Here is a 965,399-nt window from a genome sequence, read left to right on the forward strand (position 1 = left end):
ACTTGGGCATGGTACTGGGGGTAATCCGGAGATTACTACTTTTGAGGTCCTGCTTGCTAATTTCTTACCTATCTCCTGAATTATGACTGCAGGATCACGTCCCTCTTTCTGCCTATGTTGCTCATACCAATGTGGATCATGGCTGCTGGCTGTTTACCCTCCCCCCTCAAGGTGCTCTGCAGTCGCTCAGTGACATCCTTGACCCTGGCACCAGGGAAGCAACACACCATTCTGGATTCACGTCTGCCACCACAGAGATGCCTATATATTCTCCTAATATCAATTCTCCTATCACTATTGCTCTTCCAGTCTTCCTTGTACCCCACCCCACCATGCAACTGAGCCACCCGTGGTGCCATGGCTGCACTCCCCAGGTGAACCATCACTTTCCTCAGTATTCAGAACTAAATACTGGTTGGAGAGTGGGATGCACTCAGGAGTCTCCTCTTTGACTGCCTGGTGGTCACCCATTTCCTCTCACCCTGCATATTCTTAAGCTGTGGGGTGACCACATCTATAAATGTGTCATCACATAGCTCTCATCCTCATGCAGTGATGCCAGCTGCTGCTCAAGTATCGAAACCCAGAGCTCAAGCTGCTGCAATTGATGACACTGCACGCACAAATGGTTATCCAGGACATGGGAAGTGACCTGGAGTTCCCACTTAACACAGGAAGTGCACTCCAGAAGTTGTCAAAAGAAGCAACGGAGACACAAGGAGAAACCTTTTTACACAGCGAGTGGTTATGATCCAGAGTGTGGTGGAGGCGGATTCAATGGAGGCATTCAAGAAGGAATTGGATAATAATCTGAAGAGAAAAATTTTGCAGGACTATGGAGAAAAGGCAGGGGAATGGGACTAAGTGAGTTGACTCAGACTCGTCGGACGGAATGACCTCCTTCTGCGCTTTAACCATTCTATGATTCTTCCTTAATACAAAAGGAAAATACTGCGGAAGCTGCAAATCTGAAACAGAAAATACTGGAAATACTCAGCTGGCCAAGCAGCATCTCTGCTTTTATTTATTTTTTTATTTTATTTAGAGATACAGCACTGAAACAGGCCCTTTGGCCCACCAAGTCTGTGCCGACCAACAACCACCCATTTATACTAACCCTACAGTAATCCTATATTCCCCTACCACCTACCTACACTGGGGGCAATTTACAATGGCCAATTTACCTATCACCTGCAAGTCTTTGGCGGTGGGAGGAAACCGGAGCACCCGGCGAAAACCCACACGGTCACATGGATAACTTGCAAACTCCACACAGGCAGTACCCAGAATTGAACCCAGGTCCCTGGAGCTGTGAGACTGCGGTGCTAACCACTGCACCACTGTGCCGCCCTATCTCGAAAGGCCACCATTGACGATGAAATCCAACACTGGATGAGCTGCGCCAGCTCAGCCTTCTACAAAATACGGCAGTGAGTGTTTGACAATAAGGACCTCCGCAAATCAACAAAAGTCCTAGTGTGCAGAGCAGTTGTTATCACCACACCCCTGTACTGCAGTGAGACCTGGACTGTGTATCAGCGACACATAAGAGCTCTAGAGAAATTGCATCAGCAATGTCGCCGCCACATTCTCTGGATTCAATGGGAGGACCGTTGAACAAACACTAGTGTCCTTCTTGAAACCAGCTCCACTAGCATTTAGGCAAAACCCCTGCAAAACCAACTTCGATGGACTGGACACTGTGTCTGGGTGGCCGAAAACCGTCTTTCCCTCCAGGTCCTGTTTTCTCAACTCTCAAATGGCCAGCGTTCCAGGGGAGGACAATGAAAATGCTTCAAAGATACTCTGAAGTTCTCTTTGAAGCACAGCAACATTGACATTGATGACTGGGAGGAACTTGCTACCAAATCGTCCAAAATGGCGACATGTCCATCAAGCTGCATCACGCTTTGAGTCTAAATGCCTCAATGATGAGGCAGAGCGATGGCAGAGAAGGAAAGAAAAGGAAGCAAATCCTGCACTCCGGATCCTACTACGTCCTGCCCCATGTGCCCAAAGATCTGTGGGTCGAGAATCGTCCTATTCAGTCACCTGAAGACCCATGGCAGAAACTCGCCACCTTGAGTAGACGTCATCCTCGAATCGAGGGGCAGCTGACTACAATAACGAATTAAAACACACGCAGGGCCCTGCACACAATGCCAAACCCAGAGCCAACAAGTAGCAGTGACACCAGTCCAACCTGTACTGCCTGTAACCAGGAACCATCACCTGCTTACAATTCATAAAAAACAGACCCCGCCCACCTGCACCACACCTCATAAATATTCATGAGCCTGGTGACGTCTCCTATTCATGCACTGGGGCCCACGTCCTATGAATATGTAAATATGGTAAACACAGTGCGTTGCACGAAGTGTGAATATTAATTAAAAACAAGAAATGCTGAAAATACTCAGCAGGTCCGGCAGCTTCTGTGCGGTTCCGGTTAAGGCCTCAGAGGTGCGCCTCCCCCATTCCCCTTCGCTCATTCCAGCTTATGAATATTGATTAGGCGCAATGGCGTCAGCAGGCTGCGTGTGCATATTGATGAGCGTGATGAGGCGATGCGTTTGCCTGCCGCCATCTTGCTTGTTTGTGTCGGGTTTCCAGGCGGTTGGGACTGAGCGGCTCGTTGCTTCGTGACTGACTGACTAACTAACTAAGTGAGTGAGTGAGTGAGGCCGGGAATCGGCCAGCCGCCCAGTAGGGTAAGTGTACAGTGGGACCTCTCGCTGATCCTGGGCGACACCGAGTGACTGTTGAGTGGTTGGGCCCGAAAGATCGTGGCAGGGTGACAGCGGCCGGGCTTCAGGGAGCGGGCTGGGCTGGAGAGAAGGCCCGCTGACAGCATCCTCACGCAAAGAACGCCCGACCCAAACCACCCCCCTCCCCCCGACATTCCCCAGTATCATCGTAACATCCCCCCCCGTTACCCCCAACAGCTCCCCCGCCTCACCCTGACATTCCCCAGGATCACCGTAACATCCCCCCCTTACCCCCAACAGCTCCCCCGCCTCACCCTGACATTCCCCAGTATCATCGTAACATCCCCCCCCCTTACCCCCAACAGCTCCCCCGCCTCACCCTGACATTCCCCAAGATCACCGTAACATCCCCCCCCCCTTACCCCCAACAGCTCCCCCGCCTCACCCTGACATTCCCCAGGATCACCGTAACATCCCCCCCCCTTATCCCCAACAGCTCCCCCGCCTCACCCTGACATTCCCCAGTATCACCGTAACATCCCCTCCCTTACCCCCAACAGCACCCCCCCCCACCCTGACATTCCCCAAGATCACCGTAACATCCCCCCCCCCTTACCCCCAACAGCTCCCCCGCCTCACCCTGACATTCCCCAGGATCACCGTAACATCCCCCCCCCCCTTACCCCCAACAGCTCCCCCGCCTCACCCTGACATTCCCCAGGATCACCGTAACATCCCCCCCCCCTTACCCCCAACAGCTCCCCCGCCTCACCCTGACATTCCCCAGTATCACCGTAACATCCCCTCCCTTACCCCCAACAGCACCCCCCCCAACCCTGACATTTCCCAGTATCATCGTAACATCCCCCCCCCCTTACCCCCAACAGCTCCCCCGCCTCACCCTGACATTCCCCAAGATCACCGTAACATCCCCCCCCTTACCCCCAACAGCTCCCCCGCCTCACCCTGACATTCCCCAGGATCACCGTAACATCCCCCCCCCTTACCCCCAACAGCTCACCCGCCTCACCCTGACATTCCCCAAGATCACCGTAACATCCCCCCCCTTACCCCCAACAGCTCCCCCGCCTCACCCTGACATTCCCCAGGATCACCGTAACATCCCCCCCCCCTTACCCCCAACAGCTCCCCCGCCTCACCCTGACATTCCCCAGGATCACCGTAACATCCCCCCCCCTTACCCCCAACAGCTCCCCCGCCTCACCCTGACATTCCCCAGTATCACCGTAACATTCCCCCCCTTACCCCCAACAGCTCCCCCGCCTCACCCTGACATTCCCCAGTATCACCGTAACATCCCCCTCCCTTACCCCCAACAGCACCCCCGCCTCACCCTGACATTCCCCAGTATCACCGTAACATTCCCCCCCTTACCCCCAACAGCTCCCCCGCCTCACCCTGACATTCCCCAGTATCACTAACATCCCCCCCTTACCCCCAACAGCACCCCCGCCTCACCCTGACATTCCCCAGTATCACCGTAACATCCCCCCCCTTACCCCCAACAGCTCCCCCGCCTCACCCTGACATTCCCCAGTATCACCGTAACATCCGCCCCCCCTTACCCCCAACAGCTCCCCCGCCTCACCCTGACATTCCCCAGTATCACCGTAACATCCCCTCCCTTACCCCCAACAGCTCCCCCGCCTCACCCTGACATTCCCCAGTATCACCGTAACATCCCCTCCCTTACCCCCAACAGCACCCCCCCCACCCTGACATTTCCCAGTATCATCGTAACATCCCCCCCCCCTTACCCCCAACAGCTCCCCCGCCTCACCCTGACATTCCCCAGGATCACCGTAACATCCCCCCCCCCTTACCCCCAACAGCTCCCCCGCCTCACCCTGACATTCCCCAGGATCACCGTAACATCCCCCCCCCTTATCCCCAACAGCTCCCCCGCCTCACCCTGACATTCCCCAGTACCATCGTAACATCCCCCCCCTTACCCCCAACAGCTCCCCCGCCTCACCCTGACATTCCCCAGTATCACCGTAACATCCCCCCCCCCTTACCCCCAACAGCTCCCCCGCCTCACCCTGACATTCCCCAGGATCACCGTAACATCCCCCCCCCCCTTACCCCCAACAGCTCCCCCGCCTCACCCTGACATTCCCCAGGATCACCGTAACATCCCCCCCCCCTTACCCCCAACAGCTCCCCCGCCTCACCCTGACATTCCCCAGGATCACCGTAACATCCCCCCCCCTTATCCCCAACAGCTCCCCCGCCTCACCCTGACATTCCCCAGTACCATCGTAACATCCCCCCCCTTACCCCCAACAGCTCACTCGCCTCACCCTGACATTGCCCAGTATCACCTTAACATCCCCCTCCCTTACCCCCAACAGCACCCCCGCCTCACCCTGACATTCCCCAGTATCACCGTAACATTCCCCCCCTTACCCCCAACAGCTCCCCCGCCTCACCCTGACATTCCCCAGTATCACTGTAACATCCCCCCCTTACCCCCAACAGCACCCCCGCCTCACCCTGACATTCCCCAGTATCACCGTAACATCCCCCCCCTTACCCCCAACAGCTCCCCCGCCTCACCCTGACATTCCCCAGTATCACCGTAACATCCGCCCCCCCTTACCCCCAACAGCACCCCCGCCTCACCCTGACATTCCCCAGTATCATAGTAACATCCCCCTCCCTTACCCCCAACAGGTCACCCGCCTCACAATGACATTCCCCACTATCATCGTAACATCCCCCCCCTTACCCCCAACAGGTCACCCGCCTCACAATGACATTCCCCAGCATCATCGTAACATTCCCCCGACATCCCCCCACTGACCCCCGACATCCACCCGTCATCCCCCCACCCACCCCCGACATGCCCCCACCCCCACGCCCGACATGCCCCCACCCCCACGCCCGACATGCCCCCACCCCCACGCCCGACATGCCCCCACCCCCACGCCCGACGTGCCCCCACCCCCACGCCCGACGTGCCCCCACGCCCGACGTGCCCCCACCCCCACGCCCGACGTGCCCCCACCCCCACGCCCGACGTGCCCCCACCCCCACCCCCGACGTGCCCCAACCCCCACCCCCGACGTGCCCCAACCCCCACCCCCGACGTGCCCCAATCCCCACCCCCGACATGCCCCCCACCCCCGACATGCCCCCCACCCCCGACATCTTCCCCCCCCACCCCACCCCACCCCCGACATCTTCCCCCCCCACCCCACCCCCGACATCCTCCCCCCCCCACCCCCACCCCCACCCCCGACATCCTCCCCCCCCCCACCCCCACCCCCGACATCTTCCCCCCCCCACCCCCACCCCCGACATCTTCCCCCCCCCCCACCCCCGACATCTTCCCCCCCCCCCACCCCCGACATCTTCCCCCCCCCCACCCCCGACATCTTCCCCCCCCCACCCCCACCCCCGACATCTTCCCCCCCCCACCCCCACCCCCGACATCTTCCCCCCCCCCACCCCCACCCCCGACATCTTCCCCCCCCCCACCCCCACCCCCGACATCTTCCCCCCCCTACCCCCACCCCCGACATCTTCCCCCCCCCACCCCCGACATCTTCCCCCCCACCCCAACCCCCGACATCTTCCCACCCCCACCCCCGACATCTTCCCCCGCACCCCTACCCCCGACATCTTCCCCCCCCACCCCCACCCCCGACATCTTCCCCCCCCACCCCCACCCCCGACATCTTCCCCCCCCACCCCCACCCCCGACATCTTCCCCCCCCACCCCCACCCCCGACATCTTCCCCCCCCACCCCCACCCCCGACATCTTCCCCCCCCACCCCCACCCCCGACATCTTCCCCCCCCACCCCCACCCCCGACATCTTCCCCCCCCCCACCCCCACCCCCGACATCTTCCCCCCCCCACCCCCACCCCCGACATCTTCCCCCCCCCACCCCCACCCCCGACATCTTCCCCCCCCCCCACCCCCACCCCCGACATCTTCCCCCCCCACCCCCGACATCTTCCCCCCCCACCCCCACCCCCGACATCTTCCCCCCCCACCCCCACCCCCGACATCTTCCCCCCCCACCCCCACCCCCGACATCTTCCCCCCCCACCCCCACCCCCGACATCTTCCCCCCCCACCCCCACCCCCGACATCTTCCCCCCCCCACCCCCACCCCCGACATCTTCCCCCCCCACCCCCACCCCCGACATCTTCCCCCCCCACCCCCACCCCCGACATCTTCCCCCCCCACCCCCACCCCCGACATCTTCTCCCCCCCCCCACCCCCGATATCTTCTCCCCCCCCCCCCCACCCCCACCCCCACCCCCGACATCTTCTCCCCCACCCCCACCCCCGACATCTTCCCCCCCCCCCACCCCCACCCCCACCCCCGACATCTTCCCCCCCCCCACCCCCACCCCCGACATCTTCCCCCCCCCCACCCCCACCCCCGACATCTTACCCCCACCCCCACCCCCGACATCTTCCCCCCCCCCCACCCACACCCCCGACATCTTCCCCCACCCACCCACACCCCCGACATCTTCCCCCCCCACCCCGACCCCCACCCCCGACATCTTCCCCCCCCACCCCGACCCCCACCCCCGACATCTTCCCACCCCGACCCCCACCCCCGACATCTTCCCCCCCCACCCCCACCCCCGACATCTTCCCCCCCCACCCCCACCCCCGACATCTTCCCCCCCCACCCCCACCCCCGACATCTTCCCCCCCCACCCCCACCCCCGACATCTTCCCCCCCCACCCCCACCCCCGACATCTTCCCCCCCCACCCCCGACATCTTCCCCCCCCACCCCCACCCCCGACATCTTCCCCCCCCACCCCCACCCCCGACATCTTCCCCCCCCACCCCCACCCCCGACATCTTCCCCCCCCACCCCCACCCCCGACATCTTCCACCCCCACCCCCGACATCTTCCCCCCCCACCCCCGACATCTTCCCCCCCCACCCCCGACATCTTCCCCCCCCACCCCCGACATCTTCCCCCCCCACCCCCGACATCTTCCCCCCCCACCCCCGACATCTTCCCCCCCCACCCCCGACATCTTCCCCCCCCACCCCCGACATCTTCCCCCCCCACCCCCGACATCTTCCCCCCCCACCCCCGACATCTTCCCCCCCCCCCCACCCCCACCCCCGACATCTTCTCCCCCCACCCCCACCCCCACCCCCGACATCTTCTCCCCCCACCCCCACCCCCACCCCCGACATCTTCTCCACCCCCACCCCCACCCCCGACATCTTCCCCCCCCCCCACCCCCGACATCTCCCAGTTCACCGTAACACCCCCCCCCCCCTTGCCCCCAACAGCTCCCCCGCCTCACCCTGACATTCTCCAGTATCACCGTAACATCCCCTCCCTTTCCCCCAACAGCTCCCCCGCCTCACCCTGACATTCCCCGGTATCACCGTAACATCCCCCCCCTTATCCCCAACAGCTCCCCCGCCTCACCCTGACATTCCCCATATCAACTCAACCACCCCCACCTACCCCCAGCAGCCTCCGCCTCACCCCGACATTCCCCAGTATCACTGTAACGTCCCCCCTTATCCCCAACAGCTCCCCTGCCTCACCCTGACATTCCCCGGTATCACCGTAACATCCCCCCCTTATCCCCCACAGCCCCTGCCTCACCCTGACATCCCCCACTATCAACTTAACATCCCCCACTATCAACTTAACATCCCCCACTATCAACTTAACATCCCCCACTATCAACTTAACATCCCCCACTTATCCCTAACAACTCCCCGCCTCACCTGACATTCTCCCATAATCACCCTAACATCTCCCCTTATCTCCAACAAACCTCTGTCTCACCCTGACATTCTTCCATATCAACCTAGCAACTCCCCCACCTCACCCTGACAGCATCTCCGCCTCCCCCCACAACCACTACATCACCTTCCACGCCCTTATCCCCAACAACACCTTCCACATCATCCTAGTATCAACCCTTACCCCTAACAGCCCCCCCACATTACCCTGATGATCCTCACATCACCTGGCACCCTGGCCCCATTCCTTCCGGCATTTCCGTCCACCTCACATCACCCATGTATCCTGGCTGCAGTACTGAAGACCTGTGCTCCAGAACTAGCTGTGCCCCTAGCCAAGCTATTCCAGTACAGCCAGAACACTGGCATGTACCCGACAATGTGGAAAATTGCCCAGGTGTGTCCTGTCCACAAAAAGCAGCACAAATCCAATCTGGTCAATTACTGCCCCATTAGTCTACTCTCAATCATCAGCAAAGTGATGGAACGTATTGCAGACAGTGCTATCAAGCAGCACTTACTCAGCAACAACCTGCCCACTGCTCTGTTTCGATTCCACCAGGGACACCCAGCTCCAGACCTCATTGCAGCCTTGGTGCAAACATAGGTAAAAGAGCTGAATTCTAGAGGTGAGGTGGGAGTAACTGCCCTTGACATCAAGGCAGCATTTGATAAAGTGTGGTATCAAGGGGCCCTTGCAAAATTGAAGTCTGTGGAAATTGTTGTGGGGGAGCTTTCCACTGGATGGAGTTATACCTAGCACAAAGGAAGATGGTTGTGATTGTTGGAGGCCAATCATCTCAGCCCCAGGTGTTCCTCAGGGTAGTGTCTATGTGCAACCATCTTCAGCTACTTCATCAATGAGCTTTCCCTCTAATATAAGGTCAGAAGTGGGGATGTTTGCTGATGATTGCACGGTTCCATTTGCAACTCCTCAACTACTGAAGCAGTCTGTGTCTAGATGCATTAAGACCTGGTCAACATTCAGGCTTGGGCTGAAAAGTGGCAAGTAACCACACAAGTGCCAGGGAATGATCATCAATGAGAGAGAATGTAACCATCTCCTCTTGACGTTCAGTGGTATTACCAACGCTGAATCCCCCACTATCAACATCCTGGGTGTTACCATTGACCAGAAACTGAACTGGACCAGCCACATAAATCCTGTGGCTGGAAGAGCAGGTCAGAGGCTGGGAATTCTGTGGCAAGTAACTCACCTTCTGACTTTCCAAAGCCTGTCCAGCTACAAGGCACAAGTCAGGAGAGTGATGGAATACTCTCCACTTGCTGGTTGCATGCAGCTTCAACAACACTCTAAGCGCGACACCATCCAGGAGAAAGCAGCCACTTGATCACTTGATCCGCCACCTTAAACATTCACTTCCTCCATCGCCGGCGCTTAGTGGCAGCAGTGTGTACTGTCTACAAGACTCACTGCATCAACTCACCAAGGCTCCTTTTGAAAGCTCCTTCCAAACCTGCAACTGCTACCGTCTAGAAGAACAAGGGCAGCAGATGCACTGGAAAACCACTACCTGCAAATTTCTTTCCCATGTCACTCGCCATCCTGACTTGGAACTATATTTCAGTTACTTCTCTGTCACTGTGTCAACACCTTGGAGCTCCCTCCCTAACAGCCCTATGGGTGTACCTACACTAGCTAGACTGCAGCTGTTCAAGAAGGCAGTTCACCACCACCTTCCCAAGGCAATGAAGGTGGGAAATAAATGCTGGTCTTACCAGCAACGCTCACATCCCATGAATGAATGAAAATAAACACTGCCCCACACCATCACCACGTCACCGCCCCCATCCCCCCACATGACTCCACAGTGTTGTTGACCCCACCCGCCCATGCTGTCGGACCCACCCCACGTGATGCCATTGCCTCACAACCCTCCCCAAAGCCATCATACTTCTCCCGACACAGTCCTCCTACCCACCCACCCGTTACTTGCCCACACCACCGCTTCCCCGTGTCGTTTGCCCTCCCCCTACCTGTTTTGTGTTGCAGACTTTGACAGAGATGATCACAATAACTTTCCATAATACGGGAGCACAAGTATCCAGCTGTGCATGAGCTGGAACAGGGAACTCCATAGTGTTAGGACATGTTTGTACCATAAACCCCAGCAAAACATGCATGCTGCTTTCAATTAGTAGTTACACACATCTGTCTGCATTGCTTTAAGACACCTGTGTTTGTCACTTAGAACTGTTTATTCTGTACCCAACCTAATTAAATGTGGTCTTTGTTGTCATGGTCCTTGGTGGTTAAAATTCAGGAGAATAAAAACTCAAGTCACGTTTGTACTCCTGATCAGGGCTATTGAATGAGGACAGGGTTAGCCAGGGTGGGTGCATATGGTCACTTTTCCTAGAGCCAGTCTTAGTTTAGAGATACAGCACTGAAATAGGCCCTTCAGCCCACCGAGTCTGTGCCGACCATCAACCACCCATTTATACTAATCCTACACTAATCCCATATTCCTACCACATCCCCACCTGTCCCTATATTTCCCTACCACCTACCTATACTAGGGGCAATTTATAATGGCCAATTAACCTACCAACCTGCAAGTCTTTGGCATGTGGGAGGAAACCGGAGCACCTGGAGGAAACCCACGCAGACACAGGGAGAACTTGCAAACTCCACACAGGCAGTACCCAGAATTGAACCCGGGTTGCTGGAGCTGTGAGGCTGTGGTGCTAACCACTGTGCCGCTCTTGCTAACCCTTGGGAGGTAGTGACCTTCATCACTATGCTGAGTGTGTGGATTAATTCAGAAAGGAAGCCTTTCATGACCTCGAGATGTCCCAAAACGCATCTAATCAATTAAATACTTTCGGAGTAAGTACTTGTGCTGTTGTAATGATGGGCAATGCAATAGCCCATTTGTGTACAGCAAGGTCCAACAAACAGAAATGAGATAATGCCCAAGTGGGCGGCGCAGTGGTTAGCACCGCAGCCTCACAGCTCCAGCGACCCGGGTTCAATTCTGGGTACTGCCTATGTGGAGTTTGCAAGTTCTCCCTGTGTCTGCGTGGGTTTCCTCCGGGTGCTCCGGTTTCCTCCCACATGCCAAAAGACTTGCAGGTTGATAGGTAAATTGGCCATTATAAATTGCCCCTAGTATAGGTAGGTGGTAGGGAAATATAGGGACAGGTGGGTATGTGGTAGGAATATGGGAATAGTGTAGGATTAGTATAAATGGGTGGTTGATGGTCGGCACAGACTCGGTGGGCCGAAGGGCCTGTTTCAGTGCTGTATCTCTAAACTAAACTAAACTAATTTACTGATGTTGGTTAATTATAAATATTGACCGGGACTTTTGGGGAACCCTTTCCTGCTCCTCTACAAATAGCACCGTGTGATGTTTGACATCCATCAAAACGACTGCATCTCTAAGAATGCAACTCTTCCTCAGTACTGTACCAAAGTGTCAGCCTCGATTATAGGAACAGGAGTAGGCCATTCAGCCCATTGAGCCTGCTCTGCCATTCAATAAGATTATGGCTGATCATCCACTTCATTGCCTTTTTCCCAACATATTCCCATATCCCTTTATGTCATTGGCATTTAGGAATCTGTCAATCTCTACTTTAAACATAATGACTAAGCTTCCGCAGCTCTCTGGGGTAGAGAATTCCAAAGATTCACAACCCTCTTGAGTAAAGAAATTTCTCCTCATCTCTGTCCTAAGTGGCTTCCCCCTTATTTTGAAATTGTGTCCCCTGGTTCTCGGTTCTCCAACCAAGGGAAAGAACTTAACTGCATCTACCCTGTCTATCCCTTTAAGTATTTTTTAGGTTTCAATGAGATCACCTCTCATTCTTCGAAACTCTGGAGAATACAGGCCCAGTTTCCCCAATCTCTCTTCATAGGACAGTCCCGCCATCCTGGGAACAAGTCTGGTGAACCTTTGTTGCACTCCCTCTATGGCAATAATATCCTTCCTAAGATAAGGGGACTAAAACTGCACACACTACTCCAGGTGCCGTCTAACAAAGGTTCTATACAATTGAAGCAAGACTTCACTATTCCTGTTCTCAAATCCTCTTGCGATAAAGGTTAACATACTATTACCCTTCTTAATTACTTGCATGTTAGCTTTCAGTGATTTTTTGACGAGGACACTTGTACCTTTGTACATCTACACTTTCTCATTTCTTACCATTTAAGAAATACTCTGCACATCTGTTCTTCCTACCAAAATGAATAACCTCACATTTTTCCATATTATATTCCATCTGCCACGTTCTTGCCCACTCAGTCTGTCCAAATCCCCTTGAAACCGCTTTGCATCTTCCTCACAAGACATTCCCACCTAGTTTTGTGTCATTTGCAAACTTGGAAATATTACATTTGGTCCCCACATCCAAATCATTGAACTAGGAACAGGAGTAGGCAATTCAGCCCCTCGAGCCTGCTCCGTCATTCAATACGATCGTGGCTGATCTCATCTTGACCTCAACTCCACTTTCCTGCCCATTCTCCATAACCCTGCAACCCACTTCTAATTAAAAAATCTGTCTATCTCCTCAAATTTACCCAATGTCTCGGCATCCACCGCACTCTGGGGTAGTGAATTCCACAGATTCATGACCCTTTGAGAGAAGTAATTTCTTCTCATCTCTGTTTTAAATCTGCTACCCCTTATCCTAAAACTATGACCTAGATTGCCCCACATGAGGAAACATCCTCTCTATGTCTACTTTGTCAATCCCCTTAATCATCTTATATACCGCAGTTAGATCTCCCCTCATTCTTCTAAACTCCAGAGAGTAAAGGCCTAAACTGTTCAATCTCTCTTCATAAGACAAACCCCCCATCTCTGGAATCAATCTAGTGAACCTCCTCAGAACTGCCTCCAATGCAACGACATCCTTTCTCAAGTAAGGGGACCAAAACTGTACGCAATACTCCAGCTGCGTTCTCACTAATGCCTTGTACAGTTGCAGCAACACTTCCCTACTTTTATACTCTATTCTTTTAGCAATAAATGCCAAAATTCCATTTGCCTTCCTTGTCACCTGCTGTACCTGCAGACTATTTTTCTGCTATTCATGCACGTGGACACCCAGATCCCTCTGCACCGAAGCACTCTGACGTTTCACTCCATTTAGATAATTTGCCTTTCTATTCTTCCAACCAAAATGGATAACCTCACACTTATCCATGTTAAAATCCATCTGCCAGATTTTGGCCCATTTATCTAATCTATCCATACCCATTTGTAGATTTCTTATTTCTTTATTGCAACTTACTGTCTCACCTATCTTAGTGTCATCTGCAAATTTGGCTATAGTACCTTCTATCCCTGCATCCAAGTCATTTATATAGATTGTAAATATATTGTGAACAGGAGGGGCCTAAGTACTGATCTTTGTGGTACACCACTAGTCACACAATAAATGAACCGTTTATTCCTACTTTCTGTTTTCTGCCTGTTATCCAATCCTTAATCCATTCCAGTATGTTACCTCCTATCCCATGTGCTTTAACTTTGCTAATAATGCGCTCAAATCTGAGTGGGATTTGAACCCACAAACTGCTGACTGACTCCAAGGTGACGTTGCCATCACTGATCCATGGCTGAGAATCAAAAGCAGGAACCTTGGCTGTTTTTTTTTCTCAGACTGGAGTAGGAGTATTGCTCATGAGAATAATATAACTAATAAATGTATGCAGCAGAACAAGGTTCAGGGAGTGCTGGACTGTTCCAGTATCTGAGTAGATAAGGCCATTTATTATCTTACGGGAAACAGGCTTTTCACTACTGAACTGGTTACTGAGGAGAGACGGTCGTGTTGGTCTTAAGGTAACTAAGTTTGGGGTAATTTGTATTGAGGCGGAGGAAAGTGCAATGGGTTGAATGAATTTTTGAATAATTATGTGTGGGCACTGAGCACTTTAAATTTTCTAGTCCCTTTTTTACAGCTGGTTTTGCCTCTCTACTATTTGGCGTATGAGGCCTCCATTTTGGAAATTTGTGAATTAAACTGCTGCTTGGCGACCCTGCGTGAGATGTTTTCTTAATAAAACGCTAACGCTTAGCAAATCTCTGCTGAGCCAGCTCTTGGAATCTGTGCATTTATTCAGTAGAAGTAGCAGAATTTTAAATAATAATTTTTTGACCTGTCTTTGCTGTTTTCCCCTCCAGTACCTTGTTCAAGTAGCTGGTCTTGATGTACAGGCTTAGACAATGAGAGTTAACAGCCTATTTAACTGTTAATATGGGAAATGATAAACAGACTGTGACAGGAAGGGACAGAGCATACAAATCTAAGAGTAAATCAACAGATAAGGCGAGAGGTTACAAAAATAATAAAAGGACAAAACTAAAGGCGCTGTATGTGAATGCATGTAGCATTCGAAACAGAACAGTTGAACTGAGAGCACAAATAGAAATAAATAAGTGCGATCTGATAGCCATTACAGAGACATGGCTGCAGGATGACATGGATTGGGACCTAAATATTGAAGGGTACATGGCATTTAGGAAGGACAGGAAGCCAGGAAAAGGTGGAGGGGTAGCTCTGTTAATTAATGATGGTATTAGTGCAATAGAGAGGGATGACTTAAGTTCAGGAGACCAGGATGTAGAAGCAGTTTGGGTAGAGATGAGAAATCTTAAAGGCAAGTCATTTGTGGGAGTTGTGTACAGGCCACCTAACATGAACCACACTATAGGACAGGGTATAAAAGAAGAAATAATGGCAGCTTGTCAGAAAGTGATAATTATGGGGGATTTTATAGACTGGAAAAATCAGATGGGCAGAGGTAGCCTAGATGTTTTCATAGAATGTAGCCATTGAATGTTTTCAGGATAATTTCTTGGAACGATACGTTCTGGAGCCAACCAGAGAGCAGGCTGTACTAGACTCGGTATTGTGCAACGAGATAGCATTAATTAATGACCTCATAGTTAAGGCCCTCGGTAGCAGCGATCATAATATGATTGAATTTTACATTCCGGTTGAGGGAGAGAAGAATGGGTCCAAGACTAGTATTAAACTTAAATAAGGGTAATTATGAGGGCATGAAAGCAGAGCTAGCTAAAGTGAATTGGCAAATCAGGTTAAGGGATAGGTCAATAGAGATACAGTGGCAGACATTTAAGGGGATATTTCAGAATACACAATAGATACATTTCAATGAGAGAGAAAAATTGCAGGGGTAGGAGCCACCATCCGTGGTTAGCTAAAACAGTTAACGATAGTATCAAACTTAAAGAAAAAGCCCATAATTGCGCAAAGCTGGGAGGCAGGTCAGAAGATTGGACAGAATATAAAAAACAGCAAAGAATGACTGAAAGATTGATAAGATAAAATTAGAGTATGAGAGAAAGCTATATAGAAATGTAAAGACAGATAGTAAGAGTTTCTATATATATTTAAAAAAGAAAAGATTTAACAAAGTGAACGTTGGTCCTATAGAAAGTGAGTCTGGGGATTTAATAACTGATAAGGAGTTGGCAGATGAATTGAACAGATATTTTGCATCGATCTTCACTATTGAGGATACAAGTAACATCTCAGTATTAGCTGTAAATCAGGAAATGGAAGGGTGGAAGGAACTCAAGAAAATTACAATGACCAGTGAAGTGGTACTGAACAAATTGTTGGAGCTGCGGGCTGACTAGTCCTGGTGAACTTCATCCGAGGGTAGTGAGATAGTTAATGTTGGTTTTAATTTTCCAAAATTCCCAAGATTTGGGGAAGGACCATTAGATTGGAAAATAGCGAATGTAACTCCTTTATTCAAAAAGGGAGGGAGACAGCAAGCAGGAAACTACAGGCAAGTTAGCTTAATATTTGTCTTAGGGAAAATGTTAGCCATTATTAAAGACATTCTAGCAGGGCATTTAGAAAAATTCAAGTAATCAGGCAGAGTCAACATGGTTTTGTGAAAGGGAAATCACGTTTAACCAATTTTTGGAGTTCTTTGAAGGAGTTACATGTGCTGTGGATAAAGGGGAATTGGTGGATGTGTTGTACTGAGATTTCCAGAAGGCATTTGATAAGGTGCCACGTATGGACATACGAATTGGGAGCAGGAGTAGGCCACTGGACCCCTCGAGTCTGCTCCGCCATTCAATAAGTTCATGGCTGAACTGATTACTCCACATTTCCACCTACCCCCGATAACCTTTCACACCCCTCCCCCCCAACCTCCAAAGGTTATTGCAGAAAATAAAAGCTCATGGTGTAGGGGGTAGCATATTGGCATGGATAGAGGATTGGCTAGCTAACAGGAAACCGAGAGTAGGCATGAATGTGTCATTTTCTGGTTGGCAAGATGTAACGAGTGGTGTGCCACAGGGATCAGTGCTGGGGCCTTGACTTTTTACAATTTATATAAATGACTTAGATGAAGGGACCGAAGGTATGGTTGCTAAATTTGCTGATGACTCAAAGGTAGACAGGAAAGTCACTTGTGAAGAGGACATAAGGGGGCTACAAAGGGATATAGATAGGTTAAGTGAGTGGGCAAAGATCTGGCAAATGGAGTATAATGTGGGAAAGTGTGAAATTATCCACTTTGGCAGGAAGAATAAAAAAGAAGCATATTATCTAAATGGTGAGAAATTGCAGAGGTGTCCAAGTGCATGAATCGCAAAAGGTTAACATGCAGGTACAGCACGTGTAATTAGGAAAGCAAATAGAATGTTATCGTTTATCGCAAGGTGAATTGAATACAAAAGTAGGGACTTTATGCTACACTTATACAATATATTGGTGAGACCACATCTGGAGTACTGTGTACAGTATTGGTCTCCTTATTTAAGGAAAGATATAAATGCATTGGAAGCAGTACAGAGAAGGTTTACTAGACTAATACCTGGAATGGGCGGGCTGTCTTATGAGGAAAGATTGGACAGGCTCGGCTTGTATCCGCTGGAATTTAGAAGAGTAAGAGGCGACTTGATTGAAACATATAAGATCCTGAGGGGTCTTGACAGGGTGGATGTGGAAAGGATGTTTCCCCTTGCAGGAGAATCTAGAACTAGGGGTCACTGTTTAAAAATAAGGGGTCACCCATTTAAAGCCGATGAGAAATTTTTTCTCTGAGGGTCATGAGTCTTTGGAATTCTCTTCCTCAATAGGTGGTGGAAGCAGAGTCTTTGAATATTTTTAGGGCATAGGTAGATAGATTCTTGATTAGCAAGAGGGTGGAAGGTTATCGGGGTAAATGTTGAGTAATCAGTTCAGCCATGAACTTATTGAATGGTGGTGAAGGCTCGAAGGGCCGAGTGGCCTACTACTACTAATTTGTATATTCGTATGTTGTGGGGTGGAAGGGGTCGATGGGGGAGGGACATTGTGGCTAAATTCAATCCTGTTATCACCCACTGTCCACTCAGGCTTGCTTTCTAGTACGAGTGACTGGATAGCAATCAGGGTCAGGACCCCTGTCTGATGTTTTACCACTAAACTCTATTGGGCTGCACAGCTGAGATCGCTCAAGAAATGCCATACTGTTCGCCAAGATGCATAGTGCCATCAGTTCAGCAACACCATTCCCCACTATAGTGTTTTATTTGTATTGGTTTAGTGTCAAAACCAGATCACAATGATGTAAAAATTGCACGATATCTAAAATGGGACCAGATTAAGCAGCGGAGATGTGAGTTGATAGGTGAAATGTTCTGCAGTTCGGCTTATTATCCTGACAAGGAATCTGTGTTCACAGTGCAGTAACTTGGCACACGATATGTACCTGTCATCCAGCATTGGGAAATTGTCTGGAAACATTTCCCTTTTTAAAAAAAAAAATTCCCTTTAAGTACTGTCCTTTAGGGTCAGCTAATGGCTTTCCTCTTAACTTTTTTCTGCTCTTTCCCCCACTCAGATCACTTCCACTTGAATTTTTCTGGAGTTTTCTTGGCAGTTTTTCTTTGCAGTTGGTTCATGATTTTTAGTGCGGTTTACTGATTTTTCTAGGCACTTTGTGTTTCATTTTCCTGCTGCTTTATATTCTCAATTGCTGCCAATTTTTCAGTTCACTGATGGGTGCGAAAGATATCTTGCAGCAGCACATTCTGGTGGGAAGTTGCATATCCTATTGTTTGCCAGGGTAGAAATAGGCAATTTTTAAAGTCTTCTTTGGCCTCCTTGTCTCGAGAGACAATGGGTAAGCGCCTGGAGGTGGTCTGTGGTTTGTGAAGCAGTGCCTGGAATGGCTATAAAGACCAATTCTAGAGTGACAGACTCTTCCACAGGCGCTACAGATAAAATTGGTTGTCGGGGCTGTTACACAGTTGGCTCTCCCCTTGCGCTTGTCTTTATTCCTGCCAACTGCTAAGTCTCTTCGACTTGCCGCACTTTAGCCCCGCCTTTATGGCTGCCCGCCAGCTCTGGCAATCACTGGCAACTGACTCCCACGACTTGTGATCAATGTCACAGGACTTCATGTCGCATTTGCAGACATCTTTAAAGCGGAGACATGGACGGCCGGTGGGTCTGATACCAGTGACGAGCTCGCTGTACAAAATGTCCTTGGGGATCCTGCCATTTTCCATGCGGCTCACATGGCCTAGCCATCTCAAGCGCCGCTGGCTCAGTAGGGTGTCTATGCTGGCTGCCTCGAGGACTTCTATGTTGGAGATATGGTCCTGCCACCTGATGCCAAGGCTTCTCTGGAGGTAGCGAAGATGGAATGAATTGAGACATCGCTCATGGTTGACATACGTTGTCCAGGCCTCGCTGCCGTAGAGCAAGGCACTGAGGACACAGGCTTGATACACTCGGACTTTTGTGTTCCGTATCAGTGTGCAATTTTCCCACACTCTCTTGGCCAGTCTGGACATAGCAGTGGAAGCCCTTCCCATGCACTTGTTGATTTCTGCATCGAGAGGCAGGTTACTGGTGATAGTTGAGCCTAGGTAGGTGAACTCTTGGACCACTTCCAGAGCGTGGTTGCCGATATTGATGGATGGAGCATTTCTGACGTCCTGTCCCATGATGATCGTTTTCTTGAGGCTGATGGTTAGGCCAAATTCATTGCAGGCAGCCGCAATCCTGTCGAAGAGTCTCTGCAGATACTCTTCAGTGTGGCATGTTAATGCAGCATCGTCAGCAAAGAGGAGTTCCCTGATGAGGACTTTCTGTACCTTGGTCTTCGCTCTTAGACGGGCAAGGTTGAACAACCTGCCATCTGATCTTGTGTGGAGGAAAATTCCTTCTTCTGAAGACTTGGACGCATGTGAGAGCAGCAGGGAGAAGAAGATCCCAAACAGTGTAGGTGCGAGAACACAGCCCTGTTTCACACCACTCAGGATAGGAAAGGGGTCTGATGAGGCGCCGCTATGCTGAATTGTGTCTTTCATATTGTCATGGAATGAGGTGATGATACTTGGTAGCTTTGGTGGACATCCGATCTTTTCTAGTAGTCTGAAGAGATCACATCTGCTGACGAGGTCAAAGGCTTTGGTGAGATCAATGAAAGCAATGTAGAGGGGCATCTGTTGTTCACGGCATTTCTCCTGTAGCTGGCGAAGGGAAAACAGCATGTCAATGGTGGATCTCTCTGCTCTAAAGCCACACTGTGCTTCAGGGTAGACACGCTCAGCCAGCTTCTGGAGCCTGATTAAAGCAACTCGAGCGAAGACTTTCCCCACTATGCTGAGCAGGGAGATTCCACAGTAGTTGTTGCAGTCACCTTGGTCACCCTTGTTTTTATAGAGGGTGATGATATTGGCATCGCGCATGTCCTGGGGTACTGCTCCCTCATCCCAGCACAGGCAAAGCAGTTCGTAGAGTGCTGAAAGTATAGCAGGCTTGGCACTCTTGATTATTTCAGGGGTAATGCTGTCCTTCCAAGGGGCTTTTCTGCTGGCTAGAGAATCAATGGCATCACTGAGTTCCGATTTTGTTGGCTGTACGTCCAGCTCATCCATGACTGGCAGAGACTGGGCTGCATTGAGGGCAGTCTCAGTGACAACATTTTCCCTGGAGTACAGTTCCAGGTAGTGCTCCACCCAGCGGTCCATTTGCTTGTGTTGGTCAGTGATTGTGTCCCCTGATTTAGATTTGAGGGGGGCAATCTTCTTGATGGTTGGCCCAAAAGCTCTCTTAAAGCCGTCATACATTCCTCTGATGTTTCCAGTGTCAGAGGCCAGCTGAATATGACTGCATAGGTGCTGCCAGTAGTCATTTGCGCAGCGCCTGGCTGTTCTTTGTGCAATGCTTCTGGCTGCTTTAAGTGCTACGGATGTTAACTCGCTGGGGGCTTTCTTGTAGTTCAGCAGTGCAATGCGCTTAGCAGCTATGACAGGTTCCAGCTCTTCAAAGTGAGATTGAAACCGGTCTGCATTCCACTTCACACGCTTGCCATAGGTGGTCATTGCTGAGTCACAGATGGCATCTCTGACGTGGGCCCACTTGGTCTCTGCATCCCCTGTAGGAGTGTTTTGAAGGGCTTTTTCAAGTGAATTTAGAAACTTATGTAACAATGAGAAATTCTGCTAGTGTTGATGCGCAGGCGGCCCTTCTGCTTGGAGTGATGCAGCTTCTTTGGTTTGAGTCTAACCTTGCTGCACACCAGGGAGTGGTCGGTGTCACAGTCCGCACTGTGGAAGCTGTGTGATTTGAACGCTGTTTAAAGAGGCTCGCCTTGTGACGATGAGGTCCAGCTGGTGCCAACGACGTGATCTTGGGTGCCTCCAAGAAACCTGGTGACAGGGTTTAGTGTGAAAGAACGAGTTGGTGATGCAGAGGTTTTGATAGGTACACAACTCGAGCAGTCTCTGTCCATTCTCATTCATCCTTCCAATGCCATAGCGCCCAAGGCAGGAGGGCCATGATTCATGGTCGACCCCAATCCTGGCATTAAAGACCCCCAGCAGGAACAGGTGTTCGGTATTGGGAATGCTACTGATATTATGGAGTTCCTCGTAGAATTGGTCTTTAGCTTCAGGTGGGGAGCAGAGTCTTGGAGCATAGATGCTGAGTAGGTGTACTGGACCAGAGGCGGTGAACAGTCGGATGGACAGTATGCGTTCCGAGCTATTTGAGGGTGGCTCTATCATGCTGAGCAAAGAGTTTCTGATGGCGAAGCCCACTCCATGCTGTCTTGGTTCTTCAGGATCCCTACCCTGCCAGAAGAAGGTGTAGTCTTGCTCTCTTAGAGATCCGCTCACAGGGAGGCATGTCTCCTGAAGTGCTGCAATGTCCAAATTGAGTCTACTGAGCTCGTTGTTAATGATGGCGGTCTTCTGAGAATTGTTGATTTGTGTAAGGTCTTCCGACAGGCCAGGACACACAGTTCTGACGTTCCAGCTTGCAAAACGAAGGGCTGATACCTTTTTTCCTTTTTTGTCGTGCTGTTTGGTGCGGTATTACAGTCCACTTGTCGGGCAATGACCCTGAGCTCCAAGCACCCATTGAAGCAGGTGGACTGTGGCAGGACAGAACCTTACTGACCGGGGGCTGCCCAGTTTGAGGCGGGCGGTAGCTGTCCAGTGAAATGCGATGACCTCTCCCACCAACAAAGGCAACCCATGACGGCCAATCTCTACACCAATTGAGCTGGACTTATAACCTGTAACTGCTGCCTTCCGTGTTGTTTTGGTCGCTGTCAGGCGACTATGGAGTGACCTCTCCATGACGCATGCCTGTGCGGACGTATGGAGGTTGTGAGTTGCCCAAGCATCAAAACCCCCCTCTCGGCCTTCCTGGTGGGGTCCAAAGGAGTGCAGAGCACGACTGTATAGCTGCAGGAACTGCTGGAAACATGTCAAAGGTGATGCATGACCGCCTTCGGGGTTCCGCTCCGGAGTTTCTGTTAGGGTTTACTCCCTTAGCCTTGGACTCTCCCGGGATAGGTAGATGCCAGTGGGAGGAGGTGGGGGAAAAGGGGTGCGAGGGGAAGATGGTGCGAGGGTAAGTAACAAAGAATAAAACTACATTTAGAACCTGGAAGGTTTTCGGTGGCTGCGGCGATGAGCATTTCAGATTTAAATTGGATGATTTTCCAACAGGCATCATTGGAGGAAGCTTCTATTTCTTCTGCGTCTGTAGGGCAGCAGTGTTACAAACTTTAATGGTCACATTCTCAAATCATGTCTTGTTGAGGATCTCTCAATGTGCCGGCACCAAAGAGATTCTCCTCCTGCAATTCTTTCTTCAGTGAGCTGCTGATTGCATGGTGTATGATCTGGAGGCTAGTCGCTCTTATAAAAAAGAAAAAAAAACTAATCCCAATATGTAGTTCTGTTTCGCCATACTTTGCCCTTTCACTGGCTGTCAGATCTAGGCTGGTATTTCAGAGCAGCAGTGAGAGTGCTGTACTGTTGAAGCTGCTGTCTTTTGGATGAGATGTTACCTTGAGGCCCGGTTGAATTTCGTGGCACTACTGGAAAGGAGCTGGAGAGTTCTCCCAGGTGTCCTGACCAATATATATTCCTCAACCAACGTTACTGAAAAAAATTATCTATTCAATATCTCATTTCTATTTATGGAAGCTTACTGTGTGCAAATTGGCTGCCGCATTTTCCCTACAAAACAAAAATAAGGAATCCTTGTAAAATTGAAGTCAGTGGGAATTGGCTAGAATTGTACCTAATACAAAAGAAATGTTTGTGGCTGTTGGAGGCCAATCATCTCAGTCCCAGGACTGAGTTGCAGGAGTTCCTCAGGGCAGTGTCCTTGGCCCAACCATCTTCAGCTGCGTCATCAATGATCTTCCATCATAAGGTCCGTAGTGGGGGTATTTGCTGATGATCACAAGGTGTTCAGTTCCATTCACAACTCGATACTGAAGCAGTCCATGTCCACGTGCAGCAGGACCTGGACAGCATTCAGGCTTGATCTGATAAGTGGCAAGTAACATTCATGCCACAAAGTGCCAGGCAATGACCATCTCCAACAAGAGACTCTAACCACCACTGAATCCACCACCATAAATAGCCTGGGGGTTCCATTGACTATAAGCTTAACTGAATCAGACACACAAATACTGTGACCATAAGAGCAGGTCAGAGGCTGGATATTCTGCGATGAGAAACTCACCCCTCACTCCCCAAATCTTTTCCATCATCAACAAGGCACATTTCAGGTGTATGATCATTTCAGGAGGATTCGCTTGCCTCGATGAGTGCAGTTCTAACAACACTCAGGACGCATGACAAATCAGCCCACTTGATTGGTACCCCAGCCACCACCTTAAACATTCACTCCCTCCACCACTGACGTTCCATAGCAGCAGTGTGTACCATCTGCAAGATGCACTGCAGCAACTCACCAAGGTGGCTTCAACAGCACTTTGCCAAGACTTCTACCACCTAGAAGAACAAGGTCAGCAGGTGCAGGGGAACACCATCACCTGCAAGTTTCTTTCCATGTCACACACCATCCTGACTTGGAAATAAAATGTTCCTTCATCATCACAGGGTCAAAATTCTGGAACGCCTTCCCTAACAGCACTCTGGGTATAGATACACCACACAGACTGCAGCAGTTCAAGAAGGCAGTTTGCCATCACCACCTCAAGGCAATTGGGCTTGGGCAATAAATGCTGGCCTATCCAGTGACACTCGCATCCCATGTATGAATTAAAAAAAAATACACTTCAAATGTACCATTGGTTGTGACACTTTATTGGAGTTCTTTGAAGAAGTGGATAAAGGGGAACTGGTGGATGTACTGTAATTAGATTTCCAGAAGGCATTTGATAAGGTGCCACATCAAAAGTTATTGCAGAAAATAAAAGCACATGGTGTAGGGGGTAACATATTGGCATGGGTCGAAGATTGGCTAGCTAACAGGAAACCGAGTAGACATGAATGGGTTATTTTCTGGTTGGCAAGATATAGCGAGTGGTGTGCCACAAGGATCTGTGCTGAGGTCTTGACCTTTTACAATTTATATAAATGACTTAGATGAAGGGACTGTAGGTATGGCTGCTAAATTTGCTGATGGCAGGAAAGTAAGTTGTACAGAAGACATGAGGCTGCAAAGGAATATAGATAGGTTTAGTGAGTGGGCAAAGATCTGGCAAATGGAGTATAATGTGCAAAAATGTGAAATTGCCCATTTTGGCAGGAAGAATGAAAAAGAAACATATCTAAATAGTGAGAGATTGCAGAGCTGTTAGATGCAGAAGGGTCTGGGTGTCCTAGTGCACGAATTGCAAGAGGTTAGTGTCCAAGTGCAGCAAGTAATTAGGTAAGCTAATAGAAAGTTATTGTTTATTGCAAGGGAAATTGAATACAAATGTAGGGAGGTTATGCTACATCTGGAGCATTATATGCAGTATTGGTCTCTCATATCTTTCCTTAAATAAAATGCGTTGGAAGCAGTTCAGAGAAGGTTTACTAGACTAATACCTCGAATGGGCAGGTTGTATGAGGAAAGGTTGGACAGACTCGGCTTGTATCCGCTGGAGTTTCGAAGAGTAAGAGGCGACTTGATTGAAATGTACAAAATTCTGAGGAGTCTTGACGGGGTGACTGTGGAAGGCTGTTTCCTCTTGTGGGAGAATGTAGAACTAGGGGTCACTGTTTAAAAATAAGACAGATGAGAAATTTTTTTTCTGATTGTGAGGCTTTAGAACTCTTCCTCAAAAGGCAGTGGAAGCAGAGTCTTTGACTATTTTTAAGACAGAGATGGCTAGAGTCTTGATAAGTGGTGAAAAGTTATTGGGGGTAGGCAGGAATGTGGAGTTGAGGTTACAATCAGATCAGCCATGATCTTGTTGAATGCCGGAGCAGGCTCGAGGGGCCGAGTAGCCTACTCTTCCTAATTCGTTTGTAGGACATGAAATGTAAGTCCTTTCTATGAGAGCACTGGGATGACTTATTTTTTCCTGCTGTTGAGAAGAAACTGAGGGGATACACTGAATCCCAACTGAGCCAGCATCCCACAGTGAATGGAAGCAGGCCCGGGGCTGATGGTCTTTTATGGCATCGAAGGAGGCCATTCGGCTCATCGAGTCCATGCCGGCTCCCCGCAGAGCAATCCAGTCAGTCCCATTCCCCCGCTTGATCCCTGTGACCTTGCAAGCTTATTTCCTACAAGTGCCCATCCAATTTCCTTTTGAAATCATTGATTGTCTCCAATTCCACCACCCTCGTGGGCAGTGAGTTCCAGGTCATTACCATTTGCTGCATTTTAAAAAAAAGTTCTTCCTCACATTCCCACTACATCTCTTGCCCAAAACCTTCAATCTGCATCCCCTAGTCCTTGGACCATTAGTTAATGGTAACAGTTTTTCCTTGTCTAACTTATCTAAGCCTGTCATCTTGTACACCTGTATCAAATCTCCCCTCAATCTCATTTGCTCCAGGGAGAACAGCCCCAGCTTTTCCAACCTAACCTTGTAACTATCCCTAGAACTATTCTGTTAAATCTGCTCTCCACCCTCTCAAGGATCTGCACATCTTTCCTGAACTGTGGTGACCAGAATTGGACGCAATACTCGAGTTGTGGCGTCACCAGAGCTTTGTATAGGTTCAGCGTAACTTCCCTGCTTTTGTACTCTTTGCTTCTATTTATGAAGCCCCATAAATAACTTTGCTAACCACTCTCTCAATATGTCCTGCCAGCTTCAAAGATCTATGCACATGCACTCCCAGGTCCCTCTGTCCCTGCACACTCTTTAGAACTGTGCCATTCAGTCTATATTGTCTCACCCTATCCTTTTTGCCAAAATACATCACCTCAAACTTGTCTGTATTAAATTCCCTCTGCCACTTATCTGCAAGCCTATCTATGTCCTGTTGCAGGCAATTCATATCATCCTCGTTGTTTGCCATTCCTCCAAGTTTGATATCATCAGAAAATTTTGAAATTCTACTCTCTATTCCAAGATCCAAGTCATTTATATATAGCATACAAATCAGTGATCCGAGCATTGACCCTTGGGGAACACCACTGTCTACCATCCTCCAGGCTAAAAAAAAAACCAACCATTTACTGTGACTTGCTGTTTTCTATCCTTCAACCACATTTTTTATCCAATTGGACACTGACCCTCCTAAATCATGAACCTCAATTTTGTTAACCAGCCTTTTGTGTGGTACTTTGTTGAACGCTTTCTAAAAATCCATGTAGACAATATCCACCGCATTCCCTTCATCAACCTCTGTAACTTCATCAAAAAATTCAATTAGATTAGTCCAGCATCATCTGCCTTTTACAAAGCTGTGCTGACTATCCTTAATTAACTCAAACCTCTTCAAGTGCCTTTTGATTTTTTTCCCCTGATTATTGTTTCTAAAACCTTTCCCACAACTGATGTTAAGCTAATTGGCCTACTAGGACTGTCCTTGCACCCTTTCTTGAATAAAGGTGTCACATTTGCCATTCTCCAATCCTCTGGCACCTCTCCCATATCTAGGGAAGATTATGACAAACCCTTGCGCTATCTCCATCCCCACTTCTTTTAGCAACCTACAATGCAAGCCATCAGGACCAGGTGACCTATCTATCCTAAGCATGGCCAGTCTTTCCAGTACATCCTCCCTTTCAATTGTTAACATATCCATTGTCTCTACTCTCTCCATTTCTACTGATTTTTGTCAGATTCCTCTTAGTAAATGCCAATAGCACATACTCATTAAATATTCTAGTCTTACCCTGTGCCTCTAAGCATACATTACCCTAGGCCCAACCATCTTCAGCTGCTTCATCAATGACCTTCCTTCAATCATAGGCAGTGGGGATGTTCGCTGATGATTGCACAATGTTCAGGCCCATTTGCGTCTCCTCAGATAATGAAGCAGCCTGTGTCCAGATGAAGCAAAATCTGGACAGCATCCAGGCTTGAACTGATAAGTGGAAAGTAACATTTGTGCCACACAAGTGCCAAACAATGACAATCTCCAACAAGAGGGAATCTAACCATCTCCCCTTGATGTTCAATGGCATTACCATCGCTGAATCCCCCGCTCTCAACATCCTGGGGTTACCATTGACCAGAAACTGAACTGGAGCATCCACATATCTACTGTGGTTACAAGAGCAGGTCAGATGCTGAGAATCCTGCAGTGAATAACTCACCTCCTGACTCCCTGGTGCCTGTCCACCATCTACGAGGCACAAGTCAGTAGTGTGATAGAATACTCTCCACTTGCCTGGATGGGTGCAGTTCCAACAACGCTCAAGGAGCTCGACACCATCCAGGACAAAGCACCCAGCTTGATTGGCATCCCATCCACCACTTTCAACATTCACTCCCTTCACCACTGACACATAGTGGCAGCAATGTGTACCATCTACAAGATGCACCGTGGCAACTCACCAAGGCTCCTTCGACAGCACCTGGAAGGACAAGGGCAGCAGATACATGGCGACGCCACTACCTGCGAGTTCACCTCCATACCACACACCATCCTCACTTGGAACTACATCTCCGTTCCTTTGCTGTTGCTGGGTCAAAATCCTGGGACTCCATTCCTCATAGCACTGTGGGTGTACCTACACCCCAAGGACTACAGCGGTTCAAGAAGGTAGCTCACCACCTTCTCAAGGGCAATTAAGGATGGGCAATAAATGCTGGCCTAGCCAGTGATGCCAAAATCCCATGAATGAGTAAAAAAAAAGCCTCTGTCCCGAATAGGCCCCACTGCACCTCCTACTGCCTGCTTTCTATTTACATGCTTGTAGAAGATTTTTGTATTTCTTTTTATCTTGACTGCTATTCTATTCTCGTATTCTCTCTTTGCCAGTCTTATTTTCCTCTTCACCTCCCCTCTCAACTTGTATTTGGCCTGGTTCTCACTTGAAGAGTTCACCTGAGATGCATCATACACCCTCTTTTTTGTTTCATCATCTCTATCTCTCTCGTCATCCAAGGAGCCCGTTTCTGCCATTTTCTATGTAAATATTGCTTCTTAATCCAAGCAATGCTCTGATGAATATGAATGCATTATTGAATGTTGTCCTCACTAGTTCCATCTGGGAGTTTTAATGGAATATTCCTGCGATGCATGCAGATCATCCAACGGAGCTTCTCACAGTTTATTTGCAATTGGATCTACCTTTCAACACTGTCATCAATCAGTGGCCGTACAAGATATAGTTTACACAGTGTCAGGTTGAACGCACCCTCATAGCCTTTGCAGTCACGTGTTTGTGATAGCATCCATTTCATAGCCATCTGTGTTTTACATCCTCTTTCACCCCTTCCCCTGTGGTTTTGGGAACAGTAGAAATTGAGAGTTTGGTGGTGAATCAGAGGATTTTATTTTGCCCCTCACCCCCCTGCAGCTTCTCTCTGCTATAGGAGCTGACTCCTTAAAACCCATAGAAAAATTACGGCACAGAAGGAGGCCATTCAGTCCATCGTGTCTGTGCCGACTGGAAAAAAAAGCCACCCAATCTGATCCCACCTTCCAGCACTTGGTCCATAGGCTTGTAGGTTACAGCACTTCAGGTGCATGTCCAGGTACCTTTTAAAAGAATTGAGGGTTTCTGCCTCCTCCACCATTCCTGGCAGTTAATTCCAGACACCTACCAGCCTCTGGGTGAGAAAATGTTTCCTCATGTCCCCTCTAATCCTTCTACCAATCACCTTAAATCTGTGCCCCCGGTAATTGACCTCTCCACTCGGGGAAACAGGTCCTTCCTGTCTATTCTATCCAGGCCTCTCATAATTTTGTACACCTCAATTAAGTCACCCCTCAGCCTTCTTTCCTAAGTAAAACAACCCCAGCCTATCCAATCTTTCCTCATAACTGGCAACATTCTTGTAAATCTCCTCTGTAATCTCTGCAGAGCAATTATGTCCTTCCTGTAATGTGATGACCAGAACTGTACGCAATGGTCCAGCTGTGGCCTAACTGGTATTTTATACAGTCCCAGCATGACATCCCTGCTTTGTCTTCTATACCTTGGCCAATAAAGGAAAGCATTCCAAGTGCTACCTTCACCACTCTACCTGGCCTGCCACCTTCAGGGACCTGTGGACATGCACTTCAAGGTCTCTCACTTCTTCTACCCCTCTCAATATCCTCCAGTTTATTCTGTATTACCTCACACTTTTCTGGATTGAATTCCATTTGCCACTTTTCCGCCTACTTAACCAAACCATTGATATCATTCTGGAGTCTACAGCTAATCCTCTTCACTATCAACTCCATTGCCAACTTTTGTGTCATTAGCAAATTTCCCAATCATGCCTCCCACATTTAAGTCCAAATCATTAATATAAAGCACAATCAGCAAGGGACCCAACACTGAGCCCTGTGGAAACAGCTTTCCATTCGCAAAAACATCCATCGTCTACTATCCTTTGTTTCCTGTCACTAAGCCAACCTTGGATCCAACCTGCCGCATTTCTCTGTATCCCATGGGCTTTCATTTTACTGACCAGTCTGCCATGTGGGACCTTGTCCAATGCCTTACTAAAATCCATGTAGACCACATCCACCGCACTACCCTCATCAATCCTCGTTACTTCCTCAAAAACCTCAATCAAGTTAGTAAGATATGACCTTCCCTTAACAAAACCATGCTGACTATCCCTGATTAATAAAAGTTCCTCTATGCCCATTGCTTTCCAGTGCATCGGCCCATTGGCCTTTCTTTATGCCTGAATAAGCTAGGTAAGTACATCAGGGAGGAAAAAAGGATATGCTGATAGTGTTAGATGAATTAGAGTGAAAGCAGGCTTATATGGAGCATAAACGTCAGTATTGACCAGTTGGGCTGAATGCCTGGTTGCTTTGCTGTAGACTCTCGTGTCAAGTTATTTGATTATAAGGAGAGTGTCACAGCATGTCCTTGCACAATGTCTACTTCCAGTAGGGGTCACTGGATAGGAAGAGGATTAGTTGACTTTATGTTTACACTTTTTCCCTTACCAGGACGCTACTACTGCTCTGGTCACTGTGGCCCTATTCCACACTGGACAGTCGACTTGCCAACCAAGGACAGGGAAGTGTTTTTAAACAAAAAAGTAATTTAAAAAAAAACTTGTTGAAGTGTTTGAGATTTCATGGAATGGCCTTTGTATTGAAAGCCATATGGATTACTAGAAACCCCATGAAGATGAATGTGAAAAATGTATCAACGAGGCAAAAAAAACTGTCGCTTGCTGAAAATCTGAAAGAAAATCAGGAAGCGCAGCACGTTTAACCAGCGTCTCAAAGGGCCCATGCCTGAAATATCAACTCATGTCCATTCTACGGATGCTGCATGACTTGCTGAGTGTTTCCAGTGTCTGCTGTTCTTGATGAAAGAAGTTGGACAGTAAGTCATTTCCTTACAGATAGAGGTGGCCTAAAACATCCAATTGAAGTACAATACCAACTGTATAAAACCATTACCCGGTCACTTCAGTGATTGCTCCATAGCAACGTGATGTGCATAATTGTCTGCACCATCCACCTCCAATGCCCCTCCTGTTGACTAGCCAGGTGGGACTCCCCTCTCCTGGTTTCACTATAACCTATTCACTTGTAGCTAAGGAACATCTGCAATGACTTCTCTATCCACCTCCACACCATAAACTCTCGAGTCCCCCAAGGATCTAACCTCAACCCTCCTCCTCCTCCTCATCTACACCTGAGCCTTGACGACGACATCTGAAAATGTGTGGTATGTTGTTCTCTGACAACACCCAGTTCCACCTCACGCCACCTCCACTACCTCTGTGTTGTCGCGCTGTTTTCCAACATTCAGTCCAGGAAGAGCCAAAATTTTCTCCATTTTGGACGTTAGAAAAAGCCAAAGTCATTGTCTTTTGTTTCTGTCTTCAAAGATGTTGCCAGACCTGCTGTGTATTTCGAGCACTTTCTGTTTTTATTGTCCTAATGTCTCCTTTGGTTAGTTGTCAGTTTTTGTCTGTTTATGGTCCTGTGAAGTGCCTTGGGGTGTTTTACTGTGTTGAAGGCACAATCTAAATTCAAATTGTAGTTTTTAATTGAATTTAAATCTTGCTTCGCCTCACTAGGCAGCAAGTTTGTCCAGTTCTCTGTCATGCTGCTGGATTAGAGGGAGGAGAGATCAGTTTCATCCTCAGTATAGCACACCTATGAAAGGTTTTGATTCAGTTGAATAAAGACTGTTGCCTCTGGTTGGGAAGTCAGTGACAAAGAATTTTAAATTTATACCAAAGAGTAATGTGTGTAATGAATAGTCTGTTTTACAGAGTTTTATGTGTGCGATATTCAAGCTTGGGCTTTATTGTGGTTGCCTTGCATCTAGCAGATCGCAGTTCTCCGAAGTGGATACTTTTGCTTGCTGGTGTGTAACTGACTCATGTCTCTGGTTCTTTCCATCACGAAAGTCATTTTTACCTGGACACGTTAGCCTGACCCACTTTAGTCTGGCTGCTGCCTTTCAACCTACTTGTCTTGAGAGGCTCTACTGCGTGTTATACTCCCGCCAGCATAGCTCTTGGGGGCTTCGGAGCAGACTTGTCTCCCCGTCACATCAAAGTGCAGAGCCTGGGGAAGTAACAGGTTGTATATTAATATAGTTGAGATTTTGTAAGCAGATCCTGAAGCATTCCTTAGATTCTTGTTAAAATTGGTGAGATGCTTTGATGCCTTTGTAATGGCCTCATCAGATGACCATTTATTATAGACATACTATAATTAGGCTTCACCCACACCCTGTACCATTGTGATGCCATGAGCCAGCTGATTTGCCTGTTCCCAGATTTCTCCCATTTATAATTTGGGTGAAGGTAGTTTTGATTTTCTTTCTATATATTTGTTTTTCAGCTCTGGCAAAGCTGCAATTATTACCCATCGCATTGCCATTTTGGCATTAAGAATCAACTGTTCAGAGACACCTAGGCCAGCCCATGTTCGGGGTAGTGAATTCCCTTCAAGGGCATTAGTGAACTAGTTGGGTTTTTATGACATTCTTAAAGCTTTCTGGTGCTAGTTCATAAATTACCAGATTTACTGAAAGCATTTGAACAATTTGCCACATTGGGATCTGAACAGTCTTCCTAGTCCCTGGCTATAACCACTATACTGTCATGCTTGGGTCATGCAAAATTCCTTTTTTTCTTCTGCCCTGGCCACAGATTAGGGAAGCCTGCAGTCGCTGTCTGTTGCAGGGAAATAAAGCAAATGGGCAGTGTGCTTTGGTTCTGTAACTGTATTTTGTTAGTAGCAACTGGTTGCACTGTATCAATTTCGATGAGGTCCTAGTCCTTTTTTTTTAGGTGTCCACTGTGGCACACGGTGGTAGAGCTCTCATCTCTGAGTTAAAGGTCATCGGTTCAAGTTTCACTCCAGAGACTTGAGCACAAAATCTTGGTTGACAATTAAGCACAGCACTGAGGGAGTGCTGCATTATTGGAGGTGTCGTCATTCAGAAGAGATGTGAAACCGAATCCCTGTTGACCCCTTCAGGTGGATGCAAAAGATCATATGGCGCTATTTTAAAGTAGAGCAAAAAAGTTATTCCCAGTGTCCTGGCCCATGGGATTTTCCTGGACACAAATTGGCTGCTGCATTTCCTACTTTACAACAATGACTACACTTCAAAAAGTAAAACTGCTTTGGAATGTTCTGAGGTTGTGAAAGGCGCTATATAAATGAAAGTTCTTTTTAATGTATGTTGTTGATCTTGAACTCAGAGGCTGTCGGTTATAGTTGTGCTGGAACTGTGGTGGGAGATAGTAGGATTGATTGGTATTCCACAAGGTTGTGATTAATTGAGTCAAAGGACTGCCTTACTCTGACCCTGAGCTTCCGGTTGCTTGCCATTTCAACACTCCCCCCTGCTCTCATGCTCACATCTCTGTCCTGGGATTGCTGCAGTGTTCCAGTGAACATCAACGCAAGCTCGAGGAACAGCATCTCATCTACCGATTAGGCACACTACAGCCTGCTGGACTGAACATTGAGTTCAATAATTTCAGAGCATGACAGCCTCCCATTTTACTTTCATTTTTAGTTATTTTTTATTTTTTACAATCTTTTTTTGCATTTATTTCATTTCATCTTAGTTTGTTCAGTTTGCTTACCCAGTGTTTTTTTTCAGGTTTGCGCTTGCTGCTGTTCAATATTCAGTCCGTTAACACCTAATCTGTACTAATGCTTTGTCTTTCAACACACCATTAACATATTGTTTGCCTTTGCTCCATGACCTTTTGGTCAGCTATGTGGCCTGGTCCAATCTACACCACCCCCTTTGTTATCTCTTGCCTCACCCCCACCTCACTTGCTTATAACCTGTGACTTTTCTAATATTTGTCAGTTCCGAAGAAGGGTCACTGACCCGAAACGTTAACTCTGCTTCTCTTTTCACAGATGCTGCCGGACCTGCTGAGTGGTTCCAGTATTTCTTGTTTTTAGTTTAGATTTCCAGCATCCGCAGTATTTTGCCTTAATTGTGTTTAACCTCCACCAATTAGGGATTGAGTACTAGTGAAACAGCAACTGAACTTTCATCAGAAAGGAGGAGGGGAGGGTTGGAAGGGGGAAGGTCAGCAGTTGTAGAAAAGACTTAAAAGTGTGAAGAGCTTTTCAGCAAAGCACTTAATCCCCAGCAACTGGTTTGTCATAGCAATAAAGCCTCTTAGCTGGGTCACCTTTGTGGTCTTTCAAACCACAGTGCTGATTCAATAGGCTGCCTTTCTCTGATCTAATTTACTTGTTTACTTCAAGTGTTAGATGTGTGTAAGCAGAGAGGGTGGTGCTTTGCAATGTACTAATGACTGGCATGCAGGTCATTGTTAGGAGTTCCTGCTGGTACAGTGTGTACAATTGTAGTCGCTTTCACAGATGCTTGAGAGCAAGTGTGTGGGAAGCACTCTGTGGTTGGCTGCTTGGCTCGGATCTGCCTGCAGTTCCTGTGTCTATAAGCTATAAGTAAGTAGACTAAGTGTGGCCGTATTGATCCTGTGACAAAGGAAACTACTCATAAAAGCGTATTACACTGACAAAACTTGGAGCGACTTCCAAAGCATTTGTTGCGTGTAATTGGTTGTAGTTTTGTTGGACTAAAAGAGCTTCAGTAGAGATTGATAGCACTGTTCAATCAGGTGTCCTCCTGAAGGGTTTTCAGTATATACAGCAGCAGATACTTTTCGCTTGTAAACAGACAGTGCCCTTAGAAATGCAGCTGATGCTGATATGGAGCTTTAGGTTGGAAACAAGAGTGTACTCCGCATCCTTTGGTGGCTTGATGCAGGTTTTTCCAGGTTTGAAATCTTGGCAGTTTACTGATTTCCTGGGCTATACAGTTTATTATAGGTGATCTTCCAGATGTAGTTACAATTTTGATTTTCTATTTAAAATGCTAACAAATCTGCTGGACAATGTTGGCATTTTCTTTGGTATCAGCTGTTCTGTGTACAATGCTACAAGTCGAGGTAGATTGTTTTAAGGTCAGTACTGCAGCTGCAGGCCCCCCAGACTTGGTGCTTTCTAAAGAAATGACCGATAGAAGTAGTAACTTTGTGCATTTATATAATGGCTTTTACAACATTAGGTTGTCCCAGAGCACTTAACAGTAAATGAAATACCTTTTTGAAATGTGGTTACTGTTGGAATATAGGGAAATGCAGTGTTGGCCAGAACACCTGAAGAACTTTCTACTCTTCAAATAGTGCCATGTGATCTTTTACATCCCCCTGAGATGGTGTAGGAGCTTTGGATTAACATCTCATCCGAAAGACGGCACCTCTAACTGCAACACTGCCTTAGTGTTGCACTGAAATGTCAGCCTAGGTTATGTGCTCAAGTGAGGCTTAAACCCACGCCTTCTGACTTGGGTGAGAGTACTAAGAATTGAGCCACAGCTGATACCTATATGTTAACAAATGCCTGATGCTGATGGCAACTGCAGTGTAATTGTAAGATTAACCCTCGCCACTTCTGGATAGCATTTAGGTAATTTAATGCTTAAATGCACTTATCCAGTTTTATGGATGATCTTTGTTGAAAGATCATCTGTATCTGGGAACAACTTCCTGTCTAATGTATAATGGAATTAAGTATTTGGATGAATTATATATCACCACATTTGGCTTTAAAAGTAATCTTTCCCTCTGGAACTCCTCACCCTACCTAAACCTTCCCTTCCCAAACCTAAGAATGGTGTTATCTAATTGATTCTCTTGATTTGCCATGTCGTCTTTCCCACTCTTTTCAACGTCAATGATGCCTCTGTAAAAATGGAAATTAAGCTTTTGTGCATTTCCATTATTATTTGAAACACATAAATTGCATAATTCCTTAATTTGCTCATCTCTGGATACAATCCAAATTTACCCAGTTTTTCATCAAACCTCAGTCCCTTCCTCCCAGGTATCAATCACCCTGATGAGCTGTTGCTAGATTTTGTCTGAGCTTGGCAAAACCTTCCTACTGTGGGCCACTCATTGATGAACACAATATTCCAAATGATGGTTGATTATTAGTCTGTATAATTGCATTAGCACGTCACAAGCTGCAGAATATAAAGAGCAGCGATGAAGTTCAGGTCCCTATCTGTTTTTGCACACGTGAGCGAGAGTGGGCTTTTAATGAGTCAAGTGCCTGGAACCCAAAATTCCTTTGTTCCTTATCTACACCATCCTCCCCGCACTCCCCAACCCAAAAAGCATGCTTTCCTACTTAGATTGTCCTCTTATTTACCATTCTTACATCCAAAAGTTTAACAACAAACACTTTGTTACCTAGAATGTATCTGCCATCATTCTGTCCTTTGACAGTTTCATGTCACTCTACCTTCTACCATAGTATGACCTGTAAACATGTATATACTGCTCCGTATTCCCAAATCCAAGAGTGAAAAGCAGGGCTCACTGATCCTTTTATTGCTCGCCAGTTGGAGAATTGACCTTTTATCCCAGCCCAACCTCGTATTTCTCATCCAGTTTCCTATCCATGCCACAAGGTAGGTTGCCTACAATCTTGTGCCAGTCTGTTGCATTCATGCCTCTAAGATCCTTTCCTTTACTCATCAACTCAGAACTAAAAGCAAAATAGAGTTCTTGAACTTTACTATCGATGTACCTCAGCCTGCTTTGAATGGGCCCACATCCTCTTTTATCAGGATTTTATTCATTATCTCTGGACTCATTATTTTCTTAGTTTCCTCCTTCTGTTGCTATTTCTAATCTTCCCTGTCTCTCTCGCCACTATTCTTCATCCCTACATAAAACTCCTCTTGTTTAATACTGGACATAAAAACTCTTGTTGCATCACCCTCTGAAATGTGGCTTTTGCTTTGTAGGGATAATTTAGTTTGCAATCTAATTACTTTCTTGTGTAGATTCACTATTCATCTGTAAATTACCAACTAACAGTTGCTCCCTATTCCAGTCAATTCTTTCTTCATTGGTTAGGCTTGAGTTACTCCAAACCTTTGGTCTGTAAATTCCTCCCCATTGCCCCTTCAAGTCTGATTGTGAGGTTTGTTACATTGTGGTCACTAATTCCACAATGCTCCCTTTCTATGCAGAGGAATCATGGGCCGAATGGCCTCCTTCTGTCTATCGTTCTATAATTCTATGTTTCTGACTCATGTTAAAATTGAGTATTGCTGCTTCCTTGCTGGGCTTAAGACTGGTTGCGTTAAGAAATTCTCTAATCGCATTCAGTAAGTCTGTTCCCTTTCCTACTTGTACTGCTCTCTCTCTCCAATCTATATGTTGGTTAAACTCTCCGAATCGTGAAGCATTTGTCTTTCAACTCGCCCTGATCTACATCTCTGCTACTCATTACCTAACATTGCTCCTACTGCCATTGACAGCCCTGTAACATCAGCACTTTTCCCTAGTGTTGGACAGCTCAGTGCTCTCTCCAGATGCAATCCAAATGTAGAACTGCACAGTCTATAATTGATGAAAGTCACAAACCTGAAACGCTAACTCTGTTTCTCTCTCCACAGATGCTGCCAGTCCTGCTGACTATTTCCAGCATTTTCTGTTTTTATTTCAGATATCCAGCATCCACAGTGTTTTGCTCTGTAATTGAACTCTAGGGTGCTTTTCGCAGTTTTCATGGACATAGTACAAGAATTTTGTCCATCCACCATTATGATTTATTTAAATCCTACAGCTGATGCTAGTTCAGGATCTGATATACCTGAATGCTTAGAAGGTGTTGGAAATTAGGGTGTTTCCTTTGGAACTGCAAAATGGCAAGCTGAGAAGTGTTCAGCTTCTGATTGTGGAAACAAAGGCTGGGTACGTATAGACAATGGGCAGTGGGCTTCTTATACGTTGCGGGGTGTTTTTTTGAACATTGAATTGTCAGCCAGTCAACGTGAATGTTCAACAAATATGATCAAGTTCACAACATTGATACCTGTTGTGTACCTGTCAAGGTGTGGCAAATTCGATACCTCTGACCTGATAGTCGATGCATTCTTGGTTATTCATAATTCACAATATAGTGCTCACACTCTGAGTAGTACTGTTCTCAAATACCATATTGCAAAACATAGTTTATGATAAAGTGGAGCAGGAAACTGGTGACAATGCGTGACTTTTAACTGCTGGGCAGACCGGAACTGTGCGAATGAAACCACAAATGATTTATGTACTTGATTCAGATTTTAATTTGATTTTTGATGATCTGGTCTGATTTTGATAATTCTTGCCATTCTGATCTGTCTCAGCTGTTTCACCTTTAGCTTTTAAAGAGATAAACACTGCATTGTTCCAGAAGCCAAGTCTTCGGCAACAATGTGAGTTCCTTGCAGCCGCTCTACAGTTCCTGGAATTAATGGACCAGGGCATTACAAATAATGCCTTTCTGAAGTACATAGGAATCCTAACAAATATCGCTTTCTATGATGCTTGGATTAAACAGTGAGATTCATTAAAAAAATTAAAAATTGAGAATTGGAATTACTTTTGAGTAATCATGAGAGACTGTGAATTTGATAACTAGAATATTACACAACCAATGACATGCTGGATTGGGAGGTAGATATGCGTCCCAGATGTGGGAGTTAGGTTCATTCCAGTTTGAAAGGGTTAGGATCTTGGTGAATCTGCTGCACATGGCTCATTGATATGACCAAGCTTATTGAACATACTGGTGCTGATGCACAGGAAAAGTGATGTTCTTTCTGATTGACGCCCTCAAGCTGTTCCCAGCATCAGTGTTGGGCCTCTTTCCACTAGTACTTTATCCTAGTGTTATACAGCTGAAAATAAGCTCTGCAGCAACCAAAGTTTGGAAGGAGAAAATCTTTAATTGTACGTTCCATGTTGTCACAGTTCAAATGGTCATAGTACAAAACTTTCACACACGCACCACAGCTTTGCTGAAATCTCAGTGACAGACAGTTTCTGGACTTGTCATCTTTACCTAAAGGAGTTAGCGCAATTAAAAACTATACTTTTATCAGATGTTGTAATAAGATAGAAACCTGAGTATTGCTGAAAATGAGACACTGTCGAGGCTTTTCGTCTTGCACTCATCAGGACAATCTGCAAGAATACCAATGTAAGTGAAAACAACAAATTTATACTGTACGAGAAGAGAGTGCTGATTGGTTGGCAAGTGAACTCTGGTAGAGGCATTAGCCATGGAGAATGCACCAGTTAACGGTGACTGACAGTTAACTGCTAAGATTTGTTTGAAATTTAAACCAGACAGCAATACTCAAGTTCTGTACAACCAAACGACTGAAAGATAGAAACCCTTAAAGATATTTCGATTACTTTACAACTAGTACGCAAACACTTAAATGAAAGCAAGGAATGTTCAGCTTGAGTCCCAGCCGATGAACCGTCATAATGCTGGATATAATGTCGTAGATTGGTGTTGTGTTTAGATGGTGTACAGTTAGTTTGAGCACCACTGAGCTAGCGAGAGGGAAGTCAGCCAGGGTCCCTGCTTCAGATTCCTAGAAAGTAGGTGAATGCAGACACAGGGTGAGGATAGGACCAGACTCCGTTGGCTGTGATGCCCTTCAAATGTTCACTGCCTCGGATCATACACGAAAATAGCTCCATGGGTCCCTAAAGGTATCAAGCTTCATAAGGAGCAGTTGAAGGCCATTCAGCCCTATGAACCTATTCCGCCATTCAGTCAGATCATGGATAATCTGTATTTTAACTCCATCTACCCACCTTAGTACAATAACCCTTAATATCCTATCCTAACAAAAATCTATCACTCTCAGTTTTTACATTTCCAATTGACCTATCATCAACGATCCAGCAAGAACTGTTGACTTCAGGACAGTGAAGGGACAACTGTCTGAATATTATGAATAATTAGCAATCTGAAGAGACAGTAGACAAGTAAAGTTCCATGCTGAAAGTTCTCCTCCAAGCTGCACACCATCCTGCCTTGGAACTATATTGCCATTCCTTCATTGCCAATGGATTAAAATCCTGGAACTCCCTCCCTAACAGCACGCTGGGTTTATCTGCACCACATGGACTCAGCAGTTAAAGAACTGCTCGCCACTACCTTCTTGAGGGAAATTAGAGGTGGGCAAAAAGTGCTGACCTTGCCAGAAATGCCCACATCCCATGATTGAATGAAAAAAGAGTTTACACCTGAGTTATCTTGGCTTTTCTTTTCAGGTGCTGGCAGTCCTATGCATTTCTAACAGCTGTTCATTCTATCCATCTTATTTCGTTATTGGTGTAACGGACCCTCCTCATTCCTGGCTTTGCTCCTTTCTCTGTTGAATCTTAATCATCTTCTTCGGCCTCCTTATCTCGAGAGACAATGGGTAAGCGCCTGGAGGTGGTCAGTGGTTTGTGAAGCAGTGCCTGGAGTGGCTATAAAGGCCAATTATAGAGTGACAGGCTCTTCCACAGGTGCTGCAGATAAAATTGGTTGTCGGGGCTGTTACACAGTTGGCTCTCCCCTTGCGCTTCTGTCTTTTTTCCTGCCAACTGCTAAGTCTCTTCGACTCGCCACACTTTAGCCCCGCCTTTATGGCTGCCCGCCAGCTCTGGCGATCGCTGGCAACTGACTCCCACGACTTGTGATCAATGTCACAGGACTTCATGTCACGTTTGCAGACGTCTTTAAAGCGGAGACATGGACGGCCGGTGGGTCTGATACCAGTGGCGAGCTCACTGTACAATGTGTCTTTGGGGATCCTGCCATCTTCTATGCGGCTCGCATGGTCAAGCCATCTCAAGCGCCGCTGACTCAGTAGTGTGTATAAGCTGGGGATGTTGGCCGCCTCGAGGACTTCTGTGTTGGAGATACGGTCCTGCCACCTGATGCCAAGTATTCTCCGGAGGCAGCGAAGATGGAATGAATTGAGACGTCGTCCTTGGCTGACATACGTTGTCCAGGCCTCGCTGCCATAGAGCAAGGTACTGAGGACACAGGCTTGATACACTCGGACTTTTGTGTTCCGTGTCAGTGCGCCATTTTCCCACACTCTCTTGGCCAGTCTGGTCATAGCAGTGGAAGCCTTTCCCATGTGCTTGTTGATTTCTGCATCGAGAGACAGGTTACTGGTGATAGTTGAGCCTAGGTAGGTGAACTCTTGAACCACTTCCAGAGCGTGGTCGCCGATATTGATGGATGGAGCATTTCTGACGTCCTGTCCCATGATGTTCGTTTTCTTGAGGCTGTTGGTTAGGCCAAATTCGTTGCAGGCAGCCGCAAACCTGTTGATGAGACTCTGCAGACACTCTTCAGTGTGAGATGTTAAAGCAGCATCGTCAGCAAAGAGGACTTCCCTGATGAGGACTTTCCGTACTTTGGACTTCGCTCTTAGATGGGCAAGGTTGAACAGCCTGCCCCCTGATCTTGTGTGGAGGAAAATTCCTTCTTCTGAAGACTTGAACGCATGTGAGAGCAGCAGGGAGAAGAAAATCCCAAGAAGTGTGGGTGCGAGAACACAGCCCTGTTTCACGCCACTCAGGATAGGAAAGGGGTCTGATGAGGTACCGCTATGTTGAATTGTGCCTTTCATATTGTCATGGAATGAGGTGATGATACTTAGTAGCTTTGGTGGACATCCGATCTTTGCTAGTAGTCTGAAGAGACCACGTCTGCTGACGAGGTCAAAGGCTTTGGTGAGATCAATGAAAGCAATGTAGAGGGGCATCTGTTGTTCGCGGCATTTCTCCTGTATCTGACGAAGGGAGAACAGCATGACAATGGTCGATCTCTCTGCACGAAAGCCACACTGTGCCTCAGGGTAGACGCGCTCGGCCAGCTTCTGGAGCCTGTTTAAAGCGACTCGAGCAAAGACTTTCCCCACTATGCTGAGCAGGGAGATTCCACGGTAGTTGTTACAGTCACCGCGGTCACCTTTGTTTTTATAGAGGGTGATGATAATGGCATCGCGCATGTCCTGAGGTACTGCTCCCTCGTCCCAGCACAGGCAAAGCGAGTTAACATCCGTAGCACTTAAAGCAGCCAGGCGCTGCGCAAATGACTACTGGCAACACCTATGCAGTCATATTCAGCTGGCCTCTGACACCGGAAACATCAGAGGAATGTATGATGGCATTAAGAGAGCTTTTGGGCCAACCTTCAAGAAGATCGCCCCCCTCAAATTTAAATCGGGACATAATCACTGACCAACGCAAGCAAATGGACCGCTGGGTTGAGCACTACCTAGAACTGTACTCCAGGGAGAATGTTGTCACTGAGACTGCCCTCAATGCAGCCCAGCCTCTACCAGTCATGGGTGAGCTGGACGTACAGCCAACAAAATCGGAACTCAGTGATGCCATTGATTCTCTAGCCAGCAGAAAAGCCCCTGGGAAGGACAGCATTACCCCTGAAATAATCAAGAGTGCCAAGCCTGCTATACTCTCAGCACTGCATGAATCTTAATGATCCATGCGAAATCTGACATGAGATGGAATTTTTTTATTTTTTCATGGGGTGTGTGTGTTGCTGGCAGACAAGTATTTGTTGCCCATCTCTAATTGCCCTTGCTGAGAGTCTGGAGTCATATGTAGGCCAGACCAGGTAAGAATGGCAGACTTCCTTCGTTAAAGGACCTTAGTGAGCCAGATGGGTATTTACGACAATCAATAGTTTCATGGCATCATTACTGAGACTAGCTTTGAATTACAGACTTTTATTAATTAATTTCATTTATTAATTGAATTCAAATTCTACCAGCTGCCATGGTGGGATTTGAACCCCTGTTCTCAGGACAGTAGCCTGGGCCTCTGGATTACTAGTCCATTGCTATTGACACTGTCTAGCCCTAATATTTGGCCAGCTATTTATGGTTTCTACAGTTGCAGCAAATTTCTGCAGGAATTGAACTGGTTGAGGTACAAACTTGAATCCCTGTGAATGTGTTGCATGGAGTATTGAGAAAAAATACTGATCCAACCACTTGAGTGAGATGTTGCAAATAATCTTGTATATACCGAGCACTGCAGCTGAGGAGCCCCACAGGTATTATATGATGCTATTGAATTGTTGATTTGAGTGGATGTTTTAAGGAGCCAGATCCATCTGCTGGCAGTTCCCTATTTGAGTATCAGGTGCAGCTTCATAAGTAGATTTGACCCTCTGAGCCTGACCCTCCCTGTAAATCAATAGGGAGGCCTTCAGAGCCATCTGTTGACCATTTCGAACACATCATATAAGATATTAGAACCTGCTGTGTGCAAACTCCTTTTATTCATTCTATTGACAAAGACAAAGCATAGAACAGTAACCCCCCACCCCCTACCTTTAAATTTCTCATTTCTTATGGAGCCTGACTGGTGCTGACCCAAGTGAATGCTGACAGTTTTTCAGTTGAATTAGGTATTGTAGTTTAGCTAGTCAGCAAGCCATGAAGCTTAGCTGTTTTTTTTTTCCTTTTCTGCTTCCTAGCCCAGGGCAGTGAGTGAAACCTGTTATAGTGCTCTTGCAACCATCCTCCCTGCAATAAGCCAACTCAGCAAAGTACTGTTAGTACTTGGGACATTTCTGCCATGTGGTTCAGTTCCATACTGGACTTTTGTGGGGAAGTGTGTCAGTATAAAGTGCTGCTCATTCACTGAGTAATCCAAGACTACGATTGTACTCTGCCTATTCTACGTGCAGTGTGCGTGAAGTTCCCTTAGTATATGTAGTTCAGTTTATTTTTGCAGTAGTAGAATTGAATATGGAGTTGCCAATGTTGCAACTTGCCTTTTGAGTTTAATTTCTTCAGTTTCCTGTTTCGCCATGGCTTAAAGGATCAGGCTGGCTGTTTTTGTATACTGAAAGTGATTGAGCTGCTGCAATTATAAGCCTGTCATGTTTTGCATTCTTTGAATGGAAAATCCAGCATACCTATGGCATTAATGTTCTCATCTCTTATGGAGCCTGACTGGTGCTGACCCAAGATCTCCTAATTCAGCTAACCTAGCCTTTCGAGAAGATCTAAGAGCTTTCTCTGTGCCTGTGTGTAAAGGATGTGCAAGAATACAGAACAGCATGCATCAGGCTCATCAGCACCATTAAGGCAGTCAAGGCTGTGGTTGGATGTGGCCTCGTTTGCAATGTCAGGAAGTATGTTGTGCAGATATGCTGGTGTGTCCTGAACAGGTACACGAAGTCATTGAAGGAAATTTCAGACCTAGCTTTAACACACTGAAGCAATTGTGCACTGCATTTAATACAATAAAAGGAGAAAAGTAATTTGAAATGAAATTGAAAAATGACTGAAGAGAAGTGAAAGATTATAGAAAGTGGGATCAACATGGGGAGAAATGAGAACACTTCCTAAAGTGGATGATGAAGGCAAAACAGTAAGGGGATAGTAACAGACTTCAGGAGGACATAGATATGCTGGTGGAGTGGGTGCACATGTGGATAAAATTCAATGCAGGAAAGTGCGAGGTAATACATTTTGGTAAGAAGAATGAGAGACACTACAAGCTAAAGGAGGGTGCAAGGACAGAGACCTGGAGATGTTTACATAATTCTTTGAAGGTAGCAAGTCAGGTTATCAAAGCAGTTAATAAGGCGTATGGGATCCTGGGCTTTATTTTTTTTTAGAGAGAGATACAGCACTGAAACAGGCCCTTCGGCCCACCGAGTCTGTGCCAACCATCAACCACCCATTTTATTCTAATCCTACACTAATTCCATATTCTTACCACATCCCCACCTGTCCCTATATTTCCCTACCACCTACCTATACTAGGGGCAATTTATAATGGCCAATTAACCTATCAACCTGCAAGTCTTTGGCATGTGGGAGGAAACCGGAGCACCCGGAGGAAACCCACGCAGACACAGGGAGAACTTGCAAACTCCACACAGGCAGTACCCAGAATTGAACCTGGGTCGCTGGAGCTGTGAGGCTGAGGTGCTAACCACTGCGCCACTGTACCGTAAACCTATATAAAACACAAGTTCAGCCTCAGCTGGAGTGTTGTGTACAATTCTGGTCAGCACACTTTAGGAAGGGCATGAAGGCTTTCGAGAGGATACAGAAGAGATTTATTAGAAAGATTCCAGGGATGATGGGTTACAGTAATGTGGATAGATTGGAGAAGCTGTGGTTATTCTCTTTACAGCAGAGAAGGCTAAGAGGAGATTTGATAAAGGTCTTTAAAATGATTAAGGGTTTAGGTAGAGTCAGTAAAGAGAAAATATTTACAGAGGCTGAAGGGTCAATAACCTGAGAATGCAGATTTAAGGTGATTGGGTGGGAGGGGGTTGGGGGGGGGGGGTGGTGGAAACAGAGGTGACATGGAGAACTTTAATACACACTGGTTAGGATTTGAAATCTGCTGCCTGATGGGATGATACCCTTCAAAAGAGAATTGGATAAATACTTGGAGAAAAAAATTGCAGGGATGTGGGGAAAGAGTTGGGGAGTGGGTGTAACTGGATTGCTCTTTGAAGGAGCTGGCACAGACTCGATGGGTCAGATGGCTTCCTGTACTATTCACTGTAATAGATATTAGGAAATTGGAGTGACGGGTTTCTGAAGGAGGAGAGGCAATCTGTTATATAACTACCACTTCCAAAATCCACTTTAAAGACCTTGTACATGGGTAAGGACTTTGAGGTACCTGCTACAATGATTGGTGTTTTATTATCGTGATTATTTGTACCTTCCTAGAACCCAAGATTAAAGAAATGCAGCAGCCAGTATATGCACAGTAAGGCCCCAGCAGAACTCAATTCCTGTCCTGTTGGTGCCTTGTCGCAGTTGTACAGCAGATTCAAGCAGAAAATGTTCACATTGATGTGTAAAGGAGCAGTTTTTGCATTTTAAAGCTCAAGTCAGTATGACTTTTTACTGTTGCATCTGGATGCATTTAGCATGCTGGTACCAGCTCAATGTAAAGGAAATCAGGCTTAAACCAGTACATTTTAATGATGAGAAGATTGCACTTAGCAAGATCCTTTTTATTTGGTTGGTCAGGTGTCTTGACAGATGGAAGCATATTAGCATATTTGAGTCTCCTTTCAAGCTGCTGAGAAACCTGCATTTACTGGTTGAGTTTCTGTTTTCCCAGTGAGGAGTGCATCGTCTCTTCTCCATAGGCATTTACACAAATCCAGGAAGCTTGAGTGCAGGCTGACAGAGCGAAGGCTCTGTTCACGGTTGTACTGGTAGAGTTTAACATAGCTGATCAGTCCAGAATACTAGTAAACTTCTTACTACTTGACCAGCTGGGGCCACTTAACGCTGGAGTATCGGATTCCAGGGTTTGGAGCTGGGTAGGAATCATCCCATCTCCAGTGATTAATCCTGATCTTTCCATTAGTGAGCCGGGCTTAGCCCTGTAGCGCAGAGCTGTCTAGTTCGAGTATAGGATTATCAAGTCTGCCATGAAGGGTTGACTTGGTTCTGAAATTCCATTGTGAAGCATGTCATCTTGGAACCATCTCCCAAAAGACCCCAGGAGATTTGTCACTAGCTGGTCATTAGACAGCTGGCAAGTGAGAGTTTGAAATCTGTAAGTGGGCAGAAGGTACTGGGAACTTCTCAGGAGTAGCATGGTGAACAGCACAACACACACCAATTGCATGTATACATCTGACACCATCCTCCAGACCATACCACCAATTGAAGTTACAGAAATCCTAATGAAAACACTGTTCTTTTTTGTAATTTTCAATCAGTGGATTTTATTTCGGGGGTCTAAAAGGTGATTAAATTCTCATTTTCTGAGAACTTCCCTTAAAAATTCTGGATAGGCTTGGTAATTATTTACAGACAATGTTACACTATTCTGATAAATTACGTGGTTTATAAAGGTTCTGAAGTTAAATCTGTACCATGCTGGTGGAATAGAATCAAATTTTGACTTGAGACAAATACAGGGACAAGCCACTGCGTGTGATGGACTAACCTCATGTCGCACTTTCAGAATCTCTAGTTTGAATTCAGGAGTTAATTGAGCTCAGTTGTGGCAGCACTTGGGAAAGGCAACAGAGACATCAGGCTGGGAACATTTGCCACTCTGCTTGCTCAACAGAGCTATTGCAGTGTTGAAATATTCATATAGACAGAATTTTCAAATAATTCAAGTCCCAACTAAAGGGAACTTAACAGTTGAGTGTTTTACCCTCCAGTTTTTTTTAATTTGTTCATGGGATGTGAGTGTCGCTGGCAAGGCCAGCATTTGTTGTCCGACCCTAATCCTCCTTGAGGAGGTGGTGGTGAGCCTCCACCTTGAACTGCTGCAGTCCATATGTAGGTACACCCACAGTGCTGTTGGGAGTTTCAGGATATTGACCCAGTGAAGGAACGGCGATCTAGTTGCATGTGAGGATGGTGTGTGACTTGGAGGGAAACTTGTGTTCCCATGCCTCTGCTGCCTTTGTGGTAGGTAGTAAGAGGTTGTAGGTTTGGAAGGTGCTGTTGAAGGAGGCTTAATGAGTTGCTGCAGTGCATCTGCTTTCCCCTTGGTAGAATTCATTTAACCATAGGTTCCTTTACTTTGAGACAGTCCTTTTTGATGCCTTCCCTGCCAGTTTTCTTCCCTGCACACCTGTTGCTTTCCACCACACTGCCGCCAAAGTGACTGTTCTGCCAGCACGAACTGGTTAGTAAGTGTTGGCATCATAGCTGAGCCTGGCCCAGTTTTCACCTGATTTCCACAGACAATCTTTGCAGCTGAACAGCATACAGAAGCAGGCACCTCTGCTGAATTTGTTTACCCCTCCCTGCCGCCAGCAGCTTTAACAAGGGGGCAGTTTTACAATACAAACACATTAAATGCAGGTTGTTGGGAATTTCCACCACATCATTGATAAATCCTGTCTGTAAGTAATGCTCAACAGATGGCAGCAGCAGTTCTCACCAGTTTAGTGAGCTGGAACCATTCTTTCACATGTAATGGAATGTGCTGAGGATATTGACTTTCTGGTAACACAAACAATAGCTTCCTTTTTAAAAAGCACTATTAATGTAAAGCAACGTCCCAAGCTGCTTCATGTACAGGTGAAAGAAAAACTTTGCAAGTCAGGATACATGCAGTGTTTTGGACTAGCTGAGGTTTATGGAATATGGACGATGGTTGGTCACCAAGCAGAGTGTTCGAGCTGAAATAAAAACAAAAAATGCTGGAAATACTCAGCAGGTCTGGCAGCATCAGTGGAGAGAGAAGCAGAGTTAATGTTTCAGGTCAGTGACCCTTCTTCAGAACTGGCAAATATTAGAAATGTAAAAGGTTATAAGCAAGTAAAGCGGGGATGGGGCAAGAGATAACAAAGGAGAAGGTATAGATAGGACAAGGTCACAGAATAGCTGACTAGAAGGTCATGGAGCAAAGGCAAGCAATATGTTAATGGTGTGTTGAAAGACAAAACATTAGTACAGAGAGGGTGTTAACGGACTGAAAATTGAACAGCCACAAGTACAAACATGAAAAAAAACAGTGGGTAAGCAAACTGAACAAACTAAGATAAAATAAAATAAACAAAAAAAAAATTTTTTTTTAAAGAAAAAAGAAAAAAATAACTAAAAATAAAAGTAAAATGGGGGGCCCGTCATGCTCTGAAATTATTGAACTCCATGTTCAATCCGGCAGGCTGTAGTGTGCCTAATCGGTAAATAAGATGCTGTTCCTCGAGCTAGCGTTGATGTTCACTGGAACACTGTAGCAATCCCAGGACAGAGATGTGAGCATGAGAGCAGGGGGGAGTGTTGAAATGGCAAGAAACCAGAAGCTTGGGGTCCTGCTTGCGGACTGAGCTGAGATGTTCCGCAAAGCGGTCACCCAGTCTGCGTTTGGTCTCCCCAATGTAGAGGAGACCACACTGTGAGCAGCGAATACAGTATACTATATTGAAAGAAGTACAAGTAAATCGCTGCTTCATCTGAAAGGAGTGTTTGGGGCCTGGGATAGTGAGGAGAGAGGAGGTAAATGGGCAGGTATTACAACACCTGTGATTGCAGGGGGAGGTGCCATGAGAAGGGGACGAGGTGATGGGGGTAATGGAGTGGACCAGGGTGTCACGAAGGGAACGATCCCTTCGGAATGCTGACGGGAAGGGAGGGGAAGATGCGTTTGGTAGTGGCATCATGCTGGAGGTGGCGGAAATGGCGGAGGATGATCCTTTGGATATGGAGGCAGATGGGGTGGAAAGGGAGGACAAGGGGAACCCTGTCACGGTTCTGGGAGGGAGGGGAAGGGGTGAGGGTAGAGGTGCGGGGAATGGGCCGGACGGTTGAGGGCCCTGTCAACCACAGTGGGGGGGAATTCTCGGCTGAGGAAAAAGGAAGACACATCAGAAGCACTGTCATGGAAGGTAGCATCATCAGAGCAGATGCGACGGAGAAACTGGGAGAATGGAATGGAGTCCTTACAGGAGGCAGGGTGTGAAGAAGTGTAGTTGAGGTAGCTGAGAGAGTCGGTGGGCTTATCATGGATATTAGTAGACGGCCTATCCCCAGAGATGGAGACAGAGAAGTCAGGGAAGGGAAGTGTCGGAGATGGACCATGTAAAGATGAGAGAAGGGTGGAAATTAGAAGGGAGGGGGATGGAATCGGTGGCAAGACGCTCATTAGTTGTAGATGCTGAGAACAATGGTTTTGATTCTCCTGTTAAATTGGAGGACGTTCTGACTCATTCAAGACTTGGATTAGTATCATCGCAAACTGAATTATATTGACTCCCATAGCTCACAAATGGACTATTTATTACAGCTGCTCCTTAGCAGAATATGTTCCATATTAAATGTTGTTAACACTCCATCGTTTTAAAACTGCATCATCTGACTTTCCACAGGAGACTTGCGAGTCATTTTTAAAAATAGACAGGTGTCGCCCATGTAAGTTGTAGTCCTGTTGTATTTCCAGTCCTACTTTTATAAATATCTTTCGTCATTGCTTGCTCTGCCAATCACAGCTCCACGCTTGTCATTTACGGGCCTTTGATACTCCAGCTTCTGTTAAAGACGTGGCTACTGCTGAAAGGGCACTTTTCCACATACCATCAGAGGAGCAGATTATTCTGACATAGGTGTTACAAATGTGCTTTGAAAGGAACTTCTGTTTGATTTGGATGACTGACTTCTCAATAAGCGTTTGCAATGCAGGAAGTATTCTGCAACTGTAAGTTGAACGTGATTGCACTGATCTGTTGTCCGTTATTGTTCTTACTGTTGCCTCTACTTGCACTGGTCTGCAAATACTAGCCAGGTTTGTTTTGGTTTCTTTGTTCGTGCGAATCTTGTGTTCATGTCAGAAAGCAGAGAGTAGGAATATACGGGTCATTCTCAGGATGGCAGGCTGTTACTAGTGGGGTACTGCAAGGAGCAGTGCTGGGGCCACAGCTGTTCACAATTTATATAAATGATTTGGATTTGGGGCCAAATGTAATAATTCCAAATTTGCTGATGACACAAAACTAGGTGGGAACTTGCAATTGTATAGATCCTTGGTGAGACCATACCTGGGGTATTTGTATAGTTTTAGTCTCCTTATCTAAAGAAGGATATGCTTGCCGTAGAGGGAGTGCAGCGAATGTTCACCAGACTAATCCCTGGGATTGTCTTATGAGGAGAGATTGAGGAAACTGGGCCTTTATTCTCTAGAGTTTCAATGAATGGGAGATGATCTCATTGAAACTTAAAAATTCTTACAGGGCATGACAGGATAGACGTGGATAGGATGTTTCTTGCTGGTGAGTCTAGAACAGGGCTGTCCAACATACGGGCCATGGGCCAGGATGTGGCCTGCCAAAGGTTTCCATCCAGCCCGCGGATATAACCTGTACCGGGGCAGTTTCTCGACCTCACTATGGATCTGTGACTAAAGATGAGAAATCTTCCACTGGCTTCTTCTTGCAGACAGGTTTTTAAAAAAAACAGCGTTGTCAGTTTCATAGCTGACAGGTGCTGGGAGCGGGAATGGTGGTTTCTGAACTTCGGATAGATACGGGGTTTTCCAGCAGGCTTTAAAAAAGAACAGGTTGGTGGGGGGGGGTGCGGTCGGACAGAAAGAGAGGTGGGGGGGGCGGACGGGGCAGAGGGGTGGGGGGGACGGACGGGGCAGAGGGGTGGGGGGTGTGGACGGGGCAGAGAGGGTGGGGGGGCGGGGTGGGCGGAGAGAGTGGAGGGTTCAGCAGGGCTCAGTACTAGGTCCCTTACTTTTTGTGGTATATATCAATGATTTGACCTTGAATGTGGGGGGTATGATTAAGATTGCCGACGATACAAAAATTGGCCGTGAGGTTGATAATGAAGAAGCAAACAGTAGGCTGCAGGAAGTTAACAATGGACCCAGTCAGGTGGGCAAAACAGTGGCAAATGGAGTTCAGTCTGGAGAATTGTGAGGTAATGCATTTGGGGAAGGCTAACAAGACAAGGGAATACACAATAAATGGTAGGATACTGAGAGATGTAGAGGAATGGGGGGAACCTTGGAGTGCATGTCCACAGATCCCTGAAGGTGGCTGGACAGGTAGATAAAGCATATGAGATATATTCTCTGCCTGGGCTAATAAAGGAAAGCAAGAGCGGGGAAGCTATGCTAGAACTGTATAAAACACTATATCGGCCACAGTTGGAGTACCATATGCAGTCCTGGTCACCGCACTATTGGAAAGATGTGATTGCACTAGAGAGGGTACAGAGGAGATTTATCAGGATGCTTCCTGGACTGGAGAACTTTAGTTATGAGGAAAAATTGCATAGGCTATAGGGTTGCTTTCTTTGGAGCAGAGGAGGCTAAGGGGAGACCTGATTGAAGTGTATAAGATTGAGGGGTCTAGATAGAGTGGATAGGAAGGGCCTCTTCCCCCTTTTTGGACTAGGGGGCATAGATTTTGAGTAAGAGGTAGGAGATTTAGAGGGGATTCGAGGGGAAATTTTTCCACCCAAAGGTTGGTGGGGATTTGCAACTCTGTGTGAAAGGGTGTTAAAGACAGAAACCCTCATGACATTTAAAAAGTACTTCGATATGCACTTGAAGTGCCGTAACCTATGAGGCTACAGACCAAGAGCTGGAAAGTGGTATTGGGCTGGATGGCTACTTGTCAGCTGGCATGGACACAATGAGCCAAATGTCCTCTGTGCTTTAAATTACTGTTTTTATGATGAGGTGCCAGTCAGTGGGTTGCTGCGTGTCAGATGAGCTGATCTTTTCTCCTTTTTTTCCTTATCTCTTTTAGAAGTGAGCATTGAACAAGACCGCTGCGGAGATTGGAGCTGCTCTTCAGCGAGAATTATTGGTCCTGGGTTTGTCCTCTGGCCCATATACACACCCAGTGAAGCCAGGCCTATGCGCTGTGCTCCATGTCTCCTCTGAGCTGCGGCCCAGTAACGCAATGTGCCTTTTGGACACCATGGAAGTGGGGAAATATGGCAACAACACAGTTCCAGAGAGAAGCAAAGGAGTGCTCTTGGAGCCTTTCATTCACCAGGTTGGCGGACACACCAGTATGATGCGCTATGACGATCACACAGTTTGTAAACCCCTCATCAGTCGGGAGCAGAGGTTCTATGAGTCACTGCCACCAGAAATGAAAGAATTTACTCCAGAGTACAAAGGTGAGACATTACAAATCTTGCATCTAAAGTTAGCAATATCTCTCTAGAGCATTCTTTTTTTATATCTTTTATTTGTGGAGCAAATTTAAATGCATGGTGAAGGAAACATTCTGTCTACTTGGTTTGGAAAGGTTGAGACAATGGAGGCATTTATTACCTGGTTGAAATGGAAACAATTTGACAATAGCATTTGACTTTTTACTGAATCTGCTGACACTCTGCAGTGTTTGTGCTTTAAATAATATGGTATGCAATCCACATTACTAAATCATGGCCACAGAGAGGATGATAAATTGGTCTTCACGCTGGTGAGCTGGATGAAAATCATTGTTTAAAAATAGTCCCTCAGGTTTGTCAACTCAAGCTCCAGATTTATCAGTGCACAGATGTTGCATTCACCAAACCCTGAGCTCCAGCTCTACCCCATTTTCCACTTTCAAAATATTAGTCCATTCCATCTGTGCCAGATGCCCGAGCTTTTGTTTTTGGGCCTTTTCTTTAAATTGCATACACATCAGGTTACAGGTACCAGCAGACCTTGGTGTTTTCATTTAGGATTTATTGACCAATAAGGCAACCTGTAGATTGATCAAATTCAAACCAGACAAGCAATAAATATGAAACAAAAGCACAAAATAGATTGAGTTGTTTGGGCTACATGGGCTGCAAGTGGTTCTGTCAGCAGGTTGGACATCGTGCCCTGTGGATCCCTTTCTGTCCTCACCTGGTTTTTACACATACGCACTGCCCAGCTAGAGGTATGGGGGTTGGAAGTCGCTGCACAGCAGACAGGAACAGAAACACTGGCTAATGAATATTTCTCTTTTCCCTCTCTAATTCAGTAGCACTGAGATCAGTTCTGCCTCACCACAGCCCCCAGATGAGATCAGCAAACTCGGCATAAAGCTGGACAGTACCAACTGAGCCATCGGAAGAACATTTCTCTCAAAGACGGGTGTTCCCTCAGTACTGCCCCCTCCACATTTACCTACCCCCCTCCCCCACTACACCTTTTCAAAATCACCATCACCCATTCTCTCAAAACATAATCTCGACCCCTCTGTTTTTACAAACTACTGTCTTGTCTCCAGTCCCTTTACCCTCCAAAGTCCTTGAATATGGAGACCTGGAAGATAAGCCTGTTTTGCCAAAACATCTCCCTGGCCTCATTAGAATATGCACAAATTTAAAATGTGCCTAACTGGGCATAAGTCAGTGTAAGGATTTGGAGCCCAAAGAAACATCTGACCTCATACCAGTATTTCTTCTTTGAGTCTTAAAATTAAAGTTTCAACTCATTCAACCACCATTATACATATCAGGAACAGCATGTTTAAGAGCCTGCAATCAGGGGAAGTTTTCCATTTTTAATGTAACTTATACTGCCATAAAAATGCATTAGAAGAAACAGATAGCTAGTCTGGGTAATCAAAAACAATGCTAAAAAAATTGCAATAGAAAGACCAGTGAAATGAGTGTTTCCTGCTGCATCTGAAAATCTGGTTAAAGTATTAAGAGACCCGCCCCATACAGTTCAAGCACAATTGGGTGTACTCCAATTTGAGTTGAGAGAGTGGCCAGTTTTGTGGGTGGACATTTGTTTGGTCAAAGGGTTTGACGGATGGACAAAAGAGCGAGGAGATTTGGGCATATTGTAGTTTTAACATTTTAAACCACCTAATTGGCTTGCACCCAGATTACAGATGTATCTAGGCACAAATGCGGAGAAAACTCCATGCCATTATCCCAAATACGTGCCCACCTTTCCCGTAATCCCCGTCTGAATCTCCAATCAGATTTCTGCCCTGCCACAGCACTGAAACTGCCATAACCAACATCACAAGTAACATCAAAATAAAAGCAAAATACTGCGGATGCTGGAAATCTGAAACACAAACAAGAAATACTGGAAATACTCAGCAGGTCTGGCAGCATTTGTGGAGAGGGAAGCAGAGTTACCGTTTCAGGTCAGTGACCCTTCATCAGAACTGTTCTGAAAAGTTCTGATGAAGGGTCACTGACCTGAAACGTTAACTCTGCGCTCTCTCCACAGATGCTGCCAGACCTGCTGAGTATTTTTTTTAAATTATTCATTCATGGGATGTGGGCGACGCTGGCCAGGCCAGCATTTATTGCTCATCCCTAATTGCCCTTGAGAAGGTGGTGGTGAGCTGCCTTCTTGAACCGCTGCAGTCCATTTGGGGTAGGTACACCCACAGTGCTGTTAGGAAGGGAGTTCCTGGATTTTGACCCAGCGACAGTGAAGGAATGGTGATATAGTTCCAAGTCAGGATGGTGTATGAGTTGGAGGGGAACTTGCAGGTGGTGGTGTTCCCATGCATCTGCTGCCCTTGTCCTTCTAGTTGGTAGAGGTCGCGGATTTGGAAGGTGCTGTCTGAGGAGCCTTGGTGCATTGCTGCAGTGCATCTTGTAGATGGTACACACTGCTGCCACTGTGCGTCGGTGGTGGAGGGAGTGAATGTTTGTAGATGGGGTGCCAATCAAGCGGGCTGCTTTGTCCTGGATGGTGTCGAGCTTCTTGAGTGTTGTTGGAGCTGCACCCATCCAGGCAAGTGGAGAGTATTCCATCACACTCCTGACTTTCTTGTTTGTGTTTCACAAATAGCATTGTCTGAGTGCAACATAATTGACTACACCATCTTTCTCCAATGCCTCTCCTCCATTGTCCAGCTCAGTGGAACTGCCCTCACTTTGTTATATTCTTACCTATCAGATCGTAGCCAGAGAATCTTCAGCAATGGCTTCTCTTCCTGTCCCATACTCTGGAGTCCTCCAAGGATTTATCTATGACTTCCTCTTCCTTTTTTTTCTTATCTATATGTTGCCCCTTGGTAACATAATTAGACATGGGGTCAAGTTCCACAAGCACATGGGCAACACCCAGTTCTACCTCTCTACCACCTCTCTTGACCTCACCACTGCCTCCGTGTTGTCCGACTGCTTATCTAATATCCAGTCTTGGTTGAACCATGATTTTTGTCCAGCTAAACCTAAGTGTCCTTTGCTAACATCTGAGCAAGTGTTGACAGGATCGTTGAGTGTCGTGGCATCACAGCTGAGCCTATTCCTATCCATGCATAACTATCAGATATATACTTCCAGATGGGGCCACTGGATGGTGATCAAGAATGGGAACCCTTGTTGATTTTCCACACTCTGAGCCCAATTCTAACATCCTTATTGCCAACCTTTGTTGAGATTAACTACCTTAACACAGAATTAAGTTAGAACCTATTTTTGGTTTGCATGGTTTAGTACTACATCTTATTAGGTAATCCAGGGAACTCTTTCAAATGCATTTCAACAAAACAATATAAGATTAAATCTTGCTGGATTACTGGACATTAAGGACAGGCTTGTCTGATACTGAGACTTATCAACTGATTGCACCAGCACTCGGCATCTCAGCAACTTTGATTTATTGATTATTGGAGACACTGGGTGACAAGAACTGTAAAACATGCTGAGAGAGTCGAGAACAGTTATGCCAGAGTGCTCCACATAAAGCTGCAGATGCCATTCTGCGATGTAATATCAAGATCCCAAATTAGGAAAGGACTTGTTTTGACTGAAGGATGTTTAGAATGCATTACACTGGGATAAACCAAAACTGCTATTTGTGGCACTCTCTTGGGTGTGCTGGTGTGTGTAGATCTGCAGGCCTGAGACCTTAGCACAGTTGCAGACCCCAGTTCCTTAAGTGGTGGTGTGCTGGAGGTTAATTGAAGCTTTCAAGACAGAGAATAATAGATTTTTGTTTTTTCAGGGCTTCAAGGTAGGCAAGTCACGTTGAAGTAAGATCAGCCATGATTGAATTGAATGGTGGAACAGGCTGAAGGGGCTGAGTGGCCTACTTCTGTTCCTATGAATAACCATTGCTTATGGTTGCCTGTTTTAGTGTTTCCAGTTGTCATGGAAGCAAGCTCTCCAGCACGTCAAGGCCTCTCTGCACCATTGCCTGACTTTGGCTGTCGTGTTGTAATGTAAATGAGGCATCCTGGCTGCTCCAATAACAGCCTCAGCAAGTTTGGGACTTTCAAACCGCCCCCTGTGTGCAAAGTTGCTCATGGACCATTCTTGCACAGAGGAGTTCCCCATGGTGTAAATAGAGCAGCTTCCAGAAGGCTGCCCTGGCATATTACCAAGCTGATAGTGCTAGAAAGAAAGAACTTGCATTTATGTAGCACCTATCACATCCTCAAGACATCCAAGGAGCTTCACAACTAATGGAATACTTTAGTAGTGCAGTCTCTGTCTAGTTGAACCTTTTTTTATTCTTTCATAGGATGTGAGCATTGCTGGCTAGGCCAACATTTATTGCCCATTCCTACTTGCCCTTGAGAAGGTGGTGGTGAGCCGCCATCTTGGACCGCTGCAGTCCATGTGTTGTAGGTACACCCACAGTGTTCTTAGGGAGGGAGTTCCAGGATTTTGACCCAGCAACAGTAAAGGAATAGTAATGTAGTTCCAAGTCAGAATGGTGTGTGGCTTGGAAGAGAACTTGCAGTTGGTGGTATTCCCATACATCATCTGCCCTTGTCTTTCTCGGTGTTTGGGAGGTGCTGTCGAAGGAGCCTTGGTGAGTTGCTACAGTGCATCTTGTAAATGGTACACACCGCTGCCACTGTATGTCAGTGGTGGAGGGAGTGAATGTTGAAGGTGGTGGATGGGGTACCAATCAAGCAGGCTGCTTTGTCCTGCATGGTGTCAAGCTTCTTGAGCATTCTTGGAGCTGCACTCATCCAGACAAGTGGAACGTATTCCATCATACTTCTGACTTGTGCCTTGTCGATGGTGGAGTTTGGGGAGTCAGAAGGTGAGTTAATCGCTGTAGAATTCCCAGCCTCTGACCTGTTCTTGTAGTCACAGTATTTATATGGCTGGTCCAGTTCAGTTTCTGGTCAGTGGTAGCCCCCAGGATGATAGTGGGGGATTCAGCAATGGTAATGCCATTGAATGTGAAGAGGAGGTGGTTGGATTCTGTCTTGTAGGAGATGGCCATTGCCTGGCACTTGTGTAGCGCGAATGTAACTTTCCACTTATCAGCCCAAGCTTGAATGTTGTCCAGGTTTTGCTGCATATGGACACGGACTGCTTCAGTATCTAAGCAGTTGTGAATGGTGCTGAACATTATGCAATCATCAGTGAACATCCACACTTCTCACTTTATGATGGACAGAAGGTCATTGATGAAGCAGCTGAAGATGGTTGGGCCAAGAACGCTGCCTTGAGGAACCCCTGCAGTGATGTCCTGGGACTGAGATGATTGACCTCCAACAACCGCAACCACCTTCCTTTGTGTTTGTTATGACTCCAGCCAGTGAAGAATTTTCCCCTGGATTCCCATTGACTTCAGTTTGGCTAGGGCTCCTTGATGCTACACTTGGTCACATACTGTCTTGATATCCAGGGCAACCACACTCCCCTCACTGAAGGAATTCAGTGACTTTAAGCTGTCTGCTGTAGAGGTTATAACACGTCCAGCGCTGCCGTTGGTCAATGTGCAGTGCCTCGCCTGGTTTAAAACAGAAGATTAACTATTTATTGAACAACATTCATTTCCGAAAAGGTTGCAACTGCACCCATACACGCTTTCGCTTGCACGTGCGCACATACAACAATAGATATAGAAGAAAAGGATAAGTGGTTTGAAGTGAGGTAGGTGTTCAGGGCTCACGGTAAACCTGTTGAATCTTCTCTGAGGGCAGTTTCTCTTTTAAAGTTGCAGGCCTGGATTGTTTGTCGATTTTCTGGTGGTTAGGGCTTCAGTCTGGAGGCGGTGGTCACTTTCAATTTCTCTGCTGTGCTAAGTTGAAGTGTAGATCTCGCAGCAGGGCTCCTTTGCTGGATCTCTCTCAGCTCTTAGCTGGACAGGCTTTTTGTGATGTGATCTCTCCCCTCTCTCTCCAGAGAACTACTTTTTTAAGGTTAAAAAAATTCTCACGTTGCCTCAGTTCGAAGCCGCATGGCCCCCTCTCTGTGGTGACCAACAATAGACCAGGATGTGACTACTTCACACCACCTTTGTTTCAGAAGAACTTTTCAATTCAGGAATGTCGCTTGGTGGTTTTAAGATGAGTGTAATTGATACCTGTTAGCTTGGAATGTATCCTTTTGTCCTTAACAGACAGTGAGACAGTTTGAATATACCTGCTTAGTCAGCCCAACCTTTGGTAGCCATTTTGTAGCATATTGGCCACTTTTTAAAGGAATAGTCAATTTTTTTAATAACCTTTCAGTTTGATTCTGTATTTTCATCGCTGCACCTCTCATGAGCCTGCCAATATCATGACAATGAAAGCACTTCTATAAGCTGCCTGCATGTCAGTATTAATCAATAACTTTTTGTTGAGCAGTCCCAGGCTATGCCTTGTTGGTTTGGTTGTGGGGGTTGGCCGGTGGGGGGTGACGGGGGAAGAGGTGGAATTTTCCAACACACTGCATGCTGGGATCAGGAATGGAATCCACCCTTCCACACAAGCTGAGCTGATTCCAAATTTTCTACCTTACCCAGTGTTTGAGTCGACACAAAGTACTTCCCTAGAGAGTGGCAAACAAACTACTGGATTTGTTGAGCCTTTTCACTTGCCCAATGGATGCTCGGATAGTCAACACCTGGTCAGGTTAATTTTGCTTTATCTGGGCAGTTAGGTAAAATAAGAGGGAATGGCTTTCTCTAGCAAGGAGGCTCAGATGAGGTAAGCCACAGGCTATCTCTGTCCCAAGTTATGAGTACCACTGCTATAAACAGAACTCTCTTTTCAGATCTCGCAATTAACTGTTTCTTAATGGAGGGGAAACTTGACTTGGTGTGGTGAGAGGGGGGTAATATCTCCTCTAAGTTAGAAAGCTGTGGGTTCAAGTCCCGTTTCAGGTCTGCAGCACGTAATCTAGGCTGACATTTCAATGCAGTAATGAAGAAATGTTGTATAGTCTGATGTGACTTCTTTTGGCTAAGACATTAAACCAAGACCCTCTCCAAGAGCAAAGATGCTTGTTCAAGATTCAGTAGTGACACTATTCAAAGAAGAGCAGGGAGTTCTCTTGGTGTCCTGGGCAACATTCCTCCTTTAACCAAAAAAACTGTACTGATAGCAAGCATCAAGATTGACACTGCTGCTTTCTGGGACTGGGGATTCACAGCCTGACATCTGATTGCTCAATCTGCCACTCCCAGATGTAGATAGCCTTCTAAAGCTGCTTATCATAAAATCATAACTTGTACATCCAAGACCACTGAAGGTCTGTTTGGAAGCAATTGCAGATGTCCTACTAACTCCCTTCTTACCCATAACAACATGAGACTATATCTAGCACCATTCGGCCCAGAGTGGTATCATACAGCCAGGAAGAGTTATCAGACTCCGAGGACCAGATGCTGTAAGGCTCCTTTCAGACCCTTAATTTAGTGGTTTGACTCTTTGAGAAGGCCTGCACAAACCATTTTGGGGTTCTTCCTTTGGCAGCAAGTATCCGAGAAAGCTTACATTTCAAAAGCATAAAGTGCCCTGAAAGATTGGCTTTGTCCAGAATAATGGGTTAAGTGCTTTTGAGGGGTGTGAGCCTGGTAGTCCTCCATGCAAGGCTTTATATTAATAGTGTGCTGTCGGGCTTGAGCATGGTACACCCACTACTGACAGAAGCTCCTCTGAACTGTGGTGCGCTGACTGCATCCAGGACCTGATAGACATTGAAGACAGAACCAAATCTGCTGCTCTGTCCAGCAGTAAAAAAGAGAGAGCGATGGTTGCAAGCAAGCACTGGTCTCCTGGCATACCAGCATCAACATAAAAGTATTGTTATTTGTAATCTTTGCTCCCTCAGCTCTTACTAATGATTCAAGTAGTACAAGTTGGACTTGAAATATAGTGGGTAATCAAACAATTGTCCTAATTCCCTTCAGTCTCTAACTGCTAATAAGCTTCCACTTTTAATACCACTTTGGAATAATTTATGTGATGTAACAAGGAGGTCGATTCAAAGTACAGACATGCAGAAAAGCTTTTTTAGTTCTGGGTAAGCAGGGACTTTGCTCGCATAATGGTCTTGCAATTAGACTCAGTAATTAATCCTTTATCTTGACTCAGGAGCATGCAACTTTATCCTGACTGCCCACCCCTTTTTATATCAGTGAGCTGCTTCCGGTAGAACCGTGGGGATTACCTCTTTTGAGAGATTCTGGCTGCTAAATGTGCTGCTGAATGATTGCTGTTTAAAGCACATAATCCCTTGAAAAATAAATTGTGCAGTAATACCCAATTAGTAATAACTGTCAGGAAGACGAGGGCTGGATTTCAGTTGTATGTATCTTCTGCTGACGTTGATGAGATTAGACTCATTCAACTGAGGAGTTGCCTACTTTGGAGCAGGTGTCTCTTTGTGGGCTGAAAATAAGCATGACGGCTTTTAAAAAAAACACTTGTGAATCTCTGTATTGGACTATGAATAGAGCAATCTTAACAGAAAGCGAACTGCAACACACAGTAAGAAGCATTTGTTTTTGCCAACCATCAACCTTCGTTGCCTAAACGCACTGACTTTTGTTGGAGTGCTGTTCCACACTGACTCCTTTTATATGTGGGGTTAGGCAGTGGGTGCTGGTAGGAATTCATAGAATTACATTACATAGAATATACAGCATGAAAACGGGCCATTCAACCCAACTAATCTGTGCTGATAGTTATGCTCCACACGAGTCTCCTCCCATTCTATGTACCTCAACTCAGCTTTTCAGAAAACTTTCTATTCCTTTTTCCCTAATCAAGGAGGGCATCGCTGCTGAGTCCAAACATCACCTTACCCAGGATCCACACATGCTCATTTGTCAGCGAGACTCAACATGTCATGTCTAATTATTTTTCACTCTCCATAGCTCAGAGATGCTAAGTCCAATTTTGGTTTTCCAATTTCTCCAGCTGAGAACAGCTAATTGAGCCTTTCAACTCTCCAAGATCTCTGCTCCTCCAATTCTAGCCACTTGTGCATCCCTAATTTTCATTGCTTTGCTGTTGATGGCTGTGCCTTCGACTGCTCAGGCTCTAAGCTCTTGTATTCCCTCCTTAAACCTTTCTGCCTCTCTACTTCCTCCTTTAAGTTGCTCCTTAAAACCTACCTCTTTGACAAAGCTTTTGACCACCTGTCCTCAAATATCTCTCTATGTGGTTCTGCCAGATGTTGTCTGAACGCTTCTGTGAAGTGCCTTGAGTTGTTTTACTATGTTAAAGGTGCTATATGAATGTTGTTGAACAGGGTGAGAATCTAACCTCTGATATGTGTGGCTTAGTACTGCACTCAGTGCTCCTTTCACTTAGTACTGCACTCAGTGCTCCTTTCACTTAGTACTGCACTCAGTGCTCCTTTCACTTAGTACTGCACTCAGTGCTCCTTTCACTTAGTACTGCACTCAGTGCTCCTTTCACTTAGTACTGCACTCAGTGCTCCTTTCACTTAGTACTGCACTCAGTGCTCCTTTCACTTAGTACTGCACTCAGTGCTCCTTTCACTTAGTACTGCACTCAGTGCTCCTTTCACTCAGTACTGCACTCAGTGCTCCTTTCACTCAGTACTGCACTCAGTGCTCCTTTCACTCAGTACTGCACTCAGTGCTCCTTTCACTCAGTACTGCACTCAGTGCTCCTTTCACTCAGTACTGCACTCAGTGCTCCTTTCACTCAGTACTGCACTCAGTGCTCCTTTCACTCAGTGCTCCTTTCACTCAGTACTCCTTTCACTCAGTACTGCACTCAGTGCTCCTTTCACTTAGTACTGCACTCAGTGATCCTTTCACTCAGTACTGCACTCAGTGATCCTTTCACTCAGTACTGCACTCAGTGCTCCTTTCACTCAGTACTGCACTCAGTGCTCCTTTCACTCAGTACTGCACTCAGTGCTCCTTTCACTCAGTACTGCACTCAGTGCTCCTTTCACTCAGTACTGCACTCAGTGCTCCTTTCACTCAGTACTGCACTCAGTGCTCCTTTCACTCAGTACTGCACTCAGTGCTCCTTTCACTTAGTACTGCACTCAGTGCTCCTTTCACTTAGTACTGCACTCAGTGCTCCTTTCACTTAGTACTGCACTCAGTGCTCCTTTCACTTAGTACTGCACTCAGTGCTCCTTTCACTTAGTACTGCACTCAGTGATCCTTTCACTTAGTACTGCACTCAGTGATCCTTTCACTTAGTACTGCACTCAGTGATCCTTTCACTTAGTACTGCACTCAGTGCTCCTTTCACTTAGTACTGCACTCAGTGATCCTTTCACTTAGTACTGCACTCAGTGCTCCTTTCACTTAGCACTGCACTCAGTGCTCCTTTCACTTAGCACTGCACTCAGTGCTCCTTTCACTTAGCACTGCACTCAGTGCTCCTTTCACTTAGCACTGCACTCAGTGATCCTTTCACTTAGTACTGCACTCAGTGCTCCTTTCACTTAGTACTGCACTCAGTGCTCCTTTCACTTAGTACTGCACTCAGTGATCCTTTCACTTGTAAGGATATTAGCACAACAAGCACTTTTGAAATAAAAACTTCTTTGAGTACTATCTAGAGGGGAAACATCTGTTAGGGTTCATCACTTTGAGATTGTTTAACTGGAACACTTGGAGACACATGATGTGTGCAATAGCTAGGCTACACACATCCCCTTAGTCTTTTAGTACTAGTTGCATTGGTGCTAATAGATTAAAGGAAAAACAAAGCGTTTACATTGTGAAGTGCTCTTGATTCATCAGCCTGATAGCTGTAATTATTCCCACCACCAGTGACCAAGGTTTGTGTGCAAATTCCGTGCATGTTGTGGCTGGGTGTTTGTCTCTATGCTTCACATGTTGCTTCTGTGTTAGCTGGCATCAGATGACCTGTTCTTAGAACCATATTAGCTTTCTGCAAGCTTTGAGTGGAAAGAGGAAAGAATTCCCCCTTTTCATCACTTAGCATGTTCGGTGGCAGCAGATACCATGTTGGTGTCTGTGCATGAGAGCTATTTATTTTGTTTCTGTTTCTTGGAGTGAGAGGAGGTGCCTGCAGTACCTACAATACTGGGTGCTGTGATAAAGCACAAAGTACTTGAATGCTTTGTTTATTGTTTCGAAGAATGAGAGGTGATCTCATTGAAACCTACAAAATACTTCAAGGGATACACAGGGTAGATGCAGGTCTGATGTTTCCCCTAGTTGAGGAGTCTAGAACCAGGGGACAGAATTTCAAAATAAGGGGGAAGCCAATTAGGACCAAGATAAGGAGAAATGTCTTTACTCGGAGGCTTGTGAATCTTTGGAATTCGCTATCCCAGAGGGCTGTGGAAGCTCAGTCACTGAGTATATTTAAAGCAGAGATTGGTATTTAGAAATCTGTCAATGACATAGTGGGATATGGGGATAGTGTGGGAAAAAGGCATTGAAGTGGATGATCAATGATCGTATTGAATGGTGGAGCAGATTTGATGGGCTGAATGGCCTAGTCCTGCTCCTATGTTGATATTACTCTCCTCATCTGAGCAGTCAAGTCCACGTCTGCTGCTGGCTGACAGCAATATTCAATGGAAATTCAAGCTTCGGAACTGAGCTAACCCGTTGTCAAAAACTAGGGCCATAAAGGTGCCAATCTGCAAGAAAGAGCTAGCTATTTCAGTTTTAAAATTTTTAATTGACAGCCCCTCGCCTCAACTTGGAGGGAGTTCCAGAATTCCACTACTCTTTTTGTGTGAATAAGTGCTTCCTGACATCACCCCTGAATGGCCTACCTCTAATTTTAAGGTTTTGGCTTCTTGTTCTAGGCTCCCCCAGCAGCAAGAAAATGTTTATCTCAATCTACCCTATCAAATCCTTTAATCATTTTGAACACCTTAATTGTATCACTCCTTAATCTTCTATACTCAAGGGAATGTAAGCCTAGTCTCTGCAACCTGTCCTCATAATTTAACCCTTTTAGCTGCAGTATAATTCTGGTGATTCTGCGCTATACCCTCTCCAAGGTCAAAGTATCCTTCCTGAGATGAGGTCACCAGAACTGAACACAGTACTCCAGATGGGGTCGATCAGAGGTTTATTTAACTACTGACACTTCTTACCTCATTCTTCATTCTTTCCTCATTAGTTTTGTAAATGTAATTCTTGGAACTTTGCAGAATTCCAGAAGCATCTAACTTCATTATTAGTGACAATTGATAAATATTGACATTCTAAATATTGTTGGAGCTGTGCATATGTCTAATAATTTGCATTTCTCAGATTTATTCTTGGGAATTTGTATTAAGTACTTAGTTTACATGTTCAGTAATCAGTCTCAATCTGTTCTTGTGGCGCTCTTTAGAGCTGTTAAATGTTTAGACGCTGTGAGATGGTGTTACTTCCAAGGGTGACAAGGCTGTTTGTGAGCTGGCTATTTATTACAAGGTAAGCCTTAAGTGGTGTGAACTGCAATGCATTGAGATTGTCTACATGCTGGTGCAGTCTTAACACAAATTGGATCATTCCTAAGATGATTACTATATAAATGGGCGAAAGTTTGAAGGCCAGACCCACTACTGGGAGTGCATGGTTCACATTCCTGTATCCCATTCAATACTGGAAATTATCAGCTTTGAGGTGCTGGCTTATATAGTGTGCTTTATTAGAAAGCACCAAGATTTAGTAACGTAACTTCAAGATCATTTGCTGTAGTTACTGTGCCACAGAGAAATAAGGTGTGGGTTTGTGGCAACAGTTCCTTCTGGGGGAGTCCCTAATCTTTGCAGTCACTGTGGGGACAACATAACTTGGCTTAGTAAAGCACCTTCAAACAGGGAATATCCTGAGGGCCTTCAGAGGAGGAGCAGATGACAAGCAGCAGTGTAAGAGCTAGGAGATGTGACTCAGACCACAGTTGAGGGTTTCAAAAGTGGCAGGGGAATAGTAACAAGGGAGAGAATTTCCGACCAGGGTAGAGGAGGCTTTAGAGTTGGCAAGGGGTGAGGCCAGTGAACCATTTGTAAATGAAAATGAGGATTTTCAGTTCTGTGTATTGGAGGAACTCATCAGGGAACTCCTCTTTGCTGACGATGCTGCTTTAACATCTCACACTGAAGAGTGCCTGCAGAGTCTCATCGACAGGTTTGCGGCTGCCTGCAATGAATTTGGCCTAACCATCAGCCTCAAGAAAACAACCATCATGGGACAGGATGTCAGAAATGCTCCATCCATCAATATTGACGACTACGCTCTGGAAGTGGTTCAAGAGTTCACCTACCTAGGCTCAACTATCACCAGTAACCTGTCTCTAGATGCAGAAATCAACAAGTGCATGGGAAAGGCTTCCACTGCTATGGCCAGACTGGCCAAGAGAGTGTGGGAAAATGGCGCACTGACACGGAACACAAAAGTCCGAGTGTATCAGGCCTGTGTCCTCAGTACCTTGCTCTATGGCAGCGAGGCCTGGACAACGCATGTCAGCCAAGAGCGACGTCTCAATTCATTCCATCTTCGCTGCCTCTGGAGAATCCTTGGCATCAGGTGGCAGGACCGTATCTCCAACGCAGGACTCCTCGAGGCGGCCAACATCCCCAGCTTATACACTACTGAGTCAGCGGCGCTTGAGATGGCTTGGCCATGTGAGCCGCATGGAAGATGGCAGGATCCCCAAGGACACATTGTACAGCGAGCTCGCCACTGGTATCAGACCCATCGGCCGTCCATGTCTCCGCTTTAAAGACGTCTGCAAACGCGACATGAAATCCTGTGACATTGATCACAAGTCGTGGGAGTCAGTTGCCAGCGTTCGCCAGAGCTGGCAGGCAGCCATAAAGGCGGGGCTAAAGTGTGGCGAGTCGAAGAGACTTAGCAGTTGGCAGGAAAAAAGACAGAGGCGAAAGGGGAGAGCCAACTGTGTAACAGCCCCGACAATCAAATTTTTCTGCAGCACCTGTGTAAGAGCCTGTCACTCTAGAATTGGCCATTATAGCCACTCCAGGCGCTGCTCCACACACCACTGACCACCCACAGGCACTTGCCCATTGTCTCTCGAGATAAGGAGGCCAAAGAAGAAGTATTGGAGGACAAGGAGCCAATCAAGGTGCGTTGAGGGGGTGGGTGGGGATGGTGTTGGTGGTAGGGCAAGTAGGAAAGCAGGACTTGGTGCAAATGTGGGCATCTAAATCAGGCAAATATTGGAGTTTGTGTAGGATGAAGCACTGAGGAAGGTGTTACGACCGGGTAAGAAGGGGTCTAGGGGCTCCCTCTCAGCCTTTGCCTGGTTTAATTGTAACAGGGTTTAATTTTAGATAAACTGTGTTTTAGCTCCCCCTTAGTGAATCCTTGTTCACCACTTTCCAACTGTAAAGCAAAGAAATCAATTCAGACAGGTCTTCTAAGATTTTAAACAAGAAAGGTAGAAGTTAATTAATCTTAAACTCTAATCCAGTTACCGACGACGAATGTGCGACGCGATCATGCTAGCATGCATACACGATAAACACACACACAGGTGGAGACAGAAAAGTAGAAAAGAATAAGGGGAAAAGTTCGAGGTAATAGATGGGTTTCTATTTTACTGTCTTTTGAGTTTGCTGTGAAGTCTTTGGTTGCCGGTCAGACTTGCAGTTCGTTGGGACCCAGTGCGCACTTCAACTTGTTTTGAGATCGGAATCTTTTCTCTCTCGAGGTTTACATGTCTTCCATGGGTCCGGTGGCTTGGGAGAGAGGCTTCCTTGCTCCAGGTTCCAGTTCCAAACTGCCTTCTGAGTCTTTATCTGTGGCACAATTCAAAAAACCCCAGGTTGCCCAGCAGGTTAATCATGTGACTATCTGGTTTGACCACTTCTGTTTGTGGATTCTGCCATCTTAGCAGCCATCCTGGAATGTGAGCTTTCTTACCGTCTGGTGATCACAGTCCATTTTGGGTTAAGTGGACCAAGGAATAGTCATTTGGCTCTCCAAGCACTGTCTGTTAGTATGCAAATATTTTTCCAGCAGTCTAGTGATTTTTTTTTTTAAACAAGTCCTTTCTTCACTCCAGCAACAGTTTAAAATCAATGTTCATATGACAAAATTAATATGCCTCATTCTTAGCAGATGGGGAAGAGCCAAGTCTGGAAATAAGGAGACAGTGTGCTGGGAAAAGGAACAGGATTACAAAACTACTAAATTCTGTTTAAAAAAGTATCTTCCAACCACAAGTCAGATCAGTAGAAGGAAATCGAGTTTTTGTTGTAGTTAAACTTCTCAGCATTAACAGACAGCCTCCTTTTTTCTGATTAACTTGACATGGCTTTGATCATTGTTTTGGTTTAATTATGTTGATCTCATAAGTGAGAAGCGAATTCCTCAAGATGGTTTTGACCTGTATGCTTAAATTAATTTTAGTACAAAATTCTGTGTGTATTGCGCATCTTAGCCTGACTAATCTCATTTATGCCAAATTGTAGCTTCATAAATTATATCAACTAGCAGAGAGCCTCTTCTATAATTCAAGCTCATGACTGGAATCGCCAGTTCCACAGTCCTCTATCTGTGACGGCATTTATAGTGTTCGCCTCTTCAAACCATGACTGCACTCTGTACATTTTCTCAGTATCCCACATCTGGGGATTTGAAAGCCTGGCCTCATATAGACTGATAGAGCCACTGTTCTCTGACTTGGAGAGACTCTTTCCATTTTCTCTTCCAGAAGGGGCCCACGCTCTCAAATTATAGTCAAAATAATCTTAAAGGGCTCACTAAATACTTCGTTGGGTTTTTCAAGCTGAATATCTGAGCTACACAGACCATTTATTACCATTACTAAATACGAAAATGAAGTTAATTTTCAAAACTTAATCTGCTCTGGTTGCATTCATACGGCACCATATGTGGTGTAGGAGGCTTGAGGCACAGTGGGTAATACCATTGTTATAGGTAGTTAAAGATTTCAGTGCTGCTTCATGCTGTGAAGGTGCAGGATTGCACTGGATATTCACTTGGTGTTTTGTGCTTTTGACATTTTCAGGAATCTGGTTCTTCTGCCTTGGCTAAAATTGAACCAAACTTCTCCAGGTTACAACATTCAGCTCTCATGCAAAATGTAACCAAGTGAGTGAGGTGACATTGTTCAATGCACAACACGAAAAAAAAATCCTGTTATGTGCAAGCATTCCAGGAAACACATCTTTGCTAGCTCTGCTTTTGAGGTGGTATAAGCCCATGATGTGCTGGTGGAGCTGCAGTGTGCAGTTGATGAGGCCATTCTTGCTGGAACCTTGTTTTCTATCATCTTTATGAAGGGAAGAAGTAGGACCTCAACATGAGTTTCTGAAATATCAAGACTATGGCACAGCTTGAGGGCAACACAGAAGAATGAAGGAAGAGTGGGCAGTGATGAGGCGGAAGTAGAAATACGTGTAAGTTTAGATACGTGGAAGGTAGTGGTACTGGCAAAAAGGGTTATCTAACAAAGGTTACTTTGGCTGGCAGTGTTCTTGATGGACTGTGGAGGGCAGACACATCTTGGGATGAGAATAGGAGAATGCTTTGTCTAGATGACTAGTCAGTAATCTGAACAGTGCTAAGAGCTGGACTCTGAAGATATTAAAACAGTGACTACATGGTTTTGCATAATGAGAATTAGTTAAGAAGACGTTGTGAGCAATGCTGAAATAATAAGCAGGGATAACCTGTGTCCAATAGGAGCATTTTTACAGCTAAAATTTTAGAATATGATATGCATGGCGAATGCCTGAAATTTGTATGTTGATGGAATGAGAAACAGCCACCTGCAAGGACATAGCTGAGATGGCGGGGCTGTGTGCAAGGTTTGAATGGAAAATTAAAAGACAGACAAGTGTTGGAACAAACAGAGTGGGGAATAAAATCATAAGTTCTTGTCATCTCTAACCAACCTGCTAAGTAATTCTTTGAGCTAGTTGTTTTTGATGCACCAAATGCTCAGAGTGCTGTGACATGAAGCAGCACATCTGTAACTGTGTTGTATTGTTGTGTATCCATTGTGCAACTGTCGCACGTCACAGTGCCGAAAATCTTTTTTTTTAAAGTAAATGATTTTATGCTGTCTTTTTAAGACCAGGAGCTGTAACTTTGCAAGCACCTGGCAATCAACAAATTTCCCCCTCTAATAGAATTAACTCTAATTTGACTTACAATGTGCCTATTTATAGCAAACATTGCTTTAAAGGACATGTCAGTTTTCAAAACTCCAAAAGAGAAGGGACAAAGAATGAATTGTACACATTGAAGCTTCCCAAGCTATTGGGCATGTGATAAATGGATTATGATTCGAGTACATTTAGGACTAACTTTGTCCTCGCCAGCAGGAAAACTTGTTCTAAAAAAGTTTCTCAAGGACACTCAATGCAATGCTAATCTGGTCAAGCTGAAGGACGTTGCTTTTGCCAAAGCTTGAAGACTGTGCATAAACAATATGTCAAGGAATGAACATCCCACAGCATCACCAGCTGCTTCCCTTTTCAGCTTCTCAAGTGGCTGTTGATATCAGTGTGGATGGTCCCGAAGATGCTAATCTGCCAGATTCTGGGTGTTGGCCGAATGAACTCAGATGGAAAACACTGTGACCATTCCTATCCAGACTCTGACTGCATCTAAAGCAGCCCTGTATTAGCTGGAGTATTAATAGCTCTCAGCACACAGAGAGCTAATTATAAAATAAAAACAAGAAATGCTAGAAATAATCAGGTCTGGCAGCATCTGTGGAGAGAAAGCAGAGTTAACTTTTCAGGTCAGTGAATCTTCATCAGAACTGGCAAATATTAGAAATGTAACAGGTTTTAAGCAAATAAAGTGGGGTGGGGAAAGATATAACCAAAGAGAAGGTGTTGATAGGACAAGGTCACAGAGAATAGCTGACCAGAAGGTCATGGAGCAAAGGCAAATGGTATGTTAATGGTGTGCTGAAAGACAAAGCAGAGAGGGTGTTAATTGACAGAAAAATGAACAGCCTGGCCCCAAGCACAAACATGAAAAAACCAGTGGGTAGGCACAGTAGAAACAAGCTTAAATAAAATAAATAAAAAAGAAAAAATAACTCAAAATTAAAGGGGGGGGGGGGGCCGTCATCCTCTGAAATTATTGAACTCAATGTTCAGTCCGGCAGGCTGTAGTGTGCCTAATCGGTAAATGCGATGCTATTCCTTGAGCTTGCGTTGATGTTCACTGGAACACTGCAACAGTCCCAGGACAGAGATGTGAGCATGAGAGCAGGGAGGTGTGTTGAAATGGCCAACAACCGGAGGCTTGGGGTCATGCTTTCGGACTGAGCGGAGGTGTTCCACAAAGCTAATTATAAAGACCTATTCACAAATTGTAAGTCGAAGGAGACAATTAAACCACACATGCCCATTGCAACCAGTTACTTTGAAGAATATTTTTATAATGTCATGAACTGAATTGCTACATTGACTGTCACGTAGGCCACCTTTACTTGCTATCTTTTGTTGAGAGCCGCAACCGTAGTCTGTGGCATGTGTATCACAGACTGAGGGGACTTCCAGGAGCCTGCAACTCTTTAGACAATGGACGCCTGCTCACTCAGACCACAGTGACCAGCTAGTGCATTAAAAAATTGAGATCCATAGTTAAAAACCTCTATTTTAATTAAGGGTCTTCAAGGTGCTAGGATTACCTTGCCTCCGAATTTACATTCTCTCGTCTTTTTTTCTGGCGAAAGACCCATTCATCTCAGACTCTGTACCCACTCCAGCTATAGATGGAGCCCACTTAGTCCAATTTATAGTCTCTAGCCACACTTTTTTTTTACTTCTGCAGCAACATCAGTGATACAGGTACCAGAGTTAGAATTAAATATTAAGAATTAATTCATTCTAAATAGGAGTAGGCCATTCAGCCCTTCGAGCCTGCTCCGCCATTCAATGAGATCATGACTGATTAACTACTTCAATCCCATTTTCCTGCACTATCCCCGTATCCCTTGATGTTTTTAATATATAGAAATCTGTCGATCTCAGTCCTGAACAGACTCAATGAGCCTCCACAGCCCTCTGGGGCAGAGAATTCCAAAGATTCACCACCCTCTGCGTGAAGAAATTTCTCCTCATCTCAGTCCTAAATGGCCTGCCCCTTATTCTGAGACTCTGTCCCCTGGTTCTAGACTCCCCAGCCAGGGGAAACATCCTTCCTGTGTCTACCCTGTCGAGCCCTGTAAGAATTTTGTATGTGTGAATTAGATCACCCATCATTCTTCTAAACTCCAGAGAATAAAGGCCCAGTCTATTTAATCTTTCATCATGGGACAATCCTTCCATCCCAGGAAATGGTTTGGTGAACCTTCGTTGCATTCCCTCGATGCAAGTATATCTTTCCTTTGGTACGGAGACCAAAACTGCACACAATACTCCAGGTGCAGTCTCACCAAGGCTCTACATAATTGCAGTAAGACATCTTTATTCCTATACTCAAATCCTCTCATAATAAAGTCCAACATACCATTTGCCGCCTTAATTGCTTGCTATACCTGCATTATGGCTTTCAGTGACTCATGAACAAGGACACCTAAGTCCCTTTGAAGTTCAACATTTATCAGCCTTTCACCATTTAAGAAATGCTCTATTTCTGTTTTTCCTACTAAAGTGGATAATCTCACATTCCTATACATTGTATTGCGTCTGCCAAATTTTTGTCCACTTGCCTAGCCTCGCCAGATCTCCTTGAAGTGTCTTTGCATCCTCAAAACTCACACTTCCACCTAGTTTTGTGTCATCTGCAAACTTGGAAATATTATATTTAATCCCCACATCCAAATCATTGATGTAGATGGAACCCAAGCACTGATCCTTGCGGTACCCCACTAGTCACAGCCTGCCAACCTGAATATGACCCATTTTTTCCTAATCTCTGTCTTATGTCCGTTAACCAATTCTCATTCCATGCCAGTATATTCCCCCCAATCCCATGTGTTGTAGTTTTGTTTACTAACCTCCTGTGTGGGACCTTATCAAAAGCTTTTTGAAAATCTAAAAATACCACATCCATCAGTTCCCCCTTATCTATTCTGCTAGTTACATTCTCAAAAATCTCCAAGTTTGTTAAACATAATTTCCCTTTCATAAATCCATGTTCACTCTGCCCAATCCTACTGTTATTTTCCAAGTGTCCTATTTTCATATCCTTTATTATAGATTCCAGCATTTTCCCTACAACTGATGTTAGACTAACAGTTCTGTAGTTCTTGTTTTCTCTCTCCCTCCTTTCTTCAATAGTGGGGTTACAATTGCCACCTTCCAATCTGCAGGAACCATTCCAGAGTCGAGAGAATTTTGAAAGATGACCAATGTATCTACTAGCTTTGTAGCCACCTCTTTCAACATTCTGGGATGTAGATCATCAGGTCCAGGGGATTTATCTCCTTTAAGTGCTGTTAATTTCTCTAGTACTTTTTAAATTAATAATATCTTGCAGTTCCTCAATTTCACTAATCCCTTGATTCTCCGTTATTTCTGGGAGGTATTCAGAATTTTCCTGTGTGAGCACAGACACAAAGTATTTGTGTTGTTTCTCTGCCGTTCCCTTATTCCCCATTATAAATTCTGCTGACTTCGCTTGTAATAAAACATTTGTTTTTGCTCATCTTTTTTCCTTTTTGCATACCTATAAAAGCTTTTACAATCCACTTTTATGTTTCTCACTAGTTTACTCTCATAATTCTATTTTCCCTTTCTTAATCTTTTTCTTGGTCCTCGTTTGTAGAATTCTAAAATGCTCCCAATCCTTAGGCTTACCTTTTTGTTTGGCAACTTTATATGCCACATTTTACTCTAATTATCCCAAATTTTGATTATATGAGCTTGTTATTTGAGACCTGTATCTCAAGTCGATCAGGGATGTAGCTGCCATGACTGCCAGTGAATCAGGCATGTAGCTGCCATGACTGCCAGTGAATCAGGCATGTAGCTGCCATGACTGCCAGTGAATCAGGCATGTAGCTGCCATGACTGCCAGTGAATCAGGCATGTAGCTGCCATGACTGCCAGTGAATCAGGCATGTAGCTGCCATGACTGCCAGTGAACCAGGCATGTAGCTGTCATGACTGCCAGTGAACCAGGTGTGTACCCACCATGAGAGTATAAGGGAAAATGGATGTCAAGTATAAAATAGTTATGCATATAGGCTGATGGCCGCCAGCTCTACCTCACGACTATCGCTTCTGACCCCTCCACTGTCTCAATTATCAGACTGCTTGTCCGACATCCAGTAATGGATGAACAGGAATTTCCTCCATCTAAATATTGGAAAGACTGACTGTTCAGTGCCTGCCACAAACTCCAGTCCCGAGTCATAGAAACATAGGAAATAGGAGCAGGAGGCCATTCGGCCTCTCAAGCCTGCTCCGCCATTCAACTAGATCATGGTTGGTCTTCTCCCTCAACACCATTTTCCTGTACTATCCCGATATCCCTTGATATCTTTAATATCTAGCAATCTATTGACCTCTGTCTTGAACATACTCAATGACTGAGCCTCCACAGCCCTCTGGGGTAGAGAATTCCACAGATTCACCGTCCTGTGAGCGAAGAAATTCCTCCTCAGTTCAGTGCTAAATGGTCTGCATCATCATCTGAGACTGTGTCCCCTGGTTCTTGACCCCACCCCCCCCAAAACCCCCAGCCAGGGGAAACATCCTTCCTGCATCAACCCTGTTGAGCCCTGTAAGAATTTTATATGCTTCAATGAGATCACCTCCCATCTTCTAACTCTAGAGAATACAGGCCCAGCCTTATCGATCTCTACTCATAGGACAATCCCGTCATCCCAGTCTGGTGAACCTTTGTTGCACTCCCTCTATGACGAGAATATCCTTCCTTGGGTAAGGAGACCAAAACTGTACACAATACTCCAGGTGCAGTCTCACCAAGGTTCCAACTCCATCCCTCTCCATGGCAGCTGTCTATCACTGAACCAGACTGTTGCAACCGTGCTAGCATGTTTAACTCCAAGATGAGCTTCCAACCTCATATCACTATAACTGCCTGTTTCCACCTCCATCACATTGCCCAACTCCACCTCTTCTGCTGCTGAAGCCCTCATATATGCCTTTGTTACCTCTGGACTTAACTATTCCGATGCACTCCCAGCTGGCCTCCCCTATTCTACCCTCTGTAAACTTAGGGTCATCCAAAACTCTGCTTCCCCGTGTCCTAACTAGCACCAAATCCTGTTCAGCTATCATTTCTATGCTCGCTGACCTACATTGGCTGCTGCTTAAGCCAAGCCTGGATTTAAAAATTCTCAGCCTTAGTTTCAAATTACTCCATGGCCTCTCCCTTTCTCTAACTTCCTCCAGCCCTAAACCCTTTGAGACCTCCACACTCATTGAATTCTGGCCTCTTGAGCATCCCCAATTTTAATTGCTCCACCACCAGCCATGCTTCCCTAGCTCTGCTTGAGTCAAACTCCAACTCATTGAACACTCTATACAGAAACAATGCCCAGCACTATATGCCAGTTACTCATTGTGACCACCCCCCTGCCCAGCATATCAACTTTAAATTCCTCGAAGGCGCAACTGTTCCCTTCCTTTGCAATTTGTACAATCGCACTAATCCAGGTGGGAAGTATACAGTAAATGGCAGAACCCTTAGGAGTATTGACAGGCAGAGAGATCTGGGCTTACAGGTCCACAGGTCGCTGAAAGTGGCAACGCAGGTGGATAAGGTAGTCAAGAAGGCATACGGCATGCTTGCCTTCATCGGTCAGGGCATAGAGTATAAAAATTGGCAAGTCATGCTGCAGCTGTACAGAACTTTAGTTAGGCCACACTTAGAATATTGCGTGCAATTCTGGTCGCCACACTACCAGAAGGACGTGGAGGCTTTGGAGAGTGTACAGAAGAAGTTTACCAGGATGTTGCCTGGTCTGGAGGGAATAGAGGGATACGGTCCCCAGAAGTGCAGAAGGTTTTAGTTTAGACAGGCATCAAGATTGGCGCAGGCTTGGAGGGCCGAATGGCCTGTTCCTGTGCTGTACTGTTCTTTGCACTCCTCAGATTGCATTCTGCAGTCCTCAGTTCCAGTCTCCTGTGCATCCCAGCCTACTCCATCATCGGTGGCAGAACCGACAGCCGAACTTCTTGTTTGTTGCCCACCACCTGCCCTGTGAAGCTTCTTGGCCTGTTTTAATAAGTGAAAGGTGCTGTTACTGTAATTTGGAATCAATTGTCATCTCCAATTGAACAGTTCCTCAAAAGTCAGTCACGTGGACTCTTTGGGGTTCAATGACTGACTAACTGAGACCAAATAATTCATTTGTGAATTCTGGTACTGCTATGATCTTTTGCACCAACTGACCAATGTTGCTGGCAAGGATTAATTTTATTCTGGTCCAGCTTGGAAAGCTTTGGCAATCAGTAATGTGGAGAGTAATGCTGAGATTAACGTTCTCTGTGTATATTACTGCACTTTCTTCTTGGGATGATGAAGCAGGCTGCTTGTGAATGTGATTTATTATCTGAGTTTCCAAGAGATCACAGGAACCAAAATGTATGCAGCGGCAAACACACACTGCTGCTTTCTCTCTCCACGGATGCTTCTTGACCTGAGCGTTTTCCAACATTTTCTGTTTTTATTTCGGGTTTCCAGCATCAGTATTTTATGCTTTTGTTTATTAAAACAAAGGTTGTCATCTTGTGCTTTAAATGCAGATATGCACTGATTTGCAATTACCTTTTTAAGGAAATTAGATTGAGGTAGTAAATTCAGATGCTATTTGTGTTGCTACAGCAGCTGAACACCATTTACCAATGGAAAGGTTACCTTGGAATTGGTGGTGCTGTATTCTCAGAGTGTTGTGAATAGGCAAGAATCATTAACGCCTGGACAATTCGCAAATATGAAGTTGTATAATGGAATGTTAATGGGTTAATTTGTACAACCGAACTTAGCTCGTTTTAAATGCTGATGTTCCTATCTAGGTGTTGTGTCGGTGTGTTTCGAAGGAGGTCGTGATGGTTACATTAACCTGGTCGCATACCCATATGTGGAAAGTGAAAATTTAGAGCAAGATGAAGTTCAAGAAAGGGAACAACCTCGCAGGAAACATTCACGGAGAAGCCTTTACCGGTCAACTAGTGGCAGCGAGAACCTGATCCAGAAGGATGATTCTGACAACATGGACAGGTACGCAGAGTAGTTTTGGGGTGCCTGTACATGTATTTCAGTGTGGATAGTGTTAATAGCTTCATCGGGGGTACATTTGTAACAATGGTTTGCTCGATAGAAACACTCAGGAATGCTGCAATTCAGGGGGTTAGAGCTATACTGCAGTTTCCTATACAGTGAACTCCTGATCTCAGACATGTCACACTGTATCATTGTCACAGGGGCTCGAGGGGAACTGTCAGGAGTCCTGCATTCTGGGGTGGTAGTGAACTATAACTGTGATACCATTACGGTGAGATCCTGATCTCTTATACATCGCTGTGTGCATTTGTCGAGGGGAGATCACTATAGGAACAATAGTTATATTTTAATAGGTCCTTTTGTTTGCTTAGAGGATGCTGAGGTTGCTCTGCTTCCTAATGACAGACTTTTGCCTTTTGTTGGACTGCAAAAAAAGAACAGCACTGAATCCCAGGAATCCACACTTAGGCTAATAGTGAATGGAGAACCACAGACTCATCGAACTGCATGTGTTCCAAGGACTGCAGCTGGATCTGAGCCATATTGAATATCATTGCATTATACGATCCGCATTTGTACTGTTCCTGTTTTACAAAGAACAGTACAGCACAGGAACAGGCGATTCGGCCCACCAAGCCTGCGCCAATCATGATGCCTGTCTAAACTAAAACCTTCCACACTTCCGGGGTCCGTATGCCTCTATTCCCATCCTATTCATTTATTTGTCAAGATGCCTCTTAAACGTCGCTATCGTATCTGCTTCCACCACCTTCCCCGGCAGCCAATTCCAGGCACTCACCACCCTCTGTGGGAAAAAAACTTGCCTCGCACATCCCCTCTAAACTTGGCCCCTCGCACCTTAAACCTATGTCCCCTAGTAACTGACTCCTCCACCCTGGGAAAAAGCTTCTGATTATCCACTCTGTCCATGCCCCTCATAACTTTGTAAACCTCTATAAGATCGCCCCTCCACCTCCGTCATTCCAGTGAAAACAATCCGAGTTTATCCAACCTCTCCTCATAGGTAATACCCTCCAGACCAGGCAACATCCTGGTAAACCTCTTCTGTACCCTCTCCAAAGCCTCCACATCCTTCTGGTATTGTGGCGACCAGAATTGTATGCAATATTCCAAGTGTGGCCTAACTAAGGTTCTGTACAGCTGCCGTATGACCTGCCAATTTTTATACTCTATGCCCCGACCGATGAAGGCAAGCATGCCGTATGCCTTCTTGACTACCTTATCCACCTGCGTTGCCACTTTCAGTGACCTGTGGACCTGTACGTCCAGATTTCTCTGCCTGTCAATACTCCTAAGGGTTCCGCCATTTACTGTATATTTTCCACCTGTATTAGATCTTCCAAAATGCATTACCTCACATTTGTCCGGATTAAACTCCATCTGCCATTTCTCCGCCCAAGTCTCCAACCGATCTATATCCTGCTGTGTCCTCTGACAATCCTCATCACTATCCGCAACTCCACCAACCTTTGTGTCATCTGCAAACTTACTAATCAGACCAGCTACATTTTCCTCCAAATCATTTACAGTTAGTGATGTTATCTGCCTTTGAGCACTCTAGCATAGGGAGTTAACCAGCATGGATCTCGGGTGAACACTTTTTTTCTCTTTGCAGCTGTCCTGTGGGGTTCTGATAAAGCAGTTATTCAGTCCATCACAAGCGACATCAAATTACAGGAGCAACCATACTCAAAGAGGTGCATGATGTTTGAACATCAAGAATAAAAGATTCAGCACTTCATTTCTTGCTGTAGCTTTGATGCATTGTGTCTCAAAAAATGACAGTAACTTACTGCTACATTTGAATCCTGGTGTTGGGTAGGATTTGAGTTGTATTTTTTTAAATCAAATTTGTTTAAAATTAAACAAAAATGGACTGGTTGGCAGTAAAGCAGGTCGTTCTGGTGTAAGCAGCATCTGTCCATATCTCTGGAGCTGGTGCCGTGGGAGGGTGCCTTTCATTATAGTAACCCAGTGTGTGTGGATTCTAAAATCACAAAGTTGAAAGTGAAGTGTTCTTTAGAACAAATGTTAACATGAAGAACTAATAAACAATTTCCTGTTGCTTTTAAATGGTGATAGTAATCTTGATTTATACTACTTGCTACAGTCCACAATGGCTGTACAACTTCTTGGGTATGAAGATGCCAACAGGACATGATTGCCTAAAAGTTGCTGCTGTTGATTTTCAAGCACAAACGCTTAGTATTCTTGTATGGCTTTCCTCTGTTCACTCCTCTTGCAGACATGAACTTAGTTCTTTCAGACCTTTTACATTAATGGCAGATCAGATGTATAAATAGGTTGTATTTTCCTGTTTATCACCTCCAGTAATTCCTGCCTTTATATATCGTCATCTGTTAGTTTTTTGCAGACCTGTTTGGCTGCCTCTTGCACACAAATGTGGTGCCATGCAGTTAAGGGCCTGTCATGTATTCTGTATGCCCCATTGGATTGCTTTAATGCCATTGCACCTCTAAGGTCAGAGTGAGGTTTTCTCAGTTTCTAACCAAGGGATAAGTAACACTTCTTCAGTTTCCTCTTTTGCAATGCAAATCACTTGGCCTTAAATCAACAGCCAACAGATCTGTGCTGTAAATAGCACGTGCAGAAATAATTGTTGGTTGTTTAGGATTTTCACTAGAATCTAATCGCAGTGTCAGCCTTGGCTCAATGCTAATACTCTCACCTCTGAATCAGAAGCTGGTGGGTTCAAGCCCCATTCCAGGCATTTGAGCACATAATCCATGCTGACACTTCAGTGCAATACTGAGAGAATGATGTGCTGTCTTACAGATGAGACGTTAAACCGAGATACTGTCTCAGGTGGATGTAAAGATTCCAGGGCAGAATTCAAAGAAGCACAGGGGACTTCTCCACAGTGTCGTGGCCAATATTTATCCCTCAATCAACATCATTAAAACAGATCATGTGATAATTGCCACATTGCTGTTTGTGGGACCTTTCTGAGCACAAATTGATTGCCTTACATAACAGTGACTACGTTTAAAAGTAATTCATTGGCTGTGAAGCACTTTGGGAAGTCCCAAAGTCAAGAAAGGCACTTATGAAATGGAGGTTCTTCCTTCATTCATCGGTAATCATTTCAGGCTGGAGGTATGTGTTTGAAATTCATGCATGTCTGCAACAATACAACATAATGACTGTACTTAAATGAAAATGGCAAATGCTGGAAATACCAGCAGTTCTGGCAGCATCTGTGGAGAGAGAAACAGGGTTAAAGTTTCAGATCTGTGACCTTTCATCAGAACTATACTATAAACTTTTTCTTTTGCCCTGTTTTCATGTGACTCCTTTCCAAAGTTGCCCAATGAAGAGAAGCACATTTTACTGTCAGTTAAGATTGGGATTCAAAGAACAATGTGCATTTTAATATGGTGCAGGGAAATCTCTCCAAATGATTATTTTTACCTAATCCTAATTATTTCAAGTACCTATGGCAAAACAACAGCAACCTGCATTTATATAGTGCCTTTAAAGTAGTAAAATGTCCCAAAGTGCTTCACAGGAGTGTTGACACCGAGTTGCAAAAGGAGCTATTAGGACAGGTGTCCAAAAGCTTAGTCAAACAGTTCATTTTAAGAGATAGGTAAAGAGGCAGAGTGATTTAGGGAGGGAATTCCCAGTGCCTGGGGCCTAGAAGGCTGAAAACACGGCCACCATTGGTGCGAAATAAATTGGGGATACACAAGAGGCCAGAATTTGATGAATGCAGAATTCTCAGAGGGTTGTAAAGCTGGGAAGAGATATGGAGGAGCAAACCATGGAGGAATTTGGACATGAGGATGAGAATTTTAAATTTGAGGGGTTGTTGCATTAGAAGCCAATGCAGGCCTTGGGTGTCAATGTAGTATAACTTGACAGTCAGCTCAGCTTGGAAGTTGAGAAAACCACACATAAAACCAAGAGATGCAAGATGACCTCCAGACAGTAATCTTAACACTGCTTGGGTTTTTTTAACATAAGTAATAGGAGCAGGAGTAGGCCGTATGTCCCCTGAGCCTGCTGTGTCATTCAGTACAATCATGGCTGATTTTGGGCTTCAATTCCACTTTCCTGCCAGCTCCCCATATCCCTTGATTCCCTGAAAGACCAAAAATCTGTCTATCCCAGACTTAAATGTATTCAATGGTGGATTATCCATAACCCTCTGGGGTAGAGAATTGCAAAAAGTCACAAATCTTTCAGTGAAGTAATTTCTCCTCATCTCAGTCCTGAATGATTGACCCCTTATCCTGAGACTATGTCCCGTGTTCTAGATTCCCTGACCAGTGGGAACAATCTCTCAGCTTCTAACCTATCAAGCCCTTTCAGAATCTTGTATGTCTCAATTAGATTGCCTTTCATTCTTCTAAACTCCAGAGAATATAGGCTCAATTTACTGAGCCTCTCATCATAGGACAACCCCCTCATCCCAGGGACCAATTTAGTAAATCTTCACTGCACTGCCTCCAGTGCAAGTATATCCTTTCTTAAATGTGGAGACCAAAACTGCACACAGTCTTCCAGATGCGGTCTTACCAAAGCCCTGTACAATTTTAGTAAGACTTCTTTATTCTTGTACTCTAATCCCCTTGCAAACAAGGCCAACATGTCATTTGCCTTCCTAATAGCCTGCTGTACCTGTATGTTAACTTTGTGTGTTCCTTGTATGAGTACCCCCAAGTCTCTCTGAACATCGACACTTGCCAGTTTCAAACCTTTTATAAAAATATATATATATATAGGTTCTGGGTACTGCCTGTGCGGAGTTTGCAAGTTCTCCCTGTGACCGCGTGGGTTTCCGCCGGGTGCTCCGGTTTCCTCCCACAGCCAAAGACTTGCAGATTGATAGGTAAGTTGGCCATTGTAAATTGCCCCTAGTGTAGGTAGGTGATAGGAGAATGGTGGGGATGTGGTAGGGAATATGGGATTAATGTAGGATTAGTATAACTAGGTGATTGTTGGTTGGCACAGACTCGGTGGGCCGAAGGGCCTGTTTCAGTGCTGTATCGCTCTGAGTCTCTGAGTCTAATGGCCAATCTTGAGCCTCAACTCCACTTTCCTGCCTGCTCCCCATATCCCTTGATACTCTGAGACCAAAAATCTATATCTCATCCTTAAATATATTTAATGATGGAGCATCCACAACCCTCTAGGGTTGAGAATTCCAAAAATTCATAACCCTTTCTTTGCAGACGTTTCTCCACATCTCCTAAGTGATCGACCCTGTCATGCCATCATGCTACGTCCAATGATATTTTAATCTAATGGCTGGAAACCTAAATTAAATTTAAAAGGAAAAGAAACAAATGAAAGGTGACTCTATTAGCAGCTAAGATGGCCACCACGTTTGCATCACTATACTCCACATTCCAATGCACTGAGGTGGAGACAAATTGTCTGCCCAGTCCCCTCAACAATGACCTGGGGAATGGGAGTGAACTACCTATCCTGTTCCCATTTGCAAGACATTAAGGCCATCACCTGGACATTAAACTAATGAAGACCAACCACTCAAACCCAGTAACTCAAATCACTTGAACAATGGGACCCTGGTTGAGAGAAGGGAATTCCTAGACATGGACTGATTAAGTTGCAAGAGGGAATACACACTGATAACCATCATGTTGAATCGCTGGGTGACAGTCATGTGACAAGCCTACCAGCTATGTGCTTAAGCTGGTGTTTTCTCTGCAGCAACCAGACAAGCAGCTAGACACCAACAAGAGAAGACCCAAGTGGACTCCTCCCCTTCTCTTTTTTCTCTCTTTTCTCTTTTCTCTCTCGTTCCTCTCTCTCCTTTTTTCTCTCTCCTCTCTCTTTCCTCTCTTTTCTCTCTCTTTCCTCTCTTTTCCCTCTCTTTCCTCTCTTTTCTCTCTCTTTCCTCTCTTTTCTCTCTCTTTCCTCTCTTTTCCCTCTCTTTCCTCTCTTTTCTCTCTCTTTCCTCTTTTCTCTCTCTTTCCTCTTTTCTCTCTCTTTCCTCTTTTCTCTCTCTTTCCTCTTTTCTCTCTCTTTCCTCTTTTCTCTCTCTTTCCTCTTTTCTCTCTCTTTCCTCTTTTCACTCTCTTTCCTCTTTTCACTCTCTTTCCTCTTTTCACTCTCTTTCCTCTTTTCACTCTCTTTCCTCTTTTCACTCTCTTTCCTCTTTTCACTCTTTCCTCTTTTCACTCTCTTTCCTCTTTTCACTCTCTTTCCTCTTTTCACTCTCTTCCCTCTTTTCACTCTCTTTCCTCTTTCTTTCCTCTTTTCACTCTCTTTCCTCTTTTCACTCTCTTTCCTCTTTTCACTCTCTTTCCTCTTTTCACTCTCTTTCCTCTTTTCACTCTCTCTCTCCTCTTTTCACTCCCTCTCTCCTCTTTTCACTCTCTCTCTCCTCTTTTTTCTCTCTCTCTCCTCTTTTCTCTCTCCTCCCCCCCCCCCCCCTCTCTCCTCTTTCTCTCTCCCACCCCTAGCCTGTAACCACCTAAGCATATTACTGCTGCAGACAAAGACCTTTGGAAGGAAATCATCCACATCGCTGTCTCCAGGCGAACCACTGCATCAGACATCCAGATCTTCAAACCGCAAGCCTCAGGACCACCAAATTCAGCCTGAAGCCAGCCATGTCACCAACCTCCACAGACTATATACCCGTTTTTATTTCTCCAGTCTCTGAATTCGACCAATCTATCCTTTCCCTTGCTGTAACTTATTTGTGTGCGAGAAAGTTGGAGCATAGATTATTATTTTAATGAGGTTGGTTTAAGTACAATAAAGCTAATCTTCTCCTTTTGTCAAAATCCAGAAAACCTGACCGGTTTGCTTTTTATGATCATAGCACATAAGTAGTTAAACTCTCACTGAATTGGCAAGTATATCCACTTTAAAAAAGATTTAAATCTGTTCTGGTCAAACAAGGAGAGGGGCAAGAGGGGAGCCCGTCAACCCCTCCTCATCTGATCGTAAAAATCCCTTATTCTGAGACTATCTCTGTGTTCTTGATTCCCCAGCCAGAGGAAACGGCCTTTGTGTCAACCCTGCCAAGCCCCTTCAGAATCTTGTATGTTTCAATGAAATCACCTTTCATTCTTCTGAACTCCGGAGAGTATGGGCCCAATTTACTCAGCCTTTCAGGATGGGAACCAATCTAGTGAACCTTCTCTGTACCCTGCAATGCAAGTATAACGTTCCTTAAATATGGAGGCCAAAACTGCACACAGTACTCCAGGTGTGGTCTCACTAAAGCCCTATACAATTGTAGCAAGGCTTGCTTACACTTGTACTGCAAATCTCACCCCCCCTTGTAATAAAGGCCAACATGCCGTTTGTCTTCCTAACTGCTTGCTGATTTTGTGTTCCTTGTACGAGTATACCCATGTCTCTTTGAACATCAACGTTTACAAGTTTCACGCCTTTTAAAAATTATTTTTATGTTTGTACTACCAAAGTGCATAACCTCACACTTTCCCACATTATACTGCATGCACCACCTTGTTGCCCATTCACTTAACCTGTCTATATCCCTGTGCAGTCTCTTTGTGTCCTCCTCACTGCTTACATTCCCAGCTAGCTTTGTATCATCAACAAACTTGGATACATTAATCTCTGTGTCAAACTGGATTATTTGCTTAAGCCTCTGAGTATTCCCGTGATACTGTCTGAAGGGGTATTCGTGATTAATGTACCGTTAGTTGGAACTAGTCAGCGTTTATTTCAGCATAAATTGACATGGGGAATATTTCCAATGCACAAAGAATAGGGACCAGTATAGCCCTGTCAACCCTGCAAAGTCCTCCATACGAACATCAGGGGACTTGTGCCAAAATTGGGAGAGCTGTCCCACATCGTCAAGCAACAGTCTGACATAGTCATACTCACGGAAAAATACCTAACACCCAATGTCCCAGACACCACCATCACCATTCCTGGGTATGTCTTGTCCCACCAGAGGTGGCAGCGGCACAGAGGTACACAGTCAGGAGGGAGTTGCCCTGGGAGTGCTGAACATTGTCTTCGGATCCCATGAAGTCTTATGGCATCAGGTCAAACATGGGCAAGGAAACCTTCTGCTGATTACCACCTACTGGCCTCCCTCACTGATGAATCAGTACATGTTGAACACCAATTGGAAGAAGCACTGAGGGTGGCAAGGGTGCAGAATGTACTCTGGGTGGGGGACTTCAATGCCCAATTCCAAGAGTGGCTTGGTAGCACCGCATCTGACACAGCTGGCTAAGTCCTGAAGGATACATGTGCCAGACAGGCCTGCAGCAGGTGGTGAGGGAACCAACAGAAAGGGAAAAAGCTATTAGACCTCGTCCTCATCAATCTACCTGTTGCAGATATATCTGTCCATGACCTTATTGAGAGGAGTGACTATTGTGAAAACGAAATCCCGTCTTCACACTGAGGATACCCTCCATTGTGTTGTGTGCCAGTACCACTGTGCTGAATGGGATAGATTCAGAACAGATCTGGCAGATCAAAACTGACCATCAGAAGCAGCAGAATTGTGTTCAACCACAATCTGTAGGCTCATCCCTTAGTCTATCATTACCATCAAGCTAAGGGATCAACCCTGGTTCAATGAAGAGTACAGGAGAGCATAACAGGAGCAGCATCAGTCATGACCAGAACACCGTGGGTAGCTCAGCTGTGCAGGGAGGGAGGAGAAAGGACAAGAGAGCAATAGTGGTCGCAGATTCTATAGTTAGGGGAACAGATAGGCGTTTCTGTGATCACAGACGTGATTCCAGGATGGTATGTTGCCTCCCTGGTGCAAGGGTCATGGATATCACCGAGCGGCTATAGAGCATTCTGGAGGGTGAACAGCCGGAGGTCGTGGTCCACAGTGCTACCAACGATATAGGAAGAAAGAGTAATGAGCTCCTGCAGACTGAGTTTAGGGAGTTTGGAATGAGATTAGCAAATAGGACCTCAAAGGTAGTAATCTCCGGATTACTCCCAAGGCCACATGCTAGTGAGTATAGAAATAGGAGAATACACCAGATGAATGCGTGGCTGGAGAGATGGTGCAAGAGGGAGGGCTTCAGTTTTCTGGGGCATTGGGATTGGTTCTGGGGAAGGTAGGACCTGTACAAGCCGGACGGTCTACAGCTGAACAGGACTGGGACATATATCCTTGCAGGAAGATTGATAGGTAAATTGACCATTATAAATTGCCCCCTAGTATAGGTTGGTGGTAGGAGAATATAGGGACAGGTGGGGATGTGGTAGGAATATGGGATTAGTGTAGGATTAGTATAAATGGGTGGTTGATGGTTGGCACAGACTCGGTGGGCCAAAGGGCCTGTTTCAGTGCTGTATCTCTAAATAAATAAAATAAATAAATAAAAAAGGTTTGCTAATGCTGTTGAGGATGGTTTAAACTAGTTTGGCAGGGGGATGGGAACCTGAACACAGTCTTAAATAGGACAATTTCAGGGCAAGAAACAGGAGGCAGAAAATTAACACGTGGCTGAAAGACAGAACAAGTAAAGGGTAAAGTGTGCGTCACAGGAATTTGGCAATGTTTCAGGGTATTTATTCAAATGCAAGGGGTATAGTAAATAAAGCCAATGAGTTGAGGACATAGATTGGCACATGGCAACATGATATCGTTGCCATAACGGAAACTTGGTTTGAAGAGGGGCAAGAATGGCAGCTCAACATCCCTGGATATAGTGTTTTCAGGTGGGCTAGAGAAGGAGATAAAATAGGAGGGGGTATAGCATTATTAGTTAAGGAATCAATAACAGCTTTGAGGAGTGATGATGTGCTAAATGAATCATCAAACAAGGCCATATGGGTGAAGCTCAGAAATAAAAAAGGGGTAGCCACATTACTAGGAGTGTACTGTATACCCCCAAATAGTGGGAGGGAGATAGAAGAACAAATATGTAGGCAAATTTCTGAGTGCAAAAACTATAGGGAAATAGTAGTTGGGGATTTCAACTACCCCAATATCAACTGAGATACAAACAGTGTGAAGGGCACAGAACGGACGAAATTCTTGAACTGTTTTCAAGAGAACTTTTTTAGCCAGCACGTAACAAGCCCAACGAGTGGGGGCGCAATTCAAGATTTAGTCTTCGGTAATGAAACTGGGCAAGTGGATGAACTAACAGTGGGTGACAAGTTTGGAGATAGTGATAGGGTAATACAGTTAGTTTTAGCATAATCAGGGAAAAGGACAAAGATAAAATAGAAGCAAAGGTTCCAAATTGGTGGAAGGCAAATTTTATGAAATTGAGAGGTGACCTGGCGAAAGTGGGCTGGATACAGCTACTTGAAAGAAAATCAGTAGCAAACCAGTGGGAGGCATTCAAAAGCAAGATACTACAGGCATAGTGTAGGCATGTCCCCACAAAGATAAAGGATGGTACTGCCAAATCTAGAGCCCCTGGTTATCTGGAAGCTAACAGGGCAAGTTAAAGCAGAAAAAGAAAGCTTATGGTGATCTCAAATATCTTAATACTTTAGAAAGCCTAGAGGAGTATAGAAAGTGCAGGGGTGAAGTAAAAAGGGAAATTAGGAAAGCAAAGAGAAGACATGAAAAATTATTGGCAGTCAAAATCAAGGAAAACCCAAGGATGTTTTGTCAATACATTAAGAGCAAGAGGAAACTAGGTAAAGGGTAGGGCCTATCAGAGGTGTACAAGGGGCCCCTATGCGTGGATGCAGAAGATGTGGGCAGGGTTCTTAATGAGTTTTTTTGTCTCCCTCTTCACAAAGAAGAGGGTTGATGCAGACATTGCAGTTAAAGAGGAGGAGTGTGAAATATTAGATACGATAAGCATAATGAGAGAGGAAGTACTAGAGGGTCTGACATTTTTGAAAGTGGATAAATCACCAGGACCGAATAGATTGCATCCCAGGTTGTTAGAGGAAGCCAGGGAGGAAATAGCGGATGCGCTGAGGATCATCATCAAATCCTCGTGAGATACAGTCGAGGTACCAGACAATTGGAGGTCTGAGAATGTTGTACCATTGTTTAAAAAGGCGAGGGATAGGCCAAATAATTACAGGCCAGTCAGTCTGACCTCGGTGGTGGTAAATTGTTAGAATCAATTCTGAGGGACAGGATAAACTGCCACTTAGAAAGTCACAAATTAATCAGGGATAGTCAGCATGGATTTGTGAGGGGAAGGTTATGTCTTACTAACTTAATTGAGTTTTTTGAGAAAGTAACAGGGAGGATTGATGAGGGTAGTGCAGTGAATGTGGTCTACATGGATTTTAGTAAGGCATTTGTCAAGTTCCCGCATGGCAGACTGGTCAGTAAAATGAAAGCCCATGGGATACAGGAGAATGTGGCAGGTTGAATCCAGAATTGGCTCAGGGACAGGAAACAAAGGGTAGTAGTTGATGGATGTTTTTTGTGAATGGAAAACTGTTTCCAGTGGTGTTCCACAGGGCTCAATATTGGGTCCCTTGCTGTTTGTGGTATATATTAATGATTTGGACTTAAATGTGGGAGGCATGATTGGGAAATTTGCTGACGACACAAAAATTGGCCGTGTAGTTAATAGTGAAGAGGATAGCTGTAGACTGCAGAATAATATCAATGGTTTGGTTGAATGGGTGGGAAAGTGGCAAATCGAATTCAATCCAGACAAGTGTGAGGTAATGCATTTGGGGAAGGCAAATAAAGCAAGGGAATACACAATAAACAGGAGGATATTTAGAGGGGTAGAAGAAGTGAGAGACCTTGGAGTGCATGTCAACAGGTCCCTGAAGGTGGCAGGACAGGCAGATAGAGTGGTGAAGAAGGCATGTGGATTGCTTTCCTTTATTGGGCGAGGTATAGAATACAAAAGCAGGGATGTGATGCTGGAACTGTACAAAACGCTGGTTCGGCCACAGCTGGAGTATTGCATACAGTTCTGGTCACCTCACTACAGAAAGGACATAACTGCTCTGCAGAGAGTACAGAGGAGATTTACAAGAATGTTGCCAGGGCTTGAAAGTTGCGCCTATGAGGAAAGATTGGATAGGCTAGGTTGTTTTCCCTGGAACTGAGGAGGCTGAGGGGAGACTTAGTTGAGGTGTACAAAATTATGAGGGGCCTAGATAGAGTGGACAGGAAGGACCTGTTTCCCCTGGTGAGGAGGTCCGTTACCAGGGGACACAGATGTAAGGTGATTGGTGGAAGGATTAGAGGGGACATGAGGAAAAACGTTTTCAGCCAGAGGGTGGTGGGTGTCTGGAATTTGCTGCCAGGAACAGCGGTGGAGGCAGAAACACTCAATTCTTTTAAAAGGTACCTGGACATGTACCTGAAGTGCTGTAACCTGCAAGGCTATGGACCAAGTGCTAGAAGGTGGGATGAGATTGGGCAGCTAGTTTTTTTGGCTGGCACTGGCCCGATGGGCTGAATGGCCTCCTTCTGTGCGGTAATTGTTCTAATGAATCTGAGGGGAAACTCTCTAATGGTTGGAGTCAAAGCAAGCACAGAAGAAGATGGTTGTGGTTTTTGGAGGCCAGTCATCTCAGCCCCAGGGCATTGTTGCAGGAGTTCCTCAGGGTAGTGTCCCATGGCCAACCACCTTCAGCTGCTTCATCAGTGACCTGGCACAAGGCAGGAGTGTGCTGGAATACCTTCCACTTGCCTGATTGAGTGCGGCTCCAACAACGCTCAAGAAGCTCGACACCATCCAGGACAAAGCTGTCCGCTTAATCGACAACCCATCAATAACATTAAACATTCACACCCTCCACAACTGATGCACAGTGGCAGCAGTGTGTACCACCTACTTGATGTACTGCAGCAACTCACCAGGCCTCCTTTGACAGTTGTTTCCAAACCTGCGACTTCCACCTAGAAGGATAAGGGCAGCAGATGCGTGGGAGCACCTCCATCTGCAAGTTTTTCTCTGAGCCACATACCATCCTGACTTGGAATTATGTTGCCGTTCCTGCATTGTCACTGGATCAAAATCCTGGAACTCCCTCCCTAACAGCACTTTTGGTGTATCCAGATGGACTGCAGCAGTTCAAGAAGGCAGCTCATCACCTGTTTCTCAAGGGCAGTTGGGGTGGGCAACAAATGCTGGCCTTGTCAGCGATGCCCGCATCCCATGAAGTGAATTTTAAAAAAAAAGATTACACCAGGATTTCAGTAAGCTAACAGTGCTCACATAAGATAGTAGCACGATCCTAGTATACAGTTTAATTGATTACCATTTGCTGAAATGTTTCGGTGGGTGTTTGAAATTGTCATACTGGGACCACTTCTAGAAAAACACAACTGGTCCAGCAATATTTGGAAAGATCAGATCGGTTAACATTTTAGGTGTAGGCACTTCGAGACAAGTGGCAAATGGGGAGGGCGAAGAGAACAGCGGTTACAGTCAAGATAAAAGCAAAATACTGAAGATTTCATTGACTACAAATCTATTTTCAGTCATTCTTCACCCTCACATGGTCTGCTTCTAATTCTCTATCCCCTTTCCAGATCTCTCTCTCTCTGTCTGTCTGTCTCTCTCTCGCTCTCTTTTTCTCTCTCTCTCTCTCTCTTTCTGTCTCCCCCACCCCCACCCCCATTCCTGGCATAGGCTTTCTACAGACCTTGTTACAACTGCACAAACTCTCTCAATCAGTTACATATAGTTTGATGTGTCTCATTCAATTTCTCTCTCTGACTGAAATTACCTTCAGTATCTTCCAGCACATTTTACCTTACTAATTTAGAAAACCTGATGACTAGCTATTAGCAAATCCTTTAACAAGTCTTTGTGGTTATTGTACAGGCTTGTCACTATCTAACACTGGGGACAGTACTGGTGGGTACTCATCTGTCACTGTATAACACTGGGGTAAACGCGCACACATACCAATAAACTGAAAAAAGAGATTTTCTCTACAGAGCTTTGTTACAAAAAAAAAAGACAAAAAGAATACTTTGGCCAAATACTTCCTAATTGTTGAGGGAGAAAGAGAAGATATGGAAAGATTTCAGTTGTCCCTTTTTGGTTTGGCGTCCCAAATATGTATAGACGGCTGTCACTGGGGTCTTTCTAATTTCTAGAATAGTTCTTTTCTGGCGACTTTGAAGATCAGTTTGGCAGACTTTACAGGAGAATTGCAGCATCGGTTTTCTGGCAGGCTTTTCCAGGAGAAATGCAGCATCAGTTTCTCTATTTCTTACACTTGATTATCAGCAAGTTCTCAAAGAGATGGAAGAGGGTGCTGATAGTGACTGCTCTCTTGGCTGGTTTTGTCCAGCTGTCTTCAAAACAGTTCATACCTCAACACATTGTCCAAAGCAAAACCAAAAACAATATCTCAAGAGTCAAGCCTCCTGACCCCTATAAATCTTGACCTGTCACTTCTCTGTAAACATCTCCTCCAAGTCAAAAGTCTCCTGTTGGGTATTTATCTGAAGACAGGTGACTTCCAGTCAATGTTTTCAAACAAGACCCCTCTGTCCTTTCAGTGACCCCAGTGAAAAAAAAATCCATGGAATCCATTTCAGTTTTCCCAAATAAAACAATGTCCATAATTCTAAAATACACGAGTCCTCAAAAAAAATACAGCATAAAAAATATAGAAGTACTGTCATAACACCTCCATCTTTGGAGGAATGAAACACCATTTTCAAATGTGTTTCATTACAGAGAGTAGGGAAAAAAACAGAAGATGAAAAATATTTTAAAGAAGATTTCCACACTCATACTTATTCACTCTTTACCTGTAGCTAATACAGTTCTGCTTTGTATCATCTTTGCTTTCAGATAACTCAGAGCAAAGTTAAATCCTAGACAAAATATCCGCAATAACATTTTGTCCTGCAATGTGGATAATCTTTAAGTAATAAAGTTGCAATAGTAAACTCCGTCGGAATAGTCTGCCATTCTGGTTTCTGAATTTTTCTTAAAGGCTAGGGGATTGTGATCAGTATATCCTAGTATCTCTGTAGTCATGGCAGACATAGACCTCAAAATGCTTAAGAACTGGTAATAAGCCTAGGGTTTCTTTTCCACTGTTCAATATCTTTTTTGGTGTCAGTTTAGCTTTTTGGAAACGTATCCCACTGAACTCCATGCCTGATTCATCTTGTAGCAGGACGGCACTGACCCCCAGGTCACTCGCATCAGTTGCTACCTTGAAGGGCTTACTGAAATTTGGAGCAGCCAACTCTGGTTCATTAATCAAAATGGCTTTAAGCTCTCAAAAGATGCTTGGCACTCCCCTGACCACCCTACCTTGGTTTTCTTCTTGTGTAGCAAATCTGTCAGTGGAGCAGCTGTAGTACTAAAATTTGGTACAAACTTGCAGTAGAAACCACACATCCCCAAGAACTCTCATGGTTTCTCACTTAATCCTAGGGGTGGCGAATGCCACCAATGCTTGTACTTTCGCTGTTCTTGGCAACACTTGTCCTTACCCTACTATATGCCCGAGGTAGGTTACTCTGGCTTTTGCAAATTCACTTTTGGCAAGGTTTATCACTAAATCAGCCAATTTATAATTTTCTAAACCGAGCTTCTAGTTCCAAGTGGTTCCTCCAAGTGTCACTATACCACCACATCATCAAGGTAAACCACACAGTTAGGAAAACTAGCTACCACTTGGTTAATTAGTCTCTGAAAAGTGACTGGGGCATTTTTTTAGCCCGAATGGCATCACCCAGCATTGGAAGAGACCGTCTGGTATGACAAAGGCCAATATTTATTTAGCTCAAGGTGTAAAAGGAACCTGCCAGTATTCCTTTAACAATCTATTCACATAAGAAACGTGGCACTGCCCACTCTGTCAATACAGTCCTCCAAGTGATGAATTGGGTAGGAGTCTGCCTTTGTTAATGCATTAACTTTTCAGTATTCTATGCAGAATCTAGTTGAAGCGTTGGGTTTAGGTGCTAACACCACTGGGGAACTCCAGCTGCTTTGACTGGGTTCGATTAGGTGGTTTTCCAGCGTGTATTGGATTTTTGCTTTTCCCTGGGCCTGTTTCTCTGGACTTCAGCGATAGGGATGCTGTTTTCCAGAATTGGATTCTTCTACATCCACATCATGTATGGCTAAGGTTGTACATCCTGGTTTGTTCCTACAAACTCCTTTAAATGCTGTGAGTAACCTTGTTAGGTTCTGAAGAAGGGTCACTGACCTGAAACGTTAACTCTGCTTCTCTCCACAAATGCTGCCAGACCTGCTGAGTATTTATAGCATTTCTTGTTTTTATTTCAGATTTCCAGCATCCGCAGTATTTTGCTTTTATTACCTTGTTAGGTCTCCTCGTTCTGCATCTAAATACGAAAGCATAGTGTCCAATCTCCTTAATAATTCAGTATTAGCTAACTGGATTGTAGGAGGTTCAACTTGAGAATTGGTTAGGCCTCCTCCTTCTTTATCCTCACTATTCCTTTCATCCTTCACTGTCCTTGCTATCTGACATGCCTGTGCTTCCATATCCTCCTGCCAGCAATGATATTGTTTCAACATATTGATATGATGCAGCTGATTCTTTTTCTTGCGATCTGGGGTGTCAATCAAATAATTTATTTTACCAATTCTTTTGACCACTTTATATCGACCACTAAACTGTGCTTTTAATGGTTCACCCTGTAAAGGCAGTAATACTAACACCTCATGCCCTGGTTGAAATGTTCGGGTCTTGGCATGCTTGTCTGCCCATTTCTTCATAGTTGTTTGGGAAGCTTTAAGGTGTTCCTGAGCCACTTTGCAGGCTCTCGTGAGCCACTCCCTGAACACAGATACATAATCTAGCACAGAAGATTCGTCCCTCTGTTCTAAAAACTTTTATTTAGTTTTAGAGGGCCTCTTATCTCATATCCATAAACTAATTCAAAAGGACTAAAACAGGTAGATTCATTAGATGAATCCCTGGCGGCAAGCAACAGAAACTCTAGCCCTTTATCCCAATTATGGGGATATTCAGGACAGTATATCCTGATCATCGTTTTGTGGGTTTGATGGTACCTTTCGAAAGCTCCCTCTGTCTGGGTGATATGCTGAAGACTTTAACTGTGTTATACCCAAATTACCCATAACTTGCTGAAAAAGTTTAGACATAAAATTGGAACCTTGATCTGACTGAATATTGATCAGTAATCCATTTCTAGTGAAGAACTGGGTTAACTTCTCTACCTGAGCAGAAATTGTTCTCAAGGGAATGGCCTCTGGGAACCGAGTAGCCATATGTGTCCCGTTTTTGGTGAAGGTCCTACACAACAACACCCTACTAAATAGTTCCCCAAAAACTGGTATGGAAATTAGAAGTGCCGGTTTTTTGGCAGGTTACGGTTTTCCCACAATCTGGCACGGTTTACAAAACTGCACCACGTCCTGGGAAAGATCTGGCCGTTAAAAATGTCGACGTATACATGATTGGGAATGTCCCACTATAGAAATTTCATGGGCTGTCCTTAATATTTCCCGGCGATACTTGGGCGGTACTATCATCTGGTGAACAACTGTCCATTCTTCATCCGCAGGTCTGTGAGGGGGTCTCCACTGCCTCATCAGATTCCCATTTTTAATATAGTAGCCTTCTGGAACTCCGTTTGCCTCAGCTTCAGTTAAAGCCAATTGTGCCACTTTATTTAACTCTGGATTGACTTTCTGAGCCTTGGTCAGAGAAGACTGACTGAACATTTCCTTCGGATTATCCAAATTCCCGAAAGACAGTTTCAGATATTCGACTATCTGACTGTGGTGCCAATTTTACCTCTGACAATGGAACTTGCCTTGCTCAGGTCACTACAAATGAAGGAAAAATTCCTGGAACCTTTTCCTGCAACTGTTCTGTCTCTTTGACTTCATTTGGTCTTTCCGTGACTGCTAGACAAGCAACTATCTTTGCTCCAGCCAAACCATTCCCCAGGAGTGGGTCAACTCTGTCGACAGGCAAACTATGGACAACTGTTGTCGTTACCGTTCCAGACATTAGGTCACACTCCAGGTACACCCGAAACAAAGGTACGTGTATCTACTCCCTGCTGATACCACTCACTAAAACCTTGGCATTTAATGCGCTCTCTGGTGGAAAAGTTATGTCTTTCCCCAGCAGGAGTTTGGGTGGCTCCTGTATCCCTAAGTATAACTATAGGTTTACCTGCCTCACTTGAGGGATAAGGAGTTACTTTTCCTTTTGACAATAATTCCCTATAACTCTCAAGTATTTTGTTCACATCCCCCACACTCTCAGCAGTTTTTGCACTTGGCCTTAACAGCTGCAGTCAGAGCCTGATCTGTCGTACTCTTGGTCAGGGCTCCTTTCTCTGCATTGGTTTGATGTACCCCAATAAGTCCCATGCGTTTGCCCCGCAACTTCTAGCATTCTGCACGATGGTCTCCCATCTTGTGATAATGGTAACACTTAGGCTTGCAGACCTCACTTCCACCTTCAGTATCTTCCTTTCTGGCCTGAGGAGGAGATCCCAGGGCATTTCCAGCAGTCCCTTCTTGTCCCTGGCTACTTGCCTTCCTTTCACCCTCCCACCTTCTGTCCTTCTCGGGTTTGTGGGGGTGACGGACAAAGGGTTTGGGCTTGTAAACAAGCTCAAAATCATCAGCGATTTCCGCTGCCCGTCTGGCCATTGAAACTTTCTGGTTCTCTACATGGGTTCTTACTAACAGAGGGAATGGATTTTTAAATTCTTAGAGGAGAATTAGTTTCCTCATGTTCTCATACGTGGCCTCTACCTTTAGTGCCCACTTCCAGCAATCAAAATTAATTTGCTTTACCCTCTCAAATTCTATATAAGTCTGCCCAGACTGTCTCCGGAGGTTCCGAATTTCTGTCTCTGCGCTTCTGGGACTAACTCGTAAGCAGCGAGAATAACCTTTTTTGCCATCTCTCAATCTGCAGAAGCGTCTTCAGAAAGCATGGTATAAGCTTCATGAGCACTGCCCATCAACCTGCTTTGCGTGAGCAGTGTCCAGCTTTCCTTCAGCCACTTCATCTGTCTGGCTATCTTTACAAAAGAAATGAAAAATACTTCTACATCCCTTTTCTCAAATTTCGGGAGGAGTTGTACAAATTTAAACTGCTCTCCACTGGGTCCTGGGCTGGAGACAGATCTTACCCCACCCAATTTTCATCAGGGTCAAGGGCATCCTTTTATTTCTTAGTTCCAGCCTTCAAATCTCGTATTCCCTTTCTCTCTCCTTTTCCTCTCTTTCTCTAGCCCTTTCTGTTCTGCCGCTCTGCTTGCTCCCTTTGAAATGCTCTCTCCTTTGCCCTTTCCTCCTTTTTCCTTTCAAGTTCAAGCTGCCTCATATGCAACTGAATTTTTCTTAATTCAACTGCACTACCATCTGGTTTGCCGCTGTCACCTTCCAGTTGCAAATGCTGTGCTATTACTTCAATTATGTCTGCTTTCTTAGTTTCTGGTTTTAACTCTAATGTGAACAGGTCTGCCAAATCCTTTAGTCTAACCTTGGTTAAGATTCTCAAATCACTCAGGGATACATCCTCCTTCCCTAGAAAGGTCGTAGCAACTAACAAAGACATCCCGGTAGGGTAGACTTTATTGCACAAGAAACCTGTTTTTTTCTTACGTTTCCTCTTTACAATTAGTATTACCCCACTTAGAATTGCGCATCGTCGTTGTTTGGTTATCCCGCACAGTGCCCCCAATTAAATGGTATGACTGAGGCGGGAGGAGTATACTGTTTTTTCTAGTTCCACTTCTCTACAGGTCACAACATATATTTAAATGTTTACTCAGTTACTGATACGGTCAATCATGGGCTCTATTTTTATCCCAGAATTAAATACACCAACCAGATTTCTTTAATAAATGACAAAATTATCAGTTTATTATAAAACAAGACTTAACCAGTAATGAAGCAAAGCATTAAACCACAGATTGAAATATGAAAGTTCCCTTTTTACCTTCGGCCCTCACACACGCACAGATGCACGCACACGCACAACACACTGGTTAACCGAAAAAGTAGAGATTTTTTCTTTAGATATCTGTTAGAAAAAAGGCAAAAAAGTATACTTTGGCCAAATACTAGCTAATTCTTGAAGAAAAAAAGAGAAGATATGGAAAGATGTCCATTTTCCCCTTTTGGTTTAGCGTCCCAAATACGCATAGATGGTTGTCACTGGGGTCTTTCTAGAACAGTTCTTTTCAGGCGATGTTGAAGATCAGTTTGGCAGACTTTCCAGGAGACATGCAGCATCGGGTTTCTGGCAGGCTTTTCCAGGAGAAATGCCGCATCAGTTTCTCTATTTCTTACACTTGATTCTCAGCAAGTTCTCAAAGAAATGGAAGCGGGTGCTGATGGTGACTGCTCTTTTGGCTGGTTTTCTCCACCTGTCTTCAAAACAGTTCACACTCCAACACACTGTCCAAAGCAAAACCAAAAGCAATATCTCAAGAGTCAAGCTTCCTGACCCCTATAAATCTTGACCTGTCACTTCTCTGACTTGAGGGAGATGTTTACAAAAAGCCCTTGCTGGGTATGTATCTGAAGACAGGTGACTTCCAACAAATGTTTTCAAACAAGACCTCTCAGTATCCTTTCAATGACACCAATGAAAAGAAACATCCATGGAATCCTTTTTAGTTTTCCCAAATAAAACAATGTCCATAATTCTAAAATACATGAGCCCTCAAAAAAAATACGTAGCAAAAAATATAGAAGCACCGTCATAACACACTGGAGTAGAGCACTGGTGGGTACAGGCCTGTCACTGTAACATGGATTCAAGTCTGTTGCTGTATAACACTGGGTTTAGTACTGGTACTGGGTAATGAACCCGGCCAGGTGTTAGATTTAGATGTAGGTGAGCACTTTGGTGATAGTGATCACAATTCGATTAGGTTTACCTTAGCGATGGGCAGGTACAGGTATATACCGCAGGGCAAGAATTATAGCTGGGGGAAAGGAAATTATGATGCGATTAGGCAAGATTTAGGATGCGTAGGATGGGGAAGGAAACTGCAGGGGATGGGCACAATCGAAATGTGGAGCTTATTCAAGGAGCAGCTACTGCGTGTCCTTGATAAGTATGTACCTGTCAGGCAGGGAGGAAGTTGTCGAGCGAGGGAGCCGTGGTTTACTAAAGAAGTTGAAGCGCTTGTCAAGAGGAAGAAGAAGGCTTATGTTAGGATGAGACGTGAAGGCTCAGTTAGGGCGCTTGAGAGTTACAAGCTAGCCAGGAAGGAGAGAGCTAAGAAGAGCGAGGAGAGGACACGAGAAGTCATTGGCGGATAGGATCAAGGAAAACCCTAAGGCTTTCTTTAGGTATATCAGGAATAAAAGAATGACTAGAGTTAGATTAGGGCCAATCAAGGATAGTAGTGGGAAGTTGTGTGTAGAATCAGAGGAGATAGGGGAAGCGTTAAATGAATATTTTTCGTCAGTATTTACAGTAGAGAAAGAAAATGTTGTCGAGGAGAATACTGAGATACAGACCTAGGCTAGATGGGATTGAGGTTCACAAGGAGGAAGTGTTAGCAATTTTGGAAAGTGTGAAAATAGATAAGTCCCCTGGGCCAGATGGGATTTATCCTAGGATTCTCTGGGAAGCCAGGGAGGAGATTGCAGAGCCTTTGTCCTTGATCTTTATGTCGTCATTGTCGACAGGAATAGTGCCGGAAGACTGGAGGATAGCAAATGTTGTCTCCTTGTTCAAGAAGGGGAGTAGAGACAGCCCTGGTAATTATAGACCTGTGAGCCTTACTTCGGTTGTGGGTAAAATGTTGGAAAAGGTTATAAGAGATAGGATTTATAATCATCTTGAAAAGAATAAGTTCATTAGCGATAGTCAGCACGGTTTTGTGAAGGGTAGGTCGTGCCTCACAAACCTTATTGAGTTTTTCGAGAAGGTGACCAAACAGGTGGATGAGGGTAAAGCCGTGGATGTGGTGTATATGGATTTCAGTAAGGCGTTTGATAAAGTTCCCCACGGTAGGCTATTGCAGAAAATACGGAAGTATGGGGTTGAAGGTGATTTAGTGCTTTGGATCAGAAATTGGCTAGCTGAAAGAAGACAGAGGGTGGTGGTTGATGGCAAATGTTCATCCTGGAGTTTAGTTACTAGTGGTGTACCGCATGGATCTGTTTTGGGGCCACTGCTGTTTGTCATTTTTATAAATGACCTGGATGAGGGTGTAGAAGGGTGGGTTAGTAAATTTGCGGATGACACGAAGGTCGGTGGAGTTGTGGATAGTGCCGAAGGATGTTGTAGGTTACAGAGGGACATAGATAGGCTGCAGAGCTGGGCTGAGAGATGGCAAATGGAGTTTAATGCGGAAAAGTGTGAGGTGATTCACTTTGGAAGAAGTAACAGGAATGCAGAGTACTGGGCTAATGGGAAGATTCTTGGTAGTGTAGATGAGCAGAGAGATCTTGGTGTCCAGGTACATAAATCCCTGAAAGTTGCTACCCAGGTTAATAGGGCTGTTAAGAAGGCATATGGTGTGTTAGCTTTTATTAGTAGGGGGATCGAGTTTCGGAGCCACGAGGTCATGATGCAGCTGTACAAAACTCTGGTGCGGCCGCACCTGGAGTATTGCGTGCAGTTCTGGTCACCGCATTATAGGAAGGATGTGGAAGCTTTGGAAAGGGTGCAGAGGAGATTTACTAGGATGTTGCCTGGTATGGAAGGAAGGTCTTACGAGGAAAGGCTGAGGGACTTGAGGTTGTTTTCGTTAGAGAGAAGGAGGAGGAGAGGTGACTTAATAGAGACATATAAGATAATTAGAGGGTTAGATAGGGTGGATAGTGAGAGTCTTTTTCCTTGGATGGTGATAGCAAACACGAGGGGAACATAGCTTTAAGTTGAGGGGTGATAGATCTAGGACAGATGTCAGAGGTAGTTTCTTTACTCAGAGAGTAGTAGGGGCGTGGAACGCCCTGCCTGCAACAGTAGTAGACTCGCCAACTTTAAGGGCATTTAAGTGGTCATTGGATAGACATATGGATGAAAATGGAATAGTGTAGGTCAGATGGTTTCACAGGTCAGCGCAACATCGAGGGCCGAAGGGCCTGTACTGCGCTGTAATGTTCTATGTTCTAAACAGATCTGTCACTAACACTGAAGGCTACGGTACTAGTAGCTGCAGATCTGTCACTATAACACTGGGACATACAGTACTGGAGGGTACTGGTCTAACACTGAGGGGTACAGTACCAGTGGGTACTTGTCTGTCATTGTATAACATGGGTGCAGTAGTAGTGAGTGCATGTCTGTTATTTTAGCACTGGGGTACAGTTCTGGTGGGTATAAGTCTCACTGTATAACACCAGGGTACAATACTGCTGGGTACAGGTCTGTCAACACTGAGGAATACGGTACTGGAGGATACTTGTCTGTCGCTAACACTGAGGGGTACAGTACTAGAGTACAGGTCTATCACAAACACTGGAATACAGTACTTGTTGATATAATTCCGTCACCATACCACTAGGGGACAGCTTTGATGGATACCAGTCTGTCACTGTACCAGTGAGGTACAGTATTGTGATGGCAAAGGTGAGAATTTAGTGGGTTACATTAGCAGTGTCATACAAGTATATTGGTTTATGTGATTGTTCTGTAGTGTGTGAGACATATGTGACTGCTGCCTGATTCCCCAATAGCAAGTCCTACACAGCTGGCTGAAACCGAGATGTAAAACTGTTGGCACTTGCTAATATCGGCGGCTGAGCCAATCTGTTTTTAATGCAATGTAAACGTGCCTTTGCCTACATTGAACTGAAGGAATGTTGTAGTCTTTAGTGAGTATGGCAGAGGAATTAAGTCAGATTCAGTAGTTGTCATTGAGTCATTGTTTAGTGTACTTTAGGAAATATTAGAAACACTTGGCCCTGGTTCACTGGGGAGGTCTGTGGCCCTTTTGCAGATGAATGTCTGTGCTCTGTAGATTCCTTAATACTGAGTACAGAGCAAGCCACAACTGTTTGTTGGAAGCACAAGTTGACAGTGTGATTGAGGATTTGAATTTAATAGCAGTGGCCTCTTTATTCCCAGAAGTGAATTCACAGGTGCCACTGAGAAAGGTTAGTCTTCTGCTGTTTCAGTGAACACATGAATTAGGAGCAGGAGTAGACCATATGGCCCATCGAGCCTGCTCTGCCATTCAGTATAATCATGGCTGATTTTAGGTTTCAACTCCACTTTCCTGCTGCTCGTCATATCCCTTGATTCCCTGAGAGACCAAAAACCTATCTATTCCAGCCTTAAATGTATTCAACGATGGAGCATCCACAATCCTCTGGAGTAGAGAATTCCAAAGATTCACAACCCTTTAAGGGAAGTAATTTCTCCTCTTCTCAGTCCTAAATGATCGGCCCCTTATCCTGAGACTGTGTTCCTGTGTTTTAGATTCCCCGACCATGAAAACAATCTTTGTGTCTACCCTGTCCAGCCCCTTCAGAATCTTGTATTTCTCAATGAGATCACCTCTCATTCTTCTAAATGCCAGAGAATATCGGCCCAATTTACTTCGCCTTTCATCATAACCTGCTCATTCCAGGGACCGATTTAGTGCACTTTTGCTGTACTGCCTCTAATGCAAGTATATCCTTTCTTGAATATGGAGACCCAATCTGCGTACAGTACTCCAGATGTGGCCTCACCAAAATCCTTTACTTCAATCCCCTTACAATAAGGGCCAACATGCCATTTGCCTTCCTAATTGCTTGCTGTACCGACATGCTAACTTTCTGCATTCCTTTGTTCTGAACTGCTATCCATGGCAACTTCGGGTGAGGTGTCCATTTTACAAACATACCAATTAAGAGCAGGAGTAGGCCACTCGGCCCCATGAGCCTGCTCCGCCATTCAACAAGATCATGGCTGATCTGATTGTCACCTTAACTCCACATTCCTGCCTACCCCCAATAACCTTTCACCCCCTTGCTTATCAAGAATCTATCTATCTCTGCCTTAAAAATATTCAGACTCTGCTTCCACCGCCTTTTGAGGAAGAGAATTCCAAAGACTCACGATCCTCAGAGAAAATTTCTCCTCATCTCTGTCTTAATTGGGCGACCCTTAGTTTTAAACAGTGACCCCTAGTTCTAGATTCTCCTACAAGGGGAAACATCCTTTCCACATCCACCCTGTCAAGACCCCTCAGAATCTTTTATCTTTCAATCAAGTCACCTCTTACTCTTCTAAACTCCAGCGGATGCAAGCCTAGCCTGTCTAACCTTTCCTCATAAGACAACCCGCCCATTCCAGGTATTAGTCTAGTAAACCTTCTTTGAACTGCTTTCAATGCATTTACATCCTTAAATAAGAATACTGTATTGTTATGCCTGAGGTGGGAGTAATGCACTGCCAAATCAGTCCCAAAACTCCACAGGTCGCAACATATTATTAAAGTTTTCCCACCTACCAGAAATTAGCCAAATTAAGCACTTTAGTAACCCCTAGAATAAAACAGACCAAACCAGGTATCTTTAAACAACAATAAATTAACTATTTATAAATAAACTAAATTTTAAAGACTATTAAGATAAATTTATGTCTAAAGACCATATAACTTCTTATTTATCCTAACTTCCCCCATTCTCTCTCTCATTCAAAAATCGACAGTTACAGGGAAGGCGGTGGCGCATTGGTATTGTCACTGGACCAGTAGTAACCCAGAGACCCAGGGTATTTCTCTGGGGACATGGGCTCGAATCCCACCACAGCAGAAGGTGGAATTTGAATGCAATGAATAAATCTTGAGTTAAAAGCTAGTCGAATGATGGCCATGAAACCATTGTTGATTGTTGTAAAAACCCATCTGGTTCGCTAAGGTCCTTTAGGGAAGGAAATCTGCTGTCCTTACCTGTTCTGACTCCAGCCCCACAGCAATGTGGTTGACTTTTAACTGCCCTCTGAAATGACCTAGCAAGCCACTCAGTTGTATCTAACTGCTGCGAAGTCAATAAAACAGAATGAAACCGGACAGATCACCCGGAATCGACCTCAGCACCGGAAACGACAACGGCAAACCCAGCTCTGTCGACCCTGCAAAGTCCTCCTTACTAATATCTAGGGGCTTGCGCCACAATTGGGAGAGCTGTCCCACAGACTAGTCAAGCAACAGCCTGACATAGTCATACTCACGGAATCATACCTTACAGACAATCTCCCAGACACCGCCATCGCTATCCCCGGGTATGTCCTGTCCCGCCGGCAAGACAGACCCAGCAGAGGTGGCGGCACAGTGGTATATAGTTGGGAGGGAGTTGCCCTGGGAGTCCTCAATATCGATTCTGAACCCCATGACGTCTGATGGCATCAGGTCAAACACAGGCAAGGAAACCTCCTGCTGATTACCACCTACCGCCCTCCCACAGCTGATGAATCAGTACTCCTCCCTGTTGAACACCACTTGGAGGAAGCACGGATGGTGGCAAGGGCACAAAATGTACTCTGGGTGGGGGACTTCAATGTCCATCACAAAAAGTGGCTCAGTAGTACCACTACTGACCCATCTGGCCGAGTCTTAAAGGACATAGCTGCTAGACTGGGTCTGCAACAGGTGGTGAGGGAACCAACGAGAGGGAAAACATACTTGACCTTGTCCTCGCCAGTCTGCCTTCTGCAGATGCATCTGTCCATGACAGTATTGGTAAGAGTGACCACCGCACAGTCCTTGTGGAAACGAAGTCCCGCCTTCACACTGAGGATACCCTCCATCGTGTTGTGTGGCACTACCACCATGCTAAATGGGATAGATTTCGAACAGATCTAGCAATGCAAAACTGGGCATCCATGAGGCGCTGTGGGCCATCAGCAGCAGCAGAATTGTATTCAACCACAATCTGTAACCTCATGGCCCGGGATAGTCGCCACCCTACCATTACCATCAAGCCAGGAGACCAACCCTGGTTTAGTGAAGAGTGCAGGAGGGCATGCCAGGAGCAGCACCAGGCATACCTCAAAATGAGGTGTCAACCTGGTGAAGCTACAAAACATGACTAAAAAACTGCATAAGCAGCATGCGATAGACAGAGCTAAGCGATCCCATAACCAACGGATCAGATCTAAGCTCTGCAGTCCTGCCACATCCAGCCATGAATGGTAGTGGACAATTAAACAACTAACTGGAGGAGGTGGCTCCACAAATATCTCCATTCGAAATGATGGGGGAGCCCAGCACATCAGTGCAAAAGATAAGGCTGAGGCATTTGCAACAATCTTCAGCCAGAAGTGCCGAGTTGATGATCCATCTCGGCCTCCTCCTGAAGTCCCCAGCATCACATGCCAGTCTTCAGCCAAGCGCCGTGATATCAAGAAATGGCTGAAGGCACTGGATACTGCAAAAGCTCTGGGCCCTGTCAATATTCCGGCAATAGTACTGAAGACCTGTGCTCAAGTACTTGCCGTGCCCCTAGCCAAGCTGTTCCAGTACAGCTACAACGCTGGCATCTACCCGGCAATGTGGAAAATTGCCCAGGTATGTCCTGTACACAAAAAAGCAAGACAGGTCCAACCTGGTCAATTACGGCCCCATCAAACATCAATAAAGTGATGGAACGTGTCATCGACAGTGCGATCAAGCGGCACTCGCTCATCAATAACCTGCTGAATGACGCTCAGTTTGGGTTCCGCCAGATCCACTCAGCTCCAGACCTCATTACAGTCTTGGTTCAAACCTGGACAAAAGAGCTGAACTCGAGGTGAGGTGAGAGCAACTACCCTTGACATCAAGGCAGCATTTGACCGAGTATGGCATCAAGGTGCCCTGGCAAAACTGAAGTCAATGGGAATTGGGGAAAACTGGTTGGAGTCATACTTAGCACAAAGTAAGATGGTTGTGGTTGCTGGAGGTCAAGCATCTCAGCTCCAGGACATCACTGCAGGAGTTCCTCAGGGTAGTGTCCTAGGCCCAACCATCTTCAGCTGTTTTATCAATGACCTTCCTTCAATCATAAGGTCAGAGGTGGGATGTTTGCTGATGATTGCACAATGTTCAGCATCATTCACTACTCCTCAGATACTGAAGCAGTCCAGGTAGAAATGCAGCAAGACTTGGACAATATCCAGGCTTGGGCTGATAAGTGGCAAGTAACATTTGCGCCACACAAGTGCCAGGCAATGACCATCTCCAACAAGAGAGAATCTAACCATCTTCCCATGGCATTCAGCGGCATTTCGATCGCTGAATCCCCCTCTGTCGATTTCCTGGGCGTTACCATTGACCAGAAACTCAACTGGAGCAGCCATATAAATACCGTGGCTACAACAGCAGGTCTCACCTCCTGACTCCCTGGTGCCTGTCCACCATCTACAAGGCACAAGTCAGGAGTGTGATGGAATACTCTCCACTTGCCTGGATGGGTGCAGCTCCAACAACACTCAAGAAGCTCGACACCTTCCAGGACAAAGCAGCCCACTTGATTGGCACCCCATCTACAAACATTCACTCCCTCCACCACTGACGCACAGTGGCAGCAGTGTGTACCATTTACAAGATGCACTGCAGCAATGCAGTTGTTAAGGCTCCTTGAAGAGCACCTTCCAAACTCGCGACCTCCACCAGCTAGAAGGACAAGGGCAGCAAATGCATTGGAACATCACCACCTGCAAGTTCCCCTCCAAGTCATACAGCATCCTGACTTGGAACTATATTGCCGTTCCTTCACTGTCGCTGGGTCAAAATCCTGGAACTCCCTTCCTAACAGCTCTATGGGTGCACCTAATTCACATGGACTGCAACGGTTCAAGAAGGCAGCTCACCACCACCTTCTCGAGGGCAATTAGGGATGGGCAATAAATGCTGGCCTGGCCAGCGACGCCCACATCCCATGAATGAATTTTTTTTTTAAACTAGCTGGTTTTAAAAATAGTGATTTTTTTTTTAATTAGTTGTTTCTTCAGAATAAATAAATAACTGGGTTGTAAATCTTTGTGAGTTGCATTCCTGGTTGATGAGGTGTCCAGATTAGAACAATCAGATGCCATTCGAAGTCTCCGCGAGAATTCGATGAACAGTCTTTACTTGATAAGCATTCAAAGCACTTCGGCTGCAGCAGGTGTCACACAGTTCTTTCAACACGGAGTCTGTATTTGGATTTTAATATTGGTAGTCTTTCAGTCGAAACTTGACTGAATTTCAGAAAATACAATCAGTCAAGAGAGAGTCAATCTTGAAGCAAACGTCTTAGATTGGAAGTAAAGAAAAGGAGTTTTGCTACCTCCAGTAATACAAATGTTCTCTTCAAAGGGTTTTTTTTCCTCAGGCAATTAGCACAGCCTGTAGCTCATTGCAGAATTTCTGCTGAGAGAATTCTCTTCCTTCGAGGCAAGCATGCTTCGCCGGTCTCCCAGCTAAAACAGGTTTTAGCCAGTTTTTACACAGTTTAAAGTTACAGTCCACTATGTGACCTCCCTCGCTTGCTGTGGCCTAGGAAACAAGTGCAGCTGGTACATTTTACCTCTTAGTTTTTAAAGCCACACTGTTTTTAAACAGAGTCTGAACGACACACTGTTTTTATCAGAGGGGAATAAACAGTTCCGTGACAGTACACAGTACTCCAGATGTGGTCTCACCAATGCCCTGTATAGCTGGAGCATAACCTCCTTACTTTTCTATTCAATTCCCCTCACAATAAATGATAACATTTTATTAACTTCCCTAATTACTAATTGTACCTGGATAGTAACTTTTTATGATTTAAAGTATGCAATTCTTTGTGGTTGGCTGAATTCACACTGATTTTGACTTCTGTTAGTAGTGTGTGTTTCTGATATTGCATGTGTTTGCGTTGCTACAGGGATGGAGTGACTGGTGCCACACAGCAACGTGATATCAATTGCCCACTTACTGTGAAGGTAATTGAAACCTTGAGCACAAAATGGGCCAGTTACCCATGCCACAAAGTACTTGTCATTGTGTAAGCTGGTACCAACACAATGTGTGAGAGGCACAGACCCGGGCACTATATCTTAGAAGGGCCCGTTTCAATGAGTATAAATCAGTTCATTCCTGCTGCCCATGACATACAACTTAACAAGCAGCAGACCCTTACTGTTAATGAGGCTTGTATGAAGTGATTCCTGCCCAAAACATTGGGGCTACCTGTTTTCATTTTCTACCAGCTTGGTTTTCAAGAGTAAACTCTCAATCCCTAACACTGTCTGCTACTGTTGTAAGCTGGATACTTTCTACATCACATCTTTTCCAGTTCTAGATTTTGTGTTGCCAACTTTGGATGTAAGAGGAAATGGGATTTATAGTAAAATAAAATACTTAAATCCTTACTACAATAAAAATGCATTTCACAAAGCAGACTCCCAATAAATAGGAATAGGATGTTACCAGTAAAATATGACACTGCATTTTGGTTGGGATTTGAGAAACAAGTGTGAATTAGTACTCTAAGGTGCTGTTGCATATCCATTGAAGTATTGGATTGCTCCAATCAATGCGCCTAGGAAGATTGCCAGCCCCACCCTGCTGTCGGTGAATATGTGTGATCGCTGTCTCTGTCTTTTTGGCAGTAAAATGATTCTGTTCCCCTCTTCGTCCTGTTTATCCTCTCTTGCTTTCTCACAGCACTCAGGAGATGAAGAGTCCAAGGATGGAGCTGCAGGTTCCGTCGGAGATTCCCTTCCAAATGCTGGATAGCAACAGTGCATTGATTTCGGAGATCAGCTTCAATCCTTGGAGTCTACGCTGCCATAAGCAGCAGTTGAGTCGCATGCGCTCTGAATCAAAGGACCGAAAACTCTACAGTATCCTTTACTCAGACCTGCTCATGTCAGCACAGTGATGGCCCTGCTTACCATCCTCTGTTCTTTATTTAGTACAGCCTAATGTAACTGTAGCACTAAGTCTGAACAGGAACACATGGTATTGCTGTATCTCAAGATACGAGTTGGTGCAGCTGCCCTAGTATCCCATGCTAATAAAAACTTGTATTTATATAGTGAATTTTAATGTGGAAAGACTCTTAAGGTACTTCATTGGTGGGCAGAGCCATAGGAGAAATTGAGTGGTGACCAAAACCTTGGTCAAAGTAAAGGGCTTTGAAGAGGAATAGGAGAGAGGGTATAGGGAGGGAATTCCAGAGCGTGAGGTGAAGGGAGCAAAAGGCATGGCCACCAGTGGTAAGGCAAAGACAGCAGGAAGATCCACAAGAGGTTGAAGTCAGAGGAACAGAACGTTTTGAAGGAGGGATGGTATAGGACCTGGTGGAGGGTACATTCTGCGATAGGCAGGGAGGCCATCAAAGGGTGAGAATTTTAAATTTGAGCTATTGGGAGAACCAGTGTAGGTCAATAAGATCAGGGATGATCAGTGAGCAGGACTTAGTGCAGGATAGGATATGGACAATGGAGTTTTGGATGAGCTGGAGTTTGTGGAGGATAGGAGGCCAGCCAGGAAAGCATTGGAATAGTCAAATCTGGGGTGACAGAGGCATGGGATGAGGGGAGTGGAGACAGGTGATGTTAGAGATATTTCTCATATGTAGTTTCTGCCTCAATAGAGATATGTCAACATTCAAGATTGGACCGCAAAGCTGGATTAAAGGATAAGGGTTGAAGGGATATAGGAACAGAGCGGGTAAATGCGTTAGAACTGCTCTCTTGCAGCATAAAATCTGACACAGACTGGTTGGGTCAAATAGCCTGTTTCTGCGATGTAATTTGGATATATGTTGATTGAGGTGGAAGAAGAAGAGGATAAAGGGTCAGAAACTCCACTGAAATTGCAAACATTTAGGTACAGCCTGTGACGGTGACTGAGGAGCAGAACGGAGTTTGTGACCAGGGCTGAATATGATGGCTTTGTTTTCCCAATTTTTATTTACTTTTATTTAGAGATACAGCACTGAACCAGGCCCTTCAGCCCACCGAATCTGTGCCGACCATCAACCACCCATTTATACTAATCCTACACTAATCCCATATTCCTACCACGTCCTCACCTGTCCCTATATTCCCCTACCACCTACCTATACTAGGGGCAATTTATAATGGCCAATTTACCTATCAACCTGCAAATCTTTGGCTGTGGGAGGAAACCGGAGCACCCGGAGGAAACCCACGCAGTCACAGGGAGAACTTGCAAACTCCACACAGGCAGTACCCAGAACTGAACGCGGGTCGCTGGAGCTGTGAGGCTGCGGTGCTAACCACTGCGCCACTGTGCTGCCCCTGGAGGATATCTGGAGGATATGCCAGAATCATCATGAACCTCTCCAGAGAGAGAAATTTAATGTCTATTGCAGCAGTTTTCCTTTCCCCCTTCCACCAATGTTGGAACTGACGTTACCAATTTGCATATGTACAGTTTACTGCTGCATTCTAGAGCCCACGTTAACGCCATTGTACATCAGGTTTGATTGCATTGTAGGGCACTATATCTTACTGAACATAGGAACAGGAGTAGACCATTCAATTAGATTGTGGCTGATCTGTACCTCAACTGCACTTACCCACCTTTGTTCCATGTCCCTTAATACCCTTATGTAACAAAAATCTATTGATCTCAATTTTGAGAATTTAAATTCATCTCCAGCATCCACGGCCTTTTGGAGGAGAAAATTTCAGATTTCTACTCTTTGTGGAGAAAAGTGCATCCTGATTTTGTTCCCAAGTGGCATAGCTTAAAATATATTCAGAGAAGCATTACACTGAATGGAGTGTCAAGTGTATATTCTGCTGTTGAATAGTCCATGTAAGGAATGGTAATTTAGCCTCCTTTACATTAATATGGCTGTCACAGGTTGGGACTGAGGCATAAACCACTGACCCTGGGCAGTTTTCTCACAGTTGGCCTAGGGGGACCTTTTTTGACGAGGAAGAAGGACCACAGTGAAAAAATGCAAGTCCCAACAGTCCCAGCATCTTGCAACTGATGAATGCAGGTCTACAACATAAAGGAGGCATTGGGTGGGAGATCTGCGGGCTTACAGTCGACAGAGTATGGCAGGATTGGACTGTCTCTCTGGGTCGGAGAAGGTGGTAGGGCGGTGTGGTATTTGAAAATGGTTTCATTGAACACTTTGTTTTGGTTGAGCTGCTTTGCAGTTAGGCGGCTTCTGTCATGAGATAAATGGCAATGCCGCTGACTTTTGATGTGTATTTATTGGCACTAGCTGCCTCTTAATAATTCTCTTAGCTGTGCTGCACATTTTGCCATCCTGCATCCTGTGTTGCTGGCAGATTTAGCACTTCTACTTTTAATTCCCTCAGAGACTGTCTTTATATGCACACTGTGGAAAGTTATTAGTCCAGTGACTGCTTTCTGGGGACTCCATTTTATGTAGTGGCCAGATATAATTATTTGTCTTTCTCTAAGGGATGGTCTGGAAAAATCTCTCCTGAATCATAATTATTTTTAATCTAATCCTCATGCTTTCAAGTATATATGGCAAGGCACTGCCCTGGTTACAATTTAGAGTTTCATTGCATCAGTGGATTAGCATTGCTTTTAGTCTTCCTTTGTTCCTTTTCAGACTGCTATAATGCTCAAAACCAAAGGATTCCTCTGCTGTTTACAGGTGTTGATCGCAACAGTTGGTATTTGGGAATCACAAAAGGGGCTGGTAACATTTTTCCAGCTCTCCCGCACACAGTGACCTGCGTCAAAGGTAGAATGAGGTCTGCTTGCTCACAGCCTACATCTATAAACCTCCCAGACATCAGTGTCCTTAAAGAGATAAAATGCTGGAAGCACACCAGCCAGTGTGAAAAGTGACAGGGTTAACGTTGCAAGTGTGTACCCTGATGTGTTTCACACCTGAAGTGTCATAAACTGCTTTTTCATAGATGCTGCTGACTGTATTTCCAACATTTTTTGTTATAAATCCGATTTCTAGCATTGACAATTTTTTCCTTTATATTTTTTAGTCTACTTATCCACACATTGGAAGCCAATCCTGTTAACGTTAAAATTTTTATGTTAGCTGCCTTACATTTACAATATGTGGCATACGAATTGCACTGAGTTATTTAGCAGTGGCCTTGATTGATATCTACACCTGCAGGTTCCCCTCCAAACCACACACGACCCTGACTTGGAACTATATCGTCGTTCCTTCACTATCGCTGGCTCAAAATCCTGCAACTCCCTTCCGAACAGCATTGTTGGTGTACCTAAACCCCAAAGACTTCAGCGGTTCAAGAAGGCAGCTCATACCACCTTCTCAAGGGCAATTAGGGTTGGACAATAAATGCTGGTCTAACCAGCGACACCCACATCCCATGAACGAATTAAAAGAAAATGTTGTGCTACATTATGTTGCATTGCTTCATGTCATTGAGACATCAGAATTCAGCAGTGTTTCAAGAGTGACTTGACACAGCCATGTTTCTTTCACAGATGGGCATGCTCAAAGCTGTTCACTAATCCTCATGTCCATCTGCAAATGTGGGTTTCATTTCACTTGCCTTATAAATCTTCAGTCACTCCCAGTTAGCTGTTGTGTAATGGTGCAAAATACATTTGATGATGCATTTATATTACAGTGCAACTACCAGCCACATTGCTGAAATATAAAGGAGGTGCTGCAGATTTCCACCTCCAGTTGTGGTTTTTCCCAATGATTCTGGCAACGGATTTTTATTATTTCCTTAAGCCTTCCTCTGCCCCTCTCTGACCCAGTCCTGGCTCCTGGATTCTCGGCTCCTCCCTGACCCAGCCCCGACTCCTTGGGATTCTCGGCTCCTCCCTGACCCAGCCCCGGCTCCCTTGGATATTCTCCTCCTCCCTCACCAAGTCCCGGCTTCTTGGGATATTCTGCTCCTCCCTGACCAAGTCCCGGCTCCCCGGGATTCTCTGCTCCTCCCTGACCCGGCTCCCTGGGATTCTAAGATCTATCTTGACCCAGGCCCAGAATCCTGGATTTGTCTGGTACTGTCTGACCCGGTTAAACATTGGGATATCTTCGACTCGTTCCACAGACTCCACATCCTTCCCATCAATTTCATTCTCCATTTCCCCACCAGCCACTGTCTTGGACTAAACCTTATTCGATCCTGAGCAGTGTTTCTGACCCCATATCGTCTCCATCACAAAGACCACCTACTTCAATCTCTAACATCGCCTGCATCCGCCTCAGCCTCAACAGATCTACTGAAATCCTCATCTATCCCTCTGTCACCTTCAGAATGACTATTCCGATGCTCTCTTGGCCAGCTCCCCATTGTACACCATCTTTAAACTTCACATACAAAGCTCTGCTGCCTGTATGCTATCCTGCACCGAGTCTCATTCACCCATCAACCTTGTGCTTTTTGACCTACCTTGACTCCCAATCCCCCCAATGCATCACATTAAAAGTTTATTATTTTTGCATTTAATTCTGTTGATTGCATCACCCCTCCCTTACTCTAACATCCTCCACCCCCAGCTCCACCATCATCCCCCTCCAAACTCTTCATTCCTCCAGCTCCAACTTCTTGTGCACCTGTACCCCTTCAGCCACCTCTGCCTCATACTCTGGAATTCCGTCCCCAGATACATCAGCCTGTTCAACACCCTTTTAAGACTGTTCTTGAAAGCTATTCAGCCAAGCATTTGGCCACATCTCCTAATATCTCTTTCTTTGGCTAGGGTATCTATTTATTTGACTGCACCTCAATGTTGAAGGCATGATATAAATACACGCTATTGTTGTAATTAAAAGTTCTCACTATGCTTCAGCATTCCTGTCTGCTGAGATGTAAGTGTTATGGGGGTTACTTGAATGAAGTGAAGGTCTTAATTGAAGTGTTGATCTTAAGTGCAGCAGACTCCCTCTGTGCGAGTGGTTTTGAACTGATGGGTCCTGGTCTGCATCCTGTACTGTTTCTTCTAGATCAGATGATGCCTTGTCAATGTGATTGGAAAAGGCACATGGTGCAGTTGTGTAACTGGAGTCAGGAGGTCTGTAGTGCAGAGTAGCCTGGGCAGTAACCATTTCATTTCTCCTTGTATTGGCAAATCTGCTTAGTCAGCAGGCCTCAGTACATCATGCATTAAGTCCCAAAGGGTTGACCTGCATTAAGTTTCTTTTTGTATGTACTTTCCTGGCTGTTGTCCAACTAGCAGATGGATTTATCTTGCTAATCTGCTTCACAATTGCAAATGTGGTGTCAGCAGTTTACAGCTATTTTTAAATTGTTGGTTTTCTGATGACAAGCAATTTCTGAATTGTATTCCCACACTTTTTTGAAAGTTGTATATTGAAGTTGCTGATTGTAGCCCACTACCTGGTAGAGCTCTGTCTTTCCATTGTGGAGCTGTGAGTGAAGCAATCCCCGATTTCAGGAAGTGGAAAAACAACATTGCTTTGTGACAAAAGGTTTGCACAAAAGCTGCAGGCCAGGAATTTTCAGTCCAAAATGTAAGAATTATGGTGGTTTTAAGTACGGGAAGGACAAAGTCGGCCTGGGACTAACAGCCACTTGCATTTATATAGCGCTTTTAATGTAATAAAATGTCCCAAGGCACTTCATGGAGCATTATCAGACAAAGTTTGACACCGAGCCACATAGAGATATTAGGACAGGTGACCAAAAGCTTGGCGAAAAATGTAGGTTTAAAGCAGCGTCTGAAAGGAGGAGAGAAAAGCAGAGAGGTTTAGAGAGGGAATTTCAGAGCTTTGTAGCAGGATACCAGATGTAATACCAGATTTCTGCTGCATGTGTTACATCAGAACATAGGAAATAGGAGCAGGAGTAGGCCATTCAGCCCCTCAAGTCTGCTGTCCCCTAGTTTGAAATTCCCCCCATCAGTGGAAACATCTTCTCAACATCTACCCTGTCAAGCCCCCTTAGAATCTTATATGTTTCAATAAGATCACCCCTCATTCTTCTAAACTCCAATGAGTAAAGGCCTAACCTGTTTAGCCATTCTTGAAAAGCCAACCTCTTCATCCCAGGAATCAGCATAGTGAACCTTTCCTGAACTGCCTCCAATGCTAGTATATCCTTCCTTAAATACGGGGACCAAAACTGTACGCAGTAGTCCAGGTGTGGCCTCACCAACACCCTGTACAGTTTTATTTTTTTTTTTATTTAGAGATACAGCACTGAAACAGGCCCTTTGGCCCACCGAGTCTGTGCCGACCAACAACCACCCATTTATACTAACCCTACGGTAATCCCATATTCCCTATCACCTACCTACACTAGGGGCAATTTACAACAGCCAATTTATCTATCACCTGCAAGTCTTTGGATGTGGGAGGAAACTGGAGCACCCGGCAAAAACCCACACAGACAGAAGGGAGAACTTGCAAACTCCACATAGGCAGTACCCAGAATCGAACCCGGGTCCCTGGAGCTGTGAGGCTGCGGTGCTAACCACTGTGCCGCCCAATTGTAAGTTGTAATACGCAGTTGTAATATGACGTCCCTGTTTTTCAACTCTAACCCCGAACAATAAAGGCCAAAATTCCATTTGCCTTCCTAATTACGTGCTGCACCTGCATGCTAACTTTTTGTGTTTAATCTACAAGAACACCCAGATCCCTCTGTACTGCAGTATTTTGTAGTCTTTCTCCATCTAAATAATAATCTGCCTTTTTATTCTTCCTACCAAAGTGGATGACCTCACACTTTCCCACATTGAACTCCATCTTCCAAATCTTTGCCCAATCACTTCACCTATCTATATCCCTTTGCAGATTCTTTGTGTCCTCATCACAACATGCCTTCCCACCTATTTTTGTATCATCAGCAAATTTGGATACACTACACTCTGTCCCTTCCTCTAAGTCATTAATATAGATAGTAAATAGTTGAGGCCCTAGGACTGAACCTTGTGGCACCCCAGTAGTTATGCCTTTCCAACCTGAAAATGGCCCATTAATCCCGACTCACTGCCTTCTGTATGTTAGCCAATCCTCAATCCATGCCAACACATTACCCCCAATACCCTGAGCTCTTATTTTGTGCAATAACCTTTTATGTGGCACCTTATCGAATGCCTTCTGAAAATCCAAATTCAATACATCTGCCGGTTCCCCTTTATCCACTCTGCTTGTTATATCCTCAAAGAACTGTAACAAATTTGTCAAACATGATTTCCCTTTCATAAAACCACGTTGACTCTGTTTGATTGCATTATGTTTTTCTAAATGTCCTGCTATTTCTTCCTTAATAATGGACTCTAGCATTTTCCCAATGGCAAATGTTAAGCTAACTGTCTCCCTCCTTTCTTGAATAGGGGTGTCACATTAGCGGTTTTCCAATCTGCTGGTACCTTACCGGAATCCAGTGAGATTTGGTATATTATGACCAATTCCTCCACTATCTCTGCAGCCACTTCTTTTAAAAACCCTTGGATGCAGGCCATCAGGTCCTGGCGACTTGTCTACCTTTAGTCCCATCAGTTTGTCCAGCACCTTTTCCCTCGTGGTAGAGATTGTTACAAGTTTCTCTCTCCTATTTACACCTTGCTCATCTATTATTGTTGGGATGTTTATAGTGTCCTCCACTGTGAAGACCGATGCAAAATATTGGTTTAAATTATCTGCCATTTCCCTGTTCCCTGTTATTAATTCCCCAGTCTCATCCTGTAAGGGTCCCACACTTACTTTAGCTACTCTCTTCCGTTTTATATACCCGTAGAAGCTTTTACTGTTTTAAATTTCTTGCCAATTTACTCTGTTAATCAATTTTCTCCCTCTTTATTAGTTTTTTAGTCATCTGCTGCTGGTTTCTAAAAAATTCCCAATCCTCTGGCCTACCACTAGCTTTCGCCGTTTTGTTCTATGTACACAATACTTCAGCATGGAAAATGAAAGACACCCTGCAATTCACATGCCCCCAAACACTGGAGCTTTAGGTTTTCTTTTCCATTACGTGTAATTTGAATACAGCAGGAATGAGCTCTTAGTGTCTGTCAATGGCTCATTCAATTTGCGATGAAAGAATTAATAACATTCATTGTGCATTATCTTCATATAGGGGAAAAATGCCCTACTCAAAATTTCGTTGTTTGATTTCTAACTGGCTATGGTCGTGCGGTGAGAGGTAGATCAGTTCTGATTCTGCATACATGGACTGCTGCCAGTGGTTAGCAATGAAAGGGAGTGGATGCAGCCACGTTCAGCATTCACATGGGTACATCCTTTGAGCAGCGCTTCTCCTTTCAAGCTGGTAAAGTATAAGGGATGTTGCAATTGCTGGGATCAGCCTCGGTCAATATATCCCCACCCCATATAATGTATTCATGCCTTCCCAGTCACGCTCTACAGTGCTAGCTGTAGTGTACCACAGCACACATTGTCAGGGCTGTGTGCGTCTGACTCTGGCAGGGTTTTTGCATCTCTGCTTATAACAGACTGGGGACAAGTGTTCCCCTTGTGCCACAGGCAGTATGGACTCTGGATCAGTGAGCAAACTTTCAGAGAACCTTCAGCAAGATGCAAGTGCTCATGAATACACTTCAGTCATTATCCCTCCATCTGCCACTTCTTGTCCTTCATGCTAGTCTGTGGCCTGGATTTTTGTTCTCTTGCTAGCAGTACAGTTGAAGAAAATTAAGTGGTGTTATAAATTGTATTAAAGCTGCATTTATGCTCGACCTTGGATAAATGTTTCTTGATGAGCATACCTGGGGCTGGCCTTCACCATAGCTTAATGTTTAAATGCACTAATAAGCTGTGTTATTGAGCCACACAATTCACAGATCCCCAGTTTGATTCTTGATCCGTGCTAAGTTAGCCAATCTTGCTGAGCCCAGTTCCTGTAGTTGGCCTTAGCACCCCTGGGCCAAAACATTTGGGTAAAAATTCTCCAGGATTCCTACCTCTGATCATTATCCAGTGAATCCTCCAGGTAAGGAGGAGCACATGTGAACATTAGTAAAAACAGGATTGAGCTTGACTGTCAAAGTTAAATATCTCGCCAGTACTCATTCAAGGCTTGTATGTGTAGAATGACCACTGAGGTGAAGTAATGACTGGCTACCAGCATGAGGTAGTGTTTTCGAGAGCGGGTGGATAGTGGGGGAAAGGAAAGTGAGAATATTGGTAGAAAAATACCTTTTTAAGCTGTTAGACTGCTGACGGGACATGTTGGCCAGTATTGAAATATTAATCCTTACTACAATTCATGAACACTTACAGGCATCAAAATTAAAAAGGACTTTACTCAGTGAAGGCTGTGAAGAAGAGGTTGGATAGTGGATAGTTTGAAAGTCCCTTGCACAGTCAGTGTTTCTGTGGGGCTAGTGGGTCATTTAGTTTTGGCTGAAATATTCCATACAAACATACGAATTAGGAGCAGAAGTAGGCCATTCGGCCCCATTAGCCTGCTCCGCCATTCAATAAGATCATGGCTGATCTGTTTATAACTCGAGTTCCACACTCCCATCTACCCCTGATAACCCTTGATTCCCTTGCCTAACAAATCTACCTACCTCCACCTTAAAAATATTCAATGACCCCGCCGCCTCCACCACCTTCTGAGGCAGAGAGTTCCAAAGTCACACAACCCTCAGAGGAAAAAAATTCTCCTCATCTCTGTCCTAAAAGGGTGTCCCTTATTTTAAAATAGTGCCCACTAGTTCTGGACTCACCCACAAGAGAAAACATCCTTTCCACATCCACCTTGTCAAGACCGTTCAGGATTTTTATAAATTTCAATCGAGTCTCCCCTCACTCTTCTAAACTCCAGTGAAAATGAGTCCAGTCTGTCCAACCTTTCCTCGTAAGACAACCAGCTTATTCCAAGTATCAATCTAATCTCTTCTGAACCATCTCCTCAAAGGCATTCACATCCTTCCTTAAATAAGGAGACCAAAACTGCACACAGTATTTGAGATGTGGTCTCACCAATGCCCTGTATAATTGAAGCATAACATCCTTACTTATATTTTCAAATCCTTTCGTAATAAAGGATAGTATTCCATTAGCCGCCTTTATTACTTGCTGTACCTGTAAGCTAACTTTTTGTGACTCATGCACTAGAACACTTAGATCCCTCTGCACCTTGGAGTTCTGCAGTCGTTTTCCGTTTAAGTAATACTCTGCTTTTTTATTCTTCCTGCCAAAGTGAACAACTTCACATTTTCCCACATTATACTCCATCTGCCAGACTTTTGCCCACTCACTCAACCTATCTATATCGTTCTGCAAGCTCCTTATGTGCTCTTCCCAACATACTTTCCTACCTATCTTTGTGTCATCTGCAAATTTAGCTACCATGCCACCGTTTCTCTCATCTAAGTCATTGATTTAAATTGTAAAAAATTAAGGCCCCAGCACAGACCCCTGTGGGACTCCACTCGTCACATCCTGCCAATCAGAAAAGGACCCATTTATGCATACTCTCTGTTTTCTGCTAGCCAGCCAATCTTCTATCCATGCTAATATGTTACCCACTACACCATGAGCTCCTACATTGTGGAATAACCCTTGAGATGGCACCTTGTCAAATGCCTTCTGGAAATCCAAGTACAGTACTTCAATTGGCTCCCCTTTATTCACAGCACATGTTACTCCTTCAAAGAACTCCAATAAATTGGTTAAACATGATTTCCCGTTCACAAAGCCATGCTGACTATTCCCGATTACCTTGAGTTTTTCTAAGTGCCTAGCTATAAGCTAGAATAATGATCGATTCTGACACCTTCCCCATGACAGACGTCAAGCTAACTGGCCTATAGTTACTTGTTTTCTGCTTCCCCCACTTCTTGAGTAGAGGGCTATATTTGCTACTTTCCAGTTTGATTGAACCTTTCCAGAATCTAGCGAATTTTGAAAAATTAACACCAAGGCATCTACTACCTTGTTAGCCACCTCTTTTAAGACCCTAGGATGAAGGCCATCATTCCAGTTCCTCTTTGTGGCGGGTCAGTCCAAGAGTAACTTGGTGGTATCTATGGATTGGCTTCAGGATAGACTGAACATAGTATTCAGTGCAAATTCAGGACTAATTTTTTGATCGAGGAGCAGAGCCCTAATGATAAGACAATTACCTTTTAAGGAAGTCTCCCTTCTGTTTGAATAGCTTTACTTTTTTTTAATTCATGGGATGTGGCATCACTGGCTAGTCATCATTTATTACCAATCCCTAATTGCTCTTGAGGTGGTGGTGAGCCACCTTGTATACAACTGAGTGGCTTGCTCAGCCATTTCAGAGGGAAGTTAAGATTCAAACAGATTGCTGTGGGTCTGGAGTCACATCTAGGCGAGGCTGGGTAAGGATGACAAATTTCCTTCCCTAAAGGACAGTAATAAACCGAGCTGAGTTTTTAATGACAATCCAGTAGTATCATGGTCACCATTAGCGATACTAGCTTTTTATCCAGATTTTATTTGCATACGAACATACGAATTAGGAGCAAGAGCAGGCCACTCGGTCCCTGGAGCCTGCTCTGCCACTCAACAAGATCTGATTGTAACTTCAAATCCATATTCCCACCTACTCCTGATAACCTTTCACCCCCTTGCTTATCAAAAATCTATCTACCTCTGCCTTAAAAATATTCAAAGACTCTGCTTCCACCACCTTTTGAGGAAGAGTTCCAAAAACTCACGACCCTCTGAGAGAAATAAATTCTCATCTGGTCTTAAATGGGCGACCGCTTTATTTTTAAACAGTGACCCCTAGTTCTAGATTCTCCCACAAGGGGAAGCATCCTTTCCACATCCACCTTGTCAGGAACCCTCAGGATCTTATATGTTTCAATCAAGTTGCCTCTTACTCTCCTGAACTCCAGCAGTTACAAGCCTAGCCTGTCCAACCTTTCCTCATAAGACAACCTGCCCATTCCAGGTATTGGTCTAGTAAATCTTCTGTGAACTGCTTCCAATGCATTTACATCCGTCCTTAAATAAGGAGGCCCATACTGTACACAGGACTCCAGATGTGTTCTCACCAATGCCCTGTATAATTGTAACATAACCTCCCTACTTTTGTATTCAATTCCCCTCACAATAAATAATAACATTCTATTAGCTTTCCTAGTTACGTTCTGTACCTGCATACTAACCTTTTGAGATTCATGCACTAAGACAGCCAGATCCCTCTGCCTCTCAGAGCTCTGCAATCTCTCACCATTTAGATAATATGCTTCTTTTTTATTCTTCCTGCCAAAATGGACAGTTTCACATTTTCCCACATTATATTGCATTTGCCAGATCTTTGCCCACTCACTTGACCTATCTATATCCCTTTGTAGCCGCCATTTCCCCAGCTGCTGTGATGGGATTTCAGCTCATGTCTCCAGATCATTTGTCCAGGCCTCTGGATTGCTAATCCAGTAACATAACCACTATGATACTTGTTATGTTAGGATTGTGCTGAGTGGTTTCTGCTGGAAAGGCAACAGTGTTCCTTAACAAAGCTCGTAGAGTTTCTGCTCCTGGAGAACGTTGTCCATCATTTTGGGTGTCCTTGTATTCTGGACCTAAAGATGGGGACCAGGCAGCATGGAGATGATGCTTCTGAGGAGAAGGCAGCACGACAGATGAAAAAATGTGAGCTGAGTACATCGGGAGCGCTGGGTGTGCGAGTGTGCGGAATGCAGGTAAGTGACCGATTTAAAACAAAATGCAGCCTGCTGTTCAGTTCGCGTTTGGTTTTCTGTATGATGTAATTTATTTTAAGTCTGCACTGAAAAGAAACTTAACTTAGTGTCCAATCATGGAGTTCAAACCATTGAAGGGACAAGAAATTGGCTAAACACCAAGAAGCACCAGGTACTTAAGAAGTCATGTCAAGTTTGGGGGATGATGGGGAAGAAGAAATGCTGAAGTGGTGCAGGGATCAGTGTTCGCATTACTGCAGCTCCTAACTTACATTAAGTGACATGTGAATCAACTCAATGCAATCTGGTCAGATTTGTAGGCAGTACTAAACTTAGGAGGGCTTGAATTTCAGGAGGCAAGTTGGAAACTACAACATGAATTAAAACAAACATATGGATGAAACAATGGCAGAACAGGGTCAGCTTGGCTCATTTGGTGAGTCAGAAGGTTGTGAGTTCAAGTCCAAATACAGGACCTGAGCACCTAATCTAGGCTGGTACTTCAGTGCAGTACTGAGGGAGTCCTGCCTTTTCGATTAAATATTAAACCTCAGCTCTGGCTGCTTGCATGAGTGGATGTAAAATGTCCCACAGCATTAGGGCCATAAGAATGAGCAAGTCATTCAGCCCCTCAAGCATGATCCACCATTTACTGAGATCATGGCTGCTCTGTATCAACTCTAACTACCTGCCTCGGCTGCATGGCCTTTTTAGAGCTTTGTTTAGCAGAAATCGATCAATCTGAGATATAAATTATTAATTGAGCCTAGCATGTACTGCTTTTTGTGGGAAATTTCCACATTTCTACCACCCTTTGTGTGAAGAGGTGTTTCCTAACTTCTCTTCTAAATGGTCTGGTTCTCATTTCAAGGTTTTAACCTAAACTTCCCTGTCAGGGTAGATAGAGAAATTTTTCCCCCTGTCAGTTCCTTTCAAAATTCTAATAACCTCAATCAAATCACCTCCAACCTTCTGTATTCCAGGGAATACAAGTTGTTCCAAGGTTTTTGTTTTTGTATTAAAAACTTAGAATGCTGTGTGTTTTTAAACAAAAAGTGAAAAGGGATTTTTCTGTGGACATTGACACCTGCAAATAGTTGAAATCTTTGGATGTTTTGAAAGGAAGCTGACTTTGTATACAAGGATAGGAAAGCGGGCAATTTCAAGGAAACCAACAAGAGGTTTGGCCTCCTCAGAGTAATTCTTTGCATGACGAGGAAGACGCTATATGTCTGGACATGTGACCTATTTAGGAAGATTTTGCTTTCACTTTGGACCCTTTAAAAAGCCATGAGTTGGACAAAGAGGGGGCATTTGAAATTTGATACTTGACCTGCCTGGAGATCAGAGGGGACGAAACAGAAAAAGTGTTGCCTCTCTCTCTAAAGAAATCCTGCATCTCTTGAGAAGAAATCCTGTATTTCAAAGGTGGCAGTGTCCTACTACCTCCTGTTGCTGAAGAGTCCCTGCATCAAGTGTGGTTCCTGTTGCCTCCTGTGTTTTTAAGAAAACTTGTTGCTCACCCCTAATGAAAGACCTATGTGACACCTGCTGCAGTTGAATTGCCTTGAATGCCGATGCATCACAGACGGTGCATCAACCTTTCCTGGAGAGACTTCAAGTGGCATCCAACAATTGGACTCTGGGACACCACCAAACCGCAGAACTTCCTACCAGAACCTGACACCCTAAGTTATTTTATTCCTTTCATTCCTGTGAAGCAAAAATCCTTTATCCCCAGTTAACCGTTTTTTTAAATGTATGTGTGTGTTTGTGCATGATGTCTAGGGAAATAAGAAGCTTTTCGTATATAGATATATCTCACTATTGGTTAAGACTTGTTTTCATAATTAATAGTTAATTTTGTTGATTAAAGAAACCTGGTTGGTGTGTTTTATTCTGGGGGACAAATAGAGTATGTAATTGGCTGTTTTTTGGTAGGTAGGAAAAGTTATTGATATGCTGTGATCTGTGGAGAATGGGGACTGAACTAACAGTGCACTCCTCCCGCCTTGGTCGAAACATATTAATTGGAGGCTCTTGTTGAGATCAAATCCAACGCCGATAATGTTAATTGTAAGCGGAATAATAATAAATTGAAAGAGAAAAATAAGAGAGCCAGGTTTCTTGTGTATTAGGGTAAAGTCTACACCACCGGAATGGCATTAGCATTTGCTGCAGCTTTTCTGGGAAAGGAGAATGTATCCCACTGTGACTTGAAAACTTTAACCAAGGTTGAACTAAAAGATTTGGCAGCACAAATGGAGTTAGAATTGAAATCAGGTGCTGAAAAAGCAGAGATAATTGAAGTAATATCCCAACATTTGAAATTGAAAAGGAAGATAGTAAGTCAGAGGGTAATGCAGTTGAATTGCCTAAAATTCAGTTTCAACTGCAAAAAACTTGAGCAGGAACAAGAAATGAAATAACTTGAGCAGGAAAAATAATTAAGAAAACTTGAATTGGAAAAAGAGGAAAGAGAGCATTTCAGAGAGAAAGTGAAAGAGAAGAAAGGGAATTCAAGTTAAAAGAGATAGAACTAAGACAAAGTGGTCTTACCTCTTGGGAAAATTCTAGTCAGGAAGAATTTGAATCCAGTCCAGGACCTTGAAAAAAGCTGTTTAAATTTATACAAGCTCTCCCTAAGTTTGAGCGCAAGGGACATAGAGGCATTTTTCATTTCTTGGGAAAATATAGCCAAAGCAATGAAATGGCCAAAGGAATGCTGGACACTGCTTATGCAAAGCAGGTTGGTGGGCAGAGCTGATGAAGTTTATGCCTTGCTTTCTGAAGAGGCTTCAACAGATTATGAGATGGCAAAAAAGGCTATTCTCGCTGCATATGAGTTAGTCCCTGAAGCTTACCGACAGAACCTACGGTGTTTGGCTGGGCAGACTTATGTAGAATTTGAGAGGGTAAAGCAAATTAATTTTGATCGTTGGATACAGGCAGTAAAGATGGAAGCCACGTATGAGAACCTTGGAGAACTTTACCAGTGCCGAGTGATGCCATTCGGGCTACAAAATGCCCCAGCAATCTTTCAGAGACTAATGAATCAAGTGGTAACCAGTGTTCCCAATTGTGTAGTGTATCTGAATGATGTGCTAATATACAGTAACACTTGGAAGAAACACTTAAAACAGCTAGAAACTGTTTAAAAAATTATAAGCAGCTGATTTAGTGGTAAATCTGGCAAAAAGTAAATTTTTCAAAAGCAAGGGTGACCTACCTCAGGCATATGTAGGGTAAGGACAAGTGTTGTCAAGAACAACAAAGGTACAAGCCTTGGTGGAGTTCCCTATCCCTAAGACTAAGTGTGAAATCTTGAGGTTTTGGGGGATGTATGGTTTCTACAGGAAGTTTGTACCAATTTCAGTACTGTAGCTGCTCCACTAACAGATTTGCTACAGAAAAAGGAAACCTAGGTAGTGTGGTCAGACATCTTTCGAAAAGCTAAAGGCAATTTTGACTAATGAAGGCTGTTCCAAATTTTATTAAGCCTTCAAGGTAGCGATTGATGCTAGTGACCTGGGGGTCGATGCAGTCTTATTACAAGATGACGAATCGGGCATAGAAAATCCAGTGGGATACTTGTCAAAAAAACTGAATCACCACCAAATAAAGTATTCCACAGTGGAAAAGAAACATTAGGCCTATTGTTGACTCTTAAACATTTTGAAGTATATTTCTGCCACAACCGCAGAGAAACACTGATATATACTGATCATAATCCATTAACATTTGTGGAAAATGCCAGAATATTCCGATGGAGTTTACAGTTACAGCCTTATCACTTAAAGATTGTACACGTTTCACGAAAAAACAATGTTGCAGAAGCTTTGTCGTGAATTTCACTTTGTTAAGTTACAGGAGTAAAGTTGGTGCAAAGCAAAACTATTAACCACAAATAGAGTGAATGGGGGCATGGGTGAAAAAATATGTTTAAGATGTTTCCAACTTCTGTTTTACATTGTAATAAAACATATTCAAAAATGGTGTTTCATTTTGCTAAGGGCGAAGGTGTTACCAGGTTTTTGAATGCTGTGTGTTTTATTAAAAAACTGAGAAAGGATTTTTCAGTGGACATTGACCCTTGCAAATAGCTAACATTTTTGGATGTTTTGAAAAGGAGCTGACTTTGTATACAAGGAAAGGAAAGCAGGCAATTTCAAGGAAACCAGCAAGGGGTTTGACTTCCTCAGAGCAACTCTTTGAATGACAAGGAATTCTCTATGTCTGGACATGTGACCTATTCAGGAAGGTTTTGCTTTCACTTTGGACCCTTTAAAAAGCCAGTGAGTTGGACAAAGATCAGACATTTGAAATTTGATTTTTGACCTGCCTGGAGATCAGAGAGGAAGATGCAGAAAAAGTGTTACCTCTCTCTGTAAAAGAATTCTGCATCTCTTAAGAAGAAACCCTGTATTTCAAAGGTGGCAGAGTCCTATTGCCTCCTGTGTTTTTAAGAAATCCTGAAATCTAAAGAAATCTTCTAGTGCTATCCTACTGCTGTAAAACCTAAGACCACCTGTTGCTGCGCCCCTGATGAAAGACCTGTGTGAAGCCTGCTGCAGTTGAATTGCCTTGACAACACACTGTTCTTCAACCTCTCCTGGAGAGACTTCGAGTGGCATCCATCTATTTCACTCTGGGACACCTCACCAAACCAAAGAACTTCCTACCAGAACGTGACAATCTAAGTAATTTTATTATCCTTTTCATTCCTATGAAACAGCTGTCAACCAAAAATCCTTCCCCCCCCCACCCCACCCCAAACATTTTTTTAAACATGTGTATGTGTGCTTGAGGTCTAGGGAAATAAGGAGCTTTTCGTATATAGGTATATCTCACTATTGGCTTAGACTTGTTTTTATAATAAATAGTTAATTTTGTTGTTGATTAAGGAAACCTGGTTGGTGTGCTTTATTCTGGGGGACAAATAGAGTATGTAATTGGCTGTTTTTCAGTAGGTGGGAATATTTATTGATATGCTGTGACCTGTGGAGAAGTGGGACTGAATTTACAGTAAACCCCTCCCGCCTCGGTCATAACAAAGTACTTGCAATCTTTCTTCTTCAAACCCTTGGAACAATGGTAATATTGTGGTGGATCTGTGCTGCATTCCTTCCAAAGCCAATATATTCCAAGGTACAGTGCCCAGAGCTGTATACAGTATTCCGGATATGGTCTAGCCAGGGCTTTATATAGCTGTAGCAAAACCTTCTCTTTATATTCTAGTCCTCTAGTTGTAAAGACTAAGAATCTACTAATCTTTCTGATTATGCTATTTGAAGACAAGATGGGGTGATCTCCTGGTGCCTTGGCCAATGTTTATCCATCAACCAATGCCATTTAAAAAAAAACGATTCCCTGATCATTTATATCATTGATAATTTACTGCCACTTAGCTAGGTACAGAGCGTACAAACTTCAGTATGCCAGCAGATAAGGCTTGAGGTTGTGAAAATATTAATAAAAAGACACAATTAAAGGCAGTATCTGAATGCACACAGCATTCGCAACAAGGTAGATGAATTGATGGCACAAATGGAAGTAAACAGATATGATCTGATTGCCACTATGGAGACTTGGCTGCAGGGTGACCAAGGCTGGGAAACAAATGTCCAAGGGTATCCGACATTTAGGAAGGATAGGCAAAAAGGAAAAGGAGGTGGGGTAGCGTTGTTAATAAAGGATGAGATCAGTACATTAGTGAGAGAGGATCTCAGATCGGAAGATCAAGATATAGAATCAGTTTGGGTGGAGCTACGAAACAGCAAGGGGCAGCAAACGTTGGTAGGAGTTGTTTATAGTAGGGCACAGTATAAATAAGGGAATTAGGGGTACGTGTAACAAGGGTAATATAGTAATCATGGGGGAGTTCAATCTCTATATAGACTGGGTAAATTAATCAGCACTAATACTCTGGAGGACAAATTCCTGGAATGTATGCAAGATGGTTTTCTAGAGCTGTCTGTTGAGGAATCAACTAAAGAACAGGCTATTTTAGATCTAGTATTGTGCAATGAGAAAGGGCTAATTAACCTCAATATAAAGGAGCCTTTAGGGAAGAGTGAGCATAATATGATAGAATTTTACATTAAGTTTGAAAGTGATGCAGTTCAATCTGAAACTAGGGTCTTAAATCTAAACAAGGGAAACTACAAAGGTATGAGGGGCAAATTTTATTTTTATTCTTTCATGGGATGTGGGATCACTGGCAAGGCCAGCATTTGTTGTCCGTTCCCAATTGCCCTTGACAACTGAGTGGCTTGCTAGGTCATTTCAGAGAGCAGTTACGAGTTAACCACATTGCTGTGGGTCTGTAGGCCAGACCAGGTAAGGATGCCAGATTTCCTTCCCTAAAGGACATGGGCTTTTATGACAATTGATGGTAGTTTCATGGTCACCATTACTGATACTAGCTTTGCCTGTGGTAGATTGGGAAACTACATTAAAAGGTATGACAATGGACAGGCAATGTCTAGCATTTAAAGAATTAATGCATGGTTTACAACAAATTTCCAATCCTTTGAAGTACAAAAACCCAACAGGAAAGGTGATCCAACCGTGGCTAACAAGGGAAGTTAAAGATTGTATTAGATCAAATGACAAGACTTATAAAGTTGCCCCAAAAAAGTAGTAAGCCTGAGGATTGGGAGTATTTTAGACTTCAGCAAAGAAGGAAAGAGAAAATAGAATATGAAACTAAACTAGCGACAAACATAAAAACAGACTGTAAAAGCTTTTATAGTGTTACGACCAGGTGGGAAAGGTGTCTAGGAGTCTTTTACTGTCTTCACCTAGTCTTGTAACAGGGTTTAATTTTAAACACACTGTGTTTTGAGCTCTCCCTTGGTGAATCCTTGTTCACCACTTTCCAATTATAAGGCAAAGAAATGTGCATAAACAGGCTTTCTTAGGTTTAAAGAAGAAAAGTGAAATTTATTAAAACTTAAACTCTGATTTGGTTAACGCCTTCGGATACACGCTGCGTCCCACGCTTGCATGTATACATGATACACACATGCAAAAAATGGAGACAGAAAAGAGCAGAAGAAAAATAAAGTAAAAACATTTGAGGCAATCTCTGAAGAGGGTTTTTTTTTACTGTGCTTAGAGCTCGCTGTAGTCCTTGATTGTAGGTAGTCTTGCTTTTCATTGGGGCCCAGTATTCTTCTTAAACTTTGTTCACTGTCGGAGACTTTTCTCTCTCGGGTTTCGTGTGTCTTCAAAGGGTCTTCAGTTCCGTGAGAAAGAGAGGGGAGCAGACAGGAGAGAGGTGTTCTCAGTCCAGGAGAAAAGAGTTTTCTGCCTTTCAAATACTCTGTGGCAAGTTCAAATTCAAACAGCCAGCTAGTCATGTGATTAAACTGGCCTGACCAGGTCTTCTGTGTATTGGAGAATCAGGGACTGGGTCCTTTGTTCCAACACTGTCTGCCAGTATGCAAAAAAGGTCTTTCTGGCAAGGGGGCTGGCAATTCCTTGCGATAGGCTCTCCTTTCGTCCCAGCACCAATTTTAAGTTTTAATGTTTATGTGGCAAAATAATGAGTGCCTCATTCTTGGCAGGTGGGGGCCTGCATGACAATAGGTATGTAAAAAGGGAAAGATTAGCAAAGACAAATTTGGGCCCACTACAGGCAGACACAGGAGAATTTATAATGGGGAATAAGGAAATGGCAGAGAAACTAAATAAATACTTTTGTATCTGTCTTCAAGGAGAAGATACAAAAAACCCTCACAGGAATACTAGGGAACCAAGGGACTAGTGAGATTAAGGAACTAAAAGAAATTAGTATTAGTAAAAAAAAGCAGCACTGGAGAAATTAATGGGACTGAAAGTTGATAAATCCCCTGGACCTGATCTACATCCAAGAGTGTTGAAAGAGGTGACATTAAGAGGAAGGTCACAGTCAAAGATAATTTTAGGATTCATGTCAGGAAGTTCTATTGGCACATAGACTGGGGGTTCTACTACTGGGTGGCCAGGTGTCGTCTGAGAGGAAACATGAGCGAAGATCCCACTCCTAATCCTCCTGTATTCAACACTGCTAGAAAATGGATACTGAGTGAGAAAAAGATTGGGTTCAGTCGTATTGCCAACCATGGTCAATTTAGCCTGCCAACATTTAAGATCACACAGCAGCCATTCAGGGAAGTATCGGGAAGCTGCTGGCATTTGTACTACTGTACCCTAGCACAAGCCACAGCCTGCAGGAGAGAAGAGGCAATCGTCACGTTGCAGTTCTTCACATTCAATTCTGTAATGAATGCTGGAATGACGCAGCCAAAGGAGTGCACTATTTCGACTGATGTTAATCCAGCTCCCTCACATTGTCACTCAGTAACCCCTCCCAGTCAATGCCTTTTGTATCTCTACTGATAATCCAGCTCCCTCACACAGTAACCATTCCCACACCACCCTGTATTACTGCCTGTATTTCTACTGATAATCCAGCTCCCTCACACAGTAACCATTCCCCCACCACCCTGTATTACTGCCTGTATTTCTACTGATAATGCAGCTTCCGCACACAGTAACTGTTCCCCTGGCACCCTGTATTACTGCCTGTATTTCTACTGATAATCCAGCTCCCTCACACAGTAACCATTCCCCCACCACCCTGTATTACTGCCTGTATTTCTACTGATAATGCAGCTTCCGCACACAGTAACTGTTCCCCTGGCACCCTGTATTACTGCCTTTATCTCTGCTGATAATCTAACTTCCTCATCTTGTAGACAGTCATTCCTCTCAGCAGGACCATCTGTAACTATCTCTACAGATTGCGCACAATGTATGCCTCAGTACTTCCTCTCAACCTTCACTTAAATCATTAGAACTAACATTAAATAAAAATATTCATTTGAGTGAATTAAATGGGGAGTTACAACAGACTCTAGGTTGAGACACCTATATATATTGCTGCAAATTACATGCAAGTGGGAACTTCCATATCTCAACCTGGATCCAAACTTTGAAAACAAATGCAGAGTATTTCAGGTTGCCAACAGTCAATTTGGTTGTGCTGTGAATTACTTGTCCAAGAAGCCACACTGACCAGTCTTGCTTTGTCTTTTCAGGTGTATCAGTTAGACTCAGGGCATTACGTGTGCAGGAACAAGTACTATGGTCGTGGCCTTTCCATCGAAGGGTTTGGCAAAGCTCTGTATCAGTTCCTGCACAATGGCAGGTACCTGCGTGTGGACTTGTTTGATGTTATTCTGCAGAAACTTCGCAGCCTCAAGGAGGTTCTGGAGAAGCAAGCTTCTTACCGCTTCTACTCCAGCTCTTTATTGATTATCTATGACGGAAAGGAGCGAAAGGCAGACATTCGATATAAATCCACAGAGGCGATGAACCAAGATAACCTGCAGGAAAGCACCAGTTCCTTGCCATCTTCATCTTCCTCCATGACCAGCACTCAGGACCTACCAAAAATTGATGTGCGGATGATAGACTTTGCCCACAGTACCTTCAAGGGGTTCCGGGATGACCAAACTGTGCATGACGGGCCTGACACAGGTTATATCTTCGGACTGGAGAATCTCATTAGTATCCTAGAAGAGATTCAACTCGAGAATCAGTAGCCTATTCCAAACTGTTCCTATTTCTTTACCTATTAGCCGGGAGGGAAAGATACTTGCCTCTCCCTCTCAAGCACATACCTATGACTGCTTACTCTGATACTCATCGCAACGATGACGCCACAGAAAAAATACTGTCAACTTCTGGCAAATTGCTAGACAAAAGAAAAAGCGAGTTTGTTGTTCGAACTGTTTGTTATATCCCAGTATATAAAACTGTTGCAGTCACGTGGAGCAGCACTGCCTGTACTGACACTAATGCATCTTGTAAAGGGAGCAATGCCATTCACTTACTAAGGCCTGCCATACAGTGGCAGGTGCCAATGTGGGGACACCCACTGGGTACTGAAGCAGCAGGCAGGCCAGGTAATACTCCTACTGTTCCCAAAGACCGAGACTGCATGGATTGCTGTATATTTGTAAATGCTGGGACAAATTTCCTCATTTACGACCACCTGAATGTGAGTGAGGGACTCCATAATTTAACACTCAGGTTCTTTAGCTGACAGGTGTGCGGGTTTGTTTTGAATTTCACTGCTTCCCTTGAATATTATTCCTTTCAGTATCTTGCCAAGGTTAATCTCACTGTGCCAGCGATTTAATGCGCAGAGCCTGTGGCTCGCCTGCTCCTTGGAAGGCTGTTGCACATTCTTTGGAAGACAGATCAGAGTAGCATCCCAAGAGTTGGATCACGGACCAATGCTGGATTACTGCAAAGGACTGTGCGTCGCAAGGTTAGAGCTTCGTACGGGTGTTAGATATGAGTATCTCAAAGCAAGGCTCTTCTCCTAGCTAGCACAGTCTCTCTCCTTTTGAACGCTGGCTGAGTGAACAGACAGAAAATAAATAAGCTCAGGCTGTTGCAGACTTCCAGTGAATGTAACCAGAAGTAGCAGAAGTGTCGGAGCCATTTCCCATTGCTCATTCCCAGAAGAACTTGGCTTTCAGCTGTTGTTCATGTAGTTACGTTTATGTCCTGCTGATTCAGTGGAGACATTTACTAATTTGTAGGAAAGCACATTGGCACAATGCAGGTGTTTATAAAAGCTGACCTGTACGCAGTTCCTAATATAAAGCTCTTATGTTGCCATCCTTTTGTTCAGAATATGATGACTTTACACATCTTTGCTTATAAGTACTTGCAGTAGTTACAAGTTTCAAACTAATTCTACTGCATAATTTTTAAGATTGCTATTTTGTTACGTTGATTGCAAATATTTAACTTTGTCTTTTGAAGTGTATGCCCCTATCCAGATCATGAAGTACTTAGAGCCCTGGCTTACAGAATGCCGTCCATCCCTTAAAGTTGCAGTATCCCCTTTGAGTGACTCGTAAGAAAAGCTGAAACCTGTAGCCGTTTTCTCCAGTGTGAAACACTGACTGGCTGGCAGGTGTCCCATGTGGCCAAGGTGAGAGAGTGCAGCGGTGTGAAACGAATGAGTCTGATTAACCAGCCCAGGATGCTGTCTGCTCAAACTCTAGGTTTGAATTCAAACACATATGTAAGCATTTTATTGTGAGCTCACAGCACATTTGGAGTTGCACAGTGGATTGTCTACTTGTGTCCAAGAATAAGGGCGTGTGCTGATTTGGAGGCTGTAGCATTCGACTGAGGTAAGTCCACGCTCCTGTTTTTTTGAGTTGTGAACAGGGTTTTATAGTAATCTCCCAGCATTGTTCTGAACCTGCCAGTTGGCTGGATATGACTGGCATCATCCTGGGTTGGGTGACAGGGAGTGAATCGTATCTACAGTGCAAATGTTGTATAGAGCACAGTAAAGATGTGTGAGAGCCTGCAGCATCTGCTGGAGAAGTCCCAGGGTAAGTTCCCAGCTAAACGAACAGCTGTAAAGTTTACAGGGAAATCTTTACTGACTCGCTTGACCTTGCGTGACTAGATGATTGGACCATAATCCCTTCCGGTGACTTCATTAAATACCCATGGATCTCTCTTGGTGATGCTCACAGCTAGTGTGAAGCATGAGCCATGGAGCAGAGCAGTGAGGGTCTTGTGTGGTAGGCAAAAGAAAGTGAAATTTAAGCTAATGACTATTTCACATCCTACTGACACTCTTCCCTATGGATGCATTGGATACATGTTAGTCACACACACTTTAATCCTATAGATGTTCAACAGAAAATATAAAACTAAAAGTTTTCTGGCACCCAAATGCCTTTCAAAGCATGAATTACAAAGGCAAAATTAACCAACGCTATTACAGCAAAATAGTAAGATGCACAAAATATTAAATGTAATTCTGTGGATTTTCAAACATCCCTGTTCTCAATTCACTTTTCTTATAGTTTCCTCCCCCAAAATGTTGCCCTAAATCCAAATTCACATCACATTCATTTATCGTTATCAGGGCATTTATGAAAGAGGCAGGATATTATTGAATGGATGTAAAATATTGAGTCTCAGTGGCTGGGGACCTGAGCAGTCCTGTGTGTGGCTATCGCTGTGCCCATCCCATATTAAAGCCCCTTCTTCCCACAGGAGCCTAAGCACTTGCATTCCTTGTGGAATGGCCTGTTCACACTGGAGAGCACTGTCATTAAACTGTCATAATTGCAATGCCCCAATTAGCCAATAGAAAAGTCTAAAGGAAAAGTGGCAGCAGCACTGCTCGATGGGACCCCAATGTAAGCTGGAAAAAGAAAGTTTCATTCGTTGCCTTGCATACATCTAATCCATTGCATTCTGGAAAAGAGAACAGTGCCCAACACTGGGAGAAAGGGAGGATCGTTGCTGTGAGTTTCACCATCGCTTCAACCTGACGATGACAGTTTAAAGCAGCTTGCTGGGAGCTGTAGCTCTGCAGTTAGGACCAAGCAGCAGAAAGGGCCACTGAGCCCACAGGCCACATGTGCACGGAGACCCGCGGTACCTACGGTCGAAGATCTGGAAATGGTTCACAGCATATTAGAGGACATTGACAACAGTGGACCTCCACGTGGGGAGAATGTTGCCTGGGGAAATTTAGTGATTTTTTAAAAATCCCGGGAACTGTTTTATTTTCAGGGGTATGTGTGGGTGGGGATCAACACGGCTGCTCAAAGGAATCTAATTTAAAACATTTCAAGCATTTGATTGGTTGCTTTAGTGGCGGTTGCTAGTTGCTCATTAACTTAGTAAGTGAAGATTTTTAATAAATACAGTATTTTATTCTAGCGGTGCAGTGATTTTTGAATGGCTCAAGTCTTCCATTCACTAATAAACCAGTCAGTGCACTTCTGACCTCCTGGGGAAAAAAATCAAACACTGCTGTTAAATATCTCTTCAGCCCTCAAACTTGCTTCTTAACAGATATATTGCCACATACACACTGAGAAGCATTCCACAAATCTGCCACAGGTGAGTATGTTCTGAACAGCCCTGGAATCTGATAGCCCTCCGAGACACTGGCAGTGAATGAAATGTATTTCGTGGAATAATTCAGCCCAGAATTTAACATAAGGGCTAGCACTGTTTAGCAGTGTATTAAAATTAAACTGTTGTAGTTGTTGTTTAAAGACTTTTTTAAAAAGAAAAGTTGCAAATGAGTTAAGGATCACTTCTGTTTCTGAGCAGTGCCCACTTTTTTAGGTCTTTTATTTCTATGGCAGTGTCTTACAGAGGGACAATCACATGAGTGACAGTGCCATCTCGCCATACCCAACTATAGATAACTAGAGGTTGACTGGACCAGAATGTGTGAGAAAGGCCAACTCTGAACATTATAAAACTTGGGGTTCAAACTTCCTTTTTAGTTATTTTCTGTAAAGTGAAATGTCAGCACAAGTTTGACTTTCTCAATAAAAAGGACAGCTATTTTAAAATATAGGGCAAGTTAAGAGAAATAATGAATGAATGGAATGGCACAAGGCCTAATCCTGGGTCATGGTGCACTTGTTGCTTTCTCGACCCCTAAAGCATTAATTTCATTGTGAATGTGAATGACCACAATTGTCCAGGAGCATCTGTTCAGCCCCAGACTGTTGCAAGTGGTGGCGACATGAGCAATAATTCACCCTGGATCCTGCGGTGTGTCGGGTGGGCTGCACTCTGGAGCTACCTGGTCTGAGAGGCAATAATGTACAGATACGTCACTCCGTCACGGCACACGCAGTGATCTGCCCAGTGTGAGGGAACAGCCCAATCCAGGTATGTTGTCTGCTCAGTTTAGATTGTTCCAACTCTGCCATTTTGCGAATAGTCCAAATGAAGAAGACACATCTGCAGAATAGCATCAGCAGAATTTCACTAACTGCCCACTGGCTGTTCCAACCAGGTAGGATTTAAAGTGCGTCTGTCTATAAGTCTAGGTCTGGTGTTGCCCCACACTGCACTGCCATATTAATTTTCTTGCAGAATATGAAATCTGCCTTTTGTGAATTTCTAATGGATATCTCTTATTTCTGTACAGGATTCCCTTAGTATTGTCACTCATGGTGTTTCTTACTCTGTTACCTCCATCCTTGGGGACTGACAGTCAAAATATTGTGCTATGAAGAAGCAGGGCAGGATGTGGCATAATTTCCTTTTTCGAACAGTGCTGTGCCCAATTCATGTACCAAGAGCTGAGGCTACCTGATCAGAAGGGATACTGCAGCTTTGATGTGGTACTCAATAATGGAAGGTGGGGTGGGAGGGGGAGGGGGAGGGGGGAGTTGAAGGACGAGGCTGAACACATTTTTCTTGTTCACTGATATTGCTAAAGCCACGTGGGCTCCTGACAGTTTGGTACAACTATCTTGCAGAAATGTAATGAAATGTTAAATTTCTGCACACTAAAACCAGACCCAAAACCCCTCAACTCCAAATTGACAGGGGAATTGTTTTGTTATATTACTAATTTATTCAAAGTAGTTTCAATGGTTTTTTCACTGTATTTCTATTGTGCAACTGTATCTTCAGTGGTAGACTATCTCTTCAGGAATCTGTGGGCATGAGCATACTGTATCCTTGTGATCTGTGTTTGACAGTGTTACCTCTCAGTTGTCACAGTTATGTATAAAATAAATACATTTAGGAAACATACAATTCTGTTTGATCTTTCATTGCCTGTTTAACCTTGTAGATTGGTGATCTCTTGCATGGTACATGCCAACAAAACCTGGATAACATCCAAGCTTGTGCTGATAAGTGGCAGGTAACATTCACACCACATAATTGCCAGGTAATGACTATTTTGAAGAAAGAAAAAGGACCAGTCATCTTCTCCTGGCCTTTCATGGCAGCACCATCACAGAATTTCATACTGATCAATGTCTTGCGGGGTCCCCAGTGAGAAAGTCTAAGGGCTTTTGTACCCAGATCAATTGTCTGCTGATGGGAGGCAGATAAGCTTCCACGCTGTTAGTAACCTGAAATCGATCTCGCTGGTCAGGTGGATGGGAGGCCAGTAGCCACTAGGCTTCAGCAGTGCTGTGATTTTGATTTTTATTGCTGTGGGCACAAGTCAGCTCTGATATCCTCCAGTAATCGCTCCCTTTTAGGCTCAGTGGGAGGCAGGGTACTGGCGTGCTCTTCAACCCTACATAAATGCCACCATTTTATCTTCAGGGGTTGGGCAGTGCATTCAGCTGTGCTGTCCAAATTTCATGTCACAATTACTGTCTCCACTTGGGGAAGGGGCCTTCATTCTTCCCCAGCATTTGCTTGGTGGGGGAGGAATTTCCCTCTACTTTGCGCTTGGTTTGTGTGTGGGCGAGGGGTGGGAGGCATTAGGTATCCCATTGTTTACATTTTTCCAGTTTGGGGTGGGAGAGTTTCTAAACATTTTCTTAATTTGTGCTCTGTCTCAGTGAAGGAGCCAGGGGAATAAGAGAAGATTGGTTGGACAGCTATGAGGCAAACAATTTGGCAGAAGGGCAGGGTGGGAGGGGATGCAAGTAGGGCAAGAATCATGGTTCGGATCCAGAAGGAACATTGAGAGTGCATCAGAAGAAAAATTGAGACAGCAATATTATCTATCTGAGGCTGAGATTCCCTTCCCTTCCCTTCCCTCCCCTCCCTTTGGCACAGATTAACAACTTGAAGGGAGACCGTTTAGCTGTTCTGGGCTCTGACTGAGTGGGGATGGGCAATAAGGTTTTCTTCCCAGCCTCAGGCATGGATTTTAATCACAACTTGGGAGGGAGGCTCAATGTCATTACAGTTATATTTATTTGAATATTAATACCTTTCATCCTTGCATTAATGTGGACTGACAATCCTGCACTATTGCCTTCTGTGATAGTCTCATTTGGCTCAGAGAAGGTGTACAGTTAGTGCTGCGTTGTCCACTAACGTTACGTGACTTGGAAGGGCTGTCACTATGCCACCTGTAATGGTACATAACTGGCACTGCAGGTAAATATTGACACACATTGAAGGTTTGGGGCAAGAGATACAGGGAAATCTGAGGAAGAACATTTTTACACAGCGGGTGGTAATGATCTGGAGAACTCTCTGCCCACAAGGGTGGTGAAAGTGGAGACAATGATTTTAAAAGGAAATTGGATGGCCAAATGAAGGAAATAAACTTGCAGGGCTACGGGGATCGAGTGTGGGGGTGGGGGGGGGGGGGGGTGGTGGGGGGACTGACTGGATAGCTCCACGGAGAGCCAGCATGGATTCAATGGGCCAAATGGCCACCTCCTATGCCATAAACAACTCTGACTCTGACACTTTTAAAATGGATTTTGCTTTAGATGGAGCTTGGTGGGAGTTTTCAATTGCTTTTTGAAATGGAATGTTGTGATCTATTCATCAATGTTAATATATAATAGAATATAACTGACAAAAAACGTTTGAAATACATCATTAAATAATCTTACAAGAATAAATACTTCACATGACAGTTGCATACAAAATCTACACGAGTGCATTTCTTGTACACCAGAGAGACAATGCTGTTCGTTAAATCAAAGAAACAAACGACCATGATCTTTTAAGTAAATGAAACCAGTAAATGGAAGCTAGACGGAGACATTAATGTACAATACATTAGTGGGGCACTCTGAATTGAGCGTGTATTGTGCCATCCAAAGACCATTGAAAGACATGGGGTCTGATGGGATTGGGGGTAGGGGGTGGTGGGGTAAGAAAATTCTGAGTAACCTGACCTTCACCTCCCATACCCATTCAGCTGCCTTTTCCTCACAGAAAGGAGATGAAGCTCGGAATGTTCCTCCAGGTACCTCCATCCTCACCTCTGTTATATCTACAACAGCTGCTGAATGACAACAAAGATGAAATGCAGATCTCTCTGTTCAACATTAGCAAACAGTATGGCAGAGATAAATTCCAGAAAAGGGAGCTAAGCAGCCAAGGAGACAAAGGATAAACGTGACAAGGGAAGATGAAACCTCGGTCCAAGACTTAAAGGGAAAAGGAAAGTGCTGTTTGTATAGAAAAGATTGGATGATGTGCAAATTATGGATGAAGCTGTCTCCTATTTAAGGAAACCAAAATTGCAAACCTCTGCTACAGGAGGATATCAATTATAGCAGATCCAAAACTCACCATAATCCCACTGAACCTGGTTTTCTTATGAATAATGAACAGCTTTTATAGTGCTTTACTTGATAATTAAGCAATAAGCCGGCATGTACATTATAAATAAAAGTACTTGAGCTGCAATAAATGTAGATTAATGATAACCCCCAGACACATAACATAAACAAGGAGGGCAGGTTGGATGCCAGTTGCAATCATGCTCAGATGTATCTAGTAGTGACCTGATACTCAATTACTTCAAGTCCTATTAAAGACAAACTGCTGTACAGAACTTTAGTTAGGCCACACTTAGAATATTGCATGCAATTCTGGTCGCCACACTACCAGATTGACATGGAGTCTTTGGAAAGGGTACAGAAGAGGTTTACCAGGATGTTGCCTGGTCTGGAGGGCATTAGCTATGAGGAGAGGTTGGATAAACTCGGATTGTTTTCACTGGAACGACGGAGGTGGAGGGGCGACATGACAGAGGTTTACAAAGTTATGAGTGGCATGGACAGAGTGGATAGTCAGAAGCTTTTTCCCAGGGTGGAAGAGTCAGTTACTAGGGGACATAGGTTTAAGGTGCGAGGGGCAAAGTTTAGAGGGGATGTGCGAGGCAAGTTCTTTACACAGAGGGTGGTGAGTGCCTGGAACTTGCTGCCGGGGGAGGTGGTGGAAGCAGGTATGATAGCGACGTTTAAGAGGCATCTTGACAAATACATGAATAGGAAGGGAATAGAGGGATACGGATCCCGGAAGTGCAGAAGGTTTTAGCTTAGACAGGCATCAAGATCGGCGCAGGCTTGGAGGGCCGAATGGCCTGTTCCTGTGCTGTACTGTTCTTTGTTCTTTGCTATTGTCAATGGTTCTCTGGACATTCCTGTCTTGTGTTCTGCATGAATTCAAAATAGATCATTCTACATCCTTACTGTGTTGAAATCAGTACTCATTACAATCTATCGTAATCTTAACTCATTCTCATAACTGCAACTAGTTTTCATATCAAATACATGTGTTTAAAAAGATTCAAAGCCCACATTCTGGGAGATTGCTAGTGACAGGTAACAATTCGCTCTCCATTTTCCTCTCAGATCAATGACTAAGCCGAGCCTCTTGTGGTGTGTAAAAGTTGAATTTGAGAAATTCAGCACTGTCAGAGGTGTAATGTCTTTCATATGAGACATTAAACCAAGGCCCTGTTTGTCTTTCAAAAAGTAGTTCATTGGCTGTAAAGTGGTCATGAAAGGTGCAAGGCTTTATTTTTTTTTATATCTCTGTTCCCTTAAGTCCAACGGATGCAAACTTGAATGGATATGACAAGCAACTGGTTTAGCCATTTACTGCTAGATCTGGCTGGACCACATAAAACACTGCTCTCGTCTGCCAAAACTGCTCGCAATTCCATCATCATCCCGCGATGCAAAGATAAACCACAGCTTTTCTCTATGGCAAGCCATCTTCTTAAACCCTTCTCCCCTGTCTCCTCCACCCTCATCTACAACAAATGAGTTTGCACACTCTCAATAAGATTAAGACCATCACATTAGCTGTCTCTGCCACTTCTTTCTCTTCCCCTAGCCCACTGGACCAAACTTCCTCTAAAGCTCCCACCACCTTAGTCCTGAACTCTCATCATCTCTAGTTTCTCTCCTATCTCCCCTCGTGTTCCCCAAGCCTACCTTGTCCATGAAACCCACTTCCTGCATTCTTCGCCCTATTCACACCAAACTGCTGACCATCCTTCTTCCCTTCCTGGCTCCCATGTTAGCTGACATTGTGAATGGTTCTCTCTCTCTAGTTACTGTCCCTCTCCTTCAAATCTGCTGTCAATCAATCCTTTCCTCAAAAAAAACCCTTGACACCTCCATTTTCAAAAGATACCATTCCATCTCCAACCTGCCTTTCCTCACCAAAGTCCTCGAATGTGTTGTCACCTCCCAAATCCGTTCCCATCTTTCCTGCAACTCCATGTTTGAATCCCTCCAATCAGGTTTCCACCCCTGCCACAATACCGAAATGACTCTTGTCAAAGTCACAAATGACATCCTAAATGCCTGACAAGGGTAAACTAACTCTCCTTGTCCTTCTTGACCTGTCTTCAGCTTTAGACGCAGTTGACTATAACATCCTCCTCCAATGCCTCTCCACCATCGTCCAGCTGTGTGGAACTGCACTAGCCTATTTCCACGCTTATCTATCTAATCGTAGCCAGAGAATCACTTGCAATGGCTTTTCTTCCCACTTCCATACAGTTACCTCTGATATCCTCCAAAGGATCTATCGTTGATCTCTTATTTCTCATCTACCTGCTGCCCCTCAGTAACATCATCCAAAAATAGTGTTATATCCCATATGTACACTGAAGACACCCAGCTCTATCTCACCACTACCTCTCTTGACCCCTCCACTCTTAATTGTCAGAGTGCATCCAGAATTGGATGACCAAACATTTCCTCCAATTAAATATTGGAAAGACGGACGCCATTGTCTTTGGTCCCTGTTGCAAACTTTATTCCCTAGCCACCAGCCCCATCCTTCTCCCTGGCAACTGTGAGGCTAAACAACACTGTTTGCAACCTTGGTGGAATATTTGATCTTGAGATAAACTTCCAACCACATATCCATACTGCCACTAAGACTGCCTATTTCCACCTCTGTATCATTGCCAGACTCTGCCCGACTCAGCTCATCTGCTGCTGAAATGCTCATCCATGCCTTTGTTACCTCTAGACTTGACTATTCTAATGCACTTCAGACTAGTCTCCCACATTCTACTCTCCGTAAAATTGAGCTCGTCCAAAACTGCTGTTAACTGTGCAGAGTTGATGATCCATCGCGGCCTCCTCCTGAAGTCCCCAGCATCACAGATGCCAGACTTCAACCAATTCGATTCACTCCGCGTGATATCAAGAAACGACTGAAGGCACTGGATACTGCAAAAGCTATGGGCCCAGGCAATATTCCAGCAATAGTACTGAAGATCTGTGCTCCAGAACTTGCCGCGCCCCTAGCCAAGTTGTTCCAGTACAGCTACAACACTGGCATCTACCCTGCAATGTGGAAAATTGCCCAGGTATGTCCTGTACACAAAAAGCAGGACAAATCCAACCCGGCCAATTACCGCCCCATCAGCCTACTCTCTATCATCAGTAAAATGATGGAAGGTGTCATCAACAGTGCCATCAAACAGCACTTGCTTAGCAATCACCTGCTCAGTGATGCTCAGTTTGGGTTCCGCCAGGGCCACTCAGCTCCTGACCTCATTACAGCCTTGGTTCAAACATGGACAAAAGAGCTGAACTCAAGAGGTGAGGTGAGAGTGACTGCCCTTGACATCAAGGCAGCATTTGAACGAGTATGGCATCAAGGAGCCCTAGCAAAACTGAGGTCAATGGGAATCAGGGGGAAAACTCTCCGCTGGTTGGAGTCATACCTAGCGCAAAGGAAGATGGTTGTGGTTGTTGGAGGTCAATCATCTGAGCTCCAGGACATCACTGCAGGAGTTCCTCAGGGTAGTGTCCTAGGCACAACCATCTTCAGCTGCTTCAGCAATGACCTTCCTTCAATCATAAGGTCAGAAGTGGGGATGTTCGCTGATGATTGCACAATGTTCAGCACCATTTGTGACTCCTCAGATACTGAAGCAGTCCCTGTAGAAATGCAGCAAGACCTGAACAATATCTAGGCTTGGGATGATAAGTGGCAAGTAACATTCACGCCACACAAGTGCCAGGCAATGACCATCTCCAACAAGAGAGAATCTAACCATCTCCCCTTGACATTCAATGGCATTAACATCCTAGGGGTTACCATTGACCAGAAACTGAACTGGAGTAGCCATATAAATACCGTGGCTACAAGAGCAGGTCAGAGGCTAGGAATCCTGAGGCGAGTAACTCACCTCCTGACTCCCCAAAGCCTGTCCACCATCTACAAGGCACAAGTCAGGAGTGTTGTGGAATACTCTCCACTTGCCTGGATGGGTACAGCTCCAACAACACTCAAGAAGCTCGACACCATCCAGGACAAAGCAGCCCGCTTGATTGGCACTCCATCTACAAACATTAACTCCCTCCACCACCGATGCACAGTGGCAGCAGTGTGTACCATCTACAAGATGCACTGCAGCAATGCACCAAGGCTCCTTAAACAGCACCTTCCAAACCCACGACCTCTACCAACTAGAAGGACAAGGGCAGCAAATACATGGGAACACCACCACCTGCAAGTTCCCCTCCAAGTCACACACCATCCTGACTTGGAACTATATCGCCGTTCCTTCACTGTCGCTGGGTCAAAATCCTGGAGCTCCCTTCCTAACTGTGGGTGTACCTACCCCAGGGTGTACCTGGACTGCAGCAGTTCAAGAAGGCAGCTCACCACCACCTTCTCAAGGGCAATTAGGGATGGACAATAAATGTTGGCCTGGCCAGCGTCGCCCACATCCCATGAATGAATTAAAAAAAACTCCTAACTCACATCTAATCCTGTTCACCCATCACCCTTGAGCACGCTGACTTATATTGGCTTCCAGTTAAGCAACAGCTTGATTTTAAAATTCTGAATCTTGTTTTGAAATCCCTCCATGGCCTCACCACCTTCCTATGTCTATAATTTCCTGCAGCCCCACAACCTCCCCGATTTTAATTACTCCACTATTGGTGGCCGTGCCTTCAGCTGCCTAGACCCGAATCTCTGGAATTCCCTCCTGAAACCTCTTCCACATGGATGCGATGGGCCAAATGGCCTCCTCCTGTGCTCTAAATGACTCCATGATTCTGTGACTCTTCCTCTCTTTCCTTCTTTAAGACACTCCTTAAAACATGTCTCTTTGACCAGGCTTTTGCCCTAATAACTAATTATGTGGCTTGGTATCATATTTTGTTTTCTATTGTCCTTGTAAAGCACCTTGGGATGTTTTATTACACTGAAGGTGCTAATACAAATACCTTCAACCTCAGACCTCCCAGTTTCCTACATTGAGACCATAGCCCCTGACCTCCCGACCCCTCCTATACCTGTCCACACTTTACCAGAACCTTCCTTCCCTCTCACATGGTAGCCTCTCTTCATGTTGACTTCCCAGAACTGATCTCTTCAACAGGTTGATTCTTTTACAAGCAGTTAAAGAGATCATACTGTACAAATACAAGTACTAATACTTAAGGGCCTTAGCAAAGGAAGTGTTTTTTTTAGCTCAGAAACTTTAAGCGTTCATACTGCTTTCTGACTGTCTCGTGGGTACAGAGGGCACAACATGGCAGAACTCTTTACAGAGTCACAGGGATGGCAAACAGCACTTCCTTCACTTCACCATGAGTAATACTACACTTGTCCAGATGTAAAAACATGTCTATGCAAGCCAGACGTCACTGTCACATGTGGATTTGCACGTTACTTCGGTTGAAGGAAAGAAGCCACCCTGATCTCTGGATGACCTGAACAAGGCACAGTAGCTATCCCCTCTGGCCTTAAATGGATGCACCAAGTTACACACAGCTGCACTTTAGCAGTAGAATCATACATTAGGCATTACTTGAGTTAATGTGCCTGTCCTTAGAAAACAATGGATTCAACCAATGTGAGCAATGCCACAGGACTTTCATAGCACATATAATTGATCGTTATTACACTGCACTTGAAGTAGTATATGTGAGTCTATAACTGATCATGTGTGTGGGGTGTGGGGGGTGAAATTAAGTATATTGAGAGACTGAAACATTGGATGCAAGAGTTATAAATGTCAAGAAATAGAAGGTAATTCAGATTATTATCAAGCATACATGGATTTCGAGAATGCTCTTTCTCCACAGCCCTGCAATTTTTTCCCCTTCAAGTATTTATCCAATTTCAAAATCCTTTTGAAAGTTATTACTCAATCTGTTTCCACCAGTCTGTCAGACAGTATATTCCAGATAATAACAACTTGCTATGCATTCTCTTCTCGCCTCTGGTTATTTGCCAATTATCTTAAATCTGTGTCCTCTGGTTACTAACCCTTCCGAAACTGGAAACATTTTCTCCTTATTTATTCCCAAACCCAGCTTCTCTTGTCAATCCACATAACTTAAGTCCTGCACCCCTAGTAAATCTCCTCTGCATCCTCTCCAAGGCCTTGACATCTTTCCTAAAGTGTGCTGCCCAGATATGGGCACAATACTCCAGCTAGGGCCTAAACAGTATTGTCTACAGCTTTAGCATAATCTCCTTGCTTTTGTACTATTGTCACTATTAATAAAGCCAAGGATTCCATACGCTTTTTAACAGTCTTCTCAACTTGTCCTGCCACCTTCAAAGATTTGTGTACATACACCTCCAGGTTTCTCTGTTCCTGAACATCCTTTATTGTGCAGATACACAGTTCATTAGCAGGGATTAAAGGTTCACAGTATGGTGACAGATCACAAACTTTGGTTGCATTTCTTTGGATTTAGAAGATTGAGTGATGATCTAATCAGATTGTTTCTAATCTGAATGACAAAAATGATTCAATAGGGTAGATGGAGAGAAACCATAGATAAATCATAGTGACATTAAAACTGGAAAGAGACCATTTGGTCCCATAGTGTTTATCCACCTTGGGAGCAGTATCCAAATCTCATGAAATAAATGAAAGGTCACTGATGAAAAATCAGACCTGAAACATTAACTGTTTCTCTCCACAGATGCTGCCAGATCTGCTGAGTATTTCCTCTTCCAATATTCATTTATCCCCTTGCCTTCAACCATCTTTTTAATCTATCCTTAAATGTTGACATGGTCTCTGGTTCACTCACTAACTCCACAGTCTCAGAACCCTCTGTCCAATAAACGTTCTCCTGCTCTCTGTCTTAAATCCCTTACAATTAATATTATATCTATATCCCCTTGTTCTGGACCCTTAAATCACTGCAGAAGTCTTTTTCTGTCTACCTTGCTCATCCCTTCATAATTTTAAATCCCTTTGTTAAATCACTCTGTAATCTCCTCTGTTCTAATGAGAACAGCCCTAGTTTCCAAGTCTTTCTTTGTATTTGTGTTTCATCACACCAGGCAGAATCCGGATCAATCTGTGCTGTATCCTCAACATCCTTCCTAAAATGTGGAGCCCAAAACTGCTCTCAGTTCTTCAACTGAGAGTTTACTAAGGTCTTATATAGATTTGCCATTCATTTCAAGTTTTATATTCTATACCTCTTCCCATAAAACCCACTTTTCCATTAGCTTTATTTAATCGCCTTATCCACTTTAGGTGCTGCTTTTAAGGTCTTGTGAACTTGAACGCAAATGTTTCCACTCTTCCACATCACCCAGCTCCCCACCATTCAAAGTCTTATTATTGTTTGTTTTAACCAGTATGCTACCTCTCATTTACTGACATTGAACTCCATCTGCCAACTTTTTTTGTGTAATCTTACAGATTAGATCAAGGCCATGCAGGAGTGAAATCAGGAAGCACTTTGTTACCCAAAGGATAATGGAAATCTGGAACTCTGTCCCTCCCAAGGCTGTGGCTTTTTTCAAAGAGTTCAGTGGGATTGACCCAATGGGGCGGGGTAGAATGGGAGTGGAGGTGAGGGGCGTGGTACAGATATAACATCAGGTCTCACCTGCTGCTGTGAGTAGGACCTCATCATGTTGATTGACATTTCCCTCACTCCTGTTCGGATCATCTCCCTTTACAGCCTTAATGGGTTGTCCTGGTGTTGCCATTCAAAGTAAAAAGGTTAGCTAAAGTGTTGATTCTGTTCAGCATCAGCAATCCCTTGTTAAATCCCCAAAATCCATGTCTATGCTCTAGCTATGCTTTGTCACTCTACATAGAGAAAAGAATCATGTTTCAATTCATTTTAAAGCATTTGCACCCTCACTGGAACAAAGTAGGGCTCATATGGAGGGTAAGAGAATTTAATTAGAGTTGAAAAGCGAGAGTTTTGAAGTTGCGTTGTTTGTGTTTGTTACACCAATGTGCTTTGTTGAATAATAATTTTCTTTAATCTGCTGACTGGAGATCTGATTTTAAAAAAAAAGACATTTAAAGAAGAAAAGCTACAAGGATGACTTTGCTGGTAACTTAAGATGGCCACCTAATTTGCGACACTGTAGCCTACGATGCAATGCTGAGGAGGGAGACAAAATGTCTGCTCATATCCCAGCAAGAACCAAGACCCAGGAAGTTTAAGGAACTGCTTGTTCCTTTTCTTTTTAGCAAGAGAGAAATACTGCTAACTGCTATGTTTTGAATCACCGAATGATTGTCATGTGTCAAGCCCCTCCCCATCTGTGGTTTTAAGCTTGTGTCCAGCTGCAGCAGAGAGAGGAGAGGCAACTGGACTCTGACATGTGCAGACTTGAATGGGGAGGGGGGAGCGAAGAGGGAGGAGGGAGGGGCTTGTCACTCTCACTCTCATTCAAGCTTTGAAAACTTTCAAATCCCTGCCTGTTGACTGACCACTTTTGCATACTCTGGCTACAATCTAAAACCCCATTGACAGAAATCATCCTCATCACTGTCTCCAAGAGACCCACTGAACCAGTCATCTACCTCTTTAAACTAAAATTCTCAGGACCACCGAGTTCAGCTAGCAGCCAGCCAAATCACCAAATGCCATAAACTGCATACCCCTTTTTTCTATGGACTCAACCAATCTACCTTTCCCCACTCTGGAACCTATTTGAGTATATGTAAACCTCTAGTTAGTGTTTGTGTGTGTGTTTGTGTGTGTGTGTGTGTTTGTGTGTGTGTGTTTGTGTGTGTGTGTGTGTTTGTGTTTGTGTGTGTGTTTGTGTTTGTGTGTGTGTTTGTGTGTGTGTGTGTGTGTTTGTGTGTGTGTGTGTTTGTGTGTGTGTGTTTGTGTGTTTGTGTGTGTGTGTGTGTGTGTGTGTGTTTGTGTGTGTGTGTGTGTGTGTGTGTTTGTGTGTGTGTGTGTGTGTGTTTGTGTGTGTGTGTGTGTGTGTGTTTGTGTGTGTGTGTGTGTGTGTGTTTGTGTGTGTGTGTGTGTGTTTGTGTTTGTGTGTGTGTGTGTGTTTGTGTGTGTTTGTGTGTGTGTGTGTGTGTGTAGAAGTTGGCGCGTTGTTTATTATTTTTACTAGTTTGCTTTAGGGACAATAAAGTTAGCCTTTTTCTTTGTTAAACTCAAGAAAACCTGTCTGATTGGCTCTTGTTTTGATCATAGCAAGTAAGTAATCAAACACCTATTGAAGTGGCCAGTACATCCACTTTAAGAAAGAATTAAACCTATTGTGGTCAAACAAGGAGGGAAAAAAGGGAAGCCCTTCAACCCCTCCTCACTTGACCGTAACAGTCTTGGTGTAGCTGGAGTACAAATAGGATCTTGTGCCAATTGTGGGGGCCTGAAAGGTGGCTGGCCAATTTTCAGGTGCCCTTGTGGCCACCTAAAACAGGTGTTAAACCCGTTACCTGTGTAAATGAGGGGCCTATGCTAAATTAGATATGGCAGAGCGAGCAGGAATTGGGCCTGCTCTGCTTGGGGTTCTTAAGCAGTCACTGCAGCCTAAGCAACTACTGCCACTGAAAGGTAAATTTAGATATTTTTTTAAAGCATTGCTGAAGCAGCCAGGAGGAGCAAAAGTGTTCCTGCAACTCCACAGAATCCTGATTGCCTGCCCCCATTGCCATTCCACTCCTTATCAGTACTGAGTCACTGATATGTTGTCAACTGGTGCAGTCGGTGCTGACTTAACTGTAGACCTCAAGAGGGAGCTGGATTGGTTCCTGACCGAAGCAGAGATAACATAGAAGGTAACTATCTTTATGAACAACACTTGGTCCATGTGATCTCCTGGACAGGTTTCAATTGCCTGAGCGGGATGGAGAAGAAATTTCCAGAATATTTTTTCCCTTATTGGCCCTGGGTTTTCTTTTTTTTTTGTCTCTCCCGGGAGATTACATGGCTGCGGGGGTTGGGGAAAAGAGGAAGTGCCTCACTTCCAGGGTAGGTGGTGGCGTAATGTTATTATCACTGGACTAGTAACCCAGAGACCCAGGGTATTTCTATGGGGACATGGGTTCGAATCCCACCACAGCAGAAGGTGGAATTTGAATTTAATTAATAAATCTGGAATAAAAGTTAGTCTAATGATGGCCATGAAACCATTGTCGATTGTTGTAAAAACCCATCTGGTTCATTAATGTCCTTTAGGGAAGGAAATCTGCTGTCCTTACCTGGTCTGGCCTACATGTGACTCCAGACCCACAGCAATGTGGTTAACTCTTACATGCCCTCTGAAATGGCCTAGCAAGCCACTCAGTTGTACCTAACCGCGACAAAGTCTATAAAAAGGAATGAAACCGGACGGACCACCCGGCATCGACCTAGGCACCGGAAACGACAACGGAAAACCCAGCCCTGTCGACCCTGCAAAGTCCTCCTTACTAACATCTGGGGGCTTGTGCCAAAGTTGGGAGAGCTGTCCCACAGACTAGTCAAGCAACAGCTTGACATAGTCATACTCATGGAATCATACCTTACTGACAATGTCCCAGACACTGCCATCACCATCCCCGGGTATGTCCTGTCCCACCGGCAGGACAGAACGACCAGAGGTGGTGGCACAGTGGTATACAGTAGGGAGGGAGTTGCCCTGAGAGTCCTCAACATCAACTCCGGACCCCATGAAGTCTCATGGCATCAGGTCAAACATGGGCAAGGTAACCTCCTACTGATTACCACCTACCGCCCTCCCTCAGCTGATGACTCAGTACTCCACCATGCTGAACAGCACTTGGAGGAAGCACTGAGGGTGGCAACGGCACAAAATGTACTCTGGGTGAGGGACTTCAATGTCCATCACCAAGAGTGGCTCGGTAGCACCACTACTGACCGAGCTGGCCGACTCCTAAAGGACATAGCTGTTAGACTGGGTCTGCAGCAGGTGGTGGGGGAACCAACACGAGGGATAAACATACTTGACCTCGTCCTCACCAATCTGCCTGCCACAGATGCATCTGTCCATGACAGTATGGGTAGGAGTGACCACCGCACAGTCCTTGTGGAGACGAAGTCCCGCCTTCACATTGAGGATACCCTCCATCGTGTTGTGTGGCACTATCACCATGCTAAATGGGATAGATTTCGAACAGATCTAGCAATGCAAAACTGGGCATCCATGAGGCGCTGTGGGCCATCAGCAGCAGCAGAATTGTACTCAACCACAATCTGTAACCTCATGGCCCAGCATATCCCCCACTCTACCATTACCATCAAGCCAGGAGACCAACCCTGGTTCAATGAAGAGTGCAGGAGGGCATGCCAGGAGCAGCACCAGGCATACCTCAAAATGAGGTGTCAACCTGGTGAAGCTACAACCCAGGACTACTTGCATGCCAAACTACGTAAGCAGCATGCGATAGACAGAGCTAAGCAATCCCATAACCAATGGATCAGATCTAAGCTCTGCAGTCCTGCCACATCCAGCTGTGAATGGTAGTGGACAATTAAACAACTAACTGGAGGAGGTTGCTCCACAAATACCCCCATCCTCAATGATGGGGGAGCCCAGCACATCAGTGCGAAAGATAAGGCTGAAGCATTTGCAACAATCTTCAGCCAGAAGTGCCGCGTTGATGATCCATCTCAGCCTCCTCCTGAAGTCTCCAGAATCACAGATGCCAAACTTCAGCCAATTCGATTCACTCCGCGTGATATCAAGAAACGACTGAAGGCACTGGATACTGCAAAAGCTATGGGCCCTGACAATATTCCGGCAATAGTACTGAAGACTTGTGCTCCAGGACTTGCCGCTCCCCGAGCCAAGCTGTTCCAGTACAGCTACCACACTGGCATTTACCCTGCAATGTGGAAAATTGCCCAGGTATGTCCTGTACACAAAAAGCAGTGGCGCAGTGGTTAGCACTGCAGCCTCACAGCTCCAGGGACCCGGGTTCGATTCCGGGTACTGCCTGTGTGGAGTTTGCAAGTTCTCCCTGTGTCTGCGTGGGTTTTCTCCGGGTGCTCCGGTTTCCTCCCACAAGCCAAAAGACTTGCAGGTTGATAGGTAAATTGGCCATTATAAATTGTCACTGGTATAGGTAGGTGGTAGAGAAATATAGGGACAGGTGGGGATGTTTGGTAGGAATATGGGATTAGTGTAGGATTAGTATAAATGGGTGGTTGATGTTCGGCACAGACTCGGTGGGCCGAAGGGCCTGTTTCAGTGCTGTATCTCTAATCTAATCTAACAAGTCCAACCCGGCCAAATACCGCCCCATTAGCCTACTCTCAATCATCAGTAAAGTGATGGAAGTTGTCATCAACAGTGCCATCAAGCAGCACTTGCGTAGCAATAACCTCCTCAGTGATGCTCAGTTTGGGTTCTGCCAGGGCCACTCAGCTCCTGACCTCATTACAGCCTTGGTTCAAACATGGAGGAAAGAGCTGAACTCAAGAGATGAGGTGAGAGTGACTGCCCTTGACATCAAGGCAGCATTTGACCGAGTATGGCATCAAGGAGCCCTAGCAAAACTGAGGTCAATGGGAATCAGGGGGAAAACTGGCTGGAGTCATACCTAGCACAAAGGAAGATGGTTGTGGTTGTTGGAGGTCAATCATCTGAGCTCCAGGACATCACTCCAGGAGTTCCTCAGGGTAGTGTCCTAGGCCCAACCATCTTCAGCTGCTTCAGCAATGACCTTCCTTCAATCATAAGGTCAAAAGTGGGGATGTTCGCTGATAATTGCACAATGTTCAGCACCATTTGTGACTCCTCAGACACTGAAGCAGTCCCTGTAGAAATGCAGCAAGATCTGGACAATATCCAGGCTTGGGCTGATAAGTGGCAAGTAACATTCGTGCCACACAAGTGCCAGGCAATGACCATCTCCACAAGTGGAAATCTAACCATCTCCCCTTGACATTCAACGCTGAATCCCCCACTATCAACATCCTAGGGGTTACCATTGACCAGAAACTGAACTGGAGTAGCCATATAAATACCGTGGCTACAAGAGCAGGTCAGAGGCTAGGAATCCTGAGGCGAGTAACTCACCTCCTGACTCCCCAAAGCCTGTCCACCATCTACAAGGCACAAGTCAGGAGTGTGATGGAATAATCTCCACTTGCCTGGATGGGTGCAGCTCCAACAACATTCAAGAAGCTCGACACCATCCAGGACAAAGCAGCCCGCTTGATTGGCACCCCATCTACAAACATTCACTCCCTCCACCACCGACGCACAGTGGCAGCAGTGTGTACCATCTACAAGATGCACTGCAGCAATGCACCAAGGCTCCTTAAACAGCACCTTCCAAACCCGCGACCTCTACCAACTAGAAGGACAAGGGCAGCAAATACATGGGAACACCACCACCTGCAAGTTCCCCTCCAACTCATACACCATCCTGACTTGGAACTATATCGCCGTTCCTTTACTGTCGCTGGGTCAAAATCCTGGAACTCCCTTCCTAACAGCACTGTGGGTGTACCTACCTCACATGGACTGCAGCGGTTCAAGAAGGCAGCTCACCACCACCTTCTCAAGGGCAATTAGGGATGGGCAATAAATGCTGGCCTGGCCAGGAACACCTATATCCCATGAATGAATTTTTAAAAAATCATCTGACCATCATGGCGTGTGGGGCGGGCTTGAGGGTCTATAGCTGGTCTGTTCCTGCCCATCAATCTCGTATGTCTGGGACTTCACTTTGCTGTTGAGGACAAGCATCCCAATATTCATTTTCCACAAATGGGAGAGCTGCCTCAGAGGCAATATTAACGAGGACTGACGCCCAATCTCAGTTCATGGGTCATCTTCTAGGGGGCAGAATATCCACACAGCTTCTCTTGATCTCCTGCCGTAACTGCAGAAGTGATTTTTACCTCTTCTTATCTAGAAGTCCGGCCACATAATCACCAGGCCCACTGAATCCTCTGAAATAGAACTTGATACTTGCAGATAGTAAAACGGACCTGTTGTTTTGTATGAACAGGAGTGTTACGCTGCAAACAACTGCTTATGCCATTTAGAACCATAGAACCATAGAAAAGTTCCGGCACAGAAAGAGGACATTCAGCCCATAGTGTCTGCGCCAGCTGAAAAAACTAGCTGCCCATTCTAATCCCACCTTCCAGCGCCTAGTCCGTCGCCTTGCAGGCTTGCAATCCCTCTGTGGCAATCCTGCCAATCTTCTTCCGGAGTGACAGTAGGTGTTTCGACCGACCGCTCCAATCAAAGCCCCCAATCAAAATATATGATTCTGATTGTGGTGGGAGAAACACACTGTTAATTCAATCCCGTCGCTCCACAGATCGCCTAACATATCATTTAAAACTTTCCAAATTAAAGAAAGACCCAGCCAAATGGTACCATCTATTAACCCCCGAATGAGGCTAACCAAACCAGATGTCTTTAAGTCAACAAATTAACTGTTTAATTAGAAAAAGTAAATTCTTAAACACTATGAAGATATAAACAACATTTAAAATGGAAAAAATTAGAGACCTTGCAAATTTACAGTCCAATGTTGCTTGAAGTCCTCACAGCCATCCGATGGGGAAAAAAGGTTCTTCCACAGTAGAACAGTCCGTAGTCTAATTCCAGCAATAAGTGATGTTTTCCTTCCTTCAGCAAATTTCAACAATTAATGACTTGCAAATACTTTTTAAATGAATCAATTTGACTTCAGAGTTTTTGAGGGATAAAAGATTGTCACAGTCTAACTTTCCTTCCTTCAGTTTAAATTGTCAGAGATCTCAATTGGCTTGACTTTTTTTTTAGAATTTTGAGAGATAATAATAATTAAACAAACTAAAATTCTATTCCTTCAGTTTAAATGGCTGAGAGCTCTTTTTTCAGGTGCTAACGCCAGTTGCCTGCTGGTCCGTGTGTGTCCTCTGTTAGAGCAAACAGTCTTCAACTAAAAAGCCAGTTCAAAATTGAATTGTAACAAATGTATCGCTTGATACTCACTCCCAGTGGCTGTTTCCATGGTAACGAGAATGCACCCTTTGAATCGCAGTCCAAATGGTTGTATCCAAAGGCAACCAACATGTACCTTTCTCTAACTTCTGAGGCTTGGTGGTTCTTAAAGCAATACTGATCCTTTGCAAGTATTAAAAGCAAACCGCATACTCCCAGTTAAAAAAAAAACTACAGGACCATGACATAGGAAACAGGGAGAATCCCTACAGAAACTGAACTGCTAAATCTTAGAAGTGGCTCCTCAGTTATTGGAGATCTCTGACCTTCACCTTGAGTAGAAACAGTCACTTTCCAGAGCCACGAGATGGCAACTGAGTACTGCAATTCTCCAAGATATTGACAAAATTATTCATAACCAAGTTCAGACATGCAGTCCATCATATTTTAGGTCACATACCTGTCTCACTTCTGTCTCACATTTCTGTTTCACTTAAAATGACAGATCAAAGGAAGCAAGTCAGTCATTTCCAATCTTCAGGGAACAATTCTCATCAGCAGAAAAAGGAGTCATCGGGAAAAAACATGAAAAATTTCTGCCCTTGAATTGATCTGTGGATTTGTAAGAAATTAGCCAACAATGGCCCTGACCAGGGGTCGGCAATGTGTCTGTACACAGACACCAGTGTCCGTGGGAAAAATTTTGAGGTCCGTGACTGGTAATTTCAGGGATGAAAAATTTCCCATTGGCTTCTTCTTTCCAACCAGATCAGCTTAAAAAAAATGCAACTGTCAGTTTCACAGCTGACAGGTGCTGAGAGCAGGAATGGCAGCTTCTGAACTTTGGATGGTTTTGGGATTTTCCAGTGGGTTCCGATTTTTTTTTTTAATTCCGAAGATGTCCGAAGTTCAGAAACTGCTGTTCCCGCTTTCAGTAACGGTCAGAGATAGAGAGGGTGCAGAGAGGGGAGGGGGTGGCAGCAGGCAGCGAGAGAGAGGGAGGGCAGAGAGAGCACGGGGAACAAAGAGAGAGGGGCAGAGAGAGAGGGCAGAGAGGGGACGGAGGCAGAGAGCGGAGGACTGAAAGAGGGGGACATAGAGAGAGAGAGGGATGGAGAGATAGGGTGGCAGAGAGAGAGAGGCAGGCAGAGAGAGAGTGGGGGACAGAGATAGAGGGAGGGGCAAAGAGAGGGCAGACAGAGGGAGAGGGAGTCAGGGAGAGAGAGGGGACAGAGAGAGGGGGAACAGAGAGGGGGGGAATGACACAGAGAGATGAGGGAACAACACAGAGAGGGGGGGATAACACAGAGGGGGAGGACACAGAGAGAGGAGGAGGGAGCAATCAAGATCACTCCTGACAGATGGACATATATCTGGAATACTCCGTATCGCTACGAGTGTGCGGTGTTACAACCCGGTGAAGAAGGGGTCTCAGGGTCCCCGCTCGCCCCTTCTCTGGTTTGACCGTAGCAGGGTTTATCTTTTTAAACACTGTGGTTTGACCTACTACCTCACTGAGCCCTTGCTCACTGTTCTTTGAATATAATTACAAATGAACCAATCAGACAGGTTTTCTTGAGTTTAAACAAGAAAGATGTAAGTTTATTAATCTTATCACTCTAAAACAATAAAAATTACCAAAATACACAATGCATCCATGCTCACATGCATACGAGAGGCAGACACACAAATCTATACAGAAGGGAAGAAAGATTTGGGAGGTTGAAGTAAAGTCTGTAATAAATGGAATTCAAATGCTGAGTTGCAATGTCCTTAATTGAAGTTAAAGTCTTAGAGTCCTCGCTGGGGCAACGTGCACAATTTCAGGCTTGTTTCTCCAGTTCCTGAAGGCTGAAGAGAGGTTTTATCTGTCTTCTTGGTGGTCGTCTGTAAAGTTCTGTAGTCTTGAAGCGTAGTAGCTGCCACCATGGTTTCGTTAGGACTTTGCTGGAGAGAGACACAGAGAGAGATAAAAACAAGAAATGCTGGAAATGCTCAGCAGGTCAGGCAGCATCTGTGGAGAGAGAAGCAGAGTTAACATTTCAGGTCAATGACCCTTCATCAGAACTGACAAATATTAGAAATGTAAAAGGTTTTCAGCAAGTAAAGCGGTGGTGGAGCAAGAGATAACAAAAGAGGTGTTGATAGGACAAGGTCACAGAGAATAACTGACCAGAAGGTCGTGGAACAAAGGCAAACGGTATGTTAATGGTGTGGTGAAAGACACCAGCAGGTGGGGGGAGGGGGTGGCTCTTTCAAAGTCAAAGGGTGTTGATGTCTTTTGATCACCACTTTCACCACACGAAGGACACCCAGACCATTTTACACTCAGTCTGATGTACACTCGACCTGATTCACGCCCAGTCTGAATTACACCCACCTGATTTACACCCTGCCTGATTTACACCCTGTACAATTTGCACCCTGTCCGATTTACACCTTGCGTGATTTACACCCTGTACAATTTGCAGCCTGTCCGATTTACACCATGCCGATTTTCACCCTGCTTGATTTACACCCGGGCCGAGTTACACCAAACGCTATTTACACCCTGTCCGATTTACACCCTGCCCGTTTTCCACCCTGTCCGATTCAGACCCTGTCCAATTCACACCCTATCCGATTTACACCCTGTCCGATTTATGCACAGTGGGATGAATTTTCTCTGGGCACCGCGCACTGCGGTGGCGCCCTTTAAACTCAGTGGGGTGCCCACAATTGCCGGCCGCCGCAGAGCCCCAGCAATATTAATCGCAGGGGGTCATTTTCATAGAGGCCGTGCACCACCCCACCCCCCCAACAATTGGGGGAGGGCACGGTGGAACTGCCGGCTCCGTGCTGCACGCTGGCACAGCTGCCAGTCCTGTGCTGGCGCCCTATTTAAAGGGCTGCCAGCAGAGCAGCTGTGCCTGCATCAAAGAAGATTCCTAGACACACTGTGGCAAATTAAAGGGAGACGATGTTATGGAGAGACAGCAACGTTACAGGGTGGCACCTGTGATGCCTCCCTGACTGCCCTCCTCCAGTCTGTGCGCGCAAGGCGGGAGGTCCTCTTCCCCTGCGATGGCAGGAAGAGGCCCTCCCACCAGACCAAGGCAGCCTGGCTGGAGGTAGCTCAGGAGGTGAGCAGTTGTGGTGTGATCTTTCAACATGCTGATCTCCTGCTCAATGGTGGCTCATGTAGCTCAGTCGCTGGCATTGTATCTCTCCTCTGCAGCAGTGGTGGAGTCTCTCACTGGTGTCAGGAACCATGTCTGCAAAGGATAGCCCTTATCTCCAAGAAGCCACTCCTCCATCTGAGCCAATTCAGTGAACAGCTGTGGCAACTGGGACTGGCGCAGGTACCAGGTGTCATGGCAGCTGCCTGAGAAGCGGTCACACATCTGCGGTGATTGCATACCAGCTTCACCTAGATTGAGATGGCTCCTTTAATGGTGATGTCTACAGGTTGTAGCCTGGCGGGAGGCCTGATAGTCACATGAGTGCAGTCTGTGAACATTACAACCTATGGTTCTCTGGCAATGGTGCCCTCTGGGCCTGGCTGTGAGAGTCCGTCCTGAAGTAGATGTACTCACTGACACTCCGGTGCAGGGCATTGGTGACCTCCCTGATGCAGCGGTGCACTGCTGACTGTGTGACCCCACAGAGGTCTCTGGTGGGCCCCTAAAAAGCTGCAGAGGTGTCCAGCTTTAGAACTGCTGCCTCTATGAGGAACATAGGCATGGGATGTCAATTGGAGCCCTTGGGTAATTTGCGACGGGCCCTTCTCAACATCGTGGGTTGAGGCGGGCCTCTCCTTGCAGGATTTTACCGGCCCCCACACCGTGACCCGATTACTCTCTGTCTGATTTACAGCGAGCCACATTTTTAAAATTTGTTTCATGGGATGTGGGCGTTGTTGGAAAGGCCAGCATTTGTTTACCATCCCTAATTGCATGTGAGAATGTGGTGGTGAGCTGTCTTCTTGAACTGCTGCAGTCCACCTTCTCCAGGTATTCCCACAGTGCTGTTCAGGAGGGAGTTCCAGAATTTTGACCCAGTGACAGTGAAGGAACAGCGATATAGTTCCAAGTCAGGATGGTGTGTGGCTTGGACGGAAACTTGCATGTGTTCCCATGTATTTGCTGCCTTGTCCTTCTAGGTGGTAGAGATCGCGGGTTTGGAAGGTGCTATCGAAGAAGCCTTGGTGAGTTGCTGCAGTGCATCTTGTAGATGGTACACACTGCTGCCACTGTGAAGGGAGTGAATGTTGAAGGTGGTGGTTGGGGTGCCGATCAAGCGGGATGCTTTCTCCTGGATGGTGTCAAGCTTCCTGAGTGTTGTTGGAGCCACACTCATTCAGACAAATGACAGTATATCATCAGACTCCCGACTTGTGCCTAGTAGATGGTGGACAGGCTTTGGGGAGTCAGGAGGTGAGTTACTCACTGCAGAATTCCCAGCCTCTGACTTGCACTTGTACCACAGTATTTATGTGGATGGTCCAGTTCAGTTTCTGGTCAATAGTAACCCCTCGGGTATTGATAGTGGGGGATTCAGCAATGGTATGCTGTTGAATGTCAAGAGAAGATGGTTAGATTCTGTTTTGTTTGAGATGGTCATTGCCTGGCACTTTTGTGGCACAAATGTTACATGCCACTTAGCAGCCCAAGCCTGAATGTTGTCCAGGTCTTGCTACATATGAATACAGACTGCTTCAGTATCTGAGCAGTAGTGAATAATGCTGAACATTGTGCAATCATCAGGGAACATCCCCACTTCTGACCTTATGATTGAAGGAAGGTCATTGATGAAGCAGCTGAAGATGGTTGGGCCTAGGACACTACCCTGAGGAACTCCTGCAGTGATGTCCTGGAGCTCAGATGATTGACCTCCAACAACCACAACCAGCTTCCTTTGTGCTCGGTATGACTCCAACCAGTGGAGAGTTTTCCCCCCATTCCTATTGACTCCAGTTTTGCTAGGGCTCCTTAATGCCATACTTGGTCAAATGCTGCCTTGATGTCAAGGGCATTCATACTCACGCCACCTCTTGCGTTCAGCTAAGACAGTAACGAGTTCTGGAGCTGAGTGGCACTGACAGAACCCAAACCGAGCATCAGTGAGCAAGTTATTGATGTTTAACTGCCGCTTGATAGCACGGTCGACTAAACCTTCCATCACTTTACTGATGATCGAGAGTAGACTGATGGGGCAGTAATTGGCCGGATTGAATTTGTCCTGCTTTTTGTGGAGATTTTAGGGTAGATGACCAAAAGTTTGGTCAAGGATGTAGGGAGGTTTTAAAGAACAGATTAAAGGAGGAAAGAGAAGTAGAGAGACAGTGAAGTTTGGGGAAGGAATTCCAGAGTTTAGGGACTAGTCTGATGAAGGCATGGCCACCAATGCTGGTGCGATTAAAATCAGGGTTGCTCAAGAGTCCAGAATTAGAGGAGCGTAGAAGTCTCTGAGGACCTTGGGGCTGGAGGAGAGCACAGAAATAGGGAGGAGTGCGGCCATGGAGGGTTTTGAAAACAAGGATGAAAATTTTGAAAATTGAGGCCTTGCTTAACTGGGAGTTAATGTGGGTCAGCGAGCACAGTCATGATGCGTGAACAGGACTTTGAGTGAGTAAGGACACAAGTGACTGAGTTTTGGATGACCTTAAGTTTACAGAGGGTAGAATGTGGGGGACCTGCCAGGGTGTGTTGGAATAGTCAAGTCTAAAGGTAACAAAGTAATGAATGAGCATTTCACAGCAGATGAGCTGAGTTGGGAGATGTGGAAAAAGATGGTCTTGGTGATGGCGTGATTATGTGGTTGCAAGCTCATCTCAGGGTCAAATATGACACCAAGGTTGCAAAGAATGAGATTCAGCCTTTGAGGGTTGCTGGGGAGAGGGATGGAGTTGGTAGTGAGGGAACAGAGTTTGTAGTGGTGACCAAAGACAATGCCTTCAGTCTTCCCAAATTTAGTTGCAGGAAACTTCTACTCAGCAAGTTGTGGATGTTGGAAAAGCAGTCTGACAATTTAGAGACAATGGCGGGGTGGAGAGAGGTGTTGGTGAGGTACTGCTGGGTGTCGTCAGTGTACATGTGAAACTGACACTGTGCTTTCGGATGATGTTGCTGAGTAGCAGCAGGTAGATGAGAAATAGGAGGGGCCCAAGGATAGATCCTTGGAGATACCAGAGGTAATGGTGCGGGAGCAGGAAGAGAAGCCATTGTCTGGCTACGATTAAACAGATAAGAATGGTATTAGGTGAGAGCAGTCCCAACCAACTGGATGACAGTGGAGAGGCATTGAAGGAGGAAGGTGTGATCAACCATGTCAAAGAGACAGCTCGAAAAGGATGAGGAGGGAAAGTTTACCCCTGTCACAGTCACATAGGATGCAGTTTGTGACTGGTCAGAGCTGTTTCGATACTGTGGCAGGATTGGAAACCTGATGGAGGGATTCAAACATGGAGTTTCGGGAAAGATGGGAATGGATTTGAAAGGCAACAACACATTCAAGGATTTTGAAGAGGAAAAAGAGGTTGGAGATGGGAAGTAGTTTGCAAGGATGCAGGGGGTCAAGGGTTGATTATTGAGGAGAGTGGTGATGAGGGCAGATTTGAAGGAGAGAGGGATGCAATCTGAGGAGAGACAATTGTTAATAATAGCAGCTAACATAGGAGCCGGGAATGGAAGTTGGGGGCTCAGCCATTTAGTGGGAATAAGCTTGAAAGAGCAGGAGGTGGGTCTCATGGGCAAGCTGAGTTCGGACAGGGAATGAGTGGAGGTAGGAGGGAAACTAGAGAAAGATGCATGTTCAGGGCAAGGGCAGGGGGAGTCTTAAATGAAATATGGCGCAGTGGGCAAGTGGAAGGGAGGGAAGTGGCAGAGGAAGCTGATTGGATGGTCTCAATCTTCATTACAACTTATCTGATATACACTTTACTGTTCGATATAACTGCTCGATTTTCATGCACTCCAAGCTTCTTTATCACTGACTTAAATTTCCTGTGGGTATATACACTCACTCTGGAGTATCTATCTCCCTCCTGTGGGTATTTACACTCACTCTGGGGTATCTATCTCCCTCCTGTGGGTATTTACACTCACTCTGGAGTATCTATCTCCCTCCTGTGGGTATTTACACTCACTCTGGAGTATCTATCTCGCTCCTGTAGGTATTTACACTCACTCTGGAGTATCTCTCTCCCTCCTGTGGGTATTTACACTCACTCTGGGGTATCTCTCTCCCTCCTGTGGGTATTTACACTCACTCTGGGGTATCTATCTCCCTCCTGTGGGTATTTACACTCACTCTGGGGTATCTCTCTCCCTCCTGTGAGTAATTACACTCACTCTGGGGTATCTCTCTCCCTCCTGTGGGTATTTACACTCACTCTGGGGTATCTCTCTCCCTCCTGTGGGTATTTACCCTCACTCTGGAGTATCTAACTCGCTTCTGTGGGTATTTACACTCACTCTGGAGTATCTCTCTCCCTCCTGTAGGTATTTACACTCACTCTGGGGTATCTCTCTCCCTCCTGTGGGTAATTACACTCACTCTGGGGTATCTCTCTCCCTCCTGTGGGTATTTACACTCACTCTGAAGTATCTATCTCCCTCCTGTGGGTATTTACACTCAGTCTGGGGTATCTCTCTCCCTCCTGTGGGTATTTACACTCACTCTGGAGTATCTATCTCCCTCCTGTGGGTATTTACACTCAGTCTGGGGTATCTTTCTCCCTCCTGTGGGTATTTACACTCACTCTGGAGTATCTATCTCCCTCCTGTGGGTATTTACACTCACTCTGGGGTATCTCTCTCCCTCCTGTGGGTATTTACACTCACTCTGGAGTATCTCTCTCCCTCCTGTGGGTATTTACACTCACTCTGGAGTATCTCTCTCCCTCCTGTGGGTATTTACACTCACTCTGGGGTATCTCTCTCCCTCCTGTGGGTATTTACACTCACTCTGGAGTATCTATCTCCCTCCTGTGGGTATTTACACACTCAGGGGTATCTCTCTCCCTCCTGTGGGTATTTACACTCACTCTGGAGTATCTCTCTCCCTCCTGTGGGTATTTACACTCACTCTGGAGTATCTATCTCCCTCCTGTGGGTATTTACACTCACTCTGGAGTATCTCTCTCCCTCCTGTGGGTATTTACACTCACTCTGGGGTATCTCTCTCCCTCCTGTGGGTATTTACACTCACTCTGGAGTATCTAACTCGCTTCTGTGGGTATTTACACTCACTCTGGAGTATCTCTCTCCCTCCTGTGGGTATTTACACTCACTCTGGGGTATCTCTCTCCCTCCTGTGGGTATTTACACTCACTCTGGAGTATCTATCTCCCTCCTGTGGGTATTTACACTCACTCTGGAGTATCTATCTCCCTCCTGTGGGTATTTACACTCACTCTGGAGTATCTACCTCCCTCCTGTGGGTATTTACACTCACTCTGGGGTATCTCTCTCCCTCCTGTGGGTATTGACACTCACTCTGGAGTATCTATCTCCCTCTTGTGGGTATTTACACTCACTCTGGAGTATCTATCTCCTTCTTCTGGTTATTTACGCTCACTCTGGAGTATCTATCTCCCTCCTGAGGGTATTTGCACTCACTCTGGAGTATCTATCTCCCTCCTGTGGGTATTTACACTCACTCTGGAGTATCAATCTCCCTCCTGTGGGTATTTACACACACTCTGGAGTATCTATCTCCCTCTTCTGGTTATTTATGCTCACTCTGGAGTATCTAACTCCCTCCTGTGGGTGTTTACACTCACTCTGGAGTATCTATCTCCCTCCTGTGGGTATTTACACACACTCTGGAGTATCTATCTCCCTCTTCTGGTTATTTACGCTCACTCTGGAGTATCTAACTCAATCCTGTGGGTATTTACACTCACTCTGGAGTATCTATCTCCCTCCTGTGGGTATTTATTCTCACTCTGGAGTATCTATCTCCCTCTTCTGGTTATTTACGCTCACTCTGAAGTATCTATCTCCCTCCTGTGGGTATTTATTCTCACTCTGGACTATCTATCTCCCTCTTCTGGTTATTTATGCTCACTCTGGAGTATCTAACTCCCTCCTGTGGGTGTTTACACTCGCTCTGGAGTATCTATCTCCCTCTTCTGGTTATTTACGCTCACTCTGGAGTATCTCTCTCCCTCCTGTGGGTATTTACACTCACTCTGGGGTATCTCTCTCCCTCCTGTGGGTATTTACACTCACTCTGGGGTATCTATCTCCCTCCTGTGGGTATTTACACTCACTCTGGGGTATCTCTCTCCCTCCATTGGGTATTTACACTCACTCTGGAGTATCTCTCTCCCTCCTGTAGGTATTTACACTCACTCTGGGGTATCTCTCTCCCTCCTGTGGGTATTTACACTCACTCTGGGGTATCTCTCTCCCTCCTGTGGGTATTTACACTCACTCTGAAGTATCTATCTCCCTCCTGTGGGTATTTACACTCAGTCTGGGTTATCTCTCTCCCTCCTGTGGGTATTTACACTCACTCTGGAGTATCTATCTCCCTCCTGTGGGTATTTACACTCACTCTGGGGTATCTCTCTCCCTCCTGTGGGTATTTACACTCACTCTGGAGTATCTATCTCCCTCCTGTGGGTATTTACACTCACTCTGGGGTATCTCTCTCCCTCCTGTGGGTATTTACACTCACTCTGGAGTATCTCTCCCTCCTGTGGGTATTTACACTCACTCTGGAGTATCTCTCTCCCTCCTGTGGGTATTTACACTCACTCTGGGGTATCTCTCTCCCTCCTGTGGGTATTTACACTCACTCTGGAGTATCTATCTCCCTCCTGTGGGTATTTACACACTCAGGGGTATCTCTCTCCCTCCTGTGGGTATTTACACTCACTCTGGAGTATCTCTCTCCCTCCTATGGGTATTTACACTCACTCTGGAGTATCTATCTCCCTCCTGTGGGTATTTACACTCACTCTGGGGTATCTCTCTCCCTCCTGTGGGTATTTACCCTCACTCTGGAGTATCTAACTCGCTTCTGTGGGTATTTACACTCACTCTGGAGTATCTCTCTCCCTCCTGTGGGTATTTACACTCACTCTGGGGTATCTCTCTCCCTCCTGTGGGTACTTACACTCACTCTGGAGTATCTATCTCCCTCCATTGGGTATTTACACTCACTCTGGGGTATCTCTCTCCCTCCTGTGGGTATTTACACTCACTCTGGAGTATCTATCTCCCTCTTGTGGGTATTTACACTCACTCTGGAGTATCTATCTCCTTCTTCTGGTTATTTACGCTCACTCTGGAGTATCTATCTCCCTCCTGAGGGTATTTGCACTCACTCTGGAGTATCTATCTCCCTCCTGTGGGTATTTACACTCACTCTGGAGTATCTATCTCCCTCCTGTGGGTATTTACACTCACTCTGAAGTATCTATCTCCCTCCTGTGGGTGTTTACACTCACTCTGGAGTATCTATCTCCTTCTTCTGGTTATTTACGCTCACTCTGGAGTATCTATCTCCCTCCTGAGGGTATTTGCACTCACTCTGGAGTATCTATCTCCCTCCTGTGGGTATTTACACTCACTCTGGAGTATCTATCTCCCTCTTCTGGTTATTTATGCTCACTCTGGAGTATCTAACTCCCTCCTGTGGGTGTTTACACTCACTCTGGAGTATCTATCTCCCTCTTCTGGTTATTTACGCTCACTCTGGAGTATCTAACTCACTCGTGTGGGTATTTACACTCACTCTGGAGTATCTATCTCCCTCCTGTGGGTATTTATTCTCACTCTGGAGTATCTATCTCCCTCCTGTGGGTATTTATTCTCACTCTGGACTATCTATCTCCCTCTTCTGGTTATTTATGCTCACTCTGGAGTATCTATCTCCCTCCTGTGGGTATTTACACTCGCTCTGGAGTATCTATCTCCCTCCTCTGGATATTTACACTCACTCTGGAGTATCAATGTCCCTCGTGTCGGTATTTACTCTCACTCTGGAGTATCTATCTCCCTCCTGTGGGTATTTACACTCACTATGGAGTATCTATCTCCCTCTTCTGGTTATTTACGCTCACTCTGGAGTATCTAACTCCCTCGTGTGGGTATTTACACTCACTCTGGAGTATCTATCTCCCTCTTCTGGTTATTTACACTCACTCTGGAGTATCTAACTCCCTCGTGTGGGTATTTACACTCACTCTGGAGTATCTATCTCCCTCCTGTGGGTATTTACACACACTGTGGAGTATCTTTCTCCCTCTTCTGGTTATTTACGCTCACTCTGGAGGATCTAACTCCCTCCTGTGGGTGTTTACTCTCACTCTGGAGTATCTATCTCCCTCTTCTGGTTATTTACGCTCACTCTGGAGTATCTAACTCACTCCTGTGGATATTTACACTCACTCTGGAGTATCTAACTCCCTCGTGTGGGTATTTACACTCACTCTGGAGTATCTATCTCCCTCCAGCGGCTATTTACACTCACTCTGGAGTATCTATCTCCCTCCTGTGGGTATTTACACTCACTCTGGAGTATCTATCTCCCTCCTGTGGGTATTTACACACACTCTGGAGTATCTATCTCCCTCTTCTGGTTATTTACGCTCACTCTGGAGTATCTAACTCCCTCCTGTGGGTGTTTACTCTCACTCTGGAGTATCTATCTCCCACTTCTGGTTATTTACGCTCACTCTGGAGTATCTAACTCACTCCTGTGGGTATTTACACTCACTCTGGAGTATCTATCTCCCTCCTGTGGGTATTTACACTCACTCTGGCGTATCTATCTCCCTCTTCTGGTTATTTACGCTCACTCTGGAGTATCTAACTCCCTCCTGTGGGTATTTACACTCACTCTGGAGTATCTATCTCCCTCCTGTGGGTATTTATTCTCACTCTGGAGTATCTATCTGCCTCTTCTGGGTATTTACGCTCACTCTGGAGTATCGATCTCCGTCCTGTGGGTATTTACACTCACTCTGGAGTATATATATCTCCCCCTTCTGGGTATTTACTCTCATTCTGGAGTATCTAACTCCCTCCTGTAGGTATTTACTCTCACTCTGGAGTATCTATCTCCCTCCTGTGGGTATTTACACTCACTCTGGAGTATCTATCTCCCTCTTCTGGTTATTTACTCTCACTCTGGAGTATCGATCTCCGTCCTGTGGGTATTTACACTCACTCTGGAGTATATATATCTCCCCCTTCTGGGTATTTACTCTCATTCTGGAGTATCTAACTCCCTCCTGTAGGTATTTACTCTCACTCTGGAGTATCTATCTCCCTCCTGTGGGTATTTACACTCACTCTGGAGTATCTATCTCCCCCTTCTGGGTATTTACTCTCACTCTGGGGTATCTCTCTCCCTCCATTGGGTATTTACGCTCACTCTGGAGTATCTCTCTCCCTCCTGTAGGTATTTACACTCACTCTGGGGTATCTCTCTCCCTCCTGTGGGTATTTACACTCACTCTGGGGTATCTCTCTCCCTCCTGTGGGTATTTACACTCACTCTGAAGTATCTATCTCCCTCCTGTGGGTATTTACACTCAGTCTGGGTTATCTCTCTCCCTCCTGTGGGTATTTACACTCACTCTGGAGTATCTATCTCCCTCCTGTGGGTATTTACACTCACTCTGGGGTATCTCTCTCCCTCCTGTGGGTATTTACACTCACTCTGGAGTATCTATCTCCCTCCTGTGGGTATTTACACTCACTCTGGGGTATCTCTCTCCCTCCTGTGGGTATTTACACTCACTCTGGAGTATCTCTCCCTCCTGTGGGTATTTACACTCACTCTGGAGTATCTCTCTCCCTCCTGTGGGTATTTACACTCACTCTGGGGTATCTCTCTCCCTCCTGTGGGTATTTACACTCACTCTGGAGTATCTATCTCCCTCCTGTGGGTATTTACACACTCAGGGGTATCTCTCTCCCTCCTGTGGGTATTTACACTCACTCTGGAGTATCTCTCTCCCTCCTATGGGTATTTACACTCACTCTGGAGTATCTATCTCCCTCCTGTGGGTATTTACACTCACTCTGGGGTATCTCTCTCCCTCCTGTGGGTATTTACACTCACTCTGGGGTATCTCTCTCCCTCCTGTGGGTATTTACCCTCACTCTGGAGTATCTAACTCGCTTCTGTGGGTATTTACACTCACTCTGGAGTATCTCTCTCCCTCCTGTGGGTATTTACACTCACTCTGGGGTATCTCTCTCCCTCCTGTGGGTACTTACACTCACTCTGGAGTATCTATCTCCCTCCATTGGGTATTTACACTCACTCTGGGGTATCTCTCTCCCTCCTGTGGGTATTTACACTCACTCTGGAGTATCTATCTCCCTCTTGTGGGTATTTACACTCACTCTGGAGTATCTATCTCCTTCTTCTGGTTATTTACGCTCACTCTGGAGTATCTATCTCCCTCCTGAGGGTATTTGCACTCACTCTGGAGTATCTATCTCCCTCCTGTGGGTATTTACACTCACTCTGGAGTATCTATCTCCCTCCTGTGGGTATTTACACTCACTCTGAAGTATCTATCTCCCTCCTGTGGGTGTTTACACTCACTCTGGAGTATCTATCTCCTTCTTCTGGTTATTTACGCTCACTCTGGAGTATCTATCTCCCTCCTGAGGGTATTTGCACTCACTCTGGAGTATCTATCTCCCTCCTGTGGGTATTTACACTCACTCTGGAGTATCTATCTCCCTCTTCTGGTTATTTATGCTCACTCTGGAGTATCTAACTCCCTCCTGTGGGTGTTTACACTCACTCTGGAGTATCTATCTCCCTCTTCTGGTTATTTACGCTCACTCTGGAGTATCTAACTCACTCGTGTGGGTATTTACACTCACTCTGGAGTATCTATCTCCCTCCTGTGGGTATTTATTCTCACTCTGGAGTATCTATCTCCCTCCTGTGGGTATTTATTCTCACTCTGGACTATCTATCTCCCTCTTCTGGTTATTTATGCTCACTCTGGAGTATCTATCTCCCTCCTGTGGGTATTTACACTCGCTCTGGAGTATCTATCTCCCTCCTCTGGATATTTACACTCACTCTGGAGTATCAATGTCCCTCGTGTCGGTATTTACTCTCACTCTGGAGTATCTATCTCCCTCCTGTGGGTATTTACACTCACTATGGAGTATCTATCTCCCTCTTCTGGTTATTTACGCTCACTCTGGAGTATCTAACTCCCTCGTGTGGGTATTTACACTCACTCTGGAGTATCTATCTCCCTCTTCTGGTTATTTACACTCACTCTGGAGTATCTAACTCCCTCGTGTGGGTATTTACACTCACTCTGGAGTATCTATCTCCCTCCTGTGGGTATTTACACACACTGTGGAGTATCTATCTCCCTCTTCTGGTTATTTACGCTCACTCTGGAGGATCTAACTCCCTCCTGTGGGTGTTTACTCTCACTCTGGAGTATCTATCTCCCTCTTCTGGTTATTTACGCTCACTCTGGAGTATCTAACTCACTCCTGTGGATATTTACACTCACTCTGGAGTATCTAACTCCCTCGTGTGGGTATTTACACTCACTCTGGAGTATCTATCTCCCTCCAGCGGCTATTTACACTCACTCTGGAGTATCTATCTCCCTCCTGTGGGTATTTACACTCACTCTGGAGTATCTATCTCCCTCCTGTGGGTATTTACACACACTCTGGAGTATCTATCTCCCTCTTCTGGTTATTTACGCTCACTCTGGAGTATCTAACTCCCTCCTGTGGGTGTTTACTCTCACTCTGGAGTATCTATCTCCCACTTCTGGTTATTTACGCTCACTCTGGAGTATCTAACTCACTCCTGTGGGTATTTACACTCACTCTGGAGTATCTATCTCCCTCCTGTGGGTATTTACACTCACTCTGGCGTATCTATCTCCCTCTTCTGGTTATTTACGCTCACTCTGGAGTATCTAACTCCCTCCTGTGGGTATTTACACTCACTCTGGAGTATCTATCTCCCTCCTGTGGGTATTTATTCTCACTCTGGAGTATCTATCTGCCTCTTCTGGGTATTTACGCTCACTCTGGAGTATCGATCTCCGTCCTGTGGGTATTTACACTCACTCTGGAGTATATATATCTCCCCCTTCTGGGTATTTACTCTCATTCTGGAGTATCTAACTCCCTCCTGTAGGTATTTACTCTCACTCTGGAGTATCTATCTCCCTCCTGTGGGTATTTACACTCACTCTGGAGTATCTATCTCCCTCTTCTGGTTATTTACTCTCACTCTGGAGTATCGATCTCCGTCCTGTGGGTATTTACACTCACTCTGGAGTATATATATCTCCCCCTTCTGGGTATTTACTCTCACTCTGGGGTATCTCTCTCCCTCCATTGGGTATTTACACTCACTCTGGAGTATCTCTCTCCCTCCTGTAGGTATTTACACTCACTCTGGGGTATCTCTCTCCCTCCTGTGGGTATTTACACTCACTCTGGGGTATCTCTCTCCCTCCTGTGGGTATTTACACTCACTCTGAAGTATCTATCTCCCTCCTGTGGGTATTTACACTCAGTCTGGGTTATCTCTCTCCCTCCTGTGGGTATTTACACTCACTCTGGAGTATCTATCTCCCTCCTGTGGGTATTTACACTCACTCTGGGGTATCTCTCTCCCTCCTGTGGGTATTTACACTCACTCTGGAGTATCTATCTCCCTCCTGTGGGTATTTACACTCACTCTGGGGTATCTCTCTCCCTCCTGTGGGTATTTACACTCACTCTGGAGTATCTCTCCCTCCTGTGGGTATTTACACTCACTCTGGAGTATCTCTCTCCCTCCTGTGGGTATTTACACTCACTCTGGGGTATCTCTCTCCCTCCTGTGGGTATTTACACTCACTCTGGAGTATCTATCTCCCTCCTGTGGGTATTTACACACTCAGGGGTATCTCTCTCCCTCCTGTGGGTATTTACACTCACTCTGGAGTATCTCTCTCCCTCCTATGGGTATTTACACTCACTCTGGAGTATCTATCTCCCTCCTGTGGGTATTTACACTCACTCTGGGGTATCTCTCTCCCTCCTGTGGGTATTTACACTCACTCTGGGGTATCTCTCTCCCTCCTGTGGGTATTTACCCTCACTCTGGAGTATCTAACTCGCTTCTGTGGGTATTTACACTCACTCTGGAGTATCTCTCTCCCTCCTGTGGGTATTTACACTCACTCTGGGGTATCTCTCTCCCTCCTGTGGGTACTTACACTCACTCTGGAGTATCTATCTCCCTCCATTGGGTATTTACACTCACTCTGGGGTATCTCTCTCCCTCCTGTGGGTATTTACACTCACTCTGGAGTATCTATCTCCCTCTTGTGGGTATTTACACTCACTCTGGAGTATCTATCTCCTTCTTCTGGTTATTTACGCTCACTCTGGAGTATCTATCTCCCTCCTGAGGGTATTTGCACTCACTCTGGAGTATCTATCTCCCTCCTGTGGGTATTTACACTCACTCTGGAGTATCTAACTCCCTCCTGTGGGTGTTTACACTCACTCTGGAGTATCTATCTCCCTCTTCTGGTTATTTACGCTCACTCTGGAGTATCTAACTCACTCGTGTGGGTATTTACACTCACTCTGGAGTATCTATCTCCCTCCTGTGGGTATTTATTCTCACTCTGGAGTATCTATCTCCCTCTTCTGGTTATTTACGCTCACTCTGGAGTATCTATCTCCCTCCTGTGGGTATTTATTCTCACTCTGGACTATCTATCTCCCTCTTCTGGTTATTTATGCTCACTCTGGAGTATCTATCTCCCTCCTGTGGGTATTTACACTCGCTCTGGAGTATCTATCTCCCTCCTCTGGATATTTACACTCACTCTGGAGTATCAATGTCCCTCGTGTCGGTATTTACTCTCACTCTGGAGTATCTATCTCCCTCCTGTGGGTATTTACACTCACTCTGGAGTATCTATCTCCCTCTTCTGGTTATTTACGCTCACTCTGGAGTATCTAACTCCCTCGTGTGGGTATTTACACTCACTCTGGAGTATCTATCTCCCTCTTCTGGTTATTTACACTCACTCTGGAGTATCTAACTCCCTCGTGTGGGTATTTACACTCACTCTGGAGTATCTATCTCCCTCCTGTGGGTATTTACACACACTGTGGAGTATCTATCTCCCTCTTCTGGTTATTTACGCTCACTCTGGAGGATCTAACTCACTCCTGTGGATATTTACACTCACTCTGGAGTATCTAACTCCCTCTTCTGGTTATTTACGCTCACTCTGGAGGATCTAACTCCCTCCTGTGGGTATTTACACTCACTCTGGAGTATCTAACTCCCTCCTGTGGGTGTTTACTCTCACTCTGGAGTATCTATCTCCCTCTTCTGGTTATTTACGCTCACTCTGGAGGATCTAACTCCCTCCTGTGGGTATTTACACTCACTCTGGAGTATCTAACTCCCTCCTGTGGGTGTTTACTCTCACTCTGGAGTATCTATCTCCCTCTTCTGGTTATTTACGCTCACTCTGGAGTATCTAACTCACTCCTGTGGATATTTACACTCACTCTGGAGTATCTAACTCCCTCGTGTGGGTATTTACACTCACTCTGGAGTATCTATCTCCCTCCAGCGGCTATTTACACTCACTCTGGAGTATCTATCTCCCTCCTGTGGGTATTTACACTCACTCTGGAGTATCTATCTCCCTCCTGTGGGTATTTACACACACTGTGGAGTATCTATCTCCCTCTTCTGGTTATTTACGCTCACTCTGGAGTATCTAACTCCCTCCTGTGGGTGTTTACTCTCACTCTGGAGTATCTATCTCCCACTTCTGGTTATTTACGCTCACTCTGGAGTATCTAACTCACTCCTGTGGGTATTTACACTCACTCTGGAGTATCTATCTCCCTCCTGTGGGTATTTACACTCACTCTGGCGTATCTATCTCCCTCTTCTGGTTATTTACGCTCACTCTGGAGTATCTAACTCCCTCCTGTGGGTATTTACACTCACTCTGGAGTATCTATCTCCCTCCTGTGGGTATTTACACTCACTCTGGAGTATCTATCTCCCTCTTCTGGTTATTTACGCTCACTCTGGAGTATCTAACTCCCTCCTGTGGGTATTTACACTCACTCTGGAGTATCTATCTCCCTCCTGTGGGTATTTACACTCACTCTGGAGTATCTATCTCCCTCTTCTGGTTATTTACGCTCACTCTGGAGTATCTAACTCACTCCTGTGGGTATTTACGCTCACTCTGGAGTATCTATCTCCCTCCTGTGGGTATTTACACTCACTCTGGCGTATCTATCTCCCTCTTCTGGTTATTTACGCTCACTCTGGAGTATCTAACTCCCTCCTGTGGGTATTTACACTCACTCTGGAGTATCTATCTCCCTCCTGTGGGTATTTATTCTCACTCTGGAGTATCTATCTGCCTCTTCTGGGTATTTACGCTCACTCTGGAGTATCGATCTCCGTCCTGTGGGTATTTACACTCACTCTGGAGTATATATATCTCCCCCTTCTGGGTATTTACTCTCATTCTGGAGTATCTAACTCCCTCCTGTAGGTATTTACACTCACTCTGGAGTATCTATCTCCCTCCTGTGGGTATTTACACTCACTCTGGAGTATCTATCTCCCTCTTCTGGTTATTTACTCTCACTCTGGAGTATCGATCTCCGTCCTGTGGGTATTTACACTCACTCTGGAGTATATATATCTCCCCCTTCTGGGTATTTACTCTCACTCTGGGGTATCTCTCTCCCTCCATTGGGTATTTACACTCACTCTGGAGTATCTCTCTCCCTCCTGTAGGTATTTACACTCACTCTGGGGTATCTCTCTCCCTCCTGTGGGTATTTACACTCACTCTGGGGTATCTCTCTCCCTCCTGTGGGTATTTACACTCACTCTGAAGTATCTATCTCCCTCCTGTGGGTATTTACACTCAGTCTGGGTTATCTCTCTCCCTCCTGTGGGTATTTACACTCACTCTGGAGTATCTATCTCCCTCCTGTGGGTATTTACACTCACTCTGGGGTATCTCTCTCCCTCCTGTGGGTATTTACACTCACTCTGGAGTATCTATCTCCCTCCTGTGGGTATTTACACTCACTCTGGGGTATCTCTCTCCCTCCTGTGGGTATTTACACTCACTCTGGAGTATCTCTCCCTCCTGTGGGTATTTACACTCACTCTGGAGTATCTCTCTCCCTCCTGTGGGTATTTACACTCACTCTGGGGTATCTCTCTCCCTCCTGTGGGTATTTACACTCACTCTGGAGTATCTATCTCCCTCCTGTGGGTATTTACACACTCAGGGGTATCTCTCTCCCTCCTGTGGGTATTTACACTCACTCTGGAGTATCTCTCTCCCTCCTATGGGTATTTACACTCACTCTGGAGTATCTATCTCCCTCCTGTGGGTATTTACACTCACTCTGGGGTATCTCTCTCCCTCCTGTGGGTATTTACACTCACTCTGGAGTATCTCTCTCCCTCCTGTGGGTATTTACCCTCACTCTGGAGTATCTAACTCGCTTCTGTGGGTATTTACACTCACTCTGGAGTATCTCTCTCCCTCCTGTGGGTATTTACACTCACTCTGGGGTATCTCTCTCCCTCCTGTGGGTACTTACACTCACTCTGGAGTATCTATCTCCCTCCATTGGGTATTTACACTCACTCTGGGGTATCTCTCTCCCTCCTGTGGGTATTTACACTCACTCTGGAGTATCTATCTCCCTCTTGTGGGTATTTACACTCACTCTGGAGTATCTATCTCCTTCTTCTGGTTATTTACGCTCACTCTGGAGTATCTATCTCCCTCCTGAGGGTATTTGCACTCACTCTGGAGTATCTATCTCCCTCCTGTGGGTATTTACACTCACTCTGGAGTATCTATCTCCCTCCTGTGGGTATTTACACACACTCTGGAGTATCTATCTCCCTCTTCTGGTTATTTATGCTCACTCTGGAGTATCTAACTCCCTCCTGTGGGTGTTTACACTCACTCTGGAGTATCTATCTCCCTCTTCTGGTTATTTACGCTCACTCTGGAGTATCTAACTCACTCGTGTGGGTATTTACACTCACTCTGGAGTATCTATCTCCCTCCTGTGGGTATTTATTCTCACTCTGGAGTATCTATCTCCCTCTTCTGAGTATTTACGCTCACTCTGGAGTATCTATCTCCCTCCTGTGGGTATTTATTCTCACTCTGGACTATCTATCTCCCTCTTCTGGTTATTTATGCTCACTCTGGAGTATCTATCTCCCTCCTGTGGGTATTTACACTCGCTCTGGAGTATCTATCTCCCTCCTCTGGATATTTACACTCACTCTGGAGTATCAATGTCCCTCGTGTCGGTATTTACTCTCACTCTGGAGTATCTATCTCCCTCCTGTGGGTATTTACACTCACTCTGGAGTATCTATCTCCCACTTCTGGTTATTTACGCTCACTCTGGAGTATCTAACTCCCTCGTGTGGGTATTTACACTCACTCTGGAGTATCTATCTCCCTCTTCTGGTTATTTACACTCACTCTGGAGTATCTAACTCCCTCGTGTGGGTATTTACACTCACTCTGGAGTATCTATCTCCCTCCTGTGGGTATTTACACACACTGTGGAGTATCTATCTCCCTCTTCTGGTTATTTACGCTCACTCTGGAGGATCTAACTCCCTCCTGTGGGTGTTTACTCTCACTCTGGAGTATCTATCTCCCTCTTCTGGTTATTTACGCTCACTCTGGAGTATCTAACTCACTCCTGTGGATATTTACACTCACTCTGGAGTATCTAACTCCCTCGTGTGGGTATTTACACTCACTCTGGAGTATCTATCTCCCTCCAGCGGCTATTTACACTCACTCTGGAGTATCTATCTCCCTCCTGTGGGTATTTACACTCACTCTGGAGTATCTATCTCCCTCCTGTGGGTATTTACACACACTCTGGAGTATCTATCTCCCTCTTCTGGTTATTTACGCTCACTCTGGAGTATCTAACTCCCTCCTGTGGGTGTTTACTCTCACTCTGGAGTATCTATCTCCCACTTCTGGTTATTTACGCTCACTCTGGAGTATCTAACTCACTCCTGTGGGTATTTACACTCACTCTGGAGTATCTATCTCCCTCCTGTGGGTATTTACACTCACTCTGGCGTATCTATCTCCCTCTTCTGGTTATTTACGCTCACTCTGGAGTATCTAACTCCCTCCTGTGGGTATTTACACTCACTCTGGAGTATCTATCTCCCTCCTGTGGGTATTTATTCTCACTCTAGAGTATCTATCTGCCTCTTCTGGGTATTTACGCTCACTCTGGAGTATCGATCTCCGTCCTGTGGGTATTTACACTCACTCTGGAGTATATATATCTCCCCCTTCTGGGTATTTACTCTCATTCTGGAGTATCTAACTCCCTCCTGTAGGTATTTACTCTCACTCTGGAGTATCTATCTCCCTCCTGTGGGTATTTACACTCACTCTGGAGTATCTATCTCCCTCTTCTGGTTATTTACTCTCACTCTGGAGTATCTAACTCCCTCCTGTGGGTATTTACTCTCACTCTGGATTATCTATCTCCCTCCTGTGGGTATTTACACTCACTCTGGAGTATCTATCTCCCTCTTCTGGTTATTTACTCTCACTCTGGAGTATCTAACTCCCTCCTGTGGGTATTTACTCTCACTCTGGAGTATCTATCTCCCTCCTGTGGGTATTTACACTCACTGTGGAGTATCTATCTCCCTCTTCTGGTTATTCACTCTCTCTCTGGAGTATCTATCTCCCTCCTGTGGGTATTTACACTCACTCTGGAGTATAAATCTCCCTCTTCTGGGTATTTACTCTCATTCTGGAGTATCTAACTCCCTCCTGTGGGTATTTACTCTCATTCTGGAGTATCTATCTCCCTCCTGTGCGTATTTACGCTCACTCTGGAGTATATATCTCCCTCTTCTGGGTATTTACTCCCATTCTGGAGTATGTAACTCCCTCCTGTGGGTATTTACTCTCACTCGGGAGTATCTATCTCCCTCCTGTGGGTTTTTACACTCACTCTGGAGTATATATCTCCCTCTTCTGGTTATTTACGCTCACTCTGGAGTATCTAACTCCCTCCTGTGTGTATTTACGCTCACTCTGGGGTATCTATCTCCCTCCTGTGGGTATTTACACTCACTCTGGAGTATCTATCTCCCTCTTCTGGGTATTTACTCTCACTCTGGAGATCTATCTCCCTCCTGTGGGTATTTACTCTCACTCTGGAGTATCTATCTCCCTCTTCTGGGTATTTACGCTCACTCTGGAGTATCTATCTCCCTCTTCTGGGTATTTACGCTCACTCTGGAGTATCTATCTCCCTCCTGTGGGTATTTACTCTCACTCTGGAGTATCTATCTCCCTCTTCTGGTTATTTACTCTCACTCTGGAGTATCTATCTCCCTCCTGTGGGTATTTACTCTCACTCTGGAGCATCTATCTCCCTCCTGTGGGTATTTACTCTCACTCTGGAGTATCTATCTCCCTCTTCTGGTTATTTACTCTCACTCTGGAGTATCTATCTCCCTCCTGTGGGTATTTACTCTCACTCTGGAGTATCTATCTCCCTCTTCTGGGTATTTACACTCACTCTGCAGTATCTATCTCCCTCCTGTGGGTATTTACTCTCACTCTGGAGTATCTATCTCCCTCCTGTGGGTATTTACTCTCACTCTGGAGTATCTATCTCCCTCTTCAGGGTATTTACACTCACTCTGGAGTATCTATCTCCCGCCTGTGCGTATTTACTCTCACTCTGGAGTATCTATCTCCCTCCTGTGGACATTTACTCTCACTCTGGAGTATCTCTCTCCCTCCTGTCAGTATTTACTCTCACTCTGGAGTATCTATCTCCCTCCTCTGGATATTTACACTCACTCTAGAGTATCTATCTCCCTCCTGTGGGTATTTACACTCACTCTGGAGTATCTATCTCCCTCCTGTGGGTATTTACACTCACTCTGGAGTATCTATCTCCCTCCTGTGGGTATTCACACACACTCTGGAGTATCTATCTCCCTCCTGTGGGTATTTACACTCACTCTGGACTATCTATCTCCCTCTTCTGGTTATTTACGCTCACTCTGGAGTATCTAACTCCCTCCTGTGGCTTTTTCCACTCACTCTGGAGTATCTATCTCCCTCCTGTGGGTATTTACACTCACTCTGGACTATCTATCTCCCTCTTCTGGTTATTTACGCTCACTCTGGAGTATCTAGCTCCCTCCTGTGGGTATTTACACTCACTCTGGAGTATCTATCTCCCTCCTGTGGGTATTTACACTCACTCTGGAGTATCTATCTCCCTCTTCTGGTTATTTACGCTCACTCTGGAGTATCTAACTCCCTCCTGTGGGTATTTACACTCACTCTGGAGTATCTATCTCCCTCCTGTGGGTATTTACTCTCACACTGGAGTATCTATGTCCCTCTTCTGGGTATTTACGCTCACTCTGGAGTATCTATCTCCCTCCTGTGGGTATTTACTCTCACTCTGGAGTATCTATCTCCCGCTTCTGGGTAATTACGCTCACTCTGAAGTATCTATCTCCGTCCTGTGGGTATTTACACTCACTCTGGAGTATCTATCTCCCTCTTCTGGTTATTTACTCTCACTCTGGAGTATCTAACTCCCTCCTGTGGGTATTTACACTCACTCTGGAGTATCTATCTCCCTCCTGTCGGTATTTACACTCACTCTGGAGTATCTATCTCCCTCTTGTGGGTATTTACTCTCACACTGGAGTATCTATCTCCCTCCTGTGGGTATTTACTCTCACTCTGGAGTATCTATCTCTCTCCTGTGGGTATTTACACTCACTCTGGAGTATCTATCTCCCTCCTGTGGGTATTTACTCTCACTCTGGAGTATCTATCTCCCTCTTCTGCGTATTTACGCTCACTCTGGAGTATCTATCTCCCTCCTGTGGGAATTTACACTCACTCTGGAGTATCTAACTCCCTCTTCTGGTTATTTACTCTCACTCTGCAGTATCTAACTCCCTCCTGTGGGTATTTACACTCACTCTGGAGTATCTATCTCCCTCTTCTGGGTATTTACTCTCACTCTGGAGTATCTAACTCCCTCCTGTGGGTATTTACACTCACTCTGGAGTATCTAACTCCCTTTTCTGGGTATTTACACTCACTCTGGAGTATCTATCTCCCTCTTCTGGGTATTTACTCTCACTCTGGAGTATCTATCTCCCTCTTCTGGTTATTTACTCTCACTCTGGAGTATCTAACTTCCTCCTGTGGGTATTTACACTCACTCTGGAGTATCTATCTCCCTCTTCTGGTTATTTACTTTCACTCTGGAGTATCTAACTCCCTCCTGTGGGTATTGACACTCACTCTGGAGTATCTAACTCCCTTTTCTGGGTATTTACACTCACTCTGGAGTATCTATCTCCCTCTTCTGGGTATTTACACTCACTCTGGAGTATCTATCTCCCTCCTGTCGGTATTTACACTCACTCTGGAGTATCTATCTCCCTCTTCTGGGTATTTACTCTCACACTGGAATATCTATCTCCCTCCTGTGGGTATTTACTCTCACTCTGGAGTATCTATCTCCCTCCTGTCGGTATTTACTCTCACTCTGGAGCATCTAACTCCCTCCTGTGGGTATTTACTCTCACTCTGGAGTATCTATCTCCCTCCTGTCGGTATTTACTCTCACTCTGGAGTATCTATCTCCCTCTTCTGGATATTTACACTCACTCTGGAGTATCTAACTCCCTCCTGTGGGTATTTACTCTCTCTCTGGAGTATCTATCTCACTCCTGTGGACATTTACTCTCACTCTGGAGTATCTATCTCCCTCCTGTGGGTATTTACACTCACTCTGGAGTATCTATCTCCCTCCTGTGGGTATTTACACTCACTCTGGAGTATCTATCTCCCTCCTGTGGGTATTTACACTCACTCTGGAGTATCTATCTCCCTCCTGTGGGTATTTACACTCACTCTGGAGTATCTATCTCCCTCCTGTGGGTATTTACACTCACTCTAGAGTATCTATGTCCCTCCTGTGGGTATTTACACTCACTCTGGACTATCTATCTCCCTCTTCTGGTTATTTACGCTCACTCTGGATTATCTAACGCCCTCCTGTGGGTATTTACACTCACTCTGGAGTATCTAACTCCCTCCTGTGGGTATTTACACTCACTCTGGAGTATCTATCTCCCTCTTCTGGTTATTTACGCTCACTCTGGAGTATCTAACTCCCTCCTGTGGGTATTTGCACTCACTCTGGAGTATCTATCTCCCTCTTCTGGTTATTTACGCTCACTCTGGAGTATCTATCTCCCTCCTGTGGGTATTTACACTCACTCTGGAGTATCTATCTCCCTCTTCTGGTTATTTACGCTCACTCTGGAGTATCTATCTCCCTCCTGTGGGTATTTACACTCACTCTGGAGTCTCTATCTCCCTCCTGTGGGTATTTACTCTCACTCTGGAGTATCTATCTCCCTCTTCTGGGTATTTACACTCAGTCTGCAGTATCTATCTCCCTCCTGTGGGTATTTACTCTCACTCTGGAGTATCTATCTCCCTCCTGTGGGTATTTACTCTCACTCTGGAGTATCTATCTCCCTCTTCTGGGTATTTACAGTCACTCTGGAGTATCTATCTCCCGCCTGTGCGTATTTACTCTCACTCTGGAATATCTATCTCCCTCCTGTCGGTATTTACTCTCACTCTGGAGTATCTCTCTCCCTCCTGTCAGTATTTACTCTCACTCTGGAGTATCTATCTCCCTCCTCTGGATATTTACACTCACTCTAGAGTATCTATCTCCCTCCTGTGGGTATTTACAATCACTCTGGAGTATCTATCTCCCTCCTGTGGGTATTTACACTCACTCTGGAGTATCTATCTCCCTCCTGTGGGTATTCACACACACTCTGGAGTATCTATCTCCCTCCTGTGGGTATTTACACTCACTCTGGACTATCTATCTCCCTCTTCTGGTTATTTACGCTCACTCTGGAGTATCTAACTCCCTCCTGTGGCTTTTCCCACTCACTCTGGAGTATCTATCTCCCTCCTGTGGGTATTTACACTCACTCTGGAGTATCTATCTCCCTCTTCTGGTTATTTACGCTCACTCTGGAGTATCTAACTCCCTCCTGTGGGTATTTACACTCACTCTGGAGTATCTATCTCCCTCCTGTGGGTATTTACTCTCACACTGGAGTATCTATGTCCCTCTTCTGGGTATTTACGCTCACTCTGGAGTATCTATCTCCCTCCTGTGGGTATTTACTCTCACTCTGGAGTATCTATCTCCCGCTTCTGGGTATTTACGCTCACTCTGAAGTATCTATCTCCGTCCTGTGGGTATTTACACTCACTCTGGAGTATCTATCTCCCTCTTCTGGTTATTTACTCTCACTCTGGAGTATCTAACTCCCTCCTGTGGGTATTTACACTCACTCTGGAGTATCTATCTCCCTCCTGTCGGTATTTACACTCACTCTGGAGTATCTATCTCCCTCTTGTGGGTATTTACTCTCACACTGGAGTATCTATCTCCCTCCTGTGGGTATTTACTCTCACTCTGGAGTATCTATCTCTCTCCTGTGGGTATTTACACTCACTCTGGAGTATCTATCTCCCTCCTGTGGGTATTTACTCTCACTCTGGAGAATCTATCTCCCTCCTGTGGGTATTTACGCTCACTCTGGAGTGTCTATCTCCCTCCTGTGGGAATTTACACTCACTCTGGAGTATCTAACTCCCTCTTCTGGTTATTTACTCTCACTCTGCAGTATCTAACTCCCTCCTGTGGGTATTTACACTCACTCTGGAGTATCTATCTCCCTCTTCTGGTTATTTACTCTCACTCTGGAGTATCTAACTCCCTCCTGTGGGTATTTACACTCACTCTGGAGTATCTAACTCCCTTTTCTGGGTATTTACACTCACTCTGGAGTATCTATCTCCCTCTTCTGGGTATTTACTCTCACTCTGGAGTATCTATCTCTCTCTTCTGGTTATTTACTCTCACTCTGGAGTATCTAACTCCCTCCTGTGGGTATTTACACTCACTCTGGAGTATCTAACTCCCTCTTCTGGTTATTTACTCTCACTCTGGAGTATCTAACTCCCTCCTGTGGGTATTTACACTCACTCTGGAGTATCTATCTCCCTCTTCTGGTTATTTACTCTCACTCTGGAGTATCTAACTCCCTCCTGTGGGTATTTACACTGACTCTGGAGTATCTAACTCCCTTTTCTAGGTATTTTCACTCTGGAGTATCTATCTCCCTCTTCTGGGTATTTACACTCACTCTGGAGTATCTATCTCCCTCCTGTCGGTATTTACACTCACTCTGGAGTATCTATCTCCCTCTTCTGGGTATTTACTCTCACACTGGAGTATCTATCTCCCTCCTGTGGGTATTTACTCTCACTCTGGAGTATCTATCTACCTCCTGTCGGTATTTACTCTCACTCTGGAGCATCTAACTCCCTCCTGTGGGTATTTACTCTCACTCTGGAGTATCTATCTCCCTCCTGTCGGTATTTACTCTCACTCTGGAGTATCTATCTCCCTCCTGTGGGTATTTACACTCACTCTGGAGTATCTATCTCCCTCTTCTGGATATTTACACTCACTCTGGAGTATCTAACTCCCTCCTGTGGGTATTTACTCTCACTCTGGAGTATCTATCTCACTCCTGTGGACATTTACTCTCACTCTGGAGTATCTATCTCCCTCCTGTGGGTATTTACACTCACTCTGGAGTATCTATCTCCCTCCTGTGGGTATTTACACTCACTCTGGAGTATCTATCTCCCTCCTGTGGGTATTTACACTCACTCTGGAGTATCTATCTCCCTCCTGTGGGTATTTACACTCACTCTGGAGTATCTATCTCCCTCCTGTGGGTATTTACACTCACTCTAGTGTATCTATCTCCCTCCTGTGGGTATTTACACTCACTCTGGACTATCTATCTCCCTCTTCTGGTTATTTACGCTCACTCTGGAGTATCTAACTCCCTCCTGTGGGTATTTGCACTCACTCTGGAGTATCTATCTCCCTCTTCTGGTTATTTACGCTCACTCTGGAGTATCTATCTCCCTCCTGTGGGTATTTACACTCACTCTGGAGTATCTATCTCCCTCTTCTGGTTATTTACGCTCACTCTGGAGTATCTATCTCCCTCCTGTGGGTATTTACACTCACTCTGGAGTATCGATCTCCCTCCTGTGGGTATTTACACTCACTCTGGAGCATCTATCTACCTCTTCTGGTTATTTACGCTCACTCTGGAGTATCTATCTCCCTCTTTGGTTATTTACTCTCACTCTGCAGTATCTAACTCCCTCCTGTGGGTATTTACACTCACTCTGGAGTATCTATCTCCCTCTTCTGGTTATTTACTCTCACTCTGGAGTATCTAACTCCCTCCTGTGGGTATTTACACTCACTCTGGAGTATCTATCTCCCTCCTGTGGGTATTTACACTCACTCTGGAGTATCTATCTCCATCTTCTGGGTATTTACTCTCACACTGGAGTATCTATCTCCCTCCTGTGGGTATTTACTCTCACTCTGGAGTATCTATATCCCTCCTTTGTGTATTTACACTCACTCTGGAGCATCTATCTCCCTCCTGTGGGTATTTACTCTCACTCTGGAGTATCTATCTCCCTCTTCTGGGTATTTACTCTCATTCTGGAGTATCTAACTCCCTCCTGTGGGTATTTACTCTCATTCTGGAGTATCTATCTCACTCCTGTGCGTATTTACGCACACTCTGGAGTATATATCTCCCTCTTCTGGGTATTTACTCCCATTCTGGAGTATGTAACTCCCTCCTGTGGGTATCTACTCTCACTCGGGAGTATATATCTCCCTCTTCTGGGTATTTACTCTCATTCTGGAGTATCTAACTCCCTCCTGTGGGTATTTACTCTCACTCTGGAGTATCTATCTCCCTCCTGTGCGTATTTACGCTCACTCTGGGGTATCTATCTCCCTCCTGTGGGTATTTACACTCACTCTGGAGTATCTATCTCCCTCTTCTGGGTATTTACTCTCACTCTGGAGATCTATCTCCATCCTGTGGGTATTTACTCTCACTCTGGAGTATCTATCTCCCTCTTCTGGGTATTTACGCTCACTCTGGAGTATCTATCTCCCTCTTCTGGGTATTTACGCTCACTCTGGAGTATCTATCTCCCTCCTGTGGGTATTTACTCTCATTCTGGAGTATCTATCTCCCTCCTGTGCGTATTTACGCTCACTCTGGAGTATATATCTCCCTCTTCTGGGTATTTACTCCCATTCTGGAGTATGTAACTCCCTCCTGTGGGTATTTACTCTCATTCTGGAGTATCTATCTCCCTCCTGTGCGTATTTACGCTCACTCTGGAGTATATATCTCCCTCTTCTGGGTATTTACTCTCATTCTGGAGTATCTAACTCCCTCATGTGGTTATTTACTCCCACTCTGGAGTATCTATCTCCCTCCTGTGCGTATTTACGCTCACTCTGGGGTATCTATCTCCCTCCTGTGGGTATTTACACTCACTCTGGAGTATCTATCTCCCTCGTCTGGGTATTTACTCTCACTCTGGAGATCTATCTCCCTCCTGTGGGTATTTACTCTCACTCTGGAGTATCTATCTCCCTCTTCTGGGTATTTACTCTCACTCTGGAGTATCTATCTCCCTCCTGTGGGTATTTACTCTCACTCTGGAGTATCTATCTCCCTCTTCTGGTTATTTACTCTCACTCTGGAGTATCTATCTCCCTCTTCTGGTTATTTACTCTCACTCTGGAGTATCTATCTCCCTCCTGTGGGTATTTACTCTCACTCTGGAGTATCTAACTCCCTCCTGTGGGTATTTACACTCACTCTGGAGTATCTAACTCCCTCCTGTGGGTATTTACACTCACTCTGGAGTATCTATCTCCCTCTTCTGGTTATTTACGCTCACTCTGGAGTATCTAACTCCCTCCTGTGGGTATTTACACTCACTCTGGAGTATCTATCTCCCTCCTGTGGGTATTTACTCTCACTCTGGAGTATCTATCTCCCTCTTCTGGGTATTTACACTCACTCTGGAGAATCTATCTCCCGCCTGTGCGTATTTACTCTCACTCTGGAGTATCTATCTCCCTCCTGTCGGTATTTACTCTCACTCTGGAGTATCTATCTCCCTCCTGTCGGTATTTACTCTCACTCTGGAGTATCTCTCTCCCTCCTGTCAGTATTTACTCTCACTCTGGAGTATCTATCTCCCTCCTGTGGGTATTTACACTCGCTCTGGAGTATCTATCTCCCTCTTCTGGGTATTTCCGCTCGCTCTGGAGTATCTATCACCCTCCTCTGGATATTTACACTCACTCTAGAGTATCTATCTCCCTCCTGTGGGTATTTACACTCACTCTGGAGTATCTATCTCCCTCCTGTGGGTATTTACACTCACTCTGGAGTATCTATATCCCTCCTGTGGGTATTCACACACACTCTGGAGTATCTATCTCCCTCTTCTGGTTATTTACGCTCACTCTGGAGTGTCTAACTCCCTCCTGTGGCTTTTTCCACTCACTCTGGAGTATCTATCTCCCTCCTGTGGTATTTACACTCACTCTGGACTATCTATCTCCCTCTTCTGGTTATTTACGCTCACTCTGGAGTATCTAACTCCCTCCTGTGGGTATTTACACTCACTCTGGAGTATCTTTCTCCCTCCTGTGGGTATTTACACTCACTCTGGAGTATCTATCTCCCTCTTCTGGTTATTTACGCTCACTCTGGAGTATCTAACTCCCTCCTGTGCGTATTTACACTCACTCTGGAGTATCTATCTCCCTCCTGTGGGTATTTACTCTCACACTGGAGTATCTATCTCCCTCTTCTGGGTATTTACGCTCACTCTGGAGTATCTATCTCCCTCCTGTGGGTATTTACTCTCACTCTGGAGTATCTATCTCCCGCTTCTGGGTATTTACGCTCACTCTGAAGTATCTATCTCCGTCCTGTGGGTATTTACACTCACTCTGGAGTATCTATCTCCCTCTTCTGGTTATTTACTCTCACTCTGGAGTATCTAACTCCCTCCTGTGGGTATTTACACTCACTCTGGAGTATCTATCTCCCTCCTGTCGGTATTTACACTCACTCTGGAGTATCTATCTCCCTCTTCTGGGTATTTACTCTCACACTGGAGTATCTATCTCCCTCCTGTGGGTATTTACTCTCACTCTGGAGTATCTATCTCCCTCCTGTGGGTATTTACACTCACTCTGCAGTATCTATCTCCCTCCTGTGGGTATTTACTCTCAATCTGGAGTATCTATCTCCCTCTTCTGGGTATTTACGCTCACTCTGGAGTATCAATCTCCCTCCTGTGGGAATTTACACTCACTCTGGAGTATCTAACTCCCTCTTCTGGTTATTTACTCTCACTATGCAGTATCTAACTCCCTCCTGTGGGTATTTACACGCACTCTGGAGTATCTAACCCCCTTTTCTGGGTATTTACACTCACTCTGGAGTATCTATCTCCCTCTTCTGGGTATTTACTCTCACTCTGGAGTATCTATCTCCCTCCTGTCGGTATTTACTCTCACTCTGGAGCATCTAACTCCCTCCTGTGGGTATTTACTCTCACTCTGGAGTATCTATCTCCCTCCTGTCGGTATTTACTCTCACCCTAGAGCATCTAACTCCCTCTTGTGGGTATTTACACTCACTCTGGAGTATCTATCTCCCTCCTGTGGGTATTTACACTCACTCTGGGCTATCTATCTCCCTCTTCTGGTTATTTACGCTCACTCTGGAGTATCTAACTCCCTCCTGTGGGTATTTACACTCACTCTGGAGTATCTATCTCCCTCCTGTCGGTATTTACTCTCACTCTGGAGTTTCTCTCTCCCTCCTGTCAGTATTTACTCTCACTCTGGAGTATCTATCTCCCTCCTGTGGGTATTTACACTCGCTCTGGAGTATCTATCTCCCTCTTCTGGGTATTTCCGCTCGCTCTGGAGTATCTATCACCCTCCTCTGGATATTTACACTCACTCTAGAGTATCTATCTCCCTCCTGTGGGTATTTACACTCACTCTGGAGTATCTATCTCCCTCCTGTGGGTATTTACACTCACTCTGGAGTATCTATCTCCCTCCTGTGGGTATTCACACACACTCTGGAGTATCTATCTCCCTCCTGTGGGTATTTACACTCACTCTGGACTATCTATCTCCCTCTTCTGGTTATTTACGCTCACTCTGGAGTATCTAGCTCCCTCCTGTGGGTATTTACACTCACTCTGGAGTATCTATCTCCCTCCTGTGGGTATTTACACTCACTCTGGAGTATCTATCTCCCTCTTCTGGTTATTTACGCTCACTCTGGAGTATCTAACTCCCTCCTGTGGGTATTTACACTCACTCTGGAGTATCTATCTCCCTCCTGTGGGTATTTACTCTCACACTGGAGTATCTATGTCCCTCTTCTGGGTATTTACGCTCACTCTGGAGTATCTATCTCCCTCCTGTGGGTATTTACTCTCACTCTGGAGTATCTATCTCCCGCTTCTGGGTATTTACGCTCACTCTGAAGTATCTATCTCCGTCCTGTGGGTATTTACACTCACTCTGGAGTATCTATCTCCCTCTTCTGGTTATTTACTCTCACTCTGGAGTATCTAACTCCCTCCTGTGGGTATTTACACTCACTCTGGAGTATCTATCTCCCTCCTGTCGGTATTTACACTCACTCTGGAGTATCTATCTCCCTCTTGTGGGTATTTACTCTCACACTGGAGTATCTATCTCCCTCCTGTGGGTATTTACTCTCACTCTGGAGTATCTATCTCTCTCCTGTGGGTATTTACACTCACTCTGGAGTATCTATCTCCCTCCTGTGGGTATTTACTCTCACTCTGGAGTATCTATCTCCCTCTTCTGGGTATTTACGCTCACTCTGGAGTATCTATCTCCCTCCTGTGGGAATTTACACTCACTCTGGAGTATCTAACTCCCTCTTCTGGTTATTTACTCTCACTCTGCAGTATCTAACTCCCTCCTGTGGGTATTTACACTCACTCTGGAGTATCTATCTCCCTCTTCTGGTTATTTACTCTCACTCTGGAGTATCTAACTCCCTCCTGTGGGTATTTGCACTCACTCTGGAGTATCTAACTCCCTTTTCTGGGTATTTACACTCACTCTGGAGTATCTATTTCCCTCTTCTGGGTATTTACTCTCACTCTGGAGTATCTATCTCCCTCTTCTGGTTATTTACTCTCACTCTGGAGTATCTAACTCCCTCCTGTGGGTATTTACACTCACTCTGGAGTATCTAACTCCCTCTTCTGGTTATTTACTCTCACTCTGGAGTATCTAACTCCCTCCTGTGGGTATTTACACTCACTCTGGAGTATCTATCTCCCTCTTCTGGTTATTTACTCTCACTCTGGAGTATCTAACTCCCTCCTGTGGGTATTTACACTCACTCTGGAGTATCTAACTCCCTTTTCTGGGTATTTACACTCACTCTGGAGTATCTATCTCCCTCTTCTGGGTATTTACACTCACTCTGGAGTATCTATCTCCCTCCTGTCGGTATTTACACTCACTCTGGAGTATCTATCTCCCTCTTCTGGGTATTTACTCTCACACTGGAGTATCTATCTCCCTCCTGTGGGTATTTACTCTCACTCTGGAGTATCTATCTCCCTCCTGTCGGTATTTACTCTCACTCTGGAGCATCTAACTCCCTCCTGTCGGTATTTACTCTCACTCTGGAGTATCTATCTCCCTCCTGTGGGTATTTACACTCACTCTGGAGTATCTATCTCCCTCTTCTGGATATTTACACTCACTCTGGAGTATCTAACTCCCTCCTGTGGGTATTTACTCTCACTCTGGAGTATCTAGCTCACTCCTGTGGACATTTACTCTCACTCTGGAGTATCTATCTCCCTCCTGTGGGTATTTACACTCACTCTGGAGTATCTATCTCCCTCCTGTGGGTATTTACACTCACTCTGGAGTATCTATCTCCCTCCTGTGGGTATTTACACTCACTCTGGAGTATCTATCTCCCTCCTGTGGGTATTTACACTCACTCTGGAGTATCTATCTCCCTCCTGTGGGTATTTACACTCACTCTAGAGTATCTATCTCCCTCCTGTGGTTATTTACACTCACTCTGGACTATCTATCTCCCTCTTCTGGTTATTTACGCTCACTCTGGAGTATCTAACTCCCTCCTGTGGGTATTTACACTCACTCTGGAGTATCTAACTCCCTCCTGTGGGTATTTACACTCACTCTGGAGTATCTATCTCCCTCCTAGTTATTTACGCTCACTCTGGAGTATCTAACTCCCTCCTGTGGGTATTTACACTCACTCTGGAGTATCTATCTCCCTCTTCTGGTTATTTACGCTCACTCTGGAGTATCTATCTCCCTCTTCTGGTTATTTACGCTCACTCTGGAGTATCTATCTCCCTCCTGTGGGTATTTACACTCACTCTGGAGTATCTATCTCCCTCCTGTGGGTATTTACACTCACTCTGGAGCATCTATCTCCCTCTTCTGGTTATTTACTCTCACTCTGCAGTATCTAACTCCCTCCTGTGGGTATTTACACTCACTCTGGAGTATCTATCTCCCTCTTCTGGTTATTTACTCTCACTCTGGAGTATCTATCTCCCTCTTCTGGTTATTTACGCTCACTCTGGAGTATCTATCTCCCTCTTCTGGTTATTTACTCTCACTCTGCAGTATCTAACTCCCTCCTGTGGGTATTTACACTCACTCTGGAGTATCTATCTCCCTCTTCTGGTTATTTACTCTCACTCTGGAGTATCTATCTCCCTCTTCTGGGTATTTACTCTCATTCTGGAGTATCTAACTCCCTCCTGTGGGTATTTACTCTCATTCTGGAGTATCTATCTCCCTCCTGTGCGTATTTACGCACACTCTGGAGTATATATCTCCCTCTTCTGGGTATTTACTCCCATTCTGGAGTATGTAACTCCCTCCTGTGGGTATTTACTCTCACTCGGGAGTATATATCTCCCTCTTCTGGGTATTTACTCTCATTCTGGAGTATCTAACTCCCTCCTGTGGGTATTTACTCTCACTCTGGAGTATCTATCTCCCTCCTGTGCGTATTTACGCTCACTCTGGAGTATCTATCTCCCTCCTGTGCGTATTTACGCTCACTCTGGGGTATCTATCTCCCTCCTGTGGGTATTTACACTCACTCTGGAGGATCTATCTCCCTCTTCTGGGTATTTACTCTCACTCTGGAGTATCTATCTCCCTCTTCTGGGTATTTACGCTCACTCTGGAGTATCTATCTCCCTCTTCTGGGTATTTACGCTCACTCTGGAGTATCTATCTCCCTCTTCTGGGTATTTACGCTCACTCTGGAGTATCTATCTCCCTCCTGTGCGTATTTACGCTCACTCTGGAGTATATATCTCCCTCTTCTGGGTAATTACTCCCATTCTGGAGTATGTAACTCCCTCCTGTGGGTATTTACTCTTACTCGGGAGTATCTATCTCCCTCCTGTGCGTATTTTCGCTCACTCTGGGGTATCTATCTCCCTCCTGTGGGTATTTACTCTCATTCTGGAGTATCTATCTCCCTCCTGTGCGTATTTACGCTCACTCTGGAGTATCTATCTCCCTCCTGTGCGTATTTACACTCACTCTGGAGTATCTATCTCCCTCTTCTGGGTATTTACTCTCATTCTGGAGTATCTAACTCCCTCCTGTGGGTATTTACTCCCACTCTGGTGTATCTATCTCCCTCCTGTGCGTATTTACGCTCACTCTGGGGTATCTATCTCCCTCCTGTGGGTATTTACACTCACTCTGGAGTATCTATCTCCCTCGTCTGGGTATTTACTCTCACTCTGGAGATCTATCTCCCTCCTGTGGGTATTTACTCTCACTCTGGAGTATCTATCTCCCTCTTCTGGGTATTTACTCTCACTCTGGAGTATCTATCTCCCTCCTGTGGGTATTTACTCTCACTCTGGAGTATCTATCTCCCTCTTCTGGTTATTTACTCTCACTCTGGAGTATCTATCTCCCTCTTCTGGTTATTTACCCTCACTCTGGAGTATCTATCTCCCTCCTGTGGGTATTTACTCTCACTCTGGAGTATCTAACTCCCTCCTGTGGGTATTTACACTCACTCTGGAGTATCTAACTCCCTCCTGTGGGTATTTACACTCACTCTGGAGTATCTATCTCCCTCCTGTGGGTATTTACGCTCACTCTGGAGTATCTAACTCCCTCCTGTGGGTATTTACACTCACTCTGGAGTATCTATCTCCCTCCTGTGGGTATTTACTCTCACTCTGGAGTATCTATCTCCCTCTTCTGGGTATTTACACTCACTCTGGAGTATCTATCTCCCGCCTGTGCGTATTTACTCTCACTCTGGAGTATCTATCTCTCTCCTGTCGGTATTTACTCTCACTCTGGAGTATCTATCTCCCTCCTGTCGGTATTTACTCTCACTCTGGAGTATCTCTCTCCCTCCTGTCAGTATTTACTCTCACTCTGGAGTATCTATCTCCCTCCTGTGGGTATTTACACTCGCTCTGGAGTATCTATCTCCCTCTTCTGGGTATTTCCGCTCGCTCTGGAGTATCTATCACCCTCCTCTGGATATTTACACTCACTCTAGAGTATCTATCTCCCTCCTGTGGGTATTTACACTCACTCTGGAGTATCTATCTCCCTCCTGTGGGTATTTACACTCAATCTGGAGTATCTATCTCCCTCCTGTGGGTATTCACACACACTCTGGAGTATCTATCTCCCTCTTCTGGTTATTTACGCTCACTCTGGAGTATCTAACTCCCTCCTGTGGCTTTTTCCACTCACTCTGGAGTATCTATCTCCCTCCTGTGGGTATTTACACTCACTCTGGACTATCTATCTCCCTCTTCTGGTTATTTACGCTCACTCTGGAGTATCTAACTCCCTCCTGTGGGTATTTACACTCACTCTGGAGTATCTATCTCCCTCCTGTGGGTATTTACACTCACTCTGGAGTATCTATCTCCCTCTTCTGGTTATTTACGCTCACTCTGGAGTATCTAACTCCCTCCGGTGGGTATTTACACTCACTCTGGAGTATCTATCTCCCTCCTGTGGGTATTTACTCTCACACTGGAGTATCTATGTCCCTCTTCTGGGTATTTACGCTCACTCTGGAGTATCTATCTCCCTCCTGTGGGTATTTACTCTCACTCTGGAGTATCTATCTCCCGCTTCTGGGTATTTACGCTCACTCTGAAGTATCTATCTCCGTCCTGTGGGTATTTACACTCACTCTGGAGTATCTATCTCCCTCTTCTGGTTATTTACTCTCACTCTGGAGTATCTAACTCCCTCCTGTGGGTATTTACACTCACTCTGGAGTATCTATCTCCCTCCTGTCGGTATTTACACTCACTCTGGAGTATCTATCTCCCTCTTCTGGGTATTTACTCTCACACTGGAGTATCTATCTCCCTCCTGTGGGTATTTACTCTCACTCTGGAGTATCTATCTCCCTCCTGTGGGTATTTACACTCACTCTGTAGTATCTATCTCCCTCCTGTGGGTATTTACTCTCAATCTGGAGTATCTATCTCCCTCTTCTGGGTATTTACGCTCACTCTGGAGTATCTATCTCCCTCCTGTGGGAATTTACACTCACTCTGGAGTATCTAACTCCCTCTTCTGGTTATTTACTCTCACTCTGCAGTATCTAACTCCCTCCTGTGGGTATTTACACGCACTCTGGAGTATCTAACCCCCTTTTCTGGGTATTTACACTCACTCTGGAGTATCTATCTCCCTCTTCTGGGTATTTACTCACTCTGGAGTATCTATCTCCCTCCTGTCGGTATTTACTCTCACTCTGGAGCATCTAACTCCCTCCTGTGGGTATTTACTCTCACTCTGGAGTATCTATCTCCCTCCTGTCGGTATTTACTCTCACCCTGGAGCATGTAACTCCCTCCTGTGGGTATTTACACTCACTCTGGAGTATCTATCTCCCTCCTGTGGGTATTTACACTCACTCTGGACTATCTATCTCCCTCTTCTGGTTATTTACGCTCACTCTGGAGTATCTAACTCCCTCCTGTGGGTATTTACACTCACTCTGGAGTATCTATCTCCCTCCTGTGGGTATTTACACTCACTCTGGGGTATCTATCTCCCTCCTGTGGGTATTTACACTCACTCTGGAGTATCTATCTCCCGCTTCTGGGTATTTACGCTCACTCTGAAGTATCTATCTCCGTCCTGTGGGTATTTACACTCACTCTGGAGTATCTATCTCCCTCTTCTGGTTATTTACTCTCACTCTGGAGTATCTAACTCCCTCCTGTGGGTATTTACACTCACTCTGGAGTATCTATCTCCCTCCTGTGGGTATTTACACTCACTCTGGAGTATCTATCTCCCTCCTGTGGGTATTTACTCTCACTCTGGAGTATCTATCTCCCTCCTGTGGGTATTTACACTCACTCTGGAGTATCTATCTCCCTCCTGTGGGTATTTACTCTCACTCTGGAGTATCTATCTCTCTCTTCTGGGTATTTACACTCACTCTGGAGAATCTAACTCCCTCCTGTGGGTATTTACACTCACTCTGGAGTATCTATCTCCCTCTTCTGGTTATTTACGCTCACTGTGGAGTATCTATCTCCCTTGTGTGGGAATTTACACTCACTCTGGAGTATCTAACTCCCTCTTCTGGTTATTTACTCTCACTCTGCAGTATCTAACTCCCTCCTGTGGGTATTTACACGCACTCTGGAGTATCTATCTCCCTCTTCTGGTTATTTACTCTCACTCTGGTGTATCTAACTCCCTCCTGTGGGTATTTACACTCACTCTGGAGTATCTATCTCCCTCTTCTGGTTATTTACGCTCACTGTGGAGTATCTATCTCACTCCTGTGGACATTTACTCTCACTCTGGAGTATCTATCTCCCTCCTGTGGGTATTTACACTCACTCTGGAGAATCTATCTCCCTCCTGTGGGTATTTACACTCACTCTGGAGTATCTATCTCCCTCCTGTGGGTATTTACACTCACTCTGGAGTATCTATCTCCCTCCTGTGGGTATTTACACTCACTCTGGAGTATCTATCTCCCTCCTGTGGGTATTTACACTCACTCTGGAGTATCTATCTCCCTCCTGTGGGTATTTACTCTCACTCTGGAGTATCTATCTCCCGCTTCTGGGTATTTACGCTCACTCTGAAGTATCTATCTCCCTCTTCTGGTTATTTACTCTCACTCTGGAGTATCTATCTCCCTCCTGTGGGTATTTACACTCACTTTGGAGTATCTATCTCCCTCCTGTCGGTATTTACACTCACTCTGGAGTATCTATCTCCCTCTTCTGGGTATTTACTCTCACACTGGAGTATCTATCTCCCTCCTGTGGGAATTTACACTCACTCTGGAGTATCTAACTCCCTCTTCTGGTTATTTACTCTCACTCTGCAGTATCTAACTCCCTCCTGTGGGTATTTACACGCACTCTGGAGTATCTAACTCCCTTTTCTGGGTATTTACACTCACTCTGGAGTATCTATCTCCCTCTTCTGGGTATTTACTCTCACTCTGGAGTATCTATCTCCCTCCTGTCGGTATTTACTCTCACTCTGGAGTATCTAACTCCCTCCTGTGGGTATTTACACTCACTCTGGAGTATCTATCTCCCTCCTGTGGGTATTTACACTCACTCTGGACTATCTATCTCCCTCTTCTGGTTATTTACGCTCACTCTTGAGTATCTACCTCCCTCCTGTGGGTATTTACACTCACTCTGGAGTATCTATCTCCCTCCTGTGGGTATTTACACTCAGTCTGGAGTATCTATCTCCCTCTTCTGGTTATTTACGCTCACTCTGGAGTATCTAACTCCCTCCTGTGGGTATTTACACTCACTCTGGAGTATCTATCTCCCTCCTGTGGGTATTTACATTCACTCTGGAGTATCTATCTCCCTCTTCTGGGTATTTACGCTCACTCTGGAGTATCAATCTCCCTCTTCTGGTTATTTACTCTCACTCTGGAGTATCTAACTCCCTCCTGTGGGTATTTACACTCACTCTGGAGTATCTATCTCCCTCCTGTGGGTATTTACACTCACTCTGGAGTATCTATCTCCCTCCTGTGGGTATTTACACTCACTCTGGAGTATCTATCTCCCTCCTGTGGGTATTTACACTCACTCTGGAGTATCTATCTCCCTCCTGTGGGTATTTACTCTCACTCTGGAGTATCTAACTCCCTCCTGTGGGTATTTACACTCTCTCTGGAGTATCTATCTCCCTCTTCTGGTTATTTACGCTCACTGTGGAGGATCTATCTCCCTCCTGTGGGAATTTACACTCACTCTGGAGTATCTAACTCCCTCTTCTGGTTATTTACTCTCACTCTGCAGTATCTGACTCCCTCCTGTGGGTATTTACACTCACTCTGGAGTATCTATCTCCCTCTTCTGGTTATTTACTCTCACTCTGGAGTATCTAACTCCCTCCTGTGGGTATTTACACTCACTCTGGAGTATCTATCTCCCTCTTCTGGTTATTTACGCTCACTGTGGAGTATCTATCTCACTCCTGTGGACATTTACTCTCACTCTGGAGTATCTATCTCCCTCCTGTGTGTATTTACACTCACTCTGGAGTATCTATCTCCCTCCTGTGGGTATTTACACTCACTCTGGAGTATCTATCTCCCTCCTGTGGGTATTTACACTCACTCTGGAGTATCTATCTCCCTCCTGTGGGTATTTACACTCACTCTGGAGTATCTATCTCCCTCCTGTGGGTATTTACACTCACTCTGGAGTATCTATCTCCCTCTTCTGGGTATTTACTCTCACACTGGAGTATCTATCTCCCTCCTGTGGGTATTTACTCTCACTCTGGAGTATCTGTCTCCCTCCTGTGGGTATTTACACTCACTCTGGAGTATCTATCTCCCTCCTGTGGGTATTTACTCTCACTCTGGAGTATCTATCTCCCTCTTCTGGGTATTTACGCTCACTCTGGAGTATCTATCTCCCTCCTGTGGGAATTTACACTCACTCTGGAGTATCTAACTCCCTCTTCTGGTTATTTACTCTCACTCTGCAGTATCTAACTCCCTCCTGTGGGTATTTACAAGCACTCTGGAGTATCTAACTCCCTTTTCTGGGTATTTACACTCACTCTGGAGTATCTATCTCCCTCTTCTGGGTATTTACTCTCACTCTGGAGTATCTATCTCCCTCCTGTCGGTATTTACTCTCACTCTGGAGCATCTAACTCCCTCCTGTGGGTATTTACTCTCACTCTGGAGTATCTATCTCCCTCCTGTCGGTATTGACTCTCACTCTGGAGCATCTAACTCCCTCCTGTGGGTATTTACACTCACTCTGGAGTATCTATCTCCCTCTTCTGGTTATTTACTCTCACTCTGGAGTATCTATCTCCCTCTTCTGGTTATTTACCCTCACTCTGGAGTATCTATCTCCCTCCTGTGGGTATTTACTCTCACTCTGGAGTATCTAACTCCCTCCTGTGGGTATTTACACTCACTCTGGAGTATCTAACTCCCTCCTGTGGGTATTTACACTCACTCTGGAGTATCTATCTCCCTCCTGTGGGTATTTACGCTCACTCTGGAGTATCTAACTCCCTCCTGTGGGTATTTACACTCACTCTGGAGTATCTATCTCCCTCCTGTGGGTATTTACTCTCACTCTGGAGTATCTATCTCCCTCTTCTGGGTATTTACACTCACTCTGGAGTATCTATCTCCCGCCTGTGCGTATTTACTCTCACTCTGGAGTATCTATCTCTCTCCTGTCGGTATTTACTCTCACTCTGGAGTATCTATCTCCCTCCTGTCGGTATTTACTCTCACTCTGGAGTATCTCTCTCCCTCCTGTCAGTATTTACTCTCACTCTGGAGTATCTATCTCCCTCCTGTGGGTATTTTCACTCGCTCTGGAGTATCTATCTCCCTCTTCTGGGTATTTCCGCTCGCTCTGGAGTATCTATCACCCTCCTCTGGATATTTACACTCACTCTAGAGTATCTATCTCCCTCCTGTGGGTATTTACACTCACTCTGGAGTATCTATCTCCCTCCTGTGGGTATTTACACTCAATCTGGAGTATCTATCTCCCTCCTGTGGGTATTCACACACACTCTGGAGTATCTATCTCCCTCTTCTGGTTATTTACGCTCACTCTGGAGTATCTAACTCCCTCCTGTGGCTTTTTCCACTCACTCTGGAGTATCTATCTCCCTCCTGTGGGTATTTACACTCACTCTGGACTATCTATCTCCCTCTTCTGGTTATTTACGCTCACTCTGGAGTATCTAACTCCCTCCTGTGGGTATTTACACTCACTCTGGAGTATCTATCTCCCTCCTGTGGGTATTTACACTCACTCTGGAGTATCTATCTCCCTCTTCTGGTTATTTACGCTCACTCTGGAGTATCTAACTCCCTCCGGTGGGTATTTACACTCACTCTGGAGTATCTATCTCCCTCCTGTGGGTATTTACTCTCACACTGGAGTATCTATCTCCCTCTTCTGGGTATTTACGCTCACTCTGGAGTATCTATCTCCCTCCTGTGGGTATTTACTCTCACTCTGGAGTATCTATCTCCCGCTTCTGGGTATTTACGCTCACTCTGAAGTATCTATCTCCGTCCTGTGGGTATTTACACTCACTCTGGAGTATCTATCTCCCTCTTCTGGTTATTTACTCTCACTCTGGAGTATCTAACTCCCTCCTGTGGGTATTTACACTCACTCTGGAGTATCTATCTCCCTCCTGTCGGTATTTACACTCACTCTGGAGTATCTATCTCCCTCTTCTGGGTATTTACTCTCACACTGGAGTATCTATCTCCCTCCTGTGGGTATTTACTCTCACTCTGGAGTATCTATCTCCCTCCTGTGGGTATTTACACTCACTCTGTAGTATCTATCTCCCTCCTGTGGGTATTTACTCTCAATCTGGAGTATCTATCTCCCTCTTCTGGGTATTTACGCTCACTCTGGAGTATCTATCTCCCTCCTGTGGGAATTTACACTCACTCTGGAGTATCTAACTCCCTCTTCTGGTTATTTACTCTCACTCTGCAGTATCTAACTCCCTCCTGTGGGTATTTACACGCACTCTGGAGTATCTAACCCCCTTTTCTGGGTATTTACACTCACTCTGGAGTATCTATCTCCCTCTTCTGGGTATTTACTCACTCTGGAGTATCTATCTCCCTCCTGTCGGTATTTACTCTCACTCTGGAGCATCTAACTCCCTCCTGTGGGTATTTACTCTCACTCTGGAGTATCTATCTCCCTCCTGTCGGTATTTACTCTCACCCTGGAGCATGTAACTCCCTCCTGTGGGTATTTACACTCACTCTGGAGTATCTATCTCCCTCCTGTGGGTATTTACACTCACTCTGGACTATCTATCTCCCTCTTCTGGTTATTTACGCTCACTCTGGAGTATCTAACTCCCTCCTGTGGGTATTTACACTCACTCTGGAGTATCTATCTCCCTCCTGTGGGTATTTACACTCACTCTGGAGTATCTATCTCCCTCCTGTGGGTATTTACACTCACTCTGGAGTATCTATCTCCCGCTTCTGGGTATTTACGCTCACTCTGAAGTATCTATCTCCGTCCTGTGGGTATTTACACTCACTCTGGAGTATCTATCTCCCTCTTCTGGTTATTTACTCTCACTCTGGAGTATCTAACTCCCTCCTGTGGGTATTTACACTCACTCTGGAGTATCTATCTCCCTCCTGTGGGTATTTACACTCACTCTGGAGTATCTATCTCCCTCCTGTGGGTATTTACTCTCACTCTGGAGTATCTATCTCCCTCCTGTGGGTATTTACACTCACTCTGGAGTATCTATCTCCCTCCTGTGGGTATTTACTCTCACTCTGGAGTATCTATCTCTCTCTTCTGGGTATTTACACTCACTCTGGAGAATCTAACTCCCTCCTGTGGGTATTTACACTCACTCTGGAGTATCTATCTCCCTCTTCTGGTTATTTACGCTCACTGTGGAGTATCTATCTCCCTTGTGTGGGAATTTACACTCACTCTGGAGTATCTAACTCCCTCTTCTGGTTATTTACTCTCACTCTGCAGTATCTAACTCCCTCCTGTGGGTATTTACACGCACTCTGGAGTATCTATCTCCCTCTTCTGGTTATTTACTCTCACTCTGGTGTATCTAACTCCCTCCTGTGGGTATTTACACTCACTCTGGAGTATCTATCTCCCTCTTCTGGTTATTTACTCTCACTCTGGTGTATCTAACTCCCTCCTGTGGGTATTTACACTCACTCTGGAGTATCTATCTCCCTCTTCTGGTTATTTACGCTCACTGTGGAGTATCTATCTCACTCCTGTGGACATTTACTCTCACTCTGGAGTATCTATCTCCCTCCTGTGGGTATTTACACTCACTCTGGAGTATCTATCTCCCTCCTGTGGGTATTTACACTCACTCTGGAGTATCTATCTCCCTCCTGTGGGTATTTACACTCACTCTGGAGTATCTATCTCCCTCCTGTGGGTATTTACACTCACTCTGGAGTATCTATCTCCCTCCTGTGGGTATTTACACTCACTCTGGAGTATCTATCTCCCTCCTGTGGGTATTTACTCTCACTCTGGAGTATCTATCTCCCGCTTCTGGGTATTTACGCTCACTCTGAAGTATCTATCTCCCTCTTCTGGTTATTTACTCTCACTCTGGAGTATCTATCTCCCTCCTGTGGGTATTTACACTCACTTTGGAGTATCTATCTCCCTCCTGTCGGTATTTACACTCACTCTGGAGTATCTATCTCCCTCTTCTGGGTATTTACTCTCACACTGGAGTATCTATCTCCCTCCTGTGGGAATTTACACTCACTCTGGAGTATCTAACTCCCTCTTCTGGTTATTTACTCTCACTCTGCAGTATCTAACTCCCTCCTGTGGGTATTTACACACACTCTGGAGTATCTAACTCCCTTTTCTGGGTATTTACACTCACTCTGGAGTATCTATCTCCCTCTTCTGGGTATTTACTCTCACTCTGGAGTATCTATCTCCCTCCTGTCGGTATTTACTCTCACTCTGGAGTATCTAACTCCCTCCTGTGGGTATTTACACTCACTCTGGAGTATCTATCTCCCTCCTGTGGGTATTTACACTCACTCTGGACTATCTATCTCCCTCTTCTGGTTATTTACGCTCACTCTTGAGTATCTACCTCCCTCCTGTGGGTATTTACACTCACTCTGGAGTATCTATCTCCCTCCTGTGGGTATTTACACTCAGTCTGGAGTATCTATCTCCCTCTTCTGGTTATTTACGCTCACTCTGGAGTATCTAACTCCCTCCTGTGGGTATTTACACTCACTCTGGAGTATCTATCTCCCTCCTGTGGGTATTTACACTCACTCTGGAGTATCTATCTCCCTCCTGTGGGTATTTACACTCACTCTGGAGTATCTATCTCCCTCCTGTGGGTATTTACACTCACTCTGGAGTATCTATCTCCCTCCTGTGGGTATTTACTCTCACTCTGGAGTATCTAACTCCCTCCTGTGGGTATTTACACTCTCTCTGGAGTATCTATCTCCCTCTTCTGGTTATTTACTCTCACTCTGGAGTATCTAACTCCCTCCTGTGGGTATTTACACTCACTCTGGAGTATCTATCTCCCTCCTGTGGGTATTTACACTCACTCTGGAGTATCTATCTCCCTCTTCTGGTTATTTACTCTCACTCTGGAGTATCTAACTCCCTCCTGTGGGTATTTACACTCACTCTGGAGTATCTATCTCCCTCCTGTGGGTATTTACACTCACTCTGGAGTATCTATCTCCCTCCTGTGGGTATTTACACTCACTCTGGAGTATCTATCTCCCTCCTGTGGGTATTTACACTCACTCTGGAGTATCTATCTCCCTCCTGTGGGTATTTACTCTCACTCTGGAGTATCTAACTCCCTCCTGTGGGTATTTACACTCTCTCTGGAGTATCTATCTCCCTCTTCTGGTTATTTACGCTCACTGTGGAGGATCTATCTCCCTCCTGTGGGAATTTACACTCACTCTGGAGTATCTAACTCCCTCTTCTGGTTATTTACTCTCACTCTGCAGTATCTGACTCCCTCCTGTGGGTATTTACACTCACTCTGGAGTATCTATCTCCCTCTTCTGGTTATTTACTCTCACTCTGGAGTATCTAACTCCCTCCTGTGGGTATTTACACTCACTCTGGAGTATCTATCTCCCTCTTCTGGTTATTTACGCTCACTGTGGAGTATCTATCTCACTCCTGTGGACATTTACTCTCACTCTGGAGTATCTATCTCCCTCCTGTGTGTATTTACACTCACTCTGGAGTATCTATCTCCCTCCTGTGGGTATTTACACTCACTCTGGAGTATCTATCTCCCTCCTGTGGGTATTTACACTCACTCTGGAGTATCTATCTCCCTCCTGTGGGTATTTACACTCACTCTGTAGTATCTATCTCCCTCCTGTGGGTATTTACACTCACTCTGGAGTATCTATCTCCCTCTTCTGGGTATTTACTCTCACACTGGAGTATCTATCTCCCTCCTGTGGGTATTTACTCTCACTCTGGAGTATCTGTCTCCCTCCTGTGGGTATTTACACTCACTCTGGAGTATCTATCTCCCTCCTGTGGGTATTTACTCTCACTCTGGAGTATCTATCTCCCTCTTCTGGGTATTTACGCTCACTCTGGAGTATCTATCTCCCTCCTGTGGGAATTTACACTCACTCTGGAGTATCTAACTCCCTCTTCTGGTTATTTACTCTCACTCTGCAGTATCTAACTCCCTCCTGTGGGTATTTACAAGCACTCTGGAGTATCTAACTCCCTTTTCTGGGTATTTACACTCACTCTGGAGTATCTATCTCCCTCTTCTGGGTATTTACTCTCACTCTGGAGTATCTATCTCCCTCCTGTCGGTATTTACTCTCACTCTGGAGCATCTAACTCCCTCCTGTGGGTATTTACTCTCACTCTGGAGTATCTATCTCCCTCCTGTCGGTATTGACTCTCACTCTGGAGCATCTAACTCCCTCCTGTGGGTATTTACACTCACTCTGGAGTATCTATCTCCCTCCTGTGGGTATTTACACTCACTCTGGACTATCTATCTCCCTCTTCTGGTTATTTACGCTCACTCTGGAGTATCTAACTCCCTCCTGTGTGTATTTACACTCACTCTGGAGTATCTATCTCCCTCCTGTGGGTATTTACACTCAGTCTGGAGTATCTATCTCCCTCTTCTGGTTATTTACGCTCACTCTGGAGTATCTAACTCCCTCCTGTGGGTATTTACACTCACTCTGGAGTATCTATCTCCCTCCTGTGGGTATTTACACTCACTCTGGAGTATCTATCTCCCTCTTCTGGGTATTTACACTCACTCTGAAGTATCTATCTCCGTCCTGTGGGTATTTACACTCACTCTGGAGTATCTATCTCCCTCTTCTGGTTATTTACTCTCACTCTGGAGTATCTAACTCCCTCCTGTGGGTATTTACACTCACTCTGGAGTATCTATCTCCCTCCTGTGGGTATTTACACTCACTCTGGAGTATCTATCTCCCTCCTGTGGGTATTTACACTCACTCTGGAGTATCTATCTCCCTCCTGTGGGTATTTACACTCACTCTGGAGTATCTATCTCCCGCTTCTGAGTATTTACGCTCACTCTGAAGTATCTATCACCGTCCTGTGGGTATTTACACTCACTCTGGAGTATCTATCTCCCTCTTCTGGTTATTTACTCTCACTCTGGAGTATCTATCTCCCTCCTGTGGCTATTTACACTCACTCTGGAGTATCTATATCCCTCCTGTGGGTATTTACACTCACTCTGGAGTATCTATCTCCCTCCTGTGGGTATTTACACTCACTCTGGAGTATCTATCTCCCTCCTGTGGGTATTTACACTCACTCTGGAGTATCTATCTCCCTCCTGTGGGTATTTACACTCACTCTGGAGTATCTATCTCCCTCTTCTGGTTATTTACTCTCACTCTGGAGTATCTATCTCCCTCCTGTGGGTATTTACACTCACTCTGGAGTATCTATCTCCCTCCTGTGGGTATTTACACTCACTCTGGAGTATCTATCTCCCTCCTGTGGGTATTTACACTCACTCTGGAGTATCTATCTCCCTCCTGTGGGTATTTACACTCACTCTGGAGTATCTATCTCCCTCCTGTGGGTATTTACACTCACTCGGGAGTATCTATCTCCCTCTTCTGGTTATTTACGCTCACTCTGGAGTATCTAACTCCCTCCTGTGGGTATTTACACTCACTCTGGAGTATCTATCTCCCTCCTGTGGGTATTTACTCTCACACTGGAGTATCTATCTCCCTCTTCTGGGTATTTACGCTCACTCTGGAGCATCTATCTCCCTCCTGTGGGTATTTACTCTCACTCTGGAGTATCTATCTCCCGCTTCTGGGTATTTACGCTCACTCTGAAGTATCTATCTCCGTCCTGTGGGTATTTACACTCACTCTGGAGTATCTGTCTCCCTCTTCTGGTTATTTACTCTCACTCTGGAGTATCTATCTCCCTCTTCTGGTTATTTACTCTCACTCTGGAGTATCTATCTCCCTCGTGTGGGTATTTACACTCACTTTGGAGTATCTATCTCCCTCCTGTCGGTATTTACTCTCACTCTGGAGTATCTATCTCCCTCCTGTCGGTATTTACTCTCACTCTGGAGCATCTAACTCCCTCCTGTGGGTATTTACACTCACTCTGGAGTATCTATCTCCCTCTTCTGGGTATTTACTCTCACACTGGAGTATCTATCTCCCTCCTGTGGGTATTTACTCTCACTCTGGAGTATCTATCTCCCTCCTGTGGGTATTTACTCTCACTCTGGAGTATCTATCTCCCTCTTCTAGTTATTTACGCTCACTCTGGAGTATCTATCTCCCTCCTGTGGGAATTTACACTCACTCTGGAGTATCTAACTCCCTCTTCTGGTTATTTACTCTCACTCTGCAGTATCTAACTCCCTCCTGTGGGTATTTACACGCACTCTGGAGTATCCAACTCCCTTTTCTGGGTATTTACACTCACTCTGGAGTATCTATCTCCCTCTTCTGGGTATTTACTCTCACTCTGGAGTATCTATCTCCCTCCTGTCGGTATTTACTCTCACTCTGGAGCATCTAACTCCCTCCTGTGGGTATTTACTCTCACTCTGGAGTATCTATCTCCCTCCTGTCGGTATTTACTCTCACTCTGGAGCATCTAACTCCCTCCTGTGGGTATTTACACTCACTCTGGAGTATCTATCTCCCTCCTGTGGGTATTTACACTCACTCTGGACTATCTATCTCCCTCTTCTGGTTATTTACGCTCACTCTGGAGTATCTAACTCCCTCCTGTGGGTATTTACACTCACTCTGGAGTATCTATCTCCCTCCTGTGGGTATTTACTCTCACACTGGAGTATCTATCTCCCTCTTCTGGGTATTTACGCTCACTCTGGAGTATCTATCTCCCTCCTGTGGGTATTTACTCTCACTCTGGAGTATCTATCTCCCGCTTCTGGGTATTTACGCTCACTCTGAAGTATCTATCTCTGTCCTGTGGGTATTTACTCTCACTCTGGAGTATCTATCTCCCGCTTCTGGGTATTTACGCTCACTCTGGAGTATCTATCTCCCTCCTGTGGGTATTTACTCTCACACTGGAGTATCTATCTCCCTCTTCTGGGTATTTACACTCACTCTGGAGTATCTATCTCCCTCTTCTGGTTATTTACTCTCACTCTGGAGTATCTATCTCCCTCCTGTGGGTATTTACACTCACTTTGGAGTATCTATCTCCCTCCTGTCGGTATTTACACTCACTCTGGAGTATCTATCTCCCTCTTCTGGGTATTTACTCTCACACTGGAGTATCTATCTCCCTCCTGTGGGTATTTACTCTCACTCTGGAGTATTTGTCTCCCTCCTGTGGGTATTTACACTCACTCTGGAGGATCTATCTCCCTCCTGTGGGTATTTACTCTCACTCTGGAGTATCTATCTCCCTCTTCTGGGTATTTACTCTCACACTGGAGTATCTGTCTCCCTCCTGTCGGTATTTACTCTCACTCTGGAGCATCTAACTCCCTCCTGTGGGTATTTACTCTCACTCTGGAGTATCTATCTCCCTCCTGTCGGTATTTACTCTCACTCTGGAGCATCTAACTCCCTCCTGTGGGTATTTACACTCACTCTGGAGTATCTATCTCCCTCCTGTGGGTATTTACACTCACTCTGGACTATCTATCTCCCTCTTCTGGTTATTTACGCTCACTCTGGAGTATCTAACTCCCTCCTGTGGGTATTTACACTCACTCTGGAGTATCTATCTCCCTCCTGTGGGTATTTACACTCAGTCTGGAGTATCTATCTCCCTCTTCTGGTTATTTACGCTCACTCTGGAGTATCTAACTCCCTCCTGTGGGTATTTACACTCACTCTGGAGTATCTATCTCCCTCCTGTGGGTATTTACACTCAGTCTGGAGTATCTATCTCCCTCTTCTGGTTATTTACGCTCACTCTGGAGTATCTATCTCCCTCCTGTGGGTATTTACACTCACTCTGGAGTATCTATCTCCCTCTTCTGGTTATTTACTCTCACTCTGGAGTATCTAACTCCCTCCTGTGGGTATTTACACTCACTCTGGAGTATCTATCTCCCTCTTCTGGTTATTTACTCTCACTCTGGAGTATCTAACTCCCTCCTGTGGGTATTTACACTCACTCTGGAGTATCTATCACCCTCTTCTGGTTATTTACTCTCACTCTGGAGTATCTAACTCCCTCCTGTGGGTATTTACACTCACTCTGGAGTATCTATCTCCCTCCTGTGGGTATTTACACTCACTCTGGAGTATCTATCTCCCTCCTGTGGGTATTTACTCTCACCCTGGAGTATCTATCTCCCTCCTGTGGGTATTTACACTCACTCTGGAGTATCTATCTCCCTCCTGTGGGTATTTACTCTCACTCTGGAGTATCTATCTCCCTCTTCTGGGTATTTACACTCACTCTGGAGTATCTAACTCCCTCCTGTGGGTTTTTACACGCTCTCTGGAGTATCTATCTCCCTCTTCTGGTTATTTACGCTCACTGTGGAGTATCTATCTCCCTCCTGTGGGAATTTACACTCACTCTGGAGTATCTAACTCCCTCTTCTGGTTATTTACTCTCACTCTGCAGTATCTAACTCCCTCCTGTGGGTATTTACATTCACTCTGGAGTATCTATCTCCCTCTTCTGGTTATTTACTCTCACTCTGGAGTATCTAACTCCCTCCTGTGGGTATTTACACTCACTCTGGAGTATCTATCTCCCTCTTCTGGTTATTTACGCTCACTGTGGAGTATCTATCTCACTCCTGTGGACATTTACTCTCACTCTGGAGTATCTATCTCCCTCCTGTGGGTATTTACACTCACTCTGGAGTATCTATCTCCCTCCTGTGGGTATTTACACTCACTCTGGAGTATCTATCTCCCTCCTGTGGGTATTTACACTCACTCTGGAGTATCTATCTCCCTCCTGTGGGTATTTACACTCACTCTGGAGTATCTATCTCCCTCTTCTGGGTATTTACTCTCACACTGGAGTATCTATCTCCCTCCTGTGGGTATTTACTCTCACTCTGGAGTATCTGTCTCCCTCCTGTGGGTATTTACACTCACTCTGGAGTATCTATCTCCCTCCTGTGGGTATTTACTCTCACTCTGGAGTATCTATCTCCCTCTTCTGGGTATTTACGCTCACTCTGGAGTATCTATCTCCCTCCTGTCGGTATTTACTCTCACTCTGGAGCATCTAACTCCCTCCTGTGGGTATTTACTCTCACTCTGGAGTATCTATCTCCCTCCTGTCGGTATTTACTCTCACTCTGGAGCATCTAACTCCCTCCTGTGGGTATTTACACTCACTCTGGAGTATCTAACTCCCTCCTGTGGGTATTTACACTCACTCTGGACTATCTATCTCCCTCTTCTGGTTATTTACTCTCACTCTGCAGTATCTAACTCCCTCCTGTGGGTATTTACACGCACTCTGGAGTATCTAACTCCCTTTTCTGGGTATTTACACTCACTCTGGAGTATCTATCTCCCTCTTCTGGTTATTTACTCTCACTCTGCAGTATCTAACTCCCTCCTGTGGGTATTTACACGCACTCTGGAGTATCTAACTCCCTTTTCTGGGTATTTACACTCACTCTGGAGTATCTATCTCCCTCTTCTGGTTATTTACTCTCACTCTGCAGTATCTATCTCCCTCCTGTGGGAATTTACACTCACTCTGGAGTATCTAACTCCCTCTCCTGGTTATTTACTCTCACTCTGCAGTATCTAACTCCCTCCTGTGGGTATTTACACGCACTCTGGTGTATCTAACTCCCTTTTCTGGGTATTTACACTCACTCTGGAGTATCTATCTCCCTCTTCTGGGTATTTACTCTCACTCTGGAGTATCTATCTCCCTCCTGTCGGTATTTACTCTCACTCTGGAGCATCTAACTCCCTCCTGTGGGTATTTACTCTCACTCTGGAGTATCTATCTCCCTCCTGTCGGTATTTACTCTCACTCTGGAGCATTTAACTCCCTCCTGTGGGTATTTACACTCACTCTGGAGTATCTATCTCCCTCCTGTGGGTATTTACACTCACTCTGGACTATCTATCTCCCTCTTCTGGTTATTTACGCTCACTCTGGAGTATCTAACTCCCTCCTGTGGGTATTTACACTCACTCTGGAGTATCTATCTCCCTCCTGTGGGTATTTACTCTCACACTGGAGTATCTATCTCCCTCTTCTGGGTATTTACGCTCACTCTGGAGTATCTATCTCCCTCCTGTGGGTATTTACTCTCACTCTGGAGTATCTATCTCCCGCTTCTGGGTATTTACGCTCACTCTGAAGTATCTATCTCCGTCCTGTGGGTATTTACACTCACTCTGGAGTATCTATCTCCCTCTTCTGGTTATTTACTCTCACTCTGGAGTATCTATCTCCCTCCTGTGGGTATTTACACTCACTTTGGAGTATCTATCTCCCTTCTGTCGGTATTTACACTCACTCTGGAGTATCTATCTCCCTCTTCTGGGTATTTACTCTCACACTGGAGTATCTATCTCCCTCCTGTGGGTATTTACTCTCACTCTGGAGTATTTGTCTCCCTCCTGTGGGTATTTACACTCACTCTGGAGGATCTATCTCCCTCCTGTGGGCATTTACTCTCACTCTGGAGTATCTATCTCCCTCTTCTGGGTATTTACACTCACTCTGGAGTATCTAACTCCCTCCTGTGGGTATTTACACGCACTCTGGAGTATCTAACTCCCTTTTCTGGGTATTTACACTCACTCTGGAGTATCTATCTCCCTCTTCTGGGTATTTACTCTCACACTGGAGTATCTAACTCCCTCCTGTGGGTATTTACACTCACTCTGGAGTATCTATCTCCCTCCTGTGGGTATTTACTCTCAGTCTGGAGTATCTATCTCCCTCTTCTGGTTATTTACGCTCACTCTGGAGTATCTAACTCCCTCCTGTGGGTATTTACACTCACTCTGGAGTATCTATCTCCCTCCTGTGGGTATTTACACTCACTCTGGAGTATCTATCTCCCTCTTCTGGGTATTTACGCTCACTCTGAAGTATCTATCTCCCTCTTCTGGTTATTTACACTCACTCTGGAGTATCTATCTCCCTCTTCTGGTTATTTACACTCACTCTGGAGTATCTATCTCCCTCTTCTGGTTATTTACACTCACTCTGGAGTATCTATCTCCCTCTTCTGGTTATTTACTCTCACTCTGGAGTATCTAACTCCCTCCTGTGGGTATTTACACTCACTCTGGAGTATCTATCTCCCTCCTGTGGGTATTTACACTCACTCTGGAGTATCTATCTCCCTCCTGTGGGTATTTACTCTCACCCTGGAGTATCTATCTCCCTCCTGTGGGTATTTACACTCACTCTGGAGTATCTATCTCCCTCCTGTGGGTATTTACTCTCACTCTGGAGTATCTATCTCCCTCTTCTGGGTATTTACACTCACTCTGGAGTATCTAACTCCCTCCTGTGGGTTTTTACACGCTCTCTGGAGTATCTATCTCCCTCTTCTGGTTATTTACGCTCACTGTGGAGTATCTATCTCCCTCCTGTGGGAATTTACACTCACTCTGGAGTATCTAACTCCCTCTTCTGGTTATTTACTCTCACTCTGCAGTATCTAACTCCCTCCTGTGGGTATTTACACTCCCTCTGGAGTATCTATCTCCCTCTTCTGGTTATTTACTCTCACTCTGGAGTATCTAACTCCCTCCTGTGGGTATTTACACTCACTCTGGAGTATTTATCTCCCTCTTCTGGTTATTTACGCTCACTGTGGAGTATCTATCTCACTCCTGTGGACATTTACTCTCACTCTGGAGTATCTATCTCCCTCCTGTGGGTATTTACACTCACTCTGGAGTATCTATCTCCCTCCTGTGGGTATTTACACTCACTCTGGAGTATCTATCTCCCTCCTGTGGGTATTTACACTCACTTTGGAGTATCTATCTCCCTCCTGTGGGTATTTACACTCACTCTGGAGTATCTATCTCCCTCTTCTGGGTATTTACTCTCACACTGGAGTATCTATCTCCCTCCTGTGGGTATTTACTCTCACTCTGGAGTATCTGTCTCCCTCCTGTGGGTATTTACACTCACTCTGGAGTATCTATCTCCCTCCTGTGGGTATTTACTCTCACTCTGGAGTATCTATCTCCCTCTTCTGGGTATTTACGCTCACTCTGGAGTATCTATCTCCCTCCTGTGGGAATTTACACTCACTCTGGAGTATCTATCTCCCTCTTCTGGTTATTTACTCTCACTCTGGAGTATCTAACTCCCTCCTGTGGGTATTTACACTCACTCTGGAGTATCTATCTCCCTCCTCTGGGTATTTACACTCACTCTGGAGTATCTATCTCCCTCTTCTGGGTATTTACACTCACTCTGGAGTATCTATCTCCTGCCTGTGCGTATTTACTCTCACTCTGGAGTATCTATCTCCCTCCTGTCGGTATTTACTCTCACTCTGGAGTATCTCTCTCCCTCCTGTCAGTATTTACTCTCACTCTGGAGTATCTATCTCCCTCCTGTGGGTATTTACACTCGCTCTGGAGTATCTATCTCCCTCTTCTGGGTATTTCCGCTCGCTCTGGAGTATCTATCACCCTCCTCTGGATATTTACACTCAGTCTGGAGTATCTCTCTCCCTCCTGTGGGTATTTACACTCACTCTGGAGTATCTATCTCCCTCCTGTGGGTATTTACACTCACTCTGGACTATCCATCTCCCTCTTCTGGTTATTTACGCTCACTCTGGTGTATCTAACTCCCTCCTGTGGGTATTTACACTCACTCTGGAGTATCTATCTCCCTCCTGTGGGTATTTACTCTCACACTGGAGTATCTATCTCCCTCTTCTGGGTATTTACGCTCACTCTGGAGTATCTATCTCCCTCCTGTGGGTATTTACTCTCACTCTGGAGTATCTATCTCCCTCTTCTGGTTATTTACGCTCACTCTGAAGTATCTATCTCCGTCCTGTGGGTATTTACACTCACTCTGGAGTATCTATCTCCCTCTTCTGGTTATTTACTCTCACTCTGGAGTATCTAACTCCCTCCTGTCGGTATTTACACTCACTCTGGAGTATCTATCTCCCTCTTCTGGGTATTTACTCTCACTCTGGAGTATCTATCTCCCTCCTGTGGGTATTTACACTCACTCTGGAGTATCTATCTCCCTCCTGTGGGTATTTACTTTCACTCTGGAGTATCTATCTCCCTCTTCTGGGTATTTACGCTCACTCTGGAGTTTCTATCTCCCTCTTCTGGTTATTTACTCTCACTCTGCAGTATCTATCTCCCTCCTGTGGGTATTTACTCTCACTCTGGAGTATCTATCTCCCTCTTCTGGTTATTTACTCTCACTCTGGAGTATCTAACTCCCCCCTGTGGGTATTTACAGTCACTCTGGAGTATCTAACTCCCTTTTCTGGGTATTTACACTCACTCTGGAGTATCTATCTCCCTCTTCTGGGTATTTACTCTCACTCTGGAGTATCTATCTCCCTCCTGTCGGTATTTACTCTCACTCTGGAGCATCTAACTCCCTCCTGTGGGTATTTACTCTCACTCTGGAGTATCTATCTCCCTCCTGTCGGTATTTACTCTCACTCTGGAGCATCTAACTCCCTCCTGTGGGTATGTACACTCACTCTGGAGTATCTATCTCCCTCCTGTGGGTATTTACACTCACTCTGGACTATCTATCTCCCTCTTCTGGTTATTTACGCTCACTCTGGAGTATCTAACTCCCTCCTGTGGGTATTTACACTCACTCTGGAGTATCTATCTCCCTCCTGTGGGTATTTACACTCACTCTGGAGTATCTATCTCCCTCTTCTGGTTATATACGCTCACTCTGGAGTATCTAACTCTCTCCTGTGGGTATTTACACTCGCTCTGGAGTATCTATCTCCCTCCTTTGGGTATTTACTCTCACTCTGGAGTATCTATCTCCCTCTTCTGGGTATTTACGCTCACTCTGGAGTATCTATCTCCCTCCTGTGGGTATTTACACTCACTCTGGAGTATCTATCTCCCTCTTCTGGGTATTTACGCTCACTCTGAAGTATCTATCTCCGTCCTGTGGGTATTTACACTCACTCTGGAGTATCTATCACCCTCTTCTGGTTATTTACTCTCACTCTGGAGTATCTAACTCCCTCCTGTGGGTATTTACACTCACTCTAGAGTATCTATCTCCCTCCTGTGGGTATTTACACTCACTCTGGAGTATCTATCTCCCTCCTGTGGGTATTTACTCTCACTCTGGAGTATCTATCTCCCTCTTCTGGGTATTTACACTCACTCTGGAGTATCTATCTCCCTCTTCTGGTTATTTACTCTCACTCTGGAGTATCTAACTCCCTCCTGTGGGTATTTACACTCACTCTGGAGTATCTATCTCCCTCCTGTGGGTATTTACACTCACTCTGGAGTATCTATCTCCCTCTTCTGGGTATTTACACTCACTCTCGAGTATCTATCTCCCTCCTGTCGGAATTTACTCTCACTCTGGAGTATCTCTCTCCCTCCTGACAGTATTTACTCTCACTCTGGAGTATCTATCTCCCTCCTGTGGGTATTTACACTCGCTCTGGAGTATCTATCTCCCTCTTCTGGGTATTTCCGCTCGCTCTGGAATATCTATCACCCTCCTCTGGATATTTACACTCAGTCTGGAGTATCTCTCTCCCTCCTGTGGGTATTTACACTCACTCTGGAGTATCTATCTCCCTCCTGTGGGTATTTACACTCACTCTGGACTATCTATCTCCCTCTTCTGGTTATTTACGCTCACTCTGGTGTATCTAACTCCCTCCTGTGGGTATTTACACTCACTCTGGAGTATCTATCTCCCTCCTGTGGGTATTTACTCTCACACTGGAGTATCTATCTCCCTCTTCTGGGTATTTACGCTCACTCTGGATTATCTAACTCCCTCCTGTCGGTATTTACACTCACTCTGGAGTATCTATCTCCCTCCTGTGGGTATTTACTCTCACTCTGGAGTATCTATCTCCCTCTTCTGGTTATTTACGCTCACTCTGAAGTATCTATCTCCGTCCTGTGGGTATTTACACTCACTCTGGAGTATCTATCTCCCTCTTCTGGTTATTTACTCTCACTCTGGAGTATCTAACTCCCTCCTGTCGGTATTTACACTCACTCTGGAGTATCTATCTCCCTCTTCTGGGTATTTACTCTCACACTGGAGTATCTATCTCCCTCCTGTGGGTATTTACTCTCACTCTGGAGTATCTATCTCCCTCCTGTGGGTATTTACACTCACTCTGGAGTATCTATCTCCCTCCTGTGGGTATTTACTCTCACTCTGGAGTATCTATCTCCCTCTTCTGGGTATTTACGCTCACTCTGGAGTATCTATCTCCCTCCTGTGGGAATTTACACTCACTCTGGAGTATCTAACTCCCTCTTCTGGTTATTTACTCTCACTCTGCAGTAACTAACTCCCTCCTGTGGGTATTTACACTCACTCTGGAGTATCTATCTCCCTCTTCTGGTTATTTACTCTCACTCTGGAGTATCTAAATCCCCCCTGTGGGTATTTACAGTCACTCTGGAGTATCTAACTCCCTTTTCTGGGTATTTACACTCACTCTGGAGTATCTATCTCCCTCTTCTGGGTATTTACTCTCACTCTGGAGTATCTATCTCCCTCCTGTCGGTATTTACTCTCACTCTGGAGCATCTAACTCCCTCCTGTGGGTATTTACTCTCACTCTGGAGTATCTATCTCCCTCCTGTGGGTATTTACTCTCACTCTGGACTATCTATCTCCCTCTTCTGGGTATTTACGCTCACTCTGGAGAATCTATCTCCCTCCTTTGTGTATTTACACTCACTCTGGAGTATATATCTCCCTCCTTTGTGTATTTACACTCACTCTGGAGTATCTATCTCCCTCCTGTGGGTATTTACACTCACTCTGGAGTATCTATCTCCCTCTTCTGGGTATTTACTCTCACACTGGAGTATCTATCTCCCTCCTGTGGGTACTTACTCTCACTCTGGAGTATCTATCTCCCTCCTGTGGGTATTTACACTCACTCTGGAGTATCTATCTCCCTCCTGTGGGGATTTACTCTCACTCTGGGGTATCTATCTCCCTCTTCTGGGTATTTACACTCACTCTGGAGTATCTATCTCCCTCCTGTGGGAATTTACACTCACTCTGGAGTATCTAACTCCCTCTTCTGGTTATTTACTCTCACTCTGCAGTATCTAACTCCCTCCTGTGGGTATTTACACTCACTCTGGAGTATCTATCTCCCTCCTGTGGGTATTTACACTCACTCTGGAGTATCTATCTCCCTCCTGTGGGTATTTACACTCACTCTGGTGTATCTATCTCACTCCTGTGGGTATTTACACTCACTCTGGAGTATCTATCTCCCTCTTCTAGTTATTTACGCTCACTCTGGAGTATCTAACTCCCTCCTGTGGGTATTTACACTCACTCTGGAGTATCTATCTCCCTCCTGTGGGTATTTACACTCACTCTGGACTATCTATCTCCCTATTCTGGTTATTTACGCTCACTCTGGAGCATCTAACTCCCTCCTGTGGGTATTTACACTCACTCTGGAGTATCTATCTCCCTCCTGTGGGTATGTACACTCACTCTGGAGTATCTATCTCCCTCCTGTGGGTATTTACACTCACTCTGGACTATCTATCTCCCTCTTCTGGTTATTTACGCTCACTCTGGAGTATCTAACTCCCTCCTGTGGGTATTTACACTCACTCTGGAGTATCTATCTCCCTCCTGTGGGTATTTACACTCACTCTGGAGTATCTATCTCCCTCTTCTGGTTATATACGCTCACTCTGGAGTATCTAACTCTCTCCTGTGGGTATTTACACTCGCTCTGGAGTATCTATCTCCCTCCTGTGGGTATTTACTCTCACTCTGGAGTATCTATCTCCCTCTTCTGGGTATTTACGCTCACTCTGGAGTATCTATCTCCCTCCTGTGGGTATTTACACTCACTCTGGAGTATCTATCTCCCTCTTCTGGGTATTTACGCTCACTCTGAAGTATCTATCTCCGTCCTGTGGGTATTTACACTCACTCTGGAGTATCTATCACCCTCTTCTGGTTATTTACTCTCACTCTGGAGTATCTAACTCCCTCCTGTGGGTATTTACACTCACTCTGGAGTATCTATCTCCCTCCTGTGGGTATTTACACTCACTCTGGAGTATCTATCTCCCTCCTGTGGGTATTTACTCTCACTCTGGAGTATCTATCTCCCTCTTCTGGGTATTTACACTCACTCTGGAGTATCTATCTCCCTCTTCTGGTTATTTACTCTCACTCTGGAGTATCTAACTCCCTCCTGTGGGTATTTACACTCACTCTGGAGTATCTATCTCCCTCCTGTGGGTATTTACACTCACTCTGGAGTATCTATCTCCCTCTTCTGGGTATTTACACTCACTCTGGAGTATCTATCTCCCTCCTGTCGGTATTTACTCTCACTCTGGAGTATCTCTCTCCCTCCTGTCAGTATTTACTCTCACTCTGGAGTATCTATCTCCCTCCTGTGGGTATTTACACTCGCTCTGGAGTATCTATCTCCCTCTTCTGGGTATTTCCGCTCGCTCTGGAGTATCTATCACCCTCCTCTGGATACTTACACTCAGTCTGGAGTATCTCTCTCCCTCCTGTGGGTATTTACACTCACTCTGGAGTATCTATCTCCCTCCTGTGGGTATTTACACTCACTCTGGACTATCTATTTCCCTCTTCTGGTTATTTACGCTCACTCTGGTGTATCTAACTCCCTCCTGTGGGTATTTACACTCACTCTGGAGTATCTATCTCCCTCCTGTGGGTATTTACTCTCACACTGGAGTATCTATCTCCCTCTTCTGGGTATTTACGCTCACTCTGGAGTATCTAACTCCCTCCTGTCGGTATTTACACTCACTCTGGAGTATCTATCTCCCTCCTGTGGGTATTTACTCTCACTCTGGAGTATCTATCTCCCTCTTCTGGTTATTTACGCTCACTCTGAAGTATCTATCTCCGTCCTGTGGGTATTTACACTCACTCTGGAGTATCTATCTCCCTCTTCTGGTTATTTACTCTCACTCTGGAGTATCTAACTCCCTCCTGTCGGTATTTACACTCACTCTGGAGTATCTATCTCCCTCTTCTGGGTATTTACTCTCACACTGGAGTATCTATCTCCCTCCTGTGGGTATTTACTCTCACTCTGGAGTATCTATCTCCCTCCTGTGGGTATTTACACTCACTCTGGAGTATCTATCTCCCTCCTGTGGGTATTTACTCTCACTCTGGAGTATCTATCTCCCTCTTCTGGGTATTTACGCTCACTCTGGAGTATCTATCTCCCTCCTGTGGGAATTTACACTCACTCTGGAGTATCTAACTCCCTCTTCTGGTTATTTACTCTCACTCTGCAGTAACTAACTCCCTCCTGTGGGTATTTACACTCACTCTGGAGTATCTATCTCCCTCTTCTGGTTATTTACTCTCACTCTGGAGTATCTAAATCCCCCCTGTGGGTATTTACAGTCACTCTGGAGTATCTAACTCCCTTTTCTGGGTATTTACACTCACTCTGGAGTATCTATCTCCCTCTTCTGGGTATTTACTCTCACTCTGGAGTATCTATCTCCCTCCTGTCGGTATTTACTCTCACTCTGGAGCATCTAACTCCCTCCTGTGGGTATTTACTCTCACTCTGGAGTATCTATCTCCCTCCTGTGGGTATTTACTCTCACTCTGGAGTATCTATCTCCCTCTTCTGGGTATTTACGCTCACTCTGGAGAATCTATCTCCCTCCTTTGTGTATTTACACTCACTCTGGAGTATATATCTCCCTCCTTTGTGTATTTACACTCACTCTGGAGTATCTATCTCCCTCCTGTGGGTATTTACACTCACTCTGGAGTATCTATCTCCCTCTTCTGGGTATTTACTCTCACACTGGAGTATCTATCTCCCTCCTGTGGGTACTTACTCTCACTCTGGAGTATCTATCTCCCTCCTGTGGGTATTTACACTCACTCTGGAGTATCTATCTCCCTCCTGTGGGGATTTACTCTCACTCTGGGGTATCTATCTCCCTCTTCTGGGTATTTACACTCACTCTGGAGTATCTATCTCCATCCTGTGGGAATTTACACTCACTCTGGAGTATCTAACTCCCTCTTCTGGTTATTTACTCTCACTCTGCAGTATCTAACTCCCTCCTGTGGGTATTTACACTCACTCTGGAGTATCTATCTCCCTCCTGTGGGTATTTACACTCACTCTGGAGTATCTATCTCCCTCCTGTGGGTATTTACACTCACTCTGGTGTATCTATCTCACTCCTGTGGGTATTTACACTCACTCTGGAGTATCTATCTCCCTCCTCTAGTTATTTACGCTCACTCTGGAGTATCTAACTCCCTCCTGTGGGTATTTACACTCACTCTGGAGTATCTATCTCCCTCCTGTGGGTATTTACACTCACTCTGGACTATCTATCTCCCTATTCTGGTTATTTACGCTCACTCTGGAGCATCTAACTCCCTCCTGTGGGTATTTACACTCACTCTGGAGTATCTATCTCCCTCCTGTGGGTATGTACACTCACTCTGGAGTATCTATCTCCCTCCTGTGGGTATTTACACTCACTCTGGACTATCTATCTCCCTCTTCTGGTTATTTACGCTCACTCTGGAGTATCTAACTCCCTCCTGTGGGTATTTACACTCACTCTGGAGTATCTATCTCCCTCCTGTGGTATTTACACTCACTCTGGAGTATCTATCTCCCTCTTCTGGTTATATACGCTCACTCTGGAGTATCTAACTCTCTCCTGTGGGTATTTACACTCGCTCTGGAGTATCTATCTCCCTCCTGTGGGTATTTACTCTCACTCTGGAGTATCTATCTCCCTCTTCTGGGTATTTACGCTCACTCTGGAGTATCTATCTCCCTCCTGTGGGTATTTACACTCACTCTGGAGTATCTATCTCCCTCTTCTGGGTATTTACGCTCACTCTGAAGTATCTATCTCCGTCCTGTGGGTATTTACACTCACTCTGGAGTATCTATCACCCTCTTCTGGTTATTTACTCTCACTCTGGAGTATCTAACTCCCTCCTGTGGGTATTTACACTCACTCTGGAGTATCTATCTCCCTCCTGTGGGTATTTACACTCACTCTGGAGTATCTATCTCCCTCCTGTGGGTATTTACTCTCACTCTGGAGTATCTATCTCCCTCTTCTGGGTATTTACACTCACTCTGGAGTATCTATCTCCCTCTTCTGGTTATTTACTCTCACTCTGGAGTATCTAACTCCCTCCTGTGGGTATTTACACTCACTCTGGAGTATCTATCTCCCTCCTGTGGGTATTTACACTCACTCTGGAGTATCTATCTCCCTCTTCTGGGTATTTACACTCACTCTGGAGTATCTATCTCCCTCCTGTCGGTATTTACTCTCACTCTGGAGTATCTCTCTCCCTCCTGTCAGTATTTACTCTCACTCTGGAGTATCTATCTCCCTCCTGTGGGTATTTACACTCGCTCTGGAGTATCTATCTCCCTCTTCTGGGAATTTCCGCTCGCTCTGGAGTATCTATCACCCTCCTCTGGATATTTACACTCAGTCTGGAGTATCTCTCTCCCTCCTGTGGGTATTTACACTCACTCTGGAGTATCTATCTCCCTCCTGTGGGTATTTACACTCACTCTGGACTATCTATTTCCCTCTTCTGGTTATTTACGCTCACTCTGGTGTATCTAACTCCCTCCTGTGGGTATTTACACTCACTCTGGAGTATCTATCTCCCTCCTGTGGGTATTTACTCTCACACTGGAGTATCTATCTCCCTCTTCTGGGTATTTACGCTCACTCTGGAGTATCTAACTCCCTCCTGTCGGTATTTACACTCACTCTGGAGTATCTATCTCCCTCCTGTGGGTATTTACTCTCACTCTGGAGTATCTATCTCCCTCTTCTGGTTATTTACGCTCACTCTGAAGTATCTATCTCCGTCCTGTGGGTATTTACACTCACTCTGGAGTATCTATCTCCCTCTTCTGGTTATTTACTCTCACTCTGGAGTATCTAACTCCCTCCTGTCGGTATTTACACTCACTCTGGAGTATCTATCTCCCTCTTCTGGGTATTTACTCTCACACTGGAGTATCTATCTCCCTCCTGTGGGTATTTACTCTCACTCTGGAGTATCTATCTCCCTCCTGTGGGTATTTACACTCATTCTGGAGTATCTATCTCCCTCCTGTGGGTATTTACTCTCACTCTGGAGTATCTATCTCCCTCTTCTGGGTATTTACGCTCACTGTGGAGTATCTATCTCCCTCCTGTCGGTATTTACTCTCACTCTGGAGCATCTAACTCCCTCCTGTGGGTATGTACACTCACTCTGGAGTATCTATCTCCCTCCTGTGGGTATTTACACTCACTCTGGACTATCTATCTCCCTCTTCTGGTTATTTACGCTCACTCTGGAGTATCTAACTCCCTCCTGTGGGTATTTACACTCACTCTGGAGTATCTATCTCCCTCCTGTGGGTATTTACACTCACTCTGGAGTATCTATCTCCCTCTTCTGGTTATATACGCTCACTCTGGAGTATCTAACTCTCTCCTGTGGGTATTTACACTCGCTCTGGAGTATCTTTCTCCCTCCTGTGGGTATTTACTCTCACTCTGGAGTATCTATCTCCCTCTTCTGGGTATTTACGCTCACTCTGGAGTATCTATCTCCCTCCTGTGGGTATTTACACTCACTCTGGAGTATCTATCTCCCTCTTCTGGGTATTTACGCTCACTCTGAAGTATCTATCTCCCTCCTGTGGGTATTTACACTCATTCTGGAGTATCTATCTCCCTCCTGTGGGTATTTACTCTCACTCTGGAGTATCTATCTCCCTCTTCTGGGTATTTACGCTCACTGTGGAGTATCTATCTCCCTCCTGTCGGTATTTACTCTCACTCTGGAGCATCTAACTCCCTCCTTTGTGTATTTACACTCACTCTGGAGTATCTATCTCCCTCCTTTGTGTATTTACACTCACACTGGAGTATCTATCTCCCTCCTGTGGGTATTTACACTCACTCTGGAGTATCTATCTCCCTCTTCTGGGTATTTACTCTCACACTGGAGTATCTATCTCCCTCCTGTGGGTACTTACTCTCACTCTGGAGTATCTATCTCCCTCCTGTGGGTATTTACACTCACTCTGGAGTATCTATCTCCCTCCTGTGGGGATTTACTCTCACTCTGGGGTATCTATCTCCCTCTTCTGGGTATTTACACTCACTCTGGAGTATCTATCTCCCTCCTGTGGGAATTTACACTCACTCTGCAGTATCTAACTCCCTCCTGTGGGTATTTACACTCACTCTGGAGTATCTATCTCCCTCTTCTGGTTATTTATTCTCACTCTGGAGTATCTAACTCCCTCCTGTGGGTATTTACACTCACTCTGGAGTATCTATCTCCCTTTTCTGGTTATTTACGCTCACTGTGGAGTATCTATCTCCCTCCTGTGGACATTTACTCTCACTCTGGAGTATCTATCTCCCTCCGGTGGGTATTTACACTCACTCTGGAGTATCTATCTCCCTCCTGTGGGTATTTACACTCACTCTGGAGTATCTATCTCCCTCCTGTGGGTATTTACACTCACTCTGGTGTATCTATCTCCCTCCTGTGGGTATTTACACTCACTCTGGAGTATCTAACTCCCTCTTCTAGTTATTTACGCTCACTCTGGAGTATCTAACTCCCTCCTGTGGGTATTTACACTCAGTCTGGAGTATCTATCTCCCTCCTGTGGGTATTTACACTCACTCTGGACTATCTATCTCCCTATTCTGGTTATTTACGCTCACTCTGGAGTATCTAACTCCCTCCTGTGGGTATTTACACTCACTCTGGAGTATCTATCTCCCTCCTGTGGGTATTTACAATCACTCTGGAGTATCTATCTCCCTCTTCTGGTTATTTACGCTCACTCTGGAGTATCTATCTCCCTCCTGTGGGTATTTACACTCACTCTGGAGTATCTATCTCCCTCTTCTGGTTATTTACTCTCACTCTGGAGTATCTAACTCCCTCCTGTGGGTATTTACACTCACTCTGGAGTATCTATCTCCCTCCTGTGGGTATTTACACTCACTCTGGAGTATCTATCTCCCTCTTCTGGGTATTTACTCTCACACTGGAGTATCTATCTCCCTCCTGTGGGTATTTACTCTCACTCTGGAGTATCTATCTCCCTCCTTTGTGTATTTACACTCACTCTAGAGTATCTATCTCCCTCCTGTAGGTATTTACTCTCACTCTGGAGTATCTATCTCCCTCTTCTGGGTATTTACTCTCACTCCGGAGTATCTAACTCCGTCCTGTGGGTATTTACTCTCTCTCTGGAGTATCTAACTCCCTCCTGTGGGTATTTACTCTTTCTCTGGAGTATCTAACTCCCTCCTGTGGGTATTTACTCTCTCTCTGGAGTATCTAACTCCCTCCTGTGGGTATTTACACTCACTCTGGAGTATCTATCTTCCTCCTGTGGGTATTTACACTCACTCTGGAGTATCTATCTCCCTCTTCTGGTTATTTACGCTCACTCTGGAGTATCTAACTCCCTCCTGTGGGTATTTACACTCACTCTGGAGTATCTATCTCCCTCCTGTGGGTATTTACTCTCACTCTGGAGTACCTATCTCCCTCTTCTGGGTATTTACGCTCACACTGGAGTATCTATCTCCCTCCTGTGGGTATTTACACTCACTCTGGAGTATCTATCTCCCTCTTCTGGGTATTTACGCTCACTCTGGAGTATCTATCTCCGTCCTGTGGGTATTTACACTCACTCTGGAGTATCTATCTCCCTCCTGTGGGTATTTACACTCACTCTGGAGTATCTATCTCCCTCCTGTGGGTATTTACACTCACTCTGGAGTATCTATCTCCCTCCAGTGGGTATTTAAACTCACTCTGAGGATCTATCTCCCTTTTCTGGGTATTTACACTCACTCTGGAGTATCTATCTCCCTCTTCTGGGTATTTACTCTCACTCTGGAGTATCTATCTCCCTTCTGTCGGTACTTACTCTCACTCTGGAGCATCTAACTCCCTCCTGTGGGCATTTACTCTCACTCTGGAGTATCTAACTCACTCCTGTGGGTATTTACTCTCTCTCTGGAGTAACTAACTCCCTCCTGTGGTTATTTACACTCACTCTGGAGTATCTAACTCCCTCCTGTGGGTATTTACTCCCTCCTGTGGGTATTTACACTCACTCTGGAGTATCTAACTCCCTCCTGTGGGTATTTACTCTCACTCTGGAGTATCTATCTCCCTCTTCTGGTTATTTACGCTCACTCTGGAGTATCTAACTCCCTCCTGTGGGTATTTACTCTCACTCTGGAGTATCTATCTCCCTCTTCTGGGTATTTACTCTCACTCTGGAGTATCTATCTCCCTCTTCTGGGTATTTACGCTCACTCTGGAGAATCTATCTCCCTCCTTTGTGTATTTACACTCACTCTGGAGTATATATCTCCCTCCTTTGTGTATTTACACTCACTCTGGAGTATCTATCTCCCTCCTGTGGGTATTTACACTCACTCTGGAGTATCTATCTCCCTCTTCTGGGTATTTACTCTCACACTGGAGTATCTATCTCCCTCCTGTGGGTACTTACTCTCACTCTGGAGTATCTATCTCCCTCCTGTGGGTATTTACACTCACTCTGGAGTATCTATCTCCCTCCTGTGGGGATTTACTCTCACTCTGGGGTATCTATCTCCCTCTTCTGGGTATTTACACTCACTCTGGAGTATCTATCTCCATCCTGTGGGAATTTACACTCACTCTGGAGTATCTAACTCCCTCTTCTGGTTATTTACTCTCACTCTGCAGTATCTAACTCCCTCCTGTGGGTATTTACACTCACTCTGGAGTATCTATCTCCCTCCTGTGGGTATTTACACTCACTCTGGAGTATCTATCTCCCTCCTGTGGGTATTTACACTCACTCTGGAGTATCTATCTCCCTCCTGTGGGTATTTACACTCACTCTGGACTATCTATTTCCCTCTTCTGGTTATTTACGCTCACTCTGGTGTATCTAACTCCCTCCTGTGGGTATTTACACTCACTCTGGAGTATCTATCTCCCTCCTGTGGGTATTTACTCTCACACTGGAGTATCTATCTCCCTCTTCTGGGTATTTACGCTCACTCTGGAGTATCTAACTCCCTCCTGTCGGTATTTACACTCACTCTGGAGTATCTATCTCCCTCCTGTGGGTATTTACTCTCACTCTGGAGTATCTATCTCCCTCTTCTGGTTATTTACGCTCACTCTGAAGTATCTATCTCCGTCCTGTGGGTATTTACACTCACTCTGGAGTATCTATCTCCCTCTTCTGGTTATTTACTCTCACTCTGGAGTATCTAACTCCCTCCTGTCGGTATTTACACTCACTCTGGAGTATCTATCTCCCTCTTCTGGGTATTTACTCTCACACTGGAGTATCTATCTCCCTCCTGTGGGTATTTACTCTCACTCTGGAGTATCTATCTCCCTCCTGTGGGTATTTACACTCATTCTGGAGTATCTATCTCCCTCCTGTGGGTATTTACTCTCACTCTGGAGTATCTATCTCCCTCTTCTGGGTATTTACGCTCACTGTGGAGTATCTATCTCCCTCCTGTCGGTATTTACTCTCACTCTGGAGCATCTAACTCCCTCCTGTGGGTATGTACACTCACTCTGGAGTATCTATCTCCCTCCTGTGGGTATTTACACTCACTCTGGACTATCTATCTCCCTCTTCTGGTTATTTACGCTCACTCTGGAGTATCTAACTCCCTCCTGTGGGTATTTACACTCACTCTGGAGTATCTATCTCCCTCCTGTGGGTATTTACACTCACTCTGGAGTATCTATCTCCCTCTTCTGGTTATATACGCTCACTCTGGAGTATCTAACTCTCTCCTGTGGGTATTTACACTCGCTCTGGAGTATCTTTCTCCCTCCTGTGGGTATTTACTCTCACTCTGGAGTATCTATCTCCCTCTTCTGGGTATTTACGCTCACTCTGGAGTATCTATCTCCCTCCTGTGGGTATTTACACTCACTCTGGAGTATCTATCTCCCTCTTCTGGGTATTTACGCTCACTCTGAAGTATCTATCTCCCTCCTGTGGGTATTTACACTCATTCTGGAGTATCTATCTCCCTCCTGTGGGTATTTACTCTCACTCTGGAGTATCTATCTCCCTCTTCTGGTATTTACGCTCACTGTGGAGTATCTATCTCCCTCCTGTCGGTATTTACTCTCACTCTGGAGCATCTAACTCCCTCCTTTGTGTATTTACACTCACTCTGGAGTATCTATCTCCCTCCTTTGTGTATTTACACTCACACTGGAGTATCTATCTCCCTCCTGTGGGTATTTACACTCACTCTGGAGTATCTATCTCCCTCTTCTGGGTATTTACTCTCACACTGGAGTATCTATCTCCCTCCTGTGGGTACTTACTCTCACTCTGGAGTATCTATCTCCCTCCTGTGGGTATTTACACTCACTCTGGAGTATCTATCTCCCTCCTGTGGGGATTTACTCTCACTCTGGGGTATCTATCTCCCTCTTCTGGGTATTTACACTCACTCTGGAGTATCTATCTCCCTCCTGTGGGAATTTACACTCACTCTGCAGTATCTAACTCCCTCCTGTGGGTATTTACACTCACTCTGGAGTATCTATCTCCCTCTTCTGGTTATTTATTCTCACTCTGGAGTATCTAACTCCCTCCTGTGGGTATTTACACTCACTCTGGAGTATCTATCTCCCTTTTCTGCTTATTTACGCTCACTGTGGAGTATCTATCTCCCTCCTGTGGACATTTACTCTCACTCTGGAGTATCTATCTCCCTCCGGTGGGTATTTACACTCACTCTGGAGTATCTATCTCCCTCCTGTGGGTATTTACACTCACTCTGGAGTATCTATCTCCCTCCTGTGGGTATTTACACTCACTCTGGTGTATCTATCTCCCTCCTGTGGGTATTTACACTCACTCTGGAGTATCTAACTCCCTCTTCTAGTTATTTACGCTCACTCTGGAGTATCTAACTCCCTCCTGTGGGTATTTACACTCAGTCTGGAGTATCTATCTCCCTCCTGTGGGTATTTACACTCACTCTGGACTATCTATCTCCCTATTCTGGTTATTTACGCTCACTCTGGAGTATCTAACTCCCTCCTGTGGGTATTTACACTCACTCTGGAGTATCTATCTCCCTCCTGTGGGTATTTACAATCACTCTGGAGTATCTATCTCCCTCTTCTGGTTATTTACGCTCACTCTGGAGTATCTATCTCCCTCCTGTGGGTATTTACACTCACTCTGGAGTATCTATCTCCCTCTTCTGGTTATTTACTCTCACTCTGGAGTATCTAACTCCCTCCTGTGGGTATTTACACTCACTCTGGAGTATCTATCTCCCTCCTGTGGGTATTTACACTCACTCTGGAGTATCTATCTCCCTCTTCTGGGTATTTACTCTCACACTGGAGTATCTATCTCCCTCCTGTGGGTATTTACTCTCACTCTGGAGTATCTATCTCCCTCCTTTGTGTATTTACACTCACTCTAGAGTATCTATCTCCCTCCTGTAGGTATTTACTCTCACTCTGGAGTATCTATCTCCCTCTTCTGGGTATTTACTCTCACTCCGGAGTATCTAACTCCGTCCTGTGGGTATTTACTCTCTCTCTGGAGTATCTAACTCCCTCCTGTGGGTATTTACTCTTTCTCTGGAGTATCTAACTCCCTCCTGTGGGTATTTACTCTCTCTCTGGAGTATCTAACTCCCTCCTGTGGGTATTTACACTCACTCTGGAGTATCTATCTTCCTCCTGTGGGTATTTACACTCACTCTGGAGTATCTATCTCCCTCTTCTGGTTATTTACGCTCACTCTGGAGTATCTAACTCCCTCCTGTGGGTATTTACACTCACTCTGGAGTATCTATCTCCCTCCTGTGGGTATTTACTCTCACTCTGGAGTACCTATCTCCCTCTTCTGGGTATTTACGCTCACTCTGGAGTATCTATCTCCCTCCTGTGGGTATTTACACTCACTCTGGAGTATCTATCTCCCTCTTCTGGGTATTTACGCTCACTCTGGAGTATCTATCTCCGTCCTGTGGGTATTTACACTCACTCTGGAGTATCTATCTCCCTCCTGTGGGTATTTACACTCACTCTGGAGTATCTATCTCCCTCCTGTGGGTATTTACACTCACTCTGGAGTATCTATCTCCCTCCAGTGGGTATTTAAACTCACTCTGAGGATCTATCTCCCTTTTCTGGGTATTTACACTCACTCTGGAGTATCTATCTCCCTCTTCTGGGTATTTACTCTCACTCTGGAGTATCTATCTCCCTTCTGTCGGTACTTACTCTCACTCTGGAGCATCTAACTCCCTCCTGTGGGCATTTACTCTCACTCTGGAGTATCTAACTCACTCCTGTGGGTATTTACTCTCTCTCTGGAGTAACTAACTCCCTCCTGTGGTTATTTACACTCACTCTGGAGTATCTAACTCCCTCCTGTGGGTATTTACTCCCTCCTGTGGGTATTTACACTCACTCTGGAGTATCTAACTCCCTCCTGTGGGTATTTACTCTCACTCTGGAGTATCTATCTCCCTCTTCTGGTTATTTACGCTCACTCTGGAGTATCTAACTCCCTCCTGTGGGTATTTACTCTCACTCTGGAGTATCTATCTCCCTCTTCTGGGTATTTACTCTCACTCTGGAGTATCTATCTCCCTCTTCTGGGTATTTACGCTCACTCTGGAGAATCTATCTCCCTCCTTTGTGTATTTACACTCACTCTGGAGTATATATCTCCCTCCTTTGTGTATTTACACTCACTCTGGAGTATCTATCTCCCTCCTGTGGGTATTTACACTCACTCTGGAGTATCTATCTCCCTCTTCTGGGTATTTACTCTCACACTGGAGTATCTATCTCCCTCCTGTGGGTACTTACTCTCACTCTGGAGTATCTATCTCCCTCCTGTGGGTATTTACACTCACTCTGGAGTATCTATCTCCCTCCTGTGGGGATTTACTCTCACTCTGGGGTATCTATCTCCCTCTTCTGGGTATTTACACTCACTCTGGAGTATCTATCTCCATCCTGTGGGAATTTACAAGCACTCTGGAGTATCTAACTCCCTCTTCCGGTTATTTACTCTCACTCTGCAGTATCTAACTCCCTCCTGTGGGTATTTACACTCACTCTGGAGTATCTATCTCCCTCCTGTGGGTATTTACACTCACTCTGGAGTATCTATCTCCCTCCTGTGGGTATTTACACTCACTCTGGTGTATCTATCTCACTCCTGTGGGTATTTACACTCACTCTGGAGTATCTATCTCCCTCCTCTAGTTATTTACGCTCACTCTGGAGTATCTAACTCCCTCCTGTGGGTATTTACACTCACTCTGGAGTATCTATCTCCCTCCTGTGGGTATTTACACTCACTCTGGACTATCTATCTCCCTATTCTGGTTATTTACGCTCACTCTGGAGCATCTAACTCCCTCCTGTGGGTATTTACACTCACTCTGGAGTATCTATCTCCCTCCTGTGGGTATGTACACTCACTCTGGAGTATCTATCTCCCTCCTGTGGGTATTTACACTCACTCTGGACTATCTATCTCCCTCTTCTGGTTATTTACGCTCACTCTGGAGTATCTAACTCCCTCCTGTGGGTATTTACACTCACTCTGGAGTATCTATCTCCCTCCTGTGGTATTTACACTCACTCTGGAGTATCTATCTCCCTCTTCTGGTTATATACGCTCACTCTGGAGTATCTAACTCTCTCCTGTGGGTATTTACACTCGCTCTGGAGTATCTATCTCCCTCCTGTGGGTATTTACTCTCACTCTGGAGTATCTATCTCCCTCTTCTGGGTATTTACGCTCACTCTGGAGTATCTATCTCCCTCCTGTGGGTATTTACACTCACTCTGGAGTATCTATCTCCCTCTTCTGGGTATTTACGCTCACTCTGAAGTATCTATCTCCGTCCTGTGGGTATTTACACTCACTCTGGAGTATCTATCACCCTCTTCTGGTTATTTACTCTCACTCTGGAGTATCTAACTCCCTCCTGTGGGTATTTACACTCACTCTGGAGTATCTATCTCCCTCCTGTGGGTATTTACACTCACTCTGGAGTATCTATCTCCCTCCTGTGGGTATTTACTCTCACTCTGGAGTATCTATCTCCCTCTTCTGGGTATTTACACTCACTCTGGAGTATCTATCTCCCTCTTCTGGTTATTTACTCTCACTCTGGAGTATCTAACTCCCTCCTGTGGGTATTTACACTCACTCTGGAGTATCTATCTCCCTCCTGTGGGTATTTACACTCACTCTGGAGTATCTATCTCCCTCTTCTGGGTATTTACACTCACTCTGGAGTATCTATCTCCCTCCTGTCGGTATTTACTCTCACTCTGGAGTATCTCTCTCCCTCCTGTCAGTATTTACTCTCACTCTGGAGTATCTATCTCCCTCCTGTGGGTATTTACACTCGCTCTGGAGTATCTATCTCCCTCTTCTGGGAATTTCCGCTCGCTCTGGAGTATCTATCACCCTCCTCTGGATATTTACACTCAGTCTGGAGTATCTCTCTCCCTCCTGTGGGTATTTACACTCACTCTGGAGTATCTATCTCCCTCCTGTGGGTATTTACACTCACTCTGGACTATCTATTTCCCTCTTCTGGTTATTTACGCTCACTCTGGTGTATCTAACTCCCTCCTGTGGGTATTTACACTCACTCTGGAGTATCTATCTCCCTCCTGTGGGTATTTACTCTCACACTGGAGTATCTATCTCCCTCTTCTGGGTATTTACGCTCACTCTGGAGTATCTAACTCCCTCCTGTCGGTATTTACACTCACTCTGGAGTATCTATCTCCCTCCTGTGGGTATTTACTCTCACTCTGGAGTATCTATCTCCCTCTTCTGGTTATTTACGCTCACTCTGAAGTATCTATCTCCGTCCTGTGGGTATTTACACTCACTCTGGAGTATCTATCTCCCTCTTCTGGTTATTTACTCTCACTCTGGAGTATCTAACTCCCTCCTGTCGGTATTTACACTCACTCTGGAGTATCTATCTCTCTCTTCTGGGTATTTACTCTCACACTGGAGTATCTATCTCCCTCCTGTGGGTATTTACTCTCACTCTGGAGTATCTATCTCCCTCCTGTGGGTATTTACACTCATTCTGGAGTATCTATCTCCCTCCTGTGGGTATTTACTCTCACTCTGGAGTATCTATCTCCCTCTTCTGGGTATTTACGCTCACTGTGGAGTATCTATCTCCCTCCTGTCGGTATTTACTCTCACTCTGGAGCATCTAACTCCCTCCTGTGGGTATGTACACTCACTCTGGAGTATCTATCTCCCTCCTGTGGGTATTTACACTCACTCTGGACTATCTATCTCCCTCTTCTGGTTATTTACGCTCACTCTGGAGTATCTAACTCCCTCCTGTGGGTATTTACACTCACTCTGGAGTATCTATCTCCCTCCTGTGGGTATTTACACTCACTCTGGAGTATCTATCTCCCTCTTCTGGTTATATACGCTCACTCTGGAGTATCTAACTCTCTCCTGTGGGTATTTACACTCGCTCTGGAGTATCTTTCTCCCTCCTGTGGGTATTTACTCTCACTCTGGAGTATCTATCTCCCTCTTCTGGGTATTTACGCTCACTCTGGAGTATCTATCTCCCTCCTGTGGGTATTTACACTCACTCTGGAGTATCTATCTCCCTCTTCTGGGTATTTACGCTCACTCTGAAGTATCTATCTCCCTCCTGTGGGTATTTACACTCATTCTGGAGTATCTATCTCCCTCCTGTGGGTATTTACTCTCACTCTGGAGTATCTATCTCCCTCTTCTGGGTATTTACGCTCACTGTGGAGTATCTATCTCCCTCCTGTCGGTATTTACTCTCACTCTGGAGCATCTAACTCCCTCCTTTGTGTATTTACACTCACTCTGGAGTATCTATCTCCCTCCTTTGTGTATTTACACTCACACTGGAGTATCTATCTCCCTCCTGTGGGTATTTACACTCACTCTGGAGTATCTATCTCCCTCTTCTGGGTATTTACTCTCACACTGGAGTATCTATCTCCCTCCTGTGGGTACTTACTCTCACTCTGGAGTATCTATCTCCCTCCTGTGGGTATTTACACTCACTCTGGAGTATCTATCTCCCTCCTGTGGGGATTTACTCTCACTCTGGGGTATCTATCTCCCTCTTCTGGGTATTTACACTCACTCTGGAGTATCTATCTCCCTCCTGTGGGAATTTACACTCACTCTGCAGTATCTAACTCCCTCCTGTGGGTATTTACACTCACTCTGGAGTATCTATCTCCCTCTTCTGGTTATTTATTCTCACTCTGGAGTATCTAACTCCCTCCTGTGGGTATTTACACTCACTCTGGAGTATCTATCTCCCTTTTCTGGTTATTTACGCTCACTGTGGAGTATCTATCTCCCTCCTGTGGACATTTACTCTCACTCTGGAGTATCTATCTCCCTCCGGTGGGTATTTACACTCACTCTGGAGTATCTATCTCCCTCCTGTGGGTATTTACACTCACTCTGGAGTATCTATCTCCCTCCTGTGGGTATTTACACTCACTCTGGTGTATCTATCTCCCTCCTGTGGGTATTTACACTCACTCTGGAGTATCTAACTCCCTCTTCTAGTTATTTACGCTCACTCTGGAGTATCTAACTCCCTCCTGTGGGTATTTACACTCAGTCTGGAGTATCTATCTCCCTCCTGTGGGTATTTACACTCACTCTGGACTATCTATCTCCCTATTCTGGTTATTTACGCTCACTCTGGAGTATCTAACTCCCTCCTGTGGGTATTTACACTCACTCTGGAGTATCTATCTCCCTCCTGTGGGTATTTACAATCACTCTGGAGTATCTATCTCCCTCTTCTGGTTATTTACGCTCACTCTGGAGTATCTATCTCCCTCCTGTGGGTATTTACACTCACTCTGGAGTATCTATCTCCCTCTTCTGGTTATTTACTCTCACTCTGGAGTATCTAACTCCCTCCTGTGGGTATTTACACTCACTCTGGAGTATCTATCTCCCTCCTGTGGGTATTTACACTCACTCTGGAGTATCTATCTCCCTCTTCTGGGTATTTACACTCACTCTGGAGTATCTATCTCCCTCTTCTGGTTATTTACTCTCACTCTGGAGTATCTAACTCCCTCCTGTGGGTATTTACACTCACTCTGGAGTATCTATCTCCCTCCTGTGGGTATTTACACTCACTCTGGAGTATCTATCTCCCTCTTCTGGGTATTTACTCTCACACTGGAGTATCTATCTCCCTCCTGTGGGTATTTACTCTCTCTCTGGAGTATCTAACTCCCTCCTGTGGGTATTTACACTCACTCTGGAGTATCTATCTTCCTCCTGTGGGTATTTACACTCACTCTGGAGTATCTATCTCCCTCTTCTGGTTATTTACGCTCACTCTGGAGTATCTAACTCCCTCCTGTGGGTATTTACACTCACTCTGGAGTATCTATCTCCCTCCTGTGGGTATTTACTCTCACTCTGGAGTACCTATCTCCCTCTTCTGGGTATTTACGCTCACTCTGGAGTATCTATCTCCCTCCTGTGGGTATTTACACTCACTCTGGAGTATCTATCTCCCTCTTCTGGGTATTTACGCTCACTCTGGAGTATCTATCTCCGTCCTGTGGGTATTTACACTCACTCTGGAGTATCTATCTCCCTCCTGTGGGTATTTACACTCACTCTGGAGTATCTATCTCCCTCCTGTGGGTATTTACACTCACTCTGGAGTATCTATCTCCCTCCAGTGGGTATTTAAACTCACTCTGAGGATCTATCTCCCTTTTCTGGGTATTTACACTCACTCTGGAGTATCTATCTCCCTCTTCTGGGTATTTACTCTCACTCTGGAGTATCTATCTCCCTTCTGTCGGTACTTACTCTCACTCTGGAGCATCTAACTCCCTCCTGTGGGTATTTACTCTCACTCTGGAGTATCTAACTCACTCCTGTGGGTATTTACTCTCTCTCTGGAGTAACTAACTCCCTCCTGTGGTTATTTACACTCACTCTGGAGTATCTAACTCCCTCCTGTGGGTATTTACTCCCTCCTGTGGGTATTTACACTCACTCTGGAGTATCTAACTCCCTCCTGTGGGTATTTACTCTCACTCTGGAGTATCTATCTCCCTCTTCTGGTTATTTACGCTCACTCTGGAGTATCTAACTCCCTCCTGTGGGTATTTACTCTCACTCTGGAGTATCTATCTCCCTCTTCTGGGTATTTACTCTCACTCTGGAGTATCTATCTCCCTCCTGTGGGTATTTACACTCACTCTGGAGTATCTATCTCCCTCCTGTGGGTATTTCCACTCACTCTGGAGTATCTATCTCCCGCCTGTGCGTATTTACTCTCACTCTGGAGTATCTATCTCCCTCCTGTCGGTATTTACTCTCACTCTGGAGTATCTCTCTCCCTCCTGTCAGTATTTACTCTCACTCTGGGGTATCTATCTCCCTCCTGTGGGTATTTACACTCACTCTGGAGTATCTCTCTCCCTCCTCTGGGTATTTCCGCTAGCTCTGGAGTATCTATCTCCCTCCTGTGGGTATTTACTCTCACTCTGGAGTATCTATCTCCCTCTTCTGGGTATTTACGCTCACTCTGGAGCATCTATCTCCCTCCTGTGGGTATTACACTCACTCTGGAGTATCTATCTCCCTCTTCTGGTTATTTACGCTCACTCTGGAGTATCTAACTCCCTCCTGTGGGTATTTACACTCACTCTGGAGTATCTATCTCCCTCCTGTGGGTATTTACTCTCACTCTGGAGTATCTATCTCCCTCTTCTGGGTATTTACGCTCACTCTGGAGTATCTATCTCCGTCCTGTGGGTATTTACGCTCACTCTGGAGTATCTAACTCCCTCCTGTGGGTATTTACAGTCACTCTGGAGTATCTATCTCCCTCCTGTGGGTATTTACTCTCACTCTGGAGTATCTATCTCCCTCTTCTGGGTATTTACTCTCACTCTGGAGCATGTATCTCCCTCCTGTGGGTATTTACACTCACTCTGGAGTATCTATCTCCTTCTACTGGTTATTTACGCTCACTCTGGAGTATCTAACTCCCTCCTGTGGGTATTTACACTCACTCTGGAGTATCTATCTCCTTCTACTGGTTATTTACGCTCACTCTGGAGCATCTATCTCCCTCCTGTGGGTATTTACACTGACTCTGGAGTATCTATCTCCTTCTACTGGTTATTTACGCTCACTCTGGAGTATCTATCTCCCTCCTGTGGGTATTTACCCTCACTCTGGAGTATCTATCTCCCTCCTGTGGGTATTTACACTCACTCTGGAGTATCTATCTCCCTCCTGTCGGTATTTACACTCACTCTGGAGTATCTATCTCCCTCCTGTGGGTATTTACACACACTCTGGAGTATCTATCTCCCTCTTCTGGTTATTTACGCTCACTCTGGAGTATCTAACTCCCTCCTGTGGGTATTTACACTCACTCTGGAGTATCTATCTCCCTCCTTTGTGTATTTACACTCACTCTGGAGTATCTATCTCCCTCCTTTGTGTATTTACACTCACACTGGAGTATCTATCTCCCTCCTGTGGGTATTTACACTCACTCTGGAGTATCTATCTCCCTCTTCTGGGTATTTACTCTCACACTGGAGTATCTATCTCCCTCCTGTGGGTACTTACTCTCACTCTGGAGTATCTATCTCCCTCCTGTGGGTATTTACACTCACTCTGGAGTATCTATCTCCCTCCTGTGGGGATTTACTCTCACTCTGGGGTATCTATCTCCCTCTTCTGGGTATTTACACTCACTCTGGAGTATCTATCTCCCTCCTGTGGGAATTTACACTCACTCTGGAGTATCTAACTCCCTCTTCTGGTTATTTACTCTCACTCTGCAGGATCTAACTCCCTCCTGTGGGTATTTACACTCACTCTGGAGTATCTATCTCCCTCTTCTGGTTATTTACTCTCACTCAGGAGTATCTAACTCCCTCCTGTGGGTCTTTACACTCACTCTGGAGTATCTATCTCCCTCTTCTGGTTATTTACGCTCACTCTGGAGTATCTATCTTCCTCCTGTGGGTATTTACACTCACTCTGGAGTATCTATCTCCCTCTTCTGGTTATTTACGCTCACTCTGGAGTATCTAACTCCCTCCTGTGGGTATTTACACTCACTCTGGAGTATCTATCTCCCTCCTGTGGGTATTTACTCTCACTCTGGAGTACCTATCTCCCTCTTCTGGGTATTTACGCTCACTCTGGAGTATCTATCTCCCTCCTGTGGGTATTTACACTCACTCTGGAGTATCTATCTCCCTCTTCTGGGTATTTACGCTCACTCTGGAGTATCTATCTCCGTCCTGTGGGTATTTACACTCACTCTGGAGTATCTATCTCCCTCCTGTGGGTATTTACACTCACTCTGGAGTATCTATCTCCCTCCTGTGGGTATTTACACTCACTCTGGAGTATCTATCTCCCTCCTGTGGGTATTTAAACTCACTCTGAGGATCTATCTCCCTTTTCTGGGTATTTACACTCACTCTGGAGTATCTATCTCCCTCTTCTGGGTATTTACTCTCACTCTGGAGTATCTATCTCCCTTCTGTCGGTACTTACTCTCACTCTGGAGCATCTAACTCCCTCCTGTGGGTATTTACTCTCACTCTGGAGTATCTAACTCACTCCTGTGGGTATTTACTCTCTCTCTGGAGTAACTAACTCCCTCCTGTGGTTATTTACACTCACTCTGGAGTATCTAACTCCCTCCTGTGGGTATTTACTCCCTCCTGTGGGTATTTACACTCACTCTGGAGTATCTAACTCCCTCCTGTGGGTATTTACTCTCACTCTGGAGTATCTATCTCCCTCTTCTGGTTATTTACGCTCACTCTGGAGTATCTAACTCCCTCCTGTGGGTATTTACTCTCACTCTGGAGTATCTATCTCCCTCTTCTGGGTATTTACTCTCACTCTGGAGTATCTATCTCCCTCCTGTGGGTATTTACACTCACTCTGGAGTATCTATCTCCCTCCTGTGGGTATTTCCACTCACTCTGGAGTATCTATCTCCCGCCTGTGCGTATTTACTCTCACTCTGGAGTATCTATCTCCCTCCTGTCGGTATTTACTCTCACTCTGGAGTATCTCTCTCCCTCCTGTCAGTATTTACTCTCACTCTGGGGTATCTATCTCCCTCCTGTGGGTATTTACACTCACTCTGGAGTATCTCTCTCCCTCTTCTGGGTATTTCCGCTAGCTCTGGAGTATCTATCTCCCTCCTGTGGGTATTTACTCTCACTCTGGAGTATCTATCTCCCTCTTCTGGTTATTTACGCTCACTCTGGAGTATCTAACTCCCTCCTGTGGGTATTTACACTCACTCTGGAGTATCTATCTCCCTCCTGTGGGTATTTACTCTCACTCTGGAGTATCTATCTCCCTCTTCTGGGTATTTACGCTCACTCTGGAGTATCTATCTCCGTCCTGTGGGTATTTACGCTCACTCTGGAGTATCTAACTCCCTCCTGTGGGTATTTACAGTCACTCTGGAGTATCTATCTCCCTCCTGTGGGTATTTACTCTCACTCTGGAGTATCTATCTCCCTCTTCTGGGTATTTACTCTCACTCTGGAGTATCTATCTCCCTCTTCTGGGTATTTACGCTCACTCTGGAGCATGTATCTCCCTCCTGTGGGTATTTACACTCACTCTGGAGTATCTATCTCCTTCTACTGGTTATTTACGCTCACTCTGGAGTATCTAACTCCCTCCTGTGGGTATTTACACTCACTCTGGAGTATCTATCTCCTTCTACTGGTTATTTACGCTCACTCTGGAGCATCTATCTCCCTCCTGTGGATATTTACACTCACTCTGGAGTATCTATCTCCTTCTACTCGTTATTTACGCTCACTCTGGAGTATCTAAGTCCCTCCTGTGGGTATTTATACTCACTCTGGAGTATCTATCTCCCTCCTGTGGGTATTTACCCTCACTCTGGAGTATCTATCTCCCTCCTGTGGGTATTTACACTCACTCTGGAGTATCTATCTCCCTCCTGTCGGTATTTACACTCACTCTGGAGTATCTATCTCCCTCCTGTGGGTATTTACACACACTCTGGAGTATCTATCTCCCTCTTCTGGTTATTTACGCTCACTCTGGAGTATCTAACTCCCTCCTGTGGGTATTTACACTCACTCTGGAGTATCTATCTCCCTCCTTTGTGTATTTACACTCACTCTGGAGTATCTATCTCCCTCCTTTGTGTATTTACACTCACACTGGAGTATCTATCTCCCTCCTGTGGGTATTTACACTCACTCTGGAGTATCTATCTCCCTCTTCTGGGTATTTACTCTCACACTGGAGTATCTATCTCCCTCCTGTGGGTACTTACTCTCACTCTGGAGTATCTATCTCCCTCCTGTGGGTATTTACACTCACTCTGGAGTATCTATCTCCCTCCTGTGGGGATTTACTCTCACTCTGGGGTATCTATCTCCCTCTTCTGGGTATTTACACTCACTCTGGAGTATCTATCTCCCTCCTGTGGGAATTTACACTCACTCTGGAGTATCTAACTCCCTCTTCTGGTTATTTACTCTCACTCTGCAGGATCTAACTCCCTCCTGTGGGTATTTACACTCACTCTGGAGTATCTATCTCCCTCTTCTGGTTATTTACTCTCACTCTGGAGTATCTAACTCCCTCCTGTGGGTCTTTACACTCACTCTGGAGTATCTAACTCCCTCTTCTGGTTATTTACGCTCACTGTGGAGTATCTATCTCCCTCCTGTGGACATTTACTCTCACTCTGGAGTATCTATCTCCCTCCGGTGGGTATTTACACTCACTCTGGAGTATCTATCTCCCTCCTGTGGGTATTTACACTCACTCTGGAGTATCTATCTCCCTCCTGTGGGTATTTACACTCACTCTGGAGTATCTATCTCCCTCCTGTGGGTATTTACACTCAGTCTGGAGTATCTATCTCCCTCCTGTGGGTATTTACACTCACTCTGGACTATCTATCTCCCTATTCTGGTTATTTACGCTCACTCTGGAGTATCTAACTCCCTCCTGTGGGTATTTACACTCACTCTGGAGTATCTATCTCCCTCCTGTGGGTATTTACACTCACTCTGGAGTATCTATCTCCCTCTTCTGGTTATTTACGCTCACTCTGGAGTATCTATCTCCCTCCTGTGGGTATTTACACTCACTCTGGAGTATCTATCTCCCTCTTCTGGTTATTTACTCTCACTCTGGAGTATCTAACTCCCTCCTGTGGGTATTTACACTCACTCTGGAGTATCTATCTCCCTCCTGTGGGTATTTACACTCACTCTGGAGTATCTATCTCCCTCTTCTGGGTATTTACTCTCACACTGGAGTATCTATCTCCCTCCTGTGGGTATTTACTCTCACTCTGGAGTATCTATCTCCCTCCTTTGTGTATTTACACTCACTCTGGAGTATCTATCTCCCTCCTGTAGGTATTTACTCTCACTCTGGAGTATCTATCTCCCTCTTCTGGGTATTTACTCTCACTCCGGAGTATCTAACTCCCTCCTGTGGGTATTTACTCTCTCTCTGGAGTATCTAACTCCCTCCTGTGGGTATTTACTCTTTCTCTGGAGTATCTAACTCCCTCCTGTGGGTATTTACTCTCTCTCTGGAGTATCTAACTCCCTCCTGTGGGTATTTACACTCACTCTGGAGTATCTATCTCCCTCCTGTGGGTATTTACTCTCACTCTGGAGTACCTATCTCCCTCTTCTGGGTATTTACGCTCACTCTGGAGTATCTATCTCCCTCCTGTGGGTATTTACACTCACTCTGGAGTATCTATCTCCCTCTTCTGGGTATTTACGCTCACTCTGGAGTATCTATCTCCGTCCTGTGGGTATTTACACTCACTCTGGAGTATCTATCTCCCTCCTGTGGGTATTTACACTCACTCTGGAGTATCTATCTCCCTCCTGTGGGTATTTACACTCACTCTGGAGTATCTATCTCCCTCCTGTGGGTATTTAAACTCACTCTGAGGATCTATCTCCCTTTTCTGGGTATTTACACTCACTCTGGAGTATCTATCTCCCTCTTCTGGGTATTTACTCTCACTCTGGAGTATCTATCTCCCTTCTGTCGGTACTTACTCTCACTCTGGAGCATCTAACTCCCTCCTGTGGGTATTTACTCTCACTCTGGAGTATCTAACTCACTCCTGTGGGTATTTACTCTCTCTCTGGAGTAACTAACTCCCTCCTGTGGTTATTTACACTCACTCTGGAGTATCTAACTCCCTCCTGTGGGTATTTACTCCCTCCTGTGGGTATTTACACTCACTCTGGAGTATCTAACTCCCTCCTGTGGGTATTTACTCTCACTCTGGAGTATCTATCTCCCTCTTCTGGTTATTTACGCTCACTCTGGAGTATCTAACTCCCTCCTGTGGGTATTTACTCTCACTCTGGAGTATCTATCTCCCTCTTCTGGGTATTTACTCTCACTCTGGAGTATCTATCTCCCTCCTGTGGGTATTTACACTCACTCTGGAGTATCTATCTCCCTCCTGTGGGTATTTCCACTCACTCTGGAGTATCTATCTCCCGCCTGTGCGTATTTACTCTCACTCTGGAGTATCTATCTCCCTCCTGTCGGTATTTACTCTCACTCTGGAGTATCTCTCTCCCTCCTGTCAGTATTTACTCTCACTCTGGGGTATCTATCTCCCTCCTGTGGGTATTTACACTCACTCTGGAGTATCTCTCTCCCTCTTCTGGGTATTTCCGCTAGCTCTGGAGTATCTATCTCCCTCCTGTGGGTATTTACTCTCACTCTGGAGTATCTATCTCCCTCTTCTGGTTATTTACGCTCACTCTGGAGTATCTAACTCCCTCCTGTGGGTATTTACACTCACTCTGGAGTATCTATCTCCCTCCTGTGGGTATTTACTCTCACTCTGGAGTATCTATCTCCCTCTTCTGGGTATTTACGCTCACTCTGGAGTATCTATCTCCGTCCTGTGGGTATTTACGCTCACTCTGGAGTATCTAACTCCCTCCTGTGGGTATTTACAGTCACTCTGGAGTATCTATCTCCCTCCTGTGGGTATTTACTCTCACTCTGGAGTATCTATCTCCCTCTTCTGGGTATTTACTCTCACTCTGGAGTATCTATCTCCCTCCTGTGGGTACTTACTCTCACTCTGGAGTATCTATCTCCCTCCTGTGGGTATTTACACTCACTCTGGAGTATCTATCTCCCTCCTGTGGGGATTTACTCTCACTCTGGGGTATCTATCTCCCTCTTCTGGGTATTTACACTCACTCTGGAGTATCTATCTCCCTCCTGTGGGAATTTACACTCACTCTGGAGTATCTAACTCCCTCTTCTGGTTATTTACTCTCACTCTGCAGGATCTAACTCCCTCCTGTGGGTATTTACACTCACTCTGGAGTATCTATCTCCCTCTTCTGGTTATTTACTCTCACTCTGGAGTATCTAACTCCCTCCTGTGGGTCTTTACACTCACTCTGGAGTATCTAACTCCCTCTTCTGGTTATTTACGCTCACTGTGGAGTATCTATCTCCCTCCTGTGGACATTTACTCTCACTCTGGAGTATCTATCTCCCTCCGGTGGGTATTTACACTCACTCTGGATTATCTATCTCCCTCCTGTGGGTATTTACACTCACTCTGGAGTATCTATCTCCCTCCTGTGGGTATTTACACTCACTCTGGAGTATCTATCTCCCTCCTGTGGGTATTTACACTCAGTCTGGAGTATCTATCTCCCTCCTGTGGGTATTTACACTCACTCTGGACTATCTATCTCCCTATTCTGGTTATTTACGCTCACTCTGGAGTATCTAACTCCCTCCTGTGGGTATTTACACTCACTCTGGAGTATCTATCTCCCTCCTGTGGGTATTTACACTCACTCTGGAGTATCTATCTCCCTCTTCTGGTTATTTACGCTCACTCTGGAGTATCTATCTCCCTCCTGTGGGTATTTACACTCACTCTGGAGTATCTATCTCCCTCTTCTGGTTATTTACTCTCACTCTGGAGTATCTAACTCCCTCCTGTGGGTATTTACACTCACTCTGGAGTATCTATCTCCCTCCTGTGGGTATTTACACTCACTCTGGAGTATCTATCTCCCTCTTCTGGGTATTTACTCTCACACTGGAGTATCTATCTCCCTCCTGTGGGTATTTACTCTCACTCTGGAGTATCTATCTCCCTCCTTTGTGTATTTACACTCACTCTGGAGTATCTATCTCCCTCCTGTAGGTATTTACTCTCACTCTGGAGTATCTATCTCCCTCTTCTGGGTATTTACTCTCACTCCGGAGTATCTAACTCCCTCCTGTGGGTATTTACTCTCTCTCTGGAGTATCTAACTCCCTCCTGTGGGTATTTACTCTTTCTCTGGAGTATCTAACTCCCTCCTGTGGGTATTTACTCTCTCTCTGGAGTATCTAACTCCCTCCTGTGGGTATTTACACTCACTCTGGAGTATCTATCTCCCTCCTGTGGGTATTTACTCTCACTCTGGAGTACCTATCTCCCTCTTCTGGGTATTTACGCTCACTCTGGAGTATCTATCTCCCTCCTGTGGGTATTTACACTCACTCTGGAGTATCTATCTCCCTCTTCTGGGTATTTACGCTCACTCTGGAGTATCTATCTCCGTCCTGTGGGTATTTACACTCACTCTGGAGTATCTATCTCCCTCCTGTGGGTATTTACACTCACTCTGGAGTATCTATCTCCCTCCTGTGGGTATTTACACTCACTCTGGAGTATCTATCTCCCTCCTGTGGGTATTTAAACTCACTCTGAGGATCTATCTCCCTTTTCTGGGTATTTACACTCACTCTGGAGTATCTATCTCCCTCTTCTGGGTATTTAGTCTCACTCTGGAGTATCTATCTCCCTTCTGTCGGTACTTACTCTCACTCTGGAGCATCTAACTCCCTCCTGTGGGTATTTACTCTCACTCTGGAGTATCTAACTCACTCCTGTGGGTATTTACTCTCTCTCTGGAGTATCTAACTCCCTCCTGTGGTTATTTACACTCACTCTGGAGTATCTAACTCCCTCCTGTGGGTATTTACTCTCTCTCTGGAGTATCTAACTCCCTCCTGTGGGTATTTACACTCACTCTGGAGTATCTAACTCCCTCCTGTGGGTATTTACTCTCACTCTGGAGTATCTATCTCCCTCCTTTGTGTATTTACACTCACTCTGGAGTATCTATCTCCCTCCTGTAGGTATTTACTCTCACTCTGGAGTATCTATCTCCCTCTTCTGGGTATTTACTCTCACTCCGGAGTATCTAACTCCCTCCTGTGGGTATTTACTCTCTCTCTGGAGTATCTAACTCCCTCCTGTGGGTATTTACTCTTTCTCTGGAGTATCTAACTCCCTCCTGTGGGTATTTACTCTCTCTCTGGAGTATCTAACTCCCTCCTGTGGGTATTTACACTCACTCTGGAGTATCTATCTCCCTCTTCTGGTTATTTACGCTCACTCTGGAGTATCTAACTCCCTCCTGTGGGTATTTACACTCACTCTGGAGTATCTATCTCCCTCCTGTGGGTATTTACTCTCACTCTGGAGTACCTATCTCCCTCTTCTGGGTATTTACGCTCACTCTGGAGTATCTATCTCCGTCCTGTGGGTATTTACACTCACTCTGGAGTATCTATCTCCCTCCTGTGGGTATTTACACTCACTCTGGAGTATCTATCTCCCTCCTGTGGGTATTTACACTCACTCTGGAGTATCTATCTCCCTCCTGTGGGTATTTAAACTCGCTCTGAGGATCTATCTCCCTTTTCTGGGTATTTACACTCACTCTGGAGTATCTATCTCCCTCTTCTGGGAATTTACTCTCACTCTGGAGTATCTATCTCCCTTCTGTCGGTACTTACTCTCACTCTGGAGCATCTAACTCCCTCCTGTGGGTATTTACTCTCACTCTGGAGTATCTAACTCACTCCTGTGGGTATTTACTCTCTCTCTGGAATATCTAACTCCCTCCTGTGGTTATTTACACTCACTCTGGAGTATCTAACTCCCTCCTGTGGGTATTTACTCTCTCTCTGGAGTATCTAACTCCCTCCTGTGGGTATTTACACTCACTCTGGAGTATCTAACTCCCTCCTGTGGGTATTTACTCTCACTCTGGAGTATCTATCTCCCTCTTCTGGTTATTTACGCTCACTCTGGAGTATCTAACTCCCTCCTGTGGGTATTTACTCTCACTCTGGAGTATCTATCTCCCTCTTCTGGGTATTTACTCTCACTCTGGAGTATCTATCTCCCTCCTGTGGGTATTTACACTCACTCTGGAGTATCTATCTCCCTCCTGTGGGTATTTCCACTCACTCTGGAGTATCTATCTCCCGCCTGTGCGTATTTACTCTCACTCTGGAGTATCTATCTCCCTCCTGTCGGTATTTACTCTCACTCTGGAGTATCTCTCTCCCTCCTGTCAGTATTTACTCTCACTCTGGGGTATCTATCTCCCTCCTGTGGGTATTTACACTCACTCTGGAGTATCTCTCTCCCTCTTCTGGGTATTTCCGCTAGCTCTGGAGTATCTATCTCCCTCCTGTGGGTATTTACTCTCACTCTGGAGTATCTATCTCCCTCTTCTGGGTATTTACTCTCACTCTGGAGTATCTATCTCCCTCTTCTGGGTATTTACGCTCACTCTGGAGCATGTATCTCCCTCCTGTGGGTATTTACACTCACTCTGGAGTATCTATCTCCTTCTACTGGTTATTTACGCTCACTCTGGAGTATCTAACTCCCTCCTGTGGGTATTTACACTCACTCTGGAGTATCTATCTCCTTCTACTGGTTATTTACGCTCACTCTGGAGCATCTATCTCCCTCCTGTGGGTATTTACACTCACTCTGGAGTATCTATCTCCTTCTACTGGTTATTTACGCTCACTCTGGAGTATCTAAGTCCCTCCTGTGGGTATTTATACTCACTCTGGAGTATCGATCTCCCTCCTGTGGGTATTTACCCTCACTCTGGAGTATCTATCTCCCTCCTGTGGGTATTTACACTCACTCTGGAGTATCTATCTCCCTCCTGTCGGTATTTACACTCACTCTGGAGTATCTATCTCCCTCCTGTGGGTATTTACACACACTCTGGAGTATCTATCTCCCTCTTCTGGTTATTTACGCTCACTCTGGAGTATCTAACTCCCTCCTGTGGGTATTTACACTCACTCTGGAGTATCTATCTCCCTCCTGTGGGTATTTACTCTCACTCTGGAGTATCTAGCTCCCTCTTCTGGGTAGTTACGCTCACACTGGAGTATCTATCTCCGTCCTGTGTGTATTTACGCTCACTCTGGAGTATCTAACTCCCTCCTGTGGGTATTTACAGTCACTCTGGAGTATCTATCTCCCTCCTGTGGGTATTTACTCTCACTCTGGAGTATCTATCTCCCTCTTCTGGGTATTTACGCTCACTCTGGAGTATCTATCTCCGTCCTGTGGGTATTTACACTCACTCTGGTGTATCTATCTCCCTCTTCTGGTTATTTACTCTCACTCAGGAGTATCTAACACCCTCCTGTGGGTATTTACACTCACTCTGAGTATCTATCTCCCTTTTCTGGGTATTTACACTCACTCTGGAGTATCTATCTCCCTCTTCTGGGTATTTACTCTCACTCTGGAGTATCTATCTCCCTCCTGTCGGTATTTACTCTCACTCTGGAGCATCTAACTCCCTCCTGTGGGTATTTACTCTTACGCTGGAGTATCTATCTCCCTCCTGTCGGTATTTACTCTCTATCTGGAGTATCTAACTCCCTCCTGTGGGTATTTACTCTCTCTCTGGAGTATCTCACTCACTCCTGTGGGTATTTACTCTCTCTCTGGAGTATCTAACTCCCTCCTGTGGGTATTTACTCTCTCTCTGGAGTATCTAACTCCCTCCGGTGGGTATTTACTCTCACTCTGGAGTATCTAATTCACTCCTGTGGGTATTTACTCTCTCTCTGGAGTATCTAACTCCCTCCTGTGGGTATTTACTCTCTCTCTGGAGTATCTAACTCCCTCCTGTGGGTATTTACTCTCACTCTGGAGTATCTATCTCCCTCTTCTGGGTATTTACGCTCACTCTGGAGTATCTGTCTCCCTCCTGTGGGTATTTACAGTCACTCTGGAGTATCTATCTCCCTCCTGTGGGTATTTACTCTCACTCTGGAGTATCTATCTCCCTCTTCTGGGTATTTACTCTCACTCTGGAGTATCTATCTCCCTCTTCTGGGTATTTACGCTCACTCTGGCGCATGTATCTCCCTCCTGTGGGTATTTACACTCACTCTGGAGTATCTATCTCCTTCTACTGGTTATTTACGCTCACTCTGGAGTATCTAACTCCCTCCTGTGGGTATTTACACTCACTCTGGAGTATCTATCTCCTTCTACTGGTTATTTACGCTCACTCTGGAGCATCTATCTCCCTCCTGTGGGTATTTACACACACTCTGGAGTATCTATCTCCTTCTACTGGTTATTTACGCTCACTCTGGAGTATCTAAGTCCCTCCTGTGGGTATTTATACTCACTCTGGAGTATCTATCTCCCTCCTGTGGGTATTTACCCTCACTCTGGAGTATCTATCTCCCTCCTGTGGGTATTTACACTCACTCTGGAGTATCTATCTCCCTCCTGTCGGTATTTACACTCACTCTGGAGTATCTATCTCCCTCCTGTGGGTATTTACACACACTCTGGAGTATCTATCTCCCTCTTCTGGTTATTTACGCTCACTCTGGAGTATCTAACTCCCTCCTGTGGGTATTTACACTCACTCTGGAGTATCTATCTCCCTCCTTTGTGTATTTACACTCACTCTGGAGTATTTATCTCCCTCCTTTGTGTATTTACACTCACACTGGAGTATCTATCTCCCTCCTGTGGGTATTTACACTCACTCTGGAGTATCTATCTCCCTCTTCTGGGTATTTACTCTCACACTGGAGTATCTATCTCCCTCCTGTGGGTACTTACTCTCACTCTGGAGTATCTATCTCCCTCCTGTGGGTATTTACACTCACTCTGGAGTATCTATCTCCCTCCTGTGGGGATTTACTCTCACTCTGGGGTATCTATCTCCCTCTTCTGTGTATTTACACTCACTCTGGAGTATCTATCTCCCTCCTGTGGGAATTTACACTCACTCTGGAGTATCTAACTCCCTCTTCTGGTTATTTACTCTCACTCTGCAGTATCTAACTCCCTCCTGTGGGTATTTACACTCACTCTGGAGTATCTATCTCCCTCTTCTGGTTATTTACTCTCACTCTGGAGTATCTAACTCCCTCCTGTGGGTATTTACACTCACTCTGGAGTATCTAACTCCCTCTTCTGGTTATTTACGCTCACTGTGGAGTATCTATCTCCCTCCTGTGGACATTTACTCTCACTCTGGAGTATCTATCTCCCTCCGGTGGGTATTTACACTCACTCTGGAGTATCTATCTCCCTCCTGTGGGTATTTACACTCACTCTGGAGTATCTATCTCCCTCCTGTGGGTATTTACACTCACTCTGGAGTATCTATCTCCCTCCTGTGGGTATTTACACTCACTCTGGTGTATCTATCTCCCTCCTGTGGGTATTTACACTCACTCTGGAGTATCTAACTCCCTCTTCTAGTTATTTACGCTCACTCTGGAGTATCTAACTCCCTCCTGTGGGTATTTACACTCAGTCTGGAGTATCTATCTCCCTCCTGTGGGTATTTACACTCACTCTGGACTATCTATCTCCCTATTCTGGTTATTTACGCTCACTCTGGAGTATCTAACTCCCTCCTGTGGGTATTTACGCTCACTCTGGAGTATCTAAGTCCCTCCTGTGGGTATTTATACTCACTCTGGAGTATCGATCTCCCTCCTGTGGGTATTTACCCTCACTCTGGAGTATCTATCTCCCTCCTGTGGGTATTTACACTCACTCTGGAGTATCTATCTCCCTCCTGTCGGTATTTACACTCACTCTGGAGTATCTATCTCCCTCCTGTGGGTATTTACACACACTCTGGAGTATCTATCTCCCTCTTCTGGTTATTTACGCTCACTCTGGAGTATCTAACTCCCTCCTGTGGGTATTTACACTCACTCTGGAGTATCTATCTCCCTCCTGTGGGTATTTACTCTCACTCTGGAGTATCTAGCTCCCTCTTCTGGGTAGTTACGCTCACACTGGAGTATCTATCTCCGTCCTGTGTGTATTTACGCTCACTCTGGAGTATCTAACTCCCTCCTGTGGGTATTTACAGTCACTCTGGAGTATCTATCTCCCTCCTGTGGGTATTTACTCTCACTCTGGAGTATCTATCTCCCTCTTCTGGGTATTTACGCTCACTCTGGAGTATCTATCTCCGTCCTGTGGGTATTTACACTCACTCTGGTGTATCTATCTCCCTCTTCTGGTTATTTACTCTCACTCAGGAGTATCTAACACCCTCCTGTGGGTATTTACACTCACTCTGAGTATCTATCTCCCTTTTCTGGGTATTTACACTCACTCTGGAGTATCTATCTCCCTCTTCTGGGTATTTACTCTCACTCTGGAGTATCTATCTCCCTCCTGTCGGTATTTACTCTCACTCTGGAGCATCTAACTCCCTCCTGTGGGTATTTACTCTTACGCTGGAGTATCTATCTCCCTCCTGTCGGTATTTACTCTCTATCTGGAGTATCTAACTCCCTCCTGTGGGTATTTACTCTCTCTCTGGAGTATCTCACTCACTCCTGTGGGTATTTACTCTCTCTCTGGAGTATCTAACTCCCTCCTGTGGGTATTTACTCTCTCTCTGGAGTATCTAACTCCCTCCGGTGGGTATTTACTCTCACTCTGGAGTATCTAATTCACTCCTGTGGGTATTTACTCTCTCTCTGGAGTATCTAACTCCCTCCTGTGGGTATTTACTCTCTCTCTGGAGTATCTAACTCCCTCCTGTGGGTATTTACTCTCACTCTGGAGTATCTATCTCCCTCTTCTGGGTATTTACGCTCACTCTGGAGTATCTGTCTCCCTCCTGTGGGTATTTACAGTCACTCTGGAGTATCTATCTCCCTCCTGTGGGTATTTACTCTCACTCTGGAGTATCTATCTCCCTCTTCTGGGTATTTACTCTCACTCTGGAGTATCTATCTCCCTCTTCTGGGTATTTACGCTCACTCTGGCGCATGTATCTCCCTCCTGTGGGTATTTACACTCACTCTGGAGTATCTATCTCCTTCTACTGGTTATTTACGCTCACTCTGGAGTATCTAACTCCCTCCTGTGGGTATTTACACTCACTCTGGAGTATCTATCTCCTTCTACTGGTTATTTACGCTCACTCTGGAGCATCTATCTCCCTCCTGTGGGTATTTACACACACTCTGGAGTATCTATCTCCTTCTACTGGTTATTTACGCTCACTCTGGAGTATCTAAGTCCCTCCTGTGGGTATTTATACTCACTCTGGAGTATCTATCTCCCTCCTGTGGGTATTTACCCTCACTCTGGAGTATCTATCTCCCTCCTGTGGGTATTTACACTCACTCTGGAGTATCTATCTCCCTCCTGTCGGTATTTACACTCACTCTGGAGTATCTATCTCCCTCCTGTGGGTATTTACACACACTCTGGAGTATCTATCTCCCTCTTCTGGTTATTTACGCTCACTCTGGAGTATCTAACTCCCTCCTGTGGGTATTTACACTCACTCTGGAGTATCTATCTCCCTCCTTTGTGTATTTACACTCACTCTGGAGTATTTATCTCCCTCCTTTGTGTATTTACACTCACACTGGAGTATCTATCTCCCTCCTGTGGGTATTTACACTCACTCTGGAGTATCTATCTCCCTCTTCTGGGTATTTACTCTCACACTGGAGTATCTATCTCCCTCCTGTGGGTACTTACTCTCACTCTGGAGTATCTATCTCCCTCCTGTGGGTATTTACACTCACTCTGGAGTATCTATCTCCCTCCTGTGGGGATTTACTCTCACTCTGGGGTATCTATCTCCCTCTTCTGTGTATTTACACTCACTCTGGAGTATCTATCTCCCTCCTGTGGGAATTTACACTCACTCTGGAGTATCTAACTCCCTCTTCTGGTTATTTACTCTCACTCTGCAGTATCTAACTCCCTCCTGTGGGTATTTACACTCACTCTGGAGTATCTATCTCCCTCTTCTGGTTATTTACTCTCACTCTGGAGTATCTAACTCCCTCCTGTGGGTATTTACACTCACTCTGGAGTATCTAACTCCCTCTTCTGGTTATTTACGCTCACTGTGGAGTATCTATCTCCCTCCTGTGGACATTTACTCTCACTCTGGAGTATCTATCTCCCTCCGGTGGGTATTTACACTCACTCTGGAGTATCTATCTCCCTCCTGTGGGTATTTACACTCACTCTGGAGTATCTATCTCCCTCCTGTGGGTATTTACACTCACTCTGGAGTATCTATCTCCCTCCTGTGGGTATTTACACTCACTCTGGTGTATCTATCTCCCTCCTGTGGGTATTTACACTCACTCTGGAGTATCTAACTCCCTCTTCTAGTTATTTACGCTCACTCTGGAGTATCTAACTCCCTCCTGTGGGTATTTACACTCAGTCTGGAGTATCTATCTCCCTCCTGTGGGTATTTACACTCACTCTGGACTATCTATCTCCCTATTCTGGTTATTTACGCTCACTCTGGAGTATCTAACTCCCTCCTGTGGGTATTTACACTCACTCTGGAGTATCTATCTCCCTCCTGTGGGTATTTACACTCACTCTGGAGTATCTATCTCCCTCTTCTGGTTATTTACGCTCACTCTGGAGTATCTATCTCCCTCCTGTGGGTATTTACACTCACTCTGGAGTATCTATCTCCCTCTTCTGGTTATTTACTCTCACTCTGGAGTATCTAACTCCCTCCTGTGGGTATTTACACTCACTCTGGAGTATCTATCTCCCTCCTGTGGGTATTTACACTCACTCTGGAGTATCTATCTCCCTCTTCTGGGTATTTACTCTCACACTGGAGTATCTATCTCCCTCCTGTGGGTATTTACTCTCACTCTGGAGTATCTATCTCCCTCCTTTGTGTATTTACACTCACTCTGGAGTATCTATCTCCCTCTTCTGGGTATTTACTCTCACTCCGGAGTATCTAACTCCCTCCTGTGGGTATTTACTCTCTCTCTGGAGTATCTAACTCCCTCCTGTGGGTATTTACTCTTTCTCTGGAGTATCTAACTCCCTCCTGTGGGTATTTACTCTCTCTCTGGAGTATCTAACTCCCTCCTGTGGGTATTTACACTCACTCTGGAGTATCTATCTCCCTCCTGTTGGTATTTACTCTCACTCTGGAGTACCTATCTCCCTCTTCTGGGTATTTACGCTCACTCTGGAGTATCTATCTCCCTCCTGTGGGTATTTACACTCACTCTGGAGTATCTATCTCCCTCCTGTGGGTATTTAAACTCACTCTGAGGATCTATCTCCCTTTTCTGGGTATTTACACTCACTCTGGAGTATCTATCTCCCTCTTCTGGGTATTTAGTCTCACTCTGGAGTATCTATCTCCCTTCTGTCGGTACTTACTCTCACTCTGGAGCATCTAACTCCCTCCTGTGGGTATTTACTCTCACTCTGGAGTATCTAACTCACTCCTGTGGGTATTTACTCTCTCTCTGGAGTATCTAACTCCCTCCTGTGGTTATTTACACTCACTCTGGAGTATCTAACTCCCTCCTGTGGGTATTTACTCTCTCTCTGGAGTATCTAACTCCCTCCTGTGGGTATTTACACTCACTCTGGAGTATCTAACTCCCTCCTGTGGGTATTTACTCTCACTCTGGAGTATCTATCTCCCTCTTCTGGTTATTTACGCTCACTCTGGAGTATCTAACTCCCTCCTGTGGGTATTTACTCTCACTCTGGAGTATCTATCTCCCTCTTCTGGGTATTTACTCTCACTCTGGAGTATCTATCTCCCTCCTGTGGGTATTTACACTCACTCTGGAGTATCTATCTCCCTCCTGTGGGTATTTCCACTCACTCTGGAGTATCTATCTCCCGCCTGTGCGTATTTACTCTCACTCTGGAGTATCTATCTCCCTCCTGTCGGTATTTACTCTCACTCTGGAGTATCTCTCTCCCTCCTGTCAGTATTTACTCTCACTCTGGGGTATCTATCTCCCTCCTGTGGGTATTTACACTCACTCTGGAGTATCTCTCTCCCTCTTCTGGGTATTTCCGCTAGCTCTGGAGTATCTATCTCCCTCCTGTGGGTATTTACTCTCACTCTGGAGTATCTATCTCCCTCTTCTGGGTATTTACGCTCACTCTGGAGCATCTATCTCCCTCCTGTGGGTATTGCACTCACTCTGGAGTATCTATCTCCTTCTACTGGTTATTTACGCTCACTCTGGAGTATCTAACTCCCTCCTGTGGGTATTTACACTCACTCTGGAGTATCTATCTCCTTCTACTGGTTATTTACGCTCACTCTGGAGCATCTATCTCCCTCCTGTGGGTATTTACACTCACTCTGGAGTATCTATCTCCTTCTACTGGTTATTTACGCTCACTCTGGAGTATATAAGTCCCTCCTGTGGGTATTTACACTCACTCTGGAGTATCTATCTCCCTCCTGTGGGTATTTGCCCTCACTCTGGAGTATCTATCTCCCTCCTGTGGGTATTTACCCTCACTCTGGAGTATCTATCTCCCTCCTGTGGGTATTTACACTCACTCTGGAGTATCTATCTCCCTCCTGTCGGTATTTACCCTCACTCTGGAGTATCTATCTCCCTCTTCTGGTTATTTACGCTCACTCTGGAGTATCTAACTCCCTCCTGTGGGTATTTACACTCACTCTGGAGTATCTATCTCCCTCCTGTGGGTATTTACTCTCACTCTGGAGTATCTAGCTCCCTCTTCTGGGTAGTTACGCTCACTCTGGAGTATCTATCTCCGTCCTGTGTGTATTTACGCTCACTCTGGAGTATCTAACTCCCTCCTGTGTATATTTACAGTCACTCTGGAGTATCTATCTCCCTCCTGTGGGTATTTACTCTCACTCTGGAGTATCTATCTCCCTCTTCTGGGTATTTACGCTCACTCTGGAGTATCTATCTCCGTCCTGTGGGTATTTACACTCACTCTGGTGTATCTATCTCCCTCTTCTGGTTATTTACTCTCACTCAGGAGTATCTAACACCCTCCTGTGGGTATTTACACTCACTCTGAGTATCTATCTCCCTTTTCTGGGTATTTACACTCACTCTGGATTATCTATCTCCCTCTTCTGGGTATTTACTCTCACTCTGGAGTATCTATCTCCCTCCTGTCGGTATTTACTCTCACTCTGGAGCATCTAACTCCCTCCTGTGGGTATTTACTCTTACGCTGGAGTATCTATCTCCCTCCTGTCGATATTTACTCTCTATCTGGAGTATCTAACTCCCTCCTGTGGGTATTTACTCTCTCTCTGGAGTATCTAACTCCCTCCTGTGGGTATTTACTCTCTCTCTGGAGTATCTAACTCCCTCCGGTGGGTATTTACTCTCACTCTGGAGTATCTAATTCACTCCTGTGGGTATTTACTCTCTCTCTGGAGTATCTAACTCCCTCCTGTGGGTATTTACTCTCTCTCTGGAGTATCTAACTCCCTCCTGTGGGTATTTACTCTCACTCTGGAGTATCTATCTCCCTCTTCTGGGTATTTACGCTCACTCTGGAGTATCTGTCTCCCTCCTGTGGGTATTTACACTCACTCTGGAGTATCTATCTCCCTCTTCTGGGTATTTACGCTCACTCTGGAGTATCTATCTCCGTCCTGTGGGTATTTACACTCACTCTGGAGTATCTATCTCCCTCTTCTGGTTATTTACTCTCACTCTGGAGTATCTAACTCCCTCCTGTGGGTATTTACACTCACTCTGGAGTATCTATCTCCCTCTTCTGGTTATTTACTCTCACTCTGGAGTATCTAACTCCCTCCTGTGGGTATTTACACTCACTCTGGAGTATCTATCTCCCTCTTCTGGGTATTTACTCTCACTCTGGAGTATCTATCTCCCTCCTGTCGATATTTACTCTCACTCTGGAGCATCTAACTCCCTCCTGTGGGTATTTACTCTCACTCTGGAGTATCTATCTCCCTCCTGTCGGTATTTACTCTCTCTGTGGAGTATCTAACTCCCTCCTGTGGGTATTTACTCTCTCTCTGGAGTATCTAACTCACTCCTGTGGGTATTTACTCTCTCTCTGGAGTATCTAACTCCCTCCTGTGGGTATTTACTCTCTCTCTGGAGTATCTAACTACCTCCTGTGGGTATTTACTCTCACTCCGGAGTATCTAACTCCCTCCTGTGGGTATTTAATCTCTCTCTGGAGTATCTAACTCCCTCCTGTGGGTATTTACTCTTTCTCTGGAGTATCTAACTCCCTCCTGTGGGTATTTACTCTCTCTCTGGAGTATCTAACTCCCTCCTGTGGGTATTTACACTCACTCTGGAGTATCTATCTTCCTCCTGTGGGTATTTACACTCACTCTGGAGTATCTATCTCCCTCTTCTGGTTATTTACGCTCACTCTGGAGTATCTAACTCCCTCCTGTGGGTATTTACACTCACTCTGGAGTATCTATCTCCCTCCTGTGGGTATTTACTCTCACTCTGGAGTACCTATCTCCCTCTTCTGGGTATTTACGCTCACTCTGGAGTATCTATCTCCCTCCTGTGGGTATTTACACTCACTCTGGAGTATCTATCTCCCTCTTCTGGGTATTTACGCTCACTCTGGAGTATCTATCTCCGTCCTGTGGGTATTTACACTCACTCTGGAGAATCTATCTCCCTCCTGTGGGTATTTACACTCACTCTGGAGTATCTATCTCCCTCCTGTGGGTATTTACTCTCTCTCTGGAGTATCTAACTTCCTCCTGTGGTTATTTACACTCACTCTGGAGTATCTAACTCCCTCCTGTGGGTATTTACTCTCTCTCTGGAGTATCTAACTCCCTCCTGTGGGTATTTACACTCACTCTGGAGTATCTAACTCCCTCCTGTGGGTATTTACTCTCACTCTGGAGTATCTATCTCCCTCTTCTGGTTATTTACGCTCACTCTGGAGTATCTAACTCCCTCCTGTGGGTATTTACTCTCACTCTGGAGTATCTATCTCCCTCTTCTGGGTATTTACTGTCACTCTGGAGTATCTATCTCCCTCCTTTGGGTATTTACACTCACTCTGGAGTATCTATCTCCCTCTTCTGGGTATTTACGCTCACTCTGGAGTATCTATCTCCGTCCTGTGGGTATTTACTCTCTCTCTGGAGTATCTAACTCACTCCTGTGGGTATTTACTCTCTCTCTGGAGTATCTAACTCCCTCCTGTGGGTATTTACACTCACTCTGGAGTATCTAACTCCCTCCTGTGGGTATTTACTCTCTCTCTGGAGTATCTAACTCCCTCCTGTGGGTATTTACTCTCTCTCTGGAGTATCTAACTCCCTCCTGTGGGTATTTACTCTCACTCTGGAGTATCTAACTCCCTCCTGTGGGTATTTACTCTCATTCTGGAGTATCTAACTCCCTCCTGTGGGTATTTACTCTCACTCTGGAGTATCTATCTCCCTCCTGTGGTTATTTACACTCACTCTGGAGTATCTAACTCCCTCCTGTGGGTATTTACTCTCTCTCTGGAGTATCTATCTCCCTCTTCTGGGTATTTACTCTCTCTCTGGAGTATCTAACTCCCTCCTGTAGGTATTTACTCTCTCTCTGGAGTATCTAACTCCCTCCTGTGGGTATTTACTCTCTCTGGAGTATCGATCTCCCTCCTGTGGGTATTTACACTCACTCTGGAGTATCTATCTCCCTCCTGTGGTTATTTACACTCACTCTGGAGTATCTAACTCCCTCCTGTGGGTATTTACTCTCTCTCTGGAGTATCTAACTCCCTCCTGTGGGTATTTACACTCACTCTGGAGTATCTATCTCCCTCTTCTGGGTATTTACACTCACTCTGGAGTATCTAACTCCCTCCTGTGGGTATTTACTCTCTCTCTGGAGTATCTAACTCCCTCCTGTGGGTATTTACTCTCTCTCTGGAGTATCTATCTCCCGCCTGTGGGTATTTACTCTCTCTCTGGAGTATCTATCTCCCTCCTGTGGTTATTTACACTCACTCTGGAGTATCTAACTCCCTCCTGTGGGTATTTACTCTCTCTCTGGAGTATCTATCTCCCGCCTGTGGTTATTTACACTCACTCTGGAGTATCTAACTCCCTCCTGTGGGTATTTACTCTCTCTCTGGAGTATCTATCTCCCTCCTGTGGTTATTTACACTCACTCTGGAGTATCTAACTCCCTCCTGTGGGTATTTACTCTCTCTCTGGAGTATCTAACACCCTCCTGTGGGTATTTACACTCACTCTGGAGTATCCATCTCCCTCCTGTGGTTATTTACACTCACTCTGGAGTATCTATCTCCCGCCTGTGGGTATTTAATCTCTCTCTGGAGTATCTAACTCCCTCCTGTGGGTATTTACTCTCTCTCTGGAGTATCTAACTCCCTCCTGTGGGTATTTACACTAACTCTGGAGTATCTAACTCCCTCCTGTGGGTATTTACTCTCACTCTGGAGTATCTAACTCCCTCCTGTGGGTATTTACTCTCTCTCTGGAGTATCTATCTCCCTCTTCTGGTTATTTACGCTCACTCTGGAGTATCTAACTCCCTCTTCTGGTTATTTACTCTCTCTCTGGAGTATCTATCTCCCTCCTGTGGTTATTTACACTCACTCTGGAGTATCTAACTCCCTCCTGTGGGTATTTACTCTCTCTCTGGAGTATCTATCTCCCGCCTGTGGTTATTTACACTCACTCTGGAGTATCTAACTCCCTCCTGTGGGTATTTACTCTCTCTCTGGAGTATCTATCTCCCTCCTGTGGTTATTTACACTCACTCTGGAGTATCTAACTCCCTCCTGTGGGTATTTACTCTCTCTCTGGAGTATCTAACTCCCTCCTGTGGGTATTTACACTGACTCTGGAGTATCTATCTCCCTCCTGTGGTTATTTACACTCACTCTGGAGTATCTATCTCCCGCCTGTGGGTATTTAATCTCTCTCTGGAGTATCTAACTCCCTCCTGTGGGTATTTACTCTCTCTCTGGAGTATCTAACTCCCTCCTGTGGGTATTTACACTCACTCTGGAGTATCTAACTCCCTCCTGTGGGTATTTACTCTCACTCTGGAGTATCTAACTCCCTCCTGTGGGTATTTACTCTCTCTCTGGAGTATCTATCTCCCTCTTCTGGTTATTTACGCTCACTCTGGAGTATCTAACTCCCTCTTCTGGTTATTTACTCTCTCTCTGGAGTATCTATCTCCCTCCTGTGGTTATTTACACTCACTCTGGAGTATCTAACTCCCTCCTGTGGGTATTTACTCTCTCTCTGGAGTATCTATCTCCCGCCTGTGGTTATTTACACTCACTCTGGAGTATCTAACTCCCTCCTGTGGGTATTTACTCTCTCTCTGGAGTATCTATCTCCCTCCTGTGGTTATTTACACTCACTCTGGAGTATCTAACTCCCTCCTGTGGGTATTTACTCTCTCTCTGGAGTATCTAACTCCCTCCTGTGGGTATTTACACTGACTCTGGAGTATCTATCTCCCTCCTGTGGTTATTTACACTCACTCTGGAGTATCTATCTCCCGCCTGTGGGTATTTAATCTCTCTCTGGAGTATCTAACTCCCTCCTGTGGGTATTTACTCTCTCTCTGGAGTATCTAACTCCCTCCTGTGGGTATTTACACTCACTCTGGAGTATCTAACTCCCTCCTGTGGGTATTTACTCTCACTCTGGAGTATCTAACTCCCTCCTGTGGGTATTTACTCTCTCTCTGGAGTATCTATCTCCCTCTTCTGGTTATTTACGCTCACTCTGGAGTATCTAACTCCCTCTTCTGGTTATTTACTCTCACTCTGGAGTATCTAACTCCCTCCTGTGGGTATTTACACTCACTCTGGAGTATCTCTCTCCCTCTTCTCGTTATTTACACTCACTCTGGAGTATCTCTCTCCCTCTTCTGGTTATTTACTCTCACTCTGGAGTATCTAACTCCCTCCTGTGGGTATTTAGTCTCACTCTGGAGTATCTATCTCCCTCTTCTGGTTATTTACGCTCACTCTGGAGTATCTAACTCCCTCTTCTGGTAATTTACTCTCACTCTGGAGTATCTAACTCCCTCCTGTGGGTATTTACACTGACTCTGGAGTATCTATCTCCCTCCTGTGGTTATTTACACTCACTCTGGAGTATCTATCTCCCGCCTGTGGGTATTTAATCTCTCTCTGGAGTATCTAACTCCCTCCTGTGGGTATTTACTCTCTCTCTGGAGTATCTAACTCCCTCCTGTGGGTATTTACACTCACTCTGGAGTATCTAACTCCCTCCTGTGGGTATTTACTCTCACTCTGGAGTATCTAACTCCCTCCTGTGGGTATTTACTCTCTCTCTGGAGTATCTATCTCCCTCTTCTGGTTATTTACGCTCACTCTGGAGTATCTAACTCCCTCTTCTGGTTATTTACTCTCTCTCTGGAGTATCTATCTCCCTCCTGTGGTTATTTACACTCACTCTGGAGTATCTAACTCCCTCCTGTGGGTATTTACTCTCTCTCTGGAGTATCTATCTCCCGCCTGTGGTTATTTACACTCACTCTGGAGTATCTAACTCCCTCCTGTGGGTATTTACTCTCTCTCTGGAGTATCTATCTCCCTCCTGTGGTTATTTACACTCACTCTGGAGTATCTAACTCCCTCCTGTGGGTATTTACTCTCTCTCTGGAGTATCTAACTCCCTCCTGTGGGTATTTACACTGACTCTGGAGTATCTATCTCCCTCCTGTGGTTATTTACACTCACTCTGGAGTATCTATCTCCCGCCTGTGGGTATTTAATCTCTCTCTGGAGTATCTAACTCCCTCCTGTGGGTATTTACTCTCTCTCTGGAGTATCTAACTCCCTCCTGTGGGTATTTACACTCACTCTGGAGTATCTAACTCCCTCCTGTGGGTATTTACTCTCACTCTGGAGTATCTAACTCCCTCCTGTGGGTATTTACTCTCTCTCTGGAGTATCTATCTCCCTCTTCTGGTTATTTACGCTCACTCTGGAGTATCTAACTCCCTCTTCTGGTTATTTACTCTCACTCTGGAGTATCTAACTCCCTCCTGTGGGTATTTACACTCACTCTGGAGTATCTCTCTCCCTCTTCTCGTTATTTACACTCACTCTGGAGTATCTCTCTCCCTCTTCTGGTTATTTACTCTCACTCTGGAGTATCTAACTCCCTCCTGTGGGTATTTAGTCTCACTCTGGAGTATCTATCTCCCTCTTCTGGTTATTTACGCTCACTCTGGAGTATCTAACTCCCTCTTCTGGTAATTTACTCTCACTCTGGAGTATCTAACTCCCTCCTGTGGGTATTTACACTCACTCTGGAGTATCTCTCTCCCTCTTCTCGTTATTTACACTCACTCTGGAGTATCTCTCTCCCTCTTCTGGTTATTTACTCTCACTCTGGAGTATCTAACTCCCTCCTGTGGGTATTTACACTCACTCTGGAGTATCTATCTCCCTCTTCTGGTTATTTACTCTCTCTCTGGAGTATCTAACTCCCTCCTGTGGGTATTTACTCTCTCTGGAGTATCTATCTCCCTCCTGTGGGTATTTACACTCACTCTGGAGTATCTATCTCCCTCCTGTGGTTATTTACACTCACTCTGGAGTATCTAACTCCCTCCTGTGGGTATTTACTCTCTCTCTGGAGTATCTAACTCCCTCCTGTGGGTATTTACACTCACTCTGGAGTATCTATCTCCCTCTTCTGGGTATTTACACTCACTCTGGAGTATCTAACTCCCTCCTGTGGGTATTTACTCTCTCTCTGGAGTATCTAACTCCCTCCTGTGGGTATTTACACTCACTCTGGTGTATCTAACTCCCTCCTGTGGTTATTTACAGTCACTCTGGAGTATCTAACTCCCTCCTGTGGGTATTTACTCTCTCTCTGGAGTATCTATCTCCCGCCTGTGGGTATTTACTCTCTCTCTGGAGTATCTATCTCCCTCCTGTGGTTATTTACACTCACTCTGGAGTATCTAACTCGCTGCTGTGGGTATTTACTCTCTCTCTGGAGTATCTATCTCCCGCCTGTGGTTATTTACACTCACTCTGGAGTATCTAACTCCCTCCTGTGGGTATTTACTCTCTCTCTGGAGTATCTATCTCCCTCCTGTGGTTATTTACACTCACTCTGGAGTATCTAACTCCCTCCTGTGGGTATTTACTCTCTCTCTGGAGTATCTAACTCCCTCCTGTGGGTATTTACACTCACTCTGGAGTATCTATCTCCCTCCTGTGGTTATTTACACTCACTCTGGAGTATCTATCTCCCGCCTGTGGGTATTTAATCTCTCTCTGGACTATCTAACTCCCTCCTGTGGGTATTTACTCTCTCTCTGGAGTATCGAACTCCCTCCTGTGGGTATTTACACTCACTCTGGAGTATCTAACTCCCTCCTGTGGGTATTTACTCTCACTCTGGAGTATCTATCTCCCTCTTCTGGTTATTTACGCTCACTCTGGAGTATCTAACTCCCTCTTCTGGTTATTTACTCTCACTCTGGAGTATCTAACTCCCTCCTGTGGGTATTTACACTCACTCTGGAGTATCTCTCTCCCTCTTCTGGTTATTTACACTCACTCTGGAGTATCTCTCACCCTCTTCTGGTTATTTACTCTCACTCTGGAGTATCTAACTCCCTCCTGTGGGTATTTACACTCACTCTGGAGTATCTATCTCCCTCTTCTGGTTATTTACTCTCACTCTGGAGTATCTAACGCCCTCCTGTGGGTATTTACACTCACTCTGGAGTATCTATCTCCCTTTTCTGGTTATTTACTCTCACTCTGGAGTATCTATCTCCCTCTTCTGGTTATTTACTCTCACTGGAGTATCTAACTCCCTCTTCTGGGTATTTACTCTCACTCTGGAGTATCCATCTCCCTCCTGTGGGTATTTACTCTCACTCTGGAGTATCTATCTCCCTCCTGTGTGTATTTACTCTCACTCTGGAGTATCTATCTCCCTCTTCTGGTTATTTACTCTCACTCTGGAGTATCTAACTCCCTCCTGTGGGTATTTACACTCACTCTGGAGTATCTATCTCCCTTTTCTGGGTATTTACACTCACTCTGGAGTATCTATCTCCTTCTTCTGGGTATTTACTCTCACTCTGGAGTATCTATCTCCCTCCTGTCGGTATTTACTCTCACTCTGGAGCATCTAACTCCCTCCTGTGGGTATTTACTCTCAATCTGGAGTATCTATCTCCCTCCTGTGGGTATTTACACTCACTCTGGAGTATCCATCTCCCTCCTGTGGGTATTTACACTCACTCTGGAGTATCTATCTCCCTCTTCTGGGTATTTACTCTCACACTGGAGTATCTATCTTCCTCCTGTGGGTATTTACTCTCACTCTGGTGTATCTATCTCCCTCATGTGGGTATTTACACTCACTCTGGAGTATCTATCTCCCTCTTCTGGGTATTTACGCTCACTCTGGAGTATCTATCTCCGTCCTGTGGGTATTTACACTCACTCTGGTGTATCTATCTCCTTCTTCTGGTTATTTACTCTCACTCTGCACTATCTAACTCCCTCCTGTGGGTATTTACACTCACTCTGGAGTATCTATCTCCCTCCTGTGGGTATTTACACTCAATCTGGAGTATCTATCTCCCTCCTGTGGGTATTTACACTCACTCTGGCGTATCTATCTCCCTCTTCTGGTTATTTACTCTCACTCAGGAGTATCTATCTCCCTCCTGTGGGTATTTACACTCACTCTGGAGTATCTAACTCCCTCTTCTGGTTATTTACTCTCACTCAGGAGTATCTAACACCCTCCTGTGGGTATTTACACTCACTCTGAGTATCTATCTCTATTTTCTGGGTATTTACACTCACTCTGGAGTATCTATCTCCCTCTTCTGGGTATTTACTCTCACTCTGGAGTATCTATCTCCCTCCTGTCGGTATTTACTCTCACTCTGGAGCATCTAACTCCCTCCTGTGGGTATTTACTCTCACTCTGGAGTATCTATCTCCCTCCTGTCGGTATTTACTCTCTCTCTGGAGTATCTATCTCCCTCTTCTGGGTATTTACGCTCACTCTGGAGTATCTATCTCCGTCCTGTGGGTATTTACACTCACTCTGGTGTATCTATCTCCTTCTTCTGGTTATTTACTCTCACTCTGCACTATCTAACTCCCTCCTGTGGGTATTTACACTCACTCTGGAGTATCTATCTCCCTCCTGTGGGTATTTACACTCAATCTGGAGTATCTATCTCCCTCCTGTGGGTATTTACACTCACTCTGGCGTATCTATCTCCCTCTTCTGGTTATTTACTCTCACTCAGGAGTATCTATCTCCCTCCTGTGGGTATTTACACTCACTCTGGAGTATCTAACTCCCTCTTCTGGTTATTTACTCTCACTCAGGAGTATCTAACACCCTCCTGTGGGTATTTACACTCACTCTGAGTATCTATCTCTATTTTCTGGGTATTTACACTCACTCTGGAGTATCTATCTCCCTCTTCTGGGTATTTACTCTCACTCTGGAGTATCTATCTCCCTCCTGTCGGTATTTACTCTCACTCAGGAGCATCTAACTCCCTCCTGTGGGTATTTACTCTCACTCTGGAGTATCTATCTCCCTCCTGTCGGTATTTACTCTCTCTCTGGAGTATCTAACGCCCTCCTGTGGGTATTTACTCTCTCTCTGGAGTATCTAACTCCCTCCTGTGGGTATTTACACTCACTCTGGAGTATCTAACTCCCTCCTGTGGGTATTTACTCTCTCTCTGGAGTATCTAACTCCCTCCTGTGGGTATTTACACTCACTCTGGAGTATCGAACTCCCTCCTGTGGGAATTTACTCTCACTCTGGAGTATCTATCTCCCTCTTCTGGTTATTTACGCTCACTCTGGAGTATCTAACTCCCTCCTGTGGGTATTTACTCTCACTCTGGAGTATCTATCTCCCTCTTCTGGGTATTTACTCTCACTCTGGAGTATCTAACTCCCTCCTGTGGGTATTTACACTCACTCTGGAGTATCTCCCTCCCTTTTCTGGTTATTTACTCTCACTCTGGAGTATCTATCTCCCTCTTCTGGTTATTTACTCTCACTGGAGTATCTAACTCCCTCTTCTGGGTATTTACTCTCACTCTGGAGTATCCATCTCCCTCCTGTGGGTATTTACTCTCACTCTGGAGTATCTATCTCCCTCCTGTGGGTATTTACTCTCACTCTGGAGTATCTATCTCCCTCCTGTGGGTATTTACACTCACTCTGGAGTATCTATCTCCCTTTTCTGGTTATTTACTCTCACTCTGGAGTATCTAACTCCCTCTTCTGGGTATTTACTCTCACTCTGGAGTATCCATCTCCCTCCTGTGGGTATTTACTCTCACTCTGGAGTATCTATCTCCCTCCTGTGTGTATTTACTCTCACTCTGGAGTATCTATCTCCCTCTTCTGGTTATTTACTCTCACTCTGGAGTATCTAACTCCCTCCTGTGGGTATTTACACTCACTCTGGAGTATCTATCTCCATTTTCTGGGTATTTACACTCACTCTGGAGTATCTATCTCCTTCTTCTGGGTATTTACTCTCACTCTGGAGTATCTATCTCCCTCCTGTCGGTATTTACTCTCACTCTGGAGCATCTAACTCCCTCCTGTGGGTATTTACTCTCACTCTGGAGTATCTATCTCCCTCCTGTGGGTATTTACGCTCACTCTGGAGTATCTATCTCCGTCCTGTGGGTATTTACACTCACTCTGGTGTATCTATCTCCTTCTTCTGGTTATTTACTCTCACTCTGCACTATCTAACTCCCTCCTGTGGGTATTTACACTCACTCTGGAGTATCTAACTCCCTCCTGTGGGTATTTACACTCACTCTGGAGTATCTATCTCCCTCCTGTGGGTATTTACACTCACTCTGGAGTATCTATCTCCCTCTTCTGGTTATTTACTCTCACTCAGGAGTATCTAACACCCTGCTGTGGGTACTTACACTCACTCTGAGTATCTATCTCCCTTTTCTGGGTATTTATACTCACTCTGGAGTATCTATCTCCCTCTTCTGGGTATTTACTCTCACTCTGGAGTATCTATCCCCCTCCTGTCGGTATTTACTCTCACTCTGGAGCATCTAACTCCCTCCTGTGGGTATTTACTCTCACTCTGGAGTATCTATCTCCCTCCTGTCGGTATTTACTCTCTCTGGAGTATCTAACTCCCTCCTGTGGGTATTTACTCTCTCTCTGGAGTATCTAACTCACTCCTGTGGGTATTTACTCTCTCTCTGGAGTATCTAACTCCCTCCTGTGGGTATTTACTCTCTCTCTGGAGTATCTAACTCCCTCCTGTGGGTATTTACACTCACTCTGGAGTATCTAACTCCCTCCTGTGGGTATTTACTCTCACTCTGGAGTATCTATCTCCCTCTTCTGGTTATTTACGCTCACTCTGGTGTATCTAACTCCCTCCTGTGGGTATTTACTCTCACTCTGGAGTATCTATCTCCCTCTTCTGGGTATTTACTCTCACTCTGGAGTATCTATCTCCCTCCTGTGGGTATTTACACTCACTCTGGAGTATCTATCTCCCTCTTCTGGGTATTTACGCTCACTCTGGAGTATCTATCTCCGTCCTGTGGGTATTTACACTCAATCTGGAGTATCTCTCTCCCTCTTCTGGTTATTTACTCTCACTCTGGAGTATCTAACTCCCTCCTGTGGGTATTTACTCTCACTGGAGTATCTAACTCCCTCTTCTGGGTATTTACTCTCACTCTGGAGTATCCATCTCCCTCCTGTGGGTATTTACTCTCACTCTGGAGTATCTATCTCCCTCCTGTGTGTATTTACTCTCACTCTGGAGTATCTATCTCCCTCTTCTGGTTATTTACTCTCACTCTGGAGTATCTAACTCCCTCCTGTGGGTATTTACACTCACTCTGGAGTATCTATCTCCCTTTTCTGGGTATTTACACTCACTCTGGAGTATCTATCTCCTTCTTCTGGGTATTTACTCTCACTCTGGAGTATCTATCTCCCTCCTGTCGGTATTTACTCTCACTCTGGAGCATCTAACTCCCTCCTGTGGGTATTTACTCTCACTCTGGAGTATCTATCTCCCTCCTGTGGGTATTTACACTCACTCTGGAGTATCTATCTCCCTCCTGTGGGTATTTACACTCACTCTGGAGTATCTATCTCCCTCTTCTGGGTATTTACTCTCACACTGGAGTATCTATCTCCCTCCTGTGGGTATTTACTCTCACTCTGGTGTATCTATCTCCCTCCTGTGGGTATTTACACTCACTCTGGAGTATCTATCTCCCTCCTGTGGGTATTTACTCTCACTCTGGAGTATCTATCCCCCTCTTCTGGGTATTTACGCTCACTCTGGAGTATCTATCTCCCTCCTGTGGGTATTTACACTCACTCTGGAGTATCTATCTCCCTCTTCTGGGTATTTACGCTCACTCTGGAGTATCTATCTCCGTCCTGTGGGTATTTACACTCACTCTGGTGTATCTATCTCCTTCTTCTGGTTATTTACTCTCACTCTGCACTATCTAACTCCCTCCTGTGGGTATTTACACTCACTCTGGAGTATCTAACTCCCTCCTGTGGGTATTTACACTCACTCTGGAGTATCTATCTCCCTCCTGTGGGTATTTACACTCACTCTGGCGTATCTATCTCCCTCTTCTGGTTATTTACTCTCACTCAGGAGTATCTATCTCCCTCCTGTGGGTATTTACACTCACTCTGGAGTATCTATCTCCCTCTTCTGGTTATTTACTCTCACTCAGGAGTATCTAACACCCTCCTGTGGGTATTTACACTCACTCTGAGTATCTATCTCTCTTTTCTGGGTATTTACACTCACTCTGGAGTATCTATCTCCCTCTTCTGGGTATTTACTCTCACTCTGGAGTATCTATCTCCCTCCTGTCGGTATTTACTCTCACTCTGGAGCATCTAACTCCCTCCTGTGGGTATTTACTCTCACTCTGGAGTATCTATCTCCCTCCTGTCGGTATTTACTCTCTCTCTGGAGTATCTAACTCCCTCCTGTGGGTATTTACTCTCTCTCTGGAGTATCTAACTCACTCCTGTGGGTATTTACTCTCTCTCTGGAGTATCTAACTCCCTCCTGTGGGTATTTACTCTCTCTCTGGAGTATCTAACTCCCTCTTCTGGTTATTTACTCTCACTCAGGAGTATCTATCTCCCTCCTGTGGGTATTTACTCTCACTCTGGAGTATCTATCTCCCTCTTCTGGTTATTTACGCTCACTCTGGAGTATCTAACTCCCTCCTGTGGGTATTTACTCTCACTCAGGAGTATCTATCTCCCTCTTCTGGGTATTTACTCTCACTCTGGAGTATCTAACTCCCTCCTGTGGGTATTTACACTCACTCTGGAGTATCTCTCTCCCTTTTCTGGTTATTTACTCTCACTCTGGAGTATCTATCTCCCTCTTCTGGTTATTTACTCTCACTGGAGTATCTAACTCCCTCTTCTGGGTATTTACTCTCACTCTGGAGTATCCATCTCCCTCCTGTGGGTATTTACTCTCACTCTGGAGTATCTATCTCCCTCCTGTGGGTATTTACTCTCACTCTGGAGTATCTATCTCCCTCCTGTGGATATTTACTCTCACTCTGGAGTATCTATCTCCCTCCTGTGGGTATTTCCTCTCACTCTGGAGCATCTATCTCCCTCCTGTGGGTATTTACGCTCACTCTGGAGAATCTATCTCCCTCCTGTGTGTATTTACTCTCACTCTGGAGTATCTATCTCCCTCTTCTGGTTATTTACTCTCACTCTGGAGTATCTATCTCCCTCCTGTGGGTATTTACTCTCACTCTGGAGTATCTATCTCCCTCCTGTGGGTATTTACTCTCACTCTGGAGTATCTATCTCCCTCCTGTGGGTATTTACACTCACTCTGGAGTATCTAACTCCCTCCTGTGGGTATTTACACTCACTCTGGAGTATCTATCTCCCTTTTCTGGGTATTTACACTCACTCTGGAGTATCTATCTCCTTCTTCTGGGTATTTACTCTCACTCTGGAGTATCTATCTCCCTCCTGTCGGTATTTACTCTCACTCAGGAGCATCTAACTCCCTCCTGTGGGTATTTACTCTCACTCTGGAGTATCTATCTCCCTCCTGTGGGTATTTACTCTCTCTCTGGAGTATCTAACTCCCTCCTGTGGGTATTTACACTCACTCTGGAGTATCTATCTCCCTCTTCTGGGTATTTACACTCACTCTGGAGTATCTAACTCCCTCCTGTGGGTATTTACTCTCTCTCTGGAGTATCTAACTCCCTCCTGTGGGTATTTACACTCACTCTGGAGTATCTAACTCCCTCCTGTGGTTATTTACAGTCACTCTGGAGTATCTAACTCCCTCCTGTGGGTATTTACTCTCTCTCTGGAGTATCTATCTCCCGCCTGTGGGTATTTACTCTCTCTCTGGAGTATCTATCTCCCTCCTGTGGTTATTTACACTCACTCTGGAGTATCTAACTCGCTGCTGTGGGTATTTACTCTCTCTCTGGAGTATCTATCTCCCGCCTGTGGTTATTTACACTCACTCTGGAGTATCTAACTCCCTCCTGTGGGTATTTACTCTCTCTCTGGAGTATCTATCTCCCTCCTGTGGTTATTTCCACTCACTCTGGAGTATCTAACTCCCTCCTGTGGGTATTTACTCTCTCTCTGGAGTATCTAACTCCCTCCTGTGGGTATTTACACTCACTCTGGAGTATCAATCTCCCTCCTGTGGTTATTTACACTCACTCTGGAGTATCTATCTCCCGCCTGTGGGTATTTAATCTCTCTCTGGACTATCTAACTCCCTCCTGTGGGTATTTACTCTCTCTCTGGAGTATCGAACTCCCTCCTGTGGGTATTTACACTCACTCTGGAGTATCTAACTCCCTCCTGTGGGTATTTACTCTCACTCTGGAGTATCTATCTCCCTCTTCTGGTTATTTACGCTCACTCTGGAGTATCTAACTCCCTCTTCTGGTTATTTACTCTCACTCTGGAGTATCTAACTCCCTCCTGTGGGTATTTACACTCACTCTGGAGTATCTCTCTCCCTCTTCTCGTTATTTACACTCACTCTGGAGTATCTCTCTCCCTCTTCTGGTTATTTACTCTCACTCTGGAGTATCTAACTCCCTCCTGTGGGTATTTACACTCACTCTGGAGTATCTATCTCCCTCTTCTGGTTATTTACTCTCACTCTGGAGTATCTAACGCCCTCCTGTGGGTATTTACACTCACTCTGGAGTATCTATCTCCCTTTTCTGGTTATTTACTCTCACTCTGGAGTATCTATCTCCCTCTTCTGGTTATTTACTCTCACTGGAGTATCTAACTCCCTCTTCTGGGTATTTACTCTCACTCTGGAGTATCCATCTCCCTCCTGTGGGTATTTACTCTCACTCTGGAGTATCTATCTCCCTCCTGTGTGTATTTACTCTCACTCTGGAGTATCTATCTCCCTCTTCTGGTTATTTACTCTCACTCTGGAGTATCTAACTCCCTCCTGTGGGTATTTACACTCACTCTGGAGTATCTATCTCCCTTTTCTGGGTATTTACACTCACTCTGGAGTATCTATCTCCTTCTTCTTGGTATTTACTCTCACTCTGGAGTATCTATCTCCCTCCTGTCGGTATTTACTCTCACTCTGGAGCATCTAACTCCCTCCTGTGGGTATTTACTCTCAATCTGGAGTATCTATCTCCCTCCTGTGGGTATTTACACTCACTCTGGAGTATCCATCTCCCTCCTGTGGGTATTTACACTCACTCTGGAGTATCTATCTCCCTCTTCTGGGTATTTACTCTCACACTGGAGTATCTATCTTCCTCCTGTGGGTATTTACTCTCACTCTGGTGTATCTATCTCCCTCATGTGGGTATTTACACTCACTCTGGAGTATCTATCTCCCTCTTCTGGGTATTTACGCTCACTCTGGAGTATCTATCTCCGTCCTGTGGGTATTTACACTCACTCTGGTGTATCTATCTCCTTCTTCTGGTTATTTACTCTCACTCTGCACTATCTAACTCCCTCCTGTGGGTATTTACACTCACTCTGGAGTATCTATCTCCCTCCTGTGGGTATTTACACTCAATCTGGAGTATCTATCTCCCTCCTGTGGGTATTTACACTCACTCTGGCGTATCTATCTCCCTCTTCTGGTTATTTACTCTCACTCAGGAGTATCTATCTCCCTCCTGTGGGTATTTACACTCACTCTGGAGTATCTAACTCCCTCTTCTGGTTATTTACTCTCACTCAGGAGTATCTAACACCCTCCTGTGGGTATTTACACTCACTCTGAGTATCTATCTCTATTTTCTGGGTATTTACACTCACTCTGGAGTATCTATCTCCCTCTTCTGGGTATTTACTCTCACTCTGGAGTATCTATCTCCCTCCTGTCGGTATTTACTCTCACTCTGGAGCATCTAACTCCCTCCTGTGGGTATTTACTCTCACTCTGGAGTATCTATCTCCCTCCTGTCGGTATTTACTCTCTCTCTGGAGTATCTATCTCCCTCTTCTGGGTATTTACGCTCACTCTGGAGTATCTATCTCCGTCCTGTGGGTATTTACACTCACTCTGGTGTATCTATCTCCTTCTTCTGGTTATTTACTCTCACTCTGCACTATCTAACTCCCTCCTGTGGGTATTTACACTCACTCTGGAGTATCTATCTCCCTCCTGTGGGTATTTACACTCAATCTGGAGTATCTATCTCCCTCCTGTGGGTATTTACACTCACTCTGGCGTATCTATCTCCCTCTTCTGGTTATTTACTCTCACTCAGGAGTATCTATCTCCCTCCTGTGGGTATTTACACTCACTCTGGAGTATCTAACTCCCTCTTCTGGTTATTTACTCTCACTCAGGAGTATCTAACACCCTCCTGTGGGTATTTACACTCACTCTGGAGCATCTATCTCCCTCTTCTGGGTATTTACTCTCACTCTGGAGTATCTATCTCCCTCCTGTCGGTATTTACTCTCACTCAGGAGCATCTAACTCCCTCCTGTGGGTATTTACTCTCACTCTGGAGTATCTATCTCCCTCCTGTCGGTATTTACTCTCTCTCTGGAGTATCTAACTCCCTCCTGTGGGTATTTACTCTCTCTCTGGAGTATCTAACTCCCTCCTGTGGGTATTTACACTCACTCTGGAGTATCTAACTCCCTCCTGTGGGTATTTACTCTCTCTCTGGAGTATCTAACTCCCTCCTGTGGGTATTTACACTCACTCTGGAGTATCGAACTCCCTCCTGTGGGTATTTACTCTCACTCTGGAGTATCTATCTCCCTCTTCTGGTTATTTACGCTCACTCTGGAGTATCTAACTCCCTCCTGTGGGTATTTACTCTCACTCTGGAGTATCTATCTCCCTCTTCTGGGTATTTACTCTCACTCTGGAGTATCTAACTCCCTCCTGTGGGTATTTACACTCACTCTGGAGTATCTCTCTCCCTTTTCTGGTTATTTACTCTCACTCTGGAGTATCTATCTCCCTCTTCTGGTTATTTACTCTCACTGGAGTATCTAACTCCCTCTTCTGGGTATTTACTCTCACTCTGGAGTATCCATCTCCCTCCTGTGGGTATTTACTCTCACTCTGGAGTATCTATCTCCCTCCTGTGGGTATTTACTCTCACTCTGGAGTATCTATCTCCCTCCTGTGGGTATTTACACTCACTCTGGAGTATCTATCTCCCTTTTCTGGTTATTTACTCTCACTCTGGAGTATCTAACTCCCTCTTCTGGGTATTTACTCTCACTCTGGAGTATCCATCTCCCTCCTGTGGGTATTTACTCTCACTCTGGAGTATCTATCTCCCTCCTGTGTGTATTTACTCTCACTCTGGAGTATCTATCTCCCTCTTCTGGTTATTTACTCTCACTCTGGAGTATCTAACTCCCTCCTGTGGGTATTTACACTCACTCTGGAGTATCTATCTCCATTTTCTGGGTATTTACACTCACTCTGGAGTATCTATCTCCTTCTTCTGGGTATTTACTCTCACTCTGGAGTATCTATCTCCCTCCTGTCGGTATTTACTCTCACTCTGGAGCATCTAACTCCCTCCTGTGGGTATTTACTCTCACTCTGGAGTATCTATATCCCTCCTGTGGGTATTTACACTCACTCTGGAGTATCTATCTCCCTCCTGTGGGTATTTACACTCACTCTGGAGTATCTATCTCCCTCTTCTGGGTATTTACTCTCACACTGGAGTATCTATCTCCCTCCTGTGGGTATTTACTCTCACTCTGGTGTATCTATCTCCCTCCTGTGGGTATTTACACTCACTCTGGAGTATCTATCTCCCTCCTGTGGGTATTTACTCTCACTCTGGAGTATCTATCTCCCTCTTCTGGGTATTTACGCTCAGTCTGGAGAATCTATCTCCCTCCTGTGTGTATTTACTCTCACTCTGGAGTATCTAACTCCCTCTTCTGGTTATTTACTCTCACTCTGGAGTATCTAACTCCCTCCTGTGGGTATTTACACTCACTCTGGAGTATCTATCTCCCTTTTCTGGGTATTTACACTTACTCTGGAGTATCTATCTCCTTCTTCTGGGTATTTACTCTCACTCTGGAGTATCTATCTCCCTCCTGTCGGTATTTACTCTCACTCTGGAGCATCTAACTCCCTCCTGTGGGTATTTACTCTCACTCTGGAGTATCTATCTCCCTCTTGTGGGTATTAACACTCACTCTGGAGTATCTATCTCCCTCCTGTGGGTATTCACACTCACTCTGGAGTATCTATCTCCCTCTTCTGGGTATTTACTCTCACACTGGAGTATCTATCTCCCTCCTGTGGGTATTTACACTCACTCTGGAGTATCTATCTCCCTCCTGTGGGTATTTACTCTCACTCTGGAGTATCTATCTCCCTCTTCTGGGTATTTACGCTCACTCTGGAGTATCTATCTCCGTCCTGTGGGTATTTACACTCACTCTGGTGTATCTCTCTCCTTCTTCTGGTTATTTACTCTCACTCTGCACTATCTAACTCCCTCCTGTGGGTATTTACACTCACTCTGGAGTATCTAACTCCCTCCTGTGGGTATTTACACTCACTCTGGAGTATCTATCTCCCTCCTGTGGGTATTTACACTCACTCTGGAGTATCTATCTCCCTCTTCTGGTTATTTACTCTCACTCAGGAGTATCTAACACCCTGCTGTGGGTACTTACACTCACTCTGAGTATCTATCTCCCTTTTCTGGGTATTTATACTCACTCTGGAGTATCTATCTCCCTCTTCTGGGTATTTACTCTCACTCTGGAGTATCTATCCCCCTCCTGTCGGTATTTACTCTCACTCTGGAGCATCTAACTCCCTCCTGTGGGTATTTACTCTCACTCTGGAGTATCTATCTCCCTCCTGTCGGTATTTACTCTCTCTGGAGTATCTAACTCCCTCCTGTGGGTATTTACTCTCTCTCTGGAGTATCTAACTCACTCCTGTGGGTATTTACTCTCTCTCTGGAGTATCTAACTCCCTCCTGTGGGTATTTACTCTCTCTCTGGAGTATCTAACTCCCTCCTGTGGGTATTTACACTCACTCTGGAGTATCTAACTCCCTCCTGTGGGTATTTACTCTCACTCTGGAGTATCTATCTCCCTCTTCTGGTTATTTACGCTCACTCTGGTGTATCTAACTCCCTCCTGTGGGTATTTACTCTCACTCTGGAGTATCTATCTCCCTCTTCTGGGTATTTACTCTCACTCTGGAGTATCTATCTCCCTCCTGTGGGTATTTACACTCACTCTGGAGTATCTATCTCCCTCTTCTGGGTATTTACGCTCACTCTGGAGTATCTATCTCCGTCCTGTGGGTATTTACACTCAATCTGGAGTATCTCTCTCCCTCTTCTGGTTATTTACTCTCACTCTGGAGTATCTAACTCCCTCCTGTGGGTATTTACTCTCACTGGAGTATCTAACTCCCTCTTCTGGGTATTTACTCTCACTCTGGAGTATCCATCTCCCTCCTGTGGGTATTTACTCTCACTCTGGAGTATCTATCTCCCTCCTGTGTGTATTTACTCTCACTCTGGAGTATCTATCTCCCTCTTCTGGTTATTTACTCTCACTCTGGAGTATCTAACTCCCTCCTGTGGGTATTTACACTCACTCTGGAGTATCTATCTCCCTTTTCTGGGTATTTACACTCACTCTGGAGTATCTATCTCCTTCTTCTGGGTATTTACTCTCACTCTGGAGTATCTATCTCCCTCCTGTCGGTATTTACTCTCACTCTGGAGCATCTAACTCCCTCCTGTGGGTATTTACTCTCACTCTGGAGTATCTATCTCCCTCCTGTGGGTATTTACACTCACTCTGGAGTATCTATCTCCCTCCTGTGGGTATTTACACTCACTCTGGAGTATCTATCTCCCTCTTCTGGGTATTTACTCTCACACTGGAGTATCTATCTCCCTCCTGTGGGTATTTACACTCACTCTGGAGTATCTATCTCCCTCCTGTGGGTATTTACTCTCACTCTGGAGTATCTATCCCCCTCTTCTGGGTATTTACGCTCACTCTGGAGTATCTATCTCCCTCCTGTGGGTATTTACACTCACTCTGGAGTATCTATCTCCCTCTTCTGGGTATTTACGCTCACTCTGGAGTATCTATCTCCGTCCTGTGGGTATTTACACTCACTCTGGTGTATCTATCTCCTTCTTCTGGTTATTTACTCTCACTCTGCACTATCTAACTCCCTCCTGTGGGTATTTACACTCACTCTGGAGTATCTAACTCCCTCCTGTGGGTATTTACACTCACTCTGGAGTATCTATCTCCCTCCTGTGGGTATTTACACTCACTCTGGCGTATCTATCTCCCTCTTCTGGTTATTTACTCTCACTCAGGAGTATCTATCTCCCTCCTGTGGGTATTTACACTCACTCTGGAGTATCTATCTCCCTCTTCTGGTCATTTACTCTCACTCAGGAGTATCTAACACCCTCCTGTGGGTATTTACACTCACTCTGAGTATCTATCTCTCTTTTCTGGGTATTTACACTCACTCTGGAGTATCTATCTCCCTCTTCTGGGTATTTACTCTCACTCTGGAGTATCTATCTCCCTCCTGTCGGTATTTACTCTCACTCTGGAGCATCTAACTCCCTCCTGTGGGTATTTACTCTCACTCTGGAGTATCTATCTCCCTCCTGTCGGTATTTACTCTCTCTCTGGAGTATCTAACTCCCTCCTGTGGGTATTTACTCTCTCTCTGGAGTATCTAACTCACTCCTGTGGGTATTTACTCTCTCTCTGGAGTATCTAACTCCCTCCTGTGGGTATTTACTCTCTCTCTGGAGTATCTAACTCCCTCTTCTGGTTATTTACTCTCACTCAGGAGTATCTATCTCCCTCCTGTGGGTATTTACTCTCACTCTGGAGTATCTATCTCCCTCTTCTGGTTATTTACGCTCACTCTGGAGTATCTAACTCCCTCCTGTGGGTATTTACTCTCACTCTGGAGTATCTATCTCCCTCTTCTGGGTATTTACTCTCACTCTGGAGTATCTAACTCCCTCCTGTGGGTATTTACACTCACTCTGGAGTATCTCTCTCCCTTTTCTGGTTATTTACTCTCACTCTGGAGTATCTATCTCCCTCTTCTGGTTATTTACTCTCACTGGAGTATCTAACTCCCTCTTCTGGGTATTTACTCTCACTCTGGAGTATCCATCTCCCTCCTGTGGGTATTTACTCTCACTCTGGAGTATCTATCTCCCTCCTGTGGGTATTTACTCTCACTCTGGAGTATCTATCTCCCTCCTGTGGATATTTACTCTCACTCTGGAGTATCTATCTCCCTCCTGTGGGTATTTCCTCTCACTCTGGAGCATCTATCTCCCTCCTGTGGGTATTTACGCTCACTCTGGAGAATCTATCTCCCTCCTGTGTGTATTTACTCTCACTCTGGAGTATCTATCTCCCTCTTCTGGTTATTTACTCTCACTCTGGAGTATCTATCTCCCTCCTGTGGGTATTTACTCTCACTCTGGAGTATCTATCTCCCTCCTGTGGGTATTTACTCTCACTCTGGAGTATCTATCTCCCTCCTGTGGGTATTTACACTCACTCTGGAGTATCTAACTCCCTCCTGTGGGTATTTACACTCACTCTGGAGTATCTATCTCCCTTTTCTGGGTATTTACACTCACTCTGGAGTATCTATCTCCTTCTTCTGGGTATTTACTCTCACTCTGGAGTATCTATCTCCCTCCTGTCGGTATTTACTCTCACTCAGGAGCATCTAACTCCCTCCTGTGGGTATTTACTCTCACTCTGGAGTATCTATCTCCCTCCTGTGGGTCTTAACACTCACTCTGGAGTATCTACCTCCCTCCTGTGGGTATTCACACTCACTCTGGAGTATCTATCTCCCTCTTCTGGGTATTTACGCTCACTCTGGAGTATCTATCTCCCTCCTGTGGGTATTTACCCTCACTCTGGAGTATCTATCTCCCTCTTCTGGGTATTTACGCTCACTCTGGAGTATCTATCTCCGTCCTGTGGGTATTTACACTCACTCTGGTGTATCTATCTCCTTCTTCTGGTTATTTACTCTCACTCTGCACTATCTAACTCCCTCCTGTGGCTATTTACACTCACTCTGGAGTATCTAACTCCCTCCTGTGGGTATTTACACTCACTCTGGAGTATCTATCTCCCTCCTGTGGGTATTTACACTCACTCTGGAGTATCTATCTCCCTCTTCTGGTTATTTACTCTCACTCAGGAGTATCTAACACCCTCCTGTGGGTATTTACTCTCACTCTGGAGTATCTATCTCCCTCTTCTGGGTATTTACTCTCACTCTGGAGTATCTATCTCCCTCCTGTCGGTATTTACTCTCACTCTGGAGCATCTAACTCCCTCCTGTGGGTATTTACTCTCACTCTGGAGTATCTATCTCCCTCCTGTCGGTATTTACTCTCTCTGGAGTATCTAACTCCCTCCTGTGGGTATTTACTCTCTCTCTGGAGTATCTAACTCACTCCTGTGGGTATTTACTCTCTCTCTGGAGTATCTAACTCCCTCCTGTGGGTATTTACTCTCTCTCTGGAGTATCTAACTCCCTCCTGTGGGTATTTACACTCACTCTGGAGTATCTACCTCCCTCCTGTGGGTATTTACTCTCTCTCTGGAGTATCTAACTCCCTCCTGTGGGTATTTACACTCACTCTGGAGTATCTAACTCCCTCCTGTGGGTATTTACTCTCACTCTGGAGTATCTATCTCCCTCTTCTGGTTATTTACGCTCACTCTGGTGTATCTAACTCCCTCCTGTGGGTATTTACTCTCACTCTGGAGTATCTATCTCCCTCTTCTGGGTATTTACTCTCACTCTGGAGTATCTATCTCCCTCCTGTGGGTATTTACACTCACTCTGGAGTATCTATCTCCCTCTTCTGGGTATTTACTCTCACTCTGGAGTATCTATCTCCGTCCTGTGGGTATTTACACTCACTCTGGAGTATCTATCTCCCTTTTCTGGGTATTTACACTCACTCTGGAGTATCTAACTCCCTCCTGTGGGTATTTACACTCACTCTGGAGTATCTATCTCCCTCCTGTGGGTATTTACACTCACTCTGGAGTATCTATCTCCCTCTTCTGGTTATTTACTCTCACTCAGGAGTATCTAACACCCTCCTGTGGGTATTTACACTCACTCTGAGTATCTATCTCCCTTTTCTGGGTATTTATACTCACTCTGGAGTATCTAACTCCCTCCTGTGGGTATTTACTCTCACTCTGGAGTATCTATCTCCCTCTTCTGGGTATTTACTCTCACTCTGGAGTATCTATCTCCCTCCTGTGGGTATTTACACTCACTCTGGAGTATCTATCTCCCTCTTCTGGGTATTTACGCTCACTCTGGAGTATCTATCTCCGTCCTGTGGGTATTTACACTCACTCTGGAGTATCTCTCTCCCTCTTCTGGTTATTTACTCTCACTCTGGAGTATCTAACTCCCTCCTGTGGGTATTTACTCTCACTCTGGAGTATCTAACTCCCTCCTGTGGGTATTTACACTCACTCTGGAGTATCTATCTCCCTCCTGTGTGTATTTACTCTCACTCTGGAGTATCTATCTCCCTCTTCTGGTTATTTACTCTCACTCTGGAGTATCTAACTCCCTCCTGTGGGTATTTACACTCACTCTGGAGTATCTAACTCCCTCCTGTGGGTATTTACACTCACTCTGGAGTATCTATCTCCCTCCTGTGGGTATTTACACTCACTCTGGAGTATCTATCTCCCTCTTCTGGTTATTTACTCTCACTCAGGAGTATCTAACACCCTCCTGTGGGTATTTACTCTCACTCTGGAGTATCTATCTCCCTCTTCTGGGTATTTACTCTCACTCTGGAGTATCTATCTCCCTCCTGTCGGTATTTACTCTCACTCTGGAGCATCTAACTCCCTCCTGTGGGTATTTACTCTCACTCTGGAGTATCTATCTCCCTCCTGTCGGTATTTACTCTCTCTGGAGTATCTAACTCCCTCCTGTGGGTATTTACTCTCTCTCTGGAGTATCTAACTCACTCCTGTGGGTATTTACTCTCTCTCTGGAGTATCTAACTCCCTCCTGTGGGTATTTACTCTCTCTCTGGAGTATCTAACTCCCTCCTGTGGGTATTTACACTCACTCTGGAGTATCTACCTCCCTCCTGTGGGTATTTACTCTCTCTCTGGAGTATCTAACTCCCTCCTGTGGGTATTTACACTCACTCTGGAGTATCTAACTCCCTCCTGTGGGTATTTACTCTCACTCTGGAGTATCTATCTCCCTCTTCTGGTTATTTACGCTCACTCTGGTGTATCTAACTCCCTCCTGTGGGTATTTACTCTCACTCTGGAGTATCTATCTCCCTCTTCTGGGTATTTACTCTCACTCTGGAGTATCTATCTCCCTCCTGTGGGTATTTACACTCACTCTGGAGTATCTATCTCCCTCTTCTGGGTATTTACTCTCACTCTGGAGTATCTATCTCCGTCCTGTGGGTATTTACACTCACTCTGGAGTATCTATCTCCCTTTTCTGGGTATTTACACTCACTCTGGAGTATCTAACTCCCTCCTGTGGGTATTTACACTCACTCTGGAGTATCTATCTCCCTCCTGTGGGTATTTACACTCACTCTGGAGTATCTATCTCCCTCTTCTGGTTATTTACTCTCACTCAGGAGTATCTAACACACTCCTGTGGGTATTTACACTCACTCTGAGTATCTATCTCCCTTTTCTGGGTATTTATACTCACTCTGGAGTATCTAACTCCCTCCTGTGGGTATTTACTCTCACTCTGGAGTATCTATCTCCCTCTTCTGGGTATTTACTCTCACTCTGGAGTATCTATCTCCCTCTTCTGGGTATTTACGCTCACTCTGGAGTATCTATCTCCCTCCTGTGGGTATTTACCCTCACTCTGGAGTATCTATCTCCCTCTTCTGGGTATTTACGCTCACTCTGGAGTATCTATCTCCGTCCTGTGGGTATTTACACTCACTCTGGTGTATCTATCTCCTTCTTCTGGTTATTTACTCTCACTCTGCACTATCTAACTCCCTCCTGTGGGTATTTACACTCACTCTGGAGTATCTAACTCCCTCCTGTGGGTATTTACACTCACTCTGGAGTATCTATCTCCCTCCTGTGGGTATTTACACTCACTCTGGAGTATCTATCTCCCTCTTCTGGTTATTTACTCTCACTCAGGAGTATCTAACACCCTCCTGTGGGTATTTACTCTCACTCTGGAGTATCTATCTCCCTCTTCTGGGTATTTACTCTCACTCTGGAGTATCTATCTCCCTCCTGTCGGTATTTACTCTCACTCTGGAGCATCTAACTCCCTCCTGTGGGTATTTACTCTCACTCTGGAGTATCTATCTCCCTCCTGTCGGTATTTACTCTCTCTGGAGTATCTAACTCCCTCCTGTGGGTATTTACTCTCTCTCTGGAGTATCTAACTCACTCCTGTGGGTATTTACTCTCTCTCTGGAGTATCTAACTCCCTCCTGTGGGTATTTACTCTCTCTCTGGAGTATCTAACTCCCTCCTGTGGGTATTTACACTCACTCTGGAGTATCTACCTCCCTCCTGTGGGTATTTACTCTCTCTCTGGAGTATCTAACTCCCTCCTGTGGGTATTTACACTCACTCTGGAGTATCTAACTCCCTCCTGTGGGTATTTACTCTCACTCTGGAGTATCTATCTCCCTCTTCTGGTTATTTACGCTCACTCTGGTGTATCTAACTCCCTCCTGTGGGTATTTACTCTCACTCTGGAGTATCTATCTCCCTCTTCTGGGTATTTACTCTCACTCTGGAGTATCTATCTCCCTCCTGTGGGTATTTACACTCACTCTGGAGTATCTATCTCCCTCTTCTGGGTATTTACTCTCACTCTGGAGTATCTATCTCCGTCCTGTGGGTATTTACACTCACTCTGGAGTATCTATCTCCCTTTTCTGGGTATTTACACTCACTCTGGAGTATCTAACTCCCTCCTGTGGGTATTTACACTCACTCTGGAGTATCTATCTCCCTCCTGTGGGTATTTACACTCACTCTGGAGTATCTATCTCCCTCTTCTGGTTATTTACTCTCACTCAGGAGTATCTAACACCCTCCTGTGGGTATTTACACTCACTCTGAGTATCTATCTCCCTTTTCTGGGTATTTATACTCACTCTGGAGTATCTAACTCCCTCCTGTGGGTATTTACTCTCACTCTGGAGTATCTATCTCCCTCTTCTGGGTATTTACTCTCACTCTGGAGTATCTATCTCCCTCCTGTGGGTATTTACACTCACTCTGGAGTATCTATCTCCCTCTTCTGGGTATTTACGCTCACTCTGGAGTATCTATCTCCGTCCTGTGGGTATTTACACTCACTCTGGAGTATCTCTCTCCCTCTTCTGGTTATTTACTCTCACTCTGGAGTATCTAACTCCCTCCTGTGGGTATTTACTCTCACTCTGGAGTATCTAACTCCCTCCTGTGGGTATTTACACTCACTCTGGAGTATCTATCTCCCTCCTGTGTGTATTTACTCTCACTCTGGAGTATCTATCTCCCTCTTCTGGTTATTTACTCTCACTCTGGAGTATCTAACTCCCTCCTGTGGGTATTTACACTCACTCTGGAGTATCTAACTCCCTCCTGTGGGTATTTACACTCACTCTGGAGTATCTATCTCCCTCCTGTGGGTATTTACACTCACTCTGGAGTATCTATCTCCCTCTTCTGGTTATTTACTCTCACTCAGGAGTATCTAACACCCTCCTGTGGGTATTTACTCTCACTCTGGAGTATCTATCTCCCTCTTCTGGGTATTTACTCTCACTCTGGAGTATCTATCTCCCTCCTGTCGGTATTTACTCTCACTCTGGAGCATCTAACTCCCTCCTGTGGGTATTTACTCTCACTCTGGAGTATCTATCTCCCTCCTGTCGGTATTTACTCTCTCTGGAGTATCTAACTCCCTCCTGTGGGTATTTACTCTCTCTCTGGAGTATCTAACTCACTCCTGTGGGTATTTACTCTCTCTCTGGAGTATCTAACTCCCTCCTGTGGGTATTTACTCTCTCTCTGGAGTATCTAACTCCCTCCTGTGGGTATTTACACTCACTCTGGAGTATCTACCTCCCTCCTGTGGGTATTTACTCTCTCTCTGGAGTATCTAACTCCCTCCTGTGGGTATTTACACTCACTCTGGAGTGTCTAACTCCCTCCTGTGGGTATTTACTCTCACTCTGGAGTATCTATCTCCCTCTTCTGGTTATTTACGCTCACTCTGGTGTATCTAACTCCCTCCTGTGGGTATTTACTCTCACTCTGGAGTATCTATCTCCCTCTTCTGGGTATTTACTCTCACTCTGGAGTATCTATCTCCCTCCTGTGGGTATTTAAACTCACTCTGGAGTATCTATCTCCCTCTTCTGGGTATTTACTCTCACTCTGGAGTATCTATCTCCGTCCTGTGGGTATTTACACTCACTCTGGAGTATCTATCTCCCTTTTCTGGGTATTTACACTCACTCTGGAGTATCTAACTCCCTCCTGTGGGTATTTACACTCACTCTGGAGTATCTATCTCCTTCTTCTGGTTATTTACTCTCACTCTGCACTATCTAACTCCCTCCTGTGGGTATTTACACTCACTCTGGAGTATCTAACTCCCTCCTGTGGGTATTTACACTCACTCTGGAGTATCTATCTCCCTCCTGTGGGTATTTACACTCACTCTGGAGTATCTATCTCCCTCTTCTGGTTATTTACTCTCACTCAGGAGTATCTAACACCCTCCTGTGGGTATTTACTCTCACTCTGGAGTATCTATCTCCCTCTTCTGGGTATTTACTCTCACTCTGGAGTATCTATCTCCCTCCTGTCGGTATTTACTCTCACTCTGGAGCATCTAACTCCCTCCTGTGGGTATTTACTCTCACTCTGGAGTATCTATCTCCCTCCTGTCGGTATTTACTCTCTCTGGAGTATCTAACTCCCTCCTGTGGGTATTTACTCTCTCTCTGGAGTATCTAACTCACTCCTGTGGGTATTTACTCTCTCTCTGGAGTATCTAACTCCCTCCTGTGGGTATTTACTCTCTCTCTGGAGTATCTAACTCCCTCCTGTGGGTATTTACACTCACTCTGGAGTATCTACCTCCCTCCTGTGGGTATTTACTCTCTCTCTGGAGTATCTAACTCCCTCCTGTGGGTATTTACACTCACTCTGGAGTATCTAACTCCCTCCTGTGGGTATTTACTCTCACTCTGGAGTATCTATCTCCCTCTTCTGGTTATTTACGCTCACTCTGGTGTATCTAACTCCCTCCTGTGGGTATTTACTCTCACTCTGGAGTATCTATCTCCCTCTTCTGGGTATTTACTCTCACTCTGGAGTATCTATCTCCCTCCTGTGGGTATTTACACTCACTCTGGAGTATCTATCTCCCTCTTCTGGGTATTTACTCTCACTCTGGAGTATCTATCTCCGTCCTGTGGGTATTTACACTCACTCTGGAGTATCTATCTCCCTTTTCTGGGTATTTACACTCACTCTGGAGTATCTAACTCCCTCCTGTGGGTATTTACACTCACTCTGGAGTATCTATCTCCCTCCTGTGGGTATTTACACTCACTCTGGAGTATCTATCTCCCTCTTCTGGTTATTTACTCTCACTCAGGAGTATCTAACACCCTCCTGTGGGTATTTACACTCACTCTGAGTATCTATCTCCCTTTTCTGGGTATTTATACTCACTCTGGAGTATCTAACTCCCTCCTGTGGGTATTTACTCTCACTCTGGAGTATCTATCTCCCTCTTCTGGGTATTTACTCTCACTCTGGAGTATCTATCTCCCTCCTGTGGGTATTTACACTCACTCTGGAGTATCTATCTCCCTCTTCTGGGTATTTACGCTCACTCTGGAGTATCTATCTCCGTCCTGTGGGTATTTACACTCACTCTGGAGTATCTCTCTCCCTCTTCTGGTTATTTACTCTCACTCTGGAGTATCTAACTCCCTCCTGTGGGTATTTACTCTCACTCTGGAGTATCTAACTCCCTCCTGTGGGTATTTACACTCACTCTGGAGTATCTATCTCCCTCCTGTGTGTATTTACTCTCACTCTGGAGTATCTATCTCCCTCTTCTGGTTATTTACTCTCACTCTGGAGTATCTAACTCCCTCCTGTGGGTATTTACACTCACTCTGGAGTATCTAACTCCCTCCTGTGGGTATTTACACTCACTCTGGAGTATCTATCTCCCTCCTGTGGGTATTTACACTCACTCTGGAGTATCTATCTCCCTCTTCTGGTTATTTACTCTCACTCAGGAGTATCTAACACCCTCCTGTGGGTATTTACTCTCACTCTGGAGTATCTATCTCCCTCTTCTGGGTATTTACTCTCACTCTGGAGTATCTATCTCCCTCCTGTCGGTATTTACTCTCACTCTGGAGCATCTAACTCCCTCCTGTGGGTATTTACTCTCACTCTGGAGTATCTATCTCCCTCCTGTCGGTATTTACTCTCTCTGGAGTATCTAACTCCCTCCTGTGGGTATTTACTCTCTCTCTGGAGTATCTAACTCACTCCTGTGGGTATTTACTCTCTCTCTGGAGTATCTAACTCCCTCCTGTGGGTATTTACTCTCTCTCTGGAGTATCTAACTCCCTCCTGTGGGTATTTACACTCACTCTGGAGTATCTACCTCCCTCCTGTGGGTATTTACTCTCTCTCTGGAGTATCTAACTCCCTCCTGTGGGTATTTACACTCACTCTGGAGTGTCTAACTCCCTCCTGTGGGTATTTACTCTCACTCTGGAGTATCTATCTCCCTCTTCTGGTTATTTACGCTCACTCTGGTGTATCTAACTCCCTCCTGTGGGTATTTACTCTCACTCTGGAGTATCTATCTCCCTCTTCTGGGTATTTACTCTCACTCTGGAGTATCTATCTCCCTCCTGTGGGTATTTAAACTCACTCTGGAGTATCTATCTCCCTCTTCTGGGTATTTACTCTCACTCTGGAGTATCTATCTCCGTCCTGTGGGTATTTACACTCACTCTGGAGTATCTATCTCCCTTTTCTGGGTATTTACACTCACTCTGGAGTATCTAACTCCCTCCTGTGGGTATTTACACTCACTCTGGAGTATCTATCTCCCTCCTGTGGGTATTTACACTCACTCTGGAGTATCTATCTCCCTCTTCTGGTTATTTACTCTCACTCAGGAGTATCTAACACCCTCCTGTGGGTATTTACACTCACTCTGAGTATCTATCTCCCTTTTCTGGGTATTTATACTCACTCTGGAGTATCTAACTCCCTCCTGTGGGTATTTACTCTCACTCTGGAGTATCTATCTCCCTCTTCTGGGTATTTACTCTCACTCTGGAGTATCTATCTCCCTCCTGTGGGTATTTACACTCACTCTGGAGTATCTATCTCCCTCTTCTGGGTATTTACGCTCACTCTGGAGTATCTATCTCCGTCCTGTGGGTATTTACACTCACTCTGGAGTATCTATCTCCCTCTTCTGGGTATTTACTCTCACTCTGGAGTATCTAACTCCCTCCTGTGGGTATTTACTCTCACTCTGGAGTATCTAACTCCCTCCTGTGGGTATTTACACTCACTCTGGAGTATCTATCTCCCTCCTGTGTGTATTTACTCTCACTCTGGAGTATCTATCTCCCTCTTCTGGTTATTTACTCTCACTCTGGAGTATCTAACTCCCTCCTGTGGGTATTTACACTCACTCTGGAGTATCTATCTCCCTTTTCTGGTTATTTACTCTCACTCTGGAGTTTCTATCTCCCTCTTCTGGGTATTTACTCTCACTCTGGAGTATCTATCTCCCTCCTGTCGGTATTTACTCTCACTCTGGAGCATCTAACTCCCTCCTGTGGGTATTTACACTCACTCTGGAGTATCTAACTCCCTCCTGTGGGTATTTACACTCATTCTGGAGTATCTATCTCCCTCCTGTGGGTATTTACACTCACTCTGGAGTATCTATCTCCCTCTTCTGGTTATTTACTCTCACTCAGGAGTATCTAACACCCTCCTGTGGGTATTTACTCTCACTCTGGAGTATCTATCTCCCTCTTCTGGGTATTTACTCTCACTCTGGAGTATCTATCTCCCTCCTGTCGGTATTTACTCTCACTCTGGAGCATCTAACTCCCTCCTGTGGGTATTTACTCTCACTCTGGAGTATCTATCTCCCTCCTGTCGGTATTTACTCTCTCTGGAGTATCTAACTCCCTCCTGTGGGTATTTACTCTCTCTCTGGAGTATCTAACTCACTCCTGTGGGTATTTACTCTCTCTCTGGAGTATCTAACTCCCTCCTGTGGGTATTTACTCTCTCTCTGGAGTATCTAACTCCCTCCTGTGGGTATTTACACTCACTCTGGAGTATCTACCTCCCTCCTGTGGGTATTTACTCTCTCTCTGGAGTATCTAACTCCCTCCTGTGGGTATTTACACTCACTCTGGAGTATCTAACTCCCTCCTGTGGGTATTTACTCTCACTCTGGAGTATCTATCTCCCTCTTCTGGTTATTTACGCTCACTCTGGTGTATCTAACTCCCTCCTGTGGGTATTTACTCTCACTCTGGAGTATCTATCTCCCTCTTCTGGGTATTTACTCTCACTCTGGAGTATCTATCTCCCTCCTGTGGGTATTTACACTCACTCTGGAGTATCTATCTCCCTCTTCTGGGTATTTACTCTCACTCTGGAGTATCTATCTCCGTCCTGTGGGTATTTACACTCACTCTGGAGTATCTATCTCCCTTTTCTGGGTATTTACACTCACTCTGGAGTATCTAACTCCCTCCTGTGGGTATTTACACTCACTCTGGAGTATCTATCTCCCTCCTGTGGGTATTTACACTCACTCTGGAGTATCTATCTCCCTCTTCTGGTTATTTACTCTCACTCAGGAGTATCTAACACCCTCCTGTGGGTATTTACACTCACTCTGAGTATCTATCTCCCTTTTCTGGGTATTTATACTCACTCTGGAGTATCTAACTCCCTCCTGTGGGTATTTACTCTCACTCTGGAGTATCTATCTCCCTCTTCTGGGTATTTACTCTCACTCTGGAGTATCTATCTCCCTCCTGTGGGTATTTACACTCACTCTGGAGTATCTATCTCCCTCTTCTGGGTATTTACGCTCACTCTGGAGTATCTATCTCCGTCCTGTGGGTATTTACACTCACTCTGGAGTATCTCTCTCCCTCTTCTGGTTATTTACTCTCACTCTGGAGTATCTAACTCCCTCCTGTGGGTATTTACTCTCACTCTGGAGTATCTAACTCCCTCCTGTGGGTATTTACACTCACTCTGGAGTATCTATCTCCCTCCTGTGTGTATTTACTCTCACTCTGGAGTATCTATCTCCCTCTTCTGGTTATTTACTCTCACTCTGGAGTATCTAACTCCCTCCTGTGGGTATTTACACTCACTCTGGAGTATCTAACTCCCTCCTGTGGGTATTTACACTCACTCTGGAGTATCTATCTCCCTCCTGTGGGTATTTACACTCACTCTGGAGTATCTATCTCCCTCTTCTGGTTATTTACTCTCACTCAGGAGTATCTAACACCCTCCTGTGGGTATTTACTCTCACTCTGGAGTATCTATCTCCCTCTTCTGGGTATTTACTCTCACTCTGGAGTATCTATCTCCCTCCTGTCGGTATTTACTCTCACTCTGGAGCATCTAACTCCCTCCTGTGGGTATTTACTCTCACTCTGGAGTATCTATCTCCCTCCTGTCGGTATTTACTCTCTCTGGAGTATCTAACTCCCTCCTGTGGGTATTTACTCTCTCTCTGGAGTATCTAACTCACTCCTGTGGGTATTTACTCTCTCTCTGGAGTATCTAACTCCCTCCTGTGGGTATTTACTCTCTCTCTGGAGTATCTAACTCCCTCCTGTGGGTATTTACACTCACTCTGGAGTATCTACCTCCCTCCTGTGGGTATTTACTCTCTCTCTGGAGTATCTAACTCCCTCCTGTGGGTATTTACACTCACTCTGGAGTATCTAACTCCCTCCTGTGGGTATTTACTCTCACTCTGGAGTATCTATCTCCCTCTTCTGGTTATTTACGCTCACTCTGGTGTATCTAACTCCCTCCTGTGGGTATTTACACTCACTCTGGAGTATCTATCTCCCTCTTCTGGGTATTTACTCTCACTCTGGAGTATCTATCTCCGTCCTGTGGGTATTTACACTCACTCTGGAGTATCTATCTCCCTTTTCTGGGTATTTACACTCACTCTGGAGTATCTAACTCCCTCCTGTGGGTATTTACACTCACTCTGGAGTATCTATCTCCCTCCTGTGGGTATTTACACTCACTCTGGAGTATCTATCTCCCTCTTCTGGTTATTTACTCTCATTCAGGAGTATCTAACACCCTCCTGTGGGTATTTACACTCACTCTGAGTATCTATCTCCCTTTTCTGGGTATTTATACTCACTCTGGAGTATCTAACTCCCTCCTGTGGGTATTTACTCTCACTCTGGAGTATCTATCTCCCTCTTCTGGGTATTTACTCTCACTCTGGAGTATCTATCTCCCTCCTGTGGGTATTTACACTCACTCTGGAGTATCTATCTCCCTCTTCTGGGTATTTACGCTCACTCTGGAGTATCTATCTCCGTCCTGTGGGTATTTACACTCACTCTGGAGTATCTCTCTCCCTCTTCTGGTTATTTACTCTCACTCTGGAGTATCTAACTCCCTCCTGTGGGTATTTACTCTCACTCTGGAGTATCTAACTCCCTCCTGTGGGTATTTACACTCACTCTGGAGTATCTATCTCCCTCCTGTGTGTATTTACTCTCACTCTGGAGTATCTATCTCCCTCTTCTGGTTATTTACTCTCACTCTGGAGTATCTAACTCCCTCCTGTGGGTATTTACACTCACTCTGGAGTATCTATCTCCCTTTTCTGGTTATTTACTCTCACTCTGGAGTATCTAACTCCCTCTTCTGGGTATTTACTCTCACTCTGGAGTATCCATCTCCCTCCTGTGGGTATTTACTCTCACTCTGGAGTATCTATCTCCCTCCTGTGTGTATTTACTCTCACTCTGGAGTATCTATCTCCCTCCTGTGTGTATTTACACTCACTCTGGAGTATCTATCTCCCTTTTCTGGTTATTTACTCTCACTCTGGAGTATCTAACTCCCTCTTCTGGGTATTTACTCTCACTCTGGAGTATCCATCTCCCTCCTGTGGGTATTTACTCTCACTCTGGAGTATCTATCTCCCTCCTGTGGGTATTTACTCTCACTCTGGAGTTTCTATCTCCCTCTTCTGGGTATTTACTCTCACTCTGGAGTATCTAACTCCCTCTTCTGGGTATTTACTCTCACTCTGGAGTATCCATCTCCCTCCTGTGGGTATTTACTCTCACTCTGGAGTATCTATCTCCCTCCTGTGTGTATTTACTCTCACTCTGGAGTATCTATCTCCCTCTTCTGGTTATTTACTCTCACTCTGGAGTATCTAACTCCCTCCTGTGGGTATTTACACTCACTCTGGAGTATCTATCTCCCTTTTCTGGTTATTTACTCTCACTCTGGAGTATCTATCTCCCTCTTCTGAGTATTTACTCTCACTCTGGAGTATCCATCTCCCTCCTGTGGGTATTTACTCTCACTCTGGAGTATCTATCTCCCTCCTGTGTGTATTTACTCTCACTATGGAGTATCTATCTCCCTCTTCTGGTTATTTACTCTCACTCTGGAGTATCTATCTCCCTTTTCTGGGTATTTACACTCACTCTGGAGTATCTAACTCCCTCCTGTGGGTATTTACACTCACTCTGGAGTATCTATCTCCCTCCTGTGGGTATTTACACTCACTCTGGAGTATCTATCTCCCTCTTCTGGTTATTTACTCTCACTCAGGAGTATCTAACACCCTCCTGTGGGTATTTACACTCACTCTGAGTATCTATCTCCCTTTTCTGGGTATTTATACTCACTCTGGAGTATCTAACTCCCTCCTGTTGGTATTTACTCTCACTCTGGAGTATCTATCTCCCTCTTCTGGGTATTTACTCTCACTCTGGAGTATCTATCTCCCTCCTGTGGGTATTTACACTCACTCTGGAGTATCTATCTCCCTCTTCTGGGTATTTACGCTCACTCTGGAGTATCTATCTCCGTCCTGTGGGTATTTACACTCACTCTGGAGTATCTCTCTCCCTCTTCTGGTTATTTACTCTCACTCTGGAGTATCTAACTCCCTCCTGTGGGTATTTACTCTCACTCTGGAGTATCTAACTCCCTCCTGTGGGTATTTACACTCACTCTGGAGTATCTATCTCCCTTTTCTGGTTATTTACTCTCACTCTGGTGTATCTATCTCCCTCTTCTGGTTATTTACTCTCACTCAGGAGTATCTAACACCCTCCTGTGGGTATTTACACTCACTCTGAGTATCTATCTCCCTTTTCTGGGTATTTATACTCACTCTGGAGTATCTAACTCCCTCCTGTTGGTATTTACTCTCACTCTGGAGTATCTATCTCCCTCTTCTGGGTATTTACTCTCACTCTGGAGTATCTATCTCCCTCCTGTGGGTATTTACACTCACTCTGGAGTATCTATCTCCCTCTTCTGGGTATTTACGCTCACTCTGGAGTATCTATCTCCGTCCTGTGGGTATTTACACTCACTCTGGAGTATCTCTCTCCCTCTTCTGGTTATTTACTCTCACTCTGGAGTATCTAACTCCCTCCTGTGGGTATTTACTCTCACTCTGGAGTATCTAACTCCCTCCTGTGGGTATTTACACTCACTCTGGAGTATCTATCTCCCTTTTCTGGTTATTTACTCTCACTCTGGAGTATCTATCTCCCTCTTCTGGTTATGTACTCTCACTGGAGTATCTAACTCCCTCTTCTGGGTATTTACTCTCACTCTGGAGTATCCATCTCCCTCCTGTGGGTATTTACTCTCACTCTGGAGTATCTATCTCCCTCCTGTGTGTATTTACTCTCACTCTGGAGTATCTATCTCCCTCTTCTGGTTATTTACTCTCACTCTGGAGTATCTAACTCCCTCCTGTGGGTATTTACACTCACTCTGGAGTATCTATCTCCCTTTTCTGGGTATTTACACTCACTCTGGAGTATCTATCTCCTTCCTCTGGGTATTTACTCTCACTCTAGAGTATCTATCTCCCTCCTGTCGGTATTTACTCTCACTCTGGAGCATCTAACTCCCTCCTGTGGGTATTTACTCTCACTCTGGAGTATCTATCTCCCTCCTGTCGGTATTTACTCTCTCTCTGGAGTATCTAACTCCCTCCTGTGGGTATTTACTCTCTCTCTGGAGTATCTAACTCACTCCTGTGGGTATTTACTCTCTCTCTGGAGTATCTAACTCCCTCCTGTGGGTATTTACTCTCTCTCTGGAGTATCTAACTCCCTTCTGTGGGTATTTACTCGCACTCTGGAGTATCTAACTCCCTCCTGTGGGTATTTACTCTCTCTCTGGAGTATCTAACTCCCTCCTGTGGGTATTTACTCTTTCTCTGGAGTATCTAACTCCCTCCTGTGGGTATTTACACTCACTCTGGAGTATCTATCTCCCTCTTCTGGGTATTTACTCTCACTCTGGAGTATCGAACTCCCTCCTGTCGGTATTTACACTCACTCTGGGGTATCTATCTGCCTCCTGTGGGTATTTACACTCACTCTGGGCTATCCATCTCCCTCCTTTGGGTATTTACTCTCACTCTGGAGTATCTATCTCCCTCCTTTGCGTGTTTACACTCACTCTGGAGTATCTATCTCCCTCCTGTGGGTATTTACACTCACTCTGGAGCATCTATCTCTTTCCTGTGTGTATATATCCTGACTTAGAGCTATCTATTTCCCTCTTGCGAGTGTTTATCCTCGCTCTGGCATTGGTAATTCCCTCCTGTGATATTTACCATCACTCTGGGGTATCGATCTTCCTCTGTGTTTTAAGAAGGGTCTTAAAGGGGGAGACAGAAATGGAGGTTTGGGGTCAGAATTGGCTGGACCGCCAATGGTACTGTGCAAGAAGTGGTCGGACATCATGCACATTCGATGTTCTCGACATTGAAAGTGTTAGATTGCAATCCAGATATTGAGCTTTTCTTTTGTATTTACTTTCTTATATGCATATTTCTTGTTCTAAGTGTGGCAGTGTGCTAAACTCATAATCGTGCTTTGAAGATTCCAACTGACTTACCTCAACTCTCCACATCTTCGCACATTGAAAGTTTCAGTTCATAAAATATGCATGAATTTCAAAGTCAGCTACATTCAGAAGTTCTGAACTGTTATGTACATAGCTGAGCAAGTCACGCAGTATGTACTTTTCTGAATTTGGCTCAGCTTCTCCTTCTGACCTTTCATATGGAAAGCCAGACTGCGCTTTTCTCACAACATAAAATCAGAGCATCTTACCGCGGAAGGAGGCCAGTAAGGACATCATGCAGGTGCTGGCGCTGGCGCTCCTGAGGTGAGATTTTCCTTGGATTTAAAGCCATTGGCCATCTGCTGGTGGGACATGGTCAGTCCTTGCCAGTTTATCCCAGGGAGGGTGATGGTCTGACTTCACTGGTCCAACTATGGGAGGAAATCAACAGTCCTTTTCATTCCATCCTGGGGCGGGAGTTAGACAGACCCAGCCAGTCAATCCTGGAGTGAGGGGTGGGGGGTGGGGGAAGGGGGTTCATTCATGGATTAGCTAGGGTGGAAGTGGGGGATCAGTCCTGGATCGGCCAGGGTGCTGGGGTCAGTGCTGGATCAGTCGGGGTGCTGGGGTCAGTCCTGGATCGGCCAGGGTGCTGGGGTCAGTCCTGGATCGGCCAGGGGGTTGAAGGCAGTGGGGAATTGGTGGTTGCTCGTTGTGTGGGGAAGTGTGGTTCATTTGGACTTTCAGAAGGCTTTTGACAAAGTCCCACATACGAGATTAGTGTGTAAAATTAAAGCGCATGGGATTGGGGGTAGTGTATTGCGATGGATAGAAAATTGGTTGGCAGACAGGAAACAAAGAGTGGGAATAAACAGGTTTTTTTCCGAATGGCAGGCAGTGACTAGTGGGGTACCGCTAGGACCCCAGCTATTCACAATATATATTAATGATTTAGATGAGGTAACTAAATGTAATATCTCCAAATATGCAGTTGACACAAAACTGGGGGGGAGGGTGAATTGTGAGGAGGATGCAGAGAGGCTTCAGGGTGATTTGGACAAGTTGAGTGAGTGGGCAAATGCATGACAGATGCAGTACAATGTGGATAAATGTGAGGTAGCAGAAACAGGAAGGCAGACTATTATCTGAACAGCTATAAACTGAGAGAGGGAAATGTGCAAAGACACCTGGGTATTTTCCTGCACAGGATGCTGAAGGTAAGCATGCAGGTGCAACAGGCAGTAAAAAGGGCAAATGGTATGTTGGCCTTCATAGCGAGAGGATTCGAGTACAGGAGCAGGGTATCCTTATCTGAAGAAGGATGTTCTTGCTGTAGAGGGAGTGCAGCGAAGGTTTACCAGACTGATTCCTGGGATGGCGGGACTGAAGTATGAGGAGAGATTGAGTCGGTTAGGATTATATTTGCTGGAGTTCAGAAGAGTGAGGGGGGAATCTCATTGAAACCTATAAAATTCTAACAGGACATGACAGGATAGATGCAGGAAGGATGTTCCCGATGGTGGGGGAGTCCAGAACCAGGGGTCATAGTCTAAGGGATATGGGGTAAATCTTTCAAGACTGAGATGCGGAGAAATTTCTTCACCCAGAGAGTGGTGAACCTGTGGAATTCGCCACCACAGAAAGCAGTTGAGGCCAAAACATTGTATGTTTTCAAGAAGGAGTTAGATATAGCTCTTGGATCCAAAGGGATCAAAGGATATGGGGGGAAAGCAGGAACAGGTTACTGAGTTGGATGATCAGCCATGATCATAATGAATGGCGGAGCAGGCTCGAAGGGCAGAATGGCCTACTCCTACTCTCTATGTTCCGATGTTGAGAGCTTGTGACCAACTCCTGGACGAGGAGCCTCGACCTCCACTGCCCAGGAAAGCTGAGGCTGGTTGCAGCGCCCCCTATTGCCAGGCCCCAGCGCAAAGACGAAGACCCCTCCCCCACCCAACAGCGGGGCGCGCATGCGTGCAGTGGCAGGCGGGTTCTCCGGGACCGGGCTGACCGCGTTTTGAATGTGCGCTGCATCGGCGTTGGCTGCGGCTCCCGTAGTGTAAAATGGTGGCGGTGTCGGGGCTGTGAGGAGGCCGCGGGTAGAGCGTTACCGGGGAAACGGGGGCCAGAGCTCGGGATATCGCGTTGGCCGGTCTCGGAGTGTGTAAGGCTGCAGCACTTTCAACCACGGAAACCGAGAGAAACCGAGGACAGCAACCGGAGCTGGAGGGCACTGAGGCGGTGAGAGGCGTCTGCAGATCTGCGACGGCGATGTAGCCCCGGCTGGGAGAGATTGACCTCCCATCACAATCACCCCCCCCCATCACACTGACCCCCCCCCCATCACACTGACCCCCCCCCATCACACTGACCCCCCCCCATCACACTGACCCCCCCCCATCACACTGACCCCCCCCCATCACACTGACCCCCCCCCATCACAATGACCCCCCCCCATCACACTGACCCCCCCCCCCCATCACACTGACCCCCCCCCATCACACTGACCCCCCCCCATCACACTGACCCCCCCCCCATCACACTGACCCCCCCCCCCATCACACTGACCCCCCCCCATCACACTGACCCCCCCCCCATCACACTGACCCCCCCCCATCACACTGACCCCCCCCCATCACACTGACCCCCCCCCCATCACACTGACCCCCCCCATCACACTGACCCCCCCCCATCACACTGACCCCCCCCATCACACTGACCCCCCCCCCATCACACTGACCCCCCCCCATCACACTGACCCCCCCCCCATCACACTGACCCCCCCCCATCACACTGACCCACCCCCCATCACACTGACCCCCCCCATCACACTGACACCCCCCCCATCACACTGACCCCCCCCCCCCCCCATCACACTGACCCCCCCCCCCCCCATCACACTGACCCCCCCCCATCACACTGACCCCCCCCCATCACACTGACCCCCCCCCCATCACACTGACCCCCCCCATCACACTGACCCCCCCCATCACACTGACCCCCCCCATCACACTGACCCCCCCCATCACACTGACCCCCCCCATCACACTGACCCCCCCCCATCACACTGACCCCCCCCCATCACACTGACCCCCCCCCATCACACTGACCCCCCCCCCATCACACTGACCCCCCCCATCACACTGACCCCCCCCATCACACTGACCCCCCCCCATCACACTGACCCCCCCATCACACTGACCCCCCCATCACACTGACCCCCCCATCACACTGACACCCCCCCATCACACTGACACCCCCCCCATCACACTGACCCCCACCCCCATCACACTGACCCCACCCCCATCACACTGACCCCCCCCCCATCACACTGACCCCCCCCCATCACACTGACCCCCCCCCCCCATCACACTGACCCCCCCCCCCCATCACACTGACCCCCCCCCCCATCACACTGACCCCCCCCCATCACACTGACACCCCCCCATCACACTGACACCCCCCCATCACACTGACACCCCCCCATCACACTGACCCCCCCCATCACACTGACCCCCCCCATCACACTGACCCCCCCCATCACACTGACCCCCCCCCCATCACACTGACCCCCCCCCATCACACTGACCCCCCCCATCACACTGACCCCCCCCATCACACTGACCCCCCCCATCACACTGACCCCCCCCCATCACACTGACCCCCCCCCATCACACTGACCCCCCCCCCCATCACACTGACCCCCCCCATCACACTGACCCCCCCCTCCTCACACTGACCCCCCCCTCCTCACACTGACCCCCCCTCCTCACACTGACCCCCCCCTCCTCACACTGACCCCCCCTCCTCACACTGACCCCCCCCCTCCTCACACTGACCCCCCCCTCCTCACACTGACCCCCCCCCTCCTCACACTGACCCCCCCCTCCTCACGCTGACCCCCCCCTCCTCCTCACGCTGACCCCCCCTCCTCCTCACGCTGACCCCCCCCCTCCTCACGCTGACCCCCCCCCCTCCTCCTCACGCTGACCCCCCCCCCTCCTCCTCACACTGACCCCCCCTCCTCCTCACACTGACCCCCCCCCTCCTCCTCACACTGACCCCCCCCCTCCTCCTCACACTGACCCCCCCCTCCTCCTCACACTGACCCCCCCCCTCCTCCTCACACTGACCCCCCCCCTCCTCCTCACACTGACCCCCCCCTCCTCACACTGACCCCCCCCTCCTCACACTGACCCCCCCCTCCTCACACTGACCCCCCCCTCCTCACACTGACCCCCCCCCTCCTCACACTGACCCCCCCCCTCCTCACACTGACCCCCCCCCTCCTCACACTGAACCCCCCCTCCTCACACTGACCCCCCCCTCCTCACACTGACCCCCCCCTCCTCACACTGACCCCCCCCTCCTCACACTGACCCCCCCCTCCTCACACTGACCCCCCCCCTCCTCACGCTGACCCCCCCTCCTCACGCTGACCCCCCCCTCCTCACGCTGACCCCCCCCCTCCTCCTCACACTGACCCCCCCCTCCTCCTCACACTGACCCCCCCCCTCCTCCTCACACTGACCCCCCCCCTCCTCCTCACACTGACCCCCCCCCCCTCCTCACACTGACCCCCCCCCTCCTCACACTGACCCCCCCCTCCTCACACTGACCCCCCCCTCCTCACACTGACCCTCCCCCTCCTCACACTGACCCCCCCCCTCCTCACACTGACCCCCCCCCTCCTCACACTGACCCCCCCCCTCCTCACGCTGACCCCCCCCTCCTCACGCTGACCCCCCCCTCCTCACGCTGACCCCCCCCCTCCTCACGCTGACTCCCCCCCTCCTCCTCACACTGACCCCCCCCTCCTCCTCACACTGACCCCCCCCTCCTCCTCACACTGACCCCCCCCCTCCTCCTCACACTGACCCCCCCCCCTCCTCACACTGACCCCCCCCCTCCTCACACTGACCCCCCCCCTCCTCACACTGACCCCCCCCCCTCCTCACACTGACCCTCCCCCTCCTCACACTGACCCTCCCCCTCCTCACACTGACCCCCCCCCTCCTCACACTGACCCCCCCCTCACACTGACCCCCCTTGTATACTGACACCCCCTCTCACGCCAACACCCCTCTTCACGCAGACCCCCCACTCTCACGCCGACTCCCTCGTCACGATGACACCGCCCCCCCCCCCACCTCATGCTGGCTCCCCCCCCCCCCCCCACCCTCACGCCAGCTTCCCCCGCCACCCTCACGCCGGCTCTCTCTTCCCCACTCTCACGCTGACAACCCCACCCCCTCCCTGATGCCCCTCTCCCTCCGCACCCACTTCAAAACATGGAGGTGGAATTCTGAAACTGTTCCTGATGCTAAATTTGTTTATACACAGATTTGCAAGTCATAGTGGCACCGATGTGGAAAATGACGTCTAAAGGTACCAGCGCAACCTACAGCATGAAGAGTTATCGGCTTACCTCTGACACAGAAAAACCAAAAGCCACAGGTATATTTGTATCACTGAAGGTGTAGAAAGTTGAAACAACCTGAATGATGCTAATTGGTATGTGCATCTAAATACCCCACTTCCATTCAAATTGATATTTTGTAAGAAGCAATAACCTTGTTTGGTGAAAGTTGAAAAATAACGTGAAAAAATAGAGATTCAAACAAATCAAATTGCTGCTGTCTGGATGGCAACTGTGTCCCATGCGTCTGCTAGGATCGGAAAGGAGATTTTCTTCCCATTTCAGTTCTCGGGCATTGGTGTTTAGCTGGCTTGATGGAATTCTTTACAAGTGGGAAATGAGTTGGCCTATTGGAATCCTGTATGATTGGAGCTGCGATTGAGTTTCAGCGCTACCAAACCCTGATTGGTGTCAGCCCTGACTCAGTGAGAAGATCATGGATTCAAATCCCACATAATTTCAGCTGACGAGCCAGTACAGCACTGAGGTACTGTGAACATACAAATTCGGAGCAGGAGTTGGCCACTCGACCCTTTGAGCCTGCTGCTCCATTCAGTAAGTTCATGGCTGAACTGATTACTCCACATTTCCACCTACCCCCAATAACCTTTCACCCCCTTGCTCATCAGGAATCTATCTACCTCTGCCTTAAAATTATTCAAAGACTCTGCTTCCATCGCCTTTGAGGAAGAGAATTCCAAAGATTCACGACCCTCTGAGAGAAAAAATGTCTCCTCATCTCTGTCTTAAATGGGTGATCCCTTATTTTTAAACAGTGACCGCTCGTTCTAGATTCGCCCAAAAGAGGAAACATCCTTTCCACATCCACCCTGTCAAGACCCCTCAGGATCTTGTATGTTTCAATCAAGTCGCCTCTTGCTCTTCTAAATTCCGGCGGATACAAGCCCAGCCTGTCCAATCTTTCCACATAAGACAGCCTGCCCTTTCCAGGTATTAGTCTAGTAAACCTTCTCTGTACTGCCTCCAACGCATTTACATCCTTCCTTAAATAAAGAGACCAGTACTCCAGATGTGGTCTCACCAATGCCCTGTATAGCTGAAGCATAACCTCCCCACTTTTGTATTCAATTACTCGCAATAAATGATATTTTATTAGCTTTTCTGTTATGTTTTGGCAGTACAGTCTTTTGGATGAAATGTTAAACTGAGACCCACCTACTATTGCAGGTGAACGTAAAAAATCCCATGGTACTATTCGATGAAGAGCAGGGGTGTTCTCCCTGGTGTGCTGTCCAATATTTATCCTTTGACCATCATCCCTCAAACAGATTATCCAGTCATTATCACGTTTTTATGAGATCTTGCTCTGCAGAAATTTTCAGCAATGTTTCTTACTTTGCAAGCATGACTGCACTTCAGAAGTGCTTCATTGGCTATAAAGCACTTTGAGACATCCAGAAGTTGTGAAAGACACTGTATTTTTAATCATCAGCATTGCTTGGGAGGAAACCATTGCTTGGGGTGATTGTCCTGCTCCTTCAGTGTGAACAGAATTCATGTCTGATCCCACATCTGTGCCTTGTTGATTCTTTCTAGGTGGAACTGGGATTACAGTCAGACTGTGGGCCAATTAAATGAATCTTTATGTTCCATTCCCCCCCCCCCCCCATTAAGAGAAATTAGAATCACACTTGAGGGAACTTCCTGTTACAAGAATTTGCTCAGTTCTCTGTAGTTAAATTATGATTGGAGTTAGATTGCATTGAGGCTGCTGGCTTGTTCTCTGTTATATGGCACTGACCTGAGTTTATGATATGACCTAAATGTTGAGTGCATACAATAGCTGTAAATAATTTGCTTTTAGTTGAGATATGTGGCTAAACAGTGGATGATCCTTAAGCAATCGATGCAACTGGACATAGATTGAATATACACTGCAGTTGTTAAACACAGTACTCTTGAATCTCCTGTGGCGTTGCCTATAGCGTGTCTGAAGATACAGGATACAATGGAGCTGCAATGCTTCCTCGTGGTTGCAGCCTGTAATTAGAGTGACACCAGGACTTGTTTACATTGGGAATTTCCATTCTATCTGATTACAGTGGCACGTTCAGTCGCAAATGTTGATGTATAAAGTGCAATCAAAAGTCATGCCGGAGTGAAATTTGTGGACAGAAAATGCTTTTATGCACAGACTCAATATTTTTGGCACATTTTTCTATATAGTTGGCTGTATGGACTAATTGTTACAGTATATATTAGCTAGAAGCCTATAGCATGTAGGGTAAAATCTAGGCTGCAGTGTGTTAGAAGGCAGTAATCTCTTTTAAGGCAACACTTGCAGTGCCGGATTGGATGGGTTATCAATACTGTTCAAAGCTTTCTACCAGTTTCTTCTTGTACTCGTACCAAGGCTACTTTTCCTTCTTTAAAGACAAGTAAAATTCCAGTCGGAGGCAGGAGTTAGAATCCCAGTGGAAAGGGAAACCATGCGAGTCCTGCTGAAGCACTGATCTTCATACAAAGTTTAATTTGACTGTTCGATTACCAGGGAATGCCAGGCCTTGTCTGTAAACATCCCAGGGTTTTAAAGGGAGTAGATGAGAACATTGCAGGTGCCCAAATTATAATCTTCCAAAGTCCTCTCGATTTGAGAATTGTTCCTTTAGATTGGGAAATTGCATGTCTTTCTCAGCTATTTAAGAAAGATGGTAGAGGGAAATGAGGGAATTATAGACCAGTTAGCCTAACACCTGTGTCAGGAAATTGCTGGAGTCTCTAAAAATTAATGATCGGGTGAATGAACATATTGAACATTTTTAGCTGATCAGAGAGAGCCAGCATGAATTTGTAGAAGTTAGGCCTGACGAACATGATTGCATTGTTTTGAAGAAATGATGGAAGTAGTGGACAGGAGAATGTCTATGGGTGTTATTTATATGGACTTCCAGAAGGCATTTGGTTAAGTCCCTGGAAGAGACTGTTTGCTAAAGTTGAAGCTCATGGATTTGAAAGCAAATTATTGACCTGGTTAGGAAATTGGTTGAGCAGCAGGAGACAGGGAGTAGGGATAATTGGCAGGATGAGATTAGTGGTGTCCCACGAGAATCTGTGTTAGAGCCTCAATTATTCACTGTATTCATTAACTATTTAGATCATGGGATCGAAAGCCCCATATCCCAATTTGCTGATGAGACAGATAGGCGACATTGTAATGTTACACTTCCATCTACATTATTTACAGAGAGATATTGATAGATTACGAGAATGGACAAAACTGTGGCAAATGGATTTCAATGTAGGCAAACATGAGGGCATTTGCTTTGGACCAAAAATGGATAGAACAGGGTATTTTCGAAATGATGAAAACCAGTGGAGGCCGAAAGAGACTTGTGGGTCCAGATACATAGATTATTAGAATGTTATGAACAGGTACAGAAAGTAATCAGAAAGGCTAATGAAATGCTGGTCTCTGTCGAGAGTACTAGAATACATAAGAACATATGTGGGAGTAGGCCATTTAACCCCTTGAGACTGCTCTGCCATTCAATAAGATCATGGCTGATCAGATTGTGGTCTTAACTGCACTTTCCTGCCGGCCCCCTGTAACCCTTTACTCCATTGCAGATCAAAAATCTGTTTAGCTCAGCCTTGAACATATTCAATGACCCAGCCTCCACACCTTTCTGGGATAGTGAATTCCAAAGATTAATGACCCTCTGAAAGAAGAAATTCCTCCTCATCTCTGTTTTAAATGGGAGGCCCCTTATTTAGAAACTGTGCCCTCTAGTTCCAGATTGCCTCATGAGAGGAAACATCCCCTCAGCATCTACCTTGCCAAGCCCCCTCAGAATCTTGTGTTTCAATGAGATCACCTCTCATTCTTCTAAATTCCAATAAGTTTAGGCCTAACCTTTCCTCATAAGACAAGCCCTTCATCCCAGGTATCAACCTAGTGAACCTTCTCTGAACTGCTTCCAAAGCAAGTATATCCCTCCTTAAATAAGGAGACCAGAACTGTATGCAGTACTCTAGGTGTAGCCTCATCAACACCCTATACAGTTGTCGCAAGACTTCCCTACTTTTATACTCCATTCTCCTTGCAATAAATGCCAACATTCCATTTTCCTTCCTAATTACCTCCTTTACCTGCGTGCTAACTTTTTGTGATACATGTACAAGGACACCCAGATCTCTCTGTACAGCAGCATCCCACAGTCTCTCCATTTAAGTAATCTGCTTTTCTATTCTTCCTGCCAAAGTGGGCAATCTCACATTTTCCCACTTTATACCTCTTCAGCCAAATTTTTGCCATTCACTTAACCTATCTATATCCCTCTGCAGACTCTTTGTGTCCTCACAACTTGCTTTCCCACCTGTCTTTGTATCATCAACAAATTTGGCTGCAATACAGTCGGTCCCTTCATCCAAGTCATTAATATAGATTGTAAATAGTTTGAGTAGAAGTCATGCTTCACTTGTACAAAGCCCTAATTAGACCACACATGAAGTACGTGTGAGCAGTTCTGGGCACCACGTCTTAGGAAGGATATATTGACCTTCAAGGGAGTGCAGTGTAGATTTATCAGAATGATACCTGGACTGCAAGGGCTAAATTACGCAGCAAGGTTACACAAGCTGGGGTTGTATTCCCTGGAATTCAGTAGGTAAGGGGTGATTTGATGGAAGTTTTCAAGATAGTAAATGGAACAGAGAGTAGATTGGAAGAAACTAATTCCACTGATTGGCGAGTCTCAGACTGGGGGCATAGTCTAAAAATTAGAGCCAGACCTTTCAGGAGTGAAATTAGGAAACACCTCTACAAATGAAGGGTGGTAGAAGTTTGGAACACTCTTCTGTAAATGGCAATTGCTGCTAGAGCAGTTGTTCAATCTATCAATCCCAGATTTAAAATTTTGTTCGCCAAAGGTTTTAAGGGATATGGGGCCAAGGTGGATTTATGGAGTTAGGTAACAGATCAGCCATGATCTTCTTGAATGGTGGAACAGGTTTGAGGGGCTAAGTAGCCTCCTTCTGTTCCTATGTTCCTGCATAATTGTGCCTATTTGGTTGGTCCACTTATTGATTGGCATTGCTGGCTGGAGGTGTGGCCTATTGCCAGGAGGATTACAGACATGGCTGACAATGTTTCTAATTATTCAATGACTTTATTGCACCCCAAGTCCATTTCTGTAACTTGAGTGTAATATTTTATTAATTGTGACCTTGCGAAATGGCAGTCAATATTTAATTCAGTACTCCCAATGGCTCCAATCAATTAGTAGCTCTGTACTGGCAGTTCAGTGAATTCTCCATGGGCAAGAGTCTCATTGTGCTGTGTGAAATCAGTCTATAGTTCTGGTTAAACACAAAAGGCAGATTTTCTTTTTGTTTCTGAGGGTGCTTTTTTTTTGAAGATATGTTTCTGTTTCATTCTGTCCCTCTTTGTTCTTGGGTCTTTCTGTGTCACGCACTGCCTCCTATGGAGGAGGATGACTCCGTCTGTGCTTGGCTTCTTTCAACGTAAACTGTTATGGCAGAGCAAGAAGACAATGGTGACACAGCTAAACACAAGTTCAGGACTGATGTAAGGAAGCACTTCTTTATACAGTGTTTAATATTTAAAATATTCTTCAAGGAGGGAAGTGAGGCAAAAATGTGGGGGATCGTTTAAGCAGTAATTATAGTCTATGGTGGGGATTGTAGGTTGCAATGGAAGGTCGAACCACCAGGCCTAAATACTCCCTTTCATCTGTATTGATCTTTGACCATTTCCCGATCGCTGTGTGGTAAAGATTAAGCAGAAAGAGAGTTGCAGAGGCAAATATATGCCCTGCTTCTCTGTGACCCTGACACTGAGGCTATTTGTGCACTGTGCCACTGCAAAACTGAGTGGTGAGGATATGCTGTAATGTACCATTTAAATAATAGCAATATTTGTCGAATCTGTTTGTGTTCTGACTTGGTCTGTGATCTGAAGAATTCATAGAACAAAGTCACCACCTTACTACTGAATCTGCTGGTAGTGCTGTGAGGTGAGTTGTAGTTCTCTTGATGTCTTAGTGGGTGAAAGCATTACCCAGTATGATACTGAGCCACACAGACCAATGTGACAGCAGTTTTAATCTTCATTATAGGCTCAGTTAGTTGACCTCATCTGGGATGCTAGTATGGATGCTGTGCTTGGCTTCTCTTGAGCTAGAGAGGTGACAAGATCCAGTCTCTGATTTCTATGCAGTTACTGATGTTGGAAAGAGTACAGGCCAAACAAGGACAGGTTGACATTGGCTGTGATGTCTCTACAATTGAACAGTCTGTTGCTTCTTGCTTCTACATCAAGGTGAGGACTTGGATGAGGTACTGCAGGGCTGCCAGCACCTATGTGACTATATACTTCTGATTGAATTGCTTAAAATATTAAAAGGATTTATTAGGGTAGATACAGAGAAACTATTTCCGATAACGGGAATCAAGAATGTGAGGACAAAATTATAAAATTAGATCCAGGCCATTTAGGAGGGAAATTGAGAAGCACTTCTCTCTCAGGGGGTAGTGGAAGTCTGAAACATTCTTCCCCCAAAATGCTGTGAATAGTGGGGGTCAACTGGAGCTTTCAACACAGAGGTGAATAGATTTTTGTTAGGTAAGGGCATCTAGGGTAATGAATCCAATCCAGGTAAATGGAGTTGAGGTACAGATCAGTCATGATCCAGTTAAGTGGAGCAGGCTGGCGGGGCCTACTTCTGTTCTATGTTTCTTACACAGCACAATGTGGGATCTGGAGGGTGGGAAAGGGAGATTGGTTCACAATGCATGACTGCATTTGAACCAGTTACATTCAGGAGTGTATGCAAACACCACAGTAGAAGTAAATGTGTTTGAATATCCACGTGCTTTAGTATTGATCTATTAGGTCAGTATTTGTCAATCCATCAGACTCCCTGATTCCACACTTCTGTTTTTTTGTTGATCCAGGTTTTGTGAATGACAAACTCCTCAGCAACTACCTCCATCATGCCTTCCCCAGCTCTGAGAACACACAACTGGCTGCTACATCCAGGTACACCCTGTTTGATGAAGTGTATCTATTGACTGTTTCATCGTCACATAGATTTCACATACCTTTGGTGCCACCTCTCTGTGGCTCCAATTTGCAGTTCCGAGTTACTGATTGTTAATGGCAGTGTAAAATTTCCTCTGAGCTGGCGAGCCTGTGCTTTGTAGTACAGTCATTTTATTGGCTCATTTAGTATTATGCTCCACCATATTCCACCTATATATTACTGTAGGGATCAGGACAGTCCATCAGAGCATAAATGCTGGGTGCAGGTGGACATTAAAATGGGTGAGTACTTGCTGCTATGCACTAAATTAAGATATTTAAGCATAATAATGAACACTAGATAGCTTTATATAATTGTAAAAAATAATGCTTCTGCAGCCTATTTTATTGCAATGGATCAGCCTTGTTCATCAGAACAGATTTCAGAGATATTTTTCAGTGAAAATATTGAACGACAAAGCAATTCAAACAGCCATCCTAACCAAGACTTGTAGTGTCAGCTGCAGTGTTTCAGATGTTAGAAAGCATTTGATGTGGCACTGCGATTGGCTTCCTTGCCTCTGGGCTTGGGGTGGAAAAATTGACCAGGTTGTTTTCCAGTGACCCTGCGGGAGAGTGTGCGCATGGATAGCAGCTAAGAACAGGAACAGGTTCGGCAGTGCTTGAAACGCCAGACAATATCTGCTGCCTCAGCTTGCACGTGGAGTGTGGTCACTTGCGCGATATGCTGGAAGGCAGTTGGCACCTGTGAACTGTACCCCTGTGTGAGTCAGCGCAGAAGGGGAATGTAAACAACACTGGCTCACCTCGGGGAATAAAATTAAATTGTAACCTAAGTAGAGGCAGACTTGTTACAGTTTAATGTGGGAAGGAACTTCATTTTAAGTGGCTGTCAGCTTAATTCTGATTCTGAACACTATGTATGCCATTCAGTGTGTCATGTGATCAACATTCCCCAAAGTAAATCTTCTGCTCTATAGTTATTATGTAAGCAGCGTGCTCCTGTCTGTAAGATATAAAGAGCTTCTATTACTCGGTGTACTTGGGCATTCTGTGATTTCTTTACAGAGAGCTTGCCAATGTATCCATGTTTGCTTGACTTCAAGGCCTGCAGAGAGCGGGTGTAATGGTACCCTCCGCCCCCCTCTCTTTCTCCATATAGCTGCATCTGACTTTGCAAGATTCAGCAGTCACTATTAATAGCTTGGCAGTGCAACCAGATGATGCAGCTTAGTTTAAACAACCCTGGTGGTACAGATGTGCTGCAGAAAGATTGCACTTTCATTCCTTACCTTGTTATAACTGTGCAGTCAAATTGAAGTTGACCTTTGATAGAGGTTGAGATATGGCTCTGGATGGGCAATTTAAAAATCAGATCGACTTACTAAATAAATATGTTCAAATGCCTTTTTAGCACTGTTTGCAGTAGTAGGGTTGATTAAGGCATTTCCTGCATCATTATATGTGTACAAAAACTGCTCTTTTTTTCTGTTCTTCAGTTAGTTCTTTTTCTCTTGTTTTGTTTGCCTTCCAATTTTTTCTGCTTCTGGTCTCTATTTCTGTTGCTGGCTGTGCTTGCTACCTACATTGGCTCCTGGTCCACAATGCCTTGATATTAAAATTTTCATAGTATTCAAATCCCTCCATGGCCTCACACCCTACCTCCCTATTTCTGTAGCCTTCTCCATCCCTACAACCCTCCAAGATATCTACACTCCTCCAATTCTGGCTTCTTTCGCATCCCCAGTTATAATTGCTACACCATTGGTCGCTGTACCTTCAGTTGCCTAGGCCTGAAGCTCTTGAATTTCCTCACTAAACCTCTCTGCCTCTCTACTCTATCTCCTCCTTTAAGATGCTCCTTAAAACCAACCTCTTTGATAAAGCTTATGGTTATCTATCCTAATATGTGGCTTGGTTTCAAATTTTGTTTCTTGAGAAGTGCCTTTGGACATTTTACTATGGTAAAAGTGCCACAAAAATTCAAGTTGTTGTTTTCAATGTCTCTGTGGCTCATGCAAATGTTCCATCACTTTCAAAAGCCCAGGGCGAGCAAGATGAGAACTGACATGTACCAGGTTGGAGATGTATACTGAGGCTAGGAAGGCTGGGACTGCCTGGGAGATACTGCACCATGATAGAGGATGGAGATGGGAGTCAGGTTGGGTTGGACTGGGGCTTGGGGGCTAGGTGCTGGGAGAGTGTGGGAGTGTTGAAGATGGGGCACTGGAGTCTGGGAATGCTGAAGGAGGATGAGGTGTGCAGTTTAAAGCAATCTATAAATATGTATGAAACATCAATTTGCTCAACTTCAGTTTTGATTAAGTGCTCGGAAAGAGAGCCAACTGATGCACAGCAGCAGTACAGAATTCTAATAGCAAGGGAGTGTTAGAGGACACCAACAGGGCTTGGAGTAGATGTGCTGGGAGTGGGTCTGGCTGTGTGGGGAGAGTGGGAGGCCATGTACTGGAATTGCTGTTACAGGACTAGCCTACCTTAGTTTGTTTTATGTCATTAGAATGTAATGTTTTTAAGTAGACCTCCAGGCTACAGAAATATCAGATGTTTGTGTCAGGGTGGCATGGGTAGCTTATGCACTGGTGAGGTTGGGGCTGAAGGCACATGTTCGCAGTGAGGTTCCATGTATACTGGGACCGAAGAAACAATGCTGAACAAAGGCACAGTTGAGGACTGGGAGCTTCAGGACATGGCTCAACGCAAGGCCTGGGCTTCTGAGAGACAAACAGGCCTGTTGATAGCAGCAACACTCTAGAAGTGGACCAATAGAAGCTGCAAGCATTAGCCTGGAGGGAAGAGCATGAAACAGACAGGTGTGGCTGCAATACCCCAGACAGAGGATGGCATCTGTCATGGCAGCAGCAAACAGTTATTTTTGAGGGATTTGATTGTTCTCTTTATGGTGGTTTCTGGTTACTTTTGGTGAATGTGAAATTTGAGTCGATCGGCATGCAATAGTGAAATGAGTGTTTTTAAGTGTAAAATTTGAGTGAATTAGAAAGCTTTGCACTGAATGGTAACTATAGACATGGAAATCTCTTCTCCTTTTCTTTCCCCCCCCCCTTCCCCCACCCTCACTAACCCCCTCCCCAAACCTGACTGATGTACATGGGCAATATATAACATCCAGCTTTACAGTTAATCTTGTGAGTGGGTGTCTGTTTAGTCATGCCTTTCAAAGATATCACAGCTCAGCATCATAAGCATGATGGATAAAAAGTGATTGCTGAAATGTAGACTTAACATGTTAAGTTGCCCATCAAATGTCTAATCGATTAAATGTGAACAAATTGTTTTGCGAAGTTGGTTTGAGCTGCAAGCTTGATTTTCTTTTTCAGTAATCGAAGCATTTAACATTAAAATTAGCATAATGTAATCAACCCCCTATAAGCAAACAATTCAGAATAAAATGCACATGGTTACTCATAAAGTAGCCCAAAAAGTCTTAACGTTTCTAGAAGATGCTTTCTCGTAAGGCCTGTATTGAAAGCATTGGGTTCAGTTTGGAGAACTTGATTGCAGCTTGAGTTATTATTTCTTGGCCTTGCTCTGCTTGATTTTCAGTTGCTCCCTATCCTGTACCTACACTTTATATTGCAGAATTTTATTCACCCTTTCTTGTTCCCTAATGCCTTTGTGATTTCCTTTCTCACCCCCATGGGTTTTAATCTGCACTTTTGTTCTTTCTGTGATATACTTTCCCTGCAGTGCTATAAAAGATACGGCTGAGGGACGACCTGGTAAAGGTCCTTGAGACTATGAAAGGGTTTGATGGGGTCGATGTAACGAAAAGTGTTTGTGCTTGTGGGAATCCAAAACTAGAGATCATAAATATAAGATGGTCACTAATGTATCCATTAGGGAATTCAAGAGAAACTTCTTTACCCAAAGGGATGGTAAGAATGTGGAAGTCGCTATCACAAAGAGTAGTTGAGGTAAATAGCGTAGATGCAATTAAGGAAAAGATAGATAAGAACATAAGGGAGAAAGGAATAGAAGGATAGGCTTCTAGGGTTGGATGAAGAATGTTGGGAGCAGGTTTGTGTGGATCATAAACAGCAGCACAGAACAGTTGGACTAAATGGCCTTTTCTGTGCTGTAGACTATTCTATATACTGCGAGATCAGAGGTTAGTTGGTGAACAAAAATTATATCTCTCTTCCAGCAACTTTGTCTCTGCTCTTTTCCTGCTCCCTCATTAATTTTGTGGCACATATCGCTTGTCTTATTCTCCCACTTGCTCGTTCTCGTGTTGTGCTTTGTGTCGTTGTTACAGTCTTTTGAACTTAGTTTCATTGTATCCAGTTTTATGTTCCAAGTTCCACTTGATTATATTTGGCATCTCCCATAGTCAAATCAAGCAGCACTTGGTTAGGTTTAGAGTGATCAGTGATTACATCTACCAGCTTCTGTATGCCTGAATGCTACTTTGTAGAACTGGAATTAAACAGTGCTGATTCTGCAGAATGGGAGACCTGTCCATTTTGAAAGCTCTTTCCCTGTTTTCCCCCCCCCTCCAGGCTCCCATTCCCTCCAGGTACTGGCTCAGGTTGTGATACTACTCTGTATGTGCATGCCACTCTATGGTGTGCAAATAAATAATTCACCATCTCAACTGAACTCAATCTTGTCCCAATTTGAAGCCAATAAACCTCTGCCTAGCGCTGGGTCACTGAGGTCAATTGTAGCTCTTTCCCTCCTTCCCCCAGAATGAGATTGGAAGCTGAGTTCATGAAGTGGCGTGATGTGCTTTAATGTTACCGACTTCTTCTGTGGTCTAGCTTAAGCTAGAAGAAGTGTGTACTTTCATGGCAATAATTGTGTGTTGTATGTTTGTTTCAGGAAGCCGTTGAACTTTCAGAATCTGAATGAACATTTAGATCGGCTACTGTCTGAAGGACTGGACAATGAGGCAGATGACAAAGGTAGGACATGTGGAAATAATGCATGGACCTGCAAAAGGATTATAATGTGAAATGGGACCATCACCTTGTACTGCTTTGTGAGAAGGGGAGATAGGATATATCTGTGATCCATAGCCCCAGATGTAGGCATACATGGCAGGGAGGGCATTTGTTCTTAATGCCGATGTCTTTCATGCGCCATCATGGTACTGCCTTGTGGGCATGTCTTGTCCTCATCCGACTTGGTCTGTCTGCAGCCTTTGACATGGTTGACCACACCGTCTTCCTCCAAAACCTCTGTTGTCTGACTGGGTGGAACTGTCCTCATCTGATCCCATTCCTATCTATTCAGTCATAGCCAGAAAATCTCCTGCAGTGGTTTCTCTTCCTGCTCCAGCACCATTACCTTTGGAGTATCCCAAGGATCTCTCCTTGGCTTCCTCCTCTTTCTCATCCACATACTGCTCTGTGACATCATCATTGGAAAACATGTTATGTTCTACGTGTACATTGTCGGCACCCAGCTGTACCTCACCACCACCTCTCTGGACTCCTCCATTGCCTCTGCTTTGTCACACTGCTTGTCCGACATCCAGTGCTGAATGAGCAGAAATTTCCTCCAGTTAAAAGCTATTGAAGTGACTGAGAGAGTGGTGGGAAGGAGCAAGAGTGGAGCAGGGCATAAAGAGTGCAGGAGAGCATGAGACTTCACTGAGAGCACGGCGGGAAGGAGCGAGAACGGAGCGGGGCAAAAGAGTCCAGGAGAGAGCGAGACTTCACTGCGAGAGTGGTGGAAAACAGCAAGAGCAGGACGGGCTTAAAAACAATGCTGAGAGAGCAAGAGTTCACTGAGAGAGTGGTGGGAAGGAGCAAGAGTGGAGCGGGGCATAAAGAGCCCAGGAGAGAACGAGCCTTCACTGAGAAAGCGGTGGGAAGGAGCGAGAGCAGAACACCACTAGCTGCCACTGCCACCAGTCTGTAGGTTTAGAACCTGCGTTCGGAAAAAAAATTCGAGGTGTGACATCATAGGGAATCAGGTACGTAATTGGCTGGTGAGTATTTCCCATTTATCTTCATTAAACTAGGGAATAAGCTGATGAGTCCTTTTTTTTTTTTAAAGTAAGGTTTATTAATACTATTAAGATGTATTTTGTATTAAGATTTATCAGTATTAATAAGGTTTATGAGCATTCGTAAGATTTATTAATAGTAGTAAGGTTTATTAGTATTGGTAAAGGTTTTTTTTTGAGCAGTAGAAAGCTTATTAACTCACACATAGAGGAATGGCAGGGCTGCTCCAACCTCTGGAGTGCACATCCTATGTGGGAACTCCAGGATGCTTCTCATGTCCTGGATAACCATATGTGCAGGAAGTGTTATCAGTTGCAGTAGCTTGAGCTCCAAGTTTCAGAACTTGAACAGCTGGCGGCACTGCGGAGCTTCCGTGAGGTTGAGAGCTTTGTGGATAACATGCTTATCGATGTGGATCACCCCACAGCTTAAGAGTATGCAATGAGAAAGGGAATGGGTGACTGCCAGATAGTCAAGAAGAAACAGGCAGGTAGTGCAGGAGACCCCTGAGTGTGTCTCATTCTCTAACCGGTATTCAGTTTTGCATACTGAGGTAAGTGATGGTTCATCTGGGGAGTGTAGCCAGAGGCAAGGCCATGGAACCACAACTGGCTCAGCTGCACAGGGGGGGGGAACGCAAAGAATACCGGAAGAGCAATAGTGATAGGAGATTCGATAGTCAGGTGAACAGACAGGTGTTTCTGTGGCTGCAAATGTGAATCCAGGATGGTGGTTGCCAGGGTCAAGGATGTCACTGACTGCATTGCACCCTGAAAGGGGAGGGGGGTTGGTACGGTGAACAGCCAGCAGTCGTGGTCCACATTGGTACCGGTGATACAGGTGGGAAGACGGATGTGGTCCTGCAGAAAGTGTTTAGTGAGATAGGTAAGAAATTAGCAAGCAGGACCTCAAAAGTAGTAATTTCTGGATTACTCCCAGTACCACGCACAAGTGAGTATAGAAATAGGATAAAGCAGATGAATGCGTGGCTGGAAAGATGGTGCACGAGGGAGGGTTTGAGATTCCTGGGACACTGGAACCAGTTCTGGAGAAGGTGGGGCCTGTACAGGTCAGACAGGTTGCACCGGAACAGAGGCGGGACAAATTTCTTGCAGGGCGACTTGTTAGTGTTATTGTGAAGGGTTTAAACTAACTGGGCTGGGGTATGGAAACCAGGAGGAAATATCAGAGAGGAATACCGAGATGCGCAAAATACTGGGAGAGATAGCACTAGAGTAGGGAATAGTAAGTTATTAGATGGGGTAGGAGTAAGGGAGAAAGTAATAAAGTCTAAGTCAGGGTTAATGTGCATGTATGTGAATGCACAGAGTGTTGTTAATAAGATTGGTGAGTTACAGGTGCAGATTGTTATATGGTTTTTGTTTTTGTATTTAAAAACTTAGAATGCTGTGTGCTTTAAAAAACTGAAAAAGGATTTTTCATTGGGCATTAACACCTGCAAATAGCTGAAATTTTTGGATGTTTTGAAAGGAAGCTGACTTTGTGTACAAGGACAGGAAAGCAGGCAATTTCAAGGAAACCAGCAAGGGGTTTGATCTCCTCAGAGCAACTCTTTGAATGAAAAGGGAGACTCTATGTCTGGGCATGTGACCTGGTTAAGAAGGTTTTGCTTTCACTTTGGACCCTTTAAAAAGCCAGTAAATTGGACAAAGAGCAGGCATTTGAAATTTGACCCGCCTGGAGATCAGCGAGGAAGACCCAGAGAAAGTGTTAACTCTCTTGTTAACGGAATCATGCATCACTTGAGAAGAAACCCTGTAATTCAAAGGTGGCAGAGTCCTATTGCCTCCTGTCTCTGAAGAATCCCTGCATCGTGTGGTTCTTGCTGCCTCCTGTGTATTAAGAAATCCTGAAATCTGAAGAAATATTCTACTGCTATCCTGCTGCTGTAAAACCTAAGAGGACCTGTTGCTGCACCCCTGATGAAAGACCTATGTGAAGCCTGCTGCAGTTAAATTGCCTACCCATCACAGACTCAGGGACACCTCGCCAAACTGAAGAACTTCCTACCAGAACGTGACAAACTACGTTATTTTAGTATTCCTTTTATTCCTATAAAACAGCTGTAAACAAAAATCTTTTTTTCTCCAGTTAACTTTTTTTTAATGTATGTGCATGAGGACTAGGGAAATAAGGAGCTTTATGTATATAGATTTATCTCATTATTGGTTAAGACTTGCTTTTATAATTAGTTTTGTTGTTGATTAAAGAAACCTAGTTGGTGTGCTTTATTCTGGAGGTCAAATAGAGTATGTAATTGACTGTTTTTTGGTAGGTGGGAAAATTTATTGCTGTTACCTGTGGATAAGTGGGACTGAATTAACAGTAAACTCCTCCGCCTTGGTTGTAACAAGGTTGACTTGTGGAAATATGATGCTGTGGCTGTAACAGAGTCCTGGCTCAAAGGAGGCCAGGACTGGGTGTTAAATATTCCTGGAAACAAGGTGTTCAGGAAAGATAGAAAAGGAAGGAAAGGGAAAGGAGTGGCAGTATTGATTAAGGAGAGCATTGCATTGCTGGAGAGAGAGAGAGAGATGACCCTGAGGGGTCAAGGACGGAATCTATTTGGCTAGAGTTAAGGAACAAAAAAGGTGCAATTATATTACTCGGTGTGGTCTATAGACCACCAACTAGTGGAAAGGATGAAGATGAACAAATTTGCAAGGAAATTACAGAAAGGTGCAAGAATTATAGGGTAATTATAATGGGGAACATTAATTATCCAAATATAGACTGGGATAGTAGTAGTATAAAGGGCAGAGAGGGGCTAGAGTGTGTTCGGGCAGTATGTTTCTAGTCCAATGAGAGGGGAGGCACTGCTGAACTTGGTTCTTGGGAAGGAGGTGGACCAAGTTCAACTTCGGTGGTGGGGAAACTTCTGGAAACAATAATTTGGGACCAAATTAATAGTCAATGGACAAATACAGGTTATTTAAGGAAATAAAAGCAAAATTCTGCAGATGCTGGAAATCTGAAATAAAAACAAGAAATGCTGGAAATACTCAGCAGGTCTGGCAGCATCTGTGGAGAGAGAAGCAGAATTAACTTTTCAGGTCAGTGACCCTTCATCAGAACAATTAAGGAAAGTGAGCATCGATTCGTTAAGGGAAAATCATGTTTAACTAACTTGCTGGAGTTTTTTGAAGAGGTAACTGAGGATTGATGAGGCAGTGCGGTTGATGTGGTGTACATGGACTTCCAAAAGGCATTTGATACAGTGCTGTGCAACAGACTTATGAGCAAAATTATAGGTCATGGAATAAAAGGGACAGTAGCAACATGGATATGAAATTGGCTAAGTGACAGGAAACACAGAGTAGTGGTTAATGGATGTTCTTCGGGCTGGAGGAAGGTTTGTAGTGAAGTTGCCCTGGGGTCAGATTTGGATCCCTTGCTTTTCCTGATATATATTAATGACCTGGACCTTGGTATACAGGGCACAAGTTCAAAATTTGCGAATGATACGAAACTTAGAACAACTGTGAATTGTGAGGAGGATAGTGTAGAACGTCAAAAGGATATAGACAAGTTGGTGGAATGGGCAGACAAGTGGCAGATGAAGTTCAATGCAGAGAAATATGAAGTGATTCATTTTGGTAAGAAGTACATGGAGAGACAATATAACAGAAAAGGGTACAATTCTAAAGGGGGTGCATGAGCAGAGGGACCTGGGAGTATATGTGTATAAGTCATTGAAGGTGGCAGGACAGGTTGAGAGAGCAATTAATAAAACATACAGTATCCTAGGCTTTATTAATAAGGGTATCGAGTACAAGAGCAAGGAGGTTATGTTGAACTTGTATAAGACACCAGTTCGGCCTTAGCTGGAGTATGGCGTCCAGCTCTCGGCGCCGCACTTTAGGAAAGATGTGAAGGCATTGGAGAGAGTTCAGAAATGTTTCACGAGAATGATTCCAGGGAACTTCAGTTATGAGGATAGATTGGAGAAGTTGGGACTGTTTTCCTTGGAGAAGAGAAGGCTGAGAGGAGATTTGATAGAGGTATACAAAATCATAAGGTCTGGACAGAGTGGACAGGGATAAACTTCCCACTCGTGAAAGGACCGAGAACGAGGACACAGATTTAAGTGATTGGCAAAAGAATAAAAGTGACATGAGGAAAAACATCTTCACGCAGTGAGTGGTTAGGGTCTGGAATGTACTATCTGAGAGTGTGGTGGAGGCAGGTTCAATTGAGGCATTCAAAAGGGAACGAGACTGTTATCTGAAAAGGAAGAACGTACAGCATTATGGGGAGAAGACGGGGGAATGGTATTAGGTGAATTGCTCATTCGGAGAGCTGGTGTCAACACGATGGGCCAAATAGCCCCCTCCTGCGCTGTAACAATTCTGTGATTATTTCCACAAACTCTGCTTTCTAGCCAGTGACTCCATTGCTCTCCCTGGCAACTGTTGGAGGCTGAACCAGACTGTTGCAATCTTGGTCTCATATTTACCCTGAGCTGAGCTTCGATCCCATATCCATTCCCTCACCAAGGGCCACCTACTTCCACCTCAGTAACATCGCTCATCTCCGCCCCTGCCTCAGTCCAACTGCTGATGAAACCCTCATCCATGCCTTTGTTCCCTCTAGACTCATCTATTCCAATGTTGTTCTGGCCAGCTTCCCATCTTCCAACCTACAGAAACTTCAGCTCAACAAAAACTCTGCTGCTCATATCCCAAGTCTCTCAAAGTCCTGCTCGCCCATCACCCTTGTGCTTGCTGACCTACTTTGGCACCCGGCCCACTAATTCCTTGATTTTAAGATTCTCATTCTAGTGTTCAAATGGTGTCGCCCTTCCCTATTTCTGTAACCTCCTACAACCATCCAAGATCACTGTGCACCTGTAATTCTGGCCTCTTGCGCATCCCAGACTTGCTTTGCTCCGCCATTGGTGACCTTCCGCTGCCTAGATCCTAAACTCTGAAATTCCTTCTCTATACCTCTCAGGCTCTCCACCTTCCACTCCTCCTTTAAAACCCCCTCCCTAAAATCTACCTCTTTGACCATGCTTTTGGCCACCTGTGCTAATATCTCATATGTAGTTCGGTGCCAAACTTTGATAATGTTCCTGTGAAGCATCTTGGAATGTTTTACGAAGTTAAGGTGCTGCATAAATTCCAATTGTTGATTATCTGAAACGATCAAATAAAACTCATGATGAGTTCTGTCAGTGACTCAATTGTTAACTGAGCTGCATAGGGTGAGAAGTTTGACTCTGTCTCTTGAGAGCTGAATTCAGTTAGGGTGGTCTGGTGGGTGTGCTGCAGTTTGTCATTGCATTACTCTGGATAGGGAAATGAAAATCAGCCATGGTTCCCATTACTGATCACTTTTCACTGCCTCTTCCTGGAAAGGGCACATGAGGGTTTTGGGCAATAACTCAGTTGATAACTGATATATAAAAGATACTTAATCCATGTAGAACAATAATCAGAGCTGTGCTTTTTGTGTGGGCAGGGTGTCGTTTCTTTTTAGCAAAAGGATATTGTTTGGCTTGGCTTGACAGGATTCCGTCCCTTTTGTGCAAATGGCTTGATAACAGCTTCATAAATAGACCATGCCCCAACCAGCTGAAACCTGTTTCTTTTACTTCCTGATGTGCTGAGAATTGCCCAGTTCTTAACAAGTATTCCAGATTATGGTAGATTGCTTACTGGATTTCACGCTGGGTTCTCACAATGTCTCCTGCCAATACAGAAGTAAATGAAAATGAGAACGCAACGTCACTATACAGGCCACATTTATTTATAGTTGGAGAATTCAAGAACATGAAATCAAGAATGCACTGAATACAACCAGGTTATGTACCCCGAAAACATCCCAGATGTAATGCTGAAGGCATGTGCTGCAGAAATAGCCACATCTCTAGACAAGGTTCCAGGACAGCTTCACAGTGGCATTTACCCAACAGTGGAAAATTGCCCAGGCATGTCCTTCCACAAAAAGTAGAAGAAATCTGACTTGACTAATTACTGTCCAAGCTTTCAACAGTGGTATCAAGTGCCACTTATTCACCAATAAACTGTTCATTGCTCAGTTTGGTTTCTGCCTGGACCTCTTGGCTCCAGACCTCATTTCAGCCAGGGGAGCACTCTTCATTGCCTAGAATCACAGCCAGCACAAAAGAAGCTGGTTGTGGTTGTTGGAGGCCAATCATCTGCCTCAGGAGCTCCTTGTGGCAGCACCCGAGACCCAACAATCTTCCCTCCAACATAAGGTCAGAAGTGGGGAAATCACAAATGAATGCACAGTGTTTAGCTCCATTTGCAATTCCTCAAATAATGAAGTAGCCCATGCCCATGTGCAGCAAGACCTGGACAACATCTAGGCTTGGGCTGATAAGTAGAAAGTAACTTTAGTGTCAGACAAATATCAGGCAATGACCATTTCCAACAAGTGAGTGTCGAACCACCTCTCCTTGATATTCAGTACCGCTGCCATTTTGAGTTCCCCACCATCAACATTCTGGGGTGGGGAGGTCAACATTGACCAGAAATTCAACTGGACCACCCACATACTAGCTACAAGAACAAGTCAGAGGCTGGGTATTCAGCAGCGAGTGGCTCAACTCCTACAAGGTACAAGTCAGGAGTGCTGGATAGGTTTGTCCCGATGAGGCAAGGAAGGGATGGTAGGGTGAAGGAACCTTGGATGACAAGAGATGTGGAACAGCTAGTCAAGAGGAAGAAGGAAGCTTACTTAAGGTTGAGGAAGCAAGGATCAGACAGGGCTCTAGAGGGTTACAAGGTAGCTAGGAAGGAACTGAAGAATGGACTTAGGAGAGCTAGAAGGGGACATGAAAAAGTCTTGGCGGGTAGGATTAAGGCCCAACAGCACCTTCTCGAGGGCAAATAAGAATGGGCAATAAATGCTGGTCTTGCCAACAACACCCAAATCCCGAGACTGAATAATTTAAAAAAAAATCACAGAAGCAAAGTTACAGAAACAAATACCATGCAATGAAGTGCTAATTAATAATACATGCAAACTGGGATATTTGGGAGTCCATTGTTCTCCAGCTTCTTTTGCGAAAAGTTTGAAATATGCAAGCTGCATTGTGCAGTATGAAACTGAGCATCCTGAACATCCTCTGTATTGTCAGACTGTTTGGCTCCCATTCAGTCTTGGATGAGCTTTAGTGTCCTTCAACTTCTCATTAAGATGACCAAAACCATCGATTTCAGCCCCTGCCACAAACTCTGTTCTCTTTCCAGTGATTCCATCTCCTTCTCCAGCCACTGTCTCAGGCTCAACCAACTGTTCGCAGGTATTAGCGTTCTGTGTGACCTCGAGCTGAACATCTGACCCCATATCCTCATTACAAAAACTGTATGCTTCTACCTCTCTAACATCACCCACATCTTCCGCTGCTCAGCCAGTGAAACCCTGAAATGTTGAAACCCATCCAGGCTCTTGTTATCTCTAGATGCAACTGTTACAATGTTCTCTCTTTTTGGCTTCCCATCCTCCAGCCTTTGTAAACTGCTGCCAGTATCCTAACTAACATCAAGTCCCATTCACCCATCATTCCTGTGCTTGCTGGTATACATTGGCTCCTGATGGAGCAACACCTCTAGTTTAAATTTCTCATCCTTTTGTTAAACACTGTCCGTGGCCTCACCCTTCCCTAACTCTGTAACTTCCTCCAGCCATAAAAGCACCCCTCATCCTGAGTCCTAAGCTCTCCCCTCTTCTGATTCTGCCCTGTTGTGCATCCCTCACTCTCTTTGCCTCACCACTGGCCATCACTTGTCTCCTAGACCCATGCTCTGGAATTCCCTCCCTAAGCCACTCTTACCCTCCATCTTCCTTTTCTCCTTTAAGAGCCTCCTTAAACTCCACCATCTCCTATGGCTTGATGCCTATGTTTTCATTGCACTGCTGTGAGGCACCTTGGGATGTTTTCTATATTAAGGGCACTATATAAATGGAGGTTGTTGTAATTGTCAAATGTTGTAACTGCTGAAATGTTATGGTTTTAAGAGTACTTTCCTCACTGAAGTTAAAAGTAGTTTCTTCATGGATTGTCATTGACTCATAGAATCTCAATAATGTAATATCTGAATGAACAACCAGGCGGATTCAATACATGCCAGCAGTCAGACATTATATTGCACTCCGTCGTTATATCAGGATGACAATACAATAGTCCTGTCTGCCGGCAAATCGCCAACATATTGGAATTACTAGTTGTGATTGGATACAAAATTCCACCCTGTTGAGGGTGCATATTCAGGATGAAAAGCTTGGGGACCTTTGTTTGAAATACAGTCCCCTGTGTGTGTGCGCTATGGGGAGGAATGAAGTTAATACATTATAAGTAAACAAGCTTCTTATTAAATAAAAACAAAAAGTGCTGGAAAATACTCAGCAGATCTGGCAGCATCTGTGGAGAGAGAAGCAAAGATAACATTTCAGGTTAGTGACCTTTCATTAGAACTGGCAAAGGTTAGAAATGTAACAGGTTTTAAGCAAATAAAGTGGGGGTGGGGCAAAAGAGAACAAAAGGGAGGGTGTTGATAGGACAGAGGGTCACAGAGAATAACTGACTAGGAGGTCATGGGCAAAGGCAAAGAGTGTGTTAATAGTGTGGTGAAAGACAAAGCGTTAGTTCAGAGAGGGTGTTAAATGACTGAATAATGAAAGTCCTAGACAAAAGCACAAACATGAGAAAAAACTGGGCAGGCACGTGGTTAAAAAAATTTGAATGATGAAGCAAACTAAAATGAAATAAAAAGTGAAACTAAAAATAAAGAAAGGGGGGGCCAGTCATGCTCTGAAATTATTGAACTCAGTGTTCACTCCGGTAGGCTGTAGCATGCCTAATCAATAAATGAGGTGCTGTTCCTCGAGCTTGCGTTGATGTTCACTGGAACACTGCAGCATGCCCAGGACAGAAATGTGGGCATGAGAGCAGGGGGGATGTGTTGAAATGGCAAGCGACAGGAAGCTTGGGGTCACGTTTTCGGACTGAGCGGAGGTGTTCCGCAAAGCGGTCACCCAATCTGCATTTCGTCTCCCCAGTGTAGAGGAGACCGGATTGTGAGCAGTGAATACAGTATATTAAATTGAATGAAGTACAGTTAAATTGCTGCTTCACCTGAAAGGAATGTTTGGAGCCTTGGATAGGGAGGTGAGAGGAGGTAAAAGTGCAGGTATTACACCTCCTGCGATTGCATGGGAAGGTGCCATAGTAAGGCTTCTTATTTCCTGATAAGTAGTGACTGGCCCATTAGACAAGGTGCAGGGGGCTGTACTGTAGTAGGAGTCAATACCTTCCGAAGGGGAGAGAGTTGTCATGCAAAATCTGCTTTATATTTGCATTGGTTTAGTTCAATGAGATTGATGTCTCTGACTCAATTCCTTGAGTTTATCTGCAGTGTTGCTGCTGGGGTAAGAGAGATGAATTTAGTAGTGTGAACTTCGAAAGCCAGCTCACCAGATCATAGATGTTGGTTTCCCAAAATCACAGCATAGAAGTGCCTAAGCCCCCTTAATGACCAATGTGCCTGTCTGCTTCTCCAGTCGCAGGTGTCAAAATGATGCTCAAGTTTCATCTTTGTTTGCATTTGATGACTTAAAATTCGCATGCATTGTGTCCAGCAGGTGTATGCACATGCAACTAAAATATAGGCTACATGAGACAAAGTGCACAGAATGTTATAACCAGTGACTGACACAGGATCATGATTGAGGAGATGCTTCTAAACCACTCAGCCACCGGAACCCTTTGATTTGATTACTTTCAAATCAATTGTCTTGTCCTGCCGTAATTGGATTGAAGAGCTGTTTTGATCGTAATCAGGAATATAACGTCATATCAGGCAATACAAGATATTTGTCGAACTCAAGAATGAGTTACTACCATCTTTTTCAAAGTTAATATAGCCTTTTTAAAACATAATTTTGCATATTTTCTGTGCCATTGTTCAGGGTTTTTACTATATGTAAACTACCTGAACCTCTCGATTAGATTCCACCCTGTAACTGTTAATCTGTATGTGATTTTTCAGTAATATTTGATGTCAATCTGCTGTAGCCCTGGACAGTTGTGGTCTTACGATTTAATTGTTGACTATATTTCAGATCAAAATATGGATGGGCGTCTTGGTCCAGCCACGGTGGTCCTGGATCACACAAGTGGCTTTGAGGGGTTGCTGCTTGTGGATGATGATTTACTTGGGGTAAGTGCTTTAGAACAAGGCTGCTCATTCCACAAAAGCAAAAAACTGCAGATGCTGGAAATCTGAATCAAAAACAGAAAATTGCTGGAAATACTTCTCAGGTCAGGCAGCATCTGTGGAGAGAAAAACAAAGTTAACGTTTCAGGTCTGTGTTGTGACCTTTTGTCAGAAATGGCAAAAGTTAGAAATATAATAGGTTTTGAGCAAATGAAAGTGGGGGGTGGGGGGGGGGGGTGGAAGAACAAAAAGGAAGGTCTGTGATAGGGTGGAGAGATTAAATGATAAAAGATTTCATGGGTCAAAGCGGGTAGTAATGGGACAAGTGAAGAAACAAAAGGTGTGTCTGGATGAGATGTAAATGACAGGATAGCAGTTGTCTGAACACAAGGTAAAGGGATTAAGAAAGGAACAAGGGTTTGGGAGGGAATAAAAAGAACGAGCAAAAAAGTGCTAAAGAAAAAAAAATGGGGGCAGAGGTTATGATCTAAAATTATTGAACTCGATGTTGAGTCCAGAAGGCTGTAAAGTGCCCAGCCCAAAGATAAGGTGCTGTTCCTTGACCTTGCATTGAGCTTCATTGGAACACTGTAGCAGGCCAAGGACAGAAAGGTCAGAGTGGTCACCCAGTTTGCATTTAGTCTCCCCAGTATAGAGGAGACCACATTGTGAACAGTGAATACAATATACTAAACTGAAAAGTACAAGCATATTGCTCTTTCACTTGGAAGGAGTGTTTAGGGCCCTGGACGGTGAGAAGGTAAAACGGCAGATGTTGTATTCCCTGCGCTTGCATGGAAATGTGCTATAGCAAAGGCAGGAGGTGTTGGGGGTGGCTGAGGAGTAGACCAGGGTGTTCTGGAGGGAACGGTCACTTCGGAATGCTGGAAGGGGAGGGGAAGATGTGTTTGGTGGTGGCATCATGCTGGAGGGGGTGGAAATGGCGGAGTATGATCTGTTGAATACGGAGGCTGGTGGGGTGGAAAGGGACAAGGGGAACCCTGTCATGGTTTTGAGAGGGAGAATAAGGAGTGAGAGCAGAAGTGCGTGAAATAAATCGGACACAGTTGAGGGTCCTGTCAATCACGGTGGCGGGGGGGATCCTCAGTTGAGGAAAAAAGGAAGACCTATTGGAAGTACTAGTATGGAAAGTTGTATCTTCTGAACAGATGCGACGGAGATGGAGAAAGTGGGAGAATGGAATCAGGTCCTTGCAGGAAGTGGGGTGTGAAGAAGTGTAGTCTGTGGGCTTATAGTAAATGTTGGTAGGTAGCCTATCCCCAGAAATGGAGATAGAGAAGTCAGGGAAGGGAAGAGTCGGTGATGAACCATGTGAAGGTGAGAGAATGGTGGAAATTGGAAACAACGTCAATGAAATTTTCCTGTTCAGGGCAAGAGCAGGATGCGGCACCAATACAGTCATCTATGTACCGGAAGAGGAGTTAAGCGGGGTGGGGGGGTAGGAGGTGCTGGTGCCTGAGCAGTACTGGAACAAGGAATGTTCCACATATCCCACAAAAAAGCAGGCATAGCTAGGACCCCAGTGGCTACCTACAGCAATACCTTGGAGTTGAAGGAAAAGGTGTTTAATGTGAGAACAAGTTCAGCCAAGCGGAAGAGGTTGGTGGTGGATGGGGACTTGGTGCTCCTTCATTATGTCAGGCTTAATGTATTGTCGCCTGAAGAAAGGTTCTGAAGAATCTATTTGTTACATTTTATTTTCCATTTTTGTTTTCTGATTTTTCTCTTCCAATTTTGCCCTCTCATTTCCTGCATGAGTTGAATTCCTAGTTGGAATAAGGTTTTACAGGTTGCAGTCACTGCTCAGTATCTCAGTCGTGGGACCTTCCCGGTCTATACCTCTCTGTTATCGATGACCTTTACTTCATGTGGTTTAAATAATCTGATTGGAGTTCTGACTTGTCCTTCAGCCTCACCATATTAGGCAGTCTTGGTCACATTTACTGACAGATCCAGCTGCTGGAGTTTTCCACTGCCCATTCTTTTGCAGTCTTTGAGGTTATGTTTTAATAATGTTGTTAAAACCCTCAGAATCCAGACTAACTGGTGTATCATTCCTTCATTGCTACTTTCTTGGTTTCTCTGAGTATTGCCCTCACCTGGTTTCATTAATTTGAAGGGGTGGTTTTGAGAGTGATGTAATCTTCTTTCTGCCTGCAGTTGAGGGCGTGACTGGAATTGTAGAAACTGGCTTGTACTTACTCTGTTTGTTCCCTTTTAGGTCGTTGGCCACAGTAATTTCAGCTCAATCAGAGCCACCTCATGTGTGTACAAAGGTGAGTGTGAAGGGTTCAGGCTGGGCCAGAGCATCTGGAATTGCAATTAATTCAAAGCAAGATCAAGACCAGGATTGTTTAGTCTGTCTTTCCCTATTAATCTGGACCTAACTACTGGGGAATGAAGTTGTGAGTGTCTCGTTAATGGGGTGGACATGGGGTGATATGGGGTTTGGTGGTGCTGGGATTGTTTTATTCATTTGGGGGGATGGTTTTGGAAATATCTCATTAATCCAAGGGGGTAGTTGGGTGGTTAGTGTTGGGAGTGCCTCATTAATCTAGAAGGGGTGGTCTCCTTGGTGTCTATCACTAGTTGTGGAAGTGTTAATTGAAGTAACTCAATCTGGTGCCGAGCAACGTGCCCTCTAATCTGATGTCATTGTGCGCTGCCAACTCGTTTAAGTGTGTGGGCCTCTTAAAGATTTTTTGCATGACTGCGCATGTGCGTTAACTCAAAGGGGCCTGCATGGGAGCTTTTGGGTTGCTGCACAGCCGCGCAGCTTAGAGGGAACCTTGGTGCTAGAAATATTTCATTGATTTAATGGGAGGGCAATGGTGATGGGAATGTTTTTATAACGTGGAAGGTGGTGTTGGTGTGTCTCACTAATCTGGGAGGGGGGGTTGGTATTCGGAGTGTCTGGTTAATCTGGAAGGGGAAATGGCATTGGGAGTTTCTGATTTGTACAGGAGGTGGTGGTGGGAGTGTCTTATTGATTTGGGTGGGGGGGGTTGGTTGTGGGAGTGTCTTATTTGGACAGGGGGTGGTAGTGTTGCATTAATTTTTGAGATGTTGGGAATGTCTGATCTGAGGAGGGTTGATGTTTGGAATATCTCAATAATATTGGAGGGGGCAGGGTTCTGGATGTGTCAGATTGATCTTGGGGATGAGGGTATTGGGATGAACGCTGCTATCTGTAGGTATAGTAGTGTATTGGTTATGTTACTGAACGAGCAATCCAAGGAATTTGTTTTCAGATCTCATCCAGGCACTTTGATTGTTTGATTTCAGTTTAACATTAAAAAAAACACAAAACCTGGAAATAAAAATCTCATCAGTAAAAGTGACCAAGAAACTGCCATACTGAGTAATAACCCAACTGGTTCACTTAACATCCTTACCTGGTCTGGCATACAAATGACCCCAGTCTAATGTGGTTGACTCTTATTTGCCCTGTGAAGTGGCCTAACAAGTCCCTCAGTTGTGTCAAATTGCTACCAGTGATTCAAGGAGAAAGCCCACCACCCCCTTCTCAGGGCAATAAATGCTGACCTTGCCTGTGATGCTCACGTCTTAAGAATTAATTTTAAAAAATATATCAGGGAGCAGTCAGTACAGGATGACAAACTGGCTAAGCAAAAATGAATGACAACTGTCTCAAATCAGTTTTGCCATTCTGCCTGTAATTGAATCCAGAAGCTGTTTGGCCTGCAGTTAAGTATAAAAGCTCTGTCACATCCAATAAAATAATTAATTTCATTCTGTTCTCAGTTTTCCCTTTGCAGTTCTCAGCAACATTATCTTGGACAATTCCATGTTTTAAAAACACTTGTAGATATGTCACCTTATGTGCACAGTTTGAGGTCATGGTGGACATGCCTGAGCTGTGTGTGAGACCGTGTGAAATGATCCAGATCCTTTCTGTCATGTACTGCTGTTCGTGATGTTCAGCTCGCCTTGCTGTTTGACTGATTCTTATGTTCTCTTTGGTCACAGGAAAGTGGATGTATGAAGTTTTGATCTCCTCTCAGGGGCTGATGCAGATTGGCTGGTGCACCCTGCACTGCAGGTTCAATCAGGAGGTGAGCCCATCTCTCTCTCGCACCAATGCATGGGAAGGCTGTGAAGTATTATGATAAGTAGGAGATTTGTAAACTCAACAACACGGTTCATTTATATAGTTTCGTGCCGTAATGACTGTATGATTAAATAAATTGACACTGAGCCACATGAGATATTGGGGCAGGTGACCAAAAGCTTGGGCAAACAATTTAAGGAGTGCCTTAAAGGAGTTGGAGAGGTTTAGGGAGTGAATTCCAGAACTAATGCTCAAGCAGCTGAAGGCACAGCTGCCAATTGTGGGGCGAAGAGAATTGGGGGTGCACAATTGGCTGGCATTGGAGGAGAGCAGAGATCTTGAAGGTTGTAGGGCTGGAGGAGGTTACAGAGATAGGGAGGGATTTGAACACAGCAATGAGAATTTTAAATTTGAGAAGTTGCTGGACCGAGAGCCAGTGTAGGTCAGCGAGCATAGGGAGGATGAGTGAATGGTTCTGTGTATGAGTTAGGAAATGGACATCAGAAATTTGGATGAACTGAAGTTTACTCATTAACAGTAATTCACTCAGTAATGAGCCAAAGGTAACTGGAGGATGTCCACCTCACTAGTTAATGTGAAGTGGACTGGCTGTACTCTATTCACTAGTGCTGTCTACTGCCTATCCTTGGTTTCCTTAAGTTGCCAAATATTTCTTCTCCCTCCCACAAAATCTGCTACAAATCGGGCTTTTCATCCTCTTTGAATCTAAGATTTCTTCCAATTCACTAAATCCTCAATGCTTGCTTTCACTTCAGGTGCAAAATAGAGAAAATTGTGAACATTTATATGGACAAACCGTCCTATTGAAAGGGATTTGCTTTACGAAGAGTGGGGGAAGGTGAAAATTATGTTTTTTTTTTCAGGAAAGAGTAACTTTCGCAAACATTCTTAAGGGATTGCTGGGAGCTGGGAGATTTATTATTGCACTACGTCGCAGGGATTATGGAGAGCTGTGTCTGACTGACTAACGCACACACAGTTTCATAGGGATTAAGGAGAGCTGTGTCCGTCTGTGGCTAATTGACAAATTTTCATTGTCAGACACAGCACTCGTAATCCCTGTGACTAACTCTCAATTTCAAAGGGATTACAGAGAGCTGTATCTGACTGATTAACTCTCACACTATTTCATGAAAATTACTGAGTGCATGTCGAACTGTGACTAATTGACACACTGTCTCATAGGAATTGCTGAGAGTTGCGTTTGACTGTGACTAATTCACACACGTTTGAGAGATGCTGAGAGCTGTGATTACATCAATTATAGGGCATAAACAGGCCATTCAGCCTAACCAGCCCATACCAGAGTGTATGCTGCACTTGAACCTCCTTCCATCTTTCCACATCTAAATCGATCATCATAGCCCCCTGTCCCCTTTTCCCTCTTGTGCTTGTCTAGCTTCCCCTTAAATGCATCTATACTACTCACTTCTACTACTCCCTGTGGTAGCGAGTTCCACGTTCTTAACGCTCTTTGGGTAAAGAAGTTTATTTTCAGTTCCCGATTGGATTTCGTGGTGACTATCTTACATTGATTACCTTTAATTATGCACTTCCCCTAGTTATGCTCTTCCCCACAAGTTGAAACATTCTGTATCCACTCTATCAAATATGAGCAAAATACTGCGGATGCTGGAAATCTGAAGTAAAAACGAAGTGCTGGAAATACTCAGCAGGTCTGGCAGTATCTGTGGGGAGAGAAACAGAGTTAGCATTTCAGGTCTGTGACCTTTCATCAGAAATGGCAAAGGTTTGAAATGTAATAGGCTTTGAGCAAGTGAAAGGGGGGAGGGGGGGGAAGAAGAACAAAAGGAAAGGTGTGTGATAGGGCAGAGGGCAGGAGAGATTAAATGACCAAGATGTCATGGAACAAAGACATGGGGAGTGCCGATAGTTGTATTAAAAGACACAGTATTAGTCCAGATGAGTCTTAATGGCGGAATAACGAACAGCTCTGTCGAAAAGCAAAAATATGAAAACAAGTTTAAGACAATGCCCATGGTTAAAAAATAAAATAAAATAAAAAAAAACAAGAGTCGTGCTCTAAAATTGTTGAACTCCATGAGTCCAGAAGGCTGTAGAGTACCTAATTGGAAGATGAGATGCTGTTCAAGTTTGCATTAAGATTCACTGGAACACTGCAGCAGGCCAAGGACCATGGCATGGGAGCAGGGTGGTGAATTAAAATGGCAAGCAACTGGAAGCTCGGGGTCATGCTTGCGGTTCGAGTGGAGGTGTTCTGCAAAGCAGTCACCCAATTTGTTTTTGGTCTCCCCAACGTAGAGGTGACCGCATTGTGAGCAGCGAATACAGTATACTCAATTGAAAGTAGTAGAAGTAAATTGCTGCTTCACCTGGAAGGAGTGTTTGGGGCTTTGGATGATGAGGAGAGAGGAGCTAAAAGGGCAGGTATTACACCTTCTGTGATTGCATGGGAAGGTGTCATGGGAAGGGGACGAGGTGTTGGGGGTAATGGAGGAGCGGACCAGGGTGTTGTGGAGGGAACAATCCCTTTGGAATGCTGACGGGGAGGGGAGGGAAGATGTGTTTGGTGGCATCGCTGGGGATAGGCTGTCCACTAATATTCATTATAAGCCAATGACTCTCACAGCTACCTCACTACACTTCCTCACACTTCCCCCTTGTAAGAACTCCATTCCATTCTTCCAGTTTCTCCGTCTGCAATGCATCCGTTCTAATGATGCTACCTTCCACAGCAGCGCTTCTGATATGTCTTCCTTTTTCCTCAACCAAGGATTCCCCCACCAGTACCACCCCCCCCAAACGCTGTTGTTGATCCATCTCCCGCACCTCAGCCCTTACGCCTTCCCCTCCCTCCCAATACCGCGACCGGGTTCCCCTTGTCCTCACTTTCCACCCCACCAGTCATCATATCCAAAGGATCATCCACTGCCATTTCTGCTACCTCCAGCGCAATGCAGGAGGTGTAGTACCTGCCTCCTTCTCCTCCCCATTTCTGACATTAAGGAGGGAAGGTCATTGATGAAGAAACTGAAGATGTTTGGGCCTAGGATACTATCCTGAGGAACTCTTGCAGCAATGACCTGAGGTTGAGATGGTTGGCCTTCAACAGGTAACGATAAAGAGGTGACAGAAGTATTTATTTCACTTCAGTACTTATCAGGGAGATAGAACAAGTAGACATGACATTAAATGATGAGATGAGTAATGAGATAAGTGTATTTAAATAAAAAAAGAGGATGTATTGAATAAACTAATCAAACTCAAAGAGGATAAAGCCCCGTAAAAACCACAACCATCTTCCTTTATGCGAGCTTTGACTCCAACCAGTAGGGAATCATAGAATTGTTACAGTGCAGAAGTTTTCCCCTTGATTCCCATTGACATCAATTTGGCTAGGACTCCTTGATGCCACAGTCAGTCAAATACTGTCTTGATATCCTGGGCAATCACTCTCACCTCACCTCTTATGTTCAGCTCTTTAATCCATATTTGGATCAAGACTGTAGTGAGGTCAGGAACCGAGTGGCCCTGGTGGAACCCAAACCAAGCATCATTGAACAGATTATTCATGTTTAAGTGCTGCTTGATAGCATTGTCCGTGACACCTTCCATTACTTTGCTGATGATCGATCGAGAGTAGACCGATGTGGCGGTAATTGGCTGGATTGGATTGGTCCTGCTTTTTGTGGATAGGACATACCTGGACAATTTTCCACATTGTCAGGTAGGTGCCAATGTTGTAGCTGTACTGGAACAGCTTGGCTAAGGGCACGGCTGGTTCTGCAGCACAAGTATTCAGTATAATTGCCGGAATGTTGTTGGGGCCCATAGCCTTTGCATTATCCAGTGTCTTCAGCCATTTCTTGATATCACGTGGAATGAATCGAATTGCCTGAAGACTGGCATCTGTGATGCTGTGGACCTCAGGAGGCGGCATTCCTTCCAGACCAGGGGCTTTATCCTCTTTGAATTTGCTTAGTTTATTCAATACATCCTCTTTTTTTAATTTTAAATACACTTATCTCATTACTCATCTCATCATTTAATGTCACGTCTACTTGTTCTATCTCCCTGGTAAGTACTGAAGCGAAATAATTATTTTAATATTTCTGTCACCTCTCTATCGATACCTGTAGTATTATCCTGTCTATCCCTTAATGGTCCTATTCCCATCCCAGCCTTTTTTTATTGATGTGCCTGAAACTATTTTGTTTTGTTTTATGCCTCTCCACTGTCATCCAGCTGGGTGGGACAACTCTTGCCTAGTTCCATTCTTATCTATCGAAGCCAGACTATCACTTGCAATGGCTTCTCTTCCTGCTTGTGTACCGTTACCTGGTGTCCCCATCCATCCTTGACCCACCTCCTTTTTCTCATCTACACGCTGTGCCTTGGCGACATCATCAAAAGCAGTGTTAGATTTTGCATGTATACTGACGACACCTTGCTCTACCTCACCACCACCTCTCTCCACTCCTCCCCTGTTGCTAAATTATCAGACTGCCTATCTGACATCCAATACTGGATGAGCAGAAATTTCCTCCAATTAATTATTGGGAAGACTGAAGCCATTGTTTTTGGTCCCCGCTCCAAACTCTGTTCCCTAGCTACTGACTCCATCCATTTCCCTGGCAACAGTCTTAGATTAAATCAGTCAGTTCACAACCTTGGTGCCCCATTTGACCCCAAGATGAGCTACTGACCTCGACTTCATGCCATCATGAAGACCGCCTATTTCCACTCCGTAACATTGCCTGTCTCAGCTCATCTGCCGCTGAAAGCCTTGTTCTTGCCTTCGTTACCTGTAGGCTTTGTCAATGCACTTCTGGTTGGTCCCCCACATTCCAACCTCTGCAAACTTGAGGTCATCCAAAACTCTGCTGCCTGTGTCTTAACTTACACCAAGTCTCGTTCACCTATCGTCCCTGTGTTTGCCAACCTACAGTGGCTTCTGCTCAAGCAACATCTTGACTTTAAAATTTTTATCCTTGTTTTCAAATCCTTTCCATGGCCTTGTTCCCCGCTATCTCTGTAACCTCCTTCAGCCCACAACTCCTGAGATATCTGCGCTCCTCCAATTCTGGCCTCGTGAGCATCCCTGATTTTAATCACTCCACCATTGGTGGCTGTGCCTTCAGCTGCGTAGGCCCTGAGCTCTGGAGTTCCCTTCCTACACCTCTCTGCATCTCTACCTCCTTTAAGGCAGTCCTTAAAACCTACCTCTTTGCGAAGCATTTGGATGTCTGACCTAATAGCTCCTTATGTGGCTCGGTGTCATATTTAGTCTCATAGTGAGCCTGTGAAGTGCCTTGGGATGGATTATTATGATAAAGGCACTGTATAAATATAAGTTATGTTCCTTGATAATTTAATTTCATAGTTCCTTTTTGTTTTCCTCATTTTTTTTTTTATCTTCTCTCCTAATCTCTTCGTATTCTCTCTTATCATGCACTCCTGCCTATGTACGTAATGTGTGCCTGTTTTGTGACCTCAGTTGTTCATTTATGTCTTTATTCATCCATGGAGTCTCACTTGTGTTTAGTTTGTTCTTTCCTTTTAGCGGAATATATTTTTCCTGCACTCTGCTGAACATTTTGTGACTGTGATTAATTTTCACACTGTTTCACAACAATTACTGACAGCTGTGTCTGACTGTGATTAGCTCACAGACTGTTTCTCAGAGCTGTGTTAGCTGTGACTAACTCGTGCACTGTTTCACATTCCTGGGAGCTGCACCTGACTGATTAGTACACACACTGTTTCACAGGGATTACTGAGAGCTGTGTCTGTTATTAACTCATGTACCTTCACACTGATGCTGAGAACTGTCATAAAATCATAGACGTTTATAGCAAGGGTAGAGGCCATTCGGCCCATTGTGTCTGCGCAGCCAACAAGTAGCCATCTGGCCTAATCACACTTTCCAGCTCTTGGTCCGTAGCCTTGTTGTTTACGGCACTTTAAGTACATATTCAAGTATTTTTTAAATGTTCCAAGGGTTTCTGCCTCTACCACCCTTTCTGGCAGTGGGTTGCAGGTCCCCACCACCCTCTGGGTGAAAATATTTCCCCTCTAAACCTCCTATCTCTTACTCTAAATCTATGCCCCCCTGCCAGTTGTGGACCCCAAAACCAAGTGGGATAGGGCCTTCCTTTCCACTCTATTTAAACCCCTCATATTTTTATATGCTTCAATAACGTCTTCCCTCAGCCTCCTCTGTTCCAAAGAAAACAACCCAAGCCTATTCAATCTTTCCTCATAACAAAAATTCTCCAGTCCAGTCACCGCCCTCGTAAATCTCCTCTGTACCCTCTCTAGTGCAATCACATCTTTCCTATACTGCGGTGACCAGAACTGTAGCTGTGGCTAAACTAACGTTTTATACAGTTCTAGCATACCCAGCTCTTATATTCTGTGCCTCTGCTAATCAAGGCAAGGACCCCATATATGGGGCGGTGCAGTGGTTAGCACCGCAGCCTCACAGCTCCAGCGACCTGGGTTCGATTCTGGGTACTGCCTGTGCGGAGTTTGCAAGTTCTCCCTGTGACCGCGTGGGTTTTCGCCGGGTGCTCCGGTTTCCTCCCACAGCCAAAGACTTGCAGGTTGGTAGGTAAATTGGCCATTATAAATTGCCCCTAGTTTAGGTAGGCGGTAGGGGAATTGAGGGAAGGTGGGGATGTGAGAGGGTAATGGGATTAATGTAGGATTTAGTATAAATGGGTGGTTGATGGTCGGCACAGACTCGGTGGGCCGAAGGGCCTGTTTCAGTGCTGTATTTCTTTAAAAAAAAAAGCAGAAGGTGTTGGAAATAGTCAGCAGGTCTGGCAGCATCTGTGGAGTTAATGTTTCAGGTCTGTGACCTTTCATCAGAACAGTTCTGATGAAAGGTCACAGACCTGAAATGTTAACTCTACTTCTCTGCACAGATGCTGCCTGACCTTCTGAGTATTTCCAGGACTTTGTGTTTTTATTTCAGATTTCCAGCATCCACAGTATTTTGCTTTTATTCAAGTATCCCATTTGCCTTCTTGACCACCTTATCTACCTTTTCTGCCACCTTCAGGGATATGTGGACATGTACTCCAAGGTCCCTCTGTTCCTCTACACTTCTCAGTATCCTACCATTTATTGTGTGTTCCCTTACCTTGAATACCTTTTCCAAATGCATTACTTCGCACTTCTCTGGATTGAACTCCATTCGCCATTGTTCCGCTCACCAGACTAGTCCATTGACATCTTCATGCAGTCTACAGCATGCTTCTTCATTATCAACCACACAGCCAATTTTTGTATCGTGTGCAAACTTGCTCATAGCCCCTGAATTCAAGTCCAAATCATTGATATGTATTTTTGACAAAGCTGCTGGAGTTTTTTGAGGATGTTACTTGTAGAGTAGATGGAGAACCAGTGGATGTGGTGTATTTGGATTTTCAGAATGCTTTCGAGAAGGTCCCACACAGGAGGTTAGTAAACAAAATTAGAGCACGTGGGGTTAGGGATAATATACTGGTATGGATTGAGAATTGGTTAGCAGACAGAAAGCTGAGAGTAGGAATAAATGGGTTATTATCAGGATGGCAGGTGTTACTCGTGGGGTACCGCAAGGATCAGTGTTGGGGCCCCAGCTATTGACAATCTGGATAAATGATTTGGATGTGGAGACCAAATGTAATATTTCCAGATTTGCTGATGAGACAAAATTAGGTGGGAATGTAAGTTGTCAGGAGGATGCAAGGAGCCTTCAAGAGGACTCTGACAGGCTAAGTGAATGGGCAAGAACGTGGCAGATGGAATATAATGTGAATAAGTGTGAAGTTATACACTTTCGTAGAAAAAACAGAAAGACAGAGTATTTCTTAAATGATGCGAGTTTGGGAAGTGTTGATGTCCAAAGGAACCTGGGTGTCCTTGTTCATGAATCACTAAAAGCTAGCATGCAGGTGCAACAAGCAATTAGGAAGGCAAATAGTATGTTGGCCTTCATTGCAAGAGGTTTTGAGTATAGGAGTAAAGAAGTCTTGCTGCAATTGTATAGAGCCTTGCTGAGACTGCACCTGGAGTACAATTTTGGTCTCCTCATCGAAGGAAGGATATACTTGCCATAGAGGGAGTGCAATGGAGGTTCACCAGACTGATCCCTGGGATGGCGAGATTGTCTTATAAGAGGAGATTGAGGACACTGGGCCTGTATTCTGTAGAGTCTCAAGGAATGATAGATGATCTCAGTGAAACTTACAACATTCTTACAGGGCATGACAGGGTGGATGCATATAAGATGTTTCCTGTGGCTGGTGAGTCTAGCACCATGGGACATAGTCTCAGAATAAGGGGTCGGCCATTTAGGACTGAGATGAGGAGGAATTTTTTTAACTCAGAGGGTGGTGAATCTTTGGAATTCTCTACTCCAGAGAGTTTTGGAATCTCAATCATTGAGCATGTTCAAGACAGAAATTGATAGACATCATATGGGTATAACGCGGGAAAGTGGTGTTGAGATAGATGATCAACCATGATCTAATTAAATGGCTGAGCAGGCTCGAGGGGCCGTTTGGCCAACTCCTCTTTTGTTCCCATTGGAAAATGATGGTCTGAGCCTCCCTATTTTTTCTCTTGCTTCCTTTAACAGCCTGGGATACATTTTATCTGGGCCTGTAAATTTCATCTAATATTTCACACTCCTCCTTCCTGATTGCAGTGTCTGTATAATCCCTTTTGTGAAAACAGACACAAAGTATTCATTAAGAACCATATCAACGTCCTCCGCTTCCACACACAGGTTACCCTTATGGTTCTTAATAGGCCCTACTTTTTCTTATTTTGCTGTTTATGTATTTATAAAAAATCTTCAGGTTTTCCTTGATATTAGTGCCAATATTTTTTCATGCCCTCTCTTCGTTTTCATACTTTCCTTTTTAATTTCACCCCTACACTTTTTATACTCCTCTAGGTTTTCTGGAGTAATGAGTCCTCCGTATCTGTCATAAGCTGTCCTTTTTTTCTTTATCCTGTCCTTTACATCCCTTGACATCTTTGTCCTTTTCCATGACTACCCTTAATTTAACTAAATTATGATCACTTCCACCGAAGTGCAACCCAACTGATACCCATTCCCCCTCTTTTCTACCACTGGTAGGGGGGCGGGTGTGTGCGCAGGGCATCTGCCACATGGGACAATCGCCCAGTAAAAGCTGGCATCCTCTCTGGGCTTGGTATGGTGTAGGGTGGGATGGACCTCCTTATTGGGCATCCTGTGGCCCACAGAAGGCACTCCTGGCAGCAAGGGCTGAAACACCCTCCCGGCCTCCATACCCCCTTGTCAGGGCCTGCATGACTGGCAAGCCCAACCCCACTTAGCTGGAACAAAAACAAGAAATGCTGGAATCACTCAGCAGGTCTGGCAGCATCTGTGGAAAGAGAAGCAGAGTTAACGTTTCGGGTTAGTGACCCTTCTTCGGAACTGGGTTCTGGTACCTAGTCCATCTTGCTGGTCCTGGCTGGGCGCAGTCCCAGCAGTGGTTGCCACTCCTGGTAGAGCTGCTGGGACTCAAGCTGCAGCCCCTCCAATTGGCAGGCAGCTCTTGGAGATGAGATATCTTTTTGTTTTATTCATTCATGGGATGTGAGTATCGCTGGCCGGGCCAGCATTTATTGCCCATCCCTAATTGCACTTGAGAAGGTGGTGGAGAGCTGCTTTCTTGAACTGCTGCAGTCCATGTGGGGTAGGTACACCCACAGTGTTGTTAGGAAGGGAGTTCCAGGATCTTGACCCAGCGACAGTGAAGGAACGGCGATATAGTTCCAAGTCAGGATGGTGTGTGACTTGGAGGGAAACGTGCAGGTGGTGGTGTTCCCATGCATTTGCTGCCCTTGTCCTTCAAGTAGGTAGAGGTCGTGGGTTTAGAAGGTGTTGTCGAAGGAGCCTTGGTGCGTTGCTGCAGTGCATCTTGTAAATGCTACACACTGCTGCCACTGTGCATCGGTGGTGGAGGGAATGAATGTTTGTAGATGGGGTGCCAGTCAAGCGGGCTGCTTTGTCCTGGATTGTGTCGAGCTTCTTGAATGTTGTTGGAGCTGCACCCATCCAGGCAAGTGGAGAGTATTCCATCACCCTCCTGACTTGTGCCTTGTAGATGGTGGACAGGCTTTGGGGAGTCAGGAGGTGAGTTACTCGCCGCAGGATTCCTAGCCTCTGACCTGCTCTTGTAGCCACGGTATTTATATGACTACTCCAGTTCAGTTTCTGGTCAATGGTAGCCCCTAGGATGTTGATAGTGGGGGATTCAGCGATGGTAATGCCATTGAATGTCAAGGGGAGATGGTTAGATTCTCTCTTGTTGGACATGGTCATTGCCTGGCACTTGTGTGGCGCAAATGTTACTTGCCACTTATCAGCCCAAGCCTGGATATTGTCCAGGTCTTGCTGCATTTCTGCACGGACTGCTTCAGTATCTGAGGAGTCGCGAATGGTGCTGCACATTGTGCAATCATCAGCGAACATCCCCACTTCTGACCTTATGATTGAAGGAAGGTCATTGATGAAGCAGCTGAAGATGGTTAGGCCTAGGACACTGTCCTGAGGAACTCCTGCAGTGATGACCTGGAGCTGAGATGATTGACCTCCGACAACCACAATCATCTTCCTTTGCGCTAGGTATGACTCCAACCAGCAGAGGGATTTCCCCCTGATTCATATTGACCTCAGTTTTGCTAGGGCTCCTTGATGCCATACTCGGTCAAATGCTGCCTTGATGTCAGGGGCAGTCACTCTCACCTCCCCTTTGAGTTCAGCTATTTTGCCCATGTTTGAACTAAGGCTGTGATGTCAGGAGCTGAGTGGCCCTGGCGGATCCCAAACTGAGCATCACTGAGCAGGTTATTGCTAAGCAAGTGCCGCTTGTTGGCACTGTTGATGACGCCTTCCATCACTTTACTGATGATTGAGAGTAGGCTGATGGGGCGGTAATTGGCTTGGTTGGACTTGTCCTGCTTTTTGTATACAGGACATACCTGGGGAATGTTCCACTTTGCAGGGTGGATGCCAGTGTCGTAGCTGTACTGGAACAGCTTGGCTAGGGGCATGGCAAGTTCTGGTGCACAGATCTTCAGTACCATTGCAGGAATATTGTCAGGGCCCATAGCCTTTGCAGTATCCAGTGCCTTCAGTCGTTTCTTGATATCACGCGAAGTGATTCGAATTGGCTGAAGTCTGGCACCTGTGATGCTGGGGACTTCAGGAGGAGGCCGAGATGGATCATTGACTCGACACTTGTGGCTGAAGATTGTTGCAAATGCTTCAGCCTTATCTTTCGCACTGATGTGCTGGGCTCCCCCATCATTGAGGATGGGGATATTTGTGGAGCCACCTCCACCACCATTCACGGCTGGATGTGGCAGGACTGCAGAGCTTAGATCTGATCCGTTGGTTATGGGATCGCTTAGCTCTGTCTATCGCTTGCTGCTTACGCAGTTTGGCACACAGGTAGTCCTGGGTTGTAGCTTCACCAGGTTGACACCTCATTTTGAGGTATGCCTGGTGCTGCTCCTGGCATGCCCTCCTGCACTGTTCATTGAACCAGGGTTGGTCTCCTTTCTTGATGGTAATGGTAGAGTGGGGGATATGCTGGGCCATGAGTTTACAGATTGTGGTTAAGCACAATTCTGCTGCTGCTGATGACCCACAGCGCCTCATGGATGCCCAGTTTTGCATTGCTAGATCTGTTCGAAATCTATCCCACTTAGCACGGTGGTAGTGCCACACAACACGAAGGAGGGTATCCTCAATGTGAAGGCGGGACTTAGTCTCTGCAACGACTATGCGGTGGTCACTCCTACCAGTACTGTCATGGACAGATGCATCTGCGGCAGGCAGATTGGTGAGGACGAGGTCAAGTATGTTTTCCCCTCTTGTTGGTTCCCTCGTCACCTGCTGCATACCCAGTCTAGCAGATATGCCCTTTAGGACTGGTGCTGCCAAGCCACTCTTGGTGATGGACATTGAAGTCCCCCACCCAGAGTACATTTTGTGCCCTTGCCACCCTCAGTGCTTCCTCCAAGTGCTGTTCCACATGGAGGAGTACTGACTCATCAGCTGAGGGAGGGCGGTAGGTGGTAATCAGCAAGAGGTTTCCTTGTCCATGTTTGACCTGATGCCATGAGACGTCATGGGGTCCAGAGTTGATGTTGAAGACTCCCAGGGCAACTCCTTCCCAACTGTATACCACTGTTGGGTCTCTCCTGCCGGTGGGACAGGACATACCCGGGGATGGTGATGGCAGTGTCTGGGACATTTTCAGGTATGATTCCATGTGTATGACTATGTCAAGCTATTGCTTGACTAGTCTGTGGGACAGCTCTCCCAACTTTGGCACAAGCCCCCAGATGTTAGTAAGGAGGACTTTGCAGGGTCAACAGGGCTGGGTTTGCCATTGTCGTTTCTGGTGCCTCGGTCGATGCCGGGTGGCCCGTCCGGTTTCATTCCTTTTCATTGACTTTGTAGCGGTCAGATACAACTGAGTGGCTTGCTAGACCATTTCAGAGGGCATGTAAGAGTCGAGCACATTGCTGTGGGTTTGGAGTCACATGTAGGCCAGACCAGGTAAGGACAGCAGATTTCCTTCCCTAAAGGACATTAGTGAACCAGATTGGTTTTTACAACAATTGACAATGGTTTCATGGCCATCATTAGACTAGTTTCTTAATTCCAGATTTATTAATTGAATTCAAATTCCACCTTCTGCTGTGGTGGGGATTGAACCCATGTCCCCAGAGCAATACCCTGGGTCTCTGGGTTACTAGTCCAGTGATAATACCAGTACGTCACTGCCTCTCCTTCAAGGGTCGGAAGCACCGCCGCCCGGCAGTTAATTGCCTGATGGACATAAAATCCCTTTGGGGCTCTTTGTAACAGCTACCGCGGGGGTTGCTTCTGGCTTTTGGGGCCACAGCCACAGCATTAAATTCAGGTCACTGTTTCACAGGAACCACTGAGTGGTGTGTCTGCCTCACACGTTTTCACAGGGATTACTGAGAACAGTGTGACTAATTAAATCACTGTTTCACCTGGATTATGTAGAGCTGTGTTTGACTGTGATTAACGCACTCACTGTTTCACAGGGATTACTGAGAGATGTGTCTGTCTGATTAGCTTACATTCACTGCTTCTCAGGGATTATTGAGAGCTTTGTCTGTATGTGATTGTCAGTCACTGTTTCACAGGGACTACTGAGACCTGAGTCTGATTGCGATTAACTCACTCACTGAAGTTTGGAAGGTAGTAAATGTAACCCCACTATTTAAGAAAGGAAGGAAAGAGAAAACGGGGAACAGCAGACCTCTTAGCTTGACATCAGTCGTATGGAAAATGCTAGAATCTATTATAAAGCATGTTATAACAGGACACAAATGGTAGGATTGGGCAGAGTCAACATGGATTTATGAACGGGAAATCATGTTTGACCAACCTGTTGGAGTCTTTTGAGGATTAAATAGAAAAGGGTTTGATAAGGTCCCACATAGGAGGTTAGTAAGTAAAATTCGAGCACATGGGATTGGGGCTAATATACTGGCATGGATTGAGAATTGGTTAATGGGCAGAAAACAGAGAGTAGGAATAAATTGGTTATTCTCAGGTTGGCAGGCTTTTAGTAGTGGGGTACTGCAAGGGTCAGTGCTTGGGCCGCAGCTATTCACAATCTATATAAATGATTTGGATATGGGGACCAAATGTAATATTTCCAGGTTTGCTGATGACTGAAAATTAGGTGGGAATGAGAGTTGTGAGGAGGGTGCATAGAGGCTTCAGGGGGATTTAGACAAGCTAAGTAAGTGAATAAGAACATGGCAGATGGAATATACTGTGAATAAGTGTGAAGTTATCCCCTTTGGTAGGAAAAACAGAAATGCAGAGTATTTCTTCAATGGTGAGAGATTGGGAAGTGTTGATGTCCAAAGGGACCTGGGTGTTCTTGTTCATGATCCACTGAAAGCTAACATGCAGGTGCAGCAGGCAATTGGGAAGGCAAATGGTATGTTAGCCTTTATTGCAAGAGGATTTGAGTAAAGTAGTAAAGATGTCTTGCTGCAATTGTATAGAGCCTTGGTAAACCGCACCTTGAGCATTGTGTACAGTTTTGGTCTCCTTACCTAAGGAAGGGTATACTTTCCATCGAGGGAGTGCAACAGAGGTTAACTAGACTGATCCCTGGGTTGGTGGGTATGAGGAGAAATTGAGGAGGTTGGGCCTGTATTCTCTAGAGTTTTGAATAAAGAGAAGTGATCTCATTGAAGCATACAAAATTCTTACAGGGCTCGACAGGGTAGATGCAGGTAAGATCGTTGCGGGTGTTTAGAACGAGGGGACACAGTCTCCGTATAAGAGGTAGGCCATTTAGGACTGACATGAGGAGGAATTTCTTCACTCAGAGGGTGGTGAATCTTTGGAATTCTCTACCCCAGAGGGCTGTGGATGCTCAGTCATTGAGTATGTTCAAGACCGAGATCGATATATTTCTAGATATTAAAGATATCGGGATATGGGGATAGTGCGGGGAAAATGGCATTGAGGTTGAATGGCGGCGCAGTCTCACCGGGCTGAATGGCCTACTCCTATTTCCTATGTTTCTCCGGGATTACTGAAAATTGAGTCTGACTGATTAACTCACTCACTGTTTCACAGGAATTACTGAGAGCTGAGTCTCACTGTGATTAATTCATACACTGTTTCATTTAGAGGCAGAGAGCTTTTCCTGACTGTGATTAACACACACTGTTTCTGTGCCTGTAATTAACTCTCACTTTCATAGGGATTACTGAGTGCTGTGTCTGACTGTGATTAACTCACTTTCAGAGATTATTGACCACCAAGTACTGTGTCTGACTGATAAACTCACAACTGTTTCACAGGGATTACTGAGTGCTGTGTAGCTGTGATTAAATCACAAGCTATTTCACAGGGATTACTAAATGCATGTCTGACTGTGATTAACACTTTCACAGGTTACTGACTGCGCTGTCTGACTGATTAACTCACATGCTATTTCATTGGCATTACTTGTGCTGTGTCTGACTGTGATTAACTCATGCACTTTCGCAGGGATGCTGAGAGCTGTGTCTGACTGTGATTAATTTGCTCACCATTTCATGGGGATTGTTGTCAGATGTGTCTTACTTAGAAGAAAGTAGAACAGCAGTATTTACACACTTTATCTTTACTCCACACAGAGTTACTTTATTACTGTAATGTTCGAATTCTTTAATTGTCGCAGTTTGTATGTTAAGGTTGTCCTAACCTGAGCATAATCGATGCCTAAGGTAGGTCTGTTCCCTGTCTGATGAGGCCTGCCAGCAGCCCTTATGCTGGTTCAGGGATTGCTTGTTTGTTCAGTGCATCTTCCTGACACGTGTCTGTCTGCCCAACAGGAAGGGGTCGGTGACACGTCGGATTCTTATGCTTACGATGGAAATAGAGTGCGCAAGTGGAATGTCACAACCACGAATTATGGCAAAGTAAGTGACTCGTGGATTGACATAGTAATTTGAACAACAAGGTCTGTGTGAGCAAGGACAGAATTATTTCCAGCTGAATTTGTGATTCCTGCATAATTTCATGAGGCTAAGATAGCCAGCAACAATTACACTCTCAATGTTTGCAGTAGGCGCTTTCTTTCCAATTCGCTGAGCCTTTGAGGGGAAGTATGGTGTTAAATGCATCTGTGTATTTTTGTTCAAATGCGTGTGTATATCCATTTTTGTGTATGTAATCCTCTTCCATTTTATTCCATTGCAAAGCTGACCAGGCATAGTCTTAAGGTAAAGGGGAAGGGATAATTGGACCAGGGCTTGCAGATGTGATTTAGACCCCATTTTAAAGTGATAGATTTTGTACTTTTTTTATATTTCCTTTTTAAATACTTGTGTCCACAATTATAATGGAAGATGTCAATGTAAACTTGTTCCATTTCTACAGCTTTCCACTTTTGCAAATACCATCCACCTCTACCTCGGGCAAACTCTAGAGCTCAGGAGCCTTGGCATATTGCTTGACTTTCTTCCCATTTCCGATCCAACACGAAGACTGCTTTCTTTCACTTGCTAATTGCTGTCTGCCTTTGTTCCTATCTCTTCATTTCTGCTGTTAAAATCCATTTTTGTGCCTTTATCATTGAGACTTGGATTCACCAGTGCTCTGCTTGCTGACATCCCCATCTCCATAAACTATAGCTCATACAAAATGCTGTGGTTCACTGCCACATCACCCCTGTCCTTGCCCAGCTCTACTGACTCCTTGTACTTAAGCAAATCATCTTTAGCATCTTTGTCGTTGCCTTCAAATTACCCTGTAGACATTCCCTGCCTCACACCTTGCTGTTAGTTGTATATCTGTGTTTAATTGTCTGCAAATGGTGGGCATTAACTGGGGTTTCATATGAGCACATATAAAGAGACACGTTGAAACTGTGGTTTGGCTGTGTTAGGAGGTATATGCTTGTAATGTTTAACTCTGTAAATAAATGTAAGACTGAGTATAAATTGGTTCAGTACTATCCTTCACCAACTGGCTGTCTGGATATGAATGTGGTAGCAGAGGATGGTTGCCAAAAGGTGAAGGTTGGAAGCTTAAAAAAAAATTCAGACAGTAAGCTACAATCCTAATGGCCATTGTGAGAAATGGCAGAAAGCAAGTGTAAATTGTTGGGGTATGATTACCCTCCAATGTTCTCGGATTCTGACCTATATAACCAGTGGAAGAATGAAGTGGATATGTGGACAGGGGTGTTATGCCCTACCAAAGAGGAAGCAAGGTATGGACTTGGCATTGTTGCTTACTACTGGAAGTAAAGTTTTTTGTGAGTTGGATGCTCATCAGTTGGATACTGATGAAGATTTGGATCTTCTATTCGAGATCTTGGATGAAATTTGAAAGATGATTTATTAACTGTCTGAGGCATGGGCAGACTTTGATAGATTTCGGAAAACTGGGTTATTCGATGGAGGAATATATCATGGACTTTAACAGATTGTATAAAAGATTGACGAAATTCAAAAAGATTGCCGAAATTCATTTTAGAGATCCTGGATCAGTACTAGGGGTTAAATTTTTGGATTATCTTAAGGCATCACATATGGACAGGGTTCTAGTTCTAACTGGTCGGTTCTCAAGAGAGGGACTCCCTGTTGGATCAGATGAGTGCTGCCTTGAAAAAAATCCCTGGTGAAACAAGTCATTTCCTACAGCCCTGGTGGAACAAATGGAGCATTCCGTGGTGATACAAAGAATAGAGCACTCAATGATTGCCAGATTTCAAAGTGGACACAGGCATCAATATGTGGAATGGTTATAGACAGGTTGAATGAGGATGAAAGCACCTTTAGGAGATCTGGCTTTTACAGCAGAAGACAGAATTGAAACAGCAATAATAGGCGAATGAATCTCAGTAACAGGTACTAAGTGCCTCAGATGTGACTTAAATTTATCATGATGCGATGAACTGCCCAAAGCAGAGAGCCAACATCCTCGAAATGACACATGATGCAGAGAATTCTGATGAAGATGAGGATGAATCTGAATGAATTGTGCTAGTCACAGGTTTTAGTCCCCCAATGAATGTGTTTAGTTGTGGACTCATTCAACTGTAGTATGCTAAAAAGTTCTTGCACTTTGACAGTATGTGGAACAGTTTGAATCAAGATAACACTTTAACCACTCTAGTAAGGATCGCGCAGGATTAAGGAATATAAAAGTACTGCTTGCTTTCGGTTTGGTGATGACAACACATTGATGTCACTAAAGCGAGTTGTAATTCCATGTAAAATAGCTGGAGTAAGCCATTTGATAAGTACTAATTGTGAGATACCTATGCTGTTGAGTGAACCTATGAAAAAGACACAAATGAAACTTGACATGGAGCAGGATAAGGCAATTATTTTTGGAAAGTCAGTGGATCTGGGGTTTACTCAGTCAGGGGATTATTGTATCCCCTTAACAAAATCTGATGTTGCTCATCAGTGATAGACAAGTATTAATGGCATCAGATGATAAGAATCAGAGAGAAAAAAAGCAAATAGTCTTCAAGTTATGTAGACAATTTGCTCACTTTACTTGCCAAAGTTTAAAAATCCTGCTAAAAGATGCAGGTGTGGTTGGTGGAGAGTATATGAGGCTAATTGATGAAATTAGTGAGGATTAGTATCAGAGGATGCTGCCACCTCCTATTGTTAGCATTCCATTGGCGTGTGACTTTAATGAGATAATTGCCATGGATCTAAAGGTATGTGACAAAGACAGAAATATGTTCGTTCTACATTTTATAGACCTGGCAACCAGATTTAGTCTTTCTCCAATAATACTTCATAAGGACCAAAGGGTGATTATAGACAAAATCAGGGAGAAATGGTTAGGTTCTGGACTTGGACACCAGCTAAGTTTCTGACTGGTAATAGAGGGAAATTTGCCAATGATGAGTTCAGAGACGTGTGAAAATATGAACATTATGGTCATGAATATCGCAGCTGAAAGTCCCTTCAACAATGGATTCTGTGAAAGGAGTCATGTGATTGATCAAATGTTGCATAAAATCTTAGTTGATCAACCTGACTGCAAGTTGACAACCACCTTGGCATGAGCTGTACGTGCAAAGAATTCACTCCAGTTGGTTGGAGGGTATAGCCTCTATCAGTTGGTCTATTGACAAAATCGCAAGTTGCCTTATGTGCTGTGCGATAGTCCTCCTGTTTGTAAAGATCCTACAATTAGTTATATTTTTTTCTGCCTATTTGAACGTTTTACATGCAGGGAGACAGACTTTCATCAAGCCTGAGGTCTCGGAGAAAATTTGGAGAGCTCTGAGGTATTGTATAAAACCACCTGAGGCAGAATTTAGTTCAGGAGATTTGGTGTATTGCAAAAGAGAGAGTCATAAGGAATGTAAAAGCCCTGGTAAATTAATAGATCGTGATGGTAAGATGGTCTATCAAACGTGGCAATCAAACAGTTAAGGTTCATTCCTCATAATCAGGATTAATTGCAAAATCTCGGCCTCTGAGCAGCTGAAAGAAGTAAACAAGGCACCTTATACCTCAAATGCTCAAGTGTTTTGTGATGAAGGTCCTGAGGAACAGGTGGATCAAAGCTAGATAATCTAATGTGAGTGATCATGACACACAGGACAGAGCTATTGTATCCAAAGGCCAGTTGCCCAGTGAGTATTTGTGTGACAGATATTCCAGAGGGGTCTAATAAATGAAAGGATGCGACAATTGTGGGACATGCAGGAAAAGCTACTGGCAAGTTTAAATATTGTTTGAATGTTCAAGATGATGGCCAAGAAATATGGTCAAAGAGTGGAGAGTACGAAAGCGCCGTGCAAGTTCTGATCGTGGGTTCGGAAGTGACTCTTGTATCAGAAAAGGATCGTTTACCAGAGAAAGACCCTCCGATAGTGCATGAGGGAGATCTCACAGTAGTAGTCCCAACAGACATAAAAGTGCAAGTAGAGGCTGTAGTTTGAATAGATTTGTACTGAAAAAGTCCTTGCAGATGGGGTTTATAAGGCTAAAGCAAGGCTAGTTGCTAGGGGGTTTTGAAGAGCGATTGTGATACAGATGTTAGTGACTCTCCCACAGCTGGAAAAGTAATATTGAAAATCTTTTCTACTCTTTTAGCTATAGATTCGTGAGAGCATAGATCAATCGACCCAAAAGCTGCATTTTTGCAGGGTGATATTTTTCAGAAGTGTTTCTGAAACTGCTCAAAGAGGCAGCAGATGCAGAAGGCAAACTATGGAAACTAAACAAATGCGTCTATGACCTAAATGATGTTTCCAGGGTGTGATATTTTTCATTGAAATCTGTTTTGTTGAAAATAGGTTGTGTTCAATTAAAAGCAGATCCTGCAATGTTTTATTGGTATCATAAAGGGAAACTGTCAGGCATCTTCGTGATGCATGTTGATGATTTCTTATGGGATGGTATTGCGAAATTTGAGAAATGGTATTAATGAGATTATAGTAGAACTCAAAATTAGGAGTCAGGCTTGTGGGGCTTTTAAATATTGTTATGAAAGTGCTTCCATTTTTAATATTTTTTGAGGACTTGTGTTTGAATATTGTGGTGATGGATTGATTTGGGACTGAAGAGATTCCATAGATGCTGGACTTTCTTTAAAAAAACGTCACTGGAAGGACTTTGGAAACTTTGTTTAAAAACAAGTCCTTACTGGATGTCACATGCCTTAAGCTAAATAAACAGCAAGAGTCTTGGTGACTAGGGGAGTTCTTTACAGAGAAGTGACATGTCAAGATTTATGATGGTCAAGAGTTGGTTTTGTTTTGGATTGTTTTGAGTCCGTTGGAGATCAGCCTGCGAAGAGAGAAGACACCAGCTCATCCTTTTTCCACCTCTTTGAAAAACCATGAGAATCCAGTGTGTGTGGACTGGTGAAATTGATTCCACATTTCCCCTGAAAAGCCTGTCAGACTAATTATTGATGTCACCTGAAGAGCACTGCTCCAAATAAAATCCCAGTGATAGCCGTCTATGAGTATCCGGACGTCAGACTAAAAAAGGCCAGCAGAGAACCTTGCATATCTTATCCTTTCTTCCTTCAAGAATTAACAGGTATTTGGCCAAAGTTTTTTTTTTACTTTTTTGTAAAGAGATCTCTGCAGAGAAAATGTCTTTATTTTTTTCTTTAACCGATGTGTGTGTTAGGTTAATTTACAAAGGAACTTACATATTTCAACTTGTGTTAATAAGCATTGCATCTTTACTGAATCTTTGGGCCTCCTTATCTCAAGACACAATAGATATGTGCCTGGAGGTGGTCAGAATAAGTCTTGTTTTATAATCAATTAATAATTTTATTGTTTATTAAAGAAACCTGGTTGGTGGATTTTATACTGAAATACAAATCGAGTATATAATTGGCTGTATCGGTAACCGGGTAAACATTTAAATACATGTTGTGACCTGTGGAGAAGTGAAACTAAAGAAAGAATGTGCCGCCTCCAGCCTCGGTCGTAACAATATATATTGGTTTAGATATTAAGCTGAGTAGGCATGGAATAATTCTAAATCAACAGTCTTATTTAGAGTGGTAACTCCCATCCCAATTAGTTGTGCTAGGTCATCACAGAAAGATGTTATATCTAAAGAAGAGACAGAGCAATTGCGAAGCTTGATTGGTCAGTTGAACTGGTTAGGCACTCGGACTAGACCAGATGCTAGTTTGATGTGTTGGAGTTAAGTGCTACCGTGAAACACCCTAAAGTCTAAACCAGTTTTAAGTGCAAATAAAACATTAAAAAAATTAAATCTGATGAAAAGTTAACTTAACTTTCCATCCGTAGGTGATCCAAAGAACATGACGGTAGTCATTTTTAGTGATGCTTTACATGCTAATCTTTCTGATGGGTATCTCGTGCAGCTGGTTTCATAATATTTTTGACAGGTGAAAATGGGAAATGTTGTCCTTAAGCTAGGGAAGCAAAAAAAATAAAAAGGGTTGTTAGATATACTGGCTCTTGTGGAGATAGTGGATATGGGATTCTATTTGTCAAATATTTTAAGTGAGATTTTATGCAAGCAGCATACTGAAGATAGTATACCCATTGAATGTTAATGTAGATATCGTTCCTTGTGGAATAATATACACTACAAAAAGTGAGAGTGAGAAAAGGTTACAGATTGACCTAGCTGGCTTGAAACAAATGCTGGAGAGAAAGGCAATCTCTAAAATTAAATGGATGGATGCAAGTCATCAATTGTATGTTTTCTTTTTGTAAAACAGTGCTTGTATGAAGAAATTGTTAGGGATCCTAGAGGAGACTTGTCTCGCAATGTAATGCTTTGTATAGAATATGGAGGTTTTTGAAATTTTGGTTGTGCACATTAACTCTAACTCTAAGTTGTATTTAAAGAGAAAAAAGGGACTGTGTTTAATTGTATGCAGGTGGTTGGCATCACCTGGGGTTTCACTTGAGCACATATAAAGAGATACTTGAAACTGTGGTGTGGTCGAGTTAGAAGGTGTATGCTTGTAATATTTAACTCTATAAATAACTGAAAGACTGAGTAAAGATGGGCTCCAATACTGTTCTTCACCAGCTGGCTGTTCGGAGATGAACACTTGCTATATGTTCCTGTCTGCACCCTACACTGGTCCGAGACTAGTTGAATCTTTCTCGTCTCCTTCCTTCATTCCACTATCGGTTGCTTCTTCAACCACTATTGCCCCTACCCTGTGAAACTCCTTCCAGCATCGCTGTAACTTGCCACTGCTCTCTCTACCTTAAGTCCCACCTCTCCAAATGTGTATTTTTGTCTTCGCACCCACCCTTCTTTTCTTCCTGCACGCATCCCCCCCACTCACCGCAAAAGAGCCACAAACTTTTGGGGGAAGAGAGTTCCAGATTTCCATTACCCTTTGTGTCAAGAAGTGCTTCCTGATTTCACTCCTAGATGGTTTAGCTTTAAGTTTAAGGTTATACCCCCTTGAACTGGACTCGACCACCAGAGGAAGTAGTTTGCCTGTATCCACACAGAAGAGGAAAGACAGAGAAATAGCAATATGAAGATATTGGGGACAGAGAGTAACATGTTCTCGCACTTGCCATCTGAAGTACTGGGGTAATTAACTTGTTGTAAATGGATGTCTGATAATGGAATGTGCAGAAATGAAAATTAATTTTCTGTTTGTAGTGTACATTAATACATTTATTTTGTCCCCTAGGCTTGGGCAGCTGGAGATATTGTCACTTGTGTGATAGACTTGGACGAAGGGAAGATTGCCTTCTGCCTGTGAGTACTGCTTAGTTATTGTACAGTGGTAAATCTCTTACAGATGTATTGAGACAGAGATCAAAAAAGTTAGTGTATTGTATGAGTTACATACGCATATGTATCTGTAATACAGATTATCTGTAATAGCCTGGAAAATTAAACAGTGAAAAAAAAAAATTACTGATGCTCTGGTTTCTAATCTGACGTACACCCATCGATGATGTAATTCAGTTCCTCTGCCCTGGCGAAGGGCCTACCAGTCAGAAGTGTCGCTGTTTACTATCGAGAGATGTTTCCCGTGTGAGACAACAAAAGGAAAGTGAAAAGGCAGCCGTGGTCAGATTTCATTTGGGGCATTACAGAGATGGGTCCTTGTGCATTGGAGAGCAACAACTCCAGAAGAGAGGGGTGGAAGATGGAAAGCACTGAAATAAGTAGGTCCTTAGTCAATCCAGGGTCCAGCAGTAAGGAGGTGTGTTCAGGTAGATGTTCAGAGAGCAGCAGATGTTGATGAGCAGCAAAAACATAAATAGTGCTATCATAGCTTACCAACCATTGCGAATAATGGGTAAATCGCATTCACGTGGCAGTGTATGCTATTTGTGGTGGGGACTGTCTCGGTAAAAATGACCATCTTGGTGTTGGATTGTCATAGAAACCTAACTGGTACACCAAGATCCTTCAGGAAAGGTTATCTTGTCATTCTTATCTGGTCTGGCCTATATGCAGCTCCAGCCCCATAACAATGTGGCTGACTCTTAATTATCTGCTCTCTGACGTGACCTAGCAAGCCACTCAGTGAAGGTAACTCAGGACAGGCAATAAATTCTGGAGGGTGCATGGTACCTGTGGATCTGCAACTTCACCATGATTAACCGCATCAGGAATTATAGAATGATTACAGCATAGAAAGAGGCCATTCAGCCCACTGCATCTGTGCCAGCTCTCTGCAAGAGCAATTTAGCTAGTCCCACTCTTTCGTCCTTTCCCTGTAGCCCTGTAAATTTTTTCTCTTCAGGTGCTTATCCAATTCCCTTTTGAAAGCCGCAATTGAATCTGCCTCCACCGCACTCAGTGCATTCCAGATCCTAATCACTCACTGTGTAAAAAATACTTTCCACATGTTGTTTTTGGTGCTTTTGCCAATCACCTTAAATTGGCATCCTCTGATTCTTGACCCTTCTGCCAACGTGAACAGTTTCTCTCTCTCTCTACTCCATTCTAGACCCCTAATGATTAAAGAGAACAACTCCAGTTTCTGCAGTCTATCAACATAACTGAAGTCCCTCATCCCTGGAGCCATTCCTGTGAATGTCTTCCACACCCTCTCTAAAGCCTATGCACCCTTCCTAAAGTGTGGTGGCCCAGAATTGTATGCAGTACTCCAGTCGAGGCAGAACTAGTATTTTATAAAGTTTCTGCATAACTTCCTTGCCTTTAAAGGAGAGGAGAAAATTGGAAAGGGAAATAGCTCCTAGTCTTAGGACTCCTGAGGGAAACTCTCAAGCCAGTAATTATTGAGATGCTAATTGGTCAGTAGATGACTTTGCTGAACCAGATACTGAAGAGAGAGTGCTGCTGTTGCAACTTGTTAAAAACCTGTCAGCTGAGAATTTTATTTTCCAGTTGTGTGTAACTTGGCTTGCAAGGTTGAGTTATTTAATACACTCCAGGTTCATTGGCCAAAATAATATGTGGCACTTGCTGATGGCTAGGAAAGGTCTTGTGTGAGATACCTGAAGGAAACTGGTGCAGTCAGTTATTAGAAAATTAAAAGAGTCAATGACTTTGGGAAGAGTTGGAAAATGGAAGCAGAAAATATGTTTGGTAGATCAGCACTTGGGGAGTGGGTAGCATCCTGCAAGATGAGATGTTCTGAGTGATGGGCCAGTTATTGAGCTGTCTCATTCCATGGAGTCCCTGCATGTTGAAGTGTAATAAAAACAGGAAATGTGGAAATACTCAGCAGGTCAGGCAGCAGCTGTGGAGAGAGGAAGGAAGGGTAACATTTTTCTGACCTTTTGCATTTTGTCTAACTTATAATGCTGTCCATTACGTGACTGAATAACTAGTGACTTGCAGTTATCGTAAAGACAGCCTGTCCTCAATGTACAGCTGTGCATAATTGTTGTGAGAAGCTGCTTGCAAAGCCTCCACGTTTGGATTCTAATTACAAACTATGTAACTTGTGCAATTTTACAGCCAACTGCATGATCAGTACATTCCAGTTGCATACCAATCTGGTGACAGCAGCTTGCTTTGGTGTGCTATAACCTGATACTTTGAAAGCTATTTTAAGTGGTTACAGTGTGAAGTTGTGGGATGTGGCATGTCCCATCCCTTCCCTTTGGACACCTCGACTTCTTTAAATAGCTTCAGTGCCAGCTGCACTTGAACGGCCTGGAGTTTATTTCTGGCTGTGTTACTGGCTGGTGGTGATGATCTCCCAGAGATGCAGAATTTAGATGAACACTGTTTCCTCAGAGGTCCCATCTATGTCATGTTCCATCAACTGTAAGTTTGCTGGGTGGAAACTCATGAATCCTTTCTGCTTTGATTTAAACAGAAGCTGCTCCACCATCTGAAGCTATGTAGATCAGAAAAACAACTGCACAGTAAACTTATGATAAATGAGCCGAGTGCTAACCATATGATAAACTGATTCATTACTGGAGATGTACAGTCTAGGCTCACAGCACTCATTTACACTCTGGTGTGCGAAGCAAGGTCATTGTTGTCTTAATCCCTGCCACTCTCCCTGTCTCAGCCACCAACCCCCCTGTCTCTCTCGCCTGCCCTCTCACATGGGAACCAAAACTGGGACAAATTCACTTAATGTGTCACTTGGCAATTTTAAATCTGGCAAAATGTACATTCAGGTCACCTCTGGGGTGGAAATCCAGGATGAGATTTGACCGTTCAGCTGGTTGTTTATGTTGGATTGAAAGTTTAGTATGCGTAATCATTCTGAAATATAGTATGTCTTTGACCAATTCCCCACTACTGCTTCATGAGTAATAGTTGAAAATAATTGGATGGGAACATATGGGCTTGTAATGGTATCAGACTGAGAACAAACATTCACTGCCATGTTGTTTTCCTTTTCCAGAAATGGGATCTCCTTGGGTATTGCATTTCAAGACATCAGATTGGGCCCTGGCATGGCCTACTTTCCAGCAATCAGCCTATCCTTCAAAGAATCAGTGGCATTCAACTTTGGGAGCCGGCCAATCCGATATCCTTTTCCATAGGTGCCGTGCATTGTGAGAGTGCAAAATAATTGTCGTCCGACTATGGCACAGAACAGTTAGCTAAGCACTCCATCTTCAGCTCTCGATGCTTTTATTTTGATGTATGGCAGTGTTTTTTTTTTGTGATGTCCACCGTCCCTGTAGCATGGTCAGTTAGCCATAAGGACTGAGGAAGCTGTGTGGGAGCAAGGTTTTTTTTTGGTAGTCCTGTGACTTGCACGTCTGGAAACCCATCCTCAAATTACTGAGAAATTTACCTAAGTAGAGTTTCCTTTTGTTGGGTTGTGTCAGCTGTGCCTCAGTTGGTATCTCTCCTGCCTCTGACTCAGAAGGTTGTGGTTTCAAGTCCCATTCCACAACTTCAACACATACTCCAGTGCAGGACTGACGGAATGCTGTCCTGCCGGAAGTACCATCTTTTGGATGAGACGCTAAGCCGAGGCCCATTTGCCCCCTCGGGTGGATGTAAATGATCCTATGGCACTATTTCAAAGAAGAGCAGGGGTGTCCTGGCCAATATTTGTCCCTCAATCAACATTGCAAAAACAGATTATCTGATCATTATCACATTGCTGGTTTGTGTGCGCAGTTTGGCTGCCACATTTCGTACATTACAACAGTAATCACACTTTACAAGTACTTCATTGGCCATTAAAGCACTTTGGGATGTCCTGAGGTCATGAAAGGTGCTATAGAAATGCAAGTCTTTTTTTTTCTTTTTCAAAGGTGACATCCACTTACTTAAGCACAGAGAATGCAGATTTAGCAGTCTGTGTCTAAGGGATGAATATTTGCAGGAGCAAGTGTGTTTGGGAGTGGGTGGGTGGGTGGTTAAAAGTGTGGAAATTGACCGTGTCGGAAATCTGGTTCCAAGCCGCTGACTTGAGCATTTAACTGCAGCATGTTAGGCTGTGTGCGAGCACCCATTCAGTCAGTTGCAGTGATATTGGCATGTCTTTTGCAATTTAATAGTGGGTGCACAGGTTTCTCAGGCTTCCTGGAGCTCAGCAGTGAAAGCAAGGTGAGAGGACAGTGACAATTGAGGAGGCTGAAGACATGGCAGGGGAAGATGCCAATAGGTACTGAAACCTCACAGCTGCCTTCTTACCTTATTGTGTGATAGGCTTTGTTCACAGTATGTGTGCAGAGATGTTACTTTCACAACTTTGGAGGTTTATATGTCAGATCCCAGCTCCAAAGTAGCGATCAGTCAGACCAACATGGGTGCTGCTTATGCTGTTTTACTTTGGACCTCAGATGAGGACCAAGGTGAACAGCCTGAAGAGCAGGAGCAGCACCAGCCTGATCTTTACAGACCTGCCTCTTCACAAGAAAAAGGGGATGAACAGAGAGTTGCAGCTCACAGAAGGCACCTGCAGCAGAGGTGTACAGGCACAGGATAAGCTTCCTCGATGTGTCTGAATACTAGTGTCTCAGGAGGTTCAGGGTCTCTCATCAGATGGTGATAGATGTTTGCAGCTTCTGGAACAAGAACTGCCATCTGGAGCTGGTGGCTGTTTAACTCACCATCATCCTGCACTTCTTTGCCTCTGGATCCATCCAGGGCTCTGCCAGAGTCATTTGCAGGATTACACAGTTGGTAGCTCTCAAATGCATAAGGTGACTTATAGTTTGCCAGGATAGACGATTAGGTTAGTTTTTCCATGATGATGCCAATCATTGAGGACCACTTGGGTTTGCAGCTCTTGCTGGCTTCCCACAGATGCAGGCGTCATCGGCTGCATGCATTATGCCAATTATGGCATAACCCCAAGATTACCCGGAGAACTCATCATATGCAAAGGCATATTGATCAATGTGCAGCTGGTCTGCAACCACAAAGATGTTTGTGCAGGTGTGTGCAAGATTCCAGGCAGCTGGCATGATGCTTTTGTCCTGCAGAAGGCCACTATCCCTGATCTGTTTGCACCTGGAAGCGTGTTTGCTAGCTGGCTGCTTGGAGACAAAGGATAACCACTGAATGTGTGTCTGATGACATCCGTGAGGAACCCAACCAGTGAGGCCTAGGAGTGATTCAGTGAAAGTCATGACAACCAGATTGTCATTGATAAAGCCTGAAAAGCATGCTGAAGATGTGCTATGGGGCCTGGACAGATTTGGAGGTGCCCTTCAATCGCAGCAGCCAGGGTCTCCAGAATGGTTGTGGTGTGCTGTTTCTTTTGATTCGTGCAGGTGATTTGGGTGACTTCCGAATTTCCCTCAAAGGTGGCAGTGAGGCACTTTCTTGAACCACTGCAGTGCTGTTGAGTGGGGAGATCCAGGATTTTGACCCAGCGATGATGAAAGAATGGCGATTATATATCCATGTCAGGATGGTGTGGGACTTGGAGGTGGTAGTGCTTATCCTTTGCAGCAGTAGAGGTTGTGAGTTGGAAGGTGTTGTCTAAAAAGACTTGGAAAGCTGCTGCAGAGCCTCTTGTATATGGTACACACTGTCGCCATTGTGCATGGTGGCAGAGGAAGTGAATGTTTAAGGTGGTGGATTAGGTGCCAATCAAGTGGGCTACTTTGTCCTTTATAGAGAGGTACAGCACTGAAACAGGCTCTTCGGCCCCCCAAGTCTGTGCCAACCTTCAACCACCCATTTATACTAGCCTACATTAATCCCATATTCCCTACCACATCCCCACCTTCTCTCAATTCTCCTACCACCTACCTACACTACGGGCAATTTACAATGGTCAATTTACCTATCAACCTGGTGTTGAGCTTCTTGAATGTTGAAGCTGCACTCACCCAGGCAAGCGGAAAGAGTTTCATTACACTCGTGATGTGTGCCTTGTAGATTGTGGACAGATTTTGGGGAGTCGGGAGGTGAGTCACTCACCACAGAATTCCAAGCCTTTGATCTGCTCTTGTAGCCTCAGTATTTATGTGGCTTGGTCCAGTTCAGTTTCTGGTCAAGGTGATCTGCAGCGCCCCCCACTCCCTCCATCCCCAGGATGTTGATGGTGGAGGATCAAGCAATGGTCATGCTGTTGAATGTCAAGGGGAGGTGGTTAGATTCTGTCTTGTTGGAACTGGTCATTGCCTGGCACTTGTGTGATGTGAATGTCACTTGCCACTTCTCAGCCCAAGTCTGAATGTTGTCCAGGTCTTCTAGGTAGTCACTGATTGAGGAATTGTGACTGGAACTGAACACTGGACTGTCATTGGACTAGTAATCCAGAACCCAGGCTATTGCTGTGGGGACATGGATTCGAATTCCACCACAGCAGATAGTGAAATTTGATTTCAATTAATAAACCTGGTCTTACAAAGCTAGTCTAATAATGACAGTGAAACCATTGTCGATTATTGTAACAATCCATCTGGTTCGCTAATGTCCTTTAGGGAAGGAAATCTGCCATCCTTATCTGGTGTTACGACCAAGGCGGGAGGAGTGCACTGTTTGTTCTAGTTACAATTCTCCACGGGTCACAACATATATTTACATTTTTTTCCACTTAGCGATATGGTCAATCATAGATTCTATTTTTATCCCAAAATAAAACACACCAACCAAGTTTCTTTTTAATCAGTAATGAAGTAAAGCATAAACACATATTGAAATATCAAAGCTCCTTTTTTTACCTTAGACTCTCTCTCTCTCTCTCTCTCACTCAGACGCACGCGCACACACGCACACATATATAGACACCTGTTAACTGGAAACATAAAAGTGAATTTTGCTTTACAGCTCTGTTACAAAATAACCTCCAAAAAAACACTTAGGCTGAATACTTGCTTATTCTTGAAGAAAAAGAAAAGATATGGAAAGATTGTTTTGGTTTGCCGTCCCAAATGCGTATGGATGGCTGTCATTGGGATCTTCCTAAAACAGTTCTTTTCAGGCGATGTTGAAGATCAGTTTGGGTAAGCTTTCCAAGAAATGCAGCTACAGAGGCTTCAGATAGGCCTTACAGCAGAAATGCGGCAACAGGGGTTTCAGTTCCCACACATTCTCAGTCAAGCTCAGTCCAAAAACCTTCTGGTATCCTCCCTTAAACAAAACAAAGTTCAGCATCTCTTTAAGCTTCCAGATGAATCAATGTCCATAATTTAACTATAAGTCCTTAAAACATATTTTACAAAAAATAGAAGCAATCCCGTAGCACTGGTCTGGCCTACATGTGACTCCAAACCCACAGCAATGTGGTTGACTCTTAAAATGCCCTCTGAAGTATCCTCACAAGACACTCAGTTCAAGGGCAATTAGGGGTGGGCAATAAATGCTGGCCTAGCCAGTGACGCCCACATCCCACAAACGAATATAAAAAAAAAATCATCAGCAAGCATCCTCACTTCCGACTTTATAATGGAGTGAATGTCATTAATGAAGCAGCTGAAGATGGTTGGGCCTGAGGAGTACTGCAGTGATGTACTCCGGTTTAGATGGTTCTCCTGCAACAACCATTTTCCTTTGTGCTCAGATTGACTCCAAGAAGTTCAGACTTTTCCTCCAATTCCCATTGACTTCAACTTTACTGGGCTCCTTGATGTCGCATTCAGTCAAATGCTGCCTTGATGTCACTGTCCTTATCACGTCACTTCTGGAATTCAGCTCTTTTGTCCAAGGGTATTACGAGGTCTGGAGCTGAATGGTCCTGATGGAACCCAAACTGAGCATCGGTGAGCAGGTTATTGCTGTGTGAGTGCCATTTGATAGCACTGTCGACGACATCTTCTATCGCTTTGCTTATGACTGACAGTAGACTGATGGGGCGGTAATTGACCAGATTGGATTTGTCCTGCTTTTTGTGGACAGGACAGACCTGGGCAGTTTTCCACTTTGCCAGGTAGATGCCAGCGTTATTATAGTATTGGCCAGGGTGGAGCTAGTTCTGGAGCACAAGTCTTCACTGTAGCCAGAATGTTGTCGGATCCTGTAGTCTTTGCTCTATCCAGTGCGCTCAGCTGGTTCTTGATAGAGTGGAATGAATAGAATTGTCTGAAGACTGGCATCTGTGAGGGGGGGGGATCTCAGAAGGAGGCCAAGATGGATCATCCACCCAGCATCTCCGGCTGAAGACGGCTGCAAACTCTTCAGCCTGATCTTTTGCACTCACATACTGGGCTCCATTATCTTGAGTAAAAGCAAAATACTGCAGATGCTGGAAATCTGAGATAAAAACAGGAAATGCTGGGAATACTCAGGTTTGGCAGCATCTGTGGAGAGAGAAGCAGAGTTAACGTTTCAGGTTAGTGACCCGAAACGTTAACTCTGCTTCTGTCTCCACAGATGCTGCCAGACCTGCTGAGTATTTCCAACATTTCTTGTTTTTATTCCATTATCTTGAGGACACGGTCATCCATGAAGCCTTCTACTCCCATTAATTGTTTAATTGTCCACTATCATTCAAGATTGCATCTGGCAGGATTGCAGAGCCTTGATTTGATCCTTTGGTTGTGAAATTGCTTAGCTCTGTCTACAGCAGTTCAGTTAATTCATTAAATCTGGAATAAAATACTAGTATCTATAATGGTGAGCATGAAGTTACCATATTTTCATAAAAACTCATCCGGTTAGCTAATGCCCTTGATGGAAGGAAATCTGCTGTCTTTACCTGGTCTGGCCTATATGCGTCTCCAAACCCAGAGCAATGTGGTTGACTCATAATTGCCTTTTGAAATGGCCCAGCAGCCACTCAGTTGTATCAAATCACTGCAAGAAAGTTGGTTTAAGAAGGTGGTTATCCACCACCTTCTCAAGGGCTATTAAGGATTGGTAATAAGTGCTGCTTCTACTATTTGTCATGCATGTAGTCCTGGTTCACCAGGTACACTTGGTACTGCTCCTGGCATGCTCTCCTACACTCCTTATTAAACCAGTGGCTTGGGGGGTCTTGACAGGGTGGATGTGGAAAGGATGTTTCCTCTTGTGGGAGAATCTAGAACTAGGGGGTCACTGTTTAAAAATAAGGGGTCACCCATTTAACACCGAGATGAGGAAAAATTTCTTTTTTCAGAGGGTCGTGAGTCTTTGGAATTCTCTTCCTCAAAAGGCAGTGGAAGCAGAGTCTTTGAATATTTTTAAGGCAGAGGTAGATAGATTCTTGATGAGCAAGGGGGTGAAAGCTTTTCGGGGTAGGTGGAAATGTGGAGTAATCAGTTCAGCCATGAACTTATTGAATGGCGGAGCAGGCTCAAAGGGCCGAGTGGCCTACTCCTGCTCCTAATTTGTGTGTTCGTATGTTGATGGTAATAGAGTGAGATACATGCTAGCCCATGAGGTTACAGATTGTGTTTGAATAGGAAAATAGGAACATAGGAAATAGGAGCAGGTGTTAGACCATTTGGCCCTCGAGCCTACTCCACCATTCAACCAGATCATCGCTGATCTACTGCAACGCCATTTTCCCACACTATTCCCATATTCCTTAATATCTTTAATATCTAGAAATCTATCGATCTTTGTCTTGAACAGACTCAATGACTGGGCCTCCACAGCCCTCTGGGGTAGAGAATTCCAAAGATTCATGACCCTCCGAGTGAAGAAATTCTTCCTTATCTCAGTCCTAAATGGCCTACCCCGTATTGTGAGACTGTGTCATGTAGTTCTACTCCCCCCCCCCCGCCAGACAGGGTAAACATCCTTCCTGCATCAACCCTGTAGAGCACTGTAAGAATTTTGTATACTTCAATGAGATCCCCTCTCATTCTTCTAAATTCTAGAGAATACAGGCCCAATACAATTCTGCTGATACTGATGGCCCACAGCACCTCATGAATGCTCAATTTTGAGCTGCTAGATCTGTTCTGAATCTATCCCAGATAGCATGGTGGTAGTGCCACACAACGCGATGGAGGGTGTCCTCATTGTGAAGACGGAACTCAACTCCACAAAGACTATGCAGTGGTCACTCCTCCCAGTACTGTCATGGACCACCGCCTTGGCCCAAAACAAAGCAGTCCTGCAAACAACCAAGCAGCCCTTTCCCAGCGCCCCATTTTGTTGAGTTTTGTCTTACCATTCAGTACAGGAAAAAAGGTCACTTGCCAGGCAGCAACCAAAAATGAGCAACATGGGAAAGTGGTGGAAACTTAACATTCGCTTAACTCACCCATGTGAATACCCTTTTGCAACTACAAATCTTTACTCTTGCTCTTCCCAGCACTTCTACATGGTGCAACCTCTGTGGCTTCAGCAGAAGTCAAGGCAGGTTGCTCAGATCCCCTGCTCTGACTGCTGAGATACTCCTGGCTGACGTCCTCTGAACTTTGTAACCACTAAGGGCCTTTTTAAAGACTGCACCTGTGCAGGGCAGACCTGGCTCTCGGGGCATGAGGCAGCATGTGGGGTACTGACTGAGATTCGGGGGCAACAAGTGACAAGTGGAAATGCTTTCAGCAGGGTCCCCTTTCACTATAAATGCTGTCATGGCCCATCCACACTTCCGTGCTAGGAATGAGCTGGAGAGCACTTCACTGCGAATCAGTGAGGCAATGAAGAGCCAAGGTTAGAGTTTCATGAATTCTGTTTAAAGTGGCATTCAGGGTGTGCAAGCCATAGGTGAAGGTCTGCCTGAACTCATTTGAATGCTCCATGCAGTTGACCCTGTTTCCATTGACGAAGACATCATTGCAAAGGTCTGAGAGGTCATGCATCATGCCACTTATGCTTGCGACAGACTCCTCCAGTCTCTCTGCATGTGTGTACAATGCAGCTGGGAACATACGAGAAGTAGGTCTTTGGCCCCTCTCGCCTGCTTCACCATTCAATAAGATCATGGCTGATCTGTGTCTCGAGTTCCACACTCATATCTGTCCCGATGACCTTTGATTCTCTTGCCTAACAAGCATGTATCTACCTTAAAAATATTCAATGACCCCGCCTTCACCACCTTCTGAGGCAGAGAGTTTCAAAGTCACACAACCCTCAGAGAAAAAAAATTCTCCTCTGTCCTAAAAGGGCGATCCCTAATTTTAAGAGAGTGCCCCCTAGTTCTGGACTCCCCCACAAGAGGAAACAACCTTTTCACATCCAAATTGTCAAGACATTTCAGGATCGTAAGCCCAGTCTGTCCAACCTTTCCTCATAAAGACAACCCGCTCATTTCATGTATCAATCGAGTAAACCTCCTCTGAACCGCCTCCAATGCATTTACATCCTTCCTTAAATGAGGAGACCAAAACTGCACACGATTTTCGAGATGTGGTCTCACCAGTGCCCTGTATTGAAAGGCTGACAGCACCTCACACATTTTCTGCTGCTGCTCCAGAATTTTCTTCTTTGTCGCTGGTTCCTGAGGTTCAGCATCTGCATCCAGGTGAGCAGAGCTTGGAGCATCCTGCAGTTCCCAACGCAGACTCTCCACTGCTGTCTCTGACTCCACCATCTAATGTTGCTTACTTGTGATGTGTGAGTTACCAGGTGAAAATTCAGCCATCTTCCTTACCGGTCCCACCAAAGTGTGTGCTCCTCTGAGGAGTCATCGTTGTTCTCCTGCACCACCTGCTGTGGGATGCTTGAAGGTCCTGTGGGAGATTATAGACATAAATTAGAACTGTCAAGGAAAAAGTGTTTTAAGTGATTATGCACATGATCATATTTCGTTTGTTCAAGTCAACATGGGTGAGTGTTGTATGCCCTGTAGCTGTCTGACACTTAATTCCATCATCAGGTAGCTGGGACGCCCCCATCTCTGATGGCCAGGCATGCCAAGATGCCGCTGCTCTCCAGCGCCACCTCTTCAGCTTGTCAGTAGCTGGAGGAGCACCTCAATTCTCTGCCATTCCCTTGTTTTTGTTTATTCTTTCATGGGACGTGGGCGTCACTGGCAAAGCCAGCATTTGTTGGCCATCCTTAATTGCCCTGGAGAAGGTTGCAGCGGGTTGTTTTCTTGAACTGCCACAGTCCAGCTGGTGCGGGTACACTCACAGTGCTGTTAGGAAGGGAATTCCAGGATTTTGATCCAGCAACATGAAGGAGCAGCGATATAGTTCTAAGTCAGGATGGTATGTGGCTTGGAAGGGAAATTGCAGGTGGTGGTGTTCCCATGCACCTGCTGCACTTGTCCTTCTAGGTGGTAGAGGTCGCAGTTTTGGAAGGTGCTGTCGAAGGAGCTTTGGTGAGTTGCCGCAGTGCTTCTTGTATATGGTACACACTGTGGTGGAGGGAGTTAATGTTTATGTTGGTGGATGGGGTGCCGATCAAGTGGACTGCTTTGTCTTGGATGGTGCTGAGCTTCTTGAGTGTTCTGTGCTCTCTTCTGCAAGGAAGGAAAGAAGAGACCTATGAGTAAAAGTAATGGCATGAACGGATGGCTGAAGAGCATTTATTGAGGGTGTCTGAGGGAGAGGCATGAAATTACATAAGAATGAAGGTGAATATTGGTAGATGGACAGATGAGCTGTGAGGAAGTGCATTAACAGAAAGTGATGGGTGCATCTGTAAGTTAAGTTGGTGTGATGGATGATGTGCTGGAGTAGGCTTGAGAGGCAGAGTGAGGGGTTTGGGATGATGCATACATCAGGATGTAGGTGAATGTGCCATTGTACTCGCCTTTGTGCCCTGATTGGGTCATAAGCCACTTGCCTGGCACCACACTCCTGCTGCTGACTTCTCCCGCTACCTTCAATCATGCCTTCTTTGTTTCGCTGGCAGCCGCCTTCTGTCAGTAGAAAATAGTGTCTCCCTTCAGGACCAGACAGTTCCAGCATCACATCCAGGGAGGCATCGCTAAAGCAGCCTTTGAGCATGTACACCCCATTCTGTCACTTGTGTTCTGCTCCCAACTCCAGAATCCATAAAATTCCATGTTTGCAGTTGTCATACTGGAGTTCAGTTCGACTTGTGGGTCATCATCATGCTCACTCAAGCTAATTGGTTGATGTAATGTGTTCTTTATGTTGTCTAATGCAACATAAATAAGTTATGCTGAAGATCTCAAACCAGTTTATAACAGCTAAACTATTATATACAGTACAGAGCAAACTATTTACAGAACCTTCCTTGAGGTGTTACAGTCGCAGTGTGACGCTGGCTTGGAGTCACATGACTATGTCCTGATACTTGGCTCATTAGCATACTAAGATCTTAAAGGCAATCACACAACAGTTGGGAAAGCCAGAGACAGTGTTAATGCAATGGCTGTGTTAAAAAGCCACCGACAGATGTGCTGGACTTATTTCTGGGTTTTCCATGCATGACCAGACCCTCTACCTGACTGCCCCCTCCCCCTGCCACTGCTGGAGCTTAACTGATTCAATTTCGCTGGGAATAAGTTTCCCCTGTTGAGCTAAGCTTGCCCTACTGGGCTTGAAGGGTTATCTGGAGCAGAGTTGGAACAAGTACATCCTTCAGTGATATAAAAGCAAAATACTGCGGATGCTGGAAATCTGAAATAAAAACAAAGTGCTGGAAAAACTCAGCAGGTCAGGCAGCATCTGTGGAGAGAGAAGCAGAGTTAACATTTCAGGTCAGTGACCCTTCTTCAGTGATATGTCTGTCTTTCCAGGTCCCATCAGTGAGCAGGCTGGCTGGTCAATCTTCAGTGGTGCCATGGAGTACTGTCAGTCTACTTGGTTCAGGTGTTGGGTTATCAAATCTGTCATGGAGGATTGACTTACATTTGACAACGGGAGTTGGGAACTATCATCTTTGGACCAACTCCTGAAGAGACCCGACTTACCACTTCCACCCTTACCCTTCCAAGAAGAATGAAGAGGAAGATCAGTTGACCAGGAGGGAGGGGTAGGTAATAACACTCAGATGACTGGTGCAATGGTTTACCTTTCAGTATAGCTGAGAAGGGGCACACAAATCGGTGCATCTTTGAAGTCAGTCATAAACCAACCTTTCCTGGTATGATCCATCTTGGTCAGTGTAGCACTGAGGGATATTGCCATGGGTGCAGCAAATTGATATTTATGATGAATATCAGTGGACAACTGTTCTGCCATCACTCGTGTATCTGATAACTGCCAGCTGTCTACTCTTTGCGTGTCACTTATTGTTTGAATAAATTACTGACCTAGGAAAAAGCTTGTTTTCTTTTAACTTTTCCACACATATCCAGTGGAAGGCTATCATCCCATGCAGGACCCACCACAGGCAGACCTCATGAAAGCGCACAAACTTCTAGGGTACCTGAAGAATGTGATCACTACTGGCATGGACACCCAGGTATGGAATTAAGTTTCTCCCTGTCACTGATGTTTCATTTAGTTACTGCCTTGGGTCTCGGTTATTTATGTCTGGTTGTGGAGAGAGATTGGGGGTTGAAGGACCGAGGGCATGGTTTGGGAATGGACATTATTATGAAACTTGCTGGCTAGTGTTCTGAAACTGATGTCTGACAACTTGCTCCAGTGTGTGAGGGCAATATGCATAATCCTTAATGGAGGTTTGGTCATTCCACCTGCTCGCAGCTTTTGTTGATGCTGCTGTTTAACAGACAAAAGGGCTTCAGGTTCATTTCTCAATCTATGCTAAGTTAGCAGATCCCTGATGTGCCAGTAGTTACAACTGGCCTCAGAGGCCTGACCTATTGAAGAAAGAATGCAAATTGCGGTTGTGTGTGATGATAGAATCCGGTGTGGCTGTAATGATATCCTACCATGTGCTAAGTAACCTGCTGAGACTTTGCTCATGTCAAGAATAGCCACTGGGGCAAGTTTGGACAGGTTGGGTCTGTATTCATTGGAGTTTAGAAAGATCAGAGGTGATCTTACTGAAATATATAAGATCAAGAGGGGACTTGACAGGGTGGATGTTGAAAGGATGTTTCCCCTTGTGGGAGAGACTAAAATTAGGGGGCACAGTTTAAAAATAAGGGGTCTCCCATTTAAGACAGAGATGAGGAGAATTTTTTTTTCTTAGAGGGTTGTGAGTCTGTGGAACTTTCTTTCCTGGAGAGCGGTGGAGTCAGGGTCATTGAATGTTTTTAAGGCAGAGGTAGACAGATTCTTGACAAACAACGGAGTCAAAGGGTATTGGGGGTAGGCAGGAAAGGTGGAGTTGAGTCCATAAACCGATCAGCCTGATCTTATAGAATGATGGAGCGGATTTGTGGGGCCGAATGGTCTACTCCTGCTCCTAGTTTGTATGTTTAGTTTAGTTTAGAGATACAGCACTGAAACAGGCCCTTCAGCCCACCGAGTCTGTGCCGACCATCAACCACCCACTTATACTAATCCTACACTAATCCCATATCCCTACCACATCCCCACCTGTCCCTATATTTCCCTACCACCTACCTATACTAGGGGCAATTTATAATGGCCAATTAACCTATCAACCTGCAAGTCTTTGGCATGTGGGAGGAAACCGGAGCACCCGGAGGAAACCCACGCAGACACAGGGAGAACTTGCAAACTCCACACAGGCAGTACCCAGAATTGAACCTGGGTCGCTGGAGTTGTGAGGCTGCAGTGCTAACCACTGCGCCACTGTGTGTCGCAGTGGTTGTGTGTCTTGGAATTGTTTTCAGGACTGTAGGAAGGGGGAGAGAATTGGTGGGAAAGAAATGCAGCACCATGCTCTCATTGAACCCCTGGAAAAAAATTATCCCAACTCAAGTCACAAATGCCCACTGCAGCCCCAGAATCTCCCTCTTCTGGCCCCCCTGTAGCTTTGAGTGTCTCCTTTCCACCAGGTCCTGGCCATCACCATTCACCTCGATACAACAGCCACCTCTCCAGCCTCAGTTATATGACACCCCCCTCTCAATGGCCATATCCTCCTTTACTCCAGGATCATCCTAAACAATAAGAGCTACCTCAAACTCATCTTCAGCAATTTAGCCCTACCTCCCCATCCTCACATCTGACACTATATGTGAGAAGCTCATGCATGCCTTACATATGAATATACAAATTAGGAGCAAGGGTAGGCCATTCGGCCCTCGAGCCTGCTCCACCATTCAACAAGATAACGGCTGATCTGATTGTAACCTCGACTCCACATTCCCACCTACCCCCAATACCCTTTCAGCCCCTTGTTTTTCGAGAATCTATTTACTTCTGCCTTAAAAATATTCGAAAACTCTGCTTCCACTGCCTTTTGAGGAGAGAGTTCCAAAGACTCTCCACCCTCAGAAAAAATTTCTCTTCATCTCTGTCTTAAATGGGCGGCCCTTTATTTTTTTAAACCGTGATCCCTATTTCTAGATTCTCCCACAAGGGGAAACAACCTTTCCAATTCCTCCCTTGTCAAGACCCGTCAGGATCTTATATGTTTCAATCAAGTCGCCTCTTACTGTTCTAAACTCCCAATGGATACATGTCTAGTCTGTCCAGCCTTTCCCCATAAGACAACCTGCCCATTCCAGGTATTAGTCTCGTAAACCTCCTCTGACCTGCTTCCAATGCACTTACATCCTTCCTTAAATAAGGAGACCAATACTATAGACAGTACTCCAGATGTGTCTCATCAATACCCTGTGTTACTGTAGCATAACCTCCTACTTTTGTATTCAGCTCCCCTCGCAATGAACTAGAACATTCTATTAGCTTTCCTAATTATGTCACCTGCATACTAACCTTTTGCAATTCATGCACGCAGATCCCTCTGTATCTCAGCTCTGCAATCTCTCACCATTTAGATAATATGCTTTTTTATTCTTCCTGCTAAAATGGACAATTTCACATTTTCCCACATTATACTCCATTTGCCAGATCTTTGCTTAACTCACTCACTTAATCTATCTTTTGTAGCCTCTATTTACTTAGTACTTACTCGCTTAATCTATGTCCTCTTCACAACTTACTTTCCTACCTATCTTTGTGCCATCAGCAAATTTAGCAACCATACCTTCGCCCTTTCATCCAAGTCATTTATGGAAATTGTAAAAAGTTGAGGCCCCAGCACAGATCCCTGTGGCACACCATATCTTGCCAACCAGAAAATGACCCATTTATGCCGAATCTCTGTTTCCTGTTAGCTAGCCTATCTTTTATCCATGCCCCCTCACCATGAGCTTTTATTTTCTGCAATAACCTTTGATGTGGCACCTTATCGAATGCCTTCTGGAAATCTAAGTACAATATATCCACAATTTCCCTTTATCCACAGCACATGTTACTTCTTCAAATAACTCCAATAAATTGGTTAAAGACGATTTCCCTTTCTCAAAACCATGTTGACTCTGCCTGATTGCCTTGAATTTTTCAAAGTGCCTTGCTATAAGGTCCTTAATAATAGCTTCTAACATTTGTCCTATGACAGATGTCAAGCTAACGTAGTTTCCTGCGTTCTGTCTCCCTTTTTGAATAAAGGAGTTATATTCGCTATTTTCCAATCTAATGGAACCTTGCCCGAATCTAGGGAATTTAGGAAAATTAAAACCAGCGCATCAACTATCTCACTCGCCACTTCCTTTAACACCCTAGGATGAAGTCCATCAGGACCCGGGGACTTGTCAGCCCGCAGCTTCAACAATTTGCTCAGTACCACTTCCCTGGTGATTGCAATTTTCTTGAGTTCCTGATTTACTGGGATGTTTCTTGCATCCTCTATGGTGAAGACCAATGCAAAATACCTGTTCAATTCATCTGCATCTCCTTATTTTCCATTATTCTCCAGAATATTTTTTATATTTGGTACAATCTTCTGACCTACCCATCTTTGCACAGTTATATTTATTTTCTTTAATTTTGATACTATCTTTTTTAGTTAATCATGGATGGTGAGTCCTCCCCTTGGATTTTTCTTTCTCGTTGCAATGCCTTTGTTTCCAGAATTGACATTTGCTTGACTGCGGCTGAATCTCCTGTCCTTGAACTCTGTCTCTGACTTCATCGTAAATCATTTCCTTCAGTGAAACTTCCACAAGTCTTATATAATCTTTTTTGACCCAAGTGCATACTACACAACTCTACCTACTTGCACCCATGTTCAGTGACATTGTCAACATCTGCCATCCTCTGGTATCATTCCCACCTGATTTAACATACCCATCATCATTCCTTTTTTTTAAAAAAAAAGTTCTTGATCTCCCTACTCTTGCTAATTACTGTTCAGTCTCTAATCTCCACTTCCTCTCTATGAATGTAGCATTGTCACCCAACTCTGCCCAGCTCTCCCTTTTGGAGCTCCTCCAGTTTGGTTTCTGACAAACCCACCTTACTAAAAGTGCCCAGGTCAGTCAATATTGATGTCCAAAGTGACTGCAACAGTTCACTGTTCATTGTTATCCTTTTAACTCCAATATTAAATAATTACTTTGCTTTGTTATTTACCAGGGAAATTGGACAAGTGGGAATGACGTTGGATAATGAAATTAGAAATGAGGGGCTAGATTTTACCGATACGCCCCTCCCCCACCCCGACCCCACTGCCTGTGCACAAGCAGCTGACGCCATTTCTGGGGACGGACAATCCACCCCCTCCACGTGATCGGAGAGTGGCGGCCCGCCCTGGGAATGCAAATGAGTCGCTGCACAGACGATTGCGGCGGCTCGATGGCATGTGGCAGCGGCGAGATTATAAAATCCAGCCTGAGATAACCGCATTTATAATTAAAAGAGGCGAAATACTAAATAATCAAACTTAAAGAGAATGAAACCCTTGGAATGGACAGATTGATTCTGTGCATTTTAAAAGAATCTGCAGAAGAGCTAGCAGAGGCATTAATTCACATTTTTAATCATTCGTTAGAGAAAAGTGTAGTACCAGAAGACTGGTGGATAGCAAATGTTATACCTATATTTAAGAAGGGAGATTGAACATGTCCGGAGAGCTATAAACCAGTCATCTTAACATCGGTGTTAGAAAAAATATGATCCCTACTGAAGTGGCGAACAGAAGAACATCTAGAAACCAATACTACAATAATGAATAGTCAATATGGATTTCAAAGGGAAAGTCTTGCTTGACCAACCTTGTTGAATTTTGTGAAGAGTTAACAGAGAGAGTAGACAAGGGTTATGCAGTAGATGTAATTTACCTAGATTTTCAAAAGGCCTTTGATAGAGTACCACACAATAGAGTAATGAATAAGGTCAGAGAATGGAGAGTCAGGGACAAGTAGTAAAATGGATAGCTATCTGGCTTCAATACAGAAAGCAGAGAGTACATACGAACATACGAATTAGAAGCAGGAGTAGGCCACTCAACCCTTTGAGCCTGCTCCGCCATTCAGTAAGTTCATGGCTGAACTGATTACTCTACATTTCCACCTACCCCCCGATAACTCTCCACCCCCTTGCTTATCAAGAGTCTATCTACCTCTGCCTTAAAAATACTCAAAGACTTTGCTTCCACTGCCTTTTGAGGAAGAGAATTCCAAAAAGTAGCTGTAAAAGATAGTTATTCAGAGTGGCAGAAGGTGGGAAGTGGTGTTCCACCAGGATCAGTGCTGGAACCATTGTTCATAATTTATATTCATGATTTAGACTTTTGAAATCAGAAACAAAATTTCGAATTTTGCAGATGGCACCAAATTGGGGAGGGGGTATAGTCAATAGTGAGGAGGACTGCAATCAACTACAAGAAGATATTAACAAATTTGCAGAATGGGCATGTAATTGACAAATGGATTTCAACCTAAATAAATGTGAGATATTACATTTTGGCAAGAAAAATAAGGAAGTTGCATGTTACCTAGAAAATAATCTAAGTGGGGCAAATGACACACAACTTGGCAAGTATTGTGAACTGAGAGGAGGATAGTGATAAACTTCAAGAGGTCATAGGCTGGTGGAATGGACGGACATGCAGCAGATGAAATTTGATGCAGAGAAGTGTGAGGTGAAACATTTTGGTTGGAAGAATGAGGAAAGGCAGTATAAGGGATGCAATTCTAAAGGGGTGCAGAAGCAGAGGGACCTGGGGATATATGTGCACAAATCATTGAAGGTGACAGGGCTGGTTGAGAAAGCAGTTAATAAGGCATACAGGATCCTGGGCTTTATAAATCTAGGCATGGAGTTCAAAAGCAAGGAATTTATGGTGAACCTTTATAAAACACTGGTTTGGCCTCACCTGGAGTCTTGTGTCCAAATTCTGGGCACCACAAGAATGGTTCCAGGGATGAGGAAATTCAGTGATGAGGATAGATTGGAGAAGCTGGGACTGTTTCCTTGGAGAAGAGAAAGTTGAGAGGAGATTTAATAGAGATGTTCAAAATCATGGATCTGGACAGAGTAGTAAGGGAGAAACTATTCCCATTTTTGGAAGAGGGCACCGATTTAATGTGATTGGCAAAAGAGCCAGAGGCAACTTGAGGGAAAAATATTTTTACGCAGTGAGTGGTTAGGATCTGGAATGCACTGCCCGAGAGTGTGGTGGAAGCCAATTCATTTGTGGCTTTCAAAAGGGAATTGGATAATTATCTGAAGAGAAGAGATTTTCAGGGCTATATGGAAAAATCATTGGAATGGTACTAGCTAAGTTGCTCTAGCAGAGAGCCAGCATGTGCACAATGGGCTGAATAGCCCCTTTCTATATTGTACCCCTACTATTTCTATGAAGAGCCAAGGGATCTTGGAGTACAAATACCCACGTCACTAAAAGCAACTACACAGGTTAATGAGGCCATAAGAAAAGCCAACCAAGCTCAAGGGCTTATTTCTAGAGAAATAGAACAGTAGAGAAGTTATACTAAACTTGTAACAAGCCTTGGTTAGATACACCTGAGATACTGCATACAATTCTGGTCGCCATATTATTAAAAAAAGATACAAAGGCACTGGACAGGGTGCAAAAAAGATTTACAAGGATAATATCAGAAATTGGGGGATATAACTATCGAGAGAATGAACAGGCTGAGTCTCCTCTTGAAAATAGAAGGCTGAGGAGCAAGTTAATAGAGGTCTCTAAAATTATGAAAGGTTTTGATAGAGTAGATTCAGAGAGAATGTCTCCACTTGTGGGGAAGAGCAAAACTAGAGGCCATCAATATAAGATAGTCACCAAAAATCCAATGGAAAATATAAGAACACAAGAAATAGCAGGAGTAGATCATCTGTCCCATTGTTCCTGTTCCGCCATTCAAACCAATCATGGCTGAACTTAGGATTCAACTCCACTTTTCTGCCTGCTCACCATATTCCTTAATTCCCTGAGAGACCAAAAATCAGTCTATCCCAGCCTTAAATGTATTCAACGATGGAGCGTCCATGACCCTCTGGGGTAGAGAATTCCAAAGATTCACAACCCTTTGAACGAAGTAAATTTGTCTCATCTCAGCCCTAACTGATCAGCCCCTTATCCTGATACTGTGCCCCCATGTTTTAGTTTCCTCGACTAGTGGAAACAATCTCTGTGTCTACTCTATCCAGCCCCTTTAGAATCTTGTATGTTGGGGGAGTTACACCCGGTTTCCTGGCCAGTATTTATCCCTCAATCGACATCACAAAAGAGCAGATTATCTGGTCATTATCACGTTGCTGTTTGTGGGAGTTTGCTGTGTGCGATATTGGCTGTTGCGTTTCTTGCATTACAGCACTGACTACATTTCAAAAGTACTTCATTGGCTGTAAAGCGCTTTGAGACATCCAGTGGTTGTGAAAAATGCTTTATAAATGCAAGTCTTTTTCTTTATTTTCACGCTGGCATTGTCCCTTTAATCCCATGGGCTTTAATGTGGCTAACAGGTCTATTATGTGGTACTTTGTCAAACACCTTTTGATAGTCCATATATACAACATCAGCTGCACCACCCTCATCAATGCTGTCCATTACTTCATCAGGAAGAATAGAAAAACTGTGTAGTGTTTAAATGAGAGAGATTGAAGAACTTAGTACAGAGGGATCTGGGTGTCCTGGTACATGAATCACCAAAGGTTAGTATGCAGGTACAGCAAGTGATTTGGAAGGCAAATGGAATGTTGGCATTTATTGCAAGTGGAATTGTGTATAAAAGTAGGGGAGTTTTACTGCAGCCGTACAGAACCTTAGTGAGACCACGTCTGGAGTACTGTGTACAGTTTTGGTCTCCTTATTTGTGAAAGGATATAATTGCATTAGAAGCAGTTCAGAGAAGGTTCACTCGACTAATTCCGGGAATGAAGGGCTTATCTTGTGAAGAAAGATCGAGTAGGTTGGGCCTATACCCTTTGGAGTTTATAAGAATGAGAGGTGATCTTATTGAAACTATAAGATCCTGAGGGAACTTGATAGAGTGATGCAGGGAGGATGTTTCCTCTTGTGGGGGGAGACTAGAACTAGGGACACAGTTTAAGATGGTGATCCATTCAAAAATACGAATTAGGAGCAGGAGAAGGCCATTCGGGCCTGCTCCGCCATTCAATAAGTTCATAGCTGAACTGATTACTCCACATTTCCACCTACCCCTGATAACCTTCCACCTCCCCCGAGATGAGAATTTTTTTTTCTCAAAGGGTTGTTAAGGCTGAGTTAGATAGATTTTTGATAGGGAGTCAAGGGTTATTATGGGGGGCAGACAGGAAAGTGGAGTTGAGACCACAACCAGTTCAGCCATGATTTTATTGAATGGCGGAGCAGGCTTGAAGGGCTGAATGGCCTACTCCTCCTAAGTCCTGTGTTCAATGAGATCACCTCTCATTCTTCAAAACTCCAGAGAGTACAGGCCCAATTTACTCAGCCTCTCATCATAGGACAGCCCCTTCATCCCAGGGACCTATTTAGTGAACCTTCGCTGTATCGCTTCCAATGCAAGTATGTCCATTCTTAAATGGGGAGACCAAACCTACACAAGCTACTCCAGATGTGGTCTCACCAAAACCCTGTACTTATGCAGCAAGACTTCCTTATTCCTGTACTCCAGGCCCCTTGTAATAAAGGCCAACATGCCATTTGCCTTCCTAATTGCTTGCTGTACCTGTATGTTAACTTTGTGTCCCTTGTACAAGCACACCCAAGTCTCTCTGAACATGGACACTTACAAGTTGCACACCTTTTAAAAAATATTCTGCTTTTCTATTCTTGCAACCAAAGAGAATAACTTCACACTTCCCTACATTATGCTCCATCTGCCATCTTGTTGCCCAGTCATTTACACTGTCTGTACCTCTTTGCAGCTTCTCTGTGTCCTCCCCACAGCTTACTTTTCCACCTACGTTTGTATCATCAGCAAACTTAAGATACATTATTCTCTGTCTCTTCATCCAAGTCATTAATATAGATTATAAATAGCTGATGCCCCAGCACTGATCCTTACGGCACTCCACTATTCACTGCCTGCCAACTTGAAAATGCCCTGTTTATGCCCACTTGTTGCTTCCTGACCCTTAACTAATCCTCTATCCATGCTAATATATTACCCCCAACTCCAGGAGCCCTTATTTTGCCTATTAACCTTTTGTGCGGCATCTTATTGAATGCCTTTTGGAAATCCAGGTATACTTCATCTACTGGTTCCCCTTTATCTACCCTATTAGTTGCATCCTCAAAAAACTAATAGATTTGTCAAACAGGATTTCCCTTTAGTAAAATAAAAGCGAAATACCGCAGATGCTGTAAATCTGAAATAAAAACAAGAAATGTTGGAAATACTCAGCAGGTCTGGCAGCATCTGTGGAGAGAGAAGCAGAGTTAACGTTTCAGGTTAATGACCCTTCTTCAGAACTTTTCCCTTTAGTAAAACCATGTTTGATTGTTCTAATCATACTGTGCTTTTCTAGGTCCATTTTTCAGACTTCCTTAATAATAGATTCCAGCATTTTCCCAACAACTGATAGGCTAACTGGCCTGTAAGTCACTGTTTTCTCTCTTCCTCCTTTCTTGAAAAGCTGTGTAACATTTGCCAACTTCCAATCTGATTGGGCTGTTCCCGAATTTAAGAAATTTTGGAAAATCATAGTTGACGCAACCATTATCTCTGTAGCTATCTCTTTTAGAATGCTAGGATGTAGGCCATCAGGTCCTGGAGATCTGTCAAATTTTAGTACCTTAAGTTTCTCCAATACTTTTTCTGTTCTGATATGAATTTCCTTAATTTCCTCACACTTTTTAACCCCTAAGTTACTGTCTATTTCTGGTATGTGAAGACCGACACAAAATATTTGTTCAATGCCTCTGCCATTTCTTCATGCCCCATAATAATTTCTCCTGCCTCTGCTTCTAAGGGACCAACTTAGCTACTCTTTTCCTTTTTATATACCTATAAAAGCTCTTACAATCTGTTTTTATATTTTTCAAAAGCAACTTCTTTACCCAGAGGGTGGTGAAAATGTGGAACTGGCTACCACAGGGATTGGTTGAAGTTAATAGCATAGATGCAGTTAAGGAGAGCCTAGTTAAGCAATTGAGGGAGAAAGGAAGATAGAGTTAGATGAGGAAAGACTGGAGGAGACTTGAGTGGAGCATAATCGCCAGCATGGACTGGTTGGGCCGAATGGCCAGTTTCTGTGTTGTATACCTTATGTAATACTGTAATAACTGGCTGCCTACTGTCCTGTCCTGCCCTATATCTGGGTCTCCTGCCCTGTGTCAGGATGTTCTGCCCAGCCCTGTGTTGGAGTTCCCTGCCCTTTGTTGGGGTGCCCTGGTATGCTGCTGCTCTGGAATCGTCTGGCCCTGTCCTGTTTTGCGGTGTGTTGAGCTATATTTCCAAGTATATATGTTTTCCCTTTCCCATGGCATGATGAGGTGGAGAGTTGTGAGCCAGCTACCTGTATCCTATAACTTTGTGACATGGCCACAGGGTTATACAGCAATACCCCTTTGTAGTTAAAGATAACAGGACTACTAATGTGCTAATTTCTCTCTATATTATCTTGCACAGTAATGATCCCATGTGTGGACTGTAAAAGGTGCCACATATTGATGCATTGAAGAGATTTGTACTTCTCTATCAGGCACTGTACAGTCAGCCAGTACTTAACCCCTGTAATTCTTGCTCTCAGTTATAACATGCATGCATATTTGGTCCTTAATCTTTCATGAGATTGGTTCATATTCTAAAACGTTGCAGTCACTGCATTGGTGTCTGTGAGGGATGTTTCAGTGAGATGTGTTTAGGATTGTTAGTGTGTCCTACACCAGAGGATCAGTTTGTCATGTGATCTTTTTAAAGGAGGGGAAACTGACGGAGCAGGACTCGGCATTATGGCAAGCCCAGGGGGAGCCCACTGTGCTCATTACGCTAGCGCATATCTTCAACCGCTTTGCACCCCTTATGGCAAGTACCTAATTATTTTCCCTAACAGTAGCAGAAACATCAAGGAAAGCGTGTCATTTACGTGGGCCTACTGCTCAGTCACCCCATGTGCACTAGGAGCTGCTGGCAGCAACAACATGCAAACTCTGTAATCTTTGCCCAGTTGCACTTGTTCAGAAGCTGCAAACGCAATTCTAAAGCAACTGCGCATGCCTGGTTAATGCAGTGTTGCATTTATAACTTTTGTCAGTTTGGTTGGGCATTTCTGAATGTTAGAAGGAGGATCCATAAATGCCAACAGTGAGCAAATATATTTTCACCACTATGGGTGGGCTGAACCAAGAGTATGGACTCGAATGGTAAGGGCTGCTGGCTGGCTTAGATTTGCTGTCAGCAGCAGCACTTTGTGTCAAACGCTCCCAGTGAACTTGCCTCTCCAAAAGAGGTGCCTGATCACTCTGCCTTCAGTGGCACTAGACTTGGGTCCTGAGGGTTGCCTCTGATTGTCCTAAACTACTCTTACTTTCAAGGGAGCATTACATATTTCAGTGGTGTGAAACATTGAATTTGAATAAAAGCTCCTGTAAGATTATTTTGGCTGTTTATAATGCTATTTTCAGTCACCTTGTGTGCCTGATGTCTTTAACTGTTGGTTGTTATTTCTGTTTCTCTCCTTCCATCCTACATCCGTCACTGATACCCACGTTGTTTCTGGCAGCATTTTACAGTATCATCATGACTGATACCTGACGTTGAAAGTGGTTCCTGGAAGAGGCAGATCTGTTGGTGCTTTTTTGTGTCTCTAATTCACGAATGTTTGTTATTAACAGTGTAAAGTTTACCTAGTGGAAGATGTGTTGATGACCTATTTCCTGGGTATATTGGAGGGAGGTGGGGCAGTGGATGAACACCCTCTGATTCAACACTTACTGGACATCATGTGGCTCCTCATGGAGGTGAGTGCATATGGCTTCAGATATGGACTTTATTGATGGGATTAGGAAGGAAAAGGGGAAAGTCAACAGCTTAACCATTTCATGGGGGAAGTGCAGAGCAATGACTTTTGCCCTTCACTGGGTTAGCACTTGGTCTGTACTAGTGCCCCACTACTGGATTAGTGTACTGTTCAGTCAGTACTGTGCCTGTCTGTGAAATTAGTGCGCAGTTCTGTCTGTACCCTTATCTGTCCATCAGATAGTGCATTATTCAGTCTGTACTTGTACTCCTGCATTGGTTTAGTGTACTGCTGGCTCTGTACTTGTGCAATTCCATCAAGTTAATTTACCTGTACTCTGACCCCTGCCTGAGATAATTCACAGTATTTTCAAGCTTAGGTAGAGGTGTTTAATTCTGCAGTGCACATTCTGCTTGTGACTCAGACTCTGTTTTGGTTGATTTCTTCTGTTACAGGATTATGAAGTCCAGGAGTGTTTGAAACAGCTGATGATGTCACTGCTTCGTGCATACAGATTTTCTCCCATCATTCCTGATTTAGGGCTACAGGTGAGGCCTTCCCATCTTGTAAGGCAGCAGTGTCTAATCATTTGGAGCAGGGAGCCGGATCCATGTGCCATAACCAGTGAATGGACCACACAAAACTGTGAGATTCCTAAACGCACAGTATGAGGACTGCCATCCTTTCCCGTCCCCAGACATGTAGAATCAAAGCTCTTCCAAACACAACATTTCAAATCTCCCCAACAGAATTGTAACATTTAAAGTGAAATTAAAATTGTTTAACATCAATCCAGTTATTGAACAATACTCAGCACAAACAGTATGTTTACAGTAATTATAAACTTTACTATTCTCAATGCCAAAAGCAACAAAGGCGCTGTTCCTGCACTAACCCATAACATAAAATTGGTCCTTGAAAGACAGTTGCTAAACTTGTGTGGTGAAATGTTCCTCAGAACCTTTGCCTAGGCCAGTATGTCTGCTGGCTTCACACTGACTGTTGAGCTGAGCACAGGTAGCCAAGTAAAACCCACAATTGGAAGACCTTGGCCATAGAGCTGTCTGCCAAAGAAATCATCATTGTTCCCTCTCACAGAGCCAACCCACCTCTTTACCCTGTACACAGCTGTCAATCAAATTTGTAACTCCCAGAGGACCCGTAGCATGTCAGTCATGTAGAATTTTGGTCGCAACTGCATGGTAGGATCTACAATAGATGGGAATTAACACATTGTCCAGCAACCTATTTAGAACATTGCATGATAAATTGACACCAGAAACTCAGCAGTCAACGCACATAAGCATAGTAAACCCTCTTTTGTTTGACAGGGACAGAACACAGATGCATAGCAATACTGTTGATAAACTGCAGTGTAATGTGTAATCGTGTAAGTTTCAGAAACTGCTAGCTGTACCTAATTTTAACCCTTTGTGTACTGTAGATTCAAGAATTCAATTAAAAATCTAACTAAAATTTGCTTCATTTTTGTCAGTTTCTAGCTGCTGTATTATTTACCCAAGACATTGTGTGTACATGATATAAGCAAGTGTTAAGATGCTTATAGTAGCTCTACAGGAAATAGCAGAGGCTCTGATGAAAATCTTACAACATCCTTGGATCCTCTGCTATGCATCTGTGAAACAAAAGAGAATTGGAGAGTTTCCAATGTAACACTTCTATTAAAGAAAGGAAAAACCAGGTAACTAAAGACCAGTCAACCTAACATCTTTAGTGGGTATTCTTCTGGAGGCCATAAATATGGGATATAATTCATACTCTCTTTTTTAAAAAAAAGTTAATTAAGGGTAGCCAGCGTAAAAAGGCAAGTTATGTCTGACAAATTTAATAGAGTTCTTTGAGAAAGTAGTTACTGCTGAAGGAAATTCTGTGGACGTTGTGGATGTTATGTTCAAAAGACACTCGATATGCTGTAAAGCAGTCTTGTCGATGAAATGAAGACAAAGTGCTGGAAATACTCAGCAGGTCTGGCAGCATCTTCCAGCATTTTTCTGTTTTTATTTCAGATTTCCAGCATCTGCAGTACTTTGCTTTTATTATAGCATGGATAGGAAGGTTGCTAAATGGCAGCTACAGAGCAGTGGTTAATGGGTCTTTGGGTTAGAGGGATGTAAACAGCAATTTTCCCCAATATTTGGACCATTGCTCTTAAGGTGTATAATTGATATCAAATATCAAAATTTGCAGAAATCGCAAAAATAGGGAATGTGGTTAACTGAAAAGGAATTGTAAGCAACTTCAGGAGGACAATGACAGTTTAGCAGATTAGGCAGATGTTTATTGGATGAAATTTAGTCTGGAGAAATGAGGTAATATATTTTTGGAAGAAGAATAAGGAGAGTAAATATACATTAAATAAAACTTCAAAGAGGAATAGAAGAGCAGATAGATTTAAGATTTCTCGACAAAGAGTAGAAAGTGAGAATGCAAGTTGATAAAGCAGTTAAAAATAAACTATCGGATCCTTGGTTTATAAATGAGGGCTTAGTGTACAAAAGCAGAGAGGTAAAACTAAACCTCATTGGCTTGGCTGCAATTAAAATGTGTCCAGTTTTGGACTTAGGAAGGATGTCAAAACCATGGTGAGAGAACGGAACAGGTTTCCTAAGCTTATATGCAGTTTCAGCTTTGAGGAAAAACTGGGGCTCCATTTCATTAGATCAGATAAGATTAAAAGGAGACCAAATAGAGTTATTCAAAATTATGAAGGATTTTGTATGTTGTGCATAGGGAAAAATTATTTTCGTTACTCAATGACTCAACAAACTGGAGGGTGAGGTTAGGACTATTGATTATTTATGGTCATTAGGTTGTAGAATACCTTACCAGAAGTAGTAGTAGAAGTAAAATGCTAATTGGCTTTAAAAGAGAAGTGCATAAATATATCACAAAAATTAAAAGGTAAATGATAAAAGTCGGGGAAATGGGACTAAGTGGATAACAGAGAGCTGGCACAGACAAGATGGGCTGAATGGTTTTCTGTGCTGTAACAGTTTATGATGCTAATCCTTTTTGTGACTCTTAGTGTGCTAACAGGATGTCTTTGTGTCTCTTTGCAGATCCATTATTTGCGCCTTAGCATAGCTATTCTGAAGCACGAGAAAACCAGGAAGTATCTGCTCAGCAATGTCTTATATCCTTTTAAATCCAACTGTGCTTGACTCTGTTTTATTCTTCTGGTTAACTGAGTAGGAAAAATACTTAAAAAGAACCCCTCTGTTTCAGCTATCCTATATGCTATTTTCTTAGTGAACAGGCAGACAGGTAACTGCGCCAAAGGTCTAGCTAATGCTATAGTGTTAAATTGCTGCTAGAAGGTACATAATAACAGCCCATTGTAACATTGTCTCTAAATTTCCATCTGTCCTTTTGGGAAGTGCTTGGTTGCTCCCCAATGAAGGGGCCTTGGTGGTTTTTAGACCAGGGTCCATTGAATCTGGTTTCAGTGGGTTGCTCCACCTCCCTGTTACTGCACAACTGTAGTTGGGAATGCCGAGGATGAAAAGCAAAATGTTGCATGTTACTACTTCATAAAATCTTCAACATTAATGCAAATGAATTACTGCAAACAGCTGGAGGCACAAACGAAAGACACTGGAGTTTTCATCAGAAGCCACAGTCAAAGTATGTTAGAGAATGTACTTATGTATTTCTTGTTTTTTAATCAGTGAGTGAACCCTGAATGATGGAGTGTAACTGTTAGTAACATTCTATAGCAGTTTTGGCTATTTATTTAAGATTACATTCAAAAGGTATGGAGCACAGTATTATAGTGTCTTTAAAAACCTCAAGTATAACATACTCTGTCTATGTGCACACCTTTCAAAAACAAAGAATTTTTGTCCAAGATGCAGCTTAGTAATGGTTTCTTTAATTTGGCCAAAGTACATCTGGGGTAAAAAAAACCCAGCATCAATGACTAAAAAAAAATTGTGGCTTACTTTTTACAATAGTTACAATTGGCCACTTGCCTGGCCTAGATATCCATGTGGCATTGGGGTCAAGCTGTTTCATTCAAACATAAATTTCATATGGAATTGGTTAAAATATATATTTGCTTGGCAGCTTCTTTAGAGTTTAATAAACAATTACTTAAATTTGTTTGGCTTCAAATGTTTATGAAAATGATTTCTTAGCCTCTGTGTCCTTCTTTAAAACCTGCTTCTGTACCATAAACCTGCAACTGCTTGTCCAATAAATTCTACATGAGCAGTGAAACTGAAGTTGTGTTGTCCTCTGTAAAAGAACCCCTTTCTAAACAATTGGTATGTCTAAACTTTTCAGTCTCAACCCAAAAGCCACTGAGAGATCAGGCCTGTCAGCCAGCCTGAAATGTTCTATCCCTTTCTCTGGCTGAGGTGTGGAAAGGACACAAAGTGGTCTAGCTTAGGGGTCAGGGTGGGTGGGTGTGGTGGGTTGGGGAGGTTGTTGTAAGGAGGTGAAAGGAAGATGGTCATTTGTGTATTTGATATAACTTCTTGTGTTCAGTAAGAACTGGCATCCCAAGGACCCTTAACTCAAGGCCACATTTGATGTGCTGAGATCAGTGGTGTTTTTTTTCATTAAGACCCCCCTTCGAGTGGAGGAAGCAGGGTTAGAAGAGCTCATTCCCACCACTTGGTGGCCAACCAAGTTTGACAAAGAGGTGAGATCCTTTGTTCTTCATTCCGCTCTTTGCTGGTGAATAAAGTCCCCTGTGGATAGATTCAGTTGAGTGAAAAATTTCAAAATGATTTGCCTTATTTTAAGAGAAGATGTCCTCACTTTCTTCCTTCAGGGCAAGGAGGTGAAGGAGGAAAGTGCAGAGGAGAGGCTGAGACGTCGGGCCTATGAGCGTGGCTGTCAGCGATTAAAGAAACGTATTGAGGGTAAGTACTTAATGTAGAGCTATGTGAAGAATGTTAATGACAGAAGCCATTTCCACGTAAGAGCACTTGAAGCATTGTTTCTGTCACCAGTGAGACAATCAGTGCCAGGTTCTTTCCCCCTGCCCTAGAGAGCTTATTCCTTCCTTGCATTTTCTTGTCATTTCTTCCTTCCTCTTCTAAACGTGCTGACCATAGTTCCATGAGTGCCAATACCTCACCCTAGGGAGTATTCTTTATGTGGGAATCTTGATAGTGAATGCCAAAAGAGTATTGAACTGTGTTGGGGAGCCATGAGGACGGATAAGCTAGATGTCCTCCCTCACCTGTACTTACCTTCGTATATGACTGTTGCTCAGTACTACTTCTCACCTTTAGACAGCAATGTAGTAAATGTACATTGGTGTACTACTACAGTGAAGAGACAGTCAGAGTGAGGCTCACTTATGCTCGATCATTGCTGAACTGGTAGCATTCCTGCCTCTGAGTCAGAAGGTGCAGGGTTTGAAACCCATTATGGCCAGTCCCACTAAGTGGAAACCAGAACTCTGGTTCTGAATTCTGGGTTGGCATCCAGTGGTGGGTGTGGGTGTGTTTGCCCCTAAAGATGCAAAAAAAAAAATGCAGCTCTGCTGGCATATACCAACAAAATTGTTGTAGCAGGCTGGCTGTCATCCAGGCTCATACATGAATCAGAAATGAAAAGGTTACAGAGATCCATTGACAATCTGGTGGGTAAAGGTTACAGGACTTTATTGAGCTAGAGAGTAAAGGTTACCAGGCTCCATCAATACTCTAGAGAATGAAGGTCACAGGGCTCCATTGATGGTCTGTAGGGGATTCCACTATATATTCTGCCAAGGCTACAGCTGGGCTCAAATGCTTCTGTTGGGATTCCTGGTTACTATCTGTAATTGAGCAGAAGTTGTTTACAAAGATAAGTTTTTTATTTGTTCTTGGGATGTGAGCATCCCTGGCAAGGCCAGCATTTATTCCCCATCCTTGAGAAGGTGATGGTAAGCCATCTTCTTGAACCAGTACAGTCTATGCAGTGTAGGTACACCCACAGTGCTGTTAAGAGGGTGTTCCAGGATTTTGACCCAGCAACATTGCATTATGTTTCCAAGTCAGGATGGTGTGTGACTTGGAGGGTAACTTGCAGGTGGTGGTGTTCCCATGCACTTGTTGTCCCTGAACTTTTAATTTTTTCCCTTTTTATTCTTCACAGAGAGTCTTTCCTTCTGAGGTAGAATTCCATGGGCATTGACTGCTCTCTGGCACCTCTCCCAAATGCCCAGTCTGTATTCATGGACCTAGATAGTGGGCTGCAGCAGGCTATTCCATTATAGAACGCAACAGAGACAAGCTTGTCCTCATCCAGTGTCCACACTCACCCTTTCCAGGAGGGATAACTTGAACAGTGATCAGGAGTGAGAACTGACATTTACCTCATTTTGGTTTGGGGCACTGAGGGTCAGTAACGACATCAAGAACATAGAATACTTTAAGAACCCAGTCTCTCACATCCGGTTGATAGATTATAGAATGCGTTTTATAAAACAGCATTGGGATTATGCACAAATGTAGATTTCAGCTCTCTCCATGGTAACTGCTAATTGCTACCAACAGAACCCTGATTTGCTGAACACTATTTGCATAAATTATCATCTTCATTATAAACGATTAAAATCCTGTCGGGTAGCAAGTACTGAATCAGCTGCTTCAAGCAAACAGGCAGTCAAATCATCATTAAATTTTGATTTGTTAGACTGTCGTGAAATTCATAGTGCTGACTATCTTCCTGCCATTATAATAAAAGCAAAATACTGCGGATGCTGGAAATCTGAAACAAAAACAAGAAATGCTGGAATCACTCAGCAGGTCTGGCAGCATCTGTGGAAAGAGAAGCAGAGTTAACGTTTCGGGTCACTGACCCGAAACGTTAACTCTGCTTCTCTTTCCACAGACAGTTCCGAAGAAGGGTCACTGACCCGAAACGTTAACTCTGCTTCTCTTTCCACAGATGCTGCCAGACCTGCTGAGTGATTCCAGCATTTCTTATCTTCCTGCCATTGCCTGCTGAAAGTGCAAAAAATCTTTCTTCACCCCCACAGCCATATGTTTTTGTCCCCTCTCCCAGCTTTGGGACCAAAAAACAATTTGAGCACTTACTGCAAGGTTCGGGCAACAAGAATTTAGCAAGTTGTAATGCATTTTGCTGTCATATTGAAAGCAATGAACTAGTTTGACATATTCCAGCCCTGGTTTCAAACATCTGTGACTAACCAATTTAGTTGGAGGGGTTGGGGAAGGGGTTCAGGTAGAGAAACCACCGGGGAATGGGGGCTGTAGGAGTAGACTGATAAATAACACTGTTACGACCAACCGCTCAAGTCAAAGCCCCCAATCAACTATATGATTCTGATTGTGGTGGGAGAAACAGACTGTTGATTCGGTCCTGTCCCTCCACAGATCGCCTAACATATCATTTTTAAACTTTGCAAATTAAAGAAAGACCTAACCAAATTGTACCATCTATCGACCCCCGAATGAAATTAACCAAACCAGGTGTTCTTAGCTCAACAAATTAACTGTTTAATTAGAAAAACTAAATTCTTAAACACTACTAAGATATAAACAACATTTAAAATAGAAAAAATTAGTGTCCTTGCATATTTACGCTCCTGCTGAAGTGAAATCTTCCAATGTGGCACAGTCCAAGGTTGCATGAAGTCCTCACAGCCGTCCGATGGAAAAAAAAGGTTCTTCAACAGTAGAACAGTCCATGGTCTAGTTCAGCAGTTGAATATATGCTCTTCTTTTCGAGCAATGAATTTCAACAATTACAGTTCAGTAGTTAAGGGAATTGGTTATTTTCTTTTAAGCAATTAATCTGGCTTGACATCAGAATTCTGAGGGTATAATAAATAGGGTTTAAATAAACTGAAAGTGCTCTCTTTTCCTTCAGTATATGCTGGCTGACAGTTTTTCAACTAGTTTCAAATGCCAATCGGCAACAATGTATCTCTCGATCCTCAGTCTCTGAGTGGCTGTATTCCGGGCAACCAAAATGTACTCTTTGAATCGCAGTCTCGGAGTGGCTGTATCCCGGGGCAGCAAGAATGCATTCTTTGACTCAGTCTCTGGAGCTTGTTGCCTTAAAACAGTACTGCTTTTCCAGCCTTAAAGGCATACCGCATTCTTCCTGGAAAAAAAAAACTACAGGATCATAACACAATGTAGGGAATGGAAAAGGCAGGGCATAAGTTGGAGGAAAATAATGGCTGGCTCAGAATCTGTGTAAATAAAAATATGGGAGAGAAAAGTGGGCTAAAATACTATCCTTGATAAAGGATAGAGAACTTGCACTCCAAGTGTTCTTTTTTCTTTTGGGCCTCCTTATCTCGAGAGACAATGGATACGCGCCTGGAGGTGGTCAGTGGTGTTTTAGTCGCTGTGAGGCAACTATGGAGTGACCTCTCCATGGCGCATGCCTGGGCAAATTTATGGAGGTTGAGAGTTGCCCAGTCGTCAAAACCCCCCTCTCGGCCTTTCTGGTGGGGTCCAAAGGAGTGCAGGACACGACGTTTGGCACCAGTATGGCTGCAGGAACTGCCGGAAACATGCCAAAGGTGACACATGACCGCCTACGGGGTTCCGCTCCGGATTTTCTGTTAGGGTTTACTCCCTTAGCCTTGGTCTCTCCCGAGACGCCCACAAGGCAGTGGGGTTGTTGGGGCCCCTACACAGGTGTAGGATGGTGCCGGTGGGAGGAGGGGATGCAAGGGGGAGGGGTAGAGGGAGGGGGTGGGGGGGGGGGGTGCAGGGGAAGGGGGTGCGGGGTGAAGATGGTGCGAGGGGGGGGCGGGCTGGGACGGGGTTGTGAGGGGGTGAGCTGAGAGGGTGGAGCAGGGAAGGGGACGGGGGTGGGAGGGGGGGGGGGGGGGGTGGAATCTGGTGCAGGTAATAAGCCATTTCCTCAGTGCCCACCATCGACGTCCGGAAAGCTCATCCACGTCCTTCGGGAGGTGAAGCATCATTTGGCAGACTTAGAGGTGATTACATTTGCTAAGGGTTTTTTTTCTGCAGTGGTTTAAATAAAGGCATGCAGCATTGCCGACAGTGCGCTGCAGATGCTCTCCGAGCCATCTCCCGCGGGCGCTTTGAAGTTGCGGCCGGGGGGGCCGTTCGTGGATGTTTTGGGTGTTCGGGGCACCTTTTCACAGGACTTCTCTCGGGTCCCGCAGCTCCTTCTTCACCTCAATGGACTTACCGCATGCCGTGGCTGCAGACACTCTGGACTCCAAGTGTTACTGCTACATTTTCTCCCTTTTTCCTCGCTGATGGCGGCGCAGTGGTTAGCACTGCAGCCTCACAGCTCCAGCGACCCGGGTTCAATTCTGGGTACTGCCTGTGTGGAGTTTGCAAGTTCTCCCTGTGTCTGCGTGGGTTTTCTCCGGGTGCTCCGGTTTCTTCCCACAAGCCAAAGACTTGCAGGTTGGTAGGTAAATTGGCCATTATAAATTGCCCCTAGTATAGGTAGGTGGTAGGGAAATATAGGGACAGGTGGGAATGTGGTAAGAATATGGGATTAGTGTAGGATTAGTATAAATGGGTGGTTGATGGTCAGCACAGACTCGGTGGGCCGAAGGGCCTGTTTCAGTGCTGTATCTCTCTAAACATTGCTGAGGCACAGATCATGGGCACTGATTACTACTGAGGTAGGGTTCCGCTGGCACTGATTATTACTGAGGTCGGGTTTCATGGGCACTGATTATTGCTAAGGTGGGGTTCCACAGGCACTGATTATTGCTAAGGTGGGGTTCCACGGGCTCTGATTATTGCTAAGGTGGGGTTCCACGGGCACTGATTATTGCTAAGGTGGGGTTCCACGGGCACTGATTATTGCTAAGGTGGGGTTCCACTGGCACTGATTATTGCTAATGTGGGGTTCCACGGGCTCTGATTATTGCTAAGGTGGGGTTCCACGAGCTCTAATTATTGCTGAGGTGGGGTTCCACGGGCACTGATTATTGCTGAGGTGGGGTTCCACGGGCACTGATTATTGCTAAGGTGGGGTTCCACGGGCTCTGATTATTGCTAAGGTGGGGTTCCACGGGCTCTGATTATTGCTAAGGTGGGGTTCCACGGGCTCTGATTATTGCTAAGGTGGGGTTCCACGGGCTCTAATTATTACAAAGGTGGGGTTCCACGGGTTCTGATTATTGCTAAGGTGGGGTTCCACGGGCACTGATTATTCCTGAGTTAGGGTTCCACTGGCACCAAATATTGTTAAGGTCGAGTTCCACGGGAACTGATTATTGCTAAAGTAGGGTTCCACGGGCATGAATTATTGCTGAGGTAGAGTTCCACAGGCACTGTTTATTGCTAAGGTAGGGTTCCAGAAGCATAGATTATTACTGAGGTTGAGTTTTGAGAGCATGGATTATTACTAAGGTTGTGTTCCATGGGCTCAGATTATTACTGAGGTAGGGTTCCACTGGCACTGATTATTACTGTGTTTCAGGTTCCATGGGCACCAATTATTGCAAAGGTAGGGTTCTACAGGAACTAAATATTACTAAAGCAAGGTTCCACAGACATGGATTAATTACTAACGTTGGGTTCCACGGGCTCGGATTATTGCTGAGGTAGGGTTCTACGGGCACTGATTATTACTGAGGTAGGATTCCATGGCCATGGTTTATTGCTGAGGTAGGGTTCCCCAGGCATGGAATATTGCTGAGGTAGGGTTCCATGGGCACCAATTATTGTTAAGGTAGGGTTCCACAGGAACTGATTATTATCGAGGTAGGGTTCCACAGGCATGGATTATTGCTGAGGTAGGGTTCCATGAGCATGGATTATTACTGAGGTCGGGTTCTGAGAGCATGGATTATTATGAAGGTTGGGTTCCATGGGCTTGGATTATTGCTAAAGTAGGGTTCCACGAGCACTGATTATTGCTAAGGTAGGATTCCACGGGCATGGATTATTCCTGAGCTAGGGTTCTACAGGCATGGATTTTTATCGAGGTAGGGTTCCGTGGGCATAGATTATTACTGAGGTAGTGTTACTATACTCTTTCAGGCAGAGAGTTCCAGACCCCCACCAATCTCTGGGTAAAGAATATTATTCTGAACTGCCCTCTAATCCTTCTGCTCATTTCTTTAAATCCATGACCCCTGGTTATGGACCCGTCTGCGAATCAATTCTATCTGGGCTCTTTGTAATTTTATACGCCTCAATTTAATCTCTCCTCAGCCTCCTCTTTCAAAGAAAACAACCCAGCCTATCCAATCTTTCCACGTAGCTAAAATGTCTCCATGCCTGGCAGTGTCCTTGATAATTTCCTCTGTAGTCTCTCCAGTGCGATTGTCAAAGAAACTGTAGTAAAATAATCAGACTTGGCACGGGGAGTACTCGCAACCGACTTTTATTAACTTGTGCACAAGGAGAACAAACACAGTAGAGCTCACATTGAGACTCAGTGCGATGTTCTGAAGAATTTCAGTAAAACAATGGCAATTATACTATTCTGCAACCAATAATCTTACAACAATAGTTCAATCCTTAATTTGCATTCTAAAGCACCAATAATACTACCATTCAGTTTTTGCTCTAAACGAATAAGATACAGTAATTTTCAATCCTTCGTTTACATATCTATCTCACCATTGGCCTTGCAGCTGGTACAGCGCAATAACAGAAAGAGACATTATGCTTCAACAACACTCTTCTTATCTCATCACCCAGACATGACACATTCCTAAGGAACAGTTAGTGCGGGAAATATACTGACCAGGCAAACCCACACCCCTTGTCTGAGGGTGGCTCACCTCAGGTTCCACACGATCACATCCTTTCTGTAACATGGTGACCAAAATTGTACATGGTACCTAGTTCCGCTGTAAGTAGTGATTTATATAGTTCTCGCATAACCCTCCTGCTCTTATATGCTCGGTCTAGGCTAATGACGGAAATTATCCCTTTTGCCTTCTTGACCACCTATCTACCTGTCGTGTTACCTTCAGGAATCTGTGGAGAAGCAGTCCAAGGTGTCTTTGTTCCTCAACACTTCTCAGAATCCTATCATTCCTTGTGTATTATATTGCCTTGTTTGCCCTCCCAAATGCATTACCTCACACTTTTCAGGATTAAATCCCATTTGCCATTTTTCAGCCCACGTGACCAGTCCATTGATATATTCCTGCAGTCTACAGCTTTCTTCCTCGCTATCAACCAAATGACCAATTTTCATATCACCTGCAAACTACTTAATCATGCTCCGTACGTTTAAGTCTAAATCATTGATATGTGGCAGGAAAGCTAGGGGCCCAGGGCAGAGTCCTCTGAAACCCCCTGGAAACAGCCTTCCAGTCACAAAAACACTTCTCAGCCGTTACTCTTCGCTTCTTGCCACTGAGCCAATTTTGGATCTGACCTGCCACTTTCCCTTGAATCCCATGATTTTTTAAAACTTTCTGACCAGTCATGTGGAGTCTTATCAAAAGCCTTGCTAAACATCATGTAGACTATACCAAACATGTTACCTTCATTAACCCTCTTGTTAACTCCTCAAAAAATTCATTCAAGTTAGTTAGACAGACCCTTCTTTAATAAATCCATGCTGACTGCCCTTGATTAATCTGTGTCTTTCTAAATGACTATTTATACTGTAAGAATTTTTTCCAATAATTCACCCACTACTGAGGTTACACTGACTGGCCTGTAATTACTCAGGTGTCCCTTCCTCCCTTTTTCAACAATAGTACAACATTAGCTATTCTTCAGCTCTCTGGCACTGCACCTGTAACAGTGGGTGACCGTTTTGGAGTTAGTGACCATAATATAGTAGGTTTTGGCATAATCATGGAAAAGGATAAAGATAAAACAGGAGTAAAAGTTCTAAATTGGGGGAAGGCAAATTTAAAAAAACTGAGAGGTGACCTGGCGAAAGTGGACTGGATACAGCTACTTGAAGGAAAATCAGTGGCGAACCAGTGGAGGCATTCAAAAGTGAGATACTACAGGCACAGTGAAGGCATGTTCCCACAAAGACAAAGGATGGTACTACCAAATCTAGAGCCCCCGGTTATCTAGAAGCTTACAGGGTAAGTTAAAGTAGAAAAAGAAAGCTTATGACGATCGCAAAAATCTTAATACTTTAGAAAGCCTAGGGGAGTATAGAAAGTGCAGGGGTGAAGTGAAAAAGGAAATGAGAAAAGCAAAGAGAGGACATGAAAAATTATTGGCAGGTAAAATCAAGGAAAACCCAAAGATGTTTTATCAGTACGTTAAGAGCAAGAGGATAACTAAGGAAAGGGTAGGGTCTGTCAGAGATGTACAAGGGCACTTATGCGTGGATGCAGAGGATGTGGGCAGGGATCTTAATGAGTTTTTGTTCTCTGTCTTCAGAAAAGAGAGGGTTGATGTAGACATTGCAGTTAAAGAAGAGGAGTGTGAAATATTAGATACGATAGCATAATGAGAGAGCAAGTGCTAGAGGGTCTGACATCCTTGAAAGTGGATAAATTGCCAGGGCCGGATGGATTACATCCCAGGTTGTTAAAGGAAGCCAGGGAGGAAATAGCGGATGCACAGAGGATCATCATCAAATCCTCATTAGATACAGGAGAGCTACCAGAGGATTAGAGGTCTGCGAACGTTGTTCTTCTTCTTTGGCCTCCTTATCTCGAGAGACAATGGCTAAGTGCCTGGAGGTGGTCAGTGGTTTGTGGAGACAGTCGTTGTGAGGCGACTATGGAGTGACCTCTCCATGGTGCATGCCTGGGCGAATGTATGGAGGTTGAGAGTTGCCCAAGCATCAAAACCCCCCTCTCGGCCTTTCTGGTGGGGTTCGAAGGAGTGCAGAGCACGACGTTTGGCACCAGTATGGCTGCAGGAACTGCCGGAAACATGCCAAAGGTGACACATGACCGCCTACGGGGTTCTGCTCCGGATTTTCTGTTAGGGTTTGCTCCCTTAGCTTTGGTCTCTCCCGAGACGTGTTGTACCATTGTTTAAAAAGGGTGCGAGGGATAGACCAAATAATTACAGGCTGGTCAGTCTGACCCCGGTGGTGGGTAAATTGTTAGAATTTATTCTGAAAGACAGGATAAACTGCCACTTAGAAAGGCAGGGATTAATTAGGGATAGTCAGCATGGATTTGTTAAGGGAAGGTCATGTCTTACTAACTTAATTGAGTTTTTTGAGGAAGTAACAAGAAGGATTGATGAGGGTAGTGCAGTGGATGTGGTCTACATGGACTTTCATAAGGCAGACTGGTCAGTAAAATGAAAGCCCATGGGTAAGAGTAGAATGTGGTAGGTTGGATCCAGAATTCGCTCAGTGACAGTAAACAAAGGGTAGTAGTCGACAGATGTTTTTGTGAATGGAAAGCTGTTTGCAGTGGCATTCCACAGGGCTCAGTGTTGGGTCCCTTGCTGTTTGTGGTGTATATTAATGATTTGGACTTAAATGTGGGAGGCATGATTGGGAAATTTGATGATGGCACAAAAATTGTCCGTGTAGTTGATAGTGAAGAGGATAGCTGTAGACTCCAGAAAGATATCTTTGGTTGGTTGAGTGGTTGGAAAAGTGGCAAATGGAATTCAGTCCAGAAAAGTGTGAGGTAATGCATTTGGGGAGGGCAAATAAAGCAAGGGAATACACAAAAAGCAGGAGGATATTGAGAGGGGTAGAGGAAGTGCGAGACTTTGGAGTGCATGTCCACAGGTCTCTGAAGGTGGCAGGACAGGTAGATAGAGTGGTGAAGAAGGCATGTGGAATGCTTTCCTTTATTCGCCGAGGTATAGAATTCAAAAGCAGGGATGTAATGCTGGAACTGTATAAAATGCTGGTTAGGCCACAGTTGGAGTATTGTATACAGTTCTGGTCACCACATTACAGAAAGGACATAATTGCTCTGGAGAGAGTACAGAGGAGATTTACAAGAATGTTGCCAGGGCTCGAAAGTTGCAGCTGTGAGGAAAGATTGGATAGACTTGGGTTGTTTTCCTTAGAGCAGAGGAGGCTGAGGGGTGACTTAATTGAAGTGTGCAAAATTATGAGGGGCCTCGATAGAGTAGACAGGGAGGACCTGTTTCCCCTAGCTGAGAGGTCAATTATCGGGGGCACAGATTTAAGGTGATTGGTAGAAGGATTAGAGGAGACATGAGGAATAACTTTTTCACCCAGAGGGTGGTAGGTGTCTGGAATTCACTGCCAGGAATGGTGGTGGAGGCAGAAACCCTCAATTCTTTTAAAAGGTAGCTGGACATGTACCTGAAGTGCTGTAATCGGCAAGGCGAGCGACCAGGTGCTGGAAGGTGGGAATAGATTGGGCTGCTAGTTTTTTTTGTTTTTCAGCTGGCACAGACATGACAGGCTGAATGGCCTCCTTCTGTGCTGTCATTTTTCTATGATTCTATAGAGGATTGGAAAATTATGGTCAGAGATTCTGCTATTTTCTTATTTCCCTTAACAGCCTAGGATGGTTTTTAAACTTTCATGGCATGTGAGCATTATTGGCAAGGCCAGCATTTATTTCCCATCCCTAATTGCTCGAGAAGATGGTGGTGATGAGCTGCCACCTTGAATCGCTGCAGTGCATCTGGTGCAGGTACTCCTACAGTGCCATTAGGAAGGGAGATCCAGGATTTTGACCCAGTGACAGTGAAGGAGTGGCGATATAATTCCAAGTCAGGATGGTGCATGGCTTGGAAGGGAACTTGCAGGCGGTAGTGTTCTCATGTGTGAGCTGCCCTTGTCCTTCTAGGTGGTAGAGGTTGCGGCTTTGGAAGGTGCTGTCGAAGGGGCCTTGGCAAGTTGCTGCAGTATCTTGTATATGGTACACACAGCTACCACCATGCATCGGTGGTAGAGGGAGTGAATGTTTAAGTTGGTGGATGGGGGATCAAGCATACTGCTTTGTCCTGGATAGTGTCGAACTTCTTGAATGTTCTTGCAGCCACACTCATCCAGGCAAGTGGAGAGTATTCCATCACACTCCTCACTTATGCTTTGGACAGGCTTTGGAGAGTTAGGAGATAGGTTACGTGCCTCAAAATTCCCAGCCTCTGACCTTCTCTTGTAGCCACAGTACTAATATGTTCGATCCAGTTCAATTTCTGGTCAGTGGTAACCCCTAAGGTGTTCATAATGAGGGAATCTGTGATGGTAATGTCATTGAATGTCAGGGGAGATGGTTGGTGATGGTCATTATCTGGTGCTTGTGTGGCCTGAATATTAGTTTCCACTTATCAGCTCAAGCCTGAATGTTGTCCAGGTCTCGGTGCATATGGACACGAAATGCTTCAGTATCTGAAGAGTTGCAAACGGTGCTGAACATTGTGCAATCATCAGCGAACATCTTCTGATGGAGGGAAGGTCATTGATGAGCAGCTGAAGATGGTTGGGCCTAGGACACTATCCTTTTTTTCTTATTCATTCATGGGATGTGGGCGTCTCTGACTAGACCAGCCTTTATTGCCCATGCCGTTACCCATCCTGAGGAGCTCCTGGACCTATTTCCTGGGTCTGAGATGATTGGCCTTCAACAACCACAACCATCTTCCTTTGTGCTAGGTATGACTCCAACCAGTGGAGAGTTTTCAGCTGATTCCCATTGACTTCAGTTTTGCCAAGCCTCCTTGATGCCACACTCGGTGAAATACTGCCTTGTTGTCAAGGGCCATCACTCTCACCTCCCCTCGAGTTCAGCTCTTTTGTCCATATTTGGACCAAACCTGTAATGAGGTCAGGAGCCAAGTGGGATCCCAAACTGTGTATCAGTGAGGAGGTTATTGTTGTGTAAGTGCCGCTTGAAAGCACTGTCGACAGCTTCCATCACTTTGCTGCTGATTGAGAGAAGGCTGTTGGGTCGATAATTGTCTGGTTTGGATTTGTCATGTTTTTTTGTGAATAGGACATACCTGGGCAATTTTCCACATTTCTTTGGGCCTGCTTATTTATCCAATCTCAAGGATGCTAAATATCTTAATATTTCCTCATTCACTATATTTATCCCATCCAATATTTCACACTTCTCCTTACCCACAGTGTTTGCTTCGATCCTCTCTTTTGTGAAAACAGTTGCAATGTACTTATTAAGCTCATGTCTTCCACCTCTAAATGCACGTTATCTTGTGGGTCTCTAATTGGCCCTACTCTGTCCTTAGTTATCCTCTTTCTCTTTATGTATTCATAAAAAGTCTTTGGTTTTTTGTTGATTTTACCTGCCAGTATTTTTTCATATTTTCTCTCTGCTTTCCTAATTTCCTTTTTAATTTCACCCCTGCACTTCTTTAGGCTTTCTGGTGTGTTGAGCTTTTGGCATCTGACATGAGCTTTCTTTTTTTTGCCTTATCCTACTCTGTATGCTCTTCGATATGCAGGGGAGTCTAGATTTGGAAGTTCCGCCCTTTTTCTTTGTGGGAACGTATTGGTTCTGAATCTTCTTCAGCTCCTCCTTGAATGCCTCCCACTGCTCTGCTACTGATTTACCTTCCAGTAGCTGTTTCCAGTCCACCTTTACCAAATCACATAGCTTAGTAAAATTGGCCTTTCCCCAAATTAAAACTTTTGCTCTTGGGCGATCTTTATCCTTTTCCATATCTATTCTAAATCTAACTGAGTTATGATCTTCTTTTGGGCCTCCTTATCTCGAGAGACAATGGATACGCGCCTGGAGGTGGTCAGTGGTTTGTGAAGCAGCGCCTGGAGTGGCTATAAAGGCCAATTCTGGAGTGACAGGCTCTTCCACAGGTGCTGCAGAGAAATTTGTTTGTTGGGGCTGTTGCACAGTTGGCTCTCCCCTTGCGCCTCTGTCTTTTTTCCTGCCAACTACTAAGTCTCTTCGACTCGCCACAATTTAGCCCTGTCTTTATGGCTGCCCGCCAGCTCTGGCGAATGCTGGCAACTGACTCCCACGACTTGTGATCAATGTCACACGATTTCATGTCGCGTTTGCAGACGTCTTTATAACGGAGACATGGACGGCCGGTGGGTCTGATACCAGTGGCGAGCTCGCTGTACAATGTGTCTTTGGGGATCCTGCCATCTTCCATGCGGCTCACATGGCCAAGCCATCTCAAGCGCCGCTGACTCAGTAGTGTGTATAAGCTGGGGGTGTTGGCCGCTTCAAGGACTTCTGTGTTGGAGATATAGTCCTGCCACCTGATGCCAAGTATTCTCCGAAGGCAGCGAAGATGGAATGAATTGAGACGTCGCTCTTGGCTGGCATACGTTGTCCAGGCCTCGCTGCCGTAGAGCAAGGTACTGAGGACACAGGCCTGATACACTCGGACTTTTGTGTTCCGTGTCAGTGCGCCATTTTCCCACACTCTCTTGGCCAGTCTGGACATAGCAGTGGAAGCCTTACCCATGCGCTTGTTGATTTCTGCATCTAGAGACAGGTTACTGGTGATAGTTGAGCCTAGGTAGGTGAACTCTTGAACCACTTCCAGAGCGTGGTCGCCAATATTGATGGATGGAGCATTTCTGACATCCTGCCCCATGATGTTTGTTTTCTTGAGGCTGATGGTTAGGCCAAATTCATTGCAGGCAGACGCAAACCTGTCGATGAGACTCTGCAGGCATTCTTCAGTGTGAGATGTTAAAGCAGCATCGTCAGCAAAGAGGAGTTCTCTGATGAGGACTTTCCGTACTTTGGACTTCGCTCTTAGACGGGCAAGGTTGAACAACCTGCCCCCTGATCTTGTGTGGAGGAAAATTCCTTCTTCAGAGGATTTGAACGCATGTGAAAGCAGCAGGGAGAAGAAAATCCCAAAAAGTGTGGGTGCGAGAACACAGCCCTGTTTCACACCACTCAGGATAGGAAAGGGCTCTGATGAGGAGCCACCATGTTGAATTGTGCCTTTCATATTGTCATGGAATGAGGTGATGATACTTAGTAGCTTTGGTGGACATCCGATCTTTTCTAGTAGTCTGAAGAGACCACGTCTGCTGACGAGGTCAAAGGCTTTGGTGAGATCAATGAAAGCAATGTAGAGGGGCATCTGTTGTTCACGGCATTTCTCCTGTATCTGACGAAGGGAGAACAGCATGTCAATAGTCGATCTCTCTGCACGAAAGCCACACTGTGCCTCAGGGTAGACGCGCTCGGCCAGCTTCTGGAGCCTGTTCAGAGCGACTCGAGCAAAGACTTTCCCCACTATGCTGAGCAGGGAGATTCCACGGTAGTTGTTGCAGTCACCGCGGTCACCTTTGTTTTTATAGAGGGTGATGATGTTGGCATCGCGCATGTCCTGGGGTACTGCTCCCTCGTCCCAGCACAGGCATAGCAGTTCATGTAGTGCTGAGAGTATAGCAGGCTTGGCACTCTTGATTATTTCAGGGGTAATGCTGTCCTTCCCAGGGGCTTTTCCGCTGGCTCGGGAATCAATGGCATCACTGAGTTCCGATTTGGTTGGCTGTATGTCCAGCTCATCCATGACTGGTAGAGGCTGGGCTGCATTGAGGGCAGTCTCAGTGACAGCATTCTCCCTGGAGTACAGTTCTAGGTAGTGCTCAACCCAGCGGTCCATCTGTTTGCGTTGGTCAGTGATTATGTCCCCCGATTTAGATTTGAGGGGGGTGATCTTCTTGATGGTTGGCCCAAGAGCTCTCTTCATGCCATCATACATTCCTCTGATGTTTCCGGTGTCTGAGGCCAGCTGAATATGACTGCATAGGTGTTGCCAGTAGTCGTTTGCGCAACGCCTAGCTGTTCTTTGTGCAGTACTTCTGGCTGCTTTAAGTGCTGCGGATGTTAAATCGCTGGGGGCTTTCTTGTAGTTCAAAAGTGCAATGCGCTTAGCGGCTATGACAGGTTCCAGCTCTTCATTATGAGATTGAAACCAGTCTGCATTTCTCTTCGCACTTTTGCCGTAGGTGGTCAAAGCTGACTCATAGATGGCGTCTCTGATGTGGGCCCACTTGGTCTCAGCATCCCCTGTGGGAGTGTTTTGAAGGGCTGTTACAAGTGAATTTAGAAAGTTTTGTAACAGCTGTGGGTGAGAAATTCTGCTCGTGTTGATGCGCGGGTGGCCCTTCTGCTTGGAATGATGCAACTTCTTTGGTCTGAGTCTAACCTTGCTGCACACCAGGGAGTGGTCGGTGTCGCAGTCCGCACTGTGGAAGCTGCGTGTGATTTGAACACTGTTTAAGGCGGCTCGCCTTGTGACAATGAGGTCTAGCTGGTGCCAACGACGTGATCTTGGGTGCCTCCATGAAACCTGGTGACAGGGTTTAGTGTGAAAGAACGAGTTGGTGATGCAGAGGTTATGATAGGTACACAACTCAAGCAGTCTCTGCCCGTTCTCATTCATCCTTCCAACGCCATAGCGCCCAAGGCAGGAGGGCCATGAGTCATGGTCGGCCCCAACCCTGGCATTAAAGTCCCCCAGCAGGAATAGGTGTTCGGTGTTGGGGATGCTGCTAATGATGTTATGGAGTTGTTCATAGAACTGGTCTTTAGCTTCAGGTGCGGAGCAGAGTGTTGGAGCATAGATGCTGAGTAGGTGTACTGGACCAGAGGTGGTGAGCAGTCGGATGGACAGTATGCGTTCCGAGCCATTTGAGGGAGGCTCTATCATGCTGAGCAAGGAGTTTCTGATGGCGAAGCCCACTCCATGCTGTCTTGGTTCTTCAGGATCCCTGCCCTGCCAGAAGAAGGTGTAGTCTTGCTCTGCTAGAGAGCCACTCGCGGGGAGGCGAGTCTCCTGAAGTGCTGCAATGTCCACATTGAATCTACTGAGCTCGTTGTTAATGATGGCGGTCTTCCGAGAATCGTTGATTTGTGTAAGGTCTTCCGACAGGCCAGGACACATAGTTCTGACGTTCCAGCTTGCAAAGCGAAGGGCTGGTACCTTCTTTCCTTTTTTCATGTTGTTTGGTGCGGTGTATCAGTCCACCTTTCGGGCAATGACCCTGAGCTCCAAGCACCCATTGAAGCAGGCAGACTGTGGCGGGACAGAACCTTATTGACCGGGGGCTGCCCGGTTTGAGGCGGGCGGTAGCTGTCCAGTGAGGTGCAATGACCTCTCCCACCGACAAAGGCAACCCGTGGCGCCCAGTTTCTACGCCAATTTATCTGGACTTATAACCCGTAACTGCTGCCTTCCGTGTTGATTCAGTCGCTGTGAGGCAACTATGGAGTGACCTCTCCATGGCGCATGCCTGGGCAAATTTATGGAGGTTGAGAGTTGCCCAGTCGTCAAAACCCCCCTCTCGGCCTTTCTGGTGGGGTCCAAAGGAGTGCAGGACACGACGTTTGGCACCAGTATGGCTGCAGGAACTGCCGGAAACATGCCAAAGGTGACACATGACCGCCTACGGGGTTCCGCTCCGGATTTTCTGTTAGGGTTTACTCCCTTAGCCTTGGTCTCTCCCGAGACGCCCACAAGGCAGTGGGGTTGTTGGGGCCCCTACACAGGTGTAGGATGGTGCCGGTGGGAGGAGGGGATGCAAGGGGGAGGGGTAGAGGGAGGGGGTGGGGGGTGGTGCAGGGGAAGGGGGTGCGGGGTGAAGATGGTGCGAGGGGGGGGCGGGCTGGGACGGGGTTGTGAGGGGGTGAGCTGAGAGGGTGGAGCAGGGAAGGGGGGGGGGTGGAAGGGGGGTAAAGGGGGGGGGAGGGGGGGTGGAATCTGGTGCAGGTAATAAGCCATTTCCTCAGTGCCCAACATCGAAGTCCGGAAAGCTCATCCACGTCCTTCGGGAGGTGAAGCATCATTTGGCAGACTTAGAGGTGGTTACATTTGCTAAGGGTTTTTTTTTTTTGCAGTGGTTTAAATAAAGGCATGCAGCATTGCCGACAGTGCGCTGCAGATGCTCTCCGAGCCATCTCCCGCGGGCGCTTTGAAGTTGCGGCCGGGGGGGCCGCTCGTGGATGTTTTGGGTGTTCGGGGCACCTTTTCACAGGACTTCTCTCGGGTCCCGCAGCTCCTTCTTCACCTCAATGGACTTACCGCATGCCGTGGCTGCAGACACTCTGGACTGTGAAGACAGCAGGATCGGAGATTAAAGTATCGGCAGCTGTTCTCGTCAGTTTCATCCGGATCAATTTCATTGAGAAAACAAAGAGCAGGTCACTGCCACTAAAATGCTCTCCCACTAAAATGCTCCCACTGCTCTGCTACTGATTTACCTTCCAGTAGCTGTTTCCAGTCCACCTTTACCAAATCACATAGCTTAGTATAATTGGCCTTTCCCCAAATTAAAACTTTTGCTCTTGGGCGATCTTTATCCTTTTCCATAACTATTCTAAATCTAACTGGGCGGCACAGTGGCGCAGTGGTTAGCACCGCAGCCTCACAGCTCCAGGGACCCGGGTTCGATTCTGGGTACTGCCTGTGCGGAGTTTGCAAGTTCTCCCTGTGTCTGCGTGGGTTTCCTCCGGGTGCTCCGGTTTCCTCCCACATGCCAAAGACTTGCAGGTTGATAGGTTAATTGGCCATTATAAATTGCCCCTCGTATAGGTAGGTGGTAGGGAAATATATAGGGACAGGTGGGGATATGATAGGAATATGGGATTAGTGTAGGATTAGTATAAATGGGTGGTTGATGGTCGGCACAGACTCGGTGGGCCGAAGGGCCTGTTTCAGTGCTGCATCTCTAAACTAAACTAAACTAACTGAGTTATGATCACTGCCACTAAAATGCTCTCCCACTAAAATGCTCTCCCACTGATACTCCTTTCACCTGCCTGGCTTCATTTCCTAAAACTAAGTCCAGATATGCCCCTTCTCTTCTTCGGCTTGCTATGTACTGGCTAAGAAAGTTCCCCTGAAGGTATTTTAAGAATTATGTGCCCTCTACACCTTTTACACTGAATTTATCCCAATTAATATTTGAGTAGTTGAAATTCCTGCTATTACTGCCCAATTGTTTTTGCACTTCTCAGCAATTTACCTACAAATTTACTCTTCTAACTCCCTCTGACTGTTTGGTGGTCTATAGTATGCTCCCAGCAGTGCGATTGCCCCTCTTTGTTCCTTAGTTTAATCCATATGTCTTCATTTGATGCTCCTTCTAACATATCATCCCTCCTCGCACTGTATTTGTTTGTTTAACCAATAGTGTGACCCTCTCCTTTTTTTTATCGTCCTCTCTTTCTTCTGAAAACCCTTTAACCAGGAATGTTAAACTGCCATTCCTGCCCTCCTTTAAGCCATTCCTTTCAGTAATGGCCATGATATCATAATTCCAAGTGTCTAGCTGTGCCCTCAGCTCATCTGCCTTATTCACTAGACTCCTTACAGTGAAGTATATACTGCTAGTCACTGAACAGCTCCTTTGGTGTCTACTTTCTAGCCTTTGTTTCCTCAACCTTCCATACATGCTAACTAATTTTCTGCCTTCTATTTCCAGCTTTGCTTCACTTGTTTCTGAATCTGTACTCAGGTTCCCAGGCCCTGCCAAACTAGTTTAAACTCCCACCAGCAGCACTAGTAAACCTCCCTACCACAATATTGGTCCTGGCCTGTTGGGGTTCAACCCGCCTAAGTTGTGCAGGTCCCATCTCTCCCAAAACTGGTCCCATTGCTCCAGGAATCTAATGCCCTCCCTCCTAAAACATCTTTCCAGCTACGCACTCAGCTGCACTATCCTCCTATTCTGAACTCTGCACTGTGTGGTAACAGGATTAATTTGGAGATTACTACCTTTTGAGGTCCTACTTTTTCATTTCTTTCCTAGCTTCCTGAAATCTGCCTGCGGGACCTCGCTGCTCTTTCTACCTATGTCCATGGTACCAATATGAACCACCACCTCTGGCTGTTCACCCTCCCCCCTCAGAATGTTCTGCAGCAGCTCACTGATATCCTGGACCCTGGCACCAGAGAGGTGGCATACCATCCTGGAGTCACGTCTGCAACTGCAGAAAGGCCTGTCTATTCCCCTAAATATTAAATCTGCTATGGCTACTGTTACGACCAGGTGAGAAAGCGGTCTAGGCATCCCTCTCATCCTTCATCTGGTCTTACCATGAAAGGGTTTAATTTTAAACATACTGTATTTTTAGCTCCTCCTTGTTGAATCCTTGTTCACAGCTTTCCAATTTTAAGGCAAAGAAACCAACACAAACAGGTTTTCTTAGGTTTAAAGAAGAAAAGTTGAAATTTATTAAACTTAAACTCTAATTCAGTCGACACCTACGGATACATGACACACCCATGCTAACATGCATATGCGATACATGCAAATAGAGACAGAAAAGAGCAGAAGAAAAATAAAGTGGAAAAGTTTGAGGCAATATCTGAAGAATTTTTGTTACGGTTCTTTGAGCTCACTGTAGAGTCCTTGATTGTAGTAGTTCTTACTTTTCACTGGGGCCCAGTATTATTCTTAAACCTTGTTCGTTGTAGGAGACTTTCTGTCTTGGGGTTCATGTGTCTTTAGTGGATTCAGAGATTTGTGAGAAAGAGATGGGAGCAGACAGTAGAGATCCTCTCAGTTCAGGAGCAAAGAGTCTTTTACTTCAAACTCAGTGGCCAGTTCAAAAAACCCCTGGAGCAGCCAGTTAGTCATGTGACCAGCTGGTCTAACCAGTCCTGGATTGTATCACATTAGCAGTCTCTGGAGTGCTCCTCTTACACACAATCCCAAGGGCTGTTGTGGGTTGAATGTGTCAGGGAATGGTCTTTTGTCCTTCCAGGCACTGTCTGTTAATATGCCTATGTCTTTTCCAACCACAGCTGATCAGATTAACAAGTCATTTTCTTGCTTCAGCAACAGTTTAAAATCAATGTTCATGACAAAATTAATGAGCCTCATTCTTGGCAGGACACTATTGCTTTCCTTCCTATGGCCCATTATGTCCATGCCACACTGCAGTGGTCTATTCCAGTCCGCTACATACTCAAGTATCCTTGTCCCACTTGTTGCCCTGGCTGAAGTGTTTACTTTGAATCAAAAGTTGGAGTTTCGCTTCTGTATTACTTGATGTTAGACTGGACAGTTCCAACAGCAGAACTGTAGTCTTGTTTTTGATGGAAATGTAATGTTTATAATTGCTAATGATGAGAAATATTATGACTGTGAATGAACAGCTGCTATGACTGTGCTCTGACACATCCTGATGGGATGAGGCAGTACAGAATGTCCACTGATGATATATAATGATTTTGTTTTGCAGTTGTGGAAGAGCTACAGGTTCAGATCCTGAAGTTGTTTCTCAACAACAAAGATAAGGGATCGGTGAGTAATAATTGCTACGAGGGAACATGCAATCTTCAGGAATAGCCTCAATACACACTCCTTGGATGAAAATAAACGATGTAACTGTAGCGGCTAGTCATGGTAGCTAACTGGTGCATGCAGGGTGTAGTGTGTGTAGAGGACAGATTGTTTGGCACAGCAATAATTTAATCCATGGCACTGCTGACTGTTGAGGTTTGCTCTTGTGGTTTCTGATGACCTCCCCATTGATTCACTTAACTCTAGTCTGCTGTCTGTGCTCTTTTTATACAGGCTTACTACCTGAAGATCAAACTGCAACTCAGTGCCCGCTGTCTGTTTTTTCCTGCGTGGAGCTCTCTGCCCGCTGTCTGTTCTCCTGCATGGAGCTCTCTGCCCGGTGTCTGTTCTCCTGCGTGGAGCTCTCTGCCCGGTGTCTGTTCTCCTGCGTGGAGCTCTCTGCCCGCTGTCTGTTCTCCTGCGTGGAGCTCTCTGCTCACTGTCTGTTCTCCTGCGTGGAGCTCTCTGCTCACTGTCTGTTCTCCTGCGTGGAGCTCTCTGCTCACTGTCTGTTCTCCTGCGTGGAGCTCTCTGCTCACTGTCTGTTTTCCTGCGTGGAGCTCTCTGCTCACTGTCTGTTCTCCTGCGTGGAGCTCTCTGCTCACTGTCTGTTCTCCTGCGTGGAGCTCTCTGCTCACTGTCTGTTCTCCTGCGTGGAGCTCTCTGCTCACTGTCTGTTCTCCTGCGTGGAGCTCTCTGCTCACTGTCTGTTCTCCTGCGTGGAGCTCTCTGCTCACTGTCTGTTCTCCTGCGTGGAGCTCTCTGCTCACTGTCTGTTCTCCTGCGTGGAGCTCTCTGCTCACTGTCTGTTCTCCTGCGTGGAGCTCTCTGCTCACTGTCTGTTCTCCTGCGTGGAGCTCTCTGCTCACTGTCTGTTCTCCTGCGTGGAGCTCTCTGCTCACTGTCTGTTCTCCTGCGTGGAGCTCTCTGCTCACTGTCTGTTCTCCTGCGTGGAGCTCTCTGCTCACTGTCTGTTCTCCTGCGTGGAGCTCTCTGCTCACTGTCTGTTCTCCTGCGTGGAGCTCTCTGCTCACTGTCTGTTCTCCTGCGTGGAGCTCTCTGCTCACTGTCTGTTCTCCTGCGTGGAGCTCTCTGCTCACTGTCTGTTCTCCTGCGTGGAGCTCTCTGCTCACTGTCTGTTCTCCTGCGTGGAGCTCTCTGCTCACTGTCTGTTCTCCTGCGTGGAGCTCTCTGCTCACTGTCTGTTCTCCTGCGTGGAGCTCTCTGCTCACTGTCTGTTCTCCTGCGTGGAGCTCTCTGCTCACTGTCTGTTCTCCTGCGTGGAGCTCTCTGCTCACTGTCTGTTCTCCTGCGTGGAGCTCTCTGCTCACTGTCTGTTCTCCTGCGTGGAGCTCTCTGCTCACTGTCTGTTCTCCTGCGTGGAGCTCTCTGCTCACTGTCTGTTCTCCTGCGTGGAGCTCTCTGCTCACTGTCTGTTCTCCTGCGTGGAGCTCTCTGCTCACTGTCTGTTCTCCTGCGTGGAGCTCTCTGCTCACTGTCTGTTCTCCTGCGTGGAGCTCTCTGCTCACTGTCTGTTCTCCTGCGTGGAGCTCTCTGCTCACTGTCTGTTCTCCTGCGTGGAGCTCTCTGCTCACTGTCTGTTCTCCTGCGTGGAGCTCTCTGCTCACTGTCTGTTCTCCTGCGTGGAGCTCTCTGCTCACTGTCTGTTCTCCTGCGTGGAGCTCTCTGCTCACTGTCTGTTTTCCTGCGTGGAGCTCTCTGCTCACTGTCTGTTCTCCTGCGTGGAGCTCTCTGCTCACTGTCTGTTCTCCTGCGTGGAGCTCTCTGCTCACTGTCTGTTCTCCTGCGTGGAGCTCTCTGCTCACTGTCTGTTCTCCTGCGTGGAGCTCTCTGCTCACTGTCTGTTCTCCTGCGTGGAGCTCTCTGCTCACTGTCTGTTCTCCTGCGTGGAGCTCTCTGCTCACTGTCTGTTCTCCTGCGTGGAGCTCTCTGCTCACTGTCTGTTCTCCTGCGTGGAGCTCTCTGCTCACTGTCTGTCCTCCTGCGTGGAGCTCTCTGCCCACTGTCTGTCCTCCTGCGTGGAGCTCTCTGCCCACTGTCTGTCCTCCTGCGTGGAGCTCGCTGCCCACTGTCTGTTCTCCTGCGTGGAGCTGGCTGCCCATTGCCTGTTTTCCTGTGGAAGCTCGCTGCCCACTCTCTTTCCTGCTCGGGGCTCGCTGGTCACTGTCTTTATTCCTGTGTGGAGCTCTCTGCCCACTGTCTGTCTTCCTGCATGACTCAATGCCACTTGATTAAATTAGCAATTTGCATTCATTGTTCATAACTCATTTAATGTTGACACCAGTTCCAAACATAATTCTGTAATTCAGCTGATCCTGACGCTCAGATTTACCATCTCAAGTGAACCTGAATCAGTAGCGTACCTGCTGTAAATACTAACAGAATGAGGAACACTGCATAATTTCTGCTTGTGATGCAGTGCGAGATGTTTGAGCTTCACTTCTGACTCCCTATCTGAATCCAGAAACGCACTTTCTCATGGTCGTTCTCCTCCTTATTCTGGTTGAAGAGGTAGCTTTTGAGGAGAGTTTTGAAGTAAGGGCAAAAGCTATTGAGGTGCAGTGTTTCAGGGCGAATTCCTTAGCTTAGGGACAAGTATCTGGAATGCCCTGTGACTGAAGTTGGAATGGACGAATAAAGATGCACCGGAAGTTGGGGTTGCAGAAACAGAGGGCATTCGGACACAGGGCTGGAAGAGTTTGAGAGTTCAGAATGAGCCAGGCCATTGAGTGATTTGAGGACATAACATACTAAATAGGAGTCGGTGTGTGACATTTGGCCTCTCGAGCCTGCATGGCTGATCTGATTGTGGCCTAAACTCCACTTTCCTGCCTGTCCCCCCATAACCCTTGACTCTCTTGTAGATCAGAAATATATCTAACTCTGCCTTGAGTATACTCAATGACCCAGCCTCCACTGCTCTCTGGAGAATAGAATTCCAGAGAATAGTGACCCTCTGAACACAAGAACACAGGAACTAGAAGCAGGTATAGACCGTATGGCCCATTGGGCCTGCTCCTAAAGGTGTACAAAGGAAACCCGATGGAACCCGAATGCCGGACCCGGGAGTCCGACCTGACCCGGCCCGAACCCGACACATGTCGTCAGGAGCAGTCGCGGTCGGGTTGGGTAGCAGGCCCTTACCCATGTACTGATGTAAAGGCCTGCTACCCGGCCCGACCCCGACGGGATCTGACAACACGTGTCGGGTTTGGGCCGGGTCATGTTGGGCTTCCGGGTCCGGCATTTGGACTGGGGTCGGGTTTCCTTTGCACACCTTTACCTACTCTGTCATTCAAACAATCATGGCTGACCTTAGGATTCAACTCCACTTTCCTGCCCGCTCTCTCTATCCCTTGATTTCCTGAGCGACCAAAAATCTGTCTATCCCAGCTTTAAATGTATTCAACGATGGAGCATCCACAACCCTCTGGGGTAGAGAATTCCAAAGATTCACAACCCTTTGACTTAAATTTCTCCTCATCTCAGACCTAAATGATAGGTTCCTTATCCTGAGACTGTGCCCCTACTAGTGGAAAGAATCTGTGTCTACCCTATCCAGTCCCTTTAGAATCTTATGAGATAACCCCTCATTCTTCTGAACTCCAGAGAATACAGGCCCAATTTACTTAGCCTCTTATCATAAGAAAACTTCCTCATTCCAGGGACCAATCTAGTGAACCTTCGCTGCACCGCCTCCAATGCAAGTATATCCTTTCTTAAATGTGGAGACCAAAACTGCACACGGCACTCCAGATGTGGTCTCACCAAAACCCTGTACAATTGTAGCAATACTTCCTTATTCCTGTACTCCAATTCCCTTGCAATAAAGACCAACATGCCCATTTGCCTTCCTAATTGCCTGCTGTACCTACATGTTAACTTTGTGTTCCTTGTATAAGCATACTCAAGTCTCTTTGAACATTCACACTTGCAAATTGCACACCTTTTAAAAAATATTCTGCTTTTCTATTCTTACAACCAAAGTGCATAACATCACACTTTCCTACATTATACTCCATCTGCCATCTTGTTGCCCATTCACTTAACCTCTCTATATCTCTTTGCAGTCTCTCTATGTCCTCCCCACAGCTGACCTTTCCACCTACCTTTGTAAAATCAGCAAACTCAGATACATTACTCTCTGTCTCTTCATCTAAGTCGTTAATATAGATTATAAATAGCTGAGGCCCCAGTACTGATCCTTGTGGCACTCCACTATTTACTGCCTGCCAACTTGAAAATGCCCCATTTATGCCTATTTGTTGCTTCCTGTATGTTAACCAATCATCTATCCATGCTAATATATTACCCCCCAACTCCAGGAGCCCTTATCTTGCCAATTAACCGTTTGTGTGGCACCTTATCGAATGCCTTTTGGAAATCCACCTTACTAGTTACATCCTCAAAAAACTCTTAATAAATTTATCAAACAGAATTTCCCTTTAGTAAAACCATGTTGACTTGTTCTAATCATACTGTGCTTTTCTAAGTGCATTGTTAAGACTTCCTTAATAATAAATTCCAGCATTTTTCCCAAAGACTGATGTTAGGCTAACTGGCCTGTCGTTTCTTTTTTCACTTTTGCCAACTTCCAATTTGATGGGATCGTTCCCAAGTCTAAGGAATTTTGGAAAATCATAGCTAGCACACCCACTATATCTGCAGCTATCTGTTGTAGAGCCCTAGGATGTAGGCCATCAAGTCTTGGAGATTTGTCAGATTTTAGTCCCTTAGGTTTTTCCAATACTCTTTCTCTGCTGATATGAATTTCCTTACTTTCCTCACTCTTTTAGCCCCTAAGTTACTGTCTATTTTTGGTATGGAACTTGTGTCTTCTACTGTGACACAAAATATTTGTTCAATGCGGGTGGCGCAGTGGTTAGCACCGCAGCCTCACAGCTCCAGTGACCCGGGTTCGATTCTGGGTACTGCCTGTGCGGAGTTTGCAAGTTCACCCTGTGACCGCGTGGGTTTTCGCCGGGTGCCCCGGTTTCCTCCCACAGCCGAAGACTTGCAGGTTGATAGGTAAATTGGCCATTGTAAGTTGCCCCCAGTGTAGGTAGGTGGTACGAGAATGGTGGGGAATATGGGATTACTGTAGGGTTAGTATAAATGGGTCGTTGTTGGTCGGCACAGACTCGGTGGGCCAAAGGGCCTGTTTCAGTGCTGTATCTCTATGACAATGACTATGACTAATGCCTCTGCCATTTCCTCATTTCCCATGATAATTTCTCCTGCCTCTGCTTCCAAAGGACCAACGTTTACTTTAGCTACTGTCTTCCTTTTGATATACCTGTAAAAGCTCTTGCTATCTGCTTTTAATTACTGGCTAGTTTACTCTTTTATATTCTATTTTTTCTTTTTTATCAACGTTTTGGTGGCCCTTTGCTGGTTTCTAAAACACGCCCAATCTTCAGATTTTCTGCTCTTGTTTGCAACATTGGAAGCCTTTTCTTTTAATTTAATAGTATCCTGAACTTCCTATGTGAGCCACAGATGGGTCTTTCTTGCTGAGTTTTTGTTTTTCAAAGGAATGTATTTTTGTTGAACTTTTTGAATTGTTTCTTTAAAGGTTTCTAACTGTTCATTTACCACTGTACCTGAAAGTGTATTTACCCAATTTACCTTAGCCAATTCTCCCCTCATGCGTACGTAATTGGCTTTAAGTTTAAGATTCTTGTTTGTGATTATTATATGTCACTTGCAAATTTAACATGAAATGCAATGCTATTATGATCACAGTTTCCCAGTGGATCTTTTACTATGACATTACTAATTAACCCTGCTTCATTACACAATACTAGATCTAAGATAGCATTATCCCTAGTTGGTTCCACAACGTATTGCTCCAAGAAGCTGCCCCAAAATCATTCTACAAACTCATCTTCTAGACCACTCCTGCCAATGTCATTGTCCCAGCCTATATGAAGATTAAATTCCCCCACAATTATTACATTGCCTTTGTTACAAGTTCCAATAATTTCTTGTTTCATGCTCTGTCCAATGGTATAACTACTGTTAGGGGGCCGATAAACTACTGCCACCAGTGTTTTCTGATTCTTGCTATTCCTTATTTCCACCCATACTGATTCTACTTCATGATCTTCTGAGACCAGATCCTTTTGCACTAATGCCCCTTATATCCTCTTTTACCATCAGTACTGCCCCTCCTCCTTTGCTATTATGTCTGTCTTTCTGAAATATTGTGTACCATGGAATATTTGTTTCCCAACATTAATCACCAAGTAACCATATCTCTGTAATGGCAATTAGATCTAAATCATATACCTCTCTTTGTGCCACTAGTTCATCTATCTTATTGCAGATGCTTCGCACATTCAGAAAAAGAACCTTTTTTTTTTGCTTCTAATCCCTTCAATGACCTTATTTGCTGATCTACAATTTTTGTTAAACTCTGTACCTTCCTGTCCCATTCTGCTCGTCATTACCCACAATGCTATACTGTTCCGATGCCTTGGCCTTTCTCTTTGGATTTCTAAATGTCACCTACCGGTTTTCCTACCAATTTTTGACTCCATTTTATTCACCCCGGCTCCATTCTTACCCCACTGAAGTTGGCCTTCCCCCAGGTAATTATTCTTACCCTGGATTGCAATTTGTCCTTTTACATAGTCACCTAAACCTTATGATACAATGATCACTATCCCCTAAACTCTCTCCTATTGATACTTGATCAACTTGGCCCACTTCATTTCCTAGAACCAGGTCTAGCAGTGTCTCCTTTGTTGTTGGACTAGCATACTCTCTTACTCTTAATTTTCCCACTTAATTTTTTCATCATCCTCTGCTGGTTTTTAAAATGTTTACAATCTTCTGGCCTACCAACTAATCTTTGCAGCATTCTATGCCTTTCCTTTCAATTTGATACCATCCTTAACTTCCTTAGTGAGCCACAGATGATGCAGTCTCCTCATAGTCTTTCTTTCTCAATGGAATATATCTTTGTTGAGAGTTTGAAATATCTCACAGAATCACAGGATTGTTACAGCACAGAATTAACAGAGCTACCCCACCTCCTTTTCCTTTCTTCCTATCCTTCCACAATGTCAAATACCCTTGAATAGTTAGAGATTTAAAATTGGGGGTAATAGGTTGTTAATAGGGCTTAGTGAGGACATGGTTTAATAAGCTACATACAAACTGGAGTTGGCTATTCTACCCATTGAGCCTGTTATGTCATGCAGTTAGATCTGTACCTCATTGCTATTTACCTGTATTTGTTCCTTATCTGTTGATACCCACACCTATTGTAATCAGTCTTGAAAATTTCAGTTGACCACTAGCATCCACAGCCTTATGTGTATTTATAAAAAAAAGTTAGCTTCCTGATTTCACTCCTGAATGGCCTAGTTCTAATTTTAGGATCGTGGTACCCTTGTTCTGGATTCCCCCACCAGAGGAAACATGCTCTCTTTCAACCCAATTGAATTATTTTATTGCATTTCGAAGAAAGGCAGGAGAGTTATCCCTGGTGTCCTGGCCAATATTTATTTCTCAACATCACAGGTTAGTTAGTTACTATCACATTGTTTTTTGTGGGAGTTTGCAGTGTGCAAATTGGCTGAAGAGTTTGCGACATGACAACAGTGAATACATTGCAAAGCTACTTCATTGGCTGTAAAACACTGAGACATTCACTCCTTCCACCACCGTCACAAAGTGGCAGCAGTGTGTTCCATCTACAAGATGCACTGCAGCAACGCACCAAGGCTTCTTCGACAGCACCTTCCAAACCCACTACCTCTACCACCTAGAAGGACAAGGGCACCAGATACATGGGAACACCACCACTTTCAAGTTCCCCTCCAAGCCACACACCATCCTGACTTGGAACTATATTGCCGTTTCTTCACTGTTGCTGGGTCAAAATCCTGGAACTCCCTTCCTAACAGCAGTGTGGGTGTACCTACCCCACATGGACTGCAGCAGTTCAAGAAGGCATCTCACCACCACCTTCTCATGGGCAGTTAGGGATGGGCAATAAATGCTGGCCTGGCCAGTGATGCCCACATCCCCATAAACAAATAAAAAAAAATGTTTTAAAACATAATCATGTTACAATGTCCAGCCTGCATAGCTAGTACATTAGCCTTTTTGATTGCTTTTTGTCCCTGTGCACCAGCTTTTAATTTATAGTGATGGGGTTCATGGGACTTGGGGTGGGACATTGTTAGGGTACTTGAACTTTGGCCAAATTGTAGTTCCTATAGGGTGGAAAATGGGAGGTGGTGAGAGGTATGTGGGAAAGGTTGAGCCCAGAGATGGTGAAGGCATACCTAAAGGGAGGAGTTGGTGGCAGACACAGTAGGTCTTGCGGAGGTGCAAGTGGGCATTACTGGTGATGGATGGTAGATGTGGTCTGAAGCTGAGCATGATGAAAAACTCTGTCGAGGGAGTTTGAAAGGTTCCGAAGGGCAGGGATTTGAATTTCTGTCTTGTTGCAAGCTGAGGCTGTAACCAAATGGTTAGGTGTTGTGAGGTTTAGTTCAACAGCACTAAAATGTTTATATCTTACTATTTCAGGGCGAGGCATCCAGATACATTTTCCTGAATAAGTTTAGAAAATTTTTACAGGAAAATGCCAGCAATCGAGGGGTGAGTATTCCTTTATGATGAGTTCTTGGTCCTCGATTTCGAACCACATCTGTATAAGGAATGATGGGATATTGCACTGTTACTTCTGGAGTCTTTCAAGGATCTGTCCTTGGCTCCCTCCAATTTCTCATCTGTATGCTGACTCTTGGGGACATCATCCAAAAATGTCAGTTTCCACACGTTCGCTGAAGACCTCCAACTTTACCTAACCACCATCTCCTTTGACCCCCTCCACTACCTAGAATTTGTCGTGTTATTGTTCAACACCCAGTATTGGGCAAAAATTTCCTCCAGCTGAATGTTGGGAAGACTGAAATCATAATCTTCGATCCCTGTCACAAACTAGCCCCCAAATCACTCCATCCCTCTCTGTTGCCACTGTCTGAGGCTGAACCAGAGTATTCGCAACCTTGGTGTTCTACTTGACCCTGAGATGAACTCCAATCCCATATTCTGCCCACCACCAAGACTACCTACTTGCATCTCTGTAACATCATCAGATTCAGCCTTGCTTCAGCTCATCAGCTGCTGAAACCTGCATCCATGCCCTTGTTGCCTTTAGACTCGTCTATTCCAACACTGTCCTGTCCAGCCTCCCACCTTACACCCTTCATAAACTTGAGGTCATCCAAAAATCAGCTACTCATATCCTAACTGACACCAAATCTTGTTGATTCATCATCTGTGTGCTCACTAACCTACATTGGCTCCTGGCTCGGAATACCTTGATTTTAAAATTCTAGTGTTCAAATCCCTTCATGGCCTAGCCCCTCCGTAGCTCTGTAATCTCCTCCAACCTTACAACCCTATGGGATTTATGCGTTCCTCCAGTTCTGGTCTCTTTCACATGCCTGATTTTAATTGCTCCACCATTAACGATGTGCCTTCAGCTGTCTGGGCCCTAAGCCCTGGAATTCTATCCTTAACCTCTCTGCCTCTACCTCGTTTTCCGACTTATAGTTTCCTTAAAACTTACCTCTTTGACCAAACTTTTGGTCACCTACCCTAATATCTCTTTATGTGGCTCGATGTCACATTTGGTTTGATAAAGCTCCCGCATAATGGTTTGCAATATTTTACTATGTTAAAGGCATATATAAATGCAAGATGATGCTGTTCAGTATGTGACAATATGACACAGCTGCAGTCCTTATGCATGGAACTGTTACTATATTATATCTGATCACAATTAAGGCAATTGACAGAAGAAAATCGTAGTGAGGAATGTAGGTACATTGAAAGTTATAGATCTTGGAAAAGATATGTGCTGGTTATTCTTGAAAACCTTGATAACTGGAAATTGAATTTTTGTTGCAAACTTTTGCTTTGAGTATTCTATGAGCCAGTTGTTGGGTGTGGAATAAAAGACGTGGTACATAATAAAACCGTGCAGAGCCTGATTTCATACTTGAATGTCATACTGAGTCCTGTCTGTACTTATTGTCATAAATTACATTCGGGTACCTGGCAGGAGAGTTAGCAAAAATTACGATCTAAGTTCCTTTTTATTGGGGGCCCCCAGATGGTGAGACTACCTCTTTAATGTGATGTCATGAAGGTGACTCCCTTTTTAAAGGGGATTCTTGCCAGTGCTTTGATGATTCTTGGCATTTGAAGTCTTGATGCATAGGTCGGGGTTGGGGAGGTGCGGGGATGGTGGTTGTTCAGGGAGAGAGGTAAAAATATACACCGAAAGTGAGGTCAGCACAAAGAAAGGAGCTGATTGATGAGTAGCTGGTGATTTTTCTGGGGGGGGGGTTTAGATATTGATCAAACAAATAGAGGTATGGCAGTGCATCTCAGTCCCAGCAAATGCATATCCTATGCCATTTGGGAACTTCTCGCCCTGGACAAACACATGTGCAGGAAGTGTCGTCAGCTGGAGGAGCTTCAGCTCTGGGTTTTGGAGCTTGAACAGCAGCTGGCGTCACTATGGTGCATCTGTAAGGCTGAGAGGTTTGTGGATAGCATGTTTCAGGAGGTGGTCACCCCGCAACTTAAGAGCGTGCTGGCAGAGAAGGAATGGATGACCGCCAGACAGACGTGGAGGATCAGGCAAGTATTGCAGGAGTACCCTGAGCGCATCTTGCTCTCTGCAGGGCGATGGCTCTTTGGGGAGTACAGCCAGCGCCAAGTCCACGACACAGTGGGTGGCTCAGCTGCACTTGTGGGAAGAAGGAAGATCAGGAAAGCAATATAGTCATAGGGGCTTCAATAGTTATGGGAACAGACAGGCAATTCTGCGGTCACAGACACGATTCCATGCTATGTTGCCTCCCTGGTGCCAGGGTCAAGGATGGAATGTGTGGCTGCAGAGCACTCTGAGCAGGGAGGGTAAACAGCGAGAGGTTGTGGTCCATACTGGTAGCAGCCTTACAACCCTATGGGATTTATGAGTTCCTCCAGTGTTGGCCTCTTTCACATTTTAATTGCTCCACCATTAGCAATGTGCCTTCAGCTGTCTAGGCCCTAAGCCCTGGAATTCTATCCTTAACCTCTCTGCCTCTATCTCGTTTTCCTACTTATAGTTTCCTTAAAACTTACCTCTTTGACCAAACTTTTGGTCACCTACCCTAATATCTCTTTTTATGCGGCTCAGTCGAAAAAAGGATCAGTTGCTGCAGGCAGACTTTAGGAATCTTGGAAAGAAATTACTAAGCAGGACCTCAAAGATACTGATGTCTGTATTACTTCGGATGCCATAAGCTAGTGAGTACAGATAGTGCGGATGAATTCATGGTTGGAGGGGTGGCACAGGAGGGGGGACTTTACATTCCTGGGGCATTGAGATCAGTTCGGGGGAGGTGGGACCTGTAGAAGCCAGACGGGTTACACCTCATCAGGGCAGGGACCTATGTCATAGTGGGGAGGTTTGTTAGTGCTGTTGGGGAAGGCTTAAGCTAACTTGATAGGGGAGTGGGAACCCGAGCATAGATTCAGAAGGGAGAGAAGCAAAGGTGGAAATGGAAGGCAGGAAAGTAGTAACCAAGAGTGAAATGCAGAGGAAACAAAGGAGTTTAGCAGTTCTTAATAGTACATATTTCAATGCAAGGAATCTAGTGAATAAAGCAGATGAGCTGAGGACACTTAGAAGTATGATATCACAGCTGTTACTGAAACATGACTTAAAGGAGGGCAGGTATAGCAGCGCAAAATTCCTGGTTACAGGGCTTTCAGATGAAGTAGAGAGGACAATTTAAAAAAAAAAGGAGTGTTAGTAATGTTGGTTAAAGAAACAATTACAGCTTTGAGGAGAATTGATATACTCGAAGGATCATTAAATGAGGCCATATGGGTTGAACTCGAGAATAAAAAGGGGCAATCGTACTGATGGGAGTATACTATAGATTCCCAACAGTCAGAGGGAGATAGCAGGGCAAATATGTAGGCAATTGCTGATAAGTACAAAAGCTGTAGGGCAGTAGTTGGGGATTTCAATTACTCCTAATATTTACTGGGACAGAATTAGTGTGAATGGTGTAGGGGGCACAAAATTCTTAAAATACATTCAGGAGAACTTTTTTAGCCAGTACATCGCAAGCCCAACAAGAGAAGGGGCAGTTATGGACTATCAGGGACTGAAGCTGGGCTGGTGGAAGGGATATCAGTGGGAGAGCATATTGGTGAATGATTATAATTCAGTTAGATTTAGAATAGTGATGGAAAAGGACAAAGATAGACCAGGAGTAAAATTTTTCAATTGGGGCTGAGATGTGATTTAGTTAAAGTGGATTGGAAACAGCTACTTGACCATAAATCAATGTCAGAGCAGTGGGAGGCAATCAAGCAGGAGATGGTGAAAATTCAGGACAGATATGGTCTCACAAAAAAACTGGTGGAACCCCCAAATCCAGCGCCCCTTGGATGTCAAGGAGCATACAGTGTTAGTTGTACAGTAGAGGATTTGAGTACAGGAGCAAGATGTCTTATTGCAGTTATACAGGGCCATGGTGAGACCACATCTGGAGTATTGTGTGCAGTTTTGGTCTCCTTATCTGAGGAAGGATGTTCTTACCATGGAGGGGGTGCAAAGAAGATTTACTAGGCTGTTTCTTGGGATGGCAGGATTGATGTATGAGGAGAGATTGGGTTAACTAGGCCTATATTCACTAGAGTTTAGAAGAATGAGAGGGGATCTCATAGAAACCTATAAAATTCTAACAGGACTAGACAGGCTAGATACAGGGAGGATGTTCCCGATGGCTGGGGAGTCCAGAACCAGGGGTCACAGTCTCAGGATACGGGGTATGCCATTTAGAACTGAGATGAGAAATTTCTTCACTTAGAGGGTGGTGAACCTGTTTAATTCTCTACTGCAGAAGGCAGTGGAGGCCAAGTCATTAAATATATTCAAGAAGGAGATAGATATATTTCTTGATGCCAAAGGGATAAAGGGATATGGGGAGAAAGCGGGAACAGGGTGCTGAACTAGATGATCAGCCATGATTTTCTTTGAATGGCGGAGCAGGCCTGAAGGGCCGAATGGCCTACTCCTATTTTCTATGTCTCTGTTTTATATGAATTGTGTTTAATTGTATGCAGGTTGTGGGTATTAACTAGGAATTTACTTGAGTCCCTGTACAGAGACATAGATTGAAACTAGTTGTTTCGTTTGGAGGTGCATGCTTGCAATATTTAACTCTTTAAATAAATATAAGTGTGCAAAGATTGGCTCCAGTTCTATCCCTCACCAATTGGCTTTCTGGATTATAACACACAGGGTGGGATAAGACAAAAAAGGGAGACTTATGTAGAATACCGAGGGCTAATTACTGCATAAAGCCTGGAGGATTATAGAAAGTGTAGGCGTGAAATAAAAAAGGAAATTAGGAAAGCAGAGAGAGGGCATGAAAAAATATTGGCAACTAAAATCAAGGAAAACACGAATATGCTTCTGAATGTATGAAGAACAAGAGATAACTAAGGAAAGAGTAGGGCTAATTAGAGACCAAAAAGGTAACTTGTCTGTGGAGGTGGAAGATGTGAGCATGGTTGTTAATGAATACTTTGCATCTGTCTCCACAAAAGAGAGGGTCGAAGCAGACAGTGTAGTTAAGGAGGAGGAATGTAAAGTATTGGATGACATAAACATAGTGAGAGAGGAAGTATTCAGGAGTATAGCATCTTTGAAAATAGAAAAATCGCCAGGTCCGTATGAAATGCATCCCAGGCTGTTGAGAGAAGCAAGGGAGGCACTGACCATCAATCCTCTCTGGTTGCAGGTGTGGTGCCAGAGGACTGCTAACGTTGTACTGTTGTGCATAAAGGAGAACGGGATAGATTGAGTAATTACAGGCCAGTCAGCCTAACCTCGGTGATGGGCAAATTATTGAAAAAATTTCTCGGACTGTATTAATTGTCATTTAGGAGAGCACAGTTTGATCAAGGGCAGTCAGCATCGCTTTAGGGTAGTGTCTGACTAACTTGATTGAATTTTTGGGGGCAGTAACAAGGAGGGCCAGGTCAATGAGGATAGTGGGTTTGATGTAATCTACATGGATTTTAGGAAGGCTTTTGTCAAGGTCCCACATGGCAGACTGGTCAAAGAAATGAAAGCCCATGGAATCCAAGGGAAAGTGGCAAATTAGATCCAAAATTGTCTCTGGCAGGAAACAAGAGTAATGGTCGACCTGTGTTTTTGTGACTGGAATACTTTACTGTAGGGTTCCACATGGCTCAGTGCTAGGTCAGGGTTCTGATGAAGGGTCACTGACCTGAAATGTTAACTCTGCTTCTCTCTGCACAGATGCTGCCAGACCTGCTGAATATTTCTAGCATTTCTTGTTTTTATTTCAGCACTAGGTCCCTTGCTTTTCATGTTATATATCAATGATTTAGACTTAAAGGTAGGAGGCATGATTAAGAAGTTTGCAGATGGTACAAAATTTAGGTGTGTAGTTGATAGTGAGGAAGAAAGCTGTAGACTGCAGGAAGCTATCAATCGTCTGGTCAGGTGAGCGGAAAAGTGGCAGATGAACTTCAATCCTGAGAAGTGTGAGGTAATGAATTTGGGGAGGACAAACAAGGCAAGAGAATACATAATAAATGGGATACTGAGAAGTGTCAAGGAGCAAAGGATTTTGGAGTGCATGTCTACAGATCCCTGAAGATAGCATGGCAGGTAAATAAGGTGGTTAAGGCATGTGAGGTACTTTATTAGTTGAGGCATAGAATATAACAGCAGGGAACGTAAGAACACAACATTAGTAATTGGAGCAGGAGTAGACCATATGTCCCCTCGCCCTTGCTCTGCCATTGAGTACGATAAAAGCTGATCTTCTGCCTCAACTCCACTTTTCTGACCACTCCCCATATCCCTTGATTCCCTGAGAGAGCAAATATCTGTCTGTCGCAACCTTCAATATACTCAACGACGGATCCACAACCCTCTGGGGTAGAGAGTTCCAAAGATTCACAACTCTTTTAGTGAATAAATTTCATCTCATCTTAGTCCTAAATGAATGACCCTTTATCCTGAGGCTCTGCCTTTGTGTTCTAGATTCCCCAACCAGGGGAAACAACCTCTGTCTCTACCCTGTCAAGCCCCTTCAGAAACTTGTACATTTCAATGAGATCACATTCTTATAAATTTGAATATAAGTCCAATTTACTCAGCCTTTCATCATTGGACAACCCTCTCATTCCAGGAACCAATCTAATGAATCTTTGCTGTACTGCCCCCAAGGCAAGTATATCCTTCTTTAGATATGGAGACTAAGACTGCGCACAGTACTCTGGGTGGGACCACCTCAAGAGCTGCAATTGAAGGTCTCATATGACCAGGGAGTTGTGGGTGAGGAGTCCATCGCATGACATCATTGCAGCATTATTCACTGTCCAATAATATAGCTGAACACATGGTACGCACCATCAGATCGCTAATTTTAAAGTGTGGGCAGACACGACAAGATCTCAAAGTTGCAATGCTGCACCTCCGAGCTACTCCATCGGACATGGGCATGCCATCACCTGCAGAGTTGATGTTTGGAAGGCAGGTATGAACTACCCTGCCCAGTTATCATCATCTGAGGTTTCCACAGTAAAGGATAAACTTCTGTCGAAATAAGGGAAGGTGAAGGCATCGTATGACAAGCAATCAGGACCAGAATTAGCTCAATTGCGAGTAGGACAGAAGGTCGGAGTACTCAATCATGCGTCAGGACCTTGGTATCCTGGAGAGGTTGTGAGAATATGAGACCAGTCCAGAGTGTACGAGGTCCAGACACCCAATGGTGCGGTTCTCAGACAGGACCGAAGTCAGCTCAGAGAGATGTACGAAAACAACACGTGACAGCCCTGTGGCATCGTGGACACGTTCAAAGACAAAGTCTGACGATGAATCAACAGAGGCTACAAGCACAGAGGAAGAACATGCTAACCAGACTTCCAAGTTGTCAGAGTCTCAGAGGAGTCATCAAAAAGTGCTCAACTCAGGGAAGAGGTTCAAGATTACAAGATCGGGACGAATAAGCAAACCTCTTCTACATTTTAGAGAGTGCCGACTTGTAAATAATGTTTTGTTTTAATCATGTATAGTTAGTCCGAACCGCAACATCATTGTATATTGTACATATGTTTTTATCTTTGGAGAAAAGGGGAATGTTGTGGGAGCACCTTAAGATGGGACCACCTTAACAGCTGCAAGTGAAGGTCACCGGAGGAGGTGATGTTGCAACGTACATGACCAGGAAGTTGTGTGTGGAGCCCAACAGAGTGATATATGTGTAGATGTGCTTGTGCAGTAACTGTTTGTGTATATATATTCTAGTTAAGTTACATAAAACCCACGTTTTCTTTGACTATTACTTGTAGTTCTGTGAATGTTCACTGAATATTTCACATACCAAAGGGACAAGTAACATTACAGTCTCACCAAAGCCCTATACAATTGTAGCAAGACTTCCTTACTCTTGTACTCCAATCCCCTTGCAGTAAAGGCCAACATACCATTTGCCTTCCTCATTGCTTGCTGTACCTGCATGCTAACTTTGTGTTTCTTGTTCCGGCAATAGTACTGAAGACCTGTGCTCCAGAACTTGTCACGCCCCTAGCCAAGCTGTTCCAGTACAGTTACAGCACTGGCAACTACCTTGCAATGTGGAAAATTGCCCAGGTATGTCCTGTACACAAAAAGCAGGACAAGTCCAACCACCGCCCCAATCAGCCTACTGTCAATCATCAGTAAAGTGATGGAAGGTGTCATCAACAGTGCCATCAAGCAGCAGTTGCTTAGCAGTAACCTGCTCAGTGATGCTCAGTTTGGGTTCCGCCAGGGCCACTCAGCTCCTGACCACATGACAGCCTTGGTTCAGACATGGACAAAACAGCTGAACTTGAGAGGTGAGGTGAGAGTGACTGCCCTTGACATCAAGGCAGCATTTGACCGAGTATGGCATCAAGGTGCCCTAGCAAAACTGAGGTCAATGGGAATCGGGGGGGAAAACCCTTCGCTGGTTGGAGTCATACCTAGCGTAAAGCAAGATGGTTGTGGTTGTTGGAGGTCAATCATCTGAGCTCCAGAACATCACTGCAGGAGTTGCTCAGGGTAGTGTCCTAGGCCCAACCATCTTCAGCTGCTTCATCAATGACCTTCCTTCAATCATAAGGTCAGAAGTGGGGATGTTCGCTTATGATTGCACAATGTTCAGCACCATTCGTGACTCCTCAGATACTGAAGCAATCCGTGTAGAAATGCAGCAAGACCTGGACAATATCCAGGCTTGGGCTGATAAGTGGCAAGTAACATTCGCGCCACACAAGTGCCAGGCAATGACCATCTCCAACAAAATAGAATCTAACCATTGCCCCTTGACATTCAATGGCATTACCATCGCTGAATCCCCCACTATCAACATCCTAGGGGCTACCATTGACCAGAAACTGAATTGGAGTAGTCATATATATACCATGGCTACAAGAGCAGGTCAGAGGCTAGGGATCTTGCAGTGAGTAACTCACCTCCTGACTCCCCAAGGCCTGTCCACCAATAACAAAGCACAAGTCAGGAGTGTTGTGGAATACTGTCCACTTGCCTAGATGGGTGCAGCTCCAACAACACTCAAGAAGCTCAACACCATTCAGGACAAAGCAGCCCGCTTGATTGGCACCCCATCTACAAACATTCACTTCCTGTACCACCGAGGCACAGTGACAGCAGTGTGTACCATCTACAAGATGCACTGCAGCAACACACCAAGGCTCCTTAAACAGCAACTTCCAAACCCGTGACCTCTACCAACTAGAAGGACAAGGGCAGCAAATACATGGGAACACTACAACCTGCAAGTTCCCCTCCAAGTCACACACCATCCTGACTTGGAACTATATCGCCGTTCCTTCACTGTCGCTGGGTCAAAATCCTGGAGCTCCCTTTTTAACAACGCTCTGGGTGTACCTACCCAACATGGACTGCAACGGTTCAAGAAGGCAGCTTACCACCACCTTCTCAAGGGCAATTAGGGATGGGCAATAAATGCTGGCCTGGCCAGCAATGCCCACATCCCATGAATGAATAAAAAAAACAAGTACACCCAAGTCTCTCAACATCAAGATTTACACCCCTCATGCCTTTTTAAAAAAAATCTTCTTTTCTATTATTACCAATGTGAGTAACCTCACACTTTGTCACATTATACTCCATCTGCCACCTTGTTACCCATTCGCTTAACCTGTCAATATCTCTTTGCAGTCTCTTTGTCTGCCTCACAGCTTGCATTCCCACCTAGCTTTGAAGTGTCAGCAAACTTCAGTACGTTATCTCGGCCTCTTCGTCTAAGTCATTAATATTGAATGTAAATGGCTGAGGCCCCAGCACTGATCCTTGCAGCACTCCACTTGTTACAGCCTGCAAACTTGAAAATGCCCCGTTTGTCCCTACTGTCTGGTTTCTATTGACTAACCAATCCTTTATCCATGCTAATATATTACCCCCAACTCCATGAGCCCTTATCTTGCGTATTAGCTTTTTACGTGGCCTCTTATCAAATGTCTTTTGGAAATCCAAGTATACTACATCTACTGGTTCCTCTTTATCTACCCTACTAGTTTCATCCTCAAAAAACTCCATAATAAATTTCTCAAACACCATATCCCTTTCGTAAAACTATATTGATTCTGTCTCATCATATGATTTTCTAAGTGTTAAGACTTCCTTAATAATAGATTCCAGAATTTTCTTGATGACAGGCTAACTGCCCTGCAGTTCCCTGTTTTCTCTCTCTCCTTGAATAGCTGTGTTACATTTCTTAACTTTCAATCTGCTGGGACTGTTCTAGAATCTAGGGAATTTTGGAAAATCAATACCAGTGCATCCATTATCTCTGCAGCTAACTCTTGTAGAACCCTAGGATGTAGGCAACAGGTGCTGGGGATTTGTTGGATTTTAGTCCCTTAGGTTTCTCCAATACTTTTTGTTTGCTGATATTAATTGTTTTACGTTCCACACTCGTATTAGCCCCTTGCATATCCTCTATTTCTGGCATGTAATTTTTGTCTACTACTGTGAAGACCGGCAGTAAATATTTTTTCAATGTCTCTGCCATTTCCTCATTCTGCATCATAATTTCTGTTGTCTTTGCCTCTAAGGGAACAGTGTTTACTTTTGGTACTTTTAGCTCCTTTTTATACACTTGTAAAAACTTTTCCAGTCCGTTTTATATTCCTGGCTAGTTTATACTCATTCTATTATTTTTCCCCTTTTTATTAACTTTCTGTCACCCTTTGGGAGAATTTTAGAAAGCAGCAATCCTTAGGCTTGTAGGAACATAGGATATAGGAGCAGTAGTTGGCCATTTGACCCCTCGAGCCTGCTCCGCCATTCAACTAGATCATGGCTGATCCATCTCAATGCCATCTTCCCACACTATCCCCATATTCCTTGATATCTTTCGTGTCTAGAAGTCTATCGATCTCTATTGAATATACTCAATGACTGAGCCTCCACAGCAAAGCGATCCGCCTCTGCTCAGTCCGAAAGCGTGATGCCGAGCTTCTGCTTGCTTGCCATTTCAACACACCACCCTGCTCTCATGCCCACTTTTCTGTCCTTGGCCTACTGTAGTGTTCCACTGAACATCAACGCAAGTTCGAGGAGCAACACCTCATCTATCGATTTGGCACCCTACAGCCCTGTGGATTCAACATTGAGCTCAACAAGACTGGCCTTTTTTTAAATTTTTTTTAATTTAATTTTTTTTTAACCTTGTGCCTGTTTTTCATGTTGTGCTTTTGGACAGAGCTGCTCATTATTCTGCCATTAACACACTCTCTGGACTAATGCTTTGTCTTTCACCATAACTATTAACACACTCTTTGCCTTTGTCCCATGACATCTTTGTTGTTTAATCTCTCCTGCCCTCTGCTCTATCTCACACCTTCCCTTTTTTCTCTTCCCCACCACCACCATCCCCTTTTACTTGCTTAAAACCAAACCCTTTTCTTACCATTACCAATTCTGATGAAAGGTCACAGACCTGAAATGTTAACTCTGCTCTCTCCACAGAGGCTACCTGACCTGCTGAGTATTTCCAGCACTTTGTGTTTTTATTTCAGATTTCCAGTATCTGCAGTATTTTGCTGTTATAGCAGTATGTTATGGCACCTGAGACTGAGAGAAAAAGTCAGATTAAACCGATGAAATATCATGTTGTATGATGCTCTTAATTTATCACTTGAAGTTGCTCGTCACTAACAGCTCTAGTGCTTCACTCCCAATGCTGTACAGCTCAAGCTACTCTCTTTAGACCCAGCCAAAGTTTGGAAGAAGAGCTATTACTTGTCTGCTGGCTTTTTCACAGTGGGATATGCATGTGAAATTTTGGGGGAATATTCACTATTGCATTTCTCGAGTGAATAAAACACAACTACAGATTAACAGTGTACAAAATCCCATATAATCACAGTTGTGTCTTACTGCAATCCTTAGTGAAAACCTAGTAATGTCTTGTTGTGGGAAACACATCAGTATTCAGCAACACCAAGATGTATGCAGAATCCTACATCTTTAATGGTTACAGTTTCTCCATTATTTATATTTTTCTGAGTTGAGCTGCACTGTTGACACAGTGATACCATCTAGTGGTGAAAAAGGATTGACTGTTTTAAACATTCACTGACGAATCTTGAATTTACATTTACAGTAGAATTTGCTCCAGGTGTAGATGAAGCAATGCGATGTAATGGCGGGGCTGGGGGGGAGGGTGCTGTGAGCTACTGGGCTGTGCTGATGGGTATGGGAGGCTCATTGATAAGCAGACCTGTTTATAGCAGTCCTTCACTGTCAGACAGCCTGGAAATAGGGTCAGAGAGTGTGTGTCTGTGTGTGTGTCTTTTCAGGTGCTTGCGTGTATGGGTGAGATTAAAGCTGTATGGGATAGACGTTTGTCAGTCCCCTCCTCCCCAGTTTGGCTGCGTAGCACCACTTTTTTTTATTAAAAACAGTTTATTTTCTTTCCCTACCCTTATTTTCAATTTGAAAATGAATGAACATAACTACATAGATTAGGAAAGAGTGAGAACACTCAAATCTTCAATTTACATGTAAGTTAACTAACTGGGTAATATAATACTTAAATATTTGACATACAACATTACAGCACAGAAACAGGCCATTTAGCCCATCAAGTCTTAGGCGTGGTGTTTCTGTTAGGGGCATTATTGACCAAATGCACCTAGAATTTGCTGGACATTGCCTCGGTTTTGCCGTGGTGAAGCTGCATTCAGGATTCTGTGCATAGACCCACGTGTAAAGTGAATTGATGCAATCCTGTAGCATAATCAATCGTAACTGGAACAGAGCATTCTCCAGCTTTACAAAAAGGAGTGGGATTGCTAGAAATGAGCCATTTAATGCTCTGTCTTACTTTTTAATTGGCTTCAATTGACTGCTTTGACCTGCCCTTTGGTATATCAGACCTGCAATGAACAGTCAGTTGAAGCCACACAGGTGTAACCTGCTCTGCTGTAATTGACTAAATTTCGATTAATTTAAACTGAACTTAGAGTAGTTTAAAGTAATTGCAGCAGCTGGAGAAGCACAACAGGGTCAAACTTCAATTGACTGCTGGTCACTGCAGTTACAGGTCATTAATGCTGGATTCATGTGACCATGGTTGCCTGTGTGCCTGGGAATCTGAGCGTAATGCGATGAACTCAGATACTTGAGTGTAATGTGTTTATGCACGCAACTAACTTGCATTTAAAACTCTGTACTTTTTTGCACTGTTCATCTAATTCTGCCCAAATTCTGCTGTTTGCTAGGTGGAAATTGTGAGAAACCCAGCTCCTTTTTTTTCAAAACTTGCATTCATATTACACATTTTATGACTTTGGAGTGTCCCAAAGTGTTTTACAGCTAATGAAGCACTTTTGAAGTGTAGTCACTGTTGTAATGTAGGAAACCCAATAGCCAATGTGCAGACTCCCACAGACAGCAATGTTGTAACGACCAGATGACCTATTTTTGTGATGTTGCTTGGGGATAAATGTTGGCCAGGATACCAGGAATAACTCCCCTGTTCTTCTTTGAAATAATGCCATGGGATCTTTTACATCCAACTGAGAAGGCAGATGGGGCTTTGATTTAATATCTAATCCTAAAGCCTCTGACAGTGCAGCACTCTCTCAGTACTGCACTGGAGTCAGCCTTAATTTTTGTGCTCAAGTCCTGGAATGGGACTCGAATCCACAACCTCTTGCTTCAGAGGCAATAGTGCTACCAACTGAGCTACGGGCTGACACGTTCTTCATGCGAGTTATGCAGTCTAATCTTTCTGTACTGCTCACATGCCGTGCCATTTAATGCATCTAAATGCCTTTTAAAAGATGTAATGGATTCTGCTTCAGTAATGGTTTGGAACAGGGAATTAGTCATTCTAACCATCCCCAGTATAAAGGCTTTTAAAAATAATTTCCCCCTTAATTCTTATAATTTTTTTTAGTTTGTGCCCTTCTGTTACTAGCTCCCAATCGGTATACAATCTCACACTATATACTACCTTAACGTGAGTCTTCATAATCTATCAGATTGGTCTTTAACTACATAGGTTGGGGAAGAATGAGATTACTCAAATCAATGCTGCAGTGAAAAAGCCCTAACTTCTCTAGATTCTTTGTACTCAAAACTAAACTGTCAGCTGTGCTCGACAGACTGTTTGGGCTCCATTAAGAAGGCTTTATATCTGCATGTGTAACTGCCTTTCCTGCCACCTGTTTATCATTGTAACTACCTTCAGCTCTACAACCCTTTGAGAATTCTGCATTCCTCCAATTTTGGCTTGTGCACCCTCGATTTCCTCCACTCTGCCATCGGTGGCCATGCCTTCAGCTGTCTCAGCCCTAAGCTTTAGAATTCCCTCCCTAAACCTCTCCGCCTCTCTACTTCTGTCTCCACCTTTAAGCCACTCCTTAAAACTTACAAAAACCCTCCTTCATTAATTTCAAGCTCAGGAACAGTTTAGAAATGTTGGTGCTGAGCTGAGATAAGGCTGGTATTTGCTGCTAGAAATGCCCCAAAGCCTGGGCCAACTTCCCTTTGTGCAATCTCTTTGTTTGGTTCAGATCAGTCTGTTATGTTAGGCCCTGACCTGTCAAGAATGAAGCACATCAATTTTGTCATGAACATTGATTTTTAACTGTTTTTGGAGCGAGGAAATGACTTATTAAACTGATCACTGTGGCTGGAAAAAAACATTTACATACTAACAGACATCAAATGTGAGGAAGTGCATTCCAGGGCCTGCTAAGGAGGATTCAATCCACAAGGGCCAGGACTGGTTAGACCAGCTGGTCACATGACTACCGGTTGTTTCTTTTGAATTGGCCACAGAGAGTTTGAACTCAGAAGGTCGTTTTTTTTCCTGAACTGAGATCTCTTCTGCCTACTCCCATGTCTTTCACACAACCCTTTAAATCCACTGAAGACACATGAACCCCAAGAGAGAAAAGTCTGCTACAGCGAACAACGTTTAAGGAGAATATTGGGCCCCAACGAAAATCAAGATCTATCTACAATCAAAGACTCTACAGTGAGCTTGAAGAACTGTAACAAAAAATCTTCAGATATTGCCTCAAACTTTTCCACTTCATTTTTCTTCTCTTTTCTGTCTCTTTGCATGTTGTGTATCACATATGCATGTTAGTGTGGGCACGTTGTGTATCCATAAGCATCAACCCAATTAGAGTTTAAATTCAAGTTTAAATAAATTTCAGCTTTTCTTCTTTAAACCTAAGAAAGCCTGTATGTGCTGGTCTCTTTGCCTTATAATTGGAAAATAGTGAACAAAGATTCACCAAGGGGGAGCTAAAACATGGTGTGTTTAAAAAATAAAAAAGCTTTTACAGTAAGACCAGGTGAAGCCTGAGAAGGATCCCTAGACACTTTTCTCACCTGTTCGTAATTTGGGTGCTACCTTCCTGGATTTTTACCCACAGACAAACAAGAGAAATTGGAAGTGGGAAGCCAAACTGTTCCCAATCAAAAAAGAGCAAGATTTCAATACAGGTTTTCTTGTGGTTTTGTGTGATTGAATACTAAGATGTCTGCAACTGAAGCTACTAGTTTTCCAAGCCAGGGTGAAGTAATTTGGGATAAGTTAAAAGCATTGTCTATCGAGGAGTTGAGGAAAATGGCTAAGCAGTGTGGGATCACTGTACGTGGCAAGGCTAGGAAGTCTGAACTCCTAAGGCTAGTGGCCAACCATTTTTCTCTTGAATCTGAAGAAACAGAAACTGTGTTAGAAGTGGACACAGACAGGGTACTGCTAGCAAAGATACAATTGTAACATAGGAAACTTGAATTAGAAGACAGGGAAAGAGAAAGGGAGAGGGAGAAAGAAAGCCTTCGCGAAAGAACATGAAGAAAAGGAGAGAGGAGAGAGCGAAAGCAAGAGAGGAGAAAGAGAAGGAATATTCCAGAAAGAATGTAAAGAAAGAGAGCTGAAGTGGCTTGAGTGGGGGGGCGACAGAGTAACTAGTGAAAGCACAGCCAATATGGAGCAGCGTAATTCAGGGCTGGGTACAGAATTGTTAAAACTAGCTCAATTCATTCCAAAATTCAATGAGGAAGATGTAGAAGAATTTTTGTGTCCTTTGATAAACTGGCAAGGCAGCTAAAATGGCCAGCTGAGACCTGGCCCCTTTTACTACAAAGCAAGCTAACTGAAAAAGCCCAGGAGGTTTATTCCCTGTTGCCAGATGAGAGTTCATCAAATTATGAACTGACCAAAAATGCTATCCGTGGGGCATATGAATTGGTATCTGAAGCCTACCGCCCAAAGTTTAGAACACTCAAGAAACAAGCTAATCAAACTTATCTAGAGTTTGAAAGAAGTAAGCAGCTGGCTTTTGATCAGTGGCTGAGACCTCTTAAAGTACAGCTCAGCTATGAGAAGCTCAGAGAAGTAATTCTGTCAGAGGAATTTAAACACTCTCTCCCACTCTCCAGAAAGATCCATGGAGAGGAGCAGCGGGTCCAGATAACCCAGCAAGCGGCCATTCTGGCCGATGAGTTTGCTTTAATTTATAAGTCGGTTTCCCAGGGGAGAACCTTTCCTAGTCACCACCACAAATCCGAAAAGGACAAAGGGTGGGAAGGTGATAGGAGCCCAAGCAGTCCTGGGAGAGAAAGAAAAGCGGGAGACATAGGAGGCCCTCCTGTAGCCAAAAAGGAAGGTGCTGTGAGCAAGATTGAGACCTGGAGGCCTGTGTGCTTCCATTGTAATAAAGCAGGGCATTTAAAAGCTGACTGCTGGAAACTAAAGGGAAAACTTGTAGGGTTAATCAGAGCACACCCACTCAGTGAAGAAAGGAACCTGATGGAAAGCACAGCACAACAAGCTGTGGCTTTAACTGCAGTAGAGTGAGACCCAGGAAGCTTACGGCTGCAAGTGCAGGAAAATTAAACTGGATTCCTGAATGTTATCAGGGTTTTGTGTCAGTGGTGCAGTGGTTAGCACCGCAGCCTCACAGCTCCAGCGACCTGGGTTCAATTCTGGGTACTGCCTGTGTGGAGTTTGCAAGTTCTCCCTGTGTCTGCGTGGGTTTCCTCCGGGTGCTCCAGTTTCCTCCCACAAGCCAAAGACTTGCAGGTTGATAGGTTAATTGGCCGTTAGCAATTGCCCCTAGTATAGGTAGGTGGTAGGGAAATATAGGGACAGGTGGGAATGTGGTAGGAATATGGGATTAGTGTAGGATTAGTATAAATGGGTGGTTGATGGTCGGCACAGACTCGGTGGGCTGAAGGGCCTGTTTCAGTGCTGTATCTCTAAACTAAACTCTCGAGTGGAGTAAGCAAGCCCATAGTAATTCTCAGGGACACAGGTGACTAGATCCCTTTTACTGGGAAAAGGCCTGACCTTTCCCCCAGACAGTGCAGTAAACAGAATGCTGGTGAATGGTATTGGAGAGCAGTGCATGCCTATACCTGTACACCGGGTGCACCTGGATTGCGACCTAGTTTCGGGACCGGTGACCGTCGGGATTATCCCTAGTTTGCCTGTAAATGGTGCTGACCTGCTCCAAGGTAATCATCTGGCAGGGGTGAAGGTGGTAGCCCCCCCCCCCCCCATCCCTCAATAGTGAAAGAAAGACCGCAGGAGGTCAGAGAGACAGGGAAGTGGCAGGAGACTGACCTCTGCTGTTTCCCTGAATGTGTAATGAATTAGGCCATGATCAAATCAGCTCCCCCAGAGGAGACTGAATTAGCACTGCAGGCAGATGACCAGGTCTGTCTGTCTGTCTGAGACTTTCTTTGGAAAGTTAGGAGACACAGGGAATGAATTAAATGGATTTTTCCCAGCTGAGGCACAGTGAGCTGACCCAGTATTGCGAGAGTTAGCACAAGCTGCCCAGTCTGAAAGTGAAGCAAAGGGAGTCCCTGATTGCTACTATTTAAAGAATGAGGTACTGATGAGGAAATAGAGTTTTCCTCACAGACCTGAGATCAAGGAGTGGACAGTAGTTCACCAGATAGTGGTGCTGTAGAGGTACCAGAGAGAAATATTAAGAAGCCCATGAGACTACAGTGACTGTACATGCCAGTATATGAAAGACCAAAGCCCGCATAAGAGAACCGTTTGACTGGTCAAAACTCCACAAAGATGTGGTGGAGTAATGCAGGAGTTGCCACATGTGCCAGGTTGAGGGGAAACCCCAACCTACAGTGAAACCTGCACCCCAAGTCCTGTACCAGTGTTAGGAGAACCCTCCAGCAGAGGGCTGGTGAACTGTAAGGGACCCCCAACGAGAACAAAATGGGACAGGCAGGCACAAGACTGGCAAAAGGTTAGACAAGGAAGGGGAAAAAGTGACCAAGAGGGCAGGTTAAAGGAAGTCCGAGAGGATTCCCGAATGAAAACCCCTACTGTCCGGTCAGCCAACCCTGAAAAATTTGAAAAGCTAAACCCCACATCCTCCTATGTAAATGCAGACATTAGAAGCACCCCACCAGAGTGGCTAACATCATTTACAGGAACCTGCAGAGACAAAGAAAGACCTCTAGGGGCACAGAAACCATGAGGGTAATGCCTTACCTAGTCGAAGTGCCACAGAGGAGTGCGGTAAAGTCTGCACAAATACCTGCAGGCAGGAGTGTCCTCTGGGACAGAAGGGTGATTAGCAAAGAATCCTCCCCCACAGTCAGAAAAAAGGCAAACCATCCGTCCCTTGAAGTCAAAAGCCTTTGTTTGCATGGCTCAGCAAAGCATTGAAGGAGAGTTCAGGATGGAGCCACCCATTACTTACTCTCCAGGGAAAAAAAATTACCTCAGCTGGAACAAAGACCCGAGGCAGCCATGGAAATGGGCAAATGGAAGAGGAACTTCCCCAAAAAGAACCACATGTTTATTGGGATGCCAGAAAAGGGGCAATTTTAATAAGTTTTAGGATTTGTGAATGAATGAGAGAAATGCATGTTTTTTTTCTGTATTTTATATTTTCTCTTGTCCCTTTTAATGAAATGCGCCTTTTCTCAAATCGCATTTCGTTCTGCTGGGTGTGGAGCTGTTATGCTAGGCCTCCACCTGCCAAGAATGAGGCACATTAATTTTGTTATGAACATTGATTTTTAACTCTTGTTGGAATGAGGAAATAACTTGTTAAACAGATCAGCCGTGGCTGGAAAAAAAATGTACATACTTACAGACATCGCAGGGGAGGAAGTGCATTCCAAGGCCTGCTAAGGAGGATACAATCCACAAAGGCCCGGATTGGTTAGACCAGCTGGTCACATGACGACCTGGCTGTTCCAGGGTGTTCTTTTGAACTGACCACAGAGAGTTTGAACTCGAAGTCTGTTTGCTCCTGAACTGAGAAGATCTCTCCTGTCTGCTCCCATTTCTTTCTCACAAGCCTCTAAATCCACTGGAGACACACGAAAGCCAAGAGAGAAAAGTCTCCTACAGCGAACAACGTTTAAGAAGAATATTGGGCCCCAATGAAAAGCAAGATCTATCTACAATCAAGGACTCTACAGTGAGCTTGAAGGGCTGTTGCAACAACTCTTTAGATATTGCCTCAAACATTTCCACTTTATTTTTGTTTTGCTCTTTTCTGTCTCTATTTGCATATGTGTATCGCGTATGCATGCTAGCCTGGGCACCTTGTATATCCGTAGGCATCAACTGAATTAGAGTTTAAGTTCAAGTTTAAATAAATTTCAGCTTTTCTTCTTTAAACCTAAGAAAGCCTGTTTGTGCTGGTTTCTTTGCCTTATAATTGGAAAACGGTGAACAAGGATGCACCAAGAGGGAGTTAAAACACAGTGTGTTTAAAAATAAAACACTGTTACAGTAAGACCAGGTGAAGGCTGAGAGGGACCCCTAGACACCTTTCTTACCTGGTCGTAACACTGTACTGCCCAGTTTTGATGTGTGAAGTCCAAATGCCAATTCTGACTGAGGTTCCCAGTCCATTGTTGTTGCTACGCAGAACGTGAGTCCAAATCAGAGTCCAAGGAGGTAGGAAGAGAGCTCAGTTCCATTGAAAGTGACATTGATTGGGAAGCCTGACCCTGTATACTGCGGGGGAATTCGAGCTGTAGGCACCGGGTAGGTATCAGAAGATTAGATCAGAAGGTTTACTAATTACATCTAGGGTATTGGGCCTTTACACCTATTACTACCAGTTACATATAGACTGTCAGTGAATTATTGTGTTATTATTGGTTATGACAGGAATCAGAGTGACCCCAGTAATACTATTCGTTATCTGTCCAATTTTAGTGCATTACAATTAGTTGCTTGTGGAATCAAAATTCCTCCCACCTTTGGTGACCCCTCTGTGAATCACTCTTCCCACCTTTGGTGTTCCCTTGTTCCATTCACCTTCACCCCACTGCCTTCTGTGTCCCCTCGTCCCTCATAGAAAAAACAGAAAATAGGAGCAGGAGTAGGCCATAAAGCCCTTTGAGCCTACTCTGCCATTCATTATGATCATGGCTGATCATCCAACTCGGTAACCTGTTCCCACTTTTGCCCGCTTTGATCCCTTTAGACCGAAGAGCCATATCTAACTCCTTCTTGAAAACATACAATATTTTGTCCTCAACTGCTTTCTGTGGTAGCGAATTCCACAGGCTCACCACTCTCTGGGTGAAGAAATTTCTCCTCATCTCAGTCCTGAAAGGTTTACCCCGTATCCTTAGACTATGGCCCCTGGTTCTGGACTCCCCCACCATCGGAAACATCCTTCTTGTATCTACCCTGTCAAGGCCTGTTAGAATTTTATGGGTTTATATGAAATCTCCCCTCACTCTTCTGAACTCCAGCGAATATAATCCTAACCGACTCAATCTCTCCTCATACGTCAGTCCCACCATCCCAGGAGTCAGTCTGGTAAACCTTCGCTGCACTCCCTCTGTAGCAAGAACATCCTTCCTCAGATAAGGAGACCAAAACTGCACACAATATTCCAGGTGTGGCCTCACCAAGGCCCTGTATAATTGAAGCAAGACATCCCTGCTCCTGTACTCTAATCCTTTTGCTATGAAGGCCAATGTACAATTTGCCTTTTTTTAACCGCCTGTTGGACCTGCATGTTTACCTTCAGCGACTGGTATACGAGAATACCCAGGTCTCGCTGCATATTCCCCTCTCTCAGTTTATAGCCGTTCAGATAGCCTGCCTTCCTGTTTTTGCTACCAAAGTGGATAACCTCACATTTATCCACATTATACTGCATCTGCCATGCATTAGCCCACTCACTCAACTTGTCCAAATCACTCTGAAGCCTCTCTGCATCCTCCTCACAGCTCACCCTCCCACCCAGTTTTGTGTCATCTGCAAATTTGGAGATATTACATTTAGTTCCCTCATCTAAATCATTAAATAATATTGTGAATAGCTGGGGTCCTAGCACCGATCCCTGCGGTACCCTGCTAGTCACTGCTTGCCATTCGGAAAAAGACCCATTTATCCCTACTCTTTGTTTCCTGTCTGCCAACCAGTTTTCTATCCATCACAATACACTATCCCCAATCCCATGCGCTTTAATTTTACATGCTAATCTTTTATGTGGGACTTTGTCGAAAGCCTTCTGAAAGTCCAAATAAACCACATCCACTGGCTCCCCCTCATCAACTCTACTAGTTCCACCCTCGAAGAATTCTAGTAGATTTGTCAAGCATGATTTCCCTTTCGTAAATCCATGCTGACTCTGCCCGATTCTACCACTGTTCTCGAAGTGCTCTGCTATGAAATCTTTGATAATGGACTCTAGAACTTTCCCCACTACTGATATCAGGCTGACTATCCCCTTGTCCCTCCCCTTCCCCCAGCCCTTGGCGTTTCCTCATCTCCGGCTCACAGGTGGCCCAGTTCTCTGAACTTCTTGCACAACAGCTGCTGGTGTGAAACCACAAGCAAAGATACTCAATTTCAGTGATTCAACTTTTATTCTGTATATGCAATAACATTTGCAGACGTCATGTGGTCAGACATCCAGGAATAACCCTAATTGGTGCTCTTTGATGAGCCATCATTCTGTCTGTAAATGTTCCCTTTGTGTGAAATGCCAGAACATTGTTATCTGCCTTCACAGAATCCTGCAATCCTTTGCCCTCCTGAGTACATGGTCTGCTTCTTGCACCGACTGATTGCTGCTTTGCGAAGTTACTGGGATGAGTACAGACAGAGGAATCCATCAGCAATCCTCAGTGAAGGTATGGACTGGTGTTTAATTGTGTATGCAGTAAAGTCAAGATATGGCTTGTAGGTTATAAGAAATAAAGACTTATAACTCCATTCCAAAGAGTTAAACTTCCTGTTGGTATGAGATATACTGAGTACCGTATGAGCTATAAGAACAGCAAGAAAATGCCGTTTGGTCCAATGATCCCACATCGTGGTAGTCTACCCATGCTCATTCTACCCTGGACTCCCCTTCCCCATTCTACACGTGGCTCATTTCTAATTATTCTTTCATAGTCTTTTCCCCCACTTCATATGTAGTGCATGTATGATTATTTTATCATGGAGCCCCCTTCTATAACAACTTTGTTTTCTACTTTTGGGGCACGAAGTTCCTTCCCTACTTCCCCTGATGAAAAAAACAGTCAGCTTCTTCTGTATTATGAGATTTGTGCTGGTGGCACCAGCCTCTGATGCTTGGATCTTGTGGGGCAGGCTGCAATCCGATCATAAAACTTACTGGTATCCATCGCAGCCTAGCACGCTGTATATAAAATGGGACTTCCCAGCACCTGGCTTTGGTGAATCCTGGCAGGTTTAGTTTTAGGCTGCAGCTAGCTGTTGCAACCAGTTGCATCAAAAGCTGGTGACACAAGCCCAGTCTCACGAGCATGAAGTGGCGACCCATTGACTGTGGGTGCGCAAGGAATGGCGACCCCTCACCCGTAGGTGTGTACTGAGTTACCATGTTTTTCTGCTTCCAGATGCTTATGTTCCCCCTCAGCTCTTCTTCAATGGGAAGGTGGATTACTTTGACCTGCAGAGACTTGGTGGCCTTCTCTCCCATCTGAAGAAAACTCTGAAAGGTGAGGCATTAGATGTTAATGAATAATGTTCATCCATTCTGGCATTGGCTTCTCTCTCCCTCGGCCAACCCCTCCCAGAAACGAAGCTCTGATGAGGTTAGATTTTGCTTAGGATTAGCTTTTTCCAGTGTTAAAAATCTGGCCTTGTCTGTTCTATGCAGTGTAATATTTTTTATATCTTGAAAATGGGATATCAAGATTTCAGTGATACTGAAATGTGTCTGTTGAGTGTAATAGGGGTGCACATAACGTTAGGCCTTATTCAACCACATGAATTCCTAGTGTACCCTGTTTAAGAAAAAGATGTGGTCCCAGGTGCCTGCAGTACATGCAGGAGAAAAGAGCCCAGTAGGAAAATAGAAAAGCGATCTCAATGCGCTTACTGGTGCAAATTATTAAAGTGCAGCTTGGGAAGCTTGCTGGTTGAAAGTATGCCTGCAAGTTATTTGACATGAATGTGCAGATGAGGAGTTAAGGAAGCGTTGTTGTGGGAGGAGTATACTTTCATGAGAAGTAGCCCACTTTAAGTAAATGCAGAAAGGAAGGTCGACCCAAAAGGAAGTACTTAATGGGCAGTGAAAAGAGGAGCTTGCTTCATAACTTTATCAGTATTGTTCTTCAAGTGAATAAACAGGTCATAAATAAAAAAGAAGCACAGTATTGAGATGACCAGGAGAAATTAATATGAAATCAACCGTACGCACAGACAGATGAGCAGCATTGGACAGCCTCAGCTTTGATAGCTGAACAGAAATTGCAGCCCCTTCCCCAAACCTCGTGTAAACCTACCACATCGGTCAAGAATGCCTCGTCTCACAACCAAGATCACTCTTCCCTTCCCGATGCCTCTTCCAACTCCTCAGTCAGTGATCGGAAAATTCATCTCCCTCACCCACCACACGCACCGAGCACGAATCGCCCTACAATCCCGACAGCCCCATTTTCAGTAACGATTGCCAACCTCCTACATAGACTTTGGATACCCCATCCCCCTTTGACTGCACGGATATTGCAGAATAATTTTCAGTAGTAGCCAGTGATGAGAAATCGGCTTACCAAGGGGAGCCAAAGAGATGAATCACCTCTATTGAAGGGGTAGGAGTGGAAGCAGGGCTAGTTGCTATCTGGCCTTCTCTAGGAATCAAGGTAGGAAGCTGGGAAACCTTGGGCAGATGGAGGGAACAGAAATCCTCTTGTACCCCGTGTCCCCCTTCACCCTACTGAGCAAAGTTTTGGCATAACAACTCCTTCCCCCATTGAGCCAAAGTTGGAAACATTTGTGCACCTTCCAGCCCCTCAGAACAGCAGCCCAGCACGAACTATTATGAAGTCAATAAGGAATGAAACCGGACAGACCACCCGGCATCGACCGAGGCACCGGAACTGACCACGGCAAACCCAACCTTGTCGACCCTGCAAAGTCCTCTTTACCAACATCTGGGGGCTTGTGCCAAAGTTGGCAGAGCTGTCCCACAGACTAGTCAAGCAACAGCCTGACAGTCATAATCACTGAATCATACCTCACCGCCATCACCAACCCTGGGTATGTCCTGTCCCACCGGCTGAACAGACCCAGCAGAGGTGGCGGCACTGTGGTATACAGTCGGGAGGGAATTGCCCTGGGAGCCCTCAACATCGACTCCAGACCCCATGCAGTCTCATGACATCAGGTCACACATAGGCAAGGAAACCTCCTGCTGATTACCCCACCTACCGCTCCCCGCACCCCCCCCCCCCCCACCCGACCCGACCTCAGCTCCATGTTGAACAGAACTTGGAGGAAGCACTGAGGGTGGTAACGGCGCAGAATGTACTCTGGGTGGGGGACTTCATTGTCCATCACCAAGAGTGGCTCGGTAGCATCACGACTGACTAAGACTGCGGCAGGTGGTGAAAGAACCAACAAGAGGGAAAAACATACTTGACCTCGTCCTCACCAATCTGCCTGCCACAGATGCATCTGTCCATGACAGTATTGGTAGGAGTGACCACTGCACAGTCCTTGTGGAGACAAAGTCCCACCTTCAAAGTGAGGATGCCCTCCATCGTGTTGTGTGGCACTACCACATGCTAAATGGGACAGATTTTGAACAGGTCTGGCAATACAAAACTGGGCATCCATGAGGCGCTGTGGGCCATCAGCAGCAGCAGAATTGTACTCGACCACAATCTGTAACCTCATGGCCCAGCATAACCCCCACTCTACCATTACCATCAAGTCGGAGAACCAACCCTGGTTCAATGAAGAGTGCAGGAGGGCATGCCAGGAGCAGCACCAGGTGTACCTCAAAATAAAGTCTCAACCTGGTGAAGCTACAACCCAGGACAACTTGCATGCCAAACAACGTAAGCAGTGTGTGACGGACAGAGCTAAGCGATCCCATAACCAATGGATCAGATCTAAGCTCTGCAGTCCTGCCACATCCAGTCGTCAATGGTGGTGGACAATTAAACAACTAACTGGAGGAGGTGGCTCCACAAATATCCCCATCTTCAATAATGGGGGAGCCAGCACATCAGTGCAAAAGATAAAACTGAAGCATTTGCAACAAACTGCAGCCAGAAGTGCCGAGTTGATGATCCATCTCAGCCTCCTCCTGAAGTCCCCAGCATTACAGGTGTTCGTCTTCAGCCAATTCGATTCACTTCGCGTGATGAAATCACTGAAGGCACTGGATACTGCAAAGGCTGTGGGCCCTGACAACATTCTGGCAATAGTATTGAAGATCTGTGCTCCAGAGCTTGTCACGCCCCTAGCCAAGCTGTTCCAGTACAGCTACAACACTGGCACCTACCCGGCAATGTGGAAAATTGCCCAGATATGTACTGTACACAAAAAGCAGGACAAATCCAACCCAGCCAATTACCGCCCCATCAGTCTACTCTTGATCATCAGTAAAGCGGCGGCACAGTGGCGCAGTGGTTAGCACCGCAGCCTCACAGCTCCAGGGACCCGGGTTCGATTCCGGGTACTGCCTGTGTGGAGTTTGCAAGTTCTCCCTGTGTCTGCGTGGGTTTTCTCCGGGTGCTCCGGTTTCCTCCCACAAGCCAAAAGACTTGCAGGTTGATAGGTAAATTGGCCATTATAAATTGTCACTAGTATAGGTAGGTGGTAGGGAAATATAGGGACAGGTGGGGATGTTTGGTAGGAATATGGGATTAGTGTAGGATTAGTATAAATGGGTGGTTGATGTTCGGCACAGACTCGGTGGGCCGAAGGGCCTGTTTCAGTGCTGTATCTCTAATCTAAAGCAATGGTGTCATCGACAGTGCTATCAAGCGGCACTTGCTTAGCAATAACCTGCTCTGTGACGCTCAGATTGGGTTCCATCAGGGCCACTCAGTTCCTGACCTCATTACAGTCTTGGTTCAAACATGGACAAAAGAGCTGAACTCAAGAGGTGAGGTGAGAGTGACTGCCCTTGACATCAAGGCAGCATTTGACCGAGTATGGCATCAAGGAGCCCGAGCAAAACTGGAGTCAATGGGAATCAGGAGGAAAACTCTTTGCTGGTTGGAGTCGTACCTAGCACAAAGGAAGGTGGTTGTGGTTGTTTAAGGTCAATCATCTGAGCTCCAGAACATCGCTGCAGGAGTTCCTCAGGGTAGTGTCCTCGGCCCAACCATCTTCAGCTGCTTCATCAATGACCTTCCTTCAATCATAAGGTCAGAAGTGGGGATGTTCGCCGACGATAGCACAATGTTCAGCACCATTCCTGACTCCTTAGATACTGAAACAGTCCGTGTAGAAATGCAGCAAGCTCTGGACAATATCCAGGCTTGGGCTGATAAGTGGTAAGTAAACATTCACGCTAAACAAGTGCCAAGGAATGACCATCTCCAACAAGAGAGAATCGAACCATCTCCCCATGACATTCAATGGCATTACCATCGTTGAATCCCCCACTATCAACATCCTTGGGGTTACCATTACCAAAAACTGAATTGGAGCAGCCAAATAAATACCATGGCTACAAGAGCAGGTCAGAGGCTGGGAATCCTGTGGCGAGTAACAAGCCTCGTGACTCCCCAAAGCCTGTTCACCATCTACAAGACAAATGTCAGGAGTGTATTAAAAACAAGAAATGCTGGAACCACTCAGCAGGTCTGGCAGCATCTGTGAAAAGAGAAGCAGAGTTAACGTTTCGGGTCACTTTTCGAATATTTGTCAGTTCCGATGAAGGGTCACTGACCCGAAACGTTATCTCTGCTTCTCTTTTCACAGATGCTGCCAGACCTGCTGAGTGGTTCCAGCATTTCTTGTTTTTATTTCAGATTTCCAGCATCCGCAGTATTTTGCTTTTATTTAAATGTCAGGAGTGTGATGGAATACTCTCCACTTGTCTGGATGGGTGCAACTCCAACAACACTCAAGAAGTTCGACACCATCCAGGACAAAGCAGCCCGCTTGATTGGCACCCCATTCACAAACATTCACTCCCTCCACCACTGACGCACAGTGGCAGCAGTATGTACCATCTGCAAGATGCACTGCAGCAACACACCAAGGCTCCTTAGGCAGCACCTCCCAAACCAGCGACCTCTACCAACTAGAAGGACAAGGGCAGCAAATGCATGGGAACACCACAACCTGCAAGTTCCCCTCCAAGCCGCACACCATCCTAACTTGGAACTATATCGCCGTTCCTTCAAAATCCTGGAACTCCCTTCTTAACAGCACTGTAGGTGTACCTACCCCACACGGATTGTAGGCAGATTTTTATGTCAATGGTGATAGATTGGGAAAAGGGGAGGTGCAACGAGACCTGGGTATCTTTCTGCACCAGTCGCTGGAAGCAAGCAGATGCAGTTAGGAAGGCGAATGGTATGTTGGCCTTCATTGCAAGAGGATTTGAGCACAGGAGCAAGGATATCTTACTGCAGTTATACAGGGCCTTGGTGAGACTACATCTTGAGTATTGTGTGCAGTTTTGGTCTCCTTATCTGAGGAAGGATGTTCTTGCCATGGAGGGAGTGCGTAGAAGATTTACTAGGCTGATTTCTGGGATGGCAGGATTGACGTATGAGGAGAGATTGGGTTGACTCGGCCTTTATTCGCTAGAGTTTAGAGGAATGAGCGGGGATCTCATAGAAACCTATAAAAGTCTAACAGGACTAGACAGGCTAGATGCAGGGAGGATGTTCCCGATGGCTGGGGAGACCAGAACCAGTGTTCACAGTCTCAGGACTGGGGTATCCATTTAGAACCGAAATGAGGAGAAATTACTTCACTCAGAAGGTGGTGAACCTGTGGCATTCTCTACAGCAGAAGGCAGTGGAGGCCAAGTCATTAAATATATTCAAGAAAGAGATAGATATATTTCTTAATGCCAAAGGGATATGGGGAGAAAACAAGAACAAGGTACTGGATTAGACAATTAGCCATGATCTTTTTTGAATGGCAGAGCAGGCCCAAAGGGCCGAATGGCCTCCTCCTCCTATTTTCTATGTGTAGTGGTTCAAGAAGGCAGCTCACCACCAGCTTCTCAAGGACAGTTAGGGATGGGCAATAAATGCTGGCCTAGCCAGCGACGCCCACATCCCATGAACGAATAAAAAAAACCTCACCCTGAACTGGAAATCTACCTAGTAATGATCATGCCTCTCAGAAGAAAAATGTTTAAAACCCTCCCATCCCCTGGAGATAGAAATGGGACCTGGCCCTTGCAGGTCCCCTTCTATTGAGAGGAAAGTTGGTCCTGGCCAACTGCCACCAAATCCTTTCCCATCCACCACTACCCCCTCTCCTCCACCCTCTCACCCTCCTCTTCTTCCATCCCGTTTCCTTTGCCGGCTCCCTCCATCTACCCACTGAGTGGAGATTTTGAAATAATATGAAATGTTCATTACATTCTGTTCTTCGCTGGTCACCATCTCCTCCTCTTTCCCCCTCCCCTTGCCTACTCTCTCCCCTCTTTTTATTCATTCATGGGATGTGGGCGTCGCTGGCTATGCCAGCATTTATTGCCCATCCCTATTTATTGCTCATCTGTCAACCATAACAACCGAGAGATAGAATTGGGACTGGAGGTTCTGGGAAATGTCCCACTACACCAACCTTCACCATTGTACAATATTTGTCCAACCTCGGAATCACAGAATTTTTGCAGTACAGAGGGAGGCCATTTTGCTCATCATGTCTGCACTGACTCTCTGAATCAGCAGTTCATCCCGTGCCATTCCCTCGCCTTCTCCCCGTAACCCTGCACATTCTTCCTTTTCAGACAACAGTCTAATTCCCTTTTGAATGCCTCAGTTGAATGTACATGCACCACACTCTCAGGCCGTGCATTCCAGACCTTAACCACTTGCTGCATGAACAAGTTTTTCCTCATGTCGCTTTTGCTTCTTTTGCCGAATACTTAAGTCTGTGCTGTCTCATTCTCGGTCCTTTCAGGAGTGGGAACAGTTTCTCCCTATCTACTCTGTCAAGAACCCTCATGATTTTGAATACCTCTGTCAAATCTCCTCTCAGCCTTCTCTTTAAGGAGAACAGTCCCAACTTCTCCAATCTATCTTCATACCTGAAGTTCCTCATCCTTGGAACCATTCTCATGAGTGTTTTTTGCACTCTTTCCAATGCTTTCACATCTTCAGGTGCGGTGCCCAGTACTGTGTGAAGCCAGTAGTTTCCCGATTTTTCTAACAGTGCATCCGAATCAGTCTTTCCTGCATGGACTTTATAATTTCCTGATGTGTCATAGGCCACAGTGCATCATATGGATCTATTCAGCTGATCAGACAGTGAGCTAATGCTGTACTGTGCACAAGTCCCCCTTTTTAAAAAAAAAGTTACCGATGCAGGAAGCTGTCGTTCACAGGTCCTACCATGGCAAATTCAGAAACTGATCTGGTAAGCTGTGACTGGCACTAGATGGAATGTCCATGAAAGCTGATGGATTATCATAAAAACCCAACTAGTTCACTCTTTCTTCAGTGCATATAGCGATTGCACAGTTGTGTAATTGTTTGACACCAATGTGATGTACTGGCATTCCATAAATTCTTGCTAGTCCTTCAAACAAAATGTTTACAAACCACTTGTCCATTTTCTGGGGTTTCAGTATGTTTGAGCAGATCTGCTCTACTTCATACATTTCTTTAAATTGAGTTATTTTGGTATCATTGTCAGGTGAGCAATTTTCAAAATATTCAACAAAAGTTCAAAATCTGGGGCAAAATGCCATCCAGACAGATAAAACAGCATTTTCACCCTCCCAGGTTTGATTCCCAGGCTGTGCTGTGGTGGCTGATCTCAGCAGTCAGGATTTGATTTAGAGATACAGCATTGAAACAGGCCCTTCGGCCCACTGAGTCTGTGCCGACCATTAGAACAAAGAACAAAGAAAATTACAGCACAGGAACAGGCCCTTCGGCCCTCCAAGCCTACGCCGATCCAAATCCTCTATCTAAACCTGTCGCCTATTTTCTAAGGGTCTGTATCTCTTTACTTCCTGCCCATTCATGTATCTGTCTAGATACATCTTAAAAGACGCTATCGTGCCGGCGTCTACCACCTCCGCTGGCAAAGCGTTCCATGCACCCACCACCCTCTGCGTAAAGAAATTTCCACGCATATCCCCCCTAAACTTTTCCCCTTTCACTTTGAACTCGTGTCCCCTTGTAATTGAATCCCCCACTCTGGGGGAAAAAGCTTCTTGCTATCCACCCTCTCATATATCTCTCATGATTTTGTACACCTCAGTTAGGTCCCCCCTCAACCTCCGTCTTTCTAATGAAAATAATCCTAATCTACTCAACCTCTCTTCATAGCTAGCGCCCTCCATACCAGGCAACATCCTGGTGAATCTCCTCTGCACCCTCTCCAAAGCATCCACATCCTTTTGGTAATGTGGCGACCAGAACTGCACGCAGTATTCCAAATGTGGCCGAACCAAAGTCCTATACAACTGTAACATGACCTGCCAATTCTTGTATTCAATACCCCGTCCGATGAAGGAAAGCATACCGTATGCCTTCTTGACCACTCTATTGACCTGCGTTGCCACCTTCAGGGAACAGTGGACCTGAACACCCAAATCTCTCTGTACATCAATTTTCCCCAGGACTTTTCCATTTACTGTATAGTTCACTCTTGAATTGGATCTTCCAAAATGCATCACCTCGCATTTGCCCTGATTGAACTCCATCTGCCATTTCTCTGCCCAACTCTCCAGTCTATCTATATTCTGCTGTATTCTCTGACAGTCCCCTTCACTGTCTGCTACTCCACCAATCTTAGTGTCGTCTGCAAACTTGCTAATCAGACCACCTATACTTTCCTCCAAATCATTTATGTATATCACAAACAACAGTGGTCCCAGCACGGATCCCTGTGGAACACCACTGGTCACCATTTTGAGAAACTCCCTTCCACTGCTACTCTCTGTCTCCTGTTGCCCAGCCAGTTCTTTATCCATCTAGCTAGTACACCTTGGACCCCATGCGCCTTCACTTTCTCCATCAGCCTACCATGGGGAACCTTATCAAACGCCTTACTGAAGTCCATGTATATGACATCTACAGCCCTTCCCTCATCAATCAACTTTGTCACTTCCTCAAAGAATTCTATTAAGTTGGTAAGACATGACCTTCCCTGCACAAAACCATGTTGCCTATCACTGATAAGCCCATTTTCTTCCAGGTGGGAATAGATCCTATCCCTCAGTATCTTCTCCAGCAGCTTCCCTACCACTGACGTCAGGCTCACCGGTCTATAATTACCTGGATTATCCCTGCTACCCTTCTTAAACAAGGGGACAACATTAGCAATTCTCCAGTCCTCCGGGACCTCACCCGTGTTTAAGGATGTTGCAAAGATATCTGTTAAGGCCCCAACTGTTTCCTCTCTCGCTTCCCACAGTAACCTGGGATAGATCCCATCCGGACCTGGGGACTTGTCCACCTTAATGCCTTTTAGAATACCCAACACTTCCTCCCTCCTTATGCCGACTTGACCTAGAGTAATCAAACATCTGTCCCTAACCTCAACATCCGTCATGTCCCTCTCCTCGGTGAATACCGATGCAAAGTACTCATTTAGAATCTCACCCATTTTCTCTGACTCCACGCATAACTTTCCTCCTTTGTCCTTGAGTGGGCCAATCCTTTCTCTAGTTACCCTCTTGCTCCTTATATATGAATAAAAGGCTTTGGGATTTTCCTTAACCCTGTTTGCTAAAGATATTTCATGACCCCTTTTAGCCCTCTTAATTCCTCGTTTCAGATTGTGCCTACAATCCCGATATTCTTTCAAAGCTTCGTCTTTCTGCAGCCGCCTAGACCTTATGTATGCTTCCTTTTTCCTCTTAGCTAGTCTCACAATTTCACCTGTCATCCATGGTTCCCTAATCTTGCCATTTCTACCCCTCATTTTCACAGGAACATGTTTCTCCTGCATGCTAATCAACCTCTCTTTAAAAGCCTCCCACATATCAAATGTGGATTTACCTTCAAACAGCTGCTCCCAATCTACATTCCCCAGCTCCTGCCGAATTTTGGTATAGTTGGCCTTCCCCCAATTTAGCACTCTTCCTTTAGGACCACTCTCGTCTTTGTCCATTTATACTAATCCTACACTAATCCCATATTCCTACCACATCCTCACCTGTCCCTATATTCCCCTACCACCTACCTATACTAGGGGCAATTTATAATGGCCAATTTACCTATCAACCTGCAAGTCTTTTGGCTGTGGGAGGAAACCGGAGCACCCGGAGGAAACCCACGCAGACACAGGGAGAACTTGCAAACTCCACACAGGCAGTACTCAGAATTGAACCCGGGTCGCTGGAGCTGTGAGGCTGCGGTGCTAACCACTGCGCCACTGTGCCGCCCATGAAGGGAATCAGAATTGGGCTCAGTGTGTCCAGTCTAGGGAAGAGGAAAATAAATCAGGCAGTGATTCCACTCTTGTCACTGGCAAATAAAATTCTGCAAAATATGCACCTCTGCTTGTGTGGCCGTTGGGTGAGGGCTGTGCCCATTAACTTTGAAATATCATTGGGGTGCGTTTTCTGAATTTTCTCCCTTTATCTCATGATGGCATTGGCTAATGTTGAAATTCAGTTCCACAGAAACTGGTGGCCCAACGGTACCTAACCCAAGTGGTCATTGTTCATTTGAGAGCCTGGAATCAAGTTTTGGCAGGCTATTCAATCATTGGAGATATTCCGACCAAGTCTTCATCCTGTTCATACATATGCACTTATAGGACAAGATGATTTCTTGATAGTTTGATTCCCCCATTGCTGAGTGGTTTCTGCTGTCTTCAGATCTGAGCACAGTGTTGGATCTTTCCAACCTGTTTGGTTCAGCCCAATGTCAGTGGGTACATTAGTCTTGAGCCATCAGTGGGGCATGGTTAGAAATGTTACAACCGTGAATTGATAGAACCATGCTGTGTTCCAGAGGCTGCCTTATCTGGCTTCTCGATCCATTATCACCAGACAGCATGAAGAATTTTTTTTGATTTCGAAGCAGTGGAACAATCCTACTGAATGAGCTGGAATTGGTCATTTAACTTCTGAAGAGACAAGATCTTATCCCATGAAGAAACTGACCTAGCAAGGTCGTGTCTTTCTTATGTCAAACTCTGCATCTACCTATGGTCAGTGCACTTGGGAGTTCTTTGTTGTGCCAGCTTGAGGAGATGTCAATTTAACAAGTTGGGGGTGGGTTGGGTATATGGGGAGTGCAGTTCTTCAGTTGTGTACAGGCTGCTTCTATACTCTTTCTGGCCTCTTGTCAGGATGTAAGGAGAGCAGATTAGACAGAGCGTAAATCCAGAGATTTCAGCCTCCATAGTCAACCACGTGTCCTCCGATGAAGTTGTTTTCTCAGGCTGAAGGCACCTTGCTGGCCTGCCCAGTAATAGAGTATACATTTGAGAATGCACAGTCCTTTCTTCAGCTCAGGGAGCTCTAGGCATCCAGTGTTTTTACAGCTATTTACCTGCCATGAGGAGCACAATCTTTTGGACTGGGAAACTAATAGATGGTATCAGGGAGAGATGGATGAATCAGGAAAGCTCATTGATTGTCATTACCCAAGGCATGTTGGTCCACTAACCCATCTTTCCAAGTCCATGTGTGTCCTTGCTATGAATGGGGTAATTCCTCTCGTACACTGTTGAATGTGTGGGGACTGTTGTTATGCCTGGATAACTAAACTCTCTGACTGACTGTGTGGGAATGCCAATATGAGGGCTATTTTTTTTTAGGTGTAATTAAGTTTATGATCTGAAAATTGGCCGAAGTCTTTGATCTGGAAAGTGATGGATATCAAGGTAGTTGGACTAGTCACGTGTGGTATGTTGGCAATGTGTGGTAGTAATTTGTGTTTTACGCCTTTGTTCTGCAATCCAGATACCTTCAAATTAATGACTTCCTCCAGAGAAGGATCAACCAGCTAACTAAAGAACAGTTAGTCTATTGTGAGTTGCGAGCAGTTGTTACAATCCACAATTCAAAACTAAGTTAGTGAGCATTTAATGATGCATGGATTAATCTGAGGTAGTCAGTACTGCTTGTTCGTGACAAGACATATTTCCTCTGAAGGGGTGACTGATTGGATAGGTAGAGGGAATGCAGTATGCATGGAGTTTGTGAATGTTCAGAAGGTGTTAAATGAAATATCTCATAGGAAGCTTGTTAGAAAAATTCAGGCATATCGTATAGAATCGGAGAATGGTTACAGTGGAGAAGGAAGCCATTTGGCCCATTGTGTCTGTACCAGCTCTCTGCAAGACTAATTCCTAGTCCCACTCCCCTGCCTTTCCCCTGCAGCCCTGCAAATTTTTCTCTTCAGCTAATTATCCTGTTCTCTTTTGAATCTGCCTCCATCACACTATCAGGCAGTGCATTCCAGATCCTAACCCCCTGCTGCATAAAAACGTTTTTCCTCGTGTTGCTGTTCCTTCTTCTCCCAATCACCCTAAATCGGTCTCCTCTGGTTCTGGATTCTTCGGCCAATGGGAGCAGTTTCTCCCTATCTACTCTGTCCAGACTCCTCATGATTTTGAACATCTCTATCAAATCTCCTCTCAGCCTTCGCTAAGGAAAACCGCCCCAGATTCTCCAACCTATCCACGTAACTGAAGTTCCTCATCTCTGAATCCATTCCTGTGAATCTTTTCTGCACCCTCTCTAATGCTTTCACATCCTTCCTAAAGTGTGGTGCCCAGAATTGAGCACAATACTCCAGTTGAGGCCAAACCAGTGTTTTATACAGTTTTAACATAACTCCCTTGTTTTTGCACTCTATGCCCCTACTTATGAAACCCAGGATCCCATATGCTTTATTAACCACTTTCTCAAACTGCCGTGCAACCTTGAATGATTTGTGAACATATACCCCCAGGTCCCTCTGCTCCCACACACATTTTAGAATTGTATCCTTTATTTTATATTGCCTCTGCTCGTTCCTACCAAACTGAATCATTTCACTTTTTGCAATAGTTTTCATCTGCCATTTGTCCACCCATTCCACCAGCCTGTCTGTGTCCTCTTGAAGCTTAACACTATCCTCCTCTCAGTTCACAATGCTTCTAAGTTTTGTGTCATCTGCAGATTTTGAAATTGTGCCCTGTACACCCAAATCTAGGTCATTAATATATATCAAAAAAAGCAGGGGTCCCAACACGAAATCCTGGGGAACACCCCCTAGATACCTTCCTCCAGTGTCATGCAAAGGGAGAAATGAGTTGATGTCAGCTAGAGGGTGAGAGTAATATCATAATTGGTCATCATACCTTAAAACACCTTTAGAAAAGGAAGGATAGCCCCTGTACACTCATGGATGCTGTGCAGACCACCCCCTCCCCACTACACTCAGATACACAGCTTGATCATGAATGTGTTAAACTGTTGTACAAATACACACAGCCATGCTGTTCATGTGCCTCCTGTAAATGCCATGTTGGATATATATCAGTACTATAGCCTTGGACCAGCACTGAGAATGTTCTGACCAATATTTACCCTTCAACTTAACACCGGCGCTGGATCTGTGCCTGTGCGCACCGGCGCTGGATCTGTGCCTGTGCGCACCGGCGCTGGATCTGTGCCTGTGCGCACCGGCGCTGGATCTGTGCCTGTGCGCACCGGCGCTGGATCTGTGAGAGAACCAGTGTACAATTTTCTACTTTAAAAAGAAGGAAAAACAGTCTTGCATTGATACATGGCTTTTCACCAACTCGCGATAGTCACTGTTGTAAGAAATGCAGCAGCCAATTACAGCAAGATCCCACAAACAGTAATGTGACAATGGCCAGATAATCTGTTCCAGTGAAGTTGGTTGAGGGATAAATATGGGCCAGGACAGCAGGGAGAACTACACTGTTACTCTCCAAATTAGTGCCATGGGATCTTTTCCATCCACCTGAGAGCGCAGCCAGGACCTCGGTTTAAATCTCATATGAAAGACAACACCTCTGACAGCGAAACACTGCCTTAGTGCTGCACTGAAGTGTCAGTCTAGATTATGTGCTCAAGTCCCTCGAGTGAGATTTGAATCCACAACTCTGACTGAGGGTACTGACCCAAAGCTGATGCATAACAACAACTTAAAGAATCTATACAAAAATGCATCTTTAAAACTCGACTATTAATTATTGTTTTGGCTGTTTCCTTGCTTCAATTTGTATTCTGTAATGATTTGCCTCTTGAAAATAATGTAAATTAATATAAATCAATACAGCACCTGTGGAGAGAAGCTGCGAGTCCATTAGGAGGAAGTAACATTTCATACAAGTGGGTAATGGGAAAGTTGCATCTCCTGCAGGTTTAATTTCAAGCTGTCTTTACAATTAGCAGCTTGTCCTTTTTTCAGATGAAACAGTTGATGGCAGCCAAGGTGACCTGGAGGGCCTGCTGTCCTCTTTTGAAGTTAATCTCCCAGCTGAGTTTGTATCTTTTCTGGAGTATAGCCAAAAGGAGATACCTTCTTGTGCTGTCAGTTATTTCCAGGGTTTAAAACTGTGTTGGAATTTTTTGTCAGATGCTCAGTATTATTGATGCTTTTTCATACAAATTAATTTCTTCCTTATCGCCAAAGTTGAAAAAGTTGCACAGGGAAGATCCTTTGTTGAGATGCACTGGATATTGCTCTGCAAGAGCTTCGAGAGGCCCTGTAGTCAGAAGACTTGGTCACAACTCTGAGGCTACCCAACAGTCCATCAGCTGGCACTTTGTAATCAGTATCTTTGTACCCTGCTCTCATTGTAGATTCAAGTCCTGAAATGAAAGAAAGCACTGGTGTTCAAAGCAGGCTACCTGTAGCCAGTGACCATTAGCTGTGGATATTCCATTAAACCTCCTTGAGTGGTTGTTAAAAAGCCAACATCAGCCTTTCAGCAAAGTCACCGTAATGGTTATCAGAAAGGGTCTATTGAATCCCTGCCAAGGATGAACAGAATACTCCTCTCAGCTGTCTCTGGTTCTTGTACACAATGCATTGCATCATGTTAGTGCATTGACTGCTGAATGCTCTACTTTAGTAATACGGCAACACTTTTATCTGGAGCAGGAGGACAGTGTTTGTACAAGAGGTCCACTCTAAGATGAGTTCTCAGTTTTCCCATTTCAGCTGTCAAAGGGGATATGCTCTCAAGCTGTGTTGACAAAGGAGCAGCAAGGTGGGGTCACTCTCTCAGCTGGTGTACTTGATTGCCAGACTCTGAACTGTATCTAAACTTTCTCTAAAAATTTTCTTGGTCCACTGATCCACTCCAAGTTGACAGATGTTGAGTTGAGACAGACTTCTTTCAAGAGTAACATTTTGGGACACAGTATATGAGTAATTTGAGACATGACATTTAGTAAATTTTGCATTTTTGGGAGGAACAGTGACTTTTGACCCATGAATCTCAAAGCTCTCAGTTTTTCTCGTGTCATTTCTGCATCTGTTGTAGACTAAATAAATGATAGAGATTGATTGCAATGATTAGTGATTGTATCATGTGACTAGCAGGATGGTGAAAGGAAAACTAGCTGGCTATTAATCTGTTTTTCATCTAGCAGTTCCTATATTTAGTTTCCAGCAACTCTCCTTTAATTATCAGCTGTTAGCACACATTGGTGCTGTATTACTGCTATCATAAGGGGTGCCTGTCCAGCTACTGCTGACCCTGGAAATATTGGTCTTTCCTCATTTTATTACTCACTGCTTTAACAGCCTCTTTAACTGCATGCCTATTAACTTGTACTTCTAATTAAAATGTTTCAGTAATTATTTAAACTGTAGCTCAGGCTCAGTGGACTGTGGAGGACTAATCAGTGCAATACTTTTCGGGACAATAATGAAGGCAGCATGTCGATCCATCTGCTCCTCAATATTTGGTTTAGTTTTTTTTTGATTTAGAGATCCAGCACTGAAACAGGCCCTTCGGCCCACCGAGTCTGTGCCGACCATTAACCACCCATTTATACTAATCCTACACTAATCCCATATTCCTACCACATCCTCACCTGTCCCTATATTCCCCTACCACCTACCTATACTAGGGGCAATTTATAATGGCCAATTTACCTATCAACCTGCAAGTCTTTTGGCTGTGGGAGGAAACCGGAGCACCCGGAGGAAACCCACGCAGACACAGGGAGAACTTGCAAACTCCACACAGGCAGTACCCAGAATTGAACCCAGGTCGCTGGAGCTGTGAGGCTGCGGTGCTAACCACTGCGCCACTGTGCGGACAAGTTTAAAACAGTTGGTAACTTCTCATCTAAGTTACTTTTATAACAGTCTCATCAGAAGCTGTGTTTTGATGATCTCTTCTACAGGCAAATTACATTGAGTGTTAAGTTCTTTCTGCTGTAGATGCTTGTGAGGTGGAACATTATATATTCTGAGGCTGATATAACCCCAGCCTTGGGTAGAACTGCGAAGGAAAGAGCCTCTAGCAGGTTTCTGGAGGGTCCAGGTCTCTCTCAATTGGTTGAACCTGAGGTCAGTGGGACTGGAATCGCCTCTTGGTGTTCAGTGTGAGATAAAAGGCTGTTAACTGGTCAGGATGGTCATTAATCTTAGGAATTCTCTTTCCTAGAGAGCATTGAAGGCTAGGTCATTGTAAATATTCAAGGCTGAATTTTGATCTACAAGGGAGTAGCGGGGGAGGGGGGGGGTGGTGGTGGGGGGGTGGTTGGCAGGAAAGTGAAGTTAAAGCCACAATCAGATGAGCCATTCTTATTATATGGCGGAGCAGGCTGGAGGGGTTGAATGGTCTACTCCTTCTATTTCTTATGTTCTTGTGCTATTAGGACTAAACCACCAGATCATTGTGATCCAAGCATGTTTGCTTAAAGGAGGAAACAAATCTTGGGGGGGGGGGGGGGTGGTCCAATTAAATTTGGTCAAATTATTTGTGCAGGGGAGGCAGTGGTGTAGTGGTAATGTCACTGGACTAGTAATTCAGAGCCCAAGCTAATGCTTTGGAGACATGGGTTCGGATCCCACCAGGGCAGATGGTGAAATTTAAATTCAATTAATAAATCTGGTGATGGGAAGAACCAGATCAGAACCATTACCTCCACAGCTCAGAAAACCAGCCATTTTAACAAAAAACTTCCTGTGCAAGTAATTTGACGAAATTTAATTTAAACCCCTCCAGAGGGGCCTTGCAATCAATCCTTTGGGCGGCTGTTGGGGCAGGATCAGGAGGGTCTCACTCAGCTGGGCCACTGTGAACTGTGGGGAGCAGGCACACCAGATCAAGGGTCTCTCACTCAGCTGGGTTGCTGTGAGGGCGGACACACCAGATTAGGGAAGGGGTGGTGGTGGGGGTGATGTTGGGTTGGACTCAGCTGGGCCACTGTGGGGACAGGCACACCAGATCAGGGGAGTCTCATTCAGCTGGTTCATGTCATTTCCCCACAACTGGGGAACATTCCAAAACAGCTGCCTTGGAAACAGCAGGAATCAAGACTCCTGGATTTGAGAGAGCTGTCTGGAGCAGCCTAGCCCCGGATACGTATGCTGTGTGCTGGGTGTGCAGATTGTCTACTGGTAGGAAGGTTTCCCAAAGACTCACATCTCTAGAGTGGCACAGAGGCTGGCCTGCTGTTTACAATAGAGCTGTGACAAAATGAAGTAGCCTAGTAGGACTTGACTACCTCCTGCAGCTCAGAAAATTGATAGCTTTAAAACAGTATGGACACTCGTGAAAGCTGCCAGAGGAGCTGTTGTCCAGCAATTGAACCCATGGCCAGGAGATCCCGGAGAACTAGTCTTTAGTGCTCTATAGCCAGACTTATTTCAGGCTGTGTTTTATGTAAAAGCTCAGCCAAGTGGCTCTGAGATCTTCACCAGGAGTAAGAAAATGGAATTGACACATTCATGAAGATGAACTAGAACTCCATTCACCCCTTTCCAAACACAACTTGATCAGCCTGCAGAGTGAGGCGCAGCCAGGCTGAGGCATGAAGCAAAGATCAGGCAGTCAGGCCCTGGAGAGGAGCAGGCGTTCCTGCTCTGTGGGTTGAGAGAGGCGTGTTAGCCCTGTTTACAACATGCTAACCATGAGACGTGTGAATAACGACAGGAGCATTAATGGCAGAAGTCCTTGTGACCCCTTGTTAATAAGATGCTGCATTCATTTAATTGGCCATGTGCGAATTTTCCTGTTTCATTTACTTCCGCAAGATAACGATGGCAACAGTAGGTGGGTTTGGGAGGCTGGTATATACACATACTGAGATAATTATGAATGAACAGCCTTCTTGGCCTTGATGTGTGTGATCCTAGTCTACACCATGTAGCTAATTTCGCCCAGGATGGTGAGGTGGTAGTGTAATATATTTCCAGCTCAGGATGGTGTGTAACTTGCAACTGGTGGTGTTCCCATGTGCCTCCTGCCCTTGTCTTTTTTGGTGGTTGAGGTCGTGGGTTTGGAAGGTGCTATCAAAGAAGCCTTGGCGAGTTGCTGCAGTGCACCTTGTAGATGGTTGACAATTCTTGAGCATTAGAACTGGACTCATTGAGGCAAATGGAGAGTATTCGATCACACTCTGACTTGTGCTTTGGCACAGATGGTGGACAGGCTTTGGGGAGTCAGGAGGTGAGTCACTCACCACAGAATACCCAACCTCTGATCTACTGTTGTACAAGGACAGTACAGTGGTTGCTTCTATCAATACTGTTACGGATAAATGCATCTGTGACAGGTAGAATGGTGAGGACTAGGTTAAGTAGGTTTTCCCCTCGTGGCAGGAAAGTGGAGTTGAGGCGAGATGAGATCAGCCGTGATCGTACTGAATGGCGGAGCAGGCTCAAGGGACTGAATGGCCTACTCCTGCTCCTAGTTCTTATGTTCATGTCTCACCACCTAGCGCAGGCCCAACCTGGCAGCTATGTCCTTCAGGATTGGCCAGCTCATTCAGTAGCTGTGTTATCTAGCTATTCTTGGTGATAGACTTTGAAGTCCCCCGACCAGAATGCATTCTGTGTCCTTGATACCCTCTGCTTCTTCCAAGTGGTGTTTAATTTGGAGGAGTACTGAGGCAGGACAGTATATGATAATCAGCAGGAGCTTTTCTTGCCCATGTTTGACCTAAGACCATGAGACCTCATGGGGTCTGAATTCAATATTGGTGGAACAGGACATACCCAGGGATGGTGCTGGAGGAGTCTGGGACTTCAGCTAAAATGTATGATTCTGTGAGTATGACTGTGTCAGGCTGTTGCTTGACTAACCTGAGGGACAGCTCTCCCATAGCACAGTGAGGAGGACTTGGTAGGGTTGACTGGGCTGGGTGTACCTTTGTTGTGTCCGAATCCCAGCTCGATGTTGGATGGTCTGTCAGGTTGATGAAACTTTGATGAAAGATCATCAGCCTGAAATGTTAACTTTGTTTCTCTGTCTACAGATGCTACTTGACCTGCTGAGTATTTCCAGCATATTCTGTTTTAATTTCAGATTTTCAGCATCTGCAGTATTTAGCTTTTATATTACAAATAAACTTCCTTCTGTTGTGATCCTGTTAGATACCAGTAACTTTTTAAAAAGAAATTTAAGCTCCATTGTTACTGAAAGAATTATGCCACAAGGTTTCACGTTTAAACAAAAAACTTTACTGTACAAGAGTTAAACAAAGAAAAACACGAACGTCACACTACAATTTGAAATCACATACTTTAAATTTAAAATCTTAACAAAAGATGAAGATGTATACTTTAAACTCTAAATCTCAACAGAACACTCCCGTTTGACTTTTACTTCCACCCCACGAGTTTCCTTATACTTCACTTCTCCTGGGACAAATCCTAAGTGTGCCATAGCTCTGAGGAATTCATTCCATTTTCCTTAGTTTCTCAGCTATCTTCTGAGGTATGAGATCTCCTGGGGATTCTCCCTCTAGTATTTGGCTAGGAAACCCTACAGCTCCCTTTCAACACCTCACAAATCTGGATTTCCTAGCTTGAGCCTGGGTCTTACTCAAATCAGAAACACCCCTGGTTCTTGATGGCGTTCTTGCTCCCATGTCCAACTGTTTTCAAAGCCAACTGCTTTCCAAAAAACCAAGTGACTGTGCTTGCTGACACAGACAGAGATAAAAACACTTGACGAACAGGCATCCCCCTACATTATCTATCTCCCTATCAAGTGGTAGATATAGGATGTCCAAGATAGCAATTTAAGCTAATTATTTCCAACTCCAAAACATCGCTTTGATTTCTGATACCCACACAAATAATTAATATTGTTAACATTGACAGGACAATTCTTTCCAGACTTTCTGGCTACAGTTCCCCCACTAAACAAGTTCACCTGCTGTTTTATGGCTCTCACCTTTCCTTTTAAGTACACATGGAAAGATTTTTCAAATAAAATCTCTTGGGTGGTCCTGCAACCTTTTTAAATTCTGGAATTTAAATGATCTTACAGCTCTTCTTCTTCTTTGGCCTCCTTGTCTCGAGAGACAATGGGTAAGTGCCTGGAGGAGGTCAGTGGTTTGTGGAGCAGCGCCTGGAGTGGCTATAAAGGCCAATTCTAAAGTGACAGACTCTTCCACAGGTGCTGCAGAAAAATTTGTTTGTCGGGGCTGTTACACAGTTGGCTCTCCCCTTACGTTTCTGTCTTTTTTCCTGCCAACTGCTAAGTCTCTTCGACTCGCCACACTTTAGCCCCGCCTTTATGGCTGCCCGCCAGCTTGATCTTACAACTACGCATTTAATTTCCAAAACTAAAGGTGATCTCTAAAATACTAAGTCAGAACCATGAACTGGATGATTGTAAAAGTTCAAATTTGGATTTACGAAACTGGCAGGTGATGGTGCACATTGGAGCAATTTACTGTTGGGAGTTATAGGTAGGAAGGAAACTAATTTATTGATCTAAAATTATCTGTATCCTCCATAAAATCAGATAGCACTTATGCTGATGAAAAATATGATTCAGTTTTCAGATTGTTGCAATCCAACCATCCCAGCTACACAAGAGTGTCCTTTAATGCATGTTAACTGGCAGTTATGCAGAATGGTGGTGAAACTGATGCAGTTTAATTGAAAATGCTACGAGTAGGTAAAGAATTTCTATTTTTGGCTGTCTAGTGGGGAAAATCTCAAGTCAGCAATTGATGTTTAGTAACAACAATGGATCTGAGGTCTCTGGAAAGCAACAAGCTGATCATACAAAGTCAATCTTTGGAGAAAACTGCTGCCAAGTATCTTTTTTTCCAGAAAGCTCTTTGTGTAAACCTGATACCTTCAAGATCTCAACACTCCTCCGATTCTGACCTCTTGACCTTCCCCGATTTTAAGCGCTCCACCATTGGCGGCTGTGCCTTCAGCTGCCAAGGCCCTGAGTTCTGGAATTCCCTCCCGAAACCTTTTCACCTCCTTAGCTCTCTATCCTCTTTTAAGATCCTTCTTATTACATACCTCTTTAACCAAGCTTTTGGTCATCTTCCTTAATTACACCTTATGTGATTCGGTGTCAGATTTTGTTTGGTTACGCTCTTGGGAAGCACTTTGGGTTGTTTTACTATGTTAAAGGCACTATTAACAAGTTGTTGTTGATAGCAAAGTGTGCTTATTGCAAAGAAAGCAGGTTTTGTGGAAACTTCTGCTGTAGCACTGTATTTCCTCAGAGTGGTAGATGTTCTTCTCACAGGCAGCACACTTGACTCCACCATCCCACTGTAGTATCTCTTCAGAAAACCGTGAAGCCAAAATCCAGAAAATAAACTGGAATTCACAAAGCAATAGCGTAAGTTATCCTGAAATATTATTCTCACCTGTGTAGAAGTGCTTAAAAGACTACCCATCAATTTCATGAGAGGGAAGACTTCTAAAAGTTAAGACTAGCAAGAAGAATCTGGGGTAGAATTTCCAAGGTATTTTCCACCATAACTTCAGTTGAAACCCTGAAGAAACAGTGTAAATGATTGCTTTTCCACCGATTGTCCACTTACATTACAGAATACAATCAGTAACACTCATCCTAAGGACTTGCAGCCGTTGCGGTTCAGAACAAATGTCTTATAAATCATAAGAAGCAGGAGTAGGGCATTCGGCCCCCGAGCCTGCTCCGCCATTCAATAAGATCATGGCTTATTCAGAATACTTAGAATGCAGAATTCTCTGCTACAAACCATTTCTAAAACAAGTGAATTGGCCAGTTGCTTGAATAGAAGAGAATATTAAGTAAGTAGAAGAGTGGGACTAGGTGGCTCATGTGGCGAGAAACACTGAGCACTGGCTTGATTAGTCGAATGACCTGTAACATTCTATTAAGGGGGAGTGTGAAGGGAAGAATTTTTTTATACAGTAACTGTAGGAGGTGGTCTGACAAAAGGATGATCTTTATACTCGTGTGAAAGATGATCTTGTATGGCAGACATTAACAATTGTTTTTTTAAAAGTCTGTCCTCCATTATTAGTTTTCACTAATATAACAAAATAATATAAAATAAAACAATATAAACTAAAAGATACAATTCTAAAAGGGGGGGCAGGAACAGAGGGAGCTTGGGGTGTATGTGCACAGATCATTGAAGGTGGCAAGGCATGTCGAGAATGTGGTTAATAAGATATAGAGGAGCCTGGGCTTTATAAATAGAGGCATAGAGTACAAAAGCACTGTTATAAAACACTTGCTCAGCCTCAGCTGGAGTGTTATGTCCAATACCGTACACCTCACTTTAGGAAGAATGTGAATACATTGGAGATGGTGCAGAAAAGATTTACAAGCATGATTCCAGGGATGAGATATAGGCAATGGAATCAAAGATTATCGTCGGTAGATGGGAGTGTGGAATTTGAGACACAAACAGATCAGCCATGATCTTATTGAATGGCAGAGCAGGCTCGAGGGGCTGAATGGCCTACTTCTGCTCCTAATTTGTATGTTTGTATGAGGGACTTCAGTTACATGGATAGTTGGGAAAAGCTGAGGTTGTTCTCCTTGGAGAAGATGAGAAGCGATTTGATAAAGGTGTTTAAAATCATGAGGGCTCTGGAGAGAGTAGATAGGGAGAAACTGTTCCCATGAGCAGAATGGTCGAGAACCAGACCACACAAATTTAAGATGATTGGTAAAAGAACCAAAGGCGACATGAGGAAATGCTTTTTGACGCAGTGAGTGTTTAGGATCTGGAATGCACTACCTGAGAGTGCGGTGGAGGCAGATTCAAACATGGCTTTCAAAAGAGAATTGGATAAGCACCTGAACAGAGAAAATTTTCAGGGCTAAGGGGAAAGGGCGGGGGAGTGGGACTGGCTGAGTTGCTCTTGCAGAGAGCTGACACCAGCATGACGGCCTGAATGGTCTCTTCTAACCATTCTATGTTTCTATAAATCCAGTAGGGAATTCAAAAGAAACTTCTTTACCCAGAGAGTGGTTAGAAAATGGTACTTGCTATCACAGGGAGTGGTTGAGGCAAATCTTCTTCCTCTTCTTTGGCCTCCTTGTCTCGGGAGACAATGGGTAAGCGCCTGGAGGTGGTCAGTGGTTTGTGGAGCAGCGCCTGGAATGGCTATAAAGGCCAATACTAGAGTGACAGACTCTTACACAGGTGCTGCAGAAAAAATTGGTTGTCGGGGCTGTTACACAGTTGGCTCTCCCCTTGCGCTTCTGTCTTTTTTCCTGCCAACTGCTAAGTCTCTTCGACTCGCCACACTTTAGCCCCGTCTTTATGGCTGCCCGCCAGCTCTGGCGATCGCTGGTAACTGACTCCCACGACTTGTGGTCATTGTTACAGGACTTCATGTCACGTTTGCAGACGTCTTTAAAGTGGAGACCTGGACGGCCGGTAGGTCTGATACCAATGGCGAGCTCGCTGTACAATGTGTCCTTGGGGATCCTGCCATCTTCCATGCGGCTCACATGGCCAAGCCATCTCAGGCGCTGCTGACTCAGTAGTGTGTATAAGCTGGGAATGTTGGCCGCCTCGAGGATTTCTGTGTTGGAGATGCGGTCCTGCCACCTGATGCCAAGGATTCTCTGGAGGCAGCGAAGATGGAATGAATTGAGATGTCGCTCTTGGCTGACATACGTTGTCCAGGCCTTGCTGCCGTAGAGCAAGGTACTGAGGACACGGGATTGATACACTCGGACTTTTGTGTTCCGTGTCAGTGCGCCATTTTCCCACACTCTCTTGGCCAGTCTGGACATAGCAGTGGAAGCCTTTCCCATGCGCTTGTTGATTTCTGCATCGAGAGACAGGTTACTGGTGATAGTTGAGCCTAGGTAGGTGAACTCTTGAACCACTTCCAGAGCGTGGTCGCCGATATTGATGGATGGAGCATTTCTAACGTCCTGTCCTATGATGTTTGTTTTCTTGAGGCTGATGGTTAGGCCAAATTTGTTGCAGGCAGCCGCAAACCTGTCGATGAGGCAAATAGTATAGGGGTAATTAGATAAGTACATGAGGGAGAAGGAATAGAAGGTTATGCTGATAGGGTTAGATGAAGAAGGTGTGAGGGAGCTCATGTGGAGCATAAACACCAGCATAGGCCATTTGGGTGGAATGGCCTGTTTCTGTGCTGTATATTCTATGTAATTCTGTGTAAATTTGCAGAGCAGCACTGCTGGATGACGCAGCTTCCACTCCAACAGGGGGAGCTGTAGTTGCATCATTAGTTTGTAGTATTCCTTACTATGTCTTTTTGAAGTTCCAGAACTGTAAAAAATATAACTTTAAAAAAAAGTTATACTTTTATTATAATAATGGGTAAATCCCAAGTTTCAGATCTTTATTGGAGAAATAAAAATGATGCAGTTCATTATGGCCAGTAAATCAAACTTCTGATGAGATGTGTTGATCCATCTAACAGAATAGCAATAAATGCTTGATGGATTTGTAAAGCAGAGGAATGTGCTCGAGTCAGGGCTTCCATGGTCTGTATGTCTGAAAGTAGCAATTACTGATCGACCATTACATTTAGCTGCTTTGGTTATTAATTATGCACCAGAATTTCAATGTTTGTTTCCAAAGCATGTCAGTGAAGTAAGACCAAATGTTTCTAATTCAAATTGATTAATTCTCTTTTATTTTTCATCCTGCAGCTTTCATGCACCACTCATTCATTATTCCACTTTAATTGAGATGCTGCTGTCATTTTGAGAAACGCCAGGCTTTGTTTATCCTCACCCCCAATCTTTCCGCTCTTCTGAAACACTGACTCCTATATGGTTTTATTTCAGTGGTCACTGGCCCTCCTGCTGTACCTTTCCCTGTAAAATCTAAAATTTAATATCGGCAAGCCATTCAACCACAGAGGTGCGTCAGGGCTAGGCCCATTCTTGTCCTCGCCCAATGCACCTACACGTGCCTTGTTCAGGGACCACTAGGTCATAATTAGGAGCTCAAACTAAGTCTCATTACCTTTCCTTCTTTTAATTGTATAGTAGTATTATAGCTGCACGCAATGCGCTAACTTGGCATGGAGCAGGGACCGGCCCTGGGAATTTCTGATATGAATAATTATGGGGGGGACTGCAGGAAAGTGGAGTTAAGGCCACACTCGGATAAGCCATGACCTTATTGAATGGCGGAGCAAGCTCGAGGAGCCGAATGGCCAACTCCTATTTCTTACGTTCTTGTGTGTGGCTCTGCACCATCCTGGGCAATGTATTTACCCACTGAGTTATCTGGGCAGCTTCAGCTCCAAGTTTTTAGCATGCCTGCTGTTGCAGTACCACCTGAGCACATTTGCTCTATTGTTCTTGTAACCTAGTGCTGCTTGAGAGTAGGGAAGGGATCCATGGAAAGGTGCAGTGAAAGTTCACTAAAGTTACTGGAATGCGCGTAATTATAGTAATGAGGAAATGTTCAAAAATTGGAGCATTTATCACTGCAACAAAGAAACTTAAAGGGGATCTAATAGAGAGTTTCAAATTTCATAGAATGATACACGCAGGAGGCCATTCAGCCTATCTTTGAAACAGCTTTCCAATCAGTCCCACTTCCCTGTTCTTTGCTCATAGCTCTTCATTTTTCTTACTGGGATATATCCATATGCTTTTTCAGCATTCTGTTGAATCTGCTTCCACCTTTCAGGTAGTGTATTCCATATCATCATAACTTGCTGCGTAAAGCATCAACTCCCTTGTGCTTTTTGCCAGTTATCTTAAATCTGTGTCCTTTGGTTCTTGATCCTGCTTATCACAGCTTTTGAGATGGCAGATAGTGGAAGATTGTTTACACTTGTTTGTGAATTGGTAATGAGGGGATACAGACTGAGAATTCCCACTGAAGGAGCAAATTTAAAAAAATATTTCTCTCTCAGCTGTTAGAATGTGGAATGGCTATTGAGGCGGAAACAACAGCATTTAACAACATGTGGGAAATGAGATTAGAGCAGATGGCTCCTGTTGAAGAGTCAACCAACCCAGGTACGATGGGCTAAGTGACCTCCTCCTGTGCTGAAATTACTGTACTTGAGGTAAACTGCTTGAATTATTGCTCTCCCTAGTCACTGTTGTTTTTCAGAACAAGTCCTCATTGAATGTGATGTATCATCAGCCTTGGCAAATTTACTTATCATAGGGTTAAAGCAATCTTGTCTGTCTTTGTAGTGTTTTATGTTGTTGATTGTTTTGATGTTTGACTTGGAACCTAGATTTGGACAGAAAGCTGTAAATGCTGTGAACATTTAATTCAGTGCTGTGATGTCTTCCACCCTCTATCGTCCTTAATTGCAGCAATGCAGCATAAGGCAGTGGCAAGCTGTGATATCCTGACAAGTGTCAAATTTAGGTGGGCTGAGAAAAGGCTCTCCAATAAAGATAGACATTGAGAAAATGGAAAGAAAAACAATGACTTATAAGGGTGGCAAGTAGCTTATGCTAATATAACACATTATTGTAATTGTGGTAGATGCAGATAATCTGACTATTTAAGATCCTCTTGGTTGTGGGTTTCATGTTTAGCTTTTCCTGGACTGTGAGTCTGTCAGTAATATAGGACAAGATTTCTACTTACTGCTTAACTGGTTCAGAGGGGAACACAGGGTGGAAAGGACTGGAATGAGAACTGTTATTGTCAGTAGGAGGAATGAGAATCGTGAGTGAGAATGATTCATTGCTTCATTTTTGTTTTACTGAAAAAAAATGTAAACCTCCTACCTTGAGGGAGATATTTAATGTATCTCTGCATCCATTCCTATCTCTCTCAAATCCCCTGCAATGGCCTCTTCTCCCATACCCTCACAATCAACATAATTCTGATCTTGACCTCCTCCTATTCCTCATCTATATGTCAGCCCTCAGTAATATTAGCTGTAAACACAAGGTCAGATTCCATATTTTTGCCAAAACTTTGTTTCTATCAACTGTTGTGCTGATATAAGTTGTGTATGAGCTGGAACTTTTTGCAGCTTAATGTTGGCAAGTTTGAAGCAGTGCTGTTCATCTACCCCACTAACTCTTTTCCTCAGCTGACCTCAACCCTGTTTCCAGACACATTTCAAATGTCATCAAGACAGTGCACAACCTTGACCCTGAACTGAGCTTCACATTGTGCATCCTGCCCATTACCAAGACCACCTCCGAAATATCACTTTGTTCTTACCTCACCCACTCCAACCTTGATTCATCCAGTCCCTTCCTCACCAGCTTTCCAAACTCCACTCCACATAAACACTAGTGATTTCCAGCTTCAGTGTTCTTGCCAATGTCCATTGGCCCCCACATCTACAACATTACTTCTCTGCTCTTGCCTTCCGCCCTTCCAACTGTATTTTCTGTAGGTGCTCCCTCCTCTGTACTTTTGATGACACAGCTATCTCACTCCTCCACCGTGGAACACACTCCTTTGGGGATTTCTCCTTTTCTACATCTCCCACCACCTTCTAAAGCACCATTTCATGTTGAACTTCTGAGCACCCTGCTTAAGGCCTGTCCATCAACTCAGGATCTGACTCCCAACTGTGAAGCAGCCTGGGCATTTTGCTATTTTAAAGATGCTGAGTAAAGGAATGTTGCTGAACATAATGTTGGAGATTTGAATTGGTTTTGTTTCACTAAACAAGATCGGGATGACTTTAAGTTGAAAGTTCTACCTCTGCACACAATACTTACAATCCATAAAGTGTTTCAGTTAAAAGTGGTGCAACTCTGTGGCAGTAGCTGTGGGTAACTGAGAGGCCGGCTCCTTCATTTCTCCTGTATTTTCTTTAACTCGGGTGTTGACGATTCTGCTGGTAACACAGCTGCAGTAAATTTAGCACCTTTGTGCTGATAACTTTCTGTGGCAGGTTTAATGAAAGTTTCCATCGGCACGATCATTGGAGCTCACCTGGCGTTGGTTCAGTTTCCCAATATTCTTGATTGGGAGTAAGGACAGCCCTGGTTAGCGTTGGCCATAAACCTGTCCAATGTGCTGAACAGACGATGCTTCAGCGTCCCGAGTGCAGTTGATTTGGCCGAGGTGCAGTTATTTTGCTCGAATTCCAAAAGTCAATCAGATTTCTTTCGAGTGTTTTTTATTTTACAGTGGTGACCTGCAATCTGTAAATTGCTGTGTTGACAGAATTTATACACCCGACAACAAAGTGCACTTTGCAAAATAAGCTATAAATCCAGGGAAATTAAACACTAAATGTTGAAGTAATTCCTTTACATGCACTCTGCTTTTTCATTGCTGCGCTTGCTTCCTACTTGTTTGTATCCCTCATGCTTGTTTAGTTAAGGTACCTGGCTTCCTATAATTTTTATCTACTGTAATTGAAGTATTATTCGTTTTCCCCATACCACCCTTCCCCACCTGATAGTCTAGTTCCTGTTGAACTCTTGGGTCCTGTGGAATGTGTGACTTTTTCCTCTTCTGGCTGATCCCAGAGCAGTATTGACAGTGGTCATGGTGATGTGCACAACCTGGCAGACAGATTCATTGAGAGATATTGGGAAGGATAAGGGTGTTTGGAGAAGGGTGACATGCTGAGATATAGAGGACCTCTGATAATGGCTAAATGAAGGAGGTTAACTCAGACGATTGAAGCTGTGAACATCCTCCTGAAATTTTCACAGAAAGCTATTAGCTCATACTTTACTTTTAGGCAACTAATCTATCTTCACACAGGCACTGAATCAGGGCGAGGGTTTGGTTATCTTAAATTAAATTTAGCCCTCTAATTCTGAAGGGGATCTTTTCATTTCAGAAATAAAAACAGAAAATGCTGGAAACACTCATCAGGTCTGTTAGCATCTGTAGGGAGAGCTAAAACAGAGTTAGCATTTCAGGTCGATGACCTTTCGTCAGAACATGAAAAAGTTACAGATGTAACAAGTTTTAATCATGTACAGAGGCAGGGAAAGGGGTGAGGGGAGGAAAGAGCAAAAGGAAGGTCTGTGATGGGGTGGAAGGCAGGTGAGATTAAATGATGAAAGGGATAATGATACAAGGTAAAAGGATGGTCATGGGACAACAAAGAAACAAAAGATGTGTCTAGAAGAGGTGTAACTGGGAAAATCAGAATCATCACCAACAGCTGCTGTCCAAAAACAAAAAGCACAAAGAGTTCTGAAATTGTTGAACTCAGTGTTGAGTCCAGAAGACTGTAATGTGCCTAGTTGAAAAATGAAGTGTTCCTTGAGCTTACATTCAGCTTCATTGGAACAGTGTAGGAGGCCGGGGAATAAGAGGTCAGAGTGGGAGTGGAGCAAAGAATGAATAAGACAGGCAACTGGAAGCAGAGGGTCACATTTGCGGACTAAACAGAGGTATTCTGCACAATGGTCACCCCACCTGCGTTCGGTCTTCCCAGTGTAGGGGAGACTGCATCGTGAGCAGTATACTAAATTGAAAGAAGCACAAGTAAATCGCTGTTTCCCCTGGAATGAGTGTTTGAGTCCTTGGGCGGTGAGAAGGTACACCTGTCCTTTTACCTCCTCTCTTCTCAATATAATATGTGTAAAACATATAATGGGGAAAAATGAAATGGCAGAGACATTAAACAAATACTTTGTAATTCACAAGGGAAGACACAAAAACATCCCAGAAATAGTGGTGAACCAAGGGCCTAGTGAGAAAGAGGAACTTAGGGATATTATTATGAGTAAAGAATTAGTACTGGAGAAATTAATGGGACTTAAAGTTAACAAATCTCCTGGATCTGATGCCCTTCATCCTAGGGCTTTAAAAGCAGTAGCTACAGAGATAGTGGATGCATGGGTTTTAATCTTCCAAAATTCTCTAGATTCTGGAACAGTCCCATGGATTGGAAGGTAGCAAACATAACACTGCTATTTCAAGAAAAGAGGGAGAAAGAAAATGGGGAACTGAGATCAGTATTGGGGAAAATAGTAGAATCTATTTTTTGGGATGTCGTAACAGAACACTTAGAGAATTAGGCAGAGTCCACAAGGATTTATGAAAGGGAAATTGTGTTCGATCAATCTACTAAAGTTTTTTGAGGTGGTAATTATCGGGAGATGAGGGGAGGCTGTTGGATGTAGTCGATGCTTTCTGAAAATCCAACCACGATCAGGTGTCATGCAGGAGGTTATTGCACAAAGTCAGGGCTTGTGGGATTGGGGGTAATATATTAGATGGATTGAGGATTGGTTAACAGACAGAAAGCGGAGTAGGACAATATAGGCCATTTTTGGTTTGGCAGGCTGTAACTAGCGAGATATGACGAGGATCAGTGCTTGGGCCCCAGTTACTTACAATCTATATCAATGACTCAGATGACGGGACTGAATGGCGTTTATCCAAGTTTGCTGATGATATAAAGTTACGTGGGAAAGTAAATTGTGAGGAGGATGCAAAGAGGCTGCAGAAGGCTATAGCCAGGTTAAGCGTGGACAAGAACATGATAGATGCAGTATAATGTGGGGAAATGTGAAGTTATCTACTTTAGATAGAAAAACAGAGTATTTTTTAAATGGTGGGAGACTGGGAAATGTCAGTATTCAGAGAGACCTGAGTGCCCTTGCACATGAATCACGCAAAGTTAACTTGCAGGTACAGCAAACAGTTAGGAAAGCAAATGATACGTTAGCCTTTATTACAAAGGGTTTGGAGTATCAAAGTAAAGAAGTCTTACTACAATTATATAGGGCCTTGCGGATACCGCATTTGGAGTGCTGTGCACAGTTTTGGTTTCCTTATCCAAGGAAGGATATACTTACCTTGGAGGGAATGCAACGAAGGTTCACTAGACTCAATCCTGGGATGATAGGGTTGGCCTATGAGTAGAGGCTGAGTAGACTGGGCCTGTATTCCTTGGAATTTAGAAGAATGAGTTGATCTCATTGAAATATAAAATTTTTAAGGGTTTTTTTGTTTTCATGGGTTGTGGGCATTGCTGGCAAAGTCAGCATTTGTTGCCCTTCCTTAATTACCCTTGTTGTCGAAGCAGCGTGGTGAATTGCTGCAGTGCATCTTGTATGAGGAGCACAGCCCGAGGAGCGAAGGTTTCAAAAGCGTGCCAAATCAGAGTCGGAGACTGGCGACTGAGAGAGAGAGAAGAGCACAGTGGGAGCAGCGCAGGGAAAAATCGAAAAGTAACATCAGAGTGACGTCACAATCAAAAGAGAGAGCAGGGAAGAAGCTACCTGTTTGGTGAGTATCTGGTAAGTGATTACGGTCTACTCTAATCCGAACGTTTAAAATAGTAAAGGAACGAGTGGTAAACTTAATAAAATATATTTTAAAAAAGGAAAATAAAATAAATAATTGAATAAAACAATTAAGTAGTCAATTAAAACACATTCAGGATGGCAGGTCAGGTGATGTGTCACGACTGCAGCATGTGGGAGCTCCTGGATGCCAGTGTGATCCAGGGCAAACACGTCTGCAGTAACTGTTTGCGGCTCAAAGAGCTTCGGCTCAGAGTCATTGAACGGGAGTCCGAGCTGCAGACGCTGCAACACATCAGGGAGGGGGAAAGTTACCTGAGCAATTTGTACCAGGAGGCAGTCACACCCCTTAGGATAGGGTCTTCTTATTTGATCACTGTCAGGAGAGTGTGGCTGCAGCTGAGGCAGGTAAGGGGACCCAGATGGCAAGAGTCTCAGCCTTTGCGATTATCCAACAAGTTTGAGGTTCTTTAAGCTTGTTTAGATGAGAGTGGGGACTGCAGGCTGGATGAGCAACCTGACCATGGCACCATGGTACAGGAATCCATTCAAGGGGAGGGAGAAAAAAGGAATGTAGTGGTAGTAGGGGACAGTATAGTTAGGGGGATTGACACTGTTCAGTGGAGCAAAGAGCGAGAGTCCAGACAGCTGTGTTGCCTGCCCGGTGTAAGGGTTTGGGACATCTGCTCAGGGCTAGAGAGAAACTTATAGTGGGGTGGGGGGGGGGGGGGGGTGGTGTGTTGGGAGAGAGGATCCAGTCGTCATGGTCCATGTAGGTACCAATGACATAGACAGGATGAGGAAAGAGGTTCTGCATAGTCAGTATGAGGAGCTAGGCACCAAATTAAGAAGCAGAACCTCAAAGGTAATAATCTCTGGATTATTACCTGAGCCACGTGCAAATTGGTATAGGGCAAATAAGATTCGAGAAATGAATGTGTGGCTCAAAGACTGGTGTGGTAGAAGTGGGTTCCAGTTCATGGGGCACTGGCAGCAGTACTGGAAAAAGTTGGGATGGTCTACACCTGAACCGTGCTGGGACTGGTGTTCTAGCGAGCCGCATAACTAGAGAAGTAGAGAGGGTTTTAAACTGATTAGTGGGGGCAAGGGATCAAATTTGGGAAGATATGATAAATCAAGGAGTAGAGACAAGGCAAGGGAGAAAGATATTAATATGGGAAATGATAAACAAAATGTGACAGGAAGGGAAAGAGTGTACAAATCTAAGAGTAAATCAACAGATAAGGCTAGAGGTTACAAAAATAATAGGACAAAGCTAAAGGTGCTGTATCTGAATGCACGTAGCATTCAAAACATAACAGATGAATTGAGAGCGCAAATAGAAATAAATAAGTCGTATCTGGTAGCCATCACAGAAACATGGCTGTAGGACGACATAGATTGGGACCTGAATATTGAAGGGTACATGACATTTAGGAAGGACAGAAAGCCAGGAAAAGGTGGAGGGGTAGCTGTGTTCATTAAGATGGTATTAGCGCAATAGAGAGGGATGATCTAAGTTCAGGAGACCAGGATGTAAAAGCAGTTTGGGTAGAGATGAGAAATCATAAAGGCAAGAAGTCACTTGTGGAAGTGGTGTATAGGCCACCTAACATTAACCACACTGTGGGATGGGGTATAAAGGAAGAAATAATGGCAGCCTGTGTTAGACAGGTACAGCGATAATTATGGGGGATTTTAACCTACATATAGACTGGAAAAATCAGATGGGCAGAGGTAGCTTAGATGAGAAGTACATAGAATGTTTTCGGGATAATTTCTTAGAACAGTACATTCTGGAGCCAACCAGAGAGCAGGCTACACTAGACCTGGTATTGTGCAACGCGATAGGAATAATTAATGACCTCAGTTAAGGCGCCCCTAGGTATCAACGATCATAATATAATTGAATTTTACATTCAGTTTGAGGGAGAAGAGTGGGTCCAAAACTAGTATTTTAAACTTAAATAAGGGCAATTATGAGGGCATGAAAGCAGAGCTAACTAAAGTGAACTGGCAAATCAGGTTAAGGGATAGGTCAATAGAGATGCAGTGGCAGACATTTAAGGGGATATTTCAGAATACACAGAATAGATACACTTCAACGAGAACAAAAAATTCCAAGGGTGGGACCTGCCTTCCGTGGTTAACTAAAACAGTTCAAGATAGTATCAAGCTTAAAAGAAAAATCCTATAATTTTGCAAAGGTGGGAGGCAGGTCAGAAGATTGGACAGAATATAAAAAACAGCAAAGAAGGACTAATAGATTGATAAGGAAGGTAAAATTAGGGTATGAGAGAAAGCTAGCTAGAAATATAAAAACAGATAGTAAGAGTTTCTATAGATATTTTAAAAAGAGTTAACAAAGTGAGCGTTGGTCCTATAAAAAGTGAGTCTGGGGAATTAATAATGGGTAGTAAGGAGATGGCAGATGAATTGAACAGATATTTTGCATCAGTCTTCACTATTGATGCAAGTAACATCCCAGTATTAGCTGTAAGTCAGGAAATGGAAGGGCGGAAGGAACTCATGAAAATTACAGTCACCAGGCAAGTGGCACTGAACAAATTGTTGGAGCTGACAAGTTCCCAGGTCCTGATGGACTTCATCTTAGAGTGTTAAAAGAAGTGGCTAGTGAGATAGTTGATGCGTTAGTTTTAATTTTCCAAAATTCCCTAGATTCGGGGAAGGTTCCTTTTAGATTGGAAAATAGCGAATGTTACTCTTTTACTCAAAAAGGGGCGGAGACATAAAGCAGGAAACTACAGGCGAGTTAGGTTAACCTCTGTCTTAGGGAAAATGTTCGAAGCTATTATTAAAGACATTATAGCAGGGCATTTAGAAAAATTCAAGGTATTCAGGCAGAGTCAACATGGTTTTGTGAAAGGGAAATCAGGTTTAACCAATTTATTGGAGTTCCTGAGGGAGATACATTGGCTGTGGATAAAGGGGAACTGGTGGATGTATTGTACTTAGATTTCCAGAAGGCATTTGATAAGGTGCCACATCAAAGGTAGGTTATTGCGGAAAATAAAAGCTCATGATGTCGCTAGTCACATAATGGAGTATAATGTTGGAAAGTGTGAAATTGTCCACTTTGGCAGGAAGAATAAAAAATGGTGAGAGATTGCAGAGCCCAGAGATGTAGAGGGATCTGGGTATCCTAGTGCATGAATCGCAAAAGGTTAGTATACAGGTACAACATGTAATTAGAAAAGCTGATAGAATGTTATCGTTTATCGCGAGGGGAATTGAATACAAAACTAGGGAGGTTATGCTTCAGCTGTATAGGGCATTGGTGAGACCACATCTGGAGTACTGTGTACAGTACTGGTCTCCTTATTTAAGGAAGGATGTAATGTGTTGAGGGAGTGCAGAGAAGGTTTACTGGACTAATACCTGGAATGGGTGGGCTGTCTTATGAGGAAAGATTTGGACAGGCTAGGCTTGAATTCAGAAGAGTAAGAGGCGACTTGATTGAAACACATGATCCTGAGGGGTCTTGACATGGTGGATGTGGAAAGGATTTCCCCCTTGTGAGAGAATCTGGAACTAGGGGTCACTGTTTAAAAATAAGGGGTAGCCCATTTAAGACAGAGATGAGGAGAAATCTTTTCTCTCAGGGTCATGAGTCTTTGGAATTCTGTTCCTCAAAAGTTGGTGGAAGCAGAGTCTGAATATTTTTAAGGCAGAAGTAGATAGATTCTTGATAAGCAAGGGGGGTGGAAGGTTATTGGGGGTAGGTGGAAATGTGGAGTGATCAGTTCAGCCATGAACTTATGGAATGGCGGAGCAGGCTCGTGGGGTCGAGTAGCCTACTCCTCCTAATTCGTATGTACATACGTTCGTATATGGTATACACTGCTGCCACTGTGCATCGGGTGGTGGTGGGAATGAATGTTTAAGGGGTGGATAGGGTGCCGATCAAATGGGCTGGCTTGTCCTGGATGGTGTCGAGCTTCTTGAGTGTTGTTGGAGTCACACTTTTTCAGGCAAGTGGAGAGGATTTCATAAGATTCCTGACTTGTGCCTTGTAGATGGTGAACAGGTTTGGGGAGTGAGGAGGTTGGTTACTCACTACAGAATTCCCAGCCTCTGACCTGCTCTTGTCGCCACAGTAATTATATGGCTGTTCCAGTTCAGTTTCTGGTCAATGGTAAACAAGGGAAGATGGTTAGATTCTCTCTTGTTGGAGATCTTTGTTGCCTGGCACTTGTGTGGTGCAAATGTTATTTGCCACTTATTAGCCCAAACCTGAATGTTGTCTAAGTCTTGCTGCATAGGGACATGGACTGCTTCAGTATCTGAGGAGTTGTGAATCATGCTGAACATTGTACAATTATCAGCGAACGTCCCCACTTTTGACCTTAGAATGGAGGGAAGGTCATTGATGAAGCAGCTGAAGATGATTGAGCCTAGGACACTACCCTGAGGAACTCCTGCAGCAATGTCCTGGGGCAATGTCGGCCTCCAACAACCACAGCCATTTTCCTTTGTACTAGGTACGATTCCAACCAGTGGAGAGTTTTCACCCTGATTCCCTTGACTTCAACTTGGCTAGGACTCCTTGATGCTACACTTGGTCCAACGCTGCTTTGTTATTGAGTGCAATTGCTCTCACCTCACCTCTTGAGTTCAGCTCTTTTGTCTATGTTTGAATCAAGGCCGTAATTAAGTCAGGAGCCGAGTGGCCCTGGCAGAAACCAAACTGCGTATCAGTGAGCAGTTTGCTGCTGTTTAAATGGCACTTGATAGTTGTGTCAATGGCACCTTCCATCACTTTGCTGGTGATCGAGAATAGACTGATGAGGTGATAATTGGCCGGATTGGATTTGTCCTGCTTTTTGTGGACAGGACATACCTGGGCAATTTTCCACATTGTTGGGTAGATGCCAGTGCTGTAGCTGTACTGGAACAGCTTGGCTGGGGCGAGTGCAGCTAGTTCGAAAGCACAAATCTTCAGTACTATTGCTGGGATGTTGTCAGGGCCCATAGTCTTTGCAGTGTCCATTGCCTTCAGCCGTTTCTTGACGCCATGTGGAGTGAATCAAATTGTCTGGAGACTGGCATCTGTGATGCTGGGGACCTCAGGAGGAGGCCGCGATGGATCATCCACTCAGCAATTCCAGCTGAAGATGGTCACATATACATTAGCCTTTTCTTTTGCTGGGCTCTCCCATCATTGAGGATGGGGATATTTGTGGAGCCTCCTCCTCCGGTTAGTTGTTTAATTGTCCACCACCATTCATGACTGGATGTGGCAGGTCTGCAGAACTTTGATCTAATCCGTTGGTTGTGGGATCACTTAGCTCTGTCTATTGCATGCTGCTTCCGCTGTTTGGCATGCAAGTAGTCTTATGTTGTAACTTCACCAGGTTGACGCCTCATTTATAGGTATGCCTGGTGCTGCTCCTGGCATGCTCTCCTGCACTCTTCATTGAACCAGGGTTAATTCTTTGACTTGATGGTAATGGCGGAGTGAGCGAAATGCTGGATCATAAAGAACAAAGAAAATTACAGCACAGGAACAGGCCCTTCGGCCCTCCAAGCCTGCGCCAATCCAGATCCTCTATCTAAACCTGTCGCCTATTTTCTAAGGGTCTGTATCTCTTTGCTTCCTGCCCATTCATGTATCTGTCTAGATACATCTTAAAAGACGCTATCGTGCCCGCGTCTACCACCTCCGCTGGCAACGCGTTCCAGGCACCCACCATCCTCTGCGTAAAGAACTTTCCATGCATATCCCCCCTAAACTTTTCCCCTCCTCACTTTGAACTCGTGACCCCTAGTAATTGAATCTCCCACTCTGGGAAAAAGCTTCTTGCTATCCACCCTGTCTATACCTCTCATGATTTTGTACACATCAATCAGGTCCCCCCTCAACCTCCGTCTTTCTAATGAAAATAATCCTAATCTACTCAACCTCTCTAAGGTTACAGGTTGTGGTTGAATACAATTCTGCTGCTGCTGATGGTCCACAGCACCTCATGGATGCCCAGTTTTGAGCTGTTTGAAGTTTGTCCCGTTTAGCACGGTGGTAGTGCCAGACAACACGATAGAGGATATCCTCAGTGTGAAGATGGGACTTGGACAGATGTGTCTGGAACAGGTAGATTGGTGAAGACAAGTTCTTGTAGGTTTTTCCCTCTTGTTGGTTCCCTCACCACCTGCCGCAGGGCCAGTCTGGCAGCTATGTCCTTCAGGACCCGGGCAGTTGTGTCAGTCGTAGTGCTCCTGAGCTGCTCTTGGTGATCCTTACAGACAGGTGGTAAGGGGTGTGGGTGGTTCCCACTGTTTACCTTCCAACTGACTGCAATAGTGTTTTGTTTAAAATAATGAGCCCCTGTTTGTCTTTTAGGGTCAAATAAACAGACAAATGACAGGTTTTCGCATAGGTTAGAATAAGTAATTATTTTTACATGATTCCCGAAATGATCGCAACCTCACTCATGACGACGCATTCACTCACACACGCATATACAAGAATAGATTGATACAGAGGAAATGGTTAAGTAGTTTAAAGTGAAGTAGGTGTTTGTGGTTCACAGTAAACCTGTTGAATCTTCTAAGGAGGACAGTCTCTTTTAAAGATGCAGGCATGGGTGTTTGTCGTCTTAAATTTGTTGCAGTGTTGTAGATTTCTGGTGGTGAAGGCTTCAGACTAAAAGTGGTGGTCGCTTTCAGTTCTCTGCAACAGCAAGTTGAACTGGAGAATTAGCATCAGGGCTGCTGCTTCTTGTCTGGCTAGATCTTTCCACAGCCACTGGCTGGACTGCTTTCTGGGATGTTGCTCGATCTCCTCTCTCGCCTGAGGGATTACCTTTTATGGTCAAAATCCATCACATTAGCATTTCTGTTTGTTGACATACAGCCTTCTACCTTGGTGTGACCACACAACAGACCAGTATGTGGAATCCATGGCTATCGATTGATGTCTGGATGAGTATCATTCTATTATAATGTGGCTACTTCATACTTTCTTTGTCTCTGAAGCAAACCATTCAATTCTGGAATGTCTCTTGATGGTTTCAGGATGGGAGTAATTAATACCTTTTAGTCTGGAATGTATCCTTTTGTCCTTTCGAGACAGAGAGGCAGATTTTGAATGCATAGGCCAGGTCATCTGACTGTCGGCAGCCATCTTTGCAGCACATTGCCCACTTTTTTTTGTAAAGGAAATGTCAATTTCAAGTAGTCCACATTGAATATAGTTTGTATCTTAAAGTTAGGAATATATGTCTTTACTGGGCATGACAGTGATGGACGCTGAAGTCTCCCACCGAGAGTACATTTTGTGCCTGTGCCACCCTCCGTGCTTTTTCCATTTGGAGTTCAACATGGAGAAGTGCTGAGTCATCAGCTGAGGGAGGGCGGTAAGTGGTAATCAGCCCATGTTTGATCTGATGTCATGAGACTTCATTTTTTTATTCATTTATGGGATGTGGGCATCACTGGCTAGGCCAGCATTTATTGCCAATCCCTAATTGCCCTTGAGAAGGCTTTGGTGAGATGGCTTCTCAAGGGCAATTAGGGATGGGCAATAAATGCTGGCCTAGCCAGTGACACCCACGTCCCATAAGTCCGTTGTAGACCGGGGAACGGAGTCAACTCCCCCTTTGGACCCTTTCTTCCCTTCTGGCCGTCACGTGGGACTAAGTCCTCTTAATTCAGGCTCAGGCTGGGTGATTGGGATATCGGGGTCACAGGAGAGCCGCCCTCCAGCTAATCCACCGGTTATTGGCTTAGTACAAAGAGGAGGAAACTCAGTCCTTTCCTGAACTAACAATTTACTTTATTCATGTTGTTATGCAATGTAAGAATAAGGCTTATATACTTGGTTAGACAAAAGCATGCAACTCAAACTGGGTTATACAGTTTATGACAAAACTAGAATCGATATGCACAGCCACTAGGTTCCTCTGACATTTTCTGAACTAGTCACAGACAATAAAGGCTAATACCCGAAAAGGGGAGAGCTGACGCTGGCCAGGTGTTCCGTTCTCTCTCTCTTTCACGTCGTCTCCGCGTTGCTGACGCAGGGTCTTCCACTTCCGCGATGGTTGGTCTCCGGAGTTTTTGCTGGCTCTATGTCCGAGATTCTCCATAATTATTCTCTTTCTTATCTCTTCTAGCTGTGCTGTCTCTTTCCCGTTAGTTTAGGCCTGCTCGCCTCGTTCGTATCATCTCCTATTGGCCCAGGCCCAAGGACCCCGGTATCACTCCTTGTCCAAATAAGGCTCCATTCTTGTGATATCTCCCTTGTCTTTCACATAACTTAATTAATCTCCCTTGTTCTTCACATAACTTAATTAATCTCCCTTGTTCTCCACATCACTTAATTAATTCGAACTGGTTTTTACCAGCACAGGCCAGTGTCTGAACTCAGGTTACTTTAGTTCACAAGCTGTTTTTCATACATGTCAGCAGTTCGTAACAGACTCAGTAGTTCTTGCAGCCCCTGGCCAACATCTCCCCCCTCTTGATCCAAAGATACTTATCTTAGGATCATCATTTTCCCTTCTCTGTGAACCATTCCTGAGAACGTTATTGTCCCCCAATGGGTGTGTTATACCGTTACATACAAAAAGATACGTTTTATAAAACTTAGCATATACAGTTTTTTTTTATATTGATAATCGTTGCTTCTGTTCCATTATAGCCCCATCATCCAATCTTTGCAAAATTTCATTTTTCCACCTTCTAAGCTGATATACGTTGAGTACAACAATTATTAGTGCACATAGAATCACTGACAGCAATATGTGATACAATTCTGACCCATGGATGTATTTGAACATTAGATCCCCAATTCCAAAACTTACTCCAAAATCCTGGGTCGCGCAACAGTTCATTTGCCTTGTCGGCATCTGTTCTAATTGTTTTAGTGTGTTTATTCCATTGATGAATGATCTCTTTTGCCTCTTCTGCTATTTGTGCCCAATCTGCTATTAGGTGTGGGATGGGTGGTAATTCGGTGGCAATATATTCCCGTACCTCTTCATCTGTATCAGTACGTTGGATCGTGAGGTTCTCCTTTATCGCTATCCTCGTTATTGGCTTAGTCAGGACTTGTCCACCAACAACCAAGTCCGAGGTTACATTGTGAATGGCTACATTGTGTCCCTCCAGATGGCACTATTTCCATCTCTTGTAGTTCGTAGCAGCCGTGGCTATGTAATACGTTTGCCCCACAAGGGCATATTGTAAAAAGGTCTGGTTATTAACAGGCAGAATGGACAATGAACAATTTTCATAGGTGCTGAGCCTGTAATTTGTAAGTTTCTGTCTCGTTGTCTCTTCCGGACAGGCCCAGTGATTCCCCCCTTGATGACATTTTGACAAATCTACCCCTTTCTCAACACCATCCATTACAATAGCATGAGATGGTGAGTTACTTAAAGATATCCAAATACCCTCTTGGTACTTGCCCACGTTATGGACTCTCTTTAAAGGGTAGGTCAAATTTCTTCCGTGTCAGGGAATATGAAACACTGCCCCAGTCAATGTACACATAGGTGTGATCCCAGTACACCATAATTTTACCTCGACCGTCCTTCCCCGATGGTCGTTCGATAAATGGGCCCACAAATTGTCTATCGATTTTTCCTCCTGGGATTACCGACAGTGTCACCTCTAGAACCTTGTTGCATGAAAACTGTACTCCTGTTCCCTCTGGTATACCCTATGTTTTTCCTGCACACACCAACCCATCCACTCCCGCATAATACAAATTTAAATCTTCTCATTTTCCTTTGTTGGTTCGAACTGTCTTGATCTGCGGAGCAAAGTTGTTTTTGATCATGGGATAGTCTTCCCGCTACGCCACTGCTTCAGGCACGTTCATTCGTCGTGACAGCTCCAATGCGGGTTCGCCTATAGTCCCAAATATGGTCAATCCAATAGCAATGAAATGTATCACCCTCTTCATTGTGGGCTGGGCCTGTAATATACAAGTGTAATTTCTGCTCTTATTTACAGTTTCTTTCTTATCCTATTCTGATATTCCCCCACCGGGACGAATGTGTGATCTAGTCTACCCATGCCCAAAGGCATTTTCCAAATCATGCAATTAACAGGGTCAAAACAGAGTCCCGCTTTAGCCATATAATCACACCCTAATATATGTTCTTGTTCTCTGGGTAACTTAATGAGAACCACTGAGTGCTCTATTGCTACGTCCCCCACACTGACTTCCAACGGTACGCTCACGTATCCCACGAATATCCTGTGAATTCACTTAAAACAATCTTACTTTGAATTTTCCAATCTACTTTACTAACATTGGTGGTGTTTACGGTGGTTCGGGATCCTCCAGTGTCCCAAAGGAACGTGACAGGCGGCCTCCAATCCTACCATTCACTAGGGGTCTCCCTGTGTTATCCCACCGCGTGTCACACACCCACAACAGAGAGGCCTGCGACCGTCATTGGGGCTCGGGGTACAACCCCGAAAACGGTGCTATCTCTAGTATATCACATTGAGGATTCGACCTATTTGGTCCTTCCACGGGTAGGCTCTGGCTTTTGCTCTGGCTTCCTCCCCGACCTGCATTTTCTCATTTCGGGTTTGGGCATTCTCTTCTGAAATGTCCCTCCTGGCCACAGTTATAGCAGTGGGTCGGCCAGCCTGGAGTTCTCCCTGTTCCTGGGGCGGTTCCTCTCCTGATGCCGCTACCCCTTCCTATTGTCTGATAGGCTGGGTGGGGTGCCCCCTGTACAGTTCCCCTCCCTTCATTTTTCCAGGTTATTGTCTGATCTTTGACAGGCATCACCTTTCCCCCAGGGGCCTTGGAGAATTTTGTTGTTTCCTTCTCATGCTCTAACCATCCTCCTGAGTACCCAAGCCTCTGTGTGTGTGTCATCAGAGGGATCAAATTGATCTAGTGCCCTTCTTGACTCCTTAGTGCCATGCGACACTAGCATTCTCAGCCATCGGTTTCTAATCTCTGGCTTTAGATTGGCTCAATTTAGACTTGTGCCATATACCCCTTGAAACACCGCCCAGATGCGTGCCGCAAATGCGACAGGGTGTTCACCTTTTCTTTGATAGCATTTCATTAGCACCTCCACTGGGTCCCCTCTGTTAGCGCCCATGAAGTTTAATACTTGATCTTTTAAAGCCTCATTTGTGCCTCTACCGAGTTTCTGCTCCTCCGGTAGGACAGAGTGTATGTGTGGGTGTAGGCACATAATAATTTTCTTTCTTCAGCATCATCTAAGCCGTGTATTCCTCTCTGTTGACTGACCGCTTGGAACAGCTCCCTAGGATCATCCCCAGGTGCGCACGTCCCAGTGTCTTTCGCAATATCCCTCAATTGCTGTATCCCCATTGGGGTGGAATATATCATACGCGGGCCAGCTGCCACCTGGCCATCTGCCCCTACCTCTGCTCTAGTGGTCACAAGGGGGGCCATGGGGGCCGATGGTTCCTTTGACTCTGGCAGAGGATCCTTGGGTAGAGGTTCTCCGTCATCATGGCCGTATCTAGCTGCTTCGTCTGCTAAATCATTCCAATCTATGTCCCCTTCACTGTTCTCCTCACTTCCTTCGGCTGCAAAAGCACAGATTATACCTCTCTGCATGGCTAGCAGGTCTTGCAGTCTCGCTATGTATTTTTGACACTTTGTGTGATCAGCTGTATTACTTCTCCTTTCCTGAGCTGTTCTCTGAATCACATTCATGGCAGTTTTTAAATCACTACATTGCTGCTTCCATCCTTCCACCTCAGCTTTAGCTGCTTGGGCTTCTCCCTCTCGCCTACTTTTTTCTGTAACCAGTTTTTCACACTGTAACTGATATTGGTTCATATGCATCAAATCCGCACTTCTCTGTCCCTGCAAATCAGTTACTTTTTCACTAAGGCGGGCTGCCTCCTCGCGGAGTTTTTTAATCTCTTCCTCTAGTCTGTTCTGCTCTTTTTTAGCCTGCTGTCGGCATTCTATCAATTCCTCAAGTAAACAGCCGATAGCTACTGACTTCTGTATTTTTTTAAATTTCCTAGCTGACATCTTTGCTTGTGCAATCTTCCAAAGGGCTTCCCCTACGGGTTTTCCCTTGTCGCTAGTGTGACCTGCATACTCCCCGTATTACGGCCACTTCCCTATTACGTATTTTTGGAGGCGTCCCTTCCAATCAAAACAATCCAAGTCCCCAGGGCTTGGAGATTCCCCTTGATTTGCCATCCTATGATAGTGGCTACGAATTAACCCCCAAGTTCCTGTTCTCTCTGTACTTTGCCAATTCGGTTCAGCGCAAGTCTCCCGCTGACTATTTACTTTAGTTCACAAGCTGTTTTTCATACATGTCAGCAGTTCGTAACAAACTCAGTAGTTCTTGCAGCCCCTGGCCAACACCGTAATCAATGTTGAGGACTCCCAGGTCAACCCATTCCCGATTGTATATCGTTGTGCCGCCACCTCTGGTGAGTCTGTCCTGCCGGTGCGACAGGACATACCCAGGAATGGTGGTGGTGGTATCTGAGTCATTGTCTGTAAGGTATGTTTCCATGTCTATGACTGTCAGGCTGTTGCTTGACTAATCTTAGGACAGCTGTCCCAATTTTAGCACAAGCCTTTAGATGTTAGTAAGGAGGACTTTGCAGGGTCGACAGGGCAGCATTTGCCATTCTTGTTTCCAGTGCCTAAGTTGATGCCAGGTGTTTCGTCTGGTTTTATTCCTTTTCAACTTTTACCGAAGTAGTTATTGGTGTTTTACTGTCTGGAAGACTTTACCTGCTGCTGAGCCTCCAGTGACGGCTGTCTTTCATTGTGGTTCACATCTGGCTGAACCTATGCCTGTTGTCTCACATGCAAATGCTAGTCATCTTCAGTACCACACCAAACTTATATCCAAACAATGCTGTTAGCTCAGAAATCCTATTTAATGGTATATACTGTATAAATGGGAAAAAAAAGACATTTTTTCCACCACTTGTTCCTTGCCTTTGTTTGTAACTGTGCTGCCTGGTTGTTGCATTTATTTTTGGTATTGTAGTTCTGCTGGAACAGGATGAAAAGTACAATTCCCAGGTAACATCCCTTTCACATACAGGAGACTTTCTTCACATATATTTATGCTTCAGACCCAGAGTTTCTCCATAGCATCTAGAAATCCCAGCACCTAAGTGTGACAGATTTTCTATTTTGTTTTTAAAATAACTTGGTCAAAATTGAGACTGTCATCTTTCAGTTAGTTACAACATGAAAGATTGGCATGCTATTTGCAGGTGGCTGGTGAAAAGTGTGTCTTTGATCCTGGAGTGTTACATTTAAAGATGTTAATGTATACAATTTGATAGATGGAGAGATTGTGAAGCACTTGCTCGATGCAGATGTCTTAGCGTTCCATGTTTGAACTGTTAGGAAATCCATTGTAAAGTGAGATATGGTCAGGATGGAAGAGCCTTTTCCATGTCTGTGACTGATTCAGTCAGAGTTCATTAATCTCTATAAGCTGTGCTTTGGCATCAAAGAAAGCACATTGTGGCTGCAGTATGAACGATCCACGGGATGCACTGCAGTTGTCGGCAAGATTACTTCAACAACACCTCCAGGCCCTGTGACCTCTACTACCGAGAAGGGCAACGGTAACAATGTTGTGGGAACACCATCACCTCCCTTCTAAGTTACACATCATCCTGACAGGAACATATCTTGCCATTCCTTCATTGCTACTGGGTCATAGAGTCTTAGTCATAATGGCACCGAGGCATTCCCTATCTAACAGCATTATGGGAGTACCATCCCCACATGGACAGCAGTGGGCCAAGAAGGTGACTCATCACCATCTGCAGGAGAGCTAGAGATGGGCAATAAATAAGGCCTTGCCAGCATCAAACATATCCTGAGAATTTTTTTTATAATCTGAGAACCCTGTCATGGACTCCTGTTTCCATTCCACCGTGGCAATAATACTTCCAAGATTAATAGTCTCCATAAGGAATCAACTCCTACAATTTACAATTTTATAATTTCAGTTTTCTAGTATCCGAGTATTTCGCTGTTATCGTATAATTTACCGCCAGAATTTCTTACTGTAAGATGTGGCTTCCTGCAAAGTGTATATTATTCTCTTGTGGTCAGATTCTACTTATAGAAACACAGCTGTTTAGTATCCTACTGTGTCTTTTGCTGTAATATTTTATCTGTAAATTGACCTGTTTAGCCTGTATGCAATAGTTTAATGGTGTGTTTTTTCTCTACCTTCTGAGATAAATGGGCTGGACATCCACACCCACACATGCAGTAGGTGACTTGCAGCGATTCAGGCTTGTATGTTAAGCTTGGGCTATGTCAATCCATCCCTGGCAGAGAATAAAAACAGGGTATTGTAGGTACATCAGACTGTCAGCTGGAGAACATGTGAACAAGAAAATATTTGGGAAAAAGCTCAAACAAGCACAATTATCAACTTAAACTACAGGCTTTTCTAAACACAGGGCAGATCTGGTTATACGAGGGAAACTTCTTGTCAGTGTTTCCAATATTAAGTAAACAATCTTCTAGAGACGTTGTGATTTTTTTCCCTTCAATTATTGTACAGTTTTTATGTGTTATTTCTAGCTGTGTGACTCACCTAAGGGAAAGAAATGGCAAATGAAGAGTATATATAGATATTTGATCAGTTTTGTGGTAATTTCTGTTTCGTGAAGGGCACTGGAAATAAAACTACAGCATTAAATTGGTTTTGCACTAGTCACTCATTCCCTCATTGTTACTTTATAGTTCGTTCACCATAGGCAATTAGGCATGTATGCTCATTTGGACCAACTAAGCTGCTTTTGCCATATGTGTGAAGCTTTAAAAATGTGATGCCCCTTGAGGTCACATTTTCATGTGTCATGTGATAACAGTGCTGCTGTAGCAGATTTTAATCACATAAATATCCTATTGCATGCATTAGGGAATAAAGAGGGTTCTCATACTCATCTGTATTTTTCATAGATGATCTTGCATCAAAAGCCAATATCATCATTGACCCTGCAGAGATCTCTGCCATTTCAATGGACGACTTGGATGAGGATGATGAGAGTGTGACACAACAGGTACAAAACCAGAGTGTCGCTTTCTCTGACTTTGCATAGATTGTTTTATTTGTTCGATCCCAGCTGAAACTATAGCTGGCCCAGTGTGCTATAGGATTATGGACTGAATTTGTGTGTGAGAATCTGCATTCAGATGATCAAATTGATAGGGCAGCTGTTGCCACAAGTCTGTACATTATCCTCTTAGCCACTAGATATTACAAACACTCTTTGCAATTTGCATTGAATGTAGCAACTGAAGCTACATATTGTGCAAGTAGCTTCCCATTAAATCTTTTCTAGGAGAATCTGCACTACCTAAGTAGGGACCCCTATTTCATAGTATTTACAGCACAGAAACAGGCCAATCAGCCCAACAGATCCACGCTGGTGCTAATGCTTCACACGAGCCTTGTATTGTTTTAATCCAATGCTATCTCAAGCACTGTTCCAACCCTAGTACTGCACTATGTTTATCTACTACCCTAGGAACACAATTGAGCAGGAATACCCTAGTATTGTGTTAATGCACTGCACAAACAGAAATCTCCAAATATTATGCTCATTATCCAGCATATCAAGAAAGCCACAAGAGATGGTGCTCAATTTGAGTTGGTAATTATTATAGTCCCTAAAACATATAGGAAGTGGAAGTTGTAGGATGCAATCATAGAATTATCAAATTTACCGGATTAGGTATACCAAGGACCAAGAGCCACAACTAAATTCAAAGAACTAAGGGAACACCTAAAGCAAGTACATTGGATATTCAACAACACATCAGTAGAGGACAGGTGGAACACCTTTAAAAGAAGAATGCTAAACTTGTAGGGCAAGTGTATACCGGAAATCAATAAGCTCAGACTAAAAGAATGTGAACCTAAATGGATGAACAAATTAGTAGCAATATGAAGCATAAAAAAATAAGTTGTACAAGTCCTGCAGGGAAAAAGGGAAAGGGGTTCACTGGGGTGTATACTGGTACATGCAGAAGCACGCTTAAAGGGTGATCAGAGGGGCCGAGGGATACCTAGAAAAGCACATTGGCGCTGAGGCAAAACATAACCATCCTACAATAACACAAATAAAAACAAGGCAGTACAATAACACAAGGCAGTCAGAAGAGGTGAGGGCTTTAAAATATGCATACAGGCTCAAAGCCGAAGATGAGCACACAGTAGTAAGCATTTTGAATAACTGCTTTCTTCAGATATTTATTGGGGAAGGCAATGAGCAATATGTCATCCCTAAACAGGATTAACCAAGACAGAATTAATGGATTTCATGCACAAGATGAAAATCCTAGATGGGCCTAAAGGGCTCAAATCTAGTAAGTTTCCAGGAATAGACAGTATTCATCTCAGCGGTGAGGGAGACAAGGGAGGAGCTTTGTGAGGCACTGATGGTCATTATGAAGGAGTCACTGGACACTGGGAAAGTGCTAGCTGATTGGAAACAGGAAAACATGGTGCTTTTGTTCTAAAAAGGTGACTAAACAGACAGAAGCAATTATTAACATAAGTCTTGTTCCAATTCATGTAAAATAATGGAATTTACTATCCAGAGTAAACCTGCAGATTATACAGCAATAACTCTGGAAGTCCGGAGTAAATCTAGGGAAGGTATAATGAACTTACTGAAGGTAGAAATAAAATGGCGTGGAGTGACTTGGATTCAGTTGTGAGGCCACTACTGTTTCTCATGTACATCAGTGACTTCTGAAACAATGCGAATTTGTCAAATTTGCAGATGCTACAAACTAACAGGGGCAGTGGAATCAAACGAAGCAGCTCAAAAATTACAGGATGAGTGAGCAAAATATGTAAGTGGGCAGGAAAGCTCCACACATTGGATTTACACATGGAATTAGATCACTTGTGTGTGACATGTGTTCTTTATCCAGCAGAGGCCAGGTGGTGCTGCTACGGGCGGAGGAGCTCTTGCCAGGCCAAGTTGGTTAAGTTCACCAACGCTGGGCCGAGCCAATAGATTCTTGAGCACAGCGGCTGTGAGCTTGATGAATCCCCGTCGATCTCTGGCCACCGTGGAAAAGGTGAAGGTTCGTACTCTGAGTGTGGAGCAGAGGACGGAGGAGGATAGTAAGTACCCACTTAGTAAATGCTCAGTTTGAAGTGAGATTTTTATGTATGTTTACAATAGAAATTGTAGTTATAGTACATAATCTGGATTGATTGCATCAAATCTGACATTAGACATGATGTACTGAGATCACCAAAGCAATGATTTCATGACTTGATTGTTTGTAAATTTGGGGAGTAAGTGTTACATGTGAGGGAGCAGAGACTTTTGTCATAAAAACAGAAATTGCTGGAAACACTCAGCAGGTCAGGCAGCGTCTGTGAAGGGAGAATTCAAGTTAACGTTTCATGTTGATGATTTTTCATCAGAACTGGAAGATGTTCGTGATTTAACAGTCTTTAAGCAAATACGGAGCCAGACAAAAGGGTTGTGGGGTTGGTGGGGAAGGAGGAGGAGAGGACAAAAGAGGAAGATGTGGAAGGCAGGAGTGATTAATGAATGATGCACAAGGTAAGTGGGAGTGGTATTGGGGTAAGTAAAGAAACAAAAGATGGATCCAGCGGAGGTGTAAATGGTTACAGCAGATACTTTGGGTAACTGATTACAGAGCAGAAATCTGCAGTAACAGTGTGCAGAGGATGACCCTTGTCTGCAGGCATGCCCCCACGCTCAAGCTCTAATCTGGGAAAGCCACTTCAGCTTTCAGTTCAGTTCAAGCCTCCAGTTCCATCTTGGCTGTAGTTAATTTGTTTTTATTATTTCTTCATGGGATGTGATTGTCGCTGGCAAGGCCAGCATTTATTGCCTATCCCTAATTGGCCTTGCGAAGGTGGTGGTGAGCTGCCTTCTTGAACCGCTGCAGTCCATGCGATGTAGGTACACCCACAATGCTGTTAGGGGATTGAGTTCCAGGTTTTTGACCCAGCGACAGTGAAGGAACAGGGATATAGTTCCAACTCGGGATGCAGCAAGTGCTGGTGTTCCCTTCCATCTGCTGCCCTTGTTCTTCTAGGTGTAAGAGGTCACAGGTTTGGAAGGCGCTGTAGATGGTACACACTGCTGCCACTGTGCGTCAGTGGTGGAGGGAGTGAATGTTGAAGGTGGTGAATGGGGTGCCGATCAAACGGGTTGCTTTGTCCTCGATGGCGTCAAGCTTCTTGAGTGTTGTTGAAGCTGGCAAGTGGAGAGTATTCCATCACACTCCTGACTTGTGCCTTGTAGATAGTAGACAGGCTTTGGGAAGTCGGGAGGTGAGTTACTCAGCCTTTGTCCTGCTCTTGTAGCCACAGTATTTATATGGCTGGTCCATTTCAGTTTCTGGTCAATGGTAACTCCCAGGATGTTGATGGTAGGGGATTCAGCGATGGTAATTTTTCTTTTATTCTTTCATGGGATGTGGACATCACTGGCAAGGCCAACATTTGTTGCCTGTCCCTAATTGCCCTAGATGACTGAGTGACTTACTAGGCATTTCAGAGGGCAGTTAAGAGTCAATGGCGTTGCTGTGGGTCTGGAGTCGTATGTAGGCCAAACCAGGTAAGGATGGCAGATTTCCCGCCCTAAATGACATTAGTGAACCAGATGGGTTTTTGCAACAATCGATAATTTCATGGCACCATTACTGAGACGAGCTTTCAATTCCAGATTTTTATTATTTTAATTTAAATTCCACCAGCTGTCATGGTGCCTCTGGATTACTAATATAAAAACAGAAAGTGCTGGAAATACTCAGCAGGTCAGGCAGCATCTGTGGAGAGAGTTAACGTTTCAGGTCTGTGAGCTTTCATCAGAACTGGCACAGTTTAGAAAAGAATTAGGTTTTAAGCAAGTGAATGGGGTGGGTTTTGGTGGGGAAGGGAAGGTCTGTGATAGGATAGAGGGCAGGAGAGATTCAATAACAAAGCTGTCCTGGGACAAAGGCAAAGAGTGTGTTGATGTGTGTGGTGAAAGACAAAACATTAGTCCAGAGAGAGTATTAATGGCAGAATAATGAGCAGTTCTGTCTACATGAAAAACAGGCACATGGTTAAAAAATAAAATAAAATAATTTTTAAAAAAGGCCAGTCATGCTGTGAAATTATTGAACTCCGTGTTCAGTTCGCAAGGCTGTAGAGTGCCTAATCGAAAGATCAGGTGCTGCTCCTCGAGCTTGCTTTGATCTTCACTGGAGCACTTCAGCAGGCCAAGGATAGAGATGTGAGCATGAGAGCAGGGGGGTGTGCTGAAATGGCAAGCAACCGGAAGCTCGGGGTCATGCATGCAGACTGAGCGGAGGTGTTCTGCAAAGCGGTCACCCAATCAGTGTTTGGTCTCCCCAATGTAGAGGTGACCACATTGTGAGCAGCGAATGCAGCTAAATTGAAGGAAGTACAAGTAAATCGCTGCTTCACCTGGTAGGAGTGTTTGGGACCTTGCATGGTGAGGAAAGAGGAGGTAAAAGGACAGGTATTACACATCCTGTGATTGCATGGAAAGGTGTTGTGGGAAGGGGGCGAGGTGTCGGGGTGATGGAGGAGTAGACCAGGGTGTCATGGAAGGAACGATCCCTTTGGAATACTGACGGGGAGGGGAAGGGAAGATGTGTTTGGTGGTGGCGTCATGCTAGAGGTGGTGGAAATGGCAGAGGATGACCCTTCGGATGTGGAGGCTGGTGGGGTGGAAAGTGAGGACAAGGGGAGCCCTGTCGCGGTTCTGGAAGGGAGGGGAAGGGCTGAGGGCAGAAGTGCGGAAAATGGGGTGGACACTGTTGAGGGCCCTGTCAACCACAGTTGGGGGGGAATCCTCAGTTGAGGAAAAAGGAAGACATGTCAGAAGCACTGTTGTGAAAGGTTGCATCATCAGAACAGATGCGCGAAGATGGAGAAACTGGGAGAATAGGATGGAGTTCTTGCTGGAAACAGGGTGTAAGGAAGTGTAGTTAAGGTAGCCGTGGGAGCCAGTGGGCTTATAATGAATATTAGTACACAGCCTATCCCCAGAGATGAAGAGCGAGACGTTAGGGAAGGGAAGTGTTGGAGATAGATTGCGTAAAGGTGAGAGAAGGGTGGAAATTGGAAACAAAGTTAATGAGGTTTTCCAGTTCGGGGCGAGAGCAGGAAGCAGCACCGATACAGTCATCAATGTACTGGAAAAAGGGGTGAGGGAGGGTGCTGGAACAAGGAATGTTCGACATATCCCACAAAAAGACGGGCATAACTAGGACTCATGGGGTACCCACAGCAACAGCTTTTATTTGAAGGAAGTGAGTGGAGTTGAATGAGAAGTTGTTCAATGTAAGAACAAGTTCAGCCAGGTGGAGGAGGGTGGTGGTGGATGGGGACTAGTTGAGCCTCTGTTCAAGGAAGAAACAGAGAGCCCTTAAACCGTCCTGGTGGGGGATGAGATTGGACGTCCATAGTGAAGAGGAGGCGGTTCGGGCCAGGAAGCTGGAAATTGTCAAAATGACGTAGGGCGTCAGAAGAGACTGGACCAGGGAGAAAAGATAGGGTCAAGATAGGAAGAAATAATTTCAGTGGGGCAGGAGCAGGCTGAAACGATGGGTCTACCAGCACAGTCCTGTTTGTGCATTTTGGAAAGGAGGTAGAAGCAGGCTGTCCAGGCTTGTGGGTTTATGAGGTTGGAAGCTGTAGAGGAAAGATCTCCGGAGAAGATGAGGTCAGTGACAGTTCTGGAGACAGTGGCTTGATGTTTGGTGGTGAGGTCATAGTCCAGTGGGAGTAGGAAGAAGTGTCTGAGAGTTGGCGCTCAGCCTCTGCAAGGTAGCGGCCGATACGCCAGACAACAGCACCACCCTTGTCAGCAGGTTTGATCACAATGTTGGGGTTAGACCTGTGAGAACGGAGTGCAGCAGGTTCAGAGGGAGACAGGTTAGAGTGAACGAGGGGAGTGGAGAAATTGAGACAGCCGATGTCACGCCAACAGTTCTCAATGAAAAGATCAACGGGCCAGAGGGAGGGGTCCAGGTGGAGGGAGAATACTGGAAGAGGGGGTGAAAGGGTCCACTGGTCGGCGGGAGGACAGCTGGTCAAAGAAGTGAGCCCGGAGGCAAAGACGACAGAATAGAATCATAGAAGGTTTACGGCTCAGAAAGAGGCCACTTGGTCCATCGTGTCTGGGCTAGTCGCAAAACGATCCACCTATTCTAATCTCACCTTCCAGCATTTGGTCCGCAGCCCTGCAGCTTACGGCACTTGTGCATATCCAGACTCCTTCTGAATGAGTTGATGGTCTCTGCCTCAACTACCCTTTCAGACAATGAGTTCCAGACCATCACCACCCTCTGGGTGAAATAGTTTTTCCTCCTCTCCCTTCTAGTTTTTCTACCAATCACTCTAAATCTAAGCCCCCTCATCACTAACCTCTCTGCTAAGGTGAATAGACCCTTCACCTCCACTCTGTCCAGGCCACTTACAATTTTGTACATTTCAATCAGATCTCCCCTCAGCCTTCTCTGTTCCAAGGAGAACAACCCCAGCCTACCCAACCTTTCTTCATAGCTGCATTTTTCCAGTCCTGGCAACATCCTCGTAAATCTCCTTTGTACCCTCTCTGTGCAATTATATCCTTTCTGTAATGAGGTGATCAGAACTGCACACAGTACTCAAGTTGTTGCCTAACCAATGAGTTGTACTGTTCCAGCATAACCTCTCAGCTCTTACACTCTATACCTCGGCTAATAAAGGAAAGGATTCCATATGCTTTCTTAACCACTTTATCGACTTGTCCTGCTACCTTCAGGGATCTGTGGACATTGACTCCAAGGTCCCTTACTTCCTCTACACTTCTTAGTATTTTCCCATCAATCGTGAATTCCTTTGCCTTGTTTGACCTCCCCAAATGCATCACCTCACACTCTCCAAGTTGAATTCCATTTGCCACTTTTCTGCCCATCTGACCAGACCATCACTATCTTCCTGCAGCCTACAGCTATCCTCCTCGCTATCTACCACACGGCCAATCTTTGTGTTGTCCGCAAACTTCTTGATCATGCCCCCTACATTTACATCCAAATCATTAATATACACCACAAAAAGCAGGGGACCCAGTACTGAGCCCTGTGGAACGCCACTGGAAACAGCCCTCCAGTCACTAAAATAGTCGTCAACAATTATCCTTGTTTCCTGCCACTGAGCCAATTTTGTATCCAAAATTGCTGCATTTCCCTGGATCCCATGGGATTTTGTATTTTTAACCAGTCTGTCATGTGGGACCTTGTCAAAAGCCTTACTAAAATCCATGTAGACCACATCAACGGCACTACCCTCATCTATCTTCCTTGTTACTCAAGTTGGTCAGACAAGATCTTTCCGTAACAAATCCATGCTGGCAATCCTTGATTAACCTGTGCCTTTCTAAGTGACAGTTTATCCTGTCTCTCAGAATAGAATTTGATAATTTGCCCACTACTGAGGTTAGACTGACTGGCCTGTAATTATTTGGTTTATCCCTTGCTCCCTTTTTAAACAGAGTTACAATATTAGCAATTCTCCAATCCTCCGACACCTGTATCCAGTGAGGACTGGAAAATGATGGTCAGACCTTCTTCTATTTCCTCTCTTGCTCCTTTTAACAGCCTGGGGCACATTTCATCTGGCCCTGGTGACTTATCAACTTTCAAGGATGCTGATCCCATTTATACTTCCTCTCTTCCTATGTTTATCACATCCAATACTGCGCAATATTCCTCTTTAACTACAATATCTGCATCGTCCCCCTCTTTTGTGAAGACAGACACAAAGTATTCATTAAGAACCATACCAATATCTTCTGCTCCTACACATAGGTTACCTTTTTGGTCTTTTATGGGCCCTCCTCTCTCCTTAGTTATCCTCTTACTCTTGATGTATTGATAAAACATTTTTGGGTTCACATTGATTTTACTTGCCAATATTTTTTCAGGTCTCTCTTTACTTTCCTAATTTCCATTTTGATTTCACCCCTCCACTTTCTTTACTCCTCTCAGCTTTCTATAGTATTGAGTTCTCGGTGTCGGACATAAGCTTTCCTTTTCTGCCTTATCTTATCCTGTAGGCTCCTTGACATCCATGGGGCTCTAGATTTGGCCGCCTCACCCTTTTTCTTTGTGGGAATATGTTTACCCTGAACCCCTTGAATCTCCCCTTTGAATGCCTCCCACTGCTCTGACACTGATTTACCTTCAAGTAGCTGATTCCAGTCCACTTTTGCAAAATCACTCCTCAGTTTACTAAATTGGCCTTGCCCCAAGTGAGAACTCTAATTCCTGTTATATCTTTGTCATTTTCCATAATTATGTTAAAACTGACTGAATTATGATCACGACCACCAAAATGCTTTCCCACTGCCATTCCATGAAGAAGAGCTTAACATCATGCTGAGCGCGAAATTCATTGTGGTGGGGGCGTAAGGGGATAAAACTGAGTCCTTTGTTAAGTACAAATCGTTCAGCGACAGAGATGGCACTGAATTACTAGTTCAGTGACATTACCACTATGTCACTATCTCCCCCAACGGTAATGCCGTTGAATGTCAAAGGGAGATGGTTAGATTCTCTCTTGCTGGAGATGATCATTGCCTGGCACCTGTGTGGTGTGAATGTTACTTGCCACTTAGCAGCCCAAGCCTGAAAGTTGTCCAGGTCTTGCTGCATGCAGGCATGGACTGCTTCGTTATCTGAGGAGTTGCAAATGTTGTTTTGCACAGGCCTGGCATGCACTTCTTCAGGAAGTGAGCACAAGGCTTCCTTCATATACCAGAGACTCAAATGATGCACAAACACAGCTGGAACTGTGAAGAATGTTATCTCTTGTAACAGGATTTGCCAGAAGTAATCTAATCTAAATCTAATCTAAAGACCATTTAGATTTAGAGATACAGCACTGAAACAGGCCCTTCGGCCCACCGAGTCTGTGCCGACCATTAACCACCCATTTATACTAATCTTACACTAATCCCATTTTCCTACCACATCCTCACCTGTCCCTATATTCCCCTACTACCTACACTAATGGCAATTTGTAATGGCCAATTCACCTATCAACCTGCAAGTCTTTTGGCTGTGGGAGGAAACCGGAGCACCCGGAGGAAACCCACGCAGACACAGTGAGAACTTGCAAACTCCACACAGGCAGTACCCAGAATTGAACCTGGAGCTGGAGCTGTGAGGCTGCGGTGCTAACCACTGCGCCACTGTGCCGCCCTCTGTTAGGAGTTCAGCTGTACTGTACTGTTGATGCAGTCGACTGGCAAAGAAAGCAACCCTGAAAAGTTTCCAATCTTTCTTAAACTGTCCACAAATGCCGTGTGACTGACATTCTTGTGCAGTCGAAGAAAGTAGTGTGCACCAGTAAAAATTGCTGGTGACTCACCTAGTGCTCCATCAGCCATAGCAGAAGTGCATTAAGTACAAATTAATGCGGTAACAAAATAGTTTAATGCACGGAGGATGCTCTTAATGCAACTAAAAGATGTACTTGAATGTTAGCCATGTAGTGTTGTGCCACTCAACCCAAATACTTTGAGTTAAGTGGTGCACCATTACTGGGTTAACGTGATTCAGTTCATTATTAATATCGGCTTTTCCTCGTGTGTTGACAATGATCTGATGCTCTAAATCCACTCGGGTATGCCCTTTTCTGAGACTGCATAGTTTAATTGCTATTGGGAGACCTCATTAAGATTTGAGCTTATAAGGGTAATTGACAGTTGATCCAGGGATTTTATTTACTGTTCATCATTGTCACTAGCTTTCAAGGTAATGGTAGATGAATGAAATTTTTAAGCAGCTGAAGTGTAGACAGTTTGTTCATGAGTAAAATGGTGATTCTGTGAAATTTTGTACTATATATGCAGTCAAACTATGGAGTGACACAGCCCACACATACATCCATCTTGAGTCTGCTACCACATTTTGTGAACACTGGTGAGGTGTTTGGGTGTTTACACGTAGATCACAGTCATGGAAAAGATACAGTCCTGGGGCAGATGCTAATATCAGTATAATGCTTGCAGTACGTTGGTGATGTGTGCTGGAGCTGAACTGCTGCCTCTGCTCCAGTACCTGTACCCGACGATGGTTTGTTCTGGTCAGTTATAAGCTTGTGGCAAAATCGCAAAGAGAGTGACTGTAAAGCTGTCAGACTTGTGTGATTATTTGCAGACTGGTGTGAATGCATGCTGTTAGAACAGTTTTGTTTTTGTGTTGAAAGCTTGGAATTCTGTGTGTTTTAGAAACTGAGGAAAGGATTTTTCTCTGTGGACATTGCTGAAACTTGGTGGGTTTGAACTGAGTGAAATATACAGACTGCAAGGCACCTGTTTCCAAGCAACTCAGTTCAAGATTTATGATTGTCATGTGACTTGATTGTTGAAGTTAGATTCACTTCTGGATTGTGAAAAGACCAGTAAGTTGGACAAGGAGCAGGCAGTTGAAATATGGCTGTGACCTACCTGGAGACTGGAGAAAAAGACCTCTCTATGTAAAGGAAGACTTGCATCTCTTGAAAAGAAATTTTGCATTTGTAATGTGGCTGTGATCTGCCTAGAGAGAGAAAAAAGACCCTGGATAAAAAAAAGTTACTTCTCTCTGTCGAGGAAGACTGCTTTTCAGAGAAGAAACCCCTATACGTCAGAGGTAGCAGATTCCTATTGTCTCCAGTCTTGGAAGAATTCCTGCCTTAAGAGTGGTTCCTGTTGCCTCCTGTGTTTTGGGAGATCTTGAAATCTCAAGAAAGCTTCTACTACGAGACTGCTGCTTCAAAACCCAAGCAGACCTGTTGCTATACCTTCGCTGAAAGACCTGTGTGATACCTGCGGCAGACTAATTTTCTTGAACGCCTACCCATCACAGGCTGTTCTACAATCTCGACTGGAGAGACTTCAAGTGGTATCTGACAGTTGACTCTGGGACACCTCACCATACTGAAACCATCCTACCAGAACGTGATAAACGCAATAATTTTTTTTTCTTTTTATTCCTAGGAAACAGCTGTAAACCAAAAATATCCTTTTTCCCTGGTTAACGATTTTTTTGAATGTATGTTTGTTTTTTTTAATTTGTTAATGGGGATGTGGGATTCACTGTCCAGGCCAGCATTTATTGCCCATCTCTAATTGCCCTTGTTAGGATGGGAGTTCCTGGATTTTGACCCAGCGACGGTGAAGGAACAGTGATATAGTTCCAAGTCAAAATGGCGTGTGGTTTGGAGGGGAACTTGCAAGTGGTGGATGCATGCATCTGCTGTCCTTGTTCTTCTAGTTGGTAGAGGGCGCAGGTTTGGAAGGTGTTGTCTAAGGAGCCTTGGTGTATTGCTACAGTGCATCTTGCAGATGGTACACACTGCTGCCACTGTGCGTTGGTGTTGGAGGGAGTGAATGTTTGTGGATGGGGTGCCAATCAAGCGGGCTGCTTTGTCCTGGATGGTGTCGAGCTTCTTGAGTGTTGTTGGAGCTGCACCCATCCAGGCAAGTGGAGAGTATTCCATCACGCTCCTGACTTATGCCTTGTAGATGGTGGACAGGCTTTGGGGAGTTAGGAGGTGAGTTACTTGCTGCAGGATTCCAAACTTCTGACCTGCCCCTGTAGCCACAGTATTTATATGTCTACTCCAGTTCAGTTTCTGGTCAATGGTAACCTCAGGATGTTGATAGTGGGGAATTCAGCAATCGTAAAGCCATTGAATGTCAAGGGGAGATGGTCAGATTCTCTCTTGTTTGAGATGGTCATTGCCTGGCACTTGTGTGGTGTGGCTTGTTACTTGCCACTTATCAGCTCAAGCCAGGATATTGTCCAGGTCTTGCTGCTTTTCTACACGGACTGCTTCAGAATCTGAGGAGTCACAAATGGTGCTGAACGTTGTGCAATCATCAGCGAACATCCCCACTTCTGACCTTATGATTGAAGGAAGGTCATTTATGAAGCGGCTGAAAATGGTTGGGCCTAGGACATTACTGTGAGGAACTCCTGCAGTGGTGTCCTCGAGCTGAGATGATTGACCTCCAACAACCACAACCTTCTTCCTTTGCGCTAGGTATGACCCCAGCCATGATGTCAAGGGCAGTCACTCTCACCTCACCTCTGAGTTCAGCTCTTTTGTCTATGTTTGAACCAAGGCTGTAATGAGGTCAGGAGCTGAGTGGCCCTGGCAGAACCCAAACTGAGTGTCAGTGAGCAGGTTATTGCTAAGCAAGTGCCGCTTGATAGCACTGTCGACAACACCTTCCATCACTTTACTGATGATCAAGAGTAGACTGATAGGGCAGTAATTGGCAAGGTTGGATTTATCCTGTATTTTGTGCAGAGGACATACCTGGGCAATTTTCCACATTGCCGGGTAGGTGCCAGTGTTATAGCTGTAATGGAACAGCTTGGCTAGGGGCGCAACAAGTTCTGGAACACAAGTCTTCAGTACTTTTGCCGGAATGTTCTCAAGGCCCATAGCCTTTGCAGTATCCAGTGCCTTCTGTCATTTCTTGATATCACACGGAGTGAATCAAATTGGCTGAAGACTGGCATCTGTGATGCTGGGGACTTGAGGGGGCTGTGATGGATCATCCACTCGGCACTTCTGGCTGAAGATTGTTGCAAATGCTTCAGCCTTATCTTTCGCACTGATGTGCTGGCCCCCCCCCATCATTTGGAATGGGGATATTTATGGAGCCACCTCCTCCTGTTAGTTTAATTATATAAAAGCAAAATACTGCAGATGCTGGAAATCTGAAATATAAACAAGAAATGCTGGAAATACTCAGCAGGCCTGGCAGCATCTGTGGAGAGAGAAGCAGAGTTAACGTTTCAGATCAGTGACCTTTCATCAGAACTGGCAAAGGTTAGAAATGTAATAGGTTTTAAGCAAATAAAGCACAGGTGGGGCAAGAGATTACAAAAGTGAAGGTGTTGATAGGACAGGGTCACAGAGAATAACTGACCAGAAGGTCATGGAGCAAAGGCAATGGTATGTTAATAGTGTGCTGTAAAACAAAGCGTTAGTGCAGAGACAGTGTTAATAGACAGAAAAATGAACAGCCCTAGTCCAAAGCACAAACATGAAAAAAAAACAGTGGGAAGGCACATGATTAAAAAAAAATGATGAAACAAACTAAAATAAAATAAAGAGAGAAAAGAACTAAAAATGAAAAAGGGGGCTCATGATGCTCTGAAATTATTGAACTCAATGTTCAGTCCGGCGTGCCTAATCGGTCAATGAGATGCTGTACCCCGAGCCTGCGCTGATGTTCGCTGGAACACTGCAGCAAGCCCAGGACAGATATGACGGCATGAGAGCAGGGGGATGTGTTGAAATAGCAAACATTGCCATTAGTTGTTTCGCTGTCCACCACCATTCACGACTGGATGTGGCAGGACTGCAGAGCTTAGATCTGATCCATTGGTTGTGGGATCGCTTAGCTCTGTCTTTTGCATGCTGCTTATGCTGTTTGGCATGCAAGTAGTCCTGGATTGTAACTTCACTGGTTGACACCTCATTTTGAAGTATGCCTGGTGCTGCTCCTGGCATGTCCACCTGCATTCTTCATTGAACCAGGTTTGGTCCCCCGGCTTGATGGTAATGGTGGAGTGGGGGATATGCCGGGCCATGAGGTTACAGATTGTGGTTGAGTGCATTTCTGCTGCTACTGATGGCCCACAGCTCCTCATGGATGCCCAGTTTTGCATTGCTAGATCGGTTCAAAATCTATCTCAGTTAGCACGGTGGTAGTGCCACACAACACGATGGAGGGTATCCTCAATGTGAATACGGGACTTTGTCTTCGTTAGAACTGTGCGCTGGTCACTCTTACCAATACTGATAATACTGTCAGGCAGATTGGTGAAGACGAGGTCAAGTATGTCTTTCCTTCTTGTTGGTTCCCTCACCACCTGCTGCAGACCCAGTCAAGCAGCTATGTCCTTGAGGACTCGGCCAACTCAGTAAGTAGTGGTGCTACCGAACTACTATTGGTGATGAACGTTGATGTCCCCCACCCAGAGTGCTTTCTGCGCTCTTGCTATTTCCACGTGGTGTTCAACATGGAGAAATACTGATTCATCAGCTTGAGGGGGGACGGTAGGTGGTAATCAGTAGGAGATTTTCTTGCCCAAGTTTGACCTGATGCCATGAGAATTCAGAGGGTCTGGAGTCAATGTTGTGGACTCCCAGGGCAACTCCCTCCTGACTGTATACCACTGTGCCGCCACCTGTGATGGTCTGTCCTGCCAGTGGGACAGGACATACCTGGGGATGGTGATGGCAGTGTATGGGACATTGTCTGTAAGTAATAATGCGGTGAGTATGACAACATCACTCTGTTGCTTGACTAGTCTGTGAGACAGCTCTTCCAACTTTGCCACAAGCCCCCAGTAAGGTGGACTTTGCAGGGTCGACTGGGCTAGGTTTGCCATTGTTTCTGGTGCCTAGATCGATGCCAGATGGGTTTTTACGACAATGGTTTCATGGCCATCATCAGACTAGCCTTTTAATTCTAGATTTATTAGTTGAATTCAAATTCCACCTTCTTCTGTGGTGGCATTCAAACCCATGTCCCTAGAGCAATACCCTGGATCTCTGGGTTACTAGTCCAGTGACAACGCCACTATGCCACCACCTCGAGTGTGCATGAGGGTTAAGGAAATAAGGAGTTTTATATCTAGTTTTATCTCATTAGTGTTTAAGACTTGTTATTTCTTTTCTAATCAATAGTTAATGTTGTTTAAAGAAACCTGGTTTGGTGTACTTTATTCTGGGGGACAAATAGTGTGTCTAATTTGGCTATTCTTTGGTTGGTGGAAAACTTTCTTGATATGTTGTGACCTGTGGAGTAGTGGGACTGAATTAACTGTGCATTACTCCCGGCATGGTTGTGACAGTACTGATACTTTGCTTCTCTTTACAGTTGAAGGAAGCCATGGAAATGATGGCCTGTTGTTAGGGCGTCCCCCTGATGAACCGGATCTCCCAACCACAGAGAAATCTTTACTGGAAATCCTGGATGGAACTATCATGATGTACAACCTCAGTGTGCATCAGCAGCTTGGCAAGGTAACATGTTGGTGTTTGAGGGGCTGGTCTAATTGCCCAGAAACCTGTGGAGAACTCCCCTGCTCCTCTTCAAAATAGCGCCATGGGATCTTTTACATCACCCTGAGAGGGCAGTTAGGACCTTGGGCACTGTCTTGACAGTGCAGCACTTACTCAATACCGCACTGAAATGTCAGCTTGAATTCTCAATCCGCTGGAATGGACTCGAACCCTTTCTCTTCTGATTCAAAGGCGAGTGTGCTACCAACTGAGCCATATTGCAACAGTGACTGCACCAAAAAAGTACTTCATTGGCTGTAAAGCATTTTGGGATATCCTGAGGTCACAAAAGGTGATACATAAATCATAGAATCATAGAAAGTTTACGGCACAGAAAGAGGCCACTTGGCCCATCGTGTTTGTGCCGGCAAGTCTTACTTTAACATGATGAAGGCAGAGTGCAGGATAGCTTCAAGCACTTAGTTGTTTAATGGGTAGCAAACAGGAGGTCAGCGAAACAATAGGATGATGAGAGTTCACAATATCATGCAACCAAGGAATGGTAGATACCCTAAGTGGATTTCGAACAATTTTTCAGAGTGAACATAGACTCTTTTCCAAGTGCAGATGAAGAAACTTTGCAGAATGGGGCAAAAGATATTAAAAATGTTAGAAATTAAAAATAAGGAGCCGATGGACATGCTGGGAGTGATGGAGATAGGTTGCACACTGGAGCACTTAAGGAAATAGCCGATGAAATCGGTCACCTGCTGGCGGACAGTTTTAGGGGATCATTGGAAAGCAACAGTGCTCAAGAATTGAGGGGCAAATGTAATGTGTTAAACTCCAGAAAGCTTATTATGAAAGGATAATGCTGGAGCCTATCTTTATCTAGTTTCACATTTATTGTACAGATTAAAAGGATTTCAAACATGTAGCTCCTCACTCAAAACCCTCCACCAGTCTCAGTAAGTGTCTGCTTATAAGTAGTCAAGTTAAGACCCCAATTAACATCCTCCACATGCATATAATCAAACAATTGATACACAATTAACAGATTAACATAACGCTGATTTATGAAGAGGGGTATGAAGGACTTCATGCCAGGAAACCTGGCATCTGTAATAGGATAAAGTGTTAGAGAGCATCCTCAAAGAGAGAACAATGAAGCACTCTGAAAAATAGGGGTTAATTAGAGGGAGCCAGTATGGCTTTATGGGAGGGATGTCAAGTCTACCAAAAGATAATGGACCAGGCGGATAGGGGAAGCTCAAAAGCTATCTATTTGGATTTTAGCAAAGCATTTTAGGCAAGAACAGCAAATATGGCAAACAAGATAATAAGGGTGTACAAGTTATGGGAAGGAGGAATAATCATGAGAAATAGGAGCAGGAGTAGGTCATTTAGCCCCTTGAACCTGCTCCACTATTCGGTAAGGTCATGGCTGATCTGATTGTGGCCTTAACTCCACTTTTTTTCCAACCCCCCAGAACACTTGACTCTTTTGTAGATCAGCAGTCTGTCTAACTCGGTCTTGAATATATTCAATGATCCAGCTTGCACTGCTCGCTGAGGGAGAGAGAGAGAAGAAATTCCTCTTCATCTCCATCTTAATTGGGTGACCCCCTTATTTTGAAACTGTGCCTCCCGTTCTAGATTTCCCCCACGAGGGGAAACATCCTCTCAGCATCGACCCTGTCAAGCTTTCTCAGAATCTTATGTTTCAATAATATCACCTCTCATTCTTCTAAACTCCAATGAGTATAGGCCCAACCTTTCCTCATAGACAACCCCTTCATCCCAGGAATCAGCTTAGCGAACCTTCTCTGAACTGCTTCCAATGCACGTTTATTCTTCAAGTGGGAGACCAAAACTGTGCACAGTACTCTAGGTGTGGACTCACCAATGTCCTGTACAGCTGTAGCAAGACTTCCCTACTTTTATGCTCCTTCCCTCTTGTAATAAATGTGAGCACGTATACAACAGTGTTTAAACTGAACTGGAGACATGTATAATTCTGGCTATTGTTTTACAATGGGGAAGCCGTAACTTTGGAGAGAATACAGAGGGCACCTGAACTAAGGAAGCTGGGAGTATTTACACTGGAGACTTCAGTGACATTTCCCGGATGCTGTGGATAGAGATAAACTGAATCCAAATAAATTATGACACAACCTCAAACTGTAGGGGCGTGGATTGAAGCTCAGAGGGGGACAGGTGAATGGAGGGCTTGGATTTAACTAATTTATGCAGAGGATCATGAACGGATGGAGCAGTCTGTCCATGGAGACAAATTCAAAAGGGAGCTGGATAGGTGTTTCTAAATGGAAGTGTTTTGTAGGTAGAAGAGAGAAACTATAATATAGGATTTCTTTTGAACTTTGGCACCAGCCAGGTGGACTGTTGTGTTTTTTCCAGTCCATTTCAACCATGCCAAACTCTTCAAAGGTGCAGGAAATGCTGGCAGGTCAGGCAGAATATGAGTTCTGATTGAAGGTCCTCAACCTGAAACGTTAACTGTTTAACTGCTTCACTCTCTGCAGGTGCTGCCAGACCTGCCGAATATTTCCAGCATTTTCTGTTTTTATTTCAGATTTCGATCATCTGCAGTATTTTGTTTTTATCCCATCAAAAACTCAAGTTTACTTTAAAAGCCTCAAAACAGCCAATTCTCACCTGCCAATGAGTGTTAAGCAGGGGCAGTGAAACCTGAGAGTTCTGATTGCGACTGGAATGAACTGTCTTGCTGTTGTGTCACTAGCAGTTCTGCAGGACACAGTGTTAAACAAGGATTGCCAACTGAACACCACCCACTATGCCCTACATTATACTTTGCCATGCAATAAGCACAGAAGATGGAATATGCAAGATGCGCAGTTCTACTCTTTCAGCTTGTTGTTTTGATAAATCAATTCCTGTTGTGTATATCTGCTGCCTCTGCATGTGTGATGACCATGCCTATCATTCAGCAGGAATCTTGCTGGAAATTATGATCTCCCATCTGAGAATCACAATCTCCTGTGCATGTTATGTTGCAGGTAATTCTTGGAATTTGTAATTTTCCAGGAAGAGTGCAGAAACTAGCATGGAGGTAGGGCTATCCCACCATTCATAATGTTGGCACAAGCTGTCTATTAAAGTTATGAGCTCTTTTTGCTTTTATTCTAAAAGCAGGGATAGCCCTGCCTCCATAGCCATTTCTTCCAACAGCAGAGAATGCTAACTAATCCCACAACTCAGAGAAAAGCACAAAGAAGGGGGTTGTAGAAAGAGAAAGATGGGGAAATGTGGAAGGGAAGAAGATGGAGAGTGCCCCACATGACAGACGTAGCTTGCTGCTTTTAATCATTTTACGTCTTGGTATGAGGTATCTGGCTTGTGACTGGAGGTTTCTCATCTTGAACAGCTCTGGCGATGCCTGTCTGTAGTACTTAGTGGGGAAAGTTTGCAACTTGCTGCCTGCCGTGGTAGACCGACCGGCAGTGATAGAAACTGCCCAGCAGTCATTTCTGTTGAAGTCGCGATGTCCCCATCTACCCCCAGTGTCTGAGTCTGAGAGCCACAGTGGTTTGGTCCCTTTATTTTTAAAAAAGGGGTATTACTGCGACTTGTGCTTATTCTGCTCTGCGGGCATTGAATTGGCATTGTCTTCCCGCATGATGCTCAGTAAGCTACAGCAGACAGTGATGCTGAAAAAGAATTAGCTGCAGACTGATTGGAAATGCCAGTCCACATGTTGTAATAGATACCATTAGCTATCACTTCTGCTTAATCATTGATAAGCGCAGTGAACCATGTTAGTGTGGGATCTCATCCAAAATAGCCCTATCTATGATTGTGCAGGTTCACTGAAAGTAATTGAATTTTAATTTATTTGCAGACTGGCATCACCCATGGAATTCCTCATGGTGGAATCAAGACTAAGGGTAGTCTTGAAATGAACTGGGATTAGAGAGCGAGGGATAATTAGACAGAACATGTAGACTTAATTCAGCCTCTATTTTAAATACCATACATTCTATCCTTACTTTTTATATAATTGCCATTATAACTTCCTGTATTCACATTTATAATGGGAAGCATCCATGTGAACCATTGAGTGTAATGACACCTATCCAGCAGTGGTGGCACTGCAGTACCCTCACTGGACCAGTGGGTGTAACTGCAGTGTGACAGGTTTACAGGGGCAGCTTACATTATAAACTGTGAACAGGGGAACTTAGTGCAAAACGTTGACAACAAGTGTGTACAGATGTAAGATTTTTAATTTATTTATTTTAAGAGCTTCCTCTGCCATGCTGGCATTTTAATTATTGTTGGGTTACATTTGTCATGGGAGTCAAGCTGTCCCACTTTTCCATTGATCAGCCTAATTCAGTGTGAGAAGAGTTTGCTCTCAGCAATGTATGCCATTAAAATAGCCTCGCAGCAATGTCAGTGTGTAAGGAAATAAGTTTGAAATGATAAGCAAATGGGAAGCTGTGTTGCACCCCTCATTTTCTCCTCATTTGCTGAAGATGCAAAGCCTTTGCTGGGGTGTGGTTCCACTCAACTCTCCAAGTCTTCACCAAACCCATCTGTGCGGCCAGACTCGGTTAGTAGACTGTATCATGGTTGAGGATCATGTCGAGGGGAAACCCTGGCTGATTTTCCCATCCCTGATTGCTGTTGATCATCCCAGTGTTATATGCTGATAACATGTAACCTTGGACTAACTATCCAAAGAGAGAGAGAAGGAGGATGAGAAAAGTGTGCAGAAACTCACTGGACAAATTGAAAGACCAATTCAGGATGGGAATTATTTGAGAATGGAAGGCTTTGATTCAGGATGGCAGTATTCTGAGACAATGGCGATGCAAATGTTGCAGGAAATTTTGAGTATTGCACTAAAAAAGCAAGATTCCAGTCCATGCTGACACTCAAGAAGCTGAGTACTTGACTGCCAGCCATCATGTATAGCAGCGGGTTAGGTCAACATCTTCTCCTGGTACATCCAACCTTGCTATTACGGACAGGTGGTAAAGGGGTGTGGGTGGTTCTCAACTGACTGCAATCGTGTTTTGTTAAAAAGATGTGTTACTCTGAGTGTCTTTTGGGTCAAATAAACAGACAAACGGCAGGTTTTTCATAGGTTTAAAAATATAACTATTTTTACACAATTCCTGAAATGGTTGCACCTCACCCACACTCATATATGTACAAGAATAGATAGATAGAGAGAAAAGGGTAGGATGTAGTTTTAAGTCCAAAGTGAGGTAAGTGCTCGTGGGTTACAGTAAACCTGTTGAATCTTTTCAGGGGGAAAAGTATTTTTTAAAGGTGCAGGCTGGGGTGTTTGTAGACTTCTAATGGCTACAACTCAGCATAAAGCTGGTGGTGTGGATTTTGCTACCTTCACAGATGGTCAGTCTTAAAGTCACTTTGTGATGTCTCTGCTGTAGTGGCTGTTCCAATTGTTGTTCAGGGTTATTCTTGGCTGTATCTCTTGCACAGCCTCTGGCTGAACGAGCTTTCTGAGGTGTTTCCCCCCCCCCCCCCTCTCTCTCCAGAGGGCTACCTTTTTAAGGTAAAAATCCATCACATTAGAGTTTCTGTTCGGAGACGCATGGTCCTCTCCCCTGGTGTGACCACCCAGTGGACCAGGATGTGATAACCATGGCTATTGATTGATGTCTGAATGGGGACCATTCTGTTAACAGTGCTACTTCACACCTATTTATTTTGGTTTGGGCTGTGAGTTAGTCTGCCTCTAGAACCTTTGTTGATAAGAATCATCAATATGCATTGGTGCTCCTTTCAATTTCAAAGGAGTTCTCCCCACAGCTATTTCAGATGAGGTTAACGAGTTCCATCTTTGCGGACAGGTTTGTTGATTTCCAGTACAGGAGGGGTCATATGACCACTACTCCATTTTGACTGTAATACAAGTGTCCATGTTCTTGTGGTTTTGTTTAACAATTGGCTTTTTAAAATTCATAATTCTTCCATTTCATTGTTTATTTCATCACAGTATTTATCCAATTCTCTTTTGAAAGTTGCTACTGAATTTGCTTCCATCAGCCTTTCATGCAGTGTATTCCAGATCACAACTTACTGCATTAAATTTTCATGTTGTCTTTGTTTTGCCAATTACTTTAAGTCTAAGTCCTCTGATTACAAACCCTTCTGACATGAGAAATGGTTTCTCATATTTAATCTATCAAAATCTTTTGTGATTTTTAACATTTCTATTAAATCTTCCCTTAACCTTAAAATAAAAGCAAAATACAACGGACGCTGCAAATCTGAAATAAAAACAAAGTCCTGGAAATACTCAGCAGGCCTGGCAGCATCTGTAGAGAGAGAAATAGTTAACGTTTCCGGTTACTCTTGTTTCTTTCTCCACAAATGCTGCCAGACCTGCTGAGTGTTTCCAGCACGCTATGTTTTTACTCCCCTTAACCTTCTCTGCTCTAAGACGTACAACCCCAGTCTTTAGTCTCTCCCATATAACTGAAATCTTTCCTCCCTGGCATCATTCTAGAAAATGTCCTTTGCACCCTCACTTAAGGCCTTGATATCCTTCTGAAAGTGTGGTGCCCACAGTTGGACACAGTACCCAGCTGGGACTTTCTGGTGTTTTGACTACATATTTCATAAGATGAGCTTCGGTGGGTCTGAGATAGGCGCATAGCTGGTTCACGTTCGCTCCCCACCATAGAGATTGGTGACCAAATTATGAGCTTTGTGGTAAATCTCTGGAAACATTCATATCTTCAGCTGTTCCATATTTCTGAGGGCATACACGTGAAGGCAGACATTGAGTTCCATCAAGTTGACAGCATAGAAATGGGCTACTCAGTCCAAGTAGCCTATGCTGGTGTTTACACTCTACATGAGCCTCCTCCCACCACTTCCTCTTTTAACCCTATCAGCATAACCTTCTATTCCTTTCTCCCTCACGTGCTTATCTCGGTTCCCCTTAAATGCATCTATTCGATTTGCCTTAACTACTCCTTGTGGTAGTGAGTTCTACATTCGAACCACTCGCTGGGAAAAATATTTCCCCTGAATTCCCTATTGTATTTATTTAGTGTCAGAATGCAAGAAAATACCACTGACTATTTCAAGTCTCAGCATTGTACAAAGAGCTGAGATGTTGGGTACAAGTGTCTCTAAAGCACTTTGATGAAAGAACACACTTGCACTGTCAAACCCTTGTCTTTTTACAGATATTGACTGACCTCCAGCATTGCTTCTTTTTCAGTATTTGTTAAATATGAGCATTTATCTGTTCTCTTAAACTTTCACCACTGTTGCTCAAATATGGTCACGTGCTGCAGGAGGTGCACATGCACTGCAGGATTATAAGTTAAATATAAGTTTTTGATACTAACAGTAGGGGAGATTGTATGTTGAAAGTGTCCTGTTTCCCAGATTAATATTTCTCACCATATTCAGCATAGTTTAAGAGCCATATAGGTCACTGCAGTTTACACTGTTGCATAGGTTGATATTGAGTAGTGCTAAAATGCTGGAGTGACGAGTACTGTTGCACCTGCGGGAATTTCAAAGATGAGCTAAACATTCGTAGCAGAGCTTAATTCTCGATTTTCCACAAGTTATAGTGCACCTTGTATATTCAGGGGTGCGATTGGGTGGGCTGAAGAATTGTCCTATCCCTGGCACGAATGTGTCTCAAGTATAGAAAATGATCAACGAAATGCAAAATGAAGCATTTCTATGATTTGAAGCTCTTACTATGTTCTTAGCTTTAGATATTAAACAATTCAAGCCTTCTAATAGTGCTGATGTTACTAATCTCATGGTGTGGAACACTTTCGAAGTACTGATGAACTTTGAGCTACTGGAGCTTCACTGTTCACTCCTGGACTGAGTAGATAGAGAGAAACTGTTACCACTCATGAAAGGATTGAGAATGAGAGGGGAGAGATTTAAAGTATTTGGTAATAGAAGCAAAAATGACATGAGAAAAAGCCTTTTCATGCAGCGAGTGGTTAAGATCTGGAATGCGCTGCCTTTGAACGTGGTGGAGGCAGGTTCAATTGAAGCATTCAAAAGGGAATTAGACAGTTACATGAAAAGGAAGAATGTGCAGGGTTACAGGGAGAATGGAACTGAGGGAATTGCTCTTTCAGAGAGCTGGTGTGGACACGATGGGCCACCTCCTGCACTGTAATGATTCTGTGATTCTAGTATTTCTGAATGGATCGCAGCCTTTGCCTTCGCTTTCCGATTTGCTATGGGTGTCAGCTGTGGCTTTGTTGGCAGCACACTCGCTTCATAATCAGAAGGATGTGGGCTGAAGTTCCATTCCAAACATTTGAGGATACAGAAATAAGAGCACAATGCTGCGGATGCTGGAACTCTGAAATGAGAACAGGAGGTGGCGGAAATACTCAGCAGACCTGCTGAATATTTCCAGCACTTTCTGTTCTCATTTGAGGACACGGTCTTGGCTGACACCATTTCTCGGATTAGAGGCTAAACCGAGGCCCCATCTGTCCCTCAGTGTTTATCTTTCAACCAACATATCTAAAACAGTTTATCTGGCCTCCCTTCACATTGCTATTTGTGGGACCTTGGGACATGTTGAGTTCATGACAGGCACTGTAGTGAGACAAGTTGTTTTATTCTGTGCTAATGGTGCAATATATGGAAGGTTACCGGATGTTTACAGAGCTACTTTTTCTGTTAAGGCCCCTTAAGTAAATGGGAACATGATCCCTTACTTTCCAAAGCACTTTATATATATATATGTATATTTTAAATCAAGACTCTTCAATGACTTGCATTTGTATAGAGTCTTTAATCCTACAAAATCTCCCAAGGTACTGTCCAAAGGAGGATACAGATTGGAGAATTAGGAAAAATACCCTAGAAACATGGTTCATGCAGTAAATTTTGAGGTTTTTTTAAAGGGAAGAAGGGACATGGCAAGGCAAAAAAGTTTAGGGAGCCACTTCCAGAGAGTAGAATTTAAATTGCTGAAAACTCTGCCCTCAAATGAGGAACAGTGGGAGCAGGGAATGTGCAGAAAGCCAGAGTCTGGCTGGGCTGAATGGCTGGAGAATGATGCAGGGGTAGGGTGGTGAAACAATGTGATCTCGGACAAAGATGGGATATTGAATTTGAAACCCATCACTGATCGAACGGGATGCTACTGTGTGACTCAGCCTGTGTGAATAGCTGAGGATGGGGATGGAATCAGGAGAAAGGAGAAGAGTACAGAGCTTTTGGCTGGATACTCATTATGAGCGGCGCAGTGGTTAGCACCGCAGTCTCACAGCTCCAGCGACCTGGGTTCAATTCTGGGTACTGCCTGTGTGGAGTTTGCAAGTTCTCCCTGTGTCTGCGTGGGTTTCCTCCGGGTGCTCCGGTTTCCTCCCACATGCCAAAGACTTGCAGGTTGATCGGTAAATTGGCCATTATAAATTGCCCCTAGTATAGGTAGGTGGTAGGGAAATATAGGGACAGGTGGGGATGTGATAGGAATATGGAATTAGTGTAGGATTAGTATAAATGGGTGGTTGATGGTCGGCATAGACTCGGTGGGCCGAAGGGCCTGTTTCAGTGCTGTATCTCTAACTAACTAACTAGCTGATATTACTGTGCCCCAAACAGCACTGCATTAGGTGTGCAGTGATTCTCTAGGCATATTTTCAATACATAGCCCATCTTGTTTCTTTCTGACAAAATAACTTGATTGCATGATTTGTGTTCAGCTCACTGTCTGTGTTTGCAGATGGTGGGTGTGTCGGACGATGTCCATGAGTATGCAATGGCCCTGAAGGACACCGAAGACAAGACTGCACGATGTCCTACAAAGGTAAGGGAATAGGCACTTACTCTGGTGAAGTGAAATGGGTTAGTGACAAAGACACAGATGGCATTTTGGTATGTAATACAAATAAATACTTAATTACTTATAAATAAAATACTTACAACCAAGGAGGACCAAGAAACTGATGAAAAAAAGGAGATTAAAATATGAATGTAATCTAGCAAAAAACATAATGGACTGTAAAAGCTTCTATAGGTAGGTAAAAAGGAAATGTTTGGCTAAGACAAATGTGGGACCATTACAGGCAGAGTCAGGAGAATTTGAATGACGAATAGAGAAATGGCAAAGAAGCTAAATGATTACTTTGTGTCTGTCTTCACTGAGGAAGATACAAGAAATCTCCCAGAATTAGAGATCTAAGGGATTAGAGAGAATGAGGAATTGAAGTATATTAGTATTAGTAAGCAGGTTGTGTTGGTGAAATTAATGGGGCTGAAGGTTGATAAGTCCCCGGGACCTGATATTGTACATCCCAGAGTGATGAAAGAGGTAATAAAAACAGAAAGTACTGGAAATACTCAGCAGGTCTGGCAGCATCTGTGGAGAGAGAAGCAGAGTTAATGTTTCAGGTCTGTGACCTTTCATCATGTTGAAACAGTAGCTGTGGAGGTAGTGCATTGGTAGATGCATTGGTGATTTTCCAAAATTCTATAGGTTCCTGCAGATTGGAAGGTAGCACATGTCACCCCACTGTTTAAGAAGGGAGGGAGAGAGAAAACGGGGAACTACAGACCTGTTAGCCTTACCTCAGTAGTAGGGAAAATGCTGGAATTTATTCTAAAGGATGTGATAAGTGGACAGTTGAATAATAATATTCTGATTGGGCATAGTCAACATGGATTTATGAATGGGAAATCATGTTTGATGAACCTGTTGGAGTTTTTTGAGGATGTGACTAACAGAATTGATCAAGGGGAGTCAGTGGATGTATTATATTTGGATTTTCAAAAGGTTTTTGATAAAGTCCTCACAGGAGGTCGGTTAGCAAAATTAAAGCACATGGGATAGGAGGCAATATACTGGCATGTATTAAGGATTGGTTAACAGGCAGAAAGCAGAGAGTAGGAATAAACGGGTCATTCTCGCATTGGCAGGCTGTGACTAGGGGGTACCGCAAGGATCAGTACTTGAAGCTGTTCACAATCTACATCAATGATTTGGATGTGGGGACTAAATGTAATATTTCCAAGTTCGCGGATGACACAAAACTAGGTGGGAATGTATGTTGTGAGGAGGATGCAAAGTGCCTTCAAGGGGATTTGGACAGACTTAGTGAGTGGGCAAGAATATGGCAGATGGAATATAACGTGGAAAAATGTGAGGTTATCCACTTTGGTAGGAGGAATAGATGTGCTGAGTATTTCTTAAATGATAAGAGATTAGAAAGTGTAGATGTACAAAGGGGCCTGGGTGTCCTCGTTAATAAGTCACTGAAAGCTAACATGCAGGTGGAGCAAGTAATCAGAAAGGCTAATGGTATGTTGGCCTTTATCACAATAAGATTTGAGTACAGGAGTAGTGAAGGCTTGCTTCAATTGTATAAAACCTTGGTTAGACTGCACCTGAAGTACTGTGTGCAGTTTTGGTCCCCTTACCTTAGGGAGGATATTATTGCCATAGAGGGAGTGCAACGAAGGTTCACCCGTCTTGTTCTCGGGATGGCAGGACTGTTGTATGAAGAGAGATTGGGGAAACTGGGTCTGTATTCTCTAGCGTTTCGAAGAATGAGAGGTGATCTCATTGAAACCTACAAAATACTTAAAGGGATAGACAGGGTAGATGCAGGTAAGATGTTTCCCCTGGTCGGGGAGTCTAGAACCAGGGAATATAATTTCAAAATAAGGGGGAATCCACTTAGGATCGAGATGAGGAGAAATTTCTTTACTCAGAGTGTTGTGAATCTTTGGAATTCTCTACCCCAGGGGGCTGTGGAAGCTCAGTCATTGAGTGTGCTTAAGGCAGAGATTGACAGATTTCTAAATACCAATGACATAAAGGGATATGAGGATAGTGTGGGAAAAAGGCATTGAAGTGGATGATCAGCCATGATTGTATTGAATGGCAGAGCAGGCTGAATGGCCTACTCCTGCTCCTATGTTCCTATGCTCCTAATTGGCTCCCCTGATTCCAGTTGCAGAGCTATGGATACTAGTTGGTCTTGACTGTTGTTTGAGGAGTCATTATTCAGATCTGTGACTTGATGGTGGATGTTGGCAGACTATTGATTGTGGGAGACATCCTGAACCTTCATTACAAAGCATTTACAGCACACGGGACGCTCGTCCCAATAGGTCTGTGCCGATGTTTATGCTCCACACGAGCTTCCTCTAACTCCCTCTCCATTCAAGCTATCTATATGCTTCCATTCCTTTCTCCCTCGTGCTTATTTAGCCAACCCTTCCATGCTTCTATACTATTCACCTCAACCACTCTTTGGGGTGGAGAATTACACATTCTAACCACTTCCTTAGTATAGACGTTTCTCCTGAATTCCCTATTAGATTTATTATTGACTATTTTATATTTATGGGCCCTGGTCACCCACTAATAGAAATATCTTCTCTCCATCTACCTTGTCAGCTCCTTTCATAATCTAGGGAAAAGAATCCCAGCCTAGTCAATCTTTCCTGTTAGGTATAGCCTTTCATTTCTGGTATCATTCTAGTAAATCTTTTTTGCACCTTGTCCAGTGCCACTAGATCCTTTTTATAATATGTAAACCAGACCTGTTCACAGTACTGCAAATGTGGTCTAACTAAGGCTCTATACAAGTTTAACTTAACATAGAATTTTACAGCAAAGAAGGAACCATTCTGCCCATCGTGCCTGTGCTGTCTACTCATTAGTCCCACTCCCCTGCTGTTTCCCCAAAGCCCTGAAAATTTCTCCTTTTCAAGTAAAAGATCCAATTTCCTTTTGAAAGTTTTGATTGACTCTCCACTGCCCTTTCAGGCAGTGCATTCCAAATTGTCATAATTTGCTGCTTAAAAATATTTCTCCTTATGTCTCCCCAGTTCTTTTGCCAATTATCTTAAATCTCTGTCCTCTGGTTACTGACCTTTCTGCCAGTGGAAATAGTTTCTCATTATTTACTCCATCAATACCTTCATAATTTTGAACACATATATTATACCTCCCTTTAATCTTCTTTGCTCTCAGGAGAACAATCCCAGCTTCTCTAATCTCTCCACATAATTGAAGTCCTTCATCCCTGTTACTTTGTGGTAAACCTGCTCCACACCCTTTCCAAGACCACAACATTCTTCCTAAATAGTGATGAGGGATTCTATAATTAGGGGAACAGACAGGCTTTTTTGCGGCCACAGATGCAAATCCAGGATGATGGTGCCAGGGTCAAGCATATCACTGAGTGGCTACAGAGCACTCTGAGGGGAGACTAAACAGCCAGCAGTCATGGTCCACATCGGTACCAATGACATAGGTAGAAAGAAGGATGAGGTCCTGCAAGCAGATTTTAGGGAGCTTGGAAAGAGATTAATGAGCAGCAAATCAAAGGTAGGATTACTCCTCGTCACACTAGTGAATATAGAAATAGGATAATGCATAACTGAGAGATGATACAAGATGGAGGGCTTTAGATTTCACGGACATTGGGACCAGTCGTGGGTGAGGTGAGACCTATAAATGCCAATGGAGTTGCACTTCAACAGAGCCGGGACCAGTGTCCTCACGGGAAGTTTGCTAGTGCTATTGGGGAGGGTTTAAACTAACTTGGCAGGGGAATGGGAACCAGGATGTAGTAGAAAGGAAAAACAAGATGCACCAATGATTGGGAGAAACAAGTAGCACTAGAGTAAGAAATAGTAAGGTATTAGATAGGGTCAGAGTAAGGCGGAATGCAATAAGGTCTAAATTAGGTTTACAGTGCACATATGTAAATGCACAATGCGTTGTAAATAAGGTTGGTGAACTACGGGCGCAGATAACCAAGCGGGAGTATGATGATGTGATGATAATGGAGACCTGGCTCAAAAAAGGGCAGGAGTGGGTACTTAATATTCCTGGATACAAGGTTTTCAGGAAAGACGGGGAAGGAAAGAAAGGAGGAGGGGTGGCAGTATTGATTAAGGAGAATATTACAGTGCTGGAGAGAGAGGAGGTCCTGGAAGGGTCAGGACAAAATACATTCAGTAGCGTTAAACCATTTTGATATTGGGTGTATTCTATAGCTCACCAAGTAGTGGGAAAGAAACAGTGAAACAAATTTGTAATGAATTGACAGGTGCAGAAACTATAGAGTAGTAATTAAGAGGGACTTCAATTGTCCTAATATGCACTGGGGTAGTAATAGTGTGAAGGGCAGAGAGGGAGATGAATTTATGAAGTGTGTTCCAGAAAATTTTCCTGATCAGCATGTTTCTGGCCCATCAAGGAAGGAAGCATTGCTGGATCTGAATCTGGGGAATGAGGTGGGTCAAATGGATCAAATATCTGTCGGACAACATTTAGGGAATAGTGATCATGGTATTGTAAGGTTTATGGAAAAGGACAAGGAGCAATCTAGAGTAAAAATACTTAATTGGAGTAGATCTAATTTCAGTGGGGTGAGAATGGATCTGTCCCAGCAAAATTGGAATCGATTGGCAAATAGAACTCTAGCGAAACAATGGGCTGCCTTTCAAGAAAAGATGCTTGAGGTACATACCCACGAAGGGAGAAGGTAGGGCAATCAAATCCCCCAATGACAAAAGAGAGAGTAAGATGAAGCAGAAAAAGGTTGCATATGACAGTTGACAGTTTGATAATATAAGTGAGAACCAGGCTGAATATAGCAAGTTCAGAGTGAGAGTTAAAAAGGAAGTAAGAGAGGCAAAGAGAGAGTATGAGAAGAGACTGGCAGATAACACACAGGGGAATCCTAAAGTCTTCTATAGACATTGTTATGCTCCCATAAAGTGCAATGATTGAAAATGCAAGAACTCAACCTGAAGAGTGATAAAAATGTACTTTTCTTTTTAAAAACAAAAGTGGGCAGTGTGCTTCAGAATGGCCCCTGAAGGTCAAAAGACCTGGCTTTGTTTATGCAAACCATCTACTGTCTGGCAAGGACAGAATGATGCATTCCAAAGCTAAGAGGTGTTAATTAGACCCACCCTGACCCCATCAAGAGACATTTGATGAATTGAATGAGTTCTTCTGAAACAAAGAAAGTATGAAGTAGCCTCATCCTGAGCCATTGTCAATCACCACAGGGAGGAAGATCTGTGTTTCCCAACAGAAGCAAGTTGAGAGACTTCTAGCTGACAAGGTAGCTCTCTGGAGGGAGGGAGAGAGAGAGAGACACCCAGGAAAAGGCATCACCAAAGCTTGTCCAGCTGAGAGCTTGGAGAAAATCTAGCAAGCCAAAAAGGAAAGTGCCCTGCTGTGAATTCTACATTTCAGCTTGTGCAGCAAAGAACTGGAAGTAACCCCCTGTCTTCAAACTGAACTTTCAACCAACAAGGAAAGTCTACAAACACCCCAGGCCTTCAACTAAAGAGAAATTGAAAGAGAAAATTCATCACGTTTACCATGAATCTCAAAACCCTATCTCACATCAAACTGCTTACCCCTTTTCCTCTCTGTTTCTTTGCGCCATGCGTGTGCCTGCATGAGTGGGTGCGGTTGTGACAGTTTTGGGATAAGGCATATTGCTGAATAAATAATTAATCTTCTGTTTTAAACCTACAAAAAAAACCTGTTGTTGTCTGTTTATTTGACAAATGAAACACAAAGGAGTCATACTCTTAATAACATGAAAACACTTGCTGCAGTCAGGTGAGAGTTGAACAATGGGACTACCCACACCCTTCACCCTGTGGCCATAACAACATGTAAATAGTAAAAGGGTAGTAAGAGGAGGGATGGGACCAACTAGGGACCAAAATGGGGATCTATGCATGGAGGCAGAGGGCATAGCTAACTTATTAAATGAGTAATTCATATCTGTCTTTACCAAGGAAGAAGATGCTGCAAAAGTCATAGTGAAAGAGAAGAGCAGTTGAGATACTGGAGGGGTTACAGGTTGATAAAGAGGAGCTATTAGAAAGGCTGGCTGTACTTACAGTTGATAAGTCACCAGGACCGGTTGGGGTGTTGAGGTATGTAAGTGTGGATGTTGCGGAGGCACTGGCCATAATCTTCCAATCCTCCTTAGATACAGGCGTGGTGCCAGAGGATTGGAGTATTGTAAATGTTATACCCTTGTTCAAAAAAGAGTGTAAGGATAAAACCAGCAACTACAGGCCAGTCCGTTTAACCTCAGTTTTGGGAAAGCTTTTAGAAATGATAATCCAGAACAGCATAAACAGTCATTTGGACAAATATTGATTAATTGAGCAAAGCCAGCACAGATTTGTTAAAGCTGATTACTCTTCAACTGACTTGACTTGAGTTTTTTGATGAGGTAACAGGGAGTGTTGTATGAGGGTAATGTGGTTGATGTGGTGTATTTGGACTTCCAAAAGGTATTTGATAAAGTACCACATAATAGATTTCCAGCAAAGTTGAAGCCCATGGAATAAAAAGGGACAGTGGCATCATGGATAGTAAGTTGGCTGAGTGACAGGAAAAATGCAGTGGTGAATGGTTGTTTTTCGGATTGGAGGAAGGTATACAGTAGGGTTCCCGAGGGGTCAGTACTAGAACCACTGCTTTTCTTGATGTATATTAATGACCTAGACTTGGGTGTATGGATTATAATTTCAAAATTTGCAGATGACATAAAACTTGGAGGTATCGTGAATTGTGAGGAGGATAGTGATAGACTTCAACAGTGTTACGATCCCGTTAAGGACTGTCAACTTTTAAAAAGAGAAGGTTGAATTCCAGTTGTGACTGAAAGAATTACATCACAACATTTCATGTTTTAAACAAAAAAACTTTTTGAGTTAAAGCAAAACACTACTAACTTAACACTACAATTTAGAAACATTGTTTAAAATTGAAATCTTAACAGAACATGAAGATGTATACTTCAAACTCTAAACCTCAACAGAGCACTCCTATTTGACTCTAAAATAAAAGCAAAATGCTGCGGATGCTGGAAATCTGAAATAAAAACTGAAAGTGCTGGAAATACTCAGCAGGTCTGGCAGCATCTGAGGAGACAGAAGCAGAGTTAACGTTTCAGGTCTGTGAACTTTCATCAGAACTGGAGTTTTAACTCTTATTTGACTGTTATTTCCATCCCAAGAATTTCCCTATACGTTACAGAATCTTGGCAGTTTGTTCACATCACCTGGGACCAATCCAAAGTGCATCACAGCTCTTAGGAATTCACTTCAATTTCCTTAATTCCTTAGCTATTTTCTGAGGTATCAGATCTCCCGGTTCTGGACTTCCCACCTTGAGCACAGGCCCTATTCAAAACAGAAAAATCCCGGTTTCCAATGGCCTCTTTGCTCCTGAATCCAACTGACTTCCAAAAGCCAACAGTTTTCCAAAAGCCAACTGACTGACTATGTCACCAAGCACACAGAAAAAAAAACAAAGCCACCCTGTGCGTCATTTATCTCCATAGCAATGTAGTACATATGGGATGTCTCAGATAGCAATTTAAACTACATATTTCCAATTCCAAATCTTCTCTTTGATTCCTGATGCACGCATGAATAATTGATATTGCTAACAATGACAGAACAAACTCTCCTAGACTTTCTGGTTCCAGCTGTCCACCTAAATGAAGCCACCTGGGCTGTTATTGGCTCTCACCTCTCAACAAGTTAAGGGAGGTTCCTATTGTGTAGGGTCTTTACGCTTCCCCATATGACCTTAATAAATAAACATGGACTGCCCTTTGATTTGTAACCACCCTTGGTATGTTTGTCAGCTTCTCAAACCGGGTGCTTTCATTGGTCTTGCATAAAAAGATCAATTCCCAAATTAAAAGTTACCTCTAGAAAATTAATACAAACCATGAACCAGGTGATTGTAACAATAGACAGCCTGGTGGAATGGCTGAACATGTGGCAGATGAAATTTAATGCACGGAAGTGTGAAGTGATACATTTTGGTAGGAAGCACGAGGAGAGGCAATTTATAATCAGTTTTTGTCTGTCTGATTTTGTTTTGATTGTCTGGTTTAAGGGGTACATCTTTGGTTGTTTAATTAGATATTTTGAAACTATTGTAACATTCGGGTATTGAATGCACTGAATTTAACAATTTTTTGATCCATCTGATACAAGGCACCCGACATTAGGTGCAGTGTCTTCTGTGGCTCAAAGAATCGTTATCAAACAAAATTGGACACCGAGATACAGAAGGATATATTAGGGTAGGTGTCTAAAAGCTTGGTCAGAGGTAGGTTTTAAGGATTGACTTAAAAGGAGGAGAGAGGTAGCAAGACGGAGAAGTTTAGGGAAGGAATTCCAGAGCTTAGGGCCAAGGTAGCTGAAGGTATGGCTACCAGTCGTGGAGCAGTGAAAATCTGGGATTGTAAGACACCAAAATTGGAGAGTGTAGAGATGTCGGAGGGTTGTGGGGCTGGAGGAGGTTACAGAGATATGGAGGGGAGAAGCCATGGAGGACTGGAAAACAGTGATGAGAATTTTAAAATTGAGGCGTTGCCAGACCAGGGGCCAATGTAGGTTAGCGAGCATAGGGGTGATAGGTGAATGGGACTTGGTGCCAGATAGAAAAAGGCAACAGAGCTTGGGGTGAGCTCAAGTTTTCAGAAGGTGCAAGGTTGGGGGCCAGCCAGGAATGCATTGGAATAGACGAGTCCAGAGGTAACGAAGGATATCAGCAGTAGATGAGCTGAGACAAGGGCGGAGATGGGCGTTGTTATGGAGGTGAAAGTAGATAGCCTTGGTGATGGAGAGGAGATGGGGTTGGAGTTCAGCTCAGAGTCAAGCAGAATGCCAAAGTTGCCAACCATCTGGTTCATCTTCAGACAATGACCAGGGAGAAGGATGGAGTTTGTGGCAAGGACTGAAGACAGTGGCTTTGGTCTTCCCATTATTTAATTGGACAAAATTTCTGTTCATCCAATATGGGACAGATATCCCAGAGAACCACATACCAAGAGAAAGAAACCTGTACACCACTGTAGTGGATTTAAAGTGAACCTTCTGGGAATCATCACTAATCAGGGATTTGTCCACTGAAGGAAAAAGACCACTGCTATCAGGTTATGAGCCTTGCTTTGCAAAGTGCTTTATGTTTAGTGAGGTTGTTCTGCACCTGTAGGATGACAGTTGGTTAATTTGATTTTTTAAAACCTTGCAAACATTCAGGTACTGAGTGTACTGAGTATAAAAATTTCTGATGCATCTGATACAAGGCACCTGGAGTAAGATGTAAGGTCCTCTGTTTATAACAAGGTGTGGCTCTTCTAATCTCTGCACTTTTTAAAACTTCTCACTGTAGATTGTGGAACCTTGCTGTGCACAAAAATAGTTGCCACTTTATCTCATAGAATTGCACCAGATAATTAATTCTATGCAAGGTGTTTTGGGACATTCGAAAGACACAAGAGAGTGCTGAATAGATGCAAATCTTTTTTGTCTTAAGGGAGACTCAGCAACAGTGCAAACGACAGGGGATTATTGGCCTTTTCTTATTAACGTATTCCAGCATGCAGCCAAGAATCCTATAAGGAAGGCACTGGCTAGCTAGCTGAGTGCAAAAGCTAGAGAATTACTTCACAGTAATGTGTTAACTTGATGAAGGTGAAAAATGTTGTTTCAGTGAAGTGGTTGCTAACTGCAATTTTTTCTAAACCTGATTCCATTTCTTACATTCAGTTAATATTTGAGATATGTGAGTGTCGGCCACGTAGGGTGCATTTACTTTTCGGCACCGTTTTAAACCCAATGTTTTTACAAATGCTCAGCTTTATGTAGCTTTTTCCAGGATCAGAATTGATGATTCTGTTAAAGTCTTTGGTGAAAGAATAAATAGAAATTCTGTATTTGAAGAAGTGCTGTTGCAATAACAATACTACTTATACTACAAATGTTTTGCCAGTATCATTTGTCATTCGAAAGCTGTTCTTTGTGCTAAAAATGAAGATTCACTAGATTTGAATAAAAAAGTTTTAGAAAAGCTGTCAGGTGAATTAAAAGAATACATCACCATTGACTCTATAGATGAAGATGATGGTCTGTACCCTCCAGAGTTTCTACACAGTCTAACTCCAATGGGCATGCCACCGTGCAAGCTTAGACTCAAGGAAGGAGCATTTATAATGTTACTACAAAACCTGAATCCTAAACAAGGACGTTGTAATGGAACAAGATTGGTAGCTAGGAGGCTGTTTTCTTCTAAGATAGATGCTGAAATTATAACAGGCAGATTTCAAGGCAAGTGTATATTCCTCAAATAATACTGAGCCCATCAGATGTAAATAAAAGCAAAATACTGCGGATGCTGGAAATCTGAAACAAAAACAAGAAATGCTGGAATCACTCAGCAGGTCTGGCAGCATCTGTGGAAAGAGAAGCAGAGTTAACGTTTCGGGTCAGTGACCCTTCTTCGGAACCCTTCAGATGTAAACCTGCCTTTTCAACTCAGGAGAAAACAGTTCCCAATTAGACTTTTATATTCTTTGACTATAAATAAGTCAGAAGGCCAGACTTTTGACACATGATTTTTTATGCATGGTCAGCTTTATGTAGCTTTTTCCAGAGTGAGAGGTTTTGATTCTGTTACAGTTTTTGGTGAAAGAATAACTAGAAGTTCTGTATTTAAAGAAGCACTGTTGCAATAAAGACTACAAATGTTTTGCGGGTTTCTTATTATAAAATAAAGCGTACAATTCTAAAAGGGATGCAGGAACAGAGAGACTTGAGGGTATATGTGCATAATTTGTTGAAGGTGGCAGGGCAGGTTGACAAAGTGGTTAAAAAGGGATACAGGGTCCTGGACTTTATAAATAGAGGCATAGAGTACAAAAGCCAGGAAGTTATGACGAATCTTTGTAAAACACTGGTTTGGCCAAACTGGAATATTGTGTCCAATTCTGGGCACTGCACTTTAGGAAGGATGTGAAGCCTTTATAGAGGATGCAGTAAAGATTTAAGAGAATGGTTGCATGGATGAGAGACTTCAGTTAAGAGGATAGATTGGAGAAGCTGGGGTTGTTTTCTTTAGAGAAGAGAAGGTTGAGAGGAGATTTGATAGAGATGTTCAACATCATAAATGGTCTAGACAGTAGATAGGGAGGAACTGTTTGCATCAGTGGAAGCATCAAGAGCCAGAGGACACTGATTTAAGGTGATTGGCAAAAGAAGCAAAGGCAACATGAGAAAAAACTTTCACGCAACGAGTGATTAGGATCTGGAATGCACTGCCTGAGAGTGTGGTGTTGGCAGATTCAATCATGGCTTTCAAAAGGCAATTGGATAAGCAACTGAAGAGAAAAAAAATTGCAGGGCTGTAGGGAAAGTGCGGGGGAGTGGTCTGGCTAAATTTCACTTGCAAAGAGCTAGCATGGACATGATGGGCTGAATGGCCTCGTTTTGTGCTGTGACAATTCTGTAATTCTAAAGTTTGGAGAATTAGCCACAATGCTCCAGCTGAGGCATAATTTCCTTTAGTACTCTGCTTCAGTTTATAAATTCAGGAATCCAATATGTTTTCTTAACAGCTTTATCAAACATATCTCATCCCAGTGACCCCAGTTAGTTAGCGACCAGGGAAAATGCTGACCCTCCTGCACCCAGAGCAAAGGGCTGCTAATGGTTTATGATCATCCAGGAATCTCCAGATTTATCTTGTGCCTTTTTTCCTTTCAGAGGAAGGATATTCTGGATGAATTGACAAAGAGTCAGCAAGTCTTCTCTGCGAAGCTGAATCACCTGAGCCGCCGGTTAGCCTGGATCAATGCCACCATCTACTCCAAGGTAAAATGGACCACAGTGCTGGGAATATTAATGCAAAGAGCCACCCAATTGCACCAGGAAGTCTAGACCTGGGAAAACTAGTCTCTTGAGTTGGTCGGAGTGAAGTAATCTGTGTGGCGCAGACAATATTGGTTTTCTAAAAGCATTGTCCAGTTGTGTGTGGTTTATATTGAAATGTTGCTGAGTGGGGAGCAGTATCCCATTGCACACTGAGACCTTTCTCAGCAGCATAGCATCAACATTGTAAAGTGGCCAAACAATGATTCCAGTTTATTTGTCATTTCAATTTAATAGCTTGGAGAAGAGCAGAGGTCTTATATCTAAGTTACGCAAGGGTAGGGCTAGGTTAGCTGTTGGGTGATTCTTCTTTTCCCAGAGACCATTTGCTTTTACTCCTGATGGAATAAAACTTGTTCTTGTTTCAGGAGAAGATGCTTGACATCTATTGGCTGCTGCAGGTGTGCATACGAGTAATCGAACACAGTGACCGGACCAGGACGCTGTTCGCTTTCATGCCAGAGTTTTACATGAACGTTGCCATGAACAGCTACAGCGCTCTGAAGAATTACTTCAGTCCAGTCAACAGCATGGATGAGCTGCCTGGTAAGTGCAGTCGGTGACGCAACGAGCCTTGTGCTGGAACTTGGAAAGAATTTTTTTCTCCTGGAGAATTAGCCTGCAGTTCACTTATGCAATTGTGGCAGGTTAAATCTTCTGTGGAAGTCCAGTTATTGTAGGTTACATGTACTCCAACATTGGTGGCCATACCTTCTTCAGCTGCCTGGGTGCTAAGCTCTGGAGTTCCTTCCCTAAACCTCTCTGCCTGTCTCTCCTCCTTTAAAATGCTCCTTAAAAACGACCTCTTTGACCTAGCTTTTTAGTCAATTAAGCTAATATTTTTATCTGTGACTTGGTGTCAGTTTTTGTTTGATAACACTCCTATGAAGTGCCTTGGAAACTTTTACTACATCAAAGGTACTGTATAAATGCAAGTTATTGTTGGAAGGAACAAGCTCAGTGCACTGAGTTCCCTTTTCTTTGGAGTAGCTTTGAGAGCTTCCCAAAACTGAATGCTGTCTCACATGGTTAGCACACCCTCTCTGCCGCCAACACTCTGATTTCAATCAGAATAATGAGTCGGATTGGTTCAAATGTATCAAAACGTTGTTGTGAGTCTCTAGCTGTATGTTGGAGCTAGGTATAATTGCTATCATTTTCAATGTAAATTTAGATACTAAAATGCTTGAGGGAATAACATTGTTATCATATGTTGAGGACGGTTAAATGGTTTCAGAGACTGATAGCATTAAATAGCTTTTGACTAGCAGAGACCCACAAAACATTCGTGGTCAAATTAGTATACTTAACCAATTCCGTCACCGCATCCACCTCCTCCCATGCTAGTCCATCCTTCCCGCAAAACATTTGCGGTCAAATTAGTATACTTAACCAATTCCATCATCTCATCCTCTACCTCCCATGCCATCCCCATCCCTCCATATTTCCATTTTGACCCTGATTCCCCACCCCAGACCCCTTCGCTAGCAGAGGTTCCTCGGCTGACAATTTTGAAAATTATCTTATTGAAATTCAGCAGGGTCGGATATGCCCCAACTAAACACAATATAGTGCTGACTCATAAAGTGGAACAGGATCTCCACTACACTCTTTGAAGTAGAGGTGATGGTAGTGGTGGGGTGGGGACCGTCCCAGGTTAGTCTTGCTGTAATCCTGACTTTCCATCCTTCCCATGCCATCCCTCTTATCCATTCCATTATTCCCATGCTACTGCTCCCGTGCCATTCCCATCCCATGCCACTCCTCCAATGCCATAAAGATTGCACACTGACAGAGAGAAACGTAAACATCACTGAAATGGATTTACAGAGTAAATCTTCAGGGAATCATTACTCACCAGGGATATGCCCACTGTACCCATAGAGAAAGAGTCACTTAAAAAAAAAGGACTGCTGTCAGGTTTATGGGCCTTGCTTTGCAGAGTGCTTTATGATTGGTGAGGTTGTTCGGCAAAACTCTGTTGTTCTGCACCTGTTGGATGACAGTTGGTTAATTAAATATTTTAAAACTTAATTGTAACATTCAGTTACTGGGTGTACCGAGTACAACCATTTTTTGATCCATCTGATACAAGACACCTGAAGTAAGGTACAAGGTGCTCTGACCCATGTGCCTCTGTGAGCGTCAGGTTTCATCCTCAAAATCAACCAAGTGATCAATCAAAGTGCGGACAGACAAAAACTGCATATTATTATAGGTTATTTTATAACAAGCTTATTATTCTCCTGTGCAGCATCTAAAATCATTTGAGGAATATGACACCTGCTGCGATTTTCATCGAATCGTAGAATGGTTACAGCACAGAAGGACGCCATTTGGCCCGCTGTGCCTGTGCCGGCTCTTCGCAAGTACAAATCAACTAGTCCCCTCCCCAGTCCTTTACACCATGGTCCTGGAAATCTTTTTGCTTCAGATGCTTATCCAATTCCCTTTTGAAAGCCATGACTGAATCTGCTTTCACCACACTCTCAGGCAGTGCATTCCAGATTCTAACCACTTGCTGCGTAAAAAAAGATTTCCATGTATTGCCATTGGTTCTTTTGCCAATCACCTTAAATCGGTGACCTCTGGTTCTCAACCTTTCCAGCAGTGGGAACAGTTTCTATTTACTCTAGCCCCCTCATGATGTTGAGCATTTCTACCAAATCTCATCTCGATCTTCTCTGAGGGGAAAAGCATCAGCTTCTCCATTCTATCCATGAAGTCCCTCATCCCTGAGACCATTCTCTTAAATCTTTTTGAAGCCTTCACATCCTTCCTAAAGTGCGATGCCCAGAAATGGACACACTATTCCAGTTGAGGACAAACCAGTGTTTTATAAAAGGGAGGTGGTGGCATAGTGGTAATAGCCCTGGACTAGTAATCCAAAGCCCAGGCTGAATGCTCTGGGGGCATGAGTTCAAATCCCACCACGGCAGATGGTGAAGTTTGAATTCAATGAATAAATCTGAAATTAAAGAGCTAGAGTAATGATGACTGTGAAACCATTGTCGATGGTTGTAAAAACCCATCTGGTTCACTAATGTCCTTTGGGGAAGAAAATCTTCCGTCCTTACCTGATCTGGCTAGCTTTCCTTAATTAATCCGTACTTGTCCAAGTGACTGCTAAGTTTGTCCTGGATTGTCATTTTGATTACACTGACTGGCCTGCAGTTGGTTGGGTTTATCCTTACACCCTTTTTCGAACAATCATGCAACATTTGAAATTCTCCAGCCCTCTGGTACCATCCCTGTATCTGAGGATAATTGGAAGATTATGGCCTGCATGTGACCCTAAGACCCACAGCAATGTGGTTGACTCTTAAAATGCCAAGAAAGCCACTCAGGTCAAGGGCAATTAGGGATGGGCAATAAATGCTGGCCTAGCTAACGACGCCCACAACTTCCTTGGTTTTGTACTCTATGCCTCTTTTTTTAAAACTTAGGATCCCATATGCTTTTTTAACCACTTTCTCAACATGCCCCGTCAACTTCAACGATTTGTGTACATATATCCCCCAGGTCTCTCTGTTCCTGCCCCCCCCCCCGCTTTAGAATTATGCACTTCATTTTATATTGCCTCTCATTCTTCCAACCAAAATGTATCATTTCACATTTCTCTGCACTAAATATCATCTGCTTTGAGTCAGCCATTCAACCAGCCTGTCTATGTCCTCTTGAAGTCTGTAATTGTCCTCAAAGTTGACAATACATTAAAATTTTGTGTTATGTGCAAAGTTTGAAATTGTGCGTTGTACACTGAAGTCAAAGTAATTCGTATATATCAAGAAAAGCAGTGGTCCTAGACTGACCTCTGGGGAACACCACTGTAACCTTCCTCCAGTCCGAAAACAAGCATTCACCACTACTGTTTCCTGTCACTCAGCCAACTTAGTGTCCATGTTGCCACTGTCCTTTTTATTCCATGACCTTCAACTTTGCTAGAAATCCTATTATGTACCACTTTTCCAAATGTCTTCTGTAAGTCTATGTACACCACATCAACCCTCTCTGTTACCTCATCAAAATACTCAAACAAGTTAATTAAACATGGTGTGCTTTTAACAGATCTGTGCTAGCTTTCCTTAATTAATCCGTACTTGTCCAAGTGACTGCTAAGTTTGTCCTGGATTGTCATTTTGATTACACTGACTGGCCTGCAGTTGGTTGGGTTTATCCTTACACCCTTTTTTGAACAATCATGCAACATTTGAAATTCTCCAGTCCTCTGGTACCATCCCTGTATCTGAGGATAATTGGAAGATTATGGCCAGTGCCTCTGCAATTTCCTCCCTTACTTCTCTTAGTATCCTAGGATGCATCTGAACCAGTCCTGGTGATATATCAATTTTAAATACAGCCAGCTTTTCTTATGCCTCCATTTATCAATTTTTAGCCCAACCGGTGTCTCCACTACCTCCTCTTTCACTATGACTTCAGCAGCACCTTCTTGGTAAAGGCAGATGCAAAGTATTAATTTGTACCTCGGTCATGCTTTCTGCCTCAATGCGTAAATCGCCTTTTTGGTTCCTAATGGGAGCCCCTCCCCTACTCTTATTACCCTTTTCATACCATCGTTACAGTGTGAAAGAAGGCCATTTGACCCATCGTTTCTATGCTGGCCCTCCTAAGGAGTAATTCACATACTGCTACTCCCTTGCCCTCTCCCCACATCCCTCCTCTTCAGATATTTAATATATTTAGAAAATGTAGAAAAAGTTATGGCACAGAAGATGGCTACTCTGTCCATCTTGTCTGCACCTACCAAAAAACAAACCACCCAGCCTAATCCCATTTTTCAGCACTTGGTCCGTATCCTTGGAGATTACGGGACTTCACCTTTTAAATGAGTTGAAGGTTTCTGCCTGTACTAACCTTTCAGGCAGTGAGTTCCAGACCCCTACCACCCTCTGGGTGAAAAAGATTTTCCTCAACTCCCCCCTAATCTATCAACCAATCACTTTTAATCTATGCCCCCTAGACACACTGACCCCTCTGCTAAGGGAAATAGGTTCTTCCCATCCACTCTATCCTTGTACACCTCAATCAAATCCCCCCTCAGCCTCCTCTGTTGCAAGGAAAACAACCCCAGCCTATCCAATCTTTCCTCATAGCTGCAATTTTCCAGTCCTGGGAACGTCTTTGTAAATCTCCTCTGTATCCACTCAAGTGCGATTACATCCTTTCTGTAATGAGGTGACCAGAACTGCACACAGTACTCAAGTTGTGGCCTAACCAATGTTTTATATAGTTCCAGCATAACCTCCCTGCTCTTACATTCTGTGTCTCAGCTAATAAAGGAAAGTATTCCATGTGCCTTCTTAACCACCTTGTCAACCTGTCCTGCTACCTATTTATATTTTACTATTTATAGAGGGAGTGCAGCAAAGGTTTACCAGACTGATTCCTGGGATGGCGGGACTGACATATGAGGAGAGATTGAGTCGGTTAGGATTATATTTGCTGGAGTTCAGAAGAGTGAGGGGGGATCTCATAGAAACCTATAAAATTCTAACAGGACTTGACAGGGTAGATGCAAGAAGGATGTTCCCGATGGTGGGGGAGTCCAGAACCAGGGATCATAGTCTAAGGATACGGGGTAAACCTTTCAGGACTGAGATGAGGAGAAATTTCTTCACCCAGAGAGTGGTGAGCTTGTGGAATTCGCTACCACAGAAAGCAGTTGAGGCCAAAACATTGAATGTTTTCAAAAAGGAGTTAGCTATAGTTCTTAGGTCTAAAGGGATCAAAGGGTATGGGGAGAAAGTGGGAAGAGGCTACTGAGTTGGATGATCAGCCATGATCATAATAAATGGCGGAACAGTCTCGAAGGGCCAAATGGCCTACTCCTGCTCCTATTTTCTATGTTTATGTGCCTATAAAAGACTTTTGATTCCCTTTTACGTTAGATGCCACTCTCTTATACTCTCTCTCTGTCTCATTTCATTTTTCACTGTCCCTCTCAACTTTCTAATTTCAGTCTGATTCTCACTTGTATTATCAAATTGTCATGTACTTTTCCCCTCCGACCCTTAACCTTTCCCTTTGCTTTCTTGGGTTTAGTGTGTGGGTACAATCCCGCATATTATGAGTCACGGTTTCCACCCGTCTATCATGTTGACAGCTTTGCCTTTCCATATGCAACCTTTTTCTGTTTCATTTTACTCTTTATCTCTTACGTCATCCCAGGAGCTCTGGCTTTGCTTGCCCTACCTTTTCCCCTCATGTGAATGTACCTCGACTATACCCGAACCATCTCTTTAAAGGCAGACCATTGTTCCAGAACAGCTTTGCTTGCCAATCTTTGATTCTAATTTACCTGGGACAGATCCGTTCTCGCCCCACTGAAATTGGATCTCCATTATTTTTATTCTAGATTGCTCCTTGGCCTTTTCCATAGCTAACCTAAACTTTATGATACAAACAGCACTGTACCCTAAATGTTGCCCTACTGACATTTGATCCACTTGACCCAGTTCATTCCCCAGAACCAGATCCAACAATGTCTCCTTCCTTCTTTTGGGCCTCCTTATCTCGAGAGACAATGGATACGCGCCTGGAGGTGGTCAGTGGTTTGTGAAGCAGCGCCTGGAGTGGCTATAAAGGCCAATTCTGGAGTGACAGGCTCTTCCACAGGTGCTGCAGAGAAATTTGTTTGTTGGGGCTGTTGCACAGTTGGCTCTCGCCTTGCGCCTCTGTCTTCTTTCCTGCCAACTACTAAGTCTCTTCGACTCGCCACAATTTAGCCCTGTCTTTATGGCTGCCCGCCAGCTCTGGCGAATGCTGGCAACTGACTCCCACGACTTGTGATCAATGTCACACGATTTCATGTCGCGTTTGCAGACGTCTTTATAACGGAGACATGGACGGCCGGTGGGTCTGATACCAGTGGCGAGCTCGCTGTACAATGTGTCTTTGGGGATCCTGCCATCTTCCATGCGGCTCACATGGCCAAGCCATCTCAAGCGCCGCTGACTCAGTAGTGTGTATAAGCTGGGGATGTTGGCCGCTTCAAGGACTTCTGTGTTGGAGATATAGTCCTGCCACCTGATGCCAAGTATTCTCCGAAGGCAGCGAAGATGGAATGAATTGAGACGTCGCTCTTGGCTGGCATACGTTGTCCAGGCCTCGCTGCCGTAGAGCAAGGTACTGAGGACACAGGCCTGATACACTCGGACTTTTGTGTTCCGTGTCAGTGCGCCATTTTCCCACACTCTCTTGGCCAGTCTGAACATAGCAGTGGAAGCCTTACCCATGCGCTTGTTGATTTCTGCATCTAGAGACAGGTTACTGGTGGTAGTTGAGCCTAGGTAGGTGAACTCTTGAACCACTTCCAGAGCGTGGTCGCCAATATTGATGGATGGAGCATTTCTGACATCCTGCCCCATGATGTTCGTTTTCTTGAGGCTGATGGTTAGGCCAAATTCATTGCAGGCAGACGCAAACCTGTCGATGAGACTCTGCAGGCATTCTTCAGTGTGAGATGTTAAAGCAGCATCGTCAGCAAAGAGGAGTTCTCTGATGAGGACTTTCCGTACTTTGGACTTCGCTCTTAGACGGGCAAGGTTGAACAACCTGCCCCCTGATCTTGTGTGGAGGAAAATTCCTTCTTCAGAGGATTTGAACGCATGTGAAAGCAGCAGGGAGAAGAAAATCCCAAAAAGTGTGGGTGCGAGAACACAGCCCTGTTTCACACCACTCAGGATAGGAAAGGGCTCTGATGAGGAGCCACCATGTTGAATTGTGCCTTTCATATTGTCATGGAATGAGGTGATGATACTTAGTAGCTTTGGTGGACATCCGATCTTTTCTAGTAGTCTGAAGAGACCACGTCTGCTGACGAGGTCAAAGGCTTTGGTGAGATCAATGAAAGCAATGTAGAGGGGCATCTGTTGTTCACGGCATTTCTCCTGTATCTGACGAAGGGAGAACAGCATGTCAATAGTCGATCTCTCTGCACGAAAGCCACACTGTGCCTCAGGGTAGACGCGCTCGGCCAGCTTCTGGAGCCTGTTCAGAGCGACTCGAGCAAAGACTTTCCCCACTATGCTGAGCAGGGAGATTCCACGGTAGTTGTTGCAGTCACCGCGGTCACCTTTGTTTTTATAGAGGGTGATGATGTTGGCATCGCGCATGTCCTGGGGTACTGCTCCCTCGTCCCAGCACAGGCATAGCAGTTCATGTAGTGCTGAGAGTATAGCAGGCTTGGCACTCTTGATTATTTCAGGGGTAATGCTGTCCTTCCCAGGGGCTTTTCCGCTGGCTAGGGAATCAATGGCATCACTGAGTTCCGATTTGGTTGGCTGTATGTCCAGCTCATCCATGACTGGTAGAGGCTGGGCTGCATTGAGGGCAGTCTCAGTGACAGCATTCTCCCTGGAGTACAGTTCTAGGTAGTGCTCAACCCAGCGGTCCATCTGTTTGCGTTGGTCAGTGATTATGTCCCCCGATTTAGATTTGAGGGGGGTGATCTTCTTGATGGTTGGCCCAAGAGCTCTCTTCATGCCATCATACATTCCTCTGATGTTTCCGGTGTCTGAGGCCAGCTGAATATGACTGCATAGGTGTTGCCAGTAGTCGTTTGCGCAACGCCTAGCTGTTCTTTGTGCAGTACTTCTGGCTGCTTTAAGTGCTGCGGATGTTAAATCGCTGGGGACTTTCTTGTAGTTCAAAAGTGCAATGCGCTTAGCGGCTATGACAGGTTCCAGCTCTTCATTATGAGATTGAAACCAGTCTGCATTTCTCTTCGCACTTTTGCCGTAGGTGGTCAAAGCTGACTCATAGATGGCGTCTCTGATGTGGGCCCACTTGGTCTCAGCATCCCCTGTGGGAGTGTTTTGAAGGGCTGTTACAAGTGAATTTAGAAATTTTTGTAACAGCTGTGGGTGAGAAATTCTGCTCGTGTTGATGCGCGGGTGGCCCTTCTGCTTGGAATGATGCAACTTCTTTGGTCTGAGTCTAACCTTGCTGCACACCAGGGAGTGGTCGGTGTCGCAGTCCGCACTGTGGAAGCTGCGTGTGATTTGAACACTGTTTAAGGCGGCTCGCCTTGTGACAATGAGGTCTAGCTGGTGCCAACGACGTGATCTTGGGTGCCTCCATGAAACCTGGTGACAGGGTTTAGTGTGAAAGAACGAGTTGGTGATGCAGAGGTTATGATAGGTACACAACTCAAGCAGTCTCTGCCCGTTCTCATTCATCCTTCCAACGCCATAGCGCCCAAGGCAGGAGGGCCATGAGTCATGGTCGGCCCCAACCCTGGCATTAAAGTCCCCCAGCAGGAATAGGTGTTCAGTGTTGGGGATGCTGCTAATGATGTTATGGAGTTGTTCATAGAACTGGTCTTTAGCTTCAGGTGCGGAACAGAGTGTTGGAGCATAGATGCTGAGTAGGTGTACTGGACCAGAGGTGGTGAGCAGTCGGATGGACAGTATGCGTTCCGAGCCATTTGAGGGAGGCTCTATCATGCTGAGCAAGGAGTTTCTGATGGCGAAGCCCACTCCATGCTGTCTTGGTTCTTCAGGATCCCTGCCCTGCCAGAAGAAGGTGTAGTCTTGCTCTGCTAGAGAGCCACTCGCGGGGAGGCGAGTCTCCTGAAGTGCTGCAATGTCCACATTGAGTCTACTGAGCTCGTTGTTAATGATGGCGGTCTTCCGAGAATCGTTGATTTGTGTAAGGTCTTCCGTCAGGCCAGGACACATAGTTCTGACGTTCCAGCTTGCAAAGCGAAGGGCTGGTACCTTCTTTCCTTTTTTCATGTTGTTTGGTGCGGTGTATCAGTCCACCTTTCGGGCAATGACCCTGAGCTCCAAGCACCCATTGAAGCAGGCAGACTGTGGCGGGACAGAACCTTATTGACCGGGGGCTGCCCGGTTTGAGGCGGGCGGTAGCTGTCCAGTGAGGTGCAATGACCTCTCCCACCGACAAAGGCAACCCGTGGCGCCCAGTTTCTACGCCAATTTATCTGGACTTATAACCCGTAACTGCTGCCTTCCGTGTTGTTTCAGTCGCTGTGAGGCAACTATGGAGTGACCTCTCCATGGCGCATGCCTGGGCAAATTTATGGGGGTTGAGAGTTGCCCAGTCGTCAAAACCCCCCTCTCGGCCTTTCTGGTGGGGTCCAAAGGAGTGCAGGACACGACGTTTGGCACCAGTATGGCTGCAGGAACTGCCGGAAACATGCCAAAACATCCTTCCTTATTGGGCCTGCAATATACTGATAAAGAAAATTTTCCTGAACACACTTCAGAAACTCTTCCCCATCTCTGCCCTTTACTCTGTTACTATCCCAGTCTATATTAGGGTAATTCAAGTCCCCCATTATCACTGCTCTATAGTTTTTGCACCTCTCTGTCATTTTCCTGCAAATCTCTGCTCTATATCTTTCCCATTAGTTCATGGCCCATAGAATACACCCAGTAATGCAATGGTACGTCTATTGTTTCCTAATTCTAGCGAATTGGATTCTGTTCTCTAGGATATCTTCTCTCTCCAGCACTTTACTATTCTCCTTAATCAACACTGCCACACCTCCTCCTCCTCTTTCCATCCCTATTTTTCCTGAATACCTTGTATCCAGGAATATTTAGTACCGAGTCTTGCCCTTTTTTGAACCACGTCTTATTATCGCCACGTCTTATTATCGCCACAGCATCATACTCTCGTGTGGTTGTTTGTCTTCAGCTCACTAACCTTCTTTACAATGCTTTGTGCGTTTACATACATGCACTGTACACCTAATTTAGACCTTATTGCATTCCCTCTCTGACTTCATCTAATACCTTACTATTTCTTACTCTTTTGCTATCTGTTTCTCCCAATCATTTGTGCACCTTGTTTCTCCTTTCTAATGCTCCATCCTGGTTCCCATTCACCTGCCAAGTTAGTTTAAACCCTCCCCAACAGCATTGGTCCTGGCTCAGTTTAGACCAACCCGTCTGGCCTATACAGGTCCCATATACAGAGCCACTCCCAATGTCCCAAGAATCTAAAGCCTTCCTTCCTGCATCATCTCTCTAGCTCCTATTTCTATACTCACTAGTGTATCTGATTACTACCTTTGAGGTCATGCTTACTAGTCTGTTTCCCAACTCCCTAAAATCCTCTTTTTGCTTATGTTGTTGGTAACAATATGGACCACGCCCGCTGGCTGGTCACCCTTCTCCTCTTTCCCCCTGCACCCACCCTTTTCAGACTGCTATGCAGCTGCACAGTGACTTCCTTGCCCCTGACACCAGGGAGGCAACATACCATCCTGGATTCGTGTCTGCATCCCCTAACTGTAGAGTCCTCTGTCACTATTACTTTCTCCTGCCCCACTGTCCAGCTGAGTCAACCATGGTATCATGACTTGGCTATGGCTGCACTCCCAGTTAGACTGAATACCAGTTGGAATGTGTGATGCACTTGGATGAGTCCTGCCTGATCCTCCTCGAAGGCCTGGCACTCGCCCATTCACTCTCTGCCTGCCCACCCTTAAGCTACGGAGTGACCACTTTCAGAAACATGCTATCCATGTAGCTTTCAGCTTCACAGATGCACCGTATTGACACCAGCTGCTGCTCAGGCTCCAAAACCCAGAGCTCAAGGTCCTCCAGCTGCAAACACTTCCTGCACATGTTATCCAGGGCATGTTAAGCATCCTGGAATACCCACATAGAATACGGTGTGCCATCCACGGGACTGAGGTTCCCTGCCATGACTATATTCATTAGACTAACTAAATTTAAGAGAAATAAACTAAGGACGTATGTTTTAAAAAAGACTTACCAGCTACTCACCAATCAGCACCTTCCCTTGTGCTGATGACACTTTCTTTCCTCGCTCCATGACTCCCCCGCCACCCGACGCTTGTACTCCCTTCACGCTGCTGCTCCGTCCCTAAACTCCTTCAAGTCTGCTCTCCTTACCTCTGGGCTCTCCGAACAACCAGTCAGCTACCTGCAGTCCTGAGACGTCACTCCTTCATTTTGTTTTTGTTGATTTGATCTCATAGTGCTCTCTCTTTCTCTCTCCATCGCTGCTTTTATCCTCGCTGTGCACTCTGGCCTCTGACTGTTCTCACAATGCTTTCCCTCTCTCCACCGCTCCTTTTACCCAACTGCATTCTCAGGCCTCTGGCTGTTCTCCCAGTGCTCTTGCTTTGCTGCTGCTTTTATCTCCACTGTGCTCTCGGGCCTCCTGTTCACTCAGTGCGCGCTCTGTCCACTGCTCCTTTTATCTCCGCTGTGCTCTCGGGCCTCCTGTTGTTTGCTCAGTGCGTGCTCTGTCCACTGCTCCTTTTATCTCCACTGTGCTCTCGGGCCTCCCACTGTTCTTGCAGTGTGTGTGCTCTTGCTCTCTCTCCAGAGGCAAGGAGCACTCTTTCTCTCTCCCACTCACTTTATTTTCTTTGTGCTCTCAAGCCTCCTGCTGTTCTCCAACAGGGTGACTTTACCTCACTTTGTGATTGGAGTGACTGCAGCTTTAGTTCAGGATTTCTTTTCACTCTGTTCCACCAGATTCATTAATTTGCCTTCTCCCTTCACCGACAATAATTCCTTGGTTTTTTTATACAGAATACTGTTACTTTGCATGTACTAATGCTGTCCGCCACAGAGTATGTGCATTCAAGTTAGACTTGCGCTGAGAGGGGGAGGCGCTGAGCGAGCACTGCAGAGTCTCCCTTTCAATGGAAAGGGGAAATCTGATGGCGTCGACCTGCTTTGGTGTTACCTTATGTAGTCAATGGACAAGCCGAGCAGTGTAACAGTAGAGGTCTGACAGCAGGCTCCCCACCCCCTGTCTTCGAACAGAGGGAAGAATCGTGGCAGGGACACCAGGATAACTTACAGTGGGAAAATTGTTACACAAACTGCTTTTACTTTTACTTTGGTTAGCTTATTTCAATAAAGATACAAAGCACCAGGGATTTAGTTTTCGATTTCGGGCACTTTGCTATGGGTCTGCCAAGCGGTGGTGAGGAACTTCCCTAATGTGAGAGTGAGCCTCTCCTTGGTGGCTCTCATGCCTCATGGTAGCTGTTTCAGGTGCCTGGGGACAGGTTGCAATGGTCACCATGTCAGCTGCAGGTGACACATGGAACATTGCACAAGTTGGGCCAGTTCAAATCTGCAAGTGGGAAGGGGCATTTTCAAAGAAAAAGCTGGTGTCAAACAAGAACACCGTGCGCAGTGCAAATGTGAAAGCTTCCCATTTTGCGATTGGCCCTGTTTTCACGTGTAGTGCACCACTGGTGTTGTGTAGATTAACCTGGCTGTCACTATCTGCAACTCTCCAGTTTCAACTTTGCCATCAGCATTCAATACCTTTCTCCACAGGGTATCAGGAGACGCTAAGCCGATTAGCTGCCATCCTTGCCAAGCACTTTGCTGACTCTCGAATTGTGGGAACGGGTGAGTACTTGTTCTGGGGCAGGGCATGCATCAATGCTTGGGCGAGTTGCATTTACCAAGACTTCTGGGGCGAAAAGAAGCTAACTATTTGAATTTGGAGGTTTTTCAATGTAACCCAGCACAAAATTGATGCTAGTTTGGGAATAATTCATCCATCAAATTGCAGATCACAGGATGAGGAAAATGTCAGACGTTAGTGGGGAGCAATCCTCTTGAGGTTGGTGCTGAGGCACATTGTCAGAGAAGAGCAGAGAGGACCTTGCTTTACCTCTCACTTTGATACTTGACCTGGGAATATGTGCCTGTAAATGGAAAGTGCTCCCTCCGCAGCATGAATATCCTTCGCCTTGATAAACAGAAAATTATTATACTTTTTTAAGTTAACGGGCCAGCTCTTTTTAGATTTCTAAAGTAGATGATAGGGGTCAGCTTCGGAGTTTAGCTTCAGTGGCAATTGGGCAATATGAGAGCTAAATCTCACCAGATTTGCGTCTTGGGCTAAGCTCTTTAAACCTGTATTTCAGATGGTCAGGGATGTGAAACTCCTGGGGATGCCCCCAGTTGTGTTTGGAGGCAGCTTGAAGAAACTGCCAGTGTTCTAAAAAAAAAATTATGAACAAATGACCATTAAGCCTGCCCCTTTGTTTCAGGGCAGCTGGTATTACCATGGTAATGGTTCCACTGCCTTCAACAGTCAAAGAACAAAGAACAGTACAGCACAGGAACAGGCCATTCGGCCACCCAAACCTGCGCCGATCTTGATGCCTGCCGAAACTAACACCTTCTGCACTTCCGGGGCCCATATCCCTCTATTCCCTTCCGATTCATATATTTGTCAAGATGTCTCTTAAACGTCGCTATCGTATTTGCTTCCACCACCTCCCCCGGCAGCAAGTTCCAGGCACTCACCACCCTCTGTGTAAAAAAATTGCCTCGGACATCCCCTCTAAACTTTGCCCCTCGCACCTTAAACCTATGTCCCCTAGTAACTGACTCTTCCACCCTGGGAAAAAGCTTCTGACTATCCACTCTGTCCATGCCGCTCATAACTTTGTAAACCTCTATCATGTCGCCCCTCCACCTCCGTCGTTCCAGTGAAAGCAATCCGAGTTTTCCAACCTCTCCTCATAGCTAATGCCCTCCAGACCAGGCAACATCATGGTAATCCTCCTCTGTACCCTCTCCAAAGCCTCCACATTCATCTGGTAGTGTGGCGTCCAGAATTGCACGCAATATTCTAAGTGTGGCCTAACTAAGGTTCTGTACAGCTGCAACATGACTTGCCAATTTTTATACTCTATGCCCCGACCAGTGAAGGCAAGCATGCCGTATGCCTTCTTGACTACCTTATCCACCTGCGTTGCCACTTTCAGTGACCTGTGGACCTGTACGCCCAGATCTCTCTGCCTGTCAATACTCCTAAGGGTTCTGCCATTCACTGTATACCTCCCACCTGCATTAGACCTTCCAAAATGCATTACCTCACATTTGTCCAGATTAAACTCCATCTGCTATTTCTCCGCCCAAGTCTCCAACCGATCTATATCCTGCTGTATCCTCTGACAATCCTCATCATTATCCGCAACTCCACCAACCTTTGTGTCGTCCGCAAACTTACTAATCAGACCAGCTACATTTTCCCCAAATCATTTATATATACTACAAACAGCAAAGGTCCCAGCACTGATCCCTGCGGAACACCACTTGTCACATGCCTCCATTCAGAAAAACACCCATCCACTGTTACCCTCTGTCTTCTGTGACTGAGCCAGTTCTGTATCCATCTTGCCAGCTCACCTCTGATCCCATGTGACTTCACCTTTTGCACCAGTCTGCCATGCGGGACCTTGTCAAAAGCTTTACTAAAGTCCATATAGACAACATCCACCGCCCTTCCCTCATCAATCATCTTCGTCACTTCCTCAAAAAACTCAATCAAATTAGTTAGACACGACCTCCCCTTCACAAAACCATGCTGTCTCTCGCTAATAAGTTCGTTTGTTTCCAAATGGGAGTAAATCCTGTCCCAAAGAATCCTCTCTAATAGTTTCCCTACCACTGACGTAAGGCTCACCGGCCTATAATTTCCTGAATTATCCTTACCACCCTTCTTAAACAAAGGAACAACATTGGCTATTCTCCAGTCCTCTGGGACCTCACCTGTAGCCAATGAGGATGCAAAGATTTTTGTCAAGGCCCCAGCAATTTCTTCCCTTGCCTCCCTCAGTATTCTAGGGTAGATCCCATCAGGCCCTGGGGACTTATCTACCTTAATGCTTTGCAATACACCCAACACCACCTCCTTTTTGATAATGAGATGAAATGAGACTATCTGCACTCCCTTCCCTAGACTCATCATCCACCAAGTCCTTCTCCTTGGTGAATACTGATACAAAGTACTCACTTAGCACCTCACCCATTTCTTCTGGCTCCACGCATAGATTCCCATCTCTGTCCTTGAGTGGGCCAACCCTTTCCCTGGTTACCCTCTTGCTCTTTATATATGTATAAAAAGCCTTGGGATTTTCCTTAATCCTGTTTGCCAATGACTTTTCATGACCCCTTTTAGCCCTCCTAACTCCTTGCTTAAGTTCCTTCCTACTGTCTTTATATTCCTCAAGTGCTTCATCTGTTCCTAGCCTTCCAGCCCTTACAAATGCTTCCTTTTTCTTTTTGACTAGGCTCACAATATCCCGTGTTATCCAAGCTTCCCGAAACTTGCCAAACTTGTCTTTCATCCTCACAGGAACATGCTGGTCCTGGATTCTAATCAGCTGACGTTTGAAAGACTCCCACATGTCAGATGTTGATTTACCCTCAAACAGCCACCCCCAATCTAAATTCTTCAGTTCCTGCCTAATATTGTTATAATTATCCTTCCCCCAATTTAGCACCTTTACCCGAGGACTGCTCTTATCCCTATCCACAAGTACCTTATGGTCACTGCTCCCGAAATGCTCCCCCACTGAAACTTCGACCACCTGGCCGGGCTCATTCCCCAATACCAGGTCCAGAATGGCCCCATCCCTAGTTGGACTATCTACATATTGTTTCAAGAAGCCCTCCTGAATGCTCCTCACAAATTCTGCCCCATCCAAGCCCCTAGCACTAAGTGAGTCCCAGTCCATACTGGGGAAGTTAAAATCACCCACCACGACAACCCTGTTACCTTTACATCTTTCCAAAATCTGTCTACATATCTGCTCCTCTACCTACCACTGGCTGTTGGGAGGCCTGTAGTAAACCCCCAACATTATGACTGCACCCTTCCTATTCCTGAGCTCCACCCATATTGCCTCGCTGCATGACCCCTCTGAGGTGTCCTCCCGCAGTACAGCTGTGATATTCTCCTTAACCAGTAATGCAACTCCCCCACCCCTTTTACATCCCCCTCTATCCCGCCTGAAGCTTCTAAAGCCTGGAACATTTAGCTACCAATCCTGCCCTTCCCTCAACCAAGTCTCTGTAATAGCAACAACATCATATTTCCAAGTACTAATCCAAGCTCTAAGTTCATCTTCCTTACCTGTTATACTTCTCGCATTGAAACAAATGCACTTCAGACCACCAGTCCCGTTGTGCTCAGCAACATCTCCCTGCCTGCTCTTCCTTAGTCCTACTGGCCTTATTTACTATGTCCTCCTCATTTACTTCACTAGCTGTCCTACTGCTCTGGTTCCCACCCCCCTGCCACACTAGTTTAAACCCTCCTGAGTGACGCTAGCAAACCTTGCAGCCAGGATATTAGTGCCCTTCCAGTTTAGATGCAACCCGTCCTTCTTGTACAGGTCCCATCTGTCCCTGAAGAGAGCCCAATGGTCCAGATATCTGAAACCCTCCCTTCTACACCAGCTGCTCAGCCACGTGTTTAACTGCACTATCTTCCTATTTCTAGCCTCACTGGCACGTGGCACAGGGAGTAATCCAGAGATTACAACCCTAGAGGTCCTGTTTTTTAACTTACTACCTAACTCCCTAAACTCCCCCTGCAGGACCTCATTACTCTTCCTGCCTATGTCATTGGTACCGATGTGTACTACAACCTCTGGCTGCTCACCCTCCCCCTTCAGAATGCCCTCTGTCCGTTCAGAGACATCCTTGACCCTGGCACCAGGGAGGCAACATACCTTCCTGGAGTCTCTTTCACGTCCACAGAAGCGCCTATCTGTGCCCCTGACTATAGAGTCCCCTATAACTATTGCTCTTCTGCGCTTTGTCCCTCCCTGCTGAACAACAGTGCCAGCCGTGGTGCCACTGCTCTGGCTGCTGCTGTTTTCCCCTGATCGGCCATCCCCCACAACAGTATCCAAAACGGTATACTTGTTAGAAAGGGGGATAGCCACAGGGGATTCCTGCACTGACTGCCTGCCCCTTCTAGCGGTCACCCATCTATCTGCCTGCATCTTGGGTGTAACCACTTCTCTAAAACTCCTGTCTATGATGCTTTCCGCCACCTGCATGCTCCTAAGTGCATCCAGTTGCCGCTCCAACTGATCCATGCGGTCTGTGAGGAGCTGCAACTGGGTACACTTCCTGCAGATGTCGTCGCCCGGAACGCTGGAAGAGTCACGGACTTCCCACATCTCACAGGTGAAGCACTTCACCCCTCTGACTGACATTTCTAGCACTAATTAGTTAATTGATATAAAATAAATAAATACTTATTAAATCCTTACTAAATTATGATACACTTCACTATGTGGTCCCTAGTGCTAGATTTCTACAATAAATACTAAATGCTGTCTAAATACAGTAATCTCCTCACTCTGGTTTAGTTACTCTACTTATTAATTAGTTAATTAGTGTTTTAATCAACTTTTATCAGTTTTATGTTCAAATTCGGTACAGATTCCCTACCAGCCAATCAGGTCACAGCTTTCCTGTGACATCACTTTTTCAGGTTTTTTTTTTCCAACCGAGGTAACTTACTCTATACTCACCGTTCCGGAACTCCGCCCTCCGAGTCTGTTCCGAGAATCCCCGAGGTAAGTTTTTTTTAATATACTCACCGCTCTGGAACTCCGCCCTCCGAGTCTGCTCCCTCAACATATGCAGTCCTTCAACAAAAATGCATCAGTGCTTACTGAAAGGGATTGTACTGGTTTCTGCAAACTGTGAACATTTCACCTGTACCCAGTCAGATGGAACTGTATGTGCCTTAGTCTGTGAGGTCTTTCACTGTCAATTACTTTAATTCTATCGATCCAGCCCAGATTAATTAGGTTGAAGTCTTCTCCCTCAGTTAGCCTTTCCTGTGTGAAACAAATTTGGGTGGTCCAACTCCTTTTTATGTGCACAAGAATTCCTGTAACTAATGCCTATTGACCTGGAGGCTGCATTTACACCACAACTGGAGTGCCAGTGTGATGTGGCTTTGCTTCACATTGACACTAAAGCTGTAATGTAAATTCAGCGTCACAGCCCAACCCAAGTAATAGGAGTTAGGTTGGGCCCAGACCCTGAACAAATACTACACATTCTTATTATCGCTAAGCATCGTGGGATGTTTTATTATTATGTTAACGGCACTACATAAATGCAGGTTGTTGTTGACACTCAGTTGCAGTATGAAGTAGCATTTTTACCGAGAAAGGCCATCAGAATGGCTGCTGGGAGCAGTGGCAAAATTAACATGGCTATAAAGAAGTGCTCTAATATGTTTGTGTTGAGGCATATTATTTAGTTCAAGGAGCAGTGCCCCACATGTAGCCAGTACATGCCTAATTTGTGAGTGCTTGATGGAACAGTATAGAGTAAGCTTTGTCCTGCACCTACGCCTATTCTGAGACTGTTTGATAGTGATAGAAGTGAAAAATATTCAATTTCCCAGCATGATGTACCTCATGGCCCCTTCATCAATAAAACCATTTGACTTGACACTCTCTCTTGCTTCTAGATATTAAGGATTCTCTGATGCAGGCTCTTGCCAGCTACGTCTGCTACCCTCACTCCCTGCGAGCTGTTGAGTGCATCTCCGAGGAGCAGTAAGTACAGACACTACTCATGCAAAGAGACTTAAGTGCAATGTTTCAAATTGATCTGTCAAGATTGGAATGGGGAGTTATTTATTAGAGGAGAGAACACAGTTCAGGGGCCTGAATTCCACTGGCATTGGGGAGGAGTCTTAAATTTAACATGGTGGAGACCTGTGAATAGGTTGCCGCTGTCCTGCAGTGTGGACCAGTGAGACCAGGAAATGGTGCATAATGTGTAGACATTAATAGGTTCGACCAAGGCAAGCTTTCAGGTGTTTTGGATTTTTAAGTCTGAGCAAAGTTTGTACTTACAGTCAGAAAAGGTTTATCATTCTGCATTCCCCATTCTCCAGTTTCTCTGTCAGCGTGGACTAAGACCAGAGATGGGAATGAGAGGATACAAACTGATTCACAGTCAGTAGCTGGCTAAATGGAAACTCCAATCGTCACAAACTCTGAAGATATCAATTGGTCAGTCAGTGGCTCTATGTTTAATGAATTCTGCCAGTTTGATTCAAAAATGGACTGAAGCACTTGAGTTCGACTTTGGGAAACCTGAAGGATAGAAATGGCAGCCACAGAAACATCTATAGCGAATAGGGTCCTTTGATACCGTGTCTTGTAATGACAGTATTTGAAAATATGAGTATTCTTGAAACTTTGTTACAGTGGAACTGTGATATGCTACATGTGGTCTTAAAGGGAACACTTTTCATCAAAATACATTGGGCAGATATTGTTTGGGTTGCTGAGTACACAACACAATGTTTTTTAGCTTTACATCGAATTGCATAGAATATGCATCACAGAAACCCAGCCAATCCATGCTGGTGTTTGTTACACTTGAGCCTCCTCCCATCCTTCCTCATCTAACTCTAACAGCATGATCCTCTATTCATCTAGCTTCCCCTCTGATGCATCTATATTATTCACCTCAACCAATGCCTGTGGTAGCGAGTTCCACAATTTACTCCCTGGGTAAAAAATGTTTCTTCTGAATTCCCTATTTAATTTCTTGGTGACAATCGTGTATTGATGAGCTCTAGTGTTGTTGTTCCCCACAAGTAGAAACACACTCTATCAAAACCTTTCATAATTTTTAAAGACCTCTATTAGGTCACCCCTCAGCCTTTTTGTTGAAAAGCACCACTACGCCAAAAACATCATCTCTTTGCTTGTGAGTTCCACACAGTATGGTTTATTCTGAGGCATTTCTTGCTGACGGCTGAAAGCATAAAACAGCAAAAAGTGTTTGTTCTATCGACATTTCAGAGACTAAATCTTCAATCTTTCATCTTCTCATACATTATCACTGCTACCAACACCATAACACAATCTTTTGCTGGCACAACTGACGAGCTGCGACTAAGTATTGTGTCTTTGCTTTTACAGACGTGTGGCCATGATGAAGAATCTCTTAGCTCCATATGAACAGCGGCCATGGGCCCAGACAAACTGGATCCTTGTGCGACTCTGGAGGGTATGTTTATCTCTTGTGAACATGGGTGTTGCTCATGTTTTTAAAAAACTCATAACACGAAACAATTTCCCTTGCATTCTTGTTCATTTCAAATAGGCTTACACATTTGCACATGCCCTTTTAAATGGGAGCATTGTAGGGGAGTGCTTCCGTTATAAATATTTTCAAACCCCCTCATTCCTATCTAGTTATTTTTTTTAAACATTATAGAAACTCATAAATGATCTGAAGCTAGGAGTCTCAAACTAAGTGGCTAAATTTGCAGATGATGCAAAGCCGATGAAGGTGGCAGTCTCCTAAAATGAACAGGATAAGCTGCAGGAAGAAGTCAGTATACTTGGACATTGGGCAGACAAATGGCAGATGAAATATCAATGTAGACAAATGCAAAGTGCTTTACGTGTGGGCTGAAAATTCTGGATAATTACTTAAATGGAAAGAAAGCCGTGTGCTTGGAAAGTAAGAGAGATCTTGATTGACATTAAATTGAAACAATCGCAATAATGTTTGCTGGTACTGTGTAAAGCAAAGCAAATGTTGGGGTGCATTAAAAGGTCAATTTTGAGAGCCTAAATAGTGAGATAATCTTGCCAATTTATAAATCATTTGTGTGACCACACCTAGAATACTGTGTAGAGTTCTGATCACCATGGTACAAAAGGATATTGAAGTTAATTGTATATTAGTTGGATGTTAATTGTATTCGGGTGATGGGTATTAAATGGTGATCAGCCTATGCTCATAAATATAGGAGCAGACTGAAAAAGACTTGTTGGTTGGAGTGCACAATATGCATTGTGTCTCTAACTAAAAGCTTATGTGTATAATGACTAGGCTTCAGTGTTATATCTTTTGCTGCCTGTTTATCTAGGTTATAGACAATTGCAGCTACTGAAAAAGTACAGAAGAGAGCAAGCAGAATGATGAGGGGATGGAGGGTTCAGAATATGAGGAGTAAATATGTAAATAGGGTATGCTGCTACTGGATAAGAGAAGGTTGAGAGGTGATATGATTGCTGTGTTTAGGATTCAAAATTATCTCGATAATCACAAGCAGTTTCACCTTGTCCTGAATAGTAGAACCAGAGGATATGGCCTGCATTTGAAACATAGAAGGTTTTATGGAGTCCATTCAGCCCGTCGTGTCGTTGCCGACAGAAAAAGAGCTATCTAGTCTAATCCCACCTTATGGCTCTTGGTCCATAGCCCTGCAGGTTACTCCATCTCAAGTGTATATCCAAGTGCATTTTAAATGCTGAGGGTTTCTGCCTTTACACCTTTTCAGGCAGTGAGTTCCAGACCCCCATCATTCTCTGGATGAAAACAATTACACCTCAACTCCCCTGTTATCCTTCCACTAATTACTTTAAATCTATGCCCCCTGGCTATCGACCTCAATGCTATTGAAATAGGTCCTTCCTATTCACTCTATCTAGGCGCCTCATAATTTTATACAGCTCAATCAAATCTCCCCTCAGCCTCCTCTTTTCCAAAGAAAATAACACGAGCCTAACCAATCTTTCCTCATCGCTAAAATTCTCCATTCTTGGCAGCATCCTCATAAATCTCCTCCATACCCTCTCTAGTGTGATAACATCCTTCCTGTAATGTGCTAACCAGAACTGTATGCAGTACTGTAACTTGTAGTCTAACTAGTGTTTTATACAGTTCTGGCATAACCTTCCTGCTCTTACACTGTAAGTCTTGGCTAATAAAAGAAAATATCTTGTATGCTGCCTTAACCAAGTAACCTAAATTCAAAACAAATCTAGGGAAACATAATTTCAATGAGTGAGTGGTAAATCCATGGAACAGCCTCCCTAGGGATTAGTATTAATTCATTCAAATGCACATTAGATTTTTTTCAGAAAGTAGCATTTTGGGATTTGCAAGGGATGGGCAATAAATGCTGTCCTAGCCAGTGACGCCCACATCCCATGAACAATTTTTTTTTTTGAAGTGTGGCATGCTGGGGAGGAAGAGGTGACTTGGGACCTATGGTTCCCAAAGCTTTCCTGCACTGGGCTTTTCCTTGTCTTGTGACTGGGTCCGTTGTAGACTAATTGATCAGGACTGATCACAGTGATTGATCAACAACTCCATTATTGTATCCTGAGATGATAGAGGGAGAACCAGATGGACCTTCATCTTTTTCTTTTCTAGCAATTCTTATGTTCGAAACCAACTTGAAACTATTCAAATTTTCATTCTTCCACTGGCAACCGTACTATGCTGAGATTTAAGTTTTCCCAGCTCAAATATGATCCAGTGTATCTGGCAAAGGCCTGAGTGCTGATCACTGGGTTACCTAGTAGAACCATGCAGTGACTGGTCTCATTGCTGCTATTAGTAGACCAGTGTATAGAAATTCAAGATGGAGGATTGCTCTACCATAGGTAACACTCTACCTCACTTCAAATTATAAGATTTGTGTTTTTCTTTTGTTTTGAAGGTCTGAGATATAGCAATGTGAAGTTAGCTGCAAGGGATGCTGAGCTCATCCCATAAACAATGCCTAATTAGATCAAGATTATTTAGCTAACACCTCAGGATATCAAAATAATAATTAAATAAAGAATAAACTTGCATTTATAAAGTGCTCTTCATATCCTTAAGTTGTCCAATGTACTTCACAGCCAATTAATTACTTCTGAAGCACAATCATTGTTGTAATGTAGGTAATGGGGCACCCAGCAAGATCTCTCAAACAGCAATGAAATAAATGACCAGATCATCTGTTTCTACTGGTGCCAGTTGAGGGATAAATGTTGGCCAGTATATACAATGCCTTCACATTCTTCAGGATGTCTCAAAGTGTTCGATGGTGAATAAATTACTTTGGATTTAATTTTGTGGGCAGACAGGGCATCCTGTTCGTTCAGAGATAAATCTGTTTTGCTGATCTTTGTTGAGGGACATATGTTGATCAGCAAACCTGGGGAACTCCCTCCTCCTCTTTGGTGGCATGGGATCTTTTATGTCCACCTGAACAGCTGGTTACTGAACCAGTAATCTACAGGCCAGGGCTAGTAAGAGAATTTGAGTTCTAATCCCACCAGGTAGATGGAGGAATTTAATTCTTTTATATATTTTTGCAATCAGGAAATAAAAATCTGGTACCAGTTAAAGTAGCCATAAAGCTGTTGATTGTCGTTAAACAAAATCCAGCTGGTTCATTGAACTGCCATCCTTACCCAGTCTATCCTTTATGTGACTCTAGTCCCATACCAACATAGTTGACTCTTAACTGCCCTCTGAAATAGCCTAGCCTCAGATGCAACCCTCAGTTGCATCAAACTGCCTTAAGGCCTGCCACCACCACCTCAGGACAACTAGGAATGGGCAATAAATGCCGGTTTTACAAGCAAGGTGCATATGCCAAGATTGAATTAAAAAAAGATAAAGCCTTGAGTTAATATCTCATCTAAAGGACAGTAGCTCTGACCCTGTAGCACTCTCCAGCAATGTGCTGAAGTGTTGGCCTTAATTTTATGTTTTAAGTCCTGGCACATGAACCTACAGTTTTCTGAGTTAGACAAGAATGCTAGCACATAGTCAAGCTTGTCAATATGTTAGCAGATGCGGATATTTGTCAGTTATTGCCTCACCAATGCCAGATGAAAATTATAAAAGGCTTTTTTCCCCGGGCCTGACCTAACAGCTCTTCAGAGAGCAATGTGTTGCAATACAAACCCCGTCAGATATAAGAAATAACTAATATAATCACCAGCCTGTTAACAAAGAGAAAGGGTTTCTTTGAAGGCTCAGCGTCCTTTTGAGCTTGATGTATTCTGCATACTGTGATCATCAAAACTGATGAAGTAGGCATCCATTTACTGCTGTTTCTGGTACCTTGCTGTGTAAAACAATGCTTTTGAGTACGAAGCACTTGAAAATAATTTGTTGAATGAGAATGCTGCAGTCATGTAGAAATACCATATTAAGAAGCCTTTAGTTTATTTGACTCCGCAAGAAATGCATTCTGGACAAGAGACTCTTACGTTTTTAATGGACTGACTGAAGCCTTTGTTGTTTTTATAAATTTTAATACCACTTTTTTAACCCACTTCTATGTATGTTTCATTCATTATAAATCCATCTTGTAGTTTTAGCCTGAATGATATGGTCTGACAGTGTGGTGTTTTTACACTTATTGCAGAGGTTATGAGTGCTTGGCTGTCAACCTCTGCAACTTCTGCACAATCTCACAGTATTTCCATATCCACCTATCAACAAAGCCACTTTTTCTCCTTTAAAAGATTGCCCACCTCTGCTACCTTTCCCTCTCTTGTTATCAAAACCCTAGTCCATGGTCTTAAGGTTCAGCAGTGTGCTGCTTGCTGGGCTCCTTGTCTCCACCCACCACAAAATACAACTTATTTATCTGCACTCACATCTCCCCTGATTTTTGCCAAGCTCTGCTGCCTTTGTGATCCAAGAAAATTGACTTGAAGATCCTTGTTTTCAAACCAACTTGACTTTTTATTCTCTCCCCACACATTCCGGCTCAACAGTCCCTTCCAGCCATATGACCCCCTTACACCCTCTTTCTGGATTAGTCCTCAAATGCTATTCTACCCTCGGGGGCTGCTCTTTCAGTCGCTTCACCTCTGCTTTCTGACACTCCTTCTCTAAATCCCACCTTTTTCCCAGGATTCAAAATCCCCCTAAGGATCCTGCTGTTCCAATGTGCTTTCAGTTTCCCTTCCTCTTCCCTTATTTTTTTTCCCTCTTTTTCCTGCTGAGCATTCACCTTTTCTCCCAGGTGTAAGACACTTTTGGGATAGTTCCCAGGCAACAATCCATAGAGGTTCAAAGATCTTTACAGCTGCAATCAACTTATTTTGGCTTTCAACCAATTCTGGTGAGCAGGAATATTATCCTTTTCAGCTATAAAGGGGAAGCCTGGATAACTGCTTCGCTAAGCCAGCAAACTTTATTTGAAACCCATCAATTACTGACTTGACCCTCCTGCACCCCACCATGCTCTCACGTGTCTCATGCACATTTCTTAACTCCACAATCTCCTTCAAGTTCAAAAATATTTCACAAAACCTTTGTACAAACACTTTTGTTACAGCTTCAAATTTGCTTAAAAAAAAGTTGCACAAACAAGCTGGAGTCTCATCTTTTCCCTGAAGCTTGAGGTTGAGTTTGTTGAGGTGATTTGTCAAATTAGCCAGAAAAAAAATCTAGCTAGCAACAAATGAAGGATTTCTTGGCTGTTTTCTTGTCGTTCAAAATGTTGTAATTTCTGCATGCAGTTCAAAACCTTGCTACTGAGCTCCTGTGAAAGATATGTTCTCCGTATCTTTAAGAAAAATAAATTGGTGATTTAAGAGCTGTTTCTGTATGAAATTAACATTAAGAATAATACTCTGACCCACTGATGGTATTCCTCCTTCACTACAGTATCTGCTTTGTCCCTCTCTTTTGTGAAGACAGACACAAAGCATTCACTACTGCAGATTATATTTATATAGCACCTTTAATATAATAAAATATCCCAAGGTGCTTCATAGGAGCGTTATAAAACAAAATATGACACCGAACCACAAAAGGAGATATTAGGTCAGATGATCAAAAACTTGGTCAAAGAGGTCGGTTTTAAGGAGGATAACGAGGTGGAAAGGCGGAGAGATATAGGCAGGGTATTCCAGAGCTTGGGGCCTAGGCAACTGAAGGCACAGCCGCCAGTGGTGGAGCAATTAAAATCAGGGAAGCACAAGAGGCCAGAATTAAAGGAGCACAGCTATCTTGGCGGGTTGTGGGGCTGGAGGAGATTACAGAGATAGGGAGGGGCTAGGCCATGGAGAGAACTGAAAACAAGGATGAGAATTTTAAAACAAGACATTGCTTGACCGGGAGCCAATGTAGGTCAGCGAACACAGGGGTGATAAGAAAATGGAGTGAGTTAAGACACTGGCAGCCGAGTTTTGGATGACCACAATTTTAAGGAGGGCTGAATGTGGGAGATGAGCCAGGAGTGTGCTGGAATAGTCAAGTCTAGAGGTAATGAAGGTATGAATGAGGGTTTCAGCAGCAGATGAGCTGAAACGGGTGAAGTCAGGTGATGTTACAGAGGTGGGAATAGGCAGTTTAAGCGAAGGCACGAATATGAGGTTGGAAACTTATACTCTGGGTCAAATGTGACACCAAGGTTGTGAACAGAATGGCTTAATCTAAGACTGTTGCCAGAGAGGGGGATGGAGTTGGTAGCTAGGGAACAGAGTTTGGAGTGGTGACTGAAAACAATGGCTTCAGTCTTTCCGATATTTAATTGGAGAAAATTAAATATCGTCCAATACTGGATGTCTGATAATTGAGCAACAGTGGAGGAGTCAAGAGAAGTGGTGGTGAGTTAAAGGTGAGTGCTGTCAGCTTACATGTAAAAGCTAAAGCTGTGCTTTCAAATATGTCGCCAAGGGGCAACATGCAGATGAGAAGTAGGAGGGGGCTGAGGATAGACCCTTGGGAGACCCCAGAGGTAACAGTGAGGGAGCAGAAAGAGAAACCATTGCAGATGATTCTCTGGCTACGATTAGATAGATAAGAATGTAACTAGGTGAGAGCAGTCGTGCCAGCTAGATAAAAATGGACAGGTGTTGGAGTAGGATAGTGTGGTCACCCGTGTCAAAGGCTGCAGACAGGTCGAGAAGGAAGTGGTGGGAAAGTTTACCTTTGCCACAGTCACAAAAGATGACATTTGTAGCTTTGACAAGCTGTTTCGAAACTGTGGCAGGGGCAGAAACCTGATTGGAGTGCTTCAAACGTGGAGTTTCAGAAAAGATGGGAACATATTTTGGAGACGACAACACATTGAAGGTCTTTGGAGAGGAAAGGGAAGTTGGAGATTGGGTGGTAGTTTACAAGGGCGGTGGGATGATGCCCATGTCTTCTACCGCCACACATAGGTTACCTTTTTAGTCTGTAATACATCCTACTTGTTCCTTAGTTAACCTCTTGCTCTTTAGGTATTTGTAAATGGGTTTTCCTTGATTTTACTTGCCAATATTTTTTCATGCCCTCTCTTTGCTTTCCTAATTTCCTTTTTAATTTCACTCCACTTTCTATACTCCTCTAGGCTTTCTGCAGAATTGAACTCTCGATTTCTGTCATAAAGTTCCGGTTTTTGTCTAATCCTTCCCCTGTATGTTCTTCAACTTCTGGGGTGGGGGTGGGTCCAGATTTGGGAGTGCCACCCTTTTGCTTTGTGGGAACACAGTTGTTCTGATTCTTCTCTATCTCCTCCTTTAATGTCTTCTACTACTCTCCCCACTGATTTGCATTCAAATACTACATGTTCCCTTATCTATCACTGTCTGATTGATTGGGGGTCTATAGTATACCCCATATTGTCATGGAATGAGGTGATGATACTTAGTAGCTTTGGTGGGCATCCGATCTTTGCTAGTAGTCTGAAGAGACCACATCTGCTGACGAGGTCAAAGACTTTGGTGAGATCTATGAAAACAACGTAGAGGGGCATCTATTGTTCGCGGCAGTTCTCCTGTAGCTGGCGAAGGAAGAACAGCATGTCAATGGTGGATCCCTCTGTTCGAAAGCTGCACTGTGCCTCAGGGTAGACACGCTCAGCTAGCTTCTGGAGTCTGTTTAAAACGACTCGAGCGAAGACTTTCCCCACTATGCTGAGCAGGGAGATTCCACGGTATTCCATGACAATATGAAAGGTACAATTCAGCATAGCGGTGCCTCATCAGACCCCTTTCCTATCCTGAGAGGCATGAAACAGGGCTGTGATCTCGCACCTACACTGTTTGGGATCTTCTTCTCACTGCTGTTCTCACTTGCGTTCAAGTCTTCAGAAGAAGGAATTTTCCTCCACACAAGATCAGGTGGCAGGTTGTTCAACCTTGCCCGTCTTAGAGCGAAGACCGAAGTACGGAAAATCCTCATCAGGGAACTCCTCTTTGCTGATGATGCTGCATTAACATCTCACACTGAAGAGTGTCTGCAGAGACTCATCGACAGGATTGCAGCTGCCTGCAACGAATTTGGCCTAACCATCAGCCTCAAGAAAACGAACATCATGGGACAGGATATCAGAAATGCCCCATCTATCAATATTGGCAACCACGCTCTGGAAGTGGTTCAAGAGTTCACCTACCTAGGCTGAACTATCACCAGTAATCTGTCTCTCGATGCAGAAATCAACAAGCGCATGGGAAAGGCGTCCACTGCTTGTCCAGACTGGCCAAGAGGGTGTGGGAAAATGGCGCACTGACACGGAGCACAAAAGTCCGAGTGTTTCAAGCCTGTGTCCTCAGTACCTTGCTCTACGGCAGCGAGGCCTGGACAACGTATGTCAGCCAAGAGCAGTGTCTCAACTCATTCCATCTTCGCTGCCTCCGGAGAATCCTTGGCATCAGGTGGCAGGACTGTATCTCCAACGCAGAAGTCCCTGAGGCGGCCAACATCCCCAGCATATACACCCTACTGAGCCAATGGCGCTTGAGATGGCTTGGCCATGTGAGCCACATGGAAGATGGCAGGATCCCCAAGGACTCATTGTACAGCCAGCTCGTCACTGGTATCAGACCCACCGGCCGTCCATGTCTCCGCTTTAAAGACGTCTGCAAACGCGACATGAAGTCCTGTAACATTGACCACAAGTCGTGGGAGTCAGTTGCCAGTGATCATCAGAGCTGACGGACAGCCATAAAGGCGGGGCTAAAGAGTGGCGAGTCGAAGAGACTTAGCAGTTGGCAGGAAAAAAGACAGAAATGCAAGGAGAGAGCCAACTGTGTAACAGCCCCGACAACCAATTTTATCTGCAGCGCCTGAGTAAGAGTCTGTCACTCCAGAATTGGCCTTTATAGCCACTCCAGGCGCTGCTCCACAAACCACTGACCACCTCTAGGCGCTTACCCATTGTCTCTCGAGACAAGGAGGCCAAAGGAGTATACCCCAGCACTGTGATTGCCCCTTTTTTGCTCTTTTAATGATCTTTCTAGCATATCATCCCTCCTTGCAGCTGTGATTGTTTCTTTAACCAAATTGCAATTCCCCTTCCTTTTTTATTCCTACTATCCCATCTGAGAATCCTGTAACCAGGAATGTTGAGCTGACTTTCCTGAAGCCATGTTTCATTAATAGCTATGATATCATACTTCCAAGTGTTATCTGTGCCTTCAACTCATCTGTGTTATTCACTAGACTCTTTGCATTGAAGTATATACCATCAATCACTGAACAACTCTCTTTTTTTCTATTTTCTAGCCTTTGTTTCTTCTGCTTTCTGTATTTTTTTATTTAGAAATATAGCACTGAAACAGGCCCTTCGACCCACCGAGTCTGTGCCGACCAATAACCACCCATTTATACTAACCCTACAGTAATCCCATATTCCCCATCACCTCCCTACACTAGGGGCAATTTACAACGGCCAATTTACCTATCACCTGCAAGTCTTTGGATGTGGGAGGAAACCGGAGCACCCGGCGAAAACCCACGCAGACACAGGGAGAACTTGCAAACTCCGCACAGGCAGTACCCAGAATCGAACCCGGTTCCTTGGAGCTGTGAGGCTGCGTTGCTAACCACTGTGCCACTGTGCCGCCCATTTCAAGCTCACTTAAGTACTCACTTAATTTGCTGCCTTTCATTTCCAGCTTTGCTTTTCTCCCTTCTGAATCTATGCTCAGGTTCCCATTCCTCTGCCAAGCTAGTTTAAACTCTCCCCAACAGCACTAGACGACCTTCCCATCATGGTATTGGTCCTGGCCCTGTTGAGGTACCACCTGTCTGGCTTGTACAGGTCCCACCACCCGCAGAACCAATCCCAGTGTCCCAGGAATCTAAAGCCCACCCTCCTGCACCATCTACCTAGCCACGCATTGATCCACACTATCCTCCTATTTCTGTATTCAACAGTGTATGGCACTGGGATAAATTTGGAGATTATTACCTTTTGAGGTCCCAAATTTTAATTTCTTTCCTTTCTCCCTAAAATCTGCCTGCAGGGCCTCATCCCATTTCTACCTATGTCATTTGTATCAATTTGAATCACAACCTCTGGCTGTTCACGCTTCCCCTCAGCTGCTTGTTCAGTGACATCCTGAACCCTGGCACCAGAGAGGCAGTATGCCATCCTGGAGTTATGTTTGTGGCCACAGAAATGCCTGCCTATTCTCCTAACTATTGAATCCCCTATCGCTATTGCTTTTCTGACCTTCCTTCACCATCCCAACCTTACCCTGTACAGCTGAGCTGTGACCTTGGTTCTGGCTGCACTCCCCAGACAAGCCATTGCCTTCACCAGAACTGAATTCAGAACTGAATAGCAGTTGAGGAGCGAGATGTGGTCACCTATTTCCTCCCTACATGCACACTCTTAAGCTGTACGATGATTGCCTCCAGGAATGTGCAACCAATGGAGCCCTCAGCCTTGTGGATGCACCGCAGTGATGCCAGCTGCTGCTCCAGTTCTAAAACCTGGAGCTCGAGCTCCTCCAGCAGATGAAACTTCTTGCACATGTGGTTGTTCAGGACATGAGAAGCATCCTAGAATTCCATCATGACACTGGATGTACATTCAATGGAACTGAGGTGCCCTGCCATGCCTCTATTTATTGGACGACTAGTTAAATTTCTTCATTTAACCTCCTGCTCGAACAGAAAGAAAAAGATGATAACGGTAATATTCACCAATCGATCACCCAAATGCTGTCCTGTGATTTCCTTCCTTGATAAGTTTTACTTTTGTTTAGATTCGCTGAATGCATACTGCTGCCTCCCGTCAAGTCTGTGCTCTATAATGGACTTTCTCTCTCACTCTATTTATGCTTAGTTTATAGTTTTTAGGCTTTTAACTAATTACTAGATCTAGTTTAAGTTATAGGTAGATTAAATTAAATGTTTACCGTTAACATGAACCGCTACAATTGATGATGGCTGATTCTTCGCAAGTGAAGATCATGGGGAAGCTTGTATCTGTGGTAGTTGGCCTGATCATCGGTGACTGAAGAAGCCAATTCTTGATCTGCAGGTTCTTGAGTAGTTGGTCACATAAACTCCTAGTTTGGAGGGACTTTGGTATAAGCAGACGCCTTCTGTTGTCTGCTCCTTTCGTCAGCAGCCTCGTGCCTATTTGTTTCAAACTTATAGGCTGCTTTCCTCATTGTACGCCAGCTGTCTCTGTCAGCAACCTCATGCTCCCACACCCATTGGTCAGTTTCAGCTGGAGTTAATCTTTCAGCTAATCTCTGAAGTCTTTGCGCGTTGCACCTCGATCTCGCTTACCGGAGCATAGTTCACCAGAATGCTTTTGGCATTCTGGAATCCTCCCTGTGTGACGCATGTCCTGCCCAGCACAATTCGCATTGTAAAAGAATACATTCAGTGCTGGGCAGATTGGATCTGTTGAGGACTTCATTGTTTGTGATCTTGTCCAGTCATTTGATGTTGATGGTGGATTGAAGACAGCTTTGCTGGAAGTGCTCCAGCAGTCGCTTTTGTTTTCTATACAGAACCCATGATTCTGACCCTTGGTGATGGCTGAAGATACTGGACACTGCAAAGGCTATTGATCCTGCCAACATTCCAGCAATAGTACTGAAGACTTGTGCTGCAGAACTGGCCACAGCCCGAGCCATGCTATTCCAGTACAGTTACAACGCTGGCATCTATCCAGCAATGTGGAAAATTGCCCCGGCATGTCCTGTACACAAAAAACAGGACAAATCCAACCAGGCCAATTACCACCCCACCAGTCTACTCACGATCATCAGCAAAGTGATGGAAGGTGTCGTCGACAGTGCTATCAAGTGGCAGTAAAATAACCTGCCCACTGGCTCTCAGTTTGGGATCCGCCAGGGCCACTTAGCTCCTGACCTCATTGCAGCCTTGATCCAAACGTGGAGAAAAGAGCTGAACTCGAGGTGAGGTGAGAGTAACTGCCCATGACATCAAGGCAGCATTTGACCGAGTATGGCATCAAGGAGCCCGAGCAAAACTGGAGTCAACGGGAATCGGGGAAAACTCTCCACTGATTGGAGTCATACCTAGCACAAAGGAAGATGGTTATGGTTGTTGGAGGTCAGTCATCTCAGTGCCAGGCCATCACTGCAGGAGTTCCTCAGGGTAGTGTCTTAGGCTTAACCATCTTCAACTGCTTCATCAATGACCTTCCCTCCATCATAAGGTTAGAGGTGGGGATGTTTGCTAATTATTGTACAGTGTTCACCATTTGTGACTCCTCACACACTGAGACAGACTGTGTCCATATGCAGCAAGACCTGGACAACATTCAGGTTTGGCTTGATAAGTGGCAAGTAACATTTGCGCCACACAAGTGCCAGGCAATGACCATCTCCAACAAGAGAGAATCTAAACATCTCCCCTTGACATTCAATGGCATTATAATCGCTGACTCCCCCACTATCGACATCCTGGGGAGTAACAATAGACTAGAAACTGAACTGGACCAGCCATATAAATACTGTGATTACAAGAGCAGTTCAGAGGCTGGGAATTCTGCGGCGAGCAATTCACCACCTGACTCCCCGAAGCCCGTCCACCATCAACAAGACACAAATCAGGAGTGTTGTGAAATACTTTGCATTTGCCTGGATGAGTGCAGCTCCAACAACAGTCAAGAAGCTCGACACCCTCCAGGACAAAGCAGCCCACTTGATTGGTACCTCATCCACCACCCTCCATATTCACTCCATCTACCACCGACGCACAGCGGCAGCAGTGTGTACCATTCACAAGACGCACAGCAGCAACTCATCAAGGCTCCTTCGACAGTACCTTCTAAACCTGAGATCTCTACCACCTAGAAGGACAAGGGCGGCAGATGCATGGGAACACCACCACCTGCAAGTTCCCCTCCAAGCCACACACCATCCTGACTTGGAACTATATCACCGTTCCTTCACTGTTGCTGGGTCCAAATCCTGGAACATCCTTCCTAACAGCACTGAGTCTACCTACCCCACATGGACTGCAGCAGTTGCTGATGATACAAAGTTAGGCGGCATTGTAGACAGTTTAGATGATAGCATAAAATTGCAAAGAGATATTAAGACTAGGTGAGTGGACAAAACTGTGGCAAATAGATTTCAATGCGGGCAAATGTGAGATTATCCATTTTGGACCAAAAAAGGATAGAGCAGGGTATTTTCTAAATGGGAAGAGGTTAAGTACAGTGGATGTCCAAAGAGACTTGGGGGTTCAGGTGCATAGATCTTTAAAATGCCAAAAGCAACTGCAGAAAATAATCAAAAAGGCTAATGGAATGCTAGCCTTTATCTCTAGAGGATTGGAGTATAAAGACACAGAGCCTGTGCTGCAGCTGTACAAAACCCTGGTTAGACCCCACTTGGAGTACTGTGAGCAGTTCTGGGCACCACACCTTAGGAAGGATATATTGGCCTTGGAGCGAGTGCAACGTAGGTTTACAAGAATGATACCTGGACTATAGGGGTTAAGTTACGAGGAGAGATTACACAAATTAGGCCTGTTTTCGCTAGAATTTAGAAGATTAAGGGGTGATCTGATCGAAGTCTTCAAGATATTAACAGGTAAAGACAGGCTAGATAAAGATAAAGTATTTCCACTGGTTGGAGATTCTAAAACTAGGGGGCATAGTCTAAAAATTAGGACCAGACCGTTCAGGAGAGATGTTCGGAAGCATTTCTTCACACAAAGGGTGGTAGAGGTTTGGAACTCTCTCCCACAAACAGCAGTTGAAGCTAGAACAGTTGTTCATTTTAAATCTGAGATAGATTTTTGTTAAGCAAAGATATTAAGGGATATGGGCCAAAGGCAGGTATATGGAGTTAGGCCATGGATCAGCCATGATCTCATTGAATGGCAGGATAGGCTCGAGGGGCTGAATGGCCTACTCCTGTTCCTATCTTCCTATGTTCCTAAGGCAGCTCACCACCACCTCTCAAGGGCAATTAGGGACAGGCAATAAATGCTGGCCTACCCACTGATACCCACATCCCGTGAAAGAATGAACAAACAGGTGTAGTGAATGGCTTGACGAGGCAGTCAAAGGAGCTGTTGGCCTTGGACTGTTGATTGTCTATGTCCTTGTTGACAGTGGCATCATTTGAGATAATGCTACTTAGATAGGTAAACTGTTCTACTGCATTGAAGTTGCTGCTGTCAGTGCTGATCTGTGGCAGATTGTAATTTCCTTGGGGCCATGGTTGGTAAAGCTCTTCTATTTTCTTTAGGATAATAGTAAGGCCAAAGGCATTTGCTGCCTCAGAGAAACAGTTTACACTGAGCTGCATTGCCTCCACCATGTGTGCCAGAAGAGCACAATCATTCAGCAAACAGAAGCTCCACAATAAGCTGTTCTGTGGTTTTGCTATGTTCTAGTAGTCGTCGCAGGTTGAAGAGACTGCTGTCTGTTTGGAAGCAGATGTGGATGCCTTCTGTTAAGCCTGCTTTTGCCTCTTGAAGCATCATACTGAAGACAATAAAGAAAAGGATTGGTGCCAGAACACACCCTTCCTGAAGACCCTTGAAGATAGGCAAGCTGTCTTAGATGGCTCCATTCTGCTTGACCCGGCCTTTGTGCATTTGCAGGGAATGATGAGGAACCTTTGAGAGCACCCCAATCCAGCTAGTAACTTCCAAAGTCTGTCCTGGCTGACTGTATTGAATGCCTTGATGAGATCTAGCATACAGGCTCCTGATTTGTTCTCTCCACTTCTCCTGGATCTGTCTCAGCACAAAAAGTATATCTGTAATTCCACTACAAAATTAAATATTTACCTGCAACATGAAACACTACAAATATTGGAGGCATAAACCTTGCTCCCCATCTGTGGAGAATTCCCAACTTTTGCACTCTGTGATGTGCTCTGTTCTGCAACCACTGTGTCGATCACTCTGAATTAGAAGGACGTGGGTTCAAGCCATGGAGACTTCAGCATAAAATCTGTGTTGACATTTCAGTGCAATACTGAGGGAGTGCCGTACAGTATGGAGGTGATGTCTTTCAGATGAGATGTTGAACTAGGTCTTGTCAATCCTCAGCTGGATGTGAAATGTCCCACGGCACTATTCATAGAAGAGCAGAGGAGTTCTTTCCTCAGCAAAATTTATCCCTTAACTATTGTCACTAAAACAGATGATTTTGTCATCATATTTCTGTTTGTGGGGATCTTGCTGTGGGAAAACTGACTGCCACGTTTCCTACTTTACATGACTGACTATACTTCAAAAGTAATTAATTGACTAAAACCCTTTGGGATGCCCTGAGGCTGTGAAAGGCGCTAAATAAATGCAAGTTTGTCCTTTCTTACTAATAATATCATTCATTGTAAACCTTCCATCACTAAATGCTTTGTATTGTGCAGTTTAAACAGAACTGAAGAACTTGCTGAGGTTTGTGAAAATGAGACAGCAGGAAATCAGTACAGTAGGATTCACTAGATTACAGAACTTTGAACTTGTACCTCCTTAAGTCTAAGAAAGATGCAACAATGCCCCTGCCAAACCCACTAACTCTTAGCAATACCAAACCTGGACCAGCGCTTGTAATAGAAAACTTATACATGAAGTTATGTTAAACCATCACATAATCTCCACAAGCCACCATCACACAGGCTGCAGTGCAGCATTTGCAAGGGACTCAAGCTGGGAGGTTGCTCCTGGGGGATTCTTTTGGTATCTTTTGAAATTCAAAATAGGGATACAGGAAATCAAAACGTGTCTTCCAAAGTTCAATAAAGCTGAGAAAACTAAAGTGATATTTTCTGAATTTCACTGAGATGCTGGCCCCAAATTTATTAGCACATTTTGGCACAGGCATAGTGGACTGAATGGCCTCCTTCCATACTGTTGCATTGTATGATTACCAAACCCTTTATCCTCACTTGATTAAATTCAGGATAAAGTCAGCAACAAGTATTTTCTCTACTAGTTTTCCAATCAAAAACACTTTGCCTAGCAATATGCCTTTGAAGTGACATTTAGCATACCAGACAGTGATTTTTATCATCTTGGACATTTAGATAATAAGTCAGCAGATGCAGCTAGTTGGGAGCTTCTCTCTCAGCATTTAGTAATCTAATTTAGAGTGACCACATCACATCAAGAGATCTTAAAATGCATAATTTCTAACTTGGAATGTGATAGGATTCCTGATTCATCTCGCACAACTGATTAAAAACACTTACTGTTAATTAGGCAGTGTATTGACTATTGCAAAACCATTACTGTACGTACTAACCATCTCTGCTATTAACAGACTGTAAATCTCCTGTGTCACTGAACAAATATGTAACTTACTGTCAGACCCTGGCAACCATTTCAAGCCATTTTCCGTTTTAAGAGTTTTAATTTATCAGTGCATTAAGTTGCTGGTTATGAAGAAATTTATTTTAAATTGAAAGTTAATTTTCTGTAATTGGCTACACACTGGTGGATCTCCTGTTTTAGACATTGTGATGAGCAGAGAATATGTTTGTGGAGTACATATAAATGGTGAGCTGCAGATTAGATACCCCTGTACAGTTTGTTCTCCCATCACCAACCCTCTTGTTGAACCATAGATTCAATACAATTCTGATCTGAGAAATGTTCTTTACAATTGACATCATGTTCTACAAGCACTAGTGAGCTTCATGGTTACTGGCTGGCCTTGTACACTTACACTAAAAGAAGCGGTCTTACTTTAGATCCACACTTGCCAGAATAGTCCCGTAAATCTGTCAAATTTATTTCCTATTTGTGTAGTTGGTTTAATTAGTATTACTGGTAATGTGCTGCTAAAGGTTTTTATGGTTTCTTTGAGAGATTTCTGTCCTGCCAAAGAATCTCTCAAATAGGACAATGTGTGCGGATGTGTGTCATTCAGATCTTGTCAGCTCATTACAAATCATAAGCTATCAAGTTGGGTTGGATTGTGTTGATCCATTTGCTCATTCCTGGGCCATTCTTTACATGTGTGTTACCTGTTGTTGCTTGATCTGACACAAGTCTTATGCCTGGCTGCTGTCAACCATCTTTATTACTTAGTAAAAAAAACTATTTGTTCACTTGCAGCATAGTATTTAGCTAATGTGAAGGTATTGTAGTGTTGTAGAGAAACTGGGGTTTCCTATGCCTGCCTGAGCTACACGCCAGTTGTTGATGAGAGGGAGCATGGCCAGGCATCCCTCTGTGCCACACTGAACAGACTAGAGATAAGCGACCACAAGCTGGGACAACATTCTCCCGCTCAATTTGATAGGCAAGGAAGACTCCCTCTGATTTCCCTGTGTGATTGGGCCAGTCTGAAAAAAGAGAGGCTGATTAGTTATCAGCAATACCTTGAAATAGGGCCTGCCTGCGCAGACTCACTCACCTCCCCACAAGGCTGCTGTGAATTTCATATTGTAATTATTGAGAGGAGTTTGAACAGTAGGCATCGTGCCAACAGTCTTGGTAGCTCCATATCTTGCACCTGAGTGGTAAAGGCCAGACATAAGGGAGTATTTGGGACCTGTGTCACTGGAAATCTGCTTTCATAAGTTTTCTATTGGTTTAATTCTCTGTTTCTGTTTTTAGGGATGTGGATTCGGATACAGGTATACGCGACTCCCTCACTTGCTGAAAAGCAAACCTGAAGATGCTAACATGCCAAGCCTGCAGAGTGAGTATCAGCAGGTCAATAACATCACTGAGGGGTTATCCCTGTAACTGGTGATGGTGCCTCTATCAGTTTTCCTCATTTGTTTAAGCCATATACAAATGAAATGAAGCAAAATTACATGGGTTACTGTCCCTCAAAAGAACTTAATGTCAGATAGGAGCTACCTTGGTCAGATGGTTTTCCCTGTTCAGTTGTGTTTAAAGCCTTGTGATTTGCACATCAGTCCACTGAGCTGCCAGCTGTCCCTACTACTTTGTACTTGGGTTTCTGCACAGGAGAGCACTTCACTACAGTGAAGATAGTTTAATGTCATAGCTATCATTAAACTTACTTGAACTGGGAATTGCATAACTATATATTAGAGACAGGTACTCCATCCTGTTTTGCCCTGAGAAAAAAAATGAAACTAAAATGCCATGATCCAATTGAATGGCAGAACAAGCTCGAGGGGCTGAATGGCCAACTCCTGTTCCTACGTTTCTTCCTATGATGATAGAAGATTGGACACCCACTGTGTTGTAGCCCACTGCGAGTAAACAAATACTGACAGTCCAACTGGGCAATCCAGCTGTGATTTTTAAGAAGTGGAGAGATGGTTGGAACACTGAAAGGAGTCAACATATACGGGCAGCAAAAAGTTTTTGTGATATAGGAAGAACTTGCATTTATTTAACAATTTAACATGTCTTCAGGGTGTCCCAAAGTGTTTCACAGCTAATCAAGTACTTGTGAAGTCCAGTCACTGGTGTTTTGTAGGTAAACATGGCAGCCAATTTGCACAAAGCAAGGTAGCCAACACAGCCAAAGAGATGAATGATCGAATTATTTGTTTGTGACGTTGGTTAAGGATTAAATGTGGGCCAGACCATGATGAAAATCCCCTGCTGTTTGAATAGTGAAGTGGAATCTTTTGCATCGTTCTGAACAAGCAGAGGGGGCCTTGATTTAACATCTCATCTGAAAAGATGGCACCTCTGATAATGCAGCACTCCGTCTGTGCTGCACAGGTGTGTCAACCTAGATTGTATGCTGAAGTCTGTTGAGTGGGGCTTAAATCCACAACTGGTGTAATGCAGGAGAATGAACTCCTGGCAAGTTTATGGGCATCTGAGTAATATCTTAAGGAGAGGTCTGGTTGAGGAGATAAAAGACAGGTCAAAACCACCTGGGCAGCCCATGATATCAAGGATATTAGTGTGGATTGTTTAAAAATATCTTTTCTCAATTTTAATAAGCCACTGTTAGATTGCTGCTTTCAGAACTCTTGAGTTTTACTTGTCTTCAGGTGTCCTCAGGCCAGGGTGCAGTTTTGATGCATCTAAAAGTGGTGTAATTTTGTGTTGTGATTACATGAACAAGATATCAGGTTAGAAAATGCCAGCTTGTCCATTCAACCTGTCCTGTACAGTTGTGATGTCTCGTGCATTACAACCCAGACACTTAGGTCGCATGTAATCTCGTGAGAAAGATGAAAAACCAGATTTAAATACTCTCATGGTCAATTATGACAAAAAAAAAAAGCAAATTTCTCTCCAATCTCTCTCGACAATCAAAACTAGTCCAGGCGACGATGTTGATCATGATTGTTGTTACTTGGTACCGACGTCTTGTATGATGCAAGAATCAATCCAACTGTCTCTTGAAGGTACACCAGAAGTCAGCCCTCACCACAGAAGCTGACTGCTTGTTTGTGTTGTGCTGGTGAGGGTCAACAGTATGCAAGACCTTTCAGCTGCAGCTGTCATTAAACAGGGGGAAGCCCAGGCATTCCTGTCCAGAATATTGCTGCCAAATATTGGAGCACTCGTGCTCAGCGCCACAGAGTAGGAGCAGCCCGTAACCTTCAAAGAGGAAAGTCAGAAAGGGCATTAGTCGAGGATTAGGAGAAGCTGTCAATGCAGAAGATAGTCAACAGGGATAAAATTCCATAATAATAAATCCATAACATTGATTTGGATTTGGTTTAAAAATGTTTGTCTCCATTTTATCCAGAAGATTTCTCCTCCTCAATAAAGATAGTTGAAGTTTGAGAGCATTTTTAATGAATGTAATAAATATTACAGGGTGTAATGAATAATCTGTAATAAAAGTCAGCATCACCATAAACAATGTGGTCGAGAGCTCATAATGAGTCAGCTGGTTAGGATAGTGTGCAGTTGTGCCATTAAGTCAGGAGATTCCCAAGTATGAATCAAAAAGGAGCCTAGTCTAGGCACAAGGAATTTAGAAAGTTTGGATAAAATCTAATGAAACATTAATGATTTCTTGAGAACAGTTGGTACAAGGAAGAGTCAGACTCTTATCAAAAATCTTTCACTCCCAGTAGAATTAGAAAAAGCTGATCCTCGGCTTTGTAAAGTGGTAGCACTTTCACCCTCTCGGTTGGATATAAAAGATCCCATGGCACTGTTTGAGGAACAGGGGAGCTCTATCAATATTTGGAAGACCATTATTTATCCTTCAGCTGTACCACAAAAAACAGACGACCTAGTCATCCATTTCATTGCTAAAAGTAGTACTTTACTGTGTGTAAATTGGCTGCTTTGTCATAGAGTCATAGAGTTATACAGCACAGAAACAGGCCCTTCGGCCCACCATGTCTGTGCCGGCCATCAAGCCTATCTATACTAATCCTATTTTCCAGCACTTGGCCTGTAGCCTTGTATGCTATGGCATTTCAAGTGCTCATCTAAATACTATTTAAATGTTGTGATGGTTCCTGCCTCTACCACCCCTTCAGGCAGTGTGTTCCAGATTCCAGCCACCCTCTGGGTGAAAACAATTTTTCCTCAAATCCCCTCTAAACTTCCTGCTCCTTACCATAAATCTATGCCCCCTTGTTATTGACACCTCCGCTAAGGGAAAAAGTTTCTTCCTATCTACCCTATCTATGCCCCTCATAATTTTATATACCTCTATCAGGTCCCCCCTCAGCCTTCTCTGTTCTAAGGAAAACAACCCTAGCCTTTTCAGTCTCTCTTCATAGCTGAAATGCTCCAGCCCAGGCAACATCCTGGTGAATCTCCTCTGTACCCTCTCCAGTGCAATCCTTCCTGTAGTGTGGCGACCAGAACTGTACACAGTACTCCGGCTGAGGGCTAACTAGCATTTTATACAGATTCGTCATAACCTCCCTGCTCTTATATTCTATGCCTCGGCTAATAAAGGCAAGTATCCCATAGGCCTTTCTAACCACCTTATCTACCTGTGCTGCTGCCTTCAGTGATCTGTGGACAGGTACACCAAAGTCCCTCTGACCCTGTGTACTTCCCAGAGTCCTACCATCCATTGTATATTCCCTTGCCTTGTTAGTCCTCCCAAAATGCATCACCTCACACTTCTCAGGATTAAATTCCATTTGCCGCTGCTCTGCCATCTTACCAGCCCATCTATATCGTCCTGTAATCCAAGGCTTTCCTCCTCACTATTTACGACACCACCAATTTTTGTGTCATCTGCGAACCTACTCATCATACCTCCTATATTCACATCTAAATCATTAATGTACACTGCAAACAGCAAGGGTCCCAGCACCAGTCCCTGCGGTACGCCACTGGTCATAGGCTTCCACTTGCAAAAACAACCCTCAACCATCACCCTCTGACTCCTGCCACTAAGCCAATTTTGGATCCAATTTGCCAAATTGCCCTGGATCCCATGGACTGTTACCTTCTTGACCAATCTCTCCTTATCAAAAATGTCACTGAAGTGCATGTAGACTTCTTCAACTGCTTTACCCTCACCTACACCCCTATTCACATCCTCGAAAAATTCAATCAAATTTGTTAGACATGATCTCCCCCTGACAAAGCTATGTTGTCTATCCTTGATTAATCCCTGCCTCTCCAAGTGGAGATTAATCCTGTCCCTCAGAATTTTTTCCAATAATTTCCCAACCACTGATGTTAGACTCACCGGCCTGTAATTACCTGGTTTATCCCTGCTACCCTTCTTGAAACATTCGCTGTCCTCCAGTCCTCTGGCACTTCCGCTGTCTGCATCAAGCAGGTGCCCGTCGTAGTGTTAAATTTTGCTGCTCATGGGTTAAGTGAAATCTGGAGTGAAATTAATCCCTGAACTTAGTGCACTGCTGTTCTAAAGGAGCTGCAACTACATTATCTTCCCATTGTAATGAGCAGCCAGCAGCCCTCTCCAACCCAATCGCTCATTGCTCAGAATTGCTTGAAGATTTGAGGACTCTTCATTCCACATGCACAGTTGCTGTTAGCTTTCCGAGCCAATTGTGACGCTCTGTTAAAGTTTCCAGAGTGCTGGGCAATTGGGTTAGAACCAGATAGTCCAGTTGTAAAGGTGACTGAAGCAGTTGGCATTGATCAGCTGTGCCATCATTTTATCAATGCATTTTGTGATGAACATTCCAGGAAATGAATTTGGGTGGCACAGTGGTTAGCACTGCAGCCTCACAGCTCCAGCGACCCGGGTTCAGTTCTGGGTACTGCCTGTGTGGAGTTTGCAAGTTCTCCCTGTGTCTGCGTGGGTTTCCGCCAGGTGCTCCAGTTTCCTCCCACAGCCAAAGACTTGCAGGTTGATAGGTAAATTGGCCATTGTAAATTGCCCCTAGTGTAGGTAGGTGGTAGGAGAATGGTGGGGATGTGGTAGAGAATATGGGGTTAATGTAGGATTAGTATAAATGGGTGGTTGTTGGTCGGCATAGACTCGGTGGGCTGAATGGCCTGTTTCAGTGCTGTATCTCTAATTAATACAGTCAATTATATTGTATTCATTGTAGAAAACAGGATTTTAAGTTATTTGTCCATCTCTTCTCATTCTCTTTTGCCTCTCTTATTTCCTTTTTCACTTCCCCTCTGAACTTTGTATATTCAGTCTCGTCCTCACTTGTATTATCAGCCTGACATCCGTCATACACAACCTTTTTCATCCAGGGAGCTGAAGTTTTGGTTGCCGTACCTTTGCTCCTTGTGAAAATGTACTTGACTGTACCCAAACCATCTCTTCGAAGGCAGCCCATTGTTCCGTTACAGCTTTGTCTGCAAGTCTTTGATCCCAATTTACCTGGGACAAATCTGTTCTCACCCCACTGAAATTGGCCTTCCTCCAGTTTCGTATTTTTTACTTCAGATTGCTCCTTGTCTTTTTCCATGCCTAACCTCAACCTTATGATGATATAATTACAGTTCCCTAGGAGTTCCCTGACTGACGCCTGATCCACTTGAGAACCCAACTCCTCTTCCTGACTCCATGCTATTTAATATTATCAGTGGTTCCCTCTAGAGTCAGTCACTGATCCCTACCTCTCAAAGCCATCATCACATCCTTCCTCAAAAACTCGGAGTAATCAGTGATTTCGTTGGTTTTCTTGCTGCTGATACTCCTACATTTTTACTGCTTTCTTTCCCTTACCTTCATTTCTATAATAGGAGTTTACCACAACTGTAACCAGTAAGGGAAGACACTCTTGTGGTCCCAGTGCTGGTCTTGTTTTAACTTTAACCAATACTTTCATTTTTTAACTGCATCCTTGAATGTAAGATTAGACCAGCTTTCGTGTTCTGCCTTGAAGGTGTCGTAGTTTACACGCTATGTGAAATTGTCCAGCGCAACGAGCTGCAGCATTGTCCATTTTTCTGTGATTAATGCTGCCACAGGTTTAATTACTATCATATTTAATTACTTATTTAAATTCCTTGAGCAGTTTCTAATATCTTTGAATTCTATCTGTTAATGGTAAGTTAATTGCCATAAAAGGCCTGATGACGTATGAGTTCTTTCTCCAGCACAGTAGGACTCTACAATTATTCACCAGGAGCTGGGTCTGCCTGGTCAACCCCTTTGTCACTGCATATCTGTGCCATTTAGCTGCTTGCATTTAAAAAATACAATGTTTGAGTTTGGATGCAGTAACCTGACCGTGTTTGGTTACAGCAGCCACCACATCATTCAGTGGGTGGCTGCAGTAGTTGGTGGCACACCCAATCATGTCTAGTTACATTGTTCCGCAGAACACACGACAATGTTTAGGGGAGCTGCAGTGTACTTACTGGATGCTCACAGTATTCCAATATCTTTAGCTGCCATGTAGCAGCTAAGTAAATGTGGTGATGTCCAATCAGAGGTGTATCATTGTAACCAAGCGCAGTTGAGTGTGCTGCAGTTTACTGTAACCTCCCAAATCAGAAGCTTGTGTACTGATAACAGCTTGCAAACGTGATCAACAAGCTTTTTAGACCTACCCCTGTGCCAGTTAAAGGGCGGGGCTTCAGGCAAAGAGTATACTGCATCCAGTTTCAGGTTGTTTTTGGTCCCTCCTACTGGGGGGTCCACAGGGGAGCGAGAGCTGACTGGTGCTTCCTGCAAGGCAATTTCAGTGCAGACCAGAATCTCTGATTTTGATTGAGACTGACAGGTACTGCTCCTCCTTTATGAACTCTTTGTCTTCCTATCCATCATCACAGTGTTTTTTCATCTACATTCTTTGCTCTCCTAATTACTTTTTTCAGTACACCCCTATACTTTCTATACTCCTCTCGGGCCTCTGCTGTTTTCAGCCCCTGAATTTGCCATAAGCCTCCTTTCTTTTCCTTATCCAATCCTCTATATTCCTTGACATCCAGGGTTCCCTGAACTTGTTGGTCCTACCCTTCACCTTTTACGGGCTGACCCTGAACTCTCACTATTTCCTTTTTGAATGGGTCCCACTGGTCTGATGTAGACTTTCCTACAAGTAGCTGTTCACAGTCCACTTTGGCCAGATCCTGTTTTATCTTATTGAAATCGCCTTCCCCCAATTCAGTACCTTTATTTCCGGTCCATCTTTGTCCTTTTCCATAACTACCTTAAATCTTAGAGTTATGGTCACTATCCCCAAAATGTTCCCCCACTGACACTTCTACCACTCGTCCGGCTTCATTCCCTGGGATTAGGTCCAGTCCAGCCCCTTCTCTTGTAGGACTTTCTACGTGCTGGCTCAAAAAGCTCTCCTTTAGAATTCCGCCCCCTTTAAGCTTTTGCACTAAGACTATCCCAGTTAATATTGGGGAAGTTGAAATTCCCTACTATTAGTACCCTATTATTTTTACACCTCTCTGAGATTTGCCTACATATCTGCTCCTCTGTCTCTCCCTGACTATTTGGAGGCCTGTAGTAAACTCCCAGCCAAGTATTTGCCCCCTTTTTGTTTTTAAGTTCGACCCATATGGCCTCATTTGAGGAACCATCTAAGATATGATCCCTCCTTACTGCAGTAATTGACTCCTTGATCAATAGTACAATGCCGCCTCCTCTTTTCTAACCCCCCCCCCCCGCCATATATATCTATATATATATTCTACATCTTGGAATATTGAGCTGACAGTGCTGCCCTTCCCTCAACCATGTCTCTGTGATAGCAATAATATCATAGTCCCATGTGTTAATCAACGGCCTCAATTCATCTGCCTTACCTGTAAGATTCCTTGCATGGACAGTGGAACATCTATGGATGTTATTTATATGGACTTTCAGAAGGAATTTGATAAAGTCCCTCATAAGAGAGGGTTAGCTAAAGTTGAAGTTTGTGGAATTGAAGGCAAATTTTTGACCTGGTTAGGAAATTGGCTATGTGGCAGGAGATAGTCAGTAGAGGTAATGGGCAGTTACTCTATTTGGCAGGATGTGACTAGTGGTGTTCTGCAAGGATCTGTGTTGGGGCCTCAACTTTGCACTGTATTTGTTAATGACTTAGATGATGGGAGAGAAAGCTACATATCCAAAATTGATGACACTAAGTTAGGTGGTATTGTAAGCAGTGTAAATGGAAGCATAAAGTTATGAAGAGATGTTGAGAGAAAATTGAATGGGCAAAACAGTGGCAAATGGATTTCAATGTAGGCAAACGTGAGGTCATCCATAAAAGCACAGAACAAGGTACTTTCTAAATGGTGAAAAGCTAGAAACAGTGGCACTCCAATGGAACTTGGAGATTCAGATACATCATTAAAATGTCATGAACATTCTGGCCATTATATCTAGAGGATAGCAATACAAGGGGGTAGAAGTCATGCTTCAGGCATACAAAGTCCTAGTTGGCCGACACATGGAGTACAGTTAAGTAGTCTTGGCGCCACGCCTTAGGAAGGATATATTAGCCTTGGAGTGCAGCTTAGATTTTCCAGACTGATACCTGGATTTAAGGGTTAAATTACAAGGAGAGTACATAAACTAGCATTGTATTTCCTGGAATTTAGAATGTTAACGGGTGATTTGATCGAAGTTTTCAAGATATGAAGGGGAACAAATAGGGTAAGTAAAGAGAAACTATTTCCACTGGTTTGGCAGTCTAGGAATAGGATTGGGAGTCTTTAGAAACCGGCATAGGGCAACCAAAAATTTGATACAAGGGAAAAAACTGAATATAAGAGTAAACTAACCAGTAATATAAAAACAGATTGTAAAAGCTTTTAGATTAGATTAGCGATACAGCACTGAAACAGGCCCTTCGGCCCACCGAGTCTGTGCCGACCAACAACCACCCATTTATACTAATCCTACACTAATTCAGTCAGTTTTAACATAATTATGAAAAAGGACAGAGACAGAACAAGAGTCAGCGTTCTCAATTCGGGCAAAGCCAATTTTACTAAGCTGAAGAGTGATTTAGCGAAAATGGACTGGAAACAGCTACTTGAAGGTAAACCAGTGTCCGAACAGTGGGAGGTATTCAAAGGAGAGATTCAAGGGGTTCACAGTAATCATGTTCCCACAAAGAAAAGTGTGCAATGGCCAAATCTAGAGCCCCATGGATGTCAAGGAGCTTAAAGGGTAAGATAAGGCCGAAAAGGAAAGCTTATGTCCGACACCAAGAACTCAATACTACAAAAAACAGAGAGGAGTATAGAAAGTGGAGGGGTGAAATCAAAAAGGAAATTAGGAAAGCAAAGAGAGGGCATGAAAGAATAATGGCAAGCAAAATCAAGCTGAACCCAAAGATGTTTTATCAACACATTAAGAGGATAACTAAGGAAAGAGTAGGGCCCATAAAAGACCAAAAAGGTAACCTATGTGTAGGGGCAGAAGATGTTGCTATGGTTCTTAATGAATACTTTGCATCTGTCTTCACAGAAGAGGGGTACGATGCAGCTATTGTAGTTAAAGAGGAAGAGTGTGAAATACTGGATGTGATAAACATGGGGAGGGAGTAAGTATTAATGGGATTAGGATCCTTAAAAGTGGATAACTCACCATGATTGGATGAAATGTACCCCAGGCTGTTAAAAGAAGCCAGGGAGGAAATAGCGGAGGGTCTGACCTTTATTTTCCAGGCCTCACTGGATACAGGTGTGGTGCCGGAGGATTGGAGGACTGCTAACATTATACCTTTGTTTAAAAAGGGAGTGAGGGATAAACCGAATAATTACAGGCCAGTCAGTCTAACCTCAGCAGCAGACAAATTATTGGAATCAATTCTAAGACTGGATAAACTGTCATTAATCAAGGACAGTCAACATGGATTTAAGGAAAGATCTTGTCTGACGAACTTGATTGAATTTTTTGACGAAGTAACAAGGAGGATTGATGAGGGTGGTGCAGTTGATGTGGTCTACATGTATTTTAACAAGGCTTTTGACAAGGTCCCACATGACAGACTGGCGTTCTGCAGGGCTCAGTACAAGGTGCCCTGTTTTTTGCGGTATATATTAACGATTTGGACGTAAATGTAGGGGAAATGATCAAGAAATTTGCAGATGACACAAAAATTGGCCATGTGGTTGATAGCAAGGAGGATAGCTGCAGACTGCAAGAAACTATCAAGTGAGGATCTTGGAGTGAATGTCCACAGATCCCTAAAGGTAACAGGACAGGTCTATAAGGTGGTTAAGAAGGCATGTGGAACCCGTACCTTTATTAGCCACGGTATAGAATATAAGAGCAGGGAGGTTATGCTGGAACTATATAAATCATCAATAAGGCAACAACTTGAGTACTGTGTGCAGTTCTGGTCACCTCATTACAGAAAGGACGTAACTGCATTAGAGAGGGTACAGAGGAGATTTACGAGGATATTGGTGGGACTGGAAAAATGTAGCTATGAGGAAAGATTGGATAGGCTAGGGTTGTTCTCATTGGAACAGAGAAAGCTCAGGGGAGATTTGATTGAAATATACAAAATTGTGAGCAGCCTGGAAAGAGTGGATGTGAAGGGCCTATTTACTTTAGCAGAGAGGCTAGTGACCGGGGGGCATAGATTTAAAGTGATTGGTAGAAGGTTTAGAGGGGAGATGAGGAAACGTTTTTTCACCCAGAGGGTGGTAGGGGTCTAGAACTCACTGCCTGAAAGAGTTCTTCTTCTTTGGCCTCCTTGTCTCGAGAGACAATGGGTATGCGCCTGGAGGTGGTCAGTGGTTTGTGCAACAGCACCTGGAGTGGCTATAAAGGCCAATTCTAGAGTGACAGACTCTTCCACCGGTGCTGCAGATAAAATTGAGAAACCCTCAACCCATTTACAAGATGTCTGGATCTGCACCTCAAGTGCAGGGCGACGGACCAAGCGCTGGAAGGTGGGATTAGGCTGGGTGGCTTGTTTTTCGGGCATCGCATGCACGATGGGCCAAGTGGCTTCTTTCTGTGCTGTAAACTTTCTATGATTCTGTCGTCTAACAAAAATTACTGATGGACCTTGTAATTAGTAATGAATCACAACAGATAGAAGAACGAAAGAGTTGGAGAGCATCTTAGTAGAGTGATCACGACATCATAAGGTTGCCTTAGAGGGTGCCACTAAAATTCAACAAATTGATTCCTAGAATGAAAGGGCTGCCCTGAGAGGAGAGATTGGGTAGCACATAGGAACAGGAGTCAGCCATTTAGTTCGTTGAACCTTCTGCCATTCAATGAAATCATGACAGACCTGCAGCCTAACTCCATATACCTGCCTTTGCCCCATATCTCGTAATATTTTTGGATAACAAACTATTAATATCAGATTTAAAATTAACAATTGATCTAGCATCAATTGCCATTTGTGGAAGAGAATTCCAAACTCCTACATACTTTGTGTGAAAAAATGTTTCCTCATTTCACTGCTGAAAGGTCTGGCTCTAATAATTTGGCTCCAGAGAGCATAGACCCAACTTACTTAGCCTGTCCTCAAAGGACAACCCTCTCATCCCAAGAACCAAACTAGTGAACCTTCACTGTACTGCCTCCAAGGCAAGTATATCCTTCCTTAGATATGGAGACCAAAACTGCACACAGTACTCCAGGTGTGGACTCACCAAAGCCCTATGTAATTGTAGCAAGACTTCCTTATTCTTGTACTCCAATCCCCTTGCAATAAAGGCCAACATGTCATTTGTCTTCCTAATTGCTTGTTATACCTGCATGCTACCTTTGTGTTCCTTGTACAAGTACACCCAAGTCTCCCTGAACATAAACATTTAAAAGTTTCACGCTTTTAAATATTCAATTTTTCTATTCTTACGACCAAAGTGAATAACTCTTACTTCCCCACATTATACTCCATCTGCCACTTTGTTACCCACTCACTTATCTCTTTGCAGCCTCTTTGTGTCCTCTTCTCAGCTTACATTCCCACCAAGCTTTGAATCATCAGCAAACTGATTACTCTCAGTCTCTTCATTCAAGTCATTAATATAGATTGTAAAAAGCTAAGGCCCCAGCATTGATTCTTGCAGCACCTCACTAGTTACAGCCTGACAACTTGAAAATGCCCCGTTTATCCTTACTCTCTGCTTCCTGTCCGTTAACAAATCCTCTATCCGTGCTAATATATTACCCCAACTCCATCAGTCCTTATCTTGTGTATTAACCTTTTGTGTGGTACCTTATCGAAACCTTTTGGAAATCCAAGTATACTTTACCGGTTTCCCTTTATCTACCCTAGTAGCTACATCCTCAAAGAGCTAATGAATTTGTTAAATGTGACCTTCCTTTCTTAAAACCATGTTGACTTTGTCTGATCACACTATGATTTTCTAAGTGCATTGCTAAGACTTCCTTAACAACAGATTCCAGCATTTCCCTGACCACTGATGCCAGGCTAACTGATCTCTAATTCCCTGTTTTCTCTCTTCTCTCCTTTCTTCAATAGCAGTATTACATGTGCTCAACTCCAATCTGCTGGGACTGTTCTAGAATCTAGGGAATTTTGGAAAATCGTAACCATGCATCTATTATCTCTGCAACTACCTCTTTTAGAACCTTAGGATGTCAGCCATCAGGTCCTGCGGATTTGTCAGCTTTTAGTCTCTTAAGTTTCTCCAATACTTTTTCTCAGCTGATATTAATTACCTTGCGTTCCTGTTATTAGCCTCTTGGTTACTCTCTATTTCTGATCTGGAATTTGTGTCTTCTACTATGAAGACAGATACAAAATATTTGCTCATTCCCCATGATAATTTCTCCTCTCTCTACTTCTAAGGGACAAACGTTTACTTGAACTACTTTCCTCCTGGTTATGTACTTGTAAAAAGTACTGCACAGTGGTGCAGTGGTTAGCACCGCAGCCTCACAGCTCCAGCGACCCAGGTTCAATCCTGGGTACTGCCTGTGTGGAGTTTGCAAGTTCTCCCTGTGTCTGCGTGGGTTTCCTCCGGGTGCTCCGGTTTCCTCCCACATGCCAAAGACTCGCAAGTTGATAGGTAAATTGGCCAGTAGCAATTGCCCCTAGTATAGGTAGGTGGTAGGAAAATATAGGGACAGGTGGGGATGTGGTAGGAATATGGAATTAGTGTAGGATTAGTATAAATGGGTGGTTGATGGTCGGCACAGACTCGGTGGGCCGAAGGGCCTGTTTCTGTGCTGTATCTCTAAACTAAACTAAACTATCACCAAAATACTCTCCCACTGCCACTCCTTCCACCTGCCCATCTTCATTTCCTAAAACCAAATCTAAAGCTGCAGCCTCTCTTGTTGGACTTGCTACATACTGGCCCAAAAGTTCTCCTGAATACACCTCAAGAATTCTGCTTCCTCAACTCCTTTCACAGTAAAACTATCCCAGTTAATATTGGGGTAGTTAAAATCCCCTACTAATACTGTCCTATTGTTTTTGTACTTCTCCGAGATTTGCCTACATATCTGCTCTTCTGTCTCTAACTGTTTGGGTGTTTATAGTACACTCCCAGCAGTGTGATTACCCCTTTTCTGTTCCTTTGCTCAATCCATATGGCCTCATTTGATGAACCATCTAACATATCATCTCTCCTCAGAGCTGTAATTGTTTCTTTGACCAAAATTGCCATCACCCCACCTTTTTTATCCTCTTCCCTATTGCGTCTGAAAACCCTGTAACCAGGAACGTTGAGCTGCCATTCCTGTCCCTGTAGAAACTTGATTCCCTTTTCTTCTTTTGCCTATTCTTCCTGCCAGTTTATTTGGAATAGTTGAAATCTCCTATGAAAATTATTCTATCCTGCTAATCACTTGAAGAACTCCCCCATATCACCCTCTGTTAAAACTCTTGGACTTTTTTGTTACTGAGATGCAGGTTGAGCTGCTTCCCCCTTTCCACGTGCCCACCACAGCAAAGCTACCCAGGCTCCCCTCTGCCCTATACCTGAATCTGTGTCTCTTTGCAGTTTTTCTCCTATCTCCCTAGTGCCCTATGTGAGCTTACCTCATTCATGAGATGCACTTGCTGCTCCCATGACTTTATTTCCACTACGCTGCTGACTGCCCAACTTCCCTTCCTGGCCTCCATGCAAGGTAATATCATGAACCATTTCCCCTCATAAAGTGCTTCATCCTGTCCTTCAGAACTTTTAGCATCACCCTCCATCTCAAAAAACTGACTATCTTGCAATCTTCAGCCCCATCTCCAACTTCTTTTTCTCTCCAAAGTCCTTGAATGTGTTGTCACCTCCAAAATCTATGCCCATCTTTCTCACCATTTCCTTTTGAATCTCTCCACTCAGGTTTCCACCCTGCCATGGCAGCGAAACAGCCATAACCAAGCCACAAGTGACATCCTCTGTGCTTGTCAGGGTGGCACATTATCCTATCTCGTCCTCCTCAATCTCTCTGCAACCTCTGATGTTCTATCCTCCACCTACACCTTTCCTCTGTTGTCCAGCCCGGTGGGACTGTTTTTGCTTGGTTCCATACATACCTATCGAATCATGGTCAGAGCATCTCCTGCAGTGGCTTCTCTTTGCACCTCCACACAATTGTCTTTGGACTTCTCCAAGAATCTAACCATGGCCCTCTCCTCCATCATAGAGTCATAGAGTGATACAGCACTGAAACAGGCCCTTCGGCCCACCGAGTCTGTGCCGACCAACAACCACCCATTTATACTAATCCTACATTAATCCCATATTCCCTAACATTCTCCTACCACCTACCTACACTAGGGGCAATTTACAATGGCCAATTTACCTATCAACCTGCAAGTCTTTGGCTATGGGAGGAAACCAGAGCACCCGGCGGAAACCCACGATGTTACGGAGAACTTGCAAATTCCGCGCAGGCAGTACCCAGAACCGAACTCGCTGGAGCTGTGAGGCTGCGGTGCTAACCACTGTGCCGCCCATAATCTGCAGATATGGGGTCAGCTTTCACGTGTACACTCACAACACTCCTATCTCCCTCTCCGTTATTTCTCTCATCCCCTCCAGTGCCTCTCTATTAGACCGGATGTCTGGCAAGCAATCTTTGATGAGTTGTAAATTGCTCCAGCTAAATATTTGGAAGACCAAAGCTATTGTCTTTGGCCCTTGTCAATGATTACATCCTCCCTAGCCACTGTCTTAAGTTGAACCAGAGTGTTGGCAGCTTCGACATTCAGTTCAACCCCGAGCTGAGTTTCCACCTCATATCCTCTCCAACACAAAAACCACTAACGTTTTCCCACCTTTGCCCTGTTTCAGCTTATTTGTTGCTGAAACTGTCATCTGTGCCTCGCAGAAGGAGCTGGAGATTCTAAGCCCCCCATCCTATGGTCCATCTTTGAATTTGCAGCCTAGAATCACATTTGTCTGGAGGAGGGAAGGGAGGGGGAAACTTCAGAAAACCATGTCCACCTGGCTACATCCCTCTGATCAGTGGAGGATTGAAACCCAAGAGGCTTAAAGGGGAGATTGATTGCTGCAAATTCTCTTTCAAGTGGCTTGATACATGGGCCATTGTGATTGGTCCCAACTCCTCTGATGATACTTATAATCTCAGTAAATTTTTATTAATTCGCAACTTTACTTTTCTTCCTCTCAGAACCTTGTCCTTCTACTCTGCTGCAGCAACATATGGCCGACCTGCTGCGCTCTGACTATGAAATGGCAGCAAGTTTCCTGAATAGCGTCCTCAACCAGCTGAACTGGGCCTTCTCAGAGTTCATTGGCATGATCCAGGAGGTAAGGATCTGGGCAACTCCACAGTAAGCTCCAATCCTCTTGCCCATTCTACCCAACATTACAGAAAATTTGGCGCAAACAACAAGTAGCTCTAAATGAGAGATAACGGTGCCTTACCTAATATGTCAGGCCCCTCATTTACTTAACCTGTTCTTTTGAACCTCCATGGATTTTATGGCAGAAGATTTGGTGGTTCTTCTAAATTTCTCAGTTTCTTTATAAAACGTTTCTTTCTGGCGAAAACATTTCCAGTCAAAAATATTTCTCTTTACTCTTCCATCCCAACCCCACCTCCCACAATAGAATTGTTCCCATTTAAATGCGTTTGTCTCCTGTGACATAGGAATTGACAGACTCTGGCATTTGCTGTATATGCTGTGGGAATTGGCAGATCTTGGCAATTGCCAAATGTGATGTGGAAATTGTTAGACTCTGGTGTTTGTCTCCTATGATGTGGGAATTGAGAGGACCTGGTGTTCGCCAGATGCAGTTTCACTTAATGTATGAGCTTTCCTGAAGCCGATGGAATTAAAAACCAATCAAGTTTTGTTGAATTTAGTGCATTTCAAAGTTATTAGTAATCCAATATTGATGAAGGCTTGGGAACCAGCCACGCCAGTGACTAGTTGTCTTGCTTTCTTGCGAAATCACATAATCAGTTTCTTATTTACAGATCTGCTTTTAGTAAACAATCGCCTTCTTCCCTCTCATCCCATTCTGTGCATTCAGACTGAATATAAATAAAATATGAGATTGGGAAATCAGATAAGTGCAAGACACCTACTGTCATTCCTTCTAAAAACACATATTACTCAGCACATGTATATTGTATTGAATTCCCCTGCCCCAAGTGCTGCATGCTTTTAAGTAGGTTTCCAGTATAGTTCTGAGATCTATGACATTCACTATGATCAATTGCTTTTGTTCCCTTCCCATTCGCTGATTGGGTAAATGCACCACTTGGTTTAGCACTGAGCCATAAAAGAAAATCTGAGCCTAAATCACTGGTCTGTGCTGAATGAGCCAATTGGGTGACATTAAAGGTAAAACAGTTAGGTTTGGCACTCCTGCCCTGAAGTAGGGTGGGAGGAACACAGTCTCTATCTCTGCTCCTGATCACAATCCAGCAATCTCTCCACATGTGCAGACACGATCATGCTGAACTGTTTTTGATGTTGGAAATGCACCCAACACTCACTTTCCAGGCTCTTGCACAGAATGATCACATGGAACAATCAGTTGGGGCTCCTGCTGCTAATAGTAACTGGAGGAGTAAACAGCAAATTGGAGGGCAGAACTTTACTTACCCCATATCCACTCTTCCTGTACAATGCACTATTCAGCCTGTATACTTCTTTGCATAACCTAGTTTAGTCCATGCATTTCCCCCCTGCAGCCTACTGCCCAGTCCATGAGCCTCCCCCATGCAGCCTACTACCCAGTCCATGTGCCTCTCCCATGTAGCCTACTACCCAGTCCATGCATCTCCTCCGTGCAGCCTACTGCCCAGTCCATGCATCTCCCCCATGTAGCCTACTGCTCAGTCCATGCGTCTTCCCCATGCAGCCTACTGCCCAGTCCATGCGTCTCCCCCATGCAGCCGACTGCCCAGTCCATGCGTCTCCCCCATGTAGCCTACTGCTCAGTCTAGGCATCTCCTTTATGCATCCTACTGTGCAGTATATTAACCGCCTGTGTATCATACAATTTAGTCCATACAGCTCCCGTATGCAGTGCACTGGCCTGTGCGGCTCAACAGCAAAAAGGAAACTTGCATTTATGTGGCACCTTTAGCAAAGAAAATGCCCCACGACACACTACTAAGGAGGAGCAGAGGCCATGCATTTGCAGGAGACATGACCTAAAATATACCTATTCCACGTGGACAGTGGAGGGAGGAGGAGGAGGCCATATAGTGCCTCAAGCCTCTTTCTCCATTCAGTGAGATCAAGGTTGGTCTGTGACCTAACTCCAGATACCTGCCTTTGCCTCATACCCCTTGATGCCTTTAATTTACAAAAATCTATCAATCTCAGACTTCAAATTAACAATTGGTCTAGCGTCAATTGCCACTTGCAGAAGAGAGTTCCAAGCTTCTACAACCCTTTGTTTGTAGAAGTGTTTCCCAATTTTGCTCCTGAAAGGTCTGGCACTAACTTTTAGACTATGCTCCAGAGTCCCAGACTCTCCAACCAGCGGCAATAGTTTCTCTCTATCATCCCTATCCGAAGGAACAAGCTCTAAAGAGTTGTGCCAGGATGGCTGAAGGCTCTGCTGCTAATGGTGCAGTAGAGCAAAAGCCAGGGTGCAGAGGAGTCGATAGTTGGAGGACAGATGGGCATGAGCTGGGCATAGAGTCACAGAATTGTTGCAGCGCAGAAGGAGGCCATTCGGGCCATCGTGCCTGCACCGAATCTTCGAAAGAACAATTCACTTAGTGCCATTACCCCGCCTTCTCCCTGTAACCCTACACATTCTTCCTTTTCATTTAACAGTCTAATTCCCTTTTGAATGCTTCAATTGAACCTCCCTCCACCACACTCTCAGTCAGCGCATTTCTGACCTTAACCACTCACTGTGTGAAAAAGTTTTTCCTCATGTCACTTTTGCTTCTCTTACCCATTACTTTAAATCTGTGCCCTCTTGTTCTCGATCCTTTCACGAGTGGGAACCGTTTCTCTCTACTATGTCTCAACCCCTCATGATTTTGAATACCTCTATCAAATCACCTCTCAGTCATCTCTTCTCCAAGGAAAACAGTCTTAACTTCTCCAATCTATCTTCACAACTGAAATTCCTCATCTCTGAAATCATTCTTGTGAATCTTTTCCGCACTCTCTCCAGTGCCCTCCCATTTTTCCTAAAGTTCGGCGTCCAGAACTGGACGCCGTACTCCAGCTGAGGCCAAACTAGTGTCTTATACAAGTTCAACATAACCTCCTTGCCCTTGTACTCGATGCCCCTATTAATAAAGCCCAGAATACTGTATGCTTTATTAACCGCTGCCTCAACCTGTCCTGCTACCTTCAATGACTTATGCACAGATACACATATAGAGCTGCATTAAGATGCAACCATAAATTGTCAAGACCAAGGAGAGATTTTCGCATGCGACAAGGATTTGGAATTCCATTTGTTGTGGTACAGAGCGCCAACAGAGATTGGTGTGGATGGGGTGATGGGCGAGTAAGATGTCGTGTGAGGCAGGATATAGAGTTTTCAACCAGCTGGGGTTTATAAAATGATGTGACTTAGAAGACTGGTGAGGACAATGTTAGAGAAGTCATGTTTGGAGATAAAAACATGGATGGGTGTTTTGCCTGAATGAGCAACTGGGAAGGAGGGCAGAGTCAGGCAAAAATATGGTGTGTTTGCTGGGAGCTGCTTTGTATAATGCAGTGTTCAGCACTTCCAACTCCCTCATGTCGCACTCTGTTAAAACCCTATACTCGCTCCTCTGGTTTTTGGCAATAGCTTTTGAAAGTCCTTTCTTACAAATAACAGCAGATGTGTAGAGACATTTTGTGATTGATATTAGCTCTCAAACTTGTTAAAAGCACCAGAGGGACTAGTGAAGATACTGAATCCTCTGATTCACTCACAGGGAGTCAAGCTGTTTCATGCTGAGTCCTGAGGAAAGCACAGAATCTCAAACAGCTGGAGTTTAGACTCCAGTTTAAGCCTTGAGGCAGTCAGACATAAATCTAAAGACTGGTCCTTGTCACATGATCTGTTTGATTATAACCCTGTAGGTACACTGGTGATATAACTTGTTCTGATAGCTGTGGATGTGAGTGATGTTAGTCAGTGCACAGTGGTGTATCTCACCAAAGCAGTCTCTTTCAATGTCAGGAATTGTTTTTTAAAAATTCAGTGACTGACAGTTAACCGTAAACTGGTGCATTCTCCATGGCAATGCCTCTACCAATCAGAGTTCACTTACCAACCAATCAACACTCTGTTCTCATACAATATAAAGTTGTTGTTTTCTCTTACATTGGTATTCTTTCAGTTTGTCCTGATGAGTGCAAGACGAAAAGCTTCGACATGTCTCTATTTTTCAGCAATACTCAAGCTCTGTACTACCAAACGACTGTTCCTATGTACTTTATTGTATTAGTATAAGTCCCACAAACTGGCTTCACCAAGATTTAAATAGTTCATCCTGTGGCTTGGGAAGGGAAACCTTGCTTGTGTTTGTATAAAGGTAACACTTTGCACCATACCACGAAATGTAAGGGGGGAAAGGAGAAAAGGGGATATTTTTCAGTTTCAGAATTTTAAATTGTTTCCAAGGCTGACTGTTGCAGTTTTAGAGAAGGAAGTGAAATCCTCATAATGCCATCTTGATCCAACAGCAGTACCGGGAGACAATGTCCCTCACAGAATCGGCAGCAACAGAAAATAATGACTATTAAAGTTGATCAAAGCCACCTTTAACTGATTTTTGGAAAGGATAGTAATGGAACGTGTTAAGAATTTCCTGCTATCAGTCCAAAAGTTGCTTTTAACCACTTAGACTCTATGTTCCCTTGTCACACAACAACAACAACTAGCATTTATATAGCATCTTTAAGGTAATAATTGTCCCAAGGCACTTACCAAAAAAAATTGGTGCTGAGCTACATGAAGAGGTGATCAAAAGGCTGGCCAAAGAGATGGGTCGTAAGGAGCATCTCAGATCACACAGTTGTCAGGGAGAATGATAGAGTCAGAGGCAAGAGAACAGAGTTTGTGGTGGAGGCTGAGGACATTAGCTTTGGTCTTCCCAACAATGAGTTGGGGGAAATTTCTACTCGTCCAGTACTCGCAGTGTAATAAATCAGACGGTGGAGTGGTTGCGAGAGGTGCTGGTGAGGTAAAGCTGGATGTTGTCTGCATATAGAGTCATACTGCACAGAAACAGGCCCTTTGGCCCAGCTTGTCCACGCCAGCCATCAAGCCTATCTATTCTAATCCCATTTTCCAGCACTTGGCCCGTAACCTTGTATGCTATGGCGTTTCAGGTGCCCATCTAAATACTACTTAAATGTTGTGATGGTTCCTGCCTCTACCATCCTTTCAGGCAGTGTGTTCCAGATTCCAACCACCCTCTGGGTGAAAAAAAATATATGTTTGTAACCTGACATGTTTTGGAATAGCCAAGGTCAGCATGTAAATGAAAAATAGAAGAGGTCAGGGATAGATCCTAGGGGGACTCCGGAGGTAAAGGTGCAAAAGTGGGAAGAAAAGCCATTGCAGGTGATTCTCTGGCTACAACTGGATAGATAAGGATGGAACTTGGTGATTGCAGTCACACCCAGACTTGAGGAGGAGGATGTGGTCACTTGTGTCAAAGGCTGCAGACCACTTGACAAGGATGAGGAGGTATAGTTTACCATGGTCACTGTCACATAAGCTATTATTTGTAACTTTTATGAGGGTTGTTTCAGTACTGTGGCAGAGGCGGAAGCCTGATTGGAGGGATTCAAACGTGGAATTGCTGGAAAGGTTGGCACTGATTTGAGAAGCAACAACACGTTCAAGGATTTTGGAGAGAAAAGGGAGGTTGGAAATGGGGTGGTAGCTTGCAAGGACAGAGAGGTCGAGGGTTGGTTTTTTTGAAGAGGGGATGATAATGACAGACTTGTTGGGGAGGGGGACAGTACCTGAGGAGTAGAAATCACTGACATATCAACTAACATGAGGACCAGGAATGAAAATTGAGTGGTCAAGGGGTTTTATAGGAATAGGGTCAAGGGAGCAGGAGGTGTCTCATGGGCAAGATGAGCTTGAAGAGAGCATGAGGATAATGAAGAGAAAAACTAATGAAAGATGCAAGGTTTGGGCTAGGCAGGGCGGAATCTTAGGAGAAGTTTGGCCTGGTGGGCTTCCCTTGTGGGACGAGAGGGAAGCAACAGAGGCAGCCTGCTGGTCTCAATCTTAGTAGCAAAGAACCTTCTTGCACTTGTTGGAAGTGAGGGTGGCAGAGGCAGGGCAAGGGGTTTAAGAGGACCTCAGTAGACAAAAGGAGCTGGGAATTATCATTGTATTCCAGAATGGTCCTAGCAGTAAGCAGTAACCCAGTAGTACTTTGTGTGGTCAAGTCAGGTCTAGCAGTGAATGGCTAAAGCAGTTGTCCACCAGAACATTCAAGTCTGCATCCCTTGGACGTAACAGAGATAAGATGAAGGCCACACAGGGGGAATGACGAGGATAAAAGAGAATAATGATTTAAATTCTGTGATTCTGTAATGTAGACGAGGGCATTAAAGGTGGAGGTGAGGATGTGGTTAAGCTGATCAGTAGCTGCAGAAATGTGGTGAATGGGGTGTGTAGGCTAGACAGTTGGTAATTTGAAAGTGCAGCTGTAAGTGGCTTAAAAATTCTTTTTCCAGGGGTGGACACAGAAGGAAGTAGGGATTAGGGTGGATGGTGGTACTGAAGGAGAATGGCGATAGAGAGCTATGCAGGTAAGTGATCAGAGATGACCCTATCTATGATTCACACAGTGGGAGTAGCAAGGCCATGTGAGTTGGCAAGATCGAGAGGGTGGCTGTGAATATGGGTAAGAGAGTAGAGGAGAGGGTGAGATTAACAGAGGTCATGAAGGCATTGAACCCAGAGGAGAGAGAGATGATTAGTTGAGATGGATGTTGAAATGATCGATAATGAGAAGTTGCTTAGTGCTGAGGAAGGAACGCAGTGAAGATATCTTGGTGAGAAACTTGATGTGGTACTTGGGTGGTTGTATGGAAGAAGAATTGTAAGTGAGAGGTGAGGGCATGGGGTGGGGGGGGGGAGGTGAAAAAAGAGACTTGCAATTATATAGGGTCTTTCACAAAGTCAGCACACTCCAAAATGTGTTACAGCCATTCAAGAACTTTGAGGTGTTGTCACTGTTCTCATGTAGGAAATATGGCAGCCAATTTGCACACAGCAAGATCCTGAATTCAGCAATACAATAATGACCAGATAATCTGTTTTTGTGATGTTGATTTAGGGATAAATGTTGGCCAAGACACTGGGAATAACTCCCCTGCTCTTAGAAATAGTGCTGTGGGATTTTTAATGTCCACCTGTGGGGGCAGAAAGGGCCTTGCTTTAACGTCTCATCCGAAAGACAGTACCTCCCTCAGTACTGCACTGTCAGTGTCAGCTGTGACTTTTATGCTCAAGTGGGACTTGAATCCACAGCTTACTGACGCAAAGGCAAGAGTGCTACCAACTGAGCCACAGCTGACACTGAGGTGAAAGAGGTGAGATGCTCAAAGAAAGAGAAGGGAACAGAGCAAGGTATGATTTGGTGATAAGAGCCACACCACCGCTGTAGCAGTTTTGGGCAGGTACAATGGTAGAAGATATAACCAGGAGGGAACATTTCATTAAAGGGGTATGTGTCATCACCTGTCACCAGGTGTCTGTCAGTGCCATGATGTGGATGGAATCATCCACAGTAAGCTCATGGATGGCAAAGTCCAAAGTGAGCGGACAATTTTTTGTTCAAGGGATGTAGGCGTCACTGGCTAGGCCAGCATTTGTTGCCCATCCCTAATTGCCCTTGAGAAGGTGGTGGTGAGCTGCCTTCTTGAACTGCTGTAGTCCATGTGGTGCAGTTCCACCCACAGTTTTGTTAGGGAGGGAGGCCCAGGATTTTGACCCAGCGACAGTGAAGGGACCACAGTATATTTCCAAGTCAGGAAGGTGTGTGGCTTGGAGGGGTGCTTGCAGGTGGTGGCTTTCCCATGCACCTGCGAGAGGGAAATGTGGAGAGAAGCGGTGATAATTCATGCTGTGGCAGTCGGAAGGTTGGTGATAGAATAGGATGAGGAAGTTGAGGTTGCTGCTCAAAGGAAGGTAGTGCCGAGTGTCTCAATGGGCATTTCAGAGGATGCTGAAAGAGGCAGAGGGCAGCTGGAGGATTATTTAAGAGAGTCAAGTCTGGGACAGTAGAAGAAGGGTAGAAAAGTCAAGGAGTGCTGAAGGGATTGGGGGGGGCAGAGTATCCTTGAGGGGAGAAATGAAAGGAGACATGATGACAGGCAACATTGGTCTATGAGGGGTAAAAAGAAAAGCAGAAATAAAGCAGGAGAAAAAAGGGTGAAATAGAAGAGATGGGTTCAGTTTAGTTTAATCCAGAACAGTGGTCTGATTTTGATTCTTGTAGAAATGTGGTGCTCTTTGTCAGTTCTTGCTGCTCTTTTCTTGCCCTGGTAGATCCAGCAGGCAGCCGAGCGACCGGAGCGGAACTTCGTCGACAGTCGCCAGCTGAAGGTGTGCGCCACCTGCTTTGACCTTTCCGTGAGCTTGCTGAGGGTTCTGGAGATGACCATTACTCTTGTCCCTGAAATCTTCCTGAACTGGTCCAGACCGTCTGCAGAACTGCTGCTGAGACGCCTTGCACAGGTAAGCCCCAAACCTCAAACCCCAAGGGCACTTTTCCTTTGAGAGCATACATTGTTGTGTGTGTATATGTGTGCTTGTATGCATGCTTGTGCGTGTGTGTATGTGAGAATATTTAATTGTCATTTAAAATGCTGCAATTGCCACACGTTGAGCTTTTGGCTGAAGCTTTTCCATTTCTCAAGCTGCATTCTCAGTTCTATTAAAGAGACTTTTCTGGAATTGACATAATTTCTGTGAATAATTATCTCTGTTTAATCTGGAATCTGATTGTAAATGGATAACAGAACTGAGTGTTGTACCTTCATGAGGGGCAATCAATTCTACCTGTTGATTATTATTTCTAACTGACTGCTTGGGACTGATCCTGTGGCAGCCTCACTCCTGCCCACCAGCCAGGCAATGATTTCTGCAACATTCAGGCGGGTGTTAGGGGCTTGTATATGAAAATGAGACCTGGAAGTTAACATTTCCCCAGGCCTCGACATGCAGTCTCATTGCTCACCCACCTCGCATGCACAAAATGATCTAGCCCATGATAAAATTGTGCCAGTAGACAGGCCCTGTGGTGCATTAGGTATTTAGTCCCAGCAGACTGGCGGGGTGATATATTGGGTATTTTGTCCAGGCAGACAGGCCCTCTGGTGTATTGGCCATTTAGTCCTGTTGCTTTCTCAACAATAATGTACTAAACTATCTTAGGCTGAATGGTAAGTTGAATGAAGGGTTCTTTATTGCAAAGAAACAGATTTACAAGAGAGCTCTGTAATACACATGCTGATTGCAGACTAATACTACTCCAACTGCTATATCACGTTGGTTGACATCATGTCCTGTGATGATGGATACTACGCTCAAGCAGTTAGTGATATCACAACATCCCCCTTCCCTTAAATCGAAATGTTGCAAATTCTAAACTACGAACATAATAAACAGGACAGTTGTGAACAATATTTACACATGTATTGACTCTTATGTTCATTAATCAAGTGTCTCAAACGTACAGGCGGACTGACTCAACCTGATCTTGTAACTATGTAGTTTTGTTGGGAACCAGAATTGTCAACTTTTTTCTCTTGTCTTGTGTGTGCTGATAATCATCCTGTGCTTGAGCGTTGTGTGTGTCACTTTTCTTAGTTACGTTCTTAGGACTTGAATGTGTTTCTGATGCAATAGGACGTCAGGCATGATGTTAGCGAATTTTCTCAATTAACATCTGTTTCTTCTTAATTTCGCTTTGCTTGAGGTGGTTACTTCATATGACCTTGGCTCATTGCAGATTTTGGACACTTTCGCAGGGAACCATGTCTTCTCTTGCAGATGGATCACAATGACCTTTGTCCGACCTGTAAAGGTGGAAGTTCCACTCCCACATGCTTATCATGTGCAACTTTCATCCTTTCTTGTTTTGCCAATAGCTTGTCTTGGATTGACAAAAGTTTCATTGTGACTTGCCTTCCGAACATGATTTTTGCAGGTGATGGTAATCCTGTGTCGAGTGGTGTTGCCCTTAAGTGCAACTTGGCTATGTGGGGTTCTTGGCTAGTTTCTCTGCTCTTCACAATCAATGACTTGACTGAGGCACCATTCTTTCTGTTAGGCCGTTTTCCTGGCACTTCTTTCCCTAAGTCAATGACTATCTCAAACAACAGACAATCTAACCATCTGCCTGAGATGTTCAATGGCATTGCCATCGCTGAATCCCCCACTATCAACATCCCGGGCGTTACCATTGACCAGAAACTGAACTGGACCAGCCACAGGATATATCGGCTGAAGAGATGTTGTGAGGGGGAGGGTTTTAGATTCCTGGGGCATTGGGACCGGTTCTGGGGGAAGTAGGACCAGTACAAACTGGATGGGTTACACCTGGGCAGGACTGGGACAAGGGGGAATATTTGCTAGAGTGGTTGGGGAGGGTTTAAACTAAAATGGCAGAGGGGCGGGAACCTTTGCAAGGAGTCAAAGGAGGGGGGAATCAAAGACGAGAACAAAAGACAGTAAGGAGAATAAGAAAAGTGATAGGCAGAGAAATCAAGGGCCAGAATCAAACAGGGCCACAATGAAAAATAGCGGGAAGGGGACAAGTAATGTTAAAAAGACAAGCCTTAAGGCTTTGTTCCTTAACGCGCAGAGCATTCACAATAAAGTGGATGAATTAATAGCGCAAATAGATGTAAACGGGTATGATATAGTTGGGATTACGGAGACATGGCTGCAAGGTGACCAGGGACGGGAAATAAACATCCAGGGATATTCAATATTTAGGAAGGACAGACAAAAAGCAAAAGGCGGTGGAGTTACATTGCTGGTTAAAGAGGAAATTAACGCAAAAGTGAGGGTTGATATTAGCTCTGACGATGTGGAATCTGTATGGGTAGAGCTGAGAAACACAAAGGGGCAAAAGACGTTAGTGGGGGTTGTATAGAGTCCCCCCAAACTGTAGTGGTGATGTTGGGAATGGCATTAAACAGGAAATTAGAGATGCATTCAATAAAGGAACATCTGTAATTATGAGTGTCTTTAATCTGCATGTTCTTCTCCATCTTTGGCCTCCCTATCTCGAGAGACAATGGGTAAGCGCCTGGAGGTGGTCAGTGGTGTGTGGAGCAGCGCCTGGAGTGGCGATAATGGCCAATTCTAGAGTGACAGGCTCTTCCACAGGTGCTGCAGAAAAATTTGTTTGTCGGGGCTGTTACACAGTTGGCTCTCCCCTTGCGCCTCTGTCTTTTTTCCTGCCAACTGCTAAGTCTCTTCGACTCGCCACACTTCAGCCCCGCCTTTATGGCTGCCCGCCAGCTCTGGCGAATGCTGGCAACTGACTCCCACGACTTGTGATCAATGTCACAGGACTTCATGTCGCGTTTGCAGACGTCTTTAAAGCGGAGACATGGACTACCGGTGGGTCTGGTACCAGTGGCGAGCTCGCTGTACAATGTGTCTTTGGGGATCCTGCCATCTTCCATGCGGCTCACATGGCCAAGCCATCTCAAGCGCCGCTGACTCAGTAGTGTGTATAAGCTGGGGATGTTGGCCGCCTCGAGGACTTCTGTGTTGGAGATACGGTCCTGCCACCTGATGCCAAGTGTTCTCCGGAGGCAGTGAAGATGGAATGAATTGAGACGTCGCCCTTGGCTGACATACATTGTCCAGGCCTCACTGCCGTAGAGCAAGGTGCTGAGGACACAGGCTTGATACACTCGGACCTTTGTGTTCCGTGTCAGTGCGCCATTTTCCCACACTCTCTTGGCCAGTCTGGACATAGCAGTGGAAGCCTTTCCCATGCACTTGTTGATTTCTGCATCTAGAGACAGGTTACTGGTGATAGTTGAGCCTAGGTAGGTGAACTCTTGAACCACTTCCAGAGCGTGGTCGCCAATATTGATGGATGGAGCATTTCTGACGTCCTGTCCCATGATGTTCGTTTTCTTGAGGCTGATGGTTAGGCCAAATTCATTGCAGGCAGCCGCAAACCTGTCGATGAGACTCTGCAGACACTCTTCAGTGTGAGATGGTAAAGCAGCATCGTCAGCAAAGAGGAGTTCCCTGATGAGGACTTTCCGTACTTTGGACTTCGCTCTTAGATGGGCAAGGTTGAACAACCTGCCCCCTGATCTTGTGTGGAGGAAAATTCCTTCTTCAGAGGACTTGAACGCATGTGAAAGCAGCAGGGAGAAGAAAATCCCAAAAAGTGTGGGTGTGAGAACACAGCCCTGTTTCACGCCACTCAGGATAGGAAAGGGGTCTGATGAGGAGCCACCATGTTGAATTGTGCCTTTCATATTGTCTGGAATGAGGTGATGATACTTAGTAGCTTTGGTGGACATCCGATCTTTTCTAGTAGTCTGAAGAGACCAGGTCTGCTGACGAGGTCAAAGGCTTTGGTGAGATCAATGAAAGCAATGTAGAGGGGCATCTGTTGTTCGCGGCATTTCTCCTGTATCTGACGAAGGGAGAACAGCATGTCAACGGTCGATCTCTCTGCACGAAAGCCACAGTGCTTCAGGGTAGATGCGCTCGGCCAGCTTCTGGAGCCTGTTTAGAGCGACTCGAGCGAAGACTTTCCTCAGTATGCTGAGCAGGGAGATTCCACGGTAGTTGTTGCAGTCACCGCGGACACCTTTGTTTTTATAGAGGGTGATGATATTGGCATCGCGCATGTCCTGAGGTACTGCTCCCTCGTCCCAGCACAGGCATAGCAGTTCATGTAGTGCTGAGAGTATAGCAGGCTTGGCACTCTTGATTATTTCAGGGGTAATGCTGTCCTTCCCAGGGGCTTTTCCGCTGGCTAGAGAATCAATGGCATTACTGAGTTCCGATTTTATTGGCTGTATGTCCAGCTCATCCATGACTGGTAGAGGTTGGGCTGCATTGAGGGCAGTCTCAGTGACAACATTCTCCCTGGAGTACAGTTCTAGGTAGTGCTCAACCCAGCGGTCCATTTGTTTGCATTGGTCAGTGATTATGTCCCCTGATTTAGATTTGAGGGGGGCGATCTTCTTGATGGTTGGCCCAAGAGCTCTCTTAATGCCATCATACATTCCTCTGATGTTTCTGGTGTCTGAGGCCAGCTGAATATGACTGCATAGGTGTTGCCAGTAGTCGTTTGCGCAGCGCCTGGCTGTTCTTTGTGCAGTACTTCTGGCTGCTTTAAGTGCTGCGGATGTTAAATCGCTGGGGGCTTTCTCGTAGTTCAACAGTGCAATGCGCTTAGCAGCTATGACAGGTTCCAGCTCTTCATTATGAGATTGAAACCAGTCTGCATTTCTCTTCGCACTTTTGCCGTAGGTGGTCAAAGCTGACTCATAGATGGCGTCTCTGATGTGGGCCCACTTGGTCTCAGCATCCCCTGTGGGAGTGTTTTGAAGGGCTGTTACAAGTGAATTTAGAAATTTTTGTAACAGCTGTGGGTGAGAAATTCTGCTCGTGTTGATGCGCGGAGGCCCTTCTGCTTGGAATGATGCAACTTCTTTGGTCTGAGTCTAACCTTGCTGCACACCAGGGAGTGGTCGGTGTCGCAGTCCGCACTGTGGAAGCTGCGTGTGATTTGAACACTGTTTAAGGCAGCTCGCCTTGTGACAATGAGGTCTAGCTGGTGTCAACGACGCGATCTTTGGTGCCTCCATGAAACCTGGTGACAGGGTTTAGTGTGAAAGAACGAGTTGGTGATGCAGAGGTTATGATAGGTACACAACTCGAGCAGTCTCTGCCCATTCTCATTCATCCTTCCAACGCCATAGCGCCCAAGGCAGGAGGGCCATGAGTCATGGTCGGCCCCAACCCTGGCATTAAAGTCCCCCAGCAGGAATAGGTGTTCGGTGTTGGGGATGCTGCTAATGATGTTATAGATTGGGCAAATCATATTAGTCACAATACGTTGAGGAACCAACTAGAGAACAGGCTGGGTATTGTGTAATGGGAGAGGAATAATTGACAATCTAGTTGTGCGAGACCCCTTGGGGATGAGCGAACATAATATGATAGAATTCTTCATCAAGATGGAGAGTGACGTAGTTGATTCTGAGACAAGAGTCCTGAATCTTAGTAAAGGAAACTATGAAGGTATGAGGCGCAAGTTGGCCATGATGGATTAGGAAACATTACTTAAAGGGAGGACGGTGGATGGGCAATGTCAAACATTTAAAGAGCACATGGATGAACTGCAACAATTGTTTATCCCTGTCTGGCGCAAAAGTAAAACGGAAAAGGTAGTCAAACCATGGCTTACAAAGGTAATTAGAGATAGCATTAGATCCCAGGAAGAGGCATATAAATCTGCCAGAAAAAACAACAGACCTGAGGATTGGGAGCAGTTTAGAATTCAACAAAGGATGACCAAGGGATTGATTAAGAAGGGGAAAATAGAGTACGAGAGCAAGCTTGCGGGGAACATAAAAACTGACTGTAAAAGTTTCTATAGGTATGTGAAGAGAAAAACATTGGTGAAGACAAATGTAGGTCCTTTACAGTCAGAAACAGGGGAATTTATTATGGGGAACAAAGAAATGGCTGACCAACTAAATGCATACTTTGGTTCTGTCTTCACAAAGGAGGACACAAATATCATTCCAGAAATGTTGGGGAACACAGGGCTTAGTGAGAGAAAGGAACTGAAAGAAATCAGTATTAGTAGAGAAATGGTGTTGGGAAATTGATGGGATTGAAGGCCAATAAATCCTCAGGGCCTGATGGTATGCATCCCAGAGTACTTAAGGAAGTGGCCCTAGAAATAGTGGATGCATTGGTGGTCATCTTCCAAGATTCTATAGACTCTGGAACAGTTCCTACGGATTGGAGGATAGCTAATGTAACCTCATTATTTAAAAAGGGTGGTATAGAGAAAGCAGGAAATTATAGACCAGTCAGCCTGACGTCGGTAGTGGGGAAAATTCTAGAGTCCATTGTCAAAGATTTTATAGCAGAGCACTTAGTAGAATCGGGCAGAGTCAGCATGGATTTACGAAAGGGAAATCATGCTTGACAAATCTACTAGAATTCTTCGAGGATGTAACTGGTCGAGATGATGAGGGGGAGCCAGTGGATGTGGTTTATTTGGACTTTCAGAAGGCTTTTGACAAAGTCCCACATAAGAGATTAGCGCGTAAAATTAAAGTGCATGGGATTGGGGGTAGTGTATTGCGATGTAAAGAAAATAGGTTGGCAGACAGGAAAGAAAGAGTAGGAATAAATGGGTCTTTTTCCGAATGGCAGGCAGTGACTAGTGGGGTACCACAGGGATCGGTGCTAGGACCCCAGCTATTCACAATATACATTAATGATTTAGATGAGGGAACTAAATGTAATATCTCCAAATTTGCAGATGACACAAAACTGGGTGGGAGGGTGAGTTGTGAGGAGGATGCAGAGAGGCTTCAGGGTGATTTGGACAAGTTGAGTGAGTGGGCTAATGCATGGCAGATGCAGTATAATGTGGATAAATGTGAGGTTATCCACTTTGGTAGCAAAAACAGGAAGGCAGATTATTATCTGAACGGCTATAAACTGAGAGAGGGGAATATGCAGCGAAACCTGGGTGTTTTCGTACAGTGGCTGAAGGTAAACATGCAGGTGCAACAGGTGGTATAAAAGGCAAATGGTATGTTGGCCTTCATAGCAAGAGGATTCAAGTACAGGAACAGGGATGTCTTGCTGCAATTATACAGGGCCTTGGTGAGGCCACACCTGGAATATTGTGTGCAGTTTTGGTCTCCTTATCTGAGGAAGGATGTTCTTGCTTTAGAGGGAGTGCAGCGAAGGTTTACCAGACTGATTCCTGGGATGGTGGGACTGACGTATGAGGAGAGATTGAGTCAGTTAGGGTTATATTCGCTGGAGTTCAGAAGAGTGAGGAGGGACCTCATAGAAACCTATAAAATTCTAACAGGCCTTGACAGGGTAGATGCAGGAAGGATGTTCCCGATGGTGGGGAAGTCCAGAACCAGGGGTCATAGTCTAAGGATACGGGGTAAATCTTTCAGGACTGAGATGAGGAGAAATTTCTTCACCCAGAGAGTGGTGAGCCTGTGGAATTCGCTACCACAGAAAGCAGTTGAGGCCAAAACATTGTCTGTTTTCAAGGAGTTAGATATAGCTCTTGGGTCTAAAGGGATCAAAGGGTGTGGGGCGAAAGCAGAAAGAGTTGGATAATCAGCCATGATCATAATGAATGGCGGAGCAGGCTCGAAGGGCCGAATGGCCTACTCCTGCTCCTATTTTCTCTGTAACATAAATACTGTGGCTACAAGAGCAGGTCAGAGGCTGGGAATGCTATGGCGAGTAACTCACCTCCTGACTTTCCAATGCTTGTCCACCACCTACAAGGCACAAGTCAGGAGTGGGATGGAATACACTCCACTTGCCTGGATGGGTGCAGCTCCAACAACACTCAAGAAGCTTGACACCATTCTGAACTAAGCAGCCCGTTTGATTGGCACCCCATCCACAAACATTCACTCCCTCCACCACCAACACATAGTGGCAGCAGTGTGTACTATCTATAACTGCACTGCAGCAACGCAGCAAGGCTCCTTAGACAGCACCTTCCAAACCTGCGACCTCTACCACCTAGAAGCACAAGGGCAGCAGATGCATGGGAACACCCCCATCTGTAAGTTCCCCTCTAAGCCATGCACCATCCTGATTTGGAACTCTATTGCAGTTCCTTCACTGTTGCTGGGTCAAAATCTTGGAACTTCCTTCCACAGTGCAGCAGTTCAAGAAGGCAGTTCACCACCATCTTCTCATGGACAATCAGGAATGGGCAATTAATGCTGGCCTAGCCAGCGATGCCCTCATCCCATGAACGAATAAAAAAAAATGTGGTGATGATGTTACATGATTCCCAACCCACTTCGCGCACATGTCTTGAAATGGATTGCCGGAGTACTGTGGAGCATCATCCGATACGATCTCCTCTGGGGAACCGAATAAGCTAAAGATGGTGCTCATAGTGTTTGCTATTGACGTGTTTGATGTGTCCTTCAATTGACGGATGATGGGGAAGTTGTCAGTTATCAATAGATAATTGGCACCTTTGAGGAGAACAGGTTAGTGGCTGTCCTTGACCAAGGATGTGAAGGAACATCATGAGGATGAAGTGGCTCTTTGTGCTGGTTTGGTTGATGCTCTTGGCATGCATCACACATCTTCACTGCTTGCTCGATTACACTGTTGATTCCTGGCCAATACATTGTCTCATGTGCACGTCTTCTGAACTTCTCAACACCAGTGTGACCTTGATGCAATTGTGAAAGAATGTCAAGACAAAGCGTTTGTGGAGTTAACACCTTTCCTTGAAAAATAACGCCATTGGATATTCCCAACTCGTCTTGATATGGCCAAAAAGCTCTCAGTTTGTGGGAACCTCTTGTATTGTGTCAGGCCATCCCTTGATAATTAGGAGCCATAATGCCTTTCGAGCAGGATCTTTGGAAGTTTGTTCCTGCAGCTCTTCACATTTCCTATGACTTAAACTCATCAGATCTATCTGGCATACATCTTCCAGCTCTATGTCGATTTTGTCTACTTGGACGTCGAGTGGTCTGTCTTCTCAATTCCTAGAATTGGGTAAATGTGCTTAGTGTGTCAGATCTAACCATCAGGTTTCCAGGCATATATCTAACCTTGCAGTCGTACCCTTGCACCCTGATTAATAGCCTTTGTTGTCAAAGTGGCACGCTGGTGAGTGGTTTTTGCCAGATCATCACCAGCAGTTTGTGATCTGTCTCAACTATAAAACATATGCCAAAAATAATGTGAAACCTTATAATGCCAAATACCAGTGCTAGTGTTTCCCGTTCTATATTCAAATAGTTGGCCTGTGTGGGCAACAAATTCTTAGAACCAAAAGCAATTGCTTTACCATCTTGTAGTAGATGTGCTCCAAGACCTTTTTGTGAAGCATCTACCTCAACTGTGGTTTCTTTCTTCGGAGCATAATACTGCAAGCATGCTTCTGTCGACAGTGACTGCTTCAGCAAATCGAATGCATACTGATGATTCGCGTGCCACAAAAATGGTGTCTCCCTCTTGATGAGTTCATGTGGAGATGATACCTTCTCGGAAAAATTTGAGGTGTACTAAGTTTAAAAAGTTGAATAAATCTAAGCATCTCTGTAAATCTTGCTTGTCTTGTGGACTAGGCATGGACTGAATATCCGATATCTTGCTGGATCTGGTCTTATGCCTGTATCAAAGTAGATTGAGCCAAAAATGTTGTTGTGGCTTAGGTTAATGGCACATTTCTTGCTGTTGAATACAAGGCCTTTTCTGGCTGTTTCCATTCAGATATGAAGAATCCTATCATGCTGTTCTTTAGTGCTGCCTATGACTGCTATATCATCTACAATGCAGATGCACCCAGGAACATTTTCAGTAGTACGATCTATGTGCTGTTGAAATAGATCTTGTTTTCCTGCAAACCAGAAGGAAAGTGTGAAACAACAATATCTTCCAAATGGAGTTCTGAAAGTTGTTGCTCCTGTGAACCTCAGCAAGATGGACCAAGCAGTATCCATGTTTTGCATCCAGCTTCGAGAAAAATTTCACACTCTCAAACTTTGGATTTGACTCTTCCAAAGTAGGGATTTTATGAAGACATCTTTTTAATGCTTAGTTTAACCTTCTAGGGTCTAGACATACTCTGATTGTGCCATCTTTTTTGATCACAGCTGTTATAGAGCTGCACCAATCTGTGTTGTTGAACACACCGGATAATTCCTTGCCAATTCATAATATACAGCTCAACTTTCAGCTTGTCCTTGATGTGGGCACTGCATTTTCTTGGTGGATCCATGAAAGGAACTGCATCGTTTCTCAAATGAAGAACTGCATCTCCTTTGAAACTGCCAACGGGATCAAATCTGTCTGGGTACCTTGGTTGCAAATCCTGAATAGACTCAATAGGGTCATATCTATCTTGATTGTGTATTCATGGCACACTACTGATCTCATGGATCTTCGCAATACAGAGTTCACGACATGCTGATCGTCCTGCTACTGCTGGACCATTGGTGTCATCAACATAGAAGATTTGTGGTGACCATGCAGAATTTCCATAACTGCACTCCAAAGTTAGTGCTCCCATGCAGTTGATTGGTGAACCATTGTACGCAGTGAGTCTGGCTCTTATACTTTGTATCATGGCTTCCCATCTTGCCAGCTACATACTCTTTAGTGTTCTCAGTGGCAGAATGTTTGCACTTGCCCCTGCATCGACCTTAAATTGCAACTTGTGCTGCCACTCTTCTGGACATATGGTATTGATAGTAAATACTTCCTGCTGTGTAACCACATCCATTTGGTATGCAACTGTTACCATGTGGAAGGCTTGTTCACCTCAGTGTCGTCTTTGTCGTAAGGATGCTTGCCTATCTCATGGGCATGCTTGTGTTTGAACCGGCATTTGGAGAATACATTCCTGTTTTTCCCACTGGGCAATGTCTGTTTCTTTCTCGAGCTGTGGTTTGCTGTGGCTCATGGCTATTTCTCCATGACCAGATCTTCTGCACAATCTTGTCCAGTGCCCCTTTTTACCACACGCCTTTCAGAACAATTTCTTGGTTGGTGCATCAGACCACACTTACCACACACCTTGCCCTGTCAAGATGTCTTGGTTACCTCGCTTATTGTTTTTGCTCCAAGCATTCATCTGCACCACCTGCTTGCAGCTATAGCTTCATACTTCCTGCCTTCAGTCAGGAGACTTTCAGTGACATTTCCTTTTTCTTTGTCCAATAGGTCTTTTTGAAATGCCTCTATTGGGGTTGTTGCAATTACTAACTCCATCATTCTTTCAAATAATTCTGTACCCAAAAAATCACAGACTTTTCCTTTTTCATGGCATCTACTAACAAATGGATCAATGTGCTTTGTGGACTGTTGTCTGTATGCCATCAGTTCCAGACGATGGATACTAAAATTGTCCTTGACCTTCAGCTGGTCTTCAGATCTAGTCCAAAGTTTCTCCAGGACCTTCTGGTCCGCTTTGGACAGTCCAGAGGTGTTGTTACCAATCACGATTTTTATCTTGAATATTTGCTTGTCAAACTCTGTGACAACAAGATCCAAAAAGCACAACTCTATGTGCTGCTTGCAGAATTGGAACTTGTGGAGAAGATCTTGAACTTTCCAGTTTTGGTGGCCATGGTGCCAAATTTCTTGTCTACAAGAAACTTTTGCTATAGTTTTCCCCTTTAATGGCTTCCTTTTATTTTAAAATCATTCCCTGAAGATCTGCTGTCCCACAAAGCACTTCTGGGGGGAAAACCTCGACATATAATGGCGTTGCCAACTCCTTTCGCTTATCACGAGCCCGATTCTGCCCAATTACTGCTTTTGCTGCTGGTCACCTTCCAAACAAACAACCCCCTTCCTGTACTCGCACTGTACCTGAGCACTGATTTCTGCCGATGGCCATCCAATTTGACAATGCCGCTGCTGCTTCCTTTTATGATGTGCAATGTTGTTTGCACCTTAATGGATTACCACGGGAGAAATAGCCATTCCCGATGTCGTGCTCGTGATTGCTGTCCCGCATGATCACCCTTACCAGCACGCTGAGCCTCTTTGCACTATTGCTACTCAGATGTGTTCCATTGCCACCATGTTGTGATCTTCAAAAACACACCACTGCCACCATATCATGCTATTGCTTTCTCAGCAATAATATACCAAATAATCTTAGACTGAATTGTAAGTTGAGTGAAGGGTTCGTTATTTCCAACAGAGCTCTGTAGTATATGTGCTGACTGTAGTGTTACGGCCACGTGGTGTGACTTGTGCAGTTCCCACTGTTAAGCTCCCTCACCTGACTGCAGCAAGTGTACTGGTATTAGAGTCTAGCCCCTTGGTGTTTTATTTTTCAAATAAACTGACAGCGCCAGGTTTTCTTGTAGGTTTTAAAAACAGAAAATCATTTTTTATTGATCAGTATGCCTTATTGCGAAATTGTCGCAACTGTATCCACTCTCACATTTGCACGCACACACACTCGCAGAGACAGAAGGGAAAAAGGAAGGTGGCTTTCAGTGGAGGCTGAATTCTCTTGAGAATCAAGTTCTAGATGGATGCAGGCCTGAGATGATTATAGATTTCTCTCTTGAAGATAGTGGATTACTTCTAGTTCTTGCTGCTATATAAGGTAGATGTTGGATTTTTTTTTCAGCAGTGCATGTGCTTTCTGGCTTGCTGGAAACACAAGCTGTTAGATGTTGCTCTATCCTGGGTGAGTCTCTCTTTCTCTCTCTCTGGATGTCTTTTTTAATGTAAGGAAAAGCCATTATCTCTCACCTCCTGTTAGGCGATGCTCTGATTTCTTCCCCATGATGAACGCACAATGGTCCAGAACGTGGCTACTTCACACCACCTATGTTCCAGAAGAAGACATTCAATTCTGGAATATTTTAGGCTAGCTGTAGGATGGGTTCTATTATCACCTTTTGGCTTTGAAGATTTGTCCTTTGTCTTTGTCAGACAGCTTGAATACACAAAAGTCCAATCCCCTATTCTTCAGCTGCCATTTTGGACCATTGTTCACTTTTTAAAATAAGTGTTCATTTTTTAAAGACAAAGTCCATTTTTCATAACTCTTGAGTTAGTGCATGATTGTTGTGTCATCACGCTGTCAGTGTGCGTGACAGTAGACTAATATTATGCCAACTGCCATATCACGTTGGTTGACATTGCTTCTTGTGGTGATACATATTGCAATCAAAGTGATGTCACAACAAGTCCCAGTAGACAGGCCCGGTGGTGTATTGGATGTTTAATTCCATTGTACAGACTCCAGTATATACGCCCAGGAAGTTGTCTCCATGTTATTTTGAATGTTTAATTTCAGGAACAGATTCTTGTGTACTGATTTTTTTTCCCCCCGATCGGATAGACATGTATATCAAGTACTTATTCAGATTGGACAGGTTTTTGGTATAAGTGTCAGCCTTGGCTCAGTAGTAGCACTATCACCTCTGAGTCAGAAGGTCGCAGGTTTAAATCCCACTAATCTAGGCTGATACTTCATTGCAGCACTGAGCGAGTGCTGCACTGTTGGAAGTGCCATCTTTTGGATGAGTTGTTAAACTGAGGCTCCCTCTGCCCTCTCCCATGGCACTGCTTGATAAAAAGCAATCGGTTTGTTGTTGTGGTTTTTGCTGTGTTGTAGTAGCCCCAGTGATTGTGATGTGATATATCAAAACAATTTCTCCTAAGGGACACACTGATGTTTCAGGCTGTTGTGGTATGTTGTTATGTTTAGACAGACTGTGGTATGTTGGAAGGTTTATTCCACCAGAGAGATTGCTATAGTAGATCAGTGTTTAAGCAAAGGTGATGAGCTCTGCAATAGATTAGCTATTTAATCTCTACAGCCATCCTTGTGATGTATGGGAAATAGGGGAAAAATATAACAGTGTTGGAACTGGGAGCCTTATACAGATGCTGTATGACGGAGTACTGTAGCTGCTACGCTCAGTCTTTTCCAGGACCTCAGAACTGTGTGTAACTCCTCACCTCCCTCAGATTTTCCTTCCTCCTACAATCTTCTGGCTTTGAAATCCCATCATCTAATCACTACTTCCTGATTGACCTCACCTCTTTTAGTCATTAATCTTGATAGTTTATCAATCTTAAAAAACATATTACCACTGGATTTTCTTAGTATATTGATCCTAGTGTACCAGAGGAAGAATCACACTTAGACAACATGCACTAATGTTGCGGCAGTAAGCTTTTTCTAAGGTGCTGTTAACTGATCATCTCAGGTTACTCTCATGACTGCCAGCAACAGATCTACACCGACCAGTACTTCTCTCAAATGTTTTACAGTTCAAAATGCCATCTGCAGATGCACATTTGCAAACACAAAATACATAATCTTCCTGCCAGATTTTTTTTTAATGTATTTGTTCTTGGCATGTAGGCAGCATAGGCAAGATCCTTGTTATCCTGTGGGCATTAGGAGTCAACCCTCTAGTGTAGGGCTGTGGGCTATCTTCACTGAAGGACATTAGTGAACCAGTGGGTTTTTAGAACAAACCAGAGGCTTCATGATAATTTATTGAATTTAGTTCCACAATTTTCCATTCGTGGTGGAATTTGAACTCTCAGATGCCAGGCTATTGTACCCTTCACAGTTTGAGAGGACACAGCTTGAACATTTCACACAGTCACCATTGCACTGACTGAAATGCCAGGACAACGTAAGAGTCTTCAGTCAGTGTCCTTGAACTGAAATCTGTCAGTCATTTGATTCCATTTTATTGGTATATCAGTGTACAGATGAGAATAATTTCAGAAGATATAGTACGGATACAAGGTGATGATTTAATCACATGATTTGGATGACTTCCATAAAACATTGAAACTTCATACTTGTTTATGATCTAATCTGCAGATGTTAATTAAATTCTGGATTAATTATTCCCCATACTCTGCAATTCATTGTACTTTATTGTCTTGTCCCTTTGACTCCACGCTCTTTGTTTCAATTATTGAATTTGCGTAGCGTGTTTGAATTCACTGCTGATATGACTTATATAATTTGCGATGTTGGTGAACCATCCCATCTCCAGATGCACATTTGGAAGTGCAAAATATGCAATCCTCCTGCTGGATGTTTTTTAAAATATATCTGTTCTTGGCATGTGGGGCAGATTGCCAAGATCCTAGTTGTCCTGTGGACATTAGGAGTCAACCCTGTAGTATGGGACTGTGAGCTCTGTGGTACGCACCATCACTCCACAAAACTTGGCCTGTCTTACTGCGGCAAGTAGATTGAGCTCGTTAGTAAGACAACAAGAGAGGAAACAATCCTGCTGAGAAAACCATTGCAGCCCAATAAGGAAAGTATGTGTGAACAGGTCGCATGAAATCCAAAAATTCAGTTTTATTCGTGGGCAGCCTGATACTTGCATGCTATCTTGCTGCAGCCAGGGTGGCATTTTAAATTGCCAATTTTCGCTGTTTGTCCTGCACTCCTGAAGGTGTTGATTCTCGGTGGGTTGCAATTGTACAGGTGCCAATCAGGAGCTCAGTACTTTGCTCAAGTAGCCATTCTTCAATTAGAACCTCGACAGTGAGCATAGACCAGCGGTTCGACCCTTGGGCATAATCACAGCGAGCTTTATCCCGTCCCTGCCCACGGCCCACAAAAGCTTACTTCCCAGCGTGAGTCACTGAACAGTGCTTACAAACAAATGTTTTCTTATCTCGGGGCTAGTGAATAACGCTCACACTGCTACCTGGGCCTAGGTCATCTAACTTAGCACAGTACGGGAATTGAACTTGGTCTGTATGGCTTTATCAACTGTGTCCTCAGGGTTCATATTGTGGACTTATAATGCTTTTAAGAAATAAAGAAAAGACTCGCATTTATAGTGCTTTACAGCCAAGGGTGTACTTTTGAAGTGTAGTTACTGTTGTAAGGTAGAAAATACAGCAGCCAATTTGCACACAGCAAAGCCCCACAAACAGCAATGTAATAAATGACCATATACAGTAAAAGCTTTGTTACCCAGCATGTGCCGGACCCTGAAGGTGCCAGATAATCAAAAATACCAGTTAATTAAGAGTTATGCATGGAACCCTGGAGCAAAACGCATCTGACTACAGGGACCAAGAATGTAGCGAATAGGGAACCAGTCACCGAGGCAAGGTAGCATTTCCACCCGCAGATGGCAACCTTAATTCCCATGGTTTTTGATGGTCCAACCCGATAGTTTGAGATGTCTCCCAACCGGTTTTCCGGTCTCCGACCGGGTTGGTTCTGGTACTGTTGGATACCCTTTGAGCCCCGCTACCACCAACTGACGCAAGGAGAGGGTCGGCCTTGGCCTTGCGGATTCAAGTGATGGAAAACTGTTTTCACCTTTCCTGTTGTCACTTGGCCAGGCAGAGGTGCAGGCACGGGGCACTGGTATTGCCTGCCGCACCTCACCAAGCCCTATCACCTGCCATTGCCACATGGAGTTCAGACATTCTGTCAGGAAGGTATTGCTGGAGGATTTTAGATTTTTTTTTTAGATTTAGAGATACAGCACTGAAACAGGCCCTTCGGCCCACCGAGTCTGTGCCGACCATTAACCACCCATTTATACTAATCCTACACTAATCCCATATTCCTACTACATCCTCACCTGTCCCTATATTCCCCTACCACCTACCTATACTAGGGGCAATTTATAATGGCCAATTTACCTATCAACCTGCAAGTCTTTTGGCTTGTGGGAGGAAACCGGAGCACCCGGAGGAAACCCACGCAGGCACAGGGAGAACTTGCAAACTCCACACAGGCAGTACCCAGAATTGAACCCGGGTCGCTGGAGTTGTGAGGCTGCGGTGCTAACTACTGTGCCGCCCAGGGCCCAGCACTGAAGAGTACCCAGGGCCCAGCATTGGGAAAGCCGATTTTCAGTTTTCCCTTAATCCTTCAGGGTCAGTGCACCACTATACCTGTAATATGCATGAGAGTGAGCTTGGGAACACTCAGTCCAGGAGAGCTTTGGGAGATTTTGGAAATTCGAGATAATAGAGCTTGCTGATAGGTAAAGTGCTGGAAAACAAAACTTTTACTGTACTCCATTTTAGTAATGCTGGTTGAGGGATAAATATTGGCCAAGACACCACTGACAATTCCCCTGCTGCTTGTCGACTAGTCCCACAGGATAACTAAGTACACCTGAGAGAGCAGACAGGCCTCAGTTTAATGTCTCATTCTCTCCTGTGGTACTGCACTCGGAGTGTCAGCCTAGATTATGTGCTGAAGTCTCTGGAGTGGGACTTGAACCCACAAGTTTTTGACTCGGAGGTAAGACAGCTATCAGCTGAACCATGGGTGACACTTACTCCTCATTTGAATACTAAATGCCGAAACAATATTCAAGCTCTTAGACAATCATTGCACAATTTCCAGTGCATGTGTTTCATAAGCAGCCCTGCACCCTCAAAGGGATGGAATTTTCTTGAAAGTTGGTTCAATGGTATATTCATGAGGGGATCAACTCTGCTAAGTCTTGTCAAATTACTTCAGTCCCTCGCATGCTCCCTTTGTTTTAGCATTGTTAAAAAGCTCCTTCTCTCTGTTATGCAGTCCAGCCTTATAATGCCCCTCATTGAATGGACTGGACCTTTACTGTAACCTTGTTGTTCGATGCAGCTGCAGGCAGAAGAACAGATGCTCATCTCTCAAACAATGTGTGATAGTGACAGTTGATCGCAATAAGTGCCAACTGGATTTGATTAATTTAATATATAGATTTTTCACTCAACGACTCCAGCCCAGGGACACTGAGGCCAATTGTCATATAGCCTGCTTCCATCGTGGCTGAGATCAGCAAACTCAGATCAACCCAGGGAATCAAAGTTGGAATGTTCCTGGTCTCAGTTGAACACTGGGCAGTCTGTTTCCCAGCTGACCTAGGGGGAGAGCCCATTAAGTACCCTTCAGTAATCCAGTTAATTATGTCAAACCTTCTCAAACCTCTGCCAATCTCATTAAGAAGAAACTGCATCTGTAAAGTAAAGGTCAGATGTACTGGAATAGGCGAGTGGGTGAGACAGAAGAACATGAGTGGACGATCTGCTACTCCTCCTGTTCTGGTTGCAGGATGACAGAGAGATTGAAGGGTGTGTGCTGAGATGTAGCCCGAAGCTCATCCAGCAATTACAAGATCGCGTGTGATTTAATACTAGATTTGACAAAAATCTTTTCAGGTGCTATCTGCTCATTGCCAACTACTCCTGCAGACACTAGTCCACCCACACAGATACACCATGCAGAAGCTATCTGTGACTTCTCAATTAAGTATATTACAAACAATGGGATGAAGTGGGTTATAGCAGGTGGACGATACACCCTGCCAGGTTACTGCCCAGGTGACTATGTTGGAAATTGCCCCTATTGTGTAGTTTCAGCCTATTCACAGTGTGTCAGACTGCATTGTTGCATGCTTTTAGGTTAAGAGGTAGCAAATTTACAACAGGTAGATTAGCATTGTGGTTATAGTACCAAACTGTGAAGCCAGAGATTGAGTGTTCAAATCCCACCATGGCAAATTTAATTCAATATCAAATGACCACGAAACCTGCTGGATTGCCCTAAGCAAAAAAAACGACTGGAACTCCTGGGGCCTATCAGAATTAGTCCAGACATCATATTAGTCTTTCTCACTCCCCAAGTTGGGAGAAATGTGCCATGGACTAATCAAGGAACAGCCTCATATAGTCATTCTCAGAGTGATACCGGTCACCAAACACCCCTGACTCCTCCATCTCCAGCCCTGGGTTTGGCCTGTCCTGTTGGTGGAAGAGTGTTATACAGTGGGGTATTGTCTCAATTCACAAATCAATACTCCTTCATGTTGGAGGAAATACAGAGGAAGGCATGGGGGAGACTGCAACGTAATGATACCACTGTTGGCCAAGTCTGCCACAGTGTTTTCACTCTGTCCATAAAACATCACAAGTCTCTTCACAACAAATATCTGGCAGCCCAAAACTGGGCATCCATCAGGCACTGTGGGCCATCATCAGCAGTAGATTTGTATGCTTTCCCTCATTCCTCCATCATCAGCCATGGTTTAATGGGGAGTGTAGAAGGGAGTGCCAGAAGCAGCACCAGGCATAACTTAGACTGAGGGGCAATACTGGCAAATCTGCAATGCAGTGTGCTGTTAATTGCAGCCGGCAATAGGCAGAGGTAAGGGTCCTGCACATTCAGTCACAAATGGCAGTAGAGAACAAAGCAACTGATGGGACGAGGAGGCTCCATGAACATCCATATCCTTAACTATGATGGAGCCCAGCCTGAGAGTGCAAGAAAAGAGTCTGAAGTGTTTGTAAGCATCTTCAGGCAAAAGTGGATGATCCTACTTTAGCCTCTTCCTTAGCACCCTTCATCATAGAAGCCACCATCCAACCAATTCAGTTGACTGTGTGTGACATTAAGAAGCAGCTGTGCTCACTGGGCATAGAGAAGGCACCCTTATGCCTGTAGTGCTAAAGACTTGCATGCTACAACTCGGTACTCCCTTAGCCAAGCTCTTCCAGTGCAGCTATGATAGTGACACCTACTTGACAAAGTAGTAAATTGCTCAGGTATGTCTTTTCTACAGTGGCTAATACACCTCCTTCCAGTCGTCAGCCAAGTGATGGAAGGAGATTGAGGGGAGATTTGAACAAAGAACAGTACAGCACAGGAACAGGCCATTCGGCCCTCCAAGCCTGCGCCGATCTTGATGCCTGCCTAAACTAACACCTTCTGCACTTCCGGGGCCCATATCCCTCTATTCCCTTCCTATTCATGTATTTGTCAAGATGTCTCTTAAACGTCGCTATCGTATCTGCTTCCACCACCTCCCCTGGCAGCAAGTTCCAGGCACTCACCACCCTCTGTGTAGTGATGTATAAGATTCTGACTGGTTTGGATAGGATACACAAAGAAAAGCTATTCCCATTAAATGATGGTATAAGGACTAGGAGACGCAGACTTAAGGTTTTGGGCAAGAAATGCAAGGGGAATGTGAGGAAGAACTTCTTTTATGCAGCGAGTGGTAAAGCAAGGGCGGCGCAGTGGTTAGCACCGCAGCCTCACGGCTCCAACGACCCGGGTTCGGTTCTGGGTACTGCCTGTGCGGAGTTTGCAAGTTCTCCCTGTAACCGTGTAGGTTTCCTCCGGGTGCTCCGGTTTCCTCCCACATACCCCGGTTTCTTTCCACATGCCAAAGACTTGCAGGTTGATAGGTAAATTGGCCATTGTAAAAATTGCCCCTAGTGTAGGTAGGTGTTAGGAGAATTGAGGGAAGGTGGGGATGTGAGAGAGAAAAATGGGGTTAATGTAGGATTAGTATAAATGGGTGGTTGACGGTCGGCGTGGACTCGGTGGGCCGAAGGGCCAGTTTCGGTGCTGTATCTCTCTATGACTCTATGACCTGGAACTCACTACCTAGGAGGGTGGTGAAAGTGGAGACGATGAATGATTTCAAAAGGAAATTGGATGGGCACTTGAGGGAAATGAATTTGCACGGCTTTGGGGATCGAGCCAGGGAATAGGACTGATTGGATTGCTCTACAGACAGCTGGCATGGACTTGATTGGCTGACTGGCCTCCTTCTGTGCCAGTATGACTCTAATAGTGCCATCAAGCAACATCTACTCATTAATAAGCTGCTCACTTGATCCAGACCTTGTCCCAGTCTTGGTCTAGGTGTGGATACATGAGCTGAATGTCAGAAAAGAGGTGAAAGTCACCGTCCTTATGGAAAGGTGGTACTAACTGAGTATAGCACCAAGTGGCCTTCAAAAGCCCTTTGATAAGGCCTTACTAGTCGACTCATGACCAACATTTCCTGGAAACTGCACTCGCGTGCCCGAAGGTATCTCACACGTAACTCACAAGTTATCCCTTTAAGATGCTGTGCAAAAAAAATTGAAGATACTGTGCTTTCAAATGAACAGGCCACGCACAATGAAAACATTTTGAGACAACATTGCTCATGACAAAGGCCATGTGAAGTCGGGACAAATAGCAGAATGGATAACCAACTGGCTACAAAAGAGAGTAAGTGTTAAATGTAGTTATTCAGATTAGCGAAAGGTAGAAAGTGATGTTCCACAGGATTGGTGAGGGGACTGTTGTTGTTCACAATTTACATAAATGATTTGGACTTTGGAATTCAAAGCACAACGTCAACATTTCTGGATGGCACCAAATTCAGAGGACTGAATACTGAAAAAGACTGCAGCAAAATACAAGACATTAATAAATTTGCAGAATAGGCATGTAATTGGCAAATGAATTTCAATATAGTAAGTGTGAGATACAAAGAATAAGTAGGCCACCTACTACTTGGAAAATAAAAGTCTAAATGGGTTAGAGGTGCAAAGTGATCTGGTGTACGGGCACACAAATTGTGAAACATCATGGGCTTATTTCTAGAGGAATAGAATTCAAAAGCAGAGAAGTTATGTTAAACCTTTATAGAATCTCGGTTCGACCACACTGGGAATACTGTGCACAGTTCTGGTGTTCCATATCAAAGGATATAGAAGCATTGGATATAGTGCAAAAAAGATTTACAAGGATGATATCGGAACTAAGAGGGTATAACTATCAGGGCAGATGGAACCGGCTGGGTGTCTTTTCTCTGGAAAACAGAGGACTGAGAGCTGATCTGATTGAGGTTTTTAAAATTATGGTGGGTTTTGATAGGGTAGGTATAGAGAAAATGCTTCCACTTTTAGGGGAGTCTAAAAACCAGGCAACGTAAATATATGTAATAAATCCAATAAGGGGCCGCCTTCTGTGCCGTAAATGACTATGGCTCTATGACATCATGGAGATTGAAGTGAATAACTTAGAAACAGTTAAAAGGAAGTACATAAGGGAGAAAGGAATAGAAGGATATGTTAGGGTGAGATTAAGTAAAAAGACTGCTCGTTAGGAGCATTAACAGCAACGTGGGTTGAATCAAAGAACAAAGAAAATTACAGCACAGGAACAGGCCCTTCGGCCCTCCAAGCCTACGCCGATCCAAATCCTCTATCTAAACCTGTCGCCTATTTTCTAAGGGTCTGTATCTCTTTACTTACTGCCCATTCATGTATCTGTCTAGATACATCTTAAAAGACGCTATCGTGCCCGTGTCTACCACCTCCGCTGGCAATGGGTTCCATGCACCCACCACCCTCTGCGTAAAGAACTTTCCACGCATATCCCCCCTAAACTTTTCCCCTTTCACTTTGAACTCGTGTCCCCTTGTAATTGAATCCCCCACTCTGGGGAAAAAGCTTCTTGCTATCCACCCTGTCTATACCTCTCTTGATATTGTACACCTCAATCAGGTCCCCCCTCAACCTCCGCCTTTCTAATGAAAATAATCCGAATCTACTCAACCTCTCTTCATAGCTAGCGCCCTCCATACCAGGCAACATCCTGGTGAACCTCCTCTGCACCCTCTCCAAAGCATCCACATCCTTTTGGTAAAGTGGCGACCAGAACTGCACGCAGTATTCCAAATGTGGCCGAACCAAAGTCCTATACAACTGTAACATAACCTGCCAACTCTTGTACTCAATACCCCGTCCGATGAAGGAAAGCATGCCATATGCCTTCTTGACCACTCTATTGACCTGCGTTGCCACCTTCAGGGAACAATGGACCTGAACACCCAAATCTCTCTGTACATCAATTTTCCCCAGGACTTTTCCATTTACTGTATAGTTCACTCTTGAATTGGATCTTCCAAAATGCATCACCTCGCATTTGCCCTGATTGAACTCCATCTGCCATTTCTCTGCCCAACTCTCCAGTCTATCTATATTCTGCTGTATTCTCTGACAGTCCCCTTCACTATCTGCTACTCCACCAATCTTAGTGTCGTCTGCAAACTTGCTAATCAGACCACCTATACTTTCCTCCAAATCATTTATGTATATCACAAACAACAGTGGTCCCAGCACGGATCCCTGTGGAACACCACTGGTCACACGTCTCCATTTTGAGAAACTCCCTTCCACTGCTACTCTCTGTCTCCTGTTGCCCAGCCAGTTCTTTATCCATCTAGCTAGTACACCCTGGACCCCATGCAACTTCACTTTCTCCATCAGCCTACCATGGGGAACCTTATCAAACGCCTTACTGAAGTCCATGTATACGACATCTACAGCCCTTCCCTCATCAATCAACTTTGTCACTTCCTCAAAGGATTCTATTAAGTTGGTAAGACATGACCTTCCCTGCACAAAACCATGTTGCCTATCACTGATAAGCCCATTTTCTTCCAAATGGGAATAGATCCTATCCCTCAGTATCTTCTCCAGCAGCTTCCCTACCACTGACGTCAGGCTCACCGGTCTATAATTACCTGGATTATCCCTGCTACCCTTCTTAAACAAGGGGACAACATTAGCAATTCTCCATTCCTCCGGGACCTCACCCGTGTTTAAGGATGTTGCAAAGATATCTGTTAAGGCCCCAACTATTTCCTCTCTCGCTTCCCACAGTAACCTGGGATAGATCCCATCCGGACCTGGGGACTTGTCCACCTTAATGCCTTTTAGAATACCCAACACTTCCTCCCTCCTTATGCCGACTTGACCTAGAGTAATCAAACATCTGTCCCTAACCTCAACATCCGTCATGTCCCTCTCCTCGGTGAATACCGATGCAAAGTACTCATTTAGAATCTCACCCATTTTCTCTGACTCCACGCATAACTTTCCTCCTTTGTCCTTGAGTGGGCCAATCCTTTCTCTAGTTACCCTCTTGCTCCTTATATATGAATAAAAGGCTTTGGGATTTTCCTTAACCCTGTTTGCTAAAAATATTTCATGACCCCTTTTAGCCCTCTTAATTCCTCGTTTCAGATTGCGCCTACAATCCTGATATTCTTTCAAAGCTTCGTCTTTCTTCAGCCGCCTAGACCTTATGTATGCTTCCTTTTTCCTCTTAGCTAGTCTCACAATTTCACCTGTCATCCATGGTTCCCTAATCTTGCCATTTCTACCCCTCATTTTCACAGGAACATGTTTCTCCTGCACGCTAATCAACCTCTCTTTAAAAGCCTCCCACATATCAAATGTGGATTTACCTTCAAACAGCTGCTCCCAATCTACATTCCCCAGCTCCTGCCGAATTTTGGTATAGTTGGCCTTCCCCCAATTTAGCACTCTTCCTTTAGGACCACTCTCGTCTTTGTCCATGAGTATTCTAAAACTTACGGAATTGTGATCACTATTCCCAAAGTAGTCCCCTACTGAAACGTTAGCCACCTGGCCCGGCTCATTCCCCAACACCAGGTCCAGTATGGCCCCTTCCCGAGTTGGACTATTTACATACTGCTCTAGAAAACCCTCCTGGATGCTCCTTACAAATTCTGCTCCATCTAGACCTCTAACACTAAGTGAATCCCAGTCAATGTTGGGAAAATTAAAATCTCCTATCACCACCACCCTGTTGCTCCTACAGCTTTCCATAATCTGTTTACATATTTGTACCTCTATCTCACGCTCGCTGTTGGGAGGCCTGTAGTACAGCCCCAACATTGTTACCGCACCCTTCCTATTTCTGAGTTCTGCCCATATTGCCTCACAGCTCGAGTCCTCCATAGTGCCTTCCTTCAGCACAGCTGTGATATCCTCTCTTTCTGTGCTGTACATTCTATATATTCTGGGGTCAGATGAAAATCCTCTATTGGCAGTCAATGTACCTAATGCACAGAAAAATGTTTGTAGTTTTCGGGGATTAAATATTGCAGATCGAGGGCATAACTGCAGGAATACCTCAGCAGTATCCTCAGCGCAACCATCTTCAGTTGCTTCATCAGTGATCTTCCAGCCTCATTCTGCAACATTCAGGTTCATTCACAAATCCAAATAACGATGCAACCTATGCCAGAACATATTTTGACAACATTCAGACTTGGCTGATAAGTGACAGGTAATGTTTGTGGCATTTAAGTGCCAGGAGCCATCTGTTTCCAACAGGAGAAAGCCCAGTCATCTTCCCCTAACCTTCAATAGCTCCCCTATTGCCAAATCTACCATTATTAACGTTTTGGAGGTTACCATTGACTCGAAACTGATAGTATCAGCCACATTGACACTGTAGCTACTAGGAGCAGGTGAGCGGCTGGGTTCTGTGGCTCACCTCCTAACACCTTAGTCTCCACTATCAAGAAGGCTCAATTCTGGAGCTTGATGAAGTGCTTATCAACTACTCATCTGGATGGTGCAGATGCAACAACACTTAAGAAGGTCCTCAACACCATCCAGGACAGAGCAGACTGTTTAATTGGCGACCCTGCCCACCAAACTAAATATCCAGCACCAATTCACTGTGACTGCGTTGTGTTTTATCTGCAACCAAACAAACTTATTTTGACAAGCTGTGCCAGCTCTGTGACCTCTACCACCGTACAAGAGCAGCAATCACGGGGACACTATCACCTCCTGCTTACTCTCCAAGTTACAAAGCACTCTAAGCTGGACATAGATTTCTGTTCCTCATCGTCACTAGGTCAATAACCTGGAAGTATCTATTTAACACCGTCACCTTTTCAGGGCAACGAGACTTGGGCAATAAATATAGCTTTGCCAGCACCACCCACATTGTGAGATCATAAAAAGGGCTAACTTACATTTATATAGTGTCTTTCACAAACTCAGATCATCACAAAACACTTTGCAGCCAATGACATACTTTTTTTGGTGTAGTAACTGTTGTAATGTAAAGAACTGCAGAAGCTAATTTAGTGTCATAACGGCACAGAAGGAGGCCATTCGAGCCCATGCTGGGTCGCTGTAGAGCCATCCAATCAGTCCCATTCCCAGCTCTATCTCCGTAGCCCTGTAAGTTCATTTTCCTCAAATGCCCATCCACTTTCCTTTGACATCACTTATCATCTCCGATTCCATCACTCGTAGGTAGTAAGTTCCAGGTCATTACACTCGTTGCGTAAAATAGATCTTCCTCAAATCTCCCCCTGCATCTCTTGCCCAAAACCTAAAATCGGTGTTCCCTAGTCCTTACACCATCAGTTAATAGGAATAGCTTTTCTTTGTCTACCCTATCCAAATCTGCCAGAATCTTGTACATCACTATCAAATCTCCCTTCAGTCTCCTTTGCTCGAAGGAGAACAACCTCAGCTTCTCCAGCCTAACTTTGTAGCTAAACTTCCTCATCCCTGGAACCATTTTGGTACTTTTCCTCTGTATCCTCTCAAGGACCCTCACATCCTTCCTAAAGTGTGGTGACCAGAACTGGCGCAATACTCTGTGGCCACAACTGGAGCTTTATAAAGGTTCAGCGTAACCTCCCTGCTGAATCCCAAGATCCCATATGCTTTGCCAACTTCCATGTCAATATGTCCTGCCACCTTTAAAGATCTGTGCACATGAATCCCCAAGTCCCTCTGTCCCTGCACACTCTTTAGAACTGTGCCATTAAATCTACATTGCCACACTCTATCCCTTCCGCCAAAATGCATCACCTCACACTTGTCTGTATTAAATTCCATCTTCCGTTTGTCTTCCCATTCTGCTAGCCTATCTATGTCTGTTGCATTTGATTGGTATCATTCTCACTGTCTGCCACACCTCCAAGTTTGGTATCATCAGCGAATTGTGAAATTATATTCTGTATTCCAATGTCCAAGTCATTTATGCATATAAAAAAAAATTGGTCCCAGCACTGAACTGTGGGGAGCACTGCTGTCGACCATCCTGCAGTCTAAAAAGCAACTACTTACCACGACTCAGTGTTTTCTGTCCTAAAGCCAATTTTTCATCTAAACTGTCATTGATACTCCTATTCCATGAGCTTCAATTTTGGTAACCAGCCTTTTAAGTGGTACTTTGTTAGAGGCTTTCTTAAAATTCATATCGACAACATCCATGGCTTTCCCTTCATCAATCTTTTCTGTTACTTCATCAAAAAAATCAATTAGATTAGTCAAGCACAATCTGCCTTTTAAAATTCATGCTGGCTCTCCCTAATGAACACAGATCTCTCCAGTGCCTATTGATTTTTATTTCCTGATTATTGTTTCTAAAACCTTACTGACCGCAGATGTTAAACTGACCAGCCTGTAGTTATTAGGAATGTCCTTTTTCTCTTGAATAACATTTGCCACTCTCCAATCCTGTGGCAGCTCCCTCGTATCTAGGGAAGATTGGAAGATTATGGCAAGTCCTTCTGTTATCTCCACCCCCACTTTTAGCAACCTGGGATGCAAGCCATCTGGACCAGGTGACTTATCCACTCTAAGCATGGTCAGCCTTTCCAGTACACCCTGCCTATCAATTTGCACCTCATCCATTGCCTCTACCGTCTTCGCTTCTATGGATATTTTGTCAGCATCCTCTTAGTAAATACCGATACAAAGTACTCATTAAAGATTCTAGCCTTGCCCCGTGCCTCCATCCATATATCACCCTCTTTGTCCTTAATAGGTGCCACCCTGCCTCTTTCTACCTGCTTATTATTTATATGCCAGTAGAAGATTTTTGTGCTCCCTTTTATGTTAACTACCATTCTATTCTCATATTCTCTCTTTGCCAGTGGTATTTTCCTCTTCAGTTCCCTTCTCAACTTATTGTATTTGGCCTGGTTCTCAATTGAAGCATTCACCTGACGTGAATCATACACCACCTTTTTTTGTTCCATCATATATTCTGTCTCCCTTGTCAACCAAGGAGCCCCGGCCAGGAGTTGGCAATGTGTCCATCTGGTGTCCGTGGTAAACAATTTTGGGGTCCGTGACTGATAATTTCACAGATGAGAAGTTTCCCATTGGCTTCTTCAGACTGGCTTTTAAAATAAAATTTCAAGTGTCAGTTTCACAGCTGACAAGGCTGAACAGCATTTTTGAACTTCGGACAGATTTATAGTTTTCCGACCGATACCTTTTTTTTAAAAGTCTGCTGGAAAACCACGTATCTGTCCTAACTTCAAAAGCGCTGTTTCCTCTTAGCAATGGTCAGAGAGAAAGTGGGGGGGAACGGGGGAAGAGAGAGAGAGAGATTGGGGAGGAGATATAGAGAGGGAGATACAGAGAGTGGAGGAGACAGAGTGATTGGGGGTGTACAGAAAGTAAGAGTGGGAGAGACAGAGTGGGGGGGAGGTAGGGAAAGTCAGGGGAGGTAGAGAGAGTGGGGGGAGAGTGGGCGCAGGTAGAGAGAGCAAGACTGTGGAGGAGCGAGAGTGGGGGAAACAGAGAGAGAGAGAGAGAGAGAGGTGGGGGGCACAGAGAGAGAGAGGTGGGGGGCACAGAGAGAGAGAGAGGTGGGGGGACAGAGAGAGATGTGGAGGTGGAGATGTGGAGTAATCAGTTCAGCCATGAACTTAGTGAATGACGGAGCAGGCTCGAAGGGCCGACTGGCCTATTCCTGCTCCTAATTTCTATGTTCTCAACCTGTCTGCAGCCGTTAACACAATTGACCACACCATCGTCTTCCAACACCTCTCCACTCATCCAGCTGGGTGGAGCTGCACTGGCCTGGTTCCATTTTTATCTATCTAATTATAGCCAGAGTATCACTTTCAATGGCTTCTCTTCCCAAGGATCTATCCTTGGCCCCTCTTATTTCTCATCCACCTGCTGCTCCTCGGCAACGTCATCCGTGTTAATTTTCACATGTATGCTGGTGACACCAAGCTCTATCCCACCACCACCTCTCTTGACTCCTCCACCGTCTCTAAATTGTCAGACTGCTTATCCAACATCCAGTACTGGATGATCAGAAAGTTTCTCTAGCAAAACATTGGGAAAATTAAAGCCATTGCCTTCGGTCCCCGCTACAAACATTTCCTAGCTATCAAACTCCATTCCCTGGCAAGTGTGTAGGGCTGAACCAGACTGTTCACAACCTGAACAAGTTCTGATGAAAGGTCACTGACCTGAAACGTTAACTCTGCTTCTCTCTCCACAGATGCTGCCAGACCCACTGAACATTTCTAGCAATTTTTGTTTTTATTTCAGATTTTCAGCATCTGCAGTATTTTGCATTTATTTTATGTTTACAACCTGAGCTTCATATTTGACCTCGATGAGCTTCCAACCATATATCCGGACAACAAAAACCCCAAACGTAAAGGCAGTCAACCTTGGATAACAAAGGAAGTTAAGGATTGTGTAAGATTAAAAGAAAAGGCTTATAAATTTGCCAGAAATAGTAGTAAACCTGAGGATTGGGAGGATTTTAGAATACAGCAAAGGAGGACAAAGAAACTATAAAGAAAGGGAGAATAGAATATGAATGTAAGATAGCAAAAAATATAAAAATGGACTGTTAAAACTTCTACAGGTACGTAAAAAGGAAACATTTCGCTAAGACAAATGTGGGTCCATTACAGGCTGAGTCAGGAGAATTTATAATGGGGAATAGAGAAATGGCAGAGAAGCTAAATGATTACTTTGTGTATGTCTTCACTGAACAAGGTACAAGAAATCTCCCAGAATTAGAGATCCACGGGATTAGGGGGAATGAGGAATTGAAGGAAATTAGTATTAGTAAGAAGGTTGTATTGGAGAAATTAATGGGCCTGAAGGTTGATAAGTCCCCAGGACCTGATATTCTACATCCCAGAGTGTTGAAAGAGGTAGCTATGGAGATAGTGGATGCATTGGTGATCATCTTCCAAAATGCTCCAGATTCTGGAGTGGTTCCTGCAGATTGGAAGGTCGCAAATGTCGCCTCACTATTTAAGAAGGGAGGGAGAGAGAAAACAGGGAATTACAGACCTGTTAACCTTACATCAGTCATTGGGAATATGCTAGAATCTGTTCTAAAGGATGTGATAAATGGACACTTGGATAATCTGATTGGGCATAGTCAACATGGTTTTATGAATGGGAAATCATGTTTGACAAACCCGTTGGAGATTTTTGAGGATGTTACTAACAGAATTGATAAAGGGGAGTTGGTGGACGTGGTATACTTGGATTTTCAGAAGGTTTTTGATAAAGTCCCCCACAGGAGGTTGGTTAGCAAAATTAAAGCACATGGGATAGGAGGTAATATACTGGCATGGATTAAGGATTGGTTAACAGGCAGAAGGCAGAGAGTAGCAATAAACGGGTCATTCTCGCCTTGGCAGGCTGTGACTAGTGGGGTATTGCAAGGATCAGTGCTTGGGCCCCAGCTGTTCACAAAATATATCAATGATTTGGATGTGGGGACCAAATGTAGTATTTCCAAGTTTGCAGATGACGCAAAACTAGGTGGGAATTGTGTTGTGAGGAAGATGCAAAGCGGCTTCAAGGGGAGTTGGACAGACTTAGTGAGTGGGCAAGAATATGGCAGATGGAATATAACGTGGAAAAATGTGAGGTTATCCACTTTGGTAGGAGGAACAGATGTGCAGAGTATTTCTTAAATGTTAAGAGATTAGAAAGTGTAGATGTACAAAGGGACCTGGGTATCCTTGTTAGTAAGTCACTGAAAGCTAACATGCAGGTGCAGCAAGCAGTTAGGAAGGCTAATGGTATGTTGGCCTTTATCGCAAGAGAATTTGAGTACAGGAGTAGTGAAGTCTTCAATTGTTAGTTAGACCGCACTTGTGCAGTTTTGGTCCCCTTACCTTAGGAAGGATATTATTGCCATAGAGGGAGTGCAACGAAGGTTCACCAGACTCCTTCCTGGGATGGCGGGACTGTCCTGTGAACAGAGATTGGGGAAACTGGGCCTGTATTCTCCAGAGTTTTGAAGAATGAGAGGTGATCTCATTGAAACCTACAAAAGACATGAAGGGATTGACAGGGTAGATGCAGCTAAGATGGTTGGGGAGTGTAGAACCAGAGGACACAATTTCACAAGGGGGAAGCCACTTAGAACAGAGATGAGGTGAAATTTCTTTACTCAGATGGTTATGAATCTTTGGAATTCTCTACCCCAGAAGGCTGTGGAAGTTCAGTCATTGAGTATGTTGAAAGCAGAGATTGACAGATTTCTAAATACAAATGACATAAGGGGATATGAGGATAGTGTGGGGAAAAAGGCATTGAAGTGGATGATCAGCCATGACCATATTGAATAGCGGGCAGGCTCGATGGGCTGAATGGCCTACTCCTGCTCCAATGTTCCTATCCATGCCATCACTAAGACTGCCTATTTCTACCTCTGTAATGTTGGCCATCTCCGCCCTTGTCTCAGCTCATCTGCTGCTGAAATCCTCATCCATGCCTTTGTTGCATATAGACTTGACTATTCCAATGCACTCCTGGCTGACCTTGCACATTCTATCCAACTAAACCTTGAGGTCATCCAAAACGTAGCTGCCCATGTCCTTAATTGCATCAAGTCGCATTCACCTATCGCCTCTGCGCTTGCTACATTGCTACATTAGCTCCCAGTCAAGCAATGCCTCAATTAAAAAAATTCTGGATCTTGTTTTCAAGGCCCTCCATGGTTTCACTCCGCCTTATCTCTATAATCTCCTCAGTCCCACAACCCTTCGAAATGTCTGCACTCATCTGTCATGCTAGGCCCCCAGCTGCCAAAATGAGGCACATTAATTTTGTCATGAACACTGATTTTAAACTATTGCTGGAGCGAGGAAAGGACTTGTTAAACAGATCAGCCGTGGATGGAAAAGACATTTGCATATTAACAGACAGTGCTTGAAAGGGCAAAGGACCATTCCCTGACACATTCAACCCACAATGGACCTTGATCACCAGGTATTGTGTGTAAGAGGAGCATTTCAGAGACTGCTAAGGTGATACATTTCAGGACTGGTGAGACCAGCTGGTCACATGACTAACTGGCTGTTCCAGGATTTTTTGAACTCGCCACAGAGAGTTTGAACTGAGAAAGACTGTTTGCTCCTGGACTGAGAAAGGTCTCTCCTGTCTGCTCCCATCTCTTTCTCACAAGCCTCTGAATCCACTGAAGACACATGAAACCTAAGAGAGAAAAGTCTCCAATAGCGAACAAGGTTTAAGAAGAATACTGGGCCCCAACGAAATGCAAGATCTACCTACAATCAAGGACTCTTTAGGGAGTTCGAAGAACTGTAACAAAACCTCTTTAGATATTGCCTGAAACTTTTCCACTTTTATTTTTCTTCTCTTTTCTGCCTCTGTTTGCATGTGTGTATTGCGTATGCATGCTAGCGTGGGCGTGCCGTGTATCCGTAGATATCAACCGAACTAGAGTTTAAGTTTAATAAATTTCAACCTTTCTTCTTTAAACCTAAGAAAACCTGTTTGTGCTGGTTTCTTTGCCTTATGATTGGAAAGTGGTGAAAGAGGATTCACCAGGGTGAGCTAAAAACAGTGTGTTTAAAATTAAACCCTGTTATGGTAAGACCAGGTGAAGGCTGAGAGGAACCCCTAGACCCCTTTGTTACCTGGTCATAACACTTCTATTTCTAACATCTTGAGCATGCCCAATTTTAATTGCGCCATCATTAGTGGCCGTGCCTTCAGCTGCCTGGGCCCAAAGCTCTGGAAGTCCCTCTCTGTCTGTCTTTACTCTTTTCAGGTGTTCCTTTAAACCTACCTCTTTGACCAAGCTTTTGGCCATCTGCCCTAATATCACTTTATGTGGCTCGGTGGCAATTTTTTCTTCACAGCAAGTGAAGTGCCTTGGGACATTTTATTACATTAAAAGCACTGTATAAATTTAAGTTGTTGTAACCTTTAACTTTTTTCTGTTTTTTCCTGATGCCATCTTAGTCTCCACTGACACACTACCTTTGCTAAGCTCTCTGTGCCTTCCTGACCCATTCTCTTATTTTTAGACGAATTGCTACTCTGCTGTACAGCCTTGAAATTTCTCTTACTGCTTTTGAATTTACCTTTTCCTGAGTTCTCCTGACCGAAGAGCCATTCTCCTAACCATGCACTATTGAATATTTAGTACAGACCTCCCACCATATCCTTTCATGGCAACCTGGAATATCTGAGGGAACAGCCTAGAAATTCTAATTTCAAGACTTGTGAATCTGAATCTGGCTCTTATTTCTCATTCAATACATGTCTCATGGGCTGGTTCTCACCCTAACTGGTATGGTGGAGCCTGTGGGCTAGTGGCAGTATGCCTTTTGCCAGATTCATACAGACGGGTGCAAGTGGAGGTAGTGCAGGGCCACGGGAAAGGTAAAATAAAGATGTGAGGTCTTGAAGTTTCTGTCTTGTTGATTGAATTCTGTGATTTCTGACCATATTGAGCATGTTCTGGTTCCACACTGGAGAGATTTGAGGATAAGTGCAACAGGATTGCATTGAAGAACATCATTAGGTCAATGTTATTATTGAAGAAGGTTCTGAAGAAAGGGTCACTGACCTGAATCGTTAACTCTGCTTCTTTCTCCACAGATGCTGCCAGACCAACTGAGTATTTCCAGCATTTCTTGTTTTTATTTCATTATTGATCTATGATCTGCCTTCAAAAGTGGAGCCTATTGTACTGATAACCTACAATCAGGAGCTTAACCTTATTAGAACAGACTAATTTTTGCTTTAAGTCTTTGAGCAGTTTAGATGTTTTTGATTTTACAATTCTATTGGATAGTGAAGGTAAATAAATCTATGTGAAAGTCATTTACTGAAGACTGGACAATATGATATATGCTATAATAGACCAGTGTCTCCCAATAGACAAGAGGGAGGACAGGTTGAGGTCACATCCTTGCTTTACCTTTCCCTGGGCCCTGTGCTTCCCTGCTCAGAGCATAATGGTGGTCTACTTGTGCCCATCTGTATCAACCTGGCAAAAGACATGCTGCCACTAACCCACATGTTGAATACTGAATAAGAAGTAAGTCAGATTCAGATTCTCATTCCTTGAAATTAATAGTTCTAGGGTGTTCCCTTAGATATTCTAAGCTGTCTGAAAGGATATGTTGAGAGGGTGGTAATAAATATTCAATAGTGCAGGAGTAGGGGAATTGCTCTTTAGGTCATTGATTCTCCTGCAATGAATGGGGAAGCAAAACTGCAAGCAAATATTAGCTGTGATGGAAGCTGCATGTCTTCATTCAATAAGTATTTGGGTTTCTGTCTAATCAATACCCATTTGCTCTTCCACAGCTGATAAACCAAGTATTGAACCGAGTGACGGCTGAAAAGAACCTCTTTGACCGTGTTGTCAATCTGCGCTTACCTGGTGAGTAGTGTCCTCTTTCATCTTCAAAAAAGGCTTTTTCGATGTTAATACAGGGTATATTCCTTTGGTTTGGCTAATAGCTATTATCAAAACTATTAGACATATCCATACATTAACTGCTGCAATACACTTAGCCGCTTGAAGCATATTCTGTCTCCACTTAAGACTGTGGTTACAGTATTGTGTGTGTAGAGTGCAAATTCCCCACCCTGGATAGGATTGTGTGTGTATCTTGGGACGTTTTACTATGTTAAAAGTGTTATATAAATGCAAGTGTTGTTACTGGCAGAACGCTCCAATCCTGAAGCATATAACACGAGTGCGTTACTACATTAAAACATGCCATCCAACCTATTATACTCCTGAAAAACCAGTGGAAGCAACAATTAAACTGACATGTAACCTAGTGTAAAATTCTGGAAGAGGTAAAGCACCAGAGCAGTGAAGTAATCTAAAATCGCACAGCGGCTTAAAGAGTGGCTAGAGGCTGCTTTTGCGGCCCGTTCTTGATTCACGTTAGGCCCTGATCTTGCACTGTTTGCATTAATGCAAATCTGTGTAGTATGTTGGTGGCTGGGGTCTCAGTAAACAGGAGAAATTAATGTATTATGTATGTTTTCTTTTCCACCCCTCTCTGCAGGTTTGGAGAGTGTGGATCATTATCCAATCCTTGTGGCTGTGACAGGAATTCTTGTCCGAATCCTGGTTGACTCTGACGTTCAGGGGTAAGAAACAGTGGGGCGAGGGTTTGAGCAAGAGCCATGTTGGATCTTATGTGACACTTTAAATGGTCAGTGTTGACTACCCTTTCTCATGTTTTGCTACTCAACTCAGCAAGTTTACAAATATCAGCCTGTAAAAGTAATTGCTCAGTAAGTCCTAGTTAAAGAGAAATCTGGACAAACTCAGGGTGAGATAAACCTGAGGTTTGGGTCCATTATTCACAGTGTATCCTGAGAGTGAATTTTAGGAAGGCCATAATGTCAGAACTTTAACAGAGGCCAGGGATACCGACACAGACCTCACCCCCTGGCCTGCCAACCCCACGCATGCGCACATGCAAGCTTAAAGCCTGCTGACATAATTAAGTAAAATGAACACGGAGCATTACAATTGCATGTATTGCACACTGAATTAAATTTAAATAATAATAACTAATATATGTAGTAAAATAACAAGTATCAACAATTTAAAGCCACTGTACCCACCCATGGGCATTTTGAATTGGTGGATGGTGGTGGGTGTGGTGATGAGGACAATGCTGGGATCTTTTTTCACGGGCACTTGCTGACCTGGAAATGGTTTTCAATGACTGACATAGATATTAGGAAATGAGGCTGGTAGGAAAACATCGCATAACATTGAGGGCAACGTCATAAGGATAAGGGACAGGTCCGATATGATCTTCTTTTGCGGGCACTCGCCAACCTGGCAATGATTTCATGACTGACATTTAACCAATGAGGCTGGTAGGGTGGCCAATTGGTACAGCTCAGCTTCTGATTGGTTGATTTTGATATAATTCATTTTAAATCATCTCCACATTGGTTGGTGAGTGCCCGCGAATGAACAGATCTTCCCCTCAGGCTGGACTGCAGTGTTGCAAACTTCAAAATGCCGGACTTAAGGGCATCTGCTACTGGAATGGGGCCAGATGCATTGAAATCCGGACTGAATGGTACAAAGCCGGACGAATGGCCACCCTAAACAAAGCCCTGACAGAATCAGTGCCAGATTGACAGGTTCAGCCCCATCCCCCTTACTAATTTGCTTTAAACCCCCGCTTAAGAATTATCATTGGGCCTTTTGGACGAAGCTTTGCACACATCTCAACTGCTTTAGTGAAATGCTCACTGTTTATTGTCTGCACACTGCCAGTCACTGCACTTCAAAGTAATTAACTGGTTATGATATTGTCTCAACCACTTTGAATGATTTGTGATTACCAGAAACGAGCATCTTGTCCAGCCAGCTAATGGGATATTATTGGACAATGGCATGAAAGACTCTGCCCTCAGAATATATTTGCATATTAAACCCTCCTTTTCGTCAATAGGTACAAAACACAGATACATATTAATGCCTTTAACATACCAGACGAATGTATATTCTCATCAGCTTGAAAGAAACTGCTAACAGGAACCAACAAAGAATCCAATAAGGAACGCAAAAGTAGTCCACCACTGACTAAAGCCCTTCATGGTTCATTTTTGTCTGGCTGCTGTGCACAAGGCCATAATCAGTGTTTTTAATTTTTTTTTATTTATTCATTCACGGGATGTGGGCGTCTCTAACAAGGTAATGAATTTATTGCCCATCCTTAATTGTTCTTGAAAATGTGGTGGTGAGCTGCCTTCTTGAACTGCTGTAGTCTGTGAGGTAAAGATACTCCAATGCGGTTAGAATCACAGAAGCACAGAATTTTTACAGTGCAGAAGCAGGCCACTCAGCCCATCGTGTCTTCACCAGTTCCCTGAATGAGCAATTCACCTAGTGCCACTCCAGCACCTTCAACTCCGAACCCTGCACATTCTTCCTTTTCATATAACTGTCTAATTCCCTTTTGAATGCTTCAATTGAACCTGCTTCCACCACACACTCAGGCAGTGCATTCCAGAACTTACTGGATTTTCACTGTGTGAAAGTTTTCCTCATGTTGCTTTTGTTTCTTTTACCAATTACTTTAAATCTGTGCCCTCTCGTTCTCAATCCTTTCACGTGTGGGAACTGTTTCTCCCTATCTACTCTATTCAGACCCCTCATGATTTTGAATACCTCTATCAAATCTCCTTTCAGCCTTCTCTTCTCCAAAGAAAACAGTCCCAACTTCCCCAATCTATCTTCATATTGGAAGTTTCTAATCACTGGAACCATTCTCGTGAATCTTTTCTGTACCCCCTCTAACGCCTTTGCATCCTTCCTAAAGTGCGGCGCCCAGAACTGGACACAATACTCCAACTGAGGCTGAACTAGTGTCTTATACAAGTTCAACATAACCTCCTTGCTATTGAACTCTATACCCCTATTAATCAAGCCCTGGATTACGTAGTTAGCTCAATTATCACCAGTAACCTGTCCCTAGATGCAGAAATCAACAAGCGCATGGGAAAGGCTTCCACTGCTATGTCCAGACTGGCCAAGAGAGTGTGGGAAAATGGCGCACTGACATGGAACACAAAAGTCCGAGTGTATCAGGCCTGTGTCCTCAGTACCTTGCTCTATGGCAGCGAGGCCTGGACAACATATGTCAGCAAAGAGCGACGTCTCAATTCATTCCATCTTCGCTGCCTCCGGAGAATACTTGGCATCAGGTGGCAGGACCGTATCTCCAACACAGAAGTCCTCGAGACGGCCAACGTCCCCAGCTGATGCACACTACTGAGTCAGCGGCGCTTGAGATGGCTTGGCCATGTGAGCCGCATGGAAGATGGCAGGATCCCCAAAGACACATTGTACAGCGAGCTCGCCACTGGTATCAGACCCACCGGCCGTCCATGTCTCCGCTTTAAAGACGTCTGCAAACGTGACATAAAGTCCTGTGACATTGATCACAAGTCATGGGAGTCAGTTGCCAGCGATCGCCAGAGCTGGCGGGCAGCCATAAAGGTGGGGCTAAAGTGTGGCGAGTTGAAGAGACTTAGCAGTTGGCAGGAAAAAAGACAGAAGCGCAAGGGGAGAGCCAACTGTGTAACAGCCCCGACAAACAAATTTTTCTGCAGCACCTGTGGAAGAGCCTGTCAGTCTAGAATTGGCCTTTATAGCCACTCCAGGCACTGCTCCACACACCACTGACCACCTCCAGGCGCTTACCTATTGTCTCTCATGATAAGGAGGCCAAAGAAGAAGAAGGATACTGTATGCTTTATTAACTGCTCCCTCAACCTGTCCTGCCACCTTCAATGACTTATGCACATATACACCCACGTCCCTCTGCTCCTGCACCCCATTTAGAATTGTACTCTTTATTTTATTTTGTCTCTCCATGTTCTTCCTACCAAACTGTATCACTTCACATTTCTCTGCATTGAACATCATCTGCCATCTGTCCACCCATTCCACCAAATTGTCCGTCTTTTTGAAGTTCTACACTATCTTCCTCACAGTTCACAATGTTTCCAAGTTTCATATCATCTGCAAGGTTTGTAATTGTGCCCTGTACACCAAGGTCTAGGTCATTAATATATATCAGAAAAAGGAAGGGTCCCAACACTGACTTCTGGGGCACTCCACTACAAACCTTCCTCCAGCCTGAAAAACATCCATTAACTCTTTGTTTTCTATCACTCAGTCAATTCTGTATCCATGTTGCTACTGTCCCTTTTATTCCACGAGCTATAATTTTGCTCACAAGTCTGTTGCGTGGCATTGTGTCAAATCCCTTTTGGAAGTCCATTTCGCCACATCGGCTGCATTACCCTCATCAGCCCTCTCTGTTACCTCTTCAATAAAACTCCAGAAAGTTAGTTAAATATGATTTTCCCTTAAGGAATCCATGCTGGCTTTCTTCAATTAGCACATATTTGTCCAACTGACAATTAATTTTGTCCTGAATTAATCTTTCTAGATGTTTCCCCACCACCGCAGTTAAACTGACTGTAGTTGCTGGGTTTAACTTCACACCCTTTTTTGAACCAGGGTGTAACGTTTGCAATTCTCCAGTCCGTTGGCACCACCCCCGAGTCACCTCCAGTGTCATGCAGGCCCCCACCTGCCAAGCATAAGGCATATTAATTTTGCCACATGGACATTAAATTTCAAATTGTTGTTGAAGTGAAGAAAGGACTTGCTTTAAAGAATTGCCAGATCTTGGCTGGAAAGACATTTGCACATTAACAGACAGTATTTGGAAGGACAAAACAGCCATTTCCTGACGCAGTCAACCCTCAATGGACTTTTGATCACCAGATGTTGAAGGTGGGGAGGCTTGTATTCCAGGTTCACTGCTAAGTTGGCTGAATACATAAATGGCCATGGTCAAATTAGCTAGTCACATGACTAACCTGCAGGGCAGCATGAGTTTTTTGAATTTGTTCAAACAATTTGGGCAGAAAGCAGAATGCTCCTGGACTGAGAAGATCTCTCCTGGCTGGCTCGCCACAGCCTCTCCTGTCTGCCTGCTCCCATCTCTTTCTCATGGGATTCCAGATCCACTGAAGACACATGAACCCCAAGAGAGAAAAGTCTCCTACAGCAAACAAGGTTGAAGAAGAATACTGGGCCCCAACGAAAAGCAAGGACACTACAGTGAGCTCGAAGAACCGTAACACAAAAAACTTCCTCAGATATTGCCTCAAACTTTTCCATTTTATTTCTTCTGTTTCCTTTCTGTCTCTATCTGCATGTGTGTATTGCATATGCATGCTAGCGTGGGTGCGTCGTGTATCCGTAGGCGTCAACTGAATTAGAGTTTAAGCTTAATAAAATTTCACTTTTCTTTAAACCTAAGAAAACCTGTTTGTGCTGGTTTCTTTGCCTTATAATTGGAAAGTAGTGAAAAAGGGATTCAACAAGGGGGAGCTGAAAACACTGTTTAAAATTAAACCCTGTTACAGTAAGACTAGGTGAAGGCTAAAAGGAAACCCTAGACCTCTTTCTCACCTGGTCATAACACTAAAAAAGACTGAAATATTATGACCAGTGCGTCTCATTTGCTCCTGGTGCCTTATCCTTTTTAAGTACAGACAGCCTATCCAACACCTGCTCCTTATCAATTTTAAACCCTTCCAGTGTCTGAATTACCTCCTCTTTCACCATTGCCTGGGTTGCATCTTCTTCCTTGGTGAAGACTGATACAAAGTATTCATTTAATACCTCAGCTATGCCTTCTGCCTCCATGCGCAAATCCCCTTGTTGGCCCCTAATCAGCCCCACTCCCCTGTTTACCACCCTTTTAATATTTATGTCTGTAGAAAACTTTGGGATTCCCTTTAATGTTAGCTGCCCATCTCTTTTCATGCTCTCTCTTTGCTTTTCGTATTTGCTTATTCACTTCCCCTCTGAACTTTCTATATTCAGCCTGGTTCTCAATAGTATTCTCTACCTGGCATCCATCATAAGTACACTTTTTCATCTATGTTTTAATCTCTGTCTCTTTTGTCATCCAGGGAGCTCTGGATTTGTTTATCGTACCTTTCCCCTTCGAGGGGACATAGCTTGACTGTGCCTGAACTATCTCCTCTTTGAAGGTAGCCCCATTGTTCAGCTACCATTTTTCCTGCAAACCTTTGACTCTAATTTATTCGTCCCAGATCCATCCTTAGCCCATTGAATTCGGCTTTCCCCCAGTTAATTGTTCTTACTCTGGGTTGTTCTTTATCCTTTTCCATTGTCAGCCAAAAGCTTATGATACAATGATCACTGTCCCCTAAATATTCTCCTGCTGACATTTAGGGAGGGAGTTCCTGGATTTTGACCCAACGATGATGAACAAATGGTGATATATTTCCAAGTCAGGATGGTGTGTGATGTGGAGGTGTTGGTGTTCCCATGCGTCTGCTGCGCTTGTCCTTATTGGTGGTAGAGGTTGCAGGTTTGGGAGATGCTGTCGAAGAAACCTCTGTGAATTACTGCTTTGCATCTTGTAGGTGGTACATATGGCAACTATGGCATGCTGATAGTGAAGGATGTGAATGTTTAAGGTGGCGAATGGAGTGCCATCAAGTAGGCTGCTTTCTCCTGGATGGTGTTGAGCTTCTTGAGTGTTGTTGGAGCTGCGCCCATCCAGCCAAGTGGAGAGTATTCCACCACAGTGCTGATTTGTGCCTTGTAAGTGGTGGAAAGACTTTGAGAAGTCAGAAGGTGCACTGCAGAATACCCAACCTCTGACATGCTCTTGCATCCACAGTATTTATATGGCTAATCTAGTTAAGTTTCTGGTAAATGGTGATCACCATGATATTGGTGATTGGGGATTTGACAATGCTAATGCCATTAAATGTCAAGGGGAGGTGGTTAGACTCTATCTTGTTGGGGATGGTCATTGCCTGTCGCCGACATGGTGCGAATGTTGCTTGCTACTTATTAACCCAAGCTTGAAAGTTCTCCAGGCCTTGCTGCATTAGGGCACAGACTTCTTTATTAACTAAAATATGAATGGAACTGAATGCTGTGCTATCATCAGTGAACATCCCCACATCTGACTTTATGTTGGAAGGAAGGTCATTGATGAAGCAGCTGAAGATAGTTGGGCCTAAGACACTACCATGAGAAACTCCTTAGGGATGTTCTGGGGCTGGGATGATTCGCCTTCAACTACCACACCATTTTCCTTTTTGCTATGTATGACTTCAGCTAGTGGATAGCTTCCTCGTTGCCCACCCCACCCAGCCCGATTCCCATTAACTTCAATTTTGCTAGGGCTCCTTGATGTCACATTCAATCAAATGCTGCCTTGGTGCCAAAGGCAGTCACTCTCACCTCCCCTCTGGATTTCAGCTCTTTTGTCCATGTTTGGCCCAAAGCTGTAATGCAATCTGGAATCGAGTGTTCATTGTGGAACCCAAACTGAGCATCGGTGAGCAGTTTATTTGTGAGTAAGTGCCACTGATGGCACTGTCAGTGTCACTGTCCATCGCTGATGATTGAGAGTAGACTGATGGGGCAGTAATTGGGTAGATTTGATTGTCCTGCTTTTTGTGGAAAGGGTGTACTCGCAAAATTTTGCACTTTGTTGGGTAGATGCCAGTATTGTAACTGTATTGAAACAACTTGGGTAGAGGCACAGCTAGTTCTGGAGCACAAGTCTATAGCTGGGATCTTATCAAGGCCCATAGCCTTTTCTGTATCCAGTGCCTTCAGCCATTTATTAATTTCAGGTGGAATGTATCAAATTGGCTGAAGGCGAGCATCTGTGATGGCGGGGACCTCAGATGGAGTCTGAGGTGGATCATTCACTCGGCACTTCTGGCTGACGATGGTTGGAACTGCTTCAGTACATCTTCCCCATTACTCTCGTAATCTGCACATGATGATAAACTCTGCCATTTTTCTTACTGTGATGCTGGACCCACTGTTATTTGCAAGAGAGGAACGGATAAATAAAGATGCAAGGTTTGCTACATTCTCATCCTTTGGTACGATGCCCAACTCCAGTGCTCTGTGGAAGGTTAGAGCTGATGCATCCTCAGTTTCCCTTTCTGTTTCTTTTAATACCATCAGATGTGGGCTATCTGATCCCTGGGGATTTTCCCAGCTTCAATCACATTACTTTATCTGCTTTGATTCTCTGTTTAAATTAATCTCTCAAGTTTTTCCTCTTCATTAATCTCCTTTTGTAAGCATTAATGCATCCAAATTGAACAGACACTCAGAACATAATCGGCACAAACTTTGAATTAGGTTAATTATTTTCTGCAAGTAACCTTGATTTGTGAAAAGAGTAAAGCTCTCCCTTAAAAATCACAATGTGCTGTCAAACTTGACTGCTTAGTATAGTCTCTCAGTCCATCCCAATTTACAGACCTTTCCTTTGTGAGGTGAGATTTTAGCTGAGACTTGAGCATCACTTGCAGGAAACATTTGCTAGAATACAGGATCGAGAGTTCTGGCAACTTTTAATTGCATATGGACAGTAGCCAGTACACTGGTACTGCTGCAATGATTGAGTGCTTCCGCTGGCATGAGTAACCATGATGCTGTTATCTTGTGACACAAGGAATAGACTTGGCCTTACAACAGAATAGTGTCTGTAACCCTCCAGGCTTTCTATGGTTGTGGGCATGGTTGCTATCAGTGAGATAATACGGCAAAGGAAATCACTGTCGACAAAGTAAATTAAATGCGAGTGATCAACACAAATTATAAAACAGGTTCCCATGGTGAATGAAGAAAAGATAGAAAATGCTGGAAACACTCTGCAGACCAGGCAGCATCTGTGGAAAAAGAAACCGATCTGAAAACGTTAACTCCGTCAGGTACTGCCTGACCCGCTGAGTGTTTCCAGCATTTTTCATTTCAGATTTCCATCATCTGCAGTATTTTGCTTTTTGTTTTCCTTCGATGAATGGCTCTTTACAAATGTATTAACCACATCCCCTTGCCATTCATAAAACATCTGATTTTCTCAATGTTCTTTGGCTGTCCTCTGTTATCCACCATTCCCTGGCTAAGTGACATGCTTGCAGGCTGCTGCCAATGCTGTTTAGAGGTGCAGGAGTGGAGTGTTTGCGCCTTACTGGTGATAACTGCCTCACTCTGACTGAGTAACTAGCTGTGGCCATTTAGTATTCCAGCATTCTGTATCACTCGAACCATTGTGACATGTGGAATTTATATGCTTCAATTTATCTCTGCTGCTGGTGATTCCTTTATGTAATGGGTGCCTCTGTATCTGCTGTTTCATCTGGATTTAGTTAAAGTCTCTATCACCTATAATGTCCATACCAACACTGTAGCTTTTCTCATTTCCTTCACACAGTGCTCCTGACTGCAGAGAAACCCCCCATCACACACTGTACATTAGAGCTCTGCAGTGATCCTGTGTGATTGCTGCTAATGGGACATTGCTGTTAGGAATGGGATAATACTGACACCACTCTCTTCCTTCTCCCCCGCCCGTCCTTGAAGGCATTGACTCCTTTCTGGAGTTCAGCTCCACAGGTGCCAGGTGTTCTCTGGTCCTTCACCCAGGAGGCAGTTATTCATGTGTGAGCCTTGACAGTGAGCGTTGTCAGGCTGTTTGATCACACTGGGGAGGGCAGGCATCATAAGTAAGGTCGATCCTATCCTCACCTATAATCTGTACATTTTGTTAGGCCCTGTGTACGAGATTGCAGAGAGAAACAGCCATTCTGTGTCTTATTTTGTTGAGGAATATGGTTCTCTGCTGCCTTCTGTTCGCTGCTTGTGATGACATTACAACCTGAATATCCCAATCAGTCAGTGCTGCCGACATAATTAATTTTCTTTCCTGGTTGTCTTTGGTAAATTTTTATATCCGTCAAGATGAAGAATGAAGCAACTACTTATATTTATATGGAGCCTTTGATGTAAAAAAACATCCCAAGGTGCATCACAGGAGCATTATAAAATAAAATTAGACACTGAGCCCACAGACGATATTAGGGCAGATGGCCAAAAGCTTGGTCAAAAATTGGTCAAAGGTTTTAAGGAGCGTCTTAAAGGAAGAATGAGAGATGGAGAGGTGTAGGGAAGGAACTTCAGAGCTTGGGGCCTAGGCAGCTGAAGGCATGACTGCCGATGGTGGGTCAGTTAAAATTGGGGCTGCTCAAGAGAACAGAATTAGATGAGCGCAGATATCTGATGGTTGTGGAGCTGGAGGAGATTAGAGATGGGGAGGACTGAGATCATGAAGGGACTTGAAGGTAAGGATGAGAATTTTAAAATCGTGGCGTTGCTTGACGGGGAACCAATGTAGGTCAGCGAGCACAAGCGTAATAAGTGAAAGGGACTTTGTGTGAATAAGGACACAGGCAACAGAGTTTTGGTTAACCTCAATTTGAGAATGTGTGAGAGCCCAGCCAGGAGTGTGTTGCAACAGTCAAATCCAGAGGTAACAAAGGCATGAATGAGGGTTTCAGCAACAGATGAGCTGTGACTGGAGTGAAGACGGGCGATGTTACAGAGGTGGAAATAGGCAGTTTTGGTGCGCAAGTTCATCTTGGAGTCAAATATGACACCAAACACTGGGAAATACAACTCTCCCTATTTCAGCTGCCAGTCTCAAGATCAAACACTCCTAGTCCATGGCTAGATAAAGAATAAAGTTCTGTCTACACTCCCTCACCAATGTACCTGAGCTCCAACAACAGACTACTGCATTATTGTGACATTTTTCTATTTGCCACATCTGCCATCCTGCGGCCTCTGAGGGAGACTTCCCATTAACAGTAAACTCCACTCCACCAACAAAACTCAGATGACGGAGTGGAAGACATGGTCCTCAATCTTTCAATAAACAGAACAGTCACCAAGTCCTGTGCAGCAGTTACAAACTGAAACAAGTTTCTTCCCCCACCCCCTCTCAGTGGAGAGTCAATATCAATTTTCTGATTAGGCAGGTACAGTGTAGCTGAAATCGGAAATTGTGAAATTTCTGAGAATTACAAGAGTTAGCTATGTGGTTTATTAAACTGTGGGTTTTTACTTGCCTGCCTCCTACAGGAGGGTGGTACCTCCTACAACAAAGGAACAATTAGTCAATACAGCAGGTAATTTAAAACAGGAGTTTATAATCTATGCAAATACCCTTGTACAGAATCCATTTCTGCCAATTTCACAAATGGCAGAGTCGATTGCAGCCATTCTGTACTTTTCGTATTCAATTGAAAGACTATTTTGGGCTGTCCGCTGATCACATGGTTATAGTTAGGACTACTGTGGACCTCAAAAAGAGTTTAAATTAGAATTACAACCAACCAAAAACTCTGCTCCTGCCAGTAGCATTAGCTTATATGTAACAACAGCTGATCCATTAATTGGTCTGCATGCTGACAGGTCCTATCTGTGTCCTGTGTCATTGATCCTTCAACCAACACCATCAAATAGATGGGCCCAGACTTCGCAGTCAGCAGCAAAGCTACGGCACTCGCCGCTGACCTCAATGAAAACTTCCCACAAAAATATAGCAAACTCCTTTCCCCTTTCCTGACATTAGCTTAAATCTGGCACCAAGTCAAAGGGACCTCCAGGTGTCCATCAACAGCAGTGCCATTGAGCAGGGTAAGCAGCCAGTCACATTTGAAGTATTCTCGCAGACAGCAAACCAGGAAGTAAAATGCACTGAATTTTTCACTTTTAATTGCATTTTACAGAGAGCAAAATAAATGATTGGGGATTAAACGAAGGATTAAAGTAGAAGCTGAGATATCATAAACTTTTAAGAAACGTAGGAATGTGCCATGTAGCCTTTCGAACCTGTCCGCCATTCATAAGATCAAGGCTGATTTGCGACATAGCTCCATCTACCTGCTTTTAGACCAGATTTCTTAATACCTTTGGTTAACAAAAACCTATCAATCCCAGCTTTAAAATAGAAATTAATCTAGCATCAAGGCCATTTGTGGTAGAGTGTTCTAAACCTGTACCACCCTTTACGTGATGACGTGTTTCCTCATTTCATTCCTGAAAAGTCTCGTTCTAATTTTTACACTATACCCCCTATTCCTAGACTCCCTAACTAATGGAAATGGTTTATCGCTATCAACCCTGTTTGTTACCCTTAATATCTTGAAAGCTGTGATCAAATCACCCCTTAACCTTCTGAATTCCAGGGAATACAACCATAGTTTGTTTAATCTCTTCTTGTGTCTTAACCCTTGGAGTTCAGGTGTCATTCTAGTAAATCTAAGCTGCACTCTCTCCAAGACCTTTCTAAGGTGTGGTGCCCAGAACTGCGCAAAGTACTTCACCTGTGTTCTAACTAGGGCTGTATATAGCTAAAGCATGTCTTCTACCCCCTTGTATTCTATTCCTCCAGAAAATAAAGGCAACATTCCATTAGCCTTTTTGATTATTCTGCGTCTGTTCATGACATTTTAATGATCTGTGCACTTGGACCCCCAAGTTTCTTTGGACCTCCACTGATTCCAGCTTTTCACCATTTAGAAAGTATCCTGTTATATACTTTTTAAGTCCAAAGTGGATGACCTCAAATTTGCCTACATTGAAATCTATTTGCCAGTTTTACCCATTCACTTAATCTATCAATAGTTCTTTGTAATTTTACACTTTCATCTAAACTTCTTACAATACTGCCTATCCATGTGTCATCAGCCGATTTGGAAGTGTGGCTTTCTATCCCATCATCCAAGTCATTAATAAATATGGTGAATAGTTAAGGACCCAACCCCGACCCTAGCAGGACACCACTGTGTCCTACCAATTAGAGTACCTGCTCATTATCTCTACTCTGACTCCTTCCACTCAGCCAATTTCCCAACCAAGACAATAGTTTGCCTTTTAATTCCATTAGCCTCAGCTTTAGCTAACAGTCTCTTATGATGGACTTTATCAAATATCTTCTGGAAGTCAATATAAATGGCATCCATAGATACTCCCCTTTCTGCTACATTAGCCACCTCTTCAAAAAGAAATCAATTAGGCATGACCTGTCCTTTAGAAATCCATGCTGGCTGTCTCTGATCAGCTGAAAATCTTCAAGGTGGTGAGTCATCCTATTATGGACCTGCAATTTTCCGACGACAGATGTTAGACTAACTGGTCTAAAATTCCCTGGTTTCCCCCTGTCATCTTTCTTAAATAGCAGAGTGACATGCTCAATTTTTCAATCTAAAACCGTTCCTGAATTGAGAGGACTTTGGAAGATTATAGTTAGGGAATCTGCAATGCTCTCGCCTACTTCTTTTAAAATATTGATATGGAAAACATCTGGTCTTGGGGATGTGTCGCTATTTAGTGCCACTAATTTCCCAATTATTGTTAATTTGCTTCTGTCAATTTTGTTGAGTCCCTGTCCCTGATTGAATATTAGTTTTCTTGGGATGTCTGGCATGTTGATCTCTTCCCCGACTGTAAAAACTAACGCAAAGTAACTATTTAGTATGCATGCCATTTCCTTATTATCATCGACAACATCACTGTTTTGAGTTTTCAAGGGGCCACATTGTTTCTGACCACCCTCTTTTTCCAAATGCAATTGTAAAGATTTTTTGTGTTGATTTTGGTACTCCTTACAAGTTTCTTTTCATACGCCCTTTTTTGTAGCTCCTATTATCTATTACCCCTGAAATAATCAAGAGTGCCAAGCCTGCTATACTCTCAGCACTACATGAACTGCTATGCCTGTGCTGGGACGAGGGAGCAGTACCCCAGGACATGCGCGATGCCAACATCATCACCCTCTATAAAAAAACAAAGGTGACCGCGGTGACTGCAACAACTACCGTGGAATCTCCCTGCTCAGCATAGTGGGGAAAGTCTTTGCTCGAGTCGCTCTGAACAGGCTCCAGAAGCTGGCCGAGCGCGTCTACCCTGAGGCACAGTGTGGCTTTCGTGCAGAGAGATCGACTATTGACATGCTGTTCTCCCTTCGTCAGATACAGGAGAAATGCCGTGAACAACAGATGCCCCTCTACATTGCTTTCATTGATCTCACCAAAGCCTTTGACCTCGTCAGCAGACGTGGTCTCTTCAGACTACTAGAAAAGATCGGATGTCCACCAAAGCTACTAAGTATCATCACCTCATTCCATGACAATATGAAAGACACAATTCAACATGGTGGCTCCTCATCAGAGCCCTTTCCTATCCTGAGTGGTGTGAAACAGGGCTGTGTTCTCGCACCCACACTTTTTGGGATTTTCTTCTCCCTGCTGCTTTCACATGCGTTCAAATCCTCTGAAGAAGGAATTTTCCTCCACACAAGATCAGGGGGCAGGTTGTTCAACCTTGCCCGTCTAAGAGCGAAGTCCAAAGTACGGAAAGTCCTCATCAGGGAACTCCTCTTTGCTGACGATGCTGCTTTACCATCTCACACTGAAGAGTGTCTGCAGAGTCTCATCGACAGGTTTGCGGCTGCCTGCAATGAATTTGGCCTAACCATCAGCCTCAAGAAAACGAACATCATGGGACAGGACGTCAGAAATGCTCCATCCATCAATATTGGCGACCACGCTCTGGAAGTGGTTCAAGAGTTCACCTACCTAGGCTCAACTATCACCAGTAACCTGTCTCTAGATGCAGAAATCAACAAGCGCATGGGTAAGGCTTCCACTGCTATGTTCAGACTGGCCAAGAGAGTGTGGGAAAATGGCGCACTGACACGGAACACAAAAGTCCGAGTGTATCAGGCCTGTGTCCTCAGTACCTTGCTCTACGGCAGCGAGGCCTGGACAACGTATGCCAGCCAAGAGCGACGTCTCAATTCTGCCTTCGGAGAATACTTGGCATCAGGTGGCAGGACTATATCTCCAACACAGAAGTCCTTGAAGCGGCCAACATCCCCAGCTTATACACACTACTGAGTCAGCGGCGCTTCAGATGGCTTGGCCATGTGAGCCGCATGGAAGATGGCAGGATCCCCAAAGACACATTGTACAGCGAGCTCGCCACTGGTATCAGACCCACCGGCCGTCCATGTCTCCGTTATAAAGACGTCTGCAAACGCGACATGAAATCGTGTGACATTGATCACAAGTCGTGGGAGTCAGTTGCCAGCATTCGCCAGAGCTGGCGGGCAGCCATAAAGACAGGGCTAAATTGTGGCGAGTCGAAGAGACTTAGTAGTTGGCAGGAAAAAAGACAGAGGCGCAAGGGGAGAGCCAACTGTGCAACAGCCCCAACAAACAAATTTCTCTGCAGCACCTGTGGAAGAGCCTGTCACTCCAGAATTGGCCTTTATAGCCACTCCAGGCGCTGCTTCACAAACCACTGACCACCTCCAGGCGCGTATCCATTGTCTCTCGAGATAAGGAGGCCCAAAAGAAAAGAAAAAAAGAAGAATTATCTATTTTGCTGCTCTTTGTATCTTTCCCTTTTACCAGGATCTCTACTATTTTTTGCATTTTGTATGCCTTTTCTTTTAGTTTTATGTTGTTTCTCACCTCTTTAATTGTCCATGAATTTCTTTTTGGGCAAGTAAAGCTCTTGCCCTTTAGGGGTATAAACTGATTCTGTACCATATTAAATTATTTTTGAACACCTCCCACTAATCTTCAGTCATTTTACTCATTAACAGATTTGCCCAGTTTACTCTGGACAGTCTGTCTCATCCCATTGAAGTCAGCCTTACCTAAATCTAGAATCTTAGTAGCCATTTCACATTTCTCCCTTTCAAACACGACGTTGAACTCGATCATATTATGATCACTAGATAAATGTTCACCCACCATTAGGCTGTTAAATAAATCTGGCTCATTTCTCATTACTAAATCTAATGTGGCCTGTCCCTTGTTTCTGGGACATATTGTTGCAGAAAACTATAGTGGACACAATCAAGAAATACAGTCCCTTCTTGATGTGCTAGTCTGCTTAACCCACTATATATGAAAGTTAAAATCCCCCATTAATACCTTCCTTTGCTACAGTTTTAAGTCCTTTTCTATTTCTTAATTTTGCCCATAACGTCTCCACTGTCTGCTTAACTCTCATCATATGTTCTCTTATTGTTGAAGTGATTTCATACTTAATCAGTAAGGCTACTTCTCCCCCCTACCATTTTCTCTTTCTTTCCTGTCAACCTTATAACCTGGTATATTTAGTTCCCAGTCCTGACTGTTGTGCAGCCATGTCTCCGTAATGGCTACCATGTCATACCCTCCAAGTTGAATTTGTGCCTGCAATTTGTTCCTTATATTCCATGCATTTGTATAAAGAATGCTTATTTGGGCCATACATCCTAACCTGTCCTTCAATTCTAATGTTTTACTCACACATTTCCTATTTCTCTCTCCTGGTCTTGATTGTTTTACATCTTTTAGTTTTCCTTTTACCTACGTGCCTAAAGCACAATTGCTGACTGTTATTCTACTCTCTTCCCTTTTGTTTGTTTTCAAACTGTTATCTATACTACCATTTTCACCTGAGGCCTCCCCTCCACTTATTAGTTTAAAGTACTGTAACCATCCTATTTATTCTTTCTGCTAGGACCTTGGTTCCAGCCCAGTTCAGGTGGAGCCTGTCCCAAGGGTGCAGTTTATTTCTGCTCCAGTTCTGGTGCCAGTGTCCCATGAAATGGAACCCCTCTTTCCCACACCATTCCTCTATCCATGAGTTCACCTCCCTAATCTGCTTATCCCTATGTCAGTTTGTAAAAATCCAGAGGTTATAACCCTTGAGGCCCTGATCTTGCTCCTAGTTCCTGGTAGTCACCAAACAGGATCTCTTACCCACTCTTCCCTATGTTGTTAGTCCCAATATGGACCCCAACCACTGGATCCTCCCCCTCCCCCTCCCTCTCCAATGTCCTTTCAGGCCGATTCAAAATGGCCCTCACCCTGCACCAGGTAGGCAACGAACTATGCGGGACCCCAATACTGCTTACAAAGGATGCCATTGTCTCCTAATTATTGTATTCCCTACAACTACCACATTATGCTTCCCCTCCTCCTTCTCCCTCTTTTGGAAAGCCTCCTGTTCCAAGGTGCCATGGTCCGCATTCTAGCTTTCCATCCAATAATCTTTATCCATATCATCATATTTAGCAATTATGTTGAACCCATTGGATAGGATGAGTTTTGTGGTTCCTTGTTCTCGATCTCACCTGGCTTTCCCTTTCTCCACACGTTATTGGTCACCCCTCCGCCTCCCTCCAGCCACATTCTGAACTTGCATCTCTCTAGGCGGTGTGACCGAAGTCTAGAGAAAACTGTCCAGACACTGCTGCTCCTCCCTATGTGTCCGAGTGTCTCCAACTCACACTCCAGATCAATAACTCAGAGCTGGAGAGATTTGAGTTGGAGACATCTATTGCAGATGTGTTCACTCTGGACAGTCTCACTGTCCACAAACTTCAGTCCAGACACACAACCTGCTCTGCTATATCTTAGTCTAAATTATTTATATCTAGTTTTTAGTTGCAAGTTTTTTTTTCTTTTTGTGCACACGATCTTGCACTAAGCAGTGGACAAAAGTTTCCAACACTTACCTCCTCAAGCTTCCAATCCAAGTCTTGGAGGTTTAAAAAAAAAGCACCTCCTTCCCCCTCTGCACCAACTTTAGCAGAAAGTATGAACTTGGCTCACCATTAAAAACCAAGTTACATCTCATTCAACAGGGTGTAACATTTCAAAAGTTTTTAGCAGCAAGACTAATAGCGCAAAAGAGCAAGTTTTGTCAATTGAATGATTTCGACTTGATTGCAGTCTGGGGTGCCTTCACACCCTTTGCAGAAGCGTAGAGTCATTGACAGCAACTTCTGCATTTCCATGTTTTAACTGCGCATGTGCAGACTGCAGAAGTTGCTGTCAATTTCAAAGGATTAATAACAGTGACTGCTGACTGGTTCACCATCATTACTGCTGCAACATCTGCGCCGTTAACTAGACATTTATCTCATCGCTGTATGAGAAACCTAGCTGTGCACAGCTTGGCCACCACCTTTGCCTACATAACAACTGTGATGATATTTCAAAAGTACTTCATTGGCTGTGAGGTGCTTTGGGATATTCTGAGAATGTGAAAGGCGCTATATAAATGTGAGTTTATTTTTTATTTCTTTCTGTGCACTTTCCCCAATACTCAGCTACCTTGTTCTATAATCTTGCTTTTCATTGGCTGTCATATAGGAGAAGCAGACCATATGGGGTCACTGAGGGGAGATGTGGTGGGAGGTAGTTGAAGCACATTGCTTTGTAAATATCACTTGATCAGTTTTAAGCTTTTTATTTCTCTGTAATACAAACAGTTTGTGTTGGGGAGAGCCATGTAATGGCTGGATGGTCTAAGATAACAGTTAAAGTTACAGTAGGTAAAAATGTACATTGTTTCTCAAAACATTGTGATGTTTTGTTTGGGGACACTGTCATGGATGTTGTGTAGATTGAGTTTAGGAAAGCCTTTGACAAGTTACCGTGTGGGTAATTACTGGAGAAGATTTAGGGGTATCAAATTAGAGAGTAGTAGCAAACTTGGAAGAGAGAAAATGGAGAGTAGGAATTAAGGGCAGTTTTTCAGAGTGGTTGCAAATGGGTAGTGGCGTCCCACAGGGTTCAGTTGTGAGGGCACTTCTTTTCACTGCATAAATCAATGACTAGAGGGAGTGGTGTGGAAATTTTAAGATGATACCAAAATAGGAGGATAGCTAATTTCCTTTTAAGACCAGATGGAACTGCAAATGAATATTAATAAGCTGAGGTAATTGATAAAAAGTAGCAGATGGAATTCAATGTCTGTAAGTGAGATAATGTATGTTGGTAGAAAAAGGTAGTAATGATGCTGTTGAGTGGAGATAGGCTGGGTGCTGTGGAGGAGCAGAGGGATTTGAGGGGTACAGATTCACAGGACATTAAAGACAATGCCTCATTGATAAGGTTTTTTAGAAAATAGCTAATAGAATTCTAGATTCTGTGTTGAGGTGTAGAATACAAAAACCAAGAGATAATGAGCCCATATAAAACCTTAATAAGATCTCAGTTAAAGTATGTGTAATATTATGGTCCACGCTGTAGGAAGGATAATAAGGCTTTAAGAGGATAGCAAAGCAAGTTCAAGAGGATGCTGTTTAGTGTCAAGAAATACAAATATGAAGAAAGGCTTAAATATTTGTGTCATTTTTTGTTAGAATGGCATAGATTACAAGGTGATATAATATTTAAAATTTCCACACAGCAAGCTTCCATAAATAGTAGTTTTTGCGGGGCGGTTCTTCTGATCTGCTGTAACTTGAGCATTCATACAATTTCTCCTGAGTTGATTGACATTGTGGTGGGAGATCGGGGAACTGCCACAGAAGATCAGCTCCTTGATCTCTAAGACACCAGGCACAGCAGTCTCTCCTCTTCAAATGGATGCAGATTTACACTATAAATGGACAATCGCTTCACTGTAAAAGCAGAGCCATCTCTTGGAATCCCCAATAAATGAAGAGATGTTGGATTTTTTCCCACTGAAAATGAGTTCTGTGTTGCCCTTATATAAAATAAAAACAAGAAATGCTGGAACCACTCAGCAGTCTGGCAGCATCTGTGGAAAGAGAAGCAGAGTTGACGTTTCAGGTCACTGACCCGAAACGTTAACTTTGCTTCTCTTTCCACAGATGCTGCCAGACCTGCTGAGTGATTCCAGCATTTCTTGTTTTTATTTCAAATTTCCAGCATCCGCAGTATTTTGCTTTTATTCTGTGTTGCCCTTATCTCAGTCTCATTACCAGACAAAAGGCCTTGCCTCTCCTAGAAGTGCTGCTGCCTGAGTGGAGAACTGCTAGTATATCCATCTGGCTACCCAGCCATCAGTGGGATTTCAATTTAACTTCAAACTATCCAAGTTTGGGCCATCTGTACTAAATTGTGAATGGTCAAATCAATGTAATTAATACACACAGGCATTAGGGGTTTGTAATGTTCAATTTTACGTAATGAGGGACAAAATAAAGATTAACCTTCAAATTGTTTTGCACTTAAACCAGAACAAAGGAATGCAGTTACTTATGACGTCAGGGTCATAGTTATTTTGTGTGTCAGCCATGGTTCAGTTGGTAGTACTCTTGCCTCTTGAGTTAGAAGGTTGTGGGTTAAAGTCCCACTCCAACACTCGAGCATAAGTTAAAGCTGATACTCCAGTGCAGTGAGGGAATGCTGTACTGTCAGAGGTGCCATCTTTATGTTGAAATGTTAAACCAAGGCCCTGTCTTCCATCTCTCTTACTGTTCATTATTGTCCTGTACATATCCTTAAAATAATTATCAGCAAATCCATGGATGAAATGATGAGGTGACAAAAAGACTGTGTAGTTGCACCTATAGCAGTCCTGGCACTTTTCAGTTCTTGTGCTGCTACTCCCCAATCCTGGACCTGATCTGTGTTTTTGGTAACTGGGGCAAAGCTTTCTGAAGAGGTAGGTACCCAAAGTATCATAAGGTTTGCATTAGCTATGGAAAATGACCAGGAGCAATCCAGAGTCAAAATATTTAATTGGAAGACAGCAGATTTCAATGGAATGACAACGGATCTGGCCCAGGTAAAAGGGAATCAAGGATCAGCATGCAGATCTGTAAAGGAACAATGGGCTGCCTTTAAAGATGAATTTGGGTACAGTCGCGGTCCATTCCCACAAGGAGGAAAGGAAGGACAAACAAAACCAGAGATCCCTGGATGACGAAAGAGTTAAAGAGGACAGTGAAGCAGAAAAAGCATGCATATGACAGATGTCATGAGAAGAGACTGGCAGCTAAAATAAAAGGGAATCCAAAAGCCTTCTATAGGCATATATAGTAGTAAGAGGAGGAGTGGGGTCGATTAGGGTCCACAAAAGGGATCTATGCATGGTGGCAGAGGTTGTGGTTGGAGTACTAAATGAATACTTAGCATCTGTTTTTACCTAGGAAGAAGATGCTGCTGAAGTGAAAGAGGAGGTAGTTGAGACACTGGATGGGCTAGAAATTGATAAAGAGGAGGTATTAGATAGGCTGGCCGTACTTAAAAGTGATATGTCACCAGGACCAGATGGGGTGTATCAAAGATGTTACAAACAGGTAGTTGAACTTTTTTTTTTACTCTAAACAAATTTCTGTTTCTCCAACCACCTGTCTGTAAATAGATTAGTGATTTAATTTTTCCCTCTTAAACTCTGATAATAAATGACCACAACAACAGCATGGTTGTTAGAGTTAAATCAAAGAATTAGGGTTTATTTACACACTCTTAAAACTCGGGAAAGGGTTTAACTTCCCCACGCACGCTTATAAACATTCAGGGAAAGGTTAAAGGCATAAAAAAAAGGCAAGCACATCTATTAAATAGAAAATTGTCTTAACTACTGGTAAACATGGATTTCAGTTAAAATTAGAGTCCTTTTAAAATATCAAAAAAAAAATCCAAAATGGAGATCACTGACTGGAAATACTGGGTAGGGGAAGGAGTCGCTGAGAAAACCTCTTCTTGGACAATTTCTTCTTCTGGCACTCAGATATAAATGGAGGCTGCTAAATTGCTAAAGTCACCTTTTATACGGAGAGGAACCTGTTAGAAATCAGACTTCCCTGCTGTTTTTGCAGCTTGTCTTGTTGATTTTTTTCTTGCTGTATTTTTCAAAGTGTGGCTTCTTTTTAATTTTTCTTGTTGAAAAGACCTTAGAAAGAAGTCAATGCAGCTTGAAGGCTGTTCTGCTTCTTGCAGGGAGGTCTCAGGGAGAAGTGTGCAGCTGCATGCAGCTGGGCTAAATCTGCCCAAAAAGCAGCTGTGGAATGAAGACAGGCTGTACCCTCAAGTTCAGGCAGGTTGGATAGGGGTTTCCTGGGCAAGCTGTACCACATGATCTCCCTCGTCTATTTTAACAAGTAGAACACAGCTAAAACTTAACTTGCTGTATAAAATGGTGGTTGACATGAATACCCAAATGTACAAAACACAATTTACAAGGGAGTTCTCATCTTTTTGTGACAAAGGATACTGAGGGAAATAAGGGAGGAAATTGCAAAAGTACTGGCCACAATCTTCCTTAGATACAGGGGTGTGCTGCAGACTGGAGAATTGCAGTTACGCCCTTGTTCACAAAGGGTGTAATGATATACCCAGCAACTACAGGCCAGTCAGTTTAACCTCGGTGGTGGGGAAGCTTTTAGAAATTAACAAAATTAACAGTCAATTGGAGAAGTGTGGATAAATTAAAGATGCCAGCACAGATTTGTTAAAAGGCAAATTTTCTTTAACTAACTTTAACGAACTTAATTGAATTTTTTGATGAGGTAACAGAGAGGGTTGATATGGGTGTATGTGGACTTCAAAAAGGCATTTGATAAATTCCACAGAATAGGCTTGCCAGTAAAGTTGAAGCCCATGGAATAAAAGGTACAGTGGCAGCATGGGTATTAAGTTGGCTACGTGACAGGAAACAAAGTAGTGAAGAAAAGTTGTTTTTTTGAACTGGAGGAAGGTATACAGTGGGGTTCCCCAGGGTCGATACTAGGACCACTACTTTTCTTGATCTATATTATTGATCTATAGTAATGACCTATATTAATGACCTAGACTTGGGTGTACAAAACACAATTTCAAAATTTGCAGTTGAGACAAATCTTGGAAGTATTGGGAACTGTGAGGAGGGTTGTGATAGACTTCAAGAGGACAAACAGGCTGGTGGAATGAGTGGACGGGTGGCAGATGAAATTTAATGCAGAGAAATGTGAAGTGAGGAAGAACGAGGAGAGGCAATATGAACTAAAGAGTACAATTCTAAAGGGAGTGCGGGACCAGAAATAGCTGGGGTATATGTGCATAAATCGTCAAAGGTAGAGGGCAGGTTGAGAAAGTGGTTAATAAATTATACAAGATCCTGGGCTTTATAAATAGAGGCATGGAGTACAAAAGCAAGTAAGTTATGATGAACTTTTACAAAAAACTGGTACAGCCTCAACTGGAGTACTGTGTCCAATTCTGGGCGCCACACTTTAGGGAGGATGTGAAGGCTTTAGAGAAGGGGCAGAAAAGATTTACGAGCATAGTTCCAGGGATGAGGGACTTCATTTACGAGGATAGATTGGAGATGCTGGGGTTGTTCTCCTTAGAGAAGAGAAGACTGAGAGGAAATTTGATACAAGTTTTCAAAATCATGAGAGGTTTGAACAGAGTAGATAGGGAGAAACTGTTCCCATAGGTGGAAAGGTCGAGAACCAGAAGATACCAATTTAAGGTGAATGACAAAAGAACCAGCGGTGACATGAGGAAAAACTTTGTTACATAGCGAGTAGTTATTATCTGGAATGCACTGCCTGAGAGTGTGGTGGAGGCAGATTCAATTGTGCTTTTAAAAGGGAATTGGATAAGCACATTACAAGAAAAGATTTGCAGGGCTACGGGGAAAGGGCTGGAGAGTGGGACTAACTGTGTTGCTCTTGCAGAGAGCTGGCACAGACACAATAGACTGAATGGCCTCCTTCTGTGCTGTAACCTTCTATGTTTCCAGTTAATTTGGTTGGTTGTCCAGACCTACCAAGTTCTAATTGTTGAATACCCACTTTGGTTTGAAAATGTGCTGAATTTGATGGATGTCCCCCTTAAACATAAACTATCATATTTTTGAATGTGTTGTCGATCTGTACCTCTCTTGCTGATCTCAGCCCACTGCTGAATTCAGAGGTGGTGGTTTGCTAACCTGCTTCATTGGAATATAGCATAGCCCCATGACCATTCTGCCCAACAGGTGGACCTATGGCAGTTGGAGGATCGCTTGTGCTGCTGCTGATTCCCAGCAACTCTTCCAATTGCAGGTTTAAGGAAAATAGGCCATTGTGGAAAAGCCTTAGCTTGAAGTTGGTGAGGGTTTGCTCTTTTTTCCCTAATGCATGTGGAAGCACGCTTAATTACTGTGACATTACATGCCCGGTGTCCTGAATTTCCATTGCTGTTGGTGCACGATTAGTTAATTAATTGAGTTGGAGAATCATTAAAAATCCATTTCACTATGTCATAGAGAGCTTTAATGTGTGAGTGCAGAGTAATAAATGTGAATGGTGCTGGACAATTAAACAACTAATGGGAAGAGGAGGCTTCATGAACATCCCCAGCAATGATGGCAGAATCTGGGACATAAGTGCAAAAGGCAAGGCTGAAGCATTTGCAATTATCTTCATTCAGAAGTGCTGAGTGGATGATCCATTTCAGTCTCCTTCTGAGATTCACGTCATCACAGAAGCTAGTCTTCAGCCAATTTGATTAACTCTGCGTGGTATCAAGAAATGGCTGAATGCACTGAATGCAACAAAGATTGTGGGCCCCCAAACAACATCCGGATGTAGTGCTGATGACGTGTGCTGCAGAAGTAGCCACACCTCTGGCCAAGCTGTTGCAGTACAGCCACACATTGGCATCTACCAAACAAAGTAGAATATTTCCTAGGTATCTCCCGGCAATAAAACGCAGGAGCAATCCAATTTAGCAGTTACCACCCCATCAGACTATTCTCAGTCATCAGCAAAATGATGGAAGGTATCATTGACAGTGCTATCAAATGGCACTTACTAACCAATAACCTGCTCACTGATGCTCAATTTCAGTTCTGCCAGGACCACTCGGCTCCAGACTTCATTGCAGCCTTGGTCCAAACACAGACAAAAGAATGACTTGCAGAGGTGAGGTGAGAGTGACTGCCCTTGACAGCAAGGCAGCATTTGAACAAGTATGACATTAAAGAGCCCTAGCAAAATTCAAAGCAAAGGGATCGGGGTGGTGGGGGGATATCTCTCCACTGGTTGGAGTCATACCTAGCATAAAGGAAGATGGTTGTGGTTGTTGGAAGCCATTTATCCAAGCCCCAAGACATTGCTGCAGGAGTTCATCAGGACAGGCTTCTAGGCCCAATCATCTACAACTGCTTCACCAATGACTTCCCTTCATCATGAGGTCGGAGGCAGGGACGTTCGCTGATGATTGCATAGTGTTGCGTAACTTTCGCAACTTCTCGGATACTGAAGCAGTCCATTCCTGCTTGCAGCGAGAGCTGGACAACACCCAGACTTGAGCTGGTAGGAATATAGGAAATAGGAGCATTCGGTCCCTCGAGCCTATTCTGCCATTCAACTAGATCATGGCTGATGATCTACCTCAATGCAGTTTTCCCACGCTTTCCCCATATCCCTTGATATCTTTAGTATCTAGAAAACTATCGATCTCTGTCTTGAACATACTCAATGACTGAGCCTCCACAGCATTCTGGGGTAGAGAATTCCAAAGATTCACTACCCTCTGAATGAAGAAATTCCCCCTCATTTCAGTCCTAAATGGCGTACCTCTTATTCTGAGACTATGTCCCCTGATCTAGACCCCCCAGCAGGGGAAACATCCTTCCTGCATCTACACTGTCGAGCCCTGTAAGAATTTTGTATGCCTCGATGAGATCACCTCTCATTCTTCTAAACTCTTCTAAAAATATAGGGCCAGTCTCTTCGATCTCCTCATAGGACAATCCCACCATCCCAGATATCAGTCTGGTGAACTTTCATTGCACTCCCTCTATAGCAAGTATATCCTTCCTTAGGTAAGGAGACCAAAACTGTACACAATACTCAAGGTGCAATCTCACCAAGGCTCCATACAATTGCAACAAAACTTCTTTACTCCTGTACTCAAATCCTTTTGCAATGAAGGCCAACATACCATTTGTCTTCCCAATTGCTTGCTGCACCTGCATGTTCGCTTTCAGTGACTTATGAATAATGGCACCCAGATCCCTTTGGACACCAGCACTTCCCAATCTCTCACCATTTAAGAAATACTTTGCATTTCTGTTTTTCCTACCGAAGTGGATAACTACATTTTTCCACATTATTTTCTATCTGCCATGTTCTTGCCCACTCACTTAGCTTGTCTAAATCCGCTTGAAGCCTCTTTGCATCCTCCTCACAACACATATTCCCACCTAGTTTTGTGTCATCAGCAAACTTGGAAATATTACATTTGGTTGCCACATCCACATCATTGATAAAGATTGTGCATAGCTGGGGGCTAAGCACTGATCCTTGCCGTACCCCACTAGTCACAGCCTGATGACCAATTCTCAATCCATGTCCGTATATTACCCCCAATCTCATGTACTCGAATTTTGCTTACTAACCTCCTGTGTGGGACCTTATAGAAAGCCTTCTGAAAATCCAAATACACCACATCCACTGACTTCCCCATATCTGTTCTGCTCATTACATCCCAAAAACTCTAACAGGTTTGTCAAACATGATTTCCCTTTCATAAATCCATGTTGACTCTGCTCAATCAATCCTACCATTATTTTCTAAGTGTCCAGTTATCACATCATTTATAATAGATTCTAGCATTTTCCCTACTACTAATGTCATGCTGTTAAGTGACAAGTATCATTTGCACCACACAAGTGCCAGGCAATGACCATCTCCAGCAAGAGAGAATCTAACCACCTTTCCTTGACATTGAATGGCATAACCAAATCCACCACATCAGCATCCTGGGGGTCAGCATTGATCAAAATTCAACTGGGCCAGTCCTATAAATATTGTGGCTACAAGAGCAGGCCTGAGATTGGATATTCTGCAGTAAGTAGCTCACCTCCTGACTCCCCAAAGCATTTGCACCACCTACAAGACGGAAGTCAGGAGTGTAATGGAATACTCTTGCCTTGATGAGTGCGGCTCCAACAACACTCGAGAAGCTCAACGCTATCCACGTCAAAGCAACCCCTTTGATCGGCTCCCTATCCACCACCTTAAACATTCACACCCTCCACCACTGGTGCACTGTGGCTGCAGTGTGTAATGTCCACAAGACGGACTGCAACAACTCACCAAGGCTTTGACAGCACCTTCCAAACACAGAAAGGCAAGGGTAACTGGTCCATATTAACACCACCACCAGCAAGTTCCCCTGCAAGTCATATACCCTCCTGACTCGGAAAAATATTGCCATGTCTTCATCATTGCTCGGTCAGAATCCTGGAACTCCCTCCCTAACAACACTGTGGGACAGCCTTCATGACACAGACTGCAGCAGTTCAAGAAGACAGCTCACCATCACCTTCTCAAGGACAGTTAGAGTTGGGCAGTAAATGCTGGCCTTGCCAGCAATGTCCACATCCCATGAGTGAATCACAAAAAAAAAATTATTAATGGGTCAAGTGAAATCCAATATCCCAATAAGGACATGGCACCCTGTGATTCTTTGTTGTTCTCAGCATCCTCTTGATCGCCATCTGATAGTTTCTAATCTGATAAAGAGCTGGAGAAGTTGAACCACAGAAAAGGTGGACCACCACAGCCTGCTGGACTATCAAGCCAGACATTAATTGATAGTGTTTTTGTTGTTTGTTTAGTTGTTGTTTGGTGGGAAATGTCTCCTCTTCCTACTTGGTCCAGGGACTGTTGTAATTTTCTAATTCTAAAAGCTGCCCTAATCAGATTATTTTCTGTTTTAATAATGTGACATGGGAAACCAGTAAATTAATTATTTTTTGACCAGGTAAAACTGTCCTGAAAATAGTTGCAGCAATATCATTTTGCACTCATAAGATTCATTGAGATACCTGTAATGGGGCATAATTCACAAAACACACTTTTGCACTTTGATGTGTGGTCAATGAATACCCTGTGGCTTCTCTATCATGTGTGTGTGTTTTAGCACATGTATGTGTGTATGGTCTATACTTATGTATGTGTGTAGGCATGTACGAGCTTCCAGAACTCAAAACTATTGCGCATATTGAATTTTTTAGAAAAAGGTATATTACCAGAGGACTAGAGGATAGCTAATGTTATATTTAAGAAGGGAGATAGCACATGTCCTGAGTTAATTTTGTTGGTGGGAACAATAATGGAATCCCTGATAAAGGAGAAAATAGAATAAGAAACAGTCAGAATACATTTCAAAAGGGAATGTCTCGCTTGACCAACCTCATTGAATTCTTTGAAGAGGTAATAGACTGAACAAAGGTATTGCAGTAGATATAATATATCTAGATTTCAAAAAGGCCTTCATTAAGCGACCGCATAATAGACTAATGAATAAGGACAGAGTATGCGGAGTCAGGGAAGAAGTAGCAGTTTTGGATAGCCAGTTGACTGCAAGACAGAAAGTAGAGGTGTGAAGGGTAGCTGTTCATTGGCAGAAGGTGGGAAGCGGTGTTCCACAAGGATCTGTTCTGGGACCACTGTTCACAATTTTTATATTAATGATTTAGTCTTTGAAATCAAAAACACTTTCTAAATTTGTGGACAGCATCAAAATGTGGGTGGGGCGGGGGGGGGGGGTGGTGGTGGTGGTGGTTGTGCAGTGTGGCATGGGGGTGATGGTCAATACTGAAGAGGATTGCAGCAAGCTACAAGAAGACCTTAATAAATTTGGAAAATGGGCAAATAGAGAATTGTGTGTTATTACATTTTGGTAAGAACATGAAGGTCACATATCAAATGGAAAATAAGAATCTAAATGGGATAGAGGAGCAAAGGGATCTGGGAGTACAAAAACTCAAATTGCTAAAAGTAGTGATGCAGGCTAATAAAATCATTTTAAAAAAAGCAAACCAAGCGCTCAGAGTTTATTTCTAGAGGGATAGAATTGAAAGGTAGATAAGTTGTGCTAAACTTGTACTGAACCTTACACCACCCACTGGAGTACTGTGTACGGTTCCGGTTGCCATATTATAAAAAGGATATAGAAGCACTGGAGAGGATGCAAAACAGATTTACAAGGATGATGCCAGAACTGAGAGGTTTTTTTATCTCTCAGGAAAGGATGAACAGGCTGGGTCTCTTTTCTTGAAAGGAAAAGGCTGAGGGGTGACCTGATAAGAGATCGTTAACATTATGAAAGATTTTGATAGAACAGACAGAGAAAGTGTTTCTACTTGTGGGGAAGAACAAAACTAGAGGCCATCAATATAAGGTAGTCACCAAGAAAAGAAATAGGGAATTTAGAAGAAGCTTCACTACTCAGAGAGTGGTGAGAATGTGGAACTCGCCACCGCAGAGAGTAGTTGAGATTGATAGTATTGATGCGTTTAAGGGGAAGCTAGATAAGCATATAAGGGAGAAGGGAGTTGAAGATTATGCTGATGAGTTAGATGAGCAAGGATGGGAGGAGGCTTGAATGCAGCAGAACACTAGCATTGACTGAATGGGCCAAATGGCCTGTATATGCTGTATGTTCTATGTAATTCTAAAACAATGTCTCCAAGGAAGCTACAGTAAAAGATTGCCAGCGTATCTTCACATCGCATTGTTTTGACTGCCAGTCCCCAAGGGTGGAAGTAACAAAGTAAGGAAAAGCATGAGGGCCAGTAATAAGAGAATGTCATACAGAAATCAGAGATATCCATTAGGAGTTCACAAAAGGAAGATTTATATTCTGCAAGAAAATAAATTTGTCAGTGTGGGAAAACCGCACATCTAGACACATAGACAGGTGCACTTTAAGCCACACCTAGTTGGAAACAGCCAGTGGCAGTTACAGTGAAAGTCTGCTGGTGCTGTTCTACAGATCTGTCCTTTACATTTGGACCATTTGGAAAATAGCACAAAGTTGGAACAACCTAAACTGAGTGGACAGCATTCCTGGATTGGGCTGTTCCCCCACTGGGCGTGCGCCGTGATAGAGTAACATATCTGTACATTATTGCCTCTCAGACAAGGCAGCTTCAGAGTCTAGCCCACCCGATACACCGCAGGATCCTGGGTTAATTATTGCTCATTGCTCACGTCTCCACCATTTGCAACAACCTGGGGCTAACTGGATGCTCCTTAACAATTGAGGAGGTTAATGCTCTGAAGACTGAGAGAGCACCAAATACCTCAAGAACCTGGGTTCTGAAACCAAGCCTGTGCTTTTCATTTCTCTTAACTGGCCCTATATTTTAAAATAGCTGTGCTTTTTGTTTAGAATGTCAAATTTCCACTTTCATTTCTCTTTACAGAAAGTAACTAGGAAAACAATTTAAGTTGAAACTTTGAAATGTTCAGAGCAACTCTGTCACTTGGCTGGTCTTGCAGCGTCTCTTGTGTTTTCTGTGGTCATGTCCTGTGAGCTGACACTGCTTTTTATAAATCTTATACCTGTGCGCACTTGCCATCTCCAACACCTGACTTCCTGTTTTAATATTTTTGTCACACTTTTGTGTCAACATTTTAAATTCATCACCCTATAATTGCACAATCTAGTCATTGGATACATCCCTGCACACATCGCTGAAAATGCTTTCTGAAAACTTTTCACCTGTGATTGCTTTTTTTTCTTGGCTGAAATTTCTAATGTCCGAAATAAGAATGTAAAGAAAATTTTAAAAATTACATATTTCGCATTAAATTCATCAGTTGAATTGATCTTTGTGTCCCTTAATGCCTTTATTAAAGTTTTCACTCAGCTTCTCTAAGTTTGAGCTTGGATTTGACACTTTTGTTCGGAGCTGTGATGCTACAAGCTGAGTTTATAACGTTCAGTCTGAGTATGTATAGTGCATCTAATTTTCCAGAATGCATTATCAATAATACTGATGAAATATTTTCCTGCAGCTTCTAGCAATTTCTACTTATTTTCTCAAAATTATTTGATGAAAAGCTGAAGGAAAAATGTCAATCTATTCAATGTAAAATTTGTGAGAGAAAAGCAATTGACAGCTTACTGTTTACATACCTTCTGTCGGTTTTGTTTACCTCACTGAAGCACCTTGGATGTTTTGTTAAAGGCACAATAAGTTGTTTTGTGTTCTATAAATTTCAGAAAGAGCATTAAACTGAGGTCAGAGAGAGCAGGGAACAGCCAGACAGAATTTTTATTCATATTTAGTGTAGCATTTAAAAAAGAAACAACCAATTGAATTTTGAAGTGAACTAATTATCTCAGCATTGTTTTATTGATAGAAACAGTAAATGCTAACTGAGTGGGGTCCACAGAGTGGAGAATCTGACATACCTATTGGGATTTATGCTTGATATCGATCAATGGTTGAACTTGAGGGAATATTTTTATCAAATGCATTGAAGTTAGACTTGGAGGAAAAAGTCAACTTTCTCCTTGTGGGCCAGTGGATGTACCAGAAGAATGGAAGAAGATAGAACGAGGGATTCATAAAACTTCCAAGTAGAAATTTTGGCAGGGGGCCAGGAAGAGCGGTTAGTGGAAGGACAGGCAGACGGCAGGTGCTGCTATTTTTGAATGAAGTTATCATCCTTTCCTGAATTGGTGCATTATTTATAGTAAATTTACTCCACCATACGTTGTTCATTCCATCTTCGCTGCCTTCGGAGAATACTTGGCATCAGGTGGCAGGACTATATCTCCAACACAGAAGTCCTTGAAGCGGCCAACACCCCCAGCTTATACACACTACTGAGTCAGCGGCGCTTGAGATGGCTTGGCCATGTGAGCCGCATGGAAGATGGCAGGATCCCCAAAGACACATTGTACAGCGAGCTCGCCACTGGTATCAGACCCACCGGCCGTCCATGTCTCCGTTATAAAGACGTCTGCAAACGCGACATGAAATCGTGTGACATTGATCACAAGTCGTGGGAGTCAGTTGCCAGCATTCGCCAGAGCTGGCGGGCAGCCATAAAGACAGGGCTAAATTGTGGCGAGTCGAAGAGACTTAGTAGTTGGCAGGAAAAAAGACAGAGGCGCAAGGGGAGAGCCAACTGTGCAACAGCCCCAACAAACAAATTTCTCTGCAGCACCTGTGGAAGAGCCTGTCACTCCAGAATTGGCCTTTATAGCCACTCCAGGCGCTGCTTCACAAACCACTGACCACCTCCAGGCGCGTATCCATTGTCTCTCGAGATAAGGAGGCCCAAAAGAAGAACTCCACCAGCATCCATCTACTGGGATGTCAGTACAGGGCCTCACAGCTCCGAACATGAGCTGTAGTTAGTAATACTGTGCTTCCAGCTCCCTCGTCATTCTGGGCTATGGATACTTGGATTGATCTCGCATTGCAAACACATTGGTGGCAGTTAACTGGCATTTACTGTGATAAATTATCTGGAAAAGCCCCATCTTGAGTAACCTCATTTGTATGCAAATTCTAATTAACATAACCAATTAACCATATTGTAATTGCAGAAAATGGTTTCTCCTAATTAATCTGTGTTGAATGCTTAAATTAGATTTAATCTGCGCCATTACAAATAGCATCCATTATAGTTCAGCAAAGCAATCCCTTTCATAAAGTTGGATGATTTTGAAAGTTATTTGGGAGAGATTTTCCTGCTTGCAATTCTGCAACACACTGTGGTCCTAACCCCACAGAACCACAATTTTACAGCACAGGGTCTATCCTATTGAGGTCCCGCTCTTATCTGCTTCACTGTCTGGCTGGGCCAAATGCTTCTGATCACAAGAAGGAAAAAAAATCAGAGAGCCCATTCCTGTCCGGTCTCGTCACCTCCTAGTGACTTGGGAGTAGATAGTCTATCTGTCTCAGTTGGTACTTTACCCAGGGAGACCAAGGAAGAAAAATAGAAGGAATTTACCCTCTTAACACAAGTAAATGGAAGGAAAAAATATCCAAATGGTGCGGTAGGGACTTACTTCTGAGCTGTGAATTTAGGGAGATTATTGAAGTAAAGTCAAAGGAGCTATACCCTCTCTAACCTTTGCTGTACCTGCCGTGGGAGTGTTTGATTGGGCAGCATAGAGGGAGCTGTACTCCTTGTCTAATCCATGCTGTGTCCTGATCTAGAAGTTATCAGTGCTGACATTGGATGCCCAATACGGAAAGTAATTCCACTCACCAGCATGAACATTCCTATCTTGATCAGCATGAAAAGAAATGAAATGTTTTCCAGATTAACACATCATACAGTCTTGCTAAAACCTATTATGAGAAATGGATGGGAAGAATGATAATTATCTTCGAGATTAGTGCCAAGAACCACAAACTTACCTTGAAGCTGCCCTTCTGAGCGTTCCCAAGTGCATTTGTGGTCTCTATCTTGAAGAAGGGAATCCTAGAGAATCTGAAAATTACCAGGTAATCTTGCTTATTAAGGTATTTCGAAAGATGGTTGTTGAATTCAAGGTGCCACATAGATCTAACCTGTTAGAGGCCTGCAATGTAATCATCGAATGAGTCGACTACTTTTATTCTGTTGAAAAATGCATGGGATAAGTTGTGGCTTTAAACGGGTTCATGAAATGTATGGTTGTGAAGAAGCCCCTTACTTGGCTTTCATTGATTTTTTTTTAATTAATAAGGCTTTGTACCAAATGCTTCATGCAGCTCTTGGATTTTATCTAGAATGTGTATTCTAGGTCCAAGATCAGTACAAAGGGACACTCATTGGCGCTAGCTCAGATGAAAAGACGCGAGTCAGGAAAGGTTTGTCTGTAGTCATTTACTCTATTCTGTGCCTTCTATTAATATTTTCTTGGATGACATCATAAGAGGTGGTTTCAGAGTGTCTGACCAAAGTATTTCTGAAAGAATTGTGATGCTGCATTTGCGCATGACATGTTGGTAGACTCTTCCAGGGATCTGTTGCCCTCTGTCACATTCTGAGCTTTTCCCCAAAACCTCATGTAGAAGGCATGATGGCTGTTTTTTGTAATCAGCATGAGCTGAGACCCATGTCTGTCTGTTACACTCTTGTGAAGTGCAGTGATTGAAAATGCAAGAACTCAAACTGAAAAGTTATAAAAATTGACTTTTTAAAAAAGTTGACAATGTGCTTCAAAATGGCCACCAAAGGTCAAACCTGTATATTCAAGCTGTCTTACTGTCTGGTAAGAACAAGGGATAAATGCAAAGCTGAGAGGTGTCAATTACACCCATCCTGAACCCATCAAGTGACATTTTTTTAATTGAGTGGGTTCTTCTGAAACAAAGAAGGTGTGAAGTAGCCATATCCTGGCCCATTGTTGATAACGACAGGGAGGAAGATCAACGTCTCCCAACAGAGGTAAAGATGTGAGACCAGTTTGACCTTAAAAATAGTTCTCTGGAGAGAGAGAAGGGGAATCAGGAAAAAACATCACCAAAGCCTATCCAGCTGCAAACTGGGAGGAAATCCAGCAAGAACGTGCCCTACTGTGAGTTCCACACTTAAGCTTGTGCTGCAGAGAACTTAAAGTGATTCCCTGTCTCCAGACTGAAATTTCCACCAACAGAGAAATCTACAAAGAACTCAGACCTGCAACTTTAAAGAAGAAATTGACCTCTGAGAAGCTTGAACAAGTTACCTTCAACTCACTTACCCCTTTTCCTCTCTATCTGTCTCTTCGTGTGTGTGGACGCGTGTACACGCGGTTGCAATTATTTCAGGAGTGAATATTGCTCAATAAATAATTAACCTTCTGTTTTAAACCTACAAGAAAACCTGTGGCTGTCTATTTATCTGATAAATAAAATACAACAGGGTAAAAACCCTAATAACAAAAACACTTGCTACGGTCATTTGGAAGTTGAACAGGGGGGACCACCCACATCCTTCACGTAGCCGTAACATTTTTCTGTGCAGAGTTTGGGTTAGTGGAACCCTGGTCTATTAATTAATCCTGGGCATGGTAAATTGCAATTTCTGAGGAATGTCTATTCTATCTCACATTACCCTCGAGAGTAGAAAAGACTACACTGCTCAACTATTTTATGTGGAAGCAAAAAAACATTCATAAGATGCTGCACAGAAAATTCATCAAGTTTCCATCACATGCAAAGCTGGCTGACTGTTCTAACATAGTCTCCATTTCTTCTTTGAAAACTTTCAGGAAGCCACAGTCTTTGAGACATGTATGAATTCTGCTTCTGTCTGTCCCGTTGTCCATCCCTGTCCTGTGCTGTGGCACAAGGATCAGAAAACTGAAGTGCACAGCATACCACCCGTGTAAGAAGGATATTGTTCTTTGATATTCAAGCTGATTCTGAAAGATGAACTAGCCCATTAGGCATCAAAATGACTGGTGCCTTACCTTACACCAATCCTAAATTGCAATTCACAGTGGATCTACATTTCCTTAGTAGTTATGGACGTATCTCAGAATTGGCATTCAAAATCCTCGATTTAAAAGAAAAATTCTGGGTCTCTGGATACTAGTATCTCCTAGCAGTTGTTTGTTTTTTGAAGATGTGCTTGGAGTTCATCTTAGCATTACAGCAGCTTTTAAATGATGTGTGTACATAATGTGTTTCATAAGGCACGAATACTATTCTTATCACACCTTCCACTTGACATCTTGATTAATGGGTCTACCAGCAGAGTACGATGATTCAGGGCGGCGCAGTGGTTAGCACCGCAGCCTCACAGCTCCAGGGACCCGGGTTCAATTCTGGGTACTGCCTGTGTGGAGTTTGCAAGTTCTCCCTGTGTCTGCGTGGGTTTCCTCCGGGTGCTCCGGTTTCCTCCCACATGCCAAAGACTTGCAGGTTGATAGGTTAATTGGCCATTATAAATTGCCCCTAGTATAGGAAGGTGGTAGGGAAATATAGGGACAGGTGGGGATATGGGATTAGTGTAGGATTAGTATAAATGGGTGGTTGATGGTCGGCACAGACTCGGTGGGCCGAAGGGCCTGTTTCAGTGCTGTATCTCTAAACTAAAACTAAAGTGATCTCAAATAAATTTATTGGAACATACAAGGAAAGTCTGACCTAATTGGTGATGCATATCGGTACCTGACAGCTTGGGCACAGACCTTGGGGCGCTGAAGAAGGACACAAATGCCGCTTTGGTTTTTCTCTCTCTCCAATGATGGTAAAGTCCCAGTTAGGTTTTATAAAGTGTGCGTCAAAATAGTTTTCCTTTATAATTCAGAGCTCCTTGACATGAAAAAGAAGAGCTTCTTTCCAAACATTTGCATATTGCAGCACCCTAGTGGCAAGCTGGATTTATGATAAACAAGGTGGATGGTTGCAGAGAGAATGAGAGCAGGCTTGTATCATCAACTGGCCTAATGATTATTACCTGGAAAAAAAGTTAGCCTCTTGGTAGATGTGCCTCTTTACAAAGACCTGATTGTGATGGAATCTCTGGTTGCAAAGCTTGTTTTTCTTTTTAAGATTCTAACTGAGAGAGAAGCTAGTATTGAAACAGAAACAGAACCTAAAAACTGAAACAAAAACCAAAACTGAAACAGAAGCTGGGAAAACAACTTCAGGTTTCTGGGGAAACCGACACTGGTTAGACCCAGATAAAAGGAGACAGAATCCTCTCCAGACGAGGCAGATCAGGCAGGAGTGGAGCACCGGAAAGCAGATGAACGTAAAGACTGAATCCAGGAGCTGTTCCTGTTACTTCGAGTAGCCAGCTAACCAGACCTGGCCATACAGTGCACAGGTTGTCATTGAAGGATTCGGATAAAGGGAAGACTGTTAAATCCATGCCATCAAAACTGGTGTGAGCAGAGCTGAGGAGGTTCTGGAGAAATGCGCCTTGTGAAGACCACACCTGTGGAGTTCGGATTGAGAGGGAACTGCTGTCGGAAGAAGAACAGCGGTTAAATCCTTGAAGAAAGGAGTTGAAATCTACCTGAGAAGCTTTAGAGCTATGAAGAACTGTATGACTGTAATTTGGTGCCATATATGCTGGATGGACTGCCCCGTGAAACCATGAGGCCCATCTCTGTTGTAATCTGACAGTTAAAGTATTATATCTATATTTTTTTTTAAATTCTTTCACAGGATATAGGCATCGCTGGCTAGGCCAGCAATTATTGCCCTTGAAAAGGTGGTGGTGAGCCACCTTCTTGAACCATGTTGATATATATCCATATTGACCGTGACCTGTCTGTTACTTAATGTTTAATTTATGTTGGTTTTGGTTTGAGTGCTAAAGTAAAATTTCTAAAAGTGAAATCTTGTCGGTTTGGTTTGATCCCCTAAATTGGGGTCAGTCGGTGGATTTGATTCTTTGTGTTTGTTGGTGGTCTCCATGAGAATCATAGCATGATCAAACTGTTAGTAACAAATAAGCCATTTTTTTGGCTTTGGATTTGAACAGCGAGGTGACTGACATATTACAGGTTGACCTGTATAAGTCCTTCCACCATGCTGAGACAATATCAGATAGCCATTAAAGAAACCTGTAAGGATTTGTGACAGTTGCTGCTGGCAGGTTTAGCCATAGTTCAGCTGGTTCCATAATGACACATCTGGGGCTGAGAGATTAGAGTCCTAATGGCAGAACTAATAATCCAATAAGCGAGCCAGACAAGTCCACAGTACTTCTGGTGCCATTGTAGATAGACTAACCAGCTTAGGCCTCTTAAACTTCCCTAGTTCCTTCACCCCTCCATTTCCGGCTATGCCTTCAGCCGTCTAAGCTCTGGAAGTCTCTTCCTGCACTTCTTCAAACTGTTGGTTATCTATCCCAATTTCTTTTCCTTTGGCTCGTTTTTGTCTGATTACACTCCTGTGAAGCACCTTGGGACGTTTCCCTGTGTTAGGCACTATATAAATGCAAGTTGTTGTTTATTGAGAGTGTCTAGAGAGGTAGACCTGCCACTGAGGTGGAGGAAAGGAGTTGGAATTCTTTCCACTTGGTTGTAGATAACCCTGTCAATCAATGCCCTAACAAAAAGAATAATCTTTGATAGACAAATAGCATCAATGTTACCAGCATTCTGTGTTTTATCCGGTTCAATTCCAGCGTTAATTCTGGGCGCACCTGGATGCCTTTGAGCCTTGTGTACTGGCCCGTGTCTCCTCTTTGGCTCAGGTCCCTCCAGAGACAGTGTGTATAACGTGAAAAACCCATTTCCATTCTTAAAGGACTTCAAACTAAACTACTGAGTAACACACACAAGTGAAGCTTTGTATGCCCAGCAGTTGCATGATGATGCATGTATGAGACACCCAGATCGAGCTGAACATAAAAGCAAATAATTTATGAATGTTTAGTTTAGTTTAGAGATACAGCACTGAAACAGGCCCTTCGGCCCACCGAGTCTGTGCCGACCATCAACCACCCATTTATACTAATCCTATACTAGTTCCATATTCCTACCACATCCCCACCTGTCCCTATATTCCCCTACCACCTACCTATACTCGGGGCAATTTATAATGGCTAATTAACCTATCAACCAGCAAGTCTTTGGAATGTGGGAGGAAACCGGAGCACCCGGAGGAAACCCACGCAGACACTTGCAAACTCCACACAGGCAGTACCCAGAATTGAACCTGGGTCGCTGGAGCTGTGAGGCTGCGGTGCTAACCACTGCGCCGCCCATGTTATTAATGTTGACATCTCAGATGTACCCTACAGTCTTGTAAATGCAAAAGGTGCAGATGGAATTATCCAATGTCAACCCCACTGCAATTTAGATTTCCCCCTTCTACTTCTCGACTTTGCCCTTTTACACAGAAAGGCAAAACCTCTCAATTGTCAAACTGGTATCAATTAAAAGCTGAGCAAAGTACTGTGGGTGCTGGAAATCTGAAATAAAAACAGAAATTGCTGGAAATACTCAGCGGGTCTGACTCTTCTGATGAAGGGTCACTAACCTAAAATGTTAATTGTTTCTTTCTCCACAGATGCTGCCAGCCCTGCTGAGTAGTTCCAGTACTTTCTGTTTTTATTTATTAAAACCTGTTGTGAATCAGATAGCTTTAATGTGGCGAGAGGGTGTTTGGCTTGCAGAGACTGTTTGGAAATATTCACCAGCAGGGTCCCTGGTTCAGTTGCTGCTGTGCACTGATTTCAAACCTGATTCTGCCATTGGCCTCAGCACCAGTGGACCAGGGAATGGAATTATTTTGCTTCTCATAGCTTTGTAATAGTACCCAGACGTGTGTGGACATTGGATAGGGGCAGAATTATGCTTGGTTATGGTCAGAATAGCCCACTGCTACACACTGATCCAAGCTCAGCAAGGTACCCACGGGGCTACTGGGCATGTGAAATTGTACCTTAGAATGACTTACTCCCTTCTGTGGAGGAGAAGGGGAAATTGGATGGGAGAGAGGAGCTTTCACATTGGTTACTTAACATTCCTGACTAGCCCAATGTTTCTGTTAAATTGTCCTTAAACTGGTAATCCATGCTGTTTTGTATCAATTTGAGGGGGTCGAGAAGTGATTTGTAAGCATTGCTTGTTTGGTGGGCCCTGCTGGAAACCCCCGAAGAACTGCTTAAAAAATGGGATGAATTGCAGCTTGTCACTGTAGTTGTGTGGAGAGGAGGTTCATGTCCTCCCTGCACTGAAGTTCCAGGATAAATAAGCCAAGTTATTGTGTTCCATGATGTGATTACTGATGTAATCTACTTAGCGTAATGATAAAAGGGGCCCATAGGAGAGAGTAAGATTTGTTTTTTTTCTTTCATGGAATGTGGGTGTCGCTAGCAAGGCCACCATTTGTTGCCCATCCCTAATTACCCTTAATAACTGAGTGGCTTGCTAGGCCATTTACAGTGGACAGTTAAGAGTCAGCCATATGCAGTGGGTCTGGTGTCATGTAGGCCAGACCAGGTAAGGATGGCAGATTTCCTTCCCCAAAAGGGACATTAGTGAACCAGATGGGTTACTGAGACTGCTTTCAATTTCAGATTTCTATTAATAATTGAATTTATTAATTTATTGAATTCAAATTCCACTAGCTGCCGTGGTGGGATTTGAACATGTGTCCCCAGGGTATTAGTCTGGGCCTCTGGATTTATAATTCGGTAACATTACCACTACCCCACCGTCTCCCCTGATATTTCTTGCATCAATTTTGCGTTCAGCAACGTGAAGGGTGTTTGTGCTGGAGAATGTAACACTTTCCTTTTCAGACATCTATTGTCAGTTGCAAGTAATTCCCAGATCAGTTATAGGATGATTAGATACAGAGGAAAATTTCCTGTCGATTTACAGTGGGCAGTTAAGCCCCAATAATGAGTCTTAACTTCAATTTCAGACCATCATCCCTACTCTACCAGTGTGATAATTTTCCATTTGTCATACCAGCCATCCAAAGGCCCTCCTACCCTCTCTTTGTGTGACTGCCACTTAGAGTTGAGTGGTGCAGTTCATGTTGAGTGCCTGTGTCCAGTACCTGCTCAAAACTCATGTAATGCTCTTACCAAGAAAGAAAAATTCCCATTTTCCTGCTGCAGCAAGCTGCTTAAATTGTAGGCCAGGGGTTGAGGTTGTGTAGGCTTGTGCTGCTCTCAGGTTGGGTTGACATTTTTGGTTGATTTTCTGTTGGAGACTTTGCGGATTTGCAGAGTGTTCCCGAATTAAGTTTCCAGATGCTGACATGATCATGCAGGTATCTCTCACATTGGTTATTTCTGCCTTCAGATTCCTGTGCTCAAATCTGATTCAATGGAGTCACCTAGATCAGCAGCATTCAGAGATTCAGCCTTATGGGGTATTTACAAAATCTGAGTAATTAATTTTCTGGATACTTTTTTCCTGATGTGTTTATTAAATCGTGTGGAACATAAGTAACCAAGAAATCAGAGTTAGAAACTGTCTCTGGCTCAGTGAAGTGGACAGTATGGGTGAATGCTTTGGGTGGAAACTATTCCTTTATCTCTGTACACACTTTGTCAGGTACATGACTTCAGAGATTCACAGTGAACATAATCACAGTGCCTTCATTCCCTAGTGTACCTCACTGCATTTTTTTTTCTTGAGATGAGCAGCATTTATTGCCCTCCCTACTTCCCTGAGGGCATTAAGGGTCAACCACGAACTGTGGGTTTGGAGTCATTGTCTGAGGCTGAAGCAAGCCGTTTGCAACCTTGGTGTCCTATTTGACCTTGAGAAGAGCTTGCAACCACTTATCCGCCGACAAGACCACCTATTTCCACTTCTGCAACATTGTCCATCTCCACCCACTTCAACTCATCTGCTGTTGAAACCCTGATCTGTGCCTTTGTGCTCTCCTGGACACCTCCCATCTTCCACCCTCTATAGAGCTCAAACTCATCTAAAATTCTGCTGCCCATGTCCTAACTCACCCATGTTCGGTTCACGCATCACCCTTGTGCTCACTGACACCTCCATTAACTTCTGGTCCACCAATGTCTCAGTTTTGAAGTTTGCAGATGATGCAAAACTTGGCAATGTATTAAATAGTGAACAAAATTGTAGCGGACTTCAGGACATACAGTCCAGTGAACTGGACAGGCACTTGACAAATGTGATTTAATGCAGATAGCTGTGAAGTGATGCACTTTGGGAGAAACAACATGCAGAGACAGTATAATCTAAATTATACTATTTGGAGGGAGTTGCATATTCACAAATCCTTGAAGGTGCCAGAGCAAGTTGGTAAGGAAATTAAGAAAGCATATGAGATACTTTGCTTTGTAACAAGGAAGTCATGCTAAACCTTTACAAATCACTGATTAAGCCCCAGCTGGAGTATTGTGTACAATTTTGGGCACCACACATTAGGAAGGATGTTAAGGCCATGGAGAGGGTACAGAGGAAGCTCACTAGGATGGTACCAGGGATGAGGAAGTTCAATTATGGGGGGAAATTGGAGAAGCTCGGACTGTTCTTCTTAGAACAGAGAATGTTAAGGATTTGGTAGAGCGAGTAGGGAGAAACTAATTCCTCTGGGTCAATAACCAGAGATCATAGATTTAAAAGAATTGGCAAAAGAGCTACAGGGAAATGAGGAGAAATTTCTTCACACAAGGGTTGTTAAGATCTGGAATGCACCAGGGTGGTGGAATCAGATTCCAAATAACTTTCAAAAGGCAATTGGATGAGTACTTGAAGAGGATTCATTTACAGGTTTATGGGGAAAAGCTGGGATGTGGGACTGAATTGGATGGCTCATTCGAAGAGAGAGCACTGGCGCAGCGAGTTGAATGGCCTCTTTCTGAGCTGTAAGACTCTATAATTGTATTAAGCTTCAATTTCCTTGTATAAAAAGAATCGCTTTATGTGGTCACCAGGGAAAGAAAACAAAGGTTTTGCGATAGTTGGTACTTTACTCGATCTGTGATCTGCACTGATTCAGATTTCTCTGTCTGTTGCATGTTTGTCACATAAAAGGTCACATTGTTCCAGTATATTCTTTCTGCAACTACATGGCCATATATATCTCTAAGTTTATTGCGATCACAGGTATTTAGCCAAGTCTCTAATGATGTACCCTTCCTTGCTAATATAGACTTCTGGATTCAGCAGTTTTAGTTTTAAGATCCTTGACATTCATGCACAGAATTTTGAGGCAGCCGCTCCTCAGCTTGACCAGTTTCTCATGTTATTTCTCAATGTAATTGAATCCTTTTAGCCTTCCCACTTCTGTTGGTTTTTGCACGTGTGTGGTGTCCTATCATTACTTCTGCCACTCTGGCCTTCCAGTTCCATCATTATTTGGCATTCTGCTCTGTTTCCTCACCTCCCCTTAACAGTAAATGCCTTGTTAAGGAGCAGGCTGAGTTCCCATCCTTTTGCTCGCCTGCCACTACTCATAAACCTTTCTTTACAGAAACTGTAAAGAGCAGCTGCTTCTGGCCAACAGTATCCCTGACTGTTTCCCTTCAGCTCACTTCTGCACACAGTCACAGGTCTTTTATGCCATTAATACTAATTGCATTAAATATGCAGTTATCAAATTTTATGGCTGAACCTTAATCACGGCCACAATCTAAATTGGTGGATCAATTCCAGTACTACCATCCCATCTTTCACCCACCTATTAAAAAACTGCATTAGTAGATCCTGTCGGGCCACTATGTTTATTCTTGAAGAGCTATGAGACCTGTGTGTCACTAAATCACAATTTTGAGTGACAGTGTCAAGAGTCTTGGTGCAAGGTCACCCCTCATGCAAGCACTCAGCATTTTCTTCTTCAGGTTTCTAGTTATGGACCTCGAGAGCTACCAAACCTATGCCAGCACTTGCATGGGTGATGCTGGCACCAAAGGAGTGTTGGAATAAGCACAGTAGTGAGGTGGATACCTGAAATCATGTGGCTGGTTTAGACGAGGCTGCAGTTCCGGGGGTACCTGCAGCTCACAACCAACCCATCATTCTTTAGATTGGAACCTGTACCAGGACTGTAGGGGGCAAGCAGAGGGATCTTGACAGCTCTCCCCAGTCCAGTCTTTGTACAATGTTCACCTCTCAAACCTATGACTTCTACCATTTAGAGGAACAAGGGCAACAAGCATATGGGAATGGCATCACCTCCAAGTTCCCCTCCAATGCACATATCATCCCGACTTGAACATGTATCACTGCTCCTTAATCATTGCTGGGTTAAAATCCTGGAACTTCCAACTTAACAGCACTGTGGAAGTATCTTCACCATACGGACTGCAGCAGTTCAAGGAAGTGACTTACCACCACCTCCTCAAAGGTAACTAGGGATGGGCAATAGATACCAGCTTTGTCAGCAATGCAGAAAGGTTACAACTGATAAGATTCAGTAACCCTAGATGATTTATCGGGAGCAGTACCAAGTTGAGAGGGTGGGTATAGGAGGTTGAGCCCAGTCTTTCACTCCGGCCACCTCTCCAGCTGGGATCAACTAACTCAGCAGAAGCAGGGATCAAACATTGAGGGCTTTGTAGTTTTACAGCGCAGTACAATTACCTTCTAAGCCAACAAGAATTTGAGGGTTTGTGTTTTAGTGAGACCCAATAGTACAGGCTTGTGGTGTGGCACAGCAGGTGTGTGCTGGTGAGGTGAGGCGCTTCCTAATGTTTCAACTGAATTCTCACAGTAAATAATAGTTATTGGAGTTGAATGCAATCTGATGGATTTGGCCTTCTCTTATACCTTGCCTGTCAATGAGAGAAGCACAATGCAGAATCGCTTGTGGCATTGACCATACAACTTCCTGTAGTGTCAAATTTACTTTTAAAGACACGCCATTGATTTTGATGTGTTGGTGTTGTATTTATTACTTGTGGCTAATAACTCACCATGTAGCTAGGATAACTCGGGGCAAGAGATCTCTTTGAATTGGAGCACTCGTACTTTTAATAGATAACATTGCTTCTGTAGCAGAATTAACCATGTGTGTTTTCATTTTAATTGGAAACACTTCTCACATTTGACAATAGAGTGTCATGTTTTGTCTTTAACTTCAAGCTGATTTCACTGACATTTTCTGTTAATTTCAGAGACATTTTATAGCTCTCTTGCAGTAATAAAAAAATAAATTGTTTGTTTAATACAGTCGCCCAGGAATTTTTGAGATTTGGAATATTGAGCGTGTATCTGGACTGAATCCAGAATTCTAATACCAATCTATGCAGTCTGTATCTGGAGTGAATTCTGAATTGTCCTATTACTGATCTATGCAGTCTGTATCTGGAGTGAATTCTGAATTGTCCTATTACTGATCTGTGCAGAGTGTATCTACTATTACCCCTGTGCCTCGTTGCCCAGTCTTTTTGAAGCAGTCTAATCAACTAATCAAGTATCCCGAACTACATCGTACACATATTTCAGTTATGAGCTGCTGACACTACGGAGAATTTATTGCATTCATGTTGCTGGAAACTGGTAAAGTGTTAGTAATTTGTGGTCTATACAGCCATCTGTGTTTGTGTGGTTCCAAATTTGAATTGATATTTGAGTTTGAGAGTGATTTAGTTAAAGCCGAAACTAAGGTCTTAAATCTGAACAAAGCAAGGTCTGAGGGGCGTGTTGGCTAAGGTAAATTCCTAAACTAGATTCAAAATATAATGTAGATAAGCAATGGAAAACATTTGAAGAATTCATTCATAATTTGAAATAAATACATATTCCCTTAAGGAATAAAAATTCTGTGGGAAAAGTGGTCTACTGTGGCTACCAAAGTATTAAAGATAGTATTAGATCATGGAGTGCCAACATGTCGATCGCGAGCTACTCATAGCTCGCTGGCGGTCTCTGAGTAGTTCGCTGGCAGTGACTGGAGCACTTGCAGTGCGGGCGGTAATTGGAGCGCTTGGAGTGCGGGCGGTGACTGGAGCACCTGCAGTGTGGCCGGTGACCGGAGCACGCCTGGTGTGGGCAGTGACCGGAGCAGGCGCGGTGCGGGCGGTGACTGGAGCAGGCGCGGTGTGGGCGGTGACGGGAGCAGGCAGGTTAGAAACCTCAAAGTGCAGGGGAGGAATGGAGCTGGTGGGTGGGCAGGGAGGCTTCATAAACACTTGGGGTAAGCCTCAAACACCCGCAATAAGAATAAAAGCAAAATATTGCGGATGCTGGAAATCTGAAATGAAAACAAAGTACTCAACAGATCTGGCATCAGAGTTAACGTTTCATGTCTGTGGCCTTTCAGGTTTTGATGAAAGACCTGAACTGTTAACTCTGTTTCTCTCTCCACAGCTGTTGTGTGATCTGCTGCGTATTTCCCACATTTTCTCCTTTTGTTTCAGATTTCCAACATCCACAATATTTTGCTTTTGTTTTACTGCAGCCATTGTTCACAGAACTTGGATGCAGAATTTGGTCCCTGGCCTCCTGTGTAAGTTTTTGTTGCTTCAGTTTGAGGTGGAGTGCGGATGGAGGAAAAGCTGTTGCGTTTTAGCCGAAGTACTTTTGAGCCTAGTTGGGCCCAACAATTTCCAATGTTAGACCTTCGAGGGAGGTAGATTCCAGAGCAGCTGACGTTGCTAAACTGACACCAACCACTCAGTGAAGTCACTGCTGGGCTTGCAAGTACAGTGATCTCTTGATCAGGCTTACATGCAGTGTCATGTCAAAATAAAGTTAAGATCAGTTTTCCTTCATATGTAATATGCTTCTTTGGCCTCCTTGTCTCGAGATACAATGGGTAAGCGCCTGGAGGTAGTCAGTGGTTTGTGCAGCAGCGCCTGGAGTGGCTATACAGGCCAATTCTAGAGTGACAGGCTCTTCCACAGGTGCTGCAGATAAAATTGGTTGTCGGGGCTGTTACACAGTTGGTTCTCTCCTTGCGCTTCTGTCTTTTTTCCTGCCAACTGCTAAGTCTCTTCGACTCGCCGCATACTATACTATACTATAATGTAATTATAATAGCCACATATTTAGTTTGCATTTATCAAACCAAATTTTTTCAATATATGTTTAAGTAGCTCATATTTTTTGTTTATCAGAAGTAGCTCTCACTAAGGTAAAGATTGGAAACTAGATTAAAGGAATAGGCTTATAATGTTGCCAAAAAGTGTAGTAAACCTAAGGATTGGGAGGATTTTAAAATTTAACAAAGGATGACTACAAAATAGATAAATAAAAAATAGGATGTAAGAGTAAACCAACTAGAGACATAAAAACAGATTGTAAAATCTTCTAAAAGTATGTAAAAAGGAATAGATTGGCAAAAGTAAACATGGGCCTCTTAGGGGCAATGACAAGGGAAATTTTAATAGGGAATACAGAAATGGCAGAGACATTAAACAAATACTTTGTATCTGTCTTCCCTGTAGAAGACACATAAAGCATTCTGAAAGTGGCTGTGTCAGTCCGCGGCAGGATGTAATCCTCCTCATGCCTTTTCCATTTATGTCTATCCCTTGCTGTTACCGCCCATGTGGTTCCTCGGTATAATATGTCATCTCTCCATCTTCTCGGTCTTCTCCTTCTTTGTCCTGTTCTAGGTTGCCACTCCATTCGCCTTTCGTCCACCTGTTACAATTTCTTCGAGCAACATGTCAGCCCATCTCCATTTGTTTTCTTTTATCTTCTGAATGATATCCTTATTCCAGTTTTCTGGCATATTTCATTACACCTGATTTTATCACAAATGGAAATGTGTAACGTTTGGCAGGGAAGGAGGAATTGTGTATAGTCCAAGGAAATAAATGCTACTGAAGAAATAGCACTGGAGAAATTAATGGGACCAGAACCCGACAATTCCCCAGACGCGATAAGCTATACCTTAGAGTTTTAAAAGAGGTGGCTCCAGAAACGGTGGATGCATTGATTTTAATCTTCCAGAATTCCCTAGATCTAGAACAGACCCCGTGAATTAGAAGGAACCAAACATAATCACATTCTTCAAGAAAGGAGGGGAGAGAGAAACAAGGAGCTATAGATGAGTTAGCCTGACATCAGTAATAGGTAAAATGCTAGGATCTATTATTAGCAACATAACAGAGCACTTAAATCATAATGTGGTTAAAAAGAGTCGATGTTAATTTATGAAAGGGAAATCGTGTTTGACAAATCTATTTTTTTGAGGTTTTAACGAGCAGGGTGGATAAACGGGAACCCGTGGATCTAGTGTATTTGGAATTTCAAAACGCATTCGATAAGTTGCTGCATTAGAGGTTACTACACAAAATTAGGGCTCATGGGATTGGGAGTTAGTATATTAACATGGATTGGTTAATGGACAGAAAACAGAATAAGAATACCAGATCATTTTTGAGTTGCCAAGTTGCGACTTGTGGGGTACCGCAAGGATCAGTACTTGGGCCTCAGCTATTCACAGTCTGTATCAATGACTTAGATGAGGGGGACTGAGTGTAACATATCCAAATTTGCTGCAGATACAAAGCTAGGTGGGAATGTAAGCTGTGAGGAGAGCATAAAGAGGCTGCAAAAGGATGTGGACAGGTTGAGTTGAGTAGGCAGGAATGTGGCAGATGGAATATAATGTGGAGAGATGTAAAGTTATCTACTTTGGTAGGAAAAATAGAAAAGCAGAATATTTTTTAAATGGTGACAGACTGGGAAATGTTGGTATTCAGCGGAACTGGGTGTCATTGTACACGAATCACAGAAAGTTAGCATGCAGGTACGGCAAGAAATTAGGAAAGCAAATGGTACATTTGCCTTTATTACAAAGGGATTGGAGTACCTTTTTTTATTCGTTCAAAGAGTATGAGCATTGCTGGCAAGGCCAGTATTTATTCCTCATCCCCAACTGCCCTTGAGAAGGTGGTGGTGAGCCACCTTGAACCTCTGGTCTCAGTACACCCACAGTGATGTTAGGGAGAGCGTTCCAGAATTTTGACCCCGGGACAGTGAAGCAACAGCAGCGATACAGTTCCAAGTCAGGATGGTGACTTGGGATAGATCTTGCAGGTGGTACTGTTCCCATGTGTCAACTGCCCTTGTTCTTCTAGATGGTAGAGGCTGCAGGTTTGGAAAGTGGTGTCGGAGTAGCCTTGGTGAATTGCTGCAGTGCATCGTGTAGATGTTAAACAGTGCAGCCACTGTGCGCCGGTGGTGGAAGGAGTAAATGTTTAAGGTGGTGGATGAAGTGAGCTGCTTTGTTCCCGTAAAGGTGAAGGGTAGGACCAGCAAGTCCAAGGAGCCCTGTATGTCAAGGGATATAGAAGATTGTAAGGAGATGGCAGATTCAGGGGGCTGAAAACAGCGGAGGCCCAAGAGGAGTATAGAAAGTGTAGGGGGGTACTTAAAAAAGTAATTAGGAGAGCGAAGAGGAGGCATGAAAAAACACTGGCAGGCTCGATGAAGGAAAATCCCAAGGCATTTTATAAGTATATTAAGGGCAAGAGGATAACTAGGGAAAGAGTAGGGACCAAAGTGGAAATCTGCGTGTGGAGCCGGAGGACGCAAGTGAGGTTTTAAAAGATTACTTTTCATCTGTGTTCACTATGGAGAAGGATGATGTAGGTGTAGAGATCAGGGAGGGGAATTGTGATATACTCGAACAAATTAGCATTGAAAGGGAGGAGGTATTAGCGGTTTTAGCGGGCTTAAAAGTGGATAAATCCCCCAGGTGAGATGTATCCCAGGCTGTTATGTGAGGCAAGGGAGGAGATAGCAGGGCACTGGCACAAATTTTCAAATCCTCTCTGGCCAGAGGAGAGGTGCCAAAGGACTGGAGGGCAGCAAATGTACCATAATTCAAGAAGGGTTGCAGGGATAAACCAGGTAATTACAGGCCGGTGAGTCTAACATCAGTGGTTGGGAAATTACTGGAAAAAATTCTGAGGGACAGGATTAGTCTCCACTTGGAGAGGCAGGGATTAATCAGGGATAGTCAGCATGGCTTTGTCAGGAGGAGATCATGTCTAACAAACTTGATAGAATTTTTCGAGGAGGTGACTAGATGTGTAGATGAGGGTAAAGCAGTTGCCGTAGTCTACATGGACTTCAGTAAGGCTTTTGATAAGGTCCCACAAGGGAGATTGGTTAAGAAGGTAAGAGCCCATGGGATCCAGGGAAATTTGGCAAATTGGATCCAAAATTGGCTTAGTGGCAGGAGGCAGAGGGTGATGGTCGAGCTAAAGGCCTGCTACCTGACCCAAACCTGACAGGACCCGACGACATGTGTCAGGTTCGGGTTGGGTCGCACTTCCGGGTCCAGCATTCGGGCTCGGGTCGGGCCAGATTGGGCGCGCTCTATTACCACCTCAGGTAAGTGACTCTAATGTTAATTTACTTTTTGGACTTGAAAGGTGGTTTGGTTACAGTTAATTTAAGTTTGTGCAGGCAAGGAACAAAGTGAAAAATGGATGTTAAGTTAACTGATGATCGAGTCAGGCGTGGGAAAAATGGAAGGACTCGGGTCGGGCTCAGGGTCAGATGTGGGTCTGTCGGACTCGAGTTGGGTCTCATTTGCAGACCCGTGCAGGCCTTTAGGTCGAGGATTGTTTTTGCGATTGGAAGCCTATGACCACTGGTGTACCGCAGGGATCGGTGCTGGGATCCTTGCTGTTTGTAGTGTACATTAATTATTTAGGCGTGAATACAGGAGGTATGATCAGTAAGTTCGCAGATGACACGAAAATTGGTGTCGTAAATAGTGAGGGGGAAAGCCTTAGATTACAGGACGATATCGATGGGCTGGTAAGATGGGCAGAGCAGTGGCAAATGGAATTTAATCCTGAGAAGTGTGAGGTGATGCATTTTGGGAGGACTAACAAAACAAGGAATATGTAATGGGTGGCAGGATCCTAGGAAGTACAGAGGATCAGAGGGACCTTGGTGTACTTGTCCATAGATCACTGAAGGCAGCAGTACAGGTAGATCAGGTGGTTAGGAAGGCATGTGGGATACTTGCCTTTATTAGCCAAGGCATAGAATATAAGAGCATGGAAGTTACGATGGAGCTGTATAAAATGCTAGTTAGGCCACAGCTGGAGTACTGTGAGCAGTTCTGGTCGCCATACTATAGGAAGGATGTGATTGCACTGGAGAGGGTGCAGAGGAGATTCACCAGGATGTTGCCTGGGCTGGAGCATTTCAGCTGTGGAGAGAGACTGGATAGGCTAGGGTTAATTTCCTTCGAGCAGAGAAGGCTGAGGGGGGACCTGATTGAGGTATACAAAATTATGAAGGGCACTGATAGGGTCGATAGGAAGAAACTTTTTCCCTTCGTGGAGGTGTCAATAACAAGGGGGCATAGATTTAAGGTAAGGGGCAAAAGGTTTAGAGGGGATTTGAGGAAAAAAACGTTCACCCAGAGGGCGGTTGGAATCTGGAACACATTGCCTGAAGGGGTGGTAGAGGCAGGAACCCTCACAACATTTATGAAGTACCTAGGTGAGCACTTGAAACCCCATAGCATACAAGGCTACGAGCCAAGTGCTGGAAAATGGGATTAGAATAGATAGGTGCTTGATGGCCGGCATGGACACGATGGACCAAAGGGCCTGTTTCTGTGCTGTATAACTCTATGTCTTTGTTCTGGATGGTGTCGAGCTTCTTGAGTGTTGTTGGAGCTATACTCATCTAGGCAAGTGGAGGGTATTCCATCACGCTCTTGGAAAAGGAAGGAAGAAAAAGAGGAAAAGGAAAAAGAGCATTTCAAAAGGAAAGAGAAGAGAGGCAGGAGAGAGGAAACGAGAAAGGGAATTTGAATTTTAAAAAGCTGGAACTAAGCTGGCTTTGACTCCAGAAAGTTCTGAGGAGGAAGAATCTGACTTCAACCTGTGACCCAGTGGAGAGCTGTTTAAATTTGTGCAAGCCCTCCTGAAGTTTGAGGAAAGGGACATGGAGGCATTTTTCATTTCTTTTGAAAAGTTAGCTAAACAATGAGGTGGCTGAAAGAAAACTGGACAATGCTGATGCAAAGCAGCTTGATAGGCAAAGCTCATGAAGTTTATGCTATGCTTTCTGAGGAGGCTTCTGCAGATAATGAAATGGCAAAGAAGACTATTCTCGCTGCTTATGAGTTGGTCCCTGAAGCTTTCAGGCTGAAATTTTGGAACCTCCGGAAACAGCCTGGGCAGACTTGTAGAGAATTTGAGAGGGTAAAGCCCATTAACATGATCGTTGGATGCGGGCACTAAAGGTAGAGGCCATGTATGAGACCCTCAGGGAAATAGTTCTCCTGGTGGAATTTAAAAATTCACCCCCTCGATTAGTAACAACCCATGTAGAGAACCATAAGGATTAACAGCCAGACAGCAGCGAGATGACTGATGATTACGAGCTTGTCCACAAGTGCAAACCGTTTTTCCGTCCACAAACCTGAGAAGGAAGGCAAGTACCCAGGGACAAGAAAGAACAGCTGGGAACATACCGGGATCTCCTCCTCAGGCCAGAAAGGAAAGTGCTGAGGGTGGGAGTGAGGTCCGGTGGCCTCAGTGTTTCCTTTGCCACAAGGTGGAACATCTTTGTGTGGATTGCTGGAAGTGACGGAGTAAACCCATAAGGCCAATGTAGAGAAAGGGGCCCTGACCGAGAGTACGACAGATCAAGCTATAGTTCTGACTGCAGCTGTAAGACCAAGTACAAAACTGCTGAGAGTCCCGGGGACGTGAGCAAGATACCTGAGAGCTGTAGGGAATTCTTGTCAAAAGGAAAAGTAACTCCTTATTCCTCAAGTGAGGCAGGTAAACCAATAGTTATACTTAGGGATACAGGAGCCATCCAAACTCTTTTGCTGGAGAAAGGCATGACGTTTCCACCAGAGAGCGCATTAAATGCCAAGATTTTATTGGATGGGATCAGCGGGGAGTATGACTGGTGAGTCTAGAATGGTAACCTTAGGAGTTGTCCATAGTTTGCCTGTAGATGGAGTTGACCTACTCCTGGGGAATGATTTGGTCAGAGCAAAGGTAGTGGCTTCTCCAGTAGTCACGGAAAGATCAAGTGAAGTCAAGGAGATGGAACAGTTGCAGGAAAAGGTTCCAGGAATTTTTCCTTCATGTGTAGTGACCCAAGCAGTGCTAAACAAGTTCCATTGTCAGAGGTAAGATTGGTACCACAGACTGATATTTGGCTATCTGAAACATTTTTGGGGATTTGGATAATCCGAAGGAAATGTTCAGTAAGTCTTTCCTGATCGAGGCTCAGCAAGCTGATCTAGAGTGAAGTAAGGTGGCACAATTGGCTCAAACCAAAGTTGAGGCAGAGGGAGTTCTGGGAGGCTACTATATTAAAAATGGGATTCTGATGAGGTAATGGAGACCTCCTCTCAGACCTGCGGACGAAGAATAGACGGTGGTCCACTCGATAGTGGTACCGCCCAAATATCGCCAGGTAATATTAAGCATAGCCCATGAAATTCCTATGGCAGGACATGTAGGGATCCGAAAGATCCAAGCACCTATAAGTCGACATTTTTGCCGGCCAGGTCTTCACCAGGACATGGTGCGGTTTTGTAAAACGTGCCATATGTGCCAGATTGTGGGAAAATCACAATCTGCCATAAAACCGGAACCTCTAATTCCCATACCAGATTTTGGGGAACTATTTAGTAGGGTGTTGATAGACTGTGGGGGACCTTTACCAGAGGCCATTCCCTTGAGAACAATTTCTGCTAAGGTAGTGGTAGAGAAGTTAACCCAGTTCTTCAATCAATATGGATTACCGGTTGAGATCCAGTTGGATCAGGATTCCAATTTTTTGTCTAAAATTTTTCAGGCAGTTATGAGTAATCTGGGTATAACTCAGTAAAAGTCCTCAGCATACCACCCACAGACACAAGGGACTTTAGGACGGTACCATCAAAACCTCAATGATGTTCAGGACATATTGACATGACTATCCCCATGATTGGGACAAAAGGGCTGGAATTTCTTTTGTTTGTCACCAGGGATTCACCTAATGAGTCTACCGGTTTTAGTCCTTTTGAATTAGTTTATGGACATGAGGTAAGAGGTCCTCTGTAACTAATCAAAGAAAGGTTTTTTAGAACAGAGAGACAAACCTTCCATGTTACATTATGTATCCATGTTCCAGGAGCGAATCACGAGAGCCTGCAAAATGGCTCAGGAACACCTTAAAGTTTCCCAAACAACCGTAAAGAAATGGCAGACAAGCATGCCAACACCCGAGCGTTTCCAGCAGGGGATGAGGTGTTTGTATTACTGCCTTTACAGAGTGAACCGCTGAAAGCACGGTTCATTGGTCCATATAAAGTGATCAAAAGGATTGGTAAAGTCAATTATTTGATTGACACCCCAGATCACTGGAAAAAGAATCGGCTGTGTCAATATGTTGAAACAATATCACTGCCGGGAGGAGAATAAGCAAGCACAGGTATATCAGGGAGTAAGGACAGTGAAGAACAAAAGGTATAGTGAGGATGAGGCAGAAGGTAGCCTAGAAAATTCTCAAATTGAACCTCCTACTATCCGGTGAGCTAACACTGAATTGTTAGGGAGATTAGACACTATGCTTTCTATGTATTTAGATGCAGAATAACAAGGAGACATAACAAGGTTACTTACAGCATTTAAAGGAGTCTGTAGGGACAAACCAGGATGTACAACCTTAGTCATACATGATGTGGATGTAGAAGAATCCTCTCCTATAAAACAGCATCCTTATCGCCTAGGTCCAGAGAAAGAGGCCCGGCTGAATACCACCTAATTGAACCCAGTCCAAGCAGCTGGAGCTCCCCAGTGGTGTTGGAGCCGAAACCTGACGGTTCAACTAGATTTTCCACAGACTACAGAAAGGTTAATGCAGTGACAAAGGCAGACTCCGACCCAATTCCTCACTTGGAAAACTGTATTGACAGAGCGGGCAGTGCCACGTTTCTTACCAAAATAGATTTGTTAAAGGGATGCTGGCAGGTTCCTTAACACCCCAAGCTAAAGAAATATTGGCCTTTGTCACACCAGACAGTCTTTTCCAATGATGAGTGATGAATTCGGGTAAAAAGAAATGTCCCAGCAACTTTCCAGAGACTAATGAACCAAGTGGTAGCCAGTGTTCCTAACTGTGTGGTTTACCTTGATGTACTGATATACAGTGGCATTTGGAAGGACCACTTGGAACAACTAGAAGCTCTGTTTAGAAAATTAGTCAGTTGATTTGATCATACTAACATATGAATTAGGAGCAGGAGTAGGCTACTCTGCCCCAATAACTACCCCCAATACCCTTTCCCCCCCTTGCTTATCAGGAATCTGTCTACCTCTGCCTTAAAAATATTCAAAGACTCTGCTTCCACTGTCTTTTGAGGAAGAGAGTTCCAAAGACACTCAACCTTCTGAGGTAAATCTTGCCAAAAGTGAATTCGCAACAGCGGGGGGTAACCTCCCTTAGGGTGTATAGCAGGGCAAGGACAAGTGTTGTCAAGAACAACAAAAGTACAAGCATTAATGGAGTTCCCTGCCCCCAAGACTGAATGAGAAATGAGGTTTTTGCGGATGTGGGATCTACCACAAGTTTGTACCAAATTTCAGCATTATAGCTGCTCCACTAACGTATTTGCTACAAACGAAAGCCTAGGTAGTGTGGTCAGGAGACTGTCAAGCATCATTTGAGAGGGTGAAAGCAATTTTGATCAGTGAACCAGTATTGGCTGCCCCAAATTTCACTAAGCCCTTCGAGGTAGCAATTGATGCTAGTGACCTGGGGTAGGTGCAGTCCTGTTACAAAAAGATGAATCGGGCAGAGAAAGGCCAGTGGGATACTTTTCCAAAAAGCTAAATCAACACCAAAAGAGATACTGTACAATGGAAAAAGAAACCCTGGACTTACTATTAGCTCTTAAACATTTTGAATTATATGTCCACCACAGCTGCAGAGGGTAATAATAACCCCCTAGCCTTTGTGGAAAAATGCAGAAACCAAAATGCCAGACTATTTTGATAGAGTTTACGATTGCAGCCCTATCAGTTAAAGATTATCCACATTAAGGGGAAAAACAATATCATTGCTGATGCTTTGTCTAGAATTTAACTTTGCTCTGAGTTATCTGAGTACAAAGATGGTACAGGCCATAACTCTATTAGTTACAGGTAAGAGTGATTGAGAATGAGTGTGTAAATGTGTTTTAATATTTTTTAGTCCTCACTTTATAATGAAACACATTTACAAATGGTGTTTTATTCCTCCAAGGTTGGAGGTGTCATGAAGGTGCTTCCATTTTAATATTTTTTTGAGGATTCATGTTTAAAAAATTTTGAAAATTGGTTTATTTGAAAGAATAAAGAAATGTCTGGATTTGGTTTTTTTTAAGGTTACTGGAAGGACACTTTGAATTTATTTTTATAAAGCACTTACTGGAAGAGACAATGAAGGGCTAAGCAAATAAGGAGCCTTGCTGGCGATTGGAGTTGTTTACAGAGAAGTCACATGTCTAGGTTTATGGTTGCCAGGACTTTTTGGCTTTCTGATTTGGGTGTGGACTGTTTGAATGCTCAGTTGGTGTGTATCCTGCTAAGAGAGAAGGCTCCCAACTCATCATTTTCCACCTACTTTGGAAAATAATCTCCGAATCCAGTGTGATAGCTGAAACCACTCATGCAGTAATTCTCCCAAAAAGCCTCTAAGACTACTCTTGACGTCTCCTGAACAGAACAGCTCCAGAAAGATCCCAGTGACAGCCGTCTATATGTACCCAGACGCCAGACCAACATTCCATATCTTATCCTTTTTCTTCAAGAATTGACAATAACTTGGTCAAAGTATTTTTTTAAAAAGTCGATCTCTACAAAGTCAGGTTTTTAATTTTTCTTTATTTTTTTCTTTAACGGGTGTGTGTGTATGCGCATTGGTGTTAGGTTATTTTAGAAGGGTAGATATTTATACTTTCACGTTTCGAATTGTGTGTTAATAAGCTTTGCATATTAATAGAATGTCTTGTTTTATAATAAATCAACAGTTTTGTTTATTAAAGAAACGTGGTTGGCGTATTTTTATTCTGAAACAATCTAGGTAAAGTATATAGTTGGTCATATCGGTAACTGGGTAAAACATTTAAATATGTGTTGTGACCAGTGGAGTAGTGGAACTAGAGAAAGATAGTGCATTCCTCCAAACTCTGGTCGTAACACTTGTGCCTTGTAGATGGTGGACAGGTTTTGGGGAGTCGGGTGACGAGTTACTTCCCGCAGAATTCCCAACCTCTGACCTGCTGTTGTAGCCACAGTATTTATATGGCTGGTCCAGTTAAGTTTCTGGTCAATGGTGACTCCTAGGATGTTAATGATGGGGGATTCAGCGATGGTAATGCCATTGAACATCAAAGGGGATGGTTAGATTCTGTTTTGTTGGATATGGTCATTGCCCGCCACTTGTGTGTTGTGAATGTTACTTGCCACATCAGTCCAAGCCTGAATGTTGTCCAGGTCTTGCTGCATGCGGGCACAGACTGTTTCAATATCTGAGGAGTAGCGAATGGTCCTGAACACCGTTTTTGCTGATAACAGTGCATACACACTTCTGATCTTATGTTGGAGGGAAGGTCATTGATGAAGCAGCTGAAGATGGTTGGTACAAGGACAATACCCTGAGGAACTCCTGCAGTGATGTATAAGAGTAAATAAGTCTTATTGCAATTGTATAGGGCCTTGGTGAGGCCACACCTGGAGTACCTTGTACTGTTTTGGTCTCCTTATCTAAGGAAGGATATACATGCCTTGGAGGGAGTGCAGCGAAGGTTCATGAATCTGATTCCCTTGCATTTAGAAGAATGAGAGGTGATCTCATTGAAACATATAAAATTCTTAAGGGACTCGAGTAGTTGTTTCCCCAGCTGAGGAGTCTAGAACTAGGGGTCACAATCTCAGAATAAGCGATGGCCATTTTGGTCTGAGATGAGAAATTTCTTCATTTAAAAGGTTGTGAACCTTTGGAATTCTGTGCATAGAAACATAGAAAAATAGGAGCAGGAGTAGGCCATTCGGCCCTTCGAGCCTGCTCCGCCATTTAATACGATCATGGCTGATCATCCAAACTCAGTAACCTTTTCCCGCTTTCTCCTCGTATCCCTTGATCCCTTTAGCACTAAGAATTATATCTAACTCCTTCTTGAATATATTTAATAATTTGGCCTCAACTGCTTTCCGAGGTAGAGAATTCTACAGATTCACCACTCTCTGGATGAAGAAATCTCTCCTCATCTCAGTCCTAAATGGCTTACCCCTTATACTTTGACTGTGACCCCTGGTCCTGGACTCCCTCGCCATCGGGAGCATCTTTCCTGCATTTAGTCTGTCCAGTCCTGTTAGAATTTTGTAGGTTTCTATGAGATCCCCTTTCATTCTTCTAAACTCCAGCAAATACAAGCCTAATCGACCCAATCTCTCTTCATACGTCCTGCCATCCCAGGAATCAGTCTGGTGAACCTTCGCTGTACTCTCTCCATAGCAAGAACATCCTTCCTCAGATAAGGAGACCAAAATTGCACACACTACTCCAGATGTGGTCTCACCAAGGCCTTGTATAATTACAGTATGACATTCTTCCTCATCTACTTGAATCCTCTCGCTATGAAGGCCAACATACCATTTGCTTTCTTAACTGCCTGCATGCTTACTTTCAGCAACTGATGCACAAGGACACCCAGGTCTCGCGGCACCTCCCCCTTTCCCGATCTATCGCCGTTCAGATAATCTGCCTTTCTATTTTTGCCTCCAAAGTGGATAACCTCACATTTATCCACATTATACTGCATCTGCCATGTATTTGCCCACTCAACCAGTCCAAATCACACTGGAGCTTCTCTGCATCCTCCTCACAGCTCAAACTCCCACCCAGCTTGTGTCGTCTGCAAACTTGGATATATTATATTTAATTCCCTCATCTATATCATTAATATATATTGTGAATAGCTGATTCCTATATTGTGAATAGCTGATCCCTATATTGTGAATAGCTGATCCCTATATTGTGAATAGCTGATCCCTGTGGTACCCCACTAGTCACTGCCTGCCACTCAGAAAAAGATCCGTTTATTCCTACTCTTTGTTTCCGGTCTGCCAACCAGTTCTCTGTCCATGTCAGTACCTTACCCCCAATCCCATTTGTTTTAATTTTGCACGCTAATCTCTTATGTGGAACCTTATCGAAAGCCTTCTGAAAGTCCAAATATACCACATCCACTGGTTCTCCCTTATCTATTCTATCAGTTACATCCTCAGAAAATTCCAGTAGATTTGCCAAGCATGATTTCCCTTTCGTAAATCCATGTTGATTTTGTCCGATCCTGTCATTGTTTTCCAAGTGCTGTGCTATTACATCTTTTATAATGGACTCTAGCATTTTCCCCACTACTGATGTCAGGCTAACCAGTCTATAATTCCCTGTTTTCTCTCTACCTCCTTTTTTAAGTAGTGGGGCTACATTAGCTACCCTCCACTCAGTTGGAACTGTTTCTGAGTCTATAGAATTTTGAAAAATGACCAGCAATGCATCTACTATTTCTAGGGCCACTTCCTTAAATACTCTGGGATGTAGATTATCAGGCTCTGGGGATTTATCGGCCTTCAATCCCATCAATTCCCCTAACACCATTTCCCTACTAACTGATTTCATACAGTTCCTCCTTCTCACGAGACCCTATGTTCCCCTAGAGAGCTGTGGATGTTCAGTTATTGAGTATATTCAAGCCAGAGATTGATAGATTTCTAGATAGTAAGAGAACAAAGGGATTATAGGGATAGTGTGGGGAGGTATAGCTGAGGTAGATCATATTGAATGGTGGAGCAGGCAAAAAGTGCTGAATGGCCTACTCCTCTCATTTCCTATGTTATTAGGTCTCGATCCTCTGCGTTTCAACCACCCTGCAAGACTTTTTTCCTATTCGGTGCTGATTCCACACACACAAACTGCCTGTCCTAAATGTGAAGGTATTTCATCACTTTCTCTGTGTTACTGGTATTATCATATCTCCCAGTGTTACCTTGAGCTGTCATTCACCAATGAAAGCTGGTGAGACAATTAGCAATTTGTATTGCTGCTTGCTTAGGCTGACCTGTGTAAACTACAGTTCTGCAGCTCCACTTGGTACAAGAGCTAAGTATTTTCTCAGCTGGGCTTTGTATTGCCCTGGACAGGTTGATTCTTCTCAGCCTATTGAAATGTTTGGATGCTAAAATCAAAAGACTTGCAATAATATGACCAGGGATCAGCAACGTGTCCATAGTGAAACATTTTGGGTTCCATGACTGATGATTTCAGGGACGAGAAATTTCCCTTTGACTCCTTCTTTCAACCAGTTTTTTTTTAAATTGCAGCTGGCACTTTCACAGTTGACAGGTGTTCAGAGCAGGACCAGCACATCCAATTCTGCTTAGTACAGGGTTTTCCAGCAGGTTCCGATTTTTATTTTTTTAAAGCCTGCCAGAAAACCCTGAACTTGTCCAAATTGGAAATGCTGGTCCCACTGTGAACACCTGTCAGCTGTGAAAGTGGCAGCTGCGATTTTTTTAAACAACAGACCATAGGAATATAGAAGCAGGAGTAGGCCGTTCAGCCCATCAACCCTGCTCTACCATTCAATACGATCATGGCTGATTATCCACTTCACTGCTTTTTTCCCACACTATCCCCATATCCCTTTATGTCATTTGTATTTAGAAATCTGTCAATCGCTGCTTTAAACATAATGACTGAGTTTCCACCGCCCTCTGGGGTAGAGAATTCACTACCCTCTGAGTAGAAATTTCTCCTCATCTCTGTCCAAAGTGGCTTCCCCCTTATTTTGAAATTGTGTCCCCTGGTTTTAGACTCCCCAACCAGGGGAAATATCTTACTTGCATCTGCCCTGTCTATCCCTTTAAGTATTTTGTAGGTTTCAATGAGATCACCTCTCATTCTTCGAAACTCTAGAGAATACAGGCCCAGTTTCCCCAATCTTTCTTCATAGGACAGTCCCACCATCCCCGGAACAAGTCTGGTGAACCTTCGTTGCATTCCCTCTATGGCAATAATATCCTCCCTCAGGTAAGGGGACCAAAACTGCACACTACTCCAGGTGCGGTCTAACCAAGGTTTGAAACAATTGATGCAAGACTTCACTACTCCTGCACTCAAATCCTCTTGCGATAAAGGCTAACATACCATTAGCCTTCCTAATTGCTTGCAGCACCTGTATGTTAGCTTTAAGTGACTTATTGACGAGGATACCCAGGTTCCTTTGTACATCTACACTTTCTAATCTCTTAACATTTAAGAAATAATTTGCACATCTGTTCCTCCTACCAAAGTGGGTAACCTCACATTTTTCCATATTCTATTCCATCTGCCATGTGCAAAATCCCCTTGAAGTCGCTTTGCATCTTCCTCACAACACACATTCCCATCTAGTTTTGTATCATCCTCAAACTGGGAAATATTACATTTGGTTGCCACATCCAAATTATTGATATATATTGTGAGGCCGAAGTACTGATCCTTGTGGTACCCCAATGGTCACAGCCTGCCAACAGGAGAATGACCTATTTATTCCTATTCTGTTTTCTGTCTGTTAACCAATCCTTAATCCATGCCAGTATATTACCTCCTATACCATGTGCTTGAATTTTGGTAACCAGCCTCCTGTGGGGGACGTTATCAAAAGCCGCCTGAAAATTGCAGTATACGACGTCCACCAACTCCCCTTTATCAATTCTGTTAGTAACATCCTCAAAAAAAACTCCAACAGGTTCATCAAACTTGGTTTCCCATTCATAAATCCATGTTGGCTATGCCCAATCAGATCATTATTATCCAAGTGTCCATTTTACACAACCAATCACAAAACTGAGAGTTCCCGCTCGCTGCAACAATCAGAGGGAGGGAGACCTGGAGAGGGGGGGTGGAGGCAGTAGAGAAAAGAGGCAGAGAGAGACAACGGAGAGAGAAAGGGGCGGAGAGTGAGGGGGGAATGACATGGGGGCGGGGACATAGAGGGAGGGGGAGAGAGTGACACAGAGAGAGAGAGACAGACAGAGAGAGAGAAGTGGGAGAGAGCGCAATCAAGATCACTCCTAACAATGGACATCTATTTTGAATACTCCGCATCGCTACAAGTGTGCAGGCAAACATTAACTACGTGTGCAAGCAAAAAAGATGCTTGGTGTCTCACTAATTCACTGTCCAATATAGTGACCAAAAAGGAAGTCAATAAATAAATCTTCTCATTTAAAGCTTCTTCACAAAATGTACCTTTGTTGTTTTGATTAACAGCAAGATAAATTTTGAATGCCTTTATCTTTCTGAAATTGTCACTCCCAATTTCTGTAACTCGACAGCAGGAACACATTTTCAGCACTGCTGTCTCATCTGCCTCTGCACTCCATATAAATGCAAATTCAGGGTATGTCTTGTACCTGCACAAAGTATTTACTGTTTGGGTAGGTCTGAATTAGGAACAAAGTGTCACTTTCATGCAGCTGTAACTTACTTTCTATTATGACCTTGTCCATGTGGAACAAAGCTAATTTACTCTGAGATGCTGCACGGACTGGGAGGTACTGAGATGCTTGCTGAAATTTAGGGAGCTCCATTAACATCTGGAAGACAAGCTTTAAACCTGTTTCAACAACATTATAGTCCCTTTGAAGTTAATAGAAATGAAAATAGGGCGGAATGTAATGCCATATCACCCAGTTTGCACTATGTTCAAGATGAACATCATCTCTATTGAATAAGATTCCAGTGGTTCATATCATTTCTATACATTAACCCTTACATACATTAACATTTACAGTAGTTTTCCTACCTGAGATTGAATGTATGTGCATACTTCCTGTTCTAGCCAGTAGTGATCACTGAAATGGACAAAGCAGCTCTTCAATTTTCCATTGCTTAATAATATGTTGATGCTACCATAAAGGATGTTTTCAGTGTCTCTGTTCTCGACATATCTGAGAGAGATGGACAGATGATGTTTTGTTGGTGGCAGACTCACTTGAGGATCTTGTGGCATGTAGTCACCATCCTAAACAATGGGCCAGCCAGTGGAACATGATGATGGGTGCTGCCAACTGCAGCATTCTGACTTTGCACAGCTCAAGAGGAGATCTCAGATATATTCATGCAAGTTACAAAGGGCCCAGTGGTTGATTCCAACTTTTGCTTAGACTTGGGAGCTGTGCCGAGAAAGGACAAAGGTTTTCACATGGGAATAAGATTTACAAAATGGAATGGTCTATTTCCCCACTCATCCAGAAAAAATAATCTTTTCACGTCTCAATTAATAGTGTTATTTTAGTTAAAGGGAGACCATTTTCATACAAAAATGTCTGTCATTACTTTTTCAAACATGGAACCCAGTGACACAAATCAAGTTGAAACATTGTTCTGATGCAGCAATGCACTGTGTCTCAGTGCAGTTAACGTTAGTGTTTCACATGCTTAGTAAACAAAAAAGTAAGCATTTTTCATGAAGAGTGTGCCTCTCCAACAGTGCCTTGTTTTGTTTCCTGTTCCTCAGTGCGAGCTCCAGAATCTGGTATTTGCATACTGCAATCTCCAGAGATAATGAAAGTTCCTGTAGCTCTCAGCATTTCTGTCTGCATTTATTGTGTGCAGTGTGCTGCCATATTACTTAGCTGTGCGCTGTCAACTGACTGAACAAGGTGACATTGCAGGCCACAGACAAGTGCCAGCACTATGATGTCGTCCTCCAAACACTCTGTCTTCTAGATGAGGTCTCTCAGACCCTCGGGCAGTTTCACTCCACTAAAGCAAACTTGCCTGGGCAGCCAGAATGGTGCATTGTAATGAAAAGAGACAAGACTACCCTAGCTCTCACACAATCTCAGCTTGTAAACAAGGTACAGGACAGAAATGCTAAAGGCTGTGTTCTGTCGTGCATTCACAGTGTTCTCACCTCAATGCCACATGGCATATCAGCTTCCAATGCTGTTCATGGTTCCAGATAGCACATGAGAGAGAATGAGCGCAGTACATTTTCTTTATTCATTCTTGGGATATAGACATCACTAACAAGGGCAGCATTTATTACCCATCTCTAGGTGCCCTCGAGAAGGTGGTGGTGAGGAAGTGCTGCTGATTAAATGTCAATTTTCCCATCTTGGCTTCGGAATCTACTGATTCACACAAATTATCAGCAGATGCCACGTGAAGTTGATCATTACAACAGGATCAGTGTGTGTCTGTGCATCTCCAGCCTTCTATTTATAATGGGAACTGCTTGTGTAAACTTGACAGTGTAATTACATGCTGCTCCAGTGGAGGTGCTGCCAAAGTATATTCGGAGAGATTTGTTCATTCACGGGATGTGGATATGGCTGGCAAGGTCAGCATTTATTGCCCATCCCGCATTGCCTTTGAGAAGGTGTTGGTGAGCTGCCGCATTGAATACAGTGAATGGTTTGTTAGGCCATTTTAGGGGGCAGTTAAGCATCAGCCACATTGCTGTGGGTCTGGAGTCACATATGGCTAGGTCAGATAAGCACATTAGTGAGCCATGTCATAAGTTTCTTTATGTTATCTTAAGCAACACAGTGAGATACGTGGATTCCTGTTCCTTGAAGATCACTAGAAGATTTATTAACAGCTAAACTAGTATATACAATACCGAGCAAACTATATACAGAACCTTTGTCCAGGGCGTTGCTGTGCAGAGTGACTATGGCTTCTCGTCCTATGACTACATCCTGGTACTTCCCTCATTAGCATACTGAGTTCTTAAAGGGACATCACTCATAAAGTGATCATAGAACACCCCTTTCTTTCCAAAGTAAAGTTTCATCACAAGTAAAAACACATAAAATTGGATAATATCAAAGTTATTTATACAGGGCTAGAGATTATAAAATTTACAAGTATAAAGATAAGGATTGTGAAATTTGTGAGTGCAGAAGTTTAAGGGTCCATATATCGTTTCGTGGTTTGACAACTCTTCCAGATCTTGTTACGGTATAACCTTCTGGAGATGTGGATTTTACCCTTGGCTGTTCTTGGCTTGCAGACATGTTGTCAATGTATTTTTTATTGTCCTGTTGTTCCATTACACCCTCATCATTGCAGTGTGTTCTTTCAAGTCCGCTGTGTGCAATTGGAGTATTGCACACTTCTCTTAATTGGCTTCGGTTCCTCCTCAATACTGCTCCACTAGATATTGTAACCTCCTAAGACCTAGGATCACTGAATACTTTGGATACCTCTGAGGGTAACCATGTTCTCATTGTGGGGTGTATGGCCTTTTGTCCTACGTGTAACTGAGGTAGTTTCCCCCCCCCCCTCCCCCACAGCGTGTGGGTCATGCATCATCTTCATTCTCCCTTGTTTTTCGAGCAGTGTCTCCTGCATCTCAGAGAATTTGGACAGATGATGGCTTGGCAGAATCATTCTCACTTGTCTGCCAAACATGATCTCTGCTGTTGATGGTAAGCCCATATCCATAGGTGCAGCTGTGGGATGTAACATGGCAACATGGAAATCTGTTTCATTGTCCTATACTTCAGCATAAGCAATTTAAACGTGTGAACCATTTGCTCGGCCAGACTGTTGGATCTAGGGTAATGTGGTGAGGATGTTACATGGTTTACGCCCCATTTGGCGCACACGTCCCTGAAAAGTCTGCCCGTATACTGTTGCCAGAAATAGTTTCTTCAGGTGCACTGAACAGACTGAATATGGCACTCAGTGTGTCTGCAACAACCACGCTTGAAGTGTCTTTTACCTGTCTGACAATTGGATATTTGAAGAAATAATCGGTGACTAAGATAAAGTCGTCTCCATTCACAGTAAATAGATCAGTGGCGATTTTGGAACAAAGGGCTGATGGAATCTCATGAGGGTGTAGATGTTCTTTGTGTTGTTGTGGCTGGTGGCTCTGGCATGCCTTGCACATCCTCACTAACTTTTCGATGTCACTTTTGATCTCTGGCCAATAAACAGCATCTCGTGCCAATCATCTCATTCGCTCTATACCCATATGGCCTTGGTGAAGTTGTAACAAGATGTCCTGTCGGAGAGCTTTGGGCACAATCACTTATTTTCCCTTGAAGGTTACGCCTCTCGATACTGAGTTCATCTCTATAAGACCTAAAGCATCCAAAAGTTTCTGGTACCTCTTTCGACTTTCTGTGATGACTCTCCACACTGCCTTCAGTTGTGGGTCATTGGCTGTTTCTGATTGCAGTTGGTCACATTTGTGCTGACCAAACTGCAGTAAAATCGGTTTTGAGCACATCTTCCACCTCGATGTCTCTGCTGTCTACCTATAGATCCAGTGGAACTTCTTCATTCTTCTTCAGATTTGGCAATCTGCTCAGCGTATCCGAGATGATCATTTTGGTACCCAGTTTGTAGCAGACATCAAAGTCGTACCCCTGTACTTTCACTAAGAGTCGCTGTAGCCAAGGTGATGTGCTTGTCAATGGCTTGTGCCAGATCACCTCCACTGGTTTGTGGTCAGTTTCCACAGTGAGCTCCTTACTGAAAAGGTAGGTGTGGAACCTTGTGATCCCAAACATCAGAGCAACTGTTTCACATTCTGAGTTTTGAGTAATTGGATTGTGCTGAGGATAAATATTTGGAGCCAAATGCAATTGGTTTGCCATCCTGCAGGATGAATGTTCCTAGCCCTTTCTGTGAGGCATCCACTTCCAGGATTGTCATCTTCCCTGGATCATTGTACTGTAGGGTACAGGTTTCTGCTGACAATGCTTGTTTGAGAGACTGAAACATATGCTGAAGGCCCTCCTGCCATACATCTGGTACATCTTTCTTTAAGAGCTCTCTCAGTGATGATGCTTTGTCAGAAAAATTTGGAATGTATGGTGCCAAGAAGTTGAAAAATCCAAGACATCTCTGTAGATCTTCCTTGTCTTGTGGGGTAGGCATATGCCTTACACCTTCGACTTTGCCTGGGTCAGGATGGATTCTGCAACCTGAATTACCAAGCTAATCCCACTGCCCTGCTCTCTGTCGACAGACCAGTCCCAATTCAAAACTACTTCCACATGCCTGCACTCTCCTCGTAGCCATGTTTCAATCCCAAACTAATCCCATTTCCCCTCTAGCTCCCAATAGCCCTGTATCAATCCCGAACTAATCTCACAGCCCCCGTCTCTTCACATAGCCTGGAACAATCTAAAAATTAATCCCACTTTCCTGCATGTTCCCACAACCCTGCATCAATCCCAAGCTAATCCTCCGGCTTGGCCTCAAACACTCCCAACAGCTTGTATCAATCCCAAACTAATCCCATTGATCCACTCACTCCCCATGGTCCCATATCAATCCCTAAACAAATCCCACTACCCCAATCCCTCCCCGTGGCCCTGTATCTATCCTAAACTAATCCCATTACCCCACTCTCCCGCCATATCCCTGTATTAATCCCAAACTAAAGCACTGCCATGTTTCCTCAGTATAGCCCTGTATTAAACCCAAACTAATCCCACTTCTCCACTCTCTTCCCGTAGCCTTGTATCAATTCCCAAACTAATACCATTCCCCTATCCATAGCCCTATATCACTCCCAGATAAATGCCACTACCAGGCATTGTCCTCATTGCCTTTTATCAATCCCATACTAACCTGACTATCCCATGGTCTAACCACAGCCCTCTAACAAATCCAACCTAGTCCCACTGTCCCTGTCTCCCCATAGACCTGAACCAATCTCAAACTAATTACACTGCCCCGCTCTCACCCCATAGCCCTGTATAGTCACCAAACTAATCCCACTGTCTCACTCTCTCGTTATAGCCCTGTATCAATTCCAAACTAATCCCAGTGCCCAGCACTCTCCCCATAGTCCTGTATCAATCCAAAACTAATCCCACCGACCCAATCTTTCCCCATTTCTTTTGGGCCTCCTTATCTCGAGAGACAATGGATACGCGCCTGGAGGTGGTCAGTGGTTTGTGAAGCAGCGCCTGGAATGGCTATAAAGGCCAATTCTACAGTGACAAGCTCTTCCACAGGTGCTGCAGAGAAATTTGTTTGTTGGGGCTGTTGCACAGTTGGCTCTCCCCTTGTGCCTCTGTCTTTTTTCCTGCCAACTACTAAGTCTCTTCGACTCGCTACATTTTAGCCCTGTCTTTATGGCTGCCCACCAGCTCTGGCGAACGCTGGCAACTGACTCCCACGACTTGTGATCAGTGTCACAGGATTTCATGTCGCGTTTGCAGACGTCTTTAAAGCGGAGACATGGACGGCCGGTGGGTCTGATGCCAGTGGCGAGCTCGCTGTACAATGTGTCTTTGGGGATCCTGCCATCTTCCATGCGGCTCACATGGCCAAGCCATCTCAAGCGCCGCTGACTCAGTAGGGTGTACAAGCTGGCCCTGTATCAAACCCCATAAAGTATCCTTTTGCCCCATTCCCTCCCCATAGCCCAGTCTCAATCCCCAAACTAATCCAACCACTCTGCTTTTTCCCCATAGCACGAACAATCCCCCAACTAATTCCACTGCCTCAATCTTTCCCCATTGCCCTGTATCATACCCAAACTAATACCACTGCAACACTCTCTCCCCATACCTGTATCAATCCCTGAACTAATCCTACTCCCCCACTCTCTTCCAATAAACCTGTATCAATCCCAACATATTACCACTGTCCGCTCTATCTCTATAGCACTATCAATGCCCAGAGTAATCCCACCGCTCCACGGTCGCACAGTGGAGCTGTAGTTAGCACCGCAGCCTCACAGCTCCAGCGACCCGGGTTTAGTTCTGGGTACTGCCTGTGCGGAGTTTGCAAGTGCTCCCTGTGACCGCGTGAGTTTCCTCTGGGTGCTCTGGTTTCCTGTCACATGCCAAAGACTTGCGGGTTGATAGGTAAATTGGCCATTGTAAAAATTGCCCCTAGTGTAGGTAGGTGGTAGGAGAATTGAGGGAAGGTGGGGATGTGAGAGGGAAAATGGAATTAATGTAGGATTAGTATAAATGGGTGGTTGCTGGTCGGCGTGGACTCGTTGGGCCGTAGGGCCTGTTTCGATGCTGTCTCTCTCTATGACTCTATGAATAGATGGAGCCAAGGAAATTGATCTGACTTATATTCACCAGGCCCTTCTTGCTGTGAAAAATGAGCCCTTCATGACGAGCTATTGCCATAAATGAATGAAGATTTTGATCATGCTCTTCTTTGGTTTTGCCCATTTCCACAATGTCATCGGCAATGCTTACACATCCAGGCACGTTTTTTATAATTCTGTCCATATTCTGCTGAAACATATCTTGATTGACAGATAAGCTGAAGGATAGTCTCTAGAAGCAGTATCTTCCAAATGGTTAACGTTTCAGGTCTGTGACCTTTGATCTTGAAAGATCACAGACCTGAAATGTTAACTCTGCTTCTGTCGCCACAGATGCTGCTTGATCTGCTGAGTACTTCCAGCACTTTCTGTTTTTATTTCAGATTTCCAGCATCTGCAGTATTTTTCTTTTATCTTCCAAATGGTGTTCCAAAGGTGGTGACTTCCTGAGATTCTTTAGCTTGGTGTACCGACCAATATCCATGTTTAGCATCCAGAGAAGAATTTGGCTCCTGTGAACTTGGGGCTCAATTCCTCTGGTGTTGGAATCTTGTGGGAGCATCTCTTTAGGGAGAGGTTTAGATGCCTCAAATGTAGACATTCTTCTTTAGCTCGCATGTAATTGACCTGCACCAGTCTGTATCAGTCTGTGATGGTGCAAACAATGGATGATGCCATTGCTTTCCATGTCATCCAACTCGCACTTCAGCTTTTCTTGTATGTGCACGCTGCACTTTCTGGGAGGGTAGATTGACAGAATTGCATCCTCTCTGAGGTGCAGTATGGCATTGCCTTTGAAGTTTCCTCTGGCGTCGAAACTGTCCGGGTACATTTGCTGTAATTCTGGACTGATTCAATGCGGGTACCCTTGGTCCCTTCTGCTGTAATGGGTATATTGGTGATCTCATGGATAATCACGATGTTGAGGTCCTTACGCACTCATAGTGCTGCCACTGCTGGTCTGCTCGTGTCTACCAGGTAAAATATTTGTGGCCGACTTACTATAGCTGCATTGCATTGTTAGTGTGCCACTGCATGGGATGGGTGACTCATTGTATGCAGTTAACTTTGCAGTTGTCGGTTGTATCATTAATTTCCAACGACTCCGGATTCAGGATTCGGACTGGTAGGATATTAGGATATTTGCACTAGCTCCCGTGTCAATCTTAGTCCTGAGTGTGTTTGCCAACTTTCTTTGGGCACATGTTGTGAATTGTAGCAAAAGCTTTCAGTTGTTTGATTTCATCAACACAATGGGTCAGGCTCACAATGTGAAACGCCTGCTCATCTTCTGACTGAGAATCACTCCAATCTGAGTCTTGTCTCTTGTACATGACATACCTGGGCAATTTTCCACATTGCCGGGCAGATGTTGGTATAGTTTGGAAAGTATCTTGGAATTTAAGGCCAGTATTCAGTGTGTCCATAGACCCTAAAGTGTGCTTACAAGCCATAATCCAAGGGTTTTAAGTACAGTTGCAGCTTAAGTTGTTAAAGCAAAAGTAAGGAACAGCTTGAGGCCTATAATGTTTAATTAATCTCCAGGAAGGTTTCTTGCAGAATCGGACTGGAAGCAGAGAAGCACCGGCTGCAATCAGGCAAGGAGCAAGCAGTGAAGATTAATTGGTTGCACAGTCTGTTCTGCTCTATGTTTTGGGGTAGGAGTAACATTCGGCCAAGTAGCTTCTAATATTGATCCAGGGGTTGGCCAGGAAGTTGTTCCTGGATCACGATTCCCAATCAGAAAACTGGGAGTCCATATCAGGGAGCAGGCAGGAAATTGTGATCCTAAGCTTAGTGAGTGGCCAGGAAGCTTGGAGGCCTGAGCTGGTGAGTGATCAGGAAGCTGGGAGTCCAGATCCAGGGAGTGGCCAGAATAATGTGCGTGCTGATCCAGGGAGTGGCTCGGAATCTAGAGTTCTGAGCTGGGCGAAGAAGCTGGGAGCAGGTTATCCAAAACTCTGCTGCCCATGTCCTAATTTGCACCAAATCTGGTTCATATCACCCATATGCTCGCTGACCTACATTAGTTCCCAGTTAAACAACACCTCGATTTTAAAATTCTCATCTTGTGTTTAAATCCCTCCATGGTTTTACCCCACCCTATCTCTGTAATATACCCAAGTCCTTACAACCTTTCGAGATATCTGAATTCCTATTCTGAGACCTTCAACATCCCAGTTGTTATTGCTCCATCATTGACACCCATGCCTTCAGCTGCCTTGGCTCTATGCTCTGGAGTTCCCACCCTAAACCTTTCAATGCCTTTTCTTCACTTCCCTCCTTTAAGATGCTTCTTAAAACTTACCTCTTTGGCCAAACATTTGGTCATCTGCTCTAATATTTCCTTAAGTGTCTAAGTACCAAATTTTTGTGGTGCTTCTGTGATGCGCCTTAGAATGTTTTACTGCATGATTTTAAAAAAAAATCTGTTCATGAGATGTGGGCATTGTTGGCAAGACCAGCATTTATTGCTCATTCCTAATTATCCTTGAGAAGGTAGTGGGGAGCTGCCTTCTTGAACTGCTGCAGTCTGTGTGGTGTAGGTACCCACAATGCTGTTAGGATTTTGACCCAGTGATGATGAAGGAACAGTGATTTGGTTCCAAGTCAGGATGATGTGTGACTTGGAGGAGAATTTGCAGGCAGTGGTGTTCCCATGCGTCAGCTGCCTTTGCTCTTGGTTGTAGAGGACACGAATTTGGAAGATGCTGTTGCAGGAGTCTTGATGAGTTGCTGCAGTGCATCTTGTAGATGGTACACACTTCAGCCACGGCGTGAGTGTGGTGAAGGGAGTGAATGTTTAAGATGGTGCATGGAGTGTCAATCAAACGGGCTCCTTTGTTCTGGATGGGGTCAAGTTTCTTGCATGCTATTGAGCTGCACTCATCCAAGCATGCGGGGAGTATTCCACCACTCTCTTAACTTGTTCCTTGTCGGGGCATAGAGTATAAAAATTGGCAAGTCATGCTGCAGCTGTACAGAATCTTAGTTAGGCCACACTTGGAATATTGCGTACAATTCTGGTCGCCACACTACCAGAAGGATGTGGAGGCTTTGGAGAGGGTACGGAAGAGGTTTACCAGGATGTTGGCTGGTCTGGAGGGTATTACCTATGAGGAGAGGTTGGATAAACTCGGATTGTTTTCACTGGAACGACGGAGGTGGAGGGGCGACATGATAGAGGTTTACTAAGTTATGAGTGGCATGGACAGAGTGGATAGTCAGAAGCTTTTTCCCAGGGTGGAAGAGTCAGTTACTAGCGGACATAGGTTTACGGTGTGAGGGACAAAGTTTAGAGGGGATGTGCGAGGCAAGTTTTTTACACAAGAGGGTGGTGCGTGCCTGGAACTTGCTGTCGGGGGAGGTGGTGGAAGCAGGTACGATAGCGACGTTTAAGAGGCATCTTGACAAATACATGAATAGGATGGGAATAGAGGGATACGGACCCCGGAAGTGCAGAAGGTTTTAGTTTCGGCAGGCATCAGGATCGGCGCAGGCTTGGAGGGCCGAATGGCCTGTTCCTGTGCTGTACTGTTCTTTGTTCTTTGTTATGGCGAGCCAAGAATTGAGTTACTAACCACAGAATACCTAGCCTTTGATCTGCTTTTGTAACCACAGGCCAGGATTTTATCCGGGTAATGGGGTTCAAGACCTCTGGCAAAAGCACAGGCAAGAACCTGGCATCGCCTCTTCTGTGGGAGGCCTGCCGAAATAAATTAGGCACTTAACTGGACAGTGGCGTATCTCCCACGGGATCAAAGACCCCGGTGACGGAAGTTCCGCCCTTTGAGAGCTGCCGGCCAATCAGAGGCCAGCAGCCTTTTAACTGAGCAGCCCCACTACGGAGGCGGTGGCTGCTGCCGGTGGAGCACCCAGTCGAGGCCTAGGAGCAGTGCTGGACCCAGGCCACAGGTAGGTTAGGGCGGGAAGGGTCTCATGATGGGGTTGTGGGAGAGGAGGGTGTAGGGGATTAGCAGCAAGGGCAGGGAGGTATCTCTCAGTGGGACCCCCCCCACCCCTCTCCTGATGCCAGGTGCCTTTTAAGCAGTGCACAGGCCTTCCCACCCCAGACATAATCTTGGCAGAGGCGGGAAGGTGGGGGTATTTCCTCCCCCACCCCCACCCAACTACATGCTCTCCCCGCCTCCAAATCGGCCGTGGGGAAGAGCATAAAATTCCCCCCGCTGTATTTATGTAGCTCGTCCAGTTAAGTTCCTGGGCAATGATGACCCCCAGGATATTGATGATGGGGGATTCAGTGATAGTAATGCCAGAAGAGATTGTTAGATTCTCTCTTGTTGGAGATGATCATTATCTGACACTTGTGTGGCACGAATGTTAGTTATTATTATTTATTTAGAGATACAGCACTGAAACATGCCCTTTGGCCCACCGAGTCTGTGCCGACCAACAACCACCCATTTATACTAACCCTGCAGTAATCCCATATTCCCTACCACCTACCTACACTAGGGGCAATTTACAATGGCCAATTTACCTATCAACCTGCAAGTGTTTGGCTGTGGGAAGAAACCGGAGCACCCGGCGAAAACCCATGCGGTCACAGGGAGAACTTGCAAACTCCGCACAGGCAGTACCCAGAATCGAACCCGGGTTCCTGGAGCTGTGAAGCTGCGGTGCTAACCACTGCGCCACTGTGCCGCACTACATATCAGCCCGACCTGAAAGTTTTCCAGGTCTAGCTGCATGCGGACATGGACTGCTTCAGTATCTGAGGAATTGCGAATAGAAATTAACACTCTGCATTCATCAGTGAACACCCCACTTCTGACCTTCAGATGGCAGATAGATCATTGATGAAGCAGCTGAAGATGTTAGGCCTAGGGCACTGCCTTGAGGAACTCCTTCACTGATGTCCTCGGAGTGAGATGATTAGCCTCCAACAACAGCAACAAACATCTTCCTTTGTGCTAAGTATGACTCCAGCCAATAGAGAGTTTTCCCCTGATTCCTTTTGACTTCAATTTTGCTAAGACTCCTTGATGTGGCACTCAGTCAAATGCTGTCTTGACCTCAAGGGCAATCACATTCACCACAGCTCTAGAATTCAGTTCTTGTGTCCATAATACAAAAACAAGAAATGCTGGAAATACTCAGCAGGTCTGGCAGCATCTGCGGAGAGAGAAGCAGAGTTAACGTTTCAGGTCAGTGACCCTTCATCAGAACTCACTGACCTGAAACATTAACTCTGCTTCTCTCTCCACAGATGCTGCCAGACCTGCTGAGTATTTCCAGCTTTTCTTGTTTTTATTTCAGATTTCCAGCATCTATAGTATTTTGCTTTTATTCTTGTGACCATGTTTGGCCCAAGACTGTAATGAGATCTGGAGCCGAGTGCCCCTGGTAGAACCTAAACTGGGCAATTGTGAGCAGGTTATTGATGAGTAAGTGCTGCTTGGTAGCACTGTCAGCGACACTTTCATCACATTACAATGATTGAGAGTAGACTGGGGCAGTAATTGGCTGAATTGGAGTGGTCTTGCTTTTTATGATCAAGAAATACTTGGACAGTTTTCCACTTTTCGGGTAGATGCCAGTGCACTGGAATGGCTTGGCTTGGGGCGGAGCTAGTTCTGGAGCACAAGTTTTCATCATTATAGCCAGGATGTTGTCAGGGCCCGTAGCCTTTGCCGTATCCAATGCCTTCAGCTGTTTCTTGATATCATGTGGACTGAATCAAATTGGCGAAGACTGGCATCTGTGAATGTGGGGACTTAAGGAAGAGGCCAAGATGGATCATCCACTTCTGGCTGAAAATAGCGGCAAACGCTTTAGCCTTGGGTTTTGCACTCAAGTGCTGGGCTTTGCCATCATTGAAGTTGGGGATGTTCGTGGAGCCTCAGCCTCCAGCTAATTGTTTAATTGTCCACCATCATTCATGACTGGATGTGGCAGGACTGCAGAGCTTTGATCTGATCTATTGGTCTGGGATCGCTTAGCTCTGTCTGTAGCATGCTTTGTCCACTGTTTAGCATGCTTGTAGTCCCGTGTAGCTTCACCAGATTGCCACCTCATTTTTAGGTACATCTGGTGCTGCTCCTGGCATGCTCTCCTAGAGTGGGGGATATGCTAGGCCATGAGATTACAGATTGCGGTTGAATACAATTCTACTGCTGCTGGTGACCCACAGCACCTCATGGATGCCCAGTTTTGAGCTGCTAGATCTGTTCTGAATCTATCCATTTAGCACGGTAATAGTGGCATGTAACATGATGTAGCGTGTTATCAAATGTCAAGATGGGCCTTGGTCTCCACAAGGTCTGTGTGGTGGTCACTCCTGCCAATACTATCATGGGCAGATGCATCTGCAACAGGTAGATTGGTGAGGACAAGGCCAACTAGGTTCTTTCCCTCTTGTAGGTTCTCTTACCACCTACCACAGGCCCAGTCTGACAGCTGTATCCTCCAAGACTCGGCCAACTCGGTTAGTCGTGGTGCTGTTGAGCCACTCTTGGTGATGGATATTGAAGTACCCCGCCCTTAGCGCCTTCAGTGCTTTGTCCAAGTTGTGTTCAACATGAAGGATTACTGTTTCATCAGTTGAGGGAGGGTGATAGGTGGTAATCAGATTTCTTTGCCCATGTTTGACCTGATGCCATGAGGCTTAATGGGGTTTTGAGTCAATGTTGGGGACTCCCAGGGCCTCTCCCGCCCAACAATATATTACTGTTTCCCCACCTCTGGTGGTTATGTGCTGCCTGTGGGACAGGGCGACCCAGGGATGGTGATGGAGGAGTCTGGGATATTGGATGTATGATATGATTCTGTGAGTATGACTATGTCAGGCTGTTCTTTGACTAGTCTGTGGGACAGCTCTCCCAATCTTGGCATAGGTCCCCAGATGTATGTGAGGAGGACTTTACAGGGATGATTGTGTCTTTGTCATTTCTGCTGCTTGGATCAATCCTGGGTGGTCCAGTTTTATCTTATTACACCTTTCTGTAGCAGTTTTATAAAACTGAGTGGCTTGCTAGACCATTTCAGAGGGCAGTTCAGAGTCAACCACATGTAAAGCAGACTGGGTAAGGACGGCAGATCTCCTTCCCTAAAGGACGGTAGTGAACCAGATGCCTTTTTACGAACATCTGGTAGTTTCATGGACACATGGCTTTTTATTCCAGATTTATTGAAATAATTGAGTTTAAATTCAACCGCTGCCGTGGTGGGATTTGAACTCATGTCTCCGGAGCATTAGTCCAGGCCTCTGGATTACTAGTTCACTAACATAACCAGTGTGCTACTGTTCTACAAGTTGTTGTTGTTGACTCCTAAGCTGGGCAGTGGTCAGGAAGCTGAGGAACGGAGAGGAATCTGGGTGTCCTAAGCTGGGCAGTGGTCAGGAAGCTGAGGAACAAGAGATAGCTGGGTTTCCTGAGCTGGGCAGTGGTCAGGAAGCTGGGAGTCCTGAGCTAGGGAATTTCCCGGAAGCTGGAGAACGGAGAGGAAACTGGGAGTCCTGAGCTGGGGAGTGGCCAGGAAGCTGGGATTCCTGATGGTGGGAGTGGCCAGGAAGCTGGGGAGTGGCCAGGAAGATGAGAGTCCTGAGCTGGGGAGTGACCAGAAAACTTGGCGTCCTAAGCTGGGGACTGGCCAGGAAGCTGGGGACTGGCCAGGAAGCTTGGCGTCCTGAACTGGGGAATTGTCCAGAAGCTGGGAGTCCTGATGGTGGGGGTGGCCAGGAAGCTGGAGTCCTGATGGTGGGAGTGGCCAGGAAGCTGGAGTCCTGATGGTGGGGGTGGCCAGGAAGCTGGAGTCCTGGTGGTGGGAGTGGCCAGGAAGCTGGAGTCCTGATGGTGGGGGTGGCCAGGAAGCTGGGAGTCCTGATGGTGGGAGTCCTGATGGTGGGAGTCCTGATGGTGGGAGTCCTGATGGTGGGGGTGGCCTGGAAGTTGGGAGTCCTGATGGTGGGAGTCCTGATAGTGGGGGTGGCCTGGAAGCTGGGAGTCCTGATGGTGGGAGTGGCCAGGAAGCTGGAGTCCTGATGGTGGGAGTGGCCAGAAAGCTGGGAGTCCTGATGGTGGGAGTGGCCAGAAAGCTGGGAGTCCTGATGGTGGGAGTGGCCAGGAAGCTGGAGTCCTGATGTAGGGATTAGCCAGGAGCTGTTGAACCCAACAGAACCTCTGAGCAGGACTGTAAAGAAAATTTAAAGTCTTATCCTGATCTCAATGGCATAAATGCAGAAAGAGACCAAATTCTCTCTAACATCCAGTTTCTGGTACTCTTTTCCTCAGTCATTTACTTTTTGCCCACTTTATGCTGTTAATTTAGAAAATATCATAGCTTTTAAAAACGCAGCATCTACAGCTCCGCTGATGGCTTGTTAAAGAATGAACTTGTATTTTTATAGTGCATTTCACATCCTCAGGACATCACAAATCACTTCGAAGCTAATGAAGTACTTTTCAAGTGCCGTTCCTATCGTAATGTAGGCCAACATAGCAACCAATTGATACACAGCAAGGTCCCATTAACAGAAATGAGATAAATGACCAGTTAATCTGTTTTAGGTGTTAGTTAAAGGATCTGTGTTTGCAATTGGCACTGAGAACGGTCCCCCGCTGTTATTCAGTTAGTGCCTCGGGATCTTGTACATCCATCTGTGGGGGCAAACGGGACTTCTGTTTAACATCTCATCCAAAAGACAGCATTTCTGACAGTGTAGCACTCCCTCAGTACTGCACTGAAAGTACTAGCCTAAATTGTTAGAGTTGTGAGTTAGCTGATTTTTACAAGTCAGAAAGGTTCCTGGTTTAATTCATTTAGTCAGTAATAGATGCAATGCCTGTACTGTGTTGGATTGGTGGCTTGGTGTCATCATTAATAGATGCAATGCTTGTACTGTGCTGGATGAGGGAAGTCTGTCAGGAATGGAATATCTGTCCTGGACATAGGCCTCATGCCATTACCCTTTGACACATGTTGGACGGCATAGATCAGTCATACAGGATACAGCGCAAAACACTGGGCAGATGGCTCACTGTCACTAATACAAGGCAGTGTGGCTGTAGCCAGAAATGAAGGATATTGGGATGGGTGCAATTCCCAGCCTTGAGCTCGTCCATTTGTCTGGTACCATGCAGCATAAGCATTAGTTCAGTGTAAAGCACCAGAGTTTGACTGCAGCAAACTGGAAACAAGTGAAAGTATCGTATTCTTGTACATACCTTACTCAGGCACTGAAGCTGCTGGTTGTTGGAACTCACTAACAAGTGTCAGCTGTGGCTCAGTGGGTAACATTCTGTCCACTGAGTCAGGTGGTTATGGGTTAAAGTCCCACTCCAGAGACTTGAGCACAAAATCTAGGCAGATACTTTAGTGCAGGACAATGGGAGCGCTGCACTGTCACATATGCTGTCTCTTGAATGAGACTTTAAACAGAAGTCCCATCTGTCCTCTCAAGTGAACATAAAAGATCAATTTGATAGTACAGAACTTGAGAATTGCTGAAAACAGAGACACTTTGTCGAAGCTTTTTGTCTTGCGCTCATTAGGAGAATTCGCAAGAATACCTATGTAAAGGAAAGCGACAAATTTATACTGTATGAGAAGAGAGTGCTGATTGGTTGGCAAGTGGACTCTGATTGGTAGAGGCGCTGCCATGGAGAATGCACTGGTTTATGGTGACTGACCGTTGACTGCCAAGTTTTGTTTGAAATTTAAACCAGGCAGCTTGATTCTGGTCAAGGCATTGCCCTGAGGAATGAATGGCTGTCACTTATTTTGTTTAACTGAAATAGGCACAATGTGTGTACATGTTCTTTCTGTCTGCACAGGGCCCTGTGTATTAATATATGTAGCTTCCAGTATGCGCAAATGCACCACACTGCGAGCCCGACTGACAATCTTAAATTGGTTGTCAGCGTAATTCTCAGCACACTGAGGATTATTTAGCAAATGTTGTCCAATCACAGAATCACATCTAATACTGGACACTGTGTTTTGGGATTTGCAAGTACGGGTAAGGTCTGTACCTTGCCCATTGCAAACAGCAAAAGGGGCATGCTGTTTGATACAATCCGCCAGTCTTTGGGATGTACAGCCTATATACCTAACATCACACTGGCATTGAAACTCATATACCACATTACTCATTTGTGTGATAGGCAGAATGTCTTTTGGCTTACCGGCAGCATCCTGTTAGTGACACATGCCACACATATTGCTACTGCATAGTAGCAGCGTGAAACAGCTAGCTTCACCCGTTGCTGAAATTTTTGGAATACATTACCCTTCCAGGGTAATCTGAGGTAGATTGGGCACTTTACAGAGCCGCAAATGATGGCCTTAGGCAAGTTTGTGCGATATACAGTGAGAAATGATCTGATCAAGGTAGCCATTGTCACACAGGATGCCTTTGATTTACCCTATTTCAGCATCAAGCTTGCACAGTGAGCAAATGGCTCAGGCCCTATTTATGAAGTTGCCAATAAGGCCAATCTTACAGCGCGTGGAACTATAAGAATCCCAAAACGTGTATTGACCCGAGAAGGTAGGCTTGCAGTAGACCATGGTAGAGAAACATAGAAAATAGGAGCAGCAGTAGACACCATTCGGCCCTTCAAGGCTGCTCCGCCATTCATTATGATCATGGCTGATCATCCAACTCAGTAACCTGTTCCCGCTTTCGCCCTATATCCTTTGATGCCTTCCACCCCAAGAGCTATATCTACCTCCTTGAAAATATACAATGTTTTGGCCTCAACTGCTTTCTGTGGTAGCAAATTCCACAGACTCACCACTCTCTGGGTAAAGAAGCTTCTCCACATCTCAGTCCTGAAAGGTTTATCCGATATCCTTAGCCCATGACCCCTGGTTCTGGACTCCCCCACCATCGGGAACATCCTTCCTGCATCTACCCTGTCAAGTCCTGTTAGAATTTTAAAGGTTTCTATGAGATCCCCTCTCACTCTTCTGAACTCCAGCGAATATAATACTAACCGACTCAGTCTTTCCTCATAACCGACTCAGTCCCACCATCCCAGGAATCAGTTTGGTAAACCTTCGCTGCACTCCCTTTATAGCAAGAACATCCTTCCTCAGATAAGGAGACCAAAACTGCACACAGTATTCCAGGTGTGGCCTCACCAAGGTCCTGTATAATTGGAGCAAAACATCCCTGCTCCTATACACGAATCCTTTCGCTATGAAGGCCAACATACCATTTGCCCTTTTTACCGCCTGTTGCACCTGCATGCTTACCTTCAGCGACTTGTGTACGAGGACACCCAGGTCTTGTTGCATATTCCCCTCTCTCAGTTTATAGCTGTTCAGATAATCTGCCTTCCTGTTTTTGCTACCAAAGTGGATAACCTCACATTTATCCGCATTATACTGCATCTGCCATGCATTAACCCACTCACTCAACTTGTCCAAATCACCCTGAAGCCTCTCTGCATCCTCCTCACAACTCACCCTCCCACCCAGTTTTGTGTCATCTGCAAATTTGGAGATATCACATTTAGTTCCCTCATCTAAATCATTAATATATATTGTGAATAGCTGGGGTCCTAGCGGTACCCCACTAGTCACTGCCTGCCATTCGGAAAAAGACCCGTTTATTCCTACTCTTTGTTTCCTGTCTGCCAACCAATTTTCTATTCATCGCAATACACTACCCCCAATCCCATGCGCTTTAATTTTACGCGCTAACCTCTTATGTGGGACTTTGTCGAAAGCCTTCTGAAAGTCCAAATAAACTACATCCACTGGCTCCCCCTCCTCAACTCTACTAGTTACATCCTCAAAGAATTCTAGTAGATTTGTCAAGCATGATTTCCTTTTCGTAAATCCATGCTGACTCTGTCCAATTCTACCTCTGTTCTCCGAGTGCTCTGCTATAAAATCTTTGATAATGGACTCTAGAATTTTCCCCACTACCAACGTCAGGCTGACTGGTCTATAATTCCCTGTTTTCTCTCTACCTCCCTTTTTAAATAGTGGGGTTACATTAGCTACCCTCCAGTCTGTAGGAACTGTTCCAGAGTCTATAGAATCTTGAAAGCTGACCACCAATGCATCCACTATTTCTAGGGCCACTTCCTTAAGTACTCTGGGATGTAGATTATCAGGCCCGGGGGTTCTATTGGCATTCAATCCCATCAATTTCTCCAACACGATTTCTCTAATAATACTGATTTCCTGCAGTTCCTCCTTCTCACTAAGCCCTGTGTTCCCCAACATTTCTGGTATGCTATTTGTGTCCTCCTTTGTGAAGGCAGAACCAAAGTATACATTTAGTTGGTCAGCCATTTCTTTGTTCCCCATAATAAATTCCCCTGTTTCTGACTGTAAGGGACCTACATTTGTCTTCACCAATCTTTTTCTCTTCACATACCTATAGAAACATTTACAGTCAGTTTTTATGTTCCCCGCAAGCTTGCTCTCGGACTCTATTTTCCCCTTCTTAATCAATCCCTTGGTCCTCCTTTGTTGAATTCTAAACTGCTCCCAATCCTCAGGTCTGTTGTTTTTTCTGGCAGATTTATATGCTTCTTCCTTGGATCTAATGCTATCTCCAATTTCCCTGGTAAGCAATGGTTTGGCTACCTATCCCATTTTACTTTTGTGCCAGACAGGAATAAACAATTGTTGCAGTTCATCAATGCGCTCTTTGAATGCTTGCCATTGCCTATCCACCGTCATCCCTTTAAATTACGTTTCCCAATCCATCATAGCCAACTCGTGCCTCATACCTTTGTAGTTTCCTTTATTAAGATTCAGGACCCTAGTCTCAGAATCAACTACGTCAGAATTCTTCATCAAGATGGAAAATTATATCATATAATGGTCGCTCATCCCCAAGGGGTCTTGCACAACTAGATTGTCAATTATTCCTCTCTCATTGCACAATACCCAGTCTAGGATGGCCTGTTCTCTAGTTGGTTCCTCAACATATTGGTCCAGAAAACCATCCCGTACACACTCCATGAATTCCTCCTCTATGGTATTGTGAATAATTTGATTTGCCCAATCTATATGCAGATTAAAGACACCCATAATTACAGATGTTCCTTTATCGCATGCGTCTCTAATTTCCTGTTTAATGCCATTCCCAACATCACCACTACAGTTTGAGTGTCTATGTACAACCCCCACTAATGTTTTTTGCCCCTTAGTGTTTCTCAGCTCTACCCATACTGATTCCACATTGTCAAAGCTAATATCCTTCCTCACTATTGTGTTAATTTTCTCTTTAACCAGCAATGCAACTCCACTGTCTTTTACTTTTTGTCTGTCCTTCCTAAATACTGAATACCCCTGGATATTCACTTCCCATCCCTGGTCACCCTGCAGTCATGTCTCCGTAATCCCGACTATATCATACCCGTTTACATCTATTTGCGCGATTAATTCATCCACTTTATTGCGAATGCTCTGCGCGTTAAGGCACAAAGCCTTAAGGCTTGTCTTTTTAACATTACTTGTCCCCTTCCCACTATTTTCACTGTGGCCCTTTTTGATTCTGGCCCTTGATTTCTCTGCCTATCACTTTTCTTATTCCCCTTACTGTCTTTTATTCTTGTACTTGATTGTCCCCTCCTCTGACTCCTTGCAAAGGTTCCCATCCCCCTGCCGTTTTAGTTTGAACCCTCCCCAACCACTCTAGCGAATACTCCCCCTGGGACATCAGTCCCGGTCCTGCCCAGATGTAACCCATCCAGTTTGTACTGGTGCCATCTCCCCCAGAACCAGTCCCAATGTCCCAGGAATCTAAAACCCTCCCCCTCACACCATCTCTTCAGCCACGTATTCATCTAATATATCCTGCTATTTCTACTCTGACTAGCACATGGCACTGGTAGTAATCCTGAGATCACTACCTTTGAGGTTCTGCTTTTCAACTTACTTCCGAACTCCCTATATTATGCTTTTAGGACCTCATCCCTTTTTTTTTCCCCCACATCGTTTATACCAATGTGTACCACGACCACTGGCTGTTCACCTTCCCCTTTCAGAATGTCCTATAACCGCTCTGAGATATCCTGGACCCTAGCACCAGGGAGGCAGCATACCATCCTCGAGTCTCTTTTGCGGCCACAGAAACGCCTATCTATTTCCCTTACAATTGAATCCCCTATAACTATTGCATTCCCACTCCTCCCGTGTGCAGCAGAGCCAACCCTAGTGCAAGGAATTGGGCTGTTGCTGTGTTCCCCTGAGAGGCCATTCCCCCCAACAGTATCCAAAGCAGTATATCTGTTTTGCAGGGGAATGGCCACAGGAGATTCCTGCACTGCCTGCCTAGTCCTCTTGCTCTTCCTGGTGGTCAGCCATTCCCTTTCTGCCTGTGGAGTCTGAGCCTGCAGTGTGACCACCTATCTACGTGCTCTCCACAATACTCTCCACCTCGCGGATGCTCCATCGTGTCCTCAGCCGCCGCTCCAGCTCTGAAACCTGGGCTTCTAGGAGCTGCAGCTGGAGACAATTCCTGCACACATGCTGGTCCCGGGCACTGGAATTGTTCCCGGCTTCCCACAAGGAGCACACCACGGCTTTGAGCTCTCCTGCCATGACTTAACCCTTTAAATTAAACCTTTTGGAAGATGCTCAATATCAAATAATATCCATTACTCTGGGGCCCTTCTTCCCTCGCAAAAGCCCCTAGCAGATTTCTCAACTCGTAAATCAAGAAAAGGGAGCTCATTTGGCTGCTCCATTTCAAAGGTGAATTTGAGTGCAGGATGGAGTCCATTAAGACATGTAAGGAAATTATTATATACAGCTATGGATTCAGATATAGCAAACGTATCATCTACTACCAGAAATATGCAAGAGGTAGGAGGTTAGGCGTCATTTGTTCAGTGTAAAGCACCAGAGTTTGACTGCAGTAAACAGACAAATGGATCAGCTCAAGGCTGGGAATTGCACCCATCCCAGTATCCTTCTTTCCTGGCTACAGCCACACTGCCTTGTGTTCGTGACATTGAGCCCATCTGGCAGTTAACTGTCAGTCACCATAAACTAGTACATTCTCCATGGCAACGCCTCTACCAATCAGAGTCTACTTGCCAACCAATCAGCACTCTCTTCTCATACAGTAAAAATTGTTGCTTTCCCATACATTGGTATTCTTGCAAATTGTCCTGATGAGTGCAAGACGAAAAGCAATATAAATGATCCCATTGCATTATTTTGAAAAAGAGCAGGGAAGTTCTCCCCGATGTCCTGGACAATATTCATCCCTCAACCATCACCAAAGAAACTTTATCTGGGGATTTATCTTATTACTGGTTGTCACATCTCGCTGTGTGGAATTTGGCAGCTGTGTTTCCTACGTTACAACAGTGACCACACTTCAGAAGTACTTCATTGGCTGTAAAGCATTTTGGGACGTCCAGAGGTCATGAAAGGCTGTATGTAAGTACAAGTTATTTGTTTGTTCTTTGCTGTGCACTTTGGTGTCACTGCTACAGGCTCAGACTTTAATGAAACTCAGACTAACAAGAGCTGATGTGACCTTTTCAAAGACTACATTTCAGGATGTTGTCATTCTTTACAACTCTCACAGGGTCTTCTATCTCCAGGTGCAAACACTGAGCCTTGTCATTAAAATAATGGGCAAATGCATAGGAGCCCTAGTTTGAGGGTGAGTGCTGCCCCGCATTAAGTTACACTACTGGCCTTCCTGACTGGAGGCGACAGCCCCACTTGCCTTCCCTCAGCTAATATCAGATGCAAGGATGTAAAGTGCTATCACAAGCTGTACTGTTTGGAGTCAGAGCCTAATTTTCACCAATTCAGTGAGGATATTGCTGTGGAAATTATATCAGAGTCTGAGAGTAATCACAGTGAATTTGTACTTTCACTGAACCACAAAATGTAGGATCAGTACATGGCAAAAAAATTAAGTCTAGAGGTAGCAAAAGCATGGATGAAAGTATCAGCAGCAAATGAGCTGAGGCAGGTCGAGTCGGGCGATGTTGTGGAGGTAGCATTATGCAGTCACCGCATCGGTGATGGCAGGATATGTCAGACGCTCATCTCAGGGGTAGATATGATTAGCAATGTTGCGTACAGCCTGATTAAGCCTCAAACAGTCATCAGGGAGAGGAATGAAGTTGGTATCTAGGGGGCAGAGAGACAATGGTTTTGGTATTCCACATATTTCGTTAAAGGAAATTTCTGCTCGTTCAGCACTGGATGACCTTAAATTACTGCTTGAAAACTTTAAAAAAGAAGAGTATTTGTTTTTATGCCCCATAATTCTAAATAAAGAAAAAAAATCTGCATTTATATGACACTTTTCATGACCACCAGACATCCCTAAGCACTTCAGAGTCATAGAAAGTCATAGAGCTATACAGCACAGAAACAGGACCTTCAGCCCATCGCGTCTGCGCCAACCGTCAAGCACCCATCCAATCTGATCCAATTTTCCTGCACTTGGCCCATAGCCTTGTATGCTATGGCGTTTCAAGTGCACATCTAAATACTTCTTAAATGTTGTGAAGGTTCCTGCCTCTTCAGGCAGTGTGTTCTAGATTCCAACCACCCTCTGGGTGAAAACATTTTCCTTCAAATCCCCTCTAAACTTCCTGTTCCTTACCTTAAATCTATGCTGCCTAGTTATTGACCCCTCCGCTAAGGGAAAAAGTTTCTTCCTATCTATCCTATCAACGTCCCTCATAATTTTGTATACCTCAATCAGATCCCCCCTCAGCTTTCTATGCTTCAAGGAAAACAACGCTAGCCTATCCAGTCTGTCTTCATAGCTGAAATGCTCCAGCCCAGGCAACATCCTGGTGAATCTCCTCTGCACCCTCTCCAGTGCAATCACATCCTTCCTATAATCTGGTGACCAGACTGTACACAGTACTCCAGCTGTGGCCTAACTAACGTTTTATACAGCTCCATCATAACCTCCCTGCTCTTATATTCTAGCGTTTTATAAAGTTCCATCATAACCTCCCTGCTCTTATATTCTATGCCTCGGCTAATAAAGGCAAATATCCCATATGACTTCCTAACCACCTTATCTACCTGCGATGCTGCCTTCAGTGGTCTATAGACAAGTACACCAAAGTCCCTCTGTACTTCCTAAGGTCCTACCATCCATTGTATATTCCCTTGCCTTGTTAGTCCTCCCAAAATACATCACCTCACACTTCTCAGGATTAAATTCCATCTGCCACAGCTTCGCCTATCTTACCAGCCCATCTATATCTTTCTGTAACCTAAGGCTTTCCTCCTCACTATTTACGACACCATCAATTTTCGTGTCATCTGCGAACTTACTGATCATACTTCCTATATTCATGTCTAAATCATTAATGTACACTACAAACAGCAAGGGTCCCAGGACCGATCCCTGCAGTGCACCACTGGTCACAGGCCTCCACTCTCAAAAACAACCCTCGACCATCACCCTCTGCCTCCTTCCACTAAGCCAATTTTGGATCCAATTTGCCAAATTGCCCTGGATCCCATGGGCTCTTCACTTCTTAACCAATCTCCCATGCAGGACCTCATCAAAAGCCTTACTGAAGTCCATGTAGACTACATCAGCTGCTTTACCTTCATCTACACATCTAGTAGTCACCTCTTCGAAAAATTCAATCAAGTTTATTAGACACAATTTCCCCTGACAAAGCAATGCTGACTATCGTTGCCTCTCCAAGTGGAGACTAATCCTGTCTCAGAATTTTTTCCAATAGTTTCCCTACCACTGACGTTAGACTCACTGGCCTATAATTACCTGGTTTATCTCTGCCACCCTACTTGAATAATGGTCCCACCTTTGCTGTCCTCCAGTCCTCAGGTACCTCTCCTGTCGCCAGAGAGGATTTGAAAATTTGTATCAGAGCCCCTGCTATCTCCTCCCTTGCCTCACATAGCAGCCTGGGATACCTCTCATCTGGGCCTGGGGATTTATCCACCTTTAAGCCCGCTAGAACAGCTAATACTTCCTCCCTTTCAATGCTAATTTGTTCAAGTATATCACAGTCACCCTCCCTGATCGCTACACCTACATCGTCCTTCTCCATAGGGAACACAGATGAAAAGTAATCATTTAAAACCTCACCTATGTCCTCCAGCTCCACACACACATTGCCACTTTGGTCCTTAATGGACCCTACTCTTGCCCTGGTTATCCTCTTGCCTTTAATATACTTATAAAATGACTTGGGATTTTCCTTTATCTTGTCTGCCAGTGTTTCTTCATGCCCTCTCTTTGCTCTCCAAATTACTTTTTTAAGTACCCCCCTACACTTTCTGTACTCCTCTGGGGCCTCCGCTGTTTTCAGCACTCTGAATCTGCCATAACCCTCTTTGTTTTTTCCTTATCCAATCCTCTATATCCCTTGACATCCAGGATTCCCTGGACTTATTGGTCCGACTCTTCACCTTTACGGGAACAGTTGGACCTGAACTCTCACGATTTCCTTTCTGAATGACTCCCACTAGTCTGATGTAGACTTTCCTACAAGAAGCTGCTCCCAGTCCACTTTGGCCAGATCTTGTTTTGGCATATTGAAATTGGCCTTCCCCCAATTCAGCACCTTTCTTTCCGGTCCATCTTTGTCCTTTTCCATAACTACCTTAAATCTTACAGAGGTCACTATCCCCGAAATGCTCCCCCACTGACACTTCTACCACTTGTCCGGGTTCATTCTCTAGGATTAGGTCCAGTACTGCCCCTCCTCTTGTAGGACTTTCTACATGCTAGCTCAAAATGCTCTCCAGAATGCACTTAAGAATTCCACCCCCTTTCAGCCTTTTACACTAATACTATCCCCAGTAATATTGGGGAAGTTGAAATCCCCTACTGTTATTACCCTATTTTTTTACACCTCTCTGAGATTTGTCTACATATCTGCTCCTCTATCTCTCCCTGACTGGAGGCCTGTAGTACACTCCCAGCCAAGTGATTGCCCCCTTTTTGTTTTTAAGTTCTACCTATATGGCCTCATTGATCGAACCATCTAAGTTATCATCCCTCCTTATTGCAGTAATTGACTCTGATCAACAGTGCAATGCCACCTCCTCTTTTATAACCTCCCCTATCACGCTTGAAGATTCTATACCCTTGGATATTGATCTGCCAGTCCTGCCCTTCCCTCAACCATGTCTCTGTGATAGCAATAATATCATATTCCCATGTGTTAATCAATGCCCTCAATTCATCTGCCTTACTAGTAAGACTCCTTGCGTTAAAATAGATACAATCCAGTCTTGTATTATTCGCTTGTGCCTTAACAGGTCTATAGTTGCTCTGCCTTCCAAGACTGACTTAGTTTCTCTTCTTATTTGATTGTGCATCACCCCCATTACCTGGTCCATAAGCTTGCAGGTTACAGCACTTTAGGTGCATGTCCAGGTACTTTTTAAAAGAATTGAGGGTTTCTGCCTCCACTACCGTTCCTGGCAGTGAATTCCAGACACCCACCAACCTCTGGGTGACAATGTTTTTCCTCATGTCCCCTCTAATCCTTCTACCAATCTCCTTAAATCTGTGCCCCGTGGTAATTGACCTCTCTGCTAAGGGAAACAGGTCCTTCCTGTCTACTCTATCTAGGCCCCTCATAGTTTTGTACACCTTTATTAAGTCACCTCTGTGCTAAGGAAAACAACTCTAGCCAATCCAGTTTTTCCTCATAGCTGTAACTTTCGAGCCCTGGCAACATTCTTGTAAATCTCCTCTGTACTCTCTACAGAGCAATTATGTCCTTTCTGTAATGTGGTGCCCAGAACTGTACGCAGTACTCCAACTGTGGCCTAACCAGCGTTTTATATTGTTCCAGCATTACATCCCTGCTTTTGAATTCTATACCTCGGCCAATAAAGGAAAGCATTCCATATGCCGCCTTCACCACTCTATCTACCTGCCCTGCCACCTTCAGGGACCTGTGGACATGCACTCCAAGGTCCCTCACTTCTTCTACCCCTCTCAATATCCTCCCGTTTATTGTGTATTCCCTTTCTTTATTTGTGCTCCCCAAGTGCATTACCTCACACTTACCTGGGTTGAATTCTATTTGCCACTTTTCTGCCCACTCAACCAAACCATTGATATCTTTCTGGAGTCTATGGCTATCCTCTTCACTATCAAATACACAGCCAATTTTTGTGTCATCAGCAAATTTCCCAATCATGCCTCCCACATTTAAGTCCAAATCATTAATATATACCACAAACAGCAAGGGACCCAACACTGAGCCCTGTGGAACGCCACTGGAAGCAGCTTTCCATTCACAAAAATATCCGTCGACTACTACCCTTTGTTTCCTGTCCCTGAGCCAATTCTGGATCCAACCTGCCACATTCCCCTGTATCCCATGGGCTTTCATTTTACTGGCCAGTCCACCACATGTCATCAGCCTTGTCACGTGCCTAACTAAAATCCATAAAGACCACATCCACTGCACTACCCTCATCAATCTTTTTGTTACTTCCTCAAAAAACTCAATTAAGTTAGTAAGACATGATCTTCCCTTAACAAATCCATGCTGACTATCCCTGATTAATTCCTGCCTTTCTAAGTGGCAGTTTATCCTGTCCCTTAGAATAGATTCTAACAAGGCTGAGGGGGGACCTGATTGAGGTCGACAAAATTATGAGGGGCATTGATCGGATAGATAGGAAGAAACGTTTTCCCTTAGCAGAGGGATCAATAACCAGGGGGCATAGATTAAGGCAGGAGGTTTAGAGGGGATTTCAGGAAAAAAAATTCCACCCAGAGGGTGGTTGGAATCTGGAACACACTACCTGAAAGCATAGTAGAGGCATGAACCCTCACAACATTTAAGAAGTATTTAGATGAGCACTTGAAACGCCATAGCATACAAGGCTATGGGCCAAGTGCTGGAAAATGGGATTAGAGTAGATAGGTGCTTGATGGCCGGCACAGACACAGTGGACCGAAGGGCCTGTTTCTGTGCTGTATAAGTTTATGACTAATTTACCCACCACCAAGGTCAGACTGACCAGTCTATAATTATTTGGCCTATCCCTCGCGCCCTTTTTAAACAATGGTACAACATTCGCAGACCTCCAATCGTTTGGTACCTCTCCTGTATCTAGTGAGGATTTGAAGATGATCCTCAGTGTATCCACTATTTCCTCCCTGGCTTCCTTTAACAACCTAGGATGCAGTCCATCCGGCCCTGGCGACTTATCCAACACACTCTCTCCTTTTTGCACCTTATTCCTCTTTTCTACTTGGATATGTTGGTACCCATCCCGCGACCAATTTAGTTTAAACCCTCCCCAACCACACTAGTGAACCTCCCCACGAGGACATTGGTGCCAATCCTATTGAGGTGCAACCCATCCCTCTTGAATAGGTGTCTCCTGCCCCACAACTGGTCCCAATGCCCCAAGAATCTGAAGCCCTCCCTCCTGCACAGTGCCTCAATCTAAGTTTTGATCCTGTCTGTCTTCCTATTCCTACTCTCGCTTGCGTGAGGCACTGGGAGTAATCCAGCGATTACTACCTTCGAGGTCCTACTTTTTAATTTACTCCCTAGCTCCTGAAAATCTGACCAAAGGACCTCAATACCTGTCCTCTTTATCTGGTGGGTTTTCAAAATAAGAAAGGGTTTTGATAAGGTAAAGAGAAAAATGCTATTTCCACTAGTTAGTGACCTATTAATTGAAGGGAATTAGTCATAGGGAGTCATAGAAAATTTATGACACAGTTGGAGGCCATTTGGCCCATCATGTCCATCCAGGCAATGAGGAACTACCCAACTTAATCCCACCTTCATGCACTTGGTCCGTAGCCCTGCAGGTCACAGCTCTTCAAGTAGACATCCAAGTACTTTTTAAATGTGGTGAGAGTTTCTGCCCCAACCAGTCTTTCAGGCAGTGAGTTCTAGGTCCCTACCATCCTCTGCCTGAAAAAATGTTTCCTCATCTCCACTCTAATCCTTCTACCAATTACTTTAAATCAATGCCCCCAGTTTTTGACCCTCTGCTAAGGTAAATGGGTCATTCCAATTTACTTTATTTAGGCCCTTCATAATTTTAAACCCCTCAATTAAGTCACCCCTCAGCCTCCTCTGTTCCAAGGAAAACAGTCACAGCTTATCCAGTCTTTCCTCATGGCTAAAATTTTCAGGTCCTCATAAATCTCCTCTGCACCCCCTCCAGTGTATTTACATCTAATGTAAGATCATTACCCAAAGAATGGAGAGTGGTTAGTAGAAATTTTTTTATGCAGTGCCCTAAACCTTCTTTTATAGCACCCAGCCCATTCTGAATTTCCATCAGAAATTAATGTCTTTCTCTTTCTTTTGACACTTTGAAGTGTGTCGGATGTGTGCTAGATGCAAAGCTTTTCTTTAATATATGGATTGATATATTTCCTTAACTGTGATGGCGCTCTTTTTAATTAAAGTAGCCTATTTGTCAATAATAAGTGAGTACAGTTCTGGTCTCCAAACTACAAAAATGATATTGAAGCATTGGAGAAGGTGTAGAAATGATGCAACTTAAAGGCCTGATTAGGTCAGGAAAAAGAACCCACCCGATCCGCAGTGGACCCGAGCCTGACCTGGCCCAAATCCCTCCAATTTCGCTCCGAGCCCGACCCGACCATCCCTTTACTTACCTTCTGACTGAGAAGCTCCAGGAAGCTGCAGCGCATGCGTGATCATGTCATAGTGTCGTCACTCGCTCACTGCGCGGGCTCGGTTTCGTCGCGGACTCAGTTTCGTCCTGGACTCCCAGCTCAGGTAAGTTTTTTATTTTTAATGCTGATCGACAGAGCACTTACTGTGTGTGTCTGGCCCGACACAACCCAAGCCCGAAAGCCGGACCCGGAAGAGCAACCCGACCCGAATCCGACATGTCATCGGGTCCCGTCGGGTTTGGGTCGGGAAGCAGGCCTCTAATGCAACAATCCAGAAATATTGAGCAAACTGGGGCTTTTTTCTCTGGAAAAATTATGCCTAAGAGGAGAACTGATAGAGGGTGTTAAAATTATGAAAGTGTTCAATAGGGTGCTTGCGGAGAAATAAAAACAGAAAATGCTGGGGAAAAAATCAGATCAAGCAACATGCATGTCAAGGAGAAAGCGAGTTCAAGTTTCAGGTCAATGACTAATTGTCAGAATTGACGGAATGTGGATAGGGAAAAGCTGTTTGCAACAAGTTGGCTTAAATAAAAGATGGACCTTAAAAGATCAAATAAATAATGCAGATAGCATTGATACATTTAAGGAGAGGTTTGATGCAGGCGTAAGGGAGAAAAGAATAGAGGAATATTGGAGGGCAGAAAGAGGTCATTGAAGTGGGAGGTGGCTATATGGAGTATAACAGTGGCATTGATCATTTGTGCAGAATGGCCTGTATCTATGTTGTACACTTCTATCTGATGAATGTTTTAGAATGCACTAATTATCTTTGTATCCCATCACTCCATTCCTCTGATCCTCACCACTTGTGCATCCCCCCCCACCTCCTTCGCCCACCATTGCTGCCTTCGGTCCCCTAAGCTTAATGTCCATTTTTGCCCTTGTTGCTCTCTGAAATACTTTGGCACGTTTTTCTACTTTGAACGGTGCTAGTTGAATGCAAGTTGATGAAATTGCAGAATAAGCTTATCACAGGTTCAATCAGGGTAATAGTGTACTCGGAGAGTGAGCTGCACAGTTCCACACTGAGTAAGAGTGTAATTGGAGAGTGAGCTTCACGGTTACACAGTGGGTAATAGTGTAATCAGAGAGTGAGCTGCAGGGACTCACTCTGGGTAATAATGTACTCGGAGAGTGAGCTGCACAGTTTCACACTGGGTAATAGTGTAATCGGAGAGTGAGCTGCACAGTTTCACACTGGGTAATAGTGTAATTGGAGAGTGAGCTGCAGGGACTCACTCTGGGTAATAATGTACTCGGAGAGTGAGCTGCACAGTTTCACACTGGGTAATAGTGTAATCGGAGAGTGAGCTGCAGGGACTCACTCTGGGTAATAATGTACTCGGAGAGTGAGCTGCACAGTTTCACACTGGGTAATAGTGTAATCAGAGAGTGAGCTGCACAGTTTCACACTGGGTAATAGTGTAATTGGAGAGTGAGCTGCAGGGACTCGCTCTGGGTAATAATGTACTCGGAGAGTGAGCTGCACAGTTTCACACTGGGTAATCGTGAAATCGGAGCTGCACGGGGTCACTCTGGGTAATAGTGTAATCAAAGATGACATAAAGTTTGGTATGATTGTAACAAGGGAGTGATCTGTACCATGTCGTCGTAGCAATACTGTAACCCCGGTGAGTCAGTTGGCTAATTGCACATCTTATGAAAGCGACCTTGGAGTGAGCTTTCTGAGGCACATGAGGCAGCGGTCTTACCAGCAAATGATGCACCTAGAGTCACAATGAATATCAGTAGGAGCAGGGTTTGAGCTGTACCAAGTCACGCTGTATATAAATATGACCAGGGTGTACGAAATCACAAGTGTGACCAGGGAATGCATTGTAAAGAATCCCTTCATGAAGGGTTGACAGGGATTGAGTCGCACTGGGTACAAGTGTGAATGAAGCTTGTAGACTGTGAGTATTTTCATTATTAGTGCACTAACGATATTAAGTCCGATGATAGGCTCTTATACACAGTGCACTATGTAACCTGTTCATCAGGTACCTGTGGGGCAGTTTCTGGAAGTGGCTGGAAAGGAGGTTCCTACGAGTATCCGATATTGTGAAATGTTGGGTGGATGTCTGTTAATCCAGGTTTCAAGTGTCAGTGGCAGGCCTGTGGGAAAGATTTTGGGTCACTAACTGATTACCATTTATTGACAGTAGCCTGTCGTTACCTGATGGAAATATTCAGAAGATGGTGGAAATGGGCTTGTACAAATAACTGTAATGCTTTGTACTTTTGAACATTGCTGCTTGCTAAATATAAATTTCAAAATATTCTACAAGGGGGACATTCAGGAACAGTTGTAGAGGGGAGGAAAGATAATCAGAATGGAACAGAAAACTTCATCATGCACTTTACACTGGAGAGTGAAATGCTGATTTTCCCTAAAAATCTAAATGTTTTTAGATCAAACACAAATTAGAATATCCCACTCAATCGCATCTGAGTCTCTCTGATTTCCTCATCGTTCTTTCTTGTCAACCAATGTTAAATCCCCAGGGTCTTCCTTCGAGTACTATAATTAGCAGTGCTGCATTTATAGGGCAGTAAACTCCCTTTAAATTCTTTCTCCTGCACCTTCTCATTTTCTCCCTCCCTCAGTCCCTCTCTCCTCCCTCACTCTCTCACTTAGAGAAGGCAGACAATGTCTATTTTAGGAAATGGAAATAGTCCGACGGTGTCAAAGTGGGTGTTTTTTCTGAGGTTGGGACTGGGGGGTATATTGGGTCAGTGTAGACAATGAATTGGGAGTGCTTGTAGCTGACCCTGGGTGCCCATATTAGAAAGTGGCCCATTCCTTAGCCCTAAGTTCACTCAAATTGATAAGCATGTAATTTACCAAAATATATGAGCACAAAATTTACAAAAACACCGACCTGAGGGAAAATAAATATTGCAGCTATTTCCAAAGGGATTCTCCAGTACCCACCCTCCTTCCTTCACGAGAATAGGAAACTGAGACCACCTCCTCCCATATTATGCAATAGCAGCAGATTCTAGTAGCATTCAGTTTTTAAGAAATAAGTAAATAATGTTCCGTCCAAGTTTCTGAAAGAAAGTAAAAGTCAGGGTTTTGATGATTCAGAGATTCCCATCTCTTACTGTTCTCTGCCTATACATTTGACACGAGATATACAGGATTAGAAATTAACAGAATCATTTATTATAAATCAGGTCCTCTTAAGGATTACATCATTGCGATGAACATGAAACACCACTGATGGTGTTTTGTTAGATATAATACCGTACACATATACCAAGAACAATATATTTGAAAGTAGTATGCATTTCCTTCAAATTACTTGCCATCATTACAGGCAGGTTAAAAACCCACGGTCCACTTTCCCAGCCTCACTCATCCCATGCCTTTTCCGATTGCTGCTGCTGTAATTGCCTGGGAGAAAGCCTATTCCAAATGCAAAGCATCAAGATGAAAGGGGAAATCCAAACTAAACGTGTGTGATGAATGAGAAGAGCTGGATTTAGCACAGTGCAGTTACCTGCACTTTCCCACTGTAGGGTATTGATTTTCCATTAAATGGCCTGCGGAGCAGAGTTCCTTGTAAACTGACAGAAGTACATTCTAGTGCCATTACTCTCATCAGCCCATCAACACTAAGTAAGTATAGTAGATTACTCAGGAAGACAGTTGCAGTTTTTGGAAAAGCTTCCTGACCTGAAGCAGCAGATGCACTTTCAACTCATGAACCTAGTGCATAATCGAAGTGTCTGAAAAGATGGAACTGGTGGAGTCCGAGTCTGACTTCAGCTGCTGGATTTTGGGGTTTTTGACCTCTGGGAACTCCTCGCTGATGGCGAGCCGAATTTTGCCATTCTGGCAGTCCTTTACTGGCTCCAGGAACACCACGTGTTTGCCACTGCTGGCTTTGCGGCCAGCGTCATCGTTGCAGGGCGGGGTGGCACTCAAGATGGAAGATTGGGCACTGCACTCATTTGGCAGTGTGGGATTCTGTGGTGGCCTGCACCAGCAGCGGCATGGAGTCAGGAACAAGTACATGAGCACCAGCACCAGGCTCACCACACAGCCGAGGAGCGTGGTGAGTCCGGTGTTGAAGCCCTCCCCATCATGCTTTGGGTAATGCACAGTCACGTTGACCTCCCGAGACTCATTGCGCATCAGCTGCTCGTTGATAGCCATGCACGTATAGACACCGGAATTCTCTTTCTGAGCCTTGCGGATCTCCAGGCTCCCGTTGGAGTAGAGTTTGAACATCTGGTTGGCGCTGCCGGTGTATGTGATGAGCTCCATGTTTGGTGAAATCCACAGGTAGGTTGTCTGCTCGCCCTGCAAGCTGGTATTGCAGCTAATCAGCAGCGGCTCCCCCACCACCCCTTTGAAGCTGGCATCTACCATCCCGATCAGCCCAAGAGCAGCAGAGGTACAGTTTTCAAACATCTTGCGGTGCTTCAGGAAGCGCAGCAAGGCCTTTGGCTGTCTGAGTGCCATGCAGGTGTGTTCCTCTCGGAAGTCATGAACAGAATTAAATCCACTCTTCTCCCAGTGCAGGAACATGTTGTACAGAGTGCAGTCGCACATGAAAGGGTTGTTGTGCAGGTAGAGGCCATTTTTAATGGTCTGAGGCAGCGCAATCACCTTGTCAACGGGGATGGAAGAGAGATTGTTGGAGGAGATATCCATTACCTTTAGCTGAGGCAGGCTGCCCTCCTGCAAGGCGCTGAATGGGAAATCAGTCAGCTGGTTCCAGCTGAGGTACACCTTCTGCACATTGCTGAGCCTGAGCAGAGCTTCGCTATCCACTCGCACTATCTGATTGTTGTAAAGCAGCAGCTCTTGCAGATTGGTCAGTTCCTGGAAGAAGTGCTTCTCCACCGAACGTAGCCTGTTGGAGGACAGGTCCAGGTGCGTGAGCTGAGAGGCATTGTGGAAGGTTCTCACAGAGATGTGGCGGATGTGGTTGTGGCTGACTCTGAGTGTGTGCAGGCGGGGTAGCTGAGCCAGCCAGTTATCCTGCAGCTGGTGCAAGCTGTTGTGACTGAGGTCCAGGCTAGTTGCAGTGGCAGGAAGTCCAGGAGGCACCAGGAACAGGCTCTGACTGACGCAGCTCAGCAGGTCCGAGGCACAAATACACCCCCCAGGGCAAACGTGGAGGCTGTCTCCTGTCCTCTGCGTGAATGACTCCGATAACAGCAGTTCTGCTACCAGCAACCACAGAACCGGAGTTACCATTCCAGAGGTACTCATCGTTTAATCCCAGTGCTCCACTCTGAGACACTGCAGTGAAGTTTGCTGAGGAGTTAAACAGTCACTTTCATTTCTCAGCAGTCTTAACATTTAACCATGGACTGCGAACAACGCAAAGAGCCACATACTGCAGGGCTGCTGTCTTTCAGGAGAGTTCAGAGCAGCGTGTTTCATCACAGGGATTGTGGCTGAGGTAATGTGTTGGTATACTATCGCAAACTCAATTCACACGGGTGGCTTCCCTGCAGTACCCTCTTTAATGAAAGTACTTACAGCTGAGACTTTCCTTCAGCTCAGTTACTGTCTGTCATTCCTCTCGGGACTGTTGGCGCTGCTGACGATCCAGGATTTCTCATCTGTACACGATGTTATCAAGAGAGTTAAACTCAATTCCCTGTAATCTCTAAGCACACAGGTAATCAACACAAAATGAATGAACAAAACCTCTTGTCCCCTGGTGCACTGCTTCAGCCACTTCTTTCTCTCTGGACAAATCCTTAAATGCAGACACACTGTCCCTCAGCGGCAATTCATAACTTTCTGCTGTTGACCAGTGATAAAGCATAAAGCTCGGTGCAGCCCCACAGCCTGTGTATAATTGATCTCTCTCAATGTCTATTTAAACTGGAGTGGATGGGAGGCTGACTGGGTGGGCAGGGCCTGCTTCGTGGCTGGATGCTGATTGGCTGCCAGCAAAGCGTTCACAGTTTAAATAGATTTCTTGCAGTGCTGTGTAGCTTCCGTTCACCACTAGTGGGTGAAGTTGAACCGCCTGAGCTGTTATTTTTACTTGTTTCTCTCTGGCAATAGCAGAATCAAAGAGAGAAGCCAGTTCCACTGTATGAGCATGAAGTTTACAAGGGTACAGAGACAAGTCTAGGTCTGACTGTGAGAATATTAAGATAGAGACCAGCTCTTTTGAGGGTCTGCTCTCATTGTGCAGGCATTGGGTCGGGGGGCCTAGTTCTTGCTATATGAATATGGAATGAGGGATGGAAGCAAGCTCAGTGTTTCAGGACAGGAATTATGGAGTTAGCTTGCACTGTTAGGTTAGTGTTATGGGATTAACTCTCACTATAGCCTGCTCACTGACTCAGGTGTGACTCCCTGAATAAAGTGCTTTTCACTGAACAATTGACCTTCTCACTGCACTATGCAGACCTCCTGGAGAAAAGATGGGTGCACAGGATTTTCTCAGACATCTGTCAATGTTGCCCTTGATCATGTACCTATACGATAACAGTCCTGGGGAAGTGTTTGCTGATTTCTGGCTCACTCTTAATGGCGAAGCATCTGTGACCTGCTTTGTACCTTAACTTAGCAGCAGGGCTGAAATTAGGGGATCAGTGTATGGGCAATTTCCCTTTGCTCCTTGATTCCTCGCATTGAAGCTCCCATTTGCTATCCCATTTCTGTCCTTTTACTTGTTGCTAATATGTTGCACCTCATGTTCTGCTTGTTACACTAGACAAGTGTGGTTGTGGTCACAGTGAGGTCTTTGGACCCAGAAGTAGTATAGAATGGTTACAGCACTGAAGGAGGCCATTTGGCCCATCGTGACCATGCCAGCTCTCTGCAAGTGTAATTCAGCTAGTCCCTGAGTATGAAGTCACTTGACCTCAGGTCACCAGCTCATGATGTCACTCTTGACATATATTTTTGCTTCACTGCGTCAGATGCTTACTGTTCTCCATTTGAAAGATGTTTTAGCGTATACAGGTTCCAGTGCAGCAGATGCAGCACCTGCTGCAGCAAAGACTCTGTGCTGTTTATCATACAGTGCTGATAAGTTCTCACTTTAATTGTGTATATGCACCGCTGAAAAGCTATTGGAACCATTTTTCAGCCAACGCGTGTCACTTTGTGTCAGCTATGGCTCAGTTGGTAGCACTCTAAGTCAGTAGGTCATGGGTTTAATTCCCACTACAGAGACTTGAGCACATAATCCACGCTGCCAGTACTGAGAGAGTGCTGCTCTATCAGAGGTGCTATCTCCTCTCTCAACTATATGTAAAAGGTCCGTGACACTATTTAGAAGAAGCGCAGAGGAGTTCTCCCCAGTGTCCTAGCCAACATTTATCCCTCAAATAACATCACTGAAACAGATTATCTGTTCATTATTACATCGCAGTTTATGGGAGTTTGCTGTTTGCTAGGGTGGCGCAGTGGTTAGCACCGCAGCCTCACAGCTCCAGGGACCCGGGTTCGATTCCAGGTACTGCCTGTGTGGAGTTTGCAAGTTCTCCCTGTGTCTGCGTGGGTTTTCTCCGGGTGCTCCGGTTTCCTCCCACAAGCCAAAAGACTTGCAGGTTGATAGGTACATTGGCCATTATAAATTGTCACTAGTGTAGGTAGGTGGTAGGGAAATATTGGGACAGGTGGGGATGTTTGGTAGGAATATGGGATTAGCGTAGGGTTAGTATAAATGGGTGGTTGATGTTCGGCACAGACTCGGTGGGCCGAAGGGCCTGTTTCAGTGCTGTATCTCTAATCTAATTGGCTGCTGCATTTCGTGCATTACAACAGTGACTATACTTCAAAGTACTTCATTGGCTGTAAAACACTTTGGGATGTCCTGAGGACGTGAAAGTTCTTTTCACGTGGCACGAATATAGGAACACTTGTGACATCATGTGTTCTTTCCCAACATACCTCTACTGCCCATCAGTCTGTTGGGGCACAACACAGGCTTTGTACAAACACATAGCTCAGGCTTCTATTAATAGAAATCTCAAGAAAATGGAAAATTCTAGTCTTCGTTGTTCCTGGATGGAGTTCAGAAATATTACAGGTGCCTCCATGGGCTGATATGAAGTCATCAGAAAAATTGTAAAGGCATAAATGCCCCTTGATCCAATTAAACAAAACCCAAATGGAATTGTACTTTGCAAGTACACCAGTCAGTGAGGGCCCCTTAAAAGGGAACCTTACCATCTGTAACCATTTACCAGTCAGATTGTTTGTTTGTTCTTTCTCTCGACTTCTCTTACTATTTTTTTCTAATTTTTTTTTTTACTGCCTGAACACTGATTAAAATCATTGGGACTGGGTTGGAAAATTCCTTGGATGTGAGTAAAACTTCTCCCCAAGCCACAACATTGTGGCAGAGCTATCTTAGCAAGCTGGGACATCATGAGAGATCTGCGTTCCTGGGCAGTGATGGGGTCCGCTTGCCTGGGCGGTGACAGGGCCCTGCTTGCCTAGCAGTGGCTTGAGTTGGTTTCCCGAGTAATCTGGATTGGAAACAGATCAATATAAAGTGAGTCCACTCCTATTAAGAGATGGAACAATTTTACCTCTTGTTTTCATGGCTTCTAAATATCATTGTGGTTGCTTTATTCTCTGTAGCAGTGCTGTATAATTTTCACCTCAATTTTGGCTCATAAATTAGACAGATATTTATTAGCATTGCTGTCGAAGTATTCTGTACCAGCAGCGAAAATTCAGTATATTCTGTAACGTGAAACCAGGAGCTTCCAATGCCTGTGTCCTCTCTCCTCAATAGTTGCCAAGTTTCTCAGTGACATTCAGAAGAGACGGAGGAATTTAATAGAACAGCAACAAGGGCAAACAAGGTTTTTTTCTCGGTCTTTTTTATTTTTGCAGCTTTCCTGAAGGTGTTGTCTCTTGCTGGTGTCCAACTTCGCTGGTACTTTCCACCTTCCAGTCCTTCAACCAAATGACCATTCTTCACGTATGAGTCCAGTGCAAGCAGGATATTCAACTGCAGGAAACCCGCAGCCATAATACCCATATATTCAAGCACTTCAGCACGGGTTCCCAGATACTGATTAGGAGGGCTGATTTCCACATCCACCCACCCCGCCATCTATTCCCTCCCATATAAGGGCACTGATGCTAAAAAAAAATCCGACTGAAGACTGAGCTGGGAACCTTGTAGTCCGTATGACTCAGTATTACACTGGGCAGGATTATTAACACTTGGGCCATTGGAGGAGCTTGGATGTAGGGGTTTATTAACAGATTATGCAAATAATTAAAACAAATGAAGTTACACTATGTTCTCAGGAGCAATGGGTTGAACAGGGCATAAGTGTTTGGATCCATTGGCGCACTAATTTACATCTATGATTGTCTACACATTAAGCACGGAAAGTCCTCATCAAGGAACTCCTCTTTGCTGACGATGCTGCATTAACATCTCACACTGAAGAGTGTCTGCAGAGTCTCATCGACAGGTTTGTGGCTGCCTGCAACAAATTTGGCCTAACCATCAGCCTCAAGAAAACGAACATCATGGGACAGGACGTCAGAAATGCTCCATCCATCAATATCGGCGACCGCGCTCTGGAAGTGGTTCAAGAGTTCACCTACCTAGGCTCAACTATCACCAGTAACCTGTCTCTCGATGCAGAAATCAACAAGCGCATGGGAAAGGCTTCCACTGCTATGTCCAGACTGGCCAAGAGAGTGTGGGAAAATGGCGCACTGACACGGAACACAAAAGTCCGAGTGTATCAAGCCTGTGTCCTCAGTACCTTGCTCTACGGCAGCGAGGCCTGGACAACGTATGTCAGCCAAGAGCGACGTCTCAATTCATTCCATCTTCGCTGCCTCTGGAGAATCCTTGTCATCAGGTGGCAGGACCACATCTCCAACACAGAAATCCTCGAGGCGGCCAACATCCCCAGCTTATACACTCTACTGAGTCAATGGCGCTTGAGATGGCTTGGCCATGTGAGCCGCATGGAAGATGGCAGGATCCCCAAGGACACATTGTACAGCGAGCTCGCCACTGGTATCAGACCTACCGGCCATCCATGTCTCCGCTTTAAAGACGTCTGCAAACGCGACATGAAGTCCTGTAACATTGATCACAATTCGTGGGAGTCAGTTGCCAGTGATCGCCAGAGCTGGCGGGCAGCCATAAAGGCGGGGCTAAAGTGTGGCGAGTCGAAGAGACTTAGCAGTTGGCAGGAAAAAAGACAGAAGCGCAAGGGGAGAGCCAACTGTGTAACAGCCCCGACAACCAATTTTTTCTGCAACATCTGTGGAAGAGTCTGTCATTCTAGTATTGGCCTTTATAGCCACTCCAGGCGCTGCTCCACAAACCACTGACCACCTCCAGGCGCTTACCCATTGTCTCCTGAGACAAGGTGGCCAAAGAAGAAGTCGTCCCTGATTTTGAGAAGATTGAGGGGGTGGCATTGAGCACAGGGTGAGCCCTTCCAAATAACCAGAGTCAATCATCCATCACTTCCCCATCGATGCAGAAGAACCAGAGGAGAGACTAAGAGAATTTTTTTTTTTAAACAGCAAGTTATCATGATCTGGAATGCACTGCCTGAAAGGGTAGTGGATGAAGAATCATTAGTAATGTTCAAAAGGTAATTGGATAACATACTTGAAAAGAAATAATTGCAGGGCTATGGGGAAAGAGCAGGAGAGCGGGACGAATTGGATAACTCTTTGAAAGAGCCAGCAGGCATGATTGTCTGAATGGGCTCCTTCTGTGCATTCTGTGTTGTGACTCTCCTTAGAGTCATAGAGCTATACAGCACAGAAACAGGCCCATCGTGTCCCTTCCGGCCATCAAGCACCTATCTATTCTAATCCCATTTTTCAGCACTTGGCCCGTGGCCTTGTATGCTATGGCATTTCAAGTGCTCATCTAAATACTTCTTAAATGTTGTGAGAGTTCCTGCCTCTACCACGCCTTCAGGCAGTGTGTTCCAGATTCCAACCACCCTCTGGGTGAAAACATTTTTCCTCAACTCCTCTCTAAACCTCCTGCCCCTTACCTCAAATCTATGCCCCTTGGTTATCGACACCTCCTCTAAGGGAAAAAGTTTCTTCCTATCTACCCTATCTATGCCCCTCATAATTTTGTATGCCTTAGTCAGGTCCCTTCTCAGTCTTCTCTGCTCTGAAGAAAACAACCCTAGCCTATCCAGTCTCTCTTCATGGCAAACAATTAATTGAATTTGAATTTCACCAGCTGCTATGGTGGGATTTGAACCTATATCCTGAAGGCATTAGACTTTTTTATTACTAGGCCAGTGACTGTACCACTACGCCACTATCTCACCTTGTACCTGGTTACAGGGCAGCTCTTGACTTACCTTTCGATGCAAGATTCTGACAATAGTTAACAGGCATATGCTTCCCCACAAATTAATCTGCTTGGTGTTTGATTTGAGATTTGTAATTGATTCACAGCTATTGCTAACCTCTCTCGCTACCTGTTTAAGATTACAATCTGGATGAACATAAATCTCCTCCAGCTTAATGTCAGCAAAACTGAAGCCATCCTCTTCAGCTCCCAGCCAAACCTGCTTAACACTGCTCATGGCTGCATCTTTTCTCCCCACCTACCATCTTAGGTTAAGCCAAGGGAGGCAGTACCTTGGTGTTGCTCTTGACCCCGACCTCACCTTCCTCACCCTACATCCAATACATTACCAGGACCACTTTCTCTGACTTCCACATCATTGACAGCTTCATTTATTCAAATGAGGGATTTAATTTACTTTCAGCTAACATTGAACGTAGTCACCTGTTTTTGAGGTTCTTCCTTTCAGCTAGTACAGCACAGTGGCGCAGTGATTAGCACCGCAGCCTCACAGCTCCAGGGACCCAGGTTCGATTCTGGGTACTGCCTGTGCGGAGTTTGCAAGTTCTCCCTGTGTCTGCGTGGGTTTTCGCCGGGTGCTCCGGTTTCCTCCCACATCCAAAGACTTGCAGGTGATAGGTAAATTGGCTGTTGTAAATTGCCCCTAGTATAGGGAATATGGGATTACTGTAGGGTTAGTATAAATGGGTGGTTGTTGGTCGGCACAGACTCGGTGGGCCGAAGGGCCTGTTTCAGTGCTGTATCTCTAAATAAAAATAAATAAAATTAACCTGCAATTGTTTGTGCTGGCTGCTCTATAACTGGCTGTATCTTTTGAGGTCCGGATGTTTGATGCTGTCATAACCTGTTGTCTGAACACGACCCAGATTTATTTATGAATCACTTGGGGACTAAGCTGCCTGATGCCTTTGGCACAGTGTAAGCATCACATGAGATTTGTACTATATTGGGAACTTGTTTTGAAGTCCAAGGTCCCCCCTCCTCCCACCACCTTCCATATAGTTTCTGACGGCTGTTTGTTCATTGCAGGCAGCCTCAGGCAGTAGCTATGGGGAGAAAGAAGTCAATTCAACAACAACTTGTTTTCTTAACATTCTATACAGCACCCCTCATATCAGAATCTCAGAAATTTCACAGTGAGGGTGTCTAAACGAAAGACAACTTGCATTTATATAGCGTCTTTCATGACCTCTCTACATCTCAAAGCACTTTACAAGCAATACAGTATTCTATGAAGTGTATCCAATGTTGTAACATAAGAAACACCGCTGCCAAATTACACACAGCAAAATCCCACATAAAAACAATGTGATAATGACCAGGTTTTAGTGTTTTAGTGATGTTGTTTGAGGGCTAAATGTTGGTCAGGATAGCGGGGAGAAGTCGCCTGCTATTCGAAATAATGCCATGGCATCTTTAACGTTCACCTGAGAGGGCAGATAGGGCATCGATTTAGCGTCTCATTCAAAAGATGGTACCTCCAACAGTGCGGTGCACTGGAGTGTCAGCCTAGATTATGGACTTAAATCTCTGGAGTGGGATTTAAACCAACAACCTTCTGACTCAGAGGTGAGAATGCTACCACTGAGCCAAGGCTGGCCCATTAAGTAAGCAGGAGGGGGTTAGATAGTTGGGCGATGTCCAAAACAAAAAAGGAGGGTAAGATTTGGGGAAAGTTTTTATTGTGGAAGTAGAGAGGTACAGAGAAACAAAGGGTGAGAGTAGGGACTCTGAGCTAAAGACAGTCACTGAGTTAGGGCACAGCATTTGAAAGAGGACAACAACTTGGAAATCAATGCAGAGAAACACTGAGTGTCAGTGACTTCTGATGGGAAGCAGGTGAGAGAAGTACACTTTACAAGCAATTGAAGAGAATCCACTGGAAGATACGTAACGCTGTCTTTGCAACAGGTCCAAATGGAGCCAGGGGAGACTGGCGCCAGTTAGGTTGACGTTTAAAAAAGGATAAGATGATTTATGGTGTCAATGGTAGCAGAGATATTGACAATATAGGAACAGGAATTGACCATTTAGCTCCTCGAGGCTGTTCCGCCATTCAAGTAGGTCATAACTGATCTCTACCTCTCTACTTCACTCCATTTACCTGCCTTTTTCTCCATATCCCTCGATACCTTACCCAACATAAATCTGTTGATCTCAGTCTAGAAACTTCCAATTGACATCAAGCATCCACAGCCTTTTTTGGAGGAGAGAGTTCCAGAATTTCACTCCCCTTTATGTGGAGAAGTGCTTCCTGATTTCCCTCCTGAATGGCCTAGCTGTAAATTTAAAGTTGTGCCCCCTTGTTCTGGATTCCACCACCAGAGGAAATAGTTTATATCTACCCAATTGAATTTCTTTATCATTTTAAAGATCTCAATTAATCACCCCTCAATTGTCAAATCGCAAGGGAATTCCAGACAAATTTATGTAACCTGCCCTCATAACTTAACCCTTTCAAGCTCTAGCATAATTCTATTGATTTTGTACCCACTGCAAGACCAATATATCCTTCCTGTGGTTCTGTGCTCAAAACTCATAAATGATACAGTGCGGCAGGAGCCCTTTGTGCCAGCTCTTTGTTAAAGTTATCCAAGTATCACACTCACTTGTTCTTTCCCCATAGCCCTGTATTGTGTTTTCCTCCAAGTATTTATCCAATTCCCCTTTGAAAGTCATTATTGAATCTGTTTCCACTATCCTTTCAGGTAGGGCATTCCAAATCACAACACCTCACTGTATATAAAAAATGTTTCCATCTTATCTCTGGTTCTTTTGAAAATCACCTTAAATCTATGTCCTTTGGTTACTGACTCTTCTGCCACTGGAAACAGTTTCTTCTTATTTCCTCTATCGAAGCCATTCTCTCCACATAATTGCAGGCTCTTATCCCTGGTACCTTTCTATTAAATCTCTTCTGCATCCCCTCAAGCCTTCCTGAAGTGTGATACACAGAATTGAACACTACACTCCAGCTGAAGCCGAACCAGTGTTTTATAAAGGTTAGCGTAACTTGCTTGTTAGTGTACGCTATGCCTCTATTAATAAAGCCAAGGATCCCATATGCTTTTTTTAACAGTCTTCTCAACTTATCCTGCCACCTTGAAAGATTTGTGTCTCTGTTCCTGTAAAATTGTACCATTTAATTTTTATTGCCTTGCCTCCTTCTTCTTACCAAAACATATCATAGGAACAGAGTAGCCATTCAGCCCATCAAGCCTGCTCCACCATTCAATTAGATCATGGCTGATCATCAATCACAACGCCACTTCCCCACGCTATTTCCATATCCCTTGATGTCATTTGTCTCCAGAAATCTATCAATTTCTGTCTTGAACATGCTCAGTGATTGAGTTTCCACAGCCCTCTGGGGTGGAGAATTCCAAAGATTCAACACTGTCTGAGTGAAGAAATTCCTCCTCATCCCAGTCTTAAATGGCCTAGCCCTTATTCTGAGCTTATGTCTCCTGGTTCTTGACTCACCAGCCAGGGGAAACATCCTATCTACATCCACCCTGTCACGCCCTGTAAGAATTTTGTAAGTTTCAATGAGATCACCTCTCATTCTTTGAAACTTTAGCGAATACAGGCCCAGTTTCCTCAAGCTCTCCTCCTAAGACAATCGCGCCATCCCAGGAATTAGTCTGGTGAACTGCCATTGCACTCCCTCAATGGCAATATATCCTCCTTTAGATAAGAAGACCAAAACTGTACACAGTACTCCAGGTGCAGTCTCACCAAGGCTGTATACAATTGCAGCAAGACATCTTTACTTCTGTACTCAAATCCCCTTGCGATGAAGGCCAACATACCATTTGCCTTCCTAATTACTCCCGCACCTACATGCTAGCTTTTAGTGACTCATGAACAAGGATACCCAGGTCCCTTTGGATACCAACACTTCCCAACCTCTCACCATTTAAGAAATATTCTGTCTTTCTGTTTTTTCTACCAAAGTGGATCACTTCACACTTACTCACATTATATTCCATCTGCCATGTTCTTGCCCATTCATGTAGCCTGTCCAAGTCAGCTTGAAGCCTCTTTGCATCTTCCTTACAACCTACATTCTCACCTAGTTTTGTGTCATGAGCAAATTTGGAAATATTACAATTGGTTCCCACATCCAAATCATTTATATAGATTGTGAATAGTTGTGGCCCTAGCACTGCTCCTTGCGGTACCCCACGAGTAACAGCCTGCCATCCTGAGAAGCTGCGACTCTGCTTTCTGTCTGTTAACCAATTCTCAATCCTTACCAGTATATTATCCCCAATCCCAGGCACTCTAATTTTGTTCACTAACCTCCTGTGTGGGACCTTATCAAAAGCCTTCTGAAAACCCAAATGCAGCACATCCACTGGTTCTCCCTTATCTATGCTACAAGTAACATCCTCAAAAAACTCCCAATAGGTTTGTCAATAATGATTTCCTTTTCATAAATCCATGTTGACTCTGCTCAATCATATCATGATTTTCTAAGTGTCCAGTTATCACATCCTTTATAATAGATTCCAACATTTTCTCTACTACTGACGTCAAACTAACAGGTCTGTAGTTCTCCATTCTTCCCCCTCCCCCTCTTCTTAAGTAGTGGGGTTACATTTGCTACTTTCCAGTCTGCAGGAATCTTTCCAGAATCTATAGAATTTTGAAAGATAACCACCATCCACTATCTCTACAGCCACCTCCTTCAACACTCTGGGGTGTAGCTCATCTGGTCCAGGGGAATTACCAACTTTCAATCCGGTTAACTTTTCAAGTACTACCTCTTTACTAATACTAATTTCTTTCAGTTCCTCAGTTTCACAAGTCCCTTGGTTGCCTAGTTATTTCTGGGAGATTTTCTGTATCATCTTCTGTGAAGACAGACACGAAGTAATTGTTTAGTTTCTCTGCCATTTCCCTGTTCTCCACTATAAATTCTCCTGTTTCCACATGCAATGGACCCACATTCGTCCTTGCTAACCTTTTCCTTTTCACATACCCAAAGAAGCTTTTCCAGTCCGCCTTTATGTTTCTCGCTAGCTTAGATTCATAATCTCTTTTCCCTTTCTTTATCAGTTTCTTGATCATCCTTGCTGGGTTCTAAATTGCTCCCAATCCTCAAGCTTGCCACTTTTTCTGACATCCTGATAAGCCATTTCCTTTGATCTAATTCGATCTTTAACTTCTGTTGTTAGCCATGGTTGATTCACCTTTCCCATTGGGTGCTTGTGCCTTAGAGGACTATATATCTGTTGCAGATCATGGTGTACTTCTTTAAATACTAGCCATTGCCTGTCTACTGTCAAATCTTTGAGTGTATTTTCCCAATCCACCATAACCAACTTTTTATTCATTCATGGGACGTGGGCATCGCTGGCTAGGCTAGCATTTATTGCCCATCCCTAATTGCCCTTGAGAAGGTGGTGGTGAGCTGCCTTCTTGAACCACTGCAATCCCTGTGAAGTAGATACACCCACAGTGCTGTTAGGAAGGGAGTTCCAGGATTTTGACCCAACGGCAGTGAAGGAACAGCGATATAGTTCCAAGTCAGGATGGTGTGTGACTTGGAGGGGAACTTGCATGTGGTGGTGTTCCCATGCATTTGCTGCCCTTGTCCTTCTAGCTGGCAGAGTTTGCAGGTTTGGAAGGTGCTGTCTAAGGAGCCTTGGTGCGTTGCTGCAGTGCATCTTGTAGATGGTACACACTGCTGCCACTGTGCGTCAGTGATGGAGGGAGTGAATCTTTGCGGATGGGATGCCAATCAAGCGGCTGCTTTGTCCTGGATGGTGTCGAGCTTCTTGAGTGTTGTTGGAGCTGCACCCATCCAGGCAAGTGGAGAGTATTCCATCACATTCCTGACTTGTGCCTTGTAGATGGTGGACAGGCTTTGGGGAGTCAGGAGGTGAATTACTCGCCGCAGGATTCCTAGCCTCTGACCTGCTCTTGTAGCCACGGTATTTATATGGCTGCTCCAGTTCAGTTTCTGGTCAATGATAACCCCCAGGATGTTGATAGTGGGGGAATCAGCGATAGTAATGCCATTGAATGTCAAGGGGAGATGGTTAGATTCTCTCTTGTTGGAGATGGTCATTGCCTGGCACTTGTGTGGAGCGAATGTTACTTGTCACTTATCAGCCCAAGCCTGGATATTGTCCATGTCTTGCTGCATTTCTACACAGGCTGCTTCACTATCTGAGGAGTGACGAATGATGCTGAACATTGTGCAGTCATCAGCGAACATCCCCACTTCTGACCTTATGATTGAAGGAAGATCATTGATGAAGGAGCTGAAGATGGTTGGGCCTAGGACACTACCCTGAGAAGCTCCTGCAATGATGTCCTGGAGCTGAGATGACTGACCTCCAATAACCACAACCATCTTCATTTGTGCTAGGTATGACTCCAATCAGCGGAGAGTTTTCCCCCTGATTCCCATTGACTTCAGTTTTACAAGGGCTCCTTGATGCCATACTCGGTCAAATGCTGCCTTGATGTCAAGGGCAGTCACTCTCACCTCACCTCTTGAGTTCAGCTCTTTTGTCCATGTTTGAACCAAGGCTGTAATGAGGTCAGGAGCTGAGTGGCCCTGGCGGAACCCAAACTGAGTGTCACTGAGCAAGTTATTGCTAAGCAAGTGCCGCTTGATAGCACTGTTGATGACACCTTCCATCACTTTACCGATGGTTGAGAGTAGACTGATGGGGCAGTAATTGGCCGGGTTGGGCTTGTCCTGCTTTTTGTGTATAGGATATACCTGGGCAATTTTTCACATTGCCGGGTAGATGCCAGCGTTGTAGCTGTACTGGAACAGCTTGGCTAGGGGCGTGGCAGGGTCTGGAGTACAGGTCTTCAGTACTATTGCCGGAACGTTATCAAGGCTCATAACCTTTGCAGTATCCAGTACCTTCAGTTGTTTCTTGATATCACGCGGAGTTAATCGAATTGGCTGAAGTTATTTATTTATTTATTTTTATTATTTAGAGATACAGCACTGAAACAGGCCCTTCGGCCCACCGAGTCTGTGCCGACCAACAACCACCCATTTATACTAACCCTACAGTAATCCTATATTCCCTACCACCTACCTACACTAGGGGCAATTTACAACGGCCAATTTACCTAGCACCTGCAAGTCTTTAGATGTGGGAGGAAACCGGAGCACCCGGCGAAAACCCACGCGGTCACAGGGAGAACTTGCAAACTCCGCACAGGCAGTACCCAGAATCGAACCTGGAGCTGTGAGGCTGGGTACTTCAGGAGGAGGCCAAGATGTATCATCCACCCGGCACTTCTGGCTGAAGATTGTTGCAAATGCCTTATCTTTCGCACTGATGTGCTGCGCCCCTCCATCATTGACGATGGGGATATTTGTGGAGCCACCTCCTCCAGTTAGTTGTTTAATGGTCCACCACCATTCACTGCTGGATTTGGCAGGACTGTAGAGCTTAAATCTGATCCGTTAGCTATGAGATCGCTTAGCTCTGTTTAACGCAGTTTGGCACACAAGTGGTCCTGGGTTGTAGCTTCACCAGGTTGTCACCTCATTTTGAGGTATGCCTGGTGCTGCTGCTGGCATGCCCTCCTGTGCTCTCCATTGAACCAGGGTTGCTCTCATGGCTTGATGGTAATGGTAAAGTGGGGGATATGCCGGGCCCTGAGTTTACAGATTGTGGTTGAGTACAGTTCTGCTGCTGCTGATGGCCCACAGTGCCTCATGGATGCCCAGTTTTGCATTGCTAGATCTGTTCAAAATCTATCCCATTTAGCACGGTGATAGTACCACTCAACACGATGGACAGTATCCTCATGCCCCTCATACCTTCATAGTTTCCCTTGTTCAGATTTAAGACCCTAGTTTCAGAATGAACTGTATCATACTCAAACTTCATGTAAAATCCTATCGTGTTATGGTCACTATTCCCCAAAGGCTCCTTTATAGCAAGGTTATTAATTAGCCCTTTCTCATTACATCATACTAAATCTAAAATAACCCGATCCCTAGTTGGTTCTTCAACATACTGCTCCGGATACCTATCTTGTAAACAATCGAGGAATTCACCTTCCACAGCATTAGTGCTGATTAGGTTTACCTAGTCTATATGTAAATTGAAGTCACTCACTTCTCTGTATTAAATTTCATGTGTTTTCACCAGTCTGTGTCTTCCTAGTGCCTGTCACTATCTGCATGTTTACTGCATTTCTGAGATTTGTGTCATTTGAAAACTTTGAAACCTGTGTACCCAAGTCCAGGTCCTTAATATGTATCAAAAAGAGCACTGATCCTAATACCAACCCTGGGGAAACAGCACTGTATACTTCCCTCAAATCTGACAAACAGCCATTCACCACTGCACTTTGCTTTCTGTCCCATAGCCTATTTTGTATTCAAGGAAGTCAACCAGGGTGGCACAGTGGCGCAGTGGTTAGCACTGCAGCCTCACAACTCCAGCGACCCGGGTTCAATTCTGGGTACTGCCTGTGTGGAGTTTGCAAGTTCTCCCTGTGTCTGCGTGGGTTTTCTCCGGGTTCTCCGGTTTCCTCCCACAAGCCAAAAGACTTGCAGGTTGGTAGGTAAATTGGCCATTATAAATTGCCACTAGTATAGGTAGGTGGTAGGGAAATATAGGGACAGGTGGGGATGTGGTAGGAATATGGGATTAGTGTAGGATTAGTATAAATGGGTGGTTGATGGTCGGCACAGACTCGGTGGGCCGAAGGGCCTGTTTCAGTGCTGTATCTCTAAACTAAACTAAAAAAAAATTGGTAGCACTCCTGCCTTTGAGTTATAAGGTTCCGGGTTCACGTCCCATTCCAGGGCTTGAGCACAAAAATCATGGCTGACACTCCAGTATAGTACTGAGGGAGTGCTGCACTGTCAGAGGTGCTACCTTTCAGATGAGACGTTAAACCGAGGCCCCGTCTGCCTGCTCGAGTGAATGTAGAAGATCCAATGGCGGTATTTCGAAGAAGATCCGGAGAGTTACACCTAGTGTCCTGGTCAACATTTATCCCTCAATCAACATCACAAAAGAACAGATTATCTGGTCATTATCACATTGTTGTCTGTGGGGGTTTGCTGTGAGCAAAATTAACTGCTGCGTTTCCTGCATTACACCACTGACTACACTTCAAAAGTACTTCATTAGCTGTAAAGCGCTTTGAGATATCCAGAGGTTGTGAAAAGTGCTATAAAAATGCAAGTCCTTTTCTTTATTTTCATGCTGGCATGGGCTTTAATGTGGCTAACAGGTCTATCATGTGGTACTTTGTCAAACACCTTTTGATAGTCCATATATACAACATCAGCTGCATCACCCTCATCAACGCTGTCCATTACTTCATCAGGAAGAGTAGAAAAGCTGTCTACTATTTAAATGAGAGAGGTTGAAGAACTCGGTAGTACAGAGGGATCTGGGTGTCCTGGTACATGAATCACAAAAGGTTAGTATGCAGGTACAGTAAGTGATGAGGAAGGCAAATGGAATGTTGGCGTTTATACAAAGGGAATCATGTATAAAAATTTGGAAGTTTTACTGCAGCTGTACAGAACCTTAGTGAGACCACGTCTGGCGTACTGTATACAGTTTTGGTCTCCTTATTTGTAAAAGGATATAATTGCATTAGAAGCAGTTCAGAGAAGGTTCACTCGACTAATTCCGGGAATGAAGGGCTTATCTTGTGAAGAAAGATCGAGTAGGTTGGGCCTATACCCTTTGGAGTTTATAAGAATGAGAGGTGATCTTATTGAAACTATAAGATCCTGAGGGAACTTGATAGAGTGGATACAGGGAGGATGTTTCCTCTTGGCGGTGGGGGTGGGTGGGGAGAGACTAGAATTAGGGACACAATTTATGAAAAAGAGGTCTCCCTTTTAAGATGGAGATGAGGAGAATTTTTTTTTTCTCAAAGGGTCATTAATCTGTGGGATTCTCTTTCCCAGGAAGCAGTGGAGGCTGGGTCATTGAATTTATTCAAGGCTGAGTTAGATAGATTTTTGATAGGGAGTCGAGGGTTATGGAGGGTAGACAGGAAATTGGAGTTGAGACCACAATCGGATCAGCCATGATCTTATCGAATGGCGGAGCAGGCTTGAAGGGCCGAATGCCTACTCCTGCTGCGAAGTCCTTTGTCCAAAGAACTGATTCAAATTAGTCAAATATAATTTGCCTTTAAAAGATCCAAGCTCCTTTTGGCCTCCTTGTCTCGAGAAACAATGGATAAGCGCCTAGAGGTGGTCAGTGGTTTGTGGAGCAGCGCCTGGAGTGGCTATAAAGGCCAATTCTAGAGTGACAGACTCTTCCACAGGCGCTGCAGGTGAAGTTGGTTGTCGGGGCTGTTACACAGTTGGCTGTCTCCTTGCACTGTTGTCTCTTTTCCTGCCAACTGCTGACTCTCTTCGACTCGCCTCTCTTCAACCCCGCCTTTATAGCTGTCCACCAGCTCTGGCGATCGCTGGCAACTGGCTCCCACGACTTGTGGTCAATGTCGCAGGACTTCGTGATGCGTTTGCAAATGTCTTTAAAGCAGAGACATGGACGGCCAGTGGGTCCGATACCAGTGACGAGCTCGCTGTACAATACGTCCTTGGGGATCCTGCCATCTTCCATGCGGCTCACATGGCCAAGCATCTCAACGCCGCTGGCTCAGTAGGGTGTACGTGCTGGGGATGTTGGCTGCCTTTCATTTATCAGCCCATACTTTTCCAAATGCCAATTAATTTTGTCCTGGATTATTGTGTCTCAAAGTTTCCTCACCACTGACATTAGGCTGACTGGCCTCCAATTGGTAAACAATAAAAAAGGACAATGAGCTGCAGCAAATGCCATCGGTGACTTTATGATGTGGACAGAGTGGGAACCTGATGCAGAGTACACAACAGGGAGCAGTGAAAGAGGTGCACATGTAGTTATAGGTCAACCATGTGTTCCAGGATTTTGCAGAGAAAGGGAAGATTTAAGATGAAATTGGAGAAGGTGTAGAGGTTTAAGACAGATTTTTGAGGGAAGGATGATGATGGCTATTTTAAGGAATGATGTTGGAGAATAGAGATGGAGGCTTGATGTCAACAAGCAAAGGGTTGAGGAAGAGAATTGGATGATGAGGAGGACGATTTGGAGGAATGGGATGAGAGCCAGGGGTAGGTGGTGAAAAAGGTGAAGGTGTAACTAATATATGCCAAATTATCCTTGAGGGAGGAGGCAAGTGGGATCTCTGCAGTTGAGGTGGTTGAAGTTTGGACCGTAATCAACCCATTGTGACAGACATGGTAATCTGACACCTGAGCCAGCTATGTCTGCAGTACTTGAAGCCACTGTCATGTTTGGCAAACAAAGCCTCGTTTACTATTGGAACCTGGAGAAATAGATCTGTCATTGAAGACTAGGATTCTTTTCACTCAGCTCCAGGGAACCATGCAACCCAATGCCAACACAGGTAGCATGGTCCTAGCTGACCATGTAGCAAGAAGCTCCAAATGACCTGTAGTGGAAAATAGCATGGTTTTAACTGGCTAAACGCCAGCAGTACTCTATGTACATTGGGAAAACTATGGCGCACACACCATATTAGGCAAACAGAAATTCTATAGGTATTAGTCTGGCTTAGTGGTAGCACTCTTGCCTCTAAGTCAAAAGGTGGATTCCGTTGAGTCAAAGGTTATGGATTCAAGTCACACTCCAGGGGCTTGAGCACATAATCAAGGATGACATACTGGTGCAGTACTGAGGGAGTCTTCTTTCAGATAAAACATTAAACAGAAACCCCATCTGCCCTCTCAGGTGGATGTTAAAGATTCCATGGCACTATTTTGAAGAAGAACAGATGAATTCTTCCCGGTATCCTGGCTAATATTTATTCCTCACTGAAACAGATTATCTGGTCATTATCACATTGCTAATTGTGCACAAATTGCCTGCCGTATTTCCTATGTTATAACAGTGACCACACTTGGCTGTAAAGTGCTTCCTGAGGTCATGAAAGGTACTATATGAATGCAAGTCTTTCTTTCTACAAGGTGAATTTCTCTGTAGCCTTGTTTAGAGATTCTTAGGGTGCTATATTTCTTCATGCACAACTAACCTGTTGACCAAAAAAAAATCCAATATCAAATAGAAATGAAATTTTGTATTGAGGTTAATAGGTTAAACTGAATTCAGTCAAAAATAGTTGAGCTAAAAGCTTTTTCCCAATCCTAAAAATTCTAAAATTCTTCTGGTTCTGAACAAGGATTAGACAGTGTGTAATTGTTCCCAGGATGGCGGGGCAGTCCTAGGAAGAGCGATTGGGGAAACTGGGCCTGTATTCTCTAGCGTTTCGAAGAATGAGAGGTGATCTCATTAAAACTTCCAAAATAAATCAAGGGGCAGACAGGGTAGATGCAACTAAGCTGTTTCCACTGTTTGGGGAGTCTAGAACCAGGGGACACCATTTCAAAATAAGGGGGAAGCTACTTAGGACAGAGATGAGGAGAAATTTCTTTACTCAGAGGGTTGTGAATCTTTGGAATTCTCTACACCAGAGGGCTGTGGAAGCTCAGTCATTGAGTATGTTTAAAGCAGAGATTGACAGATTTTTAAATACAAATGACAAGGGAATATGAGGATAGTGTGGGAAAAAGGCATTGAAGTGGAAGATCAGCCATGATCATATTGAATGACAGGGCACACTCGATGGGCTGAATGACCTACTCCTGTTCCTATGTTCCTCACTGTTGAGATACTGTTTATTCAGCAGGCTAAGGGGCAATGACTCACTGTCAAGATGGAGTTGCAGATTATTCAGCAGGACAAGGATTAGTTAAATATTGTCAAAGTAAGGAATTTTTTTCAATAGGTGGAATTATTTATTCACTCTTCATGCTATCCATAAATTCTAATCCTTTCACAGAAAAATCTTGTAAGCAGCAACAACTCACAGGTTTCTGTTTCACCTCTGGAGGAAATTGCAGAGTTAAGGAAGTGTAGTGGATTTGTGCAGAGCTCTTTATTACTGTACTCAAACGACACACCTGGATATGAAGAGTGTGCATACACAATAGGAATGTACCTGTCACTATTGCTGTGAGATGCAGAGATTGCTGTGTGTGCTGGAAGCAGCAATGAGCTCCTTTCTATTTGCTGACCATTCTTGTAGCTGCTTTGTCAGAATTGACAGGAGCAACATTTGTTTCATCACATTTATGCTTGGGACCCAATGACGTGCTTCCTCAGCATGGATCCAACCAGACACCCTCAAAGGATCCACTCCCCCACCCAATTCCATTCTCATCCACACTTAGGACTGAGCCAGCAGATTAGAAATTAGGTGAAGGCCAGCTTTATCCAATGGATTTGCACTCTTTTACAGAGGTGGGATTGCATTCACACTCCATCCTTCACATCCCTCAGTCATGCGAAACTTCTGCTTTACCATCAGGTGAATCTGAACTTGGATTTCCCAAAGAGCAGTCAACAGTGTTGTTCATTTGAGTTGATCATATCCTCACGTTCTGGCCAGCTATGGTAATGGTTAATTGGAGAATGAATCTTTGCTTCCTATTTCCACCTAGCAACCATAATCATCACTGCCATGCTAGCTACAATCAAGGAGTAGAAACATAAGTTACTGAAGCTGAAGGGTTACACCTGAAGTATTAAACTATCTTTATACTTTATTTTATCTTATTAGTCTGTAGTTTTCAGATATTTGAACCTTTATATACCACTCGTTGGGCCACAACTGGAGTATTATGTCCAATTCTAGTCACTGCTCTTTAGGAAGGATGTGAAGGGTTTAGAGAGGTTGCAGAAAAGATTTACGAGAATGGTTCCAGGGATAAGGACTAGTTATGTGGAGAGTATGGAGAAACTGGGGTTGTTCTTCTAGAGGAGATTTGATCGTGGTGTTCAAAATCATGAGGTGTCTGGACAGAGTAGATAGAGAGAAACTGTTCACATTGACGGAAGAGTCGAAAACCATGGGACACTGAATATGGGTTGAATGGCGAAAGACCAAAAGCAGCTGGAGGTAAAACTCATACGCAGCGAGTGATTAGGATCTGGATTGCACTGGCTGAGAGTCTGGTGGAGGCAGAATCAATCATGGCTTTTAAAAGGGAATTGGACAAACACATGAAGATAAAAAAACATGTAGGGCCACAGGCTGAATAATGAGACTAGCTAAATTGTTCTTACAGGGAGCAGGCACGGACTCGATGGGCCAAGTGGCCGCCTTCTGTGCTGTAAACATTTTATGATCCTACATCCTGGTAATGAGCAGATCCAGAATCCTATAGGCCCTGAAGTTTAAATATTGTGTTCAAAGCACAGGTGTTAGTTAGACCAAAGTGTGCTGCCTTAGGTAGTGGATGCATTCGTAGCTCACACGAGGCATTCTGCTACTAGAGCACAAAATGTTAAAGGTTTGCCAAGTGATGTTTCCACCAAGTCAATTAGTCCTATTCAATAGTGATGTTTTCCACTTTCTGAAATGTGACCAGTATCTGTTTGAAATTGGTTTATAACTAATTTGTGTTTATGCAGATCTTACATACAGAGGTGGCCTGATTACATTGGGTTCATTAAGGGAGCTCCTTTTGTGTCCTAGTTTATGCAAGCTATTTGGAGCAGAGCCCAGATCTGGCATCACTTGCCCCAAATTGGGACATTAATTTAGTTCTTCTCAAACTAATGTATCCACAGATTAGACCTCAACATGAGAAATGTCACTGTTGTTTGCCTCCACAGGCAGAGTTTGTGAACTTGTGCTGTAATTTTGGTCCAGCTGTGTCAGATTTAGCATATTTAACAGTCAGTTCTTAGGACATGTATAGAATTCCTGCTGAAAGTTGTCAGTTTCATTTAAGTCAGATGATTGTTCCTTCATTTTATCTGCCGCCTAAAACCATGGGTTTCAGGATATGGATGTTTGTAGAAATCTAAGCTGTTACGTTGCCATGTTGAGCGCCTTTCAAAGTCCAGGTAATTACTTGTTTCCCACGGCTCAAAGACAGAAGAAAACCAAGCAGCAAATAGGTAAGTTAATGGCAAAGCACATTCTACACTACAGGCTTCTTGCTGAAAATATGCCCAGTGGTGTGGTTAAAGCTCTATAGCTGTTGACTGAACATCTCAATCATATTCGGATTGGTGATATTCCTAAGGTACTCCTCACATATTTACCAAGTATTACCCCAAGAGTTTGATTGTGGCGCACGACCTCTTCAGCCTATTTGGCCTGGTAGCTGACACCTTGGTTCTCAAACAGAATCCTCCCTCTTCCTGAAATCCACCCTTCTTTATTAATGCTGAAACGGAGTAGCGAGGACTGGTAGATCAGCCACCTTGAAGGGTCCATCTTCATTCTTCAAAAGCTGTGTGTTCTCCACTAACCACTACCCCTCCCTCTGGAGTGGTGTACAGGATGCCTATCCTTTCAAGAATGAAGATGGCCTGACAACATCTTTAACATAGTAAAATGTCCCAAGGCACTTCATTGGAGCATTATCAAACAAAGTCTGACACCGAGTCACATAAGGACATATTAAAACAGGCGACCAAAAGCTCAAAGTGGTAGGGTATAAGGAGCGTCTTACAAGAGGAGAAAGAGAGGTAGGTAGGAGGTAGGGTGTGAAGAAGTGTAGTCGAGGTAGTTGTGGGAGTCGGTGGGCTTATAATGGATATTAGCAGACAACCTATCCCCAGAGATGGAGACAGAGAAGTCTACCTCCTGTAAGGACTCCATTCCATTCTCCCAGTTTCTCCGTCTCCGATGCATCTGCTCTGATGATGCTACCTTCCATGACGGTGCTTCTGATATGACCTCCTTTTTCCTCAACTGAGGATTTCCCCCCACTGTGGTTGACAGGGCCCTCAACCGTGTCTGGCCCATTCCCTGCACCTCTACCCTCACCCCTTCCCCTCCCTCCCAGAACCGTGACAGGGTTCCCCTTGTCCTCACTTTTCACCCCATCAGCCTCCATATCCAAAGGATCATCCTCCGCCATTTCCGCCATCTCCAGCGTGATGCCACTACCAGTCGCATCTTCCCCTCCCTTCCCCTGTCAGCATTCCGAAGGGATCGTTCCCTCCGCGACACCCTGGTCCACTCCTCCATTACCCCCACCATCTCGTCCCTGTCCCATGGCACCTTCCCCTGCAATCGCAGGAGGTGTAATACCTGCCCATTTACCTCCTCTCTCCTCACTATCCCAGGCCCCAAACACCCCTTTCAGGTGAAGCAGCAATTTACTTGTACTTCTTTCAATGTAGTATACTGTATTCGCTGCTCACAGTGTGGTCTCCTCTACATTGGGGAGACCAAGCGCAGACTGGGTGACCGCTTTGCGGAACATCTCCGCTCAGTCTGCAAGCACGACCCTGAGCTTCCGGTTGCTTGCCATTTCAACACTCCCCCCTGCTCTCATGCTCACATCTCTGTCCTGGGATTGCTGCAGTGTTCCAGTGAACATCAAAGCAAGCTCGAGGAACAGCATCTCATCTACCGATTAGGCACACTACAGCCTGCCGGACTGAACATTGAGTTCAATAATTTCAGAGCATGACAGCCCCCCATTTTACTTTCATTTTTAGTTATTTTTTCTTCCTTTTTTTTGACTTTCTTTTTTACATTTTTTCCAATCTTTTTTTTGCATTTATTTCATTTCATCTTAGTTTGTTCAGTTTGCTTACCCACTGTTTTTTTTCAGGTTTGCACTTGCTGCTGTTCAATAGTCAGTGTATTAACACCTAATCTGTACTAATGCTTTGTCTTTCAACACACCATTAACATATTGTTTGCCTTTGCTCCGTGACCTTTTGGTCAGCTATGTGGCCTGGTCCAATCTAGACCTCCTTTGTTATCTCTTGCCTCACCCCCACCTCACTTGCTTATAACCTGTGACTTTTCTAATATTTGTCAGTTCCGAAGAAGGGTCACTGACCCGAAACGTTAACTCTGCTTCTCTTTTCACAGATGCTGCCAGACCTGCTGAGTGGTTCCAGCATTTCTTGTTTTTAGTTTAGATTTCCAGCATCCGCAGTATTTTGCTTTTATATTGGAGAAACTGTGGTTGTTCTCTTTGGACAAGGATTGAGGGGATATTTGATGGAAGTGTATAAGATTGTGACAGGTTTGGATCTTCTTCTTCTTTGGGCCTCCTTATCTCGAGAGACAATGGATATGCGCCTGGAGGTGGTCAGTGGTTTGTGAAGCAGCGCCTGGAGTGGCTATAAAGGCCAATTCTGGAGTGACAGGCTCTTCCACAGGTGCTGCAGAGAAATTTGTTTGTCGGGGCTGTTGCACAGTTGGCTCTCCCCTTGCGCCTCTGTCTTTTTTCCTGCCAACTACTAAGTCTCTTCGACTCGCCACAATTTAGCCCTGTCTTTATGGCTGCCCGCCAGCTCTGGCGAATGCTGGCAACTGACTCCCACGACTTGTGATCAATGTCACACGATTTCATGTCGCGTTTGCAGACGTCTTTATAGCGGAGACATGGACGGCCGGTGGGTCTGATACCAGTGGCGAGCTCGCTGTACAATGTGTCTTTGGGGATCCTGCCATCTTCCATGCGGCTCACATGGCCAAGCCATCTCAAGCGCCGCTGACTCAGTAGTGTGTATAAGCTGGGGGTGTTGGCCGCTTCAAGGACTTCTGTGTTGGAGATATAGTCCTGCCACCTGATGCCAAGTATTCTCCGAAGGCAGCGAAGATGGAATGAATTGAGACGTCGCTCTTGGCTGGCATACGTTTTTTTTTTTAGAGATACAGCACTGAAACAGGCCCTTCGGCCCACCGAGTCTGTGCCGAACATCAACCACCCATTTATACTAATCCTACACTAATCCCATATTCCTACCAAACATCCCCACCTGTCCCTATATTTCCCTACCACCTACCTATACTAGTGACAATTTTTATAATGGTCAATTTACCTATCAACCTGCAAGTCTTTTGGCTTGTGGGAGGAAACCGGAGCACCCGGAGGAAACCCACGCAGACACAGGGAGAACTTGCAAACTCCACACAGGCAGCACCCGGAATCGAACCCGGGTCCCTGGAGCTGTGAGGCTACGGTGCTAACCACTGCGCCACTGTGCCGCCCACAGTGTTGTCCAGGCCTCGCTGCCGTAGAGCAAGGTACTGAGGACACAGGCCTGATACACTCGGACTTTTGTGTTCCGTGTCAGTGCGCCATTTTCCCACACTCTCTTGGCCAGTCTGGACATAGCAGTGGAAGCCTTACCCAATCGCTTGTTGATTTCTGCATCTAGAGACAGGTTACTGGTGATAGTTGAGCCTAGGTAGGTGAACTCTTGAACCACTTCCAGAGCGTGGTCGCCAATATTGATGGATGGAGCATTTCTGACGTCCTGCCCCATGATGTTCGTTTTCTTGAGGCTGATGGTTAGGCCAAATTCATTGCAGGCAGACGCAAACCTGTCGATGAGGTTCTGCAGGCACTCTTCAGTGTGAGATGTTAAAGCAGCATCGTCAGCAAAGAGGAGTTCTCTGATGAGGACTTTCCGTACTTTGGACTTCGCTCTTAGACGGGCAAGGTTGAACAACCTGCCCCCTGATCTTGTGTGGAGGAAAATTCCTTCTTCAGAGGATTTGAACGCATGTGAAAGCAGCAGGGAGAAGAAAATCCCAAAAAGTGTGGGTGCGAGAACACAGCCCTGTTTCACACCACTCAGGATAGGAAAGGGCTCTGATGAGGAGCCACCATGTTGAATTGTGCCTTTCATATTGTCATGGAATGAGGTGATGATACTTAGTAGCTTTGGTGGACTTCCGATCTTTTCTAGTAGTCTGAAGAGACCACGTCTGCTGACGAGGTCAAAGGCTTTGGTGAGATCAATGAAAGCAATGTAGAGGGGCATCTGTTGTTCACGGCATTTCTCCTGTATCTGACGAAGGGAGAACAGCATGTCAATGGTCGATCTCTCTGCACGAAAGCCACACTGTGCCTCAGGGTAGACGCGCTCGGCCAGCTTCTGGAGCCTGTTCAGAGCGACTCGAGCAAAGACTTTCCCCACTATGCTGAGCAGGGAGATTCCACGGTAGTTGTTGCAGTCACCGCGGTCACCTTTGTTTTTATAGAGGGTGATGATGTTGGCATCGCGCATGTCCTGGGGTACTGCTCCCTCGTCCCAGCACAGGCATAGCAGTTCATGTAGTGCTGAGATTATTTCAGGGGTAATGCTGTCCTTCCCAGGGGCTTTTCCGCTGGCTAGAGAATCAATGGCATCACTGAGTTCCGATTTGGTTGGCTGTCTGTCCAGCTCATCCATGACTGGTAGAGGCTGGGCTGCATTGAGGGCAGTCTCAGTGACAGCATTCTCCCTGGAGTACAGTTCTAGGTAGTGCTCAACCCAGCGGTCCATCTGTATGCGTTGGTCAGTGATTATGTCCCCCGATTTAGATTTGAGGGGGGCGATCTTCTTGATGGTTGGCCCAAGAGCTCTCTTCATGCCATCATACATTCCTCTGATGTTTCCGGTGTCTGAGGCCAGCTGAATATGACTGCATAGGTGTTGCCAGTAGTCGTTTGCGCAACGCCTAGCTGTTCTTTGTGCAGTACTTCTGGCTGCTTTAAGTGCTGCGGATGTTAAATCGCTGGGGGCTTTCTTGTAGTTCAACAGTGCAATGCGCTTAGCGGCTATGACAGGTTCCAGCTCTTCATTATGAGATTGAAACCAGTCTGCATTTCTATTCGCACTTTTGCCGTAGGTGGTCAAAGCTGACTCATAGATGGCGTCTCTGATGTGGGCCCACTTGGTCTCAGCATCCCCTGTGGGAGTGTTTTGAAGGGCTGTTACAAGTGAATTTAGAAATTTTTGTAACAGCTGTGGGTGAGAAATTCTGCTCGTGTTGATGCGCGGGTGGCCCTTCTGCTTGGAATGATGCAACGTCTTTGGTCTGAGTCTAACCTTGCTGCACACCAGGGAGTGGTCGGTGTCGCAGTCCGCACTGTGGAAGCTGCGTGTGATTTGAACACTGTTTAAGGCGGCTCGCCTTGTGACAATGAGGTCTAGCTGGTGCCAACGACGTGATCTTGGGTGCCTCCATGAAACCTGGTGACAGGGTTTAGTGTGAAAGAACGAGTTGGTGATGCAGAGGTTATGATAGGTACACCGACCACTCCCTGGTGTGCAGCAAGGACAGGTTTGGATAAGGCAAACAAAGAAAGGCTGTTCCCATTAGCTGATGGTACAAGGACTAGGGGACACAGATTGAAGGCTTTGGGCAAGAGCTGCAGGGGAGAATGTAAGAAAAAAACTTTTTTATGCAGCAAGTGGTAATGACCTGGAATTAGCTGCCTACGAGGGTGATGCAAGCGGAGACGATGAATGATTTCAAAAGGAAATTGGATGGGTACTTGAGGACTACGGGAGATAGAGGGGGAATGGGACTGACTGGATTGCTCTAAAGAGAGCCAGCATGGACTCGGTGGGCCAAATGGCCTACTTTTGTGCCATAGTGACTCTACGAGCTGACGCGAATTGGTCCAAAATGGACCTCAGGATTTTTTTCTTAGTTCATTCAGGGGATGTGAGCATGACTGGCGAGGCCAGGCTGTCCCTAAGTGCTCTTGAGATGGTGGTGGTGAGCTGCCTTCTTGAACTGCTGTAGTCCTTCTGGTCTAGGGACACCCACAATGCTGTTAGGGAGGGAGTTCCAGGTTTTTGACCCAGCGACAGTGAAGGAATGGTCATAGAATTCCAAGTCAATTTCGTGTTGTGGCTTGGAGGGGAACTTGCAGGTGGTGGTGTTCCTGTAAATCTGCTGCCCTTGTCCTTCTGCTGCCCTTGTCCATCCAGGTGGAGGTTGTGGGTTTGGAAGGTGCTGTCGAAGGAGCCTTGGCGAGTTACTGCAGTGCATCTCGTAAATGATGCACACTGCTGCCACTGTGCACCAGTGATGGAGGGAGTGAATGTTTAAGGTGCTGGATGGGGTGCTGATCAAGCAGACTCATTTATCCTGAATGGTGTCTAGTTTCATGAATGTTGTTGGAGCTGCACCCATCCAGGCAAGTGGAGAGTATTCCATCACACTCCTGACTTGTACCTTGTAAATGGTGGAATGGTTCTGGGGAGTCAGGCGGTGAGTTACTTGGCACAGAATTCCCAGCCTCTGACCTGCTGTTGTAATCATAGTATTTAGATGGTTGTTCCAGTTCAGTTTCTGATCAATGGTAATCCCCAGTTTGTTGTTAGTGCAGGATTCAGCAGTGGGAATGCTGTTGAACACCAAGGGAAGATGGTTAAGTTCTGTTTTGTTTGAGATGGTCATTGCCTGGCACTGTATGCATCCGGCATGGACTTGATGGGCCAAATGGCCGCCTTCTGTGTCGTAAATGACTCTCTGACTCGATAAATGACTCTTACGTTACTTAACGCTTATCAGACCATACCTGAATGTTTTCCAGCTCTTGCTGCGTGCAGACACGGACTATTTCAGTATCTGAGAAGTGGCGAATGGAACTGAACACAGTGAAATCATCCACTTCTGTCCTTATTTTGGAGGGCAGGTCGTGAATGCAGCAGACAGCGAGGACGAAACATTCACAATTGGATTGATTTCTAGTTACTGCAGTGAAGAGTCTGACTTACAGATCAATGACAGCTCCCTTTGGGCATGGACTCATCTGTCTTTTGTCTCTGGATCCTCCTCCATTACAGAGTTCACCCATGTATTTTGTTTTAGCAGCTGATTCGATGAAACAAATTTAATCACATCTACAGCATAGATTTTCAAACTCGAGGCTGTAGATTTAACATGGTCTGTGAGGTCATCAGGTTTCTACCCTCCTGGGACTCAAGCATACCATTCACCACAAGCACAGTGTCCCATGCTGCATTCTGCTAACATATCTATCCATCTATCTGTCCATTGTCAAGGTATTAAAAGCAAGAAAAACATTAAAAAAACATTTTATCCTGATTTCTTCTGCCCTCAAGCTGAAAATTTACAAGGATCTGCCACTCTGCATGTGTTGCTTACCAACGGCAATTAACCTGTAACTGATATCAGAATTTATAACAATTGGGCTTTGGGGCCTTAAAGGGACAGCAAGTTTAAACAGCGTTCCATCTTAGCAGCAGAATAATACATTCTCATTACATTCCTGTCATTACAAAATAGAGTAGTATCTGATGTGTATCTTGCATCCAGCTCATGACCAATCCACTTCACACATCAACCTCATATTTCAAATGGGCACCTATATTCGAGAAAGCGTGTAAGGACATTCCTAGTAACTACAAGCCGGTCAGTTTAACATCTGTGGGGGTAAGGGTTTAGAAACAATAATGGGGGGGAAAACATCAACAAGCACTTGGAGAGGTTTGAGTTCAATAGGTCAAATATTGCCTTGATGTCAATGGTAGTCATCCTCATCTCACCTCTGGAATTCAGCTCTTTTGTCCATATTTGCGCCAAGGCTATAATGAAGTCTGAAACTGAGTGGCCCTGGCAGAACCCAAACTGAACATAGTTGAGCAGGTTATTGCTGAGTAAGTGCTATATGAGAGCACTGTGAACGACCCCTTCCATCACTTTTCTTATGATTGAGAGTAGTCTGATGGACAGTAATTGGCTGGATTGGGTTTGTCCTTTTTGTTTACAAGACATAACTGGGCATTTTTCCACAATGTCGGGTAGATGCCAATATTTTAGCTGTACTGGAACAGCTTGGCTAGGGGTGCAGCTAGTTCTGGAGTACTAGTGTTCAGTACTACACCGGGATGTTGTCAGGGCCCATAGCCTTTACTGAATCCAGTGCTGGAAATACTCAGCAGGTCTGGCAGCATCTGTGGAGAGACAAACAGAGTTAACGTTTCAGGTCTGTGACCTTTCATCAAAACTGCCAGTCACAGACCTGAAATGTTAACTCTGTTTCTCTCTCCACAGATGCTGCCAGACCTGCTGAGATTACAGACTGTGGTTGAATACAGTTCTGCTGCTGCTGTTGGCCCACAGTGCCTCATGGATCCCCAGTTTTGAGCTGTTTTGAATCAAGCATTTAACACGATGGTAGTGCCACACAACACAATGAAACATTTCCACAGTGTGAAAACAGGACTTTGTCTCCACAAGGATCGTGCAGTGGTCACTCCTACCAATACTATCATGGGCAGATGCATCTGTCTGTCTGTTTCCAGCAAATGGATCTTGTGCTGTGGAGGAACAAGCCAGAATGTTACATTCAGCATTTCATGGTATTATACGCTTGACATTATAAAACAGCTGATCATCCAGCTTAAATAAAAGCAAAATACTGCAGATGCTGGAAATCTGAAATAAAATCAAAAAGTGCTGGAAAATACTCTGCAGGTCTGGCAGCATCTATGGAGAGAGAAGCAAAGTTAACGTTTCAGGTCACTGACTTGAAACGTTAACTTTGCTTCTCTTTCCACAATTGCTGCCAGGCCTGCAGAGTATTTTCCAGCACTTTGTGATCATCCAGTCCAGCGCAATGTCACAGGAAGCCAATTAACACTAATAACATGGAGTTTTCTGCACTCTGGCATTATTTTTTTTTGAAGAGCTGGCACTGCCCAATTTGGGAGATAATATCCACACAGCGTGTGCCTCGATAGAAAAGTTTACAAATCAATCTGCAGAAATCATATCTCATACCACAATAGATATGAGTCATCAGGTTAAAAACGAGGTGTTTCAACGAGCACCAACATTTAAGCAAGCAGAATGGGGGACTTTGTAGCATTATCCACATACGCCTTGATCATTTGCTTCCCACTTCCCTTCCTTCACCTGTTCCTATCAGCAGATTTGGTGCTATGCTCCTTATCTTTTCTCCAATAAAGGAATGTCATTAGAAGGTAGAATTATTCCCTGTAAAGATGCACCAAATGAGGGAGTCCTATTGAATAGGTCCAGTTGCTTTATTTTTCTTTCATCCTGTGGCAAGTTTGCAGTTTTAGTTTGGCTACTGCTTATAAGCAGCATGATTGAAATCAGGAGCGCACTATGTTAGGTATTCCAGGGTCACTGTGAGGATAGTCACATACACAGGCCAGTCTCCCATCACTGTGAGGGGAATCACGGACACAGGCCAGTCTCCCATCACTGTGAGGGGAATCACGGACACAGGCCAGAGTCCCATCACTGTGAGGGGAATTACAGTCACAGGTTAGAGTCCCATCACTGTGAGGGGAATCACGGACACAGGCCAGAGTCCCATCACTGTGAGGGGAATTACAGTCACAGGTTAGAGTCCCATCACTGTGAGGGGAATCACAGACACAGGCCAGAGTCCCATCACTGTGAGGGGAATCACGGACACAGGCCAGAGTCCCATCACTGTGAGGGGAATTACAGTCACAGGTTAGAGTCCCATCACTGTGAGGGGAATCACGGACACAGGCCAGAGTCCCATCACTGTGAGGGGAATTACAGTCACAGGTTAGAGTCCCATCACTGTGAGGGGAATCACAGACACAGGCCAGAGTCCCATCACTGTGGGAGGAATCACAGACACAGGCCAGAGTCCCATCACTATGAGGAATCACGGACACATGCCAGAGTCCTATCAGTGTGAGGGGAATCACGGACCCAGGCCAGAGTCCCATCACTATGAGGAATCACGGACACAGGCCAGAGTCCCATCACTATGAGGAATCATGGACACAGGCCAGAGTCCCATCAGTGTGAGGGGAATCACAGACACAGGCCAGAGTCCCATCACTGTGAGGGGAATCACAGACACAGGCCAGACTCCCATCACTGTGAGGGGAATCACGGACACAGGCCAGTCTCCCATCACTGTGAGGGGAATCACGGACACAGGCCAGTCTCCCATCACTGTGAGGGGAATCACGGACACAGGCCAGTCTCCCATCATTGTGAGGGGAATCACAGACACAGGCCAGAGTCCCATCATTGTGAGGGGAATCACGGACACAGGCCTGTCTCCCATCACTGTGAGGGGAATCACAGACACAGGTCAGAGTCCCATCATTGTGAGGGGAATCACGGACACAGGCCAGAGTCCCATCATTGTGAGGGGAATCACGGACACAGGCCAGAGTCCCATCACTGTGAGGGGAATCAGACACAGGTCAGAGTCCCATCATTGTGAGGGGAATCACAGACACAGGTCAGAGTCCCATCATTGTGAGGGGAATCACAGACACAGGCCTGTCTCCCATCACTGTGAGGGGAATCACAGACACAGGTCAGAGTCCCATCACTGTGAGGGGAATCACAGACACAGGCCAGAGTCCCATCACTGTGAGGGGAATCACAGACACAGGCCAGAGTCCCATCATTGTGAGGGGAATCACGGACACAGGCCAGAGTCCCATCACTGTGAGGGGAATCACGGACACAGGTCAGAGTCCCATCATTGTGAGGGGAATCACGGACACAGGCCTGTCTCCCATCACTGTGAGGGGAATCACGGACACAGGCCAGTCTCCCATCACTGTGAGGGGAATCACGGACACAGGCCAGAGTCCCATCGTTGTGAGGAATCACGGACCTTCAGTACCTTAGTTATTACAAAAATGATGAATAGCTTCCTGCTTGTGTGTTGGATGAAGATGCCTGCAATATTATACTTCAATCAATTGGGCTTTTATTTAATAACCATCGGCTTCTAATTCTGGAACTGCTGTATGGATTTGAATCATGTTTCTGTGGTGTCTCCTTGCTCTCCTTTAAAGAGATATCCATTGATTTTACCAGAATTAGATTGTCCTTCCATCACAATTTCCTCTTTATTTGTGAGAATAGACACTATTGCAGATATCTCTGAACCTTGTGCAGTTTGCCCTAGATTTTGTATTCTATTCTTCTAACCAAGCAAGCACAGTCTTTACGTGGCAATGAATTTCCTTAGTTTTTTTTTTATATTCAACCCTCTCAGTACATTTGGCTTGCTGTGAAGTTTAATTCATACTCACTGGGAGATGAATGTTATTTGTTTCACTGAGGTATAAAAGATTTATGTACTTTCTTGAGTATTGGTACAATAGAAAGTGCACCCTATATGCAGTACAGTACATGGTATAGTGCATAGTGCAATACTGCATGCTGTCATTGTATATACATACATGGAGGGTCTAACACAGTTTGATACGGTTGGGTGGTGTTGCTCACTAATGTAGCGAAGGCCATTCTTTGGTAGGGGCTTGGGCCATACAGAGAGTTCAGCTGGTGCAAGCTCCCCATGAAAATTTAGAAGGGTTGATGGAGTTCTGGGAACAAACTGTTCTCACAGACTCTCTTTGGCCTTCAGGATTTGAAATGTGCAGCAACTGGGAAAGGCCTCACAGGTTCTGGTGCTACCCCCGTTCCAGGCACACCCTGTGCATTGCCTGCATCACAGGTATTTATTATTGGGGATGTTGATTAATGTCACTGTCCGAGGTGGGGGATGTACATTCTCCTGCTTGGGTTGAGAATTGCAACAAGCTATAAGAGCTCTCTGCTTTCTCATACAACTGAAAGGGAGCCGAGTAGGTATTTGACGGCTATTCGAGCTGATATCCGGCATGTCATCTGGATTACGTGACTGTTGCATATTTGAAGTTCCATAAATTCAAAGCAGATGGAGAGCCTGGATCTGAAACCCTGCAGACACAAAGTGTCGCAGCTGCTGTAATAAGCTTCAATTGGAATTAAGAGCCCCATTCAGATAAATGGTTTTGATTTGGGGCATGGCTCTGTAAACTGCTCAGAACCCTCTGCCCACTAAATACAGTCCAGTTATCTCATTACATCAGCCAGGTGAGTCTGCTAACATGCAAGATCTGAGTAAGAGGATGGAGAGCCAGTTTGTGAATCTGGGAATGAGAGAGGGTCATGGATGTTAAACTTCGAGTATAGTAAGCAACATGTAAAAGCCAGCAGTGATGTGTGTCCCACAGGATGCCAGGCGGATGAATGACAGCATATCCTTGTTCTCAAGGACCCACCTCTGTACAGTTGTGGGGTTCATTTTACCCACATCTAGTTGTTGTAGTGTAGTCAGTGCTAGATGTAAATCACTGGATGAAATATGTCCTGTTTTAGTAGCTTCCAACATTGAACAAGGTGGTAAACCTTCTCAGTAACATATATTTGGGCACCAACACAATACTTATTTAAATACTTGAGTTTTTTAATGGGATAAGATAGAGGGTTGATGAAGGTAATGCAGTTGATGTGGTCTCTATGGACTTCCAAAAGGCCTTTGATAAAGTGCCACGTAATAGCCTTGCCAGCAAAGTTGAAGCCCATGGAATAAAAGTAGCTGCATGGATACGAAATTGGCTGAATGACAGAAAACAGAGTAGTGGTGAACAGTTGTTTTTCGGTTAATTGAAGGTATGCTGTCGAGTTCCCAAGGGTCAGTACTGGGACCACTGCTTTTCTTAATATATATTAATGACCTAGACTTGGGTGTACAGGGCACAATTTCAAAATCTGCAGATGACGCAAAACTTGGAAGTTTTGTGAACTGTGAGTAGGATAGGGATAGACTTCAAGAGAACATAGACAGGCAGGCGGAATGGGCTGACAAATGGCAGATGAAATTTAACACAGAAAAGTGTGAAGTGATACATTTTGGTATGAAGAATGAGGAGAGGCAATATAAACTAAAAGGTACAATTCTAAAGGGAATGCAGGAACAGAGAAACCTGGGGGTATATGTACACAAATCATTGAAGGTTGCAGGGCAGGTTGAGAAAGCAGTTTAAAAAGCATATGGGACCCTGGACTTAATAGCGGCATATAGTACAAAAGCACGGAAGTTATGATGAACCTCAGCCTCAACTGGAGTACTGTGTCCAATTCTGGACACCACACTTTAGGAAGGATGTGAAGGCATTGGCAAGGCTGCAGAAAAGGTTTATGAGAATGGTTCCAGGGATGAGGGATTTTAGTTACGTGGATGGATTGGAGAAGCTGGGGCTGTTCTGTTTAGAGAAGGTTGAAAGGAAATTTGATACAGGTGTTCAAAATTATGAGGGGTCCAGACAAAGTAGATGGAGAGAAATTGTTTCCATTTGCAGAAGGGTTGAGACCAGAGGGCACCGATTTAAGATGATTAGCAAAAGAACCAAAGGTGAGATGAGGAAACACTTATTTACATGAGTGGTTAGGACCTGAAATGCACTGCCTAAGTGTGTGATAGAGGCAGATTCAATCGTGGCTTTCAAAAGGGAATTGGATAGCACCCGAAGCGAAAAGATTTACAGGGCTACGGGGAAAGGGCTGGGCAGTGGAACTAGGTGAGTTGCTTTTGCAGAGAGCTGGCACGGACATGACAGGCCAAATGGTTTCCTTCTGTGCTATAAGCATTCTATGATTCTAAGTGTGGGTCATGTTAGGATATGGGATCTCAGTAAGTGAGGAAAGTGTTACTAATTTGTTATGTATGTTGACATGGGATCTACTCCACGTGCAATACAAGGTGTTTGATTCCCTTGAGATGTGATCCACCGAATTGCACCAAAGGCCAAGGGAGACTGCAGGTAACCTCACTGCACTTTGGACCAGTAATGATGGATAGTTCCAGCAGCATGGGAGGTTAGAGGATGACCATATTTCTCAGTTGCTCTTTGCTTCAATACCTACTCAACACCAAGTGTGAACTTTAGCTCTCACAGCTGGCTAACAAATCAGAGACACAGGAAATGGCCATTAGCCCCAACAAATCTATTCTACTCAGTCCAGCTTACTACTTCATCATATCCCTTCGTCTTTTCTTTCTTCCAAAGTACATTTAATTACTCTTTGAACCTATTTCTACTATCTGTTTGAACTCATGATACTGATCATTAAACAATTCCTGGTAACTTATTGCACAGGTGTAAATGTTCCACCTGATTTCCTTTCTTACCCTTACTTGACAGCTATTGTGTTGCGTAACTCTTCACCAGAGTGAGTAATTTGCCTGGATCAGTTGCATCAGTTCCCGTCAAGATCTCAGCTCAAAGTCTTCTCTAATGCTTCATATCTAACTCCTTTTCAGGATCCAACGAGCAACAGCAGTGCTCCTGGCTGATCCCTGCTTTCAGCTGCGATCAATACAATATCTTCTTGGAGAAAATCAGCTCTCAGCCTTGGGAGCAACACCCCCACCAACTGAGAAGAAGCACTTCTCCCTCCAAGCATGTGAGTATAGTGGACATTGGCACTGTGATGGACCTGATGATCTCACCCATTGCAGAACTTTTGCCGCATCTACTCGTGGAGAACTTATAAGTTGCGCGAGTACTGTAACAACTTTAAAATGCTGCATGGGGAGACTTCCGTTGGCTTTGTGAGGGAGAGAATAACTGTCTGGATTTGATACTGAAGTGTAGTGGGTCAGGGGTCTGAGTGTGTAGTTAAGGTCACTGTGCCTTTTGTTTATGTCCTTATCTGTAAATACTCAGTCTAGTGGAGGGACTGGAGAAGCTGGCGTTCTTCTTAGAGCAGAAAAGGTTAAGTGGAGATCTAATAGAGATGTTAAAAATGATGGGTTTTGATAGAGTAAGTCCGGAAAAAATGTTTCTGCTGGCAAGGGGGTCGGTAACCAGAGAGTGCAGATTTAAGATAATTGGCAAGTAAACCTTCTTTTATGATCTGGAATGCACTGTGTGAAAGGCTTGGTGGAAGCAGCTTCAATAATAAATTTCAAAAGGAAATTGGATATAAAATTGAAATGTAGAAATTTGCCAGTCGATGGGGGAAAAAAAGGGGAGTGAGACTAACTGGATAGCTCTTTGAAAGAGCTAGTGCAGGGATAATGGGCCAGAGGCTGACTCCTGTCCAGTACGATTCTATTATTACAACCTTACTGATTGGTCACACATCTCAAATTTGTAATATGTTAATATATAAGGGTGCTGCTATGACGAGATGCTAAAGAGAGACTTTTATTTTATGAATGACATGCATTTATTACTTTACATAAAATAAATAACCAAATTATCTGTTTTAGGTGTTAGTTGAAGGATAAATATTGCCCAGGGAACTGAGTGAATAGTGCCATGGATTCTTTTATATATTTTTTTTTATTTTAGAGATACAGCACTGAAACAGGCCCTTCAGCCCACCGAGTCTGTGCCGACCATCAACCACCCATTTATACTAATCCTACATTAATTCCCTATTCCTACCACATCCCCACCTGTCCCTATATTTCCCTACCACCTACCTATACTAGGGGCAATTTATAATGGCCAATTTACCTATCAACCTGCAAGTCTTTGGCATGTGGGAGGAAACCGGAGCACCCGGAGGAAACCCACGCAGACACAGGGAGAACTTGCAAACTCCACACAGGCGGTACCCAGAATTGAACCTGGGTCGCTGGAGCTGTGAGGCTGCGGTGCTAACCACTGCGCCACTGTGCACTTGAGAGAGCAGATGGAGCCTCAGTTTAATGTTTCATCCAAAAGATGGCACCTCTGACAGTGCAACACTCCCTCTGTACTGCACAGAAATATTAGCCTGGATTATGTGGTCAAGTCTCTAGAGTTAGGCTTAAACTCATGACCTTCTGACTCAGAGATGAGAGTACTACCACTGGGCTACAACTCACACCTGATGTCTTTAACCTGAAAGGCAAAACCAAATAGAGTTTGTTTTACAAATGCTTTCCAGGTGAACATTGTTTCAGGATCTGTATCTCCTGGTTAAATTGGATACAGGGTGCTCCTACCAAACAACATGGCATGGCAGCTATCATTGGCCACTGTGTCTGTATCTGATTCTTAATAGACTGCTTTTTAGCCAGAAGCAGGATCTCCCAGAATGTATAGGTCACTGTGGTGATGCAGGTTTCTGAGTACAATGATGTGCACATGCAAAACACATCAAAAGATTGTAAAGATTTGGTTTGAGAAAAACAGTTCTGAGCTTTGGTATATTCTGATGAGGTCCCCCATTAACCTGATCTGTAGACTAAAACTTGAGCTTCTGGAATCTTTTCTCACCCCTGCATGGGTGGTTGGTATGGAAGTTATTGACCCAGTGACGATGAGGAACAGAAATCTATGTCCAGGTTAGAGTGCTTTGTGACTTGGAGAGTAACTAGGAGTGATAGTGGCCCCATGATATTGCTGCTCGTTTACGGTGGTAGGGGTCGCAGAGCTGGCATATCTTGTTGAAATAAATTTGTTGAGTTGGTGATGTGTATACCTATAGAAAATACACAATGCACTCACAGTGAATTGGTGCTGGATATTCAGTTTGGTGGCAGGAGCACCAATTAAACAGTCTGCTCTGTCCTGGATGGTGTTGATGAGCTTCTTAAGTGTTGCATCTGCCCCATCCAGATGAATAGTAGGTAAGTACTTCCTCAACCTCCTTCTTTATAGTGGAAACTCTTTGAGGGGTCAGGAGGTGAGTCAGAGAACCGAGCCTCTCACTGGCTATTAGGATCAGCCAGGTTGACATAGTGACCGTTATCAGCTTCCAGGATGTTGTTATGGTGGACTTGGCAATAGTAATGCTATTGAAAGTCTGTGGGAGATGGATGTTTCCTGGCACTTAAATGCCGTGAATGTTACCTGCCACTTATTGGCCAAGCCTGGATGTTGTCAAAATGTATTCTGGTATGAATTGTTTCATTATCAGGAGTTGTCAGTGGACCCGAATGCTGTAGAATCATCAACAACCAGCCCCATTCATGGGACAGAAGGTCATTGATGAAGCAACTGAAGATGGTTGTGCTGAGGTTACTGCTGAGAGATATTCCTGTAGTTGTTTCCTGGATGTACAATATTTGGTCTACAACAACCGCAAACACTTTCTTGTATGTCACATAGCATACCTGCCAATAGAGGACTTTACCTTTGGCCTCAGTCTTGCATAAAATGTACAGCATAGAAACAGGACAATAAAAGCAAAATACTGCAGATGCTGGAAATCTGAAACAAAAACAAGAAATGCTGGATTCACTCAGCAGGTCTGGCAGCATCTGTGGAAAGAGAAGCAGAGTTAACGTTTCGGGTCAGTGACCCTTCTTCGGAACATTCCAGTTCCAAAGAAGGGTCACTGACTCGAAACGTTAACTCTGCTTCTCTTTCCATAGAAACAGGACATTTGGCCCACTGGTATGTGTTTATGTTCCACACAAACCGCCTCCCACTTTATTTCACCCTATCGACATAACCTTCTGTTCCTTTCTTCTCATGCTGGTATCTAGCTTCCCCTTAACTGTATTTCACTTCAGCCTGTCCATGTGATAGCAATTTCTATATTCTCACCACTCTCCTGAATTCCTTATTGGGTTTATCGCCCCTAGTTTTGGACTTCCCTACAAGTTGAACCATCTTCTCTCTGTTTACCCTATCAAAACATTTAATTTAAAAACCTCTATCAGATCACCTCTCGATCTTCCTTGTAGAGCAAAGAGCCCCAGCCTGTTCAGTATCCCTGATAGTTCTGGTATCAACCGTGTAATCTTTTTTTGCATTTTCTCCAGTTACCTTTTTGTAATTTGGAGATCAGGACTTTGCACAGTGTGGCCCAACCAAGGTTCTATCTTATTTTAACATAACTTCTCTGCTTTTGAATTCTATTCCTCTAGAAATGAACCCTGTCCTTTTCACTTTTATGGTTTTGTTAACCTATGTTGTTATTTTTAATGAATTGTGTATCTGTACCCCAGATCACTTTATACCTGTAGCAAAGTTAGACTCTTATTTTCCAAGGGATAGATGGCCTCCTAATTCCTTCCACCAAAATGGGCCACCTCACATTGAGTTATATTGAAATTCATTTGCCATACTGCATGCCGTCTTGTATCTTGTCGCAGTTTTTCTCAGTATTAATTATATCCACCACTTCTTCTCCTTCTTTGGCCTCCTTATCTCAAGAGACAATGGATAAGCGCCTGGAGGTGGTCAGTGGTTTGTGAAGCAGCGCCTGGAGTGGCTATAAAGGCCAATTCTAGAGTGATAGGCTCTTCCACAGGTGCTGCAGAGAAATTTGTTTGTCGGGGCTGTTACACAGTTGGCTCTCCCCTTGCGCCTCTCTTTTTTCCTGCCAACTACTAAGTCTCTTCGACTCTTTAGCCCCGCCTTTATGGCTGCCCGCCAGCTCTGGCGGACGCTAGCAACTGACTCCCACGACTTGTGATCAGTGCCACAGGATTTCATGTCGCGTTTGCAGACGTCTTTAAAGCGGAGACATGGATGGCCGGTGGGTCTGATACCAGTGGTGAGCTCGCTGTACAATGTGTCTTTGGGGATCCTGCCATCTTCCATGCGGCTCACATGGCCAAGCCATCTCAAGCGCCGCTGACTCAGTAGTGTGTATAAGCTGGGGATGTTGGCTGCCTCGAGGACTTCTGTGTTGGAGATACGGTCCTGCCACCTGATGCCAAGTATTCTCCGGAGGCAGCGAAGATGGAATGAATTGAGACGTCGCTCTTGGCTGACATACGTTGTCCAGGCCTCGCTGCCATAGAGCAAGGTACTGAGGACACAGGCCTGATACACTCGGACTTTTGTGTTCCGTGTCAGTGCGCCATTTTCCCACACTCTCTTGGCCAGTCTGGACATAGCAGTGGAAGCCTTTCCCATGCGCGTGTTGATTTCTGCATCTGGAGACAGGTTACTGGTGATAGTTAAGCCTAGGTAGGTGAACTCTTGAACCACTTCCAGAGCATGGTCGCCAATATTGATGGATAGAGCATTTCTGACGTCCTGCCCCATGATGTTTGTTTTCTTGAGGCTGATGGTTAGGCCAAATTCATTGCAGGCAGCCGCAAACCTGTCGATGAGACTCTGCAGGCACTCTTCAGTGTGAGATGTTAAAGCAGCATCGTCAGCAAAGAGGAGTTCCCTGATGAGGACTTTCCGTACTTTGGACTTCGCTCTTAGACGGGCAAGGTTGAACAACCTGCCCCCTGATCTTGTGTGGAGGAAAATTCCTTCTTCAGAGGACTTGAACGCATGTGAAAGCAGCAGGGAGAAGAAAATCCCAAAAAGTGTGGGTGCGAGAACACAGCCCTGTTTCACACCACTCAGGATAGGAAAGGGCTCTGATGAGGAGCCACCATGTTGAATTGTGCCTTTCATATTGTCATGGAATGAGGTGATGATACATAGTAGCTTTGGTGGGTATCCAATCTTTTCTAGTAGTCTGAAGAGACCATGTCTGCTGACGAGGTCAAAGGCTTTGGTGAGATCAATGAAAGTAATGTAGAGGGGCATCTGTTGTTCACGGCATTTCTCCTGTATCAGATGAAGGGAGAACAACATGTCAACGGTCGATCTCTCTGCACGAAAGCCACATTGTGCCTCAGGGTAGACGCGCTCGGCCAGCTTCTGCAGCCTGTTTAGAGCGACTCGAGCAAAGACTTCCCCACTATGCTGAGCAGGGAGATTCCACGGTAGTTGTTGCAGTCACCGCGGTCACCTTTGTTTTTATAGAGGGTGATGATATTGGCATCGCGCATGTTCTGGGGTACTGCTCCCTCGTCCCAGCACAGGCATAGCAGTTCATGTAGTGCTGAGAGTATAGCAGGCTTGGCACTCTTGATTATTTCAGGGGTAATGCTGTCCTTCCCAGGGGCTTTTCCGCTGGCTAGAGAATCAATGGCATCACTGAGTTCCGATTTGGTTGGCTGTACGTCCAGCTCATCCATGACTGGTAGAGACTGGGCTGCATTGAGGGCAGTCTCAGTGACAACATTCTCCCTGGAGTACAGTTCTAGGTAGTGCTCAACCCAGCGGTCCATTTGTTTGCGTTGGTCAGTGATTATGTCCCCTGATTTAGATTTGAGGGGGGTGATCTTCTTGATGGTTGGCCCAAGAGCTCTCTTAATACCATCATACATTCCTCTGATGTTTCCAGTGTCTGAGGCCAGCTGAATATGACTGCATAGGTGTTGCCAGTAGTCGTTTGCGCAGCGCTTGGATAACTATATCCACTAGTTTGGTGTTATATGCAGATTTTGATTTTGTATTTCTGATTGCCAAGTCCAAATAGTGAAAAGCAGCGGTCTGAGCACCGATCTTCTGGAACACCACTTACCACTTTTGGCCTGTTTGAGTGACTACATTTAATCATTACTCTCTTTTGGCCAGTTTGCTACCTTTTCTGCAACTTGTCACCTGATTCCACATTACTCCTGAGTAAGACCTTATCAAAGGCCTTTTGAACGCCTCTTACTTCGGGTTCATGGTGCCAGATCTAGCAACTCAAAACTGGACATCCATAAGGCGTTGTGGGCCATCATCAGCAGCAGAATTGTATTCAACCACAATCTGTAACCTCATGGCCCAGTATATCCCCCACTCTACCATTACCATCAGACCGGGGGACCAACCCTGGTTCGATGAAGAGTGGCAGGAGCAGCACCAGGCATACCTCAGGACATAGACAAGGCTCAGCAATCCCACAACCAACGGATCAGATCTAAGCTCTGCAGTCCTGCCACATCCAGTCATGAATGGTGGTGGACAATTAAACAACTAACAAGAGGAGGAGGCTGCACAAATATCCCCTTCCTCAACAATGGGGGAGCCCAGCACATCAGTGCAATAGAAAAGGCTGAAGCATTTGCATCCATCTTCAGCCAGAAGTGCCAAGTGGATGATCCATCTCGGCCTCTTCCTAAGTCCCCAGCATTACAGATGTCTGTCTTCAGCCAATCCGATTCATTCCACATGACATGAAATGGCTGAAGGCACTGGATACTGCAAAGGCTATGGGCCCTGACAACATTCCAGCAATAGTACTGACGACTTGTGCTCCAGAACTCGCTGCACCCCTCGCCAAACTGTTCCAGTACAGCTACACCACTGGCAACTACCCTGCAATGTGGAAAATTGCCCAGGCATGTCCTGTGCACAAAAAGCAGGATAAATCCAACCCTGTCAATTATTGCCCTATCAGTCTACTCTCAATCATCAGTCAAGTGATGGAAGGGCTCATCAACAGTGCTATCAGGTGGCACTTGCCCAGCAATAACCTGCTCAGTGACGGTCAGTTTGGATTGCGCCAGCGCCACTCAGCTTCTGACCTCATTACAGACTTGGACCAAACATGGACAAAAGAGCTGAACTCCAGAGATGAGAGGAGAGTGGCTGCCCTTGACATCAAGGCAGTATTTGACCGAGTATGGCATCAAGGAGCCCTAGCAAAGCTGAGGTCAATGGGAATCAGGGGGAAAACTCTCCATGGTTGGAGCCATACCTAACACAAAGTAAGATGATTGTGGTTGTTGGAGGTCAATCATCTCAGTCCCAGTACACCACTGCAGGAGCTCCATAGGGCAGTGTCATCGGCCCAACCATCTTCAGCTGCTTCATCAATGACTTTCCCTCCATCATAAGGTGGGGATGTTCGCTGATTGCACAATGTTCAGCACCATTCATGACTCCTCAGATACTAAAGCAGCCCATGTCCAGATGCGGCCGATGAGTGGCAAGTTAACATTCGTGTCAGGCAATGACCATCTCAAACAAAAGTAAATCTAAACATCTCTCCTTGATGTTCAGTGGCATTACCATCACTGAATCCCTCACTATCAACATCCTGGGGGTCACCATTGACCAGAAACTGAGCTGGAGTAGCCACATAAATGCTGTGGCTACAAGAGCAGGTCAGAGGCTGGGAATTCTGCTGCAAGTAACTCACCTCCTGTCTCCCCAATGCTTGTCCACCATGTAGAAGACAAAAGTCAATTGTGTGATGGAATACTCTCCACTTGTTTGGATGGGTGCAGCTCCAACAACACTCGAGAAGCTCAACATCATCCAGGACAAAGCAGCCCGCTTGATTGGCACCCTTATCCAGCACTTTCAATATTCACTGCCTTCACCACTGATGCACAGTGGCAGCAGTGTGTACCATCCACATGATGCACTGCAGCAACCCATCATGGCTCCTTACAAAGAACAGTACAGCACAGGAACAGGCCATTCGGCCCTCCAAGCCTGCGCCGATCCTGATGCCTGCCTAAACTAAAACCTTCTGCACTTCCGGGGACCGTATCCCTCTATTCCCTTCCTATTCATGTATTTGTCAAGATGCCTCTTAAACGCCGCTATCGTACCTGCTTCCACCACCTTCCCCCGGCAGCAAGTTCCAGGCACTCACCACCCTCTGTGTAAAGAACTTGCCTCGCACATCCCCTCTAAACTTTGCCCCTCGCACCTTAAACCTATGTCCCCTAGTAACTGACTCTTCCACCCTGGGAAAAAGCTTCTGACTATCCACTCTGCCCATGCCGCTCATAACTTTGTGAACCTCTATCATGTCGCCCCTCCACCTCCGTCGTTCCAGTGAAAACAATCCGAGTTTATCCAACCTCTCCTCATAGCTAATGCCCTCCAGACCAGGCAACATCCTGGTAAACCTCTTCTGTACCCTCTCCAAAGCCTCCACGTCCTTCTGGTAGTGTGGCAACCAGAATTGTATGCAATATTCTAAGTGTGGCCTAACTAAGGTTCTGTACAGCTGCAGCATGACTTGCCAATTTTTATACTCTATGCCCTGACCAATGAAGGCAAGCATGCCTTATGCCTTCTTGACTACCTTATCAACCTGCATTGCCACTTTCAGTGACCTGTGGACCCGTACGCCCAGATCTCTCTGCCTGTCAGTACTCCTAAGGGTTTTACCATTTACTGTATACCTCCCACCTGCATTAGACCTTCCAAAATGCATTACCTCACATTGGTCCGGATTAAACTCCATCTGCCGTTTCTCCACCCAAGTCTTCAACCGATCTATATCCTGCTGTATCCTCTGACAATCGTCATCACTATCTGCAACTCCACCAACCTTTGTGTCATCCGCAAACTTACTAATCAGACCAGCTGCGTTTTCCTCCAAATAATTTATATATACTACAAACAGAAAAGGACCCAGCACTGATCCCTGCGGAACACCACTAGTCACAGCCCTCCATTCAGAAAAACACCCTTCCACTGCTACCCTCTGTCTTCTGTGACCGAGCCAATTCTGTATCCATCTTGCCAGCTCTGTATCCTTCGACAGCACCTTCCAAACCCACGACCTCAACCACCTAGAAGGACAAGGGCAGCCGATGCATGGGAACACCATCATCTGCAAGTTCCCTTCCAAGCCACACACCATCCTGACTTGGAACTATATCGCCATTCTTTCACTGTCGCTATGTCAAAATTCTGGAACTCCTTTTACTAACAGCACTGTTGGTATACCCACACGCCAAGGACTGCAGCAGTTCAAGAAGGCAGCTCACCACCACCTTCTCGAGGGCAATCAGGGATGTGCAATAAATGCTGGCCTAGCCAGTGATGCCCACTTCCCACGAACAAATGAATAAAAAACAACTTAGTTTAATGCCTCCTTACCGTAAAGGGCAGCAACTTTCTCCTCTCATCTGATACTCAGCTCAGGTATCCATACCTGGATCAAGGATAGACCAAGTGAGCAGGTTATTAATGAATAGATGTTGCTTGATAGTACTATTGATGACTCTTTCCATCATTTTGCTGCTGATTGGAAAATGGTGGACATACCTGGGCAATTTTCCACATTGTCAAGTAGGTGTCACTGTCATAGCTGCACTGGAACAGCTTAGCTAGGTGAGTACTGAGTTGTGGTGTGAAAGTCTTCAGCAGTGCAGTTATAATGTTGCCTTCTCTGTGCCCAGAACACACTGCTTCTTAATGTCACACATAGTCAACTGAATTGGTTGGTTGGTGGTTTCTATGATGCAGGGTCCTTCGAAAGAGACTAAAGTGGGATCATCCACTCAGCACTTTTGGCTGAAGATGCTTACAAACACTTCAGACTCATTTCTTGCACTCATACTGGGCTCTATCATGGTTAAGGATGTGGGTGTTCATGAAGCCTCCTTGTCCCATCAGTTGGTTTATTTTCTACTGCCATTTGTGACTGAATGTGATCGGACTACAGCTTTGTCTGCTGATCCACCGTTGTGGGACCACTTACCTCTGCCTGTTGCCTGCTGCAATTCACAGCGCACTGCATTGCAGATTTGCCAGTATTGTCCCTCAGTCTAAGTTATGCCTGGCGCTGCTTCTGGCACTCCCCAATAAACCATGGCTGATGATGGAGGAGTGAGGGAAAGCATACAAATCTACTGCTGATGGCCCATAGTGCCTGATGGATGTCCCATTTTGGACTGCTAGATCTTTGTTGTAAAGAGATTTGTAGTGTCTTAGAGTGAAAACACTAGCGGAATTGGCCAACAGTGGTAACACTGTTGTAGTCTTCCCCAATCCTTCCTCTGTGTTTCCTCCAACATGAAGGAGTATTGATTTGTGAATTGAGACAGGTGTTCAATACCCCACTGTTTAGCACTCTTCCACCAACCGGACAGTCCAAACCCAGGGCTGGAGATGGAGGAGTCACGGGTGCTCGGTGACCGGTATCACTCTGAGAATGACTATGTGAGGCTGTTCCTTGACTAATCTGTGTGGCATTTTCCCAACTTGCAGAGTGAGGAAGACTAATATGATGTAAAAACAGAAGATACTCAGCAGGTCTAGCAGCATCTGCAGAGAGAAAAACAGAGCTAACATTTCAAGTCGATGACCTGATCTGAACTAATGATTGAGTTGATATTATGTCCAGGCTATTCCTGATAGGCCCCAAGAGATCCAGTTGGGTTCTTTTAAGGCGAATCCAGCAGATTTTGTGGTCAAGTGATATTGAATTCAATTTGCCATGGTGGGATTTGAACTCTTAATCTCCGGCTTCACAGTTTGGTACTATAACCGCTATGCTAATATAACTGATGTCGATCATAGAAAGTTTACGGCACAGAAAGAGGCCATTTGGCCTATAAATTTGCTACTTAACCTAAAAGCATGCAACAATGCAGTCTGACTCACTGTGAATAGGCTTGAGACTACACAATAGGTAGTTTCCAACTTGGTAGTAACCTGGCAGGGTGTATCATCCACCTGCTGTAACCCATTTCATCCCATTGGTCTGTAATATATTTGCTTGAGAAGTCACAGATAGCTTCTGCATGGTGTATCTGTGTGGGTGGACTAGTGTCTGCAGGAGTAGTTGGCAATGAGCAGATAGCACCTGAAAAGACTTTTGTCAAATCTAGTATTATATCACACATGATCTTGTAATTGCTGGATGAGCTTCAGGCTACATCTCAGCACACACCCTTCAGTCTCTCTCTCCCATCCTGTAACCAGCAGAACACGAGGAGTAGTGGGTCATCCATTCGTGTTCTCCTCTCTCGTCCGCTCACCTATTCCATTACATCTGTCCTTTACTTTTCAGGTGCAGTTTCTTCTTAATGAGATTGGAGGAGATTTCACACAAATAACTGGATTACTGAAGGGACCTCAATGGTCTCTCTCCCCTAGGTCAGCTGGGAAACGGACTGCCCGGTGTTTAACTGAGACCAGGAACATTCCAACTTTGATTCCCTGGTTAAACTGAATTTGCTGATCTCAGCTCGGGTGGAAGCAGGCAATATGTCAGTTGGGCCTCAGTGTCCCTGGACTGGGATGATGGGAAAAGAGGATAAAATAATCAGCTAGGCTCCCAAACATACTGGAATGTGTGCTTGCAAATATTTTTCAGTGGAGTACTGAATGGTGCAACCTGCAGTTGAATAGGCTGCCACTCACTGTTGATGCTACCCCATGTAGCATTGCCACTAGAGCGAGAGGATAACTGTACTCCAGCAAGACCCAGGAGGAGGAGCGAATATTGGGATTTGTTTTGATACCAAAGTCATTGTGAAGGGAAAGCTGTACGAATGGGCTGACTTCAGGATTCCCTACATTACAACAGTGACCAGACTTCAAGCAATACCTCATTGGCTGTAAAGTGCTTTGGAACATCCTGACATCAAGAAAGGTGCTTATATTTATATAAGTTCCTACTTTCTTCCCTTATATCAGCCTCATGGTGAAAATCTGCACGACCAGCATCTCAGAATCACGGTGAGCTCTGGGATGGTTGCTTGATTGATAAGCTAACATCACAAATCAAACTACTTAAATGTTACATTGAAAGTGGAGATGATTAGCACATTTGTTTTAGTCATCTGTTATCAGAAAATCTATATACTAAGTTAATCAAACCCAGTTGGCACTTATTGCAATCAACTGTCACTACCATATGTTGTTTGAGAGATGAGCATCTGTTATACTGCCTGACGCTGCATCGAACAACAAGGTTATAGTAAAGGTCCAGTCCGCAGCATTAATTGAGGAGCATTATAAGGTTGGACTATGTCACAGAGAGAGGGAGGTTTTTTAACAATGCTAAAACAAAGGGAGCATGTGAGGGACTGAAGTAATTTGACAAGACTTAGCACAGCTCATTCCCTCATGAATAAACCACTGAACCGACTTTCAAAGAAAATTTTATCCCTTTGAGGGTGCACTGTGCTAAGGCACACTCTCAATCCAAGGGTTGCTTGTGATACACGTGTACTGGAAATTAAGCAATGATCATCTAAGAGCTTGAATATAGTTTCAGCATTTAAGTGAGGAGTATCAGGCGTGGCTCAGTAGTGGCACACTCAACTCGAGTCAGAAGCTCCAGAGGTTCAAGCACATAATCTAGGCTGACACTCCCTGTGCAGTAGTGAGAGAGAGGTGCCATTTTCCAGATGTCATGCACACCGGAAGGAAGATGATACAACAATCATGGACTAACTGAAGACTTATGAACAACTGGCATTGTCTTTAAAAAAATGTCCTTTATTTTAAAAAGTGAACAATGGTCCAAAATGACCACGACGAAAAGGGGATTGGCCTTTTGTGTATTCAAGCTGTCTGCCAAAGACAAAGGACAAATCTTCAAAGCTAAGAGGTATCAATTGAACCCATCCTGCACCCATCCTGAAACATTCCAGAATTGAATGTCTCCTTCTGAAACAAAGAAGGTGTGAAGTAGCCATAGAACATAGAACATAGAAAAATACAGCACAGAACAGGCCCTTCGGCCCACGATGTTGTGCCGATCCTTTGTCCTCTGTCAAGGACAATTTAATCTATACCCCATCATTCTCCTTTATCCATATACCTATCTAAAAGCCGTTTGAAAGTCCCTAAAGTTTCTGACTCAACAACTTCCCCAGGCAAGGCATTCCATGCCCCGACCACTCTCTGGGTAAAGAACCTTCCCCTGACATCCCCCTTATATCTCCCACCCTTCACCTTAAATTTATGACCCCTTGTAACGCTTTGCTCCACCCGGGGAAAAAGTTTCTGACTGTCTACCCTATCTATTCCCCTGATCATCTTATAAACCTCTATCATGTCACCCCTCATCCTTCTCCGTTCTAATGAGAAGAGGCCTAGAATGTTCAGCCTTTCCTCGTAAGACTTATTCTCCATTCCAGGCAACATCCTGGTAAATCTCCTCTGCACCCTCTCCAAGGCTTCCACATCCTTCCTAAAATGAGGCGACCAGAACTGCACACAGTACTCCAAATGAGGCCTTACCAAGGTCCTGTACAGCTGCATCATCACCTCACGGCTCTTAAATTCAATCCCTCTGCTAATGAACGCTAACACCCCATATGCCTTCTTCACAGCCCTATCCACTTGAGTTGCAACTTTCAACGATCTATGCACATAGACCCCAAGGTCTCTCTGCTCCTCCACATGCCCAAGAACCCTACCGTTAACCCAGTATTTTGCATTCGTGTTTGTCCTTCCAAAATGGACGACCTCACACTTTTCAGGGTTAAACTCCATCTGCCACTTTTCAGCCCAGCACTGCAACCTATCCAAGTCCCTTTGCAGACGACAATAGCCCTCCTCGGTATCCACAACTCCACCAACCTTTGTATCATCTGCAAATTTACTGACCCACCCTTCGACTTCCTCATCCAAGTCGTTAATAAAAATCACAAACAGGAGAGGACCCAGAACTGATCCCTGTGGCACGCCACTGGTAACTGGGCTCCAGGCTGAGTATTTACCATCTAAGACCACTCTCTGCCTTCTATCAGTTAGCCAATTCTTAATCCAACTGGCCACATTCCCCACTATCCCATGCCTCCTGACTTTCTCCATAAGTCTACCATGGGGGACCTTATCAAATGCCTTACTAAAATCCATGTACACCACATCCACTGGTTTACCCTCATCCACTTGCTTGGTCACCTGCTCAAAGAATTCAATCAGGCTTGTGAGGCAAGACCTACCCCTCACAAAACCGTGCTGACTGTCCCGAATCAAGCAGTGTCTTTCCAGATGCTCAGAAATCCTATCCCTCAGCACCTTTTCCATCAACTTGCCTACCACCGAAGTAAGACTAACTGGCCTGTAATTCCCAGGGTTGTTCCTATTCCCTTTCTTGAACAGGGGCACAACATTTGCCACCCTCCAATCACCTGGTACCACCCCCGTCAACAGAGAAGATGAAAAGATCATTGCCAGCGGCTCTGCAATTTCATCCCTTGCTTCCCATAACATCCTTGGATATACCCCGTCAGGCCCGGGAGACTTGTCTATCTTCAAGTTATTCAAAAACCCCAACACATCTTCCCTCCTAACGAGCACTTCCTCGAGCTTACCAGTCTGTTTCACACCGTCCTCTTCAGTAATACACCCCTTCTCATTCGTAAATACCGAAGAGAAGTACTCATTCAAAACCTCACTTATCTCTTCCGGCTCAACACACAGTCTCCCGCTATTGTCCTTGACCGGACCTACGGTCCCCCTAGTCATCCTCATATTTCTGACATACGCGTAAAAGGCCTTGGGGTTTTCTTTTATCCTACCCGCCAAGCATTTTTCATGCCCTCTCTTAGCTCTCCTAATCCCTTTCTTCAGATCCTTCCTGGCCATCTTGTATCCCTCCAGAGCTATGCCTGTGCCCTTTTTCCTCAACCTTATATACGCATCCTTCTTCTTCCTAACAAGACTCTCAACCTCTCTTGTCAACCACGGTTCCCTCACATGACCATCCCTTCCCTGTCTGACAGGGACATGCTTATCAATGGCCCCTACTATCTGCTCCTTGAAAAAGTTCCACATTTCGACCGTGCCCTTCCCTGCCAGCATATGCTCCCAACTTATGCTCCTCAGTTCCTGCCTGACAGCATCATATCTACCCTTCCCCCAATTGTAAACCTTGCCCTGTTGCACATACCTATCCCTCTCCATTACCACAGTGAATGCTACAGAATTGTGATCACTATCTCCAAAGTGCTCGCCCACCAACAGCTCTATCACTTGCCCTGGTTCATTACCTAGTACCAAATCCAATATTGCCTCCCCTCTGGTCGGGCAGTCTACATACTGAGTCAGAAAAGCTTCCTGGACATACTGCACAAACACTACCCCATCCAAACTATTCGATCTAAAGAGTTGCCAATCAATATTTGGGAAGTTGAAATCCCCCATAATTACTACCCTGTGACTTCTGCTCCTTTCCAAAATCTGTTTCCCAATCTGCTCTTCCACCTCCCTGCTGCTATTGGGGGGCCGATAGAAAACTCCCATCAAGGTGACTGCTCCTTTCCTGTTCCTGACCTCAACCCACAGTGCCTCAGTCGGCAGATCCTCCTCGAAAATTCTTTCAGCAGTTGTTACACTATTTCTAACTAACAATGCCACCCCCCCACCTCTTTTACCACCATTCCTAATCTTATGAAAACATCTATAACCAGGTACCTCCAAGAACCATTCCTCCCCCTCACCTATCCACGTTTCAGTGATGGCCACAACATCGTAGTCCCAAGTGCCCATCCACGCCTTCAATTCACTCACCTTATTCCTGATGCTTCTTGCGTTGAAGTATACGCACTTTAACCCTTCTCCGTGCCCATCTGTCCTCTGCGACAGTGCTACCTTCCCCAATACCTCACTACACTCTTTGTCTTTCTGAGTGGACCCACTGGTCCCTGGACTACAAGTCCGGTTCCCATCCCCCTCCCAAACTAGTTTAAACCCTCCCGAACAGTACTAGCAAACCTCCCTCCCAGGATATTGGTGCCCCTCTGGTTCAGATGCAGCCCGTCCTGTTTGAACAGGTCCCATCTTCCCCAGAATGCAGTCCAATTATCCAAGAACTGGAAGCCCTCTCTCCTACACCATTCCTGCAGCCACGTGTTCAGCTGTGCTCTCTCCCTATTCCTAGCCTCACTATCACGTGGCGCCGGCAACAAACCAGAGATAACAACTCTGTCCGTCCGAGCTTTCAGCTTCCAGCCTAACTCCCTAAACTCACTTCTAACATCTGTGCCACCCTTCCTTCCTACGTCGTTGGTGCCAATGTGCACCACGACCTCTGGCTGCTCCCCCTCCCCTTTAAGGATCCTGAAGACGCGATCACAAACATCACGGACCCTGGCACCAGGTAGGCAACAAACCATCCGTGCGTCTCGCTTGCGCCCACAGAACCGCCTGTCGGTACTCCTCACCATCGAGTCCCCGATGACTAGTGCTCTCCCATTCTCCCTCCTTCCCTTCTGAGCCACAGTGCAGGACCCCGCGCCAGAGGCCCGTTCACTGCAGCCTGCCCCCGATAGGCCGTCCCCCCCAACAGTATCTAAAACTGTATACTTGTTGCTGAGGGGAACGACCACAGGAGATCCCTGCACTGACCTCTTCCCACCTCTAACTGTTACCCAGCTGCCTTTGTTTTGTGGAGTAACGACATCCCTGTAGCTTCTATCTATCACCCCCTCAGCTTCCCGAATGATCCTCAGTTCATCCAGCTCCAGCTCCAGTTCCCTAACACGGTCTGATAGGAGCTGGAGACGGATGCACTTCCAGCAGGTGAAGTCGGCAGGGTCACCGGAGGTTCCCCTCACCTCGAACATACTGCAGGAGGAGCACTGCACTCCCCTGGCTGCCATTTCTTTTACTCAATTACCCCTTAATTAAGTACAAATATAGATATTAACAAAAACAGTGAAATAGCTTACCTGTTCAGTCCTTTTTGGCTAGAGGAGGAGGGTAAAAAGGGTCTTATTATTAGGTTAGAGGAGGAGGATGGGTGGGAGACACTACATGTGTAGTGTCTCGGGTTAACTCTGCTCCGCACCTTTAAAGAAAATACCTACCCAGGAGTCCTTGCTGCCGTCCAGCTTCCGGTTCCTCCCTCGCCAAAAGTAACTTGAACACAAGGAAAACAGTAAGTACAACTTTTCAAACACAGCTCCTGTTGCCTTCACTTACCCACCGAAGAGTCGCTACCTTCTCCTGCTGCTCCGCCGGGAAATGAGGCCGAGTCCACGGAGCTCCGCACCTTTAAAGAAAATACCTACCCAGGAGTCCTTGCTGCCGTCCAGCTTCCGGTTCCTCCCTCGCCAAAAGTAACTTGAACACAAGGAAAACAGTAAGTACAACTTTTCAAACACAGCTCCTGTTGCCTTCACTTACCCACCGAAGAGTCGCTACCTTCTCCTGCTGCTCCGCCGGGAAATGAGGCCGAGTCCACGGAGCTCCGCACCTTTAAAGAAAATACCTACCCAGGAGTCCTTGCTGCCGTCCAGCTTCCGGTTCCTCCCTCGCCAAAAGTAACTTGAACACAAGGAAAACAGTAAGTACAACTTTTCAAACACAGCTCCTGTTGCCTTCACTTACCCACCGAAGAGTCGCTACCTTCTCCTGCTGCTCCGCCGGGAAATGAGGCCGAGTCCACGGAGCTCCGCACCTTTAAAGAAAATACCTACCCAGGAGTCCTTGCTGCCGTCCAGCTTCCGGTTCCTCCCTCGCCAAAAGTAACTTGAACACAAGGAAAACAGTAAGTACAACTTTTCAAACACAGCTCCTGTTGCCTTCACTTACCCACCGAAGAGTCGCTACCTTCTCCTGCTGCTCCGCCGGGAAATGAGGCCGAGTCCACGGAGCTCCGCACCTTTAAAGAAAATACCTACCCAGGAGTCCTTGCTGCCGTCCAGCTTCCGGTTCCTCCCGCGCCAAAAGTAACTTGAACACAAGGAAAACAGTAAGTACAACTTTTCAAACACAGCTCCTGTTGCCTTCACTTACCCACCGAAGAGTCGCTACCTTCTCCTGCTGCTCCGCCGGGAAATGAGGCCGAGTCCACGGAGCTCCGCACCTTTAAAGAAAATACCTACCCAGGAGTCCTTGCTGCCGTCCAGCTTCCGGTTCCTCCCTCGCCAAAAGTAACTTGAACACAAGGAAAACAGTAAGTACAACTTTTCAAACACAGCTCCTGTTGCCTTCACTTACCCACCGAAGAGTCGCTACCTTCTCCTGCTGCTCCGCCGGGAAATGAGGCCGAGTCCACGGAGCTCCGCACCTTTAAAGAAAATACCTACCCAGGAGTCCTTGCTGCCGTCCAGCTTCCGGTTCCTCCCGCGCCAAAAGTAACTTGAACACAAGGAAAACAGTAAGTACAACTTTTCAAACACAGCTCCTGTTGCCTTCACTTACCCACCGAAGAGTCGCTACCTTCTCCTGCTGCTCCGCCGGGAAATGAGGCCGAGTCCACGGAGCTCCGCACCTTTAAAGAAAATACCTACCCAGGAGTCCTTGCTGCCGTCCAGCTTCCGGTTCCTCCCGCGCCAAAAGTAACTTGAACACAAGGAAAACAGTAAGTACAACTTTTCAAACACAGCTCCTGTTGCCTTCACTTACCCACCGAAGAGTCGCTACCTTCTCCTGCTGCTCCGCCGGGAAATGAGGCCGAGTCCACGGAGCTCCGCACCTTTAAAGAAAATACCTACCCAGGAGTCCTTGCTGCCGTCCAGCTTCCGGTTCCTCCCGCGCCAAAAGTAACTTGAACACAAGGAAAACAGTAAGTACAACTTTTCAAACACAGCTCCTGTTGCCTTCACTTACCCACCGAAGAGTCGCTACCTTCTCCTGCTGCTCCGCCGGGAAATGTTCTGGGCCATTGTGCGATCACCACAGGGAAGAAACCAGAGCGCCTCCTAACAGGAAGTGAGAGACAACAACTTTACCTTAAAAAAAAAGACAGCCAGAGAGAGAGAGAGAGAGAAAAGCAACATCCTAACATCTTGAGTTCCAGCCAAGCCAGAAAAAACACATACCCTGCTGCAGAATCTGACTTCTACATTGTACAGCAGTGAGAGTTAGAAGTAACCCACTGTTTTCAATTGACCCTTCAATCAAGAGAGAAATCTACACTCATCTCAGGCCTGCATCCATTGAGTACTTGCTTTCCAAAAGAATGCAACAGGATTATTGTAACCTTCCTGCTCACCAAAAGTCGCCTTTTTTCCCTTCTCTGTCTGTTTCTTGTGTGTGTGTGTGCGCACAAATGCATGAGTGGATGCAGTTGCAACAGTTTCGGAATAAGGCGTATTGATCAATAAACAATTGACCTTCTGTTTTTGAAAACTTCAAGAAAACCTGTCGCTGTCTGTCTATTTGAAAAATAAAACGCCAAGGGGCTGAACTCTGATGCAAATACACTTGCTGTGGTCAGTTGGGAGTTGAACAGTGGGAACCACCCACGTTGCACACACAGGATACATTTAACCAAGGCTCCATATACGGGACTATTTGAAGAAGCAAAGGGGAGTTCCCCAGTTTCTTGAGTAATATTTATCTCTCAACACACATGACTAAAATGGATATGGTCATTTATCTCATTGCTGTTTGTAGGAGCTTGCTGTGTACAAATTGGCTGCTGTATTTCCTACATTACAACAGTGACCACACTTAAAAAGCACATAATTGGCTGTAAAGCACTTTGGAATTCTGAGAAGTCATGAAAGGGGCTATGCAAATACAAGTTCTTTCTTTCAGGTGAAGGTTGGGCTAAAAAGAGAAAAGGTGATGTATGTATTTACTTCATGAAGGGAAAGATGTGAAAACTTCACTCCTAATCATGAGCAGTTTTCCAGCCAGCTGTAAAAATCACTATGCTGGAGCCTGAAATTGCTGCAGAGTGCACACCCAGGGAGCTTTGTCTGTCAGCACCTGTTATTCATGACAGTTACATGTTGGTGTATTTTGCATTCTGATTTGAGATATAGGTTGTGTTGACAAAAAGAAGTTTGCAGGACTATGGGGAAAAAAGCAGTGGAGTGGGACTAATTTGATAGCTCTTCCGAAGAGTGGCCTCAGACACGATGTGCCAAATGGCCTCCTTCTCTGCTGTATGATTCTATGAACATGCAGACCTTTTTCCAAAACTTTGGGGAAAAAATTGCTCTTTCAGTCATTCCCAGATTTCTGTTCAGATAAGAGGCAGAGTTCATCACACTTAGTACTCCAATCTATGAATACCCGAGGATTCGGACAAATGCAAGTGGAATGTTAGCTATAATTACAAAGAGATTGGAGTCTAAGAGTAAATAAGTCTTATTGCATTTGTATATAGGGCCTAGGTGAAACTACACCTGGCGTACTGTGTACTGTGATGGTCTCCTTACCTAAGGAAGGATATACTTGAATTAGAGGCCTCCTTCTGTGCTGTATGATTCTGTGAATGTGCAGACCTTTTTCAAAACTTTGGGGGAAAAATTGATCTTGCAACCATTCCCAGCTTTCTGTTCAGATAAGAGGCAGAGTTCATCACACTTAGCACTCCAATCTATGATCTTGGTTCACGAGTCTGATTCCTGGGGTGAGGGAATTAACCTATAAGGAGAGATTGAGTAGACTAAAACACAAGAAAATAGGAGCAGAAGTGGATCATATGGCCCATCGAGCCTGCTTTGCCATCCAATATGATCATGGCTGATCTTCGGCTTCAGTTCCACTTTCCTGCCTGCTTCCCATACCCCTTGATTCCTTGCGAGACCAAAAATCTATCTATTCCAGCCTTAAATGTATTCAATGATGGAGCATCCACAACCCTCTGGGGTAGAGAATGCCAAAGACTCACAACCCTTTGAGTGTAGTAATTGCTCCTCATCTCAGTCCTGAATGATTGACCCCTAATCCTGAGGCTATGCCCCTGCGTTCTAGCTTCTCCAACCAGTGGAAACAATCTCTCAGCTTCTACCCTATCAAGCCCCTTCAGAATCTTGTATGTCTCAATTAGATCGCCCCTCATTCTTCTGAACTCCAAAGAATGTAGGCTCAATTTACTCAGCTACTCATCACAGGACAACCCTCTCATCCCAGGGACCAATTTAGTAAATCTTCGCTGCACCGCCCCCAGTGCACACAGTATTCCAGGTGTGGTCTCACCAAAGCCCTGTACAATTTTAGTAAGACTTCATTATTCCTGAACTCCAATCCCCACAGTAAAGGTCAACATGCCATTTGCCTTCCTATAAGCCTGCTGCACCTGCGTGTTAACTTTGTTTGTTCCTTGCATGAGTACCCCCAAGTCTCTGAACATCAACACTTACCAGTTTCACACCTTTTAAAAAATATTCTGCTTTTCTATTTTTACAAAGTGAACAACTTCCCTACATTATGCTCCGTTCGCCATCTTGTTGCCCACTCACTTAACCTGTCTATATTTCTTTGTAGCCCCTCTATGTCCTCCCCACAGCTTACCTTTCCACCGAATTTTGTATTATCATCAAACTTAGATACATTATTCTCTGTCCCTTCATCCAAGTCATTAATATGGAGCATAAATAGCTGAGGCCCCAGCACTGATCCTTGTGGCACCCCACTGTTCACTGCCTGCCAACTTGCAAATGCCCCACTTGTGCCTGCTTCCTGTTTGTTAACCAATCCTCTATCCACGCTAATATATTACCCCCAACACCATGGGCCCTTATTTTGCCTATTAATCTTTTATGCAGCACCTTATTGAATGTCTTTTGGAAATCTAGGTATACTACATCTACTGGTTCCCCTTTATCTACCCTACTAGTTACATCCTCAAAAAACTCGAATAAGTTTGTCAAACAGGATCTCCCTTTAGTAAAACCATGCTGACTTCTTCTAATCATACCATGCTTTTTTAAGTGCAATGTTAAGACTTCTTTAATAATAGTTTCCAGCATCTTCCCAAGACTGATGTTAGGCTAACTGGCCTGTAGTTTCCTGTTTTCCTTCTACCTCCTTGTAAAGCGGTGTAACACTTGCCAATTTCCAATTTGACGGGACTGTTCCTATATTCCCTAGAATTTACAAGAATGAGAGGTGATCTCATTGAAACATACAAAACTGTTAAGAGTCCAGAACTAGAAGTCACAGTCTCAGAATAAGGAGTCAACCATTTAGAACCGAAATGAGAAATTGCTTCACTCAGAGGGGTTGTGAATCTTTGGACTTCTCTACCTTAGAGAGCTGTGGATATTCAGTTATTGAGTATATTCAATTCAGATATCGATAGATTTGTGGATACTAAGGGATTGGGTGGAAAGGGATGGCTGAGGTAGAAAATTAGCTGTGTTCTTACTGAATGACGGAGCAGGTTTGAAGGACTGAATGGCCTATTTCTGCTATTATGATGAGGAGGGGTCAGCACACTATTTATAAAATAAAATCTCTGTTCAGTATGTTAGACAAATATGGTTAAACAGATTTCTCAGTGCAAGATAGAAAGCATCATTGATATAAGCTGAAGTAACAAAAGGGTCACATTTTATTGCTACTACAGCAACAACTTTGCATTTATATATATATATTATATAAAGCACCTTTAACATAGAAAATCATCCTAAGGCGCTTAATAAGAGCATTATCAATAAAAATTTGACACCAAGCCAAAGAAGGAGATATCAGGACAGATGACCAAAAGCTTGGTCAAAGAGATGGGCTTTAAGAAGCATCTTAAAGGAGGAGCAAAAGGTCAGAGAAGCTAAGAGATTTAGTGAGGAAATTGCTGAGCTTAGGGCCAAGGCAGCTGAAAGCGCAGCTGCCAATGGTGAAGTGTTTAATATTGGGAATGCGCAAGTTACCATAATTGGGCGAGCACAGAGATGTCAAAGGCTTATGGATCTGGAGGAGATTACAGAGATAGGGAGGGGCAAGGCCGTGGAGAGATTTGAAAACAAAGATGGGATTTTTAAATTGAAGCATTGTCAGACCAGGAGTCAGTGTAGATCAGCAAGACAAGGTTGATGGGTGAACAGAAATGGTACAGGTTAAGATACAGGCAGCAGTGGTTGAGCACAAGTTTATGTAGGGTGGAAGAAGAGAGGCCGGCCAGAAGAGCACTGGAATAGTCAAGTCTAGAGGTAACAAAGGCATGAATGAGGGCAGATGAGCTGAGGCAGGGTCCTGGTCAGGCGATGTTACATAAGTACATAAGAAATAGAAGCAGGAGTAGGTCATTCAGCCCCTCAAGCCTGCCCTGCCATTCAGTAAGATCATGGCTGATCTGCCCCAGTCCTACGCTGGTGAGACCGTACCTGGAGTATTGCGTGCAGTTCTGGTCACCGCATTATAGGAAGGATGTGGAAGCTATGGAAAGGGTGCAGAGGAGATTTACTAGGATGTTGCCTGGTGTGGAGGGAAGGTCTTACGAGGAAAGGCTGAGGGACTTGAGGTTGTTTTCGTTGGAGAGAAGAAGGAGGAGAGGTGACTTAATAGAGACATATAAGATAATCAGAGGGTTAGATAGGGTGGATAGTGAGAGTCTTTTTCCTCGGATGGTGATGGCAAACACGAGGGGACATAGCTTTAAGTTGAGGGGTGATAGATATAGGACAGATGTGAGAGGTAGTTTCTTTACTCAGAGAGTAGTAGGGGCGTGGAACGCCCTGCCTGCAACAGTAGTAGATTCGCCAACTTTAAGGGCATTTAAGTGGTCATTGGATAGACATATGGATGAAAATGGAATAGTGTAGGTCAGATGGTTTCACAGGTCGGCGCGACATCGAGGGCCAAAGGGCCTGTACTGCGCTGTAATATTCTAATTCTAATAAAAAATTCCTCTTTCATGCCAGCTCCTCATAGCCCTCAACTCCCCGATATTTCAAAAACTATCTACCTCCTCTTTAATTACTTTCAGCCTCCACAACTCTCTGGGGTAGAGAATTCCAGACATTCACTGCCCTCTGAGAGAAGAAATTCCTTCACATCTCAGTTTTAAATGAGTGTCCCATTATTTTGTAACTATATTCCCTAGTTTGAGATTCCCCCACTAGTGGAAACATCTTCTCAATATCTATAATAGAAGCAAAATAGTGCGGATGCTGGAAATCTGGGCGGCGCAGTGGTTAGCACCGTAGCCTCACAGCTCCAGGGACCCAGGTTCAGTTCTGGGTGCTGTCTGTGTGGAGTTTGCAAGTTCTCCCTGTGTCTGCATGGGTTTCCTCCGGGTGCTCCGGTTTCCTCCCACCGCCAAAGACTTGCAGGTGATAGGTAAATTGGCTGTTATAAATTGCCCCTAGTGTAGGTAGATGGTAGGGCATATGGGATTACTGTAGGGTTAGTATGGATGGGTGGTTGTTGGTCGGCACAGATTCGGTGGGCCGAAGGGCCTGTTTCAGTGCTGTATCTCTAAATAAATAAAAAATAAATAAATAAAAACAAGAAATGCTGGAAAAACTGAGCAGGTCTGGCAGCATCTGTGGAGAGAAGCAGAGTTAACGTTTCAGGTCAGTGACCCTTCTTCAGAACTGGCAGATATAAGAAATGTAAAAGAATTTAAGCAAGTAAAGTGGGTGTAGGGCAAGAGATAACAAAAGAGAAGGTGTTGATAGGACAAGGTCACAGAATAGCTGACCAGAAGGTCATGGAGCAAAGGCTAACAATATGTTAATGGTGTGCTGAAAGACAAAGCATTAGTACAGAGAGGGTGTTAATGGACAGAAAACTGAACAGCCACAAGCACAAACATGCAAAAAACCCACAGTGGGTTGGCACAGTAGAAATAAACTGAACAAGCTAAAATAAAATAAACACAAAAAATAACTCAAAATAAAAGTAAAATGGGGGGCCTGTCATGCTCTGAAATTATTGAACTCAATGTTCAGTCCGGCAGGCTGTAGCGTACCTAATCGGTAAATGAGATGCTGTTCCTTGAGCTTGTGTTGATGTTCACTGGAACACTGCAGCAATCCCAGGACAATTCCAGTATATCCTTTCTTAAATACAGGGACCAAAACTGTACACCAGTACTCCAGGTACAGCCTCACCAACACCCTGTACAGTTGTAACAAGACTTCCCTATTTTTAAACTCCAACCCCCTATCAATAAAATTCCATTTGCCTTCTTAATTACTTGCTGCAGCTGCATGCTAACTTTTTGTGTTTCATGCACAAGAACACCCAGATCCCTCTGTGCTGCACTTTTTTGGAGTCTCTCTCCATTTAAATAATAGTCTGCCTTTTGATTCTTCCGATCAAAATGCATAACCTCACACTTTCCTACATTAAGCTCCATCTGCCAAGTTTTTGCCCACTCACTCAACCTATCTATATCCCTTTGCAGATTCCTTATGTCCTCATCACAATATGCCCTCCCACCTATTTTTGTATCGTCAGCAAATTTGGATATATTACACTCTGCCCCTTCCTCCAAGTCATTAATATAGGTAGTAAATAATTGAAGCCCTAGGACTGAGCCTTGTGGCACTCCACTAGTTACATCTTTCCAAACTGAAAAAGACCCATTAATCCTGACTCTGTCTTCTGTGAGTTAACCAATCCTCAATCCATGCTAATACAGTACTCCCAAACAGTGAGCTCCTATCTTGTACAATAATCTTTCATGCGGCACCTTATCGAATGCCTTCTGGAAATCCAAATACACTACATCTACCGGTTCCCCTTTATCAACTCTGCTTGTTATATCCTCAAAGAACTCTAGCAACTTTGTCAAACATGATTTTCCCTTTCACAAAACCATGTTGATTGACTCTGTTTGATTGTGTTAAGCTTTTCTAAATGTCCTGCTATTTCTTCCTTAATAATGGACTCTAGCATTTTCCCAACGACCAATGTTAGGCTGACTGGCCTATAGTTTCCTGCTTTTTGTCTCCCTCCCTTCTTGAACAGGGGCGTTTTCCAATCCGCTGGGACCCTCCTGAAATCTAGTGAGTTCTGGAATATTTCGACCAATGCTTCCACTTATCTCTGCAGGCACTTCCTTTAAAATCCTTGGATGCAGGCCATCAGGTCCTGGCGACTTGTCTGCCTTTAATCCCATTAGTTTGTCAAATTCTTTGTCGCTCGTGATAGAGACTGTTACAGGATCTTTCCTCCCATTAGCTCCTTGCTTATCTGATATCTGTGGGATGTTTATAGTGTCCTCCACTGTGAAGACCGATGCAAAATATTGCTTTAAATTATCTGCCATTTCCCTGTTCCCCGTTATCAATTCTCCAGTCGCATCCTCCAAGGATCCCACGCTCACTTTAGCTACTCTCATTCTTTTTGTATACCTGTAGAAGCTCTTGCTGTTTGTTTTTATATTTCTTGCCAATTTACTTTCATAATCAATTTTCTCCCTCTTTATTAGCTGTTTAGTCATCCGCTGCTGGTTCCTAAAAAAACAAAAATGGAATAGTGTAGGTCAGATGGTTTCACAGGTCGGCGCAACATCGAGGGCCGAAGGGCCTGTACTGCGCTGTAATGTTCTAATTCTAAAAATTCCCAATTCTCTGATCTACCATTAGTTTTCACCACTTTGTATGCCTTAGTTATTGATTGGATACTCTCCTTGACCGCCTTTGTTAACCACGGGTGGTTCATCCTTCTCATCGAGTCCTTCTTTTTGACCAGGATAAATTTTGCTAAGCTTTATGAAATATCTGCTTAAATGTTTGCCACTGCTCATTCACTGACCTTCCCTTTAGTCTATTTTCCCAGCCCGCTTTAGACAACTCTTTCTTCATACCTTCGTAGTTGCCCTTGTTTAAATTGTGGACACTGGTTTGCGACCCAAGTTACTCGCCCTCGAACTGAATTTGAAATTCTACTGTGTTGTGATCGCTATCCCCTAGAGGATCCTTAACTACAATATCTCTTATTAATCCTACCTCATTACACATTACTAGATCTAAAATAGCCTGTTCCCTGGTAGGTTCTACAACATATTGCTCTAAGTAACAATCCCTGATTCACTCTACAAATTTCCATGTTACCTCTGCCAATCTGATTTGTCCAGTCAATATGCAGATTAAAATCACCCATGACAATCGTAGCGCCCTTCTTACACGCCTCCATTATTTCCCGATTGATACTTCGTCCTTCAGTGAGGCAGCTCTTTGGGGACCTATAGACAATTCCCACCCATGACTTCTTTCCCTTGCTATTCCTTATTTCCACCCAAACTGATTCCACATCACGGTCTATTGCACCTGTATCACTACTCACCACCGCACTGATACCTTCCTTTATTTAGCAAAGCTACCCCACCTCCTTTTCCTTTTTGCCTATTTTTCCGGAACGTCGAATATCGTTGAATATTGAGTTCCCAGTCTTGGTCACCCTGCAACCACATCTCTGTAACAGCTATCAAGTCATATTCATTTATTTCTATTTGTGCCCTCATCTCATCTATCTTGTTACAAATGCTGTGTGCATTCAGATAAAGAGCTTCAAGCTTTGATTTTTTACCATTATTACTCTTTCTGGTTCTAATTTCTGCTGCATTCTTCTGCTTATATTTTCTGCCCCTTCCTGTCATACTTTGATTACCGTTCGCCTCTTCACTACCCTGCACCTCTGTTCTCCCGTTTCTTTTTGATTTTTTAAACTTCCCCTCAATTGAACCCTCCCTCCCCCACTAATTAGTTTAAAGTCCTATCTACAACCCTAGTTATACAATTCGCCAGGACACTGGTCCCAGCATGGTTCAAATGAAGCCTGTCCGAGTGGAACAGCTCTCTCCTTCCCCAGTACTGGTGCCAGTGCCCCATGAATCGGAACTCATTTCTCCCACACCAATCTTTGAGCCACGCGTTTATCTTTCCAATCTTATTTACCCTACGCCTATTACAGAGTTGGAAGTAGGCAGTCTTGGTGATGGAGCAAATATGTGGTCAGAAACTCATCTTGGGGTAAAATATGATACCAAGTTTGTCAGTGGTAAGGCTCATCTTCAGGCAGTTGGTAGGGGTTGGAATGCAAACGATGGTCAAGGAATGGAGTTGTATTGTGGATCATAGACAATGGCTTTGGTCTTCCCAGTATTTAATTGGAAGAAATTTCTGCTCATCCGATACGGGATATCGGACAAGCAGCGTGACAAAACAGTGGAGGGATCAAGAGAGGTGGTGCTAAGACAGAACTGAGTGTTATCAGCATATGTGCGGAACGTAATGTTGTGTTTTCAGATGATGTCAAAGAGGGTCAACATGTAGATGTGAAATAGAAGGGGGGGGGCAAGGATAGAACCTTGAGGTCTCCAGAGGTAACGGTGTGGTGGTAGGGAGAAGCCATTGCAGGGGATTCTCTGGCTACAATTTGATAGATAGCCAAGGGGAGCTCCATGCAGCTGGAAGACGGAAGAGAAGCATTGGAGAAGGATGGTCATCTGTGTCGAAGTCTTCAGGTAGGTTGAAGAGGATGAGATGGGGTCGTTTATCATGGTCACAGTTACATAGAATATCATTTTGACTTTGATAAGGGCTGTTTTGGTACTGTGGCAGAAACCTGATTGGAGGGGATCAAGCATGGAATTGCAGGAAAAATGGACATGGATTTGGGAAGCAACAACACATTCAAGGACTTTTAGAGAGGAAAGGGAGGTTGGAGATCGGGCAGTAGTCTGCAAGAACAGAGGGATCAAGTGTGCATTTTTTGAGGAGGGGATGATGACAGCAGATTTGAAGAGGAGGAGAACAGCACCTGAGGAGAGAGAACCATTAACAACATTCATTAATATGGAGTCCAGGAATGGAAGTTTTTGATGAAAATAGGGTTGAGGGAACAGAAGGTGGGTTTCATGGACAAATGAACTTAGGGAGAGCATGACAAGAGATAAGATAGAATTTAGAGAAAGATGTGAGTTCAGGGCAAGGACAGTGGGGAATGTTCGGGGAAGTTTAGCATAGTGGACTAACAGGAGGGAGGGGAGTAGCAGAAGCAGCTGAACAGATGTTTGTCAGAAAAAAAAACTCACATGGAGATAGTTTGTGGTGGCAAAGAAAAGCTGCGGGATATCTTTGCATTCCGGAATGAAGTCTGAATAGTGAGCAGTTTTAGCCAAGAACAGGACCCAATGGTGCTTTTGGTGGTTAAACCAGGTGTCTGTCATAGGCGTTCAAATCTTGGACTTAGAGCAGGGATGAGGGGTGTACCGAGGGAGTGACTCGGTTGAGAGAGAGTAATGGAATTTTAATGGAGACACGGGCACGAAAGGTGGGGGAGAGGGTGTGATTTAGCAGATCAATAGCTGTAGAAATGTCAAAGTGAATGTAGGGACAATGGCTAACTATTTGGCAATTTCAAAGTACACTTGTAAGTGAGTTGAGGGAGAGCTCAAGCTGTCACAATGAGGCACTTGATGTGGTACTTGGGTGGACAATAGGGAACAGGGATTTTAATTGAGACAAGAGGGTTGGCACACCATGAGATGCTCAAAGGAGGAGAGGTTGCCAGAGGAGACAAACCAACGTTTGATCTGGTGATGAGGGCTAGACTACCACTAGAACAGTTTGTGTGGGGCAAATGGTGGAAGGTATAGCCTATAGAAAGATTATTGAGAGTAAAACAATACTTAACAAACTGAGGAATATAACTTTACAGCTCTAGCAGGTGCACTGGCTGGTCGAGCTTGGTCGCAAAGTGACAGGAACCTCTTCATTTGGTCTAGATCCCTCGTCAGGTAGAGAATTCGGCTAATGGTCTGTGCCTTTACCACCTCCTAGTGTCCCTGTGCAATGAAACCTGACAAAACCCCTGCTTTTAACCCCTGCATTGCCATCACACCACCTCAGAGTCATTTCTTGTATAAACAATAATTGGTTCTAGCTGTTGCTAAGTAAATTTAATTGGTTCTTAATGTTGAATTCCACTAACAGCCACCTGGTCTCAGAATCTCAGACATGAATACAATGGAGTGGTTTCATATTGTCTCCTAATCTGATCTTAAACAAGTTTTCTATTTATGAAAGCCAGACGCTTGAAGGCCACAATGTATCATCTCATGGACTTTATCAAGGGTCTAGAATAGTTCATTGTTTGAATATATTTGGGTGAAACTGCTCTTTCTCACACAGACACAGAAACTCACAGTAATGAGATTTTATAAACTTTAAATGAAAGTCCATTCTTTCTAAAATGATTATTGATTCATTAATTATAACTCAATCAAGGTTCATCACTTTTACAATCATCTGTTTCATGATGGGTAGCTGCTTATTAATCAATACAGGATACAAAAGTTAGCACAACACAATGTCTTTTTTGGTCGTGTGTTAATTTTAAAATGGCTTCCTTGATCTAGTTCGTCATTACAGTGGATACAGTATAAAAATGGTCAAGTTAAATTAAAATCTAACTACCCAACCCTACCTACACAGTGCACAGCACAAGTGGCTGGGAGTCAGTGTAATCATGTCTACTTGCAGACTGAAATTAATATCTGTTTTCCTTTTGCTAGCTTATGAGTACCAACCTTGGTAACAATTTTAAATCAGATGAGTGCTGATTGATTGTTTACTGAAATTTTACATCTCAGAGTTAGCTTGAAGTATTAGAATTACTTTTTAGAAATGATTAATATTTGTGAAACTGAAGAGGAGGACTGCAGCCACAGGATTTCCTGGAGCCTGCCTCTTTATTTCTGCTCATCAATCTTAAATTTAGCACAACGCATTCTATCTGACGGGATCCAGTACTTTAAGGCGAAAGGCTTGTATTTATATAGCACCTTTCACAGCCTCAGGATATCCCAAAGCATTTTACAGCCAATTAAGCACTGGTTGTAATGTAGGAAACACAGCAGCCAATTTGTACATGACTAGCTCCCAGCAATGAGACAAATGACCAGATAACTTGTTTTAGGGAATGAAAGCAGAAAATGCTGAAAAAAACTTAACGGGACAGCTACCATCCATGGAGAGAGAAACAGAGTTAACGGTCTGGATGTGTGCAAGGAGGGAGCACGGGGAAAACCAGGCAAAGACAGGGGTATGGAGTCTCTGGCGAATTTAATGCCAGGACCTCATTATACTTTTTTTTACTTGCATTCCCATACAGCAGCCAGCCAAATTGACAAGTTGGCTTCCTGCCGGGTGGGAAAGCTAGTGGCAGGAGGCTGCAGCTGGTAATCGGGAGGAGAGGGGAGCTTGGAGATGGGGTGTCAGTTATAATCGCGGGGTGGAGATCAGTGCTTGGGATGGAGAGGGAGTGGGGGTGATTGTGGGCTGCAGAGACAGCTATCAGCTTGGGGAGGGAGTGGGGGTGACCAGAGGCTGTACTGACAGCTCTCGGGGCTTGGGAAGGGAGTGGGGGTGTTCAAAGGCTGCAGAGACAGCTCTTGGGGCTTGGGGAGGGAGTGGGGGTTGTTCACAGGCTGCAGAGACAGCTATCAGCTTGGGGAGGGAATGGGGGTGTTCACAGGCTGCAGTGACAGCTATCGGCTTGGTGAGGGAGTGGGGGTGACCACAGGCTGCAGTGACAGCTACCAGGTCTTGGGAAGTTCGGCGATTGTGGTGGGGGCTAGACAACAGCTACTATCAGCCACGGGAGGCTGAAGGCTTTCTTGCGGGGCCAGGTGGGGGAGGGTAGCACTCCTGTTTCTTTTGGCCCACAAGCAGTGCTCTGAATAGCACTTACTTTCTGGGCTGGTAACTCCTGGCTTCCTCTCTCTCCAGGGTTTCCTGAGCCCTGCGAAACTCAGCTGGCAACTGGTGAATATAAATCAGGCTTGATTTCAAAATGTTAATTAAGTGTCTTGCTTCTCCAAGACAGGACACTTGTATGCCTCACTGCCCACCATCATAAAAGTGGTGGCATGTGGTTATGTGCTGGTTGGGGTTGCATTTCGCCTTTTCTAGGCTTTACCATCACTGCCACCATCGCCAACCTCCTCCCGTCCGTCGTGAGAGGGTTATTTTTCTTTGTATTTGTATTTCCTCATACCAGGCAGTGTCTGTGCTGTACCCTCTTTGTTGCCTCAATCTCCTTCCTATAGTGGAGCCCAAACCTGCACACAGCCAACTGTGGGTTTCATAAGGTTTTATATGGATTCACCATTCAGCTGAATTTTTATATTCTTCCTGTAAAACCCTATTTTTCTTTCTTGTTTGACGCACTTGAGGCACTGCTATTAGCATATGAGAAAGCATATTTTACTGGTAGGTTATCAAATCCTGGTGATCTAATTGTTTAACTGAGTGGGTGTGTGTGCATGTAATCCTGGGTCAATGGTTCCATCGATATCCACCTGTTTAATAGTGTAAGCTGATGCTCCAAGAGTCTCCAGGTGATTAAGCTAACAGTAAAGTTTCATTATCCTCCTAATACAGTATGAAACCTAGTTACCTAAGCACTTTATGACACACTATCAATTACATGGGCCTTGACTGTTTTTAGATAACAGGAAAGCACAGCAACATATGAACTGAATGATAACCAGGAAGAAGCAAATTAGAAATGAAACAAGAGTTCGTTTTAAAATATCTAATAAATGAAAAGTCGAAAATATAAAACAATGACGTAAAGCTAAGAGATGCCGTCAGGTGAAAGCAAAGCAAGGATAAGAGAGATGATAGGGAACGCGAAAGAGGACTTGGGAGAAAAGGATTAAGAGAACAAATGTGAGGACAAGGAGAGTGCAAAATCAGGGGAGAGAGGGAACAAATGGGAAGCAAAGGAAACAAACGAGAAGAGGAACCCAGGAACAGGAGAGGAGAAAGGCAAACAGAACGAATAAGGAGAAAGGAAATCAGAAGGAACAAACAGATAAATAGGGAACAAAGACAGGACGGTGGGAAATAAACAAAGAAAAGGAGAAAGGAAAAGAGGCAAAGAATGAATGGAAAATGGGAAAGATACAATTGGGTGAGAGGAAAAAGGGAAAATGACAAACATTGAGAGTGAGGCAAGAGACAAGAACAACTTAGGGAAAAAAAATGAGAAGGATAGAACAAGAGAGGAGAGTGGGAAAGAGGGAATAGTTGAGTGAGACATTAGAGGAAGTTGAGCCGGAAAAATAAAAGGGAGAGATGTTCAAATAAGAGAGGGGAAAAGAGAAAGTGAATAAAGGCGAAGACAAAGGGTGGGAGGAAAGGACCACTTGGGAAGGAGGGAACCAATGACGCAAGAAAGGAAAGTAGCAACAATGAAAGAAAAGAGAAGATTGAACAAGAATGCAAAATGGATTGAGTGAGAGGGAGGGCGCAAACGGGAGGGCAGAGAGAGAGGGAGGGAGGGCACGAACGGGAGGGCAGAGAGAGGGAGGGAGGGCGCAAACGGGAGGGCAGAGAGAGAGGGAGGGGGAGCGCAGAGAGAGAGGGAGGGGGAGCGCAGAGAGAGAGGGAGGGAGGGCGAAAACGGGAGGGCAGAGAGAGTGGGAGGGAGGGCGCGAACGGGAGGGCAGAGGGAGGGAGGGTGCAAACGGGAGGGCAGAGTGAGAGGGAGGGAGGGCGCAAACGGGAGGGCAGAGAGAGAGGGAGAGAGGGAATGAACGGGAGCGCAGAGAGAAAGGGAGGGAGGGCGCAAACGGGAGCGCAGAGAGAGAGAGGGGAGGGAACGAACGGGAGCGCAGAGAGAGAGGGGAGGGAACGAACGGGAGCGCAGAGAGAGAGGGGAGGGAACGAACGGGAGCACAGAGAAGAAGGGGAATGGAACAAACGGGAGCGCAGAGAGGGGGGAGGGAACAAATGGGAGCGCAGAGAGGGGGGAGAGAACAAACGGGAGCGCAGAGAGAGAGGGAACGAACGGGAGCGCAGAGAGAGAGAGAGGGAACGAACGGGAGCGCAGAAAGAGGGGGAGGGAACGAACGGGAGCGCAGAGAGAGAGAGAGGGAACGAACGGGAGCGCAGAGAGAGAGGGAACGAACGGGAGCGCAGAGAGAGAGGGAACGAATGGGAGCACAGAGAGAGAGGGGAAGGGAACGAACGGGAGCGCAGAGAGAGGGGGAGGGAACGAACGGGAGTGCAGAGAGAGAGCGGGAACGAACGGGAGCGCAGAGAAAGAGGGAACGAACGGAGGCGCAGAGAGAGGGGGAGGGAACAAACGGGAGCGCAGAGAGAGGGGGGAGGGAACGAACGGGAGCGCAGAGAGAGGGGGGAGGGAACGAACGGGAGCGCAGAGATAGAGGGAGGGAATGAACGGGAGCGCAGAGAGAGGGGGAGGGAACGAACGGGAGCGCAGAGAGAGAGGGAGGGAATGAACGGGAGCGCAGAGAGAGGGGGAGGGAACGAACGGGAGCGCAGAGAGAGGGGGAGGGAACGAACGGGAGTGCAGAGAGAGAGAGGGGGAACAAATGGGAGCGCAGAGAGAGAGAGAACGAATGGGAGCGCAGAGAGAGAGAACGAATGGGAGCGCAGAGAGAGAGAGAACGAACGGGAGCGCAGAGAGAGAGGGGGAACGAACAGGAGCGCAGAGAGAGAGAGGGGGAACGAACGGGAGCGCAGAGAGAGAGAGAACGAATGGGAGCGCAGAGAGAGAGAACGAATGGGAGCGCAGAGAGAGAGAGGGGGAACGAACAGGAGCGCAGAGAGAGAGAGGGGGAACGAACGGGAGCGCAAAGAGAGAGGGGGTAGGGAACGAACGGGAGTGCAGAGAGAGAGAGGGGGAACGAACGGGAGCGCAGAGAGAGAGAGAACGAACGGGAGCGCAGAGAGAGGGGGTAGGGAACGAACGGGAGTGCAGAGAGAGAGAGGGGGAACGAACGGGAGCGCAGAGAGAGAGAGAACGAATGGGAGCGCAGAGAGAGAGAACGAATGGGAGCGCAGAGAGAGAGAGGGGGAACGAACGGGAGCGCAAAGAGAGAGGGGAGGGAACGAACGGGAGCGCAGAGAGAGGGGGGGGGAATGAACGGGGGTGCAGAGAGAGGGGGGGAGCGACCGGGAGCGCAGAGAGAGAGAGGGAACGAACGGGAGTGCAGAGAGAGGGCGGAGGGAACGAACGGGAGCGCAGAGAGAGGGCGGAGGGAACGAACGGGAGCGCAGAGAGAGGGCGGAGGGAACGAACGGGAGCGCAGAGAGAGGGCGGAGGGAACGAACGGGAGTGCAGAGAGAGAGGGGGAACGGACGGGAGCGCAGAGAGAGAGAGAGAGAACGAATGGGAGCGCAGAGAGAGAGAGAACGAACGGGAGAGCAGAGAGAGAGGGAGGGAATGAACGGGAGTGCAGAGAGAGAGAGAGGGAGGGTACGAACGGGAGCGCAAAGAGAGAGGGGCGGGAACGAAAGGGAGCGCAGAGAGAGGGCGGAGGGAACGAACGGGAGTGCGGAGAGAGAGAGGGGGAACAAATGGGAGCGCAGAGAGAGAACGAACGGGAGCGCAGAGAGAGAGAGAGAGAGGAATGAACGGGAGCGCAGAGAGAGAGAGAGGAATGAACGGGAGCGCAGAGAGAGAGAGAGAGGGGAACGAAAAGGAGCGCAGAGAGAGAGACGGGGAACGAACGGGAGCGCAAAGAGAGAGGGGAGGGAACGAACGGGAGCGCAGAGAGAGGGGGGAGGGAACGAACAGGAGTGCAGAGAGAGAGAGGGGGAACGAACGGGAGCGCAGAGAGAGGGCGGAGGGAACAAACGGGAGCGCAGAGAGAGGGCGGAGGGAACGAACGGGAGTGCAGAGAGAGAGGGGGAACGGACGGGAGCGCAGAGAGAGAGAGGGGGAACAAATGGGAGCGCAGAGAGAGAGAGGGGGAACAAATGGGAGCGCAGAGAGAGAGAGAGAGAACGAATGGGAGCGCAGAGAGAGAGAGAACGAACGGGAGAGCAGAGAGAGAGGGAGGGAATGAACGGGAGTGCAGAGAGAGAGAGAGGGAGGGTACGAACGGGAGCGCAAAGAGAGAGGGGCGGGAACGAAAGGGAGCGCAGAGAGAGGGCGGAGGGAACGAACGGGAGTGCGGAGAGAGAGAGGGGGAACAAATGGGAGCGCAGAGAGAGAACGAACGGGAGCGCAGAGAGAGAGAGAGAGCAATGAACGGGAGCGCAGAGAGAGAGAGAGGAATGAACGGGAGCGCAGAGAGAGAGAGAGAGGGGAACGAAAAGGAGCGCAGAGAGAGAGACGGGGAACGAACGGGAGCGCAAAGAGAGAGGGGAGGGAACGAACGGGAGCGCAGAGAGAGGGGGGAGGGAACGAACAGGAGTGCAGAGAGAGAGAGGGGGAACGAACGGGAGCGCAGAGAGAGAGGGGAGGGAACGAACGGGAGCGCAGAGAGAGAGAGAGGGAAAGAACGGGAGCGCAGAGAGAGAGAGAGGGAACGAACGGGTGCGCAGAGAGAAAGAGAGAGGAGGGGAACGAAAGGGAGCGCAGAGAGAGAGAGGGGGAACAAATGGGAGCGCAGAGAGAGAGGGGGAGGGAACGAACGGGAGCGCAGAGAGAGGGGGGAGGGAACGAACAGGAGTGCAGAGAGAGAGAGGGGGAACGAACGGGAGCGCAGAGAGAGAGGGGAGGGAACGAACGGGAGCGCAGAGAGAGAGAGAGGGAAAGAACGGGAGCGCAGAGAGAGAGAGAGGGAACGAACGGGTGCGCAGAGAGAAAGAGAGAGGAGGGGAACGAAAGGGAGCGCAGAGAGAGAGAGGGGGAACAAATGGGAGCGCAGAGAGAGAGGGGGAGGGAACGAACGGGAGCGCAGAGAGAGGGGGAGGGAACGAACGGGAGTGCAGAGAGAGAGCGGGAACGAACGGGAACGCAGAGAAAGAGGGAACGAACGGAGGCGCAGAGAGAGGGGGAGGGAACGAACGGGAGCGCAGAGAGAGAGGGAGGGAACGAACGGGAGCGCAGAGAGAGGGGGGAGGGAACGAATGGGAGCGCAGAGAGAGAGGGAGGGAATGAACGGGAGCGCAGAGAGAGGGGGAGGGAACGAACGGGAGCGCAGAGAGAGGGGGGAGGGAACGAACGGGAGCGCAGAGAGAGAGGGAGGGAATGAACGGGAGCGCAGAGAGAGAGGGGGAACGAACAGGAGCGCAGAGAGAGAGAGGGGGAACGAATGGGAGCGCAAAGAGAGAGGGGAGGGAACGAACGGGAGCGCAGAGAGAGGGCGGAGGGAACGAACGGGAGTGCAGAGAGAGAGAGGGGGAACGAACGGGAGCGCAGTGAGAGAGGGGAGGGAACGAACGGGTGTGCAGAGAGAGAGAGAGAGAACGAACGGGAGAGCAGAGAGAGAGGGAGGGAATGAACGGGAGTGCAGAGAGAGAGAGAGGGAGGGTACGAACGGGAGCGCAAAGAGAGAGGGGCGGGAACGAAAGGGAGCGCAGAGAGAGGGCGGAGGGAACGAACGGGAGTGCGGAGAGAGAGAGGGGGAACAAATGGGAGCGCAGAGAGAGAACGAACGGGAGCGCAGAGAGAGAGAGAGAGGAATGAACGGGAGCGCAGAGAGAGAGAGAGGAATGAACGGGAGCGCAGAGAGAGAGAGAGAGGGGAACGAAAAGGAGCGCAGAGAGAGAGACGGGGAACGAACGGGAGCGCAAAGAGAGAGGGGAGGGAACGAACGGGAGCGCAGAGAGAGGGGGGAGGGAACGAACAGGAGTGCAGAGAGAGAGAGGGGGAACGAACGGGAGCGCAGAGAGAGAGGGGAGGGAACGAACGGGAGCGCAGAGAGAGAGAGAGGGAAAGAACGGGAGCGCAGAGAGAGAGAGAGGGAACGAACGGGTGCGCAGAGAGAAAGAGAGAGGAGGGGAACGAAAGGGAGCGCAGAGAGAGAGAGGGGGAACAAATGGGAGCGCAGAGAGAGAGGGGGAGGGAACGAACGGGAGCGCAGAGAGAGGGGGAGGGAACGAACGGGAGTGCAGAGAGAGAGCGGGAACGAACGGGAACGCAGAGAAAGAGGGAACGAACGGAGGCGCAGAGAGAGGGGGAGGGAACGAACGGGAGCGCAGAGAGAGAGGGAGGGAACGAACGGGAGCGCAGAGAGAGGGGGGAGGGAACGAATGGGAGCGCAGAGAGAGAGGGAGGGAATGAACGGGAGCGCAGAGAGAGGGGGAGGGAACCATCGGGAGCGCAGAGAGAGGGGGGAGGGAACGAACGGGAGCGCAGAGAGAGAGGGAGGGAATGAACGGGAGCGCAGAGAGAGAGGGGGAACGAACAGGAGCGCAGAGAGAGAGAGGGGGAACGAATGGGAGCGCAAAGAGAGAGGGGAGGGAACGAACGGGAGCGCAGAGAGAGGGCGGAGGGAACGAACGGGAGTGCAGAGAGAGAGAGGGGGAACGAACGGGAGCGCAGTGAGAGAGGGGAGGGAACGAACGGGTGTGCAGAGAGAGAGAGAGGGAACGAACGGGAGCGCAGAGAGAAAGAGAGAGGGGGGGGAATGAACGGGGGTGCAGAGAGAGGGGGGGAGCGACCGGGAGCGCAGAGAGAGAGAGGGGGAACAAATGGGAGCGCAGAGAGAGAGAGGGGGAGCAAATGGGAGCGCAGAGAGAGAGGGGGAACGAACAGGAGCGCCGAGAGAGAGAGGGGGAACGAACGGGAGCGCAAAGAGAGAGGGGAGGGAACGAACGGGAGCGCAGAGCGAGAGGGGAGGGAACGAACGGGAGCGCAGAGAGAGAGAGAGGGAACGAACGGGAGCGCAGAGAGAAAGAGAGAGGGGGGGAATGAACGGGGGTGCAGAGAGAGGGGGGGAACGGACGGGAGCGCAGAGAGAGAGAGGGGGAACAAATGGGAGCGCAGAAAGAGAGAGAGAGAACGAATGGGAGCGCAGAGAGAGAGAGAACGAACGGGAGAGCAGAGAGAGAGAGAGAAACGAACGGGAGTGCAGGGAGAGAGAGGGAGGGAATGAACGGGAGTGCAGGGAGAGAGAGGGAGGGAATGAACGGGAGTGCAGAGAGAGAGAGAGAGGGAGGGAACGAACGGGAGCGCAAAGAGAGAGGGGAGGGAACAAATGGGAGCGCAGAGAGAGAGAGAGAGAGGAATGGACGGGAGCGCAGAGAGAGAGAGGGGAACGAACAGGAGCGCGAAGAGAGAGAGGGGGAACAAACGGGTGCGCAAAGAGAGAGGGGAGGGAATGAACGGGAGCGCAGAGAGAGGGGGGAGGGAACGAACAGGAGTGCAGAGAGAGAGAGGGGGAACGAACGGGAGCGCAGAGAGAGAGGGGAGGGAACGAACGGGAGCGCGAAGAGAGAGAGGGGGAACAAACGGGTGCGCAAAGAGAGAGGGGAGGGAATGAACGGGAGCGCAGAGAGAGGGGGGAGGGAACGAACAGGAGCGCAGAGAGAGAGAGGAGGGAACGAACGGGAGCGCGAAGAGAGAGAGGGGGAACAAACGGGTGCGCAAAGAGAGAGGGGAGGGAATGAACGGGAGCGCAGAGAGAGGGGGGAGGGAACGAACAGGAGCGCAGAGAGAGAGAGGGGGAACGAACGGGAGCGCAGAGAGAGAGGGGAGGGAACGAACGGGAGCGCAGAGAGAGAGAGAGGGAAAGAACGGGAGCGCAGAGAGAGAGAGAGGGAACGAACGGGAGCGCAGAGAGAAAGAGAGAGGGGGGGAATGAACGGGGGTGCAGAGAGAGGGGGGGAGCGACCGGGAGCGCAGAGATAGGGGGGGGACGAACGGGAGCGCAGAGAGAGAGAGGGGGAACAAATGGGAGCGCAGAGAGAGAGAGAACGAACAGGAGCGCAGAGAGAGAGAGAGGGAGGGAACGAACGGGAGTGCAGAGAGAGAGAGAGAGAGAAGGGGAACGAACAGGAGCGCAGTGAGAGAGGGAGGGAACGAAAGGGAGCGCAGAGAGGGAGGGAACGAACGGAAGCGCAGAGAGAGGGAATGAACGGGAGCGCAGAGGGGGGGGGGAACGAACGGGAGCACAGAGACAGAGAGAGGGGGAGAAACGAACGGGAGCGCAGAGGGGGGCGGAGGGAATGAACAGGAGCGCAAAGAGAGAGAGAGGGGGGAACGATCGGGAGCGCAGAGAGGGAGAGAGGGGGGAACGAACAGGAGCGCAGAGAGAGAGAGGGGGAAACGATCGGGAGCGCAGAGAGGGAGAGAGGGGGGAACGAACGGGAGCGCAGAGAGAGAGAGGGGGAAACGATCGGGAGCGCAGAGAGGGAGAGAGGGGGGAACGAACGGGAGCGCAGAGAGAGAGGGGGAACGAACAGGAGCGCAGAGAGAGAGAGGGGGAACGAACGGGAGCGCAGAGAGAGAGGGGGAACGAACAGGAGCGCAGAGAGAGAGAGGGGGAACGAACGGGAGCGCAAAGAGAGAGGGGAGGGAACGAACGGGAGCGCAGAGAGAGGGCGGAGGGAACGAATGGGAGTGCAGAGAGAGAGGGGAGGGAACGAACGGGAGCGCAGAGAGAGAGAGAGGGAACGAACGGGAGCGCAGAGAGAAAGAGGGGGGGGGGAATGAACGGGGGTGCAGAGAGAGGGGGGGAACGGACGGGAGCGCAGAGAGAGAGAGAGGGGGAACAAATGGGAGCGCAGAGAGAGAGAGAACGAATGGGAGCGCAGAGAGAGAGAGAAACGAACGGGAGTGCAGAGAGAGAGAGAGGGAGGGAATGAACGGGAGCGCAGAGAGAGAGGGGAATGAACGGGAGCGCAGAGAGAGGGGGAACGAACGGGAGCGCAAAGAGAAGAGGGGAGGGAACGAACGGGAGCGCAGAGAGAGGGCGGAGGGAACGAACGGGAGTGCAGAGAGAGAGAGGGGGAACAAATGGGAGCGCAGAGAGAGAGAGAACGAACGGGAGCGCAGAGAGAGAGAGAGAGGGGAATGAACGGGAGCGCAGAGAGAGAGAGAGGGGGAACGAACAGGAGTGCAGAGAGAGAGAGGGGGAACGAACGGGAGCGCAAAGAGAGAGGGGAGGGAACGAACGGGAGTGCAGAGAGAGAGGGGAGGGAACGAACGGGAGTGCAGAGAGAGAGGGGAGGGAACGAACAGGAGTGCAGAGAGAGAGGGGAGGGAACGAACGGGAGTGCAGAGAGAGGGGGGAGGGAACGAACAGGAGTGCAGAGAGAGAGAGGGGAGGGAACGAACGGGAGCGCAAAGAGAGAGGGGAGGGAACGAACGGGAGTGCAGAGAGAGGGGGGAGGGAACGAACGGGAGCGCAAAGAGAGAGGGGAGGGAACGAACGGGAGCGCAGAGAGAGGGCGGAGAGAACGAACGGGAGTGCAGAGAGAGAGAGGGGGATCGAACGGGAGCGCAGAGAGAGAGGGGAGGGAACGAACGGGAGCGCAGAGAGAGAGAGAGGGAACGAACGGGAGCGCAGAGAGCAAGAGAGAGGGGGGGAATGAACGGGGGTGCAGAGAGAGGGGGGGAACGGACGGGAGCGCAGAGAGAGAGAGGGGGAACAAATGGGAGCGCAGAAAGAGAGAGAGAACGAACGGGAGAGCAGAGAGAGAGAGAGAAACGAACGGGAGTGCAGGGAGAGAGAGGGAGGGAATGAACGGGAGTGCAGGGAGAGAGGGTGGGAATGAACGGGAGTGCAGAGAGAGAGAGAGAGGGAGGGAACGAACGGGAGCGCAAAGAGAGAGGGGAGGGAACAAATGGGAGCGCAGAGAGAGAGGAATGGACGGGAGCGCAGAGAGAGAGAGGGGAACGAACAGGAGCGCGAAGAGAGAGAGGGGGAACAAACGGGTGCGCAAAGAGAGAGGGGAGGGAATGAACGGGAGCGCAGAGAGAGGAGGGAGGGAACGAACAGGAGTGCAGAGAGAGAGAGGGGGAACGAACGGGAGCGCAGAGAGAGAGGGGAGGGAACGAACGGGAGCGCGAAGAGAGAGAGAGGGAACAAACGGGTGCGCAAAGAGAGAGGGGAGGGAATGAACGGGAGCGCAGAGAGAGGGGGGAGGGAACGAACAGGAGCGCAGAGAGAGAGAGGGGGAACGAACGGGAGCGCAGAGAGAGAGGGGAGGGAACGAACGGGAGCGCAGAGAGAGAGAGAGGGAAAGAACGGGAGCGCAGAGAGAGAGAGAGGGAACGAACGGGAGCGCAGAGAGAAAGAGAGAGGGGGGGAATGAACGGGGGTGCAGAGAGAGGGGGGGAGCGACCGGGAGCGCAGAGATAGGGGGGGGACGAACGGGAGCGCAGAGAGAGAGAGGGGGAACAAATGGGAGCGCAGAGAGAGAGAGAACGAACAGGAGCGCAGAGAGAGAGAGAGGGAGGGAACGAACGGGAGTGCAGAGAGAGAGAGAGAGAGAGGGGAATGAACGGGGGCGCAGAGAGAGAGAGAGAGAAGGGGAACGAACAGGAGCGCAGTGAGAGAGGGAGGGAACGAAAGGGAGCGCAGAGAGGGAGGGAACGAACGGAAGCGCAGAGAGAGGGAATGAACGGGAGCACAGAGGGGGGGGGGAACGAACGGGAGCACAGAGACAGAGAGAGGGGGAGAAACGAACGGGAGCGCAGAGGGGGGCGGAGGGAATGAACAGGAGCGCAAAGAGAGAGAGAGAGGGGGAAACGATCGGGAGCGCAGAGAGGGAGAGAGGGGGGAACGAACGGGAGCGCAGAGAGAGAGAGGGGGAAACGATCGGGAGCGCAGAGAGGGAGAGAGGGGGGAACGAACGGGAGCGCAGAGAGAGAGGGGGAACGAACAGGAGCGCAGAGAGAGAGAGGGGGAACGAACGGGAGCGCAAAGAGAGAGGGGAGGGAACGAACGGGAGCGCAGAGAGAGGGCGGAGGGAACGAACGGGAGTGCAGAGAGAGAGGGGAGGGAACGAACAGGAGTGCAGAGAGGGAGAGAGGGGGGAACGAACGGGAGCGCAGAGAGAGAGAGAGGGAACAAATGGGAGCGCAGAGAGAGAGGGGGAACGAACAGGAGCGCAGAGAGAGAGAGGGGGAACGAACGGGAGCGCAAAGAGAGAGGGGAGGGAACGAACGGGAGCGCAGAGAGAGGGCGGAGGGAACGAACGGGAGTGCAGAGAGAGAGGGGAGGGAACGAACGGGAGCGCAGAGAGAGAGAGAGGGGGGGGGAATGAACGGGGGTGCAGAGAGAGGGGGGGAACGGACGGGAGCGCAGAGAGAGAGAGAGGGGGAACAAATGGGAGCGCAGAGAGAGAGAGAACGAATGGGAGCGCAGAGAGAGAGAGAAACGAACGGGAGTGCAGAGAGAGAGAGAGGGAGGGAATGAACGGGAGCGCAGAGAGAGAGGGGAATGAACGGGAGCGCAGAGAGAGGGGGAACGAACGGGAGCGCAAAGAGAGAGGGGAGGGAACGAACGGGAGCGCAGAGAGAGAGAGGGGGAACAAATGGGAGCGCAGAGAGAGAGAGAACGAACGGGAGCGCAGAGAGAGAGAGGGGGAACGAACGGGAGCGCAGTGAGAGAGGGGAGGGAACGAACGGGAGCGCAGAGAGAGAGAGAGGGAACGAACGGGAGCGCAGAGAGAGAGAGAGGGAACGAACGGGAGCGCAGAGAGCGAGAGAGGGAACGAACGGGAGCGCAGAGAGAGAGGGGGAACAAATGGGAGCGCAGAGAGAGAGAGAACGAACGGGAGCGCAGAGAGAGAGAGAACAAACGGGAGCGCAGAGAGAGAGAGAGAAACGAGCGGGAGTGCAGGGAGAGAGAGGGAGGGAATGAACGGGAGTGCAGAGAGAGGGGGGGGAACGAACGGGAGTGCAAAGGGAGAGAGAGAGAGGGGAATGAACGGGTGCGCAGTGAGAGAGGGAGGGAACGAAAGGGAGCGCAGAGAGGGAGGGAACGAACGGAAGCGCAGAGAGAGGGAATGAACAGGAGCGCAGAGGGGGGGGGGAACGAACGGGAGCACAGAGACAGAGAGAGGGGGAGAAACGAACGGGAGCGCAGAGGGGGAGAGAGGGAACAAATGGGAGCGCAGAGAGAGAGGGGGAACGAACAGGAGCGCAGAGAGAGAGAGGGGGAACGAACGGGAGCGCAAAGAGAGAGGGGAGGGAACGAACGGGAGCGCAGAGGGGGGCGGAGGGAATGAACAGGAGCGCAAAGAGAGAGAGGGGGAAACGATCGGGAGCGCAGAGAGGGAGAGAGGGGGGAACGAACGGGAGCGCAGAGAGAGAGAGAGGGAACAAATGGGAGCGCAGAGAGAGAGGGGGAACGAACAGGAGCGCAGAGAGAGAGAGGGGGAACGAACGGGAGCACAAAGAGAGAGGGGAGGGAACGAACGGGAGGGCAGAGAGAGGGCGGAGGGAACGAACGGGAGTGCAGAGAGAGAGGGGAGGGAACGAACGGGAGCGCAGAGAGAGAGAGAGGGAACGAACGGGAGCGCAGAGAGAAAGAGAGGGGGGGGGAATGAACGGGGGTGCAGAGAGAGGGGGGGAACGGACGGGAGCGCAGAGAGAGAGAGAGGGGGAACAAATGGGAGCGCAGAGAGAGAGAGAACGAATGGGAGCGCAGAGAGAGAGAGAAACGAACGGGAGTGCAGAGAGAGAGAGAGGGAGGGAATGAACGGGAGCGCAGAGAGAGAGGGGAATGAACGGGAGCGCAGAGAGAGGGGGAACGAACGGGAGCGCAGAGAGAGGGCGGAGGGAACGAACGGGAGTGCAGAGAGAGAGAGGGGGAACAAATGGGAGCGCAGAGAGAGAGAGAACGAACGGGAGCGCAGAGAGAGAGAGAGAGGGGAATGAACGGGAGCGCAGAGAGAGAGAGAGGGGGAACGAACAGGAGTGCAGAGAGAGAGAGGGGGAACGAACGGGAGCGCAAAGAGAGAGAGGGGAGGGAACGAACAGGAGTGCAGAGAGAGAGAGGGGGAACGAACGGGAGCGCAAAGAGAGAGGGGAGGGAACGAACAGGAGTGCAGAGAGAGAGAGAGGGAACGAATGGGAGCGCAGAGAGAGGGGGGGAACGACCGGGAACGCAGGGAGAGAGGGGGAACAAATGGGAGCGCAGAGAGAGAGAGAACGAACGGGAGCGCAGAGAGAGAGAGAACGAACGGGAGCGCAGAGAGAGAGAGAACAAACGGGAGCGCAGAGAGAGAGAGAGAGAGAGGGGAATGAACGGGAGTGCAGAGAGAGAGGGGAGGGAACGAACGGGAGCGCAGAGAGAGAGAGAGGGGGAGGGAATGAACGGGAGTGCAGAGAGAGAGGGGAGGGAACGGACGGGAGCGCAGAGAGAGAGAGAGGGGGAACAAATGGGAGCGCAGAGAGAGAGAGAACGAACGGGAGCGCAGAGAGAGAGAGAACGAATGGGAGCGCAGAGAGAGAGAGAACGAACGGGAGCGCAGAGAGAGAGAGAACAAACGGGAGCGCAGAGAGAGAGAGAACGAACGGGAGCGCAGAGAGAGAGAGAACAAACGGGAGCGCAGAGAGAGAGAGAGAAACGAGCGGGAGTGCAGGGAGAGAGAGGGAGGGAATGAACGGGAGTGCAGAGAGAGAGAGAGAGAGAGGGGAATGAACGGGTGCGCAGAGAGAGAGAGAGAGAAGGGGAACGAACAGGAGCGCAGTGAGAGAGGGAGGGAACGAAAGGGAGCGCAGAGAGGGAGGGAACGAACGGAAGCGCAGAGAGAGGGAATGAACGGGAGCGCAGGGGGGGGGGGAACGAACGGGAGCACAGAGACAGAGAGAGGGGGAGAAACGAACGGGAGCGCAGAGGGGGGCGGAGGGAATGAACAGGAGCGCAAAGAGAGAGAGAGGGGGGAACGAACGGGAGCGCAGAGAGAGAGAGGGGGAAACGATCGGGAGCGCAGAGAGGGAGAGAGGGGGGAACGAACGGGAGCGCAGAGAGAGAGAGAGGGAACAAATGGGAGCGCAGAGAGGGAGAGAGGGGGGAAACGATCGGGAGCGCAGAGAGGGAGAGAGGGGGGAACGAACGGGAGCGCAGAGAGAGAGAGAGGGAACAAATGGGAGCGCAGAGAGAGAGGGGGAACGAACAGGAGCGCAGAGAGAGAGAGGGGGAACGAACGGGAGCACAAAGAGAGAGGGGAGGGAACGAACGGGAGCGCAGAGAGAGGGCGGAGGGAACGAACGGGAGTGCAGAGAGAGAGGGGAGGGAACGAACGGGAGCGCAGAGAGAGAGAGAGGGAACGAACGGGAGCGCAGAGAGAAAGAGAGGGGGGGGGAATGAACGGGGGTGCAGAGAGAGGGGGGGAACGGACGGGAGCGCAGAGAGAGAGAGAGGGTGAACAAATGGGAGCGCAGAGAGAGAGAGAACGAATGGGAGCGCAGAGAGAGAGAGAAACGAACGGGAGTGCAGAGAGAGAGAGAGGGAGGGAATGAACGGGAGCGCAGAGAGAGAGGGGAATGAACGGGAGCGCAGAGAGAGGGGAGGGAACGAACGGGAGTGCAGAGAGAGAGAGGGGGAACAAATGGGAGCGCAGAGAGAGAGAGAACGAACGGGAGCGCAGAGAGAGAGAGAGGGGAATGAACGGGAGCTCAGAGAGAGAGAGAGGGGGAACGAACAGGAGTGCAGAGAGAGAGAGGGGGAACGAACGGGAGCGCAAAGAGAGGGGGGAGGGAACGAACGGGAGCGCAAAGAGAGGGGGGAGGGAACGAACGGGAGTGCAGAGAGAGGGGGGAGGGAACGAACAGGAGTGCAGAGAGAGAGAGAGGGAAAGAACGGGAGCGCAGTGAGAGAGGGGAGGGAACGAACGGGAGCGCAGAGAGAGAGGGAGGGAAAGAACGGGAGCGCAGTGAGAGAGGGGAGGGAACGAACAGGAGTGCAGAGAGAGAGAGAGGGAAAGAACGGGAGCACAGAGAGAGGGGGGAGGGAACGAACAGGAGTGCAGAGAGAGGGGGGAGGGAACGAACAGGAGTGCAGAGAGAGAGGGGAGGGAACGAACAGGAGTGCAGAGAGAGAGAGGGGGAACGACCGGGAGCACAGAGAGAGGGGGGAGGGAACGAACAGGAGTGCAGAGAGAGGGGGGAGGGAACGAACAGGAGTGCAGAGAGAGAGAGAGGGAAAGAACGGGAGCGCAGTGAGAGAGGGGAGGGAACGAACGGGAGTGCAGAGAGAGAGAGGGGGAACGAACGGGAGCGCAGTGAGAGAGGGGAGGGAACGAACGGGAGCGCAGAGAGAGAGGGAGGGAAAGAACGGGAGCGCAGTGAGAGAGGGGAGGGAACGAACAGGAGTGCAGAGAGAGAGGGGAGGGAAAGAATGGCAGCGCAGAGAGAGAGAGGGGGAACGACCGGGAGCGCAGAGAGAGAGGGGAGGGAACGAACGGGAGCGCAGAGAGAGAGAGGAGGGAACGAACAGGAGTGCAGAGAGAGAGGGGAGGGAACGAACAGGAGTGCAGAGAGAGAGGGGAGGGAACGAACGGGAGCGCAGAGAGAGAGAGGAGGGAACGAACAGGAGTGCAGAGAGAGAGGGGAGGGAACGAACAGGAGTGCAGAGAGAGAGGGGAGGGAACGAACGGGAGCGCAGAGAGAGAGAGGAGGGAACGAACAGGAGTGCAGAGAGAGAGGGGAGGGAACGAACAGGAGTGCAGAGAGAGAGGGGAGGGAACGAACGGGAGCGCAGAGAGAGAGAGGAGGGAACGAACAGGAGTGCAGAGAGAGGGGGGAGGGAACGAACGGGAGCGCAGAGAGAGAGGGAGGGAACGAACGGGAGCGCAGAGAGAAAGAGAGAGGGGGGGAATGAACGGGTGTGCAGAGAGAGGGGTGGAGCGACCGGGAGCGCAGAGATAGGGGGGGGACGAACGGGAGCGCAGAGAGAGAGAGGGGGAACAAATGGGAGCGCAGAGAGAGAGAGAACGAACGGGAGCGCAGAGAGAGAGAGAACGAACGGGAGCGCAGAGAGAGAGAGAGAAACGAACGGGAGTGCAGGGAGAGAGAGGGAGGGAACGAACGGGAGTGCAGAGAGAGAGAGAGGGAGGGAACGAATGGGAGTGCAGAGAGAGAGAGAGGGGGGAATGAACAGGAGCGCAGAGAGAGAGAGAGGGGGAACGAACGAACGCAGAGAGAGAGAGGGGGAACGAACGGGAGCACAAAGAGAGGGGAGGGAACAAACGGGAGCGCAGAGAGAGGGGGTAGGGAACGAACGGGAGTGCAGAGAGAGAGAGGGGGAACGAACGGGAGCGCAGTGAGAGAGGGGAGGGAACGAACGGGAGCGCAGAGAGAGAGAGAGGGAACGAACGGGAGCGCAGAGAGAGGGGGGGGGGAATGAACGGGGGTGCAGAGAGAGAGAGGGGGAACGAACGGGAGCGCAGAGAGAGAGAGAGGGAACGAACGGGAGCGCAGAGAGAGAGAGAGGGAACGAACGGGAGCGCAGAGAGAGGGGGGGGGAATGAACGGGGGTGCAGAGAGAGAGAGGGGGAACGAACGGGAGCGCAGAGAGAGAGAGAGGGAACGAACGGGAGCGCAGAGAGAGGGGGGGGGGGAATGAACGGGGGTGCAGAGAGAGAGAGGGGGAACGAACGGGAGCGCAGAGAGAGAGAGAGGGAACGAACGGGAGCGCAGAGAGAGAGAGAGGGAACGAACGGGAGCGCAGAGAGAGAGAGAGGGAACGAACGGGAGCGCAGAGAGCGAGAGAGGGAACGAACGGGAGCGCAGAGAGAGAGAGGGGGAACGAACGGGAGCGCAGAGAGAGAGAGGGGGAACGAACGGGAGCGCAGAGAGAGAGAGGGGGAACGAACGGGAGCGCAGAGAGAGAGAGGGGGAACGAACGGGAGCGCAGAGAGAGAGAGAGGGAACGAACGGGAGCGCAGAGAGCGAGAGAGGGAACGAACGGGAGCGCAGAGAGAGGGGGGGGGGAGCGAACGGGAGCACAGAGAGAGAGAAAGAGGGGGAACGACCGGGAACGCAGGGAGAGAGGGGGAACAAATGGGAGCGCAGAGAGAGAGCGAACGAACAGGAGCGCAGAGAGAGAGCGAACGAACGGGAGCGCAGAGAGAGAGAGAACAAACGGGAGCGCAGAGAGAGAGAGAGAAACGAGCGGGAGTGCAGGGAGAGAGAGGGAGGGAATGAACGGGAGTGCAGAGAGAGGGGGGGGGAACGAACGGGAGTGCAAAGGGAGAGAGAGGGAGGGAACGAACGGGAGCGCAGAGAGAGAGAAGGGGAACGAACAGGAGCGCAGTGAGAGAGGGGGGGAACGAGAGGGAGCGCAGAGAGAGAACACGAACGGGAGCGCAGAGAGGGAGGGAACGAACGGAAGCGCAGAGAGAGGGAATGAACGGGAGCGCAGAGAGAGAGAGGGGGGTAACGAACGGGAGCACAGAGAGAGGGGGGGAACGAACGGGAGCACAGAGAAAGAAAGAGAGGGGGAGAAACGAACGGGTGCGCAGAGGGGGGCGGAGGGAATGAACAGGAGCGCAGAGAGAGAGGGAACGAACGGGAGCGCAAAGAGAGAGAGAGGGGGGAACGAACGGGAGCGCAGAGAGAGAGAGAGGGGGGAACGAACGGGAGCGCAGAGAGAGAGAGAGGGGGGAACGAACGGGAGCGCAGAGAGGGAGAGAGGGGGGAACGAACGGGAGCGCAGAGAGAGAGAGAGGGGGGAACGAACGGGAGCGCAGAGAGGGAGAGAGGGGGGAACGAACGGGAGCGCAGAGAGAGAGAGGGGGAACAAATGGGAGCGCAGAGAGAGAGGGGGAACGAACAGGAGCGCAGAGAGAGAGGGGGGGAACGAACGGGAGCGCAAAGAGAGAGGGGAGGGAACGAACGGGAGCGCAGAGAGAGCGCGGAGGGAACGAACGGGAGTGCAGATAGAGAGAGGGGGAACGAACGGGAGCGCAGAGAGAGAGAGGGGGAACGAACGGGAGCGCAGAGAGAGAGGGGAGGGAACGAACGGGAGCGCAGAGAGAGGGAACGAACGGGAGCGCAGAGAGAAAGAGAGAGGGGGGGGAATGAACGGGGGTGCAGAGAGAAGGGGGGAACGGACGGGAGCGCAGAGAGAGAGAGGGGGAACAAATGGGAGCGCAGAGAGAGAGAGAACGAATGGGAGCGCAGAGAGAGAGAGAACGAACGGGAGCGCAGAGAGAGAGAGAGAAACGAACGGGAGTGCAGGGAGAGAGAGGGAGGGAATGAACGGGAGTGCAGAGAGAGAGAGAGGGAGGGAACGAACGGGAGCGCAGAGAGAGAGAGAGGGGAATGAACGGGAGCGCAGAGAGAGGGGGAACGAACAGGAGCGCAGAGAGAGAGAGGGGGAACGAACGGGAGCGCAAAGAGAGGGGAGGGAACGAACGGGAGCGCAGAGAGAGGGCGGAGGGAACGAACGGGAGTGCAGAGAGAGAGAGGGGGAACAAATGGGAACGCAGAGAGAGAGCGATCGGGAGCGCAGAGAGAGAGAGAGGGGGGAACGAACGGGAGCGCTGAGAGAGAGAGAGGGGGGGAACGAGTGGGAGCGCAGAGAGAGAGAGAGAGGGGGGGAACGATCGGGAGCACAGAGAGAGAGAGAGGGGGGAACGAAAGGGAGCGCAGAGAGAGAGAGAGGGGGGAACGAACGGGAGAGCAGAGAGAGAGAGAGGGGGGGAATGAATGGGAGCGCAGAGAGAGAGAGAGCAGTTGTATCAAAGAAAAATAAGTGAAAGCGCAAGCAACAAAACACTGAGCACAAACAGAAGAGAATATTTATTAAAGAATGCTATTCACGTAGAACAAAATAGACTTGTAAAAAGTAAAATTCATCAGAGACGGTATCGGAGAGTTCACAGGAGCAGACAATGTATTATAAATATCCTCTGACATCAGCCTCAATTCAAGGGAGCAATTTTACAACCCACTGCTGAGTTGAACTTTTGACTCTTTCCACAGACTGCTAATCAACTGTATTGTATACAGAATGTCCTGAAAATTATACAACGTGCTTGTGGGAGCTGCTCCCCATGTCTCCATGTTGTGAGCAGTGTGGATATTGGATGGGCTCTTCCCACACACTTCACAGCTAGTTATTGAGCAGTGGAAGCTGGATAGCAGTAGCTGTATATACAAGCCTGTGTTTGTCACACCTCAATGGTTCAGCGGGGAAATGTGTTATCTGTGCTGAACAGTGCAGCCCAAGAAGATCCTCAGGGTCGATCCTCAATCGGTGCTGAGCACATTCATTTAACTGAGGGAGTGCTAACACCTATTCAACACACTGCATTAGGAAGAAAGGAAAATGAGGGGATTCCTGCTTGTTATCTACTCCTTCAGGATAGTTTGTAGAATTACACGTCAGGACAAGATCAAGTTCAGTTGAACCTTAGCCCAGCATTTAAAGAGAGGAATCTACTTTTAAGCTCATTTTGATTTAAAAACTGTTCCAGGGTGACAGTGGTAGCACTCTTACCTCTGAGGTCAAGCCCAGAGACTCGAGCATATAATCCAGGCTGACACATTCAGTGCCTGTTGAGGAGGTACTGTACGCTGAGGTGCTGACTTCCAGCTAAGAAGTTAAGCCGAGGCCCTGTCTGCCTTTTTGGGTGGATGAAAAAAAAGGTGGAGTTTGTCCTGTGTCATTTATTCCTCAGGCAACAAGACTAATATACTTCATCAGCCATTATCCAATTGCTTTTTGAGGGATCTTGTGCAACAATTGGCAGCCAAGTTCCCTACAGCAGTGACTATACTGGCTGTGAAACGCTTTGACATGTCCTGAAGTCCTGCAAGGTGCTATGTAAATGCAAGTTCTTTATTTCTTGTTTTATTACCCTCACTGTGCTGGACCTCACTCTGACCGTTACCCTCACTGTTGATGATCAGCCATGGAAACCACTTTAAATAAGAATTTGCAATATTTAAAGCTGTTTTGGGGCTCTCATATTTCAGTTGCTTTTTGTAATTTGTTTCAGGATGTGCATGTGACCATTGTACTGTGTTTCTTCCTGTGCAGACCCAGATTATATCAGCCTGGAGGAGTTGGCGAAGGTTGAAGGGCTGCTCTCCCATTTGAGCCGAGAGTCCAAGCGGGCTGCAGCTACTGCACTGGTGAGTACCGCAGAGAGCAGCACCCCGAAGCAGTGCTTTTTCCTGTCAGTTGCAGCCACAATAATGATACAGTAAGACAACAGGCACTAGTGTGAAGCTTCTCAATCAACCAGCTTTCGCTGCCACCAAGGATTAGGAACATAGCCGTTTCCTGCGTTCCAGGTTGCAGATTTTGGAGTGTGTTAGGCCTGGAGAAATTCAGAAACTTGAAAATATAGGCACTACATTAAGAATGTAATAGAGTAGTGGACCCCAGGTATTGACCGCTCACAGAGCTCAAAGCTATTTTATTCAGACTCTTAAGGATATCAGAGTAGTGGAGTAAACTACATTACAACAGTGACCATGCCTCAAAAGTATTTTCATTAGCTGTAAAGTGCTTTGGGATTTCCTGGGGTCATGAAAGGCACTATATAAATGCAAGTAATTCTTTTTCAAAATGGATATTTCAGGCTGGTAAAAGAGATTGCTGGAGTACTGATACGCTGTACACATTGTAAAGGATAGTAACACACTGACCATAATGCTGTTTATGTTTATCAGAGGCTGTGTTGTAGTTTAACACAGTGTTTGATTTAGGGGATAACAGGATGTCCCTGCGTCTGACATAGTCAGGATATCTGTGTGTCCCTGCATCTGACACAGTCAGAGTGGCACCTTGTGTCCCTACGTCTCATGTTAGAGAAACTTTCAAGCCTGTTTGTGGATAAAACACTGAGACTCAGATGCTTTGGTGGAGACTATTTATTGCTTGCCACCAAGCTTACTTCTCCACTCCTAATACCCAGCCAGTGCTGGCTGGCCCTTTATATGGACATCCGAGTACAGTTAACTAAGCAACACCCATTCACCCTATTACCTTCAACTACTAGGTTTTTAACATCCTTTAACAGAACTTTAGATACTAACAGATTCCCCTCTTTTCTTTAAAATTAAATACATTATGTATATATATAAAAAAAGACACAATGTTTTTTCTTTTACATTACTATACCATCAAACTTCAACAGCTCCAGCCAATAACATATTGTATATTCCCTTTTTTTTTAAAGAATTACAAAGCAATCTAAAAAACCATTTCCACATTTTCCTAACTCATTACACAAGACAGCCCCCTTGGAGGACATCCAACAATTTCTTTGAACAAGCACCTCTCTTCATAAAACAATCCAACAACTGATGACTTGTGTTGACTCATTTTAGAAATGTCTTTTCTTTCCAGCATTTCTTTTCTGCTCGCGAGATCAATCCTCAACCTCTTTTCAATGCCACTTTTTGTCAAATGGACATTGTCCCAGGGAGAATGGTTATCTATATAGCATTCTATAGGAACATTTTTCTCCGGTTGCCCCTTATATGAGTTCCTTTAAAATGCTCGATAAGTACATACCCATGTCTATTGCTTATATCAGTGCAAGTGTCTCAGCAGCTACGGTGCTTTTAACTATAGGAACATTGGAGCAGGAGCAGGCCATTCAGCCCATCGAGCCTGCTCCACCATTCAATACGATTATGGCTGACCATCCACTTCAATGCCTTTTTCCCCCACACTATCCTCATATCCCCTTATGTCATTTGTATTTAGAAATCTGTCGATCTCTGAGACTCAAATGACTGAGCTTCCACAGCCCTCTGGGGTAGAGAATTCTGAGTAAAGAAATTTCTCCTCTCCTCATCTCTGTCCTAAGTGGCTTCCCTTTATTTTGAAATTGTTTCCCCTGGTTCTAGACTCCCCAACCAGGGGAAACATCTTAGCTGCATCTACCCTGTCTATCCCTTTAAGTATTTTGTAGATTTCAATGAGATGACCTCTGATTCTGCGAAACTCTAGAGAATACAGGCCCAATTTCCCCAATCTCTCTTCATAGGACAGTCCCGTCATCCCAGAAACAAGTCTGGTGAACCTTTGTTGCACTCCCTGTATGGCAATGATATCCTTCCCAAGGCCGCCTTCTTTGGCCTCCTTGTCTCGAGAGACAATGGGTAAGCACCTGAAGGTGGTCAGTGGTTTGTGCAGCAGCACTTGGAGTGGCTATAAAGGCCAATTCGAGAGTGACAGACTCTTCCACAGGTGCTGCAGATAAAATTGGTTGTCGGGGCTGTTACACAGTTGGCTCTCTCCTTGCGTTTCTGTCCTTTTTCCTGCCAACTGCTAAGTCTCTTCGACTCGCCACGCTTTAGCCTTTATGGTTGCCCGCCAGCTCTGGCGATCGCTGGCAACTGACTCCCACGACTTGTAATCAATGTCACAGGACTTCATGTCGCGTTTGCAGATGTCTTTAAAGCGGAGACAAGGACGGCCGGTGGGTCTGATACCAGTGACGAGTCGCTGTACAATGTGCCCTTGGGGATCCTGCCATCTTCCATGCGGCTCACATGGCCAAGCCATCTCAGGCGCCGCTGGCTTAGTAGGGTGTATATGATGGGGATGTTGGCCGCCTCAAAGACTTCTGTGTTGGAGATACGGTCCTGCCACCTGATGCCAAGGATTCTCCGGAGGCAGCGAAGATGGAATGGATTGAGACGCCACTCTTGGCTGACGTACGTTGTCCAGGCCTCACTGCCGTAGAGCAAGGTACTGAGGACACAGGCTTGATACACTTGGACTTTTGTGTTCTGTGTCAGTGCGCCATTTTCCCACACTCTCTTGGCCAGTCTGGACATAGCAGAGGAATTGCTTGCTGCACCTGCATGTTAGCTTTCAGTGACTTATTGACAAGGACATCCAGCTGCCTTTGGACATCTACACTTTCTAATCTCTTACCATTTACGAAATACTCTGCATATCTGTTCCTCCTACCAAAGTGGATAACCTCACATTTTTTCACATTATATTCCATCTGCCACGTTCTTCCTCACTCACTAAGTCTGTTCAAATCTCCTTGCAGCCACTTTGCATCTTCCTCACAACACACATTCCCACCTAGCTTTGTGCCATCCGCAAACTTGGAAATACTACATTTGGTCTCCACATCCAAATCATTGATATATTTTGTGAACAACTGGGACCCAAGCACTGATCCCTGCGGACCCCACTAGTCTGCCAATGTGAGAATGACCTGTTTATTCCTACTCTCTGCTTTCTGCCTGTTAACCAATCCTTTATCCATGCCAGTATATCACCTCCTATCCCATGTGCTTTAATTGTGCTAACCAACCTCCTGTGGGGGACTTTATCAAAGGCCTTTTGAAAATCCAAGTATACCACGTCCACCAACTCCCCTTTATCAATTCTGTTAGTAACATCCTCAAAAAAACTCCAACAGGTTCGTCAAACATGATTTCCCATTCATAAATCCATGTTGACTGTGCCCCATCAGATCATTCTTATCCAAGAGTCAATTTATCCTCTTTATTTTCTTCGATTCCCAGACTTAAGAACAACATTTATAATTTCTTCCCAAAAATATAATGAATCCGACTGCACTTGAATAAACATCAGGAAGATTAGCGTGTGAGGCGTCACTAAAAATTAGTAATTTCATTTCTTCTGGGTTACCCAATGCTGGAAGCTTGAGCGTACATTTGTCTAAACTCAATTTCTTCAATGTCTTATTTGCTTTCAGCACTTCCCCAACAGCAGCATGTTTCAGCATGGTGCTCAATTCTAATACATCACAGCCAGCATCCGGTCTAGTTTGTGTGCACAACCAGTTTAATTACCAGATTAAACTCCTTAACCAGTCTGCTTCTTCCATTTGTGAGGATCTGGCCTGACTTATTGGGATCCTATTAACATTCTGTAGGTAAGACTGTTGATTTAGGGTTAGTCTGCCTAATCTTCAACACTATATATTTAAAAGCTCTGGAAGCCTGACTTCCAATTTCAAATTCCTGTAGAACTTTATCTACCACAAATTTCTCAAATGCCAGAGATCCTCCCCACAGAAAATCATCCACATGCATTCAAGAAAATGCCTGCTAGTTTTTCTTCATTGTACCAATAAGACATTGCTGGATCCGCTTTTAGCTGAATACAACCTGCTTTTAGTAGGATGGACCGAACTGAAAAATACACACTTGTTTAACTTCCATAATTTCCCCTCTATATCTCCAGCTTCTTTTGGTGGCTTTAAAAATACTTCCCTTTGAAATTTCTCCCCTTGCAAAAATTCTTACATTCCCACGAATGTGTCGCTAAGAGGGCTAGGAAAATCCTCAAACTTGCTTTTCCTGCTGTTGGGGAGTCCACTCTAACTTCTTGGTCGCCTAGTCGTTCCTCAAATCCCTGAGCTACAAGTCTGGCCTTAGCTTTATACTTACCAACGGGAAGTACTTTCTCTGTACAGGTCCATCTATGGGACAATGCTGGTTGTCCTCTATCTGGCATCTCCGTGTATATGCCAAACTCTCTCCAACTGTCGAGATCTTTCGGTTTTGCATCCTTTACCAATTTACCATCTAACTTGTTAGTAGCCACTAGAGCTTCTCTATCGTAAGGGCTCCTACTTCTTGTGCTGCTGCTCGCCTGCTCTCTGGTCCTTGCTCTTGTGAAACCATGTCCCCTACTAGATTTCCTATCCCTTTCTGGACTGCTACTACTTGACCTGTCCCTCCTACAACCAGACTTCCTTTCACAAGTTTGTGACCTTTTCCTTGGACTATGATCATCTTCAGGCCCACTGTCTCAACTTACACTACATTTTCTGGCCTTCCACATTTTCACTTCCTTCTGCCAATCTATAGGTCTGATATCCTGTCCCTTGTCTTGCACATTCATCCAGTGTTTGTATTTCCCTGCAGCCTTTCCTGCCCTTCCTATAATGGTGGCTTCTCGCCATTCACTAGTCCCTTCTGGCATATACTTCACTCTAGTCCCAACTTTGGGTAGTTGACCTTTGGGATAAATGGCCTTATCTGGATCTTCATCACTTGGCCACTCTCAGTTAGCCCATTATCTGCCACAATCTGTTGCTCGTAAAGGCCCAACATATGTACATGCGAAGTACGTGGTCTGTCATCAGTGTCCATCATTTGTTCAGATTCTGGCAATGTATAACCAGTGCCAATAAGCCACGAGGAATGTACTCTAATGGTTTGGTTGCCAAGTTGCAAAATTACCATTTTGCACAGTGCCTATAACTTTTCCTGGGCCTCTGCATTCTTTCTGCCTTTCTCTTTTATAATATACCATGTCCCCGGTATTAAAATTCTTTTCTGATGGCCTGATCCGATACGTCAAAGCTCAGTTGATTTTTTTTTCTGTAACCTCTGCCTTAATAAATGCTCTTCTCCCTGCATGCATGGCATTCAAATGTTACACAAAAAAAGTATAACTAATTATAATCCCCTCTAAAGCTGGGGTATGATCCCACATTACCGAAGGTACTTTCGTATTCCTGCCATAAACTAATTGATGGGAGTTGTAGCCCGAAACCATTTGGAGCACATTTTTCGCATGTACTGCCCATGCCAGAGCAGTTGTGAATTTATAATTTGGTTGGTCCGCTGATATTTTTTGGAGCATTTCGTCAATCATGGCATGATTTCTCACAAACCCCATTAATAAAAGGACATACAAACATACATACAAATATACGAATTAGGAGCAGGAGTAGGCCACTTGGCTCTTCAAGCCTGCTGCGCCATTCAATAAGTTCATGGCTGAACTGATTACTCCACATTTCCACCTACCTCTGCATACGAACATACGAATTAGGAGCAGGAGTATTTTCTGGACTTTCTGCTGCCGTTTGCATTGCTAAAATATTCATATTTCCACACATATGCCTGAATTCATAATTGGAAAATTCTCCTCCATTGTCAGTTAGAAATCTGGCCCGTGCTGCCAGGCCCGTTCCTATCCACCTTTCCATTATATTGTCTGCTATTACTTCTTAGTCTTTGCTATAAATTACCATTGACAGACTGAATCTAGTCGCTCTGTCCATAAAGTGTAGAAGAAAAATGTTATTGTCTTTATCCCATACCTTCAAGTCCATTGCTACCATTTCATTAAAGTCCCTTGCTAATGGGAGACTCACGATGGGTCACGATGGTGTCCTCCTGTTTTTTTTTTTTACAGATATCACGTTTTTCACTGATATCATCTAAGTTTATGACAAGATGGATGTGCAAACTTATGATGTAGTTTTGAAATAATTAGCCTTTTCTCCTTTACTTCCCTACCCCTGATGCCCTTAATACATCTTAAACATCCCACTTAGAGATGTTAGGTCTCGCTAAAGGAATACAATGATGTCCCGACTGTGTAAACTGCAAAGCTACAGATTTCCCAAAGACAATCGCCTTTTCATGTTCCATATCCAATTTCAGCCGAGCCTTTTTCATAGACAGTTTACTTAACAGCAAAGGTATTTCACGGGATACTACAACCGAACTAATAAAATGGTTTACCCCTGCTATTTTACACGGAATTACCACTCTTCTTAGTGATTCCAATGTGTTGTCATCCCCAAACCTGAAACAGGTAGAACTATCATATTCTTTGACCTTATTTTGGTTTTCCTTACTTAAAGAATCCATGTAACACCTTAACCAGCCCACTCCACATACTGTGGACGTACACAGTGTCTAGTACTGCACAATGGAACGAATCTGCGACTCGGACACTCATTACTGGACTGAAGCTTCTTGTGACCAGTACAATTCCTTCTGATTGATCAGTAGCATCATCCTCGCCTTCCAAACCTTCCACGTTATGTATCATCTCAAAAACCCTGTTATTCCTGTTTGGACAATGCAATGCATAATGATACTTTGAGTCACATCGGAAACACCTGTTGACCACCCCTTGGTTATTCGTGGGGTTCATCCTTCTGCCATAATTGCCCAATTCCTGCCATCTGTTAGAGCTGCCAAAGGGTCTCTATCCTCATTCGTTTTGTGTGTGTTTCTCCTTTTGTACTGACGTTTGGGCCCCATATTTGAACGGCCTTGAAATGCTGCTAGCATTGTGTTCTCATGTACCGTTGAAATGTCAACGTTGAAGAGCCCATTTGTACCATGAAAGCGGCCAGAAAGGAATGTATTCCCAATAATTTTTTTCAGGGCATCAGACATCTAATCAAAAAGTGTATCGGTTTCTTAAAATCTAATTCTGGTTAATACCAAGAGCCTATCCATGTTCAATATCCTAGCACAATCCAACAATCTGATCTCGGAATTTCCAAGTAAAATTGCTGCAACCTTGCATATTTATTTATTTATTTATTTTATTTATTTATTTTATTTATTTATTTAGAGATACAGCACTGAAACAGGCCCTTCGGCCCACCGAGTCTGTGCTGACCATCAGCCACCCATTTATACTAATCCTACATTAATCCCATATTCCTACCATATCCCCACCTTCCCTCAATTCCCCTACCACCTACCAATACTAGGAGCAATTTATAATGGCCAATTTACCTATCAACCTGCAAGTCTTTGGCTGTGGGAGGAAACCGGAGCACCCGGCGAAAACCCACGCGGTCACAGGGAGAACTTGCAAACTCCGCACAGGCAGTACCCAGAACTGAACCCGGGTCGCTGGAGCTGTGAGGCTACGGTGCTAACCACTGTGCCGCCCCAAATACTAGCGCCCGAACAGGTAAGCTCCATAATATATTCTTCTATGGAGAAGACATCCATTTTTCTAAATTTATCAAAGTCCAACCATACCTCCTAGGCACTCAGTAAGTCATCTTTCATATAAATTTTATCGATAACTTTTAAGAGATTGTCCAAACCTTCCTCATTGTCCAAACAACGAGATTCTAACTCCGAGAACACTTTGCCCCTGATCTTGCTTCTGGTGGGAAGTGAAAGTGCAAGGGCTATTCCTTGCTTCCTTTGTGGTAAAGACGTAACCCATGTCCATAGATCAACTTCATTCTTCCATTGATCGTAAGGTTTGGCTTCACAAAACAGCGGTGGAAAATCATATCCCAACACCTTACACCTGATTTCATTCATCTTTCTTCAAAAAAAAACTCCAATTACAGCCTTCTCAAAAAAAACTTCAATTCTAATCTCCTGTCTGAAAACAAATCTTAGTCTCTAATCTTCACTTTCAGGCAACCATCCTCTGCTAACAATGATAGAGAAACATCCAAGCCTGTTTATGATGAAGACGCTGAGACTAGGATGCTTTGGTGGAGACTGTTTATTGCTTGCCTTCTCCACTCCTAACAACGCCCACAGCCTGTGCTGGCTGGCTCTTCTTTATAGTACAATTAACTAATCAACATCCAACACCGATTCACCCCTATTGCCTTCAATTACTAGGTATTTAACATCCATTAACAACATGTTAGACACTAACATCTGACACAGTCAGGGTATCACAGTGTGTCCTGGTGTCTGACACCATTAGGGTACCACAGTGTGTCCCTGTGTCTGACACAGTCAGGGTATCACAGTGTGTCCTGGTGTCTGACACCATTAGGGTACCACAGTGTGTCCCTGTGTCTGACACCATTAGGGTACCACAGTGTGTCCCTGTGTCTGACACAGTCAGGGTATCACAGTGTGCTCCTGTGTCTGACACAGTCAGGGTATCACAGTGTGTCCCTGTGTCTGACACGGTCAGGGTATCACAGTGTGTCCCTGCGTCTGACACCCTTAGGGTATCACAGTGTGTCCCTGTGTCTGACACAGTCAGGGTATCACAGTGTATCCCTGTGTCTGACACAGTCAAGGTTTCACAGTGTGCTGCTGTGTCTGACACAGTCAGGGTATCACAGTGTGTCCCTGTGTCTGACACGGTCAGGGTATCACAGTGTGTCCTGGTGTCTGACACAGTCAGGGTATCACAGTGTGTCCCTGTGTCTGACACAGTCAGGGTATCACAGTGTGTCCCTGTGTCTGACACGGTCAGGGTATCACAGTGTGTTCCTGTGTCTGACACAGTCAGGGTTTCACAGTGTGTCGCTGTGTCTGACACCATTAGGGGATCACAGTGTGTCCCTGTGTCTGACACAGTCAGGGTATCTCATTGTGTCCTGGTGTCTGACACAGTTAGGGTAAAGCAGGCTGTTCCAGCACTTGATGTAGTTTTATTTTACATCTCTGGCATCACCTAACCATTCCTCCTTGATTTGCCTGACCTCTCTTCTACTCATTTCAGCCATGGTATTGGATCATAATCTGAGCCCTGGTCCTTCAGAGAAATATCAAATTTGTTTTTAAAAAGCTAACTATCTTTAAGCAAAGCAGAGGAAGTCACCTTCCCATGGATTGCCTGAAAGTGATAATGCAGATCCAAGTAACAAGCACGCAAACTGCACAAACATGTGCCGAGGGAATGGCATCATGATGAATAATTGACAGCAGTGGCACTCTGCTTCCCACACGTTAGAATGCTGTTGAGTCAGCATCTTTTAGCTCTACTGCAGTCTGTGTCCCAGCTGCTTGATCACGTAATTCCCATCAATGATGTGAAGATTTTAGGCTCCGGTTAATGCCAACAATGCAGAGCACATCAACTTTCTGATTGCATAACCATGTCCTCCTATCAGCAGTCAATACAAAGTCATGGTTGGCAGTACTTGCTGACTGACCAGCACAAATGGTGACAGCAAATTAGCAGAGAAAATATTTATTTCATGACCAGTCAGAAATATTTGATCAGAACATCACTGTAGCTAAATGCATCCCCACTACATCCTCAGTGTCAGTGTTCCCCTCCCCCAACCCATCCCCACTCCATCCTCAGTGTCAGTGTTCCCCTCCCCCAACCCATCCCCACTTCATCCTCAGTGTCAGTGTTCCCCTCCCCCAACCCATCCCCACTTCATCCTCAGTGTCACAGCATTCCCCTCCCCCAACCCATCCCCACTTCATCCTCAGTGTCAGTGTTCCCCAACCCATCCCCACTTCATCCTCAGTGTCAACGTTCCCCTCCCCCAACCCATCCCCACTTCATCCTCAGTGTCACAGCATTCCCCTCCCCCAACCCATCCCCACTTCATCCTCAGTGTCAACGTTCCCCTCCCCCAACCCATCCCCACTTCATCCTCAGTGTCACAGCATTCCCCTCCCCTTACCCATCCCCACTTCATCCTCAGTGTCACAGCATTCCCCTCCCCCAACCCATCCCCACTCCATCCTCAGTGTCAGTGTTCCCCTCCCCTTACCCATCCCCACTTCATCCTCAGTGTCAACGTTCCCCTCCCCCAACCCATCCCCACTTCATCCTCAGTGTCACAGCATTCCCCTCCCCCAACCCATCCCCACTTCATCCTCAGTGTCAACGTTCCCCTCCCCCAACCCATCCCCACTTCATCCTCAGTGTCACAGCATTCCCCTCCCCCAACCCATCCCCACTTCATCCTCAGTGTCACAGCATTCCCCTCCCCCAACCCATCCCCACTTCATCCTCAGTGTCACAGCATTCCCCTCCCCCATCCCTACTACATCCTCAGTGTCACAGCATTCCCCTCCCCCAGCCCATCCCTACTACATCCTCAGTGTCACAGCATTCCCCTCCCCTCGCCCACTCTATCCTCAATGTTACAGCATTCCCTTCCCCCAACCCATCCCCACTCCATCCTCAGTGTCACAGCATTCCCCTCCCCCGGCCCATCTCGACTCCATCCTCAGTGTCACAGCATTCCCCTCCCCCAATCAATCCCCACTCCATCCTCAGTGTCACAGTATTCCCCTCCCCCAGCCTACTCCATCCTCAGTGTCACAGTGTTCACCTCCCCTGCCACATCCCCACTCCATCCTCAGTGTCACACTATTCCCCCTCTCCAAATCCATCCTCACTCCATCCTCAGTGTCTCAGTCTTCTCCACCCCCTGGCCCATCCCCACTCCATCCCGAGTGCATGGATTAGTCGAGTCTCGGAGAACATTGGAATGGTCGATTCTGAATGTAACAAAGGCATGATTGAGGTTTCAGCAGCCTATGGGCTGAGGCAGGAGTGGAGACAAGAAATGTTATGACGTGAACCAGCTGAGACTGAGAGCCCAATACATGGAACAAAGATTGCTGACCATTCCAAGCCACGAAATCATTGTTGGAGGGCCAGCCCCATAAACTGACAGCTTAACTAGTTGGGAGGCCTGAAGAACGCTGAACTAGAGTCTTTCACATTTATGACTGAAGACATTGGACATTTTGATTTGCTTCAGGAGATGCATAGTCTCGTCCCCGACTTCCTTGAATCTGGGGGAACTAATGGCAGATATTGGTGAAAAGAAATCTGGATCACAGCTTAAAGGGACTGACCCCAGGGAGAATGAGTTCAGAAAGAGCCAAAGGGAGGCCAGGACAGTACACATCAATTGGAACTGCTGACATTCCTAGCACCTACTTTGCTTGGCTTCTGCTTAAAATATTCTCTACATCACCCATGAGATGAGGAAGAGAATGGGTCCCTGCAATGTGTGCTCCAAGCACAATGTCACAAAGGGTACTGTAGCCCTACACAGCTCTCGGTTCTACGGCAGGGTAGATTTCACCCGACTGGCTCAGAAATAAGTTAATTGGTGACCCAAGGTTCATGCCTTACATCCTGTATTGGGAAGCAAACACCATGACAATGCTCAGTGACAGTCTTCTCTCCTCCCCTAGGTAGATATCTCCACTATCTCAGTCACAAACACTCTCTGAATGGAGCAGGTCGTAGGCTAAGGACGGTAGAGAAAACTGTAACTGGCCCTTACATAGTCGTCATGCATAGCTGTCCAGTAACAGGTTGTGTATAAAGAGGACTAAAGCATAGCAACAGTCAAGGACATGAAAAAGTGATTGACTACAAGTTCCTAACACTTCCGGCATTTTGAATGCAACTTTATCCACTGGATTATTCCAACCATGATTGACCCTCATCCAAAAATCCGCTGCCCTATCCTAACTTGTGCCAAGTTCTGTTAATCTGTCCCCACTGTGTTCGCTGACCCTATATCGGCTCCTGGTCCACCAACACCTCAGTGTTAAAATTCTCATTCGAATATTTGAATCCCTCCAGGGTCTGGGCTCCCGGAACCCCAACCCAATCTCTGTAACCTTCTCCATCCCTACAGTTTTCTGAGATCTTTACACTTCTGCAATACTGGCCTCACAGCAGTGGGGCACTGTGGGAACGCCATCAGCACACCGACTGCAGTGGTTCAAACAGGCAATTCAACGCCACCATCACACGGCCAGCAAAGAATCTGCAATAAATGCTGACTTGGCCAGCAAGCCGCACATCCCATAAATGGATAAATAAAATAAAAAACAGTGCCACTCACTATTCCCTCTCCAATCAGTGCCACTCACTATTCCTCCCCAATCAGTGCCCCCTCACACTATTCCCTCCCCAATCAGTGCCCCTCTCACTATTCCTCCCCAATCAGTGCCCCCCTCACTATTCCTCCCCAATCAGTGCCCCCCCTCACTATTCCTCCCCATCAGTGCCCCTTCTCACTATTCCCTCCACAATCAGTGCCCCCTCTCACTATTCCCTCCGCAGTCAGTGCCCCCCCCATGATTCCTCCCCAATCAGTGCCCCTTCTCACTATTCCCTCCTCAATCAGTGACCCCTCTCACTATTCCTCCCCAATCAGTGCCCCCCCTCACTATTACCTCCTCAATCAGTGCCCCTTCTCACTATTCCCTCCACAATCTTGTCTTATGAAGAAAGGCTGAGGGAGCTAGGGCTTTTCTCATTGGAGCGAAGAAGGATGAGAGGTGACTTGATAGAGGTGTACAAGATGATGAGAGGCATAGATAGAGTGGATAGCCAGAGACTTTTTCCCAGGGCGGAAAGGGCTATCACCAGGGGACATCATTTTAAGGTGATTGGAGGAAGGTTTAGGGGAGATGTCAGAGGTAGGTTCTTTACACAGAGAGTGGTGGGTGCGTGGAATGCACTGCCAGCGGTGGTAGTAGAAGCAGATACGTTAGGGACATATAAGCGACTCTTGGATAGGTACATGGATGATAGTAGAATGAAGGGTATGTAGATAGTTTGATCTTAGAGTAGGTTAAAGGGTCGCCACAACATCGTGGGCCGAAGGGCCTGTACTGTGCTGTACTGTTTTATGTTCTAATCAGTGCCCCCCTCACTATTCCTCCCCAATCAGTGCCCCCTCTCACTATTCCTCCCCAATCAGTGCCCCCTCCTCACTATTCCTCCCCAATCAGTGCCCCTTCTCACTGTTCCCTCCTCAATCAGTGTCCTGCCTCACTATTCCTCCCCAATCAGTGCCCCCCTCACAATTCCCTCCCCAATCAGTGCCCCTTCTCACTATTCCTTCCTCAATCAGTGCCCCCTCTCACTATTCCTCCCCAATCAGTGCCCCTTCTCACTGTTCCCTCCTCAATCAGTGTCCTGCCTCACTATTCCTCCCCAATCAGTGCCCCCCTCACAATTCCCTCCCCAATCAGTGCCCCTTCTCACTATTCCTTCCTCAATCAGTGCCCCCTCTCACTATTCCTCCCCAATCAGTGCCCCCTCTCATTATTCCTCCCCAATCAGCACCCCCTCTCACTATTCCCTCCTCATTGAGTGCCCCCTCTCACTATTCCTCTCCAATCAGTGCCCTCTCACTATTTCCTTTTTAATAGTATTCCATCTTGCCAGCTATTTGTATTATGTCTGTTCTGTATATAGTCTTACCTTTGCACACAAATACTAGACAGTGTAGACAAGGAGGAAGGAGCACACCTTTTTCACGAAAAACTTTTCTTGTCTGGTCATTCTGTTCCTACCATGATGTTATGCTCCATATCAGTTACCTGCTTAAGTATCTATATGGCCCCCTTGTACCATTTCCCCCAGTGGCCACCTCTAGTTCCCTGTGTCCCTTCCAGAAATACAATGTCTGTTATTATCACCTGACATTAAAGTGAAAATTACTTCTCAGCGATCACAATCTGCCATATCCGCTCTGTTTGTTCTGTAGTCATTTGCTTCTACACACAGTGCTATTGCACCCAAAAAGCTGCAAAGCTCTTCCCTATTTGTTTATGTCATGTGAGCTTATGTGTACTATGTCTCATTAGACACTAAAGTGGGTGTATGTGATTGTTATGAACCTTCAAGATTGTTTCCACTGGCAAGGTGGTCAGTAACCAAATGACAACAGATTTAAAATAATTGGCAAAACACCCAGAGGTAAGGTGAGAATTGGGTTTTACTCAGTGAATTGTTATAATCTGGAGTGCACTGCCTGAAAGGGAGATGGAAGCAGTTTTAGTAGCAGCTTTCAAAAGGGAATTGAATATATACTTGAAAAGGAAAATTTGCAGAGCAGGGGACTGGGACTAATTGGACTCAAAGAGTCGGTCTAGGCACAATGGAGCAAATGGCCTCCTTCTGTACAGTTTCTTTCTCACTTTTAATGGCTTATTATTTTCCACCTCTTGTTATCCAGCACTAGTAGGGTTACGTACTAATGTAAAAACTACAGAGGTTGTTTGGATTCTTTCATCTTAAGAGAATTACTCCTCAGAGGAAACTGAAGTCAGATATTTAAAAAAGGAAAAATAATTTGATAATTGATAAAAAGTAAGCAAAGTACAAATAATTGGGGGTAATTAGATGCAGATTCTGTTTCATAGCTTTGTCCATGAGCAATCCAATGGTTAATTTAATTTTTAATTTAGAGATACAGCACTGAAACAGGCCCTTCAGCCCACCGAGTCTGTGCTGACCAACAACCACCCATTTATACTAACCGTAATCCCATATTCACTACCACCTACCTACACTAGGGGCAGTTTACAATGGCCAATTTTACTTATCACCTGCAAGTCTTTTGCAAGTCTTTGGCTGTGGGAGGAAACCGGAGCACCCGGCGAAAACTCACGCGGTCACAGGGAAAACTTGCAAACTCCGCACAGGCAGTACCCAGAATTGAACCCGGGTCCCTGGAGTTGTGAGGCTGCAGTGCTAACCACTGCGCCGCCCCAGAAGCCCAACCTGAGGGATCTCTGTCAGACTTCATTGCCTGCGTTCTGGAGCACATTGTAGGGCTGGAAACAAAACATTTCTGATGATTATATTATTAATAATTATATTATTATTAATCACAATGATTAGATTTATTCAATTTACAGAAGACAAATGAGAACAATTAGTGTACAAGCCCCATCAAGCCTTTTATATAAAGACTCCATCGTAGAATTTGTTGGAGCTTTATGTTAAATCTCCTTTTTTTTGCTTCTGCTAAATGGACTAGTGTATGTATTAGCAGTCAGTGTGAATCATTTATCTAAATGAAATTCCCATCATATCTAGTAACTGTGCTCAAGTAGCAAATGAAGGGCTGGAGAGTCGAGCCTGGCTTGGGTGTCAAATTCAAACCTGACCTGGGCCCGAGCCCTTTCATTTTTCCAAATGCACGGACCGACCCGAAAATAACGTATTTTTGAAACAGAAAACGATCATAGACTTAAACAAAAACAAAACAGTACAGTCCAGCCCGACCCGACAGAAGTCCAAATGCTGGACACCGAATACAGACCCGACCCGACCCGAAGCTGACACATGTAGTCGGGTTTGGTCAGGTTCGGGCCGGGTAGCCAGGCTTTACTGGAGAGCACATTGCAGTCGGTATGCAGGAAATGGGCCAAGTGGCATAGAGCAGGTGAGTGGCTTGGGTTAAATAGGTCAGTCCTCTTCAATGGGCTGGTCAGTGAATATGATCGACTGTGTACGATGGGCTGGTCAGTGAATATGATCGACTGTGTACGATGGGCTGGTCAGTGAATATGATCGACTGTGTACGATGGGCTGGTCAGTGAATATGATCGACTGTGTACGATGGGCTGGTCAGTGAATATGATCGACTGTGTACGATGGGCTGGTCAGTGAATATGATCGACTGTACGATGGGCTGGTCAGTGAATATGATCGACTGTGTACGATGGGCTGGTCACTGAATATGATCGACTGTGTACGATGGGCTGGTCAGTGAATATGATCGACTGTGTACGATGGGCTGGTCAGTGAATATGATCGACTGTGTACGATGGGCTGGTCAGTGAATATGATCGACTGTGTACGATGGGCTGGTCACTGAATATGATGGACTGTGTACAATGGGCTGGTCAGTGAATATGATGGATTGTGTACGATGGGCTGGTCAGTGAATATGATCGACTGTGTACGATGGGCTGGTCACTGAATATGATCGACTGTGTACGATGGGCTGGTCAGTGAATATGATCGACTGTGTACGATGGGCTGGTCAGTGAATATGATGGATTGTGTACGATGGGCTGGTCAGTGAATATGATCGACTGTGTACGATGGGCTGGTCAGTGAATATGATCGACTGTGTACGATGGACTGGTCACTGAATATGATGGATTGTGTACAATGGGCTGGTCAGTGAATATGATCGACTGTGTACGATGGACTGGTCACTGAATATGATGGACTGTGTACAATGGGCTGGTCAGTGAATATGATGGACTGTGTACGATGGGCTGGTCAGTGAATATGATGGATTGTGTACAATGGGCTGGTCAGTGAATATGATCGACTGTGTACAGTGGGCTGGTCAGTAAATATGATGGATTGTGTACAATGGGCTGGTCAGTGAATATGATCGACTGTGTACAATGGGCTGGTCAGTGAATATGATGGACTGTGTACGATGGACTGGTCACTGAATATGATGGACTGTGTACAATGGGCTGGTCAGTGAATATGATGGACTGTGTACGATGGGCTGGTCAGTGAATATGATGGATTGTGTACGATGGGCTGGTCAGTGAATATGATCGACTGTGTACAATGGGCTGGTCAGTGAATATGATGGACTGTGTACGATGGGCTGGTCAGTGAATATGATGGATTGTGTACAATGGGCTGGTCAGTGAATATGATCGACTGTGTACGATGGACTGGTCACTGAATATGATGGACTGTGTACAATGGGCTGGTCAGTGAATATGATGGACTGTGTACGATGGGCTGGTCAGTGAATATGATGGATTGTGTACAATGGGCTGGTCAGTGAATATGATCGACTGTGTACAGTGGGCTGGTCAGTAAATATGATGGATTGTGTACAATGGGCTGGTCAGTGAATATGATGGATTGTGTACAATGGGCTGGTCACTGAATATGATGGATTGTGTACGATGGGCTGGTCAGTGAATATGATGGACTGTGTACGATGGGCTGGTCAGTGAATATGATGGATTGTGTACAATGGGCTGGTCAGTGAATATGATGGACTGTGTACGATGGGCTGGTCAGTGAATATGATGGATTGTGTACGATGGGCTGGTCAGTGAATATGATGGACTGTGTACGATGGGCTGGTCAGTGAATATGATGGACTGTGTACGATGGGCTGGTCAGTGAATATGATCGACTGTGTACGATGGGCTGGTCAGTGAATATGATCGACTGTGTACGATGGGCTGGTCAGTGAATATGATGGATTGTGTACAATGGGCTGGTCACTGAATATGATGGACTGTGTACAATGGGCTGGTCAGTGAATATGATGGACTGTGTACGATGGACTGGTCACTGAATATGATGGACTGTGTACAATGGGCTGGTCAGTGAATATGATGGACTGTGCACAATGGGCTGGTCAGTGAATATGATGGACTGTGTACAATGGGCTGGTCAGTGAATATGATGGACTGTGCACAATGGGCTGGTCAGTGAATATGATGGACTGTGCACAATGGGCTGGTCACTGAATATGATGGACTGTGCACAATGGGCTGGTCAGTGAATATGATGGACTGTGTACGATGGACTGGTCACTGAATATGATCGACTGTGTACAATGGGCTGGTCACTGAATATGATGGACTGTGCACAATGGGCTGGTCAGTGAATATGATGGACTGTGTACGATGGACTGGTCACTGAATATGATCGACTGTGTACAATGGGCTGGTCACTGAATATGATGGACTGTGTACGATGGACTGGTCACTGAATATGATGGACTGTGTACAATGGGCTGGTCAGTGAATATGATGGACTGTGTACGATGGACTGGTCACTGAATATGATGGACTGTGTACAATGGGCTGGTCAGTGAATATGATGGACTGTGTACAATGGGCTGGTCAGTGAATATGATGGACTGTGTACAATGGGCTGGTCAGTAAATATGATCGACTGTGTACAATGGGCTGGTCAGTGAATATGATGGATTGTGTACAATGGGCTGGTCACTGAATATGATGGATTGTGTACAATGGGCTGGTCACTGAATATGATGGATTGTGTACAATGGGCTGGTCACTGAATATGATGGATTGTGTACAATGGGCTGGTCAGTGAATATGATGGATTGTGTACAATGGGCTGGTCAGTGAATATGATGGATTGTGTACAATGGGCTGGTCACTGAATATGATGGATTGTGTACAATGGGCTGGTCACTGAATATGATGGATTGTGTACAATGGGCTGGTCAGTGAATATGATCGACTGTGTACGATGGGCTGGTCAGTGAATATGATGGATTGTGTACAATGGGCTGGTCAGTGAATATGATGGATTGTGTACAATGGGCTGGTCAGTGAATATGATGGATTGTGTACAATGGGCTGGTCACTGAATATGATGGATTGTGTACAATGGGCTGGTCAGTGAATATGATGGACTGTGCACAATGGGCTGGTCACTGAATATGATGGATTGTGTACAATGGGCTGGTCAGTGAATATGATGGACTGTGTACAATGGGCTGGTCAGTGAATATGATGGATTGTGTACAATGGGCTGGTCAGTGAATATGATGGATTGTGTACAATGGGCTGGTCAGTGAATATGATGGACTGTGTACAATGGGCTGGTCACTGAATATGATGGATTGTGTACAATGGGCTGGTCACTGAATATGATGGATTGTGTACAATGGGCTGGTCAGTGAATATGATGGACTGTGTACAATGGGCTGGTCACTGAATATGATGGATTGTGTACAATGGGCTGGTCAGTGAATATGATGGACTGTGTACAATGGGCTGGTCACTGAATATGATGGATTGTGTACAATGGGCTGGTCAGTGAATATGATGGATTGTGTACAATGGGCTGGTCAGTGAATATGATGGACTGTGTACAATGGGCTGGTCACTGAATATGATGGATTGTGTACAATGGGCTGGTCACTGAATATGATGGATTGTGTACAATGGGCTGGTCAGTGAATATGATGGACTGTGTACAATGGGCTGGTCACTGAATATGATGGATTGTGTACAATGGGCTGGTCACTGAATATGATGGATTGTGTACAATGGGCTGGTCAGTGAATATGATCGACTGTGTACAATGGGCTGGTCACTGAATATGATGGATTGTGTACAATGGGCTGGTCAGTGAATATGATGGATTGTGTACAATGGGCTGGTCAGTGAATATGATCGACTGTGTACAATGGGCTGGTCACTGAATATGATGGATTGTGTACAATGGGCTGGTCAGTGAATATGATGGACTGTGTACAATGGGCTGGTCAGTAAATATGATGGATTGTGTACAATGGGCTGGTCAGTAAATATGATGGATTGTGTACAATGGGCTGGTCAGTGAATATGATGGATTGTGTACAATGGGCTGGTCAGTGAATATGATGGACTGTGTACAATGGGCTGGTCAGTGAATATGATGGATTGTGTACAATGGGCTGGTCAGTGAATATGATGGATTGTGTACAATGGGCTGGTCAGTGAATATGATCGACTGTGTACAATGGGCTGGTCAGTGAATATGATGGACTGTGTACAATGGGCTGGTCAGTGAATATGATGGATTGTGTACAATGGGCTGGTCAGTGAATATGATGGATTGTGTACAATGGGCTGGTCAGTGAATATGATGGACTGTGTACGATGGGCTGGTCAGTGAATATGATGGATTGTGTACAATGGGCTGGTCAGTAAATATGATGGACTGTGTACGATGGGCTGGTCAGTGAATATGATGGATTGTGTACAATGGACTGGTCACTGAATATGATGGATTGTGTACAATGGGCTGGTCAGTGAATATGATGGACTGTGTACGATGGGCTGGTCAGTGAATATGATGGATTGTGTACAATGGGCTGGTCAGTGAATATGATGGATTGTGTACAATGGGCTGGTCAGTAAATATGATGGACTGTGTACGATGGGCTGGTCAGTGAATATGATGGACTGTGTACGATGGGCTGGTCAGTGAATATGATGGATTGTGTACAATGGGCTGGTCAGTGAATATGATGGATTGTGTACAATGGGCTGGTCAGTGAATATGATGGATTGTGTACAATGGGCTGGTCAGTGAATATGATGGACTGTGTACGATGGGCTGGTCAGTGAATATGATGGATTGTGTACAATGGACTGGTCACTGAATATGATGGATTGTGTAAGATGGGCTGGTCACTGAATATGATCGACTGTGTACAATGGGCTGGTCAGTGAATATGATGGACTGTGTACAATGGGCTGGTCACTGAATATGATCGACTGTGTACAATGGGCTGGTCACTGAATATGATCGACTGTGTACAATGGGCTGGTCAGTGAATATGATGGATTGTGTACAATGGGCTGGTCAGTGAATATGATGGATTGTGTACAATGGGCTGGTCAGTGAATATGATGGATTGTGTAAGATGGGCTGGTCACTGAATATGATCGACTGTGTACAATGGGCTGGTCAGTGAATATGATGGATTGTGTACAATGGGCTGGTCAGTGAATATGATGGATTGTGTACAATGGGCTGGTCAGTGAATATGATGGATTGTGTACAATGGGCTGGTCAGTGAATATGATGGATTGTGTAAGATGGGCTGGTCACTGAATATGATCGACTGTGTACAATGGGCTGGTCAGTGAATATGATCGACTGTGTACAATGGGCTGGTCAGTGAATATGATGGATTGTGTACAATGGGCTGGTCAGTGAATATGATGGATTGTGTACAATGGGCTGGTCAGTGAATATGATGGATTGTGTACAATGGGCTGGTCAGTGAATATGATGGATTGTGTACAATGGGCTGGTCAGTGAATATGATCGACTGTGTACAATGGGCTGGTCAGTGAATATGATGGATTGTGTACAATGGGCTGGTCAGTGAATATGATGGATTGTGTACAATGGGCTGGTCAGTGAATATGATGGATTGTGTACAATGGGCTGGTCAGTGAATATGATGGATTGTGTACAATGGGCTGGTCACTGAATATGATGGATTGTGTACAATGGGCTGGTCAGTGAATATGATGGATTGTGTACAATGGGCTGGTCAGTGAATATGATGGATTGTGTACAATGGGCTGGTCACTGAATATGATGGATTGTGTACAATGGGCTGGTGAATGAATATGATGGATTGTGCTAATGTCCCTGCAGTATTAATCCAGTGGTCCATGCAAATGCTGTGGGGATATGGGTTCGAATCCCACCACGGCAGATGGTGAAAATTCAGTTAATAAATCTGAAATTAAAAGCTAGTCTAATGGTGACCATGAAACCATTGTTGATTGTTGTAAAAGCCCATCTGGTTCACTAATGTCCTTTAGGGAGGGAAATCTTCCATCCTTACCTGGTCTGGCCCACATGTGACTGCAGACCACAGCAATGTGGTTGATTCATAAATGCCCTCTGAAGTGGCCCCAGGGTGAATGAGTGCCGAAAGGGAGGCCATTCAGTTGTATCAAACCGCTACGAAGCCTAAGAAAAGGAATGAAACCGGACAGACCACCCGGCATCGACCTAAACACTGGAAACGACATTCAAACTCAGCCCTGTCGACCCTGCAAAGTCCTCCTTACTAATGTCCAAATCCTAAACTTGGGAGAGCTGTCCCACAATACTCGTCAAGCAACACAGTCATACTGGTGAAATCATAACTTACAGACAATGTCACCATCATCACCATCCCTGGGTATGTATTGTCCCACCGGCAGGACAGACCCACCAGAGGTGGCAGCACAGTGGTATACAGTCAGGTGGGAGTTTCCCTGGGAGTCGCCTTCTGTCTCCCCAATGCCTGTCCACCATCTACAAGGCACAAGTCAGGAGTGTGATGGAATACTCTCCACCTGCCTAGATGGGTGCAGCTCCAACAACACTCAAGAAGCTCGACACCATCCAGGATAAAGCAGCCCACTTGATTGGCACCCCATTGACCACCTTCAACATTTACTTCCTTCACCACCAACACACAGTGGCAGCAGTGTGTACCATCTACAAGATGCACTGCAGCAACTCACCAAGGCTGCTTCGACAGCACCTTCCAAATCCGTGACCTCTACCACTTAGAAGGACAAGGGCAGCAAATGCATGGGAACACCACCACCTGCAAGTTCCCCTCCAGGCCACACACCATCCTGACTTGGAACTATGTTGCCGTTCCTTCACTGTCGCTGTGCAAAAATCTTGCAACTCCCTTCTAAACAGCGCTGTTGGTGTACCTACTGTCTAAGGACTGCAGTGGTTCAAGAATGCAGCTCTCCACCACCTTCTCGAGGGCAATTAGGGATGGGCAATAAATGCTAGCCTAGCCAGCGATGCCCGCATCCAATGAACGAACAAAAAAAAAACACCATTTTTTTTCTGCGTTGTCCCCCAGCAGCAGCACACCTCCATTAGCTGCTGCTTGGCATTCAACAGAGGAGTTTATGGCCCACAGCCCATGTTACTGAGATCTTTCAAAGAAAAGACTATTTCCAAATAAATGTTTCATGTAGTGAGGACAGAAATATCAAAATCAATAGATTGTGCTGCTATAATTTTACAGATTACATCAGAGAAGTACAAATAATTTGAAATAGAATCATTAAAGGATGAATTAATGCGCATTAATGATTTAAAAATCACTTACCCTGACAAAAAACAGGTACTCTAAAGTTACAGTGAGTGATCCTTAACCTGCTGAATAAACAGGAAATCTGTAGTTACACAGTGAGTGATCCTTACTCTGCTGAATAAATAGGAACTCTGTACAGTTACACAGTGAGTGACTGTTGCTTCCGAGGCTGGAGGTGGCACTGTCTTTCTCTAGTTCCACTTCTCCACGGGTCACAACATATATTTAAATGTTTTCTCAGTTACCGATACGGCCAATTATATACTCTATTACTCTATTTTATTTCAGAATAAAATCCACCAACCAGATTTCTTTAATAAACAGCAAAATTATCAATTTATTATAAAATAAGACTTATTCAGTAAAGGTGCAAAGCAGTAACACACAGATTGAAATATGAAAGTTCCCTTAAATTAGCCCACACACACACACACCCTGCCTGACTGGTTAAAGAAAAATAAAGACCTTTTCTCTCAGAGATCTCGTTACAAAAAAGACAAAAAAAAAACACTTTGGACAAATACTTGTTAATCCTTGAAGGAAAAGGATAAGATATGGAATGATAACAGTTGTTCCTTTATTCTGGCGTCCAAATACACGTAGAGGGCTGTCAATGTGATCTTTTTGGAGCAGTTCTCTTCAGGCAACGTTGCAGATTCGTCTGGCAGGCTTTCCAGGAGAAATGCGGCATCAGGGATTTCAGTTATCACACACCAAGTTCTCAGGGTTTCTCAGAGAGGTGGAGAAAAGATGACCCCCAACTGCCTCAAATCAATCCAAAATGAAACCAACTCTTGATCAGCATCAATCTTGACATGTCACTTCTCGGTAAACAACTCCCCCTAGTCACCAAGGCCCGTGTTGTTTATTTAGCTTAAGACATGTGACATCCAGTAAACAGAACGCTCAAGTCCCCACAGTGACCTTTTTTAAAAAAAATCAAAGTCCAGCACCTATGGAATCACTTCAGTCTACCAAATGAATCTATCTTCACAACCTTCAAGCACAAGTCCTCAAAAAATATTTTAAAATGGAAGCACTTTCATAATAGAGACCCTTACCCTGCTGAATAAACAGGAACTCTGTACAGTTACACAGTTAGTGGTCCTCACCCTGCTGAATACAGGGAAGTAGTTTGTAAGTAGTGTGATAACTCTGGTTACGCAGTCAGGAATGTGGTTTGCCTGTACATATGTACACATGGTGCGCTCTGTGGTATTGCACACCTCTCCTGAAAACATTTACCCGATTATGGGTAAATATGCTTTCATGGTACAGCAGTGCAGCTGATTCCACAACAAATGATTGTCCCTCCGTCTGCCACACCCCATAATATCAGGTGTAAGCATCTAGAAGCTTAAGTTGTATATTTGATGACACGAGCTGCAGTATGTGGATTCGCAGAGCCAGAGCTGTCTGTAAACATGGTGAAATCGCTAAGACCAGTGACTGGTATGCCAAGATTTTTATCATATTTTGTAACAGTCAGCCTCTGGATCCTGGCCAGTTTTTTTTTATTCATTCATGGGATGTGGGCGTCGCTGGCCAGGCCAGCATTTATTGCCCATCCCTAATTGTCCTTGAGAAGGTGGTGGTGAGCTGCCTTCTTGAACCGCTGCAGTCCATGTGGGGTAGGCACACCCACGGTGCTGTTAGGAAGGGAGTTCCAAAATTTTGACCCAGCGGCAGTGAAGGAACGGCGATATAGTTCCAAGTCAGGATGGTGTGTTACTTGGAGCGGAACTTGCAGATGGTGGTGTTCCCATGTATTTGCTGCCCTTGTCCTTCTAGTTGGTAGAGGTCACGGGTTTGGAAGGTGCTGTCTAAGGAGCCTTGGTGCATTGCTGCAGTGCATCTTGTAGATGGTACACACTGCTGCCACTGTGCATCGGTGGTGGAGGGAGTGAATGTTTGTGGATGGGGTGTCAATCAAGCGGGCTGTTTTGTTCTGGATGGTGTCGGGCTTCTTGAGTGTTGTTGGAGCTGCACCCATCCAGGCAAGTGGAGAGTATTCCATCACATTCCTGACTTGTGCCTTGTAGATGGTGGACAGGCTTTGGGGAGTCAGGAGGTGAGTTACTCGCCTCAGGATTCCTAGCCTATAACCTGCTCTTGTAGCCACGGTATTTATATGGCTACTCCAGTTCAGTTTCTGGTCAATGGTAACCCCTAGGATGTTGATAGTGGGGGATTCAGCTTGAATGTCAAGGGGAGATGGTTAGATTCTCTCTTGTTGGAGATGGTCATTGCCTGGCACTTGTGTGGCGCGAATGTTACTTGCCATTTATCAGCCCAAGCCTGGATATTGTCCAGGTCTTGCTGCATTTCTACACGGACTGCTTCAGTATCTCAGGAGTCACGAATGGTGCTGAACATGGTGCAATCATCAGCGAACATCCCCACTTCTGACCTTATGATTAAAGGAAGGTCATTGATGAAGGAGCTGAAGATGGTTGGGTCTAGGACACTACCCTCAGAAACTCCTGCAGTGATGTCCTGGAGCTCAGATGATTGACCTCCAACAACCACAATCATCTTCCTTTGTGCTAGGTATGACTCCAGCCAGCGGAGGCTTTTCTCCCTGATTCCCATTGACCTCAGTTTTGCTAGGGCTCCTTGATGCCATACTCGGTCAAATGCTGCCTTGATGTCAAGGGCAGTCACTCTCACCTCACCTCTTGAGTTCAGCTCTTTTGTCATGTTTGAACCAAGGCTGTAATGAGGTCAGGAGCTGAGTTGCCCTGGCGGAACCCAAACTGAGCGTTACTGAGCAGGTTATTGCTAAGCAAGTGCACCTTGATGGCACTGTTGATGACACTTTCCATCACTTTACTGATGATTGATAGTAGGCTGATGGGGCGGTAATTAGCCGGGTTGGACTTGTCCTGCTTTTTGTGTACAGGACATACCTGGGCAATTTTCCACATTGCAGGGTAGATGCCAGTGTTGTAGCTGTACTGGAACAGCTTGGCTAGGGGCGCTGCAAGTTCTGGAGCACAGGTCTTCAGTACTATTGCCGGAATATTGTCAGGGCCCATAGCTTTTGCAGTATCCAGTGCCTTCAGTTGTTCCTTGATATCACGCGGAGTGAATCGAATTGTCTGAAGTCTGGCATCTGTGATGTTGGGGACTTCAGGAGGATGCCGAGATGGATCATCAACTCGGCACTTTTGGCTGAAGATTGTTGCAAATGCTTGAGCCTTATCTTTCGCACTGATGTGCTGGGCTCCCCCATCATTGAGGATGGGGATATTTGTGGAGTCACCTCCTCCAGTTAGTTGTTTAATTGTCCACCACCATTCACGGCTGAATGTGGCAGGACTGCAGAGCTTAGATCTGATCTGTTGGTTATGGGATCGCTTAGCTCTGTCTATCGCATGCTGTTTACGCAGTTTGGCACGCAAGTAGTCCTGGGTTGTAGCTTCACCAGGTTGACACATTTTGAGGTATGCCTGGTGCTGCTACTGGCATGCCCTCCTGCACTCTTCATTGAACCAGGGTTGGTCACCTGGCTTGATGGTAATGGTAGAGTGGGGGATATGCTGGGCCATGAGGTTACAGATTGTGGTTGAGTACAATTCTGCTGATGGCCCACAGCGCCTCATGGATGCCCAGTTTTGCACTGCTAGATCTGTTCGAAATCTATCCCATTTAGCACGGTGGTAGTGCCACACAACACGATGGACAGTGTCCTCAATGTGAAGGCAGGACTTCGTCTCCACAAGGACTGTGCGGTGGTCACTCCTACCAATACTGTCATGGACAGAAGCATCTGCGGCAGGCAGATTGGTGAGGACGAGGTCAAGTATGTTTTTCCCTCGTGTTGGTTCCCCCACCACCTGCCGCAGACCCAGTCTAGCAGCTATGTCCTTTAGGACTCGGCCAGCTAGGTCAGTAGTGGTGCTACTGAGCCACTCTTGGTGATGGACATTGAAGTCCCTCACCCAGAGTACATTTTGTGCCATTGCCACCCTCAGTGCTTCCTCCAAGTGCTGTTCAACATGGAGGAGTACTGAGTCATCAGCTGAGGGAGGGCGGTAGGTGGTAATCAGTAGGAGGTTACCTTGCCCATGTTTGACCTGATGCCATGAGACTTCATGGGGTCCAGAGTCGATGCTGAGGACTCCCATGGCAACTCACTCCCTATTGTATACCACTGTGCCACCACCTCTGCTGGGTCTGTCCTGCCAGTGGGATAGGACATACCCGGGGATGGTGATGGCAGTGTCTGGGACATTGTCAGTAAGGTATGATTCCATGAGTATGACTATGTCAAGCTGTTGCTTGACTAGTCTGTGGGACAGCTCTCCCAACTTTGGCACAAGCCCCCAGATGTTAGTAAGGAGGACTTTGCAGGGTCAACAGGGCTGGGTTTGCTGTTGTCGTTTCCGGTGCCTAGGTCGATGCCGGGTGGTCCGTCCGGTTTCATTCCTTTTTATTGACTTTGTAGCGGTTAGGTACAACTGAGTGGCTTGCTAGGCCATTTCAGAGGGCATGTAAGAGTTAACCACATTGCTGTGGGTCTGGAGTCACATGTAGGCCAGACCAGGTAAGGACAGCAGATTTCCTTCCCTGAAGGACATTAGTGAACCAGATGGGTTTTTCCAACAATCGACAATGGTTTCATGGCCATCATTAGACTAGCTTTTAATTCCAGATTTATTAATTAAATTCAAATTCCGCCTTCTGCTGTGGTGGGATTCGAACCCATGTCCCCAGAGAAATACCCTGGGTCTCTGGGTTACTTTCGGGTTAGTGATGGCTGTACAAGCCAGCAACAGTAGCATAAATCAGAGGCAATATAAGGGAAGTTCTCAGCCCCTGATGCTGCAGTCAGGTTGAGAACAGCTCTTTGGATCAGGTCCCTGCCTTACCCCATGTCCTTCCTTCCTGGGTCTTGATAAGAAACTGCAGAGTCCAGCTTCTCACACAGGTTTAAAGAATGGGAGAGTGATGGGTGGAGGTTCATCCTCTGAAAAACAACATGAAAGAGAGAACTTGCATTTATACAGCTGATCACACCCTCGGAATACCTTAAAGCATTTCACATCCAGTCAATAACTTTGAATTACAATCTCTGTTGTTAGCATCCAATGTTATATACAAGAATGAGATTGAGGTTTTCTAATCCTAACTGATTTCTCCAAGGGAAACAGAAGAGTCCTGAAAGGATTATTGAGAATCTTGCTGAGGTGAGAGTGACTGCCCCTGACAACAACGCAGCATTTGACTGGCTGTGGCATCAAGGAGCCCTAGCAAAATTGAAGTCAATGGGAATCAAGAGTAAAAATCTCCGCTGGTTGGAGTCATACCTAGTACAAAGGAGGATGGTTGTGGTTGTTGGAGGCCAATCATCTCAGTCCCAGGGTATCACTGCAGGAGTTCCTCAGGATAGTGTCCTCGGCCCAACTATCTTCAGCTGCTTCATCAATGATCTTCCCTCCATCATAAGGTCACAAATGGGGATGTTCGCTAATGATTGCACAATGTTCATCACCATTCGCAACTCCTCAGATACTGAAACAGGCCCTGTCCACATGCAGCAAGAACTGGACAAAATTCAGACTTGGGCTGCTAATTGGCAAGTAACATTCATGCCACACAAGTGCCAGGCAATGACCATCTCCAACAAGAGAGAATCTAACCATCCCCTCTTGACATTCAATGGCATTACCATCACTGAATCCCCCACTATCAACATCCTGCGGGTTACCATTGATCAGAAACTTAACTGGATCTGCCACATAAATACCGTGGCTACAAGAGCAGGTCAGGGGCTAGGAACCCTGCCGCAGGTAACTCACCACCTAACTCCCCATCTACAAGGCACAAGTCAGGAGGCTTTGGAAAGGGTACAGAAGAGGTTTACCAGGATGTTGCCTGGTCTGGAGGGCATTAGCTATGAGGAGAGGTTGGATAAACTCGGATTGTTTTCACTGGAACGACGGAGGTGGAGGGGCGACATGATAGAGGTTTACAAAGTTATGAGTGGCATGGACAGAGTGGATAATCAGAAGCTTTTTCCCAGGGTGGAAGAGTCAGTTACTAGGGGACATAGGTTTAAGGTGCGAGGGACAAAGTTTAGAGGGGATGTGCGAGGCAAGTTTTTTATACAGAGGGTGGTGAGTGCCTGGAACTTGCTGCCGGAAGAGATGGTGGAAGCAGGAACGATAGCGACGTTTAAGAGGCATCTTGACAAATACATGAATAGGATGGCAATAGAGGGATACGGTCCCCGGAAGTGCAGAAGGTTTTAGTTGAGGCAGGCATCATGATCGGCGCAGGCTTGGAGGGCCGAATGGCCTGTTCCTGTGCTGTACTGTTCTTTGTTCTTTCTTTGTTCTTTAATACTCTCCACTTGCCTGGATGCGTGCAGCTCCAACAACACTCAAGAAGCTCGACACCATCCAGGAAAAAGCAGCCACTTGATCGGCACCTGATCCACCACCTTAAACATTCACTCCCTTCACCACTGACGTTATGTGGCAGCGGAGAGTATCATATGCACTGCACTGATGCACTGCAGCAACTCACCAAGGCTCCTTCGACAGCACCTTCCAAGGTGGGAACACCACTACCTGCAAGTTCCCCTCCGAGCCACACATCATCCTGACTTGGAACTATATTGTTGTTCCTTCACCATTGCTAGGTAAAAATCCTGGAACTCCCTCCCTAACGGCACTGTGGGTGTACCTGCAGCAGTTCAAGAAGGTGGCTCACCACCACCTTTTCAAGGGCAATCAGGGATAAGCAACAAATTCTGGTCTTGCCAAAAATGCTCACATCCCTTGAAAAATTAAAAAAAATTTGAGTGAAGTGTCAGCGTGAATCCAAAAGCATGGGATGGGGGCATCGACCATGTCTGCTGGCTATGTGATGATTAGGCAGCCACAGCCTAAGGGTTATAATCTCTTTTTGTTTTCTTGCAGCCCACCAGTGAGGAAGACCTGTGCCCTATCTGTTACGCGCACCCAATCTCTGCCGTCTTCAGGCCATGTTCTCATAAATCCTGCAAGTAAGCCCAACCTCAGCTAAACTTGAGGCTAAGTCCTCTTGTACAAACTGTGACAACGTTCATATATTGACATTTATCTTGTCTCTGTTCTTCGCAAAGAATTTTACAATGCAGAAACAGACCATTTGGTCCAACAAGTATATGTCACACAAACCTCCTCTACCCCTATTCGTCTAACTCTATTAGCATATCCCTCTTCTGCATCTGTGCTATTTACCTCAATTACTCCATGTGATAGCAAGTTCCATATTCTAACCACTCTTTGGGTAAAATGTTTCTCCTGAATTCCGTATTGGATTTATTCATTAATATTTTATATTTATGGCCCCTAATTTTGGACTCCTGCACAAATGGAAACATCTTTTACTTTTACCTTATCGAACCCCTTCATAATTTTAAAGACCTCTATTAGATCACCTCTCCCTGTCTTTCCTTCTCTGCAGAAAAGAGCCCCAGCCTGTTCAGTCTTTCCTGATAATTCTAACCTTTCAGATCTGGTATCATCCCCATTAATGTTAATTTGTACTTTCTGCAGTGTTTCTGTGTCCTTTCTGTAATATGGAGAACCAACTGTGCACATTATTCTAAGAGTTCTATATAAGTTTTACATATCTTCTTTGCTTTGGAATTTGATTCCTTTAGAAATGAAACTCAGTACTTTGTTTGCACATTTTATGGCCTTATTAACCTGTGTCGCTACTTTTAGTGATTTATATATCTGTATCCCTTTGTTCCTCTACCCTATTTAGACTGTTATTTTCCAAGGAGTATGTGGCCACCTTATTTCTCCTAGCAAAATGCACCACAGTGCATTTATCTATTACATAGAATATAGAGTCAATGGTACAAAAACAGGCCATTCAGCCAAGCAGTCCATGCCAGCATTTATGCTGCACTCGACCCCCTCCTCCCATCCTACCTCATCTGACAGCCATAATAACCCTCTCTTCCCTTCTCCTTCATATGCTTATCTGGCTTCCCGTTAAATACATCTATACTATTCATCTCAACCACTGTCTATGGTGGCAAGTTTCACATTCTCATCACTCTCTGAGTAAAGAAGTTTCTTCCAAATTCCCCATTTGATTTCTTGGTGACTGCCTTTGTTATTGATGGCCTCTAGTTTTGCTTTTCCCCACAAGTGGAAACACTCTGTCTGTGTTTACTCTAGCAAAACCTTTCATAATATTGAAGATCTCTAATAGATCACCCCTCCGCTGCCTTTTTACAAGAGAAAAAAAGCCCAGCCTAATGATCCTTTCCAGATAGGTACAACCTCACAATTATGGCATTATCCTTGTAAATCTTCTCTGCACCCTCTCCAGTGCCTCTATATCCTTATTATAACATGACAACCAGAATGTACACAGTACTTCAAGTTGATCTAACTAAGGTTCAATACAAGTTTAGCGTAACTTCTCTACTTTTCAATCTATCCCTCTAGAAATAAACCCGAGTGCTTGGTTTGCTTTTTTTAATGGCTTTATTAATTTGTGTGTTTGTACTCCCAGATCCTTTTGCTCCTCTACTCTATTTAGATTCTTATTTTTCAAGTGATATGCTTAGTTTTCTTACCAAAATGTAGTACCTCAATTATCTGTATTGAAAATCCACAAGTTGATTAATGTTGTCTTGTGTTTTTTGCAGTGTTCCTCATTGTTAACTAAAACCCTGTAATATGATGTCATTCTCAAATTTTGATTTTGTACTTCAAGTTCCCTGATCCAAATTGTTAGTATAAATTGTGAACAGTGGTGGTCCCAGCAGTGATCCTTGTGGAACACCACTTCCCACCATCGACCACTCCGGATAACTACCTTTAACCCCTACTCTCTGTTTTCTGTTTTGTACTAGTCCCCTGTCACCACATGCTTTGACCTTAGTCATGAGTCAACTATGCAGGAGCTTATTGGAGACCTTTTGAAAGTCCATGTATATTATCTCCACTGCATTACCATTGTCTGCTGTTTCTAAGAACAGGAATAGGATTAGGCCATTCAGCCCCTCAAACTTGTTTCATCGTTCAATTAGATCCTGGCTGATCTGTAACAATTCCATCTACTCGCCTTAGTTTCATATCCCTTAATACACTTACTTGCCTAACAAAAATCTATCCATCTTAGTTTTGAAATTTTCAGTTGACTCCTAGTCTCAACATATTTGTGTGATTAAGTGCTTCCTGACATCACTCCTGAATGTCCTAGCCCTAATTTTAAGATTATATCCCCTTTTTCTGGACTTGCTCACCAGATGAAATAGTTTTTCTCTATCTACCCTATCAAATCCTTTAATTATCTTCAACACCTCAATTTGATCACTCAATCTTCTATACTCAAGGCAATGCAAATCTAGACTGTGCAATCTGACCTCATCATTTAACTTTTTAGCCACAGTATCAGTCTGATGAATGTTTTGTTCCTTCAAAGAATTTAATAAGGCTGGTCAAGCAACACCTGCCCTTTTAAAATCTGTGCTGTTTACTCTTCATTATATTTTTGGTTCCCAGATGTTTTTCTATCACATTTTTTAATAAAGATTCCAATATTTTGCATTCAATTTAAGATCTTGAATATTTCAGTTAGGGCACCCCTAAGACTTCTGCAAAACATTCACAGTTTCTGCAGCCATCCTTCACGGTTCAGGTACCTGATCCCAGATCGCAGTCAGTTGCCCTTCACTGCCCCCTCTCCAATGCCTGTATTTCTTTCTCATGATACGAGGGCCAGAACTGGTCCCGGTACTACAGCCGAGGCCGGACCGCTGTTCTGTACAAACTCACAGTCACTTGTTGAAATCAGTGCCCTCTCCCTGTGGCTGTACAGCCAAAGATCCCCTTTGCTGTCTGCTGTCACACCGTATACTAATGCCTATAGTGATGCATCCAGCAATACCCAGTATCACCCCGACCCTACCCCTGCCAGTGTCCTGTTCAGTGCAATAATCCCATTTATCTTATACTCCCTGTCTCTGTAACCTCATATTGTTATTAAGGCACTGAAAGAGGCCATTCGGCCCATCGAATCCATGCTGGTTTTCTGTAGAGCAATCGAGATAGTCCCATTTTCCTTCTGTCTCCCCATAGTCCTGCAAGTTTATTCTCCTCGAGCTCATCCAGTTTCCTTTTGAAATCATTGGTCATCTCCACTTCCAACACCCTCATAACCTACAACCATTTGAAACAGAAATTGTTGGAAATAGTCAGCAGATCTGGCAGCATCTGTGGAGAGAGAAACAGAGTTAATGTTCCAGGCTCATCTCCAACTCTTCCCTTCCTCGACTTTTCTGTCTCCATTTCTCAGGATAGGCTATCAGCCAATATTCACTATAAGCCCACTGACTCCCACAGCTACCTCGACACTCACACCCTGCTTTCTGTAAGGACTCCATCCCATTCTGCCAGTTTCTCTGTCACATCTGTTCTGGTGATGCAACATTCCATACCAGCACTTCTGATATGTCACCTTCTTCCTCAACAAAGGAGCATCCAACCCCATCGTTGTTGACGGGACCCTCAATCATGTCCAACCCATTTCCCGCCACTTCCCTTCTCTCACAGAACCTTGTCCTCACCTTCCACCCCACCAGCCTCCGCATTCAACCAATCATCCTCTGCCATTTCCACCAGAAAACACATCATCCCCTCCCTTTTCAGATTCTGGAGGGAGCGTTCCTTCCTCAACACCACGGTGAACTCCTCAATCACTCCGACTTCCCTGCCCCCTTTCCACGGCACTTTTCCATGCACGTGCAGGAGATGCAACACCTCCTCTCCTCACTGTCCAAGGCCCCAGTCACTCCTTCCAGGTGAAACAGTGATTGACGTGTACTTCTTTCAATTTAGTATACTCTATTCGCTGCTCACAATGTGGTCTGCTGTACACTGGGGAGACCAAACGCAAATTGGGTGACTGCTGTGCGGAATACCTCTGTTCAGTGCACGAGCATGACTCCAGCTTCTGTCGCCTGTCCTTTAATTCTTCACCTTGCTCTCACGCTAACCTCTCTGTCCTCGGCCTCCTGCAATGCTCCAGTGAAACTCAACGTAAGCTCGAGGAACAGCACCTCATCCTGCAATTAGGCACTTTACAACCTTCTGGACTCAACAATAAATTCATCAATTTCAGACCATAATCTCTGCTCACATTTTGTTTCCTTTTCTTTGCATATTTCAATACACCTGCTCTAGGCACATCTTTTGTTTGTTTCTTTTCTTGCCCCATTACCACTCCCATTGGCCTTGCACGACTCTCTCCTGTCTTCCATCCTATCGCGGACCTTCCCTTCTGTCCTTTGTCCCACCCGCTCCATATCACCTGCTAAAAACCTAATTACATTTCTAACTTTTCCCAGTTCTGATGAAAGGTGACAGACCTGAAATGTTAACTCTTTCTCTCTGCACAGATGCTGCCAGATCTGCTGAGTATTTCCCGTATTTACTGGTTTTACTTCAAATTATTTCCAGCATCCACAGTATTTTGCTCTGTAACCATCTGAGAACTCTGCTCCTCCAATTCTGGCCTTTTGCCCATCCTTCAACCCCACCATTGACGGCGTGCCGTCAACTGCCAAGGCCCTAAGCTCTGGAATTCCCTCCATAAACTTATCTGTCCCTCTACCTCGCTTTCCTCCTTTAAGATGCTCCTTTAAACCTACCGGTTTGACCAAGCTTTTGGTCACCTGTCCCAGTATCATCATATGTGTTCTGGTGTCAAATTTTGTTTGATAACATTCCTGTGAAGCAGCTTGGGTGGTTTTACTACATGAAAGGAGCTATATAAATGCAAGTTGTTGCTTATGATCCTTTCTCAATCTTGTGACTTTTGCATTCGCCACATTAAATAACATCTGCCACTCAACAGTTCGACTCCCCAATCTAAACAAGTACTTCTGTATTGGTCTGTTCCTTGGTGTTTGCAGTTATTCCCAGTTTAAAATCCTTTGTATACTTGGTGGTGGCCATTTTATTTGCCCCCCCCCACCCCCCCCCCACCCCAAGGAGCGGGCTAAGAGGTGGAGGCACATAAAATTCCCACCAACAAGTTTGCAAAGGAAATCAAACTGGGACTGATTGCAAACATGGAACAGACCATATTTTACCAGTGATGAGGGAGGTGGCTGATGGCCCACCCCCCCCCCCCCCCTCCCTTTAGGCCAGTTGAGGCCCTTATTTGACCAATTAATGGCTGGCTGATTGGGCCCGGTGAGTCCCAACCCCACTTATCACCTCCTCTGGCCTCCATCGCTGGCTGGGTCCCTCTGATTGGCCAGCAGCTCTTGGAAACAGGACATCCTGCCTCAGAGGAGTAGAAGCCACGACCTCAGGCAATTAGCCAAGTAAAATAGTATCATGGCTTCCAGGGCCAGAGGAGGCAGGCTCACCCCGGCTTTCCAGTCGGTGGGTGAGGCCACTGTCTCCTCGTAAAATCCCGGCCCTGGTTTCTGTTCCCAAGCTATTATTACATAATGAACAGTACCGGCTCCATTACTGATCCCTCAGACACCCCATTAGGTGCTGGCCAAGGCTCTAACACCACCTCGGACTGCTTGCTGCTGTTTGGCTGAAAATGATACATTTTGAGTTCATGCTATCAAAGGGCCAGCAAGCGAAAGGGGATTTACTCCACATTGCGCCCTCCCCTGTGCATTTCATTCCCCTCATCTTTGAGGTCCAAATGAACTGAGTAAGTGAAATATCGCGTCCTTCAGTCCTGTAGCATAGACCGAGGTGGCACAGCGGACAGACTCCCACTTTGGTGCTCTGAGGAAAGCTGTAAGCAAGGTTGATGTGTATGGAATATTTCATGGTAATTGAGGAGCAATGAGGAGCCAGCTCTTCTGAAGCTTGGCTTCTCCTTGTATAGGTGTTGCACTGCACAGTGAGAAGGAATGGACACACAGGAAGCTACTGAAATTTATTTTTTGAGCCAATATCTCAGGATATTAACTGTTGCTGTTGTCTTTTCAGGGCCTGCATCAACCAGCATCTGATGAACAACAAGGATTGTTTTTTCTGCAAGGCCACGATCACAGCAGTGGATGATTATACAAAACCATCCTCTTCCTAGTTACCACTGATCTGCTGACCCTGCTTTTTACCTGCTTTCCAACACTGAGGGTAAAGGAGAAGGGATGCTGCTTCAAGACATTAGGGAATATGCATCATGCAGGGATTGGAATGATCAATATCCAATGTTTACAAAAAGGAATGATCCTCAGTGTTTCACCGAGCAGTGATGCACTTGTTAGACTGCTATTTTGTTTCAAATATTGATTGCTAGTGACTGAGACTAACGTGTTCTGAAGGGCAATTAACAGATTGGATTTCGCTCTATACCATCAAACTGCTACACAAATCTTGTGTCTTAGCTATGACTGCCACCCTGGGTCCTAATGCTTACCCGGTACCAGCTCATGAGACAAAAACTGGGCTCAAGTAAGGTTTAAAATTGTTCAAGACACATGGGAAAGAAAACAACTATTTGTGTCTCCCATTGGATTTTTTTTGGTGTCAACAAGAGTCAGGCAGGGCTTTGGAACAACTAGCTAATTGTCCTGTAATTGTGAGAAAATAACCTAGTGTCTGCAGATCATTTCATGCTCCAGGTACAGGTGACTTTCTTTAAGAGCTGCTTAGAGCTGCCTGGATCCCTTTCACCGACCATTGAAGTTTTTGTTGGGAACTTTTCACCACTGACAGAATTCAGATATTTGCTGTTCAGCTGGAATGTTCAGGGCCCTACTTTATCCTGGATTAAGTTTTATAACCCAGCCCGTCAGAAAACCATGGGAACATTTCCTTCAAACTGAGACTCTGCCAGGTGTCCTGAGCAGTTTTTCAACAAAACAGTGTCTTTCTGCACTTCCTACCTGTCTGATTGCCTTACCAGGGCTGGTTTCACAGCTTGGGCGCCATTGAAATGGGGCTGGAGTTTGTCCTTTAAATTCGTGTGCTTAATATCCAGCACCTGGCCCAGGTCAGTGACACAGGAAGACTCACTGCAATTTCATGGCTTCACTGAGTTGTCTCACAGTGATGTCAGTGCCCCAGTGCCATCACTAGAATGCCCAACTTCTCCACACCTCAGATCCAGGGTTCCCGTACCCCGCTGTCAGACCTTGTGTCCCCCAGACTTCCGTCCTTTGGTATTTTTCTCATCCATTACACTACCCTTCAGTTTGAATTCAAAGAAATGTTTACCTAACCCATCAAAATCTTAAATTGGGGCTGACACTGGATAATGCATGAGTCAGGGTCCTATGTTGCCACATGTTCTTATATTAGTTTCAAAAGGCAGTTTACTAAAGAGATGGCCCTGATAGTCACATTTTTGACACAGCAGACACTACAGCAGAACAATAGAAACCTCACTAACGTTAACACCAATGAGGAGATCACTGTCATCAGACACAAACAATCTGACGCCTATTGGAGTTGCCATAACATCTTTGTCCTAAGGATTCTGTGTCAACGATAGGATTGAGGACCAGTGGATCTTGCACAGAAATGTTGTAAGATCCAGGAAGCTCCTCCTTGTCCAGGCCTCAGTTTATCAGTGACTAAAATGTGGCCAGCTTAAAGCAGCAAGTTCTAAAAGTTAAACATAAACAAAATTGTGGTAAGAAATAAGTGGAGTGACAAGACATGTCAGCACTGAGCTCTTAAGACAGTTGTGCAAAGAAGCAGTGTAACTGTCCCATGCGAGTTGTGAGCTTTGACGGATGCCAAAATCTCCTATTCTTAATTATTGTGATTGACCAGAGGTACAAACACAATATATATGTCTGATAGTTTCCATGATGGGGAGTGACTGCTGCCTGCTTGGCCCCTCAATCTTGATCTCTCCCTCGTCACTAATCAAACCTAGTAGTACCAGACCCTGCTCACACCAGGAATTGTGGTGGTAAATACACTCAAAGCTCACCAGCACTTTGCCAGCCCAAAAAAAGCATTTTGCCAAAAACCGCCTCACCGTGCACCCAGACGGGTATACGTTCCATCACTGATAGTGGGTTGAATGTTCTGGTGCAGGCCAATGAGGCAATTTAAAGCTGGAACGTAACATTTTACATGAAAGCATCCCTAAGAGAACAGTGCCCTCCTGCTCCATCACAGGTGTGACCATGGTTATAGCTGTCAGGCACTCAAAGCTGGGCCAGCTTTGCACAGGTGAGGGTGTTAAGTTGAACAGCTGACTTGCTACGGACGAGAATCCAGCAGAGCCGTGGGTTAGCTGTAGATATTGATGTGCAGTATTCAGTCTATGTTATCATCTCTCAAACACAATCAAATATTTTAGAGGTTTTACATCGCGTGAAAGAAAAAAATTAATATTGTGACCAGCTGTGTAGTCCCAGTAAAAAAGCATAACATTGGCACATTCTGAGAACTGCTGATCCGTGCCTGGGAAATCCCTTAATGGGTCAGAACTTCCAGTTTATTTTTACAAAGAGAATTCCACAGTTGTTTCAACTATGATTATAGCAGGTAAGATACTCAAATCCTGTTCTGTTGATGTTAGTTGTGTTACAAGTGAGGGAGTTGAACTTTTCCTGCCACCTTACTGAAACTGCATGCAGTGAGAGCCCACTGATTCCTGCTTTTAATACTTTTACTGGGAGCCCCTTTTGTTGGGGCTGTGGATAATGTGTGAAGCTGCTGCTGTTGAATTTAATGGACAGTTCTTGTGAATTTATGTGCAGACCTGAGCATTAAAATGATTTATCCATCAGTCATGAGGTCTGGTTCACTGTGTATATACAGGACAGATCATGTGTTCAAATCAATAACATCACCTCAACATTGCAGAAGTTCCCAGCAACATCACATCAAAATGGCAGTCAGTCAATCGCTAACGTAGCCCATCCATTCACTCAGTCTAGACACACAATGTGCATTACCGGCCTAGATTATGTGCTGAAGTCCTGGAGCAGGGTTCGAACTCACAATCTTTATCCTCATAACTGAAAGTCATTAGTGAGCCAAGCTCTTGCCAATGCTTTCTGACACACTTTGGTCTTGAACCTGGATTTACCTTGTGCATTAATAGTTCAGTTGATAATATCCCTCTATGTTTGGTTATTCTAAAAACTACCCAATGTGACAAATGCAATCAGACTTGTAATTCTTTTTTATTTATTTATTTTTTATTTAGAGATACAGCACTGAAACAGGCCCTTCGGCCCACCAAGTCTGTACCGACCAACAACCACTCATTTATACTAATCCTACATGAATCCCATATTTCCTACCTACACTAGGGGCAATTTACAATGGCCAATTTACCTATCAGCCTGCAAGTCTTTGGCTGTGGGAGGAAACCGGAGCACCCGGCGGAAACCCACGCGGTCACAGGGAGAACTTGCAAACTCCACACAGGCAGTGCCCAGAACTGAACCCGGGTGTCTGGAGCTGTGAGGCTGTGGTGCTAACCACTGCGCCACTGTGCACTTTTCATTCAAAGGCCACAAAACATATTTAAAAATATAATTCAGTGCAGCCAGGATTCAGTAACATGATGTCATCGCTTCAGCCAAGATACTGGCAACATTCTACCAGCTGCAACACCCCTTGAATAAACACATAAACTCTCAATTACAACCATTCGGGTAGGTTGGTATGTGTTTAGCACAGATAAAAAGACAACACAAAGACTGCAGCAAATGTGCTGAAACATGTACAGTTCTGTTCGGCTATATTTGCATAAAATTCTCAGGATTTATCAGGTTAAAATACAATAGAAGACTTCACTCACTTATGCTTCATAGGCACTTTTAGCAGCCAATTTCATATCTGCTCCAAGAAACAAATTTTAAACTAAATAATATCTTCCACCTACAGGCAAAACTCTAATTCCAAATAGAAGTTGAGTTTCTAGAAAACCAGCATGCAAGGTCATTTAAAAAAAAAACACGTTGGAAACTCAGGAATTGATTTGGAGCTCCCACCGTTATCATTGGTCATTATTTCACCATTGAATGGTTAACTGCTTACATTTTAAAACATGCGAGCTTTCACTGGCCTCCCAGGAAAGAACACTGTAGGCCACGCAGCAGAGAAGCAGCAATCTCATGACATCCAGCACAGTGCAGTCGTGGCAGAAGCTTACATTTATTCTCAAACAATCCTTCCCTGCCCTCCCATTATGGCCTTGTAGAGCTGCAGTTAAGATGCTGAATTTTATTTTAGGGATTGAGCTCAGTGTCAGTACAGCAAGGGCAAGCTGGTAACTGGGTGACATGTACCACCACCCCTGCTCTCATGATTCCATAAACCATGCAAGTTGCAGACTTCAAGGTGGGAAAGAAAGTATTTAAATAAAAAAGGTTATTTTGAAGATGATGCCATATCACAATAACATCACCTGGAACACAGACCGAAGAAGAGAGAATCCCAGGGCTAACTCATCCAGTGACCTGATGGCTTATTTTTGTGTTAACGGGGGGGGGGGGGGGGGGGGGGGGCGCTACATACTGTTGGTGAAATAGACTCGCAACCAGAAAACAGAATACATCAGCCTTAGAAAGTGTTGAGAGGTGCAGCTTTCCTAGAAATTTTTAAAAAGCCATTCTCTAGCGCAAGATTCGCCAAGATGTTGGCTCCAATGCTGGAATGCATCAGAAGACCTACTCCCCTCATGCAGCCACCATCAACCAAGATTTGTGGGAAATAAAATTGCAACCATTCCAAGCTGACCTCCCCCTCTCACACACAAAGATAGGAAGCTACAAAGATATCTCCAGAGCGATGTCTGAGTGAGTGTTCAGATGCAGGAGGGAGAATTAATGTAATACCCAGACCCTCATTCGGTAGTTGATCAGCAGCTCCATTCTATCCATTGGTGATTGGCACAGTTCAGTCCTTTAGCTCAGATACAGGGGCTGGTGTCCATCTCGAGCAGTTGCTGTGACCTACATGATTATCTTGGGTTCAGGTACAGAGTCAGCAATGGACTTATGAGGTAGGACATTGGCCCCATTCAGGTACAGCTCATCTTTCACAATCACATCTTCTCCCAGGACTGCAACATTCTCCATCCGCACCTAGAAACAGACAGCAATCAGCCCAGACACCACCAACAGCAATCCCATATCTCTACTTAGGAACAGGAGTAGGCCATTTAGCCCCTTAACACTGCTCTACCATTCAAACAGATCCTCACTGATGTATGACCTAACTCTGTATACCCACTTTTATTCCCTATCCCTTGATACCTTTGGTTAACAAAAATCTCTGATTTTAAAATTAACTGTTTATTTTTTTCGATCGGGAGATGTGGGCATCGTTGGCTATGCCAGCATTTAATTGCCCTTGAAAAGGTGGTGGTGAGCTGCCTTCTTGTGAGGTAATGCATTTTGGAAAGTCTAATACAGGTGGGAAGTATACAGTAAATGGCAGAACCCTTAGGAGTATTGACAGGCAGAGAGATTTGGGCGTACAGGTCCACAGATCACTGGAAGTGACAACACAGGTGGATAAGGTAGTCAAGAAGGCATAAGGCATGCTTGCCTTCATCGGTCGATGCAGTATAAAAATTGGCAAGTCATGCTGCAGCTGTACAGAACCTTAGTTAGGCCACACTTGGAATATTGCATACAATTCTGGTCGCCACACTACCAGAAGGATGTGGAGGCTTTGGAGAGGGTACAGAAGAGGTTTACCAGGATGTTGCCTGGTCTGGAGGGTATTACCTATGAGGAGAGGTTGGATAAACTCGGATTGGTTTCACTGGAATGACGGAGGTGGAGGGGGGACCTGATAGAGGTTTACAAAGTTATGAGTGGCATGGACAGAGTGGATAGTCAGAAGCTTTTTCCCAGGCTGGAAGAGTCAGTTACTAGGGGACATAGGTTTAAGGTGCAAGGGGCAAAGTTTAGAGGGGATGTGCAAGGCAAGTTCTTTACACAGAGGGTGGTGAGTGCCTGGAACTTGCTGCCGGGGGAGGTGGTGGAAGCAGGTACGATAGTGATGTTTAAGAGGCATCTTGACAAATAAATGAATAGGATGGGAATAGAGGGATACGGTCCCCGGAAGTGCAGAAGGTTTTAGTTTAGACAGGCATTGTGATCGGCGCAGACCTGGAGGGCCGAATGGCCTGTTCCTGTGCTGTACTGTTCTTTAAGTGGTAAGTATCATTCGTGCCACATATCAGCCCAAGCCTGGATGTTGTCCAGGTCTTGCTGCATATTGACACGGGCTGCTTCAGTATCTGAGGAGTCGCGAATGATGCTCAACCCTGTGCAATCATCAGCAAACATCCCCACTTCTGACCTTATGATGGAGGGAAGGTCATTGATGAAGGAGCTGAAGATGGTTGGGCCTAGGACACTACCCTGAGGAACTCCTGCAGTGATGTCCTGGGACTGAGATAATTGACCTCCAATAATCACAACCATCTTCCTTTGTGCTCGGTATGACTCCAACCAGCGGAGAGTTTTCCTCTGATTCCCACTGACTCCAGTTTTGCTAGGGCTCCTTAATGCCATACTCGGTCAAATGCTGCCTTAATGTCAAGAGCAGTCACTCTCACCTCACCTCTGGAGTTCAGCTCTTTTGTCCATGTTTAGACCAAAGCTATAATGAGGTCAGGAGCTGAGTGGCCTGGGTGGAACCCAAACTGAGCGTCACTGAGCAGGTTATTGCTGTGCAAATGCTGCTCGATAGCACTATGGAAAAATCCTTCTATCACTTTGCTGATGATCGGGAGTAAATTGATAGAACTGTAATTGGCCGGGTCGGATTTGTCCTAAATCCTGCGTTTTGTGCACCGGACAAACCTGTGCAACTTTCCACATTGTCGGGTAGATGCCACTGTTGTAGCTGTACCGGAACAGCTTGGCTAGGGGCATGGCTAGTTCTGGAGCATAATTCTTCTGTACAGTTGCTGGAATGTTGTCAGGGCCCATAGCCTTTGCAGTATCCAGTGCCTTCAGCTGTTTTTTGATATCACGTGGAGTGAATCAGATTGGCTGAAGACTGACATCTGTGATGCTGAGGACCTCAGGATGAAGCCGAGATGGATCATCCACTTGGCACTTCTGGCTGAAGGTGGATGCAAATGCTTCAGCCTGGTCTTTTGCACTGATGTGCTGGGCTCCCCCATCATTGAGGATGGGGCTATTTGTGGAGCCACCTCCTCTTGTCACTGGTTTAATTGTCCACCACCATTCACGACTGGATGTGGCAGGACTGCAGAGCTTCGATCTGATCCGTTGGTTGTGGGATTGCTTAGCTCTATCGCATGCTGCTTCCACTGTCTGGCATGCAAGTAGTCCTGTGTTGTAGCTTCACCAGGCTGACACCTCATTTTTAGATATGCCTGGTGCTGCTCCTGGCATGTCCTCCTGCATCTTCATTGAACCAATTGATCAAGCATCAACTGCCATTTGGGCAGAGAGTTCCAAATTTCTATCACCATTTGTGCGTAGAAATGTTTCCTGAATTCACTCCCGATAATCTAAAAATTAGAGCTATACCTATGCCCCCAGTCCTAGACTCCCCAATCATTGTAAATAGTTGTTCTCTATTTACTTCATCAGTTCCCCAATAACATTTTCAAAACTTCAATCAAATCACCTTTTAACCTTCTAAATTCCAGGGAATACAACCTTGTTCCTGTAATCTCTCCTCGTAATTTAACTCTTATAGAGTCCAGCTATCATTCTGGTCTGCACTACCTACACTGCACTCCCTCAAGGGCCAATATATCCTTCCTAAGGTGTGGTGCCCAGAACTGCTCTCAATATTCCAGGTGTGATCTAACCAGGGCTTTGTATAGCTGAAGCATGACTTCTACGCCCTTGTATTCTCGTCCTCTAGATATAAAGGCAATATTCCATTAGCATTTTTGATTATTTTCTGTACCGGTTCACGACACTTTAATGATCTGTATACCTGAACCACCAAGTATCTTTGGACCAACAGTTTCTAGCTTTTCACCATTTAGAAAAATACTCTGTTCTATCCTTTTCAGGTCTAAAGTGGATGACCTCACGTTTGCCTACACTGAAATCCATTTGCCACAGTTTTACCCATTCACTTAATCTACTTTCTAAATGGTGAAAAGCTGGAAACAGTGGGGGTCCAAAGAGACTTGGTGTCTAGATACACAGTTCATTCAAAAGGAATGACCAGGTTCAAAAAACAATCAAAAATGCTAATGGAATTCTGCCCTTCTTATCCAGAGAACTAGAATACAAGAGGGTAGAAATCATGCTTCAGCTATACAAAACCCTGGTTCAACCACACTTTGATCACTGAGAGCAGTTTTCAGCACCACACCTTACAAAAGATATACTGGCCTTGGAGGGAGTGCAGTGTAAGCTGAACAGATGATACCTGGACTTCCAAGAATTAAATTACAAGGAGGCAATACACAAACTAGAATTGTATTCCCTGGAATTTAGACGGTTAAGGGATGTTTTGATCAAAGTTTTCAAGATATCAAAGGGGAACTGACAGGAAAGAAAAAGAGAAACTATTTCCACAAATTGGAGAGTCCAGGACTAAAAAATTAGGAGCAGACCTTGCAGGAGTGAAATTAGAAAACACTTCTACACAAAATGATAACTGATGCTAGATAAATTATTAATTTTAAATCTTAGATTGGTAGATTTTTGTTAATCAAAGATATTAAGGGATATAGGGCAAAGTGCCTCTATACCTACTGGAGAGGGGCTGCTCCTCAAGTTCTGGTTGCACTTCAGTCCCACATTCCTAATCTTCAGCCACCTGGTGCAGAGGGGAACATGCAAGTCAAGGGATCTCATGAGACTGCTCCTGGGCCTGGCCAAGGTGGCCATCAACAGGTCCAGACATCAGGCAGTCGAGGGTGGGGGTCGTTTGGCCAGACTGCCCTCTTCCGCAGCTACATCCATGCCCGGGTGTCCCTGGAGAGGGAGCACGGGGTGTCTGCCGGTATGCTTGAGACCTTCCGCGACCGATGGACACCAGAAGGACTGGAGGGCATCATCAGCACAGAGAATTACATTTTAGTTTGATTTAGTTAAGTTTCCTTTATAGTTTTTTTTCTTGTTACCATACTGGTACCCCTTCAATAGCAATATCTAGTCCCTCCCTTTAAGTTTGTTTTCAAACGAGGATACCTAATGGAATAAAAGCAAAATACTGTGGATGCTGGAAATCTGAAATAAAAACAGGAAGTGCTGGAAATACTCAGCAGGTCAGGCAGTATCTGGAGAGAGAAGCAGAGTTAATGTTTTAGGTCTGTAACCTTTCATCAGAACTGATGTGTTAAGTCCAGAAACCAACAATTAACTGATTGCAGGCTCTAGGGAGCTGAGCACGTCCCACAAACCCTGTTCACTGTCTCTAATCTGCCAGCCAGCCTTACCGAGCAGCACAAGCTGAGGCCTGTGAGCACAGTGCCACATGTTGTGGAGGTAATGTTACTCACAGGCCTGAAGCGTCGGACAGGAGATACTGTCAGTGAGATGCATTCACACCCAGAAAACACTGAGTACAGTCAATGCCCCAAGGGCAAGATCCTCCGCCACTCTCTCCCACTCCCACTTACCCTTCTCCGATGCCCTCCCTCATATCCTCTCACTGCCCTCCCTCGCCCACTGCCCTCACTCACCCACTGCCCTACGTCAGAACTCCAGCCAATGATACAGGACTCCAGCCAGGAGTGGGAGCGTATCCGTGAGCCCTTCAGCACTGTACAGCGCTTTATCCGCACTCCATCCTCGATCACCACTCCAGGGCCAATTGTCACATTTGGACCAATGGAGCACTTCTCTCCAATCTGGGCGCTTGGGTCCTAGCAGAGAGAACGACCAATTCACAATGAGTCTCAGTCTGTGGGAGGGAGGTCCAATACTGCAAGATAAATGTGAGTGCTGAAATACAAAGAGGTCCATACATGGGGCTGGATCACACTGTGGGTCAGACACTGGTCTTCCATGTCTAGCCTAAACAGATGGGATGGAAGTCTCTTATCCTCTGGCTTTAAAGATCCTATGTGAAATGACTTTGGCCCATCCCAACCCTATTCCTACTGTGCTTTGCCCTTGACCCCTTACATCAGCTCCAAGTGGCAACATCACTCAGACAGGCCTAAGCAGAGCTGGTATAGGATATGAAACATATTAGGGGATATTTGGAGGTTGGACCTGAAGCATGTTGTATGGACAGTATAGAGGGAGATTTATACTGCAATTGGCTGTGCGATATCTGGTCTGGGGAATGTTCGGTGCCAATGCTGGATGTTTGTAAAGGTACCCCAGTACTGACATCCCTCAGTGCAAGCAAATATTTTCAAAAGGTCCTTCCTCCAGACGCCATGCCATCTGGCATTCCCAAGGTACTGACTCACACTGACTGCCTTTGCCGCGTTTGCCTTCACTTGGAGAAGTGTACACACCATAGCACTTAAAACGGAAGTGTGACTTTCAGGATTAGAAGGGGAAGCACCTTTGAAACCACCCCCTCCAACCCACTTTGATGGGAGTCATGCCTGCCCTACATCTTTTGACATAGTGATTCATTGGGTGGTGACTACGAAGCTGTCAGATTGCCATAAAAACCCAACTGGTTCATTAATGCCTTCTAGGGAAGGAAATCTGCTGTCCTTATCTGGTGAGGCTTATAAATGACTCCAGTCCCACACTATTATGGTTGACTGTCAACTGCCCTAGCAAGCTACGCAGTTGTGACAACTAGAGATGGGCAATAAATGCCAGCCTTCCCAGCAACATCCACATCACCAGAATCTTTTTATTTTCATTGACTATTTGGTTTAAAGGCAGGCTCTCTAAACTTTTTTTTTCAAACTGGCTTCCTCTTTCAAAATGCTGAGGGTATCAAGATTAGAAAATATAGGATAGGATAGACAGAGGGTAGCAGGGGAAGGGTGCTTTTCTGAATGGAGGGCTGTGACTAGTGGCGTTCCGCAGGGGTCAGTGCTGGGTCCTTTGCTGTTTGTATTATATATAAATGATTTGGAGGAAAATGTAACTGGTCTGATTTGTAAGTTTGCGGATGACACAAAAGTTGGTGGAGTTGCAGATAGTGATGAGAATTGTCAGAGGATACAGCAGGATATAGATCGGTTGGAGACTTGGGCAGAGAAATGGCAGATGGAGTTTAATCTGGACAAATGTGAGGTAATATATTTTGGAAGGTCTGATGCAGGTGGTAAGTATACAGTAAATGGTAGAACCCTTAGGAGTATTGACAGGGAGAGAGATCTGGGCGTACAGGTCCACAGGTCACTGAAAGTGGCAACGCAGGTGGATAAGGTAGTCAAGAAGGCATACGGCATGCTTGCCTTCTTCGGTCGGGGCATAGAGTATAAAAATTGGCAAGTCATGCTGCAGCTGTACAGAACCTTAGTTAGGCCACACTTGGAATATTGCGTACAATTCTGGTCGCCACACTACCAGATGTGGAGGCTTTGGAGAGGGTACAGAAGAGGTTTACCAGGATGTTGGCTGGTCTGGAGGGTATTACCTATGAGGAGAGGTTGGATAAACTCGGATTGTTTTCACTGGAACGACGGAGGTGGAGGGGCGACATGATAGAGGTTTACAAAGTTATGAGTGGCATGGACAGAGTGGATAGTCAGAAGCTTTTTCCCAGGGTGGAAGAGTCAGTTACTAGGGGACATAGGTTTAAGGTGCGAGGGACAAAGTTTAGAGGGGATGTGCGGAGCAAGTTTTTTTTACACAGAGGGTGGTGAGAGCCTGGAACTTGCTGCCAGGGGAGGTGGTGGAAGCAGGTACCATTGCAACGTTTAAGAGGCATCTAGACAAATACATGAATAGGATGGGAATAGAGGGATACGGTCCCCGGAAGTGCAGAAGGTTTTAGTTTAGACAGGCATCAAGATAGCGCAGGCTTGGAGGGCCGAATGGCTTGTTCCTGTGCTGTACTGTTCTTTGTTGATAGTATGAACTACCAGGTTGTTGTAAAAACCCTAATGTTCACTCATGTCCTTCAGGGAACGAAACCTGTCATCCTGTCCCAGTCTGGCCTATATGTGACTCCAGACTCACAGCAATATGGTTGACTCTCAACTGCCCTCTGAAAAGGCCCAGCAAGTCACTCAGTTGTATTCAAGAAGGCAGCTCGCCACCACCTTATCAAGGACAATTAGGGATGGACAATAAATGCTAGGCCTGCCAGCAACACCCACATCCCACATATGAATAAAAGAAAGATGAAGAGTAAAATTTTAAGTTAATACAATATAAAAACAGACAGATAAAGAAGAAAGGAGAAAGCGTAAGGGCAGCAATACATGAGCAAAACTAGAAACTTTTAATTCAAACTAGAATGTAGTCTAATTTAGGGTTCATTTTTGGAGTGGTTTTTGCTGATGTTTGAGTGGTTATATTGCAGTGTCACAGTGACTGTGTGGTTTTACTTTGCAAAGCTGGCCAGCTTAAAACAGACTGGAGTTTCTCTGGATTTGGCTGGGGTCAGGTTACACTGAGCTACAGAAATCTCTCACACATCATCTACTCTGCTGCTCTAGGCTATCACAAATACACCAAAATCCTAACTATTGGAATACACTAACATCCCATGATCCTATTGCAATCTTGATTTTTGGTAAAGGAACTGTAAAAGCAGAAGTCCAAATTTTGGTTCCCAAAATCCCAGGTTAAAAATCCCAGAATTTTACATGGGTGAAACATTGGATTTGTTCAATCACCCTAAAGCCGGGGCCTCAGCCTCCAGGCAGCAGCTCCAGCATCACTCACTGGTCAGACTGCAAAGACTGGCCAGCCACTGCCACCTGCTGGGAGAAAAGAGACAATTCGCTACCTCCTAAAGATCCATCCCACGAGTACAAACATACCAAGACCAGCAATTTAAAGACACTCAGCATACCATCAACTGGTAAATCCAATGAGACCCAGACTAGAACCTGATTGGAGGGATTCATTCACCTTTGCCAAGATGAATTAATCTGGAGCTGTTTTCAGATTTCCTGATCAATTACACAGTCACCAAAAAACTAGCACATTTATTCAGACTAGCAATATGAAGTGGTGTGAAGTAACCTTTAACAAGGTCCATCATGACAGTTACACGAGTTTGGGTGTCAAGCAGTATGGGAGCTGCATTCTCCAATGAGAGTTCCTGTTCCTATTGATGCAATGAAAAGCCTGGAGCGACCGTTGGCATTAAGATTGCTCCAGTGCCACTGACTCCTAATGCAGGCTTGTCACTAAAGTCAGCAGTATGCTCAACTTAAACCAACCCAATTCTTTATAATCATAGAATCATGTCTGTGTCTGTGCCAGCCGAAAAAACAATCCACCCAGTCCAATCCCACCTTCCAGCATTTGGTCCATAGCTCTGCAGATTACGAAACTTGAGGTGCATATCCAGACTTCTGGAACTCACTGCCTGAAAGGGTAGTTGAGGCAGAGACCCTCAACTCATTCAAAAGGAAGTCCGGATATGCACCTCAAGTGCCGTAAGCTGCAGGGCTACGGACCAAATGCTGGAAGGTGGGATTAGAATGGGTGGATCATTTTTCGGCTGGCACAGACACAATGGGCCAAATGGCCTCTTTCTGTGCCTTAAACTTTCTATGATTCTGATGCTTGTGAATGAATTGAGGGTTTCTGCCTCAACTGTCCTTTCAGGCAGCGAGTTCCAGACCCCGACCACCCTCTAGGTGAAAAGACTTTTCCTCATCCCACCTCTAATCCTTCTACCAATCACTTTAAATCTATGCCACCTCGTCACTGACCTTTCTGCTAAGGTAAATCGGCCCTTTACATAAACTCTATCCAGGCCCCTCACAATTTTGTACATCTCAATCAAATCTCTCCTCAGACTTCTCTGTTCCAAGGAGAACAACCCCAGCCTATCCAATCTTTCCTCATAGCTGTAATTTTCCAGTCCTGGCAACATCCTCGCAAATCTTCTCTCCCCTCTCTAGTGCAATTACATCCTTTCTGTAATGAGGTGACAGAACTACACACAGTACTCAAATGTGGCCTAACCAATGATTTATACAGTTCCAGCATAACCTCCCTGCTCTTATATTCTATACCTCAGCTAATAAAGGAAAGGATTCCATATGCCTTCTTAACCACCTTATTGACCTGTCCTGCTACCTTCAGGGATCTGTGGACATTCACTCCAAAGTCCTTCACTTCCTCTACACTTCTCAGTATTTTCCCATTAATCGTATACTCCTTTGCCTTGTTTGACCTCCCCAAATGCATCACTTCACATTTTTCCAAGTTGAATTCCATTTGCCACTTTTCTGCCCATCTGACCAGACCATCAATATCTTCTTACAGCCTACAGCTATCCTCCTCGCTATCTACCACACTGCCAATCTTTGTGTTGTCTGCAAACTTCTTGATCATGCCCCCCACATTTACATCCAAATTGTTAATATATACCACAAAAAGCAGGGGACTCAGCACTGAGCCCTGCGCAAGGCCACTGGAAACAGCCCTCCAGTCTCAAAAACAACCGCCAACAATTACCCTTTGTTTCCTGCCACTGAGCCAATTTTGCAACCTTCTTGCCACATTTCCCTAGATCCCGTGGGATTTTATTTTTTTTAAGCAGTCTGCCATGCGGGACCTAGTCATAAACCTTGCTAAAATCCACATCAACTATACTAACTTCATCTATTTTCCTTGTTACTTCTTCAAAAAATTCAATCAAGTTGGTCAGACAAGATCTTCCCTTAACAAATCCATGCTGACTATTCTTGATTAATCTGTGCCTTTCTAAGTGACAGTTTATCCTCTCTCTCAGAATAGATTCCAATAAGTTGCCCACTACTGAGGTTAGACTGACTGACCTGTAATTTTTTGGTCTATCCCTCACTCCCTTTTTAAAAAGAGGTACGCTAGCAGTCGTACAATCCTCCAGCACCACACCTGTATCCAGTGAGGACTGGAAAATGATGGTCAGACCTTCTGCTATTTCTTCTCTTGCTTCTTTTAACAGCCTGGGGTACATTTCATCTGGCCCTGGTGATTTATCAACTTTCAAGGATGCTAATCCCATTAATACTTTCTCTCTCCCTATGTTTATCACATCCAATACTTCACACCCCTCTTCCTTAACTACAATACCTGCATCATTCCCCTCTTTTGTGATGACAGACGCAAAGTATTCATTAAGAATAATACCAACATCTTCTGCCCCTACACGTAGGTTACCTTTTTGGTCTTTTATGGGCCCTATTCTTTCCTTAGTTATCCTCTTACTCTTAATGTATTGATAAAACATCTTTGGGTTCACCTTGATTTTGCTTGCCAATATTCTTTCAGGCCCTCTCCTAGCTTTCCTAATTTCATTTTTGATTTCACCCCTCCACTTCCTATACTCCTCTTGGCTTTCTGTTGTATTGAGTTCTCGGTGTCGGGCATAAGCCTTCCTCTTCTGCCTTATCTTACCCTATAAGCTCCTCGACATCAATGGGACTCTAGATTTGGCCATCCCACCCCTTTTCTTTATGGGAACATGTTTACTCCGAACCCCTTGAATCTCCCCTTTGAATGCCTCTCATTTCTCCGACACTGATTTACCTTCAAGTAGCTGTTTCCAGTCCACTCTCGCTAAATCACTCCACAGCTTGGTAAAATTGGCCTTGCCCCAATTGTGAACTCTTAACTCCTGTTCTATCCTTGTCCTTTTCCATAATTATGTTAAAACTGACTGAATTATGATCACTACCACCAAAATGCTCTCCCACTGCCACTCCTTCCACCTGCCCATTTTCATTTCCTAAAACTGCACCCTCTCTTGTTGGACTTGCTAAATACTGGCCAAAAATATTCTCCTGAATGCACCTCAAGAATTCTGCTCCCTCAATTCTTTTCACACGAAAACTATCCCAGTTAATATTGGGGTAGTTAAAATCCCCTATTACTGTTCTATTGTTCAAAGGATCAAAGGATATGGGGAAAAAGTGGGAACAGGTTACTAAGTTGGATGATCAGCCATGATCATAATGAATGGCGGAACAGGCTCGAAGGGTTGAATGGCCTACTCCTGCTCCTATTTTCTGTTTCTTGCACGTCTCAGAGATTTGCCTACATATCTGCTCTTCTGTCGCCCCCTGACTGGGGGTCTATAGTACACTCCCAGCAGTGTGATTGCCCCTTTTTTGTTCCTTAGCTCAATCCATATGGCCTCATTTGATGAACCTTCCAACGTATCAGTCAGTTACTAGGGGGCATAGGTTTAAGGTGCGAGGGGCAAAGTTTAGAGGGGATGTGCGAGGCAAGTTCTTTACACAGAGGGTGGTGAGTGCCTGGAACTTGCTGCCGGGGGAGGTGGTGGAAGCAGGTATCATAGCGACGTTTAAGAGGCATCTTGACAAATACATGAATAGGATGGGAATAGAGGGATATGGACCCCGGAAGTGCAAAAGGTTTTAGTTTAGACAGGCATCAAGATCGGCGTAGGCTTAGAGGGCCGAAAGGCCTGTTCCTATGCTGTACTGTTCTTTGTTCTTTTTTTATATCATCCCTCCTCACAACTGTAATTGTTTCTTTGACCAAAATTGCCACTGCCCCTCCTTTCTTATCCCCCTCCCTATCGCGTTTGAAAACACTGTAACCAGGAACGTTGAGCTGCCATTCCTGTCCCTCCTTAAGCTAAGTTTCTGTAATAACTATGACATCATACTGCCATGTGTCTGTCTGTGCCCTCAGCTCACCTGCTCCTGACAAAGGTAAGGGCTCCTCCTCTCCCAGCTCCACTGCTCCTCAGAGGATTGTTGTCAAACTCGATGGTGAAGGTGGGGCTCTAACCGTAGACCAGGGATTGGTGGAGATGGTAAAATACTCTGATTGCGAGAGTTTGAGTGGTGGGACGACCCATAAGGTCTAACATTCTGTCCAGGGACAGCACTTGATCGATCCAAAGCTCAGCAAATGCGTTGTTGTTGTAAAACGCTGAGATTGCTGGGAGCCCCTCTGAAAAATCGGACAGATCGCACACTCATTGGATGGAAGTAAGCAGCAGTCACAGGTTTCCAGAAAAGGAGTGCCCAGACGAATGAACCAGGATGAAGAGCTCAGCAGAGTGAGATGATGGTGTAAAACCCCATCAAGACCAGGCGCGAGGCTCCCCGGCACTGAGACTGTGTGCAGGATACTTACCACCAACACATTTCCAACGATGCCAGGCCCTTGGTGCAGCCTGTCTGGTGCTTTGTGTCGGAGGGACTGCAGGTACATGCACATCCCAGTCAGGAAGTCTTTGGGCTGCCCGATGTCCATCCAGAACCCTATATACAAAGCAAACAATTGCATCCTTCACCAGAGATTTGGGACAATCCACAATTCCTGATTCTTGGGGCCATCAGTCAAATTCAATCCTGGGCACAGCAAGCACACTACCACTGAGATCAGCGGGAATTCTCCACACTGCCTCAGGCTCCAGCAATCATTGCCTGTTGCTTATGGAAATTACCTTCGAATATAGGAACAGAAGGAGGCCATTCAACCCATCACACTTGTGCCAGCTCTTTGAAAGAGTTATCCAATTAATCCCACTCCCCCATCCTTTCCCCATAGTCCTGCAAATTTTTAGTTTCAAGTACTTATCCAATTCCCTTTTGAATGTTACTATTGAACCTGCTTCCTCCACCCTTTCAGGCAGTGCATTCCAGATCATAAAAACTCACTGCAAAAATAAAACTCATTTGCCCCCAATTCAATTATCTTAAATTTGTCTCCTCTGATTACTGACCTGCCTTCCAATGGAAACAGTTTCTCTTTGTTTACTCTAAACATTCCTCATGATTTTGAACACCTCTATCACATTACCCCCTTAGCTTCTCGGTTCCAAGGAGAACAACCTCAGTTCCTCCTTGTTTTTATTTCAGTTCCTCCAATCTCTCCATAGTAAATCTCATCTGCAACCTCACCAAGGCTTGTCATCCTTTCTAAATTGTGGCGTCCAGAATTGCCTACAATACTGCAGCTGAGGTATAACCAGAGTTTTATAAAGGTTTAGTATAATTTCCTTGTGTTCAGCTGGATCATGGCTGATTTGTACACCATATACACCTCCTGGATCTTCATGCCTATGAAAATACCTGTACCCTCCAATACTGCACCCTCTAAACAGTTTCTGGACTTCACTCGCTACATCTGTCTCCAAACTTGCTCAATGCTCCATATTGATTCCATCCACCTACCCAAGTCATCATTAGTCCAGGTCTGATGAAAGGTCTCAGATCTGAAATGTTAACTCTACTTCTCTCTCCAGAGATGCTGCCAGCCCTGCTGAGTATTTCCAGCACTTTTTGTTTTTATTTCATTATTATTCCACCATGGGACCTCTGACTTTAAATCTGGACTCCTTCCTATTATCGCCATCTATTTCCCATTTACTATCATGTTTTTATGCACCCTCATTTTTGTATAACTAGATCTATGTAATTCAAAATCTCGTCGAGTCCATTCGTGAGCACAGTTTGACTGCCGCTCCAGATCCCTGCCCATTAATCCACTCTTGCTCTCTTTCTCTAACTTTTTTCTTTCACCCTCCTAGAGTCTCTTCCATCATCATGCCTCCTTTCACTTCTCCTCAGGTACTTTGCCCTCCCAATTCTCTACCCTAACCCTTCAGTACTCCTCAACCTTCCTGCTCTCTTGCCACCTTCCAAGGTTCGATTCCCTCTTAGATAAGCCGACAGCTTCTCTGTGCCTCTCTTGGCATCCTCCGACAGGCCCATCAAGCTATTCGTGCTGACTCATTATAAGCAGCAACACCAATTGCCCTATCCTGCTCTGTCATCGACCTTCCCGCACGGTGTGCCCGCTGGGACTAATCTTGCTAATGTTCTTCCTGTCAAATTCACCCCTCCCACTGCTCACCCTGTGGATTCTGCTCTCACTGATCCTCTATGCATCACCCTCCAGAATGTCTGATCAGTTGTGAACAAGGCCTTTACCATCCTGAACTTATTGTGAATGATCGCATTGACAGCATAGCCTTAACAGAAACCTGGCTGAGGGGTGATGGCACCCTGCCACATAATGAAGCCTCCCTGCCATGGCTACACCTTACACCACTTGTCCTATCAAGACCGTTGCTGTGGTGGTGTGCTACTTATCACCAGATCACACCTTGCCACCTTTGCCTCTTTTGAGCATCTCACCTTGTTACACCCTGTAAGTAGGTTTGGCTAGCTAGATTTTAGCTTAACTTGACTATTTCTACACTATATCCTCTGTAATAACTAAAGATTAAGGAAGTCATCTTAATATTAACACGTGACCAAAGAAGCCATCTTGTGTCTTGTATTAACAACTATATTAATCAAATTAGTTTATTACCTGTCAAGAAACAATGATTACAATGCAATAAACCTTGACTGAGTTGTAATTAATTAATAATCATGCTAGAAAGAACAGGCTTTAATTTAAAAGTGTTAAGTTTAAAACTAAGTCCTAAGCTTAGGGCGGCACAGTGGCGCAGTGGTTAGCACCGCAGCCTCACAGCTCCAGGGACCCGGGTTCGATTCCGGGTACTGCCTGTGTGGAGTTTGCAAGTTCTCCCCGTGTCTGCGTGGGTTTTCTCCGGTTTCCTCCCACAAGCCAAAAGACTTGCAGGTTGATAGGTAAATTGGCCATTATAAATTGTCACTAGTATAGGTAGGTGGTAGGGACAGGTGGGGATGTTTGGTAGGAATATGGGATTAGTGTAGGATTAGTATAAATGGGTGGTTGATGTTCGGCACAGACTCGGTGGGCCGAAGGGCCTGTTTCAGTGCTGTATCTCTAATCTAATCTAATCTAATCTTGTAAGTGCAGTGTCAGTAGAATTTTGTAAATCACTGTGAGACAAAGTCAGTAGAAAAAGTATCACGGTGGTCAAGAATGAAGCCTCCCTGCCTGGCTACACCTTACACCACTTGCCCTGTCAGGACCGTCGCGGTAGTGGTGTGCTGCTTATCACCAGATCACCTTGGCCCGACACCCGACTCCTCTGCCACTCTCTCCTCCTTTGAGCATCTCATCTTGTTCCTCCCCTCATAACTCTCTTTCAAAATCATCTTTCTCTACCACCCTCCGAAGTACAATAGAAATTTTATCACCGAGATACAGTGGTTTACAGTCGGAAGGGAGTTGCCCTGAGAGTTCTCAATATCAGCTCTGGGCCCCATGAAGTCTCATGACATCAGGTCAAACAAACATGGGCAAGGAAACTTCCTGTTGATTACCACCCTCGGCTGATGAGTCAGTAGTCCTCCATGTTGAACAGCACTTGAAGGAACCACGGAAGGTGGCAAGTGTGCAGACTGTACTCTGAGTGGGGGACTTCAATGCCCATCACCAAGAGTGGCTCGGTAGCACAACTATGGACCGAGCTGGCAAAGTGCTAAAGGGCATAGATGCTAGACTGGGTCTGCGGCAGGCGGTGAGGGAATCAACAAGAGGAAAAAACATACTTGACCTCGTCCTCACCAATCTATCGCAGATGCATCTGTCCATGACCGTATTGGTAGGAGTGACCACCACACAGTCCTTGTGAAGACTAACCCTGTCTTCACATTGAGGATACCCTCCATCATGCTGTGTGGTACTACCACCGTGCTCAATGGGATAGATTTCGAACAGATAAAGCAACGCAAAACTGGGCATCCATGAGGCGCTGTGGGCCATCAGCAGCAGCAGAATTGTACTCAACTACAACCTGTAAACTCATGGCCCAGCACATCCCCCACTCTACCATTACCATCAAGCTGGGGGATCAACCCTGGTTCAATGAAGAGTGCAGGAGGGCATGCCAGGAGCAGCACCAGGCATACCTCAAAATGAGGCGTCAACCTGGTGAAACTACAACCCAGGACTACCTGCGTGCCAAACTGCGTAAGCAGCAAGCGATAGACAGAGCTAAGCGATCCCATAACCAACGGATCAGATCGAAGCTCTGCAGTCCTGCCACATCCAGTCGTGAATGGTGGTGGACAATTAAACAACTAACTGGAGGAGCTGTCTCCACAAATATCCCCATTCTCAATGATGGGGAGCCCAGCACATCAGTGCAAAAGATAAGGCTGAAGCATTTGCAGCAATCTTCAGCCAGAAGTGCCGAGTTGATGATCCATCTCGGCCTCCTCCTGAAGTCCCCAGCATCACAGATGCTGGTCTTCAGCCACTCCTTGTGATATCAAGAAACGACTGAAGGTACTGGATACTGCAAAGGCTATGGGCCCTGACGGCATTCCGGCAATTGTACAGAAGACTTGTGCTCCAGAACTTGCCACGTCCCTAGCCAAGCTGTTCCAGTATAGCTACAACACTGGCATCTACCCGGCAATGTGGAAAATTGCCTAGGTATGCCCTGTCCACAAAAAGCAGGACAAATCCAACTCAGCCAATTACCATCCCATCAGTCTACTCTTGATCATCAGTAAAGTGATGGAAGGCGATGTCGACAGTGCTATCCAGCGGCACTTGCTTAGCAACACCAAGTTTGGGTTCCGCCAGGACCACTCAGCTCCTGACCTCATTACAGCCTTGGTTCAAACATGGACAAAAGAGCTGAACTCAAGAGGTGAGGTGAGAGTGACTGCCCTTGACATCAAGGCAGCATTTGACCGAGTGTGGCATCAAGGAGCCCTAGCAAAACTGAGGTCAATGGGAATCAGGGGGAAAAGCCTCCGCTGGATGGAGTCATACCTAGCGCAAAGGAAGATGGTTGTGGTTGTTGGAGGTCAATCATCTCAGCTCCAGGACATCACTGCAGGAGCTTCTCAGGGTAGTGTCCTAGGCCCAACCATCTTCAGCTCCTTCATCAATGACCTTCCTTCAATCATAAGGTCAGAAGTGGGGATGTGTACTGATGATTGTACAATGTTTAGCAGCATTCGTGACTCCTCAGATACTGAAGCAGTCTGTGCAGAAATGCAGCAAGAGCTGGACAATATCCAGGCTTGGGCTGATAAGTGGCAAGTAACATTCACGCCACACAAGTGCCAGATAATGATTATCTCAAACAAGAGAGAATCTAACCATCTCCCCTGGTCGTTACAATCACTGAATCTACCCACTATCAACAACCTGGAGGTTACCATTGACCAGAAACTGAACTGGAATAGCCATATAAATACCATGGCTACAAGAGCAGGTCAGAGGCTAGGAATCCTGCGGCGAGTAACTCACCCCCTAACTCCCCAAAGCCTGTCCACCATCTACAAGGCACAAGTCAGGGGTGTGATGGAATACTCTCCACTTTACTGGATGGGTGCAGCTCCAACAACACTCAATAACCATCCAGGACAAAGCAGCCTGCTTGATTGGCATCCCATCCACAAACATTCACTCCCTCCATCAATGCATAGTGGCAGCAGTTTGTACTATCTACAAGATGCACTGCAGCAACGCACCAAGGCTCCTTCGACTGCACCTTCGAAACCCGCGACCTCTACCACCTAGAAAGACAAGGGCAGCAGATGCAAGGGAACACCACCACCTGCAGGTTCCCTCCAAGCCATACACCATCCTGACTTGGAACTATATTGCCGTTCCTTCATTGTCGCTGGGTCCAAATCCTGGAACTCCCTTCCTAACAGCACTGTGGGTGTACCTACCCCACATGGACTGCAGCAGTTCAAAAGGCAGCTCACCACCACCTTCCCAAGGGCAATTAGGGATGGGCAATAAATGCTGGCCTAGCCAGCGATACCCACATCCCATGAACGAATAAAAATCTTCACTGCTTTCCTCCCTCAGCCTCTTTACAGAGTGACTCTAATCCTCATTGATTTCAAATTCCTCTCTCCATGTAAACTTCCCAAGGCCATACCCTCGACCTTGGTATCTCACATGACCATGCTAGTCCCAACATATCAATCACAGATAAGCATCTCTGATCACGTTCTTGTATCACTCTCCACCTACATCCCTCTTCCACCCCCTAACTCTACCTCCTTCTGTATCTGTCCCTGGAAGAGTATCCTCAATTCACTTACAACTGCACTTTCAAAATCCCAACTGTCTGGCCTTTGGCCCTCCATTCGTTACAATATTTCTGCAGCTACTGATTTGCTCAACTGCACCCTCACCTCCACCTTCATTGCCCCAGTTCCCAATAAAACCATTACTCTCTCTCACCCTGGCCATTCCCCCCTGTACAGCCCTCATCGCCACTCCCTGAATTCCAAGAGTCACAAATTTGAAAGGATATGGTGGACAACTGGTTTAGCCATCTGCCACCAGATCTGGCTGGATCACTTAAAACACTATTGGATCCTGCTGTCATCTGATAAAACTGCTCACTATTTCAGGATCATCCTGGAATGCAAAGATAACCCCTGGCTTCTTTTCTCTACTGCAAACCGTCTTCTTAAACCCTTCTCCACCCTCATCTCCAACAATAAGTGCGAGAAACTCATGGACTTCTGTGTCACTAAGATGGAGACTATCCGATCAGTTGCCTCTGCCGTGTCCCTCCCTTCCACTGGCCCACCTGACCAAACTTCCTATAAAGCTCCCCCCCCCCCCCCCACCCTAGCCTGAACTCTCATCTTTCTCAAATCTCTCTCCTATCTCCCCTCATGCCCTCTCAGAGCTCATTTTGTCCATGAGACCCATCTCCTGCTCCCTCGATCCTATTCCCACTAAACTGATCACCCAACTTCCTCGCCTGGTCCCCATGTTAGCCGATATTGTTAACAGTTTTCTCTCGTGGCTCAACACACTCCTGGCTGGTCTCCCACATTTTACCCTCTGTAAACTTGAGGTCATCCAAAACTCCGCTGCCTGTGTTTTAACTCACACAAAGTCCTGTTCTCCTATCACTCCTGTGCTTGCTGACCTACATTAACTCCCTGTCAAGCAAAGTTTTGATTTTAAAATTCTCATCCTTATTGGCAAATCTCTCCATGACCTCACCCCTCCCTATCTCTGTAATCTCCGCCAGCCCCACAACCCTCCAAAATATCAGTGTTCCTCTAATGCTGGCCTCTTGTGCATCCCTGATTTTAACTGCTCCATCACTGGTGGCTGCGCCTTCAGTTGCCTCGGACATAAGCTGTGTAATTCCCTCCCTAAATGTCTCCACCTCACTTTCCTCCTTTAAGACACTCTTTAAAACCTACCTCTTTGACCAAGCTTTTGGTCATCTAACTTACTATCTCCTTTTGTAGCTCAGTGTCACACTTTGTTTTATAATGTTCCTGTGAAGCGCCTTGGGATGTTTTATTAAGTTAAAGGCATTATATAAATACGAGTTGCTGTTGTTGTACCTGAACTCTATCTATCCACCATTGCTCCCTACCCCTTGAAGCCCTTACCCAACAAAAATCGATCAATATCAGTCTTGAAAGCTCCATTTAACCCCCAGCATCCACAGCCTTTTGGAGGAGAATTCCCAATTTCCACTACTCTGTGTACAGATGTGCTTCCTCACTTCACTCCTAAATGGTCTAGCTCTAATTTTAAGATAATACCCCTTTGTTCTGGATTTCCCCACCAGAGCAAATAGTTTTTCTGGATCTCCCCCTTGGGTGGGCCCCTTCCCCAGGGGCAGACCCGACCACAAAACTGCTTCATGGGCATGTACATACAAGGCAGACTTTTATAAACCAGAGAATGCTGGATGGGCAAGTTCTACAGCATACACGTCACTTAACTACGTCATCCCTCCAGATGGCACCAGCTGAGCCGGCATTGTTAAACTCCTTCCAGCAAGCGGAAAGTAGTAAACATTTGAACACAAGGAATTTAGGATGCTGATTTAGACCCATGGGTCTGGATTAAGACAAGTTGCAGCTCTCGGGGTTTAACCACTGGCCTGCACTGAGTAAACTGATCTCAAGTGAGGCAGCAGTACAGACACTAGAATTGGGCAGGAGTAAAATCAGCCGGGTTTCCTGCCCCCAGTGACTTTTTATTAGAATGAATGCCCATGAACTGCGGAGTGGGCACAATTCCCTTCATAGTCGAATAGCTTGCGGACATTCATCTAAATGACCACTGTTTCAGGAGAGATGGGTGGGAGAGAACTGTTGTGCTTGGGTGCAGGGCTGGGGTGAGGGGAGGGTGGAGAAGGGGTGTTGGATTATCATTTCAACACCACATAATGACCCAACTTGAAGCTCAGAGACTTTGCACAGTTTATAAGGAGTCTCTTCCACAGGCCAGATCTGCACCAGGTGCATTTCTCACCTTGCAGCTCCATGGCATACAGCTGTCCCTCATGTGCCATGACGGGGAAAATCTCTTTCTCTATCGATGTAGGTCTGAGCTGCAGAGAAAAAGGACACAGAATCAGCACCAGTAACTGGACCCAGCAACCTCGCTCACACCATACCAGTGGGCTCACATACTCCCAATCTCATTAAACGGTCAGTTACACAGTCAACCTGACTCGCAGCATCACCCTGCCACCCTCACCTCCCTGCCCCCTCTTGCCATACATGCTGCACCCATCCACACCTTTCCCCTCCTCAACAAGCCACCGCACACATTATGCAAGCTATCTGCGAGTTGGCAGAGGATAATATGAACCCCCTAGGGGTGGGGGCTGTTAATTTACTACTCTCTTCCTAGGAAAAGGTGACTCTTACTCAGGTACAGTCATCTGGTCCTTCAGTCACCTAGCCAATCTTCAGGTTTGGCCCCAATCAATGGGCTATTTGGCTGTGGAGAGCATCACACCCAAGCCAGATTCACAGACTCAACCCTTTCCAGTGCAGATCCTTAGAGGGCAAAGAGGAGCAGGAACCTTGGGTGATTTTTCCCTTCCCAGCCCAGGGGCACTGCAGTCAAGATCACCTTTCTCACATAGACCAGGGACCAACCTGTGACACTGCTGATCTCTCGGGACGAGTAGTTAAAGCCTTAACCAGCTGGGGCATCAGAGGTGGCCAGGGAACTGGTTTCCTTCCTGACTTACAGGCACAAAGTTATTTGATTGTGCGCCAGGAGATCAGAGCAGACAGCAGTTTTGTTTTAGTGTCATAACTTCTGGTCTGAGCAATCCGGTTTTGGACTGGGAGAAAAATATCTGCTACAAAAGTGAAGTCACTGATAAAATCACTAATAATCTACGGCATTTACAAGTTATCGGATATATTAATAAATTGTAAGTTGTGAAAATCATCTAAATTTGTCAATTCCAGTTGGCACCCACTTCTGGGAGTAAACCCCACCCACACTGAAAGGACGAAAGTCTTGCGTCTGCCCACTGCCATTTCTGTAGCAGCTTTAATGTAGTAAAATGGTCCAAGGCACTTCACAAGACCATTATCAGACAACATTTCACATTGAGCCACATTGGGCAGCACAGTGGCGCAGTGGTTAGCACCGCAGCCTCACAGCTCCAGCGACCCGGGTTCAATTCTGGGTACTGCATGTGCGGAGTTTGCAAGTTCTCCCTGTGACTGTGTGGGTTTCCGCTGGGTGCTCCGGTTTCCTCCCACATCCAAAGACTTGCAGATTGATAGGTAAATTGGCCATTATAAATTGCCCCTAGTATAGGTAGGTGGTAGGGGAATTGAGGGAAGGTGGGGATGTGGTAGGAATATGGGATTAATGTAGGATTAGTATAAATGGGTAGTTGATGGTCGGCACAGACTCGGTGGGCCGAAGGGCCTGTTTCAGTGCTGTATCTCTAAATAAATAAATAAGGAAATGGTGGAGTGGAGTGACCAAAAATCAGCGATGCTCAACAGGCCAGAATTGGAGGAGTGCAGATATCTTGGAAGGTTATAGAACCAGAGAAAAATTACAGCACAGAAGGAGGCCATTAAGCCCATCATGTCTGTGCTGGCCACAAAGAAAAACTAGCCGCCCAATCTAATCCCACCTTCCAGCACCTGGTCCATAGCCTTGCAGGTTACAGCACTTCAGATGCATGTCCAGGTACCTTTTAAATGAGTTGAGGGTTTCTGCCTCCACCACCATTCCTGGCAGTGAATTCCAGACACCCACCACTCTCGGGGTGAAAATGCTTTTCTTCATGTTCTCTCATCCTTCTACCAATCACCTTAAATCTGTGCCCCCTGGTAATTGACCTCTCCACTAGAGGAAACAGGTCCTTCCTGTCTACTCTATCTAGGCCCCTCATAATTTTGTACACCTCAGTTAAGTCTCCCCTCAGCCTCCTCTGTTCTAAGGAAAACAACACTAGCCTATCCAATCTTTCCTCATAGCTGCAATTTTCAAGCCCTGGCAACATTCTTGTAAATCACCTCTGTACTCTCTCCAAAGCAATTATGTCCTTTCTGTAATGTGGTGACCAGAACTGTACACAAAACTCCAGCTGTGGCCTAACCAGCATTTTATACAGTTCCAGCATTACATCCCTGCTTTTGAATTCTAAACCTTGGCCAATAAAGGAAAGCATTCCATATGCCTTCTTCACCACTCTATCTACCTGTCCTCCCACCTTCAGGGACCTGTGGACATGCACGCCAAGGTCTCTCATTTCTTCTACCCCTCTCAATATCCTCCCGTTTACTGTGTATTCTCTTGCTTTGTTTGCCCTCCCCAAATGCATTACCTCACACTTCTCTGGATTGAATTCCATTTGCCACTTTTAGGAACATAGGAGTAGGCCATTCAAATTTGATCATGGCTGATCATCCACTTCAATGCCTTTTTCCCACACTATCCTCATATCCCCTTATATCACTTGTATTTAGAAATCTGTCAATCTCTGCTTTAAGCAACCTCAATGACTGAGCTTCCACAGCCCTCTGGGGTAGAGAATTCCAAAGATTCACAACCTCTGAGTAAAGAAATTTCTCCTCATCTCTGTCCTAAGTGGCTTCCCCCTTATTTTGAAATTGTGCCCCTGGTTCTAAACTCCCCAACCAGGGAAACATCTTAACTGCATCTACCCTGTCTATCCTTTTATCTCTTTAAGTATTTTGTAGATTTCAATGAGATCACCTCTCATTCTTCGAAACTCAAGAGAATACGGGTCCAATTTCCCCAATCTCTCTTCATAGGACAGTCCCGCCATCCCGGGAACAGGTCAGGAACATTTGTTGCGCTCCCTCTATGACAATAATATCCTTCCTAAGGTAAGGGGACCAAAACTGCACACAGTACTCCAGGTGCCCTCTAACCAAGGTTCTATACAATTGAAGCAAGACTTCACTACTCCTGTTCTCAAATCCTCTTGCGATAAAGGTTAACATACCATTACCCTTCTTAATTGCTTGCTGCACCTGCATGTTAGCTTTCAATGACTTATTGACAAGGACACCCAGGTCCCTTTGTATATCTACACTTTCTAATCTCTTGCCATTGAAGAAATACTCTGCACATCTGTTCCTCCTACCAAAGTGGATAACCTCACATTTTTCCACATTATATTCCATCTGCCATGTTCTTGCCCACTGTCTGTCCAAACCCCCTTGAAGCCGCTTTGCATCTTCCTCACAACACACATTCCCACCTAGTTTTGTGTCATCCGCAAACTTGGAAATACTACAATTGGTCCCCACATTCAAATCATTGATATATTGTAAACAGCTGGGACCCAAGCACTGATCCTTGCGGTACCCCACTCGTCACAGCTTGCCAATGCGAGAATGACCCATTTATTGCTACTCTCTGCTTTCTGCCCATTAACCAATCCTTAATCCATGCCAGTATATTACCTCCTATCCCATGTGCCTTAATTTTGCTAACCAACCTCCTGTGGGGACTTTATCAAAAGCCTTCTGAAAATCCAAGTATAATACATCCACCCACTCCCCTTTATCAATTCTTTTAGTAACATCCTCAAAAAACTCCAACAGGTTTGTCAAACCATGATTTCCCATTCATAAATCCATGTTGACTATGCCCAACCTGATTATTGTTATCCAAGTGTCCATTTATCATATCCTTTAGAATAGATTCCAGCATTTTCCCAAAGACTGATGTAAGGCTAACAGGTCTGTAATTTCCTGTTTTCTCTCTCCCTCCCTTCTTCAATATTGGGGTGACATTTGTTACCTTCCAATAAACACGAACTGCTCTAGAATCTATAGAATTTTGGAAGATGATCACCAATGCATCCACTACCTCCATAGCTACCTCTTTCAACACTCTGGGATGTAGAATATCAGGTCCTGGGGACTTATCAACCTTCAGCCCCAATAATTTCTCCAATACAACCTTCTTACTAATACTAATTTCCTTCAATTCCTCATTCTTCCTAATCCCTTAGATCTCTAATTCTGGGAGATTTCTTGCATCTTCCTCAGTGAAGACAGACACAAAGTAATCATTTAGCTTCTCTACCGTTTCTCTATTCCCCATTATAAATTCTCCTGACTCTGCCTGTAATGGGCCCACATTTGCCTTAGCCAAACGTTTCCTTTTTACGTACCTATGCTTTTACAGTCCCTTTTATATTTTTTGCTAGCTTACATTCATATTCTATTCTCCCTTTATCAGTTTGTTCGTCCTCCTTTACTGTATTCTAAAATACTCCCATTCCTCAGGTATACTGCTATTTCTGGCAAGTTGATAGTTTATCTTTTAATCTTATACAATCCTTAACTTCCTTTGTTAGCCACCATTGACTGCCTTTACTTTTGGGGTTTTTGTGCCTTCAAGGAATGTATAGTTGCTGTAAACTATGTAATATTTCTTTAAAGACTATCCATTGCCTATGTATTCTCATACCTTTTAATGTATTTTCCCAATCCACCTCAGCCAATTTGCCCCTCATACCTTCATAATTTCCTTTGTTCAAATGTAACACCCTGGCTTCAGATTGAACTCTCTCACTTTCAAACATAATGTAAAATTATATCATATTATAGTCATTCATCCCTAAAGGTTCTTTAACAAGATTATTAATTAGCCCTTTCTCATTACATAATACTAGATCTAAAATAACGTGTTCTCTAGTCAGTTCCTCAACACACTACTCTAGAAAACCATCCCTAACACACTCCAGAAACTCGTCCTCCACAGTATTAGTGCTCATTAGGTTTACCCAGTCTATATGCAGATTGAGGTCACTCATGATTACTGTATTACCCATGCTTCTCTAATCTCCTGATTAATACCATGCCCCACACTACCACTACTGTTTGGTGCTCTATAAACAACTCCTACCAATGTTTGCTGCCCTTGCTGTTTCTTAGCTCCACCCAAACAGATTCCACATTTTGTTCTTCTGATCTGAGATCCTCCCTTACTAATCCCTTCCCTTATTATCAGCGCAACACCACATCCTTTTCCTTTTTGCCTGTCCTTCCTATATGTCGAATATCCTTGAATATTCAGTTCCCAGTCTTGGTCACCCTATGGCCACGTTTCCATTATAACAATTAGATCATACCCATTTATCTCTATTTGGGCCTTTAAATCATCTATCTTGTTGCGAATGCTGAGTGCATTCAGGTAAAGTGCCCTTAACCCTGTCTTCTTGACATTCTGCATTCTAAGCCGAGTTGATGCTAGCCTTTATTTCACCTGCCTTCCAATGTCGCTTGCTACTTTTCTACCTCCTGTTACCAGCTTTACTTCCTTCTAATGTGAGCTACCCCTCAGGTTCCCATCCCCCTGACAAGCTAGTTTAAACCCTCCCCAATAGCACTCACAAATCTCCCTGCGAGGATGTTAGTTCCTGTCCTGTTAAGGTGTAGCCCGTCTAACTTGTACAGGTCCCAGCTGCCCCAGAACCAGTCCCAATGCCTCAGAGATCTGATGCCCTCTCTCCTACACCAATTCTCCAGCCAAGGGTTCAATCGATCAATCCTCCTATTCCTATGCTCACTAACACATGGCACTGGGAGCAATCCTGAGATTACTGCTTTGGAGGTCCTGCTTTTTAATTTCCTTCCTAACTCCCTAAAATCTGCTTTCAGGACCTCATTCCTCTTCCTATCTATGTCATTGGTACCAAAGTGAATCACGACCTCTGGCTGTTCATCCTCCCCCAGAAGGATGTCCTGCAGTCTCTCCGTAACATCCTTGGCCCTGGCACCAGGGAGGCAACACACCATCCTGGAGTCACCTTTACTGCCGCAGAAACGCCTGTCTGATCCCGACTATCGAATCCCCTATCAACATTGCTCTTCCACTCTTCTTCCTCCCCTCCTGTGCAGTTGAGCCATCTGTGGTGCCACTGACTTTGCTCTGGCTTCAATCGTTCTCACCAGTATCCAAAATGGAAAACCGATTAGCAAGCAAGATAGACTCATGGGACTCCGGCACTACCTGCCTGATGGTTTTAGACTGCCTGACAGTCACCCATTCCCTCTCTGCTTGCATGTTCCTAACCTGCAGTGTGACCACCTCCCTAAACGTGCTATCCACGTAGTCCTCTGCCTTGCGGATGCACAACATTGACTTTAGCCACTGCTCGAGTTCCGAAAGCCAGAGCTTAAGCTTCTGCAGCTGGTGACAGTTCCTGCATATGTGTTCGTCTAGGACACGTGGTGCACCCATGACTTCCCACATACCGCAGGACGTACATTCCACTTGGCCAACTCGCCCACTCAACTAAACCATTGAAATCATTCGGGAGTCTACAGCTATCCTCTTCACTATCAACTACATCGCCAATTTTTGCGTCATCAGCAAACTTCTCAATCATGCCTCCCACATTTAAGTCCAAATCATTAATACATACCACGAACATCAGGGGACCCAACACTGAGCCCTGTGGAACGCCACTAGAAACAGCTTTCCATTCGCAAAAACATCCGTCGACTACTACCCTTTGTTTCCTGTCACAGAGCCAATTCTGGATCTAATCTGCCACATTCCTCTGTATCCCATGGGCTTTCATTTTACTGACCAGTCTGCCATGTGAGATTTTGTCAAATGCCTTACTAAAATCCATGTAGACCACATCCACTGCACTACCCTCATCAATCCTTCTTGTTACTTCCTCAAAAAACTCAATTAAGTTAGTAAGACATGACCTTCCCTTAACAAATCCATGCTGGCTATCCTAGATTAATCCATGCCTTTCTAAGTGGCAGTTTATCCTGTTCCTCAGAACTGATTCTAACAATTTGGGGCAGCACAGTGGTTAGCACTGCAGCCTCACAGCTCCAGCGACCCGGGTTCAGTTCTGGGTACTGCCTGTGCGGAGTTTGCAAGTTCTCCCTGTGACCGCGTGGGTTTTCGCCGGGTACTCCGGTTTCCTCCCACAGCCAAAGACTTGCAGGTTGATAGGTAAATTGGCCATTATAAATTGCCCCTAGTATAGGTAGGTGGTAGGGGAATATAGGGGATGTGGAAGGAATATGGGATTAGTATAAATGGGTGGTTGATGGTCGGCACAGACTCGGTGGGCCAAAGGGCCTGTTTCAGTGCTGCATCTCTAAATAAAATAAAAATTTTAAAAAATAAATTAAATAAATAAATTTCTCCACCACCAAAGTCAGACTGCTCGGCCTGTAATTATTTGGCCTATCCCTCGCACCCTTTTTTAAACAATGGTATAACGTTCACAGACCTCCAATCCTCTGGCACCTTGAGGTGAGGATCCAGTGAGGATTTGAAGATGATCCTCAGCGCATCCGCTATTTCCTCCCTGGCTTCCTTTAACAACTTGGGATGCAATCTATCCCAGCCCTGGCAATTTATCCACTTTCAAGGATATCAGACCCTCTAGTACTTCCTCTCTCATTATGCTTATCATATCTAATATTTCACACTGTTCCTGCTCCTCTTTTACTACAATGTCGGCATCATCCCTCTCCTTTGTGAAGACAGAGACAAAGTACTCATTAAGAACCCTGCCCACATCTTCTGCATCCACGCATAAGTTCCCTTGTACATCTGATAGGCCGTATCCTTTCCTTAGTTATCCACTTGCTCTTAATTACTGATAAAACATCTTTGGGTTTTCTTTGATTTTACCTGCCAATAATTTTTCATGTCCTCTCTTGCTTTTCTAATTTCCTTTTTGACTTCACCCCTGCACTTTCTATACTCCTCTAGACTTTCTAAAGTGTAAAGTTTTTTGCGATCATCATAAGCTTTCTTTTTCTTCTTTAACTTACCCTGTATGCTTTTAGATAACCAAGGCACTCTAGATTTGGCCGTACCACCCTTTACCTTTGTGGGGACATGCCTACACTGTGCCTGCAGAATCTCACTTTTGAATGCCTCCCATTGGTTTGGCACTGATTTTCCTTCAAGTAGCTGTATCCAGTCCAATTTCGCCAGATCGCCTCTCAGTTTCGTAAAATTTGCATTCCCCCAATTAAGAACTTTTACTCCTGTTCTATCGTTGTCCTTTTCCATGAATATGCTAAAACTAATTGTATTATGGTCACTACCTCCAAAATGGTCACTGCTACTTCATCCACTTGCTTCATTACTGAAGACTAAATCTAGAATTGCGCCCCCTCTCGTTAGGGTTGTTACATGCTGGCTAAAAAAGTTCTCTTGAATGCAGTTCAAGAATTTTGTGCCCTCTGTACCCTTCACACTGTATCCCAGTTGATATTAGGGTAGTTGAAATCCCCAACAATTTTTGCACTCAGAAATTTCCTACATATATGTTCTTCTCCGTCTCACTATTTGGGGGTCTATAGTACACTCCTAATTGTGTCGTTGCCCCTTTTTTTATTTCTGAGCTCAACCCATATGGCCTCAATTGATGATTCATATCGCTATCATCGTTCCTCACAGCTATTGTTAGTTCCTTAACCAATAATGCTACACCCCCTCCTTTTTTATCCCCCTCCCTATCCCGCCTGAAAATTTTATATCCAGGGATGTTGAGCTGCCATTCTTGTCCCTCTTTAAGCCAAGTTTTTGTTATAGCAATGATATCGTGTTGCCATGTGTCTATCTATGCCCTCAGCTCATTGGCTTTATTTACTATACTCCTTACATTTAAATAAATACATTTAACGTTGCCAAATTCCTGTGCTGCACACTTTTAACCTTTGTTTCTTCTGTCTTTCAGTCACTCACTAATTTTCTGCCTCCCGTTCCCTGCCCTGAAATTGTCCTATCTGAAACTGCCCTGAGGTGCCCATCCCCCTGCCAAACTAGTTTAAACCATCCCCAACAGCACTAGCAAACCTTCCTGCAAGGATATTTGTCCCAGTCCTGTTCAGCTGTAGACCGGTCCTGTAGACCGTCGGCTTGTACAGGTCTCTCCTTCCCCAGAACCAGTCCCAATGCCCCAGAAATCTGAAGCCCTCCCTCCTGCACCATCTCTCCAGCTACACATTCATCTGGTGTATTCTCCTATTTCTATACTCATGTGGCATTGGGAGTAATCCAGAGATTACTACCTTTGAGGTCCTACTTGCAAATCTCTTTCCTTACTCCCTAAACTCAGCCTGCAGGACCTCATTCCTCTTTAGAGTCATAGAGTCGTACAGCATAGAAACAGGCCCTTTGGCCCACCGCGTCCATGCCGACCATAATGCCTATCTATACTAATTCCACCTGCCTGCATTAATTCCATATCCCTCAATGCCTTGCTCATTCAAGTACCTGTCCAGATGCCTCTTAAATGTCGCTACTGTTCCTGCCTCCACCACCTCCTCTGGCAGCTCATTCCAGATATGCACTATTCTTTGTGTGAAAAATTTACCCCTTTGATCCCCTTTAAACCTCCTCCCTCTCACCTTAAATCTATGCCCTCTAGTTTTAGTCACCCCTACCATGGGAAACAGACTCTGGCTATCTACCCTATCTATGCCTCTCATAATTTTATATACCTCTATCATGTCCCCTCTCAGCCTCCTTCACTCCAGGGAAAACAGACCCAGCCTATCCAATCTCTCTTTATAACTCAAGCCCTCCAAACCAGGCAACATCCTTGTGAATCTTTTCTGCACCCTCTCGAGCTTAATCACATCTTTCCTGTAGTGCGGCGACCAGAACTGCACACAGTACTCCAAATGCAGCCTAACCAACGTTATGTACAACTGTAACATGACGTCGCAACTCTTGTACTCAATGCTTCGGCCAATGAAGGCAAGCATGCCATACGCCTTCTTCACCACCCTGTATACCTGTGTTGCCACTTTCAGGGAACTATGTACTTGCATGCCAAGGTCTCTCTGCTCAACAACACTCCCCAGGGCCCTGCCATTCACTGTGTATGTCCTGCCCTGGTTTAACTTCCCAAAATGCATCACTTCACACTTGTCTGCGGTAAATTCCATTTGTCACTCCCTTGCCCACTTTCCCAGTTGATCTATATTCTGTTGTAACCTTAGACAACCTTCTTCACTGTCCACTATACCACCAATTTTGGTGTTATCTGCAAACTTACTAATCATGCCCCTTACATTCACATCCAAGTCATTAATATATATGACAAACAACAGAGGGCCCAGCACCGATCCCTGCGGCACACCACTGGTCACCCTCTGCCTCCTATCACCAAGCTAATTTTGTATCCAATTTGCTAACTCACCCTGGATCCCATGTGTTCAAAACTTCTGGACCAGCCTACCATGCGGGACCTTGTCAAAGGCCTTGCTAAAGTCCATGTAGACAACGTCCATCGCCCTGCCCTCGTCAATCCTCTTGGTCACCTCCTCGAAAAACTCAATCAAATTCGTGAGACGATTTCCCACGCACAAAGCCATGCTGACTATCCCTTATCAGACCATGCCTTTCCAGATGCATATAAATCCTGTCTCTCAGAATCCTTTCCAATAACTTTCCCACTACTGATGTAAGGCTCACCGGCCTGTAGTTCCCTGGCTTATCCCTGCTGCCCTTCTTAAATAAAGGCACAACATTAGCTATCCTCCAGTTTTCCGGTACCTCACCTGTAGCTAACGATGATACAAAAATCTCTGCCAGGGCCCCAGCAATCTCCTCCCTTGCTTCCCAGAGCATCCTAGGATACACCTGGTCCTGCCCTGGGGATTTCTTCCTATATCGTTGGTACCCCTGGCTCGCACCCTCGCCCTCCAGAATGCTCTATAGCCACTTGGTGATATCCATGACCCTTGCACCAGGGAGGCAACATACCATCCTGGAATCACATCAAAGACCACAGAAACACCTATTGGTTCCCCTAACTACAGAATCCCCTACCACTATTGCTCTCTCTTCTTTTCTCCTCCCTCCCTGCACAGCTGAGCCACCCATGGTGCTCTGGTCATGACTCTCGCTGCACTCTCCAGAGGAACCCTCTTTCCCATCGGTACTCAGAACTGAATACCGGTTAGAAAGTGGGATGCCCTCCAGGGACTCCTGCACTATTTGCCTTGACCTTCTTGCCTGAGGAAGGCTGGAGGAGATTACAGAGATAGGGAGGCACAGCGGCAATGGGTGAATGGGACTTAGTCCAAGTTAGGATACAGGCAGCAGAGTTTTGGATGATCTCTACGGAGGGTAGCCTGTGGCAGTTTTATTTCACCTTTCACTGTGACTACAGCCAACATAAAATGGTTTGATGCTCCGTTCCTCAGCACCAACATCCTTCACTTTGACATGTAGTGGTTTTAGGACCATGATTTACACCAAGTACTGTCTTCAACGTACACTGAGATAATATTCAAAGTGACTTTGAACAAAAGGCATTGTAGGTTCCACTGCTCTTCAGCAATGGGCCTGAAATCTTCCTCTTCACTTGGCAAAGGACAGTGATTAGATTGGAGGCACAATACAGCAGCTTCCTGTAAAGGAAATCGTACCTGGATCCTGTTCAGAATTGTGGGGCTGAAGATATACATCCCTGCATTGATCTTGTTTGACACAAACACCTGAGGCTTCTCCACGAATCGGTGTATCCGCCCAATCTCTGCTTCATATATGACTACCCCATATTTGGACGGTTCCTCCACTCTAGTAACCTGTCAAACAGATGAGCTTATTAAAGAGGACTGGTTATTACAGGGAGAATGGTAAGGTCAATGAAAGCGACTGGGGAGAAGATGATGCAGGAAGGATGTTTCTCCTGGCTGGGGAGTCCAGAACCAGGGAACACAGTTTCAGATTAAGGGGGCAGGCCATTTAGGACTGAGATGAAGAGGAATTTATTCACTCAGAGGGTGGTGAATCTTTGTAATTCTCTGCCCCAGAGGGCTGTGGAGACTCAGTCATTGAGTATGTTCAAGACTGAGATCAATAGATTTCTCAATATTAAAAACATCAAGGGTTACGGGGATCGTGCGGGAAATAGCGTTGAAGTAGAAGATCAGCCATGATCTCATTGAATGGCAGAGCGGGCTCGAAGGGCTGAATGGCCTACTCCATTCCTTATGTTCTTCAAAAGACAATGCTTTTCAGTCTCCCCGAACCATTGTTCAGCTGCTGGGACAGTAAGCAGGCAATTCCCAGTACTTCACTCAGCCGCTGCGACACTTAGCACACAGCTCCCAGTGCATCACTCAGCTGCTGGGACACTTAGCACACAGCTCCCAGTGCGTCAGTCAGCTGCTGGGACACTTAGCACACAGCTCCCAGTGCGTCAGTCAGCTGCTGGGACACTTAGCACACAGCTCCCAGTACATCACTCAGCTGCTGGGACACTTAGCACACAGCTCCCAGTACGTCACTCAGCTGCTGGGACACTTAGCACACAGCTCCCAGTACGTCACTCAGCTGCTGGGACACTTAGCACACAGCTCCCAGTACGTCACTCAGCTGCTGGATAAAGAAGAATACCCTTGATTAACTCGAGACAATAGTTTGCTGCTATAGCTCTAACACGGCACCTGTTTCTGGTCCAATATACGAGAGGGCAAGTTCACTGATGGGCATTACAGTGGACACGAGAGCGTCTAAAGGCAGTGTTAACAGATGCAGTACTTACCACTATGGTACCCTCCTTTCCATGATGCTTATGAAAGCGGACCATCTCTTCAAAGGGGAACTCACAGATAACGTCGCTGTTTAAAACAAAGAAAGGCTCCGAGCTGCTGGTGAACAGCTCACGGGCCAGAGCGAGGGGTCCAGCTGCAAACACAACACCACAAGAGTGAGAAAGGCCAAATACAGTCACATGCTCTGACATGAGAGCCCTTACACAGCAACATGGCCAATCTGCCCATGTGGGAGGTTCCTCTCCACCTGTCTGTTACTGATTCCCTCTTCAGGGCGGCACTGTCACCCAATCATTTACTAAGCAGGAGAGCAGACAGACAATGGCTTAGCATTCAATTGCCCCCTCCCTGCTTCAAATGGCACCTGAACCCTCTCCCCTCACGGGTAGCCGAAGTTTGGACACTTACTCTGAGGGAACCACAGCCTAAAGCCTGCATCCTGGCACTCGATGGTTAAATGATACAGGTTTCAATTGGTCCTTTTAAGATGGAGATCAATAAATTTTTATTGGGTAAAGGTATCAAAGGATATGGAGCAGAAGCAGGTAAATGGACTTGTGGTACGGATCAGCCATGATCTAACTGAATAGCAGAGTAGGTTCAAGGGGCTGAATGGCCTCCTCCTGGTGCTTTGTTTCACCGACTACAAGCAGGTATTGGTGTGGTATAAACACCCCTCAACAGATGCAATAGTTACTTCATTCAAACAGATTCCAGATCAGAATAGCACTATTTTAATGAAGTTTAGAAATAACCCTTTCCTGTAACGTTTGGTGTGAGAGGGGAGAAGCCAGGATTCCAACAGGGAGAAACAATGTCAATCAAAGCTAATGAGCAATGATTAACTTTTAAATCACATAATGTCTCTCAACTCCCATCAGGGGCAAGGTGTGAAAGGTGAGCATGGACCTTTAGATGCTTTCACTGCCAGATGGTGATAACTGTGGCAAGTAACATTCGTGCCACACAAGTGGCAGTCAATGACCATGTCCAACAAGAGAGAATCTAACCATCTCCCCTTGACATTCAACAGCATTACCATCGCTGAATCCCCCACTATCAACATCCTAGGGTTTACCACTAACCAGAAACTTAACTGGACAGGTCAGAGGCTGGGAATTCCGAGTAAGCCACCCCCCCCCCTCCGTCTCCCCAAAGCCAGTCCACTATCCACAAGGCACGAGTCACGGGTATGATGGAATATTCTCCATTTGCCCAGATAAGTGTGGCTCCAACAACATAAGAAGCTCAACACCATCCAGGACAAAACAGCCCGCTTGATTGGCACCCCATCCACCACCTTCAACAATCTCCCTCCACCACCGACGCACAGTGGCAGCAGTGTGTAGCATCTACAAGATGCACTGCAGCAACTCACCAAGGCTCCATCGACAGCACCTTCCTAACCCGTGACCTCGACCACCTAGAGGGACAAGGGCAGCAGACACATGGGAACACCACCACCTATACGTTCCCCTCCAAGCCACACACCGTCCTGACGTGGAACTATATCACCGTTCCTTCACTGTCACTGGGTCAAAATCCTGGAACTCCCTTCCTAACAGCACTGTGGATGCACTTACACCAGATGGACTGCAGAGGTTCAATAAAGCAGCTCAGCACAACCTTCTCAAGGGCAATTAGGGATGAGCAACAAATGCTGGCTTTGCCAGTGACACTCACAACCCAAGAATAAAAAAAACATAGATGTAGTGAAGTTTCTAACCTGTTCCCAAGGGCTCCTTTTCATGAGAAAGTGAGATACGAATACCCAGCTGAAGGAAATAACACAAGGTTGTGGCTTAGCGAAGAATGCACAATTACATACATTCCCTTTTCCCCTCAAGAATCTGAACCATTCCACAGTAGTTTCTTGGACCCTCATCACCCGAGTGGCCATTTATCCCACGCAAGCCTAGACGGTCTGCTGTATGTTCAACCACCCAGCCTGGCTTAGTGCTCACCCAACACCTACACCTGTGCATGGCAGCAGTGGCTCAGTTAGCAAGCACTCTTGCCTCTGAGGCCCACCCCGGAGATGGCACTAATCCAAAAAGAGTAGGGGAATTCTCTCCGGTGTCCTGACCAATATTTATCCCTCTGCCAACATCACAAACATTACCTGATCATTATTACATTGCTGTTTGTGAGAGTTTGCCGAGGCATTGCTTGCCTGGGAGCCAGTGTAGGAGAGCGAGCACAGGAGTGATGGGTGAATGGAACTTGGTGTGGTTAAGACAAGCAGCAGACCTTTGGATAACCTCAAGTGTACAGAGGGCAGAATGTGGGAGGCTGGCCTGGAGAGCATTGGAATAGACAAGTGTAGAGGTAGCAAAGGCATGGATGAGGGTTTCAGCAGCAGATGAGTTGAAGCAGGGAAGATTTGGCAATGTTACGGAGATGGAAATAGGCAGTCTAAGCTATGGCGTAGATACGGAGTATCTCCCGACAACACAGAGCACGCGCAGAGCGATTGCCGACGTCATCAGTGCGTCCGAACATTTGCCGGCTTGCCAGTATGTGTCTGCGTATGCGCGCACTGATGTCACCACGCAAAGACGTCTGACATAATGACATCAAGTGCTGCTTCACTCCTCAATGGTTGCCCTCGCTGCCTCCATTCCCTCCATCAGCATCCCACTACCCCCCCACACCAGCCCCCACCCCGCAATCAGCCCCTCAATCGCTGCTTCTCTTCCCCGCTCCCCCCCGCCATTCTCTCCCACGCCCACCTGCTCGCCGCTCCATCCCACTGCTCGCTTCCCGCCTTGCCACTAGCACCCCACTCGCTCCCCCACCGCTTCTCTGGGTGGCAAGGCGGGGAGGGAACAGTGAGCAGGAGAGAATGGCAGGATGGAGTGGCGAGCAGTCTGAAGCTACGGCTTTTAATAAAAATAGCGAATGTAACTCCTTTATTCAAGCAGGGAGGGAGACAGAAAGCAGGAAACTACAGGCCAGTTAGCTTAACATCTATCATAGCGAAAATGTGAAAAGCTATTATTAAAAACGTTATAATAGGGCACTTAGAAAAATTCAGGGTAATCAGGCAGCGTCAACATGGTTTTGTGAAAAGGAAATCATGTTTAACCAATTTATTGGAGTTCTTTGAAGTAACATGTGCTGTGGATAAAAGGGAATCGGTGGATGTATTGTACTTAGATTTCCAGACAGCATTTGATAAGGTGCCACCTCAAAGGTTACTGTGGAAAATGAAAACACAAGGTGTAGGGGGCAACATACTGTCATTGATAGAAGATTGGCTAGCTAACAGGAAACAGAGAGTAGGCATCAATGGGTCATTTTTTGGTTGGCAAGATGTAACGAGTGGTGTGCCACAGGGATCAGTGCTGGGGCCTCAACTTTTTACAATTTATATAAATGACTTAGATGAAGGGACCGAAGGTATGGTTGCTAAATTTGCTGATGACTCAAAGATAGGTAGGAAAGTAACTTGTGAAGAGGACATAAGGTGGCTACAAAGGGATATCGATAGGTTATGTGAGCGGGAAACGATCTGGCAAATGGAGGATAATGTGGGAAAATCTGAAATTGTCCATTTTGGCAGGAAGAATAAAAAAGCATATTATCTAAATGGTGAGAGATTGCAGAGCTCTGAGATGCAGAGGGATCTGGGTATCCTAGGGCATGAATCGTAAAAAATTAGTTTGCAGGTACAGCACATAATTAGGAAAGCTAATAGAATGTTATCGTTCATTGAGAGAGGAATTGAACACAAAAGTAAGGAGGTTATGCTACAATACATTGGTGAGACCACATCTGGAGTACTGTGTACAGTACTGGTCTCCTTATTTAAGGAAGGATGTAAGTGCATTGGAAGCAGTTCAGAGAAAGTTTACTAGACTAATACCTGGAATGGGCGGTTTGTCTTTTGAGGAAAGTTTGGACAGGCTAGGCTTGTATCTGCTGGAATTTAGAAGAGTAAGAAGCGACTTGATTGAAACATATGAGGGTTCTTGACAGGGTGGATGTGGAAAGGATGTTTCCACTTGTGGGAGGATCGAGAACTAGGCGCCACTGTTTAAAAATAAGGGGTCACCCATTTAAGACAGAGATGAGGAGAAATTTCTCTCAGAGGGTCGTGAGTCTTTAGAAATCTCTTCCTCAAAAGGCAGTGGAAGCAAAGTCTTTGAATATTTTTAAGGCAGAGATAGATAGATTCTTGATAAGCAAGGGGGTGAAACGTTATCGGGGGTAAGTGGGAATATGAAGTTGAGGTTACAATTAGATCAGCCATGGTTGTTGAATGGCAGAGCAGGCTTGAGGGGCCGAGTGGCCCACTCCTGTTTCTAATTCGTATGTTTCAGTTGATGAGGCTACATTTGCATATGTGCCAATACTGCGCCACCTAGTTGTCAGCAAACACAGCCACGTGGATGTGTGGTTGGAAGCTCATTGCAGGATCAAAAATGACAGCAAGGTTGCCAACAGTCTGGTTCAGCCTCAGATCGTTGTCATGGAAAGTGATGGAGTCAGTAGCTGGGGAACTGAGTTTGTAGCAGAGTCCAAAGACAATGTCTATTTAATTGGAGGAAATTTCTGCTAATGCAGTGCTGGATGTTAGATAGCAGTTTAATAGTTTACAGACAGTGGAGGAGTCAGGAAAGGTGGTGGTGAGGTGGAGCTGGACATCATCAGCATACATGTGAAAACTAATGTTGTGTTTTTGGATGATGTTGCCGAGGGACAGCATATAGATGAGAAATAGGAGGGGGCCAAGAATAGATCCTTGGAGGACATCAGAGGTAACAGTGCAGGACAGAAAGAGAAGCCATTGCAATGATACTCTGGCTATGATTAGATGGATAAGAATGGAACCAGGTGAGAGCAGTCCCACCCAGCCGGACAACAGTGGAGGGCCACTGGAGGAGGATGGCGTGTCAAAGGTTGCAGACAGGTCGAGAAGGTTGAGGAGGGAAAGTTTACCTTTGTCACAGTCACATAGGATGTCATTTAAGACTTCAGTATAAGAGCTGTTTCTGTGCTGTGGTGGGGCAGAAATCTTATTGGAGGGATTCAAATATGGAGTTCTGGGAAAGATGGGAATGGATTTGAGGCGACACCACCTTCAAGGACTTTGGAGAGGAAAGGGAGGTTGAAGATGGGTGGTAGTTTGCAAGGACAGTTGGGTCAAGGGTTTTTATTTTGTGAGAGGACTAATAACAACAGATTTAAAGGAGAGAGGGACAACACCTGAAGAGCGAGAACCATTAACAATATCAGCTAACATGGGGACCAGGATGGAAAGTTCACCCACTGACTAATTCCAATCACCATTTTCCCTCTGGCACCTCCCCCAAGTGGCTGCCCTTCATACATGTTCCTCAACATCGAGGACCAACAGGCTATTGAACAGGGGAGGGTCTCATCTGTCCTCACCATCCAACGGCAGTTGCTGGATCTTTCCGCCCTCAGGTGTGCTGAGGCCAACTGTAGTCCACAACAGAGAAGGGCTAAATCAAGATGGGCCAAGGGATTGAATGTTCAACCTTGCCAGCTTGTACAGCTCAACACCCCAAAGTGCAATTATCCAGTGAGTCATCATGGGATCTACACTGACAATCACTTGGGTTTCTTTTGCAAGTTAAATTCTGGCCATTTCATTAGAAATAAAGTTTCCTCGTTCACTTTCAGGTGGAATGACTGTGTACAGTTCAGTGGGGTTACTGGCTAAGCGTGATTTATCTTTTCTCTCCTGCACCCAAACATTTCCTACCTCCTTTCTCTGTAGCTCAGCCATAAAGAACCAATCGGACACAGGAAGTGAACTCCACCATCCTCATTTTGAAAGAAAGTCAGAAAAACTGCTCCTGCATTAAACCAGGCTGTGCATCACACAATTAAACAAGAAACTTTAGATTATAGCTCCAGCTTTCACTATGTCTGACATTATCATGAATACAATTAGTGTGCAGGAGACATTCTGCCCCCTGCCGTAGCCTTTTCCTCCTTACCCGCTGCTCCTGTTCCTTCATTTCCTTCTCCAGCATCTCCGACATATAGCTGACAGCAAGGATCACGTGCGATACACCAGCCTGCTCAAAACAGATATAACGAGGTTCCACTCAGGAAGAAAGGGGCACAAGAACCTCCTGTCCATAGATTGCACTTTTAGGCTGATAACACCACGCTCTCAATAAGCTCATGCATCCGTTATCATAACACTCCTCATATTGCTATCTTCGGGATTTCAGCTGAAGTATGACAGTGTGAGTGAAATTTATCGGATCTGTATATTTTTTAAAATGGTAATACAATTCGAGATACTGCCCTTCCCAACTTGGATATTCTATTGTGTAACACGAGGGTGAAGTAGTGCTGACTGCAGATCTGTTACTAGTATGTAAGGAAAAACTTGAGCTGTTGAATTAATTGTCAACTCAATGTTAATGAGCACTGTCGCTAGTCTCTCTGGTATTGGTGCCAATACAGTTGAAAGGGAAACTACAACATTAAAACGTATTGGCATATTCGTAATACTCCTTGGAATATGCTGGCACCAATATGAGACTCAGATTATTAGATTAATATTTGTACAATGTTGAAAGTTTACAAGCTCATGTAATAAACAAATAAGACGAAAAGACTGGAGAGTAATTTAGGAACATGCACTGCCCTAACTTTGCCACTATACACAGGCAATCATTGTCACACACTAGCAAATATTACTGCTGGATCCTTAAGTTCCTATCTTGGTATGCACATGCTCCGTTCTCTCACATGCCAATCTCTATCCTGTCTGAGAGGTGCTGACTGTACCTTTACTAAAGCCTCCACTTGGTGCAGAAGGATAGGCTTGTTGCAAAAGTCCACCAGTGGTTTTGGAACACTGAGTGTCAGCGGTCGTAACCTCGTGCCGTAGCCTCCAACCAAAATCAATGCTTTCATTGTTAGCTGTAAAAACAAAACCAAAGAGGCAGTTGAACCTCTCACTCAATAATCCAGAGGTAAAAGTGTGTTAACAGGTCCTTCAAATGCTGCAATACATTGGCAACAACAGGAGCATGCCAAACAACAGTGTGACCACCAGTGTACCAACAGGGGAGAGACTAAATACATCTTTGACCCCATTCCCACAAAACTGTTGACAACCTAGCTTCCATTCCTGGCCCCAATGCTAGCTGATGCTGTAAAGGGTTCCCTCTCTCCTTCAAATCTTCTGTCATCATCTCCCCCCCACCTTCTAAAAACCCACACTTGACTCCGCCATCCTTGCAAATTACTGCCCCGACTCCAAACTTTCTTTCCTCTCCGTAATCCATGTTTGAATCTCCCCAATCAGGTTTTTGCCCCTGCCACAATACCAAAACAGTTCTTATCAAAATCACAGATGTGACGTGCTGCTTGTCCCATATTCAGCAATGGAACAGCAGAACATTTCCTCCATTTGCAAACTCCGTATGCTGCTCCCTGCCCATTTTCTGAGGCTGAATGACCTTGGTGGTATATTTGACACTGGGATTAGCTTCCAGCAACGTATCCACTACACCACCAAAACTGCCTACCTCAAACTCCGTAACGTGCCCATTTCCACCCCTGCCTCAGCTCATCAGCTGCTGAAACCTGTTTCCATGCCTTCATTACCTCCAATTTTGACTATTGATGCTCTCCTGGACAGCCACCCATGTTCTACCCTCTGTAAACTTGAGCACAGCCAAAACTCTGCTATTCGCTCTCTAACTCGCATCAAGTCCCATCACCCCTGTTTTTTTTTATTCATTCATGGGATGTGGGCATCACAGGCTAAGCCAGCATTTATTGCCTATCCCTAATTGCCCTTGAGAAGGTGGTGGTGAGCTGCCTTCTTGAACTGCTGCAGTCCACGTGAGGTAAGGACACCCACAGTGCTGTTAGAAAGGAAGCTCCAGGATTTTGACCCAGTGACAGTGAAGGAACGGCGATATAGTTCCAAGTCAGGATGGTGTGTGGCTTGGAGGGGAACTTGCAGGTGGCAGTGTTCCTATGCATTTGCTGCCCTTGTCCTTCTAGTTGGTAGAGGTTGCGGGTTTGGAAAGTGCTGTCGAAGGAGCCTTGGTGCATTGCATCTTGTAGATGGTACACATTGCTGCCACTGTGCGTCGGTGGAGGAGGGAGTGAATGTTTGTACATGGGGTGCCAATCAAGCAGGCTGCTTTGTCCTGGATGCTGTCGAGCTTCTTGAATGTTGTTGGACCTGCACTCATCCAGGCAAGCGGAGAGTATTGTGCCTTGTAGATGGTGGAGAAGCTTTGGAGAGTCAGGAGGTGAGTTACTCGCCGCAGGATTCCTAGCCTCTGAACTGCTCTTATAGCCACGGTATTTACATAGCTACTCCAGTTCAGTTTCTGGTCAATGGTAACCCCTAGGATGTTAATAGTGGGGGATTCAGCAATGGTAATGCCATTGAACGTCAAGGGGAGATGGTTAGATTCTCTCTTGTTGGAGATGGTCATTGCCTGCCATTTGTGTGACGGGAATGTTACTTGCCACTTATCAGCCCAAGCCTGGATACTGTCCAGGTCTTGCTGCATTGCTACACAGACTGCTTCAGTATCTGAGTCGTCGCGAATGGTGCTGAACATTGTGCAATCGCCAGCGAACATCCCCACTTCTGACCTTATGACTGAAGGAAGGTCACTGATGTAGCAGCTGAAGATGGTTGGGCCTAGGACACTACCCTGAGGAACTCCTGCAGTGATGTCCTGGAGCTGAGATGATTGACCTCCAACAACCACAGCCATCTTCCTTTGCGCTAGGTACAACTCCAACCAGCGGAGAGTTTTCCCCCCGATTCCCATTGACTTCAGTTTTGCTAGGGCTCTTTGATACCATACTCGGTCAAATGCTGCCTTGATGTCAAGGGCAGTCACTCACACCTGACCTCTGGAGTTCAGCACTTTTGTCCACGTTTGAACCAAGGCTGTAATGAAGTCAGGAGCTGAGCGGCCCTGGCGGAACCCAAACTGAGTGTTACTGAGCAGGTGATTGCTAAGCAAGTGCCGCTTGATAGCATAGTCAATGACACCTTCCATCACTTTGCTGATGTTTTAGAGTAGACTGATGGGGGACTTGTCCTGTTTTTTATGTCCAGGACATACCTGGGCAATTTTAAACATTGTCAGGTAGATGCCAGTGTTGTAGCTGTACTGGAACAGCTTGGCTAGGGGTGCAGCAAGTTCTGGAGCACATGTCTTCAGTACCATTGCCAAAATATTGTCAGGGCCCATAGCCTTTGCAGTATCCAGTGCCTTCAGCCATTTCTTGATAGCTGTGCTCACAGACCTACTTTGACTTCCAATTGAACAATGCCTCGATTTAAAAATTCTCATCCTTGTTTTCAAATACCTCCACCATCCCGTCCAGCACTCGGAAGTATCTGCACTCCTCCAATTCTGGCCTCCTGAATATTCCTGATTTTAATCATTGCACCATTGGTGGCTATGCCTTCAGTTGCCTCGGCCCCAGGCCCTGAAATTCCCTCCCTACACCTCACCAGCCTCCACCTTGCTTTTCTCCTTTAAGACCCTCCTTAAAACCTAGCTCTTTGACCAAGCTTCTGGTCAACTGACCTAATATCTCCTTTTGTGGCTCGGTGTTACACTTTGTTTGACACCACGCCTGGGAAGCAGCTTGGGACATTTTACTATGTTAAATGCGCTTCATAAATATAAGTTGTTGGCTGGGGCGACCCTGGCAGAACTTCCCTTGCTAACCCATCCTAAGCTGGAGAGCCGCCCCAGGTAGGGGAGAGCAGGGATGGAAGCCTGGCACCCATCAGCCCGCGTAGGATCGCTCTCTGTTACTGTGGGTCCGGGGCTCACACCCTGTACAAGGCCATACCCAGTCTCCGGAATACTATCAATCACCCCAGACTCAACTGTAAAGCAGCCCCGGCTCACAGTACCGGGAAGACAGCCTCTCCACCAGGCCGCGGCTTTCCTCAAACATGGGCGACGTGGCACTGCCGCCGCGCCGTAACGTGGCAACAGCCAATAACAGAACACCGCCAATGCGTAAACCAATAGAAAGTGAGAATAGGAGAGACGACCAATGAGCGAGGCAGTCAACAGTAACCAATCGGAAGTGAACGCGCGGCAAGGCCGATGAGTGTACTGAGTGCACAAGATGGAACTCGGGAGGAATTTGGAGGACAGCGCCCCTGGTCATTTGGTGAAGTGAGGTTGTTACTACCATCCCTTTTATATGCTTTAAGTTGGCATCATTGATAGTCATTGCTGATGACAATTCTACTATTTTCACCATCAGAATGTGTTATTTGACACAGATAGAATCCTGAAATGTGGTTTGCAAATCATTGATTTTTGAATGGTGTCCAGACATCTGCAAAATGAAGAGTGGATTTTTCCGTGATCTGGAATCATTAGTTATTAACAAGACAGAGAGAGATAGCCAATAAATGTTCACCGACAACAGCCCGCAAACATGCTCTCCAGCCTCACCCAGACTCATTTCGGACTTGGCAATTCAGCACTCTTGTTATTTTGAATTTGAGCAGATCATATAAGTTACCTTGAAAAAAAAACCTCGGAATGTTGAAAAAATACAAAATGTTGCAAGTATTGTATGGATGCTGTAACATTGTGCTTAAGAAAGTACAATGTTAGAGATCATTAAAGATAATGTTAGTGTGTATAAGAGTACAGTCTGAGGGATTATGCATGGATACTGTAACAGTGTGGAAGCAATGCAATGTTAGAGATTACTATATAGCTACTCTAACTGTACACAAGCAATAAAATGTAATAGATAATATAGAAAGCAGAGGATGAGCAGAAATTAAATATTGGGAGGACTGAAGCCATTGTTTTCAGTCCCCACTCCAAACTCTGATCCCGAGCAACCAAATTCCATCCTTCTCCCTGCAAGAGTCTAAGACTAAACCAGTCTGTTCACAAACTTGGTGTCATATTTGACCCCAAGATGAGCTTCCAACCACATGTTCACGCCATCATTAAGGCTCTGTAACATCGCCTGACTTTGCCCTGTCTCAGTTCATCTGCTGAAAAACCCTCATTTATATCTGTTACCATGACTATTCCAATGCACTCCTGGCTGGTCTCCCATATTCTACCCCCCATAAACTTGAGGTCATCCAAAATTCTGCTGCGCATGTCTTAACTCGCATGAAGTCCTGTTCCCCTAACACACCTGTGCTCGCTGACTACATTGGCTCCCGGTCAAACAATGTTTTAAAATTCTCACCCTTGTTTTCAAATCCCTCCATGGCCTTACCATCCCTGTCTCTGTAATCTCCTCCAGCCCCACAACCCTCTGTGCTCATCTAATTCTGGCCTCTTGAGCATTCCTGATTTTAATCGTTACACCATTGGTGGCCGTGCCTTCAGTTGCCTAGGCCTAAGCTCTGGAATTCCCTCCCTAAACCTCTCCACCTCGCTTTTCTCCTTTATGACACTCCTTAAAACCTACCTCTTTGAACAAGCTTTTCTTCACCTGACCTAATGTCTCCTTATGTGGCTCTGTTGTGCCTAACACGCACGCACGCTACTCTTAAAGAATCCACGGAATTCGATTGGTGAAAGGTATCTCAATATTTTATTCACACACTAAATCATCAAGGACAAGTTCTCACTACTTGTACTGCATCAAAACTCATCAAAGTACAAGCTCTCAGTACTTGTACAGTATACTACCCGTCAAGACACGAGGTGATCAGTCTCGGACTTGCGGCTGCTCTTCTGTTCTCTGAGCCCCTGGCTCAGGGTATCTTCTCGAGTGTTCTTCCCTGGGGTTCTCGTACCTTCCTCAGTTTCAGTCAGGGGTTAAATCTTGTTTCTAAGACCCGCGCCTTTCACTTACTCGTAGGGGTCTGGTATAATGACATAATGATAATTCCTTATTTGGCTCAGTGAGCACCTGTTCAAAACTTCACAGTTTCCCATTGTCTATTATGAGTTTAATCATATCTGGTGTCCATGACGACCCCTAGTTTCTGGGGTCAATACCTTTTCTATAATCATATCTACAACTCCTTGGCCATCTGTGTGCTGTGGCCTCTTTTACCCATCCTCCCTTCAACACACTGTTCATTGTTGTGTTACTGGCCCCTTTGTTTTAATTAAGTTCTTATGTGTTTTTGCTATATGTGTTTTTACTGGGTCTACAGTCCCCCCTTTGATCCTGCAGGGCTATGCCCAATGGGTCACACTCTCATGTCTCTTAGGTAGTACACTTGTGCAATTACAATTTCATTTGCAAAGCAAAAGCATAAGCAGTGTAATATTGAAGAAAGCACAATTTAAACATCACTATTACATAATCAATCAATTGTGCGGACATAATACAGTCGCAATTTCATTCTTAGAGTATACTGATCATTCACTAATTCATTTTAACAATATATGAATAGGTTATACATTTACCCTTGTGTGGCATAACTAATTGCCTATCCATTTATAGAGTAAGTTCGAATACTGATTGCCTTTCGGGTAGCTTTCCATCCTGTGTTCATACATCCTCTCACATTGCCTAATTTATTTCTTAAGTTGCCAAATTAAGTGTCACAAATAACACCATGATACCCAAAACCACTATCAGGACATAATTCTAAACCAGGGGTGTATCTGCACGTTTGACCCCCAGTTCCATAAGTCCTCCTGCCAGGTAGAATCGTTTATCTTGTCAATCTCATCTTGTAGCATCTTCGATTGTTGTTCCAGATTGTAGTACACTACAGCAATGGCTTCTAGCTGCTGTCTCTCTTTACCCAAGCATGTGGGCAATGGCTGAATAGTATATTCATAGTCCTGGTGGTAATTTGTCAAATCCTCCTTAATACTTTCTGTCACAGTTATTGTTTCTGTCTTTCGTTTATGTATGTCTACCAACTCCATCTTCCCTACTCTGGTTGGTATTTGTGGGTTGAAACAAAATGTACTGTTGCTCACTGGACAAGACCGGTTATGTCCAAACTGGTACTCCTTCGCCGTGGTGGTTAAGCAATATCTCCCCTTTCCCATATAGGCTACATGGGTTAGCCCTGACAATGCTTTCCTAGTTTCCATGGTGCAATTTACAGTGGCATTAAATCCACATTTTGATTCTACTGTTTTATATATATATATAGGATGAGGACATATGACCACCTGGTTTTCCAGACTACACTCAATGTTGTTCCAACTACCTCTTTTCCAATTTCCATAACGTAGGGTAAAATATCATAGTATTTTATGTAATCCTTTCCCCTTATCACCCCTCTATTTTCCACTTCATATAATTGCATCCCTAACTTATCTTTCAGAATTACAGGTATTCCCAATACTACCCCAATACTCATAGATCTTGTATTTACACACTCCTGATTGATTGATGAGGGAAGGGCTGTAGATGTCATATACATGGACTTCAGTAAGGCATTTGATAAGGTTCCCCATGGTAGGCTGATGGAGAAAGTGAAGTCGCATGGGGTCCAGGGTGTACTAGCTAGATGGATAAAGAACTGGCTGGGCAACAGGAGACAGAGAGTAGCAGTGGAAGGGAGTTTCTCAAAATGGAGACGTGTGACCAGTGGTGTTCCACAGGGATCCGTGCTGGGACCACTATTGTTTGTGATATACATAAATGATTTGGAGGAAAGTATAGGTGGTCTGATTAGCAAGTTTGCAGACGACACTAAGATTGGTGGAGTAGCAGATAGTGAAGGGGACTGTCAGAGAATACAGCAGAATATAGATAGATTGGAGAGTTGGGCAGAGAAATGGCAGATGGTGTTCAATCAGGGCAAATGTGAGGTGATGCATTTTGGAAGATCCAATTCAAGAGTGAACTATACAGTAAATGGAAAAGTCCTAGGGAAAATTGATGTACAGAGAGATTTGAGTGTTCAGGTCCATTGTTCCCTGAAGGTGGCAACGCAGGTCAATAGAGTGGTCAAGAAGGCATACGGCATGCTTTCCTTCATCGGATGGGGTATTGAGTACAAGGGTTGGCAGGTCATGTTACAGTTGTATAAGACTTTGGTTCGGCCACATTTGGAATACTGCGTGCAGTTCTGGTCGCCACATTACCAAAAGGATGTAGATGCTTTGGAGAGGGTGCAGAGGGGATTCACCAGGATGTTGCCTGGTATGGAGGGCGCTAGCTATGAAGAGAGGTTGAGCAGATTAGGATTATTTTCATTAGAAAGACGGAGGTTGAGGGGGGACCTGATTGATGTGTACAAAATCATGAGAGGTATAGACAGGGTGGATAGCAAGAAGCTTTTTCCCAGAGTGGGGGATTCAATTACTAGGGGTCACGAGTGCAAAGTGAAAGGGAAAAAGTTTAGGGGGGATATGCGTGGAAAGTTCTTTACGCAGAGGGTGGTGGGTGCCTGGAACGCGTTGCCAGCGGAGGTGGTAGACGCGGGCACGATAGCGTCTTTTAAGATGTATCTAGACAGATACATGAATGGGCAGGAAGCAAAGAGATACAGACCCTTAGAAAATAGGCGACATGTTTAGATAGAGGATCTGGATCGGTGCAGGCTTGGAGGGCCGAAGGGCCTGTTCCTGTGCTGTAATTTTCTTTGTTCTTTGTTCTTTTTCCTGACCTTTCCATATTTAACAAGTTTTCTGAGTTGGCACCTGGTAATTTTATCATTTGTGTGACTAGCTAAGTCCTCCAACTGGGTGTCATTTATCCAAACTGGCACCTGTCCCGCATCAATTTGCCTCAAATTTTCATTCATTTGTTCTAACATCCACGGACCATATGTACTACAAACACTTTCATTATTTGAAATGTCGTGGACCTCCGTTACCTTTTCTATGATATCATTAATAGTATGAGCATGACCTTCTAGTACTCTCACCAGTCCTGTCACTGTATTCGTCAAATCCTGGCCTACTTTAGCTACACCACTCTGTGCCTTTTGTTCCTTTTTCAAAATATCCTTTACTAGCTGACTGGGAGTTCTAACCTTCTGGTCCACATTTTCCAAATCTATAGTATTGACAATTGAAGTTCCCGTATTAAAGACTGTGGCTGCGTCATTCACTAAACTACGGTTACGTCTCTTTCCCTTTATTATTCCCTCATCACTGAATTCTTGTCTCAGCAACTGTTGCAGTAGTACCTTGTACAACTCTCGGGTCTTCTCAGGACACCAGTCAAATAGCTGGATATCTGAGATATTCAATATTACCGGTACCAACTCATGCTGTATATTATCATATACAATTTTATTAGATTTTATTATCGCAAGTCCATTTTCTGGTCCTGCAGTCAAGGCAGGGCAAGGGAGACCTGTCACTTGTGGCTGCTGGGTCGTAACCTTACTCGTTGGTAATTCGGATGTGGGGGTAACCGTGGTGGTTGGTGCTTCTTGTCCGTTTAATCTCACAACCTGGAATAGGAACTGTCCTTTTTTATTTTCCCCAACACAATAGAGACGTTAGCCCCTATCATTTTGTGGTTTCACACATATTGATCGGTTTCTACAGTCTTTATCATCACACTGCCATATAGGGAACTTGGGGGGGGGGGGGGGGGACCCTGGCGGGTCCCTTTTGGGCATTCGACATGTACCCACTGTCCAATAGTAACATTTACAAGAAAGACCCACCGCAATTCGTCCCTGAGTCTGGGACTTAGATCCTCCTGTACATGTAATCCACACCCTGTCTGCCTAACCCGACCTCCCCTGTAGAGGAACCGTCAACAAAAAATTTTGAGTGCTGGTTTGATTGCTGGCTCCTTCCCTTGTACACCCCCCACAATGATTTTGACACAAAAGGTCCCTGGAGGGCCTTTGCTGTCAAAACCTGACACACCTGGTAGATTATATTATCCACTAAAATAAAAGCAAAATACTGCGGATGCTGGAAATCTGAAATAAAAACAAGAAATGCTGGAAATACTCAGCAGATTAAATTCTTTGCCAGGCACATAGTAGTTCTTTTTCAGGAGATTATATAAAGGGGCTTTCTTTAAGGCAAATCCATCCATATAGTTCCTGTGATACCCAACAAGGCCCAAAAATGATCTCAGAGCTTTAATATCTTATAGTAGGGGGAGTTTGAGGATTGTCTATACTCGCATCTGCTCTATCTCATGCTTTCCCTGTGTTATCACTATTCCCAAATAAGAAAACTTTTCCTTCATTATCTGTGCCTTTTTCAGGTTAACTTTCACTCCGACCTTCTGGAGGAAGGTGGAATATCTACGGACTATTATGAAATCCCTGGGGAGACATGTCCAGGTGTACTGTTGTCCCTGGAACGTAAACGCAAATTTATATTGACACTCTTGTGCCAGTGGTATGGACCAGAACCCATTGCTAATGTCCAACACAGTAAACCACTTTGACTGTTTTTTTTTAACTTTGACTGTCCTCCTAAATGTCAGATAAATTTCCCTTTGAGTGCTTTAAATAACCATTCATATCAATTAAATTTTGTTTATTGATTCCAATTTCTTATGCCCAGACTTGGTGGTATCATTTTTTTACATTAAAGACAGAAGTGCTTGCAACTATCTCTCCTTCTCCAGCACTTTGTCTATTGATAAAGATGCTGTGACATTTGATGTCTGCAATTAAGTTCTTAAATTCGTAAAGCTGCTGGATCTCTTGCTGTGGCATCAGTTCTCATGTGGCCTTGGAATCTACTGTCACCTGCTTAAAAAAAACAGAAAGAATCCATTGTGGCTCTGCCCCTGAGCCCAATGGGTTAATTTGTCCAATTATATCTGTCAATTTAGAAATTTAAGATTTAATAATGTCCAATATATATAAATTTTACTCTCAGCAATGCAAAAATTGTGTGGTGGATTAAATGGAAAAACAATAGCTGCAGCAGGGTTAATTTCTTTGTTTGTCTCCAAGGGGGCGGAGCAAAACATTCTCAGCTGCGTCACTTTACGTAACCTTTTTTTTGATTGAAAAGAACTACACTCCATTTTAAACTTTTTAATCTTTTTGGTATCCTTAGGGTTTGAAAACAACAAAATAGTTAGTAACATTATCAACTTCAAAGGAAAGCATCTCCATCAGGAAAGACAGCATTTTAGATTAAACTGCAATTGTTTCCAAACTTTTAGCATCTTTTGTAAGAGGTTTCTAATGCCAGGATTTTTTTTTAATATAACAAAGATGATTCCAATTTACTGCAATAAATATTTAAAAATCAAAACTGCCAATGTTATATGAATGAGTCTTATGTTCGGAACTGAAGACTCCTCCAAAACTTGACATAATAAACTTGAAAGTTCATTGTGGCCACAAATGAAATTTCCAGTTTTTCAACTTAACAGGCCAATTAACCTTAATAGTATAAACTTAACTCAGACTTATTAACTTATAATACTTATTAACTACACACAGAACAGAATAGCACGTGCTTTTTTTTTTTGAAGATGGTAAATTACGTCATTTTCCTTGTTCTTTCTTCAGGCGCCTTTTCAAATGACTGTAATAAAACCAAAAGCTAAAGAAGAAGTTATTTAACATTCTTATAACAAAAGATTTAACACCAGCTTCTTAAACAAACTTTAAACAGACAGCATCTTTCCTGTATCTCCTTTGTTTATCCATCTCTCCCTTAAACCAATATCCAATTCCCGTCATTTGCTACTTAAAACAGTCAGTAAAATATGTCTTTAATTTAAACTCCAAAAAAACAAGAACAGATTTTAAACTGGAACTCCAATTAAAGCAGTGTTTTAAACTTCAAATTGGATTTCTGCCAAACATCTTCAGACCTTCAAGGCTGAAGCTTATCTCTTAGAAAATTGTTCATTGCCTTTTCACAGTTGCAAAACCAACTTTTAAAATAAAAATAAAACTTTAACTTAAAATATAATTCAATTTTATATCCCATTTCTGGGTGCACAATCTTAAATTGAAATGAATCACTTTTCACACTCATTCAATTCCAAACAACTTAGAAAATTGATTCCTGTAATGAGCTATGAATTCAAAATACCAAAATCTCTGTCAAATTCCCTGTCCCGATGTCAAGGAACACACACAGGTTCAACTAATTCACAACCAAAATAGGTTCCCACAAAATATACACATGTAAAAATAGAAAATGTAACAGGTTCATTCTTTCATCATTAAGGCCAGACAACAAAGAGTTAACGACGGTTAGTTCCACAGAACACAGGCGACAAATCCCAAGGACATTCATTTCATTCATGGACGCTTCCAACATTCACACATTCGAATCAAAAGACACAGTAACTTGTTTTTACTCACTTGAAATTTCATTAAAACATAGTCTTTTTATGTCACTCTGCCATAAACTTTGTCATGGAGCCTTTTGGCCGTATCTGCCAAGTTGGCTCGATTAAAATTGTCATTGTCATCATCCTCCCTATCCACAAAAGTGCTGAGAGTTGAGACTGTAGTTTACTTGTCCCCTCCTGACATTTGGTATGATCCACTGACTGGTACACCCGCTCCTTCTGTAAGTGGTGCAGAACCGTCAATGCGGTCTGTAAGTCAGAGCATTTCTGTTCCACTCTTGTGAGCTGGTCCTTCGCCTTGTCCGCTTCCCTCTCAGCCTTGCTGCGCCTGTACTCAGCCTTTTCAGCTTGAGACTGGAATTGACTTAAATGACTCTGCCTTCAGGGCCCTATCATGCCACACAGCAGTGGCTTTCACTAACTTAGGCACCCATATGTCTTGGTGGGTATGCACATCCTCCCAATGTTGTACCCCAACAGACCCCTGGCCCGTGCACTGTCTAACTGCAAACTCTATCCACGAGGGCCACTTGCCCTTCAAATATTTCTGGAGTTCCAACTCCCACTCTGGCCTGGCCAGGACCATAATTACTCAAAGGTTCACCAATCCGATCCGTCAGACTTGTAACTTTATTTATAATTTTGTTCAAACTCAGCGAGGCTATTCAAAATAACTTGAAATAGCACTACGACCGAGTCCCTGTTCGGGCACCAATTATGTCGTGCCTAACACGCACGCACGCTACTCTTAAAGAATCCACGGATTGCGATTGGTGAAAGGTATCTCAATATTTTATTCGCACACTAAATCATCAAGTACAAGCTCTCAGTACTTGTACGGTATACTACCCGTCAAGACACGAGGTGATCAGTCTTGGACTTGCGGCTGCTCTTCTGTTCTCTGAGCTCCTGTCTCAGGGTATCTTCTCAAGTGTTCTTCCCCGGGGTTCTCGTACCTTCCTCAGTTTCAGTCAGGGGTTTCTAAGACCCGCCCCTTTCACTTACTCATAGGGGTCTGGTATAATGACATAATGATAATTCCTTATTTGGCTCAGTGAGCACCTGTTCAAAACTTCAGTTTCCCATCGTCTATTATGAGTTTAATCATATCTGGTGTCCATGACGACCCCTAGTTTCTGGGATCCTCCTCAATACCTTTTCTATAATCATATCTACAACTCCTTGGCCATTTGTGTGCTGTGGCCTCTTTTACCCATCCTCCCTTCAACACACTATTCATTGTTGTGTTACTGGCCCCTTTGTTTTAATTAAGTTCTTATGTGTTTTTGCTATATGTGTTTTTACTGGGTCTTCAGCTCGGTGTCAAATTTTGTTTTTGAACTCCTGCAGTGATATCCTGGAACTGAGATGATTGACCTCCAACAACCACAACCATCTTCCTTTGTACTACAACCAGCAGAGAGTTTCCCCGATTCCCATTGACTCAAGTTTTGCTAGGGGTCCTTGATGCCATATTTGGTCAAATGCTGCCTTGATGTCAAGGGCAGTCACTGTCACCTCACCTCTGAAGTTCAGCTCTTTTGTCCATGTTTGAACCAAGGCTGTAATGAGGTCAGGTGCTGAGTGACCCTGGCGGAACCCGAACTGAATGTCACTGAGCAGGTTATTGCTAAGCAAGTGCTGCTTGATAGCACTGTTGACGACTCCTTCTATCACTTTGCTGACGATCGAGAGTAGACTGATGGGGTGGTAATTGGTTGGGTTGGATTTATCCTGCTTCTTGTGAACAGGACATACCTGGGCAATTTTCCACATTGCCGGGTAGATGCTAGTTTTGTAGCTGTATTGGAACAGCTAGGCTAGGGGCATGGCTAGTTCTGGAACACAAGTCTTCAGTACCATTGCTGGAATTTTGTCAAGGCCCATAGCTTTGCAGTATCCAGTGCTTTTAGCTGTTTCTTGATATCAAGTGGGGCAAATTGGATTGGCTGAAGACTGGAATCTGTGATGCTGGGGACCTCAGGAGGAGGTCGGGATGGATCATCCACTTGGCACTTAGAGTCAGAGTCATAGAGTCGTACAGCATAGAAACCGGCCCTTCGGCCCACCGCGTCCATGCTGACCATAATGCCTATCTATACTAATCCCACCTGCCTGCATTAATTCCATATCCCTCTATGCCTTGCTCATTCAAGTACCTGTCAAGATGCCTCTTAAATGTAGCTACTGTTCCTGCCTCCACCACCTCCTCAGGCAGCTCATTCCAGATATGCACTATTCTTTGTGAAAGATTTACCCCTCTGATCCCCTTTAAACCTCCTCCCTCTCACCTTAAATCTATGCCCTCTAGTTTTAGTCACCCCTACCATGGGAAACAGACTCTGGCTATCTACCCTATCTATGCCTCTCATAATTTTATATACCTCTATCATGTCCCCTCTCAGCCTCCTTCGCTCCAGGAAAAACAGACCCAGCCTATCCAATCTCTCTTTATAACTCAAGCCCTCCAAACCAGGCAACATCCTTGTGAATCTTTTCTGCACCCTCTCTAGCTTAATCACATCTTTCCTGTAGTGCGGCGACCAAAACTGCACACAGTACTCCAAATGCGGCCTAACCAACGTTATGTACAACTGTAACATGACATTCCAACTCTTGTACTCAATGCCTCAGCCGATGAAGGCAAGCATGCCATACGCCTTCTTCACCACCCTGTCTACCTGTGTTGCCACTTTCAGGGAGCTATGTACTTGCATGCCAAGGTCTGCAAGTCTGCTCAAGAACACTCCTCAGGGCCCTGCCATTCACTGTATATGTCCTGCCCTGGTTTAACTTCCCAATCTGCATCACTTCACACTTGTCTGCGTTAAATTCCATTTGCTACTCCCTTGCTCACTTTCCCAGTTGATCTATATCCTGTTGTAACCTTAGACAACCTTCTTCACTGTCCACTATACCACCAATTTTGGTGTCATCTGCAAACTTACTAATCATGCCCCTTACATTCACATCCAAGTCATTAACATATATGACAAACAACAGAGGGCCCAGCACCGATCCCTGCGGCACACCACTGGTCACTGGCCTGCAATCTGAAAAACAACCCTCCACTACCACCCTCTGCCTCCTATCACCAACTAATTTTGTATTCAATTTGCTAGCTCACCCTGGATCCCATGTGTTTGAACCTTCTGGACCAGCCTACCATGCGGGACCTTGTCAAAGGCCTTGCTAAAGTCCATGTAGACAACGTCCATCGCCCTGCCCTCGTCAATCCTCTTGGTCACCTCCTCGAAAAACTCAATCAAATTCGTGAGACATGATTTCCCACGCACAAAGCCATGCTGACTATCCCTAATCAGTCCATGACTTTCCAGATGCATATAAATCCTGTCTCTCAGAATCCCTTCCAATAACTTTCCCACCACTGATGTAAGGCTCACCGGCCTGTAGTTCCCTGGCTTATCCCTGCTGCCCTTCTTAAATAAAGGCACAACATTAGCTCTCCCTCAGTCTTCCGGTACCTCATCCATGGCTAACGCTGATACAAAAATCTCTGCCAGGGCCCCAGCAATCTCCTCCCTTGCTTCCCATAGCATCCTAGAATACACCTGGTCAGGCCCTGGGGATTTATCCAACTTAATGCGCTTCAAAACCTCCAACACCTCCTCCTTTGTAATGTTGATATACTCCAGGATATCGGTGTTCCCTCCCTGGAACTCACTAGCTTCCATGACCTTCTCCACGGTAAATACGGACGAGAAATATTCATTTAAGACCTCACCCATTTCCCATGGCTCCTCACATAGATTGCCACACTGATCATTAAGGGGACCTACTCTCTCCCCAGCTACCCTTTTACTCTTAATATACTTATAGAATCTTTTAGGATTCTCCTTTATCTTATCTGCCAGGGAAATCTCATGGCCCCTTTTCACCCTCCTAATTTCCTTCTTAAGTGTAGTCCTACATCCCCTATACTCCTCGAGGGACTCGCTCGATCCCAGCTGCCTATACCTGACATATGCCTCCTTCTTTGTCCTGACCAAACCCTCAATATCCCTCGTCAACCAAGGGTCCCTAAACTTGCCAGCCTTGCCCTTCCATCTAATAGGAAATGCTGGCCCTGAACTCTTCCTATCTCACTTTTAAAAGCCTCCCACTTGTCAGATGTCCCTTTACCTGTAAACAGCCTCTCCCATTCAACTTTAGAGAGTTCCTGTCTGATGCTATCGAAATTAGCCTTCCCCAATTTAGGACTTCAACCTGAGGACCAGTACTGTCCTTTTCCATAATTATCTTGAAGCTAATAGAGTTATGGTCACTGGTCCCAAAGTGCTCCCCCACTGACACATCAACCACCTGCCCTTCCTCATTTCCTGAGAGGAGGTCGAGTGTAGCCCCTTCTCGAGTAGGGCCATCCACATACTGCTTCAGAAAACTATCCTGGACACACTTAACAAATTCTTCCCCATCTGATCCCTTAGCACTAAGGCAGTCCCAGTCAATATTAGGAAAGTTAAAATCACCCACTATTACAACTCTATAATTCCTACACCAATCTGTGATTTCCCTACATATATGTTCCTCCACTTCCCTCTGACTATTGGGGGGCCTGTAGTATAATCCCATCAAAGTGCTCACTCCTTTCTTATTTCTAAGTTCTACCCGTATGGCCTCGCTGGACATTCCCCCCGGGATATCCTCTCTAAGTACTTCTGTGATGTTCTCCCTAATCAATAGAGCAACTCTCCCTCCTCTCTTACCTCCACCTCTGTCACGCTGGAAGGATCGGTACCCCGGAACATTGAGCTGCCAGTCCTGCCCATCCCTCAACCACGTTTCCGTAATAGCTATAATATCACAATCCCATGTACCGATCCATGCTCTGAGTTCACCTGCCTTACCTGTAAGGCTTCTTGCATTAAAGTAAATGCAGTTTAGCCTACCAGATCTTCCACACTCCCTGTCCTGCCCCTGCCTGGCCTGCCTACTGGACTTGCTTGCTTTAATCTCTACATTTGCCTCAACTACCTCATCGGAGAGACTACTACTTTGGGTCCCACCCCCCCTGCAAGACTAGTTTAAACCCTCCAGAGTAGTACTAGCAAACCTCCCCGCAAGGATATTGGTCCCCCTCCAGTTTAGATGCAACCCGTCCTTCTTGTACAGGTCACCTCTGCACCAGAAGAGATCCCAATGATCCAAGTAACTGAAGCCCTCCGGCCTACACCAACTCTTCAGCCACGCATTCATTTGCCTAATCCTCCTCTTCCTACCCTCACTAGCACGTGGCACAGGGAGTAATCCTGAGATTACAACCCTAGAGATCCTGCTTTTTAACTTTCTGCCTAACTCCCTATATTCTCTTTGCAGGACCTCATCTCTCTTCCTGCCTATGTCGTTAGTACCAATATGGACCGCGACCTCTGGCTGCTCCCCCTCCCCTTTCAGAATGTCCTGCAGCCGCTCCGAGACATCCTTGACCCTAGCACCAGGGAGGCAACATACCATCCTGGAGTCTCGTTTGTGGTCACAGAAACGCCTATCTGCACCCCTTACGATAGAATCCCCTATCACTATTGCTCTTCCAACCCTTTTCCTCCCCTGCTGTGCAGCAGAGCCCTCCGTGATGCCACGAACTTGGCTGTTGCTGCTTTGCCCTGGGAGGTCATCCCCCCAGCAGTATCCAAAGCGGTATATCTGTTTGAGAGGGGGATGGCTACAGGGGACTCCTGCACTACCTGCCTGCGCCTACTACTCCGTCTGGTGGTCACCCATATCTTTTCTGCCTGTGCAGCCATTGCCTGCAGTGTGACCACCTCACTAAACGTGCCATCCACGACTTCCTCAGCATCGCGGATGCTCCGCAGTGAATCCACCCGTAGCTCCAACTCCGTAATCCGGGTAGCCAGTAGCTGCAGCTGGATACACTTCCTGCACACATGGTCGTCAGGGACACCGGAAGCGTCCCTGATTTCCCACATAGCGCAGGAGGAGCATATCACGGGGCTAAGCTCTCCTGTCATGACGTACCCTTCGGTTAATTAGTTACTCCCTTAATTAAAAAATACTAATTATACTAGGGGCCTTGTTCTACCCACTTCAATCTAAAGTCCTTAAAAAAAAAACACTTTAGTAGTACTCACCTTATCACCAGAGTTTTTGTTCCAACAAAAAAAACTTACCCCTTATTTTTTTAAGATATTCTAACAGCTGCTACTCACCAACCAATCACCTTGCAACTCTCCTCTGACGTCACTGTTTGCCTTTTTTTCAAAACTCCAGTGCGCTGGAAGAGGTTTGACTGCTTTCTTCTCCCGGAAGGTAAGAGACTTATGGCTGAAGATTGTTGCAAATGCTTTGAAGAAGAAAGACAGGTTGGAGATTTAGCAGGGGAACAGAAGTTGGGTTTCATGGACAAAATGAGCTCGGAGAAAGCATGATGAGAGAAATGAGAGAAAGTGCGTGTTCGGTGCTAGGGCAGGGGGGATCCTTAGGGGAAGTTTGGCCTGGTGGGCAAGGGAAAGGGAGGAAAGCAGCAGGGTCTGTTGAACAGATGATCTCAATCTTAGTGACAAAGAAGTCCATGAGCTCCTCACACCTATTGTTGGAGGTGAGGGTTCAAAAGGCAGAGAGAAGGGTTTGCAATAAAGAAAAGAAATCGGGGGTTATCTTGGCAATCCGGGTGATCCTGGAATAGTGAGCAGTTTGGCAGAGGAAAACAGGAGCCAATCAAGTTTTATGTGGTCCAGCCAGATTTGGTGATGAATGGCTAAACCAGTTGCCTGCCATAAATGTTTAAGTCTGTGTCCCTTGAACTTAAGGGAGCGGAGATGAGGGACATCCTAGGGCAGGGGCCAGGATGAGAGAGAGTAATGGTTTTAATTGGGACTGGGGCATCAAAGATAGAGGTAAGGGTGTGGTTGAGCAGATTGGTAACTGCAGAAATGTTGTGATGAAAGGAAGTAAAAGGCTAGAAAGCTAGGAATTTTTAAATGCTGTTCTGTGTGACTTGTGGGAGAATTTTTCCAGCGCAGATACAGAAGGAAGTGGTGGCTGGAGGGAGAAAGGGACATGGGAGAAGAGCCATGAAAGGAAGTGATCAGAGATGGCCTTATCCATAGTTGATATGATGGGAGTAGTGAGACCTTGTGAGATGGCAAGGTCAAGGGGGTGGCTGTAAATATGGTAAGGGGAGATTATATGGAGGGAGAGATTAAGGGAGGATAGGAGGGCAGTAAACTCAGGTGAAGAGTTGAGATGAAGGTTGAAGCATTGGAAGCAGTTCAGAGAAGGTTTACTAGACTAATACCTGGAATGGGTGGGATATCTTATGAGGAGAGATTTCACAGGCTAGGCTTATATCTGCTGGAATTTAGAAGAGTAAGAGGTGACTTGATTGAAGCATATAAGATCCTGAAGGGTTTTGATAGGGTGGATGTGTAAAGGATGTTTCCCCTTGTGGGAGAATCTAGAACTCGGGGTCACTATTCAAAAATAAGGGGTCGCCCATTTAAGACAGAGATGAGGAGAAATTTTTTCTCTCAGAGAGTCGTGAGTCTTTGGAACTCTCTTCCTCAAAAGGCGGTGGAAGCAGAGTCTTTGAATATTTTTAAGGCAGAGGTAGATAGATTCCTGATAAGCAAGGGGGTGAAAGGTTATTGGGGGTAATTGGGAATGTGGAGTAATCAGTTCAGCCATGAACTTATTGAATGGTGGAGCAGACTCGAGGGGCCGAGTGGCCTACTCCTGCTCCTAATTCGTATGTTTGTATCTTGAAATCACTGAGGATGCGGAGGGAAGAAAGCAGTGAATATATCTTGGTGAGACACTTGGGTAGGTGGTAGATAACAATGATTTTAAATGAGAGACGTATGTGGTAGAACAAGGTGAAATGCTGAAAGGGGAGGAAGGTGCCAAAAGAATAGAGGGAACAGATCAAGGTTTGATTTGGTGGTAAGGGCCATTCTGCTACCACAATGGTTTGGGAAGGTGAATGTTGGAAGATATAAGCCAGAGGGGAGGCTTCATTAAGGGATAAAGTGTCATCAGCCGTCAGCCAGGTTTCCGTCAAGGGCATGATGTCGATGCAATATTTCACAATAAGCTCATGGACGGCAAGGGCCTTGTTCACAAGCGAACGGAGATTCTGGAGGGTGATGCAGACAGGGCCAGTGATGGCTGATCCAGTGGCAGAGTCACATGGTCAGTGTTACGCCTAGGTGAGAAAGATGTCTCGGGGTCTTTTACTGTCTTCACCTGGTCTTATTGTAACAGGGTTTAATTTTAAACACACTGTGTTTTGAGCTCCCCCTTGGTGAATCCTTGTTCACCACTTTCCAATTTTAAGGCAAAGAAATGAGCACACCAGGTTTTCTTAGGTTTAAAGAAGAAAAAGTGAAATTTATTAACACTGAAACTTAAACTCTAATTCGGTTAACGCTTACAGATTTCCGATGCACCCACGCTAGCATGCACATGCGATACACACATGCAAATAGGGACAGAAAAGAGCAGAAGAAAAATAAAGTAGAGAGGTTTGAGGCAGTCTCTGAAGGGGGTTTCTTGTTACTGTTTCTGTGTTTCCAGCTCACCGTAGAGTCTTTGATTGCAGACAGCTCTTACTTTTCGTTGGGGCCCAGTATTCTTCTTAACCTTGTTCATGTAACAGACTTTTCTCTCTTTGAGTTTATGTGTCTTCAATGGTTTCCAAAGCTGGTGAGAATGAGATGAGAGCAGACAGGAGAGAGGTCTTTTCTAGTCCAGGAGCTAACAGCTTTCTGAGTTCAAAATTCTGTGGCCAGTTCAAATTCAAAAAACCAACAGTGACTAAACTGGTCTGACCACGTCTGCTGTGTATTGGGGAAGTAAGGACTGTACCCCTTGTTCCAACACTGTCTGCCAGCATGCAAATGTCTTTCCAGTCAGGGGCTTGGCAATTCCTTGTGATAGGCCCTCTTTTCTTTCCAGCCACAATTTTAAGTTTTAATGTTTATGTGGCGAAATAATGTGTGCCTCAATCTTGTCAGGTTGTGGGGGGGGGGGGGGGGGTGGGGGTGGCTTGCCTGGCACCTCCATACCCAAGGGAATGAAATGCGATTTTTTGAAAAACAGTGCCTTTCATTATTGACTTTGAGAGAAATATAAGAGAGACCAGGTCTCAGCTGGTCATTTTAGCTGCCTTGCCAGTTTCTTAAAAAACACGAAAAACACTTCCACATCTTCCTCATTGAATTTTGGAATTAATTGAGTGAGTTTTAGCAATCTTGCACCCAGCCCTGAATTATGCTGCTCCATATTGGCCATGCTTTCACTAGGGTTACTCTGTCGCCCCCTAGTTGACTCAAGCCGCTTCAGCTCTCTCTCTTCAGATTCTTTCTGGAAGATTCTTTCTCTCCTCTCTCTCTCGTTCCTTCTCCTGTCTTTCATTTTCTTTACGTTCCTTTTGGAAGGCTCTCTCTCTTCCCGTTCCTTCTGGAAGGCTCTCTCTTTCTCCCTCTCCTGTCTCTCTCTCTCTCTCTTTCTTTGTCTTCTAATTCAAGTTTATTTTGTTCCAGTTGTATCTTTGCTAGCAGTACCCTGTCTGGGTCTACTTCTAACACTGCTTCTGCATCTTCAGATTCAAGGGAAAAATGGTTGGCCACTAGCTTTAGGAGTTCAGACTTCCTTGATCCCACACTGCTCAGCCATTTTTCTCAACTCCTCCATTGACAGTGCTTTTAATTTACCCCAAGTTACTTCACCCTGGCTTGGAGAGCTACTAGCTTCAGTTGCAGACATCTTAGTATTCAATCACACAAAACCACAAGAAAACCTGTATTAATCTTGCTCTTTTTTGATTTGGAACAATTTGGCTTCCCACTTCCAATTTATCTCGTTTGTCTGTGGGTAAAAGTCCGGATGCTGGCACCCAAATTTCTGTTACGACCAGGTGAGCAAGGTGTCTAGGGGTCTTTTACTGTCTTCACCTGGTCTTATTGATTTTTAAACACACTGTGTTTGAGCTCCCCCCTTGGTGAATCCTTGTTCAGCACTTTCCAATTATAAGGCAAAGAAATGAGCATCCCAGGTTTTCTTAGGTTTAAAGAAGAAAAGTGAAATTTGTTAAAACTTAAACTCTAATTTGGGTAATGCCTACGGATATACGGTGCGCCCACATTAGCATGCACACACGATACACACATGCAAATAGGGACAGAAAAGAGCAGAAGAAAAATAGAGAGGTTTGAGGCAGTCTCTGAAGGGGGTTTCTTGTTACTGTTTCTGTGTTTCCAGCTCGCCTTGGAGTCTTTGGTTGTAGACAGCTCTTACTTTTTGTTGGGGCCCAGTATTCTTCTTAAACCTTGTTCACGTAGGAGACTTTTCTCTCCTTGAGTTTACATGTCTTCAATGGTTTCCGAAGCTGGTGAGAACGAGATGGGAGCAGACAGGAGAGAGGTCTTTTCTAGTCCAGGAGTGAACAGCTTTCTGAGTTCAAAATTCTGTGGCCAGTTCAAATTCAAAAAACCAACAGCCAGCTAGTCATGTGACTAAACTGGTCTGGCCACTTCTTCTGTGCATTGGGGAAGCAAGGACTGGGTCCCTTGTTCCAACACTGTCTGCCAGCATGCAAATGTCTTTCCAATCAGAGGCTTGGCAATTCCTTGTGATAGGCTCTCTTTTCTTCCCAGCCACAATTTTAAGCTTTAATATTCATGTGGCGAAATAATGTGTGCCTCAGTCTTGGCGGGTGGGGGGGCTTGCCTGACATCAGCATTGGGAGGGATGAATGAGACAGGAAGGAGCTTGGCAAGATTAGACCCCAGTGGGCACATTGGATGGAAAGGCTGATGAAAAAGCAGGATGGGACAGTTGCAGCTCATAGTGACGAGTGCCTTGATGGGCCCTTCAGAGGATGCCAAGAGAGGCACAGAAGTGAAAAATTAATGGCCTCCCTCGGTGCTGCATCATTCAATGATTTGTGTGTAGATACTGTAACGATGTGAGTGAGAATACAAGGTCAGAAGTTACTTTATAGATATTGTAAGTGTGGATAAGAATAGTTTTAGGGATTCCTGTATTGATACTTTATAAAAGCAGTGCAATGTCACAGAATACTGTAACAATGTGTATAAGAGCAATGAAGTCTTAGAGATTACTGTACAGATACTGTCACTGTGTATAAAAGCTGTGGAATGTTAAGAGATTTCTGAAAAAGTCATATATCTGCCAAGGAAATAACCTTTGGAGCCAGTCCTTGGAAAGAAAAAATACTTTTCAGTTAATGATCAACGAAATCAAAGTTTAGACGACACAAGGTAGAACACGTAAACAGAGCATGCTGATAGAACAGGGAGGCAACTGAACTGAACCCAGCACTCACCTAGCCACATCTACACTCAGCCTAACTCCACATGACTGCTTTATAATTAAGTTTTATTGATAGAATTTTTTGGCAGAGCACACCAGTTTATTATCAGCTCAAACTGCACCCATTTCTTTTGCTGCTCTATTAAAAATCAGGGGAACGGTGAATATCTGGTTTTACAGATCAACTCTTTGGCCAATCCCTTCTCTTAGACTGTTTTTGCGATGATCAGCAACATATTTTGGGTCAATCTTCCTTCATCTATCCAGTCTGTGCATCTAATTACCCCCTTTCCATTTATTATTGTTTATTAAATGTAATATCCCCAAATCCTTTCGTATGCCAGAATCTCCATCGCTTGAGCTGGCAGTTGTCTCAAAGGCTGGTAACCACTTTTCACAAATTAAATTCTGTCTGAACTGCCTGATTAATTGGGTGAACTTGAATATGTGGGGTCAATTTTTTTCCTAGTTGCCATGACAATGAGAATCACCTAGGCTGATCATACACTTGTTACAGAACCCACCAGATTATCCCCTCTGTTCTCTGTCCTAACCACACTTAATGTGCAGGTGCTAAAGATGAAAATCTGTTCCAAGCTCTGCCAGTCTGTGAATGAAAAAGGTGATCAGTTTCCAATTCATTGAACCCCTTTCACAATCTTCAAACCTTCTAACAGGTCATCCCGCAGTCTTCGGTAAAACAGAAACAGCTTTTTTCATGTGTGTGCCATTCTGTAGCCATTGAAATTCTTTCAGTTCTAGGTAAGGCAGTGCCAGACCTTACCAACCAACTCTGTTTATCACCCTTTGAGTAAGGACATTTTTTCTCACCTATAGCTTATCAAAAAATATTATGTATGTGTGCAGTCACTGTTCAACTGCACTAATGCTTTTACACCAACACTTAACCTTCAAATTGCCTATGTAAACATTAGAATGGGACCTACCAATGTAAACAGCACCAGGAATGCTTTACTTGCTAAAGCTGTAAGCTCTAGCCACCAAGTACAGTAAAAGTTATGTTGTTCGGCAAGTGTCGCACCGGAGAGGTGTCGGATAATTGATAATTCCAGTTACTCAAGAGTTGTACTTTTCAAGGCGGGTGGAGATCTGTTGCATTCTGACGTTATCACCAGAAGACTGAAGGATACCCAGGGCCCAGCATTGGGAAAGCCGATTTTAAATTTTCCCTTAATCCTTCAGGATTGGTGCACCAATATACCTGTAGTATGTGTGAGAGTCAGCCCTTTCCAACGAGCATCACTAACTAATGCTGAGAACAATCGACTGCACTCAGGATAAAGCTGGCCCGGGAGAACTTTAGGAGATTTTGGAAATTCTGGATAATCGAGTTTGCCAATTGGTAAAGTGCCAAATATCAAAGTTTTTACTGTACATAGAGTTTACAGCTCAGAAACAAGCCATTTGGCCCAACAGGTCCACTTTGGTATTTATGCTCCACACAAGCCTCCTCTCTCCCTAGTTTATCTCACCCTATTAGCATAACCATCCATCCCTTTTTCTCTCATGTGCTTGTCTAACTTCCCCTTAAATGCATCTGTAGGATTGAGTTTATTTTACTAAAGGACTGTTAGAACTTAGTTGTACGTATATCGGTTAAAATTATATTCTGCCTGTAACATAACCATAAAGCGTGATGTTAGCTAAAGTTCTGTACAAGTCATGACATGTCGAGAAGCGATGGAAAGGGTTAATTCAGACTATGTAATGACCCTTTATTTAAAAATTGTCAGACTGTGGATTACCCCAGGGAGCCTGTTAGCCTTTTAACCAGTAAAAATTGTAAACATGTGCAGCCAAATAGCTGTGAAATGGGGAAAGCGCATATCCATCTCATTAAGTGGTCATTTTTGATGAATAAACAGCAAGGAAGCACAAATATGGAGCCCCCTCTGAATGAAAATGACAATGACCTAAACCAGGCTCAAGGTACCATCATGGAAGGGCAATTAGGTAATGACTGACCAATCATATGGACAGAATGGGGTTTTACCTGATGTAGCACAGAGCCAAGCTGGGAAGAGAGTATAAAATAAGGATTTCTAAGACATTAAGCGCGCATCAGCATCAAGAAGAAGAGAATACAGATGATAGACTTCAATCAAGAGACAAAGCGTCCAGTTAACCAAAGGTTAAGGACCGGTGTTCCACCATAAACATAACTGCTGACCGCTACCTTTTGCTGAGTATCACGATGTGTTTATTGTGAAGAACTTAATGAAATCTGTGAAGCTTGTGAAAACACCCTCATATCCGTGTGGTTTTGTAGCTAGTCTGAGCTGAAAATCCGTTTTAGATCTGTTCTCCCAACTTAGCCTGTAATTGGAATTGACCTAAATCTTACAATTAAATTAAAATAAAAGCCAGATCTTATACATCTATGCTATTCACCTCAACTACTCCTTGTGGTAACAAGTTCTACAGTCTCACAACAATGTGGGTAAAGAAGTTTCCTCTGAATTTCCTATTGGATTTATTAGTGATTGTCTTATATTTATGCTCCCTAGTTTTAGTTTTCCCCACAAGTTGAAACATTTTCTCTACACCTACCTTATCAAACTATTTCATAATCTTAAAGACCTCTAATAGGTGACCCCTCAGAGTGCTCTTTTCTCTCAAGAGCCCCAGCCTGTTCAATCTTTCCTGAAAAGTATAAATTCCCTGTTCTGGTATCCTTGTAAATCTTTTTTATATCTTCTCCAATGACTCTGTCCTTTTTGTAATATGGAGACAAGAAGTGTACACATTGCTCCCGGTATGGTTAGCTCTGTGGAACTGTTGTTAATCTTCTGAAGCCTGACCCCGCCATCTTGGTTTTTTGCTTTGCCAGGTAAATACCTGACTTTTCTAACATTTTATTTGTCTCCTGTAACTTTTAAAAACCTGTTTATAAAAAAACATTGATTTTCAGGGGCTGGGGAGAAAGTTGAAGAGTAGGACCTCAAAGGTAGTAATCCCTGGATTACTCCCAGTGCTATGTGCTAGCAAGTGTAGAAATAGGAAGAAAGGGAGGATCAATGCATGGTTTGAGGCATGGTGCAGGAGGGAGGGCTTCAGATTCTTCGGGCATTGGACCAATTCTGGGGCAGGAGGCACCTATTCAAAAGGTACAGGTTGCAACTCAACAGGACTGGGACCAACGTCCTCATGGGGAGATTCACTGGTGTGGTTGGGGAGGGTTTAAACTAAACTGGCAGGGGATGGGCACCAGCATATAGAAGCACAAAAGAGGAATAAGGAGCATAATGTGAGAGGGTTGGACAGTACTAGAGAAGGAGTAGTTCCATATTAGATAGGAGCAGACTGAGAAGGACTATGAGGAATGCAAAGACATGATTACAATGCACGTATGTGAATGCACAAAGTGTGGTGAATAAGGTTGGTGAGCTACAAGTACAAACAGCAATATGAGAATATGATGTAGTGGCAATAACGGAAATGTGGCTTAAAAATGGTGAGGAATGGGCACATCATTTGCAAGGATATAAAATGTTCAGAAAAGATAGAGAAGGGAAAAAAGAGAGGTGGGGTGACAGTACTGATTAGAGAAGACACTGTAGTGTTGGAAAGAGGGGATGTGCTTGAGGGGGCAAGGTCAGAATCCATTTGGTTGGAGTTGAGAAGCCAAAAGGTTTGATCACACTACTTGTGAGACAGATCTGCAGGGAAATCACAAAGATGTGCAAGAGCTATAGATGATGAAAGGTCACAGACCTGAAACATTCACTCTGCTTCTCTCTCCACAGATGCTGCCAGACCTGCTGAGTATTTCCAGCACTTTCTGTTTTTATTTCAGATTTCCAGCATCCACAGTATTTTGCTTTTAGTTTAACATCAGTGGTGGGTAAGGTTTTGAAATAATAATTAGGGAAGAAATCAGCAGGCACGTGGAGAGGTTTAAATTAATTAAGGAGAGCCAGCACCATTTCGTAAATGGCAGATCATGCTTGACTGATCTAATTGAATGTTCCTGGGATGGGGGATTTTAGTTACAAGGTTAGATTGAAAAAGCTGGGGTTGTTCTCCTTGGAGCAAAGGAGATTGAGGAGAGATTTGATAGAGATCTACAAGATGAGGACAGGCTTAGATAAGTTATACATGGAAAAACTGTTCCTATTGTTACGACCAGGTGAGAAAGGTTTCTAGGGGTCCCTCTCAGCCTTCACCTGGTCTTACCATAACAGGGTTTAATTTTAAACACACCGTGTTTTTAGCTCCCCCTTGGTGATTCCTTATTCACTACTTTCCAATTATAAGGCAAAGAAATGAGCACAAACAGGCTTTCTTAGGTTTAAAGAAGAAAAGTTTAAAATTTATTAAACTTAAACTCTAATTCGGCTAACACCTATGGATACACAATGCACCCACGCTAGCATGCATACGGGATACACACATGCAAACAGAAACAGAAAAGAGCAGAAGGAAAAATAAAGTGAAATGTTTGAGGCAATATCTGAAGAGTTTTTGTTACTGTTCTTCGAGCTCACTGTAGAGTCCTTGATTGTAGGTAATTCTTGCTTTTCCTTGGGGCCCATTATTCTTCTTAAACTTTGTTCGCTGTAGGAGACTTTTCTCTCTTGGGGTTCATGTGACTTCAGTGGATTCAGAGGCTTGTGAGAAAGAGATGGGAGCAGACAGAAGTGATCTTCTCAGTCCAGGAGCAAACAGACACTTTCCCAGTTCAATCTGTTTGCACAATTCAGAAAAACCCAGGTTGCCAAGCAGGTTAGTCATGTGACTAACTGGTCTGACCATGTCTTGGATTGTATCACCTTAGCAGACTTTGGAATGCTCCTATTACACACAATACCTGGTGATCAAGGTCTATTGTGGGTTGAATGTGTAAGGGAATGGTCCTTTGTCCTTTCAATCACCGTCTGTTAATATGCAAATGTCTTTTCCAGCCATGGCTGATCTGTTTAACAAGTAATTTTTTCACTCCAGTAACAATTTAAAATCAATGTTCATGACAAAATTAATGTGCCTGATTCTTGGCAGGTGGGGGCTGAGCATGACACCTCCACACCCAGCAGAATGAAATGCGATTTGAGAAAAGGCATATTTAATTAAAAGGGTTGACAGAAAATATAAGATACAGAAAAAAATATGCATTTTTCTCATTCATTCACAAATCCTAAAACTTATTAAAATCACCCCTTTTTTGGCATCCCAATAAACATGTTCTTTTTTTGGGGAACTTTCTCTTCCGTTTGCCCATTTCCATGGCTGCCTAGGGTCTTTGTTCCTGCTGAGGTAATTTTTTTTTCCCCCAAGAGAGTCAGTAGTGTGCTGTTAGATCCTGAACTCTCCTACAGTGCTTTGCTGAGTTGTGCAAAGGCTTTTGACTTTAGAGGGATGGGTGTTTATTTTTTTAACTGCAGGGGAGGGTTCTTTACTAATCTCTCCTTTGTCCTCTGTGACACACCTGCCTGCAGATATTTGTGCAAACTCTACTGCACATCCCTGTGGCACCTTGACTAGGTGAGGTGCCCTAAAGGTCTTTCTTTGTTTCTGCAGGTTCCTGTACATGCTGTTAGCAACTCTGGTGGGGTGCCTCTAGTATCTGCATTTACATAGGAGGATGTGGGGTCTAACTTTTCAAATTTTTCAGAGTTGGTTGACCAGACAGTAGGGGTTTTTATCCGGGATTCCTCCCGGACTTACTTTAACCAGCCCTCTTGGTCGCTTTTCCCTCTTCCCTTTCTAAACTTTTGCCAGCCTTGTGGCTGCCTGTCACCTTTTGTTCTCGTTGGGGGTCCCTTACAGTTCACCAGCCCTCTGCTGGAGGGTCCTCCTAACACTGGTACAGGACTTAGGGGTGCAGGTTTCACTGTAGGTTGGGCTTTCCCCTCAGCCTGGCACATGTGGCAACTCCTGCAGTACTCCACCACATCTTTGTGGAGTTTTGGCCAGTCAAACTGCTGTCTTATGAGAGTTTTGGTCTTTCGTATACAGGCATGTACAATCACTGTAGTCTCGTGGGCCCTTCTTAATATATCTCTCCAGTGCCTCTGTGGCATCACTAACTGGTGAACTACTGTTCACTCCTTGCTGTCAGGTCTGTGAGGAAAACTCTACTTCCTCATCAGTACCTCATTCTTTAAATAGTAGCAATCAGGGACTCCCTTTGCTTCACTTTCAGACTGGGCAGCCTGTGCTAACTCTTGCTATACTGTGTCGGCTCACTGAGCCACAGCTAGGGAAAATCCATTTAATTCATTCCCTGTGTCTCCTAACTTTCCAAAGAAAGTCTCAGACAGACAGACAGACCTGGTCATCTGCCTGCAGTGCTAATTCAGTCTCCTCTGGGGGAGCCTGATTTGATCATGGCGGGGGTGGGGTGGGGGGCGGCTACCACCTTCACCCCTGCCAGATGATTACCTTGGAGCAGGTCAACACCATTCACAGGCAAACTAGGGACAATCCCTACGGTCACCGGTCCCGAAACTAGGTTGCACTCCAGAAGCACCTGGTATATAGGTACAGGCATACACTGCCCTCCAATGCCATTCACCACCATTGTGGTGTTCACTGCACTCTCTGGGGGAAAGGTCAGGCCTTTTCCCAGTAAAAGGGATCTAGTGGCCCCTGTATCCCTTGCCTCACTCGAGGGGTATGGGATTACTTTCCGTTCAGACACAAAACCCTGATAGTCTTCAGGAATCCTATTAAATTTTCCTGAACTTGTAGTAGTAAGCTTCTTGGGTCTCACTCTTACTGCAGTTAAAGCCACAGCTTGTTCTGCTGTGCTTTCCATCGGGTTCTCTCCTTCACTGAGCGGGTGTGCCCTGATTAACCCTACAGGTTTTCCCTTTAGTTTCCAGCAGTCAGCTTTTAAATGCCCTGCTTTATTACAATGGAAGCACACAGGTCTCTGGGTCTCACTCTTACTGCTCACAACATCTTCCTTTTTAGCTAGAGGAGGGCCCCCATGTCTCCTGCTTTTTCTCCCAGGACTCCTTGGGCTGCTATCACCTTCCCAAGTTTTGTCCTTTTCGGATTTGTTGGACAAAATTAATGTGTCTCATTCTTGGCAGTTGGGGGCTAACATGACACAATTAATGGATGCTACAAGGAATAGGGGACACAGATTTAAAGTTTTGGGCAAGAGATGCAGGGGGAATGTGAGGAAGAACCTTTTTATGCAGCGAGTGGTAATGACCTGGAACTCGTTGCCCACAAGGTTTGTGGAAGTAGAGACAATTAATAATTTCGAAAGGAAATTGGATGGGCACTTGAAGGAAATAAACTTGCAGGGCTACAGGGATCGAGCTGGGAAGTGGGACTGACTGGATTGCTCAACAGAGAGCAGGCATGGACTCGATGGGCTGTAAATGTCTCTATTATAGACAGAGAGATACAGCACTGAAACAGGTCCTTCAGCCCACTGAGTCTGTGCCGACCATCAACCACCCATTTATACTAATCCTACATTAATCCCATATTCCCTACCACATCCCCACAATTCTCCTACCACCACTCGGGGCAATTTACAATGGCCAATTTACCTATCAACCTGCAAGTCTTTGGCTATGGGAGGAAACCGGAGCACCCGGCAGAAACCCACACGATCACAGGGAGAACTTGCAAACTTCACACAGGCAATACCCAGAACCGAGCCCGGGTCGCTGGAGCTGCGAGGCTGCGGTGCTAACCACTGTGGCACTATGACTCGAGTTCTTTTCACAGGGTCATACTGTGTGAGGAAGGACATCATCCCATCTTTGTTCATCCATCCGAAGCACCCTACAACTCCCCCCCCCCCCATTGTTCCATCTAATTGTTTTTTGAACAATTGCAGCGTTTTCACCTCCTTCACTCTGCAGGAGAGTCCCCTTCAAGTGTTGTTCTGTTTAGTGCCTGGATGAGACCCATCAGCCCTGCATGTACATCCTGTCTCCTGCTACATAACTTGTTTACTGCGGTGAATAACATGTCAAATCAACCAAGCCCACCATAATTTTATGGGAATAAAAATCACAATTTATTGTAATACAGACAAGGTTTGTTACCCTTCCCGCAAAGAATGATCAAATTTTGATATTGGTTGGCACCAAATCAGATATTACAGTAGCCGATGTTACAGTTACAATGTTGTGCAATGAAAGGAGGTACAGAAAAAGTTTCATAATCTCAAGAAATCATCAAGGCAGGAGAATGCAGCAGTAATATAGCAGTATATATATATATACATACAAGAATGGCCATATATGGAGTTAAGTTCAGATTTCTTTTTCTACAAAGGCATAAAAATTATGAATTAATTTACTGTTTTAATTTTACTGGTGAGAACAGGAACACAGTACTCTGGTGTAGTGACAATTTAGACATTGAGGGGCAATTTTATGCTCTCCCCCAAGGTGGGGAGAGCATAAAATCAGGTGGGGTAATGGTGGGGTGGACCCTGCCACCTTCCTGCCTCTGCCAAAATTAAGTCCAAGGCGGGAAGGCCTCTGAACTGCCTTCCCGTCCCGCTGCCAATTGAGGCCCTTAACTAGGCAATTAATGTCCACTTGAGGGCCTCATCCCACCGCCGCCACCTCAATTATCGATGCAGCAGGCAGCCCTGTCGCCGCATGGGAAGCACGGCAAGAAAAACCATGTGGGCTGCTTCCCAGCTCCTGAGAGGAGGAATCCTTTGTTAAAAGGCACTTAGTGTCTGAACGAGGGACCCGGCATCGGGGAGGGGGGCCTGCTAATGGCCCTCCTACAACCCCCTCCCCTGCGACCCCCACTCTGCGAGACCCCTCCCATCCTGACCTTCCTGTAGCCTGGATCCAGTGACGCTACTGGGCCCCGGGTAGGCGTCCCACCAGCAACAGCCACCACCTCCACATTGTTAGGAAATACCATATATGGATGGTGAGTTGAAATAGCTCTTTCATGGTTCAGTTTCTGTTCTGGAAAAAAAAATGTGCTTTGAGCCCAGGCCCTTTGTTAACCTGGAGACTGAGTTCTAACAGTCACTTGTTACACATTCTGCAAATGAAAGATTTCTGAATGAATCTGTGGGAGCACTAGCACTCGGTTATAATCTTCAGTGTTCTAGATAGGGCTGACATATGACAACTGGAACAAATGGTAGATTCTCCTGAGGAAAACTCTGGGAAATCAGCCTTGTCCAGTTAATTGGGAGGGAGCCTCTCGGAGGCTCTGGGCCTCATGAGGCTGGTGCAGACCCTGGTATGTCCAATGATAATCCAGTAATTCTGATACACGTGTTAATGCTCATCAATCCGTTTACATGTACAGCTGGTGGCCAACTGCAGAATGCTGCATTTGTTGGTGAAACAAAGTGGATACGTATGTTTGCGTACGAAATAAGTTTCATCGTTTTTTTATGGATGGAGGGAAGCCAACCAAGTCCCAGGGTGAAGCAGAAGATCAGGCTCCACTCACCAACAATGCACCATCAACAGTCTCACTGCAACCAAGCACCAGCACGGAGACGGGCACTGCAGGACATTTAGAGCCACGGGAACTACAGTGGAGCATTCACATTCTCGAACCTGTTCCACCATTCAATTTGATCATGATTGATCGGAATCTTAACTCCCTGTACCGGCCTTGGTTCCATATCCCTTAATCTCCTGACCTAACAAAAATCTATCAATCTCCATTTTGAACTTTTTAATAGTCTCAACAGCTTTTTGGGGGAAAGGGTTCCATGCTTCCACTATTTGTGCGAAGAAGTCTTTGCTGACATCACCCCTGAACAGCCTAGCTCTAATTTTAAGGGGATGCCCCCTTGTTCTGGACTCCTGCACCAGAGGAAATAGCTTCTCCTTATCTACCCTATCAAATCCTTGAATCATTTTAAATATCTCAATGAGATCACCCTTAATCTTTTATACTCAAGAGAATTTGGGTATTGACGTGGATGAGATAGCACCAAGCGAGGGAGTAAGCACCCATGAGAAGGGGTATAACAGGGGGAGGCATTGACAAGGGCCTGGCAGTCCTGTCTGGAAGCCCAACCCACCAAGTGCCCCTCCTCCAGCTGTCTGGGGTCATAGGCTTCAGTAAACCAGCTATAGATCAGACAGCCCTGCAACACCAGGCTGCATACACAGGATTTTAGATGGCTTTGTGAGTAATTTGAAGGAGTCCAACACCTAGATGTATGTTGCTGTCCCCTATGACCCACATTATAGATCAACAGGTGTAGACTGGTGTGAAGCTAATGTCAGCAGCTGTAACATCTGGAGCAGTGACCTCAATTACACAGGCCACAGACACATTAACACCATCTTCCATGATGCTCAGCTGCTGCTGTCAACACTCTGAACAACCTCCCATACATCGTCTTGGCCAACTTCAACCAGGGTGGGCAAAGACTGCAGATGACCATGTGTAAGGGTCACTGGGGCACCTCACAACAGGCAGTTCTAGAGTACTATCAGTGGGGCTTATTGCCCAACATCACTCTTAACTGTAGATGATCTATGGCACCCAGAAATCAAGAAGGAGAATAGATAAAAGTGCCCAAAGAATTGGGGGGTGGGATGGGGAGGGGGTGTATTTTACCTTCAAAACCATTGCCTTTGTCATTTCATGCAAATTAAAGATCTACCAATTCCTGTTGTGAACAGTTTGTACCCATCGAGAGCCCTTCAGTGTAATGCATAAGCAGCCTTCTTATACACACACACCCAGCCCGACAGTGGACTCAACAAGTACAACCTTTCAATCAATATTGCTCTTTGGTTAATTCACTGGAACAGCAATAATAAAATCAGTAATGCCATTGGAGGAAAGGTAGCAGGCACTAAACAAAGTCTCTTCTGATTGGTATATTAATAAGTGATTGACTTAATGTGTGCTGATTAATCAATGATAAATGGTAATTTTTTTGGTGCAGTGCGTGTCTGAGAGGATTTAGGACAGACTCTGCAGGAACTCCAGTACTGTGCGATGCCACTCCTCAGGGTTATTGAGGTAACAGGCATGCTGTGCTGCTTTCATAATGTGCACCTTGTGGTTGGCCAGGTTTTTCAGATTTTTGAATGACGCCTCTCCCACCTGCTTGTCCTCCTCACCATAGACAATCAACGTTGGGGTCTGTCAAAAAAGGTAAAGCATGAATCAGTAACCAGGGTTCATAGTTCCGAAGAAGGGTCACTGACCCGAAACGTTAACTCTGCTTCTCTTTCCACAGATGCTGCCAGACCTGCTGAGTGAATCCAGCATTTCTTGTTTTTGTTTCAGATTTCCAGCATCCGCAGTATTTTGCTTTTATTTCATAGTATAGTTAGCCGATTAGTAGAGGGGCCCTTTGCAGAAGCATCTCTCATCACTCTAATAGTGGGAATACTTGGAGCCATTTTACGAGCTGCTAGTTTTAACATCGCTTCCCCAGTACCTTACAAATAAAGGTATACAGCCACACTGACAGCAGCTTGCATTTATAGAGTGCCTTTGACGTAGAAAAGAGGCTGAAAGTGCATCACAGGACATAATCAGACAAAGTGTTGAACACTGAGTCAAAGAAGGAAATATTAGGAGAGGTGACCAAATGCTTGGTCAAAGAGATAGGGTATAAAGAGGGTCCTAAAGGAGGAGAGAGGTGGAGAAGACTATGTAGGGTGTACCATAGCTTAGGGCCTCAGCAGTTGAAGGCGCAGCCGCTAACAGTGGGACGAAGGGAATGGGGAACAAGAGGCCAGATTCAGAAGAGAGTTTGGTGATATAAATTATGGAGCTAGAGGAGGTTACAGAGAAAGGGAGGGGTGCCACATGGGCTTCAGGAAGTTAAGATGGGGTCAATGGCAGAGATTGAGGGAATTTTGTTTTATTCATTCATGGGATGTGGACGTCCTGGCTAGGCCAGCGTTTATTACCCATCCTTAATTGCATTGAGAAGGTAGTGATGGTGTGGAATAGTTGAGCAGATCAAGTATCACAGCAAATGGAGAACCACAAACATCCCAGGTTCAATCCCTAGTCCATGCAACTGATCTAAGAACTCCCCGAAATAAAAACAGAAAGTGCTGGAAATACTCAGCAGGTCAGGCAGCATCTGTGAAGAGAGAAGCAGAGTTAACGTTTCAGGTCTGTGACCTTTCATCAGAACCTAAGCACTCCCTGAGTTTGGAGGAGAGTGGGGGGGGTTGAGTGGGGGGGGTTGAGTGGGGGGGGTTGAGTGGGGGGGGTTGAGTGGGGGGGGTTGAGTGGGGGGGTTGAGTGGGGGGGTGAGTGGGGGGGGTGGTGGTTGAACAATAACCAGCCAGGGTTCCTGCTCCTGATCACTATCCAATGGCCACTGGGTCAGAGAGAGGAAATCAACTGGGGTTCCTGCTCCTGATCACTGTCCAATGACCACTGGGTCAGAGAGAGAGGGGAAATCAACTGGGGTTCCTGCTCCTGATCACTGTCCAGTACATGTGGATAATGGATGATCGTTGAATTGGGCGCTGATGCTCCCTGAGGTCAATTAGCTTGCTGCCAATCACTCAGTGGTGAGTTGGGTGTAGTAGCGGGGGCTCCTGGAACCCCAACTGGGCCTGTGAACTGGGTTGCCCAGCTATTGGCTGGCATTTTATGCCATCCCAGCGAGCTGGATGGTGGCGTAAAATTGAGTGGGAGGCTCCGGGAGGCCTTTCCGACCTGCTCCCACCTCCGGCCCATTTTACATGGGCTGGGGGGTGGGGTGGAGGCGAAAAACAGGCTGCCCGCCCCAGGCCACTTAACGCCCACTTAAGGACCCTCACCCGTCTCCACGGGATTTGACCCGTGGCAAGCGGGTGTGCTGGAGAGGTGAAACTTGGCGGCCTCTCAGCGTGTGGTGTTGGGGGGGGGGGGGGCCCTGACGATTGAGGGCTGTCCCCGCCTCCCCAACCACCCCCAGGACCCAAGACGCCCCCTTTCCCCCAAATGACCACCCTTGCTTTGCCGGGGCCCGACCGATTCCCTCGGCGAGGTAACCTCAACTTACCTTCACTCCTAGCTCCAGGTCCTTGGCTGGGCTGCAGTCCCAGTAGTGGCCACCGCTCTCGGTGGTGCTGCTGGGACTAAGAGTTGTCGGCCCGGTGATTGGCCAGCAGCTCAATGAGGTGGGACTTCCTCCCTCAAGTGGGTGGAGGTCCTGCCTCGGAACAATTAAAGCCCGGGGACCTGTAAATGTGGGACGGATCCCCAGGGTAGGCGGAATCGATCATCACCGACTTATACATCGGTGGCCAGCTCTTGTCCGCCCAGCGTAAAATCCAGCCCATTGTGTCAGAGGCTAGTGCAATCCCTCCCATTGCTAAAATTGAGCAGCATACAGAACTATAATACACCTGCAGTGCCCAGGAACATAACCCCCACTTCTACAAGGCTGACATTGTACTTTGGAAAAAAAAATCTTCATTTTAATACAGTTAATGCACAAGACTAAAATTCAGCATAACAAACACCAGCCCTGGCTCAGTGGTAGCACACGTGCTCGAGTCTGAGGCAGAGGTTCAAGCCCCACTCCAGAGACTTGAGCACATAATCTAGGCTGATACTCCAGTGTAGTACTGAAAGAGTGCTGCACTGTCGGAAGTGCAAACTTTCAGTTGGGATGTGAAACCGAGACCTTGCTGGCTCTCTCAGATAGATGTAAAGGTTCCCATGGAAATATTTTGAAGAGGTGCAGGGAAGTTCTTCCTAGTGTCCTGGCCAATATTTATCCCTTGACCAATATCACAAAACAGGTTATCTGGGTCATTCTCTCATTGTGGGAACTTGCTGGGCACAAATTGGCTGCTGCATTTCTTACAACAGTAACCCCACTTTAATCGGTTGTGAAGCATTTTGGGGCAGGCTGAGGATGTGAAAGGCTCTATATAAATGCAAGTTCTTTCTATTAGTGAATGAGCCAGCTTACCTGCACATTGGTGTACTGCTCCGCAGAGAATTTCTCAGTGCAGATGGGGGCTACGGGGATGAATCCCTTCACCATATCATTGTGTCCAAACAGGAACGGCAGTGAATACATTCCACTCAGTGATGGGCTGATTATCACAACTGGGCCCAGCTCCAAACCCTTCAGTACACTCATAAGGAAACTGTCAGGAGCGAGATCCCCCACACTGGCCGGAGCCGTGGCTTCGTTGGAGTTGCCCAGGCCTGGGGAGAAGAGAAAGAAGGAAAGTTGGCCAGAGTGCCTCGAATGTACAACACAGAATAACACACAGCCTCAGAGTAGGTCCATCATTAATGGCATTGATCAGCCCAGAGCGGCAGGTCTCACCTCGATCATCAAGCTGTGCTGAGTTAATTGACCGCAGCCAAGTTGTGCTATAACTATGCTCAACATCCCTGTGCTAGAGGGGAGAAAGTCCTGCTCACGTCTATGTGGGTGTCGATTGAAGATGGTCAGGATTAGCTGCGATACTCCTTGCAGGTGAATAGCCTGCCAAAATGGACACGTTATTGAGGTACTGAAGGGTCCTCGATGACTGTGGAACTTCAGGTAAGGAGTGGAGAAAACTGTCAGAACAAGAAGATTCAGAAAGCAATTTGTCACTAAGTTACTGGAGCATGTTAGAGGCTGGGTATTCTGCAGCACTCCCTAAAGCCTTTCCACACCTACAGGGCCCAGGTGACTTGCTCAGATGAGTGCAGCTGCATAAAAATATATTTATTTGTACAACGCGTTATCAGGCTGTCAAACTGAGTGGTGGGGGAGGGGTTGAAGTGCTTTCACCCTCCAAACCTACCTTATGTTCACCCCGATTTGTTGTCTAATTTGTTGATGATGTTGCAACAGAGGGAGTGAACCCTGGGACTTTCATATTGACAGTGGACTCTGCAAGGAGCACTGAATGGACAACACAGCCAAAAAACCGGAGAAAATACAGGCTGTTTCTCACCATGCTTATTAACTTATGGGTATGGTAGTGTAGTGGTTATGTTACTGGACTAATAATCTAAAGAACCCGGATTCACATCCCACTATGACAATTTCAGAATTGAATTCAGGTTAAAAAGGCGGTGTCACTAAAAGTGACCACAAAGCTGTTGCATTGTGGTTAAAAACCCATCTGGTTCACTTTAGGGAAGGAAACCTACTGTCCTTACCCGGTCAGGCCTATATATGATTTTAGTCAACCTGATTGACTCGCAACTGCCCTCTGAAGTGGTCGAGCAAGCCACTCAGTTACACTGGGAATGAGCAGTAAATGCCAACATCCCAAGAACTGTCAGAGAGATGTGTGGGTGTGCACAGGAATTGAACCAAATGGAACGCACTCCTTCAATATGTGCAGACTATATTGTTCCCTGTCAGCTGCACTGATCACTCAATGTGTGTGCTGGTTGAGGGTAACCAGTTTCCTTACCTGGTAAGTCGATAGCCACTGCCTGGTACCCTGCCTCTGCCAGTTTCTGGAGGGTACCGAGATTCAGCCAAGTCTCAGAGGAGAAACGAATGCCATGGAGCAGCAGGACAGAGAGCCTGGGGGGCTGTTCAGTGGGTCCTGTCTGACGGTAAAACAGCTGCTGTCCTTCGAGCTGCACTGTGCCTTTCTTAGTCTCAACACTCACCATGGTTTCAGGCTGTTACTGCACTATTCTCTGCATGTGCATCCTGCAACAAGAAACAATAGTCAGCATAGGTTAGATACAGAATAAAGCTCCCTCTACACTGTCCCATCAAATACTCCCAGGGCAGGTACAGCACAAGTTAGATACAGAGTAAAGCTCCCTCTACACTGTCCCATCAAATACTCCCAGGGCAGGTACAGCACAGGTTAGATACAGAGCAAAGCTCCCTCTACACTGTCCCATCAAATACTCCCAGGGCAGGTACAGCACAGGTTAGATATAGAGTAAAGCTCCTTCTACACTGTCCCATCAAACACTCCCAGGGCAGGTACATCATGGGTTAAAGAGTAAAATACTCTCTACAAACAGTAGTAAGTTAAAACTGAGTATTGCCAGACATTACATAGGAACATTGGAATTAGGAGCAAGAGTAGGCCATTCGGCCCTTCGAGTCTGCCATTTGCTAAGATCATGGCTGATCTTGTTGTGGTCTCAACTCCACTTTCCTGTCTGCCCCCCATAACCCTTGACTCCCTTGTCTTTCAAAAATCTGTCTAACTCATTCTTGAATAACTTCAATAACCCAGCCTCCACTGCTTTCTGGGGAACAGAATTCCACAGACTAATGACCCTCTGAGAGCAAAGATATCCCCTCATCTCCGTCGTAAAAGGGAGACCTCTTATTCTTAAACTGTGTCCCCTATTTCTAGTCTCCCCCACAAGAGGAAACGTCCTCTCAGTATCCACTCTATCAATTTCCCTCAGGATCTTATATGTTTCAATAAGATCACCTCTCATTCTTCTAAACACCAAAAGGGAAAGGCCCAACCTATTGAACCTTCCTTCATAAAATAAGCCCTTCAGCCCAGAATTAGCCAAGTGAACTTTCTCTGAACTGTTTCTAACGCAATCCTAATGTTTTTCACCAAACTGTACACAGTACTCCAGATGCAGTCTAACTAAGGCCCTGTACAGCTGCAGTATCCCTACTTCTATATTCTATTCCCCTTGCAATAAACACCAACGTTCCATTTGCCTTCCTATTCACTTGCTGTACCTACAAACAAACTTTTTGTGATTCATATATCAAGATACCCAGATCCCTCTGTAGCACCGAGTTCTGCAAACTTGCTCCATTTAACTAGTAGACAGCTTTTCTATTCTTCCTGCCAAAGTGGATAAATTCACATTTTCCCACATTATACTTCATCTGCTGCTATTGTAAGGAAAGTGTTCCGAATGCTGAAGTGACAGAAACTGAGCACACCAGAAGAATAAGTTACACAAACCTAACTCTTTGAAAGTATGTGAATACGCACAGTCTGCAGCTGATTGTCTCTTTGCTGATCCTGTAGCAAGTTCAGGGAAACAGAAGAGAAACTGCATTAGGAGTGGAGAAACTGGCGCCAGCGCCCTCTGCTGCTTGGAGACACCATGAGCAGACCCAGGATGTTTTCAGCAATGAACTAAAAGAAACAACTTGCATCTATCATAAGTTGAGTCTGTGCCAGCACTTTGAAAGCGCTGTCCAATTTCGTCCCGCACCCCAGCATTTTCCCCCTAATCCTGCAAATGAATCTTCTTCAACTACATGTCCAATTGTCTTGTGAAAGTTTCTATGCAATCTGATTCCATCACCCTTTCAGGTAGTGCATTCCAGATCTTAACAACCCTTTGTGTGAAGACATTTTTCATCATTTCTCCTCTGGTTCTTTTGCCCGTTATTTTAAATCTATGACCTCTGGTTAATGACCCACTCACAGAGGAAATACTTTCTCCCTACTTGCTCGATCAAAACCCCTCATAATTTTGAATACCTTTATTAGGACTCCCCTTAACCTTCTCTGTTCTGAGGAGATCAATCCCAACTTCTCTAATTACCCCACATAACTGAACTCCCTCATCCCTGGTGCCATCCTGGTGAGCTTCCTTTGTACTCTCGCCAGGGCCTTGACATCATTCCTAAAGTGTGGTACTCAGAATTGTACACTGTATACTCCAGCTGAGGCCTAACCAGTGATTTGTCAAGGTTTAGCACGACTGCTTTGTTTTTGTATTCAATGCCCCTATTTTCAAAGCCAAGTGTCCCATTTGCTTTCTTAACCGCCTTATTAATTTGCCCTGCCACCTTCAAAGATTAGTGAATATGCACCCCCAGGTCCTTTCTGCTCTTACACCCCCACCCCCCAACTCCCTCAAAGTAGTACCATTTAGATTATGTTGTGTCTCAACATTGTTTCTCCAAAGCGCATCATTTCACACTTATCCACATTAACTTGCTTCTTCCATGTGTCTGCCCATTTCATCAGTCTTGCCTATGTCCTCCTGAAGTCTGCTACAAACCTCTTCACTAGTTACTGCATTGGCAAGTTTTGCATCAATTGCAAACTTCAAAATTGTGCTCCCTGTATTGAAATCCAGATCACTTATATTTAACAAGAAAACTAATGGTCTACTACCAACCCTGGGGGACCATATTGCATACCTCCCTCCAGTCAGGAAAAACATCCTTCCAAAAGTGGAGCAAAAAAACATCCAATCACTAATATTCTCTGCCTCCGATCGCTTAGCCAATTATATACCCAAGTTACCACCGTCCGTTTAATCCCATGTGCTTCTATTTTCTGAATAAATCTGTTTTGTGTGTTATAAGGACTTTCAAAAGGCATTTGATAATGTACCACATAATTGGCTTGTTAGCAAAATCGAAGCCGTGGGATAAAAGGGGCAGCAGCAGCATGGATACAAAATTGGATAAGGTAGTTGTAGTGAATGGTTGTTTTTCAGACTGGCGGGAAGTATACCATGGTGTTCCCCAGGGTTCAGTACTAGGACCACTGCTGTTTTTGATATACATTAATGACTTGGACTTGGGATGTCTAGGCCACAGTTTCAAAATTTGCAGATAATTTGTAAGTGTAGTAAGCATTGAGGAAGATAGTAACAGACTGCAAAAGGACAAAGACAAGCTGATGGAATGAGTGAGCATATGGCAGATCAAAGTCAATGCAAAAAAGTATGAGGTGATACATTTGTGTAGGAAGAATGAGGAGCAAAAATACAAGCTATATTGTATCATTTTGAAGGGGTGCAAGAACAGGGTGTGGGTGTTTGTGCACAAATCTTTGAAGGTGGCAGGACAAGTTAATAAAACATTTTGTTTTTTATTCGTTCATGGGATGTGGGCGTCACAGGCCAGGCCAGCATTTATTGCCCATCCCTAATTGCCCTTGAACTGAGTGGCTTGCTAGGCCATTTCGAGGGCATGTAAGAGTCAACCACATTGCTGTGGATCTGGAGTCACCTGTAGGCCAGACCAGGTAAGGACAGCAGATTTCCTTCCCTAAAGGACATTAGTGAACCAGATGGGTTTTTACAACAATCGACAATGGTTTCATGGCCGTCATTAGACTAGCTTTAATTCCAGATTTATTTATTTAATTCAAATTCCACCTTCTGCTGTGGTGGGATTCGAACCCATGTCCCCAGAGCAATACCTGGGTCTCTGGGCTTTATAAATAGAGCATAGAGTACAAAAGCCAAGAAATTAGGCTAAACCTATATAAAACACTAGTTCAGCCTCAGCGGTAGTATTGTGTCCAATTCTGGGCAGCACACTTTAGGAAGGATGTTAAGGGTTTGAATAGGGTACAGACAACTAGAATGGTTATGTGGATAGACTGGAGAAATTGGAGTTGTTCTCTTCAAAGCAGAGAAGACTTAGAAGAGGTTTAATAGAATTGTTTAAAATCATGAAGGGTTTAGACAGTAAATAAAGAGAAACTGTTTTCAGTGTCTGAAGGGTCGATAACCAACGGGCACAGATTGAAGGTGAGCGGTTTGTTGCCACTTAAGATATGCTAATTGCTCAATTAGAGAAATGTTGACAAGGGGTTTCTATGGAACTTGCCAGTGAAAGCAATTGAAGAGAATATACCGATGTCAGGGAAATATGGGAATAAGTACTAAGTACTCACAGCTTCTTTCTACCTGCATGTGGGAAAGGCTTTGTTCACAGTATTTAATCTGAAAGGTTACTTTGCACACTGTGGAGCTTTATTCAACACTTTGCAGATTTTAAAAAATACTTTGGAGCTGTTATCTATACATTGGAGGTTTGGAGGACGATGTGCACTTTGCAGCTCTGATTTATCAGATCACCATGAGTCCCCTTACATTGCCTTAGACTGGAACTCAGATGAGGACAAAGATAACCAGCAACTGCAGCAGTACCATCAGGAACAGCCAGCTGCTCACAGACCTGTAGCTCCACAGATGAGAGAGGATGAGCAGAGAGGTGCAGCTGGCAGGAGGCCATACCCAGCACAAAGGTAGAGGATCAGATTCCTCGACGTGTCTGAACACCAGTGTCTCTGGATGTTCACAGTCTGAATTCAGGTGGTGACAGACAGTTGCAGCCTGTTGAAACAAGACCACTACCAAGTAGACCTGGTGACCATGCTTTACCAGTGGCTATCAGAGGCACCATTGCCCTCAACTTTTTAGCCTCTGTCTCTTTCAGGGCTCTGCTAGAGACGTTAGAAGGATCTTGCAGTCAGCAGCCCACAAATGCATAAGAGATGGCTTGTTTACCAGTGATGCCAATTATGTCAACTGTGCCTATGAGGATGCCAGTCAGGCTGAGTGGGTGCTCAGGTTTGCAGCTCTGACTGGCTTCCCACAATTGTAGGGCATCATCGACTTCATGCATGTGGCAATTAAGCCACCCCCAGATCATCCAGGGATGTTCATTGACTGAAAAGGCTTCCATTTCCTCAATGTGCAGCTGATGTGCAGCCACAAAAAGATCTTTATGCAGGTGTACACAGGATTCTAGGCAGATGCCAGGATGCTTTCATTCTGTGGCAGTCCGCCCTCCCTGATCTCTTCGCACCTCAAAGCAGATTTACTGGCGGCTGCTCGGAGATAAGGGAGACCCACTCAAAACATGGCTGATGACACCTCTCAGACACCAGAGAAATGAGGCTCAGGAATGATACAATGAAAGCTATATGACCACCAGATGATCATTGAACAAATCATCGGCATGCTGAAGATGTGCTTCAGGTGTTCGGACAGATCTGGATGTGCCCTTCAGTACATCCCAGCCAAGGTCTCCGCAATGGTCATTGTGTGCTGCCAACTGCACAACATGGCACAGCAGCAAGGTTTGGACCTGCAGGAGGAACATGATACAGAATACAGAGCATTTGTGGAAGATTTGCTGAGAAGGAGGAGGAGGCAGAAGGCGTTGAGGACAATGCACTATCACTGATACACGTTACTGCCCAGGATGTGCTGATTATTACGAGTTTCTCTTAGTTTCCACCAGTCCATCCATCTTACAACCACACGTAAAAACCATTTTGCCCCCCCTCCCAGTGCACTACCACAAAGCAGTCCTGCAAAGAACCAAGTCTCCCTTTCACAGCCCCCAACTGGTCACTGTCAATTCATATCTTCCTATACATCATCAGACAACTGAAAAGGCCATTTGTCAACCAGCAACCAAGAATGGGTAAGACATGAAAGTGGTGTAAAAGAATATTTATGTACTTCAAATAGCAACAATAACAATTTACATCCATTTGCATATCCATGTGCAACTACAAAGCTTTACTCTTCCTTTTCCAATTGCTTTTATGTGGTGCAACCCCTGTGGTTTCAGCAGAGGTAGAGACAGGCAGCTCAGATCCCTGCTGTGAGTGTTGATTTACACCTGGTGGACGTCCTCTGAGTTCTGGAGTCCATGGGGGCCCTGTTAAAGACTGCTGCACATGTACTTGTGCAGGGGCAGACTTAGCCAATGGGAGGAAGATAGTGATAGACTTCAAGAGGACATAGATAGGCTGGTGGAATGGACGGACACGTAGGCGATGGAATTTATTGGAGAAGTGTGAAGTGATACATTTTGGTAGGAAGAATGAGGAAAAGCAATATAAAATAAAGGATACAATTCTAAAGGGGTGCAGGAACAGAGAGACCTGGGAGTATATGTGCACAAACCATTGAAGGCAGCAGAGCAGTTTGAGAGTGTGGTTAATAAGGCATACGGGATCCTGGGCTTTATAAATTGAGGCATAGAGTACCGAAGCAAGGAAGTTATGATCAACCTTTATAAACCACTGGTTCAGCCTCAACTGGAGTACTCTGTCCAATTCTGGGTTCTACACTTTAGGAAGGGTGTGAAGGCATTGGAGAGGGCGCAGAAAAGATTTACGACAATGGATCGGGGAGAAAGATTTCGGTTACGTGGATAGATTTGGAGAAGCTGGGCTGTTCTCCTGAAAGAAGAGAAGTTTGAGAGGAGATTTGAGAGAGGTGTTCAAAATCATGAGGGGTCTGGACAAAGTAGAACAAGAGAAATTGTTCCCATTGGTGGAAGGGTCAAGAACCAGAGGACACCAATTTAAAGTGATTGGCAAAATAACCACAAGCAACATGAGGAAAAACTCAGTGAGTGATTAGGATCTAGAATGCGCTGCCTGGGAATGTGGTGGAGGCAGGTTCAATCTTGGCTTTTATAAGGGAATTAGATAATTATATAAACATAAAAATTTTGCAGGGCTATGGTGAAAAGGCAGAGAGCTGGCATAGACATGATGGGCTAAATGGCCTCTTTCAGTGTTGTAACCATTCTATGATTCTATTCAATGACAGCAAGCTACTCATGCATGAGGTGGACTCCTCCAATCTCTCTACAACCATGCTTAGCGCATTTGGAATGCCTGTCAGTACATTACACATTCTCAGCCACTGCTCAAGAAGTATCGTGTTCAGCAACAGCCCCTGGGGTACAGCATCTGCATCCAGCTGAGCAGAGCATGATGAGTCCTGTGCCTACTCATTTGTGAAGTGTGAGTCACCATATGAGAACCCAACTATCTCTCTAACTACAGCCATTGAAGCACAACTATCAAAGCAGGTGCATGGTCTACATAATCCCTGTGACAGTGTACTCTCAGAGGAAATGATCTCCTCTGAGGAATCATCGGCATCATGGGTGACCTTGACCACCTCCAAATGAACGCGTGAAAGCCTTGTGGGAGATAAAAGACATGAATGAGTACTGTCAAGGTAAGAATGCCTGAAGTTATCATTATGTATACGATCATATTTTAGTCACTGTTGACATCAAGTCAACATGACTAACTGTTGTATGCCATGTGGCTGCGATGATACAAATTATGGACTAAATCTAGAGTTATAAAAACTGACTTTGTCTTTTTAAAAATGGATCTTTCTTTTAACAAGTGAACAATGCTCCAAAATGGCCACCGAAGAAAAAAGGGCTTGCCTTTGTATATTCTGAAAGGGACAAAGGAAAATCTTCAAAGCTAAGAGGTGTCAATTGCACCCATCCTACACCCCTCCTAAAACAGAATTGAATGCCTTCTTCCGAAATAAAAAGGTGTGAAGTAGCCATGTCATGGCCCATTGTGTGATCACCACGGGTAAGAAAGCAGAATGCTTCCTACCAAGAGGTGAGAAGTAACACAGCTTTACCTTAAAAAAGACGGCCTAGAGAGAGACACCCCACAAAGAAAAAAAGCAGCATCCAGAAGCTTGTTTCCAGCAAACCAGAAGGGATGCGCCCTGCTGTAGAATTCTGAATCTACATAATACAGCAGCGAACTAGAAGTGATCCACTGACTTCAACTGAACTTTCAACCAAGAGAGAAACCTACAATCACCTCAGGCCTGCAACCAATGAGAACTTCCGGAAGAAGGGTCACTGACCCAAAACGTTAACTCTGCTTCTCTCTCCACAGATGCTGCCAGACCTGCTGAGTATTTCCAGCATTTCTTGTTTTTATTACCAATGAGAACTTGATTTCCAAGAGAATTCCACAGGTTTACTGTGACCCCCCCCCCCCCCCACTTATAATCGCTTACCCCTTTTTTCTCTCTATCTCTCAGTGAGTGTGCGTGAGCGAATGCATGAGTGGATGTGGTTGCAACAATTTCAGATTAAAGCATACTGATCAATAAATATTTGATTTTGTTTTAAACCTACAAAAAACCCGTCACTATCTGTTTCTTTGACAAGTAAAACACCAAGGGGCTAAACCCTCATTACAAAACACACTTGCTGTGGTCAGGTGGGAGTTGAACAGTGGGAACCACCCACACCCCTCACCACGTGGCCATGACAATTTTATCACCAGGGTAGCTGGGAGGCCCCTCTCTCCCCGTATCTCTTGATCTCCAATGGCTAGGCATGCTGAGACTCCACTGATCTCCAGCACCTTTTCTTCTGCAGATGTTAATTCAGAGATTTGTGAAGGGCTACCTCTAGTTCTCTGCGCCTCTCTCATGTTCTGGGTTCTCTTCTACAAGGAGGGAAAGAAGAGACCAATGAATGAGAGTAATGGCATATATTCACCGATGGAGGGAGAGCATTTGTTGAGGGTGACAATGAGGGATAAGCATAACATTGCATGAAGATGAGTATCAATGAGGATGGATAGATGGGGATGTGAGGAAATGCATAGAGAGAGAGAGACAGGTGCACCTGCAAAGTAAGTTGGCGTGAGGATATATGTGCTGGAGTAGACTTGAGAAGGGGTGGTACGAACATCAGGATGTCGGGCAATGTGGTACTGTGCTCATCTTTCCCTGATTAGGCCATTGAAGTGCTTCCTGCATTGAATCCAGGAATGTAGCAGCACACTCCTGCTGCTGACTTCCTGGGCAATCTCCAACCCTGCCTTCAAGTCAGCAGGAGTCGTCTTCCTCCTGTTACTCAGGAAGAATTTCTCACTCTGGGTCCTTAGAGCACACATCCAGGGAGGTGTCTGGAATATGGGTACAGCCTTTGCCAATCTTGACTCCATTCCAAGACTCGTTTGTCTCTCCATGCCAACACCAACACAAAGACCAACTGCTTCAACTTGGGTGCTTGGAGTGTCTCCTTAATACTGGAGTTGAAATCATGTCATGTGGGTCATCACCCCGCTTATGTTTTCTCCAAAACTAATTCGGCTGCAATTAATGAGTTTCATCATTGCAGTTGACAGTACATGAGGTGGCATGAGGAAAAAAAATGAGGGTCACCTGACCTGTACTCCATTTTGTCTGTGGTATAAACGTGCCCATTTTTTTGTGGTTCTGTTCAACAGGCGACCTTTATTTCATAATTCCTCCAGTTCGTTATTTCATTATACCTCCATCTGAGCATAACACACTGCTCTGTTATTCTTTTACATTTCTTTGAAATTTTTTAAAGATTTGCTCCTCTATCTCCTTCTCACAATTTGGGGGCTCACAACAATTTGATGCATAATTTTTTTCATGTCAATTAAAACTCCAATTTCAGTCCACAAACCAGGTTAGCTGGTGGGTGGAGGGTACACCAGAGAGACTAAAGGCTTCTTCACAGGCCTTGGTGTAGGGGGTGGGGTGGTATGGCTATGACCAATCTGGCCCCAAAGGAGTGCTGAATGAGGCACTTACCTTAAGGAGCTGGCAGATCTAGTCACCCTTTCACTGTAGAGTATCCCAGTCTCTGGAAAACCCATGCAGCAGTGACTTTTAAGTCAGACTTCCAACTGCAATGTGGGGATGCCAAATTTATATGTTAAGAGCCCTGTCTCTAAATCTCCCCACCCCTGAACCTCTACCTCCTGTTGCGGGGTTTAAATATAGATGTCAATGTTTCTAGGAAATCAGGCCCAATAAGTCATGGATAGATAAGGGGGCTTTGTTCTACAAGTTCAAAGTGTTCCTTCTTAAAGGGCTCGGCCGATGCAAGGCCCAGAAGCTACCCCTGCTGTACAATAGTGATTTGCATAGTAGAATCATTCAGTAAAGACATATTTTCAATAGTAATCTTTAATTCATAGCCTTTTCTTAAACACTTGGACACAGTTGTAAATAGTTTTATTCTGAATGTACTGGTCTGATAACTGCAGTATTTGTCTTAGCTGCTCCAATAACTGCCAATGTGATGCATATCCCACAGGCTTTATTGTGACACCATCAGTAAGGACCAACAGCATCATAGCATCTTATTCCTTTCAACATGCACAACAGTGCAAGTTTGTTAATTGAAGGTCTACTTCTAAAAGTCAGTCCTCCTCACCCACTATATTGAAATGAACATTTATTGCAGTTTAATATAAAAGCAAAATACTGCGGATGCTGGAAATCTGAAACAAAAACAAGAAATGCTGGATTCACTCAGCAGGTCTGGCAGCATTTATTGCAGTCTGCTGCTTTGCTCCAGGAATCAAAAAAAAATAGTGAGCTCCTCATTCTCCACAGGTTTTCTTGTGAAAACTTCATGCTTAAAATTGAAGTTTGTTGCCACTAGCTGCTACATCCCAATTTGCTTTTGTATCTTAGTGGTGCCAGTCAATGGGGGTTTATTAAAAAAAAAAATGCTTAGTTAGGTTAAAAAGGAGGATTGGGCACAAAATTTCTTAGAAGTCAGAATCACCTCCTACCTCTCCAGCTAAAAACAAACCTGGTCCAAGACCTGTTCCTATATCTACTTTTGCACCAGTTATGTAATTTCCAGTGAGCACTTATTATATTCACTCCAAATCCAACTCTCCAATTAATAGGGTCCAGGGCCTATTTTTCAAAGTGCAGGGGCGGCACAGTGGCGCAGTGGTTAGCACCGCAGCCTCACAGCTTCAGCAACCCAGGTTCAATTCTGGGTACTGCCTGTGTGGAGTTTGCAAGTTCTCCCTGTGTCTGCGTGGGTTTCCTCCGGGTGCTCCGGTTTCCTCCCACATGCCAAAGACTTGCAGGTTGATAGGTAAATTGGCCATTATAAATTGCTCCTAGTATAGGTAGGTGGTAGGGAAATATCGGGACAGGTGGGAATGTGGTAGGAATATGGAATTAGTGTAGGGTTAGTATAAATGGGTGGCTGATGGTCGGCACAGACTCGGTGGGCCGAAGGGCCTGTTTCAGTGCTGTATCTCTAAACTAAACTAAACAAAATATTACTCTAGTCATTAATGATAGCTTTCAATCTCTGACCTGTAAAAGGTAGCTAACAGCATAGAGGGGCACAATTAACAGTCAGTCATCGCTCACATTGTATATCTTACTTGCTACTGTGTCACCTCAAGGGAGACCCACATTTATGCTGATAAATACATTTTAAAAAGACCCATAATCTCAAGATTGATGAATATGCTGTCAGCCATTCATAGACCACACTTTTACCCTAGCCACAAACTTGAAATCACTACCTTCCTGTTCTGAAGGTAGTGTCAGGATCAGGTACAGTTCCAATGTATCATTAGCTCTTGGGTACTTCACCAAATGCTATAATTATGTAGGAGATTGCAAGGTGTTACAGTCAAACCCAATATTATTCAAATTCACATCAATAATTTTCAATAGAAATCACAGGACAGCTTAGAGCAGAAACTCATGCTGACTTTTTCTCCTTGCTATCAGGAAGTATTGAGGCCAATCCTTGTACTCAACACAGCAACCTTCTTAAAAAGTAGGTGGAAAGCCAAGGCTGGGGACTCTTAGATTGATGTAGATTAGTATCAAGCCATCCAGTGCCAAAATGCACAAACACCACTGAATTAGTCCCTAAAATGCATCACATCAGATAATGCAGAACAGCATGGGGACACAGTATATCGAGGGCTTGTCCAAAATCAGTGGATAGTTTTTGTCAGGAAAGATTTTAATATCTCATTACTAATCTTCAAAAGTAATCTGGATAGTTCTACACAGATCACCAGTGTTTCTTAAATTGTGCACATGAATGGAGAATGAAATGTTTATTTGCAGTCATTTTGCAAAGTTTAATAAAGATTGTTTTCTATTCAAAGTCATATAGTATCATTCATAAATCAATGATGAAAGTTGTCTTGGACTTTTGTGCTACATTTGCTTCCAGAGACTGATGCCATGTGGTCCTTTTCCTCTCTGCCCCACAAGCCAAATACAAGTTTTATTTTGATAAAAAGATAGCATTTACATTCATCAAGTAGAGTTACTAGTCTGCAATTCCACACTGCACTCTTCAGTTTGACATAGCACAGACTGAATGTCCAGTAAAAACTGCTCGACTAAAAAACATAGCAGATCTTAACCTCAGCTTCATAAGATCACCACCTATTATGGATCATCGTGTTTTCATTTCCCAACTCACGTAGTGATCCCAGTTCAGGTTTGTGCCAAGCTAGGGGCAGTTTTATACGCTGGTTTCATGAATGGAATTTCACTCTTCAATTTACTTGAGTTTTACCACAGGCAGAAACTTACATCCTGTCCAGTGAAAGTCAGATGTGAACCCAGGCCTTGGAGGTAAGAGGACAATGCTCAAGCAACACCACTGACACACAAACTCCTGTCTCCTTTTAGTTATAGATCCATAAAGTCTCCTTTCACTGCTAACTTTTACGAAAGGCAATGCGCTTGGCCAAATTCTCAGAGCCAAATTTCTGGATTAACTGTTCCTGCACTTTTCCATCAACATTCTCCAAGTCAAGGTCATCTTGGTGCGTCCAAATAGGATAACCATCTGGCCGGTGACCAGTCTCCATAAAATGCAATGCTGCTGCCAGCTCTCCATTATTCTTCAATAACAATTGTGTGGCTGCACAGAGATCCAGATCATGAGTTTTCATCAATATATTGATTGCTGTAATTGCACATTCCACCTCATCCTGGGAGGCCGTGAGCATGGAGGATAACTCATCTACTGGTGTCTGAGAGTCTGATTCTGACTGCTTACTGTCCATGACAAACTCTGCCAAAGTTCCTTTCCGCTTAGGATGGTGCTCACCAGAGCTCACGTCTTGGGGTTGGTCAGTCTCCATCTGTTGCTCTTGCGAGACCTTTTCAGTCTCTATTTTATTGCTGGTTTCTATCAGCAGTTCAGGAGTGTCATCTTCAACCTAGGATGGGGAACAAAAATAATTTCAAAAGTCAGCTGTTTGGAGTAAACAATTAATCGCAAAGCAACTGGCTATATGGATCAAATAGCTCCTTTGTAAAAGGTACTCTATCAGCTCTGGTCTGTTCCATCTCAGAATTCCAAAATGCTCTTGCATGAGCAAACCGGATGACAAATTTCCTTCCCCCATTCAATTTTTCCCCTTCCCTGATCACCTGGCTATGCTGATTATATTGAGTAAACTGCCAAACCTGTTATTTAACAAAGTGCAGAAAATACTCAGGCCAAGCAGCATCTCTGGAGAGAGAAACAGGGTTAACGTTTCAGGTCAATGACCTTTTATCAGAACTGAGTACATGTAACAGAATTTTAAGCGAGTTATTGGGGTGGGGCAGGGAGGTGGCAGGGTTGAAAGAACAAAAAAGGGAAGGTCTGTGATAGGGTGGAGGGCAGGAGGGATTAAACGACAAAAGGTTATTTTGGTGCAAAATGAGTGATAATGGGACAAGTAAAGAAACAATAAAAGATGTGTATAGAGGTGTGAATGGCAGTTTAGGTGCTGTCCAAATAAGTAAAGGAATTAAGAAAACAAGAAAAGACCAAACCATCAAAATAACAAAACAAAATTAGGCAGATGTTATGATCTAAAATAGTTGAATTCAACATTGAGCCCAGAAGGCTGTAAAGTGCCCAGTCCAAAGAGGAGGTGCTGTTCTGTGCACTTGGGTTGAGCTTCATTGAACACTGTAGCAGGCCAAGCACAGAAAAGGTCAGAGTGGGAGCAATCTGACTTTGCAATGCCCCATCTACAAAGCCCAAGTCAGGTATATGATGAAATACTCATTATTCACCCAGATGGGTGCAACTGCAACATCACTTGAAGTTTCACACCATTTGGCAGGAAGCAGTGAGCATGACTGGCGCCCCGATAATTACCCCATCCATCATCATTGCATTTTGTTGCTGCAGTATTTACTATCTGTAGGATACACTACAGCATGCTTACTTCAACATCTGCAAACCACTCGATCTCCATCATGAGGAGGAAGAGCTGCAATAGCATGGGAACACCATCACCTTCAAATGCCCCAAGATACACACCACCTTTATTGAAACATGCACTGCTGTTCCTTCATAGATGATGGGTCAGAATTCGATACAATTCCCTACCCAACATTATTATGGGATCACCATCAACACAATGTCTGCAGTAACCCAGGAGAATCAACCACCACCTTCTCAGGGCATCTAGAAGCAGCAAAAACACAAGCTCACCAGCACTGGCCACATCTCAAACACAAAAAGCTGCCTTCAGTTGGGTCAAATGTAATTACCATTATTTAATGCGATGAATTTGCTATGAATTTTCATTGCAATATTTGCTAAGTCAGAACGACTACAGCTTGGGTAACAATCAGTAAGATTGTTGGTAGCACTCTTGAAAGAGTCAGAAGGCCATCGGTTAAAGGCCCAATCCAGGCTAACTATTCAGTGCCTTGTAGTACTTAGTGAGTGTTGAGGGGGAAAACAGTATCTTTAAACTAAAGCCTTGTTTAGCTTCTGCAGTGGACATTCTTCCCTCATCTGACACCACCAAAAAGAGATTAGCTGGTTATTCACCTCATTGTTGCTTGAGAGATCTTGCTATGTACAAAAATGGCCACGAGTTACTGATCTAACACTAACTGTATACAAGTGAAATGCTTCAGGATATTTGAGATGTGAGAAGTACTATTTCCAACTGTGCATTAAACCCACTGCCAAGGCAGAATTCTAACATTTGAGGGGTGCTCTGGGCATATGAGACGAGTCAATTCATGGGAGGTGGGCATCACTGGCAATGCCAACATTCATTGCCCAACCTAACTGCTGTTGGGAAGGTCAGTCATTCAATTACGGAGCAGGAGGCAGCCATTTGGCCTATCGAGTCCACACCACAGAAGACAGCACCTGACAGTGCTGCACTCCCTCAGTACTGCACTGGAATGTCGGGCTTGAGAACAAAAATCAAGCCCAAGAGTGGAACTTGAACTCGCAACATTGAGAGTCAGAGGTAAGAGTGCTACCAAATGAGCCACCATCTTGTACCACTGAGTCCATGTGGTATAAGTAAATCCACAGTACTTTTAGGAAGGGAGTTCCAGGATTTTGACCCAGCGACAGTGAAGAAATAGCGACAGAGTCATAGAGAGATACAGCACCAAAACAGGCCCTTCAGCCCACGCCGATCATCAACCACCCATTTATACTAATCCAACATTAATCCCATTTTCCCTCTCATCCCCACCTTCCCTCAATTCTCCTACCACCTACCTACACTAGGGGCAATTTTACAATGGCCAATTTACCTACCACCCGCAAGTCTTTGGAGGAAACCGGAGCACCCGGAGGAAACCCAAGCGGTCACAGGGAGAATTTGCAAACTCCGCACAGGCAGTACCCAGAACCGAACCCGGGTCGCTGGAGCTGTGAGGCTGCAGTGCTAACCACTGCGCCGCCATAGTTCCAATTCAGGATGGTGTGAGAGCTTGCAGATGGTGGTGCACCTATGCATCTGCTGTCGTTGCCCTTCTATGGTCGTAGAGGTCGTGGGTTTGGAAGGTGCTGTTGAAGGAGCCTTGGCGAGTTGCTGAATGGATCTTGTAGATGGTACACACTGCAGCCACTGATGCACTGGTGGTGGAGAGAGTCAATATTTAAAGGTGGTAAATGGGGTGCCAATAAAGCGATCTGCTAGGTCATTGAGTTTTGTTGGAACCCCACTCATGCAGGCAAGTAGGGAGTATTTCATCACACTCTTGACTTGTGCCTTGCAGATGGTGGACAAGCTTTGGGAGTCTGGAGGCAGTTAACTCATCACAGAATTCCCAGTCTCTGACCTGCTCTTGTAGCCACAGTATGTGTGTGGCTGGTCCAGTTAAGTTTTTGGCCAATGGTAAACCCCAGGATATTGAAGTCAGGGAATTCAGTGATAGTAAAAGCAAAATACTGCAGATGCTGGAAATACTCAGCAGGTCTGGCAGCATCTGTGGAGAGAGAAGCAGAGTTAACATTTCAGGTCAGTAACCCTTCTTCGGAACTGGCAAATATTAGAAATGTCAAAGGTTATAAGTAAGTGAAGCAGGGGTGGGGCAAGAGATAACAAAAAGGAGAGGTGTAGATTGGACAAGGCCACAGATTAGCTGACCAGAAAGTCATGGAGCAAAGGCAAACAATATATTAATGGTGTGTTGAAAGACAAAGCATTAGTACAGATAGGGTGTTAACGGACTGAAGATTGAACAGCAGCAAGTACAAACACGAAAAAAAGAGTGGGTAAGCAAACTGAACAAATGAAGATGAAATAAAATAAACATACAAAAAAGTAAAAAAGAAAAAATAACTAAAAGCAACAGTAAAGTGGAGGGCCCCCATCATGCTCTCAAATTATTGAACTCAATGTTCAGTCCGGCAGGCTATAGTGTGCCTAATCAGTAAATGAGATGCTGTTCCTCGAGCTTGTGTTGATGTTCACTGGAACACTGCAGCAAGCCCAGGATAGAGATGTGAGCATGAGAGCAGGGGGTGAGGGGGTGGAGAAAATGTTGAAATGGCAAGCGACTGAAAGCTCGGGGTCCTGCTTGCGGACAGAGCGGAGGTGTTCCGCAAAGCAGTCACCCAGTCTGCGTTTGGTTTCCCCAATATAGAGGAGACCACACTGTGAGCAGCGAATACAGTATTCTACATTGAAAGAAGTACAAGTAAATCGCTGCTTCACCTGAAAGGAGTGTTTGGGGCCTGGGATAGTGAGGAGAGGAGGTAAATGGGCAGGTATCACAGCTCCTGCGATTGCAGGGGAAGGCGCCACGGGAATGGGATGAGGTGGTGGGAGTAATGGAGGAGTGGACCAGGGTGTTGCAGAGGAAACGATCCCTTCGGAATGCTGACGGGGAAGGGAGGGAAATATGTGTTTGGTAGTGGCATCACGCTGGAGGTGGCGGAGGATGATCGTTTGGATATGGAGGCTGATGGGGTGGAAAGTGAGGACAAGGGGAACCCTGTCACAGTTCTGGGAGGGAGGTGAAGGGGTGAGGGTAGAGCTGCGGGAAATGGGCCGGACATGGTTGAGGGCCCTGTCAACCACGGTGGGGGGGTGGGGGGGGGAGGGTGGCGGGGAAGACATCTCAACTGAGCAATCCTCAACTGAGGATTCCCCCCTCACCTCACCTCTGGAATTCAGCTCTTTGTTTGGACCAAGGCTTTAATGAAGTCAGGAGCCAAGTGACTTGGCAGAATCCAAACTGAACAATGAGGTTATCAGCAAGTGAGTGCTGCTTGATAGCACTGTTGACAATCCCTTCCATCATTTTGCTGATGACAGAGTAGGCTGATGGGCAGGATTGGATTTGTCCTGCTTTATGGACAGGTCATACCTGGTCACATTTTTCACTGTCAGGTAGATACCAGTGTTGTAGCTGTACTGGAAGAGCTTGGCTAGGAGCATAGCTAGATCTAAAGCACAGGTCTTCAGTACTACAGCTAGGATGTTGCCAGTGTCCACAGTCTTTGTTGTAGCCAGTGCCTTCAGCATTTAAAATAGACAAGGAGGTGGTATTAGATAGGCTGTCTATACCTAAAATTGATAAAGCAGCAGTGCCGGATAAGATGCATCCAAGGATACCGAGGGAAGTGATAGTGGAAACTACAGAGGCACTGGCCATAATTTTCCAGTCTTCCTTCGACTCAAAGGTGGTGCCAGAGAACTGGAAAATTGCAAGTGTTACACTCTTGTTCAAAAAAGGGTGTAAAGATAAGCCCAGCAACTACAGGCCAGTCAGTTTAACTTCACTAGTGGGGAAATTTCTAGAAATAATTCGGGACCAAATTAATCGTCACATGGACAAGTGGGGGTTAAGTAAGGAAAGCCAGCATGGATTCATTAAGGTAAAATCATGTTTAACTAATTTGCTGGAGTTTTTTGAAGAGCTAATAGAGAGGATTGATGAGGGCAATCCTATTGATGTGGTGTACATGGACTTCCAAAAGGCATTTGATACAATGCCACACAACAGACTGGTGAGCAAAATTATAGCTCATGGAATAAAAGGGACAGTGGCAACATGGATACAAAATTGGTTGAATGACAAGAAGCAGAGAATAGTGGTTAATGGTCGTTCTTCGGGCTGGAGGAAAGTTTGTAGTGGAGTTCCCTAGAGGTCAGTGTTGGGCTCTTGCTCTTCCTAATATATATTAATAACCTAGACCTTGGTGTACAGGGCACAATTTCAAAGTTTGAAGATCATACAAAACTTGGATACATTGTGAACTGTGAGGAAAATAGGGTAGAACTTCAAAAAGGACATAGACAAGTTGGTGGAATAGGCAAACAAGCAGCAGATGAAGTTCAATGCAGAGAAATGTGAAGTGATTCATTTTGGTAAAGAACATGGAGAGACAATATAACAGAAAGGGTACAATTTTAAAGTGGATGCAAAAGCAGAGGGACCTAGAGGTATACATGCATAAGTCATTGAAGGTGGAGAGAGTGGTTAATAAAGCATACAGTATCCTAAGCTTTGAGGCATAGCATACAAGAGCAAGGAGGTTATGTTGAACGTGTATAACTAGTTCGGCCTCAGTTGGAGTATTGCGCCCAGTTCTGGGCACCGCACTTAAGGAAAGATGTGAAGGCACCGGAGAGAGTACAGAAAAGATTCACAAGAATGGTTCTAGGGATGAGGAACTTCAGTTATGAAGGCAGATTGGAGAAGTTGGGATTGTTTTCCTTGGAGAATAGAAGGCTGAGAAGTGATTCGATAGAGGTATTCAAAATCATGAGGGTATGGACAGAGTGGATAGGGAAAAGTCTTCCCACTCGTGAAAGGATCGAAAACGAGAGGGCACAGATTTAAATTGATTGGCAAAAGAAGCAAAAGTGACATGAAGAAAAATATTTTCATGTAGTGAGTGATTAGGATCTGGAACGCACTGCCTGAGAGTGCGGTGAAGGCAGTTTCAATCAAGGCATTCAAAAGGGAATTAGACTGTTGTTATCTGAAAAGAAAGGATGTGCACGTTATGGGGAGAAGGCAAGGTAATGACATTCGGTGAATTGCTCATTTGGAAAGCTTGTGCAAACATGATGGGCTGAATGGTCTTATGTGCTGTAACAATTCTGTGATTTCTTAACGAATCATACACTTGATGCTTTCACATTCCTCTGCCTCAACTGATATTGCCACTTAACAGTTCAACTGAGGAGGCAGGTTCTGCCATGTTAGCTTGAAAGGTGAGGGAGGCTACATTGGAGGAGATGGGTTGTGCCTTTGTATACTGTACTCATATTGGGTGCTATGTCTGTTGAGGTGAAGCACCGTTATATGATTTAGATTTACAGCACTGAAACAGGCCCTTCGGCCCACCGAGTCTGTGCCGACCATTAACCACCCACTTATACTAATCCTACACTAATCCCATATTCCTACCACATCCCCACCTGTCCCTATATTTCCCTACCACCTACCTATACAAGGGGCAATTTGTAATGGCCAATCTACCTCCCAACCTGCAAGTCTTTTGGCTTGTGGGAGGCACAGTGGCGCAGTGGTTAGCACCGCAGCCTCACAGCTCCAGTGACCCGGGTTCAATTCTGGGTACTGCCTGTGTGGAGTTTGCAAGTTCTTCCTGTGTCTGCGTGGGTTTCCTCCGGGTACTCCGGTTACCAAGGAGATTGCCAGATGTTTGCACCCAATAGGATAGTGTTGCCTTGGGAAAGAGAAGAAATATGACAATGCCACTACATTGGCAGGAACCTCAAGCAGATTACAAACACATGTCCTGAACACAAAAAAAAACACTAATTAAGGAAACCAGAATTACCATACAGCCTACCTCAAATTCACGGATAGCAACAGGAAATATATTGAAGCATTCCTCCTCTGAATTTACATCAGCAGGTACTTGCTCAACTGAGGCATCCACTTCATTAGACTGCAGGTCAACATGTTGGAGACTGTCAGGATTTCTTTTACCTATCAGACATATTCAACCATGGTTACTCCAGCAACATGTCTGGTAACTTTAAGATAGCAATTGAATGAAGCAGTTCAGACAGAGAAATCACTTCCATTTTATAGAATTACTTCCATTCTCTACACAAATAAATAGTAAAGATGTTTTGAGACCACTGCAACTTTATAATAGAAGGAAAAGTTACATTTGTGAGGGAATCAAAGCAGCAATGAATTACTTTGAAATACAACGTCTGCTAGGCAGACTAGTCCAGCAACCATTCTGCATACAAGAGCTCACAAACAAGTAATCTTTACGAGATCTTCCTATTCTCCTCAGAAGAATGCATTAGGATGGTCCACTAGAACAGGGAGATGTGACCGCAGTTTAACTACCCTTCTTAAACTGAAGAGAATTGGCCTATGGGGTTTAAACACCAACTTGTATTTATACAGCACCTTTAGCATAATAACATTTTCCAAGACGCTTCACAGGAACATTATAAAACATGACGCTGAGCCATAATAGGAGATATTAGGTCAAATGACCAAAAGCTTGGTCATAAGAGGTAGGTTTTAAGGAGTGTCCTAAAAGAGGAAAGCGAGGTAGAAAGATGGAGGGGTGTAGGGAGGGTATTCCAGAACTTAGGGTCTAGGCAACCGAAGGCACAGCCACCAATGGAGAAGTGAATAAAATCAGGGATGCTCAAGAGGCCAGAATTAGAGGAATGCAGGTATCCCAGAGGGTTCTGGGGCTGGAGGAGATTACAGAGATAGGGAGAGGCAAGGCCATGGAGCAATTTGAAAACAAGGATGAGAATTTTAAAAATCAAGACATTGTTTGATTGGGAGCCAATGTAGGTCAACGAGCACAGGGGAAATAGGTGAATGGGACTTCGTGCAAGTTAAGACACAGGCAGCAGTTTTGGATGACCTCAAGCTGACGGCAGGCACAATGCAGGAGACCAGCCAGGAACGCATTACAATAGCCAAAACTAGAGGTAACGAAGTGTGAGCAGTATCAGTACTGTGATTGGTGTAAACCCGATTGGTGGGATTCAAACATGGAGTTCCAGCAAAGAAGGGAATGGATTTGGGAGGACTTGAAAGGAAAGGAAGGTTGGAGATGGGTCGGTAGCTTGCAAGGACGGTAGGGTCAAGTACTTTTTTTTTGAGGAAGAGGGCGATAACAGCAGATTTAAAAACTGAGGGACAACACCTAAAGAGAGTGAACCATTAACACTATCGGCTAATATGAGGACTATGGGATGGGCAGTAGTTTAGAAGGATGGAGAGATGATCTTATTAAGATGTATAAAATTCTTCGCGGGCTTGACAGGTTAGATGCTAAGAGGCTGTTTCCCCTGGCAGGAGAACGTAGGTCTTGGGGGTCATAGTCTCAGGGTAAGGGGTTGGCCATTTAGGACTGATGAGGAAAAGTTCTTGAGTGTTGTGAATCCAGAGGAAACTGGATGCTCAATCATAGAGTATATTCAAGCCTGAGATCAATAGATTGTTTGGGTACGAACAGAATCAAGGGATTAAGGGGACAGGGCAGGAAAATTGTATTAACAAGTTCAGCCATAACCTTATTGAAGGGCAGAGTAGGCTCAAGGGACTGTTTGGTCTACTCTTGTTCCTATTCCTTATCTGAAGGATGACACCAATGACAATGCAGCACTCCCTACACTGGACTACATCTAGTGTGCTCAGGCCTGAAGTGGGGTTTGAATGCACAAAGCTACTCACTTAAGAGCCAACAGGTACAACTGGGTAGAAAGGACAGGGTGGGTTAAGGAAGAATGCATCTTGTTCAAAGAGTTCCACCCTTAACCAGGACAAGGGGAAAAAGTTCAGTGACATCAAAAGAGGAGCTGTCTGACTCGCAAATAGCTTTATTAATTCAACAGATGCCAGCTACACCTTTATACATAAACTAAAGGAGAGAAATCCATACCTATCTGATCTGGGAAACCACACTAAAGCAATATACTACACAAGACTTGATAGGGGTGGGGGCGGGGAGGAGAAGGTTGCAATGTGAACAACATTTTCTTTCCAAGATATCTACCTTCTTGGAGGCATACCAAGCTCAGGATCAGAGGCTAGAGCAAAATCTGCCTGCTGATTTGGTCATAAGTGACTCGGGAGACTGGAATGACTTTAGGTTTAGTAACGAGAAGGCAACCTAGTGACCCTTGGAGCGAGCGTTTCTGTTCGAATGAAAGGCTTTTATTTCCTCTTCTCTGAAACCACCTCCAGCCCTACAACACTCCCCTCCCCAGCCATGACTCTGCGTTCCTCCAACTCAGGAATCTCATGCATCCCCTCTACGCCTTGCACCCAATTATTGGTGGTTGCACCTTCACAGTAGGATACACAAGAGAAACTACTATAAGCATACTGTAGACAGATTTAGTTTAGAGTGGGGTAAAACAGCAAGAAATTGGAAAGTGAAAAAAGAAAAAAAGATCACAAATGAAGGCACGGATGAACTGACAGAGGTGGAAATGTCGTGGTCCAACTACTGCAAAAATAGATTAAAAAAAAAAAGCAGTAACTACCTTTTAATTACAAAGGATGGTCCCATAGATGACAAATGACAATGCCACACCATTCATGCAACAAGATGCAGACAGCCTCGAACCTTCTCATAACATAATGGAAATCAACCTTATATCCATAAGCAGAGCCTGTATTTTGGTGTCCTCCTGTGACACTACATTGGTACACCGCATAAACCATGCTGTACATTATGCAAACAAAGTCCTAGGACTTGTAAGACGAAATCTAACCAAATGCGACAAAACAGTCAAGATTGCTACATACAAGGCTTTGGTGCATCCAAAACTGGAGTATGCAGCATCGGCCTGGGGCCCCTACCAAGCCCATCTTGTAAACAAACTGGAAATGGTTCAAGGACATGCAGCACTGTTTGTCTTCAACCACTATGCTAGAACATCCAATGTTATTTCTATGCTGAACTCCCTGGAGAGGCCTGCACTGCAACAACAAAGACAGCTGAAGAGGCTTACACTGTTCTACAAAGCAGCTCACCATGAAGTTGCTATTGATATTCCGCCACATATAAAACAAGAACCAGCATCAAGGGATATGGGGATAGTGCGGGAAAGTGGCGTTGAGGTAGATGATCAGCCATGATCAAATTGAGTGGCGCAACAGGATCAACAGGCTGAATGGCCTACTCCGAACTGGTTTGTGCCCTGCCCAAAAATTATGAAACTGGAATAATAAAATCCACCCCACACCCTTTTCAGAAATAACTAATCAATTTACTTGGCAGACATTTAAAGTATAATGGAGAAAGGAAACATGGACAGATAGTGTCAGACAAGCGGGCAACACCTCTGGAGGATGATGCCATGTTCCAGTTTTGTGATATACTTGAACAAATTAGCATTGAAAGGGAGGTGGTATTAGCCGTTTTAGCGGGCTTAAAAGCAGATAAATCTCCAGGCCCAGATGAGATGTATCCCAGGCTGCTATTTATTTATTTTTATTTAGAGATACAGCACTGAAACAGGCCCTTCGGCCCACCGAGTCTGTGCCAACCAACAACCACCCATTTATACTTCTTTCTTTTGGGCCTCCTTATCTCGAAAGACAATGGATACGCGCCTGGAGGTGGTCAGTGGTTTGTGAAGCAGCGCCTGGCGTGGCTATAAAGGCCAATTATGGAGTGACAGGCTTTTCCACAGGTGCTGCAGAGAAATTTGTTTGTCGGGGCTGTTGCACAGTTGGCTCTCCCCTTGCGCCTCTCTCTTTTTTCCTACCAACTACTAAGTCTCTTCAACTCGCCACATTTTAGCCCCGTCTTTATGGCTGCCCGACAGCTCTGGCGAACGCTGGCAACTGACTCCCACGACTTGTGATCAACGTCACAGGATTTCATGTCGCGTTTGCAGACGTCTTTATAGCCGAGACATGGACGGCCGGTGGGTCTGATACCAGTGGCTAGCTTGCTGTACAATGTGTCTTTGGGCATCCTGCCATCTTCCATGCGGCTCACATGGCCAAGCCATCTCAAGTGCCGCTGACTCAGTAGCGTGTACAAGCTGGGGATGTTGGCCGCCTCGAGGACTTCTGTGTTAGAGATACGGTCCTGCCACCTGATGCCAAGTATTCTCCGGAGGCAGCGAAGATGGAATGAATTGAGACGTCGCTCTTGGCTGACATACGTTGTCCAGGCCTCGCTGCCGTAGAGCAAGGTACTGAGGACACAGGCCTGATACACTCGGACTTTTGTGTTCCGTGTCAGTGCGCCATTTTCCCACACTCTCTTGGCCAGTCTGGACAGAGCAGTGGAAGCCTTTCCCATGCGCTTGTTGATTTCTGCATCTAGAGACAGGTTACTGGTGATAGTTGAGCCTAGGTAGGTGAACTCTTGAACCACTTCCAGAGCGTGATCACCAATACTGATGGATGGAGCATTTCTGACATCCTGCCCCATGATGTTTGTTTACTTGAGGCTGACCCTACAGTAATCCCATAATCCCTATCACCTACCTATACTAGGGGCAATTTACAACAGCCAATTTACCTATCAAGTCTTTGGATGTGGGAGGAAACCGGAGCACCCGGCGAAAACCCACACAGACACAGGGAGAACTTGCAAACTCCGCACAGGCAGTACCCAGAATCGAACCCGGGTCCCTGGAGCTGTGAGGCTGCGGTGCTAACCACTGCGCCGCCCATTTGAGACAAGGGAGGAGATTGCAGGGGCTCCGACAAATTTTCAAATCCTCTCAGGCCACAGGAGAAGTGCCAGAGGACCGGATGACAGCGAATGTGGTACCATTATTCAAGAAGGGTAGTAGGGATAAACCAAGTAAACTCAGGCCGGTGAGTCTAACATCAGTGGTAGGGAAACTATTGGAAGAAATTCTGAGGGACAGGATTAAACTCCACTTGGAGACGCAGGGATTAATCAAGGATAGCCAGCATGGCTTTGCCAGGGGGAGATTATGTCTAACCAATTTGATTGAATTTTTCAAGGAGGTGATTCGGTGTGTCGACGAGCAGTTGATGTAGTCTACATAGACTTCAGTAAGGCTTTTGATAAGATCCCGCATGGGAGATTAGTTAAGGTCAGAGCCCATGGGATCCAGGGCAATTTGGCAAATTGGATCCAAAATTGACTTAGTGGCAGGAGGCAGAGGGCAATAGTCGAGGGTTGTTTTTGCGATTGGAAGCCTGTGACCAGTGGTGTACCACAGGGATCGGTGCTGGGACCCTTGCTGTTTGTAGTGTACATTAACGATTTATATAAGAATAAAAGAGATATGATTAGTAAGCTCACAGATGACACGAAAATTGGTGGTGTTGTAAATAGTGAGGAGGAAAGTCATAGATTACAGCTTGATATAGATGGGCTGGTAAGATGGGCGGAGCTGTGGCAAATGGAATTTAATCCTGAGAAGTGAGAGGTGATGCATTTTGGGAGGACTAACAAGGCAAGGGAATATACAATGGATGGTAGGACCCTAGAAAGTACAGGTGGTCAGAGGGACCTTGATGTACTTGTCCATAGATCACTGAAGGCAGCAGCACAGGTAGATAAGGTGGTTAGGAAGGCATATGGGATACTTGCCTTTATTAGCCGAGGCATAGAATATAAGAGCAGGGAGGTTAAGATGGAGCTGTATAAAACGCTAGTTCAACCACAGCTGGAGCACTGTGTTCAGTTCTGGGCACCACATTATAGGAAGGATGTGACTGCACTGTGGGTGCAGAAGAGATTCACCAGGATGTTGCCTGGGCTGGAGCATTTTAGCTATGAAGAGAGACTGGACAGGCTAGGGTTGTTATCCTTAGAGCAGAGAAGGCTGAGGTGGGACCTGATTAGAGGTATACAAAATTATGAGGGTTATAGATAGGAAGAAACTTTTTCCCTTAGTGGAGGTGTCAATAACAGGGGGCATAGATTTAAGGTAAGGGGCAGGAAGTTTAGAGGGGATTTGAGAAAAAAAAATTTCACCCAGAGGGTGGTTGGAATCTGGAACACACTGCCTGAAGAGGTGGTCAAGGCAGGAACCCTCACAACATTTTAGTATTTAGATGAGCACTTGAAATGCCATAGCGTACAAGGCTACGGGACAAGTGCTGGAAAATAGGATTAGGTTTGGTGCTTAATGACCAGTACGGACACGATGGGCCGAAGGGCCTGTTTCTGTGCTGTATAACTCTATACTATTCTCAGAATAACGGCCGCACTGTGGCCCTTTGAATGCGCATGCTTGCCGGCAGGCTCGACGGTCATGCGCACCTCGACGACCCGCTGCCGGCATCAAACGACCATTGCACGGCGCAGGAAAACTCACCTTTCCCTTCCTTATCCGCCTCTGGACCGGACATTTGACGAGCAGTCGCCTGTTCTGGACGTTCAACCGTGGCGGTGCTGGGAAAGACGGCGGTGGGGATTATGGAGCGACTGTCGATTTGGTAGAGATGTTCCCGGCCTTGGAGGTACCTCAGGTAATGGTCCTTCATGGACTGCCAGCTGTGTCTGGTCACCTGCACCCGCTCCATCTCGCGCCATAGCGCGTTCCCGCGCAGCGAGCGTATGTTGACCGTCCCGCCGCCGTACGCACGCACGTACATCAAGATGGCGACGTCTTCCAGCTTGCTGTACGGCAGCCTGCCGGCGGTGGGGCAAGGGACGCGCCCCTGTGGCTGAGGCTGCGAACTGGCTGTGGTCGTTCGGCAGGCCCGCTTTACTCCATAGTCCTCCAGCGCCAACTGCTTGTTCTGCTCCACACAGTCCAGCACGTACTGCGCGCTGGTGTAGCCGCTAGGCGCCGACCTCTGGTTCCCCAACTCGGCCAAGAGGATGGCGCCCGGCTCCTGCAGCCGGCACACCACCCCACCGCCCTGTACAATCAAAGGGAACAACGAGGCTTTGGAGGGGCCCGGTCGGATGTAGAAGCGTAGTGGGACACCGTCATCTCTGAGGAAGAGAGTTCGGGCGTGGGACATGGTCCTGAGGGCCGAAGCCTCACCACATGCTCCGTCAGCCATCAGCCTCGGCTCAAACTGAACAAAAGTATCGGAAAGTGAGGCAATGTAACACTCTGATTGGGCAGCTCACAGAGTCCAGTTTCTATTGGCCAATCCCGTGATAGAAACAGCTCCTGATTGGATCATGCTAAGAAGCTAGATTTCTATTGGATAGGTGAAATAACGAGCCTGCTGATGTCTCCGCCGAGTTCCGAAGAAGGGTCACTAACCCGAAACGTTAACTTTGCTTCTCTTTCCACAGATGCTGCCAGACCTGCTGAGTGGTTCCAGCATTTCTTGTTTTTATTACTGCTGATGTCTTCATTTACAAAGTGATTACTGACAACGCAGACGATAGCTTAAGCCATCCGACTGCGCCAATCTCTGCACATGCGCAGATTGGGCACTTCGCCTTGCGCATGCGTAGCATTCCGCAGTGCCAGGACTGGTTGGCACATGCGCAGATGGTGGGGGATCTGGGCTGAGAGAGCAGAGTTTGGGGGGAGAGGGGGGAGAGCGTGGCCGAAGACCTTGCTGGTGGCGGGTGAGCTCTCCTCCTTCCCCCCACCGCCTGCTCCCGACCACCCGCTTATCACACCCTCGACCACTGGCCCACCCACCCGCCCGCCCGCTCCCTGGCCTGGTCGCTCCCTCCTGTGCGGCCATGTGTTTAGGTTGCCATCGTGTGATTACTTGAGCAGCGCCATCTTTAATCCTGGCAGCTGCCTGGCGTCGCAGACTGACGTTTTAGTGGCACAGGCTGCATTTGCACATGTGCCATTGCAGCGCCACCTAGTGGTGGTGTTGTCAGCAAACGCAGCCCTTCATTTATGCTCAATGGAGGATCATCCCCCCCTTCTTTATGACCAAACCACTTCCATATCAACAACAAATTGTATTTATATAGCGCCTTTAAATGTAATAAACTGTACCCTAGGTGCTTCAGAGAGGCATATTTCCTGCACTTCTGCTCTCACCCCTTCCCCTCTCTCCCAGAATTATAATTGGGTTCCCCCTTTTCTTCACCTTCCACTCCATCAGACTCCACATTCAGAGTCGTTACAGCACAGAAGGAGGTAATTCAGTCCATTGAGTCCATGCAGCTCTCTGTAGAGCAATCGACCGTTTCCCTGCTCTATCCCCATAGTTAATTTCCTTTAACTGCTCATAAATTTCCTTTTGAAATCATTGATTTCCTCTATTTCCACCCTGGTGAACAGTTCCAGGTCATTACCACTCGCTTGTAAAAATGTTCTTTCTCACATTCTAGGAACATAGGAAGATAGGAACAGGAGTAGGCCATTCAATGAGATCATGGCTGATCCGCAGCCTAACTCCATATACCTGCCTTTGGCCCATATCCTTTAATATCTTTGCTTAACAAAAATCTATCTATCTCAGATTTAAAATTAACAACTGTTCTAGCTTCAACGGCTGTTTGTGGGAGAGTTCCAAACGTCTACCACCCTTAGCGTGAAGAAGCGCTTCCGAACATCTCTCCTGAACGGTCTGGTCCTAATTTTTAGACTATGCCCCCTAGTTTTAGAATCTCCAACCAGTGGAAATAGTTTATCTTTATCTAGCCTGTTAATATCTTGAAGACTTCGATCAGATCATCCCTTAACCTTCTAAATTCTAGCGAAAACAGGCCTACTTTGTGTAATCTCTCCTCGTAACTTAACCCCTATAGCCCAGGTATCATTCTTGTAAACCTACGTTGCACTCCCTCCAAGGCCAATATATCCTTCGTAAGGTATGGTGCCCAGAACTGCTCACAGTACTCCAAGTGGGGTCTGTCCAGGGTTTTGTACAGCTGCAGCATTACCTCTGTGTCTTTATACTCCAATCCTCTAGATTTAAAGGCTAGCATTCCTTAGCCGTTTTGATTATTTTCTGCACTTGCTCGTGGCATTTTAAAGATCTATGCACCTGAACCCCCAAGTCTCTTTGGACATCCACTGTACTTAACCACTTCCCATTTAGAAAGTACCCTACTCTATCCTTTTTTGGTGAAAAATGGATAATCACACACTTGCCCGCATTGAAGTCCATCTGCCACAGTTTTGCCCACTCACCTAGTCTGTCAATATCTCTTTGCAATTTTATGCTATCATCTAGACTGTCTACAATGCCGCCTAACTTTGTATCATCAGCAAATTTGGATATATGACTTACTCTGCCATTATCCAAGTCGTTAATGAATAATGTGAATAATTGAGGCCCCAACACAGATCCCTGCGGGACACCACTAGTTACATCCTGCCAATCGGAGTACTTAGCTATTATCCCCACTCTCTGTCGCCTACCACTCAACCAACTTCCTAACCATGTAAATAATTTGCCCTCAACTTCATGGGCTTCTACCTTAGTTAACAGTCTCTTATGTGGGACTTTATCAAATGCCTTCTGGAAGTCCATATAAATAACATCCATAGACATTCCCTGTCCACTACCATAGTCACCTCTTCAAAAAATTCTATGAGATTTGTCAGGCATGACCTTCCCGTCATGAATCCATGCTGGCTGTCCCTAATTAACTGAAATTTTTCTAGGTGTTCAGTCACCCTATCCTTGATTATAGACTCCAGCAACTTCCCCACCACAGATGTCAGGCTGACTGGTCTGTAATTTCCTTGGTTCCCCTTTCACCCTTCTTAAAAAGTGGAGTGACATGTGCAACTTTCCAATCCAGAGGGACCGCTCCTGAATCTAGGGAATTCTGAAACACTATAGTTAGGGCATCTACAAGGTGCTCCCCTACTTCCCTTAACACCGTCGGATGGAAACCGTCAGGTCCTGGGGATTTCTCACTCTTTAGTTCCATTAATTTCCTTGTTACCGATGTTTTACTTATGTTAATTGTATTAAGTCCCTGTCCCCCATCGGCTATTAATTTTTTCGGGACTTCCGGCAAGTTATCCTCCTTTTCAATCATAAATACTGAGGCGAAGTAATTGTTCAACATGTCTGCCATTTCCCCATTATCAATGACAATATCTCCATTTTCAGCTTTTAGTGGGCCTACATTGCTCTTGACCACCCGCTTTCCCTCTATGTAACTATAAAACTTCTTCTTATTGATTTTGATGTCCCTTGCAAGTTTCCTTTCATAATCTCTTTTAGTAGCTCTTATAAGCTGCTTTGTGACCCTTTGCTGGTCTTCGTATCAAACCCATTCGGCCGGATCTGTGCTGCGTTTTGCATTTTTGTAAGCCCTTTCTTTTTGTTTTATGCTATCCCTAATCTCTTTAGTTCTCCATAGCTGTTTATGGCTCTCTCAGGGGTATATACTCGCTCTGTATTTCGTTAAATGCTTCTTTAAATATTCTCCACTGTTCTTCAGTTGTTTGACCCATTAACAGATCTACCCAGTTTACCTTGGACAGTCTCTGTCTCATCCCGGTAAAGTCAGCCTTACGCAAGTCTAAAATTCTAGTAACTGATTCGTGCTTTTCACTTTCAAACGCTACCTTGAATTCGATCATGTTGTGATCACTATTTGATAAATGTTCACGCACAGTTAGGCTACTAATTAAATTTGGCTCATTACGCATAACTAAATCTAATATTGCCTGTCCCCTTGTTACATCTCGGACATATTGGGGTAGGAAACCATCCCGGACACAGTCCAAAAATTCACTACCTTTCTGACAGGTGCTAGTCTACCTCTCCCAATCTATGTGTAAGTTAAAATCCCCAATTAATACTACTCTGACTTTGTTACACACTTGCCTAATTTGTGCATTTATACAATCTAACACCTCAGAACTGCTACCAGGGGGTCTATACACAACACCTATTACAGTTTTAGATCCTTTTCTGTTCCTCAATTCCACCCATAAGTTCTCCACTGGATGCTTTCCCCTCATTATATCCTCCCTCACCAATGAGGTGATATTATTTCTAATCAGTAAGACTACTCCACCCCCTCTGCCATTTTCCCTGTCCCTCCTGTAAACTTTATAACCAGGTATATTTAGTTCCCTGTCCCGACCATCCTGCAGCCACGCCTCCGCAATGGCCACCACATCATAATCTTCCATTTGAATTTGCGTCTGCAGCTCATCTAGTTTATTCCTTACACTCCGTGCATTTGTATATAGAGCTCTTATTTGGGCTATACCCCCTAACCTGTCCCTCAGAACTGATGCTTTATTCGCCTGTTTATTATTTCTCTCTTCTGGTTTAACCAGTATACTTCTTGCAGTTTGCTAACAAACCTGCACTCCTACCTTCTCCTTTAACTTGCTGTTTTTCCATGCAACTGACCCCCACCCCCCGCTCCCCCCCACAACCCACTATTTAGTTTAAAGCCCTATCTACAGCCCTAGTTATATGATTGGCCAGGACTCTGGTCCCAGCATGATTCAGTTGGAGCCCGTCCCATCGGAACAGCTCCCTCCTTCCCCGGTACTGATGCCAATGTCCCATGAATTTTAACCCATTTCTTCCACACCAATCTTTGAGCCACGCATTTACCTCTTTAATCTTATTGACCCTTTGCCAATTTGCTCGTGGCTCAAGTAGTAATCCAGAGATTATTACCTTTTTGGTTCTGCTTTTTAATTTAGTCCCTAGCTGCTCATATTCCCTCAGCAGAACCTCTAACCTCGTTCTACCTATATCGTTGGTACTTACGTGGACTCTGCATTTCTTGCCCAAAATCTGGGGAATGAGGAATTGAAGGAAATTAGTCATAGAGTTATACAGCACAGAAACAGGCCCTTCGGCCCACCATGTCTGTGCCAGCCATCAAACACCGAACTATTCTAGTCCCATTTTCCAGCACTTGGCCCGAAGCCTTGTATGCTATGACGTTTCAAGTGCTCATCTAAATACTTCTTAAATGTTGTGAGGGTTCCTGCCTCTACCACCCCGTCGGCCAGTGTGTTCCAGATTCCAACCACCCTCTGGGTGAAAATTTTTTTCCTCAAATCCCCACTAGACCTCCTGCCCCTTACCTTAAATCTATGCCCCCTGTTATTGACCCCTCCGCTAAGGGGAAAACGTTTCTCCCTATCTAACCTATCAATGCCCCTCATAATTTTGTATATCTCAATCATGTCCCCCCTCAGCCTTCTCTGTTCTAAGGAAAACAACCCTAGCCTTTTCAGTCTCTCTTCATAACTAAAATGCTCCAGCCCAGGCAACATCCTGGTGAATCTCCTCTGCACCCTCTCCAGTGCAATCACATCCATCCTATAGTGTGGTGCCCAGAACTGTACACAGTACTCCAGCTGTGGCTGAATGAGCGTTTTATACAGCTCCAACTTAACCTCCCTGCTCTTATATTCTATGCCTCGGCTAATAAAGGCAAGTATCCCATATGCCTTTCTAACCACCTTATCTACCTGTGCTGCTGCCTTCAGTGATCTATGGACAAGTACATCAAGGTCCCTCTGACCACCTGTACTTCCTAGGGTCCTACCATCCACTGTATATTCCCTTGCCTTGTTAGTCCTCCCAAAATGCATCACCTCACACTTCTCAGGATTAAATTCCATTTGCCACTGCTCCGCCCATCTTACCAGCCCATCTATATCATCCTGTAATCTAAGGCTTTCCTCCTCACTATTTACAACTCCACCAATTTTCGTGTCATCTGCGAACTTACTTATCATACCTCCTATATTCATGTCTAAATCATTAATGTACAATACAAACAGCAAGGGTCCCAGCACTGATTCCTGTGGTACACCACTGGTTACAGGCTTCCACTCACAAAAACAACCCTCGACCATTACCCTCTGTTTCCTGCCACTAAGCCAATTTTGGATCCAATTTGCCAAATTGCCCTGGATCCCATGGGCTCTTACCTTCTTAACCAATCTCCCATGCAAGATCTTATCATAAACCTTACTGATGTCCATGTTAACAACATCAACTGCTTTACCCTCATCTACACATCTGGTCACCTCCTCGAAAAATTCAATCTAGTTAGACATGATCTCCCCTTGACAAAGCTGTGCTGACTATCCTTGATTATTCCCTGCGTCTCCAAGTGGAGATTAATCCTGTCCCTCAGAATTTTTTCCAATAGTTTCCCAAACAGTGATGTTAGACTCTTTTTTTGGCTTCCTTGTCTCAAGGGACAATGGGTAAGCGCCTGGAGGTGGTCAATGGTTTGTGAAGCAGCGCCTGGAGTGGCTATAAAGGCAAATTCTAGAGTGACAGACTCTTCCACAGGTGCTGCAGATAAAATTGGTTGTCGGGGCTGTTACACAGTTGGCTCTCCCCTTGCGCTTCTGTCTTTTTTCCTGCCAACTGCTCAGTCTCTTCAACTCGCCACACTTTAGCCCCGCCTTTACAGCTGTCGGCCAGCTGGCGATCCCTGGCAACTGACTCCCACGACTTGTGATCAATGTCACAAGACTTCATATTGCGTTTGCAGACGTCTTTAAAGCGGAGACATGGACGGCTGGTGGGTCTGATACCAGTGACGAGCTCGCTGTACAATGTGTCCTTGGGGATCCTGCCATCTTCCATGCGGCTCATATGGCCAAGCCATCTCAAGTGCCGTTGGCTCAGTGGGTGTATATGCTGGGGATGTTGGCCGCCTTGAGGACTTCTGCGTTGGAGATACGGTCCTGCCACCTGATGCCAAGTATTCTCCGGAGGCAGCGAAGATGGAATGAATTGAGACGTCGCTCTTGGCTGACATACGTTATCCAGGCCTCGCTGCCGTAGAGCAAGGTACTGAGGACACAGGGCTTAATACACTCGGACTTTTGTGTTCTGTGTCAGTGCGCCATTTTCCCACACTCTCTTGGCCAGTCTGGACATAGCAGCAGACACCTTTCCCATGCGCTTGTTGATTTCTGCATCGAGAGACAGGTTACTGGTGATAGTTGAGCCTAGGTAGGTGAACTCTTGAACCACTTCCAGAGCATGGTCGCTGATATTGTTGGATGGAGCATTTCTGACGTCCTGTCCCATGATGTTTGTTTTCTTGAGGCTGATGGTTAGGCCAAATTCGTTGCAGGCAGCCGCAATCCTGTAGATGGGTCTCTGCAGACACTCTTCAGTGTGGATGTTAATGCAGCATCGTCAGCAAAGAGGAGTTCCCTGATGAGGACTTTCTGTACTTTGGTCTTCGCTCTTAGACGGGCAAGGTTGAACAACCTGCCATCTGATCTTGTGTGGAGGAAAATTCCTTCTTCTGAAGACTTGAACGCATGTGAGAGCAGCAGTGAGAAGAAGATCCCAAACAGTGTAGGTGCGAGAACACAGCCCTGTTTCACACCACTCAGGATAGGAAAGGGGTCTGATGAGGCGCCGCTATGCTGAATTGTGCCTTTCATATTGTCATGGAATGAGGTGATGATATTTAGTAGCTGCGGTGGACATCCGATCTTTGCTGGTAGTCTGAAGAGACCACGTCTGCTGACGAGGTCAAAGGCTTTGGTGAGATCAATGAAAGCAACGTAGAGGGGCATCTGTTGTTCGCGGCATTTCTCCTGTAGCTGGCGAAGGGAGAACAGCATGTCAATGGTGGATCTCTGCTCAAAAGCCACACTGTGCCTCAGGGTAGACACGCTCAGCCAGCTTCTGGAGCCTGTTTAAAGCGACTTGAGCGAAGACTTTCCCCACTATGCTGAGCAGGGAGATTCTACGGTAGTTGTTGCAGTCACCGCGGTCATTCTTGTTCTTATAGAGGGTGATGATATTGGCATTGCGCATGTCCTGTAGTACTGCTCCCTCATCCCAGCACAGGCAGAGCAGTTTGTGGAGTGCTGAAAGTATAACAGGCTTGGCACTCTTGACTATTTCAGGGGTAATGCAGTCCTTCCCAGGGGCTTTTCCGCTGGCTAGAGAATCATTGGCATCACTGAGTTCCGATTTTGTTGGCTGTACGTCCAGCTCATCCATGACTGGCAGAGACTGGGCTGCATTGAGGCCGGTCTGAGTGAAAGCATTTTCCCTGGAGTTCGGTTCTAGGTAGTGTTCCACCCAGCAGTCCATTTGCTTGCGTTGGTCAGTGATTGTGTCCCCTGATTTAGACTTGAGGGGGGCGATCTTCCTGATGGTTGGCCCAAAAGCTCTCTTAATGCCATCATACATTCCTCTGATGTTTCTGGTGTCGGAGGCCAGCTGAATACGACTGCATAGGTGTTGCCAGTAGTCATTCGCGCAGTGCCTGGCTGTACTTTGTGCAGCGCTTCTGGCTGCTTTAAGTGCTACGGATGTTAACTCGCTGGGGGCTTTCTTGTAGTTCAACAGTGCAATGTGCTTAGCGGCTATGACTAGATCCAGCTCTCAAAGTGAGATTGAAACCAGTCTGCATTATGCTTCACACGTTTGCCATAGATGGTCATTGCTGAGTCATAGATGGCGCCTCTGATGTGGGCCCACTTGGTCTCTGCATCCCCTGTAGGAGTGTTTTGAAGGGCTTTTTCAAGTGAATTTCGAAACTTATGTAACAGCTGTGGATAAGAAATCCTGCCAACTGGTTTCCCAACCAGTGATGTTAGACTCACCGGCCTGTAATTACCTGGTCTATCCCTGCTACCCTTCTTGAATAATAGTATCACATTCGCTGTCCTCCAGTCCGCTGGAACCTCTCCCATGGCCAGAGAGGATCTGAAAATTTGTGTTGGAGCCCCTGCTATCACCTCCCTTGCCTCACATAGCAGCCTGGGATACATCTCATCTGGGCCTGGGGATTTATCCACTTTTAAGCCAGCTAAAACATCTAATACTTCCTCCCTTTCAATGTTAATATGTTCAGGTATATCGCAATCCCCCTCCCTGATCTCTACACCTACATCATTGTTCTCCACAGTGAAAAGTAATCATTTAAAGCATCACCTTTGTCCTCTGGCTCCACACACAGATTGTCACTTTGGTCCCTAATGGGCCCTACTCTTTCCCTGGTTATCCTTTTGCCCTTAATATACTTATTAAACGCCTTAGGATTTTCCTTTATCTTGCTCGCCAATGCTTTTTCATGTCCCCTCTTTGTTCTCCTAATTACTTTTTTAAGTACCCCCCCCCACTACACTTTCTGTAGTCCTCTAGGGCCTCTGCTGTTTTCAGCGCTCCAAACCTCCTTTTTTCCCCTCATCCAATACTCTATATCCCTTGACATCCAGGGTTCCCTGGACTTGATGGTCCTACCCTTCACCTTAACGGGTATATGTTGGCTCTGAACCCTCACTATTTCCTCTTTGAATGACTCCCACTGGCCTGATGTAGACTTTCATACAAGTAGCTGCTCCCAGTCCACTTTGACCAGATCCTGTTTTACCAAATTGAAATTGGCCTTTCCCCAATTCAGTACCTTTATTTCTGGCCCGTCTTTGTCCTTTTCCATAACTACCTTAAATCTTACAGAGTTATGGTCAGTATCCCTGAAATGCTACCCCACTGATACTTCTACCACTTGTCCAGCTTCATTCCCTAGGATTAGGTTCAGTACTGCCCCTTCTCTTGTAGGACTATCTAATTACTGGCTCAAAAAACTCTCCTGTGTGCATTTTAAGAATTTAAGCCTTTTGCACTAAGACTATCCCAGTTGATATTAGGTAAGTTGAAATCCCCGACTATTATTACCCTATTACTTTTACACCTCTCTGAGATTTGCCTACATATCTGTTCCTCCATCTCTCTCTGACTGTTTGGAGGCCTGTAGTACACACCCAGCCAAGTGATTGCCCCCCCTTTGTTCTTAAGTTCTACCCATATGGCCTCATTTGAGGAACCTTCTCAGATATATCCTTCCTTACTGCAGTAATTGACTCCTTGATCAACAGTGCAATACCACCTCCTCTTTTATCCCCTCCCCTATCACGCCTGAAGATTCTATACCAGTCCTGGCCCTCCCTCAGCCATGTCTCTGTGATAGCAATAATATCATAATCCCATGTGCTAATCAATGCCCTCAATTTGTCTGCCTTATTAGTAAGACTCCTTGCATTAAAGTAAATGCAATCCAGCCTTGCATTTTTCACTTGTGCCTTAACAGGTCTATATTTGCTCTGCCTTCCATACTGACTCAGTTTCTCTTCTATATTTGGCCGAGCCTCACCCCCTACTGTACCTCCACTCTGTATCCCATCCCCCTGCCAAATTAGTTTAACCCCCACCCCTCCCCCAACAGCACTAGCAAACCTCCCAGCAAGGATGTTGGTCCTGTTCCGGTTTGGGTGCAACCCGTCCAACTTGTACAGGTCGCACCTTTGCAAGAAATAGACCCAGTGATCCAGGAACCAAAAGCCCTCCCTCCTGCACCATCTCCTCAGCCACGCATTCATCTGCTGTATCCTCCTATTCCTATACTCGCTAGCACGTGGCACAGGGAGTAATCCAGAGATTACAACCTTTGAGGTCCGGCTTTTTAATCTACCTAACTCCCTAAATTTTTGTTGCAGGACCTCATCCCTCTTTCTATCTATGTCGTTGGTACCAACGTGTATCACGACCTTTGACTGCTCACCCTCCCCCTTCAGAATTTCCTGCAGCCACTCCATGACATCCTTGACCCTAGCACCAGGGAGGCAACATACCACCCTGGAGTCTTGTTTACGGTCACAGAAACGCCTGTCTGCACCCTATCACTATAGCCGTTCCACCCCTTTACTCCTCTGCTGTGTAGCAGAGCCCTCCATGGTGCCACGGACTTGGCAGTTGCTGCTTTCCCCTGGGAGGTCTTCCTCCCCAACAGTATCCAAAGCGGTATATCTGTTTGAGAGGGGGATGGCCACAGGGGACGCCTGCACTACCTGCCTGCGCCTACTACTCCACCTGGTGGTCACCCATCCCTTTTCTGCCTGTGCAGCCATTACCTGCGGTGTGACCACCTCACTAAACGTGCTATCCATGATGTTCTCAGCGTCATGGATGCTCCACAGTGAATTCACCCACAGTTCCAACTCCGTAATGTGGGTAGACAGTAGCTGCAGATGGATACACTTCCTGCACACGTGGTCACCAGGGACCCTGGAAGCGTCCCTGATTTCCCACATAGCGCAGGAGGAGCATATCACGGGGCTGAGCTCTCCTGTCATGACGTACCCTTAGATTAATTAGTTACTCCCTTAATTAAAAAATACTAATTACACTAGGGGCCTTGTTCTACCCACTTCAATCTAATGTCCATAATAAGTTACACTGAAGTAAAAAAAAAACACTTTAGTAGTACTCACCTTATCACTGGAGGTTTTCTTTCAACAAAAAAAAACCTTCCCTTTATTTTTAAGCTATTTAAATGCACTAACAGCTGCTACTCACCCAACCAATCACCTTGCAGATTTCCCATGATGTCACTGAGTTTTTTTTCGAGTCTCAGCGTGCACCGAGAGAGAGCAGGTCCGCCAGCAGTATTAGTAAGAAGGTTGTATTGGAGAAATTAATGGAGCGGAAGGTTGATAAGTACCCAGGGCCTGATATTCTACATCCAAGAGTGTTGAAAGAGGTAGCTACAGAGATAGTGGATGCATTGGTGATCATCTTCCAAAATTCTATAGATTCTGGAGTGGTTCTTGCAGATTGGAAAGTCGCAAATGTCACCCCAGAAGGGAGGGAGAGAAAAAACAGGGAATTACAGACCTGTAATTACAGCCTTACATCAGTCATTGGGAAATGCTCGAATCTATTCTAAAGGATGTGATAAATGGACACTTGGATAATAATGATCTGATTAGGCAGAGTCAACATGGATTTGTGAATGATGACATGGTTCTGTAGTTTTGTTTCTGGGAATATGCAGTTTACCTTTAAGGCTTGCAAGGGATCAGTATTACTTTAAGAGCCGGCAAGCCTTGGGAGTTATAGGAAGGTGCATTTTTGTTGCCTCAGAAACAGCCATTTGGAGACTGCGATTCAAAGGGTGCATTCTCGTAACCATAGATATAGCCACCGGGAGTGAGCCCTGATGCGATACATTTGCTACAATTCAGTTTTGAACTGGCCTATTAGTGGAAGACAGTTTGTTCTAACAGAACAGACTGACACTCACACAGACAGAAGACACAGACAGCTGTGCTGTTTAGCACCTGGAAAAAAAGAGCTCTCAGCCATTTAAACTGAAGGAATAGGATTTTAGTCTGTTTAATTATTATCTGTCAAAATTCTCAGAAAAAGTCAAGCCAGAACAGAGATCTCTGGTAATTTAAATTGACGAAAGGGAAGTTAGACTGTGACAATCTTTTATCCCTCAAAAACTCTAAAGTCAGATTGATTCCATTGAAAGTATTTGCAAGTTGTTAATTGTTGAAATTTGCTGGAGAAGGAAAGCAACGTTCTGTAAGGACTTTGAGCAACATTCTTTGAGGACTTCAAGCAACATTGGATTGTAAATTTGCAAGGACTCTAATTTTTTCTATTTTAAATGTTGTTTATATCTTCATAGTGTTTAAGAATTTAGTTCTTCTAATTAAATAATTAATTTATTGATTTAAAGACACCTGGTTTGGTTAGCCTCATTCAGGGGTTAATAGATGGTACAATTTGGTTGGGTCTTTCTTTAATTTGGAAATTTTTAAATGATATGTTAGCCGATCTGTGGAGCAACGGGATTGAATTAACAGTGCGTTGGTCCCATCACAATCAGAATTGTATATTTTGATTGGGGGCTTTGATAGGAGCAGTCGGTCATAACCTATTTATTGGGGGCTCACTCAAGATTTGAATCAGGTATTAATTGGGTTTCTGGATTTGAATCATATGTAATCTGGAGGGCTCGCATTTGGAATCATAGTAATTACCTCGTCTCTGGGATAACATTTAAATTGGGGTCTTGCGTTTGGCATCAAATTAATTGCTCTTGAGTCTGGGATCTTATCAATTGGAAACTTGATTGTTGGGATCTAAATCTGACACCAATTACAAAGAAATTAAAAGAACCAGGTCTCTTGTATAATAAGGTACAATTGATACTGCATTAATGGTTGTAGCAGAGTTTTTGGGAAAGCAGAATGTTTCCCTGAGTGACTTGATAACTTTAACTAAGAACAAATTAAAAGAATTGGCAGTGAAATTGGGGTTGGAATTGAAATGAGGTGCCAAAAAAAGCAGAGATAATTGACATAATAGCCAAACGTCTGGAATTGATAGAAGAAGATGATGATGATAATACAGATGAAGAAAGCGAATAAGAAAGACATGAAGTAGTAGGTCCAAAAGTGATGCAGTGGAATTGGCTAGGATTCAGTTAGAAATGTAAAAACTGGAGCTTCAGCAGGAAAAAGAAAAAGCAATAGCAACAAGAAACCTTGAATTGGAGGAAAGGGAGAAAGAGAGAGCATTTTGGAGAGAAAGAGAAGAGAGGGAATTTAGGTTAGAAGAGATGGAACTAAGACAAGGGGGTAGTCTTAAATCCATAGAAAATTCTGGTCAGGAAGAATCTGAATTTAGATCAGGACCCAGTGAGAAGTTGTTTAAATTTATACAGGCTCTTCCTAATGTTTGAGAAAAGGGACGGAGAGGCATTTTTCATATCTTTTGAAAAAATAGCCAAACAGATGAAATGGCTGAAAGAAAGCTGGAACTTGTTCATGCAGGGCAGGCTGGTAGGCAGAGCTCATGAAACTTATGCCATACTTTCTGAAGAGACTTCTGCAGATTATGAGATGGCAAAAAAGGCAATTCTCGTTGCGTATGAGTTAGTCCCTGAAGCTTACCGTCAGAAGTTTAGGAACTTATGGAGATTGACTGGGCAGACATATTTAGAATTTGAGAGGGTGAAGCAAATGAATTTTGACCATTGGATATGGGCATTAAAGATAGAAACCATATATGAGAACCTTCGAGAATTGATTCTCTGAGAAGAATTTAAAAACTCCATTCCTTCAGTAGTGAGAACTTATATAGATAACCTGAAAGTTTTGAAAGCTAGGCAAGCAGCAGAGATTGCTGATGGTTTTGAGCTTGTGAAAAAGCCAACCTATTTTGTCCATCACCCCCATAAACCCGCGAAGGATAGAAAGTGGGAGAGTGAAAGGAAGGCAAGTAGCCAGGGACAAGAAGGAACAGCTGGGAATGCCCCATGATCACCTCCTCAGATCAGAAAGGAAGGTGCTGAGGGTAGAAATGAGGTTCACAAGCCAAAATGTTATCACTGCAACAAAACAGATCATCTTCGTTCAGAGTGCTGGAAATTGTGAGGTAAACCCATAGGATTTGTTGGGGTACGCAAAGTTAGTGCAGAGGAAAAGACTGTGACTGAGAGTATAGCAGATCAGGCTATAGCTTTAATGACAGCTGTGAATGTGAAACCAGATACTAAAATTAAGAGGAGTGTAGAGGTTAAGAATAAAATACCTGATAGTTATAATGATTTTTTGTCAAAGGGGTGAGTACCTCTGTATTCTGTAACTGAGGCAGGAAAACCTATCATTATACTCAGGGACACAGGAGCAACCCAGACACTCTTGCTGGGGAAAGATATGAGGTTTCCACCAGAGAGGGTCTTGAACGCTAAAGTTTTAGTTAATGGAATTGGCAGGGTGTGTATACCTGTACCTTTGTGTAAAGTATGCCTAGAGAGTGACTAAATATCTGGGATAGTAACTGTAGATGTTGTCCACTGTTTACCAGTAAAGGGAATTGATCTACTCCTAGGAAACGATTTGGCTGGATCAAAAATATCAGTTTATCCTATAGTTACACAGGAACCATGTGAAATTAAGGAAACGGAGCAACTACAGGAGCAAGTTCCGAGAATATTTCCTGTGTGTGTAGTTATCCGAGCAATGGCTAAACAGGATCAATTGTCGGAGGTAAAAGGGGCACCACAGATAGATAATCAGGCATCTGAAACCTTATTTGGGGATTTAGATAATCCAAATGAGATGTTTAACAGATCATCTATCATTGCAGCACAGCAAGCTGATCCAGAGATCTTTCTAATAGCACAGACGGCTCTTTCAGAAGCTGAGGTGAAAGGAGTTCCGGAAGGCTATTATATGTCAAATGGGGTTTTGAGGAGAAAATGGAGACCGCCTCATAGACCTGCCGACGAAGACTGGACAGTTGTTGAACAGTTAGTGGTACCACTTAAAAATCGACAAGGATTATTAAGGTTAGCACACGACATTCCTTTTGCAGGACATAGGGGAATTCGGAAGACCAAATCACACATAAGCAAACATTATTACTGGCCAGGTCTTACAAAGGATGTGAGACAACTTTGTAGGGCATGCCACACCTGTCAAATGGTGGGAAAACCACAAATTACCATAAAACCAGGGGATGAAGTATTAGTGTTGTTACCGTCACAGGGAGAACCAGTGAAAGCATGGTTCAGTGGCCCATATAGAGTGATCAAAAGAGTGAGTAAGGTAGATTACTTGATTGACACCCCGATTGGCAGAAGAAGAACCTGTTGTGTCACATTAATATGCTCAAACCATATTACCGCAGGGAGGAGGATAAGCCAGTACAGGTATGTCAGGTAATCAGGACTGTGGAGAAGGAAAAGGATAGTGAGGATGAGGTAGAAGTAGGCCGAGGAAATTCTCAGATTGAACCTCCAACTATCCAATCAGCGAATGCAGAATGGCTAGGAAAATTAAATAGGCTTTTACACTTAGAAGCAAAACAGTGTGAAGTCCTAACCAGGGTTTTCACAATGTTTCAAAATGTTTGTAGGGATAAGCCAGGATGTACATCCATAGCCATACATGATGTGGGTATAGGGGGAGCCATTCCTTTAAAACGACATCCTTGTTGTTTAGGTCCAGACAGACAGGCCCAAGTGGAAGCAGAGGTACAATGCATGCTGAAGGGCAGCTTAGATGAACCTAGTCAGGACAGCTGGAATTCGCAGATGGTCTTGATGACTAAACCTGGTGGGACGACTCAAACTTGCATAGACTCTAGAAAAGTCACTGTGGTAAAGAAGGCAGACTCCTAACCAAATTCTCATTTAAAGGACTGTATGGACAGAGTGGGCAACACAATGTGTCTTAAAGAGACAGATGTGTTGGAAGTATACCGTCAAATTCCTTTGACACCCCAGGGTGAAAAAAAATCAGCTTCTGTTACACTGGCCAGGGTTTTCCAGTGTCAAGTGATGCCACATAGGTTAAGGGGTACTTGGGAAACTTCTCAGAGAATAGTGAACCCCGTAGTGGTCAGTGCTCCTATCTGTGCAGCTCACCTCGCTGAGGTGATGGACAATAGGGACATTTGGAAGGAAAACACGAAACAATTGGAAGACTATGCTTGTAAATTTGAAATGGGTTAATTGGAACAATCTTTTGAAACTTTAAAGCTGAAAAGTTCTGGTGGAACTTTTTGCTGTAGTCTAAACATTTTTTTTTAGAAATGTGTATATCTGTAAATGCGTGGGGAAAAAATTGTTAGCTTTTTTTTCAATTTGTTTTTTTTTTACCCATTGTAATGAAATGCATTTCAGGAATGGCTTTTAATTCCGCAAGGGGTGGAGGTGTCATGGTCCTGTAGTTTTGTTTCCGGGAATATGCGGTTTACCTTTAAGGCTTGCAAGGGATCAGTATTGCTTTAAGAGCCGGCAAGCCTTAGGAATTATAGGAAGGTGCATTTTCGTTGTCTTAGAAACAGCTATTTGGAGACTGCGATTCAAAGGGTGCATTCTCATAGCCATAGATATAGCCACTGGGAGTGAGCCTGATGCGATACATTTGTTACAATTCAGTTTTGAACTGGCCTGTTAGTGGAAGACAGTTTGTTCTAACTGAAAAGACTGACACTCACACAGACAGAAGACACAGATAGCTGTGCTGTTTAGTACCTGGAAAAAAAGAGCTCTCAGCCATTTAAACTGAAGGAATAGGATTTTAGTCTGTTTAATTATTATCTGTCAAAATTCTCAGAAAAAGTCAAGCCAAAACAGAGATCTCTGGTAATTTAAATTGACGAAAGGGAAGTTAGACTGTGACAATCTTTTATCCCTCAAAAACTCTAAAGTCAGATTGATTCCATTTGCAAGTCGTTAATTGTTGAAATTTGTTGGAGAAGGAAAGCAACATTTTGTGAGGACTTCAAGCAACATTGGACTGTAAATTTGCAAGGAGTCTAATTTTTCTATTTTAAATGATGTTTATATCTTCATAGTGTTTAAGAATTTAGTTCTTCTAATTAAAGAGTTAATTTATTGATTTAAAGACACCTGGTTTGGTTCCTCATTCGGGGGTAATAGATGGTACAATTTGGTTGGGTCTTTCCTTAATTTGGAAAGTTTTAAATGGTATGTTTGCCGATCTGTGGAGCAACGGGATTGAATTAACAGTGCGTTGGTCCCATCACAATCAGAATTGTATATTTTGATTGGGGGCTTTGACAGGAGTGGACCGTTGTAACAATGGGAAATCATGTTTGACAAACCTGTTGGATTTTTTGAGATGTTACTAACAGAATTGATAAAGGGAATATGGTGGACGTGGTATACTTGGATTTTCAGAAGGCTTTTGATAAAGTCCCCCACAGGAGATTGGTTAGCAAAATTAAAGCACATGGTATTTGAGGTAATATACTGGCATGGATTAAGGATTGGTTAACAGGCAGAAAACAGAGAGTAGTAATAAACAGGTCATTCTTGCACTGGCAGGCTGTGACTAGTGGGGTACCGCAGGGATCAGTGCTTGGGCCCCAGCTGTTCACAATATATATATGTCAATGATTTGGGTGGGGAGACCAAATGTAATATTTCCAAGTTCGCGGATGACACAAAACTAGGTGGGAACGTGTGTTGTAAGGAAGATGCAAAGCGGCTTCAAGGGGATTTGGACAGACTGAGTGAGTGGGCAAGAACGTGGCAGAAGGAAAATAATGTGGAAAAATGTGAGGTTATCCATTTTGGTAGGAGGAACAGATGTGCAGAGTATTTCTTAAATGGTAAGAGATTAGCAAGTGCAGATGTACAAATGGACCTGGGTGTCGTTGTCAATAAGTCACTGAAAGCTAACATGCAGGTGCAGCAAGCAATTAAGAAAGCTAATGGTATGTTAGCCTTTATCGCAAGAGGATTTGAGAACAGGAATAGTGAAGTCTTGCTTCAATTGTATAGAACCTTGGTTAGACGGCACCTGGAGTACTGTGTACAGTTTTGGTCCCCTTACCTTAGGAAGGATATTATTGCCATAGAGGGAGTGCAACAAAGGTTCATCTGACTTGTTCCCGGGATGGCGGGACTGTCCTATGAAGAGAGATTGGGGAAACTGGACCTGTATTATCTAGAGTTTCGAAGAATGAGAGGTGATCTCATTGAAACCTACAAAATACTTTAAGGGGTAGACAGGGTAGATGCAGGTAAGATGTTTTCCCTGGTTGGGGAGTCTAGAACCAGGGGACACAATTTCAAAATAAGGGGGAAGCCATTTAGGACAGAGATGAGGAGAAATTTCTTTACTCAGATGGTTGTGAATCTTGGAATTCTCTACCCCAGAGGGCTGCGGAAGCTCAGTCATTGAGTATGTTTAAAGCAGAGATTGACAGATTTCTAACTACAAATGACATAAGGGGATATGGGGATAGTGTGGGAAAAAGGCATTGAAGTGGATGATCAGCTATGATCATATTGATTGGCAGCGCAGGCTCGATGGGCTGAATGGCCTACTCATGTGTCCCCTTGTCTTTATACTATCAGTTAATGGGAACAGATTTTCTTTGTCTACCTTATCTAAACCTGTCATAATCTTGCACACCTTTAAATCTCCTCTCAATCTCCTTTGCCCCAAAGAGAACAACCCCAGCTTCTCCAACCTAGCCTTATAGCTAAATTCACTCATCCCTGGAAGCATTCTGGTAAATCTGCTCTGCACCGTCTCTAGGACCCTTACATCCTTTCTAAAGTGTTGGGCGCAATACTCTAGTTGTGGCCTAACCAGAGCTTTATTAAGGTTCAGCATAACTTCCCTGCTTTTGTATTCCAGTGCCAGAATTTTACGTTGGCCCTGCCCACCGGCCGAAAAGTTGGCAGCGAGCCGGCCTTCGCCAGGCCTGGGGAGTCACGCTGGAATGTTTTGCTTAATTAGTCTTGGGCAGGACTTCCACCTCCTTGAGACAGGAAATCCCACCTAATGGAGCTGCCGGCCAATCACTGGGCTGTCGGCTCATAGTTCCAGCAGTGACACCAGGAACGGTGGCCAATGCTGGGACTACATCCAGCTGTCAGAAGCAGAAGAAAGATGGCCCAGAACTCAGGTAAGTTTTTGGGGCCTCGCCGGGGACAATTGATCGGCCCCGGTGAAGCAAAGTGGGGGGGTTGGTTATTGGGAGGGGGGAGAGTGTTGTGCTTTGGGTGTGGTTGGGGCTTCGGGGGAAGCCATCCATGTGGCATCGGGTGCCCTTTCAGGAGGGCCCCCCCAGCCTGCAAGAAGGCCGTCTGGTTTTATCAGGCAGTGTTCTTGGGGCCTTTGCTGTCCGGCTGCAGCGGGTAAAATACCAGTAGCAGCAGGAGGAGGCCCCTTAGTGGCAGTTAATTGGCCATAAGGCCTTGATTGGCCTGGGGTGGACAGGCCGTTTCTCGCTGCTGCCGTCCCGCATAAAATTGCAGTGGAGGTGGGAAGGCGTCAGTAACGGAACCCCCTCCCCGCCGCCCACTCAATTTTTCAGTTCCCCCGCCACCAGCCCTCTTGTTGGAGGGCTGTAAAATTCTGCCCCATAACTCTATTTATGAAGCCCAAGATCCCATATGCTTTGCTAACTAATGTCCTGCCACCCTCAAAGATGTATGCACATGAACCCTCAGATCCCTCTGTCCCTGCACACTCTTTAGAACTGTGCCATTAAGTATATATTGCCACTCTATCCCTTCTGCATCACCTCACACTTTTCAATATTAAGTTCCATCTGCCACTTGTCTGCCCATTCTTCCAGCCTATCTATGTTCTGTTGCAGCCGGTTGGTATCATCCTCACAGTTTGCCACACTTCCAAATTTGGTATCATTGGAAAATTTTGATATTTTACTCTGTATTCCAATATCCAAATCATTTATATGTATCAAAAAAGTAATGATCCGAGCACTGATTAACATGTGTAGGGCTACAATGAAAAGATGGGGGAGTGGGATTGGGTGAGTTGCTCTTGCAGAGAGCAGTCTCAGATACAATGAGCCGAATGGTTTCCTTCTGTGCTGTAACCATTCTGTGATCACGACTGGCTGTTTTTTGTCCTTAAGCCAATATATTAGCCAAGCTGACACTGATCCTCCTATTCCATGAGACTTAATTTTGTTAACCAGTATTTTATGTGTTATATTGTCAAATGCTTTCTTAAAATCTATATAGACAACATCCACTACATTCCTTACATCAATCTTTTCTGTTATGTCATCAAAATTTCAATTAGATTGGTCAAGCAAATAATTACAAATTATCCTCCACCATTTCTGCCACCTGCAGCATGATACCACCACCAAACAAATCTTCCCCTCTGCTCTCCTTTCAACTTTCTGAAGGGACCATTCCCTCCATGACACCCTGGCCCATGTCTCAATCATGCCCAAAACCTTTCTCACAGCACCTTCCCATACAAGCACAGAAGATGCACCACCTACCCTTTTATCTCCTTCCTTCTCACCATCCGGGACCCCAAGCACTCCATTCAGGTGAAACGGCAACTTGTACTTTCAATTTGGTACATGTTATTCAGTGCTCATGATGTGGCCTCCTTTACACTGGGGAGCACAAACTCAGATTGAAGACCTCTGTTCAATCTGCAAGTGTGGCCACGAGCTTCCGGTCGCCTGTCATTTTAATCATCCACCTTGCTCCCACTCTGCCTTTTCTGCCTTTGGCCTCCTGCAGTGTTCCAATGAATCTCAGTGTAAGCTGGAGGAACAGCCTTCCAGACTCAACACAAAGGTTAACAATTTCCCCAAATAGTGAGAAGGAGATAGATGAGCAAACCTTAGGAAAATTTCAAAGAGATGTAAAAATGATAAAGCATTAATATAGACAGGGGAAAAAACTGAGTAAAGGGCAAAGGAGAACTTGCTTAATCAGTATGGGTTGACACTGGAAACTTTTTTTTATTCCCCAAAATATACTTTATTCATAAAAATTTGTAAAAAAAATACATTACAAAACAGTTCAAAACAGCACCAGGTTGACATTCCAGAAAGTGCAAAGGAAATCAGTTTTCTTCAGTACAGGAGTGAGTTGCCTCACAGCCCTTCCATTCCATTTTACATGTCATGTACATTTTACAGCAAACCATATTTGGTGTATATAGCCCGAGGGGTTTTCTATGGGTCCAGCCCCGTGGTTCACTATGGTGGGAGAACCTTACATAGTGGTTTTTCCCCATTGAGCTTTTTCTGGCAGCTGCCCCAAGCTTTAGTGCGTCCCTCAGCACGTAGTCCTGGACCTTGGAATGTGCCAGTCTGCAACACTCGCTCGTGGACAACTCTGCGCTGGAAGACCAGCAACTTTTGGTCAGACCAAAGGAAAGCCTGGCTTGGGTATAAAATTAGGCTGCGTTTGCTGACAATGCAACCACTAGGTGGCGCAGTACTGCACATGCACAAATGCAGGCTCTTCAACTGGAACGTCAGTATCTGCGACGTTCAGGCAGCTGCCAGGATTAAAGATGGCGCTGCTCAATTTATCACAGGAAATGCTTATGGTTAGATCGTTCTCAGCTATTCGCTCCCACGTCTGATCGGTCTCAACGCGCTGCCCGAAGAAGCAAGGGGTGACGGGGCGACATAGGAGCGAGTGGCCGAGAGGAGGGAAACAGCGCAGCATGGAGCTAGTGGCTGGAGTTGCAGGGTGGGGGGAAGTGGGGAACAAGCGACCGGAGAGCGGGGGGGGGGGGGCGCGAAGTGAGGAACAATCGGCCAGGGGAGCGGAGGGGAGTAACGAGGCCCTGGATGAGTGGCTGAGGGGGGGAGCACTTGCCGGAAAATAAGTATCCACTTCAAGAAATCATGCAATGTAACAAACAAGCTTCTGAACTGTATCAAGTTCCGATGTCATTAAGAGAAAAAAATTTCCTTGGAGAACTCGGGTTGGGAAGTTTAATGTCCCTATTTCCAGATCATTTTAAATCTTGGGGTCAAGTATAGATTAAAGCAAGAGCTCAGTTGTTGTTTCTGTACTTACTGCAGTTACTGGTATCTTCCCCGGGCTTGTCAGTTTCTCCAGGACTTGATAGATTTCAGAGTGTAAGGGGTTGGGTTAATTTCACTCGGGTGTTTTATGTCAGAACTTGTAGCTTTTCTTTCCCCTCCTTTCCCCCCCAACTCCTCTCACCTCTGATTTCCGTTTGTCCTGATCTCTTGTCCATGTCCAGCTGGCCCGATCCAAGTCTGAATTTTGGACCCAGAAGAGAGACCCGACCCGACCCGACCCCGACACATGTCATCTGGTCTTGTCGGGTCCAGGTCGGGTAGCCATGCTCTAGACCAAAGAGCGTCTTTCACCACATTGATGGTCCTCCAGCAGCAGTTGATGTTTATCTCAGTGTGCGTCCCTGGGAACAGCCCGTAGAGCACAGACTGCTGTGTTACAGAGCTGCTTGGGATGAACCTTGACAAAAACCACTGCATCTATTTCCACACCTGCTTTGCAAAGTCACATTCCAGAAGGAGGTGGGCAACAGTTTCTTCCCCACCACAGCCACCTCGAGGGCAGCGAAGGATCTGACATGGAGGGCCCTTCTTACCAGCAGTCAAGCTACGTCTTGGTGCTTGTTTGAAAGTTCTGATGATGAGGCATTCTGCCAAATGACTTTGGCAGTCTGCTCGAGGGACCATCTGACAGGATCCACCATCTCCTTTTCCCGTAGGCCCTTGAGGACATTCCGTGCAGGCCACTCACTGCCTGATGGATTGGTGGTCAAAGGTGATGTTCCGCAGAAACTTTTCCATGAAGGATAGGTGGTACGGCACGGTCCAGCTGGATGGAACGTTCCCATTGTACAGCCCAGCATTAAAGGATTTGCTGATCCTTAGTATGTCGGACTGCGAAGATGTTACCGAGCCATCTTCTTCCTTCAGGCTGCTGATAACAGAGCTCTCTGTGTGTACCTTTTGGAAGAAGAAACACGAGCACATCTCATCCTGCTCAACGGAGCGGACTCTGGACCGGAAGATGATCTTGGAGACCTCCCTGGCAAAGAGCAAGGCCTGCCGGCTCTTCACCTCTTGGAGATCCTCCTTGACCTCGACCCCCATCGACTGCAGCCGGAGCAGATTTTGCATTCTTTTCTGGAGTCGGGACATTTCCCTCTGTCTCTCTCTTGTCCTCTGAACACCTTTGAGGATAAAGAACCTCTTGATGTTCGCCTTGATCGCTTCCCACCAGTGCACCGGAGACTCAAAGAGTGGTTTCACGGTTCTCCAACATTTGTAATCCCTTTTGAGTTCCACGATATTTTCTGGGGTTAGTAGTGTAACATTCAGCCTCCATGTCCCCCTGCCAACCCACTGGTCGTCTTGTAACTGACAGTCGGCCAGTAGGAGGCAGTGGTCAGAGAAGACCACTGGCTTGACATTGGTGGATCTGACTGTGAAAGCACGGGATACAAACAGGAAATCAATCCTGGAATGGGCAGACCCATCCGATCTTGACCAGGTATATCCACGCTGCGCTCCGTCTGCAGGTTTGCTGAACACGTCGTGCAGCATGGCATCTTTTACTGTTTTCATTAAGAATCTGGATGTAGCGTCCAGTTTACTCTCATCACTGCCGGATTGTCCAGCTGCATCAATGATACAGTTGAAGTCACCGCCAAGAATGACCGGCCTGGATGTCGCTAGCAGCGGTGGGAGCTGCTGGAGGATGGCCAGTCGCTCGCTGGCGACATCCAGGCCGGTCATTCTTGGCAGTGACTTCAACCGGGGCATACACGTTGATTAACCGGAGTGGAGCATTATTGTACATTACATCCGCTACGAGGAGGTGACCGCCCACCAGCTCCTTAACTTCGGAGATGGTGAAATTGCCTCCCCGCAACAGAATACCTAGGCCAGAGGAACAGGAATAATTTCCCCCGGACCAGATCGATGGCCCATGGGACCACCATCGCGACCATTGCCTTTAAGTGCTGAGTTGCGGGATTCCACACTCCTGCAGAAACAGCAGGTTGGCTTTGACCTTGGCAAGGTAGTCCAAGGTCAAAACACATCACGTAGTGGATTTAACACTACGCACGTTAATTGAAGCAATCTTTATACCCATTTAAAAGTTGGGTGTTGCTTACCACACCAGGTGTCCTTGGGACTGCATACCCATACTGTACACAAGCTGTTACACATTTGTTGGGCTCTGAAACCCCTCCTGGTTACTAATGGGGGTTTTGTTCCGCTGGGGTGACATTGGGAGGAGGGGGGGGGGAGGTCTTGTAGGCAGCAAGGTTTGGGCTGTCCTCTGCTGGTGGTGTCTTTCCCCTCTGTCCCTCCTCGAAGACATCACTGCTCCCGGCTTCCCGGACTGGAGTGCGCCAGACGCTTCGCTGCTGTCGGTCTCCTGGAGCTGGGTGCGCTGGACATCTCGGTGGTTTCGGCACTTTGGGGTTGGGGCGCACAGGCCCCTTCACAGCTTCAAGTGCCCTGGAGCTGGGGCCCTCGCTTTACCAGTTCCTTTGAGTTTTGCCGCTTCTTTTGCAGGTGCCATCTTTCCGGCCCTTCCTTGTCTAATGAGGAGGAGCTGCTGTAGTCTGTCTCAGACAGTAGCCTTCTCTTGCCACTGGTTTGAGTGGTGGCTTGTTCCTTTTTTGGAGGCTTCTTCTTTGTGGATTTCCTTTTTAGCCCTTGCCACTGACCAGTTTGTTCATATGCTGCCTCCTCCTCCATTGATTCTGTCTGTAGAGGAGGAGTTACCAGGCACGGGGTAGGTGTTGGGCCACTGGTTGCAGCTGGCTCCCCTTTCTTCTTCTCAGATAGACTTTCCTCGTTGCGGGGAGTACAGCTTGTCTCCCTCCTAGCACCAGATGCGTTCACCATTTTTTTCTCCTTGCTGCCTGAGCATAACTGAGGTAGCATTTGGTGCAGGTTTTGTAGAGGTGGCCTGCCCCACCGCACAGGTTGCAGCACTTACTCTGTTTACTGTCATTGGTCTGATGGCCTTCCTTCTTGCAGTTCTTGCAGATGACTGTGCTGCAGTTGGCCGCCATATGACCAGATTTGCCACAGTACGACAAACTCTGGGCTGCCCCGCATAGACCAAGAAGCCTCTACTTCCCCCGATAGCGAAGCTGGAGGGAGATGGATGGTGACTCCGTTGGCATCAACCGTCAAGGTCACCTCGACCTGCCGCTTGCTGGTCCAAATCCCAAATGGGTCCTTGACATCAGTACTGCTGCCAGCCACCTCGACGTACCTAGCGAGGAAGGTGAGTACATGCACTATATGAACATGGGGGTTGTAGAGGTGGATTGTCACTACCCGGTTGTGTTGCAATGGCAGCGTGAAGAGTAACTCCACTGTGAGGATGGACAGCGGCGCCTGGTTTCCCCTTTCCTTCAACACCTTCAGGAACTTGAACGTCACGTCGAAATATCCACTGCTGGGGAAGTCCTGCAGGCAGAATATGTCCGCAGCTTGGAATCCACAGCAATCAAAAAGGATTTTCTTAATGAAGAAGGTACGGTCAACCGGTATACCTCCTTCATTATCCTTCACTGCCACCCGAACGGTATTACGCACGCCCTGGCCTGAAGCTCTAGAATTGGTTACAGCCATTTTACTCGAAACCTACCTCGGACAGGATCAAAGGCCACTGATCATGGTCTCTTCCCTGCCGGGTAAGACACTGGAAACAGTGGTGGAGGTGCCTGATAGCACCTGGGCAGCCCAGAAATAAGTGCAATGTGTCTGTCAGTGTCTTTTTAACTGAGCCACTCCATTATCATTTTACTTCTGGATTTCCCATCCAATTACCATAAACGGGGTGATAACAAAGAACAGTACAGCACAGGAACAGGCCATTCGGCCCTCCAAGCCTGCGCCGATCTTGATGCCTGCCTAAACTAAAACCTTCTGCACTTCCGGGGTCCGTATCCCTCTATTCCCATCCTATTCATGTATTTGTCAAGATGCCTCTTAAATGTAGTAATCGTACCTGCTTCCACCACCTCCCCCGGCAACAAGTTCCAGGCACTCACCACCCTCTGTGTAAAGAACTTGCCTCGCACATCCCCTCTAAACTTTGCCCCTCTCACCTTAAACCTATGTCCCCTAGTAACTGACTCCTCCACCCTGGGAAAAAGCTTCTGACTATCCACTCTGTCCATGCCGCTGATAACTTTGTAAACCTCTATCATGTCGCCCCTCCACCTCCGTCGTTCCAGTGAAAACAATCCGAGTTTATCCAACCTCTCCTCATAGCTAATGCCCTCCAGACCAGGCAACATCCTTGTAAACCTCTTCTGTACCCTCTCCAAAGCCTCCACGTCCTTCTGGTAGTGTGGCGACCAGAATTGCACGCAATATTCTAAGTGTGGCCTAACTAAAGTTCTGTACAGCTGCAGCATGACTTGCCAATTTTTATACTCTCTGCCCCGACCGATGAAGGCAAGCATGCCGTATGCCTTCTTGACTACCTTATCCACCTGCGTTGCCACTTTCAGTGACCTGTGGACCTGTATGCCAAGATCTCACGCCTGTCAATACTCCTAAGGGTTCTGCCATTTACTGTATACTTCCCACCTGCATTAGACCTTCCAAAATGCATTACCTCACATTTGACCGAATTAAACTCCATCTGCCATTTCTCCGCCCAAGCCTCCAACTGATCTATATCCTGCTGTATCCTCTGACAATCCTCATCACTGTCCACAACTCCAACCTTTGTGTCGGCGCAAACTTACTAATCAGACCAGCTACATTTTCCTCCAAATCATTTGTATATACTACAAACAGCAAAGGTCCCAGCACTGATCCCAGCGGAACACCACTAGTCACATCCCTCCATTCAGAAAAGCACCCTTCCACTGCTACCCTCTGTCTTCTATGACAGAGCCAGTTCTGTATCCATCTTGCCAGCTCCCCTCTGATCCCATGTGACTTCACCTTTTGTATCAGTGCGGGACTTTGTCAAAGGCTTTACTGAAGTCCATATAGATAACATCCACTGCCCTTCATCAATCATCTTTGTCACTTCCTCAAAAAACTCAATCAAATTAGTGAGACACGAACTCCCCTTCACAAAACCATGCTGTCTCTCGCTAATAAGTTCATTTGTTTCCAAATGGGAGTAAATCATGTCCCGAAGGATCCTCTCTAATAATTTCCCTACCACTGACGTAAGGCTCACCGGCCTATAATTTCCTGGATTATCCTTGCTACCCTTCTTAAACAAAGGAACAACATTGGCTATTCTCCAGTCCTCTGGGACCTCACCTGTAGCCAATGAGGATGCAAAGATTTCTGTCAAGGCCCCAGCAATTTCTTCCCTTGCCTCCCTCAGTATTCTGGGGTAGATCCCATCAGGCCCTGGGGACTTATCTACCTTAATGCTTTGCAAGACACCCAACACCTCCTTTTTGATAATGAGATGACTGAGACTATCTACACTCCCTTCCCTAGGCTCATCATCCACCAAGTCCTTCTCCTTGGTGAATACTGATGCAAAGTACTCATTTAGTACCTCGCCCATTTCCTCTGGCTCCACACATAGATTCCCTTCTCTGTCCTTGAATGGGCCAACCCTTTCCCTGGTTACCCTCTTGCTCTTTATATACGTATAAAAAGCCTTGGGATTTTCCTTAATCCTGTTTGCCAATGACTTCTCATAACCCCTTTTAGCCCTCCTGACTCCTTGCTTAAGTTCCTTCCTACTGTCTTTATATTCCTCAAGAGATTCGTCTGTTCCTAGCCTTCCAGCCCTTACGAATGCTTCCTTTTTCTTTTTGACGAGGCTCACAATATCCCGCGTTATCCAAGGTTCCCGAAACTTGCCAAACTTATCCTTCTTCCTCACAGGAACATGCTGGTCCTGGATTCTAATCAACTGACGTTTGAAAGACTCCCACATGTCAGATGTTGATTTACCCTCAAACAGCCGCCCCCAATCTAAATTCTTCAGTTCCTGCCTAATATTGTTATAATTAGCCTTCCCCCAATTTAGCACCTTCACCCAAGGACTACTCTTATCCTTGTCCACAAGTACCTTAAAACTTATGGAATTATGGTCACTGTTCCTGAAATGCTCCCCTACTGAAACTTCGAATACCTGGCCGGGCTTATTCCCCAATACCAGGTCCAGTACGGCCCCATCCCTGGTTGGACTATATACGTATTGTTTCAAGAAGCCCTCCTGGATGCTCCTTACAAATTCTGCCCCATCCAAGCCCCTAGCACTAAGTGAGTCCCAGTCAATATAGGGGAAGTTAAAATCACCCACCACTACAACCCTGTTACCTTTACATCTTTCCAGAATCTGTCTACATATCTGCTCCTTTACCTCCCGCTGGATGTTGGGAGGCCTGTAGTAAACCCCCAACATCGTGACTGCACCCTTCCTATTCCTGAGCTCCACCCATACTGCCTCGCTGCATGACCCCTCCGAGGTGTCCTCCTGTAGTACAGCTGTAATATTCTCTTTAACCAGTAATGCAACTCCCCCATCCCTTTTACATCCCCCTCTATCCCGCCTGAAGCTTCTAAATCCTGGAACATTTAGCTGCCAATCCTGTCCTTCCCTCAACCAAGTCTCTGTAATAGCAACAACATCATAGTTCCAAGTACTAATCCAAGCTCTAAGTTCATCTGCCTTACCTGTTATACTTCTCGCATTGAAACAAATGCACTTCAGACCACCAGTCCCGCTGTTCTCCGCAACATCTCCCTGCCTGCTCTTCCTCTTAGTCTTACTGGCCTTATTTACTAGTTCCCCTTCATTTATTTCACTTGCTGTCCTACTGCTCTGGTTCCCACCCCCCTGCCACACTAGTTTAAACCCTCCCGAGTGACTCTAGCAAACCTCGCAGCCAGGATATTTGTGCCCCTCCAGTTTAGATGCAACCCGTCCTTCTTGTACAGGTCCCATCTGTCCCTGAAGAGAGCCCAATGGTCCAGATATCTGAAACCCTCCCTTCTACACCAGCTGTTCAGCCACGTGTTTAGCTGCACTATCTTCCTATTTCTGGCCTCACTGGCACGTGGCACAGGGAGTAATCCCGAGATTACAACCCTAGAGGTCCTGTTTTTTAACTTTCTACCTAACTCCCTAAACTCCCCCTGCAGGACCTCATCACTCTTCCTGCCTATGTCATTGGTACCGATGTGTACCACAACCTCTGGCTGTTGACCCTCCCCCTTCAGAATGTCCCCTGTCTGTTCAGAGACATCCTTGACCCTGGCACCAGGGAGGCAACATACCATCCTGGAGTCTCTTTCATGTCCACAGAAGCGCCTATCTGTGCCCCTGACTATAGAGTCCCCTATAACTATTGCTCTTCTGCGCTTTGTCCCTCCCTGCTGAACAACAGTGCCAGCCGTGGTGCCACTGCTCTGGCTGCTGCTGTTTTCCCCTGATAGGCCATCCCCCCCAACAGTATCCAAAACGGTATACTTGTTAGAGAGGGAGATAGCCACAGGGGATTTTTTTTTTATTTCCAAAATATACTTTATTCATAAAAATCTGTAAAAATTACATTGCCAAACAGTTTCCAAACAGCACCAAAAAATACAAACATTGCAAGGGAGATCAGTTTCCTTCAATACTGTCATGAGTTTCTTCCCAACCCTTCCGTTTCACAATTGTCATGTCAATTACAGTTTTACATTTACAGCAATTGAGAATATTAACGATACAGTTCGAGGGGTTTCCCATGGATCCAGCCCCTCAGTCCAGCTTGGTGGGGGGACCTTACACTGTGGTCTTTCCCCACTGAGCCTTTGCTGCGGCTGCCCCAAGCTTTAGTGCGTCCCTCAGCACGTAGTCCTGGACCTTGGAATGTGCCAGTCTGCAACATTCGGCGGTGGACAACTCTTTGCGCTGGAAGACCAGCAAGTTTCGGGCAGACCAAAGGGCGTCTTTCACCGAATTGATAGTCCTCCAGCAGCAGTTGATGTTTGTCTCGGTGTGCGTCCCTGGGAACAGCCCGTAGAGCACAGACTCCTGTGTTACAGAGCTGCTTGGGATGAACCTTGACAAAAACCACTGCATCTCTTTCCACACCTGCTTTGCAAAGGCACATTCCAGGAGGAGGTGGGCGACCGTCTCTTCCCCACCACAGCCAACGCGGGGGCACTGTGCGGAGGGGGCGAGACTTCGGGTGTGCATGAAGGATCTGACGGGGAGGGCCCTTCTCACCACCAGCCAAGCTACGTCTTGGTGCTTGTTTGAAAGTTCTGGTGATGAGGCATTCCGCCAAATGACTTTGACGGTCTGCTCGGGGAACCATCCGACAGGATCCACCGTTTCCTTTTCCCGTAGGGCCTTGAGGACATTCCGTGCAGACCACTGCCTGATGGACCGGTGGTCAAAGGTGTTTTTCCGCAGAAACTGCTCCACGAAGGATAGGTGGTACGGCGCCGCCCAACTGCATGGTGCGTTCCGCGGCAATGTGACCAGGCCCATCCTTCGCAACACCGGGGACAGATAGAACCTCAGCACGTATTGACACTTGGAGTTTGCGTACTGGGGATCTACACATAGCTTGATGCAGCCGCACACGAAGGTGGTCATCAGGATGAGGGCCACGTTGGGTACATTTTTCCCGCCCTTGTCCAGAGATTTGAACATCGTGTCCCTCCGGACCCGGTCCATTTTAGATCCCCAGACGAAGCGGAAAATGGCTCGGGTGACTGCCACGGCGCAGGAGTGGGGTATGGGCCAGACCTGCGCCACGTAGAGCAACAACGTGAGCGCCTCGCACCTGATGACCAGGTTCTTACCCACAATGGAGAGAGATCGCTGCCCCCACATGCCCAACTTTTGTCGTACCTTGGCTACTCGCTCCTCCCATGTTTTGGTGCACGCCCCGGCCCTTCCGAACCATATCCCCAGCACCTTCAGGTAATCTGACCTGACGGTGAAGGGGACAAAGGATCGGTCAGCCCAGTTCCCAAAGAACATGGCCTCGCTCTTGCCGTGGTTAACTTTGGCTCCCGAGGCCAGTTCGAACTGGTCGCAGATGCTCATCAGTCTGCGCACGGACAGCGGATCCGAGCAGAAGACGGCGACGTCATCCATGTACAGGGAGGTTTTGACCTGAGTGCCTCCGCTGCCTGGGATTGTCACCCCTCTTATGCTCGCATCCTTCCTAATAGACTCAGCAAAGGGTTCAATACAGCAAACAAACAAGACCGGGGACAGAGGACAGCCCTGTCTGACTCCAGATTTGATCGGGAAACTTTCAGATTCCCACCCGTTGATTGACACTGCGCTACTGATGTTTGTGTAGAGCAGTTGGATCCAATTGCAGATTCCCTCCCCAAAACCCATTTTGGAAAGCACGTCCATCATGTAGGTGTGCGATATCCTGTCAAAAGCCTTCTCCTGGTCCAGGCTGATGAGGCAGGTGTCCACCCTCCTGTCCCGTACGTAGGCGATCGTATCCCTGAGTAGCGCGAGACTATCAGAGATCTTCCGGCCGGGTACAGTACAGGTCTGATCGGGGTGAATCACCAACTCCAGAGCAGACTTGACTCGACTGGCTATGACTTTGGACAGATAGCCACAGGGGATTCCTGCACTGACTGCCTGCCCCTTCTAGCAGTCACCCATCTATCTGCCTGCACCTTGGGTGTAACCACTTCTCTAAAACTCTAAAACATCATAATGATGATGACCCACATGACATGATTTCAACTCCAGTATTAAAGAGACACTCCAAACATCCAAGTTGAAGCTGTTGGCGTTTGTCTCTCCATGCCAACAAGTCTTGGAATGGAGTCAAGATTGGCAAAGGCTGTACCCATATTACAGACACCTCCCTGGATGTGCTGCTGGGTGCTGTAAGGACCCAGATTGGGAAATTGTTCCTGAGTAACAGGAGCAAGACTCCTGCTGCTGACTTAAAGAAGGTGTGGATATGGGGATAGTGCAGGAAGGTGGAGTTTAGGTAGAATATCAGCCTATCAGCTATGATTGTTTTGAAAGGCGGAGCAGGCTCGAAGAGGCAAATGGCCTACTCCTGCTGCTATTTCTTATGTTCTTATACCTAAGACCTTAAAGCTGACCTCTTTGACAAAGTTTTTGGTCATCAGGCAAGCCACCGACCTGCCATGAATGAGGAAAATTAATTTTGCCACATGAACATTGACTTTAAACTGCTGATGAAGAAAGAACTTGCTTTAAAAAACAATTGAAGACTTTGGCTGGAGAGAGACATTAGCATATCAACAAACAGATACTTCAAAGGACAAAGGGCTATTCCCTGCTCCAATTTAATTCACAATGGACATTGATTACCAGACATTGAAGCATTCCAGGTTAACTACTAAGATGGCCGAATACACAAACAGATGTAGTCGGGCCAGTTTGGTCACATGACTGACTGACTGTTGGACTTTTTGAATTTGAGCTTCCAACAGAATTTTGAACTCAGAAAGCACTTTTCTCCTGGACTGAGAAGACGTCTCTCCTGTCTGCCCTCATCTTGCTGTCACCAGCTTCGGAAACCATTGAGGACATATGAACCCCAAGAGAGAAAAGTCTCCGACGGTGAACAAGGTTTAAGAAGAATACTGGGCCCCAACGAAAAGTAAAAGCTGTCTACAATCAAGGAATCTACGGCGTGCTGTAAACACAGAAATAGTAACAAGAAACCCCCTTTTAGAGATTGCCTCAAACCTCTCCATTTTATTTTTCTTTTCTGTCCCTATTTGCATGTGTGTATCGTGTGTGCATGCTAGCATGGGTGTGTCATATATCTCTGCTGGAGTCAATGCAGTGGGGTGTGAACCCACTGACTCAGAGGTGAGAGAGCTACCAGTGAACTAAGGATCTCTGCCTTTTTGAGACAGTGTTAGCATGGTGGGCTGAAGACATTAGAGGAGCATTGATGGCATGCAGTGGATGCATGGGTGCTTTGGTCTGTATTTTCTGGTATGAGTGTATTGTTTAGTGGATGTGCTGCCTGGCCCACCTGGCCTCCCACTCTGGCTGCTCATTCAGAAAGGAAAGATATTGGGGAACTCACCTTGGAAAACCCATTGACCTCTTTGGAATTGAGGGGAATGGGGGCCTTATAGCAGAAGGCAGAAATAGATTGTCATGTAGTTGTCTGCATCTAAAAATAATAATTTAAAATAGAAGAAAAATAAGAACTTTTAAAGTACTCGCTGAACCCTTGAAATCAATTACTGCTTTTTCTTCACTGCTGAGTACCCACTTTATATTGGCCTGATTTGTGTTTGGTATTAATGAGGCGGTAATATTTGGAAAATGGGGTATATGATGTAAGTATATCAAAATCACCAAATGTTCCTGCACAGTTGCTTTTTGGGAAGTGATGTTGGAAAATTGTGTAGGTGTAAAAGTGGGTACGGATCTAATATAATAGATCCAGCATAACATCTCCATTGCAATAGATCCTGTGTAACATCTCCATTGTAATGTGTCATAGAGCCATTTATGGCGCAGATGGAAGCCATTCAGCCCATCGAGACCATACCAGCTCTCTATGGATCTATACAGTCAGTCCCACTCCCCAGCTCGATCCCCGTAGCCCTGCAAATCTATTTCTCTCAGGTTCGATCCAACTTCCTCTTGAATGGATACAATGTGACTGATCTAAAATGGCAGATGGTGTGTAATGGAACCAACTTAGCAAATCCAGTGTAATGCATCACTTTTTTTAATTCTTACATAGGATGTGGGTGTTGCTGGCAAGCCCAACATTTATTGTCCATCCCTAATTGCCCTTGAGAAAGTGGAGATGAGCTGCCTTCTTGCTAGGCCATTTCAGAGGGCAGTTAAAAGTCAACGATATTACTGTTGATCTGGAGTCACATATAGGCTAGATTTCGTGGCCTAAAGGACATTAGTGAACCGAATGGGTTTTTACAACAATCCAGTATTTTATGGTCACCATTACAGGTACTTGCTTTTTTATTCCCAATTTATTTCATTGAATTTAAATTCCCCAACTACTCTGGTGGGATTTGAACTCATCCAGATCATTAGTTCGGACTTCTGGATTACTCGTCCAGCAACATGACCTATATGCTATTGTACCCCATGTGTAATAGATCCAACATAATAGATCATGTATAACAGATTCAGTGCCACGGATCAGGCATAACAAATCCAGT

At 45.1% G+C, this 965,399-nt stretch overlaps 6 protein-coding genes across 17 annotated transcripts; 2 read left to right on the plus strand and 4 right to left on the minus strand.

The window, feature by feature from the left end:
• Positions 1-2,566: 2,566 nt before the first annotated feature.
• Positions 2,567-134,466, plus strand: ip6k1 (inositol hexakisphosphate kinase 1). 4 transcript variants are annotated; one of them, XM_068051360.1, is made up of 7 exons: positions 2,567-2,711; positions 30,294-30,678; positions 51,921-52,299; positions 76,228-76,432; positions 106,929-107,107; positions 119,671-119,846; positions 128,933-134,466. In XM_068051360.1, exons 3-7 carry the CDS (start codon positions 52,077-52,079, stop codon positions 129,437-129,439), a joined length of 1,290 nt encoding a protein of 429 aa, XP_067907461.1. In that variant the 5' UTR covers positions 2,567-2,711; positions 30,294-30,678; positions 51,921-52,076; the 3' UTR covers positions 129,440-134,466. The 4 variants fall into 4 exon arrangements, with proteins under 4 accessions (XP_067907461.1, XP_067907460.1, XP_067907462.1 ...); XM_068051362.1 differs by having other exon boundaries at positions 2,583-2,666; XM_068051359.1 differs by lacking the exon at positions 30,294-30,678.
• A 153,358-nt stretch (positions 134,467-287,824) lies between these two features.
• LOC137379949 (E3 ubiquitin-protein ligase RNF123) lies at positions 287,825-824,360 on the plus strand. Of its 4 annotated transcripts, none has more exons than XM_068051365.1 (39): positions 287,825-288,090; positions 291,193-291,363; positions 298,205-298,289; positions 303,153-303,235; positions 314,399-314,496; positions 316,736-316,790; positions 318,505-318,590; positions 334,010-334,096; positions 341,319-341,386; positions 344,478-344,603; positions 355,633-355,747; positions 366,564-366,668; positions 367,478-367,603; positions 368,058-368,150; positions 370,683-370,756; positions 372,151-372,268; positions 372,401-372,491; positions 392,627-392,688; positions 401,296-401,367; positions 423,400-423,520; positions 424,253-424,354; positions 470,320-470,420; positions 472,303-472,498; positions 485,307-485,452; positions 495,177-495,260; positions 507,017-507,124; positions 507,550-507,727; positions 520,501-520,575; positions 526,472-526,559; positions 527,943-528,030; positions 545,569-545,653; positions 560,840-560,979; positions 569,176-569,364; positions 603,391-603,466; positions 604,107-604,191; positions 734,325-734,467; positions 785,795-785,889; positions 815,555-815,640; positions 821,606-824,360. In XM_068051365.1, the coding sequence occupies exons 2-39, from the start codon at positions 291,351-291,353 to the stop codon at positions 821,703-821,705; spliced, it is 3,843 nt and encodes a 1,280-aa protein (XP_067907466.1). In that variant the 5' UTR covers positions 287,825-288,090; positions 291,193-291,350; the 3' UTR covers positions 821,706-824,360. The 4 variants fall into 4 exon arrangements, with proteins under 4 accessions (XP_067907466.1, XP_067907464.1, XP_067907465.1 ...); XM_068051363.1 differs by having other exon boundaries at positions 291,193-291,306; XM_068051364.1 differs by having other exon boundaries at positions 291,193-291,306; positions 472,306-472,498.
• On the minus strand, positions 697,765-699,766 carry amigo3 (adhesion molecule with Ig-like domain 3). Its single transcript, XM_068052290.1, has one exon. It carries the CDS (start codon positions 699,277-699,279, stop codon positions 697,765-697,767), a length of 1,515 nt encoding a protein of 504 aa, XP_067908391.1. The 5' UTR covers positions 699,280-699,766.
• Positions 824,361-824,762: 402 nt separating the features above from the next.
• gmppb (GDP-mannose pyrophosphorylase B) lies at positions 824,763-869,311 on the minus strand. 4 transcript variants are annotated; one of them, XM_068051369.1, is made up of 10 exons: positions 869,236-869,311; positions 866,112-866,246; positions 865,307-865,387; positions 861,061-861,109; positions 859,325-859,467; positions 858,204-858,362; positions 846,781-846,859; positions 838,756-838,883; positions 831,237-831,419; positions 824,763-826,680 (listed from the first exon to the last, which is right to left on the minus strand). In XM_068051369.1, exons 2-10 carry the CDS (start codon positions 866,238-866,240, stop codon positions 826,549-826,551), a joined length of 1,083 nt encoding a protein of 360 aa, XP_067907470.1. In that variant the 5' UTR covers positions 866,241-866,246; positions 869,236-869,311; the 3' UTR covers positions 824,763-826,548. The 4 variants fall into 4 exon arrangements, with proteins under 4 accessions (XP_067907470.1, XP_067907468.1, XP_067907469.1 ...); XM_068051367.1 differs by having other exon boundaries at positions 869,210-869,307; XM_068051368.1 differs by having other exon boundaries at positions 869,172-869,300.
• A 27,521-nt stretch (positions 869,312-896,832) lies between these two features.
• Positions 896,833-905,780, minus strand: abhd14b (abhydrolase domain containing 14B). 3 transcript variants are annotated; one of them, XM_068051373.1, is made up of 4 exons: positions 905,705-905,780; positions 904,181-904,428; positions 902,725-902,966; positions 896,833-899,933 (listed from the first exon to the last, which is right to left on the minus strand). In XM_068051373.1, exons 2-4 carry the CDS (start codon positions 904,386-904,388, stop codon positions 899,751-899,753), a joined length of 633 nt encoding a protein of 210 aa, XP_067907474.1. In that variant the 5' UTR covers positions 904,389-904,428; positions 905,705-905,780; the 3' UTR covers positions 896,833-899,750. The 3 variants fall into 3 exon arrangements, with proteins under 3 accessions (XP_067907474.1, XP_067907473.1, XP_067907475.1); XM_068051372.1 differs by having other exon boundaries at positions 905,675-905,774; XM_068051374.1 differs by having other exon boundaries at positions 905,680-905,749.
• An 8,423-nt stretch (positions 905,781-914,203) lies between these two features.
• On the minus strand, positions 914,204-931,319 carry terf2ip (telomeric repeat binding factor 2, interacting protein). Its single transcript, XM_068051376.1, has 3 exons — positions 930,593-931,319; positions 924,133-924,272; positions 914,204-917,263 (listed from the first exon to the last, which is right to left on the minus strand). The coding sequence occupies exons 1-3, from the start codon at positions 931,287-931,289 to the stop codon at positions 916,757-916,759; spliced, it is 1,344 nt and encodes a 447-aa protein (XP_067907477.1). The 5' UTR covers positions 931,290-931,319; the 3' UTR covers positions 914,204-916,756.
• Between the last annotated feature and the right edge of the window lie 34,080 nt (positions 931,320-965,399).

The sequence above is a fragment of the Heterodontus francisci genome, chromosome 19, assembly GCF_036365525.1.
Source record: "Heterodontus francisci isolate sHetFra1 chromosome 19, sHetFra1.hap1, whole genome shotgun sequence".
NCBI lineage: Eukaryota > Metazoa > Chordata > Chondrichthyes > Heterodontiformes > Heterodontidae > Heterodontus > Heterodontus francisci.

Bases quoted from the DNA above. Each gene is read 5' to 3' on its own strand.
- amigo3 (XM_068052290.1), bottom strand. From the start codon at position 699,279: ATGAGTACCTCTGGAATGGTAACTCCGGTTCTGTGGTTGCTGGTAGCA.
- abhd14b (XM_068051373.1), bottom strand. From the start codon at position 904,388: ATGGTGAGTGTTGAGACTAAGAAAGGCACAGTGCAGCTCGAAGGACAG. The intron at 902,967-904,180 runs GTAAGGAAACTG...TCTTCTCCCCAG, and splicing joins AGTGGCTATCGACTTACCAG to GCCTGGGCAACTCCAACGAA. The intron at 899,934-902,724 runs GTAAGCTGGCTC...CTTTTTTGACAG, and splicing joins AGCAGTACACCAATGTGCAG to ACCCCAACGTTGATTGTCTA.
- terf2ip (XM_068051376.1), bottom strand. From the start codon at position 931,289: ATGGCTGACGGAGCATGTGGTGAGGCTTCGGCCCTCAGGACCATGTCC. The intron at 924,273-930,592 runs GTGAGTTTTCCT...TATGTCTGATAG, and splicing joins GGCGGATAAGGAAGGGAAAG to GTAAAAGAAATCCTGACAGT. The intron at 917,264-924,132 runs GTAGGCTGTATG...TCCCCATCCTAG, and splicing joins TTGCTATCCGTGAATTTGAG to GTTGAAGATGACACTCCTGA.
- LOC137379949 (XM_068051363.1), top strand. From the start codon at position 291,216: ATGTGGAAAATGACGTCTAAAGGTACCAGCGCAACCTACAGCATGAAG. The intron at 355,748-366,563 runs GTATGGAATTAA...ATCTTTTTAAAG, and splicing joins CTACTGGCATGGACACCCAG to GAGGGGAAACTGACGGAGCA. The intron at 424,355-470,319 runs GTGAGGCATTAG...TATTTTTCATAG, and splicing joins TCTGAAGAAAACTCTGAAAG to ATGATCTTGCATCAAAAGCC.
- ip6k1 (XM_068051360.1), top strand. From the start codon at position 52,077: ATGTGCCTTTTGGACACCATGGAAGTGGGGAAATATGGCAACAACACA. The intron at 76,433-106,928 runs GTACGCAGAGTA...GCTTTCTCACAG, and splicing joins GATTCTGACAACATGGACAG to CACTCAGGAGATGAAGAGTC. The intron at 107,108-119,670 runs GTATCCTTTACT...CAAAGCTCGTAG, and splicing joins AAAGGACCGAAAACTCTACA to AGTTTCTGCTCCTGGAGAAC.
- gmppb (XM_068051369.1), bottom strand. From the start codon at position 866,240: ATGAAAGCATTGATTTTGGTTGGAGGCTACGGCACGAGGTTACGACCG. The intron at 859,468-861,060 runs GTTAGAAACTTC...TTGTGTTTGCAG, and splicing joins AAAGGAGCCCTTGGGAACAG to CTGGACCCCTCGCTCTGGCC. The intron at 846,860-858,203 runs GTACGATTTCCT...TTTTCTCTGCAG, and splicing joins CAATTCTGAACAGGATCCAG to CTCAGACCTACATCGATAGA.